Here is a 1153433-nt window from a genome sequence, read left to right as displayed (position 1 = left end):
GTTTACGAATAAATTAATGATAACATTGATAACCCTTCGCAAATTCCACACCGCGTTCACCGTGGACTATCTTAGGTACTAAAATGCACAAGATGCTGACAAAAAAAACACAACTTACCCTGGTAGACAAATTTGTATATACTTAATATATTTTTGGTTGGTATTGAACGCGTCTGTCATAACCTGGGCGACTGCCGACTTTGAAACAGTCGATGGATATAATTATATTTTGTACAATACCAACCAAATTTTTACATTACATTCTCCGAATCCAAAATACCTACCTTATGTTGAAAAAAATACAGTTGAATACAAAAGCGCTAATACCAATTCGATTGCAATCCACTATCCGGCATTACGTCAATACCTTCGCAAATATTCCATCCGAGAGGAGAAAGTTCCATTGTTTCTAGAAAACGGTATGTCTTAAGTGTTTACATTTCGCTATGATAATTTTGTTTCCATTCGTTCGCGGCGAAATCAGGGCAACAGACACAATTTTATTGTGAGGGCAATTTCCAACAATTTCTCAAGTTAACACGCAAATAAATTAAAACGAAAAAGGATAAAATGAGAATACATTACGCCGACCGTGGACGAAATCGTAACGACGTATTATAATATAATGGAACTACCTATCAGTCGAATTACAATACCACAAAAAATACACAGAATGACATCATGTTACTTCTTTTTTTATTTAAATTTTTTTGAAAATATTGTGGGTACTTACAGTTTCTTCAATAGCAATCCAGAAATAGCGACAGACTTACCTGAAAGATAAAAAAAATATTAATCACGTTGCCTCTTATGCTTAAAAAAACATACACATTCTAAATGCCAAAAAATAAGACTGGATCTTAAAAAAAATAATATTGTAATAACTAGGCTTAGAATTTTTAGATGCTAAAAAATTTATAATATGTACCTAAAATATGTAAGTATCTAGATATACTTGGAAAATATGTTATTAAAATTTCATAAATATGTGCTAAAAATTTAAATAAGTAGGTACCTATTACAATAATATTTCAATAGTTTAATTTATTATTTATTCACAAACAGACAACGCTTTATTACAATAAATAATAAAACAATGCTTCAAATTTTCTAGAGTGAATCTTTGACGATTTGATAGCAAATTTTTATACACGGAAAAACTTCTACAGATGTTATTATTGCGTATGTAAATGACACTATTTCTGAAGTAGAAAAAATTGAAACATCTGAGGAATCTAATGGATTTTCCAAAACAGCTTTAATATTCTGCACCGTTTGAAGTCCAGTATTTTTATTTAAAACACTATTTAAATGGTCCAGGAACATTGAAATTTTGTATTTACGTGAAAATATGTGCTTAAACCTAGAATATGTAAAAATATGTAATTATCCAAAAATATTTAAAAATGGGTGCTAACAAATAGGGCTTAAATGTTTCAAAATTGTCTGAAACAGATAGATATTTTTGATATTTGGTTGTGGGCCGCTCAAAAAAAATATTTAAATACCTAAGAATCCCAAGCCTAATAATAAAGCATAACACAAACTAAATGTTGAAGGTTTTTCCAAAATTACGAGTCAATTGATAAATATAATATAAAATTTTACCGAATTTATTGTATTGTGTTACGATGTTAGGGAACATTGAATTCAATAAAAAAATTCTTTACAAAAATTTGAAAAGCTACTATAGACAAAATCATCTGGACAGACGAGGTTTGGCTTTATTTTTACTTTTAAAGCCAAGAGGTTTTGAATAATACTGTTTTATGGTACATATACAAAATATGCTTTCTGATCAATAAATGTGTCTACCTACAGAAGATGAAGAAGATAGCGCATCATAATGACATAAACATCTTTCCTACAGAGTACGTATTTTTCAGGCGTAACTTCTGCTTTTAAACAGAAATTAGTAATTTTCGACTTATATAATATATACGGTGACCATATGACGGAAAGAGATATTTAGTTTTTTATACAATTTCCATTCAACCGATGTAAACTCTCTCTCCCTACTTTTTTCATTTAGCTCGTCCTCCCGATTTTTCTGTCCGCCCTGTTTTCATATCAGAACATATTTTTCCACCAGAAAAATTACATAAGTACATTTTCCCTGAAAAAAGCAGAATCCATTTACGTTTTCTTTTTTTCTTAACTTCCCTAAAATCATTTTCTCGCCAAGGTGCCGGGTGTTTTATCGGGTTCTGTAAAAATAAAGTACCTACGATTTTCGAAATAAAGGAAAATACTGGGTTATCAAAATTAAATGAATCTATACGGCACATGCTCAAATTAAAGAATATCCTCTGAAATAAAGGACGGATGGTCACCGTACATATTATATACGGCGTCCCTTCCCGGCCTCAATGGATTAAAAGATTAGAATATCCAGTATTATTGTCATTGATTTTTATATTCTATATCGATATAACATTATTTATTGTGGAAATCATAAAAAAATGTTTCATTCGTCCCTATAAAAAGAGTTATTTTTTTTATTTTTGAAAATAAATAGTTACAGTTTTATACATACATTAGTAGCTTGGTGAGAAAGAGAGCAGAGTATTGAGAGTATTTGTGGTATTTTAGTAAACAGGACCAGTGGCGCACCCAGGACGGGGGGCAAGGGGCCCTGGCACCCCCCAAACATGAAAATTGACAGAATGATTTTAAACATTGAAATTGAAAGCCAATAAACTATACCTTTGGGCTTAGACAAATAAAAACACCGCAAAAAAATGATTTGTAATTCTCCAGCACCCTTTTAAGAAAAATTAGATTTTAATTTCTAACACAAAAATTTCGAAACACTAATGTCAGGTTTTTTTAGAAACCCAATCCCTAATGGAACTGTCAAAAAATTCTCGGTGTCCACCCGAATTCCGGAGTGGTGTAGGGTGTAGGTCATGGCTGGGGAGGGCTGACAGGGCTCTAGCCTGGAGGCCCGGGCTGTGGGGGGCCCGGCGTGTCGGGTTGACCAGATAAGTGAGATAAATACACATCATAAATTAGCTTTAATAGTAAAAAAAAAGTCACCTGCGCTATTATACTTCATGGCCATGGACATTATAGATTATATAATTGTGCAATATATTTATTGATTATTATGTGTCGATACTCGACAGCTCCATTATTAAAGTAGATGTATTAAAAATCGCCAATAATTCACTGTGTAAGTACCCTTAATTTGAACTAAACACACAATTTGAAAAACGTTAATGTAGTGTTTCATACTGCCTTTAATCTTAGCGGTAGGTAGGGGGCCGCCAAATATCCTAGTGTAGGCCTCCGAATCCTCGGCTAGCTCCGGGCCTGGAGTGGAGGTACATTCAGTTTTTGGAAGAACAGGTAGGCACGGCAATATAGTTATTAAAACTAATATTCACTTTTTATTATAGTTTATTTATTGAGTTCCACGGTCACCAAATTAAACAAAGTCAAATTACTAAAAAACTCTGAACCGCAAATTGTCACAAGAAACTAATTTATTATATAAGGCTAATTATAGACCAACAGACAATTTATTTATTTAATTATTTAATTATTATTAGTTGTAGTCGAGATTGCACGAGCGCGGGGACTTATTGTGAAAGGTTGAGGACCGGGTCCAATAATGAAGAATTTAAAAATGCGCGAAAAAGACTAAGTCGCTGACTGACGTTAACTCCGCGATCTGTCAGATTGACAGTAGGTATAGAGGAATAGGTATCGACCAGTAGGTATTTAGGGACCTTGGCGAGTACCTCCTCACAAGTCTCGGCGACTTGTATGGAAAAATACAGATAAAATCACGCCGCTGACCGTCGCAGGTTCAGGGTCGTGTAGGCGGAAGAAGACTGTTAATGAAATCAAAAATTGGGGGTTTATATGCAAATCTGCCCGATTTCATCCCTTAGTTCGACGTTTTGAGGGTGACAAAATTAATTAACGGTTTCCTTACGAGATTGGCAGAAATTGTACAATGACTAATTACCCGCGACATCTACGCAAGGGCCGACTAAGAAAAAATATAGGCGCAAGGCGACGCTCGCCGATGGGCGGCGTCGCTCGCGCGTCACTTACGTACTTCGAGCACTTGCTAGTACTGAGAGTGCGCAATTGCTGTAGCAGTAGCACCTTGTCTCTGGGCCAGCCCCACGAAAAACGCACCTACGAAGGCGTGCGCGGCATCGACGGATTTGTGGTTGAATTGTCTATCGATACAGCACACCCCCTGCGCGGTGGCGTTCCCCATGGCTGAGGGAGGGGCGTTCCCGCGGCGGCTGGCTTTACGGGCCCTAGCGGCGCGAAGGTACCTCTCACCCAGAAACGAGAGTACTACAAAGTTAGCCTGGATGATAAGGCGTCATATGCCAGTGGTTAACTTGGCATATTTGTGGCACCAGGCCTACGACAGCGCATACCAATCCTTCGGCCAACTACCGTTGGGGGGTCCAACTTTGAGGCGCCCCGACGGCCTGAATACCTACTTGACGTCAGTGTAAGAACATGAAATCGGTAGATTGTTTATTTAGCTACAAAATGAATACTTAATATTAAATAATATCAAGCAGGGAAGTTACTTTACACGAATATATAATTGTACTGGTCGCGCAATCTTTCTTACTTTAACAACTAATATAGCTCGGTGTCGCCACAGGCACATACTTACGTCTAGTTGATGGATGTTATTCCGTCAACCAAACATATAGGCAGTAATAATTGCTTAGTACATACTCATACCTCGCCGATCAAAGATTTCCCGCACTTTATTCCAGTACGTGGTCTCCTTGATCGACCAAAATCATTGATCCGATTCTCCCGTCGCGCGTGAGCGTGACGCCGTCATACACGCGAGCGAGAGGGGCTCTGTCACTGCAAAGCGGGCAAATTCGTATCGCGAAATCGGTTTCCACACATACGACAGAGATGCCGTCGTACGTCAGAGCAGGAAAGCTGCCAGAATACCGATTCGGAAACGCCGCGCGCGGAACAGCCGTGGCTATTTGAAATCGAATTTAGTATGAAAATCAATTACGCGGGATCGTGATTGAAATCGGATCGATGATTGCCCTACGTGTTGCTATACTTTGTGATTGCACATACGTACAAATGGAAGCTTTCGCAACAGGCCTATGAGCATATGTTAACAATTATTGTGCCGTGTACGCGCGACGCGTAGCGACATCGATCTATATATCCTTAACATTACATACACCTTAACTACCTTAATTATTATATACCATTAACGCCCATCCATAGTCCCCCTTTATTACTTTGTTATCCTTTGCATTATATTTTAAATTTACCCATTATATTACAATTTACATTACATATTATCTTACATCCAAATCATATTTTATATCTAATTTAATTTAATTACCCTTTACCTAAGCATATTATATTTAATCCAAAATTTTTAACCCTATACCATATTACCTGTTACCTATATTTACATGGTCTGTGACCGACTTAACCATCCACAGTTCACTCTGAGAAGTCGTGGGACCTGTCAGAGCAAACCGCGGGACTTATACATATGAAATATTTTGTGCGGCCTTGCCAAGGGTCGTCATCCTTCCACCGGTGGCATATTGACTACCAGGGTCAGACCGAGCGGCTGGGGAGCACTACTCCTTATGGGAGCGCCCCCCTCAGGGGCGAGAAAATCAGTCGGTGACACTAGCCTGTGGGAACTATGGTGTAGATACACCGAGTGCAATAGACAAAAAACCGATAAATGAGAAATTACGCTGTGAAGAAGAAAAAGAGCCTATGAGACTAATTTACATTCTCCTCTTTCGCCCCCCCCCCCCCCCAATATTTAATCTTGGGTGCGCCACTGAACAGGACTGTTCACGAACTGTTCAATTGTGCACTGAAAAATGTCTTATTAGTAAAGTCTTTATCAATACTTTATTTCCCAATTATTCCATGTTTTCACCAATAAGATGAAACAGCATGAAGCTTAATTGTCAATCGTTCACAGGGACAAGATGTCAAATCTCTCGCCCCACTAAAAACAGAACGCGTGGCCAGCCTTATTAATATTATAACTGGCTAAAAATTCGCAGTTGAATGTAATATAATGATGTCGATAACCATTATCTCTCGAATTAATTACCGTTTGAAATTTATTTTACAATCTCTCAAATGTGACGGACGGAAGTACACAATTGTAATAGAAACTTCCGGTATAGAATATTTACATGATATAATAAATAAATTATAATTATATATCGTTTTTATTATGGCAAATCATTTCATTCCATTTGCCACGTCTAGTATTTATAATTGTAAATTCCAGCGCTCAAAATGGAAAAGTTTGCGAACCGGAGCGCTCGACAGTTTTCTTAAGATATTTACATAATTATCAAATTTTATGCGTACTTTATAAAATAGGTGTATTAGATTTCTAATATATGGCTTATCTAGCTCAGACGGTCAAATTATTTTTTCCACGAGACGGAGCGATAATTTTACCGATTTCACGAACAGGAACGGCGCTCCGGTCCATTTCGAGCCCTGGTAAATTCTAGAGAAATTATGTTCATTATGTTCTCGTTTCTCGAGAATATTTTTTTCATAAAATTTGGAAAGTATTTCGAGAAATCGATCATCGAAGAAAATCATTTCTGGGTCGTGGGAATGAAATAATTAATACATACAAATTAAATTGATTTCAAATGAACGCCGTAGTTACACTGAAACAACTGTGTGTAAAGTAGTTGAGTAAATTTTAATTTAACAATTCGGCCTAAATACCTACATCTCTAAGTGTTGAAACCAATGGTAATAAATAATAATTTTATAGATCTCTTCGTATATTGAGTGACTAAAATAATAAAATAATTAACATTTAGGTTTTTGGAATTTCGAAAAAAAATCAAGAATGCTGAAAAACCAAAAAACCATTGTAAAACTCTTGAGAACTAAATACCTAATCGGAATAAATAGAATTGTCGAATCTTGAGAACAAAAAAGGATGAGAAATCATAATCTCTAACCATGTCTTTTTAAAAGCAGTCGTTATATAGCTAGGATAGCTTATTACTGCATATTAAGAACGACGTGAAGCAAGAGCAAAAATTCAAGGGAGATTTTTTGTGTACACATCAATAATTTTATCTAAATGAAACCCTTTTTCAGAATAATCAAATGCAACAGGTGTTCATTTTAGACATTTATACAATATATTTTGCTGGCATTGCAGGATCAATGGCGATAATTAACTTTGAGGCACCTACACTTGCAGATTAAATCAATCAAGTTTTAGTAATATATTTTAATTTGCATCAGATATACAGAGTTTATTTTATTGCATTTCACTTCATTGCAGCAGATCAGTGAATCGATAAGTAAATGAATGTTTACTAATATAGTACGGAAATTAAATGAAACGTGAATAATAACGCTAACAAACATATTATTAGTCTGTGCTAGGTGACTGAAAAAAAATCCTTGGAACAGCCATATTTACGGGACTTGAATTTGATTTATGTGCCATATTCAGTATTTTACTGATGAAATTTACTTTAGATAAAATAATATATTTTACTTTTTTATGAAAGACAATATGCGCTAAAAATCTACAATTTCGTTAGTTTAACTTCTTGTTCGGTAAACCAATCGGAGCTTGTTTACTGTGCGTAAAATAACATAATATTATTATTATCCAATGCGCAAAGGCAGAGGCGTCATCATGAAAGCTTTGTCCATTTCATATCCCAAGGATAAGCACCATCAAATTTTATACAAACAACTTTAAATTCTTTCTTTGCACGTATTAGTAAGAGATTAGATTGACTTGGATACAGTACAATATATGTATTATCAATATTATCATATTTATTTGAGATTGGGTTAGAGTTGTCCAGGCGCAAAACATGCTATCCCCATAATTTTTCGATTTTGTGGTTTTGGTACCCCTGGATTCTACTCGTCTCAGGCTACACGTATATGGGCTACACTGGCTACAGGCTACACAAATATAAAATGAGCTGCAAACCCCTGTATAAACCTTATAAAATTAGGTTTGAAAAATCCAGTCGGTAGCAAAACCTGCTATATTTCTGATGATCTCGGTTGCAGTTACGGTGCAAAACCTGTCATCTTCAGATTTTAAACCATAATATCTATTTATTTTAAAGCCTGATTACAAAATGCTTTTGTGTACCGACGAACAGTTTTTATCATTTTGTCAAAAATCTGTTCAAACACACTTAACAGGTTTTGCATCTGGACGACTCGATGATTTATTTTTAAATATTTTTTTAGGTCAACCAACAGTTTTAATCACAGAAAATAGAAAATAAGAAAGAAGACAGGCAATATACGAAAATAAGCATAGGTACAATAAAAAAGCAGTCGCCCAGATACAATTATACGTAAATTTTGGAGCAACTTAATTTGAAAGAGGCAAAAGAACAAAACAGATCTATTCGATCCACCGGACAATAATTGTAACCTAGATTAGTTTTATATGTTGAATACATACATAATATTAGTATAATATTTTTTTAATTTAAAATATTGTGCTTAGAAAATTCTGATTGCATGTAGCTAATTTTTTTATATTTTCCGTATTAAAAAGACTAGGTGCCAGAAGAGTTTTAAATGCGTCATATAAATAGATAAGTAAAATAATTTACCATGTTCTATCCGAAACCGATCATCTATGTTACTCCACAGGGTGGAGGTTGTATTTACATCAATATATATGTGAATCCTAAATTAGAGACGGATGGGTTTGTTACGAATAAATATATTATCTTTGTTGATGTTTTAAGTAGGTAAGCTTTAAATAATCTCTAGTATGGAGACTCAGCCACTGTTATGTTGTATTGTAAGGCCCTATTCAGACGGGACTCCGGTGTCGCGCTCGTATATAATAAAGAGGCATTTGTATTCGAATAAAGGGGTCTTTATATTATGTTTATGAACGCCCCAGAGCTAATGAGTCAACGCAAAATTTCGCGTTATAAATTAGAACATAAAACTGGCTGCGGTAATAAATACAAGTGTATCGGCGGCTTAAGAATGTAGCGGCCGACGGGAAAGTGTACTGGACACGCGTTGACTCATTAACTCTGGGGTGTTCATAAACATAATACAAATGCCTCCTTATTATATACGAGCGCGACACCGGTGTCCCGTCTGAAACGGGCCTAAGAGGCTTCTGTTTACAAAAACAAATGAGATAAAAAGAAAACGATGAGAACGTGTTGTGAATAACGCAATAAAGACGTCGTAATGGCGGAAAGCGACGCTATATCAATTTGCCAAAAACATTCTTATTATTCTTTCGCGCTCCACATGCCAAGTGTAAACTTTTTAATTAATCACGACAACTTTATTCTATTGCACTATCCTTTATCAGCGTATTTCCGGTTGCCTTATTCCACTTGAATTATATATCACGGATTGTATGGTAAAGGCAATTCATTAAATTAGCGCGAATTTATAATACAGTTAAACTTGAGACTGAGGACAAAGTACATTATTCACTTTTATTCTTCATAGAAAAAAAAATATAACATATTTTAATAAATATTTAGATCAGTTTCCTTCACTCGAATGCAGTTTTTCTCGATCTTTTTGACCGGTGGCCCCTTTTTGAGTCTAATATTTTTCTGTTCCCATAATAGTTTCTCGGGTGAAAAACAATAAAAAGTTTTCCGTTTATTTTATTAATTAGTTGTTATTTATTATTATATTGATGCCTTTGATTAAAATTCTTACTATACAGTATACTATGACTGCTGACACACTTGCCTATCAAACAATCATTTTCGGCACTGAATAATTATGTACTACCTACTTTTGCAATTACGGGTCCTTATTTTACTATTGCAGATCGGAAAAGGAGTAGGTACTAAAGAACACGCGGTGATGTCAGACGACATCATCCAATACAACTCTTTATTTTGTCTAGAATGTATTGTAACAGAATCATTATGTAGATTGTGATTTCTCGACCTTTTTCAATTATCGAGATTAGAAAATTAAGGCCCGTTTCAGACGGGACACCGGTGTCGCGCTCGATATAATATAGAAGGCCTTTATATTCGAATAAACGGGTCTTTGTATTATGTTAATGAGCGCCCAGAGCTAACGAGTCAACGCATAATTTCGCGTTATAAATTAGAACATAAAACTGGCTGCGGTAATAAAAACAAGTGTATCAGCGGCTTGAGAATGTAGCGGCCGACGGAATAGAGTATCGGACACGCGTTGACTCATTAGCTCTGGGGCGTTCATAAACATAATACAAATGCCTCTTCATTCGGATACAAAGGATTCCTTATTATATACGAGCGTGACACCGGCGTCCCGTCTGAAACGGGCCTAAGTCTTTCAGTGCTAAAGACGCGCTAGGCGCGTAACCATTGGTTGGCCATTCGATATAATTAGCATGCTATTTAAATGTAGTAATTAATTAGTAATTATCTGGTCAGCAGTGATTGTGAATATTTGATTATGTTTGTTTCCAACGAGCGGTTTCTCAAACACCTACTCGCTACTTATATCTTGATAAAAATCGTTCATGAGTATGAATCAGGTTCGTGAAACGTGAAGCTGTTTTATTGTCTGATCCACTGTGAGCGCACTTGGCATCTGATGAAGTAGGTATCTACTAGTTAATATGAACTAAATAAAACGTAGTAATATATTTTTATAATATTCATCCTCCATCAGCGGTTATAATATGTATATGGGTCATGGCCCCCACATCCTAAAACGGGCCCCCCTACCTATCGCTAATCTTAATGGCATGTGTGACGTACAACAGAAGCATTTTCAAAATTATGTTAGAGGTAAAAGTAATTTTTAGGGATTTTTGTAGTTTTAATACCTCTACTTGAATTATGTAGTTGTCAAGTATCAACACAAAACAATCAAAATGCATCTAACGACCTCATTTTTTAAATGTAAAATTCTGTTTTGGAAATAGCGCCGCAGGCGACTATTTTTACCTAATATTAGAGGAAATTTGAGATTTTGTGTTTATATTAAATATCTGATTGACACGCCACGCCAGACCCCTCCTGAGCCCGGGCCCTTAGGCTGGAGCCCTGTCAGCCCCCCCTTGTGGGGGCCATGATATAGGAACATCCTATAGTTGTAATAATGATATTTTAATAATAAATGTCCCTTTCTACGCGAAAAATTAAATTTGGAGGTACATTGATACCCAAAGATTTGGAAATTAGCCCTAAATAATATGTAGACATTGTAAGATATATATATGCCATTTCAATGCCCTGCATTTTTTACCACATTTTTCTTAGCTCGTATTCTTATTTGTCCGGTGGTTGTTTATCCAGTACAAATCTTGCAATCGATTTTTAAGTAACTTCCCGACTAGCTACACATTTGAAACTTTTAGAATATATCAGAACACGGTGCCAATGCATTCTTTTAATACTTTTAGCCATATTTAAGTAGAATTTAATTAATTTTCAGTTATTTCTGTTTTGTATGAAAAGTTATTTCGGAAGAAATCCGTAATCCAATCCACTACGCTAAGGGGGTGGTCCTAGCAACTAAATTATTAATATATACGTGCGTTACTATGGAAATCAAAATGACATTTCAGTATTCAATTTTTTTTTTGTTTGTTGCAAAATAGCAAAAAAATTATGTGTTGACAATTGGCTTATTTGTCCTAAATTATTAATACATAGAATTGTGAAGTTCATATTATGATTCAACAGAAAATTTAAAAACGTGGTATATAAAAAGTTTTTTATCTTGTTATTATTTCATTCTGGTTCATCTATAATATTTAATACAAAAAGTATCATTTTTAACGTTGTCGTTTGTTTTCACTTTTAAAATGCCACTTTTTAGAAAATCAATGAGAAGGCGTTTATTGAAAAGTTTATAGATATATAGGTACCTACTTAGTACTAATCTACTTTTTTAAATGTTGAATGTTTTATATATTCCTTTTATTACAACAGACCACGAAGCCCAAGACAATGATGTAGTTAGCAATGTAAGTAAAAACTCACACACCCAGACTCTGAGAAAATCACATAAATATATTATGATCTGTTTCCTCAATGGGATCGAACTCGGAGCCCCGGGATGAAAGTCTAGTGCTCTACATGCTGGACTACAAAGGGGTACGTAATTTTTATGGAATGCGTGTATTGTAAGATCATACTGAATAAGTAGATACTATTAATTATTAATTTATACTATAAAAAAGAAGTTGGCTTAGTTTAGGCAGGGTTTAATTGATTTTTAAAAACTAACCAACAGCATCTGTAAATTGTAGTCTTAGTTCAATAAAAACAAATACGTATGACTAACAAAGTTTAATGTGCAATATGTATGGCGGATCTCAACAGCCTACCTCCACCCTTCGCCACTGAGAGAAGGTTACGTGGAAAGGATATATTTCCGCTTGCTCTGCTTATCCTAATCATAAAAATAATAAATTAAGAAAGTATATAATGAATTTTCAGTTTGTGCCTACAAATCTATGCTTTCATTTTCTGTTAATAAAACATTTAATGAACATTTACTTACACATTGGTTTGTTTTATATAAACAAACGGATGTTTTTTATAACATGTTCTAAATAATTTTATATCGCTGTACTGCTATTCAAGATATAACAGAGGGTCAAAATGTCAACACGAATTTTTGGTATCGTGATATGTCAACATAATATATTTATTACGGAGAATAAAAAACGATATTGAGAAATAATTGGTTTAATAATAATATATCTACTCTTCAATAAAATGCACGTTGATAAATTGAAAAAAAATATATGAAAACATCGTCTTGTTGATAAAAAAAACAACATACATTTATACATTTTTAATAAATTGTATTTATGTACCTACCAACATTTTTTTACACTGCCTCTACAATCTGATGTGGATCTTGGCAGCCTCACGAATGGTTTTGTAACAGTTTTTTACGAGAAAAACAACATGTGATTTTTTGCCAGACCCGGGATTCGAACCCGTGACACACGGGATTATAGGCTGACAGGTTGCCACTCGGCCATCGTGTGCGTATAAGAATGAGATTTCCGGAAAACATTTTTCTAGAGCAGGAATAGCGGATCATATTAGCCAACTACTGCTGGCGGACCTCACACTTTGAGAATTAAAATATTTTCCATTATTAAATTAAAAATGTGTAATTTTGTATTTCGAAAAAGACTAAATAATTATTGTTCAATAGTAGAACCATTTGCCATTACATTCGGAAATAATAACCAACATTTCTAATTTTCCTATAAATTGTTAATGTATCTGTCTTGGTTAGGTCAATTATTAATGTTTGGAAAAATTAATTTGTGTGATCGTCATTGTATATAACGAAACCACTTTTTGAAATGTTGAAAAATGCGACTAAACAACATTATTTGAGAAAAAAATAGAACTCGTTCCCCATAGGCGTAAAACCCACTTAACGCAGCAAGTGTGGCTCTCGCGCAAAATTTCACAAGTGGCGCGTAAATCAACGAAAATACAACGTAATCAAATACGCCAGCGCCCACTGGATTTGACGACGCATTATGCGCGCCCGCCCCATGAGTCATCGTTTTTTGGCTTCTCGGCGATACGTATGAACGAAAATACAATGCAGTCCATTCATTGAACGCGGCGAGCAAAATCACGCTCTGGAAGCGTCGTCGATCGACGGGCGAGAAGCCATTATTTAATAACAGAGAACTCATTGTTTAATTTTATTGCGTGTCCGATTTTAATTACAAGCCCCGAGAAATTTAATAATATTTTTATTGCTTTGTTATGACTGTTATGAGAGACGCTGATAATAATAATTATTTTGTGCTGCTTGAGCCCCTTATTACATAGGTGAAGGGTAATGCGCGGGTGGGAGGGCGCCTACTCAGTAGTGAGCGCGTCGAGCGCTTTTTTGGTGGGCTTTATGCCATACATTGCATTCAATAAAAAAGTACTGAACGTCTTTTTGAGACATTTTGGCGAACAACTGTTTTCGTTGATGAATTATACCAAATCGCTGAAGTAAAAAATTGTCTTGATAATGAAAACCCACAATATTTTTATTGTAAGTATTCCTCATTTCATTCATCTACAATTTAAAAAAAAATTGAGTTAGGTATGTACTTTAACACACGTCGAAACGGAGTCGCCATCCTCGGTATAAACTAAGTAGGTATACGTATATTATTATGTGCAAATTATTTTATTTAAATATTATTAAACAACTAATAAATATTATGATTCTAATTGATTAAGTTGTGTACTATACCATTTGAGTAAGTTTCGCCTTTCGGTATCTACAGGCACTATGCTCACTCTTAAATGACAAATGTACACTGACCATACCCCTTCAGTATTTATTTTCTAATTATTATGATGTTGATGTTACAAAGAAATCATCCAACTACGTAATCTGGGAACATGCAAATTATATAGCTGTTTCGGATTATAAATTATTATATCCAGCCACATTGTTTCAAATTGAAGTCGATTCAGTGTTGGCATATTTTTCTATGCTGATTATAGTACAAAGGCGTAAAAATTATAGTATTTCTGAAAAATATATAGTACAGGAACATTTTTCATCTTCGATCCTTTAAAATTATAGTATTTTGATATATTTGGTGTAAAATTATAGTATTTTACATTTTTCGCGAAATCAAAATTATAGTATTGTACTATAATTATAGTACGGTTGGTATCACTGAATCGATTTCAATATTTTAACGCTGAGTTTAATTAAAATAAATACATTATCGTAGAATTGTGGCATTTAAATTTGTTTCAACTGATGTCCTATGTATACATTGACGACGAGGTTAGAATAATATTACCGCGATGATTATTATATGCAATAAAATGATTATTGTGTCCAATAAAATGACGATGGACCTCAGTGATCGCTACTGACAGACAATAGTGATGTCAGCACGCTCCTAAATTGACAGCTCGGTGACTCCATCATTTACTAGGGTGCTCTTCAGCAACAGCTGTTAAAGAGATCATCTTTCACGCAAAAACTTCGGAGGAGTTTAATAATGCGGTCACCCAGTGACGTCCATGTACAAAGCATTGCACAGTAAATACGGCACTTATTATTTAGTAGGTGTGCACTGGTGACGTCTATAGATGGGACTGCGACACATGCAATATAATACAATTGACCGAAAATCATATTATATTATAATAAACTATTTTTTTTAATTCACAAGATTTAAGAATGTACCTAACATTTTTTATTGAACATACATAATTTGAAAACACCTCAGATAAATATATAACTACTAGAAAAACCCTCCACCTCTCATTGATCTTTTTTAATCAATTAGGGATTAATAAATCGATTTTCCTTTTTATTCTACTTTAAATTATAATTTATGTAGGTGTAAATCATAAATATTCCCTTTTCTCAAAAATGTTTCAAAACACCCTTCTCTATTAGGGCCAATTTAGGGGGTATCGTAAATGTTACGAGTCTGAAACTCCCGAACATGAACAATACGGACATGTTTCAATGCGTTAACATACAAAATATAAATTTTCTGTGGCCACCAATCCAACCCACACTTGACACGTTCCTGAAAGCCGTTTCTGTTTCTGTAATACAAACCTTTTATAGTGAATTTCAGAGAAATGCTAATATTCGAATACAGATTTTCAAACCATATGAACATAGTGTTGCTGCCATTCGCATTAATGACCGAAAAATAGTTTCTCATTAAATTATACGTGAATTTAGTTAGAATATGGAAAGTCTCACACCACATCACGATTGGACATATAAGGAGCAGTACCGAGAATCTAAACATTCGTTATTGCACTATCTGATACGATTCAATATTTTTTGTTCTTCTGCTACACTCACGGGCATGGTTAAAATTTTCCAACACTATGCTTTAATATTCAATTATTGATATGTGTACATAAAAAATGAGATGAGAAAATTGAGGTCCACTGCCTCTCTTGCTCAATGTGATATCGCCGGCCTTTTATAACTTGACCAGAATGTGGCACCCCTCGACATTCTCTACGGGACGTCACTACGACTACGACTGACCCATAAATGCGTAAGTGCTTAAACATGGAACATTTTCATTGATTGATTATGATACAATAAATAAATTCATACAGCAATACTCGTACCAGCTCTTGTTGTAAAACATTGCTTGTGAACCTTAGATTATAGAAAAATACACGTGAACATTTTAGTTTCTTGCTAGTGATTCAATTACTATTGGCTGAGAAAATCTGAAAATGTATTGTAGGTAGGTACGGCAAAATACGGTTTAAACCAAGGGTAGTTAGTTACCTTGGTCCTACTACCGCCCACTAGTGGGCGTTCCAGCTTTTAGGGTGGGTGGTAGGGGGTTTAAAAACATTGTCATTATGTCACAAAAAATAATATTCCTTTGAATAATATTGTTGCATGCGCTACTGCATATGGAGCATCATCGATGATAGGTCGATGTCTATGTATGCAAAGTATAAATAAAAAGATAGATTTAACTACAGTAAGTTGTTTTATAAAGATTTATTCTGCCAAACTTAGCGAAAGTCTGACATAAAGTATTTGGTAAGTAATTATAATTATATGCTTCAGCTTGCTGTAACTAAGCTTTATAAATTTTATAAAGTTAAGTTACTTCCCTACTTTATAAATCACCATTACTGTGGAACCGGTGGGTGGTTAGAAAATGTTACTACTAACAGAGATACAAAAGTGGGCGGTAGGAATAAAAAGGTTGACTACTCCTGATCTAAACAATTGCTGAAATATGGTTCTTAACTGGTATTTCGCGAAATCATCAGCATTTCAGAAGAAAAAAATAAAACAATTAGAGGTATTTCGTTCTACAGGGACACTGTTGTACGCTTAAAACGATTTGCAGTTGTGTTGGTGTTCTTTGGTAGTATTGACACAGGGTGTGCATGAAGAATTACGGTAAATAAGCATATTTTCATGACTTATTGTTTTCATAAAATATGGAATAAAAATGCGTACATTAGAACGTAGGTACCTGTATATTATTTACTTATACTGATAGTTACAATTCAATGAAAACATCGTGTATTATTATTTATTTAGTTGGAATTGGGAATATACAATGTTTTGGAATTTATGAATTAGTCTTAACGATATCATTATCGTTATTTAACAGATTAGTTATAAATTTATAGAGAACCAAACAATTAAAGACAAGTATAATACCGTACATACATAATTTTGCTGGCAATGTCATTTAATTATACATATAATCATTAGGACTTCTGAGAACAATTACAAATGGCATTTTCAACTATAAGTATAATGCTGTCAAAGTAAAATAAATAATAGGAAGAACATAATTTCATACATTGGACACTAACGATGCGCCCAGCTATATAGATAATCAGATAACAGTCACTATATGAACACACTGTAGACGACTCCAAAGAATGAGTTTATGACCTGTTTATGACTAGCGACTCTCAGTAACAATAGAAACTCCGCCCTTTACGCCCCTGCACTGTACGTCTAACCAATTGGTGATAAAGTAATAATCGCAGGCGGTTCTAAGTAGGGTTTTATTATAGACCTTAATGCATACACACAAATAATACCAATCCAGATGCGAAGCAATTTAAGCGTACAACAGTGACTCTGTAAAGTGCGTGGACTATACCTAGATATTATGTTTGCTTCGCTTCATAATAAAAATATCGATCGAATTATTTCTTATACCTATTAAGTTATGACGATAGAACATCCAATAATATTGAACTGTCTTTCCTGCAATATAGATAATTATGGAAATAATACGTAAAGGTCCAGTTTTCATTTAACTTGTTTCCTAAAAAAATGCTGTAGAATAAAAGTTGACAGCTTGATTTAACACGTTCTTCCCAGTTCTTTAAAAAAATGTAATCGATACCTACATATTGATAAAATATTTTTTAACAACGTCGGGGTGCCCCTCGCCCCATTGTACCGCAGCACACAGATTGAATATTACTGGCAAAATATTTTGTTGACAAGAATCGTATGTTGACGATAAATGATAACATCCATAACGCTTGAGCGATCACAAAGTTATAATATTATGTTTACCTGATTAGTGTGATGCATTTTTGCTGTCATAGATTATATTTTTTATAAATTATAAAGGAATTAATCTGTGTCTACCAGATGTAATTTTTCGGGTCTAGGGCGATTCGGCGCCGGGATAACTGGGCACTACGCAATCGAATGAAATTCGAAAATAAATAGACGTTCGTGAATTATATATACTTTCAAAATATATATTTAATCCTCATATATTATTATACTATTATTGCATGGTGAGAATTTAAATATGCACACGTAAATAATGATTTAATTGTGCATATGTTTAAGTTCCAACGAAAAGAGAGTTCTTTTATTTTTATATAAAGGAGTCAGGCATAATAATTCTCAATCCGCAATATAAAACATTATGTTAGAGCAAAATTAATTAAAACTGCTTTTTAGTCTCGTGGCCCCCACAAGGGAGGGGGCTGACAGGGCTCTAGCCTGGGGGCCCAGGCTTAGAGGCGGCCAGGCGTGGTGATTCGATCAGTTAAGTGAGAAAAACACACACCATAAATATACCTTAGTGGTAAAAAAAAGTCGCCTGCAGCTCTATTTTCCTTATTGATTATCAACATATAAATATATATGACTATGCGATGTAATTTGATGTGATATGATGATTAATATACTAATTAAATGATAATTCGCGTGTAGAATTTTATTTTATCTTTATTTTAAGCGTGTTTCCTGACTTATAAAATGGCTTTTTATCCAATATGGCGAATGGTTTTTTTCTTAAATTATTAATAACCATGTTCTTGCTTTTTTGTACAAGGTGGTTGTTAGTAATTTTGAACAATCACAAACACATAGGCTTTGAGAAAATCACATACATTTTTGTATCATACTCGGGAATCGAGCCCAGAACTCTCGGGTGGAAGGCCAGCGCCTTACACACTGCACCACGAAAGCCGTATGGCGAAGGGTTACATAATATTACTTGGTCACCACAAAAGGAGGTCGCGATCAGTGCTTCGTAATAATATGCTGAGTGCTGACAACTCAATAAATCAACTGGATTTATTTAAAAATCGCTAAAAATACACGAAATACCCTTAACCCTGGGGTTCCGTGGAAATCACTTGGGGAACACTACTGTAAAAAAATCACACTGCCCTTAACCTTAGCGATGGCCTGGAGGCCCGCCATAGATCCTGGCATGTGGGGGAATGCTTAGTCTATTTATTTCATTTGACAGTGCGGCGTCCAATTGTCCTGGCGTCCAGTTGTCTCAGTGCCCATTTTTCAAATTTGGTCTGGTTAATATTGTGTCCTACACCATTTTATTAAAATAAATAAATAAATGATTATTATTTTATAATGAACTCTATTGGTGTTAAAAAGTGTATATTGCATTATTAATTATTACGGTTGCGACAATTTGAATAATATATATTTAGGTTCTTGCTATCTGGCTAGACGTTTATATTATTGTCTATGAAAAGTTGCTGTAGTTTTACACAATCGTAAATCAAGTGATTTATACATTTGACAGATTGCATTTGGTTGAGGTCTAGTTGAGGACCACAGACGGCTATCATCGCAAACTTAGTTCATGATGATCATCCATCAAATAATACGTCGAGAGTCACTGAGTGTCTAATTAAAAGTGAATAAGACGCACGACTCATGAGGGAAGGATTCACAAATGTAAATATTACATTAATTTACAAAGTTGTGCAAGGTTATTAGTAAATTCATAAAAAAGTAAACTATTATTAAACCACAATGACTAATGACTACTAAGTCAACTAGGTGTAAATACCATATCAGATTTATGTGAAAGATTTAAGTCCTAGAACCAGTGTTGCCAACCGTACTATAATTATAGTACAATACTATAATTTTAATTCCGCGAAAAATGTAAAATACTATAATTTTACGCCAAATATACCAAAATACTATAATTTTAAAGGATTCAAGACGAAAAATGTTCCTGTACTATATATTTTTTAGAAATACTATAATTTTTACGCCTTTGTACTATAATCAGCATAGAAAAAGATGGCAACACTGCCTAGAACATAAATGTATGTATCTACCTATTACAATACACCGATTGTATATTTAAAACATACCACATAAGCGTGAAGTCCGACAGTTTTGACAGAAAATATGACGTAATTAGCCTACGTCGAGCGAGAGAAAACGATACAATAATGAAACCTATTGGAAGAGCAATCGGAAATAACGACGGTAACAATAATTAAAATCACCCTCAGTATATTTAATGATACTTCAAGTTTCAGGGCTCGAAATAGACCGGAACGCGCCGGAGCACCGTTCCTGTTCGTGAAATTCCAAAAGATACCGTTCCGGCTTGTGGATTCTTTGAAAATTGCGTTCCGTTTCATGTTATTGAGATAATATTGCATGTAGGTATATAGTTTTTATAGTTGTAAGAACCGATTCGTGAGAATATGTTATGTTATTTATTAACGATTAGTCCTACAAGGTCTATAATATAATATAGGCTGTTCGGATTTCAGATGTGCTCCAAATTTGTAATTATTTAGTCTTACAAGCAAGGCTGAATTTACAAAAAGGGCTACAGGTCCGGTACCCAAAATTAGTAGGTCTACAGAACCCGAAAAATAATGTGAAATCACAAAAGAACCTTGCAGCGAAGGAATACAAAAATATACGAGCTTCTAGAATTTTGAAGATAAGAGCCCAATTCTAAGAAAATTGATGAAAAATAAGTGATTTTGCAAAAAATGAGTAGGTACCTTTAAAAAAAAAACTATATTTTAATGTTGTATTGCTGACGGGGGGGTGTAATGTGTATTAGCTGAGGGCTCCTTCAAGCATAAATGAAACCTTGATTACTAGGCATATCGCCCTTATAATATCCGAAAAATATTTAACCCACTTTCATATTTTAGAATGATTATTCAGCGCTCCGGTTCGTAAGATTTTCTATTTCGAGCACTGGATGTATCACCGTCAATAACACTTCCTCGCCGAAAACTAATCGACAAATCTTATTATGGAAGATCGTGATTATCAGTTGCGTGTTTAGTAACATAAAAGCCCGATGCATTGACTGCTTTTGAGACCCCCTACGATAAAAAATAGCAATAAACTTCGATTTTCAACAAAATGTAGTTACACAATTTATTATTCGACAAATATCTTTTATGTATTTATATTAAAACACGAATAGTAAATGAATTACAGTAGTTAATAAAGATGACAATAATCTATTTTTTTAATAAGTAGGCATATAAGCTACCAGTAATGGCGTAGCAACTTATGAGAAATATGTACCGTTACAACTGTTTAAGCTATATGAAGGCACCCTTTTTGTTTTGAAGAAAATCGTCTATTATGAAAAAAGTATATTATGATTAAACCTATCGCCAATATAACACGATAAAGATTAGATCTTGTTTGTACGAGTATTTGGCTTATTCCGACAACGTAGCGTTTTTGTTAGTCTTAAGGCTATAATATTATAATACCTCAGTTGAGGCATGGTCTAAAAAAATCGTGGCTAGGCGATGCGCGGATTGCGGGTCGCGGGTGCAAATGACGCATGCCGACCGAAATATAATTTGTCATATAAATCCATCATGCGTCTATTCAATTTTCTGTTTATTGTTATATTAGTAACAATAATAATATATTCATTGACATGTTTTCTTTTTAAAGTAAACGGGTAACGTTTTTAGTCATCTTTACACGGTTTAAGAATCAATACCCCCGTCGCCATCACGAAACAAAATGACGTATTGACACCTCGACGTTCGCTCCCAGACTGCCAGCGAGTCCAAAATTTCGTCGCGCCTATAATTGAAAATTATTTGCCGTTTCACTGAAGTATCGCCTTAACTAAAACTATCTTAAAATTACAGAATATCGACATTAACTTATAAGTACTTAAACCAAAAACAGTAGTTACTCATGATGTGGGTTATCCCGAACCTGTTGTTTGAAAAGCACTGGAACAGTTACTCTGTTAGTTGTGCAGTGTACCTTACGTAAGATCTTTACTATCATAGTACAAATCAAAATTCTTGCCATGCATTTTGCCAGTTAATACGTACCGTACAGTACATACTTTCAAACGTCTACCTATCAGAATAAAAATAATGTTTTGCAACCGAATTTAATTGTACCTACCTATATATTTATCGTGCATAAATAATATGATAAATAATTCTACAAATATTGAGGCAGTCGAAGATTTGTTTTTTTTCCATTTTTTGATAAAAAAATAATATAAATATCATAATCAACTGGGGTCGATCCACTGCTGGATGAACGCCTCACTTAGCTCCATCCACTCTCCTCGGTTCGTAGCTCTTCACTGCCACGTAGATCCATATAACTATGTGAGTTCGTCCATCCAGCGGGGTTTAGGGAGTCTGTATGACGGAATTTATCTAGTGATTGTCCATTATTTAATACAGACCATGTACGTCGATCCAGTGACGTCCCTAGACAAAATAGCGCCCCTAAGCAGTATCAAAATGCCGCCACATTTTTTTTATACAGTACTTTTTATCATCTTTCGTGACTCCAATATCTAAGAAATGTGTTGTATGGATACATTACTAACAAGATGTATACCACTAAATCTAATTTAAATGCCATATCTGCTTCAATATAGATATCAGATATATCAGATAGGTACAGTTAAAAATACACCTGACAACTTCCAAAACTCGCGAATGACTGGCAAACATATTTGGATAAATTTTAAATTAGGTATGCACGTGTCATTGCTGTTCACCAAAAACATGATATCCAAGGACAACGGAAGTAAACTAGACATCGCGAACCCGACAAAAAAAGTCCTGTTAAAACTTTTATAGTACCTACCTGATAAATACATTTTGTTTCCAACCAGTGAGCTAATTTTTTTAATGGAAAGATATTTCCGTTATTACTAAGATTAGGTGGGTGGCTATTTCTATATACACCTAATGATTCTCCTCGATTTGCCGCCCTTTGGGTAACTGCCGCCCCCAAGCGACGCTTAATCTGCCTACCCCAACGGGACGTCACCGATACACAAGTAATAATAAAATTGTAAATTGTCAATCATCAAGTCGTGCATTTTGTTTATATTCAGACTAACGCTATAATAATGTATAGTATCGTTTGACAGCATTACTTACAATTTACATAATGGTCAATTTGAATACAGGGTATTATTATATATTCTTAAATATTGTCTTAAAAACACAAGAATTTGTTCAGTTTTTTACGCATACTGGTAGATAAGAACTTTTCTGAAATCATTGATTATAACTGTATCACTCATGGAGACCGTCGAATCAAGAAACGACCGTTGAAGAGGGATAAATCAAAAGTTGACCAACGGTCGCCCCTTGGATTGGCCGCCCGTGTGCCCGTGTGTATAATTATTATTACACATCTATTATAATCGAAAAATTATTCGGTGAGTCATCCAAAATAAGTTTTTGTAATTAATTTGGTAGGTAGGTAAATTCAGATGCTTCTAATAATAGTTTAATAAATAATTCATTTAAATTCATGCACGTCATGCCTTCTAACTACTGAACCAACGGGGTCGATCATAGCAACCCACCTTGAATGAGATGTGTGGAATCCCCGGTCTGGAAAGTGACATTGACGCCAGGGTTGACGTGGAAATAGACGAGGTGCTCCTGTCCGGGTTGAGGGGGACGCCTGTATCTGGCAGCAAGTCTCTGGGGCTCGAATCCTGGTCCGAACCCGAACGTGGCAACCATTCCTCGGACGGGGCCCCGCGAGCGCGATCCTTTCACGCCTCGAGGAGCCCCATCTCGCCTCACCTCCCTCTGCCTCGTCCTGAAGGGGCTCCACCCCACAGACACGGTTTGGCGGGACGTAATAATATTAGTTTCCTTTTGCCTCGATCACATGAATAAGTTGTCCATAGACTATGGCCATATTTTCGGAGACAAATTTTATTTTATAAGGATCCTTCCTTTTTAAAAATGCAATAGAGTTCAAAAGTATGTATTATGAATTGTTTATTAGATATAATTAGGTAAGTAGCTTTTTATGGATGTACAATAAAAATTGAGGGTAATTTTATGTATGTTTACAGATTTTTAAACAAAATTATGTGTTGTTTCGTATTATTAAAGAATATCATTTATTTTATAAAGCTTCAATAATTATAATATTGTATCGATCATCTTATTGTTTAGGTAAACTAATAATACCCTTGGTTCCTGTTTCAGAAATAAAATAAATGTTCCTTATGTAAAAGGTAATAATTTAATCTAATTGATAGAATCTTTACACCACGATAATTTACGCTATATTTTATAAAAAAGCTTTAAAGGTGTCTATGAATTATTATAGCACATTTAATTTGAGTAGTATTATATTGGTGGGCATTTATAATAATGTATTGTTCATTGTTTTTGTGAACACGAGAACACCTACTTTTTAAATAATGGTAGGTATTTAATTTACCTATTCATACTTTAACACGAACTTAGTTTAGAGGCAGCTTTGATATTTTAGTCCTATAGTTCGTTAAGTAGGTGAGTAATATTGGCGTAGGTATTTAAAATATGTATCTACCTATTATTATTTAATTTTTTGAATAACTGTGTTATTATTTTGAAGAGATAATATTCAAACGTATTAACATTGAACTAGTATAACCGAGATCACTGCAACTTATAGTTTTTATTAAATAAACAGTCATTCCCAAACTTTTTACGGTAAATTTACTTCAATAGCAATACATTTTATTACAAAACTTCTTAAATTCTAATAGTATTTTGACCATAATAATTGACACTTTTATCATTTTTGTTGGTAATGCAGATAGACGGTAATGTAGTCATGGAATCAACACCATAACATGGATATCAGCATATGAACCTTTTAAACCATTTATCTCGTGCTAAAGAAGGTTTGTCATGGATTTTTATGATAATTTCACCAAAACATACGGTACAATTTTGACAGATCCGCCCACATGACAGCTAACTGACAGCTGGAGGGAAAACAAAGCCTATTTCAGTAATAATTCAATCGTAAAGACTGAATTTAGTAATGAAATATCGATTATACATTTGTTTGACTCAACACAACTCCATGAGCACAATGCGTCATTCAGTATTGTTAAATCTCAAAGAAGTGAGAATGAAAACAAGCGGCGAATTTTCCGCGCCGCCATGTTTATTGATTACCTACACTCTTCAGCGCTGAAACCAGAGAGAGGACGACATTCCGTTCTATTTAAAGTTCAAAGTTCAATATAAATATGTATTTTGTGAAATGCAGTAGGTATAGTATTTAAATGTATTGTAGTTACTACTAGTTTAATTAGGTAGGTTGTTTTAATAGGTGGGTAATTCAAATTTAGTTGATAGTTGCAGGGCCGCACCAAGGACGAACGCCGCCCGGTTGTCAACCCAAAATTGCCCCCCTCCAATATTATTCTCATCTAAATAGTAATATTATAAAATTACCATGTTGTCATTTTTTTATTACAATGTTTAATAACAACACCCCACCCTGGCTTCATGCGTAGCTGGACAATTACTGCTTCGCGCTAGATATACAATAATATTATGTACAATGTACATCATCCAAAGTCATCACTCGTCATACACCGAGATAATAATTGGCCTTAGTATTATGACTAGGTACCCACATAAGCCGAAACTAGTGTCAACCATTGATATAGGTACTTACCTAATACAATAGATTTCAAGCTTAGAACAGTTTGTTCTCTAGGAAAACGATCTTTTTATACATAAAATACATTAAATTTAGACATTTATGGATATAAATCTTAACTAGGTACCTATACATTCGAGAGAACCTATCAAACTACAATTCCATGAAAAAAATTATTTGAAATAAAGGAGAACATTTTGTAAAGCATATAAAAGTGTACCTATTAGAAGTTTTGAAAAAGAAGGTTGAAAAAATGTTATACCAACCATCCAACCTCTTTGAATGTACCTATTGTAATAAATTGTATATTACAATATTATATTTTGCGACTGTATGAGGAGATTGGACAATCTTTTTTTGATATTTCGCGTAAGGCACGTTCCTAAATATTATAGATGACATTTCCCAATAATAAACAATTAGTATTAAAACATTATTTTGTACATCCTTTGATGGGCTCTCCACCTAGTGAAATAAAAATATGAAAGCTTTCGAGCCTCGTTAGATGTAATACCTATCTCTTTCAATTACATTATCTTTAAATTGAAAAAATATTATTTTGAATGTTTTTAAAGACCTATTAATTTATTTTAAAAATAAAAACTTTTTAGCGTAAAATGTCAATCAAACCCAGTGATTCCATCACGTAGTATTATGGTCACTACAACCCTTTAATTTTGTACCTCACCCAAAGAGATTAGATGTCTTTGACCTCACTCAATTTAACAAAATGTATTATTATATTTTGGAAGCCTTGTCACTTAAGTGTTTCAAAAATATTTACATTATTTATTATATTATAATACATAATTATTATGTACTCCATTCCAGAATTTAATTTCCGATATTACGAAAGACGTAAGTCAGAAGCTTTATCGATTCGTTCATGTATTCCTAGTAAATTAAAAACAAATATTTTTTCTTAGTCTATGGTTTTGGGCGACATGTGTGTTTTGTCAACAGCTGACTGTCACCCAGACCAAAATAATATCATCGTTTGTAAATCGTACGACAGATCTGGACGTTAATATCACTGCAAGAGTAAAAATAATGATACCATAATGGAAGCAATATTCGACCTACCTTATTTAAGCAACGACGCAAATATCGCTCTACCAAATGATATTCCCCAGACAAAGGAGCCTGTATGGATATTGGGAAAAAAATATAACGTCGTACAAGGTTGGTTGACAAAGGTCATTGAATAGATTTTTTGTCAATTTTTCCGTTGTGTGACACTGTTTTTGTTTATTCCACAGAACTTGATAGGATCCGACGTGATATAACATCTATAATATGGTTGACATATCGAAAAGGTTTTGTCCCTATTGGAGATGAAGGTCTTACCACTGACAAGGGATGGGGATGTATGTTGAGATGTGGACAAATGGTTCTTGCCCAAGCCCTGGTTAAAACACACATGTCCAATGATTGGTGTTGGACCCCAGAAACACGGTAATAAAATTGAACTATATTGTAAACGAAAAGGTCGTTGATATCAAATACCTGTTCAATTTGTTTAGTAGTTTATTATAGAATTAGCATAGTAATTGAATCATCCCTTCTAATAGAGCCACATTCATCCATTTGTACTCTCTTTTTTATCACCACCGAGCAGTGGCGAAGGGTGACTTTTGGAAATTGGTAGGCTGTGGAGAAAGCACACATGTTAGATATATTTACGGGAAATAAGAAGATAATCCGATATTACTACTGATGAATAGGTAGGTACAGAAAAATCGATGAAATTTCAAAAGCTCACTGATGGTATAAAATTAAGCAATTTGAATTATGTATGTATTTTCCTAAACATGTATAAACGCAAGATATGCTCAAAATATATTGTCATCTTTGAAAAAATCCATTGTTGTGTATCTGTTCCATGACAATTTATAATTTAACCCGTAAAACTAGACATTCTAAAATACTTAAGTATATATTTAAAACCCAGACTTAGGTACAATATCATATTATTTCAACTGACATAACTGACTGAATAAATTGTCTTAGTCTATGAATGAACTAAATGACAAATAAAAATCACGAGATAAATTATTTTGTATTTTTAACAACAATCAATATTATATGTGATTGAATCCCATAGAAATTATTTTTTTAAATTATCTTATTAAATATTTTGAATAAATGTGCACTTACACAATTATGTAAGCGCTCCTTAAATAGCTTAACGATTTGTATGGGCCGTCGCAGACGTCTTGAAATTATGAGAAACAATCTTCATCTAAAAAAAATTTCGATTCACGCAAACATAATCCATACAATATGTGAAGCGAAACGAGATGTCGCTTATTTTTTTAAACTTTCGAGACATGCCATAAATGTTGCTTATTGAAATAGGGGAAAAGATTGTAAAATTATTATGATAATTATACGATAGATGTTGGGCATATTGAATGATATATTATTATGTGATTATATTATTTAATATGTCAATATAATAAAAAATATTTTTCGTAAGAAGGTAGGCTTTCTAATAATCGCCTAGTATGGAGTCTTCGCCACTGCCAACGAATGATACATTTAAAAGGGTAAACAATGTTTTATGAAACTGGATAATTATATGTCGCAAACAAGAAGCTTTAAGTGTAAACAAGTGCAAAGGCTTCGTCCAAGTTCTCTGTTAATAGTTTTTATAATCATTATAATGTCCAATTGAAAAGTTTAATTTTATCTAGGTAGGAAATTTCACTATTAATGACACTGATAGTGCTGAATTACTGGAATGGGAAACTCGGAAACAAAAAAGACATGAAAATCGCAATACATACAGAAAATAGACAATTCTCATTAGATAGTGTATTGAAGTGTACACGTGTATGAATGCGAAAGCCAGCTGATTTTCAAACAACTCTGTTTTTATGATTTTTTGTAAACTGTTTCTGGTGTCGATAAATGCTTGATTTAACACCACACGCCATATGTACATTTTACAACCTAGATGTCTTTTAAAAAGTGCTAGATCTGCCAAGAAAAATGCTAATGACAACGCTGCTCATAATAAATACCCTGGGATCGCAAACTAAAGACGTGGATACCATAGCATACACCAATATGTTGCGTTTAAGTATTGCGCACAATACATCATCGTAGAATTGAGAAGAACGAGTGTGAAGTATGAAGAATTTTGAAGTGGCTAATGAAGAGTAACAGTGTAATGAATGGTGTTAGCTTGAGAACACCAAGGTTTTATCCAGACTGTGGTGTTAATGATGCTGAATTATATTTTTAAATCTGTTCTTTACTGTAATTTATGTTTATTAATTTTTAGAGACCCGACTTATTTAAAAGTCGTTCACAAATTTGAAGAGCGCCGTCAGGCGCCATTTTCCATTCACCAAATAGCTCTTATGGGGGCCAGTGAAGGTAAAGAGGTCGGACAATGGTTTGGCCCCAACACGGTTGCTCAAGTTCTCAAGTAAGTTAATATCTCATTTTAACAATCTTGATATTTTTCATTGAATTCTAGCTTTTTATTTATCTACTGTTCATGTACATTTCTATCTTGAATTCAGATTATTGATGATGTCACCACAATAATTGTGACGAATCACTCAATATCAATGACAACATGATATGTAGCAATGTAGGGCTGATACATAATCTGTTTTATTATTCTTTTTAAGGAAATTGGTGGTTTACGATAATTGGAGCTCATTGCTCATTCATGTTGCACTGGATAATACAATAGTAAAAAACGATATTAGTAAGTATTCAAAAATAATCAATAGGTGTTATTTGAAAGATGAATATCGATAATGATCAATTGACTACTCGTAACCAAATTTCATGTTAAGCTAGTCTACCGATTCCCAACTGGATTCTGTGAGGTATGTCAGGGACTCAACGAGAATTCGTAAAAGCTACACCTTGAAACCAATTTGGTAATAGAGTAAAAAATGGTTTAACGTGGCATTGAAGTGTTTTTAAGTTTAATGTAAAAATCGAGAAATCCATTGTCGATAATGACCGTCGCTACATACTACATATTGTTCATTTTGTTTCTGTCAAAGCGCTTAAAATTTGCATTTATAGTTACAGCAATAATGATTTATTGCTACACTTGCCCTAAAGGTTTAGACAAAAAAAAGCTAAAAGCTTGCTAAAAGAACTAGCTTATCAAAATTTTCGCCTGCGGCACTAATCTACTGTACTGGTAGACCAGGAATAACAGAATTAATGGGAACTGAAATACCTAACGGGTATGGAGTAACAGGCAACCAATCTCGACTGTGGAAGAATATGAGATAAACTTTAACACGTGTCAAGAATACTTCATTCTAAGCTTGTCGCTCGTTCTGATAACTGCTCTCGATTTATGCACTGACGCTCATTCAAAATTGTTGTATTTGAAGGTTGCAACACACTCTATTGCACGTCTATAATGTGTGTTTCATTTTCGTAGGTCACTCACACATTCAAAACCCTGTTTCAAAATGTACTGTATAGTGTGTAGGGTATAGCTTATCTGAATTCTATTTATTAATCTGTTCTGTGAGCAAGACGCAACGCTTTTAATCTATTTTTATAGGCACTTTGCTTCAATGCCACTGCCTACTGCTTTACACATCTATTTTATAGTTTTACTATTTGGACTTTAATTCGTGTCAGCCAGGTAAGGAAACCCCTTTCCTCTAAGATGGCGTTATAAATTATTTATAATATATCTTTTACATTACGTATTATTACGTTGTACTCATAAGCACTTAAAATAAGTTAACTATAACTCTAAAAATATCCTAAGGGTTCCTCTAAACCAAAAAGATTGGGGATCCCCGAGCCAGTCATTCAAACTTGGCGACAGACAACACTATTGTATTGAGACATGGTGTCATGGCACCAGCAAGTCCAATAGTGTTATCTGTCTCTGTCACCAGATTCCAATGGCTAGCTTTAGTACCTATTTTATTCAGTTCTAATGCTTCCCTGTACAATAGTGAAAATGTTGATTACGAGTAGTCAGTTTTAAAACGAAATTGGGTTACATAATATAGTCAATTAATAAATATCAATTATTCATTTATTACATTATATATATGTCTTGATTTATCTGTCTGTAACGTAGCCCAACATAGCACAGGACAGACACACACATACACTCTCTATCTGCCTTTGCATTAACTATTCGCATTGAGCGCATCTACGATAATGTTGACACGTAGCACTGGCACCTGATAGTTTTTTCTATTTTATAATAATATGTAATTTGAAATTGTTTTTGCTTAAACAGAGCAACTGTGCATATCTCGGAAAGAAGTGAAAAAAATGAGAAGCAAAGATGATAAGAAAGCAAAGAAAAGCAGTGAACCCAAACAGTTTGTCGAAGAGTGGAAACCTTTACTCCTGATCATCCCTTTGAGACTCGGTCTGAGTGTTATAAATCCAATTTATGTCAATGGGCTTAAGGTGATTTATGTTTTCTTTATAATAACCATTACATTTGCGTGTAAATATTTTGCCTAAAACTTATATTGTTTCCGTTAATAACGTATTTAAATTATCTTGTTGTTCTAGATGTGTTTTTGCTTACCTCAATCTCTTGGTGTAATCGGTGGCAAACCAAATCAAGCACTGTATCTCATTGGTTGTGTTGAAGAAGAAGTCCTTTATTTAGACCCACACACGACTCAAAGAGCTGGTTACATAGAGGTAAATTAAGTTTTTTTTGTAACTCGATACATAATCTCTCGGTTTATATAAATCCCCTCCATAAATTTCCCCTGTATCAAATTGTTTATACATAATTTAACTTAATCACAATAATTATTATTTGTTGCAGAAAAAAACAACAGATGATGAAACAGAGATGGATTCAACTTATCATTGTAAATATGCCTCCCGGATTCCTATACTGGACATGGATCCATCAGTAGCTGTTGTGAGTGTCTATCCCATTTAATAAAATGTAGTATGACTCAAAGGCTATACTTTTATTCTTCAATAGTATTAGTTCAATGCCATTTACTGAAAAATAATATTACATTGGATATCGATAATCGCTAACGGCAGTGTGTTGTTCTACAGCAGCGTATCCTAACTGGTATTCCGCGGAAACCAAGGGACTATAATACAATCGAAATTTGAAGAATTCATGGTACACTTCGTGCAGCTTATTTTTTTTTTGACCATGTCCAATCCCAATAAGATCATTTCGCACCATCGCAACTAAAAAGTCCAAATCTACGCGTTTTGAGTTAATTACTACGTTTCATTGTCTATCGTTCATAGTATATGTACCGAAAATTTCATATCTCTAAGTCATCAAATTCAAGTCAAAACCTCATTCAATATCTAAACATATTTCAAAAACACAGTACAAAAATGCGAAAGGTAAAAACTTCAAAGCTGATTTTCTCTGTTTGACGTTTTTTGGATTGTGGCAGTTTAGTTGCGATGGTGCGATTTATGGGCCTCCACAGAGAGGAGGTTTTGTATCAACAGATTTTTGTTTTTATGAAAAATGGAAGTTAGCCACTTGCTCAACCTATCAAGTCCATACTGTGACTTCAAACATAGATTGAAAAACAATATGTGTATATACCAGACCCAGGATTTGAACCTGGGACCCATCACATTATAAGCCGACGTGTATGCTGGTCAGCCAACGTGGGCGTTAATATACGTGAAATAAAATAGCTACCTTTTTTTACTATTCATAGAATTCATGGAATAAATTAGTGTATGAAAATGTTACTTTTCATCATAATTTAAGAGTAGCTGACGACCCTCTAGAAATCATGCGATCCATGGGATGGGAACCGATGATTTAAATTTATTCGTAATAGTGATAATATTTTTTTCCATTTTGTAATGCATACCTACAAAGGATTTTGAAAGTTTTTCTGTCCCAAAAATGATAATAAACTAAGAATCTGATACTATAATTATTGTTTAATTGAGAGAAGACCTTATTAAATTTAATTGGGAAACGCCGCTCCACAAGATTTAGAATAGAATAAATCAGTGGATAGAACAAAAGTCAATATTTTATAAAGTCGCTTTTGTCTTCTGTTCAAAACATGGGCATCAGCGTGTAGACTCAAAATAGATGCTTAATTTATCATCTCGTCTACGTTAAGCTCCCAACATATTATGATGTCTAGCCAGTGCAACAAGTCGCAATGTCATAAATTTGCAATATCCCATCAGTGCTTTTAACCGTAGCCTGCCTGGGTTTAAAGAAAGCAGACAGGGAAAGGTTGTGTCAGTGGTGAGGTAATATGTACCTCCTTGACTCTCATTCATGTCTTAGCAGAGTATGAGGCACCGAGTTGGTCTAAGCGATTTTGCTGCAAGCTGCAAATATGGCACAGCATCGACCTTCGGCCACTTACGCACCTCCCTTCTCTTGTCAACACATTAGCCGGAGTGTCTCACATATTTACCATTCACCCGTTCACCTTACGTCACTTTATTACTTTTGCAGCAGAATCCTCGCTTGCTTTCTTCATATCTAGACAGTCTATTAAGACTTGGGTGGAAGAAAACACTGGTGGGATGTTTAGCTTCAAGACGTTGCGACCCATTGTTGCACCAGTTAGTCGTCCCGATAGACAGAATTTTTTAGTCTTCTCAGTAAGCTACACTAAATAATTTGTTTCCTAATTGATGGTTTATTATGGCCCTCGTAGTCCTGTGCGTAAGGCATTGGCCTTTCATCCGGAGGCTTCGGGCCCGATTCCCGAGGTCTTTCGGATTTTCGAGGTCACAATATATCATCTGATTTTCTCAAAACCTGGGAGTTTGTGATTGTTTTACTTTTATTACTACACTACTGTCATTGGGCCTCAAGGCTTGTGCCTGTTGTAGTGCTAAAAAGAATATGTATATCATGGGGTTACTGTCAAGAGTTGGTAAGTCTTAAAATCATGTAATGGAGTAATTGCAATTTGAAGTTTGACATTCCCTCTAAAATTAGGCATACTGCTAATTTATTTGTGCATGTTCTTGGATGACCTTGATACATATTTATATAAAGACACATAATCTGTTATTAACTATCACCTGAATTATCGACTTACCAACTTTTGGCAGCAACTCCGCGATAATATATTATTCAATATATTGCTCCAATACTCGAGAGGTTTCATAATAACTTAATTTCTATTTTCAGTGCTTCTTATGCAGAACTCAAGCTGAATTCGAAAAATTATGCCAAGATTTTGAAAATGGACTAATGAAAGAGAGTCAACCACTATTTGAAATTTGTCAAGAGCGTCCTAAGCATTGGGGTCCAAACAATACAGATTTAGAACAAGAATTGGGAGCAAGAGCACTCGATGGTTTGTTCTTTTAGCAAAATTATTTATCAAATAGACATTGCGGTATTCCATTTTCATTTAATATTGCTTGTGGTAATCATGTTTTTTTTTACTTTATATCAGAGGTCAGCACCGTGCCCAGAATCCATACCTATTTATGAAATGACAGGTGAAACAGAGTATTTTAAATAAAATTGTCCCATATGGTATGTCACAATTATATACGTCGGTCCTTTTCTAACGCATGTTACAGTATTGCATAAGTCAATGAAGGAATAAGACAGAGATACGTATTGATGAACCAATTTGCAAACTCGAGTGTCAACACATGATTCATAACAGATAAGACGGAGTAAGAACAAAAAGTAATCAAACCACAAAATTTATTTGTGTCCTTGATTATTAATATAACTGCAAAATTCTTAAAGTAAAAAATTAAATTTGTCTGAACAAAACAGCACTGGACCCGAGTATAGGTGTGGAAAACGTAACTTTTTCAGTCAAAAAAGCGAAATTATCTTATTTAAAACATATTCGCAAGTATTTGATATTCAATATACGTACTTGTTGTACCATACAACTTATGTAGTTGCACTAAAAGCCGGCTGACACGAACATGTTCAACTCGAAAATTGACCTAAATAAAAAATGTTTGTCAAAATAATTGCTTATTATCATCATATAAAACAGTAGTTGACTTGTTTACGAAATTTTCAATCTAGAAAAGAATATAGGTAAGTAACAATGCCGCTAATACTTTTCGTTTTTATACTGCATACTCTTGACTTTAGTTAGGTACTAATAAAAATAATGTACGGCAACTAAAAAAGCTGTAGCAGTAGCTCATTGAACATTAAATTTGATGAAACAACTTTACGAGCTCAAATAGTTATGCTAACCTAGAAATTGCCCACAGAATTTTCAGTAAAAAAATCATTCCGTTTGCAAGTGTTTAGTGGAGAGGGAAACACTGAGGTTGACAGTATTAGATGATTAGTGAGCGATCGAAACACACTTCTTTTAGATTCAATTAAATTTGTCATTATTCCATCACGTTAATATGATTTTAATTACTTATTCCGTGTGTTTTCTGTATAATGTTTTATTTCTGAGGAACATAATATTATTTAATTATAATAGATAGGTATACTAAAATAATTATTACAAGTATACAAAATACCATAATTAAACATCATAAAATAGTTACCAAACAAATATGTATTTGAACATTATATTATTTAGAAGAACACTAACTGAGAGAGTATATCACAACCAATAGAAAAAACTTTCTTTGAAAAAAAGTAAGCCAACCGGTCGGGAATCGAACCCGGCATCTCCAACGGGTAAACGCCCCAAACTAGTCGCATTCAGCCATTATGCTACGGAAGACATACTAATGACGACAAATATTTAAGCTATTGGCTATTAAATACCTACCACTCAGCGCTCTTCGAAATCATGTTACTTCGGCAATCGATTTTTGTTTATTAAATCAAAGTAGGTAGTTATTTTACTATTACAACGATTACTAACCGACGTCTAGGAATTTCTCCAATATTTTTTAAGCAACTTCTTGTACTTGCTAATAATTTTTAATTAACTATTTCTTTTATTCAAACGAATAATTCACAAGATTTAAGAATATATCATTCTGATTATTGAACATTATATTATTTAGAAGAACACTAACTGAGAGAGTATATCACAACCAATAGAAAAAACTTTCTTTGAAAAAAAAGTAAGCCAACCGGTCGGGAATCGAACCCGGCATCTCCAACGGGTAAACGCCCCAAACTAGTCGCATTCAGCCATTATGCTACGGAAGACATACTAATGACGACAAATATTTAAGCTATTGGCTATTAAATACCTACCACTCAGCGCTCTTCGAAATCATGTTACTTCGGCAATCGATTTTTGTTTATTAAATCAAAGTAGGTAGTTATTTTACTATTACAACGATTACTAACCGACGTCTAGGAATTTCTCCAATATTTTTTAAGCAACTTCTTGTACTTGCTAATAATTTTTAATTAACTATTTCTTTTATTCAAACGAATAATTCACAAGATTTAAGAATATATCATTCTGATTATTGAACATTATATTATTTAGAAGAACACTAACTGAGAGAGTATATCACAACCAATAGAAAAAACTTTCTTTGAAAAAAAGTAAGCCAACCGGTCGGGAATCGAACCCGGCATCTCCAACGGGTAAACGCCCCAAACTAGTCGCATTCAGCCATTATGCTACGGAAGACATACTAATGACGACAAATATTTAAGCTATTGGCTATTAAATACCTACCACTCAGCGCAGGTAGTTATTTGTCGTCATTAGTATGTCTTCCGTAGCATAATGGCTGAATGCGACTAGTTTGGGGCGTTTACCCGTTGGAGATGCCGGGTTCGATTCCCGACCGGTTGGCTTACTTTTTTTCAAAGAAAGTTTTTTCTATTGGTTGTGATATACTCTCTCAGTTAGTGTTCTTCTAAATAATATAATGTTCAATAATCAGAATGATATATTCTTAAATCTTGTGAATTATTCGTTTGAATAAAAGAAATAGTTAATTAAAAATTATTAGCAAGTACAAGAAGTTGCTTAAAAAATATTGGAGAAATTCCTAGACGTCGGTTAGTAATCGTTGTAATAGTAAAATAACTACCTACTTTGATTTAATAAACAAAAATCGATTGCCGAAGTAACATGATTTCGAAGAGCGCTGAGTGGTAGGTATTTAATAGCCAATAGCTTAAATATTTGTCGTCATTAGTATGTCTTCCGTAGCATAATGGCTGAATGCGACTAGTTTGGGGCGTTTACCCGTTGGAGATGCCGGGTTCGATTCCCGACCGGTTGGCTTACTTTTTTTCAAAGAAAGTTTTTTCTATTGGTTGTGATATACTCTCTCAGTTAGTGTTCTTCTAAATAATATAATGTTCAATAATCAGAATGATATATTCTTAAATCTTGTGAATTATTCGTTTGAATAAAAGAAATAGTTAATTAAAAATTATTAGCAAGTACAAGAAGTTGCTTAAAAAATATTGGAGAAATTCCTAGACGTCGGTTAGTAATCGTTGTAATAGTAAAATAACTACCTACTTTGATTTAATAAACAAAAATCGATTGCCGAAGTAACATGATTTCGAAGAGCGCTGAGTGGTAGGTATTTAATAGCCAATAGCTTAAATATTTGTCGTCATTAGTATGTCTTCCGTAGCATAATGGCTGAATGCGACTAGTTTGGGGCGTTTACCCGTTGGAGATGCCGGGTTCGATTCCCGACCGGTTGGCTTACTTTTTTTCAAAGAAAGTTTTTTCTATTGGTTGTGATATACTCTCTCAGTTAGTGTTCTTCTAAATAATATAATGTTCAATAATCAGAATGATATATTCTTAAATCTTGTGAATTATTCGTTTGAATAAAAGAAATAGTTAATTAAAAAATATGTATTTATTAGTTAACACATTTTTTTTGTATATTGTTGCCAGGCATATTCATTTTTTATGAGTAAGTCATAAAATTTAAGGTAGGTTAGGAACAATAGTGGTATTGTTCTTCCCTTAAGTTGAAATTAGGGTGTCCCCCCAGTGCAAAAATATATTCTTTGTAAGCAGTTGTGTTACAAGTTAATTCGGTGTATGTATTTATACTACCGCATGTTACATAATCATTTCAATCAAAAATCATTTGACTGTCCGTGTTTCTATTGAATTTAAGTAAAATGAGTAGCCAAAAAAATGTAAAACAGCTCCGAATTTCGTGATTATAAAGAGTCTTGGAAAAATTCGTATTTCTCCATTGAACGCGAAAACAATATAATCTGTTTAAAAATGTACATTAACAGTTCTTTTAGGGAGCGCGTTCTAAAAAATCATTACACAAAAAGGCACGCAGAATACGATAACTTTCAAGGACAAGAGAGAAAGAATAAAATTATAAATAATATGACGCAAAGCCTTCCTGGTCAAAATTTACAAAGTGACAGTGTAAACGCAAATGTGAAACTTAGTTATTTAATATCATACAGAATCGCTAAACATTTAAAAGCTTACTCTGAAGGGGAGTTCATCAAAGAGTGCGTACGCGATGTCATTGTGTTTTGTGTCCCAAGAAAAGTGTTGATGTTACTAACATAGCCCTATCGGCTCGAACCGTATCCCGACGAATAACAGACATTTCCGTTAATATTGCCACCACATTAAAACAGTTAATATCTCAATTTTAATATTTTTCATTAGCTTTTGATGAAAGCACGGATATAACGAATACTGCTCAGTTATTGATATTTGTTCGGGGAATCGACATAGATTTTAATATCACAGAAGAGATGTTAAAATTATGCCACATGAAGAATACCACTACTGGAGAGGACATATTTAAAGAAATTCGGACGGCCATGACCGAATTTGGTCTATCATATAATAAATTGAGTGGAATTTGCATAGACGGAGCACCATCGATGATAGGGATAAATAAAGGTGTTATTGCTCTATTAAAATCGGACATGATCCCATTGCAACATACACCAACAACATGTGTGGTCCAAATCAATCAAATTTAGTAATGTAATATCTGTTGTAGTAAAATGCATAAATTTCATCAAATCGCGGTCGCTGAACCACCGTCAATTTAAAGAATTACTAGCTGACGTCGCATCGGAATTCTCTGATTTAAAACACTACACCGAAGTTAGGTGGCTCTCGAAGGCATCAATGCTTCGAAGATTTTTTGCACTCAAAGATGAGATAAAAATATTTATGGAAATGAAAGAGAGTCCTGCTGCTGAGTTGGAAGATAAACATTTTATTGTAGATCTTGCATTTCTTGTCGATATTACGAATCATTTGTACAATTTGAATTCAAAACTACAAAATCAAGATGTGAGTCAACTTTACGCACACATACGGTCATTTAAAAATAAACTATTTCTATGGATAGCATAGCTTAAAGTAAATAACACTTCCCATTTCCCCACCCTGTCTAAATACAGTGGATTCAGTTGTGATTCGTCCTCTCAGGAGTTGCAAGATTTGTATAGTGATATTGAAAAAAGGTTTGAAGATTTCAGAAAGAAAGGTATTTATATTGACGTTTATTCATCTCCATTTTGTATCAATATTGAAACTGCCCCGGAGATATGTCAAATGGATATTTTAGGCATAAAAGAACGTCAAGATCTCAAACTAAAATTTATGGAATCATCGATGTAAGAATTTTACAAAACAGTTTTAAAACGTAATGAGTTTCCCATTTTGAGTAACCATGCTAAAAAAATTCTCTCACTTTTTGGTAGTACATATGGATGTGAACAAACATTTGCGTCGATGAAATTTATTACATCGAAATATAGATCCAAACTAAGTGATTATAGTTTAGAATCAAATTTACGCATTGCTACAACAACCATTCCAGTACAATTTGAAACTTTAGGTTAGGTTTAGGTCATTTAGGACAATAAACTGGACTTTGTGTACCATCATTTTAATGTGTTAAAAATTGTATTGGTCTTAGTTAAGTGCATCTTTGAATGAAATAGGAGTGGGATTAGAGTGGTCAGACTCTTCTTAGATTGTTCGAAAAATCGGGATCGCAAATTATATAAGTAAGATATTATTGTGTCATATTGTTTAATTTCGTGTGGTCACCAGAGTGACTATTAGTTCCTGTGTAGATTGGTCTATTTCAAGATGCGAAGCGTTAAAAATACTCTCTTCTATACTTTAGGGTCCTAATAGTTGGGCATGGTGCCGCCCTGCTTTATATAATTGCATTGCATTACTTACTTAATTCACCCTGCCACACTTCCGCATCGAATCACCACCCACCATATTAGACCTTCAAGATGCTGCAAGGTAAGAAAGGGTTAGGCACGATGACGTAACATATGGGACTGTTCTTCAGTGGTGTTGTCGTCACACTCTCGATTGGTATCTGCAGTACATGCCCCAGCCATATGAAACGCCTTTCCATGAAGATATCCGTCACCAAAGACAGACGCGTCTACTCATGAACTCTAGTGTTCGTGACCTGGCCGCACCAATGTACTCCTACGATTCAGTTGAGATGTCAATTCTAAAAACTCAAATGCCGGGACCTTATTAAATGTCACTAATTTTTTGTTAATAGCTAATAAATGTAACTTGAGTTTGCATTAAAAGTGTAATAAAATATCTTGTTTTATTTCAGATTTTGATGACATAGACAGACATTTCGACGATTCAGATGAGGAGTTTGAAATTCTTTGCTAAGAGTCCGAAAGCTTGTGAATAGATGTTACCATATATACATATGGCCGTATGTATGAGATTCCCAAATTCTTTATAAGCTATTTAACCGATTTTCCACCATATAGCGTACAGCACTGTTTGTGACGTAAGCAATGTGACGTCACACATCATTCAAAGTGGCTGCTTCATCTGTCACTTTCAAATGTCATTTTTATAATGCATTCATTACAAAAAACGTTTGCTTGAGGCCCTCGTTCATTTTGTAGACTCTGTAAAACATTTGCGAACTTTAAAAACAGTTTCTAGTCGTGCTGTTTACAAAATACGTATAATTTTGATCCATAGTCTATAATCTAGATAGTAGGTAGCTGATACAATGCTCTCGTATTTCGCTTACATCAAAAAACGCAGTATTTCTCATGGAGAGATAAGATGGATTTACGTAAGATTAAGATAAAATACCTCCGTTAAACAACCGCAAAGATAGGTACCTACTGCTCTGTCTGGCATTAATATATGCAATTGGAAGAATTGGAAGCATTCTGCATTCTTTCAAAATATTATGGTACCTACCTACCTAGTTAATTGTAAGATAACTGTAATAAACAAGGCTAAACTCTCAAAACACACTGGTAACATCAATAGTGTCATACGGTGATTGGTATAAATGATAAAATTATACAGAGATCATTACATATTATTATCTAAATCCATTTTCATTTCTGTCATTAATTTATTCTTATTCCGTTTTGACATCTCATAATAGAAGTGAATGAAGTGAAGTTAGTCATAATATAACTGTTTGTATTGCCACCAAATGGAAGTGTTTACTGGGAATACTCTATCCTTTCGTACAGTAGAATTATCGTAGTAGTTCATAATAATTATTCATTTATGATTATTAAATTTATATGGTACCGTTCGCACACTTTCAGACACATTTACAATTTAAAAATTTTAAATTAATGATCGGGGAATGAAATTTTATAAGTTTGCCATTATATGGACGCCATGATACATTATGACGTCACATCGTGACGTCACTAAACAACGGATTACATTTGCACTCATGCATGCAAATGAGCAGTATTTAGCCTATAAAGTATTTGGGAATCTCATGCATACGACCCATAGTTACTAATATCAACAATATTTTAACTTTTTATATTGGAAAATGAAACCTGAAAAATTGCGGTTGCAATATTATTTTAGCTTGTAAGCTTTAAGTGTTTTAAAATTATTATATTGTAAATAGAACAATTAATTACTATCCGTTTTTGTACATTTTTCATAAAACATCGTCTACCTACCATTCATCAATAATTTAATGGCCCATTGTCAATATTTAGAAATAAAATGCAATATCATGTAACATGTATGGACCTCAGAAATAAGTGCAATAAGCAAAGAAATAATTTAAACTGATGTCCTTCAGATTGTCATTAATTCGTATGAAAGTTTTTCTATTTGATCTTAAAAGTTAAATCTAATTGATATTAAAAATACAAGGGGTCTTTTAAAATGTCAGCTTACTGTAAAATATCTCTTTGATGAAGTATCGACAAAATGAAGCTTGTGATAATATCCATGAAATATAATAACCTAGTTTTTCATATCATTTCTGAATTACCGCAATTAAGTAGGTATTTATATATTGTTGATGTTCATGTAAAAGTTTTAACTTATATAAAGCGAATGACTTAGAAAAAAAATGCTTAAATGGCCTAATGTTAATAAATGGCATAAAATAGTACACCAGCAGATCTATTCCAACTACATAACTCCATAACACCAACATGTTAAAGATGTGTTCTGTGTGCAAAACAGTTACCTCCTGTTATCTAAAAGGCAGTTGGTACCCGTGTTTCGTTCGAAGTTTGAACTTGTGGTTACTCAGTGTGATATTACTAACATCACACTAAAATGACAGCTCGAACGGTTATCTAATTAATACACCTGGTTGAACGACCGTTAAAAGTGTTATTTCATACTAAACGCATAGAATACATCATAGCATTTTTATTACAATTTTGCATGATTTTGGAGTTAAGTGTTATGTTGGAATATACCGTCGAACAGGATCTTTTTGTCAATGTGTTAAAACTGTGAACTAATAAGCCCCTCCTATTTAGTTAATCGCACTTCGACTATAGCGACTTCCGGTTATCGCCTAGATCTTGTCGGACAGTACCAGTACCTGCTGAGTTGTCAAAGAGCAATAGTTTTTCAAACATCCTTAACCCGGCCGGCGCCGATGTCACACACCTTGTACAAATCGGCCAAATTCGCAATGCGCATGTGTATAAATCGATGTCACCGCGTCCATATTTATCATACGGGACTGATTTTTTCACGTAAATTTGGCCTGATTTGTCCTTCTCCTGCCACCTATGACATATTTTAAAAGCATTGGTTCTAAATATAAAATAATCACCAAAGTTTCGAACCAATTCGTACGGCCAAGTTTTGCCGGTCGACAGAAATCAGTTTGAACTGCGCGCCGCGACTGCGCAGTATACGACAGACTTTCAACCGAGCGGGCCATTGCGCGGGATTGTATTTATCGCATACAAGTTGAATATTTACCGCAATCGTTGATAAATACTTTTTTTGCTGTCTGGTGTACTTATCACATTAAAACTGGCATGATTAACTATTGAACGTATGATTTTATTTTACCGCGATTTTTAAAATACTTTTTGTACTGTCTACCGTGTCCCATTTTAGTGAATGTGAAAATTAATACTGATATCAATAACTATTGTGTGTGAGTTTAATGGTTTCTGTGATTTGGCGTTCCCTAATACTGTAGTTAAACATTTTAAAAACATTTCATAGTTTTATAGTGCGTAAATATGGAGGAAGAAAATGTGCGTACTAATGAGGAATTGGACTCAGATTATGATATGTCGGAAGAGGAATTGGAACAGCATGAGACTGATCATGACGTCGACGATACGGACTCTGACGAGCCAATTGAATTTTTGCGGTCGTGGAGAACTGGCCCGTATATTCCAATAGTTCACGAATTCAATGATTGTCGATCTGGCGTGACATCGAACGACTTGAACGAATCCTCTCCCGAATGTCTTTTCTTTGAACATTTTTTGAATAAAAATATAATGTCGGAAATAGTGAACCAAACGAATACATTTTTTAACCATTCGTCAGTGGCGAAGGGTGGAGGTAGGCTGTTAAGATCCGCCATAAATAGTGCACACTAAACTTTTTCAGACATACATATTTTTTTTCATTGAAATAAGACTACAATTCACAGAAAGTGTTGGTTAGTTTTTAAAATTAAATTAAACCCTGAGAAACCAAGCGATATTAGATAATAGTCAAAAAATACATGTCTATCTATAAAATATCTAAAATTATGCAATTAAATCATACATAACTTTGAATATTTTATAGATAGAATAATATTTTTTATTTATTATAGTTTGGTTTAGGCAGGGCTTAATGAAATAAAAAAAATGAACCAACAATATGTGTAATATGTATTTTTAATCCAACGAAAACAAATAACTATGAATGAAAAAGTGTGCACAATTTTGTCGTATCGCCCTAATTAGGCCAAAACTATTATGGTTTCGTTTGGGCAGGGTTTAATTGATTTTCAAAAACTAACTAACACCATCTGTAAATTGTAGTCTTAGTTCAATAAAAACAAATACATATGACTAACAAAGTTTAGTATGCACTATTTATAGCGAATCTTAACAGCCTACCTCCACCCTTCGCCACTGCCATTCGTACAGTGCGGGAGACCTTGGACCGAAATCGCGATCACACAATTGGACAGACACGTCAGTGCCGGAGTTGTATACATTTTTTGCCGTATCAATGCTGATGACTCGAAATAAGCACACGTCGATAGAGGAACATTGGAGTACCGATCCTTACCTGCATGCAGACATTTTTGGGAAAATAATGGCTAGAAATCGATACCAACTTATTTTACAAATGCTTCATTTTTCTGATCCTAGTGTGACCGCCTCAAATGATAGACTAGCTAAAATTAGATTACTGTTAGAACACACAAGAACAATTTTTAGGGAAACGATGATACCGTATCAGAATCTTTGCATAGATGAGAGCATAATCGTGTTTAAGGGTAGATTAATTTTTAAACAATTCATTCCTTCCAAAAGACATCGATTTGGAATAAAAATGTTTGTGATGTGTGACGTAATGACAGGATATATTATTGACTTTATAATTTATTGTGGGGAAGGGACTGACATACAAGACAATGAAAATCTCGGTATTTCCGGTGCGGTAGTGACAACGCTAATGAAAGACTACATCGGGAAAGGTCACACCTTATGGTGTGATAACTGGTATTCGAGTCCGGCGCTTTTTAAATACCTTCACTCTCACAAAACGAATGCTTGCGGTACAGTGAGAAAAAATCGTAAAGATATGCCAGAGTTCAGCAAACTGAAAAAGGGAGATACCGAGTCTAAGTACAATAGTCCACTTTTGGCTCTGAAATGGCACGATAGGAGGGATGTTCACATGCTATCCACCCTCCACGATGCATCATTTGGACCAACGGGAAAAGTGAACTATAGAACTGGCGAAAACATCGAAAAACCAAAATGTGTTATAGATTATAACAAAAATATGGGTACGGTAGATAAGTCCGACATGATGCTTAGCAACTTGTCGTGTATGAGAAAGTCGATCAAGTGGTATAAAAAGGTCGCATTCCACATGATCGACTTATATTTATTAAATGCTTTTTATTTATATAAATTTATTAAATGTGACAAAAAAACATTGGGCGATTTTCAACTCTGTGTAATAAAACAATTAGTGAACAAATATTGTGTGAGAATTTCAAATGCACCCCTGCCCAAGCCGACAGCGTCAACTAGCGATAATCCCGTACGATTATTGCCCAAAAGTGCAACGGGACATTTGCCAGAATACATTTTACCGACACAAAATACCGATAAGCCTAGAAGGAGATGTTTCGTATGCGGGAATTCTAAAAAAAATCCGAAAAAAACAAAACTCTCTCGCTATATGTGCCCAACGTGTGATGTTGCGTTATGTCTGTCACCTTGCTTTAAAATATATCACACGTCAAAAGAATTTTAAAATAGGTTTATTATTGTATTTGTTTTTTTTTTAATATCTGAGTTCGTGTTAATTTATCAATAATATTCAATAAGTTAAGTGTTTGTGTAGTTTAAATATATTAAAAGGGTCCCCTTTATATTTGTTTACGACTCAACCCGAAGACATTAATATGTGATTTATCGATATGCACTTGAAAATTAGTAACACTTCAATTCGTGGGAACGTAATGCACAAGTGTCGAAATAGTACACACCGCGCAGAGCTCTAACTATTGGCTACAAAATGGCGTCTTACGGTGAGTTCTTTCAAATTTGGATAGCATTCGTTTGTTCGAGTGTTTCTGATATTATAACTGATTTATTACGGTTTTTTAGTGTGTCGAAATTATTTTAATGGTTTTGGGTTCTCGACTGGAGCTGTGACATATTTTTTATTGCTTTTTTTAGTATAGAACAAAGACGATAATGAAATTCATGCGTAGTTATGGTGCGTCATACGATTTTTGAGGCAGGTGCCGGGTTAAAATTTCTAAGACTATGTATATCATAACTATGTTTCTGCTGATTGTGCCTGAACAACGATGATAATATATACATTTTCTGTTTTATAAATTCTATGTATTATATAGTGTTAGGTTTAATAATTTGTAACCCCTCCTTTCTTTTACACTGATTTTGATATAAATTTTTAATTTGACTGACAATAACTGTCATGTCAGTGATGATTTCTTTCTCAAAAACAAAAATGTATTACTATTCTTATACAGGATTGCTGAGATTCATCTATACTGGAAATATAGTGTAGGAAAAACTTTTCGAGATAAAATAGATACAAATTTATGAGTATGAAATCACACTTCGCTATAAAGAGATGTTGAAGTTAGACTTTGTTCTGTCTGTGTATCACGGGGATTTGAACTGTAGCAAATCAAAATGCGTGTTTGTCTAATAATAAATTATTGTTTGTGCTTTACCAAGTAATTGCCAAACTGCTAATGAGCAGACGTAAACATAAACATTTATTTTTTAGTCATTTATAAAATAGCTTTGAGTCTTACTTCTCTTTTGGACATGTTTATCTGCCAAGGTATCTAACTAAATATCCTACGTAGTTCACACTAAATTATTTTTGCATTAAATCAATTATTACACATGTTTTTAGAAAAAAAGCGATCTAGTGTAGATTTTAGAAAATTTTCCATTCTCAGAAGCTCATTAAAACATGACTCGGTCTTGATTTCAATTGATGAAATTCATTTCATTAAAGCATCACTTCACACAACATAATAATCCCATAAAGTGGTTGATTGAAATCTTTTCTGTTTCACTGAGCAGTCCATTGATAAAATTTTAGCTTTCCTGAGCTGCCAAATGAATATTTTCCTATTAGGAGCACCTCCAGACTACAATGCGTGGCAGGCTCATTGATGTTTTAAGTATATCAATGGGCAAACCCCCCAACCTATTGCTAAGGTTAAGGGCAGGGTAATGTTCTGCATCATATTATGAACTACTGATCGCGATCCCTTTGTGTGGTAGCTAACATGCGACTCTTCGCCATATTGGATAAATAGTCATTTATTGGTCTGGAAATACACCATAAATAATTATAAAAAAAATTCTATATGTGAATCGTCATTTAATTATACCAATCATGATACCATATCAAATTGCATCGCACAGCTGCATATTTTAAAATGTCAATAATCTGCAAGTGAAATAGCGCCACCGCTGGTGACTTTTTTTGCTGCTAGAGCACACAGTCTGTTTATCTCACTTAACTGGTCGACCCGCCACACCGCCCCCCCCCCAGGCTAGAGCCCTGTCAGCTCCCTCCCCTTGTGGGGGCCATGAGGAGCACATTTGGCAGCTTTTTAGATATTAGGTTTTCTGGTGTCATATTCGACTTTAACTTTGTAATTTCGGCAATAAGGGTAGAGCATTTTAAATGTTATCTCCTGAAGAAAATAGTCAATATATCATTGTGATTGCAGGAGTGCATTAAATTATTTTTTTTATCTTTTAACCTTCTTCCTAACCTTCCTCTCGAGTATTGCTCATAGTCTATATTATATTGAAGACAATTTCAACAATATTGGCATACTTTGCTGTCTCTTCTGGCTCCTTATAGCAAAGTAGGATTTCAAGCTCACTTTTACAAACGTTGTTTAACCGTACAATAGACACAATAAAAAGTAGCCAGTTTTTAATACCTATGTAATAAAACAGACTTTAGATAGCATCAAAGTGTCCTCCGGAGCATAAGCATCTCTGAAATAAGAATGTGTAGGTGTACCTATCTTAAATGGTGTGTAAAAATATTATTAACCTATGTATAAATGATTTCTTGTATTAAAAACATGTAAAATATGTCCCAGGCTATGTATGTGTGCATTATAGCGGTTGCATGATATACTCCAGTGTCCGTGTTCACACCTGATTCTGTTGGTTGCTTTGATATTATATTCAGAAATAGTTTATTCCTGAATTGCAATTAGTTCATTAATTTAGCCTTCTGTGCAAAGACAATGTAAGATATTATTGTAGGTACACATTGTTTATGATCAAATTTACTATTAGTAAGCAGATCATTGTTTGAAACAGAAAAAAATATCAATTAACATAAAATTTCTTCCACTGGGTACAGAGTTTTTTTCCGACATTTCGAAATATGATAAATTGAGTATGTAGATGCTTATGATGTAATGATATTTAATAAAACTATAGTGACATGCACCAAGACCACTTAATTAAATGCTATTACGTTGTATATAAAATTGTTTTTAATTAATACAGCAGTTAAATTACTACTGACTACATTTTCCGGGTATTTTTTTTAATAACCATCGACAGTAAAATAAATGAAAAATTTATACTTACACAATTTGCTATGAATAGTGGAATAGTTTATCGTTCAGTGTCTTATTGAAGAGAATAAATTTAATGTGGATTTGCAATGTGCCTATCCATCTATCTTCATCTTGATATCAAAAGAAATTAAAATTTTTTAGGACAAACTTATTTACTCTATATTTTAAAATAATTTTAGTTATATTTCTACGATTGTCTACAAGAGATTTACAAAAGTTTTACAAAATCACAAAAAATAGTCTTATGATTTTACCTATTTTTTAAGTATTTTCTTCTAGTCGAATGGTAGAAAATATTTTGCAAACCATGCAATGGTTTCCGCATTTCTACTGTGAATTTTTGATTTGATAAGATAATTTCTAACAATACAATAAAATATGTTTTTCTACCATTTTGATTTTTATTTATTATTTAACACCAAACACCCGCTCTTAGTCAATAATATTAAATATGTTTATTGATACATAATAAGAAATATACCTATTTGGTTGCGATGTAACTTGAATCCGCAATCCGTTAAAGAGCTTTGTATTTTGGTTCATGTACCATTCTATTCAATCCAAGGTTTGAATGGACGTTAATGGGGCGATTTCACTTATCGTCGCCTAAATGCGCGGAACTTGTAACTCCATATAGACCAACTTTACAGGGGGAAGAAAAAACTGTTTTAAAATAAAACGGACAGGTTTAGGAGAATTTTGAAAAAACACTATTAGTATTTTAATGTTATAAATGCGTAAATCTGGTCATTTTTACCAAATATTTATTAACACATTGATCGCCAACTAGTTTTACATAAAATAGTTAAAAAATGATTATTTGTCTCTAAGGTATTATTTGATAGGTAATGAAAGAATATAATGTTTTTTTTCATTTTGATGATTTTTTTACGTAAATATTGGTTTTTATGATGTGCCGGCCACATGTGTCCGTCGCGGCGCCAACAAGTTAATTTATTCTATTGCGCCGGGCCGGCCACTTCGCCGGTCACCTGTCCATATGTGTTGACGAGAGCATGGTGCCATTTCGCGGTCGAATTATATTTAGATTTAGATAGTATAATAAACAGAAAAGGCACAAATACGGAATAAAAGTTTTCAAATTGGGTAGTATAATACCTGGATACACATAAACTGGAAATATACGTATACATACCTTATAATCATTTTTTTTATTCTATTTTTTTATTATTTACATATTTTTTATAACTTACATTTTTATAATCTATTTAATTTTAATTTTTATATCAACAAAAACACATTTAAAATTTAAAAGGAAAACTTTTTTTTTCATTATGTACATTCTTTACATTAGTGAGCCTATATTTTGTGACTGGGAAGACATATTTTCAGGCCAAGTGGCAGTAATATACAGAAGGGCCATGCCGGTCACCGCGTATCGAAAAATGCACAGCGCGCGTGCCCGCCGGCGCTGTAGAACAACTCTACGCAGGTCTTCTTTGCCGGTCACCGGTGACCCCCATGGCCCCCTGAACGTAATCCAATGCCGGTCACCGGTGACCCCCATGGCGATCAACGTGTTAATAAAGAAGATAGAGGAATCACATGGTTTGCTTTTGTTTTTTTGAGATTTGAGCTGGGAGTTACAATGTTTGAATTAAAATAAACAGTACCAAGTTTGTTTACATTATGTTGGAAAATTAAATAAAATTGTATAAATAGGGGAAATAAGCATTGCATAAATGAACGAAAATAGATTTACATAATTAAAGTGTATTTAAGTTAGCTTTCAAATGACAGATTAGTATATTATATTAGTGATAATCGGCCTCCATACTTGCTTTCAACGGCTGAAGGTATTTGTGCTTATTTAATTTTATATTAAGCTTTCTTGATATAGTTGAGGCAGGCTGTCAAAGAATTTCGGTTACATAATAGTAGGTACTTTAATTTATTTATCACTAAAACGCAGTTTGAAATTAATATTTCCATTAATTGCACCCATTATATTGCAATGCTCGAATATTAGTTACGACTGTGTCTTCTAGTTTTCCTCCTGGTCGTATGGATATGTAAAATTTAACATTAATTTTTTTGAAAAAATGATGCTACTCGTATAAATAAATGTGACATGTATGGCTTAGGTTTTTTCCTGGCTTCATTAAACGCAGTTACATAATTAGTATGAACATATTTTTTTTTGATTTCTCAACCTCTTCAATTACTGAGCGCATCGATCAACCTCAATTTGAGTATGGTCCTTCTCCATTTTTTATTATACAGTGGTGATATTACGTGGCATTGCAATATTTAATAAAGCATTAGCGAGTACTACATATTTTTCTGGTTTGTAGCTCCATCATGATACAGAATAATGGTTTTATAGTAGTCAGAAAGAGGTAGAAAAGGAAGAATAAATTGACTTATTACACTAGAAAGCTAATTTGTAGTAAGCCCACATTCGACTTCAATCCAAACACAGCAATGACCACCAATCGTTTTTGGTTGTAGAGGGTAAAATTATGAATGCCAAGTTTAAAATATGCGCTGGAAACATTAGATTTTGGATATAACAAAACAAATTGTAAGTCCATTGTAAACACATATACATATTCAGTAATTTTGTCAGATTCCTTTTCACCTCTGCCGTATTTTCTCTTTTCTTGCTGAAGAAGCTGTACAAGTCTATCTAAATTATTTGTTTTGTATGCCGTGCATACATCGCATTTATATATTTCTTACACTACTTCTTACACTTACACACATTAATTTCTTAACTCATAATAGTTTTCAATTTAGGTATTCAAATTTATGACTCAAACTCCCATACCTACTATGTTTAAAATGTTTATTTGTCCCTAAGGTCAAAATCGGTGTTTCTAAACTGTTTTACACTTGCGGACTACTGAAAATATCAGAGACGTTTTATGCACCGCTAACTCATAAAGAAAACATTATTTATAATATAATAGCGTACGATCGCAGCTGATTTTGTCACATAAACCATTAATATATTTTAAGAACAAAAATACAATGCTCAAACACTTGCAGGTGCACAGGTTTTGAAGGATTTTATTGAAATTTTTAGCATAGGCAGTTGGACGCCAAAAATTCGCGGACCACCAGAAACTTTCTAAGGACCACTGGTCGAAATTATACATTGGCATAATTAAATATACAACCAAACTTACTGCTTTCCACTTTCTTGGGCCATGGTTAATTAAATTTAATGTAAACCAGAAATAATGATCGAGTTTGATACAAGGCAACATGCGTGGACTTTTTTGTATGACTTTACTGATTGCACAGAATGCCTAGAACAAATGCATGTACCTACCTGGTATGTGATTTTCGCATAAGGGAAACCACCACTTAACCGATTTAAATTATTTCTTCTTCTTCGGCCATATCTGTCCCTTAGTTGGAGCACATGGACACCACGAGGTGCCTCCAAGAATACCAGTCTTCTTGCATCATTCCAGTTCAAACGAGCATCCCGTAGCTCCGCCGTATACACTATGGATAGTATTTAGCGGCCTTCCAAGACGCCGGAATCCGGTTGGCTAGAAGTACAGGCACGCCAGGTTGAAGTTGGCATCCTCAGCATGCGACCGAGCCAGGTCCAAAGTCGCCTCTTCACTCTCAAAGTGATGAGAGGCTGCTTCGAACCACAGTATACGGTTGCTCTGAGCCTTCGTAAGGTGCCATGGTTCGCTACTGTAAAGCAGCACTGTCAGAACACAAGAGTCAAATAGGTGGCATTTGGTTTTGACCAAATACAATTGTGAGCCCCAGACACTCTGCATCGAGTTGAATGTTGCTCCAGCCATTCCCATTCGGATAGCGAACTCTCTCTGCAAAATGCCATCTCCTGTGTTCTGTACCCCCAGGTATTTGAAGCTGTCAACGCTCTCGTTTGTTTTGCCCCTCGCTAATGAGAGGGAAATCTGGATCAGGACAGGTGCTGTTGCATAAAACGTTGGTTTTCTTCGTGTTGATTTTGGCACAATCTTCTACATAATTAATTTGAACAAAAGTAAATCTGTTTCTATTTCGATGCTAATATAAATATCTGTATATGATAATTTTCAAATAATGTAGTCATACTTGGTTCAGAATTTCATTCATTTCCAGTATTTCCACAAGCCACACAAATAGAATATTTCTGAGGCTAATATAACTTTCTTTATTCACCAAACATGGTTCGAAGATACTTTTAATTCTGTAAGTAAATTTGTTGATCACCATTGTGAAAAATTGTTACCTTGAAAGTCAATATTATACTTACGAACATTTATGAAGTGTATATTATTTAAACCTCATAAAATATAAGTTTATGAAATAGGAGTACGGTGAAATGTTTAATTGAAAATATTTTTGCCAATAACAAATATATTATATAATTTAAGACTCATTAAAAGTTTTACAGTAGAACCTCGATATAATAGACTAATGCGGGTGAGTTATATAAAAACACAAACAAAATCCTGCTTATTCGTCTTCGGATGATTTATCCAGACACACCTGTTGTGATGTTATTGTTCTATGTCAACGTGCTTACTTTCGGTAATCCTGCTTTGAAAAAAGAATTAGGTTTGTTTGCACTTTGAAGTCTGCTGTTTTTTTTATAATCAACTCTTTAAAATTACGAAAGCTGGTATAATATAGTTGAATTTCATTACCTGACGAATAGTTAATAATGGTTATCAGATCATCGAGATGCGTTCATATCACTGATAACTTTCTTTTTGGATGTGTTGATTCTTCTTCCTCGCTTCATCATACTTCATCTGCTACTAACCATTGTAAACTTATTGAATAGAGTAATAAATGCATACATTCTCAAACTTCCTGTATAGCTGTGTGAATTAGCGGCCAGCATGCAAATGTCAGTGCTACGAGCAGGACGGCATTATGACTCGAAATTAGAGTGCGAGAGGTATGACGTGATTATCATGCGCAGAACATTGTTTACAAGCGACACTTGGATTTAAACATATATAAAATTAACAGAATATTTTTAACAATTTTTACGTTTGACCGGATATTTTGTGCATTTTGTGCATTATATCGTGGTTCTACTGCATTAATTTTGTATGAATAAGTTGAAAAAATATAGGTACATGGATGATTTTTTTTTCATTTTATTCAAAATCAACTCGTATAACACAAACAGTAAAAAAAAATTTGGCACACTAAACAAGATGAAAATGACTAAATAAATCACATGGGGAGATAAAACTATATCAACTTATACATATTTCTATTCTCATTAAAAACAGACGTTTAATGAAATCTCACAACACTTGTAAGAAATGCACGTCAATAAACGCATGCATACTTATAACTGTAACAATAAAATCAATCAGAAATATTCATATTCAACAGTAATAAATGCTTCAAATTTTGTTAACTGTTGTATGGCTGCTTTAAAAAATATCAATGCGGTAGAATAAGTAATTTTACAAATCTTGAGAAATTTTTGGTTTACCTTGTTCAATATATTCCAGATTACATTCCTTATGGAAAAACGTCAGAATACTTTGAATGCATCCAAGATTTCGATGTTTGTTTGATATTAACAAAGTATGAGAATGATCTCTTAAATTTTCTGTAAAAATATTCAGGTGTTACTTTCAAATACCAAATACAATTAATAAGTTTTTTATAATAAATATTTATTTACAATGCATGGTGACATGATACCCAACCAACAAAATAGATACATAATGAGTAAATAATATAACAACAATAAACGATTAACACAACAATGTACATCAAATTTAATAATTAAAAATACATGAATACAACCTCATACTATTCATGGCAACCCCTTTCCAATAATTTAATAAAGTACCGTTTAAACTTATTATATTGTAGAAGTATTTGTAATTCCAAAGTCACACTACTTTGGGATATATCAATGTTTTGATGTTTTTAGCTGCGCTGGTGGAGACGCCCTTACGAATGAAAGTCGTACAAGTGCACATTCAGTTTGGGCTCCCCTGCATCATGATGATATAAAATCTCATTGGCTGATAACCGGTCCATACCAATTAGTCGGGACACTTCATTGGCTGCATACTGCCTAATATCAGTTGCCCAACCTATCAACGGCCCTGATTGCCTTACGACCTGATAGAAATTGTGCATGTTTCAAACCTATGCGAATTTAGCTAAAAATACATATTATATAGTAAATCAATGGAATATAATACACATATTCGGATTGTAACCTTAAATTAAAGAGGATGCAATGTATAAATTTAATACAAAAACAATTTTAAATCATTTTTGTAGTACGGTGGTAGGCTATTGAAAAGTAGAAGTAGAAGTAGAAAAAGTAAAGCTATAGAATATATTATTTTTTTTACAATATAAATAACCGATAACAAATAAAGCTTTCTAAACATTCATATTTCAGTGACTAGCTGTTTTTATGCAAAATAATAAAATTGTCTCATTGACAATACAATGTGAAAGTTGTTTTTTATTTTGAAAAAAATAATGCAAATGTCCATGAATAGCATAATAGAATACCATTAGTCACGGTCAGAGTGGCATAATATAGTTGGTGTAATTTTATATACATATATATGATATAAAACATGATTCTTTAAATGTATAATATATTATTTATTCCATACATAGTTCTTCTATGGAGTACACCCAAATGACATTGAGTCACAGATGTAATAAAACATTCGTAACATAGATTACTGCCGATCAAACATCACGTTCACTGGTCCACGATAATAATAATTAAATTGAGGTGCAGTCATATTGTGAAATATTAAATTTACACATGAGTATCAAAAGGTAAATGACAATAAGCGAGAAAGTGGATATCAAATATGGTGAATTTCATGGAGATAAATATAAGGCAGGCCTTCGAAATTCAATCTGGATCACGATCGAGTCACTTTAATTCATGATCCGCGATCTAGACTGAGCGTGTAATCAGCAGATTGATGAATCGATTCGATTTTTGACATCAATCTGCTTCAAACATGATCCAGATCGAACGTCTCTAATGCGTGCCTAAAATTTCATATGAAATATGTTACAATACAAAGTTGGCTCATTTTAGTTTTTCAAAATAAAAACTAGCACTGCAATTAATATTAATGGAGTGTGAAGTATCTACATTTAATTTTAACTTCGAGATACGCTGTTGAAAAAAGTGCCTTATGAATTCTACAAGTTTTCGGAATGCATTTAAAAAATGAAAACTGGTTACATTACAATATCACTATAAAATTTATCCCCAGTCTCTGAAGCATTGGTACAGGAATCTTGCGTTTGAAGAAAATCACATGTTGTTTATGTGTATTTGATTCAGAGCAAGGATTTAATGGATTGGGCCAATGGCAAACAACAATTTTTCATAAAAAAAAAGTTTGCTAAAATGCTCCCATAAAAGGAAAAATGGTAATTTTGTTTTATACTTGTTAAAGAAAACCTCTACAATTTAAATAAATATTAGATTCAAGTTAATGCTAACAATTTCATCTCGTAGAATCGTAGATTATAGTAGCATAGTTAGAGGTTCCATTAAATTATCATCTTTGAAGATTGTGTTATTGTAAAATAAATCATCTTGAGAGAACACGTTTCATAATAAATTGATTTCTCAACATTAAAGTTGGTATTGCCAAAGACAAAAATTAAAATCGTGTATGAGTATAGTTACATAAAGATTGTAAATTTATTCACAAGCTATTCTAAAATATTATAATTATTAGTCTGTACGTATAGAGTTAAGTAATAAATATAGAGTTAAAATGATGACTCTGTCAAATTTATATATTATAAAATACATTCAAACACTTCATGCTTTCTGAAATATCAAGGGATACGATACACGGGTATATTGCAAACTATAATAATAATGGACTATTTTAAAGCACAATATCAAAAATACTATAAATATCACAATATCAAAAATACTAAAACACTTCTGTGTGGCCAATTTTTTGCACAGATTTTACTACAAATTGTGTACTGGGCACATCATTTTTTAATTCCAACGGGATATAAAATATACCATTTCATATAAAAAAAGCTCTTTGTAGAAAAAAGATTTCACTTGAACACTTCAAATTTTAGGTGTGGAAGTTAGTTTATTTAAATGTTTATACCACAGTTATATTGTTATGAATTGATATGATAAGGTAACCATTTGTTTATTATAGTTTATTTTATACAAAATACAAATATACGCTTATTCCAATAATAAACTAGAGACTCTTGGTGGATGACACAGCGTATTTTCTATCTTTGAGATTGATTACTATGATGGTGATGTTGTCAACAGAGCCTCTATAATAGGACTGCAAACAAAGACTTTTAGCCCCGTAGTGGGGTTCGTTAAGTCTATCTTTTATGAAACTAACCGCTTCTTCATTACTGAACGTATCCCACAGACCGTCCGAAGCTAGTATAATAAACAATGGCTTGTGATCTGAAAGATCGAAAGTTAATATATCAGGATCGGCAATTACAAATTTGTTATCTTTTAACGGGTAGTCGCCCATCGCTCTGGATGTAGCTAATATTCCAGCAACTCTCCAGACTCCGTTAAAATGAATGAAGCCTCCTGCTTCTTTGATTCGCTTTTGTTCACGCATCTGTAAAAAATAATAAGTTAAAAGAGGTAAAACAACATAACAGAAAGAAATTTGGCAGGTAATAGAAACATACTAAATCAAAGCTGTCTACGATTGGAAGGTAAGTCAGACACTTGAAAGTACATTTAATGTGTATGTTCCAAAATATACTACTAAAGAAATATAGTTTTCATAAAGAATAAGATAAACATGACGCTTAATACCAGTAGATGGTTATTTTATTAACCATTTGCCAGATGTTGACAGATCAAACAGATTTCTAAACGTCTTACTAAACAAAATGAACAAACTCATAAAATATTCATTCATGTCAAAATACTTATTATTACGCAAAATAAAAATATATCACGTATGAAGTGTAGTGCGCGTAGCTGATTATGCAGTGGGTGGCCTTGGACGTGATGATTATTTCACTTTTAGGCAGATATAAATAAAAAATAAATCTGAATCTGAAATCAAATATAAGTGCCAAAAATTTATCTTTCCATTTATTCCAAATAATAAATTCAAAGAAACCCTTTTTCGCCAACGGGGCTGGTCCTAGAACTTCTTTTCCCGTTCTATGATCGATTGTACTGCACAAGAGGCTTGCAATTTAAATGCCCTACAATTGAATTGAGAACTAATTCTTCTCTTGTAGTTTCATTATCGTTTTTTGGCACCTTGATCTGCATAGGGTGCAAGGCCGAACTGCTTTTTGGAGTTTATGTTATGAAAATTAGTAGAACTGTCATATCTTTAAGCTCTATTTCAATAGATGGAGGTGTTTTCAACCTCTTTATATACTAATGTAATTTTTTTTTTAAACTATCAAGGTATAAGATGAGAAGAATGACAAAGAAAATATGACCTGTTGTGGTTTGTGATCAAAGGAAAGTGGAATAGCAGCTCCTTTAAAGTCGCACATGACTCCTCGAGAATCTCCGACGTTTGCGACTGTCAAAATATTGTCTTCAAGAATGGCCAGCAATGCGGTTGTGCCGGCTACATCCATCGTTTTTTTCGCCTCTTCAATCAATAGCTTATCCGCTGCCAGCACTTCATCGGTTAATAGTTTTCCATAGTTAACCTTACCGCACTCAATATAGCTAGCGGTAGGAACGTTAACTCTAGGAGACGACGGTGACGGACGAACTTCTCTGGTTACGGTCTTCGACATGGAAAGTTTTCTCAGAAGTTCTGGATCCGTGACATCTTTCTTCGTGCAGTCGTCCGAAGCACTGATGGCCTTTCGCATACTTTTTTTCCGCTCCACCAACGGGCTAGCTTTCGAATCGACTTTGGCATCAGGCGTATTGAGCACCTGCATGGATTCAATCAGTTCACCGGACATTATTCGTTTAATGTCATAAATCTTTTTGAAAAGAATTTGAATTAAATTGTCTTTGGCGTAGTCTGCCGCAAATTCGCCTCCGTGTCCATCAAACACAGCGAACAATGAAACACCAGTGTGATTAATATTCTCGTTCACGATGAATCGATCTTCCATTTGGGGCCGTCTGCCTTTGAGGGCATAGGCGGCCGAAGATTCCTCTTTCGCTTCCCAGCTCTGTTTATCTGAGTCTTGAAGCTCTAAAAGTTTCATTCGCTGCGTACCCAAAGGCGATCGTCCCACCGCGTATCCCAATCGACTCAGGAGAGCGCGGCTCCAAACGTCAACGGCCTGGATGTACATGAGGAATATAAACATAGCCAAGCTGAAAATAATCACTTCTGACCGCAGTAGGTACAAACGCAATAATTTCCATAAATAACCGACCGGATGGTTCATCGAGACACCAAAAGAAAACCTTGACAACAGCTTCATATGTGACAGATAAGTCTGATAAAACAGCCTGTCTTCGAGTTCGTCTTCCATATCACTACGTAATATCCGTCCAACGCGAAAGGTTAATGGTAAGATAACAAAAATTTATTTGCGTAAATTACTACCAAAACAAGATCGCAGTTGCCCGTATCCAATAATACGTCAAAATCGTAACTGGTTTGCCAGTCAAAAAGACTATTTTTTCCTTAATTCTGTGAATTTCCTGACTTGCACACTCGGCACATCAAAGAGATTGGTATAATTTTATCAACGATATTTTTCTGTTGGCGTTCCATTGTCGAGCCTAAAGTCTACAAATGAAAATTATAGAATGTTTCCATGCTCTGCTACTGACCAAATGAACAAATAAATCAGTCGAGTTTTTAACGTTCAACAATGTAGGTAGGTACCATACTGTATTTGATATCAATATGACGTTTATTGTGCTATTTTGGTGTGGATTTCCATAAAAATTAAGATATTTTTTTAGAAACTATGTAATGCCATTTTATGCAATATTTGTGTTGTCTTTACTCCTCTTTAATATTACTCACATAGGTAACTTTAAAATATTTAGGTGTTTTTCTTCGATTCGAATGAGAGCTGGTAGCCAGATCTTATGGTAGTGACTGACGGAAGAATTTCGACAGCTCGGCGAGTAAAATATCAATGAGTTTTAAATTTAATCGTAATGCCGGCGCTCCATTGGCACGCAAGTCAGATGATTTATAGTCTTCGGAATTTTTTTTTCACATGGAGCAGCCCAGATCTGCGGACTTTTTAATCCGCAGACCAGGCTCGTTGGATTTCAAATATGTTTGATATTTTACTCTCCGAGTTGCGAGTCTTCGTCCGTCGATCTCTATGCAAATTCGATACGCGATAATTTGGACCGAAATAAATCTGGGTAATTGTTTTAAACATTTTCATTGATTAATTTAACAAAATTAACAATTTACACGTTAGAAAATGATAGATTTATCAATTATTTTTTTATTTGTATGGCGTTATTACATAAGGTAAGTCGGGGCAAGATCGTCAACGGGTCTTGTTCGTCCAGTGCTTTTATTTTCTTATTGCAGCGATGTGGGTAAGTGCCGCTTCGTATCCATGTTACCAACATTCATACTCAACGTCCTCCACATTTGCAATGAAGTTAGCTTCAGTCTAGCTACGTGGCAGAGGAGAGAAGTTGTGTCGTGATTCAGCTTTTATTATGTATATGGGGTTAGATCGTCAAATCGTAAAATATCTCGATAATCCAATGCCCAAATAAACTGATTTTTGGTATGTACCTAATTTGCCTATACCGCTTTCTATTTTATTTTTTATTTTTACATGGGCCTTCAATTTTATTATTTTTGACTGCTGACGAACTAACCCCACTAGCTTGGTTAACAGCAGAAAAGTTCGTCACATGTATGACGATTTATACCCGTATTTTTTTTAATATGGGGTTAGTTCGTTCGAGTATACCTACTTAGATGAAATATATTTATTTTTACCAATAAAAACTCAGTTTTAAAAACTTAATAACAATGTCTGGTTTGTTACAGATAAAAAAGCCGTGATTAATGCCTCGAACCTACAAAAGAAAGTCTAACAGAGCCACGTCTTCTACAAAAAAGCAATAATTGAATCATGCTGTTGATGAAGTGTTATCAAAAATAATGAGTGGATATCAAGCATCCAAACTATTTAAAATTCCACGAATGACACTCATGGACCACGTCAATGGAACACATGGGCATAAATCCTCATTGATGGGCAAACCAACTGCTTTATCCCTTGATCTAGAACGGAATTTGGCAGAAAATCTACACGTAATGGAACGAAATGGTTTTGGATTATCGATGAAGGAAGTTATGGAGTTAGTTGGGCATTATGTTTAAATAAATAAAATAAAAACTCCATTTAAAAATGGCATTCCAAAGAGTGATTGGTTTACAGCCTTTGCCAAGCGTAAAAACTATATTCGACGTCAAGCTCTAAAGATTACGAATACTTCACTTCAGCATCATCTAATACTGGAAATATATCTGACATGTTGCCAGACACCGATGAAGAGAATTTTAATGACCCTTTACAAATAGAGGATGCAATTGTAGTACAAGTTGTAAATGATCCTCAAGAAAAAAAATATTGAAGACTGGATTTTAGTCAAGTTTGAAACAAAAAAGACCATCAAACACTTTGTTGGTAAAATTTTGAGTTTCAACAACGAAGACAAACCCGTGGTTAAGTTTACCAGGAGAAAGATTTTATTAAAAAATATGGTCTCGAAAAAGAAACAGTTTTTATATTTCCAGTTATTGACGACATTTCTAATGTTCTCAATGAAGACATAATTTGTACTCTTCCGCAACCTTTAATTTTAAGGAGAGGTGAAATTATGTTTAATTTTAATCTTCAACAATTCAATATTCAATAAAAATTCCATTTACTTATTCATTTATCGAAAATAATATTTTTATATGTAGGTATGCACTTTGCGTTCTTAATTAATTGTCTACCTAATATTTGATGAGAATAATAAACATTATATTTTAAACAATCTTTTAATACTAGATCCGTTTACTTTGTCTAAACATTTGTGATGGGGTTATATCGGCATACATTTAATATGCCGAAGTAACCCCATGGTTGTGAAATAAGATGATAAATGATATTTTATTCTGTGTAATACTTTTAGTATGATACTTTTCTCTACCAATAACCATATTTTGACGATCTAAACCCGTGTGGTTCTCAAGCGTGTTACAATGAAAATAATTCGTCCTGACGAACTAACCCCTAGTGAAGGGGTAAGATCGTAATAAGGGTCATTTTTACGTTTTTTATCAAAATAATGCCATTTAAGCCATACGATACTATACATACAATTACTAATTCCGTAAAATTAATTTAAAGTCAAACTCTTCTGTATGCCGATCTTGCCCCGACTGACCTTATTACAAATTGATTTAATAGGCATTTCCATGTAGGTATCAAGTTATAGCTAACTTTGTAAATCAATGACCGCGATAATAATCTTTGTATATCTGTTCTCACTTAGTTAGTTAATAGCCGAATTATTACATAATTAGTCGTTGATAAAATAATAATCAATACGTCATGATTGATAAAAAGAGAATTATTCGATTGTAAGTTTTCAACCGAAGCACATCGCTCTGTGCTGTGATTCGCATTATTGTAACAATTGTACACATGTATTATTACGCAATTTAAATAAACTCACACCCTTCATAATCACGACAACGACTTCTCATCTCTCCTCGTCACCACATCATTGGCCCTCACATCGACGACCCCCTACATTTGTATTTATGAAATTCATAAAATAAAACCTTAAACTTGTGTTGTTTTCATTGCTATATGATTTTATGCAAGTCTACATATAAATAACACAAACTTATACGATTATCGGAAGACATTACAATAATCGCAACTTTTGACAGCTCGACTTTTTTATTCGTTCGTTGATCAGTAGCAGAGCATAGACAAATCGGACGATTTATTGTCCTCGGACTTTTGGCTCGCCAATGGAGCGCTGGCATAAGGCCTACCGCGCATGGACGATTACATAACCGGCCGGTAGCATTCGGACAATCGTTGGTTTGCTCGCGCATGATCCAAATTATTACCGGCCAGTATGTTTGAGCGCGAATGGCGTGATATAGATCGGAGCCAATGCGCGCGCACTGAAGATATGCTTCCGCACAGAAAAATGGCTGACGCAATATAAGAAACGTCAAAATGGATTTTGTAGAGCTTATATTATATAATATATAGAGGTTTTGTATAGATTATCAAACTATTTTAAAATGTGGGTGTATATATTATTAATTTATGAAGAAAGAAACTGAAAAAAATGGGACTGGTACGGGCATGCAAAGCCAATAGGTACGCATCGATGAACTGTCAAGTCAAATGTGGCGGCTCGATGTATGCGTGCGCTACATACGACCGCGTCACTTGTGCGTGCATGTATGAGTGCACTCTCGGCCGGCCATGACTTGTCATGTGCGGGCTCTCATTTAAAAGCATTGCCAATGGGACCCCAGCCGGTTCGAATCGGTGTAAAATTTTGTGTCTGAACACAGATTTTCAATTCGGCCGTTCGCTCGATCGTCCATGCGCGGGGTTGCATTGCAATACGATGGTTACAACTCCTCGATTGTTGACCGTACGATAGGAAATCGTTCATGCGCGGTAGGCCTAAGACACTGCTTGTCCCATGTTCGATACTGAAGGGTGATAGGTTAGAGCAGCGCTGTCCAACTGACGGCCCGTCAATTTTTTTTGCGGCCCGCAATCTCTACAGCAAATTTTTCATCACATATTGGGGAGAGAATTACCCATCATACATTAAAATATGAAAACATTTCATTATTATACTTTTTATTAAAAATACTTTTTTCAAAAGATTTTGGACTTCAAATCATTTCTATGTTCGGAAGTAGGGTAAGGTAAGTGTTAAATCCCGGTACCTGTGGCTAGCTCGGGATGTTGGTGGGACCCGGGATTCACAATTGGCGCCCCACGTTGGGCGCCAATTGTTAAATACCGGGACCTGTGGCTAGCTCAGGATGTTGGTGGGACCCGGGATTCACAAAAATTAAAAACTAAATTATTATTTTTCTCGAATTTTATTTCTGTCACTCCGAGGTGTGAGAGTCAGATGTCAACCCTTTGCCTCGCTACCATAGACTGACTAGCAGTGTTGCCATCCTCCCCTCACATACTCCTTATTATTAATTAAATACAATAATTCTTACGTGCTAAGTACAAGGTGAATATTTTGACAGTTAATCAAGGAATAATGGACGTACGCACGCCCATTGTTGACTAGGAGGTCAGGTGACATGGTTATACCTAATAATTAATTTTATCTATCGGGAGAGGCCCAATGATCATGGATATGACAAATGTGGTTATACAGGTAATTTGGTGATAGTTTGTATTATTGCGTAAATTCAAATAACCTGCCGTCCAAAAAGTTTCAAGAATAAGTTATAGATGACTATACTATTCTTTGAATTGGAAAAATTATTTTCAAGGTGTTATCAGTTATAAGTTGACGTACACTTGTTTGTATAAAGGCTTGAATTCACTAGGGAACAAATCGTGCAACATGACGTACAACATCTACGTCGATGTGTCGGGAACGAAGCCGCGGAACATGTTTCATGTACAAAATGCGGACATACTACGCAATGCCGCAGAATATTTTGTACATACTTGTCGCCGAAATGCGATAGCCGCCAAAGTAACTCTTATTGCAATATAGTTAGAGCACATTTTTGTCTTTCAGGCCTTGTCATGCGATGATGTCTAGACAAATTTAATTATCCTTTCTACGACAAGCCGTTGGAGCCAGTGGCACTTCACCTTTTTTAATGTATATATTTAATGAAATTGAGAACCTGCACAGAGTTGTTTCGATTATAACCAGAAGATATCATTGTATGATCTTTTTGTAGAATACCCACTCCATAATAAGATAATCTGCTCGCAAATAAGTTATATAATTGTTTGTAAACTTATATCACTTCACAAATGCACGTTTCAAACATTTGAAACTCTACGCACGTCCTGAACTGCAAACATTGTCATCGATTTAAATGTAGTCTGGGCAGTCCATATCGTAAAAATTTGCGAGATTTAATCAAAACAACATTCGCCGAGACCACACGGCGTTACTTTTAGTGAAACAAAATATTTGTAAACACGTCTACACGTGCGTTTTCATACGTTTTCCATCCGTCAGAAATACAAAAAACGTGCACATTTGTTTAAAATACTTAAAAAATTGTATGATTTTTTTATACAAATATTTGCAAACAATTGATATGCAACTTTAAAATGTTTATTTATTTACGAGGAGACTTATCCTAATTTGGAACTTGGCATAACACTTGATGGCGATTCCACAACGTTTTAAGTGTAAGTGAATTGACATGATGTATGCATGTTGAAAGATCTTGACTACACATGCCTACGTAAACGAGTGTAAATTTATAAACTGGTCATTTTATTATAGGTACACGCGAAGTTAAATATCGAAAATATTATGCAATTGAACATAAATAAGACGTAGCCCGACAAATAAGATCTATATAATTTCCTACCCAGATGCCGGAATTTTTTTTTCATTTTACAATATGTAAAAATCCCGTATTTCACAAAAACAGTGAATTTTCAACATAAAAAATTAACCTTTAAAAAATGCTGAACTACTAAAAAAACAATAATCGAAAACTTTTAAATGTTTAGTAACGAACAACGGCATTTTTTTTGAAATGTTAATTATAATATTATATACATCCACGTATTAAAAATATGATGAAAGTTTATTATATATTATTTTTTTCAGAATTCGCTGAATATTTCATGAGTACACACGGAAGTGTTTCGTGGAAAATAATTAAACTTAGAAATGAATAACGGCACCACAATGTCATACGCCGGCGCTATTTCTTATTTTTATTTACTGTTTTTTATATAATAAAATAACACTATCACCAATTTATTTTCTTATCATTAACCTTCCTTGAATATCAATAATTTTCATAGTGAAAACCGCATCGAAATCAATGCAGCGGTTGTCGAGGTATTGATTTACATAGCCACATACAAACAAACAAATTACATACAAACATACATACAAACAAACATACCCATGGTGGCCGCGCGGCATAAGCGTTGGACTACAAAGCCGTGGGTCCCAGGTTCGAATCCTGGGTCTGGCAAATACACATATTGTTTTTCAATTTGTGTGTGTCAGGGTATGGACCTAATAGGTTGAACAAGTGGCTGACATCCACTTCTCGTAAAAAACAAAAATCTGTCAATACAAACCTCTACTCTGTGGAGGCCCATATGATCCTATCAGGATCGGACATGGTCGGAAAAAAATAGAATACAAACATACATACAGCGTAGAGATTGCAATACCTGTATTTCAAAACCGGTATACCGGTATTTTTCGATATCAAAATACCGCTTTTAAAAATCAGACAAAACCGATATATTCGGTATTGAAAGTGGATATAGAAATAAATTAATTAATATAAAAAGTTTAACAGGACTGTAATTTTTCGTCCTTCTGGTCTTCCCCGTTTCGACTTTGGTGGCCGGTGAGACACGTGCAGGTTTGCAAAATACATACCTGTCTACTCCATAAGGTCTATTTTTAGATGTAGGTATCTGAAATTGCGCTCAAATACAATACAATATACATGCTCGAACTCGGTCGTAATGGCGAATATTTATAAATATTATAATAATATAATAGAAATAGTAGGTCTACTATGGTTTATAATAGACTTGCACGTGCCTAATTATTTGATGTGTATCTACTCAATAGTAGCTTATAAAATAATAGAGAAATATATTTTTTTAACAAAAAAATGAGCAATGAACTGATTTTATTTCTTATAGTTATGTGATAAAAGTAAAGAAGTTACTAAGTGTAAAAAGTGTAATAAAACATTACGAGGAATTACCAGTGGCGCGCACACACGCAAGAACACTACTTCGTAAAATAAATTTATTGAAAGATCATTCGAAGAAGTGCCAATAGTTCAACTACGTTGGTACTATATAGGTATTTTGTAAACATCAGTATATCTCCCATATCTTGCCTTAGGTAGGTGTTTTAAAAGTTAAATACAAATGTCCCTCTGAGGCGGACGAAATCGGTCCTAATCTATTGATTAAAAGTGGAATAAGTACTACAAAAAAATTGCGTTTTATTAAATAAAAGCAACAATACAATGCAGTTCCACCATGAATTGACAGTTAACAAAATAAAAGAAAATACATACTTATATGTAAGTATTTATTTATATATTTTCGATATAACATATTCATATTTAATTATTTTGATCTATTTTTATTGGTTTATGGTTTTTATATTTTTCACGAATACCGTTATTCAATTGGAAATACCGAAATACCGGTATTGATATTTTCGATCGGTATTCTCTCACACAGCCCTATAGGTGAAACTGAGAACCTATTTTTTAGAATTTGGTTATAAAATTTAAACTTACTTGCGTATCCAAATTATCCATGCTGCTGGAAGTTGTCGCTCCTCTAATTCAAAACTTCTTTGATTCATAGGCAAACCATGAACTTGATTTCAAATCATCCCGTCAGCTACCGGTGGTTTTGGTTCGCGAACTAACTGCGAGCGAAGGGTATGTAATTTCGCCTCTACTTCCTTTCTTGGCAATCTCAACGCTTTGCTAATGTCCTCCCACGCGTCGTTTTTCTTTATTTTGTTTTTGTAGTCATGGTTTGACGTGTCCCATAACAATGTGTGGCGTTGGTACAGTTCTAGGAGTTTAAGAATAATCTCATTTCCCCACACTACTGCCATGTTGAGTGACATGATGCGCACCTGTGTATACTTGACAAAATCTGAAGCAGAACTAGCGTCACTGACGGGCGGGAATCTATGCGCTCGCTCGTGGAACGTACACATGCAATATGTCGCGGATCACGTAGAAAAGCTTCGCTATGTTGCGTACAACGTACGGAACAGTTCGCAACGTTGGGGCGGCTCGTAGACTCAATGCTGCGCGCCATATTGCGAGACATTTTGTCCCCTAGTGAGTACAAGGTACAAGCGAAGCGACATCGTGAAACATGTCTCGCGTCACGTAGAAAAGCCGCATATGTTGCGTGCAACGATGGGTGACAGAGCGCAACGTTGCGCCGGCACGTAGACTCAATGTTGGGCGTCATGTTGCGATACATTTTGTCCCCTAGTGAATCCAAGCCTTTAACGCTTTTCGGAGAATTGACACATTTTTCAAATAAAATCTTTCTTTTTTCAACATTTTAGCTGTATCAAGGTAGTATTCATACTATTTATGTTTTTATAATGGTTTTTAATAGTACATAGCCTATTATATTATTTTCCCATTAATACGGTTTTCTTATTATTTAGTGAATTTAAACTTTACAGGCTTACAAATGTCGTAGAAATTTTTGGAGATTTGTCATTTTTAGACAGTTCATTTTTAGGCCACTATTAAGTGTTTTAAAAATGAATAAACCAGTGATAAAATTACAAAAATTATTTTATATTGTCTTACGGGTGTTTAATTATGTTTTAAAAAATAATTCCGGGTTATATTATAGACTATCACCAAATTACCTACCACATTTGATTGCACGTAAATGAAGAAAGAGAAGTGAAGGTGACGACAAATGTTAAAGAACGTATTCATTTGTTGATATACAAAAAGCGGCAGACCTGGTGAGGGATCAAAAATTTACATTATATAAAGCGGCAAAAGCCAACAATTTATTTCTAAGAACGAGGGACAAGACAGAAATTCAACGAAGAATTTTTCAAAAATAGGAAGGCCTTTTCCATTGACTGTAGAAAATGAACAAAAATTGGTCACATATATAAACAATATGCGGTGTTGGTCTTCGGATTGACCGTTTTAGAGATAAGGGAGATGGCTCATAAAATTGCCAAGTCTGTGGGTCGCGATACTTTATTAAGACGGGAAATTGATTCAGCCAGTAAGTGGTGGTGGAGTCAATTTTAAGCTAGATTATAGTTTATCAGTGCGTGTGCCTGTGAAAAAGAAAAGATATTCTTCGGCAAAATGCCTAACTTCAGTTGGAGAGAAACAACCAGATGTAGCTGTAGAAGAACGAGTAGTTGTGGTAAAACAACATGGATGCTCTCGAGTTTCTTCACTTCCTCCGCAAGCGACTCCAAAAAACCAATCACAACAAAATGACGACGAATGGATTTGTGGAATATCTGAGAAATCAAATTCTCACGACACTAAGTAAATGGAGGGAAATGGATTGAATGTTCTTTCTGTATGGGAATATATCATGAAAAATGTCAAACTGGTGCCATTGACAACGTATTTATGTGCGATTTTGTGCAAATTATGATGCTGCATTAAAAATAGGTAGATAGGTAGTCAAATCTTCAAAAGAACTCAAAATCATACAATATCACCAAATTAAATACCCACCATCACCAAATTACTTATAAGTACTGTTCTTAACTACTTAAACTATAAAAAATCGTGTATTTCCCTGGCTTTTGTGTAATATGTATTTCTTGTAAAGATTTAATTATATATTAGTTAGTTATGTATTAGTTTAAAAATAAAGAAAACTAACAGCTATCCCTGTGTACTTTCATAAAATATCAATATTATCTATCAATATTCTTATCAAGAGTATTTTCCACAGTATTATTAGTTATGTATTATGTATTAGTTAGTTCAACGGCTGGTCGGCCCCAAGTGGACACATTGACGCCAGTAGATGTGCTCATAGCAAAAGTTGGGAAATGACAAACTGCCAGCAAGTCCCATCTGCTGGCCTCCCCGCGGCGACCTCCGGACAATGCAGCGTGAGCTGTAGCTAACAGCAGGGGGCGAAGGGCGAGTGACCGGCGCCATAAAACTGGCCTTCTGGCTAAAGGAAGGATATCCCCGACAGAAAAACCTGGTCGAGCCGACCTTCAGGGCTCTCGTGGCTCATGCCTCGGGAGCGCTGGGCTAATCACCTTGCCTCATTAAACGAAACAGATTAACAAAACACCTACACAGCAGCCTCGGATGACAACCGGCTCTGTAAACCGACGACCTTGCATGGAAATGGACAATGAAACAGGTAGAGTAATCCTCTCTAACAACTCGAGTATGCGCATTGGGACATATAATGTTCGCACCCTGCGTACCCCCGGAAAGGACCTGCACGCCACACGCATCATGCACACCTTCGGTGTGGACATCTTAGGCCTGAGCAAAGTGCGCTGGAAAGGAGCCGGGAGATAGTTGATTGAGGGTTAATCTATTGTCTACTCAGGTCAGGAGCAATACCATCGCCAGGGAGTGGCAGTATTGATGTCAAAGAGAGCGGCCCGTTGCCTCGTGAAATGGGAACCAATCTCGGAGAGACTGATACGTGCCTCCTTCAAGACGCCTGGTAGCTTCTTGACCGTCTTTCACTGCTACGCCCCCACTGAGGATGCCGACGCGCAGATAAATGATGCTTTTTACGATTCTCTCCACGCGGCAGTCTCCGCCATCCCCCGAAGAGACCGCGTGATTGTAATGGGGGATTATAATGCGAAAGTAGGAGCAGTCCCGGTGCTTGGCCCCACGGTGATGGGACGACACGGCCTCGGTGACCCCAACGATAATGGTGAGCGGCTCGTAAAATTCGCCACTCTGAACGAGCTCGCAATCGGAGGCACTGTTTTTCCCCACAAAGACATTCACAAATATACGTGGACGTCTCCTTATGGACGCACGAGGACGCAGATTGACCACTTCTTGTACAGCTTGAAGCACCAAAAGGCACTTCTCGACGTGCGAACTTACACAGGCGCCGACATCCATAACGATCATGAGTTACTTATTGGAAATATCCGAGTAAAACTCAGTCGCCAGGCGAGGCCTCCAAAGCGCGAACGAATTGAGGTTGAGAAGCTCCGACGCCGAAGAATTCGGATCGACTTCGAAACTGCTGTACGAGATAGTGTAGATAGTATCTACGAGCGGCACAAATCTGAATCCAACCTAATTGAGGCGGACTGGAGCCTCATAAAGAGTGCGATTGTGTCGTCGGCTCGTACCGTCCTTGGTACCAGAAGGAGTGAGCAGCCAAAGTGGATGTCTGACGAAACGTGGGTTGAAATTGGTGAACGAGCCAGGCTGAAAGCCCTGAGAGACGAGGAGGCAGACCCCGACCAAACCGAGGACCGCCGGACTGACTACCAGACCCAAGACTGGGTAGTTAAACGATCCGTGCGGTTGGACAAGTGCAATTTTATGAACCGGCAAATTGAAGCGGCAGCAGTGACGTCCCATGGGGGTAGGCAGATTGAGCGTCGCTTGGGGGCGGCAGTCACTCGAAGGGCGACAAATCGTGGAGAATCATTTGGTATAATATATAGTAATAGGCACCGAAACTTAGCAATAATGAAAATATTATCTTTCCACTAAAAAAATCAGCTCAGTGGTTGGCAACAAAATGTATTAATTAACATAAAGGGTTTAATAGTAAAGCTGTCAGGTGTATCTTTTAAGGACCTCGGACTCTGGTGGTTTGTGTAGTGTCTAACTTAGTTATATTATATTTATGCGCTTTTTATATCTAAATTTAATTAAATAGTATGTTTTAGTGGTATTATTCTGTTATTAATGTATACATACAACACATTTTTTAGATATTGGAGTCATAAAAGTATGGTAAAAAATACTGCATAAAAAATTTTGGCGCTGCCTAGGGGCGGCATTTTGTCTAGGGACGTTACTGAGCGGCAGAGGAGGCAGCAAGCAGAAATGACACCAGGAAACTCTTCCGAATCACCCGTGAAGTCTGCGGCAGGCGACCACCGACTCCCGAAGCCATTCGTGGTCTCAGTGGAGCAATAGAGTCTGACGCAGAATGCGTCAAGAAGATTTGGAAGAATCATTTCTGCAGAGTGCTGAACCGCCCACTCCCTTTGGATCCCTTTGACATATCTGCGGAAGCTTTACTTTTGGACATTCCCCGAGCGACCGACATTTCCCACGCACACCGAGATAAAATCGGCTGTGAAAAGGCTCAAGAACGGAAAAGCACCGGGGGGAGACGGGATTCATCCTGAATTCATCAAGTACAGCTTGAGCGCAGTCCTGCCCTCAATGTTTCATCTGATGACAAAGGTGTGGGAAGAAGAGCGCTGCCCAAGGGACTGGGTGAACGGAGAAATCATCACACCTCTTAAAAAAGGTGACCCTCTAAGCTGCAACAATTACCGAGGCATTACGCTACTCAGTGTTCCGGGAAAGATTTTGGCAAACATCATTTTGATGAGAATAAGGGACCCAATAATGCACGTCCTCAGGAAAAACCAAGCCGGGTTTCTACCTGGTCGAGCATGTGCATACCAAATCCACAACCTTCGATGTCTTCTCCAGCAGAGCCATGAGCTGAACAGTCCAATGGCTTGCTGCTTTGTGGATTATGAGAAGGCTTTCGACAGTCCGCACCGTCCCTCCCTCTGGATGATACTGGGAGCATACGGGATCCCTCCCAAGATCATTGCCATAATCAAAAGCCTGCACGGGAATAGCGAATGCTGTGTCAGAATTGGAGACACTGTCACGGAATGGTTCGGGGTCACGACCGGAGTCAGACAAGGCTGTGTTCTTGCACCGTTTCTCTTTATCATTCTCTTTGACGTAGTACGGAAGTCAATACCACCCGACCGAGGCATACAAGTTACCCCCACGGTGAAGCTATGCGACCTGGAATACGCCGATGATGCTGTCCTATTCGACAACTCAATCAAGGGCATTCAAGAGACAATCGACAGGTTGCATAACAACACTCCTCTCGCGTTGGTTTGAAAATCAACGCGAAGAAAACCAACGTCTTGCGAGATTTCCCTCTGATTAGCGATGGACAAAACATCGAGAGCATCGACAGCTTCAAGTACCTGGGGGTACACATCACGGGAGATGGCATTTTGCAGAAAGAGCTCGCTATCCGAATGGGAATGGCTGGAGCAACATTCAACTCGATGCGAAATGTCTGGGACTCACGATTGTACTCGGTCAAAACCAAATGCCGCCTATTCGATGCTTGCATTCTGACGGTGCTGCTTTACGGTAGCGAATCATGGCACCTTACGAAGGCTCAGAGCAACCGTTTACTGAGCTTCGAAAACAGATGTTTGCGACGAATACTGGGTGTGCAGTGGTATGACTTTAGGAGCAACGAGGAGATAAAAGAACGCACCAAGCAGCCTCTCATCACGCTAAAAGTGAAGAGGCGACGTTGGACCTGGCTCGGCCACGTGCTGCGGATGCCAGAAGAGAACTTTAACCTGGCTTGCCTGTTCTTCAAGCCGACCGGATTCCGGCGACCTGGAAGGCCGCTAAATACAATCTACAGAGTGTATATGGCGGAGCTACGGGATGCTGGTTTGACCTGGAACGAAGCAAGAAGACTGGCGAGCGACAGAGATTCTTGGAGGCGCCGCGTGGTGTCCATATGCTCCAGTTAAGGGGCGGATATGGCCAAAGAAGATAATATTTCGATGTCTTTTATTTTACTATAAAAAAAAAATAAGATTGTAAATGGAGCTTTTTTAATAATTATCACCAAATAACCTTACTTTACCCTACATAATATCTGCGAGTGTGCCTTCTGACATGAAATACATTAAATCAAAATATAGAAACAGCTTGAAGGACTCCACGCTTGAAAAAATAGTTAGACTTGCCACAACAATTATTATTAATGTTGATATTGACATAAAAGAAATTGTTGCTCAACAACTAAGGCCACAATGTTCACACTAAATAACTTATAAGTACCTACCAACGGAGGAGTCCAATCTATTTGCTACCTACGTGTATAATCTTTGTTTTGTAATTAATTTAATATGATGAATAAATTTTTTTACAAAAAAAATTAAATAACTTAATACGAGGGTGGGTCAATAATTCCTTAGAAAAAAGCATTAAAACAGTTTTTATTTTTGTATTTTTTTTTTATTTCTCAACATAATCTCCTTGGAGCTCAATACACTTGGTTAGACGTTTCTCAATTTTTTTTAAACCGTCAGAAAAATAAGTTTTCGGAAGGTCCTCAAAATAAGCATTTGTCCGATCGATGACTTCTTCATTTGAAAAAAAACGTTGTCCACTTAGCCATTTTTTTAAGTTTGGGAAAAGGAAAAAGTCACTGGGGGCTAAATCTGGCGAATACGGTGGGTGGTCGACCAATTCGAACTTCAATTCTTCAATTTTAGCCATTGATCGTAAACATGTGTGAACACGGGCATTGTCCTGATGAAAGAGGATTTTTTTCCTGTTTAAATGAGGCCGTTTTTCTTCAATTTCGTTTTTTAGCTGGTCCAATAAAGATGCATAATAATCCCCTGTTATTGTTTTTCCTTTTTCCAAATAGTCAACGAAAATAATTCCACGTGCATCCCAAAATACAGTAGCCATAACCTTACCAGCTGATTTTACGGTTTTCGCCTTCTTTGGACATGGTTCGCCTTTCGCAATCCACTGCTTTGACTGTTCTTTCGTCTCGGGAGTATAGTGGTGTATCCATGTTTCATCTACAGTCACAAAGCGACGAAAAAATTCATCCGGATTGCGTTGCATGAGCGACAACAGGGCTTTAGAGGCCACCACCCTATTGCGTTTATTGTCGACTGTGAGCAAACGCGGCACCCATCTTGCAGAAACTTTTTTCATGCCCAATTTGTCATGTAAAATAGAAATGACGCTACCTTTTGAGATCCCTGTAACCTCAATTATCTCACTCAACTTTAATCTTCAGTCACTTAACACCATATCGTGGATTTTATTGATCATTTCTGGTGTAGTCACCTCTACAGGACGTCCTGAGCGTGGTTCATCCTTTGTTGATGTACGACCACGTTTAAATTCATTTAACAAGTTATAAATAGTTGCAAGTGAAGAAGCAGATATGCCGTGAACTAAATCCAACTCATTTTTTATTTCCTTTGCTGTTAACCCTTTTACATTAAAATGTTTAATAACAGCTCTAAACTCAATTTTCTCCATTTTTGTAAACAAGCAATTTTTTTTTAAATGTACGAAAATAAAAAACAACAACCCGACCAATCTGATTGAAACTTCGCAGCATACTGAATCGGTAGTGCCGCTGCATGAAAACAAACCGCTTACAGTACTAGTCGCGCCACCTGTCGGCTTTTCTAAGGACTTATTGACCCACCCTCGTAGTAAGTAGGTATTATTGTATTTATTATTTCTAATTATGTGTTATTTTTTGTAGGTATACAAAAATAACTTTTAAATTGACATTAACTGACTTTTCATTTACCTATCCTCTTTGGCCGAAATGTTTGCTAAAGAAAAAATGGTCCGCGGCCTAAAAGTTGGACAGCGTGGGTTAGAGCAGTGTTTCCCAAACTTTCAACATCTGTGTACCCCGTCTATAATTTTCGTAAAGATCTACCATCGTAAGTTGGCAGCCGGTCGAATTTGAAACTAAAATTGTCTATCGAGGATAAATTTGTTACAAATGCCATTTAATTTTACAACATGTTTCTCGAATTATGGATTGCATAATATTTGTACAGAAATCTACTACCAATAAAAAATTATAAATTACCATTTTTTTGTTAGTTATGGTAATATTCTCAATGTCATACTAGCGCCCTCGCTGAAATGCCAATTTATGATGGTAGATCTATAACACTGAGTACCCCTCATAAAAAATGCATATACTTTAATAACAAATCCTTTTTAGTACCTACATAAACAAAATAATAATAAACGAAAAATAAAATATAAATAAAATTTATGTTATATGAAGCGTCTAGTTTCAAAAGCCCCTAAAACGACTTTTGACAGTTCTGAGAAAAATGAGAAAAAGTCATATCTATTGAATGCGTGAACTTTATGTATTTATTATTTGATAATATTTAGTATCCATTACTCACTTTTTGCATATTTTACTGAGAGAATATATTAGAAATCAAATGATTTTCATTTTAGGGGACTTTGAAACTCAACTACCGTTTTAGGGGCTTTTGAAATTAAGATGTATGATTTTAGGGGGTAATGCATGGAGGGGCGCATGAGGAAATTGCAAAAGGCGTCCTGTGGTTATATTTCTTGGAGAAAAAATAAATATGTTTTGTACAAATTAAAAAAATATTTATTCGAAGTAGGTAACTAAAATTAACAATATAAATAATTATGTTAACGATATAGAATTTACTATTGTATACATATATATTATATAATTAAAAATATTACAAATAATAATGAAATATAACAGTAGTCTATACTTATATATAAAAATGAATGTTTGTTTGTCCCGTATGCGTTCCTATACAATTCATCCGATTGCGATGAAACTTTGGTGAGTTATTATGTGCACACCCGCAAAGGTTTGCGAAACATTCATTATAACATTCATTATAATCAACGAGAAGGATGACATTGTTTATATGCTGAGACGACAGATCATCATAATTTGGTTCCCTGCTTGTTAATTTTAGTCTGAGATGCGGTTCCACATCCAAAAACTTCTCCTTTTTTTCACTTAATGTCTACAAATGCTAAAAAAAGTAACTTCACATAGATATGAAGTTCGAAAAGGCAAGTTGTATTTCAGGACTTTCTCTGTTAAAACTGGATACACATGTTGCATTTGCAACCAGAATGATGTTAAAGTACACTCCTTATATTTATTTTTCAGAATCCGTCTGAAGCTAATTCCAACAATTCCTCTCCTTCCGCATGCGATAAACCTTCAAGCATGGATATTGTATTAATGTTGAACGGATATCTTATTCATTCAATATTTTTGTTTAAATCGGGAAAATAGTTTTACAGGCCCACTTGTAAATTCTCTAAATGCTGTGTTTTACATCTCAGAGTATCAGCATCAATTTTACCAGCCGAACTTGATATAAACTCATGAAGAGAGGGAAACGAGTCCACTTCTCTATTACCAACTCCCGGTGCAGTGCGTGCCCCCATCAAACTCTTCCCGTACCCCAGGGGGTACACGTACCACTTTGGGAAACACTGGGTTAGATTAATAAAACGTAAATTACCATGTTCACTACTAAGCGATACATATGGATCTCCGAAGCCCATTTTCAAGGAATAGTGAATAGCCATTCGGCAAACACACTGAGTTCTTGCACAAATATACAAAAGATTTTTTGTCCTGCCGTAAGATCAGAGACCCACGATTTCACGGAGGACTGGCCTATAAACTCGGCTACCGTGAGTTCAATCCTTATGACTATCTGAAAGAATATGTGACAAATAAAAAAAACTTATTTATGGAAATTGACCTATAAAAAAAATTTAAAATTAAAGAATGAATTGATAGTCTGAACAAGTTGTTTGCCTTAGATTTCTAGTACGGATTTGTATGGTAGTGAAGAGAATAACAGTGATGTCCCTAGATAAAATGCCGCTCCTAGGCAGCACCAAAATGCCACCCCATTTTTATACAGTATTTTTATCATCCTTTCACAAGTTCAATATCTAAGAAATGTGTTGTATGGATACATTACTAACAAAATATCAGACTGTAATTATTCGCAAATCTGCACCTGTCACTTCTGGTCACCAAGGATGTCGAAGGGCAACGGAAGTAAACTAGATATCGCGACCCGACAAAACTAGTGAGCTAATTTTTTTATTGAAAGATATTTTTGTTATTTATATATACTAGCTGAGCAAGCTGGCTCTCGCCAGTCTGTCTCGCTAGATCTTGCAGACAGCTTTTCTTCATAATGACTTGGTGTTGGATTTTAATATAATTGTAAAGCATGTATAGACGGCGCCATAGTTTTCCCCTTCGGATGGATTTTAATTCACGTCAGACAGTTTGACATTTCGCTGATTTGTTAGTTTTACGATTTGCATGTCGTCACTGCCAATACAAATAAGGAGTCATATGCGTAGTCTATTCTGGAGTCTGGCCTTCACAATATCGTCTGATACCATATCAGGATGCTAGGCCTAGCAGAACAGCTTGCAATCGCCGATTGCTACCACTGTAATTTTAATTTTAATACAATATATGTGTAGGTATGTGCATTTAAATATGATAAATACTTATACATCTCAATCGTGATTATCATAAAAAGCGATCCAATTTGACGCGAATATTAATCTCTTTCGGGTCCCATTTACATAATAGAAAAAGGTTAGCAGCATAAACAATAAATTTAAACATTATTTTGTTTCATTGTCTATAAAAAATAAATGCTTGGAGCCATAGAATAATATTTAAAAAATCATATTTTGATTTAAAAATTAAACTTAAACAATATAGTTTCCCGGTGCGGGACATTCATATCGAGACAAATGTTGATAAATAATAAAGCAATACATATTATATCTGAGTCTAGTCTAGACCAATTCTGATAAGAATAGGAATTTATAAGACCTAAAGATGTGGAATCAGCTTAAAGAGGCCTTTATCCAGCAGTGGATTGATACAGGTTGATGACGATAATGACGATATAAATGCGTAGGTATATACAATCACAAATTAAAAAAAAATATAGCATTTTATATGACCAAGAAGAGTAGAATTAGGTTGGGATAACCTTCATCCACCAGTGGATTGATTTGGTTGATGATGATAATGACGGTACTATGAATAGATAAATATAATAATTTTGATAAATATAGCAATTCATTTGGCCGACAGAAATACAAACAACTTAGAGAGGCCTTCGTTCACCAGTGGATTTATTCAGGCTCATGATGATAATGGCAATATAAATAGATATAATTTAATATCACCGATTTTGATAAATACGGCAATTCAAATGATAGAAAGGAGTAGAATCAGGCTAGGGAAACCATTATCCAGCAGTAGATGGGTTCAGGTCGATAATAATAAGGACGACAGAAATAGGTATTATATCACAAATTCGTTAAACCGATAGTAGTAGAATCAGGTTGCGGAACCCTTCATCCAGCAGTGGATTGATCCTGGTTGATGATGATGATGACGATGATGACGATGATGACGATATGAATAGGTAGATAAATATAATATCACAGATTTTGATAAATACAGCAATTCAAATGACAGAAAGGAGTAGAATCAGGCTAGGTAGGCCTTTATCCAGCAGTGGATTGGTTCAGGTCGATGATGATGAGGATGATGGAAATAGGTATAATATCACAAATTTGTTTAATCGCTAGTAGTAGAATCAGGTTGCGGAACCCTTCATCCAGCAGTGGATTGATCCTGGTTGATGACGATGATGATGACGATATGAATAAGGTGAGTCGGGGTAAGTGTGACTTTGGGGTAAGTGTAGCTACTACGTTTTCTCAGTATCTACTAAAAATTGGATGCTGCCATCTATAGAAAGATGATAGCAATTAGCAAACTCACTGATTTATAAAAATAATCGGAGATGGTGTCGATACCGTGTTTCCTGAGGTGACTACATGGATTATTCTCCAGTAGCCATTTTTATGTCGTCGAGTGAGTTGGTAGCTGTTACTAAAATATTTTTTTAAACACGGAAATCTGCACATTATGGTTGTAAAAATTGGTGAGTATATGTGTTTTGATACGCTGCTTCACGATTACATGTTATGATGTTATAGAGCGAATGAAAAATAATGTCCCAATAGAAAAGAAAATAAAGGCATTGCATGACAAAACTAACATGCAGAAGAAGGTATTGAAACCGATAAAAGTACACCAAAACAAAAAAAAAAACACGAACCCATACAAAAGGTACAGAAGGTACAATGGCTTAAAACATGCTGGATAAGGCTAAAAAAAATCTTCAAATGAAAGCAACACTCCAAGAAGAATGTATCTTCACTGAAGTTAATTTGGAAAAGAGGAAGAGAGGAAGAAGCTGTTCTTACGAATCCTTAGAACTTCCTGAGTTCTATCCAACTGGGCGAGAGTTAACAAACGAAAAAATTAAAGATTTACTTTCACTCCTACATTAAATACCGCCGGATTCATCACAACTTTTACAACAATTTAAAAGCCAACAATGCAGCTTTGGATGATGGTTTAGAATAAATATCAACGGGGAAGAAGAACAATAATTATTCATTATAGCTTGTGTCAAATTATGTGGTTTCTCTTTGGTTATCCTTCAACGGAAAATTCTATCACCAATAATGTGTAAAGTGACTAACAGTACAAAGCAAAATATGTGAAATACCAAATATGACTAACCCATGACTAACCCACATCATTTCATTAAAATTTTAAATAAAAATACGCCAAAAAAAGTTAGTGACTTAAATGTTTTATAAATTGTATGTTTCTGTATTTGTTCAAAATAAAAATACATATAAAAAATTATGTGTTTATTATACACATATTCCAATAGATTTCTTTGCTGTGTCATTAATGGAGATTTAAAAAACATGTTCTTCCTTAATACCCTATTATCTCAGAATCACTTTAATGTGGGATCAGGGCTCGAAATGGACCGGAACGCACCGGAGCGCCGTTCCGGTTCATAAAATCCTCAAAATTTTTGCTGTCTCGTGGAAAAATAATTTGAACGTCTGAGCGAAATTGGCCATATACAAAATCTAACACACTTATTTTTATAAAACATCTACTCATAAAGTTAGATAAGTATGTAAATAGTTTCGTAAAATTATCGAGCGCTCCGGTTCGTAAAATTTTCCATTTCGAGCGCTGTAGTTGGATAGTCATGTCTGGCCCTGAGCCAGCCATTTGTGCTCTTTCGAGACGAATAAAATTATAAGTTAATCTTCAAAAGCCTTTGATTGATTTACCTACCACTCCTGTTGATGAGATAACCACATTAAATAATTAAGTCCTACCTAATAAAAAACGTCATTTTTGTTTCGGGACATCACTAGCTCTACATACATTAGTATGAAAATCTATACAAAAGTTTTAATTTAAGAATCAATATCCATTGAATGATATATTACCTTTCTATGCATGTAATACGTAATGGTTTTGAAGAACTTTTGGAATAATGGTGAATTTAGTTACACTTACCCCAATATTGGGGTAAGTGTAATAAACTGACTAGTAATCAAAAAATATTAAAATGTCGTATTAAAGTAAGATATACAGTGGGTTCCTTCTGTACATATTAATTGTAATGATATTGTAGATCATATGGTAAAGCTTTCAACTGCTTAAAACATACCTATTCATCATGAACCAGGTTGAAATTCATCTCATTAAATTCTATGTCATACTTACCCCGACTCACCTTATGTAGATAAATATAATATCACCGATTTTAATAAATACAGCAATTCAAATGACATAAAGAAGTAGAATCAGGCTAGGGAGGCCTTTATCCAGCAGTGGATTGGTTCAGGTCGATGATGATGAGGATGATAGAAATAGGTATAATATCACAAATTTGTTCAACCGCTAGTAGTAGAATCAGGTTGTGGAGCTCTTCATCCAGCAGTGGATTGATCCTGGTTGATGATGATGACGATATGAATATGTAGATATATATAATATCACCGATTTTGATAAATACAGCAATTCAAATGACAGAAAGGAATATAATCAGGCTAGGGAGCCTTTATCCAGCAGTGGAATGGTTCAGGTCGATAATGATAAGGATGATAGAAATAGGTATAATATCACAAATTCGTTTAACCGCTAGTAGTATAATCAGGTTGCGAAACCCTTTATCCAGCAGTGGATTGATCCTAGTTGATGTTGATAAGGACGATAAAAATAGGTAGATATTATACAATATCACAAATTTTGATAACTATAACAATTCGTATTAATTTCTTTCATTGTTTGCATTGGCAACTTTGTTAGTTTAATTAATATGACTATATTGTGATCTATGGAAATTAGTAGCCTAGGTAATTATTCAATAAAAAAAGAGTGCGTGAGCAGCCACAAAGAAGTATTTAAGTGCGCCAATGCCTACATTACGATATTTGAATAAAAATAATCGATTCTGCCAATACAGGATTAGAAGGTCTTAAGCGACGAAGACGTCATTCTGTTGTGCGTTAAAAGAAATGTGGCAAATCGTACACGGTATATGAGAAAATATCGGATATAAACGTCACGTTTCTGGAAAATCATCGGATATTTCTCAAATTTGGTCAATTCAATCGGTAGCGCACATTTAGAAGTGAAGATGTAAAAATAACAATAAAATGTCGCTTAAATGAGCTGTTGGTGCGTTTTCCAAAATCTCTTAGGATAATAATATATAGGAGATAATTAAATATTTATATTTCGTTAAGTTTAGGTAGCTATTTCTATATGTCGTCGTTGCACAAAAAAAACCTCCGATGTGCAAAAATCTTGTTTTGAGATAAAGGCAAAAAACAGTTTTAAAAAAATCAAGAGAATGATTTTTAATTTAATAGTACTACAGTTTATCGGAGTAATATTAATTACACTATTTCAGTTGTTAAAATGATCGATAATGTTCATCAGTTTTACAATAAAAGAAATAACATGTTTATACTGTCACATAGGAGGTAAGTGTTGCACAGTTTTGGCACATTGGAGATATTTATTATGCGTTGTCATCGTTGTACAACACTTTATACCAGTGGCGGCTCTAGCATCTTTTAGTAAGTGGGGTCAGATGGCGTGAAATATCTAATAAGTACCTACCTAATCAATATTAATCAAAGCGTAGAAAACATATCTTTTTGTGCCTATTACTTCATCTTCATATGCCTCCTGCGTTCGAAAGAATCTTATTGCTACAAGGAAAACAAATTACTTTTCAAGGATACACTCGCCGTCAACCATGTTTTTTTGGTAAACCATTCGGAGTTAAATGCTTTTTTTGTTTTGATTAATTCATACATAATAACTAAATCTGTTGACGGTGACTGGTTGGTGAGGTCCTAATTGTTTCACTTCTAGTTTGTCTTCAAATGTCAATGTACTTTTAACTTATATTTCAATAAATAAACCACCTTATTCATCATAATACCTAATATTATTTATCATACTTATTTTACTAACGTGAAATTCAACTATCCTCAACTAGTACTTTACAATTAATATTTAAGTAATACAAATTAATATTGATTTAATTAACTGAAATAGCACATACTCTTTGTTATTATTATTCAAGATATTATAAATTATTATAGTATGTATTAACAAATAATATATTTTAAAACTTAAGGAGATATATTACATATTTGATTAATTACTGGCAAACTAACTAACAAACTAAACCGGTGGGTCATGGGATATGAATTTACAGTCGACCGAAAAGATAACTTCACAATATATTATAATAATAATACGCCCACTATTGCCTACTCACACTTATGCAGGACCAGGTATCTGCTACGGTGTCCCTGGTCCAGCATCGGTACATGTCGGTACATCGGTACATGCACGATGATGGCACGTACAAAGCGGCCTACAGATGTACTTATTATTCAGCTTCCTTATGAATTTTGAGAATCATAACTGGCAATCGCACATAGCATCTCATAATATAAAATTGCTTTGATTTTAAAGGGGCCACCCAATTTTGACCCCAGGTATATCGTTGTATTGTACTATGTAGGTAGAGCCAAAACTCACATAGAGCATTAGGGTTGGGCCAAGAAACAAGAATCAAGGATGGGCAAACGGTACAGATAAAAATAATATATAATTAATTTATACTTAACAAAGTCAATGTATTGTGGCAGGCATGTGTAACATGAATATGTAATTGAATATTAATTAAAGAATGATGGGGGGGGGACAGTCCCCTCGGTCTCTTAAGGTAGAGCCGCCCCTGCTTTATACCATAACTTTATAAGAAGAATCAATGAGAAAATTGAAAAAGCCATACTATTTTTTTAATTGTATTATTACATTATCCTTATTTATTCGATAATTTGGAAAGGCTCATTGTTAGCGGAAATATCGAGGGTCGACACGGAAGAGGGAAGTCGCCAACAAGATGGTCCGACCAAGTGTAGGACACTACGCGGCTTTCAATACCTTCAACTATGCAAAGCGCAGGGATCGCTGAAGGGATATTACTAGGACATTTCCAAAGAGTCACGATCTTAAACAATGAGGGATACGAAAACGAAGAATGTGTTACCTATTCAAAAGTATTGTTCTCGTTGCTAAAATTGAATAGATACTAAAAGAAAAATTGAAAATGTGAATATTAAAAGAAAGAATCTAATATTAACGGAATACTGGAAGTTATCTATTTTTTCTTATCTAGCTTATATTTTAGACTGTCATAAAAGATGTGATGGTTTCTATTAATTACATCCTTCAACTCTTGAAGGTGCTTATATTTTGATTCAGATATGGATAGAGGCTCAGTATACAACGCAGGTGACTCAAGAATTGGACATAATTTGCGTCTTTGAGATAAGTTTGCCACTCTTCAGAGTAATTGAGTTTAAATAAAATATCTCCACTCGGTAGATATTTTAAGCCACGAATGTCAACAACTGCTGGATCACCAACTTTCATTGCTGGGCTAAGTGAAGATAGATTTGTTTTTAAATCGTCATATTTTTTGAAACAATCGTAATGTGTACAATTTACTTTGCATGGCTGACTAGGCCGAGCTAAATGCATTCTCGCAATGTAATCGGAAGGTGAGAAAATCGGCGGCTTAAAATAATGTTCTAAAGTTGAATGCACAGCGTCTGCCTCCATTATAGTGTGCCCTTTTTCTAGATACAACTGTTCTATCACTTTATTGTGGGATTTTGCGAAATCGCTCAATGCACTCCCAAGAACCTTTTTCCTATTTTGATAGTTACAACCATCCGACATCATTACAATTTCTTCGTATTCGTTTGACAATTTCCTTAAATAGTCAATAATGCAAGATGTGAATTTGTTACATTATCATCTGCTTCATGCCAAGCATAAAGAATTACATCTGCATCATTTAACTGATAGATGGTAAAGTTGTGAAGTTGAAGTTTTTGTTTGTAATGTGCGGATGATAATAATATCTTCGGACATAGCAAAACACATTGCAAATCCATGGTGATAAACATTCTTTTGCTGTTGGCACATTCTTTATGTGTAATTCATAATCTTCTTCGTTTACATTGTCGAGCTTGAATCCGAAACATAAATTACACTGGTCTTTTCTTGGCCTGTGGATTGAAATTTTTTCTTCATGTAGTATTTTACTAAAAATATTTCGATTAACGGCGTCAAGATTATTCTCCAAACACCATTCTTTATATATGTTATGCATATGCAGAATGGATATAAAATTTGACTCCACATACTTTCTATTGGAAGAAGCTCTACAATAGTGGCTGGGTACTAAAGGTATTAGATTGAGCCATTTCCTGACGTCCTTGATTTTATCTTGTCGATGTCCTTTGGTAAATGATACTTCATATACACTGCTTGGAGTACTGTTTTCTATATAGTTATTTGGAAGACGTATTATATCATTATGTTTTGTCCATCGTTTATAAATATCTTCTTTTATGCCAAGTGTGTTAAGGAAAAAAATCCGACACACTTTGTATTTTTCTCCTTCTTCGTTTGGAAGGTAATTGTCGTGCCCATCCTGTTTTTTTTGCACAAGGATGATGACGTACCCTTCGTTTTTTTATATTTCGAGTGCGTACAAGACCTTGGACAAACGACTTTTTCTCAGGCCATGATTTAATAGCCCAAAAGAATTTTAATATTTTTTTACGCTGTTCGTCAGAAATATTTCCGCAAAGTAAAGAATATTTACTTTTAGGTGTGGTCATAATACAACCACAACGGCCCATAAGCCTTCTTCACGGTATATCTTTTGTTTTATTCCCTTCTACAACTTTCTGTCCAGTATATGATTTTCCGAGAAGTCTTTTCGTTTGGTTTTTCTTTATTTATAATGTCCAAATTAAGCATTAAAACAAAAAGAAGGACGACGAAATTGATGAATAATACATGTAAATCATAAAAATAACTTACTTCAAAGTATCTCTGCAATAATATCTAGAATAACAGCTTATTTATATCACAAATAACACACATTTAGCAACTGACAGTTTACCGGCGCAATGTTAGCGTATAACTCATTAGCTCCGATGTGCCGAGTGCGTGCACAACAATACCTCCAATGTGATAAGTCAGCGCATTGGAGATTTATCCACTTTTAAATATGAGACCCATCACATTAGAGGTTTAGTTTTTCGAAAATAACTTTAAATCAAAAAGTGATATCACATTCGAGGTTCTTGTCAACGATGCAGAAAAAATCGTAGAATATTTTTGCCAATTTTCGTAAAAATGGCACATTGGAGGTTTTTTTGTGCAACGACGATATTCCAAATGATTCTCCTCAACTTGCCACCCCCAAGCGACGCTCAATCTGCCTACCCCCACGGGAAGTCACTGAATAATAAGATCGAATGGATTGATGAAACCGAATAAGTTGACTGTGCAATGAATGGGTTGATTGAAATGAATGGATAGTATAAATGAGTTATTTCTTGAATCAATTATTGATCTTATGAGTTAATATAGGTAATAATTATTCGAATTAGTTTGAATGAGTTGGTAGATTAGACCAATAATAATTGACTAGCATGCATGATCAGGGCTCTACCGTCAGTCTATCATTGTAAACGGACATAATATAAAGTACCCCATGAAAAGTGGAGGGCACCAAATTTTGTTTGCGTAGACTGTCAAAGAGTGACGGGTAAGCCCTGTTATAAAGTCGATTGTGTAATTTTATATTTGTGATTGTTACCAGTAATTGTACTATGTATGTATAGTAATATTAGTACTAGTTACATAATTATATTAGGTAAGTAAAGGAATCTTTTTTGCATTTTTACTGAATGTAAAATAAGTACATACTACATACCTACCAACATATGTCAGAAATAATAACAACTATATTAATTTGTGATAAATTTTATTGATAAAAGACCTCTAAAGCTAAATGACTTTATAGTCATATTTACAATATGACAAGACAATGTAATAAATATAAATAGAATTATTGTACACAAGAAGATTTTGATCAGTGACCGATATTTTCTCTGCCATGTTTAAAATCAAAAACATTAACAATGTTACTACAGATGGAATTAATCTTTAAATATTTAGGTATATAAATTTTGATATTATTTTCAAATTTCTTAGTGTTTCAACGTTTACTCTTTTGTTTGATTCTAACTTGGTACAAAAAATATTGATCACAGTTACGAGTAAAATAGGTATTAATTAATTTATCTATTGTTTATATATTAAATTGTAAAAATGTATTTTTATAGAAAAGTATAAAACAGTACAAATTGAATGTTTTAACTTTAGTCAACACCACCATTTACAAATCTATGAAAAATATATATACAACAATAAAACAAAAATAACATTCTATACTTTTAAAGAAAAATAAATCACTAAAATTATTATTCTCAAACTACATTAGGTAATAATTATTGTAATCTAATGTTGGATTCCTTTTATTTGATATGACGTTAACACAATATACCCGAAGGTGTCATTAGAGATTCTAAAATATTCATTGAGGTAGACTGAATTGGGAATATTCAAGTTGAACCTAAAATAAGAAAAGGCGGCTGTGTGAGAAAGTCTAACGACTAAATTCCGACGATTCTCTATTTAATAATACGAAAGGAACGTAACCATTACAAAAATATCTATCACAAGAATATACAAACACATACGTATCATTATTTTGTAAGCGCGGGACATTTACGAAAGTGATGAACCGTGTCATTGAGTAAAATTAAATAAGTTAAAAAATAAACAAGACATAATCCTGGCATAATAAACTATTCAAATATATAATTATAAAAATAATTAACATTCAGCAAATATTTAAGCTCCGTATTATGAGAGCTTTAATGTTCTTGAAATAAGCAAAAACTTATGCATATAATAATGATATAAGTAATAAAAGATATATTTGCATAAGATTAGAAATTAAGTTAAATATGTGAAATTATTATATTCTACGGGACCAATTTTCAGATTTTACTATGAAAATACGTATTGTCACGTCTAAATAATGTTGCAATTGTGCTACACACTACGTCATTTATATAATTCAATCTACGTTGAGCATTGTATATTATAAGATGACGTCATGTAATCAAGCTAAAAAAAAAATTAAATGACAAGTTATCATACATCATTATTTATATGTATATTGCTTGCAAAGGCTGGTAATAGTTTTTCAAAATAAGCAAACACAGGGGCGGCGCCGTATCATTATGTGCAATGTGTGCAACCGAGCCGAGGGACTGGTGACTTCGTGAATCTGTTTCTCTGCACCAATTAATTTCAGATAAATTTTTATCTACAAGGATGCACACCAGATTGTTTGAGATGAGCGTGGTCTTAAAATATCATTTTGTTTTGAGACAATAATTATTAATGTTTTTATTCAAATTGACTTTTATATGCCTATATGGTTTTGTGTAATCAATCTATCGTATTATTATACGGATACGCACTTGAGATTGCGCAGATGGTTTGCACATCTGGTCTGTATTGGAGTTTGGCATTTTACACAAATGTACATTATTTCGCACACACCATAGGCTGCACCCAATGCGGCGACTCTGAGCATACAATAATAACATTATTATATTTAATTATAGGGACAAAATTATTCTTCAATACTATCATGTCTTAAAAATGGGCTAATCCTTTTATATTCGTCATATAAACAAATTACAGTTATTTTACATATTTTCATAAAAACTTAAAAATTATATTATAAAGTATAAATTTTTGTTATCACTTTGTATTGTAGCTTTGTCCCACAAAAAAACAATGTGTATTGACATTAAACCATTAATTCACCCAATATAATGAAGATGTTACAATATAAAATAAATAAATATAATAAGAGACCATAGACAGCGGGGAGAAGCACCAAAGAAAAGAGATCTTGCCGCCACCTTTCCATTTTGTCATACATAACAACGGAACAAGATAATATTTAGGGATTCGACAGACAATTTCCGAGACTTATGTATCGACGCTGGCAAGCATCCAGTATGATTATCTCAATTAATTTTTTTTACATACGTTTTAACATTATACGAGTCATGTCACCTTAGGGGGCGGCGTCCACAAACAACATCACACAATCGTCTAAAAAATTACGCAATATTTATTAACTCCACTCCCTCGTTCGTTAAAAATCATATTAATTGAAAATAATCGATCATAGTATTATTTTCTATCCAATATTTTATTCTAAAAAAAATGAGTTTATATTTTGTTAGTTTTATGTGACATTTTTTACAACTCCCCCACAAATCAATATGTTTTTATCTAACTCAAACCCCCCTAAGGATTTGACATCATATATGGACAACACTTTATGTAGACTTGAGAGTAATCGCATACTGATGTTCGAGAACTGAGAAAATATATATTGGGAGATATTATTACATGGTATGGACTTTAAACAACTTTTTTGTTTAAATAAAAATATCATTTCGGTCCAGTGTTGTGATATTCAAGGTGACTTTTGTATTCGGGTAAACTTAACATCAGTTATCGAACAGAATGGAGAAAATATCTATCCTTTGATGACTCGTCCCTCTGTCTACGCTTCCTAAGGCACAGAAATCAGGATGGGTACAACTCGAATGAACAATTCTTAGCTAGCTACATAATATGAATAAATGTTTGTGACTTTTCTTATATCATTAATTATTACTATGCTGATTAACAAGTTATTACATATTTTATTATTCCATAAAAATATAACGCTAGGTACCATGCAAATTGGTTATTAATTTTGAATAGAATTTCCTGAGCAAATTTATATTGAGATATTTTAATATTATATTGAAACGTGTAGTGTAAATATTGAAAAACAACGTTGTCTATTTATATATAATGCGACTATGCAGTTTACTATTTTAAATACAAAACTTTATGCGTACATGTTTTTAGCTAATAAGTTTAGTTAATAATTTTCAGTGGAGGGTTTAAATATACCGCTATTATCTGAATAAAAATTGGCACTTATTGGCACCTTAGGATCCAAAAGAAAGCTATGAGAATTTAATGTTTGATAACGGCCAGACTTAATTAATATTATAGCTACATAGAATACAACACAATATTATGTTTCATTTACTTATTTTAGATATTAAAAATAGTATCTATGACTGATATCCGATTGAAGAGTAGCTAAAAGATATAATGTCCGCTCTTGAAATTGGCCCATACTAGCCAAATAGCCATACCACCATCATGTGGAGAGCGACGTACATGTCGGCTGGCTTATGGCCGGTAATTGTTAGCCGTAATTGTCGTGATTCTTGGCCCAATGTGAAGAGGGCCACGATATATAACGAAACCTTAAGAATAATAAAGTTTTTTTTTTCATATAAATGGCTAAAAAATGTGTATCATGTAAATTTTATCTTTGATAAATTTAGAGAGACTAGGTTTGTTACTGACATTTTTGTAAATTTTTTTGTCCTTAAAAGGTAATTCAAGTTGAGCTGAAAATGGCAGTTTTTGTTAAATACACATTTTTCTATTTATTCCAATCAATGTTTTGATAAATTTAAAAAACAAAAAAATTGCAAGAAATTATGGCAAAAAAACATATTAGATACAATTTCATTCAAATACATTTTATCGCTGAACTCAGTGTAAATGACATTTAAAAAAATGTCTTGGATAGACATATTATTTTTATTACCACATAGTCCAGCCATAAATTTAATGGCCTCTCTAAGAATGAATTAAATATATTATTTAGAATTTTAATGACAATATTTTCATGGCATTATTCAATATTTTATAAGAATTAGACAAATAATGGTGTTTATTGCATTTTATAATAAACTGACTCAATAATTGACAAGAAAATTATGTTGAAAAAGTTTCAAACCAATATTAGTAATACTAGAATATGACACCACTATAATATATACTCAATTGCATAACAATATTTGTGTTTTTTTGATCTTATATTATGTATAATAAAAGTAATTTTATTATGAATATGTTTTATTTGTTTTTGATAAAACTTTCTAATTTTAGGACGAAATTGTGCGCAAATTGCCAATAGTTAGATAGCAAATGACAACTCAGCATAGCACACATGTCACAAGATTGTAATAAATATTATTACATATTACAATCGATTATCAAATGATTTAGATTATGAAGAGAAGAAATTCTATAGGAGAATAATACAATTTGAAGACCTATCACAGAAAGATCGTTATATCGCCGTTCTATTTTGTAAATATTGTAAACAATGAATTCAACAATGAATTTTAATTATTGAATCAATACATATAGCCTTCATAGCATGTGTCAAAACAAAAAATATAGAAAAATTGTCCGTTTCTTTAATTTCGTAATTTGTATTTGAAACGAAAATTACGACAGTTTTTACTGTTTCCCAAAAACAGATGTTTTGGATTTACAAGGTTTACAAAATAGACAGCATTTTTTCTGGGGATACATCATACAAATATGTATTTTTAGTTTTAAAAGCATTATTTCGTTTAAATACTTACTTTATTGCATCGATCTGTATTGATTAAATGAAAAAAAGATCTGAGGAACTTTTTGAAGGCAGTATGCCCTCAAGTATTTTTAGAAAGAAAGCACTGGTTGTATGTAATACAAAGAATACATAGAGAGCTGAATATCAACTTAATGGATTTAGTACTAGAAGGTAATCACTGTCATGATTTTCGCAGAAAGGGTTGTTGATAACATCTAGCTAGGCTATACATAAATGCGTAAATGTATAAAAAAATATTTAAATTTTGCTAGTTCACTAAATGGCCTTATTTCTGATGGCGTTCAGAATTTTTGGTAAATTAAAAATGTAAATTTTCATTATAGAATAGGGAAGGGACCGGACATAAATTAAATATTAACTATATTTTTAATAAGAGTTATCATATAATGTCCAAGATTCGGCTTGAGCGAGGATTGTGATGACGGGGTGGGTGAGCCTACGCCGTGCTGGAGTCTACCTGCGCCCCGCTCACGGTGGTGACGTTTGCGAGCCCGCCATTCTGGACGTTGATGATCTTTTCGCCCAAGAGTTGAGCGAGAGAATCGCACAGCTTCCGATAATTATCTTCCAGCACTTCTTGATACTCGAGTTGATCCGATGAAATCAGTTTGGCGTTCACTTTTAAAGCCTTATGGCACACTATCAAGAAATTCCTGGAAACAAAAGATGTAAGGGAAGCATGAAAAAATCATCAGTTAAATATGTATTATTAATTAATCACACGAAAAATAAATATTAAATAATAAATAAAGATATTTACCTAAATACATCTTGCAGCTGTTTAACTTTATCATCTGGGTACATATTTGATAGAGTCGGATCCAGAAATACCGAAGCATACGCGATAGGTCCAGCGTTCACTTGAACGCATATGCTTCCTTGTAACCTATTAAATAAACAAAGATTAATTCATAATCACTTTTTCTATGCCCACGATATTACTATGGCAGTATCTGACAGGCTGTAGATTTTCAACGACACACGTTGAATGTAAATCGAAGCTCTTACTACAATCGCTGTAATACCAATAATTTGTGGCTTAGTATTTCATAATTATTCAAACAGATGTCACCGTGTGTTTATTTTTTTAGATTATGCAAATCAATCGACAGTGGCTAGTAATGAGTAAACCAATTAAATAACGCATCAAAAAGTACCATCATTATTTAAGAACTGTAAGTCCCAGTTTCGCTTAGAAGGTTTAATGTAGTGGATCTCAACGCGTGAGCCCTGACTTAATGAAACATGCAAAAATAAATCCTAGCATATTAATATATTCTAATAATTACCTAAGTGCTTTCAGTGAAATATGAAAAAATAATTTATTCTGTTAATTATAACTACAAGAGCAATCATTGCAGGCATATAATGATGAATGTGAGTGTATTTATGAGTTTAAAAAGAAACTGTATTCATCACTTCCTTTCCAATTCGAAGATGACATACATTCGAAGAGAATATTTTAACTTATAACATTATCCAAGACGCTTTTACTCTGCGCGGCTCCGCGAACAATCAAAAAATGGATATACTTGCCATACTGGAAAAAAGGTTTGTCGTTACTGGTTTAATGCAACATGCTAACTATTTATATGTAAAATATAGCTGCATTTTGTATATAATGTATACGCAGACTGTGTAAATGAAGAAAACTCCATAAGATATACACACTGAATTTAGACTGCCTTGAACATATCAGCAAAATTAAGACTACGGTTGTGGTTCAGGGAATAATTTTGATATACCTATACTTAGTATTCGGCTATATTCCTTCACAAGAGTATTATTAATAATTGTTATATTGAATGTATAATTATAATCTAAATTAACAAAATATTAAATCAGGCTAATTGAATCATCCATATTGCAATCATGTAGGACTTTCTAAATAAAACAAAAGACGCAAACCAGTACCTGAGTTGTAATTTTTTGACATCATAAGTTTTAGCATTCACAATTTCATTAAGCTCCGCAACACGATTTTGCATTTCTTCCAGTGCCACTTCAATTGGACTCTTCTCTTCAAGGTGTGTGTCAACAACAATGATACGTTTTTTTACATACGGGAAAGATGACTCCGCTGCAAATACAAATTATATACAAGTCAGCAGTGAATGGGTACAATTATGAAAAATTCACCATATGACATGATGACACTTGATTGCTAGACTGCAACACATTTTAAAAGGAAAGCGGCAGTGTCCATAGTGGCATAATGTTGATGATATCTACATATTTTGTAGGAATATCACAAGTATTCCAGTTCTCCAGTCTTCCGTCCATCTTTATAGATGTGTAGCAGTCCAATACATTTATCACACATAAATTTCACATGAGATTAAGCTTCTGATACAGTGTAAACAATGCCTTACTGGTAAGAATCGTTTGCCGTTTCCACTGCTCCTCAACGTTACCCCGAGCTCGGCCATCTTTGGTAAACGGAGTTTCAAACATGAAGCGTCTTATATCATGGTTTCTCTCGAACTCTGTTATCCTCTCTTGACTCAGTTCCGAGCAATCAAAGTGCGGTTGAACCGAGGTGACTTGAATATAGGCGTATCGTTGATCAAGATCACCGGTCACCACCTGAAAATGGAACCATTCGATGAAAATATATTAACATTGTCATATTAATTGAAAGAAGTCACAATGCTATCAAATTGAACAGGTTACTATAATATCAAAGCATGACTGATTCTACTACAGAACTACAGCAGATATGTATTCGTTGAATAAAAGGAACACTTGCAATATTAACACGCTCGGTACCGCAAACGAGAATCCTCGTTATATCAATAATTACGCTGAGTACCGCGCGCGAGGATCCTCGTTTTGTTGCGCGTTTTTAAATAAATATGTTTACTGTGACATCTATGTATTTCCAACGAAAACATTTGACATATCCTGTTAGATTATAAAATTCAGTACCGACTGGTATAGATAAAATATCGATATCTGTTTTACCTTCTGTGATATTATTAAATAAAAATCACAATTTTATTATTGTGAGACGCCATTTTTGATCATTCTCTCGTGTGACTTTACCGAATTACGTACTGATTTTGAAGACGAAAATTACAGTAATAAGCAATAAATGGATTCAATAAGGTAAGAGAAATAATTTATCTATGATATTTTATATAATTATTTATGGTTTCTGGTAATATAAATTAATTTTACGTGTTTCTTCATGCACGTAACTTTACTGTCAAAATTTCCGAATGCAAAGTTTGAATGTTCTCATTATTTACCAATCCCTTTGATAATGTGCCGATATATTACTTTATAAGCTTAGAATATTGAATTATTATGAATATTCGATATATTTATATGTGTTTGAACTAGTATTTAGTTAATTCTACGTGTTTTTCCAACATTCAAAATTTATTGACTAATGGCGATTTTTGTTGTTGTTCACAGCTGTTCCTAACCAACCGATTTATCCCAGAGGACAAAAATTACATAAATAAGCAAAAAAAAGGATTCAATAAGGTGAGATAAATAAGTTATCTATGATATTTTATATGTTTAATGATGGTTTCTGGCAATTTAAATTAATTTTACGTATTTCTTCGTACACGAGACTGTACTGTCAAAATTTCCGAATGCAAAGTTTGAATGTTCGCATTATTTACCAAATACTTGATAATGTGCCGATATATCACTTTGTAAGCCTAGAATATTGAATTATTATGAATATTCTATACAATTATATGTATTTGAACGAGTATTTAGTTAATTCCACGTGTTTTCCCAATATTCAAAATTCGTTTACTAATGGCGATTTTTTTGTTGTTTACAACTAATCCAAACTGACCGATTTGCCTATGATATCCAGATAATTGACTGATCAGCCACGTCACAAGATAATAATTTATACGCAAAATATAATTTATCTAAGATAATCGAACATTTTGATAAAGCCTCATGTTTCCCAAGAATTAAATTCTGTTTACTAATGTGGAATTTTGTTTTGATTCCAGCCTATTTTCACGCATTGAAATGGGAGGCCTTTGGAACAGGCGACTCTGAGCAGGATTATGCATTCGAGTTATTATATGACTCTGATTCAGATGTTCTACTGGATGCCACCACCGATGTCGCAGACATCACCGATTTCACCGCCGACCACTCGAGCAACTTTGAGGACGACTTCAACGGTTTCAGAGGTGCTAGATGAAACCAGTATGGTGTCAGGAGTCGACACGTCCGAGGACCTACTCCCTGGCTCATCTCGGACAGAAACCAGAGGTCGAGCGGGTGGACGGCGTGGAAAAGGAAGTAGGGGCGGTCGTCCCAGAGGCAGCCGAGGAGGAAATGCGAGGTTTAGTGCCAGTGTTACTGAACCGTGGTCAACAGAAGACTACACTCCAGCACCTGGACCGTTTACTGCTGACTCAAGTGTAAAAGTGAATGTTGACGTTCAGTCTGTTAATTGATTTTTTAAAAATGTAACCCTAGTCGTAAGTTAGAATTTAAAGATTTTTTAGTAGAGTTTTCAATTTCTTTAATGTCTTTTGGTACCGATGTCTCGTCTTCTCCAGCTCTGAGGCATCATGTGGCGCTGGATTAGCCTGTAAGGTTATCTGAAGACATGTCCAGACATACCTTACAGGCGATTCTAGCGACGTAGAAAAAGGCATATCCATCAAGGCTATGCAAGGTATATGCCAAAAATAAAAAAAGGAGCGAGACTCGGTACATGTGTAAAGAGTGTGATGTTCCTCTTCACAAAAGCATCTGCTGGCAGAAATATCACACTATTTGTCATTATTAAACTGTTTTTGATTGTTCCTGAAAGTTTTATTTAAATATTCCCACAAATAAGCCAATAAACCAAGATTATATCATTTACTAGAAAAAACCAATTTCACTCAAATTTGTCCGGGAATAGGGGTAAGATTTATAAAAACCTGCCGGGGCTGAAAGTGTTAAACTGTGACTGTTATGTTTCACTATACTCATACGGCGTAATATGTGTCGGAAGAAGGGTGGCGCGGTGGCTTACGTAAGCACATATTGCAGTATTATAGCTCTCTGAACGATCGCGGTTCTTCTGAAACGTGTTGAATTTTGAACATGTGATAGAATAAAACATTATTTGTGTCGCTAAATTTCAAAACCCGCTATAACACTTTTTTGAAATAATTAAGATATATATATCATTAGATTCGTTATTAAAATCTCTACATGAAAATTTTATCGCCTCTTTCAAAATCCGCTACGGTTAACTGTCATTTATGAAACAAAATCAATGCGTCTATCCATTCCCGCTATAACACTACTGAAACATTCAAAAACCTTTTTAGTTCAAAGAGTTTTTATTGATTTTCTCAACATACAACACTCAACTCACAAAAAAAAAAAAGAATCTACGATAGAATATCACTAATCTGGCACTATTTATTGATTGAAAGGGGTGTACGTCAGGGGGTGCGCTTTGACTTTAATTATGACCACAGATTTGGGGCAGTTGAATATTACGTATATTTTTCTTTTGAAACAAAAATTAGAAGACCTATAAAAGTAAGAAAAACGTAGGTGAAAGTTTATCTAAGAATTGTCAGGATATCACGGGTGTTTTGTCGTTAGGGATGAAACACTATTTTATTTTCATTACTCACTGTGTTTGAGGACTTTGCATTCAGGGTACGAATTATTTATTATTAATTATTTACGAGCATATTTGAGTGCTTGGCGAGTTCAGTCTTGGATGCTCCCAAGACATTCCCAGTCATAAAAAAAATAATGCTTCACAACAGGCGTAGGGTCCCGTGATACGTCCGATTAAGACTGGGTGGGGTGCGGGGCAGGTGGTTTGGTGGGGACATTAACTTCAATGTCGGGCAGAGACTGGTGATACTTTTGTTACAATGTTAAAATTATCAATATTATGAGTTATATATTTTTCTCCGTAATTCTCTTGATTACACGATTCCTGATCTCTTATCAACGATAGATTTCTCACATTTAAACTTTTTTTTTCTCTCTCTCCCTCCATAACGTATAGCCTCAAATAGTGCCGGATAACTGGGCGTGCCAGACATCGAATTGCCAAATTAATAGGATTCTGTTATATATATGAATTTATTTTTATTACAATTTGTAACCTGTAAAATTAAATTTCTTGCTAATATTTAAAAATCAATACTCACGGGCGCTGAATCCATTATCATTTTCACAACCCCGGCTCCGAACTTATGCTCATAGAGTTGGCACAGTCTCTCGGATATCTCACTGAGAGTCGTAACCTTCGGTTCCTTGTACACATACTCTATTCCACTTTCGTCTTCAAAATAGGCATTACCATAGAATACCACTCGATAGAAGCGCCCCAGCAAACGCCTCCCTGTGTTCTGGATCTCCAAGACCTTGGTGTAAGACTGCGTTAAATGCTGATAACATTTTGTTAGCGCTTCAAAGTTTCTTTGCTTCTCGTGGATAGGTACAATGAGGCGGTAGAGGGGGCCTAAAAGCTCGTAGCGTTCAGCCTTTTCAACGCATGTCGCGCATGTCTCCAGTTCTTCGAGGAGACTCTGCTCCGTATACTGGATATCGACCATGCCTAAAACAAGGATAATTTTTATATGAGTAAAAAGTTTGAACCATATCTAGAGGGAATCACATGAACCTATTCAATTATAACACTTGATGGTGATTCCACAATGTTTTTAGTGTAGTTGAATTTCAATATTTTTGACCCCCTTCCCATTGTCACAAAAATTTTTACCCCCTGAGTAAATTATATCACATTTTTAACTTTTTTGTTGAAAATGATTGAGTAGGTATAATATATATAATGAGTTTTGTTTTTATTGTTGTATTGTATTTTTAAAATATATTCTTTTAACATATACGTTCTAAGTTGGTTATTACGAGGAAGATGGGACCGACTGAATTTGCTTGTTATAAGCGTTACTCGTTATATCAGAGAATAGGTATTTTTAAATGAGCGGTCACATAACACAAAAAGACGCAATTCAAACAAAAATACACAATTAGAATTGTTTCCCGAAACAAGCATGGCATTCATAAACTACAAAAGAAGTTGTTTATTGTAATGAACGCTGGTAGGTTCCTACTGACTTCACAAACCTTGAATTTTTTACATGCAATTTCAACCATATGCGTGGATACTTTTTCAATATTGTCGGCGAAAACGCCAATTAGGTAGGTACTTAGACACTTAACTAGTGTCATAAACGTAATCCGATCCCGGCGGCATCCTGTCCGGTCGTATTTTATTGCTTAGGGTCGAAATGTTTTTAAACGATTGACACATTAACAGTTTTAAGAAAATTTTTGATGATATTTTAGCTCGGTATACCCGATAAGTAGCTCGTTATAAAAGTGAATAAATGTATGGAGAAAATCAAAAATTAAAATGTCCTCATTATATCCAAGATCTCGCTATATCTGAGATCGTAATAACCGAGTTCGACTGTATATATATATATTCTTTCTAACACTACAACAGGCCAACAGGCCCTATGCAGTAGTGTAGTTAGTAATAGAAGTGAAATAATTAAAAACACCCTGACTTTGAGAAATTCGCATAAATATATTGTGTCCTCAGCGGGATCAAACCCGTTGTCCCCGGATAAACGGCTAGCGCCTTATGCACTGTCCTACGAGGGACTATGTCACATTTTCTATGATCGACACTATCTTATACTTTTTGTCACAAATTGTCAGATTATATCAGAACTCTCCCCCATTAGGGAGTGATATTATATGTCGATGATTTCTCTGCTACAAATGAATCTGCATTATGATATGACTTGCAACAAATTTAATCTTTATCTTTTTATTTCAAATTCACTTTCATATAATTAAACATCATTATTCAATGCTTAAACAAAAACGTTCCATAGATCTACAATACTCCATCCAATTGTAAAAATAACTAACTACCTAGTGATTAATTTTTACTGAATTTTCATTCACGTAATATAAAAATTGTATATGGTTGAATATTTACATTATTATAATATACTTACCTAAAATACTCATATAGATTAAATTAATATTCTCTTTCTACAAAAATTATAATGTTTACGAAAATTACTATGTATGATGATTAATTTGCGTGCGAAAGGAAAAGCCAATGAATATGCCAAATGTACCATAATACATAAATGGAAAAAGAGCTGAGTCGAATCAACGCATCTCAAATAATAAATACTACAAAGAAACACTGGAGTTCCAATATGAAGGGTCTCATGAAAAGTTGTGATTTTAGACATATTGCCTTTTTCCTTTCACATTTTTATATTATTATATAATTTTAATATTACCATGATAACAATAATTATTGTTGTGTAATAATGTATTAACTAAAACAGCAATGTTCCCAGTGACGTTATCAGAGGTTTTATTGTGGCCATACATTTTATAACCACGGCTTATCTACATTGGCCAGCAAAACTTTTAAATACCTAGATATAATTTCAGGCACGTGAATAAAAAATCAAATATAATGTTTGAGGCTTTCACGGTTGTTTTTTATCGTAGTATATTCTTGGGTTTCCAGCGTGTCTCCTTCTTCCTTCTTTACTCGACATTTCGGGCTCGTTGCAGAGGCCATTATCAAGAGATGATATGTTTTATGATGAAAATGTAGTGTAGGTATGTGAATGTAAACGTTGCTCTAAGAATGTCAAAAGGAATCCGATTAGCTAAGAGCAAACGCTGCTCAGAGTAATCTGTCAATCGTTACGACCAGGGATACCGGCTCGAATATTAGATTTTGCTGATAGGGCCGGAAGCCATGACGTTTTTAACCGTAATCCATCATCCCTATTAATATTTTCAGGGTTTCTATGGATTTCAATGGCCTCCTTACCAATCGTGCGAAATATCCTTTATTCCGACCCAATATCTTGGTTTCAAAGTCAAATTTGTGTCCTGTATCCATCGAGTGCTCGGCAATTGCCGACATCGTGTAATGTTTAAGTCGGTATGCTCTCTCGTGTTCACTCACACGCTTCTTTACTGTTCTAGAAGTCTGGCCTATATACTTTTTGGGCATCCACGACAGCTTAACTGGTATACACCTGCCGAGTCTAAAGGTTGTGAGTCCTTTACTGGTCTTAACAAATTTCGGACCATTGTCGATGTTGAGAATATTGTTTCAATTTCATGTTTCCGAAGTATCCTGGAAATAGTATCGGTGGTGTTTTTGATATAAGGTAGATATGCCCGGCCATTAAACTGTATCTCTTCCTCCTGACTGACCGGGTTAAGGTTGATTTTGCTTTGATGACAAGAGCTCGGCGTATCTGCGAATCTTCGTATTTAAAATCCGAGATATCTCAAGTATCAAAGGCTCTTCAAGCAAACGGATATTCTCACAATATGATCCAAAAAGCCACCAAAAAGCAAAATCAACCTTAACCCGGTCAGTCAGGAGGAAGAGATACAGTTCAAAGGCCGGGCCTATCTAATGCAGTACATGTATTTAAAAGCATTATAGCATACCACAATCATACGATAAACATATGGTCTGATTCATAAATGTCTCACAATTGGTCTAAAGTTTTACAGTGTTTCGTAAAGTACGAGGGTGGGTCAATAAGTCCTTAGAAAAGCCGACAAGTGGCGCGACTAGTACTGTAAGCGGTTTGTTTTCATGCAGCGGCACTACCGATTCAGTATGCTGCGAAGTTTCAATCAGATTGGTCGGGTTGTTGTGTGTTTTTCGTACATTAAAAAAAAAAATTTGCTTGTGGAAAATGGAAAAATGGAAAATGGAGAAAATTGAGTTTAGAGCTGTTATTAAACATTTTAATATAAAAGGGTTAACAGCAAAGGAAATAAAAAATGAGTTGGATTTAGTTCACGGCATATCTGCTCCTTCACTTGCAACTATTTATAACTGGTTAAATGAATTTAAACGTGGTCGTACATCAACAAAGGATGAACCACGCTCAGGACGTCCTGTAGAGGTGACTACACCAGAAATGATCAATAAAATCCACGATATGGTGTTAAGTGACCGAAGATTAAAGTTGAGTGAGATAATTGAGGTTACAGGGATCTCAAAAGGTAGCGTCATTTCTATTTTACATGACAAATTGGGCATGAAAAATATTTCTGCAAGATGGGTGCCGCGTTTGCTCACAGTCGACAATAAACGCAATAGGGTGGTGGCCTCTAAAGCCCTGTTGTCGCTCATGCAACGCAATCCGGATGAATTTTTTCGTCGTTTTGTGACTGTATATGAAACATGGATACACCACTATACTCCCGAGACGAAAGAACAGTCAAAGCAGTGGATTGCGAAGGCAAACCATGTCCAAAGAAGGCGAAAACCGTAAAATCAGCTGGTAAGGTTATGGCTACTGTATTTTGGGATGCACGTGAAATTATTTTCGTTGACTATTTGGAAAAAGGAAAAACAATAACAGGGGATTATTATGCATCTTTATTGGACCAGCTAAAAAACAAAATTGAAGAAAAACGGCCTCATTTAAACAGGAAAAAAATCCTCTTTCATCAGGACAATGCCCGTGTTCACACATATTTACGATCAATGGCTAAAATTGAAGAATTGAAGTTCGAATTGGTCGACCACCCACCGTATTCGCCAGATTTAGCCCCCAGTGACTTTTTCCTTTTCCCAAACTTAAAAAAATGGCTAAGTGGACAACGTTTTTTTTCAAATGAAGAAGTCATCGATCGGACAAATGCTTATTTTGAGGACCTTCCGAAAACTTATTTTTCTGACGGTTTAAAAAAAATTGAGAAACGTCTAACCAAGTGTATTGAGCTCCAAGGAGATTATGTTGAGAAATAAAAAAAAAATACAAAAATAAAAACTGTTTTAATGCTTTTTTCTAAGGAATTATTGACCCACCCTCGTATTTAGTAGGTATCAATTAAATAAATTCAATCAATATTAATACCATTTAATTAAATTGACAATATTTAAAGTATGTCTAATTAGGCAACATTTACACAGTACAATATTATGTGGTTTGTTGGAAAAATGATATGTAAATATTAAAATCTCTATTATAGTACGGGTAAACTTTTATATAATTGATAGTTCAATAGGTCAGTGGCATACACATCTTCCTATTATCATGGTTGTATTGTATATTTCATGTACCTAATATTGTTATAATGACTTTATACATAATATGGCTCTCGACAATATGTTTGAGATACATTCTGCAGTTTTTTGGACATATTATTCGGTGCGGACTGGATAACCTGGAGAGACTAGTAGTTTTGGTTAGCCTCCAGGGAAGACGAAGCAAAGGAAGAGCATCGGCGCGACAAATTGAAGGAGTTTACTGGGGGCAACCTTTACTTTGCCCTAAGAGAAGCAGAGGATCGAGAAGGGTGGAAAGCCTTAGAAGACGACGGAATTTCAAGGTGGTCATGATCCTGAGTCATGAAGCAACAATGAAGATGAAAAAATTGGTAAAACTCGTATTCTTTATTTACCAAGGGAATTGTACAGAATATAGGCAGGTACTTAGTAATTTTTTTTTACATTTTACATGAGCATTCAATAGTTATTCGACATTTCTGAAGATGCAATAAGTTGGTGGGTTAATTTAAGAAATGATTTATTTATATACTAACGACATATAAATTAACAGTTACTTAGGGATGTACGTATTAAAATATATATGTAAATAAGTCAGCTAAATCACAAGTCAGACCATATTTGGATAACTAGTGATTAATAACTAACATGTTGTGCGCAGTTGGCGATGTTGCCGCCAAAACATTAAAACACGACAGCTGCCAAATAATTATGTTTTGTTAATAGAAAGAGTAAAAATAATTTCTGACAAAGCAATATTGTATTCATTAGCGATTATCTATGCAAACGCCAACAAAAAAGGAATGAATAATTTGAAAGCATTAGGTAGCATTAGGAATAGTTTCAATCAATGGTAGGTAGATTTTGAAAAAATTACGTAGGTATCGATTAATCAATCAAGTGAACATGGTGGGCATATATTGTAAGTTGCCATTTTTCTAATAAATACACAGTATGCTTGGAATACGTTAACTGCAGTGAGTAAATTTACAATTAAAACACTGAAAAAATAACTATGTTTTACGTTGTGCAGTTTTCAAACTTTTATCATTTGTACGTAAATTGCCGTGCGGTTTAAGCATCGGCCTTTAGTGTTGAGGGTCCCAGGTTCGATTCCTGGGTCTGGCAAAAAGTACACATATTGTTTTTCAATTTATGTATGAGTCAGAGTATGGACCTCATAGGTTGAGCAAGTGGTTGACATTCATTTCTCGTAAAAATAAATTCTGTTAACACAAACCTCCACTCTGTGGAGGCCCATATGATCTTATTAGGATCGGACATGGTCGGAATGAAATCATTTATATGTAAATTAAAAAATATTTTAATAATTGACAGAAATCAGCATTTTAAAAATGGTGACGATTTTGAACACGGGAAGCAAAGTTGCCATGTTAGTCAGAATTTTGGTATCTGTCAAGCCATTTTACGTTTTTCTTAGCTCGTATTCTTATTTGACCGGTGGTTCTTTGTCCGGTACAAATCTTGCAATCGATTTTTAACTAACTTCCCGACTAGCTAGGCATTTGAAACTTTTAGAATATATCAGAACACGATGCAAATGCATTTTTTTAATACTTTTAGCCATCTTTAAGTAGAATTGAATTCATTTTCAGTTAATTCTGTTTTGTATGAAAAGTTATTTTGACACCATTATCGGTTGCTACGGGTCTGGGGTCTTAGCAACTAAATTATTAATATATACGTGCGTTACTATGGAAATCAATATGACATGTCAAGTACAAATTTTTTTGATCGTTTAAGCTAGTCAAGTCAAGTTTATATGATTCAACAGAATTTAAAAATGTTGTATATAAAAAGTTTTTTTTATCTTGTAATTATTTATATTTCGGTTTCGTCGTTAGTTAAATTTACATAATATCAATATTCTATGCATCGGGCCCTAGAAATAATTGAATATGAAAACTTTGGGAAACTTTGAAATTTTAATTCGCTTGTAAATAAAAAACAATAATAATTTATCGGTAGGTAATTAATTTTATTCGATCTTAAAGAATGATTTTGTAGCATCCAACAGTTTAATTATCTGCGGTGTGTCATTGTGGAGTTACTAGATATATCTAGTAAAGATTGTAATTAAGTAAAACAATATTATTTTGATTTGTAAATATTTCCAAATTTAAAATAAGAAACCTCAGAGTGAAGAATTGTAAAAAAAGGAAACTTGAAAAATGGCCATGATTTTTTTATAAGACCAAAGTGAAAATTTTGCAATACGATTTATTTTTGAGTTATTATAATGAAATATTCAGATAAAAATCAAGTAATAAAAAAAAGACAATAATAAACCATAGCATGGAGTAGTCATACATAAGAACACGTGAAGAGATGGGTCAATATGTAATGTAATCTAATAAAGTGACTCAGTCATTAATTAACCCTTCCCTACAAGGCAAATAAAAAATAAAGCATAACTGGTTTTATTTTTTTAAAATAACATCTAATTTAACATTAAATATGTAATGCATAACCACTGGATACAATTGCAATGTAATAAAGAATATTATAGGTGGTGTAAATGAAAATTCTGCCATTTAAGCTAATGTCAGAAAAAGGGAGCTTCAGTTGTTTCGTCTTAGTCAAGTATACAACTAACCTGCCTGCCATTGATGTCAATTCGAAATACAATATATTCAACTAAATGGCTTCAGGTATTGATATATTGATACCTACACAGTGTGAGTAAATTTAAATGAATATTGTTTCATATTATTATGAGATATAAGATGTCAACTGTTTTAAATCAATAATTTTATTGAATTGAATATTTCTTCAGAATAATATAATATTTTTTAAACTATATTATGACGACTGTTTTCTTTTAATATATGTTATAGATCCAGAAGTTTCATTGAAAATGATAATCATAGTAATTATTTATTTTAAAATACATTTAATCTTTTATTTTCCATAATACAAATACTTTCTTAAATAGTGCGTCTGACGAAGAGTGTTAAGTTAAGGTTGCCTGTGTATAATTCTGAATATGTCAAACTATCTTTTTACTGTATTATTTTTTTAGACTGAAATTATTATGGTAGAAGATGTGACAGAAAGACAGAAAGTACTGGTTTCAGTAACCAGTTCAGAAAGTCAACTTATCATATAAAATATTTGAATTTACGACGAGTAATGGTTCAAATACATTATGATCACATCACATACTGTCACATGCCGGTACGGTGACAAATTTAGTCTATGATTTCGTCATTCTGCAGAATATTTTCAATGATCACTATCTCTATAAATTGAATGATGGAGAGTGCCAACTCTAATGAATTAATTTTAATTAATTTTAACAGTTTATACATGTGCATATGTCGAAATTACTAGCGATATTGCATCCAAAGATAATATTTTGAATTGAACCCAACCTGCAGACCATACTGCATAGATAATAGACAATATTCTTATAGAAAATACATAATGCCAGCCACTAAAAACAAAAAACACTTGATTCTAAAATGTGTAGACATGTAGAAAATGATAAAAAACGTTCATTGAGTCATGCGGGTGTCGATGTAGCGCGGTATGCGTGAGGTGACCTTATTGTTGTTCTGGTGATTTCGGCACAATTTGCGAAGTGACAATGTTCGTTTAAAGGTTCAAAATGTGCTACGGGATGGGATTATCAGTCTGATATCATTTTAAATACCAATGAAAACGACACTAAGTATATACTTTTTTCCCGTAGCAGCAGCTTACTGTGCAGCTCATAACATGAACCTAAAGTGACTATCATTTAATTTCTCTCATCATCATGATACTGTATGCCGTATGGGAAAGAAATGTACTAACACAAAATATTTATAATAAATAATAATTTGTAAAAACCTCAATAACACAATAAATATTTGAAAAATTCTGAAAAGAAAAAAATATTAAACCGAGTGGGATTCAATTAAACATACTTCGCTCATGTGCATTATAACCACTGAGCAATTGACTGCAGATTTTGCTCAATACATTTATTTTTATGATCTGGGTATTTCAAATTTCCATCAACAGATCGGTACTTTCTTTGAAAATTAAATCAAAGTGAATATTATAAATTTTGATTTATAGATGGTGTCAGGAATGCTCCAAGTTTTTGTTGAACTTATTAGTAATTTTTAATTCCAAGTATTTATTATTATTCGAGAATATCCACATTATTATAGAATGTAGCATTCTTTATTGAAAATAGATACATAACTGCATTTTATGTATCTTTTTAGACCATGCCTCAACTGAAGTATAGCCTTAACTCATTTCTATATAATATCTTAATCGAAAATTTAAAAATTAATATTTATACTGAATTTATTTAAAGATTCACAAGTGTAGGGTTAAAAACATGCCAAATGTAAAATACAATTCAATTAAGTGTTTTTCTCAATAGCATATATAAGCATTCCGCCAAATAAACTGATGTGTATCATAAATCACTTTGAAAGATATCTAGACTCAGCCGGTCTAGTTTTGGAACGAGCGACACACATTGTAAAGGTGGACAAAGTGGCCAATTCCAGAGGGCAATTTGCGAGTTGTCACCTTGTCAGTCATGGTGGAAGCACATATTCGCGCGCTGTTCTTTTTCGCCGTGTGGGTTGTTTTGGCAAACGACAGGCGATTCGCAGGGGGGGAGTCATCCCTGCCGATAAAGGTGAACGAATACCACGAAAGGGGTTTCGATGAATTATTCAATCAGATCGAAGAACCAACTGACCTCAAGCTGGTTCACGTGGTGAGTTGTCATACAATTGCAATTATTATCATCTCTATTTATCCACTAGCTCATCACAATAGTGTGTCTATCAAACATATATCTAATAATGTCTGTGATCTCTAAATAAATAAATAATAGGTCGAACTGACCACATCACACATACAGCAAGTAGCTACATAAAAATATATTTTAGGTACATTAAAAAATAAAAACATTCAGAAAAATTTATATTAAAAATTAGGAATGTTAATCACATTAACAAGAATACAACATTAAAATAAACACACGGATAGAAGTAAAAAAATATTTTCATTAAGGCATTATGAGGTGTCATTATGTAGTCCGCAAATGACCAAAATGTAACAAAAGAATACGTACATAATTATAACTTCCGAAGCCCATCAATGCAAACGATTCTTTTTAAACTTAACGAGATAATAATAAACTATAATGATATAAACAAATATCCATATGTCTGATTGTATTTTGCTTAATAATGAATGCCTAATAAAAATCGCTGTATTGTTCCATTTGAAAATAAATTGAGTATTGTATTTTCAAATTGAAATTAACATTGTTGACAAGAATGATTATATACGCCTGAAACACAAAAACATTGTTTACCACGAATACAAAATATATGAGTCGTCGAACTGTAGAAGTCGCTTTGAAAATTTTGAAAATCCGCTATGGACATTTTAAAAGACCCTTTTTTATAAATTACATGACAATTTCTTGCATCCTTCCATTATCATCGTTTTTGCCAGCAAATATGATGAGAAAATAAAATTATATATATTGACATAGAAATTATGAAGTGAAAATGTTTTTTCTGTGATTTTTTATGAGGTAGAAAAATTCTCCTGACTACATTTTGTGACTGGAAGACTCATATGTGGACATATCGGTCATTTGAAATAGTGTAATGGTGATTTTTAGGAGCTTCGGAGATAGTATATAGCGATCCTTGAATAACTTTAGTATAATTGAATTGGATGCATTTTTTTTGTAAATCAAAAACGGCAGAATGAAACGATGTCTCACTCACTTACTTAGGTATTATTATTTGCGATTGTTCATCTGAATCTAAATAATGGTTGTTCATTGTATAATAAAACTTGTTACACTAATGCAAAACGTTTTTATCTCAGTACAGCCTTGGAATAAAATCACAAAAAATAAGTCTGAAGCTTCCTAACACTGAATTTGCAATGTGAAATGATTTGCAGCACATTAGTCTCAGTGACACTACTTTCAGTTTTACTTGCATAATACTCATAGAAAAAGGTTTTCTTCAACATACATATTTATTTTGTTTATGGCAGTAATTAGATTTTTTATACTGATATAGATAATGTTCATGGTAAAATTTCAATTCAACATTCAAATTAACAAACGGAATCTTTTCTATTAATTATAAATTTGATTGATATTTCTGAACTTTACTGTGATTAATATTGTAATAACATCAACTCAAATAATTAAATATCACAAGTTGACTTTTTTTTTGAATTTTAACTGTCACTTCCTTAGAATGCGTGATGTGGGAATGTTAAAGGAATTTGACCTATACTTGATACACCTAATTGATAAGTTATGAGGTCTGTAATAATAAGAGAGGATGATTTATTGAATGACAGCTGTTCCGGCACGGGGACCGGACGCCAGACAGAGAGGAGATGCTGCTTTACCCTGATGACCCTAACATCAACAACACATTCTATCCGTATGGACTCAAGGCATTAACAAACGTACTTACATTTTTTTAATCAACCGTTCAATCAACCAAAGTAGGTCGCAAATGTCTAATAGAAACGCATTATTTAAGGTCTTTGACTGTTAATTAAAAACAAAACGTATCAGCAAATCACATGCTTCAATTGGACCGGATTAATGTAGTGTATCCCAAACTTACAACACAACATTTTTTTTAAATAATAAACAAATACATAATATCGTCGTTACACCTTCAAAATCGGCTATGTGCATAAATTTCACAAAATAGGTTTTTCACACCAAAAGTTTTATAATAATTCCTTCTATACCAAGGAAAAATGTATTGATTATGATAAAAAGTATTCTGGAATTGCTTTAAAAATTATTTCGATGTTGTAGGCGACAGGCATTGTAATTCGCATTATTCTTAGCCTCTTCAGTAAAGTTTTGAAAAATACACATAGCCGATTTTGAAGGCCCAACGACGATATATAGAAATAATTGAATATGTTTAGCGATTCGGATGGAACTCCTTGTAAATCATATGATAATCATTATGTGAAACATAAATAATTTTGTGCAGCGATGTCCAATTCGACTCTATTTGTGTCACGCAGCATATAAAGAAATACATAATTTGAAAACACTTAGAGAAATATAATATAACCACTAGAAAAAATCTTTTTGAAATATGACATCCAGCAGGGTTCAAACCTGCGCCTCCCGGGATTCGCGCCTATGTGCTTTGACTATGTGTTCTATCTAATTGCGATGAAGTTAACTAATAGCTTTTACATTACTCTCTGAAGCACTTTCTAAAATGTGTTACTTATTGGCAATTGGCTTTTGTATTTTTAATCGACGTATTATAATTACCTACCTTAATTGCTAACCGGTGTCAGGATCACTCTAAATTTTTGTTATAACGTACTTGCACTTGCTAATAATTCAATAAATTATTCTTTTTAACCAACGAATATTTCACAAGATTTAAGAATGTAACATTCTTTCATTGAACATAAATAATTTGAAATCTTAAATCTTGTGAAATATTCGCTGAATAAAAAAAATAGTTTATAATATGAAGAAATATTTTCTACAAAAAGATGATTCAAGTGTATCAAATTTTTGGCATACTATAGTTTGGGAAACACTAGGTTAATATATAAAGCAATATATCGAAAGAAAAAGAAATAGGTGAAAAATGTGATAACAGAAAATGAAATTTTAAATATAAATTCATATTTGTTGGAAAGCTTCGAATTATACGCTAATCAGTTGATTACAATATTATTAACACTTGATGCAAGAAGTGCCTATATACGTATTAATATTTTTGCCTATATTATAATATTTTATGCTTAGTATCATTATGCCACTTTATTAATATTTATACTGGTAATACTGCATATATACGCAATAAGCATATTATGAATGCTGCTAACTTGTATGTCAAAATATGAGATTTAGGTACACTGTTTATTACCGAATATTTATCTATGTATATAAGATTCTAGCAGCCATTACTTACATCATTGATTATTTCAAAAATTAAGAAAAGGTTGTTTTGCATTTAAAAGGTTTACAAGACGAACTGATGACATTATAATTATAAATCAAGTTAAAAAATACAGTCGAACTTGGTTATTACGAGGAAGATGGGACTGACTGAATTGCTCGTTACAAGCATTACTTGTTATATTGTTATATAACATTTTTCGCGCCACGTTCTATTTAAGCATAGAACATAAAAAATCTGAAAACCATCGTAAAAATCCCCGAAACAAGCATAGCGTTCATAAACTACAAAATAAGTTGTTTATTGTAATGAAGTGCTTCACAGAGCTTGGATTTTTTACATGCAATTTCAACCATATGTGTGGATACTTTTTCAATGTTGTCAGCGAAAATACCAATTAGGTACTTAGACACTTAACTAGTGTCATAAACGTAATCCGATCCCGGCGGCATCGGTCTAGTTAACTGCCCGGTCGGATTTTATTGCTTAGGCTCGAAAATGTTGTTCTTAAATGATCGACACATTAACAGTTTTGCTCGGTATACCCGAGAAGTAGCTCATTATAAAAGTGAATAAATGTATGAAGAAAATCATAAACTAAAATGTCAACGAATGTTTCCTCATTACATCCGAGATCTCACTATTTCCGTGATCGTAATAACCAAGTTCGACTGTATATCGATTACAATACGTCAAATCAAGATGCTAGTACTATTTTTATAGAGAAAAAATCTTAAAATAAATTACATCTAAGAAAGTAGATAAATTTTATGATAATTATTTGTAATGTAGTTTAATGTTTTCATAGAATAAGATTTTAAAATCATAAGATAAATATAACACAAAGCCTACTAATGTCTAGTTGTTATTACAGGCAGGAAAGGCTCGTGAATATGACATTGGAGTATTTCTGCGGAAACAGTATGGCGAATTTTTGAACAAAATTTATATACCGGAGGAGATTTATGTACGAACCACCGACTATGACAGGACCAAGATGAGCGTGTTGACATGCCTGGCCGGACTCTATCCGCCCGATAAAGTACAACAGTGGAATAAACATCTGCTCTGGCAGCCAATACCTTACAACACCATTGATTATTATGAAGATGATGTGAGTTGACTTTCCTTAATAATAATTTAGGTCCAAGCTTTTAAGTAATTGTTATGTTATACTGTTGATTGATAAAGCTGTTTGAGCTTGGTGAAAAAATATACGTACTTATCGAGATGATCAACCAATTTGTAAGATAAATTTAACAGTAATAATTATAAAAAAAGAATTAAATATCGTCGCCCCGAAAGTAAAAGGGCACTTGTAACATTTTAACGGTTTTGCGTTATTAATGTAGTTTTGCTCGTAATTTAAGCTCCAGTATAGGCAAAATGGCATTTGTGGAGCGAGATCCATGAAATGTCAATTTACGAAAGAAAATAAAGGTCACTTGTGTATTTGTAATCTAATCTTCAATTTTACGTACAATAAAAACGTAAAATATACACGATTTTGTCAGTCAATGTGCAGTGGTTACAAAAATAATATAAGAAAAATGTGTAAAGACCTTTGTGCAAAAAAAAGATTTTGTTGCAGAAAAAAGGCCCTTGTGACGAGAAACTTTACAAGATATATAAAAAAAAATTACATTTAAATCTTTGAGTGATAAGTCCCTATGCTCTGAATTTCATTTCAAAATATTAAGAAATAACCTCGATCGACAAATCGATTTTTTTTAACTAAAAAAAACTTAAAATACGTTTTTTTCTCAAAACTGTTTTTTGCATAAGTGCCCTTTTGCTTTTGGGGCGACGATATAATATTATGGTTAATTATGAATTAACAAATAAGGTACAATTATTACTGTGCTAACAACAACTGACTTGTGGAAATTAATTTTATATGAAAGAAAATAATAAGGACAAGCAAAGATATGACAGTAAGGCTTTAAGGTGTAATAAATACTCTTTGCTAAGAAATCATACTGATATAATTATAACAGCAATTTTTACAAAGATGATGGAAGTAGGTTAATACTTTCATTGAAATGTCTCATTAAATTCAGAAAATGTTTTATTTTCAATGAATAGACAGACACCTTTATTAATGTACTTGACACCATTATGATCACGTCATGTTCAAGAGAGTAACAAAACTTATCAGTTAGATGTGTAAAGTCTGAAATAATTTAATTGTTATATTAGTAGCATTCGAATTAAAAGATTTAACTTTCTGTTTGACTAAACAATAAAACTTCTAGACATTTGTTTAATATTAAGTCAACTCAAAAAGTTAAATAAAGCATTTATGTACAATGATAATATCAAACTGCTTGACATATACATATCATCATGTCATTTGAACTGGATATTTTTTTTTTCTTAGATAAGAGCATATAACTATGATTCAAGATAATTAATGTACTAGTTAAATGTCTATATATAGAGCTTTATTCAAATAATATCTAGCAAACCCTTACTTGCGTTATTTAGATTCCAAATGTTTCAAACAGATCAAATTTTCAGATGATGTATTACTACACATGCCCCAGGTTTTTGGAAGCAAGATTGGAAGCATTATTCAGAAGGGATTTTCAAGATTTGTTAGAACCGCACCGAGAATTGTTTGAATTGGTCAGTAATTACACGGGGAAAAATTTGACAACTCCCGAAGACATATTTTACATAGACAACCTATTTCAGGCTGAGGTAAATATTTTATCAAATTAAATTAAAATCATCATCAGATGGGATCAATCCACCTTCTAATAGGCTTCTATGCGAGTGCGAATTTGTTATATCGCAAAAGATTTTTAGTAATAATTTGTCCCACATTTATTTTGACATGTGCTACGTGTCAGGATTTATGAATGGAATCACGCGCATACGAACAGATTATTTGACAGTAATTATCAACAAGTTTTAGACGGGCCAAGCAAGGTAAACTGGATAGTTATTTAAAAAGCGTTTTCATATTTTAAATTGTCTTGTATTTCAAATCCCTATTGATTGTGAAATTTTGCTTATCGTGACCGGTTCTAAAACGAATCCTCCATGATGAACCTATACAGCTCTTTCCACTCTTCTAAGTTATTAGCTTTTCAACTACATGTATTTTTCCAGAAGATAATCATTTCGTCAATCCACCGGGTTTTACAATGTTTGTTTAGTGCTTCTTTAGTACAATGGGTTACTTTAGAAAAACCTTAAACTTCCACCAGAGAGTCTTAAATTCATTGATGTATGTTTGAAGGGGAAGGAGGAACACGATAGATTTTCTTGAACAAACTTAAGATTGTGACATGGTAAAGTTTATTAGAAATGATATTTAGAAGAAGTTATATAGAGAATATAAAAACTATGTAAATAAGTATCTATGCCAAAACCCTTAAATGGGGATGAGCCGGACACAGCTCATAGACAAGATGGTTGCTGGACAAATGTGATAATTCTGTAGTACAGATGACATATTATGACCATCGAAACGCTATTCCAAGGTACACTGGATTGACGAAATATTAAGATTCGTTAGAATTACGTGGCAGCGAAGGACAAGGAACCGAGAAGAGAGGATAGAGATTCAGGAAGTCTTTATCTATCAGTGGGTTGAAACAGGGCAATTATGATACCGCAAATAAAATAGGATTTTTTGCTTTATTTTAGCAATACAAGTCGAAAAATGAGACAGTTAAATACCAACATTAATTTCTCTCATTATGATAAAACCGTTATATGCAAAATTCCCTTTTGTAGAATTAAATGATGTTTATTTCATTTATACTAAATATAATAATAATAATACAATTTATGTGGGGATAACGGTTAATTTTAGCCGAAAACCATTTTTGGTCACCATTTTTCCAAGATGGTGATATTTGCCTTTTTTTGCCTCAGAATCAGTCAAAAAAGCATTGTTCCTTGACAGATAATGTTAAATTTTGCGGCTAACTTTGCATATTATTTAGTCTGCCGAAAGGCAAGTTTGGTTCGATTTAGGAGGCTCCCGAAAATGTTGGTATTAACGCAAACAGCAACATATCTTTTATATCGTCTGCAATGTTCAAATTAATATTGACATGCAATCGATGACAGGGGCTTACTTTGTAGATTAAAAACAGTATATGAAAAATGAAGCACTAATATTATGTGGATGTTTTCATAAAATAGAATCCAATTGAGTTGAGAGGATACATTGTCTAAGAGTGTCAGACAAATAAAAAACATAATAATGATTGATAATGTTTACTGCCGGCTGAATTTGTACACACGTTGGGATTATATTTTTATAGTATTGGTGAGTGGCTCTGTCAAACAAAGTAGCAGAAATAGCATCCCGCTGACGCGTGACTCTTTTTCATCAATCAATTTATTGTACTGCGGCAACTAAAACAATTGTGTTCGTAAAAGACTCTTTTTAGTATTTAAATATTTGCAACATTATTGTAATTTTGATTTTAGAAAAATTATGGAATAGACCCACCCGACTGGGCGATATCTATCATGGACGAAATACAGGAGATGACCGTTATAGAGTACAATTTACAATTCGCAACGGACGAACTAAAACGACTGGCAGGAGGTGTGTATAACCAACAATTATTATACAACACATTTAGCAGTAATAATTGACTTATAAATTTTGATTCAGTAGGTGGGTGAAAAGAAATGAAAGATAAGTCTAAAAAATTGTATATTGAGATGAATATATGAAGTTAACTATAACGCATCCATGCGTAAAGGGAAGAATCGAATCAACATCGTAGAATTAGTACATTTCACACAAAAACATAGAAATTTTGTATACAGTGACAGTTTTCAATGACGCGACGAGACAATCGCAACATTAGAATGTACCGGTTTTAAAGAAATCTAGTATTGTTCAAAATCTGAATATAAAAAAATCATAGTTAAACCTGTCAACGACTACGGACCTACGTATATCTAAAACCCCCACTTTTTGTACCCTGATTTTTTACTGGTTTTTCGAAAAGTATTGATTTTAGACTTATCTACCTTTTTCTCCTGCTCATAGAATTATTAATTGTAAACAAAAATACAGTTTTGGAATAATCATAACAACACTACATTGGAATTTTAAATACATGTCTAAACATCTAATAATAATAAAGTGTGGCTTTGTTTCTGTGGACAATACAATGTTGTCATCTGCACCCTGCCGCCATGCAAATTAATAAGTATAGAAATTTTATCATATATCAGTACCGACATATTGACAATACAATATTACTTTTTTGACTTCAACAGGTACACTTTTGAACAAGATGATAACAGATTCCTACGCAAAAATAAAGAAAACTTTGAAACCTCTGGGTAGAAAGATGTATTTGTACTCTGGACACGAAAATAACGTTGCCGCTCTACTAGCGTGCAGTGGTGTATTTGAGTTTCATCAGCCGCCGTACGGGGCAACGTATATTCTCGAACTCCACGAAATGTTGAGAACGAAGACGTTTGCATTCAGGGTAAGTGGATAAAATATTACACATAGGTTAAATCATCATTATGTTATTATAACGCCGGATCGTTTTCCAGATACTCTATCTGAAGGATGTTCTGATGCCGCCTGAAATCTTGACGATACCGGAATGTGGAAAATTTTGTCCGTTTGAGAGATTTGTGGAGTTGACAAAAGACACGATTACGACTACTTTGAAGACAGACTGCATAGCGAATACCAGCTGACTATTATTTTCATTAGAAAATAATATAAAATGCTTCATAATTATGGTGATATTAAAAGCTTTAAGTTAAAACAGTATATGCAATATATTTAAAAAAATGGACTGTAACGGTAAAATTAATCACATATATTTTTCATAATGTCTGTGTTATTTCTTGTGCAAAAATGAGTGAGATAAAAATTATAATAATATAGCCTCTGATTCAATCAAATGGACAAGGTTACTTTTGGATTGAATTGGATTGTGTTTTTCTTATAATGTGAAAAGTGTCCTCCTGTAATTTAATAAGGAAAATCCGTGATAAAAATATAAATAATGCCATGGAAAAGAATGCTGTTACAAAAATACACATTTTATTATTCATTCATTTAATTGTAACAATCCCAGTTAAATTATGTGATATTTATAAATTTGAAAATATAAACAATGGACTATATATAACATTGTATTGATAGCGGTATAAAATTCTTATAAGCTACCTAATAAATTGTAAAAAACGATTGTGTTTATTAATAGGGCTTAAGACAATAACTACTATCTAAAACACTTGTAAACAATATGTACAAGGTTCTATTATCATTGGGATGCAAATAAAGAATACGTTTTTGGGTTTCACAGCACGAATTGGTTATCAGTGTAGCCGCTATCAAGAGTATTTCATGTCATCACTTAAATATCTTAAATACTGATCAACGAATGCAGATCGCTTCAATTAATGTATTGGGAAACTACATAATATATATTTTGCTCATATCTCAAAACAGAAATTTTAGATAGATCCACTGATACTAGAATCTTGAATAGTAATAATATAATTTTAACTTATTATTCGAGAGCTTTAAGTCAAACAATGTATCTACATCTAGCATCCGTTATAGATAACACGTTTCGCAATTACTAGAATTCAAGGGGAGTCAACCTTTTTATACCTACCGCCCACTTTTGTATCTCTGTTCGTAGTAAAGTTTTCTAACCGCCCATCGGTTCCACAGTAATGGTGATTTATAAAGTAGGGAAGTAACTTTACTTTATAAAGCAGAGTTACAGGAAGTTAAAGCATATAATAATAATTACTTACCAAATACTTTATTTCAGACTTTCGCTAAGTTTGTCAGAATAAATCAATATAAAACAACTTACTGTAGTTAAATCTATCTTTTTATTTATACTTTGCATACATAGAAGCATGAAGTTTGATGAAATTACATTTAATTAATTAAATTATTAATGAGATCCCTGAGGCTGATGCTGCGAAACTAAATACTGGATATCTGGCTCAATTTTTGTGAGGAACAAACGAAGGTCTCCTTTTTCGGAAATACTCAGGCGGTTTCTTTCTTTGGTCATAATATGATTAACAGCACTAAAGCCTGATTCCACAAGATATGAGGTAGGGAAAGGTATCAATAAACTGAATATCATTTTCCACATATTTGGATATAAGACAAGCATTTTTTTTATTTTGCCATAGGTTTTCAAATCCACCACTATCAAATTTATGTTTACTTTCTTCATCATATCTAATTTCGAACAGTTCTTCTTGGCAAGATGTATCAGCCTCTTCAATATTTGCTGCCAACCACCGCCCCTCATGAAAGCTGGAACGCTCACTAGTGGGCGGTAGGGACCAGGTTGACTATCCCTGTCCTAGATAGACACTGTAAATCAGGCTCAATGTTAATTGATTTTTTTTAATGTGTATTTAGACTTTAGCTCCCCCTAATATTTCTGTGGCTGTCGCAATAATGTTATATTTTAGAAAAAAAAATGTATTTATAAAATATTTCTGTAGTTGTAATGCAACAATTACTATATTAAATAATAGTTTATTAAAAATATTGTGATTAAATTTATGATATCGTAGATTATAAAGTGGTTATGAGTAAGTTACCTATGTATTTTAATGTTGGGCTATTATGCAAATATGTCTATATATATATATGTATATGCTAAGTAAAAATGTATAAGATACAAAACGAATGCTCTTATAAAATTAGACTACATCCGTCATAGGAATGAATTGCCGCGTGATATCCTTTTGAATGAAATGCCATAATGGCCGGGCAACCTCAACCAGGTATACCTACGTACGTATAGACGGATAAATGAGCATCCTACACCAACACCGAGAAATGCTTTGTTACCAGTGACTTGCTAGAAAGAGAGCAAGGATGAAGGGTGATCACGCGTGCTGTTGTGTTGGTGTTCTGATAGGAATATCCCTGATTGGAGGTACCTATACAACTAACAATAATAATACAAAAAAAAAAACCATTATTAATTTATAAGTGTTACTAGTGTTAATTGGCATGTAAGTGTCTGTCAAACATTTGACACTGTTATTATTATGTGATATTTTTAGTATAATAATTTTATTGATAGGTTAAAAAAATATTGTGCTAAATAATACGGTTGACCTTTCAATTTAAAAGCTTGAAGGTCAGTCATATTATTATAGTAAAACGGCCACGACTATTTTAAGGGCTTACCAATTGGCGGATCCTTAATCGAATTAAGTCAATTTGTTGTACGTACTTTCAAGCTGACATCTGTGCAACCGCCACTGCATGCGATTGATTATTGTTAATACAAAATGCAAGACGCCAGTCTTACTTACGGCTATAATGTAATATAGCGTAAAATGATGCATCAATATAAATCTGTTATTATTTTACTATGGATAAAAGTCACAGTTATCATAGCTAATATTTATATGAATTAATTATGATTTTGTTTATGGAGATTCACTAGAATGAATGCATGTAACAAATTAAATTTCTAATTTGAAAATTATATTTGTAAATAAAAGAATGTTATAATGTATTAGTATTATTTAACTAAATAAATATCATAATATTTATATTTGTTTTCTATTATTTTACATTGAAGTCTTCTATGGAGTTTTCATTTTGAAAAGATCGACTGAGGAAATCACGGAAATCAAGCAGATTCACGTGGTAAGTTGGAAATAAAATAGAAGAATACGGCGCATTTGCTTTTCTACAAGTCGGTAAATCTTGTATTGTTATTAAGATTCAACCATACACTATAAATTGGTTGAAAGTTGTTGTAGTAGTAAACAATTGCAGATATACTATCAAATTTTCTTAACATTAATGTAGGTATTTCGATATTCAATAATAAGAAAAATGACGGGTATACCCAATCTATTTTCTTAGGTGTTTTGCCACGGAGAAAGAACGCCGACAAAATCAGAAATTGAGATATATCCATTCAATATAAACAAGAATGAGACATACTATCCACACGGTTTGGGAGCGTTGACAAATGTAAGTAAAATACTACAGACTGAAGATATAAAACTTAAATGCATGAATCCCTACGTTATGCAGATTTTTTTTTTTTTTTTTTTTTTTAAATATTATTTTGATTCTAGTACATCGGTATGTAGGTATATTCATAAACTATCAAATCTAGCTCATTTTGCCAATTTGAATTAATCCGGAGGTTGATTGCAACATCGATCATGTTCATCAGCCACCGTTTTTTACATTTTTCAACGAAATCTAAACATGTTTTTTATTAATTTTAGTCAGTTTTGGGTAATTTTATTTCGCTATTCACTTTTAAAATTATTTACTACTAAGTTATGCAAACAGAAAATATTCTATTTGCAAACTTAAATGTGTTTGACAGTTTTTTTGATTGAAATGAAAAATGTATGTAGGTAACGTAAGGTAACTCTTTAATCATAATATATTTTAATGACGAGTGAAATACATAATAATGATAACTTAAATAAATATTACAAACAGAAGTGTGAACCAAATATTATTTATATTTAAATTTTAAGGAAGGAAAGACGAAAATGTATGATGTCGGCGAAGCGATAAGAAAGCAATATGACGGGTTTCTTTCTCGAGTTTATAATCAGGAAGATATCGTAATGCAAGCTATAGACAGAGACATTTCCAAAATTAGCGCTCTACTTGTGTTGGCCGGAATGTGGCCGGTCGAACAAGAGGACATGTGGACAGATATCAAATGGCAGCCCATACCTTATAAAAACTTGGAAGCCGATGACGACTATGTAAGGAATTCAGCTATTCATAAAAATTTAAGTTATCAGCTGTTTGTTAAAATCGGTTGCGTGAATTCATAACTGATTTTTGCAATTTATCATTATACTGATTAAAATAATATAGTAATGTGAAAGAAGTATGTTATAACTTCACATCTCTCCTCTTCAGAAGACATTTATACAAAAGGCTTCTTATTAGTTCGCATAAGAGATATTATCGCTGCAAAATAGATAAACAAAATAGATAATAATGTTCAATATGTATTTTTAATATTTATATATAAAAATATTAACTATGATATAATATTTAAGCCATTTCAATCTGTAACCATTATTATATGTAACTCAATACTTTTGCATATATTGGTAAAGTGCGAGAGAGTAGTTAGAAGAAGAAATTAAACATTAATACTGTTGCCTGAGGGTACTGGAGTCAAATTCTATATTAATTAAAATTCGTACTCTTCAAAATAAATTATAACAGCCCAGTTTGTGTCTATATTGATCAATTGTCGATTCATTAACGGTGCCAACAATAAAAATATCGACATTTGAATAATTACTTGGTTTTATTTTTTAGATGTTATACGAGGAAAACTGCCCGCGTTACATTCAAGAGAGGCAAATAGTAAAACAGATTTATAAGGAGAAAATGCAGCTCTCGCATAAAGATCTCTTTCAACGATTGTCATTTTTCACAGGGCGAAATATAACTGAGCCGTCACATGTTCAACGACTAAGAAATTTATTGATGGTTCAGGTAATGAAATTTAAAAATGTTTATATTCATAATTCACTTAAACATAAGATGACCCCACATTTGCCACCATAAAACCGGCCTTCAAATTAGGGGATTAGGAGATAAATCACTCTAAAGTTTCGGTAAACGAAGATACTCAAATGATCCTCTATTATTATTCAATGAAAATATATTGACACTTGAAAGAGGTTGATTGAATGAGGAAAAGTCAAGTCAAAGCATTAAAATTACATGAGGTAATGCTTAATATAAATATTTTTGGTAAATAGAATTGTTAAATTACTGTGCGCCTTCTATATATTGACATCTATGTCATGGCGCTGTACACGATGGCAGTATTGCGTCACACACTTTTTGCATGTTAACGGTATTGCAACAGTTTTAGTTCCAGAAACAACCTCAGTGACGTATAGAGACTGCAGTCTATGGGTATTACTATCCTTTGACAAAGTTGTGACGGCAGAAATGTATCTTGATATGATAGACTGTAAAGTTTATAAGTGTTGTAAATGAGGATAGCCTTAGATGCCTTATGCACAGAGAATGAACAAGTGAAAGACTGACATTCAGAAAGTCAGAAATAATCGACCATACAAGCCGGATGAACAATGTAAAGTCGAACCTGCAGATATTAGAAGTTAGCAATTGGCGGAAAGCCGTCTTGAATAGACCTGCGCGGAGAAGATCGATCCATAAAGTGTTGTGAAAAAAATAATTAGATTAATCATAAATATGGTTTTAGAGTCTGTCATTGTATTCACATTTTTGATTGAAAATGAGTAGAATCGTAATGGTTATTATTTTGCAGGACGATATGAAGATGGTGAATCCAAAATGGTTTAAAACCATGAAAAAATCACTGGAATACATTGTCAAAGTTGAATACAACATGATGTTTCATAACACAATTCTACGTAAATTGAGTGCAGGTAATCAAGAAAATTCATTTACTATCTCAATGAACAACAGGAGATATTTTTGATTTTAAAAATGCACCGACTGTTCATTGTGGCCAATGCAAATTCCGTATCGAGTTCATAAAAGGCCAACATAACAAAATTATTACGTCTGCTAGTCAAAATTAAGCCGCCAAAGTTTGTCATAACATTCAAAAATTTATTGCTCAAGCCATTATAAAAAGCAAAAAATCAGATGAATTGTGCAAATAGAATAGTTCTTTCTTTATCTGTTATATGTGATACAACTGTCACTTGTTTTTTATTTCATGAACTCTTTTATTTGATGATAATAATAATTAGACAGAGGTCCATGACAATGTTGCATGTAGCATGATGAGCAGTGGCGGATGCACCAACACCATACAAGTGCACAGCACTCTTTACAATTTTACAAAAGCAAACATCATTCAATGCATGATATTGGTATTCATAATAATAAATATTTTTAACTTGTCAGTGTCCACTCATTTATCGTAGGGTAGGAATTTATGCCAATAACACTGAACAGAATGGAAGCTTATTTCAATGTCTGAATATTGGTGCTAATTTAATATGATTGGGTACTTCAATATAGTATGAACTGTGAAAGACGTTAAAATTGGTGTACTATATTATGGAGATAGTTATGCAATACAATACATACAATACTAAAGTGTTAAAGACAATAATAACTATTCACTGTCTTTAACACTTTACGGCAAGCCTAATTTTCTAAAATATTATCTAGTTATATTATTAATTTAATGCAGGGGTTCCCAACCCTAGCCACTATTCGACAGAGACAGAATTTTCACGCTAGCCTGACACACGCAGAAAACCCGAAGTGAACGAACGCCACGAACTGAGCCGATGAACGCCGAAGCACATGACAGTATTCACGTGCTCGTACCATCCCGATTGCTTCGGCGATCATCGGCTCAATTCGGGTTTTCGGCGTGTACAAGGAATGATGTGCAAATAGCATTCCCCGCCTGGAACCGCGTTGTTGTCATTGTGATTGCGATTGCTGCCCCGTTCGGGTCGCGACAGTTAGTTAGGAGACATCTTCGTCTGACGAAACTGTTTGCTAACAGGATTATCGTCATACTCTCCTAATTATGAGGCACTGGCCAATAATATGCAATGCCAAAGATCACATTGACATATTGATTTTTCTTTGTATTTGTGTTTTTTGTTTACGTTTTATAAATACATTTCTCTGTGTGTATGCAATTTGAATAATAGTTTTATTATTTTGAAACATTTTTGTTTATTATTTATTTATAAATTATGAATATAAGAAAATAAATTATGGGAAAATGAGAAGTTATGGAAGGAGTTTGTCGGTTAAAAATAGGTGGTGCCCGCCACCCTACCAATATTTTAGAATGTGCTCTAGAGTACCAAAAGGTTGGGAACCCCTGATTTAATGTATACTTATTTTAGCGTAAAAAATGAATGCGATTGAGTTTGACTTTAAGCTCCATGAGATCTAATGCAATGGTAGTTTTATCAGTTATTTTATTTAGCATTGCTTAGATCCTATTTGTTTGTTTAAGGTAAAGTGTTAAATGATATTACATTATTCACTAAAGACATTAAACAAAACAACTTTGAAAAGAGTTTTTCTTCAAATACGGTAGGTTTGTTAGTCCACCCTCAATCCAAGGAATGTTGCAAACGACCGGACGCCACTGATTATGAGTAGGTATGTAATTTTTATGAATGCACAAATACCACAATGCAGTATTATTCTATTACATGCAATGTTTTATGGCTCTTGGTAGAAAGAAGATTACATTTAATCACAAACCAAGAACAAAATATATTATGTGACTACATTATGTAACTTGCTACCAATAAACATTATTATTCTTTTATGCGCATATAAAACTTAACCCTCCTTCAGTCGATAAACAGTATGTTGTTAAATTTTTATTAATTATTGTATCATATTTTCAGGTGCCCTCCTGCAAAAGATGATCACGGATTCAAAAGAGAGAATAAAGCAAGACCAAAGTGGTATGAAAGGCACAAACGTGTTTATGTATTCAGGATACTTGAACAATATAGCCGCTATTTTAGCCGCCACGAAAATTATAAAACCTCATCAACCAGAATTCGGAGCAGCATTCATATTGGAACTACACTTGAAGCCTGTCACCAATGATTATATTTACAAAGTGAGAGATTTTTCTATAATGTGTTTATTATTATCACAGGATAAACACAAGAACAGGTAGTAACATGATAAAAATTGGCCAGTTCTGTAATATAATAACATAGTGGATATCAAGAAGAATAGATACATATTTGTCACAAAATACAATATTTTAAAATTAATACTATCAACAGAGGGTACTTGGTGGAAATTAAATTTAAATTCTAATTGATTTAAGTTTGTACTATGTATTTCATTTGAGTAATCTTTTGCATCTCGAGTTTCGCCTTTCAGCAACTTCAGGCACTATGCGCACTCATCAGTGGCAAATTTACACTGACATGGAAAATATACTTATTTCTAGTCATCGGTGAAGATGCCAAAAGGCGAAACGGGGTCACAAAAAATTACTCAAGTGGAATAGTACAAAAGTTAAATTAATTAGAATCATATATTCAAACAACCATAAAAACAAAAAGGACATCACAAATTAGGAGTAATTAACATGTTGATTCCACAAAATTTTACATACTGCATTCACTACTACATATTACTACACTACTGTCATGGCGCCTCATGGTCTTTTCTTCAACGAGTTTGATTTCTAATACATATAATCTAATATTTCAGCTGTTTTATTGGGATGATGACTCCGCAGTGCCGAGACTATTAAAATTACCAAAGTGCAAAACACTGTGTCCGGTGGATGAATTCGAGAGACACATGAGTGAAATTTTAGTAATCAATTATGAAGAGGAGTGTCAACTGATAACGTAATAAAATTGTTACAAATTACACGCATTGTTTTGTAATTCAATGGCAAAGCTTGTGCCATAAAATTTAATTGATGACATAATAAATACCTATATACAAAATTATCAAAACATTTTTCATAACAAGTGTATTTGTTTTTTACTATTGAAGATCATTTTTTAATATTATCATAGATTCATTTGTTAAAAATATAAACGTCCATGTAAACTTGAATAATGAGGAAGCCAAACAAGATTGACATAATTGGGTCAATGAGAGATTTAAAAAAAAAAAAAATTTTGTTATTGTTTTACACGATTTGATTGAGAAAATAAATGTGTAATAAATACAACACAAAAAAAACTGGCGTTTTTAATATGGATAATGATTTTGTTGTTTTGATAACACAAGGTTGCAATATCTTCTAATCACACTTGGATAATTAAGACTCACCCGCATCAATCCGTAAGCCTGTCTCGTCTCGAGGAATGTTGGACGAGACGCATTCGAATGCTTCAGCTCCCCAAGTCTGGCAGCCTCGTAACCGAAGGTATTCCGCCATGAGGGCAGCGATGTGAAGATGACAACACATTGCCTTAAAACAGAAAAAAAAGTGTTTAACAACCAAATCACCATTTAGCAATGTTTCTGCTAAGCTAAAAATTTGGGTTTTATTCAAGTCTCTTAATGTGATATGGATCAATATTTTGCATGTTAAAGATTTTCTTAATTAAATTGAAGGTGTTAGCAACAGACAATTTTCATAACTCACTGTTTTTGGTTATGTTGCTATATGCAATGGTATGTATGTATTCATAGCACAGCCATACTATACACTGGCCGGGGTGCCGAATAGCGCACTCCGATGGTGGTGCTATCTATTTTGTAGGAATTTTTGTTTCTAACTTAGAACGCAACCCTGTATACAGTTCACTGTAAATGAACATTTTTATTCATGATTATCGTTTTTATTGAAGTATTAAAAAGTGTTTTTTTTTCACAGAAATAGAATTTAGATAGGCTATCCCCAATACATCACATTTTGAATCAGGGTTTTGAATGTGTGAGTGCCCTACGAAAATGTAGCACATTATAGACGTGCAATAGTGTGTGTTGCTCCCTTCAAATACACCAATTTTGAATGAGCGTATGTGCATACACCGAGAGCAGTTGTCAGAACGAAGGACAAGCTTAGAATGATGTATTATTGACGTATGTTTAAGTTTATCTCATATTCTTCCATACTCGGGATCGGTTGCCTGTTAATCCACACCCATTAGGTATTTCAGTTCCCTGGTATTTTCATAAAAAGAAATGTGCACGGTCACAGTGATGGATTTATAAATTTTGCTGGTTGGTTTCTTCACGTGATAATAATATGTAAACTGCTCTTCCCTTATTGCTACAATAGTGACCATTGATGTTTATTTAAAAAGACCCACATTGTTCTTTTATTTAGAAATCTGTACATGGAGAAAAAACTTCTTACGTCTGATCCTGATAAGGACACTTTCGATTAGCAACTTACAATAGCTAAACAGAGATCAGAATGTACAACTTTTCAGACACTGTGAATGAATCAATACTGCAGTTAAAATACAATTATACCTCTGCATGATTGAGAGCTCTGTTATGGTGCTGAGCCATTGTGTCGAGCCAGGCGTGTCTCAAACGGGGCGTAGCTCTATAAGAGACGGCGAGAGTGTGTTGCAGTTCTGCCAATCTCTCCTGCTCTGCCGACCACCCGCCTCCCCCGCTGCCTCTCACTATCATTTCTTCTGTCGCTATAAGAACGGTGCGGATCCGACGGGTCAGTTCTTTTACTTCCAATGGGAATCCTAAAAAGGACAAAAACAGTGAACATAATATTATATTGTGTCAAGTTCGTTGTGTTATCTGGAAAACGTAATTTCTTAAAATATTGATGTCGAGATTTAATAAAATAGTATAAATGAGTGCAAATAGTTGATATATTCGATAATAAGGTATTAAAAGTCATTTTGTATACATATGTAATGGTTTTGTTGATTTACCTGATCCCTTCATGACTTTATCGCTGCTGGCAAAACTGTTGATCAAGGACAGCGACTCTTGGAACCTTGTGTTGTTTAAACTGACTTCGTTTCCGAGCATCCTTGACACAGCAATAATGACCTGTCAATAAGTAATCATACTGTTAATGGCTGTTATACTAAAAAAAGACTGGTCAAACTGTTCACTTTTTCAATTTTTCTATACAATGTTGAAACTTGGACTCAGGCATCAGAATCAGACAAGAGGAAAATCGACGGGTGTGACCTGGGGTAATAGTAAAGAATGCTCTTTATTCTATGGGTAGCTGTATGCTTGAAGAACTTGGCATAAAAAAAATACATACATGAAATCTATTAAAAGTTTTAACGAATTAAACAAGTACCTGTAGATGTATTCTTGTAAGTCCCTTTCTGTGAGCATGTTCAAAGTTTCCTCTCATCAGTAGGTAAAGCATGGCTGTGGCTTCTTGTCGGAAAACACCGAGTCGACTGTCGCAGCCCTTCAGCAGAGTGGCCACAAGATTTCCACACAGCAAACCGTTTCCTACGAGACAATGTTATTAGCCATTACCGAACCGTCCATTATAAATGAAATGCATGTTACTACACGGGACTTTGTTGCTTTAGTTTTTACATAATATGTAGCTTCAATTGCACACTAAATCAAGATAAACGCGAAAAAAACATGATCAGACAATATTATAATTTATGACAAATATTTATGATTTAAAATCAAATGAAATTCTGTATTACTTGTACATTATATTTTAATTGATATGCTGAAGATCGAAGGACCACACACAGATAAATATGAGTATCAACATAGTAGACTTTGATCTCGATTTTTGATTCAGAAGAATCGTCTCGAAAGTAATGCACTGGCAATAGGATGAGTTGAGATGCAGCTTGAGAAGCGCAAGATTAGAAATTAAACAATTAATAGTATGAATCAGTCTATTTCTTCATTGTGTATATCCAATGCCAACTATAGTCAGGCTGTGGCATGAAAATGTAAGCTTTGATGGTAGTGCTAGTTATTGCGCATACTTCAAATGCAAAATGGTAAACTGTATGTAGAAAATGATTATTGTTTGCATGTTGAAATAAACGGTAATAATTTGAATACAATATGCAATTGAAAATCTTCATTTAATGCGAACAGGTTAACGCATTACATTTGAAGATAATCAATAACAAACACTACTATCGTAATTCGCAATTCAGTGTCACGGTCTGAATATAGGTGGCCTTGGTATATATCTGTTTACTTTTTCTTTCCGTATTTTACACAGACGAAGTTGTCAGTGATCGCAAGTATAATATATCATGATAAAATTTATTATGGATATAATATGTCATAATACGAACCTTGAAATAGAGTATCTGAAAATTTATTGATGTACGCCCTGAGTGCGGCGAAGAGATGTTTGTAAAGTGTTTCACTCTGCGGAAGAGCGAGGAGTCGTAGATACGGTTTGGCCGCAACCCCTCCCAAAGATTCTAAGTGTTCTGTGTACAAACAGATGCGGTCCACGATGATGAGACCCACTTCCGTTGCCAACCAACCTGCCGAACGGGCAGCGTATTCAGAAACATTCTCTTTATCTGTAAGTATAAAGTAAAGAATAAACTTAAGAAGGGTGCGACAGAAATTATATTGTTGAATCGATGCTCGAATAATAACATTTCAATTGAACAAATAAAAGATATAGAGTCCCTCTCCTGAAAAAAAGGTGAAATCTTTGTTTTGTGATAATAGCATTAAATACGAAAACGCATAGCTCAAAATTCATGTGGTGTCTGTTGCGTGTCATTTCTAATAATTCTAATGCTATCTGTTATCGAGATTAACTGATGATTATTGACTGATATATACACATAATATGTATGACACATTATTTGAAATGATTTACCAAAAACTAGCATTATCACAATAAGGCTCTTTTTTAGAAAAGGCATCGATTAAAAAAAAAATGATAGGTTGTTGAATTGTTTTAGTTCATTCTTCTTCTTCTTCGATGGCGCTACAGCTCAAGTCGAGCCCTGGCCTCCTCCAGCCGGAACGGTCCTCCGCACGTCTTTTCTATTTCCTGATTTTTAGCAACTGGTTGGCATCTTTTGTAATGTTATCACCCCATCGTGTGCGTGGCTTTCCCACTGGCCTTTTCCCCCCTGGGTTTCCTTCGAGGATCTTCTTCGGTATCCGTGACTAAGGCATGTGCTGGACATGGCCTGCCCAGTTTCGCCTCTGGAGTTTTATGAAGGTGGAGAGTTTTGAATCTTGGTATAAGCGGTATAGTTCCGTGTTGTACCTAATTCTCTACTCCCCATCATCATTCATGGGTCCGTATATCCGCCTCAGGATCTTTCTCTCAAAGCAGTCCACCAAAAAAAAAATGATAGGTTGTTGAATTGTTTTAGTTCGTTATAACCTATTTTTACAAATTAAATGTAGTTTAATCAGTTCTTCCACCATAGTGACTATGTACTATTTAAAACCAAGTCTTGTACAACAAAACAAAAAAATTAACTGTTTATTTGACAACCAAACGACGGTTCTGGCTAATTTTAGGAGGCTCCCAAAAATGTTGGTAACAATAGATACATACATAGTCATGCTTTGTTGGAAAAGTTGATACCTAGAACATGCTAGCAATTAATTGTAAAGAATTCTCTAACCTTTATTTGCAGATAACAGGTTTTCTCTATTGACAGTGTTATTCTTCTCTGGCATAGGCGGTGGCTCTTTGGAGAAGTCTGGAGGGCTCATCCTGGCCGGTAACGTCCTCGCTTTCAGAGGCTTGCTTTTGCACACACTGTCGGAGGTGTAACTCCGCACATCTGCCATGATCGTCTTCTTGCCGGGGTATTTAAAATGCTCCGCACATATTCTGCAGCACAAGAAATGTTTGACACATAAGAGCATTATTTTTATTAAAATATATCATAGGAATTGTAAAGCGAGGTAGACAAAATAACTAGGAAAATACTGACTCGAGCACGTTGAAAAAGGAGTGTAGCTGATTTGACGTGCACAGCTTCCACCACTCGACCAGATGATCATCTTCCATGTATTTTAACACAAACAGGAAGCAATACAACACATCCTGCACCTCGTTTTTGGACAACACACCGAACCTGAATGGAAATACCAACATTACAATAATATGTAGAGCGCAATCAATTTAGGCATAACTCTTGCACAGCACAAGACAGGACATTACGTGAAACAAGCACAGTATAATCAATATGATACTATAATCGTCAAAGAAGATTGGTTTTTAAATTCAACCATTCTGAAATAATTAAGTTAGACATCAATCCGCAATTAGGGTACTATGATACAAATATTGTATCACAGTACCGTATGTTTTACGGAGAATCATGTATTTCCAATGGATACTCTTTATCTGGTTATATTTCTAACAGTTTGAATTCAAAACAAAGTATCAGCTAATAAGTAAAAACATGACACCTAGTCTAGGGATAGTAATTCTGGACAGAATTTTCAATCTCAAGAATCCAGGATCAATAGTTTTTTAATGCCAGGTTCATATATATAAAGACAGGTGAAATATTGTCCTACTGGCATAATATGAACGTATACCAATGGAAAAAAAAACACAATATATGTAAATAGAAAACACGAAAACAGTTTCAGAGTAAGTATTTTTGCTTTAAATATATTTTTTTAATGAACTGCCATCTACTTTAGTTGATAAAAAAATATTTTTGAGAAAAAATCATTTATAAAAGATCATTCCAAAATTCTAGGATTCCAGTATTTCCTATCACAGGATTTTGGCATTGTGTGATATCCAAGAATTGCAAACACTAAGACAAACTCGATTCTCCAGCTAATCAAACACAAAAAAATTCAAAGAGTCATTATCCTCGTCATCAAACCGTTTATAAAACTTTACGGAATGTAATACAATTACAGTAGAACCTCGATACAACGGACTAATGCAGGTGAAGGGGTGTTCGTTAAAGCCGAAAGTCCGTTATATTAAAACACAAACAAAATCCAGTTTATTTGTCTTCGGATGATATATCCAGACTCACTCGTGGAGTGATGTTTAATGTCGACGCGCATGCTTTCGAAAAAAGAATCAAGTTTTGTTTGCACTTTTGAAGTCTGCTGTTTTTTTTATATTCAATTCTCTCATATTAAGAAAATGCGTGTAATATAGTTGAATTTCGTTATCAGACGAATTATTGTCAATAAATTTGATTAGATTATCACATGCAGAATATTGTTTACAAGCGGTGATACTTGGATTTAAACTTGTATAATATTAATAGGATGTTTTTAACAATTTTCACGCTTGACCGGATATTTTGTCCGTTATATCGACGCGGTTCTACTGTAGTCTGTTGTCCTCTACAGTCCGGATAATCGAGATATGACAGATATTCCCAGACGAAAACCAAGCTTACCCATGAAACAAATTAAATAGAAAAAAACATGTACTGTATTTGTCGTAACATTGTAGAAATTCAGTTTGTTTCGTGTATCAAAACAAATCATGGCGTGAATTATATACAATTGAGTGCACCTATTGACAGGGTCTGAGCCATCTTTCAAATCCATTATCTTTAGTGTGGTGTCAGTGAGATTTGTACTGAAACCGTCTCCGGACATTGTCGATACGTCAGAATCAAGCGAAACGTTGGATGTACCGTTGAGATGACCTAAAAATGAATTTGATAATATGAAACGTTGTTCAATAAATGAAACTTGTAGTCAAAACAGACAATAAAGCTATATGAATGATTTTAATGTATTGAGAATCCATAATTTCATGTAAGTACACTGGCTTGTGAAGCATTAAAAATATGGCATCGAATCGTTAATTTAAATATGTAACATCCTGCATAATTATATTATAATATAACATGCCACAAGAAAGTGTTAAAGTTTTTTTGTATGTATTGTGATTTTACTTGTTGGTGTTTCAGTAGAAATGGACTACATTAGGATTACTACAGCATCATGGCTGTGACACCATAGCGGCCATCTAGTGACAATAAATCATCTGCTCTTTCGGGTGAGTATATATTGCACTCTTGATGCTTTCGTCAATTACATACAGCACTATGATGTCACAGAAACAATATAGAAGTCGCACTGTAAAACATTATTTTAAATAACAGTGTTTGTTATCATCACCAACAGATTTAGTGTGCACTACCACACTAAATCTGTTGACTACTACACTACACTATAGTGAACAATTTAACCTTGAATCTGCGCAGATGCGATTTCTTCTAGTGCGCACAAATTACACAGGGCGGATTTGATTATTGTCACGGTTTCTGTTCCCGGCTTCACGTATGTCTAGTCGATTTTATCGCTTTCTCTCGCTCGGGCCATGACTTATTATGTCAAAACTACCGAACTTCACGCTACTGTGGTGTGTATATATATCTACTCTTTCACACATGACATCATAATATTATGAACAAAAGAAAAAGCAGTAGATGAAACCAATTATGTCATATTATATGGGGTGGCTAGTTCCAAAAACTGATATGTCCACATAATATGCTCAAAACCTAATAGAAAATATGTATATTCTATAGATTTATAATTGTTGTCGGTCCATTTATGCTTCAAATACAAAAACATAGTTGAATACAAATATTTAGTTGATGACATATCGGTTTTGGAAATGGACGCCTCGTATTATTTATTTCAGTGGTAGAGAATCCGTAATCCATCAGTGATCATAAGATGTCTGCGCTCGTACCTATAGAATTGAGCATTTGAATAAATTACCGTTTGTGTGATTCCCCGTCAGCGATACAAAGAATGTTGAATCCTTGAAATGGGTAGAATTTCTTACAGGACTAGCTTGGTCAAAATGTAATGTCAATCTATTTCTCTTTGGTGTACTTATATTATTATTAACTATAGCATCCTTTGGATTTGGATACGGTACTACTGCACAATTCAACGATGAATTATTTATATCGCCGTTTGACTTCTTACAACTTCCATTCAGGTCTTGTGAAGAATCCCGTATAGCTAACCGACGTATAATATCTGAAATAAAGCAAGACAAATAAAAATATTTACAATATAATGAAATATAGCATTAAATATGTTTACCAAAAGAAAAATATTTACCACAGACAATTGGCAGCCAAGGTGCATAGAGCAAAGCGATTCTTCCACGACCTGCTTTACCTTTATATCGATCGTCTAATTCATGTTTGGTTAAGAGCTCTCTTAATATCGACAGAGCTAATTTTCTTTTCTGAGGTACTTCATTGAGGGAACAGTACACATGTTTTAATAGCGTTCCGGCTAAGAAATGATTTCTAATAAAGTCTTCACTTGGAATCATGCTGTTGGGCTCGTCAGCAGCTAAAGTTTGACAAAAAGAACATCCATAAATGATTAAAAAAAGTATACATATTTAGTAAAATGAATTTAATAAATAAAGGATTACATTTAATTTGGAAACACCAAATTATAGGTGATTTTACCAATTTGGACCGAGATGCATAGAATGTCACAATATATTGAGGCTTTGTCGCATCTGGAGTTAGAATTCTCGCAGTTTTTTAATTTTAATTTCATGATTATGAAAAAAAAACAACGGTAAAAGTATGCATAGACGTTGTAAAATTAAACGGCATAATATAAATTGGTAGTTACTTTAAATAATTTAATGGTTACTTCAGCAGTGTTTTAATTGTAAAGTACACACATGGAGAGAAGTATACCTAGTGTCATATTATGTGTGTATATATTATTGACATGGCAAGAAATTCTTATATGGCAACGGTGTTTCTTTACGAAAGAACATATTAGATGTAGATATCAACAATATTTGTTAATAAAATAACATGTCATATTTAATATTGTTGGATATTCACATTTTCATATACAATCGATACATAAAATAATTATCCTCTGTCGGAAATAAGTAAACAATATTCAAAACTGTTTATTTAATTTTTGTTTAAAAATGACAGATATCAGATTTTCAGTTATTCATTACGTTACTAGTCTTAATGGCGGCGGTTTGTGCACATGTCCTTCAAACAGTTAAATACATAGTGTATTGCGATTTGTGACATTCGATACATCTCTATCTTATTCTAGTAACAAATCAGGAAATAACAATGTTGAGTTTGTATGCACATGTATGTTTAATTTTGTGTATATTTTACCTGTGCACCAATTGTCCGGTGACAATCGGTTATGTTGAAGAGGAAGATTGAATGCAACGTAATGTTCGTGACAACATATGACTTGCAAGAAAATGAATTTGAAATCAAAAAGCGCTTTAGGATCTCCATGTTTAAATTTGTCAATGTAATTTTTCACTAATTTGAAGACAAATCCTCTGTCCATGAAGGTTAAGCATTTCTGAAAATTAACATTACAACTCATTGATCAGGATTATTTATTTTATACGTCATAACAAATACATTTTAATCTGGAATTAAAATTGATAGAGAACTGAGACTCGAGACAAAAACCATACAGATTTCCTTAGTACTAAAACTAATTTTAAACTAAGAAACATATTACGCAATGACCATTATTACTCACTTTGAGAAAAATTGCTAGATTTTTATTAATATTATGGGTTTGGACTGGTTGTTGAAGAACATAAGATGGCTCCAACGCATTTATAAGTTTTTCTATATGACCATGAAATGATTCTGTAAACCGTTCACTTCGGCACATCTGAAATAAGAGACATGAATGTAGAATTATAATGCTTGACACTTTCACGGTTTTTCGGTGGTCACTGTGTGTTTTACCTCATTCTTCCTTGACATTATAGGCACGTTCCAGAGGCCATTCTCAAGAGATAATGTATTAAAGTGTACTGATTAAGTGTGCAAATAGGATACGTTTAAAAACATCATGGCTTCCAGGTCTTTCAGCGAAAGCCAATCTGGTATTTCTGGTCACAGTAAACTGTCGCCCCCCCTTTTCGAGTGGCATCCACATTCAAGCACCTGACAGTACACTTCAACACATCATTGAATGGTAACAAGTCCAAAACGCCGAAGAAAGAAGGAGAAAGAATATAAGGTGACAACCCAAAAAAGATAATGTGGACATTAAAATAAAATCAAAAATAATTGTTTATGGACATCACAAAAAAAATTTGAGGAATCCTGATGCCACCTATAATTCAAATTTAATGTTATCTTGATTTAAATTACAAAGATGGTAGTCATCAGTTAATGAAAATTTGAAATACTCACTGGAATGAATTGGAAAAATATGTAAGGAAGACACCCACTTAGTTCAAAGAAATTCAATTTTTTTAATAGGCATGTTACTGAGGTGTTTTCAAAGTTATGTAGGTACGTTTTCATTTAATTCTTAAATGCTGAGTAGGAGTCATGATGATATTTGTGCAGAATTTACAAAGTATACATAATTAAAAATAAATTTGATATACCTTTATTCTGCCAGTATTGATCATGTACTGCGCCATACTTTTAGAGATGATTTGAAAGAAGAACGACGAATGCTGCATGAATTTGTGTCCTAGGAGGAAATCCTGTTGGTTGGATTCCACAAATGAATGGAGAGGAGCCATCAAATGCTCATGGACTCCATTACCGACGCACAAAAACACATACTGGAAAACAATAAGAAAACATATCGACATATGTTACAATTACTAACAGAGGATGATTGAGTTAAGGTATAGCAGAAGTGCATGTTGTGTAGCATGTGTAGAGATAGAGCGCAACGGGTTAGTTCAATGGATAACAATTATTATTCTGTTAATATAAAGTCCACTGTGTGGAGGCTCGGATGGTCCATTTACGAGCGAAAGTGATAATTTACTTTTATATATTATAGCAGATTACCTACGTTCTGACGTTGATAGAGCTGAACAAAGTATGTGTTACCTTGATATAGCTTTCAAGTAAATCTTTCTTGCCGGCATCATAAATCATCTGCACTAGGTGAACCATCAGACGTACTACTTGAACTCCAACATCTGATGTTCCTTGAACAGTTGTCTGAAAAAGGAAACAGTTTATCATCGATAAAAAAAATACTTATTCTTCAATAACTGATACCTACATATTATATCTTTTACTATAAAATAATATTTTGTTACATTAGCCTTCATGCCATTTTAAAGATGTAAATATTTTATATATGTTTGAAATTTCTTGGTTTACCAATAACTCAAACAGCAAATTGAAGATGGTGGGAAGAAAGGGTATCAATGTGGAGAGCTGAATTGCGTGGGCGGCTTTCAATATCTTGCAGGTCTCCGACTCAGACGGAGTGGCCCCGGGCTGGGTCTGCATCAGCTTCTCCGCGTGGCAAAATAAATTGTGAAGGTGCTGGTCTCGTGTTAGCACAGTCGAGTCAAGCGTAAGCGAGCACCGGAATAGAGCCTTTTCACCGTCTATCCACACGGTTTCTGGCCCCGCATTCTAAAATAAGACACTTCAGATTATAGCGATGGTTTTGGGTATGGAAACTCCATGTGTCTTCACCTTAGCGGTAGTATGTATACAAAATAAACCATCAATAACTAATACAGTACAGATTAAAATTTGAATGCTGATAGATGACCTGCAGATTATGTTATAAAAGCTTTATGGCTACATGCCAAAAATTTAGAAAATATTATTTTTTAACTTCTCTATAAATGTGTCAGAAAAATTGTTTATTTTCTGTTAGCATTATGTAAACACAAATTCACACAATATTAATATTGAGTTTGATGAAATAGTTTACCTCGATCGTGGTGTGTAAATATATTGTATAACCGGGGCTCAATGCAAGAAGTGTCCATGTACAAAAATTCTATTCTATTCTCGACATCGATAATTTTTTATTCTTTATAAAACAACATCCATGTTGTTCCAATGTCTGATGACAGGCAATTTTTACCAGAAGAAGTAAGAATAGACTTATGTAAATATATTGTATAACCGGGGCTCAATGCAAGAAGTGTCCATGTACAAAAATTCTATTCTATTCTCGACATCGATAATTTTTTATTCTTTATAAAACAACATCCATGTTGTTCCAATGTCTGATGACAGGCAATTTTTACCAGAAGAAGTAAGAATAGACTTATGTTGTTGATAGAATTGTATCCGGTATTGCACGATGTTACTTAATTAATATATATTTCTCTTATTTAACAAAACAATAATAATTACATTTTTCAATATCAAAATAATCATATTTTATTTAGGTGAAAATAATTCTGTCAGCAATAAAAGTCAAACAAAAGAACAGCAAATTTAAATCGAATTCATAATAATAAAGGTGTTTTTGAACGATCAGTTTTGCTGTCCGATCAGTATCCGTTTCAGACTACTTTTCTAATTTTGTTTGAAATATTATTATTTCTTCTGAACGGACAACAGAATAGATGTCTAAAAGGACCTTTAGGTATATGCAAACTTTATTTTAATCTGTGGCAAACATTCAAAATTGGAAGGAACCTAAATATAGGTAGATAGACTAATTACAATATTATATTACCTACCTATATTATAGTCACATAATATTTACTCTTCTTTCTTTAGGCCATGCCCGATCCTAATAGGTTCATATGGGCCTCCACAGAGTGGAGGTTTATATTAAAAGATTTTGTTTTTAGGAGAAATGGATGTCAGCCACTTGCTCAACCTATTAGGTCCATACTCTGAGTCATACACAAAATGAAAAACAATGTGTACTTGCCAGACCCAGGATTCGAACCTGGGACCCACGACGCTATAGGCCGACGATTAAGCCGCGCGGCCATCGCATGGCTCTTACAGCTATATAAAATCATTGTATTTTGTCTATAGATATTAGTCCTACCAACTGAATAAAGTTACCTGTCATTACCATTTTCACAAACTGACCATTATACTTGACATTATACGTACAGAGTAATATACTCGTTGTGAGGCCCACGGCCGGCAAATATTGACCATACGTCGACGCAGTGGCGGTGTTTCTACATGCATCGAAGGGCCCCAACATTCGCGATGCTCGGCTCAAAGTGAAAGGGGTGCTTAACAAGCTGTTTTACTTTCACTAATCATCCGCATATTCCTAAAATTTGACATGAGTACTTCTTGCACTGAACCCCGGATAAATATTGTATCACTTACTCCTTTGCCTAAACCCAGAGGTTGAATTGACAGATAACCCGAAGCAAGATGTGTGGCGACAGGTAGATTTACTACTTCATCAATCAGTTTACCTGTTTTTGAAAGTAAAGGTATCCATGAATACCTGAAATAGAAGAAGTGCTTTAATGTAACTATAGTCTCTACCATAATCGTATGGATTTATTCAATAAGTTGACATCTACCAGAAAAATATGAATGTATGTTCATTATTTTATATCACCATGTTTGTTCCTGAGAGGATCATAAATGGTCCTCCACAGAATGTTGTATTAACAATTTTTTTTAATGAGAAATGGATGTCAGCCACTTGTTCAATCTAATATGTCTATACTCTAGGTACAGCTATACATTAAAAAACAATACTATGTGAATTTTGCCAGACCCCTGGTTCAAACCAGGAACCCACATCATTATAAACTGACATGTTGGCCATCGTAAAAGAATAATAACCGTGGGGTTACTGCCAAAAGTTGGTAAATCTCCATATCGTGTTATGGTGTAATTACAATTTGAAAGTGTGACATGCCCCACAAAATCAAGCATAATGTTAATTTCTTTGTGCTGTAAATATATCGGATGGTCTTGAATTTTTCTTTCCAGCATACATATTTATATATAGACACATAATCCATAGTTAACTCTAAATACCTAAATTGTCGACTTACTAACTTTTGGCAGTCATGTTTAGTGTTATGTTATAGTTCATGTTATGTCAATAGTAATGTTTTTCTGATCAGTATCGACTTAGTGTGGCAGCTGGTGTATCTTGACTATAAGACTACATATTTATTGGGTGCGGGATCCAACCTAACCATACTTTTAAGCCGACGACTGAGTTGGGCGAGGTTCTATGACATGTTCTACGATGTTTCTTTTTCTATGGAGGGTCTGGTCAGTTGGCCCGAGTATGGTCAGGTCGGATCCCGTGTCCAATGCAAGAGTAGCCTAAGCAGGGTGGGTCAGTATAATACTACATTACACATTTACAAATATAAATAACCGGAATATCAATATTTATATTTCAGATACAAAATAAATACATCGTTATTGGTGTATTATAAAAAATAATTACCCGACACATGTTTCAACACCGCAATCTTGCTTCTTTGATATATCACACGAGACATGGTAAAAAGTAAACAGAAGATGGTGATTGGCTGTTAAAAGAACTGGCAGACGAATTTTTACTTCTTCCGACCAATAGGGACTCGTGTTGTGATGAACGACAGGGCAAAGTTTTTTGCTTATCATTCCATTAATTCCATATATCAACTGAAAAGAATATAAAAGCAAACTTATTGTATTTCAAGTCTTGCATGGTTTTAATTGGCTGACAATATGTATGATACTTTTTAATAGTAAAAAAAATCTACATTGATTGTAGAATATTGGCTAAAAGAAAGTCAATGTAACCCAGTGTTGCCAACCGTACTATAATTATAGTATTTGTACTATAATTTTGGTCCACATACTATGTACAATATTAAAAAGGTATATTACGCCTAAAATACTATAATTTTGAAAATCGGAAAAGATGTATTTTTATGTTCAATATTTAATTTCATATTTTATATTTTCATAGAACAAATTGGTGCAAAATACTATAATTTCGTAATAGAAGAAAATTTGGTGAGCCGAGAAAAAAGTTACTCGGAAGACATAAAAAAACCCTTGACAAATCAGAATTCCTTAAATTCGCCAGTAAGCTATTTTGGTGGAAAGAGGTACATACCTACCTAAATAAAAAGAGGGTCTCGAAATTTTTCAAATTCTGTTTATTTGTTGTGAGGAACAAGAAGCCTATACATTTTCAACAGATGACAACGTGTACTATAATTTTTTCTGGAATACTATAATTTTTTGGACCGCGTACAATAATTTGGTGACAAAAAGATGGCAACACTGATATTGTAACCATTAAAATAATAAATGAAATTTAAAACATTTATGCAAATTTCCTTATTCAATAATTCTGATTGCAATGGGAATACATATTGTAATTTGTGTTCACAATTAAATTAATTTATCAGAGTTATAAAAAGAAATCATCAAAAAGAATTTATTCAAAAACAATTATTAGGTTTTTGTGGTAAAATATTATCATATTGAGTAGGCATTAAAAAGATAGCTTTGGAAAGAAATTGATACAATGATATCAAAATAGCACAATAACATAAACACCGGAAATAGATAATATGTAATTTTATGATAGTAGCGTAAAAGATACATTGCAATTTAAATGCAAATAATTGGCACTTCGTAAATGACAATTAAATGATCCAGTATTTCACGATTATTTGTTTTTATTGGTAATATTTACATCATCACTGTGTCTTTCTTTCTTGATGTACCGGGCTCGTTAGATAAGGTTAGATTCTAACCGCAATTCTTAAAAGACAAGCTGGTAAAAGACATTGACGCAAACGCTACTCTGAGATATGTATGGATCAAAAAATTACCAGAAAAACAGATCTTTGTATTTGCAGAGAGAATTGTATAAAAATAACATCTGCCGATGGCAGTCTTGTTCTTCTGTGAATCTGCTTTTCTTTCTCAGTTTTACCTTCCTCCAACAGGCACTCTTCGCCACTGGTTGACAGTGAATGATACTCAAAGTAATTGATGTGAGTTACGTCTATATCGATAATAAATAATTTAATAATATACATACATTCAATGGTGTAGCTCCTTGTCCGTCGCTTTCTCTCAATTCAACATTACATGCAATATTTCTGGCTCTGGCAAATGATTTTTGGGAATCAAAGTTGAGCATAATTGGATACACGAACAGGTGATTGACAAAAACACTGTGTGGATGCTCTAGACACGTGTTGATAGTGGCAATTTCTAGCGAGCAGGGCGCGGTCGGGGCCATGGGAAACGGTTTAACTGGGGCCCATCCACAAGTTAAACTATCTGCAAAATACACAATTTCAAATTAGAATTCTACAATAGAATATTCAATTATATCTACAAATAAATTATGTGGAGCAGTTGAATTTATTAGTTATTGTGGTGCGGTAAAAATTAATAGTATCGATTTGATCAATAATTATTATGTATTTTCAATTCCAATTCTAGCTGTACCTATTCAACAATCATGGATACCGATTGTATTTCATATTATTCAAGCCAACAAGTTGATTATCATTAGTAAATATCTCTATACACACTTGTATTGAAGGGGGTGGAATGAAGCAGTGTTAACTCTAATTTTGGTTAAATTTGAGATGAGTAGGTAGGTCACCTTCGAAAATAGCCTCTAAGCGGTTTGTAAAAAAGTAAACTGTTTTAAAATTCAGCCGATAGTGGTATTTCCGAAACAATGTTATGATATGGTAAAATAATATCAATGAAAAATTGGCTGTATGTGAAATGCCAAATAGTGCACACAGACAACCAAATTTTGATAAACAAGTTATGTAAAGGATTCCTATGATGTATTGTAGTGTTTTCATAGATTTAAAAAAAAAAAAAAAATGATTTTTCTCAAAACTAATGAGGGTTGACACTGTTTTATTCCGGGCCTTTAATTATGCTAAATAATATTCAAAACTTTTTACATTCCATGTAAGAATTCACTCTTAAGATAAAATTGTAAATATTAAATTAAGGTAAACTTACTTGAAGGTTGTTCTAAGCAAGTCTGTATATTGATTTTAATCCAGCCAGGAATGAGTGTAAGTTTTGACATTTTATCTGGTTTCCGGTAGTCTGATAATATTTTCATCAAGTCCTCGTCCGCCATTCGACCAGTTTCTTGTCGGTAAATGGCCGGAAAATCAGGTCCCGTATCCAATTCATTTGTATACAGTCTGTAATTAGCCAAAAATAATTTATAAATCATTAATTCCTATTAAAAATTATCAACAGTAATGCCTCAACAAAAATTTTGGAGCAATTCTGACAACATCTATGAACCAAATTGATAGTTATTTTCTTGATAAAAATAGATGGTAGTCACATGTCGATGGAACATAATTATCCGCAAGGACACATGGCTTAGGAGCTTAATTGGTAAAGCACTCGCAGGGCAAGTGATAGGTGTGTGTTTAAATTCCACACAAATCAAGATTTTTTAGGATTATTTAATATGTATGTTTCTAAGTTTGTTCCAAGTTATGTATTTTCAATACAATATTAAATTAGTTTAAATAATTTTCTGTGTTTTAACAAGAGTATCTGACAGTGGCGAAGGGTGACTTTTGGAAAGAGGTAGGCTGTGGAGAAAGCACACTTGTTAGATATATTTAAAGGGAAATAAGAAGATAATCCGACATTACTACTGATGAATAGGTACACAAAAATTGATGAAATTTCAAAAGCTCACTGATGGTATAAAATTAAGCAATTAATTTGAATTATGTATTTTCCTAACATTTATAAACGCAAGATACGCTCAAAATATATTGTCATCTTTGAAAAAATCCGTTGTTGTGTATCTGTTCCAAAACAATTTTTAATTTAACCCGTAAAACTAGACATTTTAAAATACTTATATATTTAAAATACATAATTAGGTACCTATACTGTCTCTTAGTCTATGAATGAACTAATTCTAACTGATAAATAAAAATCAGGAGATAAATTATTTTATATTTTTAATAACAATCAATATTTATATGTGATTGAATCCCATAGAAATTATTATAAATGTGCACTTACGTAATATGTAAGCGTAAGCGCTCCTTAAATAGCTTACCGATTTCCTTTGGCCGCCCCAGACGTCTTGAAATTATGAGAAACAAACTCCATAAAAAAAAAGTTCGATTCACGGGAACATAAACCATAGAATATGTGAAGCGAAACGAGATGTCGCTTATTTTTTTAAACTTTCGAGAAATGCCATAAATAAATGGTGCTTATTGAAATAGGGGAAAAGATCTTAAAATTATTATGACAATTATACGATAGATGTCGTTGGACATATTGAATATATGTGATTATATTATTTATTTAATATGTCAATATAAAATTTTAAAATATTTTCTTAGGAAGGTAGGCTTTAAATAATCGCCTAGTATGGAGTCTTCGCCACTGGTATCTGATAGAATAAGTATAAAAATTACCTGAATAGTGGTTTTGCAGCCCAAGCGAATGGCATTTTGTATGTACCCAGTCTATTGGCATATGAGCGCACACTTCTGTGAACTTTAAGCCCCAGTCGGGGATCTTTTGCGGCCTTCACATAGGGTTCCGTAACTTGGTAAATACTCCCTTGTAATATTTTATCAATCCTCACGACAATAAAGATATCAGGGTGAGGGTTATTGATTGACAAAATAGCCTAGAAAACAATAATTATTAAAAATTATTTCATCAATGGCACTATTTAAAAGGTGTATCAAATTTTAGTATCAACCAAATAACAATATAAATTAACCTGTTTCTTTGATTTGAACCATTCGTCAGGAAGAGTTCGTAAATCCAATTTGGGGTCCGTATCAGAATGTTCGTGACAAATTCCCGAGTTTGTTTCATCGACGATCAAATCCCTTACGGCTGCATGGTTCAAGTCAAAATAGAAATTTTCTGTCAATTTTTTGCCGTTTCGAACGTCAAACAAACAAAGGTAAGTATAATAAGGTTCCACTTGACAAAGCAACTCCTTGTCACCGTCGATTGGCGCTTGAAGTCGAAATTTGACACTTTCACATTTCAGCATTATCCGCTGGCCAAACTGCTCTCTGAAATATTAAGAAATTACCCTTTTTGTCAATATATTAATTAAATATGCTATGACTACATATTATATTTCAGCCATTCATTCTATTATACAAATAATACATATTATGCATATGTATGTATTCTACATATTGGTTGATTACTTTTGCGTCTTACAAAATATATGTTTAATCGACATCTTCCAGATTACCAGCGGACTCGACGACTCACGCCAATCATCATGTTCAATCAATCGCAATAGCAATTACACACGATTCAGGTACCAATTCGATCACCTCAAACGCTTGTTTTAATTGGATATACGTTGTATTGCTAGTGTTTAAAATTATAACTAAACCATAAAATATCTATCGGTTAGTTTGGTGGCTTCACTAAACAGTCTTCAATCTCAATTTCTTGATAAATGCCAACGCTAATTATTAAAGATTGTATTTGGAAAAGTAAAAAATTGTTACTGTATTTATTAGCATATTATTTTTGCTTCGTATCGTGGCCAATGGTGAAAACAGTTTATTGAGCAATCTGTCACACCACATCGCGATATGTGAAATGAATTAATTCAAAATTTAATTTCTCAATCGTTCCAAAGTCGTTATGTCGGCAAATCTACTTATGTAATTTGGGTATAACATATTATGTAATTCTTAGTCGGAATTAATGCATTTCAAAAATTATATAGAGATTAATAAAGCTTGAAAATCAATTAGACACTAAGAAAGATAACAACTTACTTAAAGGCTTCCAATTGCGGTTCTGGAGAAGACGAACTGCTGCCGTGTTGACTTGTGAACAAATTATTCCGTGCGTAATTTCGGTTCAGTGCGATGGACGTTTCGGTTTCTTTAGTATAACTTATGAGTTGAGGGTTCATGCTGTGCTCGAGCCCCTTGAGGGTTCCGAAAATCGCCGGAGGCATATTTGGAACATTATCTGGGAGAGAGGAATTAAAAACAGGGTGAATTATTATCCAACTAAGGCGTTCTATATCTGAAATTCACAATATTACCCGAAATCTTTATTCTTGTTGACTGTGGAGCATTTAATTATCGCATTTAAATAACATGCTAATTATATCAAATGGCCAATTAGTTAGTGTACAACAGGTGTACCGTCCACGTGGAAAGGATTAATTCAAGCAGGGAGTTATTTTGTTTAGATCTTTTGAAATTACTTAATAATTGTATGACTTAATGTAATAGGAACTGAATTACGTAAATAAGTATGGACTTTCTAATGAAGAAGATTGTCAAGATGCCGAAAGGCGAAACCTGAGTAGCTAAAAACGATTCACATGAAATAGTACAAAACTCCATTAAAATTAAATTAAAATGCATTATAATGTGATTGAATGAGTGCGATTCGAGGTAGTTCCACTGAACTGTTTAGAATAGCAGTCGATAAGGATTACCCTGATGGTGGCCGATCTCCAATAGGAGATGGCATGAGAAGAAGAAGACATGATACGAGGGTGGGTCAATAATTCCTTAGAAAAAAGCATTAAAACACTTTTTATTTTTGTATTTTTTTTTTATTTCTCAACATAATCTCCTTGGAGCTCAATACACTTGGTTAGACGTTTCTCAATTTTTTTTAAACCGTCAGAAAAATAAGTTTTCGGAAGGTCCTCAAAATAAGCATTTGTCCGATCGATGACTTCTTCATTTGAAAAAAAACGTTGTCCACTTAGCCATTTTTTTAAGTTTGGGAAAAGGAAAAATTCACTGGGGGCTAAATCTGGCGAATACGGTGGGTGGTCGACCAATTCGAACTTCAATTCTTCAATTTTAGCCATTGATCGTAAACATGTGTGAACACGGGCATTGTCCTGATGAAAGAGGATTTTTTTCCTGTTTAAATGAGGCCGTTTTTCTTCAATTTTGTTTTTTAGCTGGTCCAATAAAGATGCATAATAATCCCCTGTTATTGTTTTTCCTTTTTCCAAATAGTCAACGAAAATAATTTCACGTGCATCCCAAAATACAGTAGCCATAACCTTACCAGCTGATTTTACGGTTTTCGCTTTCTTTGGACATGGTTTGCCTTCGCAATCCACTGCTTTGACTGTTCTTTCGTCTCGGGAGTATAGTGGTGTATCCATGTTTCATCTACAGTCACAAAGCGACGAAAAAATTCATCCGGATTGCGTTGCATGAGCGACAACAGGGCTTTAGAGGCCACCACCCTATTGCGTTTATTGTCGACTGTGAGCAAACGCGGCACCCATCTTGCAGAAATATTTTTCATGCCCAATTTGTCATGTAAAATAGAAATGACGCTACCTTTTGAGATCCCTGTAACCTCAATTATCTCACTCAACTTTAATCTTCGGTCAGTTAACACCATATCGTGGATTTTATTGATCATTTCTGGTGTAGTCACCTCTACAGGACGTCCTGAGCGTGGTTCATCCTTTGTTGATGTACGACCACGTTTAAATTCATTTAACCAGTTATAAATAGTTGCAAGTGAAGGAGCAGATATGCCGTGAACTAAATCCAACTCATTTTTTATTTCCTTTGCTGTTAACCCTTTTATATTAAAATGTTTAATAACAGCTCTAAACTCAATTTTCTCCATTTTCCATTTTTCCATTTTCCACAAGCAAATTTTTTTTTTAAATGTACGAGAAACACACAACAACCCGACCGATCTGATTGAAACTTCGCAGGATACTGAATCGGTAGTGCCGCTGCATGAAAACAAACCGCTTACAGTACAATTCGCGCCACCTGTCGGCTTTTCTAAGGACTTATTGACCCACCCTCGTAATATAAGAAATAATTAATGATGATTTAATACCTTTTTCGGGATCATCTTTTGGTAATGACTCCTCTGGCTTATTATGTTGAAGAATTGTTAAAATTGCAGTTATCCAGCTTTCCAAATCACCTTCCGTTTCTGTGGCAAATGTGTAACCTTTATTTCCTGATTCCATCCGAATTTCAAAACAATTGCGACATCTCTTCGGATTCTGTAATGAAAAAATAGAATTTTATCAATATATATCACGTATTACTTATTGCATTGAAATATTCAGAAAATTGTCAATCGATCGATTTAATTGATAAGCGATTATATTGTTCTCCTTACGGAAACAATAAAATGAAATGTCTATTTCCAAATGTTGACAATTCAATATTTCTGATAAATGATGTTTTTATGTTTCACATGTGAATGATTCATTTTACTTTTTTTCTTTGAATCATCTGAAAGTTATTTATTATTTATATAGCCACATTTATGCCCTACTAAAATGAGGCGCCGAGCGCCAAAGGAGCTCAAGCACCATTTTACAAAAGTGCTACAAAATGGCCGACAAGTTTTCAGTGAATTTAGTTTTTTAATTTTAAACTTGATTGTTGAAATGGACAATTATTTTTTAAGCAAAGCAAATTTAAAAAAATCAAAGTATTATTTGCAATAATATTTAATGAAAAATATCTATTGGATTCCAAAAAAAATGGTGTTTGGGCCCCTTTGGCATATAGAAAAATGAAAAAAAGGTGGCACTTGATACTTTTTTTTGTTGCATAAGCTTCTGTGGCATAAACATTTTCAAATTCAAATAATGGCATTAATTTAAAAAAATAAATCATTTATAAAAAAATGTTTTAATGTTAGGGTTTGGATTGCAATAAAAAAACATTTTGATATAAACAAATTTTATTATGCCAAATAAACACTGAAAAAATGGTCAAATTTGTTATGACTGTTACATGAGTTTGTTTGGCATAAAATTTGCCTTATAATATTAAATACGTTTTTGCCATTACAGCAATGATTTCAAAGCCTTTGGATTGTTTTTTTCGTAATAACCGTCTATATACCCAATATTATTAATAATACTGAATTAAATCGTTACTCCAAACTGGCCAAAATAACAAAATCATTATTCAAATTTAACACCATCATTTTTTCTCAAGGATTCGGGTGATTTTTCAAATACTTTTTTTAGTGTATATCAATCGTAATTGGATATAAAAGAAGATGAAATTCGAAATAAGAGTTATTTTCCTTCGTGGAAGTAAAAGTTTAGTAGACATAATTACTAAAATGACGTTAATAACCATATTTCAAAAGTAATCTAAAATATTTTAAACAACAGCGTATGTGAAAGAAAAACGGATAAAACATGTTAAATTTACCGCGATTTTCCTCGTTTACAGATTTAACACATATGGCAACTATTTTTCTAATCCTTCTTGAGCTCATTTTTAGTTTTTTTCACTGTTGAGAACGTATGTTCAATAAGACAAATCTGACAGCTGTTTTGGTCTCGCGCTCTCCATAGTATAATGGCGGATAAGCTTCTGTGGCGTGCCGACATAACGACCAAAACAATTATGCCACAGAAAATAAATCTCTATTGTAAAATATCTATAATTATTTGAGCGATAAGACTTTGTGGCATGATACATATCGATTTATAGAATAAACCTACATTCAAATGTCAAAAATCGTAAAGTTGGCGCTTGAGCTCCTTTGGCGCTCGGCGCCTCAAATATGATCGTGTCCGGAAATTTGTACGCATGCAGTTCGCCGTATCACACTTCACCGTGAAATGTCGTATCGGAAATATATGGTCGTATGTTAAAGACAGTCCAATCTCTTTGGGTCGTATAGTATTGAGATAAAATTCATGTCTAAATAAAACACTTGTATCCTATGCTACAATAAATTCGAAAATGAATAAATTTGCCCTACTTTATAAAATAGCTGTGCATCACTGTTATAAATATTTGCACATGTATATATTTTTTGATAGATTTTAACAATACATAATATGTGGTTTTTTGGAATGGTATAGAAAATATTCTAAAATAAAAAATTATCAGTCTGAGTTTTAAAAGATAGACCCACGAAAATTCAAACAAAATTATTATCTTAGTGGCATTGTTATATTATGATAACGATTGAACTGTATTGTCCATCTTTTAAACATTTCATATACATGGTCAAGATAACATGACGTCAAGGTGAAGAATTTAATAAAGGTCAGAATGTTGTAATATTTTTTATGTACTTAGAATTAAAACAGTTCTATAATTTAACTTATAGATACCACAGAGAGATGATTCTTCTACTCACTCTAACAATGTCCGTACAGTAGTCCATAACAATAGAATGTTTAACGTCATCCTTCTTTTCATCTTTGAGGATATCCAATACATACGATCCGTCAACGTCTTGTCTCAAGTAACAATACCTTTTCTTGAAAGACTTGGAGGCTAAGTTTTGAAAAATTCGGTCTGATCCAATCTCTGGACCTTTCAGAAGGAAACCTTGCTTGGTTATGGAATCATTCTTTGATAATTTATGATTTTGATCGATGACTTCGGCATCTGTGTCTATTTCATATACATCTTCTTTAAGAGAATCAAAATCAAGCGTTCTGTAAACAAAAACATATTTATGGACCTTACAATATCGTTATTCATATAATTTACTTATTAATGGTCGTTAGTATTCACCCAATTCCTGTTTACATTTTTACAAAGTATGTGGGAGGAAAGAATGTAACAAACATTTATACTCTGGATTAAAATACATACACAATTTTATTTTAAAGAAATACTGATTTTCTGTTTAGTCAGAATTTGAATATGAGATCTTCTACAATCTACATGATAGATTGGTAGTTTGAAGCATTATTAACTAAGCAACAGTCATTGGCATATTACATACGAGCCATATTGAATTCAAACAAGGAAAGAGTAAACATGGGACGGGCATTGCAGGAAACCACAATATCCTGTACAAGCATAATTTAAAGATACGATTATTATACCCTAGCAGTAGTATGAATACTGTACCAGTGCCGCTTTTAATCGCAATAGATGTTTGCAAAACAAATAACAACTTTCGTAATGCAAATCAGCAAAGTAAACTAATGCCGGTTTGCACTTGTCAAAATAAACAGATACCTAGCTTACCTACGAATTACATTTGTAAAAGTAAACTTTGGCCATTACTACAAAAAAAAAAAAACACTGCTAAACCCCATTTGGTCAGTCTAGGTCACTAGGAGAAATTCATTTAAAATGAGCAGTCTCATTGTTTATTGCATGTCTTCTAATTTAGTTGGTAGAGCACTGTCTCTGTAGGTTTGATCCTGTGGCCATCAAAAATTGGATGTTATATTTTTAATGTACATTCAATCTCAAGGACCAAATGGGTTGGATGAATGGTTAACAATCATTCCTCGCAAAAAGTGTGTTAGTCAAGTCAATGTAATTTAAATTCAAATTCCATCAAGTACCTTCGGTCGATAGTATTAGTGATATAATATCTAATACAGTTAGTCTTTGCATATACAGTGAAACCTCAATTTTATGTTATGAAGGAACTCACAAAAAACAATGTAAATAGCGAGAAAATGTAATTGAAAAATTAAAATAAATATTTTTTTTATTAAAAAATCATAATTGGTTTGTTGCATGTTTTTGGTTTGTTCTCGTGTAATATTATAAATTGATTTGAAGGTTTGAATTTTTTGACATTGTTTTAATGGATGTAAACAAAAAAAAAGAATACAAAATAACTTAATATACAAAATGATGTAAATAACAAAAATTAAAAATGCGACCGTAGTATTCGAGCCAAAACAGAGAATGACGAAAAATATCATAATATGCCCATGCTGGCTAAAATAAGAAAATTAAAAGATCGCCCGCCAACCGTGTTTTATGAACTTAACCTCGTACACTGCAGCCGTGTCTATAAAAAAAGAATGCATATATGCATAGACACTTAGCCGGCTCTCACATCAAAACTCGTTTCGCCCGCAATGTGTTGAATATGTTGATGTGACGTCATCATTATTCACAAAACACACGTTGCCAAATGGAGCTCCGCAGATTGGTCGAATGCGACTTTTTAGTTTGAAAAAAACATCTGGAGGCACATGCAACTATTTTCCACAGGCAGCGCATCCCAAAATGTCGCACTTCATCATTTATTTTAGCTTGGTGAGTGACGTCATTGTCCTCGCAAGGCCTTGCTATACGCACATAAGAAAGTGGCATATTACGGTCAGTTTTGATTTATGACTATTATCCCGGATGAGACGATTTTCATTGTGCGACTGGGCTTACACAGCAGGCGTATTTATAAAAATGTCAGGTGTCTTCAACTTAAAATTTCAATAATTTTCGTGCATTTACGTGTATATAAACGTAATGGAAAGTGTTACAATAAATTTAAAATAAATATGTATTTCAAATGTAAAATGCAGGAAATAAAAATGTTGAAACTTTATGCGAATAGTGAGAAAACGTGAATTACGGGCACGTAAAATCGAGGTTCCACTCTATAATTAGTACATACTCAAAAAAAAATCTTGTATCGGAAACAAGTAAACGATATCATAAACTACTTATTTATCTAATTTCTGGCAAAGTGTACAGAAAAACTTCATATTTGCCAAGGCCTCAATGGTGTATTTGGTAATGTGCTTTGCTGTTAACCGAACGGTTCGTCTTTTGGAGGAAAGTGTGGATGTATTTTGTTTTTCGATTTTCAAATCTGTTACGACAGTTTTTCATTACACATTAGCCGGATTCACTCTACCAGCGAAATTGCTGTACCACCCGTAACTCATGTCACTTCAGTAATCGTATTCCTCCTTTTATTACACTGGTTTAAACTCAATTAAATGATATTCAATGGAATACATGATGTAAAGATAATAAAGATACCAACCTAGGCAAGTCACTATAAGAACCGGAGTATGAACTGTATTTAAAATGGACAAGATTCCAACTGGAGGCGTAGCTAAGGAGTGCTTGACGTGTTAAAAGCGGACAAGTAGCGGCAATTCGAGCATCGGGAACTGTTGTGTTGACAGTACGCCATCTCCTCGGAAGCACTACACACTATAGCACAATAAAACAGTTAAGTAATCAAATCATTATACTATTATAATTCAATAAATAAAGATTTCTGTCTATATACTAACCGAAACATCATCAGGAGGATAGAGTAGGATTTCTCTTAACGGGTCATTTTGAAGTATTGTTTTGTTTTTGGTAACGAACCCTTCAAAGTCCATTGGATCCATTTTGGACATTTTCTCTTTGATAACCTGAATCAAAAAGCGTTGGCGTTAAATCTATCATCTAAATATAGCATTATTTACATAGCTAGTTGGTGAAATTGTGGTTAACAAGTGGGTCATATAAAAGGTTAATAATTATTAATACGTATTTTACTTCGAGCCAGATGACTTGATATAGAGGAAAGAAAAGACACACTTATTTGATTTTAATTTTAATATTACACATTTTCCACAAAAGGGTACAGCCAATATAAAACACGATATTATTTATAAATGGAGCAATAACACCATGTCAGACTTCAAAGTAGAACTCACTATGTCATTTGTGTTGCTGCGAGATTCTGGCGATTTGAGAGAATTACTTTTTTTGGCTGTCAGGGACTTAATAATTTTATTGAAAGGCATTGTATTTTAGTTACATACTAAAATAACATCTTTCAACCACTTTTACGAGGAAATCTGAAATATAAACATCAAACGGCACCCTCCCACACAGGGCTGCCAGTCGTGGAAATCATAGATAGAGATAATGTGTAAATAAAATAGACTTTTCCTTTTTCCCAAATCCTTTAAATTCCCGAAAAGTGTTCCCTTCACGTGGCTAATGATTTAACTATTTTCATAAAAAACGCGGTACCTACGAGACTTATTTTCTTTCAAATGAAAAAAAATGATTTTAGAGAAAAGCTATCTGTAACAATGACGGTAAAGTAAAGAAATTATATATATATATTTTTTTTTTTGGCAATACAGAAGGCTTGCCTCACGCAGCGTTGCCATGTCTACTGAAATTTCAGTAGATCTACTGATATTTTTGGCAATATACTGAATCTACTGATATTTTCTGAAATCTACTGATATTTCTTCATTTCACAAAATTCCCACCAGCCGGGAAAAAAATTAGCCATTTTTGAAAACTTGGGAATCTGCGGCCCGCGGCGAAATTTTTTTCTTAAAACAGAAATCTATTGATATTTTGTCGAATCTACTGAATTTTTTTACACATTCTACTGAAATTAAAAATGTTGACTTGGCAGCACTGCTTCCCTGGCTGGTTCGTCTATGGTCTTGGTCTCATTAGTCTATGCCACTGTGTATCTGTCAATATTGCATATTGCATATTGCATCGTGATTGTGACATTGAGGATTGAATGAAGGAATAGATTCCAAAAAAATACATTTTCGTTTCGTTGTTGTATTATTTTTGTGAACATAGAAAATGACCACAGCCGCGCGTCCTACTTTTGATCCAGCAAGAGGCGGGTCAGGCCGTGGTGAGAAGGATTTAAGTGCCATCTCAAGACAATATTCAAGCCGTGATTTACCAGGTCATACGAAGCTTAAATTCAGGTAATATTTCCATCACCGTACTATGAACAACAGAGCTTCAATATTGTTTATTATTTGGGAGCTGTAATCTATTTATTTTGTTGTATTCTAGGGAACAGGGGCAAGGAACGACCGATGAGCTGCGAACTCGCGATTTTCGCAAAGAACTCGAAGAGAGGGAGAAAGATGGTAAGCCAGTCGCAGCTGCTGGGCGAAGAGTAGAAAGTACGATAAAACGACCGAAGCTGGATCAGGTTCCTGCTGCCAGTCTCGATGCCGATGACCCGATTGAAGGCGACTCTTCAGACTCTGACGATTCGGATGATGACACCGCTGCATTGCTCGCTGAACTCAACCGCATCAAAAAAGAGCGTGCTTTGGAGAATACTAAGAAGGTAATATTCATCAATCAGTTACTGTTTAAGTAGGTACCTATGTAATACAAGTAAATCAAATTAACTATTTTAATAAATGAAGCATGAAATATGAGCTTTTTATACTTTTTAACCGTGTAACTGCCTAAAGCGCATTTACACGCCGTAATTACACCAATTCTTACGTTAATTACACCTATTAACTAATTGCGGCATAGAAAGGATTAATATCGTTGAATTGGTAACTATAGAAATAAATAATATGAACTACGTTGGCGGCATTGATTTTTTTAAATAAGAAAATGGCAACTTGTATTAGGTTACATATTCACATAAGAACTGTTATTCACAATTTTACAGGATTGTTAATATTTACAAACTCTTCAAAAGATTCAGCCCGGGATAATATTGGAAATACTTTTATTCAAAACAATTGATTTGTATACCTATTGATGAATTATATTTACTTACGGAAAGTCACGTTACTGTTCCAATATGACAAATAAGTTATATATATAATTTTCCAGCATTTTTGGGGATGAGAATTCTATTTATTATATGTTCTGTGATAATAAGGCATCTTTATTACGTGTATGTTTACTAAAACATTCCAGTAATTTTGTATCTTTAGAGTTGGTTATTAGTATCAGATTATTGTACCTACGTAAAAATAACCTTGATTTGAATGGCCAAAAAAAGTTTCAAAACATAGATTGCAATGGGTCAATTAAGGCCGGAGATAATCGCAGTAGATATAGATAGTATATAAATAATTAGTATAGGTATAAAGTTTATTAAAAAAGTTGTCAAAGTAGACTAGGTTAATGAAAGAAAAAATCAATTGATGAAATGAACACAAAATGAATTGATATACTTAATTTTATCTCCATTTAGAATGTTTGATAATTGTTATTAAGTATATTCTATCTATATAAAAATTTAATTGTGATTTTATAGGAAGTTGAAAAGCGATACGAGGATGAACGCATTCGGATGGAAAATATTTTGTCTGGAAATCCACTGCTGAATTATTCTGCCGGAGCACCCAAAGCTGATTTAAAGGTGAGTTAACTTAACCATAATCGTTTCTGGTAAATTATATATTTTTACTCCGAAGCAGAGTTTATGGACGCCACAGACTAGGTTTTTGATGTGTAAACATCGTAGCTTGTATCTCCGCCCCGCCAAAAAAAATTGTACAGTAAAACCCCGATCTACCGTTCTCGCATAAATCGTTTTCCCGCACGGATCATTCATTTTTGAAAGTCCCGTCAAACACCCATAAGAACAATGTTAAATAATCCCCATTAACCGTTCCCCGATTTATCGTTGTCCTCGATCTATCGTCTAAATATAATGGTCTCGTCACTAATATTATCCCGATTGGCCGTTTTTGTTGAATATTTTTCATTTCGCTTTCGTAGAATTATTTATGATACATACTATTACAGACCTTTCAGTCGTGTTGCTTTGTTTGCACAGGTCGGTCGACGCTCAGGCTTGCCTCCCATCTCGTATCACGAATTTTTATAAGTCATTTATATTCACCAGTCACCATTTTGTATATTTTACGACTAATTTTAAACATAATTTTTTAATGATCATAATGACGTTAAGGACACTTTATTTTGATATTGGCTTTTTGTTATATGTTTCCAAAAAGAAAATACCTATTTTATTTGCATGTGCTTGATGGATTTTTTGGGATTATCTCAAAATGGTGGAATATTTGTAGAAACCTGATTGTTAGTGACATTATTAATTATCATTATATATTATTATAAGTTATTATGGAATGAACCATCTGTGTTGCTGCGATGCTTATGCATTATGCCATGTTCCTACAAGTCGATTTTTGTTGATTAATGACAGAACTGTGAATCATCATTCTTGTCAATAATACATTGGCATGTGAACAATGAACAACTTGAATGCGATTAGTTGGCTTTGTGTGTCACATAGTACCATCGGTTTAGTTTCTGAATCAAGTATGGTGTCTTAATCCTTTCCGATTACACAGATTGATATCATTTCAAATGTTTGCCATTGATGTAGGGACTATGTATTACATTTTATGGAGCAGTTTTTGACAGACCATTTATTCAACTTGCAGTTTGATTTATCTACAGGATATACCACTCCATACAATATCTGAACACAATGAGTATTTTTTCAAAAAAAGGTTTTAGACATTTGACAAAAATCTGTATGAAAATCACCTTATTGCAATGTAGGTAGAGTTCAGTTTTAAATACATGCAACATGTATTTTAAGATAAACATCTGGTGTTGAGATACAGAAAAAAAAAAACAATAATGACATATAAATTAACGTAGTTTCCGAATTGACTCTTTTTTACTATGCTCGGTGGAGTTCATTTTTCCATCACTTTCATTTATTTATCAGTTTTGTATTATTATCTATTTTCCCGTTATGCTAATGTTTTTTTTCTATTACATTTCAGGTGAAAAGACGATGGGATGATGATGTTGTGTTCAAAAACTGTGCAAGATCTGAACCTGAAAAGAAGGCCAATAACTTTATAAATGATTCTCTCCGTTCTGAATTTCACAGAAAGTTTATGGAGAAATATATAAAATAAATTTGGTACTTAATTAACTTCCTTGTAATGTTATTCCTGAGTATGATATTAATAATAAGTTTTATAGTATAATAATTATTAATAGTATGTTTTTCTTTTTAATAAATTAAGTTACTAATAAATAGTATTATTATAACTCACATGGATTGATTTTTTTATGCATCTGAAATTATTCACTGAAATTTTAGTGTTAACATTTTGAAAATTAACGTTTCTACAACATATTCAATAGTATGTATTAATAATATTATTGAATATTACGTAGATACCTCATACATCTTGTACCTAATTATTAAAATTTGTCTAAACACGAAATAAAGATTTCAAAATATCTTTTTGATCTTTTATTTGAAATATTTAAAATAAAACGGAACATGCAGGTAACTAAAGAAATGAAAGTTGTAAGGAATGCAATATTCTAAATTCATACTGCATTGATATTCACTATTAATAATTGAAATCTAAAAGTTAAGCGTCAATTACATTGAGCTTCTTTACGAGCTGTTGGCGAATTTATAATCTGCCTGTAAAGTCGGCAAGTGTAATCATCCAATAAGCTAACAAGCAGGTTGTAAACACTCTACCGAGAAAAGTTGAAAGCCGATCAACTTTACACGCTACACGCCGGCGTGTGGGCCTAGTGCGTCTGCGCAGTAGCAACATTCCGGTAAAAAAACGAATTATGTTCTGTCAAAATAGTCGCTGGCTTGTGGCTTCTCAGCGAATGGAAAGTTTTGTGTGTAATCATCAAATCGCCCGCTTTTAAATTCGCCAACAAACAGCTCGTAAATAAGCTCAATGTAATTAACGCTTAAAGCCTCAATTACATTGAGCTTCTTTACGAGCTGTTTATTGGCGAATTTACAATCTGCTTGTAAAGTCGTCCAGTGTAATCATCGAATTAGCTAATAAGCAGGTTGTAAACACCCCATCCAGAAAAGTTGAAAGCCGGTCAACTTTACACGCTACACGCCGGCGTGTGGGCCTACTGCGTCTGCGCAGTACCAACCTCCCGGTAAAAAAACCAACTTCGTTTCGTCAAAATAGTCGCTGGCTTGTGGCTTCTCAGCGAATGGAAAGTTTTGTGTGTAATCATCAAATCGCCCGCTTTTAAATTCGCCAATAAACAGCTCATAAAGAAGCTCAATTTAATTGAGGGTTTACCAAGTTTTGTTTTGGAAGAAAAGTTGGCAATACCATCTTTTTGATGGGAAAGTAAGTATATTTTTTTTTACACCTGGCAAGATTTGTTTGACAGCCAAAAAAATCATTCTCCAATTTTTAGGGATGGGCTAATAACAAGTAACTAGTGTTATTGTCATTATTTATTGGAAACATTGTACAATATAATATAAATAAAACAAATTATTGTTGTTTTTATTTAATAAAACGCAATTTTTATGTAGTACTTATTCCACTTTTAATCAAGAGATTAGGACCGGTTTCGTCCGCCTCAGAGGGACATTTTCAACTGAATGTCCCTCTGAGGCGGACGAAACCGGTCCTAATCTCTTGATTAAAAGTGGAATAAGTACTAAATAAAAATTGCGTTTTATTAAATAAAAACAACAATACAATGCAGTTCCACCATGAATTGACAGTTAACAAAATAAAAGAAATTAAAACAAATTATTTATTCAATTCCTTGACAATATGACATTTAGCTTTAAAAAAATCAGATTATAAATACAGACCACATTACTGAACATATTGTATATCTGTCTCTGGGGCATATTGATCATGCAACCCTCACCATTGGTACCTAATAGGACTAGGAAACAGTTTTGAGCCAGGAGAGGTAATGATTGCATTCAAGCAAATAATTAGCACGTGCATGAATTTTTTTTTTTATAATAGAGCTAGAAATGAAGAGATTAAAGAAAAACCATACCACATGAGAGTAAGCAAAGATTATAGGTAAATCGTTTTACAGTGGCACCATGGTACGGCAAATGCGCCTTGCAGTTGTAGTGGTATTTTTTGCTAGCATTGAAACAGGCATTGTCGCAAGCAATTCAATACACGCGCGGATCGCTTATGGTGCCACTGTAGAATGATTTACCTATACCTATCTACATATCATAAAAACAAAAGTGACCGACGTTTTCAAGAGGGAAAAGGTTTGATGAAAAATATTCATTTGAAAAGTAAATTGTCGAAAGGAAAATAAACTACCTAGGTACATACTTATTGAGAATAACATTAACATATAATATTTGAAGGTATGAAACAGTATGTTCAATAGCTGAATTGGGTACACTGGGTATACTTAATGTGAATGCTTCTCCTACCAGAGGCACCTAGCGGAAAAAAAACAAAGCATGTGATTGGGTCAAATGCTAGTCCTCATCCTTTCTTCCCGCCTACCCTCGAATCCTTGTTTATTATTGTCACCAGACCAGGGCGACTGGCAGTTACGGGTCATGAGTAGACCGTGATTGCAATTTACATGCAGTTATCCCAAGACAACGAACAGGCACGACCGTGTTGTCGCACCGCGTTAACTACCGAGTGACTCAAAACATATCTGTTCGACCTACGTTGCACCAAGTCTGTTACGGTTTGAGTGAACATCGCGTCCATCATTCATACAACCTATCATCCATCAACCTCATATACTCGTATCATCCATAAAAGTGAGCCACCTCGTCGCTATAGGATTTGTTTCCCGAATAGACCAAATGTCAATTTTACAGGAGACGAAAAACAAATTTCACTGTCGTATATTTTAATATCAGTAGATGTATCAATCATTCTTTCTATACAGTATGATTGCAACATTATCTAAGAATAGATTCCAAGAATAATATACTGGTATAAATCATTAAATGCACGGAAAATGCGTTTTATTTACAAGTACTCACTGTGGATATTCGGGAAATTTTTAGCGCTCTCTCAGAATAATGGATATTCGGGACAAAACATGGACGTTCGGGATTTAAGACCGTAGCGTATTGCTGCACGGCTCACGGATTACTGAGTGGTCAAAAAGTACGCGCCTCAAATGTTATATTTATTTACACGATAATTGTTAATAATTACCTCCACTATTTAAATACTTAATGATCGTAATTACCCAAGTTCGTATGTAATAATAACACGCGGCAATCGTTTTTTTCGGTTTTTTTTCGGATTAAGTAATAAAATAGTTTTTAAGTAATTAGCTATTTTTTTATTGAACGAATATTTTACAAGATTTAAGAATGTACCATTCTAATAATTGAACATACTTACATTTTTTTTTTTAATCACTTCTGAGAAAATATATTATAAGGTATCTACTACTTCAATTACTAACCGACGTCACGGTCATTTCTCCAATATTTTATGATGGTACTTACTCGTACTTGCTAACAATTTTATATTAATACTTTTTCCAAAAAAAAAAATCTATTTATATATATCTGTATATTACTATATATATATATTTATATAATTGACAATTAAACTTATTACAAACCACCAAATAAATATTATATATTTACTATTGTAAGGAACAACAACACAAAATAATAGCATGTATAAATTAATTACCATTGGCTGCTAATATTAGGTAGGTACCAATATCCTAAGTATATAATATCCACCAAATAAATAGTTACTAACATATATATTATATTAATATATTAATTATCAGCGCATTCAAAAATAAATAATAGCATCGCCTTTATTTTCATAGAAATACCTAGATTAAAAGTAAAATAAAGACAAACAATGTTTGATTAATAATAATTTGAAATAATAATTATTTTTTACGTCATAGTAGTTGCCGGGTCATACTGTAGAATTCATATAACCGTTGGGATTTTGTGTCATTTATCAAAACAAAATGCAGTTATTTAGGTTAAAATACTCACTTCCACAACTCTATTGTAAGTTCAGGGTGAACTGGTGATGTATCAGCTATGAATGATTTCTTCAAATTTGATGAATTCACTATTAAAACAATAGTAACGTTAAAAACAATATCAATAAGACGAAATTTGAAAGAAGTCTCCAGATGGCGGAAAAATATGAAAGTGGGCGTGATTGTTTTAGAGCTAGACAGCGTGAATGTGGGAGCGAGATGCACGGCGTGAGCGCGGTTTGATTGGCTAAAGTCATATTCGGGAAATAAACACTCAGCCAGAGATATATTTCGACCGAAATTAACTTGGATATTCAGGTACGAATAGTTGGACATTCGGGAGAACACCACGGAGTAATTGTAACTTAACATGGCGTATTCGGGTTTTTTAAAAAAATATCTCTGTTCCTAGATAAAAATATATTGTTTTTATAAATGATTTCGGTAGAGTTCGATAAAAGAAATTGAACTGCATTAAAATGTCGATTTCGACAAAAATGGATATTCGGGAAACAAATCCTATAGCGACGACCTGTTAACAGTGCATGAATACCGAACCGGCCCCAGCGCGCGCCAGCCCTCTCATAAAGGTCAGTGTCTGCTATCCTGTGTAATTCCCCCCCATGATCCGTAATCCACAAACCAGCATCACCTTCAAATTACAGTCCACTACTAAAAGCGCCACCATAAAAATGGTCATTGGAGCCGGATCTGAATCAGCGACATAAATGGGCACTTTTTTGACAATTTAGGTACATTTTAAAGTACGTATTAAAATTTTTATACGTACCTACCTAGGTATCTAAAAATATTGACGTTTAAGACAAACTCACATTTTTAAAAATTTATAACGTGAGGATTGAGAATTTGGCAATCCCATCCTTTTACACATTATTTTATAGAGTTATGTTTATAAAACGCTGCTTAAGTTTTTTCTAAGGCTACAAAAAGTAATTCATGGTTTTAATGTATTACATTTATTTAAAAAAAAAAATATTTTAGACTTTTAAACCAATTGAATTTTTGAATGACATTTTCTCATAAATTAACAGAAACTACGCAATAACAATTTATTTGTTATTATAGTATTGATAGCACTTACTGAAATTCCCATCTCTAGTCCTGTCAGAAGGAATGGAATGTTTCATGAATGTTTGAATTGGTGGAATGCAAATGGAAGTATCTTGCGACTCCTCTATCACGTTTGACGTTGTAAATCGGATCTAAACAAATCCGACATGGCTGTTTGTTTAGATTTTATTCGTGTTATTATATCGTTGAGTATTATATTCGCTGTTAAAGCGACATTGTCGGGCTTATATGTCGATAATGGGCTAGATCAGACTGTAATTCAAAGAGTCATGACACACCGCGAAAAGTTAATAGTGGAACATGAAATATTGGATTTACTGGGCTTGCCGAACAGGCCTCGGAGATCGAGGAATGTGCCTTTGAACAAGTCTGCTCCTATTTTCCTCATGGATGTTTACAAATCTCTGGCAGACGAGCATGAATTGAGACCGACCCGCAGCTCCGAAATAAGCTTGAGCGGCGATGATTTACATGCAATCGACGAAAGCGATGTTATTATGACCTTTCAAAGCAAAAGTAAGTGGCGGCAATTTTGAACCTAGAACTAATAAACAAAGCAATTAAAGTTATTGTTCTTTCTTTAAATCTGATGGCTAATTTAATTTTGTCTGTAATTTCATAGATCATCATGGAGTTGGAATGAGGCATGAACGAGGCCGTAAACTTTGGTTCGACGTGTCGGAGGTCCCAACCGGGGAAACTATTTTTAATGCTGAGTTGCGCATTTATCAATCATTTAATTACTCCACACACAATCCTCAAGATATATACGCCATCAGCGCACATAAAATAATTAGTGTAGACCACGAAGGGTAAGCTTTAATGAAAATAAAATAAATTTGGCACCTAATGGATAACTTACCTTCAAAAGCAGTGGTTCCCAAAGTTGACTGGGCTCCGACCCATCTAACAAAAATTTCCAATCTTGGGACCCACCTCTTAGCTGTCTTTGAGAAAAGAGGGCATATATATTGGTAATGCTCAGATTCCCTAGTGGCGAGTCGTGGAACTACTTAATGCTGTCTTATTTGTTCTAATTGAAATAAAAAAAATATTTTTTATAAGTGTTACCAATATGAATGAAAGACTGTTGAAATAAGAAACACAACTTAATTAAAAAAAATCATTACTTAAATACCTACACCTGCAAGGTTTTTTTACAAAGTTATTTCAATGGGAAGGATCTATTTGTTTCTTTTTTTCTTCATTACAGTTTTAGCATCAACTTCAACTTTAGTTACTTTTAATCGCAGTGATTTTGATATATCCAATTTATTTCGGTATTTAGTTTTAATGTTAACCATAGCCGAAAATCTGACCTCACATAGATATGAGGTAGTAAAGAGGAGGAGGACTTTCATAGCTTCATCGAATAGGCAAGGATAATAAAATTATCAGCAACTGAGAGCCACAATTTCGTTAACTGTTTACGATTGAAACTATTTTTCAGTGACGTATCTTCTGATAAATCAATGAGTTCTTCACTTGCTTTTGTTGACATACTAGTTGGTAAGTCGTCTTGAAATGGGTTACAAATCCAACGCAACGAATCAAACTTTTTCATCTCTTCCCCAAAATAGTCGTCAAAGTTATTTATTAACAGTGATAAATGGCTGGAAATTTCAGACAGTACGTTCATCTTAGGCTGCACTTGGTTTTCAATAATAAAAGTTTCAAGTGTTTCAAAACAATCATACTTGCCATTCTCAATACAACTTTTCCACAACATAAGCTTTTTCCAGCTGCCATCTGTAGTGCATTGGCAATTCACATTATTATTATTTTATCACAATATTTTCCATAACTTAAGTTTATTTCAATTTTTAGAAATTATAAATAGCTGAATGAAATATCAAATTTATCACTTCCTATTTTTTTTAATTCATGTATACAGTGGCGAGGGCCCACTCAATATTCGCTCGCGACCCACTAGTGGGTTGCGACCCATAGTTTGGGAAACCATGTTCTAAAGGTTTCATTTGAGTTATCAGTTGACTTTGGTCTAGACCAGTGATGTGCGACCGGTAGTTTGCAGGCGTTTGTAGCCAGATTAGATATTTGAAGGCGTAGGTACCTAAACAAAATTGATTACATTTTTTGAATAACTCCCAATGAGTCATATTTTTGGTATACTTAATGCTGTGTCCACACTGGCACAAGTTGCTGGCAACCTCATTAAATTTCACGAAGATTATCTAAATTTGTTTGACCAAAAATTATTACTCATTTAGTGCAAATACTTAGTAATGGTAGCCCTCTGCTTATAAAAGATTGGACATCACCGGTTTAAACTTTCTATGAAACAACCATAGCCAACTTTTTAAATTAAGACAAAAGGTAAAATAAGAAATGAACTGAAAATCAAAAATATCCAATTGTATTGGTAACCAAATTGAGTAAATCAATTTCGAAATTAAATATGTAGGTATGCAATTATAAATTCTATGTGACAGTTTTAATTTATAAATAGTTATTTGATGGTACGAAAACATCTATTTCAGAAAACATTTTTTATTAATTGAAGCTCTTTAATCCTAACTCTCTGAAGTACTTATTCATGATTTCTCATTTTCAAGAAGTTTGAATATTTATCCCACTTATTTCTATGGCTTTTCAAGTTTGACTACTTTTTAATTTTAATAAAATTAATAATAAGTATTTATTGTCCACAAAGCTGTAAAGCTTTCAATAATTATTTGTCTTCCCCACTTAGATAACTACCTGACCTTTTTTTCCATTAAGTAGGTAGGTACTCAGAGGATAAGAATTTGCCAAAGATTTGGAATACCTGCCACTTAGGTATTTTTTCCTGGAAAATATACCTGGTTTTTAGGATACTTTTTTCCCAATATTAAATTATTTAATTTCTATTGATAAAAAGGATAAATATGTACTTAATAATGTCTGAAAATTATTATTTTTCAAATATTTGTTTCAAATTCATATCACTTATTGTCTTTCTGATAGTAAGTATTGTATAGAAAATGGTATATTATGTACTAAGATTTTCCTTAGTATCTATCTCTATGCTAAGAGTAATAAATAATACATTCAAATTTTGTGTTGGCACGGGAATTTAAATGAGATTTTAAGAAAACAGAAGAAATGTGTGGTTGTGAACTCTTCTTCTTCTTTTGACTGCGTCCAGTCCCACTAGGATCATATGGGCCTCCACAGAGCGGAGGTTTTTATTAACTGATTTTTGTTTTTTTATGAGAAATGGATGTTAGCCATTCGCTCAACCTATTAGGTCCATACACACCAAACACAAATTCAAAAATAATATGTGAACTTGCCAGACCTAGGATTGGAACCTGGGACCCACGACATTATAAACCGACGTGTAAACCGCTCGGCCATTGTGAGCGCGCTCATGAACTACTCAGTGTATTTATTTAGTTATGTGGTTCGGTAATGTAAAATCTTTTTGACTTTTTAAGTACGCAGCATGACTGAATATGGCCAGTAAATTTTTAGTTAAAAAAATATGATGTCAGATTTTTTTGGTAAAGATACTGTACGTACTCCTTATCGTCAAAAGCACCCTACAACAAAACAAAAAAATCCAACCTACTAAGACTGCCTCGTCTTGATAATTATTTGTTTCAAATCAAATGTTAATGAAATACTCTATGTTGTCTTTATGGAGTATTTTGTAGATTTACCAAACTGAAATAGTGTTGAATTAATTTCCCTAAATACCTAGATTGACATGCAGTATAACCCCTATTTTACGTTTTTTAAGGGACTGAAGAAAAAAAACCTAATTGGAGGGAAAATGTAAAAGGGGGGTATTGAAAAAAAGAACATTTAAATTTTATGTTTCTAAAAAAATAACGTTTTATTAAAAAACAACATTCAATTAAAATTTTTATTGAAAAATCGTTCGAATGTCACGACCCAATCATTGTCAAGTGCGCGTAACTCGCATATTTTGAATATTTCCGACGTAAATCGCGGGAAAGAAAAACGTAAATGCGGGTATTAAATGTACTGAAATACATCGGGACTGAAAAAAATACACGCAATTGCCGGGAATTGCGTGAATTCCGGGCACGTAAAAACGAGGTTATACTGTATTAAATTACATATCTGTGTCATCTATCATTAAACCGCCTTTAATTGATTATTGATGAAGGTACCGTTGGAAAAATATGCTTCCGAGATCTTTGATATAATATGTATTATTTTGTTTCAACGCAGAACTGAACTATAGTCATTGCTATTGATTGTGCTTTATATTCTATTTTCTGATCGGTTTTAGGGGGTTGGAGCTAGAGCTAGTTACTGCAAAAAACACTAGTGCTGCCAAAGAGGGATGGATTGAAATAAATATTACTTCAGCTTTCATAGAATGGGTTGCTTTCCCTTCCAATAATAAGGGTCTGTACATGTCGGTGCATCTACATTCAAAACCTGGTGGGTAATTTTATTATTATACCACGTTTAAAACGGGAAAATGTATGGGTAAACATGTATTATCCTGCAGATGGGAAGGTTGCATGCATGAATCAAACAAGTTTGGAAGCTTCTGAATTTTAACGCACAAGTAACTGCGCAGTAGAACGATAATGGCGAACCTGCTGGAAAAAAAATGAACTACTCATTTTGAGGTTAACCGATTTTCAATACGTCCTCTCAAATAGTACTATAAAATGACAACATCGCGCCTCGCTTACTCTTGAAGAATGAGATTGGAGTTATTGTCATAATAGTTTAAAATAAGCTCTATTGCCGACAGTAAATCCATGCACGTGTACAGGCGCTATTATGTTAAGTACATATACCTTACTGCTGCTAACGACTTGTTGAAATGCATATATTATGTCCCTTAGATTGTCGAAGTTTGTTCTTTTTTATTTAATTTTTATCTCAACGGAACATGTACTATGTACAGTGAAACCCCGATTCTACGATTTTCAAGGGACTTAAGAACTTGAAGAAGGGAAAAAAACGATAAATGTGGGATATACAAAAATAAAATAAAAAAAAAGACTTCTGAAAAGTTAGCATTTTGTAGTTCCGACCTTATACGTAGGAGGTGTCGATACATGAATCATTTATTTCCATAGTATAGTGAGGATAGTTTTGCTTTGTTTTTAAATTTTAAATTGTCATTTAAAATATCTAATATTTCCTGTTTGTGGTAAATTCTATAATAGAGGTGCCTATGATGGAACAATTTCTTGTAATGTACACGAATTACCGAATGCAATAATTGTGATTACTGTTACCGTTATTGCCGATTGCATGTACGTCAAGTCCATTGTATCGCTCGCCGTCGATGTCTTATTTTCTGTCAAAACTATCGAACTTGTCTTGTGATCGACTGGTCGATCATGTGATAGATTCTGGTCAATTGTACGACATGTCCGTAGGAATTGAATTGTGGAATGTAAAAAGTGTATACATTCAGTTGTAATAAAATACGATTTCATTAAAATTTGGAGGGGTAGCATTTATTATTTCTATTATTATTTCCATAGTCAGATGATGTGAAAGTAGTTTTCAACTTAACCATGAATAAACCTCTGTGATATTGTCGTATCACTTGATTTGAATTGCATCATTCGAGGCCTGCTGCAGGAGTGGGTGAAAGAGAAGATGTGAATCCCTGCGTTTTAAACCGAAGCATATCGTTGCGCAGGCTTTTTTCAAAGTAGGTGAATAGTTTGTCGATGGATGCATTGGGTGCCCAAAAGACGACCAAAACGTATCATTTTCACAATGAATAAAAAAATCAGTATCTTTTGTGATGGTGAAAAACAAGGTTGGGAGAAAGAGTGTGATAGATTACTGTCAGATTTGATATTGATAGTAGATCACAGTCTACTTGAAGTTGGACATACCTGCCTTATAAGATAAATATGAATTTAATAATCTGTTTTAGAACATGAAATCCGTCCTGAAGAGATTGGACTTGTCAATACCAAAGGAGAGGACGAGAAGCAACCCTTCATGGTTGCATTTTTAAAAGCTTCAGCCGGCTTGAACGAGAAAGTTGTCACGAGGAAAAAAAGAGACGCACGCAAGCATAAAAAGGGCAACAATAATAATTATGGCGTGTCCGAGTCGTATTCGAGAAATCCTTTCACAGGTTGGTAATGCAATATCTAGTCCAGCCAGGGACGACTTCTCTATGAATTAATCACTAAAATATTTAATTTTTCTTTTATATTATGTTGTACTGTGCAGTGGCGAATGTGGAGGCAGGCTGTTAAGATTCGAGATAAATTGTGCACACTAAACTTTGTCAATCATACTTATTTGTTTTCATTGAACTAAGAATACAATTTGCAGATAGTGCTGGTTCGTTTCTAAAATTCAATTAAACCTCACCTAAACCAAACCACAATAGTTTAAGTATGATATGGGCGATCCAACAAAAATAGTGCATACTTTTTCAGTCATACTTATTTATTTTCGTTGAATTAAGAATACATAATATTACAGATGGTGTTGGTTAGTTTTTTTAAAATTCATTAAGGCCATGCATTAGTTGAGGCACGGTCTAAAAAGATCGTTGCTAGGCGATGTGCGGATTGCGGGTCGCGGGTGCAAAAGACGCCTGTCAAACGAAATATTATTTCTCATATAAATCCAACATACGTCCATTTTATGTTCTGTTTATTATTCTATTAGTAACAATAATAATATATTCATTGACATGTTTTCTTTTTAAAGTAAATGGGTAACGTTTTTAGTCATCTTTACACGATTTTAGAATTAATTGGCCCGTCGCCATCACGCAGCAAAGTGACGTATGTCTGACTCGACGTTCTCTCAATGAATGCGAAGCGAGTACAAAATTTCGTCGCGCGTACAGTTGAAAATTATTTGGCGTTTCACTGATGCGTCACCTTAAGCCCTGACTAAACCATACCACAATCGAAAAAAAATATTTTTCTATCTCTAAAATTTCTTAAATTATGTTTGGTTTAATGGCATAATTTTAGATATTTTTAATATTAAACGAAGATTCACTTTCACTATTATCTACTCAGGCTTGGATTAGGCAGGGTTTAATTGAATTTTAAAAACTAACAAACAATATCTACACATTATAGTCTTAGTTCAATTGTTTTGATTGACTGACAATGTTTAGTGTTCGCTATTTATGTTGGATCTTAACAGCCTACCTCCACCCTTCGCCACTGGTATTGTGATGCATCAAAAAGAAATAAAATATATAATGAAGTATTTATTTCAATATGAAATTATCGACACTTCAAGGCTGTTCAAGGATGAGAGATAATATGTCAATATTTATTTTGGAATGTTGTTTGTTTATACGATACTACTAATTTATAATGGACCTTCGTATTTTAATGATGTATTATTTGTTTATTTTTAGATTCCACTCCATCTCATTTGTCTTCTAGAAGTTGTAAAATACAAACTTTGTACGTTAGTTTCAAAGATCTAGAATGGCAGGTAAGAATTCTGTCCATCTTCATCTTTCTTATAATGAATTTTCCTAATTTACTTATTAAAATCAATCATTGTTACTTTAATGGTGTGATTTCACTTATGAGATGAGTATTGTGCATTTGAGTGATAACTTGTACCAGTTTAATCCTCTATATCTCAAATATTCAGTTTGATTAATTTATAATTTCAATTAAAGTCACTAAATTGATTGATTGTCATAGTAGTCTTAAATATTCAATTTTTGTGACGTTCACCACATTTAAAGTGGATATTATAATATAAAGAATTTCGATTTATTGACAGGATTGGATTATAGCACCCGATGGATACGGTGCGTTTTATTGCAGTGGAGAATGCAATTTTCCGCTTAACGCTCACATGAATGCAACGAATCATGCTATTGTGCAAACTTTGGTGCATTTATTGAATCCTACACAGGTAAAATAACATTTAATTATTAGGTATTACAATAGATTGCAAGTCTGGATAGATTTTTTTTAATCACAGGATTTTGGTTTTTGTATTTTTTTAATATCCAGGATTTGCGCAAAAACAATTTTTTTTGTGTACCCACTAATACCGAGGATGACTCGCATGTCGGCTGGTAAGATCCTTCATCGGACATTACTTCAGGTTTGGGAAGTGAGGACATCAGGGCACATTTAGTATTGATAACACACATTTTTGATCTGACAGCTCTGCGAAAAAAATCTAAGGGCGGGGGTACGTTCACGCTCGGAAGGCTTTTGAAACTCTCAACGATAAAATACGCCGGCAGAATTCAAGGTCGCATGCCATTTCCAAGAAGGCGTTCAGGTACTTAGCCCTGTATGAATGAAATCTGTCGAGCGACGCGTTCGTTTGCGGAACATTTATATGTGATATTATTTTGTAAGCAGGGCTGGTAAACTTTCGTCAGGGATGTTCTAATGATGTTTTTAAATTTGTGGTTAGATTACTGATTTGGAATTTGAAACGTTTTCGTGCTAGGAGTTTCGTTTGATAACACCACATAATGTGAATTAATGCGAAAGAATCCATTCAACTACTATTTCACATTTTAGTAGATAAGAAGTTTAACGTAAAGTTCTGAGAAAATCATTTTTAATTGTCATTTCTCCCCACACTGCCTTATACCCTGTTTACATGTAAATGGATTTACTGCTGACAGTACGTATTATCGCGGCCACAACAAGAAAATGCACATGTAAACATGTATTATCATGCAAGTTGCAAGATTGCCTGCATGAATCAAAAAAGTTCGAGAGCTTCTGAATTTTCATGCGACAGTAGAGATTTGTTCTACATCTGCGCCTGCGCAATAAAACGATAGTAGCGAACCTACCGGTAAAAAAACGAATTACACCACGCAGACTCATTTTGAGGTTAACCGATTTTCACGACCTGTCAAATAGTACCATAAAATGACAACATCGTGTCTCGCTTACTCTTGAAGAATGAGATTGGCGAGACAGTCAGCACTTTTTTATCGCGATAGTTTAAAATATGTACACACTATTGCTGCAAATAAATCCATGCAACGCGTACAGGCGCGATAAAAGCTGTAAGAAAATTATTTTTAATTATCATTTCTCTCCACACTGCCTTAGGTTACATAATAAAATTAGGTGTTGTTTGTTTGTAATAATTCTCCGAAAAGGTTTGTGAGTTTTTCATGATTTTGGATAAGACTAAACATGATGTATCAATCTCGGTAATATAATATTATATTGCTGGTAAACATTATTTATTATCAGGATTCTTGTGTGATCTGTTCCTACTGCATACATAATTCACTATTCAAGATGGGCTTTCATTGATGGCTTATGATTGTGGGCATTCGAGGATGATTTTAATCAATGAGGTGATGAAATAAGAAGTTTAGCATGTTAATTTTTTCAGGTGCCAAAACCCTGCTGTGCTCCAACGAAATTGACTCCAATCTCAGTTTTGTACTTCTTGGATGACTCAAATGTTATTCTGAAAAAGTATAAGAATATGGTTGTTAAAAGCTGTGGTTGTCATTAGTTATTATTTATAAACTGGTGAACACAAAAGGGACTTAATAAAGTATTAAATAAGTTCGGATATCAAACATAATAATCGGGGTTTGTTAATCAATATTTGAATACAGCTGATTCATCGTTATTGCATGATTGTCTTCCACGTTGTAAAGTGAATAAAATTGTAGTTTTTTTGTCAACAATCCAAAATAATATTGTTCAAAGATTGTCTATTTTATAAGACCTACTCTCAATGCTTTGCAGACTTCTGTTAAAAGATTTAAAAATTTTTGAATAAAATATTACATGCATACTTAATATTTTTTTTATATCAGGAGCACATGAACAATAATTAATGTGATATGTGTTTAAAAAAGAGTTGATGCATTTAAGGTGATGTCTTAACCTACCAGAGACACCTAGCGGAAAAATACGAAGCTTGCAATTTGAGACAATTTTTTGATAATCTACAATTTCAACTGTAGGTATTAATTAATAAATATTTATCTGAAAACTGAAAAAGAAAAATATTTTTTATTTTAAGTCAAAGATAAACTAACAATTGTAAAAAATGTAATTAAATGTGAATTTGTTGAATCACACCGCATCTTATTATTACATATATTTTATGGTCATATTTATTATTAAAATTTAGTTTATTAAGTTTTCTAAGCATCGCCTAAGAGATTTTTGACAAATTCAGTTTTTTTTTTATTAATAATATTTTTATAATTATATTTTAAATAAAAAAGATTTCAAGTTATACACATTGATATTTTTATAAAAATCGAAGTTTTTTAAAATCAAATTATTTTTCCGCTAGGTGCCGCTGGTAGGTAAAGGAAATTATTTGTCATAAATATCAGTAGAAAGTGGCTTTAGTTTATTGCATTCCGTCCTTTTAAAGTGTCTTATGTTTAATTAATAATATACTTATATGTGTTTTCGTATTTGAAAATTACATTATCTTTTTATCTAGGTAAATTTCATATTGTATGTATTATTAAACATTCATACATAGTATCCATTATTTTTCTACTTATTTTACACAAATTCCATTGAGATTATTTAAAATGCAATTTAATTAAAATGTTAAATTTGCATATTTTTTATGAATCGATTTCTTATTTAGATTTAAAAAGGACATGATTTATAAAATTGTTATTGATTAGATAAAGATGTCTTTGGAATTATTTTAAATATTATATATTGAGCCCATTTTATTATAAGTAATTACAAATTTTATATGTAATATCACAGATTGGCATGGTTGTCAACTAGATCTGAGTTTTTTTATACCAATGAACATGACAATACTTATTCTTCCATATATTATTATTAAGAACTTTTTACATCTACAATATAAGAATTTTAATTTAATTTTTGATAAATATGCAAGAAGCAATATTTTTGTGACTTGTATTTTCAGATATTTTTATGCTTAACTGATAGCTGATGTTATTGACATGATATAACTTGTGTAAATAATATATTTTTATATTTATATTGAAGATGTTTGTAATATGTTTATGTGCCATTAAAGTAAACTACCATACCAATAAATCATTTCTTTTATTAATTTTTTGTTGCAAACTGTCTTTCAAAATTGAGCCCATATCTGGAAAACGAGCGTTATCCTATTGGCAGTTAAACATTTCAGTTGGTTGTTGTGGAGATACCCATTATTGTAAATATTTAATTCTAATGAATAAAAGTAGTTTGAGTAATTGAGAACACGGTTCATTAAACAAAAAAAACTTTTCGATAAACCAACATGTTTATAATAAAATATACGGTGACAAATTTAACGCTGTTTTTCCGTATAACAAAAAAATAGTTGTACAACTATGATTTTGATGGTAACATCCTTTACCCTAAGTTTTTAAGTGAGTCACTTGAAGTGATGTCTTCATTAGGAGATTTCCAACATTTATTTGGATAAATTCCAATATATTTTTTAACCAATCAGCACTTTGTTGGCTTCACAGATTCCATTTACTTTACATATCCCGTTGGATTTTATTTCCCAAAACTTGGTAAGTATGTCATCGAGGCAAATAAAACATGAATTATGTATGAAAACGGGTGTGGAGCTGTGTTCCCAAAGAGTCATCCATCCTTCTATATCTCGAGAGAGAGATCCTATCCAAAAAAAGTGATCTGTTTTAGATTGGAAGTTCACATAGTTAAATTGAGGGGCAATTTATGAAACATGACCGCCTTTTTGTTAAAGGATAAATTTAATTATAGGTGGCTCCCAAGGCCTGAACAAAAACGATGCATAAGTGCGAGTGAGAAAGTATTCGGCACCCTTATAATCTCTGCGACACGCGCTAGAGTAAGATAAAAGGTTTATAGATGTGTGAGATGGTTTGCTATGGTGTCGCCGTCAAATCTTAGTTTGTTGCTTAACTAAGCGTCGATAACCTGCGAGCGCGTTGTTACTGCCTAAAGCATGGCATCCTCCGAGGATCCAAGGCCATGAGGCCTGAATCATCATTGGGCGGATTCATGCGGACATGATCAGATAGACTGCGAGAGAGAAATTTCTAGCCCGTAAGCTTAGATGTAAGTATGAAAATTTATAGTTACCCTTGTCATGTTAGAAAAAAGGTAGGAGTAGGTAAGGTGGGGATTGTGACAATTGATCAGATTGTGACGTAAGGAAAAGAGGAGTGGATTGGAGTTGGATGGGATAATAGAGCATGAGACTTGGGGAAGGCAGGGTCGTGAGTGGTTTGACAATACCTCTAAAACCTCAGTTACCTGTCCGGTTACTTCACTCATTCGTGTATGGGCTGTAATAATAAAGGAAATAAAAATGCATTGATAAATATCTCGGATTTGAGCGCCACTCTATGAAATGCATAGAGACATAGTGATAAAAGGTAATTTAAATAAAACGCGCGTAAAGAACTTTAACAGATGTAAAATTAATACATATAAAATTTACTTGCGGGCGACAGTGTATAAAGGTGTAAATTAATCAAATCAATTACGAGTGCCTGACGTAATATAATATTCAGACAATTTAGAATACAAATAAAGGCTAGTTCGGTGGAACGTAACGTAAAGGAAGTAACAATAAATACCAAATACACATGCTCTTCAGCTTCTTCGCTGTCCTCGATTCCTTCCAGGACGGAATCGAGGAGTGCGTCTTCAAACGTGTCGGGACCATGGGCTTCCTTCGATCTCCTGGCCTGTGGGGGACGTCCTTTGGTTGGCCATAATCAACGTCTCCAAAACGTCAGGAAATCGAAGCCATGGGCCCCGGTTCCATTGGCTCGGAACTTAAGAGAGACACGTCTGCTTCGTTCGAACGATCAAAACTGAGAGACTGACTCCCGCTCCGCCTTCATGTTAAAAAGCCGCTTTCTTGTTTAGCGCCGGAAATAGTTTACGAACTCCTTGAAACTAACGTGGTGCGCATGCGTACTCAGGTTGTCCTTTGCCATTTTGTTGCCATATGAATAAAGTGTGTCAAGCGTAAATAACATGACACCCTTTTGCAAGTTCTACAAAATTTAATAGAATAATTCTAGCCCTTAATATAAATAAAATCTTGCATTTTTTTTAATTTTAATTATAATTCTAATTTAATTTTAATTCTAGAAGCCTTGCCATTAAATTCGTGCCTAGCATTAAAATCATTTACCTAACTAAAACTTTATTTAAAAAATAACATCCATAAAAGCACTTACCTACTTATATATTAAAGTCATTGCATAATAATAATTAAATACCTATAAACTCATTCATTCCAAGCCATTCGATGTCTAATGTATTTAGTTTAAAATTATGTATATTAAGATTTTATTTATAAGAATATGTGTGTTCATTTTGTACCTAGTTCAGATATTTCAAAATAATATGTACCTACCTAGCAAAGAAATACAAAGCCCCTTTCAAAGCATGTACCTAGAAAAGGTATGTTTCTGTGAGCAGAAATTCTCAGAAATATGAGACCCAAGGTACCTACAAGCCTACATAGGGTGTGAAGCAGGGAACTCAGAATTTCTTTTCTGTGGTGTGAAGGCTGTCTTTTGGTCATTTTTTCAGTGACAGAATTTGTAGGTATTATTTTATTATTGATGATTATTAACTTTACTGTAAATGTATTCCGAACAATAAAACGCACTGTTTTCGCCCATAATTCCGGGTTGTCAATCAACAAGCATGTCCCCGAAAGAAGAAGCCAGCAGACGATAACCCTGACATCCCGGGGGGCGGGGTCCAGCGCATCCTACGCTCCCCCCCTCCTTTCGGAGGTGATAGCGTGTTGCTAAAATTGATATTTTTTGTGTTAAACATAAAGTCAATGGAAAATATCTTTAGTTAATTAAGTAGAAAATATGGTTATGTGTGTTGTATTAAAATGTGGTAGCCTTACTGATAACTGATAAGCAAGAAGATGGTATTATGTTAGGTAAGTTGATTCAGTGGCGCATCCAGGGGGGGGGGGGCAAGGGGCCTTGGCCCCCCCAAAAACATTGAAATTGAAAGCCAATAGATTAGACAAATAAAAACACGGCAAAAAAATGATTTGAAATTCTCCAGCACCCTCTTTAGAAAAATTTCTTAGATTTTAATTTCTAACACAAAAATTTCGAAACACTAATGTCGGTTTTTTTTAGAAACTCAATCTCTAATGGAAATGTCAAAAAATTCTCGGTGTCCACCCGAATTCCGGAGTGGTTTGGCACCCCCCAAACATGAAAATTATCAGAATGATTTTAAACATTGACATCGAAAGCCAATAAAACACCAGCACCCTTTTTAGAAAAATTTCATAGATTTTAATTTATAGCACAAAAATTTCGAAACACTATTGTCAGGTTTTTTTAGAAACCCAATACCTAAGGGAACTGTCAAAAAATTCTCGGTGTCCACCCGAATTCCGGAGTAGTGTAGGTCATGGCTGGGGAGGGCTGACAGGGCTCTAGCCTGGGAGACCGGGCTGTGGGGGGCCCGGCGTGTCGGGTTGACCAGATAAGTGAGATAAACACATATCATAAATTAGCTTTAATAGTAAAAAGGTCGCCTGCGGCGCTATTATACTTCATGGCCATGAATATTTTCAATTACTTATATTATTGTGCAACATATTTTTTGATTATTATGTGTCGATACTCGACAGCTGCATTATTAAAGTAGATGTATTAAAAATCGCCAATAATTCACTGTATAAGTACCCTTAATTTGAACTAAAACACAATTTGAAAAACGTTAATGTAGTGTTTCACACTGCATTTAATCTTAGCGGTAGGTAGGGGGCCCGTCAAATATCCTAACCTGAGGGCCCGTTTCAGGATGTGGGGACCATGGTATAGGTATACCGAGTGCAATAGACAAAAGACCGATGAACGAGAAATTAAGCTGTGAAGAAGAAAAGGACTAATTTACATTCTCCTCCTTGGCCCCCCCCAATATTAAATCCTGGGTGCGCCACTGAGTTGATACATGTTCGTGATAATTTATTTGTATATTATTATATTATCAAGTGATCTAGTGTTTCTTTAAAATAACTTAAATTATGGATATTTTTACATAATAGTTGCATTTTGACCGCTTAAAAATACTATATAATGTAAAAAAATTATATTTTAATTCTGAGCGTCTAGTGCGAGCACTTTGGGCGAGCGTTAGCGAAATGGTCTATGGTCTCAAACATTTGTATAATATTAATGCGTTCGCTCGCCCACAAACCAAACGCACGGCACGCAGCTTCATTTAGCAATGCAATGGGTGGCGTCTAGATGTATCTATAGTCTAAGGTGGCTCCCCTTCCTAAACATCGACGATGAGTGTAGATATGATGTATGTCAAGAGCTGCCAAGAAGTGCAGATTTCCCTTGGAAAATGTTCGCTCAGTCAACCATATTATGATATATAGATATGGTACATTCACATTATGAGTTAAAGATGGAGTCTGGTAGTACCATGTTATTGTTATGTTCTTCCATTTGTTTCTTTATTTTTTTATGGCAAGCATGGTTACCAACACAAAATTGTATGGATTGATAGCTTAGAGGCCAAAACACTCACCTAGAAAGTGAAGTTTGTGTCCCACTCAGTCCAGGTTTTTTCTAGATTTTTTTCTAATATGTATGTTTCTGAGGTTTTTCAAAATTGTGTTTCTTTTTAAATATCTTTTTATTTTCTTTTAAAAAAATATTCAAAATTATAAAGTCGTATGCATATTGTAATGTGAAGTGACTAGAGATACAATGAGCACATATAAAAAATTATTACATACCTACATGAGATAGCAAGAAACATGCACTGCAGGTGAATTTATATTAAAATCGTAAGGAGTATTTTCAGATATACGTTTATTTATGTACTTAACATTTTTTGCCACACTAGATATTGCAAATACAATATTATGTCTACTTATTTCTCGATGACAAGATTTTCAAAACAAATGAATGCAGCATTTGCTATCATTGTTTGTGTGTGGAGTGAGCAAGCTAAATTTTATTAACCCATTTTGCAAAATTAGTATGATAATAATTTTCCACTTTCATTTAAGTAAAATAAAAGTTAAGTATTAAATTCACTACCGAAGCAAGTGTTATAACCACATCACATCAAAACATGAGGAAGTAAAACTAAATATTATGAAATATTTTAAAACTATTTTTAAATCATTGATTAATAGAATGTAGCATTTTGTTATTGAGCGTGCATAATTTGGAAAACGTGAGGTAGGAACCTAAATATTAGAAAAAAACATTTTTGTAAAAAATATGTGTCAATAGGTAGGTACCAAGTGGGACTCAAACCTGCATTTATCCGATTCCGGAAAATGTTTGTATAATATTAATAAGAATATTAATAATAAGAATATTAATTAAATTTACTACCATGACCAAACTGTTGAGGTTTTATAACCAATCAACAATATATTTTTAGCGGTGAGATTTAATTGTTTGTGGTTAAGTCATACTCATAAGTTGTTAATACAGTAACGGAAATCCTGGAGTAAATTACGTCATTGGCTATTAATCTGGTACCAAACGATTTTATTGGCATTTAAAATCAATTCTCCAAATATGATATTATTATAATAAATGTAGATCTGTGTACCATTTTTACTACATTTCTTATCGGATACCTACGTAATATAATTTTTTTGCGGAAACAACGTGTGTGTAGATCGAAACGTGGGTATTGTTTTACGACCACTCGTTATAATCAAAACAATGCTTTCGAGAGAATACTCTTACAAACCACTTTCCCGAAACGTTCGCTTTGCGCATCACATAATAATACTTATATTATTATGATATTACGTCATAACAAAGCTATTATAATTTTACTATTATTGACTCAATTATTTTTTTGTGAAGATCGATTAAGTATGTCACTAATTTCAGCTCTTCGGGAAACTCTTATGTCGACTTATTTTAGTTTTTTTTATTGATTGTCTAAGACTCTAGGCGCCGAGCATATACAATTGGGCGCGCGGGGCGCTCGCGCATTTTTTCAGTTTGGGCGATGAATCACCAAGGAATACAATAGAGCATACACAGCGTATGATGAACATAAGCCGGCTCGCACATCACAACTCGCCTCGTGTGCCTAACCGCCATAAATCAAAGCTTCCGAGAACAGGCAGGCGGTGTTCCTTGATAAAACCTCGCACATCTGCCTAGCGATATCGACATTCGCCGTATCGGAGAGTCTCTCGTCTGCCATTTTTATTGTGTTGATTGTATGAACAAACGTCAAACGCGGTGACCAGCGATGAGCGAACAATGACAGTGTAGACAGAGATAGACACAGAAATGGCCGATGGCCGCGGGCTGTGCGCTTGCGCGTAGTCGACTTTTTTTAGATACGACATGCAGGCTGTATTAAATTCGACATGTTGCATCTGCGGATCGTCTCGCGTTGCAGTTGCAACGGTCAATCTGCGAAGCTCCATTTGATAACGTTTGTTTCTTGGTTTACGATGACGTCACATCGACGAATTCGTCGTAAGACGCATGTGGCGAGTTCTGATGTGCGAGCCCTCTAACGCCTCGCGCGCCTTATATTTCAACGCACACAGAGTTCAGTGCGGCGTCTTTTGACGTCATAGCACGACAATAAAATGAAAATACATTGGATGTGACCAGCGAATGGGGCGCGACGGTCTCTAATTTACTCGGCTGTTGGGAGCGTTGTCGTATAGGCGCGCGCTTATTCCGCATATTATAAGTTATTCTACACCGTGTGCATACATCATATTAAGTTACTCCGCGAGCACAATGACATAATTGTGAAAATGAATTTAGAGCCGACCAATTAATTAATAAATTTTATTGCTTTGCAAAGAAACACGAGGCAAAATGTGATCGGCGCCGCTTTTTACATAGGTGAGAGGTAATGCGCGGCAAGAGGTGTGTGATTATGGTTATGTATTTACGCTTCTTGTGCCGACGGCGCCACGATCGCCGCACTCCGCTCCGTTCAATGGGCGTTATCACTAAGCGATGGTGCACACAGAACGCGTCGAGCGGGCGAAGTCCGCGTATGCAGTGTTTATTCATAACCATAATCACACGTCTCGTGCCGCGCATTACCCTTCACCTATGTAATAAGCGGCCCAAGCAGCACAAAACAATTATTTTTAAAGCGTCTCTCATAACAAAGCAATAAAAATATTATATTATTTCGGGGCTTGTAATAAATATTTACGACGGCATTATTCAACCAGCGATAAACTTGACACGCAATAAAATTAAACAATGATTCTCTGTTATTAAATAATTGCTTTTCGCCCGTCGATCGACGAGGCCTCAAGCAGCTTAATTTTGGTAGCCGTGTTCAATGAATGGACTCCATTGTATTTTCTTTCATTCGTATCGCCGAGAAGCGGTGATTCGCGAAAAAACGATGATTCATGCGGCGGGCGCGTATAATGCGTCGTGAAATCCAGTGGGCGCTGGCGTATTTGATTACGTTGTATTTTCGTTGATTTACGCGCCACTTGTAGAAATTTTGCGCGAGCGCCGCACTCGCTGCGTCAATGGGCTTTATGCCTAAGGCTTAGACAATAATTAGGTGGTTCCCAAACTTATTATGCCTATGGACCCCTTCTTAAAGCAACAACCTGACCATGAACCCCCAAGTGAAATAACTCTACATAACTACTGTATACATAATCTTTGTTAGAATAACCATGCGGGTCTAACTTCATATATTATTATATTTATTTTAGCTGTGACCAGAGGCTTCGAGGAATGATTTGGCCATAATATGAAGAAAAATTAGTGAATTTTCAACATTACCTATAATTAACCAGACGAAAGACTCAATAAAATATTAGCCGATAGTCGACGACGTAATATTTAGTACTTAATACTCATTTTTTTTAAAGATAATAAACTGCAAAAAGATTTGTAATTTTTTTACGATAAAATATTACTTTTTATCATAATCATAACAAGATTTGTTCCTTAGAAAAAAAAAATGCTCACAATAAGCCACCACAGTTAGTAGCTTTTTTTCCGACCATGTCCGATCCTAATAGGATCATATGGGCCTTCACAGAGTAGAGGTTCGTATTAACAGATTTTGTTTTTTACGAGAAATGGATGTCAGCCACTTGCTCAACCTATTAGGTCCATACCCTGACAGGCACAAATTGAAAAACAATATGTGTACTTGCCAGACCCAGGATTCGAACCTGGGACCCACGGCGTTATAGTCCGACGCTTAAGCCACGCGGCCACCGTGGATGTTAGTACCTAGTTATCTATAAATGTTTACATTTATCCAGCGCTCGAAATGGAAAAATTTACGAACCGGAGCGCTCGATAATTTCGAAAATATCAACTATATAATACTATAACTGCATTAATTGTAAAATGTGATATATAAAAATAAGTGTGTTATTTTTTTTTTATTATATGAAATATCTAGCTCAGACGGCCAAATTAATATTTCCACGAGACGGAGCGATAATTTTGTGGATTTTATGAACCGGAACAGCGCTCCGGTTCGTTCCGGTCCATTTCGAGCCCTGCATTTATCATAATGAAGCATTTACATTATTATTTTCCCATCATTTAGTGGTACATCGACTTTGCGGACCTGAGGTTATTAGGATCATACCCTGCATTTACTTATATTACATTGCAAATACAAAGTAAAGTATTTTTTATAATGAAACTTTTTTTTAATAACCAACTAGGTATACCAAAATATGGCAGAGTGCCAGTTGAAGCAATGGGTAACCGAAAAAAGTGCATATTAGGACAGTCATACTTACAAGCAGAGCTTTTTTTGTAATGTAACGCGGTGGAACGGCGTTCCGGAACCTTTTTCACGTTATTTTTAATGTTTCAATTTGCAGCTTTATAAGTATAATAAGCAAGCACGAAACAATGTTCGTGCTTATATAGTACAAGTTAAAAGTGAGTTCCGGCACATTCATTTTTCAAAAAAAGCCCTGCTTACAAGACTCACAAGAAGTTCAATTTTGTCTTATCCTCAGTAATAAAATACAAATTTTTATTAAATTTACTAATGAGTATATTTTATTCATATTGATTGAAATATATTTCAATAATGATTTTAACTAAGCAATATTCACGTGGTTTTTTATTTTTATGATTTCTCCGTTGTATGCAGGAATGTAGTTATTCATTTGGAAAATACCTGTTGTTTATAATTACATAAGCCGAGAAGCTGAAAACAACTTCACAAACCCCCTCCTGCCTCAGTTGCCAAGAAGGCGGGATGATATTCAGTGAACATTTTTGGTTAAGAGGTTTTGTTCCCAGCTCTACTAAGGGGTGTGCGTGGTGCGACATTTTAATTGTGTCGTTTTAATATGTTTCCCTGTATAGGTATATTACCCAATTTTTGATTTTGCTGAGGTAACCGAAGATTATAAATGTAAGATATCCCTTTATTTGTATATTTTTTGTGCCGCAACGATAAATTAATATGAGTGCTCATTAAGTGGTCTTTCTAATGGACGATAATCCAATTAATAAACGGTGTGTTTATTTGAGGCAGTTCCATGTCGAAAAAATATTCTTGATAATATTATTATCAATAATAAATAATCAATATTATTGATAATAATATCAATAAATTATCAATAATATCAATAATATATAATAATATATATTTTAATATAATATATAATATAATATATTATATTCTTATTTTTGTTGCCATTGTTCCCATTGTTGCCATTGACTTCCGTATTTACCCCGCCTATTACTTATATGAGTAGCTTCTCGACGCTTGGACCGCAGACTCACGCATTTTATGTGTACATCCATCATACCCAGGAACTCCGCCTTTTGAGTCTAGCGATGGGCACGGAGCTATAACTACGAGTAATCTTCTTCTTCGATAGCGCTACAGCTCAAGTCGAGCCCTGGCCTCCTCCACCGCCGTCCTCCAGCCGGAACCGTCCTCCAGCCGGAACCGTCCTCCGCACGTCTTTTCCAGTTCATGATTTTTAGCAGCTGGTTGGCATCTTTTGTAATGTTGTCACCCCATCGTGTGCGTGGCTTTCCCACTGGCCTTTTCCCCCCTGGATTTCCTTCGAGGATTTTATTCGGTATCCATGACTCAGGCATGCGCTGGACATGGCCTGCCCAGTTCAGCCTCTGGAGTTTTATGAAGGTGGAGAGTTTTGAATTTTGGTATAAGCGGTATAGTTCCGTGTTGTACCTAATTCTCCACTCCCCTGCCCATCTGCCCATCATGTTGAGGTCGTCTGCGTAGCCAACCAGTTGGCTCGGTCTGCTTAATATAGTGCCGCTCCTGTTCACTTGAGACTTTCTGATAGCGGATTCGAGGGCTAAGTTGAACAGCATGGGAGCCAATCCGTCTTCTTGCTTTAGACCCCGAGATACTTCAAAGCCCTCCGTCAGTTGGCCATTCACCTTCACCTGGGAGTGTGTATTCTGTAGTGTGATTCTAACAGGCCTGACTTGTTTCAGTGGGATTTCAAAGTCCAGAAGGGCAGTGAATAGTTTTTCGCGGTCGATGCTGTCATATGCCTGCTTAAAATCAACAAAGAGCTGATAAATGTCCACATCGAATTCCCATCATTTTTACAGTATTTGGCGAACTGTGAAGAGCTGATCCGTTGTAGACCTTCCTGCCCTGAAGCCAGCTTGGCTTCAGGGCACTTACTATGTTTTCCGCGTAACCTTCCAGTTTTGTCTTCAGGATCATTGTGAATACCTTATAACTGGTGTTCAGGAGTGATATCCTTCTAAAATTTTCACATCGCAGTCTGTCTCCTTTTTTATGTATTGGACAGATAACGCTGATCTGTCAATCCGCTTTCGGTCTCCCAGATTTTAAGCATAACTCATGCACTGCTGCTATTAATCGGTGTCCACCATACTTTAGAAGTTCTGCAGGGATGTTATCGGCTCTTGGTGCTTTATGATTCTTTAGTGTCATAATAGCTCTTTCGGTTTCACTAAGCGTAGGTGGAGAGATTCATGGTTCGTCGCACTGGTGCTGTAGTCGCGGATCCGGTGGGGTATTTTCATCCTATAAGTTAGAGTTCAGGAGTTCCTAGAAGAATTCCATCCATCTTTGTTTAATTCCTTCTTCATCACCTATAATCTCTCCCGTTTTCGTTCGGCATAGGCTGGTGGTGGGTATAAATCCTTTTTTGAAAAAGTTGACTCCTTTGTATGCGTCTCTCGATCTGTTATTCCTAAAGTCGTTTTCCATTTTAAGCACTGTTGCGTTTAGGTATGCTCACTTCTTTGTTGTTATAGTCTTGTTGGCCTCTCTTCGCGACTGTTCATACTTAGCTCTTTTCTCTCTCGTTGGTCTCTCTAAGTATATTCGTCTATCTTCATTTCTTTTCTGTATGGCTGCTGAGCAGTCTTCGTCAAACCAGTTACTTCTGGTTCTTCTAGGGCTACTCTTTTCTCTTACTCTTTTCAGCTGAGAGTGCAATAGCATTTTTGATGTTGTTCCAGGAATCTTCAGTGGAGATTGCTGCATCAGATTCAGAAAGATTGTCGGCTAGAGAGTCCTGATATTAGCATATAACTTCAGGGTCTTCAAGACTGTCGATATTTACTTGTGGCGCCAGTTGGTGCTTGTCTGTTTTTCTACATGTTATACGGCATCTGTAAGACATGCACAGTAGATAATGGTCAGAGTCGCAATTGGCGCCTCTATAGCTTCGGACCTTTATTACACTAGAGGCACTCCTTTTGTCGATCAGTAGATGATCGATTTGATTATGGTGTTTGCCATTAGGAGAGGTGCATGTCCACTTGTGTATGTCTTTTCTAGGGAACTGGGTCGAGCTTATAACCGTGTTTTTGGATATAGCAAAGTCTATGATCCGAATTCCGTTATTATTGCTTTCATTGTGTAGATTGTTTTTGCCTATTGTTCCCTGATATATTTGTTCTTTGCCGATTTTTGCATTTAGGTCCCCGATTATAATTTTTATATCATTTGAGGGGGCTTTATCATAGACATCTTCTAATTTACTGTAGAACGTATCTTTTATTAGGTCATATTTATCTTCTGTATCTGCGTGTACATTGATGATCGATAGGTTGAAAAATTTAGTTTTTAGTCTGAGTACACATATTCTTTCATTAATTGGGGTAAAATCTAAAATATTGCCTTTTATCTTTTTGTCAACAATAAAGGCAACTCCAAATTCATGGTGACCCTTCTCCTTACTACTGTGTAATACCGTGTGAGATTTTAGGTCGAACGTCCCGCAGCCCAACCATCTAGTTTCTTGGACTGCCAGAACATTAATTTTATATTTGTCTATTTCGGAGACCACTTCCTTGAGGGCTCCCCTTCTATACAGTGTTCGTGTGTTCCATGTACCAAAAATCAAGTCCATGTTTCGTTTGCGATGTCGTCGTGGAGATGTTGCCGGTTTCCGAGGCTTTGGTTGAGGATTCGTAACAGTTGGGTTTTTACAAGGTGGGGTTGTTAACCCCATGCTCAACCCCCTTTTCGGAGGGCCATTTCTTCCTTCTCCGTTAGTCCTGACCACACCTTTCACCAGGGTTGACTACCTGATCTTAGGTGTAGTTGCTCAGGCTTTCATGGTTCACCACGTGGAGGTAGAGATAGGAATTTAGTAGGAGAGGCTATGCGACACTATCAGGATACAGTGTCGTGCGGTACGCATACACTACCCCGTTAGATACCCCAACTACGAGTGATCACCTACGAGTTATTGCGACATGTATCATCCACGAGTGGTTTTATAATAATGAAAGCCTGATTCCCGCCACATTGTATCCGTAGACATGGGGAAATGGAGTGTATCCATTACATCTTCGCAATACCCGATGTCCTGGTTTCTCGAGTCACATCTGAGAAGAAAAAATAAGCTCAAGTTGATAATGAGGCTAGATAAGGTTACAGCTACACAATAGGTAAAAGATTTAATGTCCTCGTGAGGGGAGGCAATTCGGAGCTCTACGTATGATCCTAATTTGAGCAACATAGAAAAAAGCTGCGATTTTAAGATGCTTAGATATTGTCTTTTAGAACATCGCAAAGAAGGAAGAGCTCTATAAAATCGTAATAGCCCTAAATAGCGGATTCTCTTAACAGACATGACAGCAGGTCGCAGTCACAGCCAAGCTAAAATTATTTTTGTAAGGTTTAACATGATTTCAATTTCAATATTAATGAGACGTAAACACATATCTAAATTATTCATAATATTCTGATGTGTCGTTACTTTCACGCGTAAAATAATGTTTTTTTTAACACAAATCATGCTAAATAACAACCACACGAACAAAATTGGGTTGGTAAATAAGTATTGAAATCATGAATAATAATTTTTCTACTTCAATTATTTTTTTCGATTTTTTACCCTGTCAATTATTCTTACTTAATAAAATTTTTAACCAGTAGTACCTATATTATTTTATATCGTAATCATTATAATACCATTTTAAAAACCAGTATATTCATCTCCTTATATAGGTACACTGTACCAAGAAAAATAATACTATGTATAATTGAATAATATCACTCGCATGCTGAATAACATTCCAATAATTAAATTAATTTATTAAGCAAATAAAAATTAACAGTAACCATCCGGAAATAATTAATTATACCTAGCACTGTTTCTAGTAATCGGTTTCAGAGGGGTTTTCCACATATTGTCTATGTTTCCCGCACCTGTTTTTTGTGATTAATAATTTATTATTATGCCGATTCTATTGAATTCATTTGTTTTCTAGGAATATTTTTTATATTCAAATATTATTCTTGACATATTGAACTTTTGGATGTAGGTACTTTCATATTAGTCATATTAGTTTCATTATTTAATTAAATAATAATTATATCAACAATCACATTAAGCATATTATTATTTTATTGTTTTACGTAGGATAAGAAAAGTATCCCAAATAATTATTATTCACAGAATAAATATCAATATTTTTGAACGTAAAACTACCTATCAGAAGGTCCTATTGTCATGTATTTGTTCCTATTAATTTTATTCGTTCGGTGACCCATAGGCAGTATGGTTCATCCGCATTAATTATTATTTACATACATTCCAGACTATTGCCATTTTATCAGCTTGGGAACCTCCATCATATCGCGTAGGTGCTGTTATATGTTTTCGCGTTTTGTCTAGACTTTACAGACTGTGATTGCTCGACTTTCTTCCATTCAATTATTCTTGGGAATTCGAGACTGGTTAATTGAGATATTGCTATTTAAGGTTGTACGCAAGGGAACTATTTTATTTTCCTCGTCCGAGCGGTTTCCTCCACAAACACAAAAATCCGCTTAGAATCAAAGACAAGAGATTTTTTTATATTTATAGTAAAAATACATATTTAGATATAAATATTTTTTTCCTGTAGAGGCAATTTTCCCAAAAAATGACGCCGTGTTTTTAGGTTTCCGTTGGTAATATTTTTTCATTAGGTTTTTGGGACACATGCATTGAATTAATGCATCGATGTAGAATTTCTTGAGATAAGATGATCTCTAAGTTTTATCTAAAAAAAAGAGAATCAAGTTTTCTGATTTTTTCTTGATAATTATCGAACTTATTTAACGAATTTACGCCCACGGTGGCCGCGCGACTTAAGCGTTGGACTATAACGCCGTGGGTTCCAGGTTCGAATCCTGGGTCTGGCAAGTACACATATTATTTTTCAATTTGTGTGTGAGTCAGGGTATGGACCTAATAGGTTGAGCAAGTGGCTGACATCCATTTCTCGTAAAAAACAAAATCTGTTAATACAATCCTCTACTCTGTGGAGGTCCATATTATGATCCTATGAGGATCGGACATGGTCGAAAAAAAAATATCGAAGAGAAGTCACGATCGCAATCTTTAGTTATCCAAACATGTACCTTTCCGTGCTACTTTATGCTTTGCGGCTCTGAGGTACAGATATGTTCATACATTGACATTGATGAAACATATAATTATAAGGTATTACCGGTTACATGTAAATTGTACGTAAAACATTTCACCGAGAGCTTTTTTTGTCGGATAGAGATGACCGTATACTATACGAATCCATTTTTATCAGATTCAATATGAATTCAATTTTCATATTTGATTTTGGCAAAATTCATGAATTCAAGACTGAAAACCTAACCTAATCTAACCTAACAAATAATCCAGTATATCTGCTAGCTTCAATTTTTTTGCTGCTAGCTTCCTGTAAAGTGTAAACCGACAAGAACCGTGTTTTATTGAGACATGAATTTTATATCAGTACTATAATACGACCCGAAGAGGTTGGATGGTCTTTATTATACGGTCATATTTTCGATACAACATTTCACGGTGAAGTCTGATACGGCGAACTGCTTACGTACAAGTTTCGGGACTATTGTATTAGATTATCACCATGACCACAGACTATAAGTTTATTTTTCGCCAAATAACATAAAAATCTTTATTTGTTTTGGTAAAAATAAATTCGTCGACATTAATTCGTTTTGAACAGGTGGCCGAAGGTTTTTAAGACGCGATGAATAAAATTATATTCGGTAGACACGAGATAAACATTCGCGGCGTCTTATTAATTTTAGCTAATGTTTACGTTAAAAAATATGGTGACACAGAAATAAATTTCAAAATAATATTATAGTGTGTTTTAATAAGTGAGGCGTCTAATTACAAAAAGCGACAAGTCCACAATTCAATATTTTCGGGAAACACCGTTTTTATGTTTCAAGCTTCAATTATTTGTCTTAACGTGAGATTATTTTTTCCGTTGTATTCTATGTCGAAATTAGAACCAAATGGCAATTTGTTTCAGCCGATAAACTCTTAAATGTAATAAATATAGGCAAAATAAAATTGGACGTAGCGCTACTTGTACCTCACTTTTTAATTTATTCCGTATAAGGCACATAATTCTGTGGCACTGTCATGAGTTTACTAGATGCTGCAACATGGTAGACGCCCTTTTCAATATTGAACGTTCCCTTATTCAACCAAACATTAAATATTATGAAACACGGACTTTTGTAATAAATCGAGTAATAAGTAAGAGAAATATTTTTTTGTAGGGTTATGTCGTGTTTTGAAATTTATAGATCAATACATATTGTGTAAAATACAAAGAATACGTGCGTATTTTTTTCTCGATTTTGACCAAATGTGGACTTATCGCTTTTTGGAATTAGACGCCTCAAGTAGAATAGTGTCTAAAAAATAAATAGGTACATAATAATATATTTGAAAAATATTGTTTAAAAGCTCTGGGGCTCTGAATAATTCGTAATTCATATGTGTTAATAATGAAAGTGCTAAGCAATTAGAAATAATTACCAATGTTCATGAAAATCAGCGACAGGTCGTAAAAAGCTGTAGATAATTTAATTAACTGTTGAAATATTATGTCAATTTTCACGCAATTTCAGTTTCCACAAAATTAAGTCGTCAAATTTAATGTACAATTAAATGGCCAAATAATAAAAAAAAATGTTTCAAGTAAAACAATGAGTACAAAAAGTAATTCAGTGGCGTACCTAACTGTTTTTGGGTCCGTTTACACTTCGAGGGTTCTAGAGATAAGTCACAATGGAAAAAGTTCTTCTTATTATTTTACATATATTGTAATTGTTATGCATATCCTTAAAAAGCGGCGCGTTTCGTTCGCAAATCGGCAACCGATTTGTCAGTAAGGGTTGTAATCAGGGAACTCAGAAATAATGGGAACTGAAATACCCAACGGGTAAGGCGATAGCAGGTTACCATCTCGAGTAAGGAAGGATCCGGGTTAAACTTACACTCGGGTCAAGAATACGTTGTACCTCGAATACTAAAAACTGCTCTCGGTTTATGCATTTACGCTCATTTAATGTTGGTGTATTACACACACTATTGCACGTGCATAATACGTGCTTCATTTTCGTAGGACACTCACACATTCAAAAACCCTGCTTCAACGTGTGGTTGTAATAAAGGGTTGTGATAAGTTTGTAATAAGAGGCCTCCGAAAGTCCGAAGAGCTAAAATTAGTCACAAAGTTCGCTTTAGGCACGGTTTAATTAATTATTGAATTTTAAAAACTAACCGATACCGTCTGCAATTTATATTCTTAGTTCAATGAAAACAAATATGAGTGACCGACAATGCTTAGTGTGTAGTATTTATCTCGGATCTCCACAGCCTACTTCCACCCTTCGGGTATATTGTACCTATGTATGTATTGTGATTTGTAAGAACGGAGAGTTGTTCAATTAAACCGTGTTTGAACGTATGGATTTCTTTAGAAAATAAAAATAAATAATATACAAGAATCTATAATTCTGTCATATAAATTTTTGATACGAAATAACTTTCATATTATGATTTCTTAATCGTTAGTATCGTTGTTTTATTAGCTAAGAGGTAGTTAGACGTCGCTGATAGAGAGTTGTATATTATATGTCAACGAGAACTGTAAGAAAAAGTGCGTCACAGCCTTGATTTGGTTTTTTTTGACATTTTAGGATTTTGAAGGTGGTTTTATTTTAAGATCTATCGGTAGGTATGCTAAATTTCAGGTTTAAGATTCTGGGAAAATAGGTACGCATAAATTGAGTTGCATTCTTTTACTTATTATATTTTACTTTGCGTAGCTATATTAAGACGGTACTTCAGTGAAACGGTAAATAATTTTCAACTATAGGTGTGACGAAATTTGGGACTGGTTGGTAATCGGAGAGCGAAAGTCGAGCTGTGAACGCGTCAATTTACAAAAAAATTTACAAAAATCATAAACTAAAATGTCAACGAATGTTTCATCGTTACATCCGAGATCTCGCTATATCCGTGATTGTAATAACCGAGTGCGACTGTATATATTTCGACTACACTACTTCTCTGCTTAATACTAATATATTCAATTTATGGAATGAAGCAATAAAATTAGTATTCACAGATGTGCTTAGGGTGAAATTACAGCATTTTATTGATCTAATTATTAATTAGTGGTTATATTGAAAGTAATAATGAGACACGATGAGTGAGTTAACAAACTAGGTAGGTAGGTACTTAGGCAATGATTAATAAATACAATTATTATAATAGTAGCTAGTAATAATGATATTATAGACAGTAAATAGGCGTGCGCGCACATAAAGTGTGGCTGGAGATCATTTAAAAAAAGAAATTACTTCATAACAATAATAATAGTATATTTATTATGTATTGTTGACGGCAGTGTCGAAAAGTGGAGGCAGGCTGTCAATATCCGACATACATAGTGCATACTTAATAAACTTTGTCAGTCAGACGTATTTATTTTCATTGAACGAAGACTACAAATTGCAGATAGTGTTGGTTTGGTTTAGGAAGGGCTTAATAAATATTAAAATCCTAACCAACCTTTATATATACATCTGGACGCCACCCATTGCATTGCTAAGTGAAGCTGCGTGCCGTGCGTTTGGTTTGTGGGCGAGCGAACGTATGCGTATACAAATACAAACTTAATTCAACGAAAACAAATAACTATGACTGAAAAAGTGTGCACTACTTATGCCGAATCCAGCCTACCTCCACCTCTCGCCTACACATACATACTACATGCAAGGTATGCAGCTATAACCACTGGTAGGATGCTTACCAACGAGTAATGGTTATAACTACTAGGACCATTTGTGTCGTCCGCGCCACGCTGACCTAATATTTAAATATTTTGTATTTTTTTATTTCGTTCCTGCGAGTGAGTCCGGACCCGAGGACTTCCTTTGTGTGTGTGTCTGTTAGTTGTCTATAATGTCTTTTGGAAATAGCTACAAGAAATTATGATTATTGGCCTCAATAATAGATACGTTTTATTTACGTTTGCGAGCCATCATTAGAATTCCTAGAATCCTCTATCTTGTTTGATATTTCATTGCAATACAACTTACGTAGGTATATATTAAATGGTAAAAGATATATTATGTTGGCGGATCAAATTTACATTTTAAATATTATCACAGTTTCGTTCAAAATATTTTAAAAGTTTTTGAAAAAGAAAATATTATTCAATCTATCTCATTTAATTAAAACGATCTAGAATGGTTTGAGATAAACCTTATAGGGACATTTGTCGAGTGATGACTCGTATATACAATATTATAATATTAGTTTACATAACATATTCTTGGTACTTACAATATTACGGCTAGAAATGGACCAGAGCGGACCAGGCCGCTGCTCCGGTTCGTGAAATCCTTAAAAATATCGCTCTGTCTAGTGGAAAAAATAAAAATTGTATTCCGGTTCATGAATTATTAGGAAAATAGTTAAATTCACTCATTTCACACTTTCATCATCTTCTATCTCTTGATGTATCGTATGTGGTGGCGTTTTTTGTGTACTGTAGGAATTAAATCCAGCACAGGGATTAAATCCAGGCACTAACCTTTGATGGTGGTTTGATATGGCGGGCGCGCTGGGTTGGTTCTTGTGTTACCGCACTCACACAACTAGTAAGATCACTCTCACAGTTACACTGTACTTGTGACAGATGGGTGGGTAATGAATTTACGATTTTTTAAGAAATACGGTGATTGAAGCGGCATGGGGTGAACCGTAAATTGTAATTGAATTACTTCATTGATGACTATGGGTTAAACTAGTGCAAGTCTTGACGCTTTGATGCTCTGAAGATAACTCCCTGTCATTTATTTATTAATGTGCCTGGTACTACAGTGCCTGGATGGCGGCATTAATTATGAGTCGTAGGAAATTTGTAGGAAACAGTATGTTATACTAAATTAACTAATTATACAATCGTACGTAATACATACATTATACAAGACGTGTAAAGCAGTGGCATCACATGAGGTTAGTAATATAATTTTCGATAGTAGGGGAGAGCAAGGGGTAATTGTAGCCTACTAAGGAAGTTATTGAAAAAAAGTAACAAAATGTTCTAATCGTTTATTATTAAGACTTGAAATGAGTCCTTTGGTTACATAGTAATAATATTACTGCAATTTCCACTAAAAAATTCTATAACTAAGGTAAAAAAAAAACGTTTTCCCAAAAAACACCTTTGGCTCCAATTACTAATTAAGTAATGAGAGCCAAAAATTTACCAAAAATGTAATGGGAGGTTCATTTTTTTATATTCTTACAAACACTTAATACACATTATAACAGACATAGGTACAATAAAATGATTAATATTTACTAATATAATTAAACAAAAATATGCTCTAGTACTAAAAATATCAAAAGAATCAACACGTCATGTTATGGAACTAAGCAATAAACACAAATATAATCTTTCGGGTTTCGGAGGGCGACTGTAAGTGCCATCATTGTCAAGTGCTGCTCTGTAAGTAAGTACTGTAAGGAGTAAGCACTGTAAGTACTGTAAGGTATACCTGACTCCTGGGCCACTTAACGTATAGATTTTCTTTCATATTTTATTTCCTTTATCGCATTTTCCAACGAAGTCATCGTCCAACCAGCCTTGGAAGTCGTCCGCTTTCTATTTCTGGGCATCTGGAACAATTAAAATCTTGTCTATTAGCAAACGAGGTGTGACATATTTATAAAGGGGTAATAGGAGCCACCTAGGCTCCAATTACCCGAAAGTCAACCACTTTGAAGGTTGATAAATAGCGTGAACAAACCATTTTAAACCTTGATTCTGAAACTTCTAAACACAAATAGATGTATCTGGCTATACAATGGACACAAAATATGATGAAATAATTAAAATTTTAAATACTTACGTTGACGTTTATGTATTGTAAATTTGTATAGTCATCGAACCCAAAACACACTTCCACTCGCCACGTGCGTGCAATTGTCACTAAGCAGCCGACAGTGATCAACGGGCTTAGCCGACGATTGCCGAAGATGTTTGGTTTATTTCCGAGTCATTCGTTAGATGGTATCTGTTTTGCAGTCGCTCCCATTACCCGCCGGCTCCCATTACCCCACGCTCCCCTATATTAATTTGTAGTGAGATTTTTTTCGCCTACAGCGCTGAGGAACATTGTCTAGACCAGTGGTTCCCAAAGTTGACTGGGCTCCGACCCATCTAACAAAAATTTCCAATCTTGGGACCCACCTCTTAGCTATCTTAGAGAAAAGAGGGCATAAATATTGGTAATGCTCAGATTCCCTAGTGGCGATTCGTGGAACTACTTAATGCTGTCTTATTTGTTCTAATTGAAATAAAAAAAATATTTTTAGTTTTACCTGTTATTGTATTATTGTTTTACCTGTATTAAGTGTTACCAATATGAACGAAAGACTGTTGAAATAATGCGCTTGCTACACGGCAGCAACTTGCCTGCGCGGTTTTGCCTGTGCAAAAAAGACGGAACACTCTCGCATGGCCACACGGCACAAGTACAACTGCGCAAACGTCATTACGTTACAACAGAAGTCGTCGTCGTGAAAACACTGTTTTTCGGAATCGCAGCAATGTCGTGTCAAGTGACGATTTGTTTTTGTCACAAGCGTTTTTCTATTGTTTATTGGTTAATAAAAGAGAAATAATCCTCCAGATCCAAGTGGACCAAACAATGGCTATTTAGAAGAAACATACACTCGCATATAAATCAGTATTTTTTGCTTAAATATAATATATACTAGTGGCAGTGACGTCCCGTGGGTGTAGGCAGATTGAGCGTCGCTTGGGGGCGGCAGTTACTCGAAAGGCGGCAAATCGAGGAGAATCAATAAATATATATAGACATAGCTACCTAAACTTAGTAATAACGAAAATATCTTTCCATTAATAAATTCAGCTCACTGGCTGGAAACAAAATGTATTAATTAATGACTGTATTTTTTTTGTCGAGTTCGCGATGTCTAGTTTACTTCCGCTGCCCTTCGACGTCCATGGTGACAAGAAACGACACCGTGCACGGATGATACAAAATACTGTAGAAAAAAATGGGGCGAGATTTTGGTGCTGCCCAGGGGCGGCATTTTGTCTAGGCTATATTGACTAGTGGCGAAGGGTGGAGGTACTCTGTTAAGATCCATCATAAATGGTGCACACTAAACTTAGTCAGTCATACGTACTTGTTTTCATTGACATAAGCCTACAATTATTTACAGATGGCGTTGGTTAGTTTTTAAAATTCAATTAAACCCTGCGAAAACCAAGCCATAATAGATAATAGTCAAAAAATACTAGTCTTTCTATAAAATATCTAAAATTATGCAATTAAATCATACATAAATATGAATATTTTATAGATATAATATTTTTTTATCTATTGTGATTTTGTTTAGGCAGAGTTTAATGAATTTAAAAAACGTACCAACAATAATATTATGTGTAATATTAGGTATTCTTAATCCAAGGAAAACAAATAAGTATGAATGAAAAAAGACCGTAACCGTCGACGAACTGAGCGCGGCTTGTTAAACTCGGTTTGCGCAGTTAAACTTTCAAGCAAGTTGAATTTTACGCAGGACGCACTTTTTGGTTTGCGCGGTGTACAGTTTTGCCGTCCACACGCACGGGTTTGCGCAGGCAATACTGTAGTGAAGCATGAGCGTGTGGCCGGCCTTTAAGAAACACAACTTAAATAAAAAAAAAAATATTACTTAAATACCTACACCTACAAGGTTTTTTTACAAAATTATTTCAATGGGAAGGATGTATTTGTTTCTTATTTTTCTTCATTACAGTTTTAGCATCAACTTCAACTTTAGTTACTTTTAATCTCAGTGAGTTTGATATATCCAAATTATTTCGGCATTTAGTTTTAATGTTAACCATGGCCAAAAATCCAACCTCACATAGATATGAGGTAGTAAAGAGGAGGAGGACTTTCATAGCTTCATCGAACAGGCAAGGATAATTATCAGCAACTGAGAGCCAGAATTTCGTTAACTGTTTACGAGTTTATTGTTAAGGCTGGCGCTAGCTCCAGCACTAGCTGGCGATATTCCGCGACTGTGCTGCCATCTGTAGTGCATTCGCAATTCAATTTATTATTATTTTATCACAATATTTTCCGTAACTTAAGTTTATTTAAATTTTTAGGAATTATAAATAGCTGAATGAAATATCAAATTTATCACTTCCTATTTTTTAAAATTCATGTATACAGTGGCGAGGCCCACTCAATATTCGCTCGCGACCCACTCGTGGGTCGCGACCCATAGTTTGGGAAACCATGGTCTAGACAATCTTTATTCGATTTTATGTAATAAATATGTCAGAAATTAAAAATTATTATTGCATTTGTCCGACCAGACTTTAAAATGTTCGAAAAATTATAGAGCACTCCGGTTCGTAAAATTTTCAATTTCGAGTGCTGGATGCTAAGTTTTATTTCATTTCTACGAAATGAAATAAATAATAATTCAGTAGGTAAGCCGTGTCAATATTTTATATTAATATGTAGGTAAATATTTTCGAACATAATATAGATAAAAATAAACGTAGTAGGTACTAGGTAGGTAACACTGTAGGTAACCAAATAGATATATTTTATGATAATAAGCAGATGTGTAATCTTTAATAAGTACCTATATATCTATATTTATCTATCCACATTTATTTTGTAAACTGCACCTGGCACTCGCCTACATTTTGTGTGCACGTTCGATTAATTTTATCGACAAAGTACACATACAAGTCAGACATAGCATTCAAGTTATATTTGGACATTGAAATAATAATAATTAAATGTTGCACCAGACAGTGTTCAGAAATGGAAAACTGTAAATATCATATAAAATATTTTCATATATTAGGGGAGCGTGGGGTAATGGGAGCGACTGCAAAATAGGTACCATCTAACACTAAAATCACTCGGAAATAACCAAAACATCTTCGTCAATCGTCGGCTAAGCCCGTCGATCGCTGTCGGCTGCTTAGTGGCACGTGCACGCGCGTGGCGAGTTAAAGTGTGTTTTAGCCTAGGAGCTTATACCAATTTACAATACATAAACATCAACCTAAGTACTTAAAACTTTACTTTTTTTATCATATTTTGTGTCCATTGTATAGCCAGATACATGTATTTTTGTTTAGTAGTTTCAGAATCAAGGTTTAAAATGGTTTGGTTGCGTTATTTATCAACCTTCAAAGTCTCTTGACATTCGGGTAATTGGAGCCTAGGTGGCTCCCATTACCCCTATATAAATTTCACACCTTTTTTTACTAGTAGAAAAGATTTTAATTGTTCCAGATGCCCAGAAATAGAAAGCTGACGACTTTCAAGGCTGGTTGGACGGTGACTTCGTTGGAAAATGCCCTCCAAAACCAGAAAGATTATATTTGTGTTTTTTGCTTAATTTCATAACATGACGTGTTGATTCTTTTGATATTTTTAGTAGTAGAGCATATTTTTGTTGAATTACATTAGTAAATATTTAACATTTTATTGTACCTATGTCTGTTATAATGTGTATAAGTGTTTGTAAGCATATTAAAATATGAAGCTCCCATTATATATTTGGTAAATTTTTGGCTCTCATTACCCTACATGTAGGGTAATTGGAGCCAAATATGTTTTTTGGGAAAACGTTTTTTTTGTACCTTAGTTATAGAATATTTGAGTGGAAATTGCAGTAATATTATTACTATGTAACCAAAGGACTCATTTCAAGTCTTAATAATAAACGATTAGAACATTTTGTTACTTTTTTTCAACAATATCCTTAGTAGGCTCCAATTCCCCTTGCTTCCCTAATATTCATAAAAGTAATAAAAATAAATCAGTCTTACAAAACCTTTTTATACAACGAGCTCAAAATCTAATATTATAATAATTAATAATTTATCTTTATTTTTGATTAACAGTACTTAATTTATTTATCATTATATTTATAAAAGTAGAACCTCGATATAACGAACTAATGCGAGTGAGGGGGTGTCCGTTAAAGCGAAAGTCCGTTATATAAAAGTTGGTTTTGCGAATGCGTTTTTATATTAAAAAAAATAAACGGCACACATAGACTATAGATACATTTAGACGTCACCCGTTGCATTGCTAAATGAAGCAGCGTGCCGTGCGTTTGGTTTGTGGGCGAGCGAACGTATTCGTCTACAAATTTTCGAGACCATAGACCATTTCGCTAGTGCTCGCACTAGACGCTCAAAATTAGAATATAATTTTCTATTTTTTTACGTTATACAGTATTTTTAAACGGTCAAAATGCAACCATTAGGTAAAGATATCCATAATTTAAGTTATTTTAAAGAAACACTAGGTCACTGATATCAAAATATATAATAATATACAAATAAATTATCACGAACATGTATCAACTTACCTATGAAACGTAAAACCATCTTCTTGCTTATCAGTACGGCTACCATATTTTAATACAACACACAGAACTATCTTTCCTACTTAATTAACTAAAAATATTTACCACTGACTTTATGTTTAACACAAAAAATAGTAATTATAGCAACACGAGCTCGCAGGCTATTGACTCTACGTGAAGCGATTCACCACAATTTTCCGGCGATAATTTTGGAAACTAACTCACACATATGTAGACCTTTTATCTTACTCTAGCGCGTGTCGCAGAGATTATAAAGGTGCCGAAAACTTTCTCACTCGCACTCATGCATCGTTTTTGTTCAGGCCTTGACGGCATACTACAAGGCCAGTGAAGTTTCCATAAATGGATTCAAAATATTATTTGATTTTAATTAATCAATAATGAAGCAGGTATGAAAACTTTATTTCACGATTCCTCGTCTGGCGAAAAATGCATGTTGTTTCTTCAATTTCGTTTGATCCCACAGAATAGATTAATAGTGTAGAAATCCCAAAACCAGTTAGCATAGGTAATAGACCAAGAGTTTGACGACAGTTTTGTTTTACAATTTAAGGGGGGACATGCTCGTCGTAGGTCAAAATTGAGTTTTTATTGTATTTTCAAACCATGATCCTGGACACTCCTTAAACGTTGTAGATAATCTATTTATATAATTGTGAAGCCTTATTATCCCTTATATTTATTTTAAACATTTAATGACTGCATAAAGTATTTTTGTTACATAAAATAGTATTCTTTTAAACCTCTCGCTCTAATGTTTTAGAATATAGTCATATTTCGGTACATAACTGTGCAGTGGTGTTAAAATTTTTTACATTTATTAATTTTTAAACGCATTTATAAAACCATTAGTATAATTTATTACGAGATAATTTTTGTAAAATATTCACGATAAAAAAATATATTGATAATGTCTGTGATCCCAAATTTGACAAGAATTAGGCATTTTATTATTCAAAATTCGGCAAGATTAACACATTTGAAGATAATTCTAAAGATACTCATTATAAGCTATGTATTTGACTATTCAATTGTGATAAACATCTTACGAATAATGATTGCTTTATAATAATTATTGACCTAAGAGTAAGGTAGTGTTTTTTTGAAATACGCCATTTCTTTTGGCATTCCCCAGTAGTTAAGCTACAACATACGGCCGTAGCCATAAATTGACAAACTATAATTGAAGTAGGGAGTAAAATGATATTGACGCGCGTTCCATATTAGTGGACATATTATCAAAGGCTTTGCATCTCTACCATTTTATGGCTGGAGCACCATTGAGTCATAAACAAACTCTGGCTTCAAAATCTCGGACTATGGTGCATTTCTATCGTATTAATCCGTTCTGTCATACCTACATACATACTGCGTTTCAGATAAATCAACAGTAGGTACGGTACAGTGTACCTATCAATATTTTGTACTCGTTATTTATTGCCAGTTTTAATTTCAGTCAAGTTAGTGCCTGGAGCATCCGTGTAGTGTTAAAGGTCGATCGTATACTGTCACAACGATACATTTTCACCCTCCCGAGTAGGGAATCCAATCCCGAGCGAAAATTTTGATCCCGGGATTTGCATTTTTTTAATAGTTAATATAAATTTTTTATATATACAAATAACATTGATAAAATCGGTCAAAAATAAATATAGCATAATTTATACTATTTACGACATTTATTGTTAATATTTTGTACGTTCAATCTTGGAAATACATTGGTTTAATGGAGTAAATAATATTTCAATATAAATAATAATGTGAAAGTAAAACAATTTTATTTATTTATGAAAAGATAACAAATAAAATAAAACAAAATTTCAATTAAAATAAAAAATAACATATTGTGTTGAAAAAATTAAAGATTTAAGTAATTAAAACATTATTCTGAATAATATGCCAGAAGTATAATCTCCAGAATAACATTTTCTGGTAGTGTGCAATGGTTTACTAGTTTACTTTCTACAAAAAGAAGACAGCTTAGGTGTAAATGACTGAAAGGTCTAGCCAGGGGCGGCTCTACCTTAAGGGTTCATAGGGACTATCCCCACATCCATAATATCATGTCAAAAATACACGTCCGATGTTATTATTATTAGATATAATATACCTACTTAATTACTTGATTAAAATTACTAATCTCATTATACAAAGGATGCGAATGCATTAACGTTAGTATACGCATACCGGGAGCGATTCAAATAATCCCAAGATTAATAAAAAAAAGCTCGCTGTATGTCGTTTTTCAAAACCAATAATGGTAAGTCTATAATAATTATTATTATTAATTAAGTTTTTTAAGCACGCTTTTTAGGTTTATTCTGAAAAATTACTCATTTCCCATTAAAAATCATATTATTATAAGTAGCTTGGTACATAATGTATAATAATTATGAAGAAGTAGGTAGGTATGTATATTTAATAATTACTGGATAAACCCCATCACCTAGAAAGTCGTCGAGCCGCCACTGCGTCTAGGTAAATGTTTCTTGATTTATTTATTCTATTTCTCAAATCCACATCACGGATGTTACCTGCATAGTACATAATATTATGTGGAATTTTTCATTTATGTTAAACTATTTACAAATCTAAACGATTTTCATTTTTAAAATGTCGTAGAATCAATATTGTGTTTAGTGTTTACATATAGGTATTAAAAATATATATACATATATATATATATGAGATTGCTGTTTCTGATAGTAAAGGACTTAATGAATGGGTTAGCGAGGCTTAAAACAGTAAAATAAATAATCATGGTTTATGGCCTTTCCGCATCATAAATCTAATTAGTCAGCCAAGTCAGTTTACCAATCTCGGGATTCATAAATATCGAAAATAGTTCGGGATTCCGGATTCCCGGGATTCGGGATCCCGGGATTGGAACCCCTACTCCCGAGTGACCAGTATCAGTTTACAAAGGTGACCCTGAAGATTGGGTCATCGCCTTGTGTACTATCGTATTCCTCCGTTATATGATATATTGAAAATGGATAGGTAATATTATTATTTATATCATTGTGTCCACTTCCTGGAAAAGCTCTGTAGATTGAAGTCCTTTCGAAAAATTCTGTTAGTATGGTGTTGGCGTTTATAACCTTGTAAAGTGTAATCAGTTATTAAAATGCTTTTCATCTGATATAGATATTTTGTTAAAAATAAAAGAATAAAACCAGGGAACACAAAAATAATGGGAAGTGCCATATCATCTGGGCGTGGTTGTGCGATGGTACGATTTTCGGGTGTCGACACACATGGGAAAAAAATTAAACACGTGTTAAATAATATTTAATTTTCAGTATCTAAGTATGTATCATAATAGTGTACATTAAAGTTTATCATGTAAATACAACGCGCATACAATATTGGTAATATTCGTCAAAAAGTCATTCAGCAAAACTAACGTCAAACTTTATGGTGACTTTCGCTCAGGTCTAGGCAGAAAACTTTAATGTATTTGGTCTCTGGAGTGTCTCTGCGTATTCTTTCCTCGACGTTTTGGGCTCGTTGTAGAGGCCATTCTAATAATGTAGTTATAGATATTATACTCTAGTTCAATTTAGCTGTCAGCGAAAGTTGCTAAGAATGAAAATTGGTAATGGGTTAGTAATTAATAATTATTGTCACGAGACATATCAGCTTGGACATTTGGTTTTGCATGTTCCAACTTAGCACATCGCATGGGGTATCGATGTATGTTAGTGGTATAATTTACCAAACACGAAAAATGTTTGATTCTCCGGCCCAATATCTTGGCCTTGGAGTCAAATGTGTGGCTTGGATCCACGACTATTCGGCAATCGCTGACAATGTCGTATAATGTTTTAACTGATCCACTCCCTCGTGTTCACTCACACGGTCACATGTTTTTTAATCATTCGCAAGTAGGGATTGCAATACCGGTATTTCAAAACCGGTATTCCAGTATTTATCAATACCGAAATACCGGTTTTAAAAATCCAAAATACCGGAATTTTCGGTATTAAGAAAGCACACTCGTTTACGTTTTTGAAAATGAATTATAAGTAATGTGCTGCTAAAATGCAAATATATTGAGTGAATCCAACAGAAGTGAAAAAATAATAAAAAAATTCATCAAATATATTATGTAGGTATACAAGTGATTGCCACGATGAATTATCATACTTAATATTTTTTCGAAATAGAAAACATCCGTGAAAAAAATGTTCAATTATTCTATAATTATTAATTACTGTACAAGCGTTGAATTTAAAGGCTCGTACTGACCAGAAACTTGTGTTGTCAACCTCATAAAATTTAACGATAATTATCATATTTTATTGGACCATAAATTACATTAATCGTTTGTTGAACTAAGTTGACAAATGTCGGAGTTGACAACAACGTCCTCACTGAAATATACAAGTGGCAACATCTCAAAATGACGTCACTCATCATAAAAATAATCGCTCGAGTTCCCGAGTTTTAATTACTTTTATCGTTTTAGGAATCGTATTTCACTTACATTTTGATGTCGAGAATTGTCGACGCTTGTTTCAAGCAGCGTCGGTATTTTATCAAAGAGCGAGCAACACACTTAATGATTCATTAATAATAAAATTATTCTTAATACAATTCACATACCAGTTGATTATAATAAGTGCTACGTGAGTAGGTACTGGAATTTAGTGATATCGACTCTGTATTTTTTACTCTTTATTCTTCCGTGTAGGTAGCGATTGCCAATCAATTGGAGCATATGTCTAGCACTTATTTTGATTAGTTATTTATTACGCATTTTGTGACATTTTTTACAGAATCAAAATAGTATTTTACTCTCCGAAATATCGAAAAAAAATTCTGAGAAACAACGCGTACGTATTATAAAGCAGTGGTTTCCAAACTTCATATTACTACGCCTCCCTTTAAAAAAAGGCTCTGGTCAAAAAAGCTGAGGTTATAATGAGGTCATAATGAGGATTGGATTATATTATCTATGGATGCAATATCGCAAGTCATTTTAACGTACGCATACGTAGAAACTGTAAAAAATAATTGAAATATGCATGAATAATAATTAAAAATACTAATTAACATTGGAGTATTGGAGAATACTCGCAAATATCGGTACTAATTATCATAAATTATCAAATGATGTTTGTCCAAACAATCGAATATCAATAAATATTGGCATCGAAAGAAAGTATTGATACCGGCAATATATCGATATCGGTACACAAAGTAGGTATCTATATTTTTTGGACGGATTTAATTTTATTGTAGTGTCATTCATTTTATATATTTCATTGAGGGAACACGTGAAACAGTGGCGGTGGTTCTTTTGTTTTTTTGTTATTGTTATTACATATTAGTCATATTACATACCGACACACTGGTAAATCATGGCACATTGGGTCAATGATAAAATTATCACAGCTATTGAACATTACAGAGAAGAAAGGTGTGTATGGGACCCAAAACATCCCAATCACAAGTGCCGCAATTCCAACCACGACGCTTGGGTAAATATATCCAATGCGGTTGGAATTGACAATACATTGTATGTGTACACGCGGTGATTCGAAATCAATTGTATCTAGGGATTACCGAATGAATATATCAATACCGGTATTTCAGAATTTCTTATTGAATACCGGTATTCGTCAAAACATATTATAGAATAAAGAAGTACCTATCAATAAATATAACTATTAACATCTATTTAAAACACTATTGTATAGCAACTTAAAGAACCTAACTACATTTTTTTATTATGATGACCTTTGTAATAATGTATAGATCATTAGTATAGATATTTTAGAACTGTTAATTTTTACAAATACCATAAGTCCGGGTATAGAAAACCTTGCTGAAATTCAACGTTTGGAAATATTTACCATGAATATTTTCTTTTTTGAAATATGTTAATTCATCGCGACAATATATAACTATATTAATTGAGGGATTTTATTTTAATATTATTTAACTACATTGTCGTCCTGTCCTATACATTAAATTTAATATAGTATGTAGTAGTAAGTTATGACAAAATAATATTACATTCATTTTCGAAAAACATAAACGTGTACTTACGGTTTCTTAATACCGGTATATTGGATTTTTGAAACTGGTATTTCGGTATCGATAAATAATTGAATACCGGTAATGAAATATGTACCGGTATTGAAATCCCTAATTGCATCATTATTATAACACGCGAGCAGTGTTCCAACTAAAATTTTCAAAATTCAGTAGATTTTTTGATTTTTTCTTCAAAATATCAGTAGATTGACAAAAATGTACGAAATTCAACGATTGTGTTTGGTGAAAGCGTGCATATTGACAGAAGCTCACAAGTGTCTTTTAAAAAATCATGTAAAAAGTGACTTTTATTCTTCACAAATATCATAATTTCTTCTTTTCCTGACTAAAATTTCAGTAGACATGGCAACACTGCACGCGAGCAATAAAAAATATAACGATAATTCTTTGATAGGTAAGAACAATGACATTGGGTAAGAATGATTACGATTACCTACATGTAAGTGTTTACTGACTCTTTCCTGTACTACTCGAGTCATGTTACATGTACCTACCTACATCTGCATCGAGGTTTGATTTAAAATAATATATCATGATTAAGACAATGATATCGATTATTATCGTATTGGTATGGTTTATCTTTTTATTAAGAATTTATAGTAAAGTAAAATAATAATTTGGATGTCGTTTTTTTCTCTAAGGTTTATATCGACCAAATTGAAGCAGGTACTAACCTACATCTACCTATTTTGGGTTAGCCGTGTCAGATCACCAACGCCTTTGAGATTGCAATATAGGTATCTATAAGTACCTATAATATTTATTTCACTGAAATAGGTACCTACATTTTAAAGAGTGCATGAGTCTCAGCCGCAAATATCGAGCGCGTTTTGATAGGTAGGTATAGCAGGTGTCCCGCGCTCGCGACAAATGCGAATAAATAATAATAATCAGGCGAACGTTCCGTGGCTTACAAGAAAAAATGACGTTGCCGCGACACGTTGCCTCTCTGTGTGGACAAACGAGCAACGTCAACAAGTAGCAACACCTTCGATTTTATTACCCTATTCCGAGACATAGTTGTTAAATTTTATGAGGTTGGCGACAAAAGTTTCCGGTGTGTACTAGACTTAAGAAGCTTTAAGCCGGACTTATTTGCACTTAATGAACTTTTGAGGGCTTTAGTTAAAATTATCAATATATACAAATTGAAGATCTTGGCATAAAAACAGCAAATGTCACAAAACACTTTTTTTTCAGGAGAGGGTAAAAACATAATATCTTGGTTGTCAAATTTTTTTTTATTAATTTAACAATGAGAAATTATAGAGAAACCGTATATGCACTATATGAATGTAAAAAAAATATTAAATTTATTTCGGTTAAATAGGTATTTAAAAAAGAATGAGTGTGACATTTGCTGTTTTTACACAATTTTTGGACATTTGTTGTTTTCATTGCAAAATTGAAAAGATAGAAATGTAAATAGTATGACTAAAACTATAATTTTATTAAATAAAATAAAGAATATATATTTATGTTATTTTTTAATCATAATACAACTTTTAAAAAGGTTTAGACATAATATTTACCTATTAACAAACGACTTCAATGTTTCTAAAAAATCAAGAATTAAATATTTGAAAAAATGTTTTAATCATGTGCGGGTTAATACTGATAAGCTTCATATTATTATTATTGATTTAATTTAATAAAACACATTTTTTAGTATCTACTTATTCCACTTTTAATAAATAAATCTGGACCGGTTTCGTCCGCCTTTGTTTTTCCTGCCAACTGTTTTCAACAGTTGAAAATGTCCCTCTAAGGCGGATGAAACCTATCCAGATTTATTTAATAAAAGTGGAATAAGTACTAAAAAAATGTGTTTTATTAAATTAAATCATTAACACAATGGATTTACACCATGAATTGATAGTTAACACGAAAAAATAAAACCGATTAGCTTCGTCTGACACCTTCACTATCAGCAAATTAAACGATACATTTATTGGGTTTTGTAAATATTTAGCTAATTTTAAAATATTTTTTTATTTAGCTCCTTTCAATGGAACTAATCCACCATATGTTGTTTTAAATGCAATCGTGACTTGCATTTGATTTTTATTCACTAGGTACATTGAATCTATCCCTCATCCTAGAGAGAAACTGAAATGTTCGCAAAGCACTTCTCCTTTACTAGCCTGGTCTATTTTGTACATTATAACTAGCCTACAAATTTTTACCGAAAAATGCCAAAGTTTTAACGTATATTTCATATTAAAAAAATCTTTTTCTCCGGTCTCTTTAGATTTTATAATGAAGGGCCCAGAATTTTCCTTATTACATCCAACTGAACAATAATGAAAGTCACCGTTATTTGGTAAAAACGTTGCATGGTTTTGTTAATTTTTCTCTTTCGAGATGTTTCAGATGTCTATGCCAGTAATATCCATGATAAAATATAAAAACAATCATAAGAAAATGTTATAAAAAGCAATAATTAAACGAATCAAGGATAATTTGACAGCTCAGATACTAAATTGTATGGAATGTATACTAACATTACTAACGCCACCTGGTGATAAAAGTGAAGAACTACTGGACCTTTGCTGTTTTCACACAAAATTGCCTGGACTATTGCGGTTTTTAGAAAAGTGGCATATTTTTGAGAGCAGATTTGAGGGACTTATGATTTTTTTTAAAAATATATCTTTGCACAGTTGTATGTAATCATACACAGGGAATATAGAAATGCAATAAAATGAAAATGGAAAAAAGTGGACATTTGATGTTTTTATGCCAAGATCTTCAATTATTTGTAAAAAATCACTAGTTCTACAATTATGATCAATACATGTTTTTAAATATCAACATAATAAATGTAGGTAAGTATGTAGATTTTTGCTATAAAATAATATTTTCAAAAGATTTTAATAGCTATATTTATTGATAAGCGACTACTTCTGTTTTTTTTAATGTTTAAGAAATACCGGTATTCAATAAGAAATACCGAAAAACCGGTATTGAAAATTTCATTGGGTATTGCAATCCCTATCCGCAAGGTTTGGCCAATACACTTTTCGGACATCCGCGACAGTTTATCTCATAACATCCGACCGCACTTTGATAGTGTATGTGGCGTTACTGGCTCAGCCAGTCCGCTGTCATTTATGTATAAAAGTAGGTACATAAAGTAGCTAGGTATACATACAGGAATCATTCTATATTAGTGCCATGAGTACTGCAATAGTCATTCGCTGTTATATTGGTATTGTTTTCTAGCATTGAAACAAGCACCTTAGTAAACAATACCAGTACACATACGAATCGCCCATGGTAGAATGGTGTCTGATTATTATGGCAGTGCAGGCGACTAATTTTGGTGTAGGTATCGTTACTTTCAAATTACACTAACACCGTTCCAAGGTGATTTCATCGTGGCTGCAATGCTAGAAGAATCTGTTCTTCCCCTATCACTGTCCAATGATTCCAGTGGTAGACACTTATACACTCAATAAGCAGATGTATAATTATATATTTTAATATAATATGAAATAATATTATATTTCTGACAATTACTGACCGGCGAGCTTGACGTCTGTATATAAATGACCTACTCGTAGCGGTTTGCGCAGGCGCAGGCTGCAACACTGACGGTTTCAACTCGCAGCATGGATCGCATGCAACTTGTTGCTTGTGACACTAGATGTTTTTAACTATAATGTCGCATCCCACCAATGTGTGGAGCTCCATTTATCAACGTGTGTTTTGTGAATAACGATGACGTCACATCGATTTATTTAAATGCTCGAGCCGGCTAAGGATGACACATAATAAATTGCTAGTTAATCCATAGGTACAATTTTAATAATAATCAATATGTATTTATAAAAAAATCCGATTACCTACATAGTATTTTATGAATATTTTATCAATAAAAAGTAGTTTGATAAATTCTTACGAATACTAAATTAATCATAAAGTTTTTCTTAACAATTCATAATTTTAAGCTAATTTTTAAATTTAAAAAACATCGATAAACATAAAAATGCGAATAACTGTCGTTTTATTTATTTATATTGAATTGAGCTTTGATACGGCCACGATACCAAAGCTCGAATCGATAATAAATAAAAAAGGGTTGAAATATACAACACTGATATGTATTGTTTATTTAAAATAAAAACTATAAATAAAATGTACTAAATTGTATTAATTAAGTAATTCATTTGCAGAGGAGTGGCATTACGGTAACCGTTATGGTGACAAATTTAATATAATACTATGTAAGTTAATTAGCTCCTTTTATAATTATAAATCAATTACACGATTATCAAAAATATTATTGATGGAGATACTTTTGGAAATGTAAAAGTTTAAGAACACAATATTTGACGAGGAAGAATTTAATTAATATGAACCGAGAATACTAATAACCTTGACTTTTTGTTTAACTAATGTTATAATATATCGTAAAATTAGTCACGTTCTTGGGAAAACTCTCATATTTTCCAATAAACTAGGACGTGGGCTAAGCTTAAAGCTCCGAGAAAAGTGGTGGGAGTCGATGAAAAGTTGGTTCACTCAAATTCCGAGTTCTTTCTCAGATCAGTTGTTCAATCAGTACTCAGTAGGCTATACGCATTCTGTTCGGTCAGGTGTGCTGCAGCTCTTCCGCGATTTAAGATCTTTAAATGTTAATTTCCGTAAATATTTTCCTAAGTTAAATGTTTTTAAAATTTGTGAATGAAAGATACTGTGCACAAATTATTAATCGAAAAAAGATAGATTGAAGTGGTGAATGTTTTTGAAAATTATAAGTTTAAAGTTCAAAGTTTATAACAAAGGTGAACATTTTCGGTAGCCTGTCAAACAGGCATTATTGATCATATTTTATAACATACACAAAGTTTGTTTGAAATATGTCTTATTTTTAACACACCGTAAACAGTTGTTCGTTGTGTTTTGGCATAATAAACATTAAAGTTGTGCGCTACATACGCGAATTTGCCGCATTATGTGAAAGAATCAACGAACCCACCTTTGTTAAAAAAGGTTTTTTTACTTCAAGGGAAAAAAATCGCCTCGATTTCAATGGATACATGTGCGTGCGAATCGGTGATGAAAGACAGGCGAAGACTATGGCTTTTGTCATTGTTATTATTTTTGTTTGTACAGTGCATACCAGGATACGGATTAGAAGAAAATATTAGAATTATCAATAAATGTTGTCCACTTAATGAAGGACTCATCAAGTATACCAGCGAACAAGGATTCAATATTTCTTTCGAATGCTCTGAAGTATCAATTGAAAATATGACAAGACTAGTGAATGTATCTAGTAAACTTCCTTTGGCTCCATTGGAAATATCACAAGAAGATATGTTTCAATTTGCTTTTGGGTTTCCTAAAGACTGTGAAAATTATGATCTGAAACATCAACTGTTATCATCGGTTCAGAATATGCCAAATATTTATTGCATTGATAAAATCATTGCTGTACAAAATGACAACAGTTCAATTAATTTGGGGGATGGATCTTCAGTTATATTGACATGTGATACAAATCCGCCGTACAATAATAAACATACACGTTTTAGTGAAAGAAAGGTTGATAAGTGCTGTCCAGAAAATTTGGTATACGATACGGCTAATCACAAGTGTGTTAATCAAACATTGGTTGCTGATTCGTTCAGAAGATTTGTTACTGGAGACACAGCATTGTTAAATATCAGATATGGTCTGGAACCATGTCTGAAACCGAAAGTAGCCAATATTTATACGAACAGTGATTATGATTTCCATTTGAAGGATGATGAGCTGACACTTACAGGTCTTGGGAAAGATATCAAGTTGAATTACGGAAGTTTCTGTTTGGACGAATCCGTTTCGGGTCAGCTCATTGCGCGAGGATGTAAGCTCGGCTGTGACGGGATGTGTATAACCAAGTGTTGTCCTGAAGGAGAAGTGTATGTGCTAAGAAATGAGACTTGCGGTATGAGAGGAAGGTGCTTTCCTGCTCCGGAATGGGGCTTGTCTCCTCCCTATTACGATGTGTCTGGGTCGACACCTGTTCGTGCGAAAACACCAGGTATAATATTATTATTATTACACATTGTATTCATTTCAAAATTCATTTATTCGACAGGTAGATTAGAAAAGAAGTCGTCAATATTATCAGCTCAGTCAATAGCTCAGGTAGCAGCCAAAAGTTCCAGTTTATATTTTTTGTACAACGGTTACCTACCTATAATAGATAGAAGATTGTTGAGTAGAGGCTTTGAACACAAAAATAATGTGGCCGAAACACGATTTAATTCTCGAATAAGGAGAAACGAGGCTTAACCACGTATCAGTGTATGTAAGAATATGTTTTTTTTTTAATAAGTATGCATTATACAGTACATATTTGGAAATTGTCAGACGAAGGTATAGTTACAGATATTGTCACCTACCTATTTCCCCACAAAATTTAAAGTATGGTTTTCAAAATAAAAAAAAATGTGAAGAGCATAACGCTTTTAATACATTGTAGACGCATGGTTACCGGTATCTAATATACAGTAATCAGTGACGTCCCGTAGGGCTAGGCAGATTGAGCGTCACTTGGGGGCGGCAACTGATTGGAAACAACATGGATTAATGAATTAACATAAAAGGTTTAACAGGACTATATTTTTTGTCGCGTTCGCGAGGTCTAGTTTACTTCCGTTGCCCTTCGACGTCCATGGTGACCAGAAGCGACACGTGCACGGTTAATAAAGAATACTGTATAAGAAATGGGGCGTTATTTGGGCGTTGCCCAGGGGCGGCATTTTGTCTAGGGACGTCACTGACAGTAATACCCCGACTTACTCGAACTCGGAGTTACGCGGTTCTTTATCCGTCACTTCAGACCCAGTTCCACCAGAAAAGCACATGACAATAATTATTGCAAGCTTGGCAGAAAGTCTCAGCTCAATTGAAAGGGCTTATTTTTTTTTTAGAAAATATAGACTCCAACGAAGAACGCGTTATAGCTGCAAACCGAGACATAAAAAGATATTAGCTTGCTACGAAGAAATTCTGCATAAAAAATAAGGCAAATTTGTTACATTTTATGAAGCCATCGACACCGAAATAACTTTTTTACGTAACTCATTTATTTTTTAAATATTTGTACATGCGTATTAATATGTATAAATAACTGCAGTTTTATTAAATATTTGTTTTCTAAACTAGTCTGTTTGTTAGTCCTTGGTCCCAATTAAACAAAATTGTGTGTATTTATATACAAAGTTGTGCCCTGACTTACGCGAATTCGACTTGAGCAATTTTCGCCCGACCCACCTATCGCGTAACTTCACCGTGAAGTGGGTCCCCAGGCCTGGATCTTTGAAAGGCCCTCCTACCTATCACTAAGATTAAAGGCAGTACTTATTACAGCGCTCTACAGTATTTTTTTCCCAAGTGGTGTTCGAGGTAAAATTAATAGTGTGTATTTAGTATTCTTTGAATTTTTTTATTATTTGAATTATTGAATAATTGTCGAATATCGACACACATCAAAAATTGCATCGCATAACTGCATGTTTTAAAACCATAATTAACATTGATATTTTATTAAGTAAATTAGCGCCGCAGGCGAGTTTTTTACTATTAGAGTTAATTTGTGATATGTGTTTATCTCACTTATCTGGTTGACCCACCACGCCGGGCCCCTTCTGACCCTGGGCCCCCAGGCTAGAGCCCGGTCAGCCACCCCTTGTGGGGGCCATGCTTCAGGGCTTGTGTATAATATTATGAGTACATACTAGTGAGCTCTTTTAAGCACCAGTACATCGCATTACATAATATGGGCATATGTATTTATTGACAAGACAACCATTTGAATTCTATTAGTCCTTTATTTATTTATGAGTATAATATGACTAAGAAATACCTTATCTTTCAAATCAGCCACAAGAGTCATAGAAAAGGAAAGACATCCGTGGTTGATAATAATGTGTTATATTATTTAATAATAGCATATTGCTTTGAAGCATATTCTGTATTGTCACAGCTTAGTAAATACTTATATAAAAATAGGTTTATTTATCAAAGTGTAAACACTATTGGAATATGTACTCAATTGATATCCAGATTAAAAAAAAATAACAAGTCTCGTGAAGCAACATTCGTTCATAATATTTTTATTCTGTTATCTTCTAGGTCTAGGAACCCATCTGAATCTTATGTATCTACTCGAATATCAACAGTTCTAGTTATAAGTCGAAGGACTCTTGATATAAGAAATCGATCTGATTATTTAATAGACATACCATTAACTTATTAATGTCAGTAGCATGTGATTAATGAAAGCCCTAGTAAACGACGCTGCCTATCAGCGTTGCCGGACGTCCCGCTTTCAGGACTGCTAAATTCACGATTATTCAACAAATACAAGTATAACTAAGACGTTTAGGTTAAGGCAATTACTTGTTAAATTCAACATGATATACTGATGTCCTGAATTTTATTAATAAATTAAGCAGCAGAAAAAAACTATTCAGGATTAAAATCTTAAGCCAAGTACAAATAGGGGTGTGTCGGGAAAATTAAGGGCCCACATGTGATATCCTAAGAGGTGGAGAAAAATACAGGAAATTTATTAAAAAAAAAGACATTTTAGTATTTTTTTAATTAAAAAAGCGGAGTGATCCAAATTGCATCATCATGCATTCGGGCTAAAATAATTAGAACATAAAAATGTGATGAGACAAATTATTTATGAAATTTTTTGAAGCAATTCTTTTTTTCTGTGAAGCATAATGTCACAAAATATTTCTGACACGTCATATACGAGTATCCAGTACATCTTCGGATCTTTCAGCGTAGCTTTTTTCAATGTACATGGGAAAATTTCAATTTGTGTAGCCTGAACATCTTTGGATGGCACTTTCGTTGTTCATTTTCAATTTATATAGTTAGTCATAATTTCGTCACCGAGTAGTCGGGTTCATCGGAACTCCCATCATCATAAATATCTAGTCCGTCAATCCTTTTGCTGGAATCCCAGCTCGATAAATTATCCCCTAGCTCAGAGGTCGGCAAACTAATTAGTCAACAGAGCCAAATATCAACAGTACAACGATTAAGATTTCTTTTGAGAGCCAAATTTCTTAAACTTAAACTATATAGGTAGGTACACTGTTTAACTTTATAAACTTAAATTAAAGTTTTAAGTCTTAAACTACAGGTACACTGAATAAAACTTGATATCATACTTAATAATGATCATATTTATTGATAAAAAGTAAATTGTAAGTAAGGTATCCATAAAATTAAATCATGACGATGACTGATTAACACTTAATGTGAATAATGGCCTTGCATCTCCTTGAAATGTCAAGTTTGTATATTATCGTTGTTTTTAATTTTAAGGACGATTCCAGGTTCTCATCAATAAGACGACTTCTCAATTTACTCTTGATAAGGTTCATGCTTGAAAAGGATTGTTCGCATGAATATGTAGAACCGAAAAGGGAAAGAACAGCGAACGCTATTTTTTTAACTGATCATATGAGTCAGGAATACTATTCCAGGTGTTAAAAATCATCTTCTTCCTTCTACAGTTCTTTCAAATATCAGAGTTATTTTCTTGGTGATGTTTCAGCAGGCTTAGAGAGTAAATCAAAGATTCTCTTTCGAAATCTTGAGCAAAGAGGAATAATTTGTTTTCGAACGAAATAACATCTTCTAACATCGAAAAAAAATGTGTTTCCTTTCCCACGCAGTTTACGATTAAGCTGATTTTGATGAGACGTAACGTCTACAATGAAATATTTTTTTTGGATCAACTGATGGTCCGTTATTTCTGGATAGTGAACACCCTTACCAAGGAGAAATGCTTTAATTTCTGTTAATAAGGAACTGTTTTAGCCCGTATGTGGTAATTTGTGGCAGAGCCGCATTCGATGGGCCACAGAGCCACATGCGGCTCGTGAGCCGCGGTTTGCCGGCCACTGCCCTAGCTCATTATCTGTAGAGTCTTTCTTTTTTGAATATTTTTATTGGTCTGGAACAATAAATTGCATTGAAAATATTGAAAAATAAAAGAAAATGACATCTTCATTATACCATATAAAAATGACCTGAGTGCATAATGATGCAAATATGCATCATATATGTTTTATTGAAATGAACAGTACACATAACTTTCTACGTGCAAATATATTTAAAAATAAAAAAATATATACCTGGTATTATCGTATTTAAATTTTTTCCCAGCTTTTGCAATCGTTTTTTTTATGGAATAAGTTGTTATTGAAATTAGTAAAATCACTCACGATGCGCGCGGCTTAAACGTCGGCCTATAGCGTCGTGGATCCCAGGTTCGAATCCTGGGTCTGGCAAGTACACAAATTGTTTTTCAAGTTGTGTATGAGTCAGAGTATGGACGTAATAGATTGAGAAAGTGGCTGACATCCATTTCTCGAGGCCCATATGATATTATTAGGATCATACACGGTGGGGAAAAAAAACTTTAATCGAAAATTTAGGATTGCGTAGTATTTTTTATAACTACTTCTCGCGAAAGCAAGTATTTTTAAATGTTAGTGAACTCGTAACAAAATAATTGCGCTGAAGGTGAGTTTATTTACTAGGTATACATAAATCAAATTAAAAAAAAACGAAATTGTATAGGTACCTATATGATGGCAACGTTTCATCAGAATCGTTTTTCCCATAGGTAGTTTAGTCATATAATAATTAAATTTGCTTTCATCTATTTTCTGGTCATAAAATTAGTCATTAATTAAAATAATGATAACTATATAATGGGTCGGGCATTAGTATATAATATATAGGTAGGTATATAAAATAATATTCATTGTAGGGGGTGGTCATAGCCTCCATGCCCTCCCTCCTGGATCCGCATATGCCCTATGACGTGGTGTTTCATCTGGGAAAACGATTTCACGCATTTCCAAAAAGACAGTTTCGACAATGAAAATTGTGTTTTTCTGAAGTATTGTTTCTAAAATATTCGACGTATAATTTCATTTCACTTAAAATTATTATTAGACGTACCTGGTCAAAAATTGAGAAACGTGCGTAATATTTACAATACATTATAAATTGCGACGGAACCTGTTGGTATTTGCAGTCGGTGATTACAAATAAATTTATCATGTAGGTGCTTATTTATACAATTACGAAACACATGACAAAATTTGATGGTAATTATGAAATAATGTCGAATTTGATCTTCACGGTCGTAGGTACATTGAAATCGAAAACAAAATTAGTAAATAAATACATAAGAATCACTTAATTTAACAAGTTTTAATTACTGGCACAATGCTTTTGACGTAGTTACCTTGAAGAGAAAATAATAACTACATATGTACTTATATTATTAACCCGATTTTCCAAGACAAATATAAACAAACCAATAACAAACGAAACTAAATAAATAATGTAGTAAGACATTTCGTAAGAAATTTCTAAATAATTAGAACACTCTGAACTAAACTGCGGCAAGTTAAAAACTAAGTACTTTATTTAAGTTGAGTAGATAATGTAGATTACTACTACATTAATAATAATAACTAGCTGAGCCAGCTGGCGGTCGCCAGTCTGTCTCGCTAGGTCTTGCAGACGGCTTGGCGGTGTTGGATATTAATATAATTGTGAAGTATGCTATAGTTTTCCCTTCTTGATGGATTTTCATTCATCTCAGACAGTTGGACATTTCGCCGATTTGTCAGTTTTACGATTTGCAAGTTGTCACTGCCAATATACATTTGGGGTCATATGCGTAATCTATTCTGGAGTCTGGCCTTCACAATATCGTCTGACACTACTTCAGACTGATAGGCCTGGCAGAACAGCTGGCAATCGCCGATTACTACCACTGACATTTTAATAGAATATAATATGTTTATATATTGCACTTTTTCATTCATTCTTATTTGTTTTCGTTGAACTAAGAACATACATTACACGTCATGTTTTTGGTTAGTTTTGTATAATTCATTAAACCCTGCCTAAACCAAACAATAGTAGTTAAATATTATTCTATCTATGAAATATCTAAAATGATGTATGATTTAATAGCATAATTTTAAATATTTTATGGACAGATACAAGATATGGCTTGGTTTTCCCAGGGTTAATTTGAGTTTTAAAAACTAACCAGCACCATCTGTAAATTGTAGTCTTAGTTAAATGTAAACAAATACGGATAACTGACAAAGTTTAGTCTGTACTATCTATAATGGATCCACCCTACCTCCACCCATCGCCGCTACAGGACAGTCTAATTTTTCATACATTTAGATTATTGCGTTATAATACGTTTTATTACTTCAATGGGGGAAGATCCCATTAGATTGAAAAAATGTAAAAACTATTTCTCATAATGTCTTTTAAGGGGGGACATGCTCGTCGAAGGTCAAAATTGAGTTTTTATTGTATTTTCAAACCATGATCCTGGACACTCCTTAAACGTTGTAGATAATCTATTTATATAATTTTGAAGCCTTATTATCCTTTATAGTTATTTTAAACATTTGATGACTGCATGAAGTATTTTTGTTACATAAAATAGTATTCTTTTAAACCTCTCGCTCTAATGTTTTAGAATATAGTCATATTTCGGTACAGAACTGTGCAGTGGTGTTAAGATTTTTTACATTTATTAATTTTTAAACGCATTTATAAAACCATTAGTATAATTTATTACGAGATAATTTTTGTAAAATATTCACGATAAAAAAATATTTTGATAATCTCTGTGATCCCAAATTTGACAAGAATTAGGCATTTTATTATTCAAAAAATCGGCAAGAATAACGCATTTGAAGATAATTCTAAAGATATTTATTATAAACTATGTCTTTGACCATTCAAGTGTGATAAAAATCTTATGAATAATGATTGCTTTATAATAATTATTGACCTAAGAATAAGGTAGTGTTTTTTTGAAATACGCCATTTCTTTTGTCATTCCCTAGTAATTAAACTACAACATACGGCCGTAGCCATAAAATGACAAACTATAATTAAAGTAGGGAGTAAAATTATGTTAACGCGCGTGTTTGAACATGTACCTAACCGAATTTTTTTTTATTTTTTTTTAAACGGTACATGTTCAAACACGCGCGTCAATATCATTTTACTCTTTACTTCAATTATAGTTTGTCAATTTATGGCTACGGCCGTATGTTGTAGCTTAACCACTGGGGAATGACAAAAGAAAAGGCGTATTTCAAAAAAACACTACCTTATTCTTAGGTCAATAATTATTATAAAGCAATCATTATTCATAAAATGTTTATCACATTTGAATGGTCAAAGACATAGTTTATAACAAATATCTTTAGAATCATCTTGAAATGTGTTAATCTTGCCGATTTTTTGAATAATAAAATGCCTAATTCTTGTCAAATTTGGGATCACAGAGATTATCAATATAATTTTTTATCGTGAATATTTTACAAAAATTATCTCGTAATAAATTATGCTAATGGTTTTATAAATGCGTTTAAAAATTAATAAATGTAAAAAATCTTAACACCACTGCACAGTTATGTACCGAAATATGACTATATTCTAAAACATTAGAGCGAGAGGTTTAAAAGAATACTATTTTATGTAACAAAAATACTTCATGCAGTCACCAAATGTTTAAAATAACTATAAAGGATAATAAGGCTTCAAAAGTATATAAATAGATCATCTACAACGTTTAAGGAGTGTCCAAGATCATGGTTTGAATATACAATAAAAACTCAATTTTGACCTTCGACGAGCATGTCCCCCCTTTTAGCTTAGGAACAAAAATGTATTTCATTTTAAAATTCTTTAAAGTACTTAATATACTAATGATTAAATTCCAACATGCTAAATTTATTATTTAACAAATTATCTGGGTGGGGAAATAAAAAAAGTATTATTTTTATCATGTACAAAAGTGGAAAAAGTAGCAGGTATCTACTTACATATTGTACCTAATTGTGTAATAAAAATGTCATAATTGACTATATTTCACTATAAGTATATTATATTTCACTTATAAGTGATGATTGATAAAATAGCAAACAACATGCATAATAAGAAGCATTATTAGAATGTTATTTTTATTGAGTAGGTATTAATAGTTACTAATGATATAAAAGAAGAAGAAAGGTTATTGTAATTTTATATACAATAATTATTATTATAAAATATATAAACATCATTAATTTTTAATTAAGTACCTGCTTGTATTAAACGTCACATTAATTTCATTTACCTACCTAAATGTAAAAATAATACAATTAATACTGAATCACGATAACTACCTATCTATTTTATATACAAGTATGTGATACTTCGACGTTGATCTGACAATAGTATCTATCTGACATTTATAGTCAATTTTTCAGGGGGTTCAAAAAACTGTTTTTGTCGGTATCAGTATTATTTTTATTTTTCAAGTCAAATGATTTAATATTAGTACTAAAACAGTCATTTAAAGATGTATGGAAATTGCAATGTCATAATAAAATAAATCAAGCAGACAGATAATATTTCTTTTTTGTTTCTAGATACTTCGATGCAGATTAAATTAAATAAATTTGAGCATCTTAGGATTGTTTTCGTAGAACAATAATATTTCCATTCGATCCGTCACCATTTTGTACAAAATACACCAATAACCTAGAATTCGCCAAAACTGCAGATAGATACCATTAATTGTCAGATCACCGTTGACTTACTATAATATTGAGAAGAGCGTAATATGTACCTATATAATGTAGTTTCTTATTTATTAAGTCTGAAATTATTCAATTTATTGATAGAAGTATTAAAATTATGTTCATCTTACAATAAATGTCTTGATTAAAATTGATTATTTATGGGTGCTAATAGAAATGTCACATTTTTTCGATTATTCCTGCAAATTCTAAATTTGAAAATATTCTGACACGTCAACTAAATAAGCGAAAGAAAACAAACGACAATCATTAGTCTATTAGTTTGACAGATAAAAAACAGTGACGTTGTTTTAGATTATATTTTCGTAGTAATTAGTGAGGAAATATGCATTTATTTCTTGTTAAATCTCATAGTACACCAATGTGGCGATTTCAGATTTGAATAGTTTTATGGAATAATCATTCTGATTTGTGAAATATCGATTATATAGAAAGTATTAAGCAACATTATAATTAATTTGCGGTAGATAGACAGTAAAGTAGCGAAAATGTATGGTGACGGATATAAAACGCGATTTAAAAATGTTTTTATCTGTGATTGTGTCGAGTTTTATCAGATTGTGCCGGATTCAAATTGAAGTTAATTCGGGACTCTAAAAAATTAATTGAAATAGTTTAAAAATCAACAAAAGGGTGTTTAAATTAAAAAAATGGTGCGTTTTCCAAAATCTCTTAGGATAATAATATATAGGAGATTCTAATAATAATATTATCTACTTAATTCAATTTCCAAATCGTCAATTCGTTATACACTACACAAAAAAGCAATATAATTTGGTTTGGTGTTATCTTAATTTTGTATTGTCAAGTGTTCATGATGTAACATAATATTATATTGCAAAATTCATTATGTTTTTAAAAATATTGTTTGTAATATGTCTGCAAAATAAATGTTTTGGTATGCACTTCAACACCTGATTTCATATGGTTGACCTTCAACTTGTTGCAGTTTAGTAGCGGGGGTGCGAATTGTTTTCGATTACTAAGTATTTTGAGCCATTAATTATTTATGTTCAATATTTTTTATTTATATTATGTTCGTCAATTCTCGATGGAACGCAATGTTAAATAAGTGTTCACTTTACATTCCTCATAATATCACAAAGCGTTAATATTGTTTAGAAGACATAAGAAAAACATTTTATATCAGGGCCCACGTGCTGTGTACCTAATAGTCGAAAATGGTACCTTTGGGAGTTAAGCTCGAACAATCTGTAGATTTTGTAAGAAGTAAATATATGTCATTATGATGGCCTGTCTTTTCTAATCCTAGAAATTTACATATTTCCATGGTCAAATAAAATATAATTGGCCACTTACTAATAATACGAAGTATCACTATGTTCGACAATAATAGTATCATATGTGCCATAACAGAGTTAAGATTGTATTTTAACAGATTTGGTATTTACAACACTTTGAAAAAAATTGTGAATTTCTCAGAACCGGGATACGCACCCGAGACCCACGATATTATAAACCGACGACTATTGATAACATAAAAAAAGTAGTTTTCTAAACTTTTAAAATTGATAAAAAGCCATATTTTAGTACATGAGAAATAAAACTCGTAGTTGAACTTTTTCAAAATATTGTGTTTTAATCACGTGCATACCTTTAATTATATTATTATCATGCAAACCGACATAGCTAAATTTATTCAGTACATTTTACATTGGACAATATACTCGTTATTTTGGTGAACTTAAAACATTGCATTGTGTACACTGTACATATAATAAATTCCGAATTCAGAACGTTCACAACATGACATTTCAATTTAAAAGGTAAAATTAAATTACATCGGTAAATAATACTGTATGACGGTTTAATATTATTTTTTATCTCAAGGTTCATTTTTTCCCATTTTGACACAATCCTAACCGCAGGCCAATTAACTCATATTAGGCCTGCAATTGGTATAGCTATATTAGTATATAGTGATAAACTGATAACTGAAAAATCCATATACAAAATTGACCGATAATAGGAAACGATTAAGAGTGCCGTTCACAAAAACATTTAAAGCGATGTTACGATCAACATATTTACATATGAGAAAAATAATGCACTCTGAGATAATTGTTTTAGTAAAGATTTTTTAAAATCAGAAATAAAATACAGAAGATACTATTTTTTCCATAGAATAAATTAACATATAAAATAGCAAGCTATTTTTATATCGCAAATAATTCATAAAAAGAATTCTTATTATTCTTTGACTATGTAAGCCCCTTATTTGGAGCATATGGACAACACAGAGCGTCTCCAAGAATCCTTGTCGCTCGATAGTCTTCTTGCGTCATTCCGGGTCATGCCAGCATCCCGTAGCCCCGTCGTACCTACTCTGTGGATAGTATTTAGCGGACTTCCTTCCGGCTTGAAGAACAGGCAAGCCAGGTTGAAATTCTCTTCAAGCGTCCACAGCACGTGGCCAAGTCAGGTCCAACGTTGCCTCTTCACTCTCTGTGATGAGAGGCTGCTTGGTTTGCTCTCTTATTTCTTTGTTATTCTGAAAGTCACACCCAGTATCCGTCGTAAAAACAATTACAGAGCTGCAAAAATTAGTCAGTGCGTGAAAATTATAAATCTTACGTCTTGTGCTAAGTTTTTTTTAATGAAAGTGTTTTCTGTCACACTAGACCAGTGGTCGGCAAAGTGCGGCTTGCGAGCCACATGTGGCTCTTTGGACCCTTGAGTGTGGCTCTTCCACAAATGACCACGTACAGACTTAAATAGTGAAAGATAGGACAGTCAAAATGTCTTCGAATATAACCAACCAGCAAGTCGAAGATCTTAAATTGGTTTCAGCTTTATCAATAGCAGTTGACGAGTCTTGTTACATAAATGACACAGCACAAATTTGTATGATTTATTTCATCTACTGGTCAGAAGAACTTTTAGGATTATTGCCACTCAAAGGTCAAGCACGTGGAGAGGATAAGGCTGTAATTGAGTGCATGGAAAAACATAATATTCCACTCGATAAAATTGTGTCAATTTCAACAGACAGGGCGAAAAGTATGACTGGCGTAAGAAAAGGGTGTGTTACTATTTTGAAAGAAAAAAATAATGTTTGCTTACCATTGCATCATTCGCCAAGAAGCGCTTTATGTGCAGACATTTCCAGAAGAAATTTGCAAAGTTATGGAATTTGTGATTAAGATTATCAACTCCATTATAGCTAAAAAAGCTCTTAATTGTCGCGAATTTAAAGATTTTTTTGTTGAAATGGAGAGTCAGTATGCAGATCTTCTGCTGCATAATAAGGTACGTTGGTTATCAAGAGGAAACGTTTTAAAATGTTTCGCTTCCTTATTAATAGAAATCAAAGCATTTCTCCTTGTGAAGGGTGTTCACTATCCAGAAAAAAACAGATGATCAGTTGATCCAAAAAATTTATTTCATGGTGGACGTTACGTCTCATCTAAATCAGCTTAATCGTAAACTGCGGAGGGAAGGAAACACATTTTTTTCGATGTTAGAAGAAGTAATTTCTTTCGAAAACAAATTATCCCTTTATGCTCAAGATTTCGAAAGAGAATCTTTGCTAATTAAGCCTGCTGAAACATCGCCAAGAAAATCATTCTGATATTGACATTTGCTATTTCAAAACAACAATTTTAAATACGAGGGAAACTTTTCTCAACAGGTTTCAGGAATTCAGAAACAGCAAAGCGACGTCAGTCTTTGTTAAAAAAAAACCTCTTAATGCTGATGTAACAGAATTAATTTTCCCCCCCTTAATGTTGACATTGGAAACTTTGAAATGCAATTGCTGGATTTAAAAATAAAGAATTATGGAGCTCTACATTTGAACGTCTCTGTGCTGATTGGACATATTGGAGAAAAACAAATATGAACATGGTTCACAGCACAAGTTGTCTGCTTTGAAAGACCGGGAGAAGGAAGACATGATGATTTCTAACACCTCGAATAGTATTCCTGACTCATATGATCAGTTAAAAAAACTAGCGTTTGCCGTACTTTCACTTTCCGGTTCTACATATTCATGCGAACAATCTTTTTCAAGCATGAACCTTATAAAGAGTAAATTGAGAAGTTGTCTTATTGATGAGAACCTGGAATCGTGCCTAAAATTAAAAACAACAACATACAAACCTGACTTCCCCAAACTTTTCTAGGAGATGGATATTAAGTGTTTGTCATGATTTAATAAAACTGTGTGGATACCTTACTTACAATTTAATTTTAATCAATAAATACGATCATTATTAAGTATGATATCAAGTTTTATTCAGTGTACTTATAGTTTAATTAGGATTTAAAACTTTAATTAAAGTTTATTAAGTTACTAAACAGTGTACCTACACCTACATATATATACTTTAAGTTTAAGAAATTTGGCTCTCAGAAGAAATCTCAATCGTTGTAATGTTGATATTTGGCTCTTTTGACTAATAAGTTTGCCGACCACTGCACTAGACTAACTTTACTTATCTGATGGGCATAACGAATTTATCAGATATTTTCAGAATTATTAATTGGGAGAATAAAACAAAATAATTTTTGTTAATTATAATATATATAGGCGACAGTATTACTACTTAACTGATCTAAAGGTTTAAAAACAATCTCAATCAGTAGAAAATCAGCGATCCGAATCATAAATTTAATTGCATAGTGCCTGGTAGTGTAGTTTAATTATTTGATGCGTATTAGTGATACTATGTTGGTATAATTATTTTTTTCTCAGATTGTCTAAAAGTAATTAAGGCACTGACATAATATCTCACACTTGTACATTCTTCATAAATTAATACTGTTCAGGAACGTGGTATAATTTTCAACGGTTGATAATTGCTGCCGTTCAAACAATTTTCTTCTGGTCGACCATTTTTTGAAAATCAACACCTGCCGATATACCTACAACTATAATAGAAAAGACAGCGATCATCGTCAAAAATCTGGTTTACCTGAAGCAATTCATAGTATGTACTAAGATTCAACAGACATATAATTAATTATGAAGCTTATAATCTGAGACAATTTATTGATATTTTACATTTTAAAGTGTTAAAGTAAACATGAAAAATATATATTTTTTTTAATAATTTATAGTTTTAATATATTTTATATTTATTTTTAAAAACTTTCATTTTTCTAAAAACTTGAGATCCTTTTTATTTATATCTAATCTAATTTCAGTATGGTCACGATATTAAATGTCGATTTAATTATATGTGTTATTGACGACGTCTGAAATTGCTTTTTTTTAATTGGAGCGGTAATGAGAGGAACTAGAAATGAGGTAATATTGTATATATTGGAGATCGCTGGACAATGGGATTTCATTAGAAAATTACGTGCTGAATTATGTCAGAAATTAATGCTGAAACCTCCTCACAAATTGACTAATATTGTTATATGGTGTTATCGCTGAGATCCTCAATAATATTTTTTTTACTTAAATTTATTTATGGTTTTATTTAGTTTTTTTTATCGCGGAGGGTGCACATAATCAGTCAGTGCGTCGTGTCTCCACCTACCTAAACCCATTACCGTGTGTATAATAATACATATTTAAAAGCAATACATAAATTATATTGTATTTTCACTATTAGGCAGTGGTGACGAAAGACTTTTGGAAAGAGGTAAGCTGTGGAGATCAGAGAAAAAGAGCACAGTTCTCAGGTAAACTTACGGGAAATAAGAAGATAATACGATATGAACGATTGTCATACTGATGAATGACAACGACACACTAAGTTGATAAAATTTCAACTAACGTTTAGGTATACAATCAAAAAATATTAAGTACATACTTAGATAAAATTATTTTTTATTTTCAAAAACAATTTAGATATATTTATGTGATTAAAATAAAAATAAAAATATCATATTATTAATTATTTTGGACAAAGCTACAGTCATAAATAATAATATTACACACAAAGGTTTTAGACTCCACCTTTCAAGCCTACCGTATTGCATACATTACGATAGACGGGGGCGAAAAAATCTGACATTCATTTCACAATAATCCGATACATCCAATCGAAGAGAGATGGCGCTAAGGGATATTTTTTTAACCTTTGACAGATGCTTCTGTATATATTTATAATACATTTCTACATATACGACATATGTCGTCGGCAAATTAAATTATTTTTGTAGAATATAATATAATCAAGTTGTTAATATACAATTAACAAAAAAATATTTTTCTTAAGAGCGTACTTCAGTGAAAGGGCGAAATTTCTCACTAGTCGCCAATCGGAGACCGAACGTCGAGGTGTTCGCACGTCGATTTGTTTTGTCATGGCGTTGGATGAAAATATTCTTAAATCGTGTAAAGATGATTATAAAACTTTACCTATGTACTTAAAAAAGAAAACATGTTAATGAATATACTATTATTATTAGTAATACAACAATAAACATAACATTAAATGGACGCATGTTGGATTTTTATGAAAAATTATATTTCGTTCGGCTCGCGCCATTTGCACAATCCGCGCATCGCCTAGCCACGATCTTTTTAGACCATACCTCAACTAAAATATAGCCTTAAAAAGGTCGGCTTTAATAAAATTAATAATCGCCTATTTTTGAGTCTTCGTCACTGCTATAAGGTTATTATTATGCAAGGAACACATTTCATCTCATTACGTTGTAATTTATATACGTTCAACAAAATAAAGAAGACGTTACGTGTCTTATAATAGGCATAAAAATCTTATGATGCGAAAATAAAGTCAAATAATTCATTCGGTCAAGAGTCGCAAACAATGAATTCCCAAAGAGATGGCCTCGGGACGCCAGTAAAAAACTGACAGAGCAGAACAATGACACAATTTGGGGTGATTATGTTAACGGTTGGTGTTATACTGTTGACGATAATTTCATCTGACTAGGTGCTCAAACATGTCCATAATTTACTCGTACAAGATTAAATTATTTTCCAACGACGATTTTTGATGATACATTTGCGATGTAATCTCAAAGTTGTTACGGACCGGCTATCTGTTGGCTAGGCAAACAAAATTTGAGACGAAATGTTTAAAGATACATAGCAAACATACATAATATAATGAATATCATATATACATCAGCATGGATTCTAGACAGCGTACCATGGATAAGGAAATAAATAAATAAAATATTGTATATTTCAAAATAAAAATCGTACATCTTAAATAATTTCGAAATATAAACAATTTAATGAAGCCTTCCACAAAAGCTACTAAAATCATGGATTGATAATGGATAAAATTGTGTATTAAAAAAAATACTGTTTTGAGCATTTCCACTAAACATTAAATTTAAAAATAGATAATTTTGAAAAACACTTTCTGAGAGAGTATATTATAACCAATAGAAAAAATCTTTTTTGAAAAAAGTAAGCCACCCCGACGGGGAATCGAACCCTGTATCTCCCGGGTTTACGCCCCATCAGTCGCATTTACCAATATGCTACGGCGTGACATACTAATTGCGACAAATTTTAATTTGCCCGTCCGAGGCCATATGAAAAATCTAACTCATTTATTTTTATAAAATACACATAAAATTAGATACTTAAGTAATTATGCTAATATTTTCGTAAAATTATCGAGCGCCCCGGTTCGTGAAATTTTCCATTTCGAGCTCTGTTGATACGAGAACCTACCAGAATTTTATATAAATATATACGATATGATTGTATTTCTAATTTACCTACCTATTTTCTTCTGTCTTTTCCTTGTATTCCGGCGGTTTTTATTATGTGGAATTGATTTCAATATTATACGGTCATCTATTTCTCACGATGAACTGTGTTACGGCCAACTGTATACGTGCAAATTTCCGGACACGATAATATTGGGCTTAGATTTCTCAAGAGCTCAACGTTAGTATGGATGCCACCTGTTATTTTCTTTAACCGGTCGATGTATACCTACTTCGGAGAATTTTTTTTCCGAATATCAATATATTTTTCTTGTTTTTTCCCGCCAGTTTCCTGGCATCGCATGCGTCACGTTGTGTACCTACCTTGAAATGAATTTAGTTTTCTCAACAGTACACTGTAGCTTGGATCTGAGTACAATTTTAGTATTCAATCGGGAGAATGCTGCATTTCCACTCGTCAGTCTATTGGCGAGCTTCAGGTTCAGCTCATTCTTTTTGAAGTTGATGATTGGATCTTTATAATACTGTAAACAGGCCTCGAAATGGACCGGAGCGCCGTTCCTGTTCGTGAAATCGGTAAAATTACCGCTCCGTCTCGTGGAAAAAATAATTTGACTGTCTGAGCTATCTAGGCCACGCTTGGATCATTGGCAGGAATAAATTATCGCATTCTCCCTATGGTCATCATCATAGAAGTAGGTAATAGAACATTTAATACACTTATTTTTATGAAATACAAATAAAATTTCAAAACAACTGTCCAACAAAAAGATTTAGGCAATAGCCGGAAGTCGCTGTCGTCGACTAAATAGGAAGAGCGTGTTAGTTCACAGTTTTAACACGTAGCTAAGAAGATCTTGTCGTACAGTATGTAAATATCTTTAGAAAACTGTCGAGCGCTCCGGTTCGTAAACTTTTACGTTTCGAGCGCTGACTGTTAATAAAACTTACTATGCGTATTAATAGTGTTAATGTTTATTCGGTTTTATCGACGGATTCTGGGTTCAAGTGTCTTGTTTTAATCTTAGTAATGCTATATCGTGGAAATCGTTAGAAATGAAAAGTGGAAAACGATGAAAAGGAAAATAATTTTTCATCAGAAATTAACGAAGTTATAGAGACTTTCCTACTGTGATATCCAACTTCTTCTATAAATCATATAACTTGTGATACAAATACATATTATTTTCCTCCTTACTTTCCTGTCGCATACAATGAAAAAAAGTTGCAAGCGACGCAATTTTTCTTACGGAATTATTTCTTATTAATAAATGTGTTCGCACGATTATACTCGTAGTAAAAAAGTCATGTTTAACATTTAGATACAAAATTATATAAGTATATATATATATATATATATATATATATGTCTAGTAAGTAATGAGTGGCGTGTCAAAGGGATTAAAAATTAAGAACAGAATTTTTAACTTCGACCGTGAGTTGTTTGTTTTGTTTAGAAAAGACTTTTTGTCTTTCATCAGGTTTTTCATAAAAAGTATCATTCTAGAATCCGAGTTGATTTTTTTATTTTAATGGATACTACGTGTAAAATCGGTGCCCATTAACATACGTGCTATATTGAGGTTCTATGTTTTTTTTTTGCATGACAGCAGGATTTCCGGACGTATGATAAGTGACACGCCTGTCATAGATTCGCTACCACTGTTCTAAGTTATGCTGATTTTAAATTTAATGCACGGAATTATATCTAGAAATAATAAAATACAATTTAGCATGTGGCTAAATATTTAAATAACTTTTTTTTTTATTGTTTTAAGATACGAGAAGAACGGACGTAAGTCTATTTTTTACGATTGAGCTTCATATAGACGATTGATTAATGCTATAAAACACGAGTTGTGTTTACAGTATGAAAGTAAATTGGAATACCTACATATCTAAAGACACGTAGATTATGTACCGAGTTTACAGACAATTATTGGTACTAAAGTATAATCTAATTCCCTATTTTAAACTAATTCTATAATTCATGCGTAAAAGAATGATTTATTTTAATTTTAAAATGCAAGTATACAAATAGATTTAAGAGAAAATGTTGGAATATGTAAAGTCTACATATATAAATTATAATATTATAATAGCTACAGCCTAGCAAGCGATACTATACAATATAAATACATTAGAAAAGAAACATAAACGAAAAGATAACAATTTTACATTAATAACGATGATATAATTGAAAGTTAGAGAGAACCGAGAAGAGAAAAATAGAATTTGAATGAAAGAAAAATACATTCATTTGAATTAAGATCATATTCGATTATACAAAACGTTGGAGATGACTCGTGTAAAGGAAGCAGGTGAGTTCATCGTTCCATTTCAATTTATTGTTTTGGGAATTTGTGTGTTTATTATTGTAGTATATTTTCCCAGAAAATTGATAATTTTCTTCTTATTTATCAACTAAATCATATATAGCATATGAAATATTAAAACGCTGTATACAAAACTCGAAAACGTACCGGAACCGAACCGGGAATTCTTCGTTCCATTCTTTCGTTTTTATTTTGTAATATTTTGTGCTGATACAACTTTACTAATGATTATACGCTAAAAGACAACACGTAGCCTGTCATACATTTTATTGCTTGTGGACATAGCGTTATTATATTGTACTTTCTTTACTTACGATATAGCGAACAATTCTGTCTACAAATATTTGACTTTAAACAATAATTGATTAACAGAATCTTTGAAATTTATGGAAATCGGCTGATTGTATTATTCACGCATGTTCAGCGCTCGAAATGGAAAAGATTACGAACCGGAGCGCTCAACAATTTTCTGAAGATGTTTACATATTTACCTTAATTAATTTTATCTGTATTTTATAAAAATAAATGTGGGATTTCGTCCAGCACCCAGTACCTAAGTAGTTTATCAATCAAACTACTGAAACATTTATACTTAGCAGATAACTTACTTAATATTTTGTTTTTAATTTCATACTATCTTAAAATCTTAAATAATAATATACATGTTTAAGCTTTATTATAATATTAAGTCGATAAAACGCTGAAATATAATGTAGTTTTCATTCTAACATCTAACATTATTTTTAATATTTGTTGTAAATATAAATAAGTACCCGTGTATAGACAATAAATTAATTGATTATGCACATCTTTAAGTTTTAGCGAGGGAAGACTTATTTTCTTTTAATAAACATCATAAGGCATAATAATTATTCTCAATCTATATTAAAAATGTGTCAAGCGCGAAATGTATAAGGTACAACTACTGAGAAGATAGAAGCATATTAAACTGACTTGCTTACTTACTCCAACAAATCGTAACGTACGTCTATTCCTTTGCGCATTTAATTCAACTATGCGGCGTCCAATCCTCCCGGAGGCCAATTGGGTCGGCGTCGAATTGGGTCGGCGTCCAATTGGGCCGGCGTCCGATTGTACCGGCGGCCAATTACCGGAGGCCAATCGGCGGAGGCCAGTTCGCGGTGCCAAATCGTCCTAGACCCATTGCAGATGGTGGCGGTTAGATTAAAAAAATCTAATAAACCCTGCCTAAACCAAACCATACTAGTTTAGGTATGCTATGGGTGATCCGATAAAAATAGTGCACATTTATTAAGAATACGTATTACAGATGGTGTTGGTAAGTTTTTTTAAATTCATTAAACCCTGCCCAACCAATCCACAATAGATCAAAAAATATTTGTATTATCTACCTATAAAATATCGAAAATGATGTATCATTTAATCGCATAATTTTAAATATCCTCATAATATTACTATTATGGCCTGGTTTACGCAGGGTTTAATTGAATTTTAAAAACTAACTAACACCATCTGCAATTTGTAGTCTTATTATCCGTTAACACGTGCATGGATTTACTGCTGACAGTACGTATTATCGTGGCCATAACAAAAAAATGCACATGTAAACACGTATTATCGTGCAAATTACAAGATTGCACGCATAGATAAAAAAGTTCGGAAGCTTCCGAATTTTCTCGCAATAATTGGTACTTGCATGGTGGGTCAGATGGGTTGCGCAGTAGAACGATAGTGGCGAACCTGCCGGAAGAAATACGAACTAGACTGCACAGAATATTTTGACATTTATCGATTATTTATGAACTTGTCCAAACCTGTCCATATCAAATAGCACTATACGATGACAACATCGCGTTTCGCGTATGCTTGAAGAATGAGATTGGAGAGACAGTCAGCACTCTTAGGTGTAAACAGTTATTATCGTGATAGTTTAAAATGCATACTATTGGTGCATGTAAATTCATGCACGTGTACAGGCGCTATTATACCCCATTTACACGTGCATGGATTTAAAAAGTTTTCTGTGTACCTACTTACTAATAAGAATTTATTTCGGATCTTAACAGTATACATCCACCCTTCGCCACTGGTAAACACCTATAGTTTTTATTATAATGTCATTGGTAATATAAAATAATTGGTAGGTAAACATTAATAAGATATAACTATAAGTGCAATATTATAAGAAACGCAATCCTAAAAAGGGTTAGCCGGCTCGCACATCACAACTCGCCTCGTGTGCCTAACCGCCATAAATCAAAGCTTCCGAGAACGGGCAGGCGGTGTTCCTTGATAAAACCTCGCACATCTGCCTAGCGATATCGACATTCGCCGCATCGGAGAGTCTCTCGTCTGCCATTTTTATTGTGTTGATTGTATGAACAAACGTCAAACGCGGTGACCAGCGATGAGCGAGCAATGACAGTGTAGACAGAGATAGAGACAGAAATGGCCGATGGCCGCGGGCTGTGCGCTTGCGCGTAGTCGACTTTTCTTAGATACGACATGCAGGCTGTATTAAATTCGACATGTTGCATCTGCGGATCGTCTCGCGTTGCAGTTGCAACGGCCAATCTGCGAAGCTCCATTTGATAACGTTTGTTTCTTGGTTTACGATAACGTCACATCGACGAATTCGTCGTAAGACGCATGTGGCGAGTTCTGATGTGCGAGCCCTCTAATAGTATGTACCTACACGTATTATTAATGCCCACGTTTTTAAAAGGTATTAACAAAACGCACACGAAGCTTTCGAGCTATATATTATATATAATACTGTACACGACACATTCAAACCTTGATGCTGCTGGTTCGTATAAAGAAGGGATAGTTGGCAAAATCACTGCCGCTGGCCGTTGATCGCAAATCGTGTCCTATAATATAGTTCTCAATATAAATGGGAGCGACAAAGAATAATAGGGATGATAAAACGAAATACTTAATAACTACTTAAAACTATTATCAATGATAAAATTGATTTACTATTAGGCCATCTGCTCATGTGAATAACCAAAAAGACAAGACTGAAACTCCAGTATCTAGATTTTAGCTAGGTAATGTATTTCAACGGCGGCTCGCTGACGGCAAGACTGGAATCTCTCCGTTTCAAAACGTTCGCGACCGAAACCGAAGAGACGCGGCATGCTAGTCTCCCAGTCTCTCAGTTTCTAGTCACCCATAAAACCGTGGTACCAATTTCAGTAGATTCGATGAAAAATCATATTTTCTTACCAAAATTGGTAGCACTGAGCTGTACAAGAAATAACAAGCCAATACGTCAAAAGTTAAAGATGAGCGAACCGATTTTTAATTTAAAATATGTGACAGATGTTGAGAAATACTCCTGCCTGTATAATTACTTACAGGCTGCCAGAATATTCCCGTAAAGATTTACGGAAAAAAGCTTAGAATGAAGTAGGAAAGATAATGGGTTTGACAGTTTGAGGTTATGAGATTATTAGGTTTCAGTAGCGCCCTGTGCGAAGCATCAGTCACTGGTCAGTTTATGAGTTCCATCACCAACAAGTTAGTCAGATTTTAGTTTTTGCGTGAGCGGATGGCCTTAATTTATACAACGACTAAAATATAAAGTCAATTTAGGTATGTATCTGTATATATTAATTTATTTATACGGTGGGTATATTTATTTGTTTGTAATACAAAACATATGTCGTATATTTTGAATAAGCCGCTGATGTTAATGAAACATACGTTTGATTTCTTTTGTCATTTTTATTTCATTTTTACCGGGTATCATCCCCTTGAGCCCCTAAGGCAGAGACACCACTGAATAAGCGACTCTCGCTAATTGATTGTTCTTTGTAAAACAGTCATAGTCCACAGCGTGCTTTGCTTACAAATATCTAGTGTTGATATTGTAATATGACTGACTCATACATCTTGAATATTTCCACCCAAAAGTAGACAAAGGTGTGGACATGTAAATAATATATTATTTTCATTAAGTATAAATAACAGTTTGTCAGATTCCCAAGTGAATTAGTTTCATTATTATTAATTTTTGTTTATGAAAATTTCTATAAATTTTTATATATTATGTAATCGAGTCTGAATCAAAATGGAAATCAAGAATATACTAATATTGTTACCTTACTTGACATTGGCAGGCAAATGTACCATTTTTGGAAGCTAGATGTTAAAACCACAGAACAGATTGATACTATCTGATGTTCAAAATTAAAGCACCAACATCTTTTTCGTTACTTTCGATTAACAGTAAGTACTTATTATTATATTATTAGAATCCACAGTGGCCTAGTTGGTAGTGGGCCCGTCTCTGGAGTACTTAGTAGAATGCGGGTTTACGCAAGCGAACAATGTTTTTTCAAGCGCGTTTGGTCCCAATGAACATAAATGCTAAATCCAATCCCTATAAACCAAAACCTTGAAACCACAAGTTTTTTCACAACTTAATGACGGTTAAGCCATAAAAGGCCGGTGAGTGTCCTCAAATGCTACCAATATTGAATGCGGGCGTCTTATACCTGACAAATTAATATGATACGTACGTAAATATCTATTGAACATAACATATTCTTTAATACGTGTTAAAGTTTATCCCATATTTTCTCCACATTTGACAATTATTGTAGCTTCTTACAATCTAGAGGGTAAAGCAATTCTTAATTGTTGTGTTCCCGTGTTGACAAATTAATAGTGTAGGTAACAACTGAAATGGCTATGGACTAATACATCAATTTCATTAGAATTTCAGATCCTTTTTGTAAACTGGAATATACGAGCAAATTTTAGTAATCTTAAAAATATTTTAAAGTTTTTTTTTCCAATTAACATAATTACGTATACTTAACAATTTAAGATATACTAGAGAAGACATACGTCAAAATTTGTTCAATTTAACGTACTCGCGATGAACAGAAAATATTAATTAAGCATTCAAAAGGATGCAGAAAGCTAAAAGATATTGTGGTCTGTAAAAGCGAAAAACTGAAAATTGTTGTGCCATAATATTATTATGTACGTAAGTTTTCTCTACTAATGGATACGATTCTTTTTCACATCTGCAAGATAATTACTCAAGAATCCGTGTAAACATACCATTTTATTTCTATTGATTATGGTTATACGTTGAGTGTAGTGGTTTACTTTTTGTTAAGTGAAATCAAACGATACAGTCAATAATGGAATTTCTACGATGCCTTCACAAAGTGTCGATAGTAATAGTAAAAGGCTTATCTCAAAAAAGCACATAGTTACTATATGTGAAGATTGTATTTACCTTTCTTCCCTCGTGGTACGTAGATACTTAAATTCGACCCTAAAGGTTAAAACAATAAAAGTTTGTATACCGTAACCGTATTGAAAAGGTATTGCAAAACAATCTCTTTTATGTACATATTTCGTTTCTTTTTACAGTTGCTACCGGTATCAAATACGAAATCCAATGCCCGAATGGGCAGTTTCTTTTGAACAAGGGAGATCCGGATGATGATTTCTACTTGGACGTCAATACCGGATATCTCTACGTTCCTGCCCAGCCAGTGTCCATGAACGGACCTCACAGCTACTGCCTTGAAGTCATCGACTCCACATGCCCTGGTATACCGACGGATATATATGGCCTACTGTGCTTTCCCGAAGAAGTGGACACAGCAAAGTTCAACACAAGACTGCAAATTTTTAGCGTCGTAAGTATTGATTTTTGCATTAATAGTTTAAATATTTTCACAGGAACCATAGTAATTAATACATATTATACTGTATATTTTTTTATAGTTATCATCTGTGACAATAAATATTTAGTGCTGAGAATCAGCATTCAGCTCATTGAATCCATATTACCTGGAAATAGCAAATCTTATTTCGAACACCCTGGAACACCCTAGGGCTCCCCTGCTCAGTATTTATAAACCTTTTTCGATTAAGCAACTACTGTTATTAATATTATGCACTTATATTGTTATTGCGTAGGGCTATTGGTAGTTAGAGCAAATGCTTCCCAAATTTTTTCTTACTGAGAACGCCCTTCTAAGTCTAAAAAAAAAATAACCCTGGTCCCCCTCCCCCGAATTTAGTTATCGAAAGATTTTTTTTATATTACTACTTATATAATATTATATTTTATATACAAACAAAATGGAATATAAAAAGTTTACTATTCGTAAGCCTACATAAACAATTTAATAAGAGGGACATGATTGCATGTTTTTACATAAGGAACAAATACAGATCGGGCTCAATGTTAGGAAATGGTGATTAGCAGGGATTCTTCCAAAGTCTCTGTTGAAAGGCTCGAGCTGTGCTTATTTTTTTATTATGAGTAATGGCGAAAATGCTATTTCGCATATGCATGTGCATGTGCATGTGCATGTGCATGTGCATGTGCATGTGCATGTGTCGTAAAAGGATTTATGATTACCAATACTGGTTTTGTAATAGACGGATATTCTTGCTGTCGCCTTATCCAAAATTCTGAAATATTTTTTTCAATAAATTTCACTTCAAGCAAATTATCTGATATCGATCAATTCTTCTTAAGCATTATGTTTAAAGATTTAGTAAATGGCATTCTTATCCAATTGCAACTACATATATGCATATTGCATCATCTTTTCAGTAAATATAAATAATTCAATAATATTTTGTAAAATGTGCTCATCTCAGAAATTTAAATACATACGAGTATTATATCCATAATTGTAAAAATACTCATATATAAATCGTTCAATGGGGGAACAACTCATAAAACCTTGTTCCAAGATAATGGCGTTTGAATTTTTTGCAGTAATTCTCATTTTAATTTTAAAGCCTTGATTTCGATGAGAGTGTATGTTTTTTATATTTAATTTAGTGGAATTCATCAATGCACAATGAAATTGGATATTTTAATAAATAATTAACCAATATATTTGATTATATAACGGACTTACTGATTAATCTCAGAAAGGGTTATTCGATTTCACATTAAAGAAATTTTTGATTATTTTTTTACTGAATTATAAAGAAAAGATTATTCTACATCGAATGGCATTCTTAACTCAAAACCTTTAAATTTTGAGTTGTTCCCCTATTGAACTGTGGTATCGAAATATTTGTAGACCCGTTGTAGAGGGCCGTGACCCATGAGTAAGCAACAGAAATCAGTTAGTAACAACAAAATTTACACCAATAAGTACTTACATACATGCATATATTATAATATTGTATTCGTATATTTATGAGGGCTGCTCAAAAAGTATCCAACCTTTTTTTCCCTTATGGAATCTAAAGAAGCACAGGTGGTCTCCTCCGTTGAAGAGGTGAAGGTTACCATAATATACATTCCATTTTACTCGCCGGCAAAGAGTGATGGTTGTTGAATTGCCAGAAAATGTGAGTGCTGCCCAATGACGTCCCCCTAGACAGCGCCAAAAAGCTGCCCCATTTTTTATACAGTATTTTTATCACCCTTTCATGACTCCAGTATCTAAGAAATGTGTTGTGTTGATACATTACTAACAAAATATACACCATTAAAGCATACAAAATTAAATTTAGATATACAAAGCGAATAAATATAATTATGTTAGACACTTACCCAAATCATCAAAGTCTGATGTCGTATTTGGTTGATATTTCTGACACATTTAGTTTGTAACATTTAGCAATACACAGATCTGTTATTTACACACCATTTTTACAAAGCTATTATTGTAGGTAGGTACAACGTGTAAACAAAATATTTTTAGCTATTTCTATAAGTATAATATCAAATCTCGATTTGCCGCCCTTCGAGTAACTGCCGGCCCCAAGCGACGCTCAATCTACCTACCCCCACGGGACGTCACTGGTGCTGCCAGAGTGAAGGAGTGTAGTCAGCACCCGTCATATTTTCATTAATTTTACGCGAAATGACGGGACGACTTTTAAAGCCGTACTGCATCAAATTTTGCAACAAGCTTGGCGATACCAAAGCGGAAACGATTCGGAAGATTCAGCAGGCTTTCGTCGATGTTGTCATGGATATCACACAAATAAATGAGTGCTACAACCGGTTCATAGATAGCCATACGTTAGTGAAGAATAGAGAGTAACAAGGAGAAATGACGAGGTCATTTTAACGGATTTTGGTCAAAACGTTACCAAACTCTGTCGCATTCGTGATGCCATGCTGCGAAAAAGACCGAATATGGGGGAAACTGAATCTTGGCTGCGGCATCAGTTCATGCATCGCATTTGTTTTAGACTGTTTTGGCTAAACACAACCGTCATGTATTTCGCTAGACTCCCTATTTTCTCGAATTGCATCTTTGTAATTTTTGTTTGTTATCCAATCTCACTAAATGGAACCCGATTTGAATCACGATGGAATATTTTGCGGAACACAGGCGTTCCAGAAATTCGTCCAACAATATCGGAACCGCTAGTGCTCACAATGTCAAGGAAACTACTTTTTCAGACCTCTGCATGATTAGGTTGTTGTATTTTTAAGCTCAGTTACTTTTTGAAAAGACCTCATATACTTCCCTTCGCGAATAGATCCATAACAATATGCTTTTTATATTCGTATATGCTACATGTAAGGGGATTCCTTCCCTCGCACTGATAACAAAGGAAAATTTTCATTAGCGAAAAATTTTAAGCGACGATTATTAATCAAAATGTCAACGAAAACTGATATATTTATAATGCAATTAATATCTGAAGCTAATTATATTTCCTTTACGTACACATGTTGGATAGGTTGTGTAAACACGATTATAGATACTGGAGTCGAAATATCAACAACACCACTCGCAGCCATGAGATATTTCATGGATTTTTTTTATCGTCATAATATCGTATCAACAGGACGTTCTCGCAAAACGTAAAAGCTTTCGTCATTACCTTTTACATGCGTCAAGTGCATAAGACAAAAGAGCTTTCGTGATTTAGTATTAATTAGTTTATAATTAATTATTAATTACGATACACGCACAAGATAATGTTACACATAATACATATAGAATAATTTTATTAGACTAAGGTAATGCCTTTGATTTATAATATTGGATATGGTTCTAGATAATTTATAAATAACATTTACCTACATAGTTTCCATTTTGTAAGGCAATCGGGGCAGTAAGGCCGACCACGGCGACGGAACTCTTGAGGCTTTGCCACAAGGGTACGAAGTGTCGCATTCTCTGGCGGCATCAGGAACACGTCATGTCACAGCCACGTAATGCGTATCTTCGTGATTACATCAATTACCGAGGGTTACTATGTCCGCTCACGAACTCGAGTATTTGTAACGCGGTCGTATCAATGTACTCCTAAGATTCGGTGGAGACATCGATTCTCAAAGCTCAAAAGCCGATGTTTCACACCCATACAGGATCACATGTAGCATGCAAGCGATGAACAAACGACATTTTTGGTCATCACAGAATACAGCCTTGACCCCTATGCGACTTCAAGTTGACTGAATGCAGCCCACCATACCCATACGGATTCCAAGCTCACTGGAAATAACACCATCGTCGGCAAGCCTGGCACCTAAGGATAATTCACTAAAGTCATAAGCCCAAGTCTACGTAATTATTAAGACTTATACGTATTTAATCATTCAGTCGCGACATATGTTATTAAAGGGACAATATGGCATGCTCTCGGTCTCTGTGTATCTTACATGGAAAATTATATTAACCAATATGATTTTTTTTGTGCTGACAAAATTCGTACTGGGTCCACTTTCAGTTTTAACTTACCCGCATCCGATATAAAGACCTCATAGGTTGGCTATATATCGCTTAAAACCAGTATACAGACCAATGAAACCAATTAATGAAAATGATCTGCCCACCCTCGTAGTCTAAATGACGTGTAAGGCACAGAGTTGTATTCTCAGTGAGATCACAATATATTTATTATTATTATTTATTTATTAAGGAAAACATACAGTTACATTGATTATAAATATGTACTATGTATAAAAATATCTTAGAGAGAAGATATTATTGTAACCAGCAAAGTTTCAATACATATATTATTATAATATAAAAAAGCCTAACAAGATAGACAGTAAGAAGAACATAACATATACATTACATAAGAAAAATAAATAAAGAACATTAAATAATTATAGACAAAAAGGTTAATATTTTATAATATATGTAGGTATATGATGTTTTTCAGGATCATTTGTGTAGTCAAACAAATTAACGTTTTCTTAGGAATTGAGTCGTGAAAATGTAAAAAGTGTGTACCTACATTCAGTTGTAATACTATATTGGCTTCATTGAGATTTTGAAGTTTATCAGTTTACGTAAAAGTAGTTTTTCACTGTTGACGCGCGACTTATGCGTCGGCCTATAACGTTATGAGTCCCAGGTTCGAATCCTGGGTCTGGTAAGTACACGTCATATTGTTTTTCAATTTGTGTATGAGTCACAGTATGGACCTAATAGTTTGAGCAAGTGGCTAACATCCATTTCTCGTAAAAACGAAACTTGTTAATACAAAAATTTCCCATGTGATCTTATTAGGAACGGACATGGTGCAGAAAAAGGTTTTTTCTACTAACCATAAGAAAGCCGGTGTGACCTCGTTGTATAGCGCAAAGTCTGCTGCAGGAGTGAGAAAAAGAGAATACGTGAATCTCCTCGCTTTAAACTGAGGCGTAGTTCATCTTGCTGTCGAGAAGTAAGCTCCTTCGATAGTGGGAGAATAACTGAGTGCCCCAAAGAAGGCAGAAACCACAACGAATGGGAAATTGGGTATTTCTTTGAGATGGTCAAAGACAAGTGTTGTAACGCCTTTGTATCCTCAGCCAAATATGATACGCTTGATGAAGCTCAAGAATGATAATCTATCTATGGGTGTGGTGGATCACCGTCAGTTTTGATGTTCAATAGTAGATCACAGCATACTTGAAGTTGGAAATGCTTGATAAAATATGTGTTTTGGTTTATAACAGGCATTGCTGATATCAAGCATATTTTTGGCGGCGACTCTCTTAGTGTACCTGATGCTGCCAGCGCTGAGGAATCTTCATGGACAGACCCTTATGTGCCACGTCGCTACCATGTTAGTTGCATACTCCTGCCTCACGCGAATTCAGTGGACTAGTGTGCCGCCAACATATTGCCATATTTTCGGTAAGTACATGCATACCTAATACCTATATGTTTTAAAAAAAAGAGCACACGGCATTATTGCTGTAAAATTTAAGCTTACGTTTCAGCTTATTCTAACTCATATTTTTTGTTCATGCCTTGGCTGCAATTATTGCGGTATCATCGGGAATAATCGGACTACTTACTAGTAAAGTTATAATAGGAATATAACAGAAATCAGTAACGTCCCGTGGCTACTGTCCCGTAGGCAGATTGAGCGTCGCTTGGGGGCGGCAGTTACTCGAAAGGCGGCAAATCGAGGAGAATCATTTGGTATATATAAAAATAGTGACCTAAACTGAGTACCTAATAACGAAGATATCTTTCCTTTAAAAAACTCAGCTCACTGGTTGGAAACAAAATGTATTAATTGACATAAACGGTTTAACATGACTGGATTTTTTTACGTGTTTGCGATGTCTAGTGTACTTCCGTTGCCCTTCTATGTCATTGGTCACCAGAAACGACACAAGCACGGATGATAAAAAATATTGTACTTATAAAAAAAATGGAGTGGCATTACACAGGGACGGAATTTTGTCTACGGACATCATTGACAGAAATATAATAGGGACTATAAACACGTAACAAGTTTAAAACATTTTTGAAAATATATACCACAAAGGAAAATATAAAGAAGACAAATATTAAAGTACGCCATTTTCTCGATTTCCGTCAAATACTTTCAGTCAATATCGTTGCTATATTAAATCGAATGATTTAACTCAATATGTAGTATAACCACTACACAAAATGCGGAAATTTCGCGTAAGAAAATACCCTTTATATTAATATTCTTGTAAATGTATGAAACAAAAATGGTAAGTGTACATCGACACAAAATGGGCCTTCTGTGATTCTCGCAGGGGGCGTCTACTAGGCATAAAAATAAACGATTTTTTAAATAATCGAATTTTTGATTGAATTTATTGATGTCATTACCCAGTCACTCATGTGACTGGGATATTATATTCTATAAACATATATTTTTAATAAAAAAAATAAAACTTAACGTGAGTATCTGAAAATACAATTTTAAATTAATATTGGTTTATATACTGCCATCTAAGGTAGAAGTCAAAATTTGGCACAACTTTCCGATTAACCGGTTACCCGATAATCGAATAGCCTAGCACAACCCGGATTACAGCAAGGCCACTAAGAATGTCACTGTATATTGACTGTAAAAATTGATTGAGTTTATTATTTGCTATACATGGCAGCATAATGGTGTTATGTGGGTATTTACTTTCACTACATCAATTTTCGATGGGTTTACGTTAAAACTGATTACCCGCAATGCCCAAAATTGCAGTTTTAGAATTGTCATTTCCAGTAAATAGCTGAGATAATACGACGTTATTTGAAACTCTGATGGTGTCTGTTTTCTGATTTTCTGGAAAATTCTTCGCCTTCAATTTATTGGTTTTCGGTTTGTTTACAGGATATGCCATCTACTTCAGTTTCTTGGCAGCATTTTCTTGGCTGAACATCATGTGCTTTGATATCTGGTGGACGTTCGGGTAAGCAATATTCAGAATGTATACGTAACTAATTAGGAAGCAAGTCACAATACATTGGAACTAGGGAATCCAATCCCGAGCCAAAATTCTGATCCCGGGATTTCGGGATTACAATTTGACAATCCCGGGATCCCGGGACTGGTCCCGGGATTGGCATTTTTTTAGATTGTTAATATAAAATTTTTATATTCACAAATAACATTGATAAAATCGGTCAAAAATAAATCTAGTAATTATAATTTATACTATTTAAGACATTTATTGTTAATATTGTATATCTACATTCAATCTTGGAAATACATAAGTTTAATGGAGTAAATAATATTGTAATATAAATAATAATGTGAATTTAATATGAGATTGCTGTTTCTGATAGTAAAAACTTAATGAATGGATTAGCGAGATTTAAAATAGTAAAGCAAATAATCATGTACTTATGACCTTTCCGCTTCATAAATCTAATTAGTCAGCCAAATATGAAACTGCCGTAAAACGTATGAGATCATGGTGGAATTACTTTGTTAAAAGTGCGAAGCATTGTTTTTTTCAATCGTTCTCATTTTTAATAATTTATGTGAAAAAATAAAATGAATCGGCAACTTACACATGGGTATAAATCAAACTTCATTCAAACTCAGTTTATTTCTAATGTAGTAATTTTTTATTATAAGATTTTTTCTGTTATATTTTTGCTTTTATTTTATGTTCCATAAAAATTTACAGAAAAATCAATCCTGAAATCCCGGGATTATGTTTATCAATCCCGGGATTCATAGGTATCGAAAATAGCTCGGGATCCCGGGATTTGGGATCCCGGGATTGGAATCCCTAATTGGAACTAAACAGTAGGTACCTACCTACTTAATTAACTATTATTTATGTTTTATATAACGATATAGAATTAATCATTATTTCCTAAGCAATGTTGCCTATAATTTATTCTTACCCTTTATGATTTATGATATTATCAAACATCCTAATAATTTATCAGGGTTTTCAATTTGATTTTTTGAATACTTTTATCAGGAAGATTCTAGGTTACGTCAAGTTTACTAAATAAAGTGTATATCTATGGGTATTACCCAGTAAACTAAGCGTAAATAAATAATTACAAGATAAAAAGAACTTTTTATATACCACGTTTTTAAATTTTCTGTATAAATAATTTAGAACAAATAAGGCAACATTGTCAACTAATCATTTTTTTTGCTATTTTGCAACAAACAAACAAATATAGAATACTGAAATGTCATTTTGATTTCCATAGTAACGCACGTATATATTAATAATTTAATAAGCTAGGACCACCCCCTTAGCAACCAATAATAGTGGATTAGATTACGGAATTCTTCCGAAATAACTTTTCATACAAAACAGAATTAACTAAGAATGAATTCAATTCTACTTAAAGATGGCTAAAAGTATTAAAAGAATGCATAGGGCATCGTGTTCTGATATATTCTAAAAGTTTCAAATATGTAGCTAGTCGGGAAGTTAGTTAAAAATCGATTGCAAGATAGATAAAAAACCACCGGACAAATAAGAATACGAGCTAAGAAAAACATGGTAAAATAAGAGAGACGCGATTAGGTAGTTTAATATATTTTGAATGTGAAAATGTCATTGAAATTCATTCCGCGATGAAACATTAAAATACTGGAATTTCCTTTTGAATTTCGGGGTGGGGGAGTGGTTAGGATATTATTAATAACCCAGGATCCGCAGTATTTCACTAAGCACTACCACTGCACTAGATCCCAAATTCCGCTCGATATACTTGATTCCGTAATTGAAAATCCTAAAATCATGGGGTTTCAGAATTGATTTCTTTTTTAATTAGTAAGTAGGTACTAAAATCTAGTTATAGAAATTGCGATAAAAGATTTTTTCAAATGTTTATAACATAATTGCAGTAATTCCGGGATCCAAAAATCTATCTGATATTGCAATTCTAAGTTGACAGTGATTTATATAATTGAAATAGCAGCGATGGTATCTATAGGTATACTCCTAAATAATAATACTAATATGTGGCTGTAGAGTAGACGGTAGACATGTCGTTCGCACTCTATGTCTGAGTTTCCCCAAGTGTTATTTTTTCCATTGCGTGTGTGACAATCATTCATCGTAAAAGTCTGTTAAAATAACCTCCACTCTGTCCACTAAGTCCATATCCCAGTGACGTCCTAGCAGATTTAGTACGCTGTCCCGTTTGATTTTTATTTTCAAACTATCTGAAAATTTGTTTCGTACATTTATGTACCTATGTTATTATTTATTTATTTACGACCATTTTAAATAGTAAAATACACAAAAATCAGTAATTCATATACACAAGAAATCTTTAAATTCACATATAAACCATCAGCTACTGAGACTTGGAGCGTTTTCACGAAACCTACTCTCAAACAGTGGTGTTTTAGGTACGTGGAGATCTGTGGCCCTAACAGGTTTGGCGGCGCCATTGTGAAAATATTTCCTGTGCGATAGACCGCCATTACAATATGTATTAGATTACAACAATTTGTTTTATCTTCTCAAGATGTATTATGCTTCGATTTTTTTTAAACTCCACACCCACGGTGGCCGAGCGGTTACCGCTTCGACTTAATTATAATCTCGAGGCCTTAAATTTCCTGATTGAAGCGAGATACTCGTAGTTGGTATTATATCAATGTGTATTACATACACTGTATGTAACGAAAAGTTTTATTCATTTGGGTTTCACAGATAAAAAATAATAATTATTAGTCACCATGATTACCAATTATGGACCAGCGGTCACTTGGATAATATTAGAATAACCAACGCTCGCCAAAGGATCCAAAGTTCTTAATCCAACATAATTATCCATTTCTTCACGTGATTTTTTTTTTGAGAAATTGCCTCTTTTAATCCTTCCATGCCAAAGAGGCGATATCAACTATTCGCCCCTGAAATGCCATGTCGCTCAGGTTGAGAACCCCCTGTTCTAGAATCTAGATAAACTTTAGTTGTAAGTACTCAACATGGATAAATATGTAGGTACGTAATCTTAACCTGTTTGTGACAAAATATGATTTTTTAAAGAAATATTTGTTGTCTCCCAATGAAAAACCATAATTATGTACTTATATTAAATTATAATTCAAACTTAAATATAAATTAAAATTTATTTATTTATATAATATATCTAGTGAAATTTACAAATTACAAATTATCTATAAAAAATAATATATGTTATAACAATATAAAGTAGGTTAAGGCGGCTCTCGTGGTGCAGTGCGTAAAGCGCTGGCCTTCCACCCGAGAGTTCTGGGTTCGATTCCCGGTGATGACGCAATATTTATATGTTTTTCTCAAAGCCTGGGTGTTTGTGATTGTTCAAAATTACTAACAACCACCTTGTACGAAAATGTACATGGTTATTAATAATTCTACAAAAAAATAATATATATAAAGTAGCTAAGTAGGCCATATTTTAAGAATTTATAGAACAACGTCCACCTAAACTCATCCTCACGTAGGTGGAATATATCAATATCCAAGGTTAGTTCTGCTCCTTAAGAACAAAAAACTTATGCTTCCGATTTATATTGTAGGATCAGGTACATGACAAAGTTCTCGTTTATTCCGCGTATAAGTCGTAAAAAATACGTGGCAAGGGCCGTACTTCAACTGAGGCCCGAACAATCGACCCGCCTTCAAGCCGGTTTCAAACTAAGAACCTCCGGAAAAAGACCCGGGAAGCGCGCAAGACGAATCCCAACATTATTGTAGCGCCTTTTAACAATAAATCCTCAGACTAAAAGGAGAATGAATCGTTTTAACAAAATATAATATATAGTATATAGTAGCTTATTAATATCATAATGTATCTCGAATGGTTATTAACAGCAAGGCAAAAGAATGTTATAATTTCATATCATTTTGTCAAGCTGTGACAATAATGGAAAACCGAGTTTCCTGGGCAATAAAAATGCAAGAGCACGTTCAATATAAATGGAAATAATTAAATGGCAGATTGCTTTGGTTTTATCAAACCATATGGCGCAATTAGGGATTTTATTTATTAAGTGGGATTTTCTCTACGGATAAAATTAATAAACGGATTAATTATTATATTGCTGTCGACATCTACCTACTCATCATATCTGAACAAATATTATTCTCCTTTTTATAAACACATACACAGACAGATATTATGCAGTATACATTTTTTTATTTGGCTTTAAGGTGAGGTGTAATAGGTGCTAATGACGGAATAAGGATATTGTAATTGTATACATTTTACAGAAAGGTATCCGTTTGACACAACAAACAAAATAAATTTATTGCTTTATTAGTATCGAAATGGCAGATCGTTAATTATTATTATTAGGTATTACAGGCGATTTGAATAGGGATCGATATATAAATTTAAAACTCTATTATTATATTTTAGTAAATTATGCCAAAAATTACTGAACTGTCGATAATACTGTCGATATACAGATGGAAATGCTCAATTTGATATAAATATATAAAAAAAATAGTTGGCGCTGTTTTAAAAAATCGACACTGAGACGATTGACAAAATTTATTATAAATTATTAAGGTATTAAAATATATTCTCTGCCATTAGGTACTCTTGTCAAGAACATAAAAACACAAAACATTCTAACAGGCCACGGAGCACTGATAGCCGATATATAAAGATTTCAATTGAGGGACGATGATTGCTGTCCACGTGACGGCTACACATCTCAAACTGTGTGGCATGTCATTAACGACTGCCAAATACTAGGAAAGGAGTGATGTGCTTTCGGAGCTCAGTATATATATAACATAATCACGAAATTGACGGCTAAACACCTCATGAAATATTAAACAACAAAATAACACAAGAGCACTACACGAAATATTTGTTTCTGGCTATAAAGAAAATTAAAGATATACATGGAGGAATATAATTAACTTAACACTTCACCTGAAAACTGTAATCGAGAAAAATTTACAATTTAAATGTAATTTAAATGCGAATATGTAAAAAATAATCAACTCCCTCATCCACCTCGTACAAAAAACAACAAGCGCATGGTTACTTAAAAAACGTTAAGGTACTCGTAACAAATGAATGACCCATGTTATTAAAAAACAATTGTACCTAATTAATGTCTATGTATATTATTATAATGTTTGAGACTTTCACGATTATTTTTTGTTAAAGTAATAGATGTTTGGGTTGTCACCGCGTGTTCTTCCGAGGAAAGAAGGAAGAACACGTGGTGACAACCCAAAAATATATTACGATGTCTATGTACGTAAATGGTACCCATGTGTAGCAATAATAATATCATCCCTTGTGATCAAAACGTTACCAAAATATTCAGTTTTGGTCAAAGTTGACACTTGAGATAATATGAGATTCTTTAGAAAATAGGTAGGTATGTAATAATACAAATTATTGATTGCGAATATTTCAAAACAATGTTAATTTTTTTTTAACATTTTGTGTGTTTTATGTAGAAAAGGCCGACATGTGATGATATTTTAATTAGTAATAATTTTGTTGTTATTTAATAATTTTGTATCAACAGGATTTCTATTTAGAAAAACAATGTTGAGTCTTTTTAACTGAACCATAGGCAGTGGCGAAGGGTGCAGGTGGGCTGTTAAGATCCACCATAAATAGTGCACATTAAATTCTGTTAGTCATACGGATTAGTTTTTATTGAACTAAGACTACAATTTAGGGAAGGTGTTGGATAGTTTTTAAAAATAAATTAAACCCTGTCTAAACCAAACCATAATAGTTTTGGTATATTTTGGGCGATACGACAAAATTGACGACACTTTTTCATTCATACTTATTTGTTTTCGTTGGATTAAGAATATTATTACACATATTGTTGATTTATTTTTTTAAATTCATTAAGTAAGCCCTGCCTATCCAAACTATAATAGATAAAAATATTATTCTATCTATAAAATATCGAAAGTTATGTATGAATTAATTGCGTAATTTTATATATTTTATAGATATACGAATATTTTTTTACTATTATCTATTATGGCTTGGTTCTAACTAACACCATCTGTAAATTGTAGTCTTATTTCAATGAAAACAAACACGTATGGGTGATAAAGTTTAGTGTGAACTATTTATGACGGATCTTAACAGAATACCTCCACCCTTCGCCACGGAGTCCATAGGTACCTACTTATTGATTTATAATGGTAGTAGTTTTTCGTAAATAGTATAGGGTACATATTTGAAAGAATATTTTATGCAAAATTATGGCTTATTAGTAAGAAATATGAATTTAATTTGTATTTTGGATTCATATTGGTGTTGCGAAAATGTCGCCATGAAATGTTTGGGTGTTATTTATTGTACGTATATGATTTCAAGCCGAAAATAGATAATTTTGAAGTCTATGAAATTTGATAAGGCCCAGTGCGGAAGTATTAATACGTAACTCAACGGTCAAGAGATATATCAAATAACGTTATTAAATTTATCAGTGATTAGTGATTATTGATTACTAGTGATTACAGTAAATCTGTGGCCATAATTATGATATCATTTCAGGAGGGTTGGTAAATACACAGTAAGTACCTTCTCTGTGGATGCTTTTTAAATAGGTACCTAGACGTAATAGGTATTGGATTTTGTTTTATTGACATACTGCAATTCCAGTCATTGGTTTAATCCGTATTTAAAACTAACGATAAACATAGGAGGACACAATATAAGGTCCTAGCCATATTCTATGATTAAAACAACACTGTTAAAGCACACTGCAATGTAAATAATCGATGTCGAAGGATGAATAATATATAATATGAATAATAACGTAATATGAAAGTACCTATTCAAGTTTTAATATTATTGTAAGTATTTGCTGGCTATAAATATTAATTTCTACAAAAAGGTGATGTGAGTGAGAAGGAGCACACTCACTAAAACCCAATTAATTGGTAAGACGAGTACGGGTAAAGTTGAGTATTTCCCGAGAAAATATCAATCTCGAGATTCGGGATTTCCCGAAACGATGAAATTTTGAATTCTCGAGATTCGGGATTTCCAGAAAAGAGTTCTCGAGAATTCCCGAGAAATCGGGAAATTTAAAATAAACCTGTAAAAATCAGTGTAAAAAGAGACAATTTCCAAAAAAATATGATTTTTTTTATTTATGTAAGAAGACAAACAAAACAGAAGTAGGAAAACAAAAATAATTCAAAACATTACTTATTAAAATAGAATTTCAAAAAACACAGACTGTCAATCGCTGCGTCTGACAATCGCGTACGCTTTTGAGACCCAAAATTCCCTGATGTTGCAAAAATTGCGCTCATTTTGAGTCGACGTTGGCTTAATTGTGTTAAATTCCCCTATCAGTCCTTGAAAGTTTTGTGTTTTCTGTCCACTTTTTTCATATAGAAAATCGTTTTTTCAATTAATATTTTATAATAAAGAAATCCCGAATCCCGAGAAAAATTTTTCGAGATCCGGGATTTCCCGAAATGTTAAAAATTTCAATTCTCGAGATTCGGGATGGAAAATCTCGAAAAACTATCGAGATTCCCGTCGGGAAAATCCGGAAACCCAACTCTAAGTATGGGTACATAGTGGATATATTATTATTTTGACTGAGAGTGCAATGCAGAGCGACCTGGAAAGACTTGGAAATAAACACCATCCAGAGTTACTAATTTACCTCGACTTAGTCAGGCGAGTCACCAAATATTTCGTTCTGGGCCACTGCATTTTTTCCGTCGATTTAATAGGTACCTGCTATATGACGTATTATTATTTATGGGTACTGTATGTGACGCAATTTAAGTTGCCGATATTGGCCTCCCAAGCATAGGTGCGTATCTTAGGGACTTCTTATTTTTTTTAATTCACGAAGTTGACAAGATTTATTATTACATATACATATATCATAATATATGTATATGATGACCCACGATGACCGAGCGGCTTACAAGTCTGTTTATAGTGTCGTGGATCCCAGCTTCGAATCCTGCGTCTGCCAGATACACATTATGTTTTTCAATTTGTGTTTGGAGTCACAGTATGGACCTAATAGTTTGAGCAAGTGGCTAATATCAATTTCGCGTAAAAAAAAATCTGTACACACACTATGATCCTATTAGGATCGAACATGGTTAGGCCATCCTCCCACGGCGCAATTGAAGTCCGACGGAACTGAAAATAAAATTCCAGCCAGTATCTAGCTAATGTATTTCAATGGCGGCTCGCTGACGGCGAGACTGGAATCTCTCAGCTTCAAAACGGTCGCGAAGAGATGCGACATGCTAGTCGCGCGGTCTCTGAAGTTTCCAGTCACCGTAAAACAGTGGTACCAACATCATTAGATTCGGTGAAAAATCATATTTTCTTACCAAAATTGGCCGCACTGCGAACATGTGTCATGCTATAAAAATCATTAACAACCCAAAACGTAAAAAGTACAAGATAAGCAAAATTGAAATAATTTAATTCTATTCGAATAAACGCAGCAGCGTGCGTGTTGTCGATTTTTGTACAAAACAGCTGATGGTTCAGTTTGACAGTTTGAGGTTATGTGATTATTATTTCAAGTGGTTTCAGTAGCACCGTGTGCGAAGCATCACATTGGACAGTTTATGAGTTCCTTCATAAACCAGTTTTGTCAGATTTCAGTTGCGCCGTGGGAGGAGGGCCAAAAGAAAAGAAGAATATAGGTACACACATACGTAGAGCCGATAGAATATATTATTAGTACTTACTTAATTATGAATAAGTTGTATTTATTCAATTTCAGTTACGAGATGCCAATAAACTTTTCCTGGTAATACTATTACAATAACATGGAATGCAGAACCTTACCTAACAATTTTCAAGAATTTTCGGCACTCGACGACATTATGTTTGTCAATGTTATTTGGTTGGTTTATATGGTTTTCTTTGTTTAGGGCGTTTAGGCTATCCTTGTGAGTTTCATGTTTCCTATAAATAGTGTTGTATATACAATCCATAATGATAGTATCGCACCCACATGGTCGCTAAATATAGGATAGTGTTTCATTCATTAGGTATCGTGAAGGCTGAAAAAGCGATAATAATGTATAGTTATTTTTTTTATAATAATGGGATTAATAATTAACTGCTGTGAATTTTATTTAGATTACATATGTTAAAGTCCATAATTATTCTTTAACAATGGTCTCTTTCGACCCAATCATGTCGAAAGCGCCGAACATGATGTACTTTTTACAATATCTCTTGAAGCTTACGACTAATCAATTTTATGACACGTTTTACGCGAAAGGCTATAGAAAACGTTTTAAGACCTACGTCCTAGTGATGTAAGTGATTCTATAACACTTTTCATGTACAAAATGAAAGAATTTCTTTATTAAAGAATCGAATAAATGGATTTAGACGTATAATACGTAAGTAATTTAAAAGTATGGGGAAATTGTCGTATTTAAACGTTGCTGGATTTCTAATAAAATTATAGTTTTGTGTTCAAAATAAAAAAAATATTTGAAAACACAATACTAATTATTATGTAAGCTAATATTAATACTATTGACTGAAGGAACTTGATGGAATTTGAATTTAGATTCAATTAGAATTTATGTAAGCTAATTTTAACTGTATAAAAGGCGTGATCTATCGAATGTTTAAAAAAGAATATAATATTTTATAGTGATAGTTTATATTAAGTACTTACATGTATTTATTACCTATATCGTTATTGGTAGAATACACTCAAAGTAGAGAATATCTAATATAACATTTTTCACACGTTACGGTGAACTTTGATGTAGTACTGCGTTTTGAATTGATAGGTTAGGAAAACAATAAAATCTTTCAAAGTTATACCTACTGTCACTTCCCTCAATTTTCGAAAGTGAAAAACAAGCTGTCACTTTTATTTTGTTGTCTGGTTTTTCGTCTGGATTTTAGGACTTGGAGGTGAACAAATAACACACCGGAATTGTTTTGGAAACGGCAAGGTATATTTAAGTTAATATTATATAATAGTTACATTTTTAATAATTTATTTTACGGAGGACGAAATGCGCGTGTTTACTGTTTTGTTGTTTGCAGCATATTCCCCGCCATCTTGTGTTTCGTTTTCAACGAGAATCGTTGTCGAAAAACGGCGACGTTGCAATATTTTTCAACCGTCATAAGCTACGGCATTGCCGGCTCTATTATTTATTTTCGTAATCAGCGCTTTACTATTTGTTGGATTTGATACCGACTCGGGCCTCTCCAGATACACAGAGACATCCCCAAATGGGGACCATACGGGAGTGTAACACTTCGTATTTTAAAAATATTGTTTTCTTCTCATAATGCAAAGGTGCAAAAATAAAATTATTTTCTAAGAAGGCTTAGGTAGTTAACATCAGTGATGCACGTATCAACGTGTAATTATACAATAGCTTACGGACGCTTGCTTGTAGAATCAGTCGACGTACCCTGATTCAAAGCTGTGTCAGTTTATTTGAACAAAGTAGAACATAGCAATGCGAAATTGAGTTATATGGGCATATTTTTTTAAGAAATCGACAACCTACAATAATTAATTCCGTTTACTGGTTAACCTGTTACTTGATAATGGAACGGTAGGTATCATTAACTCGCTATTATCACATTATCGGGATACCTATCTAAATAATATTCACAGACAGCACTAATATTGATACACTTATATTATTGGTTGCACCTCATAGCAATCCATTTAGCTAATTGGAGAAGACCACAGAGAATAGAATTACATTGTTATTTCATGCGTGGATAATATCTATTAATATAAAGTTATGTGTTGTTTATAGGATCGTGGCTTTCAGAGCATAGCCGAAAGAGCAAACAGAATATTAATAATTATTATTATGACGCGTGATAAGCACATTGCCAATAGAAAATTATTCCCGTTTGATCCATAAACAACAATCGGCATTATTTTTAATATCAGCCAAGTCCACAAGGTATATGGAAATTAATTAACTACCTACTCATGACTTCATCGCCTAGATATCAGAAGTTCTTTTGTTTTTATTCATTATGTCGATTGCTGTTTCCAAAACTAATAAGTTTTAGCGATTTACTAACAAAGCGTGCCGGCGAGTTTGTAGGCGTAAAACTAACCATATACAGAGGGGGATTATTATATTTTCTAACGGTTGACACGCGAAAAATATGTGTTTTGGCTTGTTAATATAAAGCGGGAACTACACCGGAAACTTTTGTCGCCAACCTCATAAAATTTAACGGCTATGTCTCGGAATAGGGTAATAAAATCGAAGGTGTTGCTACTTGTTGAGGTTGCTCGTTTGTCCACACAGAGAGGCAACATGTCGCGGCAACGTCATTTTTTCTTGTAAGCCACGGAACGTTCGCCTGATTATTATTATTTATTCGCATTTGTCGCGAGTGCGGGACACCTGCTATACCTACCTATCAAAACGCGCTCGATATTTGCGGCTACACTTTAAAATGTAGGTACATATTACAGTGAAATAAATATTATAGGTACTTATAGCTACCTATATTGCAATCTCAAAGGCGTTGGTGATCTAACACGGCTAACCCAAAATAGGTAGATGTAGGTTAGTACCTACTTCAATTTGGTCGATATAAACCTTAGAGAAAAAAGCGACATCCAAATTATTATTTTACTTTACTATAAATTCTTAATAAAAAGATAAACCATACCAATACGATAATAATCGATATCATTGTCTTAATCATGACATATTATTTTAAATCAAACCTCGATGCAGATGTAGGTAGGTACATGTAACATGATTCTTACCCAATGCCATTGTTCTTACCTATCAAAGAATTATCGTTATATATTTTATTGCTCGCGTGTCGCGTGTTATAATAATGATGCAATTAGGGATTTCAATACCGGTACATATTTCATAACCGGTATTCAATTATTTATCGATACCGAAATACCAGTTTCAAAAATCCAATATACCGGTATTTTCGGTATTAAGAAACCGTAAGTACACGTTTATGTTTTTCGAAAATGAATGTAATATTATTTTGTCATTACTTACTACTGCATACTATATTAAATTTAATGTATAGGACGACAATGTAGTTAAATAATATTAAAATAAAATCCCTCAATTAATATACTTATATAATTGTCGCGATGAATTAACATATTTCAAAAAAGAAAATATTCATGGTAAATATTTCCAATTATTCTATAACTCTATTGATGCAACGTTGATAGTACATCCAGCAAACGTTGAATTTCAGCAAGGTTTTCTGTACCCGGACTTATGGTATTTGTAAAAATTAGCAGTTCTAAAATATCTATACTAATGATCTATACATTATTACAAAGGTCATCATAATAAAAAAATGTAGTTAGGTTCTTTAGGTTGCTATACAATAGTGTTTTAAATAGATGTTAATAGTTATATTTATTGATAGGTAAGTACTTCTTTATTCTATAATATGTTTTGACGAATACCGGTATTCAATAAGAAATTCTGAAATACCGGTATTGATATATTCATTCGGTAATCCCTAGATGCAATTGATTTCGAAGCACCGCGTGTACACATACAATTTAAGATTTCATTCCACTCATATTTTACGAACGAGAATATGATGATTATCATTAATAATTTATTTAAAGATGTTAAAGCATAAGTTATTGTTATTATTATTAAAATATATTTCGTAATGCGTCAAACATTTTTTTATAAAATCATATGGCACTTATCAAATAATTCATTATATCGGCTATTTTCTAAATGTGTTTGCCGCTGTATTCCCCATAACTAACTTGTACCCATTTTTGTCAATATACTTAGGTACTTACTGATATTTTTTTAAAATATCGAAATATCTACTGAGTTTAGAATCTGGCAACATTGTAACAAATCAGTATTCGTCGTGGTTAGAATTGCGGCACTTGTGATTGGGGTGTTTTGGGAACCCATACACACCTTTCTTCTCTGTAATGTTCAATAGCTGTGATAATTTTATCATTGTCCCAATGTGCCATGATTTACCAGTGTGAAGGTATGTAATATGACTAATATGTAATAACAAAAAAACAAAAGAACCACCGCCGCTGTTTCACGTGTGCACGCAATGAAATATATAAAATGAATGACACTACAATAAAACTAAATCCGTCCAAAAAATATAGATACCTACTTTGTGCACCGATATCGATATATTGCCGGTATGGGCATATGGCTACGGGATGGGATGTTATCAGTCTGATAAAATTTTAAATACCAATAAAAACAACATCATTACATACAAAGGCATAGTTTATAAATCAGCCGCTAGTTATCAACTACATAAAAAACAGTCCCATAAAAGGTTGTTTGCAAACCTGTCTGAAAATATGGAGACTAATTTTATAATACCTCACTTCCATACTACTGTGAAGCGCGCTAGCTATCTCGTGAAAAAATAAAATAAAAGGATCAAATCATAATGAGGCAATTTTTTTAGGAATAACGGACGATAATAAAAAAAAATGAGTGAATAAATAAATGCAAGGACCACTAATGCATTCACTGATTTAAAAAGACAAAGTAAAGGCATTCATATAAAATTGGAGCTTTGGAAATCAAAATTTAAAAAAAAATAAGTTCGTCATGTGGAAACACTTTTAAATGATTTCTGCGCCAGATATATTGAAGCAACAAAAATCTATTCCTTGGTTAGTTTGCAAATGCATGTTTCACATTATTTTATTTATAGTTAAGTGTGCTTTGTATTGCTATAAGTAGTGCTTTGTTTCAGGGCTAATACATATTTTAAATATTTGCTTATGCGTTGCAATTTCATGTGATACCTATATGATGATAGATATACTTAAATGATAACTCCCGTGTATAATTTATTAAACACTACATTGGAGCACCATACTACCATAAACCTCAGCGATAGGTAGTTGGGCCCGCCAAAGATCCTGGCCTGAAGGCCCGCTTCAGGATGTGCGGCCCATGATAGAATCCATTTGTCAATGAACGGTGATGAATTCGGATTGACTACTATTGAAATTGATTGTGCTGTTGTGTGTGTAGCACATTCATCGCGTGAAAAACAAATTAATTTAAAAATGAATATAATATACCTAAGTAGTAGTACCTAAAACATTGTTTATTTTTATATTTTTTTTTCATTTTTGTATTGGTACATTGTTGAATATTTAAAAAGGTGTCTGTATTATTTAATGAAATAAAGGCTGGGGCGCCAAGATTGGATTTTTTTTAAAGGGAGGCGTAGTAATATGAAGTTTGGAAACCACTGCTTTATAATACGTACGCGTTGATTCTCAGATTTTTTTTCGAGATTTCGGAGAGTCCGAAAATACTATTATTTTGATTCTGTAAAAAATGTCACAAAATGCGTAATAAATAATAATCAAAATAAGTGCTAGACATGCTTCAATTGATTGGCAATCGCTACCTACACGGGAGAATAAAAAGTAAAAAATACATAAACATAAATTCCTGTACCTACCTACTTACGTAGCTCTTCGTATTAAAATCAACTGGTATGCGAATTTTATTAACAATAAATTATTAATGATCCTTCATTAAAGTGTGTTGCTAAATCTTTTGAGTTTTACCGCCAGCCTCGAAACAAGTGGTGACTCGTGTCGAGCGACAGAAATTCGATCCTCAATACGATAAAAGCAATTAAAACTTACGGACTAAAGTGATTATTTTTATGATGGCTGACCTCATTTTATAATGTCGCCACAAGTTTCTTTCAGTGAGGACGATGTTGTCAACCCCAACATTTGTCAACTTAGTTCAACAAACGATTAATGTAATTTATGGTCCAATAAAATATGATAATTATCGTTAAATTTTATGAGGTTGACAACACAAGTTTCTGGTCAGGACGGGCCTTTACGTTAAGTACATATAATATTATTATGTACTATGACATGGTTGGTGAACCTTTTTACGTACGCGTGCCAAAATTGCCCAAATAATATTATGTTTCGACTGTTTGACGTGCCAAACAGTTTTTCATGGCGAAAAAAAAGTTTTATAAAATATGTAAGAATTCTATTAAAAAAGTTTAAAAATTACAATAGAGTTCTTGATATTCGATCTTTCATCGTATTTATAGCCGAAGACGTATCTTTTACTCTTTGATTTTTTTTCCTTGTTTTCAAATTAGTCCAAAAAGATCGTGAAAGCATTTAAACCACTCTACTTACATATCTTTCCACTTTCAATTTCATGTCCGATCCTTATAGGATCATATGGGCCTCCACAGAGTAGAGGTTTGTATTAACAGAATTTGTTTTTTACGAGAAATGGATGTCAACCACTTGCTCAACCTATTAGGTCCATACCCTGACTCACATATAAATTGAAAAACAATATGTATATTTATTTACATTAAACGTAATGACGTAATGAATAACGCAATTTGTTATTTAATCATGAATTTCGTCGTTTCCGTTTGCGCATCGATTGGTGAACATAATATGAAAATCCGAAGAAAATAGGCATGGCTATGTCGTTCTTATTTTTAAATATTATAATATTTTATTTTAAGTACTTACTTATATATTTATTTGTAGAATCTTTTTATAAAAAAAAAAACGTTTTTTAAACATATATAAAATAGTAATTTCTTTTCTCTTCAAAATGAAACGCGTGCCATGCAAAATCATCTCGCGTGCCATAGGTTCGCCATCCCTGTACTATGAAATTAACAGAACATAAAATTAATTCATATGTACAGTGCTATTGATGATAGGAAGGATGCCCGTTGAAGGAAGGTAGGCTGTAGTTAGTAGGTAGCTGAAAAACATTCTGGGACAGCCATATTTATTACTTGAAATTTGAATTTTGTTTAATATTCAGTATTTTACCCTTTTATAAAGTATATTTCACTAAAAAATACAACATGCACTAGGTATTTAATAGATATTTTATAAAATAGTGATGCCCAACAGGTATCGAACTTGCGTAATAAATTGTACGACTTAATTAATAATTAGTCATTTTATCCAATATGCTGATCGGAACTCAGATTACTATGACTGTGTAAAATAAGAGCTAGTACACCAGCGGTTTCCTAAAAGTTTAAAGGACCCCACCTTGTACGAAAAAACAAGGGCATGGTTATTTAAAAAAAATGTTTAATGGGTGGCGCGAAAAGTTTAACATTTAATATTTATTTATTGCTTTGTGTGGATTTTTGTTTATATGGAGCGAGAGAAACCATTGTATTAAACAATATATTATGTAAAGTAATCGTATTTAGATTTTGTCTCTGAAAGCATAGTCGTTTCATAATAATATGAGTTATTAGAGTTGCCTACTAACTACATACTTCATTATAATATAATTTATAATGCAGTAGACAGCTCGGACAAATTGGTCCAAATTCCGCGGAAAAAAAACTTGCCTTTGTTTACATATTCAATATTGTGTTCGTAGAAGATTTTGAAGATACTTGGGTACAGTATATATACCTATGTGTAGATCCTAAATGCAATACTACAATACGTATGGCTCTAATCTTTTTTTTTACCTTTGAAATGGCTTTATATACCTAATTTAATTTAAATTAAGTTGTTTTAAAAATGTAGGCTTTGAATAATCGCATTGTATGGAGTCTTTGCCAGTGTGACAGTATAATTTTAATGTGTAGTTTGAAATAAAATGGGGGGTACACCATAATAACACCTAATAATAAAACAATGAAAAATTTCTAATGTTCACCTTCCTTATATGAGTGAAAATGCTCGTTCATTTTAACCACGTTTTTATTAGCTCGTATTCTTGTTTGTCCGGTACAGATTTTTTCTTGTGTGTTCAGTACAAATTTTTTCTTGTTTGTCCAAGATTTTTAACTAACTTCCCGACTAGCTAGACATATGAAACTTTTAGAATATACCAGAACACGACGACAATGCATTATTTTAATACTTTTGGCCATCTTTAAGCAGAATTGAATTCATTTTCAGTTAATTCTGTTTTGTATGTTTCGGAAAAAAATCGTTAAAAGTAATATTTACTACTCACTATTATTGGTTGCTAAGGGGTCCTAGCAACTAAATTATTAATATAGACGTGCGTTACTATGGAAATCAATATGAAATGACAAAATGACATTTCAGTATTCTATAACATTTATTCAGTATTTCTATCGAGTACAAAAAAAGTATGTATTAATACAAATTATAATTGTCAAGTTATGATATATGATTCAACAGAAAATTTAAAAACATGGTATATAAAATGTTTTTTTTTGTATATTGTAATTATTATTACCCCAGTTAAACCGATATCAGGCAAAGGTAAGAGTTCGGCGAGATTTTACAAAATATTTCAAGGGTTCCCCCAACTAAAATACATTGTGAATGACTACTATTGCTGAATGACTACTATAAACTGAAATAATAGTATTTATGTTTTCCACACACAAACATACAACTACCTAATGTTGTCTTTCCTTCCAAACTTCGGGAGATTTATTATTAGTTATTATGATTGAGCCGTGTGATGATTGGGTGATGGATTGTTTCCGTTTTTTCTCGAGTTTATGTGGAAAGAAGCTGTGAAAACAATCAATAAATTTTGTAGTAGGTATGTATAACATGTATATCCATAAGAAAAGCTATATGTGGAATTCATCGATATGCTTTTCAATGATGCGTATCTTAATCTCAGTGTCATCTCAGCTATACTGCATACACTGTTGGATGAATTCCTTTCCGTGTTATCGCCATACTTTTCGTCATTCATTAGTCTTTCGTTGCCACGTGATTTACCAGTGACGTCCCTAGACAAAATGCCGCCCCATTTTTTTATACAGGATTTTTTATTATCCTTTCAGGACTCCAACGTCGAAGAATTACCAACAAAATATATAGGTACCACTAAAACATACAAAGTTAAATTTATCCCAAAAAGTGGGGATTTTTTGACGTTGGAAATATAATGGCTTATTACATGCATTTTTGCGATACATTAATTTATTCTGTCTTGGGGAATTAAGGGCGATCCGTGTCGCTTTTCTTCTTCACAAAACTTGGCAACATTTGTAATGATATTTTTAGTCTGAGATGGCAAAGGTTTAAGTAGGCATTATTACATGTATAATCGATAACGACGGCGCAACCTTCGATACAGATTAATACGCTTGACCAGGAGCGGTAGGTGGGATAGTTTGTAAGAAGAGGGTGTAGGTATCTTTAGTTTCGACGGCCAACGCAATTTCCGTGCGCACTGGTTTATAAGCCAGACTGTAATTATTCGAAAATCTGTACGTCTCGTTTATTGTCACCAAGCAAGTCAAAAGGCAACGGAAGTAAACTAGACATCGCGAACCCGACATAATAATTACAGTCCTGTTAAACCTTTTAACCTTAATTAATACATTTGGGTCCAACTAGTGAACCGATTTTTTTAATGGAAGGATACTTTCGTAATTAAGTTTAGGTACTTAGGGCTAGTTCTATATATACCAAATGATTCTCATCGATTTGCCGCCCTTCGAGTAACTGCCGCCCCCAAGTGACGATTAATCTGCCTACCCCCACGGGACGTCACTGGATTTTATTGAACTTGATTATGGCATCGACCCAGTGGGTTATTGGTCGCCCTTTTGCAGTATCACGCGCACACACAAGTTGGATTCATTTATTAAGCAATTGTATAATCGGGTATTCAACATACATAACTTAACAATATGGCTTCTGAAACAACAGTCTCGTTATATTGGCTACATGCGCAATATATAATAGGTTGGATACTCAATAGAGATTTATTGTATTTGCGATTTTCCCACGGACAAGGGTCAAGGGGAGAATATGTAGGTCCCCTAGACCAGCGGTTTCCAACCTATTGCCAGGGGAGGCGCCAAAATTTTTTAATAAATTAATTTTTATACCATAATATCTACAAATAAATAAAACTTCATATCTTAACGTAACAGTGAAAATTCAGTGCATGAATGTTTATTTTAATATATAATACATAAAACATATATTTAAATCCTATTAACAAAATATTTGAAGCGGAGAAATTTAAAAATGGCGCTTTAGCAAACGCTCTTTTTAAATACTGTTTAGTCATCGTTTAACATTTTATTCTGTGTATATTACATGCAATTATCTTATAATCGTGTATAATATCGGACATCGATAAAAGTACGTCATATCTAAGCCACGGCGTGTCTCGGTCTGTTTTAAATGGAACAACCAACATACGCTGCCATTTCACGGAGAGTGGGGGTGGCTAATTCATCCGAAGCGAACGAGGGATGTTATTAGGTAGGATAACATCTGTGTGGACTTGCGTTATCACGTTCACCACATAAAATAATAGTTATAATTTTGCAATATCGATTCCCTATATAATTTTAAAACACTGTGATCTTATTGTATCATGTTATTAAGTATTTTTAAAAATCGTATTTTAAAACACATTAAAATAATATACTTACATAAGAACAATTAATCAAGAAAAATACTCCGATTGATCGTATAGTTTCCACTAAATATATTTTAATATCATGTTTCTTATGCTGAAATAATACACATTAATAAATATAAATAACTACGATACTTGAACTTATACGCACGTATTAAGTCTATACCTCTAAGACTTTAGATATATCTTACCTACTTTTAGATAATTTCCCTAGTATATAAAAAAAATACTTATAATTTTGCAATATCGATTCCCTGATTATAATCTATAATATAAAAATGAATATTTGTTAGTTTGTTTGTTCGTTTTTTTATGCGCTGCCATACCGTTCATCCGATTGCGATAAAACTTTGTCAACTTATTGCTTGCACTTGCGCGCAGATTATAGACTATATCTTATACATACAAATGAAAGTCTGTCTGACATATGCGTTCCTATACCATTCATCCGATTGCGACGAAATTTTGGTGAATTGATGTGTGCACTACGGGTGCGAGTCATAGACGCTAAATGTAAAAGCAGCTGAAATGGTGGATTGCTTTGAGAGAAAGATCCTTAGGCGGATATACGGACCCATGAATGATGATGGGGAGTGGAGAATTAGGTACAACACGGAACTATACCGCTTATACCAAGATTCAAAACTCTCCAACTTCATAAAACTCCAGAGGCTAAACTGGGCAGGCCATGTCCAGCGCATGCCTGAGTCACGGATACCGAAGAAGATCCTCGAAGGAAACCCAGGAGGAAAAAGGCCAGTGGGAAAGCCACGCACACGATGGCGTGATAATGTTACAAAAGATGCCAACCAGATACTAAAAATCAGGAACTGGAAAAGACGTGCGGAGGACCGTTCCGGCTGGAGGATAGCGGTGGAGGAGGCCAGGGCTCGACTTGAGCTGTAGCGTCATCGAAGAAGAAGAAGATGTGTGCACACCCACAAAGGTTTCTGAATTAGAAAAACTATCTTTTTCTTCTTCATTATATCTTCTTTTATTCATATGGTTCCTATACCATTCATCGGATTGCGATGAAACCTTCGCCAGTTGTTGTGGCAACACCCGCAAAGGTTTCTGAATCAGTACAACCATCTTCTTCTTCTTCGTCGTCTTCATTCTATATTCTTTTATTCTTATGATTCCTATACCATTCGTCCGATTGCAATGAAACTTGCGTCAGTTGTTGTGCTAACACACGCAAAGGTTTCTGAATTAGTACAACCATCTTCTTCTTCTTCATCGTCTTTATTCTATATCCTTTTATTCGTATGATTCCTATACCATTCGTCCGATTGGAATGAAACTTTCGTCAATTGTTGTGCCCACACCTACAAAGGTTTCTGAATTAGTACAACAATATTTTTCCTCTTCTTCTATTCGTATGCGTACCTATTCCATTCATCCGATTTTAATAAAACTTTCGTCAGTAATTGTGCCAACACCCGCGAAGGTTTCTAAATTAGTACAATTATCTTCTTCTTCTTCTTCTTCTATTCGTATGCGTTCTTATAACATTCATCAGATTGCGATGAAATTTTTCTCAGTTGTTGTTCGCATACCTGGGATGGTTAGTATTATATAAAATACAAAGTTTGTTGTTTGTTTGTTCCATCCAATTTTGAATTTTTTACTACATATTAATACTATTAATAACGTTTGCATATTTTGGATTCGATTTTAATTTACAGTTCTTTTGTTTGACCTTTACTCCTATTAGAATTACTTTCATATTGTATTACACAGATATTTTAATATTAAAAAGATAATTTCATTATTATTTTTTAAATATCTAAGGTAAATGTATCCACTAAGCGACCCTGTGCGAAGCCGGGTATCTCACCTATAATATAATTTCAAAACACGTTAAATATTTATATAAGAATAATTAAAAACAAAAATAATTCAATCTTATAGTTTCCACTAAAATTATTTAATGTTATGTTTATTATGCTGAAATAATTACACATAATAAAAATTAAATCACTACGCTATGTGTACCTATACGCATGTAGTAAGTCTATAATATACCCACCTTTCGAGAATTTCATAACAAGAGGTTTTCTAGTCTATGTTAAAATAAATATATTGTATCTCCATAAAAATGTACTTTCATACATATTATATATTGCCAAACTGGTAGGTGCGCAGTGTTGCGAAGGTAGGCACGAAAAGTTTTACACAAATAAAGCCACGTCATGATTGCAGTTTGCAAATAAAGTTTATAAAACAGCCGCTAGTTATAAACTACATAAAAACAGTCCTAAAAAACGTTGTTTGTTAAACTGTCTGAAGATAACATGTAGACTAATTTTTTAATACCTCACTTCTATACTATTGTTGAGTGTGCTGGCTATCTCGTGAAAAAATGATATACAAGGATCAAATCATAATATTGAAATTTGAGGCAAATTTGTTAACGAATGATAACTGTTGTTAAATTTGTCTATTTAGTTAAAATTAAAAAAAAGTGAATAAATCAATGCAAGGACCACTAATGCATTGACTGATTTAAAAAGACAAAGTGAAGGCATACATAAAAAATTGGAGCTTTGGAAATCAAAATTTAAAAAAAAAATCGTCATGTTTCCACTTTTAAATGATTTTGCGCCAGATATATTGAAGCAAACAAAAATCTATTTACTGAGCGTTATGATAGTTTGCTAATGCACTTTCCCCATTATTTATTTCACAAATTTACTCTAATAGTAAAAAAATCATTTGATTTCAAAACTATGATATATTAAATATGTAGGTAGTTGTACGTTTGATGTGATACCTATATCATGAGTGATATATGTAATGATAACTCCCGTGTATGTGTATAATTTAGGAAACACTACATTATAGTACCACACTGCCCTTAACCTCAGAGATAGGTAGGTGGGCCCGACAAATATCCTGGCCTAGGGGCTCGCTTTTCGCAAAATCTTTTTTAAACATCCATCGCATGAAAAATAAATTAATTTAAATAAGTATAAGTAGTAATATAAGTAGTAAAACCTTGTTTATTATTTATATATTTAAGTTTTCTTTATTTTTGTATTAGTGCCTACATTTTTGACTATTTAAAAAGGTGTCTGAATTATTTAATGAAATAAAGGGGGGAGGCGCCAAGTTTCATTTTTTTTTAAAAAGGAGGCGTAATAACATTAAGTTTGGAAATCACTGATGTATTTGATAGGAACCGTAATTTAATACTTGTGTATTTTTGTAGATACTAAACATTATACTTACCTACATATAATAAAACAATCATTAGATTATAGGTATATATTAGGTGTGAAAGACCCCTTACTTCAAAAATTGTACTGAATTCCACACCACCGTGGAGGTACAGTTAAATTGCGGGTTTTTTTAAATCTGTGGTTTTCCCATTACGACTATTTCATTGTACTACGTTTTAACTTAATTTTCTAAGCATAACATATTATACAAACTACAAATGAATATATCTACATAATATTATCTAATTAAAATTTAAATGGTGACTCATAACTTTATATTATAATATAAAACAATCGAAATAATAAAACTACCTACTATTATATTTCTAAGAAAAATACTCACTTTCTGAAATGCAAAATATTAAGAATAACATTACCTACATAATATATACAAAATACATAAAAACATTTTATACATGTGATAGAGGTATTTTTTGCAATTTACATTAAATTTAGTCAATACCATTATGTACGGACTATGTCCAAAATGGTATACCAACATAAAATGAATTGATTTTACAGACATGGGGTGCAGAGAAATAATATTATATTATGTTTATACCTACATCAGATTGAGTATGATAACATTTTTATAATAAAATAATATTATTTGGTACTTATGACATTAAAAGCAAAATTAATAATTAGTAGGTAATCTTAAATGTATTAGTCCTACCTAAATAAATTCACTGATTTCAGGGACATAATAACATGGAGTTAATGTTATAGTATAATAACTACATGTAAATGCAACAGTTTCAATATAATTAATTATTTAGACATGTACCTACTCACTAATATTATTTTTTTTAAATAAAAAAGATAAAAATAAATATCAGTAAGCACTTATTCATTAGACGTAACCAACTGAAAGAAAGCATAGTGGTTCGTACCACGAGAATGTCGTGTATACTATACTATTGAAAATACTAAAAATACTTTCTGCGACTATTGTATACCTACATACTTCATAAACAAAAGAATATCTAGTTGTATTTGAAATGCATGTCCTGACTAAATAATATTCTTTTCGGGCATAAGTTATTATTAGTAATTTATAACTACAATATAATTTATTATAGAGGTAGAATATGCAAGTACTCATATGCACAAAGGAAAACCGACCGCTTGCTGTGCGTTTTTGTGCAGGTCACTCGAGGTAGGTATATTTTCAAATGCACATGTTCCACAAACTGATGTAAACTTTACAGACCTTGTAATAAGGGTTGGTATTCTTCTAAATCTGGGTAAAAAGGTTTTTATGACATGCCCGAGATACCGGGAATTTAAGGTAAGTGTTTAGGAATAAACGTCATATGAAGCAAAGTTAACATGATAAAATAAACACTAATAACATTACATTAAGGGTTAGTTTGGCATTTATCGTCAGATGCACGGAACATTTTAAATTTCAAGGTTCGTTATATTATGGGAGGATTTATACGAGCCATCAGTCATATAATTAAATTGAACAAACACATAAATTGGTCTCGCTGTTCTAACAAATAACATTTTATAATAGTGTCTCACTTTACAAAATTATTATGTGGGTTTCTCTAACGTATATCTTTTTACATAGCCCTATCACTGTCTTATCAAAATATCGATCAGACTTTGGAAAATGATTAATTTTATATAGAAAACATTCAATTAAACTACTTGTGCATTTTTATTTTTACGCATAAGCATTTTATCTACAAATAGCTAAAAGTAGATTTTTTTGTATATAATAATAAATGGGGTATCCATGATTTAAGGGCCTAAATAAAGTGCGAGTTCTTCATGGCAACGGGAGTGTTAATGCACAAAACGACCGCTGGTTGCATGAAAACAATAACCTCAAATTTAAATGTCACTCGTAGCTAAAGTGTCAACTGAAACGTGTAGGCAGGGTGTGATATTGTTTTTTTAAATTGTTTTTGACGTACAAAACGTTCGCTGGTTGCATGAAAACAATAACCTCAAATTTAAATGTCACTCGTAGCTAAAGTGTCAACTGAAACGTGTAGGCAGGGTGTGATATTGTTTTTTTAAATTGTTTTTGACGTGATTTCTTTAATATAATATAATAATAAAATATTTTTTAGTGGAATGGATACATTTTTGAGTGGTTGTAAGAGAAAAGGTGCTGATACTAGTGGGAATAAAACCGAAATAGAACAAGGAAGTAAAGCTCCCAAGAAAAGACAATACAGTTCATCCTATTTATCATTAGGATTCACTAGTGTAGTATAGATGGCTTGGAAAAACCAATGTGTTTGTTGTGTTCGAAAGTTTTGGCTTCAGATAGTATGAGACCAGTCAAATTAAAAGCGCTGACAACATTTAAAAAGATGTTCGTCACATCGGAAATGGATGATATTCACAAATCAACTACAACAATCAAATGATCGATTTGCACTAAAGAAAAAGTAGTCTTCACGTATCAATATACTATTGTAACCCAATTAATCGTAAAAGAATATAAACACTATGAAAATTAGGTTTAATGATTTTAAACAATATTTTGGCAAAACACAAGTATGTATTAGGTACCTATTTTCAGATTTAAATAATACTATAAATACCTATTTAAAAAGTGACGTTAATTAAAACTTAGGTAATTGTGCCGCAGATGCAGTCATGAGCTTTCATGATTTTTTTTTTTACGAAAACAGTTTATTCCATGTAGACAATTATAATAAATACCTTTTTCTGTCGGCGCATAGGCTTTTCGATCTAATAATTGTTAATTTAAAATGCTCATAGATTTTGATACTTACTTCATTATCACAAACTAAGATTATATTAGGTAATATTAGGTTGGGGTAGGTAAGGTTAGGTTAGGTTAGGTTAGGTTTTTTTTTTTTTTTAATTCGTTTATTGAATTCCTTGCTTTTTCGTACAAGGGTGTTAGGTTAGGTTAGGTTAGGTTGGGTTAGGTTAGGTCAGGTCAGGTTAGGTTAGGTTAAGTTATATTAGGTTAGGTTACGTTAGAATAGGTTAGGTTAGATTAGGTTTAGTTCAAAAAAGATACTTATATAATCTCATGACGGCATCTGCGCCACATTTACCAAAATTTATATCGATGAACCGAAAAAGATAAGTATACCTAGGTGGTGTTATTTGGTTGTAGATTTACATCAAATAATATATATACATATTTATATTACTGCGTTAAACATTAATTATATTGACACCTAAGCATCATTTTTCCGATTGTCTTCTAATAAAATTGTATTGTTACAATTATTAGTTTGACATTTGTGAATTTCTACCTTTTCTTTGTGCGATATATTATTTATCGGTGAAAACAATTTAAAAAAAAATGTGTGCAGTTGTCAAAATTGAGTGAATTTATATTTACAATGAGTGATTGATTTTTGTTTTGTGAAACAAACTATTTTATGTGATTTCATCTATTTATTTGTGAAATCATTTAATATATGTGAAAACTATTTTCCAAATGTTAAAGTTATTTTTTTTTTGTGAATTTTGATTATTGCATTGTGCGATTAATTCCCACCCAAATTAAAACGGCACCATGAAACTCTACATTCTGAATATGTTGATAAGCCCATAGAATTCTTTCAAAGAAAATTGGATGAGCTTAATAACCAAAAGCAAACGTTCAAAAAAATATTTTCTGTAACACCAAATGCATTATTATTGGCTTCGTACCATGTCTCTTACCGAATCGCAAAATGTAAGAAACCACATACAATAGGAGAAACTCTAATTTTACCAGCAGCTATTGATATGGTTCCAATAATGTTCGGCGAATCATATGCAAAACAGTTGCGACAAATTCCGCTTGCTGATAATACAGTCGGAAGAAGAATCAATGATATATCTGAAGATATTTGCGATCAATTAGTTTCTCGGCTGCGTAATTCGAAATTCGCCATACAAGTAAATGAGGCGACTGATATAGCTAAAGATGCCCATTTAATTGCATATGTTCGATATGCTGGGGAAAATAATATATTAGAAGATATATTATTTTGCAAACCCATTCCTGGAAGGACCACATCCATTGAAATTTTTAATATAATGGACAGTTTTTTTGAAGAAAACGACATAACGTGGAATAATTGCATTGGACTGTGTACTGACGGTGCTCACTCAATGTCCGGACACAAAGCAGGTCTTCAAGCATTAGTTAAAAGGAAAGCACCACATGCTATCTGGACGCACTGTATGCTTCATAGAGCAGCTCTAGTGTCAAAAAATATGAGCGAGGAACTTAACAACATTTTTACAAGAATTACAAAAATTATAAACTACATTAAGAACAGTCCATTGAGATCTAGGCTGTTTGCAAAGTTGTGTGTAGATATGGAAGCTAATTATACCTCACTTCTGTATTATTGTGAAGTTCGCTGGCTATCTCGTGCAAAAGTGATTCAAAGGGTATTTGAACTCAAAGAAGAAATAGCAACCTTTCTCGAAGGAAATCACCATGAAGAAGCACATTTGTGGACGAACGATAATTTCCTTGTTAAACTTGCCTATTTGGTTGAAATTTTTGGAAAATTGAGCAGTTTGAATAAATCACAGGGATCACAAATGCATCCACTTGTTCAAAAAGACAAAGTAAAAGCTTTCATTAAAAAGTTGAATTTATGGAAGTCAAATTTACAAAAGAATGAGTTGGACATGTTTTCACTGCTAAAAGATTTCTGGGCCACAGCCAATATTGAAACAAGCAAGAATCTTTTTATTGAACACTTGGATGGTTTAGTGCTGCATTTTTCAAATTATTTTAAAGACCTTGATTTCTCAAAGTTTTTGTGGGTACAGAATCCATTTATCGACAATGAAGATGACGAATTTGAGCTGACAACCATTGAAAAGGAAAAGCTGATAGAATTATCATGCGATAGCCTACTAAAACAAAAGTTTCAAAATGAAACCTTAATTCAATTTTGGATGAATCTTAGCGGAGAGTATGAATATTTGTATTACAAAGCAATGCAAGTGCTTCTACAGTTTGTAACGTCGTATTTATGCTAAACGGGCTTTTCGGCACTGGCTGCAATGAAAACCAAATATCGAGCTAGGTTAGTAGTCGAAAAATAGCTACGAGTGGCACTCTCCACATTGCCCCCAAGATTTGATAAACTTTGTGCCAATAAACAACAACAACCCTCGCATTAAATTTTTATGCGATAGATGTAGTTGGTTTAAATGTTTAAAAATATTTTTTTATAAAAAATAAATCTACACGTATGTGTATGTTATAGTTAAACCTTGTTATTATTCTGTTAATTGTAGTTTTCAGTTTTTTTTTATAATAAAGTTTTTATTATTTAAAACGTTTCTATATTATTTAATCTATTAAAACAATAAAAGGTAAGGGAGGCGCGGAAAAAAAATTGTTCGGGGAGGCGTAGTAGCATAAAGGTTGGAAACCGCTGCCCTAGACAACAGTTCTTCCACAAAAATATCATAAACTATCGATTTAATGATGTGGACAGTTAAAATTCTCTACAACAGGGTTTCCCAAACTGTGTTCCGCCGTACCTGAATAGGTGTTCCGCGACCATTTCGAAAGGTTTTATACACTGCAACACATTTAAAGATCTTCTACTAAGTAGAAGTAAAACTAAAATAGTAAAGAATCTACTTCATATTGAAAGGCGAGTGATGATCAATCTCCACTGATGTTTATGACGTCAAGTATCTAGATAGGTCATGGCTCCCACAAGGGGGGCTGACAGGCTTCTGGCCTAGGCTTACGGGTGGGGGGGGGGGCGTGAGAGATCGACCAGCCAAGTGAGATAAACACACATCACAAACATGCACTAATAGTAAAAAAATCTGTTGTTTCACTTCAAGCATACTAACATTTAATAATATGTGGTTTTGCCATGCTTACAATTTTTGATTATTGTCGATATTTGTCATACATGTCCATAATTGTGCATATCAACATAAAAGTGGGTGTATTAAAAATACAAAAAATCGCTAAAATACCCTTAATTTTCCCTCGAACACCATTAATTTGTAATATGCAACTGTAGATCGTCACATTGCCTTTCCTTTAACCATAGCGATAAGTAGAGGGCCCGCTTCGGGATGTGGGGGCCATGATCTAGGTACAGACGGAGGATCATCTTTTCTCACGTGCATGAAAAAGATGGAGTATATTGTTTTTAACTGACCGGCTGACAAGTCTTGTCAGTTTAACGACAGTTTCCAAAATTGGCAGAATAGTTAGCTGCGCTAATAAATAACCAAGAAAATAAACTAAGTGTTCCGTTAAAATTTCCGGGTTTTCGAAGTGTTCCATTGCAAAAAAAGTTTGGGAAACCCTGCTCTACAATATTGTGGGCATATAGCTAGTTCTTAAAATTACACAATAAATCTAGTCAATCAGTACTTAATCTAAAAGGTATCCCTTATTTATTTGTATCATAACATTCCTTGCTAAAATATTAATCATACTGTGGGAATTTGGTTAGTCATAAATTTATTTATTAATTCATGTCGTATGTACCTATATTATCTAATAATATTTTATAACACTAACACTGCAAGTTGTTTAAATACTTTACGCTCCAGCAATGGCACGTTTAGAGTAGAGGCCCGACTCACTGGCTAATCAATAATCATATTTAAGATTGTGTATAATTGATAACTGTATCATTGGTTTTAACTATTTCGAGGCCCCTTTTTAAATTTTGTGATGAATCGATAGCGTCATATGCGTCGAGGAAAATCGCCAATGCGCTCCAGGTATAGCGGAAGGTCACTCTTAATAGTATGCTATTTAGACGTTCTATATCCAGTCATCATTTTATCTTAAATTATATTGGTATTAGGTAGATACGTTAAAAGCAAAATTATTGTATTTCGAAGTGTAGGTACCAAATGATTATTACAGATAATATTTAATTACTCTTTAGAGACATTAGTCATTAGTCATTACTATCAAAATCCAGGAAGTTTTTGTAAGTTTAGTTTAATCGAAAACAAATCGTCATGCATAATGTAGATTCAAAGGATTTCACTATTTCAGTAAAACATGATGTTTTCAATCATATCTATTCAAGCGTAAACAATGTCGATCAAAATAGACCACAATCATTTTTATTCGTTGTAAAAATCTATCTTCATTAATTCTTTAGAAATGTTGTCTAGGATTAAATAAGTTACAAAATTTTACTTATACTTTATAACAGTGGTATTCAAATTGTATAACACAATACGCTAATGCAAGGTTTCCCAAACTATGTTCCGCGGAACACCAGTGTTCCACCGAACCTGAATAGGTGTTCCGCGACAATTTGGAAAGGTTTTATACACTTTTGCAATATTTTATGAAAACTAGTAAGGACGATTCCTGGGTTCGGAATCCATTTTCCGTGACAGTAAACCAGTAGGTTTAAGCGCAAGTGACTTAGTGACTCTGATTTGAAGATCAGCCTTTAAATGATTTCTGGGCGAGTTTGTCAGAAGAGTACCCCAATTTTTCAAAACAAGTTATTATTGGTTTCATGGCTCCCACAAGGGGGGGGGCTGCCAGGGCTTTAGCCTGGGGGCACGGGCTCTGGGTGGGCCCGGCGTGGCGGGTTGATCAGATAAGTAAGATAAACACACATCACAAATTTGCTTTAATAGTTTAAAAAAAAGTCGACTGCGGCGCTATTATACTTCATGACTATTAAAATTTGATAATTTTAAATAATATAATTGAACGATGTAATTTTTGATTATTACGTATTGATACTCGACAACTCGATGATGAAAGTAGATGTATTAAAAATAGAAAAAAAAATAGTTACCTAATAATACACCGAATAAGGGCCCTTAATTTGAGTTGTAAGTAACAAAATTTGAAAAATGTAATGTGATTTGTCACACTGCCTTTAACATTAGAGATAGGTAGGGCCGGTAGAGGGCTTGTCAAAGATCCTAGCCTGAGGGCCCGCTTCAGGATGTGGGGGCCATGATTGTTTTACTTCCGTTTTCTACTACATATTTATTTGAAGCGGGATTTTCTATTTATGCTGCAACGAAGTCAAAGTGCAGGAACAGGCTCGACGCTACACCAGATATTAGAATGCAACTTACCAATATTGTGCCTGATATCAATAAGATATACAATTCAAGGACTCAAAATTATCAAAGTCTATACCTAAGTGCAGGGCTCGAAATGGATTGGAGCGCACCGGAGCGCACCGGAGCGCCGTTCAGGTTCATAAATTTCCCAAAAGTATCGCTCCGTCCTGTGGAAAAATTAGCTTGACCGTCTGAGGTAGATAAACCATAGATATACCTGCCCAAGAATCTAACACGATTATTTTTATAAAATACACATCAAATTAGATAACTTACTGTCTATTTATATAAGTATGTAAATATTTCCGTAAAATTATCTAGCGCTCCGGTTCGTAAAAATTTCCATTTTGAGCGCTGCCTAAGTGCTTTATTTATTCATATTTTTATGTTTATATTATATAATAGTTGTATATTTAAAAATATGTAATTACTAAAAAAATAATGTGTTTTAATAACACTTTTTTTTTTAAATTTTAGTAGGAATGAATCTAAAAAATAAGCTAAGTGTTTCGTTAAAATTTCCGGGTTTGCGAAGTGTTCCATTGAAGAAAAAGTTTGTGGAAACCCTGCGCTAATGGATGACCCCATTGTTTGACAGATTGGTAACTTCCAATGCTCAGTCACCTTAACCTAAACAAAAATACTTTACAAAGATAATTTATTAATAAAGGGAAGTTCACACGGATTCAAATAATCTGAGAGAAATAAGTTGCTTCAGTGAATTGTTGTGTGGCTAGGAGATGATGCGTTACTTGGAGGCATCAAATTATGGAATGCATACGAATAACATAACTATTGGGAGTTGACTTTATAGGGGTGATTTTATTTCGCCTGCGGTGCTAATCGTGGTGCAAATATTGATTGAAAAAATCTTTTTGTTTAAAAATTTTAAATAGTGTAATAAAAATAATATTGGACTTGATTTTGAGTCTACTTAAGGGTGGCATTTTGTAATTCAGATTACTGTGCGTAAAATAATAGTTATTACACAAGCGGTTTCCAAACAGCTTAAAGGACACCAAGTTGTACGAAAAAGCAAGGGAATGGTTATTTAAAAAAAACAGTTTAAACACTACGTTGCGAGACGAAAAGGTTTGAAAACCTCTGCTTACAAAACAAAAAATTAAGATTTATCCAAAAAGCAAATGTGCCTACATTTAGTTGCCATTTTAAGAGTTACACGAAATTTGTTAACGAAGCTGACCTTCAGCCTACGCCTTTGACTATTTTTTTTATTATTTAACGAGAATGAAATATCCGTCTATATTCCTCACAATAAAAATGTCAGTCTGCATATTTGATCTTTGTCGATATGTCTAATAAGGGGAGTGATTCCATACCGATGATGTACTACGCCACAAAATTTAATTCCAATTATTTCATAAACCACGTAAATAATTTTTGTCAATTTTTGTTTGTCAAATAATATTAAATATAAATACTAATAAGTAATTAATTAATAATTAATTATAATTAAGTATTAATAATAACATTAATAACAAATAATAAATTTTTGTCTGTTATTTATTTTTACTAATATCTATGTAAGTGAAGTGTAAAAAATGTTCGTTCTGCATTCGTTAATATTTAAAAAAAATGCTTACCTTATGTATATCGGTAATTAATCATTTTTCCTTATATTCTATGTTTTTTTGTTACAATTTTATTTTTTTCATTATTAAATACCAACCACAACCAGCGCTCGAAATGGACCGGAGCGCACCGGAGCGCCGTTCCTGTTCGTGAAATCGGTAAGACTATCGCTCCATCTCGTGGAAAAAATAATCTGACAGTCTGAGCTAGTTAATCCATATAATAGAAAATATAACACTATTATTTTTATGAAATACACACAAAATTTCATAAATATGTAAATATCTTCAGAAAACTGTCGAGCGCTCCGGTTCGTAAACTTTTCCATTTCGAGCGCTGACCACAACTGACCGTGGAGCCCAATTACAGTTGTAAAACTTACAGGCTTGAGGAATTCACATATTATATAATGTAAATATATTGTGACCTCAACGGAAATCGAATCCGGAGTTGTTGAAAATTCACCGTTTTTGTAAAAATTATCATATACCTATAAACCTTATCTGGAAACACTGGTTTGTCTGTGACTGACGGACAATACGTTACGAATTATTACGAACGATCTAAAATAATCGCAATCAATAGTAAATTTTTATTCTAACATGACGTCAGAATTGATCGCCAAAAATGACGATTATTATTATTATAACTCATTATAATGAAATGGAGATAGACGGGGCACATTACTCGTCGAAAGGACGGCCGCTGGACAAATGCCGTCGTCCAATGGTACCCAAGGGGCACGAAACGGCTACAGGGTCGCCGTAAAAGCCGCTGGATTGACGAACTGATAAAGTTCGGCGGAAATACGTGGCAGCGAACGACACAGGACCGAGGGAGTTGGAGGAAACTTAGGGAAGGCCTCATCCAGCAGTGGATTGACCCCGGCTGATGGTGATGATATTTTATAGTCGCCATCTTTCAATGTGCCGACGTCCAGAATATTTTTTCTAAGGCTAACAATTCAAATAGGTACCTACTGACAATTAAGTGTAATCGCAATTATCAAATTATATAAGTACAATACTTTCATATAATATCCCTCTAGTTTAAGTCCAAATATTTTGATCTGGTTATTTTTGCAAATGAAATGAGCCCTGAAAAGAATTTGAAAATACGTGTGCCGTGACGTGAAAAATATTTAGAATTACTGTATTATTGTAAACTCGAAAGGTATGTTCAACCCGGAATTGCTATTTCTATTCAACCTTGGGATTAGACAAGCGGGTGAGAAAAAAACGATTTATTTCTGTCCGGTACTATTGTGTGAATTTATATTAAGTACCAAAAATTAGAACGCTCACATTTTGTAGTACTCGAAGATTTAGTTTATATGAAGTTTTACCATTGCATCTATGCATATTATTATTCCAATGCTGTAATCCCGCGAATGAGTAGGATTTTTGTTGAGACTGCACTATTTTTATGTTTATAGGTACATCAACGGTTTAATTTTAAGTATACCCTTTTGTCAACTATAATCCTAAAATCCCAGGACCAGAAATAATAGAAAGTTCAATATCTACATAATTGAATAATCGATTAAAAAATCATCGTGTATTGAAAATTATCGTATTTTCTTGGATTGTATTACCAGTAATATTAATCTCTCAAAGCTTGGTTAACGTTACCCTGCAAGTACAAATATGATACAAATACAATTACACGTGGGTGTCAGATCGACGCGTTTACTCTTAATCGGTTCACGATACTAATTTTTATTTTATTAATTCAATCGCAATAATCGTGCCTATATTTTGTGAAGTGGATTGGATGGTGGGACTTATTTATCATTCATGAGAATCATGACGTTCATGACGCTATGTGTGGCGCTAGACAATTAGAAAGGTATAATACGATTTTGTGACCATTATATTATTATAAATACATAATATTGCCTATTGTTTTATATTAATTACTATCGTTGACATTATAATATTAAACCAATAAAACTAGTTTTACCAGACAGTCGAAAAATATTATTTGGGAAATTTTGGCATGCGTACGTAAAAAGGTTCGCCATCCCTGCCGTACATGTTTCACTGGAACGGTTGACCCCGCCAGGACGAATATAAACATTATATGCATCTAGGCTAGAAAAAAGTGTATAAATAAAATAAAAAATTGATAAATAAGAAAGCGACAAATTGTTTAACTCTTTGCATAGCATCATTGATACAATCATAAGATTGGTACTTTTAGTAAAATCTGTATTTAATTATCAAAAACCGGTCTCCCCTATCTAGTCGACCCCATGTGGTATGCAACCTATCGGTTAAGAACCACTGCGACTTGTTCGTGATTTTTATTATGTTTTTAGCTATGTAAGTATAGGTATATTATAGAGATCGCAATTTTTAAGGCGAATTAGTAGGTGGTTTCGGATAGAGGACGACACGACCTGTTACAAAGTCGGTTCATGTGGTATTGTTTATTTTGTGTAGTCGCGGCCGAACAGATAATATTTGTATGGCCGCATCATTAAATATTATAATGGTGGTTCGTTTGTTGTATTTTCTGCGTCGTTATTTTTCTCATTCTCAATTTTTTAGAGCACCTATTCCATTTTTTACAACGTTTTTCTTAGCTCGTATTCTTATTTGTCCGGTGGTTCTTTGTCCGGTAGTTCTTTATCCGGTACAAATCTTGCAATCGATTTTTAACTAACTTTCCGACTAGCTAGACATTTGAAACTTTTAGAATATATCAGAACACGATACTAATGCAATTTTTTAATACTTTTAGCCATCTTTAAGTAGGATTGAATTCATTTTCAGTTAATTCTGTTTTGTATGAAAAGTTATTTCGACACCATTTTTGGTTGCTAGGGGTCTGGGGTCCTAGGAACTAAATTATTAGTATATACGTGCGTTACTATGGAAATCAATATGAATGTTAATATTACATTTCAGTATTATTTCTATTAAGTACAATTTTTTTATCGTTTAAGCTAGTCAAGTCAAGTTTATATGATTTAACAGAAAATTTAAAAACGTTGTATATAAAAAGTTATTTTAATCTTGTAATTATTTAATTATTTAATTAAAACTGTCGCAGACCCATGCTGGCAACGATACATGTAAGCTTATCTCATAGTCAAAAAACACTCGCGACCACTCAACCAAAATGCAATGTAATCTAATAATAATTGTGTAATGCAGAGCCAGCGACCGAAATGACCGGAGCGCACCAGAGCACGTCTCCGGTTCGTGAAATCACCGAAATTATCACTCCGTCTCGTGGAAAAATCAAATATTGTGTTCCGGTTCATGATTTGTTAAAAAGTAATTAAATTCACATACTCTATTAATTATAGGTACACATTTAAAATTGAATATGAAACTTGTCGGACTCATGGTAAACAATAATATTTAAGATTTTTCGCCTGCGGCGCTGACAACTTTCCTACAAATTTAAAGACTGTGATTGCATATGACCGTTTGAGCCAGTTAGGTATATAACGAAACAATTTAAAACACTTATCTGTACATAATAAATAAAATAAAATAAAAAGGCCTTTTTATTTCTTACAGATAAAAAGTAAATGGCTATATTTAATGTATATATAACCTATAATTATATATATATATCTATCTATGTATGTTTTTTTATATTTTATCTAAGTATATTTTTATATAATACATATATATATATATATTAAGATTTTTATTTTGTAAATAATACTGATAATACTATCTGTACATACCATACATAAAATTAGATAAATGTGTTATTGTTTTCTACAAAAATATCGAGCACTCTGTTCGTATAGTTTTCCATTTCGAGCACTGTGCAGAACCCACTATTCCAAGTTGCACATATTGCATATAATTACCTATAGTTCGGTACAGATTTTAGAAGCAAACCTAATAAAACCTAGCAAGTACCTTTATAACAAGTTATATAATATAAATAACATAGCATAAAAACAAGCCAATAAAATATCTCTAATGATGAGTATCAGCATAAAACCTTAGATACAATAATTAGTATCAATTTAATGTATTATGATCATCTAGAATTTTTCGATCAGTGTTAAAATACTTATTTAGTAGGTATACAAACGATAGATGCAAACTATATTCAAACCACGCAATGTATTTAGTACCTATCCATTAATATGAAATGCAACCTATTGAGTTTTTGTTGTCAAGTCCATCGTATAAAAATTCCTTTAGAAGGGCGCGAGTTCCATGCTATAAATATTATTATTTATTACCCCAGCCGGTCGAAAAATATTGTGAGTTTTGCCCTTGGAAGAAGTATTTTGTAATTCTAATCAAATATTGTCAATTTTAACACGCTGTAATTAATAACAACGTTATGTTATTATAAATATATCTCGCCGTTCTTTATACAACCCGTTGTTGTTTTTTATGACTTGGAGCCATCTATCCTTACAGCATCGTCATCATCAATCTTCTCATAATATTATTATGATCGAATCAGCGAAACCACGTCAGGGTTGTTTCGTCTCGGAGTATCGGTAGGTATTTATTATACAATTTATTCCTCCAGGGCTGTTCCAAACTAAATTTTCGGTTCTTGTGGGTTTAAGGTAAGCTAGCAGCAAACATGCTTTGAAAATAGCCGTTATACTGGATTATTTATTAAGTTATGTTAGATTAGGTTTTTATTCTTGAATTCATGAATTTTGCCAAATTCAGATATGAAAATTGGCGCGGTTCCCGCCTGGCTTCCTTTATACCGACGTGTACCAAATTTTCTAGTAAATTAGTGACAAAGCTTATTGTAAGTAAATTTCATAATAATACATACGTACATGAGAAGAATGAAAGTTACTATAATATAGACAATTGTGTAATGTTTTTCACTATGATGATTCAAATTGATGTCGAATATTTAAAAGGACATCGGTATTATACGGAACACACTTTGAGAAACGGTCTGTCAGACGTTGAAAACAGTAAGAGAATTTAGAAATAGTATTAACGATCGGTCAATCGGGGATACAATTACTAAGTCCATGGTTTCAATGGAAAACGGGGCCATTCATACATTCGAAGATAATTGTTTACTCAAATTAAAACAAATATACAATAAATTTGTAGGTATGCTGTTATGATTTATCATTAACGAAAGGTTTTGTTTTGATAATACAGAGTTCTGTGGAATAAGTAGGTAGTACCACTGCTTTGTTTTTCTTTCATTGATATTAATAGCATATAATATAATCTTCATCGTTGCCGCGCTTATTTTATGGGTAACATTTCTTTCAAGTTCTTCGATTGATATACAATTGAGACCATACTGAAAATTTCGTGTAGCACTAGTAATAAGACAAGTATTAAAGACATTAGTGACGGAATTACGAAAAGTAAAATCGATTTATTCAAAAAACAAACACCATTCACACTAGACTACATACTTGAGGATCAAACTATTATACCTATTAGTTTATGAAACAATGAATAACTATAATTATTAATAAATTTACATAATATGGCAGCTCATTTTAATTGTAGCCGTTATATAAATTAGAAACTGACCATTAATTTAATATTGTTTAGAAATTTTATTATTCAAGATCCTAAAAAGATCGTAATATTATGGGCCTCCACTGAGTGAATGTTGTATTAACATATTTTTGTTTTTACGAAAAATGCATGTTAGCCACATGCTTGCTCAGTCTATTAGGTTCAAACTCTAAATACATATTGAAAAACAGCATGTGTATTAAATTTGTCAGACTCTATTATAACTAGGGATTCCAATCCCGGGATCCTGAGCTGTTTTCGATACCTATGATTCCCGGGATTGATAAACTTAATTGATTTTTTTATCAATTTTTATGGAAAATAAAATAAAAACGAAAATATAACTGAAAAAATACTTTTAATAACAAATAACTACATTAGAAATAAACTGAGTTTGATTGAAGTTTGATTTATACCCATGTGTAAGTTGCCGATTCATTTTATTTTTTCACATAATTTAATAAAAATGAGAAAGATTGGAAAAAAACAATGCTTCGCACTATTAACAAAGTAATTCAACCATGATCTCATAAGTTTTATGGCAGTTTCATATTTGGCTGACTAATTAGATTTATGAAGCGGAAAGGCCATAAGCACACCATGATTTGCTTTACTGTTTTAAATCTCGCTAACCTATTCATTAAGTCTTTACTATCTGAAACAGCACTCTCATATTAAATTCACATTATTATTTATATTACAATATTATTTACTCCATTAAACTAGTATTTTCAAGATTGAATGTATACAATATTGACAATAAATGTCTTACATAGTATAAAAAATTGTAGTAGATTTATTTTTGACCGATTTTATCAATGTTATTTGTAAATATAAAATTTTTATATTAACAATGGAAAAAAAATGCCATTCCCGGGACCAGTCCCGGGATCCCGAGATTGTCAAATTGTAATCCCGAAATCCCGGGATCAGAATTTTGGCTCGGGATTGGATTCTCTAATTATAGCGACATCGTGGTCATACTATTATTGTTACTGTGCTGTTTTTGTAATATTTTACAAAATAATTATTTTACACAGTTTACAAATATGTATTTAATTCTGAAAACACTCATGAGAAAATATAGCCAATAGAAAAAATCTTTTTCGTAAAAAGTAAGACACCCGGCAGGAATTGAAACTGCGTCTCTTGGGAATCGCGCCTTGTGTATTACCAGTTACCACTATGCTACGACTGCCATGCTTAATTGCGAATTTTTTTGACTATTGGCTTTTTATTAATACCTGCTCATTAGTGCTCTCCAAATTGAGTTACGGTAGACTACCGATTTTTGTATTCTGAATTAAAGTATGAGTCTGAAAAACACTTCTGAGAAAATACACTATAGCCCCCGTGCGCATTGTCCACTATGCTACTAGGTGACATGATGTACCATTCTAATTATTGAACATACATAATTTCAACTTATTATTAACAAATTTTCAGAATTACATATGTTTAATAATTAGAGTGGTACATTCTTAATTCTTGTGAATTATTCGTTGAATAAAAGAAATAGTTAATTAAAATAGGTATTTAATGTATTTCAATTGAAAATCTAAAAGTTCCAGTATGAATTATTTCATAAACTGGCTCGTTACCCATTCGGCCACTGTGAACATACAAATAATAACAATTACACAAATGGATTTCAACATAAAGCACATTTTATTTAGTATAAAAATTGATGGTTTTTTTCAAAAAGATTGGACTCCTTCCTTCAATCTCTTTGGGTTTTTTTAATAAAAATGATCATCGGCTAAAAAAATATACCTAACATTATGATAGGTATATTTTTTCAATATTAACTAAGTTTATATAAAAGTTAAAAAAAAAATGTTTTGTGAGATTATATAATTTAGAAAAACACTAACCGAGAGAGTATATCACAACCAATAGAAAAAACTTTTTTGAAAAAAGTAAGCCAACCGGTCGGGAATCGAACCCGGCATCTCCAACGGGTAAACGCCCCAAACTCGTCGCATTCAGCCATTATGCTACGGTCAGACATACTAATATCGACAAATATTTTAGCTATTGATTATTAAATACCTATCACTCAGCGTTCTTCGAAATCATGCTACTTCGGCAATCGATTTTTGTTTATTAAATCAAAGTAGGTAGCTATTTTACTATTACAAAGATTACTAACCGACGTCTAGGAATTTGGAGAATATTGGAGTTTTTTCTATTGGTTGTGATATACTCTCTCGGTTAGTGTTTTTCTAAATTATATAATGTTCAATAATCAGAATGATATATTCTTAAATCTTGTGAATTATTCGTTTGAATAAAAGAAATAGTTTTGTGAGATGTTTGTATTATGATGATGATGAGAGTATTATGATCCGAAAATAGTTTTCTATGAAAATCGCTGAAGCGAATTCCAGCTTGTCATAATTATTGCCGCTCTTATGAAAATAATAAAGAAATCTGTACTTGATGATTTAATAATTAATTATTATTATATAAAAATTAACGGCAGGCCCGATCTCCATTTCCCAAACTATTTTCTCAATATAAAAAAAAGCTTTAGGCTTGCAGAATTTTGGTAAATCATCGTGCAGCCATGTTGGCAAAATTACAAGATCGACTTGTTGCTAATTTATTAATCAATAGACTAGAGGGTTTTTTTTCGGCTTCGCTTCCACAATATCTTTGTTTAAAGTATTTTTTCGTTGTAGAAAATTGTCTCGTGAATCCATTACTCATATTAAATGGTACATAACCCCGTAACATTGTTAGAAACATATACCTACATATAGACTGCAGATATCACCAATCTGAATCTGTACCGGTTGACCCAATTTATATACGGACTCTGAAATTACACAAATAAAATGTATTCATGTAGATTTTTCTACACGTTTTATTTTATTAATCGTTAATTTTCAAATGATTCAAATAAAAACACATTTTTATGATGAAAGTGTGTAAATTAAATAAATTATTTATTGCGATTCTAAAAATCTATCTTTATTTGTTGCTTGAAAGCTATTTTTATTATTCGATCAAACACGTACGTTCTGATCATAGTGATAGGTTAAATTTTTATGACTTAAAAGGCATAACATAAAATAAACTGTTTAGACAGATTAAAAGAAAAAAAATGACTGACAATTTAGAAATACTATGCCGATTCAATGTTCATTTACTTCAACCACAGTATGATAACAAAGTCCACCAGTTATTATAACTTATCTATCTATATAGTTACCATCTATTATCATTTTAAAGTCATCGATGTAGAACTTATTACATTGAACTCCAAGATGTGAAGCTTGTTGACTGGACCAAGTTCCTTTTTGATTCATGATACGGAGGAATTAAGCAAATGGTACACAAAAGTGATCAACATAAAAAAGCTCATAAACAGAGTAGATATTGGTATTACGTTGGGTTCCACAGCTTATTTTGTTATTGCTCCACCGTGTAAGATAGCGTGTCCGGAAATTTGTACGTATGCAGTTCGCCGTATCACACTTCAAAGTATTGTCGTATATTAAAGACCATCCAACCTCCTTGGGTCGTACAGTACTGAGATAAAATTGAAAGTAGCCAATATACTGGATTATTTGTTAGGTTAGGTTTTCATTCTTAAATTCATGAATTTTGCCAAAATCGGCTATGAAAATTGAATTAATGTTCATATTAAATCTAATAACATTGGAGACCGTATAGTATACGGACATACGGTCATCTCTTTCCGATAAGAAAGTTCACGGCGGACTGTGCTACGGTGAAATGAAATACGTACAATTTACATGTAACCGTAGGATAGGTAGTTGAATGGGTGTCAAACAGGAGTTATTACTAATCTTGCTATTACATGTGTGAATTAAAATTAATCAAATATACCTACAACAGCCTCGTGCCTTCATTATAATGTTTAGTCAACACAAATGCAATGCTCAAAGAAACAATCCTTGTGGTGTATTTGCTTTGGTTTATCGTAGGCTTATATTAACATTAATCATGATTTTAACGTAATATTATCAAAATTGTCATGTAATAAATTCGCCTCTATTTAACTCTGATACATATTATTTTAAATACTTATACCGTTTTATTCGCATTTTGAAAAACGGCCCACGTTACGTCAAAATGGAGATTTTACCTAACCGAAAAAAAAATATTAAAAAAAAGGTACATGTTCAAACACGCGCGTTACCATGATCTTACTCCCTACTTCATTTATCGTTTGTCAATTTATGGCTACGGCTGTATGTTGTAGCTTAGCCACTGGGAAATGCTAATAGAAATGGCGTATTTCAAAAAAATACTACCTTATTCTTAGGTGAATAATTATTATAAAGCAAATATTATTCGTAGAATGTTTATCACATTTGAATGGCCAAAGACATAGCTTGTAATCAATATCTTTAGAATTATATTCAAATGTGTAAATCTTGCCCATTTTATGAATAATAAAATGCGTATTTTTTGTCAAATTTGGGATCATAGAGATTATCAATATAATTTTTTATTGTAAATATTTCACTATAATAATGTCGACATAAATTTTACTAATGGTTTTATAAATGCTTTTAAAAATTAATAAATATAAAAAAATCTTACCACCACTTCACATGGACGTACTGAAATATGACTATTTTCTAAAACATTAGAGCGAGAGGTTTAAAAGAATACTATTTTATGTAATAAAAATACTTTATGCAGTCATCAAATGTGTAAAATAAATATAAGGGATAATAAGGATTCAAAATTATGTAAGTAGATTATCTACAACGTTTAAGGAATGTCCAGGATCATGCTTTGAAAATAGCATAAAACCTCTATTTTGACCACGCATCGCACGTCCCCCCTTAAGTGAATAATTCATTTTTTTTTCTTTTCAGGAATATCCGCTCAGTGCAAGGAATGCGCCGTAACAAAGACCGGAGGAAGTTCTGCTTTTTCTCTTTGTATGCGTGGGGAGTTCCACTGCTGTTGACCACCACCACTTACCTGATAGACGAGTACGATGTGGCTCCAGGGTGGCTGGATCCCAATGTAGGAAGAGCGCAGTGTTGGATTACCACCAGTAAGTACATCTCCACGTGATGCACATACATATTTTGTATGAGATATTATTAGCACGATGGAGTGTCGTCGGTCCCAGGTTCGAATCCTGGGTCTGGCAACTACACATATTATTCTTTTTCAATTTGTGTATGAGTCAGAGTATGGACCTAATAGGTTGAACAAGTGGCTGACGCTCATTAACCGTAAACAACAAAAATCTGTTAATGCAAACCTCCATTCCGTGGAGGCCCATGATGATCCTATTAGGATCGGACATGGTCGGAATGAAATGAATGAATGGATAGGTATTGTACTCACAACATATCCTGTCACTTCGCGAAAACGAATATCATTGTCGCTTTCCCTCCACAGATTATTCGATAAAATATTTATCGAAGTAAAAAATAGCATACCTACTATAATATTTGAAAACATTTTTAGTATTTTATTATTTATAGAATAGAACATTCGTTTCGGCAAGACAAGACAGAGTGACATGCTATAACAATTTAGACACAATCACTAGTCACACTCACCGGTGGTAACCATGCGCTGGGATCCATGTTGACTTGATCTTTCCGCCTGCATCCCCGTTAAAAATTAAGGAGGCCTTTCTGGCAACAGGGGAGCAACGACTATCAATATTTTTTGACCGATTCTTCGATAGGTACTTTTCGTTACGGTACTTTCGGTACCGAGAATTGATACGTTTTCTTACTATATAACGGCCTTATATGCATCCAGTATAGTAGGTATGTATACCCATATTCTAGTAGGTATGCATACTCTGATTTTTCCAAGCATAGTCTAATATACAATAATTAATTATATACACGACAAGGCGAGAATCGCCATCGTGTGACTTCTAATGTTTCGCGTTTTTAAACAATCTATGGTTCGAACATAAAGCTAATCCTGGATCTACTATTATGATTATACAATGGCATAATATTATGCTCCTGCATAACATATCAATGTGGACACGTTCGCAGAATAGTCCAAATAAATTAACGCAAATTTTCAATAATCACCATTACTGTTATATTAGTATAATATCTAGTAGTTTTTTCAACTGTCCATACAAATTTATAGGTTCCTAAATGCTGTAAACGCGGATTTTTAATAATGACTCTTAAAGTAAAAAATATATAAGTTTATCTGTTCAGGAAATAATCAAATAACTAGTATTCGCAACGAGCTTTATTTTATTTTTCACACGCTACATTCCAATTTGTAAAGGTAAGTATATTCATTATGAAACCAGATCTTTGAATTAAATTATGTTGCCATTTTTTTTCAATTTTCGCGCCAAAACTCCGTAATCATATTATTTTGCACCTAATTTTGATTGAAAATACATAATTTAATTAGATTTAAAGCACATGAGTTAAGACTATTGCATTTGTTGGTAATTGTTGCTCAAAGTGTAGGTATTTAAAATAAAGAATGCCTCATCCTAACTTTTAGCCACATTATTTTAATTCTACTAAACAACTTTTGAAACGTCGAGTAAGAATAAATATGGTAAAGTAATAATAACGTGTGCCCATTGGAGTTTAATGAATCCGAATTATTTACGTTTGTAAGTAGGTATTATGTTTACAATATTTTAAATTATTTTCAGGTGCATTCAAAGCGCCCGTGTTGATTTTGTTTATACTCCCGGCTGGGATCCAAATCGGTATGAACATAGTGTTGTTCGTTCTCACCGCAATCCACTGCAACAAAGTGAAGAATGAAATTCACCGGATGCAATCAAGCAGCTTGGGAGAGCGGTGTAAAAGGAGATTTGTGGCCGATAGAGCAAAGTGAGCTTGCTACCAATTCATTATTTTCTACTTTTTGTTCAAGTATTTTTTAAATTGACTACATTCCGATGCAGCGCTCGAATTGGAAAATTTTACGAACCGGGTTACTAAATAATTTTCTGAAAATATTAATATGTTTATTTATTTTTATGTATATTATATTAAAAATGTATGTTAGATTTTTTTTTATTATACCTACAATGACTTAACTCAGATATACAGAAGTACAACATATTATAATACAATTTCTGTATTAAACTTCATATAATTTATTAAGTATATAAAGTAAATTAATTTAATTATTTTTTAATAATAATTGAAGGTGTCCCTCGAAAAGGGTCAATATGCAAAAACCAAATTTTACAGTAGAAAGGAAAACAGCATAATATTACATATCAATAATTTTAGAGATTTTTAGTACCTGCTATGATTTTTAAGGCAATTAATGTCAATAATTAAAATTATAGCCATACATCACTGAAATTTTTGTTATTTATATATTTAAGCGTGTTTTTCGTAAAATTACATCGTTTCAGATACACGATGAATCTCAAATTATTCATCGTGATGGGAGTCAGTTGGGTGTTAGAGATTGTTTCATCGCTCTATGATGAACCGCATGAGCTGTGGTATGTTGCAGACTTCATGAATACTCTGCAAGGCATTCCCCTGTTCTGTATTCTGGTGCTGAAGAGGAAGGTCTATCGCCTTATGAAGAAACGATTGGGTATGTATATCGTATTAGCAAAAAGTCATGAGAACAATGCGTGTTAAATAGCAATGAATCAATATCATTTTAGAGTTCAGATGGTGGCATGTATTTTTATTATATTATGTTTATCAATTCACAGTGGCAGTTTTAGATATGTGGAGGCTCGAGGCGCTGATAAGTTTGTTGTACCCTTGTGAAAAATTTTACTTGTGAGATAAACCGCCATTGGGTGTGAAAAATATTGTATTATTGTAAATATATTGCCATGATTAAAAACCAACAAATAAAATATAATGCATGTTTTTATAAAATATTGGTACGTAACAACCGCCTCATTTGCTTCAACTTCATGGAAAACTGCCACTGATAATAATTTACCGTTATTATAGCGTCAATTACATTGAGCTTCTTTACGATCTGTTTGTTGGCGAATTTACAATCTGCCTGTAAAGTCGACCAGTGTAATCATCGAACAAGCTAATAAGAAGGTTGTAAACACTCTACACGCCGGCGTGTGGGCCTACTGCGTCTGCGCAGTAGAGCGCAGTAGCAACCTCCTGGTAAAAAAACGAACTACGTTCTGTCAAAATAGTGGCTGGCTTGTGGCTTCTTAGCGAATGGAAAGTTTTGCGTGTAATCATCAAATCGCAGTAGCTGAATCGACCGCTTTTAAATTCGCCAACAAACAGCTCGTAAAGAAGCTCAATGTAATTGACGCTTAAGCTATTTTTAGTCCACGAATAGCTATCAAGCAGAAATTTTCAGATACCTACCCTCCATAATCAATTTTTACAATCAACTTCCCTCAGACTAAAAATGCTGACTTTAGTCTTGTTTGAAAAATGAAAGCCAGCTTTTATTTATGAATTTGTCAACAGCCATTTATTTGCAATGTAGTTATGGCAATATTGTAATAAAGTATTGTAATTTAATACTATACAAGAAATTGTTATAAAAATATACTTCTGTCTAATCTAATGTAATAATCTAGAGGCCATCCATGGACCGAAACCATATGCGGTTTAGATCCGTGTGCTATACTAAACTTATGATTTTTGTTCATGAAAATATTATATTTTCACTAAATTTGTAAGTGGAAGTGTACAGTATAAACGGATACGATCAGATGCTTATAATATACTTGTGAAAATATATTTCCATGAACAGAAAAGATAAGCTTAGTATAGCACACGGTTCGAAACCGCATACGGTTTCAGTCCATGGATTAATTTTGGATGCTCAATATGTTTATGAGATTCAAGTATTTTGTTTTACATAACTGTTAGTAACTTACAACAATTTTATTCATAACAAAATAGTGTTTGAAGAATATTGACTTCAATATAAAAAGTTTTATTTTGCTGTTTTAGGATTCAGTGGCAGCCAGCAAAAATCTGGTGATCCAAATCTCCTTTCATCCCAAACAAAATGACTAACAATAATAATACTTATGCATACTTTAGAATTTAATAACAATGCTTTAAATGGTACTACAAATAAAGGAGCTATTCAATTATTTATAATGAGCTAAGTACATTTGTCAGAATATTGACTCATACTGTTATAATTGCCTCTAGATAAAAATGCACACCAAAAGTAGCACCACAAGTTCCATGGCCTTCTGTACACACACAACGCATGTGTTTTATGTAACTGCTATATTACATAATATACTTTATTGCAGTATATAATGGGTTCCATACCCATGAGTTGAGCAAGGTGTATAATAGGGGATCACCAACTACTTACTACCACAGTAAACTGGAAAAATAATGAATAATATTTTGTGCAAACTTATAATGTCTGCGTATTTATATGACACTCAAAAGGAAATTACATTTACTGAAGTTATACTTCTTTAGGCGCGTTTGGAAAATCAGATCAGAGTGTATTTTTGGCGTGTGACATGTAACACATAATTTATTTTTTCACATGAAAAAAATTGCACTCGATTGGATTCGAACCACGATTGTTCGGTTATCAGCCGAACACACTGCCTTTACGCCACAGTATGATAATGCAATCGTGACGATTATACAGTATAATATTATAGTTTATTCCGTTGCCTAAGAAGCGAATTTATTATTATATGTACGAAGAATTCTTCCGTTGCCTAGGAAACAAATTTATTATTGTTGGCCAAAATAAAATAAAAACAACGAAAAATAATTAAATAATTTTTATAGTGATATAAGTTAAAGTGTCTAGAAATAAACCAGTGGTACCCCAATAAGCGGCCCTCCTTTATTCTAGTTTTTATTGATATGGGGCAATTAAAACGTCAATTCTGTCTTATATCATATTTATTATTTGACAGATCTGAAACATGACATCTCGCGCAATGATGTGATCATAGCCGACCATAGTGACCATATAATAAGGAATATGGATTACATATTTTGATAGGTGAAAAATATTCTTTCGCGTTGTGAATTGTACCTACTCCTTTTTATGTGATCAGCTGTCAAAACTAAGCTTAATATTTTTAAGTGTGATAGGTACGTTACTTTTGTTTGGTATTACATATTTAGTTTATGTGAAAACTATTTTCTAACTGTTTGAATATTTTTGGTTGATGTGAATTTTGACTAACGCGGTGTGCTATTATTTTATTTTGTTACGCCAAAGAAGTATAACTTCTAACGTGCGTACATAAGTACACACACCAATTTTTTATTTTTACACTCGGTTAACCACATTGACTAACAAAATTAGAAGTCTAAGTCCATTCGCACATCCAAAATCGTCTTGCCTGGGACATGGTCATAAATCAAAACTGCCAGCAATATTGCAACTCTCTTCCACACACAGGCAAGAAAAATGTTGAAACTAATCAAAAGGCAGCATCTGCATATTAAGCGTCATAACTACATTTTGCTATTCTACTTGTGACCCATGCCAAGTGAAATTTATTACATGCAACAAGCATATTTTTTATATCTACCAAAAATGTTGCACTGGCGCTATGCGCGGCAGGCTGTTATGTTATACTATGTGTTTTGAGAAAACATAATATAATCAATCACATTGACAAATTCAACGTATTTATTGTATGTATTATGTTAATAAAATTGCAATGAACGATATATCCTCAAACAATTACATATACAGTCACTTCCGTATGGCAACGATAAGAATTAAGTACCCATTCAAGAGACTAGAAAAAGTTCTAGACTGATGGCGAAATTAACAAACGGACAATAATCAGTCAAACCAAATGCCATTTTAAAAGTAATGTAAAGTGAACGAACAAAGACTAGTAAAGTGAGAGAAAATGTGATGATTTGATGACTTGATTTAACATTCCTATTGGATAAAATTTTAGTTTATTAATATTTTTAGTGTCTTGTGTAATCAAAATTATTGCATGTTACTTGAATATAAAAATACATTCCGACTAAAAAAAGGTTGAGAACATGTTCTTTAAATATAATTTGGTATTATGACAGTTATCACTGATCCAACTGCTGATTATAAATTATCAGAAATAATTTAAGATCACCAAAAAGTGTTTGGATGTATAAATTTGTTTATTTAATGAAAATGAATCAATTGCTCCATGACTCAAACACTTTCTGCATTAATATTATTATAATACACTCAACGGACGGTGGTAGATAAACAAATAACTTCGATATCGGACTGGAGATAAACCAGTATCTCTCTTTGGATTGTAGGAGATGGAAGATTACATTTTGTTTCTATTAGATTTATGTGTGCACTTCCATTCATTTAGGTTGCAATGTGCGATAATCTACACATTTGAACAATGTTCAATAGAAACTGCAATCGTTTTGTACATAAACTTTGATTGAGAAGCTAATTTTAGTTTGTATTGCCGTAGTATGAAATTATTTGAAGGAAATAGGGAATTTTAGCAAAGTGAACCTTAGCAGATTATAATACAATTTGAATATTTACGTCTTGTTGACTGGTTTTTATAATCACAATATCCAGTGGAAAATTAATACACAATTCTTAAATTTTCAAATTTTAGATATTGCAAGCAATTTATTATTTATATTACATATTAGTAAGCAGTTTCCTGTTTGTCATGGTTTAAGTTGAATTTCATAAATCTTTCAAAGGTTCAACAACCATCTTCTATTAAAGAGGGGTTCTGAGCCTTTTTTAAGTTGTCACGCCCTTGTATAATAATCAAGTCATATGTGCATGACATTTTAATAGGGCGAAGGAAACACATTAAAAATATAACAAATTTTCTATCATATTATGAAGGTACAGGAGAAGAACATGTTATGTCACACGAATGTCAAATCAAGATATTGTTGATTAAAGACTTTAAAGTCAATGACTCTAAAGGGCCTCGGTTTTTGTCTGGTGTTGCTTATAGCGCTCATCTGTTCATCCGGCGTTTCACAGGGGGAAACTATTGGTTTATGATTCCCATGCACTATCAAGAGTGTCAAGTCTGACGTGAATGTAGACGACATGTCATGTTCTCCACCTGTACCTAGCCTTTGTATTTTTTTTTAATGGATTAATATTGATTTGACTTTTTATTCAGTTTAATAGTCAATCATTTACTGAGTATCACATTTGAAAGAAATAAATAATGTAACATAATGTGAAATTTTGTCAAAAAACTCATATTCCACAATATGTTTGAGACACACGTTGAACATTGAGAGACACCGATTAAAAAATAATTTTGATATAAAATTTTGTGTCATGGCCAATAATTTTTTAGTTCATTATTTAGTTGTTGGTGACTTCCAGGAAAACATGTCATTCTCCTGGGGGTCGTGAGCTATTTGGAACCCATGCCCCATTACATGACTGTGACTAGATGATCTCATTAATAAACATCAATTATCGAAACATACATTGTACGGAAGGTTATTGATTAATAATTGCTAGTTTTGCCATTGATTCAAAACTCAGCAAAGCTTTATTGGCTAAAATTCTACTCATTTACACTGTATTTCATTTCACAAGGCGACCTCTTTTGAATCAAATTGTAATTAGGAGGTGTCAGCCTCCAAGTAAATATAACTACCATTATTATGACATGCATCACTATGAGCGGCATCTAGTGATGGGATTGCGAAACATGCAATTAAACGCAATTTAGTGAAAATATTATACTTTTAAAAGTGTTTTAATATTTTGGAGACTAATTAAAGATTAAAGCTAAAAAAAAAATATATATTGTAGCACGGGACCTCCGAATACTTTCTCACTCGCACAGCGGCCGTCGCCTACAGTCAAGGCGGGCGCCCCCACCACAGTGCGTTCCCACTATCAAGTCGTTCCCCACCGAAGCGCACCGGCCTTATCAGCTGAACGGCGAGGAAGGGGTCGCCCAGTTGGCAATATAAGGCGACACACGGCCTAGAAACATCAGTTAACCTTGAGCCAGCTTGGCCCTGACTCAGCATAGTAGTCTTGCTTGGTCTGAAAACAATATACACGGCTTTCCGTAACTCTATCAGACCACAGTGAGCTACTCTTGCAGACCCAGCTCAACACAGTAGTCTTGCTTACTCTGACAACGGTATACACGGCTTCCCGTAACTCTATCAGTGTACAGTGAGCTATTGTGGTGAGCCAGGCACGAGCTCAGGTTTCACCATAGTTACACCTTCAACAACACAACGAACCCTTATAATATTTATTAAGGAAGTACCTACTTTCACCCTTATAATATATATATATATGTATAATAAACATTACAACACAAATATTAAAACCATCATATTATTTTCTAAATTCGAAGATAAATTTGAAATAGATAAAAGCATTCATTGAACAGTTTCAGCTTATTAGATTTCTTATGATTATTTTTGTCATAAAAATGTTATTTGATAACTTCTCTAGAATGTATTTTAAATAGTTCATAGTATTTTATGATGCTTAAATCAGCGTTTCTCAACCGGTGGACCAGATGTCTATGCTAAAAATTCCAATAAAATCTTGAAAACCCGTGCACCTGTGTTGTGCACAGGGACGGCTCTAGTAAAGGAGCAAAGTGTGCACTGCACTCCCATCATCGATTAAATAAAAATATATAATATACAACCCCCATGTATTCCGAAAAATACGATATCGAAAACTTATACGAAATCAATCATTTTGAATTCCGCGCGCATTCGAGCAATACTGATTTCGACGCGCAACGCCACCGTCTACCAATCCACACGTAACTACACCAATGAGACGCGACTAATACACATACCTCCATCGGTGAGACATGGCAAGGAGCAAAATTCAAAGTGTACCTTGAGTTTACACTATTTTTCACGCATACATTTAAAAATTCACAACAGCAAATGAGGCTAGTAGAATCAAAACCAACAAAGTTCTATAAGACTACATGAATCTTCGTTGGAAATGATGTTTTCCAAGTTAATTCTTCAGGAGGTTGCTTGTACCTAATGCCATAGCACACAAAGCTTAACTCGGCGTTCGGACAATAAAACCATACACTGGCCGATATAAATATTCCAACACAAGCGCTTAGGCCACGCGTCGAGATATAGTTGGAAGCCTAATTATTGATGACTAATGTCATGTCGATGCATGCCGTGCAAAAATAGAAATATATTCCCGACTTATTTATCAAACGGTTAGTTTAGTAAGTTTAGTTCAACGTACGCCGCTCCCGGTTTCACCGATTTCGCCGATATTACTCGTATTATGCTAACGTTGGTGGATTAATTTTTTTATTTTCATTTTGAGATTACCCTATTACTATTAGTGTTTCAATAGGTAGGTATCTTAAATTAGATGTACACACAGTTCAGTTCAGCTTGTTGATTTTTTTAATCAGGTGGGTATTTTACAGAAACGCTGTTATTGAGAATAAATAGGTACTTAGGTGTAGAATTGTAGACGTAGGTGGGTGGGTAGCTTTTAACAATTAATTATCCTAGTGTTTGTCGTATTGAAGTAGGTACCTAGTTACATAGGACTTATAATATTTATTATTACGTTTATTTTGTACAAATAGGTAGGTAGGTATCTATTCAATAAGAAGGAAATGGAGCATAGGTACTGTCGTTGAATGAGAATTTTACAAGTGGAATTATTATTGTTCATCGTTATTTTAATGAGCGATTCACATCGAGACGGATGACAGTTTACATTGGCCGACATTATTAGCTCAGCCAGGTATTCATTCATTGAACGGTACCTACCTACCTATTTATAATTTTTCTTATTTGAAACGATAATGGGGCCCTATTTCGTGGTCGATTTGAGATTAGGTGGTACCTATTTTGATAGGTAAGTAAGTACGATAAAAAGGCCCCATTTCTTTCGTGGTCATTTTGAGATTAGGTAGGTATCATTAACCTTATCATTAGGTAGGTAACTGTGTAGGTAGTATGTCGATAACTACCCACTGTCCTATAGTTTAATGGGAATTAATTTTCCGAGTCGAATTCATGAAGCAATTATTATTCACATCGGCGCATCATCTATTCTATAGGTGGGTAAGTATAAAGACTGCTTTCGGATCACAATAAGTGCTAATACTTCGATACAACCCTACCTTGGATAGCTGCCGTAGCGGCAGAATGTCATCAATGGGAATTTAGAGCATAAATCGACGATTCAATGCAATAACGTCATCGTAGGTATCGTGACAATGCATTCATTAAACGAAGCTGCGATTTTATATGACAGATCACAGCACTGTCGTGTCGCGGGAACGTTCTGCGATTTGAATCTGACATGGGCTGATTTTAAAGAAAATACCGAAGATATTGATTTTTCCCACTCAATATCGACGTTTCGGCTTAAATATGTTCAATAAGCATGTCACTCATCATGTTAAATGTGCCGAAATTCCTTCGTTGCAAAGTTTATATCATTTTTTGCAGTTCGACGTTTAACATAGGGGCAGATTGGCAATGCGCGGAGGTGACATTTATTTTTTATAACTTTTATTATAACTATCTTATTACTCGATGGACAACGTTAAAACTTTGGGGAATATGTAAATATGCATCGTCTAAAACATATCTACAATGCGGCTGCACGCAATGAATTTTTAAAAATCGGCGGTCACAGTTAGAGTTCCGTAAACAACGCGACCGAATTATGCCAAATTATCAGCTATGTTTCGCATTAATCATTTCAAAATCATACGTATATTTAAAATGTGTACTGAAGAGAGCTAGCCGCCTACCTAGCCGGCTGGCTTTATATTTTAGTAAATGAATTTTTTTAAATCGGGTAATTTAATACTTAATTATAAATAATGAATAATTATTATTAACGTGACAAATTTTAACTTAAAAATGAACTAATAGTCTTATACAGTAGAGAAGATTTCTACGTTACTGTTGGAGCATTATTGCTACTTCAACTTTTCACTAATAATAATTTACTGGAAGTATTTGGCAAAAGTGTTACCCTATTAAAAATAATTTGAACAATCCCGATGATTTCAGTAGGAAGTGAGCGTTGTTTCTCAACTTTAGAAAAGGTTAAGTCATTTTTGAGAAATACAATGACTCAAGACAGGCTAAATGCTCTTGCGATGTTAAGTATAGAAAAACAATTGATATCGTCAACACCAGACTTTAATGTTCGTGTTATCGACGTGTTTTCAAAATCGATGGAAGATGGGGACTTCTTGCATAAATAGGTGAGTTTTTTTGCACTCCCTCATATTCTTGTCACCGGCCGCCACTGGTTGTGCATTGTGTTTTTATTCTCAAAATAGATTAATGGTTTTATGTGATGAAATCAACCGCGATCAGATGTGATTATACGTTACTACATAAATAATATTTTTTATGTCTGTATTAGCGGTCCACAAAACGTTTCTTCTATTTTCAATGGTCCGTAGGTGTAAAAAGGTTGAGAAACTTTAAATAACATTGATTTTTCCATTGGTACTGTTTAAATGTATAATATAATATATTTGTAAGTTTACCTTTGAATTAAAAAAATATATTTTAGCGTATTAAATTTTACTTATTGTAAGTAAAAATTTAATAAGTCAAATGGTAGGTAAAATTTAATAGATTATTGTGATAAAAATATTCCAAAATAATGATATTTTTTAAGATCATGTTAAATTTATTGTGATATTGTATGGTAAAAAAATGACTGAAATAACTCCTCACTGTAACATAATATAAAAAGACTAACATATTATAATTAGTGTGTTTTTTCTAGTCCTAACAGGGTGTCAGATAAAATAACATAATAAACGTGTCGGTAGATTTCAAAATCAAGTATAGAATATTTAAAATTAATAAATTCCACATTTTGATAATGCAGAAATGTTAGAAAGCAGTAGTTCTTCAGCAATTCACAAAATAGTAAAAAATACCTAAAGGTGGACTTGGCTGATTTTGAAATGTAGCACACAATTACTATGTCGATGTTTACTTGTCTTGTATGTGTTAACCAGTGGAGAGTATATTCATTGGGCATAAACAAACATTCCAAATTACGGGTTAATTACTTAAAGCTTGAGCTACTTTACGAGCTGCTTGTTGGCGAATTTACAATCTGCCTGTAAAGTCGCCCAGTGTCATCATCGAATAAGCTAACAAGCAGATTGTAAACACTCTACCGAGAAAAGTTGAAAGTCGGTCAACTTTACACGCTACACGCCGGCGTGTGGGCCTACTGTGTCAGCGCAGTAGAGCGCAGTAGCAACCTCCCGGTAAAAAAACGAACTACGTTCTGTCAAAATAGTCGCTGGCTTGTGGCTTCTCAGCGAATGGAAAGTTTTGTGTGTCATCATCACAATTGCAGTAGCTGAATCGCCCGCTACTTAATTCGCCAACAAACAACTCGTAAAGAAGCTCAATGTAATTGACGCTTAACACACTTTTTGTGAAATAAAAAAAAACGGTGTGTTTACTTATATACGCGCGTTAGAAGTTATACTTCTTTGGCGTAACAAAACAAAAACAAAACTTGTGATAAATTAGATTCTTTGACTAGCTCTTAATTATCTTGTTAAATTACACATCAAGAAAAAGGAATTATGTTCCGCTTATTGGAATGCCGTTGGTTTATTTTTATACACTTTAATTTATATTACTAAATTATGTAATGGTTTCTCATTTTTTTTATTTTTAAAGTACCAACAGTCACTCTGATGTTTAACTGTTTGTTTACGTAAGGAATTGCAAATGGCCGACAATAATAAATTCGCTGTCTAGGCAACGGAAGAATTCTGAACTATAATATTATACTGTATAATCGTCACGATTGCAGTATCATACTGTGGTGTAAAGGTAGTGCGTTCGGCTGATAACCGAACAATCGGTGGTTCGAATCCAGTCGAGTGCATTTTTTTCTGTGTGAAAATATAAATTATGTGTTACATGTCACACGCCAAAAATACACTGATCTGATTTCCCAAACGCGCCTAATGAAGTATAACTTCAAAAAGACTAACATATTATAATTAGTGTGTTTTTTCAAGTCCTAACAGGGTGTCAAACAAAATAACATAATATACTATGTCGATGTCTACTTGTCTTGTGTTAACCAGTGGAGAGTCTATTCATTGGCCATAAACAAACATTCCAAATTACGGGTTAATGACCTAACACACTTTTTGTAAAATAAAGCAATTGGTATTTTAAAATGCCTGTTACTTTCACTTTGATTGTGTAATAACTATTGGTATTGCTTTTGTAACTAATCATAATCATCCATCCCGTTATTTCAGGCTTAGAAAAGATCAGTCCACGGAGAAGAAGTGAAATGACTATGGGAGCGACGACAACATCAGCATTGTCAACGTCTGTCTCCGAGTCAAATGGAAAGAAATATATTGTTAAAAATATGTCATCTCCTCGTCTGTCCATTCCTGCAGTGAACAACAGAAAAATCTCAACATAGGTGACGTTTACTATAAAAACAAGAATATTCTATGTTTCGTACATAACTTAAATACAATTAATTTTATGAGTGATACTTGTTATAAAATTATGAATGAAGTGCCAGTTTTAATAATATATAACATTATATTGTTAATTTGTAAATATTAGATTGTTATATTATAGTGTGTAGTTTTAAGAGTGTGAATCCTTTTTCTTCTTTGGCCATATCCGCTCCTGAAATCACACAGCGCCTCTAAGAATCCCTGTCACTCGCCAGCCAGTCTTTTTGCTTTTTCTCCGGTCATACCAGCATCCCATAGCTCCGTTGTATATAGGTACTTTGTGGTTGGTATTTAGCGGCCAGATTGCTGGAATCTGGTTTGTTTGAAGCAAGCCACGTCCAATGTCGTCTCTTCTCTCTTAGTGTGATGAGAGACTGCTTGGTTCACTCTTTTTCTTCTGGTTATTTCTAAAGTTATATCACAACACACCCCGTATTCGCTGCATATATCTATTCTAATCACGTAGTATAAGGTGCCATGACTCTCAACCATAAAGCAGTACCGTCAGATTGCAAGCTTTTTTTTACGTGAGACAAAATTCTAGAGATATCGTAACAAATATTGTTGAGAAAAATACATTATTGTCGCTTAGCAAGTAGACAACTGCTGGTACCCAAGAGGCACTAAACAACAACAAGGATGTCCTAAAACCCAATGGATAGACAAACTCGTAAAGTATCTCATAAACTCATAAAACTCATACAGGCAGCGAAGAACTAGGGACGGAGAACAGTTGAGGGAGCTAGTAGAGGCCTTCATCTAGCAGTCGATCGATCCCGGCTGATGATGATATTAATATATTCATTTTTTTGATGAAATATAATATTATGTTGCTTGTGTAAAAATATGTGTTTAGTAACACAACATTTTTGAAATATCCAAATCTTTGAAATTTAGATATAAATGTAGCAGTTCACGAACGACAGTTTACTGCGGACGAATTACAATTTACGCGTAAATTTAATTAATGTTACCACTATTATTTCTGACTGCTCTTAGATTAAGCCTATTGAACCGTTTTCTCTTGCTCAACGTCGCTCTAACTATGTCATATTTTCTGGCAAAACTATCGAACTTCATGCTTATATGGTATGCTTATAATGCTCTAATTACATGAGGAGACATAACGGCTCATATTAATCATTGTAAGTAATCGTCAATCTTAAATAACACTTACAAGCAATGATTCAGTTGCCGCTTTGATCGCCTTGGCCCTTATTTTGATTGGTTCATAATATTTATATTGTGTCGCTAGTACTTAAAATTATAAATAAATCAAAAAGACCTCTCGGTCATATTGTTGGCTATATGCATGATGTATAATATTATACATGTTAATTTTCTAATCTATCACATTATTATTATAAATGAACAGTGGCACCTGTGAATAAAAACTATGACTTTTTTATCAGAACAATTTGTTCACTGCAGAGAACTGCAAGTTTTTAAATAAAATTTCATTCACACAACAAAAGCAACACCACGCTATTTTAGGGGTTCGCAGTCTTTCCTCATATTTTCATGTTTAAAATGCCACTGCAAACTGTTGGAAATTGCATTTGGGCAAGTTGCTGATTGTATTTACTAACAATATGTTACTTTTGATTCGTATTATTACTGTGTGTTCAAATAAAGTCAGTCAACTTTATTATAAACGTAAGCACCAATCTGTCACTCCAATCACCGGAGTTGTGTCAGACTAAAATTAAAATTGTTTTATTCTGCCCACATCTCAATGAAAAATTTTAGAAAAAGATTTTAAATGACATTATTTCTCAATCGGGCCAGATGGTTGGTGTAAGTCACTGAGTCTGCCATGTAATTTGTACTTTACAGTGTACACAGGCAAATTTAGTAAAGCATTAGTATTCGGCCTATTTACACGTGTCGGTATTAGTGCGAGTAGCGGATACTGATGATTAGTACTAAGCCCGTGTAAACAAGCCCTAACTGTAATTATTGGTACTGTATGAATTATTAAGAATAATCTATGACTAAATATTCTAATATATATTGTATATTATATAATATAATATGTTGATAAGATTGATGTATTTGAAGTACATAGTATGTATGTACTAATGAATTTCATTACAAAATTACAAATATTAAAGTCCAACATAATCAAATAGTATTGTAATGTATATTCCTAACAATTTATCCTGCTTATTACTGCCAAAAATATTTTTTAAAATTGTTATTATATACAAAATAATGTAATATTTAATAAATTAAAAAATTATGTGATTGTAGTTTTTGCAACTATTTTTATTTTCTATATTAATGTGTCATTATTACACTAGAACCATCATAATCTTGGCTACGGTTTTGATAGCACTGTAAGCAGTGTTACAAACTCTATTGGGCGTCGGGGACGTATATTTAAATCTGAAAGTGTGGTTACGTCCGTAGTTCCTTAGATCACTGTAATGACATCCGTAGTCAAGATATAATGGAAAGGCTATAACAAGAGGTTGCCAAACTTGTTTTTATTACTGACATTATTTATTTGACACATTCCATATAAGCCGATGATTTAATATGATGGCATTGCAAAGTATTCGGCTCTTCAATATTATTTATTAATAAAACATACTTATCATACTTTCATCAAACACTGAAATGATGCATTTTTATATGAATATATTTGTACTTAAGATAGTAATATTAATAGATGTCTTGTTAGTAAGTATATTCATACTTTATACATTTTTAATGTCTGTAAGGAATGTGTTAAGTATAAAATTAGTCCAATATATACATACCATTACATCATTGTACCTAGATGTCTATAAAGAATTACAAATATCATGTAAAAGATCAAAGAAAATAAATGCTTTAAAAACTATAATGTTTGTATAATTTGACATGTTTTCAAGTCATTATATAAATTTCATGCAAATTTTAATATTGTAATATTGTCATCTTATTAGGTGTACCTACCTATCTCTAACTTAATCTTGATGTGTTGAGCGGATTGTAATCATTTTGTAATAAAAAAAATACTGATAACATTTTGATTCATTTGGTTTTATTTTCAATGAGATTTATTTACATTGTTATGGTTTATAAATACTGAACCGTAGGTATTTTTGGTCATAAATGTGTTTCGTCAGATTGTTCACAACACAAAACTAAAACTAGAGATGACCATTCTCAACAACATTTTATACTAAACTATGTCAATATAATATCATTACACTATTCTAGGTACTTAACGGTGAATTATAATAAATAAATAACATTATTTATAAGATTATTTTAGAGGTATTAATTTACATTAAATATGTAATCTGTACACTATAAATTCAATATAAAATAATATTGATATCCAAAAACTACTATTACCTAAAAAACTGAGTGCACTAGTGATAGTGCTACAAATTTATCTATAGAATTGATGGGGAAGCCACAGTGTTGAAAACTACATAATCAAGACCCGCAACTGAACAGAATCTGACAGTGGAATGATGTATTCAATATGGCATCATTGTAATTCCATTTTTGTCAGCTCTACAGATAAGTTTGTGGGACTGTACTTATAGCGCCTCTACACATATATGGATTTACTGGCACCAATAGTGAATAAATTCAACTATCACGATAATAACTGTTTACACGTAAAAGTGCCGACTGTCTCGCCAATCTCATTCTTTAAGCGTAAACGAGACACGTTGTTGTCACTTTATGGTGCTATTTGACTGGTACACAGACACGCACAGACGTCCCACACATTCCAACTGTCGTGTGAAAATTCTGATGCTTCTGAACTTTTTTCATCCATGCGTGCAATCTTGCAACTTGGAGGATAATACGTGGTTCACACATGCATTTTCTTGCTGCGATAATACATATTGTCAGTTGTAAGTCCATGCACGTGTAAACGGGGCATTAATCCTGGTTCAGATTATACTAGTACCTATTTTAGTCGAGTGGATAGTCATTTATTTACATTTATTAATATTTTAGTAACCAAAAAGTGTCAAAACACAGAATACGTACAGTCAAAATACATTAGTGATTGGAAGTCGTGGTGATCAACAGAGTACAATATAAAGTAAAAATAAATAAATCTATTTGTAGCTGCAAACACAATCACTGCTGACCTGTTAATTAATATTTAATTACCACTTTTAAATGTTATGTTATCTATATCTAATGGCCAACTAATGCAAACGCACCAGTCGCATTGTCAGCACTAAATGAGAAGAAGTGGAGGAAGAAATTAACGATTTAACGATAGAAAAAATAATGGATCAATAAGAGGGTTGCACTAGGAGCCTGTGTATTTTTATGGAGTGGAGATTTAAAAATCCAAAGGCACTCATGGTTTAATTAATATTCCGACACAAATGTTAAAGTTGTATGTATCTTTGATCCAATGACAAAATATTTTGCCACAATACTAATGAACTTGACTATAATATATATCGCGTTCAGATTTGTCTCGTGGCCTATTTGGTATTTAGTGAAGGGTGGCGGGGGCCGGCTACTTGACTGAAAAATTAGAACAAAATGGATTGATTTGATTAAATTTGTATGTTCACACACGTTTAGTTACTAAACTACTCTCGACTCGACTAAAATAATAGCATAGTCTAAGCTAGGCTTTAGCGACATCTAGGGGTGGAATTATGTGTCATGCAAGTAAATATAATTTTCTGAAGAATCACACTTGACACAACACTACATATTACATTATATTATTACATACTATTCTCACAATTACATTTTTATTGATTTATACGTTAGGCTTTAGTTAATTTCGTATAGGCTTAAAGCGTACATATTTTTTGACATTTTGTGAAACAATTAAGTAGGTCCGTTTAAGATGAGGATGATGGTTGATCGGTATGGAACAGTTTCCAGCAAATTAGGTTTTAGATCGAAGCATAGATGAGCTGAATGTGGACTTGTTACAATTTTTGTTTGTAAAGGCGTCTTTATGAGCTCAGTTAAAAATTTTAAACATCATCGACATCATTTGAGCAAATTCGGATACTTAATCTAAAATCGGGATAAACAAAGTCTGTTTATAACAAAGATTCTACAGTGGTAGATTGTACCAATATAGCTGTAATAAAACTCATTTATTATTGTAGGTATTCAAAAGTTATTTTGAGTTTTCATATTATTTTTAGATACCATAGGCCATTGATATACTACTAGATGAGGAGTTCCCATACAAGTGTCATTTTAAAAATGTACCACAAAAGAAGATATTACGAATATTGTCTTATAATATATCCTTGTAGGTATGATGCGTAAAGACCGTTAACATGGATTCCCAAATTTCACCCGTATTGCCCTGGCTGTAAAACTAAATTTGCGTTCTTGGAATAGTGACCCTAAGGGTATCTGCAACCCAAAGCTTGCAAGCTACCAAAAATTCATGTCTGAGCGGACAGAGCAAGTCGTCATGCGCTGACTATTAGTTAGAGTAAGATGCAAGCTAGATCGGGCTTACTCATAATTACTGCCAGGCCGTTTTCGAGATAAATATTAAGTGAGCTTATATCGAGTTAAGTCTGCTGATATTAAAACAGTAAGTTTTAACACTGGCCGAGTCGCTGAAAATCGGGCGTCATTTTAAGAAGCATATGATTCATTCAGTAGTATATCAATGCCATAGGCGTAGGTAAATAGGAATTCTGTCAATATTCGCCCTTAGTAGCATTACACTTCCCCTTATAAATTATGATAAAATAACATTACCACACATTACAGGCACAAACAAAGGGGGGGGGGGGGGCTCGTTTCCAGACCCCCCCTCCAGAAACAAAATAGAATATTACTTCTTCTTCGTGAGGATCTCATGACTGAGGATCGTGAGTCGGATGATTTGACTGCCGAACAGGTTTCTCAACCGGTGGCCACTAGAAGACCTGTCACACTCGTAAATTGTTTATCCAATTCATTTATCAATTATCCAATATTTGCTTTAATATTTAGATGTGGCATGACTAAAAGATAAGACAGCACGGACGACACAAATGGGATCCTAATAATTATGACCGCTACATTATGGTGCGACGGCTCGCAATGACTCGTAGGTGAACACCCTTAGTTATACCTGCAGATCAGGTGTTTATCCCCAGTGTCTGGGTATGGAGAATATACACTGAAGAGTGTGGTATTTAGCAGTTCACGTGACGAGAAGCTATAAGTCATAGGTGGATATGCTGAAGTCAGTGGCTCCTGCTAGATTTTGTTAACACAGCCCCCTCAGTCTCTTAAAAATCAATCCTCCTAAACCATTTTTATGTGTGCGCGCCTGACAGACACATTAGTATAATAATAATAATAATACTATCTACATTATGAATATTGCAGCGTAATAAGGAATGTTTTCGCATTATTATCTGGCAAACATATGATGGCTCTGGAAACAAAAACGGTAGTATCCATTTTCACAATAATGTTGGCGAGTCAAATGTCTTACATCTTTCTTATAGGTATGATTTCTGAAAAAAGTATTACATAAAATATACCTATTATTAGTATACAAACAACATTCCTAAATATTTTTTTCAGAAATAAAACCAATAAGAAAGATGTACGACATTTTTAATGACTCGCCAACATATTATTGCGAAAATGGAGACTGTCGTTTTTGTTTCCAGAGCCATCTTATGTTTGCCAGAAAATAATGCGAAAACATTCCTTATTACGCTGCAATATTCATAATGTAGATAGTATTATTATTATTATACTAATGTGTCTGTCAGGCGCGCACACATAAAAATGGTTTAGGAGGATTGATTTTTAAAGAGACTGAGGGGGCTGTGTTAACAAAATCTAGCAGGAGCCACTGACTAGAGCCCTATTTTATTATTATATAATGGTAACTTTCTTTTATTCAATAAATTAACGTTGAATACAATATTATGAAATATAACTATGCTGCTTTTAAGGATATTAATACAAATATAATGGTCACATAGTGATTTACTTCGGAAATTCATGCCATATAGTAATTTAATTATTTTCTTGGTATAATAACTTTCAATATACAAACTTTTACAATAATATTAATTTTATTTTAACTATACAAATATTTAAAAATACATAGTAATTAATTTGTAGGTATTAGTTTATTAGTATGAGTGGACTAATATACTTTTATGAAATAAAATAATTATATAAACTAGTCACAACAAAACAATAAATTGTTGAGTAGCTCAAAAGCAAAAGAGCTACTCTCCATCACGTACACAGCCGGCTCGCACATTTAAACTTGTCTCGTTTGCAACATGCCGAATACGTTGATGTGACATAATCGTTACTCACAAAAAACACGTTATATTATGGACCTTCGGACACTGCTGGAATGAAACATTTTAGTTTTAAAAAAACAACTGGTGCCACTTGCAACAAATTTCACGCGACTCAGCCTGACACGTCCAAAATGGCAGATGAGCGCACCAAAATTTACTTTGATTAAGAAATTGAGAAATATCTGTGTATATATTATGACTATACTAGGAGATGTGCCTATTTGATGGAGGAACGCTGTCACTAGGCGCCTAAGTGCACAGTTGAATATGCAATATGCACGCGACATTCTTACAAGGTTTGTTTTATGAGTTTAGATGTGCGAACTGGCTAAGATATCCGCATAAAAATGATACGAAGGGTTATTTGGTACATTATAAGTGTTATTATATTAATAGACTGAGCTACCTACTTCTTAAAATTTCAAAGAGTACCAGTTGGTGTCCATTTCAAAAATAGAGAAGCCCCTTCGCTTCGCATCTACACAATTTATAATGATATTTATAATGATCAACTAGAGTAGCTGTCATCGTCAGGTCGTTTAAATAGGTACAAATTATTTGTTAATATTGATAACACTACGACTCTTAGAAACTATAGTATATTTTATATTTACAATTGGTATAATAATTAGTATTATTGTATTGAAATTCAATGTCTTTATGTAATTTTGTTCATATATTATTTTTACACAAAGCATAATTTAACATACTTATGTAGGTATGTAATTTACATATTATTTATATTTTTACCATTCTCTTTATTGTCCCTCATTATAAGTATATTAGTTAGGATGTCTTTATCTTGGGAAATATCTATAGGTATATCTCATTCTTCTAATCTCTTCCAATTGTGAAAAATCGTATTTTCATTGAATATGCTAGCATTACATCTGTAGGTATAGGATTCTTGCATCTATCAAACACTGAAAGCATTTCAAAAATCAATCGACAAAAATCTACTAAATTGTGTCCACACAGCAGAAGAATTTGGAAACCTCGTAAATATCAGCAATCGTTGCCATTTATTTTACTACGTTTTTATTAGTTCGTATTCTTGTTTGTCCAGTACTAATTTTTAATTGAGTGTCCAGTACATTTTTTTTCTTGTTTGTCCAAGATTTGTATTGGACGATTGAAGATTTTTAACTAACTTCCCGACTAGCTAGACATTTCAAACTTTTAGAATATATCAGAACACGACGACAATGCATTCTTTTAATACTTTTAGCCATCTTGAAGCAGAATTGAATACATTTTCAGTTAATTCAGTTAATATTGTTGGTTGCTAAGGGAGTCCTAGCAACTAAATTATTAATATATACGTGCGTTGCTATGGAAATCAATATGAAATGTCAAAATGGCATTTCAGTTTTCTATATTTATTCAGTATTTCTATCAAGTACCATAAAAAGTTTTTATTAATACATAGAATTGTCAAGTTTATATGATTCAACAGGAAATTTAAAAACGTTGTATATAAAAAGTTCTTTTTATCTTTATTTCCATTTTGATCTGAGTTTGATCATTATTTCCATTTTTTGGATTTCCATCTCTCCTCTCTCTATGATTTGGATCAATGTGAGGTTAGGTTTATGTAGTTTTTATTTTATAAAATTTGTTTTCACCGGTGAGAAATCAAAGCCTGTGGAAATATTGGCGAAATTCTATAAAATCAGTGTTTATAGGTAATTTTGGACGTCAATTTTGTTGTCTGTTTTGGTCCATTAAATTTTGAAACGGCAGTGTATTTAGACAATCAGTTTAGTTATCCGTTCAGTCTCAGTTGACAGTTTCAGTTGGGAAATGGCAATATATATTTACATAATTTTTTTCTACTAAAAATGAATATCATTTTATAATAAAAAAAAACAAATTTGTTGGTATAATACTGTACCTATATTTGAAGAAATAATAATATTTCAATCGAAATTAGAAATGCAGTATGAAAAATACGGCAACATAGTATTTTGCACATTAATTTAACTGGCAACTTTAAAAACGGACACGTTAACTGATGGAAAATCAATTCTGTCTTGTATCTGTGTCGGTTTTAATCGGCCGCTTCAGTTTTACATTTATACATCAGATTAACTGACAGCTCAACTGAAATATTTACTGATTGGACAGCAAAACTGATGATTTAAAAAGCACCGTAACACTAAATCATAAATTAGTTTTTAGAACTCTTACTAGATGTCATCGTCTGATAAAAATTTGATGTCCATGAAAAGAATATTATTTAGAAACATGTTACAAATCAAAGAATGTATTTCACAACTTTACATCCAAATTTTTACGATTAAAAATAATAACCAAAAGAAGTTATCATATTATAGATTAGTTATTGATTTTTTATACGATATAAAAAAGGTAATGTAAATAATTAAAATTTGAAACATCTACTTATTACTATGAACAACTAAAAATTCAAGGTTTTGAGTTAATGATATCAGTCGATGAAGAAATAAATTCTATATGGGAATGTCTCCATGTTGATTGCAATGAACTGTAAAATATCACTGAGCATTGCGACATTCTATTAAACTAAACAAAAGTTTTAAAATTGAAATGAGAAATATTATTTTTTAGAATTGGCGTTTTTGAATTGATTTCATATTGAAGCAATTTATATTACATAATATATCGGTCCAATGCTAAACGATTATATAAAATTCAATAACTATTTATACATGTAGCTACATAAATCACATAGTTGCTATTATTACCGCGAAAGATATCTTATAATAAAAATAAAAAGCTAATACTTGGTACATAATATATAACAATATAATACCTAATACTTTGTTAATTTTATAAAATATCATGAAAACTTAACGAGCTTGTATTAAGTAGCAATGACTATTCACGAAATCTCATTCATTCTACTATAACAATAAATTTTAAAGATCCTACCTAGGAATAGTTAGTTATAAACAAATAATGACTGAAAACATTGATTCGAAGAAAGTATCGAATTTGATTCGGCGCAGTGATGACACTTTGTTTAGCTGATGTCAAACTTGATGGACGGTGCTCGGCAGAGTTACGGCCGGAAGTGTAACTCCTGTGTCTCCCGCTTCAGTATCATCAGAGTTTTCCTTTTCTTCTTCCTCGTCGATAATTGAAATATCTCTTATGGAGGGGCGATGCGATCGTCGCCAGCCTGAAATTATTTCATTTCCCAATGAGTTGATATTATAAACAATACAAAAAAAATAATTACTGACAAAAGTCAAGATCCTAATTATATACAACTATATATGTAATGTCAAACAGCTTACTGAAGCGTCAATCTGAAATCAAAGATTTTGGCATGTTGTTCGACATTTACAGTGCTGCGTGTGGGCAAGCTTCTAAGATTCATCATGAGACAAGCTGAGCCATTCAAGATTCAAAATGTTTTACGTATATTCAGGCGTGAGAGCTATTTAATTTTCGTTAAATTCATTTCATACTAGATGAGATATACATTTTATGTTTTATTTTTAATTTAATAGTTAAGTGCATAATTTTATCAGCAACTTCAATCACTCCACTCCGCATTACGTGCATATTTGCACGATGGAACTTAGTAGTGAGATTTCTGACACTGTTAGGACTGTTTTTCTGTTAAGTCAAGCGATTTTTTAATATCGATTCACCAACGTCGTGCACTGACAAAATTCCTAGAGAATTAACACTAAAATGCGCAATTTGAAAACAATAATCTGAAAATAGACTGCACCTGCACCACAGAAGGTGTGACTCATTGTAAAAGATGAATTTTGGTCGCAAATCTATACCCTTGAAAATATAATCATATTAAATAATAAAAAATAGCATTAAGTTTTCTATCAGTGACGATTCAGATTATATACCGTTGCTACACTGCATAATTTGTTCAAATATCGAACACAGATTTTTATCATATTCAATGAATAATTTGGTGACAAAGTACTTGTTATTTTGGGCTGCAATAAATGCCATTACGGGCCGCGTTTGTGCACCACTGTTACAAACCATGTACTTAACTACGCTATGTGATGAATAGGTACAAATAAAATAATATGTTTGATAAAATATACATGAACATACCTTCCAAGACTTGGGGCTGGCGAGTCTTTGTCAATAGTTTTGGCCCAGACAGTGAAATAAGAATTGCACCCAGGGGAGCAGTTAAGACAATCGACAATATGCAAATCATTAAAACTGTTTCTGCAAATACCATTTCTTCCGCTTTTCTTTTTTGTTTTATCACTGTATCCAAGGCAACAGGTCCAAGTGCTGCCTGAAATAACAATAGAAATCATCCAGAATACTACTAACTTGGTATTAATACTATTAATAAATACTCGTATAGCTACGCTTAGTGTTTTTATCATTTCTACTGTTTTTTAGACTGTGAGATATTATACTAAATCACTGAATTTGTAAAGACTAAGTTAATAATATAATTTTTGTATTGTAGAAGTGACAGTAAAATAAAATTTAAGTTAAAATGAAATATTTATTATGAAACGAGTCAAGTACTACTATACTATAAATAAATAATAATATTCAATGGCTTAGTGCAAAGATATTGTATGTCCAGTTTTTGTCGAAATTGAGTTAACATACACAAAATGTTCATCTGTATGTAGATCCAAATAGGATATTTGAGAAGATATTGATTTCAAATACATATATCCATATTGAATTCTCATGTATCTCCAATCTTAAAATTCGATTTTCTCAAACAGGACATACTTACAATTTATCTTTGCACCAAACCGTCGTAAATAAAAATAGGTTACAATATTATTTTAAAAAGGCGGTAAAGTAAAATAGTTTTAAAAAGCTTATAGTGACATCTGACGTCTGAAAAATGAACATTTCTATCGAAATAAGCACTACCTATTAATAATGTTTATCCTTGCAAAATCTTATTATTATTATACGTCATTCATTGACTTTATAGGCACAATAAAATTTAAAAACAATGTAAAATGTATATAATAATTAAACACAAGTATAGTTATTTACCTGAACAGTAGCTTTCGCCATCCAAGATAGACCGACGAAGAATTTTTCTCTTGTGTTGAGATTACTTCCAAAGCCAATGGCTGCCGTTGCGAAGATTCGGATGATCACACCGGTGATAAGACAGCCTACACCAATTGAGACAACCCTTGGGTCCAGTTCATTTATCTATCGAAAGGAGATTTGAAGTAATAAGTTATTTTAAAAGATGATGTGTTAAATATTTAGAACTTTTTAAGTTTATTAAATACAAGTTTAGACTAGTAAGGAATATAGTATTAGGAAAATAATTAGCATGCCTTTATCGACCTCCTCTAGCATGATACCATTTTTTTGGCGAAATTTTCCATCATATTAGAGCACAATAATATTAACGTGTTTTGGGGATTGACCAAATATAAGTGTATCAGTGAATAAGTTGAGTATTTATCATCTTTAAAGTTCAATATGCTCCTGTAAATTCTACACAACTGTTTTCATTATTCTGTAAATGAGGTCAGGTTAAATAATTAGAAGATAAAAAGAACTTTTTATATACCACGTTTTTAAATTTTCTGTTGAATCATATAAACTTGACAATTCTATGTATTAATAAAATCTTTTTATTTATTGAATACTGAAATGTCATTTTGACATTTCATATTGATTTCCATAGTAACGCATGTATGTATTAATAATTTAGTTGCTAGGACCCCCTTAGCAACCAACAATAATAACTTTCCATACAAAACAGAATTAACTGAAAATGCATTCAATTCTGCTTAAAAATGGCTGAAAGTACTAAAGAATGCATTGTCGCCGTGTTCTGATATATTCGAAAAGTTTCAAATGTCTAGCTAGTCGGGAAGTTAGTTAAAAATCTTCAATCATCCAATACAAATCTTGGACAAACAAGAAAAAATTTGTACTGGACAAACAAGAATATGAGCTAATAAAAACGTCAAAAAATCAAATACATTGCTATTAAAATAATAACAATATTATTTCATACATTATATGAGTCCATGGGATAAAATCCAATATTAGGAATAAAATGCTTATAACATTAATAAATTCATACAAAGCCTTACATGTTTAAATCTTGTTCACACCTAAATATGTATGTATATGATAATTTCAGTCTGCTGCTATTTGATTTTTTAATAATCACACTTGTCGCGTTTAATCCTTAGCACTTCAATTATTGTGACTTAGATAATACAATAACTTATCGTGTGTCGTCTGTCACCGTTTGCAGATTATGAGCATAAACATTTTACTTCATGTTAATAATTGTAAGTGTGTTTGAATAGTAACTAAAAATAAAATACCTTGACTCCTGCGCCTGTTATTCCAAAGAGAATTGGTTCAAATATCATCCAGAAGACTTCGAAGGCTGTCGCTACTGGATTGTCTTCTACATCCCACCCTTGCTGCGACCAATGGAGACAGGATACAAATGCAGCAGCAATTACTGCCAGTGGTCCTATTCAAAGCATCAATAGTACTTATTTTAATAACTCTTTTTTTCTAACTCGTTCTTCTTTTTTTTATTCTTTTTTAATTCGATTTTTAAAAAATGATTATGGGATTAAACCAATAATTTACAGTAATATTAAAATAGTAATAATATTCACCTGCACCATCGTACCCGATGAGCTCAGATCCTAAAACAGCCAAAAGTCCTCCGAGGAAAAGCATGAGGACTCTCAGAGGAACCACGAAGGGATCATTTTTCTCCGGCACATATTTTGCCAAATAGCCCCAAAGTACACCGAAACCAATTCCACCGATTATAGATAGAGGGCCCTGAAATTATTGTAAATAATTATTAAAATATTATTTAAATGTTTAATTGACACAAACATTGTGCTCAATATTTTTATGAATTTATACAATATCGTGAAAGGCAATGCTGTTTTCATTTCACATAATATATTACGGGAATACCTAAAATGTTTATGTCTCAGTAATGTAACTATAAATATTGGGCCCATATAAAATGGGATTTGAGGTATATGTGGACACACCGGACCAAACCACCAAATTGTATTCACTGCCCCCGAAAATATTTACACCTTATTTACACACCAATACAGCGCTTGAAATGGAAAATTTTACGAAACGGAGCACTCGATAATTTTATCAAAATATTAACCTATTTATCTAATTTTATGGGTATTTTATTGAAATAAGTGTGTTATAAACTTGAACGGCGCTCCGGTGCGCTCCGCCTATTTTGATCCCTGCACCAATGTGTATTAAGTGCTTTAGCAGCCGGGATATTGATAATATAATTTTATTTAAAGATGGCCGCTATAAAAATTCAAGATTGACTGCCGGAGTAGGTGGTTTCTATCAAACATTGAAAGCAATCCTAAGTGGCATGTGGAAAAAATGGTGATTTTGTTTGGAGTGTCGATATTAAATTTTGTTGCTAAGCTGTCTGACTAGGATAATAATTATAATGTAACAAATATTATTTCTCCATTGCTAATAATCAACGCTTACTATAAAATTAAGTGGATAGAAGGAATGGTGTATGATGAAATTTATTCCGTTTCAATTTTTAATCTGCATGATCCTCTCTCAACGTTATCTATATAACATTTATTAGGTATATTATATTAAAAATACACATTAGGCTTCTTGTCCAGTTGGGTCCCAATATTTTCTATAGTCTTGTGATCAAAACCATGGTAGAACAAATTAGTGCTCATACAAAAAACATAATATTTATACCCTGTCGGCTAAAATTATTGAACATGGAACATGCTTTGCCTACTGATTCTCTGAATGCTGGTTGTCCAAATTCGAAAGAAAATAAAATAAATTGCGGGGCGTCGTTCGCAGCTGCTCAACTCTCAGCCGCACCGCGCTACTTTTGTGACTTTATTTCGGGGTGCTGGAGCGGACCCTTTTTTGAAATGCTCCGCTCCAGCTTCACTCCGGGAACTAATACTTACTCCGGCTCCGCTCCAGGGTCTGCTCCGCTCCAGGTAAAAAGTTTTAATAACTATTATAATGTACTTATACAAATGTTAAAAAAATAAGTAGTTTTAAAATACTCGTCATTTTCATTATTAATTCTTAAACAAAATTCCCGATAGCAAATCGTCTCTCATTATTTGCCTCTTCTGTCAAAAAAGTGAGGTTATTTATCACTCGGCAGTGTTGCCATATTTCAAATAATTCCAATGTTGCAAAGTGTCAAAATATTATTCTCATTGGATTTTAGGACGAAAATTTAATAATAAAAAAACATCCGGAGCAGTGTAGTACTACAAAATTTCGGTGGTCCGGCTCCGCTCCTGCTCCAGGAAAAATCCATTGCTCCAGTGCTCCGTGCGCCTGCTGCGAGCTCTGCTCCAACGCTCTGCTTTGTTTTTCGTTACGCCTGTGCGATTTTTCGTAACGAATCCGCCCGGGAGATCAAGACAAAAACATGTATCCATGCTAAGAATACTATTATCAAAACGTAAAAAAAATCACTAGGTACATAACAAATACCAATGACAGAAGAAGAATACGTAATATGCATACCTGTATGATAGTGTAAGTCAAAGAGGAAGAAGAAAACATTATGCTAAAGATTATGCCGAAGATGGCGACACTGGTGGCGTCGTCGATTCCGGAGACGGCGAGGACGAGAGTGGGGATTCCTTTTGCCACGCCGTAACCTTTCCCGCGTAGCCTGAACAGACACGGTACCACGACGGCCGGTGAAACCGCAGCGATTATGGAACTGAGCAAGAATGCTGAAAAACAAAATCATAATGGCATTATGACGTTCTTTAGTGTTGTGAATAATAATCAAATATAATATGTAAGTAGGTACAGTAGAATCTCGATATAACGTACTTCGGATATAACGGACAAAATATTCGGTAAAATGTGAAAATAGTTAAAAACATCCTATTAATAATAAAGTGTCACCGCTTGTAAACAATATTTTGCGCATGACCCTTGGTACGTTATATTGAGGTTCTACTGTACTTATATACTAGGGTTTGCCATTAAAGAATCCCGCTTGATTTATTGATTAGTAAACTCCGAAATCGACGATTTCGGTATTAATTTTGATGTGTTTTTATTAGTTTTACCAAACAGTGTACTGTTTTATTATGTCATTATATTGATTTAATTATATTTTGACATTTTACGTGACGTTGTTCTAATTAATAATATTATTTATCCTTTATGTATCTACATAATATAATTATTTCTCACACACTCTTACTTTAATATTTCATCCTAATGGATGGATTATTGTTGAAGATCGTTTTATTTTATTTCGATAAAACAGGGCGTATCCCAGAAAACTTCCTACTCACATATTATATTTATTTCTTAATGCTATAAATCTATATTATTACTGGTTACTACTAACTACACTAAAACATGTCATTTTTAAAATATGTTTTTACCATTCCCGGGATCACTGAATCGGGATCGGGACCAAGAATACTACTAACCCTGAAATCCCGAAATTTTAAATTCTGTCTGGAATTAAAATTCCGAGAAAACATTGCCACAGTTCACACTTGGTAGGTTAATTACGCGACGTGTTAATTATTAACATGTGGCGTAATTATTAACCTACCAAGGTACTCGTACCTACACGAAATTGTGTCATAAATATTTGGCATCAATAAAAACTTAAAAAGTAGTCTTCCATAATTCTTATCGTAAAATTTGTATTTATGTAGCTGACTATGACTAAAATATATTCACTATAAGTATAAATAAAACATCTAGCGAGTTTTAGGGCGTCATTGAGGCCGCTGGATATACGAACTCATGCAGTTTGATGGATGTACATTGCATCGACGAATGAGTGTCCGAGAATATTGGAAGGAGCTAGGGGAGGCTGATGATGATGAAATGAAATATATGCATTACAAATAAATGAATCAAATAAAAATAATTACTTATAAATACAATATTTTTTTTATATCTTACCCCAATCCCATGGTAGATCTAATAAGAAGTGAGTCATGACAGCGATAACAACACATTCTATGATCCACGGCACTAGACCCAGTTTAAGGACTGTAAGGAAGAGTTTCTTCATTGCAGGTGGATCCAGATCGAGACCAGCCCTCGTCAGAATTATTACAAGGGCGATTTTCCTACAAAGAAACAAAATGTAAGGGTATTTGATTGCTGCTTCCGTTTTATTTATATATATATAATATTTACGAGATATTTCGCCAGACATTCACTGATTGGAGAATCTAAATAAGTATTCACATAATTATTACTTAATATATTGATTGAAAAATCGACATGTAGATAAGTCCATACTTAATTCAATATTTGTGGTAAACGAAATTAAAGTTAGTTTCTCATTTCATCATATTCTATTTTAAACCAATAAACCCTTTATTGGAATAAATTTAAGAAAAATAAAATTGTACATAATCTGCATTATTTTATTTGTATACTTAATTTTAATTTTCATTTAATCTTATAACATTCAACAAATACATCGAATATTATGTATGTGTGCCATTAACAATGGACTTATCGGTTTCTGTAAACGACGCCTCACTTATAAAATTATATTGATTAGTCGATTAGAGATGTAACGCGATTATCTCTGGTACCTATACGGTAGGAAGAAATACGTTGTTAAATCGTTCAGAATTATCTGATAGGTAAGAAATAATTGTAGGTTTATTTTATATTATTATTTACCTTTGTATTTTCTAGAAAAAATTGATAATACACAATTAATTAGAGCAGGTAATAATAAAACGACAGTCCAACCATTAATAATTATGATTCTTCTTTTCTTTCGACCATGTCCGATCCTAATAGGATCATTTATGCGCCTCCACAGAGTGGAGGTTTATATTAACAGATTTTGTTTTTACGAGAAATAGATGTCAGCCACTTGCTCAACCTATTGGGTACTCTGACTCATACACAAATTGAAAAACAATATGTATACTTGCCAGACACAGGATTCAAACCTGGGACCCACGACGCTAAAGGCCAACGCTTAAGCCGCGCAGCCATCGTGGGGTGTTATTATTAGTCGGTGTCTAAATTACGAAGGTTCAGTGTGTAACTAAAAATGAACCACTATTCTAAGTAAACAGAGCCGCTTCGCTAATTTACTGGTATAAAAAAACACCATTATTTGATTCTGGTTGGATTTCCAAAAAATCCACCCAACTGAGGAGTTTGTAGTAGGTAATTTTCCATTCCTACTTTCAACTAAAAACTAATCTATCTGTGGTTATCCACTTTCTGTATATACGTATACATTTTGTATTAATAAATGAGATTTAGATTATTAACAGCGAACGCTCAAAAGATTTTACATATAATCTGTTACTTAGATCTTCGGTGTCTGTCTAAAAGAAAATTGAACTGTCAAAGTTATAAGTAGGTACCTACGTCAAATGAATAATTCCCAACCAACATTTAAAATGATTCTATTTATTTTTCATTTGAAGCTGCACAAAAACAGTTCGATTCGATTTAAATTTTACTTTTCAATTAAATGTCGTTTTAAACATTATACTAAAGAGCCTACAACTACTGATAAATTGATAGAATACTTACCTACGCAATTTGATAAAATACCTGCAGTTTTGTTTAAGATATAAATTTTTACCTGAGTTCAGCAGTGACATGAGAGAGCTCATGACTAAGGTTTATCCATCCAACATTCTGCATGAGTATGCCGACGAGCAGCATCCCTATGAGAGCAGGTAGAGTGGTCAGCTTGAACATGAGGTACCCCCCGAAGTGGGCCGCTATCGCGAGGCATGCCAGGCCGAAGAGTGGCCCCCCGGGAGCGACCGAGTCGCCAATCAGGGCATATAAAATGCCCCATATTAGAAAACCTGAAAAATTAATTGCGTAATTATTGATGTGTTAAAGCCCAAAATGGTGTGTCGATGCATAAATCTTACACAAACATAGAACTTCCATGAAATGATTTATTATCTGTTAAAGGTTCCACAGTGTTTTTTTTTAATTTATTAGGTGATTAATTATTAAAACTTATATGCTATACCTATCAAGTTTTTCAAAATATTATATCATTAATCATTATCATCAGCCGGGGTTGCCCTACATTTGTCCAGTCTTCTCAGTTTCCAATTCTTAACTGCTACGTAGTTTCTTCCGCCAAACTTGACAAGTTCATCGATATAGCAGAATTTAAGAGATTTAGGGGGTTTATTCCCTAATATATTAAGCTTTAATATTATATAGTGTGTGGCCGGCCCTCTCTTACCCTGCAGTGGTGCTACAAAAGCAATCTAAACGTTGGGGGTCTCGCATGGCGGAGACGCGAGATTTGGCGATGGTCTGAGAGAAGTGACGCGACCTTGTACTTGCCCTATGTCCCAATACTGTACTGGGGCGTAACCGGGTAAAGTAAGTAAGCAAGTATACCTATAGCATATAACAGACATTCCAAACTACATTTAATTTCACGGCAATATTTTCAGGTGTGGGCAGTTTCAACCAGGTGAAATTTGCATTGGGAGAGATGTATACAAATATTTATATTATAATTTATTGATGGATATTGGTCTAATCTTGACAGTACATAACTTTTGACTTTAAAATAATTAAATATGTATTAAATTTGCATTTTGACTACCTACTGTTTTATTCAATGAATGAGTCACAAGATTTATAATGTAGCATTGAATAATTATAATTTCGAATATCTTAGAAACATACCAATTAGAAAAGAATGCTTTTTTGATACAGAGGGATGAAGTTTGTGCTCTGCACTAATTTCTATAATCAATATTTTTACACATATTAACAAGGTATTCCAAATTATGTGTATAAAGGTTAGTCACTATTTCTGTTGGAAATGTATTGATTATTATTCATTTTCCCAAATAGTTTGGGCCATGGTATATTTAAATATGAGTACATTACGAGTAAATTGTTATATACCTAAAATGTTTTTATTTCACCGAGCTCAAATCCTACCTACAACTAAAACGCATAACGGCGTTTTGAATAAGAATTGACCTTAAGTAAGTGAAGGTTTTTCACGCAGAAATGTGTCGCAGTTCATATTAGATAAAAATATTATATAACATTTTGGATAAAAATATGAATTTTAATAATAGATAAATAACACAAACGGTGACTGCTCTGTCATACTTCACCGCAAAGGACAGCCTTCGAAGTAAAATCTGCTAATTTTTGTCACGTTGAACCTGCAGACTGCAGAGTCATAACATAAGTCATAACACTCACAACATAATAATATTGTAACGCGTTTATTTCGCGCCAAAGTGTCGTTGTAAATTAGCACGTTTGAGTGTTGAATGATTACATTATCAACCGACTCAAGCGAACGAGTGCTAACTTTAATAAAAATATTTAGAAAATGTGAAACCACTAAATAGAAACAGTACACAGAATAATTCCGTGTTGATAGCAGAATTATGTCGCTTTGCGTTTACTTGAACACGAACATCTAAGTGTATTGAAAAATTGTTTACACTGCGAATGTGCGTGTTAAATGATATCAACAATACGTTACATACGTAATGGGTACCTTCAATTTATGTGTTAGTAAATATTGATAAGCTGTTCATTTACTTTTTTTAGTAGTAGTAACAGGTAATAAGTAGGAAAGTATGCCACTCACAGATACACCATTGTCATTAAATTTATTGAACAGTGGGTCAATGACCTATAATTTTTATTATACTTGCGGTGTAGAGAAAATGTACCTATCTTAAAAACCACAATTGAGGAGTATCTTGCTTACTCAGCGGCGATTTTCTTTGACGCAAATGACGTAACCGATTTATCAGAAAAATTAAAAGGAGACCTTCAAATAGTTCAAAATAGTCATAAAGTAAAGTTATTAAATTATACCAGAATCTAAAAAAGATGCGTAAGTATTTATTAAGAATAAAGTGTAAGTAGGGCCCTCCCTCACCCTGCAGCGATGCTACAAAAGCGACCTACGTGCTGCAGGTCTGACATGGCGGGAGGCGCAGGAGTTGGCGATGGACCGAGGGAAGTGGCGCCAACTTGTGCTTGCCCTATGCCCCAACGTTGGGACGTGACAGGGTGAAAGAAGAAGAAGAGTATAAATTCATGAACGCCATTTGCCAAATACATTGTTGGTAGGAATACTGCTGTATTTGAGTGTTGTGATATGTAAACAATGGAGTCCAATTACACGAATAAACTTAATTAACTGTAATCAAACTATGGTTGTGTATGTATACAAAATAAATATAATAAATCGTTTCAATGCATGAATTGAAAGTTCATTATTATTATTTTTATCGTAGCAGGTCTCGAAATAGTCAGCGCATTGGGCTTCTACGTCATTAAACGTGCCACTGTGCCTATAGTTCCACCAGTATAAGTTGTCCGCTGAGTGATGGCGCCACATGCTGACATTTGAATAGACTTAGATTTTAGACTCAATCGTTTGTCTGTTTGCTGCTGTTCTTCCTCATTCATAACGTTTTTATTTTTTGATATATGTATAATGTTGCCTAAAGTAACAGTAGTTTACAGCACCATATCCCTATTCTTATCACCAATAAATCTGTTGGGTAACATACTAATTTCTCGATACTCTAATAACTCGATATGTTATTACCGCAATGTAAGCATCTGTTGAACTATTATGAGATTACCGTTCGTTTTCCTTCACGACCCGATTATGATAAACGATTTCTATATTTTTTTTTAAATTTAGGATTTTCATTTATACGTGCATGTTCAATACACATTATTCCTGCGTCGTGCTCTCTTACACATTTTCATATGTTTTCTCCCATACGTTACAGATAATTCAAGACAAATATATAATATGGTAATTGATGAAATATATTTAATAAAACTAAACGAAAATGTAGGTTATCTAGTCACTAATTTACATATGGTTAATAACCGATTCAATAGTCTAAAAAAATATTTTTTCCGATAATTATAATAGGTAATATTTACGATATCCCTTTATCATAGATAGAGTTACTGATGTTGATGTATCTTATCTCATTAATATGTGTCATTTTATTGTAACTTAGGAGCTAATCTCGTGAAAACATAATGTCATGTTTTCATGAGATTAGCTCCTAAGTTATATACCCGTAGATAATTTAGACCATTATTAGGCAAACAAAAGTGTCGATAGGAAACTCACAAAAAACTGTTATATGTAAACGGGTTGTGGAAACAAATTTTTGACTATTCCACCCGCAGAGTCTCCACATCCGTTGTATATCCATACACTGTGGTGAAACAAACGTCAGTTAGTTCGTTCGTCCAGAACGAGTATGCGTGATTATTATTCTGATGTATTATAATATTATGATCAAGCATTTAAGAATAGATACGGAGCTAGCCGTCGGATGCCGCAACAGTTTTGAAAGCCGAGAATTTTACCCTCGTAAATGTTGCAATACCGACTGGTCCAGTCAGATCTTTACTTTCAACAGACATTCGAGGACACTATAGGAATGTAAAGGGGGATTTTCCTCATAACCAATAATGTGATGATGTAGGAGGAAGTGTCTTAACGGACGTGGGAAAAGTGCAAAATAAAATAACTAATTGTGTTGATATTATTTAACTACTATGACATTTATCAATAATCGTAAAGAAGATTAAATAATTACAAGTAGGAGATGTTTTTAATATTAACCCAAGCTGGTAGAGTTAAGCAGTAAAATTACAGTGTTTGATTAAGAACTATAAAATCAAGTGATCTGGAGTTAATAATATGCTTATATATATATGAATAACCGAGTTTTTATTAAATAAAATAAAAAAAATGGAAGACAGTCCATTCGCCATTTTGTTTACAATGATGAACTGTTAAAATGTTAATTAGAATGGTTGTACGTTTCATATTATTCCAAATGCATCGTTTTTATCGAGCCGGTTGTCAGATTTTGTCATTTTTAGAGACTATGCATATCTATTATCTACATTATAGTAATTTTATAAGTACAATTGACACAGTTTAATGGACGGCGATGTATATTTATTTACCACAGGTCTTATGTCATACATATTGCATGAAAATACAAGAATATATTACGGAGTTAAAGATTCATAAAATGAATCCACTATTCCATAATATTATCATGGAATAGTAAATAAAACGCATCAATTAGAAACGAAATTCGAGTACCCTCAATCGATATCAATGTTGCCAACTGTTGACTAAAAATATATGCCAGACAAAGAAAGCTACATGGTAGAAAAATGGTGAATTATATTTTTGCACACCCTTTTTTGTAAAAAAATTAGCTATGAGAGAAATTCAGTTCAAAATCAAAGTCGAGAACTTTTTTAGATTTCGAAGAACGCTAGCTATAATACCCCGTTTACACGTTCATGGATGTACTGTGCACAGTAAGAAAATGTATGGGGAAATATGTATTATCCTGCAGTTGGGAAGATTGCATGCATAAATCAAACAAGATTGGAAGATTCAAAATTGTGATGATTTACTGCGCGCAAGTAAGATTATTTTAGTATAGGGGCATGCCGGTAAAAAAACGAACTACTCATTTTGAGTCATGTTGTTGACATGTGAGTTTGATCAGATAGTAGTATAAAATAATGACAACCGCGCGTCTCGCTTACTTTTGAAGAATGAGATTGGAGAGACAGTCAGCACTTTTACGTGTAAACAGTTATTGTCATGACAGTTTAAAATAAGCACAATTGCCGACAGTAATTCCATGCATGTTTACAGGGGCTATAATGCTATAAGCTAAATGTCTACCTAAAAACGATGGATGTGGTAATAAAACCGCTAAGTTGGCAATGCTAATTTGTTTTTACAGCTTTATCGTGACAGACACGTTGTTTTAAGATTAGCATTAGAATATTTCAATTTTTAATCCGGATAATTTACCTAATTCAAAGTAAGATTGATCCATTGTGTTGCATTATTTAATTACGCTTAATAAAATTGAAATGGAAAACAAGGATGTTAGAAACGCATCGTTAATCAACACCTTTATGGTGTCTGCCCGTTTAGGTTTTGTATGCAATTTACGATTGTTTGTGGGGCACAACATTTTAAGTAAGATTTAATGACAATAGATTATCCGGCTGAATCATATGCATGATAAAAGGTAAGTACTGTAAGTAACTCACCTATTAATACAATAGAAAGAATCTGAGCAAACTGTCTGTACGTCGGGCACATAGGGTAGGGGCAGAACTTTTGCCAGTGAGGGGGTTCCCATGACGGCGATGTGTCTTCGTGATGACATTTTGTGCAGAAAACAAACCACCACGACCTGGAAAAGAATAACAACACTTATCACATTGTTTTCACCATATGCAAATACTCATACCAGGTGCCATTACGTGGCTTGTCTTTTTTATAAAGAATGGCTACGAATAAAATATTACTAGGCACTTAATTCGCATACTGTGTGGTCATCTGTAAGAAGTTGCATGTAATTTATCAGTATATTTACACTGATAGTATAATGAGGTTAAGGACCAGAAGCAAAGATATAGTCGTTAAATTAATCTAACTAACATACATGACAGACTTAAGAAACGCATGTGGCATCTGTAACAATAGTCAAGTACATAGTAATAATACAGAATGTCAGTACGACTCACGATGGCCGAGTGAGTAACGCGTCGGATTATCATGTCGTAGGTCCCGGGTTAAAAACCTGTGTCTGACAAAAAAATACCCATTTTCAGGTGGCTAATATCCTTTTATTGTAAAAAAACTGTTAATACAACCTTCATTTCGCAGCCTCATTATGATCTTCTTAAAAAATGTATTTAGTTTATTCGTATGCAGGATAATATGGGCCCTAATTTGACTTGAAATTATACATTTGATTTACTTCTGTGTGTAATATAGGTACTTAAATATTTTAACAATAAACACTTTAATTCTTCCACTATTTTGTGGTAGGTACCACTATTACTAAACGGCTGATTTGGTCGCCTACCGTTAAGCGAGCGACAGTTAAGTCCGATTAAGATGGTACTTCAGTGAAACGGCAAATAATTTTCAACTATATAGGTACGACGAAATTTCGGACCGGCTGGCAATCGGAGAGCGAAAGTCGAGCTGTAAACACGTCAATTTGTTTTGTGATGGCGACGGGGGAATTAATTCTTAAATCGTGTAAAGATGACTAAAAAACGTTACCCATTTACTTGAAAAAGAATACATTTCAATGAATATATTATTATTATTATTAGTAATAGAACAATAAACATGACATTAAATGGACGCATGTTGACTTTTTATGACAAATTGGTTTTGTTCTGCACGCGTCATTTGCACAATCTTCGCGTCGCGTAGTCTCGATCGTTTTAGACCGTGCCCCAGCTGAAGTATAGCCTTAAGCATCTGGCCCTAATACCAAACCTGAGAGAAACAGAACATGACTGAGTTGAATAAAATTACTAGGAAGGTTTAGCAGATAAATGAACAATTTGAATTAATTAATTAACAATTAACATAAATAATGTACTTATATGTATTAGATGTAATTGATTGGCATCATCTATTTCTCTGAGGAGTTTTTATTTTAAAAATATTTAGCGGACGAATAAGACTAAAGGTTCTTGTACTTGACGATTTAGATACCATGGTAACTAAAATCCAGGGAACACATATCAAGGAAAGTGAATTACCTTCATGGCTATTAGAAGGTACAATTCTAGATTGTGGAGACATATTGGATACTGTTAAACGCGTGTTAAATTATTTAGGTTATTTTCAATAGTTACGTTTATTCTTTTCTTTCTTCTTTCGACCATGTCCGATCCTAATAGGATCATATGGGCCTCCACAGGGTGGAGGTTTGTATTGACAGATTTTGTTTTTACGAGAAATGGATGTCAGCCACCTGCTCAACCTATTAGGTCCATACTCTGACTCATACACAAATTGAAAAATAATATATATACTTGCCAGACCCAGGATTCAAACCTGGGACCCACGACATCATAATATGATGCGTTACCCGCTCGTCCATCGTGTGTCGTACTAACATTCTGTATCAATATTCAATTCGATGTACTTGACTATTTTGACAGATACCACATGCGTTTTTTAAGTCTGTCACGTATGTTAGTTAGATTAATTAAAATAAAATAACTTCAAAATATTGGACTATGATGATTGGGTTTCACACTTATATTTTATTAATTTGTTCTGTACCGGTATACGTTATCTTATATATATATATATTTATATTGTGACGAGGTATGATTTTGGAGGCATCGATAGAAGAATTCATTTTAACCTTATTTCTGTATCAGTCGATTCAGACTGTTGAATTGATTCAAAAGTATCAGTTGACATAATATGGATAATTATATTATTATTTATTTGTTTGTATTTATCGTCATTTTCTTTTTCTTCGCTTCATATTGAAATAATAACAATTTGAAGTTTATTCACGAACTGTCAAAAATCAAAAACAAAAGAGTGCCAGAAAACTATACTTTGTTCTATTTTTTGAATCTACAAGATTTCATAGACAAGCAAGTTTACTTTGATGTGGTAAAGCGAAATTTAGAATAATAGAAAGTTGATAATAATAATGACAAAATATATTTTTGACGAAAAGATTTTTTTTAAACTAGTTTGTGGTCTTTTGGTCTTTATGGTCTTTATGGTCTTGCAGTAAACACGATGTTATATTTTAAAACATTTATATGGATTCGTAAATACAAATTAAATCTGGGATTAACATAATAGTATATAAAAATAATATTTCTATCAGGTTTAATTTGCACCTACAAGTTTCTCAAAAATAATATTGTAAATTTGGAATACATGTTTTGCGTCAGTTACTAATAATACGTTTATTAGTAAGAAACGTCTTTCCCCCAAAACGCAAAAATTCACAGCGGATATTGGAGCCAATTATGAAACAAATCCGCGAATTATTTATAAAATCTACACCATTTTGATTATAATCACAGAAATATGATAAACAAAGATGTATAATTAACTGAGATAATATAGGTCATACAGCATTCCATTCCATTTCATAAAAGTAATAATATTGAATTCCAGAAATAAATCCTTTTGTGCGTGACACTTCGCTACCACGGTTGTAATGGTTTGTAATGGTATATTATTATATTTTCGGGTATGATATCAGGGGTCGCCATATACGATGTCACGTGGTTTTCGTTATTTTTGTCCACCCCTCTTTCCATCGTCACATTTGGTTACGTTACGCAAAATCTTTTTATCCCCTTGTCGAAAAAAATAAAGTCACAATTACGATTTTTTTCATTGAAAATGATCGATTTCAGTTTAATATTATGCAGTATTCTTCTGGATTTTTTCTCTTTCACATATCAGATTTCTCACGACCTGATGTCATATATGGACGGCCCCCTAATAATAATATCTTTAATAATAATGACAAATTATTCTGAGTATATAATAATATATGAGCTTGATTATTTGTTTTAATACGATTTTTAAGTGAATAAAAATATTATTTACCTTTCTACAGCGTCATCAGGGGGATATACCACTTTTCTAGAGTATGCAGATTCTGTTGTTGATACCTTTTTTGATCTAAATTCATTTGGTATATTTGATCTATCTGATTTATCTAAAAATACAAAACATAGTTATTGTACTTATATTAGTTGAAATACTCATTAATCTCGACATAAGTACAAGTCCTGTGTTATTAATATTATAATATGTAAAACAAACGAAAAGAAATGTTTTGAGTATGTATTTAGAATATACTTCGTACCCAGTGGATAGTTAATAACAGGATTCTGTTATTTTTCAATTCCATAAACAAAGCGGTTATCAACAATAATATTGTTAACGCACCGCGCTACGTCTGGCTTTATTTCAAATGTATCCAATTTGAGCCTCCAAATAATGGACGTTTTAAAATATAATTGGAGATTTTAATCGGATGCATTTGGAATCAAGTCTGACGTGTTAACTGTGTTACTCAACGACATTTGACAATTAACTTCCCGGATAATGAACTGCTTGAATACGACATATTATATTTATCACTTTTTTGATTGAAATGGAACCGTAAACGAACCCCGGAATCATAATAACTCCGTAATTTTTATGGAATTAAAAGTATCAAAATTCGTATCCCACTTGATTTTTTCACTGGAACTGAACCCGGAACCGTAACTTAAAAAAATCGGGTGGTTTTGATGCATTCGCGGTCGTTTCAGAAGATGACTGATGCGGGGGAAATTATTCAAAGTTAGATATAGGGAACCCAGACAATACTATTGAATAACGCCATCCCGTACACTCGCTGAAATGACAGTGCATGCGTCGGAACTAAAAAAATACTATTCTACCTGCTTCTAAGAATTTTAGTACCTACCTACAAACCTTTTATAATATGAAAAGGTAGTGAATTGGAGACTTGAGTGATAATAATTAATTCAATGAAACATGATTGATCACGATAGATAATTTAAAGCAATTAAAAGCATTATCAAAGTAGCCAACGATCTATTTGAAGATTTTAATTTTAAATATTGTCATTGACATAATTTATATCAATCAATTATTCTTACCGTCATTATGTCCATGGTGGGATGAGTGGTGACTATGAAGGGAAACATTATCAGTTGACGTGTGTAGTATACTTTTTCTTCTAACTGGACCCATTTCCGAGAGTTCGGAATTTTCTTTAGAGACTTTTCTAAACCTGAGAAGAAATACAATTAAATATTTATTGATTCTGTTAATTCTAACGAAACGTTTGTCTCATATTTTTTCTACAATGTCTTAAAAAAGGAGAGTTTTGCATAATTTGTGAGTACATATTAGTTAAACATAAATCTACACCAAAGTATGATCCAGATGGTGTGTCAAGCACAGACAATGCATAGCTCCGGTTCGTGATATCCCCAAGGTTATCTTTCCGTTTCGTGGAAAAAATAATAATTATTGCATACTAGTTCATGAATAATTCATTAATATTATGTATGAGAAATCAAATTCACTTGATTTACATTTTTTTTCAAATTTATACGAAATTTGTCATACAGCAGTTCCTTGTTATTCCATTTGACCGCCTGAGCTTGGCAAGTATAAAACAGAAAAATCCAACATTTATTTTTATATATTATATAAAAATATATAAATAGGTTATGTATATATATTTCGAAAAATTATCGAGCTCTTCGTCTTGTAAAATTTTCCATTTCGAGCGCTGTATATAGCAGATCGTAGAAGCAAAAATAAGCTACCTTCTGTTATGTTGAATGCATTAAAAACTGAAGAACCAACTTGTCTTTTTTGACGCATAGGTACATCACCTTTGTGGCGAAATATCTAACAGATCTGTGTATACTTCATAATATCTGATTTTTGTAGTATAGTTTAAAATTTTATATAATATTATTCGTATTATAGTATTGATCGTTTCAGTGTACATAAATTATGATTTTTATAAGATACAACCATGGTAAATCACCTTTCAAAGCCATGGTTGTCATAACCGTTTCTTGATTCCATTGGTTCAGTGACGATTGAGACCCTCCGTCCAGTGGGTTGAACTGTCACCGGCGTTTCATCGAATGGGTATTCTTTGATGGCCGCCATCTTGTTCCCTGAAAATTTAAGATTACTCATAATGCTTACATACTTATTTAAAAATCATTATAGTTACAAAATTATAACCCATATAAACATATTGAAAACGTATTTGATTAGTATCTTTATTATACAGGTGCTAATGCAGACTGTAATAGGCTTTAGTATTAAGTACTTACTAATTAACAAATTCATAAACAGTACAAAATAATATGTAGGTGCCTACTTAAAATAACTCAAAATACTCCGATTACTTAGCAAATACATTAGTTTCTACACAATTCGTTAAGAGTTAAGACTGTTAAATGAGTTGCAAAGTGGAAACGTTATTTAAGAATGATGGCATAATGAATAATCGTATTGGTTTATTTTAAAGTAAATGTTTCAATTTAAAAAATTAGCACGCCCCACAAACAGTGTAAAGTAAAAATAATGTTTAATATTTTCATCAAACAAATTTCTCTGTCATATTACGCGCAATACGCGACCAAGAAAACATTGTAGGTTTTATTTTAATTTTTGAACCAAATATAATTTATCAATTATTGTAAAGAATAAGTACTGAATTCTTTTTGTAGCACATTACCAACCAAAGCTTTTAAATACAACAAAAGAAAGTAAGTATTTTAATAATTAAAGCTAGATCTGGCTAGAAGAAAAGTGCTAAGCTGGCAACGCTGCTCTGCACAATAATCGCAGCTGTGTCAAGTGTGTGTCAGTGTATTCAATAAAGAATGCTGCATTTTTAAATCTTGTACATTATTCATTTAATAAAAAATATTTTATTTTCTAGTTCTGTTTTTGTATTTATTAACTTTGAATTTTATTTGAGTCAGAAAGTCATATTTTCAAATGATTTCGATGTGTAATAAAACATATTCAATTTAAAAAATATATATGTGTTCATATTATAAAGAATATTTATGTGTGTAAGTGAAAGATTAATAAACCTTCAATCCTCATTTAATATTTTATTATCTGTGATTAAAACTGAATTATTTTGATTGACTTTATCCAATGTAGAATTGTGTCACCGATATCTCAATACAGATATGAAACTGCAGTATCATTTTCCCACCAAAATCATTATCCGTTATATTATACGTCGTTTTAAATGTAAGTGAGTATAATGTTATATAACATGTAGATACACGGTAGATAGTGATGTATCAGTATGCAGTGTAGTTGTCAAAGGACGATTTGCTAGACGAATACTAATATACTCACCTACGTCATTAATAGAAAATCAATGAGATGTGTTGATAATAAATAATTTGAAGTGGAAAACACGTACTTCGATAGTAAACAAGTTGATTGTGTATATTTAGTTATTGTACAAACGATTCTAATGTAATGCATTGTCTTATAATTTTCAACATGAAACACATTTCTGTTATTGGGTTAAGGTTTTCGATTTTGCATTGAAAGCAGTTGATACTGATCATTTTTTTTTAAAGATTCCTTTGATAACGTTGCTCTTTATTGACAAAGAATAGTTCAAAGCGAAATAAGTATGTTACAAAAAGCACGTTTGATGATACAGATCATTATTTATTAAGTTGGTAGCCATGATGTTAAATATTTAACATTATACAATTAAAATGTTAATTGTATAATAAAGGCTGAGAATATGACGTATTATCTAAAACACAGCATTAAATTTAATTTGTACCAATTTATGCATTTGTAAAAAGGCATTACAAATTTTATTGTTGTCTTCTTTTAAAGTATAACTAATGCAATGGCAGTTCGGGGGTGAATCTCGAAGAGGGAATTTAAAAAAATTAACTACGATATTCGCAAGTATTCTATTTTTTTTAAATACGTAAATTCTATGTTCTGTAAATTCTATGTTCTACTTCTATGTTCTGTAAGCCTCAATGACATTGATCTACTTTACAAGCTGCTTGTTGGCGAATTTAAAAGCGGGTGAGTCAGCTAGTGCGATTGTGATGATGACACACAAAACTTTCCACTCACTCAGAAGCCAACAAGCTAGCGAGTTGAAACCGTCATTTTTGGTACTATTTGACAGGACGTATTGAGTACCGGCAGGTTCGCCACTATCGTTCTACTGCGCAGACGCAGATCGGCCCATACGCCAGCGTGTAGCGAGTAAAGTAGCCCGGCTTTTAGCTTTTCTCGGTAGATTGTTTACAATCTGCTTGTTAGCTAGTTCGATGATGACACTGGGCGAGTTTACAAGCAGATTGTAAATTCACTCGCATGTAGCTTGTAAAGCAGCTCAATGTCATCGACGCTTTACACTATTAGAGCTTGTCATGATTATATTGTTTTGGGGTAATACCAAAATATTTGGACTCGAGATAGGAGTCTTGTATTTCGTATTAAGAATTTTGATAGAAGTTCGTTTTTTTAATCAAACGATTGTACGTCTGGTCGTATTGGTAACAGGTTCATTATTTTCTTCTTCTATTGGCAGCTCTTTAAACAAAATGGTGGCTCATATCTGGTTTAAAGCTTGTTTCTTTATTTAGTCACTTAAAAAATACTGCTCAATATGTTCTTTTTGACTGCGTACATAACATTGTTCAGGAAGTATCTTTCAACATGTATTCACAGTTAAATTTTATATTAAAATATATGCTTTCAGCTTTGATGTACGAAATGTCAAATTTAATTGTACTTACACTATTACATTTTATAAATTTAAGTGTTCAAGGCAATTCACAATATCTGCAGATTATAATCAAGTGTGTAATTAACTAATTGGATGGATCGGAAATTATAATGGAATGCCATGATATAAATATGAAGTTCTCTTTAAATGAACGAGTAATGGTACATCACTTATAGCTAACTTAAGCAATAGATCAGAGTTCCACTTTTTTCTTTAATTTCATATATTTAGGCTCCATCCCTATAGAAGAAGGTTATATCAATATTTTTGGATAATACTGATATTTCTTACACAATTTTATTGTAAAATGTCACAAAAAAATGATAAGACCTTCTTAAGTTGTCATCATATTTAATTTAAATCTTGATCGTAACTTTAACTTTAACACATTGTAGACAAGCGAAAGAACGAAATTTTTACTAAAAATTAAATTAAAAAAGGAGATAAATAATTTAATAAACTAGTATTTACATTGTTGTAATCCATTTGACGGTAATTTTTAAAGCAAATCTTAATAATATATCACATTTTTTGTGACTCGGTATTATTTTTAATCATTCATCGTGATTTGAATTTTGACCAGGAAAAATATTGATACTAATAAAATGTTTATCACTTCATCAACAGACAAGAGACTTTGCTTCTGTTATGTTTTTTGAAAAGTGCCTAATTAATGTGTTTCCCGACTATAATTAAGATTGATATGTTTAAAAGTATACCAAAAGGTGGAATATGAAAACATATTATTTCTATGGTGACTATTCGTCTGTATTATTATAATCGAATAAATGTAGTTTTATATTATAATATATCAATTATTAAATGTTGGATGGATTAAATGTGACTGTTGGGTTGTCATCATTCATCACAATACAAGAGTTTCACTAAATTTAATCAGTGGTGGAAATTGCAATTTATGCATTCACAACATAGGATTTTTAAAAAGTAGTTAATTATAAAAAAGTCTGCTGTGCCGGCTGTATAAATTCGATTTTAATAATTTATAAAACACCGTATACTAAAAACAAACTCGCGTAAGAATAATATGTCAATATCTGAAGTTTTTGGTTAGTTCTGGTAGTTAGATATTAACAGAATCATGGCAATACGTGGAAATATTACCATTTTCCGACGTATACGTTGGAAAATATACGTAGTCAAAAAAATATTTTTAAACTCTAAAACTATATTGTGTAAACAGACTCACGAGAAAATCCATTACAAAGATAAAATAAAGCCAAACAGCTTTAAATAAAATTGTGTACAAGGAAATGATTATCTTGGTTTAAAATAATACACTCAAGCAAGCGTTTTTTTTAAATTAGTACTTACCTAATTATTGTAAAAACGTTTTAAGGATGTGTTTATAACCCGAAACGATTGTCAACACAAATACTACTAATTGACTAAAAAAACTTTACGGTCGTTATTCCATAAGAATAATCAGGTTTCACATTTAGACCGTCAGATTCGATGTATATCTACATATAGCATGAAAATGCCGAACCGAAAAGTCGTAATCGTAATTCAGTGGAATAGTTCGAAACTATCAATAATTAGTTGATAGGAATAAATACTTAGAAAAGTATCATGTAATCTTAGTTAATAAGTTTATATTCAATAAAAATACTTAATTGATCTACGACTCCACCATAACAATATGTAAATATATTAATCTATAAATCACTCAGTATGATAAAGAATCAATGTATTTTACAAATGTTTCGATGGCAACCCACGGAAACTCTCTGTTGATAAGGTTGGCACTTGTCTAGTCAAATCAAACACTAGAAGTGAGTGTTTGTTATGGAAACACTTTCCGTCAGTATATTACGTATAATATAATATACAGTATGGAAATTTAGCAAAGTGATTAATCATTACATCAAGTACATAATAGTTTGATGAACATTACTACTTTTATTTGTATCACAAATAGGATGAAAAAAACCGCAATTACGAGATGGAAGACACCGAAATAAAGTTTTTAATACCTATATAAATTATAATATATAGAAAATAGAAATACGTAGTTCTCATATTTATATGATGGACAACCATAGAATTGCATGCCAACATTTTGGTAAAAACAGGTAGGTATTTATGTAATTAATATATGATTATTACAGGAAGTTTTATTTATATAATATATAATGTTCAAGTCGATCAGTACAATCCAAATCCATAGAAAACAAATCGAAACTAATGTTGGCCACAACAGTACAAAATAAAACCTTAATACTGTGTATGTTGTTTGATTATAAAAGAAAGGTCACTTTTAATAAAGAAACAGGTTTTTATCAAGTAATTAATTATTTTACAAACAAACAAATTTAGGATGTATTTAGTTTCATTACTGTCAAAAGTATGATTTTAAGCCTCTAAATTATATATGTAATCTTTCATTTGGATATTTTGTGATAAAGATTTGTTTATATTTTGTGAACATACTATTTGAAAGAATATTCGAAAGCTACTTACCAGATTTGTTTAGATATGGTAACGAATACAGAAGAGATACAATTCATTAAAAAGTTCAAGAGAAAATAATATTAACGGAACAACGTCCTAGTTATTTGTATTAAATTATAGGCAATAGTATAGATAATGATAATATTATGAATTAAAATCGTCACCTCGATACTACAACTAGATAACTCTGATTTGGTCATTGTTGGGAAAATGAAATTTAACTTTACTTAATTAATATAAATCTAAGCTATATTATTAGTATTTAAAATAAAAATTGAACAATTAAATAATGTTAAATTGTATGAAAAAATATTGTAGGTGTATTATTTTATTTATTTAATGCATATACGGTTTTAAAATTATCTAATATTTTCAAACATAAATTAATACAGTTCCCGTTAATTTCTGTCAATGTAATGAAATGTACAATCATACTCAATAGTTATCTCAAAAACAGTGAAAATCAAGTTAACTAGTTGTAGTATTGAGGTGACGAAATGCTTTACATGATAATATTGAGATAGGTATTTAAAGATTTTACTTATATTATAATTAATGAGATGAATAATTAAACTTCAAGTTCTTAACAAATTTTACACTTGAAATGGGTGCATGAAGTTGGTACTATTGTACCTACTATTCAAAATCGTTTGATTGCAAACATCAATCGAAAAGAAAGAATATGGGCACATATTATTTAAAACTCAATTTGCATTGCTCACGATGTTAATGTATGTATCTTGTTGTTTGAGTCCGGAATACCCTTGTGATTGTTTCACGATAAGTAAACAGACTGACAAGATGTATAGAACACATTCAGGCGTTTACAGCGAATCGAATAATGGGATGTTTTGACATTTTGACTAGAGCAAATAATATCAAAAAGAGAGACAATAGCATATACGGAATTTCAATTATCTCCGCGCTGAATGTAAATTTGCATTCCGAAATAAACATCATTCACTTTTTCTCATACCGCACGTTATTTACGTATTTCTGGTCCCCGATTTAGAGCAAATTCTAACAAATATCAACAGTCATCGACTGATTGTTGACTTATTATTTTCATAACTAAAGAATTAATAATAGATACCTATATGCATTTTAACACTGCATGTTGTCATTGAAGGTTATCTAGTGATAATAAAAAAGACAATAAAAGTACGTACCAACGTATAGGTAAATGGTTACATGTAAATTGTACGTATTACATTTCACCGTAGCACAGTTAGAGTTGGGTATTTCCCGAGAAAATCTCAATCTCGAGATTCGGGATTTCTCGAAATGATGAAATTTTGAATTCTCGAGAATTCTCGAGATATCGGGAAATTTAAAAAAAAAACCTGTAAAAATCCTAAAATCAATGTAAAAACAGACAAATTCCAAAAAAATATGATTTTTCTTTGATTTATGTAAGAAGACAAACAGAATAGAAGTAGAAAAATAAAAATAATTCAAAACATTACTTATTAAAATAGAATTTCAAAAAACACAGACTGTCAATCGCTGCGTCTGACAATCGCGTACGGTTTTGAGACACAAAATTCCCTGATGTTGCAAAAATTGCGTTCATTTTGAGTCGACGTTGGCTTAATTGCGTTAAATGCCCCGATCAGTCTCTGAACGTTTTGTGTTGTCTATCCACTTTTTTCATATGGAAAATCGTTTTTTCAATTAATATTAGATAATAAAGAAATCCCGAATCCCCCGAAAATATTCTCGAGATCCGGGATTTCCCGAAATGTTAAACATTTCAATTCTCAAGATTCGGGATGGAAAATTCATTAATTCTAGAATGAAAACCTAACCTAATCTAACCTAACCTAACTTAACAAATAATCCAGTATATCGGTTATTTTCAAAATTTCATCGCCGCTGGCTTCATGTAAACCGACAAGAACCGTGTTTAATTTAGACATGAATTTTATCTCAGTACTATACGACCCAAAGAGGTTAGACGGTCTAACCTTAACCCATTCACTGCGTCCAACGCGACTGGTGCGTTGCCCATCAGGTGGCTATTCGATATAATTAGCATGTTATTTAAATGTGGTAATTAGATATTAATTAAAAGGTCGGTCAATATTCTGGATATTATATACTGTAGATAGATTTTCACCCCAGGGCATCCCTAGAAAAGGTGAAATGGAGTAAGTCCATTCTACCATTCCCACGTTCGGTGCCCTGGTTTGTAGAGTCACATTTGAAGATAAATGTAACTATAAAACTAAATATAACCGTTTTTTAAGAAACTGCAAAAACTTCCAAGGTTTTAAACAAAAAAATATTCACAAAAATATATTATATTGTACTAAACTAAATAATATAATAATATCTAAATAATTATGTACTTTGTCAGTGTGGTAAAGAAAGGACAGAAATCCCTTTAGAACGGTGTTAATTTCATTTAAAATTGACGATAACAACACCTAAATGAGTCGCCAACACTGCCACAAGAATCTGAGACTATTCTACCAAAATGTGAATAATGTGATGTGACATATAAAAATTGCGGAGTACTGGCTTAGAAATTTATAGAAGTCTACCGCTGAAAATATTATTTAAGTTGGATTTTTGTTTATTTATATTGTTCACGATGAATTAAACGTTGTATAAAAAACTGTAAACACCGAGGAAATTACCCACTGTGAGAAATTGTAACTTGTAACTAGTAAAGTTGACTGAGCATTGGTAATAAAATAATCAATTACGCTACGATCTGGGTAAGTACTTATCTATGCTAATACATACAATGGTTTTGATTAAATATACCTACTAATATTTACGTGATAAAAAGAACTAACTGTAGTCATTTCATTATTTCTTACATCCATAATACAAATCGATATGTATAGAATTATAATCGTTCAATAATAAGTGATGTAACGTTTTTATTACAGTGATACAAGGGAAGCAGTAATTTATGTACGCATTTCAAAATAAATGCATAATTTTTCCAGATCTGGTCGCGTGTACATAATCATACTTGTAATTCGATCAGGTGCTTTATAATCTTGTTATGGCATTTTGTTTGATCTGACGCGTTATAATAGATTGTTTTTCATTATAATCTAATAAATGTATATTTTCTTTAAAAAAATTCCTCCAAAGCATATCGATACATATGTTGAAATTTAATTCTATAGGAAAAAAAATAAAAGTTTAACGTTTTGAGTGAATAAAATACCTTTTACATTTGTCTACATTTATCTGTAACGCATGAAAGTGTGTAGGAGAGAGCGAGACAGGGAGGAGACGAATTACGTTAGGTAAAAAAAAATACGCGTTAACGCAAATACTAAATTTGAAAAATAAACTGACACGAAAATAAAGGAAACATTTATTTTAATCGGGTCGTAAAAGAGAACAATCTATTATGAGAGTATTCTCGCTCATAATAGTTTGACAGATACTTACAGTGCAGTACCAGCATATTGACTTTAGAACGTATTGAAACGACGTTACAATTAATTCCTGACAGATTGACGGAAATGTATTTGTTAATCAAAATAATTTATGTTAAGGGGGGACATGCTCGTCGTAGGTCAAAATTGAGTTTTTATTGTATTTTCAAACCATGATCCTGGACACTCCTTAAACGTTGTAGATAATCTATTTATATAATTTTGAAGCCTTATTATCCTTTATATTTATTTTAAACATTTAATGACCGCATAAAGTATTTTTGTTACATAAAATAGTATTCTTTTAAACCTCTCGCTCTAATGTTTTAGAATATAGTCATATTTCGGTACATGAATGTGCAGTCATGTTAAGATTTTTTACATTTATTAATTTTTAAACGCATTTATAAAACCATTAGTATAATTTATGACGAGATAATTTTAGTAAAATATTCACGATAAAAAATTATATTGATAATCTCTGTGATCCCAAATTTGACAAGAATTAGGCTTTTTATTATTCAAAAAATCGGCAAGATTAACACTTTTGAAGATAATTCTAAAGATACTCATTATAAGCTATGTTTTTGACCATTCAAGTGTGATAAACATCCTACGAATAATGATTGCTTTATAATAATTATTGACCTAAGAATAAGGTGGTGTTTTTTTGAAATACGCCATTTCTTTTGGTGTTCCCCAGTGGTTAAGCTACAACATACGGCCGTAGCCATAAATTGACAAACTATAAATAAAGTAGGTATACTTATATGACAAATTATAATTAAAGTAGGTATACATTTGTCAGTCTTGTAAAATTTCAATTTGATCACATCGGAGGTTTAACAACTGAATGATTATAATTTTCATTTAAAAATTACAAGATAAAAGAACTTTTTATATACAAGGTTTTTAATTTTTTGTTGAATTATTATGCTCAATATGCTCAAACTTATACTTGATATGAAGTAAATAAAAAACAAACAAATATATTTCATTTTTAACGCACGTATATATTAATAATTTAGTTGCTAGGATAACCCCCTTAGCAACCAATAATAGTCTTGTACTTTTTACGGATTTTTCTGAAATAACTTTCCATACAAAACAGAATTAACTGAAAATGAGTTCTATTCTGCTTAAAGATGGCTAAAAGTATTAAAAAAATGCATTGGCATCGTGTTCTGATATATTCTAAAAGTTTCAAATGTTTAGCTGGTCGGGAAGTTAGTTAAAAATCGATTGCATGATTTGTACTGGACAAACAACCACCGGACAAACAAGAATACGAGATAATAAAAATGAAAAAAATCGTTGTAAAAATAAATATCACCCACGCGGTGCGATTCGGGATTGTACTTACCGTATGCCTGCAATCAATACAGTCAACTACGATAGGCTGAAAATGGCTGCGTTTAATAGACACTAAATTGAGTACCGGAATAAATTCGATAATTAATTATCAATGCAGGAAAAGTGTCACGGCACCCTTGAACATTTGGCGTGCTGCGGCATGTCGGTTACGCACCACTGATTTATCCACTACCTCGTCACAACGACTGACATTTTTAAACAGAAACAATAAAGATCATAATCATCTTAAAGATAGAAAAGTAACAAAACTTTGCCATTAAACACAGTGTAATAATGTGCTAACGAGTCTATTGTCAATAATAATATTACGTAGTAAAGACAAGTAATTTAATAAAAAATTACCTCAGAAATAGTGTTTATAGTTATATGTTGTATATTAAATCATTATATTTGTGATTTATAGTCATTAAAGATAATATATAAATCAATAATATACGACTAGATTTTTTTATCATAATAAATCTGGTTTTAACAGAAGATTAAGTCAAGATGACGTGTGTATAATGATTACTAATTATTGTAGCGATTTCCAAACTGGAAAGCGCGGAGTGTTGCAAAGGGAGGCGCGAAAAGTTTACCACAATTAATGTAGCCACAGGTTTCAGTTTGTAAATGCATAGTTGATAAAACGGCCGCTAGTTATATACTACATAAAAAAAAACACTCGTATAAATGGTTGTTTGCAAACCTGCCTAAAAATATGGAGACTAATTTTATAATACCTCACTTCTATAGTATTGTGAAGCTCGCTGGCTATCTCGTGAAAAAATGAAATAAAAGGGTCAAATCATAATGTTGAAATTTGAGGCAAATTTGTTTAGGAACGATAATTTTGTTGTTAAACTTGTCTATTTGGTTGAAATTAAAAAAAAAAATTAAGTGAATAAATCAATGCAAGGACCACTAATGCATTATTCAGTGATTTAGAAAGATAACGTGAAGGCATTCATAAAAAATGGAGTTTTGGAAATCAAAATTACAAAAAAAAAATAAGTTCACCATGTTTCCACTTTTAAATGATTTCTGCGGCAGAAATATTGAAACAAACAAAAATCTATTTACTGAGTTCTTAGTTAGTATGCACATTTTTTTATCAATAGTAAAAATAAGAAGGCGCTGCTTCCTTTCGGGGCTTGACTACTATTGAAATTGATTGTGTCAATGAACAAGCACATTCATCGCATGAAAAACAAATTAATTTAAAAATTAATATAATATAAGTAGTAAAACCTTGTTTATTTAATGAAATAAAGGGGGGAGGCGCCAAGATTAGATTTCTTTAAAAGGGAGGCGTGGTAACATAAAGTTTGGAAACCACTGAATTATTGTACAAAACAATATAATGTTTCAAATCAACTCTGAGCTAATTAAATTAATAATAAATAACAGGTGAGATCAACGCGTGGATCGTGGGATGGATTTTGGTCGATCGCACCATAGGTCTAATATTATAGGTATTGAGCCGTGAAAATGTAATAAGCGTGTAAATTTATTCAGTTGTAATCATGGCTCCCACATTCTGAAGCAGGCCCTCAGGCTAGGATCCTTGGCGGGCCCCCTACCTATCGCTACGGTTAAAGGCAGTGTGACGTACTACATTCACGTTTTTAAAATTGTGTGTTCAGGTCAAATAATTAAGGGTATTTATTATTATTTTAATTTTTAGTAATTATTATTTGATCACGGAGTTATCGAGGTATCAACAAACAATAATCAAAAATCACATCGCACAATCTTACTTAATATATATAATTAAAAATTTTAATGGTCATGAAGACTTTTTCTACTAATATAGCAAATTTGTGATATGTGTGTATCTCACTTATCTGGTCATTCGCCGGGCCCCTCCAGAGCCCGGATCTCCAAGCTAGAGCCCTGTCAGTTCCCCCCCTTGTGGGGGCCATGGTTGTAATAACGGTAAAACGATTACATTGATACATTGAAGACAAAGCATTGACCATTCCTATTTTTTATTTTCTTAACCGGCTTACTTCAATATGTTTGGAAATTTAATTCGTATTGCATAACGTACGGCCTATTGCAAAAGTGAGAGAAATATGAGTTGTAAATTCCCGTGCTTTAAACTAAGGCGTTATAATTTCTCATTACCGTCACGCAGTAGGCTCTTTGCACACTAGGATAATAGTTTGACGTTGAGTGTAATAAGTAATAAAAAAAGAATAAAATTGGTAATTGTCATGACGAATGGAAGTTGTGTATTTCTTTGTAAAGGTGTTACTGTTATTTAATTTGTAACGCATCAGTGTCCTCAGGAAAATGATGGTAGATCACAAAATACTTGACGTTGAACATGCCAGATATAATATAACATGCATAAATAGGGATTGAGTACTGATTGTATGTCGAGGAGTAAGCAAGTACGAGTAACATAATATAATTTAAAAAAATAGTTAAGAGCAGTTTTCACATTAGCATACATCGATTTTTATATATAACAGGATTCAAATATGTAACTGCCTTGTATGAAAAGATACAAGCATTTGAGAACATCCCGTGGACATGGTGTGTAAAATTACGTTATTATCTTCATAGCAACCGTAGATAGTAGTGTTTTCAGTTGATTTGAGCTACTTTAAATAAAACATAAATAAATGTCTATATTTTTTCATTGCATAGAAATGGAGGATCATATTTTGATAACGATCACTTATAGGATGTTTTAAAATGGCAATTGAACTTTGGAGTCGATTTACATAACCTAGTCACCAGTGCACTTATATCCGTTCAATCCTGAGCATCTCAATTATTAAAAATACGTAACATTAAACGTCTCGGAAAAATATTTATTAGTAGAATTCGAGCACACATCTATTCATAGGTTCACGGTAGAAGGCTGTAACCATTAAGCTACCGAGCCTAATTACTAATTAATATCATTTAAAAGGATGATTCCCCACGGTGGAGTATTGGTAAACTGACCCCGAATGCGAGTTTAATGTAAAAATAATATGTTTTTTTCAATCTGTCTTACTCCACAGAAAAAAATCTTCATATTAGGGCGTTACGATAACAATCATTCCACATAAAAAGAATGTTAAATGACATCATCACATAACATACAAGTTAGTAGGTATGTTTTTCTCTCTCTAATCAATCGTTTAATCGTATTGTCAATATTTTTGTTGGTAATATAATTGTAGTATAAATAATAAAAAATACTTATTCCTAACAATTTAATAACGATTCAAATTAAAATTAATTTATTTAAATATAGTGAACTCTACAAATTATAAATATAAGAGGTGCACACCATGATAATTAGTAATGTTTAGAATTAGTATTAAAACAGTATAACGAGTAAATACAAAAATTAAAAAGTAGATACATGGAAGTAGACCGTATTTTAAGAATTTATAAAACGACGTCCAACTATACTTAGCTCACGTAAGTGGAAAATATTAAAATCCCAAGCGATTTGATTGAACAGAGTTATTCGTCTACCAAGTGGCATGACTAACGGCAGGTTAGTTCTGTACATTGGGAGAACAAACATCACGGTCAACAGCTCAACATAGAATCCTCAGTTGAATTTAGAATCGCTCGTAACTGTTAAGCGGATTAAACCGATATTGATCGTTGTAAAATTATATAGAATAATTATTATAAATTAAATTTTATTTTATATCACAGATATTATACGTTTCTGTTTATTTGATAAAGGTTTAACAGATTTATTTCGTTTCGGTTTATGAATATTTTTTTAGTAGGTATGCAGAAAGTAGCCTATAATATTTTAATTCACACGCCGTAAAAATAAAAATAAAAAGTTAGGTACCTACTTACGTTTATCAATTACCGATATTAAATTTATTATGCAAATATTAACAACTATTATGTAATGTTTTTAAACAATGCGACCATATAAAGAGGCTACAATATACCACGGTGAATTAAATGGTAAATTTATTACTCAAGTGCCTATTTTAGCGACTACATAGGAGTATGTATGTATTTACATAAAAGTGATGATCGCATGGAAGGGCCTTAATACTTTGGACGCTGAAGACGCACATGCGCGTAATGACCAGGCGGCCGATCGATGTAATTAACGTGCACTTTAAAGGTGCTAATTAAAAAAATCATTATATAGTCAGCAGCGAATGAGTTAAGTAACGTAATATTACTGCTAATGAAACAAAATAAAATTTTCACCGAATTACATTGAATTATTGAATAAACTCCTTCATTCGCGAAGCTTTTAAGTTATTAGGTGGGTGTGTCATATCACAGACATATTCACTCTATTCTATACACAAGGCGGTTATCGGAAGTTATTGCAATCCCTAATTTCATCTCCACCCGTCATGTATAATCAGCCGCGATTTTTGCACGACCATTTTCTGAATGAAAATATTTTAGTGCCATACTTCCTTGTATCGCAAAAAAAAAATAACTGTGTTATGTTTTGCTCAGACGGTTAAATTATTTTTTCTACAAGGCAAAGCGATAATTTTAGTGATTTCATCAACCGGAACGGCGTTCCCTTGCGCCTCGGTCTATTTCGAGCCCTGCATTATAAAATCTTGTGAATTATTCGTTGAATGAAAGAAGTAGTTTAATAATAATATTCGACTGTTAGAGAGATTTTTACTTTAACTCTGTAGTTAGGCAGGTACGTCATTATTGTGTAGAATGAGAATTTATTAGAATATAATTTTTCTTCTTGGAAATTTTGATTAACACAAGTATGTGTGAAAGAAATATGATTTATTGATTTTAAAAACTATCGGAGAGATGATTATATTTAATACGAACATCAAGTGGTACTTAAAATAATATTATTTGATTTTGTAAAATAATGATAATATATTATACTCACTGATTATACAAGAAAGTGGTAATGATAATATAGTACGCTATGTATATTATACTGATTTTTATAAAAAAAAAATGAATCATTTTAAATGCCAATAGACACATAAAATTACATAGTTTAGGTAACAATTTTAGTTATGTACATCAGTGACACTCTTTGTATCATCTTGGGACACCATTTAATTATTTAAAAATGATGATATAATACACATCCATATAGTTTTATAGTGACGTAGGCAAAACTTTTGCGATATCAACGTAATTTCTAAATATATTCAAAGAATATTTATTTCATATTCGAGTTAGCCAAACATTTTTCACTCATTTCTACATTGAAATGCAAATAAAGTACACGTACGTAGGTATAATGTGGATAATTCGGGTGATTGTTATTGTTAACGTACAAAGTTAAAACATTCTGAGTATTTGACAAATCGATCTTTTCGATCCTTCTCGCTATAACATTTCCCCTTTTACTTCAAAAATGTTTTCAGTCATTCACGGCGAGCATTTTCAGATTCTTGCGGAACTCTGTTGGGAATCACTGGTTTAGACTATAATAATTTATATTAAGCAATGTGTAATTGTTTAAGTAAGTATCTATAGCAAAGCATTCCGTCGCGAGATATCGGGAAATATTCCATAAGATATTGTTGCTAACGGCAATGGCTAGTCGATCGTCGTTACAATATTTTGACTAAGAATTATGAGCAGCCTTTTCAAACATAAATGCAGGTATAAAAAAGTCCACGTATATCACTGAAATAATTGATTATCAATTTACCCATTAATTTAAACAAAAATTCTAAATATAATGTAAAATTACTATTTACACTTCTATCTAAATAATATTTATTCTATATAAAGTATTAAGTGAAATACGTAAAATATTAAATGGTTTGTAAAAACATACATAAGTTTTCTTTTGTGTAACGCAAACATTTTATATTTTTAATTTTATGCCTTGAGACTAAAATGTTAGGAACCAGGAACCACTGATCTACAAACTATTGAATAACAGAAAACGATATTCCGGATTATTTTAGCTTCTAATTTCTATTAATTTACTATCTACTTTGTAGTATCGGTTGAAATATGTTATGATTAATATACGTATATAAAAAAGAGACGGTTCCTATACAAAACTGATATCGAAGTGATAAAAAAAATGTCTAAAAGATAGATGGTCCAGTCCGCTCAATCGACGAGGTATTGAAATCTTGAGAAGTAATGTAAAAACGCAATGCATAAGACCAAGAGGATTGGTATCCAGGTTGGTGATGACGATACGCATAATAAAAAACATTTTTATTTTCTATTATATTACTATAAAATTAAAAGTTATGACTTCTATACAAATTATAAATCGTCTGTGAAAGATATTCTTGAAATTGATTAGATATTATTACTACTGTCATTATACTGTTATAACTGTTAGTGTAAAATAACCGGTACATAGCGATATTTATAGAATGATTATAGTTTTATCAGTAAATTAAAATAGTTTAGCCATGGTTGAGTCCACTACAAAAACAATCTAAAAAAGGCGGGAAACGAGTGCATCTACGTCATTATATGAAAAAACATTCTTCGCTGACTCTTCTATGTCACGGGTATTAATTAACTGACTCCTTTTTATTCGATTGACGAGTTTAAAGTTTAATGGACGATCTTCATTATTTTACCAATGTCGCCTGTTATTAAAAAAACATTAATAGAAGAAAATCAACTAGAATTTGAAGCTAAACTATGCGTTACATATATATTATATTACTAGCGAGTACCCGGCATTCGTTGCAATGCCACTCAAAGAAATAAAGTGTTTGTGTTTTAATTATGTTTATTGAAGTGCTTTTGGATACACATTTTTTTTGTTTTTCCGTCTGGTGCGTACACGAATAAATCAGAAAGTTTTCCAACGCGTGAGCAGGCCACATATAGCTGTCCATGTGAGAAACATGGATTTTCCAAACTTGGTATAGGAACTCACCAAAGGTTTTATGCAATCGGATGAATTGTACAGGAATGCATACCAATGGAAGAAGAAGAAGATGGTTGTACTAATTCAGAAATCTTTGCGGGCGTGCGCACAACAGCTCAGCAAAGTTTAATTGCAATCGGATGAATGGTATAGGAACGCATACGAATAGAAGAAGATATAATGAAGAAGATGGTTGTACTATTTCAGAAATCTTTGTGGGTGTGCGCACAACAACTGACGAAAGTTTCATTGCAATCGGATGAATGGTATAGAAACCATACGAATAAAAGAAGATAGAATGAAAAAAAAGATGGTTTATCTAATTCAAAAACCTTCGTGGATGTGCACACAACAATTTACCAAAGTTTCATCGCAATCTGATGAATGATATAGGAACGCATACGGGACAAACATACAAACATTCATTTTTATATTTATATAATATGTATGTTAATGTATAGAATTTCATTTTATTAATTTAGTAAATTTTACAATAATGTATGCTTAAATGACTCAGTTGTGTAAATCGACCTCAGAGTTAAATATGCAATTGTAAATTTTACAAAATATTTCAACATTCTGTAAACAAGGTCTCGTTCTCAAATAATCCTTTATTACTTTTTCTTTGGGTTTATTATTTTAAGTGTTTGAAGGAAGACAAATCAGGCCGCTATATTCAGATAAAATACGGTTGCTTTAAAATGACAATGACATTATATCATATTACCTAAATATATCCATGGGATATAAATGTTGTGAATAAAATTCTTATATCTTTTCATACAAAGCAATTACATGTTTGAAGTAAGTTTTAGGCATAAATATGTATATGTATGTGTGAAAATTGATCCTGACAAAACATATCAATTGAATATGTTTAATTTTTCATAACTTTTAAACAATAATCAATTGCTTTAATAATAGTTCTACATACATATAAGGATTTTTTTATAAAACTGACTTATCAATATAATTAATAGTATATACATACGTACATTTATAACAGAAGTAATACTGTTTTATTGATATATTTAATTTTATTTTATTTAAAGTTATTTTACACAATGGTATTAGTTTCATAAATAATAGGATTGCATTTAGTTTTTAAAAGAATGAGTGCACTTGGTTAGTTTATTGTGATTCGAAACAATTTTAAATATTTACCAGGAGGAAATTGCACTTAAATCCCAAGCTGGATCCCTCAATTGGCACCCAATTTGGAAACACTTTGATAGTAAACTGGATAATGTATTAGGTATGTCCTATATTCGCACCTTGTCACCGCCACTTGTGGTACGTGCCGCGGTGTAATTTTGAATGACAGGACACGCGCGTTACGTTTTGCTCCCCCCGCGGCTCGGAAGCTACTAATCAGTAATCACCGATTGTTTATACATTTGATTTGGTCTTCCATGATCGAACACATTATCGGATGCAAGTGTGTGTTTTAGACAACCATTAGCCTCTTACAGTGCCGCATTTTACGGAAATGGAAATTGTTGCTTTCTCAGAATGGTCTGAAAAAAATGTTTACTTAATTTAACCAAAGGAAAAACGATAACACCAACATTAAGCAAATAATTGAATTGTTTTTTTTCTGTTTAATAAAACTTTAATAATTCCAAATTATCGCAACACAACGTGCTGACGCACGGGTGCTATAATAATTAGTGGTTGACATCGAGAAACCTCGCCGACGTTGAATCTCGAGAAATTACATGAATTTTTATTTCTCGAGAAATGATCAACGGAATTAAGAACAAGAATTGTGATATAGAAGAGTTTTACAAGTTGATTCAAAAATATTATACTTACTCAAAGAAAAGAAAACTGATAATCACTATACCATTTACAACACAGTAATAAAATTATATTGTTAATTTTTTTCATTCTAAAACGTTTGATAATACGAAATGTGGTTTCACATTTGGAAATTTGTTACATTAATGGAGTAATTTTTTTATTCATTCCTGTATAATTCAGTTACCACAAGGAAAACAGAATCCAGAAATTAAGATTTAGCCCACGATGGTGAAGCACACATTTTGATTGTGACTTATATTATGATTATACTATAATAGTCAGCCGTAAGTCCGTCGAAAAAGTGTCGATACGTTTTTTTTCCGATACTTTCTTGCGATGTCGATATCGATATTTTGTGAAAAAACTTGCAAGTATCAATAATTTGTGACCGATATTTTGATACTTTTCTTTCGATACCGTTATCAGGACGGAACGAGATTTTTTCTTTCGATATAACGGCTCTATATACAGGTACAAATATTTGACAATTATTACTCTCTTATCGAGCGCCATTTAAAGAAAATAAGAATTACTTATTTTGAAAAGGTGTCTATAAAAACGTGTTAACTCGAGTAACATACGGAAAAGTAATAACGCTTAGTAGAATATACTACTTTAATGATAGTAACTGAAACAAATAATACTTTCTGAGGAAAGATATACTTATTAACCAAAATTAACAATATAATATGTAGTATTTTAAATTAAATTATGCGTATTAGGTACTATAATATAATTACTTAATCTTGTGCGATAGAACACGTTCATCGGATACGTTGCAAGTATATTGTATTTCGCCTACTCAAGAAAATGTCGATTAGGTACTGTCTTTCCAGACGTGTCTGCGATTCGATAGTACCTAATATACAACGTGATAACTCTAATTTAAGCTTGGCGATAAAACATCATTAATTGGTGGTTAGATACACGTATTTGTTTTTGACTTCATTAGACGAAAATAAACATATGTGGTCAGTGGTCATATTATTATCTGCTCACCATGAAAAATATGATATGCACTATGTAGGGAATTGGCTATTTTAATAGTGAGAAAATGAGAGTTATCGCGTTGTTATTGAAAAAACGTAATTTAATCCGTTTTATATAGATATTGTGAAAAATAGTGATAAATCACAATATTATTATATGTAGTTATAAAAATAGAATCGATTAACCTGAACGTATTCAGGGAGGGATTCATTATTAAATACAAAATGTTTCGTATTTTTATGATTATTTTAATATCATTTTATGGATGATTTTGACAAATATTATGTAGATACAAGAAAAAATCTTGGATGTGGCGATACACTAGTACTGTCAAACTATGATGAGAGTTTCCTACCATTTTCTCTTTCACTATCCGATTAAAATAAACGATTTCTTTATTTTCGTGTCAGTTTATTTTTCAAATTTGAATTTGCTGTAATACGTGGATGTTTTCTCAAACATTACCCCTTTTAACACGTCTTCTCCCTATATCGCTCTCTCCTACATATTTAAAAATGTTTTTTGTCATCGTTACGTCGTATATTTTATTATTGTGCATAATAATCTGATAACGGACTTTTATAATATAATATATACATTGTGTATTTTGTGAATAATACCATGTACTTACCTAAAATAATTTCCATATTCGAAATTGACTGAAAGTTGATAACATTTAAAACCATTCGTCAGTCTATCTTGTAAAACTAATAAATCCAATTTTGGTCAAAAAGAAAATTTAAATTAAATATGCTAGAATTATCGAATACCTTCCCATTGTTTAAATTCTTATTAATCGTATCTTTGTGATGGACAATTTTCAAACCTTCTATATCAAAAAATCATGGACGTTGGAAGAAGAGAATTTGTTCTTTTTTAAAAAATATATATTTAATGCAACAATTAGACGTTTTTTATTGTTACCATCAAAATTACAAAATGAGGTCGCCAATAGTATTTAGAAAATTTCATCGTATTGAGCACCTATTACACTAGTTGATTAATTTGGTAAGCCACATATCTGGGAATGCTATTGACGCAGGTTCAAGTCCCGTTCGATACATTTTTTACATACCATATGTGACTCTGAGTTATTCAAAAATTATGTACCTTCTTATAATTATTATGATTGTAACATTAGCGTCATATATTTGTAAGTACTCTATGAATAAATCTGAAATGTAAAATGGCTTGCAGCCAAAATCCTTAGTTTAACCTTTTTTTAAAACGTTTTAACATTTTTCCGCTTTACGTTCATAATATATAATACTATTATAAAGAATCCATCTTCGTAGAGGAAATTTTTTTATCTACATATTTTTACACATTAATGTAAGATAATAAAATTATTACTTTATTTGGTGATGAGAAAAAGGTAGGTTGAAGAAGGCCAGATTCTTTTGGGATTGCGGGCACGACGAAATCACTTTGTAACGGTGTTAGTGTTATTTGATGAGAACGATACCAACACCTAAATGAGTCGCCTGCGCTGCTACAAATATCTGACACCATTCTACTTTATGTTGATTTGATTATAATATTTAAGTGTATATTATAAGTCTTTTAATTGGTTAGATTTATTAATCATTGTTTAGTTAGTATCCACAATGGATGATAAAGTAGTAAGAGATATCATCAAATTTTTGACAGCCAAGACTCGATGTCAAAAATATCTTTAGTAATATCGCATACAGTAATAAATATGAGTGATACTATGAAGTAACTGTTACACCGTATGAATATTACGATAGTCGGCAATTTGTTAAAATGACCTATGTCGAGATATAAATCATACATTCATACTAAAGTGATATATCTGTATCTCAGAGCCAGTGTGTCATATGTACGACTTTGTAAAGAATGAGTTAAGTACAGCTTTCCTACCTAAAATATCTATCATATCTATTAGAGCCTATTCACTTTTTGAGTATATTCATCACACAAACGTAACATTCCTAAAACCAAAAAGCTGAAGGTCCATAGATAGCAAGCGACTGAAAAATCTTCACTAGTTATCGGGTATAGAAATTAATAATTGGTTGTTGACAGTCAATTCAGTCAATAACAATGAAATAATTACTATGGGTGAGTTATAACGTTTTTTTATTGCTAAAATACACAATTAAGTAAAATAATAATATAATGACAGTTTTTAATATGAGGAGAACGATAATAATCCCGTTAAAAGTATTTATAATAGGGGATCATGGGGCATCACAGAAAAACTCTTTACAATGTAGCCTAATGAGTGACTCGTTTTCGACAAAATATCTCTTAAGACTTTTTGGTTTAGAATTTTCGATATTTTAATAAATTATAGGCGACGTAAGTACAAATCGGCGTAAGTTGTAAGAGCGTATGTTATTATTTAATATTATTATTAATAATATTATTTAAGTGATAGTGATAATGATAACACAAAACTAAATTGTTTGATAAAAAAACAGATTTAATCTGGAGAATTTTTCTTTCTCTAAAAACGTGTGAAAACAATGGTGCACTTAGATTTGTCTATATGAAATAACTATATTCTCTTGAGCTGATACATTATCAATGATATAGTAGTATCTATATACGACATTGGAATACTTCACCTACATATTATCTCTTTTAAATATGTAGACATGTACACTGTGGTGTGTACTATTTTATTTTGTATTCACAGAATGTCATGTTTTGCATTAAAATTTATGTTATTACAAGAAAAACAGTGAAATTTTTGCTCACAATTTTTTTTTATTTTACCAAAAACCAATGACACTTTATTTGTATAGTATTATGAATAATATTTTTTTCTATATAATATGTCGACGTTTTATAGAGACTGTTCCGTCAAGAGACAAACAACCAAACTCAAAAATCAACGACAAAATTTCTGACACGGCATGGACTACGATATAGTCGGAAAACCATGAAAATTCCAGAACAACTCATGAACCAGCACGGAATCATCCTCAGGAAACTTCTCTAATAATCATCACCATAATCACCGCCATCAATAGGTTAAAATGACACGAGATTTACAACCACCCACCTTCGAGGTGAAAGAGATAAGGGTGTAGCCCATGTGCTCCATCGTTTTCAACGACAAATAACAGATATTCAAGTCTGATTCTGATTTTCATCTTGTTTGCAAGTTTATTTAACACATAGTTATTTTCTTCTATTGTACGAAAAGTCATACAACATTATAAATAATAAATAGCTGTAGTAACTTAAATTTAAATTATATTGTTCACTCCCAAGCGGAGTGTATGGGCCTCCAAAGAGTTTTTTTTTTTTACGATGAATGGTTGTTAGTCATTTGTCAAATCTATTGGGTTATTACACTGGATTAAACATACAATGAAAAAGACAACGAGCATTTTTATTTTCCCTAACGCGGGATCGAGCCCGAGCCCCAACTCGGTCAACGTGTGCACGAAATATTTAAGAATACGGATAGATATATACATAATCAAAACTAAGGACAACAGCAATGTTATACTTATATTCAATTAACCGAGAGCTAGAAGTTCAACAGAGTCGTTGTACAAATGTGTGAAAAAACTTAAATTCAAACTCCGAGTAAGATTGAATACAGGTATATATATCAATGTCAATCCTCTTATAAAGTCTGACTTGATTCACCTGCGATGCATCGTTGATTAAAAATTAGCAATTACTTGGCTAATTTCAATTTATAAATAACAATTCGCAAACTATTTTGTATATTTTAGCAATAAAAGAATTATTTCTGTGATGTTGTCTTCGGTGAGTAAACATTTTTTTTGTTTACAGCTTGTAAAAACTATTAATATTGAATTATTCTGTATTTATATGAGTGATAAAATGTCACCTATATAAATATTATTTATATATCCTATTATTAAAAAATACATATATTATATTATTATATTAATGAGATTAATAATAAATCATCATATACAGAGAGAAAAGTTGACAACCTCATCAAATATTACAATAATTATTATGAAAATGTATTTTACCAAACTTACTTGCTGTTACAATAACAACGGATTCATTTATTTTTTTTTAATTTTTCGAGATTTAAATAGTCAGTTTAGCCGAGTTTCTATTTTTATGATGTTGTCAACTTGTGTGTGTTGTTTACACACTGTTGTCGTATACTGAAAAGAGAGTTTAATTTAACGATATTTATTAAATCAGAAATAAAATGGGTAGATAAAAATGGGTAAAAAAAATACAATATTATGTATGGTATGATCGGTTAAAATCTTAAGATAATGAATTAACTAAATAGGTGCATTATATTAAGGATAATGCTCACCCTACTAGTGGCAACTAGCAGAAAAATACTAAGCTTGCAATCTGCATTTATATTTAAAAGTTTTTTATTAATCGATAGGTACCTACTTATAAAATCTATAAAATGAAAAAAAATATATTCTTGATTAAAACCAAAGAAACCGAGATATAATTAATTATTATTTTAATACTTAGTTTATTAAGATTTTTATCTAGTGTAGGTATAGATAATATTTTGAAATAGATCATGGTTTTAATGTATTATATATTTATTTCAAAAAATGTTTTTCGTTATTGAATATTGTGACCGAAACGAAATTTGATTCGATATAAATAAAAAGATTTTCAATTTATACACTTGCGATACAGAGTTGAAAAAGGCCCTGCGTTTTAAATGTTTTATGTTTAATCCTTCAAATATTTATTTTAAATTACAAACCAAATTTTCTTTTGTCGTTTCTTGTTATTTCATTAATATTAAATACACGTTTTTTTTTGTTTTGTTTCTTGTCACGTCCAGAGTCACTACAGTGCGAGGCTTGATTCGGTTTTATTCGCCCAAACAGTTCCATCAGTCTTAAACCGGGCCTGGTGATGAGATACAAAGTAGGAAAAACGAGGTAATATGGCGCATATTATCCTGGCTAAAACTACGGAAATAGCTCTTATAGGCGGTCATAGACGGACAGTTCTCGTAACAGGTTGAACATGCCAGTTAATACGTAATGGCGGCCATACAGTTATCTTTGGTAGATAATCTAGTGGCCACACCACAGATCAGTTTAACTACCCCATTTAAATCTGTCGAACTGTCAACAGACGTGCCCATATACGTACAGTTATTGTCTGTGGCAGATCAAGTGTCAAAAACTATGGAGGTTATGTTCGCGGAGATCATACAAAAGGGTACCTACCTAGTGTTAAATTAGTTTTAAGTATGGTATATTGAACGATATTGATTTTGTTAGATTTATTATGATTACAATTTATTGTTTGTGTAAATATATGTCCAGATTATTTTATTTTGAATAAATTATTCATAGTATACTAATTGTTGTTGGCGTCTGTTTCCATGATACCTAGACATATTTTTGTATTTAAGTAGCGGAAAATATTATTTGCGGTACCTAGTTGACACTTCACAATATTCGTAATTATATAATATGAGTGGCAAAAGAACTAATACGCAACAAAAATAATATACTTCTTATCGAACGATTATGACAGAACTGTCAAAATTTGCCGCCAAATCGCGCCAGTTACTCTACGACACTTACTTTACTTACTTTACGACACAGCTAGCTAACGTCATTCGAGAACTTTCGGCTAGTTGAAATTCCAACAGTTTTACAAAAACACGGGAGTAGGCACACGGGAGTAGGTACTGGCACACATCTGGCAGGTCGAAAAGTGTCCGTCTATTGCCGGCCACAGACGGACAGTTCTCGTAACAGGTTGAACATGCCAGTTAATAACCATACAGTTATCTTTGGTAGATAATCTGCTGCGCCCATAGACGGACACTTTTCGACCTTTCAGATGTGTGCCATGTTCAAACTGCCAGCGACCCCCCACTCCCATGTTTTTGTAAAACTGTTGGAATTTCAACTAGCCGAAAGTTTTTAAGTGACATTAGATGTCGGTAACGTAAAGTAGAATATACCGCGCGATACAACTACGGCTGGTGTTGCTTGTTATAAAATACAAATTCATTTATTATTAAAAATATAATAATATTATGTACGCGGAGATCGCAAATATTATATTTTATTTATTTTTATGAGAGTAAAACAAAGTAATAGTTATTTATGTAAACATATTATTTTATACAATATAATATAAATGTTAAAATTTTAGAGAGCATTATAAATATTAAGTTATTGTGAAAATATAGACTAATTTTATTTATTGTATGTAGTGAATATTACAAATTATTAATTTAAGACGTTCACAACATAAATTAATATACCTAATTGTGAATGACAATGTCGCTAAATCTAAATAAAATTTAAGTATATATTTTAATAATATCATAGTAATTAATTATTATACTGATGATTGATGTAAATATAATTTTGTGGCTTATTGTATATAAAATCAATACCTTTATAAATATTACCGTTTTCTTACTTAATTAATACTGTCCATTAAGGGAATAATTTAATCAAAAGAAAAGGTTATATTTTATATTTACACGAATGTGTACGATCGATAAAATACACAATCCACTAGCGAAATCATGATTTATTTTACCAACGTCATAGGTGTGTATTTTATGTCAATTTGTTTCTAATAAAAACAATTATTACCATAATAAATTCAAAGTTAAATTATTCGTGTATCATCGTTCAAGTATACCCTACCTAAAACTAATTTAAACAATACCCCTGTGTATTATCTCCGCGAACATAACCTCCATAGTTTTTGACACTTGCTCTGCCACAGACAATAACTGTACGTATATGGGCACGTCTGTTGACAGTTCGACAGATTTAAATGGGGTAGTTAAACTGATCTGTGGTGTGGCCACTAACGTACAGTTATTGAACAGTTATTGTCTGTGCCATGTTCAACCTGTTACGAGAACTGTCCGTCTGTGGCCGCCTCGTACAGTTATTGAACAGTTATTGTCTGTGCCATGTTCAACCTGTTACGAGAACTGTCCGTCTATGGCCGCCTTATGGTACAACGGAAAAGTTCAGAGCTGCTGCCATGAAGAACGAAATTAATGTGATGATTGATTACTACCTACAACGGAGAGAGGAATAATGGAAAGAAGAGTTATTAATAAAGTTTGATCCACCTTTCTTATAACGAAAGTTAATATATTTTCTTTTTTAGGATATCAGATAATTTTGTGTTTACGAGTAACTATAAATAGAATAATAACCCGTTGTCCCCGTTTATACGTGCATGGATTTAGTGGTGACTATCAGCGTTACCAATTTAGCGTATTTCTTGCCAGATCTAGCATTTTTCGATAGATATCTAGCTTGCAAAAAACGCACCTGGCTTGTGGCTTTTTTCCTCGCGTTTTTGATGTCTTCAACAGCTTTAAAGATGTTGAAAAAATGCTATATATTTAGTTTATCAAAATTTATGACTATCAGATACTTAATGCAGATAGGTTGGTAACTATTTAAGTGAGAAATAAAACACGATGAAAAAGTTTCATACATTATTTAATGTTTTCGTATATTATTCCAAATCTCCGCGTATATAAAATAATAATTTTACATTATTATTCCCCTAAAACGTATGTTCTTTAATTTTCTTTGTCTGTCCTACAAGAAAGAAGCTCTCGTCTTTAAACATGAAACGAAACTTGAACGCCGTTGATACAATATAGGTTTCTGTTGTCAATTTTGAAATATTATATTTCTGTTAAAAACGTTCTATTTTACACGTATCGATTTATTATTATTATACCTACACTTTTTTTTCGATTCGCAAAAGCAAAGGTATTGATTTTGTTCTAGGTAGACAAATAAAATTTACTTAAAATTTTATTTTCACAAAATCTTGAGTTTCTACCTGCCAAATAGCTTGTTTTCATACTCCGTCTGGCATGTTTTTGTCAACGACAGTTGGTAACACTGGTGACAGTATGCATTATCGCGGCCATAGAGAGAAAATGCACGTGTAAATATATATTATCCTGCATGTTGCAAGATTGCATGCATGAATCAAAAAAGTTAGGAAGCTTCTGAATTATCACTCGATATCTGTGCCTGCACAGTAGAATGATAGTGGTGAACCTGCCGGAAAAAAATCATACTACACCGCGCAGAGACTCATTTTGAGGTTAACGGATTTTTAAAACTGTCAAATAGTACCATAAAATGACAATATCGCGTCTCGCACTCTTGAAGAATGAGTCAGCACTTTTACGTGTAGACAGTTAGGTATTATCGTGATAGTTTAAATTACACACAATTGGTGCAAGTAACACCATGCACGTGTACAGGCGCTATAAAGCAATAAGACAAATATATCATAAGTAAACATACTTAGCTTTTAAATTATTTATATTTAAGATATAATGTTTTAAGAATGAAGCATTTTTCATTGAAAAGTGCATAACAAATTTAGAAAATATCTTGAGCCTCTTCTTAAGGTTTTTACCACTAAGTTATCGACCCAAATATTAACTTTGCATGTATTAAACAAGTTATTTGAGTAACAACCTACAATGTTTTACTATTCGAAAAAATATTTTGTATTTTGAAGTAGCTTTAAATAAAATATCTATGGATTTCAAGTGTCTTGTGTTTAAATACATAAAATAGATCTGTGTTAGGACACTGCGAAGATTGTCATGATAGCCTTTAGTCTTTGGATAGCTTTGACACTTCTACTTTAGAACCTGCTTCAACATTTCCTGCTGTCTCTCCATTTGAAAAAACCAGAGTCGTACTCAGTGTTAAATATAATACATTATTTAATGGTGATTGTTACTTTTAACTTCTTATAAGAAAAAAACTTATGATATATGATTTTATGAGCGATATAAAAAGTTTGACGCTTGTTATTGTGTTTAGGCAAATACAATATTTATTATTATTATCTTGATTAGGTCAGCATTTATTGGTAAAATTACAATTTCATAGTCATCACTACTGTTTCTAGAATCATATGTGTATCTGAGCCGCCTCCCAAATATTTTTTTTTTTTAAATACAAAAGACAAATGGTTTTGAGCCATTATTGAATTTATTCACTAAATACACTCAATTGTATGAACAATCAATTAACTAGACAATGGATTTGAACCCACGATCCACGGTGTCAGAAACGGACATTTTTATGCCCATCTATCACCAGCGCTGATAACATTGAGGGTTTTACAAACCAAAAAACGGTAGTTTCCATTTTTGTAAAGTTATGGCAAGTCGACAAAATGTTTAATTATTATCTTATATGTTTTTGAACGAAAGTGTTCTTAAATATTATTATACTAATAAAAAATAACATTTCAAAATATTTTTTTCAGAAATAATATACCTAAGACAGAAATAAAATATTTGTATCCGCTTTTGTTTCCAAAACTTTTAATTACATTTATAATAGATTTTACAATAAATACTTTGTTTTAATACGATTTTTTATTGATGATAAAGCTTGATTCGATGGCTATTTTTGATTTTATGTAAGTCGTGATTGACAAACTTTATAATATGTGATGGACTGCAGTTATTTGATAATATTGTTTAAAAAGGATTTACATTATAAATATCTAATGAATATTTTATTATAAACATACTTGGCAAGTATTTGAATAACCATTCGCTTGAATGTGTTTAAATATTGTTTAAATATTAAACAGAAATGAAAAAAAAAATGATTTGAAAAAGAGATTGAATTTAGTAGGTATATAATATCAGCCCTTTTTGGTTAACTTTGAGTTGAGTACCTAACGATGCCATCTATGGGAATCGCCTGTAAACTATTTCTGAAAAAGAAAACTAAAGGATGAGAAAATGGTGATCTATAAAGGTGTATTCAGGATATGGAATCTTTTTTTCCTGTTATATTTCAATAGAACTCTTGAAGTGAAATAGTGTCAACCACAAATTGGCGGCATATGAAAATAATAATGATAGCTACCTATTGCAAACATTCGACCAAATTTTGATAGTTATTAATAAGGTAAGCAGTGGATTCTTATTAATCTATTAAAATTAATTAAATATGATTTGAACTGTTTCTATTTCAAAAATTCTGTCTACGGGAAAACCTAGAGAACTTTGCTACATTTATTAAGCTCCTATGTTTAAAGTGTTCAACATAATACACTAAGGTAATTGAATAATGTTGTACATTGTTATACTCTTTGGTTAAAAATACTATGGATAATATCCTACATCCGGTGCTGAATGAATGGGCACGTAGGCAGTACGGTAGCGCCGCTCGATCCCAAACAATTCCAACAAACAGACCTTCTATCTACGCAAGGCAGTCGGCGTTATTCGTTAGTAAATATGAGGACTATATTATATGCCATAATCCGATTTTACTTTCTTAATCCCATTAAACGACGTTTCCGCAATTTTATAAGTAGGTTTGTTTATATTTTAATTTATCGGATATCGAACTCATATACAATCACATCGGTTAAACCAATCGTCATTAATAAAATATTTGTAATTGAATTCACATGGTCGAATAAAAATAATTTAAAGGCTAAGAAAATACTGAAATACTTACAAGATAAAAAGAACTTTTTAAATACAACGTTTTTAAATTTTCTGTTGAATCATATAAACTTGACTTGACCAGCTTAAACGATCATAGAATACTGAAATGTCATATTGACATTTCATTTTGATTTCCATAGTAACGCACGTATATATTAATAATTTAGTTACTAGGGCTATCCGCTTAGCAAACAATAATCGTGTCGAAATAACTTTTTATACAAAACAGAATTAACTGAAAATGAATTCAATTCTACTAAAAGATGGCAAAAATTATTAAAAAAATGCATTGGCATCGTGGTCTGATATATTCTAAAAGTTTCAAATGTCTAGCTAGTCGGGAACAGTGACGTCCCTAGACAAAATGGCGCCCATAGGCAGCGCCCAAATACCGCCCCATTTTTTTTAATACCTACAGTATTTTTTATCATCCTTTCATGACTCCAATATCTAAGAAATGTGTTGTATGGATACATTACTAAACATATATACAACTAAAACTAATTGAAATGCCATCTCCACTTCAATAGACAGTATTGCGAGTCCACGGTTCCAGATACATTAAAAAATACACCTGACAACTTTCAAAAGTCGTGAGTGACCGGTAAAAATATTTGGATATATTAATTAGGTAAGTATGTACCTACATATAATTCAAATATAATTCGCAAATCTGCAAGTGTCATTGCTGGTCATCAAGGACGTGACGTCCAAGGACAACGGAAGTAAACTAGACATCGCAAACCCGACAAAAATAATACAGTCCTGTTAAACCTTATATTATGTTAATTAATACATTTTATTTCCAAGCAATTAGCATTTTTTTTTTGAATGCAAAGATATTTCCGTTATTACTATGTTTGGGTACCTATTTCTATATACCTATACCTAATGATTCTCTTCGATTTGCCGCCCTTCGAGTAACTGCCGCCCCCAAGCGACGCTTAATCTGCCGTCTCCCACGGGACGTCACTGGTCGGGAAGTTAGTTAAAAATCGATTGCAAGATTTGCACCGGACAAATAAGAATACGAGCTAAGAAAAATGTTTTAAAAATGTTAATAAAACCGTAGCTTAAGGGAGTTAATTTCGTTTAGGAGTGGACATAGTAAATTACCATTTTTTAAACAAACTGGATGCGATCTGTTGTAGTAAAGCATTTCAACGCAGGTTAGTACGGCTATATTTTTGCTTGTTGAAAACTAGCTGATTTAATTTAAAGGTGTCTATACTGAAAATATTGGCGTTCAGCGATAACTTTTTTAAAATACGGTAATATCACTTTTCTCAACATTATGTCGATTCGTATTGACGTTATCTACATTTTTGCCTTTGTATTTATTGACCGAACTGGCTGTCAACTATCAATGGTTTGTTATCTTTATTCTATTATTTGATATTGTTCGACTTAGTTTTTTTTTAAATCCAGACAATCTTAATTCAATGCACTGATTGACGACAACAATGATAGATATGTATGGTTCGGTGGTTGTTTTTTTCAATAGATAATAAGGTGTAAACTGCTAATCCATGATCACCACGCGGCACGTTTTTACACCCGTTATGCAGGCATATACTGTGGTGTAACGAACGTAAAGTGCCCTCCAAAGTTGTGCTGTGAGTGTCCAAAGAGCGACTTCTCAAGACATTGGTTGGCATGCATTTGAGTGAGTATAATTCCTGCTTTAATATAGTAAATGACAGTCAATTCTCGATGAGAAAATACCTTCTCGCTCGACGAAAAATGCCGTAAACTGAGCACTTTGAAGGACGTTTGTCTTTCATTTTAGAGATAGTTCTTTTAAACCCTTTTATGTCAAATTCTGTTAGCGATACTTTCGATTGGACGCTTGAAAAAGCTAAAAAGATATGGGCAATATTAGTTGGAGTGTTAAAAATTAGGTTAAGAATATAATACTCCTTTAAGGTGCTGTGAAACAATTTTTTGAAACATGAAAGTTTGAAAATTATTACTCGGTTGAAAATTTCACTAATAATTCGCGACTAAACACGCAAATGTCACAGAGAGCTGAGGCTTACAAGATGTGGTTATATATAAACTACAGATTTTGGAAATACGCTGTAGTATCCATAAATATGATTCGCTATTTATATACACGAATATTCGGTAAATTGAGAGAGTCATTGTTGATGTAATTTCCAATTGGGAAATATGTTGACCGCTGCATCGTTGCAACTTCGATGCGTTTCGATGACAAAGCCCGAGGTATTCGACTCTTTTCGAAGTATGTCACGATACGTCAATTGTGGGATAATTAAATGACACGTTGATTCTTACGTTGTTGTAATAACGCTGACAAGGTCCGAAATTGTTACCCGCTACATTTTTATTGCAAAATTTTTTTTTTTACTGTCTTTCCTGTTTTGAGATTCGATACCTATCTACTAATGTTTTAGATTGTTGGGTCGAGTTAAATTGAATTGGATCTCTAGGTGTAATATTGTCAGTGATCTGAGATCATTTTTCCAAAGTGGCCGTGCGTGCACAAATCGCTTTGAATCCACAGTGCGCAAATTGATCTTGTGATACTCTTCGAAATTGCTGCATTACGGCACTGCTTTGCCAATTAGTCGATGTACAAATTTGCAGTACACGCTGCCGCCGTGGAAGCCGAGTAGTTTTTTTTTTATCGTAACTACGATTAAATCACGTTGAATCAATTTATTAATGTACGTACACTACTTGGACAATATACTACGCAAATTACATCTCTTTTTATGATCATTATTATCGTAATAAAATTTCCAACAGACTGTGTGTCTACTAGCTACATAATAATGTTGGAAGATTATTTTGTTACTAGGATTGGTCCATAGTTATTTACGTGAACAATATCCATGATCGAAAAGAAAGTATACTAGGGAATATTGCCTTTAAATTAAATAGAATGTTGGCAGGTCATGCGTTGCTAACGGGTAGGACATTATAAAGGGCGAATGAACGAACGAATTAAAATAATATTATAAAGTTTCGAGAACAGAATCGATTTCCATGTAGCAGACGATGCCGTCACTTCATTATAAATGCGCTCATGAGAAAACACTACCTCGTATGCCACAAAAAACGAGATGAAGACAACTCTCCATAGTCACTATTAATACATAAAAATTCTTAATTTTTTGTATTTCACTATTAAGAATACGAAAAATTCGTGATAAATTTGATGGAATCATAGAGATTATATTATACATTTTTTTCATCTCTTGTACAAAAAAATAGTGTCATGTGGCATACGAAGTTATTGTTTTCTCATGAGCGATAGACATCTTAGTTTAAAAAAATAATTGAAACACAAAAAAATCCTGAGGACATATTGATATTGATTACAAGATAAAAAGAACTTTTTATATACCACGTTTTTAAATTTTCTGTTGAATCATATAAATTTGACAATTCTATGTATTAATAATTTAGGATAAATACATCATCATACATAATACAACAAATCACATTTTTGCTATTTTGCAACAAATATAGAACACTGAAATGCCATTTTGATTTCCATAGTAACGCACGTATATATTATTAATTTAGTTGCTAGGACCACCTCCTTAGCAACCAATAATAGTGGATTGGATTACGGATTTCTTCCGAAATAACTTTTCATACAAAACAGAATTAACTGAAATGAATTCTATTCTATTTAAATATGGCTAAAAGTATTAAAAGAATCCATTGGCATCGTGTTCTGATATATCATAAAAGTTTTAAATGTCTAGCTAGTCGGGAAACTAGTTAAAAATCGATTGCAAGATTTGTACTGGATAAACAACCACCGGCCAAATAAGAATGCGAGCTAAGAAAAACGTGGTAAAATAAAGAGGGACAGTATTATAATATATAACAAATGTCACTTTGTCTAGGGATATCACTGACTGCAGCTATTTACTTAACTATTAAATTAAACTTATTTCGAATAACATATGAGGAGATAGCAAAACACGTTTTCATAAAAGTGTTTTGAACCAATCGAGATTACCTAAAATGAGGACACTCGAAAGCTTTATAAGTCAAAAAATAAAAAAAAATGTAATGCAGGGCGCAGTTCTTCCGATAGATCTTGATATATTATGACACATAATTTCTCTAAAATCTGAGAAATAGAAACAAATGACTTAAAAATCCAATAATCAACTAGATGTACGTACAGTGAAGGTGCAGAATTTCTACTGCGTGTGTGAATGGGTTTTTTTTAAAGGGCCAAATAGCTTTTGAGCAAACCGTGTAAAAAAGTCTGTTAAGATAGACTCCACTGGGGGGTGATAATATTCTCTGCCCTGAAGCGCAAATGGTAATTTACCTTATTTTAGATGTAAATTGCTATGTAACGCGGCAGGATTTTTGTATGATAAAAACAATCACAAATAGTATCTATCTATTTAAGAAAAAATCATTCCACTTATATACAATATATGCATTGAACAGGTACTGATCATATCACGACAATTAAAATGGCGACAATCAAACTAAATACAAAAAATCGATAGGTTAGCTTAGGTGAGGTAAGGTTACGCTTAGATTGCAATCTGTCCCCTCACATAGAATTACGTACCTATCTGTCGCATGCTACTACAAAGGAAATGTTCATGGAAAACAAAAGTAATGGGAACTGGCTTACCCTTTGGGGTGTTATATAATAGGGTACCTTATACACTACTGTTTCACTACACTACTATCATTGGGCCTCGTGGCCTGTTGTAGTGTTAAAAATAAACAAAAATACGGTACAGGTCTCGAGTGGGGAAAAATATGTAATTTTTCAATAGTTGCGTCAATCTCATATTATGCATTAAAGTTTATCGCGTCTTTGAGTCCCTATGTTTTATGGCCTAAAATAATAAATACCCAGCAGGCTAAGACAGTTTCCAATTATTTTGTGTTCCCTGGAAATGTTATTATTGATATATATATACAATTTATGAATTAGTGGAATTAATCGGATGCGCTTCGCACGTCTCTTTCTGAATTTTAATTGTCGGGATTTTGATTCTTAGCATTATGAAATATTGAAATTTTATTTATTTGGATTATGTCCTGCATGGTCCTTATATCCTGAAGCGGCCCCCCAGGCTAAGATCTTTGGCAGGGCTCTCTACATATCGCTAAGGATAAAGGCCGTGTGACGCTCTACAGTAGCGTTATCCTAATGGTGTACGCAGTAAAATTAATGTGTATATTTAGTGTTTTTTTGTATATTTTAATAATTCTTTGAATAATGGAGTTATCAAGTATCAATACATGATTAAAAATTGTATTGTATATCCACATAATTTTAAATGATAATATTATTGAGGGAAAATAGCGCCGCAGGCGCCTTTTTTGACTATTAGAGCAACTTTGTGATGTGTGTTTATCTCACTTATCTGGTCAACTCGCCACGCCAGGCCCCTCCTGCCCCCTCCTGCCCCCGGGTCCCCATATTAGAACCCTGTCAGCCCCCCCTTGTGGAAACCATTACGTCCTACATCTGAATTGAATACACCAGGTCCTGTGTTGAACCTATAAGCGATTTTATGCTAATACGTTACTATAAACTAATATACACTTTTGCCTGTTAGCGCGAGGAATGGTTTCAAAAGCGAGGAATTCAAATTCATTAGGACACCAGGAGGTGTCCTAATGAATTTGAATTTACATGCGCCTGTCAATTACCTACGTGGTCGCAGCCATGATTTATTCTAGATAGGAATCGTTTCCTCGTGTCAAGTCTATCAGGCACCATTAGCGATGGGTGCAAGACTACTCAATGGGCTCCCCAGAGACGTAGACATTTTCGGTGGCGTGCTATGTATTTTGTTTTCGAAATTGTATTTTTCTGTATAAAATTGTACTTAAGTTTTTTTTACTTTCAATAATTATTATTATATAAGTAGTATATTTTCTTCTTCTTTTTGCGAGGGTAATATTTGTTATAATGTAAATGTCATGTTGTGAACGTCTTGAATTAAGATTTGTTATGTCCACAATGTTTTGTATTATTAAATAAATAAAGATTTTTCTATAAAAATAATTCATCTTTCAATCGGTAATAGTTAACAAAACCACCATCAATAGTTAAAATTAAAAAAATATTCATGCGTATTGAATTAAGTACTTACTAAACCACAATTTGCATTTGATTATGACCGGAGTTAAGTTATAAAGAATCAATTTATTTAATCAACTATTGTTGTCATTTGATTTTATAGAATAATTGACACTTCAAAATGATTTATGTAAAATACAAGAAAACAATATTCGTAATAAATATAATGGCCTGAGTATGTAGATACGTTTTATTTTTGATATAATTATTGTAAGTATTATACGTAATTGAAAAGATGCAATTTTTATTTAAAATAAATAATTGATTTTAAATACATACATATTTAAAAATGATCAATATAGTTACGTATTATATGGCTAGCTATTTCTATAAAGCATAAACATATAATTTGAAATATTTTAAGTATATATTTTTTAGAAAAATATTTTTATCAAATGGGACTTAAAAGGACCATCATTCCAATCCGAGTAGTGTGCTTTAACAACTAAAGTATCGATGAAAATAAGCCTTTGAATAACTTACTTACACGTTAAAATTTTCTAACAATATGCAACTAAGGTATTAATTAATATTGACGATTATCTTTTGTAATTGTGAATTGATGTATTAATGGTGTATTATTAACCTCACGACAAAATAATTACAAGAATAAAAGAACTTTTTATACACCACGTTTTTAAATTTTCTGTTGAATCATATAAACTTGACAATTCTATGTATTAATAAAAACTTTTTATTGTAATTACTTGATAGAAATACTGAATAAATATTATACAATACAGAAATGTCATTTTGACATTTCATATTGATTTACATCGTAACGCACGTATATATTGATAATTTAGTTGCTAAGACCCACTTAGCAACCAATAATAGTGAGTAGTAAATATTACTTTTAACGAATTTTTTCAGAAACATACAAAACAGAATTAACTGAAAATGAATTCAATTCTGCTTAAAGATGGCCAAAAGTATTAAAATAATGCATTGTTGTCGTGTTCTGATATATTCTAAAAGTTTCAAATATCTAGCTAGTCGGGAAGTTAGTTAAATTCTTGGACAAACAAGAAAAAAATTGTACTGCACAAGAAAAAATCTGTACCGGACAAACAAGAATACGAGCTAATAAAAACGTGATAAAAATAGTACATCTTAAAAAAGGTGCAACTTATAGTACCTATTCTGTAAAAAAAACTATAGTATGTTTCCTACATTGTTATTTTTTCGTATTAAATTCTGGTTAAAGTATAATACCTATCCATTACTATTTTAGATATTATGTAGAAACATAATTACCTACAGTATTTGTAGTATTATGGTCGGCAATACTAAGTTAAGTATTTACGCAAGTAGTTATGTATCTACATAATATAGTCGGGGGTTGATGAGAGAATTAAAGCCTTCTTACTGGAGGTGTGCCCTCCAAAAGTGGCCAAAAGAGGAGCCCCATATATAATTTTACTTTGAGCAGATTAACTGGAAATTTTCCCAGTACAGTTTCAGACCATCAATATGTCTCTGGATATAACACAAAAAATGGTTTGTATTATTTATTATATAGATATAGTTTACTGACTTTAATTGTTAAAATATGATATTTATAAAATACATTTGAATATATTATGAGTAAAACACTATATTAATGATGTCCAAATCTGTAGATAAAAAAAAATATTGTCAGTTTATGATACATATTTAAAGAGTATAATATATATTATTGTACATACATACTTACTATTAGAATAATTATTGTTTTACGATTTTTTTCTCAAATTTATAGATGATAAAAATCTTGTATAACTGGTAAATATCATTAACGTACATTTTATTGATTATATAGGTACACGTTACTATACAGTATGAGATGAAAGTATATTATGAAATTGCAACATTGTACTTATAAAGTGATAATGCTGTTATTGATAGATTCTTATCAAAATGAGACGAGTAAAACGAGAAAATAATAATATAGATTCTGACCATCAATGGGCCTTGAAGTCAATAAAATTATGATAGTCTATGCAGAGTGAATATCTTAATTTAAATATGAGAATTGGCTAAATATGTTAATACTCGTATCATCCATGATAGGTATTGATACAAATACTGGAAATTTTGATATATAGGAAAATTTAGTATAAAAATTATTGGTGGTATGGTTGTAGCAACAATACGTAATCATCCCTTCCACAGTGAATGCATAAGGAATTTATAGTTAGAAATATCGCAGCAATTTCATGTAATAACTATGATGCATAATATGTATTATTATTCTGATTGATATAAAGTATAAACCATAATCAAGGTTGTATATGGATTAATAATTAATGGGATAGATATATAAGATATTCTAAATGTAACGATATATAATATATATATATTGTGATGAGATCGACATTATATATTGAAAGTGGTAAGACGAAGAAGAAAAATATGGAATTCACACGTTGAAAGAATGGGTGAAACTAGAACACCACACATCACGTTTCACAGAAAGACTGACTGGCGATCGTCTACTCCTACTCTACCCGGTAGACTGATTCAAAAATAGCTGGGAATACTCTTTGGAGAAACCTAAATAAAATAGACCTAATGCTCGACATATAAAATAATAACAAGAATAGATAATAAGTTATCTATTATTTCATATTATTATAATATTGCTTTATAGAAAACGAAATCTATCTTGAAATTTAAGGTCAGATTAAGTTGTAAACTTGTTTGTCATTAAAGAGGTCATGCGATGTATGCCATGTTTTCTTTCAATGAACTTACTTTATACACAAAAGACATTATTATGATTGATAAAATTTTCAGATAAGAATCTACATCTTAGTATTATTTAGTTGTTGAAATAATCATGTTTGGACTAATTAAATCACCTGCATATTATTTTGAATTAATGAAAGATTCACAAATGAAATTTAATATGATATTAAAAGTAAGTCAATGTTTATCTTATCTCGACATTCTAATCAGAAAAAAAAACATTATTGTCTGTGTTATAAAACTGCGATTTTGAGATAAAAGCTCGAGGTAATTGTTTGGTACACAAATAATTCGATGTAATATTTAATAACAAGTGCTTGCATATGCATTTTAGTATAATACAATGAACAAGATAAGTAGGTAAAGAAATTATCAACAGAAAGAGTATAATATGTTAACATCTTTTAAAATGATAAAAATAACGAATTTTGATCATCTCCAAGATATCACGGTTTGTAAAACGTTGTAAAAGTGTATTTAAAATAAAATTATCTACTTGATCGACACGGATAATGATACGTTAAACGTTAAAGCTATACTTCAGCTGGGGCACGGTCTAAAACGATCGTGAATACGCCACGCGAAGATTGTGCAAATGACGCGTGCAGAACAAAACATAATTTGTCATAAAAAGTCAACATGCGTCCATTTAAACTGATGTTTATTGTTCTATTACTAATAATAATAATATATTCATTGACATTTTTTCTTTTTCAAGCGAATGGGTTACGTTTTTTAGTCATCTATACACGATTTAAGAATTAATTCCCCCGTCGCCATCACAAAATAAATTGACGTGTTCACAGCTCAACTTTCGCTCTCCGATTGCCAGCCAGTCAGAAATTTCGTCGCACCTATAGTTGAAAATTATTTGCCATTTCACTGAAGTACCGTCTTAAAACAAACTGTATGTACTATAACATCATTAGAGCGATTATAATATGCCTGTATTGACCACCCGTTTCCAGTACAATAGCTCACGATGAACTGTGATACGGCGAACTATAGGCGTACAATTTTCTAGACACAGTTGTTGTTACTATCTTGCTTTAATTATTTACTTACGTATTGTTATTTGCAATTTTACATGATGATCTTTTACGCTTGACACTTGACGTGCAAGCTTGTAGTAAATAAATATGTAATCCGAGATTACTTGCAGTAAATTTAATCATTAGTCTTAGTGATCTGTTTCAATTTTCCTTTCATAATATAAAATATCTGTCTAATAATTTGATAACGAGGTTTGTCTTTAATATCTTTACTATCTTTTGATATTTGCCCTTGTGGCCTAGTGCGCGAGGCATTATATTCTTATACGGGTCTTAGCATGGGGTACATCTGTTTTTTTCAAAAACATTAGCGTTTCTGTGATTGTTTCACTACTATTAAACTAAACTATCGGCATTAAACCTAATGAGCTGCATTGTAAAAAAAAGATATAGTTCGAGGATATCAGTCTTTGTAGAAACTCAAAGATCTACCTCAAGTTGTTATGAATTAACCAGTCTCAATTTTAATCTACAGATCTATGCCAAACACGTAACTCCATAACACCAAATGACACAGTTTCAGTTTTAGATCCGAGATAGCCCCAATATGTTTCGGATGTATTCTAAGATCAAAATGGTTATCTGCTGTTATCTTAAAGGAGAATCAGTAGGTATGGTAACGATCGTTACACTAAATGACAGCTCGAATAGTTATCTAACTTACGCGTATAGCGTGACCGCCGTTAACATTGTTATTTCTGACGTATAGTATCGTCGGTCCCTATTAAAAAAGTCGGATCGACAAAATGCTATTTTTCAGTACGAGCAATCAAAGATGTTTCATCAAATATCCTTTGTGACCTATTGCTTGCCATAATGAATAAAAATACGGGTTATAGAAACTTTTCTAAACGTTTATAAAAAACATCCGTCTGTCCGGTAAACATAGCAGCAACTGTCAGATCCGACGCATCTTACTCACCCACGCCCAGCCAACAATGTCGGTTGGTAAGAACCAATGACATTATTAATGGACGACGCACTCAATACAGTAGCTAGAAAGTAAATTCGCGCATTCGCATGTATAGGTAGACGTCACGCAATTTCCATTATACGATATCACGCATCGGGAATTTATAGCAATATGACCTTTATTGTGATGGCGTTAGAGCAGTGTTTCTAATGTCAATGTTCATTTGAGCGAACCCGCTCGAACCGAACCATTCGGCAGACCCAACAAAAAGCATCAGGAATTTATAGCAATATCACCTTTATTGTAGTGGCGTTAGAACAGATTATGCCATTCGGCAGACCCGACAATAAAGTGAGTGTCATTTTTTTTCCAGATGATTCGTCCATATTAATGTCATTGGTAAGAACCGACATTGTTATTCGGGCACTCTCGGTAGATCCGTCATTTTCAACTTGAATATCTCGAAATATTTCAAACAAACAAAAAAACTGTGATTGTGGTATAAATGTTTAAAGTGTTTAAATAACTTTTACGTAATAATCCGAAAATGACAAAATTTCAGATCCGACTTTTTTAATAGGGACCGACGGTATGTACTAAACGCTAGCATAGCATTTCGTATGATTTTGGTGTTAGTAAAGCTCTTATTTAGAGAAATATTTTTTTATTGTCAATTCAAATACAGAACAAACGGTTTACTATTTAAACACTTTACCTTATCTGACGAGATATAAAAGAATTTATAAACCGTTATTAATTGCATTTAAAGATTCCAAATTGTTGATAAAAAGCCCCAAGTTGAAATCGTCGGGACAATAAACAGATTTTTTTCATTATATTGGGGTATTGGGATTATAAAAATACAATAAAGGAAATCACAATTCCTAAGCCGAGATTACAGCGGTATTATTGTATGATACAGTCATAATAAAATTGTCTATTCTGATGACAGATTTTTCTGAAAAACATCTCATTTTAAATCCCTAGCCAAATGTACCCACAAAGAATTTTTATTTTGACGACTGTGTAAAAAAAACTGGAAATATGTCAGTAGTAATTTGAAAATCTCATATCAGCATTTCCTTTCACAGAAGTTTTTTCATGGTTATATATTTTAAAGAGCTAACATTTGATAGAGATGCTTATGATGAATATCTGCGACATTGTAATTGTTTTTTACGCTTCATATATCTGAGAGTGCATATGACATAATATTACCTACACGTTAAGCAAAGAGAGTTAACTATGCTGAGAATAGCAGGGCTCGAAATGGACCGGAGCGCACCAGAGCGCCGTTCTGGTTCGTAAAATCCCCAAAATTTTCTATCCGAGTGGACATAATATTAATATGACCGTTTGAGCTAGATTTGGAATATAATGTAAAAATCTAACAAACTTATTATTATAAAATACACATGCAATTAGATACTTACACTATGTTAATATTTTCGTAAAATTATCGAGCGCTCCGGTTCGTAAAATATTCCATTATGAGTACTGGAATAGATGAAGTAACTTTCAAACTTATAAGAGCTAAGATACTCTGCACTACAAATTGACCCAATCTGCGGCGTATCCGGAAATTTGTACGTAAACAGTTCACCGCAGGACACTTATTCGTGCGCCGCACTACATGAAACATGAGTTCGTGTAACATTTAATAAAATGATGAGTTCTTCGTTGAACATTTTACCGTGGAGTATATTCACCGTGTCCCACGATGAACTGCAAAGTTATAACTTACATGTAACCAATCTGCGGTGCCATTGGCTCTTATATTGTATCATACCTCCCAGTTGTAATCGAAAACATACAATATTTGTTGTTAAACGCAAGAATTGAGACGGTGCTACTTTATGTTAGCGAGAGATAATAGGAAATGACATAAATTCAAGGAAAACTGCGACGTATTGCCGGCTCATTTTGAGCATCATATAAGTTGCTAACCACAATTCTATAAGTTATATTTGGCAGAACTACGGGATTTTGGTATAACTTATTTTTGAGAGAAGTAACGTTCTTTTCGAGTAGGCAATTTAGTTACATATAAGCTACGGTTGGTATATTTTGATAGACGCCAAGTCGGCGAAAGAATTTAAATAATATAACTATTTTAGTAATTTTTCCCAGTGATTCAACCAAATTCAGTGGTATGCATGGATATATAATTATAATATTTCATAATTAACTATCGGAAAAAAATATTGTGAATTATGTATGAGCAACTCGATTCATTTAAAAATAATAACCATATTTATATTTATTACCTACACCACTTAATTAAAAAAAAAAAATCAGGGCGGCACATTTGTTTTGTAATAGGGTAGCAATTTGATAGTCCACGTCAGTGCTTGTTAAAATTATTGGTTTTATTTGTCGCGACATATTATGGAAGGAATATAATATGATAAACGCAATGTTTCTCTAGATAAAATACCCGCTAAATGATATGAAACAATAACACAATGGTTTTTTCATAGTTTTCCTTATAAACCACCATATAACCGTATGTATAATGTGCCACGTATTATCACTTTACATATTTACCTAAACCAAAACTAGGTATAAGGATGATCAACAAGAAAAAAAAACACGAGATTCATTTTTTCTTTCACACGTAATGCAACGTTTGCGGCCTTAGAAAGGCATTCGATCACATTGACTTCACATAAAGACGGATATCTTTGATGAAAAATTTACCTTGATGGATGCCTTCGGCCGACATCCATTTAAATTCAGTTGGATATTGGCTTCTTTTCAAAAAAATAATAGAGTCGGTTTAAACCAAAGGACGAATGAGAGTCAGCTAGGTACCGATGTATCTTATAATGTTTGTATAAATTTACTGTACCTGCCAATCAAAAATCAATAATTAAATTATTAATTCTCAATTATTAAAAATACAATGTTTCTTTTTTTGCATTATATTTAATAAGATTTGTCTATATATTTTATTTTCTAATAAATGTTTGTCAACTTAACTAAATAATTGTGATTTCTATAATATCTGCATTATTTCATTGTGTACACATTTATAAGATAACACTTGGCGCCTATATTATTCACATACTTACTTACAACACATTCATATTATTTAATAACCTTTCTTTAGTAGTGAACTGATATAGGTACTTTCATAATTTCAGGCAGGGCGAATACGACTTAAGAATAAATTTAATTCAATGGCTTTATCGCAGGACCACCTTTTCAATTGATAATTTAAACTAATATATTATATTGCAACCTTTTTTATTTATACACCTACATTTTTTCTCTACTTACATTATCAAAGATTTTTTTAACTGATATGTCAGTATTCTTCACAACCTCACATTAGCTGATTATTAGATCTTAATATCTTAATGTAATGTCAGTATTACCTCCAAAAATGTTAAATGAACATGGTCAAAAATAAAAGAGGAAGAAAATAATGTAGATATGGACAAAGAATCACCCCATAATAAAAAAGGGTTTATAATATATACAAAAAACCTTGAAAGTAAAACGTTTGAAATAGCCACATACGGCTATTTTTGACATAATGATCCGCACACGTTCCCCGTTCTCATTAACTTCATCCGTGATATGTGATATGGAATTTAATCGTCCTAAATAATAATATTGTGGGACGTTCGTTGAATGTGGCTCTTGACGACTCCCCAGGCTCTTAATACGAGACAAATGTGTTAAAAGCCGCAGACAGATAGTAATATGGTGTACGCCGTGATATAACGAACATAAGTTCTTAGAAGTTAGTCAAGTCTCCAGACCAAACAGATTTAGATTTTATTACGATTAACCTGTTGGATTATATTATTAAGCAAGGCATAGTCCAAACATAGCTTTATACCTGCCACAGAAAGAGAACAAAGATATTGATTCAAATTTTCAGATGGCGTGAGTCACTATAGTAACGAGTGACAAGAAACTGTAAATATCGATTATAGTGCTAGTTATTAAATCATACTTTGAATGCAATATGATAAAATATAATATGCAGAAAATGATGATCGTTGCATATTGAAATAAATGGTAACAATTTGAATGAAATATGCAATCGAAGATCTTCATTTATTACGAACAGGTTACCGAATTGGCTTTGAATAATATATAATCAATAACTAGCACTAGCATCGTAATTCGAAATCTGGTGTCATAGTCTGTCTGATGCAAAGCATGCATATGCTGTGAAAAATTAACTATTTATGAACACTATGCTTAGATGTTATTTTACCAAGCCAATTAATAACATGGTAAATTCGTTTTCCGTTATTAGATTTGTTGTCATATTATAAAATTACGGTTTTTCGTAAAATACTAAAATATTTTTAGTTGATATAATATAATGGTAAAATTGTGATATAAACCATATAAAATAAATAATTCGTAAGATGCGTCAACACCTACAAGAAATACCAAATATAAAGAAATGCATTAATTTATTATTATATAATGTCTCTGGAAATAAAAATGGCAGTTTCCATTCATGAAAAATATTGGCAAGTCAATAAAAATGTTGAACGGCAAAGATTTAAGAATATTATGGATATCGTGGCAAATAGAAATATTGTAAATTATTGCAATTTAAAACTACGAGTCAATTACACACTCCAATATAAAGTTTTACGTAATATATTTTACTTAATATTCGTAAGTGAACATTAAATATAATATATTATTAAAGGGCTTGTCAAAAATTTGAAGCTTGTGTTATGAAAATATTTCATGCGACTATAATGATAAGGCATATACAACTGACAACTGTAAATATTAATTCCTTATACAGTTTATGAATTATTCAGCCATTTAAACCTTAACATATCCAAAATTCTTAATTTTTGACCTAATTAGAGTAAGTAGGTAATGGTATTACATTATCGATGTCATGTTACCTTTGAAAGATAGTGTTACTTATTTTAAAGTGACAGTATATTCTTATGTCGCAAATGTATAATGAAAATGTATGCTAAAAATTTAAATAATGTACACATGCAACTAATTTAAATAATATGACAGTGAATATACTACATAATATTAACTATTAAATCATTAGGTAAATATTTACTTGTAACCAATGCTAAACGTCAAGTTCAACCTATAAAGCTAGAATGGAGGCGAAACGCGAACATTATGTCTGACCTCAGTAATAATAAATAATATAAACTATGTGTAATAGTTAGAACGATAAAAGACCACATTCTTGGTATTTTCTTTCGTGACGTAAAAAGGTGATGTGCACCTACGTATTTTCTGATGATTCGTGATAAAAACAATGCATCCAGGGCCGCTGCGAGGGATATTTATAGCCGACTGTGATCGAAATAATACCGTCCCAAATTAGTTATATTTTTATCATGTCCGATCCTACGAAGATCATATTATTATGTGCCTCCATAGAGTGGAAGTTTATATTAACAGATTTTATTTTTTACTGGAAATGGATGTTATCCACTTGCTGAACATACTCCAGGTCCAAATACGTATTGAAAAACAACACTTGTATTTTTTTGCCAGATTTAGGATTCAAATCCGGGACCTATGACATTATAAACCGACAAATTAACTGCTCGACTAGCATTAATGAGCATTAGTCTACTTATAAATCGATGTCTAGTTAATTAATACCATTGGTCGATAGTATTAATTTATAAAAAAAATATTCGGCAATTTATTCTTTATTGAATTTGCTGCCGAGTTAAGGTGACGCATCAGTGAAACGCCAAATAATGTTCAACTGTACGCGCGACGAAAATTTGTACTTGCTTTGCATTCATTGAGAGAACGTGGAGTCGGACGCACGTCACTTTGCTGCGTGATGGCGACGGGCCAATTAATTCTAAAATCGTGTAAAGATGACTAAAAACTTTACCCATTTACTTTAAAAAGCAAACATGTCAATGAATATATTATTATTGATACTAATAGAATAATAAACAGAACATAAAATGGACGTATGTTGGATTTATATGAGAAATAATATTTTGTTTGACAGGCGTCATTTTCACCCGCGACCCGCAATCCGCACATCGCCTAGCAACGATCTTTTTAGACCGTGCCTCAACTAATGCATGGCAAATAGTCTGCCTACCCCGACTTGACGTCACTATTGCCAATCACTAACCTGGCCCACTTTGATAATTCAAGTTTTGTTTATATTCATATTGGTATCGTATTATATTTATCACATCAACTCGTTAACATACATGGTAACGCGTTTCCTTCTTGATTCAAAATAACGCGGATACCACTCGGGGAAATTCTGTATACAAGGTGGTTATCTACAATAATTGGTAATACTGTCCAATTAGAGATTCTAATCGAATGCATTTGGAATCAAGTAAGACGTTGCACTACTACTCAACGACACTAGATGAACGTTTAAAAATCATTCCATCTCAATTTTTAATATGTAATTGTCGTACTCCATCTCGCTCTAAAATCTCGTTACAAAAACATCACACCCCGGGATAAATAACTGTCTGATTACGATAGAGTCTATGTATCACTTCTTTAATTATTAACTTTGGAGTCAATATGACGTTAGAATAGCCCTGTAAGTATCGTTTCGCAAAATCCACATACATAATTATAACATACTTACTTAAAAAAAAATGATAAATTACATTTATTTAAAAGGTAATTTTATAAAATTGTCTAATAAAAATAATTCACGTGTGTACGTGAATAATAACTTATTTGAAATTAGTAATTCTATTGTTAATGAATCATTCACGAAGACCGCCGAATAAAGAGGCGGCTAGTGCAGCTGATATACACATTGAAGATGTAGCCTATGGCCGCCACTAATCACCCGCATACATCATCCGGCGGCCCTGATTGAGAATAAAACTAATACATTGTCCTTGCTATTTATCATGTCAATATAAAATTGATTAAATTGTAAATACCTAATAGTAGTTTTTCAGGCTTATGTGCACAAAGTCGGTTATTTGTATATTATAATCATAAAGTTATATAACCAGATGATACTGATAGGCAGACCTGGGTCAGTTTGACCCTGCATTGCCAGATAATTATTTTACAAAATCAGGATTTATACCATGTTCAATTTAAAAAAAATGGAATTTCGGAGCAATAAGAAGGATAACCTAAATAAGGCATAGTTAAATATTTCTAATGTTTATTTCTATAATATATATCATGGATGACACAACACAAACTACAAAACTCTTTAACGATTGATGTATTTTGAAATAATAATATTAAACATTATTTTTTTCCGACACTCGCCTATTTTGTACATGGCTGAAGATTTTACTTCTTGAAGAGTTTCTTTCTGCTGCTTATTGTATTGGTAAAAATTAGCACATGAGTAGGTATATCATGCTGAATTGAACAAATAATTCAAATTTTATTAACTCAATGGAACATCTATTGCATCAGACCATTTTAAATTCATCTGAGAAAATACCCGTTTGGAATAGAAATTTTTGGAATATGTTGGTCTGCTTAAAATAAATGAAATTAACTTGAAAATATTTTTAGTATATTTTTCCGGAAATAACTTGAATATGTCTTTACCTAAACGTCTTATTTGTATTTGTTGAATAATCGTGAATTTAGCTGTCCCGCAAAAATCGCGACAGCTGACAACGTTGGTATAACCGTACTCAAATGAGTACATAACATTTATTAAATATAAATTAAATTCAATTTCTAGCAAGGACCCCTAATCGACAGATTCCGTAATTATTTGGTGGTACCGTAATATAAAAAAAAAAAATATGTAAGTATATCATTCATTATTATAAAGTTTTACACGCCTGTGTCTTTCTAAAGTTCTCTCCGCCGACTTTGATTACTCTATTTGCCAGTATAAATAATCGCATCCAAAAATTTGTACATATGTAGTCGACCGTATGGCAGCTCACCATGAAATATTGTACTTATTGGAAATATATGGACGTACAGTATTGAGATTAAATTCATGTCTAAACAAAACACTTCAAAACACGTAATAAAAATCACTTGCATACAATGGAAAGACAAAAGAAAACAGGTCGGTAAGTAAATTAGAAACACAATCATAACGTATAATTTATATAACATTCTGGTAGGTGCTCGTAAGTATCAAGTCATTTCTATCAATATCAAATTAATGTAATAAAAATAAATAATAAAATCATAGCATTACTGTCTGCAATGCTCTACGAACAACGCGTATTTTTTCGATCTTTATGCTATACGACTATTTCTTTCTGGTAAGATAACTAACGGTGAAATGTAATACGTATATTTAACATGTAACTTTAAATAACATTTGAGTAGAAGTGACTTAAAATGCCCATTGTTTTTACTACATATGCATAAGAGAGTTATGTTTAAATTGCACTGGATAATGTAGTCGTAGTGGAATCAAATATGTATTAAAAATAAAATACAACAAAATCATTCTAAAATGGTAGATATATTTTTTGTATAGTTATTACGATTATTTGTGTGTTTTTATAATATTTTAATTATAACAATTAACCAATACCGGTGTCGTGAATTGAGACTTTTTCAAGTCACGTTATTCATCATAGCTGGTTGAGTTTAATACTAATATGATATTAAATTTATGGATTCAAAAATAGCAATATAAAAACAGATTTTATAAAGCATTATGAATAAATAATGATTATAATAAAAAATCTTTGATATTTGCATTACGTAATGTATTAATTATGAATTTATCATCTAGTGGGTATATAAAAAATGGTTAATTATATAGCAAGGATCATTATTTAAAAAAAAAACCAAGTACCTAACACAATGTGCAAACTTAATACTAACCAGGAACTAACATCCTTTAATAGTTATTCATTAAATAAAAAAAAAATACAATACTATATTAAAACATAACCAATTTCCGTGCCAAGTTTAGCAATTAAGTAACTGTCGATATCAAAATGTAATTAACTTTGTGTGGAAATATTTTTTGTGTTATTATTAAAATTTATATTATGTGACTGAAATCACCAAACAACAATACTTGATAGTTTAGTAATTTAGTTTATTAAAGTATGTTAGTATTTCCAAAAATTGTCTGCCTGTCTATTTATTCCGTTATAACCCAAAACTCAAAGGATCAATATTATTCATAAAATTTTAATAGAGCGATTGCACAGCAGAATATTGTTCGTACTGATTCAGTACTTGACTCAGTAGTTTCATACTGAAAGATATCCGAAGTTACAAGTTACAAAATAACGCTCTTGCATTCATCACGAAGTGGTCGGATAGTAGGGGTGAATTGGTGAAGTGAAGTGCGAGTAGAGATGAGCGCGATTGCATCTACTAGTGTGTGATACTGACGGGTATGGGAGAATTGGGCGCCAGGACATTTAGGCGCCGTACTGTCGAATGAAATAAATATACGTTCGTTACGATTTTATACGAAAAATAGACAAGGAATTTTAATCAGTTTTTATATTCTACTACTTAGTAGTTTTAATTAATTTTCCTCTTGGCATAATGTTTTTTTATTGCGGATTGAGAATTACTTCTAATTCACTATGCTTAATATAAAAATAAAAAAACTCTTTTCTCGTTGGAACAAATATGCACAATTAAATCATTATTTTACGTATGCGTATTTAAATTATCACTAAGTATTAAAAAATAATTTAAATATAAATAATAACATTACATATATATTTTAAAAGTACCTACCTATAATTCACCAACGTTTATTTATTTTAGAATTTCATGCGATTGCGTGGCGCCCAGTTGTCCCGGCGCCGAATCGTCGTAGACTCGATACTGACTGACTGGATATTCAAAAAAATGGAAAGACTTCGGGCTCGCGCCTATAACTAACCATAGTCTATCTCGTTGATTTGAAGTGAGAAGATTTGAGTGGGTAAATCACATGTTCACGATGGATGAGCGGTTACGCGTCAGGCCTATAATCGTAATTTCGTGGGTCCCAGATTCAAATCCCGGTCAAATTCACATGTTGTTTTTGAATGTGTATTTAAACCCAGAGTATATATGGACCTGATATGTTGAGCAAGTGGCTAACATCCATTCCTCCGCTCTATGGAAGCCCATATTATGATTACATTATTGTATTGGACGTGGTAAAAAAATCGCATATTTTTTTCTGTATTTAGTTGGTCAGTGTCTACCAAACTGTGTGCCGTGAAAAGATTTCTACATTATTTACTAAGTATTTTCCATCACTTGATTATGAAGTATACGAGTGGATCATCAATTATTATATCACAAGATACGCCGGTACATACCTGGTATTAACAGTGGAAGAAAATGAAATGATTTTGAAAAATGATCATTAACAAAACGAAAGCCTGTTTTATGACTTATTAAAAGTAATAGAGTAATTGTCAGCATTTTGGATTTCGGTTTGGTGTCAATTTCCTTGATTAGCTACTACAGCCTTTAATTTTCTTATTGTTTTTGGTTCATTGTTACGTGTTTGTTTATTTAATTTAGAGACGCGTCTTGACATTTTTTTTTCTCAAAATCAATTAAATTCTTCTCACTAATAATATTATTATCTATATTTTCTACATTATTATGTATAAAAATATATATTTAAAACAGTATTATTTAATTGTTACTATATTATGCGTTTATTCAAATTAATAGAATATAATATTTATTTAACTTTTGGGGAAATATAATTTTGGAAAATTTGGGGAAATCTGGGGATTCTTATATTTTGATATGCCACGAAACAAATTTCTTTCTTCAGTGTGCCATCAGGTAAAAAAGTTTGGCAGACACTGCGTGTAGGTGATCGCTAGTGAGTTAATTAATCGATGACCATGGTGTGATTGAAGTAAGTCCTATATTGTACAGTAGGCAAGAAAAAAATTATTTGTGTACTTATTAGGAACTTGCTAAAAAATCGTGAGGTGTGCTTGCATTTAGCAGTTATTAGTGATGCAATAAATTTACCAATATTATCGAAGTCATATTGCTATGAAAATTTAATCAGTCAATAACCGTCTAAGTTCAAAAAATATTAGAAACTGATAAGTTCAGATAATGTTCATAAATATCAAGTACGTACTGACTTACACAATAACATTATGAGGTAATTTAATACCTATAGTTGAGAAAATATTCTTTTTTGAAACAGTCGATAATGTCTCTTTAAGCAAGTGATTCTCAAAATGAGAAGGTATGGTTAATTGGCAGTGCTCCTGGGGGATTCTGGAAAAGGCGGTAGGGGGTTTTGGAAGATGTCAGAGAGCGGTAGAACGCTTAAATGGGGCAAATAATACAAATCGAGAATTTTCGCCTTCACAATATTATGTGTAAATCAATTAAGAGAATAATGAGTGAATTTCCATAATAATTTGCTATAAGCGGATAAAGTTAATCATAAACATTATGTAGAGTAAGTTATATTATATTGTATTGTGTTTTATTTAATTTAATGAAAACAACTAATAAGTATCCTATGCCGTAACGAAATATATTATTGATGTTAAATCGTTAAACGATACTAATTTATTTTCAAGTTTTTGTTAAAGATTTATTTAGAAATATAGTTTAATTCAATTCACTGACAATTTAGCGTTTTTATTAATCAAATACGCATGTAATTATCTAATATATATATTTAAAAAATATTATTTCAATTCAAAGACAAACTTACAACTAACTATACGTTTGTGATTATTTTTGAGAGAATAATTCATGCTTTGAAGTTTTTATATTAATTAAAAAAAAAATGAATTAATAGAACACCTTTTAATTTTATTTCTATCAAACCGAGCTTTCATATTGTTACGGAAACACATTATAAAAGTATTGAGACGATCCAATTGATACCTGAATTATCGTGTGTAATAGTTATTTATGATATGCGTCGAATTGTCGAGACAGTTCATGTAATTTAGCAATTAGAATGGGTAACGGTAGAGCGATCGCCAACCTTCAAAGAAGTAGGACACAAAGAATAATAATAAGAATATTCAAATATGCGCTCTATTTCGAATTCCATAGCACATTAAATTTAATCGCTGAAAAAATGTTTCCCTGATTAAAAAAATATTAAATGGTAAATAATTCATAAACATTTTTGATTTACACATTCACGTATGAATAATTATGATATTGCAGATTAAATGGTGCAAATTAAATTAATGTTTGACTATTTACGAATAAAATTACGAGTTATGTTTGTAACATCAGGTGAAGTCAAATTTTAAATCAGAGTCAAAAAGCAGCTGATGTCGTGTGATGGTAAATATTGAGCATGTAAATTGGGTAATTTGAATTTTTGATTTGATGTTAATTATTGTTTTACGATACGTAAAAAATAATGATTTATTTTAGATGTATTTATTTATTAAATATATACCATTATGATAATAGAAAAACTTTATTACTGTATAATAATATAATGAGTAAAATACACAAGTCTTAGCTATATGTATATATCAGTTTAATTGAATCGTATAATAATATTGAATTCAGCAATACGATAAATAATAACACTATTTATTATTTAATTATCAAGGATTTGGGAATCTCAATTTCAGCATATTGAAACACGAAGCGTGTCTAGCCATTTGAATCTAAATATCATTATTTCACAACTATACACTTTAAACGTGCACAAACGTGCAACTACGTTATCTACACAATTTGAAGTGATCCTGACACGGGTTGGTAATCAAAGTAATAATTAATACTTTGATTTAGAATAGAAAAGCCGACTGCAAATAATTATTATTAATATTAACGAAGTTTAGAAAGCGCTTAAGTGAGAATTGTAAAAATCACAGTTAACTTCGCCGAAATTAGATAAGACACACATAGCTTAGCGGTTAGAGCATATGTGCACAAATCGTAAGGTTCGCCCATTTGATCCCTGCAATTTCAAAAAGGTTTTTCGAGCGGTTATATATTTCTCATAGGTGTTTTCAAATGATGTAGGATACATTTTTAAATTCTACAAAGTTACCCAACTCAATAATAAATACAACTAGTATATACTAGGTACGATATTATATTCCAATAGCAAATAATAGGTACCGCCGATATGTTCATGTGCATGGGGAATGAGCAAGCTTCAACTTCATAATATCTTGGAAATTAGTATTAGTATTATTATAGTAACACAATAGAAGATGTGATCAAGAAATGGGCAAGGATAATTATTTATGCATTGTCTATGGTCGTTATCGCCGACATTATTTACATTGCTTTTGTCGTATCGGGTTTTCTCGCTTACCATCTTGTCTACACTTTCTTGGTACCTTTACGAATGAGCGAGAATTATCTTACCTAGTTATATTACATATACATATATAGTCTATATTACCTAGTTCAAACTAAATAATTACTAAATTGTATCGTAACAATTTCGACACTTTGGAATCGAAATTTAACTCCCAATTAAATACCCGTATCAATGCTTAAGAGTTCAGGTGGAAGTAATAATATGATCTACTTAACTAACTCATAATATTTCAATGTAACCTTTTATGTTTTTCGTTTAAATATTGCCAATACTCACATATATAATAAATTTTAAATACTTAGTGTATTGTGAACGTCTTCAATTTGTAATTTGCAATTTTCACTTTATGTATATAATATAAATTAATATTTTGAATTTGAATATTTAATACTATACTTAATAGTTTCACATTAACGAGGGAATATTATTCTTATGTTGGCGATCCTTTCTTATGATAGCATAGCAGACGAGCACACGTCAAAGTGGTGTACCTAAGAGAGAAGAGTGCACTTCGAAAAAAATATTTATTAGGTGCTTATATTATTGATTTTTTTATGCAGGGGTGCAGAGAACCCTCACACATTCTATTAGTTCTTGCGCGTCGTTGTTTTCAACGTGGACCCCCGCACTTAATGTGCAAATTCCCAATCGATACCCCCCAGTTCAATAGGGGAACAACTCAAAATTTAAAGGTTTTTAGTTAAGAATGCCATTCGATGTAGAATAATCTTTTCTTTATAATTCAGCAAAAAAAACAATCAAAAATTTCTTTAATGTGTCATAAAATCGAATAACCCTTTCTGAGATTAATCAGTAATTCCGTTATATAATCAAATTTATTGGTTAATTCTTCATTAAAATGTACAATTTCATTGTGCATTGATGAATTCTACTAAATTAAATATAAAAAAACATACACTTTCATCGAAATCAAGGCTTTACAATTAAAATGAGAATTACTGCAAAAAATTCAAACGCCATTATCTTGGAACAAGGTTTTATGAGTTGTTCCCCTATTGAACTGGGGTGGGGTATCGCAATGTCCAACTAGCTTTTAGTTTAGGCCCATTGGACCGTCCGACCTGGTCACCACAAAGGCTAATTATTATTATAATGCTTAAAAAAATACGGTGTCTTATTGCAAACGTGAAGATCTCTTCACATAGTTTAGTATAATTTTTCCTTTTTAGCGGGTTCATTTACAATCCGTATATACTGGCAAATATTAATTTTCATGTTCCCACCAATATCACTCGTAACTCTACGGTCTTCATGATACCTCGTCGCAGGTCAGATGTTATGTTTCATGATGCTGTGTATCGTGAGATTAACTTATTTGATGGTACCATAAAGGTTGATTTATTTTTTATTAACTATATAATGCTTGTGGACGTGATAAATAGGTTAAATTTATAATTGTATGTATCATGTTTCTTTAATATTTACATAAACACATGCTGTCTTTTCTACTTTCTTGTTATATTAGTTGTTATTTGTAACTAAGACATTTTTATAATTTTGTATTTATTATGTATTATGGCGCATTGGCCAATCGCTGTAATGCCGTAATACTCTTTTTCTAAATAAATACATATCCGTATTGTTTTAGGTTTGTTTTTATATATTATATGTAAATTAATTAGAACCATTTAGTTTTATGAATTTTCCGTGCTCCTCTCTCACAAGGGGACTTTTTATTAAATTAAGTCTCAGTAAACTTAGTCAAAGCAGACCTGAGTGCCTGGCGACCTCAGTTTGGGCCTGGGTCAGTCCAGAGATATTCCCAGGCATAAACAATTGCTGATGCTTTACACCCAAACGTAAGCCCTCGTAATCCCTATCAAACACGCGTGGTGCGAGGCGAGTTGGTTTTGAAGGAACAATTAGGTAGTTAGTGTGCATGCAGATATAACAACTGTAGGAATTTCCACATTTGAGCCGCTGCAACCTGTCGCACCCACAATTGTGCGTGTACCTAACGATCCTAGATATTTGTTATGTTAATGTCCATTTGTGTTGTCTGTGCCGCGCTGTCTCATCTTTTGAAAATGTCGTATGATATTAATAAAAGAAAAAATAACAATTAATGTTTCTGCGGTAAGTAATGGTACGTTTACATTTGACACTTATATTGTCATATTTATGTATGACACAATATTCACCAAGTGTAAACAGTAATTATATTTGTACCAGCCACTTATTTTGCGTGTGTCGACACTCACCTGTCACTTATTCAATCTACTTATATACGCAAATGTAAACACCGCGTATTCGACAATTCCGAACATGCCGCGATATATCACCGAAGTTGGACCACCGTCTACTTTTATATCAAGTACCTGACACATTATTCGTAGTTTGACAGGTACCTAGTGAATTGCATAGGTAGGTATATTTCTAAAACAACGGACAATCAGTTATCATAGGTACACCATGAATGTATGTCCAACGTTTACGTTAATAAATGTACCTACTGTAGCGATCTGTCAAAAATCATAGACAGTGAGAAATAAATCGGATGTGCCGTGTTCTATGGATTTTGTTCGAAAATAAAATATCGCTTGTTCTCGGCACATACGATTAATTCTGATGAACTCTGTGAAGAAAAAATGCGCTTCAAATGGTATTACCTAATTCATTTTGGCCCACACCTGCACTTGTATTACGATAATATTATATTGAATATGCATGAATATGCAATGACGATCAAGTGCTAGATATCGCAATGTTACTGTTAATCATTCTTCTACACTTATGGCATTTCTGAATTGTGTGTCTTGTTTTTTGGCAAAAGGTTGAGTTGGATCTTCGATTTTAAACTCTGACATTAAACGGAAGGCACCTAGTTCTTCTCGTCGCTGAATCCATTCCCGCACCCATCTAGACTATTTTTTCCTCCTTTTTGTTGCCAAAAGACTTAAAATAATAACACTCGCTGCTTTCTTTTTTAACATTCCCATATTGACAACTGACATACCGTTTTTGAGAAGTATACAAAATAAGTGTCCGAATAAATTACAATACCATATGTAAACACCGCATATATTTATTCCAATGTTGCCATTGAATAAAGTGTCGAGACTTTATTTCAACGAGACGTATACCAGAATTTTATGTCAGATCCATGCAGGTGTAAACAGTAAGTGAAATTTTATGTCAGACAAATAAAATAAGTATAACGGTATAAGTGTCAGATGTAAACGTACCATAATAGGCATTCGTTTTTACATCCTGTGGGGGCTGTTGTCCGTATCGGGGGCTGAAAAAGAATGCTTAATGTAGCCCTGATTTTAAGGTTATCTTATTTAGAAGGTTGCGTTGAGTGTGCGTGATATGGTAAATTCGAGTAGTGAGGAATAAATACACAGTGGTGGTATTTTATTGGTTTTATATTGTGGAATAAAATTTGGATAAATACGGCACTAATAAAGAACTAACGCAATGGTTTTATGCTGAGTTTGAAGGTTTACATTATAATTTGAATTTAGGTTGAATGTTACGCGGAGTTGCGCGCGTATATTTACTACATTGTTGAAACGCCAAAATGCAACTGTTTTAGGACAGTCACGTTGCAACTGTTTCCTTTTTCGTTTTTACGAAGTTGCATATGGTCTATCAATGACCATAGACAACAGCATGACAGTTTGTAGGTTTATATACGAAACCTCTACACCGATATGTGCTAGTCTGTACTATACCGGTTATCGGTACATCATCTAAAATTATAACCATTTAAATATATAATAATGATAATCCGTGAGAGCATTTCTAATTTCTCTTGTCTGTATAGTTCAAACAGATGCGACAGTAAAAGCACGTGTTTTAGATTATGGCTCGGTGGCGGGATTTAATGTGAACACTAAAATGGAGGTTAATTGCGTCCCACGTGAAGACCGGCAAATGGCGGCTATACAGATGCGAGTTAACTCATATTTACGTCTACCCAAACTAATTGCAATTGTTTAAAATGTATGAAAGCGACCGCGAGCCGCTTATTCAGCTATCGCTTCTATGTGAGTTACATCTTTAACACATTTGGGTTCAGTGTTGTGGTATTGTAATAAAACTTATTCAAATGACAATACAGCATGGGAAAAACTGCTCAATGAATGAAAGTACCTGATTGATTATAAGAATCGAACAAAATAACAACATATTACTAATATTATATCTCACTATATTACGTCTACCCGTATCCAGAAATTTCTACGTAAACAGTTCACCGCAGGACACGTATTCGTGCGCCGCAGTACGTGAAACATGAGTTTGTGTAACATGACGAGTTCTTCGTTGAACATTTCACCTTGGAGTATATTTGTACGTATGCTACAACATGTGGCGAATTTTATGAGATGTCTTTATTGGGCTAGGTTGGGTTAGGTTAGGGTTAATCTAATTGGAACAGTACTATTTGCAAACTATCGCCGCATTTTGTAAGATACGTACAAATGTATTCCACGGTGAAATGTTTGAGAATGAGATGAGAATGAATGAGAACTCGTCATTTGATAAAATGTTAAAGTACGAACTCATGTTTCAAGTACTGCGGCGCACGAATAAGTGTCCCATGATGAACTGCATACGTACAACTTACATGTAACCACGTCTACCACCGTTCGTTATACTGCTTTTCGCTTAAATGAACTTTTAAAATCATGGAGCAATTTCGATTAAAAAATTCAACCAACGACACCGTGGCGTATTTGGTAAGTAATTCCTTCTTTAAATTCTGTGTAAATCTTGGCTGACTTTAGGATATCTCTCCACACCTGCCCATCCTGAACTGTTCTCCAGTTTTGAACACCCAGTATGGTAGCGTATTTACTGATATAGATAAGCCACCTCAAAAAGTCTTCTAATTTTTATCCTCCATCCTGAGTTCATTGTCATAATTGCGGCAGATTATTTTCTCACGTGTACCCAATGAACGACCAACGAGCACACCACGGACCATTTTAGTATTTTGAGTAAGGCACTAAGGCCTGAACTAAATAATAAATACAAGGAATCACATCAAAAATATTACATCGCATCAGTTCAAATGTCATTAGCCCGTCTATACTACGATAGAAAAACCCTTTGGATTCGCGACAAATTCGTGACTTGAAGCAAATTTCGTAGCGTATACACTTGCGAGCACGTTATAAGTTTTGCCGTAACTCATGATCGGCTCGCCTAGTGATTGAATGTGTGTATCGGCCATTGGTATTTTGGGGACTGCATTTTCACTATCGCTGTAACAGGACCTGACCATGGCAAGCGTACCACCTTAACAACTTTCGTTATTCTTGCCCCCGCAGAGCTCCGAGTTTTACCTCGTTTGCCAGACGCAATTTTCTTTCTTGGCTTTGAAAAGTAGTCTTATCGAATATATCAAGGGAAATATAGTTTCTTATAATTTATTAATTCATACCAACATAATATCCAATATTGGGTCGTGAGGGGTGGAAAGTCTTGGTCGCTCAAAAGATGACTGAAGAAGAATTTCAAAGTGGTCAGGATCATCAGCCATGAGGGAACGAGCAAGAAGAGAGTATATTATTATGTTTATGACAATATAGGGCGAGGCCTTCGTAGACCAATACGCAAAGAACTGGTTCATCATCCAAAGGCAACGGGTTCAATTCCCGGTGAGCTTACAATACATATATATAATTTTATCAAAGCCCGGGTTTTATAGTAATTATTACATTGTTACTAATACACTACTGTAATTGGGTCTGATGGCCTTTTGTAATGTTGAAGAAAATTAAAAGAAAGTTATTAGAGATTATTTACGCATGAAACTAGGGCGATTCCAGCTAAAATGTATATAAAAAGACACAGCATTTATGTGACTAATTGCAGCAGATAGAAAGGATTGGAGACGTTTCCTGGAGTGGCCAAGACCCACATTATAATATTGTAGTGAGAATAATAAGTAGTGAATGAATAAATAAATTTAAGATACAGAATGTTTCTGGGTTGAGAAAAGTTAAGAAAGGTTAAAAATTAATTCTTGTAGTGAATGTTAACCTTCAATATCATGGGTACGACATTGAAGAGTGGAATACCCTCGCATGTTAGCAGGCTTTTTGTAGAGCAATTTGTTGATACAATGTATGCAAAGTAGGAGATAAGCATACGAATGGCGGATAATTTATTTATTTTTCTAAAAGTCGACGCAGAACTAATAAAAAAATATTCTGGGAAATATTCATATGTTTTACGAATATGGAATTACAGCATTGAGCGTGTTAGTCGGTTGATTCATGGCACGCGCGCGTAATGAGCATTACGTTTGTTGATGTCATTGAATTTTTGTTAGTGTCTCGCTGAAGATATTACATCCACCTGATTGTAATTCATTCGTGGTGCATCGCGAAACTCCTTATCGGCCTTCGCTGTTCAGTGGTCAAAGTGGAGAATTTTGTTAAGTGGAATGCTTAAAAATTCCAAAAAAGTATCTAAGTAGGTACCTATGTAACAGTGGCGAAGGGTGACTTTTTGAAAGAGGTAGGCTGTGGTAGTAACCATGCATGTCAGATATATTTGCGGGAAATAAGAAGATAACCCAATATGAATAGGTACGCTAAAACGTATAAATTTCAAAAGCTTAATTGGTTTGTTATAATTAGTTCATAAAACTAAGTAATTAGCTTGAATTACTTATGTATTTTCCTAAACATTTATAAACGTAACATACGCTCAAAATATATTACCTATCATGTATGAAAATATCCGTTGTTGTATATGTATTATGTTCCATAACAATTTATAATTTAACCCGTAAAACTAGACATTTTAAAATACTTCTATATTTAAAACACAGACTTAGGTAGGTACAATATCAGATATCTAAATTGTCTAACGAGTGAACTAATGAATAAATAAAAATCACGAGATAAATTATTTTATATTTTTATCAATACATATTTATGTGATTTAATGGCATAGAAATTATTTTTTTAAATTATCTTTTTATTAATTATTTTGACGCTAACGAAACAGCTTGCACATTTGTATGCGGGACGCCAGACATTTTGAAATTATGAGAAAAAAACTTCATATTGAAAAACCCGTCGATTAACGCAAAAATAATCCTATACAATATGTGAAGTGAAACGCGGCGTGTTTTATTTTTTTAAACTTTCAAGAGATGCCATAGATGGTGCTTATTGAAATATGGGAAAAGATCGTAAAATTATGACAATTATACGATAAATGTCTTTGGGGCATATTGAATATATTATTATTTGTGATTATATAAATACGTTAATATGAAAATAAAAACTACTTTTCTTAAGAAGGTAGGCTTTAAATAATCGCCTAGTATGGAGTCTTCGCCACTGCTATGTAATAACATATCGTCACTGTTCTGTCAGAAGACACTAATTCGAAAAAAATACATATTGAGTTAGTACCAAAATGTTCCTTATTTCAAACTTTACCGTCTGGAAACCTTCTTAATAAATAAACAGTCTTTATTTTAAAGTCATTCTTTTTACGATTACTAAATAAACTCACATGATAGACCATTATTTCAAACATTTTAACAACTTCAAAGTCAAATTACTCAAAACTAGTATTCTCCAGTTAGTGTGTTCTGCCAGAACAGAGACGATATATTTTTTAAACTTCATTATTCACGATCGTAACTTTTACGTTATATGGCTCCCTAAAATGTATGTCCAGCTTGGAGACAGTTTTTCTTTGAATTAGGTACTTTTGACAGCTTATTTTGCTTTTTTCATGCGGTGATCAGTGATTGGTTGAGTTATATTTGACTTTGACTTGATATTATGTAATGTCTGTAATAAGGGAAGATCGTTAAAAGGCCTATATCAGTGAAACTCACAAATGGTAACCATTAGAGGCACCCAATATTTGCTCTATTATTCAAATGCAGCTTGTATAAAAGACAAGACAGCGCGGAAAATACAAATGTACACCCACATAATTATGACCGTTAGTCCACGCTGATTCGATAACCACTCGTCTATGAAATGTGTCGCAATAACTCGTAGGTGGGAACCGGAAAAGTAAGTCTGCGTATAGGGAATGTGACCGGAAAATACCATGCATACAGTTGAAAAGGTATAAGCCACTTGCTAGATTTTGTTAACTCCACCCCATCCCACTGTCTATAAATTCAATAATAAATTATTATGGATATTTTTTCGAAATACATAATATTATCCCATACCATTTTTTTGTTTTCGTGCTTGAATAAAATAGTTCTAAATAAAAGGGGTAGTTTCACTGGTTTAGAAAATAAAGAATTTTATAAGATTCTAAATGAACTCAATACGGATTTAAAAAAAAACCGGCTGATTGTTAACCCACCTACAATCCGACCTCTGGAACAGTGTCCAGACCTCACCGATTATTGAAGGTGCCCACTACAAAGAACGTGATCGCTTTGCCCAGTTTCTGCGATAATTGAATCCGAAAACCTCGTTTACAGTATTCGACACACAAAGTGATTTGACAAACATTTATATTTGATATGAGATCGGGATTTAACACTTAGGATGTTGTTCAGCAAACATATGCGACTATGTAAGGTTGAGTACATTATGTAATGATAATGATCTTAAATTGTTCAAATTGATCAATAAACGTAACACAATAATTAGTTATAATAGTAGAATTTTTGATCACTATCGAATCAAGAAAACAGGAGTTGCCTATTCAATTTCAAACAACACGTAATTTATAGAAAATACATATCGTCACCTCAATACTAAAACTAGGTAACTTGATTTTCACTGATTTTGAGATAGCTATTGAATATGATTCTACATTATTACTTCTCTACAAAATGATAAAACTAGGTACTTACGTCAGAAGTTAGTGGGAACTGTATTCATTTTGTGTAATGTTGTGTAATTAATATTAGATAACTTTAAAACCATAAATGCATTAAATAACATAATATATCTACAATATTTTTTCAAACAAGTGAACATTATTTAATTGTTCCCAATTAGGCAAGCACAATTTTCCATTTTTATTTTAAATAATAATTATAACCTAATTTCCCAACAATGACCAAATCAGAGTTATCTAGTTGTAGTATTGAGGTGACGATATAATACAAAACATGTGATTTTGAATGTATATATTAACGATATGATAGAAAATAATGATATCCTACCATTTTGTTGTTATGTTATGTGTAACATTTATGGTGTATAAAATTGATAACACTATGTATACTTTGTATGCTATAAAATTGGGCAAGTCAATTGTTTGGGCCATGTACATAATGCTTTACGAGTCACAAATTACAAAAAACTTGAGATACGGAAAACCGGATAGAATACGAAGACCTGGTAGACCTCACGCAAGATAGAGGGATACTATCGAGCCGATTTCAAGTCTTCGGGAGCATTAGAAAAGGGGATGGTGGAGGACCCTAATTGTGTTGTAGAATTGACGAAACTATGATTCTCTGATTTGAACAAATAATTATAATTCTATTTTTTATGAGATAGGTACCTATTGTTGTTAGGATAGGTTAAGTATTTGGTATATACTTTTAATTAATATATAAGTTTCAATTTCAATACATTACATTCTCGTAATACATCTTGCTGCAATTCTTGCATATAACACTTATATTATGGTCTATTGTCATATACGGTGGAAACCTACAACAGCGCATTGCAGGCGCGTAAGTCCCTAAGATATGCGCCTAACTTTAAGGGGCCGATTTCGACGACTGAAGTTCACTAAGAAAAATATATTATATAATTCTTATTAGAACGCCTAAGTTGAAGATAGAAAGAATATGTGGCGTGTTTTTATTGTTAGAACGGCTGCTTAACGTCAACGGTTCTGCATCGTGGTCCTAGTGTATAACAAAACAATAATAGAAAGAGTGCTGCACTCGTTTGAGCGGGGGGTATTGCGTGGTATCTTCGGACCCGTCAATGACACAGTCAGGGTTGAGACAGACATACGCAACACGATATATACTATATACAACTGTCTATTTAATTGGGGCATGTTAAATGGCTGGACAATGTCCATGTGATGTATGAGTTGCACATGTTAGAACAACTGACATTTGGAAAACCGTATAGCAAACGAGGACCCGGCCAAACTCGTAATATTTGATGTCTTCGGAAGTAAAAAGTTGAAAGAAAGAGCATAATACGCTTCAGTGCTGTAGTATTAGATATGAAAAAAGAAGATTATATTGTAAGTATATGATCCAGATCTAAATTCAAAGAATAAAAAAATGAAAATTTTCCTGATGCGGGGTTCGAATCCGTAACCCCGGCTTCATAAACGAACATTTTCGCACTCGATTAAGACGAGCATCTTCAGATTACCATAGGATTGATTATAATCTAAGAACATCAATATCTAGATATTATAGAACGTGATTATTTTTTTTTATCAAAAAGGTGATTTTATCAGATACTTACTGAATAGCAAAATGATAATATCTGAAAAATACTACATAATTTATATAACATCAATATTTTCTACAATCAGTTTTACTGTCGTATCTTAGAACAACGTTTAGATAGTAGATATCTACAGATACTTATAAAACTGTTTCACAAATATACCTCTTCCCTGTTTTTATTACACAATATTTCTGAAAGCCTTAAATGCGACCATGTGTATTTTTCCACATGATGTTAGCCTTTCTTTCAGAGGGGAAGTTTTCTATCAACTCCGACTTGTTTTCTCGCAAACTACCTAACAACTTCCGACAAATGCATTGCGCATCATCTGCCGAGACAAAAGCGGAGCGGTCGCAAGAGTGGGACCATGGACTCGAATCCACCGAAGAATTCTGCTAGTCCCATGGAACTGAATTAAAATTTTCATAATATACATTCGACTTTTTACTAACCATATATTATTATGTATGCCTTTTTATGTATTTTCGGTGAATTCAGATAATTGAAATTCGAATTAGAGTTTTTGAAGAATATCCGGTTATGGAGTGTTGTATTTTGAATTAAATAAAAATGCCACAACCCATATTATGTCAAGCCGACACTGATGCAATACGCAAAAAAAGCCTCTAATATCAATGATATATTAATGATGTATTTACATGACGTAAAATGTCATATTCTGTAATAACAATTAATAGTAGGTACACATTGATTCATTGGGTAATGTTTGTTCTTAGTTCAATATTTTCGTTTAAGGTATACGTAGGTCGTAGAAGATGAATTAAAAATTATTTTTTATTCTAATTGATTTAAGTTTTGTACTATTCTATTTGAATCATTTTTGTGACTATGATTTTGTCTTTCGGCATCTTCACGCACTATTCGCACACACTAATAATAAATGCACACTGAAAACGAATAAAATTAATTCTCGTTTAAGTATATAATAAATTAATACAATACCTTTGAATGTTTGAAGTCTTTGTAAAAACCCATAGTATATACAGTGATTGGATAATTACTATTAATGTAGGTATAATTAATTATTAACATTTGTGAAAGTGCAGTATCTGAACATATCGAAAGGCGAAAAACGATTCGAATAATAGTACACAACTTAAATCAATTAGAATTTATATTCAAATTCCATCAAATACCTAGATATCCTCGGTCGACAATATTTTTATTACAAGATTTGTATTTTATCAGATTGCCGATATGAACAGCTGTCAGACACAATACGGAAGCCACACTGTAAACGCATTGGAAATTTATTATCTGTAATATATTAATTAAACATCACTTTTTCAATGAAACGTGTATTTGTATTCAAAGAATATTATGTTTGTGATGTCCACAGTTCCACAGTACCCCTTTCCTTCATCCCATAGCTTACATCGATGTTGAATAATATTTGTAACTAACTAAGAGCCATTCCTCGAAAAAATGTGTTGGGATAACTTTACACTACGGTGAATGAACAGAATACTTGGGTGTAATGTGCTTTACATAATACACAGCTGTTTGTATGTGATGTCTGAAAGATGAAAGCAGTGTTTACTTAGAAAATGGAATTTTTAATGGTCATATTCGGGGGCCAGTTCAGTTTGCATATTTTTTCTATGGCTGTATTGAAATTTTTCTGGAGATAAAGTAAATAACTTTGAATGACTACCTAACTGTATACCAATATAATATACGATATATACAAGTTTTTTTAGGTTTCATCCATGTGGAAAACTCATCTATAGAGGTGTGATCACGAAATACTTTTTTTGGTATTCTGAGAATTCTCATTTCTCGAAACACCATGAATGAAATTCTCGATTAATTGTTAGTAAGCTAAGATGCCGAACGCAACTGGAATTTTATAATAATCGGCATTAAAAAAGATTTTAGAAAAGAAAAAAAAGCTCTCGACTATTGATTCTGAATAGAAAAAAATGTACCGAAAAAGCTAAAAAATGTAAAACAATTGGCAATTATATAATGCGGATTTTTCGAAATTATCGAGAAATCATAAAACCAATTTTGAATTCTCGAATGGTTTTTTTTGATTTCGATAATTCTTGAATCTCGAATGTAAGAATTTTTTCAATTAAATTAAACGTAATTCTCTTTACCTACCTAAACCATTAAGTTTTATGAGGCAAATTCATTTTTATTATATATTTTTTTTAAAAGAAAAACGGATTTTTAGAATTTATAATTATCCAATTTACATCAATCGGTGTAATCTGTAACCTTGATATGTTTGAAAGTGCATAATTATATTAATTTAAAACATCGAAGCAATTGTAGAGAAAATAATAATTATCAACTCTACAGATTTGAGAAAATCACAGCTTTCAAAATCTTTACAAGAAACTATCACCGGAACGTATGCAGGAGTTCGGAAGACGATTTACCGCAAATACATCAGAGAAACCAGAACCATACGTAATATATGATAAGTTTAGATTACTCCAATGGTCCCACAAACTGCGAATGTTGCGCTGAGTATACCGCGGACCATATTGTGATGGTATAATGGTCTGTCCGCGGAGCCAAGAGATGTAGATAATTATGTATTGTTAACATCTTGATTCTAAATCACAAAAGATAGTCGCCCATATTAATATAATTTGAGATTATACTTCAGACGCAAAGTTTTTTTGGTTGTTGATTTTGTCGTGATTCGGTGTAGTACAAATGGCGTACCTAATTGCTAAAGAATATTGATGCTAATCCGATAGATGCGGGTTCATGTTCCGATCGGTAGACATATTTAATATAATAACAGTGACGTCCCGTGGGGGTAGGCAGATTAAGCGTCGCTTGGGGGCGGCAGTCACTCGAAAGGCGGCAAATCGAGAAGAATCATTAGGTATAAGTAACTATGGTACCTAAACTTATATATTTCCATTAAAAATTCAGCTCACTGGTGGGAAACAAAATGTATTAATTGACATACAAGGTTTAACAGGGCTGTATTTTTTTTTTGTTGGGGTTACGATGTCTAGTTTACTTCCGTTGTCCTTGGACGATACGTGTAGATTGTGGACTCGCAATATTGTCTATTGAAGTAGAGATGGCATTTAAATTAGGTTTAGTGGTATATATTTTGTTAGTTATGTACCTATCTATATAAAAAAATATTAGATATAGGAGTCATGCAAGGATGATAAAAAATACTGTATAAAACAATGGGGCGGCATTTTGGCTAGGAACGTCACTGTAAAATAATATGTAGATAATAGGTTTCTGAGGCATTCTAAATTATATATTTTGTTGAAAATTTACAATATAATAAACCTTCTTACATAGACATATGAACCCATAAAATATGTGTCATTAAATATTAAAACTCGTAAAACTAGTCTATACTCCATAAGAAGTTATGTAGCTAAATTGCACACGCTGTTCCTTTTTTTGGCGTACGTAACATTGTATCTACGTATATTTGACGTATGTAATAAGCATATATATCAGTTAATCATATAGTTAAAATGACTGTCCTTTAAAAACTTTTTTTTCTTAATTGGTGTCAAATAAACATAAATATACGTTAAAATTAAAATGTCACCGAATATTTTAAAATCTTACATCGTATTGAAGAAATAAATTTTTATATTAGATAATTTCATGTGATAGGTACTGCGTTAAAATTATATTGACCACTGGAGAGCAATGTCAACGTGAGATAGCATATTATATTATATTCCTCCTATATGCCTTCCTAATTAGGATCGAGTATAACTAAAATATTATTATAGTCGGCATAATAAATCTAATTAAATAAATTACTAATATCATTATGTGATTAAAAAACTAATTTAAAACAATGGAGATAAAATCCAAATAAACAAATCAAAGAAGTATTCAATAATCACAAAATGTCTAATAAGATTTTATCTACCTGTATGGGAACATGATAAAAACAAATATTGTTGATTTATTATAATAGTGAAGCTGATTGACCACTTATAAAATTGACAAATATCTACCACATGATCAAAATTGATTTATTATCATTATCAGTCAACAATTAGTTTCCGCGTGACATTGTATTTATAAATATGTTGTGACAATTAATTTTCCAGCACGTGATACTTTCCCTAATACATATTAAATTGATGTTTGTTTTTCTTTTTTGATTGTGGAAGGTAATAATTTGTTCGATTATGGTAATATAGCGACGACACTGACGCACGTGTAATGATTTATTCCAAAGAGGGGGACGATGAAACTATATAATTAAAAATGCATAAAAAATATTTTACTATTATGAATGTTAGTCTATTTTAGGCACGCGTATGGTTATTATACCTGAGTTCTTAATAAAGAAAATAAATTTTAAGTTGATGTAAGTGATACGTAAATATTGCTATAATAAATTTAAACTACAATATTATTTTTTTAAGAGTTGCGCAGGCATCTGTTTTATCATCAAGAGACTCAAGAGCACGTTTCGTCTCTGTTCTGGCAGAACACACTAACTGGAGAATACTAGTTTTGAGTAATTTGACTTTGAAGTTGTTAAAATGTTTGAAATGGTCTATCATGTGAGTTTATTAAGTAATCATAAAAAGGATGACTTTGAAATGAAGACTGTTTATTTATTAAGAAGGTTTCCAGACGGTAAAGTTTGAAATAAGGAACATTTTGGTATAACTAACTCAATATGTATTTTTTTCGAATTTCGAAGTGTCTTCTGCCAGAACAGTGACGGTTTATAATAAACGTCGGCTTAGGGGTGAATAAGGAAATAATAAAATCTTTGGGAACGTTATAATTATCACATAATAATACTAATATAATAAAGTACAGCAGAATATTTTTCAATAAAAATAACTGACGATACAATTAACATACTGCTAAAGGTGTATCTACCAGTGGCGAAAAGCGGAGGAAGGCTGTTAAGATACGACTAAATAGTGCATACTAAACTTTGTCAGTCAAACGTATTTGTTTTCATTGAATTAAGACTACAATGTCTAGATAGTCTTAGTTTTTAGAATTCAATTTAAACCTGTCCAATCCAAGCCACACAAGATAATAGCCTAAAAATATTCGTTTATCTATAAGATATCTAAAATTATGCTATTAAACCATACATAACTTTAGATATTTTATAGATATGAGAATATTTTTATTGATTATGGTTTGTAGGGGCAGGGCTTAACGAATTAAAAAAAAACTAACCAAAACCATCTGCAAATTATATTCTTAGTTCAATGGAAACGAATAAGCATGACTGGCAAAGTTTAGTGTGCACTATTTATGTCGAATCTTAACAGCCTACCTCCACCCCTCGCCACTGACATCAACCTATTTACGATTCAAAATATATTGAAAAATAATAATTAAAAGTAAAATACCCTTGAATATAAATATTATTTACATATTATACGAAACGCTTTAGTTAACTACTTCAAGATTGCCATTATGATAGAGTGTTATAACACTAGTGACATCTGTTGATGGTAGAAAACATTAAAATAAATACGAATTACAGAATATATAAAAACCCCTAAAATTAATGTTTAATCAATCAATACATGCGTATATAAAAACAGTAAACAGATTAAGTTAAAATTTATTATTTGATTAATTAGATACAAATAATTAATCAAATAATAAAATGTAGTTCCACCATTAATTGACAGTTAACACTATAAAAGAAATTAAAATTCATTGATACAAGTACAAAAACTGTTGTATAAAAAATGATTTTAATTTTATAATATAACTTATTTTTTTCGCAATTATTTTTATGAAATGATATTATGACGTAACGTGATAATATTGTGTTGTTACATAAATCATAATATTAACGTATTAATATTATCTTACTTCAAAGGAATAATAATGTTTTTTTACTTGAAATCTATTTTCTTTATATCTAATCGAACTTCGGAAAATTTGCGGCTAGCCAACGTATTATTTAAATACTTTCTATTGAATATTCTTATTTTTAAGTACATTTATAAACATAAACTGTATGTTTGCTGAACATATCGCACACAATGTAATAACATATAAGAGTATATAATATTCATAGAATTGTCATACTCTAATTGAAATTTAACGTAAAGCATTGTTTATATTTAAAGTATATTTATCATGTAAGTCTTATCCCAATAAATATAATTTATGCTTTATAAATTCTGTTATTAAATACGTGTGAAAGGTCTGCTGAAATCTCTCAAAAGATGTTGACAAAGTGTAACCAAAATCACGAGCGTTCCGTTTTGATATTTGCACAATAAATTTAGCGCACCCAAGATTGGTTCGTGTATTTGAGTTTATTCTCAAATTTTATTGATAAATAGAAAATCGAAATAAAGATTATTGTAAATGATTGAACATATTGACATTAAATATTGGAAATTAAATTGAACTAGATGTCGGTCAATATTATGTAATATTAAAGAAGAACGTTGACTTGGTATCCGAAATTTATGTAAGTATATTTTTTTATTCCAAAATATAGCCACGAAATAAAAAAGGTTATTCATTACAGCTTGCAATTAATAAACCAAAAATTTTAAATCTTTTAAGAAGTGTCTATTAAATTTTGTTGTTTAAATATAACATATGAATAAAAATTATTCCACGTAATGTAAAAAAAAACTTACACAAAAATTAAGCCGTACATATAACATCTTGGTATGAAATATTTATTCTTTCGTTGAAAAGTGAAATTCAATAAATTATTATTAAACATAACATGCTTATACCTGATAATGAAATTACTGTAACACATATAAGTAAATATTTGGTTTTATTTCTAGCATGCTTCAAACAGATATTTATTATCTTACCCATTTTGTATATATTTTGATGATAATTGATTTATTATAAAAACATCCAATTACGTCCATTAGCGCACATCACATTTTTATACTAAAGGCTATTTATTTATTATAAGTTAGAACAAACTTGAAAATCCTTATCTAAATAATATTTTTATCCAAAAATGATCTGTGCCCAATAAATTAGTGCGATTTTTTATATTTATTTATCACTTTTCATAAAATCGACATTCGTCTAAAAAAATAACGAAATGTCACGAATCGTGACGACCAATCAGAAGTCAGTGTGACGTACACATTGTTTCATTATCATCGTCTTCTAACCGTCATATTAATACACCTATGTATGTATATGTAGGTAATAGTAATGATAATTGAAATTAGTGAAGTAGTTCGTTATTGAAACAACAGATCCCGAACACACCCGACATAGCACTAAATAAATATACCTCATCCAAACCTACTCGTTGTTCCAGTCTCTCCACTCAATGACGATTTAATACATGATTAGAAAAACGGCTTACTATAAATACAGCCATTCTTATAATTTAAAACAGTATAGTTGCCGCTAACATTTCTTATATTTTCAAACCTTTGGTTATTAACTTATCTATTAATTGAACTGGCGTACTAGTGGAGCTACTTTACAATGATTTAAAACACAGTTTTTTAAAAAAATCTATCACATACATTATAACTAACGATATAAGATGATAATGAAGCACTCGTCACTCGAACTTATCTTAATATTATAATATTCAGTCGATATCAAACCTTTTCATCAAGTAGTTCACAGATTGATCTCTCAATTAAATAGTCATTTTACGCATACTCTGTTTGTCCGAGAATGACGTAACTATTAAATACCAAATTCACACAGATAACTAAATTAATATTATCAAAATATATTTTATACATCCTCAAAATGTAATCCAGTGTACGAGAGCATACAATAAATAATCATTAAAAAAGTTCTGTCTATAAATTAATTATGTATCCCCAAATCAAAAATGACTCTTAGTAGTTGAATAACTACAAAATATGGTAAACCCTTAAATGAATAAAAAACGAAAAAGAATTGAAAATTTCCCTCTGAGGCGGACGAAACCGGCCCGAATGTATTGATTAAGAGTGGAATTAGTACTACAAAAAAATGCGTTTTATTAAATTAAACAACAATGAATAAAAAACTATAAATTCTGGTTAACGAGATTTTTGTAATATTCTATAGAAATCAGTTTTTGCGACCCGGAATTGGCCTTTCAGAGACATTTGTATATTTTCATCGATGAGCTGTGTATTTTGTTTTTGATTTGTTGGTATAGTTATAAAACTTTAAAAAAAATCATATACTATGCATTGTACACATAAATGTAGCCTGATAATCCAAATGAAACTTACGTTATTAAAACCAATTAGTATTAAATAGCATACACCTCTCATCAATTAAAGTTAAATTTTCACAAATAATAGTAATATACTGTTGACAGAATTTAGTGAAGATAGGTTTATATAAAAAAAATAACTGTTATTCAAAAAATAAAGAATCGGTAAAAATATTTCAATAAAAAAAGCTAAGGAATTATAATATATTATCCCCGTACCTTTTTATTTATAGTTTATTGAAATCATCCAATAGTATTTAGGTTAAAAGTAATAGTTGTTATAATTTGAGAGTTTGGAAACAATATTAGATTGACTATTTATTAAATACCACAGTACCACGTACCGCAATATATTTTTAAACTTATCACAAAAATATAATAATAATATGATTTCCATATTGTGACCGTTCTTCCACGTATGCACTAAATTATTATTCTACGCATAACTATGTAACACTACCGCAAGTTTGATGGCAACTGCGTTAGTGAAATTGTGTTGTGATATGAATATATATGACGATTTATGCAATTAATAACGCTAATAGGGTTCTAACGACTAATTTATTTACGATAAAATATTATTAAGTATATTGGTGACAGTAGCTCCATCTTTACATCATATTTTAAAACAATTGATATGATCCCGTGAAACAAATGATGCTGGACGAATGAAATACGGCGAATCTTTAGTGAGTTGGTATACGGAAACTGATTATATTTAAAAACAAAATACATTTAGTGCAATGTTTTCAAATAATACTATATTCACACGGTAGAATATTATGATAAATTAAATCAACTTTTGAGAGTAAAACCGGAGTAAATCAATTATGTCGGTTAGAATTCAGTGATCTTTTGAATGTATTTATCTACTTATAGGAATACAATATATTGCAGTAAAACTATGGATATTCAAGATGTGGCAATATCAGCATACCACGATGATTTCCTGGGTCGATCTCATTACCAATGGGGTGGTTTTAAGATGAGCCATTAAGTTACGATAATTTATAGGAAATATCAAGTGCAGATATGGTGCATACTTCGGCGATATCTTCTGCAATGAGAGGTATGATTTATTAAACTTCAAAATGTAAAGGGCAGAAGAAGTAAAAGGAAAAATATATTTTATTAATTAAACAACGTTAGTAAGTATCTGAATGTATGGTAATTTGGTCGTCAATCCTTGGTAGAAGACTGCAGTAAAATAAGAAGACATCAATCTAACAAGTGTTTACATGGGATAACTCGATTATTGTTTTGTGTTGTAGGCGTAAAGAGGTGTATCGTACTATAAAACCAACACCAGAACAATTCCAACACAACTTTTAATCATCATAGTAAAATTGAGAAAAACTTCACCGTTGATTGAACTGTTGATACTTAACCTAACATATTAATCTTATCGGAGCGTAGGAAAAGCTTAAGATTACATCATTTCCCCGAATCCAATACTACGAACCTCACCTCTTATCATATGAGGATTTGTAGAGCGTAGATCACTTTTGTAGCATGGTTGCAGGGTGATGATGACGGAATCTGTTCGGTTTTTCGAGAAGGGCACAGAGTGATTGACTCTCGGGCCGCATCCAAAGAAGACGGATATTAATTTACAAAAAACATTTTATCATTTCATGCCTAAAGCCCTCAGCAATGAGGAGAAAGTCGAAAGGGTAATGTAGGGGCCGTTTTAATAGACGTATGTGTAAAAATAATTTTGAGTGATAAAAACTAAGTACGAGTACATAAGTACGAAAAAATATTTTGAAACCAAAAAATATTTTACCTATAACCAATGTTTACTGGAGTGTAATAAAATGGTTCTGATTTTTATTAAATATTGTGGTTATAGTTCTATAACTATATTTTATATTAATTAAAATAGTGGTTATTGTATTTTATGATAATTTGAGAAAGGGACATAGAAAAGATTATGGGATGTAGGTCCATAGATAGAAATGGGCATGGGACATAACTCAAAGGAGAGAGGATCGCGAATCTATTCATACAGTGGTGGAAAATAGATAGCCAACGTCTGAAAGGTAGTAGGCGCTGGATTAACTATAGGTACGTGTTTGCGGAAGTATATAGAAATTAAACGCACAGGAACGAGTGGAATTTAAAAAAAGCTTGGAGAAGCCTTCATAAAGCACTGCATTGATCCTTGCCAATGGTGATGTGATGATTAATTTCTTTCTACCAAGAATTGATGGTTAAGAAAAACTTTTAAAATAAAAATGTATTTGCAGAAAATTTTATAACGAAACAAATTGCGTCAGTAAAAAAGAATTGCGTCGATTTCAGCAAAATGAAATTCACGACTTCGATACATTTATAATAGAAACGTTCATGCAATTCAGCTATTTGTTAAAGTTCAGTTATTGTTAAATCCGTTGCACAGTTTGTACAGTTGAGCAAATTAAATCTGACTGTCATAATGAATGTCAAACAACTATCAACTTAATTAAGAGTGGGTTGCCAGTTCACTGCGATAAACCGACAGTACAGTTATATTAGCGGAATCCGTTACATTTTCATACGTATGTCTCTTTAAATTTTTCCGAAGACTCCTAAACGTGGTCTCTATCTTCGTGTATGTAAGCACTAGTGTAGATAGAGTAGGCAGAAATTTATTGATCGTTTCCTTGATCGTGAACACTTACGGTTATTTGGGTGATCCAAAATTAGATAAGTATGAACGTCTCGGTACCCCACCGAGCAATTTTGGTCATGCTATATTAGCATAATGTATTTCCTACGGATGGAGTCGATAGGTACTTAATCATATGGATCCAACACAGTATAAACGTACCTAATTTGATATTATATAAACGTTTTGTAATGGATAGTATATACAATCTGTTGCTGGTTGCCATTGGTGGTTTGGTAAGCAAGAGAAATTCGTAGGTCGATTATCAGCTGTGTATTATTTTTAGTAGATTTTACGTTAATATAATTATTGCATTTGGATCAAGTGATTCTGGTCTCACTATTATAAGGCACGTTTCAGACGGGACACCGTAATAATATAGGAGGCCTTTGTATTATGTTTATGAACGCCCCAGAGCTAATGAGTCAACTAGAACATAAATCTGGCTGCGGTAATAAAAACAAGTGTATCGGCGGCTTGAGAATGTAGTGGCTGACGGAAAAGTGTACCGGACACGCGTTGACTCATTAGCTCTGGAGCGTTCATAAACATAATACAAAGGCACATTTATTCGAATACAAAGGCCTCCTATATTATATCGAGCACGATACCGGTGTCCCGTCTGAATCGGGCCTAACGATATTAGATATCATCGGTCAATCGGATCGGATTTATCGTACTGTCCCCATACAATGAAAAAATGTAAGTACGCACCTGTCGTAAAATGATAAGATATTCGTAACCGTGCATTTTATAATAAATAATTTACTAATATAAGTACCCACGATGGCCGAGTGGCTTAAGCGTCAGCCTATGTCCTAGGTTTGAATCATGGGGTTGCCAAATACACATATTGTTTTTCAATTTGTGTTTAAGTCAGAGTATTGACCAAATAGGTTGAGCAGGTGGCTAACATCCTTTTCTCGTAAAAACAAAAATCTATTAATATAAACCTCTACTATGTGGAAGCTTATATGATCTGATTAGGATCGAATTGGCAGTGGTCTCCAAACTCAATAAGGATATGAGCTACCTACTTTCAGAAATTGAAATTGTCTGGTGAGCTACTTATGGGAATGGGACGATTTGGCACCGCGAACTGGCCTCCGCCCATTGGCCTCTGGTAATTGGCCGCCGGTACAATCGGACGCTGACCCAATTGGCCCCCGGGACGATTGGACGCCGGTACAATCGGGCGCCGGCCCAATTTGACACCGGCCCAACTGGCCGCCGGGAGATTGGACGCCGCACGGCTGAATAAAATGCGCAAAGGAAAAGACCTACGTAACGACTTGGTAGAGAAAGTAGACGCGACACTTTAATATGCTTCTATCTACTTAGTGGTTGTACCTAATATATTTTGCGCTTAACGTATTTTTATTATGATTGATAATAATTATTACTTATGCTTTATGCTGTTTATAAAAAGAAAAGAATTATTTCCTCGTCAGAACTTGAAGATGTGCATAATTAAGTGGTTTATTGTGTTTACCTACCTATTCATATTAAAAAAAAAATATATATTAATAATGAATTGGTTGGTTAAAATAATATCTTTCGGCGTTTTTTCGATTTCATGTTATTATAATTGAACTTTATATGTGTACATAATCCGTAAATAAGTATTTTGAAGATTATGAAATTACAAACAACATAAGTAGGTAAACCACTTGAAAGGTACCCACATACCTAATTTTTATATTATATTATTTGTTTGAAATGTATTGGTCGATCGATCTTTAATACTTAGGTGCAATTTATATTAATCACGCCGTATACGTAATAAATAAAATAAGTCTATAATAATTAGCAAACTATACCGTATTCAGTAGCTACTTTATTATATATTATGTTGACAAAGCGGATTTGTATGTAGGTGTATATTATTATTAATACACCATCGTTTGAAATAGGTAGCAGGTATCTTCGACTTAAAATTGCTTATTCCATTTTTATTACTAAACGTATTTTATAAAAAATGCGCTAACTCACATTAGATGAATTTCAAGATAAGTTGACTTAAAAAATTGAATATTTTTTTATAGTGTGGTGTATTTTTTTACATTATTTAAAAAATAACTGTAGTAGAGTGAAGTAGATATTAATTTAAATCGAAATGTTCATATGTTAAAATTTTCACCTTTAATTTAAATGTGTATTTCATCAATACATATTTTTGTTGAAAGATAGATAGTATAGCTAACATTAATACATTATTATAAACATTATTAAAGACGCTATACTAAGACATGTCACGGAGACTTGAAGCTTTCGAGATGTGGCTGTATAGACGCATCTTCAAAATTTCTTGGACTGGCCGGGTGACAAATGTTGAAGTTCTTACTCGAATAGGGAAGGACCACGAAGTTCTACGTAGTATCAAAACCAGGAAACTACAGTACCTCGGCTACATTATGAGAGGACAAAGGTACAGTATTCCCCAACTTGTCATTCAAGGAAAGATTAATGGTAAGCGTAGCAGAGGACGGCGCCGCATTGCGTGGCTTAAAAACCTCCGTGATTAGTACGAGTGCAGCTCCACTGAACTATTCCAGGTAGCAGACGACAAAGTTAATATTACCTTGATGGTGTCCAACCTCCGCTAGGGAATGGCACAGTAAGAAGAAGAAGATAAATATTTATTTCTGAAGAAAATGTCACAAAAAAAGAAAATGTCAAAAAGGTCAAAATTCACTGTCGGAATATGAATACGTATACCTAATATAACAAAAATAGTATAAAGAATTGGAATAAGTAACAGTGTAAACTTAATAATTATATTGACAACAAAAGTCAATACCACCACCTGTCACCTGACCAAGGCTGTTTTTCAAGCCAACTCGATTTTATTTTATTTATTTTTTACGAGTTGTATTTTTTTGTGTAACTACGTCAAAATATATAATACCTATTATATAAATCACTAGGAAGCCGATGTTTGTGATAGGGAATTATTTTTAATTTACCTGTGGAAATACCTGGGTACGCGCTAAGGCCCCAGGTATTTAAAAATAATCTAATCTAACTACATCGTTAGTCAGGGGTTAAAAATGATTGGTCATTTTCATGAGAATCATACAAAATATTATAATAGCGTTAAAATATTTTTAATAGGACAAAAATTTTGAAAAATGCCTAACTCATCGGCTAATAGTCTAAGGGCAGGGCCATCCAGTGGATTCGTCCAGATTCATCATACCTAGCCAAACAAAAATATCAGCAAAATATAATATAAAACACTGGAGTGATCCCGAAATCGATAATTCAATACCTACTTTGATTTAAAATACAAAAGCCGATTGCCAATAACACGTCTGGGCGCGAATCCTGTTGGATGTTGTATTTTTTTAGTTAGGTTATACTGGGTAATTATTGAGTTTGGAACAAAATAAATCATTAAATCGACATTAACTGATTATATTGCAGCACGTATTTATAAATTAAATAATTATTAGCATAACACAAATTATGACTAAATATGTAGAAATGAACAGAATTTAATATGTATATTAAATATATCGATGACCCAATCAGATGAACCTTTATAACTGTGACCGGTTTCGTCCACCCAGTGGCTAGTCTAGTCAGTACGATAAAAAATTGCGTTTTATTAAATTAAATCAATAATACAATTCATTTCTACCATGAATTGACAGTTAACACAATAAAAGAAATATTATATTAAACAGAATTATAGGAGTGAACACAGTTTGAAAACCCCTTTTTTGGAGAAAAATAGGTTTAATAGTATTATCTCGATCAGGGTTGGCGAACCTTTTTACGTACGCCGGCCAAAATTTCCCTATTATAATTTTTCGACTGTCTGACACACCGAGCAGTTTTTCATGAGAAAAAGATGAAAACCAGTTTTTAAGAATGCTATTAAAAAAGTTTAAAGATTATAATTAAGTTCTCGAATTATATTTTCACCGTGTTTCTAGCCGAAAGCTAATCTTTTATTCGTTGAATAATTTTTTCCTTGTTTTCAAAATTTCAAGGAGATCGTGGAAGCATTTTAGCAACGCTTCTTTCATATTATTATAATATTCCCTATCACTAAGCGGTTTTCCGTTTTTAGCGATTACGTTTGAGGTAAAATAATAAGCAGCTGTTTATATTTGAATGACTGCCGATAAATTTCATCAAGTTGTCATCATTGTTGGTTGAATATTTTTATCTGTCATTTTTGCCTGACTTTCGTCGATTGGTAAAAATAATATTAAACACCGAAGAAAACACGCATTGCTCTGTCGTTATCATTTTTTAATATTATATACTTACTTATAGGAACATTAATTTATTTGCAAAACTTTCTTGTATATTATTAAATAATTGTAGTTTTTTTCTCTTTTTAAAATAAAACATTCGCGTGCCATGAAAAATTATCTCGCGTGACACTAGTGTCATAGGCTCGCCATCACTGATCTAGGTGCATTCTGTAGGGTTCTGTATGCTTTTAACTTTTGCATTATCTATACCTAATGATTATTTACCTTTGTATACATAGACCATAATTTCGGGGCAGATTTTCATAACAACTAAAAATGGTGAAATAAAAAAATGTATAATCCTCGTCATAGACATTTTCTTTGATCATTGTGGCAGTGTCAGTGTAATATTACTTATATAAATTTGTGACATTTATGATAAATTCACGATTGAATATAAATTCCACAACGTTATCCCTATTCTTCGGAAGCAGATTAATGCAACTCCATTTTTTTCAGAAATGAGTTTTTGACAGAATAATTAAGATGAAACCATTTTTAATAATAATTGATAAAAATGTCCTACAGTCAATCTTCGTGACTATCTAACTAAATGATTGCCAAGTTCTTGTCGGTTGACTTTGGGATCAAGACAATGTGTCGGAATGATGGGCTATTTTCGCGTAAGAGGCAATATGATGCTAATCATTACTGCTTATTTTAATAATAATTTAGTTTATATTCTAAATTTAATTTTTAAATATTCTAACAGTGCTTTAATGAATTAAATTTACTAAAAAGATGATCGCCTTTTGTTTATGTTTTTAGTTCTTATTAGTTATAGGCATTCATCAAAAATATAAATTGTTTTTTTGCTCTTTGAAAAAAATTGAGAATATGGCAGTTGCCGCCGTCTGCCTCTGAGGTATATATATTATTTATTTAGTAGATTCTAATGTAATGAACAAGGAAAGGCCTCAGAAATACAATCATTTAAAGGTGCTGATAACCGTATTTAAAAACTATACAGGATTATGGTTGTAGAAATCCAATTGCATATTATAATGGACTCTTTCACAACTACAAAATGTCTCAATACGTCCAATAGTTTTTGTATAACTCTAAGTAGGCCTATTACTTAATAACCTATATATTTATAAGAATATAAATACATTACTTATGAGGTATTAGATACAATAAATAATATGAATTATATTATATAATTAATTGCTATATAAAACCAATGATTTAAGAATTCTATGCGAGAGTTAATTTGAAAACCTTTAACAATAAAAAGGTACCTAATTGTCATTTTTTTTTATAAATAAAACAATTTAAAAAAAACTGTAGATATCCATTAACTAATTATTGGGTAGGTATGGATTTTTAACTTTACATCAAATAAAAACATGTTATTTGTAAAATTATCGATACCCCCAAACTGGGTAACCTATAATATGATAAGGTATAAAGCGATTACTTGGGAGGATTGACTTATCCAGTATTCAAAATCGTGTTTAAATGACTAAAACTTCCAATAAAGTTACAAATTCGCTTTGTCAACATAATATATAATGTAATATGTAGGTACCTTTCAAGTAGCTTACCTACTTATATTGTTTGTAATTTCATAATCTTCAAAATACTTATTTACGGATTATGGACACATATAAAGTTCAATTATAATAACATGAAATCGAAAAAACGCCGAAAGATATTATTTTAACCAACCAATTCATTATTAATATTTTTTTTTTTAAATATGAATAGGTAGGTAAATACAATAAACCACTTAATTATGCACATCTTCAAGTTCTGACGAGGAAAGAATTCTTTTCTTTTTATAAACAGCATAAAGCATAGGTAATAATTATTATTAATCATAATAAAAATACGTTAAGCGCAAAATATATTAGGTACAACCACTAAGTAGATAGAAGCATATTAAAGTGTCGCGTCTACTTTCTCTACCAAGTCGTTACGTAGGTCTTTTCCTTTGCGCATTTTATTCAGCCGTGCGGCGTTCAATCTCCCGGCGGCCAGTTGGGCCGGTGTCAAATTGGGCCGGCGCCCGATTGTACCGGCGTCCGATCGTCCCGGAGGCCAATTGGGTCAGCGTCCGATTGTACCGGCGGCCAATTACCGGAGGCCAATCGGCGGAGGCCAGTTCGCGGTGCCAAATCGTCCTAGACCCGCTACTTATAATATTCCTTCTTTATAAATTATTATCATCGTCCTTTATCGTACCATACATAATATTATTATATTACTTAAAATAAATTAAGACATCAGACTTCCAATAAAACAAAAAATGCGTACTTTAATTATTTATTTATTAACAAAATAATAATTACAAAATATTTTGAAATAAGTGTGAGGAGAAAATAAAAATAATTAGTGAAAAGAATGGAATTCACTTTCCTCCACATTTTTTTCAATTCTCGGTCAGTACCTTGTCACTCCATCCGAATGCAATTATCAAGATGTGCATCTGTGAGTCTGTTTCTATATTTACTTTTAACCACCTTCATAGTGGAAAACGTTGATTCTCATAAGTAGGGAGAACAAAACAATGCCTTCATTTTGAGCGCAATTCGAACTAAAATTTGATACTTTTCTGTTGGGACGAAAGGCCATATAGATTCTACAGTTGAGGCAACAACGGCAACTTGTTAAACATTTCATTGAAATTTAGTTCGATAAATATTTCATTTCGGAGTCCAATAGCAAAATTTGAGAGGCAAATATATAAATATGATAAAATATCCTACGCTTGCTACCGAAAATGCCGCTGTGCCAAAAATGCCGTTTGGTGATCATTGGGATATGGTATATATACCTATAATATAGGTAGGTACTTAAATCAATTATTAATTATTATAATAATTGATTCATTTCTCTATTCTAATTCCACAATTAATAATTAATAATGCACACACTATGACGTTAATTGTTTCAAAAGTATATTTATCTTTTAAAATGGTTGCGTAGTCTTCTATATCTTCAGTAATATATTTTCTGGTTTTATTGAATGCTTATCTTCTGAGTCGAAATCAATATTATAATATATGTTATCTTCGTTATCGATTGTGAATTTTTCTCAATACTCACAAATCATTTCTTATTTCGAATAGGTAAATATTTTGAGTGAAGATATTAATTTATTAGTCATGAATTTTTTGAACCATGTTTTTATTATTGCAGTAATTTACTCACTTTTATACAATCTAGTACGGTTGTTGCTTATTATTGATGTATATACAGGTTGCGACGACATGTTATAGTGTGTTTATGTAGGTAGAGGAAAGGGTTGTACCTTGGGACACTAAGTGCTCGGCCGTAGTCAATTGGCGGGCGCGGCGCGGCGGCGTCTTGCGAAACTCAAACGTATAACCGTGTGTATTATGCCCCAAAAAACACACTGTCTACGAACATTTTACACACGGTTATACGTTTGAGTTTCGCAAGACGCCGCCGCGCCGCCCCCGCGCGACCACTACGTTCTTGCACTTATAGCGGCGACAGTAAAAATTACACATTATGTTGGCAACTGTATTCTCTATTAAATTTGTTCAGCAAGTTATTTAAGTTTCAGTTATTCTTTGAAGCGTCAAGTCTCAATTAACTTTTGTGCTACTTTCAAAGAGAAATTTAGCTATCATATCCGAAATGTATAAAAGCAAGGTCAGTATAATTATTGATATTTTCTCATGTAGTACTATCGCAGCATTATTTACGTAAGCAATATATCCAATAATTTGATAAAAAATATATATTTATATTGCTTAGAAAATCTACTGTGTCAAAGGTATGCTTGGTTGTACCTTGAAGCGCTATTCTGGTTTTACCTTAGGACATGTCCCGATGTACTGTAAAATTCATAAGATAGCAAAAGACTCATTTTGTATTCCCCAATGTCGACGACAATACAATATCATCGTTGGTTGCAGTGAAAGTATTGCCAACTCCAACAATACGCCGCGGGTTTCATTCCATCAATATTGTATTTCCACATGATCTCATTTTAAAATAAAATAAATGCAATAAAAATTTTAACATATTACTCAAGTTTTGGTTCATTTTCACATCACAAAAACTACAATATTCATAATATATATCACTATGTTCTAAGGTAGAAGCATTATTGTCCCAAGGTGCAACCACAGAAGCAACCTGTGGTTGTACGAGTACCTTGGGACAAAAATAACCAACTCTTTAAACGGTGAGGAGTGATGTATGCATTGATGATAGTATGAATGATTGTTAGCTAAAAGCTACTCCCAGTTAATGCCTATACAGGTGATATGTACAATATATATTGTAAATATCACCTATACAAAAATGTCCCAAGGTACAATCCTTTCTCCTATTAAAAAAGATGTAGAGTCTCTGATATATTAAAATTCAATCATGATTTTTTTAAGTCAAAATAATTATTTTAATAAAACCATTCCCAGGAATCGCTGTATAAATGTATCTGATTGTACGTTTATTTGTTTTTGATTAAATTAAATCACAATGAAATAATAAATAAAAATGCGAGTACAATATATAATCATTGCCAGATATAATAAAATATATAATTTATTGAAGAAAATCTATTAAAACAATATTGCTGCAAAAAGCAGTACTACGTTAATTTTCTACAATGATACATTATTCGCAACGATTTTCCAGCAAACACTCTGCCAGAAAGTAAATGTCAATTATATGCTTTTTGCACAGCACTTAATATAAAGACACAAACGGAAAGTTTTTATGATATTTGACCAATAAATTTGAATATATACAATTGTTGATTTACCAGTAAGATTTAGCTTTTGTCCCTGAGTAGTGAATTGTCATCAGGTGCTTCAAAGGTTTTTAATGTTTGTGTAAAAACTTTACGCTGAAAAATATTTGTATGTGTACACTGGACATGCGCACAGTCCGTCCATCAATATGTCCAATACTGTATTAATTCAAAAAAAGGGAGTATCAGTCAATTGTTCTTCCATGGTATAAAACTGACCTACTATCCGTAATGCCAATTGGGAGGGCAATAACTGTGTTCAATCAAATTTCTTCGGATATATCTCTATATATATAAAAATCTCGTGTCACGATGTTTGTGGTCGAACTCCTCCGAAATGGCTCGACCGATTGTTATGATTTTTTTTATGTATATTTGTTAGGTATGAGAATAGGTCAACAAGTATATTTCATATCGCTAGGTGATTAGGGTATCTCTATCCAGAAAAAAATTCTTTTATTTTTTCGACAATTTTTTTTTTGTATTTTTTTATTATTTGGCATAAAAAAATACTTATAAACCCAAATTTTTATTCTCCTACCCCCACCCTCCCATTTTTTAATCGCGATTTTATTATTTTTGTATGAACAAATTTAACCGTCGTTCGTATTTCAAACAGAACGAAATTATTTATGTTGTTGAATGACAGATGGCGCTACGTCCGAGAAGAATTCAAGAGAAGCGTCGCGTCATTTTGACATTTCATTCGGCATACCACAACGCAGTGCGTGCAAAATTTTGTACGATTTATTTTATTTATCTATTTTTATGTGCGTATTTAAGCCGTCGAACGAATAAAGCAACAAACATGCGAAATAGTAGAGCAGAAAGAACAGATGAACAAATCCAACAAGATAACAAAAACTTGCGTGTAAGCATGTCGCAATTGCGTGCATCTCAATCACAAGAGGCACGAGCTGAACGAAATCAACAACGACATTGGAACGGAGCCAAGCGCGCCGGTTCGTAGTTAACACACGCAGAGCAAATGACCGACAACGCCAACAAGTACATCGAACATTTACATCCGCTTCGTTCCTTCGTCTCGCATTCGAGTACGAGCCAGATATTGAATATTCCGCTCATCCGAAAGTGCTGATTGGTGCTATGGACAAAGAATGTCCCCATTGTCATGCGCTCAAATTCAAACATGAGTCAGCCGGGATGTGTTGCGCATCAGGAAAAGTGCAACTACCAGAAATTCAGATACCACCAGAACCATTGAACGGCTTGCTCATCGGCACGGTTCCAGATTCAAACCTGTTCCTGAAGTCCATTTGCACATTCAATTCATGCTTCCAAATGACTTCGTCCGGAGCAACAGAAATAGTTCACAATACTGCGGCAATTGGTCAACAATTCCATTCTACGTTCAAAATCAAAGGCCAGGTATACCACAAAGTAGGCTCATTGCTGCCAATGCCAAACGAACCACATACATTTTTACAAATCTACTTCATGGGCGCGGCGGTGAGGACATCAATCATGTGGAAGCACGTTGCGGCTACAATAGCCTCAATTCGCCTAATGCCAGGCGCATCGTTGGCGAACTGGACGCCCTGTTGAATGAGCACAATGAATTATTGAAATTCTTCAAAGCACACATGAACGAATTGCAAAGTGACAATCACGCTATTGTCATCAATCCTGATAAAATACCAGCTGGATAGCACGTACGTCGATTCAATGCGACTGTTGTTGATGACATTGCTGGAATCATGGTTGGCGACCGCACATCGACGCGAGAAATTGTGATTCGAAGAAGAAACAATAATCTGGAGTTCATCGCTGACACACACCGTTCATATGACGCTCTTCAATATCCGCTAATTTTCTGGAAGGGACTAGACGGATATTGCATAAACATTAAACAACGAGATCCTGTCACAGGTAATTCATTCATTATGAACATCATTACTCATTTTGAATTGAGAAAATGAATGGTTGATGTTTTTTTGTTTTTATCGGTGGTCATCGTCTACAGCGCTCTATTCCTCTTTCTGTCATAGATCCCATCCCCACACACGATACATTCGTTATTTTTTATTTAACAACCAAAATATTTACTAGAAATAATTTATATGGCAGAACAACGTTTGCCGGGTCTGCTAGTATCTATATATATTTTACTTGAGTGAGGGTGAATTTAGGTGGACGTTTTTATATATTATATTTAAATAGGGTTTACTTAGTTATTTGAATATTAGTTGATACCTACTTAATTAATTTATTAATTGAATTTGCAATTACGTAATATAACCTCATTAAAATGGTTTAAAATATTTTTTTTTGTAAATTCTACGGTAATGATCGTAGAATAGATCATTAACACTTAGGATTTTTTTTATATCATGTTATGGACACATTGTATTTATGATTTTCATATTCACTATAGTGAATATATTATGTATAATTATTATGTAAAATAAACACATTTAAATTTGAATTAGAGGTTGATAAGAGCATAAAATCGAAAATCGACAACTCGGCTCGACTCGTCCATCAAATCTCGGAAAAGGTACTAAAAAATTAAGCCATTGTAAGTGACACAAACAACTTACCACCAATTGTGAATAGCCTTATAAGAAAAAGCAAGGGTATGGTTCATAATAATTAAAACAAAAATAAACAACTTAACACTGTAAAATATATTTAATTAGATCGTTAACTTTTATCAGCTGTGTGTACACGGCTTTAGAACAATTTTCATTTGATATGTCTCTATGCATAGGTAAGACAGATAATATTTTATATCCAATGTGACAAGTATAGAGAATAGATAATTTGTAAAAATAAATCATAAAAAGTAAAACAGAATAATAAAATATATAATAAAAGGGTCCGTATAAGTAGTCCTTCGATGAGTTGGCATCTTTCGTGAATATATCAGAGCCATTAAAACGTTTCCCAGTGTATGGCTACTATGGCAGTTGACGTACTTGGGGCTGATGTTTTGTGACCCGACATGGCCCTGTTCGAAACAAATGGCCCGGAAATCATTCCGGGCTTGTTTTTATACAACTCATAGTTTGTCTATAAAAACAATGTACGAAATTTATTTCAATTTGTGATTTATGAATTATTATTTTCGTTACAATTTTTATTTTATACGTATATTTACAATTATTTTATTCAAGAATTTATTTGTGTGAATAATTTTCCGTAAATTTAGGAGGGTAAATGATTTTTACGCACAAATATCACATCTTTAATAATCAATAGAATTGTTTTGTGGGGTCTGTCCGATTTCACTTGTTCGGTTATAACTAAACTGGTAGACTTTATAAAATTTGCATAACTTAGAGACCATATTGTTGGTACCGATTTAGTAGAGTTTCATCTTCTTTTAATCTTGTAAAGATATGATCCCCGCAAATCTTTTTTTATTGATGCAATCAATCTAAAACCTTAAATTGATATTATAAAAAATATTAGTCATAGTCGTTTATCAGGTAGTACCTAAGCGTTGTTGATTTACTTTTTGAGATAATTGAGTTTAAAATTTACATTATTCAACATCTCTTAATAAAATTAATTGAAACAAAAGTGCACGCTTGTCAAAATATGAAATACTATAAATCACAGCCAAACAAAGCTCACCTTTCATACAATTAAAAATAATATGTTGGCATTGTTACGATCTACAAACAGACCTAGGTTCCCACTACCACCCGTAATTTATGTACAGCCGTAGATATGCACGACCGCCGAGACAGAGCCGCACGGGACTGATGCTGCAACCACGCACCGTAGTAAGAAGGAAGTTAAGAAAGATTTTTTTTGACTGGCTCTGCTGTTCGCTGATGTTAAGCTCCCTGTGTATCCGCATACTGAGTGTCATAAGTTGAAATGGAGGAGTCGGGACTATCTCGCTCCCTATACAAAACAGTGTAATTCGACTGGCGCACCAGTTTAATCGGGACTCAATGCCGGAGATCAGCTGAATATCTGTCACGTATAGTTAAAATTGACACCAGACGTTAAGTTTGACTCCGCCGCACGCCTGTAGACCATTTCCCTATATGAAATGTAAGAGCTAGCCGGCGTGGGGCGTTTCCTCAAGGCATAGGGAAGGAAAAACTCATCTGCTTATCATGGCCCCACATCCTGAAACGGGCCCCCAGGCTAGGATCTTTACGGGCCTTCTACCTATCGCTAAAGATAAAAGCTGTGTGACGCTCTACAGTAGCGTTTTCCAAATGGTGTACCCGGTAAAATTAATGTGTACCTATATTTAGTGATTTTTGTATATTTTAATTCATCAATTTGAATTATGGAGTTGTCGAGTATCGATATACATTTAAAAATTGTATCGTATAATCGAATAATTTTAAATAATAATAATACGAAGATAAATAGCGCCGCGGGCGAGTTTTTTTTACTAATTGAGGGAATTTGTGATGTGTGTTTAAATAACTTATCGGGTCGATTTGCCACGTCGGGCCCTTCCTGAGCCCGGGCCCCTAGGCTAGAGCCCTATCAGCACCCCCTTTGTGGGGGCCATTCTGCTTATAGTTATGTAGTCAACGATTGACGTTTCGTCTCATAGATTGACGTTTCGTCTCATAGATTGATGAAAGTGCGTCAGCTCAGGGAGTCAATGGTTTTAGTAGTTTGTTGATATTCAGAACAACTGTGAGCGCTGGTAAATAATCAAAGGTTGATAGTAGGAACTGAGAATAATAGAATAATCTTCTTGAAGCACCCCTGGTCCAACTTCATTATCACCATCAGTTTTGCCAACCAATGTGAGGTTTGATCAATTTTAGTGAAGGTCTCAAACCGTAAACTCACTTCATTACATTGGGTCAAACAATCGCGTGTCTCATTATGCACAGTTCAAACAGGAACCACAGATAAATGCGCGACTTTTTTTTACCCTCCCAATCTGTTAAAAATGCTTCTATTTTATTTGGTAGTTGGGCTTTTTCTTATTTAAGAAAATAAAGTTGTGCCGCTTTCACTTGTGACAGGTTGGACCAGAGTAACGCCCGAGGTTATTTTCTGTAGGTCAGCAAATATGACGTGAAAAATAAACATATTTTAGGTATTTAATTTGACCCTCGTGAAGCGAAAGGTTACCCATTGTTAAGGAAGTATCACCTTTCATAGTACCTATATGTTTAAATATATGTGAAAAAGAATAAAGGTAAATTTAAAATCGTAACCTTTCCCGAAAATTTAACATAAAATTTCTTTTTGGATCTCTTTGCTTGTGAACGTTCTGTGTATTCTGTATGAAATTTACTAATAATAATTTAGAGGCGATCATTCGTCTCTATTTTCTCATTTGCATATTATATGTATATTGTACGCGATTTGATAGTGGTCGCTAAGTAAATGAAATTGCAACGGGCTGGACATGTCGCTCGGCGCGTGGACAGCCGCTGGACAAATGCCGTCATACAGTGGTATTCAAGGGGGAATAAACGCTCACATGGATGCCATAAAACCCGCTGGATAGACGAATTCATAAAATTCGGTGGATGTACATGGCAGCAAAGAACTAGGGACCGAGAAGAGTGGAGGGAACTAGAGTAGGCCTTCATCCAGGAGTGGATTGACTGCGGATAATTATGATGGTGATATATGTACATTATGATTAAAATATCTCTTCATAAAAGTTAGATAAGTCATATCTTTAATATTACGAATCATCATTACACATTTCTAATTTAAATTTATCTACATATTATATTTTGATTTAGGTTATTCTCAAGATATAACTACCAAATTTCCTTAAATCACCCACTTACCTACTAAATAGGTTGAGTTGGTCAATAATGTTATAAAATATATCAGGTATATCAATAAATTTTCTTGTATATATTATATACCTGGAAGAGAATATTATTTGATATGAGTTTTTAATCAATAAAAATCGCGCAGATTCAAAAATGTAAGAAAAATATTCATATTTAAAAACCGGCATGAATTTAATAGGAAACACAGTGCATTGCATTGATATTTATTGAATAGAATCAAGTGAAACAATACATTAAGTCAAGAAAACTTTGAAAAAAACTTTCACCACCGTTTCACGACAGACTTCCACGTGTAACGAGGAGAAACTTGTAAAACGGGTCGTGAAAGCTTCATTTAACATGCATTGAAAAGCACTCAACTGAAATAATCGGATTTCGTTATGTCTCCAGTTTGCATAGTCTACAACGCTGCTTCCCAATTTATAACTATGGCATTACATTTATTTTGTCATCCGTTACACCCAGATGGAGCATATAACCACCATACCGTGGAATAACGATAGATTTTATATCGGTTAGTTGTTAGTTTTACGGGTGAGTTTTCCCCACTGAAAAACGTACCCGTATTAGCTATTAAAATAATTTAGAACTAAATTTTAGAAATCGATTTGGATTGGTACGCGTACTTATGTGCCAATACTACATTGCAATGAATCAGTAAATAATTTAAGCAATTATTGCACCGCATGTATACGGTGGAGTTAAGAGACGCTGGCATGACCTAGAAAGATGCAAGAAGACTAGCAAGCGACAGGGATTCTTATATGTGCCGTATGGTGTCCATATTATGTTCTAACGAAGGAGCAGACAAGTTCACATTTTTTTTAGAATCATTATTAACCATGTCCTTACTTTTTCGTACAAGGTGGTTGTTAGTAATTTTGAACAATCACAAACACCCAGGCTTTGAGACAAACACATAAATATTGTGTGTCCTGACCGGGAATCGAACCCAGGAACTCTAGAGTGGAAGGCAAGCGCCTTACGCACTGCACCACGAGAGACGCCTGACAAGTTCACATTACGATGAATCAATAAATAGCAGAAGACAAAACAAATGGAATTGTATTACCTCCTGGTTGTGCTTGCAACAAGCTAAAACAAGTGTTAAAGAATACGTTATTATCAATTATTACTTTCGTATCCATAATATGCATTAAATAATGTACCGTAAACGTAACGCGCATTCAATGTTGGCAATATTTGGGGACATTAAAGGGGCTTAGTATTTCATGAGTGCGTAATGACTTTGTCACTCATTTGGTCATAAGTCAAAACGGTCGTTAGAGACTTGGTCTATAGCGACTGGTTTTTGGATTTTTATGTAGTGAATAAGAATGGAATAGTAGATAGAAAAAGCGGCTCTAAATTAGAGGGCCATTAGTTGTGACTGGTTGAAATTCACAATGCTTTTGTAATTTCTGCTTTTAAGCCTTAGATCCATAGCATGGATACAGTATTATGTAGAATGATGGGGGCTCATAACAATTCATCGTATAAAACTCCAATAAAACAACATTAATTGCTTTCTGAATGCCATTACAATATAATATTCCGTCACTTCTTCTTTGGTCAGTGTTTTTGCGCTTCTGCGGACGTTTACAAGCTCACAAGACGCGAACAGTAGGAAGTTACACGTATTTTTTTTAGTATAAAACCTAAAACATGTACCATTATAGGTATAAATGAAAGTCATTATATTGCAAGCAACGACGACATAAATTCTGGTTTTGTTCATATCTGACTATATTAATTACAATTTTTTACTGTCCATATCGAGATTCTTTGCGCACACAATTTCTAAATAACCTTAAAAGAAATCTAAACAAACCAAAATAACCTACATAGTTTACATCATATATTCTAAATTGATATTAATAAATACTACTTTTGAAAATATAATTTTTTATATTCTCGACCACTATTTTGGCAACCATCAGAATTGTTTGATTGAATTATTCGATACGTAATTCTATAGAGAAACTTGAATATTTAGTTTAATAATATTGCAAATTGGAAATTAGTAGTATTTTTAAATTAAAATAAAACACAATATGTAACACTAACTAGTTCCACTTCTTTTAAAATTAGTCAGTACCGGTTACGTCCGGTTTAACGGGACATTGTCAACTATATCGAACGAAACTGGTCTTGACTAATATTTAAAGAAATTAAACTAGTTCTACATAATCTTGTGTTTTATTTTAATTAATATAATTCAAAGACCAAGTATTTGAAAATAACAAGAGGCATTGAACCCTCTGGAAACATTGGAATAAGAAACTCCTCGTTCGAGAGAACCTCTCTCTTCAAGTACTTGGGCTCCAACATTACCTCTAAAAATGAAATGTCCCTAGAGCTCGCTGACCGACTGAGAAGTGGAAATACAGCGTACTTTGTGCTGAGTCGTCTGTTCAGGTCCAAAATGCTGTCCATCAAAACGAAATTCCGGGTGTATAACGTAGTCATCAAACCGATCGTCATGTATGGATGTGAAACGTGGGGTTTAACGGAAAAACAAGAAAAGGCGCTCCAAGTGTTTGAAAACAGAATCCACGGCATAGAAATTATTGGTTGGGTGAGTGTATAAAAAATATTTATCGTAAAGAAAACTCTTTGAAAGGTGGCCATAATCCATATTGGCGTGTGGAGAAAATCTTTTTGTGTGCAGTCCGCTCACAGGTTTTTTGACTAGGATATTGACTGTCCTATTGATGGAAAAATATCTATAATATAATATTGTCATATTTTTCCAAAGTTAAGGTATTGTTATTATTATGTCGATAATAGCTGATTGAATGTTAAATATATCTGACGTGTATTAATAAGTATTGTTTGCTAAAATGCCTGTATGAATAATTGATACTAGCAAACATTGCCTGTAAAACTGTGAATCGCTTATACCGCACCCATGGTGGCAGGTGCCACTGCATAATGATTTTTCTGTAAAAACTGCAGTGAATAATAACCACATTCAAGAGCAGTGATATCCTTTGTCGATATATGTAGATTACGCATTACATAAGGAAAGGAAACAGAATTTTTTCTTAGTAGGTATGCCTTTTCTAAATGTAAGCAGATGTGGACGTCAGACGTTTTAATTTTTCATTGTATTTGTGCATTAAGCAAGACTAAAATCTCATCAGCATCATCATTCTTACGACTTTTTTTAACTGAGTAGGTACCTATTTTCTTTCGACCATGTCCGATCTTAATATGATCATATGGGCCTCCACAAAGTAGAGGTTTGTATTAAGAGATTTTGGAAGGACGAGAAATGGATGTCAGCCACTTGCTCAACCTATTAGGTCCATATCCTGACAGACACAAATTGAAAAACAATATGTGTACTTGCCAGACCCAGGATTCGAACCTGGGACCCACGGCATTATAGTACAACGCTTAAGCCGCGCGGCCACCGTGGGTGTTTAGGTACCTATACTAGTTGGCGACCGGGTTTTGTTGTTTGAATCAAAGTACCAATAATCGGTAATTACTGAAATTGGTTCCTAGTCAGTGTCAGGATCTCTCAAAATTATAGTTTTAACGAACTTGCACTTTTTGTTATATTTAAAAGCACATTTTTTTTTATATCCAATGAATAATTCACAAGATTGAGAAATACAATTTTTTTATTGAACATCCAATTTGGTATTTCGGAAATATCTTAGAAACAGACCCATTTGAAAAAAAGTGAGTTGGGCTATTGCGCTTTACTAATTTAGCCATCTACACTATACTTTATTAAGCCGAAATTAATTAATAGCTATGTGAGTGAAGCGTTTATCAAATTCCGTTATTATGTATAAGCAGCCAGGTTATGTGGTTTCAATCATGGTGGTACTAAGAATATCTACTTACTTACCTTGATTCCAAGTCGGTGTCTGGATCTCTCTAATGTTTAATATTAACGTACTTGGTATTTTACATTCAACTCCGTTACATTCACTATTGAACATTAGAAAAAATCTTGAAAAAATGTATATGCCGGGCGGGACTTGAACCAGCATCCATAGGATTCCGACCAATATGTTTTACGAATCAGCCACCTGAGCCATACATTTATATTACGACGAAATTAACTAATAGATATGTGACTGAAGCATTTATCTTTATATAATAAGATTATTGAAATTTTGTTCAACGGTTCTTAGAAAAAAAAACATAATTATTGCAACTAATTATTGTTCGGCCTTTTATCTAAAGGCTTCGGGTTCGAATCCCAGGTCTCCATATACTTGTATAATTTCATCAGTCAGGGTGTTTGTGGTACTACTGTGAAAGTTCATATTTTTCATTAAATATAGGAAAGCTGTATCATATCATAATATGTTAGAAACATTAAATTTGTTGGGGAGAAAAGTATGGTATTTTATTTATCGTTATCGTTATGCAATAGAAGGTTGGAAAGCAAAAATGATGCAGGGAAAAAAGCTTGTTATGACCTAATGAATTTATTTGATATGCAAGGATTGGTCCATAATACTACGAGTACTTCATCATTGGCGGGTCTTGTTCTCTTTGAAAATTTTTCTCCATCCTAGACGACTCGGCGCTGACACTCTCCAGTTGCTTTGACCAAGCGTTCAAAATCTCTCATAGCGTGAATAGCCCGATGCTGTTATCTCCTCCGGGATTCTAGTTTCGCCCCCATAAAATGTGCACATAATATCTTCATTATACCGTGCCAGCCCCAAAAATTCTTCTCGAAACTCTTCGTTAAAAAAAAATATTTCTCTCATCCTGTTTGTTGAGTGCGCAGTATTCTGATCAATATATTACTACTGGCGCAGGAGAGTCTTTAGTGCAGATGACTTGCAAAACTTCAATAGAAGACAAACACATAAGAGAAATCAACACATTTTTGTAAGGCAATTTGTTCTTAATGAGAAAACTTAGGGAAAATAAAAATATTTAATTAAATACTGTAAGAAAGGGTATGGTGGTATTCGTCGCAAAATAGTGCCCTACTAGCTAAGCCGGCCACGAGTAGGCACATTCTACGCTCCATATACCAACACATTTACTTTGATAGTTGAAAATAATAGTGAAAGTTCATAATTTACTGTGCGATAAAGCGAGGAATTAAAGGTACTCTAGAGTAGAACAAATGGCATTTAAAGTTTGCTCAAGTTTCCAGACAACCTTTTCTCATATTATTATCTCCTATTTAGATATAAAACGGGGTTAAACACGGGGGTTTCAATAAAAGCTACGGTGTAAAAAGACAAAGCCTCTACAAACAATTGTGTAGGCCCATATAATGAAAAGCCTATTAATTTATTTCAATGAAAATCAGCCCGTATACTTCGTGGTGTAATTAAATACTTACCTAATAGGTATTTATGATATATTTAATATAATTATTATTATCAAAACTAATCGTCATGTTTAAAGAGGTATGCTTCCTAGAGAGTGAATCAGCTAAAATGGTTATTGTTTAAATTTATTTAAAGTAGGTACCTAGTGTTTTGCAGTTGAGATGGATTTATCAAAAACGAGGAGATAGTAGCATGGACTATGCAGTCTCTCATTACATCAAAGATACACCACTAAGAAATTGCCTTAATTAATTAAAGTAATAACAACTTAATAATCCCTTCACGATACATTACACCCGTGGCGGGTACAATTGAATAAAGGCGCTGGTTTGGCCACGTATTATGGATGTCCCAGGAATGTTGACCATGCCTGCTTTATTTTGAGTCAACTAGAATTTGGTAGATAGTATCCACATGGTAATGTGATATGACATAAGAAGACCATGACGTGTTCATAATAATATGTTTCACCTAACGAGCAACGGACATGTATCAAAGAATAACACTACAATATAATCATTAAAAGAGTAGGGAAAATTTTTAGTTATAAAACACTATTAATATTTTTCGTTACAATTGTAACGTTTAGTTTATTAAATCATCATCATCATCATAGTATAATTAAGACTTAATTTTCTCCTATATTAGTGAATAACTGTTAATTCAATAAACATGTATTAATCATAACTAAACCAAAATAATAATTATGTGCAAAAACTTAATTTGAATTCAAAATTTTTTTCCATTATTTTGGCACATCACATTTGGCTAGATGTGTATATTTTATGAAAAACAAAAACCATATTCAAATAAAAGTGCAATGGTAATTAATTTTTAACAATAGCTATAAAATAAATTCGTCATAATAACAATTCAACAAATATTTCAGCGTAACAACATAAATATATTAGTATGGTATAATAATATAGGCATATTATAATATTTTACGAGATCATTATAATCTGTATTGAATGGTCTGTTTAAAATAATACATTATTATTTGCAATCTTTGAAAGCTTGAAAGAAAACATTTTCACATCTTTATACGTTGATAATACTATTACAAGAAAGATTCTTATATAATTTATATTGAAGACTTTTTTAAAAAGTATTATTGTAATTGTTTGCTTCAACTGAAAATGGTAATGAAATAACTTAATTACTTAAAAATATAATATGTATGTAAAATAGAACGGTTGAAGAATATAATATAACTATTGTATTTGTTAATAAATGAACATTGATTGATCTACCTACTTGCAATAATTATTCAAGTCAAGAATTCGTTAGCCACCACGTACATATTATAGATTTCTTAACGAACACAACAAGGACATTAAAGTATTATTAAAAAATCCTATAAACATCTAAAAATTATCTTTAATAGTTCTGAAGTTAAAATTATTTATTTCAATTCCTGTTTGAGATAATACATTCGTTTTATAAAGTTTTTTCTTAAAATTTCTAACATATGTTTACAATACACGTAATAAAATTTATTTAATAAATACCAATTCTCGCAAATATACAGAGCTCCCTTGTTCAGTAATTGGCTACATATTATTATTATTTTAGCATTTTTTTCTCCTTTCTTGGATAAAGTGTTGAACCGTAAAAATCTTTTTCAACCAATACGCAGTTGGTGTAAAGTAACAATTAACCCTGATATCAAAGTATTATTCCATATTTTCAATGCATTACAATAAATTTAATATTCTATTTGGAAAAGACCTTTTTACATCAAGTAAGAAGATTGTTTGATAAATAAATGCGCTTTTTAAAAAAATGCCAATTCCTGACGAATTAAAGGATAGTTATAATTTATTGTACTAATAATAAATCAATTCCATATTAACAAAAACGTGGTAAATAGGTATGGTTTAATAGTTACCATTTGACTAAATACAATTGTTTATGTATCAATAATATCGAAAGAGTTTACCTGTATAAATAAATTGTTTTTAAATATTTTATATGTATTACTGATTGAAACGGTTTATCATAAACGAACACTTTTATTTATCATAATCTGCATATTTACAGTAGGTATACAAAAGTTTCTTTTTAAGTATGGGATAAGGATTTGAATGGTTTAACAATGATTTAAGTAATATTCACATTATACGACTTACATACTGAATAAAATTTATCTTAAATTTAACGATCATCATTGAATAAAATTACGTAATTTTCAGTACACATTTATATTAAATTAGACAGCACCTCCATTAAATAAAATATTTTACAATATGCGTTCGTGGAATATACTTTTGTTTATCACACTTGGTTTTAACGAGAAACATAATAATAACTTTTGATAATAATTTTGCTCACACAGATATCTCTTGAATCTGCACTCGCTTTTTCATAATTCCTGTAGTAGACGCTGCATTAGTGTTGCTTTGTCTTAAAATTCCTGGTGCTTGAGTGGCTGTTTTTGGAGGAGGCGGCGCATCAGGAGTTGAAGGACTTCTATCTACTCCGGTTCCAACGTCACAAGTGGTGGGGTCCGACTGAGCACCGACACTGACCGTATTCTCTTTAGATTTGAAACCGTTCTCATCAGAACAGGAACTGCACGCTAAATCTTCTTCACACGGTCCATCGGGACCGAACGTGGTTTGTTTACCTTCGCCCGATGCTCCCGCCGAAGAAAATTTAACTTGCGTCGAACTGTCAGTGCATTTAACTGGCTCTCCAAAAGTACTAGTTCTAGACGGTCTATCGTGAACGCTTGTTAGACTTAGTCTACTTCCATTTTCGTGAAAGCTGCTCGTCTGATTTTCCAAACTTCTTATACTCTGATTGTTAATTCGCTGGATATCCGGCTTTTGAGTATCTATTTTTACAATACTACTTCCGTTGTCGCATCTTTTTGCGGGCGACTTCCTAAAATCCTGCATCGGCATGTCTACGGTATCGGGAACCGAACACAGCGTGATGTCCGCAAGACTTCTCTTCTCATACTGGGCTGCTAGATTTTTTTCATCATAGCAGCTGTACTCCCCGAAAGCAGTCTTCCCACAGTCGGACGGAAACGTGCGCAAGTCGTACTTGGAGCCGGATTTCATCTGATAAGACTTACAGTCGAAACTGTACCCACTTTTATTGCCATCGTAGCTTTGACCTTGAGTTTCAAAATTCAAGGTCTTTGCATCATAATTCTCTCCACCGGATGATGTACTACAACTTCCTGCTTCAGCCAATTCTTCTTTTTTCTTATCACCAAAACTTCCATTATTTCTATCTCTTTGGTGGTATATTCCAGCAAATATAAGAATATTTAGTAATAGTAGAAAACAACCAACAGCTATGGTGACGGTTAATGCAGTTGTATAGCTTTGATAGTGACTAGAAGCTAATTTTCTAAGGAGGTTATTGTTGTCCTTGTGAATATTTCTATTGGAGATGGTGGTGTTAGGTGGGCAGTCTGTGGTCGGGGCGACGGCTGGCTGCACCGGCGGAGCAGCTGGGGCCGCTGGTCTCGGGGAGGGCGCTACTGTTTTTGTGGGCGGCGTAGAAGGTGCCACCAAATGAGGCAAGTTGGGTCTCTGCATCGATTGAGGCCGCACAGAACCTGAAAAATAAAGAAACAGTTTTCAGATATACATTCTTGTTAGTTATATGGTTCATTATTTAAATAATAATTACACACCTTACATAATATAGTTATTATTCCTCCATTAACAAGCAGGTCTACTGGCTGTTGTTAACAGCTGATTTTAATACTGCTTACCATCAATGAACTATTGTGGCAATTAATGATAATTACACATAGCACGGGTACAGAAAATAAAATTAGTCGGTTATAGGTTATAAATTTATAAATCTCACTTAGATTTTAAATATAATAATATGTACAACTTTAAAACACTTTATAACAAAGCACATAATTATTATGTTACGTACACTAAAAGTACTCACATTGATTAACGTATATAATACTTGATTAAACTGATTTTATGTATCTAGATGGAACCGTTAAAAATACGTCAGTATGGGTTGAATAATGATAGTAGTTAATTAGTTAAGTTGTTTATGATACACTATTTCAATTGTATATTTACGGTAAAATATAGTATAATATACGTTGGTTGATAAAATAATTTATAGACTCTGTGTATCACAAATAATTTAAATACATCTTTGGAAAAATAAAAGTTTTAAAACACATTGTTTTGTTATATTGAATAGTTTTGTGATACTCATACATTATCAATCATCTATGTAATATTGTTTCATTTCTATGTAATATGTAAGCAATATTTTCGTAAATGCAATGGAGCCTCAAAACTGTGGAAAATATCTGCGGAAAACGTACGCAACAATATATATGTATGACCCACGGCTGCCAAATGTTGGTCATACTTCGACGTCGTGTTTCTACACCCACCAAAGAGCGCCAACATTCGCGACGCTTAGCTCAATGTAAAAAGTGAACCATAACATGTAATATAATGATTTTTTTGACACTCATGTGAAAATAAAATTTTGATTATTATTTTTTTTATTCTATGGAATATCAAAATCTGTCAGCGCTTTCGGCCTCCACTATTGGTCATTAAATTATTTACTATAGTTTGTAATGGCTGATTAGTTATAATTGTCTGCGAAATTACGATAGTAATTATAATTAATTACCTTCATAATAATGAGCTCCTTCTTCTAAGAAGTGATGATGCCTCATTGACATATCAGCTAAGCCTGCTTCTCCGGGTCTGTGCAACTGCGGGATCAGTGATAGCCACAGAGACATTTTGTGGCCTCGGTAATGGTTGCGCATCTCTGGTTTTGAACCTGGAAATGGAGGCAGAACATTAATAATTGATTCTTCAAATAACAACAAAATACAACCCCTGAAAAAAAATGTTAAAACTATTGTACTAGGTAAGTAAAAAATCGTTTTTGGAACTTTGGTTTTAAGTCATAGATTACATAATAATATATAACACGTACTTTAAAAGACAAAGAACATTTTACAATATGACATTGTATAATCTATATATTGAAACACAGAAGAAAATCTTTTTATTCATTATAAACCTCTATCTTACTGTGCTGGATAAATACCGGCCAAATTGTGCCATCACATTACGTTACCGCACTAGTTTTATGATAATATGACAGTATATTAACATGTAAATGTGGGTGTAGACATGTAATATACCTTTTTTCTATTTGATTTGTTGACACTTTACGGACTGTATTTATAGTCTAGTCAGTAAGATGTTTTAATCGCTGGAAAGCCTCAATCAAACGGGACTCAACTCGGTATTGCCGGCAAGCTAAGTATATCAGCTCGTCTTAATCAATCTAATATATTCAAAATGCTTGGGTGACTTGGTACAACGAAAATAATGAGTTTAATAATTCTGTGGAGATAAAAACACAGGAAGACCACCTCTCTTTCCAATTAGAATATGGAATCATTTTGAAACTGCTGCTGAGAGAATTATGTCCTAAGACTACAAATTGTTGTGAAGGTTTTTACAACCCCAAAAACTTATTGTATCATTGTAGTCACCCAAATATTATTTGGAAACTTTTAGATGTCTTAAGACGAGATATAGCTTGCGAGCGATTATTAGCCAATGCCCATACAGGTTACCTTAACGTTAAAAAAGGTATGAGATCCTTAGTAGTCCAGTGGCAATAGTTGTGCATGATTATCAAAATCAAGCTGATAAATTGATGTTTTCATGCTCAATGGCCAACATGCAGTGAGTATATATTTTATTCAATATTTACATATATATATATTTCTTTTATAAACTTAAGTATATAATTAATTAATAGATACGACAAAAACGAATGTTTTATTTTTCTACTGGCTGTCCTATTTTGTCAGCGTTCTGTTTTCTTCGGTAACCACCGTATGATAACTGCGTAAATTATTATTAGCAAATGTGCGAGGGAAATTTAAAAGCGGGACAGCATGTTAACTTCAGCCATCTGCCGTCCAAATTTGGATCGAGTACAAAATAAAGTATGTTGATTCTCGATATCTATGTAATAAATATTCAACGTAATACGTAACGTGGTTCGTTATTTTTAAATTAAGTTATGACTATATCGCTACACGATCACGAAGTTTCCTTAATCTTACAATTATAATTTAATGATATTAAAAATACTGTAGTCTTTATACTCTACACAGATATAGTGAAATTTTGGCCTGGGTAAAATGTAATAAAAAACTAATTCGAATAAAAAAGAATACTAGTAATTTTCAGAAGATGTCTATATCACAATGAATATCGTATATAAAAAAGCTTTCAATTGGAATACAACCATCAATTGGCTTACAATAATGACGGCATAAATTTAAACTTATCGCGTAAAATCTGCCTTGAAAACTTTTCGGCAATAAAAATTTCATTTTGCTGGCATTAAAAAGTAAAGGGACGATGTGTTTTTTTTTGGGGAAAATTTGTTTCAAATCGCGGCAATCCAATCGCATTTACGGATTTCCCCCAGGCCCTGTGACATAAAGTAATTATTACACGTCGAACAGCAACACTTTATGTGATCACGAACTTTGAAAGTGCTAAATGCTGTAGTATTTTTTTATTTTTTTTAATAACACAATTTTGACAAAGTTTCTAATAACTAACTATCAGTTATTATTTTCAGGTATACCCAGACAATTTAATGTTATTTCGTGATAATACACTGTGTATTAAACAGATTTACATAAAAAGAATATTCATAGGTATTATAAAATAATAAGTAGGTATACCTCCTAATACTTTCTTCAAATTTACTTGCTATACACAATTTACATAGTAATTTAATAATGATTTGGATTCGTTTTATCTTAGATAAACCTCTAGCTGAGAAACTATCTTTGGGTACCTATGTATAGATTATAATACAACTATTAGTGTGATTTTATTTAAATCGTGTAAACGTACCTACTATTAATTATGTCTTTTGTAACCAATATCGTAAAGCTATATTATAATATAAAGACATTTCCACCCTTAGTTTCATTTTGACAATAATATAATATGCTGAGGATATTTATTTTATGAGGTGAATATCTACGTTCTTTTGTTTATTATAAAATACTTTAATTTGTTATTGATATAATATTATGGACTTATTTGAATATTGGTTTATTTTGTATTTTTAAATGCTCCTGGTGGAACCTATTTTGCAACGTTTTTCTTAGCTCGTATTCTTATTTGTCCGGTAGTTCTTTGTCCGGTAGTTCTTTGTCCGGTGATTCTTTGTCCGGTACAAATCTTGCAATTGATTTTTAACTAACTTCCCGACTAGCTAGACATTTAAAACTTTTAGAATATATCAGAACACGATGCCAATGCATTTTTCATTTTTTAGCCATCTTTAAGTATAATTGAATTCATTTTCAGTTAATTCTGTTTTGTATGAAAAGTTATTTCGGAAGAAATCCGTAATCCAATCCACTACTATTGGTTGCTAGGGGTCTGGGGTCCTATGTACGTGCGTTACTATGGAAATCAATATGAAATGTCAAAATGACATTTCGGTATTATTTCTATCAAGTACAATTTTTTTGATCGTTTATGCTAGTTAAGTCAAGGTTATATGATTCAACAGAAAATTTACAAACGTTGTATATAAAAAGTTATTTTTATCTTGTAATTATTTGTATATTTGGCGTACAATGTATTCATCGAAAAAATAACATAAATAGTGACTAATTTGACTAATTCATGTGAAAACTGATTAATACTTTGTAAATTGCTTGTTTTATCATAAAATTATCTTAATTCACCCTTCTAAACATATATTTATTTATCGTAGATAATTAATTATTGCCATAAATTGTAGGTACGTAGATAATATACAATATTATAATGGTTTTTACACAATAAAAAACAAAACTTGTAAAAAAAACTTGCTAAGATGTAATATATAACAGTTTGCAATGTTTTTATCGTCTTTTAAAAAGTTTGGTGATTTGTACAAAGTAGGTTTACATGGTAAATATGTGTAGCATTTAGTAAGTACCGAAAAATGAAAAAATATTTCTTTATTAAAAATTCCCAACTACGCCATATTTTGGCATGAAAGTAAATTATCATTTTTAGTAAAAAGCGGAACATAAATAGTTCTAAACGGTTGAGAAGTTAACCCATTAGGTTCTCGCTCTGGATCAAATAAACATTGAAAAAATGTAATCTATGCCACTTCTATGGAACTCCTTCAGAAAGTGACACTATATCAAAATTAAATATTACTGTGTATAGCAATGCATTATTCTAATATTATTTATTTATTTAATGATGTTTTAAAATATTTTATATAAACGAATAATAATTACGTTTATTACCCTATGAAAAAGCAACGTGGGTTAAACAACATTTTCATCATAGATTCTTAGGGCGATTCTATGTCATAATAAATTATATTCATTAAACAACCTTTGGTGGTATCATACCTATTTCTAAATAAAGCTGGTTAATGGTGTCGTATGTGTCCCAAAAGGGCAGCGGCGGGGGTGGCGGAGTCTCTGCTTCCTGCGGGGAGGGTGGAGGTGCCCCTGAAGACCCCTCTCCGTTAGGGTCACTGAAATCACGAAAAAACAAATGTTCATATATTTTAATGTCGATTATATGACGACTAAATGTGCCCTCTTTCGATACATAACGCGTTTAGTGTATTTATAGGTTTAATTTTGTTTTAACCCTACAAAATACTTTACATCAGTGGTTGGCAACCAGCGGCCTAAATGTGTATTTTTTTGTAGTACGTAAATGAATGACCATACGAAAATAACAGTTAACTTGGACAGCATGTTAATTTATTTCAAGTACTTATATTTTTTTTATTAACTAAATGACTGAAAACAATTGTATATATTTGCGGTTGAATGGGAAACATAAAGATTAAGAGAAGATTTATTTATCTTATTCTCGTTCCATCTCCTATCAGAGATCAGCAACCATCAAGAAGATCATTGCTCTAGAATTTGCTACCCAGAACAGTTTAGTGGAGCTACACACTAATCACAGAGGTTCTGAAGCCACAAAATGCGACGTCGTCCTCTGCTACGTCAACTGTTGATCTTTCTTTGGATAACGAATTGGGAACTGGTGTACTAATGTTTTCTCATAATTTGGCCAAGGTACTATAGCTTTTGAAACTACGCAAAATTTCTCGGTCCTTTCTCGTTCGTTTGAGGATGTTAATACATGTCACCCGATCAGTCCAAAGAATTTCGAAGACGCATCTATACATCTATAATTATTTAGAAACCGTACACTATCTAGCTTAGTGTTCATACCTGCGTGCTATAGAAAAGGACTATGAGAGCATACAACCAAACCATATGCAATTTCAGATAGATCTGAAATTGAATATGGTTTGGTTGTATGCTCCTAACTGTAAATCCTAGCCTAGAGATTAGGATTTCGATTGCTGAGGAGGTAACTCATTAAGAGAAAAAATATTAATATTCATAAAAAGCACTTTAAAAGTGCATGTTATAGGTAATTTTACAGAGGAACAGCAGTTATAAATTTCACATTTAGCAGGGGGACAGACTTTAGTCCACAAACTGTATTTTGAAATAATATAATATTTTTGATTTAACTCAATAATTTCGTTCTATTTTTTTAAATCACGTTTATATATTTTTATTGATAACAATCCTAAAAATTGATTCGATTTTTAGACACACAAATAATGGAATTTGTTTCACCTTCTGGGTATGGTAGTAAACAAATTTAAAATCTCGAGAGATGGAGAAATGTGGGACGAACTAGAAAAAAATAATGTTAATGTTAAAAAATACGTTATTTTAAATAGTTACATAATATACATGAAAGTTTTTCACGTAAACGTAACGCGCATTCAATATTGGTAATATTTTAGGACATTCGGCTTCCATTATGCTTTTGCGATTGATGGCCAGAGTAATAATTTAATCCCAGCCTCAAATCAATTGCGACTGGCTATTACATTTTTATCTTATTAATCTGTCCGGTGGTTATATAAAAAACCAGGCAGAACACACCACATGCGGCTTTACTCGAAAGCTTGCGGTTAATTCGGATGTTTTCGTACGTTCTCGATAAACTTCGATCTAACTATCCTCGATCGGCTAGTAAATCGGGTTCTAAAATATGAATTATTCTTATCTGTCCACGACTCTAGGGAATGATCCAAAGTAATATTTCACGATCATGGCAGACGGTCAGAGCAGAAGATAGGCGTACGAATCTATCAATGTGATTTGAGCTAAATAAGGAAATGTTACTATACAAGTAGTGTTTCATTCCAAGAAAATGAGTGGGCTTTGCGAATAATGTTATACACAAGAAAGTTTCATGGACAACGTAGATATTCATATATTTCGCCGAATTTCTCACATATATTATTAAAAGTTAGGTAGACCTAGAATTGGCAAGTACATGTACAAAAGGAGATGAAACATTTTCGGATTTGATGATAGAAGTTTATCCCATTTAAAGTTTATATATATGTCTTTGTGTAATATTTTTTCTCACGTTTTTTCGCGAAGTAAAGTTTATCTCAAAGTTAGCTCGGCAATCAGACCGATAGCTCCACGAAGATGAACTTTTAGCTATATGAAAATGACACCTTAGTTTTCCACTGGGCAAAATTTCCTAGCAACGAATATATGGAGTTTAATTTTAATTGAGTTTCCTAGACTTTTGAGACTTGGAACGGCGTCAATCTTTCGTTTTAACTTCAGAGTTGTAAAGTAATACGCTTCTACCTCGTTTAAATTATATCATTTTGAGAATATAACATGTCATCGTAGGAAAGGGACATCAAATAAAATTAAGACTTTATATTAGTACCTATATATTATATTATGTAAGACTACACCATTAAAAGATATACTTTTATATTTAAACATCGCTTTATTATTTGACTAGCAAGATACGTAATTAAAATCATGGTGGAAAACGGCTTTTAGATGCTTTTTGAAAATATTTATGTAAGCTTACTACATCCGATATAATTTTATACACGTATACAGTGTACTTAATTTCAGGAATAATTAGGTACATATTTATTCTATTTTACGGAGATATTATGTAGGTTTTCCATTTAATTTAGTGGGGCAGTTTTTACCATAAATAATCTACTGCTATTACATTCAGAATTTAAAAAATCCAGATTTACAGCATTTATTTATACTAGCTATTTATAACATCAATCAGACGGATCTTCTGTGCATATATTAAAACATTTTTATTTCATTCATCTTTTCATCAGAAATAATAATAACTGTAGAATATAACATTTATAGCACATTTATGTGAATGTAATTAAATGATAAAATTAATTGAAAAATTTATACTTAATACAATATCTCAAATTGGTTTTGTCACCTTCTCAACTCCAAAATAATATACAACTATAGTTAATTTAGACATATTTACATAAAATGTCAATCCTATTGCAATTGGTCAATCAATAATATTAGCTCTATTTATAATTCAGTATAGATTTTGTAATACTTTTGTTTACGAGAAACGGATGTTAGATATTATGTAATTCGTGCGCAGTAGAAGCAATCGCAATCTGCGCAATTTCAAGGTTAAGTTGTTCCACTGTAGTTTTATAGTAACATCTATCAACATAAAACAGTACTAATGATTTCAGACGACAAGTACTCGTCATTAGAACGTCTCATATTACATTGTATTGAATTACAGTAAAGGTTTGATTAAAATAATTAAATCAAAGCTTTGAATCAAATAATTCACAAATAATCTGTCAATTGAATAATTGTCCCTCGCATACAATGTGTGTCTGCAATTTACATTATACTATCAAAATTTATCGTATCACGTAATATTAAAATGGATATAAAACAATAAACAATCATTAAAATAGTTCTGTGTTTCTTATTAAAATATCTATCCTTACACAATAATTTTTAACTTATTAGTTGGACATCATACCAAATTAAAATACTAAACAACTACAAATGGTGACCCCGACGTGATGTCATGAAGTAGATTAGTGCAGATCCTTGACTAATAATTCGAATATTTACAAGTTTAGAGTTAAAATAAATACTTTCATAAAACATAGACATGACAAAACGACATAATTATATATTTAAAGATTGACTAATCATTAAAAAAATGAAAAAAATATTTGTCTGTAAAAATTGAGTCTGTGAGATACTGTATGAGAAATATCTTAATCTTGGCTCATTAAACTGATGAGAATGGTGATCCCAACGGAAAGTGATGAATAACTACAGTTTAGTTACACCATGTGTTGATTTATCCTATCTGCACTCGAACACATATCCACTGGATTCGTGATAATGTTCTTTACTAAATGAGCCACGTTCGTCCTATCTAATTGCGACGAAATTAGTTAGTAGTTCATACAACTGAAACGCTAAATTGCGTTTATTTTAAAATCATAATTCTAAATTAATAATAATAAGTAATATTTTTTGATAGTATCGATTTTTAGATAAATTGTATGAAAATTAAAATAAAGGGTAATATTATTCGGTTAAATTGTAGTAGGTTAGAAGATTTAGTTTCTAGGTTTAATGGTTTTTTTATTTATTAAAATCGCGTACGACGGCGCGTCATTGTTCCCACACTACAATAATTATTTTTAGTTAACACTGTTCACATAAATACACTGTTTCTTATACGATGTTTATGGATTATTATTAATTAAATCGATGGTCTAATATTTACGCCTCGTATCTGACATTCAATATTTTTGGTAGGGAAGAGTTAAAATGTTAAACAAAAACTATTAAATGAAATTAAATATTACAAAAATATGATTAGTACATAGTATATTTTTTAAGGTAACCATATTTTTGTTTTTATGTAATATGATTTTAATCTGAATTGATGTTTCAATTCCTCTTATAGAAAATATTGAATGTTAGATACGAGGTGTCAATGTTAAAGTGTTTTAGGCAATTCAACAAATAAATGACAGATAACTGAGGCGGAGACGACCCACCGGCGCGGATTCTCAAGTTATCTCCCTATTTGGGGGGAAAAGATCTACTCGAACTGTCTTTATTTAAATAATATTATTTATTGCACTGGCGAGTGACTCTCAGTACGATTAGCTACTTTCTTTTATTCTTTGGGTTATGCGAGGCTAGATGTGGTGCATATTTGTAGAAAGTTTGCTGGCAGCTTCGATGAAGAATTACCGTTCTTTACGAAGATTATATTTTTTGACGTACTGTACATTGCATTGCATGAAGTCAGAATACATTACGATTTGGTTTTCTAAGTATTTTGGCATATGAAATATAAAAATAACAAACGATAGATTTTGATGATAATAATATCTCGGTTGGTAAAATAAATACACGGTTCATATTTACAAAGCTTGGCGGCTATTTATCAGCTAGGTTAAATTAAGTTTAGTCAAACCAACGCGTAGACCTAGGAAATACGATAACACTCCATTACTTAGGTGTCTGACTTTATACCCTTACATTGGCGATCATAAATCTTTCCGTAGTTTATTAGGCATCCACATGTTAACATCACGGCTACAAGCCACGCACCGTGTATTACCATTAAATTAAGGTGCTAAGCCAAAAAAGCGTAGGGGACATTTTGGCAAAATTTTGTAATAATTATATTGTTTATGAAGTCATATACTAAAAGAGGTACTGAATGAGTTGTTGCGAAACTATGTTACAACTATTTTTTAAATATTTTTTTTTATCTCTTATCCTCGTTAGCATAAATATATGTGGGTTCCGCATCCCCTTTGCACCTTGCTGAACTTGCCGGTAGAAGGTAGGGACAGTTGTGTCGCATCCCCTCAGAATCTTGTTGAACTTGCTGATCAAAAGGTTGCGTAGTTGGGGTTCGATCTGGGTTACCACTGTGGGAGTCTTCTGGGTATCGTAGGTCATGGTGTTCAAGATGACGATGAAGAAGTCGAAGATACCGAGCGTAAACAGTCAGTACAATAGTATGTTACAGTAGTTATGTTACAATACTCTTGATATAGATCCGAGGTCCGAATCTCGGCACAATGAGATGTTGTGCGAAGTGATATAGAGACTGAGATTCTAGCCGACCGTGAACTTATATTCGAGTGACATGTCCGATGAATTATTATTCGCTATTTATACATCAAAATAATATCTACCCATTATAATGTAGGACCTAACTAGGTATATTAATCGAGTCGGCTACTTACTGTTATTTGCGTCAATGGACGTCCGAGTAGCTGACTATTGTATAAAATATAGATATCGCGGAAATAGCTATTGTACTATAATTTTACACTGCAGAAATGCATATTATTAAATTAATTCCGGTAATACGGCATAAGCGTTGGACTATCATGCCGTGGGTCCCAGGTTCGAATCCTGGGTCTGGCAAGTACACATATTGTTTTTCAATATGTGTGTGAGTCAGGGTATGGACCTAATAGGTTGAGCAAGTGGCTGACATCCATTTCTCGTAAAAAAAAATCTGTTATTACAAACCTCTACTCTGTGGAGGCCCATATGATCCTATTAGGATCGGACATGGTTAAAAAAAAAAAAAAAAAATATATATATTTAATATCGCCGATCAATATGCTGACACGAATTGAGTTGGTATCACCATATATATATATATGAATATGAGACCAAAATTCATCTAAAAATATTATAAAATACGAAGGCACCATAATCTACTAGGACGTATTCGATTTGATTCGAATTCTAGCACAGATAATTTTTAAATTAAGGCAATTCGAAACAAATGAAATGAATTTTCTTGCCATGCCAATGAATTGATTATAAAACCCGCTGCACAGGTCGATTGTTATATAAATTTGCCAATTGATCAAATACTCGCATTCATTCTTGAGATTTTGATTATGTATACATTGTACCTACCGTTAACGGGGTAGATTTGCTCGAAATAGATCTGGATACAATACTAATATTATAAGGTGGTGATTTTAATGTTGATTTTACCCTATTCAAGAAGATTGTTTACGTATTATTTTGGTTATCGTACACCAATAAAATTGTTTTCTTTTTGGATGTGAATGGATGGAAATTGGAGAATAAGAATTCACATTATTTTATGTACTATAGCAAAATTACATTAGAACTTTTACCATGCATACAATAATTTAAAAGAAGTTTTACTTTTTTGAGTCTACGCACATATTTTTTTTTTTGTAGAAAAAAAATGTGAAAAATATTTTACGAAATCAATAAAGTTATTATTTAAAATTGATCTCCTTTGTTTTCACTTACACCCTTTTGGCTAGTGAATTTGAAATAATGCTACAATCGTAATATCTGATTGCGATTTGTAATGTCACAATGTGGTACGTGAGAAATAAAATCGATTATTATGTTAAGGGGTAACAGACAAGATATAATTATTTAGCTTTGAATAGTAATATGCCATTAATCAGTGGCGTAGCTATGAATATTTTCCCTTTATTAAAATTGTAGTAAGTACTTAGATGAAGTAGTCATAACTGACTCAACGATTGATGATTATCGTGAACAAGTTCATCATCATCCCGAATCATGTCGTTATCTGAAAGCGACGAAGATCAAACTCATGCAAAGTACTGCATACATGCATAGCAATACACATCTGCGGAGCTAGTGGTCTTGTTTATATTGCCGGCAAAGGTAACCTTTCGAGTGAAATTGAAATCTGACTGTGATGACCAAATGCTACAAGTCCAACGCACATGAAGTGTACTAATAGGTCGAACATAATGATGGTAATGTATCTAGGTACAAAAATATCGACTTTTTCACGTTTATTATCGATGTCTCCGCGAAATTTTAGGAGACCACGCTACAAACATTCGAGTTAATTAGGTGCCATATCTGTTTTCGGTGCCGAATGTGATCACGTAGAGGTACTTTACGTGGGTAGGACGTTTGCTCTGAATGCCACTCAGGAGTGCGACGCACCGTTGGGGCACAACAGCAGAAATCCCGTTGTCATAACCAAACTTCTCTCGCTCTCCAGCGATGCTACAAAAGCTGTCTACGTTCTACAAAAAAGTCTGAATCTACGTGTTGCAGAAGGCTCACATAGTCTTCTATCAAAGGTTGGCGACCAAGTTACGGGTTCATCTCTCTATCCTGGGTCAGTCGTATTAGATACCACACAATATAAACATCGAGGTACTTACAGAGGTTGTATAGCGAAGAGAATATTCTTACACATACCATTCCGCTGCCCTCTAGCTTTCTTGTATTATGAATTTAGTATATCGTAATTCGTATTAATGAAATAATGGCCTAAGTATACAGCGTTTGGATGTAATATAAGGTATTTTGACATATTAGCTCATCTTAAGACTTCGTCATTGGTAATGTGATCAACCCAGGATATGTTCATGATACGTAGATACAGCCTCCTTTAACGTCCCGTCTTCGATTCCATAGACTAGTATAGGTATATTATAGACGATAAATTTTAAGTAACCTACCAATTTCCCCCATCCTTTTCATTATCATGTTAGTAAAATCCGTATAAGTTCTTCCATTTTTATGCTTTTTATATTAAATACTAGCTGAAATACCCGGCTTCGCACAGGGTCGCTTCGTGGTTATATTTATCTTAGATATTTAAAAAATAATAAGAGGTAATTATTTTTTTAATATTAAAATATCTGTGTAATACAATATATCAATATGAAAATAATTCTAATAGGAGTAAAGGTCAAACAAAAGAACACTAAATTAAAATCGAATCCAAAATACGCAAACGATATTAATGTTATTAATATGCACTAACAAACCAAAATTGGATTAAACGAACTTTGTATTTTATATAATACTAATTTAGAAACCTTTGCAGGTGTGCGCACAACAACTTACAAAAATTTCATCGCAATCAGATGAATGGTATAAGAACGCATACGAATAGAAGAAGATAGAATAGATGAAAAAGAAGAAGAAATGGTTGCCTCAATTCAGAAACCTTGGCGGGCGTGAGCACAACACTTGATCAAAATTTCATTGCAATCAGATGAATGGTATAGGAACGCATACGAATAGAAGAATATAGAATATAAGAAGAAGATGGTTGTACTAATTCAGAAACCTTCGCGGGTGTTGGCACAATTACTGATGAAAGTTTCATTGCAATCGGATGAATGATATAGGGACCATACGAATAAAAGAAGAAATAATGAAGAAGAAGAAGAAGAAGAAGAAGAAGATGGTTGTACTAATTCAGAAACCTTTACGGGTGTTACCACAAAAACTGATAAAGGTTTCATCGCAATCGGATGAATGGAATAGGAACTCATAGAAATAGAAGAATATAGAATAGAAGAAGAAGATGGTTGTACTAATTCAGAAACCTTTGCGGGTGTTATCACAACAACTGACGAAGGTTTCATCGCAATCGGATGAATGGTATAGGAACCATACGAATAAAAGAAGATATAATGAAGAAGACGAAGAAAATGTTTGTACAAATTCATAAACCTTTGCGGGTGTTGGCACAACCACTGACGAAAGTTTCATCGCGATCGGATGAATGATATAGGGACCATACGAATAAAAGAAGAAATAATGAAGAAGAAGAAGAAGAAGAAGATGGTTGTACTAATTCAGAAACCTTTACGGGTGTTACCACAAAAACTGATGAAGGTTTCATCGCAATCGGATGAATGATATAGGAACCATACGAATAAAAGAATACATATATAATTAAGAAGAAGAAGAAGATGGTTGTACAAATTCAGAAACCTTCGCGGGTGTTGGCACAACCACTGACGATCGGAATCGGATGAATGATATAGGGACCATACGAATAAAAGAAGATATAATGAAGAAGAAGAAGAAGAAGAAGATGGTTGTACTAATTCAGAAACCTTTACGGGTGTTACCACAACAACTTATGAAGGTTTCATAGCAATCGGATGAATGATATAGGAACCATACGAATAAAAGAAGATAGAATGAAGAAAAAGAAGAAGATGGTTGTACTAATTCAGAAACCTTTACGGGTGTTACCACAACAACCGATGAAAGTTTCATCGCAATCGAATGAATGGTATAGGAACAATACGAATAAAAGAAGATAGAATGAAGAAGAAGAAGAAAATAATGATTTTTCTAATTTAGAAACCTTCATGGGTGTGCATACAACCACTTACCAAAATTTCATCGCAATCGGATGAATGGTATAGGAACCATACGAATAAAAGAAACTAGAATGAAGAAGAAGAAGAAGATGATGATTTTTCTAATTCAGAAACCTTCATGGGTATGCATACAACCACTTACCAAAATTTCATCGCAATCGGATGAATGGTATAGGAACGCATACGGGACAGACACACAGACAGACAGACATACAGACAGACAGACATTCATTTTTATATATTAGTATAGCCTATACTCTTCGCAAAAGTGCAAGCAATAAGTTGACAAAGTTTTATTGCAATCGGATGAACGGTATGGCAGTGCATTCAAAGCGAACAAACAAACAAACAAACCCACAAACAAATATTATTTTTTATATATTAAGATTTCATAACTGAAATAATAAAAATGATATATAATTTTATTATAAAATAATAATATATGCCGAAAGAAGGATGGCGAATTATGTACTTTATTACTAATTTAATGTAAAACCTACATCGTGAATCACTCATGGGGCACAATTAAACGGTTTTAAATTCTGTACGTATTTGTATTATCCAAATTATGCTTTGTATTGATAATCTGTAATGGTATTGGTAATTGATATCCATTACCTATATTAAGACGGTACTTCAGTGAAACGGAAAATAATTTTCAACTTAGGTGCAACGAAATTTTGGACTCGCTGGCAATTCCGATTGCTCTCCGGAGCGAACCGTCGAGCTGTGAACACGTCAATTTATTTCGTGATGGCGACGGGGGTATTAATTCTTAAATCGTGTAAAGATGACTAAAAAACGTTACCCATTTACTTGAAAAACAAAACATGTCAATGAATATATTAGTATTGTTACTAATAGAACAATAAACAGAACATTAAATGGACGCATGTTGGATTTATATGACAAATTATATTTCTTTCGGTACGCGTCATTTGCACAATCCGCGCATCGCCTAGCCATGATCTTTTTAGACCATGACTCAACTGAGCTATAGCCTTAAGTATTTCATTCATTAATAGCAAAATATATTCGACTGAAATTTTGGGCCACTTGACCGTCTGATCTCTGATGTTTTTTGCTATGAGGTAAATAATACGCCACTGCAATTTATCGATAATACAATATTATAAATTAACTCGTATGTGGAATTAAGAACATGTGCCAACAAGAGATCATAATATTATCTGGAATTGTATTATATTGTCTGTACCGATGTTCTGTTCTTTCGTTCTAATATTAAGATTAGGGACACCCTAAGGGTTGTGCTTCAGATAGTAAGTAGGTATACGTCTACAAACATCGTCATATGATATAAATGTGGAGATTTTGTTAAGAGCATACTTCAGCGAAACGGCAAATAATTTTCAATTATAGGTACGACGAAATTTCGGACTCGCTGCCAATCGGAGAGTGAAAGTCGAGCTGTGAACACGTTAATTTGTTTTGTGATGGTGCCGGTGGAATTAATTCTTAAATCGTGTAAAGATGACTAAAAAACGTTACCCATTTACTTGAAAAAGAAAACATGTCAATGAATATATTATTATTAATAGAACAATAAACGTAACATGGACATAGACAGGAAGCATGTTGAATTTTTATGACAAATTATGTTTTGTTCTGCACGCGTCGTTTGCACAATCTTCGCGTCGCGTAGTCACGATCGTTTTAGACCGTGCCCCAGCTCAATTATAGCCTTAAATATATGAATAGTGATGTAAACAAAAATAGTGGGAACTGAAATACTTAACGGGTGTGGAGTAACAGGCGACCGATCTCGAGTATGGAAGAATATGGGAGAAATTAGTTTTTGTTTATTGTCGCATCAAATAGAACTATTTGATTGACCTACAACTAGGGCCTTCAAAAAAGTATATATCATTTTGACATTTTGTAGTTTTCTTTCGATAATATATCATTATCGATAATTTTTCTTTCGATATGACTACTCTACCTACAACACACTATATAATAATACATAAACAATATAGAACTTTATTAACAATATATTTATATGAAAACTATCTGTACTGAATTATACTATAAGCAGGCTTGAAATTATTTAAGCTAGTTGATACATATTTGAAAGTTTGTTTTATAAAGTTGTTATACGTTAAATTAGGGAGAGGAAATTTTCCGGTCCAAGGATGTTGGACAGGCAACACATGTGGTGTAAATATCTGTCGTCGGGGGATGTTGCTCGCTAAATGTAAACAATATTTCGATCAAATTGGCTGTCAATGGCAGCATCGGATTTGCTGGAGAATTATAAACAATAATATATTCTCATATTATGTAGATTGTAGACTATTTGTCAGCATGTAATATTATAATATTACTAACGAGTCTTCTCTACGCCTAGATCACAGAGGCGTATGAAACAGTTGTTTCTCTCGAATATTTGTTGAAGATTGCGAAAATAATATGTTTTTTACATTTATTCAAAATTTATGATTCCGATATTAGAATAAGTTAAATTAGCATCTAAATAGTATTTGTTTAACTAATATAACTTTTTACAACGTTTTTATTAGCTCGTATTATTATTTGTCCGGTGGTTGTTTATCCGGTATAAATCTTGCAATCGACTTTTAACTAACTTACCGACTAGCTAGACATTTGAAACTTTTAGAATATACCAGAACACGATGCCAATGCATTATTTTAATACTTTTAGCCATCTTTAAGTATAATTGAATTCATTTTCAGTTAATTCTGTTTTGTATTAAAAGTTATTTCGGAAGAAATCCGTAATCCAATCCACTATTATCGGTTGCTAAGGTTGCTTGGTGGTCTTAGCAACGAAATTATTAATATATTCGTGCGTTACTATGGAAATCAAAATGACATTTCAGTATGCAGTATTTCTATATTTGTTTGTTTTTTATTTACTTCATATCACGTACAAGTTTGAGCATATTGAGCATAATAATTCAACAGAAAATTTAAAAACGTTGTAAATAAAAAGTTATTTTTTTTCTTGTAATTATTAAAGACTGATATTAATGATATAATATCTCATTTGTTAAATCCATTAAATTCCCAAATCCCAATACGTTGCCGTTGTTTACCCAGTATTGACGATTTTACACCTCTTGAATGTAGTATTATTATTAATTATTATCTAATGATCTATTATTAGGGTTTTGAAGATGTATACGTCTATTGATTGTCTTATTATTCGTGATAGGTGTGTTTTACAAACACTTCAACTATTCATATGTAGGTGATCAATTTTTTCCTACTTAATTGTATTAATACCCGTATATCATATAAGTTATAACTAGGGACTCCAATCCCGGGATCCCGAGCTATTTTCGATACCTATGAATCCCGGGATTGATAAACATAATCCCGAAACTTTCGGGATTTATTTTTTTATCAATTTTTATGGAAAATAAAATAAAAACGAAAATATAACAGAAAAAATACTTTTAATAACAAATAACTACATTCTAAATAAACTGAGTTTGAATGAAGTTTGATTTATACCCATGTGGAAGTTGCCGATTCATTTTATTTTTTCACATAAATTAATAAAAATGAGAAAGATTGGAAAAAAAAATGCTTCGCACTATTAACAAAGTAATTCCACCATGATCTCATACGTTTTACGGCAGTTTCATATTTGGCTGACTAATTAGATTTATGAAGCGGAAAGACCATAAGTATACCATGATTTGCTTTACTATTTTAAATTTCGCTAACCCATTCATTAAGTCTCTACTATCAGAAACAGGAATCTCATATTAAATTCACATTATTATTTATATTACAATATTATTTACTCCATTAAACTTATGTATTTCCAAGATTGAACGTATAAAATATTAACAATAAATGTCTTAAATAGTATAAATTATACAAGATTTATTTTTGACCGATTTTATCAATGTTATTTGTGAATATAATTTTTTTATATTAACAATGGAAAAAAATGCCAATCCCGGGACCAGTCCCGGGATCCCGGGATCAGAATTTTGGCTCGGGATTGGCTTCCCTAGTTATAACTATATAACTGTATTCGTTGTAAGTGCGTATTTACCATTTGATGAGTGCAAATAGTGCTTGAAGATGCCGAAAGGCGAACCTCGGGTTGCAAAAAACGACTCAAATGGAATTAATAGTACAAATCTTGAATCAACTAGAATTTAAATTCAAATTACGTCAAGTACCCTCGATCGATAGTATTAATATTATAGATAGTATCACAGTCAGGTCAGGAAACATTCACTCTTTTCAGTTATCACTTTATTATTATCGTTATTTGATTATATATTTTTAATTGGCTCAACAATTCGATGCGGACTCTGGTCGCATAAGAAGAGATTTCTTAAAGACATATCACGTTAACAATATATAAGGTAATATATTTAATTTTTTCAGTAAGTATTATTTACCACTGCACACTATTTTAAAATACATCAACCCGTACCTTGTATTTAAGTATGCCGACTAGAATTAGATGGTTAGTAAATAGTTTTCCTATCACACTTACCCAGTCTTTGCAAAGTTGGTGATGTACTGAATGAGGACTTTTGAGATGGCTTGATCCTGCGTAGTGTAGTTGTGAGGAAAGAAAGGCTGCCCGCCGACCAGTGGAAGTCCAAAGCAGTACGGAATATCTTCTCCATGGACCGAACCAGTTCTCTAAAAACGAAAAGAAAAATAATACTGATTATTGTAATTTTTAGAATTAGGGATGTATCTTAATTAAAAATGTTTTTTATTTAAAATACATAATTTTACAACAATTCAGAAATTAACATATTATTCGTAAAACATCCTACAAAACTAGTTGGAATTCACTTCTTGTGAGCATTTTTATGCATTAAAAATGAGCTATCAATCAGTGTATGGTTAATGTGATTAAGTGGTAATAGCTACGTTATTTTTTTTTTTTTTAGAATTATTAATAACCATGTCCTTGCTTTTTCGTACAAGGTGGTTGTTAGTAATTTTGAACAGTCACAAACACCCAGGCTTTGAGAAAAACACATACATGTTTTTGTCATCACCGGGAATCGAACCCTGGAACCCTCGGGTGGAAGGCGAGCGCCTTACCAACTGCACCACGAGAGCCGCCAATAGCTACGTTATTGTATTATGTGTTTTGAATTCCGCCAAAGAAAAGTAAGTAATTGAAGTTGAGCATACAGTAAACATATAACATCACTGCGAGATTCTGTAGTTTTGACATAAAACAAGACATATCCATAGGCAGAGAAGGATACGAGAGAGGCGGTCCTCGTAGTCCTGTGCGGAATGCACTGGCTTCTAATCCGGGGACGATTTTCGGTAAAGTCCCAATACATTTATGTATTTTTTTCAAAATCTGGGTATTTATGTGATTGTTTCACTTCCACTAATGCAATACCATGTTTCAATACATGACTGCTATTGGGCCGCATGACATGTTATAGTGTTAAAAAAAATTATTATAATTATTCTATTTACGTATATTTTCTAGGTTATGATATACTATTTTGTACAAGACAGAGAAACCGATGCAACATGCTTGCTGTAAGTAAAGTTAACAATAGAAATCCTAACAGTAATCACATGTGTCTTGCTCGATTCCAGCGATTGCGATTACCTGAGTTCATAGTTAATTAATAGTTTCACTACTTATAACATAATTTAAAACTGGCATCATTTTAATTATAGCGTCTCCGATCTTTTACTAGTAAATTATTAATGTTTAACTAAATCAAATAATATATTATTACATACATGAATTATTAAAAGTTTCAGTAATAATAATAATAATATACAGCTTTTCAATTTACCTAATCCCGACTTGTTTTCATCACTTTAGAACTTTTATAAATTTAACTATTGAAAGGGTTTTTGGCGCTAATTAATTATTACTGTGGGTAGAGCTTTGACTGAATTTTAGCGATTATTAATGTGTAGATGTTAAAGCCCCATGATTGGTTGAAATCGACATTCATCACTCTACCAAAAAAGGCGAATGCAAAGGAGTGCAGCGAGTTTAGAACAATAAGTTTGATGAGCCACATGTTAAAAGTTTTATTAAAAATCATCCATAATAGGATTTTTCGAAAATGCGAAGAAGACATGGACGACACACAATTTGGGTTCAGAAGTGGTTTGAGCACTCGCGAAGCACTTTTCAGCTTGAATGTTCTAGTGCAAAGATGCCTAGATGTTAATGTTGATGTTTATATGTGTTTCATTGATTACGAGAAAGCATTCGATACTGTTAGGCATCCTAAACTTCTCGAACTCTTACAGGAGAAAGGCATCGATGTAAGAGACATTCAACTGATAGCTAACTTATATTGGAATCAAACAGCGAATATTAAGATTGAAAACAAAATCAGTGGAGAGGTAAAAATTCGTCGCGGTGTAAGACAGGGGTGTATATTGTTACCTTTGCTATTTAAGATGTACTCCGAAGCTATTTTCAAGAAAGTCTTATAAGGTAAATCGGTGGGTATTATGGTTAATGGCAAACATATTAACAATAAACGATATGCCGATGATACTGTGCTGATTGCTGATAGTTTAAAGAGTTTACATCAACTGGTAGAAAGGGTTAATGAGGTCAGTAATTCTTATGGTTTAAAAATGAACCTCAAGAAAACAAAACTATTACTAGTATCAAAAAACAGCGACACCAGACACCAACACAAATTTTGTCATTAACAGCGAACCAATCGAACGTGTGACCCATTATAAATATTTAGGTACATGGGTCAATGAGAAATGGGACCAGTCTCAGGAAATAAAAACTAGAATTGAGATCGCAAGGAGCGCCTTTCTCAAAATGAGACACCTCCTTAGCAATCGAGATTTTAACCTAGGTCTGAGACTGCGTATGTTACGTTGTTATGTGCTTTCAATTCTTTTCTATGGTATGGAAGTATGGACGCTAAACCAAGAGATGTCACGGAAACTTGAAGCTTTCGAGATGTGGCTGTATAGACGCATCCTCAAAATTCCGTGGACTGACCGGGTGACAAATGTTGAAGTTCTCAATCGAATGGGGAAGGACCGAGAAGTTCTACATAGTATCAAAACCAGGAAACTACAATACCTCGGCCACATTATGAGAGGACAAAAATACAGCATTCCCCAACTTGTCATTCAAGGAAAGATCAATGGGAAGCGTAGCAGAGGACGACGCCGCATTTCGTGGCTTAAGAACCTCCGTGATTGGTACGAGTGCAGCTCCACCAAACTGTTCCGGGTAGCAGACGACAAAGATAAGATCGCCTTGATGGTGGCTGACCTCCGCTAGGGGATGGCACAATAAGAAGAAGATGTTAAAGCAAGCTAAGAAATTTTTCTACGTTACAAGATGATGATATAAGATGGTTAAATGTAGTACATATATATGTACGATATCGATGGTGCAGATCACAAACCTTATATGTCAAATTTTATGATTTTGACTTTATGGTATCAAAAAATCAACAAAAAATTAACGGATCTGTTGAACTTTACCTCCTATGTCAAAGAGAAATATAGCCTAGTTTATTGATCTTTTAATTAAAACTCCTATGCCATATTCATCATATTATGCTGCAAATAAATCAGTTTTAACCTTCCCCTGTAAAATCGTATTTTTTGACTAAGGAGGTTTGTGATCTGCATCATCGATATGCTATATGTATGAAAAAAATGCTTTATTCTATATGCAACAAAGATTTTCCAAGTTGAATGACATTCACGTGATAATTTTCATTTAATCACGAGCAGATTGTATTGGATTCCATAAAAGAGAAGCGAAATTCTAATAATACAAATTGAAAAAAAAGGAAAACAGAATTATGAGAGAGCGGAAAAAAAGGTTTCGGAGTTTTGTATAATTTCTGTGTTGTTAAAAATAATGCCTAATCGATATTCAGATTTAGCCGGCAGTGAAAAATCTCCATTGCAAAACGACTCGTCGCGAATAACAGAGCGACTAAGTGAGAGAAAAATGCCAAAGCGACGCCATTTTATTTTCTACAAACTGCGCGGTAATTTCCCATTACGGCTAAATGGCTCTATAAATTAAGATTGGATAAGTCCACTTTCCATTACAATATCAGAATTCGGCGACAGTGCGCATCTTTTGGCATTTGACCTGCTGGTTGGATATACGCATTCTCCATAATAATGAATGCGTCTGCCCACGTATAAAAAGTAATGGTATGGCCAATAAACGATGCATAATATTGTATACCATTTTGTATTGTGTATACATATGTAAACTATAAAACTTTGATGCTAAATATCGGTTTTACCTATCTAAGGCATGTTTACAATTGACAAAAAGATACCTAGATAATATAATATTAAGCTTAGAATCTAAGAGATGTGAACTCCGGATCGCCATGGTCGATATATTAATATAAAGGAACCTAATTTCTTAGTAAGTTTTTATAAATTCTAATGCTGTTTTAAATTTGTATACGTAACGTTTATTTCGTACGTATATAATATAATATTATGTATTTTATAAATTTAGTTATTTTAGAAATAAATTTAAGATAACAATATCGTCCACTGTGATTGTGAATGAAAATAATGTGCATATTATTTAATACAAAAAATAAATATTTCTGTTATAGCTTTTCCATAGTAGGTACCTGCTTACAGTGGCGCACCCAGGATTTAATATTGGGGGGGGGGGTTTGGTTAATATTGTTAGAAATTAAAATCTAAGATTTTTTTCTAAAAAGGGTGCTGGAGAATTATTAAAAATCATTTTTTGCCGTGTTTTTATTTGTCTAAGCCCAAAGGTATAGTTTATTGGCTTTCAATTTCAATGTTTAAAATCATTCTGATAATTTTCATGTTTGGGGGGTGCCTTGCCCCCCCCCTGGGTGCGCCACTGCGGCTGCTTAGGTATGACAATATATCTTTGTAATACTAGTACTATCGACTGAAGGTACTTGATGGAATTTGAATTTAAATTCTAATGGATTCAAGCTACCTACTTTATTGTATTGATTTATTATATAAGCTGGAGTAAAGATAGTTCATTGTCAGTGTGTGTTTGCCTTTGGTGAGTGTACACGGCGCCTGAAGATGCCGAAAGGCGAAACCCGGGTCGCAAAAAACGACTTAAATGAAATAGTACAGAGCTTGAATCCATTAGATTTTATATATCTTTGTGAAAAATATGCGAATCTACCACCGACACAGGAAGATAGTCAATATTATGATCTGTCAGGCCAACCCGGAAATAGCGACTTAAGCAGTGGAAGATTTGTGACAAAAGACTTTTTTTCAACAATTAGCCAAATATTAAATTATACATACTTAACAACAATTAACATTGTTTTTTTTGTTTTAATAATGAATTTTTAATATGTATTTCAATGAATTCTATTGCCGAATATTGTACGGATTAGAGATTAATATACATGTTATAAACACAACACAGAAAGACACCTGAAAAATCTCATACGATCGATCAATTCAACAGGTTTTAAATTTAGGTAATACTTGGAATCTTAATATGAGTTGTTCATTATGTGCAAAAAAAATATGTTTAACTAAATACTTAGTCGAATTTGCGATTAGTCGACCTACTGTGATTTTTTCTGATCCAAGATATAAACTTTATAATAATTGTGCAAGCAAAAAAGATATAATCTATTTTTAAATGAATATTAATGTTTAAAGAAATTATTATTCATTTAACATAACTAAGTCAAGAAAGTTACTTACAGCAACATTTACTAATATTAAATTCCTATCAAGAAGTAAAAGGAAATGTCACAAAAAGAATATTAAAAAATGTCAAAGCCATTACGAATATTAAAAAAATGCATACCATACCACCAATGCAATGCCATGTTTTAATAATTATTACTTGTTTTGCCTTGAAGAAATAAAGCTGTCGCACGGAGTAATAGTAGTTAGTTGTCTGTGGCATAAATTAATAGACACTTAATATTCTAGATCGGCAAGAGTGCTTTTAAAATACACTAAGAGATTAAATGTCCGAGAATAACGTAACAAAACGTCCCAAAAGACAACACAAAGCTGAGCAACGATTTTCGTTAAGCGTCACCACGGTGACCAAAAGTTTGATATATTTATCAAATATTATTTCTAAGTAAGTGTTTCACAAATAAGAAATAATAAGTATGATTTTTTTAGAACAAGAGTATTTTAAATTATTGGTGAATAAATAATTGAAAAAACTTAAATAAAATATGCGTCAAATACAGAGGGAATGGGATAACTGGGCACCAGAACAATAATTGGGCGCCGCAATGTCGAATGAAATAAAATAGACGTTCGTTACGTATACAGAAAGTAGACGATGAATTTTAATCGGTTTTTATCTACTACTTAAATTACTGAATTTTAATTCATTTTGATCTTAACAAAAGTTTTTTTGTTGCGTATTGAGAATTATCATAGAGGCTTTATATCTCTTCTCTTCTCGTTGGAACTTAAACATATGCACAATTAAATCATTATTTACATGTGTATGTTATTTAAATTGTCACTTAGTATTAAATAAGAATATATTAATTTAAATATAAATACTAATATTTAATGTATATTTTAAAGGTACCCATTATTCATGAACATTTATTTATTTTCGAATTTCATTCGATTGCGTGGCGCCCAGTTGTCGCGGCCCCAAATCGTCCTAGACCCAAATAGATTAGGTCATTATATTATATTACCCTAGACTGGTAGTTAGTTTGTACTCTAAGCCTGGTCTCAAATTTAAAATTGTCTCATTGGACAGTGACGTCTCGTGGTTGGCAGAAACAAATGAAAAAGCGTTTCCACTGTAAAGGCTCGAAGACATTGAGCGAGTTTACAAGCCAGTAGTCGGCGAGTCAGCTAGTGCCATAGTGATGATGACACACAAAACTTTCCACTCACTCAGAAGCCAACAAGCTAGCGAGTTGAAACCGTTTGTTGTTTCTCTAATTTGCGGAGACGGATGCGTAAATAAAAGTTCATTGGGATTTACGCCAGACTCCAATATTGAAAGGGTACATAAGATATACTTTATGTATCTTAAAGGTCATTTTTGGTGCTATTTGACAGGACGTATTGATTAGTTCGTTTTTTACAGGTTCGCCACTATCGCTCTACTGCGCAGACGCAGATCGGCACACACGCCAGTGAGTAGCGAGTAAAGTAGCCCGGCTTTCAACTTTTCTCGTAGATTGTTAGCTAGTTAAATGGTGACACTGTGCGAGTCTACTAGCATATAGTAAATTCGCCGGCTTGTAGTTTGTAAACTCGCTCAATGTCATCGAGCCTTTAGATAGAATTTGTCCAGTGTTTGTCCATTCGCCAAACATGTAGGTATATGAATCCTATTATTATCACTATCCGAGTATAAAGTCATGGATATGGCTAATTTACATTATGTTGTTTTTGTTTGATGCATATCGGATTGTGAATCTGATGAAAAAAATGTGATCTGGCAATGCTCTCAAAAAAAGTATTCAGTCATGGTTTTACTCTTTACAATCTCGTTACGTTATTAAAATAGAATAGAACTATGACAAATAGAGAGCCAAAAAACTTTCAATTTATAATAGGTTTAATGAAAAAGCATATTTGGACACCCTAATGAGAATAGACCAAGAAGGAAACTTGCAATGTATGTAAAATTTAACGTCTTAGCGGATCCTACCATTTCTCTCGACTTTTATTCAGTCTAGTCAGCTGATTTTGAACAGTAGACGATTATTACTTTTTGGATATTAATTTATTCAAGAAATTCTGATGATGGGTAAGAATTTTAAATTAAAATTTGTTGTATATGTTAGCGATATCTATTGAAACAGTATTGCTTTGATAATGGATTAAAATTTCAGAATTTTGACTCATTGACAGCAGATGTTTCGGACGACAAATCCACCTTCAAAATCACGCATAGCTGAATAATGTTTAACATCAAAACAAAAAAAAATTAATCCTACAACGTTTGTCGAATATGGAGTCGGAGACAAACTCATGTCTTTATCTACTGCAAGGTTTTTTTTACCATTATTCAAAATTTAATATTAAAATACCTATTAACAAACACGAATAATTCATAAAATAAAGTGTCTTTTGAGTATTTAAAATATTTTATGATATTGCTATTAAAAAGGTTGATGTCATACATTGATTAGATTATTTATGGATTTTATTTCAATTTGTTTACTACATAGGGTTAAATTTATATCTTTTAGGTATCACTTAGCCTTTATACGTTTTACGTATATTAAAATGTTGAAACTATCTTAAGAGTTGTAATTTTTTTTTTTTTTTTTTTTAGAATTATTAATAACCATATCCTTGCTTTTTCGTACAAGGTGGTTTGTTAGTAATTTTGAACAATCACAAACACCCAGGCTTTGAGAAAAACACATAAATGTTTTTGTCATGACCGGGAATCGAACCCAGGAACTCTCGGGTGGAAGGCGAGCGCCTTACCCACTGCACCACGAGAGCCGTTGTAAATAATCTTGAATCTAGATCATTATCTCAGTTAGTCATTTTGTTTCTAGCAATATCTACATTTATATTGAAATCTTTTAAAGTATTTCAAGATTTTAATTTAGAATACTAAACTTAATGATGTAGAAAATTATAACAACTAAATAATTTTGCTAGAAGTGCTTAATATGACGAATACCTGTACGATACCTAATACCTACAAATTATTATGATTAGAAATTATGATCGAGAATTCTTGAAAACTTATGAAAAGTATTTATTCCCGTTAATTAAGATTAGATTAAGATATTAAGAAATCGTTGTTGAGCTTTTCAAGAATTCTTCAAATTTTTATCGGAAAAGCATTAAAAGCATTCTCGAGAATTCTCGAAAAATCACAAGGTTCAATCATGATTACCATAGGTATTGTGAGAGATTATTAGGCTTTGATAGTAGTGAAGTGATTTTCGCTTATAACGGCGTCTTTGTGAATGAGTAGGTATAGTGAAATATTTCAAACCTCATTGGTAGTGGTACTATAGCCCAGTGGCGAAAGGTGGAGGTAGGCTGTTAAGATTCGCCATAATGGTGCACACTAAATTTTGTCAGTCATGCGTATTTGTTTTCATTGAATAAGACTACAATTTACAGATGGTGTCGGTTAGTTTTTAAAATCCGATAAACCCTGCGACAACCAAGCCATAATAGATAATAATTGTTAAAAAATACTCGTCTATCTATAAAATATCCCAAATTATGCAATTAAATCATACATAACTTTGAATATTTTATAGATGTAATAATATTTTTATCTATGATAATTTGGTTAGGCAGGGCTTAATGAATTTAAAAAAAATGAACCACAAATATGTTTAATATGTATTCTTAATCCAACGAAAACAGATAAATATGAATGAAAAAGTGTGCACAATTTTATCGGTTCGCCCAAAATATACCAAAACTATTATGGTTTGGATTAGGCAGGGCTTAATTGATTTTTAAAAACTACCATACTATCTGTAAATTGTAGTATTAGTTCAATAAAAATAAATGCGTAACGTGTACTATTTATGGCGGATCTTCACAGCCTACCTCCACCCTTCGCCACTGCTATAGCCACACTTTGAAATAGTGCCAAAGTGTATTTCTTCGTAGATATAGGTGCTTGCTCGAATCCCATAACTGGCTAAAACAACATGTTGTTTTTGAGCAAGGACCCAATAAATTGGTTGAATGAATAACAATAATGCATTGTAAAAAATGCAAAGAACGCAGATATTAAATATATTTTATTACGATTTTCATTAAGCATTAATTCTTACACATTTACATTACATTAATCTATTAAGGTCTGCCGATGTATGAATATCACGAAAGGTCAATTTATGATGTTAAACTAGAAATATATTTAGAAAAATTGAAATTTGAAGTAATGAATATTATGATAAATTCATTATCCACAAAATGTTTGAAGAAAAACTTTTGAAAATATAATTTAATCTTTTCACAAAATTATGCAAATGGTTAAGCCTTACTAAATTCAAGATAAAAGATCCATACAAAATATAAAGCGCAATCTCTCTCATGGCAAGTGTAATATGAATAATGTTGAATAAATTTATTGTGAGAGTGTTTACCTGTGGATAATCTCTATCGCTGGACAGGTGTTGGAAATGAGCGAAGAAAGTTTTCCCCCCTCGCATAGCGTGCAGGTAACCCAGTCTGATGAGGGGCGCTGCAGTGTGACCGTCGCTTAGCACCTGTTCAAAGAAAAATAAATCAGCATTAGTGTGAATCAAATAGGGCTTATGTTTATAGACACCGTTCCTTTATAGTCTGTATCATATTAGACTATAAATATGTAGATACCCATTTAAATAATTTATACTTTATCGTCGAAGAATGTGGACCAGTCATACGATACCGCAGGCATGTCCAACTTCAATTAGGCTGTCGTCTACTATCGAATATCGAAACGTAAGTAAGAAATGTGGAAATATTAAATGTGTTAATGTATACACATAGTGACTAAGGGAGCGATCAAGGTTAATATAGTATCTCTGTACACGCTATAAATATAGTATAATACACAGATGTCGTACTATAAGCTTAGATATCAGGTCTTCGTTTTTTCGACCATGTCCGATCCTAATAATATCATATGGGCATCCACAGAGTAGAAGTTTGTATTAACATATTTTGTTTTTACGAGAAATGGATGTCAGCCACTTGCTCAACCTATTAGGTCTATACCCTGACTCATACACAAATTGAAAAACAATATGTGTACTTGCTAAACCCAGGGGGAAGAACCTGGGACCCACGACGCTATAGTCCGACGCTTAAGCGATCTAGATTGGGGTTATTATCCCAAGAAGCCACTAGTTATTTATAGTTATAATAAAACAAACAATATAGAGTAATAATATATTCATGATTAGAACCGAATTCGTTCGGTTAGTAAGACACTTTGAACAAATATTTTTTTAATCCTGAATACGTACCTAATGCACACTTTTTTTCTATTTTATTTAATATTTTTAGTAAGCATTGTTATAAAACTATTCGTAGGTTAGTATATAAAATAAACGACTTTCCGCAGGTGCCTACTTAATTTTATTTTGAAAAAAAAAATATTTTAAGGTGTAGGTATCACAGCAAAGGTTCAACATATAATTTCAAATTATTCAATATATTAGGGCCAAATAGGTAATAACGTTTATATTTTTTTCATTTTATATGGTAGTAAATCAGTGGTTTGTATATGGATATTATAATTTAAGCTTTGTAAGATGTAAAACAACAGTTATAATGTTCAGTATAAAATTTTGAAATCAAAAGCGTATTTTTTCATGAAATTCTACTGTCAGTTTTATGGCGGGTTACTTTGTAGGGGAGTTTATCGCCTCCCCCATATATATTCGTCGGCTATGCAACGTAAAACCGTTTCACGTCCGTTTTCCGTCCGTCCCATCGCAATTTCATAATAATAAACTCGTCCTTATTAAACAACTTATGTTATTACGTGGGCGATGCGAAATAATAATACGAGATGTGTCATTTGCAGCGGAACGCCCGAAAAATGACGCCGAACAACAGGGCAGGCGGCCATGAAATCCTTGTCAAACTTTCGCGATGAGGGTTGCGGCCATAACGCATAATGGAGGCGATGTTTGCAAAACGACTTAAAACACAACACGGGAAACGTTCACTACTATTGTGTGGTTTACGTAAAGTCAACGATATACAACATGGCAAGTATACCAACGTGATACGACTTGATAAGGTTCTAAATAGAAAAATTATGTTGTGAATCATATTTATTTTGTTGTTGGTTTACGGTAAAAATTTAAGTGTAGTTGACTTTTGGTGTACCCAAGTCGTGTTCATTAAAATCAATTATTTAGGAAGTTGACCTTTTGGTATCGATTTAATTAGAGATTTTAAGGGAGCCAGCAAGACGTATACTTGTTATCGACGATACGTCAATTAAATTTACATATTGTTCTTTTGGTGCCGTCTTCTATCGAAGGTTGGCTATCAACTTGTAGTACACACCTCCCTATCCTGGGTCATTGAATTTAAAGCCTCATCAAACTACACCCGATATTAATCGGGCGTAGCATGGGACTACGTTTGGATGTAAAGAATAAGTATTTTTCTATGACTGGGAATGTCTCTGAACAAGTTACTCAAGGTTTAGGGCATCATGCACTCAAGTGTGCTTTGACTGAATTTACATGGCTGTAAATGTAATTAACACGAGTTATGACACTCTGCCGAACAATCTAAGCAAATAGACTTCGACAAAGAGGCTTCGACAAGTATGATGAAGTACCTCATCGGCCTCCACCGAGTGCCTAAATTTATGTCTCGATTGCAGAAGATATGTTTTATTTTTTCAATGTGCGTTTTGTCAACTTAATCTAATGGTTTGAGCTCCAGTATTCATGTAGACGGCAACTGATGTATTCAAATATCTGAGGATATATCTGCGCAGCCACCAATGATACAATTAAATGGAGAGTAAATAAAACTGTAGCCATTTCAAGATATTATAATTTGGAAAAAAAAAACAGAAACGTGAGAATAGATATGAAACAAAAAGACCGATTATAATGGCAAAAGAGTTAGAGTATACTATACGTCATGTATGTTGTATACCAAACTATGTATACCGAAAAGTCTAGAAACGAGGACACTCAGACGCATTGCAGGCCAAACCTCAGAAATGTCACACAAAAATAAAGTTGATGAAAATATGGAAAGCACGCGTAGAGAGAATGGGAGAATTTAGCAAGCCTCATCGAATGATGCATATAAGACCCGCTGGTTCTTCTTGAAAGCCCGAAAAGAGATAGATTGTGTATGAAAATTATTTAAATTATTCGATATTTGTTTGATTTAAGTCAAAGGATGTATATTTTTACCTGAATCGAATATTCACTGACGGATTAATTTTCACGCGGAAAAAGGACCAAGAAAACATCTCAGGATATTAAAAAATATATACAAAAATTGTATCTGAGTCTGTTGCCTGATTGGTTATACCTCTAACGTTTTTTTCCGTTTCATTTTAGATCGATTATAATCCGTAAATGTTCAACACATGCAGTTCAATTTTGTAAAGAAAATATTAAAGTCACGTAGTCTCCAATACTTTTATGAATATTTTAGATTAACCGGAAAGCCGATGATCCCGGATATAGATTTTCTCAAATACTTCGGTAAATCGATCAATCAACTGTTAAATAATAGAAATGATAAATTTTAAACCTTGTCGCCATATCAGCAATATATTTTATTTGTTAGTCAAACCTGACTACGGGTATCTCAAGAGACTTTCAACTTGACTGCTCATTCCACGAACCAACCAAATTCTGGTGATCTTTAAAGCAATAGCTTTACTGCCTGAAAGGTATAAAATACACGTATTCAGCAGAGCTTTGAGCACTAGGAAAAATTAAAAATATTCAAATATAGTTTTAATAATACTCCATTTGTTTCCATTACATAAATATGTATTTTTATTAAGTGGTTTACTTTATTCACTATTTTGTGGTCCAGGAAATAGTCGCTCTTCTAATATAAAACCACACATCATATATTAATTATAGGGAGATTGTAACTTTTACTTTGAAAATGATTGACTGGATATCGCTATTGATATGCAATAATTTAAAATATGTAGTAGTCATAGTATTGTGGGACAAATTAATTTTCCGATATACCTAATTCATTTGAAACATAGTTATTTTTGTCAATTCTATTTTAATTGAGTTGCTTACGTTACAGTTCCAATATTATTAGTATGGACGATCTTTCCGAAGATGGGTTAACAGCTCGAAACAACGTCAATGTGTCAACATAAATGACTCAATTAAGGTATAATTAACAAAACTAATTTTGTTTTAAAACCATTATAATCGAGATCTACCACGTAACTCCAATTCAGTCAATAATTAATTCCTTGTCTAATATAACTCGCCGATTACAGACGCCATATTAATATTTTAATATATTTTTTTGCGATAAAACAAAACAATATTCAAACGAGTCACGTAAAGATTGTACTATATTATTTTATAATTTACATAGTATATAAAAGCCAAAGTAATAATATGTTTTTTTGATTTCATTTTCCTACTTGGCCTCAACTAATATTATAAAAATATATTTTTTGGCCCTTTCCTGCCAATTATGCAACAGATGAAGTTTGCACATTTTGGAGTTGATTCTAATTTATTTTCTTGACTTGGCCGTCAGAATTAATTTTATTTTGACATGTTTTATGCAGATATTTTTGTATTGAATGGTGTAATAAGTATTATTTTGTTAAGTAAGTTAAGTAAGGACATATTGTTCGGTGAAGATCGGAAAACATGGAGAGATTGGTGGTTTTGGATAGCCTCCAGGAAAGACTAAGAAGAAGGAGAGCATCCGCGACTACACTCTGCTATGAGAAAAGAAAAAAACCGAGAGGAGTAGAAAGTCTTTATTGCTCGGAAAATGACGGAATTTTAAAGTGGTCATGATCCTCAGCCACGTGAGAACGACCAAGAAGAAGTAAGATACATATATATCGATCAATGAAGCGACCCCGTGCAAAGCCGGTTACTTATTATTACTTATGTCTTATTTTTACATAAAAATATATCACGTTAACGTCAAGTTATATTAAAAAAGTGTCTATAGTGATATTTTATTGTATATCCTACAGTTATTATGATGCTAAATTGAAAATTCCGTTCGAACATTATACAACCACGTTCCGTAACAGTTAGCCCCTATGACGTCATAATTTCAAGTATTCTACATGTAGTAGATTTACTCCGTGCATGACCTAACTATTGGAAACTTACATATTTTCAGTGAAAATATGATTAAAAAATCTCACATAATATTGCTTCTAAAACGAAAAGCTGTTAAATTATACGCGGTTAGCTGACAAAATGTTAAAACAGTCAACTCTACGTGTTCTAAAAGAAAATTGTAATTGTTAAAGTTATCAGTTACAAACTCTTAGAAAGTGTTACTTTAAAAGCACGAAGAATCGGAAATTTAAGCACACATGCAAACTTTTTTTTTTTGACGATTTTTGCGTATCTAATAAAATATCTCTACTTATAATACACTGATTCAAAATTGTGATACTGATATATATTATATAGAGGCAGTTGACTTCATTTGTCTCTATATGCCAGGGTTGGCGAACCCTTCTACGTACGCGTGCCAAAATTTCCCAAATATTATTTTTCGACTATCTGACGTGCCGAGCAGTTTTTCATGGAGAAAAATGAAAACATATTTTTTTAAGAATTTTATTACTACTTAAAGTTTGAAAATTACAATTCAGTTCTTGAGATTCTATCTTTCGTCGTGTTTCTAGCTGAATGTATAATATGTTATATTCTTTGAATAATTTTTTCCATGTTCAAAGAGATCGTGGAAGCATTTTAACACGCTTCCTTCGTATATTATCCTCCATTTTTGGCGATTATGTTTGAGGCGAAATAACAATCAACTGTTTATATTTTAATGACTGCCAATACATTTCATCAGGTTTGTTATTGAATATTTTTTTTTTTTAATTGCCTAAGTGTTCTCAAACATTGTAAATCGATCAAAACCAGAGATTCGCGGCGCGGGTTCTTTAGCCGCCTGATGAGGTCAGTGCGATAATATTATATGATACGCATAAACCCTAAGAGTCGACCTGTACAACTATATATTTACATTTTATAAACGTAATGCTTGTTCTTGAAGAGTATTTGCCTGCTATTTTTTATTATATATGATCTGTCATTTATGCTTGAAATTCGTCGTTTCCGTTTGCGCATCGATTGGTAAATATTATTGGTAAAAATAATATCTATCAAACACCGAAGAAAATAAATACGCATGGTTGTGTCGTCATTATTTTTAATTATTATATACCTATATATTTATATGTATTTTTTTTACTAAGATAGGTATTTTTATTCTCTTGAAAAATCGTGGCATAAGTTCGCCATCCCTGCTTTAGGCCATATCAAGCGTAATATTGATTTTGAGATCCATTGTAAAATTTTGTAACAAAAACTAATCGAATAAGTTCATTTAAAATGAGGAATATATTATATTCGCACAATGAATAGACTGTTATCACAAAGTGACGACAACATTGAAAAAGATGAAATTCACATCGTAAATAAATGGTTTTTACTCCCAGACTTAGGTAGTTAGACGGTGACAACGGAGATACTAGACAGGTCGGCACACACACATGGAGGACCCTGACCGATGATAGAGGGAGATGGAGGAGGTTCTCGGAGAAATCTAAGACCCACCCTGCGTTGTTGTGCCACCTATGGTGATGAGGTTTTTATATTTTATACATCCCCTATTCCCTTTGTCACATATCATAACAATATGTCAGACTCCCCTCCCCTTAGGGCGTGATGTCATATTTATAGACGACGTCTAATCAAAAAGACAGAAAAATACTGTCATTTGAGATTTTTAGCAGCATTTGAGGGCATGAAGGGTTTCCGTCTACAGATAAAATGAAACAAATATCCACCGCTTTTATGGGATAAACCGCTCGCGATGACATATTATTAGAGTAAATATATACATACGAATAAAACTGCTACGCAATGTTTAAATTGTAGAAAAATTGTTTGTGTTGTTATTAATTTATGTATGAGAAGTGGTATTTGCCGAACGGAAAGCTTGAGTAAGGTCCTCACTCATCCTTTGCAAGCGGTCCCTGTACTCGTGTTTTATATTTTTTCGGCCGGGTAACTGAATAAATAAAAACGTGGTTACAATGTTTACCCGGATATGACGTATGCTTATATTTTCAAACCGTTTAAATTTATGATAATATGTGGGAAAATAAATGAGTACAGCCCTTGTTATAGCCTGAAGATAAATGTTTATCATTTGAACTGTAAGCATTGTATTCTACGTATTCAACATGCAAATAAATACTCATGTAAATGCAACACGGACGTAGATGTAATATTATTTTATTCATGGGTGAAATATTTTCTTAGCTTTAGAAAAAAAATGACAGAATAATATACCTACAATAACAAATGTAACGATAATTGAACATACATTTGGAGAGATCCTAACACCAGTTAGTAATTAAAGTACCTACATAATTAATACATTGCTTTGGAATACAAAAGCCGACTGCCAGTAATAAAGAATTGTAGAAAGCGCTTTATTGCAAGTAGATAGGAAACTTATAGCTTACTGGTAAATGGGCGCGAATCCCATAAAATCGAATCCTGCTAGGTTATATATTTCTCTGACGTGTTTTCAAATTATGTACCTTTTTTAATGAATTTCATCGTAGAGGATGTGAGTACCTACATGATATTATTTTTGTGTATTTTTATTAGTAGCCCCTTAATCTGTATACTACTTTTTAATATAGGATATTGGCATACTATACATCGTAGAAGACACAATTACTGAATAAAAATCTAGTCATCCAGAGGTACTCAAGAGGTAGAGAAATTCAAAAGATAGACGCGGGGCTTATTGGATCGCCGTAAAGCTGCGTTCTGAATTTAAGCCGTATGAAATTTTAAATTGTAAAAGAGATTGTAGCACCAAAAATAAAAGGTTAATATTTCTTTCGAAAAATCAAAAATGGCATTAACATTTGAAAATGATTTCTGGCATGTTGCCACCGCGCCTGTTCTTTACGAAGCGCATTCTGGGGAGCTTTAATTTTGGGCTACTTTTTCGAGCCCTGCCGTCTATATATCACGAATATCATGAACAATATATTCCACTTGCGTGAGGGTGAGTTTAGGTGGACGCTATTTTATAAATTCTTAAAATAGGGTCACCTTAGATAACTCGGTGTACTTCTTTGAACTTCTACAGATGTATAATTGTATTTTCACTGCTTTTTTATGTTTATATTATGTTCTCTTTTTATATTTTCATTTTTATCGCTTTTATTACTTTTTTATTCTTCTTTATAATAATGTTTCATGTCACGTTGTGAACGTCTTAAACTTACAATTTGTAATGTCACAATATGTTAAAAAATAAATTGAATTGAACTGAATTTGAATTGAAAAATGATGGATTCTAAGGCATAAATTGTTGCTAGTTTATCAGAATATTCCAGTGACTTTACGTAGCCACACAGAAAATAAATCAGAGTTGTCAAATCGCACGACCTTGGAGGCCAATTGACAGGTACATTATGAAATCAACTCATCGCCAAATTTTAATTTCTATAAGTCGATGGTTGCTGTCGCCATATGGGACGTAGCACCATCCTGTTAAAACATCTCGTCCGGATCAATTCCATCCATATAACGCAAACACCGGCATGATCTTTAAAGAAATACGGTTCAATGATTCTACCAGCGAATAAACAGCACCAAATGGTGCATTTTTGTAGATGTAATGCAGCCTGTACGGTCACTTTTGGATTGATCTCACTACGTATGCGGTCATTTTGCTTATGAATGAACCCGTTAGGGAAAATGAGCCTAATCGTTGAACGTAATTTTACGGTAAAATAACGTCTATGAGTTTCAAAAATTAGACGACTGATTTTTAAAGCAAATTTAGATAATTCAGAAGCGTTGTTCAAACGTGACTCTTGTTGATTGATGATTTTCTAGAATCTAGACTATACTTATCATAAATGTCAAAAAATGTGTGCAGAATCGTAGCTTGGTTTAACAGTGAACTCTTTCGTAATTTCAATCTAATCAACAAAAAAACTCTCATTATATTGTGGCAAAACAACGAACAGCATCAAAAGATATAAAGTCAGATTGGAGAGGCCTTAATCTCTCAGTACAATACAATTTTATTTTCAAGGGATTGTGCAAAAGAACTCTTTATAAAATATACTTAATTTACACCCTTACTTATTTTAGATCTGTGTTTATACATCCGTACTGAAATAGTATTCACAGCAATGACGGGCTTTACAAAAGTTAAATTGGATTCCACAATTACCATACTTTACACTAAAAATGTATAGGTATACAGTTGAAAACTTAAGAATTGCCACGGGACACCAAAACAACTTAAGTCTCCTCGGGTAAACCTGACTGGGTGTTCGGTGGTTTTCGCAGGATCGTAAGCCTCGTCGCTGACTAAGTCGGGTGGAAAATTTTATAACTTCCTCATTGCCTTAAAGACGTTTTATTATCATTTCAGCACTCGGTTCAGTTCGAGCGTCGCGTTTCTTGCGTTCAGCTGGTTCAGAGCAACTCTGTATCAGTTTATGAACATAGTCTACAGAAAAGAAACACGATTACAATTTAACAGATTTTGTCAAGTAGGAAGACTATGGCATAAAATTTTTGTTTATTGAATTTATTTTAACATAATATTATGCCAATACAAATACTGATTAATTTAAATTTTGTACTATTACCATGACCGACTATTAGGCCGATGCTTAAACCGCGCGGATATACGTCGTGGGTCTCAGGTTCTAATCCTGGGTCTGGCAAGTACACATATTGTTTTTCAATGTGTGTATTAGTCAGAGTATGGTCCTTATGTCTACATATTATGTCGGTTTAAAGGGAAGAGCTTCTCAAGTCGTTCTGACCCTAAGTTGGACCGGTCGGCCATTGTGAATTTGGTATCTACGAGGGAAAAATTTTCAGCTTTGCGGCAAAAGTTTGCGGCATTTTAAGATCATTGTAGGAATCACGCACACTCCAGTGCGCGCCAACCAAGGTCTTGGGTAGTTACTACTGGGACACTTTCGGCACAAATTTGAAGAGTGCCTAACGTTCGTTACGCTACTGTATATGTCTGCATAACGGGTGTGGAGATGTGGTGGGTGGTGGAGGGAAAGGCAAGCCAGAGTATGCACCTAATAGGTTGAGCAAGTGGCTGACATCCATTTCTCGTAAAAACAAAATTTGTTAATACAAACCTCCACCCTGTGTAAGTTCATAATATGAGATATAATCATCATATTAATTATGATCTTATTAGGATCGGACATGGTCGAAAACTATTCCGTATTTTTTGCGACCCAGGTTTCGTATTTCAGCATCTTCAGACACTATGCAGTATGCACACACGCTAATGTGTCATTGCGACATCTCATATAATATGTAGTTGGTAGAAAAAAACGTGTGTTCGAATCCAATTCAGTACAAGAATTTGTGAGACTGTTCAATGTACGAAATATTCTAAAATACACACCGACACGGAATATAGTATTGGACGTTTGAAGTTTTTGTAGTATTGGATATATTAGATACCAACTGCTAATACTGAATATTCTATTTCTTCAGTGGATAGTATTAAATACTTAGCACCTGATCGCGTCCATTTTTTTATGAAACGTTTTTTTATTACACCAGTGGATGTCTCAAGTTTCTGAGTATATGAAAAAATATTTGAAAGTACGCTAATGTTCATGTTAATCAACAAAGCTGTTACTATATATTTTTCATATTACGAGTATATTATATTTTAACAAAGAATTGACATATTTTTGTTGACACATGTTTTTTATTTAACGAATAATTTACAAGGTTTGAAAATGTCAAGCAGATTGGTGCTAATGCAGTGGATCAAGACCCGTTAGGCGTCGTATTTTTTCAATTCTTCTTTTAGCAGGTATATAATATATATATCTGGGCTGTTTTTAAACTGTGTTTCTTCAAATTAAATATAATTGGATAATCCATCGATTCACAATAGTACAGGCTTTCAGAAAAATTTCTGACAGTTTGTAAGGTAATGAGAGCCGTGCATATGTCGTCGCATTGGTATCACGTGATATGCAGCCAATGAGGTGTCGACTGATTAGCACACTTATCGTAGACTGTACGATTTTCATTCGTAAATGCACCAGTAATTTCCATGAGTACAGCAAAAGAAATCACAACTTCAATAGGATAACGCATAATATCGTAAAAATTTAGCGAGATTTTATAAAAAAAAATATTTAATGAGATCACACGTCGCTATTTCCTATGAAACAATAAAATAACCCAAATATTCGCGGCTGAATACGAGAAATTATTTTATGTGTATAAATTTTCATATTTAAAATATTTTCATGCAAATGTTTGAAAACAGTTTTTATGCAATGTTTTTGTTGACGCCAAGATCTATATTAGTTAGTACAAGGTTTGATGATTTATCACGTATAATTTTGGCTTGTAATATTGTATTAGGTATGACACTCACTTCAAGTGTGGCGTCCCTCACGTTGAGGGGGTTTTGAACCGGCCTATCCCAGTCAGTGTACTCGTTCTTGAGCGTAGAGAAGATCTCGTTGAGATGGAAGTAGTATGCGTTGCGAACGTAGGTGCGGAGAATTCGATCTCGTCTCGTCTCATTGAAGCCGTACTCCAGATCTTGGGCGCTGAGGTCTAAGTATGACTCTGAAAAAAATACAACATAATTTGTAATAATAATATTGTCAACTATTTTTTTTTTTGATTCATAATGACGAATAATTCAAAAGATTTAATGAATGTAACATTTTTAAATCTCGTGAATTATTCAATGCATATAAATTAGGATGTCATAAATCCCGCTGGATAGACATAACGTTCAGTGGATGTATGTGGCAGTGAAGGACAAAGAACCGAGAAGAGTGTAGGGAGCTAAGGGAGGCCTTCAGCGTGTTGGTTCTTTGTATCGGATATGATTACAAACAGCAATCGTCACCGTTCTGATCCTTACACAATTGAGAAAAAAAATCGGTGTGTGTACTTATGTATGCGCGTTAGAAGTTATACTACTTTGGCGTAACAAAACAAAAACAAAAACAAAACTTGTGATAAAATAGATTCTTTGACTAGCTATTATCTTGTTAAATTACAGACTCAAAAAAATGGACCGCTTATTAGAACGCCGTTGGTTTATTTCTATATTCTTATATTACTAAATTATATAACGGTTTCTCGTTGTTTTTATTTTTAAAGTACTAACTGTCACTCTGAAGTTTAATAGATTGTTTACATTGCGAATTGCAAATGGCCGACAATAATAAATTCGCTGCCTAGGCAACGGAACAATTCTAAACTATAGTATTATACTGTATAATCGACACGATTGCAGTACCATACCGTGGCGTAACTTTGAAGTTTGTTTGAAAAATGATTAAAAACACTTTCATCTATCTGTCTAAGTTAAAGCTATATTTTTATTGTTTTGTGTTGCTATTATATTGTATTATGAAGAATTTACCTAACAATGTCATGTCTGGGTCAAGCGGTTTCCGCCATTGTTGTTGGCAAATCTTATAAAATTAGCTCGTGTAGGGTCAGGGAAAAACTTCCCAAACAATGTTGCCATTGTCACCTCTTCTCGGTTTCAGTGACAATGACAAATTTGTCCGAAGGGTCTGCGACAATCTGTTTGCAGGGGTCACTGAGGGCAGATATCGTTCCGACAACGATAGTTTAGGGATACGCATATTACACAGAAAGATTGTTACATGTCGTTCTACTCATAAAAATTACAAAACAACTTATCCAATCGATTCAAAATTTACAAAAAAATATTCAAACCTTATTTATCAGACTTCTACCAAACCGGTAACTTATACGAATTTAGAATAAAATTAGGTAGGTACCTACCATTTATTTGAGATATTATGAGATGTATTTTTAACAATTATGTTATACAATTATTTATCATATAGTAAAAGATTTTAACTAAATTCGCATAAATTTAACGCGTACATAGTTTGTAAAATTTTGAAAGCTAATCGTAGGCGTTTATTGGTAGTTGATGACTGTGATAGAGGTAGCTAAGCAGATTAAAGTGGTGATTAAATGCATATCACTTGGCGACTAAACAGCTGCCGCTGGACAAATGCAGTCATAATTATTATAGTGGTTTCAAGGGGCACTAAACGACACCCACAAGAGAGCCCTAAAACCCGCTGAATATATCACCTCATAAAGTTCGGTAGATATACGTGACAACGAAGAACTGAGGCAGCACTGCGTCGATATCGGCCTATGATGATGATATTTTTATTTTTGGTGTACTGGGTTCAGACAGGCCACCGGTGTCGCGCTCGATATAATATAGGAGGCCTTTGTATTCTAATAAAGGAACCTTTGTATTATGTTTATGAACGCGAAATTATGCGTTGACTCATTAGCTCTGGGGCGTTTATAAACATAATACAAAGAAACCTTTATTCGAATACAAAGGCTTCCTATAATATCAAGTGCAACACCGGTATCCCGCCTGAAACGGGCCTTAGAATTCTTTCCTATAGACGTATCTTGCATACAATAAATACAAAATATATCGAGATTATTTAATACTACATTATTTTCGTAGATATCAGTACGATTACAGCTTATTTTAATAAATATTAAATATTTTAGGGGTACATCGCTATACTATCGTTGATATTGCTATCTTTTGAGGGTAACCGGATCTCAAAACCTCCCCTATCCATCTAAACATCGACCCAAATTGGGTCAAGTTAATGTTATGTCAAAATATTGTTTGCATTACTGGCAAAACTTAATACAAAAGAGATTACAATATCAAGTTCGTATACATGACGCCCAAAGTACAAAGCCTAAGTTGTAGTTGTCAGATTTTTGGAAATTATTAAGTAAATATAAGAAAAAGTACCGTTACAATATAAACATAACGTAACTTCTTTGGATGAAAAGTTGTGAGGATTTTATTTTATGTGTATTAAAATGCACTTTTTCATAGCGACCTATATTGTTATACTTTGAATATTTTAGCCCAATTTTTCTTTCTTCAAACACTAATGAAGATTTTTTTATTTTTATTATAATAATCGATTAATTCTAAATAATACCACATCGACCAAACAGTAAAGTAAAATGTGCAAATCGCATAATAATTTATATCGCGAAATTTTCAACTTGGTTACGAGTATACTTATTAATTATGTACCATAAATTAACTAATATTTATAATGAGATAACAAAATTTCGTACTGCTTCGTATACTTAAATCTTAAACAATTTATCCAAACAGATTTATGGCTTGGGCGAAGTAAGTCATTTTAATTTAAATAAATACAATATTAATTAATTTTATGATATGATTTTTACCATAATATTTGTATTTTTGAACAATTAAATATAATGGAGGGGCTTTCTACAGTTAGGTAAAGTTTTATTAAATAATCATTTATCATACGAAAGTTTATGAAGAACAATCATATTGTTGTATGCCAATCTCCACAGTTTATTGTATGTGAAACAATACTCTATAGTAGAGTGGTGAAAGGTGGCTTTTGGAAAAAAGGTAGGCTATGTAGTTCTGAGAAAAAGAGCACACTTGTCAGGTATAATTACGGGAAATAAGAAGATAATACGAAATTACTACTAATGTACAGGTACTTACACACTAATGCCAACAGCACACTAATTCAATGTAATTTTAAAAACTCACTGATGACATAAAATTTAGCGATGATTGTAAAAAATGTATTTTCCTAAACACTTATTTCTACAAAAGCGATTTACGCGCTGCAGGTCTGGCATGGCGGGAGGCACGAGAGTTGGCGATGGGCTGAAGGAAGTGACACGAGCCTGTGGTTGATCTATGCCCCAATGCTGGGTCGTGACAGGGTGAAGGAAGAAGAAGAAGATGATTAAATGCCATAGAAACATATATTTTTAATTATATAATTATTAATTATTTTGCACAAAGTGCACTCATGACAGCAATTTTATGCGCAAAGGTTTAAGGCTTGGCGACAGGAGCCTAGCATATTTCATATAATACGAAAGACTGACTGAGGTCACGTGAGTAAAGTCCATACAAAAAATATCACCATTCTTTGACAAATAGTCCGACATTTATTTCCGCTAAGACAGATGGCGCGCTGTGGTATATATATATTTAAAACCTTTGCATACTATTGTTCTGTAATCTGTATAATAAATTCCTACATGTACGACAGATGTCGTTGAAAAATTAAATTATTTTGTTATATAATATAAAATAAGCAAGTGATTATATTATTATAAATACGTCAATGTGCATTTTTTTTCTTAAGAAGGTAGGATTTAAATAATCACCTAGTATGTAGTCTTTGCCACTGTTATAATATTTTGAGGCCAATATGAATATAAACAAAAATTTAATTATTGACGTATGCGACATTAATGCTTGGTAGTCAGTCACACACACACACACCTATGGAACGGTGCAAAATAACTTCATTTTTATTTTTATACACCAGCTTTATGATTCTACTAAACTTATATCTTCCGAAGTGAATCCATGACAGTTTTCTCTGCGTATTTACGAGTTGCACTGCGAATAGTTAAAGGCAACGAAATTCTTCAACTGTGGTAGGGTTTACAAGTTTTGCAATGAACATTAGCAAACTGTGTATATATTGAAGTGAAAGTATGTGAGAGATATTTTCAATTAAATTTACTAAAAATGCCGCAGGAAACTACACAAAGATTACGTATTATGTCGACACCACAAATTGTTGCACGATTTATGTAAAAATTATTTACACTAAAATAATAATATTGTTTGAGAGTAATTCGTTACATACATGGATCTATTATGTTATTAATTAATTGAGAATCTGTCGTGAATAAGATTTTCAAAGAAAATATAGAAATTGTGTATACAGTTCATTATCACATCAATTATTATATAACTGTCATTTCTGATTATACGTAATTGTTCATCAACACTAATAAAATATACATATCAGAGTACACGAAACTTTCCAAAGACAAATTTTTAATTAAAAATGACTACATTATATTTATAATAAAATTAAACTGTTATAATTAATTGGTATTTTTTCATGTTCACCTTACCCCCTTAATACTATTTATAGTGGTTTTTGGTATTGATTGATAAATGGATATTGAAAAGAAATTAATCAGATTTTTTTCAAAAAGTTAATTCTATTAAAGAAATATTCATTAAACTTTTTTCTGGTATTTTTATTATTACTTTGCTATACGGAAATAATATTTCTTATTCACCTGATCGACTCGTAAATAAAACTTTTTACAAACACGTGTAGGTATTTTCGATATACTCCGGAATACCTAAAACCTCACTAGAATGCCTATGAACTTTCGTATACAAATTTTTTGCGGTGGAATGCTGTCATTACTTTACTTTAATTTGTCAGGAATAACCCATGCAAACTTTTATTAGTTTACCAATCAAAGTTTTTTTTTTACAACTAAATACATTTATAAAATAATTATTTCTCCGTTTTTTTTCACTTTATCGTAATTATTCATCCTTAGCTAATCAACCATTGGTAATTTTTCGCATCGTCTAGAAACATTCTCCATGCTGAAGATTCAGTGCCGGTATTTTCTAATTATTAATCTCATCGAATGCGTACATAATCTTGCTGGTAGCTACCAATAGCGAAGGGTGGATATAGGCTGCGAGTATCTGACACAAATCGTGCAAATTAAACTTTGTCAGTCATACTTACATGTTTTCATTGAACTAAGAATACATATTACTTACCACCTTGCACGAAAAAGCAAGGAAATGGTTATTTAAAAAAAAAGTATGACTATAAAAATGTGCAATATTTTTATAGAATCTCGACACTATACCTTAACTATTATGGTTTGGTATATGTAAGGCTTAATTGCATTATAAAAACTAACCAATACCATCTGTATTTTGTATTCTTATTTCGATGAAAACAAATATGTATGATTGACAAAATTTAGTATGTAATCTCCACAGCCTACATCCACCCTTCGTAAATGTGTTGCATACCTATATACACTCATTGTATGTTCATGACATATGGTTATTTCGTATCCATAAAGACGTAAATATAGCTGCAAACTATAGTTCTAAAGATGGCCAAGAGACCCGAATGGCAAACAATTATTACTAACTACTGTATTTACAGTGTGTAGGTACATACATAAACTTTGATTTTATTCGATGATTTCGCACACTTTTTGTCAGAGGAATCCTTGAAATATTTTGTAGAATCTCAGAAAACCTGGCTGACACTTTAAGTTTGATAGGGGTAAAGAAAACCGAAACAAAAAATCACTTGACGTCTGGCTTTGTGTACTAACAAAGTATTGTGAACCTACACATTTTGTTGGAATTTTGTATGTTTGTATGTAATGTTTATAATAATGGAATCCCATGAATGTCTTAGCAAGTTAGGTTTTGAAAATAATTCATTGTTATATTATCGTTATTAATTTATAGGAAAGATGACACGCTGTCGTTTTTAGCATGTTTTGGAATTGTTGGAAACTAGTTGAGAATCAATGGTTTATTCAATAATCTTATTATATTAATGTATATTAAAATTGTAAACCTATAAATGTTATTGTGAATGAGCAGTTTTAATAAAATTTAAAATAATATTCGTTCATAAGCTAATTTAAAAAACACTGTGAATTATTATTATCCGATTAAAAACAGGTCTCATATTTCAATTAAAAACAGAGATCGAAATGAACATCACACTCATATCGATACGATTAATTAAATATTTTTGTAATAATTAAATTTCCGTATCTAAATATTATTTAAATGGATTTGTAATTTACTATGTTTTGAGAATTATATATATTTGAAAGAAATTAAATATTTTCAATTAGGCAATGGTTTTCCTCGCCGAGCAACACATACGTCTTACCTTTGTTTCCGTATTCATTTCTTACAGTCTTAGCCGCCACAAATTAAAACTGTGCGTATTATCGAAGTTTCTCTGACTGTTTCCAAGTATCGAGATATTATGTTAAATTAACTCAGTTTATTCTACGGTTATAATATTATTATGCCTGATAACTAATGATATGTTGCTGATATTGACTTATGGACTAAAAGTAGTACATGTTCGATTAAGCTGAAACACAGAATAGATTAAAAAATAGAAATATAAAAGCCATCACCATGGACCAAAGTTCTGAAGCAGGGTAGTTTATGGCACGGCTGCTATAAAACCAAAGTAAAAAAAAACCAAATCTACTGTTTCCAAAGATTGAAAGCACGTTACATTAACGTGACAAACTAAAATATAATTATGGTATTAACTATTGAAAATAGCATCTCCTATATATTATTATCCTAAGAGATTTTGGAAAATACGTCAACTTTTTTATTTAAATACCACTTTGTTGATTATTAAAGGAATTCACTTCAATTTTTGGAGTCCCGAATCTACTTCCATTTGAATCGGGCACAATCTGATAAAACTCGACACAATCACAGATACTATCGTTTTTAAATCGCGTTTTACATCCGTCACCATACATTTTCGCATCTTGCCTTTCGTCTACCGCAAATCGATTATAATGTCGCTTAATTCTTTCTCTATAATCAATATTGCAAAATATCTAAATTAATATTCCATAAAACTATTCAAATCTGTAAGCGGCACATTGGCGTACGAACAAGAAATAAATACATATTTCCTCACTAATTACTACGAAAATATAATCTAAAACCATGTCACTGCTATTTATCTGTCAAACTGAAATAATAGATGATTGATTTTCAATTGTTTTCTTTTGTGATATAAACAAGTTCATTTAACGTATCAGAATTCAAATTTAGAATTTGCAGAAATAATCGAAAAAATGTGACATTTCTATTAGCATATTAAATAATCAATTTCAATCAAGACATTTTTATTGTAAGATGAGTTTTCTATTAATTAATAATCATAGAGAATTTTATTGATTATATGGTATGATGATATGCAATTATTCCATAGATAACGTAATTGTATTCCAAATTTGTTTTTTTTTTAAATACTTCTTTGTGGCTGTTCATGCGCTCTTTTTAATTGAATAATTACGTAGGCTACTAATTTCCATAGATTATAATATAGTCATATTAAGTTGCCATTGCAAACAATGAAAGAAATTAATACGAATTGTTATAGTTAATAAAATTTGTGATATTATATAATATCTACCTATTTTTATCATCCTTAGCATCATCAATCTGGACCTATCCATGGCTGGATGAAGGCCTTCTCAGCCTTATTCTACTCCTTACTTACACATGAATTATTATATTTATCAAAATCAGTAATATTATACTATCTACCTATCTATATTATTATAATGCCATTATTATCTCGAGCCTCAATAAATCCACTGCTGGATAATGGCCTCTCTACGTTGATTGTATTCTTGACAGTCTTGAATTTCATCATCATCATCAATCCACTGCTGGATGAAAGGTTCCGCAACGTGATTCTACTACTATCGGTTTAACGAATTTGTGATATTATACCTATTTCTATCATCCTTATCATCATCGACCTGAACCAATCCACTGCTGGATAAAGGCATCCCATAGCCTGATTATACTCCTTTCTGTCATATGAAATGCTGTATGTATCAAAATCGGGGATATTATAAATATCTACATATTCATATCACCATCATCATCAACCACGATCAATCCACTGCTGTATGAAGGGTTCTGCAACTTGATTCTACTACTATAGGTTTAACGAATTTGTGATATTATACCTATTTCTATCGTCCTTATCATCATCGACCTGAACCAATCCACTGCTGGATAAATGCCTCCCTAGCCTGATTCTACTCCTTTATGTCATATGAATTGCTGTATTTATCAAAATCGGTGATATTATATTGCCATTATCGTCATGAGCCTGAATCAATCCACTGGTGGATGAAGGCCTCTCTAAGTTGTTTGTATTTCTGTCGGTCATATGAATTTATATATTTATCAAAATTGCTGATATTATATTTACCCTTTCATAATATCGTCATTATCATCATCATCCAAGATCAACCCACTGCTGGATGAAGGTTATCCCAACCTAATTCTACTCTTCTTAGTCATATAAACTGCCATATTTTTTTAAATTTGTGATTTTATATACCTACCCATTTATATCGTCACTATCGTCATCAACCTGTATCAATCCTCTGCTAGATGAAGGCCACTTTAAGCTGATTCCACGTTTTTAGGTGTTATAAATTCCTATTCATATCAGAATTGGTCAATTCCTCTCAGATATAATATGTATTGCTTTATTATTTATCAACATTTGTCTCGATATGAATGTCCCGCACCGGGAAACTATATTGGTTAAGGTTAATTTTGAATTCAAAATTAGATTTTTTAAATATTATTCTATGGCTGCAAGCATTTATTTTTTATAGACAATGTGCTGCTAACCTTTTTTTATTATGCAAATGGGTCCCGAAAGACATTAATATTTGGATATATTGGATCGTTTTTTATGATAATCACATAATATTGCTGTATATTCGAATGAATGAGATGTATAATTATTTATCATATTTAAATGCACATACCTACACATATATTGTATTAAAATTAAAATGTCATTGGTAGCAATCGGTGATTGCCAGCTGTTCTGCTAGGCTTAGCAGCCTGAAGTGGTGTCAGATGATATTGTGAAGGCCAGACTCTAGAATAGACTACGCATATGACTCCAAATTTGTATTGGCAGTGACGACATGCAAATCGTAAAACTGACAAATCAGCGAAATGTCAAACTGTCTGACGTGAATGAAAATCCATCCCGAAGGGAAAACTATGTCGCCATATATACATACTTTAAAATTATATTAAAATCCAACACCATGTCATCATGACGAAAAGCCGTCTGCAAGACCTAGCGATACAGACTGGCGAAAGCCAGCTGGCTCAGCTAGTATAATTTAATACGTCTTTAAGTAAAGTTTATCCTATATTTATCCGCACTCGAGATATAAGTCAGTTCCCATTCATTTTATGTTCTCTGGGCTGAAGTTAGTAACTAAATGGTGAGTTTTATATTTTTATATGTTAAGTTGGTAAATTATTTGAATGCTACCATCTGACTATAGAGATCAATAACTAAATATAGATATAATAACTAAATGTCTACATCATCTTTAATCTATCAGATGTCGCCACAGTATTGAATGTATTAAATTTAATTTTCTTTAAAATTTACCATTACAATGCTCTACTTATATAATAAGTACATTAAATTTAGTCGAGAGAAAAACTTCCCACGTAGTTAAATGTCGAATAAAACGGGTGTTTAAAATCCATTGATATGAGTAAATTTCAATACAGGCTCAATAAGATGTAATACCTACCTATATAAAGTTGACATTAATTAGTAAACTTGTCGAGGTATTGATGGATATACTCTACGCAGTATTACATTACAATAATGTTCCACTCATATGAAAACTTGGTCTTATATCGTAAACCCACTCACCCATTAGCGGATATCCTCTAGGATTTTTAATGGCAATTAGTCGTCATGGCAATTTAAGTTTAACAGCTACGTTTAAATTCAATGTGAGTTTAAATAATATGTAGAGATAACCTAAAGGGGTGGTTAAATTTTATTAATATTGAACAGAGAAAGTAAGACGTCATCTTACGAGGGATATTACGATAAGGTTATTAATTTTATGGTGCTCTTCAAAATATTATAAAATGTCCCGAGATTTCACGACATGACCTTAAATGATGTTTGACCTGTTTTTAAATATCTGTCACAAAATTTGACATTTAATTTATTTCGACGATGCGCATTCTAGGAATAATGACTTACGCACAAAGGGAACAGGTGTTTATTTTAGAAAAATATTAATTATTAACTTCGAAAATTTCATCCGATTCATTATTTAGCTCATATACAAAAACAAAGTGGACTTAAATAATTGTTAATTTCCTTCAGTGTTGTTTTTTTTGACAGGGGGCATGGTAATAATGTACATATTAAATTGCGGTAAGTAATAATATTTAATAGCGAATTTATTTAAGGCTATACTTCAGCTGAGGCATCGTCTAAAAAGATCGTGACTACGTGACGCGCAGATTGTGCAAACACATAATTTGTCATAAAAATTCAACACGCGTCCATTTAATGTTATGTTTATTGTTATATTAGTAATAATATATTCATTGACTGTTTTTTTCGAGTAAATACGTAACGTTTTTAAAACATATTAAAACACGATTTAAAAATATATTCCTCCGACGCCATTACAAAAAAAAATGACGTGCTCTCAGCTCGACTATCGCTCTCCAATTGGCAACGAGTGCGAAATTACGTCCCACCTATTTTTGAAAATTATTTGTCGTTTCACTGATGTATGGTTTTATTAAGCAAAATAAGTAAGTACATAATAAAATAAATTTAAGGTGTAGTTCAGAAACTCTCTCTCCGACCATGCCCTATCCTAATAAGATCATATGGGTCTCCACAGGGTGGAGGTTGGTATTAACAGATTTTGTTTTTACGAGAAATGGATGTCAGCCACTTGTTCAACCTATTAGGTCCATACTCTGACTAATACACAAATAAAATTGAAAAACAATATATTGTGTACTCGCCAGACCCAGAATTTGAACGACTAAGCCGACGCTTAAGCCGCGCGGCCATCGTAGGACTGTTCAGAATAGGTACCATTAAAATAAATTTCATTTATATAAAATATGTCTGTACTTTTTTTACGTATAGGTAGTAAAAGTTTAATGAGTTTTTTTTGTATAGTTTTGGAAATATAAGGTGTAGGTATTCAATTTGCCTGTAAGTTCTGTCAGGCTTAATAGAATTTTTGACTTGTTGATATGGCGAATTGCAGAATGCTAATCACATGCTCTGGGATTATACATATTATATGTCGGTTAAAAAAGAAAAGCTTCCCAAGTTGGGTTCGAACCTCAGTTTTCGGCTTTCAAAGACTTTGCAGCATTTTACAGCGAGCGATGTCTCTTCTCATTGAGGATTGACCGTAATAAATTATGTATATTAACATAGGAATCATGCACATTAGTGCACGGCAACTAAGATATTATGAGGAAGTTGCTCCAGAGACATTCTCAGTAAAACTTTTAAGGGCGCTGAATGTTAGTTACGTCATGATACAGTCTGCATAATAAATATAGAGACGTGGTAGGTACTGGTGAAAAAAGAGCTAGTAATAAATAAAGCAATATTTAACAGCAGATAGCATCAAAGCAACGCCGAACCAATGTGTACTTTTTCTATAAAAAATATATTCATCAATTGGTACGCATTATCCAAAATGATCGCAATGGTGCCCCATATTCAGCACTTTAAATTCACGCCGCAACCCGCCACATAATAAACATTCCGGGGTTCCCGAATAGGCAAAGAAAGAAGGGAACGTCGGCGTCGGGTCGTGGGACGCCGTCGCATGGCGCTTTAAAATGAAATGAAATGACGAGAAAAATCATTTGTCATTCCGTCCGAGTTTCTACGTCCTCGCAATAAGCCTGCGCCTGGCGAGAACTAGTGCGGCAATCCGCCATACGACAGATACGCCAGACTATGATTTGCATGGTATTCACTCAGAAACTATGTTTACGTTTTAGCCACAACTGAAATATTTAGTTTAATTTTTATACAATGATGGATTATTTATTTTAATGGTAGACTCAAATAATTTTTAGTTCTCCTTAAATAGTGCTTTCCAACCTTTTTCACTTTACGACACACTATAAAGATTTTTAAAAATTGGCCCACTATAGAATAAATAATAGTCATATTTTATTATTTAAACTCAATGATTTTGCTATGCGAGGATGAGATATTTTGAAATTTATTGATTTAGGTACATAGTTTAGTTATCTTGTCATAGTGTTATCTTTACTTTCAAAAGTGTGTCAGCGAGTTAGAAATACTCCACAATGAAAATACAAATTATTATCACTCACTACCTAGTGTATTTTTGGCATTGCAGAATCGATGTTTTGATTTTAAAAATATTTACTCAGTTCAAAACATTCAGCAATATAACAGCATTTATTTAATTTATTCAATAGACGGAATCTTTTACTTTATCAGAATTTGACGACTGAGTACCCTGAACTTCGAAGGCTTAATCAATCTTCAGCCTATTCTTTTCTTATTTCTATCAATAATACGCTCGAATTTTACTGTACGCAACAATATTTTAAAGCACACTTCCCACTCACTCGCAGCACACCGATATGTCGCGGCCTACTACGCGGTATAGAAGCTGTCCTAAAATATCTACATACACGCCAATGTGTAATAATATAGTAAATATTTAAAAAAAATACTCATTTCTTAAAAAAAATGGATGCCAAATTAAAAAAAAAAACGTCGCTGAAATTATATGTTAACTACGCTATAATAAAATAACGGGGAACTGTATGCAGAGCATTTAAGGCATATCGATTGAATTTATATATTGGTTTAGAGGATATTTCTAATATCTTGAAATAATCAAGCCATGCGCCGCATCCACAACATCTATAATAGACCGCACCTCACTGGTAGGTGCCCATTCATAATAATGATTGTATTTACATTCGTATTATAAATATAAATATTTACTCCTATTACTGTGATATTGTTGTATATAACGGTATAATAATATATTTATTTACTAATTAATTACATGTATGTTTTGATAACTTTTTTATAATATAAAAAATAAAAATGATTCGCTAAAATAATATGAAATAATAAAATAATCGCCAAAAGCGCTGATATCAGTTGATTATAACCTGTTAGTTTTTTTAAATTTATAGTGAAAAAATAAAATAAAATCAAGTTTAAATAACAATAACCTTATAAAGGAACCAAAATGTATGTACCTACAATATTTAGAACTAAGAGTAAAATTTACTATCTTACTCTCTTAACTCTGAACAACATTTAATATTGTTCATTCAATCAATATAATATATTATCCAATATTACAATCAGCATTATGGTGAAAGAAGGTTACGATATTAAATTTTAAATGTAAACCCAACGTAAATAAGTCATCGTCATATTAGATAGTAATATATGGGATTTTCTTTGACTACACCATTCGTATTTACTTAACGTAAACTCGCAGGTTGCAACATTTTTAATTAATTCAAAATACAATTAATTATCTTTGAACCATTAGATAGCTATCAAATTAGAATAAAATATTTGATCACCAAATTAGTATAAATATACAGACCTAATTTAATGTATATGGGTACACGAGTGAATGACGTTGATAGTTTAAACACACATATATGCACGCGCACACACCCACACATACATATATATAATATATAATCACTCTTCTCGGTCGCTAGTTCTTCGCTGCCACGTAACATCCATCGTAGAGGTGAATTTAATATTTAAGACGGTCAATAACACCAACATAATATTTGTTATCCGATAGAATTTGCTTTATATGGCTACCCATTGGCCGATATAAATAAAATAAAATGTATTATCAGTTATTTTAATAAAATTTTATTGTTTATAATCTTTTAGTTTAAACTATTATTTTTGAGCACAAAAAGCTACACAAAACCGTCTTATAAATTTATACTGAGTCTATTATTCGTATATCTACTGTGTTTTAGAGTGTCCCTGTGGACGTTTAGTGTCCCTAGAGTACCACTGTACGGCGGCATTTATCCAGCGGTTGTACATTTGCCGAGTGACATATCCAGTCCATTACCATTTCATATCTATCAGATCGCGTACTCTCGTTCTGTTTTCTTATACATTAGTTTATTTTGTGATTTATTTGCGTTATGTCCAACATTTATCTTTCTATGCCACGTTAGTATCACACATCGATTGAAAATTTAACGTTTAGGACATAGTAGAAGCTCACATTTGAAGATACTATTCAGTCGCCCAAATGCACTCCATATATATATATACATATTCTATGCTCAGTTAATATAAGGTGAGTAAAAATTATGACTATTAGTTAAGGTAGCAACAATTTAAATCTTAAGTGTAAACCATAAGTTATGCGATATTATATTGCTAATGGTTTAGATTTTCATTATGTAAGAGTATTTGAGAATGGCATTGACCTTTAAACTTAATAATAAGTCTCTACAAAATAATCTTCAAACAACACTTAGTCGTCCATTATTAATCCTTTCGTCATAAAGTATGATCTGCGGAGATAAGTGCTTCATAATCAGAATCCACCGCAGCCCTCAGCCGGGTAGTAATCACAGGCTAATTGAAATATGAAAAGCCCTCCGTAGATAAAATATTTAGGCTGGGGTCCCGCGATCCCAGCGCCGCACGGACCTCGCCCGTTCGAATTTTATGAAGGATTTAAAAATAATCGCAGCGCTCCGGCAGTTTGGCACGTCCTCGCGTGACTTCGCGCAGTTTTACCCCCTCGAATAATATTTGCGCACGTCTCCGGAGCGATATGTATTTTCGCCTTAAAAATATCCCCGAATTTAATGACAATTGGTACTGCGGGGTGACTTAATGTGACTTTAAACTCCTATGTAAATGTTAAAGTCACCAAAGCCTTCTACTATTACGTACCGGGAATATTATAACTAATAGAGAAACATAATTCAAGGACTTTTCATATTATGTCTGTACAATTATTTCAACAATAAGTAACTTACGTACTAAAACCAAAATTATTATAATTTGTCAAGATTCCGATTTGAAACAAAACTCACCTCTAATAAATAAAGAGATGGTATGACAAACCATGGCCGTAAATTGTTACTGTCATGGTCGTAGATGTGAATGTTATGATGAATACAACTAGCAAATATTACCCGGTGGTAGTACCATCTGTGAACATTATTATACATCTTTTTATCTCTCATACATTTACGTTTTTGTGTTTCATATTCAATTTGTCTGTGAGCTACTTCATCAACCTGACTCGAGTCTTTGTAGGGAATCCTGACTTAGCTGAGTACGCTATCGCCACAATCGTTCATTTTTAAAATGGCGACGCTTAGCTGATGGTTCTTCATGATCCATAAAGTTTCTATTTTTTGATCAATTGTGTATAATATATTATAGCATATCACTCAATATGCTATTACCGCATTGTAAGCATCACTGTCAAACTATTATGTGAATACCATTTGTTTTCATTCACGACTCGAGTAAAATAAGCGATTCCTTCGATTTTTCAAATTTACAATTTGTATTTCATATTTCATACGTATTCTCCCTATCTTGCTCTCTCTTACATATTTTTATAGGTAATTCTAGACAAGTATATATTAAGGTAACAATTATTAATTCAGGTTATTTTGCTATGCGAGTTACAATAATGTAACATCACTTTTATGTAGCGTACATTTTAAAGTAAGAAACGTGAGGTTAAGTTAAAACGGAGGTAAAAAAAGTCAATTAACAATAATAGACATAACAAATGGTAACATCTTTAATAAAATGTTAATACTATTTTTACCTGTTGATGTAAGCCCAAATAGTAGAGATCTATCGGGAAAATCGGCCAACTCAAATCCAGCCGCAGTTGCGACGGTGCTTGCACTTGATGGATTTTGGCCGACACTGAAACTTGGTGTTTGGACCTGTAAATTAAACAAAAACTTTTAAAATCTAGTGAAAGACTGAAGCTTTTTCATTAATAACTCATTTTCAAAATGTACTTTCAGAATTCGGAAACATCTTATATTGTATATTTATAGTTGTTGCATTCTACCTGAATTCAGTTTGTGGTAGGCCTCGGGATGCAGCACACGCGCATTATACAATCACACATACATAATTCCCAATTAACATGAAATATAATCAAATCAAATATATACATATAAAATGTGTTTACACATATTTCACTGGTCCCCCACCAAAACTTATTCTTGAATGGTGATAACCGGCGGGATAAATAAATAGATAACAACTCACTATAAAAACATTCAAAATTCTTGTGAAAAAATAAACCTACATCCAAATAAAAAAATATGTGCCGACAACATATCGTAACAAAATTAAAAAATCTCGGTGATTAAATATTAATTTATAAGATGAAAAACGGTATCATAATAACATATACGTATTTATTTGAATTATTATAATTAATAAATTGTAATGCCTATGATTATGTAAACAATGAATTAATACATTTAACTTAATCCAGACCCACGACATAGATTGGAAACGAGCCTAGACTTATGGTGTTGGAAATATAAAATACTAACTAATCTTAAATTTACTAGTAGGTACATGGTAGACATTAATTTTCTACCTAATAATTTATAAATTAACCGTTTACGTTTGTTATAATATTTTACTTGATTTCGTCATATTTGAATGATGCCCAAGACCAGTTTTTAAAAATTTGGACAGATTTTATGAGCAGAAAATAAAATAAAAATGTTTATTTAAAGTAGTCTAATCTCATAATAAAACTATTTGTTTAAAAGTATTTATTTAATTTATCTTTCCTGTGGGCTTATTTCATACACGAAGCGGCTATCGGCGGCTATCGACGGCTATCGACGGTGGTTTATCATATTTATGTATATAAACCGAAAAAAAGTATTATGTTTCAAAAGCCTTTCTCTTGGTTGTGTTAACTTTTAGAACGAGATAGATAGCAGTTTTGACAGTTTAGATGGCTAACTTATTGCAAAAATTATAATACCTCAATACATAAATCTGATAAAACACCGTCGATAGCCGCCTTGTGTATAGAATATACCCACTGAATAAGATGATAAGCTTATAATATCATCTTTCTATTGAAAATTTATTGGTTGAAATTTATTCGTTTTACTCTATATATAACTAATGTAATTAATCTAACTGTAAGTGGTTTTCTATAAAAAAAAAAATAACATAAATAACTCTCCTTAATAATTATGGATTATTCTGACTAAAATCCCTAACTTACCCCAAATACTTAATTTTTGACAAATTTATAGTACCTAGGCCCTCCGCTAAATTATTGAAAGATTTAATGACCACTAATACAAAAGCACAGTGTAACTTTATCAAGTTTTCTATGTCACCACGGTCGTTTCTGGAACCAAAACCCGCTCCCCGTATCTACTGTCCCCGTTACTACATTCTCCTTGCCCATAATTAAATGTGTGTTCAATTTTGCGTATAGTTTTATTAACATTAAAATGCCAAATCTTTGAGGAAGCAGACGAAGATCATTATTTAGAATGTAGTGAGGTATTGTAAGGAGGAGAAACATAAAAGAATCCTTTTCATGAGTGATATAGTATCTACTATGGCAAGTCAAGTCGCAAAGAACACATGACGTAACAATGTCTTAAGACTTCGACTGTGTTTAGGAAAAAGGGCGTAACCCACACAGAACAAATTTTACAGGAGAGGCAAAAAACATTTTTTGAATGATTTTGGCTTAATATTAATAAAAAAATTGGCATAGACATTGGGTACATGATGATTGATGATTCGGTGTAATATCTTTTCGATCTACTCATAATTAAAGAAATTATTACAGAAAATCATTAAAATTGAGGGTAAATGCTTTTTTCCTTAAATTAAAACTTAATTAAAGCTTAATTAAAACCAGAATTTAGATAATAAAACGGCATTTGTGGCTTACTTCCCTTTTACTGAAACGTGTATTTAGTTGTATACATTGTTAATATCTAATAAAAGCACTTTTTGAAAAATCGAGGGTTACGTCCTTTTTTCTAAACACATTCGACTTGATACACTAATAATAATAATTGGTCTATGCATATATTAATTGATAATGTACCCAATAATTTTAGAAAATATTATAATCATATAATTGCTGCTGAAAAGATTTTACGTAAGAGTATATTATATTATATATTTTAATTTTAAAGATATTCTTTATTCTGCATAATAAAAACATGGGTAGCTATATTTATATAATATATATTTTAAAAAATGTAAGCCCCAATTACGTTTTCAACACAAAAAAACGACGTCGCGATAAATAAGCAATTAAGTTTACCTGTGACGGGTTCAAGAGCACAGTGCCGTCCACGAAGGGCGCAAACCCAGGAAGGAAGCGAGGGGGGTCTATGCGCACGCTCAGAAGCTCGTTCAAGGATTTGGTCCTCAGGCAGGGGGCAAGGTCGTCCTCCAGTAGGTCGCCATGGCAACCGGTCTGCTCGGCCACCTACGCCAAAACAATACACTATGTCAATCATTCAGGCAGAAATTTGCATATATCTTTTTATATTCGATACAAATTGGATTCAGGACGCATCGCTTTTTTGTAAAACTTAGACATAGTTATAATGTTATAGCATAAATTTAAACAATAAAAACAATATGCTCGTAGATACCTAGTTAATATAATAATTATTGTTTAATTTTTAAGTAGGTAGGTATATAAATTATTATCGTTAAAATTAGGAAGTTAAATTTCAATAAATGATGTTTATGTGCCTCTACTTTCCCTCTCTTTGACGCAGTAGACGTAATCATTTTATCAGAAGATTTTCGAAAGGGGCCTTGAAACAGTTCAAACTAAACATACTTATAATTATTATTATTAATTTAAATAAAACGCAATTTTATCGTACTAATTTCACTTTTGTAATATTATTACATTTACACCATGCATTGACAGTTAACACTATAAAAAGGAAAAAAATATACTGACTTATATATTATATATTTAATTTATGTATAAAATATTAAACATAATATGATTATGTGTCATTACTGTAATCATCAATAATAAGTAATAATTCTTAGTTAAAGGATGTTTCTCGGAAAGACAAACATTGAGATTTTTACTACGTAAGTAAGGAATTTATTTTTATCGTGGGCAGCCTCAAAATAAGTCAGTGCCTCGGGCCTCCAACGCCTTAAACCATCCACTGTATTTAAGAGCATACTTCAGTGAAACGGCAAATAATTTTCAACTATATGTGCGACGAAATTTCGGACTGGCTGCTAATCGGAGAGCGAAAGTCGAGCTGTCAACACCTTAATTTGTTTTGTGATGGCGTCGGGAGAATTAATTCTTAAATAGTGCAAAGCTGACTAAAAAATGTTACCCATTTACTTGAAAAGGATAACATGTCAATGAATATATTATTATTATTACTAATAGAACAATACACATAACATTAAATGGACGCATGTTGAATTTTTATGACAAATTATGTTTTGTTATGCACGCGTCGTTAGCACAATCTTCGCGTCGCGTAGTCACGATCATTTTAGACCATGCCCCGTGCATTGATAAATATTGATTCTATATTATACATCTTTCCATTTAATTTTCATATACTTTATCTATACAATACGTCAATACGCAAATACTTTATTGTTTTAATTGAACGAACGTTTACGTGGACGAACTCCATTTGATTTCGATAAAAAGTTATCTGTGAACGGATCATCAAGGTTCAATATTATCATTAGATTTTTATGAGGATTGGTTTATAGCCCGAAATACAATTGTCGACATAAATAACACAAATATCGTAAAATTAACGAAAAATTTAATTTATAATCATAAAACTTTACTATATGATTGATTAGATACCGTTTTTATGTGAAATTGAATGTATCTAAATACAATATTTTTATATTTTATAAACCTGTGAGAAATACTTTTTCGTATATAATATGTAAATATATTATGTAAGTTATATAATATGTAAAGAGCGGTTTTTACCTGGGTTATCGTAATCATTATTATAACAAGTGTAAAAATCAAGGACACTTACTAAAAAATAATTGAATTAAAAACGTTCATAATTAAAATCAATTGTCATAAAATTCTTATTAAACGGAAAATCAAGCGTGAATTTAATGTAGGTCCATTTTGTGTAAAATATATACCTAACGAGCGTTCATTGTGAAATTTAAATTATTAACATAAAAGAGTCGACTTGTTTTTTTAACGAAATTAAATTACGAGTAAATTTTAGAAAATTAAGATTCGAAGAGTGATCATGAATAATTTAAATATGAAATACTTATATATTTATGTGAAGTTTAATTTGGCAGCTTAACGAATTCAAAAGTGAGTACCTTCACTGGAAGAGACTTTAAAATTTTTGTTGTTTTATTAGAAACATGAAAATGTACTCTAAAATAATGTAAAATTGGGTTATAATATAGCTTTTATATTGTATGTTAAAAATGTAAATCATTCTCTCTGAATTTATATTATAGTTTCATACTTACGTTAATACAATTTTTCACAAACCAATAGACAATATTATTTTATTTATAACTCACAGACATTAAAAAAACGTTTATTAAGCATTACCAAAATACTACGTAGGTATCTACTAAGATTATAGGTCAATAACGACAACTTTTAAAATTCTATTATATACAGCTATGACAACAGTTATATGGTTATTTAAAATAGTAAAACAAATGTTTTAATTTAAATATTATATTATAGGTACCTAGGTATTAAATTATTTAAATGAAAATTTATTGTAAAAATCTCTCTTGCTTTTTATTCTATAGATTTGGCAACACGAAGAAACTGAAGGTGGCCGAGGTCTAAATATACTAATTACGATTTACATTATAATCGTTCGTCCTGTATTAAAAAAATATGTTCGGAATATTAGAAAAATTATGTTAAACTGAATGTAGTTTTTTTTTTACAATATATTTTCATTACGTAGGTAGGCATATTATTTTTTGCGTCCAGGAGAGTTTTAATATTTTAAATATATGCTTTAAAACTGTATATAATTTTGACGTGTTGATAAATAACCGACAACATTTTACATTATGCAATAGGTACTCAAGCAATAATAACATTTTTTATTCGTTTTTTTTTTGTTTTTTTTTCATGTCATGTGAACGTTCTGAATTGCAAGGTACCTACTATATATAATGTAAAATAAATTAAATTAAAATTATATTTTGAAATATATAATATACACATATGAGTAGGTATGTTAAGAATTCCATAACTAAAAACAGACAGAAAAAGCAAACTTTGAAAGGGAACTAAAAAGAGAAAATATAAAAAAAATCCACTTTAAAGAAATAGAATTAATTATAATTACATAACATATTATTTATAACATAATTAAAATACTTTTAATAGCATCAGAATGGATAACTCACCACCCCAGGTAAGTGCAATTACAAGTTTAAATTTTACTCGATTCAATATTTTCTAATATAATTAATTATTAAGCTGTAACAAGTTACTTACTCGTACGTATTTTTAATAAAAAATAATCTCTACATTCATACATCTTGTGTATATTTAATATTATATGTATATTAAAAACGTTTTCTCTCTGATGATATTATGAAAGTGAATGTAGGTACCTAATTCAAATTTGTTTGAAGCATAAGGTAAACACAACTTTTTGTTAGAAAGTGATTTTAAATTATTTTATAACCGTTCTAAGAGTCATTCAATTAAATAAAATTAATGGGTATTTTCTGATAATATGTACGCGTAGTAAAATAAAGCTTTGATCATTATATTATTTACCATACCTATTCTATTCGTTTAAATGTCACTAACATATAACGAACGCACACGTCCAAATTAATGTACGCGAAACTGTCAAAAGTTTGCTAATTATTTACGATTCTATTAAAATCGTGGCCTCCCAGCGAATCATAAAATTGCCGGATCAGTGGATTTCTTAAATTTATCAAAAGTTCCCGGTAGGTGAGGTGCGGTGGGGTGGTGGGCGGTGCGGCTTCGTTTTCCCGAGCAGGGGACAAATGAAAAGTTTCTTGAGACTTGCAACACTGTCAGATTATATTTACGGGCATTAAAATGACAAATGATTGCGGGATGAACGCGAAAATGGTCCATTTTTCAGTTTCTCTCGCGCTTCATTTGAGATCTTATGCTGTTTTTCCCGTGAGGTTGTAGGGGGAAATAATATAATAAATAATCCAGTTTATTTACGGCAAGCCAGTAAAAATATTTAATATTGTGAAATTATTGATCCAATTGAGAAAGTAAACAAAATAAATTAAATTATTTATCATCCATAAACAAAAATAATAAGAAACGATTCAGTCTGATTAAAATATCATTATCAACTAATATTGTCTATGTAGATGAAACTGGCCCTTATTATTATTAGTAAATTATATTGATTTTTGTATATATTATAATATGTAAAGTGTTGCACTATTTTTAACAAATATTTAAATAGGCATCTATTAAAATAATTACGCATGACCATGATTGATTTTATGAGGATCATATTATTCAGCCTCTTGCGCAACTTATTAAGTCCATTGGTCCTCTGGGTTCAAATACACATTGAAAAATAACACTTGCATTTGCCAGAGCCGGGATTCACACACGGGACTTACGACATTATATGCCGAAACGTTACCGCTCGACCATCGTTGGCGTAAATTATAATTATAATAGTAATTTAATTTTAATTTAGTGAAATGGTAAGATTATAACACATCACACGTGTTATATAAAAGAAAATATATGTTTAATATTAACGAGTCTCGTCATCAATTTTTGGCAGGGCATACAAATAATGTTAGCAACTATTTTCAAGGATGAAGCACACGAAGAATAAAAGTAGAACAAAAAAATCTGACGAACACATTGACAATAATTTATGTACTTATTGGTTTCACAAAAACATGGTAAAATATCTTATTGGTTTTATGTTTCTTTTAATTTTCCAATGGAAAATTAAAATTTAAAGATTTATTATTTACATACGTTCTCTATAATATATATATATATATATATATGTATATAAAGAGAATTTCCTTCTAAAAGCTTAGACACATATGCTTTAAATAATTTAATAGCAGTATCAGTTTGGTCTATTAGAGATAGGTACATACATTGTCAATCGATACCAAAAACACACGTTTGAAGTAATAGATTGTATATTTATGTAAATACAATACTAAAAGCTGTCTTCATAGACATTTCAAATGTCCACTATTACACAAATTTGATATTAATGTAATGTTATATTAATTTATGCCCCTTATAAGCATAATAATATAAAATTAGTAAGGTGCAGGTGACATCAAAATGGTTATTATTGTGTGTCTTTGGGTTCACCTATTGTTTGAACTAATATCAAAGGATTCTAGTAAACCTCCTAGAACCCTGCAGTTCATTTCTGAACATATTATTATTAACGTAAGTACTTGCCTTTCGTTTGACGGTGAGTGGTTCTCTTTGTAATGCCCATGAACTCAGCCCAGAACCGCTGAACAATATGACGCGTTGGAGTAATTCTGAAAAAAATAGATAAGATTTAGAAACTATTTTTGAATGATGTTATATAACTACAGATTTTTTTTTTTTTAAATTTTTATTTTCAGAATCAATGTATCCGTAGAATTTAGGAGTGCACTTATATAACCGCCTGATGAACGGTAGAGATCGTGAGCAGACGAATCGGTTCTTGGTAATATATGTTATCATGCAGAGAGGTTTTAAGTCAACCAGGGAGGGATAAGGTATTTTGTCTCTATTTTTCTTTATAGTGTCCACTATATAAGATTCTCAGTCGAAAAACATTGTATTACATTAATATAAACATAATAATATATATAGTAGTTATTCCACATAGTTTAAAAATTATCAAGACCGCTTTCATCTTGTTTTATGGGACATTTTCACAGTTGTGATATTTAAAAAAATGAAAAATCACTATGACACTACACATAATTATTTCTTATTCACTTTGTCTCACTATAACGATGTTTGATATGAAATCATTGGATTTTTTTCTTCAGTATATTGAGTAAGTACCTACCTAATTTCCATTTCCATCCGTTTGTGAATATTTCAACCATACAGTGAAGAAAGAAAAAGTAAATAAATTCTAGAAATAAAAGATAACTTTGTCTCTCGCTCGCGTTAAATATTCCGTGAACTGACTGGAATATGTGCCTAGGATGTCACTTGAGAGTGTGACCCTTGGTGGTTTTATAGCACACCTGTATGGAATCTGTCATCGTGGTCCACTTCATCTCACCTTGCAGCGATACTACAAGATGGATAGGCTCTCTGACTTATATTCAGAGATTGATGCATGACCAAATGAAGTATGTCAGTAATATTGATTGTAATTATTTATAGAGATATAATATTAAAATCAAAAGATTTTGTACTTTGAACAAAAGGGCATAATAGAGATTATTTTCCTTCTCTACCACACAAAATATTGTTGTCACACCACAATAATGTGTAATATTATTATCACTGTAATCTTCTCTCTAATTTTTCTCGTCCATAGTCACTAACAGAAATTTAAATAAAATGTAATGTTGAAAAATTGTTGACCAAGATATACGAGTAGCTCTTTCAAGTATCGACGAAGACATACCAAGTTTTCTTTTCTTAAATAAGTGCTAGAAATGAGTACTTTCCACATGATTTTGTAATTATTATTAGTAAAATGGCGGTCAAAAAAATATGCTCAATTATGTTGTTTATTGTTTACTTCAAAGTAAACTGATAATAAGACACCAAAATATTAATAATTGTTATCAAAATTCAATGCGTCATAACTATGCTATTACGGTAAAAAATATTTCTGTATTGAGTTGCATTGTATCTGGTTATTTATTTTCAGGAAAATTTCGTAGTAGAAGTTTAAAAAAAAATATACGTCTGCCATGGCAAAAAAAAGGTTGGGATACAATAAAAAAATTGATTCAATTTTATTAGTAATGCCAACGACTACCAAGAAAAAGAATTCTTTACAGTTGACAGATACAGATCAGATATCACTTTAGCTAAAGACGTTGAATAAAAATTAAAAAAAAAACACAATGTTTCGAAGATTTAAAAAATTGCAAAAAACAAGAAGAGAAAATCGTTCTACTTAGGCGCCCTAAATTTTCCGAAGAGACCAATCATAAATACCGAAAAAATCATCCCAGGAAATGAGGGACGCGTAAATATTTTCTGAGGTCATTCTGTTATCCCCCTTATCCCATTCTCATCCCCCCTTCGGTGGCAATTCAATTTAATCTTGTTAAGCTTGCACTTCCAAAAGCTTCCGCTAGAGTTCTACCGCATCTCTACGATCCCTAAAGGTTATCGCTCACGAACCCTGAGCCATGAAACAGAAAAATTCAAAAGTGTGTTGTAAAAGATTTCGATAAAAATGCGGATTAAAAACACCATTCTGTCGAAATAGCCAATTACTTTATGGTAATATAGATATTATGTTGAATACTTAGCGTTTTGAGTCAGTACTTAGTCAGGAACAAAGACAAAACATGTTACTATAAAATTTACAGATAAGCGTTAGGTATTTCAGTATTTTTTCTAACAGCAATAATATGATGAAAATTTATTTTGGTTGTTTAAAAAAACTTGGTAGATTACTACTATAGATTTTTTAAAAATTTATACTTATATACTATATATAATTCAAAATATGTTTGTTTGATTTTATTATCCTACTTGGCCTTAACTGGCATCTATATAGTATATACATATTATAAAAATAAAAAAGTGTAATCAAATTATCTGTCCTGTCAATTCAAATTTTTAATTTTCACGACAGCAAGATAAAGTTTACATATTTTGGATTCGATTTTAATCTGATGTTAATTTATCTTAGATGTCAGAATTATTTTCATTTTGACATGCTGTATGTGTAGATATATTGATATTGAAGAATGTAATTATTATGGTTTTGTATATCGTCACCTTAATACTACAACTAGATAAATTGATTTTCACTGTTTTTGAGATAGCTATTGAATATGACTACATTTCTTTCTCTACAAAATGATAAAACTAGGTAAGTCAGAAGTTAATGGGAACTGTATTGATTTTGTGTTTGAAAATATTAGATAAATTTAATACCATACATGCATTAAATAAATAAAATAATATATCTACAATATTTTTTCATACAATTGCTCATTATTTAACTATTCCCAATTAGATAATTACAATTTTCCATTTTTATTTTAAATAATAATTCTAGCCTAGATTTATGTAAATAAAGTAAAGTTTAAATTTCATTTTCCCAACAATGACCAAATCAGAGTTATCTAGTTGTAGTATTGAGGTGACGATATGTAAGTATCAATCAATTAAGCCGGGTACTTCAGCGAGTATTACAATAATGTATATATTACACAATTATTATGTTTTACGTAGGGATTGCAATACCGGTATTCCAGTATTTATCAATACCGAAATACCGGTTTTAAAAATCCAAAATACCAAAATTTTCGGTATTAAGAAACCACAGTCGTTTACGTTTTTGACGATGAATTTAATTTTATTTCTTCATTATTTTGTACTGTAATTCCTATTCTATTGAGTGTATAAGTTATGTGCTAATAAAATGAAAAATATTAACTGAATCCAACATAGGTGAAATAACAATAAAACACATTTAATTAATTATAGGTACCTACCCATTTATAAAATTGCCTCGATAAATTAACTCTACTGATATTATTTCGAAATAAAAAAACATCAGTGATACATGTTCAATTTTTCTATGATTGTCCAAGTGTTGAATTGAAGAAGATTTCCTGAAGCCGCTCTTATTTACACTAAACTTAATGAACTATTTATCAATATATTCAAATTATTTGTAAATATCACCAATTCTACAATATTGTGATAAATACATATTTTTAAATGTCACCATAATAAATGTAGGCAAATAGGTAGGTTTTTTCTCTATAAAATGATTTTTTAAAGAGATTGTAATAACTATATTTACCGATAAGTACTTATATTTTAAAGAATACCGGTATTAATACCAGCATTCAATAAGAAATACCGATAAACCGGTAGTGATATTTTCATTCGGTATTGCAATCCCTAGTTTCACGTGACGGGGAGATTCATATGGATTGAGATCTGAGAAGATCTGAGATAAATTATATTAGCTGCAGCAACGTCTAGTGAGGCTAAAAAAAATATACGTTGCTTATTAATTAGAGACGGAAGATTAAGGAAAACATGTAAATATAACTCTTTTTGAAAGTCGATTCTATGGAGTCATCATTTCTGTATAATATACACTATACAGTATAGTTACAAACTAATGAAAGATGGCACTTTTTAATATTATGTCACTGGGTAGCTATGTCACGTTTGATTTTAATATTTGGCAAACTGCGTGAAGTACAACTGTGTCACCAATTTAACTAGAAAATATTGAGACACAAAAAGCGCCGATAGACGAAAAAATGGAAAACCACTACAGTAATAGATCATTGATGGCTTATGGCGATGAAAATAGTTCAATTTACTCATTATTATAACCGATTTCATAATAATTCAAAATAATGGATACATATTATGAAAATCTTAATTAAATATGTATTTTGTGAACACTTTTGAAATTCACAACGATAAAGCTCCGCAGGGGCGATATTATATAATCAGCCATTCAGAACGTAAGCGCGTGAAAGCAAAAAGAACTTGAAACTATATTATTCGGAATTATTGTTTAGGGTAAATGAGCCTCAATGCTACAAAGCCAGGCGAGCAGGTAGGTCGAATATGTACCCGCGGGACCGCCATTTGAATAAAAGGACCAAGTTTTGTTTTCGCAGCACGGAACCGGCCAACAGAGAACCGACCAACAGAAAACCCACCAACAGACGAGCGCGGTTTTATGTAAAAAAGGAAAGGGTATTAGCATTTCACTTAACGGACTTGTTTCGGATTTCTTTAAGTGGAGTTTGACCCAGAGGGCAACGCGAGAGGAAAAAAACCGGACAACGTGTGCTTGGGAGTTTATTTAGTGATATCACTGTGGATTTGTTTTTATAAAGCAGTGCGAAACAACGGCACATTTTATTATTCTGATACCTTGTACACTAATCCGGTACATTGACTTTTATAACACGATTTTGTTTACCCAATACTTCTATCGTTATCGAACAAGTACCCATTAAAAGTAATTGCTATGAACTGGTGGAGGTACGCTCTGATGATCCGAAATAAATAGTGCACACTAAATATTGCCAGTCATCTAAGAATACAAATTGCAGATGGTATTGGTTAGTTTTTTTTTTAATTCAATTAAACCTTGGCTTGACTAAACCTACTAGGTATAAAAGTTATTGGAAATATTGTAGTTTAAGGGGGGTGTAAAAATCCGTAATACATTTATTTATGATTGATTTTAAGTCGGTGTTACGACCTAACTCTGCGACTTATCTTATCCACAAATGGTAATTGTATGTCCGTGAAATAATGATTTTAATTATTATTTGGGTCGTTAGTGGTCGTTTGTGTTGTCCGCGCCTCGCTATCTCATCTTCTAGATATGCCGCATGTTAGAAGCAAATATATTTTTTTATTTCACACCACGGTAAGTAATGTTTAATTCATCTATAGAATGTATAACTTTTTATCGATTCTTGACGGTCCAAACCGTAGAGGTATTAAATAAAAAGAGGGGCAAGGAATCGGCTTTCTCACATAACTGAATGAAACAGGCCAACAATAGCCGACAACTTTCGAGAAATAGCGACGCGATAAAAAATATGCAGGGCATCACGGAGGATTTACTTTGGTTATTATAACGTAATCATATGATATAATGTTAATGTGGAAATTTTGCCGCAAATTGATTACCAGTCTGCCTCACCATACTTTTCCCTCATACTTGCCTGTTTCACCATACTTTCATATAACCTGCCGCCCCTAGGTCCAAGCCCAAAAACCTTCCTTGTGTTTGTGCATCGGTCCCAAAATGGGTTGGAAAAATGGTTAAAACATTAATATTATTTGCCATAAAATGTTATTATGAACCATTTTGATCTGTATAAATCAAATAATTTCACTACCTGTTGCTAAAAAAGGCTGCGCCAAACTATAACAGCAATAATTGCTGTTATCAATAATACGAACATCAGGTGTGGCCAGGTGTATTTCACACGATATCGGAGTCCCCTCTTCATGCCTATATGTGCCCGTCTTTATCATATACGTATCAATATAAATAGTAGTTATGTATATTTATTCTTTTCTAGGGAGCAAGGTGAAGCCTGGTAGTATTGGATTCCAGACGATGTCATTTCCTACTACATACCTTACAATATGTGATAGCATGGTCCGCTTAGTAGCCACAAATGTAATTTATATAAAAATTAGAATTCTGATAATAATTGAATACCTAACTGTACTTTTTTACACTATGGAAATCAAAATATAAAAATATTTATTCGCTAATTATTCCAATATACGTAGTTGACTTAGTTTTTTATGGAATACTTCCATTAGTGATGATCTCTAAGGCTTCTTTGTTTTTTGAAATCCTCTAAATACTCTATTAATTTAATTGAATTGGATTTTTGACTTACAGAGTTTACATTTTTTTAGTTTTAAAATAGATTTCTATCTCAGAGTTTTTTGTTATTTATTAAAATATAATAATTATTAATGCTATAATATTTTCCGGGGTATCTTGCATTTTGAATACTCGCAATTAATTATATTGTTTAAATCAGATAATGTTTGTCTTAAAGAACAATAATAGTTGAAAAACCATTTCAAAACAAAGGAAAGTGATGAATTATATTAATTTGTTAAATTTTACCGTTAGTTGTTTCTCATCATTTAATCAAATCTGTATATCAAAAGTTAAAAATCGGCTGACTTCTTATGTTATTATATGTTAATATTATTATTGGTAAAATAATTGATGTCCTAAAGTCGAATGTTCAAATTTATTTTAAAAGTCAAAGCTCGATAGTTTTAAAAAAATAAATTTAACAAACCCAGAGAAATTATATCAACTTAACCATTGAGTATTTTCTAAAACACATTTCACATTTTAATCTCACCTTGTAATAACCGGACCTTTTATATTTGATGAACCTATAAAATTTCGAAAGCAATTTCAAATTGATGCAAAGTTGTGATATAATTGCATGCAAATAAAAAAGATGAAAACAAAACCGTCATTTCTTGCCCTTTGTACACATTCTGACATGCAAAAACAACTAGTACATAACTTTATCTTACTATTCCCAAACGTCACGTTCTTATTGCGTACAATCTTGTTTTACCAACGATTTTCGCCTAAGTCCTTCCGTTGTGATTTTTATGTGGGAATCCGAATAAACCCACCCCATATGGCGAGTAGCTTGGGCTACCGGCCGATTGCTACTCAGTATGTGGTTAGTATTGAAATCGAAGTGGATCTGTTTATTATTCTAGAAGAATCTGGATTTGAGACAAGAAAGCCGACGAAATCTTTCAACGAGATTGAACGTATTAGATGTTTATTTTCAGTGTTGCTGGATGAATTTATGTTGTGGAAAATTGTTTCAGAATTTAAATGTAAATATTTTTAAAATTGCTTCATAAATAAAAGCTTGATCACGCTACCGAACATCGTATTCAAAACTAATGTCGAATATTATGAAATAATACTATTCCAAAAATAGCCATTAGGAATTGTGCTTAAATTAGGGTTGTTAGCTATTCCGGTTTTACCGATTCTTGTCCTGTATACCGGTTGGAGCTTACACGGGACGCATTATTTATAATAAATATATAAAATTTATAATTCAAAATTTTGAGAAGTATTATTTCTCCACAAATTATGAATGAGATGAGAGAAATTGTTACAAGGGAAGCTGAAACGAAAAAATAAAGTTTCCGATTGCAAAGTGGCAATCCTAGCTGTAATACACGGCTGTCGTCTGAGGCGTAAGATTTTCCAACAACTCAATGAAAATTGCTTGTATGTTTCTGTTTGTCTCTTATTAATTAATATAATACAAAATAGTACTGTTATACTCTTGGTGGTTTTTTTTTTAGCTAATTTTAGCTTTTACTAATTTTATTAACCTAGATGGCGCGATTTGATTCGCGCCTAAAAACTCGCGCGCATTCCAGGTACATGTGACCTCATTGAGCCGTCCACATGTACTCGCCGCGTGTCACCTCTCGCGCGCGGTTGAGGTACAGGTGACCTCATTGAGCTGTCCACATACACTCGCGGTGTATCGCGGCGAGATACGCGTCATCTAGCCAAGCTCGAAGGTAGACTATAAATAATCACTTAGGCAGAGAAGTCACCGCTGTAACAAAATGTACAGTAGAATTAAAATTCTAGACGATGCTCAAGGATTGTAAAAGGAAGTGTGGAATGTACAAATAATATCATCTTTTGTCCGCTAACACTCTAAATAAAAAAAAATTTGAAGCTTTACAAAAAGCAAACAATAACCATCCACTTTTTACATTTTAAACATAAGCCGCATGGCGACGTGAATCCGCGCAAATTGAATGCAAAATGTGGCTTGTTTAAAGAATTTAGCGTTGTTTACCCTTGTCTAACCTAACTTTTCTTAGTTGCGATGTGGCGGGCTACACATAAAATCTTGTTTGCATTGCATTAGGGCGACTGCGAGAGCCTCAGTTAGGCGCTTTGTGTCCCCGGCACCGTCCTATGATAACAACACACGCCAGGGGTTTGTTTCTAGGACTCGCTGTCTGTTTGTTCGCCTCTCGTTAACGGCGAAAATTCATCTCAAATATTTCGTATGACGTCACACAAGGCAAATAACCATGTTTAATGTCGTATCCGTTTGATCTTCATTGTGTATTTTCATGGAATATAATATAGTAATTATGATATTACTCTACAAATTCAAGCTGCTCTTTTGCGATGTGTCTACAACATTCTTGGAGAAACAATTATAATCACATTAATTTTGTCTGACGGAGATATATAATATATATTTTTTTCTGTAATAAAATTCTTGCAAACCTTATTTACATACTATATTTACATATTAAATATTTTTTCATTCAATTTTATTGCTAGTTTTTGAGGGTCTACGCTACGGTTTATTAGCGTAGAACCTGGCTAATAATCATTGGCTTTCTTTTTATTAATAATAAGAGACAATAATTATGTTATCCTAAGTTAAAGATATGGGTATACAGATCTCAAGAATATTACATGCATTATTTTATTTTTAACTCCACAGGGAACATACGGCAACTAATTTTCATTATCAAATCATACTAAATCGATAATTAATTGTTATGTAAATCTAGCTTTATTATGATGAATAAAAACGTTGTCGTAAAAAATATGAATGATTCAGACCGTAAAAACACTGGCCAATGTCACCGGGTCAAATAAAAAAACAAATCACGTTTTGAGTCAAAGCTAAAAGTTTGACAGTGCCGGGAGTTTATTTAATTAAAAAATCAAAATGTGTAACTGGTTTTTTTATAATATGATGTTATGATTGCTATTTAGTGGTGATGGAGCGGCGAGCTTATATTATAGTAATATTGGTTTAATAATTGGAAAATTTCTACTACTACGCAATTGACATATAATATATTATCACTAAAATTAATTAATCATATATTTAATTTATTATGAGTTTGCTTGCATTTAGAAAGGTTTTAAGATTTAAGAAACGTATTGTACAATATAATATTATAATGTTAGAATATAAATACTTTTTTTTTCATTTGATAATATAAGCTACGCAATAAAGATGACAGAGGTAGTCAGCAAATATGTTTATCTCGGGTCGAGCATCTCTGATAAAGGTAGATGCGAAGCTGACATCAAAAAGATAATAGGAATAGCAAAAAATACTATGCCGAAAGTGCAACCCATTTGGAAGAGCAAAAACATTACCGATGTGACTAAGCTGGGTCTAGTAAGATCCTTTGCCTTCCCGATTTAGATAGAGGATTGTAAAGGTATTTAAAATATGAAACTAGAGATGGATGCTGAGAGTCTCATGGATGGCTAAGCGGACAAACGAACTCTACTGAATGCCAGCGCCTAGCTCTTCAATGTTTCGGTGATTTAACCTGTGTGGAAGATGACTGGAAGTATTTTATCAATCGAAGGTCAGAGAGAATAAGGTAGAGCTCCTTTCAGATAGAAATACCACATCTATAATGCCTCGAGATTTTCACTATCACAAATCCTGTGTGCTACCGAATGCCAAAATGGGTGGACCAAAGATGCGGAAAACCGCCCAACAGTCAATTTACAATATCCATTTAACCACGACAAAATAGAGTAAATATGATTGTTTATAAAAAAATAAGATTATCCTTGATCAACCAAGTTTATGGTTATGTTATGTTTTTTGATATGTAAATTACGGGAAAAATTTTCCACGGATTGTAGAGTCAATAATTAGAAAAAAATGAAATATAAACCTTCTTTGTTAAGTAGGTATTTATTTATATAACCTAATCGTTTTAATTAATGTAATTTTGTCACAAACATTTAAACATAAAATAATAAATGAATACGTAAATAATATAATATAATAGTATACATACGTTTAATGACGCTATGCCGAAAAAAAATTTATTTACCTTACCTAGAATTGCCATAAATTGCGTAATGTACGGAAAAGTAATACTTGATACTTTAAAATTATGATTTAGTTGAGCCAATAATTATGGTCGCATTCATCATTTCTTCCCACCAACCTCAAATCCCAAATTATTGTCACAAGATTAGGTGACCACCAGTCACGGGTCATGATGGATCAAGTCGAAAGTTACAGTAAGTTATTTCAAGACAACGGACGCGCCTTGGCTTGTTAAAGCTAAGCCGTCATTAACCATAGAGTGACTCATCTAAAATGCATCTGTTCAACCTTCGTTGTGCTAATTCTGATACCGTTTGAGTGAACGTCACGTCTAGTATCCATACAAAACTTGTCATCATCATTTATTCTAAAACCCATGTGAAACCGTGAGAGTGACATTCCGAACTGTCCGTTTACCAGTGCGTGAGTGCGTGAACACCAAACCGGCTCCAGTACGCGCCAGCCCTCTTAGCATACAAGGTCTGGTATCCTGTTTAAATCCCCTCCCCATGATCCGTAATTCACCAGCATCTCAAAATTACACTCCACTGCAAAAAGCGCAATCATGTCGTTCTGTTATGTTATGTTTTTTTTCCTGTGATGTTGTCTTCTAATGTTTTTTTACTATTATACCTACTAAGAATCAGTATCTTTCTTCATCATGACGTATACATTTTCATTCCATATTTCAAGCGGACGAAATCGTGAGCGATCGCTAGTTTAAAATATTATTGTAGTGACGTTACATATTACTGCATGTAACAGATTTACAAAGTATAACGTATCTCATGAAAGCGATGCATTTATCCTGCATGCATTGTACGCTTTGTAGGTAAGCTTTTAAAATGCAAGCCTTGTGCGCGAACGGCGTTCTGCCCCTCCTATTATTATTTGTCATTTTAAGCGCCACTTCTGGTCTCATTCGGAACGCATAACGTTTTTATGAGACGTTTAGCGATTTGCAGATTCATACGCCGTAAAAATGACGCGAGGTTTATCATTTTATCGCGAAGCTACGTCGTAATCGTGTGTGCTTAATACACATATTAAGACATCGTTTGACTAACACTGCTACTAGGGTTGCCAGACGTACTGCATAGAAAAATAGTACTCATTTAACGAAAACTATAATAAGGTAAATGTTGCATTTTTAATTAACAGTAGTTTGTAGTTTCGATTAATTATTAAGTTACTAATGACTAAGATGAGGAGTGATATATAATTTAAAAGTGAGTAAAGATCATAATTATTTCATATCACCGCATACATATTATGTATACGAAAAAAAAACGGAATTCAAACATGTAACTGTTTAAAAGGATATTATTATTTTATTCCTAACATTGCGATATATTATATTTTGACACCGCATCCTCTGGGAATATCCTTAAATGTGTAACGAAAGGGAAAAATTACTCACGTACGTGTAACCAGCTGTTACACCAATCGGGCCGTTCAATTTGGTCACCACAAAGGCCAATTTTATTGCATTTAGAAAATTTGCGGCATCTTTTGTTATTTATTACAATTTTTAATTTTGCTTCTATGTGCTCCTCTCTCCCATAGGCGTTCTTAATTTTAAAGTCATGTAAATTCAGTTAAATCCCACCTGAGTGCATAGCGACCTCAGTCTCGGGCAACTGCTCCTGAGACATTTTCAGTCATAAAAATACTGATGTTTTACATCCAAATATAGGGTTCCGTAATAGCCTGGTTAAGACCGGGTGTAGAGCGGGGTTACTTCGATATACCAGGTTCTGGCTTGACTTGTCCTCATTCAAATATTATGTACTGTTAATATTAATATGAAGAAATATCAATATTTTTAATAGGACAGTAGTATATGATCCAACGGAGAAAATATCGATTGAAAACGAGGTAACATTTACTATGCCATTTCATACAACACTAGCAGAACCATGTATTGATATTTATACTATTTGTTATGAAATAATGATAAAAGATTGCATTTTAACTAAAATAAAAAAGAAGATATTTTAATATTTCAGACCAGCTGATAAAAATATATAATTTTCGATAAATATGAATTAGAAAAAAATCTGTATACATTCCATTACGATTTACAAGCATTGAGTTATTGATCCAAAAAGATTAAATTAATTGGTAATAAGAAAAAAAGTTCAGTGTAGGGCAAAATAAAAAAGTGAATACTAAGAAAAAAGTACGTACCAGACGTACTCTTAAAAGATGTATGTCTGGTAACCCTAACTATAATGCTTAATGTGACGTAAGAGAATCCATTTTGAAACGTCACATAATATGCTCAAAGCAACCGTATATTTCACTAAGTTTGTGTATTTTGGTTAATGGCACTAAAACTTGCGTAAAATACTTTGGGAGAGATTTATAAGACTTTAATATTATTTGCTTAGATATCTTTAATCATACGTTTACATAATTTAGTAGGTTTACCAAAGTATTCTCATTATATGAGTAATATTGAGACACTTATTAACATAAGAAATAACCATATACATTCTAAGGAGTAATTAAAACCAGCATTACAGGAATTTTGGGTTTTATGGATAAATGCTTAGAATAACTACGCCGTAAGAATTTCCTTTGAAAGTGGCTGTAAAACTTTCCTTTAAATATGTACAAGTAAGTATGTTGACTTCGTAAGCTGACGTGATGGATGTAAATACGAAGAGGTGCTTCACGTGGCTTAGACAATGGAAATGGGTTCTGGGTATCGCTCGAGAGTGAGACCCTTGGCACACATATCACATCATTGCGACTGACCTTCCTTCATTCTATAGCGATGTTATGAGAGTGATCTATGCCCTGCAGGTTTTGCATGAGTAGTGGGACAATTTTGTGTATTAGCCTGTAATATAATGCTGAAGGGTGAAAGAGTGATTATAATAAGTATGGCTAGTAGGTACAATAATATACTGATTTGTGAATTATTGTCTTTTAATAAACGTACTATTAACAGGTTTTTGTTGAAGTATCTTGTAAAATGTTTTCCTATCTTAATAAAAAAATCTTAAAAAAATCTGAATAAGCATAATTATTATAATTTTTAAAACTATTTATTTATTACGAATAATTCACAAGATTTAAGAACGTTATATTCTTTATTGAACATAAGACATACTTTGAAAACACTTATAAAACTAAGTACCTACTAGAAAAAATCTTTTTGTCAAAAATACGACGCTCAACAGGATTCGCACCCATGTGCTCTGACTACTAAGCTATACGTGTCCTATCTAATTATTATAAAATTAACTAGTGGTTTATAATATTTTTTAATGGTTAAGTATATATTTCTCAGAAGTGTTTTCAAATTTTGTAGGTGTATTCAATAATAGAATTTTTAATTGTGCTAATATTAGTAGTTGCATATATTCGTGTGTTTATTTACTAAACTTATATAACTGTTTTAATATTATTAGTAATATATAATATATTGTATATTTTAATTCATAAATTTTGTAAAATTGTATGCATGTGCCGTCTGTAAACAAATGATAAAAACATAGAGAGTCAAGGCCTTTGTCATGTGGTTGTATTTTACAGAACTAACTAGAACTAGAACTAACAGGGTAAAAATGTTGACATCTTTGGACATTGAATACGTGTATTAATTAAGGCGCTAAGTACCAAAAAAAATTAAAACTGTCATTTTTATTGAAAAATGTTCTACATACCAACGCCAATAACTTCAACTATAGTCTAAGTGCCTCAAGCAAGTCAAAAAAATACAGCAAAATAATTAAACCTGTCGACATTTTAAGTCCGTTGGCGTGTTTTATTTATAATGGTGTAAGTAGCACTGCAGTGGTTAACGGCATTCAATTTAAAATAGCTGACGATGGTGTGTTGAAACTTGCGAGTTCTTAATACCTAAAATTATAGAAGCTGCTGTGATTGCTTCACACTGTAAAACTACATTTTTCAAAAGGTCTGCTTCATGAAATTTTACTGCAATGACTCGGTATTTTGTATCTACAGGCAATACTACTTTTTGGTACTTAGAGCCTTATTTAATACACGTATTCAATGAGAAATGACTGAAAAGTTGAAAACTACAATCACAACGGCTATATTGGGAGAAGATAAAAGAACTAAATTCCATAGCTCACAATCCAAGGAAAAAAATAACAGTATACGTACATAGCAAAGAAAGACGCTAAAATTTGTGTGTTAAGAGCCTGTGGATACACGTGTAGATATTGTTTAGTATACTGCAGAAGTTACCGGAAAGATGGGCGAACTAACTGGGTAAGTACATATCCGCTGAAGGCAACGGAAGATCTCGGTGGCCGAAACTGAAACAACCGCTGGACTGCGCCACGGGAGATTTTAGAATGCTCGGTAAAAGCATTTGAAATTGAAAAGCGTCGACACTAGATTGCCCAGAGATGAAAAAGTTTTTGGAGGAGGTTAAGATCGTTCAAAGGTTGTAGTGGAATAAATAAAGTGGAATAAAGAACTTGATGAAGTGAAGTGTAGCTCCACGGACTGTTCAAGTTAGTCGAGTTGGAAGTTAGGATTGTCCTGAAGATGAAGAATCTCCGATAAGGTAGAGTAACTCTCACCCCGTATAAAAATATTTTGGTTTATTTGATTAGTACAGAAAAATATGGAAAATGATACTAATACGTGATATGCAAATTTTAAACATAGACAGAGGTAGACAAATTAATTTCTAAAGTATTGAAATTTTTAAGAAAAAATTTAGATATCTTAGTCAGAAAAATATTAATGAATCGAGATATAAAAAAAAAACATAATTTTCATCTGAGTACTTCAATAAATTCCGATCTGTCCAACTTTTTTTCTATTTTTTTTTTTAAATTGTACCAACGTATGTTTCTGAGGTTTTTCAAAATCCTGTTTTTTCTTTAATAAACAATATATTATAAACGAAGAAGGGGTAAATATAGCGGGGGTTTTCATCCAGAGGGTTATTGTTTTATTACTAAGAATAAGGAGTAAAAACTAAAATATTATTTAATCAACAAATTATTTTGACATGACAATTTCACGATAAATACGCCAACAAAACTTCAAATAAATTATAACAGTATTATATTCATAGCATGATTTTATTAGCGTTATATAAATGGCAATTCTTATTATAGAGAAGCTAAAAGTATTCAAAACTCTTTCCTGACCTTTGTCGGTAGGCGGCTATCCCAAATTAACTTTGCGAATCTTCCGAGGTCGGCATTAATTATTACACGTGTAATTACGAAGGCTGCCGGTGCCTGTTTGTATAAAGCTTTTAAAACTGCCCTCCGCGCGTTACTTAAGCTCTTATTTTCTTCTTTTCTCGCCATAAAAACACTGGAGAGTAAAACTTGCATAAAGATTTATTTTTTCCGACTTCAGATGAGATGATAAAATTTCCGGCCAAATGGGCTAATGTTGTGCGGGAACCGCCGAATATATTTTCTGCGAAAACCTATCATGGTATTTTTATCTCATTTTTACCATTAAGATGGAGAATATGGCCACCACTGGGTATTCAATGTGAATGATTTGTTAGCCATTTCTTCAAGTTTTTTTGCAAATACCTACCAACACATATAATAAGTTATTAAAATTAGTAGGTACTATAGATTTTTGAAGCAGCACCTTTTTCTGATTCTTACCAAAATTCAAAAATTAGTTTAGTATTGTTTGGCAAATCATCATGGAAAGATACAGCGTATATAAATTGTTAAATTTTATTACAATAATAATGAATCGAGCTATATTTCGGTCATTACGTGAAATTTATGGAGAAATTATTAGTTTGGTGGGGTTTATGGTCTGGAGGTGTAATTGGATCATTTATTTTGTATGAAAATGGCAATGCAGTTACACACTGTCAATGGAGAATGCTACAATAATAATATTATGATAGTACTATTTTTTCTGGCATGAATTAGATTGGACGATATGTGATTCCAACAAGATGGTGCAACATGCTCGTGAGAGTTAGATTAAAAATATATATCTCTGATTTGATAACTCTTTACACATAATATACACAGATTTTGTTAATACATATTTTTTCTGATCTGAAAAGTAGTTGAACCCGATATTCGCTGCCTACTGTAAGAAGATGGCATACGGGACACGAGGTAAATTTTATAGTTTTAAGAAAACAAGACGTATCACTTGTCCTATCGAAATCTTTTTTTTTGTTACGTGATAAAGAATGATAATTCTAGAATCACAGTGAAACCAGACCACTTGGATTTTACCTAAGTTACTCTTTTATCCAATTATTCATCATTATAACCTATAATTTTCAATCCATCAAATTAATATGAATCATTTTATTAATTAATATGTATGTGTATTTCATTTTGGTACGGTAATAATAATTATTCCTTCTTTGTCAAGATCCACATCTGATTATAGAGCCAATGAAATAATAATAATTACAAGCAGGTAAGCATATCTTTGATGGATTGATGGAAGGACAAAGTTTTAATTTGATAAATAAAACAGGTTAATATTATAAACTTTCAGCAAATAAAATAAAATTATATGAATAACATCAATATATGTCGCATGTACAGTTCTAGCACGTTATTTCACTTACGTTATGGAGGGCATCTCTATCATTATGCTTACAGTATAATAGGGTCAGGTAAGTTACCTTTAGCTACAGGTGAGACGGCGATGAAGTTAGCGAGCGCAGCACCGGTTCCATGTCCCATGAGGGTGACTCTCTCGGGGTCACCTCCAAAAGCTGGCAAGTTCTCTCTAAGCCAGTGGAGACCAGCTACGAGGTCCATAAGGCCAAAGTTTCCTTGGGCGGATCCCTTGGCGCCGGTTTTCAGGAAACCTGTAATAATTTAAACAATAACAATATTATGGTAATTTTGTATTTTGCTAAAATTGTCGTATTTATTCATATACGCTTAATTAATAAATATGTTTTCTATTTGTGTGATTGTATTGTGTATATTATATTATACAAACTATTCAATATGTTTCAATTTCAATTTCAATTTTAATTTATTTTACATATTGTGGACATTACAAATTATAAGTTTAAGACGTTCACAACATGACATTTAGAAACAAATAAATATTATTAAAAAAGTATTATGTTATATTGTAATTATGCAATATTAAGTTATTCTATGGTATAAATGTGTAAATACAAAAAATATGAAGTATATAGGTACAAGGAAGTACACCGGATGAGTTAAGCAGACCCTATTTTAAGAATTTATAAAATAACGTCCACCTATACTCATTCTCACGTAGATGGAATATATCAACATCCGAAGCAATTTGGTTGAACAGAGTTATTGCTCTACCAATTGGCATCACCAAAGGCAGGTTAGTTCTGCTCCTCGGGAGAACAAACAACTGATGCTCCCGATTTCTAAGATAATTATCAGGGACACACAAGTCAATATTACCAAGAATGGCAGAGTTCTCATTCACACCACGTATTAGTCGAAAAAAATACGTGGCCAAATATTGATATCTTCTAGCACTTAAACTACAGTATGTTAGCATACCTAAGAGAAAGTCAGTTGGATAAAGCCACGGATAGTATCCATATAACCTCAAATAAAGGAGTCTCAAAAATTTCTTTTGAACTCGCTCCACCATAAGGTCATATTTCAACTGATGCGGGGCCCAAATAATCGACCCACTCTCAAGCCGGCTTCTCACTAAGGAATTATAAAGAATTTTTAATACAGTAACATCCGAAAAGACCCGGGAAGTACGCAAGACGAAGCCCAACATTTGTAGCGCCTTTTTACAAATGATAGCTATATGACCACTAAATGACAGCTTACTGTCAAACGTAATGCCAAGATCCCTTACAGATGGTATTCGCGAAAGAACTCTGCCATTCATCGAATATTGGAAAAATAATACTCGCGAGGCTCTGGTAAATGATAAAATATTGCATTTTTCAATATTGAAGTCCAGTTTGTTACGCCTGCCCCAATCTAATATATTCTCTATATCAAGTTGGAGTTGACGACAATCGTCCAAGGTGACAACTTCCATGAAAAGTTTCAGGTCATCAGCGAACAACAAAAACATAGCATTTTTAATGACCATTGCTATGTCATTTATAAAAATCGTAAACAGCAATGGCCCCAAGTTTGAGCCCTGAGGGACACCAGAAAATGTATTGAACATCTGTGACTGATAGACGCCATACGATACGTATTGTTGACGATTCCTAAAATAGCTCCCGAATAACTTCAGAAAACACAGAACTCTTTTAACGGCCCACATGCCCAACGTAGGCCAAAATTAATAAGTAAATCTAAAAAATCTTAACACTACTGCACACGGATGTACTGAAAAATGACTATATATTAAAACATTAGATCGAGAGGTTTAAAAGAATACTATTTTATGTAATAAAACTACTTTATGCAGTAATCAAATGTTTAAAATAAATATAAAGGATAATAAGGCTTCAAAATTATATAAATAGATTATCTACAACGTTTAATGAATGTCCAGGCTTATGCTCTGAAAATACCATAAAATCTCCATTTTGACCTACGTTGGGCATGTGGGCCCTTAAATGGTTGTTTATTGTATGTACTTGTATACTGTATTACATTTTGAGGATGTATTTAGTATGTGGATTTAGTATTTAATTGTTTTACATCGTTCTCCGAGAAGCACAGTATGTGAGGAACGATTATTTAAATAAATAATATTTATGAACTGCTTAATTGAAAGGTTTGATTTAGATTAATCGTTATATTTAATACAATGTAATAATGTGACAAGTTCAAGTAACGAGAAGGTACTTAATTATCGTCTGATATCGTGAGTATTATTTTATGGTGATATCTGTTATTATAATAGTAGCCCAGAATGGTCGAGCCTTCATAAAATCTGATTAAATAGACCAGAATGTGAACAACTTACTGCTGTAGGAGGCTAGACTAGAGACTAGAGTGTTAGACGCAGGTTCAAACCTGCTGGGTGTCGAATTTTTTTCTATTGGTTATATATTTTCTCAGAAGTGTTTTCATATTATGTATGTTCAATAAAAAGAATGATATCTAATATTACATTCTTAATCTTGTGAATTATTCGTTGGATAAAAATATTTTTGGTTTGTTACATTGTGTTCTGTTTATTTTGACGTCACTCACTAATGTACTGTGTTCGGACACTTTTCTGTTACTAAATCATTCGCTACTTTAATCTGAACCAGCCTTTAGTTATAATAATGATGAATTAATACAATAAGATTTTTATTCATATGAAGGCCAGTGCACATGTTGGGACCCCCATAACCCGACTTATCCTGGTTGAATAATTTAATTGTATTGTGTGAATTTTATTGATCTAATTACAGAATGATTAAATTTATCCAAGCCACTAAACTATTATATTTAATGGTAGCTTTTATTATGACTGCTCAGTTTAAAAATAACAAATTAAAATACAACACAAGTTTTCCTCAATAATATAGTTATTTGATTTCCTCACAAATTACATGTATTTTTAAAAATAAGTGTTAGATTTTTTGTTATAATATGGCATATCTAGGTCAGACCATAATAGACTAATATACTTTTAGGTCAGACTGTCAAATTATTTTTTCCACGAGACGGAGCGATAATTTTACCGATTTCACGAACCGGAATGGTACTCCGGTCATTTCGATCCCTGGTCTGGTATAATAATTTGTGTTGGAGGGATCAAGGAGATGTGACATCACAAAACCATCAAAAAATATAAACTCATATTTTTCTCATAATAAAATATTACTTAATTTATCTTTAACGAATTAAGGGGGTATCAAAAACGTGATGTAATTAAACAGTTCATAAAAGAATGTTACATTCTTAAGTTTTATGTATTGTTCATTGAATATTTTAATTAAATATTTATATCCATTTAAATTCAATGTTTACGACTACATATAGATATACAAGACTCTTTCCGATTATATTATATCACTCAGTGTTATTGCGGCACAGGTAATATGAATATGTGAATCGGTGCTAGGTTTTTTATTAGTTTTAAAATCCATTTATTTCGTTTGACGATGTCATAATTGTTATATAAATGACTGATAATGGAAATAATATATTAACATTATCTTATCACCAACGTCGAACAGTGAAATATTATTTACGATCATAAAAAATAAATTAGGAAAATTTACTAAAAAGAAAAAAAAATGTTTTCAATAATGAGAAGCGAAAAGAGCTGACACGTTTTATCGATAAATTTACATAGGCATCTTACCTATTCAAACGTATTTTTAACCTGAAGAGAGATGGATTTTTAATACGAAATATCGGGCAGAGAGCGGAGAGGGAGAGAGAGTAATCGGAAAGAGGAACGGAAAAATTCATCTTCAACACATCAGGTATGCTCAATTAATTACAATGTCGGATTGCTTTGTTGCCCGCTAAAATTGCCCTCTCCCCGGGACCTTCCCGTCATGTTTCAAAATGTGGTTTGGCGATTTTTTTTTATCGGATTTTTCACGCTGTCAGCCTAGATAATGGATTGCGATATCAATAACGGCGCGAAAAAACGAACGAGAATTTGCCCGCTGCGAGAAATGAACACTTTTCAAGTTACTATTGACGTTAAATATTGGTGTATTTGTGTTTGGTATTTGCGCGGGAAATCTTTCGTTGATTTATCTATGCACGTATTTTAGAACTAATACCATTCTCAATTTTAAGCAATAATTCAAATGTTTTATTGAAATTCTTCCAGTTTTTAGTAACCAGTGCCGTTCATAGGATTTCAGTTTAAAAATTAATGAAATACAAACATATTAGGTCAAAATAACTCCTTATCTGGAAGTAATTCACACAAGGAAGAGACTTTTTTATTATTTCCCATTGGCTCTACAATCTGATAAGTATGAATATTGGCCTCCTTACAAAGAGGTTTCATAAAAATCAATATTTCGTAGTTACAAAATCTTGACACTGAACCATAAAATTACGAGTGCTCATTTTTATGTATAATTTATGTAGTTATTAGGCATTAGCACTGTACAATTATTATACAAAGTCTCCCAAAGGCGCCCACGATGACCTAGCAGTAACGTATCCGGTTAGTAAGTTGTAGGCCTAAGGTTGAAATCCCGGATCTGCCAAGATTGACTTGTTGTTTTCAGATATCTATTTGAACGCAGAGGTTGGATTTAATAAGTTTTGCATGTAGCTAGCACTTTTTTTTCGTAAAAAAAAAATCTGTTAATAAAACTTTCACTCTGCGGTGGCACATAATAATATGTTCCTCTTAGGATTTCTGAGATGAAATTATTCAAATATAGGTAAGTGAAAGCGATATAAACACATAATTTTTGACTTAATTTTTACTATCGCTTCACACTGTTTGTATGCAAAAATATGTTATCGGAAGTGCGACGCCAGTATAGCGGAACTTATGATATCATTAACATAATATAATATAATAATATATTTTTTTTAATACGATGTACAATGGGCCACGAGGACTAATGACGGTAGTGCAGTAACATTTGCCAACCGATCACACAAACATCAAGGTTAACACCCACACAAATATATTGTGACCTCATCTTATGATTAGAAGCTAATGCCTTATGCACTGAACTACGAGGGCCACTCTAATCCACGACATACCATAATATTATGACTTTCGTATTTGTGAAAAAAAAAATGGACGAGAAATGTGTTTATTAATATATTCGAACTCCCCATTGAGTGTTGGTCTGGCAATTTAACTCATAAATTAATATATTTTGTTAAAATTAATAACCACCAAAAAATCTACTCGTGCCACTGTATTTTGGAAATTTGCTTACATATTATTTTGGCTGTGCTATCATATTTCCAAAATAGGTATAAATTTGAATATTTTAACACAATAATCTTCATGAAATATTCAAATAATATTCGTCAAATTTTATGTAACTAATTTAGCATTAATTATCAGAAACTACACGAGTCACATACTCTTGAGTTAGTTTGGATATTCAAGGTTTCGCACAAGAAATCGATAACGCTGTCTTGGTTTTCACTCAAATGATAATATTCAATTATGTACTGAATTAATAATAAGAACTTGAAAATGTTACATATCGTATGATAAAGCTTTTAAAGCAAACTATGCTGTAAAATGAATACCTTATGTAAGTATAAAAAGAGTTAAAAGTAGTAGCAGATATTATTTACCTTTGAAATTTTGCACACGTGTTAGAAATTTAATCTTCTCCTAGCTCCCCTGAGCAACTTCTAACAGGCCAAATAATATGGTGTGGTGTGAGATTTGCTAATTGCTAATGAAAAATAAAATTGTTACAGTAAAAATATCAAGGTTGGGTTTAATATTACATAAAAATAGAATAATAAATATTAAAAAATAATTTGCAAATAAGTTATTAACGTTTTGCTTGGTCACTTCACATGATTTTTTTTACATGACAATACTTAGATCTATACAAGGCAAAAAACTGAATAAAATAATGTATCATAAGCCCCTCGGGCACACCCCAACCTAAAGCACATAACTGGAGTTTCTGGAGAAGAATCAGTAAGAAAATCTATTTATTTAAAGTAAAATATGAAAGCCACGTGTCTCAGTCGATATACAATTTAAAAAATTCTGAGGGAACCCAAGTTATTCTGCTGAACAAATAATCACATCATAAGCCTGCAGGTAGGTATAATCATATATATATAAATTATAAAATAAAAGCCTTTTTATTTCTTACAAACAAAAGTAAATGACAGTTAATTTACTATATCTAATGAATATATATATATATATATATATATAACCTATGAATATATCTATTATGTATATATATATATATCTATGATTGTATTATCTTCTTATTCTCTAGTTTATATAATATTATTTATTATTATTTTTTTATATTTTTGTGTTATACATATTATATATATTAAGATTTTTTATTTTGTATATAATACTATTAAATAATGTTTATAAATTAAGCAGTGATATGTAATTAGTTATTAATTACAGTGTTTGTTTGGTTTGTAAGAACCCCTCTTCGGGTGAAGGCCTCCTCCAAAGAGTCCCACTGGATTCTGTGTTTGGTTATTTGTAGCCAATTTGGGCCCGCTGTCTTTATGATGTCGTCTTGCCATCTCGCATGGGGTCTTACTCTATAGCGTTTCCCTTTTGGGACGTCCCATGAAGTAATTATTTTTGTCCATCTCTCATTTTGTAGTCGCGCTATATGACCCGCCCATTTCCATTTAAGTCTTTGAGCATGGATTAGAGCGTCTGTGGCTTTTGAAATATTTCTTATTTTTGTGTATCTTATTTTTTTGTCTTTGCTGATATTTAGCACACTACGTTCCATACCGCGTTGGCAGCTGGTGATTTTGTTCTTTACTATGCTAGAGTATCTCCAGGTCTGACAAGCATATGTTAAGCATGGTAGGAGGCATGAGTTCATCACTCATCACTATAATTATTCATATACTCGTATTATATTATCAACAATAATATGATGGTAGCAAATAAATGTAGCGGTATTATTATTTCCTTGTTGTAATATTTTAAAACGTAATCATCTCACTTACTTATTGCGTCTGCGAGGGCAAATAAAACATTTCTACTTGAATTTGCTAAGCCGTTAGTTTATATTATGTTCCTGAACAAACGTAATGCTGTTGTAAAACGCGAAACAACGAAGAATAATTTTCATACAGCACCTGAAAATGTAACCCGAAAGCATACAGCGTAATTGCAACGCAGTGTTTATTTCAAATTGCACTCATTCGTTTTGAAGAGACGCGGCATTGCCACCACAACAGCGAGTTGATGTAATTTATTAGGCGCAGTAAACCTTGTTCTGGTATCATCTCGCTTTCTTATAGTCTCTTTTCGGGATTTGTATGACAATTTTTAATGAAAAATAATGTTGTTACGAGTGGATTAACCTTTACCCACAGATGTGGCATTTTTATGACATAACTGCTGAGGTGCAAGTCTCGCGAACCGCGACATAATTAAAAAAAATATATAAAGCAACAAAATAATAGAAAAAATGAATAAAAAGCTCGGAACACTGATCCTTGGAGGATTTTCAATTTATTTCAATTTCAATTTATTTATTTTTTACATATTGTGGACATTACAAATTATAAGTTTAAGACGTTCACAACATGACATAAAAAAGAGATAGATAATATGTTATTAAACAGTAGAAATATGTACATACAAAAATATTAATTATATAGGTACATGGAAATACACCGGATGAGTTAAGCAGACCCTATTTTAAAAATTTATAAAATAACGTCCACCTATACTCATCCTCACGTAGGTGGAATATATCAACACCCGAAGCAATTTCGTTGAACATAGTTATCGCCCTCCCAATTGGCATTACCAGTGGCAGGTTGGTTCTGCACCTTGGGAGAATAAACAACTGATGTTCTCTATTTCTAAGATAGTTATCAGGGACACACAGGTCAACACTGCCCAGAATGGCAGAGTTCTCATTTATACCTCGTATAAGTCGAAAAAAATACATACATAATGAATGAATGTATAGTCGTGGATGAATGTATAGTCGGCTACATACACAATTAGATTATAGCGCGAGCTTAATTAATATTATATTCAACATCACACTTTTTTAATATAAAAAATGAATTATCACCTTTATGATAGTATAGATTTTTAAAAAAGAGTCATGCAAGTGTTTATCAAAAATAACTTAAAAGGTTATTGTATAAAAAGAAAGTAAAAGGAATACTAATTCTAGAAATCACATAGAACTCAGTTTTTACGGTACTTGAATTATTATTAAATCGACTTTTTGAAGTCATTCTCTTAGCATTTACTGTCAAACAAGAACTTCTTGTCTATGTGTTAAAACTTTGAACTAACAATCCCCTCCAGTAAAGCTAATCGCACCGTTTTCAAATGAAGAACGCCCCCAAATTTATTATTTCATTTTACGGTCCCGTGGTGTACGGATCTATAAATTTACGTAATTAGCTTTTTAAAATATGTCTAAAACAATCAAGAGTGATGTTAAAATTATTATTTTAAAATTTTTGATTTATTGCGAAGAAGAAAAGGAGTGGAACTTAAAAAGAGACCCGATACATTATTTTTAGAACTTTTCTATATGGGACTACAGTGACTTATCGCCGATTTCTTGTTGTCGGATAGTACCTACAAAATTTGGTGTTGCAACGAGTCCGTAGTATTGAATCAAAAACACTGTTATAAAATATACGGAAAACATGTTATTTATTTAACACGACAAGTATTAATAGGTAATGTACTTTAACACGATATGAATTACTAACACACTTTAATAACGAGTAGAAACAATTTTATTCACTAAAAATTGTCAAATGATATATAATTTATTAATGTGTTCAATTAAAAAAAATATATGTATTTTTACCCTAACAGTATTAAAGTGCTGTAATTAGTATTATTTTTTTTCAGCGGTAGGTTCGGCATTTTATAACATATTTTTTAATTTATAAAATTTAAATTTCATTAAAAGCTGGTAGGTAATACGAACAATAATAAGACATACAAATTTACTGCCCGCAATACTAAATTTTGTTACAGCAAAGCGGTTAATTTGGCCGATGAAAGATAATCCCTGGGGTGTACTTTCGCGAAAAAATATTTTCGGGATTTTCATACTGGCTTTAGCATGTCTACATACCTATATATAAGTATTTTTTGAACATATAGCTACATTATAATATTACATTATGATGATTATCCAAAGTTAAATAATAATGTATATTGGAATGGTTGATATTTTTTTTAATAGTTTCCATAACTACCTACTTAGACAATTAATATATCTATGGTCTTTTGTAAATTTACGAAAAGTAAAAAAAATGGTAATATCAAAATAGATATACATTATACAGCAATAGTTGGTAACCCTTTTCTCATCCACGCAAGGAGAGTCATTGTTCTGTTTCTTCATATTCTGTTATATCAAAATATTTTGTTTATTCATGGAACCAATATAGATCAAATCTCGTCATCTCGGTGAAGGTGTATCAAACATTTTTCGGTAGTGCATGGATTCACTAGCCTGTCATGTTGCCGAAAAGTGATATACAGTCTTACAAATAATTATTGCGTGTTACAGTGTGTTTGGTTTGGCCAATTCCTATAATTTTACTTTTGTACTTTGGTCAAAATTTAAATTTTAAAGGAAAACAAAAATGATAATAATTTTTAAACGTATGTAGCCACCAAATAAAATTGCGTCGCAGTCATTTTTTTTTACTACACATGTAATAAATTCATAAGAAAAGAAAAGTAAACATACTTTTTATCAAAATTTAAAAGAATATTTCTATTATTCTAAAATCGAAATCTACAATATAGATATTAACATCCTTTCAAATGTCGTCAGTAATACTTTTGCAGGCGAGAGTGTTGTCAATATTGGTGAAGATGTAGCAAACTTTTCCCGCTAGTGCATGGATTCACTCGGCTGTCACGTTGCCGAAACGTGATACAGTCTTACAAACAATTATTGTGTGTTACAGTGTGTTTGGTTTGGCCAATTCAAATTACCTATATTTTTTATACTTTTATAAAAATTTAAATTTTAAATTTCATTGCTTAAATGGTTGGGAGGGAGGGAGGATAAAGATAGACGAAACACAGATGATAAAAAATAAACATTCGGAAAGCTGGAAGGTAAGTGGAGAGCTGTTCGAACTCTAATAAGATGGGCTGATAATATCGAGACAAAACTGGAAGAAAGCGGCGTTGAGCTGAATGAAAGTGCGTAGGTACTAAAGACGGAAAATACGGGAAAATTAATTTTAATAAAATATCATTATGTAAGATCAGGGAAAGGCAAGAAGTTAGTTACAAGTCAGTAACGTATATCGACCGATATTGATGTATTATTTTTTCGATAGCGACATATATACATACTTAAAGTGTCGTATTCGTCATTATATTATTTCTACTTTGTATAGGTAAAATTGACTTTTAAAAAATAAATTTATAATTAATACACCCAATATAAAATTTGCGTTCATTGAAAGTAACATATTATTATTACTAGGATGGTATTTTATGAATGTTCTTTCGAAAGTGATGTGAAGATTTTTTGATAACTTATAGTGGTTTTAATGTATTTTTTCAAGTTATACTTCTTTTGGCGCGTTTGGGAAAACAGATCAGAGTGTATTTTTAGCGTGTGACGAAGTTGCGCGTGCCGATGTAACACATATTTTTTATGATTATATTCATTTTGGTCTCAAGGGTACACTCGCATGCGCATACTGTCATTTAGTTAGTCGTTCAATACAACCAAGTAAAGAGCACGTGTTGTGAACATAACCAATATTGTGTCATAATAAATATATATATGTATATATATTTGTATGTACAAATATATATGTATGTAATTTAATAATATTACAAATATATATGTATGTATAAATAATATAATATGTATGTACAAATATCTGGAGACTAACATTCTACACTGGTAATTTATATTCATAAAACTTTATTTATATTGGAATGTATATTTATTTTTCATTGTGAAGATTGTGTATCAAGATTTGAGGCTATATTTATGTAAGTATTATTTGTGAGTAAAATTATATATCAATAAATAAATAATTTTTTTGAATGTTGAGTTGGTAAATAATTTTAATTCATCATGTGCATTTCTGAATCGATTATAAGCGCTGTGTGGAAAATATGAGTTTTGGTACAATACAATAATTAAATTACAATTATCATGTGCTATATGAGACACAGACGAATCGCGTACGTTTTCATCAACCTAATCCACTGTAATATTAATAGACTCAGGTAAGGGCTTATTTTGTTTTGTTACGCTAAAGAAGTATAACTTCTAATGGGCGTACATAAGTACACACACCGATTTTTATTTAAATATAGAAAATATTGATTTGTAGTTGGTTCAAGTTTTGATATTGTGACCATGCGGCATTTTATCAAGGACTAAAGGGTCTCGACTTTTGAGTTTTAAAAATCGATATCTCCTTCAAAACAAGGGCATACTATTACTATATTCAGACGAACACTCTAATTATTCGTGACAGATGTGATAAAGGAAGGATACTTCATGGATGCAACCAGAGAGTTTGACGAGAAATTCCACTGATATGGACGAACCTCCCTCATCCTGCAGCGGTGCCACAAAAATGATCTACTTGGAGATGCAGCTCATACCGATGAGTCGAGGAAAGTAGTGCGATTTTGTCGGTCGATGATGGAGCGTAATAAGATGAACTTACAGTATTTCAATGATATTCTGGTAAAATGTTGAATAACATTGTAATTTTTTCATTGCGACATGTTTTGTTTTTTTAACTGCCACAAAATACAGAGCCGTTGTATCGAATGATAGGAAAAACAAAAATTGACAATTTTTCGATAAAATTTTCAAAGGAACGGTCGTATTTATTAACTGAAATTTTACATTTAAATATATTCAGTGAACTTTTGAAAGAAGTTGGAAAACAAAACGCTGTTCTGCAAAAGAAAAGCAAATGAATATTTGAAGTATTTTTTCTCTATAGCATAAATAAGAAGAAAAGTCTTGTTTAAAAGAAAACAGGAAGTGTTTTTTTTCTCTTCTTTTGAAATGAGCATCTCTCTGACTCGATCGAAATATAAATGAATCGGGAATAGTTGTCTATGATACAACTTGTTATAATATTTTTTTTTATTGCATAACAATGTATTTGATCAAACAAAATTTGATAGTTTCATAAGAAAACAATATATATATTATTTAAAAGGCAATGATGTATTTAGAGTTTAAATTACCATTTATTTCTATATATATATATATTATTTATTGATTCAACGTTATATATAAATTCAGGACCCTAAAAAATACCAAGTAAGTTCCAACCTTTTGGAAATTAAAAAAATAACAATAGTTTTCCGAAGTATATAATATTTAAATCTAACATTGGTTAAATGTATTAATATATTATATAATATTAATAAACTATATCTTTTATTCAGCGATCAATTTACAAGATTTAAGAATGTAATATATTTTCAACCTGTATAATTTCATAAGCATTATATATGAAAAAAAATACCAGTTAATTTCAGCGCGAATCCAGTGAATACATGTTCAAGTCCCGTCGGACGTCGTATTTGTTAAAAGAGATGTTTTCTAGCAGGTGTGCATTTGAGGTGTTTTCAAAATATTATATAATTTAAAATCATGCAATTTTAACGCAAGGTTAAAATGACGGTGTGTTGTTAAATGTTAGATAACTTAGTAAAATATGAATATTATTTATTATTTTATTATTAATTTATAGTTGATTACTAACAATTACTATATGTTACCGGAACCATTCACAGCTTCAAAAGTGGAACATTTGAGACAATTAACAAGGATGCGGTCAACATGAATAATCACATCGTATGAACAGAATGACATTAAAAAGTATAATTATAAGAAAGACACATACCCAGTATTCCGAGACGAAAATTTATGGTGACGACTATGAGGTGTCCCTGAGAGGCCAAGACGGTGCCATCGTAGGGGTTTCCGGAATTCCATTCGTATGACTCCCCGTGGACGTAAACCAGACACGGAAGTGACATGTTTTCTCCTGAAAAAAAAAGATAAATAAAGTTTAGCTGGGTAAATATTATCTAGTAACAGAACAATAACAATGTAATAAGTAACAGTACCATAAACAAAAATGTGACAATATTTATGTCATTATCAAGGCGTAGTAAAATTTTATTTATATTATGTGGCGATAAGCTACTACATATGGCAACTGTTAATGGCCTATTAATTAAAAAAAAACACAAAATTCGATGGTTCTTATTCCACAGAATTTAATAAAGTTGACGACCAGTATTAAATTTTTACATGACATTATTATTTGGCCGAACAGACTCAATATTTTATAATACATACATACATCATCAAAACTCAGTACAATGTCTTTTTACTAACTATTGATCGTTGATAGCAAGCATTAAAATAATTATTTAAGTCAAATATAATGTTTTACTAAACATATTATAATACAAAGAAATATAATTATTACTGTGTTAATTAATGTTACGCGCCTTTATTATTAACGTTAAATATTAGAATAAACTTTGATTATATTTATTGAATACTGTTAAATTTGACAATTTGATCAAGTATTGTTCTGCTAAAGTATTTCAATAAAAACTCTTTGTTAAAGTTTGTTTATACAATGAAAAAATTAACTTAGATTCTTTTGAAAAATTAAATTATGAGTTCTTTGAAATTTACAAAAAAAACATCTAACCAATAATTTGAAGAAACTGTTCAAAATAAATTAAAGAAAAATGAACACGTGTCAATGAGAAAGTGGAAAGAATAATATATTTTCCTTGACATTTAAAAATCGTGCAATATGTTAAAATAACACAATGATTTTTTTTATTTTACGAAAACAATACTGAAATATTTCAGTTAGAATTAATGGGCACTGGGACAACTGGACACCATGACAAGTGGGCTCCGCACTGCCGAATGTGATAATGACCATTAATTAAATAAATAGACGATTTGATACAGACAGTAGACGAAGAAGTTTATTAAGTGTCTATCTACTACTTAGTAGTTTTAATTGGTTTTGCTCTTAAGGGCCTGCTGAAGAGCCCGCCGTTCAAATATAATTTAGTATAAAAAGGACCTCGGCGTCGTAACTACGTCAATTTAAATCGATCTTTTCGCAAAAATCACTAATCATCGGAGATTTTATTTCAAGAAATATTATTATTATTACTGATAATTTCTGCCGCGCGGAGAATTATTATTATTTTATGAACACCTGCTAGATGAAGCCGATCAGAAAACAGGGCTGTCAAAATAATATTAAGCATTCATATTTTTTAAATGTTAATTTCATCATGGTTTTTAATCAAACCTGTGCAAGTACGTACTGATAACTTGGGTGGATTTTGTAGCAAACATACTATTGATATATATACGGGTATATTATTATTATAACCCAATTCAAATTGAACATAGGTTGATACTCAAATACTATTATAGTATGTTTATGATTTCGAGAAAATAATACGATGGTATAATTAATCCATATCAATTATTTGAAAACATTACATTCGCACTTTGCACAAAATTACAAACACAATCGAAGTTTGCCGCACACGTACAGACCACGTGATATTTGTTTACGCAAAATCGTCGCTTTTCAAAATGGCGAATTTGATTACCAGATTTTACTGCGATGAATCAGTATGTTCCTTTTTGTCTTTTTTTATTCGTAGGTTTGTTTACTATGTACACCGAGAAATTTCCATTTATAAACTCGGAAACGATTTTTACAGAAGAGTTTTGGAATATAATGCAACCAAAACTGGAAAAAATTCTATCATGGGTGTTGACTTCCTGAATTAGCTAACCCCAGGTCCATGCCACTACGTGAACCACACTGGATATTAAGCCATTTCCACACTGGCAACAAGTTGCTGGCAACCTCATTAAATTTTACGATACTTACCATAATTGCTTAAGAAATTTTACAATAATTATCGTAAAATCTAACGAGGTTGCCAGCAAATTAACTTGTTGCCAGTGTGGACCCGGCATTAGATGCACAAAACTTAAATAATATAAATTATAAATAAAAATTTAAAATTATAAATATATATTATGATTTATGTCTTCGACAGCCCTGATGAAATGAATGTGAAATATGAGTCGGATCAGTCACAGAGCAAATTTATTAACACAAACAACTTTGACACGACCTTTTTATATTAACTAGTAGACCAGATATTATGGACCACATGTTAAAAAATCATATTTTCAATTCTCAAGGCCAATTCTGTAGAACGTCCTCTTAACATAATGTTTTTTATTGCAGATTGAAAATTGCCAGATGCTTCAGATAAAAATAAAAAAAACTCTCTTCAAATTGAACATATGCACAATTAAATCATTACTTACGTGTGCATATTTAAATTCTCACCAAGTATTAAATATATATTTTAAAACTACCTATAATTCACGAACGTTTATTTATTTTCAAATTTCATTCGATTGCGTAGCGCCCAGTTGTCCCAGCGCCGAATCATCCTAGATCCGATTGATATAGGTAGGTATGTGATGTGTAGTGTAGTAAAATGATTAAGTGGGTACATATATCAATGTTTTACTCTTTAATTATTAAGTTCATTATATACATACATATATATGGTACATATGAAATAATATTTTAGTTATTTATTTTTTATGATTTCATAATTTTTATGTATGTATGTTTGCCTTTATCAAGTATTTTTTATCAATATGAATAATCATATAGCGTGTTAGAATAAAAGCGCCGTTGGTTGGAGCGAAGATTGACAACTCTAAAAAAACTATATGGCATCCATCAATCTTGTGATTAGTAAATATAGAACTTTATATGAAAAAGCAACTTGTTATATTTTATCAATTGTTAATCTTTCATAAAAGAAAAAATAATGATTTATCATGACTTCACCGGGAATCCACGCCAGAGACCCCGAGTAAAAAGAGCCGGTACCTTACGGATTAAACTACGAGGACTGTGAAATTACAAATCATGCACAATTTTGTACGAACGGTTTGTCCATACGTTTTGTATTGCCAACCAGTAGCGCACCCAGAGGGGGGGGCCAGGGGGCCTTGGCCCCCCCCAAAATATGAAAATCATCAGAATGATTTTACATATTGAAATCGAAAGCCAATAAACTATACCTTGGGCTTAGACAAACAACACGGCAAAAAATTATTTGTAATTCTCCGGCACCCTTTTTAGTAATATTTCTTAGATTTTAATTTCTAATACAAAAATTTCGAAACACTAATGTCAGGTTTTTTTAGAAACCCGTTCCCTAATGAAATTCTCGGTGTCCACCCGAATTCCGGAGTGGTATTCCGGTGGTGGTGGTGGTCATGGCTGGGGAGGGTTGACAGGGGTCTAGCCTGGGGGCCCGGGCTGTGGGGGGCCCGGCGTGTCGGGTTGACCAGATAAGTGAGATAAACACATTTCATAAATTAGCTTTAATAGTAAAAAAAAGTCGCCTGCGGCGCTATTACACTTCATGACTATAAACATTTTAATTTATATAAATGTCCAATATATTTTCTGATTATTATGTGTCGGCAGCTCCATTATTAAAGTAGATGACGTACTGAAAATCGCCAATAATTCACTGTATAAGTACCCTCAATTTGAACTAAAACACAATTTGAAAAACGTTAATGTAGTGTTTCACACTGCCTTTAATCTTAGCGGTGGATAGGGGGCCCGTCAAATACCCTAGCCCAGTGGTCGGCAAACTCATTAGTCAATAGAGCCACATATCAACAGTACAACGATTGAGATTTCTTTTGAGAGCCAAATTTATTAAACTTAAATTATATACGTAGGTAGTTTAGTTAAAGTCCTAATTAAATTATAGGTAGGTACACTGAATAAAACTGAATATCATACGTAATAATGATCTTATTTATTAATAAAAATTAAATTGTAAGTAAGGTATCCATAAAATTGAATCATGACAATGACTGACAAACTCAATGTGAATAATGGCCTTGCACCTCCTTGTAAAGTTTGGGTAAGTCAGGTTCGTATGTTGTTGATTTAATTTTAAACACGATTCCAGGTTCTCATCAATAAATCGATTTCTCAATTTACTCTTGATTTCCTCTCTTGGAAATCTTTTTACTAACCACAAAACTTGCAATATTAACATTGTTGAAAGATTTTATTCAGTACCTAATTAAATACAGAACTTTATTTTTCTTGACTCTTCTCCTCAGCTGCTTTCTTCCTTGCATCATCGACAGAATATTTAGCGCAAAATTACGAGTTTTTAGTTGTAGTATCTCTCTAAATTTGAATGCGTCAATTTTTCCCGACACATAAATACAGGTCTGGAAGCCATTTAAGTTTTGAATAAACGCGAAGTCTCGGTCTATTCAACATTGTATTTACGGTTATCCTCTTCCATTTTCTTTGCTGCTTCTTTGTAGCCATGTCAAATATGACAGAGAGCATATGTGGCAGAGCCGCACTCAAGGGGCCAAAGAGCCGCAGTTTGCCGACCACTGCCCTAGCCTGAGAGCCCGTTTCAGGATGTGGGAGCCATGGTGTAGGTACACCGAGTGCAATAGACAAAAGACCGATAAACGAGATATAAGGCTGTGTTGTATTGAGTAGGTTGTGTATAATTTAAAGGCAATAATACTTTTTGTGTCCATTTTCAATTAATATGTTAGAACCTCAATATTAAAAAACCAAAAATCTGCAACATTCTGCGAAAAGAACGACTACACCCACTACGGTGGTGGTGTAAATCAAAGGAACATTTTTTTTCGGTGGAATTCGGAATAAATATTGTATTGTTGTTTTAATTTAATAAAACGTATTTTTTTTTTTAGTACTTATTCCACTTTTATTAAATAGATTAGGACCGGTTTCGTCCGCCTCTGAGGGAAATTTTCAAGTAGTTGAAAATGTCCCTATGTATATCGCCATGTATTGTGAAAATATGTAAAAATATTTATATGAAGAAGAAAAAGAGCCTATGGGACTAATTTACATTCTCCTCCTTGGGCCCCCCCCAATAATAATTCCTGGGTGCGCCACTGTTGCCAACCAACGTCTTAGGGAAATTCTCCTTGGACCCACACAAAATATTCGATAAAGAGACTTTTTTAATTCAAATTATAAATAAAAATAATGCCGGTGTCACTGTATGAGCGATGCACGCATTTATCCAAATAAACCACCTGAAATCTACCATTAAATTGCTTAAAGTTGAAATTAACTATTGTATATAATTATTTAATTTATATTGTGGAATTTTCAAATTTTTACTACTATATAGCAATTAAAAATATTTTTAAAAGTACGGAAAATCAGTAGGTATCTACATATTTAAAAATGGCAGTACGTTTGATCGCTAAAATGACGTTACCGTTTTATTATTTACTATTCAATTCGTCATTTAAAGAATTACGGCTTCTTTACACAGAGTTTGCGCTTATAATTAGTATCTACTCACTGGCCATGAGCATATTCGATAGGTACTAAGAAGATCATAATATTATGGGTCTCCAAAGAGTGGGGGTTTGTGATAATAGGTTTTTTTACCTACTCACTACTTACACTAATACCGCCACGTGTAAATGGCCGAATTAGTAATAAGCATTAGTAGTCGACTTATTTATACGTGTCGGTATTAGTGCGAATAACGAGTATTAATGATTATAGCTATGAGTGGAATGCAGAAACATTTGTCATAATTAAAATTTCCTTAGCACAAAATACTATGCAGAAACATGTCCTTAGTTAAGATCATGTTCGTCTTAAAAGCTTCATTCGTTTTTCTATTGAAAATAATACCATATTTAAAAAAATCTCTTTCCTATAGTTTAGGTAAATTATTTTGTAATTGTTAAACGATGACAAAAATATGACAACTGTACTTTATAAATACAATAACTATAAATGCATAATTAATATTTAATTATAATACTCTTATGTTTCCGTTATCAGTCATTATACGTGATTTCACAGGCACTGCAAGATATTTTTTTTAACATGGTACGTCAAGTGTCATTCTGTCTGTCATCTTGTATTTCTGCGGACTGGCGTATAAAAAGTAAAATAATATTCTGCATATACATGTCAAACAAATTATTACTATCAATATCCATATTGAGATAAATTGTTATAATATGGATTTGAGTGTATGGACTGTTCTATAGACACGCGAATTTATTTTGACAGCAGCTGTCAGTGGCAAATGGTAATATAGAAGGGGCGTATTCATAACAAAAGTAGTCTATGGTTAAGGATTTCTTAACTCTGTAGTCAATATAGTCTTATAGTTAAGTCATCCTTTTCGGCAACTTATCTTTAAGATCGAAATATTGAATTCTGCATTCCGCTCTAAGCTTGTAAACCAGTTATTATCCATAGCGTTCATTTTAAGTTAGTTTGACCTAATAACAACGTTGACGACATTATATACAATGCACTAGGCATGATGTATATAAGTGTAGTCTGAAATAACAATCGTAGGTGATAATAATAAAACTCAATAGAAGATATCGCACATGGGCATGTTCATGATTAAATCGTTCCACTATATAGTCAGTCGTTAATTTTGAGATTGTTTTTAATAGAGAAAGTATCCGTTTATATACAAAGTTTTCCCTTTAACGTTTTTGAATATACCTACTAAAAATTAAATCTGTGGCTATTTATTTCACCAATCAAACAATACAGCCGGATAAAACTTTTACGAGGAATTCTGATTATTCGCGGATCAGGTGCTTTTTAAAGTTAGACATTTCATTAGTTTCCACAAAAGTTTTAATGTTTAATTCAGTAGCTCATTACAGCGGATGTTTTTGTCAACGTTGAGAAATAATCCCTTCGACCATTCCCAAAGAGCTAAGTCATTGTGTATTATCAAGGGGAAAATTTCACTGTTCACAGTTGGAAAATCAGTGAAAACTTGGCAAATCTATTCGATTTTCTATTGACTTTTGAGTAATCCTGATTTTAAATACGTTTTATTCGAGTTTTTTGATCAATACTTGTTACAACATTACAAGTTAGGTAAAACTTTGCATTCATTTATCCGCACGAAGTAAGGATCTATTGTATTACTAAAATTATTTTTACTACTTTGTGGATTCATTAAAAACTCTTACATTCTGTCATGTATCACTTATTCTCATATTCCCATCAACGTCATTCGCAATCATTCTATGGTATTACATAATTATGAAAATATGATAATATTCCCCCCAAAATTGAATAAATCATTTAAGTTTGAAATCAGCGTTGCCAACGTAGCGTTTTTATAACTAGATATTGGGCTTAGAATCTAGAAATTTTCAGTTTAAAAAAATACAGTTTAAAATTTCTTATAAAACGAAATAGTGTATTATATCAGATTTGCTTTCAAATTAACATGTAGTCCTTTTATACAGCTTTATCTTGCCAATAAAATAAATGTTATATATTTATTTTATATAAGACCATATTATTATTTATTTACTTCATTAATATCTTGTTACATTACGCCTTATTATTATATTAGTTTTGAAACAATATTTTTTTCTCCAATTTTGTTCTGATAAAACGAAGTTAATAATTATGACTTATTTTTTTTGAAATATTAGCAGATATTATAGGTACTTACATTTTTTTAATTTTGAGAAAATCTATCATTTTTCTGTCACTAAGTTTGTATTATTTTGACCTATCTGGTTTATTTTTGTGATAACTGAAGTAATTTCATTTTAGATTTTGTTGAATTGAACGTTAAAATTAATCGGTTAGTCAGTTAAGGTCAATTTTACGGTATCCAGTTACAATCATCTATAATATACCTAGACATAACTGCAGAATAAAAAATATAGGGATAGCTTTATCCAGAAGTGTATAAGATTTTTAATATTATAGGTAACTATATCAGCATGCTGCGATTTCGATTATATTTTAGGTATCGGAGGCGTAGTTAACTTATATCCTATGCGTATAATGACGATGGGTCAACAGACTTTAGGGGTCAGATAAGAGCTATCGTTAAATAATATATTTAATTTCGTAACCAGTAAGTTAAATTCTTATCTGATTTCTTCAAGAGACAAAAATATACATTGGTCGAAATTCTCTGGAAAACGATATCCATCGAAATACAATAAAAAATCCACAATCGTCCAATCTCTGAAACATTACACAACTAACTACATACGTATGTAGACTTTTGGAAGCGATTTAAGTCAATAGTGCGGAATTTATTTGGTTCTTCGGGAAGTTGTAAGATAGAGAGTATTTGAATAAAAACCGTTTGTGATATGTTACGAAAGCATTCAGACTTGCTTGAATTTACTTTGAAACTCTGCAATGAAAGCATAATATTCATAACAAGAAGTGAATTTAAGACAGCGTAAAAATTGTGACAGACTTGTTTTCTTATTTATTTAAAAAAAGACACATTAAGCACATAACAAATTATTAATTCAAGACGTTCACAACATGACATTTAGAATAAAAAGTAGGTAGGTACAGGTAAATCAACTAAGTAGAGAAAAAAAACCACGATAATAAAAAAAAATACAAATTAAACAATAAAATAGAATTTTAAAAACAAAAATACTATTAAAAATACATCGCTAAAAAAGTCTATATCTTTAGGGAGTGCATTAACCAGCCACACAGCCTTCGCTATTGGTTCCTGGTGACCCAAAATAGGTCACCAGGAGACCACGCATGTAATTGGTGGGTGCATAAAAATTAAAATTTTTTGAATATCGGGATTGCAAACTATACGACATGAGAGCAGGGAAAAAAGCTTCAAGAAAGCAAGAAATAAAGTGAAGAAATGTGCATAGTTATTCTTTTAATTTACTAAACATGTTTAAAGAAATGTCATTAATGATTATGACTTAGTACTTATATAGTGAGGGATAAAAAAAATAAAAATAGGTATACTTAGTATTTTTTCCACGCTAGCAAATTCACGTGTTATATTTTAAACGTCTAAATGATTTGATAATACAATAGGGTGGAAGAATTGTTAAAAACTATGTTAGATTGACAGCTAAAGACTATGTTACGATTTTTTTTTTTAAATAGGTAAGTATCTACATAAAAAATGTCAGAAGAATTGGACCCGATGGTATTCGAATTCATACCTTTCACTACCGGGCTCAGACGGTCTAAGTAGCTTTTTTCTATAATTTTATAATACGTTTTTTCAATAAAAAAGAATTTCACATTTGTACATCATGTGTGTATATTCAGTAATGAATAAAAAAACCTTATATTATAAAGATAATGCTTTATTATTTTTTATACTATATCAGACCATAAGGTCTTACAACAGTAGTGTAGTAGTAGAAGTGAAACATTAAAAAAAACACTCAGCTAAATTTAAGAAAATTACATTTTTATGTATAAGGTTCCAAGGTTTCCGGGATCAAGCTCGGAGCCCCCAGATGAAAAGTTTGCACCTCACGTATGTACTGCTGACCCTTACTGATTGAAGGACTTGGGAAATTAAAAAAAAAATATTTTACGTTTTTTTACATTTATTTTTTTTATATTTATGTAATTCATTAGATATTACTACATTATAGAGTTGCATATATAGACGGCTCTCATAGTCCAGTGCGTAAGATGCTGGCCTTTTATCCCAGGCCTCCGGGTTCGATTCTCGTTGAGATCATAATATATTTATCTGATATTCTCAAAAGCCTGGATGTTTGTGATTGATTCACTTATATTAATAATTCACTACATTACTGTCATTGAACCTCATAGACTGTTGTAGTATGAAAAAGAATATAAATGAATTTAGATATATGAAAATAAATAAAATATATCAATGATATTTGTATAAGTACTATTATCAGGGAACTCAGAAATAATGGGAACTGAAATACCTAACGGGTGTGGAGTAACAGGTAACCGATCTCGAGTGGGGAAGAATATGGAATTAACACGTTTCAAAAATACGCTTGTGCTTCGTTATTACAACTGGTCTCGGTTATGTATGGACGCTCCTCCAATATTGGTGTATTTGAAGGTTGCAGCACACACTATTGCACGTCTATAATGTGTGGTCCATTTTTGTATGACGCTCATACATTCAAAAGGCTGCGTCAAAATGTGGTGTATTGATAATAGCCTATCGAAATTCTATTTATCTGTTTCGTGACTACTATATACCCAATTATTAAATTTCTCTCTATCGTTGCGTTTAGTATTTTTTAATGTATTCACAAGGAGTCATCGTAACTGTATAAATAGATCTTCTTCTTCATGTTGTGCTATCCCCTAGCGGAGGTCGGCCACCATCAAGGCGATCTTAGCTTTGTCGTCTGCTATCCGACACAGTTCAGTGGAGCGGCTCTCGCACCAATCACGGAGGTTCTCAAGCCACGAAATGCGGCGCCGTCCTCTGCTACGCTTACTATTGATCTTTCCTTGAGTGACAAGTTGGGGACAACTATACATTAGTTTCCTGGTTTTGATACTACGTAGAACTTCTCGGTTCTTCCCCATTCCATTGAGAACTTCAGCATATGTCACCCGATCAGTCCAAGGAATTTTGAGGATGCATCTATACAGCCACATCTCAAAAGCTTCAAATTATGTTTTAAATCGTCACTGTTCTGGCAGAAGACACTAATTCGAAAAAATGATATATTGAGTTAGTTATAAAAAAATGTTCCTTATTTCAAACTTTACCGTCTGGAAACCTTCTTAATAAATAAACAGTCTTTATTTTAAAGTCATCCTTTTTACGATTACTTATTAAACTCACATGATAGAGTCTATCAGATAGACCATTTCAAACATTTTAACAACTTAAAAGTCAAATTACTCAAAACTAGTATTCGCCAGTTAGTGTGTTCTGCCAGAACAGAGACGAAATTATCAAAAGTATAAAAATATCTCGCTTAGGTAGGTAAATGATAATTATGATGAATTAACAAAATGTACGTATGAAAATGCGGTAGTGAGCGTTTTTGAACATATTGAAATAGGGGTTACAAAGTGTAACATAAAGTTTATTCGATTTTTGTTGATTTACCGACCGTTGCAAGTCACAAAAAAGTGCACACATTCTGAACCGGTTGAAATCCGGCAGCAGAGCTGTTTTATCGTCGCTTAAAACTGCTTGCTTGCGCCGTATCGCGGACACAGTCAACTCTAATAGTTGTCGTTCTGACGATAAAGGACCGTTGAATGTGCGGCGAAAGTCCGTTTTGAAAACTAGCGGGTTGGGAAAATGGCAAGGCGACTTTAGGGTCGGCAAATAATCGTGACTGGGAATTTGTACCGGAACAAATTAGTAGACAACAGTAGCGAAGGGTGGAGGGAGGCTGTGTTAAGATTCGTCATAAATAGTGCATAAATAGAGGTATTTACTCATTTAGTGATAACACCGCGACTGGCGCGTTTGGAGTTGTTGTCCATTTGATATAATTAACGTGTTATTTAAATGTGGTAATTAAAAGGTAATTAAAAGGTTAGCAATGATTGTGTTAAGTAAAAAGAAGATCAAGGAATCGGCTTTCTCAAAGAACCGAATGAAGCAGGCCAACAATAGCCGACAACTTACGAGATATAGCGATGCGATAACAAAAAAATTCAGGGCATCGCGGAGATTTACTTTGGCCTTTTGACCGTCATTATAACGTACCCATATAATATAATAATGTTAACGAGTAAATTTTTTCGCAACTTGATTACCAGCCTCAATTAGTCTATGACCAGCCTGCTTCACCATACTTTTATAGGAACTTGCCTGCTTCACCATACTTTCATATAACCTGCCGCCCCTAGGAAGATACCATCAATTCTATACTATTCATAAAAGATAGATAAGAAAAAAAAATGAATAAACTACCCCGCTAAAATATATTTTCAGATAGTTTGTATTCAATTGTGTAGATATGATATTTTACGGGTCTATATGAAAGGAAACACGCGTGGGCATTTTATTGTTTGAATTTAGTATAATGCACAATTACTTTACATTCTGGTGATTATTACACGGAAATATAATAAACAGGTTTATAATAATACCATGTTTTCACTTTTACATCTAAGAACGGACGTGTGTCTCGCAACTATTTATATTGAAGTTCTGACATGTTTGACGTTTCCGTATGCTTTTGTCCATGCTCTAAAAAGAGCATAGACATGTCAGTTGTAGAGTTGGGTAAAACCTTTACAAATATAAGAATTTTTAATTTTAAAAGAATAAACTATTTTATACTTTATATTATATACTTTATATTATATACTTCTTTAGGCGCGTTTTGAAAATCAGAACAGAGTGTATTTTTGGCGTGTGACATAATTTATTTTTCCATACAAAAATAAACGCACTCGATTGAATTCGAACTACCGATTGTTCGGTTATCAGCCGAATGCACTACCATTACGCCACAGTATGATACTCCAATCGTGACGATTATACAGTCAAATATTATAGTTTAGAATTATTCCGTTGCATAGGCAGCGAATTTATTATTTTCGGACATTTGCTATTCCTTACGTAAACAAACTATTAAACGTCGTAGTGGCAGTTGTTACTTTAAAAATAAAAACAACGATAAATAATTATATAATTATTTAGTAATATAAGTTAAAGTGTATAGAAATAAACCAATGGCGTTCCAATAAGCGGTCCTTTTTCTTGAGTGTGTAATTTAACAAGATAATTAAGAGCTGTCGAAGAATGTAGGTTATCACAAGTTTTGTTTTTGTTTTGTTACGCCAAAGAAGTATAACTTCTAACGCGCGTACATAAGTGCACACACCATTTTTTTTTATTCTACGAATAATTAATTCTTTGAACCGCGGGCGGTAAATATTTTCGATAAACGGTTTTTTCGAATTGTTTAGTATTATGTAAATTGAGCGGTCAATGTCTCAAACTCTGAAACATTAAGTTTGTCGGCTATAATGCATTCAAGGTAGATATTTAAAGTCCGTGGTAGTTGGCAACCCTACATAGAGTGGAAGGCTGGGACGGTCTTCCGAGCCGGATCGCAAGCTTTATGGCGCGTGACACTCGCCACGCGGGACAAGTCAAATGCAAGGCGGGGAGATTTTAGCTGAAAAAGTCCCTTGTAGGCGTGTCAATTGCTTCCGGACTTCAGTGAGTATCTCTTTGTGTGATTAGGCAATATTTTTCAATATGTCTATAAAGTTTTCTCAGCTACGGAAAAATATTAGGATGCCAGGCAATTGGTTGGCAATAAAGAGAGGAATAAAAAAAACCTATTCCATTTCAAAGGTACCACTATTACAACGCTTTTATACCTCTACAATATAATGGTGGTAAATGACTATGGGGTAAATCCAAATACTAATAAAAACTAAATATTAATATATTTATGAATACCGTATACTACATAATATAAAATTTGCATAGATTCTACCACATCTTATTTAGATTGAGTGCTAGAGCTCTTGTTGACAAAAAGAGAGTACATTTTACATTGGTTTTACATAATATAAAATGATTGTTTTAAAGTAGATAAAACACCGCTAGCGATAAAAAATTGCTATCTTCATACCTTCACAGGTTATTTGATTCTTTATTATATGTTTAAGACTTTTGCACAATCTATTGGGTATTTTTTATGGATAAAACACACATTAAAAATATAATTTTTGCATTTTGTCAGGTACATGCGGAATATTAACCGACGTGTTGATCGTAACTGGATAAATCTTATCATTTAATGGTAGACAAATTTCAGGAAAATCGCTAATCCAAAAGGGCGATCAAGATGTTATTGCAAAAATTAGTTATTTATGTAGTTAAACAATTTAAAATGTCATCTTCAATGTCTCAAAAAAGATATGCTAGTTGATTATTTGTGAAATATTTTGATTGTAGTATTTTTCCACGTTACTTGTAACGTCTGTATCAACTATAATCGTATTTACAATTTTTAAGAGGATGTGGAGCTTTTGAATACATATTTTGGGTTAACCGTTAAAAGCGTTATCATTTTGAATTGAGGAAGTACACACAAAACGTAGAATAAAAAAGCTCTTGCTGACAAAGTTGGATTGGTGAGTCGTTTCTGATCATTAAGATCGAACCAGGCATCTTTCTTCGGATATAAAACGTTGTCAACTTATGGCTCTCATGTTTATTGTGAGCCAGATTAAATGTCGTTACTAAATTCATTTCGTCGTAGTTTTTGGTGTGGCGTTCTTATACAGGCGAATATTTAGAAAAGAAACTGATTTTTAGAAACGGTTGAATCCCGTTCATTACTCGAAACCCACTTGGTGCAAGGTTTGTATTTCAATGAAAAAAATCTTGGAATTCTAAAAATATTGCATAAAATAATATATTATGAGTTTTTGTATGTAGGAGGTCATCTCCGTGCTAGTGATGGTGTTATGGATGATGATGAAGAAGTCGAATGTGGATGCAGGGGCGAGTTTTATTTGCAGCGTAAATAATCGGTACAAGAGTATGTTACAGTAGTTATGTTACAATACTTGATAATGTTCCGAGGTCCGAATCTCGGTACAATGAGATGTTGTGTGAAGCGATATGGATACTGAGATAGTAACAGGCCGTATACGTATATTCGAGTGACTCCTCCGATGAATTATTATTCGCTATTTATACAATCAAAATAATCTTCTTTTTATTGAAATAATCGCTATTATCTGGCGTTAGCGTCAATAGATAACTGACTAAGTGAAAAATGGATATGCAGAATTTATTATTGAGGTCAGCTCATTACCGAGTTTGCTATAATTTGACAATACGAAAAATAGATATTTAATTTGTAATACTATATCTCTACATGTGTATTGTTTTTTTTAATATAAAATAAAAATTGATTATATAATGGCGATGATTTGATGCTATGAAGTTTATTATTATTTTTATCGAATCAAAAGATGAACATTAAATCAGAATTGATTTCCTCTGTTTGGTATTTAGAGGGATGAGACGAAATGTCGATTAAGCGTACATTGCAGTAGATAGATATAGCCTACTTTGTTTCACACTGTGGGGTGGCGTGGCGGTGTGATGAAGAGGTGGGACGGTGCGGTGCGACGGTATCCATTTTCAAATTAAAACTTTTAGAATACATTTCGCAAAATCTGGGCTTCGAGAATGTTCTTCCTTCTCTGCATGTGTCAGCGGAGAATTACGAACAATATTCTCTTGTGTTTGTGTTCACGGAAGTATGCTATGATACTTTTATCATACTTGCTACAAATCTGATTAAATAAAACAATATATGTTAGAGCATAGATTATTTTATAATGAATTCTGAATCATTTACACGTAAAAATAATAGAAATACATTCATTTATATAAAAATATTGTCTAGAGCAGGGGATCCTAACCCCAAAAGTGTGCATTTTAAACATTTACAAAGTAAATTAAGTTGCTTGATCAATCATAATATATACAACATCGACGATAAATTGTGTAATATCTAAACAACCAATACAAAGATTGAAATGCAATTATTTTTCTCAGTCGATTTTAAATATAATATATATTTTTGTTTAAGGTAAAATGCAAAAATAAATAGGCACAGTATTGGGAATTCCTGGTCTAGAGTATAGGCAATAACTTAATTATTTTCAAAGCTTTCTTTTTTATATTCTTTTGTGTATGTTTCACGTTAGTTTTTTTCTTATTATTTTTTTATTATATAGATAATGCAGGTATTAATTTAATTTATAACGTCATATTTCCTATTTCATTAATAAAATACAAGTCGCGTTGATGCGTTTTAATTATATTTAAACATTTTTAGAATCCAATACATCCGTACAGTAAAATAGACTAAATATTTATGTAACAAAAAGCATCGACGTAAATGTTTTAAGAAAAATAGTCAAATCCAAAACAAATCGTAAACTCGTTTAGTATCATTAAACATATCCATTTTATACAGGTTAGTACATATTAATCGCGAGAGAATTAGTTCTGGAAGCTTTGCATACTTTTGTAGTAAATTTAGAGTTACTATAAAAGCTTGCAAAGCTGATTGGCACTTTCAAGAGGAAAGAGAGTATAACATATAATTAATAAATATATTGATAATTTGTTCTAAATTTACTAGGATTTGAATCTGAATACTTATGACAATGAACAGATCATTTTCAGTGTATGATTATTGAAAAAAATAATCGCTTGGACTCAAAGGGCATGAAGCTAGCCGGGAGGCCATTGATGTGCTAGGAAGAATGTAGGTGGAGAATGATAATAAACAATTATCATAGTCGATGACTGGAAATTGGTTGCAGAGGATGGCGCCGATAAGAGTAGGCTAATGATCGATTTGAATTATAGTCAGTGGGAGAAGATGCAGATATATATTTTAAAATATCTTTAAATATTTTTAAATAATTTTCATTGTTTCCTTCAATAATCGTATTATACAGTTACAATATCACTACAATATCATTACATTTACTTGTATTTTGTAGATACCTAAGCTAATTCAATGAAAATATATCTAATTTAATCTAGTCAAAAATATAAACACTTTATCCGTAATGGTCTAATGTTCCAGCATAAGGTTGTATATTATGTGTGTAGATTCCAAATTATTTCCCACCTATCATTGGAGTGGTTTTCCTTTTCCTGGTGCACATTTTTCCGTGACAATGGTCGACGCTCAGTGTTTACTGTCCAAAGCAGTTGCGCACAAAAGAAAATGCCAAGAGAGGTGTCAAATTTTTTTAAGTGATAATAAATTTTATTGTCGACTTTTTTCTAACGAAATGAGGAATTTTATATTAATTTAATATTGTTTATGACCTGTGTAGCATTAGTCGGCTAGATGCCACTCGCTACAGAGTTTGACCCACTAATTTCTGTTGTTATCCCACTTAATACTTATAGTATCTCACTTCCACACTTTTCCGGAGGCATTCCCCATGCCCACTTTGAATTTTAATAAATACACCTGGCTCATATACGAGTTATTGTAACCTGTAATATCTACAAACGTTCGTTATCGTGTACGCTTGACCGTTAGATCAGACAATCATTATTACCCTCAGTGATCGCTTATACCATCCATTCCGCAGTATCTCATATACATGTAGCATGACAATATTAAGAGGAAATGTGTCTTTAAATCTTTGAATGTAAGGCGGTCACGAATACCTACTCCATTCATCTAAGCAAATGTGGTTTGTTACTATTCCACGAAGGTGAAGGAGTGGGAGGAGGTCCGAACTCGAGGATCCATCCTTTTATGCACACCTCAATGGCAAATACTACTTACTAGAAGATTATTAACAACCAACCTTAATAAAAATAAATGTTATATTATCGGTAGCACGGCTATCCAATTTCTAAACCTAGTAAATGTTTCAAAACAAAATGTTCAGGAAGATCAAAAAAAAAAAAAAAATTCAAGCATGTCCCACCTTCACCAAAAATAATTTGAAAATTTGAAAAGACAGAATACTTGTAGATATGCGGATGTATTTTCATGTACATATAAAATTATGATTTTGAATAATTTTGCATGTTTTATGGCACTTACCAATTATTTATATGTTGTTTTAACGAGGAAAGTATTGTCACTTGCTAGGTTTAAAAGAATTGATTTCAACCACGTAGATACAGATTTCATACAATATTTCGACAGTGGCGTATGCATTATAACTTACTAATAATAGAATTGCAAATAAACAGAATTTAAGTTACTAGGTTATGAAATTTTTAAGCCGAGCAGATTAACACAATATCGATACGTAATAATATAATGTTATAGTTGACGCAAAATATAAATGCGTTCAAATGTTGTAATAATCCGTACGTTTGTATGAAATATCATGATTCTTTGGAAAATTGTACTAGCTTTTCATTATGAATATCCAAGCAAATAAATTAAAAATATTATATTATATATTAAAAAAAAAATCTCCGTCGCTAAATGATATTGTATCTGTGAGTGTATTTCTATCGAACTATTCACCAATTTAATTAGTAGTAACATAATATTATTATCATTGTTATTATTATTTGGTTACGTCCCATAAGTATGACTGACAAATATAAACTTATACAATATGATCCTTATAGCCTTCCTACTTCTAAAAGTCACTCTTCGCCACTGGCGCTCCTGGTCCAAAGATGAACACGTCGGTCGGGACTGAAAGTGGTCGCAGCTTTTTGCAGCGCAAGGTCTGTGCGACACGGTTCAACACGCCTGCCTAGTATTTATCCCACCCGCCGTAAAATAACTTTGCCAATATCCAAAGTGTTTGCATAATTTTGAATGTTTTAGGCAAATTTTCAACATTTTGCATCCGTATGTTGAAAGTTTTAAATAAATTTCTCGTCCTCTTAACTGTAAGCGACAGATCCTTTTTAGTATCTACGCCGTAGTAGGCGAATTAAAAATAGCGAATTGTTCCAAGAAATATGCTTTCTTGGCAAAAATTTAAGAAAAGCTCCTCTTTTGCAACTAAAAAATAAAAAAAAACTAAGAAATATAAGAACTTCCAATTTCAGAAAAAAATATCGAATCCCCGGTTCTAAGACTCGATTACAATTACTACTACATACTACTTATTATCCATGTCCATATATTTTTAACTATAATAATTTGAAATATCAAAAATAACGTATCTCTAATATTTTCTCAAGATATCCTTACCAGGTATAGAGCATAATAAATGGCCGACTACATTCAGGCAGTGGCACTGAATTATGAGTTACGATGGTAGTGCTAATTGTTGATTGTATTTGAATTCAATGCGTTAAACTGTTCGCAATAAAACAAGATTTAATAATTTCAGGGTTCTACATGCTAGCTGTTATTTGATGAACTTTTTCTTTTATCCAACGAATAATTCACAAGATTTAAGAATGTAACATTCTTTTATTAGACGTACATAATTCGATAACACCGATAATCCTAGCGGGATATTTAAAATACAAATGCCGACAGCCAAAAATTAGCGCACAATATTATTAAAGTATTATCTAATTAAATGGAAACGTAAGGGTATGGTAGGAAAAGTAAAGCGGTCGTCAAATTTTTGAAATTTAAAATAATATTTTTAAGTATCTTCTGCATGCTTAATTGAACAAAGAAAAATCTGTGTTTGTACTTATGTACGCGTGTTAGAAGTTATACTTCTTTGGCGTAACAAAACAAAAACAAAACTTGTGATAACCTAGATTCTTCGACTAGCTATTAATTATCTTATTAAATTACGCACTCGAGAAAAAGGGCCGCTTATTGGAGCGCCACTGGTTTATTTATATACACTTTAACTTATATTACTAAATTATACCTATATTTATTTTTTGTTGTTCTTATTTTTAAAGTAACAACTGTCATTCCGACGTTTAACCGTTTGTTTACGTAAAAAATTGAAAATGTCTGACAATAATATATTTGTTGCCTAGGCAATAGCCAATCAAACTTGCATTTGTACACAGCTGACTGATACTGGCACGCACTTTCGTAAAGGTGCGCGCGCGCAGCTCTCAATTTCATGCTCTCTCTACCAAACGCCCCAAAAATAAGTATAACTTCAAAAAAATGGATTTGCAGGTGTCAAACCTTCAGTCGGTATGGATGCAGAATTCCAAAGGAAGTGTTCAAAATCACCGCATGAACAGTGTGCATAGTGTTTGAGATGAAAATATTTTAATTTATAATTATTAAAATAATATAAATATATTGCGATAAGCTAATTCAATAATTAACTATCTTATGTGTTTATTTTATGCCGTAAATATATGGTAGAAATTTCCTCTCAAAAATAATCATTAGATTCTCACCCTCCTTTTCTACTATCTAGCACTTCGAACTGTAAGATGTATCCAATAAGATGAGTATTTTTTATATTAATTGTGTAAGTATACATCAGTGGTGAGAGGTGGAGGTAGGCTGTCAAGATCCAATATAAATAGTGCATACTAAACTTTGTCAGTCAAACATAATATGTTTTCATTGAACTTATACAACAATGTGTAGTTGTTCGTTTTGAAAATTCAATTAAGTCCTGCCTAATCCAAGGCATTGTAGCTATTAGTAAAAAAAATCATTCACTTATAAAATATTTAAAATTAAGCCATTAAAACATAATTTTATTGATAGAATAATGTTTTTTATCAATTAACGTCTAGAATAGGAAGGGTTTAATGATTTTTTTAGAACTAACGAACATCATCAGCTGTAATAATATGTATTTTTAATGCAACGAAAACAAATTAGTATGGCTGAAAAAGTGTACATTATTTTGTCGGATCGCCTATAGCATACTTAAACTATTATGGTTTGGTTTAGGCATAGCTTAACGTAATTTAATTTAAAAAAAAAACCAGCACCATCTCCAAATTGTATTCTTAGTTCAATGAAAACGAATAAGAATGACTTATAAAGTTTTGAGTGCTCTAGTCGAATCATAACAGCCTATCTCCACCCCTCGCCACTGGTATACATACTGTTCACAATTTATATTACTATAACTTTGGCGTGTCCTGGTTATCTTTAAAAACTTCTTCACAGGCACAAGAGAGTTTTATATAGACTTGTTTTGGTTTTTCTTAATAATGCCGTATTTTTCAGAAGCATTCGGGGACCAAAATAGCATATCTTGAATTGATAAATAATTAAGTACGTAAGATGAGAAAGCATTTAACGTATATATTACGTGATTTAAATATTTACATTTAATAATGAAAAAAAAAGTTCTAATAAGTACCTATAAAACAAGTTGCGTTGAATGAGAGAAGGGTAAACCTCATTGCTGTGAAGGCTGGAAGTAGCTCGTCAAGTAGTTGAGCGTAATTGGGTTTGACAAAAACTTTTTGATTGCCCCTTTCAAAGTTTCGGTTCGCATCTTACGTTATTCAAAATTATTGCTGATTTCGGCTGATTGAAAATTGTTGTTGTCTCCCTGTAACCAACAATATTCTTCTCACATTGATTGCATATCAAAGTAACACCGTTAAACAAGTTGAAGACAGTATACTAGCCATTTTAGTACATACCATACTTTGATATTAAGTGCTCGATTACAAAATAAAGTAATGATGTTTAAATAATTTACCCAGCTTCGTTTTTTCCCAAGTATTTATACTGTTCCATATCGCAACCATTTTGAAATTATAAATCATTTTTTTTAAGTTGTTATTTACTTGACGAATAAAATTTTTAAATGAATGTATTGTTTGTTCTTTTGTCTGATAGTTTCGTTTCTAACGAATAAAACACATTTGTACTTTTTTGTACTGATTTTACTGAATTGTAATACATGGCATTAATGGTGAGCACCATACATCTTCAAAACCAGTAAAAATTTGCGTAAGATAGTAACAATTGGAAATATCGTTGAAAAAACTACAATATTATGGCAAATGGCACGGATCTACAAAAACTGCATACAAGAGGTTTCGGAGCAAGTGTTTTGTTAAATGATTGAGACTTGAGATACTTGCTCAAATAGCAATATTTTAATTTTGCCACACTCGGGATTCGAACCAGAGATCATCGACTTACCATGTGAACACATTACTCCATTATTCTTTATATATGTATATTGCATGTATTATCACACTTTTTTCATTGTTACTTATTTTTCTTCTTCAATAAGGCTGCTATCGGCGGCTATCGAAGGTAGTTTATCATATTTATGCATTGAGGTATTAATTATAATTGTTACAATAAGTTAACCGTCTAAACTGTCAAAACTGTCTATCTCGCTCTAAAAGTTAACACAGTCAAGAGAGGTGCTGTTAAAACATAGCACTTTTTGACAGTTCAGATGGTTAACTTATTGTAACAATTAATGGCCTCAATCTCAATACATACATATGATAAACTACCCGCCGATAGCCGCCAATAGCAGCTTTGTGTATAGTATAGATGTGAATATCATGTTGTGAAATTCTTGAATTGAATTTATAGTATCTAGCTGTTTCAAATTACACTCAGTCCAAGAATTATCCTAGATTATATTGAGGTTTTTAAAATGTTAAATATTTTTAATACAAACTGATATAACTATTCTTAAAACTTGTGTTTATTATTCAGCATTGAATAAAAAATAATTAAAATTGAAAAAAATATTTCTTCAATTTCTGTTGCGACCGCCTACGTAGTTTCTACGAACACAAAAAATATATACAAAAAAATGTATTCTCGTTGTAGGGAGATAGAATGTATGTAGACAAGCGCTTGACTTTTAATATATTCACTCCGAAAAAAAATGCAAATACAAGAGTCAAATAAGTTCTAACAAAAATTTCATGTGTTTTATTTGAAATGGTGTGTGATAATGGATGATGTAAACAAAACAAAAAGCACTCAAATGTCAATGAATGTTTTGTTTATCCCAAATTAGTTTTGAAAGAACGACAATATTAAAAACCCGGAATTAATTCATATCAAACAAGTGACTGTGAATTTACATTTTATTTTTTTTTCAAAATATACATAACAAAAAAAAACCTCATGGCGTGATGTGAGCGTTCCGCGTATCGCATCACATAATACGATGTCATTTGTCGAAAAAAGTCCCTCGAAAAATGAATAGATTTTGAGTTGTTGACTGTAAAGTGCTCTCGCTTTCAACAGAACATTTTTGAAACGTTTTTAAATGATAGAAAGCCGACGAAACGAGAATTTTGTATTTGATGCTCTTTGACAAATAAGTTTCTACTATTCCGAACGGAAAACGCACTAGACATACGACACATTCAAAGTAGAAGGCAATATGCGTATTTTAATATTATTAAAATGATATAGCGGGTTGATTTATGTGATATAAAAGTCTTTTAAAAGTGTAAAATTTTGTGTATACGTAAATAGCTAAAAATCTAATACTATCAATATGTGATTCCAATTGCTATCAGAAATTACTAAGTATATGGAACTTACCATTCTCACTCAAAATATGGTAAACGTAGTAAACGGTATAATTAATAGAAAATAACTACAGCTCAACTAAATGAGAAGTAACATAATCAAAATAAATATGTTTGTAGAATATGTATCTAATTACTGAAAATACACGTTAAATTAGAAATACATAAATTATTATTACACATGTTGTTGGTTATTTTTTTTAATTCACTAAGCCCTGTTTAAACCAAACTATAAAGATAAAATATATTATTTTATCTATAAAATATCCAAAATTTTGTTTGATTTAATGGCATGGTTTTAGATAAGAGTATTTTTGGACTAAAATGACTAAAATCTATTATGGTTTTGTTTTCTCAAGAATTACTTAAATTTTAAATACTAACCAACACCACCTGTCAATAAAATGTAGTATCAGGTAAATGAAAACAAATACTTATAACTGATAACATTTAGTGTTCACTATTTATGGCGGATCTTAGAAGCCTACCTCCACTCTTCGCCACTGTACTATAGTATCCAACTCTTAAGGATATGGGAGAAGAAATATGAAAAAATGGTAAACATAAAATATAACAGATACACCTACACTATTTTAAACAATGGTTGTGGTCATTTTTTCTATATTTAAACTATGTATTGCACATTTCGTTGCATATCATGTCGTTGGCCATTATTCCATTTGCTACAGTAGATCTGTTTATAAGATGGCAATTTGGTGGAAAAATATAAAACAGTAAAATATAATACACTGATGAAAAAAATTACAACTCAGACTCCAGATCACAAAATGAGTCAATTCTTGATTGACCATGAGAGCTTCCCTAACAAGTCATTTGAACTTGGACTTATTGGTAAGCCTACACGTCTTTATGACACATAATATGATACTTACCACATACAGAATATTTTGAAATATGTACAGAAAGGGATGAGTAAAGTTATTTAAGTTATGTCAACTAGCAACCCTATCATAATTACTTTATTCATTATGTGGTATGATAGAGCAAGCTAGAGAATATTTTTTTTTACATATAATTATTTTTCTAGTCTCTGACCTCGAGAAATTCTCAGAATCTATTTGACATAATATATAATACGCTTGATCAAGATTGGGTGTGGAGTAGAAATTTAATGATAGAAATAAAAATAATATTATGATGTACACTACAACACCGCAAGCGCAAGAAACTATTACCTATTTCAGAATAATTGAAAGAAAATAATCCACGGAGAATTCAAAATCGGAAATAATACAATCAATATCTCTGTTGAGTAAAATATTATAGGTACATGGATATAGAGTTATTACACTTGAATTAACAGATGAGAGTCGTGAGATGGGATTGTTATTAAAAGGTTGATACTAAGAATAAGAAAGCTAGAGTGTTATGTCAACTTAATACCCAATCGATAGAAAAATCCTATTAATATTGAGAGAGTGACATATTTTTTTTCTTTTACTTTGAATCACAGATACGATAAATATAATATTGGTGTTAAGAATGGAATTCGCAATGCTTTTCTCACATCGGGAATTATTTTGTCAAATGTAACACGGAGAGAAATAAATCATAAAGGAAAAAAAAAGAGTTATTCATAAAAGCGCGAAAGCTTAAAACCCCTATGATGATTAATATGAGTGTATATACGGAGTACACAAAACATAAAATTGACATTTATTTTATTTTCTATCGCTGAAATGAATAATTTTAGTAAAGAAATTTAAATAGGGTACCGCCAGTAAAATAATTAATTGGTTTGGATCTCGACGATTTTACGACGCCATCCGGGCGTCAGAACAACCTAACGACTGCCATCTTGGCACCGGAAAAATAATGAAATCGGTGAAGAAATACATTAAGTACTATCACATTTTATATTTATGGTAAAGTAGTAAGATTGAGTCTACGATAATTCCATGAGTCCATGTTGATGATGGTCATAATATATGAATAATGATTAAGGCGCATTTAAAATGTAAAACCATCATAAATGAGAGCTTTTCTTCAGTATTTATTTCAATTATCATATTGTAAATGCAACATGACTGCAAAGATAACCTTTCGGAAGAAAGTTGTACGTGGACACAATATTTAGAGAAATGAATCACGTCATATTGTACTGTATATTGGTAATGGCACCGCATTATCATACAATAGTTTAAATATTATAAGGGTGTACGGGAAATAGAAGAAACATGTACGTATTGACGGTTTAAACAGAGATAATTCGATGACCCAGTATTAAACAGTAACTACTCAAAAAACGTAGTTTTAATATTTTGAATATTTTACAATACCTACACAAAGTTTGATGAGTTTTAAAAGGATACATGTCGGAATTTATCTATTCTAAGTAGAAACGTATGGTCAATCGCCAGTTTTAAATGGAAACAATTCGAAATGGATCTGTACAAAACTGGTTCAATTATTTAATAAAAAATGGATTCAGTACAAAAAATGCGTTTTTATTAAAATTATCAATTATATTATAAAACAGTAAAAACCAACCTCGAAAGTATTTAGCAATATAGAATACTATTTTATTAAGAAGTAAAGTTAAGACACATGTAGCATACAATTGCGTAATACATAATAATATTATAACATAGTAATTGATAGAATATTTCTATGGATGCTTATCATTTATAGCATTTATGGATTACATTTGTCATTATATAAAAAATATATAGAACATGTGAGGTATATATTAAGGTAAGTAAAAATAGATCGTTCAAGTATATTCGAAAATCCAATTGTCAATTCAAAAACAAATTTACCGCGTTAGGGATAGCTGAACACAAAATCAATTACGCATTATTGGGAAGCCGGAGGAACGCGCTCCCACTCAACGTATCGACCAAATCAAGTTCGTTCAAATTGACCAATCTTCATCATGATTTTCCCCGAGAGCAATCTCGAGAGAATTAGAAAGGACCCGAGAAAGAAAGAAAGGAAAATGTCCGGATCAAGGCAGGCGATAGAGAGGCAATGAGGAGCGTTACAGATGTCCTGGGGGAGTCGCGATCACGGCCTTAATAGAGGCCCACGCTGAATCTACTTGGGATAGAATTTGTCGCGCAGCCGGTGATTTATTTCAATGCTACATTTGCGCTGCCTCGAAGTATTTTTAGGTTTCCGTGCATTATTATATAGTACAGTACTATGCGACAAATATTTCAAGGGACATGTTTTTCACAGGGTCTATCATTATACGTATAACATCTTTCTTCTATTATTGAACGAAACGTTTTATGTTACAGTTGCGTGAAATCAATTGAAGATAAGAATTATCATATTATGGTATAATATGACGAAGTATTCGATTCTAATTTAAACAAATAAGAAGAAAATGAATACAAAATTTAAATACTTATAGATTTCACTCGAAATAAATTAAATGAATTTTCTTATCAGACCAATGGAATGAGTATGAAACATATTCTCATAATATTTATTATATTATTCAAAAAAAAATCATTTTTATTTAGAATTATAGTGAACATTACAAATTATAAAATTAAGACGTTGACAACATGACATTTAAAATAAAGAAATGTCATTAAAACAATCTAAAGAAGAAAGATATATATTATGCAGTATCACGAAAAACAGAACGAACAGTAAATAGGTATAAAAATTATAAAACATGGAAACACACCGAATGAACTAAGTGGACCCTATTTTAAGAATGTATAAAACAACGCCCACTTATACTCATCCTCACGTAGGCGAAATATATCAACATCCGAAGCGATTTGGTTGAACATAGTTATTGCCCTCCCAATTGGAATCACATTGGGTAGGTTATTTCTGCACCTTGGGAGAAACAAACAACTGATGCTTCCGATTTCTACGATAGTTATCAGGGTCACACAAGTTAATACCACAAAAAATGGCAGAGTTATGTATTAAATATTATTTTAGATACTATAATAATATGCTTTTAGGCTTGATGGCAGTAGTGTAGTGAAACAGTAGTGTATTTAGAAGAGAAACAATCACAAATACCCAGGCTGTGAGAAAATCACATTAATATACTTAATTGTTGCAATGTCACCAAGCATCAAACTCGGGGACCCCGGATGAAAGACCAGCGCATTATGCACTGTAAATCTATTATGTAAAATTTACTTCGGTATCTTTTAGTCATAAAGTACAAAAACATGTTTTATATTTCAAATGGTAAACTTACACATTAATGGACAATATTAAGTTTTAGTAGGTACGCATAAATTTATTTGTGGAAAATTAGAGGTTTATTTACTTACACTTAATATTATATAATATTAAAATTACCTACATAATACAATTTTGAATTACTAAACTTGTTATTATTAAAACCTGACTATAAAAAGTATCTTAAAGACATACGACGTAGTTGGCAGCTTAAATAAAATTCACAAGTAAAAAAATATTAAGTAAATTCAAGGTAATATGTAGTTTTATTTTATTAGTTACTGCATTTAAGCCCCAATAAAAATCATAGGACAAAAATACCTCTACCGTGTTGCTGCATTTCGCGTCTTGTAATAAAGTTAAGATAGTAGGTCAGGTGTGCCGAACCTTTTTAATGTAAGTACCAGGCGGTGCAGTCGAGAGAGCGGAAAGGTTACAGAGGTAGCACATACAGGTGCTCTGCACATGAAGTGCTTTGCCTACCAGGTAACCAAATTTTATAAATTATATTTACTGTATTTTTTTTTCACGATACCATTTCAAGAAATGCATCTCTTCTTTGTGTTCCATATCCGTTATCGGACGTCGGCGATGAATTTGGACATTTGGCCCCTGTCCGTCGCTGCATGCACTGTAAAAAATGTAATGCTTTATGGTATGCTTTTGTTATTAAGTATTTATATTGAACATATTATAATAAATGATAATCCATTCATTTTGTTGTGATAATAATAATAGGAAAATGATTAATAATCTATGTACATATCATAAAGAATAGTTTATTAATATAAAGCTTATTTTAGTTGCTTTAATTTATCTACTAATGAGTATTGCACATTATTTTGACTAAATATTTTATTTCCATAATGCTAAAACAGATTGACTTAAATTTACATGAGCAATAATAATAATATGTAAGTGTTAAATAATTTTATACACTGAAATGTAACAGTATTGCGAAGGTTACCTACGAATTTTATCTAATATTAGATCTTATTCATGTGACTTCTAGGTTAAAATTTCGCTGAAATTTTATCTCGTAAATTCTATCCGTTAAATACCTAATCTTATTGTAGAAACAACGATGAAAACTGAAATGGAGACAATTATATTAAAATAATAACTGAGATAGTTAGCTTAAAATTTTTGTGTTTTATTTAAAAAAATGTCCGCTATATTAAATTTGATGAATAGTTAAGTAACCGTTTCTCGGAAAAAGTTTGTTGAGGTAACCTCCATCCTATGGGTGACTATATTATGAGCAACAATAGTCAATTATCAATTTATATATTTGTCATTCCTAATTTATTTTTTATAGTCACATTATTCGTTTATATAATATAATAAATAATAATTATGTCGTGAACCATTAAAATTAATTTCCCCTTTTTAAATATATCTACAATGAAATTGTGTGTGTATAAAAAAACGTAATTAAATCTATCTATCTATAAAAGAAATAATATAGTCATACAAAATTTTGAATACAACAGAAATATTATTATTAGAATAACTAGATAATAAAATAGAATAACTAGATAATAAAATAACTAGATAAATAAAATAGGTGTCTAATAACAAACACCGACAATTCAATATTAGTAGGAATTTACGTTTTTGTGCGTCGGGCATAGTTTTGTTCTCATAGTTTTCTTAGTTCTCTTGTTCTCTAGTTCTCTAGTTCTCATAGTTCTCTTATTATCATAGTTTTGTATTAACGTTAGTTCCTTTTTCTATCATATTTTATTTTCGAACTATAACAATATGCATATTTAAATTAGCTGAGTTATCCTTATTTTCAATATATCAATGAAAAATATAAAGGGAGGTGTCAAAATCTATCTATATTAAAATAAATAATCGGTTTCAGTAAATTCGTAGATTTTCAAACATATTTTTGTTGTGATTTTTTGTGTTTTGTGTGGCATTTTAAAGGGTTAGAGCATGGCCCCCACAAGGGGGGGGGGGCTGACAGGGCTCTAATCTAGGGGCCCGGCGTGACGAGTCGACCAGATAAGTGAGATAAACACGTATTATAAATTTGCTCTAATAGTAAAAAAAAGTACTCCGTAATTCAAATGGATGTAAGTGCATATTAGAAATATATAAAAACGCTAAAAATACACCACAATTTTACCGAGTACGTCATTTGGAAAACGCTAATGCAGCGCATCCCACTGAATTTACCCTTAGCGGTAGGTAGGGGGGCCTCCAAACATCCTAGCTTGAGGGCTCGCTTCAGGATGTGAGGGCCATGGGTTAGAGACTATTATATTATTATATTGCGTGAAAATCGCCTATTATAATATAATAGATAGACTTTTTTTAAATTTTTTAACCATAATAAATTTTTGCTTTTTAAATTACGATTTTTATTAAAATAATAATAGTTTAAATACATAATGTATAAAATAGTCATTTCATTATTATTATATTACAAAAACACCCAATCTACTAGAAAATATAATATTAATAAAACGGGTTATAAAGGCTGTTTCAAATAGTTGTAAGATTTACAAGACATAACTTATGGTCCTCTGAGTAAGGCTGGAAGACACCTGAGAATTAAGTAGCAGATATCGTTGCCAAGTCACGACCGGACCGGCTCAGATTATATTTGAAGAGTCGCTCTGAACCTCTTCACGAGGAGTTTTCCAGCTTCAACATATTTACTTACACGTGGATTTTTTCCTCTCGCACTCGCCAACCTACCACTCTTGCCTTGGGGCGCGGAGAGATCATGTCAGATGTCGAGTGTTACCAAGATGATTCATTCTACCTCTGTATTTAGTGAAGAGATACTATTATATTTTTATTTAATTTTAAAGCATCACGTTCTAACACATTCTATAACATCTCAGAAATATACCTAAAAATACAGTAAAAACGTATTTGATCCGAGTGGAGCTTGAACCCACAACCCCCGCAATCCGGGTGATAACAAAGTTCTCTCGTATGGAGTCAATTTTAGACAAAACGTGATATTCGTACTTTTTTTTGCGTGGATGAATAAAGACGTCAAATTTTTATACTGCAAAAAAAAATACCTTACTATCATCAAATAATAAAATTATAAATAGTTATAAAATGTTGGTCATTATTGAGTATATTTAGAAAAACCAAAAGCCTGATATTGCATACTACATTCTACAAAATTTCTATGTACGTAGATTGGAAGATTTATCCGGACAACGAGTAGGTATACCCTACAGGGAATGTTGGTGATATGATTTCTTTTTAATATGTCTGTTTCTGAGGTGTTCCAATTATTTAATATTTTCATTAAAAATAATTAGTGTATCGCCTTGACTGCATTAAATCTAAGAAAAGTACTATTAACCCGTTGTCAGGACAAAATTTCATTAAAACAGTAATTATGAAAAAATAAATCAGTATTTCATCTTTTTATGTAGGTATATATAATTTTTTGCAACAATATCAGATACATAATATCTATTAGAAAATCATAAGCATCGCATTCCGAGCGCTTTAACGCGATATTATGCATTCAAATCCCATGTATCTGATGTATAAAAAGATGTATATTCAATAAAGAACCTTACATCTTTGATTTGATAATAATAAAAAAAACAGTAGAAACAGTATAGTAAAACAAAATCGATGCTATAACGAAAGACACCGAACTGTACAAATGAGTTGTGCCGCTGAGTGGGTACCTGTTTCGATGTATAGAATATAGTAATAAACGAACTATTTAAAAATGACTTAAAAATGATAAATTTATCTCATTGAAGAAGACATATTATTAATTGTAAATATGTGATTTACAAAAATAAACATAAAATGAGTTAATTTATTTTTGATATACATTGTCATTACATTAATTATTTAATTACTGTGATGTGCTTGTTGAATCATTTTAATAAAATAAATATTTTTCACGTCATTAGACCTTTTATTTTATATTCCTTAAGTAAAATCAGTTAAAGGAAACAATGAAATGAAAGCAGAAAAATGAAAACATATTCAATATTTCAACGAAAATCGATAACTTCGGTAATTTCCTTTCAAGAGCTTCATTTAAACCAATTATTTTTTCATCTCCGCCTATTTTTTTTTCTCTCGCATAAATCCAGATAAGTATAAGTACGTTAAACCTGGAAGAACATTCTTAATATTAACGCTAAATGTACGTTTTAGGTCTTAAAAATACTCTTCATATTTAACGATTATGAGTACACGGAGACATATAATAGAATATCCTTGAATTTCGTAGGACAATTTTGCCCTTGAGACATTTTTGTCTGCTACCACGAGGGATGGTTTCCAATCCTGGCGTCCTAAATAATTAGAATTTATATGCGCCTCTCAATTACCTGCGTGGTCACAGCACTTCTTCTTCTTCTTCGATGGCGCTACAGCTCAAGTCAAGCCATGGCCTCCTCCACCGCCGTCCTCCAGCCGGAACGGTCCTCCGCACGTCTTTTCCAGTTCATAATTTTTAGCATCTTTTCTAATGTTGTCGCCCCATCGAGTGCGTGGCTTTCCCACTGGCCTTTTCCCCCCCGAGTTTCACAACATAGCCATCACAAATTCTGGGTCAGAACTGTTTCTTCGAGACAAGTCTATCAGGTATCATTAACGGGATGTTCAAGACTAGTCAATGTGCTCCTTAAAAACATAGATACTTTCAATGATGTGCTTTGGATTTTATTTTTGAAACTTTATTTTACTGTTTTTTTTTATTATTCTCTCTCGTGAGAGTAATATTTGTTATAGTATATATCTCATATCGTGAAAGTCCCGAATTTTGATTAAATATTTTGTTTTTTTAAATACATAATTAAATAAATATTTACTGTGTTGCATGAAAAAAACCATTCTGCAAAAATAATTAAGGAATGACTGAAAATGCTTATAAAAATATGTATTTATGACCCCATCATTATTATAAGTAGCTCAAACTGAGTCTAAGCTTAATCCAAGGATCTCTTCCTATCCTGGGCCAGTATCCTCTAGGTGTTTACGCCGCTCGGGCAAGCATCCATGTTGAAATAGTCAAACCACCAAAGTGGAAGGGGCTAGTGGAGGCCTTAATCCAGCAGATCGATCTCGGCTGATGATTGATAATGTCATCACAAGAAAAAAATAGAATCCATTTTGAAATGTTGACATCTGATTCGTAGTGAGTGTATCTCCGCTGACGGCGATTGCCAAACCTCTAACAGGTTTTCCTAGAGCAGCTGAGTTAACGCCCCCCTGGGTGCGATGTGGTTGCGGTCTCAGGTCTCCAGTGCCCCGAGGGAAGGGGGTGCGGTTTCGTGCGATAAATATAAATTGCCTTCGCGGGTGTCACTCTGGCGCGACGACTTGCTTTGAACCGAATGTTTACGATGCCTCGTTCTGCTCACTGGATCGATGATATGGAATCAGTCACGTGTCATAGAGATTTTTGTAATGGCATTTTAAGTAAAGGGACGGTTCTTTTTTTGTTATATTTATGACATATTTTGAAAAACTTTTAATATACCGGAAGCGTTTTTGATTGGTTGTAATAAAATGATAATTTATAATAATGGATTGCAACAGTGAACGAAAAATTTTCTGTAACCTTATGATCTTCAGATTTTCTTTTTTGATGAGGTACCAAATGTGGAATTTGATGATGCAGACTTGTACATAAATATTCAAATTAATTTAGGTAACACATAATGAATATGAAAAATTACAAATTCAAAACGATTTATTAAAATAAAAATGGATAGTAATAGTAGAAAAAATACATGAAGGCACATCGAATAAACTAAGTAAACCTTATCTTAAAAACTATCTAATTGTATAAAACAATCACGCGGGTGGAATAAATCAATATTCGAAGCGATTCATTTGAATATAATTATTGCTCTCCCAATTGGCATTACCAATGGCAGGTAGGTATATACCTATATTTTTTCTTAAAATACAACCGGTCTGTAATCTGCCATAAATAATACTAATATATTATATATAAAATATAAAATCCATAATTAATAGTTTTCGAAAGAAATCTGATAATAATTATTAGTCAATGCGCCCCCCCCCCCCCCCCAAAGACATAGTAAATGTCAGTGATGTGCTATGTATTTTGTTTTTAATACATTTGACGCTAAAGACGCGCCTAGCTCGTAACGATGAGGTGGCCATTCGATAAAATTAGCATGCTATTTAAATATGGTAATTACAAAGTAATTATCTAGTCAGCAGTCAATGTGAGCTCTTTTATTGTATAATATTGTTTATGCTTTTTATTTATATTTTATTCTATAAATCTCACGTTGTGAACATCCTAAATTCAGATTTTTTATGTACCCAATGTTTTTTTAATAAATATATAAATTATTATTCGTAAAAATGAAGATATCGCGTTCTTTTCTCCCTTCATTTCGATAGCTTGGTTGAGACGAAAAAGCCCTTTTGCCATTCGAGTAATAGTTTTTGATACACAAAAGGAATTTCGGTATTAAAGCCAAACTTCACAGTGCAAAGTTTTCTTTTATCATTACATTTTCGAAATTTCGCAACCGACTGGCCTCAAATATCCTAAAACTTTTGAAATAATGATTTTCCTAATGAAGGGTATAAACAAATAGCCACATGTTACAAAACTCAGCTACGTATATATCTCGTTAGCGTTGTGCGTTTATGCAAATTTATGTAAATTTCTGGGTTTATCCTGTATTATTTAATGCATGTTTATCAAAATTTCGTTAAAGCCTATTTCATTATTCAGCCGCGGCGGTCTAGCTTTAAACAAATCATGAAACCTTTTAGAATATCGGAAAGGTGAAGTGTTTGTCGCTTCAGACTAATTTTCGAAATATATCATTAGGCGTGTTCGTTAATAATTTAGATCATTTACGTATATTATAATCATCATACGTTGCAATTCGATAGCACAAATAGCGGGTTTGAATTCCGCACGGTGTCAAATTATTTTCAATTTTTGAAGTTATACTTCTTTAGGCGCGTTTGGGAAAACAGTTCAGAGTGTATTTTTGGCATGGGACGAAGTTGCGCGCGCAAATGTAAAACATTAATTTGGCGTGGGACGGAAGTCCGCCGGTGCAACATAATTTATTTTGCGGGGTGACGTTCGGGTGTTCTAAATGCTGGAGGTTTGTAATTTTCAGCTGTGATATTGAGGGCTATGGCTTGGGCCGGTTGGGTAATAAAGACTGAATGTTGCAACTTTTATTTATGAGAAAAATTATATATCAATAACTAAATAAATTTTGTGAATGTTGAGTTGGTACATAATTCAAACAATGGTATGTTATAAATTTATAATATTTAGACACTTCATACACAAAAATACATATTTTTACTGTTTAGGATAATATTTGTCGTATATCCCATGTCAATTTATTTATTAGCGGTTTATAATAAATAATTGAAGACAATAATAATTATTATGTTTTATCACAAAAGCCAATATCACATTTCAGTTAAACCATTAAGTAGGGCATAGTTTATGTTTTACTTTTGATTTCTAATAAATTATTATTGTTAACGAAAATAATTGTACAGTCATCTGTTTAAACAAAGATGGTCGAAATAGCGGTTTGCTAAATTTTTCAAATACAGGTTTTGAGATTTTTTTCTTCCATAGTATTCCATTCTGCAAAAATATTTTGTTTTGTTGTTTTTTCTTTTGTTACGGCAAAGAAGTATAACTTCTAACGCACGTTCATAAGTACACATACCGATTTTTTTCTTCTTTTCTATGACGTTTTTTCAAATTATGTATAGTAAATAAATACTATTACGGATTATTTGTTAAATAAAAAAAGGTTATTAACATATTTTAATGTTTTCAATTATTTTGAGTGGTTTATACTTGTTTTTAACGTAGAGACTATACATTTTACTATGGCTTTAAGCCCAGACTAATGCATTACAAAAGTGCCATGAAGTGTTGTATAAAAATTGTCATATTATATAATCTGTTTTTTTAAGTAAAAAATCTCAGTTAAATGTACAATACACATTAATTATTAATGAGTCAGAAAAAGTGTGCCGCGAAAGCTGTAAGAAATTAATAGTGTGCCGTGACCTAAAAAGGATTATATAGCACTGATATAGATATTATAATCTATTATAACTAGATACTAACAAAATATGATACTGAGTTCAAAAAAAACCTTTCTAGAAGAAAACACACATATTCGATTCTTTTTTATTATGCAGAAGGAGTCATAAATATTTATATGTTTCAGAAATTTATTAATGTATTTTAATATACTGACAAATAAATATGTACATATTGATGCTTCATTTATCTATTTATTTATTCTTCTGCTCTTCAGTTAGAGTACTTATATGAAGATCAGATTAAACCTCCAAGAACCGCCGTCGCTTGTGAGTCTTTTTGCTTATTTCCAAGTTATGCCAGTATCCCATAGTTAGAACGCCGTAATCCTATTGGTTTGAATAATGGGAAAGCTAGATTACACTTTTTTTGAGCGATCCGTAGCATGTGGTCGAGATAGGTCCGACGTTATATCAATACGGTCAATGTGATGAGAAAATAAGAGTAACTGGAAGAGAAAATAAGAGTTTAGGCATCTAGACTATAGCGCTTGGACTGTATAGAAAGCGATTCAGCATCCCCGAGGCCATGGTAGAGAAGGCAGTTTGTACTAGATAGAGGGGAGTTAAAACATCTTCTGGAGACGACCGAGATTCATAATGGGTTGTAGTGCTAATGTTTGGGTCATTATGGTGACCCTAGTCTGATCCTATATTTCCTACCCATTTACTACACTCATTGTCACCATCCAGGGTAGGGTCTATAATATTCATCACAAAGTGTAACTGTGAAAGTCATAATCGAACAGTCAGCATACTAGTGTGTGAATGCGTGAACCCGAAACCTGCTCCAGCAATAGACTCAATGAACATCTAGGTTAGTGCCTTGACTGAATCTCATATAAGCCGCCCTCCCCCAGCATCCAGAATCCAACCTTTGGGGTGTCCACATGAAAAGCGTCACCAGCTAATAATGATGATGTCATGTATTGCAAATCCCTAATACTAACCTGACCTAACGTGAATCACACCATATCGTGCCATTGATTTACCAGACGGGAAACGATTAATATTTATACGTCACTCTTTACTTCCTTACCACATAATATAAAAATCGAAAAGCTGACCAAATCAACGTCACTCTTGTATCGGATCTCTCATTGGCTAATCTTAACTTAATATTATATTCTTAACCCAACTTTATAATTATTGTGTGATTATAGGGGTTACTGCGTCGGCTGATAATGTTGTGGGTTTTGGGTTAAAATCCCCGGTTTGAAAAAATTCACACGTTGTTTTCAATATATTTTTGGATCCATAGTATGGACCTAATAGTTGAGAAAGTGGTAACATTCGTTTTTTGCAAAAACAAAAATCTGTCAAAACACACTCCACTCGGTGAAAGCCCAAACCGATCTTCTCCGAATCAAACATGATATAAGCGTTGCCGGATGAAACAATAAACATAAACAAAATTGATTTTTAACCAAATCGCAACTCTAGTATTATGAAAAAAATTAAAATTTTGTGTTAGTGTTGGGAAAGTATTAATTCTCTTATCCATAATTAAGACATATCTTCTGGATTATATGTTGATAATTGACAGAGATACTAATTTAACATGGTTCCAACTGCATCGGTTTATTTTGTAGGTTGGTATTACACATCCAATGGACACACTAATTAACACTATAACAGAACATATTTTATTTTAATTAATATTTTAAGTGAATTTTGAAACTGGTTAATGAGTTATAATTTCAACCATTGCATTGAATAGCCTTATGTTTAAATTAAATTATATTGGACTAAAAATATATTTTGACGCGTTTCCTTTGCCCTATTAAAAAGTTTTTTTACAATTTTTTGGGGTCGTGGGTCACTTTGCTTCTATAAAATGGGGTCACAACTCAAAAAAAGTTAGGAATGTGTGAGCTAGTGGATTAAAATAATATATAAACTTTATTATAACTTATTATTGCTTATCCGCCAAAGTAGAACAACAACGATGGTAGTCGGTATTTTGTTTTTAGAGATTAATTGAAAAAATATACGTATATTTCCGCAAATAATTATAATGTCTATCGTACATATATATTAAACACTTTATTAGATTTGTATCAGTGGGGAATATAATAAGTAACTTATTCAAGGACTTTTACGTTATAATTATGTATAATTGAGATATATAATTTCAATAACAAATGTGTTTTGTTCGTCACAGTTACACTTAGGAGATTTGTCAGAAAGCCTTGTCTCGTGCAAATATACAAAAGACAAGATAAATTCTGGCAGCAGTGTCGGAGTAATGAGCTTATTTTGAACATAATATGTGGAAATTTCAACGCTAGACGTGTGCGTGCTGCTTACATATCAGCACCCAGTGTCAGTCAGCCGAGCGAGGACGCTCATCAACTAAATATGATAAAATACGAAACTACTGTCGTTCGTCGTTCAAGTGAAAACTTGGCCTTGGTTTAACCAAGATGTTTCCGACATTCAGCTAAGATTAATTAATATTTTTATTAGAAACTTAACTAAAATATATTTTGTAATAAAAATATAATATTGAATAATTATGCAATCTAAATTGTACGTAAAACAGTTCACCGTGAGCTTTCTATCGGAAATAGATGACCGTATTATATACGGTCTCCAATTTTATTAGATTCAATATGAACATTAATTCAAGTTTCATAGCCGATTTTGGCAAAATTCACGAATTGAAGAATGAAAACCATACCTAACCTAACCCAACATATAATCCAGTATATCGGCTATTTTCAAAGTTTGTTTGCCCCTGGCTTCCTGTGAATATAGATACATACATGAATTTTATCTCAGTGCTTTACCACCCAACGAGGTTGGACGGTCTTTAATATGCGACCATATATTTCCGATACAACGTTTCACAGTAAACTGTGATACGGCGAACTGCATATGTACAAATTTCCGCATACGGAACTCACATGTTGCTGGTGATGTAGTTTACAAACACACAATTTGCGCCAGATATAGAGTGCGTGTGGTATTTTTTTCATTTCAAATTAATTATTAATTCATTAGAGTAAACTATACAAAAATTTATAATTCAAGACGTTTATAAATTGACATGAAATATTATGACATAAAAAAAGAAATATAGAGTATAAAGAGTAATTTTTTTTTTATTCGACCATGTTCGATCCTAATAATATGGGCCGTCCCATTGCCGACTCAAGTAGAAAGCCGATACATTCACAACGACTGGTCCTAATTTTTCCGCCCCTCCCGTTGTTGTCTATGTATGAACTGTCATTGCTCTATAGAGTGATCATACTGACGCGTCTGTCGTGTTCACACAGGGAATGGTTTGATTTGAATAGATAAGTTACATGATAAATAATACACCACCACACACCTTCTACAAAATGTAATGCATAGATCATTGCTACATATTTTTAGTAAATCTATATTACCACCAGTTTTTGTGTGAAAGACTAGTCTGACTTTGATCGCTGATGAATAACAGGAATGTATATTATTTATTAAAAACACTGATTAATATATTTGATTTGAGATTTTTTTATAATTCAATTTGAAACGAAAAAGGGCGAATCAATATGTCAAGCAATCTGGGATCTGATTTTGACAGCTGAAAAGTGTACCATTCATTGCTTGTGCAAAAATTATGCTCAGGCTTTATTAATCAAAAGGTGGCAGTGGCCCTCCACAAAGTGGAGGTTTGTATCAACAGATTTTTGTTTTTACAAAAATGCATGTTAGCCACTTGCTCAACCTATTAGGTCCACACTCCGTCTCCAAACACACACTGAACAACAATGCGTATTTCCCAGACCCAGTATTCGAATCTGGGATCAACGATATTATAAGCTGACGCGTTAACCACCCTGCTATTAAAATAGAGTAGGTATATATTCATTAGCCGCCATTTTTATAGTTTATGACTAACGTTAAACATGATTTTTTATTAATTTTAATAACGTTATGTAATGAAATTTTATTTTACGATTTTTCTTTTTTAAGAAAATTGTTTACTAGTATCTTTGCAGAAAGATAATATTTAATTTGCAGTCCTAAATGTGCTTGACGGATTTAGCAATTATCTCAAAATGGCGGAATAATGAGGTTGACTTTGAAACTAACATCAAAATAATAGTGTTACCCATTATATTTTGTATCATGGAGCTTACTAATTTAATTGGTAAGTATTAATTTCTAGACGAAACGTAATTAAATGTGGTTGTATTATAATTTATAATAATCTCCATATTAGTTTCTTTCCAATAATATCACACAAAGTTAATACAAGAGTAATTAATATACTTAGGAAAATAAGAACCATTTATTTATAAAACTAGTTATATTTTCTAATAATAAAATATCATTAATGAAATTATCTCAGTATTAACACAATATTAATCAGCGAAAGAAACAGAAAGAATACAGCTTATCTATTTCAAGAATATGTTTATATACTTATGTCTTTTGTTATTACAGCGCAAATGGGGATGAAAAAGATAAGTATTGTATATACTTAATGCAACATCATTTAATAACCGATGTGATAACATATACAATTTATTATATGTAAATTTTCATGAATACTTTAGTTTACTTATGATTAAGTTTTCTATGACATAAGCGTATAACTCATTTTAATAAGTTCATAATCTTTGGTTTTCACAACAAAGTATCTGGAAAAACTTGCTTACCGTATTAAACTGTTTCGTGTGAAGGCAACTTGTTGTTTAATGTGTATTATGTCTGAATAATTTTGTTAAGCTTATGTTCTTATGAATGATGTGTTCAAGACGAGTCATTTATTTTTTTATCCATTAATTAAATACGAAAAAATACAATATGTTGCATATTTTCGACATGGTTCTTATTTTTTGTATGCTATGAATTATATATTACATTACAATTAATAATTTAATTGTTATGAATAAAATATATCTGTAAATAAATATATTATATTTTTGTGTACCATAAGAAAATTGTACATACTTAAATAAAGGGATATTTATTTGGTTACCCTTCGCGGAAACAAAATATATTTTTTGTTATTAGTTTAGCTATGAAAAATGCCGTATGCGATTAGAGGTTTTACAAAAGCCATGTGAAAGGGTGATATAAAAATTTGGTATTCAAACATTGAATAAATAAAAACTGCATTCATTTTTGAAGTTATACATCTTTTTTCTTTGTTATAAATTATTTTTTCACACGAAAAAAAACGCACTCGATTGGATTCGAACCACCGATTGTTCGTTTATCAGCCGAACGCATTAACATTACGCCACGATATTATACTCCAATTGTGACGATTATACAGTACAATATTATAGTTTAGAATTGTTCGGTTGCCTAGGCAGCGAGTTTAATATTGTCGGCCATTTGCAATTCCTTATGTAAACAAATTATTAAACGTCATAGTGGCAGTTGTTACTTTAAAATAAAAACAACGATAAATAATTATATAATTTAGTAAAATTAATTAGAGTGTATATAAATAAACCAACGGCGTTCCAATAAGCGGCCCCTTTTCTTGAGTGTGTAATTTAACAAGATAATTAAGAGCTAGTCGAAGAATCCAGGTTATCACAAGTTTTGTTTTTGTTTTGTTACGCAAAGAAGTATAACTTCTAACGCGCGTACATAAGTACACACACCGATTTTTTTTTATAAAAATATCATCGTATTCATTAAGTAACGAAATCGTTGAGATATTAATAATTGAAATAATGTGAATTATCAACTCTGCAAAAATGATTGAGCAATTCGATCTTAGTGGCAATACGTATTTCTGTGACATATTTTTTCTCTCTTTCGATCCCACGATAACCGAGTGGTTTATAATGTCGTGTATCTTGAGGTCGAATCCAGGGCTTGAAAAAATTCACATGTTGTTTTTCAATGCGTGTTTGGAGTCTGAATATGTACCTAATAGTTAAAAAAATCTGATAATAAAACCTCTACTTTGTGAGACCCATATTATCCTCTTAGGATCGAACATGGTGATAAATGTTATATCACATTTGTAGCACCGCTGCAGGGTGAGGGAGGGCTACATTTTCCAGCACAGAACAGATAATAAATATAATACCAATTGGCTATATTCAATACGCCGCACGTTGAAGCAGGGTTTTTGAATGTGTGAGTGTCCTACGAAAATGAAGCACGCATTATGCACGTGCAATAGTGTGTGTAATACACCAACATTAAATGAGCGTAAATGCATAAACTGAGAGCAGTTTTCAGTATTAGACGTACAACGTATTCTTGACACGTGTGTAAGTTTAACCCGGATTCTTCCTTACTCGAGATGGTTACCTGCTATCGCCTTACCCGTTGGGTATTTCAGTTCCCATTATTTCTGAGTTCCCTGTTTCCCAGCCACGTAAATTGTCTCTTCGTGATTATCTACCTCAATCACCGAATTCTGCTGTGTCCGCTCATGAACTGTTTGTGCCACGGTCGTACCAATGTACCCCTAAGATTCGGCAGAGACATCGATTCTCAAAGCTCAAAAGCCGAAACCTTTGAAACTTAGTAAGATGCCACTTCTCACAGTCATACAGGAGCACAGGTAGCACGCGCCCGTTGAACAAACAGCATCTGGTCCTCACAGAATACAGCCTTGACCTCCATGCGACTCCAAATTGGCCGAATGCAAACGGCCATACCTATGCGGATTTCAAGCTCATTGAAAATACCACCATCCGGTAACCGTGGCACCCAAGTATTTCACTAACTACCCTTTCAAAAATGGTTGTAACTTTATCACGGAAAAAAAACTCTTGCTGACGATTTTTTTGTATACAGTACTTATAAATTAAAATATACAAAGAACTATTTTTCATAGTTTTCCTGACCCATCATTTTATTATTATGATAGTTAAAATGTACTGATAATTCAAAACTACGAAATAGCATGGAAGTAATTACGATCAAATTAGTCAATCAATCTTCACAATACCAAAAATAAAGTATTTCATAATTTTGTAGCAAAATATTTTTGAAGAGAAAAATAGTTATGGTAAATATATGTATATATATTACTAGGTACTGTTAAGAGGAAAAAAACTAACACTGTTACTTTGTTAGTTTTTGCCTTGTTTAATCACGCAAAAAGGATTAATTTTCATTTGTAGGTAAGTATACCAGAGAAAGTAGAGAATAGCTACAACAAATATCCATCAGTAGGACGTGTTAATTACTGGAACGGCTGGAATAAACATGTACTCTTAAACTGGGGCCTGATATCGTTCTAGTACGTGCCCAGATTACAGAGTTTTGTATTAATTTTTGACACGCCATCGAATCCAAAAGCCCCAGTTTTTCTCGGAAAATGCCGACGTCAAAATTCCTCATTGTGATGGCTTATTCGTAAAGTACATATCATCAACGGCTGTTATAGGGATCGTTATACTATAATTGCAATTAAAGATTATTAAGTAAAAAGCTATTTATTCATAAACAAAATATTAAGACACGGGAAATGGGTGGCTTTGAAAAGATAATATTTCACAAATTTACATAGTCTAGATCGTTTATTTGATGTGTGAAAGTTTCATATTATAATCTTATTGGGATGATGTTCTTTTAGGTGTGTATTTAATTTTGATTATCCGATATTTATAACAACTAGATTTGTCCATTTGAGATTGTATGACTGCATCTTACCCATTTCAAAATGTAAAAAAATAGACCTAAGGATGTCGATGGTGTAGTTAAGCGGAAGTAGGTATGCGGGAATAAAATTCATGGATACAAAAATAAGGGAATAAACTTTGAAGATGTCCTCTCTAGTAGTGAATTTAAAGAGAAAGAATTATAAAATTATATACTATGTTTAATTCGTATTCTTCTTCTTTTGGTGCCGTTTTATATCGAAGGTTGTCGACCATCCTGCAGAGCACCTCCCTATCATGAGTCATTGAAGTTATTTACCCCACTAAACAATACCCAGTCTTAATCAGATGTATCACGGGACCCTACGTTTAGCTGTAAAGAGTGTAAAGCGTCAGGATTTTTTATAATTACGAATAACTCAAGAGCATAAAATTAGATCAAATGATATTCACTTTTATTAATATATGTAGTAATACATAAATAAATAGTTTATATATGTAAAAAATATATTACATAATTGTCACATAGAGCAGGATTGTAAATATATGTAGAGTATACTTTACCCAAGTCTTGGTCGCCATGCACTCAAGTGTTTAGATTGAATTTACATGACTTTTAGTTAAAAATGTCTTAATTAAAAAAATGTTATAAGTAACAAAAAAAAATGCAAACAATCTAGGTCAAGAGATCTTCACGCTGACTATGCAAGTGAAAAAAAATCCTAGACGAGACATAGTCGATTTTCAACGCCTTGAACATTAAACCACTTGCAAAGGTTTCATAGCCAAGAGAATGCTCTTCAACATACACTTTACTGCCTGCTGCCTTTCCTTTCATTATGATACATACATTTAAAATTGTACCGATCTGTATATGTATATACGTAAGTATGTAATATTAATTCAATTTATTTATTTATTTTTTACATATTGTGGACATTACAAATTATAAGTTTAAGACGTTCACAACATGACATAAAAAAAGAGATAGATAGTATGTTATTAAACAGTAGAAATATGTACATACAAAAATATTAATTATATAGGTACATGGAAATACATCGGATGAGTTAAGCAGACCCTATTTTAAAAATTTATAAAATAAGGTCCACCTATACTCATCCTCACGTAGGTGGAATATATCAACACCCGAAGCAATTTCGTTGAACATACTCGTAGTTATCGCCCTCCCAATTGGCATTACCAGTGGCAGGTTGGTTCTGCACCTTGGGAGAATAAACAACTGATGTTCTCTATTTCTAAGATAGTTATCAGGGACACACAGGTCAACACTGCCCAGAATGGCAGAGTTCTCATTTATACCTCGTATAAGTCGAAAAAAATACGTAGCTAAATAAAGATTTCTTCTAAATTGCAAACTGCAGTATGTAAGCATGCCTAAGAGAAAGTCAGTTGGATAAAGCCACGGATAGTATCCGTACAGCATATATCTTTATAAAAGCAAACAAACATAATTTAATAGGGATTACATAAATATTTCAGTTAAATGAAAAATTACAATTAATTTATTATTACTTGAGAGTATTATTTTGAATGTAGCATAAGCCAGAAAAAATGGAAAACTATATAACATGAAAAATCAAAATGATTTTAGGATTGTAATAATACGTATGTATTGTATTGCCAATACGAGTATTTTCTTGCCTTTTACAAATTATAAAACATAAAAAGCATTGAATGTTGCTATTACCAAAGGTAAAGAAACCACGTAGGTAATGATTTTGTATGTAAAAATGTATTTCATTACGATGAGATTTATTTTTTACAACCTGACTTTCATAAATGCATCGTAAAGCCTTAAGCTGGTGTGACATCAAACCTCATCACGACATTCTCGAAGAGATGATCGCTTAAGCATACGGTTTTTTTTTATTACGTGGAAGTAATATTGACAGCTCGATAAAATGGCTCACCGTGAATATTGGTGCTATATTTTGATACAAGAAAATAGTGGCATTTGATTATTATAAGAAAGGTTAGGGACCTACCTATCACCTATATGATAAAGCCTCAGTTTATAAATTTATCAGAGATATGGGTGAATGAAATATTATGATAAAGAATTAGCTTTTGACATAATATGGCTATCATTTTGATTAGCTAAGCCCATATCTATTCACTTCATTACCCACTATCGCTTCAACTTTTAAATTCTGGTTTTACACCAAGAAGTTTTGTGCATGCGGCAAGGAGAGGCATTTGCTTGGCTGTATACATCTGTTCATCAAACCTTTCACTTCGTCAGGTGTAATATCTGGTCAAATCATAGATAATATACGTAAATGTTGAGTATACATTTTACAACTTTGAACTTCTTACTACACTTGCCTGATTACCTCGCATAATTAAATAAATAGATTATATAGCAAAAAAAAGTATTTTTAGAATATATTTAGTACATCATTTTTATCCTAGAACCAGAGTTCTGAAAATAAATACTGATATTATACTGATTATTTGGAAAAATATGACAGCAAACTTTTAATTTTGTTTTATACACCTAGTACTACAATGTCGTACTTTTTGGTCAAAACCGCGTATGCATAATTTATTTTTAATTTATTTGTATAATGCTAAGCGTTATTTGTATAATCTCGCTACACAAATCGTAAATAATAATCAAAACTATCTATCTGATTGATTATTACCATAGACTAAAATACATATTGTGAATACCATAGACTAGTAACTCCACGAACCACCCGAACCTTCCCGAAAAAATACGAAGTTGCTGGAGTGTTGAACGAAAATCCAAGGGGTCGGATCTGCTTGCGCTAGAACTTTCATCACAAATAACGGACATTTTGAAGCCTATTTGAGGCCCGAAATGCGCAGACGACGCATGCACTGTGATGAATTCGTGATACTAACGGAAAAAATCGGTTTCATGACAAAACAGAACAGTGACAAAACAAAACATGACAAAACAGAACATGACAAAACAGAACAACGATAAATATAACTATGACCTTTCAGGAAAAATATAAATTTAATATTAAAATTGTCCTATCTCTATTATGTTGATAGATTTTTAATAGCACAGATTTTCAATACGCTATAATAAATCAAATTATATACCTAATTTCTGCATTCCTAATTACTAGAAAGCCTCAAATAAACGGAACTTTGCCGGCAAGCTTAGGATATCTCATCTTAATCAATATAATATGTTAAAAATGATTGGGTGACTAAGTATAACGAAATAATGACCTAACCTAACCTAAATAGATTCCACAAAAATTAATGTTTCATTTTTCCCCTGACTGTTTTGTCACTGTTCTGTTTTGTCATTTTCTGTTTTGTCTGTAGGTATGTATTATTGTAATAATTATTGTATTATTGTCTGTAGGTATGTAGGTATGTATTATTGTAAAAATCTTTACCAGTTGACTATGTCCCATTGAAACTTGCACTGAATAATATTAAAATAAGTGGAATTAATACTATATAATGTGTTATAATTCAATTGAGTCGGTGTCTTTGTAGCAAAGAGTCTAGTCTCAAACACTGCTTGGACTACAACAATATTTTATTAAATGTCAATAATAATTAGATTATGTTAACCAAGTATTTATTATTTAGTTTAAATAAATAAACTCCCCAAAATTTAAACCATCGTCTGCAGCTGGCTTTCTAGTCATCATTCTAGAATGAAACTGAAGAGAAGGGAGGTTACTGTAGGTATCGACTGAACGAGCGAACAAAACGCCGAAATAGCTATCGAGTCAACATCCACTTTGTAGAGTCATATAAAAGATAAATTACTATTATTTCAGCGGTTCTAAGCGGAGCTTATGAGTTTCCACACAGTGAATGTCATTTTAACAGGCTTACTGTACAATTAATGGTCGGTATCCATTTGTTACATCTATTGGATCTTTGGTTATGATCAAAACACGACGAAAAACAATATGTCAATTTGCCAAAGGCGGTTTCGAAAATCGATGCATTTCTTCAGATACAGGTGGTGTTCCCGTAAACCCGCAGGCAAATAGCTTGAGTTATCATAATTACCTTTAGATTAAAACTAATAATTACCGCATAGAAACCTGTCCAATATGATACCATTCCTCTCCGTTCTGTACATTGCATTTGCGTAGATTTTAATTATTTCATTGATTTAGCGACTTCTAGATCTACCTTTTTGACATTTTCGACCTTTTGAGTTATGTGTGTTGCGCATAACTCCCACAAGGGGGGGGCTGACAGGATCCAGCCTGTAGGCCCGGCGGGTGGGTCGACTAGATACGTGAGATAAACACAAATAATAAATTTGCTTTAATAATAAAAAAAGTCGCCAGCGGCGCTATTTTACGTCAAGAACATTTTAAAATAATATGTAGTAGTATGATTGCAATTTTTGATTATTATGTGTCGATACTCGACAACTGCATAATTTAAGTGGATGTATTCAACAATACAAAAATCGCTAAAAATACACCGAATACCATTAATTTTACCTCGAACACCATTTGTAACACGCTACTGTAGAGCGTCATACTGCCTTTAACCTTAGCGATATGTAGGAGGCCCGCCGCAAGGTGTGGGGGACATGGTGTGTGGTTATTTTTTTTTTTTTTTTAAATAAGATTCTACTGAATGAACTGTAAGTTCAGTTTAAAAAAATAATGCCTTCTATATTCTACTTATGTACCTCATCATGATAATATCATTAATATAGAGTAAGGTAGTAAATACTGGCATTTATATATCATTACATAAATGTTTAACTTAATAGTAGATAATATGAAGGGTATGGTAAGTCTAGGATCATCAATGATAAAGATTATTGTTCATTGCTAATCTATCTCTAACTGTATAATTATTATAGTAAGTAGTAAATTTTAATGCGTAATGATAGGCCGTTTTCCGCAAAAGCACGTATCTCTCTACTGTTAAGTAAAGTTCATTAAACGCTTTAAGTAAATGCTATTGAAATAAATTAGGCAAGGTTTTGCGTAATCGTTGTGAGAAAGTGGCCCAAGTATTGAAGATTATTAAATTAAAATAAATTTAATTACTTTGGTAATATTATGAGAAATATACAAAATGCTTTGGTAATAACAAACGAAATATATTTTATAAGAAAATAAGGATTATTGTGAAAGATTGATCTAATGGATTAATGAATATTGATAATAGTTTGAATACACTACATAATATTTGACATTTGAGAATAGAATTTTCTTTTTAAAAGGTTGTAGAATCAGTTCTCTAAAGTGCATCAATAAATAATAATAGTAACATTATCGTTGGCGGTGATGTTATTGAATCTGTGGAGTAATTTTTTATATCACGGATTCCTTATCACAAATAGAAATAACACAAGGGACGACATATATCACCGTTATTTCGGTCTCTAAAGATATCAGAAATAATTACGAGACAAAAAGAACTTTTTATATACCACGTCTTAAAATTTTCTGTTGAAAAACTTGACAATTCTATGTATTAATAAAAACTTTTTATTGTACTTGATAGAAATACTGAATAAATATAGAATACTGAAATATCGTCATTTTGACATTTCATATTGATTTCCATAGTAAAGCACGTATATATTAATAATTTAAATGGCTAAAAGTATTAAAAAAATGCATTGTCGTTGTGTTCAGATATATTCGAAAAGTTTCAAATGTATAGCTAGTTGGGAAGTTAGTTAGAAATCTTCAATCGTCCATTAAAAATCTTGGACAAACAAGAAAAAAATTATACTGGACACACAAGAAAAAATCTGTACCGGACAAACATGAATACGAGCTAATAAAAACGTGGTAAAATAGGGCACTCTCGAGGAAAATTAAAACAATTCTATATAAAACTCTCAGTATTAGCATGAGTCAGAATGATGGATACTCTGTAAATAAGATGAGTAAAATATGGTTTTTTTTTGAGTGGGCAGTCTTTGGGGCTATTAAAAAAGATGGCACGTAAAGGTCGTGGTGTACTGACGAGCTGTACATACTTTATATGGGGTGAAAAAATCACACGGCAAGTGAAAGTGCAGAGGTTGTGGATCGAGAAAATGGATCGGCTACGTGTATATATCTGGGGGAGTTACCAGCAAGGCGAGAAATGTACGCAACCTCTGAGGGCAAGAGAAGACTTGAACGGCTAAAGCGGAGATGGCTGGACGGAAATTTAAGAACACTAGAATGCTGGATTGTCTAGAATGGAGGAAGTTTTTGAAGAAGGCCAAGACTCGCCAAGGGTTGTAGTGACAACAATGATGTCGGAATCGATTATATCGCTTGATACTTAATGAATATGTTTACCACCATATACTTTTTAGCAACGCGTTTAGTTATTATAGTATATGCATTTAAAATACGAGCAAAGCGGCGGTAGAATCTAGTGAGTCGTAAGCTTAAGACGTGCAAGTAAGTAATTCCAAAATTGGCCGCTCCGTAGACGACACGTAATGTCATTTGGTACTCAGACTTGTGCTCTGTATTATCATTGCGTTTAGTGTTTACCTATAAAAATATATTCCTGACTCGCTATACTTGCTATGCGGTGATAGAGTAAACTCTCAAATCTGAGATTTCATATTGTCATTATTATTGGTACTTGGTCTTGATTTTAAACAAACTCTGCGTGAGTGATAGTGCAACCAGACCACGGAGTCAGCCTCAACAGCAATAAGGTTAGTGCCTGGCATCCTAACATAACTCCTCCTCCCAGCATCTACATCCACCATCACAATCATTCCATCACAAAATTACAGCCCACTGTGAAAAATGCAACCACCAGTTTAACACTAAACATTTTTCATTTGAAAAAGGCATTGTTTAAATTTGATATTCTCATTAGATTAGTATTGAGTCTTCGTTATTGCTACACGCTATGTACAAACTGCTCTCACACTTACAATATGAACACTTGTGATACAACAGGGTGTATAGAAAACCACAACGCTGTCAAAGTTATAGCCACCTGCACGTCGTATCTCGCTAAGCACCGTAATGGCGGCATCAAAGTTTCTATCTACCACTCTGCCTCGTTATGTTTCCATTTTCGCAGTTAACCTGAACGAGCATGCAAATATCATATAGGTATAAAGATAATCAGCTGACGTGTGGTATGAAACAAGAGAATTGCCGATACAACAAGTTTTTTTATGTATGAAAAATGTCGTACAAAGAAATTTGCTGAAGCGTTAGACACGCATTATAGTAAACTTCGTGTTATAAATGATTTTTCAATACACATTCTACAAAATGACGTACATTGTTCACGTTTTGATAACATTATTTTTAGATTATTAGAACTTTCTTTTTATAAAAAAAAATCGGTGTGTGTAGGTACTTATGTACGCGCGTTAGAAGTTATACTTCTTTGGCGTAACAAAACTAAAACAAAATTTGTGATAACCTACATAATTCGACTAGCTCTTAATTATCTTGTTAAATTACACACTCAAGAAAAAGGAACGCTTATTGGAACGCCATTGGTTTATTTCTATACACTTTAACTTATATTACTAAATTATATAATTATTTATCGTTGTTTTTATTTTTAAAGTAACAAATGCCACTATGACATTTAATAGTTTGTTTACGTAAGGAATTGCAAATGGTCGACAATAATAAATTCGCTGCCTAGACAACGGAACAATTCTAAACTATAATATTATACTGTATAATTGTCACGATTGGAGTGTCATACTGTGGCGTAAAGGTAGTGCATTCGGCTGATAACCGAACAATCGGTGGTTTGAATCCATTCGAGAGCGTTTATTTTTGTGGGAAAAAATAAATTATGTGTTACATGTCACACGCCAAAAATACACTCTGATCTGATTTTCCAAACGCGCCTAAAGAAGTATAACTTCAAATATTATATTTAAAAACCATTAAAAATATTCCACATTCGTTAGGATAAACCAGGGAGTACAAAAAATAAGTAGGTTACCTTTTGGGTGTGGCTGTAAGAAGTTAAGATTATTGAGTGTAGAGAAATATCGGATAAACTTAAAATTGTATTAAATAATATGCGCACTATATTTATTTAATATTGGTCATTTTTGAGGACGCTCGCTATTTCGCAAACGCTAGGACTAAATCTAGCTAATTTACTCATTGTGAAGCGTCCCTACTACCAGTAATGTAAAATGCGTAATTTATATTGAAGGTATTCGAAAGTGTCGCTATGATATTCTGTTGAATTATTAGTATCGAGTCTTTACATTATGTGCTAATGCAACAAGATGGCTATAATAAATAATAAAATGTACCTAATACATAATATATTATATTATGGTAACGACAGATCGCAAAATGTTGCAATTTGTCCAAAATTACGAGAAAATTGCAAACATCAATGGAAAGTTTACATAACCCTCAATTACATTGAGCTTCTTTACAAACTGTGTGTTGGCGAATTTATAATCTGCCTGTAAACTCGCCCAGTGTAATCATCGAACAAGCTAACATGTTCGATGATTACACTGGGCGACTTTACAGGCAGATTATAAATTCGCCAACAAACAGCTCGTAAAGAAACTCAATGTAATTGAGGCTTTAACCAGTTAAGTTAGCTTAACCATGAACATAATAATATATTCTCATGAACTAAACGATGGCTTTATCAATTATCAATTTTAAAACAACGACGTTTATGATATTAATGTATTTTATCTGATCATAAAATGATGATTTAAAGGATAAGAAAATATATAGCAGCATAATGATATTTTTTATTTATTAAGTAGTTGTTGAGACTAAGCTCCCAAAGATACGTAAGATACAACAATACGTTACTTTTCCTCTATGCACCGTGCATGCATTCCCGCAAACTTCCTACTTCACTTTTGTGACGGGTCAAACGCGATAGCTAGGCATTGTAGTGGGCTTTCGTACGTACTAAGTACCTAAGTAGTTAGGTTAATGTTGATGCCTGTGTGCAAATAATATTATTACAATAAGAAGCATGTCTAATATTTTTTATTAAGTTGTTTTTTTTAATAAGTAAGTAGGTAATTACATCAGATTTTGTAGTTAATATTCAGAGTTTTTTATGACATTATTATATTCTTAAATCGCGATTTAAGAACACGCGGGAGTCTCGAGTACATAAAAAGTAATAAAAAATATAAAGGTGCTCGGATTGTCAAGTACAAAAAAACCAGCAAGGTCGGGAAATTGTATTATTTATAGGCGCAATAAACATGGATAAAGTAGCGGGGAAATAGAATATGGGGTGGCGGGCAGCCAGCAAAACGGGTAGCGAATAAATGAAACTCTCATGTCAACAGCCTTCGGGTTGTGGAAAATGATAAAACAGTGGCACTTATAAAAATTGTTCGGGTGTGTCTTCAATAATTCTCGATAAATGAATTTTGAAATTGAGTACTCAACTTGACAGAGTGGAAAGCAAAGTAATTCCTATTCTTTTGGTTCTAAGTTTTGATCCAGAATAAATTTATAGTATCTTTTTATTCATTATGAAACTGCTTAAAATGCATTTTTGTATTCGGAAAAGTAGGTTACTATGATGATAAAAACGTTACAGCAGAATTGCTTATAACCTTTGAAGAAATAAACAAAAGGACATATTACTTGGCATAGATTAAAATAACCATGAGAGACTGATAGTTTTGAGTAGCCTCCAAAGAAAGCGAAGTAGAAAACGACCATTGGTATGCTAAAGCGACAAAGTTGAGTTAATTGGGGGCAGTTTTTACTCTACCATGAGAGAAGCAGAGAACTAAGAGGGGTGGACAGTCTTGGTCTGAATTGCATAGTGATCAAAATCCACAGCCATGGAAAAATAACCAAGAAGAAGACTACAGGAGAGAGTCCACTAATAGAAAATTTCAGGATTTTGAGAGAGCAGTGAGAGAAACAGGATTCGATAACTAACTTCTGGGGTCCATTTTATGCCAATACTTCCATACGATATCAACCAATCTGGATGTTTATATCGTAAAAGATTATTTTCTACGCTTTTAGTACTACTGCCATCATAGGTGGGGTTGTCTATTTTTTTTGGTTAAGTTTAATCAAGAATGCTATGATGTTTTCTTCTAGACAAATCTTTTGAGCAACTGACGTTCGAAAGGGATGTACTTAAGCCGCGGAGAAGGTTGCATACGGACAAATCATCCGGGTCACGATACTCAGTCATAAGGTCCAGTCAAAGAAGAAGAATACCGAAGGTATTTAATTAATTATAAACTTAATATTTTTAGACGAAATTACTGATTGTAATTATTTCCATATAAATGGTTTTGCGAAAGAGTAATTTGTTTACGTATATTTTATACTCCATTAGTCTATTTGCGCAATAGTAAGGATTTGGTACAGTAACGCGTGATAGGTACGAGTATATAATATGAATTTAGTCATTAAGATGTAGCATTCTACAATCCTTAATAAGATTTGAATTTTACGCACTTATTTTTTTTATTTGTAGTGTAAATAAGATACAATATATAAGTTATAAATAATAGTGTCATGAATTCACAGTTAAACTATATAATTATTATTGACTGAAAAATACACGTTTTATATGTCAAAATACAGAGACAGCATGTCTAACAAACGTTTTAAAGGGTCGACTCTAATATATATAATTTTAATTAATAATGTAATATGCTTATTACAATTGGTATTTAATAAAAAAAAATATACATTTTCTTATACATTATTATAATAGCATACTACTTACTCAACTGAAAACAAAATGACCATGATAGCGCGATGTAAAATTTAAAATGTAATGCTATAATTATTTACACATTCAGAACTTTAGATTTGATTTTACGAAAGTAACTGAACACCCATTTATTTTATGTCAAGAATTATTATTCTCTCTCATACTCTTTGTCAGATTTCGTTTTAATGTAATATTAAGACAATATTATTTATTACTTATTAAGGTAATATTATAGCATATTTACCTCCAATGAAAAATTAATAAGCAACTCACTTCCTTTAAGGCTTTAAAGGAAGCAATGTAAAGGGAAGTAAAAATAAATAATGAGGTGGGTAATTATTATTTTGTTTGAGAAATAACAACATACGTAATATTATTATTACTCCCGTCGTATGTTTATTTTTTGTTTATAATAAATCAAGACCTTCTTTATATTGTAACCATTTTAATTAGTATCGACATAATATTGATTTATAGATCAATGTAGATTCGGGGCCTTAGTAGAAATCAATGTTGTTTGTGGTGGTCACACGCGATAGTAAAGAATACTGGATAATCACCTAAAACTATAAAACTATAAATTTAACCAAAAACGTGTTTAAATACGACGAAAAAGGCTGTATACATATTTTTTTTCGTATTGTTAGCGTTAGAAAATCATCCTATTTTCACACTGAAGAAAAATTCACAAAATAAATAAGAGTAGGTACTTATTTGTGTTTATAATCAATTCATTGATCAGGGTATAAAATTTACTTCACTCATTTCGGATGTTCTATTTTTAAAATTTGAATTTGAAAATCATATACCTCCTCCTAAATCATACTTTCCTGATATTATGAGATGAATTTTGATCTGACATGATTTTCATTCAGGCGTTTTTACGCTATTGTGGGTAAATTAGTTTTAATTCAAAAATATAAGAGGAATCTAGATATATTTGAAAGGAAAATATTGAGGAGCGTCTTTTGTGCAGTTTGTGCTTATAAAGGTACAACCACAGACTATACAGTGGGCCATGTCTCAAGGGTGTAAGACGCCTAACTCAACCACCCACAAGGTTCCTGTTCAATAGACCAGAAGGGAAATGGAGAGCTAGACAAGGATATTTACAGTATGTAAAGAAAGTATGCAGTAGAAGAAGATTGCGAAAGTCAAAGGAATGATGATTACTGGAGGCAGCTCATATTATTGTGCCAACAGCATTGATTAACGTAATACACAACATGGGGTATCGAGGAACGAAGACTAGGAGAAATGATGAAGAAGTTGATTAAATCGACTTCAATGATAATAATATGCGATTCTAAATTATATACATGAAGGCACCTGTTTTCATTATTCTGTGCAATGTCTTTTTAATTAACGCCTCACGTGTTTGAAGGAGAAAATGACATCAAACTAAATTATTAAATTTTATTTAATATTAATAGAAATAAACCGGGATGCAGTGCAACTTGTCAACATTATTGTCGATGTCCTCAATAATAAAATTTAGCTAACAATAATATTGGGTATCAATATTCATAGCTAAAGAACACATCGAGTTGAACAGCAATATAGATTGGTAGGTATCTATTTCAATAAAGCCGGTGTATTTTAGCTAAGTGAGCGTGTGCGTGAAATGAATAATATACGTGACGAAGCGCGCACGTGAGGAATGCAATGTGGATGTTATATTTATGCGATCGCGCAACAAAGACGCAAACTCGTGCAAGTGCATGTGCGTCAGATAGAGAAACAGAGTTTATGCGCTGCAAATTGACAGATAGAACGTAGATAAATCGAGGAGATAAATCGAGGAAAACAAGTATTATAATTTTTTGAAAATAATATTGACAAATGATTTAACCATACACCATATTCACCTCATTATCTGAAGTTTGGAATACAATGTTTATAACTTTTCATACAAATTAATGCGTCAATCCTAATTTACCCATAAATACTCGCATGTTTGTGCTAATGCGAAACTTTTCATTAATATATTTTTTTGATCATATTATGTCACAATCATTTTTCCACAGCACATCAATTGTATTATATTTATTATTCTGATGCATTTCCAATAAGAAATAACATTATGGAAAATTAACTTATAACTAACTTAATGTATATAAGTAATGTAACTTTTGACAGATACATTCACTAAGACGGTACTTCAGTGAAACGGCAAATAATTTTCAACTATAGGTGCGACGAAATTTTGGACTCGCTGGCAATCGGAGAGCGAACGTCGAGCTGTGAACACGTCAATTTGTTTCGTGATGGCGACGGGGGTATTAATTCTTAAATCGTGTAAAGATGACTAAAAAACGTTACCCATTTACTTGAAAAAGAAAACATGTCAATGAATATATTATGTTACTAATAGAACAATAAACAGAACATTAAATGGACGCATGTTGGATTTATATGACAAATTATATTTCGTTCGGCACGCGTCATTTACACAATCCGCGCATCACATAGCCACGATCTTTTTAGATCATGCCTCAACTGAGGTATAGCCTTAAGCGAAAATTGTTAAAAATAAGATATTTGAGTAGTTTAAAAGTAAAAGAGTTAGGTACGTATTTTCTATTTATGAAATGCACAAGTCACCCTCTGTAATGTTTAAATTTTGATCAAATATAGTTGATATTTAAAATTTAGACAATGGTCGATGTAACTAAGTAAATTTCATTATTAGCATATTAAAACTTGTAATGTAATTTAAAACTCCTCAAAAATATGCATATTATCTCAATAATATGCAGGCGATGGAGAGTAGTATTTTTGCTTTTAATGTACGCATTTTATTTTTTCCGTCCATGTCCGATCCTAATAGGATCATTGGGTCTATTCTATAGTTATCGAAAACTAAAGTGATAAATAGTATCAAACTTAGGGTAGGTTTGTATCAAAATATTAGCACTTATTGTAACAATTACACGAAGTTGGTTTTTATTGTTGCAATAAGTGCGATATTTCAACAGCAGCAAGATAAGTAAGTACTGTTAAAATATAGCACTAATTGCAACAATAAAAACCAACTTCGTGTAATTGTTACAATAAGTGCTAATATTTTGATACAAACCTACCCTAAGAATGATAATATTTATTACTTTATCAGTTTAGCGGTCGATAACTATAGAATAGACCCACAGATGGGCCTATACATAGTGAAGGTTTATATTGACAGATTTTTTTTTTTACGAGAAATGGATGTCAGCCATTTGCTCAACCTATTAGGTCCATACTCTGGCTCATACAGAAAATAAAAAAAAATGTGTACTTGCCAGACCCAGGATTCAAACCTGGGACCCACGACGCCAAAGGCCAACGCTTAAGTCGCGCGGCCATCGTGGATGTTTTTTTATAAATGCATTAATTTATTGCCTTCTATCATTTTGAATTATTTTACTAAAAAAAAAGAACATTAGTACTGTAAACTAGGGTTAGTTTATCCCACTGGAGGTAACTTTACTTATAAATTAAAAAAAATATTTTAAGGTCACCGGTTAATGTGATAATATATGACTCTACTGTAACTAATTAGTACCATTGTAATTGTGAATTAGCCTGAGATTAAGATTTTGTGATATTTTGTATTAAAAGTCTATTTATTAATATAAATCTAAAATACTTTACTAATATATTAGTATATTTTATGAAATAAAGTAACCTCAACTCCCTATTTCAAGAAATAAAGAGTGATTGAAAAAAAGAGAGTTTTTTTTGTCTAAGCTTAAATGTACATACGTAGGTATGGTAAACAGTAAAAAGCCTAGAGTTTATTTGTATGACAATTATTAAATAATACAAAAATAATGAAAAGTGGAGTATAGTAATCTCGGGACGTATTTTTTAAAATGAAAAAAAAACTGAGAATAAATAAAAATGTAAAAATTTCTGTATAAAGAATAAGATAATTCAAACCTCGAAATTTATTTGTTAATCTAATATTAGAAAAGCCAAAAATGAAAATGTAAATTAAGGGAGCGAAGAAAATATTTCTCCACAACACAGCTATCTAGAGCGTGAGTAACAAAAAAGAATCTACAAAAATTATTGGGTGTAGAGAATAAAGGTATAATAGAAATTATTGCAGCATTTCTGTCAGCGGAGTCGCTCCACTGGCTGATAATAATCACCCTCTGTCGACCGACTTCGTTACCTCTTAGCCGAAAAGACAATGTCCTAACTACCGTCTCCTTGGCGCAAAGAAACACCTGGGTCTTGTTATCCGGCAGGCGAATCGGCTTTTCATTCGAGCATAATCTATTTTCTTTGCTACGATGACATTTTCCAGCAAGATGTAAATTTTCAATGTATATATTATTATTATATACACGTTAGTATAAGAAATAGGCGCGTAAAATAATCATTCATTTCCCACTGACTTTGACATTGTAATTAACGAATATTTCAAAGCGTGAATTTTATTAGTCCTTGAGTTTTTCATTTAAATAAGCTGTTTATACTTTAGGTAGATTTTTTTCAAATTTTTGTTCTATGTATATTTATGGTGTTTCCAAATTTTATAAGTAGAATGCCTAAAATAAACATAACTGTTTCAATTTTTTATGTGTTTTCATAAAATTAATATAAATTAGTAGAAGCCATTTTATTAATTAAAATACTGAATAAAAATGATAGTGATTGTTCAAAGATTTTTATTGTTGTTATTCAATAATTATAGTAGTAACAGAAAATAATATTATTTTGCATTAAAATTTAACATTTAATATTATGAACATAATATGCCATAAGCGAATTTTGTGATTATTCATCTGTATATTATATGTCTACTATAGCCGTTATAGATACATTTTGATCATACTTTGAATATTTTGATTTCAGTACAAGTAGTTAATATATGTATCTATAAATTATTAAAACAAAAGTTTTATTGTGTATCACTGCAATATCTGTACATATAATAATAATCCATAGAATAATAATTGACTATCTAGAATTAAGTTGAAATGATTGATCTATTGAAAAATAGAAGAAATAATACTGTAGAATTTTTTTTAAATATATGAATCTGCACTAATTGGAGCTAAATATTATTCAATAGTCTTAGTAGCTTATTTCTATGTTCAATACCATACATTCAAGCTCCATCTCCTATGGAAGCATTTCTAAGCCGTCTTTGGTTATCTATGTTTTATTTGTCTTCGATGACTTTTTTGCAACCATTACAAATGTTTTTCAATTTATAACTAGTAGTTTATACTAAAAATGGAAGTAACTTCGTATCCAATAAATATACTAAAAACTAGCAATAGTCCGCAACTTCAAATTCAACTAAAATATATAAATAAATAATAGATAATGCATATAATACATAATGAATAGATGGACTGATTCAATTTAATTTTTTTCAAATCTTGTTTAGACGCACATCATCAGTTAACCTTACCACTCCACTACTTAGGATAAGTTTTTACTGTTCGGCCAATTATGGTAGCGCAATCCCAGACAAAATTCCCACACAATGATTGTAGTGCATCCACGCATGGTAAATACAATTTAGTTACCTCCAGACCGTAACTCAAATCAAACTAATTATCCAACAATCTATTCAACATACTACAGAGTGACTCAAAAAGTACAGTGTAATCGCGCGAGAGTGGTAATGCTAGCGAGTAAGAACTAGACCAGGGAGCCAACCTCATCATCATTAAGGTCGTGCCTGGAATCCTTGGTATAACCCCCTTCCAGCATCCGAATCATCCCCGTCCTATTACAGTCTACTAAAAATCGCAACCAGTTACAAATGACTATTTTTCGTTGTTTTCATCGAAACTTTTTGAGGTATTGAAATAAAATTGGTGCCAACAACGTAGTCTATAAGATGTATAAGTTTCATCAATATTGTGTAAGCAGTTTACGAGTGCCATGATAACGTGAAAAACTTTAGTGATATCATGGAAATAGTCCAAACATTGGTCAAAAGGCAAATATTATTTTGAAATCACCGACAGATATTTCAATTTTATTATTAGTATAAATATATGGTTTCCTGGATTTTAACTGTTATACTCGTAATACTGATTATAGCAAAGCTCAGTGTTTTTAAATATATTACAATTTTATACACTTGCTAAATGTGTACCCAACAAAAACGTTTTTTTTCATATTTTTTAATACATAATTGTTGAATTTAACCCGAGTATAATTGAAAAAAAAAGTAATTCCGAGAACCAGAACGTAATTATTTAAATTTGGAATGTTTTTTTACCAAAAAAAAGATTTCGTCATAATTTGTTGTGATACAATTTGATTAATATATTTTTTTTAACATGCAATGGACGTATTTCGTGGAAAATTGTGTAAAACGACGAAACATAAAATTATTATTTTATAACATGTATATTAATTAAAAGGTAAAAAAGTGGACTGCTGGCCTACTCTAAAGATTTTAATTAAACGAAATATTAAGACATTTCAGAGAAAATAATCCTCATTAAGATACTGTTGATGTTTTTATTCTGCCATTTTGGATTTTTAACCTGAAGTTTCATTTCATTTTTTTCAAGTATCAAATATTGTATACTTATATTATTATTTAATATGAACATTGCAATAGGTTTTTGATGTCATATTACTTTTATTATTATTTAAGCATTGTCATATTATTTTTTTGCTACCTAGTAATGACTTATGTATTATTATAAATTTAAATATTAATAAAATTTGAGTTCGTAACTGAACTTACATTTTAAAGGTAGCTAGAGAGTTCCACAGTTTAAATTTTGGCTTGTTAATAATGTTCTTTTCAGTTAATAAAATGATAATTACGTATGAAGTATTTATGTAAAATCAATATATTATTTAGCTTACTTAAATACTATATTCTGAAAGATCATTTCATAAATAGTCAAAATTTCTCGTCAAATTTTATCAAGTACATCCGCGGAGAATAAATAACGAATTAATATAAAAACAAAAGTATACAGAGAGGCACAGGATATTGGCTACGGGTTTTATATTCATTTCTTTTCTAATCCCCAGTTACTGGTGAGATTGAGTCTCTATATAATATATTATACATATTGTACAACTTCAGAATCGTTATCTGACTATAAACATATGATATAAGCGTGAAGCTCGATAGTTTTGGCAGACATTTCGTAGTTAAAGCGATACCAAGCGAGATAAAACGATGGAACAGGCTTCGTGAATGGTAGAAGAAATCGTAATTTGCGCAATTTCAGTATTAAGTTGTTCCACTATATATTATCTTATTGCAATATTGAAGTCTTTATAACATGTAAACCATGATGTTTTTTAATGTAGAACAAAAAGAACAATGAAATAAGTGCATTTTTTAAATGAAAATTTCATTTCAAAAATGCAATTTAATATACATCTTAAATTTTAAAAACAAAAGAAAATCGTATCTTTTCTTGTTGTTCATCTTTTGTATATGTGATATTAAGCTTAAGCTAAACTTAAGAGCTATTCTGAGGCTAGTATATAGAGTATTATTTTTTTATATCACATAGAATGGCAAAGAAAAATATTGATTTACGCATTGGTGTTAAATTATTTTATGTTAATAAAAACACATCTTATTGAATATTTAGTAACATATTAACATTTACTGATTATCTATATATGGTATAGTGAACTAGAAACTGTCGATCTAACGACTGTACAACCTAAGTACATATTTTTATAAATTAAAATTTATATACTTGTGAAAATCTATTGATAGTTTGATTATGTTCGAAGTTTTTATAAACCAGAATGCCAAATATAATTTTATTAAACTAAATTTTGTACAATTTGTCATTATGTTGGGGTATTTAAATGCACCTGCTGTAACTAAAATAACAAACATCTACAAGCCAAGAACAATACCTACTTATATACTATTTCGTTAAGAAACTTTAGGCTCAAACATTTCTCAAGATATTCCGGGTTAATGGTAGTTCTTTGTGTGAATTATGCGATAAGCCCCAGAAACTTAATCGTAAAACCCCTGTTATCGGAAGCAGCATCACAATTTCGTGCCTTTCGATGGCCTTGGGACGGTATGTGATGGGAAACCCGAGATGTGGGTGGGGAAGGCCTGATTATTTGCCTGTCCTACGGGAAGTCAGTCACATCCTCTGACGCATGTGTGTTATTTTCTGATAAACAAAGAATAGTACAAACAAAATAATACATCTACATATTTGGTTATAAAAGTATTATTGTCTGTATATAATAAAATTGACTATATTATTGTTGATCACTGTAGGTTATCGAAATATTAACGTGTATGGAAAATAATTATTGAACCAATGCAATTTAAAAACTCCAATAATTGTGTACATTGGTGGGTTTAATAACGTAGAAGTTTGGCGCTTTGACTGATTTTGAGCACTGCTTAAAGAATAAAATAAAAAGCATAAAGCACATCCTTAAACAACTAAAAATAATAATTATTATTGAGGATGGTATTGCTGACAAATAATACTATTAACGGTTTTTTTGTTGTATAGAAGTACGTACTTATCTATTTAATTGGTTATATTATTATGTGTCTTTTTGAATGTTAATTGCAAGGATTTTGTTGCGGTTTCGTAAAAATTTTCAATTAAAATTATTAATTGCATGACTGGTTTTAATTGATTTAGAGGCCCATTTTAAATCTTCTTTCGAATCGATTGCGTCATCTGTATCAAATAAAATTGCTGCTGGGTGTAAATGTTATTAATTAATCGGCTATTGCTGTTAATATTTTAATTTATTTATTACATTTTGAAGTTTGCGCATCTTAATGTATTAATTGACACATATTTATTTTAATAAATTAAATATCAAGTCAATATACAAATTATAATCGTGCATGAGTTATTTAATGATTGTGTAGATATAATTAATACTATGAAAATAATATATGCATGTAGATGACTAATCAAATACCTAGCATAAACTACCCATATTATATAGTTTTCTTAACAGAAACCGACAAAAAATAGAGATGAATGAGATATTATTCCTTAATTTGTAAGTAGCTGTGTAGTGACAGGATAATTTCTCCGAGAAAAAGAAATGAAATATGAAAAGCTGACAGCGCAAATTCGGTATAATTATTACTGTGGAAACGTATTGTGGAAATCCGGCTGTGGAGTTATGCATCATGTTATATAATTATATTAAAGAGCAAATATTAGTTTTGGAGAGCGAACACTTTAATAGTTAAATAAGTAGTATATAAATGATACTTAGGTAGTGGTGATTTTGGAGGAGAAAGACGGTGTTAGGTTGCTTGGAGGAATCGAAGAACGAGTTTATTTACTGGCAAATAAATAAATGAAATGGTAGAGATGTTAGCGGTCCGAGGCTCGATGGAAGGGATGCTTGAGTTCCTGAGTCAGAGAATGCTTCCGGGCGAGGCGTGGCGTGAGAGTGCTCTGGTCCGATGGTCGGTGGAAGTGAAAACTGTATAGTGTGATACTGAAACTGAATCTTAGATTGATCTGATGTACTAATCTGATGGAAGTAACCCATCAACTTTACTATGACTCACTATTTATATACATAAATAATCGGTAAATTGCGGGTCATTGTCGATGTAGTTTCCAATTCAAAAATCTGCTAACCGCCGCATCGTTTCAACTTCGAGGCGTTTAGATGACAAAACCCAAGGTAGTCGACCCTATTGAAGTATGTCACAATGCTGAGCGGCGATTGTGCGATGGTTGAATGGTTCGCTGATTCTTACATTGTAGTAATAACGCTAAGGCTCGAGGTTGTTGCCCACTACAACACTATCAAACGGGGTATTATCATAAATTTATTAACTACACATATTAATATGGAGTATGCAATGGACAGTTCGTTAAGTCGATGAAGTTGAATTGATCCACCGGACGTGATGTTATCTAGTAGGGCATGAGCCAGATGGAATTATAATATGATGTAAAAAAAAAACGTTAAATTCATTTATTTAGATTGTGTTATACAATTACAGGCTCAATAATATGAATAAACCGAAAAGCGAATGGGGTTCAGGTAGGTGCATATTGTATACGTACCTACATCTTTCCTGCAGTGGCATATTTGAAACTTGCATTACAACTTGTTATTTTACAACGTTTTTATTAGCTCGTATTCTGGTTTGTCCGGTGGTTGTTTGTCCAGTACAAATCTTGCAATCGATTTTTAACTAAATTCTCGACTAGCTAGACATTTGAAACTTTTATAATATATCAGAACACGATGCCAATGCATTATTTTAATACTTTTAGCTATCTTTAAGCAGAATTGAATTCGTTTTTAGTTAATTCTGTTTTGTATGGAAAGTTATTTCAGAAAAATCCGTAAAAAGTAAAAAACTATTATTGGTTGCTAAGGTCCTAGCAACTAAATTATTAATATATACGTGCTTACTATGGAAATCAAAATGACATTTCAGTATTCTATATTTGTTTGTTTGTTTTTTATTTACTTCATATCAAGTAGAAGTTTGAGCATTATTGAGCATAATAATTCAACAGACAATTTAAAAACGTTGTATATAAAAAGTTATTTTTATCTTGTAATTATTTGTCTTCGGCTTTCGCCAAAAAGCGTATCATGGAGTCATGGGGTAGCGGATTCAAATCTTACGTCTTGCAAATTTAGATATTGATACTATATAGATATTGTTTTCTAGTATGTATTCTAAAGCATGTGTATAAAAGCTTGAACAAGTGGCTAACATATTTAATTACTCGTGATTTTTTTTATGTTAAATCTTCGTGAGGCGACCAAAGTAAATTGTGGGCCAATGAAAATACAAATATCATACAATATAATATTTTGATTTTACGGGGGAAAAAAGGTTATATCAGTTGGTTTAAAATAAACTTGTATTAACAATTTAATTCTATCAACTGAAGACTTTTACTTCATGGAGTAATAATTATTTAAATTATAATTGCGACATGTGTTTCGCCTGTTATATTCAGGTACTATGTATGTACATTCACCAATGGCAAACGTACAACGGATACAGTATAATATAATAATTATTTACTATTTATTTAGTTGGAACTAAATTAATATATTAAAGGATCGTTGGAGTATAATATTATTTTTAAGACGTATAAAAAATGGAAATTAAAATGACTCATAACAAATACCACATAGAAAGTGCCTGAAGATACAGCTAGTTCAAAAAAGCAACACACTTTTAAATCATTAGTAACACTCAATAGTTTTCCCACCATGAAAGTGTCGATTAAATCTACAAGAGGGGACATGCTCGTCGAAGGTCAAAATTGAGTTTTTATTGTATTTTCAAACCATGATCCTGGATACTCCTTAAACGTTGTAGATAATCTATTTGTATAATTTTGAAGCCTTATTATCCTTTATAGTTATTTTAAACATTTGATGACTGCATAAAGTATTTTTGTTACATAAAATAGTATTCTTTTAAACCTCTCGCTCTAATGTTTTAGAATATAGTCATATTTCAGTACATGAATGTGCAGTGGTGTTAAGATTTTTTACGTTTATTAATTTTTAAACGCATTTATGAAACCAATAGTATAATTTATTACGAGATAATTTTTGTAAAATATTCACGATAAAAAATTATATTGATAATCTCTGTGATCCCAAATTTGACAAGAATTAAGCATTTTATTATTCAAAAAATCGGCAAGATTAACACATTTGAAGATGATTCTAAAGTTACTTATTATAAACTATGTCTTTGACCATTCAAGTGTGATAAACATCTTATGAATAATGATTGCTTTATAATAATTATTGACCTAAGAATAAGGTAGTGTTTTTTTGAAATACGCCATTTCTTTTGTCATTCGCCAGTAGTTAAGCTACAACATACGGCCGTAGCCATAAATTGACAAACTATAATTAAAGTAAGGAGTAAAATTATGTTAACGCGCGTGTTTGAACATGTACCTAACCGAATTTTTTTTTACTTTTTTTTAAACGGTACATGTTCAAACACGCGCGTCAATATCATTTTACTCCCTACTTCAATTATAGTTTATTAATTTATGGCTACGGCCGTATGTTGTAGCTTAACCACTGGCGAGTGACAAAAGAAATGGCGTATTTCAAAAAAACACTACCTTATTCTTAGGTCAATAATTATTATAAAGCAATCATTATTCATAAGATGTTTATCACACTTGAATGGTCAAAGAGATAGCTTATAATAAATAACTTTAGAATTATCTTCAAATGTGTTAATCTTGCCGATTTTTTGAATAATAAAATGCCTAATTCTTGTCAAATTTGGGATCACAGAGATTATCAATATAATTTTTTATCGTGAATATTTTACAAAAATTATCTCGTAATAAATTATACTATTGGTTTCATAAATGCGTTTAAAAATTAATAAACGTAAAAAATCTTAACACCACTGCACAGTTATGTACCGAAATATGACTATATTCTAAAACATTAGAGCGAGAGGTTTAAAAGAATACTATTTTATGTAACAAAAATACTTTATGTAGTCATCAAATGTTTAAAATAACTATAAAGGATAATAAGGCTTCAAAATCATACAAATAGATTATCTACAACGTTTAAGGAGTGTCCAGGATCATGGTTTGAAAATATAATAAAAACTCAATTTTGACCTACGACGAGCACGTGAGCCGTTAAGGCATTGTAGTAATTTTCGCATTTTTATCGCATTAGTGGCATATTATAAGTCATTTCACGAGAAGTTTTTAGCGTTAAAAGCATTGTTCTTTTACGCAGGCATATATATCAAATACCTACATTGTTGTGCAGACACTGATAGACAAAAATGAGCAACATTATATTACTCGTATTAACATAATAACTAAAATAAGTCAATTTCACTCAACCTATTACCCCCTATAAATGCACGTCTAAAAGTTCTGAGATCCCTATAAAGTGAAGGAAGTAAGAGGACTTCAGATGAACATACACGGGCATATATTATATCAAGTATAGAGTATTTTACGTAAGGCTTCCGATCAATCATGATTAAGCTTACATCTTTGATACAGAAAAAATATCCTGTCAGAAGAATCTGTGCCAGAATCATTCCGGGAGCCTTGATACTTAAGACCATTAACAGACACATAAATCTTGGTGATGAATGTGACGAAGTTTACTTGACTGGGACATGTTCTACGGGTGCCGTTTGACAGCGTACACTATACATGGCCGTGTGTAACAGCTGTATGGATTACGGTGTCATGGATGACCATTCGTCATCCTACAGCATGTCATGCTACAAGAGCAATCTACTTGCTGTAAGTTTGACGCATGAGAAACTATGTGATGTGGTGCTGGACCAAAGGAAATATTTATATCGATACAGATATGTGTATTAACGTTTATTGCGAATTTAAATATTAAAAATAGAATTATTTATTTATTTAGAAAAAGAGTATTACGGCATTACAGCGATTGGCCAATGCACCATAATACATAATAAATACAAAATTATAAAAATATCTTAATAACAAATAACTAATATAACAAGAAAGTAGAAAAGACAGCATTTATGTAAATAATTAATAAAGAAACATGATAATATGTCATACAATTATAAATTTAACCTATTTAACACGTCCAAAAACATTATATATAGTCAACCTTTATGGTGCCATCAAATAAATTAATCGCACGATACACAGCATCATGAAACATAACATCTGTCCTGCGACGAGGTATCTTGAAGTCCGTAGAGTTATCTATTGGTAAAGGAATTACCTCTTATATTGACTATATTGTGAGATATACATACTGAAGATGCTGAACAATTTAAACCGAGTAACTATACCCGATTACTATGAAATTTCACAAAACGCTCACAAATTAAAATATAAATTTAATTTCCACAGATATCGAATATTACCGATGTTGGTCTTATCAAAATTGATTTAGTCTTAAATATTATAAAATTACAAATCTCAAAAGTATGAAAAATAAATGTATCTTATTATACCGAAATTGATGAGCTATTTAATCTGGAAAAGAGATACATAGTAAAATTACAAGGTATAGTTTAATCAATAGAATAGCGATAATTACCTACTTTACTTTTGCGATGAAGGATTTTGAAATATTGTATTAACAAAGCCATGATCATTTTCAATAGGGTGGTTTACAAATTCTCAAAACTATGTTTTTTTGACCATGCCCGATCCTAGTAAGATCATAAATCATGGGCCTCAGTGGAGGTTTGCAATAACAGATTTTTTTTGTAACGACAAATGCATATTAGCCACTTGGCCAACCTATTAGGTCCATACTCAAACACAAATTGAAAAAAAAAATCTCTTATATAAATGTTTATTTACTTGTTAATATGTCTGGTACATTTAGAATTGAAAATTTTGTACGAACACTCGAATCACAATATTAAACGTAGTCTACCGTAAGTAGTACTTATGTGTAGAACGTGCGGAATGACGTTATAGACTGCATTGTCAAAGACTCTTCTATCAAGCAGAAAACGATGATTAGCTTTGAGCTTTATGCCGTAGTTTCTAGATAACTTCGTGAGGCGAACTATACAATAACTTGATTTGATTGTTACAGTGTTGCCATGCTTTTATGTTGTGGATTAAAAGAACAATGTACTAATAAATAAAAGCAAAGTTTGGATGTATAGAAAATCTCAAAGAGTTTGGACTAGGTAGTATGTAGTATACTACTTGGCATTGGCAAAGGGTGGAGGTTGGCTGTTAAGATTCGCCATAAATAGTGCACTCAAATTACTTTGTCAGTCATACTTATTTGTTTTCATATATTAATACTCTCGACCGAAGGTAGGTACATGATGAAACTTGAATTTAAATTCTAATGGATTTAAGTTTTGTACTATTCAATTTGAGACGTTTTTTTCGACCCGGGTTTCGCCTTTCGGCATCTTCAGGCGCAGTGTAAAATTTTGGATCTATCGCTGAAACCGTAGGTTGTACTTGATCCAATGACTATCAAAATTATTATGTCATGTTGTTTTGATCCAGTGCAAGGAACCTAGGTGCTGGTAAAAATGATTAATAACCATTTATCGTAAATCTACTCGGTGGAGAACCATAAATGTTCTGCTAAGAATAAAAATGGTAAATTACTTTTTACTTTAAAAAATATAGGTATACTTACATAGAAATTAATAGTTTTTCGTTGGTAATATTGAATAAATTATTTCTAAATCTAAACGCCCATGATAACCGGGCGATACGAGTGGCTAAACGTATCGGCTTATAATATCGTGGGTCCCAAGTTTGAATCATGGGACTGCAAAATACACATTTTGTTTTTCATTGATTTTTTTGTAATACGAACTATTAGCAATAAATCCGTGTACATGTAAATGGGGTATTTGATTTCATTTATAGTATAATGAATTGTTTTAACAATTAATTCTTGAATCAACAACATTTTATTAAAAATACTAATTATTGAGAATGTCTCTCAAGATGAAATCGATCTTGAATTTATATTAATACACTGAGTAGTAAGTAATTAAATATTTTAAAAGTGTTTGTTTATTTCTATGATTTCATTTGTTGATAACTTAGTGTTGCCATTCAATTGTTTGCAAAAATAAGCAATGCTATTTAAAAGCAAACAAATTCATTCCTTATTTTCATTAAATTAAAAGTAATTAATTATTTATCAACTAGATATATTTTGTTGAGTTGTATTTTTATTCACCTGCAAGAATATTGTAGCCATTTTTTATAATATTTAATAAACCGCAAGAAATATTATATTTAAAAAAAAATCTTTTACAGCTTTAGGAAAGAAAACTTAAGTCTATTTCACTTACTGAAAAACACAAAATGAAACTTCGAACAGCCTGATATGTTTTGTATAAATAGAATCGTATTTTTAAATCAAGATGTAATCATCTATCCGCATATTGATACAAGGAAATTATCTTTTACATCCCTAAGGAGATGAGGGAACATTATTATTATTCTTCTCCGGGATGAAAATGGTTCAATATGAATATTTCCACAGTACGGACTTTTCCCATTTATTACGAATATATATAGTATAACGTCTCATTCGGCGAAGACAAAGGAAAGCAAACGAATATTATTTTACTCACAATAATGGTGTGAGAAAATTTGATTTTAAAAACAATATTTAATATGTTTTTTGCATCTGTTATAAACATCTTAATGAGACATTCTCAATGATAAAAATAAAACTAGTTTTAACGGGCTATTTTTTATATTAATCATATGTCTATAATCTTCGATAAATTACTATAAATTTTGCATCGATTTAGAGGAATTTGGACCCAGTGGACCCTCTGCTTTGAGGATGATGATATAGATCGATGAATGTGGAATAACAGATGAGTGCCACTCAACTGAGTATCTGTGGCAACGAATATATGCCATATACATCTAAATAGCTAATACAGTCGCTGTTGTGTATACTCTTAAGGTTTCCAGGGAATAATATTATACTAAGATTTCAATATTTTTTTAAAATTATATAGCAACTTACTGTATTATTTTTTCAACTTTACACTATACCTTACTATTTATTATCCATATTATCTAGGTTTTCTAATAAATCAATGACAACGTTTTTTTATATAAAAACATTATTTTTTCTAAAAGATTAAAATGTATATATACTTATCTAGCATTGGTAATACCAATTAAGCAACAAATATATGTGTTTGTATATTGATACATTCCAATTGAGTGAGGGTCAGTATAGTTTTACATTGTTTTATAAGTTCTTAAAATAAGATATAATATTATCTAGGTTCATTGTATGTGCTTCTTTATATAATTTATAATTTTTGATCGCACTGCATTTATATTTTAATGTATTTTCCAATTGTACTTAATAATAATAATATGTAATTTTGCTTAATTATTTGTGTCATATTGAGCACAAATTAGATTTATAATTTTTAATGTTCACTGGAAGTAAAGATTAAAAGAATACTATTAGAATATGTTAACTAACTGATTAGGCTTAAGAAGATTTGCTATCAAGGTATTTAGTGTTATATTTTAACTCGGTGATCGGCAAACTATCAAACGTGAAGTTTTTCATCTTACCAAAATAAAAATCGACAATCAAATAAAATACCCTGTCATATTAATGACGGTTGCATTTCGTCAAAAAAATCTAAAACAAATGATAAACGTATCTGTCTGATATGCTATTAATTTGTTAGTATCGAAAGACACTACATATTGAATACCATTTATATTAGTGTAGAATAGTGTTAAAGGAATACAAAATAAATTAAAAGCTAACAATAGTTTAAGACTAAGAGAATCACAATCGTTGTTGTTGTCGTTGTTTTTTAATGAAAGGTGGTAGATTTTTAGACTGATTTTATTAAAAAAAACTGCTTCTATGCCTGAAAACTTTACCGATCACTGTTTTACTAAGTGTATCGGTAAAAAGAAAATCTGAATATTTTCTGCCGAATTTGTTGAATACAAAGTGTATCGAACAGAACAGTAAGTACTCCTGAGCCAATAAAACTAGCTCCAAAGTTTATTTCTTTTCTCTGTATGCGTGTTATCAACAAAATAAGACGAAAAAGCTGAAATATAGTTTTCACAGGAGCTTAAAAAGCTGTAAAATAAAGAAACGAATGTAAAGACTGAAAATTTAGTACAAGAATAAAACTGCTAAGAGAGGCATGTTTATTTTCAAAAAATATTTTACTGCCTACAGGGCACCGACATAACTCCCTCCTAAACAAGCGCTTTCGTATATTTGCCCTGGCAAAGTTTATTATGGCATCCGCGAGACGCTGCAAAATGTTTTGCGTGCGTCATAATTTTATTAAGTACCTACTGCTCAAATTATTATTACCCAGGATATAGCCCTCTTGACCGCATCCCTACGTTTATACCTACCACGGAAAAATATTATTAAAATACATAAGTATGTAATATATTAGGTACGATTCTGTTTACCGGAAGCCAGGCGGAAACAGCGGCAATTTTCATATCCGATTTTGGCAAAATTAATGAAATCTAATAATAAATAAGCTAACCTCACATAACCTAACCTAACCTAACCTAATCTTACCTAACCTAACATAACCTAATCTCACATAATTACAAGACAAAAAGAACTTTTTAAATACAACGTTTTTAAATTTTCTGTTGAATCATATAAACTTGACATGACTAGCTTAAACGATCAAAAGAAAAAATTGTACTTGATAGAAATAATACTGAAATGTCAGTTTGGCATGTCATATTGATTTCCATAGTAACGCACGTATATATTAATAATTTAGCTGCTAGGACCCCAGACCCCTAGCAACCAATAATGGTGTCGAAATAACTTTTTATACAAAATAGAATTAACTGAAAATGAATTCAATTCTACCTAAAGATGGCTAAAAGTATTAAAAAAATGCATTGACACTGTGTTCTGATCGAAAAGTTTCAAATGTCTAGCCAGTTAAAAATCGATTGCAAGATTTGTACCGGACAAATAAGAATATGAGCTAAGAAAAACGTTTTAAGATAATCAACTATATCGGCTATTTTCAAAATTTGTTTCCCGCTGGTTTCCACTAACCAAACAAGAACCATATTATATATTAGTGGCGAAGGGTGGAGATATGATATTAAGATCCAATATAAATAGTACACACTAAAATTTGTCGGTCATATTTATTTGTTTCCATTTAAATAAGACAAATTTGCAGATAGTGTTAGTTAGTTGTTTTACAATTCAATCAATCCCTACATAAGCCATATATAAGTAGTTAAAAATATTCGTATATCTGTAAAATGTATAAAATTTTGCCATTTAATCATTCATAACTTTAGATAAAAGAATATTTTTTTAAATCTATTATGATTTGTTTTAGGCAGGGTTTAACGAATTTAAAAAAAAGAACCAACACCACAAATATGACTCTTAATTCAATGAAAATAAAAAAGTATGATTGAAAAAGTGTGCACTACTTTTGCTGGACCGCCCATAGCATACCTAAACTATTATGGTTTGGTTTAGACGGGGCTTAATTGATTATTACGAACTAATCAGCATTATCTGCAGTTTGTATTATTAGTTCAATGAAAACAAATAAGTATGACTGACAAAGTTTAATGTGCTCTATTTATAATATGTAAGCATTAATATCGCCGTCATAACTCTTATTCTTCGTAGTCCAATTCGCAACGTACTAGGTTCGTAAACCAGGGGTTCAGTGTTAGATTTCCGTTTAGGCCGCAATACATACATTTATGCATTTGTTTAACCTTGGGGTATTTTTGCATTATTACTGTAATTACTTGCTTACTTTGCGGTTAGGTTATAATATTGTTCAAACTAGAAGTATTTTTCTCCGACTGTAAAAAATTCATTTTTTCTTGATACACTGATTTCCTCAATCTAGAATACTTATCTACTGAAAAATTGTCACACGAGATGGCTCTTCGCAACTAGAGCTCACTATCCAAATAAAAAGGTCTGTAATATTATGTTTTATGTAAATTATAAAAAAACATTGTGGGGCACTGTAAAATATCTATCATATTTACATTACTCTATAAGTACAAAAAATACTACTAAGTTATATATTTTGAATAATAATGTTTACGCAATGCCTTTTAGAAAAATAATTCTTGGTTTGGAAAATTGAATATAAGCTTAATGAGTTCTTAATAGTGACCATCGATGAGCAAGGTTGGTAATACTAGAGATGGATATTAACGCAAAAATGATGAATAATTTTAATGTTAATGACATTGTTACATCGTGCTTACATAAACTTTTACATAAACTAAATGCGTGACATTGCGTACACGATAAGGCCAGTCATTCTACGCAGTATGCAACGATATTTTGCAGCACACATGTTGAAAATATTTGGTTTAAGATACCCGATTATCTCGGCCAGACTCAGTGGCTCCTGTTTAACTCAATTCTGATCATGGTACTTTTCAAAGACTTAAGAACTTAGTTTGCAGTAGATAATGGACCTTTTAGCTAATTTAATCTTTGTGGTAGCCAATGTTTAGCTTCACTTTAATATATTTTGCTTCTATCTTCTATAGAAGATGTTTTTAACGTCTTTAATTCTTATCTATTTTTCAGATTGTGTATCTGTTTGCTATGTCTAAAGTATATTTATTTTTGATGATGTACATGGTATTTGCAACAGAAATAAAGTTGACAACGTATCTCAATAAACAATTTAAATAATAATTACCCTCTATATTGGAATTCATTTATATGTTATCACTTTGTAACGCATAATCTGTCTTTCTCTGAATCAAGTAAATTCGGATGCAAACGAGTTTGCGTCTTTCTTGCGTGATCGCATAATATTATAATAATGACGTTGTATCTCTAACACACGCGATGCACTTTCTCACCTAGTTACGTAAGTACCTATAACATGCATTTTGTGTATACGCTTATTCAGGTAAAATACCTCGTCTTTATCAGAATAGATAGTTAGCACTATTGGTAGGTGTTCAGCTCGACGCGATCTAAAGCTATGAATATTTGATTGTTACCTTTATGTTGCTTTGCTAACGATATTATTGCTAGCTTACATAATATTACAGAGCGCATCGACATGTGGCACTGCATCCTGGTTTTTTTTAATATTATTGTTAAGTACATTTTTATTAATTTAGTTTGATGTCATTTTCTCCTTCAATCACATGACGCATTAATTAAATAAATGTCATGTATTTTTTGGAATCAGTATAAATGATATATTTTCGAACAAATACTATACATTACACAGAATATTGAAAACAGGTACCTACATATATTATTTAACAATAGTATATTATTCGATTCGATTTCAGTCGATGTAATCAACTTCTTCCACAATTTCCTATTCTTTGTTTCTCGGCACCTCATGTTGTATATTAGAGTATACGTTTTATAACTTTGCATTTATTGTGGACTTTTTACTATACTGATATGCCTCTTTGCCTGATTACCTCACATACAATCAGATCAAATGATATTCACTTATATTAATATATGTAGTAATAAATAAATAAATAGATAATATATGTAAAAAAAGTTTTTTGAAAACATTTCATAATTTTCATTCTAAAGCCGGAGTGCAAAGTTATGAAGTATATATACTACGTTACTCATCGTTATCAGCATTACAATTCCATATGAGTCTTAGCTGCCTTCAGGAATCATCATTCCTTTGACTGCTGCAGTCTTCTTCAACTGCATACATTCTCTAGATACTGTTACTATTCCTGCCTAGGTCTCCACTTTCTTTCTAGTCTATTGAACAGGAACCTCATTGGTGGTTGGGTTAGGTGTCATACATCGTATCTGATAATTTATTATGTTGGCAAGCATGTTGAATAGCATATTATACAATTAAATAAAGGAATAAATTATTCGATAAGGGTGTATGAACAATATCTTTTCTTATTTATTTTACGATTTTCAACAAAAAAATAATAAAAATGAAGAATAGCCCCTAAAAGTTCACAGTGAATCGCAAAATATTACGCTACCGCCATAAAATATAATAAGTTTAATGGAACACGTGTTCACGGTACATTCGTGACTAAAAAGATACGCGTAATCCTCATTATTCATTTTTTTACACAACGTGGCCAACTTTATTCAATTTTTATTAAAAATATTTTGTTTTATGAACAAGTAAAGCTCAGTTACATTACGGAAAATCTTAAAGGATTGGTCCGTTTTTTATATATTTAAATAATAATGTTTACGCAATGCCTGGTTCAAGGTTCCGTGTTCTTATGTCAGTGTAATAGGTATAATAGTATGTTTCATTTTATTTTCATTTATTGTATTTTATCAAAATCACTCACGGAAAAAGTTTTTTATTCCCTGTATCTTTATTGTACATCTCAGAGACATACTATAAAAATGAAAAAGGTTTTCATCTTGATTTGTGCGCTGTGACTTGATTTCGTAACCATTGCATTCCGAGCCCCGCGATTTTATTTTCCTTGTATTGTTAATTAATGATTTAGATATTAGTAAGTAGTGACACACCTTCTGTCCAAAATTCTGCATGTGAATAGACTATCTGTAGCCCCAACTTGTATTATCATCTGGGTTTTATTTAGCTTTATAGCTATCTAAAAGGATTCATGAATACAAGTTAATTAAAATTCAAATATATTACGCTCGCAGGCCTTTAACGTTGTTTTATTTGAATTTCTTCCTTAATTTTCCGCTTCCTTATAACGTGTTTCCCCTTAATAACGCATGATCTACCTACTTGCATTGAACGCTGCTGTTAGTAGTCAGTAAAATTACAATAAACTAATACTTTTGCAAAAAAATCAACACGTATTTATACACGAGTAATCATAACACTTCATCAACCACTCAATCAACACTTTGGGGTTACCTACTAAAACATTAGCGTACTGTTACATGTCTAATTATCACAAAGGTGTTGTATGGTAATACCTATCAATTTTGCAAGGAGATATTATACAATACTATTTACCTACTAAACTTTGTAAGTTTAAAAAGAGCTTTTAAATAAACAACATTGTAATAATGAATAAATACATATCTACTTATATGTCAAGATAAGACATCCGAGACTCTCTCACACTTTGGGTACACATTTGGAGTCAATAAACTGATTAAGATAGCATTATAACCACATGTAAAAGACACGTAGATACCCCACGATATGTAGATAGTTCCAACACTTGCACTGTAAAGCAAGAAGCCAATGAACTAATTTAGATAAAGACTATAAAAGAACCAAACACCCTGTACTCCGGGTTCATTATCTGTAATTTAGTTGTAGTATGCGTAACTGCTGTCATTCCATTTGTACTTATATTTTTACGTTGAATAAACAATAAAATTTTCTACTTCCGTTAAAATGTTCTCATTGTTGTAGTCACCTATCATACTGCCGTTCTAAGCTAAACACTTCCGCGATGGTAAAATACCTGACAATTTAACTTCAAGACGGCGATCTCTAAACGTAACAGCTGTAAGTAGGTATTACATCAGGAGTTCCACAGAATCTCCAATCTTTGATAAGAAGATATAAGGAAGGTTAACACCATCAAGCCACATCGGGTAACTGCCAGTCCAACCCACCTGTTTCCTTTAATTACTCACTGAGGGATATGATAGTACGTTCATATTTGATACACTTCTACAGAAATAAAATAGTGTACTAAGTAAGTAATTTGCGAGGCTCATTACTAACTACTCAATTCCTTAACTTTTATGCATTCATCCATTGTTGCCATACAATAATTTTCTTTCCTAAGTGTTTAACTCTTGCTAGTTACTTTAATACTATGTTTGATGCGATTTTAAAAAAATGGTCATTAAACCTTATTTTACTCTATTACCAAAAAGTTTACGCGGATTCTCGCGGAACCACGTGTACAACTCACTGAGTCGCGGTCGGGTATCACTTATGGGGCTCCATAGAGTCTAGGTTTATAATATTTCGGCTTGAAATGGAGCCACTCTTGATTAAGGATTCCAATCCCGGGATCCCGAGCTATTTTCGATACCTATGAATCCCGGGATTGATAAACATAATCCCGGGATTTCGGGATTGATTTTTTTTATCAATTTTTATGGAAAATAAAATAAAAGCGAAAATATAACAGAAAAAATACTTGTAATAAAAAATAACTACATTATAAATAAACTGAGTTTGAATGAAGTTTGATTTATACCCATGTGTAGGTTGCCGATTCCTTTTATTTTTTCACGTGAATTATTAAAAATGGAAAGATTGGAAAAAACAATGCTTTGCACTTTTAACAAAGTATATCATACAATTTACGGCAGTTTCATATTTGTCTGACTAATTAGATTTATGAAGCGGAAAGGCCATAAATACGCCATGATTATTTGCTTTAATATTTTAAATCTCGCTAATCCATTCATTAAGTCTTTACTATCAGAAACAGCTATCTCCTATTAAATTCACATTATTATTTAAATTACAATATTATTTACTCCGTTAAACTTGTGTATTTCCAAGATTGAACGTATACAATATTAACAATAAATGTCTTAAATTGTATAAGTAAATTATACTAGATTTATTTTTGATCGATTTTATCAATGATATTTGTAAATACAAAATTTTTTATATTAACAATGGAAAAAATGCCAATCCCGGGATTGTCAAATTGTAATCCCGAAATCCCGGGATCAGAATTTTGGCTCGGGATTGGATTCCCTACTCTTGATGATGTGCCTTACAAAATGCGGTATGGGGTGAGTTCCATGAATCAACAAAGTTGTAGCGGATAACGGTGTTTATTAAATATAAGTACAGTACAATGTAATGATACTTAAGAGATGATTATCGAGCAGTTTGTACAAGCCTTAGATCAGGCAAGCGTGTCTCAGGTAGTGGAAGAATCGGTTAATTTTATTGTAGATTTAGTACTTTTATAACCTGCCATTATTTTTCATTATCTTGAGATAAGACTCATCCTAAAATGGAAAAGCTAAAATTGACACATAGGAAATTAAACTTTAGATTAGACATCTACAGCCAACTCCGTTTATTTGACCGCCAAACGTTGGTTAAGGCTTATTTTAGGGCCTAAAAGATATATTACGAGAGATAATGTTTAGCCAGTTGTCTAGTAAATTGAGCTTCCAACACATTTAAAGAACAGCAAGTTGGATCGCAACCGCACCCACGGTTTCAAAGACGGTACTTTACCAACTACGCTACCATTTGTTTAAATTATTAAGACGATACTTCAGTGAAACGGCAAATAATTTTCAACTATAGGCGCGACGAAATTTTGGACTCGCTGGCAGTCGGAGAGCGAACGTCGAGGTGTGAATACGTCAATTTGTTTCATGCTGGCGACGGGGGTATTAATTCTTAAATCGTGTAAAGATGACTAAAAACGTTACCCATTTACTTGAAAAAGAAAACATGTTAATGAATATATTATTATTGTTACTAATAGAACAATAAACAGAACATTGAATGGACGCATGTTGAATTGAATGACAAATTATATTTCGTTCGGTATGCGTCATTTGCACCCGCAATCCGCGCATCGCCTAGCCACGATCTTTTTAGACCATGCCTCAACTGTGGTATAGCCTTGTAATACAAATCAAAAGTCAAAGTTTATATTGACTTAATAAAGAAGTTGTAGAAATATATTATAATATATTATATTATATAATAGCATCTGCATCAGGAATTTAAAATTGTTCTTCTGTGCATAAAGCCAGTTACTGCAATGGGGTGTATTTTATTTTTGACCGTATCATATTTTCAGGGATGAAGTTTTCTTTTTATTTATTGTAAAACGTAGTAAGAAAATTAAAATTCTGTATGCAGAGCATTAGGGGTAGGTCGACATGCTAACGTACCTCGTTTATTCCGGTACACAAACTGTAAAAACCTACAAATACATGGACATAATGACGTTCCTACTAATGTATCATGTATTTGTATGAAAACAGATGTTGCATTATTTTTTGTGTTCTTTTTATTTTAGGTAATCATTAGTAAAAACAGAAGACGAAAGAATAACATTTATATCACGTGACTACATGACATGGTACTGTAGGGTATAGAAGATAAGTCATTTTATATATAATTTTGAATACCTCTGAAAAATTTATTATCCACTAGAAAACATTTTGAAAAAAAATTAAGGCACCGGGCGGGGATCAATTTCATTTCAATTCAATTCAATTGAATTATTTTACATATTGTGGACATTACAAATTATAAGTTTAAGACGTTCACAACATGACATTTAGAAACAAAGAAATATTATTCAAAATATATAATAGATCAAACACACATCCATTGGATTCTGGTCAACGTGCTTTACCAATATGTTTTACATACATAATTTTGAATACATTTCTGAGAAAATATATTATAACCAATAGAAAAATCTTTTTGAAAAAAGTAAGACATCCCGCATGAATTGAGCCTGCATCTCTCGGGTTTCGCGACCACGCACATATACGAATATGCTAAAGTTACCATACTTAATTAAGACAAATTTTAAGTAATGGCTCTTATAATATTCTTTGAAGCACTATACAAATTGAGATACTATTGGCTATCGGTTTTTATATTTTAAATTAAAGTAGGTATTACTTTAATTACTAACAGACGTCACGGATCACTTCACGAAATTTGAGTGTTGTAGCTTCTTTGAACTTGCTAATAATTTTTAATTAATTACTTTTTTATTCAACGAATAATTCACAAGATTTCAGAACGTGACATTCTAATTATTGAATATATAATATAATGTTTTAGTATTTTTCTGAAGTGTTTCTAAATTATGTATATTATTAAAAATAATGTTAAATTCATAAATCTTGTAAACTATTTGTTGAAATAAAAATAAACAGTTTATTATTAATAGTACGTGCAAGTACGTTAAGGTTAAATATCATAGATCAAGGTAAGTACCTAATATTGGTACCTTGATTCATATTACAAAAGCCAGACGATAGCTAATATTTATAAAAAAAAATAGAAGTGCATTAGTTGCAGGACTACCTATTTAATTTGTAAATTGGTAAAGCGTATTGACCAAAATCGGATGGATATGAGTTCAACTCATAATTTTTCTACTTTCCAAATTATGTATGTTCAATAAAGAATGTTACATTCTTAAATCCTGAGAATTAATATTTGTTGAATAAAAATAGGCAAATCATACGCGGGAAATTTCAGGGATAAAAAACTACAATATATAATGATTCCACGTGGATTTTATGAAAACATTTAAATGAAGGAAAATTTGCCGAAATTGTCAGGTTGATTTATAGAAGAAAAGTAATTAAACCAGAAGACGCTGTAATGAAAAAAATATTTTGAATTTATTTGAGATATTGCGTTTATTTGAAGAAATATTGCATTATCTATATTACCAGCGTTTATATCATAGAAATAACTATCATAAATGAGACCATCTTCTTGATATTTAAAAAATGTTATTTTAATAATGCGTAGGTATAACTGTTGCATGCAAAAAAATATTTTCCGATTACCTTTAGTATGTTAAAATATGAACAGTATGATAATATTATTATAATAAAAGTGTGCACAGATTCTATTTGTTTGTAAACAGTTTGTAAAACGATGTGTCATGGAAATGTCCGGAAATTTGTACGTACAAAATTGGCCGTATCATAAGTTCATCGTGAGCTGTTTCTGTTACAGTAGAATAGATGATTTTATCTTTAGAATTGAGATCAAATTTATGTTTAGATGAAATACGTAATCCAAAGAAAATACAAAATAAAAAAGGTAGGGAAGTAAATCAGAAATATTGTAATTGTATATTATATTATTTATTTAAAATTCTGGTAAGTTCAAATATCTGAAAATAATGAAAGCGTTAATATCACATATTTGATACCAATCAATATACAATTAATATTCTTATTGAATCTCATAAAATTTGAACATTATTATCTACAATTCTCTACAAACAGCGTGTTATTTTTTGATCGCAACACTATACGACTACGCACAATTTACATGTCACTGCCATGAAATGGAAACTATTAGTGATGAGCAATTTTATTGATAATCCAGTCACAATTTTATTAATGGTCTCATATACTTTGGCTTTTCTAACACATCGTTAATCAACCTATTATGCTATATCTGTGATACATATTTAGTGCGAGTAATGTCTCCCGCCTTTAGATATTTTTCACAAAACGCAAAATGGCGACTCATAACAACGCGCGTCCGTACGTGACCTGACAAATGAAAATGCCGGAAAATGTGAAATAAGAAGAGAGAAGAATTTCCCCACAGCGTCACGTAGCTCCGTCGGATCAGTATGTGTATAAGGAAATATGAAAAGTCCTTATATTCGGTATTAAATTAGCATATAATTATGATGTAATAAATATATGAACAATTCTATCCTCGGATATGAATCCTGAGAATATATACAAGAACGAAACATAGATATGAGTACCTCTGTATTATTATGAGAGAAATATTACGAATGTTTATGTTGTTTTGAAATTTAATTATACAATACCATACTTTACATTAATTTAGACATTCCCTGGGCCCGGAGTATGATAGAGAACAGTACCGCTCGTCTCTAGATTAGTGGATCGCTCGCGTATGTGAATCAGTGTTGCCAACTGTCATTTACAAAAATATGCCAGATGGGTTAAGAAAACAAGGTACCTGTATGAGAGAAAATAAATATATTAAAAACATTGTCTAGAAAAAAGCATTTCAAAAAAAATTGTGACTTTATTACTAAGGTGTACATTTTTTTTTATTTTGGCGATGGCCGAGTGGTTACTAGGTTGTATTATAACGTTGTGGGTCTCGGATTTGATTCCCGGTTCTGGGAAATTAACATATTGTTTTTCAATGTGTGCTTGGACCAGATTATGTACTTAATAGATTGAGAAAATGGCTAACATTAATTTATCATAAAAAAATCTGTTAATACAACCTCTTGTTTTTACCATTTGTTTGGTGATATAAATGGGTTATTGTGAGTGTTTAATGTTTTATATTTTTGTACAAGTAATTTTTAGTTTAAGTGTTAAGAGGTGTTATGATATATTAATATGCAATTTTATTCATATTTTTAATTACTAAGTGTTATTGACATAATATTATTTGATATGATACTTCAATGTATTGGTTGATTGTTTTTGTCACTTTTTGAATTTTTTTATTACAATAATTAATGACTGAGTTGTGTTGAATATTCTTTAGTTGAAAAGGGCGGAGACTCTGAGGTGGACGAAACCGTTCTAGATATTAAATAAAAGTAGAATAAGTACGATAAAAATTTGCGTTTTATTAAATTAAATTAATAATAATTAAAAGATAAAAACAACTTTTTATATAAAACGTTTTTAAATTTTCTGTTGAATCATATAAACTTGACTTGACTAGCTGAGTAAACGATCAAAAAAAATTGTATTTGGTAGAAATATTACTGATTTGTCATTTTGACACTCATATAGATTTCCATAGTAACGTACATATTATATATTAATAATTTCTTAGCAACCAATAATAGTGGATTGGATTACGGATTTCTTCCGAAATAACTTTTCATACAAAACAGAATTAACTGAAAATGAATTTAATTCTACTGAAAGATGGCTAAAAGTGTTAAAAAATGCATTGGCATTGTGTTCTGATATATTCTAAAAGTTTCAAATGTCTAGCTAGCTGGGAAGTTAATTAAAAATCGATTGCAAGATTTGTACCGGACAGACAACCACCGGGCAAATAAGAATACGACCTAATAAAAACGTTGTAAAAATGCAACCTCATATTATGATCTTAGGATCGGACATGATAAAAAAAATATATTTTTATTATTAGCTGAAAAAATAATTGGAATATAATATTATATATTTATTTCGTTCTAAAAAAATGCGAATGAAAAACAACACGTAAAATTTTACCGCGCAGAAATATTTTATAAGTAAGTAATATTTTAAGTAAGAGTCTTACTCGCAGTAAGTAAATATAATAGAAAGCAAATAGTCAATAAGTATAGTGTTGATAGAGGCATAATATTAAAGTGCATTGCCTGTAAAGTAAACCGTTATGATCTTTCAGTATAAATAACGATTAGGAAATTCAATCCACTTGAGTAATGAAGTTAAGGTCTTGGTTATGTAATAAAAAGGGACGCCGCACGTGTACGAATAAGTCTGAAATGGGTGGAGGATCCCTCGTTGGGTTGCAGAAAAACGGTTCGCAAAATAGTTTATTATACCGTGCCGTTTATATGATCAGCTTTATCTGGGTTATACGTAGATGGGGTGACCGATAAATTTGTACTTAGGTTTTAATTTAACGACGAAAATAATACTATTACGTTCCGTGTAGTCATCTAAAGTCGAAGGGAAAGTCCGTTACGTTCATAATATTATAAAATTGCCAAAAGTTGGTAAGTCTCAAAATAATGTTATGAAGTAATTGCAATTTGAAGTTTGACATGCCCTCTAAAATCAGGCATAATGCTAATTTATTTGCGCTTTATGTGCATGTTCTATATATCAAAGGCTTCAAATTATTGGGTAAGTATATATATGCATTAACAGCAAGTATTTTAATAAAAAATCGAGCAAGTATTTTATTAAAAAGGTGGGAACTATTTAATATGAACAGCAAGTAAAAAATGATTATTGGTAAGTATTATAATATAACAATGGAAGTATTTAAATTATGATAGGGAATTATTTAAATAATTTTCGGGAATTATTTAAATAATAAATGGTAAGTATAAATATCAATTTGTCAGTATAAAATCTATTTTGGACAGATTTTTTCTTTTACAGAAATAAATTATTTAGTAGCTTCTTTATTATGTTAAATTTAGTAGGATAGTATTGTTCTTTCTATCTGGCTCTCCAGAACAGATTGTACTATTAGAATGGTATTTCTCTATTATTTCATCCCTTACGCCCATTTAGTGTAGCAGCATTTGAGTATCTATAAAATGGCTCAATGATGCAATGCGAGTCTCCTGAGCAAGCTTTTAGTGCCTTTAAGATACTATTTCATTTTAACTATCAGCTGTAACTTAACTTAACTGCACCTTCAGAACCATCAGTTGTAGGTAGCTGTTAGGCATACACTCTTGATCTAAGCGCACTTCAAAGATATATGTAACCTTACCTTATGAGATTCAAACACCTAATCTCTACTTCATTGCAGAGTTAAATAAATTGTAGTGTCTATTTACTATTTTATACATTTTCAACTTTGCAATAATAACAAGACATACTTAAGACTTGTATAGTGCTTATTACATATTATTTTCAGTATCAGAATTAAATAATAAGACAGACTTCAGTTGTTTACAATAAATGTATTTATGGTAACAAACATATGACAGAATAAGACGTTTCCTTCAATGACATATCAATTACATACAACCTATTACTAAAGACGATCGATGTCGATCAATGTGAATGATTGAAAATGATAATCTAGAATACACACCCAGTCAAACGATAACATAAAAATCTTTTCCTTCAATTACGTTCAACCTATTACTAAAAACGTTTATGAAATTCATAAAAGAAAACATAAAATTTGTGTTGTTTTTACTGTTATACTATTTTATGCAAGTCTACATATAAATAACACAACATTTTAGGATTATCGGAAAACATTCCGATAATCGCAACTTTTGACTTTTGACAGCTCGATTTTTTTATTTGTTCGTTGTATAAGTCGATCAGTATCAGAGCATAGACAAATCGGATGACTTATGCCAGCGCTCCATTGGCAAGCCAAAAGTCCGAGGACAATAAGTGCTCGGCCGTAGTCATTTGGCGGGCGTGGCGCGGCAGCGTCTTGCAAAACTCAAACGTATAACCGTGTGTATTATGCCCCAAAAAAGACACTGTCTACGAATATTTTACACACGGTTATACGTTTGAGTTTTGCAAGACGCCGCCGCGCCGCCCCTGCGCGATCACTACGTTCTTGCACTAACTCGTCCGATTTGTCTATGCTTTACTACTGATCAACGAACGAATAAAAAAGTCGAGCTATCAAAAGTCAAGAGTTGCGATTATCGTAATGTATTCCGATAATCCTATAATTTTGTGTTATTTATATGTAGACTTGTATAAAATAATATAGCAGTGAAATCAATACAAGTTTTACGTTTTATTTTATTAATTCCGTAAATTCAAATCAAAAAATAATTGATAAATCTCTCATTGTAATGTGTAAATTAACAAATTAATCAATAAAAATGTTTAAAACAATTACAGATTTTTTTTCGGTCTGAATAATCGCGTATTAATGTGAAATCTAATTTCCATAGTGATCGACGGACGAAGTCTGACAACTCGGAGAGTAAAATATCAAACATGTTTGAAATCCAACGAGCCTGGTCTGCGGATTATAAAGTCCGCAGACCTGGGGTGCTCCACGCGAAAAAAAAGTCCGAAGACTGTAAATCGTCTGACTTGCGTGCCAATGGAGCGCCGGCATTATTAATTGTCCTCGGACTTTTGGCTCGCCAATGGCAATACGTTTCATGGTCTTGTTTACATTAGATACTATAGTAAATTAACAATATTAAATTATTATCTGATTCGGCATTTACACTAATAGTAAAAATAATAATATACATTTTATATAAATAATTAATCTACTTACTTAAATTAGTAATTTTAAAAGACGTTGAAAAAAACCTTTTTTGTGGTGATGAGTAAAAAACATGTAAAATATAAAAAATCCACGAAACCTAACTAATTAATTTAGCATGCAATTTTAATTGGATAAATTTAATATCATACTATTAATTATTGTTGTACCCAAACTGAGATTCATTTTTTTTATAAAATTAGACAATAATAGGTAATAAAAATGTACTTAGTTTAAAAAAATGATTTCTGTAATATTTGTAGTACCTACCTAGAGAACCTATATTTTTGATCAATTATTAATTTAATCTTTGAGGTTATTCGCATTTATTTTGTGAAATGTCCATCTAGCTCTTTTTTCTGCACCTCTGCGACTTCTTATTTGATCTTCTTTTAATAATAATGTAATCATAAATAGTTTGTTCTTACCGATATTCATGAATGCATAGACTAATATACTTTATATGCGATAATGGTAACCCTAAAATACCGTGCGCCCCATTGAATGTTTTTTACTTTTCATACTATCAAAATAATAATGGATATTGATTTTATCTATTGACCCATGTCATTTAAATAATGATTATTTATTTTTACTACTGATTTTTGAATATTATTTCTTGCTGTACCAATATTTTACATTCAACATTAAAACTGGCGGGCTTATACCGATACTTTGAAATAAATACTTACCATTCATTTAAAATTCTGACAGTTGTTATTTAAAAACTTTTCAAAATTGTCTATTAATACTTGCTTCAAAAATGCACGCCTATATCAAATGACTTTTATTTTTCTAGTATTCGTATGTATATATATATATATATATATATACACATAATCCGTTGTATACTCTAAATGCCTAAATTATCGACTTAACAACTTTTGGCAGCCACCCCACGTATAATACTTATATTTTCATATTATAGATGCCAAGGGCCACTATAGTCAGGCCGTGACACGGAATTGTAAACTTCAATGGTAGTTCTATTTAACTTATACTTTTAATGCAACTTGGTAAACTGTTGGTAGAAAATTATGATTTTTGTGTATTTAAATAAATGATACTCGTAGTATTTTGAACGAAATATGCAATCGAAACTTTTGATTTACGAGTATTACGAACTGGTTACCGCATTATAATTGAAGATAATCAACAACTATATTTTTTAACCATGTCCGATCCTAATAAGATGATATGGGACTCCACATGGTGGAGGTTTGTATTAAAAGATTTTGTTCTTACGAGAAAATATATGTTAGTCACTTGCTCAACCTATTAGGTCCATACTCTGACTCGTACACATATTGAAAAACAATATGTGTACTTACTTGCCAGACCCAGGATTCGAACCTGGGATCCACAACGTTACAGACCGATGCTTAAGCCGCGCGGCCATCGTTGGTGTAAATTATATAGGTACGACAAATAAACACGATGTCACAGAGCATACACAAAGCCAACAATAAAATTAATTAGATCTATGATAATTTATAGTATAATTTGGTCTAGATGCATAAAGACATTTAAGATTGAAGTGAACATTTCATTAAAACGCTAAAAATCACATGGTTTCTAGATATTTTTTTGTATAACAAAGGTCTTGAATAAAACTTTCAAAACATTTAAAAACCGATATAATATTGATTTTTATCTCACTTTACGCTAATAATATTTTTGAAGCTATATTGTTTTCCTTTGATTCATTGACAAATTTAATTAAATCGCCGCGATATTATTAATCTATTACATAGTATGTCAGCAATATTTTATTTATTCGTTAATGATTGCGTAATTACACAGTCGAAGCAAGTTCAAATTTAGATCGGAGGTTTTATAGTTAGTAATATGTTTAAAAAAAAATACTTAAAAATTCTATGTTTGCACGCAACAAATCATTACAATCAAAAGTGTTGTTCCTACACGAAATTGACAGTAGAAAATAATGTTTAGTTTAGATTAAGTATCCCAAAAATGATTGTTTGACATTATCTTAGTGATTGCGTATTTTTATTCTTTCATATTATGGATAATTTCTCTGGATAGCCCTTAAATATATAGATAGATAAGTACGAAAAACTGCGATTTTTTAATGTTTACGTCTAAATTACAAATCAAAAAATATAAATGATCTTCGATTTTTTTCCATTTCGGCATGAATACAGTGCCATAGGAATAACGAAACAATGACTTTAAGAGTAACGGAGTGGTACGGGAGGTCATCCTACACCAAACACAGTGAGAAAGAGTACCAAAAGCTCATTTCCCTTACTTTCAGAAGTGATAAGGCCTTATCGAAAACGTATTTTTACGAATTTATTAACGAATATAGATTGCTAATTTCCATACTATTTTGTATAATTTTATTTATAATATTATACAAAATCTCATACATGATGAGTATGAATAATTTTGATATGCCCTGCACTAAACAAATAAAAGTAAGTAATGAAAAAAAACCCACTAATTTTCTTAAAAGTAAGTAAAAACCATTGTATTAACAAACTTTTTAAAATCGTTAGCCATTTGCTCAACTAATAATTATGTCTTCGCACTTTGCACTTAGACATTGAAAAAAACAACATGCAAAATGTTTTTGACCAGCCACGGGGTTTGAACGCGCGACTCGAGTCTTCGTATGTAGATATACATAGATATACTTATTTTAACAATATACGCTTTATTTTTATATAATATTATAAATGTTCAGCTCTAACATGCAATCAATAATATAATCGGAATAGCGTATTAAATTTATACACAACATTTATGTCAATCTATATCAGCTTAATTACAGTATTAACATGATTAATGTAATATTACTTCCATGAATTTTTAATGATGGACATTTAATTAGTGTAAAATTGATGGATTACAATTAAATTAATTGAGCATAAATCTTCATAAGATGATATAAATATTATTATTGTAACCATATGTTATTAACAGGTAATTCATTATTTAATTTCGTGGATAATATCAGTATCTACAATGAGGAGGTAGATTAATATAATTTTAAATGGGATTATTGTTAGCCTACACAGCTTCTTCGGTCACAAACTTACTTTATAAGTTATTTATTTATCACAAAGATAATTCTTTTGAAGTTATACTTCTTAAGGCGCGTTTGGAAAATCAGATCAGAGTGTATTTTTGGAGTGTGACATGTAACACATAATTTATTTTTTCATACAAAAATAAACGCACTCCATTGGATTAGAACCACCGATTGTTCCGGTTATCAGCCGAACGCACTACCATTACGCTACAGTATGAAACTCCAATCGTGACGATTATACAGTATAATATTATAGTTTAGAATTGTTCCGTTGCCTAGGCAGCGAATTTATTATTGTCGGCCATTTGTAATTCCTTACGTATACAAACTATTAAATGTCATAGTGGCAGTTGTTACTTTAAAAATAAAAACAACGATAAATATATATAAATATAATTTAGTAATATATGTTAAAGTGTATAGAAATAAACCAACGGCGTTCCAATAAGCGGTCCTTTTTCTTGAGTTTGCAATTTGACGAGATAATTAAGAGCTTATTGAAAAATCTAGGTTGTCACAAGTTTTGTTTTTGTCTTGTTACGCCAAAGAAGTATAACTTCTAACTTGCGTACATAAGTACACACACACCGATATTTTTTTCACTGATGGTACGGTACAGTATGGGTGTTACTTATTTTTGTAAAGTGAGTCGATACTTAATTATATGTAAATACACATAATATGTTATAAGTTTCTATTACATATCAATACTTTGAAAGCAATAATTGCTTTAATTATTAATACTTTGGACGCGGAAGACGCACACGGTGCGTAATGACCAGGCGGCCGATCGATGTAATTAACGTGCATTTTAAAGGGGGCAATTAAAATCTCATTATCTATTCAGCAGCGAAAGCGTTAAACAACGTTGCTCGTCTATCTTATATTTTGTGACTTTCATTATGACTCAAGTATAGTCCAGAGAAATAATATCTGTATATTAATAATATTATCCACTTCTATCTGAAAACAGAAATACAGACAATACATTTTATCAGAAGATGTTGAATGTTCGCAAATGTTTAACGCAACAGTTTGTATACAATATTCAATGTTCACCGAACTGTTGTAACTCGGTCTGGCCTAGGAATAAAATAATTGTCTCGTATGTATTTATGACAGGACTATAAACATATTTTTTATGAATAAAGATAACCATTTAATAACGAATATTCACTACTGTAATACCACAGGTATTGATTTGAAAGAAAATAATATAATCGTTTGTCTACGGTCAGATCAAAATGTCAAAACCCATCACATGGGATGATGATTCAATGTAGCAGCTTTCATATTTATATACGCCTCTTGTACATTTAACGTTTTTCGATGTTATGTTATGTAGACAAGCGGGATATATACATATTGTGAAGGTTGCCACATCGGTCATGTCAGATCGAACCGTGTTAAAACGGTTTTAATTGAATTTGAATTAAAAACTTTCTACTAATTGTAAAACAAGCAATAATTGTTTTAGTTTTAGTAATAGTGGGCCTATAAAATAACACGTAAGTACTTATTTATCGATAAAGTAAATGTCCCGTAGGTCGTCTTTTTTCGATTATTCATAGATGACATTGTTGTATATTTTGATAAACGATCTGGAATAGTTTATCCTTGACGTCTTGTGGAAAACGCGATGACGCGGTTTCAAAATAATTAAAACTTCACCGTCTTTAAACGGAGGCGAAGATTTCGCCCGTTTTGCGACCAAAGGGTCTACCAAACTCGCCCCCTCCTGAAACGCGCGAAGTCTTTTGTATTTTCAGCAAACAATTGGGTGAAAGAACAATAGCTCCGTGGTGCGGTAAGCCCATCAACCGGCTTACACAACATACATACTTGGGCTTTCCATATAATTAAGTAAAGTTAAGTACGGCGTATTCATGGTCTGGAGTGGATGTAGTTTGGAAGTATTGTTTTAAAACCGAGCGCTAAGATCGCAGAAGCGTCTGCTCCAAACGGTTTCTACTATTATCGGTAACAGCTTAGTGGGAATAAGCATAAATTACACTTTGCAGCTGATAGTGCAGTCGTTAAGTATAAACTAATACTGACAATAATTTTGTAATAGTATCACTTGATAAACTATATAACTAACCCGAATAATTTTGCTCTCAGATGTATTATAATAGTTGGGTTATTTCAAGATCATGTAACGCAAAAGGACGTAATTTAATAAATTCCATTTTTACAGACGTTGAGTTATGGCACCACCGAACTACACCTAACTTTAATCGATGAATATTCCAGATTTTTTATGACTGGTAATGTCTCAGGAACAGTTACCCACGATTGAGGTCGCCACGCACTAAAGTGTGGTCTGAATGATATTAAAAAGTTTAAATAAATATGCACATGCGAGAGAGAGGCAGAAGGAATTGACAAAAATTGAATAATAAAATATATTATAAAAGCTAATAAATATTAAACTGTCAAACAATCTAAAACACTAGGTCTTACTTTAGCAACGTCGACAAAGCGATGAGCGGCGCGTGCAACTCAAACGTATAACCGTATAAACGTACAACCAAAAAAAAGGACTGTTTACGAACGTTTTCACACACGGTTATACGTTTGAGTTGCGCGTGCCGCTCAACGCTTCGCCGACTTCGCCCACGTAAAAGTTAAGAGATTTTTATTATCGCAGTATTGATTTGATTACTTATTTCCTTTCATACTATTCCTACTTATTTCTTTTAGAATATTTTACAACCAGTATCGTCATTATCATCAATTGCCAAAGTTGGGGTCAGGGATTTCACCTGTAGGTTTGTTTCCTTATAATCATAAAACTTCAATTTATTCATTTCAGTTTATTCTTTACCACGGATTTTGAACGAACTTGATGAGTTCGTTAACCTAGCATCTCCTAGGATCTTCACAGCATACCTCCATTATTATGGTTTGGTTTAAACAAGGTTTAATTGAATTTAAAAAACTAACTAAAACTATCTGCAATTTATTGTCTAATTTATATGGAAACGAATACGTATTATTGACAATGTTTAGTGTCCACTATTCCTGTTGGATATCCACAGCTTATTTCCACCCTTGCGAAAACTACTGTTATTGAAAGAAAAACTTTTTCAAGTTGTTACGTTTTACTTGCAATATCTTTCATTAGTTTTACAATATGTTATTTGAAGAAGAAGTTTATTTACGTTATATCGATATTACAATGGTATCTTTGACATGAGAGCGTACGAGTAATATGTAAATTATTTTGATCAGACAACGTATTTAATTTAATTTAATATTATACAATAGGTTTTCAAAGAAAAGGTTGGCAGTTAAGAATGTATAATGTTAATTATGGAAATTTAATAGGCATACTAATAATAATGTTAATCGTGTTATTATTGTTTTTAACTATCATGTATTTCCATCAAGATATAATGGCGAAAAATTACATTTACATTATGTTTAATATATTTTCCCTAAATATAAAATTGAAACAAATACTTTCATTTATTATGTACTATCTTTTATTTTTACACCTTTACGCACTGTTATTTTGTGTATGTATTAATTTTCTGTATAATATAATATATAATAATATTTTATTAAAATGAATAGTGCTTTTTTGTTTTTATTTGCTTAGTAAATTTATCATCATCATCAGGGGCGCGACAACCCGGTGTGGGTCCTGGCCTCCTCCAATAGCTCCCTCCACCTGTCCCTATCCAGTGTGGCCGCTTTCCAATTTAGTACCCCCAGAATACGGCAGTCACCGGCAGCTCCATCTAACCAGCGAATCTTTGGCCACCCTCTTCTTCTATGTCCTATTGGATTGCTGAACATCACTCTCTTTGCCCGTTCATTGTCATTCATACGGTGCACATGACCTAGTCATCGCAGTCTCTCAATCTTAGTTGATTGAACTGCGCTGCAATCTTCGTACAGCCCGTAGAACTCAGCATTATATCTTCTCCTTCAATTGGTGCCATTTTATGAATTAATAGATTAATAGTAATATGTGAAAAAGAAATATATACTCAAATAAATTAGTACCCTAAAACCATGGTTAAGTATACCGGATAAAGATAAATCTGGATAATCGAAAGAATGTTTTTATCGGTAGTAATACTATCAATCGGACAGTGGCGAAGGGTGGAGGTAGGCTGTTAAGATCCGACATAAATAGCGCACATTAAACTTTGTTAGCCATAAGTATTTTTGTTTTTATTAATGTGTACATATTAATAAAAATACTGAAAATTATGAATTTTATTATTTCAATGTATATTTTAATGCATTTGGTTATTCAAATCGCTGGAAAATCATACAAGTTTTCCGTGTAGAGATAAATTTACTATGTAAATAAATAATTCAATCACTTTCAAAACAACTGCCAAACAAAAACCAGCGAGTCATTTTCGGAGGTGCAAAAAAATCTCGAATTCGCTCTATCAAAACATTCATATCATTCTGCGAATTTTTGTGGATAGCGCCCAAAAAAAAAATCAAATAACGCTTTCGGATAGATTTCACCGACAAAGCGCATCGCTCAAATCGGCACTACACATTTCTATACAATAACAAACCACCGCAAGGCAGGTGATACTCAGACAATTCACCGATCTAATAATAATATTTTTTCTCTTCTATTTTCCTTTCAATGAATATTAATGATTGTATGAAGCCGAATGAAAATAAAATATACTAGTACATACAGAAACGGAAATAATTGGTGAATGCCATAGTATAATAATAAATTGAAAATTCTGTTTTATTAATTTCATCAAAATGTTTATATAGATCTGTTTGAATTTGAATGAAAGGTTATAGATGATGATATAATGGATTTATTTGCACCAATAGTGTGTATTTTTAACTATTGCTAAAATAAGTGTTTAGACGTAAAATTGCTGGCGTAAAAGTGTCTGGAAGCGAGACGTGACGTTGTGATTGTATGGTACTAATTCACAGGTCGTGAAAATTGGTTAACCTCAAAATGAGTATCTGCGCGGTGTAGTTTGTTTTTTTCCCGGCAGGTTCGCCACTGTCGTTGTAATGCGTATACCGAATAAATCCCAACTGTCGCGTAAAAATTCAGAACCTACTGAACTTTTTTGATTCATGCATGCAATCTTTCAACTTCTTGTTATGGCCGCGAGAATACGTAGGTACTCTCAGCAGTGAATCCATGCATTGTAAAAGGGGTATTTGTTTTGAAAGAAAACAATGTTATAAGTAATCGAATCAATAAAATAATTAATAATGACTAATAAAACAATAGGCCTAATATTAGTGCCAAAAGTTGCCTGTTGAAAGAAGGTAGACTATTATAAGTAACTGAAAACAAGTCCTAGTACTTGGATAACCATATTTACGGGAGTAGAATTTGATTTTTGTTTTATTATCAGTATTTAACATGTCCTAAATATAGATATTTTACAAAAAAGTGATTCTCAACAAGAATCGAACTTGTGCTAAAAAAAACCTACACTTTTATTAGTCTGTCTTCTTAGCCAGTAGGCTACTGGGCGATAAAATCACTGTACCGTAAAAAATATAGCCATTACACAATACGTGAAAAGGTATTCTCAGTTTGAGGGATAGGCGAAGTATGTCCACTTACTCATAATATTCTTGGTTCTGATTACTTCAGTCCATTTGCAATTTATTTTTTCCCTAGTTGTAGAGATCGTCATGTGACATATACATTGGTGAAAATCTTATAGTTGACAATATCATTCGCATTTATTATATACACAAGACTGTTTTCGGCCGCTACGGTAGCTATCTAGGGTAGGCTTGTATCGAAGTATTAGAACTTATTGTAACAATTACAGTTTGTCTAAACAGTCAAAACCGTCTATCTCGCTCTAAAATTTAGTATAGCCAAAAGACTGTTAAAACATAGCACTTATTGTAACATTTTTTTTTCGACCAAGTCCGATCCTAATAAGATCATTATTTGGGCCTCCACAGAGTGGCGGTCTGTATTAACTGATTGTGTTTTTACGAGAGATTGATGTCAGCCACTAATTGATCAACCTATTAGGTCCATATTCTGACTCATACACAAATTAAAAAACAATATGTGTACTTGCCAGACACAGGTTTTGAATTTGCGACCCATGCCGCTATAGGCCGTCGCTTAAGCCACGCGGCTACCGTGGGTTACATTACAAGTAACTTATTATAATTGTTACAATAAAGTGGTCATACTTTGATAAAAAATCTACCCCAGATAGCTGCCGTAGCGGCCAAAAGCAGTTTTGTGTATAGAATAGATGCAAATAATAATTTTCAACCCCGTTGGAGAAATTGAAATAATATTGTTATGAAATAAAATCATATATTTTTCTCTGGAGATATTTTCCCGCGAGTTGTGTTATTTATTTTCAGCAATATAAGATACGTTATGAAGTAAAATAAATGGAGGAACGAACGCAATAATTAATAACACTGTATACTAATTGGTATGAATGTGCTTCACGGGCACATTACCTACGATATTAATTAGAAATAAAATAAAATACAATTAACGCAAGACCGCGCCATAAAAGTCTATTCGACTAATTGGAAAACGTGTATGAAGCGAGGGGCGCCAAATTATTATATGGAAGACATCTTCATTTTATTTTTGATATGCACGCTGTCGGCAAATGTATACCTCGTACAAATTAAACACAATTATTTTGTGCAAGTTCATACAGAAAACCCACAGTTAAATTTAATATTATGTGGTATTGTTAGCAGTATAATAATATTATGTATTAATAATAACTCCGCGTAATAGAAACAGTATAATATTTTATTTTGTAAATCATCTAGTAAACTTAATAGATAATTAATGGATTTGTAGAGATATAGAATTACTAATTACTATTGTCCATAGTATCAAATTATAGCAAACTCGGTAAGGAGCTGACCTCAATAATAAATTCTGCATATTTGATTTTCACTTAGTCAGTTATCCATTGACGCAAACGCCAGGTAATAGCTGACTCGATTATTTCAATAAAAAGAATATTATTTTGTCTGTATAAATAGCGAATAATATTTCATCGGAGATGTCACTCGAATCAAAGTACCTGGTCCGTTATTATCGCAGTCTCTATATCGCTTCGCACAGCATCTCATTGTACTGAGATTCGGACCTCGGAACACTATCATAAGTATTGTAACATAACTACTGTAACTATGGCCCCCACAAAGGGGGGGTTGACAGGGCTCTAGCGTGGGGGCCCGGCGGCAAATCGACCAGATAAGTGATTTAAACACACATCAAAAATTCTCTTGAATAGTAAAAGAAAGTCGCCTGCGGCGCTATTTATCTACAATATTACTATTTTTTTTAATTATGTGGTTGTACAACACAATGTTTGATTGTGTATCGATACTCGACAACTCCATAATTCAAATATACAAAAAATACTAAATCGACGTGCCCTAGAAAAACCATGATAAGTCTGAAAATAGCGTTTTAAGTTTTATTAGCTTTTTATAATATCATATTTTTTGTGCATGTCCTGTAAAAATTTCAGATCTCTAGCATAAAAATTGACAAAGTTAGGTTTTCGACAATGGTGCTCTATATCTACATATCGCATCGACCATTGTGTTCACATAAATATCCGAGGAGTATAGTCATATATCAATAAAAAAAGTGTACTGCGTTTTATTTCACGAGTAAGAAGGTTGTTATACTTGTAATAACAGTCTTTAACGGAGATCCTAATATACGGCATGGTTTATATTGACGTATCACATTAGTTTTGAAAAATATATTGGTTTATCTTCGGAAAATATTGGAATTTGCAGTAGGTAAATGCAGTTTTAGTTAAAAAGCTACTCACTAGTCACTAGTACTAGTATTTTATTATCAAAATATTATATTATTGAATATAAAACAAACAAAATAGAAAAGAATTATTTTTTACTAATATAGGTAGGTACTTTTACTATACTAGGACACAGTAATAATGTTTAAATATTGGTTATTCATTATATTGATTCATCAGCCAATTTCAATCCACCGCAAAATAAAGACCTCCACAAGCTTTCTTCGACTATTTTCGGTTAATTACTCTTCTAATTAGATACCCAAAAAACAATGTTGAAGGTAATGTTTAAGTTTGAAATTGTTATATTATTTGATATTAAACAAATATCCAATAGAAAACGATATGGATATATCATTATAATAATTCACTGTTTCAATTATTTAGATGAGTAAAAAAAGTATGTAATTATAAATAAACTTAATTTAAATAAATACCCAGCAGAAAACGACATATTTTAATTAAATATTATTACCTATCACTAGAAAACAAATTGTTTTGCAATTAAAAATGTACCCACCTAAAATATCCGATCATGTCCGATCATAATGAGGCCCCCCACAGATTGGAGAACAGGTTTTGTTTTTACGAGAAATGGATGTCAGCCACTTGCTCAACCTATTAGGTACGTACTCTGACTCCGACCACAAATTGAAAAACAATTTGTATCTATTTTTCAGACCCATGATTCAAACTCGGAACCCACGATGTTATAGGCCGATGCTTATACCTATAATATTATGTTTTAACTTCAAAACATTATTTTATTTTCGGTACAGTATGACACATTTTGATTAAATTAGTCTTGTACATCGATAATAACAACTAGGCAGTATTTTCATGTTTAAATTACAAAATATTTTATTATTTAAAAGGAAGGACTTATCTAGCTAGCAAATACAAGAGAGTTTATTTTATTATTCTCTTAGTAAAATTCTTACTAATTACGGAATAATATTTATGACTTAAGAAAGTGAAAAAAATCATTTTTATTTCTCTTTCAAATGGTGAGAATTTCCGAAAGGCTTACTAATTAATTTGTACACATTGGGACCAACTTAAGCTCATTGTAAAACTTAAATACGTCCGACGCGTTAATTTTATGTTTGCAATAATATAAAAGGGTATATATTATTATTACTTTGTACATTGAATGTTTCTCGAAAACGAGCTCTGTGGATTATAAATTATTATTACATGTCGGTCACCTTAAAGAAAAGATTAGCCGGATTTTTTGAAAACTTATTTTATCTATTATTTTCAATAGAATTTTACTGAAAAACGTGTATAATAGTCAGTTTATGAATCATTTATTGTTGTCTAGAATCTAGGTAAATAATATGTATGAGATGGGATTAACATATTGTGGTATCCCTGGTAGGTATAATATCAAACAAAATATCAATTGGTTTTGAAAAATCTAGTACCTACTCTCATATATACTTACCTCGTATTAATTTATTGAATATGATTGTTTTAAAATATTAAAACTAGCATAAATAGTAATTACTATTTTTTATCTAAGTTAAATCGGTTGGAGTTATATAGATCGATCAAAATAGTAAGTTAAATAAAGTGCTATGAATGATAATTGATATTAAACTATGTTTTTTTGAGAAAGTATTTAATAAAACTCTACGTAATTGATTAGATTAGATAACAATATAATGTATCATTTAAAGAAAATACTAGTTAAAAGCCAACCGTTTAGAAAAATGCAGATTCGTACCACGATTATTTAAATTTTAAACTAAATATTACAATGTTGGGAGGTACATATTTATTTTATCTTTCCAAATAAATTATTGCAATCATGACACCTCGTATTAATTAACATAACTGAGTTCAATTAAGACGTACTTATACTGATGTTTCATGATTTATGTTGACAATTAAATATAATTCAACGCCCACGGTGGCCGCGCGGCTTAAGCGTTGGACTATAACGCCGTGGGTCCCAGGTTCGAATCCTGGGTCTGGCAAGTACACATATTGTTTTTCAATTTCTGTGTGTCAGGGTATGGACCTAATAGGTTGAGCAAGTGGCTGACATCCATTTCTCTTAAAAAACAAAAAAAAAAATCTGTCAATACAAACCTCTACTCTGTGGAGGCCCATATGATCCTATTAGGATCGGACATGGTCGAAAGAAAAAAAAGAATGTTTACTAATCGATAATTAAACTCATATCAACAATAAACATTAGAAAAACAAAACGAAAGTTAATATGATCACTGTATCAGTATTTATAAGCTTTTAATTACAATTTTACAAGATCAATTACAGAAAGATATTATGTTGCAAAAATTGAATTGAAAAAAGTGAATAGAAGGTAGGTACTGAAAAGGTTATCACTCTTGCTACAGCAGAACTACATAATGTTGTATCAATGTTATTTTAGATAGGTAATTACCTAATCGTGATTATAGAATGTGTATGTAATACAAGCCTAGTATAAATTTTATATGAATTTAACTTCTGCTGATGAACATTTTAATAATGCGATCTCATTTGATAACGAAAGTGAATTCAGCTGTCTTTAAATAATAATTATTAGGTTATAAATAACACTTTCTTTAGGTTTATTAGTATTCAAATTTTTGAAACTAATAAACCTACTTAAATATATTTTTTCCAACATTTCGATGCTTTGGTAGGTACATTTGTGCCAAATTGTTATGTATAATATTATATTCCACTAGTTATTTAATATTTTTGTATTTTTGTATTGAACAATAATAATTATGTGTGTTCTAAAGTGATAATTACTAATTTAATTCACTCAGTATATCCTTTATGTAAACCATTAACGAACTTATAATGATTTATTTAATGAAATATATTATCTCTCTGGTTTCGATAATTGTACTGAATATTAATTAAATTAAAATTGTTCTAGCGATATACATGATCATTAACATTACATTGTTTTTTTCTATCTATTCTATATTTTTAATGAAAAATTTGTTACGAATTAGGTATAAAAAATAGATATTTTATTGATGGTGTAGTAAGTAGTGTTATGTACTAATTTCCTCATAACTTCTTTATTATTCCATTATAAACATTTTTCTTGAATGTTTATTATTTCGTAATGTACATATTCTGATTATTTATAAAAATATCAATAATAATTTGCTAAAAAACATAAAAAGTCATACTTAAATACATTTAAATTATAAAAACTCCGTATAAAAATATAAATATATCAATATGTCCCTATATCCCTTGTTAAGATTTTATAGACACGCTGTACTATTTCGAGTTAAATATTGCGCAATGTCAATTTTTCCGTAAAAGAGCGTTATAACTATAGTTGTAATTAATAAAATCGTATGGAGTAAGAAAAATGCGACGTAAAATAAGGTTTCTATCTCAGAATATGAATGTGTTATGCGGAGTCAGTAATCTATTTCGTCCGCACAAAAGCATGTTGAATCGAGTCAAAATATAAAGTGCGTAATATTATTCCAAATAAAAACGATTTTTGGACATTATCTCAGCTGTTAATTAATGAATCACCATTAAATTTTGATAGGAATATAGACCATAAAATGGTCTATCTGATTTACTTAAATAAGATAAGAAAAAACTTATTCATTTTATATGATGAATTTAATAGCGTAAATATTTTAGTTTTTTCGCTCTCCTGAACATTTATGATTTTAGACTTATCATGGTTTTTCCTGGGGCCGTCGAAATATAGGTACACATTAATTTTACCGCGTATCTTTAGCAATAGGTAGGGGTCCTTCAAAGATCCTAGCCTGGGGGCCCGCTTCGGGATGTGGGGGCCACGACTGTAACATACTATTGTTCCGACCATTACGTCGCAAATAAAACTCGCTCTTGCGTCCATCTTCGACTTCTTCATCATCATCTCCAACACCGTGACCTACGACACGCCAACGACTCTCACAGTGGTAACTCAATAATTGGAACCCCACAGATTTATTATTTTTAATCCCTATTACCATACGAGTGAATTAATCTATTCTTATTTCTAAATTGTATAAGTACGTAATTCAAAATAAGTATGGCCTATTATGTCATACACATTTAACTCTTTCTAATAAACAACTGGATAATGTACTTACTGTAAAAGATCTTTAGCAGTGTTGTCATGTCAGACGGAGTAAAAAATAGCTTATTATTATAATTCCTGTTAAATTTATCAGGAAAATTGACAGATTTCTTTAAAATAAAACGTCTATGAAAAAATTATCATAGGAAAATATGGAATTTATTTAAGGTTATCAGAAAAAAAATCAAAAATGATATATATAACTTTGCTATGAAGAAAAAATAAAAAGGCCCGCTTTAGCTATGTTAATGAAAAATGAACGTTGGAAAATCTGAATGTTTTGTTTGTCTCTTCAGATGAGGCATGGTCTAAAAAGATCGTGACTAGGATTGTGCAAATGACGCGAGCCGAACGAAATATAATTTGTCATAATAATTCAACATGCGTCCTTTTAATGTTATGTTTATTATTATATTCGTAATAATAATGGTATATTCATTGACATGTTTTCTTTTTCAAGTACATGCGGAACGTTTTTTAGTTATCTTTACACGATTTAAGAATATATTCCTCCGACGCCATCACAAAACAAATTGACGTGCTCACACCTCGACTATCAGTCTCCAATTGGCGATGACTGCGAAATTTCGTTCCACCACTGTTGAAAATTATTTGCGTTTCACTTATGTATGCTTTTAAATAGTATAGACAAAATCACTTGATTGTTGTTGTAAAATTTCGTTAAAGTTTTGGTACTTAACCTTAGAGTTGACAACCTTTTGTGATGGAGTTTTCCATTCTAGGACATTCAAAGTCAAAATTATTAAAATAACCCGAGCTTCTTTTAGACAAATATTGATAACTCGATATTTTTTTGCTGTTTGTGTTTCAAGTACATTTTTGATACACTATTGTAAGAAACAAATCTCTTTGCTCAACGCAGTAAGCTAATGAAAACATAATTGAAAATACAATGAATAATTCAAATTTGTAGTTTTATATAGACAGAACGTATATCTAAGCTGATATTATATGATTTCGTTGATTTGATTGATTTCGTAGTTATTTTTGTTTATATATTATAATATTTCTCATAATATAAACGTTGTTTTTTCCTGTAAGAATGGTGTAAAGAAACTATGAATGGCTTGCATTCTATATACTAAAATAGGTATCATTGAAATTTTAATTTAAAATAATATTAATATAATTACGTTAAATTTTATAGTAATTACAGAGTTTCTTTCATTATAACAAAAATGTAAAAAAACGAAGGTTATATTAGAGCTAATATTATTTGATTCTGTCCTTGTTATTGTAAACTAAAAATCATCGATAGTTTTTATTAAAATACCTTCCCAATATTAAAAAAGAGTTTTAATAATGATGGAAGTCTTTAAGTAGATAAAAACTCAATAAATATGTAAATTTTCTGACGAAAAAATCCTAATTTTAAAGGCCAACTAAATTTATTATACTTTTTAGCAACTATCGGTTTTTTGGATGTATTGTCTGAAGGATTATAGGCAAATGAAATATATAGGTTTAGTTATAAGTTTGAGTTATAAGTTCATTTAATTTATTATCCATCTGTAGGAGTATTGTCAGAAGATAATATAAATATAAAGTTATGATGGATAATATATCGAGGGCTTAGTGTCAAACAACACTATCTACAAAAGTGCAACTTTACAGGAGAGCCAAAAATCGTTATGTTAGATTCTTGTAACTTAACAAGGGAAATGTTGTTTTAAAACCTAATGTTAATATTTTATAATTTATTGTGTATTGTACATTTATCTTGCTTATGATGATGTTAAAATTTATAGGGATAGTTTTTAAAAAATATGAAAACAAGGGTAACTTATGTAATTAGCGTTAAACTTTACTGACGATTTAATAAGAAATTAGAAAAGATTGACATAACGTTGTTTGACTATCATGTAGCCGTAAATGTAAAATAACGTTATCTAAAAAAAAAAAAAAAACTTTTTTTTAGATAACGTTGTCTGACTTTAAGCACTCGATATAGACATGCGATGTGAAAATCTGAAACAAACGAAATGCACACGTGGCCTAGTGTGGATTGTGTTCGCTTTTAGGGAAAAATTCCGAAAACTTTTTTGTGTTATGTGGTAACAGAGAATGAAGGTTTTTAGAACCAGTTAAAATTAACCGTCATAACGAAACACTACCAAGTTGTGATGTTAAAACAGAATTTTACCGTACAGTTGATTAATATTACATAGTGATATTGAAATAGTGTTTTTTACAAAACAACATAAACAAGCCAATGTTTTCATAGTCTATTTTCACATACCATTTAATTAATACTTAATTTGTTTCATCTGTGTTTTACGATTGCTATTAAAATATTATAATATCCATATTATTACCGATCAATAAACACGTCGGGTTATTAAGTCGTGAATCTCAGTGCCAGATTTGGAAAATTTACATGTTATTTTTTAATTATGTCTGGGCCTAGAGCATGGACCTAATAAGATGAGTAAGTGGTTAAAAATTGTCATAAAAACAAACATCTGTTAACACAACTTCCACCTTGTTGAGGAATATTTATACTCCGCATAAGATCGGGTATGGAAATTTACATTTATTTATGTTCTGGTTATTTCAATCCTTTAAATCAGTATTCCCCAACCACCGATTTGCAAAAAAAATCTACTGTTCCGGAAATAATTGTGGTATATAAAATGCCTATACTAAAAATTATAAGCAAATCGTCGAATAATTAAATTTATTAAAGATGATATTGTTATTCTGTAGAGATGAATGACTACAATTATATTTTAAAATGAACGTGAAATATTCAATATGGTATTTTTTACCAATTAATGTACGAGGTCTGTACATCGAAAATAGATTAAATCTGATTAATTTCAATAATTTTAAGATTTGTGTTCTATCTCGTTATAAATATGTGTTTTTAATTATTTATTGTTTCTGTAAATTTTATTAGTCAATGTCAGCAAAGTAAAATAAGCAGTCACATAAAATACATAAATTAAAACAATAGTACGGTTTTGGTGTCGTGTAAACAAACATCGTAGCAAAACGTTGTCTTTGCATTGGCCGGGTAGGGACTCTTGTCCAAACATTTCGAGATAAAGGAAAAGTTATAGTAGCCCGCACAACAGCTCTAATGGAACATATGAAAGCTTACAGAAAATTTGTTTGAATACACTGCAACTTACATAATAATATATATATATATATATATATATATATATATATATATATATATAAACCGAAGTGCTAACACAGGTAAAGTTTGGATTTAAAATAACTTTCGGACGGATAGTTTAATGTAATAGAAACTATACAGCAGTAAAATGAGGTCTGAGTATTCTATTTTGCGAAAGGTATTTTTATATTATAAATATTTTATTTTATTAATAAGTTACTTTAGTTTTATTTTACTAGGAAATAATAAATGATATTTAGTGTAGGAAATGATTTATTTCTTAGCTACTCATTTAAGTACGAAATGTAAATCCCTGTTGTGACATTATGAATTAAGGCTTTTTTGGTATGTCTTAAAATATTATTATTTGGCCGTAATGATTAATTTAGTAAGTATCAAATTTGTATTTGACCACGATGGCCGAGCAGTTACCGCGTCGACACATAATGATATGGGTCTCAAGTTTGATTCCAGGGTCTGACTAATTCACATATTGTTTTAAAATATGTACGTTTGAATTATACATATTATTATAGATTGATCAAGTGTCTTACATTTTATTTGTCGTAAAAAAATCTGTAAATACAACCTTCACTCCATATTGTTTTATAAACGGACATAATTACAATTTACAAAACTATAATATAATTTTAATTATCTTTTTGCAATACGAATTAATATAATATATATGTGTATTATACCTAATATTACTTTATATAATATTTAATATTATATATGACATGGCATAAAATAAATATTGCATTTTTAGAACTAATTCTACATTTTTCTTATTATCGATATAATACAGGATTCGTCTTTTATATTAAATCCAATTCTATTACAGAAAAAAATAACTAACATTATTAAATGAATGTGTTATTAACATTATATCAATCAACATTTGACACGTGGGTAAAGACAAATAATATTAATTAGAACAGATAACTCGTAAATTCTTCAATTGTGAGAACGTTGACATTATTCTGCTAGAGTTAATATAAAACAGGAATCGAAAATTTTTCATGGAAAATAACTCTCATTAATTATTTATTGTTCCTATTTTAATATCAATTCAAATATCTCTGGATTACAGGATCAAAAAATAATGTGAAATTGAGCGAAATTGAAAAACCTACAAACAATATAATATTAGATATTTAAATAAGGAACGTTTTCTACAAATGGTTTTTATACTATAATACGACAGTGTTGTTTTGAGTTCGACAGCGACTACTGAATTGATCTTCCAGTGAAACCAACTAAACTGGAACCAGTGATAATTTAAATCTCCAGGCTTCGGCAGTGCTAACAAAGTGTAATTAATGAACAAACTTTAAAAAGTGTCAATGCGGGACTCGCTTGATACCAGGCTTGACCAGTATGCTCAAAGCAGAAAGCATTTTTTTTACAGTATTATAGTGTGTATACAATTATTTTTTTTATGTGGAAGTTGCGTAACATAAAGTATAAGTGGGTTGCTGTAGTAGGTATATAGTTATTGAATAATATACCATTAATTTATAAATGGCCATATCAACGAAATCCCGCATGGAAAACGCACGCGATCTGATGATTGATTAGTCGGAAAAATCGGAAAAGAAGAAAATATAATATGCACATATCATTAATAACAGAATCATTGTCGGAAAATTGTTAAAATATTAATGTAATATGTTTACTAATAACATAGACCTTAATGTGAAATCTGACATCTAGAAATTATTCAGTATTTTCTTACTAATTATTCTTTTTTGTGTAGGAGTAGATAAAATAACAATATATAATTAAATTAATCTAACGTGTTCGAATTTTAGACGGTTTTATATTGTGTTTGTTTTAAATACACAATAGAAGGTACTTAAATTTTCTAGTATTATTATCGTAATATATTGTTATAAACTCTTCTAAACTTTGAAAATAGTATGTTCATGACTTTAAACTGATACAAAACAGAATTTTCCTGAGTTGAATTTCCAATCCAATAACCCGATAAAGTAGTTGTATATTGTTTGCTTTCAAAAACCACTTTTGAATTTTTGTCTGAGTAAATAACTGGATAAACAAGTTTTCACATACGCGTGGGTACAATGTACCTACGTTTTGTTGTTGGTTCATTTTTAGTTTTACTTTTAAACCAAAGTGCTCGTCGGCAGTAAAAGCTACTCACGTCTTATCCGCTGAAAGGAACAAGCAATATGCACTTTCGGCTCGCTATGCAACATATCTCAGTTTATTTTCCAGCTAGTGCATGGTACCTTCGACCCTCTCAGTATCTGGCTATACTCAATAAAAGTTCTCACGTATTTTTATCTTGTCATACTTGATTAAACAGTACAATTTTTTATAAAAACATAGTATTGCCTAATATATACAAGAAATAATTATATTACTTTCGTAGCTATTATATCAGGGACTATTATACATATTATATTCTGCGATATATGACCAAAATTAATGACAGTAATATGTATATAAGTATCTGAAATATTTTACTGAACATAAAAATAAACTAGATTCAAAATAATCACAGTGTATAGACCAAATATCAATAAGATAAATCGAAAAATTATTATTGTAACAATGTACTCGTAAAAGTATTTTTTTTTTCATATATTATAGTGAATTATTTTTTAAATAAGCTTAAAGCTTCAGAAAGATACTACCTTCGCCCATATAATCTATTATTGGCGACGTCATTGACGTATTTCTAAATTAAATTTTATTAATGAATAAATTCTCGTAATTAAATGATTTTGTTATAAGTCAAAGTAAGTAAATGTTACATAAGGGTTTATTATCGAGTCTTCGTCATTGTAAATTATTAAAGTTTTTATTAATGTAGGTTTAAATAATCGCCTAATATGGAATCTTTGCGACTGCGTCTGCGTTGTGTATATATACACAATTTAGAGACCTAATATATACGAAGAAAAAGAATACATTTAGTTGTCTATTTATGTTACATTTTTGGTAGTAAGAGTGTACATGATAAATGCAAACAGAACCAAGAAAACTAAATTAGTGAAGCAGTTCACAGTCACGCTATAGTGATGGTAGTAGAGCCTCAATCCATATTAAGGCCTCCGGATAAGCCTGATGAATGGTATAAAGTTCTCCAGAAAAGGAATTTAGGATCTGGTCTCTAAAATACGCTATACAGTTTAAATATTTCACACTCGCACACAAGTGATGTACATAATTTATGTAGTTCAAAGAAGCAATATTATAACTTATAGTTATCTTTTTGTTTTTCACAATTTTTATCATTTCTCACAATAGCCGTAGTAATATTTTAATTTTTTTGTCAATTTGAAAATATTACAATGATCAGACCGATACTGTTTTATTTTATTAAACATATTAGAGAAAATACTATAAGAACATATAATTAATAATTGTGTATTTTATTTTGTAATTAAGTACTATGACCTTCTACTTATAGGCATAATTCAAATATTTACAAGAATAAACACTTTGTTTTATATTTGTCAAAGTTGTTTCGTATACTCTTCTACTTCTTTTAAAATGGTGCGATGCGATGGCCGAGTGGTAACTTATCCCTTTGGTAAGCCAAGGTACTCGACTTTAAATCCTGGGTCTGGAAAAAATTACGTGTTATTTTTCAATGTTTATTTGAACCCAAGCCAAGATCCATACCAGATTATAGAGCTAGTTAAACATAATTTCAAAAAAAATAGAAATTTAGGCAAAATAGCTTTACAAAATTTAAAAACGTCCGTTAAAATGCCATTTTAAATGTAAAATAGTCAAAATTTGATAAAAATATATATCTTAATATATGAAACAAAAAATTTTCCAGTCGATTAGCTAAAGAATGGTAGGCGACTGATATTTATAGACCCATTTGTTATAATATTAATATGTTCATATATCAGTTAAAATAGCTACCGATATGAAAATATTTGTACAATGTATACAAGAAAAATATATAAGTAAACATAATTCCGTCTTATAATTTCACAGATATAATATATTTTCGCGGAACTATTTGAATATACTTGAATATAAAATAAGTCTGGCGCTGTATTGAAAGAATTTGACATTCTTTCTCATCTTCAAGGACTGTAATCTGAACCACATTGTTCAGCGTTTCCTATTTTTCCGTACAGATTTTTAATTGTAATATTTATACTAAATATCATTTAGTCATTTTTAACGTTATAAATATTATTTATATAACTATACTATTTATTACAAGGTGAATACAATTTATTTTTGTAATCAAAATTATCATTATGTAAAGAAGTTTGGTTTACTGAACAAGTCTCTTTTTGTGAGAATAGGTTGATAGTAAATTCAAATTCTACAACTCATTGTAAAGACAGGTAACTAAAGATGAATACTTTTGAATATCAAATCAATTTTAACATTACAACTATAATATACATTAGATAACTTTTATCTAATTAATTAGCCATTGTTGCCTAATATTATAAATCATTTCTAAAATTTGAAAAATGACAATAGTAATTACTGGAATTTATCAAAGGCGATACAAGTTATTTCTATACATTGAACAAAATTAAATTTTATATTCATGTTTTTTTTCCTATTTACATTATTATAGTCATGCGTGTTTACAAAAACACAATCACAGAGGCTGTAAAAAAAGAAACAAAGTTTTTGATTACATTTAGCTTACTGTGCTTTAAAGTCAAACACGTTCTAATTTTAAAACTAGACGAATTAATTCATTACCTATCTAAATACGATTTTAATTCAGACGCTTAATAACTTCTGAAGAATATATTATTATTAAGGTATTTACAAAGAGAATATTAAATCAGTACACAATTTCATATGTAAATAAATACTTGACTTTAGCTAAAATTAACCATGATTCAGTTGCATATTGCTTATTTATTATTTTGCATAATCATGACAATACTATTAATAATGCAGAATTCTACCAATCCACAAATTTGTGCTGTTCTGTTTGTTAAAACATTATTGAACTCGAGCTTTAATTAAGTTTACGAAAGTCAATTTATCTCAATTTGCTTGTCGTGTGGGATGGTTGCTTTCTGCTTATATTATAATATGTAGATAAGATTCAAATAATACATCCCCACAGTCTTGCAGTCTTTTCAATTTCATGTCAAAAGTGTATCATGTCATTAAAACCATGTTTGTAATATAAAATTACCTTTATTAAATAAAATAGTTTCAAAAGCTATCTATGAGCGTTTTACTTCAAGTGATTTTTATACTATGCTATAGAGCTTTATCAGTTCATCCAAAATTCATTTTCTGAGGCAAACACGACAAACAGTTCGAAATTGACTTTCAGTGCATCAGCTTACATAGAGTGCGATAGTGTACAGCACAACAGGAGGTGGTATCCAATATATGAGGAATGAGGCGTCATATAAATATAAAAATAAAATACATCTTCTATTCCTTTCCTTATTTGAAAATTGAACCACTAGAATGAGTTTATTGGGTGATGTGAGTAGTTAAACATAAATAAAGATACTGACAAATGATTATTGTGCTAGATTCATATTATGGCCCGAATACAACACCATCTTGTGTTGTCACGTGCTGTCACGCAGTGATATAAATATAAATGTTGATATAGAGATATTGATTCACTATCTCTAACCAGCACGTGACAGTATGTGGCATGATGGTGATGTGTTCGAGCTTTTATGATAAAAACACATTTCAATGAAGTCATGTGAGCGCACGTGAAATCGTGGTAAGCTTGCACCACGGATAAAACTGTGAAATGTCGTTCTATTTGATATTTAAAATATTATCAAACCAATACTCTCATCCCTTAGCACATTCTAAATCAAAAACGAATACTGTCAAATACCAAAATGTATTTTTTTTGGTGCTTTAAAAGGGAGTTTAGGAGTTGTTGACACAGTTTTTGTAGTTTATCAGTATTTATTATCCAATGATCTGATAGTTCTAGCATATGAGCTCACATGACATAATGGTAATGTAAATAAATAGTAATGAATGTATAAATAGGAATAGCGCTTGGTTTACAATACACATCATTATAATAAGATTATTATTTTAACTAATCAATAAATACATCTTTAGCAAGTAAAAGTATGCAGCCTATATTAATGTGTATAAATAAGTAACGTCCTCCGAGTTTGTGTATTCATTATATTTTACGTTAAAATCAATACAGAGTATATTGTTGAACTATGATTTAAAATTTTCAAGGTAGTCTAAATATTATTATTTGTACACCAAATAAAAATACTCTCATGTTATTTAATTTAGCCTAGAGTGGAACGTGGGCATGGTGCTGTAAAGCAGATTTCACATTATATTGAAGCGAGATTTTTCAGTGTAACTGTGATAATATTCGCTGCGTGTAAAATTGAGGTTAGGCTTGCTTGGCGTTTTTATTTCAGGAAGGAAAATATATGGAAGCGCACAAACCTGATCATTGCTACAAAATATGAACTTTGTATAATACTTTGTAAAATATCAACAAAATATAACTAATGTAATAAATTATTACCAGTTTCAATTTATTTTATATTACAATAGCTATATACCTAATATCTCAATAGAAAACCATTTTTGTCAATATATTATGTATGTATGACATACGCATTAATTCAAATTAATATTTACGTTCAGAAGTTAGTAATTATCAGATATTTTCTGTGATTCATATTACTAGGCGTAGGTATTCTTAAAAGACTTTAAGACAGTATACGTATGTTTGCATATAAAACATACGATATATATATATATATATATATTAGATTTCACCACTAACTACACAAATCAGACAAACGTATCAAAACATACTCAATCACTTGTTTAAAATTCAACGCACGTTTATGCATGAAAACATAGCTATTACAATAATAACGTATTTAAGACAGTCTTTATAATCCAAATTTGTATTTTTTGAAGAAAACAATATTCCATAAGACTGTGCATCGCTTCTTTCAATGAAACAATTAAAATCTCGTGCTTGTTTATCAGTATATTTGAACATATTTTACAATACAAAATATAATATAATATAATAATACAAAAAAATGATCATTTGTATATTATGAAAAAAAATGTTTATCAGTAGATATATAATATGATGGTCTGGACTAGGCTTTGAGAAAACCACCAATAACTTGCCATTCATCGCCAGTCTTGTAATGAGACCCTAAAGTTTTTTATAAGTTCCGAAGTAGGTCAAAGTTTGGCTTTAATCCAAAACCGAATGCCTTATCTTGTTATCACGAGTTAAAATCTCGGATGGGTTGTATCGTGAAATTTTACATAATCGATTGGTGGTTTAAACATGTTTCTAATCACTCCAATCAATCGATTTAAGAAAAGAGGTAGTATATCTAATGGAAATCATGTCTCAATATGTTAAATAATATCGTCGTTGAGCTGTTAAAACCTCCGAAGAGACAATTTTGTCAAAATAGCTTTTATATTTACAAAACACCGCGTAGTTTGAAAGTCGATTCATTAGTGTTTTATTTACTACCAAAATATAAATAAAATTTATTGTAAAAATCTTCGATTTAACATATTGCTTTAGATCGTTATAATTCAAATTTGATCACAATTGAGCTATTACAAACAATGGCGATAAGCCGTTTACATGTTATTTAAATAAATACTTGATGGTTAGATTGTGCTAGATTCTTAGTTATTTATGTATCGTATAGTATTTAAGTTTGCATACTTTTAACGTATAATTTAGATAATGACTGAACGTGTATTATTTATAATTGATAGATATAAATTGAAACACGGCAGAAATAATTGATGGATATTTTTTTTTCCATTTTGGATTATATCTATTCTATAATATAAAAAATATGACAAAATCTTTTTTCTATTAAATATTTCTGTCACGTTGAATTTATGCCTTCTTTTTGTATATCTAGGGACCTGAAATTTGGTACACGATGACCATACATTATTTTTGTATGCTGATTGGTACTCAACACATAAAAACGTTCTTCAAAAAACACGTAAAACCGTTTGTAAACCCTTTCGTATCTTCAATAATTGAATTATCAAGAACGGTTTCATGTTATACTTATAAAAAATTGGGTATTGTCGATGGAATTTTTTAAATAGTGGAGCGTTCATATTTAGTTATTTATTATTATTATTAGCATTAGTGGGTATTATCATTTTTCTGGAGGGATGATCAGGAATCAACTATAAACATACTGTGCCGTTTTTCTCTCTTATCAACTGTTTATTATTAAAGGATATGCATGCCTAAAAATAATAAAAAAAAATGATGATTCACTCCACTTAATTATTTGTAATACAATGTTCAGCTCATTTATTTGTAAATATGCTAAGTTAATTTATATATATATATTATATGCATGCCTAAGTGGTATTGGCTGTTTGAAAGTAACGTATTTAATCAGTTATATTATGCATTTGGGAATTAGACGTGCCTAAGTAGGTGAGATGAGCAAGATACATTACTTGAAGACGAAACAATCACTTATGCAGTAGTAAATAAGAGCTAAAAAAATCTGAAAGGTAGATATCGCTGGGTCGATGAAATATTACGTACCTAGTTAAGTTTTGCAGAAGTTCGAATGTAATCAAGTTGAAGAGGCTTTCCATCCAGCGGTAGATTCATTCAGGCTGACGATGACGACGACTTGGCTCATCAATTGATGTTTACTAATTTGTGTATCTAATTGAAGGATGTTTGAAGATAGTAAATGTTGCGTTTAATCGGTGGACTATTTGTAGACTTTACCTGTCTAATCGATGGGGTTGTTTGCAGGCCACGCGCCCTCACTTCCGCACTGCTTGCAGTTATCAAATAAACACTGCAATGCACTACGGAATTGAAAACGCATAGTCTTTGAGGTCCACTGAAGCAGCTGTTGGATTCATGGATAACATGTTATCATAAATATTGTTTCACTTTTAATATTTTGATCATTGACACATTGGTCTGCTTTCAGTAAAAAATACTAATACGTCTCATAACCTTCTCTACATTAGCTGTATGATTGTTTTTTCTAAATTTAAATGCCTGAAATTGAGACATTGCAGATAGATAAAATAAATGAAAATAGCGTTGTTGTCATTCGCATTAAGCACTGAAAAAATAGTTATTAATTGAATTATACGTGAATATTATATTATGTAGTGGTCCCTTAAAACAATTACTCTGCCTATTTTTATGATTTTTTTTATTATTAATTATTATAAAAATAGTACACATTTTGGTAATTGTGCCGCAGATGCCGTCATGAGCTTTAATATTTTTTTTACGAAAACAGTTTATTCTATGTAGACAATTATAATAAATACTTTTTTTCTGTCGGTGCATAGGTTTTTCGATCCAATATTATTGTTAATTTAAAATTTGAAATTTTCATACATTTCGATGCATCATTATCACAAACTAAGATTATATTAGGTAAGGGTAGATTAGGTTAGGTTATGTTATGTTTGGTTTGGTCTAAAAATAAAGTTATAAAATCTCAAGACGGCATCTGCAGCACATTTACCCACATTTTTTTCTTATTAGTAGTATAAAAATGACGATGGGATTAGATATGAGTTTTTTCTGTTATTTTACATGAGGTGTGTTCCTAAATTATAGATGCCAGCATGAGGTTCCAAATAATTTACCAAAATTTAGATATTGTATTGTATTCGTTCAAGAAGGATTTTTCATCTATTTTTATATAATATTACTCCAGTAAAGGCCCGATTATTATTGACCTAAACGGAAATACTCCAGAGTAGAATAACCGAGAATAAGGGGTAATCTGAAGCGATGATTTCTCGGCGCAATCCGCTGTCATTTTAACAGACTCCAAAAGCGCTTTACAACATCTTGCCGCAGCAACTCGCTCACATAACAGTAAAACCATAGCATACCACATCCTTGACCAGATCGACGCCAAGAAAAATAGAGGAGGAGATATATGCCTTCAATGGATCCCATCGCACTTGGGCATTGAGGGAAATGAAAGGGCAGATGATCTGGCAAAGGAAGCCGGCCATTCAGGGGTACCACATCAGTAGATACCAGAAAACCTGGACTGGAATGAGGCTATAAAAAAATGTGCCACAGTATGTGGATAGATTTTCACCATAGGGCATCATTAGAAAGGGGGAAATGGAGTAAGTCAATTCTACCATCACCACGAGAGGTGCCCTGGTTTGTAGAGTCTTCTTTGACGAGGAATGAGCTTAAGTTAATACTGAGGCTAAGAACAGGGCACACCATGGGCAAAAGATTTGATGTCCTCATGGGAAGAAGCAAATCGCAGCTCTGCGATGAATGTTATGTTTTAGAGGACATTGTACATATAGCACTGCAATGCCCCAAATATGAAATTCACAGAGTACAGCTGCGAATTGCAGATATCTATGAGAATGTCGACGAATTGAAGGGTGTCCTGGCGGTGGGTAAGACGGAAGAGCTAGGCAAAATTGTAAAGTTATTTAACAGAATAAGAGTGAGGACCTGATCGATGGATCCCCTTCTAGAAGAAAAGAGGCGATATGACAGCGAGTCGCAGTCAAAGCCTCGGTAAAATCACAAAAAAAGGGGTAATCTGAAAATGTTGAAAACACGTTACAAAGTGCTGAAGTATTAACTAAAATAGATTAAAATTACTGTAAAAATATTGTGGTAACATCATCAGTAATACCTCTATTGTATCAACATTGTCATTGCAAAATTTAAACTGTCTAGTGTTGGCAAATTTTTTTTAAATCACTATGATCGAATTATTAGAAATGCTAAATAATCGAAGGTCAAATAATCCGGACTCTATTGTAGATAAATTGACTTCTTGAAATTGTTTGTTAATAATAAGTACATAATTATGTATGTACATAATATTATTTTATGATTTTTATTATGTCTACATAGTCAGTGTAGGTGAAGTTTGTTTAGAGATGTAGATAATATTTTTTTTAATACACGATAGATCTGAAACTTCTACACTCTACAGTAATACCAGCCAAATTTAAAAATCTAGTTTTTCATTTGCTTGTTTCGCATTAGGGGCTTAATCTTTCGAACCGATCACAGGTGCCACCTGTGATGTATGGTGTCATTGTGATTGCCAAAATCAGCCCCGAGGGTTGTTGCGGACCGATTGATAGAAAAACAAACAAATCCTAGATTAACCTACAAAGCTTTGCCTTTATAACAAAGCTCCAGAGTTGTTTTAATCTGTGTCCTAGAAAACACGTCGTTACGACGTTTATAGCGCTACACAGTGAAATATCCGCCAAAGCGTTCACCTGGGAATTCCGCAATCCGTACACTCAAAAATAAAATAAAAAAGCAGCAGGTAACAGTGGAAAATCCTTTGTGAGAGTGAAATAGGAGCCGTTTACTATCACGTTCCCTTTCTATAAGAATGTAGATACTGTAGCGGAGGTAAACTAAACCTAACTTGCCTCAAATGAAGATTAAGAGCTCAGTGTATGCAACAAGATAAGTATAGTACCTCGGCGCGCCTACGTTACGCCGAGGTACGGTAATAACTAATGATAGCACAAGACTCGTTATATCTTGGAGCGCTTTTGTGAGCTTTTATAAGAAAACTTTCAGAAGTCGACAGTTTTTTCTTCATTAGCGCAAATGATACAAAGATACAGAATGAAATAAGAGATTCAAAAATAGCAGAAAGTCACGGTTAAGTAGAAAATAATGTTTTTTTCTTCCCGTCTTGCACGCATTTAATTTATTTTTAGTTCAGAAAGTACTACTAACGCTTTGAAAATATTCTATCTCAAAAAAGATGAAAAATAATCGTGATTTAGTTAGTTTGTGATATTGAGAAGAAGGTGTGAAGCATAGTTATCTTATTTAATAATAAACCTTTTTTTACCTACTCACATACACCAAATTGATCACTTCCCGGAGATTAGACCAGAACTAGCTTCTGACAGTCTAATAAGTAATATTTATTTTCAATTTAGTTGAATTAAGTTTTTTTTTTGTTTTATATATAAAAATTGCCAATACGATTGGATAAATTTTGTTGATATCTAAACATTTGAAACCAGTATGTTGCCTTGGATGTCCCTTCTTGACTATGCAAATCTACGATGTAATTGTGTTTAATTTTACACTGTTATTCGCTAGAATTATAAATAATTGGATATTTCGTACACCGCACCCTGATAAAAGTAATTGTTATGTCTCACTGAAATTTTATCTTTAATTTAAAAATAAACTGAACACCTTTTATTTTCAGTTTATTGCTAGTTATGTTCATATAAAATATTAGTTACAATTACAAGCTATAATTATTACATGCAATATAAAGAGTGTTTTGTGGTATCAATGTCGTGTCGGCGGCTGTCGAACAGTCGGGGCTGAGATGGTCTACGACAATAATTAACTGTACATTTTATATTATACAGTCTATTAAATTAGGCCATTTTAAATGGATGGATCTTGTACATAAGATGTAACATTCATGACTTTTCAACGAACTGATATTCGGAAAACTGAAAGGCAAGCAAATAACTGGTAGACATTGTGCAAGATGAAAAAATTGTGTTGAGTCGGATATCCCTTATCACACCGGACCCGGAAATTTCCGTAATTAATGTTTATTCCTTTTAATATCGGACCCGGATATTTCCGTTTTTTTCCGGGCCGTAATTAATCTAATATTTTCAGCCATCTATTGACTTTTTCGAAAAAATTTTGATGCAATCAAGTAAGCAAAGATTCATACCACTTTTATGCATCATTTGTTAGTAGATACTACTACTATAGACTGGAAAACTTGCCGGTATTACCTTGGAGATCATAAATTGGAGGGATGTTGCTTTTAAGAGATCTGAATAGAGGTACCTAGATAGTAAAAGATATATTACCGTAACTACATAGAATTATAACACTAAAAAAAGAAGAATTATTTAAAAACGTTTTTAGTTTTTGATATATTTCATTTTTAATGAAAACTATATTATATTTATCTAGTTCTCGTAATTAAATTATTTTTTCTAAGCCAAAGTTGACGTTAAATAATAGTTTAAAAGTATCGAGTATTCACTATTGTGAAGAAAATGTTGCAAGCCAGTACTAAACAATACTAATATTCTCAAAGGATACCAAAAAACACGTTACAGCTAAATTTCACTTTCAGTGTTATATTAAATTACCGCGTAGACTTGCCTTGTTTTTCAAACGAGGTAAACTTTATTCAAACAATTTTCATCTATCGTCGAAGGTTTTCCACAGCACACTTTATTAACACTATAAACGTTCAAAGTTTAATTATTCAGAGTATCCCTAGGCACTGCTGGCACAGTTTTATACAACTCAGGCGGTTTTCTTATTATATCTCATATATTCAACACCAGTGATGAACAATCTAACTAAAAATCGCCTGAAGGAAAAAATATTATGATACCAAAATTTGTAATTAAATAAATATGAAAAGATATTCAATTTAAAAAAAAGAATTTATCTAAATAAAGACAAATTTTAAATACAGAACATTCAAAACAAAAGAAAATAATTTTCTAGTCAGACGAATGAATATTGATTTGTTAGCTCGATGTAGTTTGTAAAATGGAAAAATAATCTTTTTGTTGGCATGTATAGTATGCCATCGAATCAACCGATGCTATATGCTATGATATATATAAAAAAAAAATTCGACCATGTCCGATCCTAATAAGATCATATGGGTCTCCACAGAGTGGAGGTTTGTTTTAACAGATTTAGTTTTTACGAGATATGGATGTCAGCCACTTGCTCAACCTATTAGGTCCATACTCTGACTCGAACACAAATTGAAAAACAATATGTGTATTTATCAAACCCAGGATTTGAACCTGGGATCCACGACACTATAGGCCGACGCTTAAGCCGCGAATATTCATCGTTATATGCGCTGTGCACCAAACTATATCAAGAAGAAATACACTACAGAAAATATCTATGTTATCTGTCGCAGTACAATAAACTTTAAGTTATCTTAATTAATGGACGAATGCATTCAAAAACCTCGCCTAGGTAAGTTTGTAGGCTGCGATAACTGACATGGCGGATTGAATGTTTTGCATCACTGTGTGACACTAATACCTTCAGTGAAAATACTTCAATGTCTTGCAGAGGGAGTAGTAAAGGCTACTAGTGAGAATATTAAATTTTACTTTCAACTGATTTTTACTAATTTTGAAAATATTATCTATCTAATGTATAAAATAACTTCTCTGTTTTTAATAATATTCTTATTAATTAAATTTATATTGCAGTGATTTTAGGCTACGTATAAATCATATTGTTAAAGATTATTTTTCTTGCCATTTAAAGTTTTAATTTAAGTTAAATAATAGTGTTAGTTTTTTTTAAACTATTAACTTCTATTAAAATACAGCATATTATGTATTAATAAAAGAATCATAAACAATCTTGTTCAGAGACGTATGGATCTAAAACATAAAAATTTAATTTAATTCAGCAAATGAGGAAGATAATATCTATTTATATTGCAATGACGGTGATTATGAAAATCTGTTTTTATGTCTTTACATAATATTCTCTTATTTTGCTAATGTGTCTGCAGGTATCCACTTAAATAAATTACGCAAAAATTATACACAATTTGAAAACTGAATGCTATCTGCATTGTAAAAAGGTAATTATTGAAAATGCATGGTTATTTTTTGACATATTCTGCTAATGATTCCACTTAAATATTAAAATGTTACATATAGACTTATGCATTTGTGTCATTGGTTAAGGGGGGGGGGTATAATGTCGACATAAATTATACTAACGGTTTTATAAATGCGTTTAAAAATTAATAAATGTAAAAAATCTTAACACCACTGCACATGCATGTACTGAAATATGACTATATTCTAAAATATTAGAGCGAGAGGTTTAAAAGAATACTATTTTATGTAATAAAAATACTTTATGCAGTCATCAAATGTTTAAAATAAATATAAAGGATAATAAGGCTTAAAAATTATATAAATAGATTATCTACAACGTTTAAGGAATGTCCAGGATCATGCTTTGAAAATGCAATAAAAGCTCCATTTTGACCTACGCTGAGCATGTCCGCCCTTTTACTTATTGAAAGTTTTTTTTAATACCATGTAAACTTGCGGCTATTAATAAATACTCATGAACTACCAACATATTGTTTTATATAATTATATTTAAGTCGCAATATTATTGGTAACTACTTAAAATAAAATAATAATATTATTGCAAGGGTATTCATCTGTAAAGTTGGTGGTGTGTATTCTAAATTTAAAAATCTCTATTGGGCGTGTTTGTCATTAGGCGGTTCAAAAGGAATAATCAAATTGACAAAACTCTCGTTAATATCGGTTTTCTCGTATTAACAGAAACTGTATCACAACCAACAAATCCACAATATAATACGGACTACTCCCGCTAGAGATAACCAGAATATCCTTACTGGCAGGCATGTGTAACTTGTTCCCGGGGGGAGGTTGATAGCAATGTTGGAACATAATAATATTAGCTCCCAATGGAAAAAAGCACTTCACTATTATAGGCAAGTAGAGAAGGCAGGGGATAGATATATTATTTTTTGTGACTTTTATGGCGACCCATAATAATTCCATTATATGGGTATTTGCATTAGGTATCTTACAACTTTTTGTGGTGTTTTCTTGTATACATACTACAATTCAATGATAAGACATATTTTATTTTCTAACAAAAATCAATTTGAAAGTCTAAAAGATATACTTTGCTAGATAAAATAGAAAATAATAAAAAATTGGCGTGTGTACTTATGTATGCGCGTTAGAAATTATACTTCTTTGGCGTAACATAACAAAAACATAACTTGTGATAAGCTAGATTCTTCGACTAGCTCTTAATTATCGTGTAAAATTACACACTTAAGAAAAAGGACAGTTTATTGGAACGCCGTTGGCTTATTTCTATTCACTTTAACTTATATTACTAAATTTTATAATTATTTATCGTTGTTTTTATTTTTAAAGTAACAACTGTCATTATGACGTTTAATAGTTTGTTTACGTAAGGAATTGCAAATGGCCGACAATAATAAATTCGCTGCCTAGCAACGGAACAATTCTAAACTATAATATAATACTGTATAATCGTCACTATTGCAGTATCATTCTGTGGCGTAATGGTTGTGCGTTTGGCTGATAACCGAACAATCGTTGGTTCGAATCCAACCGAGTGTGTTTTTTGTGTGAAAAAATAAATTATGTGTTACATGTCACACGCCAAAAATACACTCTGATCTGATTTTACAAACGCGCCTAAAGAAGTATAACTTCAAAAATATGGACATCCAAAAATATGATAAATATTATATTAATATTATTCATCTAAGATTTTTAAATGACATGAAATTGGTTTCAGGATATACATACTAACGAAGTGGTCTGACAATGCCAACGTTTGGCTGTAAAAATATACAGTATTATAGGATTTATTAAACCTTAAATTTTCAATGATTAAATTGAAACCTATTGTAGTTTTCGATTATTTTTTTTGAGCTGGGAGAAATCACTCATTAGAATGATTTATTTTCCAAGGTCAAAAATAATGTTTCTAAGTCAAATGAAAAAAAATGTGTATGTATATCACGGAATCAACATCATGTTATTTAGAAATATGTTGTATGACTGATGAATCTTACAAACGATCGAACAGACGTCTCGCGAAGTATTATTTTATCGTGCAACAATTTATGTTTTAGCGATCATTCATTTAGTCATTTAATTATGCTTTAATATTGCTTTATCTAGCATCATCGTTTTTATTACAAGCAATGACATAGCAATCAGCTATCTCATGCTAGCTCATAAAAACACTTCGTTGTCGTTAGACATTGTCACACAGTTTGCTGGTTTCTCAAAATTAACCTATATAAACGGTGGTTCGTGTAAGATATTGATTGCTTTTATATAAATAGCGAAGGACAATTGATAAGAACCACTCCACTTCTTTCGAGTCCGTCACTCAACACAGCAATTCTCACTTCTCACTCGACATTCTTCTCTCAGGCACAGACTTCCGAGCTCGTCCCGATCATCGTAACCATCAGATCGCGGCTCGGTCTGAGCACCTAGCTCACCATGATACTCTCTAGCAATATATTACTCCGACCATTGTAACTCTGTACTCAACATCAAGACAATAAAAATCTACATCCATCGCTACTACCCCTGCCTTTATCTACTCATCACCTCTCTCTCGTCGATCCCCAAATAGTATTACAATATAGTAGGTATACAAAACCAGATTATTATGGCTTTTATTTTATATTAGGCATGTATGTATTAATATTACATAATATACAATATTTTTTTATTAACATAAAAGTTATCTCTCCTTTACTTTCACATACAGATATTTTCGCTATGTTTATTACTTAAACAACTAGATATATTTTCACAATTTATTATGTGATTAATAGTTTATAAATACTACCTTACTCAATATCCTGTTTGATTTTGTAATACAACTATTTTTGTTTTACTGAACAATGAATAGAAAATGGTGTCAGAACTTGGAGAAAAGGTATTCTCAAATACCAATAAAATTAGGAATATTTAGTAGGTAGTAGTACTATGTGATAGTCCACTAGTAAAATATACTATATTTATAATTTGCGACCGGCCCGCGGGCCATGTATTTTACAGGCTTGCGAATTTAATTCCTGGTTTTGGTAAGTAGGCGTCCCCAAGCGATTCCGGTTTTAGTGATAGAACTTTGAAAGTCGGCGTCGAGTGTGAATTAATCGCCGTGCCCCTTAATTAAAACAATTAATCAACAAGCATTCCTTGTCACCACATTGCTTTACTGCCGCCACTGGATAAATTCTTTGCCAGAGACGGCGAACTGGAAATGGTCACGCACTTTTCACCAAATTGCCCAAAACACCTGGTAATTTTGATGCCAAAACGTAGTAGTGTCTATTCTATTCATCTATTTCCGCTTCTAAGTGAAACATCATACCACACGGGTGCAAAAAATCCCTGTTGTCTGCCAGTAATATTATTGTCTTACCAGATCATACCAGCATTTCACATACACCTTATGAATTGCATTTAACGAGTATTTTCAGGAATTTGTAATACGTGGACTGGTTCAAGGCCAATATTGTATCATACGCTGCATGGCCCGCTGTTTCGTATTTTTGTTTATGATTAAGTTATACCATGGCCCGCTCACAGTACCTACAACGCACACATCTGTTGTCGTTCGGAGTCTTCATAAGATCCTCACACTCGCTACTGTAAAGCGGCACCGTCATAATGATATCGTTTCACAAGCTTTCTTCTGGTCGGTTACAACTGGAAATACAATAAATTTTTCCCAAGAATCAATTTAATCCAAGAAAGATAAAAACTGTTGAAGTCAAATGCCATTTCGAAAGCGAACTCTTTTTGAAAAGTATCGTGACTTTTGACAATTGTGAAGTTGGACGACATGGAGAATACTGATTATGGTATTTTAGTTGACAATTCTGGATAGAGTATTTGAAAATTATAATCAGGCTCCAAAACAATTCGTATCATGCTAGCCTGAAAATTAGCAGGAAGAAAATCGATGTGTATTGCAATAGCATCTATCTAATCCTGATCAATAACATAGGTTAGAATATCCATTACAGTGAATAACATAAATGTCATAATATGGTATATTTTATGGGTGTTAAAAATAATAATTGTTCTATTATAATGTTAATACTATCGACCGAAGATACTTGATGGAATTTGAATTTAAATTCTAATGGATGTAAGTTATGTACTATTCCATTCGAGTAAATGACACGAATGAATGAATATACTCGAATGGAATAGTACAAAACTTAAATCCATTAGAAGTTATATTATAAGTTATAGTACCAACACAGTAAGAGAAAGATATAAGTACACAACTTATTTATTCCTGATGGGATAATTTATATTTGATTGCTTTGACGTATCGGGTTGTCTGGCGTAAAGTCATTGTTATCTACCTGAACTAATGAACCTTATTTTCAATATGGTTATAATAATACTTATAAGACAAATTAAATGTGTCCGCGTCATCAAGGTACATACGTTAGAATAATAAATATAAATAAAACAAATCGTCACTTTAATTTTCACTCAATAAAAATAATAGTTTGAATAAATTTGTGTGTATATTATATTAATATGTAATAATACAAACATATTGTCATAGAAAGTGACTGCATTATAGAGGTAATGTGTCCCAAATTGGTTAATCCACGTATATCACATTACACAAGCTTTCACAGGATATATTATTATATTACACAAATACAATATGTGTGTTCTTACCTTCTCGATTCAAAACAATGTTGGCATGATCGGTCGGCTTTAGAATTATTAGTGAGGGGATATTTCTTGCCACGCTCCTTCTAATAGTATGTAGGTAAGGTATCGATTGTTTGAGAAGGGTTATGCTCTTAGGTGTATAATAACGGATATCGTTTGTAAACCATCTTGTTTTTAGGTATGAGGAGTTACTTCGAAAATTCTTTAAGGTGTTGAAAGCATTATTACAATATTGAAAATAGATGGGAAGATTTATTACCTGTTTAAATGTTTTGTGAAATATTACGCTATATTAAACAGTAAGGATAAGGATCGACCTCGATAATACGTAATGCTCGTGAAAAAGATACGTTATTATAGTTTCTCAACACGCGAATCAATATTTTCATTTTATTTTTAAATTAATAATAAGGCATATTTGGTTTCAGAAAATTTCCGTGGCTTTTAGATAAATACATGAAGTGTTTTTGTACGGAAAAACTATTGAAAATTTGCCAGTGAATTTAAGACAATTTGACAATATAGAACAAATTACCCTGCCTACTATTTAAAAAAAAGAACAATCCAAAAGTTTCCTGTTTTATGTAGATCAATATTCTGGACTTAGTTATTATAACACTATGCATTTATCAGCATGCAAATTAAATAAATTTTAATCAATTCACATTATATAGTAAGATATATTTAATAATTCTTCCATTAGATTTTACAATTGACTAGTAATTCGGGTAAACTTATATGGAAATGGTTTGATTCCAGCTTATCTCTCTTTAATAATTGACATATAATCTATTTAAAATTTTGAATTTACTCTTTGTTTATAAATACGACCCAAATCTAATATTAAATATCATAATAAGGAAAACTAAAAAAAAACATACGAATTATTATTAATGTTAAGAGATATAAAATTAATTAGTCGACTATTTACTATACTTTGTTTTTTTTCCAAATGATTTATTATTTAATAAAAAACTATGGAAACTATGGAAGTTATAAGAAAACTAGTGATAGTATTTACTAATAATATATATTATTATGTGGTATTAGTGTAATATATTCATCGTATTGTGTCTTCTACATTGTGTTACTTCAGAAATTAGCAAAATCATAACTACGTAAGGCAGAAAAATCAATTTTACACGCAAGTACTTTTGAAAAATAACCAACCACGCGTAAGTTCATGTTAGATGCAATCGTACATACTTACTAATGCAACATTTCTCACAAATCTTAAAAATAAGACATAAAAAATAACCAATGCCTTGAGTACTTTATGAGGGTAGTGAAAAATGTGATTAAATGGTTATCACAGAAATCATGCATACATACTAATACTCCAAGCTTTCAGGTCGTAAGAATGGCAGAAAGCTAAGTGTTTCGATTTCCTTATGAGGGATTGGGCAAAAAAAATAATACAGAATTAATGCCGGGTCCTGAAGATTTTAAGACCTTACCGTAACAATACAATATATTTAATTAAAAAAGGTTAAATAGAAGGGTAACTGCATATATTTTTAAGCTCACAAAATAACGAAAATTGGTAGGGTTACATTTTTTTTAAACTATTAAAAAAATACACAGAAGAAAAAGTGGCAACGCATAGTTTGATCTCAAAAGATTCCGCTCAGGTATCTGAAACAAAGCCTTCACGTAATAAGATTATAAATTTATAAAAATTAACCGACTATATTGAGGTCAAATTATCATGTTAGTGAAATTAGTCATTATTGAAGAAAACACTGCTTATATTTATAATATCTGTGGTAACATTTATTTTTCATCTATTCTTTATGGTTAAATAATTAAAATCATCAGGTGCAGCTTTAGGAGAAAAGTTAATCTAAACATAACATGATGACGATGAAAACAAGTAAGTACTGACAGTTGCTATTTGCCTTCTAAATTAGTCGATTTAAATTCTCAGACGATAAATGGCCATCAAAAGAACAAGTAAAACCTTTTTGTTTGCTTTATACTGAAAAGTTTACAGCAAAAACAGGGTGAAAACGCTTTCGTAATGGAAAAGGTAACCAAATTGAGTCCACTGGCGAACCAAATTAAAGTTTATACAGCGAAGCGCTAAAAACTTATAAAAAACAAGGTTAAATTAGGAACGGATTTTAATTAAATAGGCCATTCCTAGATTATTAAAGTTTTTACAACTCTATACTGCTATATTTTTATAAGTAGGACAGCAAAATATTTTCTTCTCGAGTTTCTTAAAAATGGTATTCAAATTAGATAGTTCCTAGTCCTACTTGAAATATCGTACGAAACTGTTTCATGAGATTTGCCAAAATATACCCATGGTTATTATCAAAATAATGATAATATATTATCATTGTTAAAGTTAAACAATTCTCGACTTTCATTCAATGTAAATTTTATAGTAACAAGGTATATTTATGAATGAAAAAATAAACGCGAGTAAAAAGTTCGATGTAACCTTTGATTATGAATGAATATACGAGTACTTGGCAAACGGTGTTGCATCTTACTACCAGTCAGATATGGCTATGTCAGAAAAGAAAAGATAAGAGAACAGAGCATGAAACTTATTGTTATATCAAAGTGGAGACGCAACGGAACTGGTTCAAAGAACTCAAGAGAAGATTAATCTGGTCTGTATTTTCATGGATTCCAGTAATTTGAAATGCTGGCGTGGAACTTTCATGAAGATTGGCGGGTTACAAGAATACAATACTTTATTTAAAAAATCGACACACACAAAGAAGCATATTGATAAATATGTATCTGTATATTTCTGTAACAGAGAGAGAAGGGGCCATCGGGCCGTCCGACCTAGTCGCTACAAAGGCAAATTATCTTGCTTTTGAAAAAAATTGCGGCGTCTTAGTGCGGGCGTAAAGATCTTTTCACATAATTTTTGCTGTCCGTATGGTTAGCTTCGTTTTTTTGTTATATATTTTTTTAATTCATTTTCTTTTTGTTATTTCTTTGTGCCGTTTCTCTCCCCCGGCACTTTGCATTAGAGTAAAATCAGTAAACTCAGTCAAAGCTCACTTGAGAGCGTGGCGACCTCAGTCTTGGGTATCTGCTCCTGAGACATTACCGGGCGTAAACAACTGTACAGATGCTTCGAATCGAACGTAGTGCCTCGTGACTAAGACCGAGTGTGGTGCGGGACGGGTTCGGTTTGGAGGGCATATTTGTGTTTGAAAGCAACAGTGATGTAAGTCTACTATTTTATTATAACTAGTTTCAAGATAATTAAATATTACCGCTTGTTTCATACTAATTATATAGTAAATTATACTTTATAAAACAAATCACTTTCTAAAGAACAATGTAAAACTAAATTGACCAAATGGTATTATATAATCATTAATGTTTAATTGTAAGTAAAACTAAAAGTACTATTTTTGCACTATTGCTTTTGGGTAGCTTGATTTATTAATAATTATTCTTAATGATATCAAATTTACACTATATTTAATGAGGTAAATAAAATTATGAAATCGCAAATAGATATTTAAACAAATAATGAGTCTATTCAATTCGTATGCTTGTATCGTACACAATTAAAAGATTAATTGCCTTTTTAACTCTATTATAGTCAATTAGTAGCCAGGTCTCCGTGAATGTTTTTTTTTTTTTTTTTTAGAATTATTAATAACCATATCATTGCTTTTTCGTACAAGGTGGTTGTTAGTAATTTTGAACAATCACAAACACCCAGGCTTTGAGAAAAACACATAAATGTTTTTGTCATGACCGGGAATCGAACCCAGGAACTCTCGGGTGGAAGGCGAGCGCCTTACCCACTGCACCACGAGAGCCGCCAGGGAGTGAATGTTATAATTATTAGAGTATTTGTTGACTATAGTTTTTAAAGATAACCTGGGTTATAGAAAAAATTGTAAATGGCATGGTTGTGCTTGATAAATGTACAATGAGTAGGAAGGTATATAAATTACTATAATTCATATGCATGGGAAAATTGTTCTAATGATGTTTGCATATCGATATTACGTATAGTAACGAAGCCTAACTATGATCATATTTTGAACATCGTTATAATTAAATTAAAATCTGAATTTGCGAAATTTCTGTCGAATAAAGTATAAGTTAGCGTCGTTTAAATCAGGAATCTGTCAGAAAATGACAGAGGGTGTCTGAAAGTTTCGTAATCCCCCAGAAAACTTGGGCTTAAACGATAAAATATAAATTATTTTACTTTGAAAATAATTTTAAATAGCTTCGGGCAGCCCGTAAACGTACTTTGACATGAAAATGTGTTGTAAAAGCATTATCATGAAACTTTGAGGGATTTTTTATGCCGAAATCTCATAAGATACTTAAAATCTTCTGTTTTTGGTAAAGAAAGTTTATGAATTATGCAAAAAAAAACTATTATGTAGGTTACCTATATGAAATAACAATACCAAAAGATCCATGTGCCAAGCAAGTTGAAACATACTATGAATTGTTTGTATTTTACCTAGCTATGAGTACATACTCGTAGGTACCTACACACATTATATATTTATGTAGTTTCTGATACCAGAGGATATAAGTAAATAATGTGAACCCACCTACATAATTTGCGCTATATTTTCGACAAAAAGTAATTCTTCTTTGTAAGTAGTAAGTGAAGTCTGGCAGCGAAAAAAAAAGTTTCTGAGATAAGAAAAATATTTATATAGTGATGAATACGATCTCTGAATAAGTCAAGTGCCTAAATAGTATTAATAATATTCTATACATTTAAAGGTTGATGAAAAAATATTATTAATGTTTTGTAAATATGAGAGCTCTGGAAACAAAAAAAAGCAATTTCCACTCTCGTAAAATATTGGCAGTTCAATAAAAATAGCTTATATTTTCTTACCTAAATCAATGGCGTCTCACAATCGCTGCCAAAATCGATTTTAATGGGAAAATACAGAGATCAACCACCCTGAGTCGAAATGTGATTCACAAAATTTTGGAAACTTAATTTGAAGAACTTTTAAACTATAATCAGAATATTAGGTACATACGAAAGAACATAGATAATAATATAATATTTAGCCAGTATTTGACTTTTGTTTTTGAAATAAAGTTTTAATGGTTTTTTTGGTGATTTTTAAGATTTTTTTTATTGGTATTTAAAAATCATACACTCTAAATCTAAAAATGGTGGATGAGTTTTTAAATGTGAGATCGACCATTAGTGGAGAAGGCGAATGTGAAGCAATAATAAGAATGCGTACCTATGTATATTGCAAAAGATACGATGACACATCTTTCCACTATATGGAATGATCGTGGAGTTTTAATTGCCATGAAAATGAAGAATGCTAGTACTTGTTGTGTTTGTGTTCTCCATATTTTTATACAGTTTTTTGGACAGTGTAAATAACAAACCAGTTAGAGTCTCATTCTACAGTTTTTTGGACATGTTACTGTAGGTTTTGTGTAGCGTCTATGAATGGTGAAGTAAAAGAAGGGCGTCGGCGAGCTGGAACGACTAAGTGAAAGAGTTTACTGAGGGTAGCTTTTACTTTGCCATGAGAGAAACAGAAGAGTCAACGAACGAGGGGAGAAATCTAACGTTAAATAAAAAATGTAAATCTCACGTTTCAGAATAATCATACCTATAACTTTATAATATAATCTGACCGAAATCAGTAACGTGCTCCAAAGTCAAGAGGGGTGGGGGTGTCGCACGAAAGTAGAGCGCGTTGGCTTTTGTGTTTGAGGGTGTAGGGGTGGTATAATAACGTGTTCGCGGGCTGGTATGATTGATCGCATGTGTCATTCGGATAAGCCGCGAAGAGCCTTCCTATCTTGTCGCCCCGCGCTGGAATGTCTGCAGATATCGGCTCAGCCGAAGTATACGTTCGGCGGCTTCATTGTTTATGCAAATTTTTCGAAGCGTTCATTAATAATTCGTGGTTATTGTTATTTGAAATATTTAACATCATTTCAGAATATATTTTTCATGAATATATTAAACATTTCAAGCCATATTGCATTATGATATTACCTGTATTAATTCACTGATTGGGAGAAACAATCACTGCAAGTTTTATTGCATATTAGAAATGTTATTACTTATAGTAGTATTATTATCAATAATAAACTAGCTGACCCGGCAAACGTTGTTCTGCCATATAAATTATTTCTAGTGAATATTTTGGTTGTTAAATAAAAAATAACGAATGTATCGTAAGTGTGTGGGGATGGGATCTATGACAGAAAGAGGAATAGAGCGCTGTAGACGATGACCGCCGATAAAAACAAAAAAACATCAACCATTCATTTTCTCAATTCAAAACGAGTAGTGATGTTCATAATGAATGAATTACCTGTGACAGGATCTCGTTATTTAATATTTATGCAATATCCGACTTGTCCCTTCCAGAAAATTAGTGGATATTGGAGAGCGTCGTATGAACGGTGTGTGTCAGCAATGAACTCCAGATTATTGTTTCTTCTTCGAATCACGATTTCTCGCGTCGATGTGCGGTCGCCAACCATGATTCCAGCAATGTCGTCAACAACAGGCACATTGAATCAACGCACGTGCTCTCCAGCTGGTATTTTATCAGTATTGATGACAATAGCGTGATTGTCACTTTGCAATTCGTGCATGTATGCTTTGAAGAATTTCAATAATTCATCGTGCTCATTCAACAGGGCGTCCAGTTCGCCGACGATGCGCCTGGCATTAGGCGAATTGAGGCTATTGTAGCCGCAACGTGCATCCACATGATTGATGTCCTCACCGCCCATGAAGTAGATTTGTAAAAATTTATGTGGTTCGTTTTGCATTGGCAGCAATGAGCCTACTTTGTGGTATACTTGGCCTTTGATTTTGAACGTAGAATTGAATTGTTGACCATTTGCCGCAGTATTGTGAACTATTTCTGTTGCTCCGAACGAAGTCATTTGGAAGCATGAATTGAATGTGCGAATGGACTTCAGGAACAGGTTTGAATCTGGAACCGTGCCGATGAGCAAGCCGTTCAATGGTTCTGGTGGTATCTCAATTTCTGGTAGTTGCACTTTTCCTGATACGCAACACATCCCGGCTGACTCATGTTTGAATTTGAGCGCATGACAATGGGGACATTCTTTGTCCATAGCACCAATCAGCACTTTCGGAAGAGCAGAATATTCAATATCTGGCTCATACTCGAATGCGAGACGAAGGAACGAAGCGGATGTAAATGTTCGATGTACTTGTTGGCGTTGTCGGTCATTTGCTCTGCATGTGTTAACTACGACCTGGCGCGCTTGGCTCCGTTCCAATTGTCGTTGCTGATTTCGTTCAGCTCGTGCCTCTTGTGATTGAGATGCACGCAATTGCGACATGCTTACACGCACATTTTTGTTATCTTGTTGGATTTGTTTGTCTGTTCTTTCTTCTCTACTATTTTGCATGTTTGTTGCTTTATTCGTTCGACGGCCTAAATGGCCCCCCTTGCGTCTTGCTGGCATTGTGACTTTGATACACACACATAAAAATAGATAAATTAAAATAAATCGTACAAAATTTTGCACGCACTGCGTTGTGATATGCCGAATGAAATGTCAAAATAACGCGACGCTTCTCTTGAATTCTTCTCGGACGTAGCGCTATCTGTCATTCAACAACATAAATATTTTCGTTCTGTTTGAAATACGAACGACGGTTAAATTTGTTCATACAAAAATAATATAATCACGATTAAAAAATGGGAGGGTGGGGGTAGGAGGGTGAAAATTTGGAGTTATAGGTATTTTTGTATGCCAAATAATAAAAAAAATGTCAAAAAATAAAAGAATTTTTTTCTGGATAGAGATACCCTAATCACCTAGCGGTATGAAATATACTTATTGACCTATTCTCATACCTAACAAATATACATAAAAAAATCATAAAAATCGGTCGAGCCATTTCGGAGGAGTTCGACCACAAACATCGTGACACGAGATTTTTATATATATAGAGATATTTTTTTTATATGATATTAAAGCCTAGGTTAAGACATTAGCCGTAATTATATCATCGGTGTTTTGTAAAAAGGGCGAATTAACCAAAATGCTATTTTACAGGAGGAGGATTTTTAACTTTTGACATTTATTTGTTTATTACCTGTGGATGATTATAAATATCTAATAAGTTTATAATAAAGCTTAGAAAAAATACTGTCATTATAATAGGTATTATTATATCATATTTTAAAAGGCCTAATATGTCAATTTCACTTTTTATTTCGTAATTTTAATTAATTTCGATTATCGTTTTTAAGTACTTTTCTGTGGAGATACAAATTCGCCGTTTTTACACAACAAAGCTAGTAGGGTACATGTATTTTCATTAAAATCTCGATTTAGCCAAAACAACGACGATATTATAAATACTTATAAACATATATTTAATTTATATTTTAACTCTACAACAGGGCGCGACGTCTAATGCATGGCCCCTAGATCCTGAAGCGGGACCTCAGGCTAGGATCTTTGGTGGCCCCCTTTCCTATCGCTGAGGTTAACACAGTCACTGCTGACCAGTTAATTACCACAACTTGGTCACTGCTAAAGACACGCCTGGCGTGTAGCAATTAGCATGATAATTAAATATGGTAATTAACTGGCCAGCAGTGAAAGTATGCTGTATAAGAGTTTTAAGGGGTGTGACATTCTACAGCAGCGTTTTACAAACGGTGTTTCAGGTAAAATTAAGGGATTCAGTGTATTTTTAGCGATTTTTACTATTAAATCAAATTTGTGATATGTGTTTTACTATTTTTTCCCATGAAAAACTGCTCAGAACGTCAGATAGTCGAAGAATAATATTTGGGAAATTTTGGCACACGTACGTAAAAAGGTTTACCAACCCTGCCATATGACGAATAGATACTGTCAATTTATATATTATATTTTAATGAAAAGAAAAATATAGTCTAGTAGATATTTTAAAGTAAATAAGTTATACTTAGAAAAAAATGGAAAAAAATACCATTATGGATAGAGATAACAAGAAAATTCTTCTTCTTTGAAATTCTAGTTTTACAAAATATGCCAACTATTATTATAATATTATATAGAACGATAGAATTCAAAACGCAAGTACACAATTACCAGTTTCAAATTACCATCAGAAAATGTTCACTCCCTTTTGAAGTAATGTTGTACTTCAACAACCACCAAGTAGTTTGCTAAGATATATTTCCACAATAAAAGTTGAAGTCTGTACCGCAAACCGCTTGTGAGAATATGTTCACCAACAATATGGAGCATATAAAGACCGATTCAACTAAGCATTCTAGTAACTCATATGTTCACCGCTATCTTTGATATATGTTTTGTAGAGTTCAAACCCTTAAAACTTAAATTCACATTTATGAATTAAAATTCAGATAAATAAAACACTTTATTCTAGAAGGTGAATCTACCGCCAAACCCAAAAAATCTCTGCATCCACAGGAATTTCTTACGAATTGGTGTCAATGCTAAGTGATTAGTTAAAATGATTGTAACACATTGATGGTCTTCAAAAATAAAATTTTAGGAAAAACTAAGTATGGCGTATAGTATCCTCCATGTAACTTTGCAATTGTACAAAGTGACAAGATTTGTATGTAATATGTACTGCATATTAGTGTATTAGTAAATTCCAGGTGCCTGATTGTCTGATTTTATCAAATAATTCGAAAAGAACTATTCCATAGTACAAGGTTACGTGGAAAGTGGTCTATGCCGTACATATTTCATTCAGTAACATTACAAACGAATTGGGGTATATGAAATTGTAAAAATAATAATTAAGCTTTTATGTATGAACAAATGCCACTGCGTTGATCGTCAAAAAAGCACTAGCAACTACTTATAATCCTACAAACTTATCTGAAGAACGGTCAAAAATGGAACTACGAACTACCACATGGACGCTATATTAAAAACGTCATTCGAATGTAAAATTCTGTACAGTTGCGTGTCTTGATTGGGTAGTTTTTGACTATGGCTCTCCCTTCAATTCTTCAGATAAGTTTGTAGGTCTGTAACCACAATGGTAATTTGTCATCACGTATTTATAGCGAAAATTTACTATGACATTTCACAACAGTAAATTGTAGCTAAGTTAACCACTTCGTTTTACTAGCAAAAAATATAATAATATTTTCCGAATGGGAATTTTAAAATATTAAATAGTTTGAGATTATAACTAGGTAATTGAATTTTTCTTTTTATTCATACAAATTAAACAAATTTATGATAAAAAGTGAAAAAGTTTATACTTAACAATAAGTATTACTTACCTTTTCGTCTACGCTCTATTAAATGCGTCGGTTAATTTTACATTCATGATAATTTATATAGAATTAGTATTATGTAATATTGTGATTTATTTTAATTAGGTACTCGTAGTATATTGTATTTTAACAAAGAATTTGTACTTAACACAATAAAATAAATTATTTAAAAAGGTTGGATAATGTCTTTCTAATGATCACCGGAATCATTCCGCGAATTGAAAGTAAACAATGCGAAATTCTATCCCCCTGGGGCGACGGGTGATGTCCGGCAGAAGATTTTCCTTAATATTTCAAGGGGAATCCGCTTTTTCAAAGTAATGTTGATTTGTTGTTTTCAAAGTTATGTGGAGCAAGCTCAGTGAGACTATGCAAAAATAAACGAGTCGTGCAGACATTTTCGGTTTCAATATCACAGCGTAGGTACAAGGGTAAAGTTTTGTTTGGAATATTACATTTTAGATGCTGAAAGAATTTTGTTAGGAATACAAAAGTACCTAAGTAAAAATGTGCTCCGATTTATTTTATTTAAAAAAAACGAACAGTGCTTGAAACTTTTAAATTAATAGGCTTACTTTATACAGTTATTTGTTATACCCTTATGTACATTAAGATTTTTTTAAATTAATATGTATTCTTCTTTTCATTGTTGTTGATCGATAGGTTTGTTTTATTCAGAATTTAAATAGTTGAATCCCAGATATTTTTCTATCTTTTGAGAGGTCTACCAGGAGAATGAAGGCCAACTGTGTGGTACGTGCATCACAACGTATGGGATCATAGTTTAGCGGGAAAAAGCTATTCTATACACAAGGCGGCTATCGACGGTACTTTATCATATTTTTACGTATTAAGGCGGTTAATTTTATTGTTACATCATTAAATTAACTGGCTAAAGTGTTTCTCAATCTTTTTACGCCTGCGGACCACTGAAAATAGGAGAAACGTTTTACCGACCACTAACGCAGAAATAAAAATATATTATTTATTATAGTAACGTTTCATAACGTCTGATCGCGGTTGATTTCGTCACGTAAAACCATTAATCTTTTTCAAGAACAAAAACAGTGCACAAATACTACTAGACCCGCATTACTCACCATTGTAATGTGTTCCTTATTATAAACATACCACATAAAGGTTCGATAGTTTTGACAGAAAATATGATGCAGTTGGAGCGACGCCGGGCGAGAGAAAACGATGCAATATGCATCATGTAAGAGCAACTGTAAAATAGTATCGGTAACAATAATTAATAAATTTACTTAAGTATGTGATTCGTGCGCAGTAGAAAAAATCGAAATCTGAGCAAGTTCAAGATTAAATTGTTCCACGATAGTCAATATTTTATAAAATGAATAAATAGTGTATCGTGATTGGAAATGATTGAAAATGAACACTTTCTTTATTATATAATCATATTGCATAATATCGACGAGTATATTTTGGGAAACAAGAAAAGAATTTTAGTATTATTCTGTTGTTATTGTTTTTAAGCGTGTTTTGCAAATAAAACAAACTGTTCATTTTTAATCATCGCACAAAAGTATAGCATTTAATCGCCGCCGCATTTTGTATGAGCAATTTGTTTTTCGAATAAAAGGAAACGTAAATGTTTTCGAATAAAATACACCACCCAGATTCAGTGTGAAACCAATAAAATACGAACTCCCCGCAGAAAGGATTACCAACTCGATGCATTTTATTTTATTTTTTTATATCCCCGCAATCCCACGTTGCTCCGTTTCTTCGGCTTCATTATCGCGAGCGATTTTATTCTGCCGGAAAATAATGTTTTGTTGTCGAACAAAAAAGTATCGAATGAATATTTCATCGCCTAAATCTCTTTGAGTGCGAAGAGTTAATCCAATTAAAGTTAATACCTTTGTTCTCTTACCGCATGAAGTAGCGTACATATTGTTAGAGCAGTGTGCTGTACGTATGTCTCTTTTCGTTTCATAAGACAAAATAAGGATACTTCAACACAAAACAACAAAAATAAAACCAGTGAGTATTCCGGGACTAGGACAATTTGACGCCGCCGAATGGACTTATTTACTTAGCCTGAAACTACTCTCATGACTATTAATTAATTTCATCGTAATTAGGTATGGTGCAGTGTTACGTTACAAATATACCTTATCAAAAATAGGTATAGGGATGAGCAATTAAAAAAGTCACAATATTGATTTTCTCTTTTATAACGCGGCAGAATAATTCATAATTCCTATGACTCAGTTACTTTAACATTAACAGTACAGATAGACGGATCTCTTTGATAAACAGTTAACCTTGACAGTTACCGCTCGGACGGCATCTAACTTTAAATTCAGTATGACAAGTAGCTTTAATTGGATTTTTTATGATTCAGTAAATACCAAAGGATGTACAGATGAGTATCCATGTATATTATACTACGGCCGTATGTTGTACCACTGGGGAATGACAAAAGAAATGGCTTATTTCAAAAAAATACTACCTTATTCTTAGGTCAATAATTATTATAAAGCAATCATTATTCTTAGGATGTTTATCACACTTGAATGGTCAAAGACATAGCTTATAATAAGTATCTTTAGAATTATCTTCAAATGTGTTAATCTTGCCCATTTTTGAATAATAAAATGCCTAATTCTTGTCAAATTTGGGATCACGGAGATTATCAATATAATTTTTTATCGCAAATATTTCACTATAATAATGTCGGCATAAATTATACTGATGATTTTATAAATGCGTGTAAAAATTAATAAATGTAAAAAATCTTAACACCACTGCAAATTTATCTACTGAAATAAGAGCGAGAGGTTTAAAAGAATACTATTTTATGTAATAAAAATACTTTATGCAGTCATCAAATGTTTAAAATAAATACAAAGGATAATAAGGCTTCAAAATTATACAAATAGATTATCTACAACGTTTAAGAAATGTCCAGGACCACGCTTTGAAAATAGAATAAAAGCTCCATTTTGACCTACGCTGAGCATGTCCCCCCTACATAAAGCTTCCCTCAATATACTTTATCGTATTGGTATCGTTAATTTTAGGTAAGCTATAAGTGCTTATCATTTCGGTATTTCACGCCATAACGTTCGTGTATTAACTTTTTAACTTTTCGTTTTGTTAGTTGTCATCCAGTTGTTCTGGCGTTCAAATGGCGGCGTTGAGTCAGTGGCGTCCAGATAACAGTGGTCAATCATTCCGTTCCTAAAAATCAAGCATTATAAATATTATACTCCGATCATAACTATATTAAAGTATTCAGAATGTGGATTCTTTAAAATGTATTGGCACCCTGCGATTAAATATATCAGTAAATAATACATATTATGCATTTATGGATTCCACTAACTCTTAATCTAAAACTAAAATAGATCGGATCATGGATTATCGCACTTTGTTAAGAATGCTAACTTTCCAAAGGTTAATCAATCGAGTAGAATTTTATTAATACTATACTTCAGAGTCCTCTAGTTGTAATCGGTAATAATACAGCTTTTTAAAAGTTTATACTCTAGTACTACTACTACTACTTTGCGATGGCGAGTAATAGAATTTTATCTCAAGACTCGATAACTTAACATTATTGTTCCGGCGGATATTAAATTGTGTGTCAGAAACACAGGATATAAGTAAAAGCACTATGTAGTCTCTAGGCACATTTAGATAGAGATCGACGTTAAATTTGACTCAGTAGTACTATAGTGTCGCTAAATTTAATATCAAGTGCGGTATTCGGTAGAGATACTGAATGTTGACGTCACCTGGCACGATGTAAAAGATTGGCATGTGCAATAGGGATTCTTGGAGTTACTGCTTGGTTTTCATAATTTGCTACACCTTCATTAATGTGTAGATGTTAAAAAATTGACGTGCCAACGTTCGCCTCTTTTTGAAAACTCCATCCGAGCGCTTTTCATGAAAAAAAAACCATTCTAATTCAAAGTCGAGAACTTTTTTTTAAACTGTTATATGGCAGATTGTTGATTCCAGGATGTTTCCATTTATATACAATTCTTTTGCACGACAGCTGATTTTTCGCGCGCTCTAAAGTTGGCACGGGTACCATAGCTTCGCCACTGCTGACATGTGTAGACTTATAATAAGAATGTAATTATATTTAGTTAGTTTTTTTCGAGAGATGATAACACTATAATAATAATCTTCTGATGTAGGTAGCTACTTAATTATCAATTATACGCCTTTGTAATCTGCTGATACTGATAAAAATTCAAAATGATGGACAAATTATTATCAACAGCTGATTGTCAAAATAGTTTCAAAGTTGAATAGGTATAGTTACAACTTATTACAATAGTACTAGGCTTGTTTTTATTCTCTAATCTAATGCTATGAATTCCTGCTAAATATGTATCAGAACAGTATAACGTAATATAGGATATAACTATTTTAAATATATATATCACTCATGTGTTAAATGAACATTTTTATACGGTTAATATAATGCCGGAATGTAGACAATGTAATATGATTTATGGAAACTTCAAAAACCCTTTAAGAGTATTTTTATAAATTTAATAATGTTACCTAGTACCTACTACGCCATTAAATAATAACGTTATGTGCATATTTAAGATTATTTATGATGCAAGTAAAAGTCACGAAGAGAATTTTTTGTACGTTGAATATTTATTTTGGAAAAAGTATATACACATCGTGAAGTTCTCGAGGTATAAAGTTTTTAATTAGGTAAATTTATAAAATTCGGTTTATCAATTTTGCATAGACGATTAGTACTTAAATGTTTTATTTTTCTGTCAAAAAATGTAAATCACAATACAGTTTATTGTAAATCTTACGTTCTTCTTGAATAAAAACAATGGGGAATATTAAATTAATCTAGTATAGAGTAAAGTTATCAACAATGATATTTTCTATAAAAGAAACTTAATAACTTAAAGTAACAATTAGAGGGAAACTGGAGAGCTAGAAGCATTTTAAAACTCACGTTTCACTGAATGATTCCATTACTCTGGCAAAGTATATTGTAATAAAATGCGAATATACACTTGTGATTATTTAATGTAAATATAACAAATAATAATATGCAATGTTTTTAGATGATAATAGATAATTTTGATAACTGAATACTGATAGATATATGTTATATATGCAATTGAAAGTCTAAATGATGCGAATGCTTAAGTAAAAACCTGTCTACATTGTGTTTCTTTGTAAGTCGAGAAATGCAAAATGCCTTGAATAAACAAAGGGAATACCTACAAACTCTCCCGGATATTTAGCGTTGCTTACTAAGTCTTCTGTATAATTTTGTGTACTGAAAGTGATTGAGTAGAAAATTTTGACGCTTGCATTATGATAGGACACAGCTATCTTATCTGGGAAATATTTAATTTGTATGTACGTAATTCAAAAGGAATAAAAAATAAGTTAAGTTTTTATATTTTGTGTATTTTTGACAGTCATTTCGTACAACTGGACTGGGCTCAAAATAAAAATGTTCAATATAACACTGCCTTTCTCTTCTCTATAGACTCACTGATAAAGTTATATCAAGGTAGATTTAATGCTACGTGTGGGACAATAGAATTTTAAAATGATAATATTATGTTAATAAGGGTTTCTATTTTGTTTAGCGTGGATGGGAAATTTGGGCTCCAGCATGTAATAGAGTAGACTATTTTTCAAGGGGTGGTTATTAGCTATATGCTTAGAAGTGGGAAAAATAGATATCTATGATGAACATAACCACACATATTATTATTTATTGAATAATTTCTTTGACATTTATTACAGTGTAAATAAATGTTTTTTTAGATTCATTCATAATTATTATCACATATAATGAAGAATGTTTTATAAAATACGTTTTTTTATAAAAGATGATTTACAAAAAGTAATAGCATGACAATACTTTTTATTTTATCAAAGATTAGTCAAACGGTAACGGTAGTATTTTTCAGTTTTGCCAGGTTGACATTTTGAGAATTCAATAGACTGACAAAATTTCGTGCTTCGAGCACAATCTCGCAATTATCTTAAACACATAAATATGTCATGTGGTCCAATAAATTTATATTATTATGAGCACATTTACTGAATGTTAAATTCACTATTGTTTGTACAGCTCATTATAGATTATATAAAATGGAAGACGGCAAGAAATTAAAAAAAAAACTAAATTATTGATTGTAAGATAAGTACGTAAAATGTGAAATACTATGATAATAAATAACTAGAAACCTAAACGTACATGCCTGCATACTTTTAATTTCCATTTTTTTACACTTAACCTTTATAAAATATTTTACCTAATGTAATATGCCTTATCATGTTTTATAAAATAATGGTCTAAAAATAATGTCAAATATCTTTGATGATCGAATACTGGCTCCATGACCCCCAAAAGGGAAGGGGCTGGCAGGGCTCTAGCCTAGAGGGCCGGGTTTAGGGCGGCCCGGCGTGGAGGGTAGACCACATAATAATTGAGATAAACACACATCTTAAATATGCTATAATAGTAAAAAAAAAGGTCGCATGCGGTGCTATTTTACATTGAGGTTGTTACCATTGTGAACTATATGGTTGCGTGATGCAATTTTTGGTTATTATGCGTTGATACTCGACAATTACATAATTCGATGTATTAAAAATCGCTAAAATACACTGAATTTTTATTGACCTCGAACACCATTAAGAAAACGCCACTGTAGAGCGTCAGATTACCTTTATTCTTAGTGATAGGTAGAGGGCCCTGATATAGGCCCAAATATCCTGGCCTGGCGGCCCGCTTCTGGATGTGGGGGCCATTACAGACTGGTCCAATGGATATAACATAGAAAGAAGACGATAGAAAACTCGATATAAATACTTTATTAACGATTGTAACCGGTATTATCAACTTAAAAAAAAACGTTGATACAACCATTTGACATGAATTCAGCCAATTACGTGGATTACTTACCTACAATATATAATGAGATTTACAGAACAAGTTATTTTTCAAAGAAATAAGATACAAGCAAAAAAGTATTTTGATTGCTGTGTTTAATTTTATGTAGATTGCTTATTTGCAGGTACGTACTAAGAATCCGGTATTTAATTAGATTGCCTTATTAATTAAGCTTCATCAATAATTTTCGATCTCATTCAAATACCTGGCGTTCCCGCAGAATTATACTCGCAAGCTTTAAAGTTTATTGCGATAAGTCCATACACTTTCACTACCTATAGATTCAATGTATAATAATATATTCCTAGTGAAAATATTTAGAGGTTTATTTTATAATAACATAATTTACTATAGCTTAAGCAAACAGGAATGCTTATTAATTTATAAATAACTATTTTGAAATATAAAATTAGAAATGTAGAAGTCGGCCACACACTGACTAGGAGCCCAATGATTGCCAACTAATTTTAAAAATTCTGATTATATTAAGAAACTTTCTACTGCAAAAAATAGCTTCAATTGTATGTAGTATATATTTGTGGTAAAAACATGGTAGTTTTATGGTAATTATTTTCACTGACGCAGATGACGCAATCAATTCGTCAGAAGATTTAAAGGAGACCTCGAAACAGTTCAAATCAATCATTTAATTATTATTTATAATTTGAGTATAAAATATTAGCCTAAACATAACCAAATCCCTTCAATTTACATCAAAAGAGCTTATAAGACGATCGCACGACGAATACATACTTGCACCTACACAAAATAATAAATCACTAATATTGTTATGTGTCATCACTGTCATCTTCGATAATAATTGGATAGGGGAAAGATAAATTGTTATTTTTACTAGGTACGTTGGTGGTTGGAATTTGTTTTTTTTTTATCGTGGGCGCCCACAAAATCAGTCAATATTCGGGTCTCCAAACCCCTAAACCCACCACTGTTAATTACTGTAGACTTATTATATTGTCTTATAACATTATTTGTCGAATAAGAACTTTTCGAGTACATATTGCCATATAAAGAGAGACACGAAATAAAACGTAAAAATACCTATATTCAATTAAGGAATAAGAATAAGATAATTAAAAAAAATTGTATCTTATCGGAAAACCCTGATAGCGTAATAAGTACGTAATGTCTGTTTTATTTCCAGTTTACGTACGTAGGTAGGTAGAATTTTTTTGTTAAATATTGTTTTTAATGTGCCGTGTTAATTGGAGTTGCAAGTAGAGCTTCTGAATGGTTAAATCTGCCCTTGCTGACTACACAACACAAATAAGAAACAATCTGTCTCCGTCATTACTTATATTATTGAGCTGCAAACATTAATGAGATGCAGAACTAAAAACTTTAAGACTATTTTTTGTCTTGTACTTGTAAGTAGTTATTTATATTCTCACTATTTTAATTGCATTTATTGTTAACTCAGTATATTTTTCATAATATTATGTTGGGATCTTTGGCAGTAGACAATGAGGTGGAGATAAAGTTCATTGGTGCATGGATGTTTGGAGGATAGTTTATTGATCGTTATAAGAATACACTGAATATAAATAATAATTATAATCGCAGCTAATGATGTACTGGTGATATTGATGTGATCAAGCGATTGATTATATTAAAGAACTGAGAGACTTGATTTGAGTGGAATGACGTTGACTATGTTGAGTTAATGACTCATGACAATAGTAGTCCATCTCGGGATGGACTCGATGAGTTGAGTGAAGATTCATGGATTGTCCTTCCCATTTATACAAATGCGGTACATATATATCACAAGAGTAATTCTTGCAATTACAAATCACAACAAACCCTACTGATCTAGTTATGATTGAGGAAATGCAGACGATTATTTTCGCTCTAATGTTTAGTTTTGACAACAAAACAAACATATTAAAGTGTGTCACTCATTTAATGCTGAGTGGTATGATTGCTACAAACGTAATGTCCTTTTAATATCTATGCATGTAAATAGTAGACGGATGCAAATACGGTAGGTTATTTCATTTATTTAAAAATAATAATTTTCTATATATTAAAAGAATTTATAAAAAGAAGAAACAAACTGACACACGAATAAATAATTTTATTGTTGTAAGCGATAAATATTTTTTTATTACAAAAAGTCAACGCAGTGTGTTCATTTTTGAAATTACTCGGTTATGTGGGTCATTTAAAAAATCGAATGCATTTTTCATTGGTTTCACTATTATTGCGAGCTGTTATAATAGTTTTTATATGTCATGATGCAAACAAAAGCACATAATAAATTAATTTAGTTCATCAATCATACATGTTCCGATAAAAATGGCATTTTAATTAATTTGTAGCTTTAATCCATTTAGTAGATAAATATTTGATGGTATGATATAAAAATAATTACTGCAACACTGCATTCAGTGAACAAAATTTATTACAAAAACGATTAGTTCTATAAAAAATTAAAATTCAATGCTTTGTAAGTTTTAAAAAAATCTTTCGTTGAATTTTAATTAAAATGCAACTGATATATTGTTTGACACTATATGTCGGAAATATTATTAATTTTAGAAAAGTCTGTATGTTGTTTTTCTGTTCTATCTGAAATTATTAACATAAAATATTATAATATACCTAACTAACGCTTATCTTTCTTCAAACAATACATAGGGTGTTCATTAGGTATATTATTATCTACGTTAGTATGAAAGAAAATAACGATGACATTGAAACAAGTCAGCTCATTTTGGGAATTGTGTCGAGGTGATGATGAGCATGCATAGTTTCCACTCGGTGCGTTTGTTACATTCAAAGTAACAACATAGCACGTGGGTACCTGTGATGGTTTCAAAGAAATTAATGAATTAAAAATTTAAAACAGTATTTAGTGATATTGGTGACATTATAATATCTTAACAAAAAAGAGAAAAAGTTACTGGAGATCAATGAATGCGTATTGGTACTTTACGAAAGTCTGCTCATTTAAATTATAAACATAATGGTTAGAGCAAGCAGTGTAATAAGGGTAAAGCGTCCATTGAAGATGACCTTCACACAGTGTGGCCAGTGGGAGTAACATCCGAAAAAACGTTTAAGAAAGTTAAAGGTTTAATTTAAACGTTTTTAGAAATACCGAAGAAATGAGTATCTCGAAAGTATAGTAATATAATTAATCGTGAAATATTGGACATATTATTCAAGGTTACTACTAATACGTGTTTTATGAATTATGATAATGTTTAAATATTAAATTTCTAATAAGATATAAGCTACTGATTAATAGTCGATATAATGAAATTCAGTTTCACCATTACAGCTTTTCAATAGAATTATGTGAAAAATATCTGCATTATAATACAACCAAAATGGAAGTTAACTTCAGAGAAATAATACTACATACAAAGAGAGGGTATTGTCTGGCTATATGAAGCCATATTCTTTGCGTATAATGCATAGTAGAAACTCAATTTTATTATTATTAACTTACTTATAAACGTTATCGAATATACCACCATCTTGTTTCTCAGTACGGCTGCTACACAATATTACATGAACATCTTTTTTACTAAATTAACTTAAAATATTGACCAATAATTTTACATTTAGCATAAAAATAATTACCTACTACTTAGTTTGCCTTAAGCACAAAAGTCAAACTAATATTTACTGGCTACAGTACTTCTACCTCGTCTAAGATAATTATTCATCTGTCGTATATTATCTTAGTTTAACGCATATTCCAGAAATCATCCGCGTGCCGAATGCTTTCTCACTCGCACTTTGTTTAGTTTTTGTTTAGGTCTTGGGTTGCACTCAATAAATACTTACTGTTCATTCCACACTCATGTTAAGAGTCAAATGTACCGAGAGCGGTCAGGCCCATAAGGGTAAATATTTAATTGAAAGGCTTTATGTGCCTGTTAAAAAAAACATAGATAAAAGAGTAGGATGTTTGGAATGTAATATGTTCATAAAAACTGGAATAGTAGAATTAATAAGAAGTTATAGTGGGTACTTAATACTGATACTGCAAAATATACTTTCTAAGAAAACTTTTGTAAATCTGCAGACATAAAATATTTATTATCGTCAGTTATAGTTTTGAAAGCAAAATTATGTTCTAAATTTAAATAAAGAAGTCGTTAAATATGAACGTGCCCGTGCATTATACCGTAATGTAATTTAGAATAGTAAATCGGGTAATTTTGGATAGGCTGGCTGGAATTATTATTGAAACTATTTTATAAAGAAATTTATTCTTCCACGGTCAATTAGTTCATGTTCTAATTTGAAATATTATTTAAGTGATTTATAATATCATTAATTTTGTCATAGTTTTATCGCCTTCAATTATTTTTATTAGAGTTTCTCGACATATTAAGTAACTAAAAATCAAATAATCAGACAAAGAAACGTGTGTAATAAAGAAATTAAAAACATTTAAAGTAGACTGCTTGAATATTAAATAGTTATAGTATTAAGAATTATATTCATTTAATTCTCACGGTTTTAAAGGATGAAAAATTCATAAATTACATGAGCCTCATTAGTTACATACAAGAAAAAATATTGTTTGCGGTCGCTACCCAATAACTGTACAGGTTTAGTATTCCCAGTAGATTGACTACTTTTATATTATATATGGCAGTCAGTCAATGAAGAATAAAACATACCACATCCTGTTGTGTTAAATTTATGAATATATTATTATTAATGATATTCAAATAAACTGTGCATTTTACATGTTTAAATGATACATACGTGTTATTATTACAGTGTATAAGTATATTTTATATAAATTCTTCGGTTATTGGTATTCTTTACATTTTCTTACAACTTACTGTGTGTGTGTGCTGTTCTTTATTTCACAACGTGTTGGGCTAACGACAGAGGCCATTCTCCAAGGATCTGAAGAGATATGCCAAATGTATGGTTTACTTAATATGATTGATATGCGTCCTACATTAAATCTAGTGTACTATCAATAGGATTTTTTAGAGTTCACCAAAAGAATATAGATATTAAAATAAATATGTATTTGATTTTACCTTTTTTAATATACCTACATATACAACATACTCATATTTTCTTAAAATACAAATAAAAATTAGTTATTTTTTCGTCTTTTCCTCAAAATGTCTGAAAATGGTCATTAAATCATGTAAACGCATTATTCATGTGTATTTAAAAAAATGAAAAAGATTGATTGTTTATATAACAATTGTTTATTGGTTGGAGTTTGTTGATGAGATTAAACTCTCGATTATTAAAAAACTCTTTACATATATTTGGATCCAAGGGTGTGTCATAAAAGTAAGTAATAAATTTTCAATCATGTCAAAAAAACTTAATTATCTAATTTCTAATGTAGATATACCTAGTTTATTTTACTCGCATATGAATATTGAGTGCCAAATAGACGAATAGCTTACGAAAACCGTGTCGGAAATTATTTTTGGCGGCAACTAAAAAATCTGCATGCTTTATTTACGACACACATATACACGTATTATATTTTGACCCCAGAGTAGTAATTATATTTTACAACGTTTTTCTTAGCTCGTATTCTTATTTGTCCAGTGGTTCTTTGCCCGGTACAAATCTTGCAATCAATTTTTAACTAACTTTCCGACTAGCTAGACATTTGAAACTTTTAGAATATATCAGACCACGATGCCAATGCATTTTTTAAATACTTTTAGCCATCTTTAAGTAGAATTGAATTCATTTTCAGTTAATTCTGTTTTGTTAGTTATTTCGACACCATTATTGGTTGTTAGGGGTCTGGGGCACTAGCAACTAAATTATTAATATTTATACGTGCGTTGCTATGGAAATCAATATGACATGTCAAGTACAAAAATTTTTGATCGTTTAAGCTAGTCAAGTCAAGTTTATATTTTTTTAAAAACGTTGTATATAAAAAGTTCTTTTTATCTTGTAATTATTTTCATTTCTTTTTATTAGATACATTGTGTATAGTATATTGGCCAAAATAGAAATCCATCCACGGTACAAGAATTTACCTTCTTCTAGTAAAGTATGTAATTCTGTAAAAGAGTAATTTCTTGACATCACGTATTATTGAAAACATACTGCAATTCCACTTGAAGGACTTTTTATAATAATATTTTTTTCATTAACTATTTTTGGAAATAAATAATACGTATTCAGTTCGTTAACTATATTGTTGTCACTAAAAACTAATTAAGTTTTAAAATCGAAATATATCTAATTTTATCATTAACTTTGAAATTTATTTATTTCAGTACCTACCTAATAGTTTGGAGTTATCGGATTTTCACAGTAAGTAGATATAGTATACTATCACAATAATATGTACTTATCTTAAAAACATTTCACCATATAAATAAAGCGTTTTAAAATAGTTCATTAAAATTCCCGGTTCTGTATTACGAAAATGAATGAGGCTTGGGCACTTGAAATGTTGTCAAAGGTAACCAAAGTTCAAGGTATCTTTGAATATGTATGTATTTGTGCATTGGTATGACTCCACTTCGAACTGCTGTGGGCTTTCGACCATTGCAGCTAATTTGCACTGTGTTAATTAACTACAATAATACCACACAGTCTACACCAAATGAATACATATTGCAGTAAGCAGTACTTCATCATATTACGGCCAGATCTACGAAGTCAAATGTATTTAGATATCAAATGGTTAAATCTAATATTTATGGTGGTATTTAAAAGTATTATGAATGTTCACAATATGGTGAATATTATACACAAAAATATTTTCTTCAACTTCGTCGTCCAAATTTATTTATTTAATCAAGTTTTAAAATCATCTAATTTTCTATCTCACTAAACATTGGAATTATTAACATGACAGCAAATTCAACTTATGATTAATTCGGTTTGATTTTATGACAATTTAAATACAAATTATTTATTTAAAAATAGTGAATTTTGCGAATTATAAATTCAAAAATTCCCACCATGACAACGAAAAACCAAAGAAATGGTATTAAACAGTATTAAAAAAAAAACAAAATAAATTGAATTATCATTAGAAAGACAGTTAATACCTATAAAAGGTGTATAAAAAGTAAATAAAAAAATATAAAGTCAGTAGGTACATGGAAGGTTGTCGAATGAGCTAAGTAGAACTGATATAAATATATAAAATAACGTCTACTTATACTTATAATCATGTCAGTAGAGTATATTAATATACGAAACGAGTTGATTGGTTGAACAGACTTATTTCACTCCCAATTGGTGATACTGATAGCAGGTTAGTTATGCACCTTGGGAGAACAAACAACCGATGCTCCCAATTTCTAAGATATTTATTAGGGGGACATAGATAAATACTATGTGTAAATAATGGTAGGTAACAGTCAAACTTATGGCGAAATGCATATAATATAATTGATACATCAGACAGACTATGACGTTATTATTAAGAATACGACACATGTTTTTCTCAGTATCGTTAAGTCGCCGATTTTGTCGGCGTAAGGTACGATACATTATTAATCAGAGCAGTTTTGCCAGTGGCCAGGCCACCATTAAAAATTATAAAGCCAAATGATTGGTTATCAGTTTTATAAACACGATAGGTATACAAAATATGTATTACGTCTACGTCAATGCTTGAAAGAGCTAATCGTTATCATCAATATATTATAAAACTTATAAAAATAACTTTTTTGAATTTTGATAGTGATCATCGATTGACCATTTGCATGCAACAATATCTTACTGCACACAATTAAGAAGACTTCCTAATTGCTCGAGACACAGCGGTTGAGAAGTTCTGATTTAGCGGTTATGTACAAGTAAAGTTTACCAACTATACAGCTTGTGTTGGCTCTGAATAAAAAAATATAAATAAACTATTATAATATTATGAATGGATAGCCTCAGCACAATGCTGATTATTATAAATGTCTATGATTTTTCGAATATAGAACTTTATTGACTAAACATATTTTTATCCGACCATCAATGATGCATTTGTGATATCTTTTTGGGAACGGATCAAGCCTTAAATTAAATAGGCTCTGTATTCTAGAGCCTTAGTTTATGAATATATTTACAGCTTACCACCTATGTGATGAGATTCCATCAGTCAAGCTTTTTATCGGCCATTTTGAAAGTTACCATGAGTCATAAGGTTATATATACTATATGGTTATTAAAAAAAGCAATATATATTTTTAATTTAACTCTCAATAAGTTGATTGTGTCACAAACTGTATGGCATGTTGCATTATCTTGTTAGAACCACATATCGTCGAGATCAAAATCATCTAATTCCGGTCAGAAAAAATCAGTAATCATTTTTCTGTGTCGGTAGCCACATTTTCATAAAAATACGATCAAACTACACATCCAGACCATATACCACACCAAACTGTAATTTTTTGTGGATGGAAAGGTGTTTGAAGAAGAGCATATATGTATTATAGGTTGTCATTACTCCAAATGCGACAATTGTGTTTATTTACGAAGCCATTTAACCAAAAATGAGCTTCATCGCTGAAGATGATTTTTACATGAAATAATGCTACTGTTTAAAGTTGTTTTAAAGCTCAATCAGGAAAATTTTGACGTCTTCTTCTTCCACGGCGCTACATCCCGGGGTGGGATTTGGCCTCCTCCACAACCGCTTTCCACTCACTCCGGTCTCTCAGCATTTCTTCTCCAGTTACCGGGTCTTCCTATATGAAGCCAATCCACTTCTACGGCGTCAGCCCATCTCCTTCTTGGACGGCCTCTGGGTCTCTTCCGTTGGGGTAGCCACTTCGTCATGATCCTTGGCGCTCTAACTTCAGGCATTCTCTCCACATGTCCCGCTTATCGTAGTCTTTGGGACTTACAGTATCTTATGATTGTTTGCTGTTCAATCAGCTCTTCCAACTCGTGGTTCATTTTTATTCTGTAGTTCCCATTTTCCAACGTGGGTCCAAAGATTTTGCGGAGTATTTTGCGCTCGAAGACAGCTAATTTGTTTTCCTCGTTTTGAGTTAAGCACCAAGTCTCACAGCCATAAGTGACCACTGGCCTTATAATTGTTTTATAAATTAGAAGTTTACTTCTTCGGCCTAGAATTTTCGACCCCACCAGTCGCTTGCAGGCATGCCAGCATTTATTTCCGGAGATAAGGCGGATTTTTATTTCCTCTGCTGTCTTATTTTGGGTATTAAGGCTAGATCCGAGATACGTAAACTTGTCCACCCCTTCATATGCATGCTGTCCTATGTCTATATTCTGCAGCGGTACTTGATCGCGTGTGCTGACCATATATTTAGTTTTTGACTGGTTTATTTGCAGCCCAGCGTTTTCTGCTTTTATTTTCATAGAGCCACCATGGTCGATCATCCTCTGTTTGGATCTGCTTGTAATTACTATGTCGTCAGCATAAGCGCACATCTACGTTGTACTGTTATCTACCCATCCTCTTATGTTGGTTTCACGAGCTATGGATTCCACCACAAGGTTAAATACCATAGTGGATAGCACATCCCCTTGTCTCACACCTGATTCGATTTTGAAGCTTTCAGTTTGCTCATTTTGCACAGCGACAACTGCTTGAGTATCCGTAAGTGTAGTCTTTATTAGCCTTACTAGTTTTAAGGGAATTCCCAGTACTTTTAGGCTTTGCAGCATCTTATCCCTATTCACGCTGTCGAAAGCTTGTTTAAAATCAATAAACAGGTGGTGGAGTGTAAGGTTGTATTCGTGTGCTTTCTCCATAGTTTGCCTCATGAGATGGATGTGATCTATGGTGGATCTATTTGGTCGGAAGCCGCATTGGTATTCTCCCAGAATTTCCTCACCATAGATCATTAACCTGCTATACAGTACAGATGAGAAAACTTTATAAGCTGTGTTTAGAATTGTGATCCCTCTGTAGTTATTGCACATTGTTTTGTCTCACCTTTTCAGAATAGGAACGATTATATCCATCTTCCATTCCTCAGGTAGAATTTATTTTTCCCAAATATTGAGAATTATCTTGTGGATATTTGCTTCCAGTGTTGGGCCACCACTCTTTATCAGCTCGGCTGTTATCCTGTCGGTTCCAGGTGCTTTATTGTTTTTCAGCGTTCTTAATGCTCTTCTTTTTTTTTGACGTACCAAAGGATAATTCGGTTTAAGATATTGTGTTAACTGTATTTTATACGCCTTTAAATGTAAATATGTATGAAAAATATTCTATGTAGTGCCGTAAGAAAATCCAAGTTCTTGAGAATGACATGTACTTTGATTTTTTTGGATTCCATCCACTTTTTGATTCACAACATCGATATTTTCAGCAGTACGTTTACCTTTTTTGACGGGTCAGATTCTTAATATCACAAAAATTATCATTTGAGTCGATTTTTTAAATTAAATTACAAATAGTAAGCTCTGTATGTCGATTATTATTTTGTGATGCCCGAAACGAATCACGAATCGATTCATTATGGTTGTGATAAATTTTAACAAGTTGTAAACGCTGTGTAACTGTATATTTTTTACGTTGATTTTCCAATTAATACTGAATACAAATGTCAATTTTGATAACCCTATATTTAAAACTAAAAGATCAGTCGTGTTAAGAGCTTACAGCTGCATGACTTAGACGTCCTAGACGTTGTGTGTATTTATCGTTGGTACTATTCTACAGATGTCCCCTTCTCACTTTGACTAAAACAAGTAACATAATACAAACAAGCCAAATTGATAACAGTTAGAGTTGAATCAACAAAGTGATAAAGCAAGCTGGCATCCAAATTAATTACAAACACCGTTAGCAGAGCAGCGGTTATTATTTCGTCTCCACCGTCACACGTTTTAGTTTAGAGTTTGAAGCGTCACGATTAGATAAACAAAGCACGTGTTTTGTATTCCAAATCGTTGGCGCATGCAAGTTATGCACCTTGATTAGGTCAGAGTTTCCAAACACATCATTCGCTCATAGGGGTGTGTTGTGGTCAGTACCCCACCTCTCCTACATGTTGTGCATAAGCGTCGCATGCCATTCTATCGTCAGTGCCGATCTCGGCTCAATCAACAGCAAACTTGTAGAAGTGCCAAACTTTCTATACGAGCAGAATGGCATACCAAAATGAATGCGCAGTTTATGACTTTGGCAATTAATATCTTGAATGGATTTATTATCGGTCAAAATAATAATAAAATGTTATTTTAACTTATTTAATAATAATAAATATTGTAAGAGAAAGTATTATTTTTAAAAAAGAGCAAAATGCACTCACATTCATCTTCTATAAAAAAGTAATATAAATAAAAATAAATTACCCTTTCCACTCATCTGGGAAGCATAGTAATATGTGGTTATATTATCATCAACCCACTTCTAGATGAAGAGCTTCCCTTTATAACTCCACTTTTTTCGATCTCTATTTCTTCACTTATTCAGATTTGACATTAATCCATGGGATTTTAGGGTGTCGTTTACTGCCCTTTGGGTACCACTGTATGACGGCATTTATCAACTCGTCGAGCAAAATATCCAGCTCATTGCCATTTCATCGGATTAGCGTCTTCCATTACCTTGCATACTCTTATCTGCTTCCTTTTCCATTCTTTTATTTTGTGATCTTTCTGCGTTATGCCCAACATGCACTTTTCCAAGGATGTTTCACATAAAACACATTGATTGACCACTTTACGCTTAAGATATAGTGGGAGGTCATTTTTGAAATCAGTAGTCAAGCGCCCAAATGCATTCTATAGAGTGGATGTGATAAAATAAACAAATTTTTACATGAAATGATTGTTAGTACTCTTTGTGCCTTTGCTTTGTATCAAATATACATGACACCATTCCATTTCTTGAGACGGGATTTCAACTTAAGCCACGACTACAGTGACGGGAATTCTGAAGCTACTCCTTTGTGTGACTCGATTATATACTTTTACACTACAATGAAACTTCGGATTGAAACCTTTTTTACGGATTTGAAGGGACTGATAAAAAAATATAAATGCAGATAAATACATAAATAGACGTAGGTACAGAAATTTTAAATTAAAAAAATAAATATAAAAATCATTGAAATTAGTTTGGTGCATATTATGGCAACGTGTCAAATATTCTTGAACTAACGATTTTCTTCTTTACTGAGACAATTTTTTTTGACCATGTCCGGTCCCAATAAGATTATATTATCTTATTTTACAACAAATAGACTAGCTCAACCTATTAACTCCAAAAAATGTGTATTTTCCAGACCCAGGATTTGAACGTGAGGTCCACGACACTATAACTATAACAAGTGGATCAACATTTGAGCATAACGTTTGAGCCAAAATACACAATGACAAACAATACCATGTGCCTACACCTAATTGCTTACAATGAAAGATCGCCTACTAATCCCTTCTGTATCATTGGTCTTAGGTATCGCAGATAAATAAAAACACACACGTACGTATTCACCTTAATATTATTTAATTTCAGTGATTGCCATACATTTAATTGAACGCGTTAAAATAAATTAACTTTTAAAATTTTAGTAAAATTGTAAATATTTAAGACATAAATTGCTGGAAACAAAAACGTAAAACCGGCTAATGTCTAAAACGAAGCGGGACTTCATAAAATACACGAAACTAGTGAGAAAAAAATTACGGGCATTCAAAATCGAGGTTTCATCGTCTTTCATTGTGAAACAGTAACATAATGTATTAATATATTAATACAAGCTATTATTAACTATAATTGAAATCATTTTTATTTACAACTTGGTAACGTAATGGTCTTAATTTTGACTTAGCGTGCACACTAATCTAATATCCGAACAAAAAAAACATCCCTTATTCATACAATTACTTGTATTTCTACGGTATTCACATAAAATCTTTTATTTATAATCTGTCGGCTTAGGCAAAGAATTTTAGCAGTTGAAATTTTTGAATTTTGTTTTCTCTTAGCAAAAAAAAAAAGTTTGCCAACTTAAAATCTTAAAACAGCCGGTGGTGAGATGGGTAATTATTTTCTCGTAAATTCTTGGAATAGTCTTATTAAAAGTCACCCAACCTACCTTTCATAATAATTTTCTTATACTATATACATTAAATAAAACATATTGTTCATTTAATAAGTAATTTACGAACGTATAAATTTAATACATCTCTTAATTTTTATTTTTGATGACAAGAGAATAAATTTAATATAGTAAACATATATTTTTATGGAGGAAACATTTTGCTTAATTTTATTCGTTTTTCTGGTGAGTAAGAGCAGATTTTAGAATAATATAAAAATATTAAAAAAGAATTGACATGCCCATGGGTATAGATAAATGATGATTGATATTGAGAAATTATTCCAATAATAGTATATAAGATTATGAAAAATATATTTTTGACAGTCATAAAATTATTTGTGTGAACTTAAATTATTGAGAAAAACCTTTCAACATAATTTCGTGGGTGTATGAAATATATAACATAATATTAGCTTTTTTAAAACTTATTTATTATATATACATACTGTCATTCCTATTATACACCTATTATGGTAACTTATGATGCCGATGTGGTATCACTATAATATATTTCCATTATTTGATACCTACCTTATCATTCCATGAATGCCATTCATGATTCCATGTAAAAAAGTAGGTAGTTTTAGAATGATACTACAAAATAAATTACAAATAAATTAAACGGTACACCATTCTTATATTAAAGGAAATATGTTTGTTTCTTTATAAATCCAAGTCTAATGCGTATATCACTATAAGTGACTTGAGAAATAATACAATATTAACTAAAATAAGGTTTTGATTTTCGTTCCTAAGAAGCTAAGCACTAGTTTTTGCATGGTGGACGTTAGTATATTAAAAGGAGTCTGGTTATAAACATATTGAAAAATAACGTAATGTATGGTGACTGCTTTAGTAATACTTGGACACTCAAATAGTGTATCAATCAAAATATTATATAAACATGTCGCAGAAGCAAAATTCAATGAGCTTTAAAAAAAATATAACTATGAACTAGACCTTAACTGTTTTTTTTTATATAGTTTTATTAAACTGAAAAAATGAGGAAAACACAGTTATCGTATATTGTAGTAAAATTAAGTGGGATTATGATTTTACAATTATTATTGTATTATGTGAGGACAAAATCTCGTTTTTTCAACGCGTGTGTACTACCTATGTTCCTGTATGGCTGTAAAACGTGGTATCTTACAAGGTTTCAAAGGTCTCGGCTTTTGAGCTTTGACAATCGATGTCTCAGCCGAATCTTAGGGGTACACTGGTACGATCGCATTACTAATAGTCGAGTTCGTGAGCGGACATGGTAGCCGTCGGTGTTTGATCACGAAGAGACACTTGATGTGGCTTTGATATAACATGTGTTCCGGATGCCGCCAGAGAAGTGCAACACTTCGTACTTTGTGGTACAGTCTCAAGGGTTCCGTCGCCTTGGCCGACTCTCCATCACCTTGCACACTACGCGCTGCCGGTTTGACATGGCAGGAGGCGCGAGAGTTGGCGTTGGACCGAGGGCAGTGGTGCGAACTTGTGCTTGCCCTATGGCCCAACGCTGGAGCGTGACACGGTGAAGTAGTAGTAGTAACAGTAATTAAATAAGTATAATTCATTAATTACTTTTTTGTCGCAGCTTTTATATATCTTTTATCTGTCGTTTAGTGTAAGCTAATATAAATAATGTTATATTGTATTGTTTCGTAATACTATATTATTATTTTGTAATGTATTTTTTTATAAATCTGTTAATAGCAACCGAACACCGTTAACCTTAATTTTGTATTATGGACCATAAATGTTCAATTAAAAGATCTCTATTAAAACACAAGTTTTGTATTGGTTGCCTTTTTTATTGCCGATAAGGGGCATGGTACAAATACTCACTGTTCCGCCGTTATTATTTGTAAAATATAATATCATTGTATAGTTAAAAAGTAAAATATATTATGCTCTATATTATATTAAATACATTTTAGTTAAAAATGCTACAACGTAATTATACATTAATAATGTAAATGATAAATACCTAGTTGTAGTGATAATCCTTATTTGTGTATTTACCACTTGTTATAATATTATAGTCCACACTCTACAGCAACTCTACAGCGCATCAAAGCAGTGCAGCTTAAATTTTATGAAAATGCTTGCTGTTATGAAAATGGAGCAAAAACTTCCAACGGTAACTGTCGACTTTTGTCGTCATAATCTCCCCACAGAAAAGAACAAAGATGCAAAATTTTGCAACCAAAATGCAGCTCAACGGCAGCGTTGAGCATTACGTGTCACATCACAGTAATCGTTTTTTATCGTGCATTATACTATCATCATCGTACTTACAGACAATGTCTATTATTATTTAAAACAGGAATCACCTTTTACGAGAAAGTTTACTCCGCTTTTTAAAGTGCATATTTTTTAATCTATTATCAAGCTTTTTTTGAATGGGTTTATTTAGCAAGAGGTCAAAAATTCTTCCTTTATTTTCGTCTTCTATCGAAGGTTAGCGACTTAACCTGACCTAACCTACAGTCATGGCCCCCACAAAGGGGGGGGGGGGTGACAGGGCTCTAGCCTGGGGGCCTGGGCTCAAGAAGGGCCTGGCGTGACGAATCGACCAGATAAGTGATTTAAACACACATCACAAATTTCCTCGAATAGTAAAAAAAAGGCGCTAGGTATTTATCTTCCATATTATTATTATTTAAAATTATGTGGTGTGTATAATGTATGATATAATTTTTAATTGAGTATCGATACTCAACAACTCCATAATTCAAATAGGTAGATGAATATTCAAATATACAAAAAATACATTAATTTTACCGCGTATACCATTTTTTGGAAAACGCTACTGTAGAGCATCACACTGCCTTTATCTTTAGCGATAGGTAAGGGGACCGTCAAAAATCCTAGCCTGGGGGCCCGCTTCAGGATGTGGGGGCCATGCCTACAGTACACCTATATATAAAGGGTCATTGAAGGTCAATTAAACCATACCGTCCCGCATTACACCCAGTCTTAATCGGGCGTATCATGGGACTCTACGGTTGGGTGGGAAGCATGAATATTTTTTATGACTGCAAATTTCTCCCAAGCAGTTAGTTAGCCAAGGTTGTCGTGCACTCAAGTGTGTTTTGACTGAATTCACATAAATTTATAGAAGCAAAATAAAAACTATAATAAAAATGTAATACAATTGGCCTGTGTGGCCACCAGGTCGGACGGGTCCAATGGGGTAAATAGCTGGTTCAAATGACTTGAGCAAGTCTTCTCTTTTGTACATATTTTAGGACATTTCTAGGGGATGTGGTTTGAATTCTGTATTTCTACACCACGTAGACATGTTTAACAGGTAAAAATACCAAACTTGAACTCGCGTATCCCCAGCGCCTAAAACAACCAATTACGTAGAGCCAATAGAGTATATTTATACATATTTTTCTGCTACCCTCTACCTTCTACTGCATTAAAAATTGGAGTACATCATACTTCTAATAGAATTAAGTATTTTAGCAGTGTATAATATGTTACGCCGAATGTATGAAATTGCGTATTACATGAAATCGGCAAATTTTTGCCTATTTTAAGAAAACTGCAAGCCCGTTGCCTAATTCATGAATAAGGCAAAATATCTGCCGAGTGCGTGAATTCGGCCGTAATTTTTCTGCCTAGTTCATGCATTTGCAAATTAGATAGTGGCGCTCCGGTGGTGTTTTTGCAACTAATAAAAGTAACCGAATGTGTGAAATGTCATTGATTATATTATAAAAATATACCAATCATAACTACAATGACGTTCATATCCATTTACTATGCCTAAAAAAATCTAGAACTATAATATGATAACAGGAGAATTTTATTGAATGGTATTTTCGCGATTTGATTCATGCTTGGGTATCAGGCAATGGTCGATTGTTTGTGTGTGATAGTATGATTTGATAGTTTGTTGACAGTTGTTAGCTAACCTCAAAATGGACATTTAGTTGAATTCAGAATTACAAAACCTAACCTAACCTAATAATATTAATATTATATCGTCACTGTTCTGGCAGAAGACACTAATTCGAAAAAATGACATATTGAGTTAGTTATACCAAAATGTTCCTTATTTCAAACTTTACCGTCTGGAAACCTTCTTAATAAATAAACAGTCTTTATTTTAAAGTCATCCTTTTTACGATTACTTAATAAACTCACATGATAGACCATTTCAAACATTTTAACAACTTCAAAGTCAAATTACTCAAAACTAGTATTCTCCAGTTAGTGTGTTCTGCCAGAACAGAGACGATATTATGTTATAATTATATTATGTTCAATTATAACTAATAAAACCATCCATATTAAATTTAACTTTTTCTAATGTCATGTTGACAGTTCTACACTTCTAGACGGAATTCCATACACCCTGCCGAATTCACGCACTTAGGAGATTATTTTATAAAAACTTATAAAACTGCAACTGTGCTTGATACAGTAATTGCTATATATACTTGCATATTATGAAACTGTGGTTAGTACGTTGGTTAGCTAAGTCTTATGGATAAAAGATACCACATCATATAATAAATTATTAGTTTAAGTAAATCATATTTCTCTTTGCGAAAAGTATGACCGAAGTATGTATATATAGTTTTTGGTCTTAATTGTAGCTATAAGTTTTCTTGTCTTATTGGTTCATTTAAAAACCTTCTAAGTGCTCATGTGATCAACACAGGATATATTCATGGTACACCGATACATACACACCTCGAAAGCCTTTAGGCTTCTTATTATCCGTTTCTTTTTTCTACAACGAGTAATTATTCGCATTTTTTAAACAACGATCTGACTTACTTTATATTATTGAATAAACTATCTTACCTAAAATTAGTAATAAGTGAAAATTTGAAATTACACTAATTATTCTGTTTACTCAATTGACTCATATATATTTAATAAGAAGCTGATAACATTTTAATTTTGTAGGACAATAATTATAATATTATCATAATGTATAAACACTAAAGAATTACATTTTCATTAATTTATTTATTACACAATATAGGAACCATGCCATCTCCAGGAAATGTTTCCACTCTTACCTGTCTACCGCAAGCACCCTCAACTGCATTCAACCACATAAGTCTAGGTTTACCAACCCTCCATTTCCCTTTCGGTCTATTGAAGAGGATCCTCTTATGTGGTGTGGTGTCTTTCATCCATAAGACATAGCCAGCCCACGTAGTCGCCGCACTTTAATAATATATAAGACGATATATAAATCACTGTAAAATGAATAATTACAGTTTTAAGCGTTTGTCATGCCGTATACTAGACTTTTTAAAATTAAATAATTACCAATGACGAAGCAAGCATGTGAAAATTTTAATAATTTATTTATCATTACCTTAACAACTCTTGAGTACCAGCTTTCTACGATAACTTTCTCCATCTCCCCTATCCTAAGCTAGTAGGTATCCTTCATGCAGTGGCGAAGGGTGACTTTTGGAAAGAGGTAGGCTGTGGAGATCTGATAAAAAGAACACACTTGCCAGGTATACTTACGAGAAATAAGAAGATAATACGATATTACTACTAATGAATAAGTACACATTAATGACAACGACACACTAATTTAATGAAACTTCAAAAACTCACTGACGATATAAAATTAAGCGATCAGTTTAAATTTTTTCAAAACATTTATACACATCAAAAATCATTAGATAAAAGTTTTTTTTATGTTTAAAAACAGTCGATATTTATTACTATTCGATTAAACATCATAGAAATTATTTTTTAAAATTATATAATTATTAATTATTTAGTTTATCTGCGATCGGAGTTTACCTTAGTTCATACAATTCGATAGGCGGGGCTACGCGACGTAAAGTTCATATGAAAAAAATTGAGAATTATTTGAAACGTAATTCGACTATTATTTACGTCAAGACAGATGGCGCGCTGTGGTATATTTTTTTAAACCATTGCAGATTGTTTTGTAATTATTATCTGTGTAATACATTCCTACACATACGGCATCTGTCGTTGGGAAAATAAATTATTTTATAGAATATATAATCAAGTGATTATACTCGTATAAATAAGTCAATATGCAATTAAAAATGTCTTAAGAAGGTGGGCTTCAAATAATCGCCAAGTATGGTTTTACCTTTGTCTTCTTACCAAAAATTAGATTTATGTGTAGCTCCTGTCTAGTATGCATAGATGTTTCCTTTAAAGACAGTCGTCTTTGATTTCAGCAATGTGTTTAGACTAGATGGCGAGAAAGATGAATTTAACGTATTTAAGTTTATTTATAACAGCCGACATAATAGGTATAATAGATAATAGACAAGAGCCTGATGCGGGTGCTGTTTCTATATAGTTTGGCGATATCATATTAATTAGTTTATTGACTTATTGTGTATGATATTCGGATGTAGGCCCATAATTCTATGACCGTATGTTGGCCCACTCTTGTGTTTATCAAACTAGTATAATTCTCTAGGTACTGCATTAACTCTAAAAATTAACACAGCCAAGGGAGGTGCTGTTAAAACATAGCACTTTTTGACAGTTTAGACGGTTAACTTATTGTAACAATTAACTGCCTCAATACATAAATATGATCTCGATAGCCACCGATAGTAGCCTTGCGTATAGGAATAGACCAACAGATAATCTCAATTTTATAATCCTGATAGATGATAACAATGATAAATTCATAATATACTTCAATTGCATACCGTCTTCTCATTTTTTTTTAAATATATTATTAATAACCATGTTCTTGCTTTTTCATACAAGGTAATTTTGAACAATCATAAATACTCAGGCTTCGAGAAAATTGCATAATAATTAATATACTGTGTCCTCGCCGCGATCAAACCCAGAGCTCCCGGTTGGAAGGCCAGCGCCTTACTATGAGAACGCCTACCGTCTTCCTATTGTCGCAGACAGTACCCACCGAGGTGAAATGTTATTGTTTACTGTAGAATGACTTATTTCAATTCCAATATTAATAAAACTGCACGGTGAATAACTATTATAGACTAATAGACTCATAAGAAGTAATTAGTGATTTATTGTACAACACACTAATGGCATCATTTAATGATTTTTTAAAATACTGTCTGAAAATGATGAAAGGTAAATTTTAAATTGGAAGAAAGATCAATAATTTTGCATGAAATTTGTAATATATTATATTTTCTATATCTGCTTTTAGTTAGTTCCTGCTTTATATTTACGACTGCTTTATATTAAGTCTTTCATAATATAAAGTCTTTGTATGTATTATTCTCATACAAAAAAACTATATAAAAGAGTTTCACCGTTTTCTATATAAAGGTAATAATCATAATCTCCTTTCATGGCGGCGCTGAACAAAGCAAGATGTTTTCGAAAAGGAATTAAGTCCTCTGAAAATTAATGGCATTCTCCAGTGAATGCCGGCGTTTACCACCTGCATCGTCAAGCTTAATAGATATTCTCCCGTATTAACAGCGCCCGCTATAGCACCCACAATGCAATGTTGGATTACACCTAAGACATCCGAGCCTTCATTAAAAGTTGTAATGAAAATTCTCTGCAGTTAAATATGCACATTACGGAGACCCCCATAAAATATTTCATAAACTGAAAATTTGCTGTGGTATGATAATCGATTTCGGAACATTTCGAAGAGAGAGAATATTTACAATGAAATTTGATTAAAAAAAAATGACATCACCGTATTGGTCCGAATATTTAAAATAAATTCTGTTTGATATAAATACCTTAATATTAATCACTTGCCCAATATTCAAGGACAGTGTACGAAAAGAGAGATGAGGAAAGTCTGAAAATTGAAAAGTGAGTTGAATAATATAATATGCCAAATTAACTAGAATTCATGTATGCGTATAGAAAAAAAAGATGAGTTGAATAAACGTGACTGAATTATAAATTTTTATGAAAACAGAATATTCACATAAAATTTTATCCAAAACAATTTTTATTAAAAGTTTTATTATTAGTAAAATCAATGTACTGATTTTATACTTATTTCCGTTATCTTTTTACACACATTCATTCATCATAGGTAGGTACTGCAACCCAATGTCTTAGTAGAGTAATGAAGAATTATTACCAAAATAATTACTTGAATTACAAAATTCTTTCAAATATTAAGTATTTAGGTAGAAACAAATCGTTTTCTCGTTCAGTCGTTAGCAAGGTATTTAAAAAATATCTTACGAGTAATATTTTGAAATTTTATTTGTTAATATAAAAATATGTTTTGCACTATTCTCATTAGTGGCACAGATGGTGTGACATGAATTTTTATTTGTTTTAAAAATTGTTTATTTACATTTTTTATGTATCTGTAATATAACAGAGAATGAATAGTGAAAAGAAAATTTTCATATCATTTTAAGTTTTGAGATAATAGCAGGGTCCATATGGACACGCGTGACACTTATGTCATCATTTTTTTTTTGATTCTATGGTTAATTAGTAGAATTATTATAAAGAATGATAGTTTTCAATACACATTACACACAAGCTAATATTGCATTTTCATCACTGCGTTCTGATTTCAGATATTTCTTTTTCTTTCAAAAAATCGGTCACATCGTCGAATTTTTCTATTTTTTTGAATAAAATAATTTAACCCATTAAATCGTATATCTGATAGTACCATTGGTTTTGATGTACATAGTTTTGAATATCCATCCTATCAAGATCCATCAGCGTTTTTATTTTCCACATTTTTCCCGTAAAATTGATATTTTGTGAAGCTAGGTGTAATTACGTGTAGAATCTCCAGTTGCAGTACAACATATCATATTGGTCTATCTATGTTCTTGCATTCCTAGATTTCACTTGTGTATCTGCTTTTAATTGTCTATAATTCAAATTATCGATTGTTCCACCACCATCCTCATCTGTTAAAACTAGGGATTCCAATCCCGAGCTATATTCGATACCTATGAATTCCGGGATTGATAAACATAATCCCGGGATTTCGGGATTGATTTTTTTATCAATTTTTATGGAAAATAAAATAAAAGCGAAAATATAACAGAAAAAACACTTTTAATAAAAAATAACTACATTAGAAATAAACTGAGTTTGAATGAAGCTTGATTTATACCCATGTGTAGGTTGCCGATTCATTTTATTTTTTCACATAAATTATTAAAAATGAGAAAGATTGAAAAAAAACAATGCTTCGCACTTTTAACAAAGTAATTCCACCATGATACTCGTATCATACGTTTTACGGCATTTTCATATTTGGCTGACTAATTAGATTTATGAAGCGGAAAGACCATAAGTACGCCATGATTATTTGCTTTACTATTTTAAATCTCACTAATCCATTCATTATGTCTTTACTATCAGAAACAGCAATCTCATATTAAATTCACATTATTATTTATATTACAATATTATTTACTCCATTAAACTTGTGTATTTCCAAGATTGAACTTATACAATATTAACAATAAATGTCTTAAATAGTATAAATTATACTAGATTTATTTTTGACCGATTTTATCAATGTTATTTGTAAATATAAAATTTTTATATTAACAATGGAATAAATGCCAATCCCGGGACCAGTCCCGGGATCCCGGGATTGTAAAATTGTAATCCCGAAATCCTGGGATCAGAATTTTGGCTCGGGATTGGATTCCCTAGTTAAAACCACAGGATCTGGTCGGTGATGAGATAAATAATAATATTATATTCGTCGACATTATCATCATCACTAGTTTCATAAAGTGCATCCAATGCATTGTTTACCAGCATTCTCTTTCTTTAATCTTGGATATATCCCAGAAACTAAATAATTTGACAAAATGAGAATAATATATTTTATAAAAAATATAGTGATAACACTGATAACAGTGATAACAAATCATAATTCAAACCACATAAACAAAAATAGTTCCATTTCTAATTAAATGTAATGAAACTGCAAACGTTTATAATGCATTCAATGACAGAAATAATATTCTTTGAAACAATATAATCAGAAAACTACGGTTACTTTAACATAAGTCCATCTTTTTGTGATTATAAAATGAATGGCCACTTTGACACTTGATATTAATTTTATTATGTCAGCTAGGTCATTCAAATGACAAACAATTGAAGCAATGTACTTATTTCAACTGACTAACGTTTATAAACCAAATTGTTATTTTAAAATAACAATTAGGCAAAAAAACTGTACTACAAAAATTGCGTGTCCATATGGACACGGGTGACACTAACATGAGCAATTGGGTCTGGCACTAAAGAGTTTCATAAAATTTTATCGTCTTTTGTAATTTTATTCTTCCTCGTTGTCACCCGCAGTGGATTCCTTCATTTGGTTACTCCATCTCACCATCGTTGACTCACTGCCTCTTTTACCTGGTGCACTGTCTAAAAGAATACATTTGGAGGCTTTCTAGGCCACGGTAAATTGCGTATCCCACGAAAAATAAACCAAGGATAATCTGTTGCTGATGCAGTATTAAGACAATAGTTACATATTCTACCAGAGCATATAATCATCAATCAGTTATGTCCAGGATGATACTACCTCATACATGCAAATTGAAATCATCAAGATCTGCACCATCTCATCATTTGGATCTCAGGTAAGTTTACCCTCCCTTTAATGTAATGCCGCTTTAGGTTACCCAGCCCATTAAACTACAACTATTTCAGTTAATATTATGCTCTTCGTCATCAACTATTCCTAGAATCACTAATATACCATCTCATTAAAATGTTATAATTTTCAAAGGTGATGATATTATCCAGTAAATAGGTACATATTAATAAATATGCATAAGAATTCATTTACCCGTCATAAATTATAAATGCAAATTGCAAACAGAGGGTCCAAATCCATTAGGAACAAAAGAGATATATTTAAATAGTTATTCGATAAAGAGATATCTCTTAGCATAATATATAATATGCTCAATTATGAAAAAGAGATATGAAAAAAAGACGTTAGATCAATATAGTTTTATGACTTTAAGGCTGTATAAATGTATAGAAGTTACTTATATGATTATAATTGAGTAAATAATGATTATGAAACCTTATTAGACTTACGTATGTTGTCAAAATAGGGATTTCCCATTTACTAATTGTAATAATGTCAATCTTGTATGATAACCCAAGGTGATATCACCTGAACGGACGGAATTTATCAACATCGTAAAGGGAAAGTTAAGGTGGTTATTTAGAAATTTAGATTTACCAATATGAACGCTATTTTTTTGAATGATAAGTATATTTTTAATCTATTTTTGATTATTTTAATTTTATTTATTACGTCTATGTATGTATCTAAAATTTTACATAATATTACACCACCATATTTGAATATAATCTATAACCATAAAACATATTAGATTATTGTGTAAAATACTAGTATGCAGTAAAAAATATTTCGTAATATTTTGGCATTCAATATGCAGTTTACACCAACGTACAACATTATCATAAATGCCAGCGATTTAACGTTTAAAGCACTCGTTAACAATATATTATTCAGATCGGTTTGGACTGCTTTGAAAAAGATAACTGTCGTAGTAGTGATATTATTTTGTAAAATATTATAACTATTGGTTAATAATTTCGTCATATTATTTAAGTATGATATTTTAATATGTATGCCTGGTGAATATATTAAAAGCGGATATCTAAAAAGATTTCTACGGTGTTTTCTAAACACTTCAAATTTCCAATATATTTTTATAATTGATTATTTACTTAGTAACAACGTTTTTATTTTCTTTTAGTGTATTAATTTATTATATAAACCCAAATTAACTGTACTCTGTACCTATCCATACGCATTTAATATTGGAGTGTGCGCATGTTCCTTTAAGATTCCGAAAGATGAAACCCAGGTTTCAAATTAATACTTAAATGGGACTGTAAAAATTTTAAAACAATTATAACTATAACTATAGCTATTTTTAATTCGTCGGGATTATGTATGAAACGGATTTTTTAATAATTGATAAATCATGTTGGTCGTAATATAATGAATAATTAAAAATATTAATTACAACAGACAAAAACAGCAATACAATTAATATGATTAGTACATTATTTGTTTTAAATGAATAAGTTTAATATATTGATTAATAGAAAAATAAAACTATTTAATAGTAAAATTAGAATATTCCGTAAAAAAAATAATGAATACTTTACATATTATGTATTATCATTTGAATAAATTATATACGTTATAAATCTTGTGTGAAGATATGACGTCTATCATTTGTATGTAGAAGGTTGCTTCGTGTGTGTGTGATAATATAATGTTCGGGGGCACAATTGAAATGAGACACAGATTTGATATGGATTGTTTTATATTGTCATAAAAACATTTAAGATTATCACGGCACTAAAATAAGAATTCACATTGTTTTTATACTTTGTTACTGAAGGTTACATTATGATTTTGAATTTGATATCGAAACTTTATGCGGAGTTGCTCGCACGATTGACTGTGCTGTTGGAGACCGGATTTGCAACTGAATTGTTGACTCATTTCATCATTATTGTCTATGGTCGATCAATGATCATAGACAACAACCATTTGTAGAGTTAAAATATAAAACCTCTACAAGATGCCGTATAAAACGGTCTGCAAATTTGATTGTTTTAAATCTCTACTGCATTATCTCTGAAACCATTTCCGAGTCACATCAAGTAAACATACTACGCTTAAACAAATTAACGTCAGTTCACCTTATACGTATATTAATTTTGACATACCAAAATTGTTGGCAGTGTGCGGATTCACAAAATACGACCTTCATAACGGTATACGAAACATTTATGTAGGTATGGGTGGAGGGCATTGCGGCATCATTACACACTGCCGAGGAGGCCGCAGCTTTGGCTCTCTGCTACCCTTCAGTGTTTGCTTTTAGCATAACAACAAACGGACCCTGGCATCCGTCGAAACTCACTGTGGGTTTTCCCCGATGACTGAGTAGGTAACCAACTAGTCACAATTAGGGATGTCAACCATGATGTTTTTTAAATATCTAAACATTTTCATAAAATTGACACTAACTATTGTTGTATCTAAATTAAATTTACTTCTATGTGTTGCCATCTTGTTCTGTCGTATATGCGCAATAAATGCGCCTAAATCTTAGCGCTTCACGCATTGACTCTAATATAAAGGCCGTATCAGTCACTTCATTCAACTAATATATTATCTGGGTAGTTTAATCGTAATTGTTCACCATAAATGAGTCTGCCCATACAATATTAGTTCAAATGAAATTTAACTCTATCCACATTGTAATTGGATCATTGTTTAAAATCTGAAAACTGTGTCTGTATCATTATTGTCCTATTCTGCCACCATTTAGTATATCTGACCACTATATATTGTTATTACAATACATATATTATTTATTTACTATCTATTATAAAATGAGTTTTACCTAAATTGCAAAAAAGGTGATTAAATAATTGGCATATTTAATTTTTTGTCACTAATAAGACGTAAGACAAAACCTAATTTGGATTTGAAATATAAATAAGAAGCTGTTTGTTTGATCCTTCGCCCGATGAATATGACTTTGCAATCAACATCAGGTTTAATTATAATTTACATAAAAATGTAACCAAATTTGATATTTTATGAATATAAAACGATAAAAAGCATCTACAAAATCATAATCAAGAAAATATGTATTAACGAAGTAAAAATAGAGATAACCGACTTTGAAAAGAATATCCTCCGACGTGTAAAAATACTGGTAAGAATAAATTAATGAACATAATTATTAATGATTGTATTTCTTTCAATATTTAATAAAATATTAACCATTTCTAGTTATAGGCAAACTGTACCTTCTTTATTATCTCTAGTCTTCGTTGGAAGTGTAAAATTGATACTCTTCAACTACCCGAAAGAATTCTGTGTTGGCAAATTTAAAATGACTCAACAAAAATCGTTTCGTAAGTCGGTGCAAGAAAAATGTACATATTATAATCAAGTAAAATTTATTTTTATACCAGTACGTACGTGTTCAATACCTATATACTCTCGTATTCATCACAATAAGTATTCGTGTTGACATCCCTAGGCGCCCAGCCTAAGCTCAGGTCGAAACAATCGACGGCTGCTTCACTTTCCCGGGTAAAGCCCGCCCTTTGTATGGGGTCTCTGTAATGAGAGGGTCGCGGCGGACGTCGAATTAGGAAAATTACATATTTATACGCGGTTTGGCTTTGCACAAACGCTTACGGCGAGGCCCGTTTGAATTTAAATTAATTAAATTCGCATTTTGTTTCCGGTTGTGCTGGACAAGGATTGATCGATTATTTTGAGAAAAGTTATTAAAAAAAATGGTGTGTGTACTTATGTACGCGGGTTAGAAGTTATACTTCTTTGGCGTAAAAAAACAAAAACAAAACATATGATAAACTAGATTCTTCGACTAGCTCTTAATTATCTTGTTAAATTACACACTCAAGCAAAAGGAGCGCTTATTGGAACGCAGTTGGTTTTAACGTAACACACGGTACACTTTAACTTATATTACTAAATTATATAATTATTTATCGTTGTTCTTATTTTTAAAGTAACAACTGTCACTATGTCGTTTAATAGTTTGTTTACCTAAGGAATTGCAAATGGCCGACAATAATAAATTCGCTGCCTAGGCAACGGAACAATTCTAAATAATAATATTATACTGTATAATCGTTACGATTGCAGTATCATACTGTGGCGTAAAGGTAGTGCGTTCAGTGTGAACGGTGTGTTCGGTGGTTCGAATCCAATCGAGTGCGTTTTTTTTCTTGTGAAAAAATAAATTATGTGTTACAGTATGTCACACGCCAAAAATACACTCTGATCTGATTTCTCAAACGCGCCAAAAGAAGTATAACTTCAAAAATATTTCGTTAACAAATATAATGAACGGTTTTCGATTTACGATTATTAATTAAATATAAGAGGTAATGTCGATTAAAAGAGTAGACGTGACACATACGTAAATAATGTTAATAATAAGCAGTTTATTCATTACCAGAAAAACACCATCCATCCAACTGCTTTTCACAAAAATCTACAAAAATGTTATTAATATCATTGGTTTCATTCCATGACCTGTGTATCTATTCTATAAACAATACTGCTATGGAAGCTATCTAGGGTAGGTTTGTACGAAAGTATTAACACTTATTGTAACAATTACAATAAGTTAGCCGTCTAAACAGTCAAAACTGTCTATCTCACTCTAAAATTTACCACAGCCAAAAGAGGTGCTGTTGAATCATACTACTTATTGTAACAATTACAACAGCTAACGTAATGTAACAATTGTTACAATAAGTGCTAATACTTATATACAAATCTACCCTAGATAGCTGCCGTAGCGATCGAAAGTAGCCTTGTGTATAGACTAGATGCGCTGGTATGTATACAAAATATTTTTATAGCAGCGTATTTAATTTAAATGTCGTGACCTTACTAATAATATTCTTTCAAACACTACAAATGTCAATAAAATTAAAGAAATAGTATAAAAATAATAAGTCATTTTAGAACCAGACTTTATTTACAGAATGTTGAAACGGATTATGTAGAATTTACAATTGCATGTTATTTTAGTTTTGAAAACGATTGAAAGCCCTCGTTGTATGTTACAAATACTGATTATTTGAATACTATTTATTCATTTATATCAAATATAATTATTATACAGTATTTTTTTTTAATAGCAGGAAGTTACAAAATTTTAATATTAGTCTAACTTGTGGGATCAAACACAAAAAATCCAACAAAAAAACAATAAAAGATTACATAATTTCATAACAAGGACCTATTTACTCAATGTAATGTGATATGTAAAGTAAGTAGCACTATCGAAAAATATATTTTTTACTGAAAATCGTAGATACCTACAGCACAAGGCTACTAATAATCATCCCTAAAACATTCCCAGAATTTCACAAAATTTAAATCCAATCTAAACAAAATGAATCGTTTTCAAGTTTGATTTGATAGAACGATTCTCATAGAATAAATAAACCCTAACTATGATTTCACTTAATCATTATTTCGAAGCATAATATTACTCTTCAGATATCTACATTTCGTTTATCTATTGCAGTGATTTTAATACTAACAATTTTTATTATTTCCCAAAATAAGTGAAGCAAATCTGGGCACTATTAGAAATTTAATTTCCGGGGAGACATGCTCAGCGTAGGTCAAAATGGAGCTTTTGTTCTATTTTCAAAGCATGATCCTGGACATACCTTAAACATTGTAGATAATCTATTTATATAATTTTGAAGCCTTATTATCCTTTATATTTATTTTAAACATTTGATGACTTCATAAAGTATTTTTATTACATAAAATAGTATTCTTTTAAACCTCTCGCTCTAATGTTTTAGAATATAGTCATATTTCAGTACATAAATGTGCAGTGGTGTTAACATTTTTTACATTTATTAATTTTTAAACGCATTTATAAAATTATCAGTATAATTTATGTCGACATTATTATAGTGAAATATTTACGATAAAAAATTAATTGATAATCTCTGTGATCCCAATTTTGACAAGAATTAGGCATTTTATTATTCCAAAAATGGGCAAGATTAACACATTTGAAGATAATTATAAAGATACTAATTATAAGCTATGTCTTTGACCGTCATGTGTGATAAACATCCTACGAATAATGATTGCTTTATAATAATTATTGACCTAAGAATAAGGTAGTGTTTTTTTGAAATACGCCATTTCTTTTAGCATTCCCCAGTGGCTAAGCTACAACATACGGCCGTAGCCATAAATTGACAAATTAAAACTGAAGTAGGGAGTAAGAACATGTTAACGTTCGTGTTTGAACATGTACCTAACCGAAAAAAAAACTTTTTTTTTAAACTCAATTAAGCTCAATTTTTTTTAAACTCAATTAAGTTTGTAAATTCTAACCAATGTTTTTTTCATAGGTTAAAAATATGCCCTCTAAAGAATTATTGCATAGAGATAACGAAATCAAATTATTAAAAAAGGTTATTTCAAAAGGTATGTTTTGATAATTTGATTGACATTTTTAAATCGTTATTTAAGAATACACAACATATTTTGATATAAATATGTAGTACATTAATTTTAAATACTTAAGAGTATAAAAATACGCATGTTCATAACATGTTGATTAAGTGCCAAGTGCACTATATTAATTAATACTACGTTATTTCAACTTTATTATAGTTAAATCGCATAATAAATAGTTCACAAATTTTCTAGTGCCGTTATTATCTTCAATGCATTACTAACATTCACTTTGTTTTCCCACAAGACTAATATCCTATATTCAAAATTTATCTCAATACAACCAATGCACTAAAACGGAATCGAAATGAGACCTCAGAGGCCCAACATGCCCCGAGCGGTTGTACTGTGGTGTCCCAAAACTATGAATATTCTATGTTCTTGGCTTACTTTTGCTAGCATTAAGGGACTAAGATTTCTTCGACCTTCCATGCTTACAACGAATATCCTGAAATTTTACATGAAAAAGGTTTAAAAAATATTACTTCTCTGACCTTCGAATATTATAAAAGATTGTTCTATATAACAATTTATATATATTATATAAATGTAGCATTACATTCATGTATACAAAAACACATTGTTATATAAAGAATTTATTAAATACGATGACAACATAATATACACATTTTAATAGTAATCGACTAATATAATAATATACTTATTAATGATACTGCACTTAATATGTGTGTATTAGTAAGTAATATTCGTTATTTTCCAGTGCGTCTATTTAAATATGATTTTGAATTTAACGATTATCGTTAGCGTTTGCATTATTTTGTCGTTACATTAAAAGCTTGTTACGAACTTTCAAAAACATAATGCACATTTAGCAGGGTAATTGGTTTCACTTAGCGTTTGTAACATAATTAGTAGTTTCGAAAGCTTTTTAAAATCATATTATATAAAGTTTTAGTATCGATCAAAATTTAATAAAGAAAGGCAAGCTTATAATTCAAAGTTGCAGTACCCTAGCAAATAATGTACCTACGTAGCTAAGTAATGAAACATCATCTTATTCATAGTTATTATTCCGCAATAAATTCATTCTAATTTAATTTGTATTCATACTTATAAACTGTTTTAATGATAAACTTAAAAATTAATACACCTTAAATTATTTTCTTGACTACAGCAATCTACATGAATTAATAATGAAGATACAAAAAATAATTAAAAACATTTTTTTTAAATAAACTATGATTAATACCCATAGTGGAATGACCTAATCGATTCGGTGAACACGTAACAACTATTCCTCTTAAAATTAAAATAAATTTTCATATAACCTCCACTTTGTACGAACCTTATGCTCATCCAGGAACGAATGTATTATTATAATTTTATGAAATATTAGATGATCTTAGGTACATGGAAGTATAAGCATTGTAATAATTTCAGAAATATATATAAATTTTAATGATTCAGTAAATTCATTACAATTTATTACATAATTTGAATTGATCTCGAAGAAAATCAAATAACACTATATTTATTATTTTAAATCTGGCTTCGTTTGAGGCTGTTAGTTTCAATTGAAACAATCAAAAAAAAATGTTCAGCAGATTTAGGACTGGTGATATAATATTTTCTTTTTGAAAATATATTAGTAAATAATTAGGTACAAAAAGCGATTAGCGCAATACAATTTTCTTAAAGTCATAAAAAGTAATATAAAATCATGGTTAAAGTAGGTTGTAAAACATAAAAAATGGCAGCCAATACATATAAACGACTATGCAATCAACTTCCGGTTTAATTCTGTATAACTAACAACCTGTATTGAATTTGATATATTATTATGAATAGTACCTATATACGATGGAAAAGTACTTACATAATTAGAATATATAAAAATATCTAAAAAGTAAAAATGTTAATGGCGTCATTTTATTTTAAAAAATATACCCTGAACACCAACTCTTTCCTTTTATTAATCTTTGCGGTATTTATATATATATATATATATATTATTAATTTTGATATTTTCATTATTATGTGAGTACGCACACAATAATGTTGTGTTTGTTTGTTTTCAAATACTAATAAACTCGATTACGGAAAGAAGAGCAAACAAATTTAACAGAGGTTTGTTGTTATTTCTAATCAAAATATTAGGAAGAGAACATTATCACACACAATTTTGTATTAATGTCACCTTAATAACGAAATAACAGTGTTCGCGAAATAATAAAGACGAAACTTCTTGAAACTTTTAATATATGAATATAAAAGCAGAAATAACGCTCTGGAATACATTACAAAGCTTTTAAGCGCTGTTTTAGCTTTCGCATTTTTTCTTCATACACTTATTTTCCTTATAATTAAAACAGTCTTAACTGCACTCAGCAGTACATTTGTGCAAATCTTTTGCCGTGAGAAAGAGTGCTTAAATGTTTTTAAGGGCATGTTAAAAACAATTGTTGTTACACATACGTAGCTAGAAGAATTAGACTGTGACTGAATATTATTGAACATGCTGTCGCAGAGTGAAATAATAATGTATACCTATATATAAATATTTTTTAACATTAAAAGAATGAAATCGAATCAAATTCAGCTATAAAGTCGATCGTAGAGAAATGTTATTTAAATTATTATTTTTATTCAGTACCCTGAAAACAAAATAAATATTATTACTTAAAATAAAGGTTTTTAAACAATGTGTATTTAAAAAAATGACTAGCATTCTTAAATCTTGCGTATTTATTCAATACTGAATAATAATTAATCTGTATTCATAAATGTAAGGATGTCATAATTACTAAATTTGGATTAGTATAATCGGACCACCGAATAGCATAGTTGTTAGATTTCATTTTTATGAGTCATAAACGGACCGATAGTATGATAAAAGCATTCATTTGGATAATCAAAAATGTGAGTTTGAACCTCCTCAGTACGTTCAACTTACTGTTCTTCTCTAATTTTGTCTAATATTATGTATGTTTCAGAAGTTTTTAAAATTATATATTTAAATTTCAATTCGATATAAGTAAGGGAAGTATATACATTATCGAAAAGCATTTGAATCTATATAGAAGATTAATAAACAATCATTTCATTCATACAGTTGTACCCAAAGGCCACCAAATTACTACAGGTTCACCATATTATTATAATCCGCTGGATAAACGAAATCATCACGTTTGGTGGAAGTACATGGCAGTAAATAACTAGCGACTGAGATGAATGGAATGAGGTACAGGAGGTCCCAACAATGGATCAATATCGGTTAACGATGTTAATAATTTTGATTAGTAATCAATTATGATTTGTCGATTGCATATACTTTACTATTTTAAAAATAGCATGGCTACTCTGTACTTTTACTATGTATTATGGTGCATTGGCCAATCGCTTATGTGTTATAATATTTTTAATGAAATAAAATTTTAATTTGGTAAATACATATTTTTTTGGGTATAATATTATTCACGCACACTCTATAGTGCACGCTAACCAAGGTCTTGAGAAGCTGCTCCCGTGACACTCTCAGAACAACTTCGAAGGACGTTTTACGTTAGTTACCCTCCTGTATACGTTTGAATAATGGGTGTGGAGACGTGGCAGATAGTGGAAGAAAATCAAGGTACAATATTGTTTAGATACAATACACAGTAAGCGTAAAATCGTGATATGAATAAATTTTTGAATTTCGAAATTTCTTGTAAATTTTATAACTACAATAGTGTAAAAACATCTAAGCTGTGTTTCGGTTGTTTTTTAATATTTTATTTAATAATTGGCAGCAGTTTTGTTTAATGTTAAACTATTTTTATAAAATAAATCGATAGGAAAAGGTAAGTGCTGTTATTATACCAGTGTTTTTTTTATACTTTGAGAGTGTGATTATTAAAAAAATATTTTTCCGAAGATATCTAGTTGAAATTAAGACGTATCTAAATTTGATCAAATTTTCGACATTATGAATTATTATTATGTAATGAAAATATGTAGTATTTTCGAGGCAGATGATGAAGTGTTTCGCGGGTGGGTGGGGGTGGAAAGCTTTTATCGTAGTGATTACCCGAACCGCTTTGGGCTTTCAATTTATTATCAAAGAAAAAATTCTTCATGCAGAGTGGTGTGAATTTTGAAATTCAATTCCCGATGCTAAATTACAGCGAGAGGATATTGTTCCCCATGGCTAAGCTGCACGATCGATAAAAAAATAAATGGCGATATTTTCAAACGCATTTCGAAGACAAAGCAGAATGAGATTATTGTATCAGCCAATACATGCGTAAGGCAATTTCACTGAAATCAGTGGATGTAAAAAAAAAAGAAATGTCTCCATCAGTGAAAAGGACGGAAGAATAATTTAGTTTTCGCGGGCGATGTCTCATTTCTTTTAATGTGGCACTCATACCGTTTACTAGAAATGGAATATTATTACGATCTGTGAATAATATATATTTTTCATAAAAGAATTAATTTGGGAAGCATAATGGAAAAAAAAACACTAAACCTAATAATAGTGATAATAACTGACTGTCGGATTAAAGTAAATGATTCATAATTCAAAATAACAGTTAAATTATTCTCATAAAATTTAAAAGCAGGAGTGTCATAAATTATATAAGTCGGAAAAACACAATTTCGAATAAGTTGTAGGTTTATTACGATCAATAATCTTTCCTCATAGGCTCATCATAATATTATAAGGAAAACATTTAATAATCTTAATAATTTATGTATTATATTTTCTCTAATTTTAATGTATTCGTTCTAAAATTAAAAACAAAGCCACATTTCTTTTCATAAAATGTTCTACATTACTTTTCAATATACTATTTTTATCAAGCACATAATATATTGTACATTATTTTGATATTCACCGGACAGTAATTCATAGTATTATTTCAGTAAAACTTTTTATTGTTCATAATATCAACTCATGATTTAAAAAAAATGCAATATAAAAATGTAACAGACACTCGCAATGGATCAAGACTTTGAAACTGGATTTTACTATTTTCTTAGTATTCTCAAATATTACCAATATTGAATGTGCATATCATTTGCGTGAAAAAATTAAATGCATATTGTGCTACAGACGAAATTATTGAAAATAATATATTTTTTAACATGACGTGTTTAAGTTTATCCCATATTTTTCCACACTCGATATTCAAGTCTTGCTGCAGCTCAGAAAGATAACCAGAACTCAGAAGATAACCAACTTCCTATTATTTTTGTATTCCCCATATGTCGAAGTTTTATAATTATTCCATTTATATTTTCTTATAAAACCCAATCACGTTGTATATTCGTGTAAATATAAACCGACGATTCACTTTCTCCCTCTCGAAGATTTCGTCTATCCTTCGTTTTATACAAAGCGCCCGCCGCCCACTAAGGCCGAGTTTTTCCGCGCCAATCATCTTCATGGGTCCCAGGTTCAAAATTCGGGTCTGGCAAATACACATGTTGTTTTTAATTGTGCCTTTGGACCCATAGTATGGAACTAATATGTTAAGCAAGTGGCTAATGTCAATTTATCGTAAAAATAAAAATCTTTTAATAAAACCTGCACTCTACGGAGTGGAGGCCCATATTATTATGATCTTCTTAGCATTGATAATGGTAAAAAAAAAATTGAATAAAATAGTTATATTTTTTTCATGGCATGGCATTTTTACGGTGTTGTTTGTTACATAGATTATTATAATAAAATTCGCTCGGTGAGTAGATAACCATTAGAATTTTTTTGTCATAATATAGTCAAATTGAATGTCTATTAAATTTTATCATATTTCTGCACTACCACCCACTAGATTAATACTTTGGACGCGGAAGACGCACACGGTGCGTAATGACCAGGCGGCCGATCGATGTAATTAACGTGCATTTTAAAGGGGGCAATTAAAATCTCATTATCTATTCAGCAGCGAAAGCGTTAACGAACTCTCTACCAGAATGTATGTGGTAGAAAAGCTCTAGAAACTGAGAAAGTGGAAAATCTTGGGAAAATCTTTGAATATTTTCATTCAGACGTTTTCATGTGTGCCTCCAAAGAGTGAGGATTATCCTAACATATTTATTGCGAGTTAAAGTCATTGGACGCTAAAGACACACCTAGCGCGTAACGATCAGGTAGCCATTCAATATAATTAGCATGCTATTTAAATTTGGTAATTAAAAAGTAATTATCTCGTCAGCAGTCATTAACACATCGTTCGCTTATATATATATAAAATATTGAAATCGTTTGTATTAAATTCGAACTACCGACTCGCGGCATGGGAAACTGTTGACACTATATATTAATACTAGGGGTTAGGTGTATATCATAAAACTGGACACATTCTAGAATCAAGGGATAGGTAATTGATAACCGGCCCTTCATTGAAACAAACACATGTTTTTCGGTACTAACTAATTACACATTTATATAATAACTATACAAAACACACGGTTATTGAAATATAATTTATTTTACTTGTTGATAAGGGTTTGATATAACATATCCTCTAGCCCAAAAAAACAAGCCTAGGGTAAGTTACATTTTGAATGGAATTCGTGTTCTTATACGCAAGAATTAATAGCCAATGGTTTTTTTCATGTATCTGAAACAATGGATTATTCTGAAACCAAAGACTACCTTATTTGTTTTTCTAAAAATTTTTTGCCAAAAACGCGCCAATTTCAAATAAAATCAAACTGGATATATTTTGGCCAATCGATCACAATAACAATAATACACCGATTCATACGTGTTATCGCTAATAACGATGGTAACTGTATGTATAAATTAATATTCTGTACATTTTTAATATATACCCGCTACTTGTACATAAATAGACTTGTATTATTTACTGATAATAATTTTCATTAGCAAAGGGTGAAGTGTAAAATTTCTCTTAAAGATAGAAAAAAGCTCTAATTGTAAGCTTTATAAAACTAATTATCAAATACCTTCAATATGTTAATGGATAAAACGAAAGCTTTACCAAAAGTTAGTGAAAGTACATAATTATCTTAAAATTACTTATTTTGCCTAAATTATCCAAAGAAATGTAGAATGTAAAATTTGTTTTTAATGAGACAGGGAATTAATCACCTTCAAAATTTCCCACTGAAGTGATATTAATTTCTATCCTACGTAAATGTATTTTATATCAGCTATAATGTTGACGCTTTTTATTATAAGCATTCATTGTAAGACAATGAACTATGACATTTGAAAATCCACCCACCCCGGGAAGAGTCCTTGAGAATCGATGGGCGGCGGTTAACGCTGTGGGCGGTTTCATATAACGGCAATGATTTTACCTTCCTCGCCTTGGGCAGATGCACGGTATCTCCATCTTGGATTCATGAGATCGTTAACGACTGATTCACATTGTCGCTGTAATATATTTTAAATTTGTTACAATGTAATATATGTATGCACGAAACTCATATATTATACTTATATGCATATTAAGCGAATCAACCCCATCTACCTAGTAAGGCTCTCAAGCTGGAATCAATACGTAGTTACAATACGTACTTAAGGTTAGGTATGATATACAATACTAAATTAATTATTAATAATTAAATATTACAAATATTGACACCCACGGTGGCCGCGCGGCTTAAGCGTTGGACTATCACGCCGTGGGTCCCAGGTTCGAATCCTGGGTCTGGCAAGTACACATATTGTTTTTCAATTTGTGTGTGAGTCGGGGTATGGACCTAATAGGTTGAGCAAGTGGCTGACATCCATTTCTCGTAAAAAACTAAATCTGTTAATACAAACTTCTACTCTGTGGAGGCCCATATGATCCTATTAGGATCGGACATGGTCAGAATTAAATATTAAATTGTCTTTTCAGTTGCATTTCGTCTCGTTGAAAGTGAATGAGTCACGAGTTGCCAAGAGGATTTTAACTCGGCTTCACTTTTCTTGAAATCAATATTTTTTCCGTCCTAAGTAAACGAAGATTTTTTGATCCAGATTTCCGTTCGATATATTTTAAATTTTTTTTTTTTTTTTAATACAATTGTTGGACTGAGATTTAGACCACAGGTTCAACAGGGATCCAATGGTTCATATGCTTTTGAGATGAAGAAGCAATGTCATTGTCCACGGAATTCTGGTATATCTTGAAAAGACGCAACGGGGGTTGGCGAGCGAGTAACAACGATTCTTAAAAGATTTTCCTCTATCTAAGGAGTATGCATGAACTACGAAGAAGAAGAAAAAATATGCTTTAAAAAAATATTGTATCGTAAAAATATTAAATATTTATTTGAATGAAGATCAATGGTTTTGAATAACACGATATTCGTGCCCTCGTATGAGTATTTAATCACGTTCCAATTCAGTGTATGTAAGTACATTTTCTTATCAAATAAATTACTTCAGAATTTTCCAGTCGCAGAGCAATCCAGCAATTTCTTAATTCAAGTTGCGTATTACGCGGCAAAGTTTTCAGGTTTATTGGAAGATTGAGGCGTTTGGCGAAGGCTTTGCGCAACATGTCGCGCCATATGTCAGACAAAGACGCGATGCAAAGCCCACCGAGAGAACTTTAAACAGAGCCTTTAATATCGTTTTCAGATCTGAGAGAAACGCCGCCGTACTTGGGTTTAATGTAAAAAACAAAAACTTTTCGAAAACATTTTGAAACTACGTAGGTATCAAAGTCTGAGTATGACATTTCATATTATATGAGAAATACTCGAAGATATTACAAAGTTAGGTACAAGTATATTATATTATGTCATTTTCCAGATATTTTTGATTTCTTTTATTATTATTATTCAATTTATCCAAAATAATATCGATAATGTTTACACATATCGCGATACAACATCACACGACATAATTTATTGTATGCGATAATAATATGTGTACACATAAATAATACTGTTATTTAAATTTAAAGTTGAATTTAAACTTACTGTAAGAAAGGGAATATCAGCCGATAAAATACTCCACCTACCAGAGGCACCTAGCGGAAAAATACGCGCTTACAAATTTAAGACATTGTTTGAGAATTTAAATTTTAAGTGTTTAAATTAATATATTTTTTATTTATTAAAGACAAAATAAACGAAAGCTTATAATAAAAAACAAAACGAGAATTCGTTGAAGGATTCCATCTTATTATTACATATTAATTTCGGTTATTAAGTTTTTCTCTAACGCACAGCATAGATTTTTGATAAATTCATAGTTTTAAGGTTTTTTTATATTTATTTAAAGAAATATCGTTTTTTATAAAAAAACAATATGTATAACGTGAAATCCTTTTTATTTATATCAAATAGAGCTTTAATAAAACAAGCCAAAAAATAAATATTGTCGCAACTTATTATTCGTTGCCATAAGTATATTATTATTATCGTTTGTATATTATAACAATTTTTTCACTATCTTAGTATGGATTTGTGTTATTTTTTATTTATTAAAGTTATTTACCTATGTATTTCCAACAAGTGTTTTTTGCCACTATATCATTAATATACTAAAAGGCCAAATACACATTAAAAAACGATCAAAAGTTTATAAAATTAGAGTAAAAAAGTAGCTCGAAGAAGTGACAATCGCTGAACAAATTTAACAATCCACTGGTAGAAGCCGCTTTATTGACGGAGCGGGAACAGAATTACGTGGCAACACAATTCACAAGATCGAGAAGAATGCAATCAAGCTTTTACAGGATGATAAATGAATTCTTGTGTTTAAAGACAAACAATTATACTTGTTCTAAATCTCGATTATTACCATATTAAGAAGCTTCTAAAGGCATGATTCAGCATTTCGTCAATTTGCAGGAACGTGATTACTCCGTCTATTCATAATGTATGTAAATGATCATTCACTGATAACGAATGGCGCAATTTAGATAGCATCTCAATGCCTTAGTAACGTAGGCAACATTGTCAAACGGCCTGGAATTATTGTATACCTGAAAACAGCGCCGCGGGCGACCGATAGTCGTCGACGAATTAATGTAAGGTATCGTTTTGAATAACGCCAGCGTGGCGTAAAATCATTGAGGGCGTGAATTAATTATCGAATCTGCCAATGAACTAGCCGAATGCCGCTATAACCCGAATAGTACGCATGGAAGAGGTGGGATATTCATGGGCGGCGCTACAAACGATCTACTTATATATATATATATATATATTTAAATAAGTTATATAATGTTCATTAAATAATTTTTTTATTCAATGAATTACTCATGAGATTTTACAATGCAAAATTGTTTACTAAACATATTATATATCTACTTCTCGTTCGTTGTAATATTATACTTGATTTAGGCAAACATCGGTGACGTTGTAATGTTGTGGCTATCTTTTTTAAGCAAACGTAAATTATCGATGGCATAACAAAAATAAATGGGAGAGTTCAAAAATCATAATAATATAGTAGTTAGTATACTAATAAGTGCATACCTGTTATAAAGAATAATTGTAAATGAAATTCCAATACGACTCTAACCTAACCTAACAATTTTATTTAATAACGAAATTATTGGCTTACGTTAACTAAAATATTATAAGTTAGTCATATATTTCACTACCATCATACGTGTATTATATACACAACATGTTTTTATAGTATATTATTTAAGAAAATTTAAAATAAATTAAAATGCCTAGTGCGCGGCCAGCCTTAATCCGTACAATTCACTTGAGTGCGTCATTCATAAGAATTTACACTTTATTTTACAAAAACCTTTCAGCGAAAGACATTGGCTCTTCTTGTCAACCTGTTCCCAATCATTCAATCATTCCAGCAATCAATTCTAGCAGATATCGAAAATAGTAAACAAAATAGAATGAAGACTACGTAATGTATCTCGCACAATAAAATTGACGTTCTACGTTGTTTATTTTTGAGTAACAATTCTGTAATATTGAACATAAAACAATTATGATATAAAATTCCGAAGAGGATCGGTTTTGTTCGTTCATATAGACATTGTAAAATATCAACTGAGAGACCATCTTGCTGTAATTATTTTATGTGTACTGAGTATATTAAGATTATTATATTTGTTATATTTATATTGTATTTAAATACACATTAGGTAGCAAAACTGGTGAATATTAACGTATAAAAATAAAGTAAACAGTCTACTAATTAGACAACCATAATAATATCATGGTTGTGCAGTGACGGTTTAGGGGATGAAGAAGAACATTGTACTGACAGATTTTGAGCACCCCCCCCCCCCGCATGTCATATTCTTTATCTAAAATTAACTATTATTTTCATAGCAGATGGCACATAATCCAGTTTTAGTTTATTTTTTATGTTTAAAAGTATCTGATCGGTTATGTTAAGATTTTGCTATATTTTTTAAAAATTATATGACCAGTTTAAACAATTTCAAGGCTTCCCTTTTAGGCAGCCATGATGTGACTATATTATTTCATTGCAATTTTTATTTTATATTATTCAATACAGATTTAAGTGTAGTCATATTTTTGTTAAAATACTTTAGGGAAGTTTATTGTAGGTCAATTATAAATATTATATAATTATTATCAATCATTTATGTATAAAAAAATACCTACTACCATTAAGTTATCCGCTGAAAAGTATTACTAAAATACATGCGAGTACTTTTTTATTTACGCTACTGTATTCGAGGAAACCCTCTTCTATAATTGGGATCACCATTGATTTATCATTATACGTACGATTCTCTACAGGTATTGAGTGCCTGTATGCTCGGCTTCCGTTATAACATAGTGGTGTGCTAATTTTCGAAATATTTATTCCAGTAAATTACAATAGAGAAAATTTCAGTGTTTATTGATACACCTTAAATATAATATATTGGTATATAAATCTAATTTTGTAGTTTATAAAATATTATAATCTATATATATAAAACAAAGTCGGATTAGTTACACCATTTATAACTCAAGAACGGCTGGACAGATTTTTATAATCTATGTTTTGTTGGATTTTTCTCCGCCCGGAATGGCAGAATAACTATTAAAATATTGGATAAATCACGGAAAAAATAAATTATTAAGAAAATTCATTTTTTCATACATTTTGACATTTTGAATAATGAACCTCGCGCATTCGAAAATAAAAGAAAATCACAAAAAAATTAATCTATGTACAACGCCATCTTTGATACATGACAGAAACAATAAACAAGAAACAAACAAACAAAAGAAAGAATGATAGTCGAAATGTCCAACTGTCAATGGTATAGTGCGCTCAACATTTCGTGCTTCATGTCAAAAGCTCAATTTGCTTGAAAACGATACTCATTGGGATATGACAATCGCTGAAGCAATTGTTTCTATATCTCCAAATCAGATACGCACATTATTTGCTATCATTATTTCGACATGCTTCCCATCGAATCCACCTGAACTGTGAAAAAAGTACAAGGATGACATGTCAGAAGACATTTTAGATTGAATTCGTGTCAGTTCAGGGAATCCCGATCTCCAGGTGAATGAGGAGATACATAACCAGGCTTTGCTTTTGATCGAATATAATATGTGTTACCTCATATGCGGCAGTTTGTTAGTCAAGTTAGGAATGCCAACGCCACATCGTGGAATGAACGACGCTTTCAATCAAGAATTGGAACGTGAACGTGAATATGATCGAAATGCATTGAACCAATCAGTTCAAACGAATGTACCACTGTTGAACCCCCAACAGAAAGAAGTGTACGATACATTAATGAAGGCAATTAATGATAGAAATGGTGGCTTATTTTTCCTCGACGCGCCCGATGGAACTGGGAAGACATTCCTCATGTCATTGATTTTGGCGTGCGAGATCCGAAAATGCTGTAGCAGTTGCTTCTTCTGGGATAGCCGCCACGTTGCTAGAAGGATGCCGAACGCCTCATTCAAAGTTTAAATTGCCCTTAAACCTACCAACGACTGAAAAACCGACATGCAACACTCGAAACACTCAGTAATGGCCAAAGTTTTGTTAACAAGTAAAATCATCACCTGGAATGAATGCACAATGGCGCACAAACGCGCATTGAAAGCACTCAATCGAACTATGAAAGATCTGCGCAATGACTCAAGAAGTTTTGAAGGCGCAGTGATTCTACTATCTGGAGATTTCCGCCAAACACTACCAGTCATTCCAAGATCAACCGCTGCCGATGAAATAAATGCTTGCCTCAAATCATCGACTCTGTGGTGCTATGTGAAGAAAATTTAGCTGACGACAAACATGCAAGTTGTATTGCTAAACGATCCATCTGCCGAAGATTTCTCCAAGTAATTGCTGACTATCGGTAACGGCCGTGTTCCTGTTGATGAATCGAATGGATTGATTTCATTTCCGCTGAATTTTTGCAATTTCGTCTCAACTAAGGACGAACTCATCAACAAAGTGTTACCGAACATCATTGCTAACCACAAAAATCACAATTGGTTGAGTGAACGAGCAGTCTTGCGGCAAAGAACAAAGATGTGGATCACTTAACCTTCACAATTCAAAATGAAATCGTTGGTCCACTGCATTCCTTAAAATCTATCGACTGTGTAACAGCGGCTTGCCACCGCACAATTTACAACTGAAGGTTGGCTCAGTAGTCATCATGCTTTGAAATCTGAACCAACCAAAACTATGTAACGGAACGCGTTTGGTGGTGAGAAAACTCATGGGCAATTTGATTCACGCGACGATAATCAAAGGAATGTTCAAAGGTGAGGAAGTTCTCATTCCGAGAATTTCGATGATCCTAACCGATATGCCATTAAACGAATTCAATTTCCAATTCGTCTTGCATTCGGCATGACGATCAACAAATTACAAGGCCAATCCTTGAGTGTTTATGGCCTGAATCTATAAAATGAATGTTTCTCTCACGGTCAATTGTACGTAGCATGTTCATGTGTCCGCAAACCATCTGCTTTGTTCGTTTTCGCACCTGACAACAAAACAAAAAATGTCGTATATCACAAGGTACTTCAATGAAGGGAATCTACCCGAGTGCAACCCATCCAGCAAATAGTTTAACAGAAAGTAGTGCAACAATGCTACGCGAATTATTTCGATTCGCTTCAATAAAGCAAATGCCTTGCTGCCACGTGAATTTCATTCTTTTTTTTTCTTTTAACCATATCCGATCCTAATAGGATCATATGGGCCTCCACAGAGTGGAGGTTTGTATTAACAGATTTTATTTTTACGAGAAATGGATGTCAGCCACTTGCTCAACGTATTAGGACATTATTTTGACTCATGCACAAATTGAAAAACAATATGTGAACTTTCCAGACCCAGGATTCGAACCTGGGACCCTCGACACTATACACTGGCGCTTAATCCACGCGGTCATCGTGGGTATACAGTGTATACAGTTCAATGTAATTAAAATACTTATCATTTTTGCACATTTATTGAACTTATTCATTTTGAGTATTCATTTTAACTTAATAAAAACTGAATTTAATTCAGCTAATAAGTTAACACAAGATTATTGATTCTGAGGCGGTATGAAGTTTGCCGGGTCAGCTAGTATATATATATAAGAGAATCCATATAACTAACTATCCACACTAAAATTTTGTATTTAATTTGTATGTGTAATATGTATTATTTTGTTATTCTAAATAAAGGCTTCAATAAATAGTTTTTATCTTGAAATTTGTTAATATATAAAAAAGATGATAAAGGTTTATTGAATCGTAAAATAATAACGTATCAAAAATTGATTTTTAAAAAAATATTATATTTTAATTAGGGTAATGTCATTCCACTACAATTTGGCAGTTAACAACATTACATTAAATTTATAATAAATAAATTATCTTTATAAAGTAATCTTTTAACTGATAAACAACCAATCTTCGTTAATTTTGTTTTATTCAAGATTTTAGGTACAAATAGAAATATTAAGAAATTAGTTAAATACGGTAGCGATCTGTTGATAGAATTTAAAACAATCATCAGTAAAGACATTATCGTCAGTTTTAGGTAACTAACATCTATAGGAAGATATCCAGTTGGTACGAGGGTGGGTCAATAAGTCCTTAGAAAAGCCGACAGGTGGCGCGACTAGTACTGCAAGCGGTTTGTTTTCATGCAGCGGCACTACCGATTCAGTATGCTGCGAAGTTTCAATCAGATTGGTCGGGTTGTTGTGTGTTTCTCGTACATTTAAAAAAAAAATTTGCTTGTGGAAAATGGAAAAATGGAAAATGGAGAAAATTGAGTTTAGAGTTGTTATTAAACATTTTAATATAAAAGGGTTAACAGCAAAGGAAATAAAAAATGAGTTGGATTTAGTTCACGGCATATCTGCTCCTTCACTTGCAACTATTTATAACTGGTTAAATGAATTTAAACGTGGTCGTACATCAACAAAGGATGAACCACGCTCAGGACGTCCTGTAGAGGTGACTACACCAGAAATGATCAATAAAATCCACGATATGGTGTTAAGTGACCGAAGATTAAAGTTGAGTGAGATAATTGAGGTTACAGGGATCTCAAAAGGTAGCGTCATTTCTATTTTACATGACAAATTGGGCATGAAAAATATTTCTGCAAGATGGGTGCCGCGTTTGCTCACAGTCGACAATAAACGCAGTAGGGTGGTGGCCTCTAAAGCCCTGTTGTCGCTCATGCAACGCAATACGGATGAATTTTTTCGTCGCTTTGTGACTGTAGATGAAACATGGATACACCACTATACTCCCGAGACGAAAGAACAGTCAAAGCAGTGGATTGCGAAGGCAAACCATGTCCAAAGAAGGCGAAAACCGTAAAATCAGCTGGTAAGGTTATGGCTACTGTATTTTGGGATGCACGTGACATTATTTTCGTGGACTATTTGGAAAAAGAAAAAACAATAACAGGGGATTATTATGCATCTTTATTGGACCAGCTAAAAAACAAAATTGAAGAAAAACGGCCTCATTTAAACAGGAAAAAAATCCTCTTTCATCAGGACAATGCCCGTGTTCACACATGTTTACGATCAATGGCTAAAATTGAAGAATTGAAGTTTGAATTGGTCGACCACCCACCGTATTCGCCAGATTTAGCCCCCAGTGACTTTTTCCTTTTCCCAAACTTAAAAAAATGGCTAAGTGGACAACGTTTTTTTTCAAATGAAGAAGTCATCGATCGGACAAATGCTTATTTTGAGGACCTTCCGAAAACTTATTTTTCTGCCGGTTTAAAAAAAATTGAGAAACGTCTAACCAAGTGTATTGAGCTCCAAGGAAATTATGTTGAGAAATAAAAAAAAAATACAAAAATAAAACCTGTTTTAATGCTTTTTTCTAAGGAATTATTGACCCACCCTCGTAACTTAACAATAATTAGGACACTTGCTTGGCAAGTGTTTAAGTTATTAAACATTAACTCAACTTTTCAGAAAATTTAAGGATACAATATTTATAATATAATAATATACTTATAATTTACAATTCCATGGTATGTTTGGCAAGAAAAATAAATTAAATGAATTTCGATCAAGTTTCGGCAGAGTTTATTATTGAAAAAATGAAAATGTTTCAAAGTTTTCTCCATAATTTATTGATGGCGACCGAAAAAAGTATTCCATTAAAATTTCTTGCGAAACTTTTGAACAAAAGCTTTTTTTTCTCGAAGCCTTATTTTATAATATTGTTTCTATATTGAAAAGGAAGTAGATAAAATACCTGTCCAACTTTGTTGAAGCGAACAAAATGTTTTTTAATTAAGAGGAAAAGGTTGTTGGGATTAGCTGCAGAAAAAATGAAACCTTAAATGAAAATTAGATCAAAAATGAGAGCAAAATAAAATTGGTTCTATTTTTTACATAATCTGTCTTTCCCATTAACTATTTTACTCCAGTAGTATCAAAAATCCGTAAATCAAATATATATAGTTTAGCTATAATATTATACGATCATATTATGTATTTAACTTATATAATTTAAAAAAAAACACAATAGATATTGAAAAATCTTACATATTAAAAAATAATAATAAGAAAATCGCTTAGTGAGTGCTTTTGCATTTAATCGAAAAATCCGTCTTTGATTCATGCGGATTAATTTAGATGAGTATATTTAAATTCCTCTTCGTTTTTAAGATGCATGTCTCTAAGGTTTCATAAAATTATGTTTTATGTTCAATAATGAATTTAACAATCATAAAACTAATTTATATACAGTCTTACATAAAATAATAATAATTAATAGACTTTAATTTAATATTATGTCTTTTATTTTAATAAGTAATAGAAAATAATGAAAGAACATATTATACTTAACGTATCAGAAGTATTTCTGCCTACTTTTAGCCCTCTACCTACAGTACACAGTATTACCAAAAATATAAAGATTACTTGCAGATAGTAATTTAAAAAAAAAATAGTTATATTCAATTAATACTGGGATATATTTTAATAATATTACATTGTAACATATATTATAGAAATTTGTAATGAGAAGGTATTTATTCGAGTTTTTCTAATAAAAGAATGAATTTAATTCAAAAAATGACATAGTTTTATTATTGTTATGTTCATTTACATAATTATTACATTAGTGAAAACATGATTTTTTGTATTTTTTTAGTAATATGGAATATTTTTGTCCAAGCTTGGACCATCTATAATTTATTGAAATTATATATGGGTTTCTGAAGGCACAGCAATATACACCAACTAACTCCTAGTGGGATAACATCATACTCGACGCTTGATTATTGCAACAGAGTATGTATCTGGTACTCCTGAGTGGGAAGTGCTCCGTAATTGGCGCCGGCTGCGGCTGTGGCTGTGGCTTACCAACGACAAATGCACGCGATTAATTATGCACATATCTTGGAATGAGGCGCCGACAGGGCATGAAAGACGCCATGCCTCCCGCGGGAAAACTTTGCATTAGTGCATTATGTAAAATAATAAACACATAATAACAGTATACATGTTATTTATTTATTTAGAACGTTATATGTTTTACAGGGTTTATTTAAAATTTTATATAGTGGAAAAATACGTAAGTGAAAAATATAATTTGAAGAGCAAAGCACTTAAAAATATATTCTTATTAGATGCAATTTGTACGAAAATAAAACCAAACTCAATACATCCACAAAAAAAACCATTGCCGATTTTTTAAATTTATATTTGATCAATGGATTTGGTGATGATGGAACGGGTAAAAATATCAATTAATGTGCAACTTGAAATTTTGTTATATTATGTATGAAGTATTTCAGTTGGATTTTTGTAAACATCTTAGGAACATCTCAAAATTTATTGACGACTTTTAAATAATAATAATGTTATTTAAAGCTTATTTTCAAAGAAAAATAGACATAGCCATTCAACATACGATTTTTTTTAATGTATTATTTGTACTATTTATTACAAATCGTCACTGTGCAGGCCAATTGGCGTAACCCTCACTTTTCACCGTAGTGACCTTTTGTTGGTAATCGACTTATTGCATACTCTCACATGAACTGGCCAAGTACCTATCATAAATCCAAAAAAACATTTCATATCATAATAATTCAAAACCATTTTTTAAGCCATTCGTAACTTGACATAAAATATTCCAGCCAAATGCTGTAACCCTAATAAAAACAACATGTAAATTTGTTAATACCGGGATTCAAACCCGACACCCGATATCTGATACATTATAAGCCGGCAAATAAATAAAATATGTATTGAGAGTAAATTAATATTGTATTCTAGATGATTTTAGGGCTTTTGGTATAGACATTTAAAATCAAACAGCGCACACCTATAATAATGTAAATTTAATATTTCATATTATAAATAAATAGTATTAATTACTATGAATTATAACTAACACTGAGTAGGTACACTTTATCCACTTTCAATAACAGCAAGTTTAAAATATCATTCACACAAACAATATAATTAATAATATAGTAATGGCAACACCATGTACTTATGGAATGAATAGTTTATGTACCAGAACGTCAGAGAATTAACTAGAAATAACTTACTACTTAAATATAAATATCCTTTAACTGATGTGTAAATGTCTCTAGAGTGGAAAATATTCAACCACTGAATATGCTGCTTCTCAATAGGCCAGAATACAAACGCTTCAGCTAGTGATATTCCACTTGCGTGAGAATGAGTTGTTGGACAATTTTTTTTAATTTTAAAAAAGGGTCTAAGCTCGTTCGGTGTACTTCTATTTACCTTTTATGAAGTTTCTGTTTACTCATCTAATCGCATTTTTGATGATTATTAATAATACTGTTACATATTTTTTTTCTTTCTCATGTAATGTTGTGAACATTGTCATTACCTATATAATTTTTATGGTGTTATTATGTAAACAAAAAATGAATTTGAATAAAACAAGGGTGTAGATACTTAAATATAAATAGAGTCGTTTGGACTTTACAGACAAAGACATAGTACTTATTACTGGTTTGATAGAGATAGCTTTCGGAGGGACGTAAATTTGAGAGGCCTCAGAGACCGACCCGTATTAGGTTGCGATTTTGATGATAAATTAAAAAAGGTATGACGATGATATAGAATCAAGATAAATAGCACAATGCCGGATAACTTCAGTTATGTTACATTGAACTATGTTGTGAAATTATATTGGACTGTCCTGTATAATAATATTATTACTTTAGAAGTTTGAAGAAATTCTAAGTAGATAGGTACCTACTTTCATTGTGCGAAGTTGACGATAACTTGGTTGACAACTTGTTAGTGTGCATACTTATAAAACAAGTGACAAAGGCACCACAAGACTCGCAGGTAATATGATTAAATAAATATAATGTTTTTGAAAAGGTTTGCTTAGTTTGATAATGGAATACTTGAAAAAATGTACCCATGTATTTTTTAAACACGGAATGCACGACCACAGTCACCAACTACTGCATGATTTAAATAATCCTTCAATTTAATCTTTTAATTTTACTTACGTACTTTATTAAATAAACATATTTTTTAGTAACAAGTTATAAACATCTACATATGATTTATTTTTTTGAAAAGTAATTGTACCTAATGAGACGTAAGCCCACAACCATTGGAGATGCCTGTGCTTTACTGTGTAACCTAGTTTTATAATATGTAGCTCAAGCGGTAAAGTACAAGAAATGTGATGGTTAAGTCTGCAAGTCTCATTTGGCGCGAATATTTATTGTTATTTCTAATTGGCATGTAATTTTTTTGGTGTGTTACAAAAACGATTATTTGTAATTTTTCTTCTAGTTGGTAATTAAAATCTTTATATTGTATAGGTACTTTTACCTATATTGGTATATTATATTAAAAATTTGTCCATATTATGTATTTAAAACTTACCAAATTCAAGAAGACTGCATAAAAGTGAGATAATTTGACTGTAAACGACGTGAAAACACTTACCTGTAACAAAGAAAAGACAATTTTAATATATTATTATTATTATGATAAAACAAATTATTTCTATGATCACAGAATAGATTATAAAGATAAAATGCGCCATAGATCATAAATTTGAAGCCAGATTTCGTATACGACTTAATGACGGTCAGGCTATAAAACGCAAAGAAATATAAAACCTCCGAAATGTCCTAATATACTGCCAATATTGAATGCATTTTTATTTGACGTGACAAATTTTAATTCTTTAACAGCCCACATGCTCAGCGTAGGTCAAAATTGAGTTTTTATTGTATTTTACAACCATGATCCTGGACATTCCTTAAACGTTGTAGATAATCTATTTAAATAATTTTGAAGCTTTATTATCCTTTATATTTATTTTAAACATTTGATGACTGCATAAAGTATTTTTATTACATAAAATAGTATTCTTTTAAACCTCTCGCTCTAATGTTTTAGAATATAGTCATATTTCGGTACATAACTGTGCAGTAGTGTTAAGATTTTTAACGTTTATTAATTTTTAAACGCATTTATGAAACCATTAGTATAATTTATTACGAGATAATTTTTGTAAAATATTCACGATAAAAAATTGAGTTTTTATTGTATTTTAAAACCATGATCCTGGACACTCCTTAAACGTTGTAGATAATCTATTTAAATAATTTTGAAGCCTTATTATCCTTTATATTTATTTTAAACATTTGATGACTGCATAAAGTATTTTTATTACATAAAATAGTATTCTTTTAAACCTCTCGCTCTAATGTTTTAGAATATAGTCATATTTCGGTACATGAATGTGCAGTGGTGTTAAGATTTTTTACATTTATTAATTTTTAAACGCATTTATAAAACCATAAGTATAATTTTATGACGAGATAATTTTAGTAATTCACGATAAAAAATTATATTGATAATCTCTGTGATCCCAAATTTGACAAGAATTAGGCATTGTATTATTCAAAAAATCGGCAAGATTAACACATTTGAAGATAATTCTAAAGATACTAATTATAAGCTATGTCTTTGACCATTCAAGTGTGATAAACATCCTACTAATAATGATTGCTTTATACTATTTATTGACCTAAGAATAAGGTAGTGTTTTTTTCAAATACGCCATTTATTTTGTCATTCCCCAGTAGTTAAGCTACAACATACGGCCGTAACCACAAATTTACAAACTATAATTGAAGTAGGGAGTAAAATGATATTGACGCGCGTGTTTGAATTTATATACATAATACAAACATAATTTATATATATACATAATTTATATATACATAACATAATTTGAATAATATATACATAATTAAACACGACGTGTTAAGTTTATCCAATATTTATCACGAACGAAAATTTAACCTTCTTACTACCACACCCAGAAGATAACACACTTCAAATTATTTTTGTGTTCCTTATTTATGACATATATAATTATTATTATTGTACCAAATGTACATGAAACGCCGCTTTCATATACGGCGAGAACACTTTTATATAAATCCACCTAACAAACAGGCAAGAGTATTAAATTTTTTTCTGTTTGCAAATGCAAAATACAATAAAGTGGCTGCTTTTAATAGTTTAAAGCGATCTTAAATAGTGACACGCTTTGGATTTACTTTGGGAATATCGTCGATGTTTTATTGCATGTAGACGCTAGGTGGAGTACTATAGATAATTAATAATATTGTGTAGAATGTAGAAGAATGAGTTTCTGATTGCACAACTTCAATGAATTGTTTAGTAATAACATGGAACCACTCTGCAAAGCAGTTTTTTGCGATCGACGATTCATCAGAAATAATAAGAAGAAGAAATGGAAGTGACGTATTTTTAAAAAAATGTAATCGAATTATTGATAGTTGACACTATATCATATATAATTAAAAAATATTGTTAATAACGTATTAATACTGTATTTATACCTACTGAAAATTTAAAGGTACCTAATACCAAAGTCAAGTGAATCCTACCTTATCAGTAGTTAACCTCCGATTCTCGCCGGCAGAAAGCAGTTGAAATTCCTTTGTTCATATTAAACTATCGACTCTTGACTGGCGGAAGTGATTAAGATTGTTTAGATCTTCATCCCAAGTTATCATCAGAAGCAGACTTGCAAAGCTGCCCAAACCACTCACACGTAGACTCGTTAACTGTTATATTGTATTCTAACTTCATAGTTGTCACTTATAAAATTATAATGTGATTATAACATTATATTATGTTATAACATAATGGATTAAAATATATGAACATTTTTATTAATTAATATCGTTTTTAATATTTGCAACCCCATAACAATACTATTGACTAAGAGTATTTATTTGAATTAATACAAATTTATCTTATTTCATAAAAATCATTTTAAGGAAATCGGGTTTTCCTTTCAATCTTTAATATATCTATTGTAGTTATTATATTTAACTGTATAACTCAGAATGAGTAGACATAGTTTTTTTTGTGTTATAATAAATTATTACATACGTGTATAGAAAGATTATAAAAATAATATTATTAGAAGAATTTCTCAGGCAATTAGTGAATCATTAAAACAGTTTTTTATGGATTGATACGAGAGAAGTTCCATAAGTTTTCGAAATGGGACAGAAAGAAAAGAATATAATATATATGTATATGTTTTATATTTTTATTTTTCCACACAATCTTCTCAAACATGATATACTTCATAGATCTAAAGATTATTTTTTCTAAACCATCATAAAAATAATTTTCCGATTTGCCTTCAAAATGCTCGTTTACGGCTGCCTGTAGAGACTAATCATCATCAAAATATTTTCTACGTAAGTCTTTCTTCAAATTTCTAGGTGCCAGATCAGGAATGTAAGGTGGGTGAGGCTATTCCTGTAAGCCACATTTTCTTATAGCAACCATTGTAATTTGAGCCTCGTGAACAGGTGCGTTGTCATGAAGTAAGAACACGCATTTTGTTATATTGGTCATCCTTTTAACCATATTCTTTTAAGCGACTTATTATATATATATATATATAGCGAATATTAGCGTTGTACTGTTTTGTGATATTGGTGTCTTTTGGTTTATAATATTCTTTTCAGGATTCCTCGTGTATCCCAAAACACTGTTGCCATCACATTCCCAGCCAAAAAAAATCGTACAAAAATTTGACGTCTTCATTGTGGTTATTTTGTTATTAATTGCATTTAAATTCAAAAGATTAACATTTTAGTTTGTTGCGTAATATGACGGTAAGTTTATTGCGATTAATTTGAATTTAGAACCACAACTAGATTCGTTAGATAAATATTAATACCACGCTTATGAAAAATTGCCGAAAAGTACTTAGAATTCTGCTAGAGAAACCCGTTCGCCGGATAATTTGTGGTTTTATAGCATCGTCGCTATACCGTAAACGTTATTTATCACTCGCGAGTATAAAGCAAATATAATACCTGACGCAGCTAAAACATATTAATATTAAAACAGCTTACTAGAAGTTGCTGACATTGGAGGTTGTGAGTTTACTCAGCTCCGGTTTGAATTTATTAATATTTGATATAGACGTAATATTTTTTGACATAATATATATTATACTTAGTAATATTAAGCTACAAACTTTAATTTAAATAATGTGGTTTAGATATTGGAATTTAAAATATAATATTTAATAAAAACTACATTTTGCGTGTTATTTCACGATAAAAGTATATCCATTATGTCAAATAAAATCATCTGTTGAAAATGTCTAATTGAAGTGTACAAAGTCGAAAAAATTACATGTTCTTTTAACGGAAACACGCAGTTTGGAACTATTTTGTATTATATAAGTAATTTGAAAATACTTCTGAGATATATATAACCAATAGAAAAAAAAAATGAAAAAAACACCCGGCAAGAATTGACCCTGCGTCTCCCGAGGCGCGAGCCCACGCGCATTGACCACAATGCTATAGGAATCTTATTTAATTGCGACGAATTTTAACTATCGGTTCTTACAATACACAACATAAGCGCTTTCTAAAGAAGTGTTCTCAGAAGTGTTTTCAAATTATGTATGTTTAATAAAAATAATGTGACATTCTTAAATGTTACGAATTAATCATTGGATAAAAAAATAGTTAATTATATTATATGTAATGTGTTTTTATGCACTTACGAACCCAATTTATTTTTTAAATGAATATGATAGTAAATTTAAAATAAAATTATACGTTCCATTAAAAGTATTTAATAAATGGGGAAGTGTTATGTATGCTCTAACATAATATGTATTATATACGAAGATAGCCGGGCGGTACCGTGTCGACTTATAGTATCCAGGGTCCCGAATTTGGTTCCGGGTCTGGTAAAATTCAAATGCTATTATTCAATGTGTATTTGGAGTATACAACTATTAGATTGAGCAAGTGGTTCACATCCGTTTCTCATAAAAATAAAAATCTGTTAATGCAAACCCCACTCTGTGGAAGCCCATAAATGATCGTGTCAGGATGGGATATGATAAAAAATAAATACGTATACTATTATCAATATCCGACGCGACAATTTCTTCACATTGTGTTGGACTGAATAGTTTAATAATAACAACAAAATTGAAACGATAATAAACCTAAATATAAAACGTTACAAAGTACCTAATATCTATTTTTATTATTACCGTAATATTTCCAATGTACGTAGTCATCATGTATTATAGATATAGATAAAGTATAATATTATCTATAAACTTGATGAAAACTTGAAAGTTTACCACAATATTGTTATGCTTATAAAAAATTTTATCTCTCTTCTAAAATTGTAAATTTAAAGACCAACGATTATTTAATATTATTAGTATAATATATCCAGTGGCACATTTTATTCTGGAGATGACAGTAAAATAATATCATCGTTTGGCCGGTCGCTAAATCGAATCAAAGTAATGGCGGCAAAGCTCCGTGATATATACCGTCATCCAAAAAGCTCATTTCGTTCCATCAACTGTCATTTCGTATGATTTATTGTAGGTAATTAAGTTGAGCAAGCCAGGAGTAGTGTTGTTCCGACGCCGACGTCGACGCCCGTCGGAGCCTTCAGCGACGCTCCAATTGAGAATGTATTGATTCTATTTGCAGCCGTTATTGAATAATACCTACCCTTTTATTTTTTTGTACTGCAAACTGTTTTTACGCCCGCTTTGTAAACAGTTTAGTTGACTCGGAACGCTGGAAATGAGTTTTATTTGCGAGACTCAAGTGTTGCGCTGTGTTTCTGACTAATCGAAATGCACGAGTATTCCTGCGCTAGTTTATATTCGCTGAAACGTCAAGTTTGCTTTCAGTCAATTCACTTGACAGCGGATAAATGATTTCAAATAGTAAGTCCTTTGTAACTATTTAGATATATCCTTTCTACCTTTTATCCTTTATCTCTAATATATAAATAATGTAGTTTAATAACATGGTGAAATCAGTTTAAAAATTTATCAATAAAAAAAAGATTAAGATAATTTTTCAAATAAAACATTTTTTTTGTTCTTCTTTTTCGACCATGTACGCGCCTTAGTTAAAGCAAATGGACACCACGCGACGCATCCAAGAATCCTTGTCGCTAGCCAATCTTCTTGTATCGTTTCAGGTCATACAAGCATCCCGTAGATCCATCATACACACTATATTGATAGTATTTCTAGGACGCTGAAATCCGATTGGATTGAAGAATAAGCAAGCCAAGTTGAAGTTCTCTTTTGGCATCTGCAGCACATGGCCGAACCAGGTCCAACGCCGCCTCTTTACTCTCAGCGTACGCTTACTTTGAGTCTTCGTCCTTACGACTAATTTGCTATCGTAAAGCAACACCGTCAGAATGTAAGTGTCGAATAGGCGGCATTTTGACCGAGTACAATCGTGAATCCTAGACACTCCGCATCGAGTTGAATATTGCTTCAGCCATTCCCATTTGGATAGCGAGCTCTCTCTGCAAAATTCCATGTGATGTGTACTCTTAGTTATTTAAAGCTGTCGACGCTCTCGATGTTTTGCCCGTCACTAATCGATATTTGCATAATATATTCGTACATGTTTAAGTAAACACCCATGATATACGTATTTACTCATACAGTCGCGGGTTTGAATCTCTCGTCTTGTAAATTAATAATATGTTGTTTTTTAGTCTGTTAGCATCCAGAGTATGGTGCAAATACGTGGCTAATTTCTCGTTAAAAACTTAATTAAACTCAAACGTAAGAGACTTCTTTGGTAGAAGACCAGAATCCTCATCGAATCGTACAACTATGAGCTAATGATAATAATATAATATATAATATGCATTCGTGTCCAAGCAAAATTGATAAAAAAATAGTAAAAATAAAGTTATTTTTTTTGCAGAGGTACCAAACTGCGAATATAATATATACCTCCAAAAAATGCGATACGGTATTTAAATGGTGCCACAAAGAGAGAAAGTGTAATATACTATACGTATAGTAGGAATTTCCTTAAACACTGCCAAAAATTACGAATGCTATTTTAATGATTTGTGGAATTTTGTCATTTATTGAGCATAGCACTCTGTTTTTCCATTTTATTAACAATGACATGCTTATGTGAATTTGGATTCAGTTCTCTTTTCTTAATAAGATACAATCCATGATTCGCCCGAATCTATTCAGATTTCAGACCAGTAAAAATGTCCACATATTGAATGGAAAACGGGAACAAATAAATTGTTAAATTTTATCGTTACCATAATTGGGATTGGTGTCACTCTTTACGTCACATATTTTTATTATTTGCTTGAATTGAATGCATATATTTTTTAAAAAGTATTATATTATGTAAGACAAAAAACTATAGTCCATGTTGTTGTATGTGCGAAGGCTCAGATGGACCAGTCACGTTATCATATGCGATGGATCTAGAGCTCTCTATCAAGTATATGAAGGAACCCTTGAAAGCACTTGGCCCTTAGGGTAGCCGCCGAAGAAATTAACAGAGAGGCTGAGTGTGACTGACTAAGAAAGAAAGTTCTGGATAGAGATCCCTGGATGATCGATCGGTATGTAGCGCTAGGATTAACTAGTTGAAAAAAAAACATTTTTTTTCTTCAAATAGGTAGGTATCCCACTTTTATAGTTGGTGTGAAATCATATCGAATATTTTCAAGGGTTTGTGGGGTGTATAGAAAGATTGGAAACTTCTGTTATAAGGTTAATTTTTCCGTCATTATTAAGTTAATGTGTAAGTAATGACTTAGGCAGAAAATAATAAAAGCTTCGAGATTTAGTTGATTGAATCCGTAAGAAGGCAATGTTTTGTCAATGCATGACAGCAGCAAAGTCAAAAAATTAATGGCTCTCGCGTCGCTTCGTCTTGCCTAACTCAATTTGCGCGCTCAAATAAGCTTCCACCAGCCAATTATAAAGTTAAATCGGAGTAAGTTGCTTGCTAAAAATATTAACTGCCGCACTGCTGCAGATCTTATACAACGCGACACTTTTACAACGTAGTGTATAAAATTGTGTAGCATTATAATATTAAATAATGAAAGATAATGAAATCTTGATAATATGTATTAAAAGTAATATGTTAAAAACTATCATTTATATACTTTTTTTACATTGGGATTATAATAATGTAAATATGCAAGCAGTGTCGATTTGAAGGCCTTCTCGAGCTCCTTCCACTCTTCTCGATGCCTACTTCTTTGCTATTACGTACATCTACTAAGCTTGGTGAGTTCGTCGGTCCATCAAACTTTAGTCATATGTAAATTATACGTAAAACTATTTACCGTGACACAGTTCGCCGTGAGCTTTTTATTGGAAAGAGACGATCGTATACTATAGGGTCTCCGATTTTATTGAATTCAGTATGAACATTAATTCAATTCTCATAGCTAATTTTGGTGACATTCATGAATTCTAGAATGAAAACCTAACCTAACAAATAATCGAGTATGTCGGCCATTTTCAAAAATTGTTTGCTGCTGGATTCCTGTCAAGTGTAACCTGACAAGAACCGTGTTTTATTTAGACATGAATTCTATATCAGTACTATACGACCCAAAGAGGTTCGACGGTCTTTAATATACGGCCATATATTTCCGATACAACATTTCACGGTAAAGTGTGATACGGCGAACTGCATATGTAGAAGTTTCCGGACACGTCAAACTTTAGGGTGGTCCTGTGACAGAATAATGAATCAAGAAAAAGCTTTTTTAAAACTGACTGCTAGAAGTAAGATTACCAACCAAGAGTACTGAGCCGTCACCGTAAAACATGTCAGACCTCTAAGGTAAAATTATATATTTAACACATGACCCCGGTCGCGTCTTGCCAAACCCTACATACAATTTTCACGCTTACATTAATACAGCGTTTGGCGACTGCACTTAAATATCGCCCATACAGACTACACCTCCAAACTCTAATTATTAGTAGGTACTCATTACATTGCAATAGCCTTTGACGCGAACGTTCCTACGAAGAGTATTCAGAGGTTAGAAAAATACGTATATTTAAAGCTTCTGTAATGTACAGAGTTCCGATATGTAGGAGTTGGAACTGTTGGTAGTATAGTCTGTATGGGTGATGTTGAAATGCGGTCGCCAAAAGCTACATCGATGTAGGCGCGAAAATTGTCTCTACCTTGATTTGTGATAAGAACGGTTTGGCAAGACGCAGCCCGGCTACATTCAACTTATATTTTTCTGTACTATGTCTACAATTAGGTATATAATGTATATCAATTAGAAATAATGAATTCAGTATTTACATAAACAATATTTTGTCTTCATGGTTCGAACTCAAATATGCTGTACGCCCTTCGACATATTATATCATATCTGACAACATTTTATCCAGCGGTTGTTCATTTATCGGACGCCATTCGCCACAGGTTGGGAAACTATATCACATCGCATACTCTTATTTGCTTCTTTTTATACATGTTTCTCTTTCCTCATGTCTTTTCGCGTTATGCTATATATGCAACTTTCAAAGTTTTTCATGTTCATTACGTTATCGCCTGCATACATGAGCATTGGTAGCATACATTAGTTGAACACTTTTTTTGAAGATATTAATTATTACATTGGACGCTAAAGACGCGCCCAGCGCGTGACGATTAGGTAGCCATTCGATATAATTAGCATGCTATTTAAATGTGGTGATTAAAAAGTAATTATCTAGTCAGCAGTCAATGTGCGTGAATTTACTTTATATAAGCTGAGTGCAACAATAGATTTTGTATAATAATATATAAATCACAAAGAAAAAAGAAAAAAATTAAACAAATATTGCAATTTTGAGCTTACCAAGAATTTAACGAGTACATGGATTTAATATTTCTTTGGTATATTAAAAATAATCCTCAAATTCTAGATTTTTAATAATAACTTTTTTCAATTTTCAAGAGAAAGTAAGTATTTAGAACATTTAATTATTGAGATTAAATAAACCAGTATTTTTCCCGAGTCGGATTTTTTATGTCATATATTTTTCAAGTTACACGAAATTGTCACATAAAATAAACAAAATATTGAAGCACGTATTCTCATTAATAATTGGCTGGTGGCTACAATTAGAATGTTATTTGTATATAAAAAAACAAGTAATGTCCCATTGGTTGACTATAAATAATACATAAATGTATTTTTTTTAATTTCCGTAATACAGAAAATAAACTTATTTTACTGTTGAGTTTTTTGAAATTTACAAAATGGGCATAGCTGTGAAAGAACTGAAAGGAACTCCCTTTTTTAATATGAATTTATTTATAGCAATGGATGACCTCTGCTATGCTCTCTTCTCGTGGTGTCGTGTCTTATCAAAGGTTGAATTGAAAAGGAAAGAAAGGCAGACAAATTGTAGAAAAATCTACTATTCTGGGCCTTTCCTTACATATTATATACGCCAACGTATAAAAATATTTAGGTATATGACACATTGCCAGTAACCCTGTTTTTACACGAAATTTACCGTCTTGAAACATATTTCTAATATTATTGTAGATATCAATAAATTATTATAAATCATATTTTCATCACAATAAATCAGTCCATATATTATCATTTAAATATAAAATATTTATTAAATAAATCATGTTTAGTTTTGAAACGAATATTGCAAGTTTTCATCCTGGGCCGTATGCATAGTCATATTGATCTAAAATTCGCCGTATTTTCATGGTAAAAAGTTGTAATTTTTCATGTGTAAAGCAGATGTGTAAGAAAAAGGACTGAATTCTGAAACGACTAAAGTAAGATTTATTAAATGGCTCTTAATATTATCAAGGCGTTTGATCGTACTGTCACGTGGATTTGACCATCAGTAAAACTTGAATCATAAAGACATATAAAATGGATATAAGTAGAATATAAAAAATGTTAAATAATCAAGCCTCATAAGTGTGTATATTAGTAATTAGGGCGCCAAGTGTGATCTAAATATGTACATGATTAAAATACTGTAGATGTAAAGAAAATACTTTGTTAACACTTAAAAATTGTTTAAAAGCTAAAACACAAATTATTACTCTAATTGCTATAAATGGAAAAGTAGAGACATGATATTTACTAAAAATGAAGACTCGTGATCAATGTTCGTAAACACAGAAAAATTATAAAACATTATATATATATATATATGTGGCTACTCATCTGTACGTCGGTTAATATTAACTGATTCTATAAAAAGTCCAAATGAAGCTACTTGATATACTGAATTTAAAATCGGATGCCGGCCGAGCGGCAAACGTCCGGGTAAACTGTTTATCAAACAGATCCGTAAGATCCGTCCATCTGTGCAGCCAAGATAAAAATGACCTAGTCATAGAAAAGTAAAGCCCTTCTCTTCTGCCGCAAATTTTGCAGTTAGTGTAAAAGAGAAAACCAATCTTGCATGTTTTTCTAATTGTTTATCCCTATATATATTTTTTTGATTAGGTATATTGTCATCGTGACAGTATCCATTATTTGGTATTTAAAGTAAATGTAGTAATGATACTTCGACGCGTTTCCATTCCAAGTAATGCGTAACACATAAGGTCACTTATTTATATAATATTATATACGCCCAAAGTTCATTAAATATATTCATCACTGCCAAGTAATATGTTGTATTCTACTAATCTATCTACGCAAGCATCCACCAAGTAGTAAAAACTAGAAACTTTGCATTTTATTCTATCGGTAATGGATTCATATCTAGCAATTGGGTTAAAATCACATCCGCTTCAATATTTATTTTTTCGCAATCAATATTTATTTTGTAGAGATTTCATAGTTTAGCCTCAGAGCAAACAACCCGACTTTCATATATAGATTTTATTTAAATATTGTCTCTATTCACTGTTATGATTATTATAACATATTTTTATCTGCTCTCATATGCTATACATACACTATGCGCATTTGGATTATACCTAGAAGTATAGTACCTAACATATATCGGAAGAAAACAAAACTAATTAGCTCGATAGTAAAACTCATGCATAATCGAACAGTTGATACAAGTAGACGTTCTCCATCCGCAAGGATGTAAAACTAACAAAATTCATTTCATAATATTATAGAATTATAGTTTAAAAAATAAAAGTCTTTCCTATGTGGCGAATTGCAGGACGCTGATCACATCCTTTAGTAGTGTCCGTATATGTCAATTAAAAAAGAAGAGGTTCTCAAGTCTGTCCGATCCTTAGTTGGACGGATCGGTCATTATAAATTGGTATTTATGAAAGAAAATTTAAAAAGCGTTAAATAAACTGTAGTTGAGTTATTCATTAGTATTGGTATATTTTTTAGTTTTAATTTCGCTTCTGAAAAAGCATTTTTCAGCTTAGATAACGTAAATCTTTTTTATACGATATATTATATAAATAGATATATAATATTGCAAGCTACTGCTACAGCTTCTTGGCGAAGCTTCCAGAAGGCACTTTTAAAGGTGAAACTTGTGAAAAAGTGTTGCTACCCCCTAAAATATAATCGAGTCAATTAAGAAATTTGGCAAAGTTTCCCTCGCGAAAGCTCAGATCGCTTTGACCGATTGTGGCAGTTAGCGGATGATCCGCTAAGTAACTTAGCTTGCTCATTATTTTTTTCGCGAAAATATATGAGGAAGTTCTGAAAAACGTTGGTCAATTAATCAAACCATGTTTCTGTAAACAGGTTGTTTGGATTCAGTTGGCGTTATGCCACTGACAGATTTTCTGCGCTACGAAAGACGTTTTAGTGGAGATTGAAAAATGTTTGCTTCAAGTTTATTGGGGACCCAATGGAAAAATTATGCAAAAACATTTCTGGTAAATTTAGAATTCAATACATAATCTTTTCAAGTGCGACTGGATTCAGCACAATATTTCCGAATAATATTTCGTATAAGTTTATTCTTGAAAGTTTCAAAACCTACGTGTACATTTTATTAACCCATATACTGCAGTCAAAAATTCTTAGAGCAAATACCTAACAAAACGTTGGTACCTATTGAATGAATTTAACAAACTATATACTTTCTTCATTCATATAACTTGATAACAACCAATTTTGTCCGCTTAAAGTAATAATTTTAACTTAAACTTTAACTCACGACAATATAATAAGATTAAGTTGATATAGTCAAGGTGTACACATCTATTTTTAAATTTTCAAATTTCATTCCGGTTTTTAACTCGATTGACCTATGTATAGCAACCTATTTATTGAGTGCGCCCGTTAAGGGCCCACACGTTCAGCATAGATCAAAATGGAGCTTTTGTAGTATTTTTAGAGCATAATCCTGGACATTTCTTAAACGTTGTAGATAATCTATTTATATAATTTTGAAGCCTTATTATCTTTTATATTTATTTTAAACTTTTGATGACTCTATAAAGTATTTTTATTACATAAAATAGTATTCTTTTAAACCTCTCGCTCTAATGTTTTAGAATATAGTTATATTTATGTGTTAAGATTTTTTAGGTTTATTAATTTTTAAACGCATTTACAAAACCATTAGTAAAATTAGTGTAAACATTATATTGTGACATATTTACGATAAAAAATTATATTTTTTAATCTTTTTGATCCCAAATTTGACAAGAATTAGGCATTTAATTATTCAAAAAATGGGCATGATAAACACATTTGAAGATAATTCTAAAGATACTGATTATAAGCTATGTCTTTGACCATTGAAATGTGATAAACATCCTACGAATAATGATTGCTTTATAATAATTATTGACCTATGAATAAGGTAGTATTTTTTTGAAATACGCCATTTCTATTGGCATTTCCCAGTAGTTAAGCTACAACATACGGCCGTAGCCATAAATTGACAAACGATAAATGAAGTAGGGAGTAAGATCATGGTGACGCGCGTGTTTGAACAGTAACTAGTCAATAATATCTGTATTATGTACTGAAAGGTTTTTTAAATTTATTTTTCACTCAGAAAATAATCTATTGTAAAATAAATATTTTAGAAGTACTTACAATAAATACCTAGATAAAAAAAAATACTTTTAAAAATTGTAACGAAACTTTTCATGAAACATTTTGTCGCGTTTGACAATAAAATGTTCAATCAATTCTAGCGGTTATCGCCGGCGCTCAGGTGACATACAATATACTGACACAACACTCGTCATAAAAAGCGTTGTGCTAGTAAGCAAATTAAAACCCGACAAATATGTCAAATAGTTACTTCAATATGCCAACACATGTAATATAATAAAACCTTTTAATTTCGTGAAATTCTTCATTCAAATGAAAATCAATGTGTTTATGTTATGGCTGGCTTATGGGGTCGCACATTACGGGTGATGCCTATTCCTAGAGAAAATTCAGATGAGATCAGAGACGTAGAAGCCTGACAGCTAATAAATTAGTATATGAAATAAGATGGACATCAAATATGGATTAAAAGAACAGGCGGACATAAACTTTCTCTTCCGCAAATGCAACCAATTTAAATGATTTGATAGAAATTTGGTTACATATGATAGAGGATGATCATTGTGATGCTTTGAAATTGAAATTTCATTTAATGATAAAATTAAAAATGAAGATGCCTAGCCATCGACGAATAAATTCGCGAATATCGTCCATCACATTGTAAGACTGAGGTGGTAATGATACAGTAGCAGTGGTGAAGACTCCATAGTAGACGATATATTTTAAAGCCTACCTTCTTAATAAAAATATATTTTAATTGCATATTATTGACATATTTAAATACTAACTTAATTATTTTACATTCTATAAAAATAATTAAATTGGCCAACGACATCTTTTGTTTGTGTAGAAACGTATTATAAATATATACATATTACAGAATCATCACCTGTCAAATATTTAAAAAAAATATGCCACAGTCTTTAACGTATTTATTGAATTATTCGGCGAGGAATTCTGATATTTTATTGTATGGACTTTACCTCACGTGACCTCAGCCTGTCTATTGCAATATGTGCAATATAGTAGGCTCCTATGGCAAAGCCTTAAACCTTTGCGCATAACATTATGTATATGAATGCAGCTTCGTCCAAAAAAAATTATAACAAGATAATTTAAAAAAAAATAAATGGCATTTAATAACACATCAGTAAGTACATTGTTTTTAAAAATAAAAATAATTTTATTTGATGATTTTAATGTGTACAAATATTTAGGAAAATACAAAATTGAAACTCATCGTTCAATTTTATATCGTCAGTGAGCTATTGAGATTTCATCAAAATTGTTTATCTTTGTCATTAGTGTATACCTATGCATCAGTAATAATATCATATTATCTTATTATTAATATACTAGTATATAATGTATTATAGTATATCTGACAAGTGTGCTCTTTTTTTCTGATCTCCACAGTGTACTTCTTTCCAAAAGGCACCAATCACCACTGACTGCTGGGGAAGAAAGTTTACTGAAAAAGACTTCCCATTAATTATAACGGGTGTTATGAGAAGTTGCTTGACTAAGTTAGATGAGCAGGATACAAAGCAATGGAGGAAAACGATAGAGATCTATATTCAGCAGTGGACATCTATAGATTGAAGAATAAAACGATGAACGTGTAAAAACACAAAACAAGTGATGGTACATGAATTTGTTACTAATACGCTCAATTTATGTTTTTTTGTCAAAATGGTGATCCGACGCCGATAAAAAAGCGAGAAAAACAACATTTTTATATACAGTAAGTGCTTAACCTTACAGATAAGAAAGAGTTTGCGTTGCCAAAAAGCGTGCCATTAGAACAATAAAAAAAACTTAAAACCTCCCAATAATGACATTGAATAAATACCAATATCACAGCCTTTTGTGAAACGGGAGAGGGCGTGGTTTTTGTTTACTCATCAATATTCCGATCAAACTACGCTCGGTACCATGTCCGTTCATTCTCCTGGCCCATAAATCGCGTGGAAATAAACGAAACTTACGACCGAATGGCCCTTTTCTTTTCGATGTTAACCGTATCACACCACATAAATCAAAACACATCAACTCAACCAAACAATCAGTTTTATCATAAAGTATACGAGAATCAAACTTTATTCTAAAGTACCTATCGAATTTAATGCATACATTCAAATGGCAGTGGTTTCACTTGCGTATACGATCGACGTAATCTCGTTCGACACGTTGTGCATTTTATTATGAATTTTCGTCGAAATATTACAATGCGATGATCACAATATTATGCAATCATCGCAGTGGTCGATTTTACTTAAATAATATGTAATGATCGCATTCAATCGAATTGAATATACACATTCAAATGGCACTGATTTTACTTGTGTGATAATCGTATGCGATAATTATATAGCATATACATATTGTATTGTAATGCAACTGTTTATCAAGTTGTTTTGATTTTGTAACAATAATTATTTTATTATTTTTTAAAAAGGTATACATTAAACATTTTAAAATGTATTTAGAATATAAATAATTGTTAAGAAAGAAATTATATATTATTTTTGCTGATTTGCACAAGATTTTATAAAAATTTAAATTGCCGCTTTGTTTCCAGAGCTTTCAAATGCAGTGCAACACCACTAGATCATCAAGTGCGTTGATTGCATAACTCAAATTGGGCACCAATTAACACGTAGAAGTTTGTTGGGATAGCTCAACCATAAAGCTCCGGATTAAGAATTAGGAATTAAATAGTCCAAAGTAGGTGTAGGAAGTTGATGGAAGTCACAATCACAAAAAAAAGTTTCACAATATAATATAGGTATTATTGATAAAGCACAGTGATAAGATAATTATTTTTAATCAAAATTAGGAAATGTCATTGTATATAATCGCTACTCAATCCAACGTCATCTTCACGCATCTCTGTGTAGTAAGAAATGACCACTTAAATCAGACGATTTAATTCAAATTTTCAAATACAATCATTAATGTATGCCAGCTTCCACTTATGCAAAGATAGTTTAAATGTATGTTATTTTATATATATATTTTTTGTTTGTTAATTTTCCATTGAATTGCATTACAGGTCGCGTCCTTGTGTCCATACCTGGTCGTTCAAATTGTAGATTTGGGTGCTAGGGCGTAATACGGCCATTATGATTGCCAATAAAGATGCGAGGTCGGCGATAGAGCAAACAAAAAGTTAATCGCTCGACCGCACGAGGTGGATAAGTGATAAAGTAAATTCGAGAGACGTGACGCAAATGTCGGCTGAAGGTGTCGATACATTTCGCCGTTGACTGCTTTCCTTTGTTTGCATTCAATGAGACGTCTTAATTAAGAAAAAAGGTTACCCATTTCCTCCTCTCTGTTTTACTTTCGTTAAACCTACAGAGTTTCGAATATTAAGTGCAAAGCATTATAGCTTAGTTCTGCACTCAATTATTTCCTAGACAATTTAGGATTAAAGAAATATTATACAAGTACCTATTATATCACCTGTATATACATAACTTTTGAAAATATTTAACTGGTTTATATGGAAAATTTTAGGCATAATATACCGTACATTTAACGAGTCAGGAACATTTAATTTGAACATCGACAGAAAACACATTTAAACAGAAAATAATTAAAATTCCTATTCCAAGATGGATAAGATCATGAATATCTACAAAGCTGGATAGACTTTTGATTTATTTAAATTTATCTGAATAAATCAGTTGAATCGTCTCAGGTTCAGTAGCTCTTTTATCCGAGTCCAACCAAGCGAGCTTTTTGTCATCAATTATTATATCGCCTATCCCCTGAGTATGTAGACATTTGCACCTTGAGGACCGTCCGGTTTGAAGATGATGACTGAGATCGGTCGTGGCTTGACCGATAAAATAGGTGAGTGGCATTCAAATGAGTACCTAAGACAGCGAATAAGCATACAGATCCAAGAAGGTAATGCAGTCTCTGTTTTGGGTATTTTTTTTTTGTTTTAGGTTTTGAATGTTTACCAATTTATTAAAAAAAGGATTCTATCCAACATATTATGTCACTGTGGGTGTGATATAATTAATGAGGCGTTTTCGTATTTGGATACATGAATGTAATCATATAATCATGACTTCTGTCTTCTTTTTCGGTTTTATTGCACTCCTTTTTCATTTCACCTATGGTGAAAGAATTTTAGTAACAACAACTGAAAACCAACTTAATTTAACCCTATTAAATAGTGTGATGTTTACATTTTAGTTTTCAGACCATTATAGGCATGATTAAAAAAAAATCAGACGTCTAAATTGTCAATAACATGTTTTCCGAAAGATATTTCTTTTTAAATTCTACTTTTATGTCTCGATAAGTAGAGCATATGGTCACCGCAGGGACTCCTAAATCCATATAACATAGAAAAATAAAAATATCTCTACTGTATGACTAAATCATAGTAAAATTGAATAGTATTGTAATCGGCTTTTGTTAAAAATCATTCGTGCAAGTTTTCATTTCACTATTTTGTGAAAATGTTTTATTTGATTTCAGTATTGTAATAATATTGGTGTACAATATTTATGACTGTAATATTTATTGCAGCGCAATAGTAGTGAGTTTTTTTATTTATTAGAATAAATTTAATATAATCACAACGCAACAAATAACAAAAAACATCGAATAAACTAATTAAATTAAATCATCATAATTGTTATCGTTTCTCTGCCAGATGAAAGTTTGACCTAGCTTCGTTTAGTCTCAGCTGAATGCTGCACTGGATCTCCACATAAAAATATTAATTTGGATTACTCTGCATAAGTATTACTGCACTTAAATTAAAATAGTAGTCGACTACTTGTGCAGCACTTTATATTATTACCGTTTCAAAAAATTACTGATATCTTTTTTATATTAAGTTTATTACTATATTATGCTGTTCCTCCATATTCATTTCACAATATTTTAAGCTATTTGCAGATATTATTTTTAAATAATAATGTGTAAAAAGCAATATTTCTCATTTAGCAAAATTCAATCTCCTATTAGACACCAACTAGAACCCTTTTTTACTCTGAAAAACATTTGTAGTCATCTAACTCTGATTTTTATAGACATATATATTTCTTAGAGCAGCGTTCGTATATATAACCGAAGTATACACATCTAAAATGAGTCCAAAATGTGGAAGAAGGGAAAAGATAGAATAAAACATGGAGTAAGCCCAAATACAGGAACAGATATCCAATTACAGTGAAAGTCTCAAGTAATAGGTATGTATATTGTCTAGTGACGTCTGTATTAAATTTGATGTTTTATATTCCTTTTTTTCAGTTTATTTTGATATATTATCGAGAATTGAGATGAAAGTCTATTAAAGTGTACTAATTAGATATAAATAAATTATGCAAATTTGATGAATATTGCTCTAGTGTCTATAGATCTACTCGTACCATCATAAATTGGCATTTCAGCGAGGGCGCTAGTATGACATTAAGAATATTACCATACTAACAAAAAAATGGTAATTTATAATTTTTTATTGGTAGTAGATTTCTGTACAAATAGTATGCAATCCATAATTCGAGAAACATGTTGTAAAATTAAATGGCATTTGTAACAAATTTATCCTCGATAGACAATTTTAGTTTCAAATTCGACCGGCTGCCAACTTACGATGGTAGATCTTTAGTAGTTTTTGAGTTATAACTGAATAAACGGACAAACAGACTAAAATTTTATTACAAGTATAGATTTACAATAAACCTAGTAGTTTTTGTCCGTATTATAAAGCTTGTCAATTAGTATTATAATTACAATCAGAGATAATAAAAGCTTATTCTTCGAGTATGCAGATGTATTATTGCACTGAACAGTAATTTCTATTTTTATTATTACAGTTCACATGTAAAGTGATTTACATTACTTATTGCAGCTTATTGCATTTCATTTTTGGTACGGGGTGCATGTGTTCGAAGAATTGATGGCGTGTGCAATAAGGTTTGAGCGTAAATATAAAACATGTATAATTTTTGGTGTTGAGTGAATTTTGACGTGTGCCATATTATTCTTTGAAGACAAAAATTAACATTTTTGATGGCAAAAATTGCGATATTAATACTATCAACCGAAGATACTTGATGGAATATGAATTTAAATAGTAATGTATTTAAGTTTTGTACCCACTATTTTATTTGAGTTGGAATAGTAGAACACTTAAATCAATTAGAATGCAAAAATTGTGGTTAATAAAGATAGTTACAAGATTAGAACAATGTTTACACGATTCAAGTATTATGTTTAAAATGAGCAGTTTTATATTAATGCAATAATATAAAATATTCATACCGAATTAAGTTAAGTTAAAAATACATTGCATTAAAAAAAATATTGTGATCAGTCTACATAAATCCACAAATAATAAAAAAGCTAACAATTACCAGTTCGATGGATGTCGAATTCATTCATTTCGTTGCGAAATTGTCTACGGTGCGGTTTTGGTGAGTGCATGCACGTTAAAACGCGACGCTGAATGAATCATGCCATATTTGGAATCAAATCAATTTCTAAAAGCTCTTTGTAGGTACGTTGCCATTTGGATGCCGGCTCGATGATTGCCAAACTGAATTGGTGCATATTAAACAGACAGTAGAATGCAGTTGATGTTTTTAAAATCAATCTATTTAAATAATTTATTTGATTAAATAATACGTCGCAATGAATTGTGGCTATCGAAATTAGACTGCTAATCATCTGTATAATAAAATGAATTACTTACTAAATTTATGATTTCGCTAACCCATACACAACGACCGTTTAACATAATGATTATACTTAAATATAATATGATTAATGATTACAAATAAGTAATAAACTATTAGAATTTACAGCAGTCTATTACAATTATTTATATTAATAATTTAGTAAATATTGAAGTCATTTTCTCATTTAAGGTATTTGAAATAGTATAGCATATTATGTTAAATATAATACTGTTTGTGAGTTAGTAAAGTGGTTATTATTCAATATATTTCTGCATAATATATTAATTTGTGTATAAACAGTTTGAATTATCCAACAGAATTACGGTTATAAGCTTAACCGATATTATTAGGTTACAAGAGTGTGAACTTTAATAGACAAATTGCTTTCATTTATAATTTTAAAACACTTCTAAGATATGTAACCAATAGAAAAAATCTTTTGGAAAAAATATAACGCCAGGCAGGATTCGAACCTGCGTCTCTCGGGAATCCCGTCCATGTCTTAGTTAATTATCTCAGAAGTGTTTACAAATTATGTATATTCAATAAAAGAATATTACATTCTTAAAATCTTGTGAATTATTCGTTGAATGAAAAAAATAGTTACTTAAATTATTAGCTAGTCAAAGTTCATATAACGAAAATCTTGGAGAAATCCCGATATCGATTAGTAATTAAGGTAATTTAATACTTTGATTTAAAATACAACAGCCGATTGCAAATAAGTAGCGTAGTTTAGAAAGCGCTTGAAAAAGTATTGTAAGAACCATTAAATTCGTCGCAATTAGATAAGAAATCTATAGCTCAGTAATCAGTGCACATGGGCGCGATTCCCAAGAGACGCCGGTTCGAATCCTGCCGGGTGTCGTATTTTTTTCAAAAAGATTTTTTCTAATTGTTATATATATCTCAAAAGTGTTTTCAAATTATTATGTTCAATAAGAGAGTGTTGCAATCTTAAATCAAGTGAATTATTCGTTGAAAAAAATTAATATAATTAATATAAATAAATTGATTTTAACCGTATTTTTTCTGATTACTCTATGTTTTGATACCACTATATTGTATTGTATAAATATACATATTATATGTCTATATATACTCAGTAGGTACGAGATCAACATCAGAAAAGAGATTGCAAGAAGCCCCATTGAAAATAATAATATACAGATTTAGTCTGAGTACTCAATGGGGACGATCCTGTGCTACATGATATTTGTGTTGGTCTACGGATTGGAAACTACTACGTTAAAAAACCATCTAAAGACTGCAGGCTTTTGAGATGTAACCATAGCAGTGTACGATAAAAAAAATCCTGAGCTAATCATATTACTAATGACAGCGTTATATAACGAGCCAATACGCTAAAATAATTTATAGCTACCATCAAGTGTAAAAAGACTGCATACTTCGACTTTAGTTACCTAAATGATAAGTATGGTTTACACCAGTTTATAATGAAACGTAGAGATAAACAGACATTATATAAGCAGAATAAAATTCTTTTGGCAATGTACAAGGCGTCGGTGACCTGATATGACAATATATGAACTACAATTATTTGATAGATGACAGGAGCATAATAAAAGGACTATTTGAATGAGATTTTCTATTCGTATATTATACTCTATTAAGATCGGTGGAAAATAATTACAAGATAAAAAGAACTTTTTATATACAATGTTTTTAAATTTTCTGTTGAATCATATAAACTTGACTTGACTAACTTAAACGATCAAAAAAAAATTGTACTTGATAGAAATACTAAATGATGAAATGTCATTTCATATTGATTTTCATAGTAACGCACGTATATATTATTTAATAATTTAGTTGCTAGGCCCCCTAGCACCCAATAATAGTATCGAAATAACTTTTCATACAAAACAGAATTAACTAAAATTCTACTTAAAGATGGCTAACAGTATTTAAAAAAATGGATTGGCATCGTGTTCTGATATATTCTTAAAGTTTCAAATGTCTAGCTAGTCGGGAAGTTAGGTAAAAATCGATTGCAAGATGTGTACTGGACAAACAACCACTGAAAAAATAAGAATACGAAAAATGTTGTAAAATAGGGACACGGGAAAATAATCAGTGAAATATTTTAATAAATAAACTATGAAATTTTCATAATTTCAACAATGCTTATTTTTGTAAAAATATAATAAAAACATAAAGCTAAAACAATAAACTTTTATTAGTATGATATTCAAAAAAGGAACTTTTGTACTAACTAAGGGTGTAAAACTAAAAGGAAAGTTTTACTTAAATTATAAAATTATGTAAAAAGTGGCTATAAATATTTTACCACAAGACAAGCAAAGTTGAAAAGATCTCATGAATCACTTTATGTTTGAAGCACCTAAGGTACTTAGTTACAAAATATTTTTAAGACTATTTTATAATACTATGTAATATGTCATAGTGTAGGTAGGGATTACAATACCGGTATTTAAAAACCGGTATTACAGGATTTATCAATACTGAAATATCGGTTTTAAAAATCCAAGATACCGGAATTTTCAGTAGGCATTAAAAAGCACACTCGTTTACGTCTTTGAAAATGAATTATAAGTTATGTGCTGCTAAAATGCAAATAAATAGTATCAAGTGAATCCAACAGAGATGAAAAAAATAATAAAACGAATTCCATCAAATATATTATTATCCATATAAGTAATTGTCGTGATGAATTATCATAATATTATTTCGAAATAGAAAACATCTGTAACAAACATGTTTAATTATTCTATAATTATTGATGACTGTACAAGCGTTGAATTTAAGAAATTTTTTCTGCAGCCGGGACTTATTTGTACCTACTTGATGAACTTCTGAGGGCTTTAGTTAAAATTATCAATATATTAATATTATTCGTAAAAAATCATTAGTTATACAATTATGATCAATAGATATTTTTAAATGTCAACATAATAAATTTAATGAAGGTATGTAGGTTTTTGCTATAAATAATATTTAAGAAGATTTTAATAGCTATATTTATTGATAATCACCTACTTTTGTTGTTTTATTGTTTAAGAAATACCGGTATTGAATAAGAAATACCGAAAAACCGGAATTGACATTTTCATTCGGTATTGCAATCCCTAAGTGTAGGCATATTTAAAAAGTATCTACAGAGTACGCACACTTTGAAATTTACAACTGACATTTTGAATTGAATTTTTTATTAAGTTGGTCACTGTGTTATTCATTTTTATTCCTTAGTTGACGTTTTGGAATCGTTACAGAGGTGTTTTTCAATAGTGGAGCGGGCAACTACCTCGGGCCTTCTCATTGTAATTACGACAACGCAAGATTCAGTGAGTCATTCAACTATCGCACAATCGCCGCATGTACGATCAGCACATTCTACGGATGTGACATACTTCAACGAGTGACGACTACCTGGGATTTTGTCATCGAAACGCCTCGAAGTTGCAACGATGCGGCGGTCAGCTGATTTCCCAATTGTGAACTTCCTCAATAATGACCTCGCAATTTACCGAATATTCATTTATATAAATAGCGAGTCCATAGTTGATGGGTTATCTCAATGCTTTCAATATAGGCAGTCTTATCAGTATACCAGTACCCTCTATCATAACTTTGCCCCTGTCATTCTATCATTGTGTATATTTATTTGTCAGTAAATAAACTCTCTCCTCAATTCATTCGAGGCACACCAATCAGGCTTTCATATCTACGCATTCACCCCTAAAATAGTAAATCTTGTAGAAAATTGTATGGATTCGATGAGTGCTGACCTCAGAAAAGTTAGGAAAATTTAGATTACATTTTAATATGCGGAATATGAAAATAATAAGGTAAATACTAATTACAAAGTCAGTGATATAAATAAAATTTTATTCTGAGACATTCGCAAAAATACTGCATGTAATAGAAACAAAATTTTAAATTAATTATTTACTTTGACAAAGATAATATTAATAAATAATGCAAACCCAAAAATATATCGACTACCTACTTATATTAGTAAACAAGATTTTGCTATAAGTAAACTAATTGTTTGGCTGAAGAATATTTCCAGTATAAAGCCGATACTAGTAAAAGAAGAAAATATGATACTCGATGTGAAGAAGGATCAACTATATGGCTAGAAGAATAGATCATTGTTGGACAAATGACAGCAGCCGATGGTACCTAAGAGACTTTCAAATGCCCAAAAGACGAAGAAAATCCTGCTGAATCGATGAAATAACCAAGGTTAGTATAAAAACGTATTAACGAACGACTGAGTAGTGTGCATCACAAAATACTGAAGATGTCAGCATCTCAATTCATTACTTATAATGGTAAACTTTTCAGGATTTTAAATATTTATAAACTTTGATAAGTTTTATTGTGTGATTGGAAACAACGAAATACCTATATTTTAGTATTTCAAAACGATTATCGAGGTGAAAAAAATGCTGTATACTTAAAGAATCTCTGCCATTTTTAGTAATAAATACCTGTGTGTCCCTGATAATTATATTAAAATAGATTCTCAAGGCAAAACACTAACCTGCCATTGGTGAAACTAATAAGCGGGTAATAATTGCGTTCAACCAAATCGCTTCGGACAGGTATAGACATATTACAAATACGTGAAAATTAAAATTAGTTTGGGTGTTTTATAAATTCTTAAGACGGTACTTCAGTGAAACGGCAAATAATTTTCAACTATAGGTGCGACGAAATTTATGACTAAAGGCAATCGGAGAACGAAAGTCGAGCTGTGAACACGTCAATTTATTTTGTGATTGCAACGCGGGAATCAATTTTTAAATCGTGTAAAGATGACTAAAAAACGTTACCCATTTATTTGAAAAAAGAAAACATGTCAATGAATATATTATTATTATTAGTAATAGAACAATAAACATAAGTTTAAATGGACGCATGTTGGGTTTTTATGACAAATTATGTTTTTTATGCACGCGTCATTTGCACAATCTTCGCGTCGCGTAGTCACAATCGTTTTAGACCGTGCCCCAGCTGAAGTATAGCCTTAAAAGAGCATTTACTAATGCTTAAAATACACTCTATGACGATCGGTCATATATATGTCGAAAAACCCGTTTCTTATGTTGGCGTCCTGTGTCACAGGGTGTCACAGAATGTAAATACGATGTCATAGCTGTCATACAATATGTATGTATAAATGTCGGAATGGCATAGATTTGATCATAGACACTAAAACGCTCTTAGCATATATGTGCCCGATCGTCATATAGTCTATTTGAATCTTTAGTTCATTTTGTCAAGCATATATTTACTAGTTATACTGTTTTTCAAAAACTCCTACGTTTTTTATTTTTTAATACTGTTTTAATATTTTTTCTTCATTTTTTCATGTCAAATTGCGAATGTCTTGAGTTTATTATTTGTTAAGTTAACTATTTGCAAATAAATCAATTTGATTTAGTATCTCAATCTAATCATAAATTATTAGCGAAATCAAGAAACTGAAGACGGCTGAACAATAATATTTAATTAGGATTAAAAGTTTGTAACAATATAATATTAATGATATTAATTGCATAGTAAGATTGTATCTGGAATATTCAAAATAATAATAAAACTCAAAAGTCATTCTTTCACTTTATAAGTACATACCCTTTGTATCTGGAATATATTTTTTTAATATTGCATCTTATTCAATGAAAGAGTGAATGCGTTATTAAAATAAAATGCATGATTTAACTAAAGATTCAGATATGAATGGGAATTGCTCACAAAATAGCATTCTGGATAAAAATATACTGACTGACTTAAATATAAAGCGATATGTATAAAATGTACACGTTTCCCAAGTGAAAGGAAGTAATGTCGATTTCTTATAGGTGCCCTGGGGAGTTTTCATAGAAATCGAGAAAAGTGATTCCGTTACATAGGTTTTTCATATACCATTATACGTGAAACTCCATTATTGAAAAGCGACATTTCATATTATGAGAGCCAGCGCAGTATACACGTAGGTGATGTTTAATATTTATGAAAAGATTATATTTAGCGTGTTCAATTTTGTGACGGAGATGTACGGAAAAAATATATTGAACATTGAAGAAGATACATTATATTTGCATTGTAATATACAAAATTGTATAAAAAAATCGCCTTGTCTCAGAGAGAATTTTATCATAAATCAGAGTAGACTCGTTTATAAAAATATCAGTATTTTATTTTTCTATTATTTTGAGCTGAGAAAATTTCTTTTTATTTTGTCCAAAAAAAAATACCATATAAAGTATTTTAATATACCTTTCTAAATAAAAGTCTCTGGAGTCATTTGAGGATAATTTATTAGTAGCATTATTGTTTAAGTTTAAGTGTGTTTATTAAGTTGAATAATGTGGTAAAAGAATGTAATGTATATTATTATCACTGTAAGAATGTATAATAATATATAAGTATATCAATAATTCGAAAATTCTCTAAACCACAATTATTTCTTTTCTCTAGAATTGGAGATTGGATATTTTTTTTGCTTTTACGATCAAGAGCTTTATCATTGTTCTTGCGGTCAATTTTTAAAATTCTGGTTGTGGTCCGTAGCTTAAACATAGTATCATTTTCTCAATTTTTCGGGTAGCACATTGATGATTATTCGAATTTTCGGAAGATTAATTTCTCGAGATTCGAGATTGTCTTTTATATGACAACCTCTATTTGCGGCGATAACTAAAAGTAGATTTTATGGAAATCTAATTGGAAAATTATTATCCTCTATCCAAACATCATGTAGAGGTGTTTGTTATCTTTACAAAAATAGTTTAGTATACAATATCGTAATCAATAAATAACATATAAAAAGGCTTTGTAACTTTTAGACGGCACGAATTGAGAAAAAGAGGAATAAACAAACACAATATGTAACATGAAAAAAATATTCAATATAGTCGAGTCTGAACAGATTCCAGTGGCGTCTCTGTGAATGAGAGGCCGGGGAGCGGGCACACCTCCGCCATAAATTTCCAGCCAAGTTGAAAGGTCACATCTCGTCGCACGTTCCGCGTGTTCTCGCCTGCTGCCATCTCATAGTTTTGCCGGTTCAACAAATACTGCCTGCCGGTCGTATTCTTTTATACGTACTGCCGGGGAACGTAAAGATTTTTCCAACTGGCTGACGAATAAGCCCACCACCGAGGAATGCAAAGCTCTCTCCCATTTTCTTGTTTGTCGATCTGCTACCTTGTCTTATTTTCACCAGTGGAGTGCCCAGTGGAAAAAAAATATTTTTACATTTTTTTAAATTATATGTACCTACTTACTTTGATATTTTCATTTTCATTATGCAAGAAATAAACTTGAATGACCAGCTATCTAAAATATGTCTCCAACACTCTTCAAATCCGTAGTTCCTTACATAAATACATTGTGGTCCCGATACGGTTGCAATATGTAGATGAACCAGTGAGGACTCCAAATAATACTGATAAATCGCAGAATAAGTAAGTACCTAACAATACTTACTACTACTCACTAACTACCTTAAAATATATACATATAATATATATTCCTTTTAATACTGCAACAGCTCATGAGGCCCAAATGACAGTAATATAGTGAAACAGTGGTGTTGTAGTAACTGAGAGAAGTGAAAAAATTACTAAAACCTTTCCATAGCCTTTGCAAAAATCACATAAATATATTGTGACCTCACAAGGAATCAAATCCGGACCCTCTGGATGAAAGGCTGGCGACTTACGCACTGGACCACGAGGGCTGACACTCAAAATTTTGTTCGAAAACATATTAGCGGATATAAATGAAATATATAAAATTATTGTTTAATATAATATATATCTATATATATTAATATATTATATTATATAAAATTCACGGCTATCATTGTCGAATAGCAGAATGTTAGTTTCTAAAGCGGTTGGTTGCTGGTTCGAATCCTGCCGCGTGTTCCCTGCAAGTTCACGTGTCATTTTCTTTATGTATGCTTGAATCCAAAGTAATGAATCTGTTAAATCTCGGGGCAGTAAAAATCCATACCGGATTGTCAGCCAATTAAGAAGATACTGTCGTTGATTTTTACGATAACCTGGAAATGGGATGAATATATTGTATTAAGCGGTAGAAAAATACTTTAATTATAAAAAACGTTTAAGTCAGTACATGTTAGGGATGTTATCCACTTTTCATTATTTATCTTAGCAATAGAGCGAAACAAACGGCACGCAACTGCTTCATAGCGTCCCAATTTGTAAGAAAAGCCGCCGTTTGAATGGAAATAGTATTGTTTAAGCGGGAATACGCGGTCAAGCGGCTCGTGTAGACCGCACGATCCAGAAAACAACATGGCAGTTAAAAGGGGTAGACCAATGGACGAAATCATCAAATACTAAGCCCTTCCACGGCAACGACTGGTATTATTTTTTTCACCGAAGGGTCTCTATGGTCAGTATTTTCCCCTAATGATTACATTGTTATCCTTTGCCCTTTGTTATTATTACTCCATACACGGGTTGCTTGAGTGATTTTTCTTTCCGAAATTGTCGCTATTTTTGAAGTGATATTATTTTGAGAGTTTTTTTGCACCTGGCGTGGAATTAAAACAAAGTATTTCTTTGTTACAAATTCGTGATAAATTTTAGTGTTAATCATTATAAAATATGATAACTTTACGGTTATTGTCTCTAGTATTGTATCTATAAATAAGTAGGTATACTTTTTATATATATTTCTTCTTCTTCTGCATCACATCTTAGCATTTATTACTGGCTACTGATTCTCACCAATCTACGCTTTTTCAGCTCCAATCCACCTACGTACAGCCAAACCACTACCACTTTAGCGATTGTCTGCGTTTAGTGTCCAATTGTCTGACACTTTTTTCAATATATTTGACACTTAGAGAATCTTCCAGTAATTTTATATTTGGATATATTATCTACATCATGGTTAAGCATTACTCTGTATATGCAAACAAGAAATTCAATGAAACAGTTTTATTTTATCATAAAATACACATTGGTGGACTAGTTACCCACCTCAATTACATCTACTACGAATGTAGACGTGGTGCTTTTTCAATACGGAAATATTCAAGACAATAAGCATATCTATTATTATTGAGATATGTAACCGAAAGGCTTTTTTCGTGCAAATTATTTCCATACGATAGGTTTATTAGAAAGCTTTGGCGTTTATTTAGACTCTGATCCAACTCTGAACTTTTTTTGTGTATTAAATCCTTCATTTATTTATATACTTAATACTGTTTATATACTGCTTCTTTATAATTCAATAAATTTAAATTATTAATATTTTAAAATAAATTATACTTACATAAAAAGTAATGAGCTAAAAATTACTACAAAAAAATATTTAGAAAATAGGTTGACAATTATTAAAAGAGAATAAATATTTGATTGTTTTATGGGAATACTCCAAAAAACATAAATGTACCTAATCACTTGTATAATGGTGCTGTGATTTGTAAGTACTAATATTTTAATATTGTTTACTTATTTATAAAAAAAAATGTTGTGTTTAGAACTCGCATGTTAGTAAAATTTATAAAGGTAAGTACGTTTTTTTAAAAAATCATTATGTACTTGATTTAGGCATTGGTAATTCTCTTATTGTAATATTGTCGTGATTCGTATCTATAAAAAACCAATTGTTAACGTACGAAGACTTGTCGACAGTGTAACATAAATAAACGAAAGAGTATAACAATCATAATAATTATAGTGATAAATGTAATGTACTCATACGTATTGCCATAAAGAAGTATCCATTTTTTATCCAGAAAATATTGTTGCAATCGTCGTCCACCTCATTAGAACCATAACAAACAATAATTATTGATAGGTCATTGGTCCACTCAATTTTTGTTTAATTTCCATTGCAATTGAAGAAATTTACAACTGTGCTTAAAATAGTTTCACTACAAAATATAAAATATTATATTATATAATAAAACGACTGTTAGAGTTGTTAAGCCTTTTTATAAAAATAGTTGGTTGTGCATACAGCTAGTGAATGTTTAGTCAAAATTCGACGTCGATTACGGGCGACGCGCCGTGATGGACCCGCTCGCCGGAAATGGAAACCGCCGGCCGCTAATGGATACATCACTGCAGTCATGTGTAACATTCACGACGGATACGGCTAATTGATTTCTATGCCCAATATTAATGCTACTACATTCCTTCTCTCAGTCACTCGTGTCACATCCAACTTCACCTTCTCTTTCGTACACTCAAAGAGGCATTACACCATAGAGAACCCTCGTTTATTACAATAATATAACTAGTTTATCACCGGTACGTTTTTACTGGCAACTCTGTCGTAAAAATATAAATTAAAATTTAATTTGTCAGCTTAATGCGTAATTTTCGTAATTATACTACTTGTACGTTGGAAGAGGTGATCATATATTATTACTCTGACATTAACAGCTCTTAAATTTCATATTTTTCTTTTATAGTGTCAACAACACTGTAAATAATAATTATTAGAAATATATAAAAATCTATATAATTCGAAAATGCCTCGGAAACATATATAATATTATTAGAAAAAAATCTTTAAAAAGCTAAATATGCTGCCCATGACTCGAGTCCGTAACCATCGACTTCCTTGTAATATTATACTTTTCCGCAATGTGCAGTCGCATAACTATCGGTTAATTTTATTGTAATGAAGTAGGGTACATGTGGCTCATTTGGTAAATCACATTCGCCGGAATCCAATTGATGCAGGTCCCACCTGGATAAATATTTTTGGAAGATTTCTTCTAATATGTATGTTTCTAAGGTATTTCCAAATTATGTATGTTCAATGAAAAATGTTAGATTCTTAAATCTTGGACATTATTCGTCGAATAAAAAATAGTTTATATAGAAATATTTACTTGGAATACAAGTAAGTTAATATTTTTTCTTGACTTAGAAACAAGTTCATTTTTACGGTAAAAACGTCTATCTTCCAAGCATGATTAAAATGAACTCTTATCCATTAAGTACCTAGTTACGTTATCAATATTTTTGTCGTCTATTTGTACTGTTTAATATTATAAAAGAGCCTCAATTAGCTAAGAACATCTAGCGGCAGAATACAAAACGTGTCATTGAATACAATTTATTGATAGTTTACAATGTAGAGACTTTTAATTTAGCAATACGAAACAGAAAACAATTTAAAAGAAAATATCTATTTTTTTAATTCATAAATATACTTAAAATCAAAAAACAAACAAAAAAAATAGATATATGTAAGCTCTGCGACTTGGGAGAATAACAACTGATGCTCTCAACTTCTTAGATAGTTATCAGGGACACACAGATAAACAGTAGAAAGAATGACAGATTTCTCATATATTTCTTAATAATTCTAGGTCCGCGGAGACCCCTCCATCTCAGGGACGTTATACAAAGGGCAAGATTTACTCATAGAAGTTAAGCAACTATCGTGTTGACCTGTTTTGACCTGAACTTAGTGCCCAGAGATGTCAATGCGAGAACTTTATTATGACGACTAAAAGAGGAGATACCTATTGAGTATGCGAGTGGAAATTACCTATCTAATATTAATTTGAATAACTGCAATATTTAATTATTTACATACCTAAAAGAAACAAGTACCGGTACTTGTTAAATATCCCAATGCATATAAACCGCTGAAAAATTACACGTAACGAACTTAGTAATGGGATTTTTAATACAGTCCCTTTTAATACAGTCGTGTGGTATCCTATTCAAATCAGTAGATAGTTATTATCTAAAACTCCATATTACTTCAATTTCAATTCTTGGCTTAACCGCCGTAAATAATTCCGACAGACATGTCCGCGTTTCTGAATGAAAAAATTACCCACTACCCATCCGTAGTCCATGCTCCTTTTCAATCCCATAAACCACCCAATCCATTCCCATCTTATTCCTTCTTCTCAGTGATCATTATACAAACCCTATTCATAATATTGGCCGGCATAAAATGATCTGCCATTATGTCACTATAAAATTTCAGAACTATAAAAGTTTAATTGAAACCCAAAAATAAACCAAAACAAATTATGTAGCTACTTATTTATCGGCATCTGTAGGTTGTAGTACGTTTTGGATTGTTGTTATGACGTCCCAAATGACTTCATGTCATAAAAACTGTATGTAAAATTACACAATAAAACACACAGCAAGCGCATAATGGCGACTCATACAAGTATAATATTAGTACAGCAATTCGCTTTAAGTTGGTTTGCATTGCGTCGGGTTATTTAACATGTACCGCTAGTTTCATAACAAAAGGTAAATAGGATGTACCTAAAATTACTTTTTTCTTCTTCATTTATCTGTTGGTTTATTTGAAGTTTAGAAGATTAGAAGTTGAATATTATTACATTATACGAGATTCATGTAAACATTAACTTCATACTACCTGAGTAATATCGACATATCTTTTCTATAGTAATTATCAATGATAGGCCACTTTGTCATTGAATGCCTACAAGCGATCATTATGTATATTATGTACGTAACGTTTTGTCAAGCTGAATTGTACCCATCATTTAACATTAACTTCGTAGGTTACCAATGATTTACACATTATTTGGTACAATATTAATATGCTACAATAGGTATATATAATTAAGTAGTGTAATATTATAATGAACGTGAAATAAATATATATTTGGATAATTGGATAGGTACTTATATGAATTGAGACAAAAATATACATTTATTATTTGGAATGCGTAATAAGTAGAAGGAATTATAAAAAACTGAAAATACTGAATCTTTATAAAATAAACTGAAATACATTTCAGTTTGACGTGAATTGTATTTTGTATGGGAGAAAGAAATAATAGTATGATGGAGAATAATATCGCAAGTTTGTATGTGAATTAGAGGTCCCGTCCCAGAGGACTTTTTTTTGTTTCACTTTCATACTTTTAGGGACTATCTCTACCTATACGACTTATTCAACATTTTTGATAAAAAAGTACTTATGTAATTTACTATTCCAGGATTGGTCAAAAATATCAAATTTTGCTTGAACATTATTCTTCAGCTTTATTCATATTTTTTTATTCAACGAATAATATATGTGAGTGAATTTGAAAAATCTCAAAAACATACCTATTAGAAAAAATATTTATACCTAACGGGATTTGATTCTGAAGCCATTGGGGCTTCAAATCCCGGTAAGCTCAAAATATATTTATATGGTTTTCTCATTACCTGGGTGTTTCACTTATTTTACTAACTACAATATTGTTTCACTACACCATTGTCATTAGGCATCATGAAAAGTTGTATTGCTAGGAAAAAGAATAGAAAGTATGTATGCATGATAATTTAAGAAACCGATGCAGTAGGTACCAATCACGCTTCAATTTTCTAATAACTATGCGTACGATGGTCGAGCGGTTACCACGTCGGCTTGTGTGTTTAAATTAAAGTATGCACCTAATAAGTTGAGCAAATGGCTAACATTCATTGTCTGTAAAAATATAAATCTCCACTCCATGGATGTCCACATTATGATTTTCTTATGATCAGACATGGTGAAAAAAATGCTTCCGAGGTGTTATGTCAAACTGCGTTAATGACCATCACTGTTGTAAATTTTCAAGGTTTTAACAACAGTGATTCATACACATTGACATGAAATCTAAAACATTATAATATCAGAACCGTACCCCTTTGCCTACCCAATAATGTGGACCGGGAGTAATTATTAATAACCAATAACCAATGTATTTTGATTCCTTGTTTTAAACATTAACCGTTAAGTTTAATTATTATTCTTATTAAATACTATTACTGTTTTCAATGCGGGACGCTTAATGCCTACAAGACTTACTTGTTGAGTGCTTTATAGAATTGGCCTCACCTTTATCCGATGCCAAACTGAAATTTATATTTAGCAGACTGCGTTAAATAAGGATATGTGACATATCAAGCATATAAAATGTAAATTTCATTATGTTCCCAATGTATTAGAGAAACTGTATGGAATTATAGGATCAATTACACCTGTGGCCATCTCACAAATATAAATGTCTATCCACGTTGAAAGTTCATTTACTCTCAAATAATGGCGGAAGCTAACAGATTGTCGAGCCCCGTTTGGAGTCAGTCTCGAGTATCAAACAAGGAAAGTCCTTAACAGACTGCAAACCATAGTAGATCATAGTTAAGCTAGGTATATGGTAAAGTGTGAATCTCATGCACTATAAATAAACATGCATCTGCGCGAATGTTAAGAGTTTACAAATGAGTTATAAATTAAATGCTTATATTATCATTTGTAAAATATATTTTATTGACTCAAATATTTCTCCGAGTTCATAAAGCTTAGATATCTCTGTGGTTATTTTACTGCCACTACTATAGCACTACACTACTGTAATTGATCCACGTGGCGTGTTATAGGTGGTATTCAAAAATACAGAGTACGAAACATGTGTTTTAATGCATACGATGGCACTAAAATGCAACTTCAACAGCAATATTGTACAACATGATATACAATATATTATTATTATGTAAGATGGAATTCTATCAAGTAAATGTTAATTCAATTAATAAGAATCCTACATACAAGCTGATGAGAAATATAAGGTTGTCAACTTTTGAATCGCTTCCATTTAGCCATTAAAGACACGAAATAGATTCTATAATAATGAAGTATATAATTAATAATAAATTGTATAATTAACACATATATTATGTATGTCTTGACATATACTTAGGTACTTAATATTTCATTGGAAAATCTTTTCTTATAAGGAGACAATTTTTTCGTAGATACTATTTGCATATTACTCAGGCAATATACCTATACTCTCGCAAAGAAATGTGTTTATTCACACAACCGGAATGCGATTAAAAATAAACTCTTCCACATCTGAGAGTTTTTCCCTTTCTCAAACACGTTTTCCGTTTGACATTATTATTTATGAGCAAACAAAAATGCCGGAATATTTTTATTTCTGAAGTAGAAAAGCTTATCCGTATATCTTATAACACGGTGACACTTGTGAGACATTTACATATATCATCATAATATTTATATACATCGCCATGATTGAAAATTATGGCCTATATGAGATTATTTCTCCACTCCACTTTTATTGTGAATGATCTCTTGCAAAATAATAATTATTTTAAAGCATTGTTATATTTCAGACAATGTCAAAATGTAAACAAGTTTTCAAATTTCGTTAGTAATATACCTTTGTCGATGTTGTTCTATACAATTGCCTCACACCAATATTTTCGTTTTGAAATTCAAATTCATGCTATACCTAATTATTTATTGACAAACTAACGTACCTCCTGGTTCAGAATTTAGTTTTAAGGAAATTATTTATCCGTTAACTAAAATAAACGACATCAAATAAAAACAAATGAGAATCAAATTAACGTTTTACATAGTAGTTGATCCGCATAAAATTTAAATAAAAACACAATCAGTTTCGTACATCACGTCATATGATACATACTATGTTGTTTTATCGATATGAGAAAATCAGTGAATACATATTTTGTATTAAAATACTTGATATTTTTTATATTATTTTGAATATATCTACCTGTTAACTTAAAGCTGTAGGTACGTCAGCTGAGGCATGGTCTAAAAAGATCGTGACTATGCAACGCGCGGATTGTGCAAACGACGCGTGCCGAACAAAATATAATTTGTCATAAAAATTCAACATGCGTCTATTTAATGTTAAGTATTGTTATATTAGTAATAATAATAATATATTCATCAACATGTTTTCTTTTCCGAGTACATGCGTAACGTTTTTTAGTCATCTTTACACGATATAAGAATTAATTCCTCCGATGCCATCACAAAACAAATTGACATGTTCACGTCTTGACTACCGCTCTCCGATTGGCAACGAGCGTGAAATTTCGTCCCACCTGTTGTTTAAAATTATTTGCCGTTTCACTGATGTATACTCTTAAATAAAATGCTAGAAACATAGGTACCTAAAATCATAGAACAGCGATGGCGAACCGTTTTATGTTTATGTGCCAATAATCTAATGAAATATTTCTGTATACCAGAGGTAAACTACGGTAAATCCAAAATGACAACTTCACAGGAGAGACGAGTTTGTGATTTTTGGCACTTTCAACTTGTGGCATTCGTGAATGGAAAAAGATAAAATTTATCTATTTATCAAAACCTTTTTGTTTGTTTACCGCTGTAGTTCGATTATAAGTTTCATCAAAATAATTGTATGTTTTCTTACTGTTGTTTATCTCTAATAGTTATGGAGTTACAATGACATTTTTAATTTTTAACTTTTATAATAAGAGTAATATGAGTTACGGCTGTTTACCACGTATGCAGGATAAGTAATGAAGTAACAATATAACAATAACTCCATTTCACGATTTTTGGAGTATGTAGTTACAATACCTCTGGTATACAGATTTGTTATATTAGTAATTATTATGAAGGATTTTTAATGTTGTGTTTGTTTAAATTACAATTAATATAAGGTTTGATCACCCAATATTTGTTTTTTTGATAAAACCCCGCTTATATTAGATGTTTATGAATATATTATAAGCAGAAGGTTTAACCACATAAAAAAACTGTCCATCTTAATGCGGCCTGTATTAATTTACGAGTAGAAGATATAAATACCCAACAATATTTTTTTAAATGCTGTACTTACATAAAAATATTATTCAAAATAATAATATTGTTTTGAAAAGCTATTATAAAAACTAAAGTAATTATTATTTGACAGTAGGTTCCAAAAGGTACGCCAAAATTATAACCCGTTTTCATTAATACAAAGGGGTGAAGTACAAAACAACTTACATTTTTTTCCTAATACATTTATTACAAATAACGTGAAATGCTCGTTTATTTACGTCTAAATATGATATGTACCAATCACGCTTACCGAATACAATTTTGAATCTCATTTATTTAGATGAGACTATTATTATTAAAAGAGAGAATAATATTTTCATCTCAAAAGCTACCTACGCATAAAAGTTTACCTGTTAAACTTTTCAGAATATATCACACTATTTTAAGCGTATTTCAGACAGATTTACCAATTCGAGTGAAGCTGAGTTATTTGAAACATTTAGTTAGCGGAATGAAAAATAATAATCATTATTACAAAGGCTGCTAAAATTCATCACTCAAAATATTTTAATGTAAGTAATACAACGGAGCATCCGTAAAATTTAGCTTTGACTGAAACAATGGCAGCTTTATTTATCTAATTGCCAATTACTTAGTTCCATTGTAACGGTTAATATTAAGTTGATAAGAATTCATACTGTATAAATTTATTTACTTGAAGCTGGTATCAATTTGGATTTAGAAATAAGAATACCAGCTTTATATAATTAGTATAACAAATTAGTCATAATTTATTTTGTCTTTCTATTATTGAAGTATGTTTCCTGGCTAGAGTTTAGGGGTCATATAACCATTCCATAAATAAGTAGAACTTTCAAACAGAGTTAACTGATATCGGCTAAACAGGTAACCGCACGTTTATAAACTAACGGAAAATCTGGTAAACACATTCACAATTTTTAGTGTCAATGCAGACCAAAGAGATAAAAAATAGAAAAATATAAACAACACCCATCAGATATTTTTTTTTACGAGTTGAAAGTAACCATCATAGAAGTAATACAAAAATGAATACGTAATACGTATATTACCAAAAACTTACGTACTATTTTTATCAGCCGATAAAAATATGTTCTCATTTGATATAGGTACGTTAAAAAATAATACAATGAAAAAAATATTGTTGGTTGGAAACCATTATGTTTATTATGACAAAAATAATGTACCTTTCAAATATAATATTGTAATCTTCTTCCAGACAGAATGTTATATGGTTTCCCACATAACTAATCAATTCTATATAGTTAATAGAAAAATAAGCCTAGAGGTTTTTTTCTTCTAATTTTCAGTATTTGAGCTCCGTTATTATACCTACTAATAAAGTTTTCAACCAATGTATCCTACCAACGCTCACGTATGCATATTATGGAATAATATGAACTATTAATGTAAGAGATATCAAAAAATTACTAGTAGCGCAACGTGGCATGGAAAGGTGCATGTTCGGCATAACGCGTAAATATAACAAAATATATCAAAGTATAAAGAAGTAGACAATAGTAGGTAGGTAGATGAAATGGCAATGGACTAGATGTGTCGCTATGCAAGTGGACAACCGCTGGACAGATGTCGTCATACAGTGATTGATATCCAGGGGTACTAAATGCCCTAAAACCCAATGGATAGACGAATTCATAAAGTTTGGTGGATGTACGTGGTGATCAATGCAAATTTTCCCATTTTCAAAATAAGTTTTAAATACAACATTCTTACAATTTCCTTTGTTATATTGTTGTTTATATTTTTTTTTTTATAGTACTTATTCCACTTTTAATTATTATATTAGGACCGGTTTCGTCCGCCTCAGTGGGATATTTTCAACTGAATACATTTTATATCTCTATAATCTATAATCTCTGAATTGGTTTTCACTCATTGACATAATGTTTCGACATGATGTGATGTTATGTTGTGTAGTTCATATTATTCGCTTCTAACATTGATTTCCACTATCGCCTCTGCATTGCTAGTTGGACGTGCCGAGAGTTTGGAGGTCTTTTTCTACACCGTCTAGTAACCGAAATCGTGGTCTCCTGACGCATCGGCGACCTACCGCACCCAGATTTACGATTTTCTTCAGTTTATATCACGTGCTTTGCCATTATTCAATTAACATGTGTCATATTAGTAATACATAGTAAACAATACAATGTTATATATGTATAATACGTATGAAAGATAGATGTTTTCTGACTTCTTTAATATTAATAAATTAGTAAATCTGGCATCCGCTTACAATTAATAAATTTATCACAATTATTGGAAAGCATTAAGTAATGATATCGGCGTTGAATAATTTATTAATTTGGGATTACAAATGCGTCGAAAATATTACGCTGTTTTAAGCATTCGTTTTACATTGGTTTAATACACCACAATTGTTATCCAACGAATGATATCAATATTTTGCGTATGATGAATGAAATTTAAATTAATATTTATATATTGTATGTTGTAGTGCTTAAACCTATAGAAATGTATGGATTAAAATAATTAATTTCAATAATAAAGTTATAAATAAAATTATTATTTACGTTTGTTGATAGTTCAAAGTGCTTATGTTGTGTTTGATTAGATATAATTATAATTTTAGGATGTGAAATATTTATTTTCACCACGTTTTTCTTAGCTCGTATTCTTGTTTGTTCGGTGGTTGTTTATCCAGTACAAATCTTGCAATCAATTTTTAACTAACTTCCCGACGAGATAGACATTTGAAAATTTTAGAATATATTATTAACACATTTATAACACGATGCCAATGCATTCTTTTAATACTTTTAGCCATCTTTAAGCAGAATTGAATTCATTTTCAGTTAATTCTGTTTTGTATGAAAAGTTATTTTGGAAGAAATCCGTAATCCAATCCACTAATATTCGTTGCTAAGTGGGTGGTCCTAGCATCTAAATTTTTAATATATACGTGCGTTACTATGAAAATCAAAATGACATTTCAGTATTCTATATATGCTTGTTTGTTTTTTATTTCCTTCATATAAAGTACAAATTTGAGCATATTGAGCATAATAATTCAACAGAAAATTTAAAAACATTATATATAATATAAAAAAATTCTTTTTATTTTGTAATTATTTCTTTATAAACTTAGACATAAATTTTAGCCTGAATTTATTTATATAAGTAAGTATTGAAATTTATTTATTAAAAAATATTTTTTTTAATAATTCGTATACTTAGTGTAGTATTCTGGTTCGGCGGAGGATAGGTATTTCAGATGAAAGACGGTAGTAGTGGTTCGTGGTGATGGAGGGGCGAGAATTTATGTATTGTTTCAAATAACTACAAGGGTACAATCGATGCAATATAATAAATATAACAGAAGTTCGGTACAATGTGTCTTAACGGAAACTTGTAATCAAATGAGATGTCCAATAGATTCTGACCCGTTATTTATTGACCGGCGCACAATGAAATAATTATGTTGAAATTATTATGAAATAATATTAATTCGTAATATTATGAAATTGCAAATCCGCTATTTCATGCCATAACATTACGAAATCATATAATATGTACTGTACGTACTGTACGTGAAAAATGTATATTTAATAAATTATATCATAATTGAGATTTGTAAATCCGATGACAGCCATTTATATTTTTTGTACATATTTCAGCATTGAATAGAAAATAAAAGTATATAATATCATTGTTAATTATTCACAAGGGCAAGACGTCATAACTAAATTGATTAACACGATATGTTATCTATAAATTATATTATAAATACTATTATTGCCATTATTAAATTTCTCTATCATTAGCCTAGAAATCGAAATTATAACAAGAATTAATGTGATTTTTAACAAAAATATAGCTTCGGTCTAATGAATTTGCTACGTTCTAAGGCATTAAGCCGATACTTGAAATGTATTTTGTAAAAAACACTAATTAGACCTGTCATTTATGGCACGTGAACCTGATGTATGACTAAAAGCATGGAAAGAGTATTGGGCTCATTTGAGCGGAACGTATTGCGTGGTATCTTCGGACCCATCAATGGCACACAGTTAGCGTGAAGACTAAGATATAATTACGAGTTTTATGCATTATGCGAGGGCCTGCATATTGTACAGTCCATAAAATTGGGCTGGTTTAGATGACTCGGCCATGTACACGAAATTGATGAGTCACGTTTGACAAAGAAACTGACAGCCGGGAAGCCGACAGGAAAATGATGGTCTGGTCGATCTCGTACAAGATGAAGGGATAGTGTCAAGTTAGATTTAAATACTTTAGGCATCTTAAACTAGAAGAAAGCGACTTTGGAAAGACCTGGATGGATGCCAAGACTCTCACAGGATTGTAGCACTAGGAAGAAGAATTTCTTTCAATGTAGGTTAAGCTTCCTTGGCAAAAATTATAACACCTACGATAAGGTAAATATTAGAAATTAATTTGCAAGAATCCTAGGCAGATTGATAGACTATAGGATAAGAGTAACTTGGGTAGTAAAAGACGTGAGTTAAAATCGTAGTAGAGCCTTTTGTAAATAGGTATGATTTTGATTCGTTACAAAATTATATGTTCTCATAATCTGTTCACTTCTGTAGTATAACTATAATGCATGATATTAACCAGATAGTTATATTTTTTTTTTCAAAAAATTTACAAAAGCTGAAGAAATGAAAAGATTTTTTAATGACGAAATGCTTTGATTGATGTATAAGAATTTATTCCGCATTCAAATAACAGTCAGCTTTTGGCGCGATAGACTCGAAAAAAAATCAAATGAATGCAACTGGCACTGACTATAAACACCGTCAAGGGTGTCATTAAAAAGCTCAAGTTCAGGCTGTATTGCTCCCAAGCACAACAACTAACGAGACTTAATTACTGCTACCTTTAATAAGAACATCGCGTAAGGGAGCCGACAGCTGATGCTTGCCTATTAGCTACACAGCCTCTTTGATAATTAGGTTTACTGCCATAGAAGCATCTTCATTCATTCTAAAATCACCGTACTCTGTGATGTGACCTCTTTTGAATATGCCATTTAAGGTTCACAGAAATTTTTAACTATTTTTATTCAATTGTCAACACTTCCACAAATATTCCAAATACAAGAAAATACTTTATTAAATTAATAGCAAGTGGAAATAACTACCTACGTAAAGATTAAAATTTAGAGATTTCGGCTAGAATTCAGGGTAAGTACATATACCTATTATTGGTATGCACCTACCATGGTTTAAACTGTAAAAGCCAATTTCCAATAATAACACAATTTGAGAAGCATTTCGGTTGTATGACTACCACTCAATAGAATCGTATTTAGCTAGGATGCAAATGACTCAATTGGTTAGGCACATAATATGTTTGAATCTATTGGATACGGGTTCGAGTCTCGCCTGGCGTCTCTTTTTCGTCTTAATATATTATAGAAACCTGTCTTCAAAAATATATTGTTATGTGAAAATAAAATAAATATTGAAGTTATACTTCTTTTGGCGCATTTGGGAAATCAGATCAGAGTGTATTTTTGGCGTGTGACATGTAACACATAATTTATTTTTTCACACGAAAAAAAACGCACTCGATTGGATTTGAACCACCGATTGTTCGGTTATCAGCCGAACGCAATACCTTTACACCACAGTATGATACTGCAATCGTGACGGTTATACTGTATAATATTATACTGTGACAGTTGGTACTTTAAAAATAAAACAACGAGAAACTATTAGACAATTTAGTAATATAAGTTAAAGTGTATAGAAATAAACTAACGGCGTTCCAATAAGCGGTCATTTTTCTTGAGTGTGTAATTTAACAAGATAATTAAGAGTTAGTCAAAGAATTTAGTTTATCACGAGTTTTGTTTTTGTTTTGATACGCCGCAGAAGTATAACTTCTACCGCGCGTACATAAATTCTCTCAGTCATATTCAAGTTGTGTAATTAAATTAATTTATATTTCGTTTTGAATCATAATTGTATCAAAATTATCAATAATATAATATTTTTAATTAAAATTGCTTCGTATAAAATAATTGATAATCTTGAAGTAAACACAGGGGTAATGGAAAACATTTTTTAATAACGCTTTTATCAAACTGGGTCAAAGTATCAAAGAAACAAAGTATTAAAATAAGCATAAAGTCCGCATTAATTTATTTGTTCAGTCGAAACCGAAAATCTCGAATATCCAGCATAACTTGGGGAGATTAAGAAAGACCAGTTATCTAAGAAAAGTACTTAAACGTATTTACAAGAATCAGCATTAAGATTCTATTGTTCTTAAGCGAGCCGGGGTAAGACGCCGTGAAGCATTTTCACCCTTCCCGTAGCCAATTTTACGCATGACGCAATTTACCAAGCTAGAACAATACAAAAGCAAACCTTCTCTCATCAACGATACATGTTTTCCTAAATACTATGCGACGTTCTTATAACTACGACCATGGCGTGACGTTTATATTCCTCCGTTAGACCTGTATCAAGTGTAATAATAGCATTAGAGGACGGTAAAATTCACCACACTATAAGATTCATATGAGATTTTCTAAGTTCCAGATGCAAGATAACAACGTTACATAATATGAAGCACCTAATTTCAAAAAATCAATAAGTCCACGATTCAATATTAGCGGTAAATTAAATTTTTGTAGTAGATAGTTGTTAAAATGTTAATTTTTTTTAGTCCTATAATTTTGGTGAGTTTTTTAAGTTATAGATCTTTACATATCGTAAATAATATGTACTAGTTTTGGTTAGATTTTGACATACTATGTTAAACATACTAACTTCTTTAAATTTCTTGCATAGCTAACGGTTATTTTTTAGCGGTTATTAGCTAAATAATACAATGATAACGTCGATTACTGCCAATAAAAGTGCCGCGAAAATAACTTATTTTTAGATACTTATACAGCGAATTAATTGTTAATATTAGAAAACTGGATAATTGAAATTTAATACTTATAAATTAATAGCTAATATAAAATATCTAAATTAATTGAATGTATCTACAAACTGCGGATATAGTATCTCTTGCATTCGGTCTATACTATTTGAATTACAACACAATGCCAAATTCAATATAATTGACGCATGCGAACAAAACGATGACACATTGCTTTAGAGTTTAGATAGTTGAAATAGTACAATAAACTAGATTATTAATACTAATACTTTTCTTAATTTTCATATATCATTGGTAGGTTAGTACTTGATATAATTATTCTGGTGTAAGCAGGTAAATATCGTTTAATATTGATTTTACTTTCTTTCTTTCTTTCGGGTTGTTATGCTGCATTTATTTTTGTGAATATTCCTATGCATCTGGCCTTAAGATATTATCAATTTCATATTATGACTAAGTATGTTTTAGTGATTGCAATACCGAAAGAATATATCAATACCAGTATTTCGGTATTTCTTATTGAAAACCAGTATTAATACCGGTATTCCTCAAAATATATGACGAAAAAGAAGTGCGTATGAATAAATATAACTATTAAAATCAATTTAAAACACTATTTTATAGCAACCCAATAAAGTACCTACCTAAATTTATTATGTTGACCTTTGTAAATATGTATATATCATAATATTTTAGAACTACTAATTTTTACAAATACTAGTCCCGAGTACAGAAAAATCTCTGTGAAATTCAACGTTCGTTGAATGTTCTATAAACGTTATATCAATAGTTATATAATAATTATAAATATTTGTCAAGAATGTTTTTTTTTTCAAAATATGTTAATTCACCGCGACAATAAGTATTATTGATGGATTTTGTTTTGATATTATTTAACTTTTGTTGTTTTCCAGTCAATATATTTGTGTCTTTGCAGCATAAAACTTAATTTAATATACAATACAGTAGTAAGTAATGAAAAAATAACATATACGTGTATGGTTTCTTAATATCGAAAATACCGGTATTTTGGATTTTTGAAACCGGTCTTTCGGTATCGATAAATAATTGAATACCGGTTTTTAAATACCGGTATTGCAATCCATAGTATGTATAGTAAGTAATAATAACCAAAGCTCAGTTAGTACCACTACGTAAATTTTCAATTTATATGTGGTGGGAAGAACATTTCTGTCATTATTGGTTATGTTGATGTTCATTCGTGATAACGTAATAGTAAATTAAATACTCGATCCCCCAAGGTTCAGAATTAACTTGCTATTGGTGATGTAAATTGGCAGGGCAAATGATATCTGACGAGATGATATTTCTTATGATTGAATGATGTAAAATGTTTTTCATTTACACTTATACTTGCACTATACGTTTCAAAATATACAAATACAATTTCAAATCAGTATACGTACACATTTATTTACACACATAATACATAGTATTATGATACCAATTATAAATAATAAATTTAAACCTACATTGAACCAAATAATATAATACGCAATGAAATTAAGTGTTACCAAATGAAATTATATTTGATCGTGGCTATTGTGCAAGTTTGGAGAATAAAATTATCAAACCTCAGCGGATCCAATTACTACCAATTTCGATAAGGTTAAGGCTTCGTTTATTGTAAATTACATTATTGATAATGCTAGAGCTTTTGGAATAAAGAGGGTTGCTTGAATTCTCATGTGAATTGACATTCTGGCAAAACCAAGAGAATATAGTTAGAAGTGGGTTTTAAGACAGTTGATGGTTTTTGTGAGATATGTTATTGACATCTTTTCAATCACTCTTGAGTCTTGAAATTATGGTAGACATTGTGAGCCTGATTATTTTTTTTTATTAAAATTCGATCATTAAATTATGGGTAATAATTATATCACTCAGGTCTGATTTTTCATTCAAAAGTCCACTTTTTACCACGAGGTAAAGTGCTCGTCTGAATGTTTGAAAGCAGCAAGAGGTTATTAGAATATAGATTTCAATTAACAAATATCTTGTATTGCATTATTATACATATATTGTAATAATAATTACAAAATTAAATATATTAATAAATGTGTATCATTTTATAGACAAAATAAATATTTTTTATAATACTGATACAATATTCTCACTGTCTGTATCTCAGCTAGGTAGAATAAATATCTTTTCTCTAATACTTAACTGTTTTGTGAAGAATCCGAATATTAGTATTATTGCACCCAATATGAACCTCTGATGAGTCAAATTATTTTCATCAAAATATGCTATTGGTACGTAATTAAAAAAAATCCGGCGCTCTCTTCCGCTTTAACTTATCGCAACAATATATATTTCAAATAATGCAATGAAATTAATAAATGTATACTTGTGTACAAAGAATACAATCAGAGTAACATGAATGTTGAAAATCTTTTTTTTGTCAACATACGATTTTGTATAAAATATAGTTACCGTATCACATGCCGAGATTGTCTATTAAATCCAACTCTTTGGAGGTATGTTGTCTAAGAAGAAGAGCTGCAATAACATTTCACATTCCATTGTATACGAGGGTGGGTCAATAAGTCCTTAGAAAAGCCGACAAGTGGCGCGACTAGTACTGTAAGCGGTTTGTTTTCATGCAGCGGCACTACCGATTCAGTATGCTGCGAAGTTTCAATCAGATTGGTCGGGTTGTTGTGTGTTTTTCGTACATTTAAAAAAAAAATTTGCTTGTGGAAAATGGAAAAATGGAAAATGGAGAAAATTGAGTTTAGAGCTGTTATTAAACATTTTAATATAAAAGGGTTAACAGCAAAGGAAATAAAAAATGAGTTGGATTTAGTTCACGGCATATCTGCTCCTTCACTTGCAACTATTTATAACTGGTTAAATGAATTTAAACGTGGTCGTACATCAACAAAGGATGAACCACGCTCAGGACGTCCTGTAGAGGTTACTACACCAGAAATGATCAATAAAATCCACGATATGGTGTTAAGTGACCGAAGATTAAAGTTGAGTGAGATAATTGAGGTTACAGGGATCTCAAAAGGTAGCGTCATTTCTATTTTACATGACAAATTGGGCATGAAAAATATTTCTGCAAGATGGGTGCCGCGTTTGCTCACAGTCGACAATAAACGCAATAGGGTGGTGGCCTCTAAAGCCCTGTTGTCGCTCATGCAACGCAATCCGGATGAATTTTTTCGTCGCTTTGTGACTGTAGATGAAACATGGATACACCACTATACTCCCGAGACGAAAGAACAGTCAAAGCAGTGGATTGCGAAGACAAACCATGTCCAAAGAAGGCGAAAACCGTAAAATCAGCTGGTAATGTTATGGCTACTGTATTTTGGGATGCACGTGAAATTATTTTCGTTGACTATTTGGAAAAAGGAAAAACAATAACAGGGGATTATTATGCATCTTTATTGGACCAGCTAAAAAACGAAATTGAAGAAAAATGGCCTCATTTAAACAGGAAAACAATCCTCTTTCATCAGAACAATGCCCGTGTTCACACATGTTTACGATCAATGGCTAAAATTGAAGAATTGAAGTTCGAATTGGTCGACCACCCACCGTATTCGCCAGATTTAGCCCCCAGTGACTTTTTCCTTTTCCCAAACTTAAAAAAATGGCTAAGTGGACAAGGTTTTTTTTCAAATGAAGAAGTCATCGATCGGACAAATGCTTATTTTGAGGACCTTCCGAAAACTTATTTTTCTGACGGTTTAAAAAAAATTGAGAAACGTCTAACCAAGTGTATTGAGCTCCAAGGAGATTATGTTGAGAAATAAAAAAAAAATACAAAAATAAAAACTGTTTTAATGCTTTTTTCTAAGGAATTATTGACCCACCCTCGTACCTTAACTCTAAATTAAATAAATGAGGATATTGGTTTCAAAGCCGGTAACCTCCATTTGCCCTTTTTATATTTTTCTTGGTTATGATTCTGTAAGTTCTTTCCCATCGAATATAAGATATTAATTAAATACTAGCTGAGCCAGCTGGCTCTCGCCAGTCTGTCTCACTAGGTCTTGCAGACAGCTTGGCGTCCTAATATAATGATATTGGATTTTAATAAAATTGTGAAGTATGCAGAGACGGCGCCGTTTGACATGTCGCTGATTTGTCACTTTTACAATTTGCAAGTCGTTACTGTCGATATAAATTTGGCCTCATATGTATATTCTATTATGGATTTTGGCCTTCAGGATGTCATATGATACCATCCCAGGCTGCTAGACCTAGCATAATACCTGAAAATTTGATTGCGATTGAATATAATGTAATATAAGAAGGTTAGCCATATTAAAAATAAATTTAAACTATTAAGTTATTTTGTTTCATTGTCTAAAAAAATGCTTGCAGCCATAGAATAATATTTAAAAAAATTAAAATTTGAATTAAAATTTTAGCGATAATATGTTTCACGCTGCGGGACGTTCATATCGAAACAAATGTTGATAAAAGAAGAAACATATAGATCTGAGAGGAAGTAATTATTAGGTTGGAAAAGAATTCGTCCAGCAGTGTATTGATCTAAGCTGATTATGATAATGGCATTATAAATAGTTAGATGATGTATATTATATAGCGATTATTCATAGGACCAAAAAGAGTAGAATCGGCTTAGAAAAGCCTTCATCCAGCAGTGGATTGACCTGGTCTAATGATGATAACGATGAAATGAATATAATATTATATTGAAATATTTGATAAATGCAGCAATGTATATATGAAACAGGAATGGAATTAGTTTTGAGAGGCCTCCATCGAGCAGTGGATTGATCCTGGTTCATGATAATAATGACGATATAAATGGGTAGGTAGATTTTAATATCACCAATTTTAATAGATATAGCAGTTCATATGACCAATAGGATTATTGATACAACCTTCGTCCAGTAGTGGAATGCGAATAAGCATAGTGATACATATTAATTCTTCTATATAACCACGCGAATGGAAATAATGAATAATACGACGTAAACGACTCATAGTGTGATTAGGGTATGAAATTATCATAATTCACTATTTTATTTGCTTATACGCACGCATGCATTTTACTTATATTATGTAATAAAATATTTACAATATAAAATGAAATAATATTATATACGTTGTGTAATAATTACCTATAGTAAATGTCATTTTTAATAATTTACCTCCCTAAAAATAATTATGTTTACGTTGTCTTTGAATATAAAAGTTCGAATAAAAATATTTTAGTCTATGTTTGTTATTGTGAATTATTGTGAAGCTGATAAAATAAATGACAGTCGGATAAATGTCGAAAAATGCAATTAATAAGATTCTGCGGTACAGTTCTGTTATGAGGTATTCAGCGGAAAACACATTTTGAAAATAGCCGATATGTTAAGTTTGGTTAGGTTAACCTAACAAATAATCCAGTAAATTAACCGAGTGGCTAACATCCATTTATCGTAAACATAAAAAAATCTGTAGTAAATGTGCCGCAGAGGTGGACATGAGATTTTACAACTTTATTTTTAGACCAAACCAAACCTAACCTGGAGAGTGAAAATAGTTAGTTTTATCACCACATTTCATAATTGGGGAAAGAGAATAATTGACCTCAATACTTATAATAAATAAATTTACTTCAGTGGGTCCAATTTCAAACAGTTTGAAAAATGTAACACTGATCGGTACTATCAAACATAATTGAAAAACGTGAGCAGAATAGTGCATAATATTATTATTTTAAATAACTTAATCATTTGAAAGTCAAGACAACGTACCTATCACAAAATATGTTATATATTAAATCCATTACAATTTAAATTCAAATACCATCGTTATACATTAATATATACATATCTACGTACTCACCGTAATTACTATATTACCAGATAAATAGAATTAGGTTGGAGAGAACTTCATCTAACAGTAGATTGATCCAGGATGATGGTGATAATAATAATGAATTGTATAGGTACCTAGGTAAATATTATCACAAATTTGATAACATAATTTGTGAACGAAAGGAATGGAATTACTTTGCTTGAACAGTTTTATGAAGGTTTGGATTGATTCAGGTTTTTGAAACCCACAATGACTGAGTGGCTAACATGTCGGCTTATAATGTCGTGGACCTGACCAACACATATATTGTTTTTCACGGTCTAAAAATATAATATCAGATATGAATGTGACCGTAAATAATATACGTCAAGTGTTGCACTAAAATAATGTCATAATGACCAGAAAATCAGAATGATGTTTTAAACCAGGAGCATATGCACTTACCTGTCGTATAACTTCATCAACAGTAGATACACAATAGGTATTTGCTTCACAACTTAAATTAGAAGGGTGACGGTGACACATCATAAACATACAGCTGTCAGATTGATGTGACATGGTATACTTTGCCGGTAATATGAATCTAATATTATAATCTTATATTATCTAATAACAACTTCAAACGATTGAATGTATTATTAGGATAAGTATAGTGTTTTAATATAATATAGGTACACATGTATTAGGTAGTTTTATTTAACCTTTACTGAAAGCGTAATATTATGTTAATTAAGATCACACCAAATCGCTTGATTGAGAATAATATCCGGATTAAAAATTCACTAAAACATAAACAATTCGCCAAATCACTTGATTGAGAGTAGTATCCGTTTCGAAAAGTCACCAAAACCTAAATAAACATCTCTTGTTTCTAATATAAGGGCATTATTTATCATATTGTCATGACGATTGACGGAGTAGCCGCCATTTTGAAATATACCTAATATTTTCAGTGTTGCAAACACATCGAAAAAATAAATTCCCCAATTAATATGTGTTGTAAAAAAAGTCACGTGCCGATCGAAAATCTATTTTAAAACAATCAAAATAACCCTAAAAACCGTAAAACGCAACAAAATTTATCAAATTCCATACTCTTTTACTTGAATAAAGAACGTTTCTCTACTGCATTTTTCATTTAAACCTATTGGACATAACGAATAAGGCACACAATCGTTCGCAAAAATGGGCACAGCTGTAGGATAATAATATATAGGAGATTAAAGCTTGATTCATTTGTTAGCTACATAGAAATTAAACAAGATTATATATGTACCTACTACAAGATTTTTAAAATTTTATTTACATTAAGAACATTGTTTTGCACTTTTCGTTGTTTGTAATATTGTTGTAAAAAGAAAATAATCTATTTGCAGTCCTAAATATGTTTAAGGCCATACCTTAGTTGAGACACGGTCTAAAAAGATCGTCGCTAGGCGATGCGCGGATTGCGGGTCGCGGGTGCAAATGAGGCATGTCAAACCAAATATAATTTGTCTTATGAATCCAACATGTGTCCATTTAATGTTCTGTTTATTGTTTTATCAGTAACAATAATAATATTATATTCATTGACATGTTTTCTTTTTAAAGTAAATGGGTAACGTTTTAAGTCATCTTTACACGATTTAAGAATTATTACGGCCGTCGCCATCACAAAGCAAAATGACGTGTTTCTCTTTCTCTCCGAATGGGAGCGAGAGCAAAATTTCGTCGCGCCTATGGTTGAAAATTATTTGCCGTTTCACTGATGAATCACCTTAACGGTTTTAGTGAAAATGGCAAACTGTGGAAGTTACCGACTTTGAAATTAACAGCCTCAAATATTCTAGTAGAATAATTGCAGCGTTCAAAATAAGCATAAAATATAATAATACAATTAAATCAAACAGAAAAAATATTGTATAAATAAAAAAGTCATTTTTTTATTAAACATAATATAATTACAAGAAATGAAAATATAATTAATATTAAATTCTACAGGTTTTTTTAAAAAGGTTTGTCGATAGCTATTTCGGTTGTAACACCATTATCAAGACTATTCAGATAGGCCGTTTGCCTTTGCTTAAATACTATACGTGTATAGATAGAGACAGAATACATTTTCTTATTCGTTCCAGCAATATTATGAATTTTTACATTATTATTAATTGTAATATTATTAATACTTTGAAAATCCTAAGTGGGTTTTTTTAAAATGGATATCGAAATTTTCAAAATTTATCAAAATTACAGTATTCGATGGTTATTTATTGACATTATTGATCAATTAAAATATTATTAGTATAATTGTCTTAATCGTGTGTTTAGATTATATTTAATAGTGGCGACGAATACATTACCAAATTTTCATTAATTATGTCATTACTTTTGGATAATTCGCGATTAATTTCTAACTGTTCAAGTAAATTTAATTTTAAACCTTTATTACATATATGCAAACATTGTGGCGTTTCATTGTTACTGATGCTATGCGAGTTTGATATCAAATGTTTAGCAAACTGAGAATCTGTTTTACCATTCTTAAAAGACCGGAGGTGCTCTTCAAAACGAGTTTTTATTGACCTCGTTATTGAACTCGTTTTGAAGAGCACCTCCGGTCTTTTAATAATGGTAAAACAGATTCTCAGTTTGCTAAACATTTGATATCAAACTCGCATAGCATCAGTAACAATGAAACGCCACAATGTTTGCATATATGTAATAAAGGTTTAAAATTAAATTTACTTGAACAGTTAGAAATTAATCGCGAATTATCCAAAAGTAATGACATAATTAATGAAAATTTGGTAATGTATTCGTCGCCACTATTAAATATAATCTAAATACACGATTAAGACAATTATACTAATAATATTTTAATTGATCAATAATGTCAATAAATAACCATCGAATACTGTAATTTTGATAAATTTTGAAAATTTCGATATCCATTTTAAAAAAACCCACTTAGGATTTTCAAAGTATTAATAATATTACAATTAATAATAATGTAAAAATTCATAATATTGCTGGAACGAATAAGAAAATGTATTCTGTCTCTATCTATACACGTATAGTATTTAAGCAAAGGCAAACGGCCTATCTGAATAGTCTTGATAATGGTGTTACAACCGAAATAGCTATCGACAAACCTTTTTAAAAAAACCTGTAGAATTTAATATTAATTATATTTTCATTTCTTGTAAAATGGAATTCTACCAAGTAAATGCTAACTCAATTAATACATAATATAATTCTTAATGTAGTTTTGGTAATCGCAATAAATCATGTAAAGATAATTTGTTTTGAGAATAATTATTGCTAATTGACATGCGTATTGAATATTACAATTTCCAATATATAAAAATATTTACTGTTTGTTTAAATTCTCTAATTGAAGGTTTTTTACAGTGTGCGGTTTTAATTACATTTTCCTTCCTGATAATAATATAATATATTATAGCATATATTTTATTATAATACTGCCTGCAAATAAGTTTCTAAAGGCAGTACGTATGTGTCTATAAAATAAGAGTAGGTATCACTACTTTATCGTTTATTGAGATGCTGCATTTAAGGTTAGTGAATCAAAATTAACAGTATCTCCATTGTAGCAAACATGTATAGTTTGCTAATAATTACACATGTGCTTCACTTCCCAACGAATTGATTATCCGCACAGTCCAATGAAAGTGTGGTTAATTTAATTGATGTCATCGTGCCTCACATAACTTGCACAGCTAGCAGATAAACGTGGCATACTATGATCACATTTCTCAGTTGATATCAATGGGTATATTATATACATTAACCACACTGCTTGGTTTCTTTGACGGCTTTGTGGAAATCAATAATAATATACTTGTATATACAAAATATTAATATGTAAATATTAATTAATTTGCGATAATAATAATTAAATAAGCATTTTGTAATTATAATAATAAGATAAAAGGTTTACCAAAAATATCTGTAAAATAATAATTATCATTTCAGATCGTTAATGATTCACTAATTTAAGTTTAGAATTATTCATTTAAATTGAAACGTATACTTATGTAGCCATACCTACATTGAAAATAAATATTATGTAAGAGATATAGAGATAACTGGAAACTATGCTGTAATATGCTAATAATGTCAATAGTTTTATCTTTGATACGTCGAATTATGAAAGCTTTCTAGTATTTTTTCAATGATTTGGGAGAAAACATAATAATATCTGTGAAATCACTGTTTTTGTATAGGTAAACATTTCATAAATTCTTTGATCGTTTTTAAATTGGGACCTTTTGTCAGCGCCAAGTATTACCCCTGCGCCCATCTAAGTTTACATGTAATAATTACAAGATAAAAAGAACTTTTTATATACCACGTTTTTAAATTTTCTGTTGAAACATATGAACTTGACAATTCTATGTATTAATAAAAACTTTATATTGTACTTGATAGAAATACTGAATATTATAGAATATTGACATGTCATTTTGACATTTCATATTGATTTCTATAGTAACGCACGTTAATAATTTAGTTACTAGGACCTCCTTAGCAACCGAAAATAATAAACTTTCCATACAAAACAGAATTAACTGAAAATGAATTCAATGCTGTTTAAAATTGGCTAAAAATATTAATAGAATGCATTTTCGTCGTGTTCTGATATATTCTAAAAGTTTCAAATGTCTAGCTAGTCGGGAAGTTAGTTAAAAAATCTTCAATCGTCCAATACATCCAATACAAAGCTTGGAAAAACAAGAAAAAAAAATGTACTGGACATACAAGAAAAAATCTGTACCGGACAAACAAGAATACGAGCTAATAAAAACGTGGTAAAAATGACGCTTTGTTCTTGAAGCGTTGCAGTATTCTTATTATTACGAGAGTATTGTTCTAATTATTTTATTATATTCAACAAGAACATTAATTGAACATTGATACGTACAACTCGAAGTATTGACACTTGCTAATCCACTTTTGAATCATTCAGTTTTTTATAAATATATAAATATGACATCATTGTATATCTAATTTACTTATCTAACGGTTTTCTAATGTCTTTTTCTCGTATTCCGGTGGTTTTTATTGTGTACGTATTTGTAAGTGTTTTATTTAGGCATGAATTTAATGTCAATTAATGTACAGGCATCTATTTACAATACAACAGTTCACGGTGAACTGTGCTATGACCAACTAAATACATATAATTTTCCGAACACGGCACCCAGTATCGCATTAGATCCTTGAGTTTTCGCCGTGTGCACTTACATTCATTTCATTATAGTACACGCGGTGAAAATCCAAGAATCTATTACGATAGAAACAACCGTGAAGTCTCGAAGATTATACGGCACCCAGTATACAGGTAAATCCACCCCTGCTAATATCTTCATAAAATGATTATGCGATAATTTTCCATTATACATTTTATACATAACTATGATATATATGATATAGACATATATACGAGTATTACAAATCGAATTAATATTAATTAAAAAAACTACTTTTTTCTTTATTATGTTTTCAGGCAAACAAACAGTTAGGTACATCGATTATAAATATAATAATATAAAAATAAACAATTGTTTGATATAATACTCCGAATTTCATTGATGTGGCTATAACAACTGGCCGATGAGCGACCAGATAATTCAACTGCAAACATTTCAGTTCCGGTTACTGAAATGACGTCACAGTGCTAGCTTTTACCGCATCACATCACGTCATGTGAGAGTAAATCGTCTGTAAAAAATACCAATTTCATTTAAAACATGGGTTATTTTGAAATATTTTGACCAACAGAGATATTAATATTTATATTCTTCTCATCCTACTATCCCCATTAAGAGATGGACCGCCATCAGGGCGACATTTACTTTATCTTCTGCTACCCGGACCAGTTTGGTAGAGCTGAATTCATACCAATCGTGGAGGTTCTTAAGCCATGAAATGTAGCGTGTTCCTTCGTTTACCCCATATATATATATATATTTAAAAAATAATTACACGAGTGTTCTATAAATTACATTCCTTCATTTGCAGGTATTGTAGATTAGCGAATATACTCGTAATATTAAGTACGTCTTATGCGCCGGTTAGACGGCAGTGACTTCCTTGTGTGGTATAGTTTATACAAAAAAAGACTTTCACAGTTTTCCCGTCCTTTACAAACGGGCTTCCCGATACAAACCAGATATAATCAGATATTCAATATAATAATTATTATAACAATACTAATAACTTATTCATTTTTAGTACATAGACATCTCAAATAAAATATAAATGATTCAGACTCTATTTATGAATGAAGTTGAGTAATGTTATTACGTTGATTAAAACTAATAGTAACCATATGTGTATGTGAAACTTAATTTTTGAGAGTAGTTATGGGTGATCTAAGTTAAAAATAAAATCAACCAAAATCGCATAATATTCATTGTTAAATGGTTTTACTATCATAGTTAATAGGTGTACTATTTAGTAGTTGATTGAGTCCAAAAAATACAAAAGTTTTACCGCCACCTGAGTTACAGCTGAATTGGAACCAAATAAGTAAGTACCCACTACTTTAAATATATAATAGCTTTTATTGACATTACATGAATGTATGTTTCAGTTAATGAAAGCTAAAATTTAACAGACAATAATGGTTATATTATTCGTTTCTGGATGCAAAACGTTTTAAGTCATGTGCGTGTAATCTGTGGCAGACACCGTCATAGTAAAAGCTGCGCCGAGCTTTGAAAAGCTTTTATGCGCTTTTTATGAACGAAGAGATACTAAACTTATTTCGCCAACCTGCGCTGGTTATTAAATTTGCCTGTAAGTAATTCAAGAGTTATTATGCTTGGTAGATATGACAAGATGGCGGAGGTCTTTAGTGATTTTAAAATAAATCATTTTTAATAATCCAATAATCCACTTTCAAAATAGTTTAAAGAAGTGTAGTCGATAGTAAATGACATAAGATAGTTCAAAATAAACGTGTTTTATAGTGGTAAAACATCGGCAGGTTCCTAATTTTGAAGATGTATGTTGGAATGCATGTGGAAATTCAAAATTTGAGATTCATTTTATAATAGCTGTGAAATTTTATAATTTATAAATGTAACAGACATGTTCAGTGATTAAGAAAAAAATATCTTCAAAATAGTATTAGAAGAAATAATATACTGACTGTAGTAGTTGGTGTATTTTTATCTCATAAAGGCACGTCCAGGAACGTCATATCGAATGAAAAATTATCGATACCTGTTTAAGTTTGAGTTTTCATTAAGATTACTCCATCGATTTAGATTATTTTTTATAGTATTATAGTTATAGTTTTTAGTGTACTTTCGTTACTCATAATTAAAACTTTTATCGTGTGGAAGAATCCTATTCACAAATAATAAAAACACAAAACTATTTTTAATTATTCACGTTCAATGATGGAAGCAAAAGGAATAAGTGTAATAGTGACTCATTTGTTTCAAAACAAAATATGAAAATGATAAAAAGTGAAAGCATGACTCATTTGTTTTAAAAACAGATAATGCAGTAAACTGCATTACCGCTCGAGCTTTCATTTATTATATTCGCCAATTGATGTCACTACAAGTTATATTTTCATTTATTTTCTTTTTGCACTAAAAACGTAGATTGGGCATAATATGGAATATTATAATATGGGATATTAGTGTTTATTTAAACAGAAAAAAAAATAATATATTCACATTATCATCGATTTTTTTTGATTATCTATTTATAGGGGTTTTGTAACGTAGGGTGGTTTCTGAGTTTAACATTATCAAAGTAGCTGTTTGCGCCAAAATCGTTGGTTATCACTAATTCATAATTATTATAGTTAATTCCAATTACATATTTTCTGTGAATTACGTTTTAGAATGACTATCCACTTGATGATATTATATTACATATTGTTATATATCGTAAAAAGTGTATTTTTTCTGTAGAAGCCCGTATGTGATACTTAAAAGCGAACATGATATTTTTTTTGTTTTTTAATATTATGCTAATGGACAATGGATGCATACAAAATAGTAAAAGGGTGGATTTAAGATGATTCGTTTTAATTTCCACAATCTGAATTGAGGTCAAAAAGAGTTTGCGTAAAATCCCCTCGTTTTCTCGGCGGGGTAGAATGCAAATCCAACTGAGACTTGATTTTTAGCACAATAAAACTCAGAGAACCGTTCTCTGGACCATTGCGAGGGAAGATAAATCAACATAACAAGCTGCCGGTAGGAGGAGGGTGCTTAAACGCTACATATGTTACCAGAGACGCGAGTAGAATTCCACGCCTTGTTTTTGTCCTGTGTTTGTTGTACTCTTGTACAATGTAAGCAGAGGCAAACTAAGCCTAGCTTAACAGTAGTAAGCCTCAGAAAAAGACGATAGTGTAACAGGATAATTATAAAGCCATTTGTAAGTGGCACTGTTTGCTCTTCTTTAGAATTAAGCACATAAAAGTCCTAACGTACGCTAAGAGGTTTAAAGAATTAAAACTATTGCAATTGCCGAATGTAATAATATCCAGAAATGCAAACCATAAACCCTTTGTTGCCCACATATTATTTTTTAAGCTAATTTATGTATTGTACCTACTTGAAATCAACGTAAACCACAGAATGTACTTCGGCGTTTGACGGCTTGAATAAATTTTCAAAATTTTTAGGATTTCAAAATTAGTACAATAAAAAAATGACTAATGCCTCGATGACATTGAGCTACTTTACAAGCTGCTTTTTAGTTTAGTTTTAGTTTAAAAGTGGGCGAGTCAGCTAGTGCGATTGTGATGATGACACACAAAACTTTCCACTCGCTCAGAATCCAACCAGTCCAGAAGCCAACAAGCTAGTCAGTTGAAACCATCATGTTTGGTACTATTTTGACAAGACGTATTGAGCAGTTTGTTTTTTACCGGGAGGATGCCACTATCGCTCTGCTGCACACGCATGTCGGCCCACACGTCTGCGTGTAGCGTGTAAAGTAGCCCAGCTTTCAATTTTTCTCGGTAGACTGTTTACAATCTGCTTGTTAGGTAGTTCGATGATGACACTGGGAGAGTTAACAAGCAGATTGTAAATTCGCCGACAAGCAGCTTGTAAAGTAGCTCAATGTCATTGAGGCTTTACTGAAGAGAAGCGTAGCTAAGATAGTACATTATTTATATCAGAGTTGTCCCAACCCATCAGTTAGCTTATATTATATTGATGGCCGAGCGACTACGCGTTAGGTTTATAATGCTCTGGGTCAAGGGTTCGAATCTTTCCGATCTGGCTAAAAAATCACATGTCGTTTTTCAACGTGTATCTAGAGTCAGTGTTCAGCAAGTGACTAACATCCATTTCTTGTAAAACCAAAATCTGTTATAAAACCTTTTCGTGAGGCGGCCCAGATTTACATTGTATTGTAGAGCCAATTAAAAAAATGTTCCCATAGGTTATGGGTAATTAAATTAATTAATAGTAACTACATCAATAATCATTATTAGATATATTATCTAGTTGAAGACGACAAACACTTTTTTTTTTTTTAATTCAAATCATATAAACTCTTGCCTGAGCATGGATAATATTATAAAATGAATAACATAACTCTCATACATAAATAGCTACATTGATTCACTTCAATGCGATTTATCTGAGTAAAGTATTGATATTTGAGTTACTATAATTATAAACAATCTACGCGCTACGACAAAGAGCGCAGAACGTGGTACTTTATTGAAGAATGCATTGCAACCTTATACTCGACCTCTACTCTGTTACTGGAGCGTAAGTAGTGGATATATATTTAAAAATATTATAATATTATATGAATAGTATAAGTTCAATTCTGAAAATATATTCACGACCGTGACGGTAGTTTAACATGCGGTAACTACTATAATCTGAACAGACTGGCGAACAAGATAAAGCTTAGTGGCTAAAAAAGGTCGATATAAAATAGTTTCATGTTTTCGACGCACGTATAGTTTACTCGCAGTTTCTTGCTGTATTTTTCATCAGAAAGAGAAATTTAAAAATATTGAGAAGAAATAAAATAAATTACTAGGTACTAAATTTATTATGAATAAATACAGTTTGAATGTGTTTATAAAAATAAATATTAGTCACTAACGGTTTTCTAATACGATACTTATATTTAAAATAATTACAAGATACAAATATTTTTTATATACCTACCACGTTTTTAAATTTTCTGTTGAATCATACAAATTTGACAATTGTATGTATTAATAAATACTTTTTTTGTACTTTATAGAAATACTGAATAAATATAGAATACTGAAATGTCATTTTGATATTTCATATTGATTTCCATAGTAACGCACGTATATATTAATAATTTAGTTGATAGGACCCCCCTTAGCAACCAATAATAGTGTTTTACTTTTTACGATTTTTTTCCGAAATAACTTTCCATACAAAACAGAATTAACTGAAAATGAATTCAATTCTGGTTAAAGATGGATAAAAGTATTAAAAGAATGCATTGTCATCGTGTTCTGAAATACTTAAAAGTTTCAAATGTCTAGCTAGTCGGGAAGTTAGTTAAACAAGATTCGTATTGGACAAACAAGAAAAATTTTGTACTGGACAAACAAGAATACGAGCTAATAAAAACGTGGTAAAAATGCACATAACCAAACAAAATTCTAAAAATTGGGAACCTTAAAATAATTTTGAAGATAAATACATCCATAATATTTTTAAACGAATCTGTTTTGCAGAGAAAACAATCATTATAAACAACTTCAGAATTATGAATCAATATCTTAAGCAACAAATTTATATAGATCAAGATGAGTGAGCATAATCAAGAAAGGCCTTCATTAAGTAATGAATTGAGAGTTGCTGAAGTAATTATGATGATGAATGCGTTTTAATCTAAAATGTTAAAAATATGACATAAGACGCAAAATGTCAAAATTATGTATAGGTACTTTCGTGGATAAAAATATATTAGTTTTATGTTATATTTAGACGTTTGAACTCATTGGACTTATACATCATGGATTGGATTCATGACAATGACTTAATTTCCTTGGCATATATATAATAGAAACAATTCATTTGTTTATTTACTACATCTATAGAAAAAAACATAAAAAATATTAATATTTATATTGTTTACCATGTGTCTTTGGCAGAAAATGTATGGACAAAGCAATAAATTGAAAAATGAGTATCTTGGAGAAGAAATATCGATTTAGTAAACAATTGTAATTTTCATATGTAATATAAATATATATCAGAGAAAGCAATGATTTTTTTTATCGTGATGTTATCTAAATATGTTTTTTATCAATCTCAATTTATCAACCCCACGTTACTATTTTGATGCAAATTGAGAAAATGTTGTTATGTCGTGTGCCTTACAGATGAGGCGACATAATCCAATGTAAAATAAAATTATTTAGTTTCAAATAATCAGAATGAAAATGTAAAAAATAAAGGTACTTAAGTAAAGTGTTGACGTCTGTCGCCGTTGGCTCTGGTTTTGCATACTGCAAGTGGCAACGTTTATACTACGTTATTTTTAGATTATGTTTTTTATACAACGTAAAGAGTCTGTGAGTTAACAAATAAACACCTATTCTTCGTAAAAAGTATGTTAACATAACTTCCACCCTGTTGAGAATAAATCCACTTCGGAACAAAAAATGTAAATTACTTTATAAATAAATAGGTATGTAATAATTAGATTTTAAAATCGCTAGTCGCCAAATAGAAATAGATTTCAGTTAAATTTTATACGATATTAAAAAAAAATAAAACGCTTTGAGAGAAATCATATTAAATGTAAATATTTATATGTTTACATTACCTAGAATTTTAATTTTGATTTGCCAATTAACAAAATAAACGTAAACGTCTGTTTAAATAAATAATAAAACCTAAAAAATAGACATTATTAGTATTTGCCAGAAACGAGATTGAAAAGATTCATCTTTTTGTTATTCGCAAGCAAAGCAGGGTTAATTAAAATTGAAGATATTTCCATGCGGTTTTGAGTAACAAAGTAATTATGAGAAACTCACAAAGCACCTGAGCCTAAACACAGTTTTTAGTTTCAGATTCTAATATAATTATCTAGTCTATACTATTAAGACGTCTAGAAAAGAGGCAGCAAAGCTTTCAATGGAATTTATTACCTATTCGAATATAAGGTAATAAAATATATTCAAAAAAAAAAGTTTAATTAACCATTTTTTATAATGACATCATATTTTTTGTCTTCTTTTATGAATGTTTAACAAAAATGATTTGGTAACATAGTGTTCAACATTATTTATAAAGGGTTATCAATATAGTACTATAGATTTTTAAAACGTCATAGTAAGCATTTTTTTATTCCCACCAAAATTGACGTTTGTGTTCAGTATTGTTTAGCAAATTATCATGGAATGATACACAGTTGTACAGCATATAAAAATTGTTAAAATCCATTACAACGATAATGAATCTATTCGAGCTACGTTCGGGGCATTACATGATATATGTATGGTCAAAATAATCGACTTAAAGATCTCACTATTCGTAATTTAATTAGAAAATTCGAGTCAAATGGTAATATTTATGATGTTAAGAAACCAACTCGTCAAAAACGTAATCGCACCGCTGAAAATATTGATGTTGTGAATCAAGGTGTGCTTGAAAATTCTGAACAAATCAATAATTATACGTCGAACATTTAATCCGAAAGGTGCGATTAGGCGCGTCAAAATTTTTCTGGTTATGCTTTAACTTTAGAGCAACCTGATGTATTTATCATCACTATACGTTTTATATTGTAGATTCTAATTCTTCGTTATTTTTTAACGTTCTGATTTAATATTTAACTTAATAATTAATTTAGTTACTAAACTTTCTCTTTTCATTTCTCTTATAATTTAGCGTTCGTCTGATGTAATTAATAGACAGACAGTGAGAGAGGGATCTATTAATTTTCAAGATATTGTTTTTCGACCAACCTGTCTCTCAAAATTGATTGGTTTGTCACTAGCACACGCCAGACTACAAGCTCACGTGCCAGCACTTTCCATCGCTGTCACTCTTTTCATACCATACAGAGCTTTAGCAGCGGTCGTTTCCAATTAAGACAAGGTCAACAAAAATACTCCTATTTGCAGAGCACTCACTGTCGATGGGAGTGTAGCTACGTACAAAAGAGCGAGTTACAATAAGCGCTTCATTAATCTAAAAATACATAGTTATATGAGTATCCTAAAAGTCATTATAAAAATATAATTAATGCAAAACTAGTTAACGAAATGTCATGTAAGACAAAAAAGTTATATAATATAGATTAAATTATTAAACTGTGAATGAAAAAAAAATCTAAATTAGGAACGTTATTATACTGGCATCTATAATTTAGGAACGTACATCATGCTAACAGAAAAAGATTGCGGGTTCAATGCCCAGTGAGGTTACAATATATTTTTGTGATTTTCTCAAAGTCTGAGTGAATATTTCACTTTTATTACTACATTACCGTTATTAGACTCCATATCACAGAACAGATTAATAAATAGAACTTAGATAGTCTATAAATACACTACATTTTGAAGCATGGTTTTTAATGTGTGAGTGACCTACGACAATGAAACACACATTATATACGTAAAATAGTGTGTGTTTCAGCCTTCAAATACAGCAATATTGAATGAGCGTCAATGCATAAACCGAGAGCAGTTGTCAGAATGAAGGACAAGCTTAGAATGACGTATTCTTGACAAGTGTTCACTAGCTCTGGGACGTTCATAAACGTAATACAACGGCCCCTTTATAATAAATGCTAATAATAATACGACACAGATACCGTACAATATGTATAATAATATAGAATGGTGTCAGATTCTTCTGGCTTTTAAATGTCAGTTTCAGACAGGATACCGGTGTCGCGCTCGATATAATATAGGAAGCCATTGTATTCGTATAAAGGGACCTTTGTATTATGTTTATGAACGTCTCAGAGCTAATGCGTCAAAGCGTGTCCGGTACACTTTTCCGTCGGCCGCCACATTCTCAAGCCGCCGATGCACTTGTTTTTATTACCGAAGCCAGTTTTATATTCTAATTAATAACGCGAAATTATGCGTTGACTCATTAGCTCTGGGGCGTCCATAAACATAATAAAAAGCCCCCTTTATTCGAATGCAAAATCTTCCTATATTATATATCGAGCGCGACACCGGTATCCCGTCTGAAACGGACCTTAGTGTCACTTTAAAGCCAGAAGAATCTGACACCATTCTATATTATTATACATATTGTACGGTATTTGTATCGTATTATTCAGCCACACAATTTATGTTCTGGTTCAAATATTATTCGTTTCTTTCAGTTATTTCCATAGGTTTTTTTTTAATTAAAGACAATTTAACATTTTCGTATTTGATAGATTGCTTTATTAATTAACGCCACAATATATCTTATTTAACTTTTGTTAGAATTATGGACAATCCACCGTTGAATATAGCTTAGTGTTTCTGATTGATGTGTTTGAGTGGGTGTAATACCCTGTTTCCTTTATTTTGTTTTCTTATGTGTATTTCACTTCAGAGCTGGATACAAGAAACTGAGGAAAATATAAAATATCTTATAAAATGTCTTTTCCGATTCATCTTCAATGACCAGAGGCATAGTCATTAAGTGGAATAGGTACCTAATAATATAAGCTATTTGTAATCAAAAGTAGAACTATCTATCATATAGTAAGTAATCCTTTTTTATAATAATTTGATCTGTCGATCTTTGATTTCGACGCGAGTTTCATCAACACAAAACCCTCTTGATACCTGTTCAGCAGTTCATTTAGCTGAGTCTAACAAGGCAAAAAATATGACTGTCTGTTCTGTCCCCCGGTCCCCACAACGGGGGGGCTGACAGGGCTCTACCCTGGGGGCCCGGCGTGACGAGTCGACCAGATAAGTGATATAAATACACATCACAAATTCACTCTAATAGTAAAAAAATGCAGCGCTATTTCCCTCCAATAACGTTATTATTTTAAATTATGTGTTTATACGATACAATTTTTATTTGTGTATCGATACTCGACAACTCCATAATTTAAACGGATGTATTTAAATATTAAAAAAAAACTAAAAATATACAAATTAATTTTACCGCGTCCACCAATTGGAAAACGCTACTGTGGAGCGTCACACTGCCTTTATCCTTAGCGATAGGTAGGGTGGCCCGCCAAAGATCCTAGCCTTGGGGCCCGCTTCAGGAAATGGAGGCCATCCATTTGGACATTGGTGACCTTCTGCTTTGAAGACGGTGGCTGAGATAGGTCGGCGCTTGACTGATAAGATAGGTGAGTGCCATTCAACTGAGTACCTGAGATAGCAAATAAGCATATGATAATCCAAAGAGGTAATACAGTAGCTATGTTATGTACTCCTGAGGTATCCAGGGGACTAGATGAAGTGTTTTATATACTTGGGGAAACCTAGTATATCAAGAGTTTTATAATAAATGTACTTATATAGTTTAATTTTATACCTTTTGTCACTTATTTTGTTTAACTGTGTTATTATTTGTATTGTTTCTCTATATAGTTTTTAATTCTCAATATAATTCTCAATGTAATAATATTATTAATATTTTTAAATAATTTAATTATTTATTTACAAATAGTGCATGCACCTAAATATTATATAATTTATAATATTGAACAACTCTTAAACATACACAATGATTTGTAGTTATAAAAAAATATTTGCTGATGTGTTCCAAATTTTATATAGTGCTGAGATATTTTTTTCAAATTTAAAAATTAATCTTTTACTATGGTATTTGAAATAATGTATCATAATATATTACAAAATTGTGTTACAAAACATACTAATAGTTTGTTTATTATTAATTTCTTTTTGACTCTACCTAGTTTATGGTTTTTATTTTTAAATAATATTATTATCTGTTTATTAAGGATTGTAAATAGGTACTGATTCAGTGTGAAAACGGATTTCATTACATTATAGTATTTAGTCAAATAATGAATTACAATTACATATATTGAAAGCCTTTTCATTTAAGGGGTTTCTACAAAAGATAACTGCGAAGTAAAATTGCTGTTGAATGTCGCAAAATTTTGATGAGAATTACATTTTATATAATTTTGCAATCATCTCTTAAGAACCTTAATACAATTTCTGTTAGAAAAGTCGAGAAGATAATCCCTGGAGCCGGCTAACCTTAATAAGGTTTCTCGTGTTTCCCTGATTGCCTTAAGACAAATGCTTCGATACGTTGAAAATGTTAAGGTTTCACTTTTCGGAAAGTTATAAAATAATTTCAAATGAAAATTCATAACTAAAGTAAGAAGTGAAAATAATTTTGCTGTCTCACGAAGCGCGATGATTGTTATGATTCCATTAAACAATATAAATTCATAATAATAAAACGTGTAATTCAACTATTTTTTTATTTAATGAAAAATATGGACGACATTCAAATATACTTACATATTTTTTGTTTCCATCGTGTGTTCGAAATTAATAATATTTATTAGCAAGTGCCTCCGTCAAAACTAAAATTTAGAGAGTTACCGAGACCGTCTACAAATTAAGGTAAACTAACATATCATTTAAAATTACAGGAACGGAATTTGAAAAGCCGAAATTTTCTGTACTTAATTAGTATATTCGTCGTTGCGCCTGCAAAATCCGACAAACATTTTTTTTGCGTTTTTACATTTTACGCTATGTGATAGAACGAGACGCAACGGACGGGCCTGTAAAACCCGTTTTCTAATATCAACGCTAGTTTAGAAAAATGCATAATAAGCTATGTATTTTCACTTAAAAATGGCTTGCAAAATACGCTATGAACATTCCGGTCATATATCGCATTTTAAAGTAAAAAAAGTTACTATTAATTGCGCCTGTTAATGACACATGACGGAGTTTGCACTGACCTTTGCTTCAGAATGCGCCTTTTACTACCAGCGCTAGTGCACATAGCGGATTATTTACGTTTGTCGACAAATAATATTTAAGCGTTAAGTGTTAATTTTAAAAGCCCGGTTAGTGGGTAGGTATATAACTGTTTATTATAATCTAATGTAACTTTCTCGATGTGCTATAATAAAATTGTTTAATTATTTATCCATCCTACTCTGGATATTTTTATTTCCCCTTCACTCGATAATTGAGTACCTTGGTATCAAAGTGGGACGTAAGCCATTTACAAAATTTTGCAGGAGACTCACAAACATGTGTGAAAAGTGTCCGTTTTTCATATAACATACCAACTTTAAACTGAAAAATCTCTATGAAAACTACCGCTTTTGATACTTTTGGTGGTTTAGTAGGTAATAGTAGGTAGTTTTGAAAAAAGCATCACTTGCACTACCATAATCAATTAAAACATGAATTTAGTGGCAGGTGGCGTTTGTCCCACTTTGATACCAAGGTACTCAATTATTACTTATTTATATGTCAAATTTGGGCTGGGAAGATAAAGGTTTGTTTGATATAGACTATTGGCTTGGTTAAAGATGTTTTACGCATAGAATTAATATCATTAAACTATGCAATTATCATTTTTTACCCGGGGCAAAATCCGCTATGTCTAAAATACGCGTTAATTTAAATCCGCTATCTGCTGCCTCAACCACAAAACGGATTTAAAGACCCAAATAAAACAAGCTATGTGCCTTTTACCCACAAAAAAAAATATTACGACTAAAGTGTTAAATATTGTATTATAAAATATCATTTATACTGAATCCGAAGTAATTATCTAATTTTCAGTTTATTTGCTTTGTGAAAAACGTGAGGCATTGTTGAGTTAATCAGTTTTTTCCTTCTCCTGAAAAGTTGTGTTTTATTACATAGCGGATTTTGCAAGCGCGACGACGATATGTACAAATTACCTAATTAAAAACGTAGGTACATTGACAGGATTCTAGTCATGTTTGGTGATCGATTTTTTTTATTTATTTTTCTTCCTAAAACGTATATTTTTTAATAAAATTACTTATGTTCAACAAAATTGGGGCACAAAAAAGGTGGGGCACATGAATACCACTTGATATCTTCAAGAATCACCAGCTCGTCAGTTTTTTTGCATCTTCCCAGGTTATTACAGTATCCAGTATCTCGGCTGTATGCACCATGTGAATGATATTTAGCGCCTTTCTAATATGGCCGAATCCATCATTAATCACAAGATTAATACGATATAAATGTGAAAACATGTCACCGTGGACCAATGTTTTTAAGCTAGAATTTAATTTTTTTTATTACCGCACTTACCGCAAAAAAAAAAAACGAAGCGCGCCGACTGACCTTAAATGTTGAATACACGTTTTGTTAACGTAATAAAATATAATCTATATTATTTCACAGACACGGGTTTAAGTTTATTTCAAATGTTACCATACTCTTGTTACCCATAGCTTGTTACACCACACTCGATAAGGTAAGCCAGTTCCCATTAATGTTGCGTGGTCTACCATGCTAATTCCACGTTTCTTTTAAAGTTATTGTCGTATTAGTTAGATCTGTAATTACGCCTCAATTCATGGTTGCATTGAGTCCTTCCTACGACAGGTGTCATTTCTCGATATCGTGAATCAACACTGTCAAAATGCGTTGAACAGGCAGTATTCAGTTTTCATCTGATATAACTATAATGTAAGTCACCCATACACTAAAATAATACTCAAAATTCTAGAAAAAATCCTTCATAATAAATAAAATTTTAATGATTTATTCTAACTTAATAAAAGCGCAAAGTTAATAAAAAGCATTATGCCAAAAAACTTATTTTGGAAATTCCTTTGAAAAGTGATAGAGCATCACAATGCCTTTGTTTGGCAATCTCAATATTATTAGGTTGCAGCGAAATTTCATAAATTATTAACTGGCCTGTTCATCTTTCTTTTGTTTAAAACTTACTTAACACCAACCAGCTAACGCCTGGAGGCAGCACCATTATTTTTTCTCCATTAATTAATCGTGCTCATATTTGATCTATTTATTTTATAAGATAGTATTGACAATTTGAGATATTAACTATTACGTTGTAGCAGAGAAAATATGCACAATTTTTAGCTTAATAACCTCAGTGATTGACGAACTATTAATTACTTTCACCTGACAGTCGCTAGAAATTCTTATTTGAATAAGTATTGTTAAAAAAATAATGAAAATACCAGATCTTTAATTTATAAAATATTATTTTGGAAAACTGCAAGATGCAAGTTGCCAGCAACTTGAGTTGTATCATCATAAAAAAAATATAATAACAGGATGTTATCAAATATGAATAATTGCTCGATAATTATAATATAAAATATTTTATTTTATAAAAACAAACACAATGATGAAGCTTATACGAGAATTATATAATATTATCATATCCCATTTTATACATTAATTCATATAATTACTATTTACGAAAAATATAAATTTATCAGAAGGTATCATCTTACGTCACAGATAATTTTGGTATATTATTTATTAAGCTCCTATATATCACCGAAAATGCCTGAAAAGGGTTAGGGCTCATGTCATTGAGGAGTAAAGTAAAAAAGGATAATTAGGTTAAGGGATTAGACTTTATATAGTAATGACACACGGCTTGCAGTTAAAAATAGAATTAAGTCTACGAGATAATAATATAATATACTATTAACCACTGTTTTTTTCATAAAATATTACATATATTTAGAAAGGTACTATTTTATACCTACATAACATTCAATTATTATTAAATTATAGGATTAATAATTAATATTGGAGTATGTGAGTTTTTAAATACAATTTTTAATAGCTTCTAGAAGGTATTATTGCAAAGCAAATAAATAAGAATACTGTAAATTTATTTCAGTCGTAGTAGGTCAAAATATTCCCTGGAAATGATTCCCCTGAAGGGGAGACTGTGATGAATCGATAGTAATATTTTTATAATCTAGAAACATGTTTGATTTGTACTGGAATCCAACCATTGAAATTTAAATTCAATAATGCTGGTAGCTATAACTATATATAATACATTATTATTATACATATAAGATAATTATTATAGAACCATCACAATTAACTGTGTGTATAACAACAAAACAAGCTGTCAAAGATGGAGGTTATAAACAAGAGTTTAAGTTCACCACCTTTCAATGCGCTAACATATACATTATTATTGGTACCACACTTAAACCTTGTAGAGTTCGTGAAAAGTGTTATAATTCGCATTGATCTTACTTCCTCTACAGCTAATATATAGTACTTGATTTTACCATGCGGTGCTCCAATATATTTAACAATATCGTAACAATTTTATATTTCTCTCGTGAATTCACAACTGGAATATATATTTACAATATTATCTTGATAGTAGATGGGCCGGGTTGTACCTGCGGGCATGACCACCAAGATGTTGAACACATCCTCTGGGATTGCCCGCTTATGGAACTCGAACAAGCGGAGCTGTTTGCTAGGGTCCGTCCTCACACGGGCCCAATTGGACATGGAGATCTGATAGTAACCGAGGCCAACTTTGCGGCATTCGAGACATTTGCAGCATCGTATGGGGAGCGGGATAGTCCCGACTCCTCTGTAGACTCATCCATTTCAATTCATGACACTCGGTATGCAAGTACACAGGGAGTTTAACGTTAGCGGACAGCAGAGCCAGTCCAAAAACAAAAAAAAATCTTTCTTAACTGTCTTCTTTAAGCACTACGGTGCATGGTTGCAGAATCAGTCCCGTGCGGCTCCGTCTCGGGACGGAATGAGCACTTAAAAATCACTTCTTTTAGACACGTTTAAAGCGTCATGGAAAGCGGCCGTGTATATACACGGATGTGCATATTTATGATGTTTGGTGGTGGGAACTTTAACGTTACCTATATTTATTATATTGGTCCCTCTTAACATCCAAACCATTTAAAGGTGTCAGCATAATTTTTGACGTTTTATTTACTTTGTCCAGTTGAATATATTATTGTATAGCGTAATTTATTAGATAATCATAAATAATCTAGCTACGGTGACATCACGGTAACAAACAGCTGACCCTTTGTTGTATAAAATATTTATAAATTTAATCTTTCTTAACTAGACGTAGAAAAAAAAGATAAATTTTTTAGAGCTAACTTCACTAGGTGTTCATACTTCAATATGAAGGATTCAATCTCTGTCGAGTTGTTATTATAATTACATGTTCAATACCTCCATTTAGATACTCGAATACTGTAGTATTTTTTTTATTATTATATGCAGATTGAAGTATGATCTTTTGTTGATCATGTTTTTAAACCGTTGATACATAAATATAATAAAAGTTTATTTGATTCCATGTCCAATATTTATAGTCCAAACTCTTTAGTTAGATATATATAAAGTGAATTTCTATTCACAATAAAATATTTGATACACGGTTAAATGGGTTAGTATCTATAAATAATGCTATCATATTACAGATACGTCTTGACCTGACATCGTAAATACGTTGTATACTTTCTGTTAGCTACAAAATAAAGTAAGAACATACTAAGGACAAAAATAGTAAGTAAAGATTGACCAAAGAAGCGTCACAATGATGGAAGTAAATAAACTTGACAAAGAGCGACAACATTAAGGACGGTGAGTGTTATCTATCACTTTATATATCGGTTGATGGACTATGAATCTCATAGCTACTTCAAAGGAAATGTTTTTATAACAATAGAGGAAAGATTCTTCTTGTATGGCCATCTTAATTTGATATGGGATAGTGGTGCTTTGATAAATGAGTTTGGAACACATTATAATAAGTAAGTAATAAATTATTAATATAAAAGTGTCCTTAGAATAAATGACTATATCAGTGGTTGTCAGACTGTGATCGCGAGCTACTGGTATGATCAAATAAATAGCTTACATATGATATTATTGTGATCGTTTACTTTTCGATAATGAACCACTGAAAATTTTATTTCTAAGAAAATTTTCAAATTTTTCTTACGCTTTGATTAATATAATAGTATTTGGTTAGGCCAATTATGGCCGCCCTCATCCCTATATTTCCCTCCTACCCAAAATCCCCAGTTATTGTTGTAAGTCCAAGTGCAACGCAGTTACGGGTCATCACTCATCAGTCGACCGTGATTGAATAACATTCAATTACCTCAAGACAACGAGCGAATTTAGGCTTGTTACATCTAGATCATCGTTTAATGAGTAATAATTCAAAGCGCATACAGACAAAAAGTTAAGTGCAAACCACGTGCGTGTCTCTATTAGAGTCTCTGTGCAAAGTCCGGTAATTAAACCACCTGTGTTCGTGTTACCGGCACAGGGTTATCTCATTATTTAGCATAAAAACCCAGGTGTACCTTGCGAGTGCTTACTAGGACGTGAGGGGGTGCACCAGTAAAAAGCTTCAGCCAGATAGCTGAACATCAATAAGGTTAGTGCCTTGACTAACTCCCGTGTAACCTCCCCCCCAGCATCTACGTCTACCATCACAATCATTCCATCAAAATCAATAACAGTACACTATAAAAAGCGCAACCAGTATTTATTATACAGTAGATAATAAAATCGCACATTTGTTACGTCCATAGTTGATTTTAGCAAGAAAATATGTATAAAAAAAGACTATTTCGCGTAAAAAATAGATTCACACTAAAACTTGGATTACCCCTTTGTAATCATATTGTAATATAATATAGAGCCCACGTTAAATTAATATAAAATTAATAATAAAATGTTTTTGTCAGATACATAGCAATGTGACTATTGTCAACAAGCTAAACGAAATAAAATCGAATCAATTGGACAACACTGCATGTGTTGAGTGAATCAACCATAACTGAATAAAGAGTTAAACACTCGGCGATAAATCTATCGTGTCCAGTGCAAAAAGAATAATGTAAACTGCACACCGTACCTAGAGCATTCTGAGTTAGCACGTGTGCGCTGCATTGCCGATGGGAAATCGCCACATGCAGCTCGTTTCTCAAAATGTTGCAGTGCCTCGCACGACTACAGATAGTGCAGTTTAGCATTTTGCTGTTATATATGGCTATTAGACGGGTGGGCAACTATATATGTCAAATATAGGATGTGCAATTTAGTGCAATATATACTAAAAATGTACATGATCGTTTACTCTTTAATACATATAATTTATAAAGTAAGCAGTAAAGAGTTATTTTGATTATAAATTTAATTGTTTATGAAAGTGAGAAAATCCAGTAAAAAGTGGCCCAAATATAGGAAAATAAGTTTCATTAATCGTTTTTTAATATACATATAACAATATAATACAGATACATTATAATAGTATTATAATAGTCATTACATACAGTTCATAGTTTTTTTTTTATTAATTTTGTCAGTCACATGCTCTCGAAGCATTCCAAATGAAATGTTATGAAACATCACAATATCCACAATGTATTTATGTTGCAGTGTTCAAAAGATAATAAAATACATAAGATATTGTCATCTAGCTATGTAACAAACTCAGTATTGTTAATATCTGTTTATAACCATTGCCTAATTACTGAGGATAGTGAACACTGAAATTATAAGCGTTGCCAAAAATTTCTTTCGATCTTGAGCAATTATGCATTGATCTTTTTCCTTCGCGTTCTCGCAACCTCTTCTCTTCAACGCCACCAGAGATCACTCTTCTTTCCAGGCTGCTCGGATCTATCTTACTACATAACCAAAGAATTGACAATGCGCGTGTTACTATATTGGCTGATGGAAACCTCTTCTAGTACAGAGATATTTTTACGCCTTATTCTCTATTGAATGCGGTCTATTCTCCACCAACATTACATTTTATAAAGCATCAGTTTTCTTCCTATAGGGTACCCCAGATCGGAAGTCTAGGTTTAAATACCGTATCGGATGATTGAAAATAATAGTGTTTTAACAAGATTTAACAATTAGAAAAGATTGTTGCCAAAATTAACGGGGTTTAAAATTACCCACCGAATGCACAGTAAATATTATAACAATACAATTAATATTTGTATATATAGCTTAATCGTATACGTAAAATAAAGTGAACGTATTTGTACAGCAAAATTTTTAACTAAATAACTTTATCATCACTTTTGTTATAACTATGAAAATTTATCAAAAATAAATTATAGCAAATCCGTTCACAATGTATACAAATATAAGGTTTAATTTAACAGTCTCTCTATATACCTAAATATATTTCGTTGTAATGAAACTCATTTAGCACAACTTGATAATACATTTATTTTTTTTTAAATATCTAATAAAAGAAACGTACATATTTATACAAAAATAGTATAACTCAGTCAAAAATTATATTATATTATAACTTTCCACTAATAGCAATTAGGGTTATTAATTTTTTATTGAATGCAATGTTGAAAGTAAAAAAGACGATACGGATTTTATTGCATTTTTTCATGCTGTATAAAACTATAAATATGGAAGCTAATGTAAAGCGATATTGCGCCTTTAGAAAATGCCTTTTTCCAGAGGCGGGGGGCGGCACGGTGGGTCAGCCGCCGGTATCCGAATAAATAAGGTTTTATTTCCCGCCCCGCACCTGCCGCCACTGGGATCCTGCCCGCAACGAGATAGGATTCTATTCGGTTATCGGAAAACCGTATGCAAAACAAAATGTATTGACTTTCCCAATGGAGAATCCTTCCTTCTGGGGCAATTATTGGATGTTTTCAATCAGTAGCGGCATTGGGAAATTTTCTTTATAATATTGTATCATATCATATGTATATATCATCATATATCATCAAGTGGACGTTAACAAAAATCATCAAATGAAGGCATTCGTCCAGTTGTGTATTGATGTGGCAAATGATTATTACAGTGGATTTGTTATGCGAAGTTTTTTTTATCTTGTCATTGTCCTTACCTCTAGGTGAGCAATCTACACTGTTTTTATCACGTTTTTATAAGCTCGTATTCTTTTACTTTAATCTTATTTTTTAATTTTAATTTACTTAACCAATTTATTCTTGTACTTTGATAGTATACCAATATTTTTTCTATATGATGACTGACGTGGATGTAGGTACATATCTAAGTAAAATGTTGTATGAATCGATGTTTTATTTTAGTAATGATCGATTGATGAAAGTAGAGCCGGCGAAAATAAATAATACGGTCTTTGACTTCCGATATTGTTTGAGCTGAAAAAATGTCAATTTACCGTCACCCTTGCGAACACAAAAAGCACTCCATTTTAAATGTAACTTTCCTAGAATGTTTTTTCTTTGGGGGCGAGAGAATGTATTATCTCAAATTTTTTTCAATAAAAAACTTAAAATTAATGCCATCCTCAGATATTGGATAATTATCACATGAATGTTCTTTGTCAACATTTGTAATAAATTAGTACCGAAATAAATGTGTTTGTTTGAAAATAAAGTGCCGGTTGTCAATCACCCACTCCTAGATTAAAGATTGTGCCCAGCTTCATGCCATTCTCTGTAAATTACCTTAAGCATTAGTATCACTGTATTTATATAATATGAGTTATATAAACTAAATAAATAAGTTTTTTTCATAATGTAGTTGGATATAGATTGTTAGCAAAGAAAATAAATATCTACACAAGAATTAAAATAATATATCCAATTTTCGACTACGGATGATATATGACGTAGTATTCCGTGAATATTATAAAGAAATCTAAAATTTTTGTAATACTATGTAACCATTAATTAAATTAAATTTAACAATAGTAGGTACTTATAATCCGAGGGAAATTTTGTCAATCAATTTAACTTTAGACCTCTCCATTAAAATTTCAACAATAATTTTATATCAATTTTATCAAAACTCCAAAATACTGTTACCCAGTGAGGCTAAGTTTGATTTATTGGGAAAGTTACTAAAATTGACAAGGTAAATAATCAAACTACATAATAAAACCAATCGAGAAACTGTTCAAATAATAATATATTTAGACGGTGCTAAGCTAAAATGGGTGTTTGTGACAATTTACAACTTTACAGGAAAGCAATTACAAGAGCAGTTTATTTGTTTTGCCATAACTACCCTGTCAAAAATAGTTATATTATCGTCACAAATTAATCCTTACTCATAAAATTTTGGACGGTGAAGATGACATTTTAAACAGTAAATATATCACAAATAACTCATTTTTGTCCTAAAGTTTCTAAGCCCCTTTCACTTCATACCCTCGATATAATAGTTTAATAAATTATTAATATCTAATATAATAATAAATGACTACTTTGAACATAATTTGACCATTAAAGTTAATGGACCCCACCAAACAAAACCCGTCCCACACCACACCCGGTTTTAATCGGTCATATCACGGGATTAGTTTTTTTTATGACAGAGAATAAAAGCAGTTACACAAGACTTAGGTCACCATGCATACAAGTGTGCTTTGAATGAATTTACATGACTTTAAGTTAAAAGTGCCCGTGGAAGATAAGAACACATAGAGGCAAAATTAAAAAAAAAAAATAGTAAATACAAAAGCTATTATAAAATTGCCGAACAATCTAAGCAAATAGATATTTTGGCCTTTGTGGCCAATTGCTCAATTATTAACAATTTTGTTAGTACAAGGACGTAAAAAATAAAAGTATATTATTTGTAAAATCATTGTCCTGGTTTAAATTACAAAGACAATCAATATTTTGATAATAGAATTTTGAAACATTTAGCGTAGTTACTTTTAAGTATTTGTTAGAATGACGGTATTTGATCGGTAGCCTAAGTGAAATAATATATGTGTTTGAATTCCACTTGGTCCCATAATATTGTTTAAAAATCTTTTTAATATATGTGGATCTAAGGTTTTTCAAAGTTACGTGATTTCAATAAAAAAAAAATGCAAAACTCTTAAATGTTGTGTATATTCAGTTTTGAATAATAAAGTATAAATAAATATACTGAGACATCAAGCAGTATCGTGAGTCTACAGAGTTAAGGTACCAACGATAGTGTAAAATGCTTTTATTTCTCAGCTGCAACAGAATCCATTCCACCTTTATTTGATTCGGAAATTAAGCACTACCATACTATTTCTTCTAAATGTTCAATTAAACGGGTGTTCAACACTTAGATTATATTTCATTATATATATTATATAATTTATTCATTTATTGATACAGCATGTCAAAAATAAAATAGCCCTCTTAAATGACCCTGCCCATAAACATGTTTGAGTTAATCAGAGTAGTTGAATAATTAACAGTATACTTTTACATTGCAATCAGAGTCATAATTGCAAATCGGCATTTATATGCTTACAGCAATGTTATATTATTCTTCTAATACAAACAAAAAAGCCTGCAAAGATGTTATTAAAAATATGTATAAATAATATCGACAAAAATTAACTTTTTTTTATTGCAATATGGGTGATTATCGCAGATTTTAAATTGATTTAATTATTGTTTGTATAACAAAAGGCTATAATCTACATGAAAAATAAAATGTATAATAAGAATGGAATACTTTTAAAACTTGTATATATTCCATGTCTAACTTGAATATAATTAATAAAATTATTAATAACAATCTATTTTATTAAATATACTAACTATTGTCAACTTGGTGAGAAAAGTTACATTGTTTCTAAAATATCAGGTTATATTTAATGATATAGCTTCTTTGCTAGAAATTGTCTAAATTCTTTAAAAATATAAATGTTATTAACTTGAACTATACCTACTTAATTATTTTCGTATACATTTTGATATTGCTAAGCCAAACGAGCGATATTGACAATTCGCAATTTATAACGAGTTATTTAAAAAAAAAAATAACAACATATAAATATCATTCCCAAAATTTAGGACGCTGATAATGATTAATCTTCTACAATATCACCGAGAAGATTCTAAATAATCCAACCTCGTTAATAAATTCATATTCTCTAAAAAGTACCTAGTGCCGTTTTAGTCTAGCACTCTCGATAAGTACTTAGGGTACTAGTATACAATTCATCATAATCTGATCAACATACATTAATCTGCTGCAAGGTGATGGCTCTCTCAGCTAATTCCATTATCCATGTTTTGTGCATTGTTCTACGACATACTGAGCCAAAAATTAACTATCATTAATGAAAAATAATCTATCCATCGATGACTGGAGACAAAATACATTATACCAAGGAAAATAATCGTATAATGAAACATAAAATGTGTCACAGTTCAAAAATGTTGAACACCCATGTTTTATACGATTTTAAAATTACGCAGAACGATGCCCTTTCTGCTGCAAGCTCAACGGCGATTTATGAGAATCACACACGTTTACGTCTGATAAAAGTATTTCTCTTTTAAAACGATGCGCGGTAATCCCCTATAATAAAATGACGTTATCATCAATCCACTTTTCAATACGAGAGCTTTCAATGTACATACAAATACAATTTAGCAAAACGGTACGCTTCGATGAAAGAAATTTAAAACACTTTGTATTCGTTCGAATGCTATACATATTAGGCTTAAAACTGTTTATTACATAATTTATCATTATTCCCGTCCATGAATATTTTTATTCAATCAAGTAAGTACGTACCATTTATAGCAGAGTAAATAATATAAAGAAAAAATTAAAATATAATGTACTTAAATGGATTGCCGAAGGTTTTTTTTCTGTACCTAATGTATACACTATTCTTGACTATTCTGACTTCAAATATTCATAATTTGTCTATTTTATTTTTTATTGTGACCCTTGACTTGATGGGTAGGTAATGGGGTTACTACCTACTTTATTGTGTTGATTTACTATATAAGTTAGAGTTAAGAGTATTCGTTATCAGTGTGTGTTTGCCTTTGCGAAACCCGGGTCGCAAAAAACGACTCAAATGGAATAGTATAAAACTTAAATCCATTAGAATTTATAGTATATATTATTTTGCCTAATACATAAATTAAAACAAATATCAATTACCAAACTGACACTGAATGTACTAAATCCATATTAATATTTAAATCGGCTCTACGTTCCGGTATAAATCTTGGCCGCCTACTGAAGAGTTTTTTTTTTTTTTTAGAGATTTTACGAAAAATATATGTTATTAACCATTTGAATAGATAATACCAAGCGTGGAATTGGAACTCGTGAACCATTGATTCAGAAGTGGCTATTGTGCCACTCAATCACGAAAACGTTTTATTTGTGATACATATTTCTATGATTAATTTTAATTTGCAGCAAACTAATTTGAGATTATTTACAATATTGACTTAGCAAGTCTAAATCTGTGATGCTTTAAATTCCTCCCAATACATTACTTAAACGAAATCACAATAATTTATAAAATTTGTCAATTGAGAAATTATGTTAAACATTAGAAAGAAGATTTATTTTATTATAACATATACCTATTAGGTGTTTGACTATTGTAAAAATCCTAAGTATAATAAATTATTTCAATATACTAGATTCAAACGAGTACTGACATACAAATAAAATGTTTATTTAAATAATATTATTCACAGTGGAAAGCTCTCCGTGAGCTTAAAGCTCAGAGCAATTGCTTTCTTTCTATCTCTGATCAACTTGAGCTTCTTGAAAACCTTTTCCGATTGTTTATTTTAATATATTTGGTATATATTTTCTTACGCTCTACAACTACATCCTATAAGATATTACAATAAACTCGGATATTATATTATCATATGGTATTATTATTTTACTTAACTGATCTCTTAGTATTTCAAAGTAGAAACTATATTATTTCCGCTTGCTCATTGCTATTACATCTTATCGTATTGGCATAGCATTATCAGTTAAGTTTTGCTATACTTATCTGACATTAATAATATATTAGCTATATTGAAGGTTGCTATTAGATATTATATTAAATTTCAAGAAAATTTCTATATTACGTCTCACATTGGAATACTTTTTATATATTTTTGAAAACTATTTTAGATATGAAATGTGTATGAATATACGATGTTTTTAAGCTACTGGTTAACGTACCTATTTAATGTGATATTATGTTTTAAGTGAAATATTAAAAAAAAATACAACATCTTATTTCACGGATTGATAATCAAGGAAGAGTTCAAGATAAGATCAACTTGAATTCGGAACTAATCGTAATTTTATTTTTTCATTTTTTAATTTCTGTGACATCTATCGTAATAATATTATTTCATTTAATGGTTTATTGCTGATTATTGATATTTTATTGCAGTATTCTTATTTTAGCAACCATTGCAACTGAGTGGGTAGAACAATTATTTATGAACTTTAAGGTACGGGTTTGGTCTCACAGTTAAGACGATACTTCAGTGAAACGGCAAATAATTTTCAACTATAGGTGCGACGAAATTTTGGACTCGCTGGCAATCGAAGACCGAATGTCGAGGTGTGAACACGTCAATTTGTTTTGTGATGGCGACGGGGGTAATAATTCTTAAATCGTGTAAAGATGACTAAAAACGTTACCCTTTTACTTGAAAAAGACAACATGTCAATGAATATATTATTATTGTTACTAATAAACAATAAACAGAACATTAAATGGACGCATGTTGGATTTATATGACAAATTATATTTCGTTCGGCACGCGTCGTTTGCACAATCCACGCATCGCCTAGCCACGATCTTTTTAGACCATGCCTCAACTGAGGTTATTTTTTTTAATGTAAATTTAGTGTAGTTCAAGGACTCGCTATATTGGACGAATGACTAACAGAAATTCTACGTTATAATCGTATTTTAATAATATATTATGTAACTTCTGCTTTGTGGAGACTTTTTAGCGAAAATGGTAATACACTTTTTTTACTTAAATTTAGTTATTCCACATACTGTGTCTAAGTAATTCAGGGCATTTTAATTACTCTTATCTTATTTTTTTAAATGCACGTTAATATATTGCATCTTTAAGTAATTACAAAATTTTAGTAGTTTGACCAAACTGTGAAAATGACCGTACGGAATTGCATTAAAACATTAGACTAATTGTTCCAAAGTTTGCCGAATGGTTTTAATTAATATACCAATGATCTCTTCACTGTGAAGAGACCCATTCATATTATTAGGTACATGATAATAATAAAACTGTATGAATTTATATAAAGTAAAATACGATCTAATATAGAGTGTTGTTTTTAATTACTTTTTTAATCATCCAAAAATTTCAACACTTTAATTGATTTCTCTAGAAAAGCCAAGACATGCTGAATTGACGCTGCCTGATTTAAAGCCTAGTCCAAAAATATTACTTAAGAGTGGACTTCAGTGAAACGGCAAGCAATTTTCAACAGTAGGTGCAACGAAATTTCTCACAAGTCGCCAATCGGAGACCGACAGTCGAGGTGTCCGCACGTCGATTTGTTTTGTTATGGCGTTGGATGAAAATATTATTAAATCGTATAAAGATGACTAAATTTTTTTACGTATGTACTTAAAAAAGAAAACATGTCAATGAATTAACTATTTTTATTAGTAATATAACAATAAACATAACATTAAATGGACGCAATATGCGAACATACATATGACAAATTATATTTCATTCAGCACGCGTCATTTGCAAAATCCGCGCATCGCCTAGCCACGATCTTTTTAGACCATGCCTCAATTGAAGTATAGCCTTAAATGAAAATACCAAGTTCTGACGCAGTAAACATATTATATTATTGTGATATGAATGAATTCAAAGAATAGCTTTCAACATTAAGTTCCAAATAGATGTAGGTAACAAATGTTAACAACTTGAAAGTGCTGTATATTACCAATCCTAGAACAGAATCACACGTGCGATCGTAAAAGTTCTGGTAGAAATGTTCAATTTACGAAGTTGAAAATGTATTAAACACTTCTTGAGAAAATATACGATTTCTAAGAAGTGTCATAATGCTTTCATTCATTTAACTTATTTTATTTTACTATCATTAACAAAAAAAAAATATAGTTTTTGCATTCAAGGTAGAGTAATGCACAGGTTTTTCCATTTGCATTTGAATTTACAAATAATTATATTGCTAATTTTATTCACATTGCATTTCGGTATGGAACGGAATATCCGTTACTTGTAAAATAAACTATGTTAAGAAACTTACGCAGGAAGCAACATAATATTTATACCGGATTGTAGAGCCAAGAAAAATAATAAAAAAGGTAATACAAAAATAAATATAGATATTTACCCCTTTCTTACTGTGGCCACTTAGATCGTTCGGCAGTTTTATATTTTTTATTTATATTTTAGTATTAATAAATTATTATCTGTTTTTTATGCTACTCTCTTTCATGTAAATTCAGTCAAAATATACTCGAGTACGTGGTTTGAGTTCAGTCTTGAATAACTGCCAAGTAATTTTCATGCATAAATAACTAACTGATGATGCTTCATATCTAAACATAGGGACTCGTAATATGCTCGATTATAATTGCGTGTGAAGAAGCTGGGTGATTTGATTTTGAGGTGTCTATGTGTTGTGCAAGTGAATTACGTTTCATCATTGTGTTGTTATATTTCATTACTGCACTACGTCCACTACATTACAGTATTTTAAAATTAATTTAGGGGTAGGTTTATAAATATGTTTTCATCGTTTATAAATATTTCAGATTCTGTGTAAAATAACGTATCGAAGAGAACTGCTCTCATCTTCAGTAGATGAAGTGTTTGTCATATTTGTTGCATTTTGTCAGTTTAGACAAACATACATATAATAATTACAAGATAAAAAGAACTTTTTATATACAACGTTTTTAAATTTTCTGATGAATTATTATTCTCAATATGCTCAAACTTGTACTTGATATGAAGTAAATAAAAAACAAACAAATCATATAGAATATTGAAATGTCATTTTGACATTTCATTTTGATTTCCATAGTAACGCACGTATATATTAATAATTTAGTTTCTAGGACCACCCCCTAGCAACCCATAATAGTAGATTGGATTAAGGATTTCTTCCGAAATAACTTTTCATACAAAATAGAATTAACTGAAAATGAATTCAATTCTGCTTAAAGATGGCTAAAAGTATTAAAAGAACGCATTGGCATCGTGTTCTGATATATTCTAAAAGTTTTAAATGTCTAGCTAGTCGGGAAGTTAGTTAAAAATCGATTGCAATATTTGTACTGGACAAACAACCACCGGACAAATAAGAATACGAGCTAATGAAAACGTTGTAAAAAAAATGATGGTACTACGTTAGTACATATCTACCTATTAAATTTGCGTACAATTTGAGACTAAAACTGAAAGAGAATGGCGTTCTAAATCTGATTAAGGGAAGTACTTTGCCTAGGGACATCACTGCAGCCACTGTAAAGCAAAATTACTTGAATGCTCCTTCACTATAGAATAATGTTGTTCCAACGTCTTTGATTATATAATATAGGGACCATTATAACTGTTAGAAAGAAACTACACATAATAAAAATACATAATTTGTGTTTTCAATTAACCTTATTCTAAATATTAAAAAAAATCCCTCTCTAAATGAGATTTTGTCTGTAAAGTCTTCTTCCCCAAGAAAGTAATACGGTCAAATCGAATTTATTTCTCTGTTTATCCGGTGCGATATTGTGTACGGAACCAAAGCGTTTACTTTCTTTATTTTTTAATCAACGGGAAACTGCGAAAGAGGAGAATGAATGCACCGATCCTCCCTCTCTCGGAAGATTCATTAAGACAACGATTGTATGTAGGTCGCAGGCCCCCGCGGGGGACGCTTATGCAGGGACGAACTCGCGCTCGCGGAAAATGAACTAGACATTGTTTTAATCAAGTAAATTTGCATAAATACTCGCCTTCACACTAATATCAACATCGAATTAGGTGATTATTCACTCTACATAATCCTTTTTTCTTGAATTTAATTAATGTATTTTTCGCAGTCGATTTACCAAGGGCGATCCACTGCTGAATAAAAGCCTCCTCTAGATTTCTCCACTCTTCTCGGTCTTTTATCTACTTAGTGACCTCTATTACATTGCATACTTTTGTCTGCTTTCTTATTCATTGGTTTATTTTGTAGTATTTCCACGTTAATTCCAACATGCACATTTCCATACCACGTTACGTTGATCGAACACGCTCGGAGGTCACTTTTAAAAATACTATTCAGGTGCACATGTTGGTTTAGTTATATAATAATCGTTTATTTGATTGTATATTATTAATAATAGGTACTTTTCCAGGCTTATAACAATCAATCAGAAATTGACTATTTAACTTGAGTTTATTTTGTAGTCAGTGCGTTTCAATTCAACCCTTTTAATATCATAGTACAGTATTTAACTTACAAAAAAATAGGCTGTATATATGCTATATATAAGTTATGTAGGTACCTGTAAATACCTCTATGGTTAACATCTTTCAATTCAATTACGTATATTACATTATCATGTTATGTATATCAATTTAACTACATTAAATATCGTGATTTAGTGTATGAAGTGATTAAAAAATGTTCAACAAGACTCCCGGCTTTAATACTGATTTTATTACAATTAATATCGTTGCCTCATTTATAATACATAGCTTGGCAAACTACCAAGATATTAAAGTTTAATAATTATTTCTGTTTAACATAATATTATTACGATTTTATCATTTCAAAGTAGAGTTTTCAGATTGGGACAGTTTCTAAATGGGTATGAAAATGGAAAACATTAACTGACCCTAATGAAAAATACACTATAACAATATTTTTGAATTAAGGAAGCTCATCGTATCGACGTTGAAAACGAGACCAGTTTTGAATATTGCTCTATTCAATTGCATAAGATATACCATTGGCTTCTCTCCAACATTTTTCAAATCGTATTTTTTATATATTTATATTGAAATAAACGAGTAGACCTGTACTTTTGTTAAATTATACACCTAATTAGCTCGGTGTCTCTCATGTGTTAGGATACACAATAATCATTATATTAACTTGAATAATATAAAGAATAGATAATACTCATACTTACAAAAATACGTACAATAATAAGTAGTGAATAAAATAGGTGCCACGTAAAAAATATCATTGTATATCATAAAACCGCGTCCAAACTGTAACTATTTAAATAATAATGAATTTAATTTATAATATTTTTTAATGTAATTGATATGTTAGCGTATCACCGTGTTTATAATTACCTATTCCGAAAAATAATATCTTGTATTAAGATGCATTTTTGAGCTCTGAAGAAACATATTGTGAAGTCGTAATCTATTTATATTGTATGCATTGCCCCCGCAAGTGGGGTGGGTACAGTCTAGCCAGGGAGCCGGGCATAGAGAAGGTCAGCGGAATGGATCTACTAGCTAAGTGAGATAAACATACATCAGAAATTTGCTCTAATACGCTATTGTACTTCAAAGTTATTAAAATTTTAAAATATGTGGATGTGCGATGCAATTTGATGTGATATGTCAATTGCTTTACTTAAATGCTACTGTAGAACATCAAACTGCTCATAACCTTGGAAATAGATAAGGGGGCCACTTCAGGATCTGGCGGCTATGATTATATTATTCACATATATACTTTTTTATAGGGATATGCCATGTTCCCGCGTCATTCAAAAGTATTTCAAAGTTCCGTTAATGTTATTTACTTTTTTGCATAAATATAAAAGAATTATAAACACAATCAGTGTTAAACATTAAAAGTAAAAATCGAGTCTGTTACTATGTATAATAAGGAAACCCATCCGAGTACACACCATTTTGATATAAAAACAATATATTATACCCAACTTTATATACAGGTGCCACGTATACAGCTTATATGGGATAGATCCTTTTGCGCTTTCCGTATGAAAATTTCAGGAGCAAGTTTCAGTTTGTCATATTTAGCGCTATTTTTCTATGAATCAACATTTTAAACTTCTCAACTCATACGCAGTTTGTATGAAAATTAGTATAGGTACTAGACTCCATTTTAGCTTTTGGACTCCTGCTCTATAGAAGATATAATACTTTATTTTCGTCGAAACTCACTTAAATTGTTAATAAATTGCCAATAAAGAAATTCGCATCGCAGTAATGTGTAATCATATTCATAAAAAAACAGATTTTAATGAAAGTGAAAAAAATATGATGCTCTTATTACTAGCAATTCGAATATTATGTTCTACTTCTGTTAATGTTCGGCTCTGTGAAATTTTGGGTTCTATATGTATCTTTACACCCTCTAGGACCAACTATTCTTCATGACTTAGATGCGTGGAGGATTTTTCGTGCTGTGTAAACAATTTGAAATGTCTGTGTGTGGTCAGAACAAACATTACGCTATAGATAGAGGTCAATGGGTGAACTAGTTTTGTTTTTGTAAGTACATACATTTAATTAGAGATTTTATCAGACATTCAAACGATTCCGTTAGAATTCAAACGATCGTAATCTTATCTCATACCTATACATGGTCTTATGTGTACCTCTTTATTTTCATTAAATATACATATTATGTAACTAATTATAGTACATATTTTATTAATTGTTATAGTAATTAAGGGCGGACGTGCTCAGCGTAGGTCAAAATGGAGCTTTTTTCTATTTTCAAATCATGATCCTGGACATACCTTAAACGTTGTAGATAATCTATTTATATAATTTTGAAGCCTTATTATCCTTTATATTTATTTTAAACATTTGATGACTGCATAAAGTATTTTTATTATATAAAATAGTATTCTTTGAAACCTCAAATGTTTTAGAATATAGTCATATTTCAGTACATAACTGTGCAGTGGTGTTAAGATTTTTTACATTTATTAATTTTTAAACGCATTTATAAAACCATCAGTATAATTTATATTGACATTATCATAGTGAAATATTTACGATAAAAAATTATATTCATAATCTCTGTGATCCCAAATTTGACAAGAATTAGGCATTTTATTATTCAAAAAATGGGCAAGATTAACACATTTGAAGATAATTCTAAAGATACTCATTATAATCTATGTCTTTGACCATTAAAGTGTGATAAACACCGTACGAATAATGATTGCTTTATAATAATTATTGACCTAAGAATAAGGTAGTGTTTTTTTGAAATACGCCATTTCCCCAGTGGTTAAGCTACAACATACGGCTGTAGCCATAAATTGACAAACTATAATTAAAGTAGGGAGTAAAATTATGTTAACGCGCGTGTTTGAACATATACCTAACCGAATTTTTTTTTATTTTTTTTTAAACGGTACATGTTCAAACACGCGCGTCAATATCATTTTACTCCCTACTTCAATTATAGTTTGTCAATTTATTGACAAACTATAATCGAAGTAGGGAGTAAAATAATGTTAACGCGCGTGTTAATTCTTATAAATTTAATTCAAGTTTCTTTTTTTAAAATACTTTTAGTCTTTTATGAAATTACAGTTGAGTGCTTACAATAAAGCTTGTGTTTATTCATAATAGAGGCATGTTTTATTACCGATATTAATTAAAACTTAATTTATTATGTAATAACCATATTTAGTACAGAACATATTATGTAATATTGTATGGTTTTAATTAAATGATAAAAATAGAAAACAAAAATAAAGATGTTACTTTCAGATAGTTTAAAAAAAGATGACATCCCAATGATTGTTCACACATTTAGGGAAATTAGAAATCGTAAAATCTATATTTTTAGACTGTCAAGAGATTCAGTAAAGTTTTTCATTTTAAGTATAACGTTTTCACTTTGTATTTTACACAACACAAATAGGTATGATATTAATACAACACTCAATAAACTTTATCAAGTTATTTTATTATTCCATATCAATAAATTATTTTTAAAACTACTGACTGTCAGAGATAAATTTTTACAATATATTATGTAATTGTATTTGAAGTTTCGTAACAACGTTTTTTGATGCATTACTCTATCTAATAAATGTATTATATTTGCATTGTTTGAATTTAAGCCCGCTATAGTCTGTAACCATGTAAATACTGAAGATATGAACAAAGATACTTATATCATCATTATAATAAAATACAATTTCCTGTTTGCTTTTATATGAATAGGCATACATATTACACAAGATATATTTCCTTGTTGCCTATGCATATTTACGACGTGTTTAATTTTATATTATAATATACTTAAGTGATATATTATTAGGTATAACAGTAGATAATAATAATAATAATAATAATAATACCAAAATTACTTACCTATCTTTGGTACATATAGATTCAAGTAGAGGCAGTCTTCTGAGTGATTTCTTAGAAGCGGTAGAAGTCGTTCGAGGTGTGCCACGCGAGCTCTTGGATGGAGGAGAAGGGCATCAGCCCTTGGGGGAAGAGCTGGTGGTGCTTGAGGACATGCTGAAGCAAACCTGTCTGCCAAGCGGGTGCTTCTCCATTGAGATGGCGTCACTGGTGGCATGTACCTGGGAAATTCATTGTCCATATTAATTTAATTATTTATGCTGTATATTTCGTCAATTTTCAGCTGGCAACAGACAAATTTGTATGCTGCTAGGGAGGACATCCGTTTAATATTATATTAGATATATTTGTTTTACTAGGTGCATAGTCTAAATAATTTTATATATTTTGTCATTATTATACCTATGTATTTTTTAATTAATTTATAATATATTCATAGCTACTGTGGTAATAACACACGAAAACTGTGGAATTAATTTTTCTTTTTCTTTAAATAAATAAATGAAGAACCTATACCTAATGTATGATATATTGATTTTATTATACTTTTATTATGTACCTAATTGAACTGAAATTCATAAGGTAGTACTCCATTTTAATGATTTAACTACATGAAACTACACAATAAATTTTGTTTCAAAACCATGAGAGAAAAACTATGGGAAATAATGAATAAACAAATAAATTTATAGTGGTATGGGGGCTTTATATTTTCTTGAAAACGTTCGAATAATATTAAAGATATCTCATATAACCAGTAATGTTTTATAATTTCGGCCGAGAACAAGACTAAATGAAAGGGGCACGAAGATGAAATAAGGCGATACAATAGTCGCGATCTTTGAAAATCCTACAATAGCACTTATAAACAATAAACACATTGGCCTCGCAAACTTTATGCACACGGGCCGACTATATTCAGGCTGGGGAACGAAGCTGCAAGTTTCGATCCTAGTGCTAGTTGTTGCTTATTCATCAAATGGAATACTATAGTAGTATATAACTATTTATATATTTATTTATATATAACTTATATTTATTTATGTATAACATTTATTTATATATAACTATTTATATAAGATGATGATTGTTGTAAAATGGTAAACAATACATTAATATGAAATATTCAATCGAAAATCTTCATTTACTACCAACATTAAAGTTAATGGCCTCACCAAACCACACTCACCCCGCACCACACCCGGTCTCCAGGCGTATCACGGAAGCTACCTTTGGGTGTGAAACGTCATTTTTTACATTTCGTCATTTCATGACTAGGAAAGTCTTAGGAGCAGTTATCCAAGGCTGAGGGTGGCATGCACTCAAATGTGCTTTGACTGAATTAACATGGGAGAGATCAGCACGTGAAGGCTTACTGCTAACAGGTCACCGCATTGCATTAGAAAATAATCAATAACTAGCACTACCGTATGTAACTCCCTATTCAGTGCCCCAGTCTGACTATAGTCGACCTTGAGTTTAATGGTTAAGCGGTTCCACTAATTATAGTCATTGTCTTGGTTAATTAAGTTAATTTTAAATGTTATTTGTTGATAAAATCGACGACTATATTATTTATAACAAAGATAATTTGTGTACTAACCAAACACTGGTTTTAGTATTAGAAGATAAATAATTATAATCTCTATTTATTAGTGGTGCACATTGTACCAGAAGTAATGCATCATGGCCACTGTAATAATTATTGTCGCTAATCTGCGACGCGTAGGCTAACCCACCAAAGGTAATTAACATCAGTTGCCTGATTTTCATGTTAATTGTTTGCGTAAATGCAATTGATTAGATAATTTGGGTTGCTCTGCATACCAATAAAAAGGTATATACAAAACTACAACTAATTAATGAGTGTGAATAATATTATGAACCGCTATCAAATACATTAACGCTGTAATAGCGTGGTTCGTTAAAAATCAGCGAAATTTGCACCACACATGATAATATTAATAATATTATGTAAAGCACAAACATTACTGTACCTTACACAGCAATATTCTAGTATGATTAAGGGCGGACGTGCTCAGCGTGGGTCAAAACGGAGCTTTTTTTCTATTTTCAAAGCATGATCCTGGACATACCTTAAACGTTGTAGATAATCTATTTGTATAATTTTGAAGCCTTATTATCCTTTATATTTATTTTAAACATTTGATGATTGCATAAAGTATTTTTATTACATAAATAGTATGCTTTTAAACCTCATGCTCTAATGTTTTAGAATATAGTCATATTTCGGTACATAACTGTGCAGTGGTGTTAAAATTTTTTACATTTATTAATTTTTAAACGCATTTATAAAACCATTAGTATAATTTATATCGACATTATTATAGTGAAATATTTACGATAAAAAATTATATTGATAATCTCTGTGATCCCAAATTTGACAAGAATTAGGCATTTTATTATTCTTGTCAAATTTTTATATTTCATTATTATATAGAAAATAGAACAAAAGCTCCATTTTGACCTACGCTGACCATGTCCCCCCTTAAACTTAAAACGATACTTTTTTTTCATTATTAACAGATAAGTATTATTCCGACTTTTGGTTATTCTATTAATACTTTGGACGCGGAAGACGCACCCGGCGCGTAATGACCAGGCGGCCGATCGATGTAATTAACGTGCATTTTAAAGGTGCTAATTAAAATTCATTATCTACTCAGCAGCGAATTTAATCAATGTTAAGTATATAACGGGTATAGAACATATCAAACATTTACTAATTTACCTTTCATTTTATAACACAATGTACCTAAATATGGGGCTAGTGAAAACTGGCAGAAATGCTCCTCCGTCCGTAGTGATATATTCATGCCCCCCATAAGGGGGAGACCGACAAGGCTTTAGTCTAGAGGCTCGGGCATAAGAGGGACTCGACGTGTAAGGTCGACCAGCTAAGTGAGATTAACACACATCGCAAATTTACTCTAATCGTAAAAAAAAGTTGCCTTTGTTTCATGACTATTAAATGTGTAGTTGTGCTTTGCAATTTGATATTGTGATATGATGATTGGTGTACTTAAATGATAATTGTAGAAGTGTAGATAAATTTAATTTAATCAGTCTATTTTTTATTCTTTATATCTGTCTACTATTCTTACTGTATATCATTTGCGATCGCTAGTTTTAAATGTATTCAAACTAAAAATGTTGAATTAATTACATTTTGAAAATATAGTGATAATTTTGCCTATTAATTTTTACTTATATACTTTTTGAAACTAATTTATATTACTTTTATTTTGTTAACTGTCAATTCATGATGGAACTGCATTGTATTGTAACAGAAACAAGTTGTAAGCAAGTTGTAACAGAAACAGTTGAAAATGTCCCTCTGTGGCGGACGAAACCGGTCCTAATCTATTGATTAAAAATGGAATAAGTACTACAAAAAAATTGCGTTTTATTAAATTAAAACAACAATAAAATAATTTAAATTACATATCGATTTATGTTTGCATTCATTTGTAGGCACAATAATATATAGGTAAGTAATTAATATTATTTTTATCACTTGATACAGAATCAAATAAATTAAAAACATTTTATTAGTATCGTGAAATAAATAAACAAGTATAAACTCGGTAAGTTATATATTGTATTTTAACCCCTGTAGGTACTATAAAGTTTTGTGAATAATCTCCTGAATCTAGGATAGCGAATAAATTCTTACACGGAATGAACTTTCCGCTCAGCGATGTTTCATATTAAACTTTGGCTTTACTGAAATCATTTTTAGTGTGCAACTCTCCACATAATCTTAGAAGCTTATCCCCACAGCTCGCCATATGAAAATATAAATCCCACGAAATAAGTCATAGGGTCACTACTCCTCACTGGTGCACGGAAGCTAATATAGTATTATATTAAGTAACATTATTATATATACTATTAATATTACTTATTATGTGATAAGTTTTATACATAACTACGTACATTATTTTATTTGTCAAATAATGTATTTTTTTATATCGTGTCATCGATATGAATTTACAACCAACTTGTCCTGTCCCTCGAATAATAATAATTCTTTTTAACATATTATGAACACACATTAGACCGTTTGTTTAAATGTTATATAAAAAACAGTAATTGAAAAAGTATTGCAGTAGTAAAAGTGAAACAATCACATAAACACACAACATTTAAAAAAAAACTCTTATTTCTTCTTAAATCTATTTTTTTTATTTACATCTAAATTCCTGCTAAGAATTTAGTCGGTTAACCGAGTAAAATTACTTGGTATTCAGGTGTTTCAGATATGCGTGGTTAACCGGATTACCAGTTTCGGTTTGCTCTAGTATGGTTCAAGGTTATCAATAAGTGCACAACGAGGGTATGTAATGGAATGTGGTATATCCAATGGTTTACTTCTGTTGGTCCTCTTTACTTCACACTACTCTCATATGTAGTGCATTTATTTATACTCAATCATCTTTTAGGGGCTGTGTATCGCAGGTCTCTATTACCATATTTTAGTATTTATTTTGTAAACCTACTCGATAATCAGTTACTCATAAAAATATTATACGAGTGAAATATATTCATTTCAATGAAAACAAATAATGTATAAAATAAATTCTTTCTAAAAATGGTTAGTAAAAGTTTGTTCTTTTATGTCAAGTTCATCGCAAGGTGACTTTGAGTATAGAATGCCCCAGTTTTAACATGCCACTGGCTTCACACATGTGAAACGGTGCACCACACAACCCGTGTAGTCACTAGAAGATTTATGGGTACAAAGTGATGGGGGGATTACCCTAACTGACGTCTCGTTATCTATAGAATGGATGAATGCAATTTATGGGATACTAAGAATAAACAAAGTGTATTGAAAGAACTTTTTCAAAAAAAAATATGGCGTGAGAGAAACCTTCAAAAAGACATGTCGTTTATAGTAAAACGGGCTATTAAACAATTTTATTTTCTTGATGATTAGATCAATTATATTGTTAAGTATTTGTATCTTAAGTATATTATATATCTTAAATTCTTTGCTGGATTATTCTCAGCACTCTGATGTATCTTGAGATTGAATTCTGCAGTAAGCCCGAAATGTTAAGGGTATAAGAAAGATTCAGAACACACGACGACAATCCAAATACGAAAAGCTTGAACCCATAAATTATTTTATCTTGAATCACCATGACGGATCATAAGAGGATCATGTAGGTCTCCATAAAGTGGATGTTGTATTAACAGATTTAAGTTTTCACGAGAAATGGATGTAAACCACTTGCTCAACCTATTAGATCAATACTAGACTCGGGATCCAAACTCTACCGCTCGACCATTCATTTACAAATAGAATATTGAAAAATGCATAATAAATATATATTTATAACATATTATATAATACTATCGCGCTGAGCCCAGAAAAGGCGTTAGTGTAAATTTTCAGGAGAGCAGATTAAATAAATAATTTCATTAAAACTATCCTGACAAATAATAATAATCACGGAATAATCTTTGATGACGTTATTTATTGATTATGCTGAAGGTAGAATTTTAAATAACCCAACGTTATACGTACTCATTTTAGCTATTATGTCATTAACACACATTTTGTATTACACACTCGACAGAATATATTATTCTATATTATTTTACATATATATGAAAACTGTATTTCAGATTTTTCATGAAAAATCTATGAAAATAATTTGTATAATATTATTACAGGTCGATATATTTACTTGTTCCAATTTTATTTAGGATAGAAGTTGGATGGAATAAAATAAAAAAAATATAATAATATACTCTCTTGTTTTGAAATTTCCCTCGTATCTAATATCAACATTGGTCAATGAAGATGTAAGATTTTATAATCGTCGCAAGTCTTTAATTTTGATAGCTTTAATTTTTAATTATAGTTTTCTTGCGCTGTGTTTCGATAATATGATAAATTTAAAAACATCGTCGTAGATGAAAATGTGTTGTTAAATTGCGTGATTATTTACGTCAAAGATAGGTAGATACAATATTACATTCACCAAAAGGCATGAAGCAATTTAGCTAACTAACTTCTTACAGTAGACGATATTTTTTTATATAAATTACGCCTCGTATATGTCAACATGTCGATAAGAAATATTTAACACTGAATCATAAAAAAAACATAGCTATATAAGTCAGCACTGATTTGAAAGAAAAAATATAAAGAAAAGATTGACATTCAAAATAATTTATGATACGAAATTAAGTTGACATGTTCGCAAAAAGTGGTGCACTTTTATATATTATCGTTGGCCTGAAATCTACTGAGAAAATTTTGTTTACGCTAGGAAATCTGCTAAATCACTGCGCTAGAAAAGGTTAATGATATAAATTTGTAGATAATCAGTTACCTCAAGCTTCCAAGAGGCGGGGTAGCATATGGCACGCCAAGAAACGCTTCAACAGGAGGATGAGCATGGACAATCACGCCACGCAGCGGGCCATACTTGGTGCGGACGACTCTGGTGGAGTATTTGTGAACTGGCAGTGAGGAACCGCCCGCTCCCAGTGTCATCGCCAGCGCCACCAGGATTGCCCACCAGCTGCTGAATCCAACGGGAAACCAACTCCTCGACCTACGCTTCCTAATAATTTTCCGGGAACTAACATTGGGAGTTTTTTCACACACACCACTAAAGGAGAATTTTTCCAACCAATGCAAGAGGAACGGAAAACTTTTGCCTTCCTGTAAATCTCTTGCAGTGATTTGTAGCAAGGTCTGTGAACCCTCTCTCGATTTTTCACTGTTATGTTTACATTCACTCACGGTCGAACTGGCGCAGACGTAAGCATTTTCCGCTCGACGCCTCAATTCACAATTATTAAAAGAAACACTACCCTCTAGACAACAACAGGGACCATTCAGAGTTTCTACTCTGTTTTCACTTTCACTATTAAATATTTTATTCACTTTCACTGAATCGTAAGAATTTATTGGTCTATCCTTTCTAACTGAACTGAGGATTTCAATATCACAGCAATTTATGGAGGTTTTTTTAGTTGATGTATGCTTATAACAAAAAAGAGTATTTTTAACCGAATCGGAATATTCTTTAGAACTAAATTCATTTTGGGGAACTGCGCGTAATTTCGACACTTCTGATAAACAATCAAAAGTCCGTAATCTATCATCGACAATACTGGTATCTCGAATATTGCACCATTGTGAAATGGAGTTTATATCATGACTTTGAATGTGTTGTGGTGGATCATGTGTTTGGTTGATAGCTGCTGATATGTCTGGCTGGTGAGGTGCGTGGGTTTTGTCAGTGGGTGTTTGAGTTGGTTGAGAGGTGACGACGCGTGCTGTGGGCAGACGCCTGGCGACACCGGGGACAGCGGGGCGCGCGCGGCGCATGACGTCACACACGGACGGACGCAGCTTCCAGCCTCCTCCACATGTTCGGCGCCGCTACGCCGATCGGCAAGAGGAAACTTGGTGGTGGCGCCCAGCGTGGCAGTCGATTGCGCGCCAAACCATATCGCGTCCAACTTTAAGCTCGCAATTCCGTTTCATTTCCATTTAGAGGTGGTCGCTGATTTACTGGATAAGCTCGATGACAGTTGTACCCGTTTATATCTGAAACAATATAAATAAAAATATTATTAGATTTTATTAAAGCATTTATTTAAATTACAAATTATCAAAATTGGCTGTGTAAGGAGAATAATTTTCTTATTAATGGTTTACAATAATTAATTCTAACTATTTAAATTGTTTTGGTATGTTTTACTCAGTTCTGTATTAACAATTGCTTTATACAATGGTACGTTTTAATTATATTAGAAACTAATTTCAATATACTGATCAAACTCGAAAATAAAGTACATCTTTAAACAACGAATCTGTGGTATGAGTGTATCTAATGTGTACATATATATTTGTATGTTTATTAACGTTAAAAACAAATGAAAAATAAGAAACCATTTATTTAATTTACGAATAGTTCACAAGATTTGAGAATGTTACATTAGCAAATCTTGTGAATTATTCGATGAATAATAGAAATGGTTTATTAAATTATTAGCAAGTGCAAGTAAGTTGTAAAAATTAAATACTCGAAGCTACCTGTAAAGTCGGTTAGTAATTAAGGCATTTAATTAATACATACCTTAATTTAATATACAAAAGTCATACTGAAATATGTAAGAACTACTAGTTAAATGTAAGAACTACTAGTTAAAATTACCGTAATTAAGTAGGATGCCCGTAGTTTAATTGGATAAAGGACATTGGCGCAATACCAGTGGTTATACAGGTTCAAATCCCGTGGGGTGTCGTATTTTTTTCAAAATATTTTTTTTCTAATAGGTATATATAATATGAAATTAAAATTTGAAGAGATTTTTATTCTTATATGACAGCTGCTGACAGATGATAGAAAGTTAAGATAATATCTCGGTCGCATTAGTAAATTTTGGCGTGGTTATTTTTGTACATTTAAATCAAATCGGTCATAATTGTATCGGTGCGGGTGTGAGTCTCTCTCGGCATAAATATTTTTCGAGAATATTATTTCTAATGGGTTAATTATCTACCTACTGGTTTATATTTAACCATTTTGCACAATTATAAGTACCTACCTACAAAACAAATTTTTTTTGATAAAAGTAGTGTTTATTTTATAACACTTTTTTTTACATACCGTGAACATTACAAATTTAAGACGTTCACAACATGATATTTAAAAACAAAGAAACAGTGTAAAGAAGAAATAAATATATGCAGAATGACAAAAACAGTATGAAAAGTAAAGTAAAAGGTACAAAATTATAAAAAAAATATTAAATATAAAAAATATAAATTATAAAGCATGGAAGCACACCAAACGAACATTTTATAAAGACTTTGTATCATTCAATGTGAATTTAAAATGTTTATTTAAACTTTTGCCAAGGTTAGTTTGAATGGATTGTAAAATAAAAACTTTCCTTTATAATTACTTACTTCTGAGATAAGTTACGCCTATAGCGTGTTCAGATAGAAAATTTGCCTTATTCAATTCAGTATTATGTTTTGAATAAAGTTTTACAAAGCTTTGTGTTTTAATATATGCGTCAATGTTTTCTCAACTACCGAAGCAACCTCGTAGTGGTACGTTCCATAGACATTAATGGAGGTTTATTAATATTAATATAAAAGACTCCACGGATATTTCTCTACTAAATATCCTTGGAACTACGGATGCAGTAAGAAATGATAGAGAATCACTGAGTTGAGGTCGTGATCGTGATATCAAATAACAATAAGTTAATGTTATAAGTTTGTATTTTCTTTATTAATTCCCTCAGTATAGAATTTGGCACGTTGATTTAATTCATGCAATAAATTCATTTTTGTAAGATGTTCAAAATATTACATTGAAAAAATAACAAACAAATAAAACTAAAGTAAACTAAAAAGAGAACAGTGTGGAGACATTTGAGCGATTTAAACAGACCCCGTTTTATGAAATAATAAAATAGTCTCCATCTAAATTCAGCTCATGTAAGTGGAAGATATGTATATAAGGGGAATTTGGTTAAATACAGCCATATAATATAAAGAATAGATAATAAACAAATGCTGCTTATGATTTGTTAAATAGTTATCAGGTTGGTGGGTAGGTACTGTATTACGTGGAAGGCGATTCCTTATTTTGAAATTCCTATAATTCATTAAAGTAAATTAACATAAGAACATTATCACAAAGATGAAAGTCATACAATGACAATAATATGTAGTTAATATGGGTCTAAAATTTATTCAGATTCTGTTTTAGATTTGTATGACACAAGTTTGATGATCTCTACGCTTTTCTATAACATATTATAAGTCGATTAGCGATTGTAAGACTCTTAATTATCAGTCAATGTATTTAAATTCGAATTCAGAGATACCAAAATAGAAAACAGACACTTGTTTTATAATCGATGCAATATGACAGGGATGTCTAACTTCAAGTAGGCTTTGATATTATGCTATCCATTAATAAAACTGGCAGTAATCTACCACAATTTTATACCTTGAACAGAGGTATTATATTTTAATGAGAATACTGAGGTTACAAATTAAATTACATCTGTCTTTTACCATCATAAAGAAATACTCAATTTACCATTTGTCGTGAAAATTATAAATTTTGGTATTCGTTTCAGCACTCATAGTAAAACTATTCGCCTACTGTATAAAGAACCTACTACACAGCGGTAATACATTAACATAACGCGCGGAGAATCACATATTCTCTTTCTCTCACACATGCGATAGCATGTGGTTGATATAATATGAATCAATTGATGCGACGTGGCCACGCAAGCTTCATCATTCATTTAAAAATGACTTCCACGTAAGCTGGTTAACCTTTTTTTTGTCTCACGATATTACTATGGCAATATCTGACAGGCCGTAGATTGTTAACGACACACGTTGAACGTAGACTACACGAAACGCTTACTACAATCGCTGTAATACCGATAATTTGTAGCTTAAGATTTCATAAGTAATCAACCAGATGTCACTGTGTGTTTATTTTTTTAGATTATGCAAATCAAACGACAGTATCTAGTAATTTGAGTTTGAAATCGGATGAAATAACTCGCGAAATTTGTATGTGTAGCTTGTCGATCACAGTCTTATAGAGCAAGATAATGCTGAAGGCATAGAATCGGTTAATGAAATAAAATTAATACCTACGTATCCTTAAAAATAATATTAAAATCATATTATAGTTCAATGCTCACAATGGTCGAGGGGCTTATGCGTCGAATTATAATCTTATGAGTCCCAAGTTCGAGTCTTGGGTCTGCAAAATACACATATTATTATTGTAAAATATATAAAAACAAAAATCTGTTAATAAAAACCTCCGCTCTGTGGAGGCACATAATTATGATATCGTTAAGATCGGACGAGGTCAAAAAAAAAATTGTGCGCGCGAATGTACACGTTTTTTTACATTTTCGTGATTTAATTTTTACATTTGAGTACAGTGTGGTCAATCAAAATCTATGCTGCGATCACGCGGCGAACATGCGTGTAATACGGTGTATTAGAAACACCAGCAAGAATTGCATCGACTTCGTGCGTACGTACATTTTTATGATAGTTAGGTACTACTTTGTTTTACCACCACCACCCGTCATGTATGTACAGCCGTGGATATTTACGGCCGCCTTCCATGATGCTATATACGTGTTTGAAAGAAGTGATTTTAAGTGCTCATTCCATCCCGAAACGGAGCCGCACGGGACTGATGCTACAACCATGCACCGGATAGTTAGGTACTATAAATTAATATGCTATAAGTAATAGTCAGCGGTAGCAATAAATATATAAACCTTCTTTGCTATATGATAGCGATGGAAAATACATGTTACGAGTGCCCAACTTAGCACGCTAAAAGTTTTCGACTGTACGCCAAAAAAATAATTTATTTTATTTTTTAATATTAACGTAGCGAAATCTTGTTTATGTATATATTGTATATAGTGGCAACACTGGATAGTTTTACCAACACTGGTTTTATATTGAACCATGTACATTCAAAGACTATAAATATGTTGACAAAGGATTTAGCAGCATATATTAATTTGCAATCAACACCATATTATCAGCCTGATATAAAAAGTCTCGCAAAAAACATCGAACAAAAATTAGTGTTTGTATATTTCCTTATTTTCTTTCATTTAATGTATATCATATTTTATATATTCAATAAACAATATTATAGTTATTAATGTACCCGTTTTTTATATTCAATAAATATGACTTAGATTATATTATCATGTGTAAACTTAAAAAGGAATGACATGCGTCACGAATTAAGAAAAAAATCGGCGTAATTTGGCACGCCGATCAAAGGCTTTTTGCCATCCCTGTTATAGGACGTATAGTAAGTCAAATTATATTAGAATAAAAAAAATCTTACCACATGATTTTTTCTCTTTATCTAAAGAATATAATATCATCTAAAGATATTTGGTAAAGATATAATTTAACGTTATCATCCTTCGAAAATGTTTTTTGGCACAATTGCTTTCGTGTAAAAAATATGGCCAGTTATTTCTAGTTTATATGTCTGGGTCTCGGGAAATGGTGTCACACCAGGGACCGAAAAATGATAAAACAGTTCTCATCCATCAGAATTATGTCATCTAATTTTGTAATAATTCTTTTTGCAAAAGGTTCGATTTAATACAATCCAAATAATTATTTTCAAATGAATTATTTCAGAAAGCGTACGTACAAAATTTGACATTTAAGAAAGGCCAAAGGTGTTATATTTCTCCCTGTTTTTTGTTTTGTTTTGTTCTGTTTTGGAGGACAAAATGACATTCTCATTGTACAAAATTTACATCCAATTAAAGAAAGAGCACTTCGATGTAAATGTATTAGTTAAATGATATTTATTTTCCAGCATAATCAACTTTCTGAAAGTATTATATAATATTTGTTTGGTTTTTATTAGGTATATCTGCATTATATTAATAAGTTGTACTTTGCACATTTTAACCTATTTGTTTAGATTGAAATTATTAAAAATTCACATCTGCATCACTAGCATTTCAATTCACAGTGTGAGTATGTATCTCTTTCTACACAATATAAGTTCTCCTAAATGAGTTCTTCCAACTACGACGCGATGGAAGCATTAATGTATAATACAGTACACACATAATTCGAGGCATTTGAAAAGTTTGCTTCGTCGTATGAATGGCGAAATAATTCCAATCCCTTCATAGATTCACCAGTTTCAACTACTGACTTCTCTGCATCAGCAGAATTTCAGTATGTGGATATAGAGGACACTGCACGTAAGACATATAGCGCTAGAGCTAGAGTGAAGATTCTGTTTTTATTTTCAAAACTCATTCTTCAAGCACCCAAATGCATGGTTGCTTTATCAGTCCCATGTAGCTTCGTCTCGAGACAATGAAATGTGGCAATAAACTTTTTCATTCAGACACGTTTAAATGTCATGGAAGGCGGTCGTGTATACATTGCGGTTGCACATGCATGACGTGTGAAAATAGGGTAACTCAAATCAAGAAAGTTTATGTTTATACCTTTCTCGCCACCTGCCATGGTCATCATAATATACAACCCCGACCACCATCCTCAATATCTTTTAGATTAAATTTTCATAATATCAGTTAAACTAATTTATTTTTGGATTCCTATTTTTACGAAAATAAAATAAGTAGTCTTTTAATTTTTTAAACAATAAATTGATGTCGGTATTTTATTAAAATTCTCTCGCACGCATTATGAGTAAGTTGGTTCAAAATTCGCTCATTGTTGATACTTGAAAACTTGTGCTATATCTTTTTTCCCTTTTAATTTTTTTCCGTACCGAATTTTCAACGGATTGGCCATAAAAAATCATTTTGTAATATTTTAGCTTAAATGACAAAGGTCGAATTTTTTCGACCCATTCCGCCGAGTTTTATTAAAAGCCTGTGGAAAATGTGAGAAAACTTTTAGTATTTTGTAATGATATTATCATATTAAATATAGGTATAATAAATTATATAACAAGTCGCCAATGACTAAGTACTTACTTCATAAAACTTTGGTATTGATTCAACAAATATAATATAACATATTATATAAAAAAAAACAATTTTATCCTCTGTTAACTATGTTAACTTACTTGAAATTTGAAACGATTACATTTTTTATTGTTATGTTTTCGTGAATAATTAATTAAACAATACATCATTTCTGAAGTAAATTATGCTTGAACTTTTAATTATGTATCTAATTCTGATAACATTTTTTTTTTTTTTTAATATAATCTTCTTTTGTTAATGATCTGTGGTGTGGTATGGTGGTGTGATGTCCTTGATTGATTTTTGAAACGGTTTTAGCCTCCTCCAGCATTTTCCTCTATCCAGGTCTATACGTCATAGTCACTTCATTCCAGTTTACGACGTAGGTACAAGGTATCCAACTCGAAACCATACCTCAAGGGTTCCAACGGGGTAGTGCATGCGTGTCGCACTTTGCTGGTTCTAGTTAACTTAGAATAGATGCTTCTTCCCTATTTTCCTATTTTCACCTCTTCGTGGTAAACTCCGGAAACCTGATCAACTGCACCCGAGATGGGACAACTTGTGGAGCGTGCGATCAGAGCTAAATAAGAAGTAGTTGGGCATGGGGTTAACAACCTCACTCTGTAAAAACTCCTCTCACAAAACCTCAACACCAGTGTCAGATGAGTATCACTATTAAAAGTAAATACAATATTAAAAAAATATAATATATATATAACTTGAAAAACACCCCACTATAAAAAATCATATTTGAAAAAAAAAATATGAAACTCGACGTGATTTGAACCCGTATAACCATTGGTGTCACGCCAATCTGTGCATTAACCAATTATGATACGAGCCTCCTATATAATTACGACAATTTAAACTAGTAGATCATACATGAAATGCTTATAAAATTGCGTTATTATTGGTTATCGGTTTTTGCGTATTAAATCATGGAATATTAATTACCTCAATTACTAACCGACGCCCGGCTCTCGCCAAATATTTTAGTTATAACGCCTAATTGAACTTGCTAACAATCTTAATAAACCATTTATTTTTATTGAATGAATAATTCACAAGATTTTGAGAATGTAACATTCTGTATATTGAACATACATAACTTGAAAAATACCTCAGATATAATATCGTCCGTATACTGGCAAATGACTTTAAGTCGAAAATTGACCGTTTTGACCTAATAATGCAGTTTGGTAGATTATATCACGCTCTATCGTCTGAAAAAACAAGCTTTGGTAGATTCCTATCCATTTATACGTAATATTGAAATGTCACTATGAATTAAGTCAATATTGATCATATTATTTCTGGAAAAATACTGTATATGACTAAACGTCATTTGACACACACTAAAATGAATATCAATACTGGAAAAACACTTCAAACTAACTTAGGATTAATTGTCTGTACATATTAAATATTTCGTAGTGTATTCTATTTCTGGACAAAAACTTCAAACATACTTGCAGCTATTTGCCAGTACAAACTTCACGCCTATCTGTACCATTGTTGCCAACCGTACTATAATTATAGTATTTGTACTATAATTTTGGTCCGCGTACTATGTACGATATAAAATAGGTATAGTACGCCCAAAATACTATAATTTTGAAAATCGTACTATAATTTTACATAAAAGTACTATAATTTTGCACTTGCCATTTCGCAATCGAGTGGTCTTCGGAAATTTATAAATTTGCGGCCCGCGGCGAAATATTTTTCCTAAAAAAAACAAGCCGACCATGAAAAATTGGGAAAATTGGGAACCTGCGGCCCGCGGCGAAATATTTTTCCTAAAAAAACAAGCCGACCATGAAAAATAGGGAACCTGCGGCCCGCGACGAAATATTTCACCTAATAAAAACGAGTCGAATTGGGAAAATTTTCATTTTCAACAGATGACAACGCGTACTATATTTTATCCCCAAATACTATAATTTTGGAGGCTTTGTACTATAATTCCACTTTCAAAATATGGCAACACTGATCTGTACTTAGCGTGCTGTTGGCACTATTGCAATCAATGCTCATACTATTTTGACAGCTCCGTTTACGCGCCCACATTTTTTTCTACGTTATTAATCATTTTCTTATTTCTTTCATCTATTTTTATTCTATCAAATCAAAATGTATCAATCAAGGTCTGATAAAATCATGAGTTTGTGCGAGCAGCAAAATAAAATACCAACAAATAAAGCAGGTATGTGTATCAATAATTTCTAACCTCAAAATAAATCATTAATACAAGTATTCTGTTTCCTACTTGTCCTTTATTGTGTATATTTTGACTAATTATTCATTAGATATTGTGTTTACAAATATTTACACGTAGTATAATTATTTGGATACAGTTCGAGTCTATGGAGAAAACCTTATTTAACGGATATTCTTTAAATTTTCAGAAACTGAACCAATACATGAGGTTGACTTGGAGAAGATTCCTATAATATTATGCGACGCAGGATTTGAATACCATGATTTGGATAGCCAACAGCAAATTCCACAGGAAAAAGAAATAGGTAAGTCACTAACTATTTGTGCTTAATAGACTAGGTTAGATAATGACCCATAGAATTATAATACATTGAAATTATTTCACTATCGTAAAATTGAATTATACTAAGTATATGCAAACTCAATTAATTAATTAACTCTCTTTGTGAGTTAAACTTAATTAATCAATAAAATTGTATATGGATATTATTTATTTTAAAATAATTAGTGACATTAAAAGTGCTCACCATGCGCTACATATTATTATAATAAGACATACACAGAAAATGTCTTGCAATACGGGCTGAAGTGATTTTTTAGTTATAGTTATATATTTATATAGTTATATAAGTAGTTAGTATATGACGTAATGTTAAATGGTTGATTTTAATTATTTACAGAAATTACACAAGACGTTGCATTGGACAATAATATAATCATAGAATACAGAGAAGAAAGCGACATGGACGAAGATCAAATAAAGCTGGCAGATGAGATTGGAAATATTGTTGCCGATGAAGATTTTTTACTGTCTCCACCTATGATTTTGCCTGTTTCACCATCCACAGGAGTTGAAAATAATTGTCCTAATCCTATGGATAACGAACTGCAAGAAGTTGCACCCCAGGATCTATCTGCACGACATACCCGTTGGAAGACATGTAATCCTGCAGGATGGAAGCGAAACATTCAAAAAGAAAAAAGGGACAACTGTCTACCTTACGAAAACAGAAAAGGCAACATGAAAGTAGCAAAACTCCCGAAGATTATTGATTGCTCTTTGTGCAGATTTAAATGTTGTGATCATTTTACACCGGAAGATCGTCAACATATTTGTGGGATTTACTGGGGCTTGAGAAATCATGAAAGGAAAAGAGATTTTATTTTAAGAAATGTGGAGTCCAGCAGTCCAAAATACCGTAAACAGAACACTGTAACAGGTAAACAACGTAAAGATGCAAAAGCATATTACTTATATAAGACCGGCCAAATTAGGCAAAGAGTTTGCCAAAACTTTTTTATAAAGACGATATGCATCTCTAACACAGTTATAAAAAATGCTTTCAAAACAGAAGGTGACCAAGGCGTATTTATAGGGATGGATATGAGAGGACGCAAAAGCCCATCAAATAAAACTAAACAGGAGGACATTCAATTTGTAAAGGGTCATATTGAAAGATACCCAAAAATGGAAAGCCACTATACCAGAGCATCTCCAACGAGGGAATATCTGGATAGTGGTTTGTCCATTTCCAAAATGTACGATCAGTACATAGTGTACTGCGAAGAAAACAATAAAGTCCCGGTGAGTTCAATAACTTATAGGCGAACTTTTAGCCTTAATTATAATTTAAGTTTTTTTAAACCTAAAAAGGATCAGTGCGTCAATTGCATTCGGTATTCTCAAGCCTCTAGTGAGGAAAAAATCATACTGGAATCAGAGTATCGAATGCACATTGAACGGAAAATGGCAGCTGAACTATCAAAGTCATCGGACAAAAACATTTCAATCAACAACGCAAAATACATTACAGTAACTTTTGACCTGCAGAAAGTCCTACAAATACCATCATCAAGAGCTTCACTGGCATATTATATGCGGAAGCTTAATATGTTTAATTTAACCATATATGAAGGTGCTCCTCCAAATAGAGGATTTTGCTATGCATGGAGTGAAGTAGACGGAAAGAGGGGAGCTTGTGAAATCGGATCATGTTTGGCCATCTATATAAGAAATGAAGTGCCACTAACAGCAACTAACTTGGTGCTGTATTCCGATACATGTGGAGGCCAAAATCGCAATATTCATATAGCAGCTCTCCTGTTACACCTGGTGCAAACCACACATTTAAGTGTGATCGAACATAAATTTTTAGAGAGTGGGCATACATACATGGAAGTCGATAGCATGCACAGTGCTATCGAGTATAAGAAAAAATTTATGGACGTGTTCAGTGTGCAGGATTGGCTGAACATTTTCAAAATGAGCCGTGTGGCACGGAAGTCTAAGAATGTTAATAAAAATCCCTATCATGTAAAACAATTGACATTCAACGACATGCTCGACTTGAAGACATTATCGAAAAAAATTATCAAAAATAAAAATGTTGACGAAGACAAAGATAAAGTCCACTGGCTCAAAGTGAAATGTTTTAAATATGAAAAAACTTCGCCAGGAACAATCTTTTACCGCTACGATTATTCAAGTGAATACAAAAAAATTGATATATTTGGTAATCGTAGAGGTCGAAGAAGTGTTCTACCACTAGAAGACATACCAAACGCTTACGCTTCCCAGTTACACATTTCCAATGAGAAAAAAAAAGATTTATTGACAATGTGTAGCAAAAACATTATTCCTCCAGAGCTTCATCCCTGGTATCAAAGTTTGCCCAGCTCTTCGTTAATTGATACTGTACCAGAGCCCTCAGAATTCGATTCTGACGTAGAAAATTAGTTAAAGATGTACCTATGTATAGATTTCTCCCTTTGATCATTCATATTAGAGTATTTAAAATGTTTGTGTAATTATTGATTATAAATAATTATGTTAATGCAATAGTGTTATTATTAAGTCTGTTCTGTTATTGATAAAATTATAACATAGCAATATCAACTGATAAAATGAATACATTAGTTAATAAAACGTTGAACTGCACATTTAGAATTGATCATAATAAATCATAAGTATGTATTTTCGTTAATTAAGTTAGGATGTATTTTCATTAATTAAGTTTATGTTAAGGTAGAACTCATTTTAAATTGGTTACTTTGTATTTTTTTTATTTATAAATTTCTCCTGTCGACAAATTGATATCCAAATATTTGAAATGTTTGTGTAATTAATTATTGATTATAAATTATGTTAATGCATAAGTGTTATTATTAAGTCTGTTATTGATAAAATTAAAACATAGCAATATCAACTGATAAAATGAATACATTAGTTAATAAAACGTTGAACTGCACATTTAGAATTGATCATAATAAATCATAAGAATGTATTTTCATTAATTAAGTTTATATTAATGTATAACTCATTTTAAATTGGTTACTTTGTATTTTGTTATTTTTAATTATTTTATTTATAGATTTTTCCTGTTGACAAATTGATATTCAAATATTTGAAATGTTTTTTCAATTATTGATTATAAATTTATTATGTAACTGTACACGTGTTCTTAAGTCTGTCATTGATCAAATTAATTGATAAATTGAATCAATTTATTAATAAAATGTTTACCTGCACATTAAAAATTGATGATCTATTTTTTTAATAAATCATAATAATATAAGTATGTATTTTCATTCAAAATTGATAATATTAAACCATTTTATGTTTTAGTTCTCTGTATATGTCTTTTTGATAAATAAATAATTGATATTATGCAAAAAAATAAGTCTATTTTCATTAGAACCTCTCCTCCAAACCATTTTTAATAGTAAAACATTACTTGTGGTAGAAAAAAATCTCAATACAATCCCATTTTGTGTTCTGGCAAAAAACTCTAAGTGGTACCATTTTGCAAACAATTAACAAAAAATACCTATTATTACCATAAATAAGACTTAATATGAATATAATCATGATATTAAATCATTAATGAACTACAGGAAGTGTTTTTTTTTACTAATTGGAATTAAAGTGTATTTAACAGATAGCTTCAAACTTTAAAAATCGATTTTCTCAAAACAGTGTTTTTTGACTTAAAGCTTTTTGCCAGTATACCCACGATATACCCACTAGAAAAAATCATATTTGAAAAAAATACGAAACTTGACAGGACAAAATCTTGTGGATTATTCGTTGAAAAAAAAAGAAATGGTTTATTTCATATACTTAATATAATTTTAACCTATCACTAAAAAAAAGAGTCTCCATTATTTACTTTAAAAAATATTGTTGCGATATAGTAAAGTTATATTATGAATATAAGATTATGAAACACACGTATCAACTATAAACATTACTACCTACTAAATTACAGATTTCGCTCGAAAACGGAGCATATTATGAGCCTGTCTCAACAGTGACAAATGGACGACTCTGTAGAAGAAATGGGTGGTTTTTATTCTATAAACTAATTGGATGGATCTATATCTATCCAGTGTCAAAATATTCTAAGATATAGGTACACTTAGGGAATCCAATCCCGAGCCAAAATTCTGATCCCGGGATCTCGGGAGTACAATTTGACAATCCCGGGATTAGCATTTTATTCCATTGTTAATACAAAATTTTTATATTTACAAATAACATTGATAAAATCCGTCAAAAATAAATCTAGTATAATTTATACTAATTAAGACATTTATTGTTAATATTGTATACGTTCAATCTTGGAAATACATAAGTTTAATGGAGTAAATAATATTGTAATATAAATAATAATGTGAATTTAATATGAGATTACTGAGAGAGTAAAGACTTAATGAATGGGTCAGCGAGATTTAAAATAGTAAAGCAAATCATGGTGTACTTATGGCCTTTCCGCTTCATAAATCTAATTAGTCAGCCAAATATGAAACTGCCGTAAAATGTATGACATCATGGTGGAATTACTTTGTTAATAGTGCGAAGCATTGTTTTTTCCAATTTTTCTCATTTTTATTACTTTATGTGAAAAAATAAAATGAATCGGCAACTTACACATGGGTATAAATCAAACTTCATTCAAACTCAGTTTATTTCTAATGTAGTTATTTGTTATTAAAAGTATTTTTTCTGTTATATTTTCGATTTTATTTTATTTTCCATTAAAATTGATAAAAAAAATCAATCCCGATAGCTTCGGGATTATGTTTATCAATCCTCGGCTATAATAGCTCGGAATCCCGGGATTGGAATCCTTAGGTACAATGTGTGTAGATGTAAATTGAATATGTCGCGGGATGCAAACCTGTGATCAACGGATTCAGTTGCCAGCGTGCAATACGCTGCGGGCATATTTTAAATTTTGTTAATCGGTATTTTATTATTAGAACATTTAATAACAATATACCGTTCTTATATTATACGATATACAAAATAATAATAAAATCAATCGGTCACTGTCTTTTTAAATGTATTTCCGTTTGAATGTGTTGCGATTTGCTTTATACAAACCAGCTCAGAAAAAGATTCACAAAGACGTAATGTGACGATAAATCGGGAAACGGATTCAAGTAACTTCCATTCTTCGAAATCGGCTCCTCATTTTTAGCAAGCTGCCCCCTGGATAACCCCTTTCTCGATCTGACACGGAGACTAAGGGACATCTTGTCTTTGTCAAGAGCTCTCAGATGAGAAACCATAAGGCATATGTAGGTACTTGTTTCCTTTGTACCTGGAAAGAGATGTAACAAATCTCAAGTTTCACGCATACTTTATACAATAACATGTAAGTATTTCTGCATTGGCGTACCGTTATAATATATTTACAATAATAAATTGTACTGGCTATTCCGGTTAAAATATTCTTGTCATTTACTGAAAATAGTTTGTATAGTCTGTATTACTACCAAAATAGCTATTGACTAAAATAATTATAAGATACAAAGTACTTTTCATATACGACGTTTTTAAATTTTCTGTTGAATTATTATGCTCAATATGCTCAAACTTGTACTTGATATGAAGTAAATAAAAAACAATGTCATTTTGACATTTCATTTTGATTTCCATAGTAACGCACGTATATATTAATAATTTAGTTGCTAGGACCACCTCCTTAGCAACCAATAATAGTCTTTTACTTTTTAGGGATTTTTTTAAATAACTTTACATACAAAACAGAATTAACTGAAAATTAATTCAATTCTGCTTACAGATGGTTAAAAGTATTAAAAGAATGCATTAGCAACGTGTTCTGATGTCTAGCTTGTCGGGAAGTTAGTTAAAAATTGATTACAAGATTAGTACTAAGCAAACAAGAATACGAGCTAATAAAAATGTTGTAAAATAACTACGTTGGCCGCGCGGCTTAAGTGTCGGCCTATAGCAGCATGGGTCCCAGGCTCGAATCCTGGGTCTGACAAGTACACGTCATATTGTTTTTCAATTTATGTAAGAGTCAGAGTATCGACCTAATAGGTTGAGCAAGTGGCTGATATCCATTTCTCGTAAAAACAAGATCTATTAATACAAACCTCAGATCGGACAAGGTCGAACAAGAAAAAATTAAATTTGTGAATTTTATTTTATAATTTAAATATAAAGTTATTAACTTATTATTACGAGGATCGCCTTATTTAATACACGTTATTTGATAAATAAATGTAGGACTAACGCACTGTAGAGCAGAGGATTTTATGAGTTTGACTGAAGGTTGCTAAAAAACTCGCTTTTAGATATAATAAATAAAAGTAATGTTTTCTGAAAAGCTAAGGCAAGTTATTCCATTATTTTTGAATATAAGTTTGTTTAGACTATTGTAGTTAAGTATACACGATTCTTAATTTATGTGCGTGTCTTCATTTTTTAAAAAAACATCAGTATAAATAGCTGTTAGAATATATATATTTAAAAGAAAAGATATATTATATTGAACCTAACGAAACGGGTCTTGATCATTATTAATAAAGTGTATTAATAATATGTATTAATATGTACCTATAGTATTTTGTTTATTGTATTAATATAATGTCTTTCTATAAATAATGTATTATCAATCAACACCATTTAAGTAATAGAGCTTTAAAGCTTAGTATCCAAAAATTATAAAAAAATAAAGATACTCACATAATAGGTAATAATAATATATTTACCCTTAAAAATATTTTTTTAAATAAAATTAAAAATTTAAATATTCTAAAAATCAGAGGTCTGCTAACGCCAAAAATTCACACGTTCTTTTTGGGAGGTGAAGTGCTACCATTTTTGGGGCGAAGTTTAAGGGCGGACGTGCTCAGCGTGGGTCAAAATGTTTAAAAAAAAATAATTTTCGGTTAGGTAAATGTTAAAACACATGCGTTAATATCATTTTACTCCCTAGTTTAATTATAGTTTGTCAATTTATGGCTACGGCCGTATGTTGTAGCTTAACCACCGGGGAATGCCAAAATAAATGGCGTATTTCAAAAAAACACAGCCTTATTCTTAGGTCAATAATTATTATAAAGCAAGCATTATTCGTGGGATGTTTATCACACTTGAATAGTCAAAGACATAGCTTATAATGAGTATCTTTAGAATTATCTTCAAATGTGTTAATCTTGCCCATTTTTTGAATAATAAAATGCCTAATTCTTCTCAAATTTGGGATCACAGAGATTATCAATATACTTTTTTATCGTAAATATTTCACTATAATAATTTCGATATAAATTATACCGATGGTTTTATAAATGAATACGTATATTAATTAAGGCGCTATGTACCAAAAAAATAAAAACTGACATTTTTATAGAAAAATATTCTACATACCAACGCCAATAACTTCAACTATAGTCTAAGTGCCTCAAGCAAGTCAAAAAAATACAACAAAATAATTAAACCTGTCGACGTTGTAAGTCCGTTGGCGTGTTTTATTTATAATGGTGTAAGTAGCACTGCAGTGGTCAACGGCATTCAATATAAACTAGCTGACGATGATGTGTTGACACTTGCGAGTTCTTAATACCTAAAATTATAGAAGCTGCCGTGATTGCTTCACACTGTAAAACTACATTTTTCAAAAGGTCTGCTTCATGAAATTTTACTGCAATGACTCGGTATTTTGTATCTACAGGCAATACTACTTTTTGGCACTTAGAGCCTTATTTAATACACGTATTCAAATGCGTTTAAAAATTAATAAATGTAAAAAATCTTAACACCACTGCACAGTTATGTACTGAAATATGACTATATTCTAAAACATTAGAGCGAGAGGTTTAAAAGAATACTATTTTATGTAATAAAAATACTTTATGCAGTCATCAAATTTTTAAAATAAATATAAAAGATAATAAGGCTTCAAAATTATATAAATAGATTATCTACAACGTTTAAGGTATGTCCAGGATCATGCTTTGAAAATAGAACAAAAGCTCCAGTTTGACCTACGCTGAGCATGTCCCCCCTTAATAATAAAATAATATGATATTAGTCATAATATGTGTGAACAGTGTTGCCATAATGAAAATTGAATTTACAATATTTGAATAAGGTAAAAGTTGAATAAAAATAGAACACATAGAGTTATAAAAAGTATTTGTGATAAATAATAGTGATACAATAAGATTATCATAGAAATCAATTGGGGATATAAAATGTTTTAAATATAAACAATATTATGTATTATTGTGTTTAATTATTTAATATGAATGCCACTGAATCGGGGGCCAGAATCAAGTCTTTGTGGAATAAAACGGCGGGAGGGATGAAATCTTCTTATACATAATAAAAGAAAAGGTTCCGTAGGCACTGCTTTTCACGAAAGTTACTAATGTGTTTATTACGTACAAAGGAACCAAACTTTATGTTTGCACGTTTGTTTGAGTTATTGCCTGTGCTCTATTATCGCAGAGAATCTGCTGAAAAAATCCCCAGAAAATTATTTCAAGCTGAAACGAAATGCACTCGATGTCGGATAAAGAAAAATAAACATATATGCAAGGCTGTGCGAAGATTGGTATTTTTATTTAATAAATATATAATATTTTTATGATAAAAAATCGTATTTCAGTAGTACAATAAAAAAACTGCAGATATGTATGTAAATATGTTGAATGAAAAAAACCTGTTACCCAAAAACCTAAATTATGTAAAAAAAAAATATAAGATGTCTAAGACCACTTATAAATGCCAACTAGACGCCACTGATTGGATGCCAGTACAATTGGACGACGGACATCTGGGTGTGGCGCAAATTATTAAAATATGCGAATAAATACATGTGGGTATGTTTTGTTTTGAACCAGAAACTAGGCAAGCAAATATAATATAAAGTATGTACTTATAATATAACGAAGAATGTTGAAAATACTCATGTATTTAATATAGATTGTACTAAGCTGCAGTTATATTGGATAATATTAGATAAATACGAATCCATATCACGCTTATTCTGGTTGTATGCATTGCAATAATTATTTCCTTCATCATCCAATTATATTGGCATCCATTTGACATCGTCCATTCGTAATATTTACAATATGAGTATTATCCCATCCATGTGAAGCGCCTAACACTTATCACCTATGACTAACGTATTAGCTGGCCAATAACTCGACTGGGTTTTAGTAAGTCTGGAACAAAATGTTTCGAATGTCTCCTGATAGTATGATGCTATGCACTATAATTGTGATACTGCGGCGTATACTTGGCATCGTGGATAACCTTGCCTTACTATGTGGCGTTACAATATGATAGCGATCTACGCCTTGCATGCAAAATAGCTTGACCTTTTGCTTAAGGCCATGCATTAGTTGAGGCACGGTCTAAAAAGATCGTTGCTAGGCGATGCGCGGATTGCGGGTGGCGGGTGAAAATGACGCCTGTCAAACGAAATATTATTTGTCATATAAATCCAACATACGTCCATTTTATGTTCTGTTTATTGTTCTATTAGTAACAATAATAATATATTCATTGACATGTTTTCTTTTTAAAGTAAATGGGTAACGTTTTTAGTCATCTTTACACGATTTTAGAATTAATTGACCCGTCGCCATCACGCAGCAAAGTGACGTGTTTCTGGGTCAACATTCTCTCACTGAATGGCAGCGAATCCAAAATTTCGTCGCGCGTACAGTTGAAAATTATTTGGCGTTTCACTGATGCGTCACCTTAACCTATGCTCCGATACTTGAGTATAATAAAGTGAAGTATTAAAATATACTTTGGTAAATTTTCCAACGCTGATGTAGTAAATCAAAATAAGACATTTCAATGACTATCAGACAGCATTTATTAATTGCGGAAAATTGTCATAAAAGAAAAATATTTCTGCCCGTATCGTAAATGAAAATATTGTACCTATTTATAAATAGGTAAACTTGAATGCATTTGATGATGTCAGTTGACTGGATAAAAATAAAATAAAATGACAGTCTTAGGAATAAATTTATTGCAGATTTCAAATAAATATCAGAAAATAAACGAAAGATATAGAGAAATACTGAAAGCCCTGCATTTCTATTCACAATCCTTCAGTACTCACTTCAGTCCACTCCAGAGCATCTATTTCAGATTTCTATTTGTCGGGATTTTCTCAATATAGATAGACAGACACGTTCAAGTAGGCGATGGAAATACTCAGCTGTCCGTAATATCGTCAAAGAAAGAAAAACGCGTTTCCATTAAAAAATGTTGGATTTCTTCATCCAGCCATGCTGTGTGTATATATTGGAAATATGTACATTAAAGGATTTTATAATATGACATCATTTAATTGTCATACAGTCATTCCCTCGTTACTGAAGATCGTGTATTTTACGAGTTGATCTTATTCTGCTTATCTCATTCAGTTATTCTGGATTCAGATAAACGAATCAACGATCGGTTCATCTTACTGTTTACGCTAGTAATCATGAATAGTCTATTCAAGCTGTCAACATATCTTCTGGATTGCTTAGAAAAAGAACTAAAGAATATGACTCAAATATATCCTTTTAGTTCTTCTAGGATGAATTCATCGGTTTACCTGTCAATCCAGGGGATCTTGAGCATACAGTTCTAATATTACATTTCAAAACCATCTATTCCTTTTTCGATCTACTACTGTTTTAACTGCATAAAAGCATAATTATGAAAATTTCGGAATGGAATATCGGAAATTTTCACAGTATGGAAGTTATATACATATATTTTTTTACAATGAATAATTCACAGCCATTCGCTCAATACATTAGGCCCTTGCTCTGGATCAAATACATAGGTGCTGATAAAATAAACATGATTTTTATCATAAGCTCGGTCATAAGGCATAAGGCGCATAAGGCGCTATCATAAGGCGCGCTCGGTCAATGCCTCAAATTCAAGGTCAATAAATATATGTAAGTAAATATTGATAACTAGACCAAAATACCAGGTGGCAGTCTCACTTGTCAACATTGCTAGATGTGGCTTAGTTTTTTATTATAAATTATGTTGCTTAAACGCCACCACCAGATACCATACTTTTTTATATATATCTATCAATTTGTCACAAATGAACTATAATATCGTTTAATACTTTCTACTTAGGTACTCGATATGCTTGTACTCTACTGTCAGCATCTGTCAAACTATTATGAGAGTATCCCATCATTTGTTTTCTTTCACATCCCAATTAAAAAACGATTTCTTTATTTGCGTGTCAGTTTATTTTTCAAATTAAGAATTTGAGTTTACGCGTGTGTTTTCTTTATTTTTACCCCTTTTAATATGTCTTCTTTCTGACCTTGCCTTGACCTCTCCATCATTTAAATATGTTTTTTTGCTCGTGCATTACAGATAGATGAATTATGATATATATATATATATATACATAATACAATCGTTTCTGATTTGTTAGATAAATATAAGAGCAAAATTATCATTCAAATGTAATGATAATATAACGTTATCCTATTCGATAACTCAATCAGTGGGTCTATTCTATACTTATCGAACACTAAATTGATAAATAGTATCAAACTTAGGGTAGGTTTGTATCAAAATATTAGCACTTATTGTAACAATTACACGAAGCCGGTTTTTATTGTTGCAATAAGTGCGATATTTTAACAGCAGCAAGATAGGTGCTGTTAAAATTTAGCACTTATTGCAACAATAAAAACCGGCTACGTGTAATTGTTACAATAAGTGCTAATATTTTGATACAAACCTACCCTAAGTTTGATAATATTTTTCACTTTATCACTTTAGCGGTCGATAAGCATAGAATAGACCCACAGGGGTATTCAAGCGACAATCGACATAGTCTCGCGTTCATTTGAAAATTCACTTGAAGAAAACCAACGTTTTATGCAATACTATTTGCCCTAATCCGGATTTTCCCTGGCGAGTAACAAACACATCGAAAGTGTCAGCTTTAAATACCTATGGGTTGATATCACAGGAAATGGCACTTTGCAAAAAGACCTCGCCGTCCGAATGAAAATTGTTTAAGCAATATTCAACTGTCTGGGACTCACGGCAATATTCGGTTAAAATTAAATACTACCATTGGCGGCTCTTTGCTAGATAATATGGGAGGTCAGTTTTAAATAATTTTATATTATTTTAATTTGCCTTTTCGTTGTACACTTAAAAGACGTATAGCAAACTGGCTTTTTAAACATTATAAAAGAAGTGCTATAAATTGTTAGATAGTTAGATAGAAAAGATAGGTACCTACTTACCCTTCAAAAAATGTATATTTTCACATCAAACAATCAAAAATATTTAATAAAAACTCCGTAGCTTTTTAGCTTCATTTTTCATTAAACTGTCACTATCAGAAAAAGTGTTGTGTACTGTTATGAAATGGCGGGATCATTTATATATAAACACTTTTTATATTTCCACTGATTTTATTAGAAGGTTACTTTTATGATTGATACCTATAGCAGATTACATTTTAAAGGGTAACATTTATACAATGGTTTAACTGTTTAACACAATGAATGCAGTCGATGCGTTTTAGTCAAAGGTTGTATTTAAACTAAACTAAAAAGCTATTTTTGGTAGAGTACTATAATATTACAAAACAAACAATGACATTGCATATGAAACTTTCAGACAACAATAGGAAGTTTGAAATAATAAAAATATAAAAAGGTTAACCAGATAAAAATAATACGGTTGAAACAATTGGTAGGTAAAACAAAACATGCTCAATGAAATCGCATGTTTGGTAGGTAAAACAAAACATGCTCGATGAAATCGCGAGGCAATAATAATTAATAACAGAACAACGTTTTATACCTGTTTCCTTTAACACACTGAAAAATGTATTGTTATCTCTTTCTCGGACAATGACGAAAATCTTTCCTATGCTGCGTAAAAACAAATTAAAAAAAAGACTGGCAAAATGTGTGCTTTCTCCGTTTCACATATGGAAAATGAGAGAGAAAGAGAAATATTAGAATTAATATTTTATCCCGGCGTATTCCAAAATGACCCAAAGTATAGCGACCAAGCGGATTCTGTTTGTTTGAATTTTATACACACAGTTCGTCCGTCCGTGTGCGTCTCGCCTTGACGTGTTAGCTGATAATTATTATAATACATTGTACCTACATCTTAGATTATAACCTACATAGATTGTAAGATGTTTATTTTTGGAGGGTCATTGACCAAATGACCTAATAGACCAGCCGCCATTGACTACATTATAGATGATTTTTTAAATTTGATTAAACCCTGTCTAAGTCAAGCCATACAAGATTTAAAAGTATTCTTATATCTGTAAAATATCTAAATATATGTACACTTTAATGCCATAAGATTAATATTTATAAAGAACAATATTTTTTCATTATTTTTTGGCTTAGGCATGGTTTAATTTAATTTTGTTTAACTAATCAATGCCATCTACAAATTCTCAGTTCAGTCAAAACAAATAAGTAACACTGAAAAAGTTTAGTGTATCTTGTTTATGTGGGATTTATACAGCGTACCTCCACTCTTCATCACTAGCCAACAGCATACGTATAAATTTCTCAAAATAAACCCTCCAAAAATAAACATCTTACAATCTATGTAGGTTATAATCTAAGATGTAGGTACAATGTATTATAATAATTATCAGCTAACACGTCAAGGCGAGACGCACACGGACGGACGAACTGTGTGTATAAAATTCAAACAAACAGAATCCGCTTGGTCGCTATACTTTGGGTCATTTTGGAATACGCCGGGATAAAATATTAATTCTAATATTTCTCTTTCTCTCTCATTTTCCATATGTGAAACGGAGAAAGCACACATTTTGCCAGTCTTTTTTTTAATTTGTTTTTACGCAGCATAGGAAAGATTTTCGTCATTGTCCGAGAAAGAGATAACAATACATTTTTCAGTGTGTTAAAGGAAACAGGTATAAAACGTTGTTCTGTTATTAATTATTATTGCCTCGCGATTTCATCGAGCATGTTTTGTTTTACCTACCAAACATGCGATTTCATTGAGCATGTTTTGTTTTACCTACCAATTGTTTCAACCGTATTATTTTTATCTGGTTAACCTTTTTATATTTTTATTATTTCAAACTTCCTATTGTTGTCTGAAAGTTTCATATGCAATGTCATTGTTTGTTTTGTAATATTATAGTACTCTACCAAAAATAGCTTTTTAGTTTAGTTTAAATACAACCTTTGACTAAAACGCATCGACTGCATTCATTGTGTTAAACAGTTAAACCACTGTATAAATGTTACCCTTTAAAATGTAATCTGCTATAGGTATCAATCATAAAAGTAACCTTCTAATAAAATCAGTGGAAATATAAAAAGTGTTTATATATAAATGATCCCGCCATTTCATAACAGTACACAACACTTTTTCTGATAGTGACAGTTTAATGAAAAATGAAGCTAAAAAGCTACGGAGTTTTTATTAAATATTTTTGATTGTTTGATGTGAAAATATACATTTTTTGAAGGGTAAGTAGGTACCTATCTTTTCTATCTAACTATCTAACAATTTATAGCACTTCTTTTATAATGTTTAAAAAGCCAGTTTGCTATACGTCTTTTAAGTGTACAACGAAAAGGCAAATTAAAATAATATAAAATTATTTAAAACTGACCTCCCATATTATCTAGCAAAGAGCCGCCAATGAATGTAGTGCTATTCTTAATTCAATGAAAATAAATTCGTATAACTAACAAAGTGTACTTGTTTTTAATCTACACAGCCTACATTATGCTATTACTTACTATTAACTTCTATAATGATTTAGTCTAGGCGGGGTATAATTGAATTTTAAAAACGAACTAATACAATCTGCAATTTATATTCTTAGTTCAATGAAATAAGTATGACTGACAAAGTTTAGTGTGCACTATGTGTGTAGAATATCCACAGCCTACCTCCACCATTCGCCACTGTTGTTGACCGTATCACACTTCACTATGAGATATTGTATCGGGAATAGATCAAATTCGTATCTAAATAAACACGTAATAAGACTCACTAGAATACAATGGAAAGCCAAAAGAAAATAGGTAGGTAAGTAAATTAGGAAATACATCATATTATCGTATAATTTATATAAAATTCTAGTAGGTGCTCGTAAGTATCAATTTGTACCAATCACATATCTCATAAGGACAGGTTTGTTATCAGGTATTTGATACCAATCATTATCAAATTAATGTCACTCAATTAAAGAAAATTTTAACATTACTGTCTGCAATGCTTCACAAACAACGCGTTATTTTTTGCGGCCAATTCTTTCCGGTAATATAGCTCACGGTAAACTGTGTTATGGCAAAATGTAACACTAATATGTACAATTTACATTTTATCTGTCGAGGGAAGAGGCAAAAGACCCATGAGTGATAGGTATTCTTGGAGGCTCCACATGGCATCCATACGTTCTAGCTAATGAACTGAGAGATTATTATAACATTGTTAATATTTATATTAATATCTAATGAATACATATTTTTGGATTAGGTAATTATTGTGTATTTATAAAAAAAAATAATTAATATTCATTTCAGATTTTAAGATGTATTTTATGAGAAAAGTTTATTATCTTCCAGTTCAAAAGCATTCTTGGTTTCCAAAAATATGAATTTATTTTTCGCCGAACGGTATTATTTTATAAGAAACGTCTCTGAACAATTAATATTTTGTAATAGGTAAACAAAAGCTCTGTGTTGCTCCAGCTGGTGAATAGGTCCACAGTTCACGTTTAAATGCCGCTTACACTTTGAATATACTTACAGTATTAATATCTCTACTTGGTAACATTGAAAATAGCTTTCTGTGATTAAACGATATTTAACATAAATCTAACTAATCAGATATTTGCATTTAAATAAATTAACAATGTTATTTTTGATTTTAATATATAAAATCGTAATCTGTATACAGATTTAATGTATTCAACAAAAACGTTTTTAAATTATAAAATACTCACGTGTGATGGTATATGACAACTATCAAAATTATTATATAAAACATTGTTAAGTAAAAATTATTGACAAGTTAAAGTATCATTAAAGCGAAAAAAAATTAAGATTCTGTCGCCATGTGAGAATCTAGCTTAAAACCATTTTTAATATCCTGATTTAAAATGGTTACTAATATTTACGGTACTTTAAATAAAAACTCAGTAACAATTGTACATTGTTTGGAAAAAATATTATAATTAATTACCGTATTGATAGCTTAGGTAACAATACAGCTAGTGGGTTGCAATGGTTGTGGGTGAAGTCCCTTTTCCATAAAAATAATTTTCAAAAAATATGTAGTACTTTGTATTGTATTATTGCAGTTTGAAAAAATATATAGTTTTAAGACATTTAATAATATATTATAATATATCGTATTTTACAATAACTTTTATTTTCTAGCATTTAAGTAAAAGCTTACATATTGATATTTGTTATCCGATGGTGTGACAAGATTATTCGTAAAACCAAACACGCACGGAGTAGATTTGGATGTCGGAGTAATATCTTAAAAAGTGACCTCCCGTTATGCTTGAAGCGTAAAATGTTCAAGTATACTACTATGCTACCAATGCTCATTTATATGGACTCTCAATGTAAGAGAAAAGCGCAACGTGACAAGTAAAGGTTCATTTTGGGCATACCGCGGAAAGATATCAAAAGACAACAATGGATAATGAAGCAGACAAAAGTATGTATTGTTGCTAAGCAGATGAAATGGTAATGGGCTGAAAATATCGATGAGTGGACAAATTCCGTCACAGCGGTACTCAAGGGTCACCAAGCATTTACGGGGACGCCTCAAAACCCGTTGAATAGGCGAAATTCGGCAGATTTACGTGGCAGCAAAGAACTAAGGGCCGAGAAGAGTCGGAGGAGCTAGGGGAGGCCTCGGCTAATGATGACGATGATGAAGTAAAAGTTTAGTAATACAATTCATACGATAAAAAATGGGTATAAACAAAAAAGATGTTATTCTTATACTTTTAAAATGTTAAGTTTATGTAAATAATGTGTTTATAATCATAGAGTACGGACTCGATGGGTTGATCAAATAGAAAACAATTAGGTACTTTATCGTAAAAAGTATTTGGAATGCAAAAAAAAAAAAAAATAAGCCAATACAGTTTATCGACAATAAATTTAATATGCTATAATAATTAGAGAGATAAATCTTTAGAATGGCGAAATCGCGTGAATCAGAATAATCTCCGAAATTTGTTAAAAATGCGACGCTCAGAAGAGATTGAATAACAGCTTAACTCTATAACACTTGAGTTAACTTTTCCACTTTTTCAGGAAGACATCTGGGCACCCTGTTGATGATCCGCGGCGAGAAAAGTTCGTGCACGGGTGAGTAAATGTGAACTTTCACTGATCCATCCATCGTGTGATTCATTTCTCATGCTTATTCGACCTTTCCGCTAGGCCCTCCATCCCATTACGCTTCTAGAACTAAATTACTTCAGCACTATCGTATCAAACATTTAAGTGAATTTCTATTTTAATTTAAACCATTAGAAATAGTACTTCACCCATTGTAGAGCAGAGGTCAGTACTTCCTACTTTTGATTGGTAGATGAGAGATTGCAATTTCCTTATATTATCTAATTTAAAATTTTCTGTCATATTTTACACTCAATTTTCGCCTACTTTTCGTATACACAGAGACAGAAAATTTTGATAAAGATATACCTACTAATGCGGTAAATGCAGGTGGGGTGGGTCCTTTATTCCATAACATTATATTGTTTTTAACCTTGTTTGTTAATGATGACCGCAATAATTCCTGTGTGAGTGAATTTAACAACTGCAACTAATGCAAAATGGACATCGTTATGCAGAAAGTATCCAGTCCACAACAAATAAAAAATGAGATATGACATAGATCAGATGCGAGAAGGTTTTCTTTACGGTCTGCTGAATATAGTCAAGCCTCAAAAAAAACATTCTTGAAATAAAATAATATTTACAATTTTACATACATTTTTAATATCATGTTGTTGCTAAAGTGCCATTATCTCAGCTCGACATTATTGTGGACTGGCTAAATTCTGCATAACTACGTTCAAATAATATTTGCATTAAGGGGGGACATGCTCAGCGTAGGTCAAAATGGAGCTTTAATTGAATTTTCAAAGCATGATCCTGGACATTCCTTAAACGTTGTAGATAATCTATTTATATAATTTTGAAGCCTTATTATCCTTTATATTTATTTTAAACATTTGATGACTGAATTAAGTATTTTTATTACATAAAATAGTATTTTTTTAAACCTCTCGCTCTAATGTCATATTTCAGTACATGCATGTGCAGTATTGATCGCAACAATACATTAATTTATTATAAAACTAACTGCCACCATTGAGCGTGAAGTAGAAATAGTGTATTAAAAAATTGTAATGTCTGGATGATGTTACATTTTTCAAAATATGGACCCACTATAATTTTGAATTAATTCAATTTAAAAAAAACCTATCTTACTCTTCATATTTTTGAGTTCGTATAGTTAAATTTAATCAAGTATAATAATGGTTTTATATTTATGTATAGTGGGTAGACAGTCTCAACTAAATAGTGTAAAGTAAACTATTTCAAAATATAAAATTGGATTAACCAACACTTTCTAAAATAATGATAGTGTTATTTTAATGCTTGGCACTATATGTTAATTTTTGTAAACATGGAAACGCTCTTATCTATAATAAATTACGTGTCGACTTTGAAATAACCTTACGTGGGTGGTGTGGTAAAATACTCATTCAAAAAAAAAAAACTGGAACGCTCTTTACCACGCAGAACAGATGCCTACGTATATAAGACTTAAGGGGGGACATGCTCGTCGAAGGTCAAAATTGAGTTTTTATTGTATTTTCAAACCATGCTTCTGGACACTCCTTAAACGTTGTAGATAATCTATTTATATAATTTTGAAGCCTTATTATCCTTTATAGTTATTTTAAACATTTGATGACTGCATGAAGTATTTTTGTTACATAAAATAGTATTCTTTTAAACCTCTCGCTCTAATGTTTTAGAATATAGTCATATTTCGGTACAGAACTGTGCAGTGGTGTTAAGATTTTTTACATTTATTAATTTTTAAACGCATTTATAAAACCATTCGTATAATTTATTACGAGATAATTTTTGTAAAATATTCACGATAAAAAAATATTTTGATAATCTCTGTGATCCCAAATTTGACAAGAATTAGGCATTTTATTATTCAAAAAATCGGCAAGATCAACACATTTGAAGATGATTCTAAAGATATTTATTATAAGCTATGTCTTTGACCATTCAAGTGTGATAAAAATCTTATGAATAATGATTGCTTTATACTAATTATTGACCTAAGAATAAGGTAGTGTTTTTTTGAAATACGCCATTTCTTTTGTCATTCCCTAGTGGTTAAGCTACAACATACGGCCGTAGCCATAAAATGACAAACTATAATTAAAGTAGGGAGTAAAATTATGTTAACGCGCATGTTTGAACATGTACCTAACCGAATTTATTTTTATTTTTTTTTAAACGCTACATGTTCAAACACGCGCGTCAACATCATTTTACTCTTTATTTCAATTATAGTTTGTCAATTTATGGCTACGGCCGTATGTTGTAGCTTAACCACTGGGGAATGACAAAAGAAATGGCGTATTTCAAAAAAACACTACCTTATTCTTAGGTCAATAATTATTATAAAGCAATCATTATTCATAAGATGTTTATCACACTTGAATAGTCAAAGACATAGCTTATAATAAATATCTTTAGAATCATCTTGAAATGTGTTAATCTTGCCGATTTTTTGAATAATAAAATGCCTAATTCTTGTCAAATTTGGGATCACAGAGATTATCAATATAATTTTTTATCGTGAATATTTTACAAAAATTATCTCATAATAAATTACGCTAATGGTTTTATAAATGCGTTTAAAAATTAATAAATGTAAAAAATCTTAACACCACTGCACAGTTATGTACCGAAATATGACTATATTCTAAAACATTAGAGCGAGAGGTTTAAAAGAATACTATTTTATGTAACAAAAATACTTCATGCAGTCATCAAATGTTTAAAATAACTATAAAGGATAATAAGGCTTCAAAAGTATATAAATAGATCATCTACAACGTTTAAGGAGTGTCCAGGATCATGGTTTGAATATACAATAAAAACTCAATTTTGACCTTCGACGAGCATGTCCCCCCTTAAATGATTCACCAGAAATATCGACTCCGTATTAATTAAAAAGAAGCCTGTGTGTTTTATAAAACAAAGCTTACAGCAAAATTTGAAACTGTTTTCAATAAAACTTTTTATGAACAGTCGAATTTTTTTAGCATTTCACTTATTTTTTTTATTTTTAACGTGAGATCAATATTGTGGATACATAAATTGTAGTTTTTTTTCTATCGGCTGTATAATTTGATATGGATCTTTGCCGCCTCCCAAGAAAATTACTTAAGGGGGGACATGCTCGTCGAAGGTCAAAATTGAGTTTTTATTGTATTTTCAAACCATGATCCTGGACACTCCTTAAACGTTGTAGATAATCTATTTATATAATTTTGAAGCCTTATTATCCTTTATAGTTATTTTAAACATTTGATGACTGCATGAAGTATTTTTGTTACATAAAATAGTATTCTTTTAAACCTCTCGCTCTAATGTTTTAGAATATAGTCATATTTCGGTACAGAACTGTGCAGTGGTGTTAAGATTTTTTACATTTATTAATTTTTAAACGCATTTATAAAATCATTAGTATAATTTATTACGAGATAATTTTTGTAAAATATTCACGATAAAAAATTATTTTGATAATCTCTGTGATCCCAAATTTGACAAGAATTAGGCATTTTATTATTCAAAAAATCGGCAAGATTAACACATTTGAAGATGATTCTAAAGATACTTATTATAAGCTATGTCTTTGACCATTCAAGTGTGATAAAAATCTTATGAATAATGATTGCTTTATAATAATTATTGACCTAAGAATAAGGTAGTGTTTTTTTGAAATACGCCATTTCTTTTGTCATTCCCTAGTGGTTAAGCTACAACATACGGCCGTAGCCATAAAATGACAAACTAAAATTAAAGTAGGGAGTAAAATTATGTTAACGCGCGTGTTTGAACATGTACCTAACCGAATTTTTTTTTATTTTTTTTTAAACGGTACATGTTCAAACACGCGCGTCAATATCATTTTACTCCCTACTTCAATTATAGTTTGTCAATTTATGGCTACGGCCGTATGTTGTAGCTTAACCACTGGGGAATGACAAAAGAAATAGCGTATTTCAAAAAAACACTACCTTATTCTTAGGTCAATAATTATTATAAAGCAATTATTATTCATAAGATGTTTATCACACTTGAATGGTCAAAGACATAGCTTATAATAAATATCTTTAGAATCATCTTGAAATGTGTTAATCTTGCCGATTTTTTGAATAATAAAATGCCTAATTCTTGTCAAATTTGGGATCACAGAGATTATCAATATAATTTTTTATCGTGTATATTTTACAAAACTTATCTCGTAATAAATTATGCTAATGGTTTTATAAATGCGTTTAAAAATTAATAAATGTAAAAAACCTTAACACCACTGCACAGTTATGTACCGAAATATGACTATATTCTAAAACATTAGAGCGAGAGGTTTAAAAGAATACTATTTTATGTAACAAAAATACTTCATGCAGTCATCAAATGTTTAAAATAACTATAAAGGATAATAAGGCTTCAAAATTATATAAATAGACCATCTACAACGTTTAAGGAGTGTCCAGGATCATGGTTTGAATATACAATAAAAACTCAATTTTGACCTTCGACGAGCATGTCCCCCCTTAACATAATATATAATTAACTATTTCTTTTATTCAACGAATAATTCACAAGATTTAAGAATATATCATTCTGATTATTGAACATATATGTATATATTCTTAAATCTTGTGAATAATTCGTTGAATAAAAGAAATAGTTAATTATAAATTATTAGCAAGTGCAAGTAGTTACATATAAAATAAAAATTAAAAAAATATTGGAGAAATTCCACGACGTCGGTTAGTAATCGAAATAATAGTAAATAGTTACCTACTTTGATTTAAGAAACAAAAATCGATTGCCAAAGTAGCTTGATTTGGAAGAGCGCTGATGAGTAGGTATTAAAATTGACCAATAGTTAAAATTTGTCGCAATTAGTATGTCACACCGCAGCATATTGGTTAAATGTGACGGAATGGGGCGTAAACCCGTGGAGATGCAGGGTTCGATTCCCGGTCGGGGTGGCTTACTTTTTTCAAAAAAGATTTTTTCTATTGGTTATAATATACTCTCTCAGAAAGTGTTTTTTCTAAATTATATGTTTACCATAATATGTTTTACGAGAAACGATCGTTAGTCGTCCGCTCAACCAAATAGATCCATGCTGTGATCACGGACACATATTATTTCAAAAACAAAATCGGAATTTACCAGGTGTGGGATTCAAATACGTGACCTACCACTACAGAAGCGGACATTCCGGCCTTAACGGGAGTTGATTAATACAATATCACTATTTATCTACTTATTAATTATGTTAATTTAACAAAAATCATTACGGCATTTAACCTTCAAGAAGGATGCATATTACAAAGTTTTAAGAAAATAACCTGCAAACGATTTTTTTTCTAACATAGTAAATTCGAAAGAGTATGGGGCAGTTTTTCACACGTTCTAGACTGACTTCGGTACCCTAAGGACCAATTCAATGAGGATGGTAAATCCGGCGCTGACAATACATGAATGAAACAAAATATGTATATGATATGGTAGTAAGGCTCCACCTTCCTCATAAGAAAGTTTCGCCTCCCAGCACATCCGACATATTGACAGAGAAAATCCCGCCCTTTGCTGCACAGTAAAATATAAACACTCGCTAATGTGAAATTCCGTTATCTCGGAAAGTAGATCAACGATACCCATTTTTTACAATTCGGAAACATTTTATGGAGAAGGTTTTAGAATAATATAAGCATTAAAGGTCTAACTAGTCGACGTAAACCCACCCAACGTCCAACACATTAGGTTATTGTTATGGATTAAACGCAATTAAACCAACACTCTACTGCTACTGTAGAATATAAAAACACGCTTTCAATCTTCTTTTGGTGTAGAATTTAAAACTCAAATTTTGAACAACCAATGAAATCATTGTTATTTAAATGATCATTTTAAGAATATTATTTTATTTTTTTATTCAATATTGAATAAATATAAGACTTATTAGTCTCTTTCCTTAAGTCTTTCACATAAGTTTCCTTAAGTCATCCACATAGCCAGAATCTATTCTAAAATATTAGAAATAAATCATTTTTATGCTTTGAAAATATCCACCCATTATTTTCTGGAACCACCACAATATATAATATTATGCAAGTATATTTTATTTATTAACTTATTTTCAGTAAGAAATTAGAATAGAAATAAAGCTATTTTCAGTTATTTTGTTCATTTATCATCAATTTAAAAACAATGCACATTTCAGGTTTAAAGTTTTGGAAAAAATTAATATATTATACTATAGTAAGTATATGACGTTATCACGAATCTCGGGTTTAATAAATTCAATGCCTGCGATTGACGAGTGTTAATATTATGTTCACTTATGAATTTGTGGGTTTCACATTCTAATACCGGATGTAGCAAATTCAGATGTTATTTTTGAATGTGTGTTTGGACCCAAGGCATGGACGTAACAGTTTGAGCAAATGTTTAACATCCAATGTATTACTTGTAAAAAATCTGTTTTATTACGATATAATATTTCCCTTGCGACGGATTGAAGAGACAACATTATAAAAATTAATTAATTGTTTAAATAAAGGAAACATGAATCTTAAAATGTATTTAAGGTTTTCTTATTGGTGATAGTAGGTAGGTAGCAGGAGAGCAAAATTAAACGCTGAAATGGTGTATAAATTGTAGGTACATTTTACGGAAGTCAGCAAAAATAATTATTTATTCAAATAAACATAATAAATTATAGAAATATAAACAGACAACGAAGAAATAAATCATAATATAATAAATTGCGGGAAAATCAATCCCCGCTATTTACTTGACGCTGTCTGTCATTCAGTGAATGGGGAGTTGGGGGGGGGGGGGGGGGGCAATATCCGAGAATTCTAAAGGATAGCCATCCGCCTGTGTAAGACCTCTGCAAAGCTGTTCGGAATGTTTGTCATCCGTTCTTGTGTGAAAATCCGGAACAGGAAGCTTTCATTTTGCCATTTTATGTTTGATTCAAGTAACCTGCTAGATAAATAAATAAATATACTTCTGTACAGACGTATCAACTGTAGAAATATTTCTAGAGCTTAATAATTTATGTTTATAAAAGGAAAATATGTTTTGAATACCAAATAACAAAATTCATACAATAATAATGTTATTAGGTACCGTCACGCCTACCACTGTAGAATAATTACAAATGTAAATTTAATTAAAAATAATGTGAGATAATTTGTATTACGTATTTACGTAAAATGATATGTTTGTTTTTCAGTAATGTATTTATAGTTTCAACCATTGGCTACAATTATTACTAAACAAAAATAAGAATCACATTTCAAAAACACTGAAAACTCTAATTGCTAAATAGAATTACATTTTTAATTCATATTCATTTTCATTCATAAGCCATTACGAGCTCAATCAAATAAAAAGAAAACACGTTTTTATTACTATAAAAAAACAAATACGAAGCCAAAATTATATTATAATTTAATTACACAAAAATAGTTATAATTTTTATTTTTATTTTAATTCCTGTTGAAAACTCTTTTAAATGTCTTATCGTTGTATTATCTTTCCAGCAATCTTTGCGTTTGGACGCCTGCAGAACCCTCGTTTTCACACTGCAAATATGATTTTCTGATACAAATTTTTTCTATCACTAACAATAAACAAACTATTTTCCATCAAGCGGTTAGAGTGGAGTGAGGAGTAGTTGTATAGAAAAGCTTTTACATTACACTGAAACGGGTTTCGCTCGCGAAAACCTTGGCGGTTGCCGGCGTATATCGGTCGCCAACGTCCACCGCTGGCGTTTTGGTGTACGTAGCCTAATCAGTATTTTCATACACATCGACTATTATAGCAGTTCTTATGATACTAAGTTTCGATTCATTTAAAATTGTTTCTCCTTTATTTACTAAACTTTATTAATCTACAATAATTGATTGTTACCGTGCCAATGCTAGTAGAATTCACTCAGTGCAAAATCACCCGAACAATATTAGTTGTGTATGAAACGGGGATAACTGAAGGTATTATAGGCCGACAATGTCCTTCACTTGGTCAAATCATCAAGTACTTTTCGCGTAAATTACAAAAAAATTATGAATCTTTCCTATTTATCGTTTTCCCTTCTGGTTACATTGTGGTCAAAGTACCGCAAAACTTTTTATAAAAGCATAGTTTATAATCTGGTTATTTGCTTTTGTTTTTCCAGAACAAAGATATTCATCTTATTGCCGTTAATTAAATCACAAGTATGCACTTTTAGCACCACATCTTAAAGACATCTGTATTATTCAAAACTTTGAATACCTAATATATAAGTAAAATAATTCAGTACTTTATAACATCGCAAACCCTTGTTTGCTTCCTTATACATTCATTCCTCTTTTTTTCCCTTTCGCGTTATGCCCTGCATGCACCTCTCTATACTACGTTGTGCTTCTCTAAGTTTCTGGATATCTCTTTTACTTAGGAATAGAGTTTATTAAAAGCCTTAAATGGAGATGGGCTGGACACATAGTTCGAAGAAAAGACAATCGTTGGACAAATCTAGTCATCCAGTGGTATCCAAGAAGTACAAAACGTCCGCAAGGTAGACCTAGAGGCCGCTGGATCGATGCAATGATCAAGTTCTGCGGAATTACGTGGCAACGCAATTCACAGGACCGAGAGAATTGGAAGCAGCTTGAAGAGGTCTTCATCCAACAGTGGATAGATTCAGGCTGATGATGATGAATTCAGTACTTTATGATTACCCCATTATATTAAAATGAAAATTTAAACAGTTTTCACATTGACACGTATATTACGTTTATACCTGTGTATTCGCCAAAAATATTTAAAACGTATAAATTCTTTGAACCCGGAACATAACCACGGAAAAGAGATTATATGCCTGACGCGTAAACGCTCGACCATGGTGGAAGTAATAAACATTTTATTTGAAATTTTGAATTGCATTTCATGAATTTCCAGTATATAAATAAATATTATTATTATTTTAACACAACGTATCTAATTCGACTGTCATTATTTGATTTCAACCCTTCAATCACCGAACAAAAATAAAGACATGAAGATATTATGTAAATAGGTAAGATATTAATTTTGGCATATAAATATTGTGTCATTATTAAGACTTCGAATCAATTTAATATTCTTGAAAATAGCGTCACCAGCGTGTTGGTATCTCTTTCTTATTTAGCCCCATTATAATGTTACAATCATAGAATACAAAAATAATGGAAAGTTGCCTTTTTGGTGAGCCTGAAACAAGGAGTGCGGAGAAATATGGGATAAAAAGAATAATATGTTATTTTAAATAGTTACGCCCGTATTATATGCATTTAAGTTTTCTATGTAGATAAAATGCACTTTCAATATTGGTAATATTTGAGGACATTCTTGAGGCTTTGTAGTTTTTAAATTTTATGGTGTGACAATCATTACACCATTTTATTAAGACGGTACTGTAGTGAAACGCCAAATAATTTTCAACTATAGGTGCGACAAAATTTTGGACTCGCTGGCAATCGGAGAGCGAACGTCGAGCTGTGAATACGTCAATTTGTTTCATGATGGCCATTTACTTGAAAAAGAAAACATGTCAATGAATATATTATTATTGTTACTAATAGAATAATAAACAGAACATTAAATGGACGCATATTGGATTTATATGACAAATTATATTTCGTTCGGCACGCGTCATTTGCACAATCCGCGCATCGCCTAGCCACGATCTTTTTAGACCATGCCTCAACTGAGGTATAGCCTTAAATGTGGTTTCAAAGTATCGGCTGACTCTCGATTTATATTTATTATTTATTCTGTTATGTGGTTACAAAAATATAATAATAATATTGTAATGTTATATAAAATTTTCATTTTATTATTAGCTGATTTCTTTTCAAAAAGTGTCAAATTTATCCACAAGACGAACATAAAGCACTTTTGCACTTCAGGTGAAGCCATCACTGATACTGTTAATCTTTCTTTTTATATGACGGCTAGAGAATATTTGAGAAAGAGCAAAAGTCTGCTTCTGAATTAACGATCCAATGATTCAATTGAATCTAAAATATCAGTCGCCGTGGCAACAGTTTGCTGAAGCAGCGAGCCGCGAACTCTGGAAGTTGAATTTTCTCATGTGGAAAATTTCTGTTTTCTAAAGTAACATCCGAAAAATCTATTTGGCACCTGTCTACTTTACAAACCCGTCAACTCGCTTATATTTTTTTAACGCGGGAAAAGAACTCCCGTTTTGCTTTTTAAATGTCATTACATAAAAAAGAGACCCGCGTATCGGGCCTGCCACCGGCTTAATGCTCGGCGACAAAAAAGTTTATTTTACTAGATAACTTCGTACATGTTCTGTGATGATAACCATTTGCAAATTTATGGAATATATTGATGCGAATCGAAACTTTTTTAACACTCCCCATTTTTTTAAGCTTAACGTGTTCTTTGTGACATGTCTATACTCCACTCAGATCCTTAACCAGATGCTACATTTCTATAATTTGCCATTTTACTTTTACGCAAGAACTAATGATTGTCAATTTTACATGAAACAAAAATAAAGCGATCGATAAAGATGCATATTTTGCACAACCTGCATTAAAAAATCACACAATAGAAAAACCATGATGAAAACAATAACAACTCAACTATTGCTCTATTTTTTTACACTCAACATTGTTTAATGCATAAAATATAACTTTTTCGCAAGGAGCCATCCTCTCACCAGACCTCTCAGGGTCAATAACAACTGTGTATAAAGAACTGCCACTACTTTGCAATCAGATTACCTAATTATTTGAGGCTATTGATGCCAAGTAGTGGGTTATCTTAAACTTTTTTTTATTATTTTTCACGATTCGGGTATTTTTACATCATGTGTAGGTTCATAAACTATCAAATTTAGTCAAATGTTTTTTAGCTGGACGTTTGCAGGGTCAGATTTACCATCGGGCTGAAGGAGCTCTCCAATTGGTACAACCGCCAGAGTCTCAAAATTTTACTGAAAAAGCAGTAAAAAAAATCATGATACAGAGAAAATAGCTTCCTCCGCGCCAAGATAGATGTTAATTTTGTTCAAATATGATATTGAACTTAATTGCAGTAAAATATATTCCAAATTTTGAAAGACTTATTTTGCATTTCATCTTGAGCATGCTCAATACAAACTACCCTAAGTTTAGCAGCATAATCATAAATTAATGGAACAATAAAATTGTCAGTATAATAATTCTCACGTGTAATTAAAAGTTATTAGGCCTAAATAATAATATTTAGGGCCTCCAATACATATTAATCCAGAGCTTTTTTAAGAGTAAATCCGGTAAGTGGATTATAGCTGCCATTTTTTCTATTTATCAACTTTAAACATGTTATTCTAATATTAATTATAAGGTTTTTTAGGTAATTTTATTTCACAGCTTGTTTTCATAATTATTTACTAATAAAATTATAATGGATTTAAGTTTTGTACCATTTGAGTCATTTTGGGAGACCGAGTTTCGCCTTTCGGCATCTTCAGGCACTGTGTGGTGAGTGTACACAGTGCCTGAAGATGCCGAAAGGCGAAACCTAGGTCGCCAAAAACGACTCAAATGGAATTGTACAAAACTTAAATCCATTAGAATTTAAATTCAAATTCCATCAAGTATCATCGGTCGATAGTATTAATATTTACTAATAGTTTTTCAAAAAAATATTTATTTCGATAATTTTGAAATAAATATGAATGAAAGTAGCCAAGATTGCATACGCAATTATTTACCCAGTAACCTGTTCATAAAGTTACGCATAGATTAATAAAAGAAAAAGGGCAACATGTATTTTCTTAATAAAAATTGTGTAATCGGTTATTGATGCGACGAAGCAGATATAATGTTACACAAATATTGTTATTGGAACATGATAAGACACAGAACATACTAATGTTGTGTTCCCTGTACCAAGGTCAGTGTTATTTGTTTTTGTAATATTAATTGAATGTTCAAATTTAATGATAATCTGTAAACCTCGAATATACACAACTATTAAAGATTAAGGCAGGGAAGATTGTTAGCGCCGCAGGCAAGAAAACGATATATATCTACAAACTTGGTATTATTCTTTTTGTTATTTTCTTCCCATATCTGGCATCACTAAGCAATGCACGTCCTGTGGAGTATGATGATCGTTTTGTATAACTGATATTTAATATAAGTTCTTATGCAATTTCTTAACTTGAGACGTTTTGGAGACCATTTTTTCTGGCTATAAATCATATGTTAATACAACGATAACGTTCAATTGAAAAAAAACTGAAATGGTATTTTTGTAACTTAGGTATTAATCCCTAAAATACTGCATTAAGTACAAGTATTTCATAAAATCACATCCGAAATACAACTTAGATACATACAGCATACATTCCTCGACAAAAATACGCAGTTTTTCTTAAGTCATACCAGTTTTCAGAATTTAATAATGACTTCACAAGTTCACAAGCGACTGCAACGTCGTTATAGATTCAGCAGTATCGGACACCACAACCGAGCCTGAAAATAATGTCATCTATGATGACATACAAACGTGCTTACATGAAGTGCACTCCTCCCTTAGGGCTGACTCTAAAGATAAGCTACATAATGCCCTACTAAGCCTTTCCGAGGCTGTTGGAAGGCAGAATTTGTGCATGGCCAAGCTGGAGATAAAAGTCGTAGCGCAGGAATGCGAGATTAAGGGCCTGCAGATTCAACTTCGTGATAGGCAATTAAGCATTGAAAATCAAAACCTGGCCATTGCTGATTTAAGAGAGCAGACGAAAACTCTCAAAACTGCCACATTACAAATCAACAAGGAGCCTACCATCACTGCCCCCCCTATTGATACCACCTGGGCTACTGTGTTAGGAAGGCGGCAGCGTCCGGCAGCGGCGCCATTCACGGCACCTGCTGTCACCGGGTCAGCATTTCCTTCGCTGTTGCCGCTAGCACCAAGGCCTGGAGTCCTCTTTTTCCCTACGGGAGAAGGAGAAAAACGATCGGAAACGACAAGAGAGCTCATCAAGAAGTCCCTTAACCCCAGGGATATTGGGGTACAAATAACGGAAATTAGAAACGTCAGAAACGGAGGTGTTATCGTACACCCCCGCTCTGAGGACGAGGCCAAGCGTCTCGTCAGCGCTCTGGAGACCTCAGAGACTGCTCTGAGTGTTAAACTTGCAGGAAAAAAGCAGCCTCGCATTATTATTTTTAATATGCCGGCTTCCACTACAGAACCCCAGCTTCGGGAGGCAATTTACAACTCTACAAGAGAACAAACGGGTCTATCTGAGGAGGCCTACCAGGCCGTACGCCTCAGCCACAAGGCGGGTCCCAGGACTGGCAGATGCCATTATATCACGTATGTACCTGCCGCGGTGTGGTCTGCTCTCATTGCAGATGACAGACTGTACATGGGGTGGGACTCTTTCCCACTCCAGAACTATCTAGGGGTAACCAAGTGCAATAAATGCCACTTATATGGGCACATGGCCAAATCATGCTCGGCAAAAGACGTCACCTGTTCTTACTGTGCCGAACCAGGCCACGACCGTGCGGACTGCCCCGTGAAGGAAGCTTCACCAAAATGCGTTGCCTGCCGCCGTCACAAGCGGCCATATGATCACCCGACCCATAGTGCAACATGTCCGGCTCGCCTGTATGCGGAGCAGAGGGAGCGATCAATGACGGACTACTCAATTGAAATCCCTCACCCATCCTCAGCATGACTCGCTTATAATAAGCATCATTCAACAACTTCCGCACCTCGGTCATGCGAGATTTATTATCAAAATGTAAGAGGCCTTAAAACTAAAGTAAATACATTTAAAGAGGGTATATTGTGTGCCCGACCATCGATAATTGCTCTAAGCGAAACATGGCTCGACGACACCATATCGGCCAATGAGCTGTTCGGAAGTGAATATTCTGTGCATAGAACAGACCGTCGAAATGGTAGACGAGGTGGGGGCGTTTTGCTGGCAATTAGAAATGGGGTAGCATTATCCACACAAACTTTATATCCAACCAGATCAAATTTAACTGAATATGATTTTGATTTTAATTTGTGTAAAGTTAATTTTAACTTTTGTTCACTGTACTTGGCCGCTGTATACTTCCCTCCCGGCAGCTCAGCGACTACATACAGTGACTTTTTTCACATAATAGAAAATTTGGTACTGCCCAACAAAAAACTAATTGTTTTGGGAGATTTTAATTTGTATTCCGCTGGTATAATTGAATCTGATTATACCAGCTTTAATAATTTATTTAATTTAAAACAATTTTCTTCTGTGAAAAATAGTCTCGGTCGGACGCTTGATTTGGTGCTATCTAACGTTGGTTGCACGGTGGTCAGCGCGTGTGATGAGCCTCTCGTTCCTGAAGATGTCTATCATCCCTCTACTTGCACAATTTTATCTTTTAAGCATGTATCGCACAGAAATGATTCGTCGATTCCTCCACTGAATAGGCATAATCCGCAATGGAATTTTTCAAATGGAAATTTTTTAGCGCTGTATAATTCTTTGAGTACTACAGATTGGACCTCTTTATATGAACAAATTGATGTAAACACGGCATTAGCTATTTTTTATAATAAATTTTATAATAGTCTGGACTCCTGTTTCCCTCGCCGGCTCGTTCATCTACCGAAGTACTCATATCCTAAGTGGTTTACGCCAGAAATTATTTATAATCTAAGGTCAAAGGCATATTATCATGCACTGTGGAAAAAACATAGACGGACTGCAGATTATAGTAAATTTTCCTGTCTTAGAAACTCATTGAAGTGTGACATCTCTTCGGCTCACAAATCATATCTAACGTCGATTGGTCGAAATATTGTCTCAGATCCTAATTGTTTTTGGAAATATATTCATTCGCTTAGTTCCAGTAGTACTACAAAAGACAATGCCATGATGACGTTGAATAATGATCCTATAGAGAACCATGTTATATCTGATGCATTTGCTAAGCATTTTGAATCACTTTATAGCTCAATAGAACCGCTACTTGACCCCGATTCTGCTGGTCCTTCGTCTGCAACGCAAGATATTCAAATCTCAGCTTTTGACGAGAAAGATATGGAATATGGGTTTTCAAATTTGTCTCCTAAAAGTTCATTTGGTCCAGATGGCTTGCCACCTTATGTGGTTAAGGGCTGTTACGAACATATATCCTTTCCGCTTAAACATATATTTAATTTAATCATAGCATCCAGCACTTTTCCTGATGCATGGAAAATAACCCGCCTAAGGCCGCTTCATAAAAAGGGATCTAGATCAGAGATCTCTAACTATAGGCCAATAGCAGTTCTTTCGGCTCCATGTAAATTATTTGAATCGATATTACATATAAACATCAACCGTCAAATAGACTCTCGCCTCTCCGATTCGCAGCATGGTTTTCGACTTAGGCGGTCCACAGTAACAAATCTTATAGTGTATAATAATTTTATTTCAAATTCTATGGATAAGTCAATTCAAGTTGATTCTGTGTACACAGATATTTCCAAGGCATTTGATCGTGTTGATCACGATATTTTATTACAAAAGCTTTGTACATTTGGCGCGTCATATAGTATAATATGTTTTTTTGCTTCTTATTTGAAAAATCGCCGTCAATTTGTTGATTACCATGGGAATGAATCGCGGATTTTTAGAACAAACTCTGGTGTTCCTCAAGGTTCAAATCTTGGCCCAATTTTGTTTTTAATATTTTTTGATGATATTGTCAAAGTTATAGCCAATTCTTCTTGTTTGCTATTCGCAGATGATCTTAAACTTTTTCGAACTATTGAAACCCCATTATGCTGTGCGATGTTGCAGTCTGACCTAGATGCTATCTCGCAATGGTCTATCTTAAATAAACTTGAATTCGCTACCTCCAAATGTAATATTATTTCATTCAATCGTTCAAGGCACACCTTATTTTTCCCATACACATTGTCTGGTATAATATTGAGTAGGGTAACGGAGATAAAAGATTTGGGAGTATTGTATGATACAAAGTTCACTTTCAATCAGCATATTCTTAACATCAGTACTAGATCTAGCAAAATGCTTGGTTTTGTTATGAGGGTTTCAAAATCATTCGAAAACGTCCGAGTGCTACGTACATTATACGTATCATTTGTGTTGAGTATTCTTGAATATGCCAGCATTATTTGGAGTCCTAATAGGTTCATGCACACAATTAAGCTGGATCGAGTCCACAATAGATTTCTTAGATTTCTCTACTTAAGAACATACGGGTTCTTTCCTTATGATAATGACAATAAAATGAATTTCCCGACTCGTTTTCTTCTGGGTATGCTATCAATGCAATCCCTGTCTACCCGAAGAGTGATTGTTCTTTTAAAGCATTTCTTTTTACTTCTTCGTGGGTTCATTTACAATCCGCATATACTGGCGAATATTAATTTTCATGTTCCCACCAATATCACTCGCAGCTCCACGGTCTTCAAGATACCTCGTCGCAGGACAGATGTTATGTTTCATGATGCTGTGTATCGTGCAATTAGCTTGTTTGATGGCACCATAAAGGTTGATTTGTTTTTTATTAATTATATAATGTTTGTAGACGTTTTAAATAGGATAAATTTATAATTGTATATATTATCATATTTCTTTAATATTTACACATGCTGTCTTTTCCACTTTCTTGTCATATTAGTTGTTATTTGTAATTAAGATATTTTTATATATTTGTATGTATTATGTATTATGGCGCATTGGCCAAAAGCTGTAATGCCGTAATACTCTTTTTTATAAATAAATAAATAAAATAAATAAATAAATTACTGCGTACATTCAATAATAGCTTATAATAAATTAAAATGGATCGCTTCACATTATAAGGGCAAAATGCTTAACAATGCTATCCTTTCCGCCCTATGTAAATAAAGTTAAATTCGACATTATTCCTACATAATACAAAATTAATTATTCAGAGCCTTAATATAACGAAGTAGAGGATAAAACAATCCGTACCTATCTCATTGATACTCATGTCAGTGGTGCTTTTGTAGGACACCCATCCATTTGTCATGTCGCAAACCCCAGAGGATCATATGCGGCGGGGCGGTGTGCGGTATGCGGTGGCACAGGTTCAACTCAAGGCCTCAGGGACGCCGGCCAGGGGTGCGTAGAAGGGATGGGATGGAGACTCCGTTCGGCTGTCCAGCGAACACACCTGCAACCAAATTCAAAGGGGTTTATTATTTTAGGCTTCATTATCTTGCATTAAGGAATTAAAATGTTACACGGGAAAAAAAATTGTGAAAGATTTTCTTGTTTTGTTTTGTGCATTTGTATTGACAATTAAAAGCTCAAAATTTGAATAAAATGGAATATGCAATCATAATAATGTATGATTTTCACCAATATAGCAGTTTGTGTGAGATACTCAAATTAATTTAAATATTATAAAGTTTCTTTAAATAGCTCTTGTAGAGTGTAAGCTTTATGACTTTGCACTTTTTTTGCACTCTTTACCACACTGATACGCCTCTTTGCCTGATTACCTCCCAGAAAATTAGATCAAAAATGATATTCACTTGTATTAATATATTATGTAGTAATAAATAAATAAATCGATAATCTATGTAAAAAAAAATTGAATACATTACATAATTTTCATTTTAGAGCCGGAGTGCAAAATTATGAAGTGGAAACTCTGGTAGAAATTGACTGACTAGCATTGAGCCCAGAGGTCTAAGAAATTATATTAAATGCACTCATTTTAAATTATTTGTAATATTATTTAAATAAAACACAATATAATAATAATATAATACTTACATATTTCACATACTTATCACATTCGATTTAAAATATTTGTATTACTAGTATTTAGGTCATAAAAAATGTACCTATTGGTTAGTTACAAAGTCGTACTTATTGATAAAGATAGGTGAACAAGGTCAATAAACAAAATCTGACTTGTAAACGAAAAAAATCTTGAAAGTTTTATTTTCTGTCTTGTTTCCTGGACTAGTTAATGCTACTATGATGTGATAAAGTAGTAAGTAAATTGTAAATTGTAAGTAAACTAGAACGTTGAAAAAAAAAATATTTTTAGTAAATTTTCTAACTATCTAAAAGTGTTGTAACAATTTTAAATCAAATAATTACAAGATATAAAGAACTTTTTATATACAACGTTTTTAAATTTTCTGTTGAATTATTATGCTCAATATGCAATATACTTGATATGAGGTAAATAAAAAAACAAAGAAACAAACAAATATAGAATACTGAAATGTCATTTTCATTTCCATAGTAACGCACGTATATATTAATAGTTTAGTTGCTAGGACCACCCCCTTAGCAATCAATAATAGTTTTTTACTTTTTACGGATTTTTCTGAAAAAACTTTCCATACAAAACAGAATTAACTGAAAATGAATTCAATTCTGCTTAAAGATGGCTAAAAGTATTGAAAGAATGCACTGGCATCGTGTTCTGATATATTCTAAAAGTTTCAAATGTCTAGCTAGTCGGGAAGTTAGTTAAAAATCTATTGCAAGATTTGTACTGGAGAAAAAACTGCCGGACAAACAAGAACACAAGCTAATAAAGACGTTGTAAAATGGGAATCTTGATTTGAAAAATGGTCTTATAAGTAAATTAAACTAGTCAACTCAGATTGTTATTTTGATAAAAATGTCAACTAGAAACCATATTTATGACCGTAGTTATTTGCTAACAGGGTTCAAAAAATATATAGGTATACAGCACTATTATCGAAGAAGAGGGAAGTTCAAAATTCTCATTATCTTGATGTGTCTGAAAACCGTTGGCTCAGCTTTCTTCTACCAGTAGATAAAATCTCATAATACTTGACTCTATAAAGACGGTCTTAGTATCTGGCTGTATAAGCCATATGAAGAATTTTGTTCTTACATAGATAATAATATTCTGAGAATTACAAGATCAAATTTTCATGATATATTCCGGTCGGCTCTGTCTATAAATTGTCAGAAGAATATTATAATATATTATGACATATTGAACGCACCCTTCAAAAATACCGTATAAAAAATCCTTGAAAAAAATTTAGACTAAAAATAATTAGAAACTCTGTATGTCACATTTCCGGTGAATGCTGTAGCAATGAAGTAACAATCCATGAAAATATGTTTAATAGTGGCAATCATCTTTTGTTAGGGTGAACGTGCGCCGCGTAGGTCAAAATAGAGCTTTATGATCCTGGACATTCCTTAAACGTTGTAGATAATCTATTTATATAATTTTGAAGCCTTATTATCCTTTATATTTATTTTGAACATTTGATGACTGTATAAAGTATTTTTATTACATAAAACAGTATTATTTTAAGCCTCTCGATCTAATGTTTTATAATATAGTCATATTTCAGTACATCCATGTGCAGTGGTGTTAAGATTTTTTACATTTATTAATTTTTAAACGGATTTATAAAACCATTAGTAAAAATTATATTGACATTATTATAGTGAAATATTTACGATAAAAAATTATATTGATAATCTAAATTATATTGATAATGATAAGAATTAGGCATTTTATTATTCAAAAAATAGGCAAGATTAACACATTTGACACGATTGACATTTGAGCACGTGGGCAGTTAAATAACATTACAAACGTTTATTCATGGGTGGAATCAGGATTTCTCCTAACTTTGATGATACTGCGTTTATTATTAATTATATTTATATTATTTTGTGTTCAAGCCTGAATACACAAAGTTGGTTTCTGAAAGTGAATATGGTAGGTACTAATATCATCATTTTCTACCACTGCAAGAAATATGTTTTGCGTAACTAAAAATACCATTTCTAATCCAAGTGGCTCGAATGTCATTTAAAATCTTCCAATAAATCTTTTTTGTGCATTTCAAAATATGTATATTTACGACAATGTATAATATACTTATAGTTTAATTAAAAACTATTTTATCAGTGCGTCTTATGATTGACAGCAATGCTATTTTGATTTTTTCATTATTTATCGACTTCAAAATAATGTTAATAAAATTTCAAATACCTATGTAGGTATATGTGCTTATTTCAGGTATTTTTTTTTATAGAATGTGAAATTATATATCACATTAATTATTTAGCATACTAGCGGACAGCAGGTGCCCATAGACGGAAGCATGCACGATGAAATTGATCGCAGAACAAAGCTGGGATGGAGTGCTTTCGGACGTCTGAATAGTATTTTCAAGAATGACCTACCATTATGTCTTAAGCGTAGGGTGTTCAACCAATGTATGTTACCCGTGCTCACATATAGCTGCGAGACGTAGACTCTTAACACTAGAGATGTCCAAAGGCTAAGAGTCGCACAGCGAGGCATTGAGCGGTGTATGTTGGCCATCACGCGAAAGGACCGTAAGATAAACGAATGGGTGAGGAAGCAGACAGGAGTATGCGATGTAATAGACGTTGCCAAACAGTTGAAATGGAGATGGGCGGGGCACATTGCTCGCCGAAAGGACGACCGCTGGACAAATGCCGTCATCCAATGGTACCCAAGGGACACGAAACGGCCACAGGGTCGCCCTAAAAGCCGCTGGATTGGCGAACTGATAAAGTTCGGCGGAAATACGTGGCAGCGAACGACACAGGACCGAGAGAGTCGGAAGAAGCTTGGGGGAGGCCTTCATCCAGCAGTGAATTGACTACGGCTGATGATGATGATGATTTAGCATACATATTTAAATACGTTCATTTTAAACTTACAAGACAGTGTGTTTAAGCAGGAAATGCGGTGCAGTAGGTAGATAGATACACGTGAGGTGAAAATTTCGCTCCAAAGACTTGCCTGTGTGAATCTAATGAAGCTTTCTTAATCTTATCTGTTTTCCATTTGCATGTCTGATGTGTGAGGTCGGATGCCACTAGATTGGGTTAATGCGAAAACCCTGTCAAGCAAAACTACCTCCAAAATGACAGCCCCAGAACTTGGGAAGTAATATAATTGATGCTGAGTAAATTATTCCTCACAACAACTGCTGTTAGCAAATGCCTTTAAAATAGGGGATGAGTTTATGATAGACTTGGAGAAACAAATCTGAACTAAAATAATTTCATTGTCATCTTTATTAAATAACTCGTTACATAAGCGATGGAAATTTGTATTGATTTTTAAACAGGTAAGTAAGTATCTAGTTATTATATAAGAAATATTAAAATGATTGAAGATAATACTTTGAAATAACAGAGATGGCAAAATATTCTTATATTTTTTATATAAAAATATTCATCAATATTACAAAATCTTTTATACATTTTTTTTAGATTGATTTCGCATGTTTGAACAAAGCAGTATCGACTAACCTTACTTATAGCTTATATTGTATTAAGGATATAATATTATTTCTTTCATACTATTTTATAGATATCTTACAGTTCAAGATACTCCATAATAATAAGTAGGTATGTGGTATTTCATGATGCTATATTATATTATCGTGTAGTTGTGAGTTTATATGTCAACATAAATACAGTGATAGAAAATGTGTAGATATTAAATTTAGATGAGAACAATGTAAAATGGGGCAGTAAAAAAGTCATGATTTCAAATTCAGATATAAAACAGAAACAATCTGATTGATAATTCAAATGTAAAATTGATCGTCTTATGATTTTTTATAAATATTTTTTTCTCATCTTATTAAAAATGCATTTTTAAACAGTTGTGGTAAAGGTGATAGTAAAAAGGGATCGCGACTCGAAGCTCTACTTTATATTTTTGTATTACACTTAATAATATTTGGATATTGCCTAACAGCAGTAATGCGATAATATTAGTAAAACAAAAAGACAGTACCAAAATGTGAGTCATTATTTTCTTAATAAGTATATAATACCTATATTATATTAATAAACGTGGATGAAGTAATTATTTGTCCATTCTGAAATGATATTTTACTGAATAATAATAAATTGTATTTTAATGAAAATAATATTTTCAAAATTTAGCATAGATTCCATTTTTCTTGAATACACCACATCAGTAGGAAGTTCGATAATTTTGTCAAAACAATTAAAACAGTCAGAGCACCACCGAATGAGAGAAAACGATCCAATATACTTGATGCTAATGCAGTCGAGTATAGTAACTGTAACAATCATCACATTCGCCCTGTTTAAATACTACGTATTAGAATAAAAATTGCATCTATTCAAGATTAAATTGTTCAACTACATCTTATGTTATGACTCGCATAAAATATTTTTTAATTAAAGGCAAAAATACAAAACGTTCAATGTTTTTTATTATTTTATTTTTATAACAATTAAAATAGCGATATTGGTTTCTTATAATGAGCGAGCGGTAACTTGTGGGCTTATAGTGTTATGTAAACCAGGTCTGGAAAATTCATATGTATTTTTTTTCAAAGTGTGTTTTGGACCCAGAGTACCAGAGTATGGAACTAATGGTCGAGAAGTGGCTAATATATATGTCACGTCAAAACAAAAATCTGTTAATACAACCACAAAATAATAATATGTAGGCACATATCGTCACCCCAAAACCAAAAGGGCACTTGTGACATTTTGACGGTTTTGGGTTATGAATATAGTTTTGTTCATAATTTTTTTTCGATGATGACTTCGACTTTCGATGATGATTGATGACTTCAAATGATCAATGATCAAATGTTTAAAATAAATATAAAATATAATAAGGCTTCAAAATTATGTAAATAGATTATCTACAACGTTTAAGGAATGTCCAGGATCATGCTTTAAAAATAGAAAAAAGCTCCATTTTGACATACGCTGAGCATGTCCCCCCTTAAATCACAATTTATGAAAGAAAATAAGGGTCACTTGTGTATTTATAAACTAATCTTCAATTAACGTATAATAAAAACGGAACATGTTCACTATTTTGCCAGTCATGTGGAGTGGTTACAAAAATAATATAATAAAAGAGTAGGTACTATGTGTAATTGTTTTAAAACGTGTAAAAAAAATTGTTGCAATAAAAAGAGTCCTTGTGATGAGAATCTTCACAAGATATGAAAAACAAATACATTACAATCTTGATACTCTTGGGATCGAATATAGTGATGTAATGTGTAATTAGTTTATAGTAATAAGAAAAGTAATGATGTTTCTTATAAATATAAAGGTTTTAAAAGTTGAAAGAAAAAACGTCAAAGCAAATTTATTATGTTTTCTTCGCGATACGACATTCTGTATAAATAATAATAATACGTACTGGAAAACTTTCCGGGATGAAGAAATATTTGAATGTTCTTTGTTTAAGATTACCCCCACCACAAAAAAGGCTGTGATGTCTTGATGGCACAGCTCACAAAGACAAACATAAAACAAAGGCGGAAATATTTTCTCCTCAAAAATATATCACGTTACACGGGAAATATGAAAACTTCGGAGATTTTTTTACAATATGATATGTTGATTGAAGGAAAATGTAAAACAAGGATCACCTTTCTGAAGAATTTTTTATATAGAACACTCTTGCTGTGGTCATTATAAAACAATCTAAAGGCATAATATAACCTTGTTTATATATTATTAAATAAGTAGATATTTTGTTTATTAAACGTATTGAAATATCATCACAAGACAGCAGCCCTGAAGCTAATATATTGGAGGGAATTTGCAACAGACAGAGGGGGTTCGAGATATATCTTGGAAGTATCCAAAAACTACATTGGATTATTTTGCTGACAGTGATAATAATTAACCTTCTCTTTACTATGCTAATAAATGTCGTGCGCTCATGTCACCTTCGGCCACCATACGAGATTGACAATATTACAGAAAATAAAATTTTAAATTATTAAAAAAATATATCTACACTTACTTACATCGTACAAGGCCGGTCATAATAGTATGTTGAACGCACCGCTTACTTTAATATCTCTTTTTCACAACTGTAAAAACTGTGTTTTACTGTCAACGTATAGAAAAACCAGTAATGTTCAATAATTTGAGCAGAAAATAAGAGAGAGTGGGAGGGGTGCTAAGGCGAGATAAAGCAATATAACAGGCGCAATTTAGCAAAGCCCACAATAATCATCATAAGGAGGGGCCCAACAACCCAGAGTGGGTACTAGCTTCCTTCCGGATATTCCTATATTTTCCTTATCCTGGGTCAATTTTATTCAGGTACCAAGTACTTATCCAGGTTTACAAACTGGAAATATCAATCATAAAAAATAATAATAGCCCTTCGTACATGTTTTTACGCACACGAAGAAATTGAATCTGTGTATAATTGTATATTATATAATATATTTGGTGTACTTTATATCAACTCTACACATTCTGTGTTGTCAAGTCACGTTACACAGTGATTTAAAGATTTTATATTGCACCTAGTATTCACTTCGTATACAACGAAAAGTAAATAATGATTAGATTTCGAAACTGGCATTTTATTTTTAAATACTATTGTAGTGTTCGATGTGTGGGTTATGGTGTTGAGGATGATGATGAAGAAGTCAAAGATGTATGCAGGAGCGAGTTTTATTTGATAGTATCTATAAATACAATGACAGTACATATTATGTACTGAGATAGTTACGAGCCAGTTACTTAGATTCGAATGACATTTTGATAAATCATTATTCGTAATTTATACAGTCAAAAGTAATACCTAAACATTATATTCCAGTACATAATTATATTGAACGAGTCAGCGGTTTAAATATGAGTAGCTGTGAATTTTATTTATTATTACAGTCATAGTATAATAATATGATACTATGGGAACGGATATTAGCCTAATTTTCCATTGCGATACCATATTAAATGTTGCCAATCATTCTACTGACACAAGTAAACAGTTGTTTACCGGTATATGAGTCGCTGGGAATTTATTATTGCGGTCGAATAATTTGATACATTAAAAATAGATATTTAATCAATAATATACTGACAGCTACACTATCATAGAATCCAAAATGGTAACATAATGTGACAGTAAGGAATGGAAAAAAAAATAATAGCGTAATAAGTGAAAGGTTAAGGTCACAAGTGCCAAAAGCTCTAGGTGGACGAAATAGTAAAGTGGTAACGCAACTTACAGGACCAAGAGGAGTGGAAGCAGTTTGGATATGCATTCTTCCACCAGTGCATTGATCCATGCTGATAAAATAAATATAATGCGGGTAAAATGTCGGTGTTGGTATATGTTACTACAGCTGTTATTATGTTGTTTTTATAATTCATTTTCTTCTCGCTTTATATATTTTAAAAATCACAAAAATAATAAAATTATTTTATGTTACTTATTATCATAAATTTTTGTTCAAAAATTACACTCACGTCTATATCTTTTTACATCATCAGTTCATATTCTGTCCGCTTGCTATAAGTCCATTATCCTGTGTACATCCGAGTTTCATAATATGTTAATTTGACTCTGTATATATGGGTAATAATTTTGATAGGAGATTCTTTAAAAGATAATAAAAAAGTAACTCTTCCCATAAAATTAACATATCCTATTATAATACATTGAAAGCAACAACAAAACAACAATTAATTTGAATAAAAAAATCACAATTTTGGAAAATTTTGAATGATTTATTTTAAAAGTTAGTTATCCTTTATTTTATTAAAAAGAATTACAATTTAGGCTTAATGTAAAATTTAAGATTTTAATGGCGCAATTTATTTGTTTATTTAATAAATTATTTTGCACTTTTCTCCCATTCGTTGCCATTTTTCGACTGTTAACTTATTTTCATAACAATACATAATATTATATAGTGCTTGACCAATTAAACTATTTACTATTATTATTATATATATGTACCAATTTTATTTCAGTTACATACGTCAAGTTATCAAAAAAATATTCCAGTCTTATGAATTATAATCAATTAATTATCAGAAAACCAATCTGGTTCTCTTTTCATGCCACACTGCATTAAATATTTCAAATAGTTAATCCATACATTTTTGTGTGCTCAAATCAATGACCAGCAATCAAAAACAGTGTAAAATCAAACGATAGATAAATATTGAAATATGTTCTTCTAGCTTATTCTCATTCCCATTTTCAATTGAATCATTGAAGAATAATAATAACTTAGAATATGAAAGCAAACTTCATAGTTCAATAAGTATACTTTCTCTAAAGTAATCTTCTTCTACGTTAGGGCCTCGTGACTGAGGATCGTGATCCGGATAATTTGGCCGTCTGACATAGCTTGACTCCATATCTTTTGGCACGCAAGGTCAGTGAAAAACCCGTAGCATTATTTATTAGGTCGGCCCATTTGTAAAAAAGTTCTTTCTCATCCTTTCAGCCATTCAATCTGACCAAATACTGTGTGTGTTTCCTGATTCTCATACTCCATATATGACAAATAATAACACTTTTGCATAATTGTCATTATTCGTGCCTCTGATTTTTCCATATGCCATTTTGATGTTACGTGAGTATAAAATCTACTACTGTATCGTACCGTACCGTATTATAAATACTATAATATGTGTTATGGATCATTAATATAACAAAAAGTAAATCTAGGATATAATAAGCAAATATTTCCAAAATATTATAAGTTTTTATGATGTCATTTTCCATTAAACATCATCAGTTGGCAGTATTAATATGTATTATTATAATAAGTGGGTACATAATATATTATGTATTTCTATTTAATGGTGTTTTACCATGCATTAGAGGTGGGTTCAGATGAATTTTAATATTATATTCTCTGTAAAACCTGAATAGCATTTACCAAAAAAGCATTAAACATGATAGTCCTAATATGCTCCGGATAAAAGGGGGAGATGGATTAAAAAATAAGTGCACGTATTTTTTACGGAAACTTGACAACCCATGACGAAAAGGGGAAGTAATAAAAAAAGGAATTAGAGTTTTAAACGAATCTTTTGAAAAGAACATCGCGAAAAGGGATGACGCTATAAAATTAGCCCCCGTTCTAGATGAAGTCAGCATTTTGAAGGTGCTGTCATCTTTATTACCTTCAGTCTCTCTGAACTACCTCCTTATCTGATCGATGGCTGTTCTGTTTTCTTTTTTTTTTACTTTGCGAGAAAAGAGACTTTAATTTTTGAAAACCGACGACTTTGCTAAGCCAAATTGAGTGAGCTAGTCGAAAAAGGGATTACTAATAAACTAGGATGTTACAAAATAAACAGGTCTCATTTTTAGAACAGACAGTGATATTATTATAAAATTTTTTACAGTTATACTCGTATCTTGGTAGAAGTACATTATAGTTAATCTTTAAACATAATATTATGGTTTAAAATACTATACACTTGTATTATTTTTGCATGTTTGTCAGTCAGATAGATAAACGGTTGTTATGTCACTACATGTAATATACCAATATTATAATTTCAGATATGCATCCATTATTTCCAAAGATTCCTCAATCGTTATCAGTTTATAGGATTTACCAAAAATAGCTTTAATTGGAATATTATAATAAACAATTATTTTTCTTTTTTAGTTTGTTAAATATTCTTATTTATAGTAACTTTTCAACGTTTATTAATCTGTCACATTGGACACTGTGTAGTCGAATAACCTATAAATTTAATTAAACTTTGATACTCTTTTAATTAATTGAAAATGTTTGACATGTTTCATATTAAACGAAGTATAAAATAATTTATATACCTTCCCAATAGTCTGATTCATCAGTTTATCAACTTTAATTTGATACAGTTAACCCGCGGAAATATTTACGGTGATGATTTTTTATAAACTTTCAATAATAAATTTATAAAAGCGATTCGATATTTATAAATAAATAACATTAAGAATTCTATTAAGATATACAATTTATAATTATAATAGTAGTCGATGTTTGTCATTCGCATTTCGACGATAATGATGTTTCAAAATTTATATTATCATAGAACATCCGGAACCGGAAGATTGTCTCAAAAGACAGAGCCAAGTGAAAATCTCAGTTTAATCAGGCCAAGGCCCATTCCGGGCTGACGAGCCTGTGATGCTAATGACGTTTTAAAATCGGTACATACTACTTTAGGTCACTGAAATCATTTCCATGTCTTTGTTTGTCTTATCTAACGATCGCTTCTACAAGTTTCATCATTAATGTGATTGTCATATCATTGCTATACAATGTGGTATCTAGAACGATTGTACCCCATCGACTCACCGACGTCGATTGGACAAGAGGACAACTAGACAAACAGGAAGTTGCATCTAAAATATTAATCAAACTTATTACCAATTCATGAGAAATGCATAATCTAAAATACGGCATTACTATTGAAATATTATTTTCTATTTTAATCCTCATGAGACTGTAGAGTATAATAATATGAATACCACTAAAAGAATATATTTATAACCACTGATGTAAACACATTATGATGCCTTGTCTTTTCTCATTTTAGAAATTAACATTTAATGACTACATAAAATATATTATTAATACAATAAAAGAGTATCGTTAACGTTGTCGTGTTAAAATTAAGAATAAGTCATATTACATTAAATTTGGTACATTAGATGTCCGTGGTTATATGTAGCACTTTTTCAAATTATTATTTTGTCAACATACGTTTTCAAATTCTTTCAAATTTAATTGTTAATAGTCAAATAAATTCAAATAAATGGTTATCTGAAGGTCCATTCAAAAAATGCCAAGATAGTTAGAAGAAAGAATATTTTTTTATTCCAAAATATGATTTTATAACAGCACATAATTTTTTATCGGACATATAAAATCACGTTCCATTATGAGACTATATTTTATAATAGAAATTTATAAATTTAATATGTACCAACATTTGTTGAAAATACCAAGTTTTTAAAGATACTCCAAATTTTTCATTTTCCACCTTCTCGTACTTTGTACTCTGGCCTTTAATTAATGTAAAAAATATAGAGGTTAGCTAACTGACTTGGCAAGTAATATTTTCAGATACTTTCACTGAAATATGTTTGATTTTAATTTTGATTCCGGTAATGGTTTTCCGCACTTGGTGCAAAGCGGTTATTGGTTATCGTAGCGATACAGTAACAAACTCTATAAACCAGTAAAATTTTAACGAGCTTCGGTTCGCTGGTAAATAATTAGTTGATTGGGCATTTATGCGACACATCGGGGGATAATCAATATTGTTAGTCGGCATAAAAGCTCATTTTATGAGCAGTGCAATGGAAAACTAGCTACTTCAGTTTTAACGATCCCCCTGGGTGAATTAACAATGCAATGTTTTATTTAATTACCCCAATGATAATTACGGTGTATAGCAATTGTAATTGTTTTTGATCAGCTGCTAATAGTGATACATCTTGTAGATTTGCAATGTCGTTTGGGACAGATCAATACATTATATAGAGCAGGGATGAGAATTTGTTCGAAAACGATCATTCATAAATGATGTCACACGCTTTTCGGCATTTTTATCCCGTGATCATACTTCGTCACAAAATCTTTTACTCCATGTCTTAATTACGTCAGATTTCTCTGCTCAACTCCTCATATGTTTATTAATAAATTAATTCATTTGAAAATGATCGATTTACGAGTTATTTTCCAACATAATATATTATTGAAACAAATAAGTTGTATTGTTGGTTTTGTATCATCATTCGTTCATCGTAAAAATATTTTTAAAACAAGAACATAGTACTTGCATGTAATAATTCTTTCATTAATACAATCACGATATGAAAAACTAGTGCCACTTTTAAATACCATGAGACTATTTAGTCTGTAATCGTAAATCATTTCATGTTTACATTGGTAGTTCACATTTTCTATTCAAAACTAATATTTAAAATTAAACTGATTTATTTCCATTGATTATGAAATTTACGAATTAGGTATACCAAATTGCTTCTCTTCACTATATATATAATATATTATAACACATTGATACTATTTAAGTGTATATTTTTTATCTATTCTAATCGTTTACTGCTGATAAATGAGCAGAGATTTTCACTGATATAAAATATTTCGCGAAAATGATTTATTTACGGGTAAGAAATTTTAGAATTTCATTTACAGCATCCCAAACGGGCTACAGTAAGAGTAAAGTTGTTCTGTGAGGGCATTACATTTTTTTGTGTGTCGTTAGTGAAATTATTATTTCATTTTGCTTTCCCGTAAAGTTGCAAATTGTCCCTCACGGCTTATGGCTTGGCTTGGAACATCGATTAATAATTAATTTTCTTGGCTATTAACCCTTGGTGGAAGGCCATTGCAACTAAAATCAACAGTACATTTTGGTTTTAAGTAGGTAATTTTCCGCGCAATATATTTTTATAATATACAGTTATAGTTCAGCTCAGATTAAATAATATAGTGCATAGTATTAAAATATACAATTAAACCAGTTCGCAGACAGTTCACCGCACGAACAATTTGGCCGAAGACTAAAAACAATGTTTTCTTTATTATTAAATATGGTTGCTGCATTATTTAAAAAAAATGATAATAATATTATTTATTGGATCATAACTTGAATTGTTAAAATATATATAATCAATGTCATTAAACATTATGTATGATCAATTATAATTGCTACAATTCTGTGATTTAAAGTTCTTAAGTCGCGTTTTACGAAATTAAGATTTCAATGCCAATGTGTGTTAATAATTGTGCTATTATTGTGTGTTATAGATTTTATTACATTATGTAAGCAAAATAAATAAATATTTTAATTTGTAGAAATAGGTTGAGTAAATTGAGAAAACTATTTTTAACTAAAATTACTTATTCAAAACATTGAATATAACACAATATCAAAAACTCAATTACATAATATAACTAATGCAAAAGAAAAAAAGATTTACCAATTAATTTTTAAGCAAGAGTATTTTGAAAACTGTGATTTATTTCAAAACCGATTATCGCAGCTGCAACCAAACTGACATAAATAATTTTACCCCGAAACCACAGAATTATTATTGTATAGTGAGTATTAAATTTATTGAATATAGCAATATTTGGTTGGTGGTTAATAGTATTTTGAATACGTTAAAAATAGACTTTTAAATGGATAAGGGGTATTGATATTTACGTGTACGTGCGAAGAATTATGTTGATTACACTCAACGAGTATTGTTTTGGATTCTACGAAAATCTTAAATTCAAAAATACGTCTTCGTTCGATACCCTACATCTACTCTATCACAAATAGCGCTCGCAACTCTCTCTATAAGCCATAAAGCCACCACAGCAGTGATTTTCCCATACACCGTTTTTATTCTAGAATTTTTATATAGAATGGTAATACTAATGCATGTCTCATTGCTTCATCACATTGCTGTTAGTATAAATCTTCACTAAATACAACTACCTCCCTTAGGATTCATTGCCATAAGATTGTGCCCATTTTGAAGGGTTGAAATACGTGATCAATAATTAATCAATTATTCAATGGTGCGGAACCTCAAATTTCATGACGTAATAAATTTTATAACCGCCGGACAGCCTTGAAAATTTACTGAGTCAATTTATTTTACGTTTACGTGATTGTAAAAAATGGCGAAAGTTTCAGGAATAATAAAAATTACAATACTGTAATAAAAAAAAGAAATAATTATCTCTCCCCTCTCATAAATCTAGATGCCATAAAAACTATCATAAACACCGATTTTATATCTCGTATCTGTGTAGTATTATCAGGCAGAGCTTTTAACTATACTTTCTTGTAAACTGTATTTGATTTGAGTGCGCCATTAAAATATATAAGCTTTTAGCTACCGAGCTTTAAGTTTAACAATATTGGATTGATAAGAAAGTTAATAGGTTTCATGTTATATCAGTATTTATCTCATATAATATAGACAACGTAGACCTAAAAGGTGGTGAATTTTTTTTTAAACAAACAAGTTTTGCGGTGTACTCCCGCATGATGTAACCAACGCATATGCAGTGACGTCCCTAGCCAGCGTCAAAATGCCGCCTCATTTTTTAATACATTATTTTTATCATCTTTTCATGAGTCCAATATCTAAGAAATATGTTCTATGGATACATTACCAACAAAATATTAGACTAATTGCAAATCTGCAAGTGAGGTCTCTGGTTTCTGTTCACCAAGGACGTTGAAGGGCAACGAAAGTAAACTAGATATCGTAAACCCGATAAAACCAGTGAGCTGATTTTTTTAATGGAATGATATTTTCATTACTACTAAGTTTACGTAGCTATTTCTATATAATTCCAAACGATTTTCCTCGAATTGCTGCCCTTCGAGTAACTGCCACCCCCAAGCGACGCTCAATCTGCCTACTCCTATGGGATGTCACTGCGGATATGACCGAAAGGAATTGAATAAGCTTCGAGAGGCTTTCATCCGATGATGATAATAGTTTATTGATATATGTATCAAAATAAAACAGTAGTCACTAGATTATCATATATTACAAATTATCACAATAATACATGGGTCACAGTAAATTTGGTTTAATTAATACGTAATTATTACCCTTCCGGCTATATCTTGAATTATAATATTTTTTATGATTTAAAAATAGGTGTGAGTTTTACTCAGTAAGAGTTATAAAAATAATAAGTAACTCGTTTAATATAATAGCGTAATTTCCATGTGTGGCAGAGTATCACAATTTTTTTAAGACAAACGATGACAAATCAATACGTGAGCTCACACTACAGAACTAATTTATAGTCCTTAAAATTTACTTTACGAGTCGTATACGTATAATGGATAAATATAATCACATTTAAACTATATTCTCGTAAAAGGATATTTTCTTCCCGTAAATAAATATATGATGACTATTCGATTCAAAATCGGTTATCTCCATATTCTGCCATTTTCAGATAATCGCATAACAATGTTTAAAGCTAATTGGGCGGCCATGATGGTGGCTAAAGTATGATTGGGAAGAATCTAGGCGTTTAAAACAGAGTATTACATAAAAATATGTTTTCAACTGGACTTGTAAAACTAATAATGTTACACCTTTAACCTACCTGCGTATTATATTATAAACCCTGTCTATTATTTCGCCTTAACAGTCCTCAGGGGTGTAATCTTTTCTTTTCCGTACCTCGGCCCGAACATTTAGTTGGGGCGGTATTTGGTGTAATATTCCGCATTAAACTGACTATGCTATTTTTGTAGAGAAATAAGCTGTAGCCATTAATCGGTAAAGTTAAGACCATACAGTGTATAATAATGTGTAAAGTCAGACTATTCATGTGAAATTATTTTTTGGTATCAATTAATAATAGCTAACTACGTACATTCCAGAAAATATTTACAAACAAATGAATATTAAATTCTAATGGACTTAAGTTTTGTACTATTTCATTTGAGTGGTTTTTCCGACCCGGTTTTCGCCTTTTGGCATCTTCAGGCACTATGTGCACTCACTAAAAGGTCATACACACTGACAACGAATATATTTAATTAATTCTAACTTATATAATAGATTGATATAATAAAATAGGTAAACTCTTTATCACCCACCTATTAAGTCAAGGATCACTATAAAAATATAACCAAAAAATTATGGATAGTTGAAGTGTTGGTAAAAAACTCCTATCACTAATAATACGATCAAAAGGCGTATACATCGTCAAGACCCTAATAATAGATCATTGAATAATAATCAATACATACTACATTCAAGAGGTGTAGAATCGTCAACACTAGGAATTTAATGAAGTTATCTATTGAGATATAATATCAGTCTTTAAAAAGTTATATTGGACAAATATTCTGACATGCTATTATTATTATTATTTATATTTAATAAAAAAATTCACAAATAAGCACACATACATACCCAAATACACACACTTTAAGGCGTAGATAAAAAGGCGTAGCCTGGGTCCCATAAACCGACTCAAATAGAATAGTACAAAACTTGAATCCATAAGAATTTAAATTCAAATTCCATCAAGTACTTTCGGTCGATCGTGATCGTGACATTAACTTTACTGTTTACACGTAAAAATTCCTGGTTGTCTCTCCAATCTCATTCTTCAAGAGTGGGCGAGACGCGATGTTATCATTTTATGGTACTATTTTACAGGTAGTGAAAATCGGTTAACCTCAAGCTAGCGATAAGTTAAGGCAGGGTTTGCCACTATCGTTCTACTGCGCAATTCAATGAAAATTCAGAAGCTTTCGAACTTTTTTGATTTATGCATGCAATCTTATAACTATAGGATAATACATGTTGACACCTACATTTTCTTGTTATGGCCGCGATAATACGTACTGTCAGCAGTACATCCATGCACGAGTAAACGGGGCTTGAGATTGTAAAAAATACAAATACTTTATTAGGTAGGCCACATCGTGCACGATGCATCATCGTTGAAGGGTTTAACTTTGAAGCACAGTAGTTCTGGTGATTGGACAAAGTGTGACAAGTACTTGCAGCTGTATGAATACTATATGTGGTTTTACTGACTTACCCATTAAAAATGCTTGTGTACCATAGTATAAAATTTATATAAATTAAGGGTTTGACCATATTCATATTGTAAATAATTCCCTTTAGACTTTAGAGCAATCATGTGCTTACCGCGTAGCTTCAGTTATTGTTGATTCGGTCGCTTCATCTGGAAGGAAACTTGAACCTCCTTGCAACCTTGCAACCTCCTCCCTTCGACGCCACCAAAAATCACTCTTCTCTCCAGGCTACTCGAATATATTCTTACCACGTGATAACCGGATAATTGGAAAACGTGTGTCTTTCAGTTGGCTGAGAGACGTTATTTTATTCAAAGAAAAAATTGTTTTAAAACAGATGGCTTCGAATTTCGATACATTTCACACGTTGTTTTATTAATTCTTAGAATCGAAGTGATTCTTGTTTTACTTTATATGCTACGTATAATATATTTATAACGCATTTTTTTATTATTATTTATTTTCCTTTTATGTTTCATGATATCAATATCTTCAACATCGACAATCTTCATAGCCCAGTGCGTAAGGCACTGGCCTTTCATCCGGGAGCTCCGGGTTTGGTTAAGGTCACAATATGTTTTATTTATATAATATGTAATTTTCTCAATGCCTGTATGTTTGATTATTTCACGTCTACTACTGCATAATTAACCAAAAGATTCTGAGCTCTGCGAAGTCATATAAAGTCAATGTCTCGAGGGCAGGGATACTCAGGTGGGGCGATCATGTTGTTAGATGCGATTGATCTAGATGTCTCAATAATATTTGAAGGAACTCCTGTAAGCACTCGCCCCAGAGGATATGTCCATAGGGATGCAGTGAGGCTGAGTGTGACCGACTAAAGAGAGAGAAAGCGTGGAATAGAGATATATGAAGAACGGTTGGCAGTCAGCCATACGCCTGAATGATCTACAGCGCCAACTTAAGTAAGCAAGTACTGCATAACTGTTTCTCCACACTACTGCCATTGAACTTTATGACATGTTGTTGTGGTAAAAAAATGTAATATTTTTGTGTATATATATACTTAACTTATAATATAATATATTGAAATTTTAATTTACATTATTTACTAAACATAGATATTCAACTAAATTTTATTTTACAACATTTTTATTAGCTCGTATTCTTCTTTATCCGGTGGTTCTTTGTCCAGTACGAATCTTGCAATCGATTTTTAACTAACTTTCCGACTAGCTAGACATTTGAAACTTTTAGAATACATCAGAACACGATACCAATAATTTTTTTTAATACTTTTAGCCATCTTTAAGCAGAATTGAATTCATTTTCAGTTAATTTTGTTTTGTATGGAAATTTATTTCAAAAAAACTCCGTAAAAAGTAAAAGACTATTATTGGTTGCTAAAGAGGTGGTCATAGCAACTAAATTATTAATATATACGTGCGTTATCAAAATCGTTATCAAATGCGTTATCAAAAATCAAAATGATATTTCAGTATTTTATATTTTTGTTTGTTTGTTTTTTTATTTACTCCATATTAAGTACAAGTTTGAGCATATTGAGCATTAATTTAACAGAAAATTTAAAAACGTTGTATGTAAAAAGTTCTTTTTATCTTATAATTATTTCTAATTCAACTGAAAATTGCGTTTTAATTAATTAGAACTGTTTAATAAAAAATATCAATTAATCAAACGGAATATTTTTTGATAATTTTATCGGTATCTACATAAAAGGAAAAATCTCAAAAACAAATAAGATACGCATTAAAACCAGACCGAGAATCTAATCGCAGTGAATTATGGGTAGCACAGAGCAAGCGTAATGAAAATGCTTATCTAAACCTGATATACATTCACCACGAGGCCTGCCTGATGCGACGTGGTTTTAATGCCCGGCCCGGCGTGCCCCTAATAGCCTCGGGGTACTAAAAAATCAACTGGATTTTTCTTTCCTTCGCTTCCCCCAGAAGGTTCTTTTATTACTCTTATCCTTTGGCTTTGTATAATTAAAACTATACAAAATTATCCACACGTAAGTTAGCTTTACGATCAAACTTTGCATACCATATACGTGTAACTATTTATATAGTACAAGCTTTTCACATAAACCAGCTATGTAGGTCAGGCAGGTGGTAATATATTGGGAACATGCCACAAAATGCGATGTGTCTCCATCTGATGTGGACAGTGTAAATCAAACACACGTAACGCTATGAAACATTAACTAGTAATCGTATAAAAAAGGGGGAAAAAACTAATCAACAACAATATATATTTAGCAAATTTCTTTTTTTTTTAATCTTATAGAACATGATAATCGATTTCAGAAGTATTTTCGTGTAGATACTCGTAAATTACAGTTAGAGGAGATACACGAATATAACATATTACTTATGAAGAAATACCAGAGTATAATATTAATTAATATCTTTAAAGGTGACACTGATACGTCATGGGATTTCGTGTTGACTCACAATGCCCACCATGCGTCGTGTAGCATATTTTCCCGCACAACCGTTAATACAATAAGTCGGTTGATTGCATCGCATGGCGTGTGAACGCATCAAATAGCCTCGTATGTTACCTACTAGTATGTTTCTATTCCATGGCATCTGTCCACACGTATTGCGTTTTGTCACATGACGTGGCGTGGTCCTAATATGTTCCACATTAATACTACGTTCTTCTAAGTATTTCATTACTAAAATACTACTGTTTTTATAAAGTCTTCTTTTCTAGGTCGTTCACTCAAGACTGTGGCACATTCTTGTGCTTCTTTCAAGGCAGAATTAAGGCTACCCCAATAAGCGCCTTGTCATATAAAATAATATAATATATGGTTGTATCAAGGTGAAAGTCTGGCCCAAACGACGTATTACTTTCAAGACGCATAGTGCATTTGAGAGAGTTAAGAATTTCCAAGGGTCCTCTATTATTAGCAGTGAGATTAGCCTATAGATTAAAATTAAAAGAAAATTTGAGCTAGGTAACAAAATCTCGCATCGGTATACAGAAGGTCATAGGTTCCAAGGCAATGAACCAATACTTAAAATGCATCTTGTACAAAACACTGATAAAGCTACGCCATAGTTGTCATGTATGGCTCGGATGCATACTGCGTGACTAAAAGTATGGAAAAAGTGTTAGGCTCATTTGAGCGGAGCGTGCTGCGTGGTATTTTCGGCCATTAATAACACAAAGTTGAGGTGGAGACGAAGATACAATTACGAGCTGTAGACTTTATATGGGGGCCGCACCGTACAGTCCATCAAAATAGGTCGCCTTAGATGGCCGATTACAGAGAAACTGATATTCGGAAAACCGGAAGGTAAGCGAAGGCCTGGACGACCTTGTATACGATGGAGGGATAGTGCTGAATTGCAGACCGACATTAAAAACCTCTCCAGATTCTCTGGTCTACGATACGTCGCTATAGTACTTGTTTTCCGAATAGACCAAATGTCGATTGTTCAGGAAACGAAAAACAAAGTTCCCTGTCTTATATTTAAATATCAGTTTATATATCAAGCACTCTGTCTCCTTTTTATGATTGCCACATTATCCAAGAAGAGATTTGATGAATAATATATTAGTATAATTCATTAAACTAAGAGAAAATACGTATTATTTACAAGTAAGCAATGTGGATATACGGATCATTCTCAGCGCTGGCTCCGAAAAGTGGATATTCGGAACAAAACAAGGACATTCGGAATGTAAGACCGTAGCGTATCGTTGCATGGACCACGGTATACCGTGTGGTCAAAAAGTACAAACTTAAAAACTTAATATTTATTTACGTAATTTTTAATAAATTTACTGATAGGTACATGATTTTTTGTAAATAGGTGATCAAGTTGTATCAATGATCGTTTTTACCTAATTTCATAGGTAATTATAAAATATGCCATTCGCCATTTTCTGTTTACAAAATTGGGAATCAACATAAAATTATATACCTAATTATAGTTATAAAAAATCTGTATCCATAGATTTACGTCATAATAATGTAGGTAGTAAAATTTTCCTAATTTCTATATTAAAACGGTGGCAATGATATTTTTATTGGTCACAAATAATGCTTCATTATGGATTTTAATCGAACTTGATACAATTAAACTTATTACAAACCATATATTGCATATTAGGTATTATCTTTTATTGGCATGGAACAAAAAATAGGGGCATGTGTTATTTAATAACCATTGATTGCGAATATTCTATCCTGAGTATAATATTATTATATAAAATATTCACTCACGAAACCAGAATTAATCTTAATAGATCGTACATTTACTAAAATATCTATTGGATAGCCAATAGTATTATAATTATACTTAATGAAAATACAATCAAATGTACTATTCAATGAAAATCCACCAAAAAAAAAATAGGTATAAACATACATCTTATTAATAAATGAGATTAAATATTCGCCTACATTTTAGCATGAATAGATAAAAAGTAAATTAAAAACAGAAAAAGTTTTGATTATAGACATTAATAATAATTATTTTTTAAGACAGTAGTTACCGAGTCACACTGTACAATTCGTATGACCGTTGGGATATTATCTCTGTTTCTCAGTACAAAATACAGTAATTTAGGTTAAAATACTTACTTCCATAACTCTGCTGTAAGTTCAGAGCGAACTGGTGATGTACCAGACAAGATTGATAACTTTAAATTTGATAAATTCATTATTTAAACGATAGAAACTTAAAATAACACAATAGTAGTCAAAATCGCGCGCTTTGAAAGACGAAAAACAGTCATCAGTCACATATGAAGTGAGCGACATTAAAAGTAGACAGCGCTATATGATAGCGATATGCGAGAGTGAGACCGAGCTATTCTATTTGACATTCGGAAAATAAGCACAAAGCAATCGTTGCGAAACATGGCGTATTCGGAGTTTTTTAAAAAATATCTCTGTTTCTACATGAAAATATACAATTTTTATAAATGATTTCGGTGTAGTTAGACAAAAGAAATATAACTGCATTAAAATGTCGATTTTGACAAAAATGGATATTCGGAAAACAAGTACTATAGCGACGGATAAACGATATGTCTGTTTTCAAAATGCGTCTTAGAAGGGTCTCGTCTATGGAATATTGATTAGTCTCTGTGCTATATATAAAATAATTCTGAGCATTTAGCGCTAACACCACATTTTAAAGAAATCAATAATAATTGAGTAAATATTATTAATTATAAAAGCTAAAATAGGTAACATTAATAATGAATAATTGCAAGAAATTAGAGATTTTTTTAACTTTTTACAGTAGACAAAAATTTACGAATTAACTTCAAACCATAATAATATAGTTTACATTAAATATATTATCATATGACTTAATCTTTTAATTTCAGGATTTAAAAAAAAAAATATTGTATTTGTTTGATATATTATCACTTACTGCATTATTCAGGATTTGATAAAATTCAGTGGTATTTAATTGGCGGTAAACTCGAATAATTCAAAATTATATAGAGGCATTCCATCCCGTAGTACTCAACGTTATTTGTAGTTAATTAAAGCAATAAATGCAGGATTAATGTTTTGTAATATTTGTGGTTATTATGAATTCAAAATCACAGAAATTATGTTTTTTTTGTTAAACAAATTATCCAAGTACAATTAATGCATACATATTAAAAACTTATGTCTATAATCAGTACATGTATTGATTTTAATACGCATTATAAAAATAAGTATGAATCTACCTAATATTATCATATTTGTTATATGTTTATTTATTTTTATTGGTTTTTCAGTTAATTCAAGAATTAAGCATTAGGTACATACAATTGTTTAATCCTAATAGAATCATATTATGGGCCTCCAAATAAATGATGAATAATAACATTAAATTTTTCCAGACCCGGAATCAAATCCGGGACCCTGGATACTATAAATCTACATGAAACCGCTCGGCTATCTTGGTATATAATACATGATAATATTATGTTAGAGCTATTAATCTATCATTATATTTTATACAAAATACATAACGGTTACCCATTTAACAATTCTAAATTTAATAATATTCAGATGTATAGTTTTACTTTAAATTTACAATCATATTATTGATTAAAAGAAAAATCGGTTTGTAAGTGTATAAAAAAAACTTTACTTGTATAATATATTAGATCATCCTAAATAAATCCTCTTTCACAGATTCTCTGTCAATAGTATTTATCTAAAACTATTTGTAAAACATTAAAATATAAATTCATTAATATCTACTTATATTCCGCAAAACTTCTTAAACAGTCTAAGCTTGTAAATTATAAAACATATTATATATTAAAAAAATATAATATCGCTGTTGAGAAATAATTTTTACCATTAAAATAAACGTAAACTTTCTAATATTTGTAAATTCACCAAGCTTAGCAAAAACAAGACTTTTATATTGCTCTCAAATAAATAAGACTGTATTATTGTGTAATACTTAGTGAAAAAGAAGCTTTACGTAGATTCTGGCGTAGGTATTCAAATAATTGTAGTAACATAATATTATATACCTCGTCCTCGTACATTATTCTCGCAAAAATATCATCACTAGGCAAGAAGTTGGTAAGTAATTTATTTTTATTAAGGTATTAGAAAAAGTGTCTGGCTTACATTTAAAAACATCGTAGATATGGTTTTTTTACGTTGGCCTTGATATTTTCACGGTTTATAAAAAAACGCTGCGAATTGAGTGTTTTTCGTACGTATATTAAATAAAATTATTATTTCTACATCGTTTGATTAAATACGAGTAGTATACTTTTGATAACGTATAAATGTCATTTATTTTTATTTAATAAATAAAAGCACAAATATTACAAAACAATAATGGAAAAGAAAAGACCCTATCATAAAAAACATATACCTATCACCAAAAATATAGAACCCGAAATGTTGAAAGTTCTCCAAACTTTTGAATCAATTACAAACTCCATTGAATTTTTTGCTGAATATATTTTATTGTATAATGTTTAATTAGATGAAAACTGAAGATTTTTCGTCCTCACTGTCTAGCAAGTAATTTCGTAAACATGATTATCATTGTCACTTTCCATCCATGGATAGTTTATTATATATATATATTCCATGTCCGATCCTAAGAAGATTATAATATGAGCCTCCACAGAATAGAGGTTCTGGACAAAAAATAGGTTGGTTCTACTTTATTTAAGAGCATCTATAGTGTGTTATTATTTATATATGCTAACATCACGAAGCAGAGATAGAATAATCGTTTCACCGACATGCTGAAAATGACTATAATGCAAGTGTTTGTCAAAATAACAAGTTGAAAAAGTACTACAACCACTGACATTCGATGTACCAAATTATAGTTTTAGTCTCAATTTTAAGACGACGACGTTTACAATAATACTCTTTTATGGTATTACTATGTGGCGATCGATGGATCCGTATGAACCAAGAAATGTCAGCAGAATCCATGACGTACAACATTCTCAAATTAATATGATTTATTTTAATATTTTTGGCACTTTTTCACCTCAGTAACATTTATTAATGTTTATTATATTAAAAATGTATTTTCTCACTGAGGCCTGAGATACGCAGAGTACGTATTTTCCATCGTGATGGGTTCAATAAAAAAGGCTTTCACGATTAAATAAATCTAACTCAGTATCGTCTAAGCTATCTCACTCCTCATTGTATCTCAATCGTGTAATTGTCACTCTGCCTCAGACTTATATCGTTTGTATGTACCTATCTAAACTGTACCTGACAAACCGCAAGTAAACACGCAATCTACATTGTCATCAAACTTCAGTTCTTCGCTCCTCCATCGCTCATTTTTTTTGACCATGTCCAATCCTAATAGGATCATATGGGCCTCCACAGAGTGGAGGTTTGTATTAACAGATTTTATTTTTACGATAAATGGATGTCAGCCACTTGCTCAACCTATTTGGTCCATACTCTGACTCATACACAAATTGAAAAACAATATGTGTACTTTCCAGACCTAGGATTCAAACCTGGGATCCTCGACACTATAGACCGGCACTTAAGCCACGTGGCCATCGTGGGTGTATCCATGTATTTTCATCGCTCATACACCTCACATACTGCCAAAGTGGTGACTCCATCACACGCCAGCTAATTAGTAATCTACATGCCAAGCAGTCACAATAGTATGTTAATTTCTAAAATAAAAAAAGACAAGTTATCATAATGACATATACGAATTTCCTTTAAATTTTGCTAATTGTTGTCTAAATAATTGCCCAGATGCCCAAATTTTAATTTTCGACTTTCATTCAGGACCGTCGCCTTTAACCTGGAGAGTGCCATGAACGAGCTAACTCGCCAAACTTTATTATGTCACGCCATAAGTGAAATAACTCACGAGTTTATTATGTATATTTTCAAGACAATATTGTTGTCAATGATAATATAAATGCTGATTCGAATAACAATATTTATCATTTTAGTCTAAAAATGTTCACTAACAAACTCGAGCATGCGTTTTTCATTTTTATTTTATTGTTATTTATTTTATTCCAAAAATAGCTGTCATACAGGTATCTACCTAGTAGAATTATCTTGGCAGTGAAAAGTTTAAGTTAAGTAGATAATAATAATATTATATAGAAAATAGTAAATGTATTTTTTTCCTACAGCATCCCTACAAAAACAAGAGTTACTACATGGAATCTAATGGTCAAAGCGATAAATTCATTACAGATTACAGCATCGTGTTATAAATATCTAAATCTTTTTGGATAGCATATTAAATTAATAATTTTCACGAATTATCTCATTTTCATAATAATAATTAATTAACGCCAAGCGTTTATTTTTGGCATCTATTTTAAGCGCATCTATTGTTGGCGAAAGATGGATAAAGTGTATTTCATAATTGATAGCAGTATGGTGCTATTGTTCATTAATTTGAGATACGACAGAAATTTTAATTGAGTTAAAGGGAGCTATGTAAAATAAAATAATAATTGGCAAGTGCGCGCATTTCATAGAATATATTCTATTGTATTGAATGATGGAGCATTGCCCTATTTGATGTATATTAATGAAAGCGCACTCTATTTAGAATTCGACAAAATTTTTGTATTTCAAAAAATTCAATTAATTTATAATAATACATCGTTCACCAAAGAGATTGTCGATGAAAATTAATTAACAGTGGAAATTACGCGTATAAAAGGGCTACTTTAAACATTCAAATATTCCTTTACAGCAATACCTATATACATAATATATGGTACAAGTCTGTTTACTGGAAGGTATGCGGGAACAGTGGCAATTTTCATAGCCGATTTTGGAAAAAAAACTCATGAATTCAAGAATGATAAACCTAACCTAACAAGTAATCCGGTATATCGGCTATCTTCAAAATGTGTTTGCCGCTGACTTCTACTAAATAGACAAGAACCATATATATATTTACATACTGTGATATTGGTTCGTATGTAAATTTATTATCTATTTATCATTGAACGAAATAGTTTATTAAAATATTAGCAAGTACAAGTACGTTATAACCAGTGGCGGTTCGTCCATATTTACTGCGGTACTGCAGCACCGCCAAGCAAATTGAGACAAATGTAATATTATAATATGCATAAATTTATGTATATTATAAAATATCAATATTATTAAGCGTGTAATCGGCTCGCCCGCGCATCGATACATCCAATGTCCAATAATATAAGCATACACCACGGTAGGTACTTGGTTTTGCGCAGTACGATTTCAGTAGAATATTCTTGAGTGGGCGACGGAGGGGCGCGGGCAGCGGTGCCCGCAGGTTCGTACTGTCGGTCAGACAGTCCGATTTCAGTATTTCTGCGTTTCTGCGTTGCGCGTGAACACACGCGCCACAGCAAGGAAACAAATATAACTATAATGATTTATTAACATTGTTAAAATTTATTTCTGCAAGCAATTTATGCAAAGTTCTTTATTTTAATTATTAATATAATTAATTATTTATATTTAATTTTGATGTTAATAATAAAAGATAATTCAAATAAACATTTATTTTTATTTTTAATCAACCGCAGCACCCCCAAATATTTTATCCACGAGCCGCCACTGGTTATAACTGAAATTTGGAGTGAACCGGGCGTCAGTTAGTAAAAAGGGCATTTAATCGATACTTAAAAAGTTAAAAACACAGGTTGTCCCGCTTTTTGCTACTGAATCCCGATTTGGTAATATAATTATCTGTCAACATTGGTGTGCAACTTCAATTTCTTATTTTTAATGTTACATAAAATGTGTATAATTTTTTTTATATGATTTGTTCTGATATTGTTTTCATCTCATAATATAATATATATATCAGTAAGAATTCGATATCTACAATTTGTATGGACGTATTGTGAATGCGGACAGGCGAGAATAAGACAATGCAAGGTTTAATAAGAGGCGCCAGATGATAGACTATCGCCTGAAGCAGATATCCATTCACCATTATCCAGCGCTTTATTTAGTTTCCCATTCACACTTTCTATCAACATCAAAACACCATTTTCATCAGCCATCCAATAACAATACACTCAAACTCATGACAATAAAATCTGTATAATTGCATAATATACGATAAAAAAATATTTTTATAATTTGAGAAATTAATAACGGGCCCACGTGTTGTATTTAGGTCGAATTAAGAATTTGATGGTATATTAATAATTATAAAGTTAGCTTAAGGGGGGACATGCTCGTCGAAGGTCAAAATTGAGTTTTTGAGTTTGAGAAACACGCGCGTCAATATCATTTTACTCCCTACTTCAATTATAGTTTGTCAATTTATGGCTACGGTCGTATGTTGTAGCTTAACCACTGGGGAATGACAAAAGAAATGGCGTATTTCAAAAAAACACTACCTTATTCTTAGGTCAATAATTATTATAAAGCAATCATTATTCATAAGATGTTTATCACACTTGAATGATCAAAGACATAGCTTATAATAAATATCTTTAGAATTATCTTCAAATGTGTTAATCTTGCCGATTTTTTGAATAATAAAATGCCTAATTCTTGTCAAATTTGGGATCACAGAGATTATCAATATAATTTTTTATCGTTAATATTTTACAAAAATTATCTCGTAATAAATTATACTAATGGTTTTATAAATGCGTTTAAAAATTAATAAATGTAAAAAATCTTAACACCACTGCACAGTTATGTACCGAAATATGACTATATTCTAAAACATTAGAGCGAGAGGTTTAAAAGAATACTATTTTATGTAATAAAAATACTTCATGCAGTCATCAAATGTTTAAAATAACTATAAAAAATAATAAGGCTTCAAAATTGTATAAATAGATTATCTACAAAAATTAAGGAGTGCCCAGGATCATGGTTTGAAAATACAATAAAAACTCAATTTCGACCTACGACGAGCACGTGGGCCGTTAAATAATCTGTTGACTTTACATGTAAAGGTATGTCATTTTAAATTACTCATCATCTTAATATTGTGATCTATATTTTTTATAAATTAATAAAAAATTGTGCCTTCCGGCAATTTAACAAATTATGTTCATAATCGAATCTCAATTTGTTTTATAATAATATTACTGGTGAAAATTTTTCAAAATATTCTTATTGACGATTTCTCCAGAAATCAAAATCTATAAATTTCCTAAAAAAAACTACTAAAACGACATACAATTTGTATCATTATTTCTATTCTGAAGACGAAATATATCATAATATTTAGCTGACACTAATCGAATCGGAAAATAGACGTTCTCATCTATGAGGATAACAAATTTACTATATGTATTAAAGTATTTGAATAATGTATCTTAATTGTGTCAATATTTAACTTATAATATCATTATAATACCTACATTACATGAGTAAAGAATTTTGCTAGAGGTTCCTCCACTTTGAGTTTGTAAGTAATATTCATAGAATGGTAAGTTATAAAAAAGTTACTAATACTGGAATGCTACGTAAATCTAATTACCCCCTAATCAACCGCATTTAAAAAAAAATCTGATCGGTAAAATAAAAAAAAACACACGACTACTTTGGAATGCTGACAAATGCAATATATCGCAAAATAATCTATCATAAGTTATATCTCTCATTATATATTTTATTGCATCAAAACAATTTTGTAGTGGTTATAAATTCAATAATATGTTCAAAAATCTACATAGGTACCTACTCTAAAACTATAAATCCAATTTATCTCAAATGTTCATACAGGTTTCATCTATGAAATAACTTGGAATGGCGTTATAACTTATAACTAAAGAACAAAGGAACTTCTAACCAGATACAGTGGAGTGCCTTTACCCGCAAAGCAATGTTCCAGTTTTCACACAAGACTCCTTTGAATAAAAATGTCTTTCTGATAGTTCCATAGAAAGCTTCGAAAAACATGTAAAAACTTTATGTATACCTAAGAATACTTTTCCTCCAGTATAAAATGAAATATTATGCAATTACTTTCAAATAAATATTTTATATTTTTCGTTCCTTTTTGCGTCTTCGTAGATTTCTAATATATTATATACCTATATAGAATGAGTTTTATTGAGACCTTTACTTCTCAAGAAATCAATCATTGGTAAACGTGTTCCAATTTTTAGTTCAAGCTGCGTTCATAGCGAAGTGAGGCGGCCAAAGAAAAGCGAAAAGCTCACTTCTTAAAAAAAACCTTTGAAGATAATATGGGTAAATAAAAAAAATATATGTTTTGTTTAAAAAACAATCCTAACTAGTTACTTACTTAACAAATGACACGATAGAATTAAACTAAGTGGTTTAATTTAAAAAATGTTAATGGTTATATACTTATACATTTTTTTAGGAATCAAAATTACACCTTCTCAGCAATCCTTAATTCCAGAATAAATCCAGAATTCCTAGGAATCAATATTTACAACTTTTTTTCATAAATATTTATTTTTTTAATTTGGGGGCACTTTGTCAGTACGAGCTTCTACCACTGTATACACTCTGAGAGTAACAGTAAATCCGCCCTCAGCAACGAGCGCCGGTAAAGTTGCTTTACTTCGTCCCCACGCTTCACTAAGCACGCAGCTTAAACAGAACGAACTTACCAAAGTACGTATACAAAACGTTTCTACGTTTCTTAGGGTCTGCGGACGTTTTCCTTTCAATATAAATTTCTTGGATAGGTAAGGATATTTTGCGTTAAAGGTTCCCTTTTGATAAGTCGTAGGAACCTACCTGACGTCAACAAATTACGAATGGAAAAGTATGTTTGTCGGTTGTAAAAAAATCTTCAATTTTCATGACAATAAAGTGTATTTATATTTATAAATTTTATATTTCAGAAATCGCTATAATACGATGGCTTCAGTCATAACACGTATTTTATATGGTATTGAGATTATATTATGTTTCTGTCAAAATGAATGACATACGACCTACATAATATCAATGTCATTATATAATTTATAATACTAGTTTTCTAAATAGTATGATTTTAGAGATTGAAGTTAATGGCCCCACCAAACTACATCCGCCCCGTACCACATTCAGTCTTAATCAGCCGTATCACGAGACATTACGTTTGGATGTAAAGCATCAGTATTTTTTACGACTAAAAATGCCTCAAAGCCAGTTACACTAGACTGAGATCGCCATGCACTCAAGAGTGTATTAATTGAATTTACATGACTTTATGTTACGAATGCCAATAGGATAGAAGAGCACATAGAAGTAAAATTAATGGTCTTACTAAAGAACAAAAGTTTATAAAAAAACTGCCGAACAATTTAATTAAAAAGATCTCTGCGTTGACAGTGTAATGCCGCATTTATTTTGAATACAATAAAATTGTGGCGACCAGGTCGGACAGTAGGATGGGCCCAACAGCTGGTTGAACCTATTTAAACTCTTTTCCTTCCGTACACATTTTAGGACATTTTCAGAAGATGCGGTTTGCATCCTGTATTTCTCCGCTACATGGGCATGTTAATTGGGTAGCAGGACCAAGATCTTAGAGCTTGCTAGAAAATCCACCATGTCCAGTGAAGACTTGACTGATGTAACGGTCCGGAGTCAGAGCGGTTATCTTCATTTGTCATTTGATATTTGGAAAAAAATCATACATCCTAGTTTTTTTGTTTTAGTTTTATGGCGTCATTAGGCTGAGAGACATAGGTAATTTTTATTTCTAATTAAAATATTTAATTGATTGAGAGTTTGATATTATGAAGTTTCATAACCGGCCGTAAACCAACATCCCATAGTTGTGTATGCGTTAGATAGCCTGAAATAATCATAATGTTATAGCATATAATACAGCTACATATTACATAGCGTAAATAATAAGTAATAAAATAAATAATTTTACGGACAATCAGTCTTTGTATTTACAATATCGTCACTGTTCTGGCAGAAGACACTAATTCGAAAAAATGACTAATTGAGTTAGTACCAAAACGTTCGTTATTTCAAACTTTACCGTCTGGAAACCTTCTTAATAAATAAACAGTCTTTATTTTAAAGTCATCCTTTTTACGATTACTTAATAAATTCACATGATAGACCATTATTTCAAACATTTTAACAACTTCAAAGTCAAATTATTCAAAACTAGTATTCTCCAGTTAGTGTGTTCTGCCAGAACAGAGACGATATTTACATTATAAGAATATAGTATATATGTATTTTTCGAACATCGAATAATATGTATTTTATTTAATGTTGTCTACAATCCGATATCCTAGATGGTGTCTTTGTGTTATCCTGTGTCCTTGACCTGCTTCTGAAGAAAATAAAAGGATTTTTTTACAAGAATGGTTGTTAGTAGTATCTATTAGGACTAGGTACGTGAATGATCTGAATTCAAATATATCTAAAAAAAAACAACATTTGAATTTTCCAAATTTAAATATACGACCTCCTGCTTCACAACCGGATATTCTGTCACTCAACCACACAAATTTTAACCAATTTAAAATTAAAATAAAATACATAGTCGCATAATTATAATCTTATTATTTATCAAATTCAGAGATGTCACCGAGTTAATCTTAGCTAAAACCTTATTATAATAATATGGTTTTTTTCACTACCACAAGTTGCCGATTTCATAACTATTAAAGGCCAAAAATAAACAAGGTAATTATATACAAAGCCTTACGCAGCCAAACTTATGGCGACTTAATGGAAGTGAGAAAACAAGCGATTTCAAATCAAGAAGATTTCTATATATAATTCTTATTAGAATTTCTTAGTTAAGTACAGTTAAGTAAATTGTCTCTAAATTTAATTTTAAATACAATTTAAGTTTTAATAAAACCCCTTAGTTGACAATCTAGATAAATTAGCATATATTTTTAGAAGTAATTTAAGTCTACAGGTATTGAAGTCCGTAAAAAAATATTACAATTTTACGTTTCAGGGCATTTTTAAATGGTTCTAAAGATTTATAAGTAGTTCATTAAAAAAACTGGGAAATACAAACAATAACAATCGTAAAATTGTCGTTAATATTTGACGAAACTTTTTAACGTTCTAAATTTAACGAGAGAAATAATTTAAATGTACCATTGTTTTAATAGCGCAGTGACGTAAAATGAGAGGAGGTGCTTTAAATATATTTTAATCCCCGGCTTCGCTAGATAACACGTTGAAAATATTCTTGCCACCATCGGAGCTTAGTAGGCTTTGGAGTGTAGGGCGCGGAGTGCAGCCAATTCATAATAATTTACGGCGCCATAAATAGCGGCATTAATTTTTCAACGCCGCCATTTTTATATCCGGAAAGCCGCGCGGAATAGTCCATCAAAACGGCAGCGAATGGCCCATCAAAGATAGCTGCCGCGAATGCCGGCCGCAACTACACTTTTGACAATTTATGAAAACGCCACGTTAAAGATTCACTGCTTTTGTATGTTTTACTACTAGGTGAAAGATTATAAAATAATAATAGGAGAGTGAAAATAATATTCATGTACTGATTTTTAACAGCTTAGTCACCTTACCAGTGGATTATAGTGGAAATACTTAGTAAAATTTATATTATAAATATTAAGTAAGCCACTGGTGATGATACAAAGATAATGTAAAAATTAATGTACGTGATGTTTAATTTCGCGTGAGTGTAATGTCAAAAATAAGTTTAGATTAACTTTTAGCTTTTAAGTCTAGTGAATACAAGATAATTATTTTTCAATCTCCAGGTTTCAGCACTATTCATAAAAAATATATAATTACAGTATTAGTCATAATAATACAGTCAAAAATGATGATATCGCGTGTAACTATTAAATTTTATTGTTATATAATATAAATATATTTGTATTTGTGTCGCGTTCACGTAATGTGTCGTTCATTCATAGCTTGCTGCAATTAGAATAAATTAATTGCAATAATGTATATTATTATTACTATTTTCGATATTTTAGAGTAAGCGCGTATACACTAGTATTAATTGGCTGAGCAACAATCGAGTAATTACGGCGGTGTTGTTGCTAGAATGCTTGCCAAACTATGGTCTATGACTCTATCTGACTATTATTTATATAGTACCCATATAAGTCTATGCTAACTATGAACTTTACCAAATGCACACGAAAGATCGCAAAACAGGCCGATTCTAAAATCTGTGGCCCGTCCCAGATTTCCAACTGATCGCAACCGACCGAGTGCGTTACGCCATTATTTTTAAATGATCAAACTACTTACTGCTCTTCATCCAATTTGTGCAAAAGGTGATCGCATATAAAAATGAGGTTATATTTTAATTACAGGATTTTTACAAAAAAAATATTTTATGTGTAATGACTAGCACAGAAAAAACACGATATAAATGTGAAAGCCAGTCACAGTCGAAGACATTGAATGCAGTTTTAGTTTATAAATAGATGATAGTCAGATTTAATGGCAAGAAATACAAAGCTTTTAATATCCTCTAATATTACCAATGCGTATTTCGTTTATGTGCCATTTTCCATGTTAATATTGAAACTAACATAATTTTCTATACATTTTAGTTTCTCCCATATTAGTCCAAACTCGAAAATCTTAATTACTAACCACATAACACCACACACAGAAACACATTTTACTAATTATTGTGGTGTTTCTTAACGGCCACAATCCAGTTATAGATAAAAAAATATTTATTTAAATAATTATTATTGAATAAAATATCGAATAATTAGACGAAATTCCAAAGGAAGCTCTGCAGTATGTATTACTCGTATTAAAATACAGTTTTAACGAATTTTTTTAATATTTTTTTATTAGAAAGTGCGAGTACCTACGTTATGATCGAAATTTTAATATATTCTTGACACTGGTTGATAATCAAGGAAAGTACATTATTATTATTATTGGTGTCTTGATTCAAGCTACAGAAGCCAATCATCAATATTAGCGAAAATTGTAAAGTGATTCGGTTGCATGCTGTTAGTTAATTTTGTCATAATTAGGTAAGATGCATGTGGCTAAATTGAAATCCGGTCTAAATCCGATGGATACAGGTTTGTGTCCTGTCCGTCGTCATATTGTTTTTTAAGATTTTTTCTGGTGTGTTTTTAAGTTATGTGTATTATTATCCTTTGTGTTCTAACATATTGGTAGGTTAATAGAGTATATTTTTAAATACTATAAGTACTACAATACTATAAGAAAATAAGTACGGTAAGGGCGGACGTGCTCAGCGTGGGTCAAAATGCGTTTAATAAATAATAAATGTAAAAAATCTTAACACCACTGCACATTTATGTACTGAAATATGACTATATTCTAAAACATTAGAGCGAGAGGTTTAAAAGAATACTATTTTATGTAATAAAAATACTTTATGCAGTCATCAAATGTTTAAAATAAATATAAAGGATAAGAAGGCTTCAAAATTATATAAATAGATTATCTACAACATTTAAGGTATGTCCAGGATCATGCTTTGAAAATAGAACAAAAGCTCCATTTTGACCTACGCTGAGCATGTCCCCCCTTAAGACTACACTTTAAAGATGGTGTTGGTTGGTTAGTTTAAAAAAAATCAACCAAACCCTGCCTAGACCAAACCATAATAGTTTTGGTATTTTTGGGCTATACGACAAAATTGTGCTTACTTTTTCATTCATACTTATTTGTTTTCGTCGGATTAAGAATACATATTATACATACTGTTGGTTATTTTTTTTTATATTCATTAAACCAAACTATTAGATAAATACAAGATATTATTCTATCTATAAAATATCCAAAGTTATGTTGGAATTAATTGCATAATTTTAGATATTTTATAGGTAAAAGAGTATTTTAGCACGTTTTTCTTAGTTCGTATTTTTGTTTGTACCGTGGTTGTTTATCCAGTACAAATCTTGCAATCGATTTTTAACTAACTTCCCGACTAGCTAGACATTTGAAACTTTTAGAATATATCAGAACATAGTGCCAATGCCATTAGCCATTCCTAAGTATAATTGAATTCATTTTCAGTTAATTCTGCTTTGTATGAAAAGATATTTCGGAAGAAATCCGTAATCCAATCCACTCTTATTGGTTGCTAAGGATGTGGTCCTAGCAACTAAATTATTAATATATACGTGCGTTACTATGGAAATCAAAATGAAATTTCAGTATTCTATATTTGTTTGTTTGTTGCAAAATAGCAAAAAAATGATTTGTTGACAATTGCCTTATTTGTCCTAAATTATTAATACATAGAATTGTCAAGTTTATATGATTCAACAGAAAATTTTAAAACGTGGTATATAAAAAGTTCTTTCTATCTTGTAATTATTTTTTTACTAATATCTATTATAGCTAAATTTTCGCAGGGTTTAATTGAATTATTTATGGCGGATCTTAACAGCCTACCATTAACTTTGCTACTTATAATATAAGATCAGGATTAGTTTTTCTACTCAAGAATGATCTATATCAATATATTTAATAGAAAATGTGGATAAATTACTTACCTACCTAATTATTTTATATAATGTTTTTCCACCATAAATTTTCGATTTATTAGATCGTCATTAGTAATTACTGATTAATAAAAAAAATATAAGTTTTCAGTGATAACTCAATAATATTTTTTTATAAACTGTAAGTTTGAATATGACAATATTGTGGGTATGATGTTTGTGAAAAACTAAATACTTATTGCATTTTTGAGACATATCTACATAAGCATTGATTATATCTTGGAATTAAGTAAAAACGAACCCTGAAGAAAGTTCATCTGGAAGCTGAATGATTTTTACAGCTCTTCGTAAAATGTCAGCTTTATTTCTTCATAAAACTTTCTCGGAAGACTTACCCAACCGCATTACGTAAGGCGCATGTCACCAACTTTATGACCAAGATAGGGTTAACAAAATACTGAATCTCTGGATATTAATGAAAAATTTGTGTAGAAAAAAATAGGTATAATATTATACAGTATACTATTAATATTTATTTCCGCAACATAAGTTTTTTTAATATTTTTTAATTGTAACACCATTTTAAAGATTGCAAGATATTAAGTAAACTATAATATAAAAAAAGAGGAATGAGTGGATTAAGGAAGCAGACAAGGGTTTGCGATGTAATAGAGTTTATTAAAAGCCTTAAATGGAGATGGGCTCATAGCTCGAAGAAGAGACAATCGTTGGACAAATCTAGTCATCCAGTGGTATTCTTCTTTTTCTTCTTTTGCCATATCCGCCCCTTAACTGGAGCATATGGACACCACGCGGCGCCTCCAAGAATCCCTGTCGCTCGCCAGTCTTCTTGCTTCGTTCCAGGTCAAACCAGCATCCCGTAGCTCCGCCGTATACACTCTGTAGATTGTATTTAGCGGCCTTCCAGGACGCCGGAATCCGGTCGGCTTGAAAAACAGGCAAGCCAGGTTGAAGTTCTCTTCTGGCATCCGCAGCACGTGGCCGAGCCAGGTCCAACGTCGCCTCTTCACTTTCAGCGTGATGAGAGGCTGCTTGGTGCGTTCTCTTATCTCCTCGTTGCTCCTAAAGTCATACCACCGCACACCCAGTATTCGTCGCAAACATCTGTTTTCGAAGCTCAGTATACGGTTGTTCTGAGCCTTCGTAAGGTGCTATGATTCGCTACCGTAAAGCAGCACCGTCAGAATGGAAGAGTCGAATAGGCGGCATTTGGTTTTGACCGAGTAATGTATTTATGTAATAAAAATATTTTATGTAATAAAAATATTTTATGCAGTCATCAAATACTTAAAATAAATATAAAGGATAGTAAGGCTTCAAAATTATATAAATAGATTATGTACAACGTTTAAGGAATGTCCAGGATCATGGTTTGAAAATACAAAAAAAACTCAATTTTGGCCTACGACGAGCATGTCCCCCCTTAAAGGAAATAGCCAACAATAGTTGACTAATAAGGTGAGACATAAAAAACGAAGAAAAAAAACATATTTGATTGAAGCGATAATTTAAAACTAATTCATAAAATATAATATTTATCCATCATCTTTATCAGTAGGGGTTGATTCACTGCTTGATGAATGCCTCCCCTAGCTCCCTCCACTTTTTTCGGTCTCTAATTCTTTGCTGACACGTACATCCACCGAACCATATGAGTTTGTCTATCCAGTGAGTTTTAGGGCGTCCCTATAATCATTTAGTTCCATTTGGGTACTACTGTATAACGGCATTTGTTCAGCGGTTATCCAGTCACCAAGTGACATGCCCATCTCATTGTCGCTTCATCTTCCTAGCGACATCCATCACATCATGTACTCTTATCTGCCAACATGCACCTGTCCATTCCACGTTGCGCTACTAGTAATTTTTGGATAAAAAATTTAATTGACATTAATTATCCATGTTTCACAAGAATACGTGAGCGTTGGTAGCACACATTGGTTGAACATTTTACGCTTAAGACACAATTGGAGGTCACTTTTGAGGATATTATTTAGGCGCCCAAATGCACTCCATGCCAGTTTCGTTCTGTGAGCAATCTCGTCATACATACCACCCGTCAATTGGCATTTATTTTATTGTCCAAGATAGACGTAGTTAATGTTAAAATGACCGCTTTCAATAATATTTAATGTTTTGTACGTATTATAACTACTGTAATCTGTAAAATTATTACTTTTCTATTTAAAAAAATCTAGAAGTAATCTATTTTTTTTTAGTACAAAAAAGTATTATTTTTATTTGTACGCAACAGCCCTAAATAAGCTCAACCTTACTCGACTAAGGTTGGCTTATAGATATTTAATTTGACCACCCCACACTAGGTTGCTTCTTCTCTTAGTTTCATACATGAGAGACATTTCTTCAGAACATCCATTGAAATTACCGATTCATTTATCTACTTTAAAAAATACATCACACATCTCTTTTAAATTACTTCTCTTCATTTATTTTTATTTTCTGGGAAAAAGTTTGCGATTAAGTTATGCTGAAAATTAAACAGATAAATATTACGAAAAAAAATATAACAGTACTTATGTCAATAATTTTCAAGTTTATCTATACTACCAACTACTAAATATTGAAAATCTCGATTTGATATACCTATATATTACTATACACTAAAATGTGTTTATATAGGCCCTATATATAGTATAACACATATTTATAGTGATTGCTCAGTTAAGGATTATTGAGCTAAATCAAAACTAACTTAATTATGGGATTTAAACAAATTGTTTATTACTGTATGTTAATTAGTTATTTTTATTGACGCTTATTTTTATACATACATCAAATTGAAGGTTAATATTTAAAAAAAGATCGGGAACCATAGATAGGTACATTGATCAGCTAGTTGAAGGTATAATGTCTTGATATATAATTTTGTAAGTACTAATTATTGATAGGATTTATTGGAAACGACTTTTGTTGATATGTAAATAAATAATTTATATTGACGCATATATTATTATATACGTTGCACCACCAAAATTAAGACGATTATTAAAAAAAAATGCTATAGGTATACCTACAGTGATCGACCATCTTAGTTTATGCAGAACTGTTTAATTAAAATAATTAAATTAATAACCTATTGATTTTGTATAAACATTGCATAATAACGTCATTGTTTTTTTAAAAAATCGAAAAATATACGAGAATCGGCCAGGAATGTATACCTATCTATAATATACTAAATAACAAATGTTTCTAATATTGTAATGTATGCATGTACCTACTTTACATTTTAAGGCTACGATGATCGAGCGGTAGGTAACGTGTCAGCCAATAATGTCATTGGTCTTGAGTTCGGATCCAAGGATTGGCAAAAAAATCACATGTATGGACCCTATAAGCAAGTGGCTAATATCAATTTCTCGTAAAAATAAAAATCTGTTAATACAATTTTCACACTTTGGAAGTCCATATTACGATATTATTAGAATTGAACGTGGTAAAAATAAAATTTACTTTAAAATTAATTGACTCTTTCTTAGTGTATCAAATTATTTATAAGTTAATTCGAAATTTAAAATATATCTACTTGTTAAGTTATAATTAATATCTTGGTGAATGATATTCTATTATTGGAATAATGAATCCCAACTAAATAATCAGATCAATGTTGTTGTAAATAGAACTAAAATGTTAAAAGTATGATGGATATTTTTGCATTGCCAGCTCTTCAAAAGTTTATCCAAATTTCTCGACGGAAAATCTGAAATATTGGTAAAGTTATGACAGTATACATATCTTCTTGAACGAATTCATAAAATATTGATGCAAACTCCAGAACTTACTTCAAACATCAAACGAGACGGATGACCTTCAACTGTAAAAAGGTTCGAGCACGAATAAGACGATGTGAAAACAGGAAAAATAAAAGTTTTTATTTGACAAACATTTCTACTTGTCAATAGGTAGTAATCACAAAATGCGTCTCAACAATATCTAAAACATGAGCATACTAATAAACGATAGATTTATTTTCTGTCAATCCAATACAAAATTATATGGGTATGTAATGTTATTTATTTGAATTAAGTTGATTAAGGTTAATCACACAAGCCTTGCGTATTTGGCTATGTAGGTACATTATTATATTATAAAACGTCCGCAAAGATGCTTATTTGATATGTTTAACACAAAACGTTGGGTACATTTATTAAAAACGATCCACTAAATATGCTATACACGTGATATAATATACGTCATAAGGGGTGTGAACCAACCAGGCATTGAGATTTCGGTTTGTTTACAGTGTTTTGACATTGTTTATTTTCACTGTCATACGTCACGTTCACTTGTTTATAATACGATGTATGTGTATGTGATCTATGCTGTTTTCCAAACAGTCATAATAAGTTTGACAGACATTTTTAATTGTCGTACTAATCACAAAATGCGGTCCTATAAAGTCTTAAATATGAGCATAGTAAATAAACCGTTCATTAATGTCAGCCAATCTGATACAAATTTCGAATGATCGGCGTATTTTATTTTAATTTTCAAAGTTGATTAAGCCTATAAAGCTTGGTAAAAATGTATAGTTACACATTTTAAGGTATGAATAATATGTAGATACATCATTTAACATAAAGATAAATAATATTCTTATTGAAAATAATGTATCGCAGTGAAGCTAGTCTAAGTAATGGTTTGATATACGGGACATATTCTATTTCCACAATCACAATTCAATATAATTATTTAGTTTTAATTGACGTTTTGATTTTCACATATAAATTATTAATATTACCGATATTTTTTTTTTATTATATTGTATTTTAAAATAAGAATTTTTTTTCTTTCTCTTCTTCTTTTAATAAGTTTAAGATAATGACGAATATATTATGAATATTGTATTGAATTATACATATGTAGCGTATGGTGATATTATATTATTTAAATAATATTATGTGGAGTTATCGGGTGTTCGAAATAGGCGCTTCTTATCGTGGGTAGTAGTAAATATTATTAATTATTGTCTATGATATTATTTTTGGCAAAAGGTTAATATAGGTACCTAGATAAATGAACAACACGGTTTTTATCATATTTTTTTTATTTATCTAAGTAGGTATACTTAGTGTTTTTTAATAGTCTTATAAAAAAATCAGGAATAGTTCCTGGAATTATCATTTCTTTTAATTATTAACTCTTAAATGAATGGTGTAGGTAGGGTACATATTATTACTTTTCTAATCGATCACATTATTAGTATAAATTAACTGTGACACGTGTAATATAAAAAAAAATATAACTATTTAACCAACCCACTGCAGACTTTTTTTAAATACAATTTAATCATTTAATATTTATTTAATTAACACAACAAAATATAAATGATAATAAGTATAGTTTGTTGATAAAAGGCAACACCATGCAATTAAAGATTAACACTCATTTTTGTTCAACAATATTGAGTATCTTCTTATACTTACTTACATAAAACAGCTAATAACATGGAATAAACCATCGGTTAGATCGATAATGACTGCGGTTTAGTCAAAACCCGTAATATCAAAACATTATTCAAGGAAAAACTTTTGTATTTCTATTAATATTATAACTCCAATCCTGAAACATATAAATAATTATTATGTATGTGTAATTAAATTATATCTAAGGCCTTGTCCACACGGCGCGTGTCTTGCCGCGATTCGCCGCGAGTGCATGTGGACACCTCAATGAGGTCACCTGTACCTTGACCGGGCGCGACAGTTGTCACTGTACGAGTGCGTGTGGACGGCTCAATTAGTCACATGTACCTGGAGAACGCGCAACTTATGCGTGGGTCAAAACGCGCTATGTGGACAAGCTCTAAAGTCTTGTCCACTCCTTGACTTTGACTTGTGACCTCATTAAGCCGTCCACACGCACTGGCGCCGTGACGACTATCGCCCGTGGTCGAGGTACAGGTGACCTCATTGAGGTGTCCACATGCACTCACAGCGAATCGCGGCAAGACACGCGACATGTAGACAATGCATATCGTGACGTAAATCCCATCCCATATTTCCATCCTACCTACTACACAAATTATTGTCTTCCAGGCACTTTAATCAATTAACGAGTGACTATTCAACCGTGCTTACAAAACGTTAGTTACCTACATGTAGCATCAAGACTTGCATTAGTTTGACCGACATTGTGTCATCAAAGCAGTAATTCAACTACGAATCATGGTTCGACCAACGCCGCGTCAATCATCGTAATTCATAAACAATTATTAACTCATTATCGACCCATCTGCCACAAGTATAGTGTAACCTGAGAGTGATAGTACTATTTGTGTGAGTGCGTGAATACAGAATAAGCCCCAACCATCTCAACATTAAATGTTAGTACCTGGACTGAATCTCTGTATAAACGCCTTCTCCCAGCATCCAAAATCCCCTTCCTACAGTCCACTGAAAATCGTCACGAAGTATTTTTACATCCATAAGAATATTAATAATAATATGTTATCTTGAGATGATGCAACATTATGTAACCTTTTGCTGGATATATCATACGAGTCCATAATATTATTTGGTGGAAACTAAACAATACAAACTACTTCATTCAACAATAAAAACGGAAGTATTTTGGTATAACTAGGTATCTGACAATACAATAAAAGATCCTTCGCTTAGATAACGTTGCTTTGATATTCTTTTTTTGTTCTCTTTTGAATCGCAGATACACCTACATACTGTTATAAAATAATATAAGTGGCAGACAACCGTTTGTTTTAAAAATAGCACGTATATAATACCTATTATTTTTTTTAAGATTACTCCAAATATTTTTTTGTTTGATCTAATTCTATACTCATTATCCTACTTATCGCAATGACTACAGTATGCAATAATACCTTAAGCATAATAGCGCCTGTACACGTGCATGGATTCAATTTCACAAATAGTGTGTATTTTAAACTACAGCGATCATAACTGTTTACATGTAAAAGTGCTGACTGTCTCTCCAGTCTCATTCTTCAAGCGTAAGCGAGACGCGATGTTGTCATCGTATTGGTACTATTTGACAGATTCCACAGGTTCGGATAAGTTCGTAGATAATCGGTAGATGTCAGAATATTCTGTGCGGTATAGTTTGTATTTCTTCCGGCATATTCGCCACTATCGTTCCACTGTGCATGCGCACAGTAAAGCAAGTACCAATAATTATTGTGTGAAAATTCAGAAGCTTTTTTGATACATGCATGCAATCTTGCAACTTGCACGATAGTAGGTATGTATTTACACGAGCATTTTCTTCTTCTGGCCGCAATAATACGACGTACTGTCAGCGGTAAATATGTGCACGTATAAACGGGGCATAATGTATTGAAGAATCAAATTAGTGTCAAACAAAACGTTTACGAAGCGGAATTGAATTTCTAAATATAAAATAAAACTCAATTGAGATACTACCTCGAATAGTAGTAACTATTTGATACATGTTTTACTGCATAATCCTGGCCACACAATCTCTGTTTTCGACTATAATTTAATTGATTTAAGTCTTATTATTATTTCATGTGATTCTTTGCAATCCAGATATCGTCTTTTGGCATCTTCAGGATACGCACTTACAAATGACAAATAAATACTGGCACAAAATACAATTAATTCTCGTTTATATAACAAATTAATACATCAAATGAACGTGAAATTTCTTATACTAAATAAAGAAGCAAATATAAAAACTAGTGCTGGAAATTTCAATTGTATGGAAATATCGTCTTAAAGTAGATACTTACATAAGGCACGTAAAGTAAAGAAAAGTAAAATGCATTCAGCAAGCGCATTAAAATGTTGATAAATACAAATTAAATTTATTCTTTATCAGTGTGAGTGCTTGAAGATGCTAAAAGCAAAATTCGGGTCAAAAAAATTACTCACATAAAATAGAATAAAATTCAATAATTATAATATTATGAATTAAAATTCCGTCAAGTACCCTCAGTCAATAGAATTAACAGTAAGTTTATCTTCAAGGTCAGTATCTGCCAATAGTGCCAATGGTCTATCCACACTCATTCGCCTCCTTTCCCATGTGGGTGGAGTAACCATCCCTCAAATAATATATTCCATTATTTGTTTCATGACTATTGAAACCAAAGTTATAGAATCTTTTTACATAAGATATAGTACCTTCTTTTATATGCAAAAGTAGGTAATATTTGCGATAGTATGTATTTACGTTATATACCTAACTGAAAAATGTTTTTTTCTGTTATGTATTTCAAGATTAGATTAAAATATGTGTAATATATTACGTATCTAGCAGCGGGGATAGCAAAACGTCGCTATAGGATTGGTTTGTTGAATATCCGTTTTTGTCGAAATCGACCTTTTAATGCAGAATGATTTTCTGTATCTAAATGGACCAGAACCATCCTTTTCTTTAAATTGCTTTGTAATGAAAACAGCATTCATATGCAGTAAAAACAACAATTTAAATACCTTAATGCATTTAAAAATAGGATAATCAAATTTGTTTTTCGTCTCCTGAACATTTGACATTTGGTCTATTCGACAAACCAATCTACAGCGATAAAAAGTTAAGAAATATTGATATTGTTTTAACCAACTAATATTTTTTAAATAAAATAAGACGTGTAGGTAAGTACTTTTATTTTTACGTATTTTATGAATCCTCATTTTATAACGCCAATTAAAAATAACAAGTCAGTTCTTTTGGCATGAAATCGTTATAAAGTAAAGAAGTTTGTTTGCGACTTTCTTTACGATTGCCTGCCTCTTGTCTTTCTGTCACATCTCACTTTTGAAACATCATTACAGCTAAAAACTGCTGCTTCATAAATAGGCCCCGAGGGAGACAGGCGAATACAAATTCTGCAAGGCCGGATCGCAATGGTCATATTACACCTCAAGGCCCACCTCGCTTAAGCCCAGCCCGACAATCTAAAATATCAGCGTGGAAGTTAAGATCTAAAGACTCATATACTCACTATCAACTTTATTCAGACCCGCCGTGAATGTTCTAAAAGATGGTTGTATCCACGACAAAAATGATTTCTTTATTCTATGTTCGAATCCGCGAAGAATTCCTCGGGTCGAGATGTTTGTCGCGAGTATTTTTCGCGGCCTTTGCAGGCCACGTAAATATTACAATTGTATACGTCTTAACGTCAAATATAAAATAGAAATAGTATTAATTAAATTGTAAATATTATGTTTAAAGGTTACTTACGATTTCGTATAATTTGTTTCACAAAGGTTTCGCTCAGAATTGTATTGTTATGATTATTTTTCAATCGTTATAAAATTGAAATTGCTTTTGTAATTTTCAATGTGAAAATATTTAAGTAAGTAAGTACTTCAATTTTCATACAATCACAGTAAGTATCGTGATAATTTTATCTGACTACTATCCTAAGAATATGTAGGGATAATAATATTATCACAGTATTAAATCATCCGTCATCTGCAAATCCATTGTCATTTTATAATTTGAAGCAAATAGTTAGGTACATATTTGTAATACTGAAATAACCCAATGACATTTCGTATGTAGTGTGCATACGCATTACAAAAAAGGGAATAATGAGTTATAATATCTACGCATGCACAAGAGAAGTTGCGCAACTAATTTTACCATGTTGTAAAATCGATGGATTTTTCCGCAGCATGTATGCTGATAATTGTGTCTAGTAACCAACGTGATAACTACAGCGCGATGTTTTCAACTCCCGGCGGGTGCGTAGAATAATATTGCTGGATACCACGATTATATTATTGACTGATATTTTTTGAAGAAAATCAATGCTACTCACTACAACTGTCTAAAAACTCGTTGTAGATACTGAGTGTAGTTGTTTTATCGTCGTTGAGAAAGCTCGAGTCTTGAGGTGTAATATGGTCATAGGACAACTACTTATTGTACGGAAAGCCTCTAGGTCTGCGCAAACGACTTTTTTTTTTAGAAGAAAGCACTGCTTTTGTGATACAAATTTGTATTATTGTAACGCACGGGTAGAATTGTCATTCAGCGGCGAAATTGAGACGGTTGCCTTTGATTAAGCGTAATTGTGCTGTGTTTATGTTGCCTGTCTATTTGTTTTGGGTTCAGTAATCTTATACTAAGAAAACATTAGGCGATGTCTAACATTTCCATTCTTCTTTATATTGTCTTCATTGAAAATTCTATCGAACAAAATAATGTGGCAATTCTAAAAATATATACAAACGAAATAACATGTTTGCCCGTCAACGTTGTATTATTGTCTTCTACCTGTGTGATTGACAAAAACAACCTGATTTTGTAGAGACCTTTTTGGGTACTCGGATTACTTTAAACCTATCTATTTAAAATCGGTCCCTATCGTTTTTATTTTTTTTTGATTAAGTTTACTCGGGTTAGGTTAAGTAAGGTTAGTTCTATAAAGTATATACCTACGTATTTTGGAACAAACTCATAGAAATATAAACATTTAAATAAATTGTCCGAATAGTCTAGGTTTTTCTAGTATTTCATAATAATAATAATATCCTAACAGCACAAATACCTTACGATGACAAATACTACCTGCTTATATATAAAAACTTTATTAATAAAAAAATTCATGATACGACAAACAATTTAACAATATACTTAATATTATAGGTATTATTATAAATTATTAGAGTTTTTTCTGTCCGATCCTAAAAAGACCATAAGAGCCTCCACAGGGTGGAGGTTTGTATTAACAGAATTTTGTTATTACGAGAAATGAATGTTAGCCACTTGCCAACCAATTAAGTACATAGTCTGACTCCAAACACACATTGAAAAACAATATGTGTATTTTTCAGACCCAGGATTCGAACCTGAGACCGACGACATTATAAGCCGACGCGTAAGCCAATTGGCCACCGTGGAGAAATTATTAAATATTCTTTTTAATAACATTTTTGAAAATAATTCTTGGTTGATTTCGGTATTTGAAATGAATTAATTTTTCTCTCTATTACGTTTAATAATATAGTTATGTTTTGAATTAATTTTAAAACATTTAATTTGTCAAATCCATTGTATATGCATTATTGAAATTTTATGTCGGGGGGGTTTTAAATACTTACAAGGGATTATAATCCGGGGGTTTTTTCTCCGGGTGGTAATTGTCCTATAATCGTATCCAAAGTACAAAATGGTGCGTTAATTAATCTAGTGTATTATTCATTGAGTTTAAAAGTAATTTCATTATGAAGAAGTACAAAAAAATACTTCTGTCGGGATGGATTTTGGGATTTATCTATCCACTCATGATGCAATTTGTCAAACGGCATATAGCCGTTTTACGTTGTTGGGTTTAGGATGAAAAGCTCGATATATGTATTCCCTGAATTTATAATTCAATTAACTTATATTATATAATTAGAGATTTATTACTAAAAAAAACCAGAAGTTGCATGGTAAATTCTACTTAAATGTCAGCCTTGTAGCCATCTTGAGTATCATTAAGAGCATACATAAGTGAAACGGCAAATAATTTTCAACACTATGTGGAACGAAATTTCGGCCGCGTTGAGGCACGTTGCCATTCGGAGAGGGATAGTTGACCTGTTCGCACGTCAATTTCTTTTGTGATGGAGTCGGATGAATATATTCTTAAATCGTGTAAAGATGGCTTAAAAACATTCCGCATGTACTTGAAAAAGAAAACATGTCAATGAATATACTATTATTATTACGAATATAATAATAAACATAACATAAAAAGAACGCATGTTGAATTTTTATGACAAATTATACTTCGTTCAGTTCGCGTCATTTGCACCCGCGACCCGCAATCCGCGCATCACGCAGTCACGATCTTTTTAGACCATGCCTCAGCTGAGGTATAACCTTAAGTTGACAATATTTTATTCGCAGCATAACAAAATATTATCGGGTATATAAAGCTTTAGTTTAGCTAAAGTTTTTCCAATAATTCATAAAATACTATTACATACATCTCCAATTTCGTTATTACTAGGTTAATTCTGATGAAATTATAAATGCTGGAGCATGTGAGGGGAATTTTACCTCAAAATTATTTAACCTTGAGTACGGCAATATGTTAATAGTAGGTAGTTATTTGACAACGGTTAACTCGACCGTCGCTACAAAAGCCTATTCTCTGGCCAAATTTAATATTTACTGCCAACTCAAATACTGTTTTACATGTCAAAAGATCGCAGCACAATATGCCAAAATTAATAATGAAGTAATAATTATTATACCATGAAGGTTAGCCTAGCTCCATTCTATGCGTTAATTCGTATCATACACATGACACATAATATCTGCATACTGAAATATGATATTAAGGATTGCAATTCTCAATCAATCGTTAAAAATATGTTAAGACAATTCTTTCATGGCTCCTTCATTATTTTTTCAGAACTGTCAATTCTCCAAATAAATGAATTTAAATTTCATCCAGTAGGTCTATTCTATACACATTAAGGTGGTTATACATCAGCGGTTTTCAACGGTAGTTTATCACATTTATATATTTAGGTATTATAATTATTGATACAATAAAATAGCCGTCTAAACTGTCAAAACTGTCTATCTTGCTCTAAAAGTTAACACAGCTAAGAAAGGGGTTGTTAAAACATAAAACCTTTTGACGGTTACCGCCCAAAATAAATATATGGTGGACATTTTTGTTATTATTTCACTTTTATCGTGTGATTGAATCATTCAAGATGGAATATTTTAAAGTTCTCGGCTTTCTTTATACGAAAAATACCGTTATTTTAGATCTAAAATAACCGGTGTTTCGATATCGATGACGAGCGGAATACCGGTATTGCAATCGCTAGATGGTATATAATGTCGATCTACCACAATACCTAAAATTGTACAACTTTCTACATGTTTGTTTAATAATTTAAAAGACTATTAGATTTTTATTTCGCTATTTTATTTTTCTAATAATATGTTTACAAAGAGAGAATATTAAATGTGTTTCACTGTTTTTTGCGATAATCTCAAAATGACGAAATAAGTAGGTAGCAGACTAAAGCCTCATTTGCAATTTAGTGAACGTCTATGTATGTGTTGCATGCGGTAACGGGATAAAACAGAACATGACAAAACCGAACAGTGACAAAACAGAACATGACAAAACAGAAAATGACAAAATAGAACAGCCAGGGGAAAAATGAAACATTAATTTTTGTGGAATCTATTTAGGTTGGATTAGGTTAGGTTAGGTCATTATTTCATTTTCCTAGTCACCCGATTATTATTATATTGATTAAGATGAGATATTCTAAGCTTGCCAGCAAAGTCTCGTTTATTTGAGGCTTTCTAGCGATTAGGAATGCAGAAATTACGTACATAATTTGATTTATTATGGCGTATTGAAAATCTGTGCTATTAAAAATCTATCAACATAATAGAGATAGAACAATTTCAATAATAAATTTATATTTTTCCTGAAAGGTCATAGTTATATTTATCGTTGTTCTGTTTTGTCACTGTTATGTTTTGTCATGGAATCGTTGTATGCATATCTGCACTAATTGAATATTTTCGGTTTCGGCATAACAGGAAGTCGCTTTGTAAGGCATTATTCCAGCGGTCAGAAGCACTCTATCCTAGCTTTCATTTGGTAACAATTTCATCAATTTATTATAATAGTATAATGTATATATATATATATATATTATATCTACATACAAACATATCTTATTATCTTAGTTACATCTAGTTCGTCTGTATTTATCATTCCAGCCTTTTGTAGTTTATGTAAATGTATTCTAACAATAAAAGGCATGCCGTGATGGTTGTTGACTTTTATTGTGGAAATTTCCATGACAAATAAATTTAAATTAATAAGGATCATTTGCGAGGGACATTGACACCTCTCTTTCTTTTCATTATCGCCTGGAGTCCAGCACTTGAATCAGCATACATTTAAATATGTAGAAGTCTGCGAATCCACCGCGGGCTCGTTTGGGATTTCGCATACAAAATTAAAGCGAATACCACTCGTGTTATTCCCTTTATCGCGACTGCTGCTACGGTGTGAAGTCACCTGCACCCTCACACATGACTCATGAATAATGCAGTCAGATGGCATGGGATTCTGGGGTGACCCTGACGAGGGATAATATGCTTTACGGTATCCCTCCAACAGTCTGGAAAATCCCCCCGTATGAATGTATGGCATGATAAGAAAAATATTTGTAACCCAGTGTCGAAACCTCTGTCCTCTTAGAAGATCGCAATGATTTAAAGGTACACTTTTACAAGTATATTAAAAAACTTATATACGATATGTGCATAGTCAGTTAAAAAGCTTTCAAATAAAATGTATAATATTATATACAGCAATTTATCAAAACAATTTCGCTTCGTTGAGCATTTTTTTCACAATATTTAAATATTTTTCTATAAATTTAATGTTATAAAATATATTTTTTACAAATACTCGATAAGATTTTTTTTAAAGAATTACGTAGGTACCTGCGAACTAAGAATGGCGGATTATAAAAAATGTTTTTTTTTTTAATTTTACGAAAATCAAAACAATTTTTGGAAAATTTTCGATAGAGTAAAAGTTTACGACGTAAACAAATTACTTTCAGGTGAATAATAATATAATAAATTGACTTGAAACGTCATTTATATTTAGCAAGCTGTTATTCTTATAAAAACATTATGAAAAAAGTCTAATAATGATTAATATTTTGCAATATACGTAAGGTCACAATACGTTATACGTACTTATATATTTGTGCGATAAAAATAATATGATCTGTAAACAACGACCAATAACCTCGTGTAGGTACCTACTATCTATTTTATATATTATTTTTTTTTTTTACTTTAACTATTCTTTCACTCTTATTTTATAAAACTTATATTTAACGTATTCCATGAAAGGCTATGATTAACTAAATAGCTGCCGATAGTTAAAAAAAATATTATATTACGTGTGTAATCAGTGCTAATGTAGGATTTAAATCATGGACTCTTAATGTAAGACAGATTTATCATTAAAAGTGGCGTAATATGGACTGAAGTGGCACGTGCTGGATAAGCCACAAAAAACTAGACAATGAACTATGATGACTACTGAATGGGCACAGTACCTTAAAATACGCTGGACCAATAACCGAAAAGAGATAAAGGAGATAAGGGAAGTTTCCATCTAGCAATGGATAAATCTCGGGCTATAATGATGAAATGCTATCAAAATACCAATGTCTGTTTATTTTACCTACTGATGAAATTTTAAATTTTAAATTAAAAAAAAAACTCTTTTTTCGTTGGAACTTAAACATATGCACGATTAAATCATCGTTTACGTGTGCATATTTAAATTCTCACCAACTAATCATAATATAATAATACATGGGGTCTTAATGTAAGGGAATCCAAGCATCGATAGTGATGCAACGGGATATACAAAAGTGCAAACTTTAATAAACGGCTACAGAACCACCGTTGTCAAATGAACGTTTCTCTTAACGGCCCACGTGCTCGTCGTAGGTCGAAATTGAGCTTTTATTGTATTTTCAAACCATGATCCTGGACACTCCTTAAACGTTGTAGATAATCTATTTATATAATTTTGAAGCCTTATTATCTTTTATAGTTATTTTAAACATTTGATGACTGCATAAAGTATTTTTATGACATAAAATAGTATTCTTTTAAACCTCTCGCTCTAATGTTTCAGAATATAGTCATATTTCGGTACATAACTGTGCAGTGGTGTTAAGATTTTTTACATTTATTAATTTTTAAACGCATTTATAAAACCATTAGTATAATTTATTACGAGATAATTTTTGTAAAATATTCACGATAAAAAATTATATTGATAATCTCTGTGATCCCAAATTTGACAAGAATTAGGCATTTTATTATTCAAAAATCGGCAAGATTAACTCATTTGAAGATGATTCTAAAGATACTCATTATAAGCTATGTCTTTGACCATTCAAGTGTGATAAACATCTTATGAATAATGATTGCTTTATAATAATTATTGAACTAAGAATAAGGTAGTGTTTTTTTGAAATACGCCATTTCTTTTGTCATTCCCCAGTGGTTAAGCTAAAACATACAGCCGTAGCCATAAATTGAAAAACTTTAATTGAAGTAGGAAGTAAAATAATATTGACGCGCGTGTTTGAACATGTACCTAACCGAATTTTTTTTATTTTTTTTAAACGGTACATGTTCAAACACGCGCGTCAATATCATTTTACTCTTTACTTCAATTATAGTTTGTCAATTTATGGCTACGGCCGTATGTTTTAGCGTCACCACTGGGAAATGACAAAAGAAATGGCGTATTTCAAAAAAACACTACCTTTTTCTTAGGTCAATAATTATTATAAAGCAATCATTATTCATAAGATGTTTATCACACTTAAATGGTCAAAGACATAGCTTATAATAAGTATCTTTAGAATTATCTTCAAATGTATTAATCTTGCCGATTTTTTGAATAATAAAATGCCTAATTCTTGTCAAATTTGGGATCACAGAGATTATCAATATAATTTTTTATCGTGAATATTTTACAAAAATTATCTCGTAATAAATTATACTAATGGTTTTATAAATGCGTTTAAAAATTAATAAATGTAAAAAATCTAAACACCACTGCACAGCTATGTACCGAAATATGACTATTTTCTAAAACATTAGAGCGAGAGGTTTAAAAGAATACTATTTTATGTAACAAAAATACTTTATGCAGTCATTAAATGTTTAAAATAATTATAAAGGATAATAAGGTTTCAAAATTATTTAAATAGATTATCTACAACGTTTAAGGAGTATCCAGGATCATGGTTTGAAAATACAATAAAAACTCAATTTTGACCTTCGACGAGCATGTCCCCCCTAAAAAAAATTATATTGGTCGCGCTATAAGCAGTGGACTGTAATTTGAAGTTGCTGTTAGATTACGCATCTAGGGCTGGGAGGGGGGGTTTACACAGGATGCCAGACACTGAGCTTTATGTTGAGAGCGCTGGCGCGCGCTGAAGACGGTTCGACATTCACACACTATGCACTTGTAAACGGACAGTACACTTTTGATGAATGATATATGAGGTTGATGAATAATGATGATAAGTTCAATATGGATGATATAGACGCGATTTTCATTCAAACCGTTACAGATTTAGTGCAATGAAGGACGAACAGATATGTTTTGTATGAGTCATGCCGTAGTTAGCGACGGTTAGGCTATAACAAGCTTGCATACGTCCGCTTTCTGGATATCATTTGAGCTCAGCTGGTCAGTTGATGATCCGTAATTGGTGGTTGCCTGATCTTGTAACAATAATAAATAAGGGTGTGAGGTAGGTGGGGGATGATGGTCACCACAATTGGCCCAACCATATATTATAAAGGTTTTTTTTACCGAAGTTCTTGTTAATTATAAAACACAATTTCTATAATAATTGTTCAAGGCTTTTATCCAACTTTCTTCTAACACTTCGTCCAGCATTGAATTAACCTCGATTTACGATGATATTGATACAAATAAAAAGACGTACTATATATAGACAGTAAGTAATGATACATAATTCATAATCATGTATTCTGTAAATGCGATTTAAGGGATCAATTTTATTTTAGAGTCCAGCAATGCAGGCAAAATATTTTCATCACGTAATTCCACCGGGCAAACAATACGGACGGAGTGCTAATAGGGATTCATTCATCATTGTCGGTCGCAGCAGATTTATGTACTCGCCAGAGAATCGTGCAGCGAAAACTGACTACAGCTATTGCAAGAGCAAACCCTATCACGAAGCAATTTAAAAAAAAAACCCAACGTTTTGACGGGTAAACTTATTAGACGTCTGCGAGTCATGACTGAAATATGGAATGGCGTCGCGACGACCTGATTTCCCTGTGCAAACTTAAACGCCGAAATATTATTATCTAATTTTCTTTGGGATGTAGAATAAATATTAATTATCGTCCATTACTGTAAGGCAAATCTTCTTTTCTCTTATCAACTTAAAATATTTAAGACGTTAAATTTACAGCACGGAAAAAATAAAAAATGTTGTAGGCAAAGACTTTCAGAAAAATTTCCCAAACGGTATGCCAAAACATACCAGTAAGTGATTAAAAAAATGTACTATAAAATTTTATTGCGTACAGTCATATAATTGGTCCATTTCATTTAATCCAACTGCGCTAATAATCACTGTTATTGTATTGTATTTATTTCATTTTTTAGCGTTAATCTCTTATGTATGGTAAATCTTCCCAGCACCGACTCAGTTGTAAAACATGAAAAAGCAGCCCAAGAGACGGACCCGAGACACGTCATGCATGGACGTCAAAATATGTGCAAAATAAGGCTAAAATCCAGGAAAACGCTTTATGGCGATAACCATATCTCTGACTGCCCCACCCGAAGAAGAAAAAGACTCAACACATCAAAAAATATACGTATATTATACTATCAAAGCATGCATAATATTAAGAAATATTATAACCATATGCACTACTAATTCAGGCGCACTGAAGACGTTACGGAATTACTATAAAATTTTATAGTAATAAAAAAATATAATAATATATACAATACTCCATATACTATAACTTTAAATAAAAAAAAATAAGTTGCAAAAGTACAGTCTTATATAATTAAGTCAATGTAATAGGTAGGTACAACAGAGAAAAAAACAAATAAATAATATTTCGCAAATAGTGCGGAATAGCTGTAGGAAAAAAATACAACGTAAAGTTATCCAACCGACTCGACCATTAATGATAAAAATACCACAAGCAAAGAATGATACTAAATTATAAAAAAGGTTGATTCCTTTTTCCTTTACACTTCATTATAAAAAGTATGGCAATTTATTTTAACATAATATATATAATACTAGCTGACCCGGCAAACGTTGTTCTGCCATGTAAATTATTTCTAGTGAATATTTTGGTTGTTAAATAAAAAATAACGAATGTATCGTAACTGTGTGGGGATGGGATCTATGACAGAAAGAGGAATGGAGCGCTGTAGACGATGACCGCCGATAAAAACAAAAAAACACCAACCATTCATTTTCTCAATTAAAAATGAGTAATGATGTTCATAAAGAATGAATTACCTGTGACAGGATCTCGTTGTTTAATGTTTATGCAATATCCGTCTTGTCCCTACCAGAAAATTAGCGGATATTGGAGAGCATCGTATGAACGGTGTGTGTCAGCGATGAACTCCAGATTATTGTTTCTTCTTACTTATCACGAATTCTCGCGTCGATGTGTGGTCGCCAACCATGATTCCAGCAATGTCGTAATAAACAGGTGCATTGAATCGACGCACGTGACCTCCAGCTGATGTTTTATCAGGATTGATGACAATAGCGTGATTGTCACTTTGCAATTCGTGCATGTGTGCTTTGAAGAATTTCAATAATTCATTGTGCTCATTCAATAGGGCGTCCAGTTCACCGACAATACGCCTGGCATTAGGCGAATTGAGGTTATTGTAGCCGCAATGTGCATCCACACGATTGATATCCTCACCGCCCATGAAGTAGATTTGTAAAAAAATATGTGGTTCGTTTGGCATTGGCAGCAATGAGCCTACTTTGTGGTATTATACCTGGCCTTTGATTTTGAACGTAGAATGAATTGTTGACCATTTGCCGGAGTATTATGAACTATTTCTGTTGCTCCGAACGAAGTCATTTGGAAGCATGAATTGAATGTGCGAATGGACTTCAGGAACAGGTTCGAATCTGGAACCGTGCCGATGAGCAAGCCGTTCAATGGTTCTGGTGGTAAATCAATTTCTGGTAGTTGCACTTTTCCTGATGCGCAACCCACCCGGCTGACTCGTGTTTGAATTTGAGCGCATGACAATGGGGACATTCTTTGTCCATAGCACCAATCAGCACTTTCGGATGAGCGGAATATTCAATATCTGGCTCGTACTCGAATGCGAGACGAAGAAATGAAGCGGATGTAAATGCTCGATGTACTTGTTGGCGTTGTCAATCATTTTCTCTGCGTGTGTTGACTACGAACCGGCGCACTTGGCTCTATTCCAATTGTCGTTGTTGATTTCGTTCAGCTCGTGCCTCTTGTGATTGAGATGCACGCAATTATGACATGCTCACACGCACGTTTTTGTTATCTTGTTGGATTTGTTCGTCTGTTCTTTCTGCTCTACTATTTTGCATGTTTGTGGCTTTATTCGTTCGACGGCCCAAATGGCCCCCTTGCGTCTTGCTGGCATTGTGCACTGTTATACACGCACACAAAAATAGATAAATTAAAATAAATCGTACAAAATTTTGCACGCACTGCGTTGTGATATGCCGAATGAAATGTCAAAATTACGCGACGCTTTTCTAGAATTCTTCTCGGACGTAGCGCCATCTGTCGTTCAACAACATACATAATTTCGTTCTGTTTGAAATACGAACGACGGTTAAATTTGTTCATACAAAAATAATAAAACCGCATTTAAAAAAATGGGAGGGTGGGGGTAGGAGGGTGAAAATTTGGGGTTATAGGTATTTTTTGATGCCAAATAATAAAAAAAATACAAAAAAAAAATGTCAAAAAAATAAAAGAAAATTTTTTCTGGATAGAGATACCCTAATCACCTAGTGGTATGAAATATACTTGTTGACCTATTCTCATACCTAAAAAATATACATAAAAAAAATCATAAAAATCGGTCGAGCCATTTCGGTGGAGTGCGACCACAAACATCGTGACACGAGATTTTTATATATATAGAGATGTATTATATATAAAGTGAGAAATTCAAAAATCAATTCATTGGTATATGTAATATAATATATACTTATATGAGGTTTATAGGTATCAGTAAAAAAAATGCTGATATCAAGATGTATATGATGCTGAATGTACGAATAACATTGTTTTCATAAACTGAAGTTGTACAAAACGACGGATTGATTCAAACGACTCAGTTGAGATAAGGTTCACTTTTGCGATTGAATTCTGCAAACTAAGAACTACTGAAAACTCGCAACTTTGCTGAAATATAGCAGATAAAATACACCACAAATATTGCAGCACTGATATAATAACAAGAGTAGTTTCACCTTCTCATAATATTATAAGATATGTAATAATGTTACGTTTCAAGCACATTTCTAAAATATATATTCTCATTTCAGTTCATAAAGCATAATATTATTTCCGTAAATTTTAACATAATAATACATTATCATAGACAGTAGATATTATAAAAACATAAAAAACTAATTAATTGTTTTTGAAGCCCCCAGATGAGAACCTTGCGTCTTATGTCACAGTCTATCAACCGTGACATAGTTTGACGTTAGCTCTAGCATTTTTGACACCGTAACTACTTTAAAACTACTCATTAAAAAGCTAGGATACCATTGCTTTAAAATCGAGATGCTGGTCTTTTGTCTTCAATATGTTAACAATAAAATAAATTTTACGTGCAATATTTAGATAATGACTAAATTCTATTATATTAGTTGTATGATTTACACGATAACCAAGTGGTTACAAGTCAGGCTTATAATGTCATGTATACCGGCTTCGAATCTCTGTTCTGGAAAATTCACTTATTTTTCAATTTGTATATTGATCTTATAGGTGGATTAATTAGCTAATATGAATTTGTCCTATTAATAAAAATCTGTAAATACAACCCACACTGTTGAACATGGTTAAAAAAAGAGATTTATTTATTGTAAAATACAAAAATCTTCAATATGTTTTCTCATTATGCAATATTGATAAATTATGACACAGTTTATTGAAATGCTACTTTCTTCCAATTTTATTTTAATTTTGGGAAGTTCCTTTTCTTTCATATAGGTTATTTTCTTATCCTATCTGTATCTGGCATATTTTTAAGACTCATATTTGGCAATACACTTGTTATTATTTAACTAATAGATGTCTTATGAGCTATGCTTGTAATGGATGGTACTAAACATTGTTTTTAATAATGTATATGCGTATATAATATATACGCAATATATATTGTACATTGTTGTACTATTATTTTCATTTTTTCGCATCCAAACGTTAAGCATTATGCAATGTATATTATGTTGCATCATGCCAAACTCGTATCTCCAATATAGTGCAAACTCCGCCAGAATAAAGCATGAAAATCCAACAGAAAACATGCAATACCGTTGTCCTCAAAGAAACAATGAAAGATAACAATATGATATGGCCAAAGCACGCAGAGAGCTGCATAGCTCATATATTTATCATTGCGACAAAATAAGTTGCATACTGCTACTAGAGATATCCCCCAAAGCTTATTTATACACATTCATTGTACGTAGATAAATAGATACGTTATATATGTACATATATATGACGTTGGAGATAGTAAAATACCTAGTACCAACGTTTTGCTACGGACGTGAGAAAACACAAACAAGAGTTTTTAGAATAGAAACAGTTCCGTTAGTGATGTTTGAACTGAAGCTGTTCTCGTTCATTGTAAAGCATTCACACAGATTTCCCTAAGGGATTTCAGCATTGGAATTATTTATCGAACGTCTGAAATATTTTGAATATTATCTATTGTGTCAAAAAAAAAAATTTTCCCACCCTTCATATTGTATTCAATCAAAATTCTTATTCTGCGTATTGAGATTTTTTTATTTATGAGAAATTTATTCTACCAAACAACTCATGTTAAAATAACGCATGTCTTTTCAAGTTATGATTTATTTTTGTGTGTTGTTTATTCATTTATTAAATTTGGATTTACTGGTTTTTTAATATCGTAATAGATTTTTGTGTTTTCACAGCGTATTCTTCCTCCTTCTTTCCTCAACATTTCTCTTGAGAATGGCCTCTGCAATGAAGCCAAAAAAATGAAAAGAAGGAGGAAAACCAGGCTGTAAAAACCACCTAAAAATCTATTACGATAACAAATAACCTTGAAAGTTTCAAACATTATATAGTTTTATATATCTTTCTCACCAAAGAGATAAATTTAGTTATTTCTCAACAGTCCATTTTTGTTATGCATAGAATAATAATATAACACTATAATTATTAATGTTATTTTATACTATTTTGTTTTTAACAGACTATTTTTTTATTCAACAAATAATATACAAGATTTAAGGATAACATTCTTTTATCGAATATACTTGTTCATGATTTCAAAATATTACATTCTCACATCTAGCAAATTATGCGTTGAATAAAAAAAATATATAAAATTATTAGCAATAATTAGTACAAGTACGTGATTTCTAAAATCTGGATAACTTCTGACACCGATTACTAATTAAGGTACCTAATTGAAAATACACAAAGCCCGTAGCCAAAAATTAATAAAATTTATTAAAGCACTTCAAGATGTAAAGAATACTAGATAATTCCATCGTCATTAGATAAGACGCACATGCTTCAATTGGTAAAACACATTGGCTTCACATGGACGCCGCATTTTTCTAGTTGCTATATATCTGAGGTGATCTCAAATTAGGTATAATATTTATATCCGTAGGTACCCATATCATACAGAGTAACGTAACATAATATAAGTATGTAGCATTGACTGTTAATTTAAAATTGTTAGTCGTAAGAAAAAATAAAGACTTTCAGTTGTAAGAAAAGTTCAAAACACTACCAGAAGCGCAACGTGGCATGAAATGGTGCGTGTTGGGCATATCGCATAAAAGCCACAAAATATACAAATGCATAAGCAGATACACTAAATTTCATGATAGAATTTAATGTCACCAGGCTGATCAAATAGTATTGTTTCGGACATAATATCGTTTGGCATGTGGACAATCGTTTGACAAATGCAGCCTAAGATTATTCGACGACTGAACCCCGCTGTATTAACATACTCATTATGTTTTGCATATATACATGGCAGAAAATAGCTAAAATAGTGGAATTACACAGGGGAGTAGTGGATCAACCCTGGCTGATGATAATGATGATGTGTAATTACAATAATCATCGGAAACAAGGATCAAATCTAAATAAATGTAATATCTTTAACACATGTTATCTATTTTTGAAACGCCATAATATTAAGTAGGTGCATATTACTCAATGTGAATTGTATGTAATTTTTACGGATTTTAATATTTCTCTTATTGGATTAAATTATTTTGATTTTAGAGAACTATAATCATTGAAACTTACAACCATGAGTCTGTTGTTAGTCTAAGTATATTATTTGTGTTATAATGTAAGTGTTTTCTCTAATTTATATGCTTGCGCGCGCATACAAGTAGTATTCAATGATGCGCTCAGGAAAAATTGATTCTTACAAAAAGCTTTATCATGTTTAAAAGCTAAAAAGCTAAAAGCTTAAATAAAAATTACGAATCGAAAAAAAAATTATACGCGTTATTAGTATGGCGTACTTTTTGTAAAATTAGGCAAAAATTTCCGCCTCTAACAACTGTATACCATCCTAATCATTGTTATGTTTGTCTATCTATACTCTACATTAAGCACCGCATAAGATTTTTTAGAGCACAAATCTAATTATGTACATAATAATATGAAACATAAATAAATTAAGAAAGAAGAATTAGTTACTTAATTGTTCAATAGTAAATTTAAAAATATTAGAAATAACTAATTACTATACCAGAAGTATTTAGGTCATTATTTAATAACTATATAATTAGCTTAATTCTCTAAAGAAGCAGTGAAGACAACTAATAAAAGGTTTATTTTCACAGTAATAATTATATTTATTATTTTTAATACTCATTGTTTCATAAAATGTATTAGTATAAGTACAAACTTCATCATTAATACGTGTTTGTGTGTTAAGCCGTCACGTAAATTTACACTGTGTCACGTTTAATGTCTTATTACGAAGTAAATGGCAACATGATATCTAAATGTTCAGCAATCCATGACAAACGAAATACGTAGTATAATACGATCGCAATACATCGTGTACACCAGTGACAAATAGAGCCTATTGGAGAGAGGTAAGCTGTAGAGTGTAGGTAAACAAAAAGAATAATGCACATTTAGATAGTAGTTATAATTATGTGACATTATTTGTAAATAGATTAATAGACATGCGATAATTTCAATTTGAAAATATAATAATTTAGGTTGTTTTTTTAAAGTATATATTTGCTAAATCAACACTATTTTAAGATTTTTAATTAAGAAAGTGCAATGAGCGAGTTGACTTGCTTATGTTTGTAAGTACCGTTAGGCCAAAAGCGAGATAACTCGTGTTTTTTTAACATCATATTCGTTTTCTGTGTGTTCAAACATCTTCATTGAGTAAGTTTTAGAAATCATCATCATTCTATGCGCGTTTTATATTATTTTTAAAGTGATTTATTATATTCCAAATCAGAAAATAACTGACCTCCAGGTATCCATCCAATAAAATTGACCTAGAAATAAATTTAGCAATCTGTAAAGTCATCGTTTAATATTATTTTGTAAAATGGTGAATGCACTGTCAATATTATTATAATATATATTTTTAATTATTTCAAAATACTTACAAAAAATACATTGAATTTTTGATAACCTATAATATTACAATAGGTATAGATGTCGTTATTATCAGGGTGATATAAAATATACAATTAACTTATTTTAATCTGTACTAATAAGATAATATTTAAAAAATATGTAGGTATATGAATTTAATATCTAAGTACATAGTCTTTAGTTTGCTACTGGTATATCTTTATACATAATATAATATTTTTTAATATCACTTACAAATTTAATCTTGTAGGTATACGAGTATGATTCTTGATAGAAAAACGGGGTGTCTACAAATCGGAGTAGAATTTCACACTGACAGCACAGTTTTGGCCATTTGCCAAGGGCAGTTAACGTAAACTGTCAAATAGTTCTTGGAGCCTAGCGAAAGATACGTGAGAAGCTTTGGCTTAATATATTTACTAAAAGCTCGTAAAATAATAATATAATGCTCCGATTTTTAAAAAAGCATTGGGTGTGGGTTTTTATTAATATGAAATATAAGCTGAGTTATTATTATGGTTGTGTATTAATTTGTATATTAATTATTTTTTATCAAATCATGTTTTTGCTGGCATCAGATTTAAAAAAAAATTAAGTATTCACCTATGCTTTTTTTTCAAATACATAATTTTTAAACACCTCAGTAAACATACATATTAGATCATAATATGGGCCTCCACAGAGTGGACGTTTGTATTAATACAATGCTTACGGGCCCTTTTAATTAATTTTGTAATTAACGTGTTAATTTGCATTTGAAAAGTAATTAGCAAAAACACAATTTTGTGCGGCCCGTAAGCTATGGGTTAACAGAATATTGGCTGTACGATAAATGGATGTTAGCCACTTTCTCAACCTAATAGGTCCATACTCTGACTCAAACACAAATTGAAAACAATATATTTGCATTTGCCTGACCCAGGATTCGAACCTGAGACCCATGACACCAGTAGGGAAGGGTGGAGGTAGGCTGTTAAGATCCACCATAAATAGTGCACATTAAACTTTAATCATTAGTTATTTATCATCATTAGTCATACGTATTTGTTTTTATTAAACTAAGCTACAATAATTTACAGATGGGGTTCGTTTTAAAAAAAAAAAAAAAATCCTGCCTCAAACAAGTCATACTACAATAGTTTTGTTATACTTTAAGCAATACGACGAAACTGTACACACTTTTTCATTCATACTTATTTGTTTTCGTTGGATTTAGAATACGTCATATTATTACACATATTGTTGGTTCATTTTTTTAAATTCATTAGGCCCTGTCTAATCCTAATATACTACAATAATAATAATAATAATAATAATAAACTACAATAGATGAACAATATTATTCTATCTATAAAATATCCAAAGTTATGTATGGTTTAATTGCACAATTTTAGCCTTTTTATAGATATACGAGTATTTTTTGACTATTATCTATTATGGCTTGGTTTTCGCAGTGTTCAAATGAATTTTAAAAACTCATCTCTCACCAACATCATCTGTAAATGTTAGTCTTATTTCAATGAAAACAAATACGTATGACTGACAAAGTTTAGTGTGCACTATTTATGGCAGGTCTAAACAGCTTACCTTCACCCTTCGCCACTACATGACACTATAACCCGACGCTTAAGTAGCTCGGCCATCGTGGATCAGTCATTCTTAAATCTTGTGTCTATTGAATAATTAAAATAATTATTTGTGATTATTAAATATTTTTTTTAATATTTTTTAAAGTTGTGAGAGATAAAATATAAAAATAGTATGTATGTGTGGGCTGACATCATTATCATTTCGACAGGTAAGTATTTGAAATGTAAAATTTTTGCTTAAGTATGCGACACCAGGGGAGAAAACTAGAATTAAAATCCCAGCTCTGTAATGAATATGAGACGGTATAAAAAGAAAGATACGGTAGTGGCATGGCATGCCCGAGTCACACGCGACGATTTACAGCGTGTCCCGCGCCGAACCAGCCTTTGAAATTCATTAAAGCGTGGCGCACCCTCGTCTTACATTTTCTTTTTATCTCGGAGCCAGGAGTAGAGCGCAGCGCAGCTACCCAATAGAAAATTCCGCACTGCTGCTCGGCACAAGATGTGAACAAATCTTCGCCATTGAAAAGGCCTTATGTAGGATATGCCTCGCTGTTTCATACTGCACGAAATGGCTCGCAGGAAATTCGTCTCACTGATATTTATCTCCGGTATGGTTCATCCAATAACACTACACGCAGTTATTTTGTTTCTTTTATTCCTTTATTCAAAAAAAATAATACTTAGCTGTCGACTGATTTGTCATGTATATGAATAAAAATAAGTTTAAAGTCGATTCATTAAAATTATGAATTATCATATTGGCGTAGAGTCGACCAATGCTGAACAAATAATGTCTGGAGACTAATATAATTGGAAAATATTGGATAGATATCGATTTTAGCAACTAGTCGGGAAGTAAGTTAAATATCGATTGCATGATTTGTACTGAACAAACAACCACCAGACAAACAAGAATACGAGATATTAAAAACGTTGTAAAAATGCCACTGATTTATTTATTAAAATTATCCTGTAACTTAAAAATAACAGTGGGATTACTGAGATAATCCACTGTTGATAATGTAATACAAAAAATCTTACCATTTTTTACAAACCTCAGAATTGTATGACATAAATATAACAGTTCAATTATCTCGAAACAAGTATTTTTTACTCAACCCATTGCTGCTTTTGGATAACGATTTATAGATTATATATATATATTATAATATTGCGGTATCTAGCTAACAGAATTATAAATTTACCAAACCTAGATATAAATATGTATTTAAATTAGCAATTGGGTAAAATTCCTTTTAGATTCGGAATAAGTGCACCCGAAACCCACAGTCTTACGAACAATCACAATAAATTACCAGTCAGACAGACGAGAAAAAATACCTGATTCAAAAAAGCCTCTTAATTCGAGGCGAACCTATGTAATGGCTTAAAAGCAAAATAACTGCTTACTTTGAGCTGACAAATAAATTGGATACAAATCCCCAAAGTAACCACCATAAAATGCGATTTACTGAACGATAATAATATTTATACTTGCCTCGGTACATCAGTTTTATGGCGAATTTATTTTTAGATTTTTTTTGTCCGTCAGTCTCCGTGCGAAAATGAACTAAATATTTAGTTTTTGATTTTCATTTTTTTTAGCATTTATAACTTCTATGATACACAGTTTGAAAGCAAATAATTTATAGAAAATACTTTGCAATATTAATATTAGCATCACGTCTACATGGGCGCTCAAACAAAGTAAGTATAAAAATCAGTTTAATTCCAATAACTATTTCAATATTATGATTTGGACAAAATTGCAAGATACCCAAACGTATTATTAAATAATTTAAAAACGCTAATAGCAACATAAACTTAGTCATTAAAACTAATAAAAAATAATAAAATAAAGAAATATAAACAATGGTACCTAGGTGATGAATGTAACCATTTTTGCAATCTACTGCTAGTGTAATAATATTTGCCAAAACATGAAGTTAGATTTTGTATACATACAACCAGAATCAAGAAATATAATATATAAAAAAATAGAGGTAGCCTACATTGAAACTAATAAATTGTCGTTTCAAGTCTACAGTAAAAATTAAAGAAAAGGAAGCTCTCGCATTTCTTGAAGTAAAAGTCATTAGAATATTGGATGGTGCCGGACGATATAGTCTATCAAAAATTAACACACATTAAACGTTACATACACGCATCATCCTACTGTCACCCTGCTCAGAATAATTTTCCCAATTATTGGGTTTGATATCAACCTTGATGAGAAAAACCTTGTGAATTTGAGAATCATCGTAATTAAAAGTCATCCAAGGAAATGGATACTAAATATTACAAAAAACAGCAAGGGAAAATACAAACCAGTTAACCAGGATGAGTGTACAAAATTCAAAAATCGAGCATATCTGACATCAATTAAAAATACCACCCATGACATATCCAGGATAATAAAGAAACATGACGTAGAAACGATACTTATAACATCGTCGAAGATCAGAAATACTTTAAGTCCTTTAAGGCCAATGTATCAGATAATGTTATAATATAACTGGGACATATATTATATGTCCTAAAAGATACATTGGCCAAACGCCACGAATAGGTTAAAAAGCATGTTAATGAACACGAGAGAGCATATCGACTGAAACACTACATAATATCATCGACTGCATTCAGTATAGTCTAATAACCAATCTGGTATCTCTGGTCATTGCAAATAACACTAATGCCACTATATCAACTATCACCACTCATTTTTTTTATTCTCAGCAACGTTCGCTTTTAACTAAGCAAACCCTTTAACGACACACTTAGAGTGGAGGTGTTTGCATTGTTACATATAACAGTACACTTAATACACAAAATATGATTTGGGAAACTTACTAAAAATCTCGAACCAAAAAACTTTAATTAATAATAACTTATTGTATTGACTTATAAAAAATATGATACATATTAGGTGTATAAGAATACTTCAGAAATGATTCAAATCGTTCTTTTTCAATCGAAAAAGTATACGGTTAATACCATTCTTTTGAAACGCTATCCGCTAGTTTATCTAAGAAAAGACCATGCTCTGAAAAAGAAAATTTCCAAGATGTTTTCCCGCTCGGAGTTTATATAAAGAATCATACTTGAGAAAAAGTTGAAAGGACAAAGTGAGCCAGACGTTCGCTTACAAGTTTCATGCTCTGGAAAATGGACTTCAAAGATTATCAACCATAACATCAGATGGAGAATACACCGATTTTTTCTATTGTATTTTGTCTCATGTTGTACAAAATAAAACTAGAGCATGTATGTACAATAGTATTAAGGAAAATTTTCTCTAGTGATAAAAATGCTTATTATTGTGGATGTATTTAAAACGCTGTTTAAATATTGTACCTTTCTTGTGTGCACCCATTTAAATTTACAAAGTGGCAAATTTTATACCCAGCTAGTTTTTTTTTCAATATTTTTTTTAGTCAGTGCAAGAAACCAATAACTTGAGCGAATGGATTACAAGTATTCCTCGTAAACAAAATATTGATTAGGAGGAATATAATCTATACCCTGTAAAGATATAATTTTATACTCCACTTAGTAGTGAAATCTTTAATAGCGTTATTTACTAAGCATCTACGGCAGGTATCGTGAATCTCAGTGGCGGAGACTCCATACTAGGCGATTATTGAAAGCCTATCTTCTTAATAAGAAAAATAATTTTTATTTTCATATTGACGTATTTATATAATCACAAATAATAATATATTCAATATGCCTAAAGACATCTATCGTATAATTGTCATAATTTTACGATGTTTTCCCATATTTCAAAAAGCACCATCTATGGCATCTCTCAAAAGTTTAAAAAATAGAACACACCACGTTTTGCTTCACATATTGTATAGGATTATTTTGGCGTGAATCGTCGGGTTTTTCAATATGAAGTTTTTTTCTCATAATTTCAAAATGTCTGGCGTCCCGCATACAAATCTACAAGTTGTTTCGTTAGCGCTTAGATTGCTAGAGCACATTTATTCAAAATAATTAATATGACGATAATTTAAAAAATAGTTTATATGGGATTCAATCGCATAAATATGTATTGATTGTTGTAAAAATATAAAATAATTTATCTCGTGATTTTTATTTATCTATTAGTTCACTCATTAGACAATTTATATATCTGATATTGTACCTACCTAAGTCTGTGTTTTAAGTATAGAAGTATTTTAAAATGTCTAGTTTTACGGGTTAAATTATAAATTGTCATGGAACATAATAATATACATATAACAACGAATATTTTCAAAGATGATAGGTAATATATTTTGAGCGTATGTTACGTTTATAAAAGTTTAGGAAAATACATAAGTAATTCAAACCAATTGCTTATTTTAACTAATTATAACAAACCAATTAAGCTTTTGAAATTTCATCGATTGAGCGTACCTATTCATCAGTAATATTGAGTTATCTTCTTATTTCCCGTAAATATATCTGACAAGTATGGTTACTCCCACAGCCTACCTCTTTCAAAAAGTAACCCTTCGCCACTGGTGAATCTATGACTAGCGTACCACTAACAGTTATTTTACACATATATTAGATGGAAACACTAGCTCGTTTTATTGGCATTAAAATAGATTGTGTGACAATAATTATAGAATATACTATTTTTATCGATATACCCTTAGCAATATTATTGCAGAATATGAATGGATCTCATTATCCGATACACTTAATCCAACGGAATATATAGTATTAATTTAGTCAACATTTATGTACTTGGTAGAATTACATATAAAATATATCATTATTTGAAAAACATAGTAATCTTGTACTTTGACCATCTTTGTATAAAAATATGACTGCGAATAACTTGTTTCGTCGATGAATTATTTAAAATCAAAATTAAAATATCGCCTTCGTAATGATTTGACTGAAATATGTGTAGAATTTTCTTATAAATCGTGTCTTCGATTATCGATTAAATTACGTTAGTTGATTAGTTACGAAAAAATAGTAACTTATTACCTACATAAAATATGAATATCTTATAGACTAAAAACAGGCATAAAGGATATTTGGTTTTTCACTGCGTGTTTTTCCTCGTTTCGTGCTTGCTATAAAGACCATTCTCACGAGATGTATATAGTGACAACCCAACAATTTATTGAGAATAACAAACAAATATGAAAGTTTCGAGTTTTCGAACAATATAATATAAAAACTAGCAATTTAAAAATGGAATCTTCTATTCAATAGCAGAATATTTTCCACTTTTCCTGCAAACAAAATTCTTTCACTCAAAATAATATGCACATCACACGTAGAGAGCATTTCACACAATAATTCCGGTAAACCATTCAATCTCGTAAGTAAAAATTTAATTTAATAGATTTAAATATATACCTATACCTATATTAACTTAACGCCTACAAATAGTTAAATATATATTTTTTTAATAAGTAATTTTTTATGTTTTAAACTTTAAGCTATGACTGTTAGGATTGTGTGAAACGAGGTGTAACAAAGAGCGCTGCTTCGAAAATCGCTGAACAATACTCGATCTCTCGAAGGTAAAAAGCATTTTGTTGTTTTCATTTTATTCGCTTTCAAAAAGAAACTTTCGTTTTGACTCGTGCTGGGTTGTATTTTTTTGAAAAGTTGCAAACAATCTGCTTTGTGACATTTGGATTTTTTTAAATCTTGAAATTTTTCTTGTCGGTGAGGCGTATTATCAGACTAATTTTTGTTCAGTCGGGAATACATTTGCCACTCTGTTTTATTGAAATATTGTATTTGTGTTTAGAGCTTTTTTAAAACAAAACAATCGACTCAGAATCAGTTGACTGTTCATTGTGGTAAAAAATATTTTTACATGACATCATTATTTGATGGCAACTTAAAATATATAAAACCTGATAGGTATAAGAATATAAATAAAACCAACACTATCTTGAGATTCTATATTTCATATTATAATTATTTATAGATATTAAATCACGTAATTTGTTCACTTCGCTATTAAATTAGTGTGACAAATTTAGAATAAGGAAAACTATTGTTTAACACCACAACTGACCGCGAGCTCCAAATATTACAATGATTTAACATATCACAGAAAATCATATGCACAGAATGTTTATGGATTTTTAATTGAGCAACGATATCTTTGATAGTCGATTAAGTTTATGTTTTAAAAACCTTTGTCGTAATTTTCAGTCAGTTTTCGTCTGTGTTTGACATTGTTTGTTAATTTTATTATAATACAAAAACGTACTTAAATAATTAATTTTTATGATCAATATCTGCGTCTTTCATGGGGTGGGCAATACCGTTATACATAAGAGGCAATAAAATTATTTTTGATAGCAATGAAAATTTACTACTTACCACTACTTTTATCGTTTCATTGCCACTCGTGAATAATCTCTTAAAACTATCAATAATCTCATCGCCAGACATCTGATGAATTTGTCTCAGACAGATGGATGAGAGTCAGTCATTATTTTTATTGTGTGGTTCGTCTGGTAGTTCAGGTAATTTGAAACATACGTCACCACATCTTTTGACCCACCGCTTTACTGTTCAAATTTCCTACACAATGAAAATTACCAAATGTTAAACGATTTTATTATTAATGACACATTTTTGGCACATATGGTTACAACAGGATAATCTTCATAACATTACGTATATTAATATAGTAAAAATCAATAAAGAAAAGTTCTTTTACATACAAACAATTCAAGTTCCTCGTAAAACATAGTCTATGAATATCAATTTCAATTGGAAACAAAGAGGTTTGATTTTTTTCACTGTGTTCATGAAGACGTTCTTACAAACAAAAATTGTACATTGCTCGCCTTCAGTTCTACATTTTCTGAAAACCACTACATCCTAATTAGGTGATACCTCATTGACTGCATACTGTTTAATTCTAATACGCCGACCAATGAATGGCTCCGAATGTTATACAAACTCTCAGAAAATATGTATGCATCAAATCTATGCAAATTTAGCTAAAAACATAATCTTATAATATAGTAAATCAATAATTGAAGCGTACCTAACTTTATTTACCTAGCATTTATTTTTTTATACATAGGTTGTTATGAAACGGTGAGTAGGGGGAGGCGGGGCTAGTTGTTACGGGGGCACATTGTTACATTGTTACATCGTAGTTAACTTTCCATCCATAAGGTCATCTGGCTTACGTGTCGCATATCAGATGTAAATATCCTGTCCGGAGTCGCTGACAAGAGGTCTGCTGCATTGATTGTAAGCAGTTGAAATAAAACCATTTTAAGTGAATTTCGTGTCTTAAAGAAACTTTTGTTGGCTGAATTAATAAAAAAAATAAATGCAAAGGAAATCACAAGCAAAAAAATTTACTTTTACATACATTTTCAATTATTGTTTTAGTTGGTAACAATGTGCCCCCACCCCGTAACAACTTGCCCCCGGCTAGGGCACATTGTTAAAATTTTCATTTTTTGTTTTTAATGCTATTGTAATTCTTGTAAGGTATGTATGAATACAAATAAACCGTATTCTAATAGCTAAATATAAATTGAATTAGTCATAATTAATATGATGTGTCTTAAGATAAACAGATTTCAGATATTTATTTTTTTCTTTTTTTGTAACAACAAGCCACGCCCCGCCTCCCCCTACAACTTTATGTAAACTGTCAACACTTATTTATATTTTAACTGGGCTTACAAAATATAATATAAATGATAACTTGATAATAATACATAGGTACACAATAGATTATGTGTTGGAAAATAACTTGTTAAGAGTTTGATTGAATACAGCAATTGAATGCAGTCGATGCTTCCTTCTTTAGGGCTGCTTTGATACTGACTTGAAAAGTTTATATAATTCTATATAAAACACACATTAAATATCAATCAATATTAAATTTAGCATAGCATTTTCAGACGTTTAGGTTGATAATAAAAGTAGATATAAAACATTCTATGAGAAAAGAAGGCTTGTAACAGTGGATAATAAACCAAACCTTATCAAATGTAAAACAGACCTTCATTAGGCTGTTTAATAATACTTGGTATTAGTAAAAAATAGTAGATAGGTTAATACAAAGATAGTGGTGCAAAAGTACTGGGTTATAAAATGGTAAGTACCGACTTTAAATAACTCTTGATTATTCAACTAATTGTGTTTTTTAATATCCGGACTGACAATGTGATAAAAATATCAACATTGATACATTTATCCTTCTAACTTTTGTGACATAATAAAGAAAGTTTTTGGCTTTCAAAAGTTTTTTCTTTTTTGGAAATACAAATTATTGATTCGTATATAAAAGCATTGGTTTATCATAATATCTTATTTACCAGATTTAACCGTTGAATTTAGTATGCCAGATATAGTTTTTTTTTTTACCGCTTTTAGAAAATTGTCAAAAGTTTGTGACATTTTAAAAGCTAAATGACGTATAACAAAACCAAATTGGAGTGAAAATGGTTATTTTGAAACGACCTTCATCAATAAACAACATCGAATTTATATAAATACATAATATACTAAAGTATAATATACCTATGTACTAAAGTAAATATTATACGGCTACAACAGCTGTAGATAAAAAAGTAATGGATGTAAAATAATATGTTGTTTACTATTTGTGTTTACAAATTGATTCATGTGTTATGGCCATTGACCTATTCTTATGAATTAAATTATTAACATTAATATGTTATGAAATTTAATACAATAAAACGTTTAGTAAAGCTTTCGGAAAACAAACAAGCTCTTAGTACCTATGTAAACTGATGCTGAGCAATATAATAATTAAACGTGAAGTATTTAAACCTTTGAAATTTAATGTAATATCGTATAATAAGGTATCGATGTTTTGAGAAATAAACATATTTTATGTAAATATTGAAAATGTTTTAATCATAACTTTGAAATTAAATACGTCATAATTATAAATATCGTTCATATAATATATAAGTAACTTATAAAATCTTTAGCTAGCAATATGTATTACTAAATGGTAGTGCCTAAAAATGTTAAAATTATATAATGTGTAAATAGTATCATTAAATTCTGTCATGGTCAAAAGTTTCAATGTTCGTGTGTTAGTAGAGAAATAAGTAAAGCAGATAGAAGGTAGAAATAATGCTAAAACGGTTGCAGTAAGGATTAATTGAACGAGTCTTAGTATCAGGGCGTGCCCGCTGACACAGGGATTTGACAATCAGTGAAACTTGAATCTTAAGGATACATAAAAAATGATATGAGTAGAATATAAAAGAAGTTAAATAGGCAAACCTCGTAGGTGTATATTATTTATTAATTAGGGATCCAAGAGTGACCTAAATATGTACATGATGTAAATATAAAGAAAACACTGTAATTTAGAGAGTTAACAATAAATTATTGTGTATTAAAAGCTCAAACATATTATATTAATCTAATAAAACTACAGGAAAAAAGTAGAGACGTTGTATTTACTAACAATGGAGACTCATGATCAATGTTCGGAAAGACAGAGAAATTATAAAAACATTATATATTAATACTTTCGACTGAAGGTACTTGATGGAATTTGAATCCATAAGAATTTATATATTATTATTATATGGATACTCATTTACTCAAATACTTGGGTGCCACGGTTGCCGATGATGGTGGTATTTCTAGTGAGCTTGGAATCCGCATGGGTGAGGCGGGCTCTGCGTTCAACCAACTTGGAGTCGCATGGAGGTCAATGCTGTATTATGTGAGGACCAAATGTCGTTTGTTTAACGCGTGCGTGCTACTTGTGCTCTTGTATGGCTGTGAGACATGGCATCTTACTAAGCTTCAAGAGTCTCGGCTTTTGAGCTTTGAGAATAGATGTCTCCGCAGAATCTTAGGGGTACATTGGTACGACCGCGTTACAAACACCCGAGTTCGTGAGCAGACACAACAGCCTTCGGCGATTGAAGTTATCACGAAGAGACGAATTACGTGGCTGGGACATGTATTCCGGATGCCGCCAAAGAGTGCGGCACTTCGTACCCTTGTGGCACAGCCTCAAGGGTTCCGTCGCCGTGGCCGGCCCTCCCTCACCCTGCAGCGATGCTACAAAAGCGACCTACGTGCTGCAGGTCTGACATGGCGGGATGCACAGAAGTTGGCGATGGACCGAGGGAAGTGGCGCCAACTTGTGCTTGCCCTATGCCCCAATGTTAGGACGTGACAGGGTGAAAGAAGAAGAAGAAAAGAAGAACTCATTTGTACGTACTTTGATGTTCACGAATTCTATAAATAGTCCAACTGAAGCTACTGCATACTGAATTTAAAATTTGATGCCGGCCGAGCGGCAACCGTCAAGGTAAACTATTTATCAAAGAGATCCGTCCATCTGTGTAGCCATACCAAAAGTGACTCATATGAGTATAAAACCCTTATCTTCTGACTCAGCGTTGCAGTTGGTATAAAAGAGAAAACCAATCTTGTGTCTTCTTCTAATTGATCATCAATATACCTATTTTTTGGTTAAGTATATTTGCAACGTGACAATTCTTTATATATTGGCGCTTCAACTACGCTGCTAAGTGGCGTGTTCCGTATTTCCATACATTATATAAGACATAATGCATATTGTTATGTAACTCATGTGCGTCTAAGAGGCCGCCACAACGAAATAAATACTAGACTGCTTGTCAATGGTGGCGTAGTTTTTAGGTAAATTTTCGATCATGAATGCGTGTAAATTTAATAATATATTTTTTTGGACAGATTGTACAAACACTGCAAAATCAGAAGCGCTACTTAGCAGCATTGCTTCTAGAAAAACGATAATACGTATGAAAACCTATTACTTCCTTTCATACGCAGCGAATATCGTCGCGCCAGATCAAACGATCAAAGTGAACGTATCTAAAAGCTTTCACATTATACGTCGTGAACATGGTTGCGTGACTTTGTATCGCGCGATAATATTAGCTGCTTATAATACGGGGATTAGACATATGAATTAAATTTCACTCAATATAGAGTGTCTGAGATTGCCTAAATGCTGTCTGTTGCAATCTGATGTTGCTGCTTTACGTCATCTTACGAAGGCTAATCTATACTGAACATGGAACAAATGTTATAAGCAGATACTGTATGTGCAGCAGTAAACCTTAGTCAATAACGAAAAGATTTGAGAGTTTATCACGTTCATTCGATGAATTGTCACATAAAACATGTATATGTGTCCATTTTGATATGTGTCATTGGACCTTGGCTACTTGCTACAGATTGTTCAAGATAGTCTCAAGGGCAGACTTTTCATCAAACTGACTAGATTCCTGAAAGGGCATAACTTCGGGATACTGAAATGATACGGGATGATGCAAGAAGACTGGTTCTTGGAAACGGCTTGTGTTGTCCATATGCTTTATATAAAATAGAAACCTCACAGAAGATGGCGTTACGTGGAATTCACGATTAACATAACAATTTCTCAACGCACACAAAAAACCTTATGGTGACTCACTGGACTGCTTATATTATTAGCGTAGCAGTAAAATGGTTTCGTTCATTATCTCAAAAAGTAAATCTATCTGAAAACCGACCACGAAGAATCGATTGGCGAAAATTTTAAATCGATAGAACTGAGCGGCCCACGAGTACTTAGTGGGGTCTGAGTTTTGTTAAGTGGTCGCACTGCTCACAAAGGAGATGAGATAAAAATAAGAAAAAAAAAACATTAAAATTAATATTCACAAAATATAAAAATAACGACATTTATCGTATGATACGAGGGTGGGTCAATAAGTCCTTAGAAAAGCCGACAGGTGGCGCGACTAGTACTGTAAGCGGTTTGTTTTCATGCAGCGGCACTACCGATTCAGTATGCTGCGAAGTTTCAATCAGATTGGTCGGGTTGTTGTGTGTTTCTCGTACATTTAAAAAAAAAATTTGCTTGTGGAAAATGGAAAAATGGAAAATGGAGAAAATTGAGTTTAGAGCTGTTATTAAACATTTTAATATAAAAGGGTTAACAGCAAAGGAAATAAAAAATGAGTTGGATTTAGTTCACGGCATATCTGCTCCTTCACTTGCAACTATTTATAACTGGTTAAATGAATTTAAACGTGGTCGTACATCAACAAAGGATGAACCACGCTCAGGACGTCTTGTAGAGGTGACTACACCAGAAATGATCAATAAAATCCACGATATGGTGTTAAGTGACCGAAGATTAAAGTTGAGTGAGATAATTGAGGTTACAGGGATCTCAAAAGGTAGCGTCATTTCTATTTTACATGACAAATTGGGCATGAAAAATATATCTGCAAGATGGGTGCCGCGTTTGCTCACAGTCGACAATAAACGCAATAAGGTGGTGGCCTCTAAAGCCCTGTTGTCGCTCATGCAACGCAATCCGGATGAATTTTTTCGTCGCTTTGTGACTGTAGATGAAACATAGATACACCACTATACTCCCGAGACGAAAGAACAGTCAAAGCAGTGGATTGCGAAGGCAAACCATGTCCAAAGAAGGTGAAAACCGTAAAATCAGCTGGTAAGGTTATGGCTACTGTATTTTGGGATGCACGTGAAATTATTTTCGTTGACTATTTGGAAAATGGAAAAACAATAACAGGGGATTATTATGCATCTTTATTGGACCAGCTAAAAAACAAAATTGAAGAAAAACGGCCTCATTTAAACAGGAAAAAAATCCTCTTTCATCAGGACAATGCCCGTGTTCACACATGTTTACGATCAATGGCTAAAATTGAAGAATTGAAGTTCGAATTGGTCGACCACCCACCGTATTCGCCAGATTTAGCCCCCAGTGACTTTTTCCTTTTCCCAAACTTAAAAAAATGGCTAAGTGGACAACGTTTTTTTTCAAATGAAGAAGTCATCGATCGGACAAATGCTTATTTTGAGGACCTTCCGAAAACTTATTTTTCTGACGGTTTAAAAAAAATTGAGAAACGTCTAACCAAGTGTATTGGGCTCCAAGGAGATTATGTTGAGAAATAAAAAAAAATACAAAAATAAAAACTGTTTTAATGCTTTTTTCTAAGGAATTATTGACCCACCCTCGTACATACTTTGCGACTCTAATACTAACTCATTTTTTGAATTACGTAATGCATTTTTCTATTTAATCTAGACTTTATTATGCTCTGTATTCTATCTCCTAAAATAGCTACAGGTATTTCAGAGCTACCCCTATTTAGGAAATGTTTATCGCATGAAATAAGTTATATAAAAGCAGGGTTTTTAACAAATGGCGGACTATCCTTCACGATTGTAGCAATCATAGGTAATAAATAGCTGGAAAGAAAGACAGACATTTATCAAGGTAAGAGATCACTTTATGTTTCGACAATAAAAACATCTGTGGCATCTGTAATAAACAAACAGCTGATATAAATTGTTTGACATCAATCATTTTTATTTGAAATGTAACAAATGCCCAGGACTGTTTTGTTGTCATACTGTTATTTTATAGAATTGTATGAATGTGTCGTCTCTGGAAAAGTAAAAGTTTGCAGGTAAATTATTTAGTTAGTAAAGAGTTTCTCTTATAGCGACGTTTCCTACGACATTTCAAATGTTATTTATTACATTGGCAACCCAGTTTACGTTGTTAGGACGTGATTTGACGATTCAGCGCTGCAAAATATTTTAAAATAGAAATACTTCAATACAGACACAATATTATAATAAAAGTAAATTTAAATATTTATTTATTTACGTTTCAATTATTTTTGAAGATAAAATAACATCTGCTGACAGAAGAAGGCAAAGTCACGTATAGTATCCATACAGCCAAGTAAAGAAGTATCAATACTTTCTTTTGAGGGTGGAAGTAGTCCGCAGACAGTGCAATGTGTAGATAGCAGTTAAAACCTAAAAATTACAACATTTTAATAATTCAATATTTTAATATATTTTTTAATAATCAGCAAAACACTGCCGTGCGAACGGACATATGATCACCTTCCGCCGGCTGAAGAAATGCTTACGTGCCGGGTGTCAGTTGTCGCATCACAGGAATGAACGAGTAAACAGTGCATTCCTGTCATTGTGTCGTGTGAAATCCATTGTTGGATTGATAACGTTTGTACCTTAATCAAATTTCGCAGACAAAATCCCAGGAATCAATCCGCAGTGTGGGAACAAAAACAATAATTTACCCACGCCGCGGATAGCATTTTCTTTGTCTACTTTCAATATAAAAACAGACGTGGCAATCCAACAAGAGATTCAGTACCTTAAATTCGTTCGTCTTAATCACACGCTTCTCGCTTCAACGTTAAAATAATTTGTATTACAAACACTATCGTCGTAAATCTAGTTTATAAACTTTATATTGTACAAGCTGTAAATTGAATTTGTAATTTGTGTTAAGGGATAATAAATTTGGGGAATTACTTTTATACGCATCAAAACCTTCTGATTCTATTCATCACCTACCCCTCATCACACCATCCCTTGCAACACTTTTACGCTCTATACATCATAAGAGACTGAAGATAAAGGAACGGCTCTCGACGATATGTCTGAGAAGAATTCTACAGTTTTTTGGACATATTGTCAAGCGCGGACCGGACAACCTGGAAAGACTGGTAGTTTTAGGTAGCCTCCAGGGAAGGCGAAGCAGAGGAAGAGCGTCTGCGCGATGGAGCGACCAAGTGAAAGAGCTGACTGGGGGGGCACCATCCATTCTGCCTTGAGAGAAGCGGAAGATTGAGAAGGATGGAAAGTCTTGGTCGCTCAAAGGATGGCGAAATTTAAATGTGGTCACGATCCTCAGCCATGAGTGCACGACCAAGAAGAGACATCATAAGGTCGCACTAGAAGTGTAAAATAAAATAAATAATGTAATTGGTTTACAGAGTATTAGGCGCACGGTCAATAATAATTATGTGTTTTATTTTCACAATTTCTGTGTTTACTTTATGGTTTCAGCATTGTTCATAAAATAATGAAAAATAGTCCTCTAGTGCAATTCATTTAATTTTCCATAAACTTAATTTGTTTATAATCACAAATGGGACACTCCAATCTGTACTATTAAAATGTATTTGTGATCAAACAGAGTGATCAACGCGCAATCATTGTTTTTTTATGCTATCGTGATTGTGAGTATTCCATATTATGTAATAGCTTTTTTGTTAGCTTGTAACTTGTCCGGGTATTTATAATATTGTAGTAATCAAACAAAATAATTATTATGTGATTGATTATATATTTTGATGTTACAGACATTCAATAATGTAACCAGCCGACCTATCTGAGTCTTCACACCCTTTTGATATTAAGAATACTGGCTTACATTTTTTGCTTAAAGAATTCAGCTTTTGTGCGGATGTGTAAGTCTTTCATCACTTTCCGTTGAGGTACCATTTGTAGTTGTTTGGTATTTTAATTTGGTATAACGTCCATCTACCAAGTTTAATTTATATGGATACATATTTAATTAATAAACACAGACCTGTGTTAATGGTTGTTTATTGTATGCACTAATTGTACACTCTATTACATATTATTGAAGATCTATACATTTAGATAATATTAATTTTAATCTATGTGAATTTAGTATTTAATAGTTTTACGTCATTATCGAACAAACACAGTATGCGTGGAATGACTGTTCAATTTAGAGATTAATTGTCAACAACTTGATTGAAAGATTTGATATCGACTAATTATTATATATAATACAATATAATATGATAAGTTCGATTGACATGTACAATTACTATCGTCTGCGATTGTTAGTTCTATTTTATGTTGATAAAAGAATGTTACTATAGATGCAAATAAATGATTAAATATATTATATTTTATTATGTTGTCAATAATGATGTCATGCAAAAATAAACGTATTAATATTATATTATATTTTTTAAAAATACCGGTGTTGTATCAAAATAAAAGTATGTCAGCTTTCTCAACATCTCTAAATGTTATTTTTAATGTATATTATTCTTATCTAAGATGTATAACGCTATTTCTTAACTATTTTTTATAAATTTCAAATAATCGATCAATATACATGTTATCAATAGTAAATCGCTGCCAAGTTGAGAGTCAAGATGTTGCCATTGTAAATCTCCCCTCTCGTTTGTCAACTTGCGACTGATGATGATGGTGACTGCAAAGCCTTTTTTATTTATTAGACCTATTTATCAACCGCGTCTGTTCAATTACTACTCAGTCTATCTAAACACATGTTCAATACCATTTCTTAAAGCCTTTTATAGATGTCAGTCTAACTGGTGAGAATTAAGTTTAATATTCCCAGACTCACATCGCAATTAGTTTTTTCAGTAACTAGGTACGTCTTCAAAATATTCAGTTATTTAATAATGCTATACCGTTGATTTATTTAACTTAAAAATGTCGATAAAGGTATTATTTACTTATTATTTTGGTGCATAAGTCAAAGCGTTATGCTATTATTTCTTTATTGTTTTTTTTCCCTGTAAGAGGATGGATACCATGGTGGATAATTAGACCTTGTCTACCGCTTTCTTAAAAAAATAGCCGTGGGTCACAAATATATCATTCACAATTAATTATCACTCAACCATGATACATTTCTTCTAATGCATACTTTCCTGTAATATTTATAATCTATACGATTGCAATATTCTTCTCCCCTATTTAACTTTCTGATGTTGAATTTAATAATGTTTTCAAATGAATTAGTATGATTTGATTCAGAATACGATTATAACTTTAGCTCAACTTAAATAGATTTCTTTGGCGACCAATAGACATTATTAGATAAGGGAATGATATAATTCCAAACATCATACCTCTGAATAAATTAAGACGGTACTTCAGTGAAACAGCAAATAATTTTCAACTATAGGTGCGACGAAATTTTGGACTCGCAGGCAATCGGATAGCGAACGTCAAGCTGTAAACACGTCAATTTGTTTCATGATGGCGACGGTGGTATTAATTCTTAAATCGTGTAAAGATGACTAAAAAACGTTACCCAATTACTTGAAAAAGAACACATGTCAATGAATATATTATTATTGTTACTAATAAAACAATAAACAGAACGTTAAATGAACGCATGTTGGATTTATATGACAAATTATATTTCATTCATCGCGTCATTTGCACTATCCGCGCATCGCCTAGCCACGATCTTTTTAGACCATGCCTCAACTGAGGTATAGCCTATTATATTAATAATAATACAAGAATAATTATTTTTAAGTTACTCCTTTAGCAAGATTATAGATATTATATTCTGCATAATAAAGTATTTAAACAAATGTTTTAAAATACACAATATGTTTTAAAACGTAAGTACTTAGTCTAGCCGAGTTGTTCGAGCAATCATCTATGAAGCCGCAAAATATTTGATTTAATAAATTATTTTTTTATTCAACAAATAATATACAAGGCTTAAAAATGTAATACTCGCTATTAAACATATCGTCACCTCAATACTACAACTAGATAATTTAATTTTCACTGTTTTTGAGTTAGCTTTTGAACATTATTCTATATTTCCTTTTATACTATATGATAAAACTTGGTAAGTCAGAGGTTAATGGGAACTGTATTAATTTTGTGACTGAAAATATTAGATAACTTTAAAACCATAAATACATTAAATAACCATAAATACATATAATTTAACATTGTTTAATTGTTCCCAATTAGACGAGCACAATTTTCCATTTTCAAATAAGTAATAATTTTAGCCTAGATTTAAGCTAATCAAGTAAAGTTTAAATTTCATTTTTCCAACAATGACCAAATCAGAGTTATCTAGTCGTAGTATATTGAGGTGACGATATATATTTTTTTCAATTACTTACGTAAGTTTCTAAAATGTCTCCGATTAATTAAGTATGTAAAATCATGATGTATTTTTATTATAATATGTTTAATCCAGTGTAAAAATACAACAGGTTGGGCATCAAAATCATCATCAGGGGCGCGACAACCCGGTGTGGGTCCTGGCCTCCTCCAACAGCTCCCTCCACATGTCCCTATCTAGTGTGGCCGCTTTCCAATTTGGTACCTCCAGAATACGGCAGTCATTGGCAGCTCCATCCAACCAGCGAATCTTTGGCCTGCCTCTTCTTCTACGTCCTATTGGATTGCTGAACATCACTCTCTTTGCCGGTTCATTGTCATTCATACGGTGCACATGACCTAGCCATCTCAGTCTCCCAATCTTAATTGATTGAACTGCGCTGCAATCTTCGTACAGTCCGTTGGGCATCAAAATGGGACAAAAAGTCATTCAATATAAATTATAACGTCTACTGAAAACCCATATTATGCTCTGCAAAAGAGAGAGCGTGTAAATTGAGTAAGAAAATATATTGTGTAATTTAAAACAGATAATTAATTCATTTGCATTATATTCCACAAATTAAGGTACTTACTAAGGTAGGATCATTTAATATGAGTAATGAATAAATCATTTAGAAATATTTCAGTAGTCCAAAAAGTAACATGCAAGGTACTGTTGAATGTTTGGCTTTCACCTTTCAGGGCAAACAATGCACCGTAATGAATTCAGCGCGACTATTTTACATCATTCGGCGCAACAAAACCGAAAACAAACAAGTACTGCAATCAGACTAGAGGGAAAGGAATACTATGGAAGGGGAGAAAACAATTTATTGTTTCATGAAACATTCACTTTGCTCTGCGAGTTGGCCACTTGTTGATGCAAGACTCGTGCGGAAATCGCAAAATCAAACTAGTATAACTAACTCGATGGCAATCTTCAACTTTGTCGAACTGGAAAATCAAGTGTTTATCTTGACTCATATTAATTATTCAGGCCAAGTGCACCACGTCGTAGCAATATTGCATTAAACAGAAGGAACACATTTAATGAACCAGTTTACTTACCCACTTAGTGGTTATTTGATAAAATCCAAACTACACATTAAATCCGTTAAAATAATAAATTTGTACATTCATTTATATATCCAGCGCTTGAAATAGACTGTCGCAGACCGGAACTCAGCTTTTCGTAAAATTCCCGAGACTACCGCTCTGTTTCACGGAAAAATAAAAAAAACATTCAAGCTTGTGAATTATTAGGAAAATGCATTACTTCACACATTTTGTCATAAAGTTTCATACAAAACATGTCAGATGCATGGTCAAACATAATAATATATATGGTAATCGACACCTTTTTCTATAACATAAGCAATAATGAGATTCTGCAATGTTTTGCTACAAATAGATGTTCAGTTAATTTGAAATATTCATAACAAAATCGGTGTGTGTACTTATGTACGCGCGTTAGAAGTTATACTTCTTTGGCGTAACAAAACAAAAATAAAACTTGTGATAACCTAGATTCTTCGACTAGCTCTTAGTTATCTTGTTAAATTACACACTTAACAAAAAGGGCCGCTTATTGGAACGCCGTTGGTTTATTTCTATACACTTTAACTTATATTACTAAATTATATAATTATTTATCGTTTTTTTTATTTTTAAAGTAACAACTGCCTCTATGACGTTTAATAGTTTGTTTACGTAACGAATTTCAAATGGCCGACAATAATAAATTCGCTGCCTAGGCAACGGAATAATTCTAAACTATAATATTGTACTGTATAATCGTCACGATTGGGGTAGCATACTGTGGCGTAAAGGTAGTGCGTTCGGCTGATAACTAAACAATCCGTCGTTCGAATCCAATCGAGTGCGTTTATGTTGTGTGAAAAAATAAAATATGTGTTACATGTCACACGCCAAAAATACACTCTGATCTGATTTTCCAAACGCGCCTAAAGAAGTATAGCTATCAAAAATTACGTCCCGTAGACAGATAGATAAGTGAATTATTAAATTTTTGACAGTATACATACTTTGTATATTATTTTTCGCCTGTAGTGCTAAAAACTTTAGATATCTAAACCATCTCGCACATTTAAGCTCCTTTCGTCTGCAACGTATCAAATACGATGATGTGACGTCATCGTTATTCATAAAACACACGTTGCCAAATGTACCTTCGCACATTGTTGGAATGCGATTCTTTAGTTTGAAAAAAATATCTAGTATTGCTAGCAACAAATTTCACATATCTCAGGCCGTGAGTCAAAGCCGCCAGTATGCATACACATACGTTACAAATAAGTCATTCCTGTTTAGACGTCAAAGCTTGCCGGTCACCGCATCCCATACATATCCACGTTTTGAGAGGTTACACACGACTATCTATAGGCGTCTATGTGTGCGGTCTTCATATGCAACATCATTGCGACGTTTCTAGAAAATTTGATTTAAAGATGTGTGGCAGAAGAGGTGAGTTTAGATGTGCGAGCCGGCTAAAGCTTCGGTAGATATGCGTGTTATATGTTTAAATACTACTATTGCATTTGTTTCTATAAGGTGAGTAGGTAGAATATAACAAAATTACAAGCATATTTTAATATTGAAAATTATCAAATGCTCATGAGAATAAAGCTGTCTATATTATGATATTATTTTAGTTATTTGGACAATATTTTATCCTCTTTATTTTCTGAGAATGAAGGGCTCGTTGCAAGAGGTCATTCTCAAGAGATAACGTAGTAAAGTGCTCCTACAACGAACCTAAAATATTGGGGAAATAAGAAAATAGAACACAGTATGACAGCCTTAAATCCGAATACGAAATCGAAGTGTGAATTCATATCCTATATTTTTAAAAGTATTATAAATCTTTTGAATTCATTAAGTTATCATCTCGAAAATATACATGTGTCCAAGTATCTTTCTCTTCCGTGAAATCAACATTTTATCTCGTTCTATATTGCAGCAACAACGATGTTCGTATAGGTACCGGAGAATGTTTGAAAATTATAGCTGACTTATTTAAATTAAATTATTATTAGCATTGTAAGAATAACTTGTTTGCAAAATAAAAATGTACACGGCGTTTCTTTTATTTTGAAGGCTTTTTCATTTGCGAAGTGTATTCTTACAGAGACGTTCCCATTTATCTAATGCAAATTAGTAGATCCGGGCTTAGTCACAGCGCGGCGCAGCGAACGCGACCTCTACCGGAGGAAAAGCTCCCTGACACCGAAGGTTCAAGTGAAAATACAAAGATACGCTGGGAAAATAGCTGGACAAATTACACTCTTTTCTTTTCGCCCATTCAAATAACTTTCTGCACTCTCGATAACTTTCTTCCCATAAAATGGACAAACTTTATCTAAAACTCTCTAGTTTAACGCGTGAATATAATATTTCACAGAATTAATAAATAAAAATTTGGATGGATAGAACTTATGTCGATTATTTCGTGAGACAATGCGTAAAGCGCTGGCCTTTTATCCGGAGGAGGAGGAGAAGGATACGTTCAATTCCCGGCGAGGACACAATAATATAATATGTATGTGATTTTCTCAAAGCCTGGGTGTTTAGAATTGTTTCACTTATATTACTAAATACACTACTGTTAAACTACACTACTGTCATTGGGGCTCTCTAGGCCTTGTGTAGTTTTGAAAAGAATTTATAATATAATATGAATAAGTATATTATACAATTTTATAATATTTTACTATATTATATTATTTTTAGTAACAGACACAACTAAGTCAAATGTAATATTATGCAATATAATTTATAACTTACTAATAAATAAAATACTATTTTTTTGTATTCAACGAATAAGAATTCATCAAATTTGAGAATGTATCATTTTTATTGAACATACCCCAGAAATATACCTACCAGACAAAATATGTTGCCCAGCGGGACAATGTATTTACCAATTGAGCCATCTGCGTACTACCTCAAGGTACCAATAATAGATAATTCACCTTGATCTCTAGCCGGCGTCAGGATCTCTCCAAATATTAGTTGTAACGTACTTGTACTTGCTAATTATTTAATATATTTTTAATGAATAATTTTATTTATCATTTTTTTTTACAATGTAACATTTTTGACAACAAGACCTACTAGAAAAAAAACTTTGAAATAAATACGATGCGGGATACGAATCAGGTCTCTAGGTATACGGTAAGTGGACAAAAAAGCCATTGACAGTTTAAATACAGACAAATAATTGTGGTCTTTGATCAATTATGATCGGTAAGAAATTGGTAATTTTCTACTAATAAATAGTTGATGATTTCATTTAAAAATTGAAAATTTTTAAAACTTGGTTGCTACGACTTCATTTTAACCTATTCAAATTTCGAAAGACTGAAATATATTTTGGTTAGTTTATATACTTTATGAATGTAGATTTTCTCAGTTTAAATATTGTAATTATAATTTCAAATCCCAAATAAAATTTATAATAACATTTTTGGGCATACTATACTAATATAATAATATACGCATGTCTAACTGAAGTTAGTAAAAATATTTATAGTGTTTCACTAAAATGTATCGTAAAAAATGTATTATGTTTCGATATAACATGAAGCTCTTAAGTACACGTATTATAATGTTAACAGAACTAAAAAAATATGTTAGAAGTATGTCATTTAGATAAGTGTATTTTGATTCATTGGCTGTCAAAATATAAAAGCACTCAAATGAACTGTAATAAAAATGGGAATAAAAAACGCCTCCCATTTCTTTCGGGAATCTTTGTCACAGCTAATGGCGGTTCGGTGTAGAGCACCGCTGCTGTATTTATTTGGATAATTTTTGAAATTTCGCATACGTTATGCAGCGCGAGGAGCTTTCGAAAAGTGGCGTTCTGTGCTCCGGGTAGATAGAGATGTCGCCAGCCGTGGGTTGCCCGTGTGGAGAAATGTTTTCATTTATATGTGGGGAATTGCGCTCAGCGGCTATAACTCGGCGTTACGGAACATTTTGGTTGCCTGGCAGTGGCCTGAATTCTAATTGAAAAGAAAACGTGTACGAAAAACCGATCTGCGTCGCCCGCCCCATAAACTTATACTCTTTTCTTGAAGTAGAATGTATCTGCTTCCTATAGGGGGCACCATTGGTATATAACAGAATTAGACGAAGCATCTGAAAAATAAAAGAGCACTCAATTTTTCAATAAACAGTATTGGTTGCCAACGATACCGACTATATTTAGGCTGTGGCACTGAATCGCGAATTACGATGACAATGTTAGTTATTATATCTTCGAATCCAATATGTTAACCTATTCATCATAAATGAAAATTTTCGATCGCATCTTGCATATCATTTATTTTAATATATAACAATCAGACGGCTCTCGTGGTGCAGTGCTTAATACGCTGGCCTACGATCGATTCCCGGTGAAGACAAAATATCATCACCTGGGCGTTTGTGATTGTTCAAAATTACTAACAACCGTCTTGTACGATAAAGCAAGGGCATGGTTATTAATAAAAATAATAAAAAATATATACATAACAATCATTGTTTTATATATCTACACAGTTTATCATATTACATTCAAAGTATGAGCAAGAACTACCACTACCATCGAACTTTACAATTTCGTATCAATGCCTGATTATAGTGAGCTTTAGGTTGCCAAGTAAGATATTTTTAAATAAGGCAAGCATCCTATTCATAAGAATTCACAGTGTAAAGTATATGATACATAAAACATGTCCAGTATCCTAAAACTCTACCAAATTCTATCCACATATTATTGTAGACGGTAGAGTTACAGGATGTTGACATGACCTGAGAAGATGTTAGAAAGCTGGAGAGCGACACATACATGGTATTCACTTGGCATACATGAAGAGCGGACATGATCTAATATGAAAAATATTGATCAGAAGTACCTACTTATGTTATTGTGAGAAATAAATATTTCACTTAGAATGCTGGAAAACTTTTTCAATTTTTCACACGTCCATCATTGTACTATTTTGTTATATCTAGTTTGTGCGCGATAAAAACTAATATTACGAGTATAATATGCAATAGTCTTTGTCTCAATTTAGATTTCCTCCTGATCAGCAATGGTACATAAAAATAATGAGAAATGGGTTGTCTACTGGGTGAGGTTTTACCAAGTTTTACATATCGAGTGAGGATAGACATGGAATAACTAATTCTTAAAAAGTATTTTATTTTCAATAGCTACGTTAGTGTTTGAACCAATTATGGTAGTTTTAATCCCAAACAAAATTCATAATTTACCCATACAATGATTAAAGTGCATCCAGGCATGTTATAAACAATTCAGTTATTTTCAGACCATAAATGCGTCAATACGTGCACTCGTTTGACCCTAGCGTCATCAAAGAAGTAATTCAATTACAAATTATCATGTTGCGCATTGCCACGTAAATCATCTTAATTCATAAACAATCAAACTCATAACACAACCACCTATTCAACAAACTCAAAAAGTACAGTTTAATCGAGAGAGTGTTAGTCCTAGTGAATGAGATCTAGATCACGGAGCCAGCCCAGCGCACCCGCCTTATCTTCATTAAAGGTCAGTGCTTGGATTTCTTGGTATAACCCCCTAGCATCCAAATCATTTCCGTCCTATTACAGTCCACTAAAAAGCGCAGCCAGTTAGTTTTATAACAGAATGCATTAATTTTTTTCGCTTAAACGAAACGTGCATTCAATATTGATAATATTTTAGGATATAATAATTTTAGGAAAAAGAATTCTGATAATTCTGCATTGATAATAAATTTATTCACCGTAATCATAAATTAATCTTCCTTTACTTACTGAGTAAACTAGATTGAGTATTTAAGTTTATGAGATTTTAAAAATCTGTATATCATTGAATGAATACGTAATTCTTGAATGTGTTAATTATAAACAGTGAGCAAGGAATTAACTCGAAGGAGCTTAAAGCTACTGAAGCAAACAAAATGCCTTCTCATAATGCTAATGTATCCAGCTTTTAACCGGAAGGCCTATTTTAGTAAGACAGAGGAGCTTCCAAAATAATGAATAGCCGAGATTCTCTACAGTTGATAAGGTTTATCTTACAGTTGTCACTGGATATTTAAATATAATTAGTTTAGTTATCTATCCTACCCTAACACGTATATATTATAATAAAATGTATCCATAACAGATACAACGATTTGATAAATACGATAAGACTTTTAATAATTTATACGCCATGCTTTAACCTTGTTTCAATATTCACAATAATTAGCAACTCAAAAATTTCTGAGATAATCATGGACCCATTATCATTTTAATATTATTTATTACTATTTTCACTTCACAGAGGATGACATAAAACCGACAACATAATATATGAGTTGTTATGAATTATCGTTAGAATACAAATATGACGTAAAAATTAGTTAAATTTTATATTGTCATGATAATATCATTATTTAGAACAATGTTTAAAAAATCTTGAAAAATTGCTGAAAATCTTGCTGAGCTAAGGCTTAATCTATTTAGCTGCCGTAGTATGAAAGATGGTTATCATTGTTTTTAAACAGTATAAGTTTACATATGAAAATAATTATTTACTTGGTGTGGAAGCTTAGCGGATAGTTATTAACAAATCCCATTAAGTGCAAGATATTTTCCAAAATATATGCTTTTGAGTCGTTTCTGTATTTAAAAAAAAAAAAATATTAAATTCAACAGTTTCAAGTAGATAGTAATTCATTATCAAGACTACAAAAATAAGCGACTTATCTACACATAAGTATAAAACTTAGTGAAACGGTATGATCTATCTCCCTTACGATGGGATCATAGAAGAATAATACATACTTGCTTGGAAATCGTATTTGATTTAAAAAAAATTGTACATGTTATTTAGTAATTTTATATTTCCGTGAATCTATGCATTATTAACCTTATAAATATGTAATACAATTAACCATATTAGGTACAGGTGAATTAGCAAATGGGACAACTTGACAATATTATTTATTTATATTGAATTTCACACTAAATTTAATAAAGGCGAAGCGTACCTACCTAAATTGTTTTAAATTAATATAGTTTACAAGAATATAGGTATTATTCTTGAATGGTCCCAATATGAGGGAGAGAGAGAGAGAGATCATACCGTCTCACTTTATGAGATTTTTAATTCGGCGTAGACTCATCATTAAATTATTTGTAGTAACGATAATAGTGTTACAACTGAAATAGCTATCGATTTAAAATTGTAGAATTTAATAGCAATATAGTCTATATTATTATTTTGTAGTAAATAAAATGAATACTTCTTACTTAGTTTGTAAAACATTGATAATGATTTGATATCTAATATTAAATCTTCATTTTTTGCATCATTATTGTTATACTTATAAATTACGTTATTTTTTCAGCATTAATTTTATCTTCCGTGTAAGAAATAAAAAAAAATATGCCCTTAAAAATAGCAAATATAATTCAAAAGTGACTGAGCTTTGTGGCAGTGGAGTACGTATCGCAGAACAAAGATGATTTATTTTCTTAAGATTTAAACAAAAATAAAAGTCCTGAGGGTAAATCCATCCCCTCTCTCTAAGCATGATGAACTTGTTCGACATAAAATGTTTTCTCTTCGGGAAAAGTTGACATTTTTGCAAAGGGCGGCTGAGAGTGGACATCCTACAAAATCTAATTAAAACGCAGATTTCGCCCGGACAGGGATTTTAATTTGTTTTCGTGAAAATGGGAATCCTTTTTAAATAACAGTAACACCAACCGCGACGCATTGAAAGGATATTACTTGAGTGGCCTACCTACTTAATTTTAACACATTTTTGTTAGTGCCACAGAAAATTCATTATATTTACGAATTATCTTTAAATTAAAATTTAAAGATAAAATGGTATTTTAATTTAAAAAAAAGGTTTTTTTTTTAAATACTTAAATACGATATTTTCTTATTAATTGTGAAACGCCCATAAACACTAAAACGCCCAGAAACAGAAAATAAATTTATTTTAACTATCTTTTGAAATAAAGTGTCGTTTACAAAACTCGATTTGGCCTCGTCGTATGTGTGTAATTACTACATATTATATAATTTCAAAACACATATTATATTCTACACTGATATTAAACACGTAGTTCAGATATACAGTGTTTATTTATGAGACGTTACAACTGAATTAAACTGAACGTAATTCAAAATTATTTTATAATTTAAATTTAAAAAATGATATAATAGTTACTTGGGTACATATTTATTTATTTTAGTGCAGAAATATATAGGTATACTACTATAGTTTTACAAAAATTAATTTTTAAGCAGTTATAATAGAATATATTACGTTTTCTTCAAGGTTTCTAAGCTTTTATTTAACCATCTGTCTATCAGTTAAAAAAAATCTAATATTTTTATCTATTCTTCAATATATTTTTTTATAAATATATACTATAGCTGTATATACCCCAATGAAATACCAAAAATTATATAAATTAAAAAGTAAAATAGTTAAACATATAGTTTCCCTTTAAGTATCGTCATTTTATATAAAATACACAAACACACATAATTAGCACATTGCTCATTCCTCTATGGATTGTCTTCTTACATAGATAGTAAAGAATTTTATCTAACCTATTATAAACGGAATACATATAATGGGATTAAAAAAAGCCCTTGTACCTACGTAGCTCTCCACGAATATTCAAACTGTGAAGTCGGAAACTCACGTAAAAAAATATTCCCAAAAAAATAAAACTCAACTACTTAAGTTATTTATTTTATCGTATTCAACTTTTGGTTAACTTCGCCTTTTGAAAAATATTAGATTCAAAATTATTTTCTGTTAGTATTAGTAAATTTAATGACTTTTTAAGTAATATTTTTAATGCACTTTTGGTACTTTCTGAAATTAGTAATTATTACCAATAAATAATAAATATGAAAACTCACCCATGCTGTACTTTTTTCAAGCAGTGTGTTTCAATGTATATCCTGAAATAAAGAAAAATAATTATAAATAATTAATTAACAACATTAGCATAAATTTTAAATTAAAATATCATCTCATAAGTTTATTGAATTATTTATGAAATGTCGTATATAAATGCAATAAGTAATCATCAAGTTGACTTTATCAAGTTCTCAATATATTATTCAAATAATACCAATATTAATAGGCATAAGATTCCCTGCAGGTAAGATTGTCGTATAAAAAGAAAAGTATTGATACCAGCGCATCTATTCTATACATAAGGCTGCTATCGGCGGCTATCGAGGATAGTTTATCATATGTATGTATTGAGGTGGTTAATTGTTACAATAAGTTAATCGTCTGAACAGCCTTGTGTATAAAATAATGCGCTGGTATCGATGTCGATATAAAATAATACTTTTTCGATGGAGATTTTTTTTTTAATCGCAAAATCAATATCACCATCGAAAATAATATCGAAGTATTGGTCAAAGAGTATTGATACTTTAAAATATTGACATCGCTATATTTTTGTAGAAACATATAAACGAATAAACCGTTTATTACCTACAGCATTTTCCAGTAGATTAATAGTTACGATTTTCATAACAGAATAAAATAATATATAAAAAAGATTAACGTATGCGCACATGCGCAGAATGACACTGACAAACTACTCGAGAGTTCGTTGTAAAGCTGTGGAAGCAATTCTTTACTTCCATGACAAATTATTCCAACACAAGCTTTATTATAGCGCCTGTACACGTGCATGGTTTTACTTGCACCAATGTTGTGTATTTTAAACTATCGCGTTAACAACTGTTTACATGTAAAAGTGCTGACTCTCTCGCCAATCTCATTCTTCATGAGTAAGCGAGACGCGGTATTATCATTTATTAAACCATGAAAATCGGTCAACCTCAAAATGAGTCTCTGCACGATGTAATTCGTTTTTTTACTGGCAGGTTCACTACGCAGTCGTTGATATTGTCGCGTGAAAAATCAGAAGCATCTAAACTCTTTTGATTCATGCATGCAATCGTGTTTACAAGTACATTTTTTGGTTATGGCCGCGATAATACGTATTATCAGCAGTAAATCATTGCACGTGTAAATTAGGTATTACAGACAAACGTAATTATTACGACGAGAATTCAATCATTGCTTTCCACAGCCGAAGGCCTGCTTACAAAACTTCCTAATATCCATGTCATAAATCCCACACAAATTCTTTCTCTTTCAGTGGCAGTATTTTGAACTACATTGTAAGGCACTGGAGATGGAGCTACTTTCGAGGTTAAATTAAATAACAAAATATGATGGTCAGGTACTACGATAACATAAGTACTAACAAGCGTTAGTTGTAAAAAAATACACCACAAAACAGATAAAATTCAGATGAATTATAAAAGATGACATATTAAGGCTAGCAAATATGCTTAGCACTGACACCATTATTATGGACCATACGCAGGATATATGTGGGGGTTGTTACATTTGTTGCTGTGCTGTATCTAGTTCTTTAACCATACATGGATAGTTATTTGTAAAAAATAGAATGAACACCAAATATTTATTTTCTTTTTATTACTATGTACCCCTCCCTATGAGAACACTGTGCTCCCTTACTGAGGGAAACGTAAATTTGGCTTCTCATCGCCGACAACAGCACTAAGGTCGAATACAAACATTGTCATGTTACATTTTACGTAACATGGCTACTTTTCAAACGCAGATATTAAAATAATTAAATAACAAAATTTGGCACAACCTTGTTAAAAAGTGTGTGTCAACCCTTGTTTCCAAGACAATGACGGTTAAAAATAAGCCAATCGGATTCATTCCCGCTTTTTTGAAAGCGTCTTGTTTACAAATAACTTATTTCCGCCCGCAAGATCCTCACTCCAAGTTTAGATTCAGTGCCGAACGGGTGTCACCGGTTAAAGTATAGATACAGTTTCAACGCCATTTGTAGTTACTTCCTCTCGGACAGGAAGAAGGATTCGCAGTTCATAATTCCAGCCAAGATGAAGTTCCAGCCATCACAATTTAAACATAAAGTTAAGTAATAGTTACCATCTTCCAAGAAATTTCTCTATGCCCATACCAAGCAACGCTTCTCAAATTGTATTTTTTTTTGTATCATTCTTAAATTTCAATGGTTTGTGTAATTAAATGACACTTTTAACGATTAGCTGTGTTCTTATTTTTATACTGTTATATTTAATTTGTAATTACACATCTTTCAAGGCGCCCAAAAATTATAATTTAATATTTCAACGAGTTTACAAATGACATTTTATTTGAGGTAGACAAATGATTTATAAAGCATTCTTTACACAGGGTTAAGTTGGCAGAAAGCCGAATCTTATAAGCTGTGAGATTAAAAGTATTAAATATTTCATGCTTTATTGATTGATTTAGTTGGCACTCTTATGTTTGATAATTGTGCATTACAATTATTAAACTTCTTTTACTATATACATTTATACACCTTTTACCAATTTTTTTCTAATATGACAACATCCATATAAGTGTTTCACTGTAGATGTAATTTAATAACCAACATATTATCATAAATAAGTCATCGTCATAGATGGTATTTTGTAAGCATGCGTAAGTGTCCATTAAGTAAAATATGATTTATAGTTTTTTTTTTTAATTTTAATAATAATGTAGCAATTCCATTTATCTGCATTTTTTTTATTTGAGAATATATAAAATATTTTTGAGAAAACTTCGGAAGAGCTGTTTAATATCTTTCATTAAAAGATAAAAAAAATGGTTAATTTTTTAATGATAAAGTGATGCTAGAATTTTTTCGAAATGCTAATAAATCTAAAAACTTTTATAAATTGTGTTCATTATAAGCAAATTATAATGACAGCTTTGCAAAATTTCGTTATGTACCACGAATTATATCAAAGCACTCAACTTTTATAATTTAAGATCAAAAAGGTCTTTTTTTTCTTTCGAAAATTTTCTCGTTATTACAAAATGTCATTTTAATAAAATATTACCACAACCACTGGCGGAATTTTAAGCCGGGATTCAAACGTATCTTTGAAGAATGGAACATCGTCCGTGGCATCAAAGAGATTATTATTTAAATGAAAAGTCAAAATGGACTGCTGCGATGTTACATGGAAGAGCGCCTACCAATTCCAATTTAATATCGCGAAAACAAGCCAACAAACTTGCTGTAAGATCCATAAAATGTTTGAATTACTGAATAAAATTCAGATCCATTTTAAATATTGACATAAACAGTAATTAAGACATCTGATATAGATAATGAAATGAATTTATAATTATTACATAGCAATTTCATTCGCCCTTACACCAGTAGGTTATAAAGTATTTATGTACCTAATAAATGTTGCCATCGTAATAATATCAATACTACATGTGAATAGATGTATTATTGTAATAATTGTGAGTGATTGACCAAAGCAAAACCAATTTTGAACATGCATAATTTTGAAAACACATTGTAGAAAATATATTATACCCAATAGAAAAAACCTTTTTGAAAAAAGTAAGACACCCCACCCCGCAGGAATCGAACCTGCATTTCTCGGGTATCGCACCCATGCAGAATTCATACTTAATTACGACAAATTTTTACCTTTGACTTTTATAACTCTCTGAAGCGCTTTCCAAATTGAGCTACTATTGGCGACCTGCTTTTGTATTTTAAATCAAAATAGGTATTACTTTAATTACTAACCGACGTCACGGATCACTCCAAGATTTTTTGTTGTAACTTACTTGAACTTGCTAATATTTTTTAATTATTAACTACTTTTTATTCGACGAATAATTCACAAGATTTAAGAATGTAACATTCTAATTATTGAAAACTTATGAGAAAATATATTATAACCAATAGAAAAAATCTTTTTGAAAAAAATAAGACGCCCCCGCAGGAATCGAACCTGAATCTCTCGGGTATAAAAAAATATTATCAAAATAAACAACCTGACCACAAAAGAAGTCCTTATTGTCGATTACCTACCCCTCGAATCGTGACTACGTCCAGTTATCTGTCATTCCGTTTAAATTACCATAAGCCTAAGTATCACACTATTTTCCAAAAACAAGAAATCGGCGATAACAGGAAGTCACTGTAGTTGCATGTAGAAGACTTATCAGTGACGTTCGTGTCATGGTAGCAACGCGTGCTAGAGGCGTGCATAAATAATTTATCGGCTGTCCTTTTATATGCGACTCATTTTCTTCTTCGCAATAAACTAAAAATTTACTAATAATAATTATATCATTACCCCTAATCGTTTTATACATTAATAAATAACGAAAATTGACAGATTCGTACACCACGGGAGCGTAAATTTAAATGATAAATTTGGAGGCGTTTCTCATTTGAAAACGGAAATGTGATTAACTACATTGGAGGGAATTGTTAGCACATAGTTTTAACACGTGGACAAGAAGTTCTTGTTCGACAGTACAAAATACTGAATACTGAACAAAACAAGTACCAACCAAAATTCACATAGTCAGAAATAGTTATCATAAGAGAAACGCCGGTAGAAACACAATCCTTGCTGGTGTTCATAATATTGAATTGTGAAGGCGTACACGGCGTAGATGTCAACATACTGTTGACTAGAAAATCCAATCCCGAGCCAAAATTTTGATCCCGGGATTTTGGAATTATAATTTGACGATCCCGGTATCCCGAGACTGGTACTGGGATTGGGGTTTTTTTCTATAGTTACCTAATAACATTTTTTTATTTATACAAATAGTATTAATAAAATCGGTCAAATATTATGTCTAGTATAATTTATACTATTTAAGACATTTAATATTAATATTGTGTACGTTCAATTTTGGAACTACATGGGTTTAATGGAGTAAATAATATTGTAATATAGATAATAATGTGAAAGTAAAACAGTTTTTTTATTTATTTATTTGTTATTTGAGAAAAGATAACATTCATAAAATTCGGCGTAGAAACAAGTGTCTGCCTGCACGTCCATGGCACTGGCGGTTAGACGACGGTCACGTGCATCTAGCTGGTTAAATGAACAAATTTATTATTTTTCTGGTGTTCTTACGATCGCGTATGATAACAAAAAATGGTTATTTATTATCTGTGAGCATCCGAGGATTCTCCATATGACATATGCAGATACATACACTTCACTAACATAATTTTGTACAAAAATAATTGATTGTGATTGATAAAAAAAAATATTCCTGAAGGATTCGGGATTATGTTTACTAATCCCGGGATTCGTAGGTATCGAAAATTGTCCGGGATCCCGGCATTGGATTCCCTATCGTTGACTAACTGGTTTAGGTTTTTCGATACTCACTGTCTATGCCACAAATTATTTGGTGACACAATGGCTAAGAGAGTAAATATTTTTTTTGTTTTCAAAAACTCTATACTCCCTCTTCAATGGTACACGATATCTCCATCTGCATGTGGATAAAGGGCAAGAAAGTCTTTCTAAACAGTCAAAGAAAATGTAGTTTAAGCAAACAGTTCACTTAAAAAAGCGCTGTGGATATCAGAAATTCGAGACTTAGTCTAAATTAGCATAATCTTACCTAACCTAACCCAACTTTCAAACAAACATATTGATGACCTCATATTATATGAACACACCCAATATACGTACATATTATATCATTCATAAATTAATGATGATTAAATAATAAACTGCGGGAGGTACCCATTCAATTCTTTGACAGTATTACTGACATCGATCTCAGTTATTTTCCGATGAGATTTTTCTAACATAGTTGTGAGAGATTCGCTCAGATTATTTTATAACGCTTATGCTTCGGGTTTAAACCAAGTTTTACAATAAAAGTTTTATTTCTTTGAATTAAAATAAATATAGTTCTCTTCTCTTTTTAGTCTTGCACTCATGGATGAGGATAGTGACCACATTTAAATTTCGCCATCCTTTGAGCGACCAAGACTTTCCATCCTTCTCGATCTTCCGCTTCTCTCAGGGCAGAATGGATGGTGCCCCCAGTCAGCTCTTTCACTTGGTCGCTCCATCGCGCAGACGCTCTTCCTCTGCTTCGCCTTCCCTGGAGGCTACCCAAAACTACCAGTCTCTCCAGGTTGTCCGGTCCACGCCTGAAAATATGTCCAAAAAACTGCAGAATTCTTCTCAGACATATCGTCGAGAGCCGTTCCTTTATCTTCAGTTTATGGATGATTGACTGGTTTGTCCTGTGCTCCGTTAAAGAAATGCGAAGCATTTGGCACCAATACCACATCTCAAAGGCATCAATTGCCTTCCGTTCTTTTGCCTTCAGGGTCCACGACTCGACTCCGTATAGAAATATCGAGAACACTAATGTTATATATAGTTATAGCACACAAATTGAACTCTAAATATGGGCTGATGTGATGTCTTCTATTGCATAGCAATTAAGCAGGGTTAATATAATTATTATTACGATTTCTATTGTGAATTAATTATATACATCAACAATATTGAACAATTTTCTGACACTTTCGACACCCCTCGGACTATAATTGGTTTTCTGTCAAATATATATCTGTTAACGATTGATACATTAAATTTAACAACGTTGGAAAATACGCAATTACTTAATATAATATTAGATAAATTCTCATATTAATTATTACTATATCATTTATGCTGTCGTCACAAAATATTTATTGCATTTTATAAAAGCTTTTTCTTCATAATCCTTGTAGATTTTGACTGAATCAAGCAGACTCTTCCGTTCTACTCAGTATTCAAATTTCTATATCCAATTATTGACTCCCAAAGCTCGCTTTATGTACAACACTTAGCCACCAAAGTAGTGAGATGCTCTGTCAATGTTTAATCAGTCATGCGTGTCACGTGGCTAAGTCATCGTAGATACTGTGGTGTGATAAATATGATGACATCAAGCACATCATATAGTTTATAGAGCCTATGATCGTGGCGACGTCGCCAGATGCTATCTTTGCAGACGCGGTCAAAGATTTTTCGTCAGATTCTCTTCTCGAATTCTTGCAGCTTGTATGAATCGCTGGAAGTCAATTTCAACGTAATAACCATGTATTCTTATAAAATGATATGACACTATAAAATTAACTGCTATCGATCATTATATTTTATTCTTAATAATGATAAAAAATTATAATTAAAAAACCCCGTTTAAAATTGAATATTATGAGTATAAAACGTACAAAGCGACTTTCAATCAATTATTCATATTCATTAATATTTTTATTAAAAGTCAAAGAGTATTTGTTGACCCATTGGAAAGTCCATTAAAAAAAACGAATTATGTTTTATACGTTTACTTGAATTACAGGTTTCCCTATTAATACAAAATATTTAAAATAAAAATACAATTTATTTTATCATACAAAAATTTACCTGCCAACTTTTTTCATTATTGTTAACATAGTATCTACTTTTTATAATATAAACCTTATCGAATATTATTTTTTTTTATATACGTAGTACATAATTCTTTAACCCTCGGTGAAATAGAGGGTTGAATTGCAGCTTTTTACTCCTGTATATTGGATTCGAATCCCGCGACATGATCAAATTCACATTTTTTTTTAAATATATTATGTATTTGCTCCAAATCAACAATTGAAAATGGGTGATTAATGTAATAATATAATATAAGCATTACAGTAATATAATAATTATTACTTTCAATAAATGTATTTCATAATAATGTAATCGCATCCATTTACAAGTACCTACAGTAATTAAGTAATTAATTTTTTCATTGTAAATTTTAACACTTTTTTCACACTCCTTTTATAGAATCCATTATCTCGCATAATAACTGTGCGTCGGCGGATTGAACTTTATAGTATTTAAATTCTACGAACTGCTTTAAAAAAAGTGTTATCAGAGTTTCCCAGCCAAAATTTAACGTGCTCTCATTTACCATCAAACGGGGAGTGAGATAAACCGACCATAATGCATTAGCGACACACATGAACACTTCATACGAGTATAATACAAACACATACAATGGCACACTTATATGGGCTATGTCAATGATCCCTCAATCGCCTTCAGAGTTTTTCTCTCTTCGATGGATGCAGTAAAGATTTTAATTTTGATATCTGTATAAGTACAGCATGATATTAAGTTTCTCAGTGACGTTTAATTATGAATGTATTTATTAAATTTCTTTATATTATATTTATTTATAAGCCCTTATTTATTTATGCAGTTAAGAAATATATTATATATAAACTAAAGCATTAAAATATATCACACATAAAAATAATAACAAAATAACACGGTAAGGTAAAATATTATAATATATTTAAAAATAAAAAATATAAGTACATTAGAAAAAATAAAAGAAAAGTTTCTAAAAATTAAAATAAAACAGTTGCTGTAGTGATTGGGTGTGTGAATGAAGGTGTTGAGCATGACAATATAAGAAGTATAACATACAATATTTATGCAAACGTATACAATATTTTATGTTTTGGGTGTATTAATACGTTTATACACAATCAAGAAAGTATACGGTATTCCAGATATTCTAAAAGCAACTTAAGTGCAATATGTAAGACAAAAAACTGTGGTATTTTCAATAAGTAATTTATGGTTTAAATAAATACCAATATTATATAGGAGAAATAAAATAACATGGTTTATAAGAGCACAACATCATTATTCCGATGACCCGTTTTGAAATATGTGGAGATCGATGTGATAATTGCCAAATATCGTAGAGAAGATGGCACTCATTGTAAAGATTGATCAACACGATGAGTATGTTTCATATAATAGAATAATACATAGAATTCAGATATACCCCATTATACTACATTTTGAAGCAGGGTTTTTAATGTGTGAGTGTCCTACTAAAATGAAGCACACATTATAGACGTGCAATAATGTGTATTGCAACCTTTAAATACGCCAATATTGAATGAGCGTCATTACATAAACCGAGAGCAGTTGTCATAACGAAGGACACGCTTAGAATGACGTATTCTTGGCACGTGTTTAAGTTTATTGCATATTCTTCCACACTCGAGATCGGTTACCTATTACTCCTCATCCGTTAGGTATTGCAGTTTCCATTCATTCTATATTCCTTGGAAGGTTCTTATCATTCAATATTTTGTCTGCATGTCCAGTATGAGAATTGCGTAGAAAACTAATAATTTATTCAAGTATTATTATTTATTGACTACCTATTCGTTGAATTAATATTCTTGAATGAAATGTATAATTCCAAATGAAAATTATTAATACAAATGAATACCGGAAACTTAAAAGGGTGTAAGTGCCATTCAAAAAAAAGAAGATAGAGGGAATTTAAAAATACACTCAAACATTCAATTCATACACCAACCATACAATTCGTACAACCTACGGCTATTGAATATATTTTGTATCTAAGAGTAGTGTGTATTAACAGACAATTTTAAATTGAAAGAATTTTTACGCTATCTAAAAATAAAAATATATTTATTCAGTAAATGGAAAACGATATATTTATAAATAAAATACATTTTCCTTTTTTTCTAAAAATAAAATATCAAGATTTGTAAACGCATTTAAGCGATAAAATCCGTTTCCCCTCTACGTATTATCATATTCGTATATATGTGCAGATAAAGATTTTTTAGATAAGTATATATTATAATATGTATACGTTCGCGATATTATGGCAGATGAAATAGATTTTTGACGAAATAGATATGGCTTTGTATTTCCACCCCTTCAACATCAAAAATGCAATCTTAGCAAATATAAAACAGAACATGGATTCATATAATAAATATATAGGTAAATAAATACCAAAAAAATATGAATATGTGGATTTGAACTTTTTTCATATTTTTTTACAAGTTTACAGTTTATCCGTATGAAAAATTAATATTTACAAAATATACTGGTTTTTATTATTACTATGGACAAATGGCCGAGTGTCGAGGGTGTGAAGATAGACGGCTCCGGTCCCATTGTTAGATCTCTCTATACAGTTTATGAAAGAACTCCTGTAGGAACCCGGTCTCTGAGCCGCCCCCGGAGGAGGTATGCGAATAACATCAAGATGGACGCATAGAGGCTGAGTGTGACTAATTTAATAGAGAAACCTCGAGGTAGAGAATTTTGGAGAACGATTGTGCAATCGGCTATGAACCTGAATGGTCTGTAACGCCAGCTCAACTAACTAACTAATAGAGTTGTGGTAACGTGTGTGCTAAGGAAGTTGTATGTCTTGTATTAGAAGCCACAGAGTCAAATGTTGTGTTATATGTTTTGAACTAAACCATGCCCTAAGAATGTTGAGCAAGCGGCTGATATATTTTTTCGTGAAAAAACTAAGTATTAGGAAAACTCTTCGCGGGGTCATAAATATACAATCGGATTGAAGACCATATAAAAATATATTATATATGAATGTCGAAATAGATACCTCATCGTCGAAGTGAGCCAGATATACTTAGATACCATAGTATATGCACAGCTTTTAGTGAACATAAAAATATATAATTCTTTTATTTAATTATTAAATAAATAAATAAGTCTCATAAATAATAAACTTACTAAACGTATTTGGACACCCACAATGACCTAATAGTATTGTTGTAGATGGTATGCAAGAGTATGGAGCTGATAGGTTTTGCAAGTAGCTAACATAAATTTTTCGTAAAACGAATGATCTGTTCATACAACCTCTACTCTCTCTAAGTCAAGTTTCAAATAATAAAAGCCTTTTTTCTGTAATATTATAGTATGTATATTATATTAGTTATAACATTATCAGGTGGGAAAATATAGATATATTATCTATTACTATAATACAGTCTAATAATAATTGAAAACAATTAACTGCTACCTTTGGCCAATGGGGTATTACTAGAATACAAACTATTTTAATTTATTATAAACTGAGTCCGGTTTCTTTGAGTTCAATATTAAAGTGTTCTCAAAAGATTACTTCCTACTAATTTGCATAACAAATTTAACTGTTCTACAATTTGAAGCCGTGGCATAAATTCAAAATTAATTTATGCAAACGAAGTATCAACAAGTGATTACTTCTCTATTGACTGTGCCTTCAAGCGTTGTGCTTTCGTCCTACAGCCTTATTATTATTTTGATTGAAAGCACTGGCATGCGAGGGGTTGATAGAAAGGGATACAGTAATCAAGGACGTTCTCAAATAAGGGGTCGAACATGAGTATGCAAGTACGATTATATTTTTAGCCATTCTAAAATATCTTCCATCAAAATTTCTTTGAAATTTTTGTATTTGGCATCGGTAACTCAATGGAGTCTATACTTTCTGAGTGAGGGATGCTTAAGTATCCTTTATTATTTCGACTGTAGGAAGGAAAAAAGACGAAACCTTCAGATTTTTTAAAATAGGTTTTATTGGATAATAACGTTGTACACGACTAAATACACGTTATGTCTAAAGCATGTAACCTGCAAATGCCGATGTATTATCTAAATTTAGCTGAAAAATTTAAAAAAAAAAGAAGAAGGAAGTGAAGTTGGACTTAAACGACTTAACCGTCATTTTTATTGGTTTTTCTTTAATTAACTCAATAATTATTGTCAGATAAGGAATATATTAACAAAAATTAATAATTATCATGCACTTTAAAGTTAATATGTCCATTTTGTATTTTAACTTTGATCGAAAACCATAACAAAGAGGTTTTTGTCCCTCCTGTAAAATTTGATTTGTTTGGATTACGTCAGTAAATAGTATAAAAATCAGGGCTTAAAATGTTCACATTCATATCGCGCGGAGTTTGCTATATTTGGTATTTTTAACTCAAAAGCATTGAATACATTAAATAGAGAGCTGTTAATTAATAATACTACATGCGTGATGGGTATACATACAATAAATTATTACTAGGGCTGTAAGCCAACGCATCGAAATTTCGTTTGTTTGCACATCGGACATTTTCACTCACTGTAATCGGTTGTTCACTGAATTACATTTAAATATTATATTCTATTTATTTATTATTTTTATTTAACCATTAAATATTATTATACTAAACCTAACAAAAAACTAAACTAGGGTAGTTTTGGCAGGGTATGACAACGTCACGCGGGCACTCATTTTATCTGCTATTACGAGATCGTAATCTTTTTCGAACTGACTTCTTTATTTAAAATAATATTCTAAACGTCATTTAAATAATTTAGCTTTCTCATAAATGTATTGTCCCGTTAGTTTTTCTGTTACTTTGCCCAGGTGCATGCTGCCAAGGTACGCAGGCGTTATTCGCAAGAGCCTGTTCCGATGGTGCGATTTAATTCGCACGTAATAAGTCCCGCGCTTTCGAGGTACCGGTGACTTCGTTGAGCTGTGCACATTAACTCACGGCATATCTCTTTTCGTGCACTCTCCAGACTCTCGAGTATGCGCGTGTTGCGCCTTCGAGGACCCATTGATGTCTGCTGGCGTTTTTTATTGCATTAAAAAATTAATTATGTCACCTAGCTTGTACGCTGCGAAGAATAAATATTGCCCGTATATCACGACCTATTAAAACTCATAGGAGCCATGTGTCATGATTGAGTTTTCAGTCTTTCTCCTCGCAATCGCGCTTATGAATCGCGTTATATGGGCGCTGCACGGGGAACTCAGAAATAATCGGAACTGAAATACCTAACGGGTAAGCGGAAGCAGGCAACCGATCTCCAGCAAGGAAGAATACGGAAAAAATTTAAACACGTGTCAAGAATACGTTATACGTCGAATACTGAAAACTGCTCTCGATTAATGTATTTACGCTCATTTAATATTGGTGTATTACACACACCATTGCACTGCATAATGCTTGTTTTATTTTCATAGGACACTCACATATTCAAAGCTCTGCATCAACATGTGGCGTATTGAACATAGCCTATCGGTATTCTATTTATTAGCTGTTCTGTGGCGCTGCACATATTTGGTACTCTCGCGTAAAGCACTTCAAGACTTCTGAATAAGTTATTAGTCCAATTATCTTGGTTTTGAAACTAAGTTTTTTTTTTATTCTACTTTATCTAATTTTCTTCATGTTATAATTGATGGTTTATTACGTGCTAAATTTGAGCGTTACTTTGATTATTGCTAAAATAATAAATTTACTTAATTTTGGGGAAAAAATATCAACATATCCAATCACCAACGGATGAATGGCCCACTTAACTTATTCCACTCTTTAATACTAGGTACTTCAATCAAATTAAAAAATACATGCCCAAACTGTATATTAATTAAATCCGACGGTAATAGTAGAAAACTGAATTTTTCTTGGCCATTTTAGAATTATATGGCGCCTGGATAAATTTAGAAGTGGCTCAATATCTCTAAATTAATGACCTTCAAGGTTTGCCTATTTATCATGCTTTTTTACAAACGTGAACTTTTTATTAACATGCCGCTGATCTAGTACCTACAATTTATTTACTAAGTAGGTACCTATCTCAGAACCCTCTCGACATAGTTATGTAGTAGATGCTTGTATCGAATTATTTATTATAAAAAAACGCCAAGCTCACCTCTCAACTTTTCTATCTCGCTGTAGAAAAACAAAACGAGACAGTAATATTTCTCGGTGCAGAGTGCAACAGGTATTTAATTCAATATTTGTACCATACATAACGAAAAGTAAGTTTTTAAAGTGAAGGAACTTTCGAGACGTGAGCTTTCACAAGATGCCAGCGTGAATTATTCATACCTTCACACGATATTCAAACCCACAAATAAATTTTATCTTTCTAGTAAAAAGTATACAATAATGTAAGATTTTTAAATCTGTTAAGATTTTTATCAATAAATAGCCAATCAATTAAACTCGTTACTTAATTAATACAATTATCAAGGTCCATCAATTAATGATAAGTGGATTACGTTTTAATGCTCACGTGCAGTATATAGGTCGAAAATTAATAATTTAGGTTATATTTGGGAACTATAGTTATACCACCATAAATTGTCAGGTTTTCGAATTTAAAACTAAGCTCATCACAGTATAAAATTAGTGAATGTCAAATGTTATCATGTGGCGCCCTCACTCAGCGGGCAACTTATACTGGTGGATCTATGGGCTAAGTAGTCCAGTGCGTAAGGCGCTGGCCTTTCATCTGGGGGCCCCGAGTTCGATACTCGGTGAGGTCACAATATATATATGCGAAGCCTAGATTTTTGTGATTATTTCTCTTCTATAACAAAAATTAACTATTGTTTCTCCACACTACTGCCATTGGGTCTCATTTCATGTTGTTTTAATGAAAATTTATGAAAAAAAAATCTGCTGACGCTATCTGAAAATTTTTTTTACCATTTTATTTTATTTTGTAAGATATCGGTGGTTATATTTTTACAAATTATTTTTTTTGTTAAGACACGCAAAATACATTTAACTCATTACAACAAATAATACAGATTCGAAAATATTCATATTTCTCAATGAATGAAAGAAATTAAAATAAAATAGTGAATTACAAAATACCATGAAAAGTTATGGAATCCATTATTATTATAGTGTATAATTTAAATTTAAAAGTTTAATCACAGTTCGTCATTATAAAAGAATAATTTTAAAAAATTGCCATAACTGCGAATGTCAATTCACTGATGGATGAAGGCATCCCCATACTCCCTCTACTCATATTAGTGTCTACTTATACCATACAATTACATTACCACGTACATCCACCAAAATTTAATAGTTCGTCTATCTAGCGGGTTTTACAGCATCTCTGTGATCGGTTAGGACTCTTGAATACCGCTATTCATTTTACTTCATTTTCATTCACTTCATTTTTCCATCAGCTACCCACTCCACAGCATGTCTATTTCATTTTCAGTTCATCTTGCTAACCTATATCATAACGTGTACTCTTGTCTGCCTTTTTATCCGTTGATTTTTTTTGTGGTATGCACAACAAGGTCATTTCTATGCCACGTTGCGCAACTCATAGTTTTTATATTTATCTTACATTGCATACATTAATTATTGCACATTGGCTGAATACTGTATGCTCACTGAATTGCGCAGCATGTTAGTTTGGTTCTGCAAGCAATCTCGTCGTACATACAACCACTGGCAATCAACAATTTATTGACTCTATATTATTAATTTATTAAATAATATAATGATCAACATATTATTTTGATAAGAAAAGACAGAGCAATAAAAGGTTTTTTTTTGCAAAGTATTCAAATTGTTCAGCGTAGCTCCAAAACCCTTAAAGTCATGATTTTTGACCTCTATACAACATGGAATGCGTCCTCAGCAATAAAGACCTCAACTAACGGTTCTGACCGAAAAATATCGTCGTGAGAATTCTCTAAAAATAAATTTATTGATAATTTTTTTAAGCGGAAGAAGAGGTAATTTTGTAATAATTTGGTCGATTTCTGCTCTTTCGGTCTCTTTTTGGAGAATCTCCAGAATTATCATGAAAGCAATCTTAAAATCTCGAGTCAAAAAATTAATATTCCTACTTTCAAAAATTCTGAAATCTTGCTAATAAATAATTACAAGATAAAAAGAACTTTTTATATACAACGTTTTTAATTTTTTTGTTGAATCATATAAACTTGACTTGACTAGCTTAAACGATCAAAAAAAAATGTACGTGATAGAAATAATACTGAAATTTCATTTTGACATTCATATCGATCTCCATAGTAACGCACGTATATATTAATAATTTAGTTGCTAGGACCCCAGACCTAGCAACCAATAATGTTGTCGAAATAACTTTTCATACAAAACAGAATTAGCTGAAAATGAATTTAATTCTACTTAAAGATGGCTAAAAGTATTAAAAAAATCATTGGCATCGTGTTCTGATATTTTCTAAAAGTTTCAAATGTCTAGTTAGTCGGGAAATTAGTTAAAAATCGATTACAAGATTTGTACCGGACAAACAACCACAGGACAAATAAGAATACGACCTAATAAAAACGTTGTAAAAAATCACAAGCTCCTACCTCAACCTAAACTGGAGATTTATAGTCGTAGGTATGATTTACTGTTATATCTATTTAATACATGTGAAATTTTCAATACCATGGAACTAGATAAATATAGTAGTAGGTACGGCCACTGAATCAAGAAATATTACGGTGAGCTGAGGCCTTCGAGATGTGGCTGTACAAACGTATACTGAAAATCCCTTTGACTGACAGGATGAATAATGTTAACGTCGTCAGATGAATAGGAAAGGACCGGGAAATTGTGCGTAGTATTAAAAGGGTACATGTTTTGCATGATGCAAGACAAATTAAATGGCTACAAAAGATTTTACAGATCGTTAAGAAGATGTACATTACATATTATTATAAAATGTGAAGTAATCGTGATATGGCTACGTATCAATATTTATTGTGGTGAAAATATTATGTTAAATTTCCCAAAAATAACAAATTTAAATAGGTATATCATTATTTAGGTAAGTATTGAATTATGCATATTTTATTGAATGCATCTTCAAAAATAAAAGAAAATATGCAATCAATACAAATAAAATTATTTATTGAATAATATAAACAAACACAAAATTTTAATTGGAAATTATTATTAATGGTACCATTAAAAATACCATTCATTAGATAAAAAAAACTTATTTTAGAAGTATAATCAAATGCTTTGAATCTTAAGTATTTATATTATGTAAATAAATAATATTATTAAATAACTATTTTGTTATTCAACGAATAATTCATCAAATTTAAGAAAGTAATATTTTAATTATTGAACATAATTAATTTTGAAAAAAAGTAAGACACTCCACAAGAATCGAACCTGCATCTCTCTGGTTTCGCGCCCATGCACATAGGCCATTTTGCTAAAGATAAATTAAATATTTTTTCCCGACAATATCGTTTTTAGGCTATAACAAAATGCTCACAATTTATGTGAAATGATATGACGCAATTTATAAATGAGTATATATTATATTTTATATATAAAATATATGTATATACCTACCATTTATATAGTTTTCTTTAAATACAATATAATATGGTGCTTTAAGACTACTTATAAGTAAACATAATATATTTTGTGTCATTTAAAATTACAACCATGAATACGTAGATTATATCATATAATAAATCATAATATAACGTTTTTGTCTTGTATGATTTATTTTTTATTTTATATATACTTCTAAGATATATTATATCTCATTTTACAAATTTACACACTACTGTTTATTTTCATTTCAACATAGATAACTCACTTCGTGTATATCATTAAGAGCGGCGTATATTTTCTTTTACTTTGTCTAAATTTCCCTCGTTTACATTTTGTTATAATAAATACTGTATGTTATAACTTCTTCTTTATATTTCAAGTTTATTATGCATACATTTTATTACTTTTGGCGATGTGTAACGTTATGAAAATGAAAAGCGTAACAAAAGTATTGAAAATATAACAAAAATTGTGAGTACACTCACTTTGTATTAAAAAGAATTAACGTTCATTCAAATCAAAATATGTTGAATGCCTCCTGATTTTCTTTCACAGAGTGTTATATAATAGAGTAGTTCCTAATAAAACTATCGTCACTACACTAATCTTGTACCGCACCAGCTAGATACACTTGGGATAGACGAAACATATTATTGGTATGATAAATAAAGTATGGGGTATATTTACATATTGACATTTTATATAATAGTATTACAATGACAAATAATAGTATACACGTCACAATGAAATTTGAATACAAAAAATATTTATATAAAGTCGGATACTATTATTAAATTATATAATTATTATGTGTCTTGATTTCTCTGACTGTCTGTCTGTAACGCATTCGTTGAAGCGGAGAATACGTCTTATTATGACGCTTGACGCAACGTGGAAGACCTCGCAGCGAAAGTGGGACGAATCAACCAAGGGCCGGCACACGTACATATTTTTTCCAGATATAAAGTGGCGAATGGAGATAAGCAAATATCTGACTCCTGATCATCACACCAGTCAATTTGTGACTGGACACGGTGGTTTCGCTGGCAAGCTCTTTGAGTTTGGACTTGCAAGCCGTCCATGCGGAGGGGAAATACAGGATGCCAACCACATCCTCTGGGAATATCTGTGTATGTGCTCCGAACGAGAGGAAATGCTCAAGTCGGTCTAACCAGCTGTTGGACCCGTCGGCCCGTCCGACTTGGTTGCTACTAAAACCAATTATTATGCTTTAAAAAAAATGCGGAATCTTACTGCGGGCGTGAAGATCTCTTCACATAATTTTTGCTATCCGTATGACTAGCTTCGTTTTCTTTGCTGTATACACAATGTAACTTCATTTTCTTTTAGTAATTGCCATGTGTTTTTCTCTTCCTGGCATTTTTTAATAAAATAAACTCATTAAACCCAGTCAGAGCTCACTTTGAGCGAAGCAACCTAAGTCTCGGGCATCTTCTCCCAGGACACTCCCAGTCCAATTGTTTCAGATGCTTCACATTAACAATTGTAGGGTCCCGCGATACGCTCGATTAAGACCGAGTGTGGTGCGGGGCGGGTTTCGGTGGAGGGAGCTTAACTTCAATGTAACGCATCATAGGGCACACACACAGACATACATATATTCTCTCTGTATCAGTCAAAGGTATACACAGCAACAATGCGCATGTAAATTTGAATGCGATAGATTTTATATCTTTGTTGTGTGATTGCATAAATAAAACACCCACGTTGCATCCCTCTCATGCAGTGTGCACTTAATCACTTAGTCACGTATATGTATTTCGCCTCCACGCTTTTTAACTCAATCACTGTATCGTATTAAAATCGACAAGTTCTCTAGCAATGAATTAAAGTAGAAAGTGGGCGATGTACTACAGGAAGAGTGTCGGCGCACTAGAGCGACCAAGCTGACTGGGGGCAGTATTTACTTTGTACTGAGAGAAGCAGAGGATCGAGAGAGGTGGAAAGTTTTGGTCGCTCAAAATATGAAAAATTCCGATGTCGTTACGATACTCACTCATGAGTGAACGACCAATAATAATAAGAAAGTAGAATTAACAAAAATAGCTTTACTTTAAAACCATTAATATTGTTTCCCTATAAATATTGCTTTGGTTATTTTAAAAACATCGTAAAGAACGTTAATAGGTAGCAATACCACCTGATATGTTTTTAGTCTATACTCTATAAGTCTCTAATATAGTTTCCTTGAAAGCGTTAAGGGATATTTATAAGATTGTAGTTACCTATTTTCAACAATTCTAAGAAACGGTATTTTCTAGTCCAAAACTTTCAACTTCGACCTTGAAAAGGATTCAATATACAGTCTAACTGTTTGTTTTGTTTGTCTTGTGTCATAAATACTCACTGTAAGTTAGTATATTCTACTTTTGCCGATTTAATTCGGGAATCTACCACCGTAATGCGTCACAATGTGTTAATTAGTTTTGAGATTGACACTACTTACTTAGTTAAATACGTAAAAGAATATCTTACTGGACGATTTATTATTGTACAGGTTTTTGACAAAAGTCATCTTTTCTGTAAAGTAAATAAAACCTTTCTCACGAATTTTATTGTTATTTTTTCTAACCTTATATGAATATCACACTTAAGTATTTTAAATTTACCTGGATATTTTACAAAATTAAATATAAATCCGTACCTTTATATTATATAGTAATCAGTAAATATGAATACAGTCACCAAAAAGAAATTATATTACGTATTTCTAATGTTTATCTATGTAAAAAGTATTTTAATGCTAACTTTACGTATCGTGAGATCGTTATTGAACCGATCGATTCAATAAGCAAATATTAAGGTAGGTAAGAGTTTATTTTATTCAAAAAAATATACTAAAAGACTCACCACTATTATTAATTTTATGTATCTTTCTAAAATTCACGTAACACGTTTTCACCGTTAGATTAAGAAAAGATTAAGTCACTTACACAGATTATAAGATTTAGGTACAAGTAATTTTAATTTTAATTTTCTAGACAGGTATATGTAGATTATAATTTATTTATATTGAAGAAACCTACCTTTAGCGACTACCTTATATTAGAGAGTATTCGAGGGCGCCATTCCTGGCTGGCTTTTCATTATTCTTCCGTAGATTTGATACGTATTCAGCGGCCAAAGAGACCTGGGATGCGTCATTCTATACCGGGTGATACGGGTTGACGGAGGAATGTCCATTATGCTCGATAAGTGCCGCAGGAGAGCCAATAACACTGTCGGCATGACGTCTTCCTCCGTGCGAAAAATGCCGCAATGAAAAGAAACCCCGGAACCTCTGGGGCGAACTCTTTCATTGAAGTTTCATAAAGGGGTGAGAAATTTCAATTAAAAATACCCTAGAGCATAATACACCCTTCACTTGAGTCAAAGAAAATTCTGCGCGAAATTGTATTTTGGTTTCAAGTATTTTTAGAAAATAATGACGAAGGTATTCGAGATAATTTTTAACTTTAGGTTAAAAAATATGTATCATTGTAGGTCACCTGTATATTCATAATATTTAACCAATAAACAAAAAAATATATATTTATGAAATACCAGTCTATTTATTTTACCAATTCAGCCACCGGCACTATACCTAATTACGACAAAATTAACTACCAATATCTATGCTTTTCTTTAATTGTGTCAACTGTCAATTCATGGTGGAAATACATTATATTAATAATTTTGGTAAAAACGCATTTTTTGTACCGATTCCACTTGTTTTATTAAATAATTGTACCGGTTTCGTCCGCCTTAGAAGGACATTTTCAATTCAATGTCCCTTTTTCCCAAATTTTTTTAATAAAAAAAATGGACGCAGTATAAAAAATGTGTTTTATTATAATTAATAATATAATAGCTATGTGACTGAATGTCTTTGACATACTTCATTGACATTAGCGACCGGTTTTGGAGGTTTGGATTCAGGTACAAATTGTATGTACGGAATCTATGACGGGTTCGAGTCTCATCCAACATCTATAATTTTTTAATATTTTTTCTAAAAAATATGTTTCTTAGGTCTTTCCAAACCATATTATGTTCAATAAATAATGTTAAATAAGTAAATCTTGTAAATTATTTTTTGAATATATAAATATAGTTTCTTTTATTTTGTTAATTGTCAATTCATGGTGGAACTGCATTGTAATGTTGTTTTTATTTAATAAAACGCAATTTGTATGTAGTACTTATTCCACTTTTAATCAAGAGATTAGGACCGGTTTCGTCCGCCTCAGAGAGACATTTTCAACTGAATACATTTTTTTAAAACAATATTTATCAAACAAAATCCAAAGCGATAGAAATTATATTTAAAATAATTTGTTTAATGCTTCTGACGTAGTATGGAATATTAATGTCCAACCTCATAAGTTTTAAATTAATCGGTTATTGGGAAGGTGTTATTGGACGGATAATTATTTATGTACCTATTGTTATATTATTTCTATCGCTTTGGATTTTGTTTGATAAATATTGTTTTAAAAAAATGTATTCCGTTGAAAATGTCCCTCTTAGGCGGACGAAACCTGTCCTAATCTCTTGATTAAAAGTGGAATAAGTACTACATAAAAATTGCGTTTTATTAAATAAAAACAACAATATAAATATGGTTTAATATAAAAAAATATATAATACATAATAGTTATGATGTATTATTATCCACTCTGTGGAGGCCCATATGATACTATCAGGATCGGACATGGTCGAAAATAAAAATTATTGATATTGATTATTCATCCTCATACTATAATAATATAGAGTTATCAAAAAAGTATGGATTATTTTCTTCCGATACACTTCTACTAGTATTGATACCCTTTTCGGGTATCTACTATGGAATTATTGAATGCGTTTAAACCAATTCTATTTTTTTTTTTAAATATATATTATTTTAAGTAACGATGTTTCGGTATTGATACAATACCATTACCAATATTTAACGGTATCTTTTCATTTGATATCACTTATCAAAAATATAGACTATAGTTAGTAAGTGGTATGTTCTTAAATTGAGTTAGAACGTCTACTTGACCTTGCTAACAATTTTTAATAAACCATTTCTTCTATTGAACGAATAATTTACAAGTTTTGAGAATGTAACATATATCTGAGGTGTTTTTAGGTTATATTATATGTTCAATACAATATGGAATGTTATACCCCGTTTACACGTGCATGGATTTACTGTTGACAGTATGTATTATCCCCGCCATAACAAGAAAATGTGTGGGTAAACAATATGTATTATCCTGCAGTTGCAAGCTTGCATGCATGAATCAAAAAGGTTTGGAAGCTTCAGAATTTTCATGCGACAGTAGGGATTTGCGTGTTACCTGCGCCAGTAGAACAAACCTGCCGGCAAAAAAACCAACTGTACTCATTTTTAGGTTAACCGATTTTCACTACCTGTCAAATAGTACCATAAAATGACAACACCGCGTCTCGCTTACTCTTAAGTAATGCGAGATTGCAGAGACAGTCAGGACTTTTACGTGTAAACAGCTATTGTCACGATAGTTTAAAATATTCACTATTGCTGCCAGTAAATCCATGTACGTGTACAGGCACTATTACGATCTCAAATCATGTGAAATATTCGTTGAATAAAAGAAATGGTTTAATAAAATATCATTTAATTCAATTTTACAGTGTTACATAATTGGCGTACATCATAATCAAAACAGACGTTATTAGATAAAAGGTTTTGAATTATTATTTGTTAAAACATTGTATGTAATTACAAATTAACAACCTTAAAACTTCATTACGTATACTAACTATATTATTATATTCCATTAAATAACTATACGTAAAGGGTTACTGAAAAGTTTTACTTTGAAATCGATTTAATTTAAACACATTTTGTAGTTACTATTACACGAGATAAATTTCCAATAAACAATTAAGTATTAATACAATGTTCTCGTCACTCGTGCTCTAGGTAAAAGTTTGTTTTATGTTCATTCATGCGATCAGGGAATATCGGAAGCTGTGATATGAATTTTGTTTACATAATATTATGCTCTAGAGTTTAGATGTTAAATTAATGATTATACTCTAAAATAAGATTACTTCAAACAGTATTATTTATTACCTATCTAAATATTTAAATAATTACATTGGCTATTAGCGTTTGTTTTATGTTCACACAAGTAGCTTTTAAAGCTCGTTTCATGCTACCGTTAGTGTATTAAGATTCTTTTCTGATGTCCAAAAAATGTACTTATCAGCCAACAGTTATTTTTATTAAGCTTAATTTTTTTTAATTATCAATCGAAATATCTCAAATAAGTGAAGAAATCTCTCAATGTTGTGATCACCTGAATAAAAGCTATCACAACATACAAATCTATCATTGCAATCGTACATTAATGCACTGAATTACGATTGGTGTAACTAATTATTAATATTTAATATTTTCAGTTTTACACTACAACAGGCCATGAAGCCTAATGAGAGTAGCGTAATTAGTAATAGAAATAAAGCAATCACAAACACCCAGAATTTGATAAAAAAAACACATAAATATATTGTAATCTTACCGTGAATCGATTCCGAAGCCCCAGGATGAAAAACCAGCGCCTTAAGCATTGGACTACTGACAGTAATTACGAACTATTGATTTTAAACAGCCTGAGGTGCACTTTGGAGTTAATCGCGGCGCACACATTTAATACCACTGATATACACAGTACAATTATTATTAAGTATATTATTTCATCGTAGTATATTCTTGGGTTTTCACCGTGTCTCCTTCTTCCTTCTTTACTCGACGTTTCGGGCTCGTTGCAGAGGCCATTATCAAGAGATATGTTTTATGATGAAATGTAGTGTGGGTATGTGAATGTTTACATTAAGATTAAGAAGTGCTAAAAAGAATATTATAATATATAATATTCATCATAAAACTTAAATTAGAGTTAGGCTGGGCCACGTCGCTCAAAGGGCAGATAATTACTGGATAAATCATAGCATCCATTGGTACCCAAGATATATTAAAACACCTAAAGAATAACGAATATAGGTAGGTATATTGTAAAATTAAGACAGTAACGAGAGGGTTTTGTCCTGCATTTGCTTGAGAGTGGCTGAGATGAAGATGATAATGATGACGATACTGATAAAGTAGATTGTATAGAATATTTATTCCTTACAACAAATAAATGGTTCATGTACCTTCACACAAACAACTAAAGTTTAGCCAATACATAGGTGAAATTATTATCAGGATCTTTGCGGCAAGGCCTGTTATAAAGGGAACTACGCGCCCGGAATTTATTTATTTGCAAACTTTCCGATCAAATTACAGAAATGTCATACCGTATTTGAGTATGTTTTGAAAGTTTACAACTAAGTTTGGGGACTGCTGGGTCATAAAAAATTATCGTTATGGCGTATTTTCGACGAAGGGGACATAAATATTATTATTTATTAATTTTGCCATTTTTTTCAAACTATTTGAACGACATAGGGTGAATGTTTGCTTGCATTATACATACGATTTATCTTTGTTGTATTATAATTTTGAATCTTTGATACTGTTCATATTATTCTTAATAACTATTAATTATAATATAATTAGTTATTTAATATATTTTTTTATTGACTCATGTTTACATGACACTTGAGGGTAAACATATAATAATACAACCAGTATCTTTGTATATTGCTATTATGGCATATATTTCTTATGTGTTAATTCTAATTAGGTACCTACCTTCTAACATAATATATATAAAATATTAAACACATAGAAAATCATGTTGATTAATTCCATTTTTTATTTCTTGCCACCTTGGGTCACAATCAGGGCGATTATTGCTCTATCACCTGCTATCAGGAACAGTTTAGTGGATTAAAGATATAGTGGTTTTAGTGGATTTAGAGATTTAGTGGATTGGGATTCTCGAGATTTATCGATCAGAACCTATAACCGTATTATATGTTATAACAAGTATGTTTATGTATTATTATATTATGTATAGATGCGTATTCAATGCATATTTTAAATATGAGAAGATAAATTAATTAAATTTTGGATTTTTTTAGAAAATTCCAGGGTCAGTTTCACGCCACCAATCCGCAACTGCATGTCACATAAAGTTTATGCCAACAGAGGTTTTTTTTTTTATGTAAATGATAATCTTCAGATAAATCTTCTTTTTCGCATCAGTAACTTTGGAAAAAAATCAGTTTTGTATCATCCGGAGGCATTCCTTTTAAAAGTTTGCTTCGAGCTTTGGACTTCCACGGATTCTCAAAGCACTAACGGATTGTTATGAAAGTTGCAACGCACGTAGACTCCACGGAAAGGTTATTTCAGTGGCACATTTAATAATAAACTGAATATTAAAATCTCAAAATCATTCATTAAAATAAAATCTTTAATTTTTATTAAAAAATTAAAATAGTCACTGGTTATTTCGAACAAAATGTTTATCTGAATTAAAATTTCTAATAAATATAAGTGTTATACTATTTCATTAGAGTATTATACACATATATTTTATATATAAATTATCTTTTCAACAAGAATATTTCAAAATAGACAGAACATATTTAATACCATCCGATTTTTTATTCTTAGCTCGTATTCTTATTTTTCCGGTGGTTCTTTCCGGTAGTCCGGTATAAATCTTGCAATCGATTTTTAACTAACTTCCCGTCTAGCTAGACATTTGTAAATTTTAGAATATATCAGAACACGATGCCAATGCATTTTTAATACTTTTAGCCATCTTTAAGTAGAATTGAATTCATTTTTAGTTAATTCTGTTTTGTATGAAAAGTTATTTCGACACCATTATTGGTTGCTAAGCGGATGGTCCTAGCAACTAAATTATTAATATATACGTGCGTTACTATGGAAATCAATATGAATGTCAAAATGATATTTCAGTATTATTTCTATCAAGTACAATTTTTTTTTGATCGTTTAAGTTAGTCAAGTCAAGTTTATATGATTCAACAGAAAATTTAAAAACGTTGAATATAAAAAGTTATTTTTATCTTGTAATTATTTTCAATCAATTTTTCTCCAAAATCTTGACATATTATTTAACATGATATTAGAATTTAATCGCAGACAAGAAATACGTGACAAAAATATTCAATAAAAAACATCTATTGGTAACATGTAATTTGTTGTTTGAAAATAAAGTAATGTCATCAGGTCGGCTAAAATCTCTTCTGTCAAAAAGTATTTTCTGCAGAAACGACTACAGGTTGTTCTTTGTAAAAACTTATTACCGTATAATACACAATTACACAACGCAGTTTTTCCTACATTTATTAATGGTAAAATGTAGATATGAATGCATCTATGGCGAAGAGTGATTAAACTGATGCTAAATTTTTAAAAGTTTCAAAATCTGATAATATAACCGAGTACATACATTATTTTACATTTTATGAATATACATTGTTTATAATTTAATAAAGATTTCGTTCAATTGTATTAATATTGTTTAATAAATGTCAATTAATCAGTGGATTATATTTCAAAAAATGTAATTTAGTTCAATTATCCTGATGCTATCTAATAAATACTGGCATTTCTTCTACGTAAAATATTAATAAATAATTATGGATCAGTAATAAAATAATGTATGTTATATTTTATAAATGTATATTTTCGGTAGAATTACGAATATATAAAAATATCTTAAATTTAATTAACTTATCTTCTTCTTGCATTAAGTCGAATATTTATGTATCACTAGAGATAATGGTTGGTAAATCTTACATCCTAAGCAAGCCACTGGCGACTTTTATAAGTACTCGTATGAGCCAAAGAAAAGTAAAGTTATTCCAACAAAGTCCATTAGAAACGTAAAAGTACGCGGGTGTTGCAAGCGGCAGGAAGTTCTGGTCGCCTTTTTCAAAGCCTCGCGAAGGCGTCCTTTGCATTTTTATGTCAATGGCGAGATTCCAAACAAGCTAACTTTTACGCCATTCACTCATTTATCAGTATTTATTTATTTTGTTATTTAATAACTTTAAAGATTATTCTCTCCCACTTCATTCTTGACCTCCTTTTTAATTATATTATACTTTATTTATTCTTATTTCTTGGTGATCAAATAGTATATTGGTTGTAAAAAAAATGTGGAAAAGTTACGTATAATAAAAATAAACATTTCACTGGCATAATTAAACAGGTTCCATTATCTTTTTAAGCTTGCATTTGTACCTACATCAAATTCTTGTATAATAATATATTCTTTGAACAAACTTATTATTAAAAAAAACCTCATTTATCCATTAGAGGAAAAAAGTTAGACTTCACTGGGTCAATTCTGTACCTATCGACCGCTAAAGTGATAAATATTATCAAACTTAGGGTAGGTTTGTATTAAATTATTAGCACTTATTGTAACAATTACAATACGTTGTCTTTAATTGTTGCAATAAGCGCTACATTTTAACAGCACCTCTCTTGCTGCTGTTAAAATATAGCATTTATTGCAACAATTACAACCAACTGATTGTAATTGTTACAATAAGTGCTAATACTTTGATACAAACCTACCCTAAGTTTGATAATATCTATCACTTTATCACTTTAGCGGTCGATGAGTATAGAATAGATCCACAGAAGTGATTTTCAAAATGTTTTATTTTTCCAAAGTAAGAAATTAAAAATGTTTAAAAGTACAACAATAATAACGTGACTCCAAAAGTTTGAAATGATTTGAAACGATGAATTAAATTTAGTAATGATTATTACCCGGTTTTAATATAAAGATCACAGCAATCTGTTGAAGATATTGTATTAACTAATTTATTTTAAATATGATCAGGGTTTATGGGTCATATAACGGGAAATTATATATTATAAAGAATATATTAGAACAACATAAAACATTTATTGCATGACAAATAATACATAACGCAAAAGGTTACAATTTCATCCAAATATTGTCCATTGTTATCCATATTGTCATATTATATTCTAATGTTAGAGAGCAATAAAACTAAATTTATACAATGGATGTATGTGTAGATAGAAAAATAATTCTTAAAAGTGCTATAACCACGGATATCTCTGACGATGAAGTTTGTAATAATACTCTTTTATGGTATTAAGAGCGTACATAAGTGAAACGGCAAATAATTGTCAACTGTATGTGGAACGAAATTTCGGCCGCGTTGCCATTCGGAGAGCGACAGTCGACGTGTTTGCACGTCAATTTGTTTTGTGATGGCGTCGGGGGAATATATTCTTAAATCGTGTAAAGATTACTAAAAAACGTTACGCATGTACTTGAAAAAGAAAACATGTCAATGAATATACTATTATTATTACAAATATAATATTAAACATAACATAAAAAGGACGCATGTTGAATTTTTATGACAAATTATATTTCGTTCGGCTCGCGTTATTTGCACAATCCGCGCATCGCCTAGTCACGATCTTTTTAGACCATGCCTGAGCTAAGGTGTAGCCTTAATATATTGTACGCGATAATTAATTATTGTTAATTTATATTATGAGAAAAGACATTTTATCCAAATGAATATACATCTCTCTATTCTTAGTAACTCAATTTATTCCTTAATTCATTATTTTCAATCTATATAATATACCTACGTAGATCTTGAAGAAACATTTTTAATCCCAGTTAAATATCTGTCATTATCAAAAATGATTTGTAAATTACTATGTAAATAAAATGCGCTTGACTAAATTGAAACTCAGAAATACGTAGTTTAATTTGACTGGTTTAAAATAATTAACTTAAACACTTGTTACGTATTTTATGCCTTTTAGCTTTATATTCTGCCTCTATTTACTTATCTAAAAATAATCAATAAACAAAGTTGAGCCGCTAGCATAATCTACTTTAACTTAAGGGGGGACATGCTCGTTGAAGGTCAAAATTGAGTTTTTATTGTATATTCAAACCATGATCCTGGACACTCCTTAAACGTTGTAGATGATCTATTTATATAATTTTGAAGCCTTATTATCCTTTATAGTTATTTTAAACATTTGATGACTGCATGAAGTATTTTTGTTACATAAAATAGTATTCTTTTAAACCTCTCGCTCTAATGTTTTAGAATATAGTCATATTTCGGTACATAACTGTGCAGTGGTGTTAAGATTTTTTACATTTATTAATTTTTAAACGCATTTATAAAACCATTAGCATAATTTATTACGAGATAATTTTTGTAAAATATTCACGATAAAAAATTATATTGATAATCTCTGTGATCCCAAATTTGACAAGAATTAGGCATTTTATTATTCAAAAAATCGGCAAGATTAACACATTTCAAGACAATTCTAAAGATATTTATTATAAGCTATGTCTTTGACCATTCAAGTGTGATAAACATCTTATGAATAATGATTGCTTTATAATAATTATTGACCTAAGAATAAGGTAGTGTTTTTTTGAAATACGCCATTTCTTTTGTTTTTCCCCAGTGGTTAAGCTACAACATACGGCCGTAGCCATAAATTGACAAACTATAATTGAAGTAGGGAGTAAAATGATATTGACGCGCGTGTTTGAACATGTACCGTTTAAAAAAAAATAAAAAAAAATTCGGTTAGGTACATGTTCAAACACGCGCGTTAACATAATTTTACTCCCTACTTTAATTATAGTTTGTCATTTTATGGCTATGGCCGTATGTTGTAGCTTAACCACTAGGGAATGACAAAAGAAATGGCGTATTTAAAAAAAACACTACCTTATTCTTAGGTCAATAATTATTATAAAGCAATCATTATTCATAAGATTTTTATCACACTTGAATGGTCAAAGACATAGCTTATAATAAGTATCTTTAGATTCATCTTCAAATGTGTTAATCTTGCCGATTTTTTGAATAATAAATTGCCTAATTCTTGTCAAATTTGGGATCACAGAGATTATCAAAATAATTTTTTATCGTGAATATTTTACAAAAATTATCTTGTAATAAATTATACTAATGGTTTTATAAATGCGTTTAAAAATTAATAAATGTAAAAAATCTTAACACCACTGCACAGTTCTGTACCGAAATATGACTATATTCTAAAACATTAGAGCGAGAGGTTTAAAAGAATACTATTTTATGTAACAAAAATACTTCATGCAGTCATCAAATGTTTAAAATAACTATAAAGGATAATAAGGCTTCAAAATTATATAAATAGATCATCTACAACGTTTAAGGAGTGTCCAGGATCATGGTTTGAAAATACAATAAAAACTCAATTTTGACCTTCGACGAGCATGTCCCCCCTTAACTAATTACGTGCAGACGACTCGCTCGATTGGGTAACTGGATTACTCCTAAATATACGAGTATGTTACTGTATACAAGCGAGTAGCATTAAGTTGAAGATTATTGGTCTGGCCGCTTATCTGTCTCCTTACCGGAATGTTACATGCACTGGGTACATACTTGTGCAGTGTGCATCCTGTGAACACGATGCTACTGCACTGAACTAGAATTACACCCTCCATAGTATTATTACACCGAACGATATGAGTATAGCGATATGTGCAGGTGCGCACAAATACAGAAAAATGTTTTGGTGGGGGATTCTATTTTGAAAAAATATCAATAGTATTTTAAATTGATTTTTAAAATGGGGAGACGGGGCGAGGTTAAGAAAATTTAGCAGGTACCTATCACTGACTTACACAGTTACTCCGTCTACTACTTATGGTTTCTCATCGCGGAATACAGAACGTTTACGACATTCGCCATACCCAGATATTCATTACATTATTTTCCGGCCACAGGTCTTGCATGTCGTAGAATGCCGAGAAAATTGGATGCAAGCCGTACATAGGTTGTTCGACGGCCAAATCATCCGGGTCACGTTCAGTCATTAAGTCCTGATTAAGTAATAATTCCATTTACCTAAATAATTTGTATTTTTTCCGTTTTTGAAAAAGGGTTCGGATCTGAAACCTCCTTCCTCTTTGAGTACGCGCCTGGAAATGTGAACTACCACCATGTATTATTGTATTGAACACTATCTTTTCTCCAGCAACGTTTCAGTCTTGTTGCAGAAACCATTATCAAGATATATTATATTATTATAAAGAAAGAGAAGAAAGAATACACGATGATAGCACAGACATAAAAAAAATATATAATTTAATATTGTTTTCTCAGTATATTCATTGTCTATGAAGAGTTACATCATAAAATATTCAGTTTTCCGATTTCCCAAATTATGACAAACCAAGAAACACGTATTAAAATGAAACATGTTTAACTCATGATCTCCAACGCAAAAGCATTAGGAAAAATAGACGTAGAATAACTATAGACGCGCAGCCCGCCCGCAGCCGGCGCCCCACCCCGATTACTTACGCGCGCCGATTTTTTCCATTTTTCGTTCAGTAGTAAGTATATTAGTTTATGTTCAGTAGCCTACATTCTGTGCCGACGTATTGTTCGTCTGTTATTATTACTTCTTTAGTTTTATTATTGTAATTACATCATTTTCAGAAAAGTTAAATTGTTTGAATCCTTTGGATTCAGTTAATTTGACAATTAAATTTTCTTATTTATAAATTATTTGTATTTTTATTTCTATTTATTTATTATTTATTATTTCTATTCTTAATTCTTATTTGTTATTTAATTAAATTTACTAAATTTGTTATAAATGATGTATTTTTTCTAACTAAATTACTTGTCGCTCTAGATTCTAGGTAGGTATAATATAGAATTTTAAAACCGTTGTAGTATGTATACAATAAAAAAAAATTGGCGACTCAAATAATAACATTTTTTTGAGAAACTTGGTAATATTTAACTATTTTGGATCGTCTAGTATAATACTGGTGTCTGAAAATACTGACAAAACTGCAGGTAAGGTTAGTATACGCACGTCCGCTACGACCACCCTCAAAACACAGCCGCACAATTTAAACTAAGCCTGAAGAAGTTTCCTCAGGTAAGCCGTAGAACAATTTTCATTAAATTCTACACCACTCGTGTGGTTTTTGTTTTATTTAGTTTACAGCTGGGGAATATTACATTTCGCGGAAATTTAAACCGTAATCTTTTATTTTGCTTATTTTCAACTTAAAAATAAACATACTTGCAATGTGGTACGAGTATGTTAGAAACAAACTTTTTTATTATGTGTGGAATATTCTTCTATACATAACAAGATTGCGCTCAGAACCAAACTGGCATGAAGTACATTTGGGCATTTAAATAATATTAACAAAAATGTCACCTACCATTATGTCTTAATCAATAAATGCTACCAGTGTTGACGTATGCGTGTGAAACATAGATTCTTATGGCAGAGAAATTCTAAAATAATAAGTAGCGCAATGTGGCACGAAATGGTGAATTTTGGACACAATGCGGAAAGACCACAAAATAAAAATTTGCTGCGTCATAAAATGGAGGACGGAATAATTCCGATCCCTCCTTAGATTCATCACTTTCAACTCCCGACTCCTCTGTTTCGGCAGAGTTTCAGTACACGGGTACAAAGGACACTTCATGTCATTAAATATAAATGACGGCAGAGCAAGTCAAGATTCTTTTTATTTTCTAAAAATCTTTCTTTAAGTACTAAGGTGCATGGTTGCTACATCAATCCCGTTCAGCATCGCTTCGGGACAAGGAAGTGTGGGACTAAAATCTTTTCATTCTGACACATTTATAGCGTCATGAAAGGCGGCCGTGCACAAACCGCAGCTGCATATAAATGGCGGGTAGAGATGGGAAACTCAAATCATTGATAGATAAGGAAGTAGAAGAAATGGCAATAATCTGGACATATCGCTTGGTGAGTGGACAACCGCGGATGAATGCTCTAATATAGTGATACCGAAGAGCACTAAACAACCACAAGGTAACACTCGCTCGATAGACGAACTCATAATGTTTAATTAATAGATGTTCGTGACAGCAATAGGGACCAAAAAGAGTGAAGGAAGCATAAAGAAGTCTTGATCCAATGTGAATCCGGCTGATGACGATGATACTATATAGACAACGACAATATGGATGCATATAGCCTGGGTAACCTGGGTAAGCCTGGGTACATGTAAGTTGTACGTATGCAGTTCATCGTGGGATACTTATTCGTGCGCCGCAGTACGTGAAACATGAGTTCGTATAACATTTTATCAAATGACGTGTTCTTCGTTGAATAATTTGTACGTATCTTACAAAATGCGGCGATAGTTTTCAAATAGTACTGTTCCAATTAGATTAATTCTAACCTAACCTAGCCTAGTAAAGACATCTCCACATGCTGTAGCATACGTACAAATATACTCCACGGTGAAATCTTCAACGAAGAACTCGTCATTTGATTAAATGTTACACGAACTCATATTTCATGTACTGCGGCGCACGAATAAGTGTCCTGCGGTGAACTGTTTACGTACAAATTTCAGGATACGTAGAGCCTGAGGGTGATCAACTGAAAAGAAAGAGCTCGGGCTTGAAAAATAAAATGTTTGAATAGTCTGCAATAGTCCTAAATGGTGTGTAGAATCAGAATAGATAAAACGGTTACACATTAAGACTGCTCCGCTAAAAAGTGACAATATGAAGTTTTACAGGAGATCAATTATTTTAAATTATTATTTCATTCAATTTTTTGTATATTTTTCACTATTCACTCTACCAAACTTCGTCATGGAATAATTATTACTTGTGCTTTTTTGAAATACTGAATAATATGATATCCTAAATGATCTAACGTCATAAATAATATATCATTTTTTTCCAACGTCCTTTACGCCTTTTTGATTAGTAACCACGATATTGCACATATTCATAAAACATGCTCGATGTGAGACAAAACCTGACTTACAAAGTATAAATACAAAAAACAATAATAAATAGTACCTACACCCAATTTAATAATACAACATTCTTTATTGAACATTTACAGAATGGGACTAGAACCCGGATCGATTCCATTCCGGCAAGTAAGTTTTACGTCAACAATTGCGTAAAAACTAATCAAATATAACGTTGGAACTTTTTTTATGGGTACGAATTGCATCATTAGCTTAATCGGCAAGTCTTACTGGCCATATTATATAAATAATACGTCAACTACATTATAATAAGACAAAATTAAAGCATTGCATTCCCTTACTTATATTAACTATTCGATGTATCCATAGAGATACATTCTCATAATTCGTTACAAATTTTGATGCCCTCAAACGAATGAGAATTATGAACAAATTTTCCACACTAGAAATTTTTTTAGTTTTGCTTGTTGCAAGGAAAATTTAATGGGTTAAAAGTTCCAACGTTCGTAAAAAATAGGTTCCGATAATTAGTATGATATAATAGTACTTCGTTTATATTGTAATTGACGGACGCTATTATTTGCCCGGCTCAATTTTCAAAAAAAGAACAAAACCAAAACTGTACGTGGCAGCGGAAGGCATGACATTTTGTGACTTAAGAAAAGTGTTGAGAATTCCACTTTACTGTTTTGGATAGTAGACAATCAAAAATAGAGCCGTCATTGGATATTCGTTCGATAAGGTGACACACACACAAGAATCTGAATATTATATGGGCGAATCTTTAAGAATACAATCAATATTAAAACAAATGAAATTGAAATAAAAAAAGAATGTTCTATTTTAATTATTTATTGCTGTAATATATCCATAAAAAATAAACATACTTTTTAACAATGAACCATTAATATTTTAAACTGACAATGACAATTAGTAGGAATAATAAACAGTTTTAAATTTAATATCCCAGAGGTTTATATAGACTAATTGGAAAAGGGTACAAAAATTTAACCAAACAAATTATAATATTAATTAAAACTCGCTCCATTGGCTATTCAACTTTTCTATTAAGGAGTTTTGTTTGCTAAATAAACTGTACGGCTTAAAAATCCTACTCCTATTGCGAAAGCTTTTTAAAAGTAGGTGCTATTTTTCAGAGCTAAAGCCGCCGACAGAAGCAGCCAACCTAAGGAAAAAACATTGAGAACAAAACACATTTATTTCGACGGCGATAGTGGGCTTAAAAGTTTCTTTGCCACAATTCGGATAAGAATACTCAATAGAGACAGAAAAGTAGTACATGTATGCATATAATCTGCCGTAATTTATTTAATTATGAATATATTATAAAACTGTAAAAAAAATATTAATCTTCATTACGATTATTACACAGAACATTTATTTAGCCATTGGCTAGAAAAATCAATTCAACACAATAATTATATTAATATATTATGTCAACAACTTAAATAATAAATATAATCAAAATGTTACAAAAAAATGATCGATAAATAATTTAACTAATATAATAAATCAATATGAACAACATATGTATAACAAAACACTTAAACACTAACCATAATTTAAAAAAATATAAATTATCCATTATTTTATATATCGTTCTCCATATTTTTAGTTTTTATGAGCACATTTTTTTCAATTTAGATTGTCAGAAGGTATTTTAAAAAAGTTATAATTTTTGTTTCTAAGGCAAACTTAATATAAGCCTCGAAAAAATTAATGTTACATTAACAGGCTTTTTTAAGAAATACTAGTAGTTACACGTTCACTTAAATTAAGCTATAGGGACCTTACTTTTGATCAAACACACTTCGAAAAAACCACATTTATTTTTTCCTAACCCGTGGCTTTAGAGATTTATTAAATAAATACTGAACCATTGAATATGGATTCTAGCCATGGTAAGATTATTACAGTTTTGTGATAAGATGAAATAACCTAAGTCCAGAATATGTAGTACCTATCGGATACGTATCGCCGATACATTCATGCTATTTCGTTGAGAGCAAGCGTTCATTATATCGGACGCCGGAAGTGGAACAGCGTCCAACATAGAACTACTTATACTAACATTATCGCTTCATTCACCCTTAAAAGTAAGGCATACGTGCTTGGACGGGGAATCACCCCGTTATCAGCCCCTCGGAGCTCTCTTGAAAAACTAGTTTGCCTTTCATCACATACCAATGTCGGGGGGAAAAAAACACGTACATCGTAAGAAACAAATGCGATCGTCATTTTCAATTCAATTTGGCTGGGACATTAGATGGCAAAATTTTGGATTCGTAATGTTATAACCGATACTAAACACAAAAGCTCGTAAAAGAGTATTAAATGAAACTATTAGAAGTAATCGCAGTAAAGTATGATTTTACTGATCTTTGGAACACGCATTCAATGTGCGAGACTAATAGCTTATTGGATTGAAGAAATGGATATGAAAAATTTACTATAAAAAGCTCTGTTAAGGGGGATGCTTATACTATCAAAGGCGAAAAGAGGCACCTAACGGAAAAATACGAAGCTTGCAATTTGAGATTTTTTTTGATAATTTACAATTTCAACTGTAGTAATTAATAAATATGTATCTGAAAACACTAAAAAGATTTTAAATTTTTTTTTAAATTTAAAGATAAACTGGCAATTGTAAAAAAATGTAATAAAATGTGAATTCGTTGCAGGGTCAAATCTTATTATTACATTATATTTTATGGCCATATTTATTATTAAAATTTAGTTTATTAAGTTTTAGATTTTATGAGGTGTAGATTTTTGACTAATTCATCGTTTTAATATTTTTTATATATATTTTAAAAAACATCGATTTAAAAAAAAATATAAATGTGTATAACTTGAAATCCTTTTTATTTATATCAAATTTTATTTTAGGCATGGTCACAATATTGAAGCTCGAGTTGATATAAATAAAAAGGATTTCAAGTTATACACATTTATATTTTTATAAAAATCGATGTTTTTTTAAATATATATAAAAAATATTAAAACGATGAATTAGTCAAAAATCTACACCACATAAAATCTAAAACTTAATAAACTAAATTTTATGATAATTATGACCATAAAATATAATGCAATAATAAGATTTGACCCTGCAACGAATTCACATTTTTTTACAATTGTAAGTTTATCTTTGGGTTAAAAAAAAAATAAAAAATCTTTTTAATGTTTTCGGATACATATTTATTAAATAATACAGTTGAAATTGTAAATTATCAAAAAAAAATCTCAAATTGTAAGCTTCGTATATTTCCGCTAGGTTCTCTGCTGGCATGCGTCTCCCCCTTAATATAATCTCAATATATAATTACTGACTTTAATATATTATGTAATAATTTAATTACTATACCTAATAAATTTATTAATACTTAATAACCATGTAAATAATATTAACACTTAAAATACATTTTTATTATAATATTAACAAGACATTTGTACGATCAGTGATGGTTTAGTACAAAAAATAGAACAAATATCAAAAAACTTCTCTGGTTACAATGTAACATTTCATTAATTTTTCAATATAGTGTACCCGCACTTATTATGACTACCTATTTTGGTAATATAATAATAATATAATATTTATATTATTATTTTATTATTTTAGACTATACAAAATAACCAAAATTGTAGTCTATACACTTACGACACTTGGAATACACTTTAAACTCAATATTAACTTACATAATGATCTATATATACGAAAGCATATTATTTATTTTTAATTTCATTTAAATTGAATCTTAACATATAAAAATCAACTCTATATTTTGAGCGACGTGTTATTGCCAATAATAATAAAAAAATCCTTTTTCTAAAAACTTATATATGGGAATATGGGTATACGAATATGTCCACTACTCATCACTTTGACGAATAAATCCCATCATAATGTGAAGTAGACTTACTGAATATATACTACAAATATTTGCACAACAAAATGAACTAAAAGTTTTTATTCGAATTACTATAGTCAACTTTGTATTCAAATGGTTAAATTATGCTTCTCTACCAGCTTTCAGCGTTAGAGTGCCTAGTTATTTTTGGTAAATATGGTCGGTTGCTACACAAAATTCGAAGTTTTAATGAATTTATCCATAGTATTTACATTAATATGGTTAGTATACGTTGCTTTTCTTCATTAAACAACGTATTATTTTGACAGCCTATGTGAATAAGTAATAATTAAGCACTTTCCACTGAGAAAATATACGAACATGTTCATAGCAATGGAATACTGCAAGGTAAATACTTTCAATGCCCTCTGTACGTTGAAGATACAATCAGCTAACGTTTAAATCCATATTAAATGTTTAAGGGGGAGACGCATGCCAGCAGAGAACCTAGCGGAAATATACGAAGCTTGCAACTTGAGATTTTTTTTTGATAATTTACAATTTCAACTGTTTTATTTAATAAATATGTATCCGAAAACATTAAAAAGATTTTTTATTTTTTTTAAACATAAAGATAAACTTACAATTGTAAAAAAATGTAATAAAATGTGAATTCGTTGCAGGGTCAATTCTTATTATTGCATTATATTTTATGGTCATAATTATCATTAAAATATATTTTATTAAGTTTTAGATTTTATGTGGTGTAGATTTTTGACTAATTCATCGTTTTAATATTTTTTATATATATTTTAAAAATAATCGATTTTTATAAAAATATAAATGTGTATAACTTGAAATCCTTTTTATTTATAAGGGGGATGCTTATACTATCAGAGGCGAAAAGAGGCACCTAACGGAAAAATACGAAGCTTGCAATTTGAGATTTTTTTTGATAATTTACAATTTCAACTGTAGTAATTAATAAATATGTATCTGAAAACACTAAAAAGATTTTTTATTTTTTTTTTAATTTAAAGATAAACTGCCAATTGTAAAAAAATGTAATAAAATGTGAATTCGTTGCAGGGTCAAATCTTATTATTACATTTTATTTTATGGGCATATTTATTATTAAAATTTAGTTTATTAAGTTTTAGATTTTATGTGGTGTAGATTTTTGACTAATTCATCGTTTTAATGTTTTTTTATATATATTTTAAAAAACATCGATTTTAAAAAATATATAAATGTGTATAACTTGAAATCCTTTTTATTTATATCAAATTTTATTTTAGGCATGGTCACAATATTGAAGCTCAAGTTGATATAAATAAAAAGAATTTCAAGTTATACACATTTATATTTTTATAAAAATCGATGTTTTTTAAAATATATATAAAAAATATTAAAACGATGAATTAGTCAAAAATCTACACCACATAAAATTTAAAACTTAATAAACTAAATTTTAATGATAATTATGACCATAAAATATAATGCAATAATAAGATTTGACCCTGCAACGAATTCACATTTTATTACATTTTTTTACAATTGTAAGTTTATCTTTAAGTTTAAAAAAAAATAAAAAATCTTTTAAATGTTTTCGGATACATATTTATTAAATAATACAGTTGAAATTGTAAATTATCAAAAAAAAATCTCAAATTGCAAGCTTCGTATATTTCCGCTAGGTTCTCTGCTGGCATGCGTCTCCCCCTTAACCCATAGCTTACGGGCCGCACAAAATTGTGTTTTTGCTAATTACTTTTTAAATGCAAATTAACACGTTAATTACAAAATTAATTAAAAGGGCCCGTAAACACTAATATTCGGATTTTTAATTCAACTTTCAACTCAAAAATCTCACAAAGTTTAATCCATCACACACGCGGTAGAAGTAAAACTTTATAATGATCATTAATGTGAAAAATTTATACGTGTAAAAATATGAAGAAAATTTCAGTTTAAAAGTATCAATAAAACCTATTAATTTTAAGAAAATTATTGAAAAAATCTTTGGGGTTTTTTAAGACTAAACAATCGTTTTATGTGCATTCTGATCCATAATAGTTATGGCCATTAATTTTTAATAATATATTAAATTTCTTTTACGTATTTCATATGTTATACAATTCAAGATTTTCTTTATATTTTTCTGGTTAGTTAAGCTCAGAAAGAAACACCTTCTTACATAAATTATGATGATAATCAAATATTTGAGTTTTGTGAGGAATTTTGGATTTTTTTTGCATTGCTTTACTTCATGCTACTTTAAGTAACCGCGGATAAAGAAGGTTTATTTTAAAATATATCGAAATCCATGTATAATCATATAATCGCAAAAAGAATCTAAAACGAATACTAAATAATCACTCCTTTAAATTTGACCAATGTGGTTATATCTTTATGTATACACTTAAAATTAAGTATACCAATTTACTGAATACTTTGAATAAAATTGAATGACAAAATTATTAGGCATACAGATGAAACTTAACTAATTTTAATTCACAACTATCGTTGTATAATATACATAATTATAAATAACCAATTAACAAGGTATACCTAATTACAATTATTAACCTCATACTCTTAATAATATTATCTATAAAATTTACTTTATGTTTCTATTCACTGTTGTTTTTGTCTCATACATTTTAAAATGATCTATCTGTATTCTCAATAATAATACATTTTTTTTATATACAGGCTTACACGTGCCGCTAGTATTAGTATTATAACATAAAAAATAACGTGGAAAACGACAAACTGTTTTCAGTTTATCATTAATAATTATAAGACTAAATTATTTATATAAATCATTAGAAACAACACGGAAGAGGATGTATCATGTTTCAGAAAGTCTTCAGTCTTCAGTAAAGTCACGTCTCGATCGGTTGAATATTTCTACACACCAATCCGGGAGAGGCGCTTTCCAAATGTCATCGTAGTTATCGACGTTTGTATTTTTTGTATTTTCTATGACCAATTCTGGTAATGGTTCATCTAAATCTTCGGAAGATTCTTTTTTGAAGATTTTGCTGGAAATGAATGAAAATGGATTTAACCATAAAGTAATTTAAAATAAATATTTTACCAGGATACTAATATGTATTAGGCCTTTAGTTATTTAATTTTTTTTATTTTTAGTATTTTTTTAATGTCTGTGGATGTTTGAGTAACAATATAACATATTAGATATAAGGTAGGTGAATATTAAATTTAAAATATCATTCCTAAATAAATTACACAATTTTATAAAATAAATATTATAACGTTATAATTTTCGACCATGTCCGATCCTAATAGGATCATAATATGGGCCTCCAAAGAGTAGAGGTTTGTATTAACAGATTTTGTTTTTACGAGAAATGGATGTCAGCCACTTGCTCAACGTATTAGGTCCATACCCTGACTCACACAAATTTAAAAACAATATGTGTACTAGCCAGACCCAGGATTCGAACCTGGGACCCACGGCGTGATAGTTCAACGTTTAAGCCGCGCGGCCACCGTGGGTGTATATATAATGTTTAATTAAATTTTCTTACCATTTTTTTGAATTCCCTCGTCTAGTCTTCCTTTTACGTTTAAATATTGTTAAATGATTGATCTCTGCGTCATCAATTCTAAATTTATATGATATATCTTTATCCTCAAAATCCGATTTATTTCTGTTTGAAAAAAAAATTTAATCAAATATAATAAAAAAATCATTTCCTAATAATATATTTTATCTAGTAGGCAGGTATATATTTAAAGTGTTAAATGATGGTTCAATAAACAATTTATAAACTTTGAGAATTATTCTTTCAATATAAAAATAGAGTAATTACTTCCTAATATAATTTAATGCAGACACTTAGTTTCAACTTACTGTATCAATGATTATAATATAATTTGTTATAAATCCACCATAAATTAATACTCATACTTAATCAAAATATAACACACCATACTAGGGTAGTGCCTTTTAAAAAAAATGCGACAATGTGGCGTGGAAACATTTTTTACTTAAATTTAAAAAAGGAACTTTTAAATAACTAGATTATCATACTTTACATAATAATATTATATAAACACTATTTTAGCAGTTAGGTACTCGTCTAGATCTCACATGACAATATGTTTTATGTAGTAGGTACTTTAAAAAGTATATAATCTTTATTAAATATTTAAAAATATTCATATTGTATATTATGAAAAACTATTAAAAAAATTTGCAGTGAATATAATAATGGAAAATACATTCAACCTTACCTATAACTTGTTTCGCTTGCAATGTCAGGACAATGGGCTGATTCGCTTTGACTGTCAAAGCTATCGCTACGATGGCATAATCTTTCCTTGAATTTATACATACTACAATGAATATTTTTTTCTAGTAAATAAACAACTAAGGAATTATAATAATTTTGTAGATACTTAATTAAGTACAACTTTGTTCATTAACAATTTTCTATCATTCGATTTATTATATTGAGATTACAGTATTATTGTCACCATTCTCAATATTATACGACGTAATTAAAATGTGTTTAATAAAAAATATTTGATTTAATTTTTCAATAATAATAAATGTATTCGACTTTATCGTTCCTTTATAACTATCCACTGAATAATTTTTAAACTCAACGCGGGAAAATATATTTTTTTTAATTTTGACAGAATCAGCTAACCTCAACACGTCATATCAATGACAATAATGGATTCTTATAATGTTGCCGCTTGAAAATATAATAATATTCGAAATATGGTTAAATTTATTATACATATTCAATATTGTAAACAATCATTATAATTATTATTCGTATTTTTATAAAACCCCATTCATAATTTATAAAATAGATTTTTTTATTTCATTTATTAAGTATTTATTTCAAGACGATTGCACATAACTATATTAATTCATACTGGCAAATTACAGCTAAAAAGATAAACGTAGTTTCATAAATTCAGCACACGTTGTCACTTTATTTCAAATAGCTTTTTCACTAGGTTTTATCAGTATGTTTAAATATTTTCCACCATTAATAATTATTATAATCCGCCTTGGATCGCATTTTTCTGTATTATTATATGAGTCGTATGGTTGAAGTATCCCATATTCATAGTAGATATCTTTAGTACTAGACGACTTATATTATAATATTATTATGAATGCAATCTTCTAAAAACTAGTATAATAATTAAGAACAAATACATAACACATTTTTTGCGAAGATGATTTATCTATTTACATTTATTAATTAAGGACAGTTAAATTGATTACAAATATGTATAAAAATAGATTAGAGGAAACATATTGCAGCTAGTAAAGTTTCCATATATAAATAATATAGTTAAGCCTAACAAGATAGAAAGTAAGAAAGTAAGACGAACATAACATATAATGAAATTACATGTGAAAAATGAGAAAGAGTATTGAATATATATAGAAAAAAATACATTTTTTTAAATGTATAGGTAGGTAGATATTATAATATTACCTATATGTGTGCCAAGAGTTATTGAAATGTATACCTACATAATATTATGAGAAATCCAAGATAGAACAGAAAAAGAAAATAATAAGAATGGTTAAAAACATAAATTTAAAATTCGATAAATGTCAACGTTACATTTAACTAGGATGCATCACTGTTATTTTTAATTTTAAGTGTACCTAAACAACGATAATATTTTTTTTTTCATTGCCTCTATAATCGGATGTAAATCTTATTGCCTCCCAAATAGGTTTCTTAACACATTTTTTTCAAGGAATTTTCAGCTGCTTTATCAACACATTATGAACATATTGAAAAAACAACATCTATAAAAAATTCCAAATCAAAAACCCGTGGTTTCAAAAGTAAAACTCGTCCATCGCATGGTAAGTATTTATTTGCCATCGATAATAAAAAAATGTATTCGAATCGGACGATAATTAATTCTCATACAAAATAAAAAATATTCTGTTGGTGTAATTTATTTTTAGAATGCTTTAAGAACGGTCGGCCCCGTGTTTAAAATTTTATATCCTCTCATAGACCCGAAGTTTTACTTCAAAGTGATTAAAGAAGCTTAACTTATTTGTATGCAAAAACGGTTTCAAAGTATTTTTTCATTAAAATGGCTATCGTCGGCGCTGCGCCAAGATTGAAATTACAAACAAAACAGGTTAATGTATTATCATGGCTAATTAATCATTGTCTCCAGCTTCGTCGGTTTATGCTATGTCAACTTTTAAAGTAAATAATTATTTACCAAATTATTATTACGGAAAGTGTTTGGATAATCACTCAAATTTTGCTCTCCAGTCATTGTTCTTCAAGACTTGTTTATCTTTTTTTACTTGCTAGAAAGATTAAAAATTATGATTTAATACTGTCAGAAATTTTAATAGTTTTATATATTAAGTCAAATCACGTCGGTTTTTTCGCTTGTATTTTTTTCGGTTCCAATACAATTTATGTAGAATTTTTCATAATACCTATTATTAAATACATACAATATCGTATACTTATTTAGTTTAGATAAAAATAAGATAAAAAAATATCGCAAGTTAATAATATATTATGCAAGACGTGTGCTGTCTCTTCAAATTTTTTTTTTGTTCATTATTAACTTATTGATCCATAATGTTTATAAAGTTGTAGATATACCAGAGTATATCGTATTAGCTATTTTCTCCAATTATTTATTATGTACAAGCTTTACATTTAAGAGATACATTTATTAAATTATATATACAAGAATTATTTGATAATATATTATGATAGTTTTAACATAAAGAAGAAAGGATTGCCCAATATCACAATGTCAAGCATAATAACAATGATATTTATTTCGACTGTTGTCTTATTGATTTAAATTAAATAAGATTGGCTTAGTTTGAGGTAGGTTAAGTTTATATTAGATTATTAATCTGTCAATCAACTAGCTAAATTGAAAACATAACAATAATATAATATAATTGTGTAGTCAAAATGTGGTAGTTGATAATAATAATGATAATATTATGGAATAAAATATTTAAATTTGTGTCAATAATAAATTAAATATTATTTTAATTAAATAAATATAATTTTAGAATATCCACATTTATTCAAATACCGTTTGTGAACATTAGAAAAAAACTTAACGAAAAATTAATCAATTATTATCATATTATGTAATTTAATATGAAGACTTTTGGGTATTTGTGCCGCAGAGGTGGCCATGAGATTTTACAACTTTCTTTTTAGACCAAGCCAAACATAACATAACCTAACCATCTAACCTACCCCAAACTAATTATTACCTCATATAATCTTAGTTTGTGATAATGGTGCATCAAAATGTATGGAAATTTCAAATTTTCAATTAACGATTATTGGATCGAAAAGTCGATGCGCCGACAGAAAAGGGTATTTATTATAATTGTCCACATGGAATAAACTGTTGTCGTAAAAAAAAAAAAAAAAGCCCATGGCCACCTCTGCGGCACAATTACCGACTTTTGTAATATGAAACTAGTTTGAATATGAATATTATTAAAAACATGCTAATAACTAATAAGTAATAGAACGTATGTCTAAATCAGTAGGTAGGAATCATTTTATTATTCACACAGGTTTGAATTCTATGTCTTGAAAATACATTTACATTTGTTTTTGTATATTAATTTGTATGTAATGTATGTATTATATATTGTAATGTATATTTTTTTATTACAACGTTTTTATTAGCTCGTATTCTTATTTTTCCGGTGGTTGTTTGTCCGGTACAAATCTTACAATCGATTTTTAACTAACTTCCCGACTAGCTAGACATTTGAAACGTTAAGCCATCTTTAAGTAGAATTGAATTCATTTTCAGTCAATTCTGTTTTGTATGACAAGTTATTTCGATACCATTATTGTTTGCTACGGGGTCCTAGCAACTAAATTATTAATTAATATATACGTGCGTTACTATGGAAATCAATATGGAATGATATTTTATTATTCAGTATTTCTAGCAAGCACAATTTATTTTGATCGTTTAAGCTAGTCAAGTCTAGTTTATATGATTCAACAGAAAAATTAATAACGTTGTATATAAAAAGTTCTATTTATCTTGTAATTATTTTTATATATAAATAAGTTTAAATCATAAACATGGATCTGCTAGAGTAATAATAACTGTGAAAAACATTGATGAGAGTATTAGATCAATAAAATAAAATGTACATCATAACAATAAAATAAGTAAATATGTTTTTATAATAATTTTTGACAAACTATAATCTATTACTTATATGTTTGAAAGACGTCTGATTATGCAGGAAAGTAGAAAATCCGTTATAAAAATAAAATGTCAATTTGCAGACGGCTTATTTTCGTCGGAAATTTTGACAGAATGTTTTTTTTCCGACGAAACCAAATATTGATATGGGACATGACATTGTTTTTGCGACAGGACAAGTCCTACGCTAGGGCAGCAGCTGATGCAATATGGTATGACATCCTTTGCGCGTTGTTGTACGGACGTAAGCCCAAAATCCTGGCCTAAAATAGAGTGTTTGAATAAAGCATAACGGACGAAATTAGATATGAGCACTCAGAGACACGCCACGAGACCTTTTTTGTATGCCACTTTAGCAAGGATATCCTCTCCTTTATAGAGTAAAATAAAACTAAATTATTTATGTGGACTTATCTCCTATAATTTATCTTACTGTTCTTCCGTATTCTCAACGCCACTCTTTTATTAAAAATCGCCATTTGTTATATTTTTACGCTGGCATATAACAAACGAGTACATATTTATATACTTAATCATAAATGAGGTGTAAGAAGTGATGCCCATTTAATGCACAAATGGAGGCTTACGTGGGAGGAAAAAACAGCTATTTATCAATGAGACCAGCCGTTTGTGTTAAATTGGCAATAATTATTCATGTTTCAATTAATATAATAACGCCATATTCTTCTTCTACCTGGCACTACAACCCTATCTCCATCCAGGTCTGTCCAAACCCGTTTCCCTGCAGTGTATGATACCCGTGGTCTTTAAATCAAACTCGACACTATCCCTCCATCTTGTACATGGGCCCCCAACCTATCGCTTATATTGAGGGCAGTGTAATATTCTACATAAGTGTTTGAGTGTTCCCCAAATGGTATTCCGCGGAACTCCAGAGATCCTTGTAAAATAAAGCATATTGTGTGTATTTTTAGCGATTTTTGATATTTTTAAATAAACCCACTTGAAATTGTCGGCACATATTTTGAAGCACTGATTGCGACCACTTTTGTGATAGCGACATGCGACCCTTCACTATATTGGATAAATAGTTATTTGTATTTTGTCAGGAAACACTATAAATAAAATAAAATTCTACTCGTCTAATAACACCGCAGGCGACTTTTTTAACTATTAGAGTATTTTTTTATGTCTGTTTATTTTACATAACTGGTTGACCACCGCCCCGCTCCCACCCCCCCCCCCCTCTAAGCCCGAGCTTCCAGGCTAGAGCCCTGTCAGCCACCTGAGCCACCCCTTGTGGGGGCCATGATCTTGTACGAGATCAACCAGGTCTTCGTTTACGTTCTTGCGTACCGCTCGTAATTATTAATTTGTCTCCACCCCAAGTGTGTCATTAATTGGTTTCAAAAAAATCACGTAGCACGCTCCACTCGAATGCACCCAACACTCTTTCCATGATTTTAGTCACGCACAACGTATCCGACCCATACCTACATGACAATAATTGGTATTATTATTGTTTTATACAAGATACATTTTAAGTTTCGGTTCAATACCTTGGAACAACTTCATTATCGAAGTGACATCTGTTACCTAGTACAATTATTATATATTTAATTTTGATTTACAGATACTGTTAGATTCACTGTTAATAGAGGACCATTGGAAATTTTTGACTCTCTCAAAAGTAATGTGCGGGCCCATGTCTCCATGCTTTTAGTCATTCACCAGGTCTCCGAGACACACATGACAACTGGTCTTATTAGTGATTTAAACCAGATGCATCTCAACTGTCGGTTTAACGTCTTGGAATGTAACACCATCGATAGACCGAAACGATATTTGTTGCCTAGCACAATTAATTATTTTATAATACTTTTTTAATTTGTATTATTTCTTTATACTCGATAACAAGCATATCCAAATTCAAGTAGTCTGTCATCTACTTACTATACAGTATCAAAAGTAGCACCAATCTACTATACTCATCCATTGTCTAGAGATCCTAAGGTATTAAAAAAAAACACCCATTCACCATCACAAAGTAAAACGTAATTTCCCATTCGTAGTAGAAATAAGTTTCGATTTTATTTTAAGCACTCATTGCACTTATTGTCAAATTATTCTCCTACTATATAACGACTCTACTGGGTAACGGTAAAGGAAAACTACTCTCTTACTGTCACTTATGCAGCAGGTCGTAATTACCTATACGAATATTATTCAAATGATATGAAGAGGTCACGCTGGATTCCTCGTGGTTAATTTGAAAACGACTTCCACTTAAGCTGATCAACGCTGGAAGGGAATTCAAAATCTCATTGAAATTATATTATGTTACGACTAAATGTATACGTTTTTTTCATTGTATTATATATTATAAGTCAAAATATATTTGTTTGATTTCCTTTTACTACGTCTACATATTCAAAGTTCGTTTGTTCAAAATACCATTTCTGCCAATAACAATATTATTTCATGTTTACGACGAATAATGTTCTAATATTTAGGATTCGATTTTAAATTCTTTTGTTTGACTTGATTGTCAGAATTATTTATACGTTGGTATATTTTAGATTTAGATATTTTAATATTGACGAATGTAATTTTTATTTTTTGTTAATATATTATGTATAAATAATTACAAGATAAAAAGAACTTTTTATATACAACGATTTTAAATTTTCTATTGAATTATTATGCTAAATATGCTCAAACTTGTACTTGATATGAAGTAAATAAAAAACAAACAATCAAACAAATATAGAATACTGAAATGTCATTTTGACATTTCATTTTGATTTCCATAGTAACGTACGTATATATTAATAATTTAGTTGTTAGGACCACCAACTTAGCAACCAATAATAGTCTTTTACTTTTTACGGATTTTTCTGAAATACCTTTCCATACAAAACAGAATTAACTGAAAATGAATTCAATTCTACTTAAAGATGGCTAAAAATAATAAAAGAATGCATTGGCATAGTGTTCTGATATATTCTAAAAGTTTCAAATGTCTAGCTAGTTGGAAAGTTAGTTAAAAATCGATTGCAAGATTTGTACTGGACAAACAACCACCGAACAAACAAGAATACGAGCTAATAAAAACGTTGTAAAATGAAGCGACCACGTGCAAAACCCTGTACTTTAGCCAGTAGTATAATATTGAAAACAAATAACTTGTAACAGTGTTAGAATAATAATTTTAATAAATGCACTCCCTGCCTCAAATAATTTATATTCGAAAGATAGTTTATATCTTACGGAAATTTGATTTTTAGTAAGGATATGCAATAAATCATATGGAGTGGAAGAAACGGTAGAAAAAGGGTAAACAATTTAATTTTGCGAGCTTAATAATAGGTAAGTTTCTGTCCGAAAGGGGGATTTCCGTTTAGTTTTGCACCATTAAATATGCGGAGATTCTGTATTATCTCTCCTTAAATCTACTTGTTAAACGTTTGCGAAAGCTTTTACCTAATGACTTTTGAAAACGAGAAAAATGTTTTAAATTACTTTTCATTAAGATAATTTTGCGAATTTACTTTGCATTAACTAATTTGCTTTATATAAGACTTGACATAGATGTTAGTGGATAAATACAAACAACTTATTATTTGTATGGATCGATTTAGTTATTATTATAATTAGTAAGCCAAAGCTAATTATAACCCGATAAAATACTATCGTAAAAATATTCTTATCTCTTTATAAGATTTATAAATAATAAATAGAGATTTCAATTTAAAACTTGCGTATATTCTAATTCTACATGACAAAAGACGATTCTATTATTTTATTCTTCTTCCTCAGTCATTAATGATCGATTTATGCTGATAAAGCTAGAGCTTTAAAATACTGATAGAAAATAAATACATTTTGAAAGTATGTTTTAATTATATGATTGGTGAAGTTACAGAAAATGCATTAGCGAATATATTTGAAAATTGATCCAACTAAAACTTCATAAATTATTATTATATAGTATGCTCATAATAAAGATATCCAAGCAAATACATTTACGTTGTGTTTGGGTGAGTATCTTGAATCTGAATGATAAGGTAGAATTGTTATTTTTAACCAATAATTAATGCTTATTACGTATTTGGATTGGGTATATATGGGTATATATATGCAGCAGAGTGGATTTGTCCCGGGGAAGTCCTGCTCAGAGCATATTTCAACTCTCCGATGCCTCCTGCAACAGTACCAAAAAATGAATATACCTGTCGCCTGCTGCTTCGTCGACTATGAAAAGGCATTTGACAGTCCTCATCGTGAATTTCTGTGGCAAATTCTACTAGGCTATGGTGTCCCACGGAAAATGGTCGCTCTATACCAATACAGAGCGTCGCGTGAGAGCAGCCGGAACATCCTCTGACCTCTTTGAAATCACGTCAGGAGTCAAGCAAGGATGTGTACTTGCGCCCCTTCTTTTTATTATCATGATGGATTTCATAATGCGTAAGACGGTTTGCCCCGACAGTGGGATACGCCTACATCATGATGAGACAACCGATCTATGCGAAGAAAGACTGTGCGACTTGGAGTATGCAGACGACGCAGTCGTGTTTGACTCGACGATCGAAAGGTTGGAGGTAACCGTGAACAGGCTCGCCGCGAACTCGAAGCGTGTGGGTCTTCATCTGAATGCTGCTAAGACCAAATCCATGTGCAGAGCTGCATGCATCGACGCCGACACTCCTCTGCAGGTTTCCGGTCTGCCCGTCGAGCTGGTGTCCAGATTCAAATACTTGGGTGCCACGGTTGCCGATGATGGTGGTATCTCTAGTGAGCTTGGAATCCGGATGGGTGTGGCGGGCTCTGCGTTCAACCAACTTGGAGTCGCATGGAAGTCAAGGCTGTATTCTGTGAGGAACAAATGTCGTTTGTTTAACGCGTGCGTGCTATGTATGGCTGTGAGACATGGCATCTTACTAAACTTCAAGAGTCTCGGCTTTTGAGCTTTGAGAATTGATGTCTCCGCCGAATCTTTGGGGTACATTGGTACGACCGCGTTACAAACACCCGAGTTCGTGGGCAGACACAACAGCCTTCGGTGATTGAAGTTATCACGAAGAGACGATTTACGTGGCTGGGACATGTATTCCGGATGCCGCCAAAGAGTGCGGCACGTCGTACCCTTGTGGCACAGCCTCAAGGGTTCCGTCGTCGTAGCCGCCCCTCCCTCACCCTGCAGCGATGCTACAAAAGCGACCTACGTGCTGCAGGTCTGACATGGCGGGAGGCGCAGGAGTTGGCGATGGACCGAGGGAAGTGGCGCCAACTTGTGCTTGCCCTATGCCCCAATGTTGGGACGTGACAGGGTGAAAGAAAGAAGATATATATAACGATACCCAATTTTAATATGGAAACTATTAAAAATTTCAAGGTTTTGAGTTAATAATGCCATTCGATGTAGAAAGGTATTCTCTTGACAATTCAGTAAAAAAAAAGTCAACATTTTCTTCAATGTAGGTATTATAAAATCGAAAAACCCTTTCTGAGATTAATTATTAATTTAAAAATATATGTACGAATTGATTCCTTATTAAATTATGCATCGCTGAATTTTACCAAACTTAATATAAAAAAACATATACCTATATTCATTAAAATCAAGGTTTTAAATAAAAATGAGAATATCTGCAAAAAATTCAAATGCAATGAGCTTGAAACAAGGTTTTTTGAGTTGTTTCCCTCATAAAATATGGCATGGATAATATTAACATAATATTCTCCTCTTTTGAGTACATTAATCCATTACGAAGTTATTCATTTTTTTTTTTTAAATTACGTACTATCATTATTACGATATAAACTAAACACTAATTAATGTAAACACGTTTTACAAATAAATTTTAAGTAATCAAACGAGACAAAAAATAATAAATAAATACCAGCATAAACAGAGCAATTATTTCCAAAAAACAGACTCTAAATATAAAGTGTCTTATATTTATTCTGATTTGTGAAGTCTAATTTTAATTATACACTATCCAATCCTATCAATTTAAGTATTTTGGCAATATCTGCACATATTTTAATTATGTATGTAATGTATTATTACCTAGTTAATTAGGTGAATTTGAAATTGTAATGAATATAATAATAGAATTCACGGGAAGTTATCTTCAAATGAACCTTCAATGTGAAATCAATTTTATACAGTTAGGCTTAATTTATGTAGAAAAATGTTTTTTTTCCATAATATTATTTAAAGTTTATATTAATATAAAAAATACACATAATGGATCACTGAAAATATCCATGTCTTCAGAGGGGCGTACATATTCAGTATTTTTGTGACCTTTGCTATATATTAATGATTTGTGGGCTTGAATAAAAAAACCTTGTTATTTATAAAATTGACTGTGTAAATAAAGAAATACCTGAAAATATATTACTCTGATTCTGCGTATCTCATTGAATTGCTTATCTCGAATGATTCACGTCGTTGATATTAAAATATTTCACCTGTATATCGTTTAAAAGTACTTTTGAGTGAAAACGGTCATAAAATACTTATCATGAACGGAGCTAATTGAATGAATAATCCACTAAATCAAAATAACGGTTGGGTAGCCTTTTATATAAAATTTATTCCTTCCATAGAGCTTGGGTTCAAAATAAACCCTTTGACCTTTTACATGATAATTATTGGTCACACAATGTGAGTAATTATTTTGCAGATAGGCCATACGAGACGAAATTCGGCCTCAACATTTTGTTAACCAGAAACATTAGTTATAGTTAACATACAGTTTTTTTATTTTCCTCAAACTCTTAAAAAGTCTGATTTAAATATATATTTTGAATTAATTATTAAATGTATTATCAATACATGGTGTTAGTTTGTTGATCTAAAAAAGTAAATACGACTGTGTGTTACCAAATTATAATACCAGGTATCCTGGATTTAGAGAAATTTCGTGATCCTCTGCTTTAAGGACAGTGGCAGCAATGGATCAGAATAGGCGAGTCAAGTGTCGATCATCTGAATTTACCTAAGATAATTGTATAATGCAGTCGCTGTTTTTGGTACCTACTCTTGAGTTATCCAAGAGATTGTAAGACATATTTTACACAATTAGGCACACCTAAGGTATTACGATTTTTATATATTTTTTATTTTATTTTTATAATCTTAAGTATATAATTTTTATATTTTTATATTGTTACTTTGTTATTTTGTTTTATTCTTTTTATTGTTATCGTTGTGGATATTTTAATTATCTATGCAATATTGTCCATAATACGTATTTTTTTTAATCGAATTCAAATCACACTACAAAAATAAAAATAAAATTAATAGTAATCTTTTTTAGAAGTCAAATATTTGTATAAAATTTACCTATTTAACTATATGATATTTTACATCGACTTTACTTATAAAAGTGTATTTCAAAAATAATAATAGTAAAAGTAGGTTGCTTAAAAGTATAAGTGCTTATGCGCATTTTTGATATGCATAACAGTCAGTCTGAAATATTCAAATACCGTCAATAACTTTATTGTTTTTAATTTAAACAATGGTCAAAGTAGCTCAGTATTTTATTAAGGTCCGTTTCAGACGGGACAACGGTGTCGCGTTCAATATAAAATAGGAGGCCTTTGTATTCGAATAAAGGGGCTTTTATATTATGTTTATGAACGCCCCAGAGCTAATGAGTCAACGCATAATTTCACGTTATAAATTAAAACATAAAACTGGCTGCGGTAATAAAAATTAGTGTATCGGCGGCTTGAGAATATAGCGGCCGACGGAAAAGTATACCGGACATGCGTTGATTCATTAGCTTTGGGGCATTCATAATACAAAGGCCCCGTTATTCGAATACAAAGACCTCCTTATTATATACGAGCGCCACACTAAGAGAACATATTAAACGTATAATAATTACCTAAACTATACACCCACGGTGGTCGCGCGGCTTAATCGTTGGACTATAAAGACGTGGGTCCCAGGCTCGAATCCTGAGTTTGGCAAGTACACATATTGTTTTTCAATTTGTGTATGTCAGGGTATGGGCCTAATAGGTTGGGCAAGTGGCTGACATCCATTTCTCGTAAAAAAAAACAAAATCTGTTAATACAAACCTCCACTCTGTGGAGGCCCATATGATCCTATCAGGATCGAACATGGTCGGAAAAATAATAAAAAATTACCTAAAACCGCCTCAAAATGTTATCATTGATTTATACGCATGTCTCAATGTGATAGAGTGAATCCCTTCTGTTTTTAACTTACTCAATTATTATTTTCAAATATTTAACTATAAACTTATGTAATCTTTCAATGAATGTTTATTTTAAAACAGTATTTTTAAATAGTCGTAAGTTATCTGTGAATTAAAAACATATTTACATTATTTTATAATGTCTTTAGATTGGTAGGTCTAATTTTAACATTTTTAAGTTCTATTTTATGTTAAATGGTTTAAAATGTTATTCATAATTCCGTCATTGGATACTGATGGTGACACTACACTCCTCATTACTACTGAATCAAACATAGTTTAATTCCGTTAACCCACTTTACTTCTCTTTACAAATATTGTAAACCCCACACGGTCGCATCTGGTTGAAAGAACGGGATAAATGTTTTTAACTTAATTGATCCTCGTAATTGCACACCCTCTAGACACGGTGAAGGCTCTGGGGTTAATTGGTCTGCTTCGAAGGCCGCACAATTTTGCCATGGGTCTTATTTTTGTTGTCTATTGAGTCACGTGACGCCCGTGGATTTTCGTCTCAATGGCCGCCCTAGTGACGATACGGGAAAAATTGTATTACTTGCGCCATAACAATGGCCAGTCCTGGTTTAAAGCGAGAAGGATGAAAACATAGAAAATCTTAAAAACAATTAATTAAAATTAAAAGCGCAGGGGTTTTTTGTTGACTTTTAATCAAAAAATCATACCAACCCTTTGTGTACACTTTACTATTCGGGGTATTATTATTTCTCTTTTCCACCAATGGAGTAAATGGAGTTCTAGTAGACAATGTAGATAATATACTTCTTATGCAAGTTGTATACTCACAATATATATGCATATAGACTATAGAGCCATGCTTTAATATTATATCAATATAATATTATTATAATATACCACTGCTTACATATTTTAACTTATATTATGTTTGTCTTAAATTATCTGTCACGCATGAAAGAAAACATAATATGCAAGAGAGAGCAAGACTAGGAAAAGACGTATTAAATATACACGTATCAACGCAAATTCTAAATTTGAAAAAAGGATTTATTAATTTTAATAGGGTCGTGAAAGTAAACAGATTATACTATCATAATGGTTTATGGCTATCGAAATGTTTGACAGATTCTCACAGTGCGGTAATAGCATATTATGTAGTAATTAGAGTATTGAGAAATTAGTATATTATCCAAGAGATTTAATGGTAATTATAGTATGGAAAGATTGCTGTAATCTACTCTTATGCAACATATACAATCTATCATAAAATAGAAACACCATGGATGAGGAAGAACCATCAGTTAAGCGTTGCTGCTTGATAAATGAACGAATTCAGCAATAGCGTGCTCGGCAAAGTCAGGAGGCTATAAAGACTCCGTTCACATATACATTTTTGAGTCTGAAATATCTGAACAGAGACAATAAGACAGAACATACACGTAATCATGTGAGAGACAAGGAGAATAATATTAGTATATAATTTCATTATCTAATCTATTTAAAATCAAATTTTAAAATAACTCTGATACAAAATGTATATGGATTCCAATGGATTTAGTTACGCTAATATTTAATAATTATATTATTTCAAAATTATGACATCAATACGATTTTATCCTACGTGATTCATATTGACCCGGGTACATTCTTAGATATATATAATATTATATCAATAGTGACTACTTCAAATATAATTGGATTCAAGTGTTGAAATCAAGAATCCGAAATTATAAATATTGTGAAAGAAAATAAATGGCACCGTATATTGTATTATTATTATATAACAACTTATTAGTTTATGACTGATATTTAGTAGTGTAGATACATACAAAATATATAATAATTAATATTATATTAGAAAGTAATTAGTGGATAATTACTTTTTAATGTTATAAAATATTACTGTCGTGTAAATCGTTTTGAATATTTATGTGGAATGGTATAAAAATACAAAGTATTAAAATGTATTAAGCGACGTTAAAATGATTTTTTACAGATTGGTCTAAATGTGCAAAAAAACTTTTCATTACATAGAAAAGTTTATTTTTAACAGGTAATATCTTGCAATGTATCAGTTTCTGAAAAAATATGCGCTAATCAATGTTAAACTCTTTCAAATATAATAAATCGAAGTAAAAGTGCCGGACAATTAAGGAAAGTGGTGTTTACATCTTAAATTTTAAAAAATATGCTATGTAAACAAATCAATGGACTGCAAACCAGAAAATCGAAAAACCTTCAACATTCCTAATATGCCTATAAGACGCCTTCTTTCTAGACTCAAAATACTTTGATGTATAAGTACTATAGCTGATAATAATTATAGAGATCAATATTGTATGATTGGAAGCAGAATAATTATAATATAAGTAGTCAATTTATCTAAAAAAAATATGTTCATACTGTGGATGAGCAAATTATGCTCAATTTAAAAATAAATCTATTTTTTTTCACCCTAAATTAAAATATTAATGATAAAATTTACATAATGTAAGTAGTTAAAGATAGTGTTATAAAATGAACTGACTTGTATGAAAGTACGTATCTTAATGCACCAAAGGAAGCAGTCTGCGAATTTCATTAAGACAAAAATTAGATGGCATTGGTTATAGCTTAGGACACGTAGCAGAGGACGCCAAGGAAGGAAAGCGGGACGACAAAGAAGAAAAATCGCCTCGTTAGCCTTCCAGCATGCGCGGCCATTTACTTCAATTGCTCCCCAGAGTGTTGGCCGCTTTATTAAAAGTCACAATGAATACCATTTTACAGAACATAAATATTTTATCATCCCACACTTTGGGTAAATATTATCACTTAGGAACCGATTAATATGAATTTTGAATACATAAATATTAAACGTAATTATACTGTGAATTCGTGGTACTCGTATACTAATTTCAGTGTTCTTGGAATATCTGTCTATTTTATTCCACGCTATTTTGAGATACATATTATATTATAAATGTCGAAAGGTAAGATGAATAACATTTATCATATAAAGATCACTAAACATTTTCTTAAAATGATTCTTCAATATTATTTAACCAATTTAATGTTCCGTATTATCACAAAATTTTTAATCACGTGCATTTGACATAAAAACTGTATAGAAAATAAAATTATTATAGAAGTGATTAAATTTGAAAATATTTATTTATATTCAGTGTTTTTTTCTTTTTGTTTTCCTTTACGATTCGACATCGACATCGACACGGATGTTACCCATTTTTACACCCACGCTCTGGGTTCACACATTATATTTTTTTGTGAGACCCGCGATTCGAACTTGTGGACTTACTGAGTAGATACGTTAGCACACGAGCACTGCTAGTGGGCTAAGGGAAGATGTATATAGTTATGACAAAAAATAAAGACATATAATTAGTATTAGAACAAAACAGTACAAAAAGAGTATAAAACAGTAAATAAAATACAATAAATGTTATCGTAGACCATATTTAAAAAATATATATAAAACAACGTTGATCTAAACTCACTTCATGTAGGTGGTATATATTAATATCTGAAATTATTTAGTTGAATACATCAAATACAATACATGATTCTTAATCCTTCACCAGGCCGCGTTAAACTGAAAATCGTAAAGTTATTCCAAATAGTGATTTGTACTTATGAAAGGCTTTGAAATAAAACATAGAACAAGTTTTTCAAAAATTGTATTGTCTTTATTGTAAAAAAATGTGTGGGAAATATATGTCCCTATGCCCACATAGGTACATATTTATAAGGGAAGTAACAATCTCTATGCCTTTTAGAATAAAAATACGGCATTAACAAAAATAAGTATAAACATAAATAAACTTAAAAATAATCAATTAAGAAATAAAACATAAAAGAAATAATAACATTATTTCACAAAGGTTGTGGTTTGTGAAATTTTTTCCATTATGTATATATAAACGTTGCAAATCTTACAAAATACGTCAACAGGCATAGGGAATATAATTAATATCCCGCAGTTCAATAACACCATGTTCTTGTCGGGCAGGGGATTATATATTTCCCACATATTACGGATATTATTTTAGCTAAACTAGCATACATAATATTATGTTTCCATTTAATAATAATTGTAAAAGACAAACTCAAAATCTACACATATAATGCAAAACATTGTACTTAACGGATTTTTCGAAGACATTATTAACAGTTTTATGCAGCAGATATGGAAAAACCGTTCACTTGCACACTTCTGACGTGTGTCAAAAATAAAAACTTTGTGTTAAGTAGCGACATCTGTGTGCCTAAAAAATAGACAATATATCATTGTATCAAAATGACAATAAGCGGGATTTTAAAAACCCATGGCCTGGTAGAAATCAAACAAAAGTCGCTTGGGAAGTATATATCCTCCAGCCTGGTTAAAAACGAATATTTCATCACTAGTCAAAGTAATAAAAACAGGTTGTCGTTTTGTATTTTTTACGTGCGACCTTCATTGAATATTTTTGCGTACTTTTTTGAAAATAACACGTCATGTCGTATCGATGTTATTTATACAAAATAAAATAATACTCGAAACATTTCAATTTACTCATATTACTTTTGAGCCAATAAAATATTCAACATAGATCTCTTTGAAAACACATCTAAAACTTTTTGGTTAACCATAATGAGATCTGACTTTTAAATAGCTGTAAAGTATAATATGAATTCTATGGAAGCTTCTATTCTGAAATTTTATACTGTGCTTCTCGAATCGGTAAGTGCACATGTATAGCTCTTGAGCTTCATCAGGTCACGTAGTCTTTTTCAGCGGGACGTGATCTCCAAGGCGCCGATGGACAATATGGCTGTACCGACCTGACAAACCCTGATCTTATTTCATTATGTTGTCTAAGAATTTTCTCTCTTCGATAAAATCGAAGGCGCCGCGCGCTGGAACCCGGATATAAATTCGAACCATTGTTCGACGAACTTCCGGAAAAGGTCAATAAAACATTTCAATATTAATTAGGCACCGGTGATAATCGAGCAAAATGTGTCGAAGACTTTCTTAAGTTATAATAGACTTTCTATGAAGTACATAATTAATTTTATAATAATGAGGTACTGAAGATTGAATATTGACACAACAGTACAAAATCGACTTCAAAGTTAAATACGCGATTGTAAATTATATATAGACTATTTTTTAAGATTTAAGAATGTCATTTTTTTATTGAACACACATAATTGCAAAAACACACAAACACTGCTAAGAAATACATATATAACACCGAGAAAAAATCTTTAAAAAAAAATACAACATCTACCAGTATTTGAACCTGCGCCCGCTGGGATTTGATCCCATGTGCACTGACGACTGAGCTATTACGTGTCCTATCTAATTTAGAAAGCGCGTAAGAGAGTATTGTAAAACCACTATTTAACTTCGTCACAATTAGGTAGGACACGAATAGTTTAGTGGTCAGTGCACATGGGTGTGAATCCCAGAGGGCGCAAGTTTAAACTTTGCTAGGAATTTTGCAAAATTTAAAAAAAATCTAGTTAAATATTTCTCAATAGTGTTTTTAAGTTATGTATTTTTAACTTACTTTAAAAGAAATATACCTACTTAACGTTTTTAACTGATTCTCTATTACTATAATATAAAAACAAGAACAAATCAAACCATTTAACGGAAGCTCTGAAAAATTACAAACAATAATAATTTATATGTGTACTCCAATTTAGAGCCTCTTTTACGTACAGATATAGGTATGACTTCATGATGTGAATTAATTTTTTTTCTTTCTATATTTTTAAATTATATGTATTTATTGGTTTATTTGTTTTAGTCATAATAATTATAATAAACATTGTAAACGTTTTGTATAATATTTAAATACATTACTTAGTAACATTAACTTTATTTGATAGTTTTAGAATAGAACCATTTTTTTAAATCAAAAAAAATTTCAAGGTAGTGAGGTAGTGTTAAAAGGCGATCAAAGTGATTGTATTAAAGTTCTATCAATTAGATAATGATGAGGATAAATGAAAACAGAAGAAAGCACTGGAGCGATCAAGTGAAGGAACTTCCCGGGAGCAGCCTTCACTCCACTTTGAGAAAAACAGTGGATATATAATATGGATTCAAAATCTTGCTCACTCAGAAGTTTACTGAATTTTAGAGTGGTCATGATTCTCAGCCATAAGGAAACGATCAAAAAGAGAATTTGATAAAATAAATAAAACTATCACTGTTGGTGAATATGTATAAATTTAGAGTTAATCTTGATAATGGCATTATAACTTAAGTAACTTTTGACTAATACACCAACATGTTGAATTTGATATAGGTAATATTAGTTACATTTTTATCATTCTGTAAAATGAAATTCTACCAAGAAGAAACCGAATAAGTAAAAACTGGCTCTATATGAAATATGCCACACTGGGTTTGACTAAATATTAAATATTATTATTGATTAGATACTTACATAATATATTTTGTCATGGTTTCATATACGTAGAGTTGGGTATTTCCTGAGAAAATCTCAATCTAGAGATTCGGGATTTCCAGAAAAGAATTCTCGGGAATTCTCGAGATATCGGGAAATTTAAAAAAAACCTGTAAAAATCCTAAATTCAGTGGTAAAACAGACAAATTCGAAAAAAAAAATATTATTTCTTTTATTTATGTAAGAAGACAGACAAAATACAAGTAGGAAAACAAAAATAATTCAAAACATGAAAACGGAATTTCCAAAAACACTGTCAATCGCTGCGTCCGACAATCGCCTACGCTTTTGAGACACAAAATTCCCTGATGTTGCAAAAATTGCGGTCATTTTGAATCGACGTTAGCTTAATTGTGTTAAATGCCCCGATCAGTCTTTGAACGTTTTGTGTTTTCTGTCCACTTTTTTCATATAGAAAATCGTTTTTTCAATTAATATTTGATAATAAAGAAATCCCGAGAAAAGATTCTCGAGATCCGGCACTTCCCGAAATGTTAACAATTTTAATTCTCGAGATTCGGGATGGAAAATCTCGAAAATTTCTCGAGAATTCCCGTCGGGAAATTCCCAAAACCCAACTCTACATATACGTATTTAAGCCTTAAATGTAAAATAGTCTACTAGAGATTGTAGATTAATATAAAAATAAATCTTGGTTTAACTTTAATGCTAGAAAAATAGTTGTACAAAAATTATGAATGTAATAAATCCGGGCACGCCAAGTGGAGTTATATTAAATTTAATTCCATTATTTTATCCCCGCGTGGGCAAATTTTCCGCCCATTATTTGACCAGATATAAATTCCCGATGAAAATTATTAAATAGTATCTCGTGATTTACTATCGAAATATCTTTAATACACATTTTATTTCACGGATGACTATCGCTATTTTATACAGTCGCGTAGATTTATGGTATCTTCGCAATATATCTCCCTAAGTCTCGGGCAATATATCAGCATTTGGGATAATCATAAATTATTTGGCAACATTATTTCGAAGCTATCAATCATTGAGTTTATGTTGGTTTATGTGCATTCTAGGGCTCGACCAAGGGCTAGAAAATCGCAGAAATATACAGAACTTTCCAATAATCCTTGATCAGAAACCCTTTTTCATGTTTCTGTTTTCAAGGACTATATTATGTACTTTATCATATTTTCCTGTAAATTGAAGCATATTTAAAATTATTTAATCATACGTTTCGTTAAATATGCATAGTTGTTTATAAGGTCTAAGTTACAGCTAATGAACTAATGCATAATTAACGAATACTTTGATAATCAATGAGACCCATTGGATATAAATAGATGTATTTATTATTGTTATAAATAACTGGAAGAAGGTTTTGTTTGTATCAGTTAGGAACAAAACTTCTTTGTTTTATTTTAATTAACATGTTATAATGATACTCTGTTTTAATATCTTTAAGAGTTTTTTTTATAAGACATGTATTATCAGCTTGGAGAGGCCTTCATCCAGCAGTGGATAGATACAGGCTGATAATTATATGTATGCGAATTATCTAATTATCATGTAATACTCTGATTAGTCATAGTCTCAATAAAAAAAACATTGCTCATTTCATATCTCATTAAGATATCATATCCATTAATTAAAATGAAATATAATACTAATTGAAAATATTCTTTTGGACTAAACCGGTTTAGTGTAATTTTAGTGAAAACGAGTAAGAAAAATAAAATAGAACATACTTACGTCATATTGAAGAGTTTTTTATTTTATACAATGTTATTTTGAATGATAATTAAAAAAATGATATTCTAAATTGTTCAATTAATTATCAATCGAGATTGACCTGTTAAGGGCGGACGTGCTCAGCGTGGGTCAAAATGGAGTTTTTTTTTCTATTTTCAAAGCATGATCCTGGAAATACCTTAAACGTTGTAGATAATCTCTATATATATAAAAATCTCGTGTCACGATGTTTGTGGTCGAACTCCTCCGAAACCGCTAGACCAATTTTTATGAATTTTTTATGTATAATTGTTAGGTATGAGAATAGGTCAACAAGTATATTTCATACCGCTAGGTGATTCGGGTATCTCTATCCAGAAAAAAAATTCTTTAAAGCTCGACCGATTTTTATGATTTTTTTTATGTATATTTTTTAGATATGAGAATAGGTCAACAAGTATATTTCATACCGCTAGGTGATTCGGGTATCTCTATCCAGAAAAAAAATTCTTTTATTTTTTTGACAATTTTTTTTTTGTATTTTTTTTTTATTTGGCATCAAAAAATACTTATAATCCAAAATTTTCATCCTCCTACTTCCACCCTCCCATTTTTTAATCGCGATTTTAGTATTTTTGTATGAACAAATGAACCGTCGTTCGTATTTATTTTTAAACAGAACGAAATTATTTATGTTGTTGAATGACAGATGGCGCTACGTCCGAGAAAAATTCACGAGAAGCGTCGCGTTTTGACATTTCATTCGGCATATCACAAGGCAGTGTGTGCAAAATGTTGTACGATTTATTTTAATTTATCTATTTGTGTGTGTGTGTTGTGTTACAGTGTACAATTCTAACAAGACGCAAGGGGGCCTATTTGAGCCGTCAAACGAATAAAGCAACAAACATGCGAAACATTAGAGCAGAAATCACAGACGAACAAATCCAACAAGATAACGAAAATGTGCGTGTGAGCATGTCGCGATTGCGTGAATCTCAATCACAAGAGGCACGAGCTAAACGAAATCAACAACATCAATTGGATCGGAGACAAGCGCGCCGGTTTGCAGTTAACACACGCAGATCAAATGACCGACAACACCAACAAGTACATCGAGCATTATCCGCTTCGTTCCTTCGTCTTGCATTCGAATACGAGTCAGATATTGAATATTCCGCTCATCCAAAAGTGCTGATTGGTGCTATGGATAAAGAATGTCCCCATTGTCATGCGCTCAAATTCAAACATGAGTCAGCCGGGATGTGTTGCGCATCAGGAAAAGTGCAACTACCAGAAATTGAGACACCACCAGAACCATTGAACGGCTTGCTCATCGGCACGGATCCAGATTCAAATCTGTTCCTGAAATCCATTCGCACATTCAATTCATGCTTCCAAATGACTTCGTTCGGAGCTACAGAAATAGTTCACAATACTGCGGCAAATGGTCAACAATTCCATTCTACGTTCAAAATCAAAGGCCAAGTGTACCACAAAGTAGGCTCATTGCTGCCAATGCCAAACGAACCACATAAATTTTTACAAATTTACTTCATGGGCGGTGAGGACATCAATCGCGTGGATGCACGTTGCGGTTACAATAACCTCAATTCACCTAATGCTATGCGCATCGTCGGCGAACTGGACACCCTATTGAATGAACACAACGAATTATTGAAATTCTTCAAATCATATATGCACGAATTGCAAAGTGACAACCACGCTATTGTCATCAATCCTGATAAAACACCAGCTGGAGAGCACTTGCGTCGATTCAATGCGCCTGTTGTTGACGACGTTGCTGGAATCATGGTTGGCGACCGCACATCGCCGCGATAAATCGTGATTCGAAGAAGAAACAATAATCTGGAGTTCATCGCTGACACACACCGTTCATACGACGCTCTCCAATATCCGCTAATTTTCTGGAAAGGACAAGACGGATATTGCATAAACATTAAACAACGAGATCCCGCCACAGGTAATTCATTCATTATAAACATCATTATTCATTTTGAATTAATATTTATGAATGAATTAATATTTTTGAATATGTTATTACAGGAGCCGAAACAAACAAGAAAGTGAGCTCGATGGATTTTTATGCGTATCGTATGATGATTCGACGTGGTCAGGACAACGTCATTCTGCGATGTTGTGAGCTGTGCCAACAATTCATGGTCGACATGTACGCGAAGGTAGAGAGCGAACGACTGCAATTCCTACGACACAATCAACAGAAGTTGCGTGCGGAAGAATACATTCACTTGCGAGACGCTATCATGAGCGACGCCGACACCACCGAAATTGGTAACTCTATCATTCTACCATCATCCTACGTAGGCAGTCCACGTCATATCCAAGAATACATACAGGATGCTATGACTTTTGTGCGCGAGTACGGACGACCGTGTTTATTTATAACGTGTACATGTAATCCAATGCCATCTTTGCTATTGCCAGGCCAAAATGCAATACATCGTCATGATATTACAGCACGTGTGTTCAAACAAAAATTGAAGTATTTAATGAGCTTCATTACAAAATTACACGTATTCGGTCCCACACGTTGCTGGATGTATTCGGTAGAATGGCAAAAGCGAGGATTACCTCATGCACACATTTTGATTTGGTTAGTCGACAAAATACGCCCTGAAGAAATCGATAGTGTAATTTCCGCGGAAATTATAGATCCGTCTACTGATTAACTACTGTTCGATATTGTTACCACAAACATGATTCATGGCCCATGCGGTGATCTGAATCGTTTATCGCCTTGCATGGCAGATGGAAAATGTACAAAGCGTTTTCCTAAACATTTCACCAACGACACGATCACAAATGTCGACGGATATCCAATATATCGTCGAAGAAATACTGATAATGGCGGACAATCATTTACGCTAAATATCAACAACGCAGACATTGACATTGACAATCGTTGGGTGGTACCATATTCGCCTCTGCTGAGCAAAACATTCAATGCTCATATTAATGTTGAGTTCTGCAGTTCGGTGAAGAGCATCAAATACATTTGCAAGTATGTGAATAAAGGCAGCGATATGGCTGTATTTCAAATTCAAAATACCGATGTGAATGCTCCTCGATTGAATGACAACTACGAAATAATGCGCTACCAAATTGGCCGGTACATCAGCTCCAATGAAGCTGTCTGGCGTATCTTTGGTTTCCCAATTCATGAACGGGACCCAGCAGTTATACATTTAGCCGTCCATCTTGAAAACGGCCAGCGCGTATTTTTCACCAACGAGACAGCAATTGAGCGTGCCATAAATCCACCAAAAACTACACTTTCTATCTGCGACTGTTGTTGGTTAATGTCACCGGCTCATTATCATTTCAAGATATACGCAAAGTGAATGGGCAACAGTATCCAACATATAAAGATGCATGCCTTGCACTCGGCTTGCTCGAAGACGACAATCACTGGGACGATATGCTTGCTGAAGCAGCATTGGGCTGTACAGCAACACAAATTCGTCTACTATTCGCTATAGTGTTGACTACATGTTTCTCGGGACGAGCAGACACGTTGTGGGATAAGCACAAAGATTCAATGACTGACGATATATTGCATCGAATTCGTACAGGGTGCAACGATCTAACGATTACATTCAGTGACGCTATGTACAATGAAGCATTGATTACTATCGAGGATCTTTGCGTTGTCATTGCCAATTTACCACTCAGTCATTTCGGTATGAGTTCGCCAAATCTAAGTACCTACTTCTGATTTAATGGACACCGAAATGAATCGTAAACTGCAGTACGATACTGCAGAAATGGCAGCGATTGTTACTCGCAATGTCCCACTACTGACTCATGAACAAAAAATCATTTACGACCGCGTTATGCTGGCAGTTTTGGCGGGACAAGGTGGATTCTTTTTTTTGGATGCACCAGGTGGAACTGGCAAAACATTTCTCATTTCGCTAATTCTCGCCAAAATACGATCAAATAATGGCATTGCATTGGCTGTTGCATCATCTGGCATTGCAGCAACTTTATTGGATGGAGGCAGAACAGCTCATTCAGCATTTAAGCTGCCACTGAATATTCATAATAACCCAGACGCAATGTGCAACATAAAAAAAACAATCGTTCATGGCCACAGTGCTGAAACAATGCAAAATTATCATCTGGGATGAATGCACTATGTCACACAAACATTCTCTTGAGGCGTTGAACAGAACACTCAAAGATATAAAAAACAACAACAAACTATTCGGCGGCACTCTGTTACTCCTTTCAGGTGATTTCAGACAAACACTTCCCATCATTCCACGTTCAACGTACGCTGATGAGATCAACGCTTGCTTAAAATCATCGCCACTGTGGCGTAATGTTGAAAAGGTCCAGCTAAAAATAAACATGCGCGTGCAAATGTTACAAGATCCATCTGCTAACACATTCTCAAACCAATTGTTAGATATCGGCGATGGAAAAGTTGCTGTCTATGAAAATACTGGATGCATAAAATTGCCCACTAATTTCTGCAGAATCGTTGATTCGCAAAATGCTCTCATTGACCGCATATTTCCCGATGTACGCACACAATACATAAATCATGCGTGGCTAGCAGAAAGAGCCATTTTGGCAGCAAAAAATGTGGACGTTGACGATTTAAACTTCAAGATACAGCAGTCATTGCCAGGCGATTTGGTATCATACAAATCGATCGATACAGTTTGCGATGTCAACGAAGCTGTAAATTATCCAACAGAGTTTTTGAACTCACTGGATTTACCAGGCATGTCAACACACCTTCTACGACTGAAAGTTGGATCTCCGGTTATTTTACTTCGGAATTTGAACCCACCACGGCTGTGCAATGGCACGCGATTGGTCATTAAAAAATTGATGAAAAACATTATCGAAGCCACCATTTTGAATGGCAAATTCCAAGCCGAAAATGTTTTGCTGCCACGAATTCCAATGATTCTTACAGACGTGCCAATTGAATTCAAACGCGTTCAATTTCCGATTAGATTGGAATTCACAATGACAATCAATAAGTCGCAAGGCCAAACTATGTCTGTTTGCGGCTTAGATCTGGGCACACCATGTTTTTCACACGGACAATTGTACGTGGCATGTTCTCGCGTGGGCAAACCATCGAGCTTATTCGTGTTGGCTAAAGACGGACTGACAAAAAATATTGTACACTCAATTGCTCTTCAAAATTAATATTGATTTTCTTTATTTCATTTTCCTACTTTAGGATAAAAAATTTATAATTTTTTTTCACTTTACATTTGACTTTTAAGAGATCAAACAATGAATATGTTATCGGCGGTCATCGTCTACAGTGCTACATTCCTCTTTTTGTTATAGATCTCATCCCCACACACTTACAATACATTCGTTATTATTTATTTAACAACCAAAATATTTACTAGAAATAATTTAGATGGCAGAACAACGTTTGCCGGGTCAGCTAGTCTATTTATATAATTTTGAAGCCTTATTATCCGTTAAATTTATTTTAAACATTTAAAGTATTTTTATTACATAAAATAGTATTCTTTTAAACCTCTCGCTCAGTCATCAAATGTTTAAAATAAATATAAAGGATAATAAGGCTTCAAAATTATATAAATAGATTATCTACAACGTTTAAGGTATGTCCAGGATCATGCTTTGAAAATAGAACAAAAGCTCCATTTTGACCTACGCTGAGCATGTCCCCCCTTAAGCAAATGAAAATATACCAGTAATTAAAATATATGGAATAAATATTATAATTTATTGTTTTATTTTAATTATTACAACATTTTTCAGTCAAAAATTAATACCATTAAAGAAATTAAATTAAAATAAATATACATTTGAATTTAAAACAGCATTAAACCTATTGTAAATACTTCATTGCAATATTTGAAGGCTGATAATTTTCCTATTGCATCAGTATCAATAAGTATTACTGAATTTACGTTATTTGTAAAATATTTATTAAATCTACTATGAGGAATCGATACGTAAAACAAAATAAGATAGTTCTTTAGAACACCGATATATGGGGAATCCATATTTAGATTACCTTACTGCAGGTAAATAGAATGCATGTCACTGTATTTGCACTAAACTTGTGTAAGATAGTTAAATATAGCGCAAGTGAATTTGATAATAATAATGAGTAAAAATTGTTGTTCTCGTACGATCAGAATAATAATTCAAAATAATTAACATTTCTAATTAATAAATGGTATTAATATTACCACATATTAATTTTAGATAATATGCTCCTAGAATACATCCCATATTACAAGAAAGTTAACTTCACTTCTGTAAATTTGTAGACGTGAATTTAATCCCAACGCACTTCTATACCGAATACATTACTAAGCATCGTATAGACATTTTACTCAAGATGTTCGCTCACTTCTGTGTACATATTAGTTTGTAAATTATTTAAGTCAATTAATTAGGGCAAGAGAAGAGGCACGGGATGTAGCGATGAGCAGACAAAAATAGTGCGACCTTGTAAGCTTAGAGTGTGACAAATTATTAAGTATCATTGTGGTGAAATTTCATTATTAATTTATATCGTTCATAATCTAATAAAATTATAATATGTCTAGAAATAAAATGGTTATTTTCAAGTACAGTTTTCTGTTACCTAAACATTTTTAGGCGTAGATAAACAAATTTGCAATCGAAATCAATTACTTATTAAAAAAAAAATATTCGTCTTTATTTCATCGATTTCTATATATCTGTACTTGTACTGTACACTGTACTGTAAAGAATGCTTTCTGGAAAACGTATTCACGCCCTTGATATTCATATCATTACGACTTTATTCTTTCAGGAATTTTGGATTTCTGTTATGAATATATTCATACAAATCTTTACTATTGTATTTAAGATACTCTCGGTCTGAGATAAGTTATATTATAAAATAACGATTTAATCGATTTACTTCGAAAAGCTAGAGACTCGAAGTAAAATAATTGTATTTTTTCAAATCCCTAGCTTTTTTACAAGAATCTGACATCTCTATGATATACATAGTATTAATAAATATACGTATAAATAAGTCAAGGAACTAATATATACTAGTTCCCCGACCAATCAGTACGGCTGAAAAAGGCAAAATCTGTTCTGGCAGAAAACACTAACTGGAGAATACTAGTTATGAGTAATTTGACTTTGAAGTTTTTCAAATGTTTGAAATGGAGAGAGTTTATTAAGTAATCGTAAAAAACGTGACTTTAAAATAAAGAATGTTTATTTAATAAGAAGGTTAAAGTAAAAAATGAAGTAAATTTTTCTTTTTTATGCTTATATTCTTATTTGTTTACTTATAAAAAATGAGTTAGTGTTTTTTGCCAGTGCACATTTTGTTTTTTTCAGAGTGTTATTTAGTATTTATAATATGGGTCAAGGATGATTTGGCGCCGGGACAACTGGACGCCGCACAATTCGAAAATAAATAGACGTTAGGTACTTATAGGTAATTTTAAAAAAATATTTAAAATTATTATTTATATTTAAATTATTATATTATGATTTCATAATTGGTGATAATTTAAATATGCACATGTAAATAATGATTTCATCGTGCATATTATGTTTAAGTTCCAAAGAAAAAAGAGTTTTTTTTTTATTTTATATAAAGCCTTAGGCATGGTAATTTTCAATCCGCAGTAAAAAACATTATGTTAACTGTAAAATGAATTAAAACTACTAAGTAGTAAATAGAACCTGATTAAAATTCCTCGTCTACGTTCTGTATACGTGTCTACGACAATGCGGTGTCCAATTATCCTCGCGTCCAGTTGCCCATTCCCTATATTATCATGTGTTTCAATTTCACCCCCTCATGAACGGTTCATGATAGTTGTATTTATTAATTAAAATTATAGATGCATATAACTATTTTTAATAAATAAAAGCATTTATTATGCCAACCAAAATTTTTAATTTGATAAAAAATAAAAAAAATCATTTAACATTTGTATTATTATAATTAAAATAGATATTCACATTTTACCAGTATGTATCACGAGAATAACTTCGTGAAATGGAGTTTATATGCGAAATGAAAGTGACGGAATGTCGTATCGACAAATTGCTTGCGTCACCGCAACATACTCAAAACTTCCGTCACCGCTACGCCGCTCTACAAAAGCACTACGCCATTCTACGATGTGCCACGCTGCTCTACGCTAGTTGGAAGCACATTGGACTGTAGTCAAAAGGGTGTGTTAAAGTTACGGTAATACATATATTTGAAAATATTAAGATTAACAAATCTTTTATAACAACACGCAATGATTTTCAATCTAGTCAAAAAAAATAGTAGATACCTACGATTTCTAGTGGACATCAATGCATAACATTATAGTTTGCAATATAATAGTGATAATAATATAAAAAATGATTTCAACATATTATATTTGTTATTGAATAACTCTAGCTGATGCACTTTGGGAATAATGAAGTCTATAATATTTAATATATTATTATGATTTATTGCTGTTTGTAATCGACATACATAATAAACTTACATAAATGACAATGTCTGTCTATTGGTAATACAAATAATATTTAATAAAAAAATATTTGACTTACAACGTTTCAGAGATAGTTACCAACAGCTGTCAATCATAAGTAAAAGACCTACCTGTAAACAAAAAAAAAATATAAAAATTAGTGAATAATGTTGGTAATGACGAGGAAGATGAAATAAATCATCTAAACAATAAGACAAGTAACTTATTGACGTAATCATCTTCACATAAGAAAGAGATTTTATACAAAATATGAACAAATGAGTATGACAAACAAAAACTTAGGTATATAAAATAAATATAAATAATAATTACAAGATAAAAATAACTTTTTATATACAATGTTTTTAAATTTTCTGTTGAATTATTATGCTCAATATGCTCAAACTTGTACTTGATGTGAAGTAAATAAAAAAACAAACATAAAACAAACAAATATAGAATACTGAAATATCATTTTGATTTCCATAGTAACGCACGTATATATTAATAATTTAGTTGCTAGGACCACTTTCTTAGCAACCAATAATAGTCTTTTACTTTTTACGAATTTTTCTGAAATAACTTTTCATACAAAACAGAATTAACTGAAAATGAATTTAATTCTGCTTAAAGATGGCTAAAAGTATTAAAAAAAATCATTGGCATCGTGTTCTGATATATTCTAAAAGTTTCAAATGTCTAACTAGTCGGGAAGTTAGTTAAAAATCGAATGCAAGATTTGTACTGAACAAACAACCACTGGACAAACAAGAATACGAGCTAATAAAAACGTTGGAAAAATTATCATTGAATTTGAAAGAAAATATAAGTATTAAAATAAAATTAAAATGTAAAATTATAAAAAATATGATTTATCAGAATAGATACACAATAAAATAAAACAAAAAAAAATACCGCAATGCTTGAGTGACCGAACGAAGGTATTGAATATGTTAATAGAATAACAACACTATTTAAAAAAGAATAAATTATTAATATTGTAAAATGAATTACTGAGAAATTGGATTTCTAGAAATTAATGCGAAAGGGTCACAATTTTTCGTCTATCTAGTGGAAATATGAAACTAGATCATGCTCTATTATAGTTTAGGATAGTCTAAGATTGAACGTATAGTTATATACATAATCAAATAGTCGGGTGCTTGTTAATTTTATTTTAGTGTACAACTTTAACAATAATAAAACGTAAAATCTTTCAATGGTTTGAATGTGAACTTTATAATCGTACATACATATTTAGGAAGAGGGTGCACAAGATAATAATATAATATAAAAGTCGTATTATTGGCGCGTTTGGGAAAACAGATCAGAGTGTATTTTTGGCGTGTGACGAAGTTGCGTGCACCGATGCAACACATAATTTATTATTATGATTATATTATTCATTTCGGTCTCAGGGGTACATGCACATGCACATAGTGTCATTTAGTTAGTCGTTCAATACAACCAAGTAAACAGCACGTATTGTAAACATAACCAATATTGTGTTATAATAAAAATATATGTTTATAAACAAATTCCTGGAGACTAACATTCTACACTGTTAATTTATATTCATAAAACTTTATTTATATTGGAGTGTATATTTATTTTTCATTGTAAATATTGTGTATCAATATTTGAGGCTAAATTTAAGTAAGTATTATTTATGAGTAAAATTATATATCAATAAATAAATAAATTTTGTGAATGTTGAGTTGGTAAATAATTTTAATTCATAATGGGCACATCTGCATCGATTATAAACGCTGTATGGCAAAGATGAGTTTTGGTCCAATACAATAATTAAATTACAATTATCATGTGCTATATGAGACAGAGATGAATTGTGTACGTTTTCATCAACCTAATCCACTGTAGTATTAATAGACTCAGGTAACGGCTTCTTTTGTTTTGTTACGCCAAAAAAGTATAACTTCTAACACACACCGAATATCAGCTTTGGGGGAAGTATGTAAAACACTATATTTTTTCTCTTAATATTTTCTAACAATTTTCGAGAAAAACAAAGTTTTATGAATAATGCTTTACTCTAACTTCTAAAATTCACCCATACAAATTGAAACCACCGCATATTTATATTTCGAACAAAATTATAATTTTTATAACTTTCTACTTACCAATTCACTTTTATATTAGCTTACGCTATAAGTATTATTACTCGATGAATAATAAAATTAACACAGCTTTTGTTATTCTTCACAAAAGCAAACATATTCAAGCATCGATTAACTGTTATGATTAATTACGCATAAATTATGAATAGAATTTTCCTCTGGTATAAAACTGGACTGGTTATGTGAAACCAATTAGAAATTAATATAACATAAGATATAGAAGTATTTTTCAGCACATATTCCGATGCAGAAGGCACTGGTTTCGAACCGGGTTTCAATTTGCGATGAGTTTATAAATTCAACATTGAGATTCTTCAAGCGTTTTTGTCATTTTTACAACGTTTTTATTAGGCCGTATTCTTGTTTGTCCGGTGGTTGTTTATCCAGTACAAATCTTTTAATCGATTGTTAACTAACTTCCCGACTAGCTAGACATTTGAAACTTTTAGAATATATCATAACACGACGCCAATGAATTCTTTTATTACTTTTAGCCATCTTTAAGTAGAATTGAATTCATTTTCAGTTAATTCTGTTTTCTATAAAAAGTTATTTCGGAAGAAATCCGTAAAAAGTAAAACACTATAATTGGTTGCTTGGGATCTGGGGTCCTAGAAACTAAATTATTAATATATACGTGCGTTACTATGGAAATCAATATGACAAGTCAAAATGTATTTGATCAATTTGTAAATCAGTATTTCTATCAAGTACAATTTTTTTTTGATCGTTTAAGCTAGTCAAGTCAAGTTTATATGATTCAACAGAAAATTTAAAAACGTTGTATTTAAAAAGTTATTTTTATCTTGTAATTATTAAAATTCATTTATTTTTACATAAGTAATGAACTTTATAAATAACAAATTCAAGACGTTCACAACATGGCAAGATAGACAAATAAATATTGTCAATATTAGTAAAAGAGTAAATAATACAAAAACGGGTGACAAATGTTTTCTCAATCGAATGGGAAAGGATCAAGAAGTTGTGAGTAGTTTCAAAATCAGAAAACTACATTACTTCGGCGACATTATGAGAGGACAAAAGTACATCATTCCCCAACTTGTCAACTAAGGAAAGATCAATGGTAGGCTTGACAGAGGACAGCACCACATTTCGTGGCTTAATAACGTCCATGATTGGTAAAAGTGCAGCTCCACTGAACTATTCTAGGCAGCAGATGACAAAGCTAAGATCGCCCTAATGGTGGTCGACATCTGCTACGGGACACAATAAATTCTAAATAAACCATATTTCAAGCATTTATAAAACATCGTCCACCTACACTCATGCTTATGTAGATACAATATATCAATATCCGAAGCGTTTTGGTTGAACACAGTTATTGCCCGCCCAATCGGCATTGCCAATGACAGGTTAGTTCTGCACATTGAGAGAACAAGCTACTGATATGTCCAATTTCAAAGATAGTTACCATGGAGACACAGATGATAACAGTTTTTGCATTTACACCACGTTTAAGTCAGAAAATGTACGTAGGCAATAACAGACCTATTCTGACTTTGAAACTATAGTATGTCAGCATACCTTAGAGAAAGTCGGTTAGATAAAGCCACGGATAATAATATACATACTGCCATAAGTTAAAAAATCTAAAGAATGTCTTCTAAACTCTCTCCACCACAAGAGCGTACTTAAACTGATGCAGTGCCCAAACAGTACACCCACTATCAAGCCTTCTAACTAAGGAATTATTTAATAATTTTGAATACCGTAAACTTCGAAAAGACGCAGGAAGTACGATAAATGAAAGCCAATATTTGAAGCGCCTTTTTACAAATGGTAACTATATAGCCACTAAATGTCAGTTTACTGTCAAAAATAATCCCAAGATCCTTTGTATTAATCTGTTGTAGTTGAGCTTCATGGCATGTTGTAGTATTAAAAATAGTACCAATTTATAAAACTTATATGATAAAAATGTATTAACAAAAATTACATTATAATATTTATGTATATGAATGTATACAATAAATTAATTGAGTTAGCATTTATTTGGTAGAATTCCATTTTACAAGAAATGAAAATATAATTAATATTAAATTCTACAGGTTTTTAAAAAGTTTGTCGATAGCTTTTTCGGTTGTAACACCATTAGTTAGGGTTTTCAAAGTATTAATTATATTACAATTAATAATAAGTGTACAAATTCATAATATTGCTGGAACGAATAAGAAAATGTATTCTGTTTCTATCTATATACGTATAATATTTAAGCAAAGGCAAACGGCCTATCTGAATAGTCTTAATAATGGTGTTACAACCGAAATAGCTATCGACAAACTCTTTAAAAACCTGTAGAATTTAATAATTATTATATTTTCATTTCTTATACAATAAATATAAATAAGCTACACAAAGAATATGAATATCTAAATAACCTAAGTGTCCAATATTATGTAAGATATCGATCAAACGATAACAATCTCTGCCATTGTCCACAAAGCAGTATCCTCAAAGCCACCTGCCATTGTGCTCTGAGGCCAAATGTATCAAAATCCAAGGGACAGACAATACAAATTGGTGATAGACAATCGTATCTTCATATTTATAATTATTTATAAAAGATTTCTATATGACACATTGATGAAAATACGATTTTATAAAAAGTCATAGAAAGTCATACATATTACAGAAACCATAAAATACTAATGCTTATAAAAACGCGTTTGCAGTTCTGATAATCAATAGGTATATTTATTATTATTCAGCCGTCTTCAACCATAAATAATTGGCAAACATATATGTCAAACTCAATAGTAGAGGTCTCAAGTACTGCATTTCCTCGCAAATACATTTCTTTACTACTACAATTACAAACTACAATTTATTATCCACCAATTATGTATTCGCTAAACCCAAGCCCATCACTATTTCATTAACTTGGTGACATCTGTCACATCGTGTACTTTTAACTACTTCCTTATTGTTTAACTGTTTTTTTTTTTTAATTTTTTGTAGTACCTATTTGCAAATCCATTAAAGATTTTCCATAGCCATTCCGTGTGAATACCTATAGACATTTCTCATTCAATTTTGTTTTGAGGAAATTTTTTCCCCACCATGTCCGATCCTAATAAGATCATATAGGCCTACACAGAGTGGAGGTTTGTACTCGTATTAACAGATTTAGTTTTTACGAAAAATGGATGTCAGTCAGTTGCTCAACCTATTAGGTCCATACACAAATTGAAAAACAATATGTGTACTACTGGGACTCAAGATTCGAACCTGAGACCCACGACGCTATAGAGTCTATAATATAGACCATATATACCAGTCCATAGGAGATTAAAAAATATAAATTAACCCTCATATATTTTTATTAATAAAATCATCGGAAAAGCTTTTTAGCCATATTATTTACATACTAAAAACATATCAGGTCCCTAATGTCTACATTTTCAGTTATCTGTCAAATTATTGTGATAGTATCTTATCATTTTTTATCTTTTATGACCCGATTAAAATAAACGATTTCTTTATTTTCATGTGCTTATTTTTTAAATATAATAATTGCGTTTGCATACCTACCTGTATCTTTTCTTTCACTTTATCTCATTTAATACTGTCTCACCCTCTCCTCCACATTTATATTTGTTTTTTTCATGCATTACAGATAAATAAGGTAATAAATTATAAATAAAAGTTTTATTTTACATTTATGTAGTCTGAATTAAATAATCGTTCTACTTATGTGTTTATGAAAATCTGTAGGTACATATTGTTTTAAAACTGAATAAACTTCATTGAGGACTCGCACGCTATCAGTTTACAAGGCATGTTTAATCCATTCCAAAAACTAAAGCCGTTATTACTGACCAAATTGGATTCGTAGATTCGTTTCCATTAAAACTTTTAGTATAGAATTTCACCGCCGCGCCGATGACCATTAAGCTTTATTGGAAAATATATTCTGATATCCAAATTTCAGAGCTTTGATAGTATTCATACTGAAAAACAGGCTAAAACTGCATTATAACCATGAGACTATGTATTATTAATTCAATTATATATCTCAATTAAACCTCAAGCAGTTAAGATGAATTTATGCTTAAATGCGAATATAGTTTATAAATCTGGACCTCAAAAAATATAGTGTTTCGTATGTGTGATGTGGCAAATAATGAATTTAATTTAGGTACTTTTAAAACAAGCTCATCTTTTTAGTTTATTAATAGTTCCAAAGGAAAACCTACCGCTCCATCAACGCGTATATATATTTTCAAATTAGATTTACTTCAAAATTATATTAAAATCCACTACCATGTCTTTAAGACCCCAAACTGTCTGCAAGACTTAGCAAGACAGCTGGCGCTGCTAGTATAAATATAGAAGTCCCAAAAGCAAAAAGCTGAAAGTCTATAGACTGAGGCTGAAAAAATCTTAAATTGCGTATTTTCGAAAGTATTCTTTTTAGAAAAAATTATAAAATAATACACAGAAGTATTAAAATTATCATAAATTAGCGAGTTAACGATGAAAATCTTAAAAAAAAATACAACTAATTTTACGTTGAGTGTAAATTAATTTATGTTGTTTTACGGATTGGCGATTTTGCATTAGAAAGAAACCGAAAGAAAGTATAGTGTAAAAAATTACTCGAGTAATAAATAGTCCTAGAAATATAATTTTTCCTTTGTTTTTAACACTAAATTGCGATTTTTCTGTGCATACCTTAAATTGTTACTGGTTTAACACAGTCCAATTTTCTGATCATCGATGACGATCATAACATTATGATCATGCCCCCGTCGAATGGTAACGTATCCTCTTGGTAAGTCAACTTTGTAGGTTTAGCGAAATTCCCATGTTATTATTCAATGTGTGTTTGGATCCAAAGCATTGACCTAAAATGGTGAAGCAAGTGGTTAGCTTCCATTTCTCGTAAAATCTCTTCATGAGGTGGCCAAAATCTACACCAGATTGTAGAACTAATTAAAAATAATATGAACATTATTTACTTATCTACAGTGGTCTTAAAATTCAAATTATGACACTGACTAAAACCTATTATTTATATTTACAATTATACCACATAAACTAAATAATATAATGGCTGTTAAAAATTATTCTACATTTACATAAGTATAAAAGTATTTATTTTATATTGATCATTTGATGAGACCAAGTGTGGCCACATTGCAAATTAGCGTTTTTTATACACGCGAAGTAAATGATTGTATAATAACATTACCCTACTAACCTAACTAACGCAATTAAATTAATCATCAATATATTATTATAATAATAAACCAATCACTATGACACGTTCTATATAAACTTGTATTGATTGTATTGGCGAGAAAATATTTTGTGAAAAACGTTTCATGAAAAAAAATATTTTCATGGTAATTTGGACCCTCTTTCATTTTATTGCTTTATCTTCTCAGAATAACTCTGATTTCTAAGAACACCTTTTTTAAAATAAGGGACGCATTATGTATATAAAATTTAATAATAATTATTGGGAAATAAAAAAATATTTTGTTCTTCTGAGTCATCTTCGATATTATGTGTGTACAAGCTGTGATGATGATGTATTTAAAATTCGTATATTTTTTTATTTAAAATTTATTATAATACTTACTAACATATACTAAATTGACTCCAACCCCCATTAGTGGATTTGGTTAGATTATTAGTAAGCTGAGACAAAATGTTCTGCCAATGAGACGTTTTTAAGAAGGGCACATGACACCTTCACCACAACGACAGTAAGTAGGAAAAAAGCCATCGATGAACGAGAAAAGGTTACGATGAGATATCGTCACTTTCCACTTACCTAAGGTTGCAGAAAAATATAGTCATATCCAGCTTCTCATTAGAGAAATCGAACTAACGTTAATGCTTACCTAGTCATCCTCTTCTGTAAAATATAAACCGATATCTCTGTCCTTGTTTAATGGTTTTGTATACCACAGCATTAATATTGTGTATACTATAATATATTTGCAAATAAAAGATGCGCCGATTCTATGGGTTTTGGGTCAAGGGTTTTTTTTATATTTAATAATATAATACCGCAATCGTCATCCTAATAGTATCACAAACTGGACCATACCTATACTTGTCCATGTTTTTGTAAAATGTCGTGTGCCTATGACAGGTATAAATAACCGGTATCACAACAGTCTAAAATAAATTCTCATAAAAGTGTCGACGTCACTACTACTTACATATGTTATATTATTATCACGTCGTCGGGTTTGTCTCGTATGGTCCATATACACTTTACACACAACCTATATATATAGATATGGATGGTTGTGTAAAAAAATGAGAAAATGCTGTGACCTAGCGATTCGCAAACTTTATGAAAAATCCAAAAGAAAATGTGGCGCCTACTTACATTATGATTTTATATTAAAAGAGTTCACATCCGCATCCTGGAAAAACTTTTCCGTTTCGTTGACTTAATTCTATTCGTTGAATATGACATTACTTTAGTATGGAAATTTTGAAGTTTTGAAGTTGGGTTACTCAAAATACTCGTAGATTTAGTAGTTATTACTATATCTTCATTTTTGTCTCCAAATATCAGTCAAATACCTACTGTTTATCACAATTAATATTATCAGCATGTTTTAATGCAATACTAAATAAAGACCTCCCTGTATTTCATTCATTTTTATTATTTCGATATAAATCTGCAAAAATTAACGAGTTTAGTTGGTATAAAAAGGAAATTATTTGGATAAGTGTATAAAATGAATATAATTAGTACGTAGCTTATTGCAATATAATATGATACGCATTTTAATTTAAATTCGTTTGCGATTTGTCAAATTGTCCACAGTTTACTTATCTGGACCTGATACGAATGTAAATTTAGTTCTTACTAAGAATAGAACGAGAAGAAGTGCCGCCAATTCAATATTATTACATTCAATTTTGAATACCCAAAACATAATATATTTCGAGTCTGATCATTTTGCCTATTGTTAATGCCCCCTTTCCTCCAACGCCTCTAACTCCCTCGGGATGGGAGTTCCAAACAGTTTAAGAAACACAAGCGTAACCTAAATACCGTGACCTCACTTTGAGTTCATCGCGGCTCAGTTTTCACCCCGTGACTTTGTTTGCTACCTCTGCCGCCAAGTGAAGTCAATCGGAAATTATTGCTCATCAAAGAAATAATAATCAACAGGCAAATACTAACTGCCCGACCTAAAGAGTTTTGACTAATAAAGAGGGTTCCCGTGAATTTATTTGTACTGAGTAGGCACATAGTCGAATTGGTATCCGTAAATCAGATAGGTAATAGTATCTGAATGAACTCTCACTGAATACATTGTTTTTAATTAAAATAAAATTGCTCGTCTTTTATTTTGCTTTGGTTAGGTGCTTATTTAATAAAAACTGTTATTTGCAATTTACGTGATTATAATAAATATATATATATGTAGACGTAACTATAATAGAGTAAGCTCTTCAAGAGTAGGGTCTATTCTATTCTATACATAATGCGGCTATCGGCGGCCATCGACTGTAGTTTATCATATCTATGTATCGAGATGGTTAATTGTTACAATAAGTTAACCATACAAACTGTCAAAAAGTACTATATTTTAACCTCTTGGCTGTGTTAACTTTTAGAGCGAGATAGAAAGTTTTGATAGTTTAGATGGCTAACTTATTGTAACAAATTATAATACCTTAATAGATAAATATGATAAACTACCGTCGATAGCAGCTGATAGCCGCTTTTTGTATAGAATAGACTTACTGGGCAGTTTCTCCTTTCATTTTAAATAAAAAATACTTAATAATATAATCAATAGATCCCCAGAGATTAAATTAAAAATTATTACAAAATAAAAAGAACTTTTTATATACAACGTTTTTAAATTTGTTGTTAAATTATTATGCTCAATACGCTCAAACTTGTACTTGATATGAAGTAAATAAAAAACAAACAAACAAATATAGAATACTGGAAATGTCATTGTGATTTCCATAGTAACGCAATTATATATTTATAATTTAATTGCTACGACCACCCACTTAGCAACCAATAATAGTCTTTTACTTTTTACGGATTTTTCTGAAACAACTTTTCATACAAAACAGAATTAACTGAAAAAGAATTCAATTCTGCTTAAAGATGGCTAAAAGTATTGAAAAAATGCATTGGCATCGTGTTCTGATATATTCTAAAAGTTTCAAATGTCTAGCTAGTCAGGAAGTTAGTTAAAAATTGATTGCAAGATTTGTACTGGACAAACAACCACCGGAAAAACAAGAATACGAGCTAATAAAAACGTTGTAATAAGAATATATACACCATAATATTATTATAATGCTACTTGTAACCAAATCCCTATATCCAAAGAATAATATTTCATGTAGAGTCAGATTATTGTTAATAATTTTTATTGACCTTTTTAATTCAATATAGTATGTACTTTTACAATAGTGGCAGGTATGTATCATTTAAGTTATTTAAAATTTACTGAATAACCAAGTAATTTTAAATTGTAATGTAACAGCTTCATAGTTAAATCGTTAAATCCAGTACAATATACTGATAAAGTGTTTCATTTACATGCAAGATGAAGATTTTCTTGTAATAATATTCGTAACAACGCATAATCCCATGGCAACAGACACTTATTAGCATTTAGAATATGTGCAACATTGTAGATAGCATAAAGGAAATATAAAAGGTTTTCTTGCATTGCTAGTACTTACAAGGAATCGCTTCAAATTGTAGGCACACGGACTTTCAATTACTTAATTGGCGCACTTTATCGTACTGCGGTATAGTGTGCTTTTGCAATCTTAACTTAAGCATGCTCCCTTCGTTGACTTAACTATAAACTCCATAAAAAGCAAAAGCTGTGATGACTTTTCTAGTATTTTAATCATTATAACAATGGTGTGATAATGCAACACAATAAGGTTTCGTATTAAAATCAAATGACTAAAACATTTCTTAATATTAAAAGAAAATCAGCATGTTTACTCTTAAGCAGACCGTATGCATTTTTCTCAACCTCGGGATAGCATTCGTAGCGGAGGGTCTCATAAAAGGAAGTCTTACCACTATGGCCCCCACATCTTGAAGCAGGCCCCCCTACCTATTGCTATGGTTAAAGAGCAGTCTGACGTTCTACAGTGGTGTTCGGTGTTCGAACTCAAATAATATTCAGTGTATTTTTAGCGATTTTTTAACACATCGAATTATAGAGTTATCGAGTATCACTCAACACGTCACAACAACCATATATTTTAAAATGGTAATAACTCTGAAGTAAAATAGCCCGCAGGCGACTTTTTTACAATTAGACCAAATTTAAGGTCGACCCGTCACGCTGGGCTCTCCCTGAGCCCGGGCCCCTAAGCTAGAGCCCTATCAGCCCCCTCTTGTGGGGGCCTTGCTTACCACCTAGATTATCGTTAAAAATAAAAATAAACTAAATTACGATGTTTTATCATAATCGAGGCATTTTAAGCCTCCCTTGAGTGTACATAATATTTTTAAGAAATCGAGAAGTGTAGCGGGCAACAACCTCAGGCCTTGTCAGCATTATTACGATAACGAGAATCAGCGAGTCATTTAACTATCACGCAATCGTTGCATATATAATCAGCATATTCTACATGTGTGACATACTTCGATAGGATCCGACCACTTCGGGCTTGATCATCGAAGCGACTCGAAGTTGCAATAATGCAGTGGCCAGTAGATTTTCTAATTGCAAACTACATCAACAATGACTAATGACCGAATATTCATGTATATAAATGGCGAGTCATAGTTTATGGGTTAGCTCAGTCTTAGTATCACTCCGGAAAGCATCTCTTCCACTGAGCTTCGGACTGCTAACATAACTCCTGTATACTCCTGTACCAACTGTATGTACAGTGAATATAATATATTCCTAAGGTTAGATTATAATATTATATTAAATTTGACATTATTTGTGTTTTATAAAAAAGGGTGACTATAGATATTTTCATTTTAGTGAATTTATTATAAAATACTGTAACCATAACTAGGGTATAAACTATAAATACATAATAATATAATATATGAAATACCCTCGGAGAAAATTAATTTGATTAGTTTAAATTGCAGTTTGTAGCAGTGTTTAAAAAATAAAATGTTATTTTTAAAAGTTCAATTTTATGATGCCTAAGGTAATTAAAATGACATTTTAGAAGTTGATTACGCCTCTCAATTATGCGTTCAAAACTTCTTTTTAATGCTTTTTCCCTAGATATTATGCTACCGGTCTCTAAACAACAGCTCTTTAAATTGTTGTGTCATAAAAACTTTCGAAAAATTATTCCGTCGCCGTTAGAGAAAATAAGATTTTTACATTTATTTTGACTGCGCCGAGATAAGTTTATCCTTTTTGTCCGCAAAGTTTTCACCAGTTTCACGCAACATTAGCTGCAAAACGTTCGTGTTTATATAAAATATCCATTTTTATGACTCATTTAGCTTAAGTGCAGGCTCTTTTGTCATTTATAAAGGTGAAACTTTTCAGCTTTTGCATCAACTGTTTACTATTTATGACCATTAAACGTCTCGGCTATTATTTTAATCAAGTATACGTGTCAAGAGCAAAATTGCCATATTAAGGTCTAAATTAAATATAATTGAGATATTTTAGATAATATCAATGCCTGACCAATCGAGAAAAACTGTAGGAAAATGTAATTGCCATTGATTGTTATTTTGTTGATTTTGATTTGGCAATTATTGAATGGAAAAGAATAGATGAGAAAAAAATTTATTAAACTGACATAAAATAATATAATATATGGACTGTGGAAAGGAAAAAGGGCGTTATCCACACAAATCAAATTGTACGATAATTAATAATTTGGGTTTAATTTCCCAATCTGATGGTAATTATTGAGTTAATTTAAAAAAATGTAGTTCAGTCATTTTTCCGACGTCATTTCTTTTTTTTTTCAATTGCTAGCTAAATTTAGATAATAAATCGGCATTTTCAGTTTACATCCTTTGGGAAGAACGTGTATTTTGCCGTGTACCTATAACATTATTATGCAATAAAACCTATTTTGAAAAAACTGAGGGTTACGCCCTTTTTCCTTTCTACAGTCGATATTATATACTATGACACTATGTAGGGTTTATTGTACTTTACGGGGAATGCTATGGAAACTTTATATGGTTCAATTTGAGGGATAGATAATTGATAATAGGTAAGTACTTAGTCGTTATATACCGTTATGGAATTGATTTTTGACATATTGGTGAAGCTCGAGATTACAAAGGCTCTTGTAGTGCAGTGCGTAAGGCGCTGGCCTTTTATCCGGGAGCTCCGGGTTCGATTCCCGGTGAGGACACAATAAATTTACTTACTCAAGCCCTAGGTGTATGTGATTGTTTCACTTATATTACTAAATACACTACTGTCATTAGGCCTCTAGACCTGTTGTAGTGTTAAAAATAAAAGGGGAGAAAGAAGAAAATTCTCGGCCCGAAAAAAAACAACTCTGGGCAAGATAATTTTCGTAAGCTTTTTCGTAATAATAAGAGCGAAGGATAACTAACTAATCTCTCATCTCTTCTCAGGTTTAAAATTTTGAAAAACCTATGTTAATCATGTTTACCATAAGGCAGCATCTTCCTAAAATGGCGCGAATTTCAAACAAAAATCGAACTAGTTCTGCTTTGGTCAATAATCAATCATGGTCAAAACATCGGCTCACACGTCTTTGTCAATATATTGTTACGATGGTAACGATACAAATATTATTAAATATATTGGAGGAGTACGGCTGAAATTTACATTTTTTTTTCGAAAAAAACATACAAAGTACTTATGATAATTAAATATAAAATTATTTTTGATTTTAGAACGGAGACGTTTAATTTTTTTTTTGTGATATAAAAAAAATACTGCATGTGTTCAAGTATTCATTTGCATGGTGAAAAAAATATGCACTAGAATGACACAAATAACCTTTCTATATAGTTTATAGATTGCTCAGACAGATCCCTAGCATACCTTAAATTTGTAATTTTCGACCTTTATACAGCACTTTAATCTCTACGCTGGATCTATCTGTTTTTATTTCAAATTTTTTTTTTTTACCTACACAATAAACAGAATAATTTATATTATATAAACAATACCAATTAGGTACTGTAGCATATTTATTATCTAGTACTAAGTATAAACTAGCCTTATCATGCGTCAAAATTCATATTCCCCGACTGGTACTAATATAATATTATTATATTTCTTATTTTTTCAAATTAAAATTCTATGTTTCGATCCTAAGCAATCCCTTTCCCTTTTCCAGAAATGGGCTCTAGATAAAGACTCAACGACTTGCTAAAGCAATTAAAAATATCAGGAAGTGAAAATTTTTTGTATTTCTCTGTTAAGGGTAATGCAGAAAGGGCCCAACTCATATTTTATAAGAAATTTATTTAAATTAGCAGAAATATTTATTTCAAATAATATCATTTTGACTATGGCTTGACCATCGTATTTGACTCTGAACTGCTTCCCGAGTAGATATATTTACAGATGTTTTACGATAAATAGGTATTAGCAATTCTTCTTAACCTAAATGGGATATTCTCCAGGTGGCAACACACCTAGGTAACCAGAAACATGCAGCTTCTAAAACGACTATTCTATAAAAAGACAAATTTGCAGTAATCATACCACTCAGGATTACAAGTGGCAAAAGTGGTTGTCAGCAGTTTCCTAAATATAACCTAGATATATTATGACAGTATATATTATTATGATTTATTTATTTGCGACAATGATTCTTGTAATGCAGGGGTTCCCAACCCCGTGCCCGCGGGCACCATGGCGCCCGCGGAACGATTCGTATGTGCCCGCCACTATTCGACAGAGACAGAATTTTCACGCTAGCCTGACACGCAGAAAACCCGAAGTGAACGAACGCCACAAACTGAGCCGATGAACGCCGAAGCACGTGACAGTAGTCACGTGCTCATACCATCCCGATTGCTTCGGCGATCATCGGCTCAGTTTGGGTTTTCGGCGTGTACAAGGAGTGATGTGCAAATAACATTGCCCATCTGGAAACGCGTTGTTGTCATTGTGATTGCGATTGCTGCCCCGTTCGGGTCGCGACAGTTAGCTAGGAGACATCTTTGTCTGACGAAACACGAATTAGGAGTTTTGATATTCCTTCTATATAGTTCTAAAATGAGTGGACCGAGTAAAAGACAACGAACCTATAATTTTAACACTGACTGGGAGGAATCATATTGTTTCTTTAATGTAAAAAATAAATGCGTCTGTTTGTTGTGTGGTAGTAGTATTGCAGTGCCGAAAAAACATAATGTTGAACGACACTTTCAGACAATTCATGCCACTTTTGATGTGAATTATCCACTTAAATCTGAAGTAAGAAAGAAAAAAATTTGTCAACTAAAATCAAGTCTAACTGCACAACAGACTGTTTTCACTAAACACGTGGAAAATTCTAAAAAGGCCACCATTGCTTCATTAAAAATTTCTCACATACTCGCAAAAATGAAGAACCTTTCATTGATGGTGAGTTGTTTAAAAAACTATTTTTGACTGGTGCCGATTGTTTGTTTGATGGATTTTCTAACAAACGTGAGATTGACTCAGCAATACAAGACTTACCGTCACAAGAAGAATACATGCAATTTCAACAGACATACAAACTCAGTTAAAGACTGCCTTGGAAATATGTGACTGGTTCTCGCTACAATTTGACAAGTCAACAGATATATCAGACACCGCACAGTTAGCAGTTATGGTGAGAATAGTATTTAGTAACTTCACAGTAAAAGAGGATATGTTGCAAATATTACCTATGAATGGACAGACAAGGGGTGAGGATATTTATAATACATTTAGAACATACGCCAAGTCAATAAATATGCCTTTGCACAAGCTGTCTGCGATAACCACCGATGGGGCACCAGCAATGGTAGGTAAAAACAAAGGATTTATTGCCCTCTGCAAGAAGGATAAATCATTTTCAAACTTTATGTCCTACCACTGTATTATCCACCAGGAAGCTCTGTGTTGTAAAATATTGCCATTTGAACACGTTATGAAAATAGTTACAAAAATAATCAATTCTATTCGAGCTGCTCCTTTGCAACACCGACTTTTCAAGGCCTTGTTAGAAGACTGAAGATAAAAAACATGATCTTAATCTGCATACTGAAGTACGTTGGCTCAGTAAAGGAAAGGTTAAAGATTAAACGTGTCATTGTCTATTAAGCATCTTCAAGTGTTAAAAAAACGATTTAAAGAGAGATTTTTGCAGTTTACAGATATCGAGCCAATTGTTTCCTTCTGTATTAATCCTTTTACTTGCCAAATAAATGTAATGGAAATGGCCGCATGTATTTCAGATTTTGTTCAACGTAAGACAGAAGAACTAGAGTTAGAAATTTTGGAGCTTAAGAATGATATTTTGCTTAAATCCTTAATATTAGAGGACTTTTGGAATACAGTGGACAGAGAAAAGTTCCCATTTTTGAAAAAAGCGGCATATAAAATTGAATCATTTTTCGGTTCGACATATTTATGCGAATCATTGTTTTCAAACATGAACTTAACAAAATCAAGATATAGATCTCGACTCACCGATGAGCATCTTTATGATTGTTTGCTAACAGGATTATCGTCACACTCTCCTAATTATGAGGCACTGGCCAATGATATGCAATGTCAAAGATCACATTGACATATTGATATTCTATTTTTTTATAAAATGTTTTCTTTGTATTTGTGTTTTTTGTTTACTTTGTTTACGTTTTGTAAATACATTTCTCTGTGTGTATGCAATTGGAATAATAGTTTTATTATTTTGAAATATTTTTGTTTATTATTTATTAATAAATTATGAATATAATAAAATAAATTATGGGAAAATGAGAAGTTATGGAAGGAGTTTGTCGATTAAAAATAGGTGGTGCCCGCCACCCTACCGATATTTTAGAATGTGCTCTAGAGTACAAAAAGGTTGGGAACCCCTGTTGTAATGTATTGATTTCATGTGTATAAATAGCGAGGACGGTCCATAGCTACTCACTCCACTCGAGTCCAGTCACTCTACTCAGTCACTTGCTCTCGACAGTCGTCATTTGACATTTCGTCTTTCGATCACAGACTCCTTAGTTTTCTCTAAGTTCGTCACCCGATTATACCGATTAATTATAAAAGCATTTTTGGTTGTTTTTCGTGCGAAAAAAAACATATTTTATATATATAAAAATTTTGCAATTACTTTTAAATTAAAATTTTTTTTTTCAAATACTACTACATTATACCGTGTGTTCTTCTTTTTAAAAATAAAGGATTCTAAAAAGAATATTTTTTAAAAACGTTCTATTAAAATAAAAATTCTTTAAAACATGATGATAAAGATGATAAGCTTCTAAAAACAGTTACTGTATTATAATTCAATAGAACATAATATTATTATAAATCTATTGTTCGATCTATCATTATTTTAAATCAACTTTTTTGTTTTTCATGTTGTAAACAACATGATTGACGTTGACTACGTACTAAGAGTGCTTATACATCAATAACAAAAACTTTTCAGTAGCTCACTGTCAAAGTTATATAATGTTACAACATTGATTGAGTATTTCAATATGGTATAGAATTATATTTGTATAATTTTAAATAATAATATTCATTTTATTTATTAAGTTTAAGTTTACCTCCATCTAATTTGTTCTCGTTGCTACTCTAGTAGTTAGAAACACCTCGAAAACATATTATATGTTACAAAAATCTTTTTAGAAAATACGGATCTGCTAACAATCTATATAGGTACTTGCACCCTGATTTAAATCATATAATACGCCAGTAGCTAATATTAGTTAATTTCGTCGTAATTATGTGGGGTGTAGGTGGCTTAATTGGTAAAGCGCATTGGCCGGAATTCGTTGAATCCCGAAGTCCCGTCCGGTACCTACCATATATTTTATTTCTTCTACGTAGGTATCTATGTTTCTGGGAGGTTTTCAAATTACGTATGTTCAATAAAGATTGTTACATTAATAAATCTGTTGAATAAAAACAACGGTTTGTTTAACATTACAATTACAATTAAATTAGAAAATATAGATACAATATAATGCTAGATAAAATATAATACTTTTAATACCATAGGTATAGTGAATTTTATGTCTCGTATTTTCCAAGGATGACTAAAACGGGAAAATCTTTTTTAATATAATTATAGGTAGGTACGCTTTGTGAGTGGCATGCTAGATATTTTATTTGCCCAAATACACAAGCGTGGCTTCCTTAAAAGTCGGCTAAAAATACAAACTGAACACGCGCGAAACAATTCATTATTTCGTCAGTCATTGTTCTAAAATCGAGACGAATAAGTTATTTATATCCACACGTTACGAGCGTTCGCGCCATAACTAGTTTTAGCTCTCTAATGCCCTGAGGGATAGAAAGTCTCTCGTATTTTCTCGACGATTCGTTTGTGAGGTGTTTTACGTCCTTGCTTGTCGGTTTGTTCCTTCGCACTTTTCCGCAGATGCTAAGGGCATTAGACAGATAGCTACAGGCTGATAACGTCAGATCTTTTTTTCTGCAAATCCAGCAACCGCGTTTTATTTATTTACATTTTCGTTCCACCGCAAAATATTTTTTCAGAAGTCAAAACATTGAAAAAAGAAGGGTTTGCAATAATGTGATTACGCAATTTATTACTGTAAAAAGAAAATCTCTACACAATGGTAGTATATAGATAAGTATTACACACTTACTCAACAGTGGAGTAGTTAGTAGAGCGCTCATCTGTGAATCCGTAGATGCGGGCTTAAATTCTGCGTTTAGCACAAATTACACGTTATCTTTTGAATATATTATACTCTATCCACAGCATACATATAATAGGTTGTGCAAATCATTAAAAAATAATATGTTAATATAACTTTATAATTTGATAACATATAATTAATACCTTTGAATAATTCGTTAAACGATTACTTTCCGACCACCTTTATACAGTGCATGCTCTCTTTCACTCTATTGAATCTTGTAGACTACTTCTCCTCTTCACACATTTCTGTCTGCTATCACGAGGGATGGTTTCCAATCCTGGCGTCCTAAAGAATATAAATTTATATGCGGCTACATGGTCGCAGCCAGCGATGACCTGTTTTGGGTCAGAACTGTTTCTTCAAATCAAGCCTATCAGGTACCATTAGCGAGGAGTGCAATACTAGTCAATACGCTCCCTAAAGAAATAGACATTTTCAATGATATGCTGTACAATTTTTGAAACTAACTTTATTTATACTGTATGAAATTGTTTATGGTTTTTATTTTATTTTTTCTAATTCTCTCTTGTGAGAGTAATATTCGCTGTAATGTAAATCTCATGTTGTGAACGTCCTGAATTTTGATTTGTTGTGTCCATAATATTTTGTTTTCATTTCGTTTCGTTCATGACATTTCGCTGATTTGTCAGTTTTACGATTTGCATGTCGTCACTGCCATACAAATTTGGAGTCGTATGCGTAGTCTATTCTGGAGTCTGGCCTTCACAATATCGTCTGACACCACTTCAGGCTGCTAGGCCTAGCAGAATCGTCGATTGCTACCAATGACATTTAAATTTTAATACAATATATGTATGTGCATTTAAATATGATAAATAATTATACATCTCATTCGTTCGAATATACAGCAATAATATGTGATTATCTTAAAAAGCGATCCATTATATCAAAATATTAATCTCTTTCGGGTCCCATTTACATATTAAAAAAAGGTTAGCAGCATAAAAAACAAATTTAAACATTGTTTTATTTCATTGTCTATAAAAAATAAATGCCTGCAGCCATAGAATAATATTTACAAAATCAAATTTTGAATTCAAAATTAACCTTAACCAATATAGTTTTCCAGTGCGGGACATTCCATATTGAGACAAATGTTAATAAATAATAAAACAATACATATTATATCTGAGAGGAATAGACCAATTCTGATAAAAACAGGAATTTATAAAACCTAAAAATGTGGAATCAGCTTAAAGAGGCCTTCATCCAGCAGTGGATTGATACAGGTTGATGACGATAATGACGATATAAATGGGTAGGTATATAAAATCACAAATTTTAAAAATAGCAGTTTATATGACTAAGAAGAGTAGAATTAGGTTGGGATAACCTTCATCCAGCAGTGGATTGATCTTGATTGATGATGATAATGACAATATTATGAATGGATGAATATAATATCAGCAATTTTGATAAATATAGCAATTCATATGACCGTATGACTGACAGAAATACAAACAAATTAGAAAGGCCTTCATCCATCAGTGCATTGATTCAGGCTCATGATATAATATAAATAGATATAATATAATATCACCAATTTTGATAAATACAGTAATTCAAATGACATAAAGGAGTAGAATCAGGCTAGGGAGGCCTTTATCCAGCAGTAGATTGGTTCAGGTCGATGATGATAAGGATGATAGAAATAAGTATAATATCACAAATTCGTTAAAACAAACCCTTCATCCAGCAGTGGATTGATGATGATGATGAAATTCAAGACTATCAAGAATACAATCAACGTAGAGAGGCCGTCATCCAGCAGTGGATTTATTAAGGCTCGTGATAATAATGGCATTATAAATATAGATAGGTAGATAGTATAATATCACTGATTTTGAAAAATATAATAATTCATGTGTAAGTAAGGAGTATAATAAGGCTGAGGAGGCCTTCATCCAGCAGTGGATAGGTCCAGATTGATGATGATAAGAATGATAAAAATAGGTAGATAATATATAATATCACAAATTTTGTTAACTATAACAATTCGTATTAATTTATTTCATTGTTTGCAATGGCAACGTAATATGACTATATTGTAATCTATCGAAATTAGTAGCCTAATTATTCAATAAAAAAGAGTTCGTGAACAGCCACAAAGAAGTATTTAAAAAAATCTAATTTGTTATTAATTAATAGAAAACACACCTTACAATAAAAATGTCTTGATTGAAATTGATTATTTAACATGCTAATAGAAATGTCACATTTTTCGATTGTTTCTGCAAATTCTAAATTTGAATACTGACACGTCAAATGAACTTGTTATAGGCGAAAACAATTGAAAATCAATCATATATTTCAGTTTGATAGATAAGTGGCAATGAAGTAGTTTTAGATTATATTTTCGTAATAATTAGTGAGGAAATATGTATTTATTTTGTGTTAAAACTCAAGAATACGCCAATGTGCTACTTACAGATTTGAATAATTTTGTGGAATATTAATTTCGATATTTTGCAATATTGATTATATAGAAAGTATTAAACGACATTATAATCAATTTGAGGTACACGGACAGCAAGATGCGAAAATGTATGGTGACGGATGTAAAACGCGATTTAAAAACGATAGTATCTGTGATTGTGTCGAGTTTTATCAGATTGTGCCCGATTCAAATGGAAGTAGATTCGGGACTCCAAAAATTGAAGTGAATTCCTTTAATAATCAACAAAGTGGTATTTAAATAAAAAAGTTGACGTATTTTCCAAAATCTCTTAGGATAATAATATATAGGAGATTAATAAATATTTTATTACTTCATCTTTTTCAGTTTTCTTTATTCAGCAATGGCCAACCTTTTTTTTATCTATCTTCAAGCATTTGTTATCCAGAGTATGAGAGTATGTTCGGCTTCACGATATCACTAAATTTCAATTAACGTTTTATTCTACTAGTTTGAGTCAGTATCCATGCGTTTATATCATCTGACATAAAGCAAGGTATATATATATATATATAGTTAGGTCGTGACACAAACTTGCGAGTTCCATTCTTAATCCTAGTATTCGCATAATATACTTAAAATAGAATGCAGTAACATATTATTTATTGTAACGATCCCATATTTTGTTTATACTAATTGACGAATTATCATTTTTTTTAATATAACATATTAATAATTTTCTACAAACAGTCTGTATTAGATTCGAAGTATAGGCAATAGCCTATTGCTATGATCTAAATAATTACAATTAATTTCGTGTCGCGGCCTGGCTATTTAGGCCCATGGCCATAAAGAATAAACGTAGAAAACGACGTTTAGAAATAAAATCTGTGGAGATATATTCGGACCAATTCAACTAAGTAAATAATGAAATCAATAATACAAATAGCAACCTCAAAAGCACATGAACTAATGAAAGAAATTATTATTTTTTTGTTTGTTATAATAATACAAAGTGATTTGCTACTCATTTTTTTCAGAATTCATATTAAATATAATATGTACGTAAAAAACGTATATCTATTTATATTCTTTCACGAAAATTTATTATATTATAAGTAATTTCTACATTCACATACAATGTCGAACGACGTCACCACTCATTTGGTGCTAACACCGCGACTGGCGCGTTTGGAGTGATTGGCCATTAGATATAAATAACATGTTATTTAAATGTGGTAATTAAAAGGTTAGCATTGATTTTGTTAATAATCAAACCTTACATTAATATACATACAATGATTGTGAAAAAAACAATACTTTTTATACAGACAATTAATTTTTAACCTGGAGGTACAAATCGCCAGCTTAACATAATATATCTGTATCAAAAGAGAAGTAGAATTGAATTATTCTACTATAGATTTTAAAATGAATTCCATAAAAAATACGCTAGGTTTTATTACTCGACGTGGCATCGTGTAAAGTTCATAACCTCATCGTAAAGGTTTGGCCCTAGATACACTGCAAAAACCAGAAGAAAACTATAAAAATATAATAAAATTATCGTTTTACGGATTAGTATGGAAAGAAATTTCTTTATTACCCTCTCAATTGCTCCTTTTGTACTCGGGTCGTATACGTTTCGAATTGGTGTGTGGTTAAAAATTCTCCGGCGTAATGTAATTTTCATGAGATCTCGTTCCGGATGAGGCCCGCCACGAGGCAATTTTGGCGCGAATAAAATTGCGCGATGGCTTATCTTGCGAAATTTGAATTAAATTCGAACGCCCACTTTATTTGGCGCGAAACAAACAAAACAGATCGCAGGTCGTTTCCGCCCCGCGTACTTCACAATTTTATTTCCAATTTGATAACGGCTGATACATCCGGTGGCGTTTCCCAATTAACAAGTTACACAAGAGCCTCCTAACCCGCCGTATCAGTGATTCTCTCGTAGAAGGGTTATCAACTTTTAAGAGAAGTGATGATATTTCATTATTGAATAGCTTCCCATCGCTTATATTTACTTTCTGTAAATAATATTAATTTAAATTTTTGTTTTAACTTCATCATTACCTATTTAATTAAGTTAACATAATATATAATCGTATTGTTTTCAATATCATTCAAAAGTAATGATTCGTATTCTTTTTTATTACATTTTTTTCACAAAAAAATTTTTTTGACTTTTCAAAGATATACATCATTTGGATGAAAATTTCACATATTTGTTTTAATACATCTAAATCATGATGATAAGTAACTGATATAGCGAAAAATCAACGCAATCCAAAGAGATAATAAGGACACTATGTTAGCTACACGTAACGTGTCCTCATGGTCCCCACAAAGGGGGGGGGCTGACAGGGCTCTAGCCTGGGGGCCCGGGCTCAAGAAGGGCCCGCCGTGGCGAGTTGACCAGATAAATGATATAAATACAAGTCACAAATCCTCTCTAATAAAAAAAAGTAGACTGTGGCGTTATTTACCTTCGATATTGTTATTATTTAAAATTACATGTTTGTACAATACAATTTTTATTCGTGTATCGATACTCGACAACTCCATAATTCAAATGGATGTATTAAAATAAAACAAAAATCACTAAAAATATACACATTAATTTTACCGCGTACACCATTTGGAAAACGCTACTGTGGAGCATCACACTGCCTTTATTCTTAGCGATAGGTAGGGGGCCCACTTCAGGATGTGGGGGCCATGCGTGTCCTATATAATAAGGGGAACTATCTTATGATACCATTGGTTTTATTAAAACAAGAGTAATCTTTTATGATACAGAAAAATTAAATTTGTATTGCAAACATCTAATCAGTATAATAAAATAATATAAGAATATTTTCAATAATATATTATTATATTATATTTCCTTGAATAGAAAATAATTGATTTTTCAGATGTTCCTTTATTTAGAGCTAAAAGGTTGGCATCAATTAAATCGACATTCAAATGTTTTTTGAACATCTACCTAAATATTTAATTTTTTGATTTGGTATTCAATTTATTGCAAATTACTATTTATGACTTTTAATGGAAACAAATATCTCCATGTGAGTTATGTGAGAAGTTTTACTCTGCGAACTCTGTATCATATTTTTATACGTTTAATTTAATTGGTATAGTAAGTAAAGTTATTAGTAAAATATTACTAGAATCAAATGTGTTAATCTTGCCCATTTTTTGAATAATAAAATGCCCAATTCTTGTCAAATTTGGGATCACAGAGATTATAAATATATTTTTTTATCGTAAATATTTCACTATAATTATGTCGATATAAATTATACTGATGGTTTTATAAATGCGTTTAAAAATTATAAATGTAAAAAATCTTAACACCACTGCACATTTATGTACCCACTGAAATATGACTATATTCTAAAACATTAGAGCGAGAGGTTTAAAAGAATACTATTTTATGTAATAAAAATACTTTATGCAGTCATCAAATATTTAAAATAAATATAAAGGATAATAAGGCTTCAAAATTATATAAATAGATTATCTACAACGTTTAAGGTATGTCCAGGATCTTGCTTTGAAAATAGAACAAAAGCTCCATTTTTACCTACGGTGAGCATGTCCCTCCTTAATGAATAATCATAATAATAAATTGTGTTACATTGGCGCGCGCAACTTCCGTCACACGCTAAATGCGTTACATCGGCGTTACACGCCAAAAGTACACTCTGATCTGTTTTCCCAAACGCGCCAAAAGAAGTATAACTTCAAAAATAACGTAAGAAACTGCAATTAATTTCGATTTATTAAGAAAAGATCGTTATTTAACGTATCCTATTATAATGTCATGTATTCTTATAATCGTGTATTTTAGCGGAAGATTAGGACTCATTTCGTGACTGGTAGACAAGCTTAATTCTCACTGTTGCCATATTTTACAAAACACATCCGTTTCAATCAGTAAGGTGCCTACTAAATCATTACACTATGTTATATGTACGCCTGTTGAAGAACTGCGGAAAGTAAAGCAACAGTGATCATTACATATTAATGATCTCGGCGAGCAGCGAACTAAGAGAGAGGCTTGCGTTGATAGCCCTACGCATCCAATCCCCAAGGGTCATCCCTTCAGCGTGGAAGCCGCGGCCCGTTAAGGTGTAAAAATGTAACGGGGTACGCAAGATGAATGTGCCGTCACCGCGTTACAGGAAATGGCTCGTTGCGATCAATGAGCCATGGAGGGCCGCCTAGTTAAAACGCCACGTTCGTTTTTGCGTGTCACATAATATTATGGAACGGTTAGTTGCAAAAGAAATTATTATTTATTAACTAACGCTATCTCAATTAACGTCAGTATTAGATGTTCAATATATTTATTATAAAGAGATCTTATAAGTAATAACTTTTCAACAATGTAACAAAATAATATGTCATACAAGCAAAGCCGCTTTTTGATTCCGTCTTTATTTCGTTATCCTACGTTATTGACTGCATTCAAGCCATCCTAATGATTATATATATATATATATATATATATATATATATATATATTTAATAAAAAAAATATAACACACACTCAATATTTACGCATGACCATTAGAGTAATAATTTGAATTCATTCATTTTTGTTACTATCGCAGCATCGTATTATTGAAATAAAAGACATGTCACAATGACGTTGAAGGAAACCTTCCCCATATAAACTGAGCATAAATTTATTGTATGAAAATCTTTAAAAAAAAAAACAAAAACCTATTAAGACTAATAATTAGATTAGTTGCACGTCATGCTACATTTCAGATACATTTGTGACAAACTTAACGCTGCTATCACCCAAACCAATGAGAATTTCAGTACAATTTTACATTTCGCTCAATCAGTTCATTCCGTAAGTATATAGCCTTCTATGAAAAAATGGTTCTTACTATTATTTTATTATTTACTACATTGGCAAATTTAGAACACGAAGCATATTCAACTCGTACTGGAGCCAAATATGTAGTTTATAGTTATTACAATACAAGTGTATCTATAACTGCTTATGAAACGGCAATCCGCCATCATTTTATATCTGCGGCCAAGAGCACTACATAAACTTATTATTATTAGGTTACACAATGGTGTAAAACAACTGGATGTAAGTAAAATGTCGCAAATATGACAAATGGACTGAATGAACAACAGAAGGCAACCATTGCAGTTTTTTATTAACTGCCATAACAAAAATGTTAACTTTTTCTGGTAGTAGTTGGTTACCAATTTAATCTTAGTGAAATCATTCTGAAATTCTTGCCAAAAACTTATAAGTTCATAATATGACTTTATATATAAGTATATTATTTGAATTTATGGTACTGTTCGGTTATACCGGAGGCAGCGGAAAACGCATTTTGAAAATAGCCGATAAACTGGATTATTTGTTAGGTTAACCTAACCAAACCTAACCTAACCTAACCTAACCTAACCCAACCTAACTGAACCTAAACTAACCCAAACTAACAAATAATCCAGTTTATCGGCTATTTTCAAAATGCGTTTTCCGCTGCCTCCGGTATAACCGAACAGTACCGACAATAATATTATTAGAGTGAAAGATTTTTAACTGTGTTGTTATAATATTTGGATAATTTGTCATTCCACTCACAAAAATAATTAAAATTTATAATGAAATATTAATTTTCATGATTTTCCACCGGAAAAATTTCAATACATATACTAATTGGTGTCAGCGCGGCTTGAAAGCGTGAGAAATAAATAATATTTCAGGCAATTAGTATATGTATGTAACGCAGTGTACTGTTTTTTTCTACAGCCCTACCTGAGTGTCATTGGTGTGTACTAATAATTTTTATTTTTGATTGTTAAATTGAGATGTGATCAATCAGTTATAAAATTATTTTTATAAATGTCTAAAGTTTACCATGAAAAATATATAAAACAATCGAAAGGTTGTGCATTTAAGATGTAGTTAGGCTTCAAACATTGCTTACTTAGGTATACGTTTTGAATATAAAAGGACGTAAGAAGAATAGATTAATATAGCATAACGTGACGTTGCTGTGTTTTATAATAATATTGTTGGACACAATTTAAAATGTACATTACTTTAGCAAGTACCTACGTATTACGTTTCAAATGTTACTAATATTGAATGACAATTATTGTGCATTGTATTTAATATGGTCGCCATAATTAACCCCCTGTTAATTTTTTTGGTACGTGGATTATATTTTTTTATGTTTTGTCGATATTTCGTAATATCGTTTAAGCGCGTTTTGAAACTAAGCGCTCCATAACAATGTGACGCAGTAAGCCGCCCATTGGAGGGCCTTTGTTCGGATTTGAGCGCCAGATTTTGAGCGGTGTCGTTATTATTTTTATGACCGACACTTTCCGCTCAGGTGCGGCTTTTTCATACATGTAGAGATAGACTTAATGACGGGAGAAGGTGGAATCACGGAAGAAGAAATTACGAATATTCAAATGCGAGAGAAAAAATATCTTTAAACTCGCGCGTGTACGTACTTCCGCGCTTCCTGTTTAGCATGTGTGTGTAAGTGGATTTATGTGCACGATACGAAGTGGATTATTTGCCGACCTCGCTTACCATATTATTTATACGTTTGCGTAATTTTGGGCCACTATATTGTCTCTGTCTGTGTCATCAACTCATATTTATTTAAGAAAACAAAACATTATGGACATAACAAATCAAAATTCAGGACGTTCGTAACACGAGATTTACATTATAAAAAATATTACCCTTACAAATAAATGATAATAAAAAAAATAAAAACAATTAAAAAAAATTATATAGTAAAATAAAATTTCAAAAACAAAATACACAGCACATCATTGAAATATCTATGTATTTGGAGAGCGCAATAACTAGTTTTGCACCACTCGCTATTGGTGCCTGATAGGCTTGACTCAAGGAAACAGACCCAGAATAAGTCATGGCTGCGACCACGTAAGTTTTTAAAAATTGACAGGTGTATATAAATTAAAAATATTTAGGATGCCAGGATTATAAACCATCCCTCGTGATAGCAGGCAAAAATGTTTCAAGAGCAGAAGTAAACTACAAGATTCAAGAGAGTGAAAAGTGAGCATGCCTTGTAGAAAGGCAGTCGGAAAGTAATCGTTTGACAAATTATTAAAAAGAAAATAGTTATATGTCTTAAAATAAAGACATCGAAGAAATTTATTCTGGGCGCGCTCTAAAATAAGCTTGTAGGAAACTCAATAAGGACTCTAGATAATTGACCCATATGCAAGAGTGTACGTATGACATTTGAATTCTTGAATGGTTTGGCTTGCCGCTTGATGAATCCTAGAAGCTAACTTGCACGTAGAGCTGTAGAAGTTATAACGAAGAGTGTAGGTATATATTATTAATGAGTGCAGAGAAATTTAAACCGCTGAGTATAGCGTTGAGAGCTGCATCGTTGTAGATTTTTCTACTATTCACCATGTTAAAAAAACGTACTAGCATATTATAGACTCTATCAATGATTTTCTACTAATGATGGTTTCTGACTGTGTAATTTTGTGTCTATAGATATTTCAATCCTGTTGGATATTAGACCCTGCCACCTTACGAGTAAATTAGTGTACCATTACCATCATCAGTCGACTATATCAAATGCATTACTGTATCAAATCGACTTAATACACCAAACGTTCCCAACCTTTTTTTATCACCTATACCCTTTTTAATTAATGTTTGCATACTTTTTCTAAAATATTAATTAATGAAAATTATTTTGACCCACTCACAAAGAGGTTTCTTAACAAATTAGCATGATAGATTTAGCCACTTTCTCAGTATATTAGGTCCACGCATCCAAATACGAAAACAATATTTGAATTTTCTAGCGGATATTAGGTACCTACTGAACACCAAAAGTTATCTTCATCTCCTTATTTTCACATTGAATTTCAAGAGCTCAGGAGCATTTTGTTCGCAAATGAAAAAGATATTTCTTCGACTCTGTCATCAAAAATTACGTATGAAAAGTTATTGCACATCTTCAAGTGATATCTTGCACTACCTGGAGATGTGGGCACTAAGATTAGGAAACACTGCTATAAACAAAAAGCAAATAATACCACATTCTAAATCCATCCCAATATGTCAAACCGTTTTCTGTCAGAATACTATTTCTAAATTCGCCATAGACTATCAACAAACAATGCCGACCATAAGACAACTAGAAATTTCTGTATTGTAGGAATGTAATTAATTATAAATGGATAATTTCACAGATAGTTTCATATTATGAATACTATTGAGTAGGCATGGTAGATATAATATTTTTAAGTATAATTATATAATTATAATGGGTGTCTAACCACTACAACAGCGATTGCTTGTTGTATTAGGATTGATCTAATAATAGGGTTAACAATATTTCAAATACATTTCGGAGTTAACTATACAGCATTTATCAATATTATATTTAAAAGTAAAACTATCGTATCTGAATTAAATGTTATTCTGAAATGATTTGCAAAAATACAGTCTTACATTTAATGAATTTATATAAATTCACTTTAGAGTATTCTAAAAAATATTACAGTATAACTTACAATACTGGTAATATACAATGAAAAAATGTCAATTCTATAAATGTAGTTTCCGGGTTATTTGTTTTTATTTCACCAAATTACCCCCCCCCCCCCACCTTCATCAAATATTGTATTTGTTTTTATGGCATGGTTTGTGAGGCTTTTGATGAGTATATAATAATACAATGCATTTCGAACATGAATTGACAGTTAACACAATAAAAGTAACATTATTTTTAAAGGATTTTTCTAGTAGGTTTCAAATGATATATTATTATGTTTAATTTTATCTAAATTAGATATGACGCACATGGCTCAGTTGATAAAGCACATTACCACTAATCCAGTGGATGCAGCTTCAAGTTTTGATGGGCGACGTATTATTTTCAAAAGATTTTTTTAGTAAGTATGATTATATCTAAAGAAATATATCTGAGTTTAAATTAATTTGGTACCTGCATGTAATCAAAGTGCCGCATCACGTCACCCGTTGCTTAAAATAAATACATAATAATTTAACATATTTATTACATTAATAAAATTGTAATATTGAAAATTTACTAAATTAATCAAATAACTAACTTACCTCCGACGTTAATAGTGTTTCAGTGCCGCAATATTGCCTACCCTCGCTTCATGCGTTACTATTTGTGGAATATCAACAAACCACCCTGGTCATATTATAACTACGCAAACTTTAAGTTAGTTATGATCCTTAAAAGGTCGGAAACTGTGTACATCCTAGAAGGGACAAATTATCTTTCTCAAGATCTTCCTTTAAAACCAATTAAGAGGCAGCTGTTTACGCTAAATCGTGTCCCATATTTCACAGCCATAGATTCCTATCGAAATTTTATGCTAATGAAGATTATTTTCAAAATGAGTTTCATTAGTTTTAATTCAAAATGGCATCGTAGATAAGTGAGTGCTTGGTGGATAAAAAACCGTTTCCGGAAGGGAGTCGTAAGTCTTGATGAAGACAGCTAGTAAGTAATTAACTACTAAAACTTCAACTCACTTTAAAACAATGGTTGTTAATCGATTCATATTATTCTTTCCGCCCATCTCTACAGCAAAGATTACCCCGTTGTACAAATGTCGATAACTCTATTTAATTCACATACCGTAGTTGCCATATTCCTGCCAAGTCAATAATAAACCACTTTGACAAACTAAACGATTTATCAAAATCTAATCTCTACAATGGGCTACTCAAGTGACATGCATGGATACTTCACGTTAAGTTAACTAGAAGGAACAACAAAATCCGGAAATATGTCAAGTTCGGTATCCATAAAGACTTGCAACGCTAGAAATAAATAACTAGATAAAAATAGCGAAGTACAGATCATAATGTAAAATTCCACTTTAGAAATCCAATGTCCTACTTAGACTATAGCACTACTAAATAAGAAAATTTCCACTTGACCATGTTGGTTTGGCCAATTATGGCGGCCCTAATACAATAAAATACATTATCCTTGCCAGGTCTACTATTAATAGAGTCATTCTGCAACCTTGTGCTTGTAAACACCTGTAAATCATTAAGACGTCATCTACGTACACTGGTTTTGACCGTCAATTTCTGCGCACAGGGTGACTCAATAAAGAGTATCTCGCGAAAGTGGTAATGCTAGTGAATGAGAACTAGACTACGGAGCCAGCTTTATGATCATTAAAGGCCAGTGCCTGGCATCTTTGAATATAACCCACCCCTCCAGAATCCGAATCGTTCCGTAATATTATTGTCCACTGAAAAGCGCCGCTTTTGGAGACGAAATAATAGTATTTATAGAGGTAATTCTATGCAGGCATTGCTGTTTATTTCGTATACCTATTTTCCGTTTATTCCTCATTATTCTTTGAATTGGTGTTGAACATTTTCCACCTATATCAGTGATGTCGATATTTTGCTCTATCGTCAATTAGAAAAAAATGTGATTAACGTGTAACATTTGTGTCAAAAAATAACTGCATATTATCATTAATTTCAATACATATAATAGGTATATATTATTTATGAAAGACAAATACCATATCTATTATTATGGTGTATCTACTATCTAATATATTAATTTAAAAAATCTATACACAATTTATAACATTTTTTTAATTGTGTTAACACTCTCAATTGATGTGGAAATGCATTAGGTATAAAACGCATTTTTTTGTACTCTGAGGTGGACAAAATCGATACAATTATTTAATATAAAAAAGAAGTGGAATCAGTTCAAAAAATGCGTTTTTATTAAAATTATCACTTTATAACATTGTTCATATTGTTAATTAATTACAGTGTAATTCTATAAATATTATAAGTTGATACAAGGTAGTATGTTGCATAATATGGCATGACACATTTTTCTTCTGATACTAATCTTTACCTTGTATTTTATTATAACTTATTTTAAATCTAAATGTCATGTTGTGACTGCCTTGAATTATTATTGTTCAATATTCATAATATGTTTTAAATATTTAAATTAATAATTAATGATGAATTTCAAAATATTAAAAATCACGCACCTATCGTTAATAATTTTATCAATCGAACAATAAATTTACATTATAACCACAAAGTGCGGAATCCATGTGCAAATTCAATTCTCATATCACTGACAGAAATCACATATTGCTTAGTTAGTCTAAGCATATACGAGTGAATATTTACCATTATTACTGATTTAAGTGAGTTTGAGCATAGATCAACGTGAATATTTACCGAACTATTATTTACCATTCGTAGAAAGTTTGTTAACATAACCTCTCCTCTGTGGAGACAAAAGAGTAAAATTAGTATATTTTTATTATTTTACTGTTTCTAAGATAAGTTAGAGTATACGTTTTATAATTTTGCACTTTTGTTGCACTTTTTACTACACTTATATGCCTCTTTGCCCTAATACCTCGCACAATATTAGATCAAATGATAAGTAATAAGAAAATGAATAGATAATATATGTAAAAGATATATTTAAGAACATATTACATCATTTTCATCCTCAAACAGTAGTGCAAAGTTATGAAGTAGCAACTCTGGGAACTGTTAAAATTTTCTTATAATTTAGTAAGCTCAGTTTCTGTTGATGTTGACAAAATTTCCATAAATTTGTTGTTTTATCTAGCGTCTGTATTAAATTTATAAAAAAAAATATAAAGAATTAAAAACCATTAAGAAAATTTAATTTCAAAGTGCTTGTAATTCGAATAGAAATAATCATACCTTCAAAACACTTAGCATTTTTTGGCACTTGACAATTAATATAAAAGTAGAAACCGCGCCGACTTAAAAGAAAAACTGGCCTTCACGAAGGCTTTTATAGCTCTCATTAGCATAGGGATAATCTTGTTTTATTGTGATAACTTCAAAATTTCTCAGGTGCTTTAAATAGAATCTTTTTTTGGCAGTAATTAACACTGTTTATACTCACTGCTATATAAATCGCATGTCATTAATTCCATCGTACATAAATATAAGCGTCTATCTCTAACGCTTTTGACTGTTCTAAAGAAATTAACGTAATTGTCAACTTCAAAGGACGGATAGATCGAATTAAAGCTTTGAATAAATTTTATTCTTTGTTGTACTCGTGCCCACCATCATTTTCATCTGTTTACATTGTATTTCTTATTTTATATATTATATATTAATTATTAAGAAATTATAATTGAGAGCCCAACAATACTTATAGGAATATATTTTCTTAAACTATTTTTTTTCAAAGAATAATTATTTACAAGATTTAATAATGTAACATTCTTTATTGAATATTCACAATTTGAAAACACTTCAGACACTGCCAAAAATTAACGAAATTCAGAAAACGCTTCAGCGAAAATTGTAAAACTACTAGTTATTTTCTTCACAATTGGATAGAACGCACATAGCTTAGTTGATAAAGTACATGCATAAAGAACATCCCGCTGAGTATCGTATTTTTTTTTAAAGTTTTTTTCTAGTTATTTATTTCTCCGAGGTGTTTTAAAATTATATATATATTTTTTTGTATCGATATAACTTAACAATATTTATATTATTCTTCTTGTACTGTCTCCTATCGGAGTTCGTCCAGCATTGAGATAATCTTCCTTTTTTTCATTTTCTAGCTTTGATAGCACACCAGGAAGAGTCTTAAGCCATGAAATGTGAGTTCTTCCTCTGAAATATATATATACTTTGATCTTCCTTTGGATAATGAGCTAAGGAATGTAGGACTTTATTAGTCCTCTTATATTGTAGCTTAGATACTATAATTTTATAATTTGGTATGCTATACATAACATCTCAGTTCTTTTCCATTACACATACTTAATAATACGCACATATTTTGCTAGATGGTTGTAAGATTATTATAAATATAAATCAATTGCTTTTTTTTCGTTGGCTCTACAATCCAGTGCGGATACTAGCAGTGTATTAGTGAATTTTTTTAACAGTTTTTATAAGAAATGACTGTTAGCCATTTAATCATTAATAATTATTAAATCCATATTATGGATTCAAAGCGCATAAGAGACGCGTTGCCACTACTCTTTCAGGGTGCTAAAATCTTCTTTAGGTCATCCAAGGAGATTTCGGAATGGTGAGATGGCACGAAACATGCCAGTATACAGACTGCCCAACGAGAAGCTACCACCTGTGTGCATGCAACTTCGCAGTTGCTTATCCAACTACATTTTCGGTTATGTGTTTAAAACCAATGATACAGCCCTCACGATGACCTGTGGTTAGGAATAGTTTAAGCGTATTTCTCTTACCGATATGACATTTATGCAAAAGAAGAATATCATGTTTTTATAAAATGCATATTATTTTGATTAACCTCCTTTAATTGAAGTAGGTATATCTACATACAAAAAGTGTTATATGCGTTAGTATGATATTTTGAAATAATTACAATAAAAAAACAGATTTTCATTTAAATTTTCCACGCATTTTCTATTCTTTGCCAAAAATTACAGTTGCGTTTTCAATACCTAATTATTAGCGTGCACTGCCACCTTACAAAAATATTATTTTACCAATGAAACAAGCTGTGCCTTTTCCAGAGTTATTGAAAGGTTTTCCAAAATCTATTTTTGAACGAAACTAGTATGAATTATATTCCATTACAAACCAAGGGTGACGTAGTGATGTCATTTAGTTATCATTAACCGGCTCTCACGAGCACCATTATGCGCTATTTTGCGAAGTAGTTGGCATCCACACAGCGTGAATAAAATGTTTTACCATTATTTTCTATGTATTTACACTAAAATTATGACTTCTACTCGAGTGTCATTTGTTACATATTTTTCGTCTTGCGACACCAATAAGTTACACACAACATGCATCTTTCCATACCACGCTAAAATATTGTCTATTTCCGATAATTTTTGTGATAGATCTCGTGCCATAATTAGATATCTAATTACTTTCGTACTATAATTTGTACAGTATTATATAAAAGGATGCATGTTTAATGTTTTTTTTTAAATCTCAGTGCAGTGCTAGTAAATAAATTCCAATGCACACGTGGGAAGCTTTTTACGAATAAGCTTAAAACGCCAAATTACTTGCGATTATTTTATCTTTTGATTTAGTACTTGCTATATATTTTTTTGTCAAATCTAATACCTATCAATGAAATCTCAACAGCCTTTTAATTGTATCAATTAAACGTTTCAAAGCGAATAATACAAAGAGGGATGCCGGAAGGTAGATGATATCTATAAACGATTTACTGAAGAGAGAGAGCTTAGGACTTAAATGCCTAGAGTATGATTGTATTCAGCCCTGAGCTTTAATTTACTTAAACGGTATTTTTTGAGTGTAAATTGTTAACAATCGCTAATGGCAATTTTCAATAAAACGCAAAAAGCGCTTGCTTTATCAAAACATTATAAAAACTAAAACATATGCATTTTTTACAATCTGATGGTTTTAGGTAAAAAAATCATTGCAGTACAACTCTATTATACATACCTACTAATTTAACACTCGGTGTTGGCGTATTAAATTGCTAAAATTCAAAAGGCAGCTTCTGACTCTGTGATAAAATATGAACAGATATGACTAGAAACAGATTGGCATAACTAACGTCTCTTATCAAAGATGGGCAAACAACTTGCAAACATCTCCTTATCTTGGGCCATTGAAGTTTATGGCCTATTACCAAACCATACTCGCCTCACATCATACCCTATCTTAATCGTGGGATCCTACGTTTGGTGTAAAGCATCAATATTTTTATGACAAGAAATGTCTCAGTAGCAGTGACCCAAGACACCATACACTCAACCAATCTAAGCAAAGCGACCTTCACGTTGTTTCTAAATGCAACATAAATGGTGTTTGTGGCGACCAGGTCGGATGGTCCGATGGGCCAAACAGCTGATTAAATTGATTTGATCAGCTCATTCCTTCTATACATATTTTAAGATATTCCCAGAGGATATGGCTTGCGTCCTATATTTCTCCGCCACATGGACATGTTAAACGGAACCAAGCTCATAGATACTACCAGCCAAGCCACCATATCCAGTAAAAAAAAATTATATCTGAAAAAAATAAGATATGACGTGTGCATGCCCTTTATGAAGACACACATATCCTGGTCTAGTCGTAGCAATCTCTAGCCGTGGACATTAAGCAATTTATTTAGGTTGCTTTGCCAAAAGAATTTTCCTATACCTACGCATTTACTACCCTCTAGTTTACTTTGGATTCTGATTTGAATGAAAATATAAATTAATTAAATGCACTATTTGTTTCATTTATACAGTAGGGAGAGGTAAAATCAGTTTTTATGTGCTTAAAGTCGCCTTTCACGATGGGCCCGACTCACGTGTCTAATAGTGTCCCACATTATCTAAGACCGATCATAAATGCACATCGTTAATAGCCAAGCTTTTCGATGGTTATTTTTATGAGGGCTTAATTATGAAAGGCGTTTCGCATAATCGCTGAATGGACATGAAAATCTTGGGGGTTGTAAAGGGGAAAATTATATTACACTTAATGAGTTAGATTAATATGCGATCCGGTTGTAGTTTGAAGCACTGGGTGTGCCAGCACGCAAGCAGCACATCGGTGAAATTGTAATCACATTAGCTGAAGCTATCAAGAAGCCATTATTGGCGCTATTGTATTAACCGTCCCGTCTGAAAGCCGACGAATCTTTACAATAGCTATGCAATTAATTGAAACCACAATGACTTCACACAAGAAGATCACTTAGGTTTCTCTGGCCCATTTTCATTATATCTTTCGGGCCGTGTATGCTCTCACATAAATCATGCGTAACTATTACTAAGAACTTTGTATAAAATTATTATAACGACCCTAACTTTGACAAAGCAGAGTACACATCGAATCATATGGGCTCCCTCTTTGTTATTTTAACAGCCATTATTATGCTACTACTATCCCTCAAAGTTCACTATGACGGCGACATATTTGTTCACTTTGGGATACTAATAATATTAAAAAAAAACTTTATACTCAGGATTTCGTTTGATAAAATTTTCATGTAAATAATATTATGTACAAATTTAAACATACGTTGATCATTTTATTTTACATCTAGCTACTTACATACCTACATAAAGTCTAAATATACCAAAAGAATCCAAAGGGAATACAAATTTACAAAGTGTATATAAGTTTGTAAAAAACTTTATACATACCAACATAATAATATGTATATTTCATGCCTAATGCATATTAAAAAAAACACAGTCACAAAAAAATCAAGATATTTTTTTGTTAGAAATATTATTTGTTTCAATACTTATACTATATGAATTGAATTATAAGTATTTTAATGATTTCGTGAAAATAATAAAATGAGCTTTAAAGTTTTGAAGTGGGTTTGAAATGGGTATAGGCATTTGCCTGGGGATATTCCTTTACACTTATAAATAAGGACAATTTTCGACTGTTTATTTAGTATAGAAACATTAGTATTATCATACTTTTTTGTGAATTGTATGCATAGCATAATATTATAAATGTCGCAAAACAATTATTATGTAACTGTACACAATTATTCAACTAGGTAAGTATATATTATGAATTATTTAACATTTTTCTTCAACATTATTATAATATCTAATTGACAATTACTAATTAATTATTGCATGCAATGTATAAATATTTCGCAAATAAAATATTTACCAGTAATTACTTACATTCGTTTGGATAGGTATAAACATTTTTCAAAATGGTCGTTGAAATATTTTAAATCTTTGCATTATATTAATAATAATATTAAAGTATTACGTTTTTTTTAATCTAATTTTTAATGGCGATCGTATTTATCTGTATATTTATAACCTAATTTTAATAAACCTAATTTTTTATTAATATTTACTATTGTGTTGGCAAATGTATGCATTATGATAAATAGTTAACAGTTCATAATAATAAGATAAAATCGTAAAGGATCTAAAAATAGAAATTAATTATCATGTGAAGTGAATCATGTATACATATTTATTACTGCGTTTATTCAAACAGTTTCTTGATCTGTATAATAAAATGAACGTTTTCATCAAAATTAAGAGCTATGAAGGTGAACTATCAGGGGCTGATTGGATTTTGTCTCACCTTCCTTTATGTTACTGCGTAAAAGGGTTGAAACTTTCATCGATTTTAAATATCATAAAATCTAGTTCACACCCAATTTAATGATAACAAGTTCCCAAGGAAGGCTTTTATTATGATCATTTAAAAATACAACATGAAATATTCAAATCTAATCAAATTTATTTATTTATTTTACACATAATGAACATAACAAATTATAAATTCAAAGCATCCACGACATGACATAAAATAAGTGTTAATATTTTTTTTAAATAAAAATACAGAGAAGTGTGAGTTAGTAATACAATAAGTAATAAAATAAAAAATAAAATAAAATAACAAAAATAACAAAATAATACAATAAAAGTAGATGGAAGCACACAGAGTGAACTTTGATAGACCCTATCATAAAAACTGATAAAACAACATCCACCTAAATTCACCCTCACGTAAGTGGAATATATCAATATTCGAAGCGATTTCATTACACATGGTTGTTGCTTTACCAATTGGCATTAGTAATGGTAGGTTAGTTCTGCACCGTGGGACAACAAACAACTGTTGTCCTCGATTCCTAAGGTAATTATCAGAGACACACAAGCCAACACCACCAAGAATGGCAGAGTTCACATTTACGCCGCGTATAAGTCTGAAAAAATATGTAGCTAAATAAAGATCCCTTCTAAATTTTAAGCTACAGTATGTAAGCATCCCTAAGAGAAAATCAGTCGGATAGAGCCACGAATAATATCCATACAGCCAAAAGTAAAGGAGTCTCAAAAATTTATTTTGGACTCTCTCCACCATAAGGCCGTACTTCAACTGATGCGGGGCCCAAACGATAGACCCACTCTCAAGTCTGCTTCTAACTAAGGAGTTATAGAGAATTTTTAGTATCGTAACATCCGAAAGGATCCGGGAAGTACGCAAGACAAAGCTCAACATCTTTAGCGCCTTTTTAAAAATGGTATCTATATGACCACTAAACGTCAGTTTACTGTATTATTGTTAGATGTTTGACCAAACAGTAATCCCATTTCAAAAATTTTCAAAAACAAAGCTATTAGAAAAAAATCTAGAAAAAAAGTAAGACGGTCAAGTGAGATTCGAACTTACATCATCCATAATCCGTTTAAATTATTTTCTCGTTTTTTTTCAAACAGTATTTTTGACTAATTTTCAACATAACAGCATTCTAAAGTATGTATCTAATAATAAAACTAACATTTTTAAATCTTGTTGATACGTAACAAATGCTATTCAGATTGATATAGTATTTTATCAATTTAATAAACACTGTTTTTAAACATATTTAGGCAATAAAATATCACTTAAAGTATGTCCTGTGTCTTAACATCATGTGAACAAGGTAACATTGCTAATTTTAACTAAGAAAGATTTATTCCGCCTTCCGAGAGAAGTTTTTCCGCCTTATCATCGGTCATTTATCTTAGAATACGAATTTCTTGGTCTTCCGCCACGGCATGATATATGTATCGGACGATTTTGTTATTTACGGGACCATTAAATATTTTTTATCCATAGTTTTTCAACTGTGCTCTCAAACATCTTTCATATCTCAAGAAAGAAATAAGAATAGCTTAGTGAATATACATACCTACCGCTAATCCAAAAGAAACCTAATCTATTTTCTTCCAAAAAATAACCAACTCAAAAACAAATATAGCGGTCGGAAATAGGAGTAGATTTCATCAAATAGCCTAAACATGAGAATTTTGGAAACAAGAAGGCTTGACAAAAAACAAACTATATAATTACACGAGTTTAACCCTAAAGTGAGCATCCATATTTCTCTGATATCATAAAACTTTAATAACAATAAATGACTTTCTGTACAATAACAACAAAAAAAGGTATAGACGTTTGAATGAAATACTTCAACGATATTTTTTATTAATTTTGTATATTACCTATGTACTATTCCATACTACAGCTTTTGTGACTTTTTAAATAAAGCTTGGCCTGAGGGAAACTTTTTTTGATTTGAAGGAGAAATGGTTGGTTTTACATTTTATTTTGAAATCTGGAGTGGTGAAACATCATTAACGCAAAAATATTGTAGTTACAACTCAAAAAATGTTCCCGATCATTAATGTATAATGATTTTTTCTTTATGCGTAACTAAATGGACGTAGGTATAGTGTTAAAATATTTAAATATATTCAGAAATGATAAAACAAACTGGACGAGGTGACACTGCTGAATTAGTGAATTGTACACATAATCATACAAAGTGGTCCAAAACTGAATCTCTTTTTGGCTCTCCTGAAAATAGTGATTTTAGACTTATCGCCTTTTCTTCTCGTACACAGTTTCATAAAAGCTAAAAATACTCACATCGTTACTCAAATAAAAACCGAACTATTTGACAAACGCTAAAGTAAACTAAGTCAATAAATCAACTTTCCGAATTGAGTCCAATGTTCTGACATACCGTTTAAAATATTATAAGACCTTTCCAATGCGTCAACTAAAAAAAGTACTTTTCCGGTTGGTTGGAGAAATAAATACATCAAGCATTGATAAAATATTGCAAGTCCTTTATTCAGGCGCGCACACAGAAACGTGGTATAGAGGGGGGGTCATTTTGAAAAATTATCAAGATGAAGTAATTCCATTCACCTAAATAATTTGTATTTTTTGGTGGGGGGTGAACCCAATCCCTTCCCTTGTGTTCGCATATTCTTTTATTACATGGTTTAACATATATAAATATAGGTATATATATAATATTCAGTCTGTCGACATGAAGTTCAATGATTAATATTTTCCATTAAAATCTTAAAAAAATATCATCACAATGTCATGTTAATATTCTCATAGTACACCCGGTGAGTCATTCAAAAGAAAAGTAACGATTCAAAATAGACTTATAAAATATTATAATAGCATATATTTTGTAATTCATTGATATTTTTCTTCTTATCGTTCCATCCCCTAATGGAGATCGGCAACCAGATTGATCTTTTCTACATCATCTGATACCATTATGTTCGATCGTCTAATAGTTTGGTAGAGCTTCACGCGTGCCAATCACGGAGGTTCTTAAGACAAAATTTGGCACCATCCTACATTTACTATTTATCAAAATGATAATATAAATTATATATTAAATTCGATTATTTTAAAATTTGATAGCTTTTTCGGTTCTAAATAAAATAAAATAAAGGTGCCTACTTAAGTATTAAGATCTTAAAGTAATTTAAAATTATATACTTTTAAAAATATATAATAAATCTAATCTATAATAATATTTTGCACGCAATTTTGTGAATAATAAATAGGTACAATATTTTTATATTATCATAAACAATATTATCAAATAATATTACCTTGGTTTGTTGATAGATAATGGATTCAAGGAAGGTGGGACTTTATTATAATTTAACGCGCGTCCTCAAAAGTTATTTCTTATGCAAATATTTTCATTGAATAAAACATAGTCGACTTATCTTGGCATATGATAACTACCATTGTCTCGGAGAACGTTTAAGTAGACCAAATTTTATATCTCATGATTCATTTATAGAACAACATAATATAAAAAGCTCACGATAGCTTTGGTATTTCTATGGTTTTGTTTAATGATATTATAAAGTATTTAATCAATGAATAAAAATGATAATTTCATAATATACCTTTGGGGATGGTGAGTGTGGCGATATACAGTCATTGTTGCTTAAGTTTTCAAGACATCTTGAGAGAGTTTATTTATCGTTATATGAATAAATAAATACAATAATGAAGATGACAGGATGTCGGATGTACTGACGAGATTGATTATATTAATGAACTGACTGGCGATGTACCGAGATGTTAATATAACCAAAAGACTTGACTCGAGATGAGTAGTGCGCCGAGTGATGGACTTGATGTGAGAGTGAGCATTTAGGAATTGTCCTTGCTTTTTATACAGATGCAGTTCATACATTACAATAGACATTGTCGCAACTAAACAAATTATAATAGACCCTACTGATCTAGTTATGATTGATGAGATTTTTGCTATGTTGTTTTGTTTTGACAACAACACATACATATTCAAGTGTGTCATCCTTGTAATGCTGAGTGGTAATACTAGATTAGCAATGCATAATACAAGACGTATTACTAATTATTAATAGTTTAACAATAGTGATGAACTCTTCTTCTTTAAAATCGTGTGTTCTCTCAATTGAACATCAAAACGTAAGCTGGAATATAAGAACGCAAGCCGGTATTTTATTTTTGGCGCTGTTAATAAAAGAACTTGTTGCCAACCCAACCATAATTAAAAATTTTCCATTTGAAAATCGAAGTACCTTCGAAAACTCTTAATACGAAATGCATAAAAGACACTTTTCTAAACTCCAAATTCTTTGAAATTGTTTTTGGTTTACTCAAAATGGCAAACTTTGCCTTCGTAATACTTATCTAGTATATTCTTTGTCTCTTTGTGTAATCTCAGACTGAAATAATTATTTTAATGAAGAACCAATTCAACTATTTGATTTAACGACTCTCGACTGTAAGCAAATTCCCTAAAGTGACATTGAATTATTATTGTATCTCTCCATCTCTCCTATTCTCTGACTTTTCACAAGTGCTTAAATGGACACAAAATTTCCCGCAGAGCCGGCGTAACTATATTTTTACGGCAATCGTATACGATATAATTCACTGTGAGATATGTGCTGGAAGCTCGTGTTTTCCACCCTTTAGAAGGCCTAGTTTAACGGTTTGGCGGGGGAGGTGATGCCGCGGTGCCTCCTCGTTATTAACGATGGTAATTAACCTGAGGGACGGTCGGCCTCATAATAAAACGTGACCTTAGCAGGCTGGGACCCTCGGAAAATACGTCAGGCACAAGTTTTATTCAATTATGATATTCATCATTTTGTTTAATCTTTAAAACTCTTCAATTCAGACCCGGCAAATTTCCCTATATTAAATCTGTTTATATCACTAATGTACACTTATAATAAAACTTTCATTCAAAATATTTTTTTTTTTAACAATGCTTTAATTATTTCCATAATACATAATTACGAAATATACATTTTTTTTGAATGTTTACTTGTATATTTTTTATGAATTTCGTTATTACTATAAAACTAATTAAACAACATGATGAAACTTGAAGAGCTTATGGTCTACATTCCTTATACCAATAAAGTATGTTAAATTTTTATATTCTAAAAGATATTGAAGTCAAGTTAAAACAATGGAAAAAATAACGTATTTTCTATAAGTCACCAAGAGTAGTGAAGTGTGATTCTGGTAGAGGAAAACGCACCACCTAAACCAATCCACCGTTGTAAATGTTATTGATTTGTGAAAAAAACAAATAAAAAAAACTAATCAAATCAGTCAATATATTCATTCTGTATAAGTATACTTTCTTATTTCCGTTTCTCATGAAGTCGTGGGTCGTCGCTAGTCTTAGATACAAATATAATATCAATAAACCTTTAATTAATTCTGTCAAATGATAATAAAATCATATTTTATTTGTAATTGAGTCAATAAGCTTCCCGGAAAACTGATAATAGGTTTGAAATAATCATAATTATGTATAAAAGTAAAATGGACATAAGTCTGAAAAAATAAATTGGATTAACAGCCCACGTGCTCGTCGTAGGTCAAAATTGAGTTTTTATTGTATTTTCAAACCATGATCCTGGACACTCCTTAAACGTTGTAGATATTCTATTTATATAATTTTGAAGCCTTATTATCCTTTACAGTTATGTTAAACATTTTATGAATGCATAAAGTATTTTTGTTACATAAAATAGTATTCTTTTAAACCTCTCGCTCTAATGTTTTAGAATATAGTCATATTTCGGTACATAACTGTGCAGTGGTGTTAAGATTTTTTACATTTATTAATTATTAAACGCACTTATAAAACCATTAGTATAATTTATTACGAGATAATTTTTGTAAAATATTCACGATAAAAAATTATATTGATAATTTCTGTGATCCCAAATTTGACAAGAATTAGGCATTTTATTATTCAAAAAATCGGCAAGATTAACACATTTGTAGATAATTCTAAAGATATTTATTATAAGCTATGTCTTTGACCATTCAAGTGTGATAAACATCTTATGAATAATGATTGCTTTATAATAATTATTGACCTAAGAATAAGGTAGTGTTTTTTTGAAATACGCCATTTCTTTTATCATTCCCCAGTGGTTAAACTACAACATACGGCCGTAGCCATAAATTGACAAACTATAATTGAAATAGGGAGTAAAATGATATTGACGCGCGTGTTTGAACATGTACCGTTTAAAAAAAATAAAAAAAATTCGGTTAGGTACATGTTCAAACACGCGCGTTAACATAATTTTACTCCCTACTTTAATTATAGTTTGTCAATTTATGGCTACGGCCGTATGTTGTAGCTTAACTACTAGGGAATGACAAAAGAATTGGCGTATTTCAAAAAAACACTACCTTATTCTTAGGTCAATAATTATTATAAAGCAATCATTATTCATGAGATTTTTATCACACTTGAATGGTCAAAGACATAGCTTATAATAAGTATCTTTAGAATCATCTTCAAATGTGTTAATCTTGCCGATTTTTTAAATAATAAAATGCCTAGCAAAAATACTTTATGCAGTCATCAAATGTTTAAAATAACTATAAAGGATAATTAGGCTTCAAAATTATATAAATAGATTATCTACAACGTTTAAAGAATGTCCAGGATCATGGTTTGAAAATACAATAAAAACTCAATTTTGACCTTCGACGAGCATGTCCCCCCTTAATATATATTCTATTCTATTCTATTCCAAATTTAAATATAATGCACATAATATTATACTCAAAGGAATAAAGATACAAGTCCAATTAACGCCGCCGAATTAGTCAATTCCGTACAGAAATACTTATATGAATTCACATAAAAAGAACAATACTATTTCAATTTTCAATTAAATTACCAGAGTGAATTAGAAGAAACATCACATTTCTTTCTGTCGTTATATAACATATTATTATAATATCAGCAAAACAGTTCGTTTATTCATGTAGTCATAATAATAGTATTACAACCAAAAAACTTTATTTTTGGAATATATTATCAATATTACTTGACTATCAATTCTTGATTAAAAAGTTTGTATTTATCAAAATAAATTACAATATTATTGTACTGATACATATTTCTGATTATTTAATAAATATGAGAGCATGTGGAATAAGTTTTATATAATACTTATGATATCATTTTTTTATATAATTATGTATATTTTTTGTACCTACCTACATTTTCAAAATCTATATTATAGACTAGTTTATCATATCAGTGAGAAAAGGTTTAAAAACATATTATTTAACATAAATAATTTGAAAACACCTATGAGAAAATAAATAAATATATAACCACTAGAAAAAAATATTTTGAAAAAACTACGATACCCAGCAGGATTCTACGTGCCCAATCACTGAGCTATATGTGTTCTATCTACTAGCGACAAAGTTAAACAGTAGTTTTTATTATACTCTCTAAAGCGCTTTCTCAATTGTGTTCTTTATTCTACGTCGGCTTTTGTATTTTTAAATCAAAGTATTAATGTTACCTTAATTACAAACCAGTATCAGAAATTAAAAAAATAGTCTATTAACCCAATATTTATTCAATTCATTAACATTTACAATACATACCTACATACTATAAAATTCTTAATAAGCACAATAATTATGCTTCAACCGCTTGACTGTGTTTTATTTTAATTAATTATAATTGATGTGATACCATTTTATTATTGAGATAATTTAAATAAAATGAGCATTAAATAATGACAGACAAATAAGTTTTTATTGACCCCGAGTAAATTTCTCATTAAAATACTAAGATTTATTTTACTTATATAGTACCATTAAATGAAGATCAAATATCTTACAACAAAACGATAATTATTATCGTTAAAGGAGACCAAAATACTTTTCCGCAGATAGCTGCATTACCTATACGACTTTCTGAAATACACACAAAGATAATCTTCGAACGCTACGTTAAAATACATTTTTGTTACTACGAGTGCAATATTTTGTTTGGGCGTGTTGTATTTTGCGGTAACAAAATTTTATTTTATAGGCTGTAACGAAAACTATAATGTTAACACATATTTTTATGGACCTACATTTTAGACAATTTTCATAAAGTAGATAGAAAAAGGACAGTAAACTTGCCCTCTTCATACAGTTATTTTTTCAAATATATTGGTAGGTAGGTAGTAGGTACATAGTTATGTAAAGATCGGTCACATATTCAGAAACAGGAAATACGACGATTTATTTGAACCGCAACCGAAACGTTACATAGATGTTTTTTTGAAATTTGTAGAGGTAAAATTTATCAGTAATCTTCTTTCCATTATCAAATGACCTTGATCATGTTTTTCCTGCTTATTGCTGCTTTTTACAGTGGCAGAATACTGAGCTGCACCAGTTTCTAATATTCCTTGGGACGTTATTTTCTGCTACGGTCTTAAGGCATTAATAAAATGATATGATAACATTTCTTAGAATATTGCTAGATATGACTAAAGTATACTAACTTTCAAGTTTACTTCTTTCTCTCATCACCTTGACGTTAATAACTGTATTTTTTAATGTGATGTAGAACATGCATATACATTATAATATTATGTATATCAATCTATGCGGAATATCTGGAACTCACTTTCATATAGACTTACTTGCTTGCATTCTGACGGTGTTTTTTATGGCAGTGAATCATAACACTTTACAAAGCCTCAGAATAACCATATACTGAGCTTTGAGACTATATACTTGTGACAGATATAGACTTGTTGTGAGATAAATGGCTTTAAGAGTAGAACATAGAAAGTGGATCATGCAGTCCGTCCACACATCTAAATTGGAGATACAACATTTGGACTTTCTCGGCTGCTACGATATCCTGATGTATACAGTATAATCTGGGTGGAGCCACATGATTCTCAATAACCTGGGAAGATGCAAGAAAAATCGAGTGAGCAAAAAGTGTTCTGCAGTGTACAGTGCAGTGTCCATATTATGCTGATAGCCATAGACTGAGGATCGGACATGAAAGAAGAAAGATGAATAATTTATATCAAACAAAATACACCAAATATCTACTTACAAAAATTTTTAATTCTCTGCATAATTGATAATTACCTATATTATATTCAATTAAATATATATATAAAACTTGTTTTGGTGTTCCTACTTATTGACATTCAACGAATATGTAAATCTATATTAACGTGCTAATTTCATAATTTATTTTATATTTTGCTTTCAGATTAGCACAAATTCAAATATAATATACTAAAAAAACTATACAAGAATAGCTGAAGTTGCAGAAAAATGGAGGAAACATAACAATACTACCTGAGCAAACGGTTATTTATTTTTCATCGCAACATTCACCACGGATTCGTATACGATATCACTTGGCAAACGTTCTAAAATAGATACTAGCTAGAAAAACGCGGAAGGAAGGTTCAAAATGTATGCGAGGCAATGTTCACTTTGCAAAAGTCAACAGAAGAGCATTTCATGCCTTTGTGGCCATGCTAGGAAACGTTGTCCTAAGTAAACTTCTCCCAGCCTCCGGGGCGTACGCTTTCATAATCGACCGACAGATGGTGCCTCTAGATAATTTACATTCCATTTTGCCACCGAGCTGCGCCATCTTAATATTATTCCTTCAAGAATTCTTCTGTTCTGGCTTGTGGGTGAATCAAAAGAATATTGGCAAGGAAACCTAACGAAACGAAAAACAGGCTGCCACTATGCGAACAGTTTTCAGGTTTTTTTATCATATTTCCGAGATCTGAATATAAATGCGACGCTAGTACGCAGGGGCGGACTTCATTAACACACCTACAAAAAATATCGACAGTATTTGATAGTTACATAGTTACGCTAAGAACATTAGGTATATAATAATATTCAATAATTTTATTCATCATATTGATTTTAAATCCTCATTTAAATGTTTAAAAATGTAGTATATAAACATTTATTTTAACACAGTAATATTTTAGCTAATATTATTTTATAATAACGAAAGCCAATCACCAACTTGTATTAAATATATAAACGTAATAGTATTGCTTTTAAGATTTATAATGGCTAAAAAATGCGATTTTGTTTACACTGTATCCAATGGATTTCATTTTTTTCTTTAGTTACCGATAATTTAAAATTCTAAATAAAATATTCGAAGAGGCGTTCTTTGTGAATTCTGAAAGCTTTTTAGGAGCTTTTCGAGGTTAAGCAATATTTAGCAATATTTTAATGTTTCTTTCGTATCCAGAGCATGGACTTAATAATATATTGAACGAATGGCTTATAACCATTTATAGTAAAATACCAGTATTAAAATGTTGATTTAACAAAATAAATATCATCTATCAGCGTTACTTATCAAAACGATCTTGAAAAGTGTCACGTCTCGCGACCTGGCAACCCAGGTGTATAAAAATATACCTCACTGAACGGTCGCCTTCTTTAATTGCATTACGTAACGTGACTAATATAGTATTTTATTCGACTTTCACTTCAGCCAGAGTGAAGAATTTTGACTCGGTTGTTACGTGTTTGAAATCTAAACTAATCTGTTATTTTTCAGACTTGAAACGTGAAGTACATTTATGTAACATCATATTCTAACGAAAGTCAACAATTATACCAGGCATGTCCAGCATATCGATCGGGATGAATTTCGGTGGATTACATCATATCCATAGAAAATAAGCTGTGAAAATTTAAAAATACAGTTGTAATAAAAACATAATAAATGATGAATTAACCATTTCTATAAACAACTTGCGTCGAAGTTTTCGTAGGAAAGTAACTACAAAAACTCTCGTGTAAACTCGTCATATTATTCCATTTGTTTTGCAGCAGTGAGCAAAAGAAACGATGCGAATCCCAGCGCTTTAAACTAGTGCATAGTTTTCTTTACCCAATCATCCGTCTTATTATTAACATATGTTTCCTATTTCCGGTCAACGACTCTCTTTAGTGAATGATATAAATACATACAATAATTAATAGTGGGCGGCTCTCGTGGTGCAGTGCGTAAGGCGCTTGCCTTCTATCCGAGAGTTCTGGGTTCGATTTCCGGTCAGGACACAATGTTTATGTGTTTTTCTCAAAGCCTGGGTGTTTGTGATTGTTCAAAATTACTAACAACCACCTTATATGAAAAAGCAAGGACATGGTTATTAATACTTAATTCAAAAAAAAAAAGTGGAATGTTTCGCTGCAAATTGCTGCCACACATAACAAGAGATCCCAGTTAATGATGATATAGTGTGTATATTATATTGAAAGGACTTTAAAATTATACCTAAATTATCAAATAATATACGCCTGGAAAAAATATTCTTAGTGCATCTCTGTGCATTGTAGGCTGTGTATTAAGTAAATTCAGCGTGTATGTTTTGTATGAATGCGAATGCTGTGTTACATTTAAGAACGCATTTGCGGGAAATGCCGCCATGAATCTTTACGTTACTAGACGGTTTATGTAACATGGCATTCTATTTGTATCGTCCTGTCACAACCATACGCTGGTGAGTGTAAATGATAGCAAATAATATCCATGTAATATAATATTACTATATTTCTCGTGCACATAATAAATATAACACACGCGTAACATTTCGAAAAAAATCCGCTCGGCTAAGAATATATGTTTGTTTTCGCAAACCCATAGGTCGTGACACCCAGAGAGGTCGAAAGGTATTTTCTAGAGGAAAGTAGACTAACTAGTAAATTTAAAAAATATTGACTATAATGGAAAATTATTTTTTATTCGGAGTCATGGGATTTAAGTGAGTTTAAGATCACTCGATTGACCTCATCTAGGCTGAGAATTGGACTAAAAGTGGAAATCCACAGTTTTAGTATAATTACAACGAATAATACGTCCACAAAAAAAGCAACCACTCATCAGTGGAAAAGATAAAAAGTTGTTCTCAAAAGACTATAAAAAGTGAAATGTATGAAAATAATGATACACAGAGTAGTAAAGTGAATAAAAATGTAAATATTTATAATATACATTAGAAATATATATGTTAACATCGAAAATGTATAGAAATGTTATGAATGTTAGTACACGTCATGTATAATTTTATTTTATAACTATTTTTCATGCGCTTTCTTCACCCTATTAAAAAAATATTTTTATTTTATTATAGTTGTAGTGGTTGTATGATACAGAGTTCATGATTGGAAAAAAGCCAAAATTATACTTGAGTTATAAATCAAGTATTTACAGCAAGTAAAAAAATTACCAAAATAGCTATTTGCAAGTAATACAGTTATATTTTTCTGGCTTGTTACGATTGTACCTCAGCATAAATTATTAGTATTTCCGCGTAAGCTATTAGCCTACAAATTTCTATAATAGAGATGCAATTGTTTCTTTATGAAGTCATCAAAGTGTTTCATGCATTATATTTAACTATTGCTATTGAGATTATATTAAAATATAAATACCAACATAATAAATAATAAATGTAGATTTTCATTATTTCTAGCACTAATTATAATGATATATTGTGGTTAATAAAATCTCGTAATAAAATGATATCACATAAAGGGAATAGTTAAATACTAATTTGCCACTGTTATTTTTACAATTAATACAATTCCTAAATAACCTTTTAATAAAATTCTAAAGAGCCCCAAGTGTACTAAAATTACAATAAAATATAGTGCACTGTAATTAATAATATTCATACCTATGTACTGATATCATAATTTTGTGAAAATAGAAAACAGCTGAAAATTCCGCTGAGAAATTTGCGGGAAGATAATAATATATATATAACACATAATAGAAATCCAAAATTAAGTTAATACAATTTTAGTAAAAATAAAGCCCGTTAGCATTTCCGTGTGTTAATTAAAGGGTAGGCATCTACGCCATGTACACGAGATATTTAATAAGAGACAAAACGAAAACAAAACTGGGTCGTATAAGCTAGGTTATACGAGTGACCTAATATTAAATTATAATATATTAAGGGATAACCAAGAATTCAAATAAAAATACCAACGACAGAATGAAGATTATTCAAAAATTTGGGAGGCATTTTTATGGTAATTGATTTCGAATTACATCGTAATCTTTTCAACTGTTTTCCATAATATAGATGGCTTAAAACTTTCGTATACATCCAACTGCATGCACTCATAAATATGACGTAGGATGTAGCTTATGTAAGAAAGTTTATTCAACATAATAACCGCAAGAATACAGCTATTATTATTATTAATATGCATAAGTAATTTACTTTTGGTGTTTGCTATTTCATATTATGATCTTCAATAATAAAATTAATGGTTATCACATTGAATAAATTTGTAAAACAATAGTTATTATGGTTTACCATCAATTATTTATAATATAATCTGGAAGTTCTTAATAAATAAAACAATCTATACCTATTACCATTTCCGCCTTAGGTAGAATAAAAGTGGTATGTTATAGACTGCAATGAGAAAATTTTTGTTAGTCATTCGCGCAATTAGTATGTAGTGGGTAGTGAAAAGGAGAAGAAAGACGTGTAGTAAATTATGAAAATTCAAGTCATATATTCAAATAAATATTATATTGATTTAATATAAACCTTCGTGTAGCTTCCAAAAAATCAAGGAATATGCAACTGCTTTTATTTATAATATACTAGCTGAAGTACCCGGCTTCGCACAGGGTCGCTTCGTGGTTATATTTATCTTAGATATTTAAAAAACAATAAGAGGTAATTATTTTTTTAATATTAAAATATCTGTGTTATACAATATGGCAATATGAAAATAATTCTAATAGGAGTAAATGTCAAACAAAAGACCACTAAATTAAAATCGAATCCAAAATATGCAAACGTTATTAATGTTATTAATATGTAGTAAAAAAAAATCGAAATTGCATGAAACAAACAAACAATAAACGTTGTATTTTATATAATACTAATTTAGAAACCTTCGCGGGTGTGCGCACAACAACTGACAAAAGTTTCATCGCAATCGGATGAATGTTATAGGAACGCATACGAATAGAAGAAGAAGATGATTTTCTAATTCAGAAATCTTTGTGGGCATGCGCACGACAACTCACCAAAGTTTCATTACGAATAGAAGAAGATAAAATAGAAGAAGAAGATGGTTGTACTTATTCAAAAACCTTTGCGAGTGTTTACCACAACAACTTACGAAGGTTTTATCGCAATCGGATGAATGGTATAGGAACCATACGAATAAAAGAAGATATAATGAAGAAGAAGTAGAAGATGGTTGTACTAATTCAGAAACCTTCGCAGGTGTTGGCATAACCACTAACGAAAGTTTCATCGCAATCGGATGAATGGTATAGGGACCATACAAATAAAAGAAGATAGAATGATGAAGAAAAAGAAGAAGAAGAAGATAGTTTTACTTATTCAGAAACCTTTGCGGGTGTTACCACAACAACTGACGAAGGTTTCATCGCAATCGGATGAATGGTATCTACCATACAAATAAAATAAGATAGAATGATGATGAAGAAGAAGAAGATTACTTATTCAAAAACCTTTGCGGGTGTTACCACAACAACTGACGAAGGTTTCATTGCAATCGGATGAATGGTATAGGAACCATACGAATAAAAGAAGATATAATGAAGAAGAAGTAGAAGAAGATGGTTTTTCTCATTCAGAAACCTTTGCGGGTGTTACCACAACAACTGACGAAGGTTTCATCGTAATCGGATGAATGGTATAGGAACCATACGAATAAAAGAAGATAGAATGATAAAGAAGGAGAAGAAGATGTTTGTACTTATTCAGAAACCTTTGCGGGTGTTACCACAACAACTGACGAAGGTTGTATCGCAATCGGATGAATGGTATAGGAACCATACGAATAAAAGAATATATAATGAAGAAGAAGTAGAAGATGGTTGTACTAATTCAGAAACCTTCGCAGGTGTTGGCATAACCACTAACGAAAGTTTCATCGCAATCGGATGAATGGTATAGGGACCATACAAATAAAAGAAGATAGAATGATGAAGAAAAAGAAGAAGATAGTTTTACTTATTCATAAACCTTTGCGGGTGTTACCACAACAACTGACGAAGGTTTCATCGCAATCGGATGAATGGTATAGGAACCATACGAATAATGTATAAAGTATAGGAACCATAAGATATAATGAAGAAGAAGAAGAAAATGGTTGTACTAATTCAGAAACCTTTGCAGGTGTTGGCATAATCACTAACAAAAGTTTCATCGCAATCGGATGTATGGTATCTACCATACAAATAAAATAAGATAGAATGATGATGAAGAAGAAGAAGATTACTTATTCAAAAACCTTTGCGGGTGTTACCACAACAACTGACGAAGGTTTCATTGCAATCGGATGAATGGTATAGGAACCATACGAATAAAAGAAGATATAATGAAGAAGAAGTAGAAGAAGATGGTTTTTCTCATTCAGAAACCTTTGCGGGTGTGCATACAATCATTTACCAAAATTTCATCGCAATCGGATGAATGGTATAGGAACGCATATACGGGACAGATAGAAAGACAGACAGACAAACAGGCATACAGACAGACAGACATTCATTCATTTTTATATATAAGATATAGCCTATACTCTTCACGGAAGTGCAAGCAATAAGTTAACAAAGTTTTATCACAATCGGATGAACGGTATGGCAGTGCATACAATACAAACAAACAAACAAACAAACAAATATTAATTTTTATATATTAGATAATAATCTATCAAATGTATACACCCATAAGGGCAGTACCTACTGCTTTTTAAAATAAATAATTCAGGGTATATAAATGATCTCAGTCTGAAAATAAGTAAAAGTATACCAAGGGAAAGATATTTATGTAATTATTATATCACTTAACATATTTTTGGCTCTACAATTCTATGTGGATATGGGCTGCCTTACAAAGAGGTTTCTTAGCCACTTACTCAAACTATTCTCTAAACTCCATATTATGTGTGCAAATAAACATAACGGATTTTCTAAACCCAAGATTCGAACTTGAACCCAATGACTGTATAACCCGGCACGTTATGTACTGATCGGTCATTTAATATATTATATAAATACGTAATAAAAAAAAAATTTTCGACCATGTCCGATCCTAATATGATCATTAAAGGCCGGATCTTTCAAGTTTTTAACCGTCAACCCATAAAAAAATACATTAAAATGGTGGACGAATCCAATATCCTAAGGAGACTTTTGCCCAAATGATTCTTAGTATGGATTTCTACAATTTGTCAGTTGTTTTTTCTGGCAGCTCAGGTGCGATGGTAATTATTGTAATTAAGATAATCGTCTTGCCAATATTATAACGCGACTTGCGGCTACGACAAACGAATTCAAATTCGCAAAATGCAATTAAAAAGATCGCATTACAAAATTGATGGTTTGTTTTATTGCAGGTAAGTAATGGTAAACCATTTTTATAAAATGCGTGTAGAATATGTTTTTTCATAATTAAATATCGAATAGCTTTTGCGTACCTACCACTAATATAAATACAAATATTGGAAGATTTTGTCCGCTGACCCGTTTTATGTTCTAAATGTATCATATTGATACCTATTAGTATTACAAGCAACAATACCGTACCTACATATCGATAAAAAAGTCACATACCTACTTGTTTATTTCTTTAGATATTTAAGTATTTTGAGGATGCTCTGCCCAAACTGGTCTATTTGATTATAAACTATTGACATTGAAGAATTTCATCAAATCGATCGTAAGAAATTTCATCTTCAAAATACCAGTGGCGTACATCTGAAGATGCGAGACATCCCTGAAAATATTCGTTTGAACCTACTATTATAATATTATGTATTGCGTAAGCCGTAATTGCATTCTTCTAAAGGTTTTGCAATATAATATTGCTTCAGATTTTCACTTAGTCATTGTATTACGTTAATATTTATTGTTGTTTAATATAATAAAACGCATTTTTTTGTAGTACTTATTCCACTTTTAATCAATAAATTAGGACCAGTTTCGTTCGCATCAGAGGGACATTTTCAACTGAACAAGGGAAGATTCAGTTGAAAATGTCCCTCTGAGGCGGACGAAACCGGTCCTAATTTATAGATTAAAAGTGGAATAAGTACTACAAAAAAATGGAGCCATTGTCGAAAACTACCCAATCAAGACTCGTAACTGGACAAAATCTGACATTCGAATGAAATTTTCAAAATGGCGTCCTATGGTAGTTCGTAGTTCCATTTTTGGCCATTCTACAGGTAAGTTTGTAGGTGTGTAACGTTAAAAAAAAGTCCCGCCGTCCCATGTAATACTTCAGATTTTCACTTAGTGATTGTATTACGTTAATATTTATTGTTGTTTAATTAAAAAAACGCATTTTTTTGTAGTACTTATTCCACTTTTAATCAATAAATTAGGACCGGTTTCGTTCGCATCAGAGGGACATTTTCAACCGAACAAGGGAAGATTCAGTTGAAAATGTCCCTCTGAGGCGGATGAAACCGGTCCTAATTTATTGATTAAAAGTGGAATAAGTACTACAAAAAAATGGAGCCATTGTCGAAAACTACCCAATCAAGACTAGTAACTGGACAAAATCTGACATTCGAATGAAATTTTCAAAATGGCGTCCTATGGTAATTCGTAGTTCCATTTTTGGCCATTCTACAGGTAAGTTTGTAGGTGTGTAACATTAAAAAAAGTCCCGCCGTCCCATTTAATACATTGTACGCTAAAGGCGCGCCGATTAGGTGGCCATTCGACATAATTAGCATTATATTTAAATGTTGTTATTAAAAAGAAATTATCTGATATATGATTATATTATGTATTTGATTTAAATACTTACATATTATAAAGTGTAAAGAACTATTCATCACATAAAACGACTGGTACCTAGATACATATTTCATTAAAACACTTTATAATATGTACTTTCGTACTTTTTCCACATTTATTCCATAATGTTGATATTCAACCGATTTTATCCTAATGGACATTTTCAATTGAATAACAGTACAAAATATAGGTAGGTACATATTATTGCATAAAAAGTCAATTAAGTATAGAGGACGTGGGAGTCGATTGTTTACTTGAACTAACTTGTTGGTGATATTTGTCCTTATTTATTAAATGACTGGTTTATATACATTAAGAAATAGCGTAACTTCAAAACTGTGAAAAATTTGCTGTGTTTAAAATTCACCTGCCGTAGGTGTATGTATCAAAAAAGGTTCCCGACCAATGACAAAAACTTGAAGACGATTTTATTGCTTTTGTCGCATGATACGTACAAGAAACCCACAACTTAAAAATGAATTATTTTCCATACGATAGTATGTATCATCATCAGCTGTAGTATATACCAATATTGCATATAAATTTATGTTTACATTTTAGATATAATAGTGCAACCATCTATAATACCGTGGATTTACAAGAATACAATTACAAAGCGGCAGGTTTACATAGGTCGTAAGTGCATTTGCTAGTCACGCAGCCTTCGCTATCGAGGCTTGATAATTATATATTATATACTTACACAATATTATATATGTGACATATTATAATATTTAGGAATATTATATTTCATCCATTGTTGTTATTTTTAAGTTAATAAGTCAAAAGAATAATATCAACTAAGATTTAATAACAATAAACAAAAATGCAAAATGTACAAAGTGTTTAAAAGTACATTATACACCTTCTAGAGGAAAGTGGTATAATGGTCCCTATATCTAACGGGTACGAGTGGCAAAAATATTAATCAATAAATTCTAATTGATTTATGTTTTGTACTAGGTATTCTATTAGTCATTATTTACGACCCGGCTTATGCCTTCTGGCTTATGGCCTTCTGGCTTCTTCGTGCACTATGCGCACTCACCGATCGTAAATGCACATTGACATAATAAAAGATTGTTAAAACCTTCTTACCTATTAGTAAAGGATCAAGTAAAAAACAAATTTTGATTATCTGAAGTGTTTGTGAAAAACCCGTAATGAATATATTACATACTATTAATACATTCAATAGGTAAGCCCGTTAAATCGTCATTTCCCGTAAACAATGGAACCAGCTAATGTGAAATATCACAAAATATACCTACTCACTAAATAAAAACAAATAAACAATTTTAAGCTATAATCCATAATCGTTAAAACTGAAGTGATCTCGGATTTTAAGAAAATACGTAGATCAGTTAACAAACGCGCAGGTTAAGTTTTTTTTGTTTTTTCTACCATATTACTATAATATCAAATTATAGTTTCATGTGTGAACTCCCAGATTGGATAAATCAATGAACTATTAGAACCAAGGTCAACTTGTTAAGGCAAATGGTAGGCACTGCAACTGTGTTATACCTATTTATATCTAATATTTTCTTGATAAAATAATTTATTATCAATGGTATTAGGTACTATATATACACAATGTATCAATGTCGACTAATTATGATTGTATCATTTTGATAACTTCCGAAATAAATAATTATATCGGGTTTATATATTTCATTGAAATAATACTATGATATATAATTTATAGTATTAGGGAGTAGCAATTAACAGAAAACGCATGTACTTACATATTTTGCATGATGAATATAAAGTTTTTGAAAATGGCCTATAAAATGTCAAAAAAAACATTACATCATCAGTACCTATATATTAAAATTGAATATCTCAATATGTCCAACCACTTGCTTGAAACACAAAAGTACGATTTGAAGTATCTTTCGTACGAAACTTTTTCTAAAGGGTTTCATTAAACACATAGGTCCGATATTCCCCATTTTACCCATCCATAAATCCATATAATATAATAATATGTTTTCATATTATATATTTTCGTAGTATCAACATAATATACGAAATCATTCAGATTTGGTACGATTTTAATAATACACTAGCTGTCAGGTCCTTCTCATTATGGGAGCAAGTGTGATTTGTTATTTGATAGTGAAAATAAAAGTAGTTTAGTAGAAATTTTAAACTTTGATTACAATAATAGGTATGTATATAAAAAGTGGAATATTATTAAATATTATAGATATTACTATTAACAACTAATTTTTCCACTCTATACGTAAGCGCTTCATTAATTTCTCTAAATAGTATAGTATATCTACCTACTAATAGCAGCGTTTCTATATAATTAAGTATCGATAAAGTCTCTTGCACATATTATCAATATCATTTATTTCATATTTCATTGTACCTACTACATCGTACAACTTATTTTTCTGAAAAACATAGGTTCCATAAATTATTAACGCATTTTTTAATTAAAAAATGTTGTAATATTCGAGTCCGTCCCAAAAAAAAAAGGACTCCAGATATCCGGTGTCTAATGATCATATATTAAAATTCTATGAGTTTGAAATTGACTCGTGCTTTTGTAGAAATTGCACTATTTTTACATGATATAATATAATGTGTATATTTGGCGATGATTTCATATTATGTAATATGTCATTATTTCAACGCTTTTTTTATATTTCAATAAGTACAACTTTATTTATAACAGTTGATAGCTATTGGGGATATATTTCGCTAGTACGCACATACGTTTTCAATTTAAAACTTACTAGGTAATTACTATTAGAGTAGATCAACATCTTGTAATATGTATTTAATATTTCTGGGCTACGGTTATAATATTCAATAGAATACAAAGATATATTATATTATAATATAAACAAATCCAGTAAAAAATAACGTAAGATGTGGCATATTTTTACACTCCAATAACATGTATTTATTACAATAAGTATCAACAGTCCACATAATTCTAATGTATCTAAGATGTGTAAGTTACCTATGTAAATAAACTAATTTGATTGTACATGAATTATTATACAGACCAGAAAAACTCCGCCTAATAATTAATACTTTGGACGCGGAAGACGCACACGGTGCGTAATGACCAGGCGGCCGATCGATGTAATTAACGTGCATTTTAAAGGGGGCAATTAAAATCTCATTATCTATTCAGCAGCGAAAGCGTTAATACATTAAATGTGTATACTACATATTGATTATTGATATACAATATACAACAAACAATTAATAAAATATATTTGAATTTGTCGATTTTTTTCCTAGTCATTCCATCCAGAATTCACGTATTTTATTCATTTCGATAGCCTTGTAAAATATACCTTTCCATAAAACTTGAGTTTTTCATAATATATTATAACTGCTCATAAAATACCTCAGGAGTATTTTTATCAATATGCACATTTTATTTTCAAGCGCAAGACATTCAAGCCAGCTGCCTCTGTGTTTTCTCCAGGGGAACGACCTACTGTGCAGGCATTCGTCCCCACATCTGTAATAGGCGTAATAAAATGATGAAATTCGGCACTTATCCCCAGTTTTTCCCTTACATTTATATCATCAGGTCAAATATACATAATTCCTGAAGACAATATAACATCGTTTATGCATTTTATATTTATAAGAAAGTGCACTGGCGTGTCGAGAAAAGATACAAGGTCAAGAGGACATTTTTATAAATTACTTAGCATCATTGACACATTAACTGGAAGAAGCATGTCAATAGTAAAATGATATGCCGCATAAATTTAATCTGTCCTAGGCTTGACATATCAATTTTATTCTTTATAGTGTGTTAAGTGTTTTAAAGTAAATTTTAACATAATGTAGAATTTATACATCATTCTTTTCGAATGTGTCAAAATACAGCGGCAATACGTTAAAACTTTTGAATGTAATTCCGAGTAAAAAATATCAATTGACAGCTCAGAAACGTTAAAAAATGCGTCGAATCAATCTATTTGGCCATTTTTCTCAATTTAATTAATCATTGAAAAATAGTGTGTGCTATAATATTCAAATACGCAGCTTACGGCATAAAAGGCAGCAAATTTTTGGGAGTGATCCTGAGGCCTGTTGGTAATTAAGGTAATTCAATACAATGCTTTAAAATACAAAAGCCGATTGCCGATAAGTAACATAATTTTGAAATCGCTTTAGAGAGTGTTGTAAAATCCATTAGTGTCGCAATTAGATAGTACACGATACCATAGCGGTCAGTGCACATGAGCACAAATCCTGAGGGTCGCAGGTTCAAATCTTAAAGATTTTCTGTAGTGGTAATATTATATTTTTTCCGAATTGTTTATTATCAATTTCTAGATATCTAGTAAAATGTGTTTACTTATCTAGGTTAACCTTGTTCAGAAAGTTTTTCCTTGATGTATACGTACATATTAAATCAATTTTATCGTTAGATTGACGTCAGTTGGTAGTATTTTTATTGCACCCTTTTGTTTCATTTTCCGGTTGCGCCACTGGCGATCTGCTACTGCACAGAGATAGAACTTAGCAATGGAGGCAATAAACGTAAAAATGTTGGCCCGTAAAATGTGTCATAGAAATCGGGTTGAGCTAAAACACGATCCAGGGGGCGGAGCCAGGCAGGGGGCCTTCTGGCGAAAGGGCCGCACTCGCGAGCCCTCTGCCAGGGCATTAAACTTAGGGCGCTGCTTCAGCCGTGCGGTTTTACTGCCAGATGGATATTCAAAAGATGTTAAGTACAGTCTCGAGGTAAAATAAATTCGCTCTGTGGCTACAGATTTCTGCGTATTCCGGCAAGGGTTCGCGTAATCCCTTCGCAGATTTGATGGCCCGAAAGTAATGTTTCAATCATCGGCAATGCTCCACCCTGCCTCTGCAGTGTACCTACTTGACGAAATTATGTAACATAAATCACGGTATTGTTTTGTTTACTCAGGTAACAGCCATTTTGGTAAAAGCCTCGAATGCCGTATTCAAAATATTGTGATTGATGTTTATACCCCGAAACAAAATATAAATTGACTTTGGCAAACTGTTTAAACTCGCAATTGAGATTACCTAAGCTATAAACAGTATTTCTTCAAATAATATTGTTCTTTTTAGCAATAATTTTACCACATGATCTCAAATTTATAAATATGTACCTTTTTTAAATAAAATACTGGTAAACTTGTAACTTTTATATGTTTAATAATAACATTGCCTATCGTGTTTTGTGTTAGACAATATTGTCCTATTATTATAATGATGGATAAAAAATTAAATGAAAATTTTAGTCTTCTCCAAAAATTATTCAGCCAAAATCATTTAATTTTTTTTTCGTAATTATTAATTACACATAAAACTGACGTAAAAAATAAACTAACTCTATTAATATTCAAATAAGGGCAAATTTTCAAACTACGTTAATTTGTATACGCAAAATGTATTGTTCCTTTAATTTAAAATAGAAGAATATAATTAAATTTATAGAATATTTTGCAATTAGGGTGATTTTCCCGATTTTTTGTCAGATCTCTATAATCTTTTTCTAAGCCCATTTTTCTAATCATAATATATTGTATGGAATGGTGTATATTATAATTAGATACATATCAATGTTACGCACATACTAAGCTGAATTGATCACTATTATTATTATAATGATGTAAATAAAACTGAATTTCGATAATATATTATGTTGATTACTGTATATTACTGTAAATGCCAAAAATACGTTCGATTTAACGTCAATTAAATCGTTTGAAGGTCTCATATATCGGCATATATCATGTTTCAATATTATGTTGTCCAAATGTCCCGATAAAGGTTGTTGGGAGACAAAGATGTTCCGTATTTACGTAATTATTGGAACAATCTATATTAATAACATATTATTATACATCTCGGAAAATGTGTAATAATTTAGCTACAACTATAACGTAGGATTACTGCCAATAGTTGATTAGTCGATAATTTAGGTATTTATGGTTAACGGATTATGAGTATACATATAAAAATGTATGCTAGAAAAAAATCAGGGTCATCTGATACATAAAACATGCACGTATGCTTTATGTGCTCAAAGAAATTAGCATTATGCCTGAGTTTAGAAGGCATATCAAACTTCAATTTGCAATTAAGTACTCAGTAACATGAATTCAAAACTTATCAACTGTTGACAGTAACTCCACGATTATCTAAAATGCGAAATGACTTAGGTATATATAGTCAAATCATTAGTCTTCGTTAAATATAAATAACCGTTTTTACACGTTTTTATAATAGACAATATTATAAGAAGAGTGATTATTCTTTTTATTATTTAGTCGTGGTAACTTTCAATTCTTGGTGGTAAAACATTGTACTTATTAAATTATATTACTTATTCCACAAACTTTATTAATGGGATATTTTTACGTGGTATAAAATATTATACAATATTACATTATATTGCAACTGGAGGCCAACATCAGCCAAGGGTTATAGTACCATAAATTAAGATTATATCTATTTGTACTAATAATATTTAAAGACAAAATCATTTATTGAAGATATTGACAATATACATCGTCTGTTTATATTGTAAAATGGAACAATGCCTTATCAATTTAATTACATCTACATCAGGTTAATGGTACATTTAATTGTAATTGCTTCGGCCAAGGGTGTATTATAATTAATAGTACTGCATTGTGGAGGGCGATAGCATGCAAATGTTGGCTGTGACGGAGGCGGTCATGCGTGAATGGCGCGGGACGACGCTAACGCGGGCGTCGAAACTGATGCGACGCCGGGGCCATCCCGACGCCCGGGGAAATAGAATAAGACGGTCACAGGCTCGGACCCGCGTCACTTTGACGAGGGTCCGAGCGGGGAACGCCCGCCGCACTGCTTTTATTAACTTTACCGCAAACACTTGAAGATTTCTCTCGCGCCTCAACCGGACCGGACCGTCTGCCGCATCATTGTGAATGCGTGAATATCGCCTGTCCAGATTTCGCACATACTCTTCACACTATGATAAATGCACTAGTCACTCCCTTCGCCACATTGTAACATGATTGTGGACCAAGCGCGTAAACAAAAAATGCTATGGACGAATCCACTGAAAAAAATAATACCCTTAATAACTTGATAATTATATATTTTCAAATTTCAATTGTTTAATTATTATGTTTGTCAATAAAATATATCCAGTTCACAATTTAGATAAGTCGTTTTTTGCGACCCGGATTTTGTCTTTCGGCATCTTCAGGCGCCGTGTAAACACTCACCAAATGCAAACACAACTTGATAGGTAGGTAATGGAGTTTTTACCTACTTTATTGTATTGATTTATTATGTAAGCTAGAGTTAAGAGTGTTCGTTGTCAGTTTGCCTTTGGTGAGTGTACACGGCGCCTGAAGATGCCGAAAGGCGAAAACCGGGTCGCAAAAAACGACTCAAATGGAATAGTACAAACTTATATCCATTAGAATTTAAATTAAAATTCCATCAAGTATCGTCGGTCGATAGTATTAATGTCAGAGATAATTACATACTTTCATTGTAATATTTTTTTGAGTTATCACCGCGTGTTCTTCTTTCTTCTTTCCTGAACATTTCGGACGTGTTGCAGAGGCCATTCTCGATATAATATGATATTGGAGTGTACTGTTAACCCGATCGCATGTATAAACTAGTCTTGATAGCAACACGTCACTCATAACGTTGATACCAGATGTCGCTTTTTTTGTACGTTATTGTCCTACCATGGTTTTGTCTGCGTGCTCGGAAGAGAGTTACAACATTTCCGACTGTTTTGATGTATGACCATGGTCTAGTCGAAACGATGTTATATGAATGAATGTTGTAGATTTTTTAGGTTTTAGGTTTACTTTTACTGATAGTTGTATGAATGAATTAATGATAAAAATCTTACCGCCTCAGTTGTTATTATTAACCCTGTATTATATAATTATAATCTACATTAGTATAAAATGATTATAAAAGCTAATAAATTTACTCATTAATCTGTTATAAGAAATACTTCTTAGGATACATTAGTTAAGGTAATCATGATTTATTTTTCATCTCTTTCATCACGTTTTATATGCGCAGCCACTGTAGATAATAAAAATTATTTTATCTGCTACAAGAAGTAAAAATATAGAAAACATATATATTAAAAAAAAAAAAAAAAACAATTACGTTAGGTCGGGTTATACAACATGACCTTAAAACCAATTATTGCTTTACATGGGTGTGAAATATGGAACATAACGGAATATTAAGAGAAAGCTATCCATGTATTCGAAAACAAAATTCTTTGAAGAATACTAAGCATTTCCGTAGGACTGGTGACCTATGCGAACAATTTAAGCCGAATATCGGTATAATTTCTTGTGGGTGTGAAGATTCAAATGGGCCGGTCATATTGTTATAAATGATGGATCAAGAACTCTGCCCTTGGGCCACCTCCAAAGAAGATGGGTGAATAATATCAAGACATATGCAGAGAGGCTGAGTGCAAACGACTAAAGAAAAATAACTACTCTTTATGGGAATCTTTATACTGATAAAGATTCCTAGATGTCGGTTGTGCAATCGGCTATATACCTGAATGGTCTGTAGCGGCAGATTAAGTAAGTAAGTTAGGTTAGGTTGGAATGCAACAAGCTGAATAAATAAAATTTAAAATAAAGTCCTAAGTTAAAATTTTAACCATCACAGCTGTCCATTTGAACTTCTGTTAACGGTAAATTAATTTTTATTCTTCATTGAGAACTTCATTTACCGCTTTACTGCCACAAACATGGTAGCAATAAAGTCATAAAATTTCACCGTCTCCGGCACACGCATAAAAGTCTTTTATCGGATGGCCCTATGATATGAAAACAAAAAGTCGGATGACTTTTATGTCGGCATAAACGGCCGCAGAGGCCCTCGATTAAAATACACTCGAGAGCGTCCCGCAAAAACATTTCGAATTTAGAACTAACTCCCCCTCCTCCCCCATAAGCCGCAATAACAACAACCGGCGAAAAAAATCGCATAAAACCGTAAACCTGCCTAAAAGTTTTAAGAAGCAGTTAGGCGCGAGAACCCAAACGATCGTGTGACCCAGATAAATTTGCTTCTAGGTCCTATAGTGGCGTATCTCAAAGTCCAGTCCGCGGCCCACTGGTGGGTCACCATATTTTCTCAAGTAGATTACTTATATGTCATAGTATATTATAATATTATATAGATAAAGCAACAAAAAAATCTTCATATCATATATGCAACGGAAAGACTGTCATTTCAGCAATTGGAAACTAGTAGTCAGAATTCGCGTTTCTAAATCCGTGGGTCGCTGAAAATCCCACCACTGTATTAAATTTATGCGGGCTATATTGACTTCTACTCGGAATATGCACAGAAGTAGAGCACCAGGTTGACAAGTTTAGTAATGTTATATTTTGAAGAAAATTAAAATTTATATCTCTATATATATAAAAATCTCGTATCACGGTGTTTGTGGTCGCACTCGTCCGAAACGGCTCGACCGATTTTTATGAATTTTTTAATGTATATTTGTTAAGCATGAGAATAGGTCATAAAGTATATTTCATACCGCTAAGTGATTAGGATATTTCTATCCAGAAAAATTTTTCTTTTATTTTTTTGACATTTTTTTTTTATTTGGCATCAAAAAATCCCCCTCCTACCCCCACCCTCCCATTTTTTAATCGCGATTTTATTATTTTTGTATGAACAAATTTATCCGTTGTTCGTATTTCAAACAGAACGAAATTATGTATATTGTTGAATGACAGACGGCGCTACGTCCGAGAAGAATTCAAGAGAAGCGTCGCGTTATTTTGACATTTCATTCGGCATATCACAACGCAGTGCGTGCAAAATTTTGTACGATTTATTTAAATGTATCTATTTGTGTGCGTGTATTGTGAACAATGCCAGTATGACGTAAGAGGGCCTATTTGGGCCGTCGAACGAATAAAGCAACAAACATGCAAAATAGTAGAGCAGAAAGAACAAACGAACAAATCCAACAAGATAACAAAAATGTGCGTGTGAGCATGTCACAATTGCGTGCATCTCAATCACAAGAGGCACGAGCTGAACGAAATCAACAACGACGATTGTAACGGAGCCAAGCGCACCGGTTCGTAGTTAATACAGGCAGAGAAAATGACCGACAACGCCAACAAGTAAATCGAGCATTTACATCCGCTTCGTTCCTTCGTCTAGCATTCGAGTACGAGCCAGATATTGAATATTCCGCTCATCCGAAAGTGCTGATTGGCGCTATGGACAAAGAATGTCCCCATTGTCATTCGCTCAAATTCAAACATGAGTCAGCCGAGATGTGTTGCGCATCAGGAAAAGTGCAACTACCAGAAATTGAGACACCACCAGAAAGAACCATTGAACGGCTTGCTCATCGGCACGGTTCCAGATTCAAACCTGTTCCTGAAGCCCATTCGCACATTCAATTCATACTATTATCATACATAATTCAACAGAAATAGTTCACAATACTGCAGCAATGGTCAACAATTCCATTCAACGTTCAAAATCAAAGGCCAAGTGTACCACAAAGTAGGCTCATTGCTGCCAATGTCAAACGAACCACATAATTTTTTACAAATCTACTTCATGGATGGTGAGGACATCAATCGCGTGGATGCACGTTGCGGCTACAATAACCTCAATTCGTCTTATGCCAGGCGCATTGTCGGCAAACTGGATGTCCTATTTAATGAGCACAATGAATTATTGAAATTCTTCAAATGCACGCACGAATTGCAAAGTGACAATCACGCTATTGTCATCAATCCTGATAAAACACCAGCTGGAGAGCACGTGCGTCGATTTGATGCGCCTGTTGTTGACGACGTTGTTGGAATCATGGTTGGCGACCGCACATCGATGCGAGAAATCGTGATTCGAAGAAGAAAAAATAATCTGGAGTTCATCGCTGACACACACCGTTCATACGACGCTCTCCAATATCCGCTAATTTTCTGGAAGGGACAAGACGGATATTGCATAAAAATTAAACAACGAGATCCCGCCACAGGTAATTCATTCATTATGAACATCATTACTCATTTTGAATTGAGAAAATGAATGGTTGGTGTTTTTTTTGTTTTTATCGGCGGTCATCGTCTACATTGCTCCATTTCTCTTTCTGTCATAGATCCCATCCCCACACACATACAATACATTCGTTATTTTTTATTTAACAACCAAAATATTCACTAGAAATAATTTATATGGCAGAACAACGTTTGCCGGGTCAGCTAGTATATTATAATAATGAACGTTTGTTTGCCTGTCCCATATGCATTCCTATACCATTCTTCGAAACTTTGGTTAGTTATTGTGTGCACACCTGCGAAGGTTTCTGAATTGGAAAAACCATCTTCTTCTTTGGTGAGTTGTTGCGCGTACGCCCGCAAAGGTTTCTGAATTAGTACAACCATCTTCTTCTTTTTCTATTCGTATGCGTTTCTATACCAAATTTGGAAAATCCACGCTTCTCACCTGGACAGCTGTATGTGGCCTACTCACGCGTTGGAAAATCTTCTGATTTATTCGTGTACGCACCAGACAGAAAAACAAAAAATATTGTGTATCCATAAGCACTTCAATAAACAGAATTGAAACACAAACACTTTCTTTCTTCCCAATTGCTAAGCCTATTAAGTCCATACTCTGTGTCCAAACACGTATTGAAAAACAACATGTAAGTATTAGCTAGACTGAGAATTCGAACCCGAAACCCACGACAAATCTTACGCGTAACCGTTTGGCCATCATAAGCCTTACCATATATAAAAAAATATCTAATACGAAACGTGTTTCGCTGACGTAGCAATCTTTATCAAGTAATTTTGTGCCAACATTTAACTTTTGACTTCATAATATAATAATATAATTATTATTGTCAATGCTATCAGGTTTATAGGAGGGGCGTTAAAAATGAACCAAATAATGGGAAAATGGGAGAATTGACAAAATTTACAAGAGACAATTGGGTAGACGGTGTAGAAAATTTCAATGGGGAGCAAAGTCGGGATCAGACTTAGAATTATTGGTCTTATATTTCAATTTATAATCCGGGACTCACGACATTATAAGCCGAAACGTTCCTCGTTCGGCCATCATGGTTGTAGCATTAGATAAATAATATAATAGTATGTAGGTACCTACATTTAATAAAATTAACAATTATGAATCGCAATGTGACATTTACCATTTTATTTAGATAGGTAGTTCAATTTTACATAACACATCATAAATATATATTTATTTTATGTCATGGACCAAATAATGCTTCGATTAGAACCCCCGATTGGTTAAATCCACCCCCGAATAAAGAAGCTATTTTTTATTTATTTAGATGGTAATATAGTAAAAACAGAATACACCAAAAAACAGCGGATAGTAAAAGATGAACCTGATCAAAAATTTGACAGTGTTACGGAGTGAACGCAATCCTTAGTCATAAGAGTTATAATAAGAAATGAGATATTTTAATGGTTTATTTTGACTTTGATCATTAAATAATTCATCTTTCAACGTTTTGACACAGTCGATAACATTGTCATAGATAATTTAAGAGTATTCTAGAGTACTCAGGCATACATTATTGGAGCAGGCGGAGTATCAGGCATGCATACAGAGTAGAGTACTCAGGTATACAATATTAGAAGTATTAAAATACAAATTTAATAATGTTTAAAATTATTTCAAATATAGGTTAAAAATTGGATTGGTTATCGTGAGAAAATATTGAAGAACGCTGTCTGATAGGCTAGGATGCAGAACCGACGACAACTTTTTTTTTGCCCATCAAGATAGCTCCGCAGCACTTTCCGTTCGTCCCCAAATTCTACCTAGCGAGTTTTTCTACCCTTATTTCTCGATCTTTTCGTGTGGCCTCATATCCTTCCTGTCGCATTTTTCAATACTATGACTGAGCACTTTTGCCATTGGAGTGCTAAAAATCACCAGCGTGAAGGACTCATGAATAACTAAGTGTGATAAAAATATTTTGATGTAATCTAAAAAAAGATTTCTTGCAAAAATACTTAGTATTCTTTCATAATAGATACTATCGACCAAGGGCTGTAGACGAAAATCAACCTAATGTATATACAAAGTTGGTATTTAACGTCGGTGTGGGGTTAATTTAATTAAAACGTACAAATTAATTAATTTGATATTCCGAGCGTTACTATATTACCTTCCTAATGTTATACATAGTATGTATTTCTTTCGTATTTCGATGGTTTTCACAATTCAAAAAGAGAAAAAATTCAAACACGTTTGTACATCTTCTATTACGCTAAATACTATATTGATTCAAGGAAATACTTAAAGTTAACTATATTTACAAAAGGCATTTCAATTGACAATTCAGTGTGGTAGGTACTTTCATTTGGAATTTTAAAAGAATCAGTGAATATTAAAGGACGTACATATGAAAATCTGTGTATCTATAATGTTTTTATTATATCTCTGTCTCTGCAAACATTGATCACGAATCTCCATTGTTAGAAAATATGTTCCATATTTTCTTTAATTGAATTTATATTTTAATAAATAATTGTGAACTATTTATTTAAACTACAGTATTTTCTTTACGTCTTCATGTAAATATTTAGATCACACTTGAAGCCCTAACTACTAATATATACACTTACAATGCTTTCATATTTAATACCTTTTATATTCTACTGATACCTATTTTCAAATATATCTATAATATAAAAAAAATATTTGTTTGTTTGTCTGTTTGTTAGTATTTTATGCGCTGCCATACCGTTCATCCGATTGCGATAAAACATTGTCAACTTATCGTTTGCACTTGCGCAAAGAGTATAGGCTACACCTTATATATAAAAATGAATGACTGTCTGTCTGTTTGTCTGTCCCGTACGCGTTCCTATACCATTCATCCGATTGCGATGAAATTTTAGTATGTGGTTGTATACACACCCGCAAAGGTTTCTATATTAGAGAAACCATATTTTTCTTCTTCTTCTTCATTATATCTTTTTTTATTCGTATAGTTCCTATACCATTCATCCGATTGCGATGAAACCTTCGTCAGTTGTTGTGGCAACACCCGCAAAAGCTTCTGTATTAGAAAAACGATATTTTCTTCTTCTTCCTCATTATATTTTTTTTTATTCGTATGGTTCCTATACCATTCATCCGATTGCGATGAAACCTTCGTCAGTTGTTGTGGCAACACCCGCGAAGGTTTCTAAACTAGTAGAACCAACTTATTTGCCTTTTTCATTTTCTTCATTCTATCTTTTTTTATTCGTATGGTCTCTATACCATTCATCCGATTGCGATGAAATCTTCGTCAGTTGTTGTGGTAATACCCTCAAAGGTTTCTGTATTAGAAAAACCATATATTTCTTCTTCTTCTTCATTATATCTTCTTTTATTCGTATGGTTCCTATACCATTCATCAGATTGCGATGAAACCTTCGTCAGTTATTGTGGCAACACCCGCAAAGGTTTCTAAACTAGTACAACCAATTTCTTTGTCTTTTTCATCTTCTTCATTCTATCTTTTTTATTCGTATGGTTCCTATACCGTTCATCCGATTACGATGAAACCATCGTCAGTTATTGTGGCAATACGTGCAAACGTTGTTGTATTAGAAAAACCATATATTTCTTCTTCTTCTTCATTATATCTTTTTTTATTCGTATGGTTCCTATACCATTCATCCGATTGCGATGAAACCTTCTTCAGTTGTTGTGGCAACACCCGCGAAGGTTTCTAAACTAGTACAACCAACTTCTTCTTCTTCTTCGTCTTCTTCATTCCTTTTTTTTTTTATTCGTATGGTCTCTATACCATTCATCCGATTGCGATGAAACCTTCGTCAGTTGTTGTGGTAATACCCGCAAAGGTTTCTCTATTAGAAAAACCATATTTTCCTTCTTTTTCTTCATTATATCTTCTTTTATTCGTATGGTTCCTACACCGTTCGTCCGATTGCGATGAAATCTTCGTCAGTTGTTGTGGCAACATCCACGAAGGTTTCTAAACTAGTACAACCAACTTTTTCGTCTTTTTCATCTTCTTCATTCTATCTTTTTTTATTCATATGGTCTCTATACCATTCATCCGATTGCGATGAAACCTTCGTCAGTTGTTGTGGTAATACCCGCAAAGGTTTCTGAATTAGTACAACCATCTTCTTCTTCTTCTTCTATTCGTATGCATTCCTATACCATTCATCCGATTGCAATGAAATTTTGAACAAGTATTGTACTCACGCCCGCAAAGGTTTCTGAATTGATACAACTATTTTCTTCTTCTTTTTTTCTGTTCTATCTTCTTATATTTGTATGCGTTCTTATACCATTCATCTGATTGCAATGAAATTTTGACCAGTTGTTGTGCGCACGCTCGCAAAGGTTTCTGAATTCGTACAACCATCTTCTTTTTCTTCTATTCGTATGCGTTTTTATACCTTTCATCCGATTGCGATGAAACTTTTGTCAGTTGTTGTGCGCACACCTGAGAAGATTTCTAAATTAGTATTATATAAAATACAAAGTTTGTTGTTTGCTTGTTCCATCCAATTTAGATTTTTTTTTACTACATAACAATAACATTAATAACGTTTTCATATTTTGGATTCGATTTTAATTTAGTGTTCTTTCGTTTGACCTTTACTCCTATTAGAATTATTTTCAAATTGCCATATTGTATTACACAGATATTTTAATATTAAAAAAATAATTAACTCTTATTATTTTTTTATATATCTAAGATAAATATAACCACGAAGCGACCCTGTGCGAAGCCGGGTATTTCAGCTAGTTCTATATATTCATGTTTCACTGATAGTCAAATCCATGTGACAGCGCGATAACTTGCCGCGATATTAAGAGTCAATTAATTAATCTGGCTTTACCGTTGAGCATTGCAAAACTTTTCTACATCTCACCTTTTATGCACACATTTCTTTATTTTTACACCAACACATGAATTTGCAACTCTTTTACTGTAGCATTAGGTATAAGAGGTGAATAATTGATTCAGTTATGAGCAAACTTTCCATGTTTTTCTCAAACTAAATGAATGATAGCATAAAATGATAAAATCTAAATTATCAGCCTATTTTTTTTAAAAACACTCCACGATCATAAACTGGATAAAATATCGCTACATTTTGCTGATATCGGGCATTTTCAGTGTATTTTTCAGGAAATTATAGTACATTTTGAGAACACTTTCATTCCAAATATTCATGCGTGACGCCAACTGATTTCTATCTTTAAATAATATTATTTAATTTATTATCTTTTTACTTCTAGCAAATCGTCATGAAATCATTTGGTTATATGACGCCTTGGCTATTAGAGTTTTGTATCTTATAATAAAAATTGATTTAACTTTCTCAAAACTACCCAGAATCCGTTGAAAAAATCTAGTTCACTTAATCATTATCGGCGATAGATTTACATTATATGTACCTAATATAATTATACTCATATTAACAAATAAATTTATAATTTTAAAATAATATGAAGGATGGTTAAGTTTACATATATACATGATACTATATTATCTTACTCTTTAAGAACTGTCTTCTTTGTAAAACTAGACAATCAACAAAACATTATTTATCTTTGAGTGCGCTGCCTGTAATAATGACGTTATCATAACATAACAATATGTCTGGATATGTAAATGCATTAATATATTTATTACTAATACTATACAAAAATCCTATATTGACCAATGTGTCGGAATGCTGTGCCTTAACAGTTTTTTTTTTTTAGAAACTGGACATATGAGAGAAAGGTATTAAGAAGAGCATTCGGAACCCTATGCGACAAAGCAAAAAAGGCACAAAAGAAATTGTACATGTACTGTTAAACGTAGGGCGACTCCAATACGCAAGACATGACTCAAGAATTAAAGACACCCAACCACCGAAATGCCTCCTCTTCAACAGATCACGAGAGAGATGACGATCGAAAGAAATAACCTTCGGTGAAAGAGACAAAGCATCCTTTGGGCTAAGACGTGGAGGGAGCATGGTTAGACAAAAATGAGTGAAAACGTTTCCTGGAGGTGGCCAAGGCCCAATCGGTTTGTATGCTGATAATGATGAATATAATTACTATGACTGTATTTATTTCGATAAACTTAGTGTATTTTATGTGAGTATCATAAGTATCGGTTAAGAAGTATGTGAACGAAATGCAACGTATTATATGCATGCGATCGCGCAACAATGACACAAACTCTTTTGCATGCAAATTTACGTGCATCATAGAGAGACCGTTTATGCGTTATACACAGAATGACAAACATATACACCAAGACAAAAGAGTATAAAATATAATTTACCGAAATAGTAGGTACGTAAAAAAAATCTTCCATGATAATATTAAATTGCAGGTATTTTCAATTATTTAAGTGAAGATTTAATCCAACGAGAACGACTAATGATTTTCAATTTTATATAAATGCTTTCTCTGATTGGATTTAGGTTTTCAAATTTTCTCAAGTGGAATGGGGAAGCTTAATAATAAATCAAGATCAAGTAAGCAAACCCAAATGACTCGTGTATTAATCTAAAAAAATATCAATCTGTCAGAAAAAAGGTACATGAAATCTATAAGCCTCACAGCGGTCAGCAATAAATACAGAACCGGATCTATAGTATGAAAAATTGCAACTATCAATTTGTTATAATAATAATTATTATGTATTGTCTTTTTTTTTAAAATATGAATTAAAACAAGTCGTTGAATGTGGTTGTTGATGACCTCAGACAAATTGGAATGAACCGAGGTACTTTGTCCACATTACAAGACAAAAAGGCATAGCAATTATCTATCTGATTATCTAAATAAAATTGAAAACTATACTTATTAGAGGAAGACATATATTTTTTCTAGGAATCTTAGGAATCTCTGTGATTGGTACAGGCGCAATTTCACCCTTATGATGACTGATCTATGTTATGTAATGGCATATCAAGTTAAAGAAAACACATTATTAAACAACATGCGGGACACGAACCCACGACCCATGACTCACCAGTCTATTTTTTTTATTCACAATTTAATTGTAATATTTGAACACAAATAATAATATTTTCTAAATCGATACACGAGAATGTAATAAATTCCTGGAAACTGTCATTAAAACTATATGTTATGACATTTACCTATACTATGAATATAAATATGATAATATGAATGACCAAAGAGAAAATTTTTACACGTATGTAATACACCATGTAATAAATTAAAACCAAATAAACGTTGAATTAATAGATTCAAGAGAAAGGAAATATGTAAACTTATTTATATAATTATTTAATCAGTCATATTACTAAGCCATCTCTGTGTCTTAATATAATGCCCAGTATATGATACACTTTCCAGCGCAAGTCCATTCATCCCCAGTGAACGAAAAAAGCCTCAAAAGAAGTAGCAATACGTGGAGTAGGGGGGTTAAGTAAGTTCCACATAAGAACCTCAGTCACTCGTACATTCGATTCCATCTATTGTCTATATAAATTAATTATTATGTAGGCGTACAAATCCTTTTTGAATAATTACGTACGTACTATTGTTTTTATTATTGTTTGTTCACATATTGTATACTAAATTACCTGTTTTTAAAGATACCAATGGAATCAGTGCTAAAACGGAATCTACATCGGGGTTATTTGGTAGAGAGACAGTGATATGTGGAGAATCGTGTATTGCTACTGTAAACGTGGGAGGCATAAATGGATAGGGTGGTAAAACTAACCCCCGGTTTTCATTAAGTGCTATATTAATAGATATTTTACTAATCTCATAATGTATATATCTTAAAATAGGCAATGAGCTTTTCGCCTATTTTCCATATTAACCATACTTATTTTTATATTTATTTATTTTTACCATATTAACCATACATATTTTCCATATTTTCCATACAAAATTTGAGTTTGAACATGAGGACCCCATACAATATTCTGTTAAAAAATGTAGGTACCTACTGTTTTCGTTAAATTAATAATTTTATATAAAGTATTCCACAAACTCACATTATTCATCCGGTCTATACGGACCCAATAAGAACATAAAAGTCCCCATCTATGACAATGATGTATGTATCTAAGAAAAGTTTATCATTGCTTCACATTTAAAATGTAACTTAATCTCGATTTAATTTATTTTCAATTCGTCATATTAATTCAATGAACAAAGATTTGCCTTGGAAACTTTTGATATTCAAATTTTGTCTCCACAAAAGGTGAGATTTTTGAAAAAAAATATATTAAATACATAGCATTGTACTATTTCCTTTAAAATAGAATTATAGTTGTGTTATTTATTTTCTATGTTTTTACAATACTAGGTAGGTACTACAAGAATACCAAAATTATAAATATTCGGCACATTTTCATATATTTTTATAAAAAGCGAAACCGGTAATAATCATCATTAAATTATGTGAATATATTATATTACCCACTATGGCCGAGCGGTAACGTGTTAGCTTACAGAGTCGTGGGTCTCGAGTTCAGATCTCGGGTCTGACAAATTCGCATATTAATTTTTTAATCTGTATTTGGATCCAGACCATGAACCTAATAGATTGCGCAAATGGCCAATATCAGTTTCTCACAATAACAAAAATCTGTTAATACGGTGGATATAATATGATTTTTTTTTTAACTTAATATTTTTATTTAAATTAATATATTATAACTGAAGTACCAGGTTATGTAAAAACATATTGTCTCATTACTTTATTGTTGGGTTGTTTATCTAATAATCATCTACTATTGAGAGTTAACGTATTTTATTTAAGCAAAGGACAGAATACTAGTGTATCTTGCTCCTAACTATGTGCATTTCATACAAATTATCGTAATCTTAATATATTTTTTTAAATAAAATACATAACTAAACTTTTAAGATTTTTTGGTGGTAATTTTTCTTCGCCAATTTTTCCTTTGATTACGGATAAAGAAATTTGCATTGAGTGGCTGCATTAAAAACCTCTTTAACGTATAAAGAGAAGTAATCAACACAGAAGTCATGCCCCTTGTAAATAAATAAAAGGCAATAAAAGAAAACATTTACGTTCAAGCAATAAATAGAGGGCACAAAACTGGACGTTTGGGGGTAGTTTGAGGGTTTTTACAACCTTTCAGACCTCAAACCCACCAATTAACTGCTCGATCCTTTAATTCCGTGAATATTATTATAATATTCACAATAGTCAGTTTTTATTGAAGCTTTACAGTTTTCCCGTTCTGTATGGAATTATTTAAGGGGATTTTCTGCGGATTGAACAAAAAACTCTTCGGTTGAAGAAATCTGCGCATTAATTATTTGTCGTCGGCATATTCAACTTGAAATGAATAACTTTGATAGAGCTCTATATTTAGTGAAATATAATCTAATCTGTACTCTACACTGGATGTTTATGTATCAAATTCCATGAGTTGATGTTAAGCGATGTTGATATACGACTATATTATTCAATTTAATTATAGTTATAGAATAGAATAGAGAATAATTTTAATTATATTTATAAGTAGTATTTTAATCTATATATATATATATATATATATATATATTATAAAATACAAAGTATGTCTGTTTGTTCCTTCTAATTTAAAATTTTTACCACATATTATAATATTAATAAAAATGCATATTTGGGTACGATTTGTATTTAGAATTCTCAGTTTTTTTCTCATTTAGTTAAGCTTCAGACCAGGTATTTATCGCTAAACTAAAAAAAGGAAGTGTCCGGGTATGATAAATGTACCCGGAAAAGTGCGAGGGCTTACAGTTAAAACAAGGAGAAGCTATAAGTAGTGGGTGGTGTAAATTTAGAAGTCAGTGGCACCAGCTAGATTTTGTTAACTCCACCCTCTTCTGCCAATTTTAAAAATCAAAAAATAAATAAGTATAACGATATTATTCGAATTGAACCCTTTACTATTGTTCTATGTCGAAGCCTGTAAGTACATGTTATGTTATTATATGTATATAATAAACCTAATTTAAATTGTTATTACATTACGAGTGTATTTTGTAGATGCAGTATGTTTTTTTTTATAGTGTATAAATAAAATTAAAACATCTCTTCGATCTCATTCTAATATTATGTATTATTTTAGATAGACTTAAAATAACATAACGTAAGTACCTAAGTATTGCATTTTTCAGTATATATTAAGCACGCTTCTGTTGTCAACATAAACGAGTGATTATATTTACCATTTCATTAGATAACATTTTTTTACCCCCATTCTACCCCAAAACATCCCATTGGTTACGTAGATAAGGGAAAAACCTTTTTGTTCATTTTAGTAAATCTAAAGAAATTGATTTCAAAGATTTTTTTGGTAAATTTGCTGTATCTCTGTGAATATACACGGCGGATAGCTTCAGAAAAAGGGGTGGCTGGCTGATTTCCACGAAGCGGGTGGAAAATCTCTACTATAGCGAAAGCCATAAATCTGAAAATCCTAAACAGATGTCTCTCGAACTCCGACTACCCCGCCACTACTCTACTTATGAAACTGATAACGAAACTAAACTCCAACCCTTGTGGTTTCTTGATTCAAATGCTTTCACCATTTAGTTTTCTTTATAAATAAAATCTACGCCAAATGTCAGAAATGCTTTCACATTCAAAGCAGTGGTCAATGTATACAAATAAAAAATACGTTTAATGAAAGAAAAACAAGTATTTTCTATTGCAATAATCGAGTATATATAAGAAAAATAACAAAAAAACAATCTAAGATCATATCGTATTGTTTACATTTATTTATAGTACCTACTAAAGTATCTATTTACAACTAACTTGAGTATTGCCATATCAAGAGAGTTAATTGTTTTTCTTATAAAGCTTATTACACTATATCATGGTAAAAAATAATATCCTTATTATTTTCTTTAAGCGATATTTGATTAAGATAAGTAGCATTACCTTTTTACAATTAGGTACCTAATTGATAATTTACTTACATTATAAACTATTTTAATTACCTAATTAATACCTACATATCTAATAAAAATAAAAAAATAAAAAGTCAGTCAGTCAGTTAAGTGAAACAAAACTCCATAAAATGTGCATTCATTATAGGGTCTCATCTCAATATTAGGTTCATAATAATTTATGATTGAATTTAAGAACATTGAATTTTCTTATAAATAAAAATATGTATATTATCTTGAATTTATTACTTATTTTATATATTACTTATATAATAAAATGCATTTTTATTGATTAATTCTATATTATTTTAAACATCCATACTTCCACCCCAGTAGCAGTTACAGCAGTTAACGTAAGACCATTTTTGGCAAACCCGAAAATGTGTTTCCCCACATGCCGTATATTTGAATTTTTGCTCATATTTTATATTATTAATTGCCTCTACAATCGTTATGAATCTTGGCCACCTTGCTAAGAAGTAATATGTTTTACTAGAAATGGATGTTACCCACTTGTTTAGTATGTAAGATACATGGTTTGGGTCCAAGCACACAGTGAAAAAATCCATGTGTATTTGTCTGACCCAAAATTCGAACTCGAAACCCACAACTAAATAAGCGAATGTGATACCATTCGTATATTGCGGTTCATGATATTTTTATTATGTAAATTTTAAATATAGTAGGTACTATTAAAATAAAATCACAAAAATCCTATCAACTACGTCAATATATTATTATATAAAAAAAAAACATAAAACAGAGATAAAAAATACCTTAATTCGTATGTTATGGTATTTATAATAAATTGAGTTATAATATAAAAATCTATTTTTGCGACATGATGTTTCAAATACATCCGATAAAAATAACAATTTTCTGCCATCGTGGTAAAAAAAATATAACTATTTTTATCGAGACATTAAGCAAGTTATCAATTTAAAAAAGTGTATGAAAATAGATTCCAACTACGATATAAAATGATAGAATATTTTAGTCTGCATCACTATCACTATAGTGTTAATATTTTTTATTTTGGGACAACAAAAATCATTTTCATTTAGGGCCTCTAAATTTCTTAATGCGCCACTTCTTACCATAGTAAACCCCTCGTCGGTATATTTATAGGCAGCATATTAAAATGTATCCATCGACCCTTAAATAATTGAATAAAATTATTCCATTTTGGTAGATGTTTTTGAATTTCATAATTAAATAATCATCATACATTATAGTAATAATTTTGGGCCTTTATGCATAATCCCAAGAACCTATTTAAATGTTATTATAGTATATGGGATGGTTAAGCAACTTTATACAAACAATGGATCAGCTGTTATTCGTGAACCTTTTGGTGTATGGATAAAAACGTGGTACATTGTTAAATATACTAATAACTGAGGGAATTGATATTTCTCTAGGAATGAATCGCTCAATTTCATGATTTATTTATATTTCTCCCATGCGTCTTGGAGCTTTAGAAAGCTTTGAATATTTTGTTGCTAATATATGCAAAGCTCCTCTATTCACTGTGTTCTACTGTTTCATTTATGAGTACCTATAACTCGGGTATAGAATCAAAACCATCAATATCAAAGAGCAACGTTCGTAGTCATACAAAACTCAATTAAGTCTTCAGTCCTTCCATTCTACTTGTTTATAGAAAATTCTATTGTTTCAATTTGAATGACAAGCGTTCGCTGTACCGAAATCACAATTTTATCATCTGTATTGAAAGGGTATTTTAGTATAATAATCCTTTAGAAATACTGTATTTTATATTACAGAATAACAATGATCAAAGATTAACATCTTAATGATTGCTTTTCAAACCTTATAAAAGTATAATATATTTGCACCTGAAATATTCGTAGTCCTTTCATTATGATTATCCAGTGCCTGTTTTAGCCACAATTCTATTAAGCTCCTTCATCAAGTTTTTATTTGAAAATTTAATAATGACATATTACTTTGAACAACCTTATAAATATAGGTACAATATACAGGACCATAGCCTAAATTCTAAACTTTAATATATGGATGTGGGTTTAAGATCCATATGTTACCTACAAATAATTGTCCAATGTGTATGTTTCAAATGTTGCTCAAAATTACGTTAAATCAAGATTGCTATATTAATTCTTAAATCTTATTTATTATAACGGCACCCTGTATACGTGCATCCATTTACTGCCAGCAATAGAGTGCAAATTAAATTTCCACGCCAATAACTCTGTACACACAAAAATACTGATTGTTTCGCCTCTCTCATTTTTCAATTGTCAGCGAAAAGAGTTAGTTACCATTGGTTGCATGTTTTGTGTGCTCCGCGTTGTATTTCGTTTATATGTTCCAGCAGGTTCGCCATTATCGTTCGTGCATGCGTATATGTCACGCACGTTCCAACTCTCGCGTGAAAAATCAGAAGTCGGTAAACTTATTTGATCAATGCATACATTGTTGCAATTTGCATGGCAATAAGTGCCTTTTATTTGTATGGTCACGACAATACGTACTGTCAGCAGTAAATACACGCATGTGTGAATGACCTATGTATTCATTTAATAGTAAGTTAATACAAAAGAATTCAATTTTAAAGCAAGACTTAGGTCTGTACTACTTACGCTTTATTTCGTCGCCTCCGCTCTAACTTATTGTAAATTGATATTTTTATTATTTTAAATTAAACCAATTTCAACATTACAGCCAAATATATGCAATGTTGATATATTTATTCGACAGTGTAAAATTTATTTAAGCATTTAAATTAACTTATGTGTGGATCACAATATATATATTCCAACAGAAAATAGACCAATACTACACACACATAAGTGATAGCAATTTAAATAACACATTTTTTCTTGCGGGAAATTGGTAATGGGATACTTAATAATTTAACATTTTTGCGTCTCTGTTATAAGATTTTCTTCTTCAAAAATTACTTCTTCTTAGAACTGATTTATCCAGACAACTGCTTGAGAAAGAAAACGTATAGATTCTTGATATAATAATGCTTCACAATGTATCAAATTGGTTTTCCAATCCTGAGTATTTTTTTAAATCTCATTGTTTCACTTCTGTAATAAATTAGATCTCGTGGCTTATTGTAGTGTGAAAAAAATAATCAAACAAACAAAAATAAAAGAGCACCCAATAAAAAATATTGTAAATAACCCGTTTTTTACAATTGAAAATCAAAACAATGATTCATGTCCCTTAAAACATCGATAAAATATATAATTAACGTATTTCAATTATTCAGGGATTTAATTATAAGTAGAATAATAACAAAATTGTATTTAAATAATAATTCCAATTTTTAATTACTACTTTTATTACGGAAACTATCTAAAATTGCAGAGTCTTCGAAACATGTGAGACCAGTTAGTACAGGTCTTATGCGTAAGATTAAACTAGATACTTATAATATAAAGCAAGGGTCGCAAACTACCCTCATAAACAAACCCGCGACACTGTTTCTTCATGAAATTCTACCATTTATTACTAGATCCTATAATATTGGGTGTAAAGTTTCAATTTGTTGGCCATTTACTAAATTATAAAAGTATAAATTAACAAGTTTTTGAAAATCATTTATACAGATATTTTTTTCAAGCATCAAAAATTTTTATTTAACGGCCCACGTGCGCCACGTAGGTCAAAATGGAGCTTTTATGGTATTTTCAGAGCATAAGCCTGGATATTCCTTAAACGTTGTAAATAATATATTTAAATAATTTTGAAGCCTTATTATCCTTTATATTTATTTTAAACATTTGATGACTGCATAAAGTATTTTTATTACATAAAATAGTATTCTTTTAAACCTCTCGATCTAATGTTTTAGAATATAGTCATATTTCAGTACATCCATGTGGAGTGGTGTTAAGATTTAATATTTTTTAAACGCATTTATAAAACCATTAGAAAAATTCTTTACTATTTAAATAATAGAAATATATACGATAAAAAATTATATTTATAATATCTGTGATCCAAAATTTGACAAGAATTAGGCATGTTATTATTCAAAAAATGGGCACGATTACCACATTTGAAGATAATTCTAAAGATACTGATTATAAGCTATGTCTTTAACCATTCAAATTTGATAAAACATCTTACGAATAATGATTGTTTTATAATAATTATTTACCTAAGTAATATTTTTTTGAAATACGCCATTTCTATTGGCATTCCCCAGTGGTTAAGCTACAATATACGGCCGTGGCCATAAATCGACAAACGATAGGTGAAATGGGGAGTAAGATTATGTTATCGCGCGTATTTAAACATGTACCTAACCGAAAAAAACGACTTTTCGGTTCGGTACAGGTATAGGCAAGCTTAAATTTATTTTTAAAAACAAACTATCACCATCTGTAAAATATAGTCTTAATTCAATAAAAACGAATACGAATGACTGACAAATTTTAATGAGCACTATTTATATTGGATCATAACAGCCTAGCTCCACCCTTCGCCACTGGTAGGTATAATGTATCACTAGTCACATAATCAAGTAGCGAGTAACTGGTCACCTCGATATAAAATATATAAATTAATAATCATGTCGTCATCATTGTTTGGAGATAAGTTTACGAGATATTCAATTCGTAGGCCAAGTATCCATACTTTACCCTATACAACTCCTCTTACATTTACATGTTTGTTTATGATAATATATTAAAAATCGAAAATTATTCGTCTGTTGTGAAAATGTTTCCTATTTTTACAATTTTCAAGATGTTACGAGTAAAATACTATAAAACAATTACGTCTTAATAATAAGTGAATGAGTGAGTACACTTTGGTGCTGACTGGAAATCCAATACTTTTCTTATGTGCTGTACGCAAAAAATACTACATCTCTTGAAATAAATACAGTACGGCACACACTAGATAGAAAAACGTTACACCAACTTAAATCATTTTTGCACAAACACAACAAAAAGTGGATCAATACTCAACACAGCTCGTTTCGCTTTAACAATGCTTTTTGCCTCAACTTTGTTTTTGTTTCTTTCGGTTTCTGGCGATGATTAAAAAAATATTGTTCTCTTCTAGTCAGCCATCACAAACGGTTGCCTGGCAACCAACTCTACGCACGGTATATCTTTCGGACGTACACTAATATATTACAGTACTTTTTTTGAGAGCACGATTAATTAACTTTGCATTATTTTCCTGCCTCCGAGATCAACGGCCGACGTACAGTACTAGTACATCGCTGAAAAGCAGTTTCCTATTACAACTTCCTACAATTTATAAAAGTAATTATTCACCTAATCAGAATACACATTCTTGTTAGAATTTCATAAAAATAAATTGAATAAAACAAAATAACAGTATAATAATATACCTAGTACTCAACCTACGGTTTAATATCTCATGATTACGACCGGTTTCATCCAACTAAAACTTTTAGTTAATTATGATATAAACATTATTTAAAAACAATATTGAAAAAATTGGATGTATTTATTTTGAGTAATGTAGTATTTTTTGCGTATAAAATATAAAAAAATATTGGATTTTCAGTTAAAACCAATGTATACTCGCTTATTCACATAGTAAGTATTAAGGAATTGTTTTTATAAGATTTTGAAAATTGTAAAAACTGTGAACATTTTTACAAGAGATGAATAATTTTCAATTTTTTACAAGAATACCATAAGAATTCATGTAAACGTAAGATATTTTTTACCATGTTTGATCTTAAGAATATCATGTAACCTTCTACATAGTGGAGGTTGTTTTAACTGATTTTTTTATTTTACGAGAAATGGACGATATCCATTTTCTCAATATCTTTGTTCTATAGTCCAAATACACATTGAAAAAACATAATGTGAATTTGCCAGATTCGGAAATTCATAAGCGTACATGTTACTGTTCGGTCACCGTGAGCGTTGCAAACATATACTGGAGATAAATATTCATAAGATCTTTTGATTGGAATCGTGATCATCAACAATGAGGAAAACGATAAATAAGATGTAAATAAGCGCCGAATACTTTGCACCCTCGTAACTAAATCGCCACAAGTCCAAATTTACGTGTTTTGAGTTAATTACTACGTTTCATTGTCTATTATGAGCGAAAGATGTACCGAAAATTTCATATCTCTAAGTCATCAAATTCAAGTCAAAACTTCATTCAATATCTAAACATATTTAAAAAACACAGTACAAAAATGCGAAAGGTAAAAACTTCAAAGCTGATTTTCTCTGTTTGACATTTTTTGGATTGTGGCAGTTTAGTTGCGATGGTGCGACTTATTCTTTATGAATAATTGTATTGTTGTAGTAAGACGATCCTGATCCAGTTCCTGATTAACGTTGGCCAAAACGTCGAGAGTATCGACAGTTTTCAATACATGGAGTGGGGACGTCATATTGAAACATTAAAGTATTTGTACGAAATGATACTTGTCCGCGAGAATCAGTATCGCTAACGAAAGAAAGTAGCAATTCTTTTTGACGTCCCTCACTGGATGTGCATATCACAACAGATGGCATTTGAGAGATACCTTTATTATTGAACAATGGTGTTTTCGCTTAATGTGTTAATTATCAGTGGAAATTGTATGTGGTTTACTAATTGGAATACACTACTGGTATCCTATAACCGATATCATTCTGAAAGGATATAATTACAACTTGCAATTTGATTGTTAATGTCACACGACAACAAAGAGACGTCAAGGAACACAATATCACTAGAAGTGCTACATTTAATTGATAGTATATCAATACACTTGAAGATAATGAGAGCTTCCTTGACACAGTGTGTTGCATCAAACTCTGTAGCTCAAATACCTACTACATGATTAATTGATAGTTTATAACTTGTAATTAATTTACTTACATACTTGTAATTATTAGTGGTACACTAAATTTAACAATTAGATAAATAACAACACAAATATTATTATCTTCTTGTCTTTTTTATTTTTTACAATTTGTAAACTTTTCTGCAATAAATTATAATTATGCTATAAATATTCCAATAAAATTATATTTTATTTTACAAACTGTGGGTAATATAATATGCAAAGATGTTGAAAAAAATACCTAATTCTAGAGAGATGCATCCTAAATGTACGAATTTTAAGCAAAAAAGGACCCATGGTAAGTAAATTTTGCAAAGTATTCAATCTCTATTGACGACATAAAACGCCTCGAATTTTTCTATGTTTGTTGAAAACAAAAAATACATAATTACTTAATTATATCTCAACAATTATTCGCCATTTCTGGATCATTGTTGGTACTCTATTTTTCTACGCTATTTTGCCAATTAGTATAATAGTCAACACTTATAATCAATTGTCAATTATTGTTGAAAATGTATAATTTTTAACAGCTTATAAATACGTAGATACAATACTTAAAAAGTTAGACCGAATGTGATTCTAAATCACTTCGTTCATTGTCCTGGTGAGTGATCTTATCCATTAAGCGATCGATCAAGATATCGAAAATAAATTTGAATAATAACTTTTTGAATATTATTTTTATAACTTTCAACACCATATATAAACAAGTTCGTGATGTATTCATCGTTAGTGATATCACAATCTTAAAATAATTACAAGAATTTGAAACAATAAATTTCAGATAAAGTAATAGACGGGTCGATTGCAAAAATTATCGCTAGATGGAACTACTAATAGCTGTCGTATATTTGGTTACCAGACTGAAAAGTGGCAACAATGGTTGTAGATAGGTGGAGAGAGTTGGAAAAATACAGAACTAACCCTTGGTTCTCACACTCTCGATGATAATAATTATATCACTATTAAAATTGTTTCTCTCTTCTACATCAAAAATCAAGAGAATAAGCATAATAATAATAATAATATAATATATATTTTTAAATTTCAAAATAAATATCCTACCAGCAGAATCAAATGACTGATTTCACAGGAAAAGTACACCCAGCGGTCTTAGAAGGTTTCAAATTTCTTTTCCAATTATTTACGTTTTCTTGAGCTCTAAGTAGTGATAATTTGAAACTTTCTTTACAATATAAATTTTGCTTTGATTCAATTTTGCTCAAAATACATTATTCTCCGTTAAATCTGAAAGACGTATCATATTACTGTACAAACAATTTACTTATAAGTAAACTGACTTTCTTACGATGTGGGAGTAGCTTTTAAGATGTAGAGTTTTTATTGTACTTACTTCGTGAAGTGTTTTTGATGTTTCATGATTTATAGAAGTATAATACCAGAATATTGCATTTTTTGGTTTTGAAATATTTATACTACCATAATAAGTATTTTATGACAAGCACTGCAATCTAAAGTGTGCCTTGGCTTCTTTGAGGAAACGTCATATTATTCTGTGCCTATTATAATGGCATTGGCGTAATTATGATTAAGGTTCATTTTCACATGCGGTAAAAATGAAGTGCCAATATAATATGATTTTATTATGTTTTATCAAAATAAATTTATAATGAATAATGAATATTGATAATATTGATATTGTAATTTATATTAGTAATTTTTTAGAAATCCGAATTTTGTAACATTATTCGCATTATTATTTAAATTCATAAAATAGGCGTAAAACTGAAATTAACTGAACGTTACTACTACAATTAAATTGCACCAGATTGATTTGAAATAAAAATTAATACCAATTGTATTATAAACATTAAACGGGTTTTTATACAGAAAACTATCGTTGCAAACGATTGCATAAAACCTCAAATAACAGTACATTAATTAAGTAAAAGTAGTACGTCATCGTCAACAGCAAGCTACCATTTTTCACATACAAGATATACCTAATTATAGTATGCCAATTTAATCATACAAACCAATTCAATTTAACTATAATTATTCTAGTACTTTGTTTTCATACAATTATGCCTTAGATGCATAGAATGTCAAGTTACGGTCGAAATACCGTAGATACAATATAGTATGCATAGACTAAAAAACTCTTCCGTCATCATTATTGTGGCATTTTTTGGAGTTTCGATTTCCAGGTAATTATTTATCTTTAAAGTTCTCATAAATGGTAAAATTATGCTACCGGCATAATACAAATTTAATAATTATTAATTATTTTTTACTTTATCAGCTGCAAACTAAATTAATTAATGTATTGCGAATCCAGTATCTTTAGCAATATATACCTAGTCATATTGGATCCGCATTTTTTTATATAAGGCAATACAATTCGTATATTTTTCTCATATTAAGCCTCTAATCAATGGCTTCAGAGACGGCTACTTTACCAACTAACCCACGTTAGGTGCTAGTTTATAAAAAATATTAATACCTATATTATTATTAAAATAAAATCTCATTGCAATAAACAGAATACTATTTCGAGTAGCTGATATGTTTGTATAGATTAAAAATATTGTTGCACTAGTAGTCCCAAGAGTCAGTTTCCACAGTGTTAATAATTTGAACCGATATCGGAAAGCGTCCAAATTTGTTAGCTTGTGCATCGTCCAGCCAATTGCTTTACCGTCTAATGATCATACCTGTATTAATTGCCAGTTATCTAACGGCCAGCTACGATTAACGAACAAACTGCCGGGGACGGTTTAATGGTTCCCCGTTCATATTGCAGTTTATGTGAAAGCGGAGGGAGTGACTCCAAAACAGGCCCGGGCGGCGTGTTTTGCAGAATAGTCCCGCATCATAAATTTGAAAGCTTCCTGCCGACGTTTATTATTACCGATAATTGTCTCAAATTGAATAACACAGTGCCGTGAAAACGAGCTGTTAAAATATATCTTCACATCTCACCATAAATTGTTTAATAGAAATGTTCATTTAGTAGCAAATTAAAATGAATTAGTTAACCTACGAATAATAATGAAATTCACACTGTGAAAAACAGTAATTATTTTTTTAATATAAACTAACTACATACTACAGGTTTTGAATTTTGGTCGTAAAACGTAGAAATAGACCTCCTTAAAACACATGTTATAATATAAACAGATTTTTTTAAACAATAAAATAGTTATTAAATTTTTCCTTTTAAATTCCATTCATGTGGCTCAATGATAGTAGTGTTGTGAAACAGTATTGCAGTAGTAGAAATGAAAGAATCCCATAAACAATCAGAAAATCAGATAAATGTATGGTGACCTCACCCGCTATTCCATCAATCATTGGTCATTGGTCTAGCTAGGTTAAAACATTCGCTCATTAGAGTTTAACCTATATACGATAATGAGTATTTCCCACAGGTTTATAATATATACATTTAGATTATTAGGTTTTTAAAATAATATACCTGTTAATGGTATAATATCCTTACAAAACATTCAAAGGAAATTTAACCCATATTACTTTTGTTTCATATATTTAAAATACATAAGTACATAACTTATTCGACGTAAATAAACAATAATGAACAACCCTATACAGATTTGACAAGATTGTTTAAAATAACTGTATGCCATATTTTAATTTTTAAAAATAACAAATACTTATATTTTATTAGTTATTTACTCTAGATAAAAAATATACTTGCACTGTTTTATTGTTATTCATATCTACTTTTTCATTAATATTTGATAACATTTTACAATGATGATTTTTATTTACTTAAACCATGACGTCACATTTTTTTATCCTTACGCTTTATGGCCAACGTGCACCTTTCCATATTATGCTATTATAAATTTCTTGGCTTTTTGCCGTGTTCCATATTTCACATACTATATTATATAAATGACTACGGAAAATATACACTGATTGAACATTTAACATTTACGACAAAAAAGTAAATAACGGAATAAACAAGGGCACACAATATACCGATGAGAGTTTGTGAAAATCCTTAATAGATATCAGTAAGACTGATCTAGTCACCCAGTGGTACCCAAGAAGAGGAGGTATAAAACGTCAGAAAATCAGACCGAGACAGTGTTTGTTCGAATTTAGCTAGATAGTTAATTACAATGAAAATGTGGAAACGTAACCACACTACAAGAATAATAGTCAGATTAGAAAGGCTTTCATCTGGCAACGGATTGATGAAGGCTGATGATTAAATTAATTTGTTATTATATCTCATAGTGTTATGAATTTAGGATGTCTGTTATGAATAAACTCAAATTTAATAGTGAATAAGGTAGAACAATAATTATTATGAAAATTTTGGTTAAAGTCTATATGACATAACTCATTTTCAGAAAAATGGTACAGCATGACTTCGCATGCACCCACAATGGTCTAGTAGTAACGTACTTTTGAACTCGGGTTCGCCTGATAAATTCACATGTTGTCTTTCAATGTGTATTTGGGCCCAAAACATGGACCAAGTAGGTTGAGCAAATGACTAAAATCTATTTTCCACAATAAAATTCGGTTAGACACCTCATCGTAAGCCCGCCAAAACCATCATCGGAATGTAGAGCCAATTTAAAAAAATCGTGATTTTTTTTTAAATACTCACATCAAACCTGCAGTAAGATGACAGTTTATAGATTTTTTTCTAAATTCGTAGGTATTACATAGCTACGTCGTATTTGGCTTAGTTCAAAGTACGATTTTATATATTATTGGATTTCGACTGAATAGAAAAATCCCGTACCGGAAAAATGCGAAAAATCGGTCAGTTTACCTTAAACCCTTACAGTCAATTACGTTTTTTCCAAAATATTATTATCTTGATCATTCTATAGAGCCTTTCCAGATATTGTTGTATTTATTCTGTTATATATAAAAAGAACGTGGTATTGGAACACTTAATCATCAAAATCTTAATATACCTACTACGTTAATAATTCCAGACAAAGTTACTATTAAAGCTGTTAATTTATTATTTTCCGTATTATTTTAGAATACTCCCTGTAAATAATTACTTAATTATATTACTTTCGTCTGTTTTTCCCATAATATATATTTATTATTCACAGTCGGGATTTAATATGAAAATTTCAATTTATAACTTAATATCTACCTTTTATAAGAATACTTAAACAAGTGAAGTGTATAAAGCATTTTTTTCACCTCAAGTAGTAGACGATTTTTGTAAATTTAAAAAATATTTTTTTCATCAAACACTGAATAAATCAGGAGAGCAAAATGAAAAATGAAACACACAATTGCGTTTTTTTCTTCCTCGTAGTATCGATTTCCCCTTAAAGAGGACTTAATCTGAAATTCTCCGAGAAATAATTTAAATACCCAAGGTGGGCGTAAGTGGTCGAGTGGGCGGCCGTGGGTAGTCACGTAAAGGACGGAAGGGCGGAACCTACCTGAACAGCAGCCGGCGACCATCGGCAACCCGCCCAAAATTTGTAAGCTGCCAATCCTTTCACTCTTCACTCAAAAGACAGTACGATACCCATACAGTGTCGGATTGTCCCATTGCCACAATTGGCATTACGGTTCCGGAAGTCAAAGAGGCATCAAAGACCCTATAAAATATCAGTATTTTCACCATTTTAACTTATTTAATGAAGCGAATTCACCTGCGGTAGAAATTTACGTGTCTTTATACTATCAAAGGTTATATATGACAAAACATGACAGGAAAATAAGTAAGAATTTTCAAAAAGATTATTTCTAGTAGTTATATATTTCTCATATGTACTTTCAAATTAGTTACATTCAATAAACAATGTTATGTTCTTAAATCTTGTGAATTATTCGTTGAATTTTCATCGTTACATTTTCACTAACGTGACATAACATAAGGAAATATTAACTTCTGATGAGACTTTCGGAATGCTGAAAATAAAATGCTTATAAATGTAGCCCCGTAAGCATGTATGTAATTTTCGCTAAAATGTCCCTTACTACCGTTTTGTTTGGTAAACTTAAATTTAATTTTACAAAATGAAAACAATTTTAAAGATAGGGAGATCATGAGTCATAGAATTTCAACGTATTTATATTGTTTTTACAATAATTGTTCATTAACTTTAGACTGAAAAATACTAATAAATCTCTCCTGCACCCAGTAACAACGTATTAATCAGGATTCTAGATACTCAGCACACCCACGGTGGCCGCGTGGATTAAGCATTGGACTATCATGCCGTGGGTCTCAGGTTCGAATCCTGGGTCTGGCAAGTACACATATTGTTTTTCAATTTGTGTGTGAGTCAGGGTATGGACCTAATAGGTTTAGCAAGTGGCTGACATCCATTTCTCGTAAAAAAAAAACAAAATCTGTTAATACAAACCTCTACTCTTTGGAGGCCCATATGATCCTATTAGGATTGGTCATGGTCAAAAAAAAAAAAAAGATACTCAGCAAACAAGATGAAAGAAATATGGATATTTATGAGAAAAGAGTCTCGAGAAAAATCTTTGGGGCAGTTGAAGAAGATAACATTTGAAGTCCAGGTAAAATGAAGAGTTGTACATACTTAAAGGTCGTGTGGCATATAAAAATATAGATACTGCGCTGAATTGGCCAACATGCATAGAATATTGCCATCAAGGTGGGTTATGTAGGTACGCATTCCTGAGTGTAAGAGAATATTATGTGGATGGTTAAAACTGAGATGACTGGAGATTTAAGAGTTTTGGGAGAATTCTAAGAACCATCATAAATAATAATGAATTATTAGCTTAATTTAAAAAAATCTTACCTCACATCAGATGCTCTTACAATATTATATATAATATTATATTTAGATTTTCCTGATAGGGCGTAATTTTTTCTATGTCATGAAGCTCCTTAATCCACCACTGCATACCAGAGTACAAGTAAGTTTCCAGCATACAAGTAAAATCTTCAGATATCCCTTCACCTACCTGAAAAAAAATTGAAAATGCTGTGTGAAAATATCCCGTAAAATGAAAAAAGATTAGGCGCAGATGGTCTTTGTGTTTTTTTGCCTGCTTGTCATACCACTTTGTATGCGGCTGGCATGGAAATGTGTGCATAGATAGGTATTATATTACATAGCGGCCATATTAATATTCCACCCGTTACTTCGCCAAATTATATTGTAAAATATTATTTTAATGTTATTACGGAATACTAATCACGTAGCACACAGTTTTATTCAACTTAAAACAATTACTCATAAATGAAATTATTTGAATTACTGGCTTTGACAAATGAAGTCATATATGAAAAGTTTTAAAACGTAAATGCTCAACAATGAAATGTTTTCATTAGTTGTTTGACACGCGGTGAAAAATAACTACAAATAACTATTTTTTTTAAATAAATAGCGAAGTATGTACAAACTATGAATAATAATTCTAATAGAGTGTAATTTTACCTTCATCAAAAACTAAAATAAATAATTATAAAAAGAGTGTAATAATTTTATAACTCCATTAATATTTGATGTAACTAAAGTGACAGTTTTTAAATTTAAGAAAAAACAAATTCAGAACAAGTTCCTTTAATTTAATATTTATGGCAAAAAATGTTGACTTTATCATATTTTAGTACTTCGGGGACTGTTTTCTCTCCCTTATATTTACAATGTAAACACACTATTACTGTCTTACTTTTCATTATGCATTATTTATTCATCACATATTATTACTGTTCATTAATTATTAATAAAATTGTGGCTTGAAGAATATTTCCATACTTTCCAGAAACTCTTGGTTTAAACTTTGTATGTACCTATTTATTTTAACGATATAACAAAATTGGCAACATTCATAAAGTCTATTTTTTTAAGAAAAACTAACACAATCTATTGATTTTTTTCATAACTTAATAAAATATTAAACATCATATATATCAGGATCGAAATTGAGAATTGTAATTCCAAATTCCTGGAATTGAAATGTTTGATCCCGTATTTTAATTCCAAGTATATACCTGTATTCAAATTTCGACGTATTTTAACATATATTTTTACAAAAAAATATCGTAATCTATCTATTTAAATTCTATTCGGGAATTTGAGTAGAAAAATATAAAAGGTAAACATTAAAAATAATTTATTGAAATATACATTTTGATTGAAAAACATCATAACAAATTATCTATTAGCAGAATGAACAAATTACAAGAGTACCGCTCTAACAACTGACAAATTAAAGGTATAAATAAGCTTGGATCATAGTAAAAAATCTATTTTCAAAATAACAGAAGACAGTGGTGATAAATAATGGTTACAACTGTTAAAAAATAAAATTTATAATATTATCGTTATAAATTCCTTCTTGTAAAAATTTAAATTAATATACTTTTTTTAATTTTAGTTTATTTGTAAAAATAATTCTATAGTTTCAGATAATAAACTATCATAGAAATTGAACAATTTAAATTAAAACAGCGAGATTATAACCTTCTTCAATTTCATAATGCCGTTATATTTAATAGTTCATTTATACCCAAATGCCTGCTTCGAATAATGCAAATTTATGATGGTCCTCGGGGTATATTTTGGGTACAACTAGCCTTGCATTTGAATTTCATGAAACCCATTAGTCGACTAATGACAACCTTTGCAATTGTATTTCAAATGCTATCACATGGAACCCAAATATCCTTCTCGGTCCCTAAATGTACCTTTCGTCTATCATCTTAACCAGTGAAATGTACTCTCTGCTTGTTAGTTCTTGACAATGGCCATACTTTACGCACCAATAGAATACGATTTGATTATATAAGTTATTGAAACCATTTTCATTATAAAGCTCTCGAAAATGCTCTCAATCAAAATTAAACCGTGAAATGAATAAACACAGATCAACTATATAAGACAATCTCAATTAAACCTTTTATAAATTAATGCAGACTTTCAAATACTCAGTTAAATAATTGTTACGAGTACTGATTTGCATTTCGATAAAGAGTGTAAGTTTATTTAATTAAAAACAAATTACAGTACCTACCATATTAATATAGTTAGGCATTAATTTTTACATGCTTACAATAACCTAAAAACAAAACACTTACGTATTATAGTCTTTGTACTTAAATATCATAAACAAAAAATATTTTTGTACATAAAAATAACTAAAAACACATTTTTCATTAAATTCAACATATACAATCCATTATACATTATTGCAGTAACAATTATTATTGTTTTACAACAAGAGCCCTTCCTGGTACATTTATACGAAAAAATATCTAATGTCTTGAGGAATGTAATGCTGGCATCTCTAATTTAATGTATAATAATATAAAAAGATTGCTCAAAATCCCACTATAAAAGCTGATCGTATCATCGTTTCTTATACAACTGTCAAGAAAAATGTTTTGCGTAACTAAAAGTATTTTATCTTACAATATATTCTAAAATCTTCCGATTAATCTTTTCCATGATATGCAAAATGTTCTCAATATTTTAATTAACCACCACAATATTTAATATGCACGTATAATTTAATTACAAAAATATTATTTTTCAGTGCGTAATGCAAATGACAGCAACGCTATTTTCATTTGTTTTGTTCATCTGTCATTGACTTCAAAATAATGTTTATAATAATTTACTTACTATATAGAAGACCCGTGCGTATAGGCTTATTTTTTTGGAAAATGTAAAACTATAAACTTATACGATAAGATTATTTGTAAACTTTACGTAAATTCCCGTGATTAATGTTTATTCCTTTTAATACCGGACCCGGAAATTTCCGGTAAATAATCTAATATTTTCAGCAATCTATTGACTTTTTCGAAAAACTTTTGATGCATTCAAGTAAGCAAAGATTCAAACCACTCTTCTGCATCGTTTGTTAGTAGATACTACTACTATCGACTGGAAAAATGCCGGTATTGATTGGGTTTTAAGATAAACTATATAAGTATGCTCATTTTTGTATGATAGTTATAAGAAAAATATTTTTTACTAAGTAACTGATTTTTATATCGGCCAAATGTACCGTTTTGTTATGTTTAATTTAAATAACTTGTGTGATGATGGTACGAAATGCGTAAATGGTAATCTTTTATACAGTAACCTTCACAATATACTTTATCGTATTTTACATTATAAACATATCAATATTTGTAATGTCTTTGAAGTGTAACTTTTATCATTGAAAAGGATTTAAGGAAAAGAAAAAAAGTCCTTCGTTTTTTTTGAAAGACTTCCTTTGAAAAAATCACTTGTCGCAAACATATACGTATTGCTGGAAAAACCTTTGAGGGCTTAAGCGAATTAAAATATATATATATTTAAAGGGGGTCTAAAAAGGTTTTTTTAGAAATTTCATAACATGGCACATTCTTTATTCTTGTCACTTTATTGGTTGGCCAGACCGACGCATTCACAACTGCCTCCCCCTTCGCAGGGTTGACACACTAAACATCGGTTACATACTACCCAGAGCACCTACATATATTCATATATACAGGCACTTATAGCTTACACAGCCCCCGACCGAGGGACAAAAGGTCTTGGACACGTACTTTGAAAAAAATGGCCAAAAGTAAAAAATGACCTTGGGACAAACTTACACAGTGTATGAGATGACAAACATTTTCCTCTTTTTTTCTGTTACTCTGACCGATGGATTATAATTGATTTTGTCACCTTTTCAGATCACTGCGAGAATACTAATATAAAATAAAAGATTTTCCATATTTTTACAACGATCAGGTATCTATTATTAAGGATACATGCTGTGAATATTATGTTTAGCGAACAATGTAACCTTACAGCTACGGATTAACATTTTTTTTAAGTATATAAATATTATATAAGTAACAAACGTGCAGTTTATTATCGTATCTTCGTATGTATCCCGATTGAAGGATCTGAAGATACCGCGCAGTAATCTCCGCTCAAATGAATTCAACAATTCCGTATATTTGATCATATACTAAGTTTCCGGGCACATACTTTACATAATAACTGGTTTTATTTCGAATTAATTCTTTGGAACGTCGTATCTTCATTGAACTGAAACGTCATTTGTGCCTAGTCAAATTCTTCTTTTAATTTCCATCCTAAAATATATAATATCACAAATTTATTAAATATATAATAGTATTCAAAATATATTCAATATATCAGGTAGATATTTAAATACACTCTAAAATAGGCAGTTAAAATAACCTTTCATCTAACTACATGATATTGACATGACAGATTATTTATTTACTCTGTCGTTGGTATGTAGAATTTGTAAATAAAGTTCTATAAAATTAAATTAAGTTAGTTAAGAACTTATAATTTATTAAATAAACTTTAAGTTACTTTATATTTCTAATTATTTATTTTAATATACCATGGACATTATTGGTTCAATACATTCAAAGCATGGCATTTCAGAGTCAAAGTAAATAATACTATAATCACAGTGAGGTGCCTTGAATGACTATATGGAATGAATGGTTTAAATCAATATTCGAAACAAATTAATTTAACACACCTACAACACTTCCAAATATTTTCATCCCTAATATTGTTCTGCATCTTGGATCAGATCAATACTAATCGGCACACTTCTCATTTATACCAAAAATACGTAACTTTCTATCTATCTTCATACGTTCTCTTCTATCATGTAAACCAAAAGATGTTATTATAAACACGAATAAAATAAAATCGGTTAGATAATGAATAATAAGCCTAAGGCAACAACAAACAATGGCTCTATAGTTGAGCCTTGAGGAACACCATAAAATGTATCAAGGCCATGCATTAGCAGCTGAAGGGCAATTATTCAACGTATGAATGCGCTGAGAAAATGCGGGAGCAGCAGTGAAAGAAACGAGCCGTGGTAATATCATAAGTAGAATACAAATGGTACTCAGTTTTATGGCTAACATTGTGCGTTCTCGACTCCGTAGCGAAATGCATCCAAAAACATGGGCAAACGTTGTTCACACGAATATGATAAAATGCAGTTAGTGATTGCTCTTGCATGACAGAGTTCGTACCAGATTTGATTTTAATCAGACGTCAATTTGGCAATTCAATGAGTTAATAATAATAAAATTGTCACGTACCTAAATGTTCCATAACAGCTGATGTCTGTTTTACCAGTACGTCACGTGATCTTCATATAATTTTGCATCGGCAATTAATAATGTTTTTTTCATACAGTAAGTTATATGATAAGTTAATTTTGCGTACTAATCTTGTAATTTGTTGGTTTGCTATCCCTTCAACCCTGCGTACATAAAAAGATATTTTATGGAAACGGTTCTTAGAAGTGAGTATGTAACCTCTACGGCACAGGAAATAGCTGTATTGAAAACTCAACGAACTGGTATTTTATGTATAAATGAAAATATTATTCAATATTTTTGGCTCTCATAATAAGCACTCGATCATATGCGTAGCTACGCACGTTATATTTTTTCATATATCTTAATATTACTATGGTTCACTGATGGCAAAACTCATAATATTGTAATTTCTGTGAACTCTGAAGCGTGTATTATTATTTAAAAATAGAACACAATTTTGTCTACATAATTATTATATAATATGAGTATGTGTATTTAATGTCAATATAGAAACTATAATAATTATGCCATGATGAAGTTATTATGGTTGATTTCTGGGCTGTCATATTATGTTATCTTCATTTTTTCTGGAAGCATTACAGAGATCGTTGTTAAAACATTCATATCGTCTCTATAATAAACCCAAAACGTAGAGAAAAGAAGGTCTACGAACACACGGTGATAGTTCAAAAACCAGCTGCCACAGTAACCAACCGTTTAAGTCTCAAGCAATAATAAGTTACATGATGCTTGTTTAATACTGAGAACCCAATGGGTTGAAATAATCGCTAACATCCTTTCTACGTTTTAAAAAAGCTTGTTTAAGATAATTTCTATTCCGTTGAGGCCCATTTCCTTTGATTAGGAGCTCTAGCGTACGTTTTAGTATATTCATTATTAATTAATATTTCTCGGTATTTAGTGAAATGGTCTTATATAATATTAAACGTTTACTATGTTTGTACTGAATTAATAAAATATTAATTTGTCCCATAGGCGATCTTCAATATAAAATTATTTGTTCAAAAATAAATTCTTATAATATAATAGATTATGCTGTCAATATTTAATACATTTTTCATCACAAGCATTTTAATACTTTAAAGAGTGATAATAATATTATCGTGTAACAAATAAATTTAAAAAAAAAACAACTGTCATTTTCATTAAAAAACCATTTCAAACTAAAAAATAGTTTTATAAAGTGATATATTCACACAGTTGAGAGTTAATTAAATAAAATATCGAATAAGTATATATATAGTTCATCCACATCAAAAAGTCAGATAATTAAATTGGAAAGGGTGTCCTTGTTTTTTGACGTATGTAACATTATATCTACGTATCTTTGACGTTAGTATGTAACATCTATAAATCAGTCAAGCATGTAGGTAAATTACGAATCCACGATACTGTCTGTTGATATATATTTTTTTAAATTGTTCTCATCATCAGGAAATCAAAAATATAAACCGTTGACATTAAAAAGCCACCAACGTTTATCAAATCTGGGGCTGAGAAGCAGAAAGCGGTAAGTCACAAAAGTGAAATTGTTCAGGGGAGCAGTTTTAAAATTTAAAACTGCTTTTTTCTGATTCAGTATAAAAAACATAATGTTCTTAACTTTCTTTAAATGTTATATTATATCAAAATTAGTGTATCTTTTAATATAAAATAGCAATAAATGCAAAATAAGAAGTGGACTTACTTTATTCTGCTACTGAAAATGTTGCCAGCCAAATGAAAAACTTTAATAGCACAATGAAGTAAGTCCAACATTTTTCATATATTGTAGTCGATATGATTGTCACAATTTAGAAGCGTAATGCGATGTTACTCTGCTGCATTCTGCTTCTACAGGGTAGAGGACTTACTGCACAGATTTATGATTTATCTTTAAAAGTACAACATTTTTGGAATTGTTGCAATCTGCTTCTCGTAGATATTAGTCTTATTTAAAAATTGGCACCAAAACATCATTTTCGAAAAAAGTGTAGTTACCGCCATCTACTTCTGACCCCCAGAAATATTGAAATAGGACCGAATGTGTTGGTTTTTTAAATCCAAAGTACCAGTATTTTCGGTATTTAGAAAGCAAAAAAATCGCAAAATACTCTTTCTAAAACTACTGAATCATCCGACAAAAGTGAAATAATCACTTAAACATTCACCACATATTATTAATTTTGGGCGGAAAGGCTGACAAAAGTTGGCATTAGCTAAAAAAATGTATCTCGTCGACGGTAAAAAAATGATTTTAAGGAATACCGGTTTTTAATATGAAATACCGGTATTGGTGTTTTCATTCGGTATAACAATTATTCCTAGTATCCTTTTTGTCAATTCAAAATTTTATAATAGGAATATTTTGATATTTATAGCTAAAATAATATATGTGAAAACATAATTAAAATCATAGTTTGCAATACGTTATCTGCAATAGTAATAAATAAAACAATCCAAAAAGTAATAATGCATTGCTGTGTATGCATTTGGGATAACAAATCACCCATTGCAATACCCAAAGCGAAACAGCGTTATCAAGAACGCGATGCAAAAATATTATACTCTGTGATTCATCTGATACTAAATGCCGATTCCGATCCCATATCAATAAAACACGCTGCTCGGGGGGTTACCCTATATATGCCTGTATTAGTTAGGAAAATATACCAGGGTCGGTTGAGATATTATAATATTATCATAATATAAAATCATTATTTTCAATGTTTTTTTTCATAAGGCATATCCATTCGCAGGCAAGTATTAATTTACCACCAACATAATAAATATTATGAAATGCCAATCCTGTAGTGATACTTTTTTAAGCAATAATACTTCAGCTATATTTTTGAGGAGGCCTAAACTCAAATGTTGTAATTAGTAAATTGCCGTTGTCGCTTCTGAGCGGTGCATGTCTTTGCTATTTCTTAGTATTATGTAAACTTTATAATCCAAAAAAAAAACCAAGAAGTTGTAAAAACCGTTAATTTTAGTTTTATTAGTTATAAATTCATTAAATTACAATAAATATACAACATTTTCCGTTATATCGATACGATTTTTGGGGTATTTGCGGATTGATTATTTAAATAATTAGACATGTTATCGGTCCAAGAATCTTATGCAGAGATAAATTCAAAAAAATCTTTTTTTTTTACCATAATTGGATTCATAAGTTTTACAAAATTAACTAACTTGGCTTACACCGAGTAGAATTTAAAATAACAGACATTCTCTGCTATAAAATTGTCACCCATTGCTCGCACTGGAATAAACCCATTGTAAAAAACATATGATTTTTTTTCTAGCCCTTTAACACCCTGAAAAATAATTAACCAGGTAGGTTCCAGTTCTGACTAGCTTTAAAGGCTATTTGTTAGTTTTGAATTATTAGGGTATCAATATTGAATCAAAATCTATGAGATGCCGGTAGATATACAATAGAGTAGAATGCCGGATAGTAAAGACTTACAACAATTCCTACTAATATTTTCCCTGGAATAGTAAGAAATGTGATAGAACAATGCGTAATAGTTGCTTATTACCTTATTATAATAGAATAGTACAAGCTATAATTATGGCAGGATGGCAAGCTTTAATAAAATTATGAAATATAATTTTAATTAAACGACTCATCATTTTCAAATATAAGATTTTTTGTTTAATAATACTTTTTTAATAAATTGATACAGTGACAAGATAAAGAGTTTAAAATGATAATCAAGTAAATTATATAAATTAAAACATTACATTATATGTATATTTGTCTTGATTTATCTACAATTTCCATTTGTATGTACTCGTAACACGTGAAAAAAAGTAAAAATGTATTATGTAAATGTGTAGAAGAGAGCGAGACACAAAGCAGACGTATAATGCGTCAATTACATTGAGCTACTTTACGAGCTATTTGTTGGCGAATTTAAAAACGGGCAATTCAGCTACTGCGATTGTGATGATGACACACAAAACTTTCCATTCGTTGAGAAGCCAACAAGCTAACGACTATTTTGACAGAACGTAGTTCGTTTTTTACCGGGAGGTCGCTACTACGCTCTACTGCGCAGACCCAGTAATCCCACACGCCGGCGTGTAGCATATAAAGTTGACCGGCTTTCAACTTTTATCGGTAGATTATTTACAATCTGCTTGTTAGATTGTTCGATGATGACACTGGGCGACTTTACAGGCAGATTGTAAATTCGCCAATAAGCAGCTCGTAAAGTAGCTCAATATCATTGACGCATTACAATGTGCAAGATGAGAGGAAATATAAATGTAAAAGTAAATTCTAAATTTGAAAAATAAACTTCCACCCAAGTAAAGAAATCGTTTATTTTAATCGGGTCGTGAAAGAAAACAAACGATAGGATACTCTCATAATAGTTTTACATAATATGCTTACAGTGCAGTGCAAGTATATTATAAAGTATTAATATAATAATTAATTTATGACGGAAAGATATATAGAAGTATAATAATAGTACTGAATAGAAAACACGATTTTGACAATAATATCTCTAAAAATGTAAATTTCTATAAGAATATGCTCGATTCAAATTGAAGAGATTTCGTTTCCAGTAATAATTTATATTGCAGAACTAAGCCACACCCAAGAATGCTGATAGGTGGCACTGTTACCTGGTATTTTTTCTATTAAATAATAACTTTATAAGCATCTTCTGAAATGTCATGATAAAAAACAAAATAAATGTCGATATCAAGTGAGATTATTTCAAATAAAATGACTCATCACAAAAAAAGGTGCTGTAATATTACTATAATAAAAAATACTAAAATGAAAAGGTGTTTTATTTCGGGTCTGGTTTTCGAAAAATATGGCAACTCTCGTTCGCCCTGCGAGACAATAAATCAAAACGTCAATCGCTGTGCCAGACGGCTGCAACAATTTGCGTGCAATTTGTAAGAACAACATGGAACAAAATATGTTCCCCGGGATTTGTTCCAATAATACATTCAATGCAACAGGACATGCTGAACGATAATGAAAATCGGTTTTTTTTTGTTTTTGTTTCGATTGCAGGCCAATCTCGTTCAAGCTTATTGTTTTCAGTATCATCATCAGCATCCCGTCCATTCTTTATCCACAAGATAAAATGTTTCTCCTTGTCTTCTACACCCTGTTCGTTACCATACACGTACTTCCGCTAAATTTAACTATCTCATCAATAAAATTCTTCGATTCCAAATTCAAATTTAAATTTATTAATTTTTCATAATAAAGTGAACATGACAAATTAAAAATTCAAATCGTTCACAATGTTTATGTGTAAATTGTATTACATGGATTACATCTTACCGGAAAGAAATAGCCATATAGCATTGAGATGAAAATATGCTGACAGTAATGTTCCAATTTTATTAATTTCATTAAAAAACATCATTTTGATATTTATTGATACAAAATATTTGATAAGTAATAACACTATCATGATAGCGACATAGCACTTAAGAGAACCTACTATGAATCAATACAAAATAATATAGATGTTTACGATACAATAGTAACTATTTTCTTCTGCTCTTGTATTCTGGTGGTTTGATTACATATTTTTAAGGGTTTTATATAGACATGAATTTGATCTTAATATTGAACAACCATCTATTTCCAATACAAAAGCCTCGGTACGTATATATTTTCGGATGAGAAAATAAGTACGTAGATACATTCGTGATGCGTGAGAATTATATATAAATATGTATATATGATATGATTGTATTTCTAATAAACTTATCTACCTATTTTCTTTTATCTTTCCATTGTTTTCCAGTGATTTTTAAAGTGTTTTATACAAGTACGATTTCCAATTTATTATACAATAGCTCATGTTGAATTGTGATACAAATAACTGCATACGTACAAAATTTGGACATAGTTCACAAAAAACAAATAAACAATATTTAAATATAATACAGTTAAAAACACCAAGTGAATTTAAAAAAAAAAAAAATAACGTCCACCTAAACTCACCCTTACGCAATTATTGGGATATAAATCAATTTCCGAAGCAATTTGATCGACAATAGTAAAGTTATTGTCTAGCAATATTTGCCATTTAAAGACCATTACACTTTGTTACTTCCCGCGTGCTATGCCATGCATCTCTCCGTACCAGAAACTAGAAATCGAAAAATATATTCTGTTATTGTCAGTGGGTGACCGTAATTACCTAGTAATAGTATAGTTTAAAGCCGCGTTGACACGGTCCAAGTACGATCCAAGTAGACTTGGATAGGAATAATTAGTATGAAGATCTACGGGAGAAGGAGAAAAACGATCGGAAACGACAAGGGAACTCATAAAGAAGTCCCTTAATCCCAGGGATATTGGGGTACAAATAACGGAAATTAGAAACGTCAGAAACGGAGGTGTTATCGTACACCCCCGTTCTGAGGACGAGGCCAAGCGTCTCGTCAGCGCTCTGGAGACATCAGAGGCTGCTCTGAGAGTTAAACTCGCAGGAAAAAAGCAGCCTCGCATTATTATTTTTAATATGCCGGCTTCCACTACAGAACCCCAGCTTCGGGAGGCAATTTACAACTCTACAAGAGAGCAGACGGGTCTATCTGAGGAGGCCTACCAGGCCGTACGCCTCAGCCACAAGGCGGGTCCCAGGACTGGCAGATGCCATTATATCACTTATGTACCTGCTGCGGTGTGGTCTGCTCTTATTGCATATGACAGACTGTACATGGGGTGGGACTCTTTCCCACTCCAGAACTATCTAGGGGTAACCAAGTGCAATAAATGCCACTTATATGGGCACATGGCCAAATCGTGCTCGGCAAAAGACGTCACCTGTTCTTACTGTGCCGAACCAGGCCACGACCGTGCGGACTGCCCCGTGAAGGAAGCTTTACCAAAATGCGTTGTCTGCTGCCGTCACAAGCGGCCATATGACCACTCAAACCATAGTGCAACATGTCCGGCTCGCCTGTACGCGGAGCAGAGGGAGCGATCAATGACGGACTACTCAAATGAAATCCCTCACCCATCCACAGCATGACTCGCTTATAATAAGCATCATTCAACAACCCCCGCACCTTGGTCATGCCAGATTTATTATCAAAATGTAAGAGGCTTAAAAACTCAATTAAATACATTTAAATAGGGTTTATTGTGTGCCCGACCATCGATAATTGCTCTTAGCGAAACATGGCTCGACGACACCATATCGGCCAATGAGCTGTTCGGAAGTGAATATTCTGTGTATAGAACAGACCGTCGAAATGTTAGACGAGGTGGGGGCGTTTTACTGGCAATTAGAAATGGGGTAGCATTATCCACACAAACTTTATATCCAACCAGATCAAATTTGAGTGAATGTGATTTTGATTTTAATTTGTGTAAAGTTAATTTTAACTTTTGTTCACTGTACTTGGCCGCTGTATACTTCCCTCCCGGCAGCTCAGCGACTACATACAGTGACTTTTTTCACATAATAGAAAATTTGGTACTGCCCAACAAAAAACTAATTATTTTGGGAGATTTTAATTTGTATTCCGCTGGTATAATTGAATCTGATTATACCAGCTTTAATAATTTATTTAATTTAAAACAATTTTCTTCTGTGAAAAATAGTCTCGGTCGGACGCTTGATTTGGTGCTATCTAACGTTGGTTGGACGGTGGTCAGCGAGTGTGACGAGCCTCTCGTTCCTGAAGATGTCTATCATCCCTCTACTTGCACAATTGTATCTTTTAAGCATGTATCGCACAGAAATGATTCGTCGATCCCTCCACTGAATAGGCATAATCCGCAATTGAATTTTTCAAATGGAAATTTTTTAGCGTTGTATAATTCTTTGAGTACTACAGATTGGACCTCTTTATATGAACAAACTGATTTAAACACGGCATTAGATATTTTCTATAATAAATTTTATAGCAGTCTGGACTCCTGTTTCCCTCGCCGGCTCGTTCATCTACCGAAGTACTCATATCCTAAATGGTTTACGTCAGAAATTATTTATAATCTGAGGTCAAAGGCATATTATCACGCACTGTGGAAAAAACATAGACGGACTGCAGATTATAGTAAATTTTCCTGTCTCAGAAACTCATTGAAGTGTGACATCTCTTCGGCTCACAAATCATATCTAACGTCGATTGGTCGAAATATTGTCTCAGATCCTAATTGTCTTTGGAAATATATTCATTCGCTTAGTTCCAGTAGTACTACAAAAGACCAAGCCATGATGACGTTGAATAATGATCCTATAGAGAACCATGGTATATCTGATGCATTTGCTAAGCATTTTGAATCACTTTATAGCTCAATAGAACCGCTACTTGACCCCGATTCTGCTGGTCCTTCATCTGCAAAGCAAGATATTCAAATCTCAGCTTTTGACGAGAAAGATATGGAATATGGGTTTTCAAATTTGTCTCCCAAAAGTTCATTTGGTCCAGATGGCTTGCCACCTTATATTATTAAGGGCTGTTACGAACATATATCCTTTCCGCTTAAACATATATTTAATTTAATCATAGCATCCAGCACTTTTCCTGATGCATGGAAAATAACCCACTTCATAAAAAGGGATCTAGATCAGAGATCTCTAACTATAGGCCAATAGCAGTTCTTTCGGCTCCATGTAAATTATTTGAATCGATATTACATATACACATCAACCGTCAAATAGACTCTCGCCTCTCCGATTCGCAGCATGGTTTTCGACTTAGGCGGTCCACAGTAACAAATCTTATAGTGTATAATAATTTTATTTCGAATTCTATGGATAAGTCAATTCAAGTTGATTCTGTGTACACAGATATTTCCAAGGCATTTGATCGTGTTGATCACGATATTTTATTACAAAAGCTTTGTACATTTGGCGCGTCATATAGTATAATATGTTTTTTTGCTTCTTATTTGAAAAATCGCCGTCAATTTGTTGATTACCATGGGAATGAATCGCGGATTTTCAGAACAAACTCTGGTGTTCCTCAAGGTTCAAATCTTGGCCCAATTTTGTTTTTAATATTTTTTGATGATATTGTCAAAGTTATAACCAATTCTTCTTGTTTGCTATTCGCAGATGATCTTAAACTTTTTCGAACTATTGAAACCCCATTATGCTGTGCGATGATGCAGTCTGACCTAGATGCTATCTCGCAATGGTCTATATTGAATAAACTTGAATTCGCCACCTCCAAATGTAATATTATTTCATTCAGTCGTTCAAGGCACACCTTATTGTTCCCATACACATTGTCTGGTATAATATTGAGTAGGGTAACGGAGATAAAAGATTTGGGTGTATTGTATGATGCAAAGTTTACTTTCAATCAGCATATTCTTGACATCAGTACTAGATCTAGCAAAATGCTTGGTTTTGTAATGAGGGTTTCAAAATCATTCGAAAACGTCCGAGTGCTACGTACATTATACGTATCATTTGTGTTGAGTATTCTTGAATATGCCAGCATTATTTGGAGTCCTTATAGGTCCATCCATGCAATTAAGTTGGATCGAGTCCACAATAGATTTCTTAGATTTCTCTACTTAAGAACATACGGGTTCTTTCCTTATGATAATGACAATAAAATGAATTCCCCGACTCGTTTTCTTCTGGGTATGCTATCAATGCAATCCCTGTCTACCCGAAGAGTGATTGTTCTTTTAAAGCATTTCTTTTTACTTCTTCGTGGGTTCATTTACAATCCGTATATACTGGCAAATATTAATTTTCATGTTCCCACCAATATCACTCGTAGCTCCACGGTTTTCAAGATACCTCGTCGCAGGACAGATGTTATGTTTCACGATGCTGTGTATCGTGCAATTAGCTTATTTGATGGCACCATAAAGGTTGATTTGTTTTTTATTAACTATATAATGTTTGTGGACGTATTAAATAGGCTAAATTTATAATTGTATAAATTATCATATTTCATTACACATGCTGTCTTTTTATTGTTATAGAAATATAAATATAAGATATTTTTATACATTTGTATTTATTATGTATTATGGCGCATTGGCCAATAGCTGTAATGCTGTAATACTCTTTTTATAAATAAATAAATATAAATAAATATGTAAATAAATAAGATGTCTCATCGAAGTGACAGCTTCATACTAGTTATTCCTATCCAAGTGACAGCTCCATACTATTTATTCATATCCAAGTTAACTTGGATGAGTAGGACGCGGTCCAAGTAGCTTGGATAGGAATAATTAGTATGAATATGTCACATACGAGTGCACTTGGATAGGAATAAATAGTATGAAGCTGTCACTTGGATGAGACATCTTCATACTAATTATTCCTATCCAAGTCTACTTGGATCGTACTTGGACCGTGTCAACGCGGCTTTAGGGAATGAGGCTAATACATACCCATCAATTGATTTAGGTAGTTAAGAAAATAATGTCTTAGTTTCATTATCAAAAAAGTATAAATAATTTTACTAGTATTGAATAAAAATATAAATACACAATTGTACAACAGCCGTGTTTTCATTTTCGTGGGTGTTAATTCTTACACTCCATATAGTAAGACTGAAAAAACATAACATCTTACCATTCTTAAGCCGAGTATCAGGCTTTGGTCCCACGTTGTATTTTCCTTAGTCGTGTAAAAACAACCTTGGCCTTCTCTACTCCTCATTTTAGTTCAATGGTATGATCCCATTTGTTATATATATATTATAAGCTAAGTATACAATAGAATGTGCTTTCTCAAAGGATACTTTATTCAGTCTTAAGCTTCTAGGATTCGTCATGCGACAAGCCAAACCATTCAAGAATCCAATAGAACGCGTCAGAAGAAATTTATTCAATGTTTTTTTCGATGTTTCCTTTCAACAATTCGTCAAATGATTACTTTCCGACTACCTTTCTCTTGCATCTCGTAGATCACGTTGTGACACATTTTTGCCTGTTATCACGAGAGATGGTTTCCAACTCTGGCGTCTTAAAGAATTTAAATTTATATGCGCCTATCAATTAGCTACGTGGTTGCAGCCATGACCTATTCTGGGTCAGAACTGTTTTTCCATGTCAAACGTATCAGGCACCATTAGCAAATGGTGCAATAATAGTCAATACGCTCCCCAAAGACATAATACATTTCAGTGGTATGCTGTGTATTTTGTTTTTGAAATTTTATTTTTCTGTATAAAATTGTTTAGTTTTTTTTTATTTTTTCTTATTCTCTCTTATGAGGGTAATATTTGTTATTATGTAAACCTCATGTTTAAACGTGTTACTTAAATAAATAAATAAATCATTTCACTTTGTAGGTTATATCATCCTTTACTAGACTTTCATATACTTACTCATATATGTATATGATTCACACATATTTTATTATAATATAGCCTTACAACTCACAATAAAAAAATATTGCTTCAGTTTTCTATCTATACCTCAATGGCTGTATATACACATTGAATACGATAAAAGATTTGATAAACTGGAGTGCGTCGCCAAGATGTTGGCTGAAAGCTCTTTGGAAATAGGTTTTCGACAAATTCACTTGCATAGGGCGCATTTGGAAAGAGTCAATATAAAGTTATTCCACGTACCCACACATACACACAAATAACTTCCCAAACCCAGTGTTACGACAATATGACTGGCGCTTTCCGATAAAAACTTTCAAACTTATTCTTATATTTATCGCGAATGCCTTTTTTGTATTTTTGCTTCCGGTGATTTTAAGGACGATTCCTTGCTTAGGTATAAATGACACTTTATCCAGCAATCAAATTTATATCGAGTAGGTAGATACGATTATTTTAGTTAACTGGGTAATCATTGCATCTAAATCACCTGTTATGATATTGTCAACATGGTAATATAAAATGAAGTTATGATATTGGTAATATATTTTAATGGATAATATATTTATACTTGGATGTCTCATCGACATTTTATTAAAAAAAAATACAGAAGAGACAAATTATACAAGTTCCAATCAACATTACCAATGGCACGTTATTTCTACACATTTGAAAAATAAATTATTACTAATAATTAATATAAAATCGTTTATACACAATTTGGAAATACCTCAGAACATACATTAGAAAAATAAACTCTGGACAGTATCAACTTGCATCCACGAGATTTTATTCATTGTGGTTTACTAAGTTAGCCACCTACACTCAGACATTATGACTATGACGACTAAATTAATTAATAATACATATGCAAATAAAGCGCTTTTCAATGAGTTTATTCTATACACAGGGCGGCTATCTGCGGCTATCGACGGTAGTTTATTTATGTATTGAGGCGGTTAATTGTTACAATAAGTCAACCATTTACAACAGTGCTATGTTTTAACAGCCCCTCTCTTGACTTTATTATTTTATAGTACGAGATAGACACTTTTGATAGTTTAGATGCCTAACTTATTGTAACAATTATAATACCTCGATACATAATATGATAAACAACCATCGATAGCTGCCGATAGCCGCCTTGTATATAGAATAAACCCAAAAATGTCGTCTACCGGATTTTTGTGGTTTGAATCAAGGTACTAATAATTGTTACATAACTTCTATGATTTTTTTTCTAATAAGTATGTTTCTGATGTATCCAAATTATATAATATATTATGTTCAATAAAGAATGTTACCGTTTGATATCTTGTGCATTGTTCGTTGAATAAAAAAAGTTTATTAAAATCTACAGTTTCTAAAAATTGAATTCTACTGAGTAAACTCAAACTCAATCACTGATCACATGGTACCATAATGTTGCATAAGGGTTTTTTATAGCTTAAAAGTTCTCAAATAATACCTTCAGTATAAATGTCTTAAATCTTGAAAGTTAAGGAATCGGATCAAAGATTTTTTTTACCGCAATCTAAAAACTCTCCACAAAAGAATCCTTCTTTTGGTGACTTGGCACGAAAAGGCAGTAAAATTAGTTACAATCCAAAGTTACTTAAAGTAGAAAAGAAAGACGAAAGAATGATAGTATTTCAGAAGTGCCCGACTTATTTTAAGAAACTATTCATGAATCAAGATGTTATCTGAAAGAAGTGCTTCTTAGTACTAAAGCAAGATGAATTTAAAAAGTTTATATGCAATCAAATAGAAACTATAAATGAAATAATAATATGTATTCATAACTTTTTATATTTGTTTCAGAAGGATAATTATTTTATATTACTACATTCATACAATTGAAAACATTTGGTATCAAAGCTATTATCATATCCTTTACAGCCGGTTAAATATACCAGTACCATTTTTAGATAAGTATATATATAATTTTCGTCTAACATTTCAGAAATTTTATTACTTCAATATTGACTCATCTTTTTGTCTTCTTAATAACGAAATTTAAATGACACCATTTGACAGGAAACCTTCCATAATAAAAAATACCATTGATTTATAAAAACTTATTAAAGAAGTTAATAAACCTTGTATTACAACATACCCATTAAATTAAACACTTAATTCTTATGTTAATAACAAATTTTTAACATTCCATTTCTAAATACTGCGAATAGTGAATGGGAGTAACATCAGATGCTTTCGACTCGCGGTGATTTAACCCCGTGCAATTTCATGCATATCTTACCTCACCTTATTACTTCCGCAGCGATACTGTATGCCACATTTTCTCTTTTCATAATCCGATAATAAACATTCTACATTGACTGAGACTGGTTGTCGTGGAAGGCACAAACTCTACGTCCGCATACGCCGCATAAAATACTCATTACAAGATCATGTTTGAATCAAAAATATAAAAACTCGTCTAATATCCTAGATTGTTTAACGATTAAATATTATTTTGAATGCACGAACCAAACATATAATGGCGAAGACTGTCAGACAAAGGCATACTAAAAGTTTAAAAATACACAGACAGTTATCAATATTATTATAGTATACCTGCAGTATATGGTATCGGCAAACAGCTCACGATAACAAAAATGTCACATTAGCCTAATATAAAAATAAACTAAATATTCCAATCTCTTCAAGAGTTACAACAGTTACCTGATAATGTTTATCTATGGTAATTTATTAAATGCATTTACCATAGATTTTGTAAATTTCGATACGTACACTCGATAAACTTCTACATGTGATCGTAAAATATTTTTTTAATATAACGTTATAATAAATGCATATTGTAAATGAATGTGTTTAATTTATTTTAGATAATATTTTTGTACAGAAGCTGATCAACACTTGTATAAAAATATTTAAGAGTAATACCTACTTTGATTTAAAATACAAAAACCGATCGCCAATAGTAGCTCAATTTGGAAAACTCTTCAGAGAGTATTAAAAGCCATTGGTTAAAATTTGTCGCAATTAAGTATGACGCCTTTAGCATAGTGGTCTATGTACATGGGCGCGATACCCGAAAGATGAAGGTTCGATTCCTGCGGGGTATCTTACTTTTCGCAAAAAGATTTTTTCCATTGGTTATAAATAATATATTTTCTCAGAAGTGTTTTCAAAATTATGTATAAGTACTTGTCTTTTATTTCCGGTGACTGCTCTTATTTTTTTAAGATATTTTAAAAACAAATAACAACTAAGTTATGCATTAAATTATTACAAATATATTAAATCCATCGATAAATAACCTTAAATAATATTAATAATATTGTATATTTAATTTTATAATATTATTCTAAAGACAGTGGTAATTGACGAGCATTCAGTGTCACAACTTTGAGAACGGGAAGTGAAATCTTTACTATGGTTAACCACGTACCAAGCCTAATAATAAATTTAACAATTCAGTATAACAACCTTCCAACTAAATACATACAACAACACGTAAAATAAATTTGATTATTTATTCAGGACTGAATCAAACGAGTAAGTATATTAAATTGTCTGAGATATGTATTCGTAGGCCGTAAAATTCACTGACAGCGCAATCATGAAAATTCCCTCCCAAAGACTTCTTAACCAACTCAAATAAACTAATTCAGTGAAGTATTTTGTTTACTATACGTCATATTCTATATTTAAAAATAATATACACTGGCAATATATTAAATTTGTATTATTAACCATTATCAATGAATTAGGTATAAAACAAATGTAATTTTGCCTAAATAATTATCAAACATTCTTACTTAAAAGCTGTTGCAATAGTTAATAAAAAAAACCCTTCAAAAGCAAATATAATACAATAATACCCATTATTTAAAGACCTACAACTTACACAAACTTCTCTATAAGTTCCACACGCAAAGAATAAATACTAGATAACCACGACATGATCAACACGGAAATATATTTCATAAATAATCACCACTAACACTCTTGCAAGGGATATGCATACAAACAACAAAAAAAACATCACAGATACTAACAAATCACGTAGTACTGAGAGATTATTTAAAATGATTCAAACTGAGGAACGATTACTGCTGTTGATGTGATAGCAACACCTCTCAAATAGTCTATCATGTCATTAACGACTACCCAATACTGAAAATGGAGCAATTTGCTCTAGGATGTTTGTGCAGGTAAACAATTATGATGTTGACTTTTGAAAACTTCAACGAATACTAAACAAAAAAAAAACACTAGAAAAAATATTTAATACCTACTAGATATAAAAAAAATATCAAATACATGTAGGAACAGCACAATAATACGTTATTTACTCTAGAATTCTCACTACATATATATATATATATATATATATATATATGTAATAATAAAACCACCTTGTAAGGAAAATCAAGGTTATGGTTTATATAATTCATTTAAAATATATATTTTAGTGTTTGTAGTATATAGAGGCTTGTTTGTTGTTCGTGTACCTTATAAAAAAATGTTTATTATAGTTTTAAAATAAAATATCACACATATTTGAGTAATCGCAATAGAAAACTTATTCTTATTATATATATTTAATAAATGTCTATTGTGATAATTTTTTTTACAATAGGTTTATTATAATGGGTATTGATTATTATTGTACCTTAAACTAGAAATCTCTTTCTTAATCGAACGTGTATGGAACAGTTGGTGGGATGAAAATTAAAACTATGTATACATGAAATTAATAATTAATTATTGTTTTAACAGTTAATTAATTCCAGCTAGTTAAATCCAAATATATTTATAAAAATTGTCAAAAATCATTTATCTAGGGCTGAAGAGCTAGGTAGGGCTGAATCACAAAGGAAAAATATTCCGATGGTGGAATAAAATACATACTACATATGGAGTGAGTTTGGTCGGAATTGAGTCGGAATCTTGCTATATTTACTGTTTTATTTTATTGTTATATCTCCCACACTTCATATTGGATTTACACTTGATTTATTCATTAGCAAATCACTGACTTCGTCCGCCGAATTGGTTCAATAAATGAAATAGTGGCCTCAGGCGTGAGAAGCCGTTGCCCATAAATTCTATATGAGTCGTAAACCTGTGTGGTTTGTTTATTTGGTGCAAGTCTACTGTTAACTTGGGCCAATCTTTTAGCTCCAACCAACCCTTGTTTAAGTATTCACGTTACGCTTTATTCATCAAGATCCTCGAGACAAAATCTCTTTATTTGCATATTAAAGGGTTATAAAAAGGCTTACTTTACTTCAATGTTGAATAAACAGAGATATCATTTTGCTTAGCAGAAAATAAGAATTATGCCTTTTCTTTAAATGAGTATATTCACGAACAATCAACTTTTTCTCTCTTTCAATAAACAACAAAACCTGTAAAGACTAGCGATGACAAACATTTTAAAGTAGAGAAAGAGTTCAACATAACGAGGGTTCTGTATTGAAGAGTTATACTATCATTTGTGTTGTTAGTTGAGTTTGAGCTTTCCAATCAGCCAATACATCTCAGTGGTAGTGAATTACAAAATATTAACCACATCATCGACGAAATTTCTGAAATATATAACGAAAAGAAAGAGTTATTCATGTCAGTTCAGCCAGCTTTTGGGCCGATTGGGCCACTCAACCTGATCGCCACAAAGATCAATTTGGCTGCATTAAAAAAAATATCCAGCATCATGCGGTGAACAAGAGAGTTTTATTTCTTAGTTGGTCGATTTTCTTTTTGCTTTTCACTATTTTTCTTATTCTACTGTATTTTTCTCCCAGCAAATACTTTAAATTTTAGTCAGTTTATTTGAGATATTCCTAGACATAAATACCTGATTTTTTTCATATATTATTTTGTACCTCAGGATAATAATGCCTTGTACGAAAAATCAAGGGCATGGTTATTTAAAAAAAAAATACCTATGAAGACCGGTTGTATGGGTAGGTAGCTTCGTGGGCAAAATAATATTTAAAACTATAATATTGAGAGGTAACTCGTTTAAAAATTACGGATTAGTAAATTTTGCGTAGATATCTTTAGATATAGATGGAATATTACCATTTACAACGTATTATTATTTATCTATTAAATTATTATTACATATTTAAATAATTTGTTAAAAAGCTTTTAAAGAAATTATTTTTAAGTTGTGCTCGTAATTGAGTAAATAATGTTCAAAGCTCACTTGAAGCCAAGACGTTAATCAAATTAAAAACAAAACTTTCGAAGCTTTCTCTGTCGCAAAACCATTCGAGTTCCACAAATAACATACTTACATCCGAATTAATTTCATTTATGATTTCATCGCGCAACTCTCAACCAAGTTTATATTTGTAATGTGCAATAACACTACTTCCAACTATTAAGCACAAAGTTTATCCATAAGAAACTGTAACTCTGAGCAAAGTATACATACAATCTCATTGAAACAAATAGACTTCACATCTTGTTCTAGTATCTGGGTAGAAATTCTTGCAGAATTCATGAGAAACTCGAACTGTTCGCTTATACGAGTTTATTCTATAGAAAAGTATGATTTAAAGTAGTCGTGTGCAACAGTATTGCCTCGTAAAAACCAATATCGACTGGTGTTTTACAAGAACCTATATATTATTTTCTACTCGATGATTTATCTAAGAAAGGTGTATTTTCCAATAATATCAATAGAAGTTAGACCATTTCCTATTACATACTACTTACTTTTAAGCAAAGATTAAATACATATTCATACTCAAATATATATTCCAATATTAATTAATATTCTTTTTAGCAGGTTTATTATTTAATTTTTATGTATGTACCTACATTATTTATTATAACAGTAAAATTTGATATTGATTACTTTATTAGATCTATACTAAATGTAATAAATCACTTATTTTTATAATAAAAAATCAACAGGACATAAATGACAACAATAAAAATATATTATATAAAATATAAGAATGAGATTTTAATTTGTTTTTAAACGATAGGTACTAGCCGAAGTCAGCGGATTAATTTAATCCGTCTTGATTTCAAGAATTTGCTAATCACGTTTAAATGTCGAATTAATACTGACGATTTACGGCTTAATTAAATTTATTGAAATATTTGTAGCCTTATTTTCTATGTTTGAATTAAATATTTAAATACTGAACAATACGGAATATTTTTTATACAATGAAATCTTTTTGTTCAAAAAGATTCAAATACAAATTTCCAAAAATGATATAATAATGAAATAAAGTGAAAACAATTTTTTTAGTATTTCAAATTAATTGAGAAAAAAATATGGGAATTATAATCCTTTACATATATAATATATAAAATATGACTATATAAAATCAATAGGATGATTATGAGAATTATATGTTTAATACCAGAATCAAAGAAATTAAATTGCAAATAAAACATTGCTTCTAGAAAAGGTTAATATTGCATCGATATAAAAACTTACCAAATATCAACTAATAAACCACGCAAGCAAGCTTGGACTTTACATATTAAAAACAATGTTACTTTCAGTAGTCTCTTTTCTCTGAATGACAGAATAGTATAATGACATTATCCATTATTAAAAATGTTACTAACATGCACTCAACATGTTCAACTCTCTAAATAAACTTAAACTCCATTGCTAAACATGTATATATAGAAACACTGCATCTGTGTATGCACGTAACTTCTCACATATTACATACATATTGTAATGTCAAAATCTCAAAACCCCGGGATATTAGTTTCACAGATTACCAATGGAATAGATTGTACGAAAAAACAATTGATGTTGGTAATAGCTATTGACAATACACGCCAATATTATTTATCATGTACTATTATTAACAGAAGTCACAAGACAAATATAAGACTGCGAAAAATGCAATGCCCTTGTTTTCATATAATATACAGCTAATATATCGTAAATACGTTTCGGCGCGTTAATAACGCAGAAGAAAATGCTTTTACTTTGTCAATATTGACAGTTCATATTAGGGTCTTCAAATAAATACGTGCCTTCGTATTTTACGAAAAACTCGAACATATCGAAGCCAATTCGAAGGGCATCAAGTAACAGTCGTATAGTAGCTTGAAAGATTGTACATATATGTAGTATACTGTATATAAGAACAATATGGTATATCGCTTTCACAGCTTTCCGCCATTGTTCACCGTCTTCCGCTCATAATGGCCGCCATTTCCCGCAGAGTGTTCCTCAGACTGCAACAAGGGCATCTTTCCGAATGCCACTTCCTGTTTGCCTACGTCATCAAACATACTGCCAACGTGAAAACATCCGAAATATTTTAAATGCTTGTTTTTTCTATCATTGTACATTCATTCAATATGTAACCTTTATTTGTTTTATTACCAATTGAATACAATATTATTATTATTATTATTACATATTATTATTATGAACCTGAAAATTAAAATATATTATATATAGAGAAGAAAAAAATCTCATTCATTAAAATCCAAGCGCTATTGTATTAATTGTTTATCTTTTTGACATAACTACCATTATTCATTGTAAAATAAACAAACGGCGAACGTAAACAATAGGGGAATTTCTTTTTTACCTCTAGTGAAATTATAATTATCACTTGAGTCACATTGTTATAAATAATATTATCAAAACTGTATAAATTATAATTATTAATAATAATATCAATGACAAAATCGATACAAAAGAAGTTTTTATAACTATGTTACAGACATAATAATATACTGGCTACCCGAAATAACTTCCTATGGAGCAGAAATATGGTGAGGTATGAAATAATGGCATGCAAGAGACAGTATTTACACATTCTTTTGTCTTTTTTTAAATATTGTATGAAATGAATGGATATTATCAAAATAATGAGTTTTTAATTTGGAATGAATACATAATATGTAGATATAAACATAATAATATATCAAAAAATAACAAATTACATAATAATGAACATACTCAGAAACATGCCTCTTAGAAAAACCTTTTTAAAAGTCTTGGATCGAGTGGAAATTGAGTCTACTTTAGTCGGTAAACCAGTCACCTGATATGCCATAGATATGAGTTCGAATACAATTATTCTATCAGAGATAATTTCTTAAAAAAAATAATATATGTATATTAATTTTAGAGTGCTTCAAGTTATATATATTAATATGAATTGGTAGCTGTATTGTTTAAAATTAATATTAAAGAAATAGCATTCAATCGGCGTGTTGAAACTTTGTAGTATTTTCAAGTTCTTTGAAAATAATATTTAAAACAAAAACATTTTTGGTTGTTATTATCAGATGGGTAGTTGCTTTCTATAAGTTAGTAAATCTAATATCATTTTCAATTACTCCTGTTTTCAGTATCTTCTAAGAAATACGAAACATCTTTGAATGCCTTAAGGAATTTCCTTTACACGGTCACTTAAAGATTTATGAACTAAATAAGGAACGTAAATACATGTTTCAATATGCTGTTAGGGGGGTGGATTTTCATTTAATATTCTCATATTTCAAACCCAGAGGCTCGGCGCACCTTCCTTAACCCGGGAGCTTAAGATATTCGTCGGGAAAATTTCATTCGTCTTAAGTTGGTCGTAAATGTCCTAACTTTACATCGTTAAATATGAATCAAAACTTATTGCAGTTGGAAGTCTGAAAAACCGGCCGTAAATATTAAACGTTCCGCTTTTGCCTTCTGGAGTCGAGGTATCTTTCAAAAATATTGCTTTCTTATGAAATTTGATAATGCATCGAGTAAATTAAAGAGACTTTTTTGCTCTTTTGTTGTATATGGGGGTTTTTAACTTCACTGGAAATCTCGAAGCCATTACATTACCTTAATCACCGTCAACTTTGGTGTTATAGCCCCATGTGTGTATTGGTTTTCTTAAATATATTTTACTTTTTATATTATCTTTTATAAAAGGACGGCAAAAAATGATATGTTTGGCATTTAAGTAAACAAACACCGACTAGTAAAGTGAATCAAAATGTATATTAATTTAAAAATAGAAACTGAGTCTTACTAATAAAGTGAATTGAAATGTTGTCAACGAGAAAAAACAAAAAAGTGAAGAAAAAGGTAATGATTGCGATTCACGTCATGTAAACCAAAAAAAATTTGATGATTGATAATCGAAATTTAAAATGTTTTTTTTATATATATATTTTTTTTGTGTTTTCTTCATTATATTTATTATTATTTTTTATAAAAATATGACGGGATCGCTTAGTTAGGTTATTTGGCTATTCCAAAACGAAGTCGCGACTCAATACATATTGAGGATCAGTTTGATCAGGATTAAATTTGGATACCAATTTTTAAAAAAAGTAACATAAGAAAAATGACTTAACCATCATATCAGATTAAGGATATAAAAATCAAATCATTAATTATCATGCAATTCATGTAAAACATTTTTGTGCCTCCTGTAAAATTTGATTTGTGTGGATTACGCCCTTTTTCCTTTCCATGTTCGATATAATAAATATTAGTTTTTTTTCCTCACAAGGAAAACTTTAAAATAACAATATAGAGATATCTTTATAATTAATGATAAAATGTAAAAAAAAAACTATGATAACACCACATCACAGCTTAATAGCAAAACTACTTTATTTTAGAAAAAAAAAATCAACGCCTGTGATTAATTATTTTTTTTCTAGGTGACGATGAAAACTATTAATCTTTAGCTAAAGTAAATAGTTTGTTAATGATAAGCAACTTTTATATACATTATATTATTTTTTGTGAAGAGCTGATATATTTAAAAATTTAATAAAAATCTTTGCAAGCTAGCCGCGATAAAATATATGCACCATTAATCATATCCTTTCATGGTTTTGGCAGCTGACGTGAAAAGTGATCAGCATCAATGTTTCTAAATATTTAATAAAATTCACCTGCATAGTACTTTTACACTATTAATATATCTATATAAAATTTAATTTTGCTCTCCGACGTTTTAAACATATTTACGTAAAATCCATTATATAGAACGTGGACAATAACAACCAACAACTTACCGTGAAGCTGTCAAGCAATATATTATTATATATAATAGAAAAAAGCATAGTTAGAATATATTATAATTAAATAGTAATTTATCTAATATCTCTGAGCGTGACATGCTTCTACTCGTTGGATCAACTCCAGCTGATGATGATAATATTGTGCTTGTTTAGAAAAACATTCAAACTTTGAGAGCGAAATATAAAATATGACTTTATATTTCACATTGACTGGTACCTTCCCCTCTTTCACCCATTATCGGTGGCTCTTGAGACAGAGAGCCCTGGGTGTCAATTTGATATCCATACTAAATACAATCTCCTGACAGCTAATGGCTCATTGACTGATACCATCTTACCAATCATAAACACAATCACAGCATTCTCACACTATTCAAATATTTACAATTAATTTTTAGGTTATTAACATCACTTATTTCATTAGTAAATCTCATAAACACAATCACAGCATTCTCACACTATTCAAATATTTACAATTAATTTTTAGGTTATTAACATCAGTTATTTCATTAGTAAATCTAGTAATTTTAAAATACCTAAATATAGCTTGGAAAAAGGGTATAAGATACTCATTAAACTCATTAAACTGTAAGTAATAGTAGGTATACTAAGCAGCCATGGGGATCATCTACAGTACATATGATTTGGACACCACTGATAAATAATGCGTAGATACATAGTGACTATAAATAATTATAATTCACGTATAAAAAATATAATTTAGTTTTAAATTTCATCCTGAAAGCAATATTATTTGATTCTAAAAATGATGATGGAATGTATCGTATGAGATATAACTATAGAATCTGCGAGAAATTCGACGAACCCAACATGATCCAAAGCATAAAACTTTTACGACTAACGGTCATGTCTAACAAATAAACTTGAATCGATCGGTGCGTAATTTTTTTAATTTAAACTTGTTTTGTCGAAAGATTGTTGGGATAGTATGTAGGAAGATAGAGAAGGATATCCCGAATGGGGATGACAATCCGTGAAGGCCTAGGCTCTTCCCGGGTTGCTCCGCCAAGAATGTTCATAATGATGAATAGCCTAAATTTACATCATATTGATAAAATTAAAATACCTATTTTTTAAATGTTGAATTGACAACTACATACGGAACGTCATTCATGCTTTATGTGGAGTGAGAGAAAAGAGTCAGAGAAAAGCTCAGCTTTGTGCATAAGTAAAGAAGGCTCAAAGGCAATATAGTTTAAAACAAATGGAAAAAGACTGGTGTAGGGCGGCAATGAATAAGACGGTCGATTGCGTCTCTACAACTGAGTTTAAGAACACAGTGAAGTGATGCGATCAATAAAAGCGACGAAAAATGCAATTTGTATTTAAACTCGTGATTAAAAAATATGACGCGTGGCGGAAATCGTTAATTATTATGGAGGCTTTTAAATATAAAAATTAACTTTCGTTCAATTATGAATAATGAGTAGACCAAAATAATACGTATTGTGTTAAATATAAATACTCGAGGATACGAGATTGTAAAATATGTTTCATCTTTGAAAAATAGATACTCGTATTTTGCCTGAGGATTGTCTAACAGAATTCACTACAAGCATTTAATCAGCTTTTGCCAAGCCACAATCTACCTATATCAAATTGAAATTCGCGTGTTGTGTTTGTTTTAATATCTATATTTATCTAAGATATTTTTTTATTTGTTCTATTTTCATGCTTCAAAATTAATTAAGTGAATGACAGTCAATGCTTGTACTTCTTATATGTAACCTTTCCCGCATTTTTATTTAATAACCATGCCCTTTTTTCGTTCAAGATGGGACCTTCTACGCATTGTGTGGTGTACCATCTAATAATATAGATGGGAAAATTACATCTCTCACAAGAAGCTATAATTCAACAAAAATATCATTCAACTATTCAAAATTGAATCAACACTACAAAATTGGTTGGTATATTTTGTTACTGCTACTTATATGGTAGTAAATTCAATAAACAACAAATTGTGTGGACTACGTTATTTTTTATTTTACAGATCATACATACAGCATAAAAATTATCAATATTAATTTTCGAGAATGAAAATCAATAAGCTCGCTCCAGCAAGAGACGTGGTTCGAATTATCTCATCTTTCATTCCCGGTGCACGGTGTTATCTAAACCTCGATTTTTTACAATACAGGGCCAGGTAAAAATGTTTGTTACACACATTGATTAATTAAAACAATTATTTATAATATTATTATTTATCAGCGTTGCAGCTAAAGGAGGGTTGAATAAGTGGATGTTACTTTTATTTTTATATAAAAACTCATATTGGATTATTCTTTTTATTTAAAATCAAAAGCAAATTTTGCATAGAATGCAAGTCCAAGATTTTTGATTTACTCAATTACCACTGAAATGTGAATATATTTCACATAGTTTTTGAAGTAATTGCTATATTTATTATATTACACATTATGTATTCAAGACAGTCGTCGCTTTGCATTGTCTCTTTATTATTCCGCGACGCTTTCACCTGTACTTAACCGTCGGAAAGAAACCCACAATCAGAGACGCAAAGTTCACTTCCTGTGGCCGCAATGTGCACTTTAAAACCCCTGCATTCGACTATAATGACAGTCATCAGGCTTATTAACTGGAGTACAAATGCTTTTTTAGTCGTGGTCCAACTGAGAGGGTTTCCGCGCCAGTGTCTAGCTAAGCGATTTATTGTATGGAAATGTGTTTTATGGGCTGACTCCGCATTATTTATTCAGAGCAAGAGATTTTGCAAAAATATGCTTCGCCAGCAGACCGTTTAATGAAAGTGAACAATAATTCTTGGAGAAAATCTGGCAGAATAATTGATTAATACAAAATGTCTATGAAAAAATATATCATTCGTTATTATAATATGCTAATAGCTTGAATATGAAAAGAAATGAGTGATCGTAATATCAATTGTTCAGTGACCATATTGCGTGCAAAAGAATGTTTAGATACTAAAAGTCATGGCAAAAGAAATTCATACTTTATGTTTAGTGTGTTTATGTGTATGTAAACTAGCATTTAGAGAATCCTGCGTTTAATTGTCAGATCACTATGTAATTATTAAAATTATTTTTTGGCAACGAAGTCCATGTTAATTAGATATGTAGATTTCTGGTAGGTCGGGCAAGGAGAGTAACTTCTTAAAGAGTAATTTATTTTATGATACCTTCTATAATCTACTGGTCAAAACAAACTTATAATACACTATAATATTTATAGAGTTAAGTTAAAAAACGCAGTTTTTTCAATGTCTAAAATAGGTCACAGTAGGCAAAATAGAATTACTCATCATCAAACAAGCAAACGTCGACAAAAACAATGACAGCTTTTCGTCTACCTACTGGGAAAGCTTCGATTTTCACATTCCTTACCCTATCTTGCGAGAAATATAATATTATAATGATGTAAAAACAATGGAAATGGTTAATGAATTTTTTTTTTTTTTTTTTCGACCATGTCCGATCCTGATAGGATCATATGGGCCTCCACAGAGTGGAGGTTTGTATTGACAGATTTTGTTTTTTACGAGAAATGGATGTCAGCCACTTGCTCAACCTATTAGGTCTATACCCTGACACACACAAATTGAAAAACAATTTTTGTACTTGCCAGACCCAGGATTCGAACCTGGGACCCACGGCTTTGTAGTCCAACGCTTATGCCGCGCGGCCACCGTGGGCGTGCTCAACCTATTAGGTCCATACCCTGACACACACAAATTGAAAAACAATTTTTGTACTTGCCAGACCCAGGATTCGAACCTGGGACCCACGGCTTTGTAGTCCAACGCTTATGCCGCGCGGCCACCGTGGGCGTTAATTAATGTTACGTTAATGAATTACTAGGATAAATTGATTGGTAGGTATACAGGACACTTTTATCATCATCATCAGGGGCGCGACAATCCGGTGTGGGTCCTGGCCTCCTCCAACAGCTCCCTCCACCTGTCCCTATCCAGTATGGCCGCTTTCCAATTTGGTACCCCCAGAATACGGCAGTCACTGGCAGCTCCATCTAACCAGCGAATCTTTGGCCTCCCTCTTCTTTTACGTCCTATTGGATTGCTGGACATCACTCTCTTTGCCGGTTCATTGTCATTCATACGGTGCACATAACCTAGCCATCGCAGTCTCCCAATCTTAATTGATTGAACTGCGCTGCAATCTTCGTACAGTCCGTAGAGCTCAGCATTATATCTTCTCCTCCAATTGGTGCCATCCCTGATCGGTCCATATATACGGCGGAGAATTTTTCTTTCAAAGATGTTCAAGGCTCGTTCATTTCGCAGAGTTAATGTCCAGGTTTCCGATGCGTAGGTGAGCACTGGCTTTACAAGTGTCTTGTAAAGAGTGCTTTTAGTTCGACGAGATAGTAAGCGGGACTTAAAATGTCTTAACAGACCAAAGTAGCATTTATTCGCAGACATGATTCTCTTGTTGATTTCTTCTGTAATATCATTATGTCGAGTTACAAGAGATCCAAGGTATATGAAACTGTCAACCGTATCAAACTTGTATGCACCAATATCTAACTTTGGTGCGACTTCTCGTGGTGTGACATAGACAGGCATGTATTTAGTTGTTGCCTCGTTTATTTGTAAACCCATTCTTTTGGCAGAGGCTTCTAGTGCTGTGAATGCCTTTTTCAGCGCCAATTCTGATATGGCAATGATGTCGATATCATCGGCATACGCCAGCAGCTGCACAGGCTTAGTAAATATCGTGCCGCTGCCACGGGCATCAATCTTTGCATCTCGTATCGCCTTTTCTAGCGCAATATTGAAAAGAAGGCATGCCAGAGCGTCACCTTACCTTAGGCCATTCAGTGATACAAATGGCTCGGATATTTCCGCTTGAAGCTTTACCCGGCATTGTACTGGTGTCATTGTCATCTCTACAAGTTAAATTATTTTCGTCGGAATTTCAAATTCTCGCATTGCTTCGTATAGCCGGTATCGATTAATGCTATCATAAGCTGCCTTAAAATCGATGAACAGGTGATACGTGTTAATATTGAATTCAGTGGTCTTTTCTAGAATCTGCCTTAGAGTGAATATTTGAGTAACACATGATCTCCCTCGTCGAAAGCCTCCTTGGTAGTGCCCGAGTATTCCTTCTACAATGGGTTCCAGCCGCTGGAATATCAGAGTCGACAACAGTTTATAAGGACATTTTTATATTGTGCATAAATATATAGTCCAAAATAAACCTAGACATCTTGAGTATGACTCTGAGACCAGTGACTAAGCCATTAATAAATACTGATAATTTTAGGTACCTACTCCATGGCATTTTTAGATCAAATCAAATTTATTTATTGTACATATTATTATAATGAACATAACAAATTATAAATTCAAAGCGTTCACAACATGACATAAAATAAGTGTTAATAATTAAAAAAAAAAAATACAGAGAAATGTGAGTTAATATAATTATACAATAAGAAAAGAAATAAAATAAAATAAAAAAAATAAAAGTGGATGGAAGCACACAGAGTGAACCTTGATAGACCCTCTAGATCTCAGTTAATATAAAGAAGAATTAATTATATAAGTTATACGAGAGATTTTATTTCGTTAAAGGTCGTCTCTAATGACAAATATTGCATGCAGGATAAACTAGACACATATGAAAAAATAACTGCAATTATGGAATTTATATGATGAGAGAGGTATGTTCTAATAACAGAATTGATGGATAGTGTGCATATATAGAGTCCAAATATAATAATTTTGGAGTTCAAATTTAGTTGACGACTACTAGGGAAAAGGGCCGAAGGTTTTTGAGATGTGGCTGTAATGGCGTACCATGAAAATATCCTAGGCTGTTCATAATTGACCAATGAACAGTTTTTAAGATGCTTACTTCAGCTCTAATTTTCACAATGAGAAATGTGAAGAGGTTGGGCACCAAGCATCAGAAAAGGTAGTTTTTCTTAGATACGTAATCTTAGTAAGTGGCTCACTGTCCAAGGCGTTGGAGATCTGATACGACTGGCCAAGGATAGTGTATACTGCACGTTGGTGTCTAATCTTCGATAGACAACGGCAGAAGATGAACATGAAGAAGACCACTAGGGATCTAAAGAAAAGGTTTTAATACTAGTAACGGCATCGGGAAAAAAGTATTTAAATCATCGTCCTCGAGAGCTTTTTTCGAAAACAATTAGTATTATATCAAGCCAGTATTAGTTTTTTTTTTAAATATATATCAATATGCTTTTAATACCTATCTCTAGATAAGAGGAAAAATCTATAAAATAAAGTGCGAATCTTTGTAAGAGATATGTAAAGTTTCTTTATTTGAAAAAAAAATATTCCTTGTCATTTTTGAAAGTAACTTCTTAAATAGATTAATATAAAAATATCAATGCACCCTTTCAGAAAAACATCAATCATCCTTTATTCGTAATGAAAAAGTTGGAAAAGGTTTAATTAAATGAGATTCCGACGAGCATTCTCGGTCGTACGATTCTTCAAATTGTGAAAATTTGAATTACGTTTGATAAAATGGGAGATGATGAACTTTTAAACTGTGACATAATTGAAAGACAAAAGCCTTTGTATTAGTTTCCTGGTCTACTTTGCTTCCGTACAAACGAAATAAATTATCACACAAAAGAGCAAATGTATTTTTGACCGTAGAATAATAAATTAAAATAGACACATCTCTGCATATTTTGTGTAGACAATAATATCGTAAAATAATAAATATAAAAGTGAACTTTTAAAATATTCAGTACAATATTCAATAAAAACACAATCAATAGCTCTGTTAAACTGCTGTTTGGTTTTTTATCAGATTAAATACACTGAAAATTATTTATTTATTTTACATTGAAGTTAATCCCTCCAAACCAAAACCCGCCCCGCACCACACTCGGTCTTAATCGAGCGTATCACGAGACCCTACAGTGGCGATGTGGAGCAATAAAGTTGCAATCAAAATCTAAAACTCTCATTTAACGTCAAATAATGCATACTATATGACGTATATACTATATAGATATTATAGGCCTTTAAAGTTTTTGACAGAAATCAAAGCGTCGTTAAACAAAATATTTTTTCTTAATTATAATTTATTGCACAGTGATTTTTGAGGTTTTTACATTTTTCATTCGTGCAGATCTACAACATTGTAAAAATGACATTCTTAGTTACTATTATTAGTATCATAAAATGTAATATTTTATTGCATTTATAGCTCAAAAAAAATATTTTTGTCAAAAAGATTGTCATCCATTCATTTTCATTTTCATTTTAATTCATTTTAAAAATATGAGTAGTATTTGTAATTACACGCTATAATTTCATTATAGGTATGTCATAGATTTATAATATTAATTCTGCAATGATATAAATTTAACTGTTGATTTAGATAGGTAGGTATCTGTTTTGGGTGTAGCCGCCATGAGAATAATTCTGAAAAAATATCAGTACGAAAAAAATACATTTAACAAGTATGAATTTTATTATTCAACAAATAGTATTTTGATAAAGTAATGAATAAAATATTTCCATGTTCCATCAAAATTTGTATAAGTACATAAATATATGTGTATTTTTGCCGGCACCATAAAAATATTAGTCCGATACTTATCGCAATCGGTTCTCATTTGAAAGGGCATAAAATAAATTTCCAGCTCATCTTAGCGTAACAATAACGACTTTCTGGCAATACTTTCAGAATGTTTGCTTGTATACTTATACGGTAGCACACGGTGACCGTAAAGTCCTCGCACATCTCACAAGTACCTAATTTTATGACAATAAAATATAGCACGAGCATGTAATAATTTTTACGATTTGTCATATAAAATCTGATGTTTTATATTTCTTTATCATAGATAACTGCAATATTATTTGATATTACCACCATCCAAAGCTAGAATAAATATTGTTTCAACCATTTGAAATAAAGTGATTTTATTATTAACAATTTTATTATCATACATACGAGGTTATTACTTTCAAAGTCGGTAACCTCCATTTTTACTTTTCTTGATATTTTTATTCATTATGATTCTATAATTACTTTCTATCAAATCTACCTCCATTTTTTTGTTAAATAAAATTAAACCAGATATTGATTACATAGTCATTTATAGGTATTCATCAGCCGGAATTTTTATATTTGATGATTAAAGTTTTTTTATTAATTTTAATAACGTTTGACGTTCAACGTTTACTAAATTTTATTTTTATATTCACTTTTTCTAATTGTTTACCAGTTTGCAAAAACAAAATATTTAATTTTCTGTCTTAAATGAGATGGACGGTATTTTGGGATTAGTTAAAAATGACGGAAGTTCCCGACTTTAAAACTAACAGCCCCATACATAATAATATGAACATAATTTTATGTAACATACTATAATTGAAGATAACAAGTTTTGGCATGCATTGGTTGAATTATTATCATATAAATATAATATATATATATATATATATATATATATATATATGTTTTCTACGTTTAAACACCAAAATTAATTAAGGGAATGGCTGTTAAACCGGCACAAGAGTATTCGACTGAATATGTTACAACATGATAGCCCAGTTCACTTGGTAATGCTAACAATTAGTAAATATACGAGTGCTGAAAAAAATATTCAATCAACCAATTAAATATGTACGTGGGTGGCTATTAGTTTTAAAAATATATTATTATAAATAACAAGAAATCTTCGCTTTGCTGAATGTCGAGGATCGTGACTTTTTTTTCAAATGTCGTAATTATGTCATTTCAACGAACCCTATAACAGCGTTTACATAACTGAATGTATTTAAAGACCCATACAACAAGCAACCATTTAAATCAGTGATATCCAAACTGTGCAACGCGATCAATATACAGTAAAACCGAAATCTGTTTGAAAAAATATATAAATCCGCACAATCTTAGTACAACACGTGCATGATCACAATAATAAATCCCAGAATTGTACGAGTTTTTATCTTGCAATGCTTCTTTACCGATGTATTTTTATATATCAGGATTTTAAGAAATATTTACGTATATTAATTTTAAATAATGAAATAATGTAGTAGTCACATAGAAATAATTAAGTAATGACTTAACATAAAAATTATTATTACAAAAAATAATATGTATAGCTAATTAAAGAACACTGAATAGCTATTGTTAGTTGTATTTTACGTTTTAAGAAATTACATGGAAAATAGTACACTTGCTCATCCAACTAATTAGTAGTTATGTACTTTTTATGGCGTTGTTAAAAAATCTTTTTAACACGAAGGGCGTCGCGATATGAAAAGGTTTTAAAACCACTAACTTATAAGTTTCGTTTAAAATTCATAATTGTGTACAAGCCTAGTTTTAATTAAGGCCGTTAATTCCATTTTTACATAATATATTGTATCCATAAATACCAAATGATATTTTGAATAAATCATTAAATATTTGCGATACAAAATAATATAGTATCTACAAAATATCGAAAACTTACCGATTTCATTAATAAAATGGTTTTAGTTTTTGACGTTATGGCGTATTTTGTCAAATTTTCTACCCTCAAGATTTTTTTTTTATTGTAATTATTTACCTACCTCATAAAACTTCGTAATAGCAAACAACGAAAATACTATACAGCAATTACAACCCCATAAACACACTGTATTATAAAAACTCATTTGAATATCCGGGCTTTTAAGGAGATATGGGCAAGATTTCCGGGCATAAAGAACGTCCACAGGGCGTGTGTATAAGCAATGGATAATAAGAAAACGCAAAAGGGGAACAACTACTAAGCTATGCTATATTTCTTCTGGCCCATAGGAGATAACACTTCACTCCAAAAAAATGTTTTTTCCATAATATACCTAATACATTCCGAAAATAAGATTTATAAAAGCACTGGATGCAACCCTATTTATTCCATTCAAATAAAAATAGCCATCTTCCGAATACTATCCTTAATTTTCTAACCCCTAATAGAGGGAATTATTATTATTATATATATATATCATTTTCCGCGCATTTTTAAATGGATTCCGGTCAAAAAGAATATTCGCGTCTACTAGAAATCATGATAAGTATTAGTAACATGATTCAAACCCCAAAAATCGATAGCCAATAATAACAAAAATTAAGAACCGCTACAATTTCGACATCATTAGGTATGGTGCCGGTGGCGGCCTTATTGGTAATTCATATTGACCGAAATCCGTTGGATCCAAGACTCATTCTGTCCGGCACCATATTGCATTCAAGATTTTTTCTAATAATTGGTATGTCATTGAAGTATTTCCAAATTATTTATGTTCAATAAAGATTGTTACATTTTTAAATCTTAATGAATTATTCATTGAATAAAAAAGTAATTTATTGTTATATTATACAAAAGCAAATTGATATACATCCATTACATTAATTAAGAAATATATAGCTGATAACAAATAAGACAGTCAATATGAACGATAATAATATAGTTATAATACCTCGGACTCATAGTTGTTAGAAAATTTTTACTTTATTAGTATTTCACTAATTATCTGTTTGCTAAAGCGGATTTCTCGATATACGATGAATGTGAGTAGAAGTTCCCCGCTCTGTAAAAATAATTTTAAGTATTCCTAACTCCTACTTACAATAACCAGGGAATACAAAATAAAAAAATGCATTATCTTTTGGTATAGTTGTAAGAATGTAAGATTCTCCAGTGTGAATAAAATAGTATAAAATATAATACGTATTAAATAATATTTACTTATGTATGCTTAAAAGTATTTCACGTAAACGCAACTCGTTTTTAATATTTGAGACATTGGGGGGGATCTGTATATTTTCTTACGATTGATGGTTTCCCCCTTATTAAGTTATAAACAAAAACTGTTATCAAAGGCTTGTTTTATTGCGACTGACCTTTCATATTTCTATATTATTAATTTATTCTGTAACAATAACAAATGCCACATTCCTAAATCGTGAAGAAAAGAAAGTTTAATTTTAAAAGGTACCCATCAACTTCATTTTGTACACGTTCACAATTCACATACATAATATATGCCTACAACTAGTTAATAACAGTATGTTCGTTGTGCTTATATTAGACAGGTCGTCAGATGTAAGATATATGCGGAAAGGGTAAAAGAAAACCACTTGCTGTGACGCAGGACAGATGACTCCGTGACGTTAACAGCATATTGTATCTCATTCTTCGCGGATAAAAAGGTCGTTCTGCAAGGCGACTCTCACAATTCTCACAAAAAAAATATAACAAAATTGGATGGCGTTCTCCAAAAAAAAAACAACAAACACTTTGTCTCAAGCCTAGTTAATAGAAGTACCTACAGAAAGATATTATATTATTCTTCATCAAAAAATATAAACGTGTTGTTTCATTTATGAAATAAAATCCATTCCTTTACTTTTATGGCATTTTTGTTTATTTTTGACGCTAAAACTTGAGTTACATTATGATTTATTACTATATTATAAATATTATATCATTCAATATTGATGTAATAAAAAAACACGTATTTTTAACACTAGGGCGTACAATTGCGATTTTGAGAAGATAAATAGTTTTTTATACGTGGAATTCTCCATTAACCATAAGAGTGCCCTAGAAATTCGAATTAAAAGACGAATAATTACGCTAGGCGACGGATGTTGCGTCGAGCTAATGGAAATGCTATGTAGCAAGTCATTTAACGGATACTTGAAGCGTTTGTTGTACAAAATACATATAAGACTAGTCGTCATTTTATGGTTTGGTCAAAAACATAGACAGTGTTGGGCTCGTTTAAGTGGTGCTTACCGCGTGGTATCTTCGGAAGCATTAATGACACAATCAGGGTAGAGACGGAGGTACAATAGCTAGTTGTACACTATTTACAGTACTCTTAGTTGGCTGGGCCATATACGTAATCACACATGATAAAGAAATGGACATTCGGGAAGCCGAAAAGCAAACGAATACCTTATAAACCTCGCACAAGATGTAGGGATTGTGTCAAGATGGATTTAAGGACATTTTGACCGACCTGGTTACAATGTCAAGTTTCTTGGGGCTCCAAAATTAAGTTAAAATACTATTGAAAATCAAACGAGAACTTGTAAAAATATATCATCAAAATGAAGAATATTATCGATAAAAGATAAGAAGTTGGTAAGCTTCTCAGACTCAGAGAAAATGTCTTGTCCATCATTTGTCACATACGCAGGTTGCAAAAATAATGCTCACCGAATGGGAAGCAATGGGTGGGGACACTTGGTGATAAGATTCAATATAGTGCGGAGGAGTGAATCAAAGCGCACAGAACTAGCAGAAAACTGGTAGAGACCAAGGGAAGTGGAGTCGGAGAATTAGGTGTACTACAGTATCATTGTTAGTTTAAGGCTAGTAAATAATGACAATTTATACAAATACAAAAGAAAAAATAAAAGTAAAGACACTTATATAGCATCAATTGTTTGTGTAGTAGATTTTAAGATAGCTAGGGTCGATGTTTTAGTTTTATGTCGTATGTTTTTAAATTTCGATTTCGGGGGAAAAGGCAGTTCGACGCAGACGTGCGAGAAGCGTTAACACGTCCGTTTATAACCAAAACTTTTTGTTTGTATGCCACAAGACAATCTTTTTTGTCGTCGCTTTCGTACGAAAGCTTGCCACTCGGTACCGGCTTGGAAACATATTTCAAGCAGCTCAGACGGCATCGTCTTATGTGCAATCCCTTTAAAGTAACACTGTCCAACTCACTGGAAAATGAATCATTGAAGAGAAATTTATCCAGACGTATAATTCTGTTGAAATTAGACCCCGTTACTATAACTGCTTTATCAATTTTTTTGGCGAGTTACATTTTAATAAAATACTAAATATTAGCGTAGATTAACATTTTTAGCCTCATTAGAGAGTCTGTTATAGTTATAGTATTAAAAAGAATGAATATACCTATATCTATATATATAAAAGAAAGTCGGGTTAGTTACACCATTTATAACTCGAGAACGGCTAGACCGATTTTTACGATCTTTGCATTGTTGGATTTGTCTCAGCCCCGAATAGCAGAATAATTATTAAAACATTGGAAAAATTTACGGGAAAAAAATTATGAAGAAAATTAATTTTCACATACATTTTGACATTTTGAACAATGAACGCGCAATCGAAAATAAAAGAAAATTACACAAAATTTAATTCCATATACAACGATACATGACAGAAAGAATAAACAAGAAACAAACAAACAAATGAAAGGCGTTGTGTGCATTATCTATCCTTTGACAGTTGATTCACTTCAGCCTCAGATAATCCCGAAAGACTTTGTTATGACTTTGTTGTATGAAGTTGTGATTGATTGTGAATTGTAGGAAGTTGTCCTGCCTGAATCTTTTTTACTTCTTCGACAGCGTCCAAAAATTAAGCCAAGGATAAAATTACATGATCTCATTGCTGGTATTGCTCATTATGTACCTACCAATTTCAAAAACCATCATTCGAACTTCATTCGACAACCGATCTACGTGAATAATCGAGCTGATTACCAGCTAGGTGCGCAAATAGCTATTTCGAGCGTGATTTTCAAACGGTAAGTTGCTTTCGAAGATGTTCACTATGTGAGGTTATCAAATTTGTGATTGGTGTGCATCGATAACTGCTTCATTATGTAATTTTGAATTATGTGATTAATTTTCCAGTGTTTATCATTTGATGATTCGTCAAAATGCTGACAACTATTTGCTGCGATTTCGTCGATTGCTTAAAATCAAGACGGAGCGCCTCACTTTCATTCGGTTGAACCAAACCAAACTGCGATCAGAGGAGTATACTCATTTACGCGATGCAATCAGCACCGTAGGAGATGCAGCTAATGTTGGTCGATTGACTATTCTACCGGCAATGTACATTGGCAGCCCACGTCATATGCATGAATATGCGCAAGATGCATTGACATATGTTCGTCATTACGGTCGTCCAGATCTATTCATCACCTTTACATGAAATCCGAAATGAATAGAAATTGTTCAACTGCTACTCCCCGGACAAACATCAAGTGATTGGCACGACATCACCGCACGTGTGTTTAAACAAAAAATCCTGTTGCTGATGAACTACATTATTAATCATCGCGTCTTTGGGAATACTCGACGCTGGATGTATTCGATTGAATGACAAAAACGAAGCTTGCCGCATGCACACATTCTTATTTGGTGAGTCGAAAGAATTCGACCAGACCAAAAAGATGACATCATATGTGCCGAGATTCCTGATCCCGAAACCGATCCAGACCTGCATGATGTTGTAATTACTTACATGATTCATGGACAGTGTGGTGCCATCAACCCCCAATCACCGTGCATGGTCGACGGCAAGTGTTCCAAGCGTTATCCATGAAGTTTAACGGCGGAGACTATCACTGCCAATGATGGTTATCCACTGTATCGGCGTCGATCACCCAATGATAATGGTAGAACTATCACAACGAAAATGAAGTGAAACGATATCGTGGTCAACAACACTTGGATTGTTCCGTATTCGCCACTTTTTTCCAAAACATTCAAGGCGCATTGCAACGTGGAGTTTTGCAATTCAGTGAAGTCCATCAAATATATCTGCAAATATGTCACCAAAGGCAGCGATATTGTAGTTTTTGGCGTTCAAACTCCCAATACCAACGATGAAATCACGCACTATCAAGTTGGTCGATATGTGAGCTGCAATGAAGCAATTTGGCGTATTCTCTCATTCCCCATTCATGAACGTCATCCCACTGCTGTACATTTGGCGGTGCATCTGGAGAATGGTCAACAAGTTTATTTCAACGCATCGAATGTTGCTCAACGTGCTGAAATATCTCCAGCGCCAATATTGACCAGTTTCTTTTCGATTTGCCAAAGCGATCCGTTTGCACGAACGTTGTTCTACTCTAAGATGCCACGTTATTACACTTGGAACGCTTCATCGAAGAAATTTCAACGCCGGAAACAAGGCGATGCAGTAGGATGCCGAACGGCTCATTCAGCGTTGAAATTGCCGTTAAACCTTCAAATGACTGAAACACCGACAAGCAGTATTGCGAAACACTCAGCAATGGCCAAAGTTTTGGTAGCAAGTAAAATCATCACCTGGGATGAATGCACAATGGCGCACAAATGCGCATTGACAGCACTCAATCGAACTATGAAAGATCTGCGCAATTACTCAAGATGTTTTGGTGGCGCAATGATTCTACTATCTGGCAATTTCTGCCAAACACTACCAGTCATTCCAAGATCGACCGCTGCCGATGAAATGAACGCTTGCCTCAAATCATAGACTCTGTGGCGCTATGTGAAAAAACTTCGGCTGACGACGAACATGCGAGTTGCATTGCTAAACGATCCATCTGCCGACGATTTCTCTAAGCAATTGCTGACTATCGGTAACTGCCGTGTTCCTGTCAACGAATCGAACGGATTGATTTCGTTTCCGCCGAATTTTTGAAATTTCGTCTCAGCGAAGGACGACCTCATCAACAAAGTGTTCCCGAACGTCATTGCTAACCACAAAAATCACAATTGGTTGAGTGAACGAGCAATTTTTACGGCAAAAAACAAAGATGTGGATCACTTAAACTCCACAATTCAAAATCAAATCGTTGGTCCAATGCATTCCTTCAAATCTATCGACTGTATAATAAACGAAGAAGAAGCAACCAACTATCCAACTGAATTTTTAAACTTATTGGATCTGCCTGGCTTGCCACCGCACAATTTACAACTGAAGATTAACTTGGTAGTTATCATGCTTCGAAATCTGAACCAACCAAAACTATGTAATCTATTTCATTTTGATTTGATTTTTGCACATTTATTGAACTTAATTCATTTTGAGTATTTTAATTCAGCTAATAAGTTAACACAAGATTATGATTCTGAGGCGGTACGAAGTTCGCCGGGTCAGCTAGTATAATATATATGTGTATAATATATTATACTATACGTGTCTGTACAATTATGAACTGTCACTGTTTGATGACTTTGATATAGTCAAATTTATCAAACCCTGCAATGCCTACGATGTACTGGCCACGTAACACGTATGGACGATCAAAAACCTCATCTCACGTTTGCTAAAAGCATCACGTCAAACAGAAATAGAGTGCAAGAAGGCCATGTCTTTAGTGGCTTAATGGCCTGCATAAAGCGAATAATAAAGAGGTACTCAAGATTTTCTTCGGTTGTATCGTTAGTTGGGATTTAAGCAACAATTTGAATAAAATAAATTACGATTAAAATATTTTTCACATTTTTAGAATAAATTCAAAGGGTAACTTTTACATATATATATCCATACCTATTATATTATTTTTAAAATATGATAGATGTTAGCGGATAATTTTGTTGCTTCAAATGTCTACTGAAAATATATTTTAAGAGCTTAGACATCACAGAGTATTACAATCCTTTCAAAGTACTTACTATTAGCCAACTCATACGGAAATTAATGGTATATATCTAATCATATTATGACACAACTGTCATCTTACTTTATGATTATAAAAGTATAAGCACAGAATATACATGTATAACGTTTTTGGTATTTCAAAGTTTAAGTTAGTATTAGATATCTTAATAAACTTAATTTTACACACTTACGTATTTTAAACCATTACATAAATCAAATATTCAAGCAAATTACTGTAGATTGGTTAAAATAATACAGTAATTATCCTATTATTATTAAATGGTATGCATGATATATTATGAAACGTGTAATATTTATTATAAATTAACAAACGGTTTATTCATTGAAATTGGTTTAATTAAGTATTTATCCCAACTAAATCAAATTCATGTATTGTTGTTTTCAATGTGTATTGGATGTAGAGCTTGAAGCATAAAGGATTATATTTATTTTATCGTTTCCCAATGTTGTATCGCGGTTTCATTATGTCAATATTGTGTGTCCAACGTATAATGATAAATCATTATGTAATTTTAAAGTAAAAAGTGGAATAATGATATCGATTTTTAAAAGCAATTAATATCTTGAAAATAAATACTAAATATATGCATAAGCTTATTATGTACTATAATTATTTTAATTATTTCAAAAATCTAAAACTTCTCAAATTACTTTGAAATGGGATAACAAAATTTATAATAATACCTTATAACTTTACCACGAAGATCCCACCGAGTATTCGTATGCATTAGAAAGTTCTATTTCAGACATCTAAAAGCTGTAAGCTTCAGTTAAACAATCAACTCTATAATATTATGGACTGCAGGATCAAGTTACTTGCATTATTCACAGGATTGTGACATAAACTTAGTATGGATTAACAGTACTCACAGACAAAGTTACGGTAATCAGTTGACAACCTCATTGGATTTATTCATTTAGTTTTAATAATAGTTTGTTACATATTATAATAAATATAATATCCAGAACATCATAATGAATCAACAATTCTATAAAATATAATACTTACATAGGTGGGTACTATTTTACATTGTATGTAAATATATTATCGTATTCAATGAAACAAACTTATTAAATAAATAAGAAACACTTATTTCTGTTAGCCTTTTTAATACTATTTATCTAGGTTTTTAATTATCACTTCAAGACCAGTTTTGTCTACATGGCATATTTAATTGGTATTAAAAATATACAACTCTTTCATAGTGTTAGTTTAAGAAAGTGTGGAAATACTACCAACTAAAACTTAAAAAAAAATGACATAAATTGTTTGAAATTTGTACTGTTACTTGATGGAAATAAATAGCATCATAAAAAAACACATATAAACTTCAATAATGTAAATTATAATGTATTTCTTATTTAAAAAATGTACTTATGTATTTCAATAATGCATTTTTCCTTCATAAAATTACGTTAAAATAAATAATATACCTTTTATGATATTATGTAACGCATACAACGGATTAGACAACATGAAGCCAAGTTTTTTTTCTATATTGTAAAATATAAAAATATATTTTAGCTTTGTTTCGTTTTTTAAAACGCAATATCTGTAATATATTGATTAAAGTAATTTATATTCATAAAAAAATATTGATAAACTAAATCTGCAAGCGTGAAGCATCTCTTCCTGATCACATCTGCTACCAAGAACTAACGCATCAACTTAGGAACTCGAGTGTTCATGAGACGATCATATCAATGTACCTACCAAAACCTACATAAGTAAGAATGATATATACGTATATAATAATTACAAGATAAAAAGAACTTTTTATATACAACTATTATAAATTTTCTGTTAAATCATATAAACTTAACTTGACTAGCTTAAACGATCAAAAAAATTTGTACTTGATAGAAATAATACTAAAATGTCATATTGATTTCCATAGTAATTCGCGTATATATTAATTTTAATAATTTAGTTGCTAGGGACCACTTAGCAACCAATAATAGTTTTACTTTTTACGGATTTTTTCCGAAATAACTTTTCATACAAAACAGAATTAACTGAAAAATAAATTAATTCTACTTAAAGATGGCTAAAAGTAATAAAAGAATGCATTGGCATCGTGTTCTGATATATTCTAAAAGTTTCAAATGTCTAGCTAGTCAGGAAGTTGGTTAAAAATCGATTGCAAGTTTTGTACCGGACAAATAAGAATACGAGCTAATAAAAACGTTGTAAAAATAGAAAATAATGTGTCTTTGATTTACTTTTCTTACCCAATGATGTTTGTTCCTTCCTATTTTGATTTTTTTACTGCAGATAAATTGTGTATTATTATTATTTTGGATTCAATTTTATTTTGTATTCTTTTGTTTGACTTTTATTGCTGTCAAAATAATTTTCATTTTGGTATTTTTTATTGTATAACGATGAATAAACAAGTCTTTATGAAATTGTTATTCTTTGTTATGTGGAAGAAGGGGTAAAACAGAAGATAGGTAAGTGTGATATTTTAACAATGTTTTAACAAAACGATGCTGGCGGACAATTATTGTCAAGCAAATATTAAATATTACTTATATACAAATTTTGTCAATATTTAACCCATAAATGCATGATCTGTCATAATAATACGATACCTCTTAATGTTAACTGTGCTATACCATAATATAAATAACATACTCGTAATATAAGGTATAATTTCAATTTACATTTTAGTTTAATGTTCATTTTACAATTAACCTACAATTTTTTAACAATAACGAAATTTTGCTAGCTTTAATAAAAAGACTTATCTCTTCTTATTGATTCTGATCATTATCCAGTATATTCAGGTAAATAATAAAGAACGTTAAATGTATAATACTAATCGTTAAGCCGATTGAAAAGTGCGTAACAATGCGGGCATCGTAAGAGCCAGCATCGCGGCTCAAACGATAGTAGCAATAATTACCATCTCAATAAAGGCCAAGTTATATTATCACTGCTGGCGTATCTCTGGGCATACATCTTCCGAGCCGACATTTACGGCCGAGCGTCGTTTTCTCGGCAAATCGCCGAAGGTTCCGGTGACGCCCGGGAGGGAGCATATAAAACAGAGAGGGCGTAATGGCCGCTCGTCATCTACGGTCGAGGGAATTTACCCTCGCTCTCACTCGCGTGGAATGTTGTGTGATATTTGGATATTTGATTCGTATTATTAACTTGACTAAAATAATGCTCTACAAAACCTATTATAATAAAAATCCAACATCGTATAATATGTTACGATTGGGCTATCTTAAATACTTGTGAAATAAGGTAGTGTCGCGGTCACAATGAAAGGAATAAAATTTATGAAATAACATTTTTCTTTGTCGGTCACACAAATGACCTTATTTGTAATAAATATATTTTAATTTAATAATTTATTATTCTGAATTTCAATATGTTAACTTTTGAAAGTCAAACGGAACGCACTGCATTGACAATTTGGCTTAGATTTTTACATTAAATATATCCATTTGACTTGCGTAAATGAAGAGAAGAAATAATTTGCTGTCATTGAAAAATACAAGTTTAATTTTATACATTGCCGTCTTGTTAAGTAACTTATCATAACAAGCCCTCATCAAGCACATAAACTGGCGTGCTGAGTATCTTGGGCGGCGAAATTACAGGTGTTAGTTATTTTCGAAAGGAAAATTCTGAGACAGGTTTTTGGAACTCATGGGAAGAAACTGATACGAAAGTAGGAGTATCTTTCAAGGATGGGAGAGAGTCAACAACCTAAAAAGATTATTTTCAATTTTGGTAAAATGAGAATGAGGAGATATAGACAACGTAGGTTGGACTATGTAGAAATCTCTTCACAACATCCTCGGGGCCACCAATGAAAGCAAAAATACCCAAATCTACTTGTTTCTACAGGATTGGTATAGGCAACATATTAATAGAAAAACATTCTATCGGAAACATAATTATGATTTACAGCGATACATCGATAAATAATATGATTTTGTATTATTATTGTAAGTGGTGTATTTCTATATTGTGTTTTGCACCATGTGGCTATACAAATAAAAAAAATAACAATGCACCGCATAAATTGGATGTATGAAGATGCACACTTTAAGAATGGACAGCATAATCATCCATAGGTGTACCAACTTCTTCATTCTATTATTCAAGGAGAGATTTTTGGTAAAAAAGATCTTGGTTAAAAAGAACATCAAAGTTTTAGACGATTCACTGGTTTTAGCTCACCAAGCCGTCCCTATTTAGAAAATTAACAAACATGTTGATTGCCAAATTGATTGCTGATATCCAATGATGGATCTGGCACAAAATAGAATCATAATAAAAAGAGACGTAATCCACACAAATAGATAATCGTCACCGAGAATCGTATTTACTCGGTTAAAAGGCCAGCGCCTTACACACTGGACTACGAGGGCGACAAGGACTACAAGGATACCGATGATTTTAATATAAATGACTATTACTAAATCCATTTATACGAAAGACGTTCAATATTTAGTTAGAACTGTAAACAAAAATGAATTACATTCGTAAACAAAGATACAATATCAACTAACCACGTAGGTACTGTACCACCTTTTGCAATGTACGTTCGCTCGCTATTACCTACATTGTTTATTACTTGCTCAACCTAGACGTACCTTGTAAATATCTATACATGTATAATTAATAATTATAATATAATAGTCACGAGACACCTATTAGACAAGCCAGAATTGATCAATCAAATACCCAATTCAATAATACAAAACAATGATATTCAACTACATATAAAACAGTCCGCTGCGTTATCATAATTACCTGTTACTAAATTCTTTCTATATTTACATCAATATGTTAAAATCGTATTTTATAATATATATAACATTAAAAATATTGATCCAACTTCCAATTATCATTAATTCGAGTATTTCTAAACAACAACAGTCCTTTATAAAATATAACCCGTGTACTATAGTTTTAAATACTTATGCAAATAAATAATTGTAAGTACTGTGTCAATTAAAATATAATATTTTTTTCGTAACCTCTATTTATAAAATCTAAATATTAACATATTATGATTCACAAACCCTTGTCATATTTCATAATATTATCAATATTATCATATATCTTGTGACTCTGGCGAAAGAAAGAAACGAATATCTTTAAAATCCTACAGTTATATCCACTGTCACAACAGTTAATATACCAAATTGTCAGCATCTAAAATAAAACACCATACCACACCAATACAATAAATTTAAACGCACTCATCTTAACGTCGAATGAATTTTTCAAGTCATAGGTACACCTATGCCCTCCCTCTCCTTAACACTTCATCAGTCGCCTAAAACGCTAGTCATTCAGGGTCCATCCTAATTGGATCTCCAGATTTTCGCCTTAGACCGCCCATTATTTTCGCCTTCGAACAGGTGTAAAACTAAATTTATAAAATGAGTAAATACCTATTCTTGCAAAATCAAAATATTATTTATTTATTTACACCGAATTCAGGATTAACGAAGTGGAAACTATTACTAATAGTCCTTTTAACGACGCTATTACAAAATGATGAGATTTATTCCTGCTTCAGGTAGAGGATAATAATATAATACTGACATTTTGTGAAGGGACCAAATAACCTCGTATTGAGTTTGTGAATAATAAAATAAATTATAAGCAGTATCAAATAAAAATCATAAAATTAAATAGTTGTTTAGCTAAAAGATATATTTTTTCATTGAATCAATAATATGTACAATTAAAATCTTCGAAAATAATAATAAAGACTTTTTAATTACACCATCATCATTGACGATGATCATTCGATTCCAAATATGACAATGAAATATAATATAGAAAGTTATTATAAGGTTTTAAAAAATCATATAATATAATATGGTAATAATCACATAATATTTAGTACTATCTTCAAACTGGAAACGCATATTGGTTTATAATTGCACGTTTATGTATTAAATAAAAAACATATCATAATTTTAAAAAACCTCTGAAAAGCGTACAGAAAGAATCTTGCTCGGCAAAAGCTCTAATTACTGAGATATTGTACCTAATTACCTTGCATATATTTCAAAATAACAACGCTATTTGAAGAGTTTTAAAAAAATATGCACAATACAAACATACATTAAAATTTATGTTGGTTATTATATTTTCAAACAAAATTACATATAAGTAATTCTATTTAAATTTTACGCTCACGACGGCTTATAGTGTGGTGGGTCCCAGGTTTCAATCCTGGGTCTAGTAAATACACGAATTGTTTTTCAATTTGTTTTTGAGTCGGAGTATGGACCGAATATGTCGAATAAGTGGCTAACATCCATTTCTCGTAATTCTGTTAAGAGCGTACATAAGTGAAACGGCAAATAATTTTCAACTATATGTGGAACGAAATTTCGGCCGCATTGCCATTCGGAGAGCGATAGTCGAGGTGTCCGCACGTTGATTTGTTGTTTCATGGCGTCGGATGAAAATATTCTTAAATCTTGTAAAGATGACTAAAAACTTTACGTATTTACTTAATAAAGAAAACATGTCAATGAATATACTATTATTATTACGAATATAATAATAAACATAACATAAAAAGAACGCATGTTGAATTTTTGTGACAAATTATATTTCGTTTGGCTCGCGTCATTTGCACAATCCATGCATCGCCTAGTCACGATATTTTTAGACCATGCCTCAGCTGAGGTATAGCCTTAATACAAACCTCCACTTTGTTGACGCCCATAATATGATATGATCTTATTAGAATCGGGCATGGGCAAAAAAAGAATACTTCAGAAAATTATCTATATTTCATATTAACAAAATATTAAACAATCAACAGAGTTGACATAGGTTGTGTAGTAACTAATATAATCTATTAAATAATGTCGTTTTCGTAGTGAATTTTGTTAAATTTTCAATTCAAATTTCGTATATTTTAAATTGATAAATTAATTTATTCAGTACATGACAATCTTGATATACGATGGATTCAGCAACTTATTCATAGAAAATTTTCCGGAAAAAACGCGATTTTCCAAGAATTTGTGTACTTAAGAAATTTTCAATTAGTAACGCACTTAAATAGGTAATCATTTCTCGGGAGTTTAAAATATAGCAAACTTTTCACCGGATTCATTAATTGGGTATAAGTGTAGTATCATCGAAAATTCAACCTTTCTGCTCTTAAAAAGTCTTAAATGAGACCCCAGCGAGAGCGAGAGAGCGCGATCGTTCTTTTGATAAATAATGAAATTCCAAACAGCCGCAGTTCACTTTTGTAGAGAATATAAATTTTTAATAAATGATAAGACGAAGCGAAGGATTGGCAAGGGAAGGGGATCGGTGAAGCATGCCTTGGTATTATGCTCAGATATAAGAGTGATAGTGGCATTCCCTTTGTTTCGCAAATGACTTTCACCATTCAGCGTCTTACTTTCCTCAGCGTGCACTAACGAGAGACTCCTCCCTGGAGATATCTTTAACTGAGGAAAAAAATTAAGCTAAGCCGGTCTGCGCTGTTTGTAAACAGCGAGAGAGGTTTTTCTGACTCCTTCATTTCATTTAAATATCCGTTATCATAATATTATTTTGTAAATATGTCGCATCAGTATACATTTATCATTGAATAAATAGTTTGCTTTGAGTATAAGAATATTAAACATAATTATATAACTTGAAAAACCTCATATATTTAAAATTATATTTAAAATATATTAATGATTCTTTAATTTAAAACACAAAAACCGATAGTCAAAAATAACGCAATTTGATAAGCATTTCATGTGGAACCTACTAATGAAAAAATTATCGTAATTAAATAAAAGGCCCGTAGCTTGATTGGTTTAAGCATATTGACGCGATACCAGTGGATATACGGATTCAAATCCGGTCGGGCGTCATAATTTTTTTCAATGTGATTTTTTCTAGAATGTATATACATCTGAAGAGTTTTCAAGTTATGTATGTTCAATATATAGAATGTTACATTTTCAAATCTTGTGAATTATTCGTTGAATAAAATAAATGGTTTATACGAAAAATATTATTAACTTTTTCTGTTAGGAAGGTACTTCTTGGCAAGCGTTTCTTAAATATATCACGTCCTTTAAAATTTACAAATAGTAATAGCCCACGGTGGCCGCGCGGCTTAAGCGTTGGACTATAACGCCGTGGATCCCAGGTTCGAATCCTGGGTCTGGCAAGTACACATATTGTTTTTCAATTTGTGTGTGAGTCAGGGTATGGACCTAATAGGTTGAGCAAGTGGCTGACATCCATTTCTCGTAAAAAACAAAATCTGTCAATACAAACCTCTACTCTGTGGAGGCCCATATGATCCTATTAGGATCGGGCATGGTCGAAAAAAAGAAAGAAGAATAATCCACCACAAAAATATAAACCAAATCATACTTAACTTAATACAAATTAATCTAGCGATGTTTAATTGAAAAAAACACCGTTTTCAGCTTGTTTTTGTATTCGAATGTATCGAATTCTGTCTAAATTTTAAACATTATTTATAATATAATAAATTGTAAAATAAAAAGCACCTCTCTTGTCACAAAAATTCTCATAATTCTCTAGTCAAAGGAAACTGTTTTTGTTGTGCATAATATGTTGTGAAACAGCATATTATTATTATTTACCTAATTTTGTAGAAAGCTGAAATATATGTTTTCCTTTTCTTGTATTCAAACAACAAATAGGTACTTATAACGCTTTGTTTTATATTTAAAGTCCTACTTAGGCATTGCAATCCGATTATTACAACCGGTTAACCAGAGAAAGTATTTTTGCTCAATAGACTACTCGTAATATATTTTGCAGTATCCATTGCTATACCGTTGAATCAATTATAAATTGAGTTGTGTTCTACGATACAATAAAAGGTTTACATTATATTTTTCTTATGTTGTATTCATTGACAGGTGTTTTTCACTGTAATTGGATTAATTTATTAATTAATTACTTTAGACTGTGTAAGATTTAGCCAAAACGTGTATATGGCATTTTTGAGGGTCTCTGATATCGGCTTAAAATAATATTAACACTCTAAAAAGTCACTAAAGATTGTTAGTTCAATACATGTCAATATTTTACAATAATATATCAGCTACTTATAACAGGCATTCATAATATTAAAATAGTAGCTGATAGACGTTCGACTCTTAAATGGTGGGTTCGAGTTCGATCATTTGTCTGCCAAAATGATATGTTGATTTTGAATGAGGGTTTGATCCAGGTCATTTCCAAATAGATTGGTATGTTATATAAATAATTTTACTCAATGGAGTCTGATACAATATTATCTCAGAAATTTTAATATTTATAATGTACATACCTACTATTTTATGTGTCTTATTATAAGGAAATATGGATGTAGCTAGCTTATCATGTTTACA

The 1153433-nt window shown here is 31.8% G+C and overlaps 10 protein-coding genes across 11 annotated transcripts; 6 read left to right on the top strand and 4 right to left on the bottom strand.

Moving 5' to 3' along the window:
* The first annotated feature begins 26649 nt into the window (after window positions 1–26649).
* Window positions 26650–41948, top strand: Atg4a (Autophagy-related 4a). The gene is made up of 9 exons (XM_085955277.1): window positions 26650–26907; window positions 26985–27180; window positions 29015–29161; window positions 29370–29449; window positions 30974–31149; window positions 31258–31392; window positions 31523–31621; window positions 33857–34025; window positions 40204–41948. Exons 1-9 carry the CDS (start codon window positions 26787–26789, stop codon window positions 40263–40265), a joined length of 1185 nt encoding a protein of 394 aa, XP_085811403.1. The 5' UTR covers window positions 26650–26786; the 3' UTR covers window positions 40266–41948.
* Window positions 41949–55612: 13664 nt separating this feature from the next.
* Window positions 55613–58777, bottom strand: LOC147066159 (protein phosphatase 1L). The gene is made up of 2 exons (XM_085955563.1): window positions 57649–58777; window positions 55613–56798 (listed from the first exon to the last, which is right to left on the bottom strand). Exons 1-2 carry the CDS (start codon window positions 58654–58656, stop codon window positions 56409–56411), a joined length of 1398 nt encoding a protein of 465 aa, XP_085811689.1. The 5' UTR covers window positions 58657–58777; the 3' UTR covers window positions 55613–56408.
* A 31361-nt stretch (window positions 58778–90138) lies between these two features.
* Ziz (dedicator of cytokinesis protein Ziz) lies at window positions 90139–151449 on the bottom strand. Its single transcript, XM_085955833.1, has 32 exons — window positions 151263–151449; window positions 150849–150974; window positions 150593–150765; window positions 147980–148283; window positions 145691–145862; window positions 143623–143821; window positions 142590–142893; window positions 142276–142493; window positions 140831–141021; window positions 139878–140122; window positions 138279–138478; window positions 137186–137309; window positions 135239–135499; window positions 134960–135073; window positions 134500–134682; window positions 133632–133769; window positions 133247–133445; window positions 132195–132434; window positions 131844–132110; window positions 130621–130756; window positions 129056–129199; window positions 128741–128952; window positions 127430–127666; window positions 126445–126605; window positions 126062–126182; window positions 125637–125866; window positions 124482–124623; window positions 96811–97220; window positions 93028–93241; window positions 92570–92735; window positions 91416–91541; window positions 90139–91308 (listed from the first exon to the last, which is right to left on the bottom strand). Exons 1-32 carry the CDS (start codon window positions 151350–151352, stop codon window positions 91092–91094), a joined length of 6264 nt encoding a protein of 2087 aa, XP_085811959.1. The 5' UTR covers window positions 151353–151449; the 3' UTR covers window positions 90139–91091.
* LOC147066158 (venom acid phosphatase Acph-1-like) lies at window positions 106150–116094 on the top strand. Its single transcript, XM_085955839.1, has 7 exons — window positions 106150–106461; window positions 108084–108194; window positions 110553–110792; window positions 112199–112381; window positions 114131–114251; window positions 114938–115155; window positions 115226–116094. Exons 1-7 carry the CDS (start codon window positions 106279–106281, stop codon window positions 115373–115375), a joined length of 1206 nt encoding a protein of 401 aa, XP_085811965.1. The 5' UTR covers window positions 106150–106278; the 3' UTR covers window positions 115376–116094.
* Window positions 117520–124383, top strand: LOC147066157 (venom acid phosphatase Acph-1-like). Its single transcript, XM_085955840.1, has 8 exons — window positions 117520–117606; window positions 118264–118331; window positions 118554–118664; window positions 119189–119425; window positions 119997–120176; window positions 120985–121105; window positions 123077–123297; window positions 123906–124383. The coding sequence occupies exons 1-8, from the start codon at window positions 117546–117548 to the stop codon at window positions 124050–124052; spliced, it is 1146 nt and encodes a 381-aa protein (XP_085811966.1). The 5' UTR covers window positions 117520–117545; the 3' UTR covers window positions 124053–124383.
* Window positions 151450–152040: 591 nt separating the features above from the next.
* c12.1 (spliceosome-associated protein CWC15) lies at window positions 152041–155517 on the top strand. The gene is made up of 4 exons (XM_085955296.1): window positions 152041–152297; window positions 152389–152671; window positions 153608–153712; window positions 155115–155517. Exons 1-4 carry the CDS (start codon window positions 152167–152169, stop codon window positions 155250–155252), a joined length of 657 nt encoding a protein of 218 aa, XP_085811422.1. The 5' UTR covers window positions 152041–152166; the 3' UTR covers window positions 155253–155517.
* Window positions 155518–160263: 4746 nt separating this feature from the next.
* On the top strand, window positions 160264–170142 carry gbb (TGF-beta family member glass bottom boat). The gene is made up of 7 exons (XM_085955558.1): window positions 160264–160707; window positions 160814–161003; window positions 164456–164610; window positions 166082–166288; window positions 167546–167625; window positions 167926–168060; window positions 169525–170142. Exons 1-7 carry the CDS (start codon window positions 160338–160340, stop codon window positions 169648–169650), a joined length of 1263 nt encoding a protein of 420 aa, XP_085811684.1. The 5' UTR covers window positions 160264–160337; the 3' UTR covers window positions 169651–170142.
* Window positions 170143–206995: 36853 nt separating this feature from the next.
* On the top strand, window positions 206996–297625 carry LOC147066153 (G protein-coupled receptor Mth2-like). The gene is made up of 8 exons (XM_085955837.1): window positions 206996–208456; window positions 232439–232710; window positions 237960–238140; window positions 239603–239681; window positions 282327–282511; window positions 284117–284300; window positions 284837–285027; window positions 295682–297625. The coding sequence occupies exons 1-8, from the start codon at window positions 207460–207462 to the stop codon at window positions 295852–295854; spliced, it is 2262 nt and encodes a 753-aa protein (XP_085811963.1). The 5' UTR covers window positions 206996–207459; the 3' UTR covers window positions 295855–297625.
* A 7069-nt stretch (window positions 297626–304694) lies between these two features.
* Window positions 304695–397355, bottom strand: Nha1 (Na[+]/H[+] hydrogen antiporter 1). 2 transcript variants are annotated; one of them, XM_085955278.1, is made up of 13 exons: window positions 396928–397355; window positions 325608–325743; window positions 324703–324836; window positions 323636–323747; window positions 320284–320429; window positions 314780–315011; window positions 313114–313283; window positions 311695–311909; window positions 309789–309960; window positions 309483–309637; window positions 308176–308340; window positions 307249–307441; window positions 304695–306337 (listed from the first exon to the last, which is right to left on the bottom strand). In XM_085955278.1, the coding sequence occupies exons 1-13, from the start codon at window positions 396929–396931 to the stop codon at window positions 306189–306191; spliced, it is 1983 nt and encodes a 660-aa protein (XP_085811404.1). In that variant the 5' UTR covers window positions 396932–397355; the 3' UTR covers window positions 304695–306188. The 2 variants fall into 2 exon arrangements, with proteins under 2 accessions (XP_085811404.1, XP_085811405.1); XM_085955279.1 differs by lacking the exon at window positions 396928–397355 and adding an exon at window positions 343599–343731.
* Window positions 397356–423126: 25771 nt separating this feature from the next.
* Window positions 423127–802239, bottom strand: LOC147066151 (neuroligin-4, X-linked-like). The gene is made up of 14 exons (XM_085955728.1): window positions 802076–802239; window positions 795708–795925; window positions 607916–607927; window positions 517556–517699; window positions 504739–504927; window positions 487948–488033; window positions 482797–482964; window positions 480283–480406; window positions 464279–464475; window positions 453223–453345; window positions 443658–443809; window positions 429468–429595; window positions 425681–425836; window positions 423127–424616 (listed from the first exon to the last, which is right to left on the bottom strand). The coding sequence occupies exons 1-14, from the start codon at window positions 802237–802239 to the stop codon at window positions 423370–423372; spliced, it is 3108 nt and encodes a 1035-aa protein (XP_085811854.1). The 3' UTR covers window positions 423127–423369.
* Between the last annotated feature and the right edge of the window lie 351194 nt (window positions 802240–1153433).

The sequence above is a fragment of the Rhyacophila brunnea genome, unplaced genomic scaffold (assembly GCF_057557595.1).
Source record: "Rhyacophila brunnea isolate RB1 unplaced genomic scaffold, BYU_Rbru_1.0 scaffold_5, whole genome shotgun sequence".
NCBI classification, from domain to species: Eukaryota; Metazoa; Arthropoda; class Insecta; order Trichoptera; family Rhyacophilidae; genus Rhyacophila; species Rhyacophila brunnea.
This window is presented reverse-complemented; position numbering and strand designations above follow the sequence as displayed.

What these genes read in the sequence shown, in the direction of transcription:
- Atg4a (XM_085955277.1), top strand. Translation starts at nt 26,787, where the DNA reads ATGGAAGCAATATTCGACCTACCTTATTTAAGCAACGACGCAAATATC. An exon ending in AATAGTAAAAAACGATATTA is followed by an intron (nt 29,450 to 30,973) that starts GTAAGTATTCAA and finishes TTGCTTAAACAG; the next exon opens with AGCAACTGTGCATATCTCGG. An exon ending in AAAGAGCTGGTTACATAGAG is followed by an intron (nt 31,393 to 31,522) that starts GTAAATTAAGTT and finishes TATTTGTTGCAG; the next exon opens with AAAAAAACAACAGATGATGA.
- LOC147066159 (XM_085955563.1), bottom strand. Translation starts at nt 58,656, where the DNA reads ATGGAAGACGAACTCGAAGACAGGCTGTTTTATCAGACTTATCTGTCA. An exon ending in TTGATCACAAACCACAACAG is followed by an intron (nt 56,799 to 57,648) that starts GTCATATTTTCT and finishes TATTTTTTACAG; the next exon opens with ATGCGTGAACAAAAGCGAAT.
- LOC147066158 (XM_085955839.1), top strand. Translation starts at nt 106,279, where the DNA reads ATGGTGGAAGCACATATTCGCGCGCTGTTCTTTTTCGCCGTGTGGGTT. An exon ending in GACTCAAGGCATTAACAAAC is followed by an intron (nt 108,195 to 110,552) that starts GTACTTACATTT and finishes TTGTTATTACAG; the next exon opens with GCAGGAAAGGCTCGTGAATA. An exon ending in ACTAAAACGACTGGCAGGAG is followed by an intron (nt 114,252 to 114,937) that starts GTGTGTATAACC and finishes TGACTTCAACAG; the next exon opens with GTACACTTTTGAACAAGATG.
- LOC147066157 (XM_085955840.1), top strand. Translation starts at nt 117,546, where the DNA reads ATGAAGGGTGATCACGCGTGCTGTTGTGTTGGTGTTCTGATAGGAATA. An exon ending in GAAATTTATTGATGGTTCAG is followed by an intron (nt 120,177 to 120,984) that starts GTAATGAAATTT and finishes ATTATTTTGCAG; the next exon opens with GACGATATGAAGATGGTGAA. An exon ending in CCAATGATTATATTTACAAA is followed by an intron (nt 123,298 to 123,905) that starts GTGAGAGATTTT and finishes CTAATATTTCAG; the next exon opens with CTGTTTTATTGGGATGATGA.
- Ziz (XM_085955833.1), bottom strand. Translation starts at nt 151,352, where the DNA reads ATGCCTTTCAATAAAATTATTAAGTCCCTGACAGCCAAAAAAAGTAAT. An exon ending in ATCTAGCAATTTTTCTCAAA is followed by an intron (nt 133,446 to 133,631) that starts GTGAGTAATAAT and finishes GTTAATTTTCAG; the next exon opens with AAATGCTTAACCTTCATGGA. An exon ending in TCCTTTTTCAACGTGCTCGA is followed by an intron (nt 128,953 to 129,055) that starts GTCAGTATTTTC and finishes CTTGTGCTGCAG; the next exon opens with AATATGTGCGGAGCATTTTA.
- c12.1 (XM_085955296.1), top strand. Translation starts at nt 152,167, where the DNA reads ATGACCACAGCCGCGCGTCCTACTTTTGATCCAGCAAGAGGCGGGTCA. An exon ending in CTTTGGAGAATACTAAGAAG is followed by an intron (nt 152,672 to 153,607) that starts GTAATATTCATC and finishes GTGATTTTATAG; the next exon opens with GAAGTTGAAAAGCGATACGA. An exon ending in CACCCAAAGCTGATTTAAAG is followed by an intron (nt 153,713 to 155,114) that starts GTGAGTTAACTT and finishes ATTACATTTCAG; the next exon opens with GTGAAAAGACGATGGGATGA.
- gbb (XM_085955558.1), top strand. Translation starts at nt 160,338, where the DNA reads ATGGCTGTTTGTTTAGATTTTATTCGTGTTATTATATCGTTGAGTATT. An exon ending in TATGACCTTTCAAAGCAAAA is followed by an intron (nt 160,708 to 160,813) that starts GTAAGTGGCGGC and finishes GTAATTTCATAG; the next exon opens with ATCATCATGGAGTTGGAATG. An exon ending in GCATCTACATTCAAAACCTG is followed by an intron (nt 164,611 to 166,081) that starts GTGGGTAATTTT and finishes AATCTGTTTTAG; the next exon opens with AACATGAAATCCGTCCTGAA.
- LOC147066153 (XM_085955837.1), top strand. Translation starts at nt 207,460, where the DNA reads ATGGATACATGTGCGTGCGAATCGGTGATGAAAGACAGGCGAAGACTA. An exon ending in TTTGTGGCCGATAGAGCAAA is followed by an intron (nt 284,301 to 284,836) that starts GTGAGCTTGCTA and finishes ACATCGTTTCAG; the next exon opens with ATACACGATGAATCTCAAAT. An exon ending in CCTTATGAAGAAACGATTGG is followed by an intron (nt 285,028 to 295,681) that starts GTATGTATATCG and finishes CCGTTATTTCAG; the next exon opens with GCTTAGAAAAGATCAGTCCA.
- Nha1 (XM_085955278.1), bottom strand. An exon ending in CATGTCACTGCTGAACTCAG is followed by an intron (nt 313,284 to 314,779) that starts GTAAAAATTTAT and finishes GTTTCTTTGTAG; the next exon opens with GAAAATCGCCCTTGTAATAA. An exon ending in AGATCTACCATGGGATTGGG is followed by an intron (nt 311,910 to 313,113) that starts GTAAGATATAAA and finishes TTTGTTTTTCAG; the next exon opens with CATTCTTGCTCAGTTCCATA.
- LOC147066151 (XM_085955728.1), bottom strand. Translation starts at nt 802,239, where the DNA reads ATGACACTGGGAGCGGGCGGTTCCTCACTGCCAGTTCACAAATACTCC. An exon ending in ATTTGGGCTTACATCAACAG is followed by an intron (nt 464,476 to 480,282) that starts GTAAAAATAGTA and finishes TATTTTTTTCAG; the next exon opens with AGTCATACTTAGACCTCAGC. An exon ending in CCAGCTTTATTTAGAAATAG is followed by an intron (nt 425,837 to 429,467) that starts GTATGATACCAC and finishes CTCCATTTCCAG; the next exon opens with GTTCAAAACCAGAGATGCGC.